Source organism: Phacochoerus africanus, chromosome 2 (assembly GCF_016906955.1).
Source record: "Phacochoerus africanus isolate WHEZ1 chromosome 2, ROS_Pafr_v1, whole genome shotgun sequence".
Taxonomy (NCBI): domain Eukaryota; kingdom Metazoa; phylum Chordata; class Mammalia; order Artiodactyla; family Suidae; genus Phacochoerus; species Phacochoerus africanus.
In genome coordinates this window covers 34,616,484-35,769,916 of record NC_062545.1, presented here as the reverse complement: position 1 = coordinate 35,769,916, position 1,153,433 = coordinate 34,616,484, and the positions used below count along the sequence as shown (strand labels likewise).

Sequence of the window (1,153,433 nt, the reverse complement as noted above, 5' to 3'; positions counted from 1 at the left end):
TTCGGGTAGGGAAGGCCTCTACCCATCCTCCAGGCAGTTATGGTCTTGGGGCCCCTCTTCATCTGGCAGAAAGGTGGCTGGGTTCAGAATTCATACAACCTCCAGTTTTACCTGTGGATTTTCACATAGTAACCCTTGATATTGAGTCATTCGTGCATATGTGAGCCAATGGTGGCCCCTGGTATCCATTAGGGTTACAACTGAGTGTGGGTTACAACATTGAGGTTTTGTCCCAGGGTCAACTTGTCAGCATCTCTCACCAACAAGGTGGTAGCTGCCAGCACTCGGAGGCAGGGAGGCCATCCGGCAGCAACTGAGTCAATTTGTTTAGACAGATATGCCACTGGCCTCTGCCAAGGCCCAAATTCTTGAGTTCAGACTCCCAAAACCATCCCATTTTTCTCATGAACAAAAAGGTTAAATTCTCTGGTTGCATCAGGAAGTCCCAAGGCTGGAGCCTCAGTGAGTTTAGTTTTGATTGTCTGAAACGCTGTCTCCTGGCTTGGTCCCCATTTAAGGGGAGCCTTTTCTTCCCCTTTTAGAGCCTTGTACAGAGGCCTGGCTAGGTCTGAAAACCTGGGGATCCATATCTGGCAGAATCCTGCTGCCCCTAGGAACTCACGAACCTTCTGGCTGGTGGTAGGGACAGGAATGGCACAAACTACCTGCTTTCTTTCAGTCCCCGGCATTCGTCGGCCCTGCATGATGTTGAAGCCCAGATACTTGACTTGTTTTTTGCAGATTTGTGCCTTTTTGATACCCAATACCCTGCCTCCATCAGTAGGGAAAGGAGAGCTCTTGTTCCCTCTAGGCACTGAGCCTCCATGATGCCAGCTAGTAAGAGGTCGTCAACATACTGTAGCAAAACACAGCCCAGTTTTTGTCCAGGAAATTCAGCCAGGTCAGCAGCTAGGGCGCCGCTAAAAAGAGTGGGAGAGTTTTTGAATCCTTGTGGGAGTCTAGTCCAGGTGAGCTGTTCCTTTGTCCCTGTATGTGGATTCTCCCATTCAAAAGCAAACAAGGGCTGACTGGCAGGTGCCACCCGGAGGCAGAAAAAAGCGTCTTTTAAGTCCAGGCAAGTAAACCACTCAGCAGTGGAGGGGATCAGCCCTAGCAGGGTATATGGGTTAGGGACGGATGGGTGTAATGTGACTGTTGCTTCATTTATGGCTCTCAAGTCCTGTACTGGGCGGTAGTCCTGTGTTCCCGGTTTTTTTCACAGGCAGTAAAGGGGTGTTCCAAGGGGACTGACATTTTATTAACAGTCCATGCTGAAGCAGCCAATCCAGGTGAACCTGGATTCCCAGTCGAGCTTCTCTGGGAATTGAGTATTGCCGTAGCTTTACCGGTTGAGCTCCGGGTTAAAACCCATATCAATTAAGACAGGAGCGTGGCATTTTGCCAGTCCTGGTGGGTTTCCTTCAGCCCAAACCAATGGGTATTTAGTCTCTAGTTCTGGGGGAATGGTCCCCATTTCTGAAAGGGGAGAGTACAAGCACCATTCCTCTTCCCTTTTTACAGCAAGAGCCATGATTAAAGGAGAGGGGGGTTCTGTCAATTTAAGTTGGGCCGATCCATCAGTAGAAAAGGAAATTTGTGCCCCCATTTTAGCCAGCAGGTCTCTTCCCATCAGGGGGACTGGGCAGTCAGGTAGGTAAAGAAATTCATGTATTACTTCATGGCCTCCTAACCGACATCGCCAAGGACCGCAGAAGGGCCTGTGGGTTTGGTTACCTGTGGCCCCAACAATGGTGGTTTCTTTCCCGAGAGGGGAGCCACAGGTTGTGTAACCACAGAAAGTTCGGCACCTGTGTCAACCATAAAGTCTATGGGGTGGCCCCCTACTTGAATTCTGACCATAGGCTCTCGGGGGCCCAGTTGGAGAGAGCCTGGTCCCCCCTAATCAGACTCAGCTAGGCCGATCAGGTTGGTGCTGAATGGCTCAGATCGGTACCGGCTAGGTAGGGCCTTGGTCTTTTTCTCAGGACGGTTGGGGCATTCATTTTTCCAATGTCCCTTTTCTTTGCAATAAGCACATTGGTCATGTTCCAGGGGGCTCCTTTTTCCCTGGCCTTGTGCCTTGTCCCCTACGGGGTGGTCCCACTGGGGGCACCGGTTTTGACAGGGCGGCTGCCAGAAGAGTCACTTTTTGTTTCATTCTCTTTTCTGCATCACGGCGGGCCACCTGGTCTCGGTTAATAAAAACCTTGTGGGCTATTTCCAACAGTTTAGTGGCATTCTCTCCTGCAAAGCCTTCTAATTTCTGTAGCTTTTTACGGATATCTGATTGGGCTTGTCCCACAAAGGCAGCATTTATCATCCGTTGGTTCTCAGGGGCCTCGGGATCAAAAGGGGTGTAGGTTCGGAAAGCCTCACATAGTCTCTGATAGAATTTGGCTGGGCTTTCATTCGGCTCTTGTAGTATCTCACTGATCTTAGCTATATTAGTGGGCTTTTTAGCCCCAGCTTTTGCCCCCTGTAGGAAGGCCTGCCGGTACCTCTCTTGGTTACGTTTCCCTTCTTCAGTGTCATAGTCCCAGTGGGGGTTTTCTTCTGGGAAGGCTTCCCTCACCCAGTTTGCCTAGTCTGCTCGACCCCCCGCATTGGCCTGAAGCCATTTTGGGGCTTCTGTTACAATTTGCCAGTGCTCTTCAGTGTCAAATAGAGTAAAAAGGAGTTGCCGGCAGTCTATCCAGGTGGGACAGTGTGTCTGGAAAATGAATTCTAAGAGATCAATCAGCACCTGAGGCTTTTCAGAATATGAGGGAGTATGGTGTTTCCAGTTGAGTAGATCGGCAGTAGAAAAGGGCTGGTAATAATAAAAACGTCCCCCCTCTTGTACGGTCCCATCGGGGGCGACTTGCTGTGGTCCCCGTGTCTCCCATAAGGGCATTTGTAATGCTGGAGTGGCTGCTCCCTGAGCTGAACAGAGACGCCTGGTCATAGGTTCTGGAGAATCTGGCTGTGGGGGTGATATCGCCTTGGGAACTTCAGAAGCAGAAGGAGGAGGAGAAACAGAAGGCGGTGGGCTATCTGGCATCTGGGGACCTTCAGCTCCTGGAGGTGGGGCCGGCAGCACATAAGGTGGTGGCATAGGGGGCGAGTCCTCAGGTTCCCCTTAATAAATAGGTGGCACCTTCTTTTGAGACAAGGTTTTCTTCTTGGACTGGGCTACTAGCACCCTTCACTGTCCCTGGTCTGTGGTGCAGAACCGAACCCATGGGGGCCTCAAATAGGCAATTTCCAACCATTGATCAATATATGGAAATCGGTCTGGGTGTCCAGGGTCTCCTGGTATAACATTATATACTGCTGCAACTGTGAACACATCTAAGGTCCCTTCTGGAGGCCAGCCAACACCAAAGGAGGGCCACTCTAGTGTACAGAGGGTACACAGTTTTCCAGGACTCAGCTTAACACCATAATCTCTAGAAAATCCTTTCTTAAAATTCTTAACCATATACTCTAAGACAGTGGGCTTGGAAGCCGATTTACTCATTGTGTGAAGTCCCACTCGGTGCGGGTGATGCAAGACAAACAGTGAGGGCAAGGCCTCAGGTAACAATCGCTTCATCCGCCTGACCGCTCCCCCGGAGGAGATATTTCAGGCGCCTCTTAGCATAGGTGGGACTGTATAAACCCCAACGTCAGGATCCCCCCCGAAGAGGGCCACCATAAGCCGTATGAGGGTCACCGTGGAACTGCAGGTTAGGACTCACTCTGGCTCTGTAGTCCAAAGACAGTGGAGCACGGGCTCTCCTTCTCTCCAGTCACTCACACACACACACACCAGAACTGACAAGCCTCCCGATCCCAAGGGAGCAAACCCTGACCTGAGTGACCCTTTGGTCACTGAGAGGTGATCAGTCTCTCTTTCCGCTGTATGGCGGGTCCTGACTTGGGCAGATGTCCCCGGGGCACTCACCAGTCTGACGTCCTGTCCAGGAACCTGTTTCCACTCTCCTTCTGAGTCCGTTCGGGAAGCGGTGTGGGCCAAGGCCATGGCCCGAGTGAGGGTCTGGATCCGGCAAAATGGCCGGTGCGCGCTACCCACCTGTCACCAGGCTGGCGACCGTGGCCTCCCCCGGTTCCCCGACAATGGTGGCACAAGAGGCCAGCTCGGTTGTCGGCTTCCCGGCCAATGCACGAAAATGTTGCGGAAACCGCAAAAACTGTGGCAACGGAAGGAGACAAACAGCACTCGGAGATATGGAAAAGCCAGGTTTATTCAGCACCGGTGCGGGCTCAGAGGAGTCACCTCCAGAGTCTGAGCACCAGGTCTTTGTTCTCAGTAACTTTTATACACTACAAGGTCTGGATTTTCCCATGTAAGCATCCCGGACCTCCCCCACCCCCAAGCAGACAGTGTTCCTCCCTAAGAAACTGAGCAAGCAAGGTTACAGAAGCAGAACTGATAAGCAATGCTAGGTACCTAATTAGCAGGGCTGCTGGCTTGGACAGAGAGCACACAGTTGTTACATTATTACAAGAAGGGTGGCATAGTGATTAGCACAGCTGGAAAGGCTTCTTAGCCAAGGGGGGGGGGGTTGTTCTTTAGTTAAAACTCCATTTCACTACATTTTCCCATATTTTTAAATCTAATTTTCCTAATGTAAGAAACCAATCATAATGTTTCTCAACAGTCTGAAAAATTTCCAAAAGTTTACTTTCACTTGTTTTTGCCCCCCCTTGTTTAAAGAGTTGTCCTAACAAACAAATGTAAGGACTATAATTTCCTGCAATTACCTTATTTCCCATGTTACCTTGTAAATACCTGAGAGAGGGAACGTATCCACAGGATTTCTTTAGCGTGGTCATGAAAAATTCTTCCCTTTTTCTCAGGGCTGCACAGAACTTCCAGTGAATGAAAATCAGCGTCAGTGTGGTCCTTCATTCTTTGTGCCTGCCCCATGTTGAGCGCTGCTTGCTGAAACCAGCTCAGCAGGTAAGTGCTGAAGAACGGGTGCTGTGAACCTGAAGGAAAAATGTAACCTAAGACAAGACACAGAGACATTTATCTCAAAGGTGGGAACCAAGGGACTCAAGGTCTCAGGGACCAAGAGCACCACCTCAAGAAACCACACTGCTTTTATTGTGCTCTTTAGGATTACGTCAAGTAAGGAGGGGGCTATAGGTGCAGGATATAGTGGCGGTTTTTAAAATTATTTTAAAAGTTCTTTTACTGTTTTAAAAGCTGGTAGATGGTTAAGCTTTTACTCTGACCTTTAGGCATTTAACAATCATTAGCATTTGAGGAAGCTTGGCATTAGTTATCTATGCATAGCATTCCAGAGAATCCTCATTGTGCCTCTGCAAACAGCGCCTATCTGCAGCAACCCGGTGTGCCTAGGTTTGCACCTTGGTACTCTTTGCTAATGCATGTTCTGCTAACTACCACTCAAAAACCACCTGGGGCCATGAGGTTCCTCTTTCTCTTATTCTTTAGAGGACATATCATGCTTGTGCAAACAGTGTGCCAACATGCACAGGTCTGGTGTGCCTAGACCAACGCATTATGTCCTCATTCATCTGACTCGATGAATAACGTATGCCTTTAGGTCTTTGTTCTTAAGCTGAAGTCATTTACCAGCACTGTGACCTGTTTTTCAAGCAGGAAGATGGGATAAAGTAAAGCAGGACAAGATGGAGTTTTCAGCATAGAAAAAAGAAGCAAAGAGGCTAAGAAAAGATTGTAGAGGGAGTTCTCGTCATGGCTCAGTGGTTAATGAATCTGATTAGAAATGATGAGGTTGAGGGTTTGATCCCTGGACTTGCTCACTGGGTTAAGGATCCAGCGTTGCCGTGAGCTGTGGTGTAGGTTGCAGATGAGGCTCAGATCTGGCATTGCTGTGGCTGTGGTATAGGCCAGCAGCTACAGCTCTGCTTGGACCCCTAGCCTGGGAACCGCCCATATGCCACGGGAGTGGCCCTAGAAAAGGCAAAAAAGACAAAAAAAAAGAAAGAAAGAAAGGAAAGATTGTAGAAACATGTCTCCCGGCAAAACATCTTTCTGAAAAGAAGACAGAGACCAACCAAAAATGGTCTTTGAATGAAAACACACACTTCATAGGGCCTAAAAATCTCTGGATACTCTAAAGGGACTGAATAAGGAACAACGAGCACTAACTATATGGACAGTGCCACCAGCTCACAGACAACCAATTTACCACACTGTCTCTCAAAGTGCATAATTTTCTATAGTGGTTCACCTCTTACAAAGCCTGAGGCCACATATGTGAGTAATGCCAAGAATGATCTGTGGAGATATGTAATATTCCATCAAATGATAAGTATTTTTCTTGCATAACATCAAGCTGATAGGTGTTCATTCATTTTCCTATTCACTTACCACATAAAGATTTATTTTCTCATATGGATGCTTGATATCATTTAAATGTGACCCAGGATTTATTCAGGAATTAAACCATTCCTTTCTTATACAGCTCAAATGACCAGCATGACATCATCGCCTAGCTATAAATAACAGACATATCAATTATCCTGTTGCCTCCCTCACACAAAGCGGATGACAAACTCCTACTCCTTCTCTCCAGGGGAAGCTTGTGTTTTGGTATTTCCAGCTCATGGTTTATAAAAGACCAAATCCACAAGGTTCTTCTATTTTTACATCTGCAAAAACAGAGCCTAGGAGACACAAGAGCTATTTAGGATGTTTAGCTCTGCTGGCCATGTGGACTCAAGGACATCTGAGAGGCCAGTCTTCTGAAGTAAAGCTCGGCACATTGTTTGTGACACAGCCAACTACCTAGGCCAGGTGGCTCACTAGGAATGTGGCTTCTCTCAGTTCAATCACTGCAACCTCAGAGTTACTACGTCACTATCAGCCTCAGAGGCCTTCATCCATGGTATGCACAAGTGTTTAGCTGGCAACCTACCAGATAACCTGTGTTACTGGTGTAATATGATATTACATTATTTATTCATTTATTTTTTGGTCTTTTTGCCATTTCTTGGGCTGCTCCTGTGGCATGGAGGTTCCCGGGCTAGGGGTCGAATTGGAGCTGTAGCTGCCCACCTACACCACGGCCACAGCAACGTGGGATCTGAGCAGCATCTGCAACCTACACCACAGCTCATGGCAATGCCGGATCCTTAACCCACTGAGTGAGGCCAGGGATTGAACCCACAACCTCACTGTTCCTAGTCGGATACGTTAACCACTGAGCCACGACAGGAACTCCAATATTACCATTATTAATGTTAGAATCATAGAACTTTATACCTAGAAGGAAGGTCTGGACTATTAGAGTTCCTCTCAGTGTTCTGGATAGGAAGAAGCCAAGGCCAGGCCAGGTGTTGGAGAGGTATAAGGCTGTCTCATGAACCAAGGTGAAGTTGTAGGATTTTATACAGAACAAGGCCATGTAATTCCTTGACTCCAACGTGATTCAGAGTAGCAGACAAAGAATGATAAAGACAGAGAGATGGTCTGTATCAGAAAAATGCATAAAGACTAAGAATTGCCTTCAGCCAAGACACAGCTCATGGTGAGTTGCTATAAAGGGGGGGTATCATCTTTGAGAGAAAAGTCTTTCCTACTAGGACCTGACTGACAGATTTCACCCCATCAACCAAGACTCTCAGGCCTTCTTTCTGCCATTGCTTTGAGTTATTCCCAATTTTTATATTAAGGCTTGTCTTCTGGACACCAGAGAACTTGCATTCAAAAAAATGCAATATACATCTGCATATTGATAGTCTATAAATTTCAAATGGCTAAAAATTCCTAGCTCTTTATTTCCTATAAAGTCTTACTTTCTCCTTGCTTCCCCATCAATGTTATCTCCTTAATTTCATTCCATTGTTATTCATCCATTTGTTTGTTTTGTCTTCATTCTTACATTCATTCATTCCACATGTGTTGAATATTTGCCTTGTGTAATGCACAGTTCACAGCCCGGTGAGATATGAAAGTGTATGAGATGTATAAGAGATGATTTGGTAGTTAAAAATCTATTTTCACCAATATAGATGGTCCGGCTTTGTTCTCAATAATCAAGAGATAAAAGAATAAATAAATACATGGGAGTTCCCACTTCGGTGCAGTGGGTTAAGAATCTGACTACAGGAGTTCCTGTCATGGCTCAGTGGTTAATGAATCCGACTAGGAACCATGAGGTTGCATGTTTGATCCCTGGCCTTGCTCAGTGGGTTAAGGATCCAGCATTGCCGTGAGCTGTGGTGTAGGTTGCAGACACGGTTTGGATCCCTTGTTGCTGAGGCTCTGGCATAGGCCGGTGGCTACAGCTCTGATTCGACCCCTAGCCTGGAAACCTCCATATACCACAGGAGCAGACCTGGAAAAGGCAAAAAGACCAAAAAAAAAAAAAAAGAATAAGTATATACAGTAGCAGATACTAGCTTAAAAAAAAAACTTTACTTCCTGCGATTGATAATAATAATAATATTGGAAATCTAGATCATATTTCTACTATACATATTTAATTAATCCAGGAGGCTTAATTAGAAGTGTGGTCTAGCTTTCCAGTATTATTCATTTTTTAATTAATTGAAATAATTATGTACATAACTTGCCATGCTAGTTAGAAAAATAATTGAAATTAGAATGGATACAGATGGTTAAGGCCAGAACGAAGTTGGGATATGCATATTAAAAACAAATAAGGCGTTCCCTGCCGGGGTCCAGCCCCAGCGGTCAGGGGATTTACCTAAGAGGAGAGGCGGCAGGTGCAGGAATAACGGAGATGCACACTCTCAAGCAGTGTTCACGAGGTCTCAACTTTATTGGTGGTCAGTAGTGACTTAAATAGGAGAAAGGACTATAACTTGTAGAAACAGTAAGAGATCAATATCTTGAAATGTTTACAGAGTTACAGATTAAGTTTAAAGATTAAGAAGCACATTGTCCAGGCAGGGTGCGCTCTAAACCTATTAAAAGATCACCAGGCAGAACTCAAGATCACACAGTAGGCCATCAATGTCAGAGGTCTAAGACTTCTCGTGACCTTTGCGATTACCACAAATGCATTGTGTTTTTAGGGCAGGCGCTTGGTTAGTAACTCAACCACAACCTGTTTTTCTAAATTATATTTAACAATCAACAATGGGCCTTTACACCTATTTTCTTTTTATAGATTAATAAATCAGCCAAAGAAAAACAACTTGTCAAACTAATCAACTCTAAATGGTTCAAACTACATCTATAAAACTTAACAATTTCTTCTAAAACTGCAAGTAGTAAATACCATTGTTATCTATGATTCTCTTATAAGGAAAAGGAATCTTTCTAAAAACTCACATAATTTAGGTGTAGATAACGAAGAGCTATTCTCCCAAACATTTAGCAAGCAAGAATGACTCCCAAATCAAGAGTCAAGGCACAGTAAACAGAACACAGGGTGATCATTAAAAACAAGAAGGGTAAGAATTTAGAAACATGTTTTTTCAGGCATTTCAGCCTTATGCTTTTTGTGTACTGGCTTGCTGCCTTGCAGCCTTTCTTCAGAATCCCCTGGGCTTTGTCATCAGACAGATTCTCTTCTCGAAAACTTTCTTCTTGAAAATTGGCTCTCAGCAGTTCCCCTCGTGGCGCAGTGGTTAACAAATCCAACTAGGAACATGAGGTTGTGGGTTTGATCCCTGGCCTTGCTCAGTGGGTTAAGGATCCAGCATTGCCATGAGCTGTGGTGTAGGTCGCAGATTCAGCTTGGATCCCACGTTGCTGTGGCTGTGGCATAGGCTGGTGGCTACAGCTCCGATTAGACCCCTAGCCTGGGAAGCGGGAGTGGCCCTAGAAAAGGAAAAAAGACAAAACAAATAAAACAAATACAACAAATTAGATTGGATTTCCTGCTGTGGTGCAGTGGGTTAAGAATCCAACTGCAGTGGCCCAGGTCACTGTGGAGGTGCAGGTTTGATCCCACCAAGACTTTAGCATCAGTGGGTTAAAGGATCAGGTTTTGTGGCAGCTGCAGCATAAGTTGCGGCTGTGACTGAAATTCAGTCCCTGGCCTGGGAACTTCCATAAGCCATGGGTGTGGCCATAAGAAATTGATCATGATAGAGGGAAATCAGGGAAATAAAGCCATAAGCCAATTTGGTGTAAATATCTATTGTTCTATGTGTGTATCTACATGAAGTAATCAATTAAAAAGCACTATGAACTATTGGGGTAGAATAATATAATACATTTCTTATATGTTTTCTTTTTTCTAAACCTTTTATTTTAAAATAGTTTCAAATTATAGAAAAAAGGTAAAAATTTAAATAATTTACATTACCACAATGTAGTTTTCAAACTCAGCAAATTTAGCATTGATAGAATAGTTTCACAAAATCTACAATTTGTATTACAATTTGAACAATTTTCTTGTAATGTTTATGTAGCATTTTTTCCTTCAGTCCAAGACTAGTCTAGGATCATGTGTTGCGGGAAATCATCATGTCTCTATTCTATCGCCTGGATTAATTCACCAGCAAATGAGGTTGATATTTTGGAGACCATGGGCAAGTTATTTCATAGAATATTCCTGAATATTTATTTATCCAATGTTTCTTCATAATTAGATTCAGGTAATGCCTTCCTGGCCAGAATGCTACAAAAGTGATGTGTCCTTTTTAAGAGTGTCATATCTGGAGTTACATGGGGTCCACTGACTCTTCCTTGGTGACATTTCTGGTCAATGGTTCTTATGGTTTCTTGACTACATACTTAGACGTTTTCTCCTTGAAAATAACAGTCTATGGGGGTTGAAACCATTCTGCTCTTCAACAAACTCATCAAACTCATCCGCTGCCCAATGCCTTCATATCCATCTACCGATTATTCCTGCCCAAAACAACATTTACTCGAATGGAGACAAAATGATTTCACCACTCCAGCACTGGTTCCATGTTTATTAGTTGTCATTTTACTCTCAGGGTGGGATCTTTCCTCTGTTTATCTATCTCTATCGTGGACTCCTGGATTCCTATTTTATTTGATGTTATTTTTGTCTCTACTTGTATAATTAAAATGTCTTAGATTGCCAAAGTACACTTCAGGCTGGCTTCTATACTGTTTAGGCTACCATAGTGGTTTTTTTCTTTCTCATGAGGACTTCCTTAATTTCTGGTACAACAATGTATTCCAGGCTCCTCTTGCACCTTCCTTGCCCCAAAGCTGGGATCAATCATCCCCTTTTATCAGCTTTATAGAGCAATTTAAAACATTTTACTTTCTAATATTCAAAGTATAATCCAAAGATTTACTCTGGCATATATTCAGATATATTCCTCATTATTCCTTGCTGTACTACTGAGGGAAAACATTAAAAATTTTCTTTCTAACAAACGTGTAGCTCTTTTTAAAATATAATCACACTTCTGTGGATTAAAAAGTCAACACTGGAGTTCCTGTTGTGGCACAGTGGTTATCGAATCCGACTAGGAACCATGAGGTTGCGGGTTTGGTCCCTGGCCTTGCTCAGTGGGTTAAGGACCCGGCGTTGCTGTGAGCTGTGGTGTAGGTCGCAGACATGGCTCGAATCCTGTGTTGTTGTGGCTCTGGCGTAGGCTGGTGGCTACAGCTCCGATTTGACCCCTAGCCTGGGAACCTCCATGTGCCGTGGGAGCGGCCCTAGAAAAAGACAAAAAGACAAAAAATAAATAAATAAATAAATAATAAAAATAAAAAAAATAAAAAGTCAACACTAAGACATGTCTGATAGAACTTGTAAATCAGAGAATTTCATGCTGGATTAGAACATTTTTCTTGGCCTCTAGGATGTGTTAAAAATACTGAGGTGCTAATCACACAATTAAGAGTTGCTGGGAGTTCCTTTCGTGGCTCAGTGGTATGATGTGAGAAATAGTGTATAACCTGACTAGCATCCATGAGGATGCAATGTTCGATTCCTGGTCTTGCTCAGTGGGTTAAGGATCTGGTGTTGCCATAAGCTGTGGTGTAGGTCACAGACGAGACTTGGATTCTGCATTGTTGTGGCTGAGGCTGTGGTAGGCTGGCAGCTACAGCTCTGACTCAACCCCTAGCCTGGGAACCTCCATATACCATAGGTGCAGCCCTAAAAAGAGAAAAAAAAAAAAAAAGAATTGCTAAAATGATGGGGGCAACTGTAGCATCTATGATTTTTGCCTGCATTTGCTGCTCATTAGCCTGGTACACTTGCCAGCTTTGGTGATGCAGCTCTTCGCACTCTGCCACAACTGTCAGCAATGCAAATTTGCTTTCATCAATGATTTTTAAGGAATTTGAAGCACCACCTGTTATTTTTCTTAATCTGATCTTTTTTATCACAGGATCCAGTAATGTCTTTCTGCTTCTCAAAATGAAATACTGTATATTCATGGATCAAAACCATCTCAGTAAAGTAACATTAGAATCCACAGAAGAGCTAAGTTGGGGAGTAGGGTAATAGACTTTGATTCTCAGCAAGCTATTGCACATTGAAATGGCAATTTGACCGCTTTCATTTTTTGAGTGCATGATTGGTTATAGAGATCATACTACAGTACTTTGAGTAATGCATTTTGCATCATGTGGTTGAACATCTGCATAAAACCTTATAACACAAAGGAAAAATGTTGAAATTAGTACTCTTGGGTTTTTCTGTGAGTACTATTTTTCCTTCTAGAAGCTTTTTTTTTTTTTTCCTGGACCTATATGAGAGAAAGCAAAGACAAATAATTTTTTCCTTTTTAACATTTTAGCCAATATTTCTAAATAGATGGACATAGTATAGTATGATATGAGAAATACTTTTGACAGCTTTTTCCAAACTCTTAGTGTGGCATCAGCACCTTTGGGCATGGAAGATCCAGGGCTTCTATCTCACCAGTCAAGTTGTAAGTTCAGTGAAGACAGACTGTTTACACGGTGGTATTCAGTGTTGGCTTCCTGAAGATTACTCTAACATGACACACTTGTTCTGTGATAGCAGAGTGTGTGCAACATGCAGTAGTCAGAGGGCGTGAAATTGGAGACACATACGTCTCTGTTTGAGTTGTGACAACTCCCAAGCTTTGTATACTTACACGGGACACTTACACTAACAAGTTTCACTCTCTGTATCTATTAGCTGGGGCATAATAAACCATGTTTTAGGATTATTTTGACGCTTAACTGAGATTAAACTAATAAAAGTGCTTTGAATACTTTCAACAGTTACATATTGTTTCCCTTCTCCTTCTCCCTGCTTCTCTGGATGGTCAGTAAATATTTCTGGAATCAATGCACTTGGACTAACACTAAACAAATGAAAACCATAATAAATCACCTCTGCTGAGAATTTTATTACATCTTCCCAAAGCTGTTTCTGGGCTGTCGGGCACTTGCATACCATTTAGCTCTGGGGAATCCTGGCTGGAAGAAGCGGGCAGAGACCCCAGCCCCACTCATCCCAAGCAGCCCCTGGACTTCTTTTATATGTCTATTTATTTTGTATGTGTGTGCTTGTGTGGGGGTGGATGCTTGTGGCTTTATTTTTTTTAAGATTTTGGAGTGCTGTGTATGGTTTCTCTTCACATTCCAGCTTCCTCAAGGACACTTCTAAGGAAGGGGAAGGAAGGGTGGCATGTGCATTTCTCAGAAAAGGAGAGAGAAACTCCCTGGAGCAGGGAGGGCAATGTTGTGGACCTTCCAGAGACATAAATATCCTCCAACATTTTTTAAAGAAAAAAAACACTATCAAATTAATTTTTTTTTTGGTCTTTTTGCCTTTTCTAGGGCCACTCCCGCAGCATATGGAGATTCCCAGGCTAGGGGTCTAATCAGAGCTATAGCCACCGGCCCACGCCAGAGCCACAGCAATGCAGGATCTGAGCCGCATCTGCAACCTACACCACAGCTCACGGCCACGCCGGATCCTTGACCCACTGAGCAAGGCCAGGGATCGAACCCGCAACCTCATGGTTCCTCGTCGGATTCGTTAACCACTGTGTCACAACGGGAACTCCCAAATTAATTTTTATAAATACTTTTATTATTAACAATCCTATACATTTTAACTTATTCCCGTTTTGTAAATGATAAAAAAATAAGGAACAGAATTGTTAAATAACATGCCAAAGATCTTTAAGGGACAAAACTGGTATTTGAACTTAGATCTTCTGGACTTCCGTCTTCATCAATTTCTGTCTTCCAAGCTCAGGTGACTTGTTAGAGGGAAGGTGAGATGTTATAAGAGGGAAAAATTGCCTTTGGGCTCTAATGAACTGTGAGTAGGACTGGGAGTGCTCATCATCAAACTTGACTGTGAACAACCGAGAATATCATCAGAGATAATCACTATTTTTTTTTTTTTTTGGTCTTTTTGCCTTTTCTAGGGCCACTCCCGCGGCATATGGAGGTTCCCAGGCTAAGGGTCTAATTGGAGCTATAGCCGCCGGCCTACACCAGCCACAGCCACACCAGATCTGAGCCATGTCTGCGACCTACACCACAGCTCACGGCAACGTCAGATCCTTAACCCATTGAGCAAGGCCAGGGATCAAACCTGCAACCTCATGGTTCCTAGTCGAATTCATTAACCACTGAGCCATGACGGGAACTCCCAGAGATCATCACTACTAAAGGTGAAAGGTAAAGAGAGCCTGAAGGAGAAAATTTGCTTTCTGTTTGTTCAGATGGTGGACTTCACCCAGGAAAGAACTGTGGGAGGAAGCTCTGTGAGGGGTTGCTTTTTAAAATCAGGGGGAAAGATCACCTCCTTTTTTGTAAATTATGTAAATTAAAACAGACACATCAACAAACAATAACCAATCACCAACCAATCATAAAACCTAGACTCAAAGGGGCAGATTACTCTGAAAACAAAAGAATCAGATTGCCTGAAATCTAAGATATTATGGTTCTTATTGAGTGAGTGACAAAAGGAGATTAAAAGATTCATTCAGAATTGGCTTATCATCACAAACCACGTTGTCTTAAAGCACACTTAGCCTAGTCAAACAAGGAAAAGAGACAATATGTAAATGGCTATGGTTGGATTTGTTCTTGTCTTTGTTTTTATTTCCTCTGCTTAAGGCATTAATTTACTGATTGTATTATTTTGATTTTGCTTCACTGCCCACTGCACTGAAACAGCACCATAAGGCAACAAACATTTATTTAGCTTGTGAAATTTTGTTCAGGCTCCCCTGGTCCAGATCTGCTGATGTGTCTGCCATCAGCCCAGGTTGGCAGGGGCTGGCCTGGAAGGCCTCGGCTGCTATAACTTGTCTCTTCTCTCTTTGACCTGTCATGCTTGACTGACTAGCCATGCACACTTGTGCACATGGATACACCCCAACATGCAAGCACTTGTCAAGCTTCTTATACTTGTGGCTTCTTTGCTAATGTCCAAATCAAAGGCGAAAAAAAAAAAAAAAAATTCCAGGGAGTTCCTGTTGTGGCTCATCAGGTTACAAATCTGACTTGTATCCACAAGGATTCAGGTTCAATCCCTCCCCTCGCTCAGTGGGTTAAGGATCCCTGTGAGCTGTGGTGTAGGTCACAGATAAGGCTCAGATCTGGTGTTGCTATGGCTGTGGCATAGGCTAGAGGCTACAGCCCCGATTTGACCTTTAGCCTAGGAACTCCCATATGCCACAGGTGCAGCCCTAGAAAAAAAAAAGAAAAAGAAAGAAAAAAAGAAAGAAAAGATCCCACTTATTAATGAGGAGATCTGTAAAATCAAATGGCAATGACATGAATGCAAGAAGTGAAAGTATTTGCGGCTGTTTTTAGAATCCATTACATTGATCTACATTTTAATATGAATAAGATTACAAATACATATTCTTTACATAAATACAGATAATAGCTCCATACTGTTCTAAGTTTTTAGGAACTGAGGCCTCTCTGTACCTATACCTTGGTGTCTATTAGAGCTTTTAACTAAAGGAAGAGACTAGGCATCATGGTAAAATGAATATAGTCATTCTGCAGTTTCTCTGGGGGATTGGCTCTAGGACCTAACCTCCTCCTCGAAATACACAAATCCTAGGATGCTCAAGTCTCCCATACAAAATGACATGATATTTGCATATAACCTATGTATATCCTCCTGTACAATTTAAATCATCTCTAGACTACCTAAAATACCTAATACAACGTAAATGCTATTTAAATGGTTGCCAACAGTTGGCAACTTCAAGTTTTGCCTTTGGGAATTTAGGGGAATTTTTCTTTCTGAATATTTTTAGTCTGTGGTTGGATGGATGGGGGAATGTGGAACCTGTGGATATAGAGGGTCGACAGTGTGTTGGACATCTGGTATTTATTGCAGAAATTCCCTTGTCAGCTCTTCCAGTGCCTGTTAATGGCAGCTCAGTCTTCCTTTTGGAAGCTGTCTCTCCCTCATCCCAGATTCAAAGAGGTGAAGGGAAAGCAGTAAATTTATTCCAGACCTGTGCTAATTATCATCTCCTAAGATTCTAAATCTGAAGTGAAGTCACACAAACACAGAAGGCAGTGTCCTACAAAGACCATTGAGAGTTTCCATGGCTGAAATCTCCAGAAACACCAGCTTCCTATATTTCTCGGAATCCAATTGTTCAGTGTTTCCTTCAATTCTGTGAGTCTATATCTTTAAAAACATTCTACTTTGCATATATATATATATATATTTAATATATAATTCACTATATTGTATATAAATTATATGTGAAGCAGGACTTTTTTTTTTTGTCTTTTTGCCATTTCTTGGGCTGCTCCCACAGCATATGGAAGTTCCCAGGCTAAGGGTTGAATCAGAGCTGTAGCTGCCGGCCTACACCACAACCACAGCAACGCGGGATCCGAGCCGCGTCTGTGACCTACACCACAGCTCACGGCAATGCCATATCCTTAACCCACTGAGCGAGGCCAAGGATCGAACCCACAACCTCATGGTTCCTAGTCAGATTCATTAACTACTGCGCCACGATGGGAACTCCAGGACATTTATGAAGATAAAAATATATATATTTATCTTAAACAAACACGTATATTTGTTATATTTTGCCAGAATTTTAATTTTTTTTAGCCAAAGTAAGCTCATTGATAAGTGAATATAACTCATTTCAGAAATGAATATTACATGTCTTGAATCCCAGCACCTAACTGAGGGCAGTACATTCTTTCACTCAACGAATATTTACTGAGCACTAACTATGGCCAGGTCCTATTTTATGTGGCAGAGAATGACCAGTGAAGACAGTCCTTCTGAAACTAACGTTCTTTCAGAGGATGACATAGTAGTGGCTCCAAGAATTCACAAAGCTGTAAATCACTGAGGCCTGAGATGGTCAAAGAAGACTTCATGGAAGTGATAGTAATCTATACATTCAACAGCCTGGGATTTAGACAACCAGAAAGAAAGACATGGTAGTAAATGTACTCTTGGAATTTGGTATGATTTTTTTTTTTTTTGGCTGTATCCACAGCATGCAGAAGTTCCCTGGGCCAAGGATCAAACCCATGCCACAGCAGTGACCTGAGCCACAGCAGTGACATTGTGAGATCCTTAACCTACTGCGCCACCAGGAAACTCCTGGTTTGCATTTTATAGAGTTAAAATAGTAGGGCTTTAGTAGATATTGGTAACAAAAAAAAAATCTGAAATCTGCATTTAAAAACAAAGCAAATAAGGCCAATCTTGATTTAAATTCTTAAGTGGCTTTCCATTGCTCATAGGACAGGGTAAGACCAGACCTCTAAGATCTGGTCCCAGCACACCTACGAAGCTCCTTACTTAGCCTTTCTTCTCCTTGGTCAATAAACTCTAGCCACACCTACTTACTTTCAGTTTTCATAGATTTGAAGCTTCAGGTCAGGCTTCATGATCACAGTAACTAGAAGGCTCTTTCCCCATCGATTTGCCTAACTAATTCCTTTTCATCCTCTACCTCTCAATTAACTAACATTTTCTCAGCAAAGGCTTTTCAAGGTCTTTGTTTAGGCAAGTTCCCCTGTTATATACTCTCAACATCCTATATCTTTCCTTCAGATCATTTCATAGAAAATAAACAACTAATGAGCTGTATAATCATTGGTTTAATATGTGTCCTCCCTCTTGACTGTAAACATTGCGGGGGGGGGGGGTCGGATTCAATATTTGTTAAATAAATTAATGAGTAACATGAAGGTTTTGTACCTATTGACATCCTTTAATGCTCCAGTGAGTGTTTGCTGCAGGTACTGCTCATGGCTGGAAACAGATGACCCTAGATTTCCTCACTGTTGGATTTGCCAATAAGGGACTTTCCCCCAGAGAGCATAACCTCTTGAGTCTCCCTTGTCTGGAACAGTTTAGAGACTGAAAGATTGCTTTTAGGACACTGGTGACAATTCTTCTTTCCTCTGTCCCTTCTCTTGGGAAGGCTAGCATATTCCCCCACTTCCACAGACCCACCCAGGTGGATGCTTGCTGAGGTGCAGGATCTCCTTTTCCATTCAGTGTCTCTGAAGTGTGGAGAAATATCTTTAGGGTAAGGAGGTAGAGTGGATATTCAGGGAGCAATCAAAAATGTGAAAAACTTAGAGTTCTTGTCGTGGCGCAGTGGTTAATGAATCCGACTAGGAACCATGAGGTTGCAAGTTCGATCCTTGGCCTGGCTCAGTGGGGTAAGGATCCGGCGTTGCCGCGAGCTGTGGTGTAGGTTGCAGATGAGGCTCAGATCCTGCGTTGCTGTGGCTCTGGTGTAGGCCGGTGGAACCTCCATATGCCGAGGGAGCGGCTTAAGAAAAGGCAAAAAGACAAAAAAAAAATTGAAAAACTGGAATAAAGATATCAGCCAAATCCACAGTGGTGAGATTTCCTGAAAAAAATTAAAAAAAACCTGACAACTGAGTGCCATCTGCATTGAAGGGAAGATCAGAAGAGAAAAAGCACATTGAATGGGAAAAGCCAGAGGTCTTAAAAGAAAACAGAAAAGCTTTACACATCATGGAGGCCAAGGACAGAGACTCTTTCAAGATGAAGGGCAAAGTCAGTACTTAAAATGTGCAAAGAGTTTGCGTATAATTTGATGACTCCAACAAGGAGATCATTGGTGAACTTGGGGAAAAATCATCTTACAGGGTTAATGTAGGTGCACTCCAGAATGCCCTAAGTTAAGGGATGGCTATAAGGCAGACAATTCTTACAGGAAATAGGACCATGAAAAGAGAACAAAAGAGATGGCCTGGGGAATGATGTTCATTGAGTTGGGGACATGTTTTAAAGAAAGCATATGTACTTAAAGAGTCATTGGAGAAATATTGCAAAGATGCCCTCTCTTTAGGAACAAGAGAGGGCATGTTGGATGGAGGAAAAGCCCCTTAGGGAGCAGGAAAAGATAACATATAGGTCACAGTGGAAAGAGTAGGGCTTTAAGAGGAGGAGGGACTGATGGTTGAACATGATTATAGGGAGAAAGGTGATCCTGGTCTTGCAGAATGATTTCTACTTTTCTTTTAGTTAAAAGTGAAGTTAGGTAAGCTATGGAAAAGAAGAAGGCAATATGAAATAGAAGGTTTCCAGAAAATGCCAGACTGAAATGCCCATGAGGCAGTGGGAAAGAGATAGCTTGGGAAAAATAAGAGTGGCAGGCACTGAGGCTCTGATAAGCTTGACAGTTGCCCCTTGTGACAACACACTAACCTTCAGAGCTGTGGGATTTCCTCTAGTTTGCTCAGTAGACAAGAGCAAAGAAACCTATATATAGATATAGATTAGACATAGATGTGGATATAAATCTGAGAGTTTTCCAGGTCAATGGCATGGCTAGGTATAAGTACCTTCCCCTTTTCCTAAGATGTGTCATTTAAATCATAGGAGAAAGTCTAAAATTTAGAAAGCAGGAATGAGGGAAGAACACACCTCATCACATGAACACACATACCAGTAGCACTGTAATTATTTACGTCTTTTGAATATATATATATTGTCTTTTTGCCTTTTCTAGGGCCGCTCCCGCGGCATATGGGAGGTTCCCAGGCTAGGGGTCTAATCGGAGCTTTAGCCACCGGCCTACCCCACAGCCACAGCAACGCGGGATCCGAGCTGGGTCTGCAACCTACACGACAGCTCACAGCAACGCCGGATTGTTAACCCACTGATCAAGGCCAGGGATCAAACCCGCAACCTCATGGTTCCTAGTCGGATTTGTTAACCTCTGCGTCACAACGGGAATTCCTTGAATATGTTTTTATCGTTTATAGAATGAAAATCCATGAATATATAAAAAGGCATATTTTTCTTCAAATTTAAAAGAAACTGTTATAATGATAAAAGCATGTCTTGGGCATGTTGGAAATTCATATTCAAAATACTTTACTGAAAATTGTTGGGAAATATCTCTGATCCCTGAGGTTACATGAGATTCTTCAACCCTTCCGATCTGATCCTTCTCCTCGCAATTGTCTCTCTACCTACCTAGAGCCAGTTACATGTCAAATTTAACAGTTCAGGAAGAGGAGACCCACAACCCACCTGTTGGAAGATCAGTTGTATTGTTCCCTGTCCCATTAAGGCAAACAACATTCTCTGTAATAGCTGGTCAGCTCAATATCAACAGGCTCTTCCCCCCCCCCCCCCCTTCTCTGTTTATCTTTGGCTGCTCAGCCTCCTGGCCTGTTGCTCTGCTCCAAGTCACGCTGCACAGTGGACATGGCCTCTTACTCTCCCTGCTTTTCAGGCTGTCCCATGGGAAGTGCCAACTTGCACAACTACCTTAACACCTTTCCCCCAACTTCCACTTCTGGTGAGAAGGAATTCAATTACCTGCCCCTGTGATCCAACTCCAAGCCCTATGTTATGCCCGTACATCCTGAATGTTCAAATCCCTGCATTACTTCCACAACACGGAAAAAAAAAATCCAGATGAAAAGGAAATGTTGTAAAAAACATAAGCTAAATTTACCTGAATCTACTACTTTACTTAAACTAACCAGGTACTATTTCATACCAGTGCTATGCTTAAAGACAAAGAACTCATCTGACATAAGACGAAAGGCACTTACAAGTAACTTTTCACTTTTTAGGGTTATTTCTGGGAACTCTGAAGTCCTTGATTTCACAAATACTCTTCGACTTACATTAAACATGAAATAGAGTTTTATGGGAGATCATTTGGATGCTGTTCCTCTCCCCTTGTGACTTTACCGGTTTTCTGGGTATTGTTATCCGGGAGCTCTGGGATCCTGCCATCCTCCAGTTGCTGCAGGCCCTTCATGTTCAGAGAGCCAGAAGTATTCAGAGGCCTCCCCACCTTCCAGTCACAGGAAAATCAGGCTCATCAATAAGGAGCCCTCAGAGCATAGCAGGGCCAAATGTGAACTTGACCTGAGACAAGTTCTTGATCCTGATATGTTCTCCTTATGTCTGTTCAGGGAAAGGATTAAAGGAGCAATGATCACCAGAAGTGTTCTCCTTAGCCTCAGAAATAAAATGAAAAGGGGACTGATCCCAAGTTAGCATTAGACTGCTCAGTGCCTAGTTTTATCTAAAACATGTGAAAGTCAATATGTACTACATATTTTTTCCACTTCAGTAGTATTTTCCTTAATCCAATATTTTCAAAATATTATCATACTAATGCATAATACAAAAATTGATCAGATATTTTACATTCTTTTTTGGGGATACCAAGTCTTTAAATTTAGTGTGCATTCTATTTTATATTTTAGGGCTGCATGCATGACATATGGAAGTTCCCAGGCTAGGAGTTAAATGAGAGCTAAGCTGCTGGCCTACACCTCAGCCATAGCAACACCAGATCCGAGCTGCGTCTGCAACCTACACCACAGCTCATGGCAATACCAGATCCTTAACCCACCGAGGAGGCCAGGGATCAAACCCGAGTCCTCATGGATAGTAGTCAGGTTCATTTCCACTGTGCCACAATGGGAATTCCCTCCTTATTCCTAAATACCTTTCAACATTCCTTCTATCTTCCCTAAACCTTCCCCTTCAATGAAGGAAATATTTATTGACTAATATAAATTAATGTGATTTTTTTTTTGGCAATCTGGTATATATAACCTGGTTGGTGTAAAACATACTCTGTGAGGCAGACGAGGCTGAGAAAATTTAGGTGATAGGGCAAAGTGTAACAATTAGTCACCCCAAGCTCCTTATTTTATGCTTTTGCTCTTTCGACTTCATTTTGTAGCTTCATTTTGGACCAGAGGAAGTGGCAGTTCAGGAAGCTTTTTAGGCAGAGCCAACAGCATGAGCAGAGAAATAGAAAATAGCTGTTTGATTTTGCTAAAGCTCACTGTCCATGTTTGGAAAAAATAGAAAATTGGAGAAAGAGCATGGCTGTATTGATGAGGGCTTGGATGTCAGGTTTGGGATTTTGCATTTAACTTTGATGAGTGTATGATATATACATACAAATTTTTTTTTTTTTGAGAAAGTAATTGAAGTGGAAAAAAACCCTTCCTTTGGCGTTCCCTGTTGGCCTAGCAGTTAAGGATTCAGCATTATCACTGCTGTGGCTTGGGTTTGATCCCTGGCCCAAAAAACTTCCACATGTCTTTTTGCCTTCTCTAGGGCTGCTCCCACAGCATATGGAGGTTCCCAGGCTAGGGGTCTAATCGGAGCCGTAGCCACAGAAACTCAGGATCCAAACCGCGTCTGGGACCTACCCCACAGCTCATGGCAACACTGGATCCTTAACCCACTGAGCAAGGCCAGGGATAGAACCCACAACCTCATGGTTCTTAGTCAGATTTGTTAACCACTGAGCCACGACGGGAACTCCAGAAATCTTATTTTTATTAATAAATATACTCTTTATGTACTCTTGAGAATTTGCTGGTTTTCATTGTAGTAGGAGCAGGAGGAGCAAGAGAAGTCATTCAGCTTTCACCTACTCTGCTGATGATAAGCTCCCAAGGCCTACGCCTTCCTTCATTCTCATGTGGGAAGGAAGCAGCTAATCCCGTGGGCTGGTTCCTAGGCAGCGTGAACAGGGAGGCCTGAGAGTGGCAGGGTGAGAGTGGGTGGGAGATCAGCTCCAACTTTCTTTTTTCTGCTAAATACCCAAATGAGAATGAAGGAGCCACAACTTTGTACAAACAACAAGGCATTTCTTTTTCTTTTTTTTTTTCTGGTTGATGAATAAATACTCTTATGGATGAAGAAGACTTACTTATTTAGATTTTTCTCTTTCTTTCTTTCTTTCTTTCTTCCTTCCTTCCTTCCTTTCTTTCTTTCTTTCTTTCTTTTTTTTGCTTTTTAGGCCCACACACTTGGCATTTGGAGGTTCCCAGGCTAGGGGTTTAATCAGCTGTTGCTGCCTGCCTACGCCAGAGCCACCTGCTGTGCTTCTAACTCGGCAGACACACCTTGCTTCAGGGCATTGGCTCTTAGTCTGCCTTCTACCCAGAACAATTTTATCCCCAGTACCTATACAGGTTACTCCCTCATTTTCTTATGATCTTTGCTCACATATTCTTTTCTCAATAAGGCCTCAACAATCACTCTCTCTAAATTTAATCCCCACTCCAGCATACTATCTTCTTTCTGTTTCATTTTCCAACATCCTACTTCTCACCTGGCCTCCAAAATATTTTATCTATTTATATGTTTTCTTGGTCTTTCTTCTTTCATTAGACTGTAAGCACCAAGGGAAGGGATTTGGTCAGCTTATATTCACCAAGACCTGTAACAATGCTTAATAAGTAAAAGCGTTCAATAAATATTTGTGGAATGATATAAATAAGATCTTTTATACTCTGATGACTGTGCACAGCATTTCTTTGGATCTTTTGGTTTGTTAAAGAAATCCCTAGTCTTCTCATGGATTCCTATGAACCCGAGGAATTTCTTCATACTCCCGCATGGTTTGGGTTAGGGGGTTTAAAGCTTCATTTTTGTTCTTTCTTCAGCACTAGCGATGTCATCAGAGTTTTAATCAGACTGAGCAAAGATGACCTATTTCTTGTAGGTCATAGAATGGGTTTTGGCAAATCCTGAAAACTTGAAAAAAAATTTCCCTCTGTTGAGTGGGACATGGGTACTATCTGTGGTCAGAGATATTATTACTCAATTTGTCCAGTCTGTCTTTTCCAATCTGATTCTATTTTACATATATGCATTTAGTTTGTGCTATTACAGTATTGTTTTATGCTTACTGACTGTTAACTTTGGAAGGGCTTCAAAGCATGTATGTTTTTCTCTATAAGTACATTTTTGTTTATTGTTTTGTTTTTGGTTTTATCTGCAGCAGGTGGAAGTTCTCAGGCCAGGGATCAAACCCGCACCACAGCAGTGACTGGAGCCATAGCAGTAACAACACCGGATTCTTAACCTGCATCCTATAACCACATTTTAATACTTGAGGCAAAGGACCAGGTTTTTATGATGTCTAAAATGGTGGTGTGTGAAGAGGATCAATAAATATAGGTTGACTCATATTTATGGTGCAGTGATGACTGTCTTTAATCCTGAGAGTCAAATAATGCCATAGAAATTATAATCATAATCCAAGGTATCAATTACACAGTTATTCAATTTCCACATAAAAACAAATACATATTGCATGTTCTTGACATATCAAGATATGTGGAATCAGAGAATAGAAGAAAAAGAATAAGTGAAGGAGTAACTTTTTATTATATTGCTTCAACGTTTATTGCCCATTATTTAAGCATTGAGAACATTTTCAAAATGGTAATTAATCTTATTCATCATGGTTTGTCTCGCTTCCATATAGTGTTATAAAATTAATTGGTATAGTATTAATAAAAACAGTTTTATTTATTTTTTATTTATTTACTTTTTTGGTCTTTTTTTAGGGCCACACCTGCGGCATATGGAGGTTCACAGGCTAGGGGTCTAATCAGAGCTACAGCTGCCAGCCTACGCCAGAGCCACAGCAACACCTGATCCGAGCTGTGTCTGCAACCTACACCACAGCTCACTGCAATGCCAGATCCTTAACCCACTGAGCGAGGCCAGAGATCAAACACGCAACCTCATGGTTCCTAGTCGGAATTGTTAACCACTGAGCCACGACAGGAACTCCCATAAAAACAGTTTTAGTGAATCCTTCAAACTCATAGATTCTATGCTTTGCTGACAAAGAGTTTTAGAAGAGGGGCCAAGTTCTTTTGGAGAAACTACCAGTAGTATATACCTTTATTTTGCTGCAAGATGGAAGCTAGTTGGCTGGGATCTGGAAAAGAAAGACAAAGAAGCAATGTTCCCTTACCCTAGATCTGCATTGATTGGCGCCCTTAAAGCCTTACATACAGCCCCTAAGCCAGTGTCACTGTTGTGCTATTCCCTTCCACTCTGCCATGCCACTTCCCAGTTCTCTGGAATCTCAAGGATTTTGAGAAGAACACTGTGCCTCAGAATAAAAAGTTCCTGAAAACAAAGTCTATTTATTGGAGATAATACTAACCTAAGTTTCTTTTTTTTGCCATTTCTTGGGCCGCTCCCGAGGCATATGGAGGTTCCCAGGCTAGGGGTCGAATCGGAGCTGTAGCCACTGGCCCACACCAGAGCCACAGCAACGAGGGATCCGAGCCTCGTCTGTGACCTACAACACAGCTCATGGCAACGCTGGATCCTTAGCCCACTGAGCAAGACCAGGGATCGAACCTGCAACCTCATGGTTCTTAGTTGGATTCATTAACCACTGAGCCACGACAGGAACTCCTGACCTAAGTTTCTTAACCAAAAAATAGTCCTCAGAATTTGGGGGCATTTGCTCTAAAAAAAAAAAAATCTGACCTGACTGGATATCCTTTAGCTGCTGTCTAACACAATAGCAGCATCTGTGAAGGGATTTTTGACATCCTTGTACCTATAACATTTTAGCCAATTTAGGGTCTGAAAATAGACTCTGTCATAGTATGGCAGTCCTGAGTTCCTAGAAATAATTTCTTTAAAAAATAAAGAATACTTTTGACTCACATACCTTATTGAAGCCTTCTGTCAGTTTCTTCCCAAAGATAAAATTTCAGTTTCTTGTTTCAAAATTTTCATTAGTACACATTGGTTAACCTAATAAAGTATAAATATTTTAGCCTTAGCATTCCAGGCAAACTAGTCCACTCACTGTTCTTCAAACTCCAATGCAGGCCTCAGGAGTTGGCACACCTTTGCCAACAAATTTGTCTTTCACTTAATATGACCTATGTGCCTGGGTTCAGTCAAATCTAGCATCTGTCATAAATGCCCCCCTGATAAGGCCATGCTCCTTGTCATTTAATCATCTGGATTATTCACAATCATGAATTTGATGTCAGACTTTATTTCTTACTAGAAATGAACTCTCCGGCAGTGCCTGTCTCTCTAAATCCTATTTCTTCATCCACTGAAGGGTAGTAAGCATACCAAATCAGAGCTGTAATGAAGATCACACTTTGTACCCTCGAACAAACTATAGAGATACTGGGTATATCATATTTTCTGTTCGAGATCATGTATTGCTATATTAGTCACCATCTTATGTATAAGAATCTTATCTCTCGGAGTTCCTGTCGTGGTGCAGTGGTTAACAAATCCAACTAGGAACCATGAGGTTGCGGGTTCGGTCCCTGGCCTTGCTCAGTGGGTTAAGGATCCGGCGTTGCCATGAGCTGTGGTGTAGGTTGCAGACGTGGCTCGGATCCCACATTGCTGTGGCTCTGGTATAGGCTGGCAGCTACAGCTCCGATTCGACCCCTAGCCTGGGAACCTCCATATGCCGTGGGAGCGGCCGTAGAAAAAGGCAAAAAAAGACAAAAAAAAAGAGAATCTTATTTCTCTATCTACATCCTGAAATTCCTGAAAGTGCGTTATTGTTCTTATACTTTGTATCCTCCACATGCCTGGCCAAGTAGTTGCCTATTCTATACAAAGATATCTGTCAGTTGGTGGACTGGATTTGATACAGAGATAAAATACTTCCAGAATATCTTACGTTAGATATCTTATTGGTTGGTTTGGAATCTGTAAACCAGGAAGCGTTAATAATAAATGAAGATGGTGGAGTTTCAGTCGTGACTCAGCGATTAATGAACACAACCAGCATCCATGGAGGTGCAGGTTAATGAACCCAACTAGGATCCCTGGCCTCGCTCAGTGGGTGAAGGATCCAGCATTGCCATGAGCTGTGGTGCAGGTCGAAGCCATGGCTCAGATCCCACGTTGCTGTTGCTGTGGTGTAGGTTGGCAGCTCCGATTCGACCCCTAGCCTGGGAACTACATATACCTCAGGGGTATGGCCCTAAAAAGAAAAAAAAAAAAAGATGGTGCTTATTTTTGTTGTTGTTAATTACAGGGGACATGCAATAATTTAAAACAGAATTATGACAAAGAGGGGCTAAGTTCTATATAGTAATAAAAATAATTTTATGTCCCTCCTTTTCATCTCTCTACCAGAAAACCAATGCTGAATTTGATAAAATGTCACCCGTTACTCACCGTTTTAGCTTTAAAAGCTAAGACACTGGAGTTCCCGTCATGGCGCAATGGTTAACGAATCCGACTAGGAACCATGAGGTTGTGGGTTTGACCCCTGGCCTTGCTCAGTGGGTTAAGGATCTGGCGTTGCTGTGAGCTGTGGTATAGGTTGCAGATGTGGCTCGGATGCCTCGTTGCTGTGGCTCTGGCACAGGCGGGTGGCTACAGCTCCGATTTGACCCTTAGCCTGGGAACCTCCATATACCACGGAAGTGGCCCAAGAAATGGCAAAAAAAAAAAAAAGCTAAGACACTGTTTTAGCTTTAAAAGCTAGGACCCTGCCTTGAATTTCTGACTGCAGGATGACTTATAATTCAACCTACTGGGGGCTGGCTTTGTATCAAAACACTGACTTTAATTAGATCTTTCAAACAGCTGACAAAAATGGGAAAGCTGGAGGTGGGGTGAGGAGAGAGAAAAGATGCTTTGTTTTAGGGACCTATTTTTTTTTTTTAATCCATCAAAGGATCTCAGTGTCTGCTTTAGAATTTCAAAGTCAGTTGAGTGCCTAGGGTTTACTTTAGCCACTCTCTAGGGTAAATAGGACAGGCTGCAGCAGAGCAAGAAAAATATGTAATGCAGCCAAAGAGATGATGTTAAAAGCCACCTTTTGGTTATTAACATGAAGTTGAGCAACCTGTTTTTCTATACAAGGCTATAATTATCACAAGTGCTTACAAAAGCTTCAACATGGAGTCTAAGGCGACATGAGATTCATCTAAGGTTCCTTCTCCTCTTATCTTTGGTGGGTGATATTGACTTGTCAGTCAGGGCTCATTGTGCTTCCAATGAGGCAGAAAGCATGAGCTCTCCCTAAAAAGAGGAAAAAATAATGGAAATATTCTTTTTTATAATTCCCAATAGTCCTAAATGCTTCAGAGTATATATTTGGAGTAAGAAGGAGGAATTGTTCAAGTCACTCCAAAAATCATAGGAATCAATCATGTACATTTGCTTGAAGAACAAGGGAGAAAAAAACTATTGGATAAAACATATTGTGTTACTTAGAAAAGCAACTTTTTGCAACTCAGTGACATCTACCAAAAGCTTTAAAAGATTCATTCTTTTTTTTTTTTTTTTTTGTGGAAGTTTCTGGGCCAGGGATCAAACCTGCACCACAGCAGCAACCTACACCACAGCAGTGACAATGCCGGATCCTTAAACCGTTGAGCCACCAGGGAACTGTAAAAGGTTCAGTCTTATTTACTTAGAAATCCTGTTTCTGATAATCTTTCAAAATGAAATAATGGTAAATATGAAGAAATAAAAGCTTTTTCCACCAAGATATTAGCTATTATATAAAATGAACCATAATGCAACAATTAAAATATTACCATTAAAAATGATACTTGTAATCACACGGAATAGTTAATTTTAAGAGAAAAAAAGTCAGATACAAAATTATGTTTATATCATTTTAAAAAACAAGCAAAATGATATGAAAAATAAGAGCTAATACAATTTGAAAATAAGAGGCTTGGGAGTTCCCTTTGTGATGCAGCAGAAATGAATCTGACCAGTAACCTTGAGAACGTGGGTTGATCTCTGACTTTACTCGGTGGGTTGGGGATCCGGCGTTGCTGTGAGCTGTGGTATAGGCCACAGATGCAGCTAAGACCCTGAGTTGCTGTGGCTCTAGGGTAGGCTGGCCGCTGTGGCTCCAATTTGACCCTTAGCCTGGAAACCTCCATATACCACAGGTGCAGCCCTAAAAAGCAAAACAATAAATAAATAAATAAATAAATAAATAAATAAATAAATAAATAAATGCTGTTATAGACAGAAGGGAGTAGGAAAAAGGAACTTATACCAGCCAGAAAAAAAAAAAAAAGAGAGAGACATTTCTTTCTGTTTAAAATAAGGGAAGTGATCTGCCTCTCCTCCTTTTGCTCAGAGGATTTGCTTTAGAAAACTTGTAAGTATTTTCTCCTCTTTTTGAAATATTTGTAAAATCTTTTGGAGACTAGATAGGCCTTTGTTAGCTTTATGAACCAGAAACAATTTCTTCAAAGATCTGGGAACCCTCTCCTTGAAATGTAAACATCACACTTTTCTATCCTGTGAAGACAGAGTGAACAGAAGAAATTTGCAAGTCTGTGAACCAGAAAGGGTCCTCGAAAGACACGAAAACTGTCCAATCTGAGGGCTGCCTTGATCTTGGATTTCCTAGCCTCCAGAGCCATGGTAAATAAATATTTGCTGTTAAGTCCCCCATCCCCTCCCCAAACATTAAAGGAGACAGCAACCCTATCTCCCAATCTCTGTGGGAGGACAGGGGCCTGACTTCAGTGGGCACCTGGCTCCAAGCTGCAAAACTACCTTCTGTCATAAGAACATGAGAAGTTTGTTTTCTCTCTAGGTAGGTGGTTAGCTATCACAGATGGCCACCTCAATTACCAGGTGAATTTAGAGCGAACTATGTGTGACAGATGGTGCTGGGCAGTCCTTCCAGTTGGGGATTAGTTATTACTATCTTGAAAACAGGTATGTAAGGGATTGTATCAGTTTGAGTATATAAGATGAGTTAAAAAACACCTTTCAGTTATTAGAGAGCAAGACTCCTGTCTTTGCAATTTCCTAGCGGATTACCTGTGATGTGCTCAAACATAAGCGTGCTTTCAGAGTTCCCATTGTGGCTCAGCAGGTTAAGCACCTAACTTGGTGTCCATGAGGATGCAGTTCGATCCCTGGTCTCGCTCAGTGGGTTAAGGATCCAGCATTGCTGTAAGCTAGCCTGCCCGAAGCACGTCATATGTATGCAAAAGAATAGTTGCATGTGCTCCTGGGGGTTTTGGACCTGTGGGGTTGCAGTAGGAAACTGAGGACTAAGGAAAATAAATGCAGAGAACATAGCAATTTGGAGTTGATTCTCATACAAAGCCCACGGGAGGAAGGGGGAAATCATTATTAGGACCCTGATCAAGAGGGACCCATTTGGAGAATCAGCTCACTTGGGATGGTCCTACATGGAGGGGATAAAAAGACCACATGGGGCGTTCCTACTGCGGCTCAGGAGGTTAAGCACCTGACAGAGTCCACATGAGGATGTGGGTTTGATCCTTGGCCTTGCTGTGGTGTAGGCCTGCTGCTGTGGCTCCGATTCAACCCCCAAAAGAACTTTATTTTTTAATTATCTTTTTTGGTTGGGAAAACATTGTGTTTTTAATTTTGCTTCTCTCACAATTTCAAATTTAATATAATGAGCTTTATTATGATTACAATGGGAAAATATTGGGAAAATATTTCATTTTATAATTAGCTTCTATATTTCTGATTTATCATTTTTAAACAGTTTATAACTACTTTATTTAAGCTCTAAGTCTTTTGACCTGGTAATAGCAAAATAATTCTTTTGACTGTTCCATTTTCTTCTGAGCTGCATGTTGTAAGGTTTTAAGCTTGGGATATAAATATCAGCGATATGTTGTAGCAACTAAAGGCTCCACCAGTCTCCCATGGAGATCAACTTAAAACATCTTCTGCTTTTCAAAGTAACCAATTTACCATTAGTTCTGGTTAGCCCTTCCCTCTGTCTTTGCTTTCTGGCTTTAAAACATTTCTTTTTTCTTTCCTCTCTTTTCTGATACTCTTTGAGGAGCATCAAAAAAACAGCAAAAAATGTTTTAGCATAATTATGTCCCCAAATTTGCATCTATCTATCTATCATCCATCTTTGTGTTAACAATTGCTTCAGTATAGAATAAACCAAAAAGGTGATATAAACTGATTGTTGGGAGTTCCCACTGTGGTACAGCAAAATGAATCCAGCAAGTATCCTTGAGGATGTGGGTTCGATCCCTGGCCTCACTCAGTGGGTTAAGGATCTAGTGTTGCTGTGAGCTGTGCTTTAGGTCACAGAGGGAGCTCCAACCCCTAGTCTGGAAACCTGCATATGCTCCGGATGCAGCACTAAAAAGCAAAATAAATAAATAAATAACTGATTGTTGTTTATCTGAAGTTCAAATTTAACTGGACATTCTGCATTTATAATTGTTGAATATATCTGTTCATTATACATAGGCTTATTGGAACTGTTTTCCTCAAGGAATGGTGATTTTTAAATCCAGGTCAGGGTAACTCAGTATTTTATAGTCTATTATTTAAAATAAGTTACTAAACTCAATGAAGCTAAGAGATTATGCTTATATTATATAATCGAGTAGAAAGATTTATTTATGAAACAAAGATTTTTTTTCTTATTCTTTAGGGGAAAATTAAGTTAATTTTCTAATTAGGACACTGAAGATAAACATCAGTTGAAAGTCATAATAAAATAAATCACGTTTTTTATGTCTTTTAAAATTTGTTTTCTCCTTACACATATTTGTTTCTATACAATTTTGAATGGCAAATACAAAAGTATTGTGCTATACATAAGTAAAACCCATTACTTTTTTCCATTCCTAAAGTATAGTAACATTTTTTCCTATAGTCAATAAAGTGTCTATTTGCTACTGAGTGTAATAAATTTCTCTAGGTTCTTTCTCTCCTCCTGGCTGCTATAGGTCACCAGTATTATACGAAGAGACACCTTGAGATGGCTGGGGCTGGCAGCGCATTTCCTCCCCCTTTTGGTCGCTAGCTAGACTCTGGTCTGAGTCAGCCTGATGAAAAGAACAAGCTGATGGCAGCTCCTGAGCTCTAGGGTCCCCTTTCTAACAAGGCTGGGTTTTTTTTTTTTGTTTTGTTTTTGTCTTTCTGAGGGTCGCTTCCCACGGCATATGGAGGTTCCCAGGCTAGGGGCCAAATCGGAGCTGTAGCTGCCGGCCTACGCCAGAGCCACAGCAACGCGGCATCCGAGCCGCGACTGCGACCTACACCACAGCTCACGGCAACGCTGGATCCTTAACCCACTGAGCAAGGCCAGGGATTGAACCCACAACCGCATGGTTCCCAGTCTGATTCGTTAACCACTACGTCACGATGGGAACTCCACTAACAAGGCTCTTTTTAATGTCTCATGACATTGTTAAAAGACGCTCTCCTTGTTACACTGTCAAAATCAAGCACCCACTTCCTACTCTCCTTTATCGGTGTGCAGAAGAGTAGTATCTGGGGAGGTCTTTCACCTAGAGCCCTTTCCATGACGCCCTGGTCCTCGCTCCTCGGTCTGCCTCTGTGAGCTGTGCAGGATACGAAGGTCAATGGGATGGCATGTGCCTTGCTGTTTTCCTTGACTATAGATTTCCCAAGGTGACACCACTTTACTTTCATGCCTCTGGTCGCTGATGTTGTGTGCGTCTCTACCCCCGCTGCAAGACATGTACTGTTTGAATTTGGGGACAATAAAAGGCATGTGATTTGGAACCAAATCTGTCTTTTTACTGTGTTTTATGAGACCTACAGGCCTTGGACCCCCATCAGAAGATCCAGTCACTTCATTACAATTTCTTGAACGCCATTCTTCATTACGTTCTGAAAATTTCCCTTTGCTCTCTATAAAATTTCAGAACTAAGAACTGTTCAGGAAAATAAATATCTTAAAAGGTCAAGATTTCAATTAGAGTTGGCCCATAATATATTTTTTCTCTCTTGAAATGGACTTGAGATTTAAATAATTATGGAAAGTTTCTTTAATAAGTCATGGACATTTTACACAGTGTAAGTTACAGGTTGGAGAAGAGATATTAGGTGAAAGATAATAATCTGGGTAAAAGGTGTTTCCTTGGGGCACCAACATGAAATTTAGTTTAAAGAATGATCCTCAGTGGTTTATTTATCTTCCTTTTTTTTTTATGAATGTATTGGGTACTTTTATGGTAAAAGCCTTTTTGTCTGGGTCTTTTCCTTCTTGCAAAAAATTTACCATCCCAAGTACCATTTAGAAGAAAAAAAAATTTCTTTGTTCTTTTCCCTAGCATTTTGAAATTTCTATACAGTACTACTCTCTGCCAATTTAAGCTTGTAAATCCTCTTTGTTGATTTTATTGAGATCGATAAATGATTTCATTTTGCTCTAAAATATTGGAGCAGGGAGTTCCCTGGCAGCTTGGTGGGTTAGGGATCCGGCATTGTCACTGTTGTGGCTCAGGTCCCTGCTGTGGCTCAGGTTTGATCTCAGGTGTGGGAACTTCCATGTGCCATAGGTGTAGACAAAAAAATAATTGGAGTAAATAGAAAATTGCCCAGCAGGTGCCATCTACTATCATTTTTCCTATTGTTTGGGGCATTTTACTTTTTTGTGTGTGTGTTTTTAGGGCCACACTTGTGGCATATGGAGGTTCCCAGGCTAGGGGTCAAATTGGAGCTGTAGCTGCCGGCCTACACCACAGCCACAGCAACACCAGATCCTTAATCCTCAAACCTGCATCCTCATGGATACTAGTCGGGTTCGTTAACCGCTGAGCCACGACAGGAACTCCTGTTTGGGGCATTTTAAATCAAATGTTTAATTTTGGAATCAATTCTGCAGAAGAATTTTGGACTCTCCCACTTGTCTTTGTAGACTCTGCTGTGTATGGTCAGGGCTGGGAGACTACAAATCATGGCGCTTGGGTTCCTTTGGACCTGGCAGAGCAGGATGATAAAGGAAAAGAGGAGCCTGTGGCTAATAGCTTCCACCCAGTGGTCACGGCTGGTAGTTGATGGTAGTGGAGGTGAGGGAATTTCAGACTCAATGGAAGCAGCACTTTTCCATATGAAATGGTGCTTATTTAGCATTCTAGAGTCAGTCCTGACAGAACTTGCAACAGTGCAGCACCAAGTGTGTGCTCCATGCCAGGAATATTAGCAGCTCCTAAACTCGAAGTATTGTATCTCTTCCTTTTTGCTCCTCTTGCCTCCATCCTCAATTTGTTCTTCTAGATAATCCAGTACCTTTGTTATCAACTTCCTGTTCTTAGGTGTTTACATCCCTACTGTTGTTTCCATTCTACTGACTGGTCTCTGACTGATGAAATACTGATATGAAGTCACTGAAAATCCTACACTACAAACAGAACATCCATTTTTGACATTAGAAAGAAGAGGAACCTTAAAAAGCATGCTCTTCTGGGGAGCTCCTGTGGTCTAGTGATCAGTGCTTTTACTGCTGTGGCCAGTGTTCAATCCCAAGTGAGATCTCACGTCAAGCTGCTGCACACCATGGCCAAATATATATATATATATATATTTTTCTTCTTTTGTAGAAAGGTATACAGTTTTGCAAAAGAACGATAAAGTGCATTCATGCTTCTAAAACGGAAATGGAAATGATGTTTCATATTATAAACTCAGTGAAGCTTTCCGGAATGTAAATTTACTTGAGATTTGTATTTAAAAAGACAATATTTTCTTCACACTTAAAAGCTTTTAGGCAGAAAATTTTACTGGTGAATTCTACCAAACACTTAAAGAAAAATCAATACTAATCCTTCACAAACTCTTTAAAAAACGGAAGGAGGAGGAAGACATCGCGTCACATTCTATGAGGCCAGTATTACCAGTATTATCTTCATACCAAAACAATACGAAGCCTAAGGCCAATATTCACTATGAATATAGATGCAAAAATCCTCATTGACAAAATACTAACAAACTGAATCCAATAACATATAAAAGAGAATTATACACCGTGACCAAGTAGGAGTTATTACAGTGCTTCAAGACTGGTGTATCGACTCAATCAGTGTAGTCCACCATATTAATTGAGTAAAAGATAAAAACCACATGATTATTTCAATAGATGCAGAAAAAAAATTCAGCAAAAGCATAGAACATTATGTTAAGTAAAAGAAGCCAGTTATAAAAAGCCATGTATCCTATGATTCCATTTATATGAGATTTTGAGAAATTTCCATAAAGACGGAAAGTAGGTTAGTAATTGCCAGGCGTTGGGGGGTAGGTGGTAGGGGGAAGGGGAATAGGGGAATGAATAGTAACTATTAATAGTGCAGGATTTCTTTTTGGGGTGTTGAAAATGTTCTAAAATTAGATCATGATAATAGTTGTGTAAGTCTGATAATAAATTAAAATTCGCTGAATTGTACACTTTAAAATGATGAACTTTATAGTTTATGAATTACATCTCGAAAAAGCTGTTACCGAAAAAAATGTTTAGGGAGACTTCTTATTCTAACCAACATGAAATAGCCCAATTCTTCCCAGGTCCTCCTTTTTTAAACATGCTGGATGTAAAACAATAAACAAACATGGAGGTCTCTGAAAGCTGGGATAAAGCTGGAAAAGGGACCAGTTACCTTGGGATGTGGGGTGTGATACAGGATTGAGTTCCTGGTTCTTCTTTTTGCCTTCCAAATATCCCAGAGAGGGCACCAGGGAAGCCTGCAACCTGGACCACAAAAAGCACAGACAAAACAAACTCCAAGCAAAGCCTATTTGCTCTGGTCAAAGGAGCAGGGAAAAGGCAGCCTAACAGAACATAAAAGCTTCTTGACAATACCCACGGGACTCCGGCAAAATACCAATACAATACAGTACACTGTACACCTCACCGACTGCACACCCTCCATGGTTTTGGCAGACGTGAATGGGGAGCCAAATCTATGTCTTACTCAGTGGAGGGAGGTAGTAATGTTCTGGCATTTCTTCCCAGATGGTAATGTTAACAGGGTCCAGCTGGATGCTGAGCCTCCACCTTAATATCACATCAATGAAGTAGAATGAGGAGGTGCTGGCTGGACTGGTCTTTAGTCTGCATACCCACCCACCCTGCTGTCCTCAGGGCCAAGTGGAGAGCCAGGCATCCATCCTTGCTTGGCATCAAGGTGAACAGGTGGTATGAGGTGAGCCGAAATGCAGACAAAACCAAAATGAGATATCACTACCTATTAGAACGTCTGAAATAAAATAAAAAAAAAATTTGTAGTAATAACAAATATTGGTGAGGATGAGGAAAAACTCAATTTCGAACACACTTTTGTTGGGAACATAAAATGGCATATCTACTCTGGAAAATAGTCTTCTAGATCTTACAAAGCTGAAAATACACTTACCATATGACCTAGCAATTGTATTCTTCTTGGGCATTTACCCCGGTGAGATGAAAACTTGTACACAAAAACTTGCATATGAATGTTCAGAGCAGTTTATATAGCAAAATACTGGAAGCTACTCAAATATCTTTAAGTGGGTGCATGGGTTTTTTTGTTTTGTTTTTGTTTTTTGTCTTTTTGCCTTTTCTAGGGCCACTCCCATGGCATATGGAGGTTCCCAGGCTAGGGGTCTAATCAGAGCTGTAGCTGCCGGCCTACACCACAGCCACAGCAACACGGGATCCGAGCCATGTCTGCAACCTACAACACAGCTCATGGCAATGCTGGATCCTTAACCCACTGAGCAAGGCCAGGGATCGAACCCGCAACCTCATGGTCCTTGTCGGATTCGTTAACCACTGAGCCACGACGGGAACTCTTAACTGGGTGCATGGTTGAATAAACTCTAGTACATCTATGCAATGGAATACTACTCGGCAATAGAAAGTAATGAACTAGTGATACATGCAACAAACTAGATGGATCCCAAGGACACTAGGTTTAGTGAAAAAAGTTTATTTTACAATATTACACAGTGTATGGCGCCATTCACATAACATGCTCAAAATGATAAACCTAGAGAGATGGAGAGCAGATTAGTGGCTGCCAGGTGTAGAGGGGTAGGGAGACAAAAATACAAAGAGGTAGCACAAAGGAGTTCTTTTGTGATGACAGAACAAATACACATTTTGGTTGCGGTGGTGATTACACAGATTTGTACATAAAAATTTCATAAAACTACACGCACATAAACAAATGAATGTAGGTTTTAAAAAGTCATGTGCTAATGTACTAACAGTAATGTACTAATGTGCTAATTTCCTTGTTTTGCTCTAGAATTTTATGTCATCGTGGGGGAGGCTGAGTAAAAAGGGATGCATGGGATTCTTTGTTCTATTTTCTCACCTTCCTATGAATCTGTTATTACTTCAAAATAAACAATGTAAAAAACTATGTTTGGTACATGCCAACTCAATGAAAATTAGATAATCTGATTTTTTTTTCGTAAGTGAGTATTTTGTTGCTTTTATGTAAGCCCAGAGAACGTAACCTTTTAATGCATGACTGTTGATTGGAAAATTTGGTACTCCTGTGCTTGGGGAATAAAGTGCTGTCAACATCACAGTCCCAAGAATTTGATCTGGTCATGCTACGAGAAGAACAGAGTCTGCTAAAGTTGCTCATGGCACTGCTTGCCAGAGTGGAAAAGCTGAAAAATGGGATTTCATCATGTGATCTCAGAGACCTGTACAGCCAGTCTTTATAGAAGTTATTTCATTACTGCAAGAATCAGTGTTTTCAAACTTTAGATTACATGCCACAAAAAGTCATTGATTCCAGAATGGAGTTTAAGAATTCCTAACAATTATGTCATTATACACTTTGTTTAAAAGGGCTTGATTCCTTTTAGTTCTACTTCCTGCCAATAGCAGATATGTACACCCCCCCCAAGAATCTGTACTGTGTGTGTAATGTTATTTTTTCCGTTTATACATTTACAGTGTAATAATTTTAAAATTATATTTCCTAAAGGAAATACATTATGTGATTTAATACAGGCAGTTTGGATCACAAGCTGAATATTAAGTAAAATGAAACAGATGATTTAAAATTTTTAGTACATCCAGAAATCAGGAATGTTCAGAGAGGTGAGATTTGCCAGTGAAAATGATGGTAAAAAGGTCATAGAACATTCTCTTTACTACTGAACTAGTACTAGGGAGCTGTCATCTAAAAATAGTAGGATGTACTTAGAGGCATATTCCAAATATGAGCTTTAATACTGTGGAACAGCCAAAGGTCTAGTCTTTTACATCATTCAGGGAATAACCCCCTGAGAGTGATTGTATAAACTATCACTGTTCTTGTGGTTAACATGAAAATGACCTGTTCAAACAACCAGAAAATGGTGCATCAATAGAGGGGAAAAAATTGCTAGGTAGGAATGAAAAGCGCAATTGAAAGACACAATTGCTTGACGATTAATTTAAAATCTGTTTAAAGAAAAAAAAAACCTCAAACTTGGTGACCCCTTCATGCTAGAGTTATGATTATACTGTTTGTTTGGGGCTTAAAAAGAAACTGACAAGGCAAAAAAGACACACTGATTTCATGATGTTCACTAGCTGGAACACACCAGACCTATATCCTAGAATGACTGATGGAGAGATGAAGGCTAACCTGGCTCTTTATTTTAAATTGGAAAGCATGGACATTGATAATTCAGCAATTTAATTAGTCTTTTCTCCTTAATTTTATACAGACAATTTAGAGTAAAATAACTGGTAAAAATAAAAAATTTTTGAACTCTACATGAGATTTATTTATATTTATTAATTAATTTATTTTGTTTTTTAGGGCCACACCCGAAGGTTCCCAGGCTGGGGGTCCAATTGGAGCTATAGCTGTGGGCCTACACCTCAGCCACGGCAATGCTAGATCCGAGCCGCCTCTGCCACCTACACCACAGCTCATGGCAACGCCACATCCTTAACCCAGTGAGGGAGGCCAGGGATGGAACCTGCATTCTCATGAATACTAGTCAGATTTGTTACCACTGAGCCACAAAGATAACTCTGAGATTTATTTTTAATGAATGAAAATACATACTGTTAAGTACAAGCAGAGAAACAAATCTATGATGCTGACATTGACGGGGAAGGTCACCCTTTTACATCCTGCATGTATCAGCAGCCCTGGAGCACTGCATCAACACCACCTCCTATTAAAGAGTATGACTTGATTTTCTCTGTATGTTAATTGCCTGGAAAGAAATGCTGGATTTTGTTGAAAATTAACCCGTCACTTGACTTTTCAACTAAAAGATACTTTAAAAAATTTATATCAGCAGTTCATATTATTTATATGTTATCTTTTAGATAAATTTGTAAAGAAATGGAAAACTTGCCCTTTGACATCTGTATACAAGTGATGGTTTAGGCAGAGAAAGATACTGATCAGATTTTCAACTGAGTAGAGCTACCTTTTTTATTATTTATTTATTTATTTTTATTTCTGCTTTTTAGGACCGAACTTGTGGCATATGAAGGTTCCCAGGCTAGAGGCTGAATTGGAGCTACAGCTGCCAGCCTACACCATAGCCATAGCAATGCAGGATCCAAGCCGTGTCTGCAACCTACACCACAGCTCATGGCAAAGCCGGATCATTTACCCACTGAGCGAGGCCAGGGATCCAACCCGCATCCTCATGGATCCTAATCAGGTTCATTAACCACTGAGCCACAAAAGGAACTCCCAAGCTACTCTTTTTTAAAATGGAGAATTAAAAACGTGTAAAGATGGCTAAAAAACGGGTTAAAATGATGAATCGCTGCTTTGTCTAATGATAAACAGTAGTTCTCAAAATTGACTTATTCAGCAAAAATATTTTAAGGGTGAATTCTATGTGAAAGTGAAATTGTGAAAGCTTTCACTGGGTGTGGTAAGACTGCAGCAGGATTAAAGAGTTGAAAGTTGTGAAGAGCTGACATTATCAACAATGACATTTTGGAAACTTGAATTCAATGATACATGATTAAAGTTAGTCCACAAAATCTATTTTTTTTTCCTTCAGAAAGGCCCTTCAACTATTTACCCCTTAACCCAATAAAAGAGACTGGGAGTTTGGGGTTAATAGATGAAAACCATTGCATTTGGAGTGGGTAAGCAATGAGATCCTTCTGTGTGGCACAGGGAACTATATCTAATCACTCGTGAAGGAACATGATGGAGGATAAGGTAAGAAAAAGAATGTATATATATATATGTATACCTGGGTCACTTTGCTGTACAGCAGAAATTGACAGAACATTGTAAATCAATAAATATTAAAAAAATAAAGTAAAAATAAAAAGGTGGAAGGAAGGAAGGAATATCAGTCCACACCTCATCGTCTATGCCTGTCCTTTAAAATCCGAGAGTGCGGTCCTCAGCTGGCCAGCTGCCTTTTCTAGTTCCTAAAGTATCCCAGATGAGAGCTCAAGCTGTGCTGATCCTCCACTTATTGCAGCTTCCTGATGGTTACACTCCTAGTTACCTACACCTGGTTCCTTCACTTGCTATCCAAGTATTCTTGGCTCCCATCTTTGGCAAGGACATGGTATGCCAAGGAAAAAAACTCTCCAGGCCTATTTCCAATGGAAATTTCCTTCCCAACCTGTAGTTTTCTCTTAAATTTCCTATACGCTGGTTCCCAGGACTGGATTTCTTGACCTAGTATCTTGATTCTGCTTCTCTGGACACTTCATTCCTAACCTGCCCTAGACTCAGTGTGGGGTCTCTCATGCTGTATGGGGAAGCTTCTTGAGGATGACCACCTGTCTGACCCCTCAGCACATCCGCCCTGGAATTCTTGAGGTTATGCTTTCCCCAGGCCCTCAATTTGCCTGGGAAAGGCTGGTGCTTGCTTTTGCTGGGTTGGAAAGGACATGAATTCATTTAGCTTTGGGTCCCTGGACCACCCCACCACTAGTTTCCTTTATAATGAGCTGGCATGCCTGGTCTCAGCTCCTTTCTCCTTGCCTGGCATTTCTAGAGCAGAATCTTCGTTCCCAATGATATCTCTCCTAAATTTTAACACACAGAGATTATTGGCCTTTTTCTGCTTCAAGTAACTGCCTTTTAAAACTGTGGTTTTCTAGCTTTCATTGCAAATCGACTATTTTGCTCCCTAGATATTAACTCAGAGATTCCTTTACTGGGTTAATATTAACATATTTCACCACAGCCACAGCCACAGCCACACAGGATCTGAGCTGTATCTGTGACCTACACCGCAGCTTGTGGCAATGCTGAATCCTTAACGCACTGAGCGAGGGCAGGGATTGAAGCCGCATCCTCATGCCCACTATGTCGGGTTCTTAACCTGCTGAGCCACAACGGGAACTCCTAATACATTTCTTGCAAAGACTAAAATAAAAAAATTTATAGTTCAGGCTATGTAATTTGGTGTTATTTTGAGGCTGAAGAGCATTATGTAGAAAAAATCTGCAGATACCAAATAGCTGGATTAAATTTGTTTAATTATTTTTATGAAATTACATGAGTAAATAGTTTAACTGGAGAATAGAGCCTCAAAAAGAAATTGCTGGAACATAATTCATTTTAGAGTGATATTATAAACTGGAAATAACTACATGCTCCAAGGGAAATGGTTGCATTTATTGCACTTAAGTCATATAAAATGAACATTTTCTGTGATTCTTTTGAAGATTGAGAGGTCAGATTGAGAGGTCAGGATTCAATTGATGCTCTACAAGATTTTGGCTTACATACAAAAACTTATACAATATTTAAGCACAGGCATCACAAATTAAATTATTTTGATGAAACTTCTTGAAAAATATCTTTTCATGAATGATGAATCTTGGTTTATATCATCGAAAGACAAAATTAAGCCACCTCTTAGTTTCCAAGTGTTACCTTGGGAAATTTTTATTCTGTTATCTTGGCTATTTAATGTTCCCTTCTGTAATGAGAAATCACAAAGCCTGCCTTGAAATTTGTTGGAAGAAGTAAACAAGTCGAGAAATATGAACGTGCTTTGCAAACCATCAAGTCCTAGATGCGGAACACTGATGTTTGAATCTTTCTGGGTTCCTGTCACTGTAACTTTGGCAGCCTTGCAGATCTCACCAAGTTTCAGGTTTCTCTCCTCTAGATAAGATTGCTCTGTGTGATTTCTAAGGTTCTTCCTATTCTAGACTCTTCTAGACTCCATCATAGCTTGATATAAGCGAAAGTTTTTTTTTTTTTCAGAATTTTCCTATCTTACCTATTAGATGCATGAGATCATTGCAATGTGTATCAGATGTTGTCTTATGATGTTTTTTTCCCACATAGACAAAAGATTATTTCCTATGATCAGAAAAATTCCCATAGCAAAAAATGTTGAGTAGATACTTGCCTTAAATCTCCTCTCCCTATCTTTTTTTTTTTCTTTGTTTTGATTTTCTTACTTTATGAAGCTCATTTTTTGACAGAGCGTGTTTTCTGGGCTACAGTAAAATGAATAAATCATGGTTTTAGATTCTGATAAAGGTACTTAAGAAGAAATGTGTTAAAACGGAAGTGAAATAGTACATACTAGAAATCCGAATACGTCTAAAAATAATTTAACTAATTTCATCATGTAAAAGCAAACTTTAGAGGAGTCTTCTTTTCTCAAACTAAACTTAATCAGACTTAATAAGGTTAAATGGCACAAAATTGTGTTAGTATATGAGAAACCATATGGCTGGGTGCAGGAATTCAGATAGGCTTGGCCTTTAGATTCTACTATCTAGAGATATTTTAGGAGAAGCTGGGTTAAGCTATGTATATATTTGAATTTAGACCTTAAAAAACTCTCAGCTGGAGTGTCACTGTAGAAAAGGAAGAAAATAAAAATATTCCTGATGTACACAGATGCCATGAGATTTCATTCTCAAAGTAGTTGTCAGCAAGTGTGCCTAAAAATAATTCAAAAAATATTTGCAGGGAAGCAGATTCTCTGTTTTAGGTCCAGGTGTTTTCTCAGGATGACATGGAGTCTGGCTAAATCCTCTGCATGTTTTGTGCATGATAACATCTGGCCATCTTCTACGTAAAAATAAATGAAAGTTACGGATAATTTTCAGCTAATTTGACTGATGAAACTTCATTTATTTTTGGCTTTGAGCATAAGGCAATGTGGAGAACTTGGGCAAGAATGCACGTGCACACACACACACACACACACACACACACACACACACACATAGAAACTCAAGAACTCTACTCTGCCTTGTACTTACTCCTTTCTGAGATCAACCTATAATATTAGCAAACTTCTACTGAAATAAAATAAGATTTCCCTCCCCAAAAGTCTGCTAGGGAAAACTTTTAATCAAGTGCTTCTGAGATGTTTACAAATTCCTTAAATCCAGCAATAATGGCATAATAAAGGGTATGTTGTTTGGGAAGAAAAGTGCCCATCCAAAGTAGAAAAACTACTGGTTAAAAATCGCCACACACCCAAAATGCATTTTCAAGGATAATTTCCATTTAACTGATAGGTTTTCCCATTAAGAGTTGTAAAATATTTTAAAAGAGAAAACAAAATGGTCAAATAATCTTTGTTTTAGTTTCTTCATCTTTATAATCAAGGATATGGACTAGATGCTAAGTTTTTTTCTCTCTAATATAGCTCTAATATTCTATGATTTTTGTCAACATATTAAAATGTGTCCTGCTATTTTATTCAAATGGTCATAGAAAAAGTGGCATAGAATTGTGAAGCCTGACAATATCATCCTTTTAATTTACAGATAACAAAGGCAAGTTCCAAAGACGTAACATGACTACCCAATGATACCCATCTATTAAGATATCAATCAATGTCACAGCTTCCAAATCTCCCCAATCATCAAATATTTTGCCTTGTTTAAGGACTCAAGATTCCCTCCCCACGCCTGGAAATTTTGTTCTAGTAATCACAGGGTGAGGTCAGGAGTCTAAAGGAAAAACAATCCTCAATATTGTGACTTGTCACTCAAGTTAGGATCCACAGATCCCCAACAGACTACCTGGGATACAGTGAAGGAGAGGAACAGCTACATCACACAGTCCTTGGGCAGGCTCCCCAGTGTTACACAGCAGCATCTTCCCGACAGGTCCATCGTTTTATCCGACAGGCTACCACCTCAACAGTATTTTCTCTCTTCTAGATGAAAAGCGTATTATATAAGTGACATTACTTGGTGTCTAGGTTACTTTTCTCTGATAGGCTTCCTATGGAAAATGATATTCCTGAAAGAAACAAGAATTAAAAGAGTGGATCTAGGAAGTTCCCTTCTGACACAGCAGGTTAAGGAGCTGGTATTGCCACAGCTGTGGCATTTCCTGCAACTGCGGCTCGGGTTCCATCCCTGGGCCAGGAGCTTCCACAGGTGGGGGCCAAGAAAAAAAAAAAAAGGAAAAGAAAAGTGGATCTACAGCTCTTACTTACCATCTGCTACCAATCTCACATTCTAGAAGTTTAATTCTGCTCAACTCCTAGCAACTCTCCTTTGGAAAGTACGAATCTGTCTATAACCGTGCAACAGTCTTGAGCCTTTAAGGCAGTCTGGGATTTGAAAATTAATTACTTTACCTTCAGCCATGGTGTAATGAAGTAAATTTCTCTAAACTGTTAGGATATATCAGAAGGACAAAGCTCTTCAAATATTTTGTCATAAGAATTCCTTAATCTTTTTGGCAGGAAAAGAAAAGCTGAAAAAAAATTACCATCTATGGGAGTTCCCGTCATGGCTCGGTGGTTAACAAATCCGACTAGGAACCATGAGGTTGCGGGTTTGGTCCCTGGCCTCGCTCAGTGGGTTAAGGATCCAGCATTGCCATGAGCTGTGGTGTAGGTTGCAGACGCGGCTTGGATCCCGAGTTGCTGTGGCTGTGGCATAGGCCGGTGGCTAAGGCTCTGATTAGACCCCTAGCTTGGGAACCTCCATGTGTCACAGGTGCGGCCCTAGAAAAGACCAAAAAAAAAAAAGAAAAGAAATAAAAGAATTACCATCTAATAGCCTAGTGGGTTTTATGGTTTTATGGAGAGGGACAATGGAGAGAATAAAGTTGCTTCTGAGATATTCTATGTGGAATTCTGAGCACCTCAACATTCATATTTCTGTCAGTTTTTAATATAGATCTTATTTATGGGTGCACTGTTTGAAAATTATGGCCAAAAAAAAATTACGTTCTTTATGCTACCCATGGATGCCAAAGATTAATTTAAGGCCATTTTTTTTAAAATGTAGCACACTATAAGGAATATATTATATTCAGGTCTCAATGAAATATCATTTCTGATTTTCCTGTTAATAAGAAATTGAATTAGTCTTTTATCTATTCATTTTTGGGGAAAGATTAAAAAAGGAGAAAGTAAATGACTTACCTCCTAATCTGCATGACTCCAAACAAAGTAGACGATCAAAAAGCTTACTAAAATTTTAACAAAAAGTAGAACTCAGCATAATTGAATTTCTTTTCATATCCCCACCTAAGGAATGTTGTTAGTGAAATTGCCAAAATAAATTCATTATTTAGTCACGTCGTTTATAAAGTGGTCTTAGGATGCTTCCTCTGAGGATCAAGTATCCAGTTAAAGCTGTGATAGACTGCTGAATGATATAGAAAAGGTTTTTGAACATTTCATATTGGCTTTAGAAGGCTGACCTGTTAAACCTGGAACAATTTTATTTATTTAAAAGAGTGGACAAGGAGATCAATGGTATTAGACTATCCTTGTATGGGGTAAGAAACTGTGAGTTGTAGGTAGAAATCTACGAATGTTAGATACATGTATAATTATTTTTAAATGTCCTTGGGGCCAGGGATCCCTCAAAAGCCTTAAGTGGATACCTATTCAAAGGTATACAAAATATAAATAATACTGTATATTTTTAAAAATTTTAAAGAAACACAAAGAATATATAGGTATACATGTTATAATTTCAAAGTCAACACTAGCACATAAGTTGTTCTTATCTAAGTACATACTAAGATACTTCCTATATCAACACATGCACCTACAAACACATGGCCATGCACATAACCTTGCTTTCTGCCACTTGCAAGAAAGTTAGAATATACACTATAGTACATTGTTCCAACTTAAATCATAATCAAATTAATGAGGATGGCATTAAAAAATTCAGATCTAAGAAATCAAAATAAGGAAGATAATTATATCATAGATTAAAAACACTGAAGACTGATGGGAGGTTAAGATTTAAATTGTTTGTCCCAGTAATCTTGAAAGATACAGAAGACACTGGACTGGTTGATAACACTCTGAACTCTCTCTTTGGCAAATGGGACTTCTGAAATCTAGTAAGCCGGGCCAGAGGCTCAGACCATCGATGCTTCTGATCGCTAAGAAATGGTAAAGCTTTGAGCAGTTCTCCGCAAGGCAGGGGGTGCTGATGGAGATCTGGATGCCCATCTGGATGGGAGACGGCGATTTGCTGGTCTAGCAGGTCGGGAAAATCCTTTTCCATGTGAGGATTTCACTGCCATCGGTTCCTAAGACACAAATGAAGATGTTCATTTCATTATTCAGGTGCATACAATGAGCTAACTATATTATGGATCATATGACCATATTTATATAGGATTCATTATGACCATATATATGAGCAAGAAAAACCAGCAAAAATTACAGAGGGTATTTGTGGTCTTGAATCAAAACAATTCACTTTTAATATGAACATGGCATTTGATAATCCTGTTGATCTCCTCACACTGACAAGTTTACAACTGATTTCTTTTTAGATCTAACCGTGAGTTCGGGATTCAAAAGTTTATGTTCGATAATTTTGATATGGTAGAGCTAAAGATTTCTCTTTCTCTCTCTCTTTTTTTTTGCTTTTTCTAAGGCCACACCCATGGCATATGGAAGTTCCCAAGCTAGGAGTCAAATCGGAGCTACAGTCACAACAATGCAGGATCCGAGCTGCATCTGTGACCTATACTACAGCTCATAGCTACGCAGGATTCTTAACCCACTGAGCAAGGCCAGGAATCGAACCCACAACCTCATGGTTCTTAGTCGGAGTCATTTCCACTGCACCACGATGGGAACTCCCTAAAGATTTTTCTCAGTCGGCTTTCAGGATACTTTAGAGTTTTTATTTTATTTTATTTTATTGTCTTTTTGCCTTTTCTAGGGCCGCAGCTAGGGCATATGGAGGTTCCCAGGCTAGGGGTCGAATCAGGGCTGCAGCCACCAGTCTACGCCAGAGCCACAGCAACATGGGATCCGAGCCGAGTCTGCAACCTACACCACAGCTCACGGCAACACCGGATCCTTAACCCACTGAGCAAAGCCAGGGATAGAACCCGCAACCTCATGGTTCCTAGTTGGATTCGTTAACCACTGAGCCACAATGGGAACTCCAAGTGTTTTTTTTTTTTTTTTTTTAAAGATAATAATTTAGGGAGTTTCCTTGTGATGCAGTGGGTTAAGGATCCTGTGTTGTCACTGCAGTGGCTCAGGTTGCTGCTGTGGTGAGGATTCAATCCCTGGCTCAGGAATTTTCAAATGCTATGGGCACACCAAAAAAAAAATTTTTTTTTTAATTGAAAAGATAATAATTTAAAGAGGAGTTAATTTCACCCAGTTATTTTATAGCAAGTTATTGAGGTTAAAAGGCACAGAAACTATGAAGGATTTATCTATTGCTATCTTTTTTCCTGCTAATAATCACCATTACTATCTCTGAAAAGTTTCAAAATTATCATTAAAATACTTTTAAATGTAAATCCATTCTAACTGCTAAGAAAGACTTGTGATCTATTCCTAGTGTTTTCTAATGACTGAAAACCTTTTCCTTCTCTTCCCTTCTCTTTCATTTCTTCCTACCTCTCTTTCTTATTTCAATGGAATAAAAGCATTGTAGGACCCTTGCAATTAAAAAACAATTTAAAACTTTCATGATACATTTTTATGCCTTTGGTCCTTTTCGATCTTCTTAACAAAGCCCATGCTTTTTCACCTGAGATGAGGAGTAAGGACGGCCTTCATTTCCATGACAGTAACTTGCATTTGCTTTTTCTCACCTTGGAGTCTTATTTTTTTAAACTTGTTCGTGGAGAGGGGGGATGGAGAACTACTCCTAAGGATCTGCAGTGGAGGACCTCTCCCAAACCCTCAATCAGTACAAAAATGGGCACTATTTAGTAATATTTGTTAGTTAAGGAGAATTTTGGCTGGTTATTATATATGTGCTTTCATTCCCCATCAGAAGCCACAAGACCTTACAGGTGTTTATGGGCTCAACCAAAAAACAGAAATACAAAGCAAGATAACCATTTGTACTTTGGGCAAACAGGCAAATTTTCTGATAAAAAGGATGTAAGATGATATTTTTGTAGGGCTTGAAACCCTCATAAAAATAATTTTTTTTACACCAGGAGGAGGCAACTTGCATAGCTTAAAACTATGTTGCATACACATCACGCTATGTAAAACTAGGGTTTTTGAAACCCTGGCTAATTATAACAAAGGGTCATCTTGTAAATTTTTGTAAATTATACATAAAGGGACTTGGGAATAGCTCTTCAATGTGAATACCAATCTGTTTAACCTCCTTTTCTCTTCTAACTAAGCTCATACTCTTTTGCAAGCAAACTGGAACAACAACAACAAAAAAGGTAATACTTATTTAAATACCCATTTGGAGAGAGGGCAATTTTCATGTAAAGAATTTATACAAATAATAATGACCTTAAATTTTTTTAACACTTTAATATCATTGTTATTTCCATGTACTGCTCTTTAGCTCCGCCATAAAGAGAACTTCATGAGGCACTATTTTAAATGATATTTTTTACCCAAACTCATATTAATGTAACTAATCTCATGAGGAAGAACATGAATCAAATTCTAGGAATGACCGAACCAATCACAGCTAATAACTGAAAAGTACACATTAGTTTTAAAATACTTCCCGTATGCTTTTAAGAATATAAACACTTTATTAGAATAAAATTATTCAAATTAACAAATGCATATTCAAAGTATTTTTTCAAGAAAGAAACTCACAAAAAATATTGGATCTTTTTGAGGTTCTTAAGTCCATTTTTATATTATGTTATGCTATTTCAGGATTTAAATAAAAGTTACAATGTGCTAAACCCATACTTAAAAACTAAACTTTTAAAAGTTCGGGTTGAGTTACAATCTTAAGGTTTATATTTATTCACAAATGAAGGGTCAAGGAACTAAGATGTCAAAACATGTGCCTACATTCTATTTATATGAATGGGCAACTGACTGAACTCTGAGCTGTTGCTAAATACAGATGCACTTCTACCAAAATATGTCAAATTGTTTCCTCACCTCTGTTACTTTTTTCCAGTCTATTACTTGCTTCACTTGCCGTGCTCCACACATAGCTGTCTTGTGCAGAAGCTCTTGTTCTATCTGGAGCTTTTCTAAACGCTGATTTAATGTGGCTCCACAGCTGACATCAGAATTACATTTGGTCCAATTAGTCTGAAAGCACTTAGAATTTTGCAGTGCAGACCCTGTGGATGTCTCATAGGTTTTCAGCAGCTTTTCCACCACACCATAATTTGACCTGGGATCAGCTGATCTTGGGCGGCCAGACAAATTGCTGGGTCTCCAGTCATGCTCATGGAGCCTCTTACGATAACTGCTAGGGCTTCCATGTTCCTGCATTTGTCCAAATAGGCTGGCTGCGGACTTCTGGGTGGAATTATCAGGTACGTTTTCCTTGGGCACAGGCATGGGGGCACTGGTTTTCAGAATGTCAGAAACACTGTCACTTTCTGACACGTTACCTATACTTGTTATTAAGGAATCATGGGGCTGAAGATCTTCAGGCGATTCTGAGTAGCTTTGATTTTGCTGTACTGCACGACAATTTCTATCTGTTCTGAATACGGTTCTGTTAAATTCATCAGTCTTTGCTGCCAGCTTTTCATTCCTAGTAGTCCTTTCAAAGCCACAACTAAAATTTCTCAGTGGGCCACTGCTTTGAGTCCCTGAGGAGCTACTGTCATTGCGTCTGTGCGGATCAGGATGAGATTTAACAGGGTGATCTGGGATTGCCTTTTCATCTTTTGGCTTACTGGGACTAGAGCAGGTTTTCTGAAACCACGATGTAGAGGATCTATTTTTTACGCCTATCCCAATGTCACACGACCACGTCCTAAGTTCAGCATTTTCACTGCATGAAGCAGTGTTATCTATTTTTGTTTTGGGTGCGGAAGGAGAAAACATGATGCCATCTTTCAAAGTCTTGCCTTCATTTAGACACAGTGTAGGCATCTCATCCTGCCTCCAAAGGAAACGAGGGGTGCAGTTCCTTTCACTTTGACCTTGGGTCACCCAGATGTTATGGTCTAAACTCTCCTTCAAACTTTCATGGGCTTGTTCAGAATATGAACTGGGAAAATTTCGAGATGTGCTTCTTGGAGGAGGAACTGGTGGAGTTTCATGTCTCTGCAGATCAATTATATCAATTCCACCCTTTTTCTTATAATTGTTTTGGAAAACATCAGTACAGCTCAGGTTCTTTCTGTTTTTTTGTTTTTCTTTTTCAAAATTGGTTGAAGGAATGCATTGGGTGCTGTTGATCATGTGATCTCCATGAGGCATATTAATTACATTTGGGACTTCCTGGAGAAAAGAATCTGACTTCATCCTAAACAATTGTAAAACACGGTATATTAGTGATAACCTCATTTATGATAAGCTCTTAAAAGACACTGTAGCTAAAAGAATGGATTGTTATAGGAAAAGGAGTCTAAACTTCCTCAAACATCATTTTTATATAAATCCCCTAGTCCAAAATTTCAAGTCCCTTTTACTGCAAGATAAAGCCTGCCTCTGTGTTGTATTCAAGACTCTACATACATAGTCTGAACTAAAGATATTTTAACTGTGTCACTCATTTTTAAAATTACCTGAAATTTCACCTACCCACAGAATACACTGCGTATTGTCTCTTGGGTATCTGCTATTACAGTTGTCATTTCTATAGGTTTTCTTTTTCTTTTTTTTTTTTTTTTGCCATTTCCAGGGCTGCTCCAGCGGCATACGGAGGTTCCCAGGCTAGGGGTCGAATCGGAGCTGTAGCCGCCAGCCTACGCCAGAGCCACAGCAACTCGGGATCCGAGCCGCGTCTGCAACCTACACCACAGCTCACGGCAACGCCGGGTCCTTAACCCACTGAGCAAGGGCAGGGATCGAACCCGCAACCTCATGGTTCCTAGTCGGATTCATTAACCACTGTGCCACGACGGGAACTCCACTATAGGTTTTCTTTTGCCATTTCTGTACCTCTGCTTTGCCTACTGAATTCCTATTCATTATGTCTTCTGAGCTCAAGTCCCCCCTCATGAATCTGAAATAACATTATAAGTAGTATTGATAGAAATTTAAATCAAAGCACAAAGAGACATGAGGAACACAACATGGAAAGTGTTATTTGGGCCTGAAAGAAAAGTGACAATTTTTTTTTTTTTTTTGATGAGTAAAGGGCATAGAGACAAAGTGAGCTGCAGTGAAAATAGTGTGGCTATTCAAGGAACAGTGAGTACTTTGGATGGAATATGAAACAGAGTGGGAAGGATGATGGAAAATAAGAGAGAAACATAGGTCGAAGTGTAATGACTTTGAATTACATATTAAGGGATTTTGCTTTTTTCTAAAGGCTATGAAGTGACAGAACTTTATACCTAGTAGGGTTTGCAAGATAAAACTGGCAAGCAAGAATTTTTTTTTTCTTTTCTTTTTTTTTTAGGGCTGCACCAGCAGCATATGGGGGTTCCCGGGCTAGGGGTCCAACCAGAGCTGTATCCGCTGGCCTATACCATTGCCACAGCAATGTGGGATCCGAGCCACATCTGTGGCTTACACCACAGCTCATGGCAATGCCAGATCCTTCATGCACTGAGCAAGGCCAGGGATCAAACCTGCATCCTCATGGATCCTAGTCAGGTTCATTAGCCACTGAGCCACAATGAGAACTCCCCAGAATTTTCTGATTTACTAAAGTCAAAACCTAAGTGTAGCAAAAATGTGGGTTCATAAATTAGTGTTAACTAATTATATTGATAAATATAAATCATATTTATGTCTCTTCAAGTTATAGCTTATAAGAAAGTACAGATAAATACTCAAAAGAGAATAATAGGCAAAGGCTAAATGGGAGAGTGGAAGGCAAAATTATGTATAAAACATGGTTGAGTGAGAAAATCTGTTGTAAATCAGTACCAAAATTCTCTCTGAGCTTCCAAAGAGCTAAAGAAAAAGAAGGGTACACGGTGCTGTAGCTTTCTAAGAGAAGTATACTGGAGATAAATGTTGATCCTAGAACAGTTCATCTTTTCTTAAATTGTAGAAAATACCAATTTATTTTTCAACTTGGCTAAAACTTACCCTTTATATAGTTGTTTCTGAACTGCAGCACTTCATAGCACCGCATAAATGTGTGTACATATTTACAATACGTTGTTCTGAAAATATGAAGGCTTACATTATAGACATAATAAATCTAGAGAAATAAATGACTCAAAACATTTCAGCAGAACATCACTATACAATTACAACATCACATGTTAAATTCGACATCGTTTAGAGATGTATTTAACTAGATTAACCCAATATATGCTTCCATGGCCAAATACTCAACATTAAAAAGAACTCCATCTAAGTATACTTGTTAATTTATTATTTATTATTGTGAGCATAACTAAATGAAACACCAAAAAAGTAAAGTACGCCTCATAGTCAGACTAAAAATTTGCTTTGAGAATTAGTGAACAGAGCCATATACAATTTAAGTTTTTATCTTCTATCTAGGGTAACAGGTTTTAATAACATTATGAATTCCCACTAACGAAAGTGTTAGAAGCTAAAGGCGGTTTGGATTCATTAATTGAAAACAATATTCTTCTTGAGTTTTCAACAGAACAATCATCAGAGATGTTCCAGCCTACCTTTTGTGGTGAGACCGCTTTTGTATTTCCTCTTGAAAGCTGCATAATTCTTCACTAACTTTAGCAAGTTCTTCAAGAGCCTTTATAGTAGAAGCAACAACACGTTAGCTCTTTGAAATGTAAATATTTCTTTAGAAACAGTTCTAGGCCAGTCCTGTCTTACTTACTGTGTGGAGGGCTCCAGAACAGCTCTCACTCTCTTCAGAAGTCTTCAGGTCCGGCCAGGTCTCACCTTCCTTTTGGTTGTCTGAGGCCAAAGCATCTATAAACTCTACTTTGGATTTTTTGGTTGCTTTTTGTTCTTTACACATGGGCTGTCTTTCACTGAGTAAGCTCTGCTCCATTTTATCTTTTTTTCCCAGCCCATCCCTGTTATTCACCCCCATCAATTCACATTGTCCTGAACTGGGGTCATTTGGGAAAGATTCCACCATTTTATCCTGAATGGTCTTCTCACGATCGAAATTAGGGATCCTAGCACGCTCACTCATGTTGATTTTCCTTCGAAGCTTTACTTCGTGGCAGAGCTGTAGGGAAAACAAAGATAAAGATTTCCCCAATCCACTTGGTCAATATTTTTTGATATGAAGCACACTGTTTTCAGTCCTCTTTGCCATATTACTGTGTACCCAGGGGATTAATGCTTATGCTTCCAAACAGTGCTTTGAAAATCTGGATTAACCTGAACAACTTTGGTGAACCATAAAGACTTTTAGTAGGTAAAAGCATGGGTGGTAATTTCTGTCTTCCTGGGTAGAAATCAACTCCCTCAGAAATGACACAAACCTGAATTTATATCTAGATGTCATGATGATATAGAAGCACTGTTAAAGAAATTGGAATGCCCCAAGTCAATGACTGTCAATGCTCTTTGAATTCCTTTCAGAGAAAAGCAGGAGTTTAACATTAGGATTATATTTTTAAAATAGATGATCCCTCTTTTATGCTAGTATTTAACTGTAAATAGTTGACAATCTCATATATAGTAACTCAGCTCATTCTTTTCTCTAATATATTGGAGTCAAAAGATGTTTCTTTTGGAAATCATGTTGGTGAGGTCTAGGTATTACTCAGTTTTTGTTTTTGTTTTGTTTTGTTTTGTTTTGTTTTGTTTTACTGCCCATGGCTATACACATTCAGAAAAAGTTTCTTGTCCTAATTAAAACAAATGTGACCCTGTAATAGAATAGAAATTTAAGGCTTTGATCATGTATTAGTCCATGTTAAAGTGGGCCTCAAACTATTTCATGAGAATTTGGTTTGACCTGCAGGCACTTAGCTCACCTCTAAATAGTGGAAGTGGCTTTCTCTTCAGGCTTGAGTTCTGGGAAAGCTTGTGAAATTCCAAAGACTGTCGGAGAACTATTAAAATAACTACTTTTTACAGCCACAACCTATATCTGCACTGCATCTACTATTCAAGGAATATAATAACAGATTTATTGCTGCTCAATATTTACCCAAATCTCAGATGAGAGAAGCACCATACACAGTTAATGCCCGAAGGATATGCACTGTATTTATTGCTCTGTAAACTCATAAATCTGTCAGGATAGCATCAAATTGCAGCCATGAATCAACCGTTTTGGCCTCTGTAAAATTATTTGCACTGAACTGTTGGGGCACTATCCTTTTGGCTGACCTTGGGGGACATTATAAGAAGCAACCCTCCAATGCACCATGCTAAATCTACGGATGCTATTGGTGCCTTTGTTCTCTTTTGAGGAGCCATAGGTGAAGACAAAATTGCTTCAGTTACACAATCAAGGATGAAAGTGCCATTTCTGAGAAATAGGCTTGCTTTTGTTTACTGAATATTGAAAAATATGCATCTGATAATTTTATTAGTTAGCCAGCATTTCGCATATGAGCCTTCCTTTTCTTCTCTCATCATTCTCTTCTAGTTTTGGCATCCGTGACCTTACATGAAATTTTATTTCGCATTGTAAATTCTCTTGGGGACTCAGGTAATGGACATTATATTATTGAGGGAAAAACCCTTTATTTTGTATAAGGAAACCTGTGTTACTTGGTACCCAGCCCTTTTCAATGGTTATTTGATAGTTCAAACAAAGGAGACAAGCAGGAAAGATTGCAATGTGTTAAAAAAATAAAGTGAAATAAAGATAAATAAAACAGGCACCTATTAACTCTAGCCAGGATTTCTATCTGGATTATTCTAGGTTTCAAATGATCCAGGTATATACATCTTGGTTTTGCAATAGCAAAGGCGATGATTGTGGATAATCAAAGAGTCATTGACATCTTAATACTAAAAGAAGGTGATGATTGTGGCTGAACAAAGAGTCATTGACATCTTAATACTAAACGTTGATCCTCTCACTAGATGCAATTATTACTTGGAATCACTTAAGTTATATGCATGGAAACCTGTATTTTTCCAATAAAAGGCTTAATAAGTTATGTGTGATTTATTTATTTTTTGGCTGTGCCATCAGCATATGGTAATTCTGGGGCCAGGGATCAAACCCATGTACCATAGCAGTGACCCGAGCCACAGAATGGCAATAGCTGGATCCTTAACCCACTGTGCCACCAGGGAACTTCAAGTTGTATCTGATTGAATGCACAGAACTTAGGAATAAATGTGAAAAAAAAATATAGTCTATTACGCTTGTGGCATGTTATATTTTTTCAAGTGCCGATTTTTAATTTTAGTTAAAAAGATTGTTTGGATTTTCTGTGACACCTGAGGATAATTTCCTCTTGTTTTCCTCAGTCTTTTCTACTCCCAGTTTTGTGTGTGTCCAAAGGAATGTATTAAAGGTACATTCTTACAGGAGTTCCCATTGTGGCTCAGTGGTAAGGAATCCGACTAGTATCCATAAGAATGTGGGACCAATCCCTGGCCCTACTCAGTGGGTTAAGGATTCAGCATTGCTGAGAACTGCAGTTTAGGTCACAGACGTGGCTTGGATCTTGAATTGCTGTGGTCGTGGTGTAGGTCGGCAGCTGGCATTGCTGTGGCTGTGGCGTAGGCCGGCAGCTGCATCAGCTCCTATTCAGCCCCTAGTCTGGGAACTTGCATATGCCATGGGTATGGCCCTAAAAAAAAAAGAAAAAGAAAAAAGGTACATTCTTACAAGTACAAAGCTGGGAGTAGAAAAGAAAACATACATATTATGCCATTTTGTATAAGGAACTTGAAAGCATCTGTGAATTTTGGTATCCATGGGGGTGGGGGGGTCTTGGAACCTGTCTCCAGTCCCCACTGAAAGCTGACTATACATATTAGTATGATCAGGGGAGCACAATGCTAGTATTCACTACTGAAGAGCATCATCGATGAGTTTTCTGGGTAAGCACATTTTCTATACATATTCCTGGGTATAGGGCTATATACTGCAGGCAGAGTGTCAAAACAGCACCAGAGCTGCTATCGAAGATAAAGGAAAAATATTCTAGCCCTTCCATCTCCTTGATGCGGAAGAGGACAGTATTTTTATGGTCTATCATCCTAAGTTTAAAGTATGTTTAATGCCTGCTAATTGATAAGGCTAGTATTTTCCATAGATGGAATCTATAAAGCTGTCAGAATAACTATTTAACAATAACAAATTTAACCAAACAGCAGATTGTCTTATCTACATGGCTTAATTAATTATCTAGACTAATCCTGACTCCTTTATTTAGTTTGCTTGGATACTGGAATTATCTGAAATTGTTACTAACCAAAACTTCCAAACCTTTGGAGCCAATGACCCATGACTTCAGGTTTTGGATTGGAGCTGTGGATTTTGCTTTGACTTAGCCATCTCCGTGCTGATCCAGTCTGAGCATCTGGGTGGAGGAGTTAAGATGGCAAGCAAAAAGCACTTTCCAAAGTATAGAAGAATGAGAAGTAAATTCTCCTTTCAACCTCTAATCGTCTACAACATGCCTGCCTTCGCAGGTCTATTTTAAAGAAATAGTTAATAACTACTCTTTTTAATTTTTCCTTTTAGCATGCCAATTTGTATTTTATTCACAACCAATTATATGGCTGTTAATAAGAAAAATATTTGCACTATAAACACATAAAGCACCAGCTTTGATTGCCTGTGAATAAAGGCCAAAGAGTCTGTTAAAATAACTGCCTTGGCAACGTGCACAAAACCATATAAGTCAATAGCAGGCATGTTACAAGAAAGAAAGATAAGTATAAATAATTTTCAGTTGGAACAAGCTTAATATACAGCAATACAGATAAAGGAAAGCTTCCAGGCCCAGCAGGCTGAGGAGATAAAATGATTATTTGTATCAGTGTCACAGCGTGTCATTTTTCATAACCCATTTCCTAATATATGTGCCAATAAATGTAGCACATCTTGCCAGAATAAAAACCACATCCACTGTCATTCTTTTTGATGTATGACACTCTTTTTGATTATACTGAATTATCAAATATGTAATTTCCTTTAGTAGACATTATTCATAAATCAGCTCAGGAAAGATCTGTATTTTAATGCCTAATTATAATTTTGCTAAAATATGTTCCAGTAATAATGTTTTTCTTATGTTTTCATCTGCATCCTATATTTGAAAACTCATGCAAAATACATACCTCACTCTGGATACCAAGGCACGCGAGTCAGAAAATAATAAACTGATACACTTTAGAGTGATATTTCAAGTTCTACTTTTCATGCAAGTCTATAAAATATTAGTCTCGGCAATGCCATTGGGTTAGGTCATGCTGTTTTGGGTCTAGTAAATGTCATTGAGACGTGCATCTTTTAGGTGGAATAGAAAAATAAAAAGTTAAGTTCCCAATACAAACCAAACCAAAGCATTTTGCATTCTGAGTTTTAAATTTCCAATTATTCAAAACAAATCAACTTGTACCTCTTCTATCTTCTTCTGCATGACCTTCCATTGACTTTCCCATTCCTTCCTTTCATTGTCAAACTGGTCCAGTAATTCCATCTTTTCCCTGTGCCAGTTAGTCTCTGTGTTCTCCCACTGCTTATGTAGGTCCATGGCAACCGTGCGAGTGTTGGTGAAGGGGTGTTTCTGCTCGTCTCTGTCTTCTCTTAACTGTTTCTTGGAAGCTTGGAGTTGTTTTATTTGAAGCAGTCTCACTTGCCTTTAAAATAAAGCCTAATATAAACATCACAAGAGAGAGTTCCAAATCCATGTGCTTTCTGGAAACATTTTATCAGTTTGTCAAGAGCCATTGACATAAACAAACTATAGGAAAATTGGACTCAAAGCAGAGATGACAAAAAAAGCTGCTTAAGGAGAAACTAACACAGTAAGAAAAAAAGTACTTCCCTAATGTTTTTTTTGTTTTCTTTTTCCTGCCTTTCTGAGACCAGACAGCAAAATTACAGTGGACAAGATGGTTAAATGCACATGTGAGACCTAAGTATTCCTTTAACTAACCACCTAATCTAAAGTAGAGTTTTTCATAAATATCTAAGAGTAGAAATATGAAATTCAATTGTATAAGTGACATCTATACAACTGTTGTAGATTCTGCTGCAATAGAGTTACTGCTTCTGTTCTGATGCAACCAGAGTACATATTTCGGTGACTTAAAGTGCTGAGACAAGTGTTGGATTAGAGTCTCAATTTTATACTCAAGAGTTCAAGCCCATGGCAAATGTGATTACTACAGCAATAAAACACCAACATTAGTAGTTAATCTGGGACTGCTGTATCAGCACAAAACCAAACTAGAGCATAAAAACACATTTTCATCATTTTATTTCACCAAGTAAAATGTAAAAGCAGCAAAAATATACTGAAAGGCATATGTTAAAACTTATCCATGTTCTTTTTCCCTTTTAATAGACCATATGCCAGAACCTATGTGGGATACTGAATACAGAGACCTGAAGAAAACATTTTTAGCAATTTGTAGGGAAAACCTCAATAATTAGATTTCTAGCAGTTAGGGTATGTGTATTCAGGATTTGAAAATGCACTCTAAAATACCTGATTGGTAACTCTGTTCTAAATCATCTAAAATATCTAAGATTTAGTTTATTTAACATAAAAAATGGTGGATATCCACAGCATTATTAAAAAGATGAAATGAAAACTGAAATGCAAAGTGATTTGAGAAATTTAAAATTTCTCCTATTTTTTGCTTGAAAACATCTTGCTCCGACTTCCACTGAAAATAATTTTTTAATAAAAGATACTTTTTTTCATTTTTTAAAAGTTTTAAGTATAATTTGATTTAAAGATACTTTTTTAACAAAACGGATAGAAAAGCATGATTAAAATGTTTGAATCTCTAAAATCATCATGCCTATAAGAAATCTAACTCTTCAGTTTTTAGGCCATGACCAAAATGCCCTGACCTCACCAGGTGGCAGCTGATGCCAGTTATGAGCAAAGGTCTCGAGTCAATGGCTGCCTGGGTGCTGGCATCGTGGAATGCATTCTGCAGTCACAGAAGACGGCTGCATATTTCCTATCCCAAGATAAACACTGAAGACATTTAATTTTTGTCAGACTGTTCTGAATATGCTTATCTGACTGGTAAACTGTTTGGAACACATATTTTTTGAGCTGCAATCTATTAGTGAATTATAATAGACTAATAAGGATTTAAAATGTCAGTGCTGGAGTTCCTGTTGTGGCATAGAAGAAACGACTCCAACTAGGAACCCCGAGGTTGTGGGTTCAATTCCTGGCCTTGCTCAGTGGATGGGGGATCCGGTGTTGCTGTGAGCTGTAGTTCGCAGACACAGCTCGGATCCTGCACTGCTGTGGCTGTGGCGTAGGCCAGTGGCTACAGCTCCTATTCGACCCCTGGCTTAGGAACCTCCATATGCCTTGGGTGCAGCCCTAAAAAATAAAATAAAATAAAACAAGACAAAACAAAATGTCAGTGCTAAATAGATGGCTCCATCCTCAAAAACACCCTAATAATACTGTGATCTATCTAGTTACTCTTCTCTCAAAAAATTTGCTACAGATTCTTTGGTCGTTCTCATCTATTACTTTGGCACTCATAAAACTGTGACTAATTCAGCCAAGAAAAAGAAGTAACTTCAGATTTAGCTGTTGAAAATGCTATCACGTCTCATTTTATCCACTTAGTCATGTTTTTCTAATCTCATTTTCCATTCTCTCTGTCATCCTTCCTTCCATTTGCTACCCTCCAATCCTATGAGACAGAGACCACAAGTGTCCGCCACAGCAAATGCAAGCTGCCCCCAGATAAATGTGTCAACGAAGGCCTAACAAAGTGAAGACTGTAAGGAATGTACAGAATTTTGTGTTGTTTGTTATAGGGAATCTGTCATTGACACTGATGACCTATTGATCTTTTAAACTCATCTAATAACTGTTCAGAGGAAATGCAGACAATGCTAATTTTCAGAGACTGTAGATTGCTTTAAAACTATATGTAATTAACTGTGAGCTGAAACTATCTTGCTGACTAGCAGGTACTCAGCACTGAAACTTCTCAGGAAGAGTGGAGTGGTTTAAGACATCAAGAGAGAGTTGCAGATTTAACCAAGAGAGTTAAAGAAAGAGAACAGACTAATTTCAAGCTACCTGAAAAAGAGCTGCTAGGTTTCAACCCACCTTTAAACACTATAAATGTTCAGAAGTCTCTCCTACAATTATGTAAGTTTCTCCTACAATTATGTAGCAAATGGCTCCAATTTTTTTTTTCTTTTTTCTTTTTTTTTCTTTTATTTCTAACTCTCCTTGAACCAATTCTAGATCAGGGTTAAAAGGCACCAGACCCTTTTCTTTTTTTTACCTACCTGAAGAAGATCATCCAGGAAAACCCTGAATCATTCTTGCTCCTGGTAATAGGACTATATATGAATGCAGGTAACATTCCCGAAGCAACAGAGTCCTTCATTTAATTGTAAAGAGTGAAACTCATCACTTAACATAGGGAAGGACCAATCTACAGAGCTCTCCCTTTCCAGGGCCAGAGAAATATCTATCACCAGAAAGTGTAATGGTTATGGATCAAAAACAAGCCTTCGAAAGAAAATTCCTATAGAACAATATGTGCCAATTTCTTGGGAGGGTTTACTTAGCCCTCCTAGTGTCTATGTCTTATCATAAATGTCAAATGTAATATGGCTGAATATACCACTTTCTCCTTTAAAAATACAGTGAGGTCCACAGAATTTTTCAAGGATTAAATGTGCAAGAAAGAGGATGCTTAATCAAAATGTCTGACACGGTTCTGGATCATAATGGGGGCTCTATAAATGCCAGGTTCTTGGTTTTGCCCTTCTATTCCTGTCTCCTTCCCTCTTTTTTCTTGTCTTCACCCACCCTCCTTCGTTTTATCTATAATTCTTTGTATTAAAACCATGATTTTGATTTTGATTGAGTCAGAAAACTGATCGAAGCAAGTCTAATTATGTGAACTCATATTTTTAATGATCTTCCTTTGCCCTCAGTATTTTTCAAGTATTTTAAGACTATAGGGCAAGTTAAATATTTAGGAAACTTTTTTTGTTGTTCATCAAAATTCGAATAGACAAATCTTATATAAAACTGCTTTCATTATAATTTGCCCTAAATCTTAAAAAAAAAAACTAGCAGGGTAATTTTGTAGGGACATAATGTTCTGTGAGGAAAAGTTACGAGTAAAGTGGCTTAGCCGTCTCAAAAACTCAACTTCGGTACTTTCTGCTGAGGCACATATAAAAGTGCTCTTTGTTTCTAGTTGTCACTCTTTTTCGCCCACAGATACTGGTATCTCTGTGGGAGAGAAGGAAGAATTTCTGCTATCTGCACCCCTTCCAGGGTCTCCTTGACTTTCCATTTCATTTCACTCCCTCCAGAATTTCATTCAGAATAAAAATTCAGTAGAGCACATGTAAAAAGGATAGAGCGAGTCCCATTACTTAGTCATGTGCACGTTCCCCCAGCAACTCTAAGCAAGCATTACACAATCCATTTTAACCTACTTCCGTTCCCCCAGGCCAGAAGCCAGAACTGTAGAGGGAGCAGGTTGCGCAAGTATGGTGATGGGAGGAGAACTGTTCTGCTAACCTTCCGGCCCTACTAGTAAGCGAAATGTTAAGACTAACATCAGAGTTTCACATCACAATAAATCACTTGCATTTCCCAGGTTAGCCTCAAGATGGTCACGGTAACACTTCTTCATCCGAGGGGTGCTTCGTTCTTACTATATCTTGGCTGTTACCATTTCAACCTTCAATTCCCCCAGTGAAAACTGGACCAAACAAATGAAACAGTGTTGGGGTAGCTGACTCGATTGCAACTCCTCTCTTGTTCAAAGTATTAACGTCTTGCTCTCTGATTTCCTTTTTCTAAAGATACCACTTTTCATGTAATTGCACATTTTTCATGTGTAGGAGCTTACATATTCCAACAGGGAATGCCCCAAACAATAGGTACTGTCAGTCTCATAATTCCAAGAACAGTTGTTTGCCTTGGAGATGCTTTGCCTCCTCTTGATTTTAAGAAATCAGAAGTCCCATGGCTATACCCACCAAAGTTATGCACAATTTGCCTCCAAGTCTATCCAGCTCTTTCTCCAGGCTATTATGAATCACTTGCATCATTTCAACTGATTAACAGTCCTATTTCTCCTCCCCTACTGTTCACTGGCAAATGCATCTTTCCAAAGGCAAGCATGACTTGATTTTGTTACAAGGCAAAAGGGAATTTTAAAAAATTGCTGTTTGCTATTTCAGCATGTTCTTTATGTTCCAACAGGGTCAAAGGGGGTACCAGCACATGCAATTCTAAAGAAATCAATTTTGCCTTCTCACTTTACTATCTTGTTTTCTCTCCAGCTGTACACTCAAACTAGAAAATAGCCAACATACAGGTGCACTTCACTTATAAAAACATCTAAAATTAACCAGTTTAAACAGTAAAAGATGTAGTGGTAAGATTCCTTCCTAATTGCAGATTCACCCATTATGAATGGCATGCACTTCAACTCAAATTACAGAAATACTTTGTATGCAAGGAGCAAACCATCATCTTGGATGAAACAACACTGACTTACTTTTCTTGGCAATTTTCAAATACCAGCGGTTTCAAGCATCGTAAACTTCACTTTGCAAATGTGAGAAAGTTTTCATCCTAATGAAGCTAGCATTTTAAGAAATAAATTCAGTGACATCCTACAGTAGACGAAGTGGTGTTCAAAGCACTGAGAAGCCGTGTTTGAAAAACTCAGTCTTGGGGAGCGGATGGCATTGTCAGTCCAGAGTCAGGAAATCCACTCAAAGCAGCTGAACTCTCTCTTCCCTGGGAGTCAGTAAAATCCGTTAGGCACCCCGCCCCACTGCTTTTAAGTCTGGACACAGACAGGGAATCAGACAGATGTTGAAATCCCTCTCCACTTAAACGGTATGCATGGTTTAAAATATATCAGCAGCAGCTCTAGCTCTATATTTTGCCACAATTAGTCACTTGTTTTCAAACTATCAGAAAGAAACATACCTTTTTTTCTCTGGGGAAAAATCCTATGGATGTTCAACCACGGATCAGTCTAGCAATGGGAGGATAGCTGGTTGTTTAAAGGAGAAAAGTCTCAGCGTGGTGAATCTTGCTTCTTTGCAAAAAACGGGAATGCAAAATAAGTCCAACCATTCAGCAGAGCGATACTGACAAGTCCCTTTGAAACCCCCACCACTTTCACAAACCAAAAAGCTGCTCAGCTCAATGTCAGAGCAGCAGCTGAGGCTACTGTGACGTCAGTTTCTCGGAGGCAGCCTTTAGGCCACCTCTTCCAACCAGAGCTCTGTAACTTTAGAGCCTCTCCTACTCTGAGTAAACAACTCCAGGTCCAGGACATTTTTAACTTTTATAAGGGAGCCCAGGATTTTCAAACTTGCCAAAGGGGCTGGTGTTAATATCACACGATGACAATGGCCAATTTTAGATTTTGTTTCTTGGGAAAAGTTAACTCTTTTTTTTACAGGCAAGGATCAGCTCCTTGCATACCTCTCTTTTCCCTCTTCTGCTAGTGTCAGGTTGCACTTTTCGGTGCATTTGGAAGTTTGGTGTCTGGATGTGGCAGAGGAACATGTGCAGAGATTTTATATATACATAATTTCAAAAGATGTGTGAAAATGGATCAGAATTCCATCTAGAAATAAAGTAGAAAGGGCAAACCTCAGGACCCGCCTCCTAGATCTCAGTGATTCTATGACAGCTTTTGCTGCCTATGTGTTCAGTGATGGTGATGTCTTTCCGCTAAAGGAAAGCAGAACCCAGGGGAAAGGATGACGCATTGTGGGAAGAACAAAGACCAATGAAATACTCACATGCTTGTTTTCAGTTATGGAAACTGCAGCCCAAGAACACAGAGAGGCTCCCTAGATCCTGGACGTGCAACAGACCTGGCCTCCCCAGCAAAATGTCCAGGTTGCATGTGAATTTCTACATATATGCATCCATCAGCTCATGTTTGGTTTAACTGAATCAAGGAAAGTGTCCAGAGCCATTTTGCATCTAATTCAGCAAATAAGCTAGATAAAAGCTTAAATAATAAGGTCTTATCCTCAAGTCTGAAGAAATTCTGTGTGGTCATTAAAACACCGCATATTCACTATCACATTATTTTGCTTGCTTCCAGATAAATATTTTATGGGGAGCTAAAAAGTTTACTAAGAGTAACCTGCTCATAATAGGACTTTAGTACATGTAGGACAACTGCGTGAAATTACATTCTGTGTTTTGAAAGCCTGGCATCATAATCTCAAAAGCAACAACAACAATTCGTATAGTAATAATAGTTATGACACATGAGAGACAGCTCTCTGCAAGACTCTCTACTAAGTACTTCTCATATCTCATGAATCTTTATCTTTGTTCACTCTCCCAGAAACTGTTGTCTGTAGGTTATTAGCCCATTTTTTTTCCTGTTAAAACCAAGGCTCAAAGAGGGAAAGTATCTTGCCAAAAATTCACAGAAACTTGACCATGTAGAGGCGTAGGTCTTGGCACCACTTTCTCTAACTGAAGACCCTGGAATTTTGTCACAAAGATATTGGTTTCAATTTCACCGCCACCACTTATCTGTATGAACCTTGAGCCTGTTACTTCCATAAAGGGATAATTGTATTTAATTCCAAAGGCTGTTGTAAGAGTATAATGGGGTACTTAACAGTGCCAGGCACTTAAGAAATGTCAGTTCAGGAGTTCCCGTCGTGGGGCAGTGGTTAACGAATCCTACTAGGAACCATGAGGTTGCGGGTTCGATCCCTGCCCTTGCTCGGTGGGTCAAGGTTCCGGCGTTGCCGTGAGCTGTGGTGTAGGTCGCAGACACGGCTCGGATCCTGCGTTGCTGTGGCTCTGGCGTAGGCTGGCAGCTACAGCTCCGATTCGACCCCTAGCCGGGGAACCTCCATATGCCGCAGGAGCGGCCCAAGAAATGGCAAAAAGACAAAAAAAAGAAATGTCAGCTCATTCTGCCTCCCTCTTTATCATTCTTTATCAGGACAGGAGGAAGAGCCTGGTGTGGGGTGGAGGTGGGAAATCTGGGAAAGGAATTTCCCCAAAGCATTTATGCATAATCATCTAATAAAATTGTTCCTCCTACCCTCTCTTCCACTCCAGACCTCTTAATTTCCATATGCCCTTTGTAAATCGAATCACGATTATTTTCTGAATCCTATCAGAACTCCAGATAACATGTAGCTGATGACAATAGAAATTGTTACTTGGAGTTCCTGTCGTGGCTCAGTGGTTAACGAATCCGACTAGGAACCATGAGATTGCGGGTTCGATCCCTGCCCTTGCTCGGTGGGTTAACGACCCGGCGTTGCTGTGAGCTGTGGTGTAGGTCACAGACGTGGCTCGGATCCCGAGTTGCTGTGGCTCTGGCATAGGCTAGTGGCTACAGCTCTGATTAGACCCCTAGCCTGGGAACCTCCATATGCCGCGGGAGTGGCCCAAGAAATAGCAAAAAGACAAAAAAAAAAAAAAAGAAATTACGTTACTCTATATTATCACTTAATAGTACCTACTTCAATACTCTTTTTAATGGGTGGCCCAGTTGCAGGTGTTATAAATTATATACAGAATAAAAAAACTAGGAACAAAAACATTGAGAATTTCATTCCAAGGTATTTATCAACGCTTTCTGTTGAATAAATGGAAACTGTACATCAGCTAATATTTTTATATATATTAGCTACAATTTCTATGCTACATTTCATACCCAAAAGAAATAAAATAATGAGATTAGATGATAGCATGCAAAGGCAATAAATATTCACACATGTATTTCTGAACCTTTCCACTAAAAGCTTTTAAGAAAGCTTTGTTTTAAAAAAGTTTCTAGGAGTTCCCGTCGTGGCGCAGTGGTTAAGGAATCCAACTAGGAACCATGAGGTTTGGGTTTGATCCCTGGCCTTGCTCAGTGGGTTAAGGATCCGGCTTTGCCGTGAGTTGTGGTGTAAGTTGCAGACGCGGCTCAGATCCCGTGTTGCTGTGGCTGTGGTGTAAGCTGGTGGCTATAACTCGGATTAGACCCCTAGCCTGGGAACCTCCACACACCATGGGAGCGGCCCTAGAAAAGGCAAAAAGAAAAAAAAAGTTTCTACTATTATGTACATAAAATGCATGGATTTTAAAGATTGATGCCGATTTAAAAGATACTATCTCTACAGTGATATTCAGAAGTCTTGAAGTTCCTGATATTTTTAAGCAGGTGTCACAACGGCTGAAAACCTTATGGAAGAAAATGCAATTTGTTGAATAATCCAGTAATCCAGGTTACATTTAACCTCTTTAAGTATTTAAACCTTCAAATATGAAACTGACTCAAACTATTGCTCTATATATTGAAGAGAATTTAAAAGCATCATTAATATCTGATGTCATATTAATCCTATTTCAACATATAACAAAATGTGTAACAAATGCACATTCTACTTAATGTAAAATACATGTAGAAACATGAGCTGCTCTCAGGAAACAAAAAAGGAAAATGCTGGAAAATTTTAAAAAGTCTATATAAATGATGATATTAAGCCACAGACAAAAACATTTTGGAAAGGGGGAAGGAGGAATACTGAGTACATAAATGCCACCAGCAGATGTTGTCAGGCTTAAAGAATTTTATAGCCATAAAGAACCCCTGAAATCGTTTGGTCCAGCTTCTCATTTTACAGTTGAGGAAAGAGGCCTTGATGTGAAGTCATTTGCTCAAGGTCATAAAGCCACTTATTAGCAATGCCAGGAAGAGAATCCAGGGCTTCTACTTTCTGGGGGAGAGCCTTGATGTTTAAAATTCCAAGGAACTCAGGGAAGGGAACAGAACTCAGGGATGGTAGAACTGGGGGCATGAGCTGTTGATTTCTGGCTTTATCAAATCTTAAATTTAGGTTTCTTCTAAGTCCAAGTAAAGGAGAGAATACTTCCTCTTCCAAGTATATCATAGGACTCATGTAACAAAGTATTTATCTCGATGGCTATTTATCTAAAGAAGCTTGTACGCCTCAATAGCGTAAGCGCTTGGTCAGAATACAAAGGCAAAACAATTTTAACTTAGTGATGGAAAAAAATCTGGGGATAAATGCACCAACTTTGCCTTTAGTACACGGGTACTCCTCTAATTTACAAGTTTTCTGTCTGAAGGATTATCTTGAAGCACCACAAAGCATTTATTTATTGAATCTCTTTATGCTATGGTAACCTGGCTGTGTATGAGACCGGGTGGATTCTGATTTCTTGCTTGTATAATTTTTCAGCCTCTTTTTCCTTTACTCTTTAAACATATTTACCAATTAAAAGGGTATTGTATTTCTATTTTTATCGTAAAGGAAATGGGAAAAAAATGGAAAAGAGATGACTTTGAAAAACTGAAATCTTTTTTTTTTTTTTTTGGTCTTTTTAGGGCCACACCTGCAGCATATGTAAGTTCCCAGGCTAGGGGTTTAATCAGAGCTGTAGCTGCTGGCCTATACCACAGCCACAGCAATATCAGATCCGAGCCGCATCTGCAACCTACACCACCGCTCACGGTAATGCCGGATCCTTAACCCACTGAGCAAGGCTAGGGACTGAACCTGCGTCCTCATGGATGCTAGTTGCCACGAAGGTAACTCCTGAATTCATTCTTATAGCGTGTTAAAATTTAGAAGCTATTATAGGTGACAAATTTAACTAATGCTTCCTTCTAGAATAATGTCTGCCCTTAGCAAATTTTCAAAGTGCTCTATGATACATCTCAGTTGCTTAGCAGAACTCTCTTGAATCTTAAATAATCTTCCATCCTTCGGGAGAGGTCTTGGGCATTCAAATTAACACTCCACTTGACGAATATTTGTGAGCACCAACTCTGGGCCAGATGAAGACAAATTTACAAACAAATATGGAGAACATTCTACCAAGTGGATGACCATTTGGTGCTCTCAGACCTTGGCTTACACTGCAATCACTCAAATAGTTATTTTAAAAATTAAAGCTGGAAGTTCCCACTGTGGTACAGTGGGTTAAGAATCTGACTGCTGCGGCTCAGGTCACTGGGTAGAAGGAGGCTGGATCCCTGGCCCAGGAACTTCCATATGCTGCAGGAGCAGCCATAAAAAAAAATTTACTAAAGCTGGAACTTTGTACCAGACCTTCTAAATTGGACCATCCTGTGCTAAGGCCCAGGTTTCTTAATTTTTTATAAAGTTCCACAGTTGATTCTGTCAAATCAGAGTTCTAGAATGACAGAGTTCACATTCTGTGTTAGTACAAGAAATATAATGTTGATACTTACTAGAATCTTTTTGGTGTTATAAAAATCATGAGAGTCACACACAGAGCATTTACTATCCATGGAAGTTACATATTTAGATTGTGGTATTTCAGCTAATGTGCTCTTTTCCCAGTGCTGGATGTTTTCCCCCTAGAATCATGGGATGCTGGCTCTCTCTTCTATTCTGAGGGTTGCTGACATGTCAACAGATTTTTTTAGCCAAGCAGCTAGCTCTGTCATGGGGCTTACATACAGGCATTTCCAGATGATAGAAATATTCAAAAGAAACAGTTTCAAACTCTCTGTTTTGTTTTATTTTTTAAAGTACTGGTTTATATTCTGAAAAAACAAAGCAAAAAATTTTAGAAATGTGGGCTATTTAAGACTAGAGACAGATCTTGATTATGGTGTTCAAATTTGTTTTTAGCATTTCACTGAATTATTTCCAGATTTGTGACTTTGGAGATGATGATAATAATGACAACAAAAGCTAAATAATACAGGGGCTGTTCTAGGGCTACTTCTCATTTCATTCAAGAAAAGGGCCTTGGGAGTCCCTGTCCACCACAAGAGGGCCACTTTGGGTCACTTCTGTTAGCAAGTTCCTGCAGTAAAGAGGGCTAAGAGAGGCCATTTAGCAAATATTATTTGAAGGATGCAGGAATTAATCCCTATTCTCTCTGCCCTGCCCTGTCCCAGGGCATTGCCAACCAACCTCTATTTTCTACCAGAAATGTTAGATTTGTCACCAATGGGTGACAGTATTGTAGTTTTAGTAACTGAGTAACAAAATGCCATTGACAGAGGAAGCAATTACCAGCTAGTCACAACTCTGCACAGAAAAGGAGTACAGCTACTCCCAACTGAAAGAACAAGAAAAATCCCCTGAAAGAACCATGAAACAGACCTCTCCAGTCTACTAGACCCCTCATTCAAAAAGGAGGTAATACAAATCCTAAATGCATTAAGAAAGACTATTGATAGACATACAGAGCACTGTAACAAGGAAACAGAAACTCTAAAGAACCACCAATCAAAATTAGGTAACTCAATCGCTGTCATAAAAACCTATCTAAAGGAAAAGGTATCTCTTTCACTCAGAGGCCATGCAGCTGGGAGAGAGAGGGAAGACCAGAAAGAGGACCCGTATGAGTGGGTGCTAGATTTTGAGGGGCTAATGTGAGAGGTCTTGGTGCCCAGGTGCAAAGAAACCTGGCATCATGATATAAGAAGGCTACGATCTGGAGATGAGGGTACAGAAAGGGAGGGCCACAGTCACACATCAGTGTACCTTTGGGTCCACTTGGATCAGAGGACTTCCGCAGAGTCAGCTGGGCCCACTCTGCACACCAGGGTCTCTCAAACACAGTGCCTTGATGGCTGTGCCTGGCCCTTACACTGTATTCTTTTGTTGTGGTTGCCATCGAAATATTTTGCACAGTGAGATTCCTTTGACTTCATTCTTTCTTTTCCAACCATTTTGCATCCACCCTGCAATTTTTAATCCATCTACTGTCTACAAATATCAGTATTTCAAACAAACAGCTACTGAGGAATAAATCACATTCCCTTGGAAGTGAGAAGCATGACTAAAGGCTTGAGCTTCTCTTCTTGGAGAGCTTTCTCACTCCAACACTTGGAAGTCCAGTTCCGGGGGGAGCCTCATTTCCATTCAACTACCTCCTTTGGCTGCTTTCTTGTGGTTTTTTCTACTACATGGAGTCTAAGCAATTAGAATAATGCTAAGTCCTTCCAGCAGATACACATGTCCTTTTAGGTAAAGAGCTCAGTTTCCAAAAATTCAGAATAAATCAATTTTGCTGGCTCATGTTAAACTCTCCCTCTAAAGTTCTAAATAATTGATTCAGGCCAACACAGAGGATGTCTATTTAAATAGTCTAAGTCCATTTTATCTGTCCAGGAGTTAATACAAAGAGGATGACAGAGGGAATGGATTGTGCAAAATTGCACATGTTCATGAGAAAGAAATGGGATTACAAACTAGATGCTAAACTGAGTTTTCTGACTTTAAGAAATAAAAGATGCTGTAAGACATTCTGGTTTTTACTGTTTGTTTGTTTGTCTTTTTGCCATTTCTTGGGCCGCTCCCACGCATATGGAAGTTCCCAGGCTAGGGATCAAATCGGAGCTGTAGCCACCGGCCTACACCAGAGCCACAGCAACTCAGGATCTGAGCCACGTCTGCGACCTACACCACAGCTCACGGCAACGCTGGATCCTTAACCCACTGAGCAAGGGCAGGGATAGAACCCGCAACCTCATGGTTCCCACTTGGATTCCTTAACCACTGCGCCACAATGGGAACTCCTAAGGCATTATGTTTTTAAGCTCTTAAATTCTCTTCCCTTACTAAGTCATTTGAGGCAAGCAGACACACTTTAAATTTTCAAACACAGAAGGTGAGGCAGGAACTTTTGAAGTGAACTCAAAGAGCTGACTTGCTGACTTCAAAGATACATTATGTGTATCAATATACAATATACGAGCTCAGAAAATAACAAATGTTTTTTATCAGCCTTGAATGGTCACTTATGCATTGTGTTCGTTAACACAGATTATATAAGCAGCCCAACTCGAAACACTCAGAAGAGACTACAGAAAATAAATACGTAGGGAGTTCCACTGGGGCTCAGGAAAAATGAGCCTGACTGCTATCCATGAGGATGAAGGTTCGATCCCTGGCCTCACTTAGTGGGTTAAGGATCCAGCGTTGCCGGGGTCCCAAGTTGCTGTGGCTGCGGCATAGGGTGGTGGCTAAAGCTCTGATTCCACCCTAGCTTGGAAAATTCCACATGCCACAAGTGTGGCCCTAAAAAGCCAAAAAAAAAAAAAAAAAAGCATGCAAAGTACACTTTTCCAGAATCAATAATTTCCAGAGCTCCATCTCTGGAGTAGTATAATAAAGCTCCTGAAATAGTTGCATCATTCCTGAATACTTCAGGGTCTTTTGCCATTTAGCAAAATGATTAAGTCTTCTAAACTTTTCTGAAAGGCTCTAGTTTCTAAATTAGTATAATCCTCCAATCCAACATACTATTTATTTAATATTTATTTTGGTACAGGATAAAATTTTAAATTATTTATTTAATGTATCTAAAAATGTACTGATAATTTAAAAGAAAAATAATCAAAGCAAAAGCAAAATATTGTGAACTGAGCTTGAAATACCCTAAACTGGAATTTTGGTTTAAATAACATGTAAAGAAACATTCTAATCCATAAGTCAAGAAAGTTACATAAATTTTTTTGAAAGGCTGAAAAACTGCTAAACAGCATTGATTATATACTCTTCTATCATAGAAAATTTTATGAATTCAAAAAATCTTACAATTTTATTTTCGGATGTTGGATTTTAATGGTACCCTATCTAGCTATAGGAAAACTCATACAACTATGAACTAAAAAACTTTTATAATGGTGACAATGAAATAGGATAATCAGGAAATGTCAATACATTTAAGTTTATTAAACATAAACATCTGAGGTGTAAGATAAGATGGGGTTCCTTGGAATAACACGGTTTGGCTTAACACTGGGCAGTGAAAGGTGGAGTTTTTTTCTGAAGTTTCTCCTTATTTTTAAGAGGTGAATATTGCCCTTGCTGTTCCTTTCTTCTGATTAAGCAAGGTTGTAACAGTATGCCAAAGTGGTTCCCCAAAGCGTTGTTTTCCCACTTCCTGATATTATCAGATGAGGATTTTGTTTTCTCCGTGAACAAAAAAGCCTGGGTGTTTCTCTTTTAGAACTAGCTTCACACAGCAAGTGTTATTGGAAGGATGCAGGAATTATCCTCTACCACTTTCTCTTTATTACTTAAACTCAATGAGGGCATCTGATCCAAAATGCGAATATTACCAGATGAAAGGGGGCTATAGTTCTATAAGAATATAGCTTAACATCACATGAATATTTGGAGTTAAGGCTTAGCTACCCAACTGACATTCCAAACCTCACTGGCAGCTGAAGAACTAACCCTCTTCCCGATACCACACAGACTGAAGTGAAGGCTGAGGAATGCAGGCCAATACATTCCAGGCTTAGCAATGAATTTTCTTTTGTTCTATGAGTTTGAGCCTATTATGCTTAAAAATAGCCAATTGAATTCTTTATTGCTTAAATCTAGGCCAAATTACCAAAGACCCTCCTTCCCATATCCAAGAATGTGCATGCAAAGGAATTTTCCACAATAAGGTTTAGTTGAATATATTTTTAGCAGGATGCTTAAATAGCACAGTTTCAAAGGTGCAAAGGGGAGAAGATTCCTTGGCTCAGTAATTGGAGGATTTTGTTTTCTTCATGAACAAAACAGCCTGGGATCAAAGGGGAGGGGAAAAAGATACAGGGGACTCTCTTTCTGAGGTCTTGGGCTCCATCTTTGTTAACTTCTCCCCCCCCCCCCCGTTTTTGTGTGTCTTTTTGCCATTTCTTGGGCCGCTCCTGCGGCATATGTAGGTTCCCAGGCTAGGGGTAGAATTGGAGCTATAGCCTCCAGCCTACACCAGAACCACAGCAAGGTGGGATCCAAGCCGCGTCTGCAACCTACATCACAGCTCACAGCAACACCAGATCCTCAACCCACTGAGCGAGGCCAGAGATTGAACCTGCAACCTCATGGTTCCTAGTCAGATTCGTTAACCACTGAGCCACGACGGGAAATCCTTCTTCCCATGTTTATGTCCTGTGATGTAAGGGAGAGATGCACCCTAGATCCTGGGTATCCATAGACCAGCCTGAAGTTCCAAGAAGAAGAAGGCAAAGGACAAGGTCATCTTGTGCTCGCTGGCAGCTTGCTGAGACCACCTTCCAACTACCGGCCCCCAGCAGTCCCCTGAAATAGAGGCAGGTCAATTCCCTGAGAGTGGATGCATTTCTCATTGTACACCCGTACACCAGAGTGTATAGAGGTTGTGTGCATACACACAGGCACAAACTGGGAAGTTGGCTAGGTGGTGGGTAGGGCAGAGTTGGAAAGAGTCGCCAAGTCAGTCCTGTCTCCCCTCACCACTATTTTACTGGTGTTCCATATATGGAGAGCCTGGATGGAGTTTATAATTCTCATGAAATTCTTCTATAAAGTCAACGCCTTAGGAGTCCATAGGTAAGATTAATACCCCTGCTGCCAGGATGACTTTAGTTTCTAACAAGAGATTTAAGGACAAGGCTGGTGTTTTGCTTAGCCTGGATTTTCCTTGCTTAGCTTCTCCTTTTCTGTTCAGGTCACGAGATATCCTTGAGGTATATCATTCCCTCTACATTTATTTATGGTGTCATTCTACCCAAGAACGCCTAGGGCTTTTATTGTGGTTTTTTTTAGGGAAATTGAACATGCTCTCAGGTACCAAATAAACAATAAATTGCAACCGCAAGCCTTTTTTTTTTTGGCATGTCAATGAGAGTACAGTGTTAGAGTTAGCTGTTTACATGTGTGTTCTAGTCAATCAATCAATTGAAAGCTGTAAAAAAGTAGAAACTCAACTTCAATTTCCTCTGTACCTAACCGAGCTGACACTTCAAAATGTTTGTTAGGAAAAGGGTCCATGTTCTATCTTTTTGCTCCTCTTTCAAATCTCTTTATCTACCCTCTTTCATCCAGGTCTGGAAGGTAGAGTCAGCTGGCATCCCTCATTCCTGGTGGATTTGCGGGACACCATATCCTCCTCTCTATGGATCACAGGGGGGAAAGCTTTGTGGCAGAGATAACTGTTTAAAGACAAAGTGGTGATTTCTTGGGGGGGGGTGTGGGGGGATCCTCTTGAGGCTTTAATTCAGCATTTACATGTGCCTGTATCTTCAGGTGTGTGGGTGGCCCTGCACACACATGATGCTCATCGTGGGTCTCCTTGCTGTCATATATGGTTCCTATTTGTCTTCTCTGATGTTGTTTGTTTCAAAAACCTGTTTGAATGAAAGGGGAGTTTTCTAACACTATCCCTGGTGTGGAAAAAATAGAACTGCTTTGTCATTAGAGGTCTTCTGGCAAAGGCCATATGACAAAGGTGGAAATGCTCTAGATATGGATAACCATCGAATGCCTGGAACTTTGAGGTCTACTAAAACCATGATAAACGATAATTCTATATAGCTAGCATCACAGAGTTTACTGTAACCTTGGTGGAGGCTGTATTTTCTTTTTTTCTTTTGTCTTTTTGCCTTTTCTAGGGCTGCTCCCGTGGCATATGGAGGTTCCCAGGCTAGGGATCAAATCGTAGCTGTAGCCACCGGCCTACACCAGAGCCACAGCAACGCAGGATCCGAGCCTCATCTGCAACCTACACCACAGCTCACGGCAACACCGGATCCTTAACCCACTGAGCAAGGCCAGGGATTGAACCTGAAACCTCATGGTTCCTAGTCGGATTTGCTAACCACTGAGCCATGATGGGAACTCCAAGGCTGTATTTTCAAATTTAAATAATTCAAACATGTAAAGAAGTGCTTCTTGGAAGTTTTAAAAATACATATATAAATCCCTGGGTTCATACATTCAGTTACAATTAGTGTGAAGTAGGGTCTCAATTCTAAAAACCTTCCAGGAATTCTGATGTGCAGCTAGGAAACCACTGATCTAGATATTTAGTTCTTGATTCTTCTCGCGGTACACAGAACATTTCAAATGTAAAGCCAGTTTTTAAAGCTACTCAGGGTCCTGAATACCCCTGCTACTTCTGAAGTGAACAGGTGCACTGGATGCCATGCCTCCCCACAGGGACAATATTAGCAATTTGGGCACAACAACTATTTGAAATTCTGACCCCTTTCCTCTAAATGCCAACAGGGCTTCCTGCTCTATTGTGACAACCCACAACACCTCCAGAAACTACCAAATGCTCCGCAGTTAGCTGAGAATCATTGCTTAACTGGCTCTATCTGGCTCCAAAGTCAGTAAGTTTCAGATAAATTCCAGCCCTCAAACATTTACTTTTTGTTCCAGTTCTCCTGCCTCAAATGGTTCCACTGAGATAGTGGTCTGGAGGCTGATCGAGGGTCTAACAGAAAAATTTTCATTTTTAAGGTGGTTGCTTTCCCTAAGATGAAAAAAATTTTAAGTGACACTTAAATAATTGATTAAACGCTTAAATAATTGATTAAATATAGCCTTTACGTTATTTCACTCATTTTTTAAATCATGACGTTCTCTCTAGCCTTTTGAATATATAAGATGAAAAGCTGAAAGTATGCAGTGATTCTTTTTTTATTTTCTTTCTGGTTTTTTTTGTTTGTTTGTTTGTTTTTGGTTTTTTTGTCTTTTTGCTATTTCTTTGGGCCGCTTCCGCGGCATATGGAGGTTCCCAGGCTAGGGGTCCAATCGGAGCTGTAGCTGCCAGCCTACGCCAGAGCCACAGCAACGCAGGATCCGAGCCACGTCTGCAACCTACACCACAGCTCACGGCAACGCTGGATCGTCAACCCACTGAGCAACCAACTTCATAGTGCCTACGCGGATTCATTAACCACTGCGCCACGACAGGAACTCTGAGTGCTAGTATTTCTAAATCTTGGTGGCATTGGTACAGTCCAAAACTGCCAAAGAGATGGACAGAATAGGGCCTTTTGGGTACATGCAACCTATCCAGGTCACTTTAAGTAGAAGGAAAAAGAGCAATGCTGAAGGTCACCAAAGTAAGTTTATGTCTAGAGAGCAACTCCCACTGGAACTATGCTACTGGTTTCAGACTGTGATTTAATGAAGTTCTAAAGAATGACTGTTTTTTTCCCCACTCAAAATTATTTCCCAAAAAGGGGGGGATTTCTGTTGTAGCTCAGCGGGTAACAAAGCCAAATAGTGTCCACGAGGATTCAGGTTCGATCCCTGGCCTCGCTCTGTGGGTTAAGGATCTGGCGTTGCCATGAGCTGTGGTGTAGGTTGCAAAAGTGGCTCGGATCCCACATTGCTGCGGCTCTGGTGTAGGCTGGCAGCTACAGCTCTGATTTGACCCCTAGTCTGGGAACTTCCATATGCCGCGGGAGTGGCACAAGAAATGGCAAAAAGACAAAAAAAAAAAAGTATAATAGCTAAATGCAGAAATGCTAGTTTGGTTGGAATGGTCGAAGCTAGTCAAATACAGTAGGATAAGGATAATTAATTTCTCAGTGAACTAAGGCCTAACCCACTCTCATGCTTCCAAACACATCTGTTTGGATAGACTGCCATCAGCACAGCAATAAATTGTTCAGGTTCCATGATGGTCACATTTCATTTGTTCACCATAATTTTCATTGATAATTACTGGATATAAAAATTACCTTGTTAGTCTGATGCAACTCAGCAAAGATACTTTTAAATCTATATTATTTTCTAAAACGTGATCAACTTGTGAATGTCCAGCTTTTGAAAGACCATATTAGTCAACTACTGAGAAATAATTGAGAGACTTAGGCAATTTTTACAGTCATTCTTCTCCTTATCAAGAACAGGAGAAATCAAGATATAAAAGAAAGAGGGAAAAGCTAAAATGATTTATAAAAAGAGAAGTCATACTTACTCCCTTACCTGAAATCTTTAACGCTTGGGCTTCTTATTGAATTCGGTAGGGGTAAGATGTGTCTTTTTAAAGAAATAAGCAGTCTTCAGTGTTTTTATAGCATTGGTTACTACAGAAATTATACTTCTTTTACTTCTTGTCTTGAAGGGTGAACAAAACAAACAAACTGAAATACTACAATGAATGGTAAATGATGAAAGATTTACAGTACAAAAAACAGTGTAAAAAGGAAGACGAGTTTAAATATCGTTGTGTAAGAAAGTGATGAAAATAATACAAGAATGAGAATAAGTAAAATGATAGGCTGGAACATCTGGGAAGGTAAATGCAAAGACAAAGAGAAGAATTAATTAATAATAATTTTTAAAACTTAAATTTATATCAACTAACCTCAGCATTCATTCAATTTAAGATAAAGAACCCTCCCCAACATATATTTACAAGATCTGAAGGCTACTACTATACACAATACTTTCTCTCACTCTGATTTTGATTTCTTCCCCTGAGGGCAAAATTGAAAAACCACATGCACAAGGTTTTCAAAAATCTTCAGTCAGGAAACTAAAAAACAATTATCTGATATAAAACACAGAGAAAGAGATCTTTAACATTTCAAAATTCAACACGTTTTATCACAAAACTTTATAAGAGCAAAGCAAAGCAGCATGCAAGATAAATAAGCGATAGAGTGGCAATTTTTCTAGTTGTGCCTAATAGTCAGTTAATCCAATGTCATGCTTCTGTGTATAAACTGATTTCTAAATTTAAACCTCTTGCGTGTCTTAAAAGCCATGCAACCTGTTGTACTTCTGTGGGTTCTCAATGGATACAAGATAACCAGGCTTGCCAGAGGGGGAGCACTGCCTGCTGGTTTTATAAGCTCTCTTATGTGGTTAACTCTGACAGAGTGCAGTGGTCTTTGGTCACCATACCTGGCTAGAAGAGATCAGTCCAATTCATCAGGTGTGCCTCTACAAATTAGGATGAAGGAAAAATGCTGGTTTTCCCTGTTCGGGAATAGTTATTACTATTTCTTGGAATTAGTGTTGCCTTAAAGCTAAAGTATAACACTTCCTCCCCAGTCCTGAGATTCTCCGCTACAGAGCTGACAGTGATATCCTTTAGAAATAAAGATCACGTTACTTCAACTTATGATACAGCAGCGGCTGCTATTTGCTTCTCTTGGTAGGGCTCCAGACACAGTATGATCTCTCTTTACCGCTGGTTTCCACATTTTTGCCAATAGCTATGCATCAACCCTGATCATTTACTGATTTACAAATTATTTGAATCTTGGCTCGAAAACCACAGATTAGAGATTGAACATTTCTATTCGGGATCTTCTTGCAGCTCAATCTGTTAGAATCAGTAGAGTTAATACTGCAAATGCTAACCTTCAATAATATCTATCTTAGTCCTTTCCTCTTTACACAAAAACGAAGTGGGGGTTAAATTTCCCTTTGAAACAAAACAGAGGATGAAGAGTTACTACTAAGTAACTGACTTACGAAAACCTCAGGCCTGAAGAAGGACAGTGTGAAAGAACAAGTGCGCTGTGGGGCTTCCAAGCCCAGAGAGGCTCTGAGCTGGGACTTCCCTAAAGCGGGGCGTGGAGGTCGGTGCGTGGAGTCGCCCCACCTGGGACCGCGGCTCCATGGACCAGCCTCGCCATCGCCGTGGCTCGCAATAGGCAGAACTGTACCTGACTCACGGATATGGGCTCCTCGGCGCCCTGGTCGTCCGCGGACTTGGGCACCTCCAGGCGGTCGATGAAGGTCTGCAGCTCCTTGCGAAAGGCCTTCATCTGAGCGTTGATGCGGTAGAGCAGCTCGTGCTCGCGGATGCGGCTGCCATCATCCTCCTCGTCCATCAGTCCGAACAGGTCCCCGTTGGCCACGTAGATGCGTGCCTCGGTGATGATGGTGCTGGTGTCAGCGATGAGCCGGTCGATGGTCTTGCCCAGGCGCTCGGCCTCTGAGCGTATGTCCTTCATCTGCTGCCGGTCTGAGAAGCTCTTGGGCCAGGGCCCCGGCGCTGGGTAGAAGGAGCGAGTGGGCGTGAGGCAGCGGATGTTGCGCACCTCCTCCGAGTCGCTCTCGCCGCCTATGGGCCCTTCGCGCTTGCGGTGTGGTGGCCGGGAGTCATCATCGCTCTCCTTCTTGCCCGCGTCACTTTCGGCGTCACTGTCGCGGGGGCTGCCGCGGATGCCCAGGTGTGAGGCCAGGTCGTAGCGCTGCATGTTGGACATAAGCACACGGTTCTCATACTGCAGCTGCATGACCTTGCCACTGAGCTCGTTGATCTGCAGGCGCGCAGCCTTCAGCTCCTCCTGTAGGGCCTCAGTCTTGGCGTTGTCATGGTGCCGTGAGCTCTCGTGGCTGCCGGACTTGTACTTGTACTTGTTGAGCTCCGCGGTGATGCGCTTGTTCTGCTCCTCCAGGTCTGCCACGTTCCTCCGCAACAACTCCGTCTCGTCTTCCACCAGCTGCAGGTGCTGCCGCAGCTCCGAGAGTGATTCGCTCTGCTCCCTCATGAGAGGGTTGGCCGAGCCATTGAAGTCATCGCCCCTCAGGTCGTCCAGCTCTGCCTTCAAGCCTCTGTTCTCCACCTCCAGTTCGACGATTTTTCTGCCCAGGATGTTGGCTTCTTCCTCCACCAGCCTCAGCCGTAGCTTGAGCTCAGCCTCCCTGGTGCTGGGCGGTCCCCCTGCTTCTCCTTTGGGTAAAGGACTGTCTAGATCCCCGTAAAAGGATCTGTACTTCTGGAGCTCGTGTTCGAATCTGTCTTTTTCTTTATCAATCTTGGCCATTTTCTTTCTCATCAAAGCAGCTTCTTCCTTCACAAACTGCAGCTGGCATTTCAAATCTTCATTGTCCTCCTCGTTTGGGAAAAAGAAAGGGAAAAGATGGGAGATTATTTTTACGTAAATCAGGAAAACAACCAAAAAAGGACACCTGCAAAAATAATTCCTGTTTCTTATAATTAAGATTTAATGAGACACAGAGAGAGGGAGAAACACAGAGAGAGGAGTAGATGCTGTACATTTTCTTCAAATCATTTAACGCTGGCAAATAAAAGATTAGGGCAATATTACATCCTAGAAACAAACAGAGAAAAGAATATAAAAAGAGAAAAATCATGGTCATCACTATTCAGAGATTATGATATGTTCTAACTGCACACAACTGTTTGGCTGTTATTTACAACAATGTTCTTTTTATTTGTTTTGTTTTCCACATGGTTCGAATTCCCCTGATTGTAGTAAACATGAAATCTCTCTTCTGGAAGGAGCACATGGTTAATGTGCACTCACTGCTATTTATTGAGCTCTGACTTTCAGCCAGATTCTGTAAAGTTCTTTCACATATGACATAGTTTAATGTGCAGAGTAAACTTATGAGTAGATATTAAAATATCTGGTTTAAAGATGTTTAATAACTTGTTCAAGGTTATACAGCTAATATATGACAAAGGACAAAGGTGAAATTTGAATTCAGTTCTGACACTAAGGCTTAGTTAGACTTATGATGACTCTGCCATACTCTGTCCTTCATCTTCATTCAAGGGAGAATTGTTTTTAAAGGCCTTTAAAGTAAGGAAAGATGAACACTGGAATGGCCCATCCAAGAAGAAACTAGTAGATGTTCCATCTAGGTCAATTTTAAAATTGGATGTACTCCCATCAGTCTGAAATGGGGGTAGAACTGGTTCTGCTAGGTAGAAGGATGATGGAGTAGACCCTGAAGCTCTTCTCACACCTTCTTAGGACAACCTTCAAACTCGAATCATTAACTAAGTGGAAAACAACAAACAGAAAAATGGCTCTGAAAGCTAAAATAAAAACACATTACTGGAGTTCCCACTGTGGTTCAGGGATAACAAACCCAACTAATATCCATGAGGATGCAGGTTCGATCCCTGGCCATACTCAGTGGATTGGGGATCTGGTATTGCTGTGGCTGTGGTATAGGCTGGCAGCTGCAGCTCCAATTCAGCCCCTATCCTGGGAACTTCCATATGCCATGGGTGCAGCCCTAAAAAGCAAAAAAAAAAAAAAAAAAAGCCATGTCCAAGGACATATTTCCCCAGTCCTCTTTTAAGTATGCACTTTGGGCATATCATGTAATTTCTGTTGTATTTTGTTTCCTCATTTTTGTTATTTTTATTTTTATTTATTTTTTTGTTTTTTTAGGGTCACTCTCACAGCATATGGAAATTCCCAGGGTAGGGGTCAAATTGGAGCTGCAGCTGCCAGCCTATACAACAGCCATAGCAACACCAGATCCTTAACCCACTGAGCAAGGTCAGGGATTGAACCTGAGTCCTCACAGATACCAGTCAGGTTCATTACCGCTGAGCCACAATGGGAATTCCCCTCGCTTTTAAAAATGGGCATAAGAGTTCCGTGGTGGCACAGCAGGTTGAGGATCCAGTGTTGCCACTGCTGTGGCTCGGGTTGCTGCTATGGCACAGGTTCCATCCCTGGCCAGGGAGTTTCCATGTGCTGTGGGTATGGCGATAAAAAAAAGGAAATAAAAATGCCTTTCTTTCCTAGTACTGAGTCAGCTGTGTTTAAAATTAATTCTTTATTTTTAAAATATTTTTCTAATTTTACTTTATTTTAATTTATTTTTTTATGGCTGCATCCACAGCATACGGAAATTCCCCAGCCAGGGACTGAATTTGAGCCACAGCTGCTTCCTACACTACAACTGCAGCAACACCAGATCCTTAACCCACTGTGACAGGCCAGATGTTGAAGCAGTACTTCAGCAGCGACCTCAGCTGTTGCAGTTGGAATCTTAACCCATTGCACCACAGTGGGAACCCCTTGGGGTGAATTCTGATAAAGAAGTAGCAGCCACTGATGGTAAAGGTGAGGACGATAATGAGCTTCTGCCAGAGATGCTCAATAAATATGGCCCAGAGCCTTTGAGATGGAAGAGATGGAGAGCAGGGCATGGGGCTCCTCTCCTCCCATCCACTAATGAGGATTAGCGTGAAATGTTTGAGAGCTGCAGAGTGTGTAGAGCCTGGATATCACATTCCTTTTATCATTATATCCTCACAGCAGCCCCACAAGGAAGGTAATATACTATGTCTAATTTGCAGCTCAGGCAGCTGAGCTTCAGAGAGGTTTACTGACATGGTGGGAGCATAAGCAGGTAAGTGACAGAGCACATCTGTATTCAAACTGATTTTTCCATTGCATGTGTTGCCTCTGGACATTGAAGTAAAATAACAAAATCAGATGTGGTGGCTTGTATGCTTTCCTCTAGAAGGGATTTAGAAGAAAGGAGAGAATCACAGAGAGATGAGAGAACCACAGGAGCATGGGTAAGAGAGAAGGATAAGAATATATATTACATTGAAGAGACCAGACTTGTGGTTGCCAAGGGGGAGGAGCAGTGGGAGAGAGATGGAGTGGGAGTTTGAGGTTAGCAGATGAAAACTGTTACATATAAAATGGATAAACAAGGTTCTATTGTACAGCAAAGGGAACTATATTCAATATCCTGGGATAAGCCGTAATGGGAAAGAATATTTAAAAAAATGTGAATCACTTTTCTATACAGTAGAAATTAACACTACATGGTATATCTACAATACTTCAATTAAAAAAAGAGAATCTATGGGAGTTCCCAGGTGGCACAGTGGTTTAAGGAGCTGGTGGTGTTCCTACAGTGGCTCAGCTTACTGCTGTAGCATGGCCTGGGAACTTCCCTGGCCATGGGTATGGCCAAAACAAACAAACACAAAAAAAATGAGAGAAAAAAAAAAAATCTATGTCACAGAAACATTTGATGTGTGAATCTAGTTCACAAGGGGAGAGAGAAGCAAGTGACTCTGTGTTGGGGCCCCCAGCTAAGTCAGTGAGGATGTTTAATATCACATCAGCAGAAGAGTCAAAGATAACCCTGATGTTTTGAGCTTAGATGTCTGGACGGATTGTGTTGCCAATAGCAAGCAGAGTGACTGAACAATGAGGATCAGGTTTTATGGGAAGAATATGGGTTTAACTATATTAAATGATGCCTCTTAGGTATGTCAGTGGGGACATACTCAGTGGAAACACCTGTCAACAGGTATGTGGAATCTCAGGTCCAAGATTACGGCTCTGGCCCAGAGAGGAGAACACGCGAATGAGATGCCGGGAGGTGACACCTAAAGCTACTGTGATGGCTTCAGAGGCAATCAAGCAGGAGAAGAAATGAAAGGGAGATAGACTCTTATCTGGTTAAAATTTGAGCAGGGAGCAGGAGAGTCAAAGGTCATGGAAGCCAAGAATTAGAAATAACATTTGACTAGAAAAGGGACCAACAATATGCATATCGAAGATGCTTTTCCACAGGCTAGGCTCTGTTGGGGAGTAAGAGTAGGTGAGATTGGGCTGCATGTACTGTTGATGTCCTTGCTTACAAGGCAAGGCCTTTATTTGCTAGTAAAAAAAAAAATAAGTTGGCATAATACTGCACTTTGAATCTAATCAAAACAGCAGTGGATGTGATATAAGTCCCAGAGTGGAAGAGAATAACACTTCACTGGAGTATGTAAAGCAAATACAGCAGAGGAGGATATCTGACTGGTGTCTGCGTAAGTTCTCCTGCCCAAGGAAATGAAAACCTAACAAGTATTTAAAGAGTTGTACATATATTGCATGTAACAAAGTCATCATTAGAGAAGGAGAATAATGGGCATGATAATTATTTTATTTATCAAAAGAGAAATCTTTTCAAGACACCAAGTATGATTGTTTCCACAATGCCAATAGTTTAAGAATCCTGTATGCCAATGTGCCTTGCACCCTCATCCTATAACCTAACTATTGTAGGCAGCATTTGTAACTGGGCACAGAAAGCCCATCTATCAATGTGAAATCCTTAAATCAGAAGTTGTATGGGTGATACATAACTGAGCAGAAATGCTTGCTCCTATTTTCCATAGTGAATGCCAGTCAAGAAACATTACAATGCTATGAAATGTGAAGCAGGTTGTCTCTTATTTTTGTGTATGTTAAAGACTCATTCTTAAGAAGATACAAATGATGTAAGAGGAAGGAGAACACAAAAATAAAGGGCCTGAAATTCCTGTCTTTGCGCAGCAGAAACGAATCTGACTAGGAACCATGAGGTTTTGGGCTTGAACGCTGGCCTCCCTCAGTGGGTTAAGGATCTGGCGTTATCATGAGCTGTGGTGTAGGTTGCAGACATGGCTCGGATCTGATGTCGCCATGGCTGTGGTGTAAGCCAGCAGCTGTAGCTCCAATTGGACCCCTCTGATTGGGAACCTCCATATGCTGTGGGTATGGCCCTAAAAAGCCAAAAAAAAAAAAAAAAATTAAGGGCCCAAAAAAGTAAGCTGAGCCTGACTCTAACTTAGTCACCACCAGCAATTGAATTGGACTCTGAGAAATCACATATATTAACTCATTTCATCTGCACAACAACTCTCCATTACGATTCCCATTTTAAGGATGAGGAAAGAGAGGCATAGAAAGGAAAAATAACTTGTCTAAGGCCATGCAGCTGGTATGTAGCAGAGATTTCCATGTAGGCAGCCTGGTCCTGAAGTTACTGTTCTTAACTGCTATGCAATACCATTCTCAGCATAGAAAGTCACTGTGCCACTGGAGGAACTTGCAAGAAACATGTCCAAGTAACTGAAGCAAATGAACAAAACGAAATATAGAGCTGTACACATAACAGCAAGTTGAACCATATGAAATTGCCATTTGTATGAGTCAGAATCAGCAGCACGTTGGTAACGTCCTGTGACTCAGCTAGAAAAAAGGGACACAGGAATGTTCAAAAGCGGGTGTCCTGCTGCAAAGTGCCAGACACTAGACACCAATGACCCAAAGTGGAGTAAGATGGCTCCTGCTAACAATATGCCCTGGCTAAGTGCAGGAGATGAACTTGTAAACACGAATTACAACAGGATGGGATGCTTGCCTTAACATAAATATGTGAATCAATGGACCTCAACTTTGACTGAGCAAGAGAATCATCTGCAGATTTGTGATCTCCCATTCAGGACCATCCTGATCAATCTTCGGGGTGGGTTTTTGAAAAAGGACAGGTAAATACCTCTGATAATAAATGGGTTGGAAATGAGATCAGGGACTTCAAAGGCCACAGCAGCATACTTATAAATTTCCCAGGATGTTTGTGCTCATGAAGTAAAAACTAGTGGATTGCAACATTTCTTGACTGCTATAATGCCTCAGGTCACACTGAGAAACAGATGAAAGCTGCATAGGTCTTGCAGAAAAGTACCCATGTGCACGTGGAGTGGGTGTCCACAGAGCCAGGAACAAACAGTTAAGAATTCCTGGATTAGATAATGTTGTTGAAAATAATTAACTTTAAAGCAGGAAGTATAAGAATAAAACAAACATGAGTTTAAAAAAAAAAAAAAAAAGGAGTTCCCCTTGTGGCACAAAGGGATCAGCAGCCTCTTGGGACCTCTGGGACACAGGCTGGATCCATGGTCTGGCACAGTGGGTTAAGGATCCAGCGTTACCACAGCTGCAACTTAGGTTGAGACTGAAGCTTGGATATGATCCCTGGGCCAGGAACTCCATAGGCAAAAAGGAGATATTTTTGGTGGGAGAGCCTGGGATTCTAGAACCGCTCAGGCCTGTAAATGTTCATGTCAAGCACCCGGGGAAAAATTAGCCAAGGAAAGAGCAAGGAGAAAGAGAAAGAGGAAAATTAACATTTAATATGTTATGCTTCAAAAAAAGAGAGACCAACTTTTTCAAATTTTGAATATTTAAACATTGCTTTCGTTAAAATTATCGAACAAGAAAACATCTCGTAAGAATTTTAAAAAAGACATATGCTATTGTACTATAGTTAAAAATCAGCAATTAGCCAAGTGTTTTTAGTGAGCCATAATGTCATATCCATCCCAAATAGTTCCTCTTCTGTCTTAAAAATCTCCTTTATGACATCCACCAACATCTCTGCTCACCCTAAAAGAAGAGCTAGTCTTTACTGTGGCTGTGTTTCAAAGGCCCTTTTTTTTTTGCTTTTTGCTTTTTAGGGCTGCACCCGTAGCAAATGGAGGTTCCCAAGCTAGGGGTCAAACTGGAGCTACAGCTGCCAGCTTATGCCACAGCCACAGCAACACAGGATCCGAACCACACCTGTGACCTACACCACAGCTCACGGCAATGCCAGATTCTTAACCCACTGAGCAGGGTCAGGGATCAAACCTGCAACCTCATGGTTCCTAATCAGATGTGTTTCCACTGTGCCATGACGGAAACTCCATTTCTTAATAAGGTTCTTAATAAGCCCTTGTTGAGGACATGTTTTATATTTTACTTTTATTCCTTAATTTCCTTTCTTTTGCTTCCCCAGTCACTGGTAGAGAATTACTTCATTCGAGGATTCTGCAAAGCCAGGACGAGTTCCTCTCTCCCCTCCACCATTTTTCCCACCACATTCTTTTCTACACTCTCTCGATACCATAGGAACAGCCATTCTATTGACTTTATTAATTATGAGGGAACAGGATTAGCACCATGGGTGCAGTTCTGAAATATAGCAACACACAGACTGCTAATGACATTTTGCTATGTGATTATAATGCAGAAGCAATAATCACATGAATGTTAGTGCTAACTGTCTAAGCAAAGATCCTGAGTGCTTTATACTGCCTACATCTACAGCTACAAACTGATAAGCATTAAGGTAACTCTGTTTTACATGAGTACATCTGGTTGTTATGTCTACTTACAGATGTAGCTTATTATTACTACACTTAAAGATGTCTGATGTACTAGCTGAAATTTTATTTCCACATACCTCTGTGGGAGTCTGTTGAGCCTTTTTTTCAGATTTTGGCAAATCTTTGCTTCCTCTTCTTTTTAAAGATAGCTGAAACAGAGCATGAATAGATTTAGTTTGGTATACTACAATTTTAATTCAAGTTTATGTTTTTAAGTGTTCTAATCTCCTATGATAAAACCAAGCCAAATGAAAAGGGTTAGTTCAAATAATCACAAGGGAGGAAAACAACCCAAACCAGATAGACTTAGATATATTTTACTTTGGATGGGGATATATATTCACAGTAGAAGAGAAGCTGGCAATTTATCAAGTTGACTTGAGAAATGCAGGAAACATACTGTAAAAATGCAAAAAGATAACTTGAAGGAAATGTAGATTGTTAACTCAATATTTTATACATTTTATTTTTTATTTTTTGGCTTTTGAGGGCTGCACCTGTGGAATACAGAAGTTCCCAGGCCAGGGGTCCAATTGGAGCTACAGCTGCTGGCCTACACACAGCCATAGCAATGTCAGATACAAGCCACATCTTTGACCTACACCACAGCTCACAGCTATGCAGGATCCTTAACCCACTGAGCCAGGGATCAAACCCACATCCTCATGGATACTAGTTGAGTTCATTGCCACTGAGCCACAGTGGGAACTCCAATATTTTATATGTTTTAAATGAAGGCAAATCTTTGTTAGCATTCTACATCATTAAAAAAAAAAAAGGAATAAAGTATTATTTCCAGTTGGATTTAGGTTGTTTTAAGATTATAGAGACAAACTTTCAATGGGGAATTTGAAAATTTTCATTCTTCCCTCACCATACATCCCTGTAAACAAATATGATACACATATTCACATACAAATGTACACACACATGTAATATAGTAAGGAATAGTACAATAGTGAAGTGGAGATGGAATCCTCCAAATAAAAGAGCAGGCTGAGAGGGAATTAGGAATGTGAGCTTTTTCTAAAGAAGCTGGAGGTCTGGATTGTTATGTAAAAATCTCTCATGTTTTATTGGTTGGCCTTAATTGAAATTCAAACAAACAACACTTTGTAGGTCAGAAAATACCCATCGAGTGCCAAATCCTTTCATGGACCAGCAGTATTTGATCTCTGGTGCTCAGTTCTATTTATTTCTTACCACCCATAAAATAAAAAGTTCCTCTGTATGAACATTAATCTGTATGTATGAATATCTACCATGCACCAAATATTGAGCTGGAAACACAAGGAGCAATCAAATAGTGTACCTACCATTAGTAAGCTCATAGTTTAGCAGGGGAGACAGGGATGCCAAAGATTAAAGTACAAGTTGGTAAATGCCATGCTTTAGGTTGTGTAAAGAAGAGACTTTGTTTTAGTGCGGCATCGCCACATGAGAGTAATAGTTGCCACATGGCAGATGCTGAAAGAAATATTTGCTGAACTAATTAATGAGTGAACATGATATGTGAGGTTCTGAGGTCAAAGAGGAGGACAGCAGTATGGACTGACAGTAAAAGCAGGCGAGGTTTCTCAGAAGAGGAGGCTTCATGAATTTGCCAAGAACTCCAAATTAAATTCTTCACTTGTTAATTTCTAACCCACATCCAGTGTTAAATGCAGGCATATGTTCAGCTGCAAGTGCTTTCGTTCAGTATAAAATGGAAACTACAGAGCCAAATGAATAGTCTACATGGCTATTTATTTCTAGTTCAGAGAAAGACATTCCCTGTGTTGCTTGTATAATTTTCTTAGAAACAGAAGTTGTGGGAACTGATTCACCATAACCAAAAACGATTTAGGAACCAAGCAGCAGAAACAGTCTGAAGAAAACCAAGAATATAGTGAGCTGAACTAGGGACTCCTAGAACATTCTATGAGGGGCAACCTACAAAGAAGCACCTAAATTCATTTTATTAAATATTTATGGAATGCTTTTGCTTTGAATTTATCCCATTATATGTTTATGTGGTGCTTACATAATGTACGATAATAAAACCAGCATAATCTCTGCTCATTTGAAGGGTCCTGATTTACTTGGGAAATGGTATGGTTACTCTGCAATTTAATACAGTGGGATGAAAGCAATGAAAATGTAAAAACAATATTAACTGGCAGTGACTGAGTACCCATTCATGTCAAACACTTTACATACATTATCTCAACTAATTCTTTCTTTCTTCTTTTTTTTTTTGTCTTTTTGCTATTTCTTGGGCCGCTCCCATGGCATATGGAGGTTCCCAGGCTAGGGGTTGAATCGGAGCTGTAGCCACCAGCCTACGCCAGAGCCACAGCAACGCGGGATCCGAGCCGCGTCTGCAACCTACACCACAGCTCACGGCAACGCCCGGATCGTTAACCGACTGAGCAAGGGCAGGGACCGAACCCGAAACCTCATGGTTCCTAGTCGGATTCGTTAACCACTGCGCCATGACGGGAACTCCCAATCTCAACTCATTCTTAAAACACCCCTCTTAGCCTCACTTTGCAGATAGTAAAAATGAAGCTTAGATTAAATAAATTATTTAAAGCAATGGTTCTCAAAGTATGATCCCCAAACAACATCATCAGTAACACTTGTTAACTTGCTATAAATGCAAATTCTTGGGACCCAGCACAGAACTACTGAATCAAAAGCTCTGGAGATAGCACCCAGTGAGCTATAATTTAACCAGCTTTCCAGATGATTCCGTTGCAGGATAAAGTTTAAGAAGCACTGGTCTAAAGTCACCGGTTGGTAAGTAACACAATCAGGTCTTGACCCAAGTCTGTCTGTCTTTCGTTTCTCTGTGTGTGTGTGTGTGTGTTTGTGTATGCGCGCATGTGTGTGTGCGTGCGCGCGTCTTTTTAGGGCTGCACCTGAGGCATATGGAAGTTCCCAGGCTACAAGCGGCCTATACAACAGCCACAGCAATGTGGGATCTGAGCCACACATGTGATTTACACCGTAGCTCACGGGCAATGCCAGATCCTTAACCCACTGAATGAGGCCAGGGATCGAACCTGAGTCCTCATGGATACTAGTTGGATTCCTTCACTGAGCCACGATGGGAACTCCAACCCAAGTCTTTCTGATCATTATTATTTCCTAGATCACAAAGAAGAAAGGCTTAATCCCGTCTGGGGCTGGAGATGGCATGGAGAGCTAAAGATGATTTCCAGAAAGAAGTAACATCCTTGTCTTGAATCTGGTAGATGAGGAATAACACAGTTGAAGATAGAGAGGAGGGAGAAGCAAAGAACAAAGTATTCCATGTGGAAAGACCATTTCTGGGAAACAGAGAAATTTGGGATGGCTGTACCAAGTATGAGAAATGCGAGACATGGAATTTACCATCAGGGCTTAAAGGACAATGAATAAAGTTTAGATTTTTATCTAGGCAGGGTCAAATTATTGCCCTAAGGAAGACTGACTGGGTTTAGTTATTAAATTTAATTATTAAAGTTTTTAGATTATAATTGTTAAATTACATTATTAGATTAATTAAATTTAATTATTAATTTATTAAAAGAGGATCCACAGACTGTCATAGAAGAAATACAAAGACAAAAAGATGGCAATTCGGAGTTCCCATTGTGGCTCAGTGGTTAATGAATGTGACTAGGAACCATGAGGTTGCGGGTTCGATCCCTGCCCTTGCTCAGTGGGTTAAGGATCTGGCGTTGCCGTGAGCTGCGGTGTGGGTCGCAGACTCGGCTCGGATCCCGTGTTGCTGCGGCTGTGGTGTAGGCCAGCGGCTACAGCTCCGATTAGACCCCTAGTCTGGGAACCTCCATATGCCATGGGAGCAGACCTAGAAAAGACAAAAAAAAAAAAAAGGCAGCAATCCAGATGACCATGAGGTAAAAGGATGACATGCAAGGAAAATGAGGGAAAGTGTGCTCTAGTTCTGAGAACTTTGGGGGCAGGTCTATGTTTTTCATTTATTCCATAGATATCTGTTGAGTTCCAGCATATATACAGTGCTGTCTGTTTATGCAAATATAACGGAAATATTTTATTCTCCCCCCAAAGAGCTAACTGTTTATGATGGTAAAAAGAAGGCAGATAGCTACGACAGTCAACAGAATTAACTTAAATTATTAATAAAGAACAAAGAGAGAGACAGAGAGCAAAGAAGCAGCTCTGATTGCAGATCTGGGGAAATCAGAGAAAATCAGCCAAGAGGGCTGATCTCTGAAGGATGTGCAACATTTCAACAGAAATAAAACCAAGTCAACAGCAGGAGCAAAGACTTGGAGGGAGAAGTGTGTCTTACGGAGTCACTTGCTTTTGAGAAGAAGTAATGCAGGTACAGACACCATAGACATGAGGTAGAAGAAGGTGCTTCAAGGATTGAGGTCAGTTTGTGGAGCTGAGCAATTGAGACTTTATCCCGTGGGCAGTTAAAATAAGCCCTCTAAGTTAATATGCGAGAAATGCTGAAAGTAGGTCATCCTTTCCTGAGGCATTTTCTATTTTATTCTTATTTAAATATCATTCAAGTGGGGTGTCACACTCAAATAAAGCTCCGAGGAAAGGTTTCCCCTTGAATAAAAATATATCGTCTTTAAAGCACCTCTAGGACTACACGTACCTTTAAGCAGATAAATTTTTAATCATCTTTTCATATTCCAGTAAGGTTTTTATTAACTTTCTGGCTCCAGTGAAACAAAGATGAGAGGTTCATTTGGGTAGAGAAAGCTGGAGAAATACGATAAGTCCAAATATTCTCTCTGCCGTGAAGATAAATCATCACCCCCACCCCGTCATCCTGCCCCACCTTTATGCACTAGATCAAGGAATATCTATAGGAGGACCAGTTTGGGAACTAGAACTAAATCTCACAATTTCTTCTTTATTCTTAAAGTAGGCACTTCAGATGGCTCTCTAGATAAACATGTTGAAAACAAGTCTTGTCCATATCTTAACTCTTTTTTTTTTGTCTTTTTTTGCCATTTCTTGGGCCGCTCCCACGGCATATGGAGGTTCCCAGGCTAGGGGTCGAATTGGAGCTGTAGCTGTCAGCCTATGCCACAGCCACAGCAACGCGGGATCTGAGCCACGTCTGTGACCTACACCACAGCTCACGGCAATGCCGGATCCTTAACCCACTGAGCAAGGCCAGGGATCGAACCCGCAACCTCATGGTTCCTAGTTGGATTCATTAACCACTGCACCATGACGGGAACTCCCATGTCTTAATTCTTTACATTCCTATCCTCAACTAGTTCAAAGAGGCTGCTGATCTTTTTATCCACGTGAAGGCCAGGAATTAGAGAGTTTTGCCAAAAATTCTGCTTGCAGAGCAATTATATAATTTGGATTTGTGTTCTAATTTTTTTTTTTTTTTTTTTTTTTTTGCTTTTCAGGCCTACACCTGAGGCCTATGGAAGTTCCCAGTCTAAGGGGTCCAATTGGAGCTACAGCTGCTGGCCTATGCCATAGCCACAGCAATTCAGGATCCAAGCAGCATCTGTGGGCTACACCACAGCTCACACAGTAACATCAGATCCCCAACCCACTAAGCGAGGCCAGGGATCAAACCTGCATGCTCATGGAAACTAGTCAGATTCATTTCTGCTACGCTGTAATGGGAACTCCCTGTTCTAAAATGTTTTGAGGTCTTTCTTCCTCAACAGAAGCACCTTCTTTTTTTGGGGCTATGCCTGTGGCACGTGCAAGTTTCTGGACCAGGGATTGAACCCAAGCCACAACAGTGATAACACCAAATCCTTAATCTCTAGGCCATCAGGAAACTCTTGATGCACTTCTTTTTCTTTTTAAATTTTTATTTATTTATTTTGCTTTTTAGGGCTGTACCCATGGCATATGGAAATTCCCAGGCTAGGGTACCAATAGGAACTACAGCTGCCGGCCTATGCCACAGCAACAGCAATGCAGGATCTAAGCCAGATCTGCAACCTACACCACAGCTCACAGCAACACCAGATCCTTAACCCACTAGCGAGGCCAGGGATCAAACCCGCAACCTCATGGTTTCTACTCAGATTTGTTTCCACTTCACCAGGAAGGGAACTCCCTGATGCACTTCTTAATATGTGACATCTTTGTGTTCTCACCAATTATACATCAGAGAACCTGTCTAAAATTTTTATGCATATTATATATATATATATATACACACATTTAATATACATATAATTATATAATTATACATATTATATGTATAAAGTTATGTAATTATACATATAATATGTACAAAATCATATAATATACATAAATATTAATATGTATAATATATGTATATTATACATATATTATACATATATATTATAAAATCATATAATTACACATATATGTATAAAAACCTCACATTTATGATAAAATTAAAGAGCTATCCATTTGTACAGCAATTAAATCAAGAAGGAAACCATAACTGTATTAATATAGGATTTATCGAGCACCAAATGTGCCATGTACTTCTCTAAGTACTTAATACGTATCCACTCATTTAATCTTACCACAATCTTAGGAGTTTGCCACCATTAGCTGAAGCACACAAAGGATAAACCACTCAGCTAGTTAGTGTTAGAACCGGGATGTCAGTTTTCCAGCTTCACAGCTCTTGCTCTAAAAATTACAGCCCACTGTTCTTCCGAAGGAAGAAAAGTACAGAGTTACAATATTTCTGAGCATATCCTTCTCTGTGCGGTTGCACCATGGCTTTTGGGCAACTAGTTTACATGTTACACACACAAGCGATGTCTTTTTCTTTCTTTCTTTTTCTTTTTCTTTTTAGGGCCGCACCAGCCACATATGGAGGTTCCCAGGTTAGGGGTCTAATTGGAGCTACAGCTGCTGGCCTATGGCACAGCCACAGCATTGCCAGATCTGAGCCACGTCTGCGACCTGCACCACAGCTCACGGCAATGCCAGATCCTTAACCCACTGAGTAAAGCCAGGAATCAAACCCGCAACCTCATGGTTCCTGGTCAGATTCATTTCCCGATGTGCCACTATGGGAACTCCAGCAATGTCTTTTTCTATTTTCAACGTAGGTATCAGCAGCAGCGACATACACACTCACTGGTGCTCATCATCATCTTGTCAATGCTTGTGACTTCAGGGCAAAACTGAAAGTGAGGAATGGGGATTTCTGACCGAAGGCTGGAGGGAAGCTGAAAAAAGTAGGAACCCTGGATCTGCTATGGTCTGAATGTTTGCATCTCCCCCTAATTCATCTGTTGAAATCCTAATGCTCAAGGTGATGGTATTAGGAAGTGGGGCCTTTGGAAGGTGCTTAGGTCACAAGGGTGGAGGTCTCCCCAGTGGGGTTAGTGCCTTTATAAGAGACCCCGCAGAGCTCTCTAGTCCCTTCTGCCACATGAGTATACAAGCTTGTGACCTGGAAAAGGGCTCTCGCCTAGAACATACTGGCACCCTGATCTCAGATTTTCAGCCTCTCAAACTATGAGAAATAAATGTCTGTTGTTTATAAGCCAACCAGTCTGTGGTATTTTGTTTCGGACGCCAACCCATTTAGAAGTGAGCAGGAGAGGCTCTTGTTCCAGAAGTCCTCTTCCTTCCCTGTATCACATCCTTGACACCTAGCAGAGAACCTGGCACTGGAGGAGCAGGTGAGAGCACCTAGATCTTGCCCATGACCACGTTCCCTCTCTCTTTCTCTTCCCTAAACAAGTGAGGCAGGATCCCAAGATTTCTACATGATCTTGGGGCAAGGGGCACGTGGACGAATGGGGCATGCTAGGATGGTCAGGTCATGTTACTTTTCTGGGCAAAGTCTTCCAGTGGTTTTCCATCTGGCTCAGAGTCAGAGCCATGCTTTACCAAAACATCCGAGACCTCAGCTATACACTGGATTTGTCCTAGTAATGTTTTAAAAAGACTTGACCAGGCTTCAACCCAGACCAGTTAAAATAGATTCTGGGATTGGGCCCAGGCATTTTTTCCAGGCTCCCAGGGTGAGTATAAAGTGCAGCTGGCTCCCAGAAGCACCACCCTGCTCTATGCGGTCAGCCCCACCTCCACCCCCAAACAAGCTCTGACCGCATCCTCACCACACTCCTCCTCTGCTTTCCTTGCCCTCATGTCACCGACATCCCTGTGGTTCCTCAAACATGCCAAGCATGTTCCAAAGGCAGGGGCTTCTCCTCTGTCTGCAACACTCTTCCTTCCTACACTCTCATGACGCATGCTCACAGCTCATTCCGGGTCCCTAATTAGAGAGACCCTCCTGGGTCACTTTGTATTAAATAACAGGTAAGACCCTGTAAAGTACTTCTCTACTCTCTTGCTCCACATACTCCTTGTCTTCCTACTCCTGCTTGATTTTTTTCCTATACGTCCTGCCACCCTCTTACTTGAGCATTTGTTTCATGTCTGTCTCCTCATTCCGGAACGTGCACTCTACCCATGCAGGAACTTTGTATGGTTCTGTTACAGCTCCTGCTCTTAGAAATATACCTGGCACAAAGTCAGTCACTCAGATGATATCAGCTGAAAATGATATCAGCTGAAAATGCTATCAGAGAAAACAGCTACTTCAACCTTATTTTTAATGCAGATTTGTTTTTGAAGCATCCTAACTCAACATGTTTGTTAAAACAAATGGGTAAATAAAAGTCCACTTTAAAAGCTTCATTTAAAACTTAGAAAAATAAAAATGTCTCAACCTTTTCAACAAAGCAAAAAAAAAAATGTATGATCTAAAAAGTATTTAAAAGGGGACATAGGATACACCTTTGTTCTGTTTTTTTTTCTTTTATGAACAAGCCAAATTGTGCACAATGTATTTTTGCTTTTATTTTTTTAATTTATTATTATTTTTTTTTGTCTTTTTGCCTTTTCTAGGGCCTCTCCCTCAGCACATGGAGGTTCCCAGGCTAGGGGTCCAATCAGAGCTGTAGCCACCGGCCTACGCCACAGCCACGGCAAAGCAGGATCCGAGCTGCGTCTGCAACCTACACCATAGCTCATGGCAACGCCGGATCCTTAACCCACTGAGCAGGGCCAGGGATCGAACCCGCAACCTCATGGTTCCTAGTTGGATTCGTTAACCACTGCACCACAACGGGAACTCCCTGTTATTTTTTTAAACTGTTTTATTTATTTTTAATTTTTATTACAGTTGATTTATAACCTTCTGTCAATTTCTTCTGTACAGCAAAGTGACCCAGTTATATATAAATATACATTCTTTTTCTCAAATTATCCTCCATCATGTTCCATCACAAGTGATTGGATAGGGAGTTCCCCTTGTGGTTCAGTGGGTTATGAACCCCCCAATATCCATGAGGATGTGGGTTCAATCCCTGGCCTCACTCAGTGGGTTAAGGATCTGGCATTGCTGTGAGCTGTGGTGTAGGTTGCAGACTTGGCTCAGATCCTGTGTTGCTGTGGCTGTGGTGTAGGCCAGCAGGGCCAATTTGACCCCTAGCCTAGGAACTTCCATATGTCACAGGTATAGCCCCAAAAAAGCAAAAATAAACATCAAAGCAAAAACAAATGACTGGATATAGTTCCTGTGCTATACAGCAGGATCTCATTGCTTATTCACTTCAAATGCAATAGTTGTATCTGCTAACCCCAAACTCCCAGTCCATCTCCCTCCCTCCCTCTCCCCCTTGGCAACGACAAGTCTGTTCTTCAAGTCCATGAGTTTGTTTCTCTTCTGTAGATAGGTTCATTTGTGCCATATATTAGATTCCAGATACAGGTGATAGCATATGGCATTTGTCTTTCTCTTTCCGACTTCACTTTTTTGAGATCTCTCATTCTGTTCTAATACGTCTCTTGATTTTTACCAATTTACTTTTCCCAATGTGATAAAGTAAGATTATGGATCTCAAAATCATTTTATAAAGGATATTTGGCAATGACATTCTTTGAAGACTTTTTTTTTCCAGACAAAAATTCCAAACTTGATTGATTCATCCTCACGATTTCACTTATTCAGATTCTTGCAAACCTTGAAGCAGTTAGAATATATTTTTAAAACAGTTCTCTTTCACAGTTTTCACTGGCTCCTTTTGTCCCACACAACACAAAAATGAACACACAAACAAAATGACTTGGTCTATGTCAAAATCAATGCTTTGATGGCCTTTGTTAATTGATAGACCCAAACACGGGATTATTTTCTCTTTCATCTTAGTCCAAAGACCAGTAGAGTTCCTGTTACCATTTAAATCTTCTAATATCCATACTTTTCCAAAAAAAGGACAAATGGACAAAAGTTATGATATAACAAAATAATTTTTTTTTTTTGGCCATGCCTGCAGCCTCAAACCCATGCTACAGCAGTGATACAAGCCACTGCAGTGACGATGCTAGATCCTCAACCAACTGTAGCCCAAGAGAACAGCAGAGGAGACTCATCTGCCTTTTGGCTTCTACTCAGCAGCACCTCTCTCACAATTTCTCTTCTATCCCTGGCCCTCAATCTCTCCAGAGCCTCTGCTTCTCTTTCTGCCCCCAAGCCCAGGTCAAAACACTCTTCTCCAAATTGCATTCTTAAGTGACCTCTTTTTCACTCTTAGCCATTGAAAGAACCAAGTCATTGCCTCTCCCCACTCCTTTGCTCTCCCTAGCCTTGGGGAAATACCAATGTGATAATTTTGATGTGAACTAAGTTACTGTCCATGTGATGTAATTCACCAAAGGCTTACAATAAGTAATTTGGAAATTATGGGCAAAATGGAACCTAACCTTTGAGCTTCAACCAGTGTCTCATACATTAGACTGAAGACTTTATTAGTGGTGAAGGCTTTCCAGAGTAAAACTGTTGATAAAACTGGCTGTATTTTCCCCCTCACAGTAGACAGTGCATTTGCAATGTGCTCCATTAAGACTCAGCGTCTTTTTCCGCACCTCTTCAAACTGGGCTGGCCTTGTGACTTGCTGTAACCAATAAAATATGGTGGGAGTTAAATGTGTTAGGAAAGATGACATACTAGTCCTGACTCTACCCTCAAGAGATCTTGAACATTTCTGCTCATTCTCTCTTGGAAACATGCTGCCCCATGTGAGAAGTCTGGGATAGCCTGCTGGATGAAAAGAGTCACATGCCTAGTTACTCCTATTGTCCTAGCCAATAGTGCCAGCCAACTCCCAGAAGCAGAGCCTCCCAACTGACTGTCAGCTGGCCACAAATATATTCAGGCACCCAACTGAGATCAAAATAATCTGTATAGAGGACAAGAAAATGAGGTAAATAAATGTCTGTTGTTTAATGCCACTACGTTTTGTGAGAGTTTGCTACACATAAAAAGCTATTACGTTTACCAAGTATTTTTCACCCTTGAGACTGAAATTTATTAACTTGGTATTTATTTTTTAAAAATCCTTTATTCAAACTCCAAGAAAGCAAAAGACATAGGTAAAAGGCAAGGAAAAAGAATTGAAAGGAGGGTCAAAAATCGTAGGAAAAAATGAAACTCAATGTACTTTCTTTTGCTTTTATTTGCCCCCTGCTTTTGTCAATATTTTGATTCTATAAAATATTTTAATAAAACTGATATCATAAAAGCTCATCTTTCAATGTTAGAAGGCAGATGCTTCTTTTAATAAAAGAAAGTGTTCATTTAGCACTAAAGGCGTGATACGAGTTAAACGCTAATAAAGTTCACCCTAACAGTCAAGCTTAATACAGAGTCTGGCTCAGCACATTTCCAAAGTACTTCTATTTGAACTTAGCTTTTATTTTTCCTTTTCAAGATGAAGTGGTGTATACATCTTCACAGTGCCTCCCTGGATAAGGTTTCTGATTGTTATCTGTCAATTTTATTTGTCCTTTTGTTTCTATAGTTTTTCTAGGCAAGGGACGAGAAATAACTTTAATTTTCCAAGACTTCCTAATTTAGTGGCGTACAGGACTGAAACATAAAAAAATTCTAAGAAAGCCATACTGAGAAAATTCTCAACTATATTTTAAGGACTAGATTCCCCAAACTTCTGACTGTTAGTTTAAAAGGCCAGAATTTTGAAAAAATAGCATATAGAAGAGAGGAAAAGAAAGTTGTCATTAATAAATCCATTGTGAGAAACAACGTTGGAGGATTTGGACAGAAAATTAAAAAAAAATTTTTTTTTGGCTGCCCCATGGCATGTGGAGTTCCCGGGCCAGCGATCAGATCTGAGATGCAGCTGCAACCTAAGCCACAGCCGCGGCAACACCAGATCCCTAACCCACTGTGCTGGGCTGGGAATCAAACTTGCATCCCAGCACTCCCAAGATGCCTCTGACCATGTGCCACAGTGGGAACTGCAGAAAATTAACAATTTAAATCTGGGATTTGTTCCCAGAAAATACTAATAAGTAAAAAACTGAATCCTTCATTCTCGGGAAAATGGTGACCCCTTTCTGAATATTGTCATGGAGGTACATGTTACACACAGAGAAGTATCTGGCACACAGAAGTGTACGTCCTGGAGGTGCAGCCCCACATCTGCAAGAATAAATCAATCCTCTTCTGCCAGAGGTTATCTTCTTCTGCCCCATAAGCCCAGTCCTCATTTCCATCTTCTGAATTATGACGCTTCTAACCTTATTTTTCTTACCTCAGTGAATGCCTAAATAAACACTTTTAAAAGCTGGAAAACCTAGTTTTCTGCTCTAACAACTTCGAACCAATGCCAAGTTGAAATAGCTGGGGTCATGTTGAGTTTTTTGTTTTTTTTTTTAATAAAAGAATCCAATGAATTTTCCTTTTCTTGGCTCCTTCATCCTCTCCCTTGTGCTGATGTGCTGTGCTACAGCAGCAGTCAGATTGACTACAGAATTGTATAAAGTCTTTACTGCTAAGGAATATTAATGCAAGAACTTTGTAGAGCACGCCATCAAACCAGCCCACCAATGAAAGAGGAAACTTTTGAACTTTTGCCTATATGGGGATCAGGACTCTCCTCTGGGGCCATATGGCTTTGAATGGCTCTAGAGCTGCATAGTGTCTTTCCTTTCTAAAAGTCACTCTTCGGTGCCAATCATTACGTTAGATCTCTTCTGCTCTTTTCCTAGCATATTGCTTGCTACTAGTGCTTAAATATTCTTAGATTAGGACTCACTTTCCATGATTGGTATAGTGAAATTTAGATAAGCCAGAACCTGAACTCAACTCCATAAAATCCAAAAGGTCTGAAGGACCATGGAATATCAGAAGGAAAAAACCAAAAAACCAAAAACAAACCAAGGTTTCTCTCATTAATGGGATGTGGTGCCATAGAGCTTGAGGAAATGAAACTGGAGAAGACTAGATAATACTGTAATAGCTGGAGCTTATAAGATCTTTGTGAAAACATCCCTTTTTAAAGTTAGGTTTGGACCCAGTAATTGACTGCCTTCCATTGTGTGCATTGTGCCATATGATCAGAACATCTCCTGGATCCTTAGGGAGAATTAGTCTCTGTATTCTCTAAGCTACTCTAGGACATTCAATGGGCTCAAGGCTATTGGTGAAAGACTCAAATGCAAGACTCTCTTACATCACTATAGAAATCCTCTTTTGCAGCTGGGTATAGGTCCTTGGAGGGTCTTGCAAATTATCAATAATAAACTGATCCCAAAGCAAGACCACCTTGCTTTATAAAAGAAAAGGCAACATGATAATAGTGCTTCTTTATATTCATATTCTATTTACACTAGGATAGGTTATCTTGAAAAGGCCTCAGAAAGTCCCACGCAAGCAAATAAAGATATAGGACTAGAAGCTTTCTCAGCTGAGACTGTTTTTTCAAACCTGAGGGAACCTGGTTAATGACTTTTGAAATAGTAATCATTAAAAAATTATTTTATGTCTTAGATACTTGAGCCACAGTAAATGCATGCTTACTAACCCATGAATGTCATCAGCAAATGCAGAGATTTATAGTCCCTTCTAATTTGCTCTAGTTAATGAATTCAGTTCTAAGCGCCACTGCATCTAGCAATTAAAATGCATTTAGAAAATTATGGCTGAGCAGTGAGAACAGTTTCTGATGACTTTTCTCTAGAATGAGGCAAAGGAGAAAAAAAAAACAAAAAAAACTGTGACCAGTATTTATAAGCTAAACTAATGTTTGTCCAGTCTTTTTTATACTGTTTCTCAACATATAATGCAGTTTCTACCTAGTAAATGCAGTGATATTAACATCATTTTTGCATCAGCTTTATAATCTTGTAAGAAATATGCTCGGAGTACCATTACAAGAGGACAGGACGCTAAGGGGCAGCTATCACATAGGTGCTTTGAAATTATTCTTTACGCAATCACACATTTAAGATATTTTGTGATAAATTTTGAAGTCAGAGTATTTAGTAGTTTCCAAAATGCACTTCAAAGGAGTGGAAATAAGTTTCTGGGGTAATCTCTAGACTAGGTTAAAAAGAGACAGCCCACAATCTTGTTTTAAATGTTTTTGGAATCAGTTGCTAAATTTAAAAATGTGGACAATTTACATTTTAAAAATTAAGATTTCCAGTTTCAGTTGAAAAATTGGAAGGCCTGGCAAAGCTGGGTTTTAATTACGGCATGGCAACCTGGGGTGGGATTGATATTGACACATATGTGCAATATCCAATTAGCCCCATTGCTCTTAACACAGACGGCTTTACTCATTCTTATAACCTGCTTGGTCCCTAGTGACGACAGAATGTTCAAATTCTTCCCTGGACTGCTAAGGTCACATATGCCAAAGGAGCCCAAGAAACTCAATCTTCCACTGAGTTAGAGAATTCCTTTCTATACCACCTACATCCTACTTGTGCTTTCCAGGAGCTTCCTAGAGGAAGCAGGCAATACAATCCCTTTATGAATGTCTCCAACAGATAAAATGTCTTTTTTTTTCTTTTTGTTTTTTAATGGCCACACTTGAGGCATAAGGAAGTTCCCAGGCCAGGGATCAATTGAGCCTGCGCCCCCAAGTAACCCAAGCTGCCTCTGGAGTCAGATTCTTAACCCATTCGGGAACTCCAAAATGTCTTTGTTTTTATCTCAAATCTACATAAAGTTAAAAATCACTTAAAGTGATTTAAAGAATAAATCTACTTTATCTTCTACATTAAATCCCTTCAAACACTAGAAGAGAGTGATCGTATCTCAAATATTTTCTTCTCCAAACTATACATACTTCCTTTTTAAGCATTCATCATGACATGGTTTTACACCTAGCTTATGGACAATTAAAACAATAACCCTTTTGTGTTAATAGCTATGGATATGTTTCTCTTCTTTTTGTATTTGTGTAAATTCAAGAAGTCAGGTTGTAAGTCATCATATTTATTCACATTAAATTTCATTATTAATTTGGGTTTATTGCTTTAGAATGTTGACATTATTCTGATTTTTTTTTCCATCCTTGTCTGTGCTTCTCTTGATTGCTACTAAGGAGGATTCCACCTATATATTTTTTAATTAGAGAATAATAGGTATTTACTAAAAGTATTGTTGAAATAACATGAAAAGATTTATGAATAAAGGATGACAATCACAATCTCTGTAACCTCTATCCATGTATCAAGTAAAAACCACAAATAAAGTATGACTATAGAATATTTTCTCTGTAAATCTTAAGAGGATTGGAAAAAACTTTGTTTCCATGGTTTAATTAAACGATAATCAACCTTTCCTGGGAAATTGGCCTTTTCCCATTTTAAAGATAGAAAAAGTAGAGGCAGAAGTAATGGGTTTAAAAAATTCAGAGTATATATTCATTTTTTATTTTTTAAACTTTTTTGTCTTTTTAGGGCCACAACTGCAGCATATGGAAGTCCCCAGGCTAGGGGTCGAATCCAAGCTGCAGCTGCCGCCTACATGACAGCCACAGCAATGCCAGATCTGATCTAAGTCTGCAACCCATGCCACAGCTCACAGCAATGCTGGATCCTTAACCCACTGAGCAAGGCCAGGGATTGAACCTGCATCCTCATGGATACTAGTTAGGTTTGTTACCACTGAGCCACAACAGGAACTCCACAGAGTGTATAATTAAAAGCACAGAGAACTGAATCTAAACTTTTAAAATCAAATAACACATCCACAGAGCAAATGACTGTGAGTGTGTATCTCTGTATGCATAGTGAAGAGCCTAAGTTCATGTGAATGTGTGCATATCTGTGTGTTTTAGATCTCGGAAGGACACTGCTCAGTGAATTCTAAAACACAAGAATGGTCAGAAGTCTCTGTAACCTCCATCTAAATAGCAAACACATAATTTGAAATCTATTACAGATATCAGAACACATCCTCACTGAAATAAGTGATAATCTGATTTTACTTTACCTTAAGGGATACCTTGATATCCTTTGGAAGAACAGTGTTTTTCATCAAATCAGTCAACTCATTTCAAAGTTATCTTGGAATAAATGAAAAATCACTAAATTTCTGAAATTTTGTTTTTGTTTTTTTTAGGGCTGCACCTGTGGCATATGGAAATTCCCAGTCTAAGGGTGGAATATAAGCCGCAGTTGCCGGCCTACACCACAGTCACAGCAACATGGGATCCAAGCTGCATCTGTGACCCACACCTCAGCTTGTGGCAATGCCAGATCCTTAACCCACTGAGCAAGGCCAGGGATCAAACCCGCGTTGTCATGGATAATAGTTGGGTTTGTAAGCCACTAAGCCACAACGGAACTACCTGAATTTTTTTTTTTTTTAGGGCCACCCGCATGGCATATGCAAATTCCCAGGCTAGGGGTCAAATGGAACTACACCTGCTGGCCTATGCCACAGCCGCAACTACTCGGGATCCAAGCCGCGTCTGTGACCTACATCACAGCTCACGGAAATGCTGGATCCTTAATCCACTGAGCGAGGCCAGAGATCGAACCCACATCCTCATGGATCCTAGTCAGGTTTGTTAACCACTGAGCCATGAAGGGAACTCCTGAAATTTTGAGTAAAAACAAGTACCATATCCTAGGCTAAGTAAATTTACTTAGCCCCTTAATTATAATGCTAAAGAATGTACACACATCGTTTTTAGACATGAGAGCAATTTAACACCTATGCATACAGTAGCGCCTTAATAAATAATAAATACCTGGAGGACACAAGTATGAACATAGAGCATGAGGTATCATAGGAATAGGAATAAAATACTCCATCTATTAAGGAAGCTATGAAAAATAATCAGCGATGAGTCAGATTCATTTCCTAAGGTATTATTATTATTGTTATTGTTATTTGGCTGCACCTGCAGCATGTGGAAGTTCCCAGGCCAGAGACTGAACCTGTGCCATAGCAGTAACCCAAGCCACTGCAATGATGATAATGTATCCCTAACCCGCTGTGTCACAAGAGAACACCCTAAGGTATTATTATTATTACTATTATTATTTGCAGCCACATCTGTAATACATGGAAGTTCCCAGAATAGGGGTCAAATCAGAGCTGCAGCTGCCAGCCTACACCACAGCCACAGCAACTTGGGATCCGAGTTGCGTCTGTGACCTACACCACAGCTCATGGCAACGCTGGATCCTTAACCCACTGAGTGAGGTCAGGGATCAAACCTGCATCCTCATGGATATTAGTTGGGTTCATAACGCACTGAGCCACAATGGTAATTCCCTCAAGGTATTATTTTTTAAAGAAAATTTACCCTGTTCACATTGTTACTCAAATTAAAAATATTTGGGGTTGATATGAATGAAACTATCACTTTATTTCTATTAAAATATTCCTGAGGGCAAAGATAAAAATGTACATGCATTAAGGGTGGAAACTAAGATTAGTAGACAAGCATTTTCCAGAATGTGGGAAAATTTCCCATTAACAATAGCATCAATGGCATTTGACCAATAAACAATGTGTCTTATATGTAGTCTGAAAGAGCTGGAGATGCAAGCCAATCAAAATTAGACATCCCTGTTTCTACAGAGGGTTAAACACAATTTGCCATATAAGCCAGCAATTCCACTCTTAAGTACATAGCCAAGAGAAATGAAAACTTATATTCATACGAGAATTTTCACAAGAATATTCTTAGCATTATTCATAATAGTTCAGTGGTGAACAATCAGAATACCCATCTAACTGATGAATGGATATGCAAAATGTAGTATCCATATAATACAATACTATTCAGCAATTAAGAAATGAACTAATATATGATACGACATGACACAGATAAGCCTCAAAAACATCATAAGTGTAGGAAGCCAGACATAATAGACTACACATTTTTTGATTCCACTTATGTGAAATGTCTAGAAAAGGCAAGTCAATAGATGCAGGAATTAGATTAGCAGTTGAGAATTAAGAGTAAATGGGCATGAGGAATCTTATTGAGAGGATGAAAATGTTCTAACATCGATTAATGTCAGAATTGCTCCATTTAAAAAGTTTACTGGAGTTCCCGTCGTGGCTCAGTGGTTAACGAATCCAACTAGGAACCATGAGGTTGCAGGTTCAATCCCTGGCCTTGCTCAGTGGGTTAAGGATCTGGCGCTGCCATGAGCTGTGGGTTGCAGATGCGGCTCGGATCCTGTGTTGCTGTGGCTCTGGTGTAGACCAGCGGCTACAGCTTTGATTAGACCCCTAGCCTGGGAACCTCCATATGCCTCGGGAGCAGCCCTAGAAAAGGCAAAAAGACCCCAAAAAAAATTTACTAAAAATGTTGAGTTATACAGTCGGAATGAGATGATATTTAAAACATGCATCAATAAAGTTATTAAAAAATAAACAACAAGGTAGTCAACACTTCTATGTCCCTACTTTTTCCAATACATAAATGTTGCACAGGGACTGCTTTATCATGTGTCTGGAACAATGGCCTGGGCCGTTTATAATCAGCAGCTCCTGGTTACTAAAACTCCAATACAAGTAGGAACAAAGCAGGGAAGAAGCTAGATAATTAATCATTCAATGAATCAAGAGATATATTTGTTTCTTATCCAGGGCTTTATGGGTAGATGCATAGATGGAAAAGCTTTGGGAGCACACATGTGGGGGTTTACTGATTTTCGTCTACTAAAGGTAGGCGAAAACAACTACAATCTGCTTCACATTTTTCTAAAATTCAAGTTTTCTTCATAGTTGCTGTGCCTGAGTGCTGCAGTGGTAGATTTTCCCATATTCATAATAGGCCACGAAGGCAAATGTCTACTTGCCACCAGAAATTGGGTTGACGTTGTGCATATCAAGTTGTACCACAGCTTTGGATCTGAGAGCAGGTAATGAGAAGGACTAAGCAAAAGTTACACAGTGAGTGTCTTGAGCCAAGGTTGAATTTTTATTTATTTATTTATTTATTTATTTATTTATTTATTTATTTATTTATTTATTTTAAGGCTGCACCTGTGGCATATGGACGTTCCTCAGCTAGGGGTCGAATCAGAGCTGCAACTGCCAGACACACCATAGCCACAGCAAGACCATATCTCAGCTACATCTGCAACCTACACCCCACACAGCTCATGGCAACACCAGATACTTAACCCACTGAGAGGGGCCAGGGATTGAACCTGGATACTAGCCGGGTTTGCTACCACTCAGCCACAAGGGGAACTCCCCAAGATTGAATTTAAAAGGAAAGTTTGACCCTCAATGATAACATTTTCCAAAAAGGAAAAAAAAAAAAAAGCAGAAACAATAGAATACTACCCAGCCATAAAAAAAGAATGAAATAATACCATCCGTAGCAACATGGATGCAACTAGAGATTCCCATACTAAATCAAGTAAGTCAGAAAGAGAAAGACAAATACCAGATGCTATCACTTACATGTGGAATCTAAAAGATAGCACAAATGAACCTATCTTCAAAACAGACACAGACTCACTGACATAGAGAATAGACTGGTGGTTGCCAGAGGGGAAGGGGGAGGGAGTGGGATGGACTGGGAGTTTGGGGTTAGTTAATGCAAACTGTTACATTTAGAACGGATAAGCAATGAAGTTGTGTACAGCACAGGAAACTATACACAGTCTCTTGGGATAGACCATGATGGAAGATAATATAAGAAAGGGAATGTTCATGTATGTATGATTAGGTCACTTTGCTGTACAGCAGAAATTGGCACAACATTGTAAACAGACCACAATTTAGACATTTTTTTAAATTACAAAAACAAACAAACAAACAAAAACCACAATAAATGTATAAAAAGAGAAAAGAGTACACTGGATAAAGGCATTTCAATGGAGGAATGGATAGTCTTTTCAACAAATGGTGCTGGAGCAACAGAAGCTCCACATGCAAAAAAGATGAGTTAGATACCTAACTCAAACCATACACAAAAGTTAACTTAAAATTGATTGTAGACTTGAATGTAATTTTTAAAAGGAGAAAACTCTCAGGAAAAAAGCAGTAGAATGATTTTCTTACAGACTAGGTAAAGATGTCTCCGATGTTACACCAAAAGCATGAGAGATAAAAGAAAAATATTCATAAATCAGACTTCCTCGATAGTAAAACCTTCTGCACTTCCAAAGACACCGTTAAGAAAGTGAAAAGACAAGCCACAGAAAGCATTACAAATACATCTGATAAAAAACTTGTGTCCAGAATGTACAAGAGCTTAAATTAGAGCCCAAGAATAAGTAGACCAACAATCCAAGTCCAAATAAACAAACAAAATGAATAGACATTACACAAAAGAAAATAAACACATGAAAAGATGTCCAACATTGTTAGGGAAACACAAATTTAACACAATGGTTACCACTCAATGCTCAACAAAATAGCTATAATAAAAATGACAGACAATAAGTGTTGGTGAGGATATTGATAAATTGGAACCCTCCTCCATTGCTGGAGAGAATGCAAACTGATGCAGCCACAAAAGAAGTTTGTCAGTTTCTTTTAAAAGTTAAACATATATTATTCATCATATGACCCATAAATTCTACTCTTAGATATCTATTCAAAGAAATCAAAACATAGGTCCACACAAAAACTTGTATGTGAATATTCACAACAGCATTACTCATAAAAATGAAAAAAATCCAGAGTGAAAAAAATCCCATCATGGATCAGCAGTTAACGAACCCGACTAGAATTCATGAGGACTTGGGTTCCAGCCCTGGCCTTGCTCAGTAGGTTAAGGATCCAACGTTACCATGACCTGTGGTATAGGTCGCAGATGCAGCTGGGATCCTGCATTGCTATGGATCTGGTGTAGACTGGCGGCTACAGCTCCGATTGGATCCCTAGCCTGGGAACCTCCATATGCCATGCATGCAGTCCTAAAAAGACAAAAAAAAAGAGAGAGAGAGAAAAAAAAAATCTATGTCCATCAACTAATGAATGGGTAAACAAAAAGCGAGTATATACATATGTGTATATATGTATATATATGTATGTATGTGTGTGTATATATATATATATATACAATTGAGTATTATTTGGAAATGAAAATAAATGAAATATTGATACACACTACAATGAGTATTACTGTGTATACATATATATATGTACACACACACACACACAATTGGTATTTGGAAATGAAAAGAAATGAAATATTGATATACACTACAATGAGGATGGACCTCAAAAACATTAGGCTAAGTGAAAGGAGCCAGATGCAAGAGGTCATGTTGTAGGATTACGACTATATGAAATATTCAGAAAATACAAAGCTATAGATGCAGAAAATAGATTAGAGCTTGACTGGGGTCCAAGGTGAGAACAGAGGGTGATTGAAAATGGGCACTAGGAATCTTTCCGGGGTAACAGAAATGTTCTAATATATTATGAAGATGGTTGCACAGTTCTGTATATTTGCTAAAAAAATTAAATTGAACACTTAAAACAAGTGACTTTATGATATGTAAATTATACCTCAATAAAAGCTGTTAAAATAAAATGTATTGGGTCAATCTTTTAAAAGTATTTGGATAAAAATAAAGGGAAAAAAACAGAAAAGTTCTAAATATTTTGAAATAATTTTCAAAGTTACAGAAAGCAGCTTTAGCAAATATTTTATTGACAACAAGATAATAAATATGGCCTCTGTGAACTAAAAATAGAAGACCTTAGAAAAGACTAATCTCTGAAGAATAAGGAGCTGTTGGGAATAAGAAAATTCCATATAAATAAAGGACACTAAAATTCAATGCAAAAAATAAATTTTGCACTGGAGCCTTTAAAGAGCACAACTGATACGGCAGAAAATTAACTCTCAAGATATTAAGAACAAACTTAATAAATTCTCCAAGGGCACAGGTGAAAAGGATAAAAAGATGGTGAAAGATTGAAAAGATAGGTGTAAGAAGTACAAAGAAAATCCTAAGAAGAAAAAATAGAGCACATGTGATTATCAGATAAGCCAAACTCTAAGAAAGTTCTTCTGAGATAATTCATAAAAAAATATTAATTTTCAAATTAAAGGGTCTATGTATTCTGAGTATATATTATTAGCAAAGACCATCACTCAGATATGCGCTGGCAATGTTTTTGAACAGGTTATTCTTCAGCTCTCCAGATTCATTCTAGTTCTTTCCCTGCCCTGCCCTGCTCTGCACTTTGGGATGCTGACCTTTGTAGTCTGTTTTACCTAGGCTTCCTCCCCTATTGGTTGGGCTTAGAGAAGGCACCCGCAGAACTGCTGAGGGATGGAGGGTAGGAGGAGAGTTAATTCAGGGTGTTTCTCCTTGCTCCCTTTTTCAACATCATATCTCAGTAGCAGCCATGACCCCTTGAGATAAGAGTTCCCATTGTTCCAGCTTTCACTGGCCCTGGTAACACTATCCCTCAGCAATATCCCCATCTCTAGAGGTGGTGATGGTTTCCAAATATTGCTAGTCTTCTTTGAATGCCTCGCCAGCCCAAATTAAGAGTATGTTCTCTTAATCTCACCCATACTACTGTGAGCAATCCTATTCATTTGATCCACCTAAGGTGAATTTTATTTCCTGTTGAAGGACACTGATTAGTAAAAGGGTAAAGAAAAATATCCATAAACACGCAGAGAGAAACTAATTTGATATACAAAGGAATCAAAGTCAGACCAATCTCACACTTCATTGCAAAACAAACACCAGAAGCTAATGGAACAAAATACATAATATGAGAACAAAAAATCTGACTCAGTAATTTCATTCTGCCATTCCTGTGTGGTCTACCAAATGTTATTTTCAAAAGTGCAAAGACTCAGAAAATAAAACATCTACAAACTATTCTTGAAAAAAAAAAGTCAAGAGCATTATCACATCAATCAAAGATAATTTAAAATTGAGGTTTCAGAAATGTAGAAGTTTGTAGTTTAAAATCATTGACAATAAGTACTGAGATTGTTTGAATATAGAGAATTGGTTATTTAACTATCTAATTATATGTGAAGCAAAGATAGTCTTTAAATTGAAACTATGTAACAATGAATAATTTAATAATAACAATCTTAGTCTATAATCTCATATTAAATTAACTCCAGATAGTAATCCAAGGGATTGTATGAACTAAAAGAATTCTTAATTCTGTGTTTCATTCTTGATTTTGGTAGCTAGGCAAATTTAAAATTGCCCTTGTATTCAAAAAAAAGAAAAAAACCCTAAAGTTAACATCACTCTAATTAAAAATATCTTTTAAAAGTATCTTTGAAAGAGCTTTCTTCTGAATCACTGTAGAACATAATTATTCTAATTTAAATCTAGACAAACCTCTAAATAAATGAATCTGATAACTTCATTTTAACCTTGAAGGACAATGCTCTCCATATAACAGATCCTCCTAAACACAAACAGATGGTGACCATTCATAAAGTTCTCTGAAAACTCCTCCATGTACAAGGAGGCAGTGGATATAACCACAGACCAATATATTAGTTGCTGATTATGCACCTGAATGCAATAATCAGTTGGGATGTCTCATTATTTCTACCATTATTCAAGGTTTTTGGCCAATGGAAGGATGCTTACTTTGTAAAGAAAAGAAAAAAATAATGTAGTTAATTTTATTTACCACTGTGTTTAATCGGCTAGACAAACTGGAAATAACTGAGCCAACCAGAAGATGAATATAGAATAGTTTGAATTTTTAATTTTAAGCTCTTCTGAGTTGAATCACGATGAATATAAATGGCCCCATTAAGTGAAATATATAAGTTTAAAATGGAAAATGTCAGGAGAGAAGCTAAATGACATCTTTAAATGTCATCTTCAAATGTCATTTACCATCTGGATAAAGATCAGTTTGACTGACCCTGAAATGTAAAAACAGAATTAGAACAGACACCAAGTAAGTGATTGTATTTCCATTAAAATGCAGTCATTTCTAAAATAGTCAAGATATGACTGAATTTTCAATTTCAAAATACTTCCTAATGTACAGTGAAACTGTATGTTATATTTACTCAAATGTGACACGAGTACTAAAAAACAAAGGAACCTAGTAAATTCTAATTTTAGGAGCTAAAGCTGGGCTGCTGAAAGTAATAATATCTTCTTCAATACTTCTCTTGCCTGTGCATTTATTGATAGTGTTTGCCTATATACCAGTCCCTGTGTGTGAATTAAATAGAAATATAGTTCTGAAATTGAGGGAGCATAGAATTTAGCTGTGAAGTCAATAAAAGCTATAAAGTATCTTGTAATTGTATACAATAGCCCTCTTTCCCTGCTAAAATATTTCTCCTTAAGATTATTTACAGACTAGCAAAGTTAGGAGAGAAACATCTATCCAGACAAATTAGCAGTTGTTCCTGGATGCTGGGGCAGAGAGTGCAGGCTCATTGTCATCCAGAACCTTTGAAAATGTGAACTAATAGATGGTGAAGCGTCAAGACTAAGGACATGCCTCATGGAAGAGGGGACAGGACAGGTGGAAGAAATTAGAATGGCTTTAAAGTGAAATTAGATGGAAAGGGGAATTTCAGAGAGTAGTAGATATTTGTGGGAAAAGCAAAAGCAAAAGTGTGTCAAAGTCTGTATGAAATAATCAGAGGACTAGATAGATCTAAAATTTTAATCTCATGGACATAAAAATTCTTTCCAGGATTTAAGTCTTAATCAGCTCATTTAGAGCTATGCAATACTAATAATAGGATATATAATAATACAATATTACATTATATAATTATTATTATATTAACAACATCTGAGGTCTATATCATAATTTACAGTTTTTTAAGCATTTTCACATATATTAGCTCCTGTTATCCTTGTGAATAAACTGGATAGGGAAAATTTTTATTTTCCTTTAAGAGGCGATTAAATTGACAGTCAGCCATTAACCTATCTGAAATAGCACAGGTACTGAATATGTAAAAAAAAGAGACTAGGATTGACAGACCTGAAGATATTTTTCTAGCTTTATGTTCATATTTTTTTTTTCCTCCAAAGACTCCCTTTTTGGGATATAAAATAGACTTTTCCTATATAGACTTGGGAGTATTCTCTCCATGCCTGCCCAGAGCATTTCCTAAATGTATGCCAGAGGTGCAGAACTTGAAGATTCTAGGGAACACTGACGTCCCTACAGAGGGTAAGTCATTTGTGGGTCGGGAAGAAGATGGAAGGGGCAGCCCTAGTCCCTGGAGTGAGGCCAAGCTAGCCAGTGGAGACCATAGGCTTGGTGGCAGATGGACTAGCATGGACCCAGCCATCTTTCTGAGCCTTGAGTGTTCACCTCTAAAATGAAACTATTAACAACAGAATGACACATAAAATATCTGGCACAATGACTGGCTTACCGTTAGCACTCAACACTGGTGGCTATTGAGCCACTGCAGCCCTGGGGTAATTTTCCACATCTCCTCTGCCAAATTAACTGCTGAATTGAAGGTCCCAAACATTGAAAATTGAAAGCCGATTTAGACAGTCTTTGGGAGTGTCAGGATCTGCAGTCTTCTCCCATTCTCCAAACCTGCAGTTCACATTTTCTCACCCAAGAATGCAGAAGTTAAACTGCAGAGTTGACCCCAGGGTGTCAGAGCTGTCCTCTTGTTTCAAGCTCCTGTCCTCCTTCCCCCTTCCAAGAAGCCTATGAGATCTTGTTTCAGGGAAGAACTGCTGCTTCTAGGGATTAACTGGGGTTTGAGAGAAGCAAGGTAGAGGGCTGGAAATTTCTAGGAGGCAGCAAAGCGTCAAGAGACCACTAATTCTGGAAGTGGAGTGGGACTAGAGTTACTCATCTGCTTCCTTCTCATCTTGTTTGTATTGCCCTCAGCTTCATAGGAAGAGTCCTGGTTCTGTGCCGTGTTTCCTGTTCTCTCTGCAAAACAGGGCCTGAAATACTTCTCATTTCCACTCATTCTCTCATTCAAAATTATTTATTGTCAGTTTTTGTCAACAACTTCTGATTGTTGTGGACACTATGATGAATAAGATGGATGTAGTCCTTACTCTTAGGAGTTTACACTCTAGTGCAGGAAAAACAGACATTAAGTTATAGAAGGGCAGTTGTTGTAATATTATAGAAGCATATGGTCTGACCACAAGCCAGACACTGAACTGGATATTGAGAGTATGATAGTGATCAAAACAGGTGTGGCCCTGTCTTCACAGACTTCACTGCACTGAGACAATGAACATCAAAGTATTCAATACAGTGATGCAAATGTGTAACTGCTGTCAAAGTACAACCTCCAAAAGGCTGTCTTTTCTATCAGAAAGTAATTAACTTGGGGTCAGAGACTATTCCCATGGTGACATTACCTGTTATGCCCTTAGACACACTGCATACATACTCAATAAGTGTTCATTTAAAAATACATGTCAGGAAGTTCCCATCGTGGCGCAGTGGTTAACGAATCCGACTAGGAACCATGAAGATGAGGGTTCGGTCCCTGCCCTTGCTCAGTGGGTTAATGATCCGGCGTTGCCGTGAGCTGTGGTGTAGGTTGCAGACGCAGCTGGGATCCCGCGTTGCTGTGGCTCTGGCGTAGGCTAGTGGCTACAGCTCTGATTAGACCCCTAGCCTGGGAACCTCCATATGCCGCAGGCCCAAGAAATAGCAAAAAGACAAAAAAAAAAAGAAAGTGCATGTCAAATTCAAGTCAGATCAAGGTTTTGGGGTTTTTGCCTTGAGGAAAAGGCTGGGACAGAGAGCAGATGCTATTTTCTGCCTCTGCTAGTGGCAGGGTTATGCTCAGGCAGACAAGGGTGGCCAGGGTAGATGGGAGTGGCAGAAAATAATGTTGATAATTATTGCCCCAAAGCCTAAAAGCACCACAGCTACACCCCTGAATATGGAAGGGACTAGTTTGTTTAATAGGGGTTGGTTCTACATGAGGTTTTTGTCTGTTACACACACACAAAGGTCAAGCGACCTCGAAAAGATTCACATTATGTTCTTACAAACATAAAGACTCTCACCTTAAGATAACATGAGAGAAGTCTCATATTATTTCAACAACAGCAAAAGATAAATGTTTGGGTGGTTAGCTGATGTTCAGCACTCATTAACTCATGTCCACATACCCATTTCACCCCAGGGGATTATATGGTTAAAGAATTCACTTCAGAGGCTTTCCGCACAACGTAGAATCTATGTACCATCAATCAATACTATGGTTCATTTCTCATTGGATAAAATGATGAATTCTTTGATTATCATGGTATCTTAGTGGCCTCCTGGAGTGGAGAATTAAGACTACATACAAAATTGGGGCTCAGATTATTCAGAAAGCCTCACTTGTCCTCAGCCCTGAACTTCAGCTTTGATTTCTACATTAAACCAGGCCCTTGAATACTGAATAGTACCAACAAGAGTGAGCCTTGTAGGTCTTAGTTTCTATGGTTAAAAACCCTTCAGCAGAGTCCTCAGGGAGTGTGAACTCTGGGTTTAAGGTAAAATTCTGATATTTGTATCTTTGTAGCCTCTGTGGCATCCATATGGCCACACCACAGCAGGTAACAAATTACTGTTCAATAAATACCTGCTGATTGAATAAATTTAAAAAAGAGTTACAGTAATAAAATACTAGTGGTGAAATGAAATGACATCCTGACTACAAACAGAGGTTTCAGAAAGAACAGCGATGGAAAACTGACAAAGCAGAAAATGATGTTTTTATAGAGACTTTTGAGAGCATTCAGTTGAATTTCTGCATTTATGAATAAAGAAACTGAAACCTATAAGTTTCAAGTTATTTGCTCCACATTATAGGGAAGGAGCAATGAGGCCTCAATGCCAGTTCCTAGACTCCATGACATATGTGCTCACACACGAATCACACTCAAATTCATGGCTAAATGACAAAATGTCATAATTTTACTTTCTGCAAAATTTAAATTCCTAATTGATTGATTGTATAAATGAGAACTGACAATTGCTGCAAAGGCTCATTCATCCACTGGTTGCCATCCATCATCATATAAAGTCTGTTTATAATTGTTGACATTCAGCTGTACTATAATTGATTTTTTTCCTGATTATTCTGGATACCTCAGGTGAAACCTGGTGTTGCCTCCATATCTGGTCACAGGCTAGGTAAAGATTTCTTTCAATATTTCTCTCCCTGCCTTGACTGCTACTAAACTTAGATTAACAGCGTATAGCCCTTGGATTATTTTTTCCTTCATGTTTCCAGAATTCTTCTGTGACCAAATTTTTAAATCCTTATTTCAAAGGTTATGATTTATCGAGAACCATTTCAAACCCCTTTTTAATAGGTTGAATATAGAAGTCAGAGATGTAAACAGCTCTTCAATAACTAAGTTGATAGCATGCTTCCATGAAAATACTGAAACACAGTAAGCTGCTCATTTTTCAGGGGCAGATCGTTCAAAGTTCAGCCTAGAGCCTCAGGTCCTCTGTTAAACTGGCAGAGTCCACAGTTAAGAGACTTAGCTCCCATGACTATGGTTTATCAGAAAATGCAACAAACATTTCAACATACATTTGATGAACAATTTCTGTGAAGTCATAGGAACTACATGTGGATTAAACTGGAGGGACTTAGTCCATTACTGTAAGAATCCATTATTTGTACAGTGCCTTATTGTTTCAAGAACATAAAGTTCAAAATTCGAGCCAAGAAAGGAACTGGAATCTAATTCACTACATAGGAAGTGTCATGCTAATGTGTACTTTTATGTTAAAAAAAAAAAACCCAGAAATTTGAAGTTTATAATAAAAAATCAGTATGTTTCATAAAATAATCCATCAATAGGGATTTTCTTATCTGTGTACTACTTTGCTTTTGCTGGTTACTTGGCATCTGGGTAAAGAAACATACCACTTACCCAAGACTGAGTCTTGGAAATCACTTCAAAGTACCTACAACTGCATACATAATTTCATTTAAAAAAAAGTTAATAACATCTATAATTCCTAAATCAATACGTCTTTAAAAGTACATTTCTGGCAACTGGTAAGCTGGAAGACAAACTTTTCTGTGCTTACCTGGCACATTATTCTTTGTTTTAAATTTAGTTTCTTTATTCCTGCCTATGTTATTCAATAAACTACTGCTTCTGAGAAGATATGACTAAAGTCATAATGTTTAATTGATACATATCAAAATATTTATGGTAATTTCATCAAAAAGATCAATAACTACAGTTCCATTTTTAAAACTATAGGTGAACTACCAGAACCAGGGGAAAATACTTAAATGCCAAAGAAATTCCCCATTTAAACTGTTTCTTGGGCTGCTTCTTTGCTCATTATCACTGAAGATTTTTTTTTTCTCTTTATAACTTAGACATGCCCTATCAAAACCAAGTATACTTACAATGGGTTCTTTATTTTATATAAGAAAATAAACAGATAATTCTAACCATGCAGGACAAGTATTTGTTTATTAAAGTATTCTGTCTGTAAAGAGTAAATAAACAGATATATTATCTATGTAAACAGAAATTTTAATGGAGACGGTATTGCTGAAATTTATAGTACTAATTATTTTTATGTTGTAGAATGAAAGTTCATTGTAATAGATAGGATACATTAACCAAGTGCACAGCAAATAAAAGTCCCAAGATAGACGGTGCTATTGCAATAGGCCAGTTAAGAGCCCTCTAGAGCAAAGGCTAGGAAAAGTTAAGAAAATTACTTTCTTTTAAGATTCTGTGACAGGGTGAGAAATGAGATAACACAGAGTTCAGATTCTGAAATGAAAATCTAATAAGCACTTCTCATTATCATCTCAGATACTCTTTTATCCTTTTCCATCTTCAAAGGCCCCCTGTTGGTTAATTCTATCCTCAAATATCTGACATCCAATGCTTCTCCAAGCACCAGACCATAAAGATGACAAGAGAGGACCCCTTTCTCCTGAAGAGCAGCACAGGGCTTTCAAAGCTTTGGAAACAAAGGTTGTTCCTACAGCAGTAGGACTTCATGAAGGGCAGGGACCCTCAAATAACTGTAGCAGAGACTCACCCTTCACAGAGCCTCCTCCATATTGTATACAGCCTCCTCTGTATTCTTGCTTTATGCTATGGATGCATTAACCCATCCTGGCATTCAAAGAGCTAGTTGTAGTTTCCATAAAATAACTTTTACCAAAACCTCTGTCTTGCTGATTTGTTTGTGATGTTGAAAAATGGAAAATCATTTTTTCCCAGTTACATAAAGAAAAAGGCAATTTTCCACTACAAGAAAGCATACTGCCAATGGCAATGAATGTTTTATCATTGGGATGAGGATGCCATTAAGATTCTAAGGCAACATCCAAAGAGGTCCCTCTTGTTTGCAGTTGGCAGAATATCAGCTATTTCAATGCAAGCAATGAGTTGCAGTAGAGTCTACTAATTACCTCCATCCTGCCTCTGCTCAATTCTTCTTAGCCCCAGGCGCTCACTCCCTACCCCGGAGGGAGAAGATAAGCAGATGGATGTGAGCAGGTGCATTAAGACCCTGTGCAGCCACCAGCCCTGAGAGCAATTGGTCAACACTCTTGAAGCCAGTTAAACTGTTAGTAGGTGGTTTCCAAACTCCAGCAGATGGCCTGTTGGTCCCAGTTGTACTGTTCAACATCTATATTGCTCCATACAAGAAACTAAAATCTGGGAATTGAACATTCTATGATTTTGCTCCATAACTAGTACATTTTCTTCACAATGGAAACCTTGGCCTGGGTATATTTTCTCCACTGGTAGAATGCCACCAAGAGATGACAGTTGTGTGATTAACACTCAACAAGGACTTGAATATGTTTTTGCAAACGATGAACTGAAGTTGTTGCAGTCATACAGGGACAAGACCAGTTTCAAACTCACAGTCTTTACCCCACAAAATAAGCCAATTATGACTGTGCCTCAGTTTTAATATTTATGTTTTTGGTGGATAACAAAATTACCAATACAAAAATCTCACTTTAAAAAAAATTTCTGATTTCTAAACATATTTTAAAACTTTTTTTTTTTAACTTCTGACATTTTTCTGAACCCTATAAAAGTCAACTTCAAATGAATAACTATAGAACTTTTCTTCTGGAATCATTTTCATTTTCTCTTTATTACATTTAGAATCCTTCAGATAGTTAACTTTTTCTCCTTTCTTCTCTAATTCTGTTCCTTTTCCCTACCACCACTCAACTTCTCAAACTATGAATGCTACTTTAGAGTCCATTTTTTTTTTCTTTTTGGCCAAGCCTAAGGCATATAGAAGTTCCCAGGCCAAGGATGAAGCCTGCACCAAGGCAGCAACCCGAGCCACAGCAGTGACAGAGCTGGATCCTTAACATGCTGAGCCACCAGGGAACTCTGAGCCCATTTTAAAATTAAAAGGTTACTCTAAAAGCTGATGTCCTGCACACGCACTCCTAAATTCCTTACACTTTTATTGTTGTAATCTCTAATTAGGGATTGGAGTTTGGCTTTTATAACTCCAAGGAGAATAAGAATTTCTTCATTGGCTTGAACATACACCTATGCTGCCTAACACAGCAAGAGCATTTACTCAATTCAGAGTTAGAGCCTGAGGGAGGAAATAGTCATAAGAAAAGGTTTGGGGAATAGAATCAAAGAAATGCATTTTTACAATGATTATCCTGAGGACATCCTCAGATTCCAGTCATTTTTCCTAGGAACCCGGTTACTTTGGCTCTTATTTCAAGATGGGAGAGGTCCTGGCTGTCTGGTTAATGGACAGCCAGTCTATAGGAATTTTCCCCTTTCCTGGAAACAGGATGAAAATCAAAAAGTTCTTATGCCATTCTTAAATCCAGCTTTCCATATATACCACTTGAAAAACATTTGCATGATACCAAATCACATGGCATTCCTTTTTAATCCCTTGTAATCAGTGATGTCTGTGTTGACTTGAATATTTTTAATTGTATAAACAAAGAATATGGAAGAAGGCAAGTGAGCTCTAAACATGGAATGGAGCCTTATGGAACTGACAATGAATTTTTTTTTGTCTGTCCATAAGAAGGTATTTAAGAGGTACTTTTATGGGTTGAATTGTGCCCCTGCCCAAACTTACATGTGGAAGTTCTAATCCCAAGCAAGTACCTCAGAATGTGACCTTATCTGGAGGTAGCGTCTTGAGGTCATTACGGTGAGCCCTAGCTTAATATTACCGGTGTCTTATAAGAAGGGGAAATTTGGGCACAGACAGCTACAGGGCAAATGCCACATGAATGTAAGGATAGCCATATACAAGCCAAGGAGACAGGCCTGGAATAGATTTCCTTCATGGCTCTCAGAAGAAACGAACCCTGCCAACACTTTGATTTTGGCCTTCTAGCCTCTAGAACTGTGGGAAAAAAAAATTTCTATGTCAAAGCCACTCAGTCTGTGGTACTTTATTATGACAGCCCCAGCAAACCACAGCTACCTATGTTTTTCCCCTGCAAATCAAACTTTCAATTTTGACAAATTTCAACTGTACACTATAATTGAAAAAACATATACTTATATCTATATTAATTTCGTAGTTGATCTCTGAACTTTAGAAAAAAAACTGTGCTCCTCTTAATGGTAATGTCCTAGATTTCATGATAAAAATCATAATAGCTGCAGGAGGTGCTGAGAATCATTGAAAATAACATTTTACGATGGAATAAACTGAGGCAAGTAGAAGTTGGAGCCCTTTAAATCACTCTGTTACTGGTGAAGACAGTCACATGGCTCCCAGTTTTCATTTTTTAATTCTGTACCACATAGCCACTCTTAGGTATTAACTAAGAATCACATATAATTAAAATTATTTTTCCCTAATTTGTTACGTTAGAAAATGTTTAACATCAGGGTAAGGAGGAACTTAAATCACAAAACAGTTTACCCCACTAAAACAGTTTTCTACAAACTCCTTCTACATATTCTTTATCGACTACTGATATTTTCACTATTACATACTAGACATATTTTTATACCAATTCAAGATAAGCACAGCAATCTAGTCTATGGCAAGATAAGAATATGGAAAGATTTAAATTCTTGCATATTTAAACAGAGGAAATGTTCAGGGGACAGGTGTATATTTGCTAATTCTCAATAATGATTTTCACCGGTTGCAAAGTACATTTTCAGGTAGTTTTCAAGGAAGAATATTATTTTAATTCAAATGTTACTTATCACAAATCTAATTGTTTCTTGATACATCTTTTCTGTTTCTTTTATTCTGCAATTATTTTTACTGATCTTGTTCTTTGAGAAAATTCAAAAGGAAAATGGTCAGAATCTTCCAACAGCCAATGTGGATGAGAACTCAGATTCTTCTGCTCAAAAATGTAAGACCAAGATGAATTTATTAAAGTTACAAATAAATAGAGTTCAACTCAAAACAAAGAAAACCTTTAAACAGAGCTATGCTGTCATAGAATTGGCTACTGGAGAAGATCTTAAGGGCTAGTCACTTGTGATGTTCTAAGCACTAAATCATTTTGGGCTTCATTATAACGATTCAAGCAATGATTATATTAGACAGAAGGGCCTTTGTGGACTTTTTCATCCTGAAAGTTTTTGGTCCCATGACCCTCATCTCATAGGATTAGGTCTTCCACTCAACTAACGGAACACTTATTCCTTCATACTTCTGATATCCTTCATGTTTGGTATAGCATATAATTTATTTAACTAACATCCATTTAGATGACACATATGAAACACCAGTCACAGCTCATTGATGTCAAATTGGAGGCAGGGCTGAGGTCAGAATTTTGTCTTTGTTGCGTATTTGTTAGTATGAAATCATGTATCTGTCACTATGCTGGGTAAGAACAGCAAACTGTCCTATAATCATAAAAAAAATCTGAGTTATTTTAACAGTGATATTACTTTTTGGTACTCTCTATGAAGTGCTAAATATGCAGAGCACACCATGAGATAATTGAATACTAACCTCCTTCATTTTTTCCAGTTCATTCTGCAGAGCTTGCTTTGCTATCTCAACTTCTATAAGCTGCTGTCTCAGTTTCTCATTTTCATCTTCTGTGGTTGTTCGCTTTTCTTCCACATTTTCTAATTCATGGTGAAGTCTCACAGATACATCCTTTGCAACCTAAATTAAAGTGTTTTTAACAACAAAATGTAATTAAAGACAATATAATAAGTGGGCTAAAGTTATATTAAAAGTATTAAGAACCAATATGTATATAGTGCCTACCATCTGCCAGGCATCATTCCAGATACTCTATATTTCAGATGCCATTCACACATATAAACCATTTAACTCACAACAATCCCATGAAATAGGTCCCATTATTATTCCTACTTTATAGTTGAGGAAAACTGTCTCATAGGGGTAAAGTAACTTGCTCAAGGTCACACAGCTAACGAGTGGATAGGTAGTCTGGCCCTCTCTCTATTCTTATAATGTCTAGACTATAACACGTTTATAAATGCTGAACTCTGTTTTATCACATGTAGAGAAATTTCACGCATCTCCTCTAATTCCACAACAAAACTATGTGGCGGATGCTTCCATTATCACTTAAAGACTGGAAAACAAAATTTTCTCAACCAGGGTCTGGGGCTTGAATTTTGATACCATCATTCCAGAGGTTTGGTTTTAAGAAATATTTTAGTCATTGAGATTAGTTTTTTGTTTTTAAGCATGTGCATTTTTGCCTCCTGCTTTAAGAATACCTCAGAAATTTTACATTTTGGAAAAAAGTGGTGCAGTCCCTGTACAGTAGCTCAAGACATAAGCTGTGGTTTTAGATTGGATGGGGAGCCAGCCTGGCCAACTCATAGCCAAGTTCCAGGGCTGGGGGTTGGGGACTTAACTTCTCTAAAAGGTTTATCTTGGGCACTTGTAAAATCATGCTACTAATAATCCCTGCTTACAGGTTTTCTTCTTCCTGAGAACTAAATGAAACAACATAAGTAACAATGCATGCTGCAACACCTGGCACATAGCAAGCACTCAATAAATGTCAGAAAAAGAAAAATGAGAAATAATACAATGGCTTTCATAAAGTGTTACCTCATAGCTATCTTTTAAAAAATACAAGATAATTACACTAGGTTTTTATATCATGATGAAATTAATACAATTAAAATTACATGTCTTTTGCTGTCCAAGACCACGAAGATAACATCCAATTTGCACTGTCAGTGAATCTGCCTACAATCAAACTGAATAAACAGACCACACCTGCCTAAAAATACGTTTCAAGGTCAAAATTTCTCATTGGGGAAGATTCTAAAGGAGCAACTTCACTAAGAACAAGTTTCTTTCATTTAGTTCACCCTCCCTTTACTTTTCCCAAAGTGACCACAAGATGGACAGTTTTCCTTTCTGGGAGTTATCTGAATGTTAAGTACAGAAAGGAAGGAATTCTAGAAAGCCTGGGGAGGGTGGGGCTTTCAGAGAGCAATCTTAGCTCTAATATCTTCCCAGTGCTGTTCGTACTCTGGGCTCTAACTCCACTGAAGGAGAGTGCCTGAATCCACCTGGCCTGCACTTGGAGGACGGCCTCTGAAAGCCAGATCAAGGCCAGAGCCTGTGCTCTGCCACGCCCTCGTTTCCGCCGGGGAAAGAGGCGACCTCCTACCAGTCCCCCTTTAAGAGTCACCGTTACTCCCAGGAGAGCCCACAGAGCTTGCTCTGCACAAGACCTTCAGCAAAGCCCGGACTCCTCAGACCCACCTGTCTGTTCTTCCTCTTCCCTTCCCGTTCCTGATATTTTGCGGTCGGAGCTGAGAAACTCCGTGTCCCTAAAGCTCTTTGCCAACCACCACTAAAGGTCTTGCAATGCAAAGAGCCCCTGACCGAAGTCCCCAACCGCAGCCCCTGCCGCTCCCCCAACCCCTACCCCAGTCCCCAGAGCTCTCGCTCCGCAGACCTTGAGGTCCTGCTCCAGGCTGCGCAAGAGCTCGCCGTCGATTTCCCCTGTCTGCGCGTAGCGGAGCCTTTTGCGCTCGGCTTTGCGGAGGCGGTACTGCAGGATCCGGCAGTTTTTGTTGGCCCTCTCCAACTCGTGGCGCATTTCCTGCAGTTGACAGGCGTCCTCCTCGAAGAAAGTGTCCCTCATCTCGTCCATCTCGGTCCTCAGTTCATCGATCTCATTCTGAGGCGGTGATAGGCCGCGGGTCAAAATTAGACTCGCCACCCACCCCTTGGCACACACTGTATACACCCCATCCCAACTCCAGGTTCTCAGCTTTATGGCCCTCTCTCCAAGAGACAGGAATGGCATGGAGCTGAATGAAAGAGAAGAAACTAGGAAAATGGGCCCCCTTTAGGCCTTTCCTCGCTCTCCTACTGCAGCTCTCTCCATAAAAAAAGTGGGACAAACCATAATAATTAGAGAAACGAAGGCCCAGATTTGGATTTAAATAAAAACATAACGCCACTAATCTCCAACCCTTTTAAATCCGGAACAGGCCGGGGAGCCCCCTCCTCTCATTTCCTGTTCTCCTCCCTCTTTTAAGGATCCCTGACAGGTTAGCAGCCTCTCACTCCCGCAAGGACACGCCCTAATATTCCGAGGCCCGCACCTCCCCTCCCCCAACCTGTTTTACCCCCCGCCCCCATCCTCCTCACCTTGAGAGTCTCATTTTCCTCCCTCAGCTTCTCCATCTCCTCCTGCATCTCCTCCTGCTCCTGGAGCTGCTGCGGGTGCGGCTGCGACGAAGGGGGCGCCGCTGCCTGCATACCCCCACCGCTCGCGCTGCCCTCTGCGCTCTGTTGAGGGCCCTCTGCTGCCGCCGCCATTGAGGAGTTGAAAGGGACTGCGAGGGGCTCGCAAATGGAAGGAGCGCCAGCGACCGGAGAGCTACGATTGCTGCCGCCGCCGCCGTTCTTAGTGTGCATCTGAGCCGCGGCCGCCGCCGCTGCCGCCCGCTCTTTCTTGAGATGGAACTGGATGAGCTCAGACTGCAGACATCCTTCCTTCCAGTAGCTCCCTCCGCCACCGCTGCCACCCCCCACAACGCCTATCCCGGAGTTTCTGCTGCCGGGGCCCGGGGTTTTGCCCGCAGAGGAGGAGGATGGCGAAGGGGCGGCCCCCTCCCCGCCGCTGCCGCCCCTCTGCTGAGCGCGTACGCCTTTCCCTCGCCAGCCCCTGGGCGGCGGCGGCGGCTGCGGAGCGCCCCCCTCCCTTTCCCCAGAGCCACTGCCGGCTCCTCCTCCTTCCCCACCCCCTCCTCCTCCTTCTCCAAGCGGAGGGGGTTCCCCGAGTTTAGAGGACGCAGGATCTAGCTCCCGGGGCGTCTCCTCCGACGGGCCAGGCCTCCTAACACCTGCCGGGGCCAGGGTCGCCACCGGGGCCGCTTCAGCACCAGCCACTGTCTGGACAGCTCCCGGCGCGGCCCCCTTGGGAGCCAGGGGTGCGGCCTTTTCCGCCCCGCCTCCGCTTCCTCGGGCGCTGGCAGGAGGCGCCGAGCGGCTCCCGGTCTTGTTGCCCTGCTGCTGTTGCTGCAGCTGCTGCTGTCGAACAGAATTGACTTTAGTACCGGCCCCTATTGGGGACCGGGTGGTCGCGGTTGTCTGTCGGACCGAATTGTCTCTCAGTCTAGCGGGTGACTGAGCACGCTGCTGCTTTCTGCTGCTGCCCTCCGGGTGCAAGCGAGCCTCAGTGGCAGCGGTGGCGGCAGAAGCTGCTGCCGTGGCAGGGGCAGCGCCCCCCGTCGGTGGCTGACTCATGGCAATCTAGCAAGAATCTATTGGATGCGATTTACAGTAATCCATCACCAGATCATTCTCGTCCCTCCTCACTGCCACCAATTTCCTTTCTAATCTGCGACAGAAACAAAAGAAGAGAAGCACACAGCACGTCTGTAATGTTACATTTTGCCCAGGGAGGCGCTATCGCCATCTCACTCCATCTCAGTAAAATGATGAAGATCTGAAGGCTGCTGAACCTAACATTCCCACGGTAGCAAGTTATGGCAAGGATTGGGTCAGTAAGGAATTGACGATAAGGGGATTTTTTTTTTTTTTTTAAGGATAAGGTCAAGAAAAAGCTTTAGAAGGAAAAGATGTCCATATGCTATAGTTGCCAATATCCTCATTTTCCAGCTCTGTTTTCCCCACTACCAATTCTGCATTTTAAAGCCTAGTTTAGTGGAGAAAGTTTTAATTAATATTCCCGTGTCAATTAAATGAAAAGGGTTATGATGTAGCTTCCTAGGCAAAAAAATTGTATGGATAAATGCCACTTTTCTCAAACAGTTCAAACCCTTAATGTTGCTCTTAGTTAGAAAAATGCATCCACTTTCCTTTAGCTTAAAACTAAAAGAAAATATAAATAATGAATGACTTTAAATCAACTTCAGCTTCAAGAAAATATGGTATTAAAAATCATCCATTCTGTTTGGTCATTAGCGACCCTAAAGAAATTTTTCTTTTTCCTTATTTTTTAGCTTTGAGAAATAATGTAAAATACTTTGGAAATGTTTTTGTTGGCTCTACACAATTTCTTAAGTTACAGATGATAATTTTTTTCTACACTTACTCAAATTTCATTGTTCTTAATGAATCATTTTAGTTTTAAATGCAATTGCTAGATAGGAAGTATTTTCATTTTTAAGCTTCTTCTTAGATGGTACATAACAGCTAAGGTACTTTTAAAGTGCTCCAGTTCTTTCCATGAAGCCAAATTCTAAGACAGAATGATCCTTCGCCTAAAAAGCCTTGTGTATCCTCACGCATCATGATGAGATCGACTTCTATTGTGTATTTTTTCCAAGGTAAATTCATCACTGGCTTTTAAAATCTGGAAAATAGCAACTCAAAACCCATTGCTTCCCAGTTTCTTCTCCCTAGTGGTCCAGCTACTTAGCTAGTCAATAGGTGTCTCTTCCTTAGGAATATAATTTCTCTCTAAAGCACTGAAAAGGGCATGACGAGGCAGAAAGTTCTGCTTTTCAAAAAAAATCCTCCCATTAGGGGAGGAGATACATGCTAGTTACTTTCCTAGCATTACTCTTGTTCTTATGTAAGTATCGTAACTTTGTCAATGTGTAGTAATTCCTCATTTTATAAAGATATATTATGAGAAGTCTCCTCTCCCACCTCCCTTTCTCCTTCTGATATCTGCTTCCAATTCAGTTTGGAAAATAATAGTGAACAAAGAAGACATGGGGGTGGAGGAGGGAGGAATCGTCCATCAACTTATTTTCTACATGTTCTCCCAGAGCAACACGCTCCAAGAATATCTGGTCTAGTTCATTGGTGGGTTACACTAACCTGGATCACCCAAATAAATTACATTGCCAATGTAGCTTCATTTTTGTTCTGAATGAGGCAGAACCACTCTGAAGTTGAAAGCCACCAGAGCAAGCTTGAACATATAGCTCTAACCCAAGGAGAAAGCTAGAGTTCCTGGAACTCGGCCCCCATAGGCAAAGGTACCTGGCTGCTGTCACGTGGTTCTCACAAAGTGACAAGATGCTGTGTCTCTTCGAGGCCTCCCCGGTGGAAATCGCCAAACAAGCAGCCCCGGCATGGCCCAAACCAACATTTTAATCTCAAGTTTTATCTGCCCACTGACCCACCCCATCTTTCATTCCCATCGCAATAGAAAATCCAGAACTGCTCACTTCTTAGCAGAGGCGATGTTTCGAAGTTGAAACAAATCAACAGCGCTTTCTTTCTGATCTTCCAGGGAATTCAGGGTTTCTTATTGTGTCTTTCGGAGGCGAGGAAAGTTTAGCTTCGTAGTATTCTATACAACTGTCTGGCTGAGCACTTTGCCTTTGGGCCTGTTGGTTCCAGTTCCATGCGAAATCGGTTTCTCCAAACAATGGCGTTAACGTGGAGACTCAGCGGCCAGAAGAGCGTATTACTCCTCCGCGGTCGGTGGCTGGGCTGAAGCTGCGGCTCGGAGCAGGCGAATACGCGAGGTACCAAGCAGTGCCAGACGCTCCCCAGGAAGTGCACAGATATTCATGAGCTGACCTCACCAGACTGGGCAGGGGAGGGGGCGGGATTGCAAGGGGGAACCGGCTAAAAGTAACCAAAGAGAGGCTACTTTCAAAAGGGAAGAGAAGAAAGAGGGGATGGGGGTGGTGGCAAGAAGACAAAAAGGCCAGAGCCACGCCCGAGATGGAAGTCCGGTAGCCGCGCTTAAAGTCTTTGCTGCACTCACATACCCCTTACTTGGCAGAAGATTCCAAAACCGCTCGAAATCGGATGCACTGGTTTTCCGCAAAGCTTTGTCCTGAACAGCATCAATCGCCATCAATTATTTATTTGAGCTCTTTTCTCAGGGAGGCGGATTCTAACAGCCTTCCGGGCGTGACTGACGTCTCCTGATGCAGCTGCAAGGCGCTGGCGGGCGGCTGCTGGGAGTTCTCTTTGTTCGCTCACTTTAATTCTCAGTCGAGCTCTCCACGCGGTGCACCTTCCCCACCCCCAGACCGGGCGGAGTCGTCAGACGTCGTTTCCACGAGCAGATAATGGTTGCCAGATCCACTGTCCCACAAACAAAGGGCTCTTGAGATACCACGACTAATTTAGTGCCAACCAAAGAAATACTGGTTTACAGCTATCGTTGACAGCCGGATTTGCCTTCGGTATATTTTCTTCTCTCCTTTATTAAGTGCCACTTTCCACTGTGAACACAAGGAGCAATTACTAGGATCCATATCTTTACAGCAGTGCATGTGGGCAACAGGAATCATCAAGAGCATATTTGTTATAAGATGTGAATTTAAAAGAAATTCCGCCAAAAAAGGGAATTCAGAATATATACATTTTTGATGTACAGTAATCCATACTGCTGCTCAGTAACAGTATTTTAAAATGCGACTGGGAAATTCTCTTCCCCTTCCAGTTTTTTGTTTTGTTTTGTTTTCTTTGAGGGGGACACGGGGTAGTGGGGTGAGAGGAAGCTTGAAGTTTTCCTTCTTACCTTTAAGAAGTCCTTGGTGATTGAAGGAACGAAGATAGGAATGAAAATAAACATTGCTTTAGAAAAGGTATTTTTGTTTAACATTCTTATTACATTAATATTGTGGTTTTGTATGTAAGATGAGGTCAATAACGAAATAATTTTTTATGCTAACATGAATTTTAGTGTAAGATTTTATTTTCCAATTATATCATCTTGCAATAAAGATGAAGAGCAATTTAGGAGTGGTTTGCACACAAGCGATATCATTACGGCCAAATAAAAAGAGGTTCAATCCCTGATGATTAGTGTCTCCAGTAATATATAAGACAAATATAGCATCAAGACAAAATCATTCATAGAGTCATCTGCTCCAAAGTAGAAAAGTGCCTTTTTGACTGCCTGACACTGTCCAAGGTGCTGGTATGCAAACGTAAATCAAGAAATAGTTCCTGTCTGGGAGACGCAAGCATATTGATGAGAACTGGCATAACTTCCATATAACCCTTTAAATACTTCTGGAACGTGGAAATGTGATGTCTGTGACATATATAACGAATAGCTCAGAGTTTAACTAGAATACCAAAAATAAAGAGGAAGAAAAAAAAGTAAAATGTGATCACAATTTACTTGGAATTTATACTAGGAAATAAATTGTCACTATACCCAAACTTGAGTTGTAATTTACTTGAGAAATACAAAGATTCGTTTGACCAAAATGGATAAATGGATAAAAATATTTTTTCAGATTAATGTTTATTCACAAATCTAATAATGGTATTATAAACATAGTCTATGGACACAAAACATACCTGGGCCTACTTCTCTGAGAACTTGTACTCTGTTTATCTGTGCTTCAGTTTTTCCCAAGGTAGTACCACTTATTTCAATACAATTAGTTAAGTGTAAAAAAGTATAATAAAAAATAATAATTATTATCATGCATCTTAAGCAGTAAACCTGCTTAAATGTCATTTTATAATACTATAGTGCAATTTCAAGATTGAAAACTAGTAATAAAGATTAGGTAGAAGCAATATTTAAGATGCTTCTTTACTCATGTAAATATACCATTAGAGGAGACCCCCTTGTGGGTCAGTGGATTATGAACCGGAATAGTATCCCATGAAGATGTGGGTTCGATCCCTGGCTTTGCTCAGTGCATTAAGGATCTGGCATTGTCCGTGAGCTGTGGTGTAAGTTACAGGTGTGGCTTGTATCTGACATTGCTGCGGCTGTGGCATAGGCTGGCAGCTGCAGCTACAATTGGACTCCTAGCCTGGAAATTTCCATATGACACAGGTGCAGCCTTAAAAAGCAAAAAACCAAACAAAACCAAAACAAACAAAAAAATTAGAACATTTGAATTGGAAATTTATCTGGTTTGGTCTTTTGACAGTTAAAAATTTATATTTCTCCAACTAAGAAACATTATAGATAAATCTATTATTCAGAGATTTTGTCAGAATTTAGAAAGGTTTATGCATTATTTTTACTGTGTTTCAGAAGCAGACTGCCCAGCTGACCTTTTCATGTGTGTAATAATAAATCACCCAGTCTGTAGCACAGTAAGATGTGGATCTTCAATCAAAGGAAGACGACTAAAGTCTTAACTTCAAAGACTTTGAAGCTTAAAATATCTACCCTTTGATTCTATGACTTTAACTATATAACAGTTCTGTATCTACATAGCTTACTCTTTGCAAGGTCCTTTCACTTTGTATGGTCAAAATATTGTAAAATAAATACTGTCTTCACCTAAAACATGGAATAACTGACTTTTAGAGATGTTAAATGACTTACTAAGTTCCGTTTCATCAGATTCTGCATGTGGAAATAACACTATCACCTCAAATTCCATGTGAAATTTTTCTCTCCTTTAATTGGCATTGATTTATATTCTGTTTTTCTTTTAAGAAAAACTGTATTCTGTATCTTTTTTTTCTTTTAGTGAAATCATCTTCTGATATACTTTCCCACTAAACACTGATTTCTTCATTGTTTAATCTTTTTCCGTTGCCTCTATATCCATTTTATCCTTCAAAATATTTCTTATGATTTCCTGCTGTGGCAGAGTGGGTTAAGAATCCGACTGCAGGAGTTCCCGTCGTGGCTCAGTGGTTAATGAATCTGACTAGGAACCATGAGGTTGCAGGTTCCATCCCTGGCCTTGATCAGTGGGTTAAGGATCTGGCGTTGCTATGAGCTGTGGTGTGGGTCATAGACTCGGCTGTGACTGTGGTGTAGGCCGGCAGCTATAGCTCCGATTAGACCCCTAGCCTGGGAACCTCCATATGGAGCAGGAGTGGCCCTAGAAAAGGCAAAAAGACAAAAAAAAAAAAAAAAGAATCCAACAGCAGCAGCTTGAATCACTGCAGAGGTGCGGGTTCAATCCTGGCTGCACAGTGGGTTAAAGGTTCCTGTGTTGCTCTAGCTGTGGCTCAGATTCAGTCTGTAGCCTGGGTACTTCCATATGCCTTGGATATGCCCCTTTAAAAAAAAATCTTAGACTTTTTGATTTCCTGTGCAATCACTATCAAAGCCCAGATCCTTATAACTTCATGCTTAGAGTATTGCATAGTCTTCCTTTATTAGATAGATTCTTTCTGCCAAATCCACAATGTCTAATGATGCCAGTTTATATCTTTACTAAATAAAATTTCCCTCATATCACTCTCCTTACAGTAACTGCATAATGTTCAAATTCTTCTTGCTAAACTTTAAGGAACTGCACTGTCTCCATCCTATATGAAATAAATTCCCTAATACTTCACCACTCATACTTTCTGTCTGCTTTGACTTACTGTCTTTTTTGGTCTTGTCTTGCATAAGTACTTTTTCTCTTGCTATTTTCCATACTTGGAATGCCTGTATTCTTTTCCTGTCCAAAAGCTACCCATATTTTAAGGTTTAGTTTAGGAGTTCCTGTCATGGCGCAGTGGTTAACAAATCCGACTAGGAACCATGGGGTTGCAGGTTCAATCCCGGGCCTTGCTCAGTGGGTTAAGGATCCGGTGTTGCTGTGAGCTGTGGTGTAGGTTGCAGACGTGCCTCTGATCCTGAGTTGCTGTAGCTCTGGTGTAGGCCAGTGGCTACAGCTACGATTAGACCCCTAGCCTGGGAACCTCCATATGCCATGGGAAGCAGCCCTAGAAAAGGCAAAAAAAAAAGACAAAAAAAAAGGTTTAGTTTAAGTTTCAAATTCTTCTGTCAAATCAATTTAGGGATGTTATTTAAAATTTTTGAGCCTCAGTTTTTTTCAACTCATTCATTAATTTATCTATACATTTAACATATGCTATTAAATTTTTATTAATAGTACTTAATTTATGGGATTATTATTATAAAATGGTGAAAGGAATTCATATAACAGTGCATGGAACATGCACTATTCATAACTAAAGATAAGTTAATAATTACTACATGCCTGGCACTGTAAGTGGTTAATAAATCTTGACAATGCATTTACAATTCAAGTGTGAAAGGCAAAAGCTTAACACCTTTTAAAAATTTTTTTTAGGGACCCACCACCCATGGCATATGGAAGTTCCCAAACTAGGGGTCAAACTGGAGCTAGAGTTGCTGGCCTATGCCTATACCACAGCCATGCCAGAGCCAAGCCAAGTCTGTGACCTACACCACGAAGCCAAGTCTGTGACCTACACCACGGCTCACAGCAACGCCAGATCCTTAACCCACTGGCTGAGGCTAGGGATCAAACCTTCATCCTCCTGGATATTAGTTGGTTCGTTACCACTGAGCTACAAGGGGAACTCCAACACATTTAAAAGGAAGATTAGAAGACTGCATTTTTTCAGTCTGGGACAAGGAAGGATTGAAAAAATAAGGTTCAAAAATTATTTAACTCAAAAGGGAAGATTAGTACATTGAACATAAAAAAATTTCAGTTCATCAAAATATAAAGTAAAAATAAGAATGAGGAGTTCCACAGTGGCGCAGTGGTTAACGAATCCGACTAGGAACCATGAGGTTGTGGGTTCGATCCCTGGCCTTGCTCAGTGGGTTAAGGATCTGGCGTTGCCACGAGCTGTGGTGTAGGTCGAAGACACAGGTTGGATCCCGCGTTGCTGTGGCTCTGGTGTAGGCTGGTGGCTACAGCTCCGATTAGACCCCTAGCCTGGGAACTTCCATATGCCGAGGGAGCAGCCATAGAAAAGGCAAAAAGACAAAAAAAAAAAGGATAAAAAGACATCATAAAATGGGAGGAGCAGTTTCAAATGTATAACGACAAAAAGATTAGTATCCAGAATATCTCAAAGTTCTACAAATCAATAAAATATTAACAGCTTAATAAAAAACAGATCAAAGACTCAATCACAGAAGGGCAAAAGTGAATGGGTCATAAATATAGGAAATATATTCAATTTTACTAGTAAAAAGGAAGCATAAACAAACATAGACTACCATATCACACTGATAACATTTTAAAAATATTTTTAAAAGTCTAATAAAACTAGATATTAAAGTGTTAGAAGCATGAGTATGAGACGTGACAAAGAATGGAAAGAAAAGACTGGTGCCATAGAGTGTCTGTAGAGGTCAGTCTATTCTTTACAAAGTCTTTTTTTTTTTTTTTTGGTCTTTTTGCCTTTTCTAGGGCCGCTCCCTCAGCACATGGAGATTCCCAGGTTAGGGGTCCAATGGGAGCAGTAGCCACCGGCCTACTCCAGAGCCACAGCAACACGGGATCCAACCTGTGTCTGCAACCTACACCACAGCTCACGGCAACGCTGGACCCTTAACGCACTGAGCAAGGCCAGGGATCAAACTGGCAACCTCATGGTTCTTAGTCAGATTCATTAACCACTGCGCCACGACCGGAACTCCAAGTCCAAACTTTACAAAGTCTTCTGACTCTCTCATGACCCTTGAGGCAAAATGAATGAGAAGAACATCAAAAATGGCATCTTGAAAACAAGATTGCTGAAGCACTGATGTTGCTGATGGAAAACCATCAGCTCTGACATTTTCAGGAATGGAGCCTTGGGGGATTTATGGGAGAGGCCATAGATGGCTTGAAGCAAACAACAAATTACTGCCTGGGAGGGCTAAAACCTTTATGATTATTTTATATGCTTAGGAATGACTGTCCCAGCATATCTTGCTTCCAATAAGTTCGAAGTAAAATACTGATGTATCCCCTGCATGTACAAGGAAGTAGAAAATAGTAAATAAAAACCATGAGTTAGCTCAGAGGGTTGCTATTGCCTCCTGAAGGCGGTAGCCCCCTGAGCCTCACTCTATTTCCGTGTCACTTTCTTATTTCTGCAACACCGCTGACTTTGGGACCTGGGTTGACGAGCAGGCCTCGTCATTAAAGAGGATATGGAGCAGTAGAAAGTCTGAAGTATAGTTGGTAGGCTATAAATTTGTGCAATAACTTTGAAAAACAGTGTAATATTATGTAGAAATGTTGAAGATATGTAATTTCTACATATGCCCTGTATACTTGTGTTTTCTGTGGAATAGATACACGGAAGTGAATTTACTGATTGAAGTATATGTTCCTTTAATTTCTTAAAGATTTGCCCTTTACTATCTAAAATGTCATTATTGGGAGTTCCCATCACAGCTCTGTGGTAATGAACGCAACTAGTATCCATGAGGACTCGGGTTAGATTCCTGGCCTCACTTGGTGGATTAAAGAATCATGGTGTTGCCGTGAGCTGTAGTGTGGGTCACAGACATGGCTTGGATCCTGCATTGCTGTGGCTGTGGTGTAGGCTGGCAGCTACAGCTCCGATTGGACCCCTAGCCTGGGAACTTCCATATGCTTCAGGTGAGACCCTAAAAAGACAAAAAAGTAAATAAAGGAAATAAAATGTCATCATTAATGCATTTTCCTACTAACAGTGTAATGAGAGGACTTGTTTTTCCTCTTTTTGTTAAAACTAAATATCTTTTTAACAACTAGGTGTCATTTTATTTAATATACATTTCCCTGATTTTTAGTGATATTGAACATCTCTTTAAGTATCATGTGTATTTGAATTGCCTCTTTATCTCCTTTACTTATTTTTCTATTGGATTCAATTTTCACTATTATTGTGAGTTTTTTTTTAATAATCTAGATAATTACTTTTTCTATATTCTTTTTTAATTTAATTTTTTTATTACTCAAATGAATTTATCACATCTTAGTTGTATAATGATCATAACAATCCAATTTTACAGGATTTCCATCCCATAACCCAAACACATCCCTCTACCCCCCAAACTCTCTCCTCCGGAGACCATAAGTTTTTCAATGACTGTGAGTCAGCATCTGCTCTACTTTTTCTATATTCTATTCACAAATGTTTTCTCCACACTGTCTTTTGCCTTTTGACTTTATGGCATTTTGCACAATTTTTTTTTTTATTTCTCAATGAGTTTATTACATTTGTAGTTGTACAATGATCATCACAATCCAATTTGATAACATTTCCATCACACAACCCCAGCACATCCCCCCACTCCCCCAAACTGTCTCCTCCAGAGAACATAAGTTTTTCAAAGTCTGTGAGTCAGCATCTGTTCTGCAAAGAAGTTCATTCTGTCCTTTTTTCAGATTCCACATGTCAGTGATAGCATTTGATGTTGGTGTCTCATTGTATGGCTGACTTCACTTAGCATAATAATTTCTAGGTCCATCCATGTTGCTAAAAATGCTGGTATTTCGTTCCTTTTAATGACTGAGTAATATTCCACTGTGTATATGTACCCCATCTTCTGGATCCACTCCTCTGTCGATGGACATTTAGGTTGTTTCCATGTCTTGGCTATTGCAAATAGTACTGCAATGAACACTGGAGTACATGTGTCTTTTCAAGTCATAGTTTTCTCTGGGTAGATGCCCAGGAGTGGGGTTGCTGGATCAAATGGGAGTTCTATGTTTAGTTTTCTGAGGAATCTCCGTTCTGTTTTCCATAGTGGTTGCACCAATTTACAATCCCACTAACAGTGTAGTAGGGTTCCTTTTTCTCCACACCCTCTCCAGCACTTATTGTTTGTAGATGTTTTGATGATGGGCTTTCTGGCTGGTGTAAGGTGGTATCTCAGAATGGTTTTGATTTACATTTCTCTAATGATGAGTGATGTTGAACATTTTTTCATGTGTTTTTTGGCCATCTGTAAGTCTTCTTTGGAGAATTGTCTGAAAAATACGGAACGCTTCACGAATTTGCATGTCATCCTTGTGCAGGAGCCATGCTAATCTTCTCTGTATTATTCCAATTTTAGTAGATGTGCTGCCAAAGCGAGCACTACACAAAGTTTTTAATTAGTACATGGATATACTTTTCAATCATTACATTTTTTTCTTTATTTTTAACAGCCACCCTCACGGCACATGGAAGTTTCCCTGCAAGAAGCAAATATGGCCCTGCCATATCCTTTAACCCATGCCCCAGGCCAGAATGAACTTGTGCCTCTGCAGCAACCCAAGCCACTGAAGTTGGATTCTTTCATTGATTGATTGATGTTTGATTGATTGTCTTTTGTCTTTTTAGGGCTACACCACAGCCACAGCAATGCAGAATCCGAGCCACATCTGCAACCCTCACCACAGCTCACAGCAACACTGGATCTCCAACCCACTGAATGAAACCAGGGATCGAACCTGCGTCCTCAGGATATTAGTTGGGTCTGTTAACCACTGAGCCAAGACAGGAACTCCTGCATTTGGATAGATACTTAACCCACTGTGCCACAGTGTGAACTCCTAATCCTTATATTTATAGCTATTAGTCTTTGTATCTAGCTTAGAAAGGTCTTCCCATTACACAATTATAATTATGTTTACATGCATAGTTTTAAATCAAATATGTTTGAAACAATAGTTTCAAATAAATCTGGAAATTATTTCTGTGAATGATGTGATTTAGTTATTTAAGTTTGTTTTTAAGTAAATGAGTAGCCAATTGTCCTTTCCCTAGTGGCCTGATAAATAGTAGTAATTGTTGTTCTTTGTTTTACCAGGATGATAATGATTATAGACAACATCTTTTGCTTGATGATGAGGATAGTCTAACCTTTCAATTGTTTTATTTGAACTCAAAATTTAATCCTACTTATTTTTAAATAAGTAGGTATTTTTACTACCCCCATTTTGCACATCAGGAAATCAAGATTCAATGAGAGTAAATAATTTTTCCAAGGTGACAAACAGTGTCGGACTCAGCCTTGAACCCAGTCATATTGGCTCCAGGATGCATGCTCTTAACTATAATACCGTTTTGATAATATTCTAAATTCCAGTAATAATGGTGTTTTTTCTGCATTATCCACTCTGTTCATTGATCTATTCCTATGTTAATATATGCTATTTTGATTACAATAAATTCATGGACCATGTTGACATTGGGTAGGGCACATCCCCTCCTATTCATTTAAATCTTTGCTTGTGTAGTTGTTCCCATTTTCTCTCTTAAGTGAACTCCAGAATTAGCTTATCAAGTTTTATGGAAATCCTGCTCTGATTATTTGACTTTATATATTTACTTAGAAAAATTCATGTTTTTATAATATTAGAGTATTTTTGAATAGGAATTAATCTGTCAATTGTAATTTTTTTTTGTCTTTTGTCTTTTTAGGGCTGCCCCTGCGGCATATGGAGGTTCCCAGGCTAGGGATTGGATCTGAGCTGTTGCTGCCAACCTATACAACAGCAACTCCAGATCCGACCCATGTCTGCGACCTACACCACAGCTCATGGCAACGCCAGATCCTACTGAGCAAGGCCAGGGATTGAACCCACAACCTCATGGTTCCTAGTCGGATTTGTTTCCACTGCGCCACAACAGGAACCCCAATTTTCATTTTTATTTATTTATTTATTTTGGCTTTTTACCGTTTCTTAGGCTGCTCCCACCGCATATGGAGGTTCCCAGGCTAGGGATCTAATCTGAGCTATAGCCACCGGCCTACACCAGAGCCACAGCAACGTGGGATCCGAGCTGCATCTGCGACCTACATCACAGCTCACGGCAACGCCAGATCGTTAACCCACTGAGCAAGGGCAGGGATCGAACCTGCAACCTCATGGTTCCTAGTCGGATTCATTAACCACTGCGCCACGACAGGAACTCCCCAACTCCCCCAATTTTCATTTCTTTAAATGGTCCTTAACAATGTTTTTGTTGTTGTTGTCAATATGATACTGCACTTGTGTTTTGGCTTTATTTTCAGGTATTACAAATATTTGTTTCAGTTTTAAACAGCATATTTCTCAACTGTATTTCCCAATTCTTTATTCCTATGTATGAAAACTACAATTAGTTTTTGTTTCTGCCATGTAGCTGAATGAGGTTGTAAATTTTTATTGTTTTTCATTTACTGTTTTAAATTTCTTATAGAAATGAAGAATATGAAAGCCTTTTGAATTTCCTTTAGAAATGAAGAATATAAAATTGCTTTTTTATAAATTATTTATTTTTTTAAATGATTTTTATTTTTTCCATTATAGTAGGTTTACAGTGTTCTGTCAATTTTCTACTGTACAGCAAAGTGACCCAGTCACACACACATATACATATATATACATTCTTTTTCTCACATTATCCTCCATCATGCTCCATCAAAAGTGACTAGATATAGTTCCCAGTGCTATACAGCAGGATCTCGTTGCTTATTCACTCCAAATGCAATAGTCTGCATCTATTAACCCCAGATTCCCAGTCCATTCCACTCCCTCTCCCTTGACAACCACAAATCTGTTCTCTAAGTCCATGAGTTTCTTTTCTGTGGAAAGGTTCATTTGTGCCACATATTAGATTCCAGATATAATTGATATCATTTGGTATTGTTACACAAATGAATAAACATTCTTTGAATCTACCCATTCAAGGAATTAAATTTTATGGATTTTGAGCTAGTCAATGTGGATGTGAACCAGTTTTCTTCACTTGAATGATTTTTTCTTTGCTTTTCTTTTTTTGGCTTTCCTTTCCCCTTTTCATGAAAAAGTCTAAGAAAAAATGATATGCCTGTTTACATTGTTCTGATAATCTCAAATCCTGCTTACGCAACTACAGAGTACCTGACAAAGTGAAAACATTAGCATTGGGCCGTGATTTTTTTCACTACATTTTGTCAACCTCAGCATCTTTAAAAGGCAAAAACTTCATAATATGAATGTCACTGATGGCCTGAGACAAACAAAAGGATATTTTATTTAAGGTACTTCCCCTACACACACACACACACACACACACACACACGTATGCTACCTAAACATATAACTCTAAATTATGAAAAAATTAGCAAAGCAACAACCTACTGTAAGCCATTCTAAGAGAAATGCCCCATTTTGACACAAAATATCTTGCCAAAAGAGGACAGAACTAGCATAATAACAGCTTTTAGTGGTATAGAAAAATATGCTAACTTTGCAGACGCTTCAAATTCAACAGTATTTCCATACACTGTTTTTTTCAAAATAGGTATAACCAAAAGATATCACTTTAAATCAGAAATATGTCAGAGCAAATTAAAGTAACATGCAATGCTTGATAAAGGCATCTTTATATCACACATCTCACGATTGAGAGAAATTGTACAGAATATATGGAAATAGTACAGTGGCTTGATTTAAATTCTAAGAATTGAAATTAGGGAACAAGCTTTTGACTAATTCTTTAAACATTTAGTGGATTCTTATTTTCGGATGCTGTATTGCTGTATGTATGTGTGTGTATGTGTGTATATATTTTTCAAAAAGGAGGAAATTTTCTGGACTTAAGGAAAGACTCTTTTACCCGTCCCCACTCATTTTCCAAAAGTGTTTTAAAGTAGAATAAGACATTTTATAAATTACAGGTATATTTTACAAAGTTTTCACAATATTTGGTGTTTATAAAGTTCAGAGGAATCTAAATGAGATGAAGTTTCTGCTTTCAGGTTTACCTTCTAGAGTATAACTAATGCATACTTCCAAGGAAACATAAACCTAGATGAAAAATCAGACTAGTGCTGATTCTATGCAGATGTTAAGGACACTTACCAGAGAGGCATTTAGTTAGGGAAAACCTTAAGGAAGAGTGAAACCTAAGCTGGCCTTGATAAAGAACTGCAGATTTGACCTATTTATTGAATTCCCCTGGCAGACTGTGATCTATTTCTGCCTTAATTCTGCTTTATTGTTTCAATTTTTTTCATTGAACTTTCACTGAACTTTTAGCATAGGTTATATACTTCTTGAGAATAAGAGCCGCGTCTTGTTTATTGCTATTTCCTACTCTGTCCCAATTCACTATTCTTTGCTCACAAAAGCTTACTTATCCATAAAATTGGCATATTTGAATTAATATTGCTGTTTTATCACAAATGCATGCATTCTTCTCATATAGATTGTTTAGAATGCATGGGACCATGTCTTACATACTTTCAAGTCCTTTTCAGTTTTTAGAATGAGTTTTTGCAAATTTTGAGTGCTTCATAGATATTCTCAATTGAATGGGGATGTTGCAAATGGGAAGAGGAACCTAAGCAGAGGAAATGAAAGATATAGACTAAGGCAAGGAAGGATACCCAAGTGAAAGACGTAGAATCTTTCTATTAATAAGTATTTGGGTATTTCCTGCAGTTTTTCAATATCATTTAGTAATAACTCATCTTTCCAGTTATTTAGTTCAAAATTCTTGACTCCTTTTTTTTTTCCCTTACATACCCTCTTAAGCAATCAGATGGTCTTAGCTGGAAACACAAAATAATTTCTGAATAGACCCATTTCAGAATCTCTCGCTGCTATCAGCACAATCCAAAGGAAAATTACCCCTTCCCTGAAAGGATGTCTCTGCTTCTACCCTGATTCTCTTTCCTATGTAAGTAATGTCCACATGGTGACCAGAATGATATTTTCAACTGTAAGTCAGAACACGTTGCCCTTCTGCTCAACCCTTAAGCTGGCCTGGCCTGTCTCCCAGAGCAGAACTCATATACAGCATGTATCTGGCTCCCACATTCTCTGCCCTGCCCTTGTCCCACCCTCCCCTTTCACACTGACATCCTTGCTCCTCTAACATGACATGCACACTCATGACTTTTGATTTTTGAAGCATTGTTTCTCTACATCTTTTTTCTTTTTCGTTGTCTTTCTTTCTTTTGTGTGTTGTGTCTTGCAAGTTCCCAGGCCAGGGGTCTAATTGGAGCTGCAGCGGCTGACCTACCCCACAGCAAGGCCATATCTGAGCCTCATCTGCAACCTACACCACATCTCTTGGCAATACTGAATCCTTAACCCATTGAGTAAAGCCACGGATCAAACCTGCATCCTCATGGATCTTAATGAGTTTCGCTACCACTGAGTCACAATGGGATCCACACCATTTCTCTTTTGGTAAGAATGCTCTTCATTAATATAGCCACTTGCCTCACCTCCACTACTGATCTCATCATCTTTTTTCTTTTCTTTTCTTTTTTTTTTTTGCTTTATAGGGTAACACCTGTAGCATATGGACAAGGTTAAGGGTGCAATCAGAGCTGCAGTTGCCAGCCTACACCACAGCCACAGCAACACTGGATCTGAACCTCATCTACGACCTATAGCACAGCTCACAGCAATGCCAGATCCTTAACCTACTGAGCAAGGCCAGGGATTGAACCTGCATCCTCATTGATCCTAGTCGGATTCCTTACTGCTGAGACAAAATGGGAACTCCCCAGGTCTTTTTTTCCAATGTCACCTTCTCAGTCCCAATATTCTGACTACTTTATACAAACTTGTGTACATTCAACAGTCTCTATTTTTCTTACTGTGCTTTTTTTCCCTCATAGCACGTATCTTCTTTGAACATATTTTGTATTAATTGATTTTTTCCTGTCTTCCTCCTCGCTCTAGAATGGGAACTTCAAGATGGTAGAGCTTTGGTTTTTTTCACTGTTCTATCCCTCGGACCCAGGACAGAAGACCTTAGTAAGAACTCAAAAATGTTTTTACTTATTTGAGTGAAAAAAATGTGAGTGCAAAATTAATGCATAAGTAAATAAGAGCTCATGAAGCTTTCAAATGTCAAAACAGAGTTTTTTTGTTTTTGTTTTGTTTTGTTTTATGGCTGCCCCCATGGCATATGGAAGTTCCCAGGGTAGGGACTGACTCCAGGCTGCAGTTGCAACCTAAACCACAGCGGCTACAATGCTAAATCCTTTAACCCACTGCACCAAGGGCCAGGATCAGGAGCTGCTGCAGAGACAATGAAGGATTCTTAACCTGCTATGCCACAGCAAGAAGCCCATAAAAGAGAGTTTTGCTTTAATATAAAAATCAACAGAGATATGCTATGGATACTTGAAGAAGGGAGAAGAGGTTACCTGTAGTCAGAGAAAGGATAAATCTGAGGAAGATAAAGAGCATAAGGAAAAGATTGATATAATCCAATCTGAGATCATTGGTTTAGGAAAAGAGTTATAGGAATGGAGAAAAAGTAATGAATTCAAAAGAGACAAAAGGTGAATCAACTGAATTAATAATATTGAGTGGAGGGAAGTAGCATCTCACAGACATTCTTAATAATGCTGTGATCTCAGCTAGAAAATGTTGGGTCATTTTCTTTTCTTTCTTTTTTTTTTACTTTTTAAAATATATATAATAATTTTTATTTTTTTCATTATAGCTGGTTTACAGTGTTCTGTCAATTTTCTACTGTATTGCATGGTGACCCAGTTACATGCACATGTATAGATTCTTTCTTCTCACATTATCTTACTCCATCATAACTGACTAGAATAGTTCCCAGTGCTACACAGCAGGATCTCATTGCTTATCCATTCTAAAGGCAATAGTCTGCAGCTATGAACCCCAAGTTCCCAATCCATCCCGCTCCCTCCCCCTTCCCCTTGGCAACCACAAGTCTGTTCTCCAAGACCATGATTTTCTTTTGCATGGAAAGGTTCACAGCTTCATTTGTGCTGTATATTAAATTCCAGATGTAAGTGATATCATATGGTATTTGTATTTCTCTTCCTGACTTACTTCACTCAGTATGAGAGTCTCTAGTTCCATCCATGTTTCTGCAAATGGCATTATTTTGTTCTTTTTTATGGCTGAGTAGTATTCCATTGTGTGTGTGTGTGTGTGTGTGTGTGTGTGTGTGTGTAAGATTGTGATATATATCCACACACCACATCTTCCTAATCCAATCATCTGTTGTTTCCATGTCTTGGCTATTGTGAATAGAGCTGCAATGAACATGCGGGTGCATGTGTCTTTTTCAAGGAAAGTTTTGTCTGCATATATGCCCAAGAGTTGGATTGCTGAGTCATATGGTAGTTCTATGTTTAGTTTTCTAAGCTACCTCCATACTGTTCTCCATAGTGGTTGGAGAACAACCACCTACATTTCCACCTACAGTGCAGGAGGGTTCCCTTTTATCCACACCCCCTCCAGCATTTGTTATTTGTGGACTTATTAGTGATGGCCATTCTGACTGGTGAGAGGTGGTATCTCATGGTAGTTTTGATTTGCATTTCTCTAATAATCAGTGATGTTGAGCATTTTTTCATGTGCTTGTTGGCCATTTATATAACTTCCTTGGAGAAATGTCTCCTCAGATCCTTTGCCCATTTTTCCATTGGGTTGTTGGCTTTTTTGCTGTTGAGTTGTATAAGTTTGTATATTTTAGAGATTAAGCCCTTGTCAGTTGCATCATTTAAAACTATTTTCTCCTATTCTGTAAGTTGTCTTTTTGTTTCCTTTTTAGTTTCCTTTGCTGGGCAAAGGCTTGTACGTTTGATGAGGTCCCATTTGTTTATTTTTGCTTTTATTTCTGTTGCTGTGGGAGACTGACCTGAGAAAATATTCATGATATTGATGTCAGAGAATGTTTTTCCTATGTTCTCTTCCAGGAGTTTGATGGTGTCTTGTCTAATATTTAAGTCTTTAAGCCATTTTGAGTTTATTTTGGTGCATGGTGTGAGGGTGTGTTCTAGTTTCATTGATTTGCTTGCAGCTGTCCAGGTTTCCCAGCAATACTTGCTGAAGAGACTGTCTTTTTCCCATTTTATATTCTTTGCTTCTTTGTCAAAGATTAATTGACCATAGGTGTCTGGGTTTATTTGTGTGTTCTCTATTCTGTTCCATTCATCTGTATGTCTGTTTTGCTACCAGTACCACACTATCTTGATTACTTTAGCTTTGTAATATTGCCTGAAGTCTGGGAGAATTGAGCCTCCTGCTTGGTTTTTGTTCCTCAGAATTGCCAAAGCAATTCTGGGTCTTTTGTGGTTCCATATAAATTTTTGGATTGTTTGTTCTAGTTTGTTGGGCCATTTTCAACAAGGAAGAAGGTGGGAAGTCAAGCTGGTTTGGAAGGGATGACACTGCTATTATAGGAAAACAGTGATGGTTTATTAAGAGTTTTTAATAAATCATTTTGAAACCATTGTACTTTTTATTACAGTGATGTAGAAGATTAATGAAACCATTTTTATAGTAATGCAAGACATTTTCAAAAAATTCATATTTTATTTTTTACGTTTTACATTGTTCCTCTACACATCAGACAGAAGTATTTGACCTGCATACTAGTCAACAGAGGAGTGATTTTGTACTGCTCATAGTTAATTTAGGGTATGTTCCTGCTGGGTCTAAAGGAGTCATGAAACTAACAGATGAGTTCCCAGGTTCTCTCTGACCTATTCCTCAGCAGGGTCCCCATTTTAGCACTCTGCTTTCATAGGCAGCACATTAGCATAAGCGATCTCAAGAACCTATGTTTTTCTACTGAGATGATGCATAAGAAATAGGAGAAAAAGTGGGGAGGGGAGAGAGAGAAAGAGAGAGAGAGATACTTACATTGGTTTACTGCTTTGAGATTCTGGGATAGAAACCTATTATTTTCTACTATTTCCTTTTGTCTGGAATTTCTGAGAGTGTAAGTACCACAAAATATACAGTTATTCCATTAGTTTTTAAGGGTGGAATTAGGACCACTATCAGTTCATAGAATAAAGTGATACCACTTACCTATGCCCCAAAACTATTGAAATCTTCAGTAGCAGAATGTTTGGGAAAGCTGAGCCACCCAAACTTTTAGGACTGAAGTGTGGTGTTAAGAGGTAGCATCCATATGCCAAGTGCTGGGCATTTCTGGGGAAGCACATCCTTCCAAAATTTTTACTTAGTCCTAATGGGTTACAAGCCTGGAACTTATTCTCCTTATTTTACCTTTCACCATCTTTGTTTGCACTTTTTCCCTTTTGGTATTTTATAATCATTATTATTATTACTAAATACAGAGGGAGTTAGACAATCAAATTATGGCTTGGCTATACTTTTGAATGAAGGGAATGAATGACCACATGGATTAACAAGAATTCCTTTGGTTAAAGTGATGATAAACCAAATCAAACTAGCTGGGGGAGTTTACTGTGAGGACTTTCTGTTTCAAATGTAATTGGACAAATGTGACTCTCAACACTTTAGACATGAACACTGCCAGGACTCTCTCAGCCTCTTGTCTCTGTGTCTCTGCTTTTCAGCTGCATTTTTCTTTACTCAAGGCCAGCTCCTGCCCTGCTTCCCCAGCACGTACACCCTACATCTTGCTGCTCCCTTTACCAAGGAGGGACTGGCTGGCTTTTCCTAATTCTAGTTTGAAAAAAAAAAGCCCAGGAAAGTATTGTGAGTTGCTCTTTTTAGGTCATAGGCTCACCGTTGGTGTGGTCTGCCAAGGCCAAGAGCCATGATTGCAAGTTCTGCAGGAGGAGAGTCTTTTGAGGAAACTGAGGCACAGAGAAGATAACTGACTTGTCCAAGGTCACACAGCTAGTACAATACTATTTGATCACTATCTATAGAATCCATTAAATAAATATTAGTTAAAATTGGATTTGCAGCAAAAGCCTTCTGGAAGGAGCCTGAACAGAGCAGTAGAAACAAGAGGGGTAATACTGTTTAATTGGTTTATATCACCATCTAGTGGTTATCTAGAGAATTTCATCATTACTCATATTTCCCAGAGGACCTTTTATTTTGTTAAATGTTATCTTCAAAAATACCATTTCGTGATACCTTTTTTTTTTTTTTGGTCTTTTTGCCTTTTCTAGGGCCGCTCCCACAGCATATGGAGGTTCCCAGGCTAGGGGTCGAATCGGAGCTTAGCCGCTGGCCTACACCAGAGCCACAGCAACCACGGGATCCAAACGGCGTCTGTGACCTACACCACAGCTCACGGCAACGCCAGATCCTTAACCCACTGAGCAAGGCCAGGGATCGAACCCGCAACCTCATGGTTCCTAGTCGGATTCGTTAACTACTGTGCCACGATGTGAACTCCACCATGATACCTTTTTGAAGATAACATTTAACAAAATAAAAGATCATCTGGGAAACGTGAGTAAATGATGAAATTCTCTAGATATTTACTTGTAGAATAGACTTGTGGTTGCCAAGGTGGAGGGGAGGGAGTGAGGTGGATTGGGATCTTGGGGTTGATGGATGCAAACTATTGCCTTTGGAATGGATTAGCAATGAGATCCTGCTGTGTTGCACTGGGAACTATATCTAGTCACTTATGACGGAGCTTAATAATGTGAGAAAATAGGACATATGCATGTATGTGTAACTGGGGCACCATGCTGTACAGTAGAAAAAAAATTGTATTGGGGAAATAACAATTAAAAAAATAAATAAGTTCTTTAAAAAAAGAAAAAGAAAAAAGGTATAATCAGAAACATATTTACATTCACTAATTTAAATATTTTGTGGGCTCGATAAGAGCAGTGCACACTTAAAGGATCATTCCAATTAATATTCAAGAAGCCAGTTTTGGAGTGCTGATGGTGACAATAACTTTGAAATGGAAAAAATAATTGGAATGAAATCTCTTGAAGACAACAGCCATTTGTTTGCAAATGTAGTATAAAATGAGGCAGATTCCAAGGTTTGCAACAGACCGTCTAAGACAGGCAGTCTTCTTTCTGGAAAAAAAATAGTTGCTACTAAGAATGAAGTAAAAAGTAGGTAAGTGCTGGGGAAGGTTTCTGAAATGTGCTTTCTCATCCCACAGGCTGGCCCTGGTGCTGCTCTGTTGCTGGCTCCTAGGAGAGGAGAGAGGGAGCCACAGGTGCAGAGCTGGCCAGTCAGCCTGGTTCTCTCTCTCTCTCTCTCTTTTTGCCACTCTGCAAAAAAGTGGCAGAAAATGGAGTTCCTGGGCCAGGGATCATATTGGAGCCACAGTTGCAACTGAAGCCACAGCTGCACTGTGGTCAGCCAGGTTCTGAATCCACATGTCCAGCTATTTAGATACAATGCAGAATGCTGCACTGTTTTATAAATATGGAATTTCTAGCAGCGTGATTCTAGCATTTATCATTTTTTATATAGTACAGCATAATCTTTAAGTAAGGGAAAGCCAACACCCTTATACAAAAATACTGACCACTTCACTGAATATTTTAAAGATTATATTAAGTTCAACATCATATGGTGATTTTCTTAGTATAAACTTACATTTCTATTGTGGAAATGATATTTCGTAGTGCTTGTGAGCAATAAATTTGTCCCTGGTGTACTAGATATGTAATAAGAGATTTTATATATCTTTAAAAAATTCACCATATTGTGCTCTATAAGACTGGAATCAAACAGTTATTTATAACTCTTTTGTTACTTGATGAGGTCATTCAAATCCTGATATGATCCACAAGGGAAAAGAAAAAAAAATCATGAGAAAGTAGATAACTTGAACATGATACTTTCTTCCCTTGAGGCAACTAGATTTCATTTATGTGGGAAATCTCACTCTATCCTTCCATCAGATAAAAAGCAAAACCAAAAAACAAGAACAACAAAAAAACAGCTGCTATCCCAGCTTATTAATTAGTCTAATTTTCAATTCCAGCATGGCAGCCAGTTCCAGGGCACTGGAAAACTAAGGGTTGATGAATCCAAGGGATTGAGGAGTGAGACATAGGATTAGATACATTTTGAATATAAATCTCTTTTGTGTGGAAGCAAACTGCTGTCTTCCTTTTTAATGGAGTCTTAAAATAATAAAATGTGTATCTGTAGTCATTACTATATTATATTTGGAATTAATGTGTGGGTAATATATTTTACTACATATATCTGCAAAATTTATTGAAACCATCTGGATTCCTAGTAGTTATTTAAAAATGTATCACATTAACCACAATTTTAAAAACATTTTATAGGGAAAGCAGCATGTCCTGCAGAATCTCCCCCTCTACCTCATCCTTTCCTTGTAGACAAATTTGGCAGCGACACAGAAATTGCCTGGGATTCCTCCAGAAACAATATTTATATACACACATGGGGTTCAAAATCTTGGGAGCCAGAAAGAGAGGCATTCAGTCATATTCTCCTGATGGGAAGAGTGTACTGGAGAGCACGCCTGTGTCCGAGCAGAATGCAGGATTCCTGGCCCTCCTCTAAGTGTGTTCCACAGCCTTGCACACTAAAATAGAGTGTGCGCTATTATTCCCCAATTCTCCATTGTAAGACATAGCCTGCACTTGGCAGTGTCCAGGAACAGTTTTGCAAATTACAGTGACACTAAGAGACAAGTCAGCTCAGATGTGGCTAGAATGGGATCCAAGTAGGTGTGTTTAAGGGCTAGGGAGTGTCTGCTCATCTTGACCACTCTGTCGGGGCCTTCTCCTAGGTCTAGTACAGTGGAATTGTCCTTGCCTGAGTTGGCCGTGCCTGGCCCTGCTTCTTACCTGAGCTGAGGATTTAGAAGCACAGCTGCCTCTATGACTTTTCCTAAGGTCAGTTTTTAAATGGAGAGGATGGTTCGGCCTATTGCCATTGCTGGCAGAACCCCCAGCCCTGAGCTGAGTTGGTTCCCCTGGGTGATTGAAACCCGATGGAATAAGAGGTGTAAACTTCTTTCCTCTGTAGGATTATTCAAAAAGGGAATGAGGCCCCCCAAAGGCATGCTTCAATCTATTTTGAGAACCAAGTCTCTGGTTCCAAGCGATTGTTTTGTTTTGTCATTTTGGGGCCTATAGCAGTTCCTAGGCTAGTGGTAGAATCAGACCTTCAGCTGCCAGCTACATTAAAGCGACTGCAATGCTGGATCCTTAACCCACTGATCAAGGCCAGGGATCAAACCTGCATCCTCATGGAGACTATGTCAGGTGCTTAACCCCTTGAGCCACAATGGGAATTCCACATGAGGAGTTCTTTTCATGCCCTTCATACAGGACCATCCCAAATGAGTTGATTCTCCCAATGGGTCCCTTTTAATTGGGGTCCTAATATTGACAAAATCCTGCCACTTCCTCACATGGGCCTTGCGAGAATCGAATCCAATTTGCTATGTTCTCTGCATATATTTCCCACGTTTTCCTTAGTCCACAGTTTCCTACTGGAAACCCACAGGTCCAAAACCTCCAGAAGAATTTGCAACTATTCTTTTGCACAACCTGCCATGCTTCTGGCAGGTCCACACTTTTCTATCCCACCTCACTCCTCCTTTTCCCCTCTTCCCTCATATTAGACACCAGGATGCCTTTCTAAACGCACCATTTACCGAGAGGTGGGAGGCTTTCCCTCACCCAGGGAATGTGCAATGGTGAGGCCAGCCTCTCTAATAAACCATAGCTCTCACTCCCTGAACCTGAGATTGGGGCTTTTGCAAGTGCTGGTAAATGTGCTTTCTTACTTTTCTTTTTTTGCTTTTTAGGGCCACACCCTCAGCATGTGGAGGGTCCCAGGCTAGGGGGCAAATCGGAGCTGTAGCTGCCAGCCTACACCACAGCCACAGCAATGCTGGATCCTTAACCCAATGAGCGAGGTCAGGGATTGAACCCACAACCTCATGGTTCCTAGTCAGGTTCGTTGACCACTGAGCCACAATGGGAACTCCAACCGTGCTTTCTATACTTACCCTTCTTTCCAGGACCAAGTATATGGCAAATTTTGGATACAAAGTCAGCTTTTAGAAATGAGGGCGGGCAGGAGCAGAGAAAAATTTAGCAAAAATAACCTCAAGGAGACACACAAGGAAGAAGTCCTTCTTGGATCTCAATTGCTTCCCACTGTTCCACCCATAACTCCAGGTCCTTAGAAATGGATGAAATGGAGCATGTGACAAGCTGTACCAGAACAGACGTAGGATAAGTGGCATGAACCTGGGTGATAGCAAAGGAATCCCTCATCTTCCCTCCCTTGTTCCTTCCTCCCTCCATCCCTTCTTCCCTTCCTCTCTCTCTTTCTTTCTTTCCTTCCTTCTTTCTTGGTTTAAACTCTCTAACCAATGCTGAATAACAGTAGGCAACAGTAGGCAGTAGGAATTTTATTATATTCTTCTTGACTTTAATGTGAATAGCTAGGTTTGTTTTTCCTTTGTTTTTCAATCAAGTATAATATTTGCTGTTGCATCCGCTTACTGATATGACCACCTGCACCAAGTTCAGGACAGGAGTGATGGCCTATAATCCAGCTTTGCTGTGTTTCTGCAACAGAACAGGACCCTAGGATCTTTCCCCTCCTTGTCCTCTGCCTGCTTTTGTCTGAAGAAAAACTTTAGTCAAAGAATAAGTTTAATCAAAGAAGTGAGAAAATGCAGAAGCTAAGGAAAAAAGCCAAATAAGACCAAATAATAATAGTTGAGTCATTAAACAAAGTCAAGGACCTTTAGTTCCTCCTCAAGGGCTATAGATAATATTCTGAACAGTGTCCTGGGAGCTGTTTTATAGATACTGAAAGAAGAAGTTAACTACATGATGACCAGAGTGTAGCCATGACATAAGCTGTCACAATTCCTAGAACTGGCCTCAAAGAAATGGGAACAAATGGACCCTGGAACTGAAGATTAATTGTATGTAAGACAATCCATTTGTCACTGACCAGGCCACCACTGCATGACCAGTTTCAAGCTGACTGTCAGAGCTGACTGTGCTGTTTCTGCACGTAGCCCCCTCCCTCCACCTATAAAAGCTGAAGCCCACTGATTGTCAGTAGGAGGAGTCAGGCTTTGGACAATCACCTCCCCCACCCTCCCCGATGCTGCTGGCACCTGCAATAGAGCAAACTTTCCTTTCCACCAACCTTGCCTCCTCATTGGCTTTAGAGCAACCAGCAGTTGGAGCCCACTTTGGGTAACATTTCCTTGAGTTGTGTATAGGGGAATATTGGGAACTCCTTTTCCCCTTCCTCACTAATCATCGGCCCTGCTTCAGTCCAGACCTGCCTAAATTCCCTGCTCCTTGGAGCTTGACTCTGTTTTCAGAATTTTCTGAAAACTGTCCATCAACTCTCCAACTGGGCCAGTGAACTGCTGGGTATTTTGTCTTCACCAAGTTTAATCTCATAGGTATTTTGTCTTCTAGAAATCGTTTGAAGTTACTTTTCTCTGATGTCTCAATTTTTTAAAAACGTTCCTTTGCAATGTCATTGGGTCTAAAGTAGACAAACTGGTTCAGCCAACCAATCTGAAATGGTCTCTTTTAGAAATAAAACCTACTATTTTCAAACCATAAGTGAATCTCTCCTTAAGTATTAAAGACAGATGGAAATAATACATTGAAACTCAGCTCCAACCACCCATCAGGGGTGGTAGCTCTCTCAAAAAATATTGTCCTCATTACCTTAATTAACATTGAATTGAGAACGGTGGTTCCAAAGTGAAAATATGAATATGAGTAGGCGTCTCTTTCCATAAGTGAAAACTAAGCACATGTGTTGAAAGAATCTTTTTATTGAAATTATTCTATGAAGATTGATGTTTGGCAGTGGTAGGTTTCATTGTATATTTCACAGTGAAATGTCATTGTTGACTCATGCTTTTTGGCAGCATGGTGTTCTGTTACAGCCCACAGGTGTCAGGGGAGTTGAGAAAGAAGCGAGACAACTCTTCTTATCTATAGAGCCCAGGCTTGAATGTTTGTTTTGGTGTATTGAACTTTGCCCCTGTGTATGTCCGGGACATAAAAAAAATGTCTATAATGCTTAATTAAAAACAATTAGTTTCTTGCAACAAAGGGATGCCGAGTAATAACAAGAAACTGTTTACTCAGTTGTTTATATGCTTTTCAACTTCATTCAAAATTTCAAAAAAATTTTAATGCTGCCTCCAATCTATACCACTGCACTTACCTTCATTCTCAGACCCAGGCATCTTCAGACACCTTACATTCTCAATTTTATTTCTTCAATGGAAAACAGCACTTTGGTCCCAAAGCCAAATCTTTTCTCTCTGTCTGCACTCCAGGCTTGGACTCTCTCCTATTTCTTTACTTAACTCAACTAGATCTCTGATATCTTTGATTCAGTTCCCCGGCTGACTGTCAAACTAATACTAAATCTAGCAAAAGTTGTCTTCTTTCTCTCTAAGATGTAACCTGTATTAATTCATTATTATGACTCAATTAAAGACATGATAGGACCAAAGGTTGGTGTTATAGGACCAAAGGTTGGTGTTATCTTTTCAGGGACTGAATACTTGGTTGGACAACTCTCTGCCCTAAACAGCCTGGATGGTTACACTAATTCATACTGAAGTTGACACATAACTAAGGCGTACTTTAAAAAAGAGTTTGCAAATGTCATCTCCTCCTTCTATAGCTTTCAAATTGAAGGAAGTTAACATCTTAAAATTCTACAAAGTCCCAAAACAAGTAGTCTTCCATGACACAGACCGTTGGTGGTAAGATTTATCACCTTGGTAACTTAAGCTGATTGAAATTTTTTTCATGAAGGTAGCTGCCTCATTGGTATGGCTGCTCTGCTGGTGGAAAGGCTCACCTGTTCCCTAGAACTCTTTGTTCTTGCTTGAGGCCAGAAACATCTTCAGCTCACTTTTTTTTTTTTTTTTTTTTTTTGGCATATGGAAGTTTCCAGCCAGGATTGAGCCCTTGCTTCAGCAGCAAGCCTTCCCTGCCCCAGCCACTGCCGAGACAATGCCAGATCTGCTGCACCACAGTGGGAACGCCTCCAGCTCAATCTCTTGACTGGTTCATTGCTACAGACTTTTAAATGTGGGCCACATCTCTTGCAAATAAATGTGTCAGATGGAAGCACTGAAATACTTGGATTTTAGGCCAGGTTCTATTCTTGACCCAATATGTGATTTGGGGCAAATCAATGTCTCTGGCCTGGGACCTCGGTTTCTTAGGATATAAAATGAGTGATTTTTCATGTTTCTACCTCTTCTAAAATTTAAAACTCTCACTCATCTCAAGCTGCCGTCCCTATTTATTTATACCTTGCTATCATGGTTCATTGGCTCCTGGGAGAGGTAATGAGGCAGGCATGATACCTGTCAACTCAAGATTGCTGGACAGTTAAATCCTAGCCCAATGTGTTTTATTTTTCTCTTTGCAGACGTTGTAATTTATTGCCCCCTAGTGGTTAAAAGTTAAAATAGCGATCCATCCTTCCTTCCAGAGGATTTCATTAATCAAACCCAAATAATCAATTTCCTTAGTGGAAATGAACACAGCCATGTTCCCTAACATCGAATTCTGGATGGTGGTTGGCATGTTTGAACCATGGGATGGTCCTCTCCTTATTGGTCCTGAGTGGGAACAACAAGCCCTGGAGTTACTATTGAACTGCTGGCTTTCCTTCATCTAAATCAGGGTTTCTTGGAATTCCTGTCATGGCTCAGAGGAAAGGAATCTGACTGGCATCCATGAGGACACCGGTTCGATCCCTGGCCTTGCTCAGACGGCCCAGGATCCGGGGTTTCAGTGAGCTGTAGTGTAGGTCTCAGAGGCAGCTTGGGTCCCACATAGTTGTGGCTGTGGCACTGTGGCGTAAGCCAGCGGCTAGAGCTCTGATTCGACTCCTAGCCTGCGGACCTCCATATACCTCAGGTGCAGCTCTAAAAAAACTTAAGTAAATAAATAAATAAATAGTATATCAGGGTTTCTCAACCTTGCACTAACTGACATATCCCACAATGAAATTTTTTATTGAAGGGCCCTGGCCTGTTCTTGTAGGAGTTGTAGCAGCATATCTGGCCTCTGCCCACTAGATGTCAGTAGTATGCTTTCTTCTAGGTGAACTAAAACTGTTGCCAGACATGGCCAAATGTCCCCCAGTTTGCAACATCCCCCCAGATGTGAACCACTGCTTTAGGTCAGCATAGCACCAGAACTGTTCACAATTGGGCCTCTTGAGTCTATATTCTTAGGGAACACAGTAGCAGTAACTTTATGACAACAGAGTATTTCATGCCCTAACTGATTTTTGGTTTGTGTCCTGACCAGCAAGCTTCTGTGAATGGCAAACAATGCCACTATGTTGTGACTTTAGAGTTAACTGATGGGGCTCCCATCTTTGGTTTGTGGTCCGTTTGTCCTTTAAATTTCTACAAGGAAAAGTGTTTATCATCAGGATTTGGAATACATCTTTAGTGGGCTCCTCACTAAATCTGTGCCTAGGTTATTATCTCTTTGTATCTTCTTATCTCTTTCCCATATAGACTATCACAGGCCAAACCATTGACCAAACTCTGTTACTCTTTGTCTTTCCTTGTGTATTACTTTTGTTATATTTTGCTACTCTCCTCTTGATTCTATGTTAAACAGAGGTCCCCAGAGTTCAAGAGTCAATAATCCTTTGAAGAGAATCTTAATTTCTAACAGAAATACTCATTGTAATTTTAATTTCTATGCTGATTAGTATATAATGACTAACACATTGCTACAATCATTTTGAAAAAAAAAAGTAACTGAAGGATTTTTAGGGAAAATATTACTCTCAATTTTTAAAATATGTTAATTCCTTAAGAAAAAGCTTTTCCGAGAAAGTTTATCTTACAAATAGAACTTTAAATCTAGTTAATGGCCAGGTTTACAATGTTACTATATAAGAATTTATATCATGTCAGAAAAAGACTTGGTAAGAGAACTGAAAGGCTTTTAAATAATGTAAAAGTTTAAGTAAATGGGATAAAAATGTAAAAATAGTTGAAGTAATATCCTAAAACTTGGTAAATATTTAGAATTCTGGGATGATACTTCTTGACTTTATCATAGTTTTAAAATAATGTTCACATAATGCTACAATTTTACATTACAATTTTACGGACATAAAGTTATATTTTTATAGACACTTGAACAGAAAGACTAATATTACTCTGGCAAAATCTTAAGATTATGAACGTATAAGCATATAATCCAAGAAAATATAATTATAATAGCCAGTATCCCTATAAAAGGGATTGAGTCTCGTAATTTTTTTTTTTTTTTGGTCTTTTTGTCTTTTTCAGGGCCACACCCACTAGGGGTCCAGTTGGAGCTGTAGCCTCCGGCCTACACCACAGCCACAGCAACGCCAGATCCAAGCTGCCTCTGTGACCTACACCACAGCTCACGGCAATGGTGGATCCTTAACCCACTGAGTGAGGCCAGGGAGCGAACCCAAAACCCCATGGTTCCCAGTTGGATTCGCTAACCACTGAGCAATGATGGGAACTCCGAGTTTCGTAATTTTTAAAAAATATTTTTAAAATAACAATTATTCTTTTATTATTTTCTGACCATCTTAATTCTAGGAGAAACTCTTTATATGCTACACTCAACTATTAGACATAATCTATGTCAGTGAAGACATAATTGTACTAGAAAAAATAACTTTGTATTTATTTATTCATGTCCACACAGAGTTGAAATGTTTGCCCCACCTTACAGAGAAAAATTTAATATGTAGCCCATATTGCATAAGTGGACTATATAAGTCATTAAGAAAAAGAAATAGCTCAATACAAAAATAGATAAAGAAAGTGAAGAGGTAATTAATTCAAGAGGGAGGAACTGGTTAAAAATATTCACAAAGGTTCTTGATTTTACTAAAAGAAAAGTTTAAAATGCCAAATTTTATTTTATCAGTTAAATTGGGAATAATTATAGCAATTTATAATAGCATTGCTGAGAGCTGTGGGGTGTATGTGTGCACATTATTTAAGAAGAGTAGTATATATCCTTCCTGAAGTTCCATATGAGAACGTCTTTCAAAATTTAAATTTATACATATTTTGACTTAAAGGAAAAGGTTTCCTACTGCAGATATGCATTTTTTTTTTATTTAGTAAATACTCACTGTCAATTATTTTGTGCCAGATATGTGAAATACTGGGATAAAATGGTAAATGATATAAAAATTCATAACAAATTTCAGTTTTCTTGCTTAGGATGATTAGATACACTAACAATGTAGTATTCTATCAACCATAGAAAGAACAAAATAAGTGTATATGTATAATAGTATTTAAAAAAATCAATATCTCAATAAATATACATGATTAAATTACGTGTTACAAAAATAAGTTGAAAAATTATATAATTACATTTTGGTAAAAGAAATTTAAAGATAAATCTGAAAGATTATGAAGGATAGCTACCAAACTTTTGCCGCTAAATTGTTAAGTCATTGGTTTGATTTTTGTTATGATTAAGAACACTGACCTAAATGAATGAATAAAAAATTAAGTAAATAAGTTAATCAGGGTTAGACTATCATTTTAACTGCCTATTTTCTAAATAGCATTATTTACTTTTTTTGGGGGGGGGGAATAGCATGATCAGAAAGCTGTGCTGGAGTTCCCGTCGTGGCTCAGTGGTTAACGAATCCAACTAGGAACCATGAGGTTGCAGGTTTGATCCCTGGCCTTGCTCAGTGGGTTAAGGATCCGGCATTGCGGTGAGCTGTGGTGTAGGTTGCAGATGTGGCTCGGATCTGGTGTTGCTGTGGCTCTGGCATAGGCCGGTGGCTACAACTCTGATTAGACCCCTAGCCTGGGAACCTCCATATGCTGTGAGCTGTGGTGTGGGTCACAGACACGGCTCAGATCCCTCCTTGCTGTGGCTCTGGGGTAGGCCAGCAGTTACCAGCTCTGATTGGACCCCTAGCCTGGGAATTTCCATGTGTCGCAGGTGCGGCCATAGAAAAAACAAACAAAAAGAAAAGCTATGCTAAGGAAAACTATTAACAGAAATACCTCTGCATATAAAAAATGATTCCTATTTGTTTTAATAGTCCTTAAAGTATAGACTAACCTAAAATATTAACAATATTGTTAATAATTAATTGTTATTAAACAATTAGCTGGCCTTTGGGGGTGGTAGAATATCCTCAAAGCCTGCAATTAAATCAGCCTCTTCACATTATTCCCTTCTGGGAAGGAGAGCTTGTTCTCTTTGGCCACATGGTGGCAGCATCTTCGTCGCTGTCGCTCTTTTCTTCCAGCGCAGGCACACCTGTTTAGGGAAACCAAAGGATTATGGGGGCGTGACTAAATGAGGCTTCCGCACCAGGACTACTCTCCCGCTGTGATGCTTTCTTCCAAAGTACTGTCACAGAGGAAAGTAATGTCTAACATTTGATCGAAATATATCTCAAAGGCTTTACCAGTGCAAACTGGAAAGCAATGTCTTTCCACTAGCACTCTTTTTATTGAAGAAATTCCTGTTTACTTTCAGGTGTTTTTTCTTTAACATAAATTTTATAATAGTTGGCCATCTTCCCAAAGCATCACTTTTGGATTTGTTGGAATTGCGTTAGTTTATGCCATAAAATACTCCGTCTAAAGCGAAACTTGACCAGGGCAGTTCTGATCAAAATACTTAAATTATTTCTCATTACTTAGAGGATTGAGATCAAATATAGAAAAATGTATAATTTCTTACATTTCCACTGACTGTCCTATAAAAATTAGAATAAGCTTTCAACAGTCACCATTGTGATAGATGAGTTTACACTAATACCATGTGAATCCAGAGTATTTAGTATTCAAAGGGAGATTTGTAGATCATTGTGTTTGATAAGGTGTTATTCTAGATAAAACTATATACTTGTATAATTAATAAAATATTCATATTTTAATATTTGGTGAAGTAAATTTTAAAAACTCCTCTTTTTTTGCAGGATACTGAAGTGTTCTGTACCTGATTTGTATATTTTACAATCCCATTTCATAAAGTTACTTATATTTCCTTCATTCCACCTCAATCTATTTGCCAGAGAAAAATTAAATATTACAAAGTCAGAAGTTAAACTGGAATGCTAAACCAGAACATTTTTCCTTTCCATGTCATCTCTTCTTTTGAAACTGACAACACCTCTGATTTGAACCTAGTTAGAATTCAGATTGGGACTTGAATCCACAGGAGTTTTTGTTTTTGTTTTTTTTCTTTTTAGGGGCGCACCCACGGCATCTTGAAGTTCCCAGGCCAGGGGTTGAATCAGAGTTACAGCTGCTGGCCCACACCACAGCCACAGCAACCCGGGATCCAAGCCGTGTCTGGGACCCACACCACAGTCCACGGCAACACCAGATCCCAGACCCACTGAGTAAGGCCAGGGATTGAACCTGTATTCCCATGGATATTGGTCAGATTCATTTTTGCCACAACAGGAACTCCTGAACCCACAGTTTTTTAATTAGAATCACTCACATGGTGTCTGGACTTACTGAGGTTCAGGTTCTTTGTGTCTCACTGCAGAAGGAATTCAGTAAGAGACAAAGTGATAGGCAAGAAATAGATTTACTAAGATAAGACACTTGTGAGAAATGCAGGCAGGCAAGGAGGCTCTGCCTGGAGGATTTGGTGGGTTACATTTTTAAAATCCAAGGAAAGTGAGGAGGGGCAAAAGACTGCTTTCTTCCTCTTTCTTCAGGTAGATGTCAGGCTTACATCTTTAGTGTAACAGAGCAGAACCCTGTGGGTTCTTTCTCTTTCCATGCTCCCAATTTCTTTCTTTCTTTCTCTTTCTTTCTTTCTTTTTGTCTTTTCTAGGGCCATACCCGTGGCATATGGAGGTTCCCAGGCTAGGGGTCTAATCCGAGCTGTAGCCGCTGGCCTACGCCACAGCAGCAGCAACTTGGGATCTGAGCCAAGTCTGTGACCTACACCACAGCTCAGGGCAACACCAGATCCTTAACCCACTGAGCGCGGCCAGGGATCAAACCTGCAACCTCATGGTTCCTAGTTGGATTTGTTAACCATTGAGCCATGACAGGAACTCCTATGCTCCCAATTTCTTGTTCTTAGGAAATGGGCCTCATTCAGCCTCCACGGCCTTCCTTGAGTTCCAAAGGACAGGTTCAAACATTTGCTGATCAGGGAAGGGAAGGGATGCAAAGACCAGGGAGGAACAGTCAAGAAACAATTGTACAGGGAGTTCCCGTCATGGCAGAGAGGAAATGAATCCAACTAGGAACCATGAGGTTGCGAATTCAATCCCTGGCCTCACTCAGTGCGTTAAGGATCTGGCATTGCTGTGAGTAAGCTGTGGTGTAGGTCGCAGAGGTGGCTTGGATCTGGTGTTGCTGTGGCTCTGGTGTAGGCTGGCAGCTGCAGCTCCAATTAGACCCCTAGCCTGGGAACCTCCATATGCCACAGGTGTGGCCCTGAAGAACAAAAAGACAAAAAAGAAAAAGAAAAGGAAATAATAGTACAGCCTTGAGGCAGGGTCCTGGTCCCCTCTCAAGGGATACACATAATAACATAGGCATCTTATACACCTAAGAGAAACGTTATATTCCTTATGCTTCTTTTAGAAATGAATACTTTAAAACTGAACAGCTAAGGGGCCTTCCTTCTCTTTCTCCCTGGCTCAAGCGCACCCTAAACACAATCACCCAAAAGGTAAAAATTAGGCACCCTGAGCATAATTGCCTGTGGATTAAAGGTTATGATGTTTTTCAGGAGCTTTCCTAGTTTGTTCTCATCTCTGATCAATATGCCTTTTCACAAGTACTGTTATTCTAGGCAATAAGCCAGAAGACCCCCATCATGATCGTGCAGAAATCGCCTGACTCTGGCTTTGATGCTTAAAATTCCCCCAAAGAAAGAATGTATGTTTGTCCCAATCCTGATTGCTACCTGAAAACCTGTTTCTCTCATTTTTATTATAGAACTCCTCGAAATTCTTCCCAATTGGGGGGGGGGAGGGGCACAGTCTTTAGGGCATTAGCTTGCTGTGACCGTCCTTTGCCTGGAGAAGCAATATATTTTTTTATTCTCCTTTGACCCAAAACTCTGTCTCTGAGTTTCTATTCAGCAATGGTGGACAGAGTTTCAGCAACATTAGCTCCTCCTTTGTGTCCAGTAAGAGAGTGTTTGACCCTATGCGGTTAAACTAAGACTGTCGTGGTGCTTATTCAAATCAGAAGAAGGGTAGTAATATGCTAAATATGCTGAATCATCGCAAGTTTCCATATAATGAGGGTCTTCTACTTCAGAATATCATCTTTTCCTGAAATTCCTGTCCTTGATTCTAAGGATCATTATCTTGCTGAAGTTGAAAGAAGACCTCATTTTATCTCTCACTAATGACCTGAGGCACATGCTTTTATTTATGGTTTTATAGTTAAGTAAGCCTGCCTCATTCAGAAGGCTTGTGCGTGTGTGTGTGTGTGTGTGTGTGTGTGTGTCTTTTTGCCTTTTCTAGGGCTGCTTCTGCAGCATATGGAGGTTCCCAGGCTAGGGGTCTAATCAGAGCTGTAGCCACCAACCTACGCCAGAGCCACAGCAACGCGGGATCCGAGCCGCATCTGCAACCAACACCACAGCTCATGGCAACGCCAGGTCCTTAACCCACTGAGCAAGGCCAGGGATCAAACCCACAACCTCGTGGTTGCTAGTTGGATTCATTAAGCACTGAGCCACGACAGGAACCCCCAGAAGGCTTTCTTGAGTGACTATTAACTTACAGTGGTCTCTCAAAGTTCCCTAGGTTTCCCACTCTATCTTCGGTCCCCTATTGGGACTTCTACAGCTACCTGTGTAACTATCCTCCTCCATTCCTATCACTTTCACATTTAGTATTGCATTTTTTTTTCCTAGCTGACAAATCCTTTTAAATGAAATTTCCTGTTATGATGTTAGTGTCCTGATGCCTAAAAACATCATTGTATTTTTTTAAATAGAAGCAATCTTGCCAAGTGTCTTTGTTCATAAATTTAATTATAATTTTTGAAAATATTCTTGTGGTACAATGAGGCCATTTGTCACAAGCTGGGTTTCATCTCAGAAGTTTAAAGTTGCTTAATGTTAGAAAATATAGGAGTCCCCATCTTGGCTCAGTGGTTAACGAGTCTGACTAGCAACCATGAGGTTGTGGGTTTGATCCCTGGCCTTGCTCAGTGGGTTAAGGGTCCAGCGTTGCCGTGAGCTGTGGTGTAGGTCAAAGATTCGGCTCGGATCCCGTGTTGCTGTGGCTGTGGTGTAGACCAGCAGCTACAGCTCTGATTAGACCCCTAGCTTGGGAACCTCCATATGCTGCGAAGCGGCCCTAGAATATGCAAAAAGACCCACCCCCCAAAAAAGAAAAAGATAATATATTCTTAATTCACTATGTTTACAGTGTAAAGAGCAAAATATCTTAATAGGTGGATAACAGTCATTCTCAGTGAACAATATAAACATGCTTAGCAATCGCTATAGACATGAATTTCCTTTTCATGATAAAAAGTTAGTTTCCAAAGGAGTTCCCATTGTGGCTCTGTGGGTTAAGGACCCAACTAGTATCCATGAGGATGTGGGTTTGATCCCCAGCCTTACTCAGTGGGTTAAGGATCTGGTATTGCTGCAAATTGTGGTGTAGGTCTTAGATGTGGCTCAGATCTGGAAGTGCTGTGGCTGTGGCATAGGTCAGCAGCTGTACCTCCTATTTGACCCCTAGCCTGGGAACTTCCATATGCCTGCCATAGGTGAAGCCCTAAAAAGAAAAAAAAAGAAAAAGGAAAAAGCTTCCAGAGTCTTGTAGTAAATATAATTTCTAATAGTGGAAATGCTCTATGTAAATTCAGCATTATTGGAGATCCTAGTCTGTATAATTAAAAATAAATGTAAATGTAAAGACTGGAAATAGAGACAAAATATTTCCCTGTCAAGTGCAAACTAATTAATCTTATAAATTCAGTTTTATTTCTGCCCAGTTTATTAATTGCTTGTCAGTTTGGTAATGTCCAGATAAAAATTTTCTTCCCAGGTTTCCTCTTCTTTCTTATCATCTCAGGGTTGAAAGTGTATTCTTGAAAACTTTCAAGTCTGCATTCCTCAGAGTGCAGCTGGGAAACTAGTGGAAGAAATTAGCTTCACTATTGGAGTCAATCCTATGCAATAGATATATAAATGGACCCTCATTTCTTCCTCAAAAATTTTTTTTTAATTTTTATGGCTGCACCCATGGTATATGGAGGGTCCTGGGCCAAGGACTGATTTTGACCCAAAGCTGCAACTTATGTCAAAGCTGCAGCAATGCCAGATCCTTTAACCTATTGTGTTGGGTAGGGATCCAATCTGCATCTCCGCAGTGACCGGAGTCACTGAAGCCAGAATCCCAATCCATTGTGCCACAGCAGGACCTCCTCACTTTCATTCTTTTCTTTTTCTTCTCACTTTTATTCTCGATGTAATAAAATGTGTGGCTCCCTCTAATTTCCTTTAGCAAAGATATTGATTCTCGTCTAGAAATTCACCAATATTAAAAATAGCAGCACTTTTTAAATGGACATTCGCCTCACCAAGCGACAATGCCAGCACAATGAATCATCCTCTGAGCGATCTGGCTAATGGACATTAAGAAAATTTTCCAATTGGAATTTCAGATTACTCCATGCCATAGAGAAGCCCTGGTAAAGGCACAGGAAGGGCTGTTTCTCAGTTATCTTATACCTTAGGTATATACCCCAAAACAGAATTGCTAGATCATCGGTAGCTCTATTTTTAACTTTGTGAAGAACCTCCATACCATTTTCGTCCTTTATTTATTTATTTATTTATTTTAATATGAAAATGACTTTATTTTTATTTTTTATAGTTTTTAATTTTTTTCATTTTTATTTTTCTATCTTACTCAATGAATTTATTACATTTATAGTTGTACAGTGATCATCACAACCCAATTTTATAGCATTTCCATCCCAAACCCCCAGCATCCCCCCCACCCCCAACCGCTCTCTATGGCAGCTGCACTACATCCATTCTGGTGGGTGTCTAATACGGAGGGAGTTTGCTGCCTCTCTCCATCAGCAGAAGTCCTTTCCTTTGCATCAGTACAGCATCACGGGTATGAGGAGGCTCTGTCCCTGTAGTAGCAGATGTCTTTTTATTTCTATTTCTCCCTCAGCAGCAAGCAGCCTTTTCTTGGGACCAGGAAACAAGAAGGTTTTCTGTCCTCCTGAAGCATCAGAGCACTCTTGCTTCATATGTGAGTGGTCCAAATATTGCACCTGTCTCTCAGCATCAGTCAGTCCCCACCTGCACATCTTAACTCTGGAGGGAACTTCTGCAGATCTCCTGACCTGTACCAAATCATTTTTGTGAGCCACATGGTGGCGCTCAAGGAAAAGAGGTGCTGAGTAAATTTGTATTCCTGTTATGTCAGGAAATCCCAGGAATTCTAAACTATCATTTAGCCCACACACAGCTTTTTAGTTTTTAGCATTTTGGTTGTTTTCCTCTTACCCACATTATGGCTGCCACCTCTCTCCCTGTGCTCTGCCAAAGGCAAAACTTCATATGTCTCATCTTTCCTTGGAAGGGCTTGATGTTCTCCAGAATTCAGCTCACCTACTTGCTCTTGACTGCATATCTCCAGTGGGCTGAAATGAAGTTACCATTTTGTATATGACATGTCTTTTTTTTCCCTCAGTGTTAGAGTGGTATTCTCACATGGCTTCTACCTAAGCAGGGTGTCTACATTTTTATATATGACTTATCTTGGTCAATTCCATTCATAGTTATATAAAAACTAGGTGTGGAAAAGACACTCTTTTGCCATGTTATCTAAGATACAACAGAACACAATATAGGAAAAGTAAAAAAATCCTGACACCCTTTTCTTTGTATCCCAATAATATGTTTGGAAAAGAAAAGGGTAGCCATAGGAAGTCATATGCTATAATTCTTTTTTTCCCCCTAACTTGTATGTTTCTAATGTCTGCTGAAACATTCAGATAGATTTGGGGAAACCAAAGAACATCAGAAGTTTAGCCCTCTCTAACACATGAGGAAAATTGACTGCAGGTTTTGGAGGAATCTTCATAAAGGGCCCTTCTAACATGGCATGATATGAACAAGGCTGGAGAGGTGAGCCCGGGTCAGTGCTCTGGCTTTCCACCAGGAACAGAAAGAACAACAATTGCTATCTGAGGAGACACTGACATAAATAATATGCAGTGTGACATTACATAATTCCTAAAGGTCAGACAGTTTCTTGGCATTCAATGACATGGAAAGGAAGCCCTGTTAGCCACTTTGGCAGAACCAATGACTGTCTCTGGGTAGGCAGGGAGGTGAGAAATCTTTGTCACTGTACTTCTACCAAGAAAGAAAAGTTTAATTTCAACTAGATGGTAATAGCTTATTTCTCCAAAATAATTCATTTTCTGACTCTTTTAGGTAGGTGTAGCAAGGTCCAAAAAAAGGTTTCAGAGCAGTAATAATTTTGAAATAAATGCATTCTTACTTAGGCCTGATACACTAGAAAGGTATTTTGGGCAGGATGTAATTGAAATAAGTACACTTTGCAAATGGAGTGATTTGAAACCATTTTGAGATCTTGGAAAACCTGGGACAAATAGCATGCTCCTGCACTGAAGAATAAACTTAAATATAATTACTTCTAAAATAATCTTAGGCGCATATTCAGACCTCTACCAGACATCAACAACACTGAGCTATCAGTGTTATTTATGACCCACAATGTAATCCTCTGCATTTGAGCAGTAATGACCGTAGGAAAAAGAAGATAAAACAAAGGTTGTAGAGAAGCCACTGAACCAGAAACAAAGATGGCTTCTTTTTACAGATTTTTTTTTTTTTTTTTTTTTTGTGCAAAACGAAATCCCACTGAAGCTGAAGAACAGGTGGGATGAATTTTAAAATAGAAACCATCAACAATAAAGAAACAGTGAAAAGTAGATTTTCAAATGAGAGTTTAAATATAGAGGCAGCTTATAGAAGAAGTGCCAAAAAATACTAAAAGTAATAAATACAGCATGGCTGATAGAGGACAGCTGATAATCAGAGGTGAAGGAATGTGGGGGGCTGAATAAGTGCTCAGGATGGGAGGGAACTCAGTATAACCCTAGCAGCCTGGGTGTAATCAGTGAAAGATCTGGAAAGTTTGTCATAGCATTTAAATAATCCTGGTGTGAAAATGTGCCATCCACCACTCCATGCCTGAGGCATCAGTAAAAGAGCAGAATATATTGTTCTCCATATAATAACTCCTCATATCGACAAGATATTTCAGGTTGTACAGGCTATGAAACCATGAACAGTACAACAGACTATGAAGGCATTTCCTGCGACACAGGGACAAATGAGGGCAAAATACAATGAAGTACTATTGACTGGACAGTAGGAAGTTTACCAAATGGTAGAACATAATAATATAAGGTAATGTTACAATAAATTCAAGAAAGAGAAAAAAAATATATGCTCAATTTAAAAGTCAAACAGAGAATATTTCTAAGGAGTCAATTTATGTGTATTTTATAAGTGAGATTTAATTGGATTATTAGTAAGATCTATTTATAGAACATGAACAAATGCTTTAAAAAGTGAAAATATTAAAAAACTTAAAAAATATATTTGTAGTTAAGAGGGATCAAAGAATTAGATGTTCCAATGTTACCATATGTATTTTGTTGGTAGAGATAAATCTGAAGAAGCAGAGAAATTTTCATTAAGTAATATTATTACCTTCTAATTTATTAATTAGAAATTAGTATTAATTGATTCATACTTAATGTTATTAATTCAATAAGAAAAAGCTAAATACACAAATAGAAATAGTGAGCAAAAGATGTGATGGGAAAATGCAATATTGAAGAAATAGAGATGGTCAATAAATTTATAAACTGTTTATCCTCACAAGAAAAAAAATATATTTAAGAGACATAATTGAGCAAGGGTGGTAATGTAGAATGGCATGTAGGAAAACTGGAGAAAGTTCTAATTGGATTTCAGTTTGGTTTCCTCTTTCTACCAAAATGCTGATTTAGACTAATTCCTGACCCCCTCCTCCAAGAATAGCCCAGAGGAAAAACACTAAGAGAACATAGAAAATTGGAGAGAAGATAGACTGGCTTTCTCCTGGAGCAGGATGCAGCCAGGCAGGGAGAAAATGAAACTTCATCAATTCCTGCTGCTGTTTTTTTTTTTTTTTTTTGTCTTTTTGCCTTTTCTAGGGCCACTCCCACAGCATATGGAGGTTCCCAGGCTAGGGCTCAAATCAGAGCTGTAGCTGCCTGGCTACGCCAGAGCCACAGCAACGCAGGATCTGAGCCGTGTCTGCAAGCTACACCACAGCTCACGACAATGCCAGATCCTTAACCCACTGAGCAAGGCCAAGGATCAAACCCACCACTTTGTGGTTACTAGTCAGGCTCTTTAACCACTGCACTATGACTGGAACTCCTGTTCCTACTGCTTTTTAAGGAAGAGAATCAGAGCAGTATACATGGCCTCTGCTGAGGAGTTGCTAAGGAAAACAAGAAGAGATGAATTAACACCTGGAAGTCACATCCTCACCTCTCCTCTTCCAAATCACCAGGGTTGAAAAACTATAATTATCCAGTTGGAAGTTTGGTAATCCCAACTAATCTTAACTGACTCAGGTTCAAACTAGACACAGCTGACTCCATGTTCCTAAAAAACAATTCGAGCAAACATCTTATTGTTCAGGCTATGTGATGCTTGGAAAACATGCAAGTTTTTGTACAAATAATAAAAGCAATCTAGATCAGTGAGAGCAAGTTACCATTCATTAAGCAAGTTAGTTTCATGGCTATAACTGATAACTCTCCTCAGTTTTAAAATTTATGGAAAACTGCTTCCATATTATGCTCTCACAAAATCTTCAACTGAAGAGTTGTGTTTTTGGGGTAAGAAATAATTGATTGTTTCTGTTGGTTGGGCTTTTCTAACTTAAGGCTCACCTACTCCTTACCCACTGATCTCAGTGGGGCTAATGCAGTCTGACACTGCATTATAAAGAAGTCAAACTTCCAGGGGAAGTGAGCTTACAGAACAAAATACAAAGGGCACAGATATTTTAAAGGAAAGGGATATATTGGATCATAGATTCCATTAGAAGTACAATCTTTAAAATAAATGGTAAAATAATTCAAAATTAGCCTATAAATATACTTTACGAAATAAGACATTGCTAACATGACAGAAGAAAATACAAAGAGGGAGAGAGAGAAACAAACATATTACAATGGCTAAAATTAAAAATCCAGTAATTAAGATAAGAAACAGAATGAGTACTCCTTAGGAACAATTTTATAAAATTGGAAACCAGATGATGGAAATCTTCCAGTGATAAAAAAAGACAAAGAACCAGAAAAAAGAAAAAAGAAAGGAAAAAGAAAAAAAGTAATCTAAGAAATATGGAAAGTGCAAATATCCACATTAAAAATGGGAACTTAGGAAGTGCATGACGATGATTTGATAAAATGATGTATTTCCCAGAATTTTAAAAAATGATGAAAAACAATGTAGCATGGAAAAGAGGATAGAAAAAAGGGGAAAATATAGATGTATAAGAGTAAGTTTAGGAACATAAAAAATTATTGTACATTCTAAGAACATAAAAAATTATTATACATTCCAAAAACTTGAAGACAGGAAAATCACACATAAAAATAAAATGACCTAGATATTTCATCAGTAACTGCAAAAAGACAATGGAGTAGTGTTTTCAAAGTATTGAAGGAAAAGAACTTAGAGCCTGAGATTTTATTTCCTATCAAACTGTCATTTAACTTTCAGGACAGAAGAAAATATTTTTTCTGAAATCTAAGTCATCAAAAATTTTTCACAAAGGCCAACAGTGAATGAGGTGTTTTTTTTTTCCAGCTGCACCTAAGGCAAATGAAGGTTCCCAGGCTAGCAAGCCTACACCACAGCCACAGCAGCATCAGATCCATGGCACATCTGCCAGCTACATGACAACTAGTGGCAATGCTGGACACTTAATCCACTGTGTATTAGACCAGATGGACTTAATAGATATTTATAGGACATTCCATCCCAAAGCAACAGAATACACATTCTTCTCAAGTGCACATGGAACATTCTCTAAGATTGATCACATCCTGGGCTACAAATCCAACCTCGGTAACTTTAAGAAAATTGAAATCATATCAAGCATCTTTTCTGATGCTATAAGACTGGAAATCAACAACAAGAAAAAAACTGCAAAAAACACAAACACGTGGAGACTAAACAACATGCTACTAAACAACCAATGGATCACTGAAGAAATCAAAGAGGGAATTAAAAAATACCTGGAAGCAAATGATAACAAAGATATGACACTCCAAAACCTATGGGATGCAGCAAAAGCTGCTCTAAGAGGAAAGTTTATAGCAATACAAGCCCACCTCAGGAAACAAGAAAAAGCTCAAATAAACAAGCTAACTTTACATCTAAAGCAGCTTGAGAGAGAACAGACAAGACCTAAAGTTAGTAGAAGGAAAGAAATCATAAAGATCAGAGCAGAAATCAAAGAAATAGAAAAAAAGAAAATCATAAAAAGGTTAATGAAATGAAAAGCTGGTTCTTTGAAAAGATCAACAAAATTGAAAAACCTTAGACAGACTTACCAAGCAAAAGAGAGGACTCAAATCAATAAAATTATTTTTTAAACTGTTTTTTTCTTTAATCTCTGTCTCTACAAATAGAAAGAATGACAGAGAATAGCTAGAAGCTGAACACACTCTAATTAGCCGAGTCTGATAGCATTTATTCTAAGGTCCTCAGGGAATGGGCAGATATTACTTCAAAGCTATTAACTATTGTTTTTCTTTTTTTTTATAATTTTTTAAATTTTCCCACTGTCCAGCAAGGGGGTCAGGTTATCCCTACATGTATACATTATAATTACATTTTTTCCCCCACCCTTTCTTCTGTTGCAACATGAGTATCTAGACAAAGTTCTCAATGCTATTCAGCAGGATCTCCTTGTAAATCTATTCTAAATTGTGTCTGATAAGCCCAAGCTCCCGATCCCTCCCACTCCCTCCCCCTCCCCCTCCCCCTCCCCCTCCCATCAGGCAGCCACAAGTCTCTTCTCCAAGTCCATGATTTTCTTTTCTGTGGAGATGTTCATTTGTGCTGGATTTTAGATTCCAGTTGTAAGCGATATCATATGGTATTTGTCTTTGTCTTTCTGGCTCATTTCACTCAGGATGAGATTCTCTAGCTCCATCCATGTTGCTGCAAATGGCATGATGTCATTCTTTTTTATGGCTGAGTAGTATTCCATTGTGTATATATACCACATCTTCCGAATCCAATCATCCGTTGATGGACATTTGGGTTGTTTCCATGTCCTGGCTATTGTGAATAGTGCTGCAATGAACATGCGGGTGCACGTGTCTCTTTTAAGTAGAGTTTTGTCTGGATAGGTGCCCAAGAGTGGGATTGCGGGGTCATATGGAAGTTCTAAGTATAGATTTCTAAGGTACCTCCATGCTTTTCTCCATAGTGGCTGTACCAGTTGACATTCCCACCAACAGTGCAGGAGGGTTCCCTTTTTTCCACAGCCCCTCCAGCACTTGTTATTTGTGCATTTATTAATGATGGCCATTCTGACTGGTGTGAGGTGGTATCTCATGGTAGTTTTGATTTGCATTTCTCTTATAATCAGCGATGTTGAGCCTTTTTTCATGTGTTTGCTGGCCATCTGTATATCTTCTTTGGAGAAATGTCTACTCAGGTCTTTTGCCCATTTTTCCATTGATTGATTGGCTTTTTTGCTGTTGGGTTGTATAAGTTGTTTATATATTCTAGAGATTAAGCCCTGGTCAGTTGCATCATTTGAAACTGTTTTCTCCCATTCTGTAAGTTGTCTTTTTGTTTTCTTTTTGGTTTCCTTTGCTGTGCAGAAGCTTTTCAGTTTGATGAGGTCCCATGGGTTTAGTTTTGCTCTGATTTCTATTGCTTTGGGAGACGGACCTGAGAAAATATTCATGAGGTTGATGTCAGAGAGTGTTTTGCCTCTGTTTTCTTCTAGGAGTTTGATGGTGTCCTGTCGTATATTTAAGTCTTTCAGCCATTTGGAGTTTATTTGTGTGCATGGTGTGAGGGTGTGTTCTAGTCTCATTGCTTTGCATGCAGCTGTCCAGGTTTCCCAGCAATGCTTGCTGAATAGACTTTCTTTTTCCCATTTGATGTTCTTGCCTCCCTTGTCAAAGATTAATTGCCCATAGGTGTCAGGGTTTATTTCCGGGTTCTCTATTCTGTTCCATTGGTCTGTCTGTCTGTTTTGATACCGGTACCACACTGTTTTGATGACTGTGGCTTTGTAGTATTTCTTGAAGTCTGGGAGAGTTATGCCTCCTGCTTGGTTTTTGTTTCTCAGGATTGCTTTAGTGATTCTGGGTCTTTTGTTGTTCCATATAAATGTTTGGATTTTTTGTTCTAGTTCTGTGAAAAATGTCATGGGTAATTTGATAGGGATTGCATTGAATCTGTAGATTGCTTTGGGTAGTATGGCCATTTTTACAATATTGATTTTCCCAATCCAGAAACATGGAATATCTTTCCATTTCTTTTTTTTTTTTGTCTTTTTGCTATTTCATGGGCCGCTCCTGTGGCATATGGAGGTTCCCAAGCTAGGGGTCTAATCGGAGCTGTGGACGCCAGCCTACGCCAGAGCCACAGCAACGCAGGATCCGAGCTGCGTCTGCAACCTACACCACAGCTCACGGCAACACAGGAACGTTAACCCACTGAGCAAGGGCAGGGACCGAACCCGCAACCTCATAATTCCTAGTCGGATTCGTTAACCACTGTGCCACGACGGGAACTCCATCTTTCCATTTCCTTACATCTTCTTTGATTTCTTTGATTAAAGTTTTATAGTTCTCGGCATATAGGTCCTTTACCTCCTTGGTCAGGTGTATTCCGAGGTATTTGATTTTGTGAGGTGCAATTTTAAAAGGTATCGTATTTTTGTATTCCTTTTCTAAGATTTCATTGCTGGTATACAGAAATGCAACTGACTTCTGAATGTTAATCTTATATCCTGCTACTTTGCTGAATTTATGAATCAGTTCAAGGAGTTTTGGGGTTGAGTCCTTAGGGTTTTCTATGTATAGTATCATGTCCTCTGCATACAGTGACAGTTTGATCTCTTCTCTTCCTATATGGATGCCTTTTATTTCTTTGGTTTGTCGAATTGCTGTGGCTAGGACTTCCAAAACTATGTTGAAGAGCAGTGGTGAGAGTGGGCATCCCTGTCTTGTTCCAGATTGGAGTGAGAAGGCTTTCAGTTTTTCCCCATTGAGAATTATATTTGCTGTGGGTTTATCATAAATGGCTTTGATTATATTCAGGAATGTTCCCTCTATACACAGTTTGGCGAGGGTCTTGATCATGAATGGATGTTGGACTGTGTCAAATGCTTTTTCTGTGTCTATTGAGATGATCATATGATTTTTGACTTTTTTTTGGTTAATGTGGTGTATGATGCTGATTGATTTGCGTATGTTGAACCATCCTTGTGAACCTGGGATGAACCCAACCTGGTCATGGTGTATAATTTTTTTGGTATGTTGTTGGATTCAGTTGGCTAAGATTTTGTTGAGAATTTTTGCATCTATATTCATCAATGATATTGGGCGATAGTTTTCTTTTTTGGTGGTATCTCTGTCAGGTTTTGGAATGAGGGTGATGGCATCATAAGAATGTCTTTGGGAGTATTCCTTCTTCTTCAACCTTTTGAAAGAGTTTCAGGAGGATGGGCACCAATTCCTCTTTATATGTTTGATAGAATTCACCTGTGAAGCCATCTGGTCCTGGACTTTTATGTGTAGGGAGTGATTTTATGACCTCTTCAATTTCATTTCTAGTGATCGGTCTGTTCAGTTGGTCTGTTGCTACTTGATTCAGTTTTGGCAGGCTGTAAGATTCTAGAAAGTTGTCCATTTCTTCCAGATTGTCAAACTTGTTGCCATATAGTTGTTCATAGTATTCTCTTATGGTTTTTTGTATTTCTGCTGTATCCGTTGTGATTTGTCCTTTTTCATTTCTAATTTTGGTTATTTGGGTTCTTTCTCTCCTCTTTTTAGTGAGTCTGGCCAGGGGGTTGTCAATTTTGTTCACCTTTTCAAAGAACCAGCTCTTGGTTTTATTAATTTTCTCTATTGTTTTTTGAGTCTCTATTTTATTGATTTCTTCTTGGATCTTTATAATTTCCTTCCTTCTGCTGACTTTAGGACTTTTTTGTTCTTCTTTTTCTAATTCATTTAGGTGGAGGGTTAAGTTGTCCATTTGGGATCTTTCTTCTTTTTTGAGAAAGGCCTGTATTGCTATAAATTTCCCTCTGAGCCCTGCTTTCGCAGCATCCCATAGATTTTGAGTGGTTGTGTCTTCATTGTCATTTGTTTCAAGGCAGTTTTTAATTTCCTTCTTGATTTCCTCATTGACCCATTGGTTTTTTTAGTAGCATGTTGTTTAGTCTCCATGGAGTAGGTTTTTTCTCATTTCTTTTCCCATGGTTGATTTCTAATTTCATGGCATTGTGGTCAGAGAAGATACTTGAGATAATTTCTATGCTCCTAAATTTATTGAGATTCGCTTTGTGTCCCAAGATGTGGTCGATTCTTGAGAATGTTCCATGAGCATTTGAGAAGAATGTGTATTGTGCTTTTTTTGGATGTAGTGTCCTGAAGATATCAATGAAGTCTAACTTTTCTATTGTTTCCTTTAGGATCTCTGTTGCTTTATTGGTTTTCTGTCTAGAGGATGTGTCCATTGATGTGAGGGGGGTATTAAGGTCTCCTACTATGATTGTATTCTCATCAATATCTCCCTTTATGCCTGTTAATATTTGTTGTATGTATCTGGGTGCTCCTGTATTTGGGGCATATATGTTGACAATAGTAACATCCTCTCCTTGGATGGATCCCCTAATCATTAAGTCGTGTCCTTCTTTGTCTTTCTTTATGTCTTTTGTTTTAAAGTCTATTTTGTCTGATATGAATGTTGCGACTCCTGCTTTTCTGTCATATCTATTGGCGTGAAATATTTTTCCCCACCCTTTCACTTTCAATCGATATGTGTCTTTTGTCCTAAGGTGAGGTTCTTGTAGGCAGCATATTGAAGGTTTTTGCCTTTTTATCCACTCAGCGACTCTGTGTCTTTTGATTGGGGCATTCAGTCCATTGACATTTAAGGTGATAATTGATAGATGATTATTTATTGCCATTTGAACCTCGTGTTCCAGTTGATTCTATGGTTCTCCATTCTTCCTTTCTTCTTCTTCTTCTTCTTTTTTTTTTTTTTTTGGTTGGATGGTCTCCTGTTATTATCTGCTTGAGTGTATTTTTTTTTTTCATTTTTTGCAAATGCAACATTTGGTTTTGGCTTGTGTTTGCCCTGTTTTTTAAGTATGCTAACCCCTTCCCATAATTGTGTGTTTTAGCCTGATGGTCCTGTAAGTTCAAACACTTCATTACTCTATTAAAATTAAGAAGAGAAACATACAAACAAACAAACAAAAAGGGTTATTTACTTCCTAACATCCCTTGCCCACATTTTATGGTTTTGATGACTCTTTTTCATTTTTTTCTTTTTAATTTTATTTTGTTTGAAGCATGTTCATGATTAAGTCTGTATGCTGGCTTATTTGAGTGACTGCTCTCTGATTGCGGTTTCCTCAGTCCTAGTTCTTCCTGTTCTTTTTTTTTTTCTTTTCTTTTTTCTTCCCTTTCCTTCCTTTCTTTTTGCTTTAGAGAAGCCCTTTCAATATTTCCTTTAACCTGGGTTTTGTGTTGCTGTATTCTTTAAGTTTTTGTTTGTTGGAAAAAATTTTTATTTCCCCTTCTATTTTAAATGATATTCTTGCTGGATAGAGTATTCTAGGTTGCATATTTTTTCCTTTGAGCACTTTAAATATCTCTTGCCATTCCCTCCTGGCCTGTAGTGTTTCTGTAGAGAAGTCAGCTGATATTCTTATGGGGGTTCCCTTGTAGGTAACCTTCTGTTTTTCTCTTGCTGCCTTTAGGATCCTCTCTTTATCACTAACTTCTGCCATTTTTATTATGATGTGTCTTGGTGTGGGTCTGTTTGGGTTCAGTTTGTTTGGGGCCCTCTGTGCTTCTTGTATCTTGAACCCAGTATCCTTTAGATTTGTGAAGTTTCCAGCGATAATTTCTTCAAATATATTTTCCCTCCCCTTATCTTTTTCTACTCCTTCTGGAATTCCTATTATGCATAGATTGGCCTGCTTTATATTATCCCATAGGTCTCTTATATTGCTTTCCAGTTCTTTGATTCAGTTTTCTGTGTGTTGACCGGATTGAGTGATTTCCATTATTCTATCTTCCATATCACTGATTCGTTCTTCTGCATTATTCATTCTGGTTTTTACTGCCCTTAGTTCCGTTTGCATCTCTGCAAATGAATGTTCTAGTTTTTCTTGGCTCCTCCTTATATGTTCCAGTTCCTTTCTGAGGGTATCTGCATTACTGTTCATATCTTCTCTTAATTCCTTCAGTATTTTCACTCTTTCTCTTTTGAACTCCAGGTCTGTCAGACTGCCGAGATCTGTTTCATTGTTGACTGTTTTAGGTGAGTTCTCCTGTTGGTTTGACTGGGGGTGGTTTCTCTGCTTCTTCATCTTGCTTGTTGTTTTCTTTCTCCTGAAAGAGTTGTACTCTCCGTGATTGGGCAGTGTTTGCCTTGTCACTGCCATGGACTATTTCCTGAGGGCTGGCATTGTTGGTCAATCTTTTTTGAGGCAGTGTGGCTTTTCTGGAGTGTTGATGGGGCTAACAGTGTTTCTTTGAAGCAAAGGAGGACTTCCTGAGGGCAGACAGGCCTGGGAGGTCCACACCACGATGGTAGCAGATTTCACTTGGTCATGCAGAGCTTGCTGTGGTGTTTTTAGGCTGTGGGGTTCTTGCAGGGGGTTGGCGGTGTTGGGCAGCTGTTCCTCAGGAGTGCAGCACGCCCTGGGGGCTGGAGCAGCTATCTGGGTCTCTGAGAACCTAAGAGGCTCTTCCCTAGGGCAGCCCAACTCAGAAGGATGGCCTGCGAATGTAGGTGGATCTTTTCACAGTCTGGCCAAGCTTGTTGCAGCTTTTCTGGGCTGCAGGGGCTCTTCCAGGGGGCTGGTTGTGCTGAGCAGCTATTCTGCGGGAGTGGGGCACCCCCTGGGGGCTTGGGCGGGTAGCAGGGCCACTGGAAACCCAAGAGGCTCCTACCCGGGACAGCCTGACTCAGAAAAACTGTCCAGGAATTAAGCAGATCTATTCACGGCCTGGCTAGGCTTGTTCTAGCTTTTCTGGGCTGCAGGCCTTTTCTCAGGGGCTGGTGGTGTTTGGTGCTGCTCTGCGGAAGTATAGCCCCTCCAAAGGGCAAGCAGGCCTGTGCAGGGACAGCCCCTGTGGTGGTAGGCTTCAGGCAATTGTTGAGGCCAGCCCTCCTGGATGGCAGGCAGCCCCAGGTTCGGCAAGAGCGTAGTGGGTGGCGGGGGTGGGGGGAGGGGATGCACTGGGAAGCACAGCTTTCGGCTAGCTAGTGGGCCTGTAAGCTTGCTGTAGCATGGGGGGTATTCTATGGGGACCCACCCCTTCTTCTCTCCCCTCCCCAGCATGGGCACAGACCAGGCTCTTTTCCCAGGTTCCCTCTGATGCGGCTTTCCACTTCCCCGCCCCTAGAGTATTGTTCCCTTCCTCTGTGACAGCTTTGTTTTCTAGTCTCCCAGGCAGTCTCTGCCCCGTCAAATGGTTTCTAGACCTCCCAAGCAGTTTCCACTCCGCCCCGCCCCCCCCCAGCCCGTTCTTGGGGACTAACCTCTGGAGCCGAGGTCTCGGTGCCCAGCCCCCATCCAGGCATCCCCCGTCCCTTTCCCAGGGAATAACCTCTGGAGCCGAGGACTCAGTGCCCAGCTCCCACCCAGGCATCTCAATTTTTGGTGACTGTGCCCGTAGTTCACATGGTCCGTTCAGTTCTTGATCAGCTTTTCTGTACTCCAACTTACTGCTACACTCTTCTCTGCATCTGGAGATTCCTCCGGTTCGTTTGATCTTTCCCCCATGTAGGTGATTTTCTAGGGTGCAGGATCCCTTGCTCCTCCGCAGTTCCCTTTTGGGAGCGCCCGTCCTGCTCATATTCACCTTCTCTCACTCTCCTCCTTTCTCCTGTTCTGCCCAGTAATGTCACGAACTTCTTGCTGTTATTGGAGTTTAGGTTCCTCTGCCAGAGATTGGTTGCTGTTCTGTGCAAGTCATTTATTCTGTAGATGTGCTTTTTTTTGTTGTGTTTGTGGGAGGGGGCGAGTGTGTCCCCCTACTCCTCCGCCATCTTGTCCAACTATCAAATCAATAAAATTATAAATGAAAAAGGAGAAGTAACAACAGACATCACAGAAAAACAAAGGATCATAAGAGACTACTACATGCAACTCTACACCAATAAAATGGAAAACCTAAAAGAAATGGACAAATTCTTAGAAAGGTACAATCTTTCAAGACTAATCCAAGACGAAATAGAAAAGATGAATGGGCCAATCACAAGAACTGAAATTGAAACTGAAACTGTGATTAAAAAACTTCCAACAAGCAAAAGTCCAGGACCAGATGGCTTCACAGGTGAATTCTATCAAACATTTAAGAGGAGCTAACACCCCTCTTTCTGAAACTGTTTGAAAAAATTGCAGAGGAAGGGACACTCCCAAACTCATTCAATGAGGCCACCATCACCCTGGTACCAAAACAGACAAAGATACCACAAAAAAAGAAAGCTACAGGCCAATTTCACTGATGAACATTGATGCAAAAATCCTCAACAAATACTAGCAAACTGCATCCAACAATACATTAAGAGGATTGTACATCATGATCAAGTGGGATTTATCCCAGGGATGAAAGGGTTCTTCAATATCCGCAAATCCATCAGTGTAATACACGACATTAACAAACTGAAGAATAAAACTATATGATCCTCTCCATAGATGCAGAAAAAGCCTTTGACAAAATCCAACACCCATTTCTGATAAAAACCCATCAGAAAGTGGGCATAGCGGGAACCTACCTCAACATGATAAAGGCCATATATGACAAACCCACAGCAAACATCATTCTCAATGGTGAAAAGCTGAAAGAATTCCTACTGAGATCAGGAACAAGACACCACTACTCTTCAACATAGTTTTGGAAGTCCTAGCCACAGCAATCAGAGAAGTAAAAGAAATAAAAGGAGTCCAAATTGGAAAGGAAGAAGTAAAACTATCCCTATTTGCAGATGACATGATGCTATACCTAGAAAATCCTAAAGACTCTACCAGAAAACTGTTAGAGCTCATCCACGAATTTGGCAAAGTCACAGGATGCAAAATTAATACACAGAAATTGATAGCATTTCTATATACTAACAATGAAAGAGCAGAAAAAGAAATTAGGGAAGCAACCCCATTTACCATGGCATCCAAAAGAATAAAATACCTAGGAGTAAACCTACCTAAAGAGAAAAAAGACCTGTACTCTGAAAACTATAAGACACTGATGAAAGAAATCAAAGATGACACAAATATATGGAAAGATATACCATGCTTCCATATACCATGGAAGAGTTAATATTATCAAAATGACTATATTACCCAAGGCACTCTACAGATTCAATGCAATCCCTATCAAATTACCAAGGACATTTTTCACAGAGCTCAAACAAAATATTTTAAAGTGTGTTTGGAAGCACAACATACCCAGAATAGCCAAAGACATCCTGAAAAAGAAAATGGAGCTGGAGGAATCAGGCTCCCGGACTTCAGACTATACTCCAAAGCAACAATCATCAAAACCATATGGTACTGGCACAAAGACAGACATATAGATCAGTGGAACAGGATAGAAAGTCCAGAATTAAACCCACATGCCTACAGCCAACTAATCTATGACAAAGGAGGCAAGGATATACAATGGAGAAAGGACAGCTTGTTCAATAAGTGGTGCTGGGAAAACTGGACAGCCACATGGAAAAGAATGAAATTAGAACACTCCCTAACACCACATACAAAAATAAACTCCAAATGGATTAAAGACCTAGATATAAGACCAGACACTATCAAACTCCTAGAGGAAAACATAGGCCAAACACTCTCTGACAGAAACCACAGCAACATCTTCTCAGATCCACCTCTCAGAGTATTGACAATAAAAAGAAAAATAAACAAATGGGACCTAATTACACTTCAAAGTTTCTGCACAGCAAGGGAAACTCTAAACAACACAAAAAAGACAACCCACAGAATGGGAGAAAATCTTTGCAAATGAATCAACTGACAAGGGATTCATCTCCAAAATTTACAAACAACTTCTGCAGCTCAATGTCAAAAAAACAAACAACCCCATCCAAAAATGGGCAGAAGATCTACACAGACAATTCTCCAAAGAAGACATACAGATGGCCAAAAAACACATGAAAAAATGTTCAACATCACTCATCATTAGAGAAATGCAAATCAAAACCACTCTGAGATACCACCTTACACCAGCCAGAATGCCCATCATCAAAACATCTACAAACAATAAGTGCTGGAGAGGGTGTGGAGAAAAAGGAACCCTACTACGCTGTTGGTGGGATTGTAAATTGGTGCAACCACTGTGGAAAACAGAATGGAGATTCCTCAGAAAACTAAACATAGAACTCCCATTTGATCCAGCAACCCCACTCCTGGGCATCTACCCAGAGAAAACTATGACTTGAAAAGACACATGTACTCCAGTGTTCATTGCAGCACTATTTGCAATAGCCAAGACATGGAAACAACCTAAATGTCCATCGACAGAGGAGTGGATCCAGAAGATGGGGTACATATACACAATGGAATATTACTCAGCCCTTAAAAGGAATGAAATAATGGCATTTTTAGCAACATGGATGGACTTAGAAAGGATCATGCTAAGTGAAGTCAGCCATACAATGAGACACCAACATCAAATGCTATCACTGACATGTGGAATCTGAAAAAAGGACAGAGTGAACTTCTTTGCAGAACAGATGCTGACTCACAGACTTTGAAAAACTTATGGTCTCCAAAGGAGACAGGTTGGGGGGTGGAGCAATGCACTGAGGGTTTGGAATGTAAATGCTTAAAATTGGGGTGTAATGATTGTTGTACACCTATAAATGTAATTAAATGTAACAAAATTAATTAAGCGATTTAAAAAATTAAATGAAGATCAGTTAAAAACCAAAAATTGAATCCTAACAATAATAATGGTATATCAAAATGATAACAAACATTCACACTTCACGCACACACACAAAGATTCCTTTTTATGGAAGAGTACACAACTCAAAGCAGGTTAATTATAGGTGTTATATTATGTTATTCAATTTTACAGCAGAGATTATAAACAAAGTGAGAGAACCCTAATTTTGTTCCCACAACCTGTGATGTTGTAAGCCCCCTCATGTCCTGGGAGATTATAAGTGGTATCCACAAGTAATTTTTTGGCTTTTGTTTCAGTACCAGCAAAAATTTATATCACTGTGCCACTCCTTTATATGAAACACCAAGTTTATTTTCTCAGGTAAATTTGTAAGCATTTCAACAGATTGAATAATAGAAGACACATTGGATTGAACAAAGAAAATGTGGGTGAACCGCATTTTCATTGCAGCACTATTCACAATAGCCAGGACATGGAAACAACCCAAATGTCCATCAACGGATGATTGGATTCGGAAGAAGTGGTATATATACACAATGGAATACTACTCAGCCATAAAAAAGAATGACATCATGCCATTTGCAGCAACATGGATGGAGCTAGAGAATCTCATCCTGAGTGAAATGAGCCAGAAAGACAAAGACAAATACCATATGATATCACTCATAACTGGAATCTAATATCCAGCACAAATGAACATCTCCTTAGAAAAGAAAATCATGGACTTGGAGAAGAGACTTGTGGCTGCCTGATGGGAGGGGGAGGGGGAGGGGGAGGGAGTGGGAGGGATCGGGAGCTTGGGCTTATCAGACACAACTTAGAATAGATTTACAAGGAGATCCTGCTGAATAGCATTGAGAACTTTGTCTAGATACTCATGTTGCAACAGAAGAAAGGCTGGGGGAAAAATGTAATTGTAATGTATACATGTAAGGATAACCTGACCCCCTTGCTGCACAGTGGGAAAATAAAAAAATTATAAAAAAAAAAGAAAAAAGAAAAAAAAGAAAATGTGGGTGAAAAATATTTATTAGCTATTTACTGATAGATAACTACAAAAAATATTGGCAAATAAACTTACAATAGATTTTACTTCCAGGCAATATTGAAATTTTGCACAAATTAGAAGTGGTTAACAATTGATAGCCAAACTTTCTGGAGTTGTGTTTTAACCCAAAACAAATAGCACAGACATCAAGTTTCATTTTAAGAACTGTGGAACAGTGGCCAAGATGGCAGAATAGAGGTCACTTCATCCTGCGGGAAACACCAAAACTGTAACTGTTTACAGAGCAATCACTGATGAGAAAGCTTAGAAGACTAGCAAGAAAGTCTCCTGCCACTGAAGATATATAGAAGGAACCACAAAGAGTCTGGTAGGAGAGGCAGAGATAAGGTATAGTCAAGACCCATATCCCAAGGTGGGCAACCCATAAATGGGAGAATAATTAGAATTGCAGAGCTTCTCTCCAAGGAGTGAGGAGTCCGAGCCCCACTCTGGGCTCTCCAGCCTGGTGGTTCTGCACCAGGAAGATGAGCCCCCCAGAACATTTGACTTTAAAGGCTAGTGTTGCTTACATTCCAGAGGGCTGTAGGAAATAGAGACTCTGCTCTTAAAAGCCACTCACAAAATCTCATGTGTTCCAGGACCCAGAATACAAGCAGTACTTTTTTAAAAGTCTGGGTCAGACCTACCTGCTGATCTTGGAGAGCCTCCTGGAGAGGAAGGAGGCAACTGAAGCTCACCTAGGGACAAAGACACTGTCAGCAGCCATTTTTTTTTTTGCCCTACCTTGAAAATACCGGCACTGGCCCCACCCATCAGTCTGTTGGAATACCTCAGGCCTGGCAACTTGGTGAGCAAGGAGGCAGCCACATCCATCAACAGCTGGCTGCCCTAAGAGCCCAGAGACCACAGCTGCCCTGGGACAGAGCCTTGTCCACAGGAATCCTTTGTCACACATCTCAAAGGCAGACGTGTTTTCTATCTTGTTCACCATGGCAGGCCAGGGCTGTTGCAGAACCAGTAACAAGGTCATGCTGCTCAATATCTGTCAAATGAGATCTGAGACTTAGGAGTGATTTTCCGATAAAGAATTTTCCAGCAACTCATTGTGATTGGAATAAACACACTGCACATGCATACAGGGAAGACCTGGGCCTGCCTGAGTCCATGGCCTGCATGTTCCCAGTTATGAACTATAATTGCAGTCATGATTCAGGGGTTCTGAATCAACCTGGATCATCTCCTGTGCATCACTCCTGAATCTTCTTGGTCTCAATTCTGATTGCAGCTTCTACTGCTAGAATGAGCTCCATGCAGGCTTTGAGCTATTTCATGCAGGTGCAGCCTGCAGCTTAATTTCAGTCTCACCTTGTACCTCTGACTTACTGCCCTGGGCTTCTGTGCCTCTGCTACTGAATGGGATACTTGGAAGTACTCAGCACACACACGTGTGTAACCAGAATTTCAGGAGGGTTTCTACTGGGTGACTTGTGACTGAAGGATGATGAGAGAAAATCCTTCTTACTTCCATCCCTCAAGGTTAGTGGTTCTTTCACAATAATGTTCCTTATCGGTTTCAAGACAACATTCAGCCCCCATATCCTTAGTGAAAGCAAACAAATGACCTTTCTTTATATTTGCTTTTCTTCCTTTTCTTTTTGTCCTCCCTCATTTTCTTTTACTCTATAAGCCCCCCCAGTAAACTTCCTGCAGAGCAGTCTTGGGCCCAGATCCTGCTAATGCAGAATCTGGGTTGACAGGTCTGACATACAAGTCAGGGCTTGCATGTGGGCTGAAGTTTAAAGGAGATATGTAAGTTCCTGTTGTGACTCAGAGGAAACAATCTGACTAATGTCCATGAGGTTGCAGGTTTGATCTCTGGCCTTGTTCAGTGAGTTAAGGATCTGGCATTGCTGTGAGCCATGGTGTAGGTTGCAGATGAGGCTTGGATCTGGCATTGCTGTGGCTGTGGTGTACAGCAGCTACAGGTCCGATTCAACCCCTAGCCTGAGAACCTCCATATGCCACAGTGAGGCCCTAAAAAGACAAAAAAACAAACAAACAAAAAAAAAAAAAAGAGAGAGAGAGAGATGAAATCCACCAAATCATTAAAATGTCTTCCAAATTCTACTTCAAACTATTTATCATTTTATGTTGCTGAACGCCTACCAATTAGAGATTAATTTGGATAAACAGCCATCCTTTAAAATACAAGTACTTGTGGGGAGAACATGCAATTTGTTATTATAGTCAATATGAGAGACAAATGGAAGACAGAAATAGAAATAAATTTAAAAAACAAACTCTTCCTGAAAATTATTGAGACTGATATATAACTAACAATATTTGTTTGGGAGATGACTAACAAGGGAAGTGCCCTATTACCATTAGTAAACTATTTATTTAGTGCCACCCTATCATTAGCCAGGAGAGAACTGAAAGCATCTGATTGGAAGAGCTATAAAAACATTTCCCAATAAAAGGTCTGTCATCATCTCAATCTCCAGGTTAAACATCATGACTTTTCATCTTCCCTGGGCCTGTGTAATAATTGGCTGTATTTTTGTTTCTTTAGGAAGAGCATCCAACACCCCAGATGTGTATCCCCCTCTGTGGAAAGAGAGTCCTGGTCAGTTCAGTGACTACAAGGTAGAAGATGGAAAGTACATCATTAATATCTGGCATTACCTTGAGAGACTGGGGACATATAAAATCCTACTGAACAAGACAGCCAAGTATTTTGAAAAATTTGCACCAGAAAATGAACAAAATATTTTATGGGGATTGCCTGTGCATCATGGATGGCAATATCGTACAGGTAAGAATCTTTTTCATTACAATGATTCTGTTATTTCCCTGTCAATTAATTAGGTAGTCATACCTTTTGTCTATAACACCACCTTTTAAAAAGTTGATTATAATTTTCCTCTCTTTCCCCTTCCTATCATTTTCCAACTATCCTTTTTCCTACTCCTTCTATTTTTGTCCTCATTCCTTCCTAATCACTCTTTATCAAGCATTTATGGAATGTGTGTATGGGAACAGGGGCCATGCTGTGCTCACATGTGGCTATTGAGCACTTGAAATGGTTAGTACTTCTGCAGAGCTGAACTCTTAATTTTATTTCATTTCAATTAATTGAAAATTAAATAGCCACAAATAACTAGTGATTACCATATTCACTGAGGCATGGCATATTAGATATAGTTCTTTCCATATCAACAACTATTAGTTGAGGTGCCACTATGTACCAAGCCTAGTGTTAAGCTCTGAGGAGTACATCCAAAAAAAAAAATAGTTAAGATAATATACATTAAATACACAAGGATGTATAAAATTAGTTTCCAACATCTACAGGTCTAAATGTGATTAAGTAACCATGTAGACTAGAGTAAAAGAAAGGGGGGAAACTCTGTAGGAAAACCCTTCTCTCATGTGTTCTTTAGCCAAAAATAGCATTTACACCCAGGTATCAAAATAAAGATTTTTTTTGGAACAAAAATATTGTAAGCTATCTTCTTTTGGCTAACAATGGCATTCAAGAAATAAGGAAATGTAAGGGAGTTCCCTTCGTGGCTCAGCGGCTGATGAACCCAATGAGGATCCATGAGGATGCAGGTTTGATCCCTGGCCTCACTCAGTGGGCTAAGGATCCAGCATTGCCATAAGCTGTGGTGTAGGTTGCAGATGTGGCTTGGATACCGAGTTGCTGCGGTTGTGGTGTAGGCCCGCAGCTGTAGCTCTGATTTGATCCCTAGCCTGGAAACCTCCATATGCTGCAGGGCTCACTCTAAAAAGAAGAAAAAAAAAAGAAAAGAAAAAAAAGAAAGAAGGAAATGTCATAATAATCTCCCAGAAGATAGTATGGGAAGAAAGGAATCAATGAGAAAATGTGAGATGGGGAGAAGACTCTGCAAGTTCTGATCTGTGATAACATCCCAAGCTAGCATTAAAACCAAGCTTGACAGGGGAACTCCTGCCACTCAGTATACCTCCTATTCTTAGGCTGTCCTTGACATGGAGAAAAGGAGTACCTGAATTCCTGAGACGAGGTTCAGAAAGAGCCCAAACTTCAAGGTCCACTGTAAACCATAACTAACTTCCCCAAAGGTGACACACACTCACTCCCAGGAAAATTTTCTACTCTGGGTCTAGTAATGAACAAACAGCAAAGTAGAATATTAGACTGGATACTTTAAGAAACGTCATTTTCATTCAAGAACACAATAAATGGAATTCTGTTTTTTAAGGGTCTGATTTTATTTAGTATTTAATTGAGTTGAACTCTATGACCTAACTAGAGAAAATCTTCACAGGATTAAAAATTATAAAAATGGCCATAAAAGTACTTCACCCACAGTAAGATGCTAAGTCTCGAAGATAAGCTAAGGAGTGTATGAGTAACTCAGGAAAGAGAGTGACAACCATGCGCTGAGATTATCATAAGAAAAAAGTAGGACCAAAGAGCTCCATGAAGGCATTGCTAGAATAGTATTACAGAGATGGCAATGACAATAAGTTCTAGCCAGAATAAGAGTGCCAGTGGTCAAGAGAATTGGAATGTGAGAAAGAATGGTGGATGGTAAATTTGGGAAGATCTGTGAGGGCCTGTTTAAGAGATGTCTTTAAATTCAGACTGAGGAGTTTTAATTGGGATCTTGAGTAATATAGTCTAGTTTAATAACAAGGATATAATGCTTACACAATACTTAAGCATTCTAAATGCTTGCTTCTTGATTGCTTAGCAGAACTTTTTAAAAATAGCTTTGTTGATATATAATAAGCATATAATACACTGCATATTTTAAAATGTATTTGTTGTTAAGTTTCATATATGTATGTAGCTTTGAATCCATTATTCTAAAATGTTAATTTTTCCCTTGTTTTCCTATCTTTAAGAACTTCCCTACTTCTTTACGTCCACTCTCTCCCCCGATGCCCCTACCTCCACCACCCCACTCCCCAACTTCACGAGCAAACACTAATCTGCTTTCTATCATCAAATCTTAAAAATGTTACCTAGAATTTTCATATAAATTCTTTGGGGGGGGGTTCTTTCCTGTTTTTTTAAGGGCCACACCTGCACCATATGGAAGTACCCAGCCTGGGGGTTGAATCAGAGCTGCAGCTGCCAGCTTGTGCTACAGGCGCAGCAACACCAGATCTGAGCTGCATCTATGACCTATGCCACAGGTTATGGCAACTCTGAATCCTTAACCCACTGAGCGAGGCCCAGGGATTGAATTTGCATCTTCACAAACACTATGTCAGGTTCTTAACCCACTGAACTGCAACCGAAACTCTGCCTGGTTTATTTCTATTATCATAATTATTTTGAGATTCAGCGATCTAGTTGCATATGTCAATATCACTCATTTTTCTTGCTTAGCAGAAATTTTAATTGGAAAAGTATTGGAACTTGAAAGAGCATATTGAAAGTCTGGGGCAGGATAATGCCTTCCCTCAGAAGACTTCCAACATAGTTAAGGAGAAAAGTTAGCATTGATACAACAAGAGGACAATAAAAGGCCAAAGCATAAGGTACTGGATGAAAGTATAAGTATTGTGAGCTGGAATAGTCTGGGAATAGAATGAGATTGGAAATGAATCTTGAAAAAAAAGAGCAACTGTTGATGGATTAAAAAAGAAAAGTAATCAATGAAGAAAAAGAATGAATTTAAAATTAGTGGGGCATAATATAATTGGAGAATAGGGTAAGTTCATGGCAGAAATTTTAGTTTGGATAGTAAAAACCATAGCATTAATTTTGTTTTGAAAAATAGGTACTTCAAAAAAACCCAGTTAGGGGTCAAGGTTTTTGAGAATTTTAATACTTATGAGAATTTCTTCCTTGGTTTTGTTTTTGTCTTTGTTTTTAGGGCCACACCCGCAGCATATGGAGGTTCCCAGACTAGGGGATGAATTGGAGCTGTAGCTGCTAGTCTACACCACAGCCACAGCAATGCAGGATCCAAGCTGCATCTCTGACCTACACCACAGCTCATGGCAACGCCAAATCCTTAACCCACTGAGCAAGACCAGTGATCAAACCTGCATCCTCACAGAAGCTAGTTAGATTTGTTTCCATTGAGCCACGACGGGAACTCCATCCTTGTTTTGATTTTAGTTTTCAGTTGTGGGAAGCCTGGTTGCATCATATTAAATAAAAATATATCTTTGCTATTGTCTTTATATGAAAGATAAGTGTGGTTTAAAGGCAAAGATGTTTATGGAGGCTAAGTTGATTGTGATGGTTCCATAATTTTTCAGATTGTTAGGCTGAGGTACATTTCCGAAAACTTTCTTCATTGTATCATTCCAGTTAAGGTGTGCCAAAAGAGAAATTTAACATGAAAATAGAAAGGCAGAAATGAAGCAGCAGCCATATCATTTTTACCAAAATGAAGGTTGGTAGAGAAGCAGAAGAGAAATAACACCTTACTTTAGGGGGATAAACATTCAGATGATAACAAATCAAGCAAAGAGAAGGAAAATTAAAGCAGAAGGAGGTTTGGAATTTCAGAAAAAGAAAACGATGGGATGGGTAAAAATAAGGGTGAGTGCAATCAGCTATCTTTGTCTTCATGTGTGTTTAAATCATGTGTGGGGACTGAAAGAAAAGATTCCTAAAAGAGTTCCTTTGTGGCTCAGTAGGTTAAAGATCTGGCATTGTCATTGCTGTGGCTCTGGTTATAGCTGGGGCAAGGGTTCAAACCCTGGCCCAGGAAATTGTACATGCCACAGGTACAGTCAAAAATAAAGAGAGAGAGAGAAGATAATTGAAGACTGGTATACCTCAAATTTTAATGAAAAATGGTTAACAAATTAGAAAATTGAGTCCATCAAAATATGAAAGAATTTTACATCAATACCAAGTGAGGCTTATTCCAGGTATGCAAAATTGGCTTAATATTTAAAATGCAACTGATACAATCCATCATATCACAGACTAAAGAAGAATAATTACATGACCATAACAGTTGATACAGAAGAACCCTTGACAAAATTCAATATCCATTCATGATAAAAACCCTCAGAAAACTAGGGGGAAAGTGACTTTCTCAATGTGATAAAGAACATCTCCAAAAACATATAACTGACACATAGCTAATGATGAAAGACTTAATGCTTTCCCTGTAAGACTGGAAAAAAAGCAAAGATGTCTAATCTCACCAATTCTATTCTACCAGAAGTCTTAGTCATTGAAATTAGCCAAGTCAAGGAAATCAGAGGCCTACAGATAGGAAAGGAAGAAATAAAGCTGCTCCTATTTGCAAATGACATGACCCTACATGTCCTAAGGAATCTCATGCAAAAACAAACAAACACAAAATAAAATTCCTTAAAAATAAAAAGCATAGAGTTCCTGCTGTGGGGCAAAGGGTTGAGAATCTGACTACAGTAGTTCAGGTCGCTGCAGAGGCATGGGTTCAATCCCCAGCCTGGTACAGTGGTTTAAATGATCTGGTGTTTCTACAGCTGCAGTGTAAGTTGCAGCTGTGGTTCAGATTCAGTCCCTGGCACAGGAACTTCCATGTGCCAGGAATGTGACCATAAGTAAATAAATAAATAGTGTGTTTAGCAAGTTCACAAAATACAGATTAACTCACTAAAATTATTTGTATATGTTAGCAACAAGCCTGTTTACACTGAAATTACTGTAAATAATATTTAGAACTGCTCAAAAAATAAAATATATAGGTACATATCCATCAAAACATATACAGATTTGTATGTTGAAAATTACAAAATATTAAAAATAATCAAATAAAGATACAGCACGTTTGTAAATTGGAAGACATAACATAGCAAAGATGTAAATTCTCACCAAATTCCTATAAAAATTAGAGCAACTTTTTGTGTAGATATATGTAGGCTTATTCTCAATTTTATATGGGATGCAAAAGTAAAACAATTTTGAAAAAGAACAAAGTGAGAAATTACCCTATTTGATATTATATTACTACATAGTTCTAGGAATCCAAACAGTATGGTATTGGTAGGACAGACACATAAAACAGAATAGAGAATCCAGCATTAGATATATACAAACACACACACACAAACATACATGAAATTCAATGAAAACCTCACATCTTTTTAAAAAACTAATTAAAAATGGATTACTTTCCAATATCAAATGCAAAATTTAAAAACTTCTAGAAGTAAATATAGGAGAAAGTATTTGAGTTGAGTAAAGATATTTTACACTTGACACCAAAAGCACACCACTTAAAAGAAAAAAAGGTTTATTTACACTTCTTCAAAATAAAATCATGTTCTTTCAAAGTCCCTCTTAAGAGGATGAAAAGACATATAATGGACTGGTAGAAAATACTTATCATTACATATGTGACAAATAATTTGTATTAAGACTACGTAAAAAAACACTTCCAAGTCCACATTTAAAAAAAAAATAAAAATAAAAATAAACAATTTGGAGTTCCTGTCATAGCTCAGCAAAATGAATCTGACTAGCATCCATGAGGCAGGTTCCATCCCTGGACTCACTCAGTGGGTTAAGGATTCAGTGTTGCCATGAGCTGTGGTGTAGGTCACAGACACCGCTCAGTCTGGTGCTGTGGCTGTGGTGTAGGCCAGCAGCTACAGCTCTGATTCAACCCCTAGCCTGGGAACCTCCATATGCTGTGGGTGTGGCCCTAAAAAAAAAAAAAGACAGAAAAAAAATTTAATTAAAAGTATACAGAAGACATGAATATACATTTCACCAAGTAGAGATAAAGATATTATAGTAGACAGAATACTGGCTTCTCAAAGTTGTCTGTGTCCTTATCCACCTGACCTGTAAATATGTAATGTAACATGGTAAAAAAGGGCTTTGCTGACCTGATTACATATCTTGAAATGGGGAGGTTATCCTAGATTAAGTAGTCCGATGAAATCACAAGGGATTTTATAAATTAAAGAGGGAGGCATGAGAGTCAGAGTTAGAAATTTGAAGATGCTGCTGGTATTGAAGATGAGGAAGCGGCCCACAGCAAAGGAATTCTCTAGAAGCTGGAGAGAGCAGGGAAATGGATTCACACCTAGAACCTACAAAAGGAATGTAGTTCTGCCAAATCCTTGATTTTACTTTTTTTGTTTAAAAATTTTTTAAATTTCAATTTTATATTTTTAAGAATGTTAATGCTTTTTTCCCCTCCCCATTTTCCTGAGATATATTTGATAAGTTCAAGTTATACAGCATAATGATTTGACTTACATACATCATGAAATGATTAGCACGTTTCATGAATATCAATCATCTCATACAGATATAAAATTAAAGAAATAGAAAAAAATTTTCCTTGTGATAACTCTTAAAATTTATTCCCTTAGAATTTATTATAATGTACATGATAAATATAATTAACATATAGCAGTTAATTATATTTATCATGTACATTATAATCCTTGGGACCTATTTCTCTTATAATTGGAAATTTGTATCTTTTGAATACCCTCATCTGGTTTCCCTTCCCTGCACTGCTTCCCCTCTGATAATCACAAATCTGATCTTTTTTTCTATGAGTTTGTTTTTGAAGTATAATTGACCTACAACACCATGTTATTCTTGTTGCACAGCATAGTGATTTAGTATGTCTATTCATTTCAAAATAATCACTGCAAGTCTAGTTATCTGTCACCGCACAAACATACTATGTAATTGTTGAATATATTCACCACACTGTACATTTCATACACGTGAATCATTTGTTTTGCAGCTGGAAGTTTATATCTCATTATCTTCCTTACTGATTTATCTCCTCCCTTCACACCCTCCTCTCTGGAGACCACCTGTTTCTTCTCTGTATCTATGACTCCTTCTGTTTTGTTATATTTGTCTGTTAATTTTGTTTTTTAAAATTCTACATATAAGTTAAGTCATGCAGTATTTGTCTTTCACTGATTATTTAACTCAGTATTATAACCTCTAGGTACACCTATGTTGTCACCAACAATAAGAGTTCATTCTTTTTTATGCCTGAGTAATGTTCCATTAGATGATAGATTGATAGATGATAGATAGATAGATAGATAGATAGATAGATAGATAGATAGATAGATAATCTTTATCCATTCATCTATTGCTGGTCACTTAAGTTCCATACATATCTTGGTGAATATAAGTAACGGTGCAATGAACTTAGAGGTTCACGTGTCTTTTGAAATTAGTGTAGTGGGAGATGTAGAAGGAAGGAGATGATGGTGTCAGAGGTGGAGTCTGGTCCAGGGATCTGGGGAAAGCGTCAAAGTGGTGCTGAAGGAGGAGCCAAGGGAGAAGAACATGAGATTTTGGGAGACATTTTTATCTTTTAAAAATTCTTGTTGTTGTTTTGTCTCAGTTCATCTTAAAATCCTAGTTTGTAGAGACACAATTTTAGACTTCTGATAAGACTGGGAAGCCTCAAAATACCAGCTGAAATAAGCATCCCACTCAGTTTTGGAACTTTTTAATTTATTGTAGTCCAATTTAGCTTTAAGAAAATTGTTCAGAGATTTCAAAAATTCCCCATAACAGCCATTGATATTTTTAATTGCCATTGGTCAGGTTGATCCATTTAATTACCAATGTGCACAAAGAAGGATGATTGTTTTAGACTTACGGTTGCCAAGGGGAGGGGGAGGGAGTGGGATGGACTGGGAATTTGGGGTTAATAGATGCAAACTATTGCTTTTGGAATGGATAAGCAATGAGATCCTGCTGCATAGCACTGGAAACTATATCTAGTCACTTAATGATGGAACATGATAATGTGAGAAAATAATGTATATGTTATGTGTGACTGGGTCAACTTGCTGTACAGTAGAAAACTGACAGAATACTTTAAACCAGCTATAATGGAAAAAAATCATTAAAATAAAAAATAAATAGTAAAGGACAACAAAAACAAAATAAAATTTTTAATTAGAAAAGTAAAAAAATTGGCTGGAGTTCCTATGGGGGGGGGGAATCCTCAAAATATATAGGTAATTGCTATCCCATCTCTCAAAGATCTTTCTTTAGAGTGAAATAACAATTTTCAAACAGCTTAAACAGCTTACAGCTCAATTCAAAGAGCTTGCAAGCCTAATACCAGCCAATTCTAAAAAACCAGCTTTATCCCAGAGGAGCCAGGCCAAAAGCTTTTCCAGCCAATTTCCAGAGAATAGCCCCTCCAAAAAATAAGTCAAAGACTGAAAAACCAATACAATTTCAGCGAAGCAGCTCTACTCTGAAAAAAATAAGCCTGAGGCATTTCAGCCAGCTTCAATCAAAACAGTCTGATCTCAAAATGAGACCAAAGTGCCAAACAAGTACTTGCATACAGAACGAGGTCTTAACCAAAAAGAAGCTTAACATAGATCTTAAATAAAGCCTGGAGCACTTCAAACACAAAGAGAGCATGAGTCCAGATCCAGAAAGATGTTTCTTCAAACTCCAAGGTCAATGAGAAAAGCAGTAAGTGATAATGGGGTCAATTGCATGTACCACCTCCCCTGGTTCACTAGCCTGGATCCTTTGGGGATCTTCTCTGGAACCCAGAGGACTGTCAAATTTGACCAAATAAATAGGCTGCCAGAGATTTCTCTAGGGAAGATGGGTTTATTCAGGATCAGCAGAGAATTGCAATGTGGGGTCTGCAACCTTGCAAACCACACGCATGTGCTCACATGGCAAAGGAAGGAGCACACTTTTATAGAGGAAAAAGGAAGCTGAGAGGGTTGAAGTAAACAAAAATCTATGGCTTGTCATTGGCTGAGTTCTTTTGAAGAAAGAAAAGAACTTTTTCTTCTTCCAGTTGGGCTCTGCTGTCATTGCAAAATGTGAGGGCTTCCCCTTCTGGTCTCCCAACTTTATTTAATTGAGGTTTCTATTTATTAATTTTTTTACAGCAGTGATGGGAGGCTGACACAATTCTTTAAGAGAAAAAGTATTTTGTGTAGTTCTATAAATCTTATGTTTCTAGTATATCTATAGCTTAAAAATGGGCCTAATAAACCCAGCTCTTGATCCTTTCTCTTTTAGGCAGATTAGCTGATCCCACCCAAAGGACAAACTGTGGCCATGAATCTGGAGATTATCTTTGTATCTCTGTGGATAGTTGGTGGGCTGGTGAGTTTAATGCAACAATCAAAGCTCAAATTGATCTTCTTTCTCCAAAGAATCAAATTCAATCCAGAATTCTAACTTTAGAAAAAAAAAGCAGAACTACTGCTTTTACAAAAAGAATTTCTTTGTCTCAGATATCGGGAATGTTTTGACATGAGTTTTTTGACAGGCATTTTAAAAGCTAGTAGTTAATTTATCCAATTATGAAAACATCAGAGAAAACTAGTAACCTCAAAGTTCACTTTAAATAAATAGAATAGAAGTAGGAATTTATATTATCAAGCAAAACTTTGTTAACAAGGAAAAGAACTCTAGATATATATTAAAATATTTTAAAGATATATTGGACCTTCAAATTTCAAATGAAAATTTATAAAAGTATAGCATTCTACAGATATTACTATGTTTTTTCTTTTTCACTTATTTTGCCTTAGAATTTAGTATTTTTATTTTTATTTTCTTGTCTTTTTAGGGCTGCACCTGCAGCATATGGAAGTTCCTAGGCTAAGAGTTGAATTGTAGCTATAGCTGCTGGCCTATGCCACAGCCACAGCAACACCAGATCTGAACCTCATCTTTGACCTACACCACAGCTCACAGCAACGCGGGATCCTTAACCCACTGAGTGAGGCCAGGGATCGAACCCACAAATTCATGGTTCCCAGTCAGACTGTTTCTGCTCTGCCACAATGGAACTCTGCTAAGGGACATGTTTCTGAAGTGCCCAGAATTATTGCTTAAGTTTTACCATGTTTCTGGATCTGTGGGATTACTTTCACAATAGATTTATTTACTTAAAAAATTACATATGTTAACAATATTAATAATAACTTTTTGTTTATACAGACCTAAATTACTATCTCTCTGCAATGCCCTTCCTTGCTGCGGTTGATTCTGGCATAATGGGAATATCATCAGATAATATCACCTTTCTGCCACCATCCAAGGATCAGATGAATTTCTGTTATAATGTTTCTAGCTGTTATTCATCCTTTCCAGAAACAATGAAAAAATGGAGTAAATTTTACTAGGTTTTTGGAGTCTTTTTTTTAGTATTTTAACTAATACTCTTTGAGAGTAGTCAGATATTTTTGAATAATATTTAATGTAGACTTTATCATGCATTGAACAGTATGTTCCTAAGGAATAAAATTCTAGTGTGAAAATCTTTATTATGATGACAACAACATTATTATGAGTACATTACTCCACGACATCATATCTCACTAGAACCTTCATTAGCAATCTAGTATTAAGGCTGTCTTATCCAATCTTTTCACACCAAATAAATTGCATTCAAAGTCCATTGAAATCATGACTTAATAGTGCATGTTTATTATACTTTCAGGCCAACTGAGCAATCAACTCTATGTGAATACAATTAGGGAGTAGACTGTGGCAAATTTGATCAGCTTTTTCTTGATAAACCATCTTGATAAACTCTCTTGATAAACCATCATATGATCTGACTAAAATGGTCATTTGACAATTAGAATCAAATGTTGATGTCAGGAATTCCCATTGTGGTGCAGTGGAAAAGAATCCGACTAGGAACCATTAGGTTGCGGGTTCGATCCCTGGACTCAGTGGGTTGAGGATCCAGCATTGCTGTGAGCTGTGGTGTAGGTCTCAGACACGGCTCAGATCCTGTGTTGCTGTGGCTGTGGTGTAGGCCGGCAGCAACAGCTCTGATTAGACCCCTAGCCTGGGAACCTCCACATGCTGCATGGTGGCCCTCAAAAGACAAGACAAAAGACAAAAAAAAAAAGGTTGATGTCAAAGTGAAGTGTAAAGAGTGCAAGAGTAAATGACCAAAGATCAAGTTCTCTAATGAGAACTTGTTTATTATATTGCCTATGATTAGGTAAAATACTCTTATTCCTCCTGCCATTTCTAACTTTTAAAACTTTGTGGAAAGTTCATTGCATGGCAACAGAAAAACAAAATACTAAAAGTCTAGTCCTGAACAGTATAAAATTCTGAGCATTTCAAAAACACAGGGTTTATTTCCTTCAAATGGATTCAGTAATACTAGTAATTAGTATAACTAATATTGCATTCTTTGGGGTATATTAAGCGTTAAATCTTTCACATCTTAACTCTGAAATGCTCTCTTCTCATTTAGAAAGCTGAAAAATTATATTTGTAAATAGAATTGATTTTCAAAGAGAGAGATTTCTATAATTGCCTAAGTATTAATAACATTTTCCTTCTTAAATAGCAGGTAAAGTCATATTCTAGTAGTTTTGAGGACCTGTTGAAATACTTATGGGCTGCACATGTGTCATCCTTGAAGGTTGCTCATAAAAAATTTGGCAATAGGTAAGAATGGATCTAAAGCTATTTTTTAAATCTTACATCTTACACAATCTTTCCATCTTTCCATCTTACACTACCTTATTCATTGAAATCTTTTTCAATTTGCCTGTTTACCAATATGTCAACCACGGGGAAATATTATGATAATGAGAAAACTGATAAGAAGAAGTTTTACTGGATAAAGTTCAAAAGTATTTTATACATAGAGAGATTGTTAGACTAGACCAAGAGATACAAATAATGTGGGTATAAAATTATTCACTACAAATAAAAAATTTTTTCTCAATAAGAAGAGAATATTGGAATGTAAATTGATGTAACCACTATAGAAAACAGTATGGAGATTCCTCAAAACAATGGAAACTAGAACTCTCATATGATCTAGTGATTCTACTTATGAATATTTCTCGCAAAAAAAGAAAACACTAATTTGAAAAGATATATACACCTCTGTGTTCAATGCAGCATTATTTACAATAGCCAAGACATGGAAACAACCTAAATGTCCACTGACAGATGAATGGATAAAGAAGATGTGGTATATATACACAATGAAATATTATTCAACCATAAAAAAGAAGGACCTCTTGCCATTTACAAAAACATGGATAGATCTTGAGAGCACTATTCTAACTGAAATAAGTCAGACAGAGAAAGGCAAATATTGTGTGAGTTCATTTATATGTGAAATCCAAAAAAAGAAAACAGGCTCATAGACAGAGGACAGATTGGTGATTGCGAGAGGTGGGAGGTAGGTGAAAAGGCGGATGGGGATAAAATGTACAAATTTCTAGTTATAAAATAAATGTCAAGCTGCTATAATGTACAGCATGGTGACTACAGTTAATAGCACTGTATCGTATATTTAATAGTTTCTAAGAGAGTAAATATTAAAAGTTCTCATCATAAAAAAAATTTGTTACTGTGCCTGATGACTAACATTAACTAGAGTTGTGGTAATCATTTTGCAGTACACACAAATATTAAACTATTGCATTATACACCTGAAAAAAGAGAAAATTTAACTTTCTACTATATGTCATCAGAAAAAAAAATCAAACGACCTAAAAAACAGGAAAAATTCTCCATAAATTATTTCACTTTTTAATGGTTAATTGAAATGAAAATCATGTGTTCTTTAAATAGATATCAAATCCAGCAGAAATTGCTAATCTTCTTTGATTTATATCTTTACATTTTAAAATAATGAGAGTTGGTCGCATTTCAGAGTTAATGCAAATAGAAAATGTTTTATGAAAAGGGGAAAACATTTGACTAGAAGTACATGTTTTCTGGGATGATAATTTCCAAAATCAATACAACCGTTTCACAATCTAGATTTTAGAAAGTAGAATAATGTAGTTTTGAACAAATTAGTTGTCTTATAAATTCAGTTGGCATAATTCTGAGTAGACTAATTCTAAAATGCATACTTCCTCTCACTTGTCTATTAGGTTAAAATTTTATTCTAAACAAGAAGCAGATTTTGAAAGAAGCTGGGCCTTGTTTGTGGACTATTTAGCCCCACCCCTCTTCCCTACAACTTTGATTAGAACAGCTGAATTCCAGAAGGGCCTGCCAACACGAATGCTTGTTGATGGAGATAAAGCCCCCCTGGTCAGTGACTTTACTAGCTTTCAGAATACGGTCTTGCTTGGTCTAAATTTTCTCCACAAAGTGCATAAGTATACAGGTAAGAGACAAAGAAACTTTTATGCTTTTGTAAATTCTGCATGTTGTATTGATTTCATAGGTAATGAAATACCACCAGAATCATAATTATAAATCATTACAACAGACCATTTAAAGAAAGAGATGTTGACTTCCTGTACATGGCTGTCAAAGTTTTCGCAATAATCTCTGTAGGTTTATGATGGGTTTCATTTAATGGGCCCATATTATCAGCCCTCCCTTACTTAGCACGTCCCCTTTTCCGGTGTCCTTGCCCAAAAACAGCAGATCAATATCACCACATTTCAGTTCGACAAGGAGGCAAGAGGAATCTCTCTTTCTTTCTTGGATAGTTTTAGTATTTTAATTTATTCTACTTTGTTTTAAAATGAAAAACATAATAAATATAATAATGATAGTCACCATGACAGAACCATGAAATAAATTGTGAACTTTAATCATCCAGTTCTATGTATTATAGACATAAAGAAAAAAATGTGATGCCCCCCAAATTCTGGTTTTGGAAGAAGTATATTTCTTCAAAATTTCCAAATCCTAAATTTACTAACAGTGGAAAATAAGAAATTACATAATGGCAAATTTGAAAATTACTATGTCATTCAATTTTCCAGATATAGTTTACCCTTCCTTATTGAGGGGGGAAATTTTATCTATAATTTCTATTCCCTAAAGCAAAATTAGGAAATATGAGTCAAAATAAAAATGCATGTATTTTATATTAAATTTAAAATTATGAATGCATTACATAGGGTAATGATGTTTGAATAAATAAAACTTTGAATTATAATGGTGAAACTCAGGATTCTATTTCTCATTCACATATGATTCAGGAGATGTTTACTCAATTGAAAGGAGGCTTTCTTCCATGATAATTCAGGGACCTAGGGTCCTTGTCTCTGTCTACATCAGTCTTTACAGTTTCACCATTATGTGCTCACTACAATAAATCAAAGGAAAATTAACTTAAAAGAGAACCCTTCTTTTTAAGACCTAGGACTAAGAGTTCCCCTCGTGGCTCAACGGGTTAAAGACCCAATATAGTCTCCATGAAGAGGCGAGTTCAATCCCTGGCCTCATTCGGTAGGTTAAGGATCCAGCATTGCCATAGGCTGCAGCGTGGGTGTTGCTGTGGCTGTTGTGTAGGCTGACAGCCACAGCTCCAATTTGACCTCTAGCCAGGGAACTTTCATATGCCACAGGTGCAACTGTAAATAAATAAATAAATAAAATAAAGACCAGGACTAGAAGTGAGAAACATAACTTTATCTCATATACCTTTGGCAAGAATAGTTGTACAGCCCCCTGGATGGGTGATAGGAGGGACTTGGGAAATTAGTTCATGTCTGAGCCCCACTGACAGAGGAATCACAAAATCTGTTGACCTGCCAGTCATCTTTGCCACATATCAAATACAGAAAGTGAAATCTAGGCCAACATGATTTTAAAAATTTGAACTTCCTAGTATGTAAAGAGTGAGGGATGGGGTGAATGGCTAGAGTTGATTTCATTTAAAGACTGTGTATAAAAAATTTCTAAATTTTTGTAAGCTCTACTTCACTAAAATTAGCTTTGAATTTGTTAAAGAATTTAGAATTGACTCTCTGGGCTACAAGAAAAAAGAAGAAGAAATAAAGTAAATGACAAATTGGAACATAGTTAAACAAGCTACCTTTCTTCCCAGCTTCCTCTTGTAACTGCATGTTCCCACTGATGCTCAGAATTCAGAAACAGTGTTGAACACCTTGGCAGATATTTTTAATTAATTCAAGTATAGAAAAAAATAGAATATTATTATTCAAAATATTTTTAAATTGATCATGTCTGGTTTATAGTCTGTAAACATGTATTAAACAAACTTTTTATTGTAATAATCAGCTACCTTTTTAAAAAAATCTTTTTAGGGCCACACCTGTGACATATGGATGTTACCAGGCCAGGGGTCGAATTGGAGCTGTAGCTGCCAGCTGCACCACAGCAACAGCAACACCAGATCTGAGCCGCATCTGTGACCTTTACCACAGCTCATGGCAATGCCATATCCTTGACCCACTGAGCGAGGCCAGGGAATTGAACCTGCAACCTCATGGATAATATTCGGGTTCATTACTGCTGAGCCACAAGGGGAACTCCCAGGATTTTAAAAAATAATTATTTATTTACCTCAGTCAGACTTTGGAAAAGTCATGAATAAACCACTTATTTGCACGGCTGCCCTGCCGCTCTCTTAGTGTGGAAAAACATGGTGAACAGAATGATTCTTGTCTTGAGACTTTTGATGTATGAGCTCCAAGCAACTGTCAGCCATCAGTTAGAGACTTCCTGAAGGGGAATTAGGGATAGTGCAAGGATCCAGGGATGTTAATGGAAAAACTGCTCATAAAATAAAGCAATGGGAAATAAGTATGATTTTCCCAGTTGAGAACTAATACAAGAAAAAAGGGCAGTAGCCCAGGCTCAGGCCTTCTGTATCTTTCTTGCTCATTAATCAATCCATTCTGACACATTTGGTCTACTCAAAACTCATACCATTACTAAATACTTTTTTCTATTTCTTAATAATATTTCATTTTACTACTATAATCTTATTTTTAAAATATGGTCAATATATGTCTTTTATTAAAAGTTCAAATACTATAGAAAGTTAGTAAATGCAAATAAAACTAACCTTCTCCATCATCATCACTTACCTCCATAGCCTTGATTTCTTGCCTCATATATCTACATACATATATTTAAGTTTTGGCTCACTTCTACAAAAAAAAAAACCACCTATATCACTTATGAATATAAAAAATGAATAAATTATTTGATAAAGACTGTTATTTGCATAAAAGAGGTTATATGTATGGCATCACTCTATGCTATACATTTTATTACTATATATATGTATATTTGAGATGTTAGCAAGTCAACAAATATCAAGAAGCACCATTGTCATTCTCTATAATACATAACTTTCTACTGAATGGATTGATATTCTTTCCAGTTTTAGGTAATGGAAAAGTGACATTCAATGTCTACTTTCATAATTCAATTTGTTGGAATAGTGATAGATTAAATTACTGTGAATGAATTCTTGGATCAAGTATTGCCAAATGACAATCAAAGAGGGTGGTATAGATTATGTTCTTGTCAAAATAAAAACAAAGTAACACAAACTGCTTATTAAGGTTTCTGCATAGACATAAAAAATGAGTACTGGAGTTCCTGTCGTGGCTCAGTGGTTAACGAATCCAACTAGGAACCATGAGGTTGCGGGTTCGGTCCCTGCCCTTGCTCAGTGGGTTAAGGATCCGGCGTTGCCGTGAGCTGTGATGTAGGTTGCAGACGCGGCTCAGATCCCGTGTTGCTGTGGCTGTGGCGTTGGCTGGTGGCTACAGCTCCGATTCCACCCCTAGCCTGGGAACCTCCATATACCACAGGAGTGGCCCAAAAAATAGCAAAAAGACAAAAAAAAAATGAGTATTAGCAAATTTTAAAACTGGCAAATCGAATATGTGAAAAATGTCACTTTTTATGAATTTTTATTCCTTTAATCATTGCTCTATCCTTTAGTCTCCATAGTTTTATGTGCATATATATATCTCATAATTTGGATGTGAAGGCATAATATAATTTTAAAGAGCAAAACATGTTTGATAGAAGAATCTGTATGAAAACATAACAATTTCATACTAATTGAAATGGAATTGAATTTTGTTTATTGAATATTGTTTTAAATAATTTCCACATTTTGGATCAAAGTTATAATTTTACCTACAACTTTTAAATATCTTTGTTTTTCTAGGAAAACTATCATTCATTGTATGGAAAACTTTAATGAAGTTCAAAGTTGCAAGGAAACTATTTCTAGAGATTTTGGAATTAATTCTTCACTGTTTTAACTAAATGCTTCTGGAAACTTACAATAAAATAAAAATCCACAATAATAAATTCTCAAGCAACAGTATTCTCAAAAATTAATCTTTGCTTCTTTGTGTAATTTTATCATTGCCTATGCTCATATTCTAAAACTTGATTTACTGTTATTAACTTGCTTAATTTATAATTATTGAATTCACATCAATAATAACTAAAATGTTGACTATCCAGAGTAGATTCAGTTGAATTACTGGCAAATGCTAATAAGTTAATAAAGGTTAATAAAATTCTGATTGATTTTTTTTGGATATTACTCTACCTAAATTAATTTTATGAAATTTGGAGGAGTAGATCTTCATGGTCAATAGTCAAGAGGCAGAAGATTTTAAGCTTTTTTTTTTTTTTTTTGTCTTTTCTAGGGCCGCTTCCATAGCACATGGAGGTTCCCAGGCCAGGGGTCTCATCAGAGCTGTAGCCACCAGCCTACACCAGAGCCATAGCAACGCGGGATCCGAGCGGTGTCTGCGACCCACACCACAGCTCACGGCAATGCCAGATCCTTAACCCACTGAGCAAGGCCAGGGATCAAACCCGCAACCTTATGGTTCCTTGTTAGATTCGTTAACTACTGAGCCATGACGAGAACTCCAAGAAGCAAAAGATTTTAAATGAAAATTTGGATGATGAATTTGAATTTCTAAGACACTTAAAAATGAGCTATTAGATGAGAATGTATTACCAGTTTGTCAATGTTTGTGAGGTTGTTAGTCTCACAAAAATTTAAAAACTATGTTCAGAAGATCTCTTTTTTAAGCAATAATTTTATGGAAGACTTCTGAGGAGGTTATACACACTCACAAGAATTTAGCTCAGCTTCCTGCTAATCCTCTTGGTGACTTTCCTTCCATAGTTTTTTGAAGCTTGCTTACACAGGATTACATACGACCCCATCCACAGGAAAAATGTACCCACTAGCAAACTATTTGGAAAAATAAAAAAAATAAATTGAGCTTGGTAAAATATAGCAGACAATGATGTCAGAAAGACTAGAGTTTGTATCTAAGCTCTTGCCACTTTCCAATTAGTGTCTAATTAAATCTAAGCAACTTATCAAATTTCCATGTATCTCAATACTCTTATTGAAAAAAATAAGATTATAGAAATAAAAGGACTACTGAAGAGTCTATAAGATTTTGGTTATAAAAGTTGACTAATTCAGATGGTAATGGACATTCAGTAAAATACATACAACACAGTAATTGTGGCACAGAGTATACACATTTGGTGAATAAGATACTAGTTGCATGAAAAATCAATTATTACTACAGCATAAAAACTAGGATTCTAAAATCATGAAATACACCCTTAGTGAACTACAGCAACTCTACTATTCATAGAAATCGTCTTCATTTGTTAATTTTTTTTTTTTTTTGCACCCACAGCATATGGAGGTTCCCAGGCTAGGGGTCCAATCAGAGCTGTAGCCCCGGCCTATGCTACAGCCACAGCCACAGCAACATGGGATCCGAGCCTCGTCCGCAACCTACACCACAGCTCAGGGCAACGCGCCGAATCGTTAAAGGTTTGAACCTGCAACCTCATGGTTCCTAGTCGGATTCGTTAACCACTGCACCACAACAGGAACTCCCACTTGTTAATATATTTAAACCATTTGTGTTAGTGTCATTTTGCTGCTGTAACAAATCACCACAAGTTTGGAGGCTTTAAACCATAGAAATGTATTACATTAGAGTGCTGGAGATCACAAGTCTGAAATGGGTTTCTCGGGACAAAAATCAAGGTGTTAACAGGACTGAGTTCCTTTTGAAAGGTACAATGGTGAATCAATTTTCTTGGTTTTTTTTGTTTTTTTTTGTTTTTTTTTTTTGTTTTTTAATAGTTTCTGGAAAGTGTTCTCATTCTTTCTTTCATGGCCTCTTTTTTATCTTCAAAGCTAGTAGCCTAGCATCTTCAAACCTCTCTCTGATTCTGACCTTTGTAACTTACATTTTTTACTTATAAGGACTATCATGATTATGATGAATCCACCCAAATAATCCAGGATAATCCCCCATCTCAAGAGTCTAATTTAATCAAATATGCAAATCTCTTTTGCCACGTAAGTAAACATATTCATGTATTTTGGAAGTTCAGACATGAATCTTTTCAGAGCCATTATTTCTGCTACCTCAGCACTTATAAGATTATCTCTATATTATATGTATTCAAGGATAGATATAAGAAAATGGAACATTAGTTGTTGCAGTGTAATAAACACACGATAAGTTTCTGAGCACATCATTACAAAGTAATATACTATGGCTTTAATACAATAGGAATTGCATTTCATATCAGAAATGGTGGTAGGTAGTATCTTGATTATTAATTATATTACCAACTTAAAATTAGAGTAATTTAATTGCATGGAGTGAAATAGCCAGAGTAAATTACAGAAAAGTGTAAGAAGATTTATGTGGAGTACAAGAATGCTACTGCATTGAAACAATGGGATGAAAAAGCAAAGGATTCTTATTGGATATTAGAACTAAGAGGTAAAAAAAAAATCATCAAGTACCAAATAAAGTACTTTTTATATTCCTTGAGCTTTAGAACTCATTTCCTTTTATCACTGTGTATTGTACTTATTCTTCTCTTGCTATATACAAACTGGCTTCCTTTGCTCCATCTCCAAATGACCCATCATTTCTACTCAAAACTCTAGAGGCTACAAACCGTTTACAAGTTACAGGCTCACAGACCATAACTAACAGACCTATTCTTGTCCAAACACAAATTGCCTAGAGATAAATTTTGCTTTGTGGAATGTACCCGCTGCTTTGGTTGTCCTGTTAGTTTTGTACACAGGCTTCAATGAGCTGTGAACAGGGACTAATACAGTAAGAGAGTATCAATAATTAACAAACAGTCCATTTTATGTGGAGAATGAGTGGGCTCTACTCAGAAAGGAACATAACGAATGGAACCTTTAATGTACAAACTATACTCAGGTGCCCACCTGCACCTGAGCTTCAGATCAAATAAAGAAAAATTCTGAAGTGAATTATTGGTTCAAATTATTTTTAAAACTTCATTGTAGTGGTTAATTTATGGGACATTCAGATTTTAAAAATCATGAAAGATAACTCTAAAAATGCTTTCCATGTTTTTCGTGTCCTCATATTTGCACTATTGCTTCAACAAAATAAAACTTTTAAATAGAAATTTTTAGAGACTGGAATTCTTACCATATAAATTTCTTAATTACATTGTCTTTTTATATTATGTTTACCTCTATCTCTATATTGTTTCATATCACATAGTTGGGTCTTGATTTTTTTATCCAGAGAAAAACAATTGTAGCTCTAGCTAATAAGCAATGTCACTTGCCACTGTAGTCACTGACCTACAATATACCCTGGAAAGAATTCAAGATGCAGATTGAGAATGAGGTACTCTGTGCTTAGGAAAAACTGAAATAACAGGCCCTCAGTTTGGTATTTTCAGAAGAAAATTTTACAAACACAGATTCTCACATCTTCCCATATTTAGAAAAGCACTAAGATCATTAGCTGAGATGTCAGTTTCTCATCATGAGCAGTAACCTTCCACTAAAGTACCTTCCAAATATATATCTATAACATGTATATGGAATGTATACTTATCTATAACATGTATATGGAATGTATACTTATGCATACATATACTTATATATGTATATGTTCTATATAATATATAGAACATAAAACTTGTATAACATGTAAATACTAAATGCAAAGAAATGTAACAAACATGAAATATAAGTAATAATACATAAAATAAAATACATAAAAACAAAATATAAATATATAATTAATATTAAAAAGATAAGAATATGACTTCATTGGAGAAATCTGGCAGACCACCTTAATCAAGCGAACCAAACAGGCATTATCAACAATGGTATAAATTAAAATTGGGTTCTATACCACCTGATGCACTGAAAGAACTCAGTATCTATTATGTGATATCTCTGCCAAAGATGCCTAACCTAAATCTAATTATGAATAAACATCAGACAACCAAGTTGAGGAACATTTGACCAAATGGCTGGCCTGTAGTTAGGAAAATCATTAGGGAATGGAGAAAAAGTAAAGCATTTAAGTGGAGGAAAAAAATGGAAGATTTAGTGGAAGAAAAAAATGGAATATTAAGTGGAAGAAAAATTGACTATAGTAGATGCAAAATAACATTTTGTAAGTATTCCTTTAGAGAACTGGGGAGTGTTGGACTACTCTCAGTGAGGAAGAAGTTGGCAAGTTAAACTTTGTTTAGGAAAGATGACACTGCTTGTATGGAATTTGGGATGGACTGCTGTAGGTTACTGATAACTTTTTAGAAATTATTTTAAAACCACAGTACGCTGTTGCAATGATTTATAAGAAGGTGAATGAAAAGAAAATTTTCATTGTTATCCTGGCAGCAGTGATTGCATCCCTATATAATACTGAATTTAAGTGATAAGACAAGGCAGAATTTACAATAAAGAAAGAAAGGTTAAAGTGACCATATAAGTATGGTTTTGGGGCCTAATCCCATGTGCTTTTTTGGTTTCTCATGAATTGATCTGTTATCAGTTGATTTAGCATATCAAGGAATCCAATCACCCTTCTAAGAGACTGTGTTATGGGAGTTAGGGAAGCAGGAGTTAGCAGGTGGGCTAAGCTATATGAGATGATGGCTGGAGCTCCTGGAGAAGATTTTCCCACTTTGGTTCCTCATCTGTGTCCTTCTTGGTGTCTAGGAGTGCTCTATCTCAGGAGCTCTTCTTTTCTGCCACCGTATGTGGTACCCTGGTTTCCACCTTCCATGCCTTTGGCCACCTCTGCTCATCATTCCTTTTCCACTTGAGACTGATGATTTGGGCATGTATCCTATAGAGCTATAAAGCCTTTAGTTTTTCCTTGCTTTGGGCTTCCTCAGCATATGTAGAGCCCTGGGTTTCTGTTAGGGTTCTGGGAGCCTCATGGAAAAGCTGGGGTCAGGGAGGAGGGAGAGCAAGTGTTGAAAGGGGCACGGAGTACCTGTCTCTGTAATAATAAGAAGATAATTTTACTTTTAAGGGTAAGCAGAGCAAGCCCCTTATAGTTTTTAGCCCACTTAAAGACCTTCATTAGCTTTTTGAGCTACTTAACCTTTTTTTCTATCATCTAAAAGACAGTGCAACCAAAAAACCTCCCAAGACCCAGACACTAAATGTTTTGATCCATACAAATCTTGATACCAGCTATTGGGATTGCTGGACTCCTCCAGCCTGGAGAGGGAAAACAAACAAATGAACATCTTATGCTTTCTCTCTGCACAACCTAACACTAACTTGGTTATCTGTAATCACGCTCTTGCCCCCCTTAGAGAGAAAAACCAAAAGTCCCGTTCAGGGCTGCTTGTTTCAAACTTTCAAACATCTTCCTTCCTTAGAGGGAGACAAAGTCATCTCAGATATTGCCCAACTGGAGATATGGTTTGGTCAACATGACCGCTATCCCCACCAACTCTATGTCCTTAAAAATCTCCCTCGTCTCCAAGAATTATTTCATATATATGTATATAGCTTTGTATTTCATTATTCCATGTATGTACAATTTTTAACAGGAAGCAAGATGCCTCTTATTCAGAAAAATGACTATTTATTACTCTCAGAACATCTTCATGCCTGTTACTCATGACATTATTTCCACACATCTTGATCTTATGGGGAGAAAACTGTGGTCCAATTTATACACCTAATTTTCTTAAAAGAAATTAATTTAGGCACTCACACAGAATTGCAAAGAATTATAAAAAGCTCTCCTTTCTAGGACATACTTAAATATTTGTCAGTTTGCTAGAGAGCACTGGTGTGGAAGAATGAAGCAATATGTATAGGAAATTTAGATTTTAAAACTTTGACATCTACATAAGAGGGAGATGACTTTTGCAGACTTAAAAAAAAAATAGTTATGTGTCATCGTCAGTATGATCAAAAGTATGGGAGTCAGCATCTTGTCCAGGCTGCTAAAGACAGAGATGCATCAAACCACGTATTCAGTCCCTGAAAATTAACACAGGCCTTTCATAATAATGTGTCTTTACACAGAGTCACAATAATGAGTTAAAGTGAGATTGCAGCATAGAGAAAAAGATGATGATCATTAAATTGACAATAAGTTTGAGAGGTCAGCCAGATTTTATCTTGGAAATCAGGGGAAGTGGATCATGGAAATCAGAGAACTACTTGAGTGAAATCAAGGAAAAACAGGAGAAATTCCAAACATGGGGTGCCAACAGAGAACACAGATTTGAGTGAGGGACCAAAGTGCTGTTTTCCATTGAAGGAATAAAATGAGAATAAAAACTGCCTGAAGAAGAAGGGGGTGAGAACAAAAGCCAAGTGATATAGAGTGGAGGCAGCCTTCAGATTCATTTTGCATTTTGTTCATTTGTTTTTTGCTTTTAACGCCCCTATGGCATACGGAAGTTCCCAGGCCAGGGGTCTAATCGGAGCTCTAGTGGCCACCCTGCGCCACTGCCACAGCAACGTGGGATTCGAGCCACGTCTGCTACATACACCATAGCTCATGGCAACACCAGATCCTTTAAGGCACTGTGTGAGGCCAGGGATAGAACTTACATCCTCATGGATACTATGGGGTTTGTTACCACTGAGCATTTTGAGTTTTGAACTAAGTTTAAAAACATATAAACTACTGGGAAAAGAGCTTCTTAGTCTTCTGTAGTGTCCTTTTCTTATGGGAAACTAATCTATCTAGTTTGATCAAGCATTACAGACATTTTTTTCCAACCACCTCACAGGGGCAAGTTTCCTGGATGTCAAAACAATAACTCAAGTATAAGCTCCATTGGGAAGAATAGTCTCCCTTCTCTTTCAGCCTCCGTGATGCCCATAGAGCGTAGCAGAACAGAACACCATTCGGCCAAAATGTGATTCAAACAATAATGGCATTTCACAGTGAAAGACACAAGGAGACTTACTGCTGCAAAACAATGATCAGAGTATTAAACTTTTTGAAAAAAACACATAAACCTACAGTGGTCCCATTGAATAATACGTGTTATTCAAAAAGAATAATAAGAAGGTGACCTTTTTTTCCTAATCACTATGCAGTGTTGATCTAAAAACCCAACATTGCTTCTCAGGAAGGCTCTTTACCAATATAAGAAAAAAAGGAAAATAATTTCTAAAATAAACGAAATGGAATGGAATGAAAAACATGCTTTCAACACATGGCTTAGTTTTAACTTTTGGAAAGAAAAAATCTAATTACATACATACTTTCACTTTGGAACCAGAGCTCTTAACTCATGTGAATTAAGCTAAACAGGATAACAGTTTTAAAGGTGCTATCTTCATCTGTCTGTGTTAGGAATTGAGTTTTAATGTATCATTTCCATCTGCCTTTACTACTTAAAGGAAGATTCACTTATGCTTTGACACTGGAGTATTCGAAGCATTTTATTTTTAAGAGAACCATTAACTTGTTCAAGTGACTGGATGAATGGATTTGTTTACTAAATTCCCATTGAAATTCTAAATTATATGACTGTGATAGTGTTCAATTTTGAAATTACTGTTGTTCAGTCAGAATTGCTCATATTTAATTCATTAATCTTTTTCAGAAATGTTGGAATGTTGCAAGTATTGTTTCAAAAAACTTTAGAGCTATTTTCCTTGCAACCTCTGTCTTCATTAAAATTTTCCATACAGCCAAAGACAGTGAACCTAGAAAAAGATAAAATAATTACATGTAAATTTAAACATATACCCACTTGCTAAAATGTTTAAACACAATTCTATTTATTTATTTTATTTTATTTGTCTTCTTATGGCCATACCCATGGCATATGGAAGTTCCCAGGCTATGTATCCAATCTGAGCTATAGCTGCCAGCCTATGCCACAGCAACAGAAACATGGGATCTAAGCAACATCTGTGACCTACACCACAACTCACGGCAAACTTTAACCCAGATCCTTTAACCCACTGAGTGGGGCCAGGGTTGAAACCCGCCTTCTCATGGATACTAGTCGGGTTCATTTCCACTGAGCCACATTTGGAACTCTCTACAAAATTCTATGCAAATAAAACATTACATTATAATTATACACAAAGTTTTTAAATTTAAAGTTAATTGACCAGATTCTCATACAAAAATCAATAAGAAATATAAGTAATTAGCCAGAAAACTGGGAAAAGCACACAAATACATTCAAAGAATTATAAATTCATGTAAGAGTGAAGTAGAATTTTCTATATTACACACTAACAAAAATTATAGAAATTGCTATATGATAGTAGGTTGGAAAAGACAGGGACTTTAATTTATAAGTTTATAACAAAAATGTAAACACCTGAAAATTTTTTTGAATACCATTTGGCAGTATATGACCCACTGACAGTAACTTGGTTCCTTTCTAAAAATTTATTGGTAAAATAGAAGTTATGGCAACAAAATTATACATAAAATGCCACTGCTGTATTATTGCTAATAGATTATAACAGAAAAAAATGTTCACAGTTATGGTATATTCATTAAATGAAATGCTATGTATCATTTAAACAGAATGAATTGGTTCAATATGTCCTGCTATAGAAGAAGGTCCATGAAAATTTTCTAGTTTAAAGTGTAGTGCAGAGCAGTGAGTATGACTTCATTTGTGCAAACAAGGTTTTATTTATTCATTTATTTGCAGTGCTGTATGTATTTTTTTTTAATTCTATAAATTTGCGCCAAAGACTGAATTTTTAAAATTTGTTGAAAGGCCAAGAGATATAAGTGAAGAAAGATGATAAAGAATAGCTTTATTTTCACTTGATGTGTCACTTAGACTTTGAATATATTTGAATATATTAAATATATTGACTATATTAAATATACTTAAAAATAAACCAGTAAAATGTACAACAATTCAAGTTTATTTTAAATAAAAAGAAAATAAGTTAGAGTTTTAAAAACAATTTTTGAGAAGAAGAAATAGATCTCGGTTAGATCTGTTGATGTACAAGAGGTAGCAGTTTGGTGAAGTATCCAGAATACTTGGTCCCATGTACACTTCTTTGTCTTCTTAGGCTCCTTGCGGATGGGAGGATAATACTTAATTTCCATGAAGAACTATTTTCATAAACACCCTTTAAGCCTTTCCATGGAGATATAGCATGTTACCTGATTGGTGGGTGAGAGCATCTGATTTATGCTTTTCAATTAGCGAGAGCAAAATCTACTGAAGTCCCAAGAATATTCTTTTTCTCTTCCTTTTTTCTAGGCTAGTAAGAAAGTTGATACTGGGATACTGACCTATTCTGCGAACTTTTCCTTGTGTGCCCTTTCCTTGAGTGCCTGAGATGATAATGTAGAACATTGTTGCTGCACATCTGAGTCATATTCTCTAATTGTTTTCCAGTATTAAAGCTGAAGTTGCACCTCCATTCACTCCTTCCTTTGCCTGTCTCCACTGGTTTTGATTTTAGGTGGGGACAAAAAAAGTCTATTGATCCCTCTCAATCACCAGTACTCATTCCTTGAGGGCTTTACTCATATATATGACATTAATCATTACATATACTGAAAGCTGGAAAATACAATGTCCATAGTGGCCAGGAAGGTAACATAAATGTTTGAGATCAGATAAATATAAAAAATTAGTAGTAATGTGGCTAAAAAAACTATTTCAAGAAGACATAGTTACTACCTAACTTCAGGAGTTTGGTGATATGCTTTCTTTTTTTGTTGGTACCAAATTACTTTATTTGAAGGAATGGTACTAAGGAAAGAACTTAAGTAGATGTTTTGGTACAACTTATGGAAAAGATAAAGGTAATGCAAACATGCATGCATTGCTGTGGTGACCAGGGAAGTCACCCCTGTGGCTACAAGAAGCCAACCTAAGGCTTTGCTCTCATTATCAGTAGAAATGTGGACCCACCATACTGTTTTTTAGGAAAGTATCAGAAGTTTAGATTTTTTAATAATAAATATAAGTTATAATTATTATATTTTCACAAGTACTGTTAAGTTTTAAATATTTATATTTGTGTGTCAGACAAAAATGGCTTTGATTCATTATTAGGTCAGTGGTTTGCAAACTCTAATATATCTCCAAAATACTGTTCATTCCTAGATGTTTCCTTAATGATTTTCTCTCTGGATGATCTATCCATTGATAAAAATTGTGTATTGAAGTCTCATAGTGTTATCGTTTTGCTGTTTATCTCTCCCTTTAGATCTCTTAATATGTGCTTTAACTGTTTAGGTACTCCTATGTTGAACGCATAAATATTTATGCAGATGTTATATCCTCCTGTGAGACTGACATTTCATCATTATGTAATGATCTTTGTCTCTCATTACAATGTTTATCTTAAAGCCTATTTTTTTCTGATATAAGTATAGCTACCTGAGATTTCTTTTTGTTTCCATTTATATGGAATATCTTTTTCCATCCCTTCACTTTCAGTCTGGATGTCCTTAAAGCTGAAGTGAGTCTTTTGTAGGCAGGATACAGTTAGGCCATATTTTTCATCTATTCAGCCAATCTATGTCTTTTGGTTGGAGAATTAATCCATTGATGAAGTAATTATTTAAGGTACAGAGGAGTTCCCACTGTGGCACAGTGGGTTAATGACTTGGCTTGTCTCTGCAGTGGCACTGGTTTTATCCCTGGCACAGTGGGTTAAATAATCCAGCATTACCATAGCTGCAGATAGGTCACATTTGTTGCATCAGATTCAGTCTCTGGCTGGGGAACTTCCACATGATGCATGTGCAGCCAAAAAGGAAGGAAGGAAGGAGGGAGGGAGGGAAGGAAGGAAGGAAGGAAGGAAGGAAGGAAGGAAGGAAGGAAGAAAGAAAGAAAGAAAAAGAAAGAAAGAAAGAAAGAAAGAAAGAAAGAAAGAAAGAAAGAAAGAAAGAAAGAAAGAAAGAAAGAAAGAAAGAAAGAAAGAAAGAAAGAAGAGAGAGAGAAAAAGTATGGACTTATTACCATTTTGTGATTTGATGATTTTCTATAGTGATATCCTTGGATTCCTTTCTCTTCACCTTTTTGGTATCTACCATGGATTTTTGCTTTGTGGTTACAGTGAAGATTATATAAAATATATTATCTTTATAACAGGCTAGTTTAAGTCTAAAACTTAAATCTGAAGACATTCTAAAGTTCTACATTTTTACTCTCATGCTCATCTGCCCAAGTTTTATGTTTTCAATGTCACAATTGACATCTTTTGCTTGGGCATTCTTTAACAAATAATTATAGTTACAGTTATTTTTTACTACCTTAGTCTTTTAACCTTTATACTAGATTTATAAATAACCCACCACCATTACAATATTAGATTATTCTGAATTTAACTGTATTCCACCTTTATCAATGAGACATATTTTCATGCATTTTCCTATTACTAATTAGTATGCTTTTGTTTCAAGTTTTGAAAGTCCCTTTAACATTCTTTGTAAGGCTTCTTTATGGTGTTGTACTCCAGCTTTCACTTGTCTGCAAAAAGCTGCCTTCAATTCTGACAGCTTGTCAAGTAGAGTATTTATGTCTGGCATGCTTTTTTTCTTTCAGCACTTTGAATATATGAAAGTCTGATCACAGTCTTATGGGGGTTCCCTTGTATATAACAAGTAGTTTTTCTTCTGTTGCTTTTAAGATTTTCTCCTTGTCTTTAATTTTTAATGATTTAAGTATAATGTGTCTGGGCATGGGTCTCCTTAGGTTCATTTTATTTGGAAGTCTCTAGGCTTCATAATTATGGATATATGATTCCTTCTCTAGGCTAAAGAAGTTTTCAGCCATTATTTCTTCAAATAAGTTTTCTGCCCCTTTCTACCTCTCCTTCTGGGGCCCTTTTAATGCAAATATTGGACTACTTGATGTTGTCCCATATGTCCTTAAGCTATCTTTCCTGGATGAATTTTACTGCCCTGTCTTTGAGTTTATTGATCTTTTCTTCCATTCAACAGTCTATTGTTGAACTCCTCTACTGAATTTTTCAGTTCAGTTATTATATTCTTCAGCTCTGTGATTTCTGTCTGGTACTTTCTTATATTTTCCATCTCTGTGTTTAAAGTTTTACTTTATTCATGCATTATTCTGACCTCAGTGAGCATCTTCATGACGATTATTTTGAACTCTTTATCAGGGAATCATTTATTTCTTTTCCAGTAGGGTTTTCTTCTCATTTAGGAAATATTCCTTTTTGTCTATATTTTTCTTGACTTTCTATGATGACTTCTACACATTATATGAAACAGCCACCCTTCTCCATCTTGAAGAATTGGCCTCATATAGGAGATGAAATTTATCATTCAATCTTGACCCAGCTTTTTGTTGTTTCTCAATTTTTTGTGATTGTCCAAGCAATTTTTTTGTTCATAATGGCTCCCAGTAATTAAGGGTATGCCAAGACTTGTGAGTATTCCAAAGGAAGATCTCATGTAGCACCTAGATGAAGGCTGATTGTAAGCTGAATCGTCAGACAATGCTTTTTGTTTGTTTGTTTGTTTGTTTGTTATAGTCCTGTGAAACCAATGGACTTTAGCTTCACTGGAGACCAGAGTCAGATACTCAGGGATATTCCCTGCATGGCAGCAGTGAAAAAAAGTAGGGCTCTAGATGTGTGCATAAGCTCCTTTACAGGAGAAATCAACAACCTAGAGTAAGGCAGAAGGAGAGTATAAAGATGGCAATCACTGGAATCCAGTCTCTGGAGAATACTGGAGCTAGCCCCTTAATGTGTGTTCAGTTAGAAGCCTGTCCCTCAATCTGCAGCTATTAAGATAAGCAAACAGACCTCTTTTATGGAAAGACTTGGCTCATTTCAATCTCTGTTCTGCCTCTGTTCTGGGCTTTAAAAGGTCTACTACAGTGAGTTTGCACAAGCCCTTTAACAAGTATCTTTTAGTTCACTTTAGTCTTGTGGGTCTTCTGGGTGCAAGTCCTGTTGCCTTTTAAAGTTAGATGTTTTGGGTGGTTTATATCTCAGGTATATATATAAAAGTTGAGATGCCAAATGTAGATCCAAATCCTTTACTACCCAGGAAGAAGCTGGGAGTTGAAAGAACCCTCCCATATCTGTGACACTGTGCCAGAGGTGGGGTTTGTGACACTTCTTCTTCCTCCTGTTTCGATGTGGGTTTTTGTTGTTGTTGTTTTGTTTTTTACCTCATTCATCTGATATCACTCAGCTAATTTCTGGATTCCTTCCAGAAGTAATTGTTTTGTATGCAAATTTGGTGTGTCCATGGAGGGAGGTAAGTTCAGGAGTCTCCTATCCGAATTGAACTTTTTGAGATGTCCAAGCTCATTTTCTCCCTCCTCTTCACACATGACACTTCAGCAAATAGTTGTCCCTATTCAAAGATAAGAGGGAGTTCCCTTCATGGCTCAGTGGTTAATGAATCCAACTAGGAACCATGAGGTTGCAGGTTCGATCCCTGGCCTTGCTCAGTGGGTTAAGGATCTGGCGTTGCCGTGAGCTGTGGTGTAGGTTGCAGATGCGGCTTGGATCTGGTGTTCCTGTGGCTCTGGGGTAGGCCAGCGGTTACAGCTCTGATTTGACCCCTAGCCTGGGAACCTCTCCACATGCCAGAGTGGTCCTAGAAAAGGCAAAAAGACAAAAAAAAAAAAAGAAAAAAAAGAAAAGAGGATGAGGCAATGACCTTCTTAGTCAGGATGCGTGTAGTGAAGGGGCTGGCTGGCCTCAGCCTAGAAACATGAAATTCAATAAATTTTTAAAGCACTCTGAATTTTATTAACTTGAGTCCAGCTTCTGACACTTTTGGACCTGTACTTAGTCTTCATTGTTTATTTTAAATACCACCTATGGGGAAAAATTTTCTACAAGCTTTTTTTTTTTTTCCTGTCTTTTTAGGGCCACACCCTCTGCATATGGAGGTTCCCAAGCCATGGGTTGAATTGGAGCTGTAGCTCCCGGCCTACACCAGAGCTACAGCAATGTGGGATCTGAGCTGTGTCTGCAACCTACACCACAGCTCACAGCAACACCGGATCCTTAACCCACTGAGAGGGGCCAGGGCTCAAACTTGTGTCTTCATGGATACTAGTTGGGTTTGTTAACCACTGAGCCATGACTGGAGCTCCCTCAACTTTACTATGAGTTCTCTATTAATAGAATACATGAAGTCAAGGATTAAAAGCTGATGCCATTGTAGATGGAGATGTGATTGAGAATTTTACATAATTAGAAATTTTAAAACTCCTTGCCAATTCTTATCAACAGCAAAAATGTTAAAGAAATAACTTGAAATCTGATAAATTTGATTTTACATATTTATTCAATGAATTTAACTAAGGTTCCTTGTGAAGAGCATCATAAGACACTTCCAGAGACTAAAAAGTAGTTAAATAACACTTTGAAAGGATTTTTATGAGTGTAAATGTGTATTTCAATTGAATTAACTAAAAATGCTCATTTTCAAATATCACTGTTTTTATTTGCTTTGGTTTTAATATATCTATTTTCCCCTGTTCTCTGCCTATTTGAAAATTCCAAGGTATTTGCCACTGTGACCAGATTCTGAGGTCAGTGGGAATGTAAAGAGTGGTTGGCTATGAGAATAATGGCTAGATAATAATAAATGCCTTGTTATATGTTATCTAAGCAATGAGGATATCAAGATTCACTTTTTTTAATTAGTAGTTTTCAACATTTAATCTCCATTTTTTTCCCTGTGAAAGAAACTCAAAACCGGAGTTCCCATAGTGGTGCAGCAGTAATGAAGCCAAGGACATTCCCGGAGTGGTTCAGCAATAAACTGGAGTTCCCACAGTATTTCAACAATAACAAACCCATGAGAACGTGGGTTCAATCCCGGCCTTGCTCAGTAGGTTAAGGACCAGCATTGCAGTGAGCTGTGGTGTAGGTCACAGATGTAGCTCAGATCCCCCATTGCTATGGCTGTGGTGAAGGCAGGCAGCTGCAGCTCTGATTTGACCCCTAGCCTGGGAAGTTCCATATGCCACAGGTATGCTCTCTCCCTCTCTCCCCCCCAAAGAAAACAAAGAAAGAAAATCAAAACCACATATTAAATCCAAAGCTAAGTTTAAGTAAAATAAAAAAATCTGATAATAAAATATTGCAGTATTATGTTGCTTCCAAGTTTTCAAGGACCTCCAACGCTTGACTCAGTTTTTCATTACGTCCTAACAGGAAAAAGCCAGCATATGTGATCCAGGTCTACAATACAATTATGCTATGTAAAAATTTGGCAGAGGTAGGTAGGTGATTCCTAAAATTCATGTATCTCCTTTCATGGTGTAGATCTGTCACACAAGGGTAGTTCTTAAGCAACAATTTAATCCCTTAGCCCCCTGCATCCAGATATGGGACAATGTGACTATTTCATACCAATAGAATATGAGATGAAGAGAAAGACATGCCCAGGCTTCCTCTAACACTATAGTATTTTTCTGCTGGTGAAATGTAGACAATAGAAGCCAGGGGCTGCAAGAACCACAGATGTAAAATCTTCAGTCTGCTACTCATATGTATGAAGGAAATCTGCCACTGACTAAGAACATGCCCTGGAACCATTACTGGAGCAAGAAGAAACTTCAATTGCATAAAACCCTTAAAATGTTTGGGTTTGTTAATATAAATAAGATTTCAAAATTATATATTTAATGTTTGCTTTTAAATCTTTCAGATTCATTTTTATATTTTAAAAGTACTAATATTTTAATTACGTTTTGAGTTTGGTTTACTGCATAAGAGCATGTCTGGAAAATTGGGATGATGTAGTAATTCAAACTTGCCATTAAAAATTCCTTCTGGGAGTTCCGGTTGTGGCACAGTGGTTAACAAATCCAACTAGGAACCATGAGGTTGTGGGTTCGATCTCTGCCCTTGCTCAGTGGGTTAAGGATCTGGCGTTGCCGTGAGCTGTGGTGTAGGTTGCAGATGTGGCTCAGATCCTGTGTTGCTGTGTCTCTGGCGTAGGCTGGCGGCTACAGCTCCAATTCGACCCCTAGCCTGGGAACCTCCATATGCCGCGGGAGCGGCCCAAGAAATGGCAAAAAGACAAAAATAAAAAAAAAAAATTCCTTCTGGTCTTCACTTTGCTAGGAAACCCTACAATTAAGGGGCTGAAGGGGAATACTTCTGCCCTGACTAGTAAGGCTAGATGGAGGAAGCTCACATAAATCAATTTGCTAGTTTTCTCATGCATCATGGCAGGTTTTCTCTTTTTTTCTCCTCTGAATTTAAAAGTGATAATAGATTTTTTAAAAAGAATACTATAACAAAAAGAACAAAAAAATACTATATCTGGGTTTGTAGATCAAAAACTAGACTTAAGGTAATCTGAAAGCTTCATGGGTCAATAAGCATAAGATGGTTGCCCTCTTGCTTTCTGTACATCCTTCGCCCCGACTGGCCCCGCCTTATCCTCACTTTATTATGCATGATTATCTCCCTCTCCTAAGCTGTAAGTTTAATCAGTAACTACCTCTGTGATCAGCCCAACCCTCATTAAATGATGGTTCTATCCCTCAGACCAGAAAGACTCTAGTCTGTTCAGTCATCAATAGGAAACGGACACCCTCACATCAGTTGCCAACCCAAAGTACTGTGGGGAGGAGTATTCCAGAAGTCCCCCCAGGAAACCAAGGAGCCCTTCTGACCTCATGTCCATTATAACTGATAGCCTCCTCCTCCCTTGTGTAGCAAAGTTTGCTGCGGTGTTCTGCCAGCTGTCGGTGGTACCACCATGGGGTGTCCATCCAGAACACTTGCCTCTGGCTCGTAAGATTTCCTGTCCAATAAATCGCTGATATTTCTGTTACTGACACAGCTGGGCAGTTGCAAGGATTGCAGGATTGTGGGGTGCAGCTCCACAAGACCCATAGGAAAGACAAGCCATGAATGGAAAGGAGGACCAAAATGTGTGGAAGGGATACCCATAAAAAATCATGACTTTCTTTGAGAGGATGTGTTATAACAATATATATCTCTGGTATAAGCCTGGCTTCTTTATCGATTCAACGTAACATTGGTTTTCTTTAAGGTATTAAGGCCTTTACCTGTAGCGTCATCCACTTGGTGAAGAAGATTTAGACCAAGCAAGACGGTGTTCTGAAGGTCGGTAAAGTTACTGATGAAGGGGGCTCTATCTGAGTCAACAAGGACTCGTGGTGGTAGGGCCTTCTGGAACTCAGCTACTGTAATAAATGTTGTAGGAAAGTAGGCTGCAGCTAAATAGTCCAAAGACACACACCAATCTCTTCCAAAATCTCCTTCTGGTTTAGAATAATACTCCAACCTAAAAGACAAGTGGAAACATGTGCAATTATAATTAGTCCACTCAATTTCAGCCTTGTCATCTTCTAGAAAAGATCACCTCTGCCAACAAAACAAGAATGTAGTTTTTAGTTTTAGAATGTGATTACTTGAGCATCTATCCTTGAAGATATAGGTAATTAAAAATTTGAATTTAGAAAGGATTATCCCATCAATTGTTTATATTTTATTTTGAGTTATTATCCCTTTTAACGAGATTCCTTATACTGGGAAATCATATAATAACCAGCTATTAGACCATAACTAACAGAAATATGCAGATAAAAATCAAAGATTCCAGGAAAAGAGTTTTGCTAGATTCAGACATGTTGATTTCTTGAAATCAGGAGGAACCTAAACACTGAGCATCCTAGAGAGACATATGTCTGATTTTCTGAATACATGGTTTTTTTTCTGATGGAGTAAATCTGCTGGGAAGCCAAACTCTCTCATCTATTTGGGGAAAAACTTATTACAATGGAAAGACCAAGGGTGTAGTCAATAATTTTATAGCTGTATAATTCATGCCTCCTGTCCCCACTCACTGTCTAAGCATGTGAACAATTTGAGGGGGAGAGTTGTTCCCCCTGAAATACTGTCTACCCTATATCTTGCTCACTAGCTATCTTCTCTTTTGTCACATCATAAATGTCACCTCCTTCACAAATTTTTCCAGCCTGAGGTGGACTCAATTATTTTCTCATCCTCTATATACCTCCTCCTGTATATTATATGTGAAGCTCTACTATACATAAAATTAAAAGTTTGTTTTCTCTTTAGATCATATTCAAAGTTCAAAGAATCAGGTTGTATTCTATTTTTCTGTTTCCAAAGATCATATGCAGTGTTTATTAAATAGAAAATGCTTGCATTGTGCTTGTCAATGACAAGCAAATCATAGCATGCAAAAGTGGAAGGCTGGATACAGTAGACACTTGGCGAGAGAAGAGTTTGATTTGGATTCATAGACGAATATCTTGAGTCACATCACAGCAGAATATAAATTAAGATTAGAGGTAATGTAAATTCATAAGGAGTTTGACCAATGGCCACATAGCCCTAGTAACAGCAGAGTAACCAAATTGCAAGGGAGCCAACAACACTAGGAGAGGAGGAAAGGGATGAGGGCAACTGATCAGGATATAGAGAGCATATGAGCACAAGGGAAATACAATAGAAACCTTTGAAATTATTTGGTTGAATGTGTTGTTGAACCATTCAACCAGTAGTTTAAGAGGTGGTCAAGTAAAAAAGAAAAATAAACCTTAAAAGGCTCATTTAATTTAAAATGTATTTTAAAACATAAAATATATACATGTACCAGCCAATATGAGGATCCAGGACCACAGTTTTGTTGAAGCATATGTAGACTACACAGAATATTGTTTCATGTAAATAAACAACTTCTAGTATATTTTTTACCTCAAGAAAGTAGCTCATAATATTTTAAGGAAGTTCCCCAGGCAGTAGCAGATTGTAAACACAGCCTCAATTCTTCAATACTCTCTATGTCCCTGTTTTCGACATGTCATTTTCCAGTGCCCCTCCTCTGCTATGGTGAGAAAAGCCAGGGAAGAAGGATGTGTAATTTCCTGTCCTGGCTCAGCCATAAGATTTTATTCGGCCAATAACGTATTAGCAGAATTACTATTTACAATATCCAAGATATGGCAGCAACTAAGTGTCCATCAACAGATGTATGGATAAAGAAGATGGGATATATATATACAATGGAATATTACTCAGCCATAAAAAGAATGAAATAATGTCATTTGCAGCAATAAGATAGACTTCAAGATCATTATACTAAGTGAAGTGAGTCAGACAGAGAAAGACAAATTTTATGTGATATCATTTATATGCAGAATCTAAAAAGTACACACGAACTTAATGTAAAACAGAAACAGGCTCACAGACTTTGAAAACAAATTTATGGTTACCAAAGGGGAAGTGGGAGGTAGGGATTAATTGAGAGTATGGAATTAACAAATACACACTACCATATATAAAATAGATAAATAAGGGAACTATTCAATATCTTGTAATAAACTATAAAAAATTAAAAAAGAATTTAAAAGAATAAAAAAAGAACGTATATCCAAATTGCTTTGCTGTACACGTGAAACTAACAAAATACTGTTAAGTCAACTACACTTCAATTAAAATTTTTAAAAACAAATATTAGCCAACTTGACACCTCACAAGCTTAAAATGCATTTTCACGTTTGATTTTTCTCTCTTGCTCTTCTGTCTTCACAATGGAAAACACCTGGGCTTCCCCAATGGAGAATGAGAGACAAGTGGCACAGAACGTCCCCCTCACCACTATGGAGCCAATCAGAATCAGCCAAGATGACATGAGCTCAGGAAAAATCAGCAGAACTTCTCATCTGAGCCTCAGACATGTGAGCAATCAACTCATAATATCATATGACACTGAGGTTTAACAGCTGTTGATTGTGTCTCACATTCTTGGGGGCGGGGGGGGCGACACTGGTGCAACACAAGGCCACACATCTAATTGCAGAGTCAGGATTTAAACCCTAGCAATTTGGCCTTAAAGCTCATGTTCTTTACAACTGCCCTCTACTGCCTCTTGTTGTGAGGATAGTATTTTATTAATGCTTTTCATATGACAGTGGTATGTTAAGCATGATACATAGCTATTTCATTTAATCCCCCAAATTACCCCATGTAGTATGTACTATTATTATTATAGGTTCAAAGATGAGAAAACTGAGTTTATCAATGACTGGATTGCCCAATTTAATACCTAGTTGTTGAAGCCAATAAGTAGAGGTGAAAATGTGCTGTGAATCTGCTAATCAGGTGGCTTATTTACCTTACTGGATGATGGCGTCCATGAGACAGACAACAACCAAGGGAGTATGATGTTGCTAACATTCTTGCCTGGATTTACAAATTTGCTTATATAACAGCCAAAAGCCCTGATTTTTTTTGTCGTCGTTGTTCCTGTTTTCGGCTATATACCCAAATTTCTATCCCATACTTCATTCTTGGGGGTCGACTCCATTTGCTAGATAGTGTCTAATCATTAATTTTGTGCACCAACCTGATTGGATCTTGGGTGCCCAGATATTTGGTCAAACATTATCTTGGGTGTTTCTGTGAGAGCATTTTTGGAAGATATTAACATATAAATCAATAGACTGTGTAAAGCAACTTGTCCTCCATAATGTGGATAGGGCTCATCCAATCAGGTGAAAGCCTGACAAGAACAAAAAGTTAATCTTCTAGTGAATAAGAGAGAATTCTCCTGGCTGATGGCCTTCAAACTGGGACATAGGCTCTTCCTGATTCTCAGCAGCTGCAGCCTTTTCACTTTGGACATCAGCTTGAAAATTATAGATTTTCCATCTTCCACAGTTATAAGAATAAATTTCTTGCTGGGAAACCTGGACAGCTGCATGCAAAGCAATGAAACTAGAACACACCCTCACACCATGCACACAAATAAACTCAAAATGGCTGAAAGACTTAAATATACGACAGGACACCATCAAACTCCTAGAAGAAAACAGAGGCAAAACTCTCTGACATCAACATGAATATTTTCTCAGGTCAGTCTCCCAAAGCAATAGAAATTAGAGCTAAAATAAACCCATGGGACCTCATCAAACTGAAAAGCTTCTGCACAGCAAAGGAAACCAAAAAGAAAACAAAAAGACAACTTATAGAATGGGAGAAAATAGTTTCAAATGATGCAACCGACAAGGGCTTAATCTCTAGAATATATAAACAACTTATACAACCCAACAGCAAAAAAGCCAATCAATCAATCAATGGAAAAATGGGCAAAAGACCTGAATAGACATTTCTCCAAAGAAGATATACAGATGGCCAGCAAACACATGAAAAAATGCTCAACATCGCTGATTATAAGAGAAATGCAAATCAAAACTACCATGAGATACCACCTCACACCAGTCAGAATGGCCATCATTAATAAGTCCACAAATAACAAGTGCTGGAGGGGCTGTGGAAAAAAGGGAACCCTCCTGCACTGTTGGTGGGAATGTCAACTGGTACAGCCACTATGGAGAACAGTTTGGAGGTACCTTAGAAATCTATACTTAGAACTTCCATATGACCCCGCAATCCCACTCTTGGGCATCTATCCGGACAAAACTCTACTTAAAAGAGACACGTGCACCCGCATGTTCATTGCAGCACTATTCACAATAGCCAGGACATGGAAACAACCCAAATGTCCATCAACGGATGATTGGATTCGGAAGAAGTGGTATATATACACAATGGAATACTACTCAGCCATAAAAAAGAATGACATAATGCCATTTGCAGCAACATGGATGGAGCTAGAGAATCTCATCCTGAGTGAAATGAGCCAGAAAGACAAAGACAAATACCATATGATATCACTTACAACTGGAATCTAATATCCAGCACAAATGAACATCTCCACAGAAAAGAAAATCATGGACTTGGAGAAGAGACTTGTGGCTGCCTGATGGGAGGGGGAGGGAGTGGGAGGGATCGGGAGCTTGGGCTTATCAGACACAACTTAGAATAGATTTACAAGGAGATCCTGCTGAATAGCATTGAGAACTTTGTCTAGATACTCATGTTGCAACAGAAGAAAGGCTGGGGGAAAAAATGTAATTATAATGTATACATGTAAGGATAACCTGACCCCCTTGCTGCACAGTGGGAAAATAAAAAAATTATAAAAAAAAATAAATTTCTTACAATAAATCTATACTATATATATATATCTATATCTGTTAATCCATCTATCATCTATCTATCATCTCTTATTGGACCTGTCTCTCTGAAGAACACTGACTAATACAGTGCCATTCACATGTTAACACAAATCATTCTTACACCTTCACAGCTAGGTGTATAATACCTCTAAATGCAACTGTAGAGTGGTTTGAAAATCTTCTAGGATATTTCACATGCAAGCTCTGATGCTACCTGAATTTCCCAAGTATGTACTTAATATGTTATATACCTTTGATAAAAATAACAAAGAAAATTTCTTTTTTTTAACAGAGAGAAAATGGTTGCATGTTTTATTTGATGGTTGGTTAGCTGATTGGTTGGTACAAGATATTTTTCTCAAATTTTTGCCCCTTCGTAAAATACTTTTTAAGCCTGATTATCCTAAAATATTTACACCTCACCATTAAAATCCTCAAGGATTAAAATATAATATTCAATAGGAAAATTGATTGTCACATTAGAGGAAGAGTAAAAAGGCATAAATAAGACCAAAATGATTTTCTGTATTAAATTAAAATGACTTAGGATCAATTCTTACCTATCTTCAAAAATTTTGTAAGCATCTTTCAAGGCTGAAATGTGTGCATCCCATAAGTACTTAATCAAGTCATCAAAGCTGCTGGAAAGTGACTGCAATTGCTATATGAAGAAAAGAAATATATTCATGTCTGAGCAATGATAACAATTCTCCCCAAAACTTAATTTTCTTCACACTTACAATTTAGCAATAATTTTGGTTTTAAGGATTAATTTGTGTAAGCCATCAGTGACTTAAACTCTGTAAAGACTATAATTATCTATTATGAGTAGTCATATTGAATGCATCCATAAGAGAGGAACTGCATGTGTTTTCCCAAAAGTCAGTATTTTTTACCAGCCAAGAGGACCTTATCTTTTGTTTATCAGCTCTTTTCTTGCTACCACCATTGAAATTATCACAAAATTTAAGATTAAGAAAAGGTGGAAATTACTAGAACATTTCACATAATCATATCTTTTAAAATGGACTAAGAATCTATAGAGCTAGTAAATCTATCTTTTGGCATTGATTTTGGCCCATGTCTATACTTAACCAATGTATTTTGCTTTGGTCATTGAATATTTGGTTTCCATTGCCACATAATTGTGTAGTTCTACCTATTTGTGATTACTTGTCAATTCAGTTGAAAGAAGTTAATTGATTGGTCTAAAACCAACTCCATAATCATATTTTTTCAAGTACTGTTGTTCAATTGACTTGAACTATTGTTGTTCAATTGACTTGAAGGTTCCATTTACCAAAATAATCTTTTCAGTCTGTGAGATATCCTACGTGCTCTCACATTTATGTAGGGTTTATTAGGGTGAGATGAATTGATTAGTTTAGAAGGTGAGATGAATGGATTAGTTTAGAAGGTGTTCATGACTTGTAATGCTCTGCTGTTAGATAATGTATTAATATAAATTACATAAAAATTTACATTTTATACTGTATAATACACACAAAAAGCTAAAGAAAAAGCATTAGACCAAAAAAAATTTTTTTACTCCCTCCTAAGAGAATAAATTATAAAGCTTATTATAAAAAGCACCTTGTAAAGGGCATTCCACTTGCTCATTGTCTTGGGAAATGATGACTGACAACTGGAAATATTAAGACAAAACTTTGTCTGATCCTTGGGTGGTGGCAAAAGCATGATTTTATCTGATGATATCCCCATTATGCCAGAATCAACTGCAGCCAGGAAGGGTAGTGCACTTAGAAAGTAATTCATATCTGTAAAAGCAAAATGCTTATAATTACCACAAACACTAACAAACATAATAGAGAATATTTTTCTGTAAACAATTAAGCAAAAACTCAATATCCAAAAACATACAAAAAAAAGTTACTGCAAAAAAATTGGAAATATCTCTAAGGATCATATACATTAACATGCTTCTGTTCATAATCTTACAATCATAAATGAATTATGCATTAAACTAGTTGACTAAATATTTTGAAACAAAAAGTAAGTTGTTCAAAGCATCATGTAAAAAGGGAAGAAAGAGATCTACTTGTGCACAGAATGACACAACACCTCTAACTGAGGTTTTGCCATGAAATGTGATTTTTTTTCTAAATTATCTTAATGTGGTTCTAGTGTTGATATTTTGTATTTTATTTGACTGATCAGGTTTAATGTGCAACCATGACATTACAAAGTCCTTGTCTTACATTATATCTTTAAAGCAAAAATATTGGATAGGTGTTGGCAATAGATCTTTGGGTAGTTAAATTAACAATCAATTAGGGTTTTTAAAATTTCTCTCTAAATAGAACTCATCTCAGCAGATTTAGACACTATGACATAGTTGACTGTAAGACTTATTGCACTGATTACCACTGGTGATGTAGAATATATTTCACCTTAAACAAGCATTTGTGAATGCAGTCGTATGTCCCAGGGTGGCAAGCTGATGCTCCAAATTAAGAAATCAATCTGAGAAAAAAGAAGTCTGAATTCTAGATTTGTGGTCATGACTACTTGCAGGTCTTTGAAAAGAACCAATTGGTATCATATTAGAAAAATATGTAAAGGTATATATGATGTGTATCACTGCAAGATAGCGAAATTAAAAGTATCTTGCTTCTGATTATTGAGAAAATCTCCAAGAAATTGTGAGTAAATTTCACTACTGAAACATAAAATTAAAGCATTAGAAAATACCTTCTGATTATCCTAGTATGAAATATCTGACCAAAGCCTTAGATTACTGATCTATAGAATGATTTGTGGTAGATTAATCTCTGACATTTTTACGGTTTCAAAGTTAAACACATTTGGTCTGAGCAAATTGAGGCAAACTATTATTTTCTTATTCTCTCCTTTCTCATCCTCCCTCATCTTGGAGACTCTGAACAGAGGGACCTCCCACCTACCTGCGTGTGCGGGACATTCAGAGGTCATGGTCCTTTGCAGTTCCTTGTCTCTGTGTGAACTATACCCTAAGGAATCATTGCTGAAACAGTGGCCCTTACATCCTAGAATATGACACAAAGGCCACAAGGTGCATGACGAAGTAGATTCCTTTTCACAGAGAAATGGTACTCTTTTTTGTTTTGACTCTGTCCCTAAATAGATGAGGCTGAACATTTTCTTTGAGGGAAGTTTATTTCTTATTTTACTATTTAAAGGCACCTACCCGCCCACCAGCTGTCCACAGAGATACACAAATGATCTCCAGATTCATAGCCACAGTCTGTCCTTTGGCTGGGATCAACTAATCTGCCTAGAAGACAAAAAGCATAGACAAATTATTTATTATACACATTTTGAAGCTGGTTATAATTGCCATTTACCTAGGTGCATTTTATTTGCAAAGATGCACAAACATTGTCATCTGATGACTTGTGTTTATCTTCCTATCACTCTTTACCCTTCATTTCCCATCTCAGAACCAGTTTCTTTTCTTTATCTAACATCACCACAATATTCTACCTTTGAATAATCTGTTTTGAATAGTATTTGCTTTTGTAATTATTCTGCTTTCGTTGATCATTCTCAAAGCAATGATTGATTATTCCTCAGACTGTATAAACATGCACACACACACACACATACACACACACACACACACATACACACACACACGCACATGCTCCTTAAACTCAATCACATATACTTTGCCATTTCTAGGTTCTATTCTTTAGCTTAATTTTATTAAGTCATATTATTAAATCAGAATAGGATTTCTAGTAGTTGACCGAGGCATTGATATTTTTGAAAACTAAGTGTTTATTTTCAATGTGTAGCCACACCTGAGAACCACTGCTTTTGTTCATTTCTTTATTCCCTAGTAGAGTTCATTTCCCCGGTGAAATTCTATCCACATTTCAAATCTCAGTTCAAATCAAGTTTTTTTCTGATTAGTCCAGCTGACTCCACTGTGTCCTTTGTTTTGCACTTTAACTTTTAACCAAGAGTTGTTATTTACTACTCTCTGTTTAATTTCTGCTATCCTTCCTGTTTCAACTGTTCTCTAAGGTCTTTGATGGCAGGGAAACTATCTAAAACATTTATTTACCCCACCCCACAGCTGCTTTTAGAAAAGGCTGGAGACATATAAGCCCATCGTTAGGTGAGTTTAGTCAGGCATCATCATAATACGTGAATGTAATAAAAGAGTAAGAAAAGGATTTTTCTTTTTTTTTTTTAATTTTTAGGGCCGCACCTGCCAGGCTAGGGGTCATATCGGAGCCACAACAGCTAGCCACAGCCACACGGGATCCAAGTCACATCTGCAACCTACCCTGCACCTTGCTGTGTCAAGTTCTTAACCTGCTGAGCCACAGCAGGAACTCCAGAAAAGTATTAGTGTGGATTTCCTTTATGGCACAGCCAGTTAAATATCCAGCATTGTCACTGCTGTGGCACGGGTTCGATCCCTGGTCTGGCATCTTCCATGCAGCACAGCCGAAGAGAAAAGAAAAGAATTGATCTATCAGCCCATTCAGTCTTCACCTCCATGTATAAGGTAATCACAGAACTTTAAGAAATTCAGACTAACTTGACACCACTTTCTGCTTGTTTTTTTTGTTTTGTTTTTTGTTGTTTTTTTTTTTCTTTTTGCCATTTCTTGGGCCGCTCCCGCGGCATATGGAGGTTCCCAGGCTAGGGGTCGAATTGGAGCTGTAGCCACTGGCCTACACCACAGCCACAGCAATGCGGGATCCGAGCCGCATCTGCAACCTACACCACAGCTCATGGCAACGCTGGATCCCTAACCCACTGAGCAAGGCCAGGGATCGAACCTGCAACTTCATGGTTCCTACTTGGATTCGTTAACCACTGAGCCACAACGGGAACTCCCACTTTTTGTTTTAATGCATATCTTCTTAACTGTTTTATTCATCTCATGCTTAGAATAGAGTCTGGCACCCAGTAGGAGTACCATAAGTATTTGTAGAATGCCCAATAGGTTGGATAGGAAGTTTTTTTGTTTGCAACTATGCCATATGCCCCACTGCAGTTTTTAGCCAAAACAGGCAGCACAGCAGGATTTATGGAAGAAAAGGAGAAACAGCAGAAAAAATAATGTTTATGAGAGGAAAAGAGGAAAAAGAAAAGAACCAACTTTCAAAAGCATGGTATGGTATATACAAATGTCATTTCCCAATTACAACATAGTTATATTGGAAGATGATTAGAATAAAAACAAGAGTCCTTCTTACCTGTAGTATATTGCCAGCCATGCTGCAAAGGCAATCCCCAAAAAAGATTTAATTCATTATCTGGTGCAAATTTTTCAAAATAACTGGCTGTCTTGTTCAAGAGGATTTTATACATCCCCATTCTCTTAGGATATACCCAGGGATCAATAACATACTTTCCATTCTCCACCCTGTAATCACTGAACTGACCAGGGCTCTTATTCCACAGCGGGGGATGCAGATCTGAGAGACTGAAAGCTCCTGCTAAAGAAACAGAAATGCAGCCAACTAGTGCAGAGGCCCAAGGAGGAAGCAAAGCCATCATGCCAGGGCTGGGGGTTGGGGTTGTGGCAGAGCTTTTATAGGGAAATGGAGGAAGTCATGGTAATTGCTTACATGCTAACCCATCAACACGCTGTTCTTTTCCCTAGGGATGATAGCCTCTCCCTGAGAAAGCCTTACCAATGAAAATAGGCTGCTTCCCCAGATATAGAGAACAAACTAGTGGTTACCAGAAGGGAGAAGGGAGAAGAGAGAGGGGAGTTAGGGAAAAGGGGTTAAGAGATACAAACTATTATGAAGAGAATAAATAATCAATAAAGATACACAGTACAGAACAATGTACTGTACAGCACAATATATGTATATAATATAGTTATTCTGTAATAACTTTAAAGTATTATCTATAAAAATGTTGAATCATTATATTGTATACTTGAAACCAATATAATATTTTAAATCAACTATATGTCAATGAAAAAAAAGAATAATGAAAAAATAGGGTGTTTCCCTAGTTTAATAACATCATCGATGTAGTTTGTTATTCACATGAGAGTTGAAAAAAGTTTTTGAAAATGTTAATGGTGAAAAGGTCAATATTTTAAACACTTTTAGAAAAATGCTGTTCTATTTACATTGTCTTTTTATGCCTATTAAATGATGTGCACTCTTACACATCTGCCTTGACCTTTTTCATCAAAGAATATAAAGATATGGGCGTTTACTTATTTCTGCAGAAAGAAGTTTACATAATAAACCTGAGATTGCTATCAATATAAAAGCCTGCTTGCAAGGTTGACCCTTGGCCGGCATCTGCGCCCTTGGCTCTCAAAGTTCTCAATCTACAGTTAAGTGACTAGGGTGAGTAACTGTGCCAAGATTTGCCTGCTTCCTTGTGGAGTCTGGAATATTCACACATTAGTAGCCCCCAGTAGACCAGAGGATGCCTATGTGACTAGCCCCCAATAAACATCTTGGGCATTGCCTCCTTAATGGGCACCCCTTGGTGGAAACATCACACATACGTTGCTGCATATTTGTTGCTGGGGGAAAAGTGTGCTCTATGTGACCTCTCATGGGAAGGAGAGAGCTCATGGAAACCTATACATGCATTCTTCCAGACTCTGCCTGAGTCTTTTCCCTTATGGTTCAGTTGTATATCTTTACTACATCACTGTAAAGAGTCTTAGCCAGGATTATAACTACACACTGAGTCTTGCAAGTGCTTCTAGAGACTGTTTGACCATAGGTCCCTGGTGGAAAACCTTCCGATGTCCATTGTTTATCTCTTACCAAAGACTAAGAAAAAACTTGTACATTTGCTTAACATGTTTACTGACTATGAAAACTATTAGCTTCCACACTGAGTCACATATCTCTAAGTTCCAGAAGAAATGACAAAGTCTAACAGGTTCTCATTTCAGGTGTATAAGTTTCAACTAACATAAAAGAGAAATTTCTAGTGAATACAATTGCATTATAAAGAAATGGAATCTCTCCTTTTTTTTTTTTTTTGTCTTTTTTAGGGCTGCATCCGAGGCCTATAGAGGTTCCCGGGCTAGAGATCAAATTGGAGCTGTAGCCACAGGCCTACACCATAGCCACAGCAACGTAGGATCCAGGATCCGAGCTGCATCTGTGACCTACACCACAGCTTACGGCAACGCCGGATCCTTAACCCACTGAGCAAGATCAGGGATTAAACCTGTGTTCTCGTAGATACTAGTCAGTGCTGAGCCACGATGGGAACTCCCCAAGAAATGGAATCTCTTAAAATGGGTTGACTTTTCTCCATGAAGAAGTTTTTTCAGCTAATGTTTGGAGGGTAATGTAGATGAAATTGACATATTGGGTAATGACACTTCAAAGAAGTGAATTTTGGAACTCCTGCATCAGAAAGTGTGTTTTTTCCCCCTCTGGATACTTTCAGGAGTTTCTTTTTGTCCTTTGTTTTCAGCAGCTTTAATATAATACACCAAGTATTTATATTTAAATTTATTCATCTTGTGTGGTTTTCTGTGCTTCATGGGTTTGTAGTTTTATATATGTCATTAATTTTGGAAAATTTTGAGTCATTATTACTTATACTTCTTCTGGCTCTTTTCTCTGTTTCCCTCCCCCCCAACCCCCGCATCTTTTGTTCATTAAGTTTTGGTCATTGCTATTCAACTATTTTCAAGTTCACCAACTTTTTTTTTGTCTCAGCCAAGTATGAGTATATTGATATGCCAGTCATAGACATTCTTCATCTCCGTTACTGTGTTGAAGTTTAGCATTTCCATTTCTTATTTCTTATGGTTTCTATTCCTTTTATGAAAATTAGCTGTATGATCTTGTATGTTGACCACCTCTTTCATTAGACACTAACATACCTAGATAGCTGAGTCTGGTGCTAATTTCTTCCTAGTTTGGGAGTATATTCTTTTCCTTGACTTTGTATGCTTCAAAAAAATTTTCTCAAACATGGCAACATCCCAAAAAGGAATAATAAATACTAAAGTATTTTTGTACAAAGACAGATTGCATTGAATTCTGAGCCGTTGGAGCTTAGGTCATCTCAGGGCAAGAAAACTCTGAAGCTGGAAAAAGACAAGTAGTCTTTGAGAGGAAGAGTTAAGTCGTTTTTGCTTGGCTGTGGGGGATACTCTTCATCGTGTTAGGCCTTTAGTGTAGGGGATTGTGTTACTCTGGTTGAGCAGAACGTGATATTTGTTTTGTTGCCATCATCACATTCAGTGAACCAGAGGCTTCGAATTCCTCTCATGATACCTTGTGTTGTATGTTGGCGTCTGTTTTGCCACAGGATTTTTTTTTAAATTACTCAATGAATTTCATCACATTTATACTTGTACAACGATCAGAGAAATTTTAAAAGTATCTACCCCACCACTAGCTTTAGATTTTCTCTTTCTGTTCTGCTATGCGTCAAAGAGAATCTGCTCCTTTAGCTTTCCCAGAGGATTTCAGCACTTACTTTCCTTGACACTTGGTGGCCTGGTGGAGGCTAGAGGAGTAGGACTCCTTCTCTGATTAAGCCTCCAAGTTACGTGGGCACCAGTGGGGGATGGGCTGGCACAAGTGCTATGTGCCCTCCTCTTGTTCTAGTTGTGGGTCTCCTGCCCTGTATTCTTGCCCTTCTCCGATGTTTACAGAATTTTTACCTCACATTCTCCCAGCTGCACTGGGTTGTCACCAGTGTCCTAAGAGTGACAGTTTGTTGCCATATGATTCCCACACAGAGATTAGAGCTTTTGTTCCTCTCTTAAGAAGTAAGAGAGAAGGGTCCAAAAGTGTTTAGTGTCCCTCCCCAGTAGCATCTACTCCCCTCCCCGCTTACATACTGGAGGAATCTTTCTCAAGACTCTCTGTGGTCTTCTCCATAAGAAACTATATATATATATATATATATATATATTTTTTTTTTTTTTTAACTGATGAAGCACAGGTGAGGTGAATGGAAAGAGGAAACCAAAAGGTCACTCCCAGGTACTTGGTTTGGCCTGAGACACACAGGGGTACAATCCTCAAGGCCATCACATATCCAGTTGTAGGGGAAAGATTTAACTCTTTCTAGACTCATCTTTAAAATGGCAACCGCCTCCCCCTTTCCTCTTGAACTTAAGTATTTTTCCAGGTTCAGTGGGTTCTTGCCCTGAGATTACCTGACCTACAATTCAGTTCAGAATTCAGTGCAACTCATCTATGTACAAAGGTAGGTTACTATTTATTATTCCTTTTTGATATGTTTGCCAGTTCTAGGTGGCTAGGTCATTGAGTTGATTTATTAATATACAATGATATTTTAACTGTCCTGTATTACCCACAAAAAAAATTTCCCAAGGGTTTTCATATCTTTGTTGATCACAACCAACAGCTAGAGACATGTCACTCTGTCAGTTAAAAAAATGAATTTTTTTTGAATACTTGTATCAAACACTCTCAAATGCAAATAGTTTCCTTCAAAACACCTAAAACTAGATTCATCTTTCTTCTGCTACACTGAATCCTCTTTGAGATTTTTTTCATTGTGTCTTCCACTGGTGACCTAGTGGTTAAAAGATCTAATACTGTCATTGCTGTGGCGGGAGATTAATCCCTGGCCCAGGAACTTCTGCATGCTGCAAGGACAATTAAATAAATAGATAAATAAATAACAATATAATCCTCACCCTCTTCATAACATTCCATTTCCATTGCTTTGTCTTTACTACACTTGTCTGTCCTTTGACACTTGTCTTCCTTGGAGAATACTTCCTGGGCATCCTCATTAAGCTGCAATGGAGACTCACCAAGATGGAAACTACCCCAACTGGACACCTTATTCACACATTCTTATAACGTCATCATTTCTATTTACTTTCACTTCCCTTTCTCCATCCTTTTGGTGATTGCTATAGATTTGTAACAATAATTACTCCTGCTCAATAAAACCTTGCCTCTGGTGTTTCCCCTTATCTTCCATCATTCATCATGCTAAAACTCATTCTCAGAAGAAGACATTCCTATAAAAATAGGAATACATCCTTTGATAGTTTTGACACTAGTCCTCTTGAGATAAAGCAGGTTTATAATCCTGTATGGATAATATCATTGAGGTAAATATAAAATGGCCATAAAAATCTTTGCAGCTCCAGCTACGAAGGGATTTCTCCACTTTTTTTTTTTCCGATTTTTTCCAGGGCCGCACCCGCTGCATATGGAGGCTCCCAGGCTAGGGGTCTAATCGGAGCTGTAGCCACCAGCCTATGCTACAGCAATGCCAGATCCGAGCCACATCTGTGACCTACACCACAGCTCACGGCAACGCCAGATCCTTAACCCACTGAGCAGGGCGAAGGATCGAACCCGCAACCTCATGGTTCCTAGTCAGATTCGTTAACCACTGTGCCATGACGGGAACTCCTTGCATTTCTTCAATTGCAATCAATGATTTGCGATTTGCTTTGCCCACCGAATGCAGTGAAAGGGGTGCTGAGCAACGTCCCATCCTAGACCATAAGATGCCTTGCAATTTCTCTCCTCACCCTTTTGGAAAGCATACACCGTGTGAACAAACTCCATCTAGCTTGCTGGAAAGGCATATGGTGGAGAATCAGATGACAGCCAGCCAATCACCAAAAGTGAGGTTATTCTGTATCATACAGTTTCAATCCAGCCACCAGATTGCTGAAATCACATTAGCAAGCCAAGGCAAAATCAACAGAAAATCTATCTGCCCAGCAGACTCTAACCCAAATTGCTGACCCACAGATTATGATGTCATGCATGGACGTTGTTATAAACTGCAAAATTTGGGGGTGATTTGTAGTGTAGCAATAGGCAAGTGATACAAACACACAAGTGATCTAGAATGAAGAAGTTTTTCAGATTTTAGAAAGGTAATGTATGCAAAATGTAACTTCAATAGAGTGTGAGCCACATCCTGCAAGCAAACCTTAAAGTCTATGCAATGAGGAGTTCCTGTTGTGCCTCAGCCGTAACGAACCCAACTAGTATCCATGAGGATGCGGGTTCAATCTCTGGCCTCACTAAGTGAGTTAAGGATCTGGTGTTGCCCTGAGATGTGGTTTAAGTTGCAGATGTGGCTTAATTCCTGTTGCTGTGGCTATGGCTCCAATTTGACCCCTAGCCTTGGAACTTCCATATGCCACAAGTGCAGCCCTAAAAACAAACACAACAAAAACAAACAAACAAAAGTTATGCAATGAAATATATGAACATTCACACTTAAGAAGATAAACAGAGACTATAAATAATGTTGTGGTTTATTTATATAATCCTAAACCATTGAATGAAATGGCAGGATAACTATTGACTAAAAATATTATAGTATTTTTTATTTCTTACATATATAAATATATACACCTATTCGTTAAACACTTATTAAATCTGAATACTTGAAGACTGTGAGAAGTAGAGTTCATCAGTATTGATATGATTATTGTCAGTACATAAATATTAGACATCCGATGATGTGTCAGGCACAGGACTTTTAAGTGTGAAGTAGCACTTAACAGGCAGTTTTTTTCAAAATTTCTTTCAGTGCCCTCGACCTATTCATCAGCATAGGTTTATGTCCAAACAGTCTTTCTTCAAATAAACTTCTACGAACATTTCTCATTTATAAAAGCATATTTTTCAGGGCCAGAAATTAAATTATTACACATATTCACAGTATAATCTACTCAATTTATTCCACTATTGTTGAAAAATAATCACTATCATCATAATCAAAACTACCTTCATAATTATCTACATTAACATTAACAGAAATTCCCATCATGGTTCAGTGGAAACAAATCTGACTAGAAACCATGAGGTGGCAGGTTCAATCCCTGGCCTCACTCAGTGGTTAAGGATCCGGTGTTGTGGTGAGCTGTGGTGTAGGTTGCAGACGTGGCTCAGATCCTGTGTTGCATAGCGTAGGCCTGCAGCTCCAGCTGCAATTGGACCCCTAGCCTGGGAACCTCCATATGCCACATATGCAGCCCTATAAAGACAAAAAACAAAACAAAACAAAAAACAAAAAAACCCCATAATTTCAAGACTTTTCTTATCAGATAAGGAATTTTATTTACACTTTAACAAAATTTTAAACTTTTGTCTACTTTAAAAAATAGCCTCTCCCTGTAATACATTAAATTGGTCTTCACATGATAATACTACCTAGCTTTGTAGTTTGAGATACATTATTAAAGTTGTTTTTATATTTAATACATGTATATAAAATATATGTACATGTATGTTTAAGTATTTGTAATATACACTATATAACACATACTTTTATGTCTGGTGTTTTTCTAAGACAAAAAAAATTTTACCAAGGTGTTTAAATTTATTCATTTGACCACATAGACTTCATAGATCTCTTGTAACATCTCCTAAACTTATTCTTTCTATTGTTTGGAATACTTCATTCAAAACACATTCATGGTGTTCCTGTTGTGGATCAGCAGTTTAAGAATCTGACAACCTGACACAGTGTCCGTTATGATGCAGGTTTGATGCCTGATCTCACTCAGTGGTTTTTTTTTTTTTTTTCCTTTTCTTTTCTTTCTTTCTTTTTTAATTTTTTTCTTACTCAATGAATTTATTACATTTGTAGTTGTACAATGATCATCACAATCCAATTTGATAACATTTCCATCACACAACCCCAGCGCATCCCCTCACCCCCCAAACTGTCTCCTTTGGAGACCATAAGTTTTTCAGTGTCTGTGAGTCAGCATCTGTTCTGCAAAGAAGTTCACTCTGTCCTTTTTTCAGACTCCACATGTCAGTGATAGCATTTGATGTTGGTGTCTCATTGTATGGCTGACTTCACTTAGCATGATCCTTTCTAGGTCCATCCATGTTGCTAAAAATGCTGGTATTTCGTTCCTTTTAAGGGCTGAGTAATATTCCATTGTGTATATGTACCCCATCTTCTGGATCCACTCCTCTGTCGATGGACATTTAGGTTGTTTCCATGTCTTGGCTATTGCAAATAGTGCTGCAATGAACACTGGAGTACATGTGTCTTTTCAAGTCATAGTTTTCTCTGGGTAGATGCCCAGGAGTGGGGTTGCTGGATCAAATGGGAGTTCTATGTTTAGTTTTCTGAGGAATCTCCGTTCTGTTTTCCACAGTGGTTGCACCAATTTACAATCCCACCAACAGCATAGTAGGGTTCCTTTTTCTCCACACCCTCTCCAGCACTTATTGTTTGTAGATGTTTTGATGATGGGCATTCTGGCTGGTGTAAGGTGGTATCTCAGAGTGGTTTTGATTTGCATTTCTCTAATGATGAGTGATGTTGAACATCTTTTCATGTGTTTTTTGGCCATCTGTATGTCTTCTTTGGAGAATTGTCTGTGTAGATCTTCTGCCCATTTTTGGATGGGGTTGTTTGTTTTTTTGACATTGAGCTGCAGAAGTTGTTTGTAAATTTTGGAGATGAATCCCTTGTCAGTTGATTCATTTGGAAAGATTTTTCTCCCATTCTGTGGGTTGTCTTTTTGTGTTGTTTAGAGTTTCCTTTGCTGTGCAGAAACTTTGAAGTGTAATTTGGTCCCATTTGTTTATTTTTGTTTTTACTCTCAGTACTCCGAGAGGTGGATCTGAGAAGATGTTGCTGTGGTTTCTGTCAGAGAGTGTTTGGCCTATGTTTTCCTCTAGGAGTTTGATAGTGTCTGGTCTTATATCTAGGTCTTTAATCCATTTGGAGTTTATTTTTGTATATGGTGTTAGGGAGTGTTCTAATTTCATTCTTTTCCATGTGGCTGTCAAGTTTTCCCAGCACCACTTATTGAACAAGCTGTCCTTTCTCCATTGTATATCCTTGCCTCCTTTGTCATAGATTAGTTGGCTGTAGGCATGTGGGTTTAATTCTGGACTTTCTATCCTCTTCCACTGATCTATATGTCTGTCTTTGTGCCAGTACCATATGGTTTTGAAGATTGTGGTCTGTAGTATAGTCTAAAGTCAGAGAGTCTGATTCCTCCAGCTCCATTTTTCTTTTTCAGGATGTCTTTGGCTATTCTGGGTCTTTTGTGCTTCCAAAAAACTTTAAAATATTTTGTTCAAGTTCTGTGAAAGATATCCTTGGTAATTTGATAGGGATTGCATTGAATCTGTAGAGTGCCTTGGGTAATATAGTCATTTTGATAATAATTGACTCTTCCAATCCAAGAGCATGGTATGTCTTTCCATCTATTTGTGTCATCTTTGATTTCTTTCATCAGCATCTTATAGTTTTCAGAGTACAGGTCTTTTGTCATTTTAGGTAGGTTTATTTTATTTTAATGTAAATTATTAATATTAAATATCCTTTAGCTTTAAATCTCAAAACTATATGAAAATATATCTCAAAATTTTATGTCTTTACCTATTCCTCCCCAACACCCCCCCCCTTTTATTTGATGCACCCACGGCATGTGGACATTCCCTGGTCAGGTATCAAACTGAAGCCACAGTTGTAACCTGTGCCACAGCTGTGGCAATGCCTGACCCTTAAACTGCTGAGCTATGAGCCAACCTATTTTTGCTCACACATACTGGGTAACCAATTAAGTAGTTTCTGGCTTATCCATTCTCTGTGGGTTTTTTTTTTAATGAATATATTTATATTATGTATGTATTTATCTATGTCTATATTTTTGTATCTATCACTTATTTATTCCATCTTTCTTCTACAAAATATATAATTCTGTATTTATTTTTTGGTTCCCTGACTTTTTCACTTAGTTTTTCTTTCATGGGAAATTATCCAATATGTCTTCTTAGATAAATTTTTCAATAAAAATTTTTTTTGATAACTGCTTAGCATTACTCTGTGTGGGTGTTCAAAAGTTTATTCAATCAATATCTTAGGTGTGGCCATTTAGGTTTTCTTAGCAACAGGGACAGGAGGAAATCCCATGACACTCCAGTTTCCACCCCAAACGAAGGCATGAATGGGCAGTCCTACCCTCCAAAAGGCCAGTAGCATGAAGCTCTATGTCTCTATGGCCTGCAGTTTCTGCCCCCACCGAGATGGTCACTCAGTGACCAAAGATGCCTCAGGGAAGTGACTTCTGTCCCCACAGATGAACTCCAAACCAACTTTTTAAAAGTACCATTTACAATAACTCCAAAAGAAAATGAAATACTTAGGTTTGAATCTAAGAAAACATGTAAAAGATCTGCATGATGGAAGAAATCAAAGACCTAAATGCTTGAAGAGACATACTGCATTTGTGCTTTCAAAAATTCAATATAGGAGGAGTTCCCATTGTGGCACAGCAGAAATGAATCCAACTAGTATCTATGAGGAGGCAGATTCGATCCCTGGCCTCACTCAGTATGGATCTGGGATCCAGCATTGCTCAGAACCGTGGTGTAGGTCACAGACATGGCTTGGATCCGCCGTTGCTATGGCTGTGGTGTAGGCCAGCAGCTGTAGCTCCAATTCGACCCCTAGCCTGGGGACTTCCATATGCCACACCAAGTGTGTTTCCCCTATTTATCTATGAATTTAAGATAATTATTATCAATGTGTCAAAAGGTGTTTTTGTTTTTTTTTAAAAAAACCCTAGATATAAATAATCTTACTCTAAAATTTTTATGGAAAGGGAAAGACCCTATAATCACTAAAAACTATTTTGAACTACAAGAAAAAATTGGGAGGAGTCATTTATCCTGGCTTACTACATACATACGGTAATCATGACAGTATTTTACTTGGGAGGAATAGAGATATAGATCAATGAAATAGAAGAGGGAAACTGGAGGTAAATCTACATAAATTATGCACAATTTTTGACAAAGTTCCAAATAAAGTTTAATAGAAGAGGGATAAATAAATGGTCCTGGAAAAATTGGACATCCACAGACAAACAAATAAAGCTTGATTTAGTCCACACACCCTATACAACAATTAACTCATTGTAGACCTGGGACATATATATAAAAGATAAAACTACATAAAACTTTTAGAAAAACAGAGGATAAAATCTTTGAAAACTGGGCTTTGAATCAGATGATTTTAAAAGCACTTATGGTGAAAATTCATAAAAGAAAATTTGATAAATTAGACACAGTAAAAAAAAAGGTTATGTAAAAAATTCTGTGACAAGAATATAGATAAGCTGTAAAAGGAAAATTAATAAATCAGACATAGAAAAATTTAAAACATTCTCTTCTGTGAAAGATTTTATCAGGAGGATGGCAAGAAAAGCTACAGACTGAGAGAAAATATTTGCAAATCACATATTCAAAAAGGAATTGTATCTAGACTACACAAAGAATTTTCAAAACTCAACAACAAACAATGTAATTAAAAAAGACATTTTAGGGAAGAAGAGAAATGGATGTCAAATAAGCTCTTGAAAATACATTTAACATCATTAGTTAGTGAGGCAATTAAAATTAAAAATCCCAATGAGATGTTATTACATGCCTATTACAATGGCTAGAATAAAAAAAATAGTGAGAAATTTGATCATTCCTATGTTGCTGATGGGAGTATAAAATGGCAATACCACTCTGGAAAATAATTTGGCAGTTCCTTTTCATGCTGAAATGGATTTACCATATGACTCAGCAATTAAACTCTTAAGTACACATCCCAGGGAAATCACCTATTTTCATGCAGAAAATTTGTGTGGGTTGAAAAAATATCCATATATTTATAGCAGTTTTACATGTAATAGCCAAAACTACAATAGCCAGAAACCCAAATGGCATTAGTAGATAAATGAATAAACAAACTGCATATCTATGTCAAAAAATACTACTCAGCAATAAAACGGAACACACTACTGATGCCTACAGCAACTGGAATGAACCCCAAGAACATTATTCTGAGTAAGAAAGCCAGTCTCAAAGAAAACTTACCATACGGCTTCACTTATATAATATTTGTGGAATAGCGTAAGTATAGCCATAGAACATGTTAGTCATTGCTAGGGGGTCGGATGGGTAAGTGAGTGTGGCTATAAAGTAGAATGACAGCATCTTGTGACGATGCTACAGTTAAGTATATTAATTATGGTAGTAAGTACACAAAGCTACACATGTGACAAGTTTGTGGAGATACAAACACACATACAGGCACACAAAGCGGAACAGCTGTAATTGATGAAATCGAAACAAGTCGTGTGGATTGAAATAATGTCAAACTGTGAGCTGAGAATGTGGCCTCTACTTGGGCACCAATTAAGTCTCAGAGACAGCGTTTCGAGGAAGAGAAAGAACAGCTTTATTGCTTTGCCAGACAGAGGAGGACATAGCAGATGAGCGCCTCGAAACTATCTCCTGTCCTGAAAGGGCAAGGGGTTTTAGGTTTAGCTCGGAAGACAGGGTTATTGATTAAGGGGTCTATACTATTCTTCATCCATACGTCAATTCAGAGTCGTCAATGCTGATGTTGTAGGAGAAAATGTCCCAATAAAATGTAGAAAGGAGAGACCCCAGCCATGATGACTAAGCAAAGTCTAGCCAACTGCCCCAACCAATCCTCCCCCATGCATCTGCTTCCGCAGCTACTACCTTGCCTGACGTCACTCCAGTCCAACTAGTCAAGCTTGGACCTGGAAGACGTAGCCCATAAAAGCCTTGTGAAACCCTTCTTCCGGGCTCAGACTCTGGAGAGCGATCTCCTCTGAACCCGCCGGCGTAATAAACCTGAGTTCTCCAACTCTCCGAGTCCTCGCTTGGTTTCTCGCCGGGTAAAAGAGCTGATCCACTGCAGCCGCAAAGTTGCCGGAGCTGGTACACTACAGCCACGGGGCTGTCGCCAGAGCTGATACGCTGCAGCGCAGGGCTGCTGGGTATCTGCCGTAACAATGTAAGTCAGTCTGGTGATGGTTTCTGGTTTTCTTTGGAGTTGTCATTCCTTGACCTTTTCTCTGGAAAGAAGATTGCTTACAGGTGAAGGGGTGTTAGGGAGTGTTTCAATTACAAAAGAAAACACTAGGCACAATATAACTCTAACTAGAAAGTAACCACTAATGGGAGTTCCCATTGTGGCGCAGCAGAAAGGAATCTGACTCATATCCATGAGGCCTCGGGTTTGATCCCTGGCCTTTGCTCAGTGGGTTAAGGATCTGACATTGCCCTGAGCTGTGGTGATAGATCGCAGGTGTGGCTCGGATCTCACGTTGCTGTGGCTGTGGTGTAGGCCGGCAACTATAGCTCCAATTCGACCCCCTAGCCTGGGAACTTCCATGTGCTGCACCCTGGTATGGCCCTAAAAAGCAAAAATTAATGAATAAATAAATAAAAAGCAACTGCATTATAAAAAAAAAGAGAGAGAGAAAGTAAACATTGGTAAAAGAAAGCAATTAAGCAAGGAAGAGCTCATTTGTGAAAAACCAGATACTAGGTGCAATATAGCTCTAACTAGAAGTAAACATTCGTATTACATTAGTGGGCCAAGGCAGGACATAACATAATGGAATTTTTAAACTAGTTTTTAGTTAAACATTAGTAATAAGTTAGTGGGCCAAGGCAGGACATAGCATAATTGACTGTTTTAACTAGTTTTTAGCTGTTAACAGTATTTTGTAATCATTAACTCTTGAGTCAGGCTTTTGAGACTGAGGGGAGGTCTGGGAGGCTAAAGGAAAGGCCTTTTACTTCAAAACACAAAGATATAGGGTCTCGTACGTGGTTTTAAAACCCTGGTTTTGATAATGTAAAATTTTAACATTGAAGGTGTTTAGGTGGTGGGTGCCTGAGACTGCCCTGTACATTTCTTTGCACATCCTATGAACCTGTAATTGTAGCAAACTAAAAGTTTTTTGTTTTTGTTTTTTTTAAGGGAGAATATATGTTGTTTTGTTACATAAGGCCAGATTCTTCTGTGGGTCTTGTGTAACTTATCCCTACTACAGTTAATAAAGATTTCAAATTTTCTAGCTTTGCTAACTTCACGGTAAAGAAATGGTGTGCCAGTGTGTACTTAATTTGCATTTCTCTCTCTCTTTTCTTTGTCGTTTTAGGGCCGCACCCAAGGCTAAAGTTTCCCAGGCTAGAGGTCGAATAGAAACTGTAGCTGCCAACCTAAACACAGCCACAGCAATGCCAGATCCAAGCCGCATCTGTGACCTACGCCACAGCTCATGGCAATGCCATATCCTTAGCCCACTGAGTGGGTCCAGGAATTGAACCCAAAACCTCATGATTACGGGTCAGATTTGTTTCTGCTGTGCCACAACGGGAACTCCACAAGCGTCCTATCTTAATAAATCTATTTCTTACTTATCACTTGGCCTCTTGCTGAATTCCTTCTGCACGGAGGCATGAAGAACCTGAACCTCAGTAAATCCAGACACAGGGTGTTATTCTAATTTAAAACTGTGGGTTTAAGTCCCTATCTGGTTTTAGGCTGGGTTCAAGTCCCAGCTCATGGGTGCAAGTCCCATTCTGGGTGGCTGGGTTCAGGCCAATAATACTGTCAGTTTCAAATTCACCATTTAAATATATTATGAAATGATCACCATGATAGCTTTAGTAGCCACCCATTTCCATACAAAATTATTACAAACATTATTGGCCCTATTCCTTATGCTGGCTATTACACTCCTGTGACATTTATTTCGTAATTGGAAATTTGAGCCTCTTAATTCCCTTGACACATTTCACACAACTCCTCACCCTCCCCCCTCTGACAACCACCCACCTGTTCTCCGTATCTGATTCAGTTTTCATTTTGTTATGTTCATTTGTTTTGTTTTTAGAATCCATATAAGAATGAGATCATACAGCCTTTGTCTTTCTCTGACTTGTTGAAATAAGCACTGGGATGCCTGTACCTTTTTAAACTGTTTTTGTTTTCTCTGGGTAAATACCCAGAAGTGAAATTGCTGGATCACATGGCAGTTCTATTTTTAATTTTTTGAGAAACCTCCATATTATTTTCCACAGAATCCTAGTGTCAGGTTTGTCTGCTCTGCGCCGTCTCCCTTGGTCCTTGCTTACACACAACAAGGATTTGGAGGTGTAGACTGAGAATAGCGGTAGTGGCACCAGGATAGATCCAGTGGGCAGTCAGGGGGTTTATTTATTTATTTATTTATTTTGTCTTTTTGCTATTTCTTTGGGCCGCTCCCACGGCATATGGAGGTTCCCAGGCTAGGGGTCGAATCGGAGCTGTAGCCACCGGCCTATGCCAGAGACACAGCAATGTGGGATCCGAGCCGCATCTGCAACCTACACCACAGCTCACGGCAACGCCGGATCCTTAACCCACTGAGTAAGGGCAGGGACCGAACCCACAACCTCATGGTTCCTAGTCGGATTCGTTAACCACTGCGCCACGACGGGCACTCCCAGTCAGGGGGTTTAGAGGGAGGTTGTTCTGGCCAGGAGGTGCTGCGGTAGCGCTGGGGTTGACCCAGTGGTCTTGCCGCGCAGGGACAGAGGCTGGCCATCTCTCCAGGTGGGAGCCATCTGCTCAGCACTGGAGCAGTTCCAGGTTGGAGGGAATTTTCCCCTTGAACTGACACCACAGTGTAACAGCTCTGACATGGGCTCTTTTTGTTTTGTCTTTTATCTTTTTAGGGCTGCACTTGCGGCCTATGGAGGTCCCCAGGCTAGGGGTCTAATCAGAGCTGTTGCTGCCAGCCAGTGCCAGAGCCACAGCAACGCCAGATCCAAGCCGCATCTGAGACCTACACCACAGCTCATGGCCACACTAGATCCTTAACCTACTGAGCAAGGCCAGGGATCGAACCTGCAACCTCGTGGTTCCTCGTTGGAGTCCTTTCCCCTGCACCATGATGGGAACTCCTGATGTGGGCACTTTTAATGAGCTGCTCCTGTCCGTCGCCCCTGAAAAACACTCCTGCCCACTGCCACGGAGATCACAATCAAGAGTCAGGTAGCACCTGTAAAGCAGCTATAATGGAAAAAAATTAAAATCATTATATTAAAAAAAAAATGAATCAGGTAGCAGTGTACAGCAAGTTTTTTTGATGGCCTCAGAGAGAGTGAGCCACCCTGGGTAGGGACTGGCCCTGGCTACAACTGGGTCTCTCCTTATATTCCTGTATCATGGGCCTGTTTGGGAACCCTTATTCTCTTGCCCCAGGCCCACTAATATCCTGTCTCAAACCCCCTTGCACCATGTGTTGGTTTGATCTCCATATAGGGGGGTGCATTTTGATCTTCTGATTGGTTTTGGGCAAGGACACCTTATTTGCCTGGAAAAAAATTTATAGGGAAGTGCTCCTAAGAGCATTCCTCTGATACCTGTATGTACATTCATTGTTTGATCACAGGCCTCCTATTTTGGTAATTAATTGATAAAGGGCCTGTTTTAAATCACCTGAACAAGTCCAAGTCCTGATCCTATCATACTAACAATAGATACGAGGAACAAACAGATGATTGCTGGGGGTGGGTTGGCAAAATAGGTGAAGGGGATTTGTAGGTATAAACCTCCAGTTATAAAATGAATAACCAGGAGGCTGTAATATACAGCATAAGAAACATGGTCAATAATATTGTAATAACTTTGTAGGGGGACAGATGGTTACTAGCCTTATTGTGGTGATTATTTCATAACGTATACAAATTTCAAATCACTATGTAATGCACCTGAGATTGACATAATATTCTCTGTCAACAATTTTTCAATAACAAAAGAGATTTCCTGGGAGCAACTTTAGAGTCATTTTACTTGGGACTGCTTATCCTTACTCCTAAAAACTGACAGGCATGGGGTATCGACTGGATGCTCCTTATTCAACAGATCTCCTCCATATAGCTGGAGGAAGCGTGAATGAATACTGGCTTGTGAACTGGAGGCATTTGAAGGCTTAAACGCTCCAAGGAATTGTTTTTTCTTTGGCCTTGTAGAGGTTCCCTTTTGCGTGTGTAAGTTGCTATTCAACTCAAAGACTGGAGAACTCTATGCAAATTTATGCAGTTCTTTCAAGCTTCCCCTTTGCCCCTGGCATTGTACTTAACAAATTCTAATAGTTTCTGCTTCCCTAGAGTCCAATCTTTTTCTCCTCAAGTCTGCAAAACTCTGGAGTCTTAGGGGTTTTTCTTGCTAAACCTACCAAATGGCAGAAAACTGTGGCTATTGTAAGGCTCACTAGATTTATTTCCCTTTCTCTAAATTACTGTCTCCTTCTGATTGCTTTCCCATATCTAGAAACAAATTTTAGATATTTTATCCTGGTTTTAAGTTGTTTATGCAGGAGGCAAATCCAGTTGGAATATCTTTCTAATAAGCAGAAGCAGAACTTCTGAAACCCACAGGATTTGAGCACCTGGAATAGAGTTCCCAAGTATTTTATTTTCAGGGACTGTAGTGAGAGATTTTGGTACAACAACATTCATAAAAAAGGCAAGCTTTTAGTGTGTGGATACGACTGAAACTGACAGCACTAACAGCCTGAACCTACCCAGAACACAGACAGGGACTTGAACCTGTATGCTGGGACTCAAACTCAGCTTAAGTCCAGATTGGGGCTTGAACCCATGTGCTGGGTCTCAAACCCAGCCTAAACCCAGATTGGGACCTAAAGCCACAGTTTTAAATTAGAATAACTCATCCTGTGTCTGGACTTATCGAAGTTCAGGTTCTTCACGCCTCTGCATGGAAGGAATTCAGCAAGAGATAAAGTGATAGGCAAGAAACAAATTTATTAAGATAGGATGCTTGTGAGAGATGCTAACAGGCAGGCAAAGAGGCTCTGCCCTGAGGATCTGGGAGGTACAGTTTTATCATCCAAGGAGAGTGGGGGTCAGAAAAAAGATAGCCTCTTCCTTTCTGGGAGTAGCAGCTCCCCCTTGATAGCTGGTAAGATGTGTGTTCAAATCAGCGGAAGGGCGGTCCTCAAAACTCCTGCCCTTTGTCTGAATCTGTATGCAGGCCTCATCCCATCCCCCATCCAAGGACCTGAGGCAGTTCTTGCACCCCCAGTAGTCAAGCAAGACTGCCTTTTTCTGATGGCTTTTTTTTTTGAGCAATTTATTAACTTACAGTGGTCTCCCAACATCCCTTAGATTCCCCTACCTATGATCCTTTATTGGGATTTCTACAACTGCCTATGCCTACTCCATCCCTATCACTATCAGTAGCATTTTTATCTTAAAAAATGACAGCTCTGAATTATTTAAGAACAAAAGACACAACCATGTAATTCTACTGTCATGCTAGACTTGAAACCAACAACTCCTATAGGGAGTCAGGAAGATAATTTTTTTCTCCTTTATTGGGCCACTGCTGACCTTAAGAAAAACAATATACTAGACAAATGGATATTCTGAAGCCTACATGAAGGAAGACTTTTGCTCATAAAAAATATTCTAGATAGAGATTAAATGACTGATATAAAATCTTCAAAGTTAGGAGAGGGGAATGAAAAGAATGATAACTTTTTAAAACATGGATCAGACGATCTAAAACACTCTAGTAATTGCAAGTCCTGTTGCTGAAGTCCAAAAATCTAACTAAGAAATAGAGGTAAGATTTCAGAATCAAAATAGATTGACTTCTATATAGGAGAGCTTTAACTCTTGCTAAGCATACTCTTAAAGATGCATATGGAGCACTTTTAACAAGCAGAGTTCCAATTCCTGGAGTATAAGATATTTGCCAGAAAACTGTTAAGGAATGGCAAAGAATTCTGGGTAGGTTAGTACAAAATATTTAGAGTAATACTAGGTGGGAGTTCCCTGGTGGCTCAGTGGGTTAAGGATCTTGTGCCATCACAGATGTGACTTGGGTCACTGCTGTGGCACAGATTCGATCTCTAGCCCCAGAATTTCCACATGCTAAGGGCATGGCCAAAAAACTGCTGGGTGAATTTTGAAATGATGCAGTTATTTCTAAAGGGGAAATCTTGTATCTCTTTGTTACCATTTGATTTTTTGTGTGCTCCCTGGTGAGTTTTATTGGTCAATTAGTTAGAAATGATAAAGTAGACAGAATAGGCTTGTGAATTTCAGTGCTAATGTCAATGAGGTCTTTGAGTTCTCTCGCCTCATATACTCTTTAGACTCCTTTTAGAGTTTTCTGGGGCCATGACTCTACTTTGTAGTGGTTCCATGGAATGAGCTCTTGAAGATGGAAACAGAAGAACTCCAGTTGATTCTGATCTCTTCCCTCAAGAATGTAGCCTCAAATCCCTTATTGAACATAAGTAGACTTTTTAAGCCTGACTGGTTAAGTGAACAAAAAATATTGCTATTATATGATATTTATATGACACAAATTTTTAAAAGTCATGATAAAAATCTTATCCACAACCCATCAATATCCCCATTCACATTTCACTCTCCTAATATTTCTTATTTGTTTTATGTCTTTTACATACAGTTTAATTTTTTAGGATTTCTCAGTTTACACTGGGGGGAGCTATATATAGATTCCTATATTTGGATGTGTATTTCAATGCAACACCATTTATGGGGCCAATCCTACGTATAAACTGGCTTCAAATTTTTCTATAAAGACTTAAGGAATAAAATAACTGATTATAAGAGTGACATTAGTTCAGTGGAACAAGAACATATAAAATAGCACAATATAAAATGTATTGACACTTTTATGATGACAACTCACTGATATCTGGCTTCTTTGCTAGAATGATTATAATTTTATGGAAAAATAAAATAACTAGTGAATTCACTTTGATATCAACCACAAAGAAAGGAAAAACATACATTTATAAAATTTGACCACTTTTAATTTCTTCTCATCTGTACCTTATATCAAATCATGTTAAATACTAAAAGTTGCCTGCCTGTCCTATCTCTTCTTGCTCCAACTATATTTCCTCACTAGTTTGTACTGTTAAGAAATTCAATATTCTAAAAAAGACTGTGTTGTCACAAAATTGTTTCATGTGCTTAATCATATAGCTTCGTATGAAAGTCTTGAGGTTCAATACAGTAGCTTGGGAGATGCGGGTTTCTTTGAAGCTTATCCTAGGCTTGTTTAGATTGAGTTGGCCCCCAAAATAACATCAATTTTAATTATCCACCGCAGTGAGACAAGGGTCATGAAAACAGAATATATAAGAGAATCTTGGAAAAAAAAGATAGGTGTTTTTCCAGGTTTTGTTTTATGGGGAAAGGCTAGGGTAATGGTAGGAAGCAAACGTTTTCTGGAGCTGAAATACTCAGCAAAACCAATATTCATTGTGGTTTCAACACCACTCTCCCCAATATACTAAAAAGAATAGGTGGCCTTGGGAAACGGAGATAACATGTTAGACAACAGGACCTAGCTAGTTAACTCAGAGACACTAAAAGGATTCTCTTCCAAGCAATGGGGCAGCACTTGGTTACTAGAAAGACGATGAAGTAATTGGCAAATGGACCCTGTATATTACTGAACTGGTGAAGCACTATGTTTATCATCACCTTTATGCCAGGATATGCAAAGTTTCCCATTGCCCTGTAAAAATTTGCTAGAAACTGAGTGACTTAAAACAATAAAAAATTATTATACTACAGCTCTGGAGGTCAGAAGTCCAAATATGGCTTCACTGAGTTAACTTCAAGGTTTTCTGCAGGACTGCTTCCCTCTGAGGCTTCAAAGGAGAATCCATTTCCTTGCCTTTTACAGTTTCTAGAAATCCCGTTCATTCCTTAGCTTGTGATCCTTTCCTTGCGTCACTCCAAGCTCTGCTCTGGTCTTCCCCTCTATTACTACCCACTCTAGTCTTCCTGGTCCTCGCTCACCAGATTCTTGTGATTACTGTGGGTGAACCTGATAATTTAGGGTAATTACCCCAACCTCCAGATCCTAAAATTAATCACATCTGCTAAAGATGAGAGGTAGCATGTTCTCAGGTTCTGGGGATAAGGGCACTGTATTAATTTTGCAAGGGTTGCCTTAACAAAATACAACAAACTGAGTGGCTTTAACAATAGAATTTCTTTTCTCACAATTCTACAGTCTAGATTCCTAAGATCAAGGCCTTGGCAGGATTGATTGATTCCATTAGAGGGCTGGGCAGAAGGATCTGTTGCACAGCTCTTCTCTAGCTCCTGGTAATTTGCTGGCCACCTGCCATTCCTCGGCGTGTAGAAACATCGGACAGGCTTAAACTTGATATAATATCACTGGAAAACATGGCTATTATAATTCCATTACTTTGTGTCCAAGATATCACGCATTGAAAAGGAACTTATTTGCCCTGTGGGATCAAACTCACACTGTTTTGAGCCAGAATTGGTGTATGCTGTGTCCTTGGGCAGCAAATGGGTGGGGTTTCACAGTAACTCGTTTCTTACTATGCTCCCAGGCCAGATGGAACTAGAATTTACTAAGCAGTATCTCTGTCAACTATCTTGATAACAAGAAATATATGGTATACATATGGTATTTGGAGAAGAATTTTTTTTTTTTAAGGGAGGCAGGAAAATTAGGAAAAATTAACTGATTTGTGGTGTGATAAACATTATGTTACTCTTTCTGCCACCACTCTAAGGTACAATACAGAATTTGGAACTTCACTAAGTGGAAGATGTTTTATAAAGGTGAACAGATATCTGGGCAAAACAATCTAAATTTGGAGTTCTCCTTGTGGCTCAGCAGAAAGAATCTGACAAGCATCCACGAGGACACAGGTTTGATCCCTGGCCTTGTTTAGTGGGTTAAGGATCCAGCATTGTGGTGAACTGTTGGTGTAGGTCACAGATGAGACTCAGATCCCATGTTGTTGTGGCTGTGGTGTAGGCCAGCAGCTACAGCTCCAATTCCACCCCTAGTCTGGAAACCTCCATATGTCATGAGTGCAGCCCTAAAAAAAAAAAAAAAAGCAAATAACATAAAATATCCAAATTTATATAACAACAATAGAGATTGATTCACGAGAGAAAGATGTAAACTTATTTTTGAAAAATAGTATATTTGCAGTTGTCTCTATCAATACCTTGAGAAGGTGTTGGGTGAATGAGGGAGAAAAAATAATTCGACCAGTAAGCAATTGTAAGAATACGTATGAGGGTTACACTCACAATTAATATATTATTTTAAGAAAACCTAAGCTTCTTTTTGGATAATATGAGTTCGAATGGCAATAGCAATCTTGTCAACACCTTCGCCACCCTGAATTTGCCTGATCTCTTCAAATTACAGAAACCCTTTGTTGGCAAAAGATTATAGAGATTGCTTTAGAAGAATTACAGTAATATACTTGAGGAATATATTATAAGGAAGGATAAGGTATATAGCTAACAGTCATATAATAATAATAATAGAATAATCTCACAGGGAATATTAGAGAATCCTTAAATAATTCTGGTCACATTTTTGAGGGGCCAAGAGAAAAATATCCCAGATTTATGTGAGATAGAGGACTCTCTGTGAAATATCATCCCATTCGTGTTTATTTCAGAATTTTGGCAGGAATTCTTGCTATAACAGCAAAGTCACAGGACATTTTATGCTTTTTAGTATTGCTCAGAGTAGCCTCAATCATTTGGAACATACTTACAAAATATCTACTTAGGCCAAGAACTGAGTCAACTGTGCGTTTAATTGCGTTTAATCATGGAATCAAGTTGATTACATACAGTGGCATTAAAAAAAGGCCATTAAAGACTCGGTATTAAGAGAAGCATTTTAATGAGGAATCGTCCTGCAGCCCGTCCAGCTTCTGAAGTCATGGCTATCTTCCAAATTGTTAAAAACAACCCTCCTGTGAAAATAGGAATATTTATATTTTCAGCTAATGAAAACATGAATATAATGTAGAAATCTAAAAACATGAAATGTTAAATTAAAATTTCCAATGATAAGATTTGTAATATCTTAGTACCTTTGTCTGACAATTAGGCTTCATCAAAGAATATAAGAAAATACAGGAGTTCCTGTCGTGGCGCAGTGGTTAACGAATCCGACTAGGAACCATGAGGTTGTGGGTTCGGTCCCTGCCCTTGCTCAGTGGGTTAACGATCTGGCGTTGCCGTGAGCTGTGGTGTAGGTTGCAGACGCGGCTCGGATCCTGCATTGCTGTGGCTCTGGCGTAGGCTGGTGGCTACAGCTCCGATTCGACCCCTAGCCTGGGAACCTCCATATGCCGTGGGAGCGGCCCAAAAAATAGCAAAAAGACAAAAAAAAAAAAAAAGAAAAGAAAAAGAAAATACATTATGTTGGACAATCTAACAGCATTAATGAGGGGCTATTTCCCTTATTTGAAAATGAGACCTATTTAAAAATTCCCAAACAATGCAGTAGCCACAATATTTTATGGAGTAAATAAAGGACAGTTGCTATGTATCATTATTTTATTTCAAATAAAATTTAGACCCATAGTAACCCCTTTCCTAATCTTGTTTATAATGTCTTGTCCATAGAGTGAATGTCTTCTTGGGAAGAAGGAGACCTAGTTGTTGTCCAGCTGGCAAACTGGCACTAAAAAGCTGAGTGATATTTGCCAAATGAGCTTCCCTGACCTTGGGGTTAGTCTATGCAAACATGGACCAAAACAGCAGAGTCTACACCATTCTAATTCTAAAATGCCAAGATTTAAATGTATAACATTCATTAGTCCATTGATAATTTTGTATTTATGAGGAAGGGAATACTAGATAGTGAAGAAAAAAACCCACAAAAATTTAAGTTAAACAATCGCTAGTGTAAGCCTGCTTCAGCTACTTACAAAGTATATCATTTTGGACATGTTATTTATCTTCAATGAATCTCTTTATTCAACAATGAAAACATTTCATAATGTTATTATGAACAAGAAATAAAGTGATGTGTGAAAATATGAAGCCTAATATCTAATATTTAATTTATGCTCAAAAATGTTATAGAACTACCTTTCTCTGCACCCAGTCTTCCTACTTCCACCTCAGTCAGCTCTATTTCTTACTATATTTTCCATCCTGATGGATGAGTACATCTTATATTCCACCAACCTAACCAAAAATCCCTGAGAGTTATTATCCCTTCCACCCCCTCCTCAAAATGTTTTGTGGCCAAGTCCTGTTGATCCAATGCTTTCATGTCCGGGCATATCTATCCTGCTGTGTTGACACACACTGATATTGCATATTAATTTCTTTTTGAGCCTTACCAATAGTTTCAGATTTACTCCTACAATTCCCCTCCAAGATCCCAAACTTACTATTTTTTAAAGTAAAAAAAAAAAAAATCACACCACTTCCTTGCTTAAAAACACTTAGCACTTCTTCAGTTAGTCCAAATACAAGAGGACTGTGCAATTCACAGTGACTCCTCCAGTTGTCATATCTACATGGTCCTTTCTCCTTTAGGGTAACCACTCTTCTTCCCCTGCTTTAGACTCAGGACCTACATGGAGATGCCAACATCTAACATGCTCCTTCCCCTGTGTTACAACCATGGGTCAATCTGATCTAGACTTAGCCAGTTATATTGTTTGGCTAGATGCTGGAGTAACAAGAAAAGCCCTGTGTTTTTCAGTCCATTGTGAAAAACTAACAAGCAAAGCATTGCATGATAATTGCACAGTATGAGAAGGGTAATGGAGAGTCTACTCTAATACAAAAAAGTGATGAGAAGGCAGTTCTTAATATTGGCGTAGGTTAGCCAGAGGCAATGGTCAAGGCAGCAGTCAGAGAAAAGAGGACTTTAGAAGATTTGAAAGAAGAATAAGAGGTAGTCATTTGAAGAATGAGGGGAGATGGATTCCAGGCTGCCCGACATGTTAGGAAAATGCTGTACTTTGATTGCAAGGCAGGAGAGAGGCAGGAGAGAGTTACACATCGATAATGAAGGGCCTGATTTTCATGGACTAATAGGTTTGAATCTTAATCCCAAACCCAGAATATTATGAGGATAACAATGAAAATTTTAAAAAGAAATATATAAATTTTTTTTTAATCTTTTTGTCTTTTTGCCATTTCTTGGGCCGCTCCTGAGGCATATGGAGGTCCCCAGACTAGGGGTCGAATTGGAGCTTTAGCCACTGGCCTACACCACAGCCACAGCAACGAGGGATCCAAGCCGCATCTGTGACCTATACCACAGCTCGTGGCAATGCCAGATCCTTAACCCACTGAGCAAGGCCAGGGATCGAACCCACAACCTCATGGTTCCTAGTCAGATTTGTTAACCACTGAGCCACGATGGGAATTCCTAAAAATGTTTATTTTAGAACTATCATTACTGCAGTAGTGAGAAGATATATGAGGTCCTGGATGGGTAATTTTCATTAACTATCATAATTATATTCAATACAACTAAAATATAGTAGGTACTCCATAATTCCTGTTGAGTGAATCATTAAATATATTTAGCTCTTAAATGACTTTGGTTCATTAGGCTTTGTATATAATATAACTCTTAATCATACCTGTGGCTTCATTTGTTCTCGAAAAGAATTTCACTGAACTCATAAATGCTTTTTCCCGTACGGTGAAGTCACTTGCAAGAACATTACGATCCTGGTCTGTGAGTGGCCTATGTGGGAAACCCACTAGGAATTCTGCCGTACTGTTAATGTAGGGGCGATATAATGTTGCCACACAAAATTCTACTGCAAGTAGAAAGTCCATGAAGAAGTCTCGTTCAGTTTCAGAAGAATAGAATGCTCTAAAGGAGGGACACAAAATTAGCAGCATGTTACAAAATATTTCATCCTAAATGCAAATTGAATTCCAAATGTGTGTTTTCTCGAAAGTTCCTGAGAGTTTGTATGCAATTTAATACATGGTTTACTCACCAGAACCTAAAGTTTCAGAATAATGTAATTAATTCTCACAATATCTTCTACTTGTGCCTGGCTAAAGAATCTCTTAAATAGCAACAGAGAAGGCAAAACTTTGAATTACAGTTTTTAAGAATTGTGGTATATTAACCACCCCATCTCTTACTTCCACCAGATTTATTCTTTGTGATTTCTAGTCGTATTTCTCCTGTATCTAATTTCTATGCTACTAATATCTAGCATCAGTTGTTTTCCACAAAGTTCAGGAACTGGATAATACGAGCCAATATAATGAATAGCAGATTACCTAATAGCAATTTCTAAGAATTCTACAACAAAATACATAGTTAACGCTGATATTTACTCTGTGTACATGCTTACAATTTTTAATGGAAAATAAGTAATGGATTAGGAATTTGCCACAGTAATCAAATCACCTTCTAGAATCGAACACAACAGGGTCCAAGGCCAAGGGAACAAACAAACAGACAGATGATTGAAGTTTGTTTTGTGTTCATCTAATTAAAAAACTTAAAAAGGCAGGCTCAATTGCAGGGAACAACGATAAGAACTGAATAAAATATTAAAAACATGTTTAATGACATCAGAGAGTGAACTACTTCCGAGAAATTGTGAGATCAAAATCCAAGAAAAAAAGTATTATGGACTGAGAATTTATATGTTAAAATTTATGTGAAAGAGGAAGAGAGGCCAGAGTGCAGTCTCTCTCCCTTCTTCCATCACTTCCTCCCTCTGTCTCTCCCTCTCTTTGAGGATAGAGTAAGAAGGCAGCCATCTATAAGCCAGAAAGAGGACCTTTACTAGAACTTTACCATGTTGGCACCCTAACTCTGAAATTGAAGGCTCCAGAATTGTAGGAAAATAAATTTCTGTGGTTTAAGCCACATCCAGTCTATAGCATTTAGTTATGGGAACTCAAGTTCATTAAGAAGAAGACAGTTGGTAAGTATGATATATGAGGACATTTTTCCACTCAAGGCAGTAGATGATTTTGAAAGCTTTTGCTCTATTAGAAAGCAATGAGAAGAATCTTTAATAAAATTATGGAGCATACTGAGAGAAGGAAAGTTGCAGTTACTGACTGACTAAATAGAAGTCTACACACATACACATGCAACAGAATACCAAGCAATTGAAGATCTTGGGGTAGAATTTTCTTTAAATGAGAAAAAAAGGATTAAATGGTAAAAGAAAAAATTGAGAATTTAGTCTACACTAAAAATTTTCTACATTAAGAAGACATTATTAAAGGGGTAAACTGACAAGCATAAAGTGAGAAAAGATGCATTAAAGATATATAACTGACAAAGTTTTACTATTTATTAGATATATATTCCTATAAATCAATAAAAAAATATAGCCTTTTAATAAAATGCATAGGAGCTTCACAAAAGAGCACACTCATATAGTTTGCTAAATATGGAGACATATGCAACCTCATTTAGTAATCTCGGATTTTTTAGCGATTTCTGCGTTTAGGTAAAAACACTCAAAAGAATGGATAAAAACATGAAAAGTGACTACAATCAAGTATAAGAAAGAATATGATGCAAAGGAACCTATCGACACTGCCGGAATGAATATTAATTTGTGTAAAAATACAAACTCTTTGGTATAGAGCCTCTTTCACCCAGAAAATCTCTTTATCAGATAGTCAGACATGCATTTCCTAAAAGACAAGAATGAGAATGTTCATAACAAGTAGAATATATGTGACAGTCAAGAATTAGAAACAACACACGAGTCCTTTTACAGGATAATGGCTAATTAAACTTATATATTAATCTGTTACTAGACAGATATGAAAAAGGCAAAATTGTCGATGTACACAACATGGACAACTCCAGTCACTAAAATTTTGAATGGAAGAAGCCAAAAACGTTTATTGCGTTGTTCCATTGATACCAAGCTTAAAGGCAAGAAAAGGTAATCAATGGTATTAGAATAGTAGTTACCACTATTTCCTTTGGAATGAAAAAAGAATGAGATCCTGCTGTAGAGCAAGAGAACTCTATCTAGTCACTTATGGTGGAGTATGATCATGTGAGAAAAAAGAATGTATCCATGTATGTGTGACTGGGTCACCTTGCTGTACAGTAGAAAATTGACACAACATAGTAAACCAGCTATAATAGAAAAAATAAAAATCGTAAAAAAAGGAATACTAGTTACCTTTGGGTAGAAGGGAAAGTGCAGCAAATAAAATGAGGACAGTGGTCCCTGCAGTGATGGATAAATTCTGTTTCTTGCCCTGGGAACTGGTAGCATGCGGCGTTTATTTTGTGATAACCCACTAAATTGAAGACTTGGAATCTGTATACCTCACTGCATATTTGTTATCTGTCAATAAAAATTTATTATAAATGCCTTGCTTCTTGATTGATAGCATAAGAGTTATAGCGACAGAAATATTCCTTTTCACATGTTGAACTCAGTGAGAGCAAATAAGGTTAAAGGACTTTGAACACTAAAGAACACATACTTTCCTAAACTAAACCAATTTCATTAGGTTAATGGTTCATTATTTACAATAATCTCACTATTCCTGTTCTGACTATAATGCTTAAAAAACCAAAATATGTAGCTTCAAAATTGTTCAATTCTCTAAAAAAAAGATTTTTGAAAAGCCTACATGAGATAATGGTTGCAAAGCGCTGGCACGGTACTTGTTTTACAGAAGCACTCGAAAAAGCAAGCGAGTTACCATAAAGGACAGCGGGGACAAATTTATTGTCACCATGAAGATGTTTTTCAAGGAACTTTAGAGCTGTTGATTAAAACTTTAGAGCTGTTGATTAAAAAAATGTTGAGGCAATGAGCATGACACCCCTATGACTGAAACATTTCACTGTGTCAACCTTTATTATAAGCAGACAGCTTTAATACTAAAAGATAATGGAATAAGCATAGAGTGATGTGGATGGAGATAAAGGAGTCTGTCATGAAAACGAGGAAAATAGCAAGATTATTTTATGAATAAGTGAGGAGATTTTGCCAAGGTCATTCACCTTTGTTTATACTATTCCACACCTAAATAAGTACATTCCACTCGCAAAATCTATATAAAATACTCCATAAAAGGTAGTTGCCAATGATATTTATAGTTCAAAAGAATTATCTCTCCAGAGTTTCTGTGATTCACATATCTAGGTATTGTTATACAAGAAGAATAACACCAAAAATGTTGAAGGCTGCTTTGAGACACAATCTTATTTAATGACTGAATTTAGATAATTCAAATCACTGCAACTCACATTTATACGAAGAAATAACTCACTGAGATCAGGAGACCATGAACAGTGCTATGGGAAGGAGCACAGAAGCTGACCACAGGAGTCAAGGATGACTTAGGACCAGGGAGACAAAAAGCCCAGAAGAGAAAGAAGAGCAGAACCAGGATCCTGGACTTCTTCCATTGAAAGCTTTTATTTTATCAAATCTAAATGAAGCTGACTGGTACTTAGCAGCAGACTTTGTTTTAGTCACTGCCTATTATTAAATGAAATGTCTTATATTTGCTGGGGTTAAACACGTAAATTTCACTAGCTTATTTTACTTTGTTTTTATTTGTCAAAAAAAAAAAGAAAAAGAAAAGAAATGACCATCTCCTTAAGAAATCGCTTAAAAAATATTTCAAGATTTGAGTGACTAAGTGGACCACAGAGAATTTCCAAACAACAAATTAGTACTAAGTGTTTTAAAGTATTTTTTTTTAGGGGGTGAAGGGTTGTGTTGTAAATTGAAAGCCGACACAGAATATTTTACCACACTATTTGCATAGCTACCTTATCTAAACATCTAGAATCTAAGAATAGAAATTAATTGCATATTGCGTCCATACAAACTTGATTAGACATGACTGTGAGCTATACTGTCAAAGAATGTACTCCTGGAAGAAGTATAAACAACCAGGCAACTTTTCATATCTGTCTTCACTGATGGGCCAGATGGATCCTGAATGAATTGCAAATAAAAATGGAAAAACGATTTCTTGATACATTCTGGAAAATATGAGTCATGAATATTTGAGACAACAAAAGTTTACACATTAAGTTTTACTATGCCAGAAAGAAACCAAGTTGAATTGTATCACATAAAGCAATTCTCTTACACATCATTGAGCTGTGATTTTCCAACATCAACGGCTGCTTGATGGACGTCCCACATATAACGAATCACTGTGTCCTCATCTACGTTGTACTTAGGAATACCTCCAACAGAGGAAACCACCACTCTGGACAGCAAATACTATGGAATAAATAATATAATCCATGTCAATAGATTTTCAAATAAAATTAGAATAAATTTAATTATAAATTTCATGAATTCCTGAAACAGAATACTGTGAAATACTCATCTAGCTTATTGTCTAGAAATAAAACTTATTTTCAAAATAAATTTTAGCACTTGAAGATATCATTTAACTTTATTTGCTTGCCTAACAGATTTATGCTAGTCTATTTGCATAGAAAAACATTAATTTGGTAATTTTCACCTCAATTCTACTGAAAAAACTTTTTCCAAATAAAATTATACCATTTGCTATTAAATGTTTATTTAGTATTATTTCAGGATACTAATAGGAACAATTTGATGGGGTAGGGACAAAACTCTTAATGTATAATTTCATATGTATATGAAAGTGAAGCTTATTATTTTTCAATCATAAATCCAACAGAAGACCTTTGGTGTCTTCATTCATTCCACTCAGAAAAGTATCATTGTGTTCTTTTACCTTGAAAAAATCATTGCCTCTATCCATAGCTCGTGGGTAGGATGCCCGACATTCTGCAACTGAGTAACAGAACTTAGATCTGTATTCCTCTTGAGGAATTAACTCTATTTCATATGGTATAGCTCTCAAAAACTTAGATTCAATTGCAGCAAGGAAGTATGTAGCAAGCACATAGAAGCTGATGCCTATAATACAATAAGAGAAAGGTATCTGAATTCATCAAATGTCTATACAAAGCAGCAAAATTACTAAGGCTTGGCCTACATAATTTAGCCAGTTTATCCCCCAAACCATTATGTTGAATTTGTTGGTTATATGAAATGCACAGAACTATGAGAGTTTAGAATTAATGACAGTCAGGAAAGTTTCCGCATCAAAGGCACACCTGGGTACAGATATTTGTATATGAATCCACCTAATTCAACCCAGTTACAAATTATCCATGTCCTATATTTACTTACCCTTCAAATAGGAAGCAAATAATATTTGGCTGAGGAAAACATTTACTTCAATTTGGGTAAAAATGTAGGTGATGCTCAATGTGTAAGTGTTACTTGTGGAGATTCTTTGTCTAAATTGAGACGAGGGGAGTTCCTGCTGTGGCTCAGCAGTAATGAACCCTACTAGTATCCATGAGGATGTGGGTTTGATCCCTGGCTTTGCTCAGTGGGTTAAGAATCTGGTGTTGCCATGAGCTATGGTGTAGGTCGCAGATGCAGCTCGGGTCCTGCATTGTTGTGGCTGTGCTGTAGGCCAGCAGCTGTAGCTCCAATTTGACCCCTAGCCTGGGAACTTCCATATGCTGCAGGTGCCACCCAAAAAGAGAGAGAGAGAGACGAAAATAAATTAAACTGAGAAGAGGGTTTGAATTAACTATCTTTCTGTATTCTCTCATCTCTCTTGGGGGATGGTTCTGAATCCCAGCTAACTTTCCTTCCAATCAACCTCGAATACATTTTCTTAATTTTCAGTTTGGTATCTTTTTTCTGGTTCTTGATGTTAACTCATTTCAACTAAGTGCTCAGTATAGTATATTCTATCTTTGGACTATTATCTATTTCTTGATTCCTGTGTCCATCTTGCCTACCAGGAAAGTGGCAGCTCCCAAGCCTGGGTTATTCCCAGGCCTACTCCTCAGTCTGGCTTTGGTCACAGGCATGAATCCCTACCTTATGTTAATGAAACACATCCTCTCACATCCCTGCTTGACAACCAGAGGATGTTTTGATTGTTAACCCCAAGGTAATTAGTGATACTAAACACAAGGGAGAAAACACAAATGATAGATGGGTATTTCAAGGAATATTTTCAAACCTTTGGATGGCAAATCATTTTCTCACCATTTGAAACTTGGTACATTAGATGACTTCATTCCACTTATTTCTACTTTTAATCTTAATTCTCAAATTTGAGTGGATGATTGTCAATATACATTTTACCTTGGACTGTCTAAACTGGCCCTAAAAGAATTTTGTTCATTACTAAGTACAATTTTGAAATGTACACTTACAAGATTCACTTTTCAAAACTTTGTATCTGGTGATTTTATATTTCTGAATAAACCATTGAGAAGCAGCAGTTATGTTAGATGTAGCCACTAGTGAAATGGATGTTTAAGGTCTGAAATAAGCCTTACACTTGGAAATAAAAATCAGTATCAAGTTTTGTTACAGATTAGGGGTTTAGGGAGGCAAAATGGAACAGTGATTAAGAAAATAAATTTTTGAGATAGAAAGATGAATATTAAGACTTTATTACTAGCTTTATGATAAAAAGCACATTACTCGACCTCTCAGCTTCTGTTTGACTATCTGCATCATGAGGATAATTTTAAGACCATGGGAAGGGTGGAATTAAACTACAGATTTAAAGGGATTAAGTAAGGTGCTGGAATGTGGTTACATGTGAAATAAATAGTAGCTAGTTGGAGAAGGGACTAGGCATGTGTGTGGAACAAATAACAAAAAGTTTGAAAAACTGGGTACATTTAAGGATCATTTTCTTCTCTAGTATCAATCTAGAACTTTCCATGTGCTATTACATCATAATTTAGACATGGCCGTAGTAAGAGTGGTTGTTCTTATTTGGTTTTTAAAGGTGATTGGCTCCCCTGGGATATTGCACAGAAAATTGTACATGTTTACAAAGAAAATATCAGGATATATCCCAATTTATCCTGCCATATATAAAAGCAGAGAAACCAAACCTCACAGGCTAGATCAGTAAAGAATCATGGTGAAAACATGACACTTACCTCCCCAGCCACTCTTGATAGATATGCAGCTGGAGAGTCCAGCCTCATAAGTACACTTTGAAGTATTGAGGGGCTCTGAAAGTCGACCTGCAGAGTAAACAGAGTAGGTGAAAAGAGTTTAACTTTTGAATAGAAAGTCTTGAGAAGGAGAGGAAAAGACACATATACTCCGCTCCAAAAAATAAGGAGAAGGTTATTGTTGCTCGTGATACAGTCCATTCAGAGCCTTTCATTCACTTTGAGAGGGAGAAGCTTCTGAAAGAATCCAGCCTGTAGAGATCCCTTGGTTTTATTTTCCTCTTGTTTTAAAGTTTTTCTTTATTTTTAATCTTTATTTCACAGACTCCTCCTTGACTAAACTAGACCATCAGCATGTCTCACTTCACAGGCAGCCTCTGTCTCTTGTTTCTTCTTAAATAAATCGACAGCTGCAATAATTCAAATGTGCAAGCATCTTTTTCTAAGTTCAGGCACCACATTGTTTCATTCTGTACTCAGTCTGAGTTTCTTGGAAGTCTAGACATATCCAAAGAAGACAATTTGGAAAAGAATTTCATGGGAATGGGAGTCCAGCTCAGTTCGAGAAACTGAGTAATAAGAAAATTGATTCGAGGACTAGGAAGAGCAAAATCCAGATAGGGAAATTCACCTAAACTGAGGTAGAAAGAAGAGGAGCTTTCTAGAAACTTAGAATTCCAAGCTGAAGCATCACACATTGCTCAATTTCCCCATCTTAGCTTTTTCAGCATAAGAAGGTAGTGGTCTAGTTACTGTACCAGTTCCTCCCTGTTTTCATTCCTTTCTTCTACCTGAAGCTAACAACTAACAGAAAAGAGACTGTGTATTGAGAGTCGTATTTTAGATAATCTTTCCACTAATACTTGTTTTTTGTTTGTTTGTTTGTTTTTTGTCTTTTAGGGCTCCACTGGCAGCATATGGAGGTTCCCAAGCTAGGGGTCAAATCAGAGCTGTAGCTGCCGGCCTACACCACAGCTCAAAGCCACACCAGATGCTTGACCCACTGTGAGAGGCCAGGGATCAAACCTGTGTCCTCATCGATGCTAGTCGGGTTCGTTAACCTCTGAGCCATGATGGGAACTCCATCCACTAATACCTGTGAGGCAAAGCCCAAGCTTTTAAGTGAAAGTTTATTCCTTACCTTCGTTTGTCTGAAACTTCACTCTGGGTCTCAGAGTTGAAAGAAGTTTTTGTCATATTTTCTATAATAATCTCACCTCATGAAATGAATGTATTTTTAATACCACATTTCTCTGAGAAGATAGGCTTTAAGACAATGATAATTCAAAAACTGAAGGTTTTTAATATAGAAGGGGACATTTTCTCTTCAAACAGTATGTTTTTACAGCTTGCAATAATTTATTTTTAAAGTTGCATTAAAAAAAAAAAACAGAAATGCTATGAAATGTGAGGAGAAGATATGTCAAATAATTTTACCAGTTAAAAAGAGTATTTGAATTAGGGTTATAAGAAACCCTGGATACTGGAAGATAAATGATTACATTGACTGCACATTCCATGAACATTCAGACAGTAACCCTTAAGCAGGTTAGCTATAATGACACTGTCAGCAACAAGGATAGAAAAAAGCAGTCTTCCATAGAAATAAGTAAAATATACATACCCGATTCAAATAGTGTTCCATGAAATAAAGCCCATGGCCAGAATACATTGCCTGAACCATTTTCTCCAAATGAAGCAAAATATTTGTTAGTTTCTTTCATAAGTATCTTAAATATTTGAAGTCGATTAATGTATTTCCAGGGATCAATGATTATCTTGTTATTTTGTACTGGAAATTCTGCTATGTCCCCCCTAATGTGGTCCCAAAAAGGTGGGTAGCTATCATTTTCATCTATGGCTGACCCTGTAGTTTGGGCCAGTCCCACAGAAAAGAAGCTCAGAAGCAGAAAAGTGGAGATCATCATAGAAGACCACCTCTGCATACTGCCTGTGATTCCCCTGAGTCTCAAGCAAGAGCAAGTTATTATATAGCAGATGGATGCCAAACAATCCTTTTGCCAGCTAAAGAATGACAAATCTCTGTGCAGATAAGATTCAAACCAAAGGGAACTTAAGCTGGTGAGAAAATTAATGCACATTGGCGTACATAGATTTCATAATTAAAGTTGCTAAGGGCTATTGTGAAGTGCTTCAAGTATATTATTTGCACAATTGATTTACTGCAAATAGGCAATTGTTTCTTATAGTTTAAGCTACCTGGGTACTATCAGTAGTAGATGGGTCTATGAATTAGTTTTCCTGCCCTGGTGGGGCAGCAGGCCAGGCCCCAGTGGCTTTACACCTCATTGTTTGCAGGCCCAAATCAAGCCTGAGTGTGCCCTGAATTCTCTGGTGAGGTGAGAGCACAAGTTTTGCTCTGCAGATGGGGGAAGCCATTGGCTGTTCCCTCTGTTCAAATACCACTGAACCCTAAGTCCCCAGCCTAAACAGGGCTACTGGCTTTGTTCTGCAAAGTATTGTCTTTGTTTGAACTTAGCTCGAGTGCTACTGGATCACACAACTTCCAGGAGTTGCTGCCAAGTCATCTGGTCATATGGAGCCAGATAACGCACTCCATAGCAGGTGGAACTATGTCTCAGCCCTGTGGCCTCCGTGGGCTGGGGAGAGCCCACTCCAGTCTACCGACTCTCAGTTCCCGAAGAGGCTCTCCAGTTGGGAGGCACCAGGAGCCATGCTCAGCCTTGGCTATGAATTAATCCCCCTGCCTGTGCTTAGTCCTGGAAGCATCCAACCCTGGTACTGGCTTTGCTCTGAGAGTAATCAGCTCTGTCTGCTGATTCTTCTCAGCTTGAGCACCACTGGGCCACAGAGTTTATGGGAGTTATTTCCAGCCCTTCTGGTCAGATGGGGCTGAAAGGCACTCTCCACAGCACTGAGCCTGTGACTCAGCATCTTGCCTAGGTGTGGGCACAGGGACTCTTGGGCTGGCAAACTCTTCATTTGAGGAATCCAAGTAGGCACACCTACAAACACCCCCACCTTGAGTTCCCTCGTCAGAGTGAGCCCCTGATGGTTTTGCAGATGAGCAAAGCTGCTGGTTGGGGTTATTACTTGGGTACTGAAGGTGTGAACTCAGTCTACCAAGATATGCTTGCTGGTTGTCACAACTCCCTTCCCCCCTCTCTGTCACAATCAGATTCCCAGTGGATGGGCGCACAGATTCCCCTGCAGTCTCTGTGATGTGAGATCAGAGCATGGGACCCACAATGCTTGGGGAGGCTAGTAGTCCCCCTGGGTTCTCTTTTCTCACTGGAGGAACCAGAAGCTCAAGAACTGTCTGCATGGGGCTGTACTGAGGGAGAGACAATGCGGTCAATGTGTAGCTGCGTCTCTTACCTTCTCATTCGGTCTGTCTTGGTCTCCAAGATGAAGGAATGTGCTTCAGCCTCACATCTGTGTTGCAGCATCTCTCAGTCTCAGTAAATAGATGTTAGTTGTTCTCCAGTTCATTTATTCTTATGTAAAATATATTACCTAGGTGACACTGATGAAAAAAAAGGACAAAAACATCTCCCTCCCCTTGGGACAGAATAAAATATGAAACTTAACATTTTTCTATGATCCACAATTTCTATCCATATGTAAGCACCAGGCAGTAATGTGCCTAAATCTTTTTTGGCTCTGTTCTTACAATCTTTAATATATGGACAAGATTTAATATAATATATATTTCATATATATATGTAAATTTCATAGAATAATTGTAAAAGTATGTGAAATAATAATTTTGAAAGTCCTAGCAAATAATCAAAGATAAATAAATGCTAAAAAGTACCAAAAAAGTACATTATAATTTTGACGCTAAGTACACAGAGTTAGCTTCAAACTCCACAGGTTTAGAAGCTCAGTCCCACAAAATTGTCCTCAGTTCAGATGTCAGAAGCAGGTATCAGGTCCCCAGGTTACCCTACTTCTGTCTGACTTTGCTACAAAGTTGGGAATTTCCCAATCTCCTCCTTCAGGTTTGATAATTTGCTAAAATGGCTTACAGAATGTAGGAAGGCCCTTTTCTTGTTATTACAGGGGTTTTTAAAAAAGTAAAATTCAGGAAGCAAAATGGAAAAGAAATCCATAGAGCAAGGAAATGGGGAGAAGTGGAACTTACATTTCCTCTCTGGGCACATGCCCCTCCCAGCACTTCTGTGTGTTCACAGACCTGGAAGAGCATCATTTAGGGCTTTGTATGGCTGTTTCAGTAGAAAAGGAATGAGGATTGGAATTAGCTAGATGTGGATTAAAGCACGTCTCTCAGTTTCTTGCTAAGTGACAGTGTGAATGTAATTTGTCTCTGAACCTCAGTTTTTTCTCAAGAAATGGTAACAATTATGATCAAGTGTTGTTGAATGGCTCATTAGTAATATATAAAAATGGCCAGCTTATAGTAAGAACTGTATTATTTTTATTTGCCAGGGGTAGTGATTATAATAATAACAATAACAGCTAACATTTATTCAACATTGTGTGCCAAGGACTCTACACGTATTAACTCTTTATCCTCACTGCAACATTTTATGGTAGATAAACAATATTTTTTTTCTTGTTTTAAAGATTATACAAATGAAGCCATAAAAATCACACAGCTAATTTATGTTCAAAACAGGATTAAACATTATGCCAGAATGTGTTTTCTCAGTATGCCATTTAGAAACAGTGATTGATGAAATCACTGCCCATTAGAAATTAATTCAATTTCCCACCCCTGGAGGTCGAGGATGGGGATGAAAGTTCCCAGCTTCTAATTAAACTTGCTCTTTTCTGAAAACCAGCCCCCATCCTAAAGCTATCTAGGTCTTCTATAAATATTGCATTAGAATGAAAGAGGATCCTATCACTCTTATCACTCAAGGAAGTCCAAAGACTTTAGGACTTGAATGTCAGGGACTCAGGACAAAGCCCAATTATCTTTCTTTGATATGGAAAAAAAAAAAAGTAGAAACATAGAAAATATAAAAAAGACTAAAATCAAACTCCTGGAGATAAAAATTACAATTTATGAGATGACAAATATACAACAATTTACATAAAAAATTGGTGAGATAAACAACCACTTAGGGCTGATGGAAAGATTCATAAACTTGAAGACATAACAATAATAACAACAAACGTACCTACAAGGACTAGAGAAAAATTAATTTAAAAAATGAAGAGGATATCAATGAGCTGTGGGACAACTCCAACTGCCATAATATATGTGTAACTGTAGTCCCAGAAGAAGGAGCAAGACAGAAGATTATTTGAAGAAATAATGGCTGAAATTTTTCCAAATTTGATGAAAAATATAACTGTAGATCCAACAAGCTGAATGAAATCTGTGTACAATAGTCATATCATAATGAAATTACTCAAAAGCAGTGATTTAGGTAAAATCTTAATAGCAGAGAGATTAAAAAGACACTACTACCCAGCATAAAAAAGAACAAAATAAAGCCACTTGCAGTAACATGGATGCAACTAGAGATTATCATGCTGAGTGAAGTAAGTCAGAAAGAGGACAAATGCATATGATATCATTTATCTGTGGAATCTAAAATATGGCACAAATGAACCTATCAACAAAACAGAAACAGACACATAGGCATGGAGAACAGACTTGTGGTTTCCAAGGGGAAGGGGAAGGGATTGGGATAGACTGGGAATTTGTGGTTAATAGATGCAAACCATTACCTTTAGAATGGGTAGACAATAAGGTCCTACTGTGTATCACTATATCTAATCTCCTGGGATAAACCATGATGGAAAACAATAAAAATAGAATGTATACATATGTATGACTGAGTCACTTTGCTGTACAGCAGAAATTGCCACATCGTAAATCCACTACGATAAAAATAAAAATTAAAAAAACACTTTTTTAAGAGTTAAAAAAGATACTATGTACCAAAAAAACAAAGATAAGCTGACTTCTCTTGACATACATACACACACACACACACAATGCAAGAAGATAGTGAAATACTTTTAAATAAATAAAGAAGAAATAACCTATAATTACACAATTAGTAAAAAATATTTTTCAAAAGAGATAAAGAATTCTTCAGATATATTCAAGCTGAAAGAATTTACCACCTGCAGATCCACAGTACTGGAAATGTTAAAGAATGTTGAGGCAGAAGAAACAGCAAGTGTGATGGAAATATGGATCTGCAGAAAGGAGAGAGGAGCTCTGCAAATGGCAGTTGCATGGATAAATATATATAATTTTTTCCTTAAAATGTAGAATCCTGCAAAGGTAATTGGCTATTTGAACAAAAATGATAACAACATACTGGGAGGTTTATGTCAAATATATTATGCCTAGAAGATTCAGTGCAGCCCACATTAACATCTAGGCAAGGTTTTTATAAACACAGATGAGCTGATTACAGGATTTATATAGAAAGGCAAAAGAACTCAATAGCCAAAATAAAATGCACATACAAAAAAAAAAAGAATAAAGTTGGAGGTCTAGTCAATTACAAGACTGATAATAAAGCTAGAGTAATCAAGATGGATTAGTATTAATTAAAGGATAGGACAATGGGACAGGACAGAGAGCCCAGAGACAGACCCATACAAACAATGCCAACTTAATTTTGACAAAGATACAAAGGCAGTTGAGTGTAACATTTTTAGGAAAGGTGTTGGAATAAATGGATGTCCATAAGAAAAAATATAAATACTGACATATGCCTCACGCTTTATATAAACATTAGCTCAAAATGGATTATAGACCTACCTGTAAATTGCAAAACAATAAAACTTCTAGAAGAAAACAAAAGAATAGAGAACAGACTTGTGGTTGCCAAGGGGGAGGTGGAGGATGAAGGAGTGGGATGGACTGGGAGTATGGGGTAAGTAGAGGCAAACTATTGCATTTGGAGTGGATAAGCAATGGTGTTCTGCTGTATATCACAGGGAATTACATCCAATCACTTGTGATGAACATGATGGGAGATAATATGAGAAAAATAATCTATATATACGTATAACTGGGTCGCTTTTCTGTGCAGTAGAAGTCAACAAAACGTTGTAAATCAACTGTAATGAAAAATTTTAAAAAGACATAGGAAAAAAACATAGGAAAATATCCCCATGCCTTTTATTCTAGTGATATTTTGAGATATAAGGCCAAAACATAATCTAAAAATAAAACGTATAGATAGACACATAACTAGATGGATAGATGAATCGGGCTTTACCAAAATTAAAATTCTTACTCATCAAAAGACGAAATTAAGAGAATGAAAAGACAGGTCACTGACAGAAAGTATTTACAAATCACATAGCTATTCTCGGCCTGATATCTAGAATACATAAAGAACTCTTAAAATTTAAGAATAAGAAAACAATAACCTGATTAAAAATGCATGAAAGATCTAAACCAATACCTCATCAAAGAAGATATAAGGTTGACAAATGAACACATGAAAAGTTGCTCAATATAACTTGTCATCAGGAAAATGTAAATTAAAAGCACAATGATATACTACCTCTATTTGAATGGTTAATATCGACGAGGAAAAAAACCGACAGTAATAAATGCTGGCCAGAATTCATTCATTGCTAGTGGATGTGCAAAATAGTAGGACGGCTTTGTTGGAAAATAGTTTGTTTTTACAAAGTTAAACATAGACTTACAAATGACCCAGCAATCTTCTAGATATTTCCCCAAGTTATTTGTAAACTTAACTTACTTTGAAAAAACCTGTACATCAATAGCAACTTAAATGCTAAAAGTGGAAACAATCCAGAAGTTGTTTAACAGGTGAATGGATAAACTAGAGTGTATAGTTTATCATAGTGGAACTCTAGTTAGCAATAACAAGAAACAAACTACTGATTCAGGAAACAAAAAAGCAAGACATAAAAATTCACCTTACAGTGTGATTCCATTCATATGACAGTATAGAAAAGACAAACATAAGGGATGAAAAATACATCTGCCATTGCCAGTGACTAGGAAAGTTTGACTACCAAGGGACAGCATGGGCTAATATTTCTGTGAAAGATTTGTTGTATATGAGACTATGGTGCTGGGTACATGACTCTACGCATTTGTCAAAATCCATGAATTGTACACAAGAAAAAGAGGATTTCACTTACATGCAAATTTTATAAAAAGTCAAGTAGGACAGTATGAGAACACAAAATGAAAATTGGATTGTGACAAATGAATTTACCTGTATGTTATAACCATTGAAAGCTGTGAGATAAGAAAGAGGTGACCTAAATAAACTTTGTAAAACAATATTTGCCTAAATGATTTAAATCAAAGAAAATAATGGACTGCTTTTCTCCTAGGCTACCTAAGACCAAAATGTTGAAGTCTTCTTTAATCAAGGGTCACAATATTAAAATAATTCTAGTTCTTTCGAGGAGTCTGTACCAGTATTGTTGGAGTCTAACATTAAGGGAATGTTAGAAGAAAATGAAAACAGTAGGGCGCCTTGCAAATTGTTAGTCAAGTAATTTTTGTTGATTTAGTAGATAACTTTGATCATATAAGATTAGTGATATTAGAAAAGAATACTTCGGAGTTCCCACTGTGGTTCAGCGTATTAAGAAACCAACTAGTATCCATGAGGATGCAGGTTTAATCCCTGGCCTCACTCAGCTCAGTGGGTTAAGGATCCAGTGTTGCCATGAGCTGTGGTATAGATTACAGATGAGGCTTGGATCCTGCATTGCTGTGGCTATGGAGTAGGCTGGCAGCTGCAGCTCGGATTTGATTCCTAGCCTGGGAACTTCCATATGACACAGGTGCAGCCATTAAAAAAAAAAATCCTTCTACTCATTGATAAACAACTATATATATCAGATCTCTATTTGGGGAGGTCATTTTAAAATTCTGGAAAGTCCCACCACCTCAAAAGTACAATATATAATTAATTAAAGATAGGCCAAAAAAAAAAAAAAAGGAAAACTTATGGTAATTTAAAGAATTGTGTTAACAGATGATGAAACTGTACATAGAATAATTTTGAAAAAAGAAATCACTGTGTCTCTTGTTCTAAATAGGCCAGAGAGAAATGTCATAGTTTTCTTATTAATTGATCATTAAGAAATTGTGAATGCATCATAAGCTCATGGATTCAAGCCATTTACTGTGTTTATCCAGGTTCTGTGTCCATGGAGAAATTTGACACCATCCATAAAGTCCTCTTCAGGGACAAAATGTCCTGTCCAAAAGGCATGAATGCACAGGCACAATGGGTTCTCTATTGCAAATATATAAATCTATCCTGTACTTAAAATAACATCGTTTTGTTTTGTTTTTGCTTGGTTAATATGAACACGACACCCTAAATTCCATCAATGCTGTGTGCGAAAACAAAGCAAATTTTGCGTCTACAAAGAAGAACACTACTGTCTCCTGGGCAAGGACTGAAGAGTCCTCACCTGAGGAACTGGCCAACATCACGTCTATCCATTGCTTTTTAAATGCTTCCATCCATTCAGTTTTCCAATAATTGAACAAATCTTTATTGAGCGTTTATTATGAGCTAGGTAATATGTTAGGGACTAGTAACAGAATTTGAAAAAAGTGTAGTTCCTACTATGGTGGAGTTCAGTCCAGTTTAGGAAATTAATTAGTAGGTAAATGAATACGGCTTACATACTTGTCAGTTCTGGGTCTTCTGGGAACACAGAGTAAAAATGCCCTAGTAGGAGAGGAAAGTCAAGTAGTAATTTCCAATTTATATTTACATGGGCTTAAAAGGAAGGGGTCCTTGCTGAGGGTGGTGCTCTTTCCTAGGGTGGGGTGCTATTCCATTTAGTATGGAGGGAAGAGTGAAGGACTTACAGAGATAAAGACGACAATCACACACAAAGAAAAGTGTCCTCTGAGCTAAGCACTCATGTAGTTGAAAAGAGAAAATTATCTGAGCCTAGCTCTTAATTTCATCAAACAGAAATGATCTGCTGTACATTCAATATTCATTTAATTTTCTATAAATGCCACTACGTGGTAATTGGAGGGAAGATTGTTACAATACTGTGTTGAGTGATGAGTTTTTATAGTGTTGGAAAAGAGAAATCACCAACAGAAAAGCCATTGATGACATTTTTACTTCTAGTAAAAACATATATTTGAGTATATGTGTCTGCATTTATAGTTCATATTTAGATGATTTTACTTAAAGTAAGTGGTTGACTGTGCTTCAGCACTGACATATTAAGACTTTTTTATTTTATATTTCTTTCTTTTGGTTTCTTTTTCATGTTTTCTGAATCTAGAGTAACTGTTCTACATATATAAAATATTTTTCTACGCTAAATATGTGCTTAATTTTCCAAAAGTATAATGATCATACATTTCAAAGAAGAAATGTGTATACTTTCATTCAGAATTGTATTTTTTTTTTAATCATTTTGGAAAATGATGTCACCAAAGGCAATACGTTCCATGGTATTTCAGGTGTTAGGAAAACACTCAAACTTCACTAGTAGTTTTCACAGTTATGTGATCTGACTTGAAAGTAAAAATATCTAACTCTTCAATATGATCTCTTTAACAGTGGTGTGCAGCATTTTATGCATAAAAATAGACATTTAATTATAGATTTATGTTTTTGTTTCTCTTTTCTGACTGTGGTAAAGGAATTACATGAAGTCATTTTTATAAATTTACATGTAAAAATAGACTATATTGTCTATGAAAATCACTTAGGATATTAAAAATCTCATAAAACATTTATTATAAAAAGAGAACTTTGAGAATAACCAGTTTAAAAATAATTGACACAAGAAAGAGTGTTGGGGCCCTGGGAGTTTATATAAGCTTAAACCAGAAGAAAGGAGAAGATTTAGACATTAAAGAGCAGTAATTATTAAGTGAAGGAACTGTAACCTTATCCTAAAATCTATGGGGGCAACAATGAATAGTTTTAAATGGAAATAGCATCACCAGATTTTAGAAATATTGCTCGGATGAAATAGAGGACATGGAGTATATTCAGGTGGGGAACTTACTGGAAGCAAGAATCCTTCTGAGGATGCTGTCTCAAGAATTGATCTGAATGCCTGGATTCAGGGACAGACCATGGGAATAAGGAGAAGAAAGTTATAAAAGGACAACATTGTACTAAATTTTATTGGCCTTGTTGACTAATTCAGCGTGAGGGTTATTGACGGTAGAATCTTAGATGGTTCTCAAGGTTTTTAATTGTTGGGCAATGTTACTCACCCAGAGTTAGTGCAAGAGACACAACTGGGAGTTCCCGTCTTGGCGCAGTGGTTAACAAATCTGACTAGGAACCATGAGGTTGCAGGTTCGGTCCCTGCCCTTGCTCAGTGGGTTAACGATCTGGTATTGCCGTGAGCTGTGGTGTAGGTTGCAGACGCGGCTCAGATCCAGCGTTGCTGTGCTGTGGCTCTGGTGTAGGCTGGTGGCTACGGCTCCGATTCGACCCCTAGCCTGGGAACCTCCATATGCCGAGGGAGCGGCCCAAGAAACAGCAAAAAGACAAAAAAAAAAAGAGAGACGCAACTGATGGGACAGGAAAATGATTCATTTCTTGAAATTCTCTCTGCCACATGTATTTATGCATATAAAGAAGGGAAGACAAGCTAGAAAGAGGAGCATGGATGGTAGTATGGGGAAAGCAGCTTCCGTCAAACTGTGGCCTTAAGTAGATGGGTAGGCATTCTCTCAAAAATGTAACACGTACTATGTGTTAGACATTGTGCTGGGTCTTTTGGATATACCCAAAAGCACCATAGACCAGAACCTTTCCATCATGGAGAGTGGAATACAATGATCCATCATTTTCTGATTATCTTTAGTTCCTGTATTGACATATACTTTTTCCATTGAATTCTCTTTACAACAACCCTGGAAGTATGACACTGTTATACCCATTTTGTGAGTTTGGAAGCTGAAGCTCAGAGAAGTTTTAGTTACTTGAGGTCTCTCTTTAACATACTGTATTTTATTTCCCAAAGTCATTCTTTCTTCTCCACAATAATAAACCCCTGGTTTTTTAATAGGATATATGATTACCAATAAGGGGCTGAATTTCTTGCTCTCCCTCGAATTTATATGAGAGTCTGCATGAATAAACTGACAAATGCAATATGAATGGAAAGTTTTCTGTCATTTCTTTAAGTTACTTCCTTAAAGGAAGGGCTTTCCCTCATCCTTTTTCCTGCTGGCTAGAGGGTGAATGCAGAGATGAATTTTCTTGATTCATATTGTGAAGACCATATCCTACTAATAACAAAAGATGAGGAAAGAATAAACCAAATCCCTAAAACCATGAAACCACCATCCCATCTCTGGGTGATCTACTACTAAACTTTTATTTGAACACAAAATAAAATCTTACTTTGATGCACAGATACTTAGACTCTTCATTACATGAAGATAAATCTAATATGAAATATTATAGAATTTTATTCAAGAGACAGATGTAACACATGAAAGAATCTAAAATATGTGGCATTGGCTTTGCATGAATATTTGTGAGGAAGTGCGAATACTCAGATAGGTTGGGCTGGAAAGCCAGTGACCTCAGAGAGAAATGGCCTGAGAACAGATGCCAATAAGGTAAAGTCTAGAATCTTTAGGCTTGAAAATTATGCCTAGATGAGGACTTTGGCTGCAATTGGTCTCATATAAAACATACCAGAAACCATAAGAGGGAAATGTTTCTGAGTTTTAAGGGATTGTATGATCTGCAATGCCTATGCTTAAGCAACCCCCTGGGTCCTGAGTTTTGCTGTACTTGGGAAAAACTGACTGCCTAAAATTTGTTGCTCCCATTTAGTCATATTTCCCAATTCAACTTCAGTGGCCATGAAGAATTATGGACAAGAACGATCCACCAAGAAAAGAAAGTCAGGTGCCTCAGAGGCCAAGAGACAATGGATCAAGTAGTTCCTCTCAGGGGGCAACACCAGCAACCCCCTGTTTAGCCAGAATGTGCACCATCAGGGTTGAATAATAGATATAGACAAGTGACTGTGGTATTTCTAATTCTTTCCTTTTCTGAATGGAAGTTTTTACTATAGTCATGCTGCTCCTTTTAGATATTGTCCTCTAAATATATTAGGTGTTTTCCAAGGAGAACACAGGTCTCTTCATTTATAGTAAATCACACCACAGGGAGTCTCATCTGTATCTGATGGGCAAAATGACATTATCACCCAAGGGTTGTGAACATTGATTAGCCAGGAAAAGGACGGACCTTGAATTTATCTTCTTGGGCTGGAAAAGTGAAAATTTCAAAGTTGTGTGAAAGGATTGATCACAAAGTCTTGAGTAGTCAAGAGTGCGCTGTGGCAAAGACTGAAGACATCCCACATGTTTCTTTCCCCCTTATCTCATGGCAATACAACTCCTAATTTTTAATCTGACTGTATCCTCCGCACAGACAACCCACACTCACACGCACCTGAAAAAAAGATTACCTTTGCCAGCAAACTTTTCTGTGGTGTGGTTCGGTGACAAATCTTCGACTGGTGGGAAGTAAGAAAAACTGATGTGTGGAATTTCAAGATTTGTCAATCCAGGATTTAAGAGTTCTTCCTTCCTGCTACTTGGTATGCAAATGTAGGAGAAAGTCAACTTGGAGCACATGTGTGCAAAGACTAAGGAACCTCACCCCGGGTCATACCTCTAGCTTTTATTTTTTGAAAGAGAGAGAGAAAAAAGGATAAAACTATATTTTAAATCTACTATTATACCAGAGCTCTGTTGTGCTCAAACAAACAAGAGAATACTAAACACTTTAGGTAGAACTTCTGGAATCCATAATTAGTTTTTCTCATTACAAATCTAACACAGTTTGTTCTAAGGCCCACTATCAAGAGAACTAGTTAGAATTAGCCTACATAAATCTATATAAAAATGTTGGCTGTTTAAAGTTTTTCTACTTCAGTACTTACTATGAAACCATTTTTAATGTGTTTTTATTGCTATTTAAAAACATTTACAACCTCTTCCTTGTTTTATTCTGAAATATTTTGAGTTTAATTATTATTTATTTATATAAATTTGGTTGAAATTCTGACTAAATAACTGGTATTGAGCTAAGGATCTAATTAATTACAATTAATGCTATCATACCATTGAGAATGGGGCAGAAATGTGCTAAACAGTAAATAATGTGAAAAATATTTTCATGTAATAAATAAGTAAATGTGTATGTACACATACCAACACATTCCCTGGAAATGTAGACTACATACAAGTGGTGGTGGAAAATATTCCTACATGTGACTTTGGATCAATCAGCAAAATATGAATACATTTAGCTATTTCAAGCAAGAACAAAATTAACACTAAAATTAAGTGCTCAAAGAATTGCTATTAGGTCTGTATGGGAGAACCAGAATCAAGGAAAACTGCCATCTGAGTTCAGAGACCCTGGAATTTTGACACAGTCTGACATGGGTCTTACTAAACAAAAACCAAAGTGTCAGCAGGGCTCTAGGAGAGAATCAGTTTCCTTGCCTTTTCTGGCTTCTAGAGGTCAACTGTGCTAAGGCAGATTATGACTCTTCCTTCCATGTTCCAGTCCAACAATGGTAGGTGGAGTCCTTTTCATGGTGTATTCCCAATCCTTCTTCTGTCCTCACAACTCTAACTCCGTCAGGAAAGGCTCTCTGATTTTAAGGGCTCACATGATTAGCTTGGATCCACTGAGATAATCCAGTATAATCTTCCTATTTGAAGCTCTTGTATACACTTAATTCCATCTACAACTTTAATTTCTGTTTGTCACATGAAGTAATATATCCACAGCCTTCATGGATTAGGATTTGGACATCTCTGGGAGAATACTATTCAGGATTCTTGGACCCTGAAGCACAACATTCAGGTCCCTTGATTAAGAAGCCTCCAGATATTAAAAAAAAAAAAAAATGTCCCCTGTGATCTAAGGTATCCTCCATAATGGAATACAAAAAGACTAATTTGAAAAGACACGTGCACTCCAATATTCATTGCAGCATTATTTACAATAGCCACAATATGGAAGCAACCTAAGTATCCACTGATAGATGAACAAATAAAAAAGATGTGGTATATAGAGAGAAAATGGAATATTACTCTCAGCCATAAAGTAAAGAATCTTTTCATTTGCCACAACATGACATAGCTAAAGGATATTACGGTAAGTAAACTAAGTCAGACAGAAGAAGACAAATATTAAACAATCTCATAAGCGGAATCTAAAAAACAAAAATAAATAAAAACAAAAACAGACTTAAATATACAGAAAACAAACAAACAGTTGCCAAAAAGGAGGGGTGGAAGATGTGGGCAAAATAGGTGTAGGGAACTAAGAGGCACAAATTTCCAGTTATATAATAAATAAAGTGGATATAACATACAGCATAATAAATATGATCAATATTGTAAAAACTTTATATGGGGACAGAATGTTATCAGACTTACCCTGGTGATCATTCCATAGTGTATGCAAATGTCAAATCATTACGTAGTACACCTGAAACTAACATAATATTGTGGGTCAACTATGTTTCCATTTTTTTAAAAAAGCAAATGGCTAAAAATGTATATGACAATATGATTCAGGCTAACAACAATGAAATCCTGGAACTTAGGCTTGTGCGAGCACCGATACAGGTATTGGAAGACATAAAATGGTTGGGATCAATTAACTCCAGCGGTTAGGACTAGAGAGAGGATGGAAGGATGATTATTAATATTTTTCAAATAAATTTCTTCACTAGTAGGGGTATTGAAATGAACTTGTATCCCTTTTGAGGAGCCCAATATGGTTTCATTTAAATTTAATTTTACAAAAGAGACCCTAGATTCTCTCCTCCAAATGCTCCTTCCATTCTCTGTGATCTGGGACAAATCAATGATCTTTCACTCCTTTGTATATAAAGCACCCTATGTCTTTTTCAGCCTTAAGTATGTATGATTGTAAGTCTCACTGCTTCTAATTTTTTTTTACTTGATCAATGACAATTGGCGGACTTCAAAAGCATCATAGCAGTGCTACAATAAAAAATGTCTGTTATCAAAGTTACCAGAATGATCACACTGAATAAAATCATGTTTTGCAGACAATATCAGCACCAAACGAAATAAAATAACAGACAACGACAGATCTTTTTTTCCTAGCCTACATATGACCAAAATTCTGAGGTCTACTCCAGCCAAAAATTCAGTGTTAAAATCATCCAAGTTCTCTTGAGGAAACTGGACCAATATAGTTGATGTCTAATACTTTAGAGAATGTTAGAAGAAAATGAAAGCAAATAGTAGAGTGCCTCACACACTGTTAGTGATTTCTTCTTATTTATGTAGTAAATAACTTTGCACAAGGTGAGTGATACTAAAAAGCGACCCTTCGAGCCGATGATAAATAACCTATGCCATGCGGATCTCTATTTGGGGAGGTCATCTTAAAAGATGGAAATGAAACTACCTCAAAAGTGTACACTATATAATTAAGATATGTTAAAAATAAAAAAAGAAATTTATGGTAATGTGAAGCATTATGTTAACAGAAGATGGAACTTTTTCCATTCCATCCTTAGTATAATTCCATAAAATAATTTTAGAAGAGGAAAAAAAATAGTATCTCCTATTCTGAATAGACCCGATAAATTTAACAGTTCCTGTTATTAATCTATTTTCAAAGATTTGATGATGCGTCAGAATACCTTACCTTAATGGCACAAGTCCCTGAGCCCAAACAATTGACTTTTTTGTCCAGATTCTCTGTTCATTGAGCAATTTGGCTTCCTCAGTAGAGTCCTCTGGAGGAACAAAACGCCATGCCCAGAGAGCATGAGAGTACACAGCCATGTTGCTTCTGTATTGTAAATAAATGAAATTGTTCCACGTTTTAAGTGACTTTCTCTTGGATTTTGTTAGTGTCACTGAATTGCCAGAGTTCTGCCAATGCTGGACACAGGAACAAAATTAACCTTCTCTGTCTACAAATATGACCACCAGATCCTAGATAAGAAGAGTTAATTGAGGGACCCCTGCATGAAGATTTGACCAGCTTCATCTCTAACACATCATGTTGTAACAGCTTCTCACTCATTAAGTTTTTCAGTAAGTCAGCTGACACTGTTATTAAGAGCTAGGCACTGTGCTAGACAGTAGAACTGTAAAATTGAAAAAGACATTGTTCCTGGTACTTGGAGTTCAGTCTGTAGAGAAGTACTGATGAGCAGATAAGTGAAGGTTACTTATACAATGAATGCTATTATAAACACAAAGGAAAAATATAACAGCAAAGGAGGGTCAGGCAGTACTCTCACATTAGATCCACACATGGTTTTCAAAGGGCTTCATTCCTCACTTAGATGCTACTCTTCCCTAGGACAGGGTACCAGTGGCATTTTGTGTGGAGGGCAGAGTGGAAGTCTTCCAAATGTATTAAAGAAGTGTTAACCGCAAAGAAAAAAATTTCATATATCTGTGTCCGTTGGCAACTTACATTGTTGAAAAATCTGTTCACAATTATCTGAGCCTAGGTCTTAATTCCATTATATTTGTAAACAGAATATTTTGCACTTCTAATATTCACTTAATTTTCTAGAAATATCTCTACTAGCTAGTTCCAGGGAATATTGCTATGATATTTTTTAGGTCATTAATAGTTTATCATGTTGGAAAAAATAATATCATTCATGGGAAAGCCATTCATGCTTTTTGTGTGTGTCTCTTGTTTGCTGCCAGTAAAAACATACAAATGAGTCTACATTTTTAATTGCCTTAGATTATTCCACTTATAGGAATAATGCGGTTGACAATTTACATATTAAAATATATATTTCATTAATATTCATTTCCTTTTCTCTTTCATTTTTCAATTGGAACATCTTGCTATTTTTAAAATTTGTATGTAGTTATTTTATATTTTTGTGATTTCTAATTACTGAAAATAAAATAAGTATCAAAAAGTATTTGGCATTAAAAATGAATAAGGCTTGATACACATTTTTTAAAAAAAGAAAAAAGGAAGGGAGGAAGGAAAAAACTCAAAATAGGAAAAAGGAATCAGTATCTCTAGGTGTATTTAGATTTTGTGGAATATGAGCCGAGATATAGGAATTAGATAAACAAGGAAGTGATTTTCAACTGAGGAAAGTTTATTTTTTTCCTAATTACATTTCTCCTTCAGATCTGGTGCCTGTTGAGTGTCTCAGAAACTATCTGTTTTATGGATGGTTTAATTCAGTTTTTATTGCTGAACTTATGTTTGCCTTGAAATTTTAACAAAATAATTTTTTGCATGTGTCCACTTGATTTTTTGAGTAGAGGTGTACTTTATGGTAAATATTTTAATAAAACTGGTTCTTTGTATAAGGTAATTAATACTTTTAGCTACTAAATGCACCATCTGCTAAATATCTTGTATTTGTTTTGCTTTTGTCCATTTGGATATTCAATATCATGATGTATATTTTTGTTTTGTTATTTTGGCCTAGATTATCTAGTGCTTACTAAAGGTATAAATGGATGGAAACATAAACATTAAAGCTAAATAGAAATTTCTTTTTTTTGCCTTTTTATTTTTTCTTAGGGCCAAATCCACAGCATATGGAAGTTCCTAGGCTAGGGGTCAAATCGGAGCTGCAGATGACAGCCTATACCAGCCACAGTAATGCTAGATCCAAGCCATGTCTGCGACCTACACCACAGCTCATGGCAACACAGGATACTTTAACCCACTGAGTGAGGCCAGGGATTGAACCTGCATCCTCATGGATACTAGTCAGGTTCATTACCACTGAGCCATGAAGGGAACTTCTGAAAATTCTTTTTTTTTTTTAAATTGAAATAATGATGGCCATTTGGAGGAAAATTTCATAACACAAATGGTCTACAAAATTAGAAAAAATTCATTCTAAATTCAACAGTCAGATACTTTGATCATCTAAGGTCTCAAAGGAAATAAAAAAGGCATCTTCAAAACAATCTGTATCAAAATACTCTAGTTCCCTCAATAAAACCAAAAACCTTTTAATCATTATAACACTCTTTATTTCATAATTCTCCAATTATGACACCATCTATGCCTTTTTCAGACCTCCCAAAAAGACTATTCTAGTCTTGGGTTTTTGTTTTTCGTTTTTTGCGGGTTTTTTTAGAAGAAAAAATAAAATTTCCCAATAAATTTTTGAAGCCATATTTGGACATATGGAAGACGAACTTGAGCCCTGATTTCTGGTACACCAAAGACAAAGCAGACAAATCCAAAATGAAGGCTTGAGATTTTAACATTCTTCTTATTGGATAGTGTTAAGAAACAAACAAAAAAGTCTACAAAAAAGTCTAGATGGATAAGGAATATTGAACAAAAGTATCAATTTGTTTGATCTAACTGAAAATGATTGAGCACTACTTCTAACAATTGAAGAATACACACATATATAAGTGTTCATGGAGCATTCAACAAGATAGCTTATATGCTAAGCCAGAAAAATATCTCAATAATTGAGAAGGATTGAAATCATATAGAATTCTCTGATTGTAAATGAATAAAATAGAATTGAACTACTAAAGGATATATGGTGCTATGGTCTGAAAGTTTGTGTCCCTCAAAATTCATATTTTGAAACCCTAACCCTCCAGGGTGATGGTATTAGGACGTGGGGCCTTTAGACTGGGTGTAATGTTCTTATAAAGGGACTCCGGAGATATCTTCCTCTCCATTTCACTATGCGAGGACACAGGCAGAAAGAAGTTAGCTGTCTGTTAGGGTCTTTGCCAGAACATGATCATGCTGACACCTGGATCTTGGACTTCTAGCCTCCAGTACTATGAGAAATAAATTTCTGTGGTTTATAAGTCAATGCATCTATGGCATTTCATTACAGCAGCTTGAATGGACTAAGGCATGTGGTAAATGCAAATATTTGAAAATTAAGGCACATACCTCTCAATAGCCTATTGAAGGAAGAGTTCAAACAGTAAATTTTAAAAGAATACATTTTGAAAGAATGATAATGAAATATTCAAAGTACAAAATGCAGCTAAAGCAATGTTTAGAGAGACATTTGAAGCTTTAAATGCTTATTTTAAAAAAGTAAAGAAGAATGTATCGTTTCCATTTTAAGAAGCTAGAAATGGAACAGAAGATTATACGCAAAGCAAGTAAAAGGAATAAAACAATTTTTAAAAAGAGTGGAATGATCTAAATAGAAGATAATAAACAGCAGAGAAAATCAATGTAACAAAAAGTTGATTCTTTGAAACAATAAAATTGGCAGACCTCTAGCTAGACAGATCAGGTAAGGAAAAGGAAATAATCTGTAACAAAATTACAATATAAAGAATGAGAGAGAAAGTATCACTAAAGATTTCTTAGGTATTAAAATAAGAAAATCTTAGGAACAACTTTATTCCAATAATTTGGCACCTTAGATGACATGAAGACATTTGTTGAAAAACCCAAATTGCCAAAATTGAAACAGAGGATAAAAAAATAGTGCTGTGTCTCTTAAAGAAACATCTATATCATTTTGCCTCAGATATGTGCAGAAATTTGTTTGAGGGAATGGGAGAAAACGGGTAGTAAGATGGAGTAATGAGGAAAAGTGGATGGAGTATAGCGAATAATCTAAACTAATATTCCCCTTTAAAGTTTGATGTTGTAGAGATAAAAATCACATTGAATTCCTTCAAACCTTCATGAGGGTCTGGTACACACTCAAGAAAAAACAAAACAAAACAAAAAACTTTTTGTGTAATTCTTGGTTTCACAGAATGTTCATGGAAAGGGGCTGAATTAGACTTGAACTAATTAAGTGGAAGCAGGATTGTGAATCCAGGGTTGACTATGAAAACATTAGGAATGAGCAAATTCACACAAGTCATTTTAACCTTAAACAAGTAGTGAAAGGAAGTTTCCATCCAGAAGTTCTTTCACAAACAGATTGACCACAGACTCCTATCCACTGCACTGCTTTTTCTCTTTATCTATATTTGAGTGTGGCTGAAAAAGAGTTCCCCAAACAGTGAAAGGATTGATCACTATGTCATATGAAGTGCCAGATTATCCAAAGGTATTCAACTCTAAGAAGATACTGAATATTCAACGGGTTTTCAAATCCTTTAGGTTAGCCATTTATAAAAGATATCTTAATTTTTGTGCTTTCAGAAAGTGGTATAAAACCAATTGATTGTATTTATAAGATATATTTCTACTAGCTAAATAAGAAGTTAACACTTTATGTCATTCAACTTCAGAAATACATATCTATGGGAAAATAAAATTTGTTTGTGAAACTGTTTGAATAGAAACTGATAATCACCTTTTGGAAATACTGGAAGAAGTTGATACAAAATAGAGATGACAAGTATTGGCTCTGAGATTCAGACTTCCAAGATACAATATCCATTCTATCACTTTATAAAATATTTTATATTGGCATGTTATTTAACACCTCTTAAGACATAATTTCTTCATGTGCACATTGGGAATCATTAAATTCCCTTCTATATCTGATATTCTATTCTATATTTCATAAATTATGCTACATTTGATATCAAATTTAATTTCCCCAACAGTATAACTTTTAAACTATAACTAAGGCCATCATTGTGTGCATGTCCTTTAAGGTTCATTTCTTAATAGAGGGAAGTTTTCACTTCTTGATCTCTTCCTCCTTCCTGCTGGCTGGAAGGTGAATATAGTGGCAGGTTATTTTGTTTTTTTAAATGTTATCAAGACCGTAACTTACAGGTAAAATTGTAATAGAAAAGAATGAATTTGGGGTTCTAAAATCACTGAGGTATCTTGGCTTCTTACTAAGCTTTGCTTTGAATGTTAAAATAAACAAACAAATAAAACAAAAACTACCTTGTTCAATATGCAGATATTCAAGATCATTATTATATGCAGATAAATCTGATACCTAAGTAGAATTTTATGTGAGAAACATATGCAACACATGAAAGAATCCAAAATATGTGGCTTTGACTTTGCGTTTGCATTTGTGGAATGGTGAGAAAGATTCAGGTATTTCAGACTGGAAACCTAGTGATCCTTGCTCTGGGCTAGCAAAATATTTGTACAAATTATTGCCAGCTATACAACACACGGAAGACCTTGTGCAAAGACCTCATTCAAAGAAAAGTTGCAACATTAGAAAAATGACTGAAAATTTCAGAATTTGAGTATTTGTTAGATTCAAAGTTTTACAAGAGATAGAAATTTTAACTAAACATAGCCAATCTGGAAGCAGAGGTATAAGAGAATGCAGTTCTGTTTTAGGATATGATCTCTGCCTTGAATTTGTATTATAAAGTGACCAAAACTCAGGTAATTTAGCCCTTTTCCATTTTTTCATTCGCAGAAGAGAAAGTTTTAAATCAGTTACATTCTTTCTATTGTACACTGTATTATATGATAGGAACAGAAAATTTGTCTTATTTATCATGAAAGCTACCATAATGACGTCACCTGGATTAGACTGGCGGGACTGCACAACACCCCAAAATTGTGAACACTGCTTAACCAGGAGGTGGAAGGATTTTGAAGATGCCTTCCTTGGAGAGAGAACTGACAAGAGTGTCAGACTCTGGAGAGACAGTACACACAGACACTTGAGTGGACAGGTGTGCAGTGGGCAACAAAGACTGCTATCCTCTGTGTTCATTTTCCCCTTTTCTCTCAGCAATAAAACTCAATGTTTTTATACATAATACCTTCTGCATCATTTTCCCCTCCATACACACACCTTGAACAAAGATGACATTTTTCAAGCATCCCTTTCAGCTAGATATGGCCCTGTGACATGTGGGGTGGAATATGAGCAGAGTCATGCCTAGAACTTCCAAACATATCTTTCAAGCTTTTAGGGACCACTCCTTCATTCCTGTCACTTGGAATATAAATGGGAATGTTGGATGAAAGGAATTAATTTTGCATCATGTGTGGATGAGTGCTGGACTGAAGGCGTGAAGATTAACAAGATAAAAGAAACCTCATTTTTGTTGCAAATTTTACACACAGTGCATTGTGTCCCACCATTTGAAAAACTATACCAACTGTTCTGTTTTTCTCCTTTGGTACTTATTATGAAAACTTTCTGTATAAGAATAACTATTTCATAACCCTTCACTTAATATCAATTTATTATTTTATCCTAAAATTGTATTAACTTGATCATTATTTGCTTCTAACTGTGGATTTTGTTAAAATACTATAACTGACAATAAAGTTAGGATCTATGAGTTAAAGCTGATTATTTTTTAACATTTAACTTAAGGGAAACTTCTGGATTATAACTAAGTTAAGAAACATTTTATATAGCATAAATACATATTTTATATAACAAAGTTATACATACATATACACAAGAGTGCTAGTCTCTAAAAGTGCAGTCTGTGTGCTTGCGGCAGAATATGTGTGTGTCAGAAATTGGTCATCAAAATGGTGACACAACTCTAGAAGTTGCAGGCAGAAATATTAATACTAAAAATTAGGTGATCACAGAATTATTGCTAGGGCTGGAGGGACAAAGCTGCCACTGATTCCAGGAAATAAGGAGGCAGAAAATATAACGTCACAATTCTCAGATGCCTTCAATTCTGAAGCAGGTTTTTCATGGCAAAATTCCAGAGTCTGATGCAGACTGCCACTATGATCTGCCCACCATCTGTCAGAGAAGAACAAGGGCTGCTTCTCTTCCACTTTACAAATGCTGCATGAGTCCTTCTTCAGGTGACTGTATCCAGAATTTTCTTCACAAGTGAATCTAAGAAATGTATTCCCATGACCATCTAAGAGATTAAAGACGATGAGCTAATCATCAAATTGTCACAGTTCACACTTCTGTTAACTCAGCAAACATAAACACCTTCTACGTTTAATTTTTAAATGCCAACAATAAAATCAACATTGTTTCATCAGACATCATGTCACCATTCCTCTTACAAAGGAATACACATTTTTACTCTATCCAGGAAGTGGGGAATCTATGTTTTGTCATTAACTCTCTAGCTTATTCATTCCCCTTCTAGGTTCAGTCAAAATTCCCTTGGACGTTCTATAACCCAACAACAAAATTTTAGAGTCAAATGCATATTAAATAATAGGGAATAGAAAAGAAGCCACTTAAAAGATATAAGCATATAAATAATCAAACAAGGGAGAAAATAAACTTGCCTTCAATAGTAGTCATTATTGGAATTGGTTATGAAAAATTGTAACTTACTTCCAAACACATCCAAAGTTCTTATCTTTATTCCTGAAGTTTCTAAGCCTAAAAAAGCCCCGCCTGTATGTATTGAGTTGTTGCACACTTCCATTAATTTTTTTGCCATTGCATTTAGGAATTTGCCGGAGAATTTCCTTGATGACACACATATTTCTCTTTACTTCCTTTGTTATAGCAGAAATCCCACTTCTCTTAGATAATTAAGGTTAAGGTTAAGGTTTAGGGTTACCTAAACCTGCAGTAGCCTTCTATTCCTGGTGTTTCAGTATCACAAGGAGTCCAAAATAACTGCATGAGTTTCCCTCTTCTTATTTAATAGAAACATTTTTGTGTTTCCTAGGAACTATGGCATTTAAATCAGCTTAGTACAAAATTAAGGAGATAAGAACAGAAAAATTGTGAGTGGTTCATTAGAGAAAATAGTAAGAGGAATCACTCCCATTTTCCTTTCCTTGATTCACAGGGTATCTGCTCTAGCAATGTGAGAAAAATCAGCAGATAGGAGTCTCTTCTTAAGAACATATGCTGTACCTTATAAGACAGCCCACAATCTAATGAGGTTGTATTTAGTAGATCTTTCCACTAAAAGTACATGGCAAGATCAGAATCCCTTTGGCATTTCTTCTGCTGTAAGATGAATATCTTAATAAGAAACAACATTGACTGATATACTTTGACAGTAATTAAGATATAAAGTCCATAAAACCAGGCAGAAGTTTTATAGGTTATGCAAATTGGTAATACAAATCTTTATCCAGAGTGTGTTAATTTCAAGGAGTACAAACTCCAGCTCCTTTCATAGTGTAAGGAATACATTATCTATCATCCATGTGCTACCAATAAACCAGCTTATCCTTCTGGAAGATTTTTCCCTGTTAGGGGTTCAGAGTAGTGACTTGTTTGAGAGCTGAACACTCGGCAGTGGTGAGAGTCAGTCAGCCTTGGTTAGGGGAGACTTAAGCCTCCCAGCCCCATGGTTGCATTGTCCCCCCAGTCCACAGTGTCATTTTCAGTGTCCTTCCCAGTCTCTGCTCACTGAAAATGACACTATGGATAACCATACTTCTGACTTTGCCTCCTTCCAAATCAAGTGAATGGGCAAATGCCCTGCTCAAGATTTCCCCCATTTCCACTGTCCTTCAGCACCTTATCTCAGCAGGGCAATCACACTGCAGAAGTCCCCTTCTGACTATGGTCAGCATATCACACAGAAAGGTCAATGGACTCAGCCTGTTTCTTTATCTATCAATCTTAAATAGGAAACCTCCCTGGCGCCACAGGTGATGACAGAAGGAGAGATAGCAATGTGACAAGATAGGTATTTCCAAATACTACTTTCCAGAGTTGTTACCAAATATGAATTAATGGTATTTTGTTGGGTCCTTAAATTTGCATTTTTCATTGGTGTGACTGGACATATTTTCATATACATGTATACTTAAAATTTGGATTTCCTCATCTATGAACTCACTGTTCCCATTATTTGCCAATTTGGCAAATTTGATAGGTGGAAAAAATGTTACCCCATTGCCTGTTTATTATAATTTACATTTCCCTGGCTACCAGTGAGGTTGAATAAATTTTTATGTGTTTATTGACAAATTTTATCCTCTTTGATATGAGTTTTTGCCAATTTTCATTTCCACTTCGCATTTTTCTATACAAACGTCATTCTCTAAGTGGCAAAGAACTTTTAATTTATGCTCTTTTCTATTTGACCTTTGAAATAGTGACTTAAAAAAACTTTGTTTTTGATTTAATTTTTAAAAATTTTTATTGATGAAAGATTCTTTACATTCTATAGTATTTTACAACTTTCAAAAATTTCACATACCTGGCTGCATGAAGTCCCATAATAACCCTTTTTAAATTCCCTACCCCTATGTTGTCCCCCCTTCCCTCTCTCCACTGATAACCACTAGTTTGTTTTCTATTTTTTTTTCCATGTCTTTTTTTTGGGTTTGTTTTCTTCACTAGTTTGTTGTACTTTTTTTAGATTCCACACATAAGTGATATTATACAGTATTTATCTTTCTCTCATTTTACTGAGCATGTCCTCCAAATCTACCCATGTTGCTGCAAATGGCAAATGAAATAGTGACTTTGGCCATGCATTTTATTATTTATTATCAAACATGACCATTTTGCAGTTTATGAAATCTGATTATCCATCCTTGATTTTAAAATTCTCTCCCACTTCAATTTCTTGCAGATTCATATTATATTCTAATTATTTTACTCATTTTTCTTTGTATGATTTTTTAATCAACTAAATCATGCTCTTTTTATTTTGACTCAAAAGATTGATATCATATATTTATTAAAAAATAAAGAAAAAACATACTTTTAAAAAATTTAGCAAAGAGAAAAAATAAACTTATTTTATACTCACAACTGGAAAATTATACTTTGAAAAAATAATTTAATCTATGAGAAGTCTATTAGTATGAACTGTATGCATTTTCAACCAACATCTGCTGGTGATTACACATTCTTTTCATTTTAAATCAAGTCCATATCACTTTTGAAAGAAAATTTCACATATTGAGATATGGGGAAGTCATTCTGGCTTATACATGATTTGGCTTGAATTTTATGCTAGCTAGAATAGCCTGTCTTATGGTCTGTCAAACATTCATTGTATGTCTGCTTTAATCATTAAAGAAAAGAATGCATTTAAAAATTAAAATGGGGTAAGTGTGGTTCATGCATTCAAAACGCAGCCAGGGGCCACTGCAGATTGGTTTGAGACATGTTCCAGACACGAAGAACTTGAATTTTCTGAACTCTATCAAACTCATGGACATGAAGAGCTCTTTTCAAAACTTTTGGTAGCAGCTGCCAGCTGCAACCTTATGGTCTCAATGTCTCCCATTGCATCTATGCAAACATTTCAGACCCCAATCAATTCTTGCTTAATAAACACCCTTATTTCTTGCCAGCTCCAAGTATAATTCTTGACAAATTATATAACTTTGCATTTTTTGCAAAGCTTCCCCATTTTGTAGTCCTGTGGAACACAATTTAAGTCCTTCTTGAATCTGTGTCTCCCAGGCTATGGCCCTCAGCTTGGCTCAAATAAAACTTTCTCCTATTTCTTATTATAGATCATTTAATTATTTGCTTTGACACCACTATTTTATTTTCTTTTGGTCCAAAAGTACCTGATGAGTCCTTTTAAACTGCTATTGTAAATCATACAGTTTAGCACAGACTAATTATCTTTAAATTACAATACTGTACAATTGAATTTTTTTGCCTTTTGGCACACAGTTCTATAAATTTTGAGACATGTAGAGATTCATATAAACACCACTATAGTCAGGACACAAGAGTTTCATCACCCCCTGAATTCCCTCATGTGATCCCTTTATAATGACCACTTTCCCTATCTCTTATCTCTGGCAATTACTAACTTACTCTTCATCACTATAGTCTTATCTTTCTGAGAAAATCTTATAGCTAACATCATACTGTATCATATTTTGATATTGGCTCTTTCACTTGGTCTTTGTGGTTCACTAAGTTGTGTGTATCAAAAGTTCTTTGAGAAGTTTTTGTTGAGGTTTTTTTTTGTTTTGTTTTGTTTGTGTTTTATTGTTTTTTGCTGAGTAGTATTGCATAAATGTGCCAGCTTGTTTATCCATTCACCTACTGAAGGATATTTGTGTTCTTTCTGGATTTTGGCAATTACGGACTGAATTTTCATAAACAACCAAGTACAGGTTTTTGTGTGAACATATGTTTCCATTTCTCTAAGGTAAATGCCCGGGAGTGGGGTTGCAACATCAATTGTGTCTGTGTTTATAAGAAATTGTCCAAGCATTTTCTAAAGTTTTAGTTTGCTAGGGCTGTTGTAACAAAGTACTCCTAACTGGGTCACTTAAACAATAGAAATTAATTGTCTCACAATTCTGAAGGCTGGAAATCCAGGATCAAGGTGTCAGCTGGGTTGGTTGTTTCATGCCTCTCTCATAGCTTCTGGTGGTTTGCTGTCAATCTTTTGTATTCTCTGGCTTATAGATGTATCACCTTATCTCTCATGTTCATATCTGATGTTCTCCCTGTATACCTGTGAACAAATTTCTCCTTTTATATAAGGACACCAGGCACGTTGGATTAAGAGTTCACCCTACTCTTGTATGACCTCATCTTATCTATTTGCAAAGACCTTGTTTCCCAGTAAGGTCACATATAGAGTTACTAGCAGTTAAGACATCAAACCGTAACAGAAGCTCTATCACTTGGCATTTCCATCACAGGGATAAGTTTCAGTTCCTCTGCATCTTCACTGACAATGGATATTGCCAATATTCTTTTAGCCATTTTAAGAGTTGTACAGTTGTATTTATCATAGTTATTAGTTGGATTTCCTTAATGGCAAAGTATGCTGAATATATTTTTATGTGCTTATTTCCCATCCTTATATCCTCTTTGGATAGAACTGTCTAAAGTTCTTCACCCATTCTCAATTAAGAGTTGTTTTCTAAATGTTGAGTTTAGAGAGTTTATTACACATTATGGGTACAAGTACATTTAGATACATGATTTGCCAACATATCTTAGACTATAGCTTGTCTTCCTCTTCATTTGCTTAATCCTGCCTCTTGGAAGGTAAACATTTTTAATTTTGATGAAATCTAATTTATTATTATTTTCTTTTATGAATTGTGATTTCAATCTTTTTTCTCTTTTCTGTTCCACATCTGTGATTTCCACTAGTCTGTCCTCTACCTCGTTTATTGTTCTTCTGCCTCCTGTATTCTGCTGTTGGTTGCTTCTAATGAAATTTTTATTTCAGTTATTGTATTTTGCATCTCTGCTTGCTTAAGTTTTAAATCTTGTATTTCTTTGCTCAGTTTCCTGTAAATTATCAATCTTTGCCTCCAGTTTATTTCCAATGTCTTGCATCATCTTCAGCATCAACAGTCTCAAATCTTTCCTGGAGGCTGAGAATCTCCTGATCCCTTAGCTGTTTTTCTGGGTTTTTTTCTTTCTCCTTTATCTGTTATAGTTCTCTGTCTTTTCATTTTTATAGGTTTTTGGTGTGGTGTCCTTTTTGCAGATTATAGAGTTGTAGCCTCTCTTACTTGTGGTGTCTGTTCCCTTTGTGGCAGAAGTTGGTATGGGGGCCTCCTGATGGGAGGGACTGGTGCCTACCCACTGGTAGGTGGAGGTGATTCCTATCCCTCTGGTCGGTGGGGCTTTGTCTCTGGGTGAGATTAGAGGTGGCTGTGTGCCTGGGGGTGGGGGGTCTTTATGTAGTTTACTTATGGGTGGGGCTGTGATCCCACTTGGATTATTGTTTAGCCTGCAGCTTCTCAGTGCTGATGGGTGGGGCCAGGTTTCCCCAAAATGGCCACCTCCAGAGAAACACAAGCTGATGAATATTCCCAGGAGTTTTGCCTCCAATGCCCTTCCCCCACAATGAGCCACATTCACCCCCTGTTTTCCCAGGAGATCCTCCAAGAACTTCAGGCAGGTCTGACCCAGATTCCTAAAGAGCCTTTGCTTTTCCCTGGGACCCAGTGCACATGAAAGTCTGTGTGTGCCTTTCGAAAATGGGGTCTCCATTTCTCCCAGTCCTGTGGAGCTCCTGCACATGAGCCCCACTGGCCTTCAATGCCAGATTCTCTGGGGCTCTTTCTCCCAATGCCAGATCCCCAGGCATGGGGATTTGATGTGGGGCTCAGAACTCTCACTCCTGTAGGTGAGTCTCTGTGATAGAGTTTCTTTCCAGTCTGTGGGCTTCCCACCTAGTGGGTATGGAGTTGCTTATATTGCTTAATCACCCCTCCAACCTCTTGATGTGGCCTCCCCTTTGTCTTCTGGAGTAGGATATCTATTTGAAAGTTTCCAGTCCATTTGGTTGAAGGTTGTTCACCATTTGGTTGTAATTTTGTTGTTTTTATAAGAGAAGTTGAGCTCCAGTCCTTCTATTCTGCCATCTTAATCCTGTCTCCCCTGAATTGCGATTTCAGTGTTAAGTCTAAGAGCTTGTTATCTAACTTCAGATTACAGAGATTTTTCTCCCATATTTTGAAAATTAGGGAAGATGAGACACAGAGAAAGTACAATCAGTTTGCATTTATTCCTACATTTTAAATTTATTTTATTTTGTTTTATTTATTTATTATTCCTACATTTTTAAAGGTTTGAATATTATGAAGCAAAATTTGCCAAAAGCTGGGCTTTCTTTGTGGAGTGTACACTTTTGATATGAAATCTGTTTCTAAAGTATCTATCACAGTGGATTCTTATTACTGAAGATTGTGAACCCCTTCATCGTGACTTTGCTAACTTATAGGACAGAGTTGCCTAATTTAAATTTTCTCCACAAAGCACCTAATTCTATAGATTCTTTGATATATTTTACAATATATGGCATGGCAGGCTAAGAATGAGAAGTTAAATCATAGATATAAGTCATTACAGTACATGGTCAAAAAAGGAAGCATGAGACTTCTAGAAATTTCCACCAATGTTTCTGCAACAACAGTTACTAGACTAGTCTTTATGGCTCTTCCACAATTGGCCTGCCTTCTCCATGGGGTCCTTGGGCAGCAGATCCTTTGTAACAAGACTTTTGACTGATCTGGAGACAATATGAGGTCTCTCTATTCCTTTTCTGGGTCTCATTGCTTTTGGTTCCTTCATTGCTCTTGAACAGAGAAAACTGTTAAACACAAAAAGCTGTCTGAAGCAATATAAACTGCCCTACCAGAATTTTGCCTATACAGTTCTGCAGATTTCAGATATAGCCAAAAGTTCTTTCCCCAGATTCTAGCATTCAACTCAGCCCATCCTCAACTCCTATATTATATAGTAGAAGGAGAAACAGTATGTATTTGAAAATTTGATAGTTACCCTTTTAACCCAGCTCTAGAGTAAATGTGCCCTGCTGAACCATATTATACCATAATTGAATCATTTGTAGTCCTTATAGTAAAAATATATAAATCAATATGGGCATGGAAGGAGGCAAAGTATGCATTTTAAATAATATTGAGAATAACTTTTTAGATATTGTATCTAAATTTTATGTTTGGAAGTTACAAATTATTCCTTACCTTTTAGGAGATAAAAAGATTGAGTGAAGAGGAAGGGTTTTTTTCTTCTTTTAAGCTGAAATGTTACAAATTTTAACAATTTATAAACTCCAGTTTCACTGACAATTACCATTGGATTAGATATTGTATTTGAAAAACATTGAAGAAAAGGGAGAAACAAACTTTCGAGAAAATGGCTGCTTAAATTTATAAACTAGACAACTGACACCATCTAGTGGTGACTCCTATGATCAACCCCTCTCTCCATTTCCACTGTTGCTTAGATCTCAGTCACATGCAAAAATCTTGGCAGGTAAAAATTAAAATAAAATAAAATAAAATAAAATAAAATAAATACATAAAACAATATAAACTGAAACCTAAGCATTGGTTTTAATGTATACATATAATATAAAATGCAACACACATACTTTTATTCACAGCTGTTTGGTTTATGAGTAGTAGAATTTAACACATTGTGGATTAAACAGTGTTCATCCGCTTATCATAAGAAGTGTTGTAAGTTTGCCATACACAGGAGACAGGACTTAATTTTACCAAGTTCAACCTTAAAAGTTAAATTAATATTTAAAAACTCCTTTTATAAAGAACTCCTTATTACTTTGATAGGATTAGCATGGATTTCAACCAATATTTATTTTACTCGACTGTTTGAAATCAGGCAATAAAATCAACAGGTTTCAGTCCTCAAAAACACATAATCTGGCAGTGAAGGCTTACACACATGTGAAGAAATAATAGCTAATAATTACTTGGGACAAAAGAAAGTAGCCTGTGGTTTTTATATTTTTTATGGCCAGTCTACAAATAAGTAATCAAGGGTTGACTACAGATTAAAAACTCTCAGAAAATAGATGATTCCTTGGGGAAAATATTTGCAAGTTATGCAACCAATGAGGACTTAATTTCCAAAATACACACACACCTTATGTAGGTCAGTATCAAAAAACAACAGACCAATTAAAAAACAGATAGAAGACCTGAATAGACATTTCTCCAAAGAAGACAGATGGCCAAAAAACAAACAAAAAGCATGAAAAGATGCTCAACATCACTAATTACTTGAGAAATGAAAATCAAAACTACAATGAGATACCACCTCACGCCAACCAGAAAGGCCATCATCAATAAGTCTACAAATAATACATGTTGAAGAGGGTCTGGAGAAAGGAATATAAATGGAGAATAGTATGGCGATTCCTTAAGAAACCAAAAATAGAATTATCACATGATCCAGGAATCTCACTCCTGAGCATGTAACCAGAGAAAACTCTAATTCAAAATGATACATGCACCAAAATGGTCATAGCAGCACGATTTACAATAGCCAATACTTGGAAGCAACTGGAATGTCCATTGACAGATGAATCGATACAGAAGATGTGGAAAATATATATAATGGAATATTACTTAACCATAAAGAAAAAAATTAAATAATGCCATTTTTAGCAACATGGATAAATCTAGAGATTACCATACTAAGTGAAGCCAGACAAAGACAAATATCACCTATATGTGGAATCTAAAAACTGATATAAATGAACTTATTTACAAAACAGAAATAGACTTACAGACATAGAAAACAAATTGATGGTTACCAAAGGGGATAGTGTTTGTTGGGGGGGGGCATAAATGAAGCGATTAGGACTAATAGATACTATAATAAAAAGATAAACAACAGGGAAATACATTCAGTGCCTTGTAATAGCCCATAATGGGTAAGAATCTGAAAAAGAGTACACACACAAATAAAACTTAAACATTTTGCTGTACATCAGAAAACAGTACATTTAAACCAATTACACTTCAGTTAAAAAAGAAAATAGATGATTCTTATTGACATAATTCAAATGCTTTAAAAGATTATTTATTTCAAAAATTGATAATATACCGCACTGATACCGAAAACAAACAGGATTGCAATCTAAAAAAAAGAAGTGGAGGAAAGAGATCAATGTTTGGTATGCACATTTCAACTGCACGACACTAGGTGGTGCTGTATGTGCAGATGTTATAATACATCTCTGGCAATCCTGGAGACAGATGTCATTTACTGCCCCTCCATCCTATTTAATAAATAAAGAAATGAAGTCCCACTTCTGAGATCATTCAACTAGTAAGTGACAAAGCTAGATTTGAATTCAGGTCAGTCGGAATCCAAAATCAATGCTCTCTCTGTGTTCTTCAAATCATTATAAACATTAATGAATTTAAACCCTGGGCAAAAAGTTTTAAATCTGATAGTATTTTTTTTTTCTCATTGTTTTACAAGCCTTGGGAGAAAATGGCTCCACAGTTTACATGTTGTCTTCAAAGATATCCTACTGGTCAAATCTGACTTTTTTCATCAGTGAACAAAGTCTTTCATCTCAAGCTTTCCTTTAACTCTTATGTTAGGCAGTCATGAAACTAGAGGAAGCTTAAAATAAAAATCTTTGTTAAAGGCAGCATAGTAAATTAAATTTATACAGCATTAGCGATGTATTCATTTAAAAATCATGTGTTACATACCTATAATGTGTCACTGCAAATACAAATGACACACAAACCACCTGAATATCAGCAACCCAGTGCAAATACACGCAAATGAATATTCACAACACTGAAGATAGGTTGTAGTGCTCTAGGTGGTACAACAGTGGTGGAGGAGAGGTAGGGGTTTGGTGAACCTCAAAGAATTCACAGAGGAGGGGTTTGAACTCTAGTTCCCTAGCCCGACTGAGGTGGGATGGAAGATCATGGAAGTTAGAAAAAGGAGTCCATGTAGAAGCAAGAAAGAGATGGAGACAAGTAGTTAGATTTGAGACACATTCAGAGAGTAATAATGTATCTAGGGTCATGACTCCCCATAGCCTTAGTATTGGGAAATATGCATCATCGCTAGGATGCAGAAGAGTCTGATGTGAGAAGAAGCTGTTGACTCTTGCACATTAACTGGTCTGACGTGTTCTCTTTCCATGACACTATTCCAAAAACAGTCACTAATTACTCATTTCCTAATTTAGTAACACTCCGTAATAGAGCTGAAACATTTTCTCAGAGTTTTTGTTTTTTGTTTTTTTGTTTTTTTGCTTTTTCGGGCCACACTTGTGGCATATGGTGGATCCCAGGCCAGGGGTTGAATTGGAGCTACAGCTGTCTGCCTACACCACAGCCACAGCAACACAGGATCTGAGCCTCATCTTCAACCTATACTACAGCTCACGGCAACACCAGATTCTTAACCCACTGAGTGAGGCCAGGGATCGAACCCACAACCTCATGGTTCCTAGTTGGATTCGTTCCACTGTGCCACAATGGGAACTCCTCTTAGTGATTTTTAAAACTGTAAATTTTTTTATTGCCAAAAGTCAAATTATATATATCTATAATATGGCCTTCACTTTTGCTTTACATGGTAGTGAGAGACCATAAAAATGACTGTGCAAGCTGAAATTGTGAAAAGGGATCTTAATAGTCAATAGGAACTATTAAAATTGTTCCAGGGCCTTTAAAAATTTTGTCTAAACATTAAAAAATGATGCTGTCATCGATAAATGTATCAGTAAATAAAAAAGAATAGTGAAACTAATATTTATCTAGTACACTGTAATTTAAAACTGGCAACACTGAGAATTAAAGTATCATGCTTCTTTGTAAAACACATCAGAATTACTGTGAGCAGTCCCACCTTCTTCTCATTGTATATCTTACAATACAGAGCGATCACACCTTGGTGAATTGCCATATTTCTTTCTAAGTTTGGATCAGCATCCAATATTGTATCCTCTCAATGTTGTGAAATATCTCAGAGGGTTCCTGTAATATGAACATTTGTGCTGCCACTGCCTCCTCTGAGACGACTTCATCCTTTTCACCACACTCGCTTTCCTATTTATTCCTTCACCAAGTTCCTCTGGCTGCATACTTCTAGTCTCCACTGGCAGCAGTGTCAACCTTCTCAGTCAGCTGTTCTTCCACAACTCCATTCTTGTTTGATTCAAATGTCATTGTCAGTGACATCATGGTTCACTTCTTTGCTACACTTTCATTTTGGTGGACCTTTTTGGTACCCTCTTTCGATTATGCAATTTTGTAAAACATCAGGCGATCTTATTACTGGGAGACAGGAAGAAACACAAATACATCCTTTGTTGTTCTTATATGAACTGAATAAGATGTGCAGTGACCAATATACTATAAAAGAAATAAACAAATATACTTTAGAAGAAGTGGTGTGAGGACTTCCCATCATGGCTCAGCAGAAACGAATCTGACGAGTATCCATGAGGATGCAGGTTCAATCCCTGACCTCATTCAGTGGGTTAAGGATCTGGTGTTGCCATGAGCTGTGGTGTAGGTCACACACTCGGCTTGGATCTGGTGTTGCTGTGGCTATGGTGTAGGCCAGCAACTACAGCTCTGATTTGACCCTTAGCCTGGGAACCTCCATATGCCGGGGGTGAGGCCCTAAAAAGCCAAAAATAAAATTTAAAAAGTGGTGGGATTAGTCACTGACCAATATGTAAATGTGTTATCTACACAGGGATTTGTGGACTAAAGAGCTGGAGGCCACGTTTGTGCTTAGTACATTTAATTTACTGTGAAAATTTGAACTGCGTTGTTGGGGGACTGGTGTTATTTGGTGTTAGTTAACTAGACCATGGAGACTGAAATTGTCCACATTGGAACTGTGCAGGGCAAGAACTGCCTGTACACACACACACACACACACACACACACACAGTTGATTTACCACACTAAGAGTGTGGAACAACTGAAAATCTCATACATTGCTGATTGAACTGAAAAATAGGACAATTATGGGAAACATTTTGGTAGTTTCTTTAAAAGTTAAACATACACCTACTATATGACCCAAACATTTCACTCCTAGATATTTGCCCAAGAGAAATGGAAGCCCCTCTCCATAGATTAGCACAGAATTTTTCACAGAAGCTTCGTCTGTAATAGCCAAAATCCAGTAAAAATCTAAAAGTCTGTCAACAGGTGAATGGACAAACAACTTGTGGTCTATCCACACAATAGAATACTACTCAGCAAAATGAAGAATAAATGATGTTTATATGCATTATAGCATGTACAATGCCTGAAATGATTACAGTAAGAACAACAAGGCAGACAAAAACCCACATACTACCTGATACCAATCATAAAAAGTCTGGAAAATACAAACTAACTTACAATGATGGCAAGTAGTCACATAGGGAGAGAATGGAGTAGAAGGAGCATCATGTTCATTATGTTGATTGAGGTGATGGATTTATGGGTATGAATATACTTTCAAATTTATCACTATCCCTTGTGAATATGTGCAGTTTGTTGTATGCCAGTTATATCTCAATAAAGCTGTTTATAAATATAAAATATATTCAGTTTTTCTTTGTCTTTTTTTAATGGTCATTAACTTTGTATGCTTAAAAATTGTATTGCTTTATATTTGCTCAATGGTAATATAAATTAATTAAAATAACTGGTTTACTTGTTTCTCAAAAATTGTTCTGACCTTTCATATCATAAGATAAAAATTTTGATTAATTATTGACACAATATGCTTAAAGTTCTGTCATTCTTAAATTGTCCATAAAATTTCTATAAATAGGTAATGAAATCTAAAAGGTTGTTAGACTTTTTAACCTTAATTATGTGGCTAATAGATCAATGTACTTTTATCAGTAAAAGTAATTAGCAGTTAACTGTCAGCTGTTGGAATATGAAGATAATTGGTCACAGAAACATTTGAAATAGAAATTGTGCTTTCTTTCACAGTGAGTAAATTTTTTCAAATAATTTATAAAAAATAAATTAGAATAATTCAAAACGTTGATTTCAAAACATTGATTTCAATCCTAGGCATATTATTCAATATTTATATATTTATATATTATATACACTTTTAGTGTATTTTTAAAAAGCTGACTGAAATTCTCATTTATAATTGCTTTGAATATATGCTGTAGAAATAATGTAAAAAATGTTTGATATCCTACAATAAATTTATGGAGCAAGACTTTTGAAACAATAATTTAAAATAAGTATCAGTAAGTTCTGTTTTTTTTGTTGTTGGTTGTGGGTGTGGGTGTGTGTGTGTGCGTGTGCGTGTGCGTGTGTTGGCCATGCCCACAGATGTGGAAGTTCCAGCGGCTCAGGGATGGAACCTGAGCCTCATTAGTGATAATGCCAGGTCCTTAACCAGCTGAGCCACCAGGGATCTCCAAGCATCACTAAGTTTTATAGTTGCAGAAATCATGGGAAATCATAAGCCTTCACCTCCTTTCTTCATAACTTATGTTTAAACTTATGATTTGACATAACTGAGTCAAACTTTAAGGTGGTCTATAAACCAGAATTGGAACACGTGGGACAGAAGCATTACAAACTAATCATTCATTCTTTCTTATGGCTGTTGCCATGTTGTACATGAGTGTTTGTGGCCCTGGCTGCTGTAAATGGTGAGGTCTTCCTGAAAATAAAATTAACAAGTGTATATGATTAGTTTACTTTATACAAAGTGATGAATAGTGTTCCCCAAAATATCAAGTTTCAGAAACAAAAGAGCCATTAGTTTGACATTTTTGACTCATGATTTTGCATGGTACTGTTAACTTTTTCAGAAGATGGAATGTTACAATATCCTAGTAATGTTGCCTGGCATTTTCAGTGATCTATGCTCTACGCTGTGGCTCTTTGTAATTGCTTTAACAGAAGAAATGCAAAGAGTAGAAGATAGGAATGCTGTCCCTAAAGACTCCAACATGAAATTTAAAAATCCATCTAAAATCTAATAGAATCTAAATTAACAGAATTATAATGGAAAAACTAAAAATCATTAAAAAAATTAAATTGAATAAATCTATGCAATATCAATTTCAATGGCAAAATCAAAATCAAGCAGACAAAATATATTCATTGTAAAATGGAAATGAGTCTCTTGGAAATAATAGGTACATTAATACCCAATTTTAATAATTCAAGCAACATCAATGCAACATTTTCTTTGTTTCAAAACAAAAAGAAGGATTATGGATTAGAACAATCAATGATACATGTGTTGTAAAATTTCCTTTTAAGAAAATAATAATTTTTAAATAATAAATGTTATTATCACTTAATTTTTAATGATTTTTATTTGACAGCTATTTTGTTAATGTTCCCTTTAAATGTTTTCTAATATCAAATATCTACCTCAGGTAAACAACATTTTTACATCTTATCAAAACATATTATCTTTTAAGAAAATACCATGAATTTATTACCATATTTTATTTTTTAACTAAAAACTTCTGAAACTAAAATTCTGTCACACAAAAAACTTACTGTTTACTATCATAAGCACTCATTATTATTTTAAAACAGATTAATTATTTTAAAATATAGGAAAAAAACCTATGATTTGGAGAATTCTCCAGATTTGCCACAAATTCTAATTTATTATTTCCAAATCCCCAGTATTAACATCTATAGGGAATTTGAAAACAACTTATTAGCAGTTTTGTTTATTTCCCATTTTAACAAGACCCTGATTTACAGATTTATTCAAAATCTGCTTTTGCCTCTAATTGCCACATATTGGGGATATCAGCCCTGGATTTAGATTGAAACTGCCTACCAAGTTGTCCAGGATTTTGCAAACCCATGTCCAAAATTTTACATCTCCATGACTTTGTTGTGAGAATAGGAAGTGGTAGTATTTTGAGTACATCTTCTATACATATACCAACATGAAATAATTCATTCAAACACAAACCATGTTGACAAAAATCACTGAAAGTAATATAAAACAAAAAATACATAGTTTAGTTCCTACTTTCATAAGGTAAACCTATTTGAAACAAACTTTGATAAAGCAAATTTATATTTTAGATTTTTAGTATCTAATATATATATATGTATATATCTCCATGATCTATCTGTCTATCTATCTACCTACCTAACTATATCTTTTTTTTTTTTTTCTTTTCAGGGCAGCACCTGCAGCAGATGGAAATTCCTGGGCCAAGGGTCCAATTAGAGCTGTCACTGCAGGCCTACACCACAGCCACAGCAATGCTGAAACTAGCCACACCTACTCCACAGCTTGCAGCAGTGCTGGATCCTTAATCCCTGAGGAAGGCCAGGGATTGAGCCCGCATCCTCACAGAGACTATGTCGAATTCTTAACCTGCTGAGCCACAATGGAAACTGTGAGAAATATATATATATATACATATGTATACATATATATATATGTATGTGTGTGTGTTTGTATGATACATAGATACTTTTTATCTTTTAACACTTTAAATATATAATTCAGTGACCCAGACGAGGTTATTACCAGGCAATTATTTCCATGTAATGAGAGGAGAGAAATGATATAGCCCTTCTCCTCCAACAGCATACTATTAGTCTAATCAAGCATATGAACACTAACAAACATTTTTGCTACTGTATCACCACTAATCTCTAGCTTAGAAATAAAAACTCTTCATGTATACCTTTCCATGTATTGAGAATAGTAAAGCCAAGCTTGCGATTTCTTCATAATGTACAAAAGGAACAAAATTAAATAAAAAAGATTAATACTAGAATTTCAGAAGAATATGTGTTAACTCTTCTCTAAATGTTTGATAAAATTCACCTGTGGGATCATCTGGTCCTGGACTTTTGTTTTTGTTGGAAGTTTTCATTTTTTATTTTTTTAATTAAAGTATAGTTGATTTAAAGTGCTGTGTCAATTTCTGCTGTATAACAAAGTGACCCAGTCGTATACATATATATACACACATTCCCTTTCTCACATTATTTTCCGTCATGGTCTATCCCAACAGACTGGATATAGTTTCCTGTGCTATATAGTAGGACCTCATTGCATATCCATTCTAAATGTAATAGTTTGCATCTACTAACCCCAACTGTTGGAAGTTTTTAAATCGGTTTCAATTTCAGTACTTGTGATTATTCTTTCATATTTTATGTTTCTTCCCGGTTCAGTCTTGGAAGGTTATACCCTTCTAAGTATTTGTCCATTTCTTCTAGGTTGTCCATTTATTGGGATATAGTTGTCATAGTAGTCTCTTATGATCCTTTGTATTTCTGTGGTGTCAGTTGAAACTTCTTTTTCATTTCTCATTTTATTGATCTGAGCTCTCTCCCTTTTTTCTTGATGAGTCTGGATAAAGGTTTATCAATGTTGTTGATCCTTTCAAAGAACCAGCTTTTAGTTTCATTGATCTTTACACAGACATTCATCTTCAGATAGACATTTCTTCAAAGAAGGTAAACAGATGGCCAAAAAAGCACATGAAAAGATGCTCAACATTGCTAATTTTTAGAGAAATACAAATCAAAACTGCAGTGAGATATCACTTCACGCCAGTTAGAACAGACATCATCAAAAAGCCTACAAACTATAAATGCTGGAGAAGGTGTGGAGAAAAGGGAACTCTCCTACACTGTTGGTGGGAATGTAAATTGCTACAACCACTATGAAGAACAGTACGGAGGTCCCTTAAAAAACTATATATAGAACCTAATAACCCAGAAATCCCACCTGGGCTTGTAACTGGAGAAAACCAAACTTTGAAAAGATACAAGCACCTCAATGTTAATTGCAGGACTATTTACAATAGCCAAGACATGGAAGCAACCTAAATGCCCATCAACAGAGGAATGGATGAGGACTGGATATATACAATGCAATATTAATCAGCCATAAAAAGAATGAAATAATGCCATTTGCAGCATGGATGGTTCTAGAGATTATCATACTAGGTGAAGTAAATCAGATAAAGATAAACATATGATAAAACTTATATATGGAATCTAATTTTTTTTAAATGATACAAATAAACATATTTACAAAACAGAAACAGACTCACAGACTTTGAAAACAAATTTATGGTTACAAAGGGTGAAGGTGTGGAGAGGATAAATTGGAAGTTTGGGATTAGCATATAGACTATTATACATAAAATAGATAATAAACAAGGAACCACTGTACAATACAGGCAACTCTACTCAATATTCTTTAATAACCTATATGAGATACAATCTGAATAAGAATGAATAAGAACTGAATCACTTTGCTATATAACTGAAACTAACATGACATTGTAAAGCAACTATACCCCAATACATTTAAAATAAATAAATAAATAATTACATAAATAACAGGGATATGTCTAAAAGAGTATAAATACCATATACATTAAGTATTTTGGTAACACTGACTAGACTTTGGCTTTTACTTTTGAGTACTGCAAAAGATAAGAATTTGACATATAATGTAGAAAGCATTTATCATCAACAAAAGGATCTGGGGACATTTCAAGGAATGTGCTGGAAAAAATTATTTCTTATATTTTGTTAGTATATCAGATACATATAAGAAAATACTAAAGAGATGTAAGAAAACAATCCCATTTACAATTGCAAAAAGAACACAATACTTTGAAGTAAATTTAACCAAGGAGGTGAAAGACCTGTACACTGAAAACTACAAGATGTTGATTAAATAAATTGAAGAATACACAAATAAATGGAAATGTTCTCTGCTCATGAATTGGAAGAATTAATATTGTTTAAATGTCTGTATTACCAAAAACAATCTACAGATTCAATTTGGTCCCTATCAAAATTGGAGTGGCATTTTTCATGTAAATAGAACAGTGCTAAAATTTGTATGGAATCACAAAAGATCCCAAATAATCAAAGCAATCTTGAGAAAGGAGAAAGCTGGAGGCATCATGCTCCCTAATTTAAAACTATAATACAAAGATACAGTAATCAAAACTGTGGTATTGGCATAAAAACAGACACAGATCAATGGAACAGAACAGAGAGCCTGGGAATAAACCCACCCTTATATGGTCAATTAATTTACGGCAAAGTAGACAAGGGTATACAATGAGGAAAGGACAATTTCATAACTAAGTGGTCTTGGAAAAAGAGCCACATAAAAAAGAACAAAATTAGACTACTATCTTACATCATGCATAAAAATTAACTCAAAATGGATTAAACACTTGATGTAAAAACTGAAGTCATACAATTCCTAGAAGAAAACATAGGCAATAAGCTCCCTGACTTTGATCTTGGCAATACTTTTTCTTGTATCTGACTCCAAAGGCAAGGGCAACAAAAGCGAAAATTAGCAAGTGGGACTATATCAAACAGAATCTTCCGGAGAGCATAGGAAACCATAAGCAAAATTAAAACGCATCTTGAATGATAGAAGATACTTGCAAACTATATATCTAATAGGGATTAATACCCCAAATATAGAAAGAACTCATACAACTCAATAACAAAAAAATTTAAAAAATGGGCATAAGATCTGAGCAGACATTTTTCCAGAGAAGACACTCAAATGGTCCAAATCTCTAATCATAAGGGAAATCCAAATCAAAACCACCTCACACCTGCTCGAATGGTGGTTATCAAAAGACAAGAAATAATAAGTGTTGCCAAGGCCGTGGAGAAAATAGAACCATTGTGTACTGTTGGTGGGAAGATAAATTGGTATAGTCACTGTGGAAAACAGTATGGATATTCCTGAAAAATTTTAAATACAATGCCACATGACCTAGCAATTCCACTTCAGGGTATTTATCCAAAGAAAATGAAATCAATAATTAGAAGAGAAATATATACCTTCATGTTCACTGCAGCATAATTTACAATAACCAAGACATGGAAAAAATATGTCTATGGAAGGATGATTAGCTATAGAAGATGTATTACATATTCAATGAAATGTTATTTAGCCATAAAAAAGAATGAAGTCTTGCCATTTGGAATCACATGGATGAGACTTTGAGCATATTATGTTAAGTGTAGTCAAACAGAGAAAGACAAATCCTATGTGATGTCACTTACATGTGGGATCTAAAAACAAAAGAAAAGTAATAAACAGAGAACAGATTGATGATTGCCAAATGGGAGGAAGATTGGGGGTAGGAAAAATGGGTGAAGGGGATCAAGAGGTACTGACTTCCAGTTATAAACAAGTCAAAAGGATGAAATGTACAGGATGGTGACTACAGCCAATAATATTACACTGCATATACGAAAGTTGCTAAGCTAATAAATATTAAAAGTTCTTTTCACAAGAAAAATAATTGTTATAACTTTGTATCATGACATATGGTAACTAGATTTCTTGTGGTAATCATTTCCCAGTGCATACGTATATCTAATCATTATATTATATACCTGAAACTAATATAATGTTATATGTTATTTATATCACTTAAAAAAAGGAAAATATTTGTATTCTCCTAATGAAAAAAAAAAAGTAGAGCAAAGGTATATGTGCAATAATATTACATATGATAAAGTTCACACAGGCGATTTTAACGCATGTTTTGAGGGAGGTTTGGTAAATCTCTACCTCCTCTGTGGCCAAATTAAATAGCATTGTTCTATTTATGTCATTTCTTCTTTTATTTTTAATGAATTATTTCATATACACAAAACCAAAAATATGCATAAGACATACACACACGATATAAAGATTAAAAAGCACCCAGATACTCACTAACAAGCATTAAAAAATAGAACACTAGCAGCACCCTGGAAAGCTTAGGGTCCCATTCCAATCTCTCCTCAACCTTTATCCCAGAAGTAGGCACTATTCTGAAATGTGCGCTTGTCATTCCTTTGCTCTGTCATTACATAAGGCAGAGAAGTGCACAGTTCTTAAATATAAAGAACAGTGTCTTTACGGTGATGTGTATCTCCATGTAACCAGAACACAGATTAAGATATGCAGCACTTGGCCTCAACAATTGCCTGAAGCCTACCACCGCAGGGGCTGTCCCTGCACAGGCCTGCTTGCCCTTTGGAGGGGCTACACTTCCGCAGAGTAGCACCAAACACCACCAGCCCCCGAGAAAAGGCCTGCAGCCCAGAAAAGCTAGAACAAGCCTAGCCAGGCCGTGAATAGATCTGCCTAATTCTCGGATGGTTTTTCTGAGTCGGGCTGCCCCGGGGAGGAGCCTCTTGGATTTCCAGTGGCCCTGCTACACGCCCAAGCCCCCAGGGGGTGCCAAGCTCTAGAGGATCAGCTGTATAGGACTGCCAGCTCCAGGCAGGACCCCCTACAGCCCAGAAAAGCTGCAACAAGTCTGGCCAAGCCGGGAAAAGATCTCAGACGGTTTTTCTGAGTCAGGCTGCCCCGGGGAGGAGCCTCTTGGGTTCCCAATGGCCCTGCTACCCGCCCAAGCCCCCAAGGGGTGCCCTAGTGGATCAGCTGCATAGGACTGCCAGCTCCAGGCAGGACCCCCTGCAGCCCAGAAAAGCTGCAACAAGCCTGGCCGAGTCGGGAAAAGATCTCAGACGGTTTTTCTGAGTCAGGCTGCCCAGGGGAGGAGCCTCTTGGGTTCCCAATGGCCCTGCTACCCGCCCAAGCCCCCACGGAGTGCCGAGACCTAGTGGACCAGCTGCATAGGACTGCCAGCTCCAGGCAGGACCCCCTGCAGCCCAGAAAAGCTGCAACAAGCCTGGCCGAGTCGGGAAAAGATCTCAGACGGTCTTTCTGAGTCGGGCTGCCCTGGGGAGGAGCCTCTTGGGTTTCCAGTGGCCCTGCTACCTGCCCAAGCCCCCAGGGGGTGCCCCACTCCCACGGAATAGCTGCTCAGCACCACCAGCCCCCTGGAAGAGCCCCTGCAGCCCAGAAAAGCTGCAACAAGCTTGGCCAGACTGTGAAAAGATCCGCCTACATTCGCAGGCCATCCTTCTGAGTTGGGATGCCCTAGGGAAGAGCCTCCTAGGTTCTCAGTGACCCAGATAGCTGCTCCAGCCCCCAGGGCATGCTGCACTCCTGAGGAACAGCTGCCCAACACCGCCAACCCCCTGCAAGAACCCCACAGCCTAAAAACACCAGAGCAAGCTCTGCATGACCAAGTGAAATCTGCTACCATCGTGGTGTGGACCTCCCAGGCCTGTCTGCCCTCAGGAAGTCCTCCTTTGCTTCAAAGAAACACTGTTAGCCCCATCAACACTCCAGAAAAGCCACACTGCCTCAAAAAAGATTGACCAAAAATGCCAGCCCTCAGGAAATAGTCCATGGCAGTGACAAGGCAAACACTGCCCGATAACGGAGAGTACAACTCTTTCAGGAGAAAGAAAACAACAAGCAAGATGAAGAAGCAGAGAAACCACCCCCAGTCAAACCAACAGGAGAACTCACCTAAAACAGTCAACAATGAAACAGATCTTGGCAGTCTGACAGACCTGGAGTTCAAAAGAGAAAGAGTGAAAATACTGAAGGAATTAAGAGAAGATATGAACAGTAATGCAGATACCCTCAGAAAGGAACTGGAACATATAAGGAGGAGCCAAGAAAAACTAGAACATTCATTTGCAGAGATGCAAACTGAACTAAGGGCAGTAAAAACCAGAATGAATAATGCAGAAGAACAAATCAGTGATACGGAAGATAGAATAATGGAAATCACTCAATCCGGTCAACAGACAGAAAACCGAATCAAAAAACTGGAAAGCAATATAAGAGACCTATGGGATAACATAAAGAGGGCCAATCTATGCATAATATGAATTCCAGAAGGAGTAGAAAAAGATAAGGGGATGGAAAATATATTTGAAGAAATTATCGCTGGAAACTTCCCAAATCTAAAGGATGCTGGGTTCAAGATACAAGAAGCACAGAGGGCCCCAAACAAACTGAACCCAAACAGACCCACACCAAGACACATCATAATAAAAATGGCAAAAGTTAGTGATAAAGAGAGGATCCTAAAGGCAGCAAGAGAAAAACAGAAGGTTACCTACAAGGGAACCCCCATAACAATATCAGCTGACTTCTCTACAGAAACACTACAGGCCAGGAGGGAATGGCAAGAGATATTTAAAGTGCTCAAAGGAAAAAATATGCAACCTAGAATACTCTATCCAGCAAGAATATCATTTCAAATAGAAGGGGAAATAAAAATCTTTTCCAACAAACAAAAACTTAAAGAATACTGCAACACAAAACTCAGGTTAAAGGAAATATTGAAAGGGCTTCTCTAAACCAAAAAGAAAGGAAGGAAAGGGAAGAAAAAAGAAAAGAAAAGAAAAACAAGAAGAAGAGGAAGAACTAGACTGAGGAAACTGCAATCAGAGAGCAGTCACTCAAATAAGCCAGCATACAGATTTAATCATGAACAGGCCTCAAACAAAATAAAATTAAAAAGAAAAAAATAAAAAAAGAGTCATCAAAACCATAAAATGTGGGCAAGGGATGTTAGGAAGTAAATAACCCTTTTTGTTTGTTTGTATGTTTCTCTTCTTAATTTTAATAGAGTAATGAAGTGTTTGAACTTACAGGACCATCAGACTAAAACACACAATTATGGGAAGGGGTTAGCATACTTAAAAAACAGGGCAACCACAAGCCAAAACCAAATATTGCATTTGCAAAAAAAAAAAAAAAACACTCAAGCAGATAATAACAGGAGACCATCCAACCAAAAGAAAAAAAAAAAAAGAAGAAACGAAGAATGGAGAACCATACAATCAACTGGAACACGAGGTTCAAATGGCAATAAATAATCATCTATCAATTATCACCTTAAATGTCAAAGGACTGAATGCCCCAATCAAAAGACACAGAGTGGCTGAGTGGATAAAAAGGCAAAAAACCTTCAATATGCTGCCTACAAGAACCTCACCTTAGGACAAAAGATACATATAGATTGAAAGTGAAAGGGTGGGGAAAAATATTTCACGCCAATAGATATGACAGAAAAGCAGGAGTCGCAACACTCATATCAGACAAAATAGACTTTAAAACAAAAGACCTAAAGAAAGACAAAGAAGGACACTATTTAATGATTAGGGGATCCATTCAAGGAGAGGATGCTACTATTGTCAACATATATGCCCCAAATACAGGAGCACCCAGATACATACAACAAATATTAACAGACATAAAGGGAGATATTGATGAGAATACAATCATAGTAGGAGACCTTAATACCCCCCTCACATCAATGGACACATCCTCTAGACAGAAAACCAATAAAGCAACCGAGATCCTAAAGGAAACAATAGAAAAGTTAGACTTCATTGATATCTTCAGGACACTACATCCAAAAAAAGCAGAATACACATTCTTCTCAAATGCTCATGGAACATTCTCAAGAATCGACCACATCTTGGGACACAAAGCGAATCTCAATAAATTTAGGAGCATAGAAATTATCTCAAGTAGCTTCTCTGACCACAATGCCATGAAATTAGAAACCAACCATGGGAAAATGAAAGAGAAAAAACCTACTCCATGGAGACTAAACAACATGCTACTAAAAAACCAATGGGGCAATGACGAAATCAAGAAGGAAATTAAAAACTACCTTGAAACAAATGACATTGAAGACACAACCGCTCAAAACCTATGGGATGCTGAGAAAGCAGGGCTCAGAGGGAAATTTATAGCAATACAGGCCTTTCTCAAAAAAGAAGAAAGATCCCAAATGGACAACTTAACCCTCCACCTAAATGAATTAGAAAAAGAAGAACAAAAAAGTCCTAAGGTCAGCAGAAGGAAGGAAATTATAAAGATCCAAGAAGAAATCAATAAAATAGAGACTCAAAAAACAATAGAGAAAATTAATAAAACCAAGAGCTGGTTCTTTGAAAAGGTGAACAAAATTGACAAATCCCTGGCCAGACTCACTAAAAAGAGGAGAGAAAGAACCCAAATAACCAAAATTAGAAATGAAAAAGGAGAAATCACAACAGATACAGCAGAAATAAAAAAAAAACATAAGAGAATACTATGAACAACTATATGGCAACAAGTTTGACAATCTGGAAGAAATGGACAACTTTCTAGAATCTTACAGCCTGCCAAAACTGAATCAAGAAGAAACAGACCAACTGAACAGACCGATCACTACAAATGAAATTGAACAGGTCATAAAATCACTCCCTACACATAAAAGTCCAGGGCCAGATGGCTTCACAGGTGAATTTTATCAAACATATAAAGAGGAATTGGTGCCCATCCTCCTTAAACTCTTTCAAAAGGTTGAAGAAGAAGGAATACTCCCAAAGACATTCTATGATGCCACCATCATCCTCATTCCAAAACCAGACAGAGATACCACCAAAAAAGAAAACTATCGCCCAATATCATTGATGAATATAGATGCAAAAATTCTCAACAAAATCTTAGCCAACTGAATCCAACAACATACCAAAAAAATTATACACCATGACCAGGTGGGTTTCATCCCAGGTTCACAAGGATGGTTCAACATACGCAAATCAATCAGCATCATACACCACATTAACCAAAAAAAAGTCAAAAATCATATGATCATCTCAATAGACACAGAAGAAGAATCTGACAAAGTCCAACATCCATTCATGATCAAGACCCTTGCCAAAGTGGGTATAGAGGGAACATTCCTGAACATAATCAAAGCCATTTATGAGAAACCCACAGCAAATATAATCCTCAATGGGGAAAAACTGAAAGCCTTCTCACTCACATCTGGAACAAGACAGGGATGCCCACTCTCACCACTGCTCTTCTACATCGTTTTGGAAGTCCTAGCCACAGCAATTAGACAAACCAAAGAAATAAAAGGCATCCATATAGGAAGAGAAGAGATCAAACTGTCACTGTATGCAGATGACATGATACTATACATAGAAAACCCTAAGGGTCAACCCCAAAACTACTTGAACTGATTCATAAATTCAGCAAAGTAGCAGGATATAAGATTAACATTCAGAAGTCAGTTGCATTTCTGTATACCAGCAATGAAATCTTAGAAAAGGATTACAAAAATATGATACCTTTTAAAATTGCACCTCACAAAATCAAATACCTCGGAATACACCTGACCAAGGAGGTAAAGGACCTATATGCCAAGAACTATAAAACTTTCATCAAAGAAATCAAAGAAGATGGAAAGAAATGGAAAGATATTCCATGTTCCTGGATTGGGAAAATCAATATTGTAAAAATGGCCATACTACCCAAAGCAATCTACAGATTCAATGCAATCCCTATCAAATTACCCAGGACATTTTTCACAGAACTAGAACAAACAATCCAAACATTTCTATGGAACCACAAAAGACCCAGAATCGCCAAAGCAATCCTGAGAAACAAAATCCAAGCAGGAGGCATAACTCTCCCAGACTTCAAGAAATACTGCAAAGCCACAGTCGTCAAAACAGTGTGGTACTGGTATCAAAACAGACAGACAGACCAATGCAAGAGAATAGAGAACCCGGAAATAAACCCTGACACCTATGGGGAATTAATCTTTGACAAGGGAGGCAAGAACATAAAATTGGAAAAGGAGGAGTTCCCGTCATGGTGCAGTGGTTAACAAATCCGACTAGGAACCATGAGGTTGCGGGTTCGGTCCCTGCCTTTGCTCAGTGGGTTAACGATCCAGCGTTGCCGCGAGCTGTGGTGTAGGTTGCAGACGCAGCTCGGATCCCGCGTTGCTGTGGCTCTGGTGTAGGCCGGTGGCTACAGCTCCGATTCAACCCCTAGCCTGGGAACCTCCATATGCCACGGGAGTGGCCCAAGAAATAGCAACAACAACAACAATAACAACAACATCAAAAGACAAAAAAAAAAAAAAAGGGAAAAAGAAAGTCTATTCAGCAAGCATTGCTGGGAAACCTGGACAGCTGCATGCAAAGCAATGAAACTAGAACACACCCTCACACCATGCACACAAATAAACTCCAAATGGCTGAAAGACTTAAATATACGACAGGACACCATCAAACTCCTAGAAGAAAACAGAGGCAAAACACTCTCTGACATCAACATCATGAATATTTTCTCAGGTCAGTCTCCCAAAGCAATAGAAATCAGAGCAAAAATAAACCCATAGGACCTCATCAAACTGAAAAGCTTTTGCACAGCAAAGGAAACCCAAAAGAAAACAAAAAGACAACTTACAGAATGGGAGAAAACAGTTTCAAATGATGCAACCGACAAGGGCTTAATCTCTACAATATATAAACAACTTACAGAACCCAACAGCAACAAAGCCAATCAATCAATGGAAAAATGGGCAAAAGACCTGAATAGACATTTCTCCAAAGAAGATATACAGATGGCCAGCAAACACATGAGAAAATGCTCAACATCGCTGATTATAAGAGAAATGCAAATCAAAACTACCATGAGATACCACCTCACACCAGTCAGAATGGCCATCATTGATAAATGCACAAATAACAAGTGCTGGAGAGGCTGTGGAGAAAAGGGAACCCTCCTGCACTGTTGGTGGGAATGTCAACTGGTACAGCCACTATGGAGAACAGTTTGGAGATACCTTAGAAATCTATACTTAGAACTTCCATATGACCCCGCAATCCCACTCTTGGGCATCTATCCGGACAAAACTCTACTTAAAAGAGACACGTGCACCCGCATGTTCATTGCAGCACTATTCACAATAGCCAAGACATGGAAACAACCCAAATGTCCATCGACAGAGGATTGGATTCGGAAGAAGTGGTATATATACACAATGGAATACTACTCAGCCATAAAAAAGAATGACATAATGCCATTTGCAGCAACATGGATGGAGCTAGAGAATCTCATACTGAGTGAAATGAGCCAGAAAGACAAAGACAAATACCATATGATCTCACTTATAACTGGAATCTAATATCCAGCACAAATGAACATCTCCTCAGAAAAGAAAATCATGGATGTGGAGAAGAGACTTGTGGCTGGCTGATGGGAGGGGGAGGGAGTGGGAGGGATCGGGAGCTTGGGCTTATCAGACACAACTTAGAATAGATTTACAAGGAGATCCTGCTGAATAGCATTGAGAACTTTGTCTAAATACTCATGTTGCAACAGAGGAAAGGCTGGGGGAAAAAATGTAATTGTAATGTATACATGTAAGGATAACCTGACCCCCTTGCTGCACAGTGGGAAAATAAAAACATTATAAAAAAAAAAAAAGATATGCAGCACTGACAGCTCCCCAGAAAGCTATATTGTACCCTCTCTTGGTCATTACCAACCCAAATGCAAACAACATACTTTCTTCAGTTAACATAAAACAATGTTGCCAGTTCTTAGGATTAATATAAAAAGAATCATGAAGCATATATTTTTTGCATCTCGATTCTATCACTCAACATTATGGTTTTGAAATATATTCACCTTGTTACAGGTATCATTGCACTCTCATGGCTGCATCATTTTTCACACTTTAGTTGTCTAGTCTATGGCTCATGAACATGGATTACGTCATCTGAAGCTACATGAATAGGGTTGCTAACATACAACTTTGTGCATGTCTTATTAGTAGGTGAATGCATTTAAGTTTTGTTTCACTTACACCTATGAGTGGAAATTCTGGGCTCAAGAGTTGGTATTTGTTTAGCTTGGGTAGATACTGCAGTTTTCCAAAGTAGATATATCAATTTAAACTCCCACCAGCAATATGTGTGAGCTCTGATTGCTCCACACTTTCTTCAAAACTTGTTCTTGTCATTTAAAAAAAATCTTAGCCATCTGGTGGATTTGTAATGGTATATGTCATCGTGGCTCTAATTTGAATTTTCCTAAAGACTGCTGTGATTTTGAGCACATTTACATATGCTCATTATCCATTTGGATATCCCTGTTTATGAAATGCCTGCTTCAGTCCTTTATCCTTCCTTAAAATTAGGTTGTCTGCATTTTACTTAATGATTTGTAGAAGTTATTTATATACTCTGGGTACAATTCTTTTGTTAGATGTGTATATGGCAAATATTGTCTTGATTCTGTGAGTTATCTTAACATACTATTCCTTCTTGATTCTCAGATCTTTATTTCTGGATTTATTTTCTTTCTTAAGAGTACATCCTTTATATAGTTCTATACTGGAAATTCAAGTAATTATAAGTCCTCTCTTTTTTTCCAAACCTGTAAAAGTCTTTTATTTCTATTTTTTAAAAAAATTGTTTTGGTTCACAGCTCTTAAGAGTGTTTCCCCCATACCCTGGCTTCCAGCTTCTGTTTTGGCCTTGGTAAAGTTTACTGCTTGCCCCATTGATGTACCAGCCTTATTCCTGTATCCACCTTCTCAAATTTCATTATTATATGATATATTGGGACATTACTTTTTATCCTTGTTGGGATATTCTGTATTTTCCAAATCTGAGAAAGATTTATTTACTAATTCTAGAAAGTTCTCAGATATCATATCTTTGCATTTTGTCTCACTTCAGCCTTGCACCAGTCTCCCAATTTCTCCTGCTCCAACGCCAATTAAATAAATCTTGTGCCTTCATACACTCATCTCAATGTCTTTTTAACATCTTTTTTTTTACAATTTTCTATTTTTTTTAAACTGCATTCTGGATGATGGCTTAAGATCTACTATCCCCAAAAACTTTTTTTTCTGTTGTGCCATATTTTTTTTTATTATTATTACTTTTTTTCCCCCTTTTATGGCCACTCTGCAGCATATGGAGTTCCCAGGCCAGGGATCAGATCTAAGCTGCAGTTTGACCTACGCCTGCAGCTGCAGCAACCCTGGATCCTTTAACCCACTGTGCCAGGCTGGAGATCAAACCTGTGTCCTGGCACTGCAGAGATGCTGCCAACGCCATTGCACCACAATGGGAACTCCTGTCACTTTTTTTTCTAATATCTTTATGGTTTTCAGTATTTTTACAAAGACAAGACCAGTAGAATAAGTTTCAGTTTCAGATTGTCAGTCAATATACAAGACACAACAGGCTTATCCAGCAACAAGTTTGCTTACCTTAGTAAAGGGTAAACAACAGATAGCAAGCATTATGCAGAGCAAGAAAATCCTGGAGCCTTCAGACACCCAGATGCAGCATCTCACGTGCCCAATCATTGCACTGTTATCAAAAAATGACAAGAAAATGTTAAGAGTGTGCATCACATCAGCGTAGGGAAGCTACAGGGAGTAAGGCCTCTCAGCCTAGTCACCTAAAGGCCATTCTTTAGTATGGTTTCAGTACATTAATGACAGAATATATAATAAATAATTGTGATGGTCATGGACATTGTGCTTATACTTACCTTTCATAAGCAGTATAACCCCTTAGAGTAGTTCAAATAATAGTCTTCTGGGCCCAGTCCATCTCAAAGTGGGTACACTGGTCCCACAGACCCCACCCGTGCTCATTTCCCCATTTCCCAAATTATAATCAAAACAGACATATATATCGGCTCTTGGAACCATAGCAATGGTCCCTTGGTCTGGCTCTTCTAGTAGAAAAAGCTGAACTGAATCCCTTAAAATTACCTTCATTTACTTCTGGCCAATCTAGTGATTATAAACTAATATTGCATCCTGGGGTATTGGCAGAAATCAATACCACTCATGAAGAGCCAAAAAAGATAAATCTTTTATATAAAAGATAGAATCAACTATTAGGGAGAAAAATAAAATAAAATAAAGTGGGAAGGAGTCAAGAAGAACCAGGTGGGGTTTAGGTTCCAGTTTAAGGTTGTGGGGTCAGGGCAGGCATTTGTATGAAATCAGAGGGAAGTGAGGGGGTCACCTGTGTGGGTATCTGAGATAAGGGCAGTTCTTGATGGAGAGAAAGCAAAGTCAAAGGCCTAGAGGCAAGACAGTTTTGTCTTGTTTGATGAGCAGTGAGGAGGCCGGTATGACTTGGACACAATGAGTGAGAGGACAAGAGGTCAGAGAAGTAACAGGAACAGATTGTGTAGGGCTTTGTAGATCATTTTAGGAATTTTGGATTTTATTCTGAGTGAGGTGAGAAGCAACTGTGGTGTGGAATACTGTTGTTTTAATGAGATGACTCTGGCTGCTGTGTTAAGAACTGATTGATCAGTAGCAAGAGCAGGAACAGAGAGACTGGTTACAGGGTTACTGCAGAAACTCAAGAAGAGATGATTGAACTTGGGCCACAGTGGTACAATAGAAGCACTAAAAAGTGGCAAAACTTAGCAAATATTTTGATGGTAAAATCTAAAGGATACTTTCATTCTATTGGATTCAGTTTTCAGTATTCCAGCCTTAGAGGATATATTGGGATCCTAATTCTGACTCTTCCTTCTCATGAATTTTACATACTCTCTTCCTTTTAGAAGTAATTATGTTACATAAGCTTTTGGATAAACATCCAGAAGTCTCATTAATGTTGACTTTGATCTTAAAACAAACACTTCTTACATAAAAGTCTTGGTTATGAGAGCTAAACACATCTCAGAGACACTTTGCTTTCTCCTTTCTCATCTCCTTCCTAAAATTGTTTGACTCAGTTAGTAAGAGGGCAGCGTTAATCACTCAAGTCTTGGCATCTATCTACGTTATCCAGACATACTGTGAAATTTGGTCCTTGTGCTCAGCACTATGGGTCCCTGGTTGAGGGGAGCAGGGTATCCCTCCTGGCTTCTTAACACAGGGAGCCTCTTCCTTAATAGTAAAGAACTGACTTCGACCCCAGTTAAGACTATCTTAGTTGTTAACAACAGGAAGATAGTTATTCCATAGTTAAACATGACAAAGAACATACACATATGCAAAAGAAAATTTATTTTCAACCTTCCCAAATCTTCCATAGATGAATAGGATGTTTATGACACCTTTCAAATTCAAGAGAACTGGAAAGCACAGTATAGAAAAGAACTACATTGTGAGACATGTTATATATGATTTCCACTAGAAAACCCCTGATGATTTACAACCAAACTAAGACATGTATTGTCTTGATTTTTCTAACCAAAGAATTGTACTTACTAAGAGTATAGATTTGTTTTCATATACCAAATAAAAATACTAATTATTCATTGTTCTTTAAAAATAACAACTTGGCCTGTGAGTTCTCTGAGTCTGTCTGCCAAGGTTGTTGAGAAAGGATTCTCAGTGGACGCCAACAACCAAATGTGGGGACATAAACTTTCAAAAGTTCCTGTTCTTATGGGCACAAACAAGCAAAACAAATAAAAGTGAAACCATCTCAGAAAACCTCAGAAATAGGAAATAAACAAATAATATAACCATATCAAATCACTAACAATCTTTGGGTATTGAAAATCAGGGTTCATTTCAACTTAAAAAGGAAGAAAAAAGATCAGAATACAAATATCATACAAAAGACTTTCATTTTTTTTCTCAGTTGAAAAGTTGTTTCATGATTTGCTGCCTTCAAAAACTTTTTAGTACTAAATCAATGAATATTTTCTAGACATAATGTAAAATAATTATGAAATATGAAATTAGCTAAGTTTCTGTATAGAGTATGACCTATGAACCAAGCCCAAAGCTTGGCATTAAGTTCCTGTATGGCTTTAATGAGATAGTTATACACAAGTGAATATGGCTCTCCTATGGTTCTAATAAACATTCATCTAAGGGATTTTCTAGTGTACAGGACATGAAAACATATTATCAGATCTTTGGTGATATGGCAGTAATGAACTCTGGTTATTAGAGGACAGTGGAGAAAGTTATAGAAAATTCCTGTAACTCACAATGGATTTGGCTGTTAAGCCTCAAACATACTTATTCATAGTGTATTTCTAAAACATAATGAAAATGTGAAGTCAAACTCACTTCCACAGCTTCAAGGGAATTAGATAAGAAACCTGGGTATTTTAGATCACTCTAAATAACTTTGTTATTTTTAACAGGAATGATGGTAACACTAAAAAGTGCCAAAACAAATTCTGAGAAAATGTTCGATGAGCTTAATTGTTGGTAGTAGAGATAAGAACCATCGAAAGTGTGCACATTAAATAAATATGTCCTAAATAACAATAAAACAATACATACAAATTTTGGCACAACAGAATAGACCATGTGAATTTCATATCATAGGTTGCTCTGTAAGTTTTCTCTGTTAAAATTTTTAAGTTTGTTCTCTCCTTTGCAGTGGCCAGTCAAGTTTCTTCTGGGGTCCATTGAGGAATATCTGGTTTTTTTTTCAGCTAGAAGGCGAGGTTTTCTTTTCCACTGCAACATTTATATTCACCGCCCAAGCGGTTTCATTCACATCTAGTTATTTTCGATGTTTTTCATTTTTTGAAGATTTCTATAAGAAAAAAGATTAAGAGGGGTTCATGAAAAATATGTATTAGCCATAGTCAGGAAAGAAACTACTTTCGTTCAAACATTGTAGGACAGTCACATGCATATATTTTTTTGAGAAATAATTGGGAATAAAATAAGAAGAGCTAAAAAAATCCACAAAAGCAAAGAATTAATGTAAATTCTTCAGAAACAAAGTAGATATTTCTATGAGATAAAACCTTAAATTTTTAGAATGCTTTTCAGTTTACAAAGTGCTTTTCTTTGCGTTTTAGTTTATCCTTATAAAAAACTCTATTACATAGCTAATGTAAGATAAAAAAACTGAATCCACAGTGAAGTTAAGAGGCTTGCCCAGCAATCACACAGCTAGTAAGAGACTGGAGCTTGATTGTGCTCTAAAAAAAATGTCTGATTGCAGACCCATCACTTTGGCTGTGACACAACGGCTACGGAATGAAGCCCAAACACAGTGTAGTGCTAAAGATGGCAGAGCAGAAAGGGGTACCTATAATGTTATACTGAATAAAAGCAACAGGTCTCAAGCGCAAGCTGTATACAATTTCTAGTTTCTAATGGACCTATACACAGACTAGACATTAACACATCATATCACACTCTCAAGGCACACTGCAGACAGGAATTCAGTCTCAGTTCATGAAAGACAGATATTTCTTTCCATTCTGGGTTTGTGGAGCATGGGGTTTGGGTGGTTTAAAAAACATCTTAATGGCATGAACTATAATAGTCAAGAGGTACAGAAAAATTGATCAGTTCTTTCACTCTGCCACATCTCATTGCACCCGCGATCTGTTAAGTCCTAGTCATGCGGACCTGGAGAGGAACACTCCGAGGCTCTCACCCCTGAGCATGCGCTAGCCTCTCACTTTCTTGCCACCTCCCTTCCTTCCTCCATTCTCCACTTTTTCCTTCTTTTCTTGCCCTCTTCCTCTCTCTTTCCCTCCCTCTTCCACTTCCTCCCTCCCTCCCTTCCTTTCTTCCTTCCTTCTTTTTCTAGTACATACTGGCTCTATAACTTTCAGGAAGTTACCAAACGTTTATGTGCCTTATTTCTTCATCTTTAAAAACAAGAAGGGGGAAGGGATAACAATGCCTGTTTTACAGGGTTATGACAAAGATTAAATTAGTCAATAAATGTAAGGGTTTTATATTTTACAATAAAGACGTTTACTATCTCACCTACTGCTAGCTATTTTCATCATATGTGTGAAATATAAAGACAAAACATACAGTTCTATGACCTCTAAGGAGCTCACAGACTAACTGGGAAAGAAGAAAGGAGATGCCAAAGCAGAAAGAAGTGGAATTTCTCCACACATCATATTAATTTCCCTGACAGTGTGATGTTACCTTCCTCTGTCAACATCTCCCCTTAGTGCTAAGTGGGGCCGAGGGCTGGGAGGTGGGGTCTGATGAGAAGAAGATCGCTGATTCCAGGCTCTTCTTAATTTCATTTTCTCTCCTCATCACCTACTATCCCCAAATGCTGCCTTTAGATTTTCGGGTCTTCCTTTTATCACAAACAGCAATAAAACTACACACTGTAGGATGTGCATTATAGATGAAAGAACACAGCATTTTTAGGCAGTATGCCCAGATTTAACTCCCACTTCTGCCTCCTATCTTTGTGACTTTATCTGTAAAAACAGATAACAACTGAATTTCTCCCTCACAGCATTGCTTTTCCTAAGGCGAGAAGAGAGAGAGGGAAAATGAAATAGATATATTGTAGTACAGAGAAACAATCTGAAGAACTCGATCTGATTCCTGATTCCAAGACTTACTGGTTGTGCATCTTGAGGAATCTCTGAATTCCATTTTCTTACCAGTGAATGAATTTGGGTAGTAATAACTGAATCACAGAGTTGAGGAAACATCAAATGAAACAATGGACCTGCAAGTGCTTTGTACAATGTAAAGTGCTACAGAAATATCACTTGTGATTACTATCTCATATTCACATAAGACTATTATAGGCCTGTAGTTTGAAAGTTCAATCTGTCATCTTGACAGTTATTAGTCTCACTCTCCCTTGTCAATAAACTGATTTAAGATAGTACAGAGCTAAGCAGAAAAATGGGAGGTGAGGGATTGGAATAATTAGATTATCTCTCTATAAAATAATAGGATTTAAATAATCTTAGTTTTGCAAGGGACCTTATAAGTGGCTTCTCCTTGCCTGATCTAGTCCAGTCTTCCACCCAGGGTAGGGATGCCCTAAATAACGCCTTGCTCTAGTGGCCATCTCAAGCTGACAGAGGTGATTTCACATTGAATAGAAACTGTCTACTGCACTGACTTTCAAGAAATCTCAAAATGTGAAAGAACTAACTGATTTTTCTGACAATAATTTAGGCTTCAAAATTCAAACTGATTTAAAGCCCTCAATTCCTACAGCATTCATTCACCATTCCTTTGGAAAACATCACAAACTCAATTTGAAGGTGATGTTTCTTACTTTGAATTGAATATTGACTGATTACTTTTGAATATTCATAGATACTTAGATGATCACATTAACTGAGGAATGTGGAATCATATACACTCAGTTCCTCAGAGATCAAACCAAACCCTCATCCATAGGAGAACAGATAAAGATGGTAGTTTTGTTTTCTTTTATTTTGTATGGTTTTTCTCCCTAAAACATATTCTTCAATGGTTAAAATGTCCCTCAACAGTCAAAAACCCATATCTTTGTAAGAATAAGCTACTGTTCAAACCACAAAATGAACCTTTAAAAAGAACTATAAAATTAGATGAGTAATTTTTTGAATGAGAGGATTAAAGCCAAAGATTAAAGCTCTTTCCTTTTAGTTTTGAGGAATCCAGTTCAGGTATATGCAAAAATGCTTTACATTTTCTTATGAAGATGATGTTTCCCAAAGAGTTATTGAACTGAGGCTAGTCAGACCCTGCATTTTCCCTTTTGGGAACTTCAAGAGTCAGGGTCCTCAAATTGTTGAAATTGATGGTGAACACTCAAGCCTGCAGTAAGCACATTTACCTGCTCTAGGAAGCAGCTTGATTGTGAATATGGTTTCCTGGAATCTCTTCCAAACATTTTCAAGTGAATTTGATATCTATGCCATTCTTTCCTTACTTTTTCTTAGCATCTTTTGTCATTAAGTTATTGGTTGATATTGAAAAAACAAATGATAAACAGCACCAGAAAACTGTTAGAATGCATCAGTGAATTTGGCAAAGTTGCAGGCTACAAAATTAATACACAGAAATCAGGAGTTCCCATTGTGGCACAGGGGTTAACAAATCTGACTAGGAACCATGAGGTGGCGGGTTCAATCCCTGGCCTTGCTCAGTGGGTTAACAATCCGGCATTGCCGTGAGCTGTGGTGTAGGTCACAGACACAGCTCGGATCCCGCATGGCTGTGGCTCTGGCATAGGCTGGCAGCTACAGCTCTGATTAGAACCCTAGCGTGGGAACTCCATATGCCACGGGAGCGGTCCAAGAAATGGCAAAAAGACAAAAGAAAAAAGAAATCAATTGCATTTCTATATACTAATAATGAAAGATCAGAAAGAGAAATCAGAGAAAGCATCCCATTTACAATCACATCAATTCGAATAAAATACCTAGGAATAAACCTACTTAAAGAGACAAAGGGCTTATACTCTGAAAACTATAAAACACTGATGAAAGAAATAAAAAATGACACAAACAGATGGAAAGATATATTACGCTCTTGGATTGGAAGAACCAATATTGTCAAAATGACTATACTGCCCAAGGCAATCTACAGATTCAATGCAATCCCTCTCAAACCAAAGACATTCTTCACAGAACTAGAACAGAATATTTTAAAATTTGTATGGAAACACAAGAGACCCTGAATAGACAAAGCAATATTGAAAAAGAAAAACGAAAATAGAGGAATCAAGCTTCCTGACTTTAGACAACACTACAAAGCTACAGTCATCAAAACAATATGGTACTAGCACAAAAACAGAAATATAGACCAATGGAACAGGAATAGAAAGCCCAGATATAGACCCAGGTACCTATGGGCAACTAATATATGACAAAGGAGGGCAGAACATACAGTGGAAGAAAGATAGCTTCTTCAATAAATGGTTCTGGGAAAACTAGAAAGCTACATGTAAAAGAATGAATGTAGAACTCTAATACCATATATAAAAATAAACTCAAAATGGATTAAAGACCTAAATATAATGCCAAACACTATAAAACTACTGGAGGAAAACATAGGCAGAAAGTTTTTTGACATAAACCACAGCAACATCTTGTTTGATCCACCTCCTAGAATAATGACAGTAAAGACACAAATAAACCAATGGGACCTAATCAAACTCAAAAGCTTTTGCCCAGTAAAGAAAACCATTAAAAAAAACAAAAAGACAACACACAGAATGGGAGAAAATCTTTGCCAATGATGCAAGAGACAAGGGCCTGATCTCCAAAATATACAAACAGCTCATGCAACTCAACAATAAAAAAACAAACAACCAAATGAAAAATGGGCAGAAGACCTAAATAGACGTTTCTTCAAAGAAGATATACAGATGGGCAACAGGCCTATGAATAAATGCTCAATATCACTAATTATTAGAGAAATGTAAATCAAAACTACAATGAGGTACCACCTTATACCACTCACAGTGGCCACCATGAACAAGTCAACAAACAACAAATGCTGGAGAGGGTGTTGAGAAAAATATACCCTCCTCCACAGTTGGTTGGAATGTAAATGGTACAACCACTATGGAAAACAGTATGAAGGTACCTCAGGAAACTAAATATAGAGCTACCATATGATCCAGAAATTCCACTGCTGGGCATATATCCAGACAAAACTTTCAATGAAAAAGATACATGCACCCCTATGTTCAGAGCAGCACTATTCACAATAGCCAAGGCATGGAAACAACTTAAATATCCATCAACAGATGAATGGATCAAGAAGATGTGGTATGTATATACAATGGAATACTACTCAGCCATAAAAAAGACAAACTAATGCCATTTGCAACAACATGGATGGAGCTAGAGACTCTCATACTAAGTGAAGTAAGCCAGAAAGAAAAAGACAAATACTGTATAATATCACTTATTTGTGGAATCTAAAATATGGAACAGATGATCCTATCTAAAAATAACAAAACAAACAAAAAACAGAAACAGAGCATGGCCAAGAAGAGAAGATTTGGGGTTTGGGGTGGAGAGGAAGGGAAGAAAGGGGAGGTAGTAGGAAGGATGGGCATCTTGGGGGTTTGGGGGATGCAAACTGTTATATCTGGAATGGACGGGCAATGGGGTCCTACTGTACAGCACAGGGAAATGTGTATGATTTGGTCACTTTGTTGTACAACAGAACTTGATGAAACATTGTAAATCAACTATACTTTAATAATAATAATAACAATAATAACATAATAAAATAAAAAAGAAAAAACAAATGATAACAAGTTAATAGCTGCTTTATTCTTCTCAACTGTGATGGTTATAAGACATTGCATCATTTCCAAAGATAAGTCTTATATTTATACTCCTGGCAACCGTTTTTGCATACAGAAAATGTTTGATAGGTGTCATAAATTATCTGTCAGTAAAGAGTGAGGGTATGGGGTTCATTTCTCTATTCAATAAATATTTATTGAGAACCTACAAGAAGCCAGGCACTCTTTTAAATCTAAGGATAGAGCAAATGCATAAAAGTTCCTGTCCTCATGGTGCCCCCATGTAGGAAAGGTGACCCATAATTAAAATAAAGAAGCAAAGTATATAGGATGTTAGATGGCATAAGGGAGACAAGTAGTCCCAGAAAAATAAGGTGTTCATAGAAGAAATCAACAAGAAGGTAATGGCTAAGGAAAAGACCTAAATGAGATAAACATGAAGCCAGGCAGCTCTTGCAGGAAGATTATGACACTTAGGGAAAACAGTCTGTGTAAGTGTTGAGGATGGAGCACCCCTAGAGCTTTTGAGGACCAGCTGGGAGGCCAATGTAGCTAGAATAGAGAGAAAGGGGGAGAAGTGAAGAGACCACTGGAGGATTCTGAAGAAGAGTTACATGATCTGACTAATATTTTAACACATTCACTAAAGTTATCTCGTTGAGAACGGGCAGTATGAGGCAAGGGGAGAAGTAGACTGTCTAGTGAAGAATCCAATATAAGAATCCAGATGACAAATGATGATGGCTTGGACTATGTCGATAGCAGTGAACAAGTAAAAAACAGACATATTCTAGATACTGTTTGAGGATAAAGCCGATAGGATTTGCTGATAGAGTGGGTGTGATAAAGAGAAGGGGAAATGAAGAGACAGGTTGTTCAGATGCTTTGCCTTTCAAAGTGCGGTCCACAGACACCTGTATTACAATCACCCCAAAAAACATGCTGAAATCAATTCGATACTTCATTTCTTTCTGAGCACTTCTGAATCAGACTCTCTAGAGCAGAGGTTAACAAATTGCATCTAAAGGGCCAGATAGTAAAAATTTTAGGCTTTGCATACAGTCTCTGTCAAAACTACTCAGTTCTGCTAATACAAGACAAAAGCAGCCACAGACAATGTGTAAATGAATAAGTGTGGCTGTGCTCCAATAAAATTTTATATAGACATTGAAATTTGAATTTCAGATAATTTTCAGGTATCAGACAATATTCCTTTATTTTCAACTATGTAAAAAGTGGAAAAAAAAATCCTAACTTGTGGGCAATACAGTCAATGCGACAGATCTGACCCATCACCCAAAACTCTAGAAATGTATTTCTACCCACAAGAATACGTATTTTTAACATGCTCATTGAGTGACTTTTTTATTCACAAGAACTTAGAGACTGAGATAAATTTTGAAAATTATTATCATCTGTTCTTTTTTGCTTTGCTTAATTCATTGGCCTCATGAATGAATAATGAATAAAAGAATGAATGAATAATGAATAAAAGAATGAAATAATGAATAAAAGAAAGACTGTCACCTGCCAACAAGAAAAAAAGTTAGAGAAAAGGGGAAAGGAAATTTAAAATAATAATATTGAAAGTTATTCATTAGGAAAATTAGGAAATTGGTGAAAGGTTCAAAACATTATTTAGAAGAAAACTCTATAGTTTCAAAAAACTCATTTACCATGACAAAAGATCAAACAATGATTTGTACATGACTCCATAAAGGTCAAAGTCAGAGGTCACCCTATAGATCCAGTCCCCCGTTAAATTAAGTTAAGGTGTTGTTGATGGTCTTAAGAAAAATATTATTTTGTCATATGAAAGACTAGTACCTATCATACTTTGCACACCATGCACACAGCTCACGTCTGCTGTCGCAGCCCTGTATCAGGTCTCATTCGTTATGGGTTTGCACCATGACATCTCTTCTTTTTTCTATTTTATCATCTAATGCTTCAATTGCTTTTCTTTCTGGTGTTACACTCAAATCATGAAATCATACGGGGCAAACAAAAAGTGACTTTACTTAAACGGACTTGTTAATCACAATCACATTACTGAGAAAACGATTATTCTGAGCTTACAATAATTGATTTTGTTTCTTCATCTGGTATTGCTCAACTTTACTTTGATGCAATACTATTATTTTCTTTGTCTCAAGACTTAATTCACCAAAGTTTTATTTCTGAGACTGAATCAAATAGAAACAGACTATTTTTATTTTAGAGAAAACAATTTTAAAATAAACTCAAACACAGTTTCAAGTCTGAATCGATAAAGCTGAAACTATTAGTAAACAGCTTTTGGATTTTTTAAAGAACTTATTGATGAAAAAAATAAGTTCATAAGTCCCTAGCAAGCACTATGAAAATTATAAGAGTGGTAATGAGAAGAGAAAGGAAATGAAGAGTAAGACATGACTTCAAATAACCTGTTTGTTATCTGTATCTCAATAATCTGTTTTAGTCTTATACGCCTAACTCCTGGGAGCTGAAGGATATATTTCTTCAAATTGCTAATAGATTCCTTTATAAACCAACTTGAGACATGGTCGATGTTATGCCACAGCAATCAATACACAGTAAGTGCTAAATAATAATGATAGCAATCCTCTAGTGTCTACTGTTTGCCAGTCTTATACAATTTTGTGTGAGGCGAGTATTTTTATCTTTATTTTACAGCTAAGGAAACAAAATTCCAAAGAAATCTGGCATTCTTTGAATTACAGATCAGTCTTGGGTCTGTGTGGTGGCAAAGCCTGCACACTTTCTCTGTCCCCCACCACCTTGCAGAATGTTTCCCCAGTGGTTAATGTTCCCCTTCTGGCCACAGATTGAGGAGAGAATGGAGTGGAAAGAAAAGAAAAGGAAAAGATTTCTTTGCCTGAAGAACTGTTTTTCCCTTTCAATATACTATATGGTTTTTTGCTTTTATAATTAACATTCTGCTGATGAGATCTCCCATTGGTGAAGGCTGACGAGTCGGATTTTCCATGAAGAGCGAGTGCTGCAGGAAATAAATTAATCTCTAGGGAAGAAGAGGGGCAAGGCTGTCAGTATTCACACAACTGCCTAATAGGAAATGATATTTCAGAATTGTTCAAAGAATGAAATGACTGCGGGTTCTCCTTCCAGCATATTCTTAAACATTTAAACCTTCCCAAAGAGGGAAATAGGTTGCTATAAAATAAAGAGCAATCTTAGAACATTTTACTTTAGGTTGTCATTATTTCTAAGTTGAAAACAGTGTTCCCTGGAAATGTAAGGGAGATTCTACTGGTGTCATTATTTTGTTTATAATATGAAAAATATACATTGATGTTAAATAGATGGATAAAAGATACACCAGCTTTTGGAATTCCTAGTTTGAAATTATCCAATAGCTTAAATAACAGATTCTCTAGTCTTTGAGAGTATAAGTAATTGTCGTGCTTAGAATTATGCATTATCTAGAATAACACTGAATTATTGAAGTGTGCCTTTATTAAAATTGGGAAATAAGAATATATTTTATAAATTTATAAATTTTATAATTTCTGAAGTACCTATAAAATATATATTTTTATATTCCTAATATAAAATATATTCCTATTTCCCAATTTTAATAAAGATGATAATGTGAGAAAAAGGAATGTATCCATGTATGTGTGACTGGGTCACCTTGCTGTACAGTAGAAAACTGACAGAACACTATAAACCAGCTATAATGGAAAAAATAAAAATCATTATAAAAAAATAAAGTACCTATCTTTTGATAGTATATATTCAGTCATTCAGCCAAAGTTTTTTAATATAGAAACTTTACCTTGTCTCATCTCAAAATAGTTTTGATAGAAAAGTGCCTTATGTTTTGTTTCCTATCATACAAGTAAAATCTGAAGTTTAGAGTAAAACATTAAGATTGAATTAAAGCTCAACATAAAGCCTTTTTCATCTTCTACAAATCCATTCTTTCTTTCCAGCTTTCACCTTGACCTCAGTGAAGAGCTTTTCCAAGGAGCTTGTTTCCTGTCATGTGTTTAATTTACCACAACTATGTTTCTAGATGTTGTGACTCGCTTCTATGTGTCTTACTTAGAGACAAACAACAGTGTTATGACTCTATGATATCAGAATGGGCCACAAAATCACATGCTCTTAGAATCGACAGGGCACAAAAATTTACTGGGGCACCTCGTTTTTTGATGAGTGAAATATAACTCAGAAAAATGAAATGGCCTGTCTAGGATGTATAGAGCTGGGACTAGACCTTACAGCACCTGCATTTGGTCTTCTCACAGAGGGGTCTTCTCATGACTTGGCAAGTCTAATTTACGGAGGATGAGCCATGGCTTGGGTTTAGTCTAAAGGTGTATAGATAATTAGAGTATAGCTGAAGCTTCAAAAGCAAAGACGTTCCATTAGAGAATGTTGATCAGGAGAGTATAAAATTTGCTCAGTAGAGAACATACATGTACGGAAAAACCAAAGAGGCAGATCTTAAAAGATTATCTTTTTTGGCAAAGACTGCAGTTTTTTGAGAGACACATAAGGAGGAAAAAAGTTTACTCAGGAAGATCACCAGAAGCAATATCTGCAATTAATGTGTAACCGACATAATAATCAGACCATCCTCATAAGTAAATGTTAATTCTTATGAATGGCTTTGTCCTGGGCTGAAGGAAGACACGTTGTCCACAGTCACGCCCCCCTTCCCAAAGGCACTGCTTCCAATGATTGAAGCAGGAGCTATAAACACCTGGCCTCATCACCCCAAAGAGACCAACTTTGAAGAGCCACGCCGGTCCAGAGCCCCCTCTGCAACCATCTGAGGTCTTTTTTGTGACTGTATTATGATTTAACTTCTCCCTCTATCCAGACCTGTTTTACTCCTCTGCCCCTGAGAACATTTCTTAATAAACTTTCCACAAGCAAGTCCACCCTGGGAACTGGACTTGAAACAAATAGCTTAAAAAAAATATTTGTGGAGTTCCTGTCGTGGCTCAGTGGTTAGCGAATTCGACTAGGAACCATGAGGTTATGGGTTCGATCCCTGGACTCTCTCGGTGGGTTGGGGATCTGGCGTTGCCATGAGCTGTGGTGTAGGTTGCAGATGCAGCTCGGATCCCGTGTTGCTGTGGCTCTGGCGTAGGCTGGCAGCTATAGCTCCGATTGGACCCCTAGCCTGAACCTCCTATATGCTGCAGGTGTGGCCCTAGAAAAGACAAAAAGACAAAAAAAAAACCCAAAAACCCAAACAAATATTTGCACTTAATATGTCATCTTCCAAAAGCAGTGCTATCCCTGATTGAACAGGGAAGCTCCGAGCTCTTTCTGAGCTACTACAGCTAAGGCAAGATGAAGAAGGGGTCCAATGGGGTGGCTCAGGGCTTCCACATCTCCTCACAATTGCAGTGTCTCTTAGACACAGAGCATTCAGGGACTCATCTCCAAAAAATTTCCAATCACTTCCCATGTCCACTGGATTTTCAGAGGCCATGAAATTCCCAAGAGAATACAAAGGAAAAAAGTGCAGACAGAAACTCAAAGACTGCAAAAGCCACATCAGGTAGTCAAAGCCAGCACTTTGCAAAACATACTACCGGAAAGTAAAGTCTTCCTTAGACATAAACGAATAAAGATGCAGAAGTTAATTATAATAACTATGATTCAGTTGGAGTTTATTAGGTACTATACCAGCTTTAGTCTATTTTATCTAAGTAGTCATCAAAATAGCCCACAGTGTAGCAATGTTATCAACTCAGATATACAAATAAAGAGACAGAGACCTTAACAAATTGTCCACAGTACAGATCTAGTGAATGGGGGAGCCAAGGTTTAAATCCCGTAATCTTTAGTTTAGACTACAAAGGTTATTCACTTAATCATCCTACTTTCGGAGAACTGTACTCTTAGTAATTTATGGACAAATCAACATGCAGACTTAAAAACAATGTTCCCCAAATAAGGCATGGGCCTTGAAGAGAAACCAGAGTAAATCAAGGACCTAAAGAGGAAGGTCACCCACAAGATCCGGTGAAGCATTTTCACTGGTTTCTTAAGTGAAAAGGAGCTGGGACTGACAGCGCTGATCCTAAGGTAAAATTTCCTGTGCTCCTGGCTGCAAGAGAGCAAACTGTCATTACACAACATGTGTTCATTCATTTACAGCAAATCTTCTAGATGTCTAGGGTGAATTCCAAAATAAAGAATTCCCTTTAGTATAATTATTAGATACATATTTGAAATGGTTCCACTTCATCTAACTGAAAAATAAGATCTGGGTGTCCAAAAGGAGCAAAACTAAAGAAGCAGCTTCCTTGTCTTCATAAGGTTTTTCTGATTTGCCCTCCTTTTCTCCTTTTTTTTTTTTTTTTTTTTTTTTTTTTTGCTGTGCTATGTTACAAAGACTCTAAAACTGCCATCCTCACCCAAAGAGAATTTAGGAAATGACTGACTTGTATCTATACATTAAAAAGAGGGGAAAGCTGAGAAAGGGTATCATTTGCCTGTTCTGAACTCCATGGTGGTTAATGAATATTCACAAATGAGTTATCTATTCTGTGTACAGTAAATGTCAAGTTCAGATCCAAAGAGTCTCTTTTGTTTTCCTTTTTAAGGCCACACCTTCGGCATATGGAAGTTCCCAAGCGAGGGATCGAATATGAGCTGCAATTGCCAGCCTACAGCAAGCCACAGCAATACTGGATCTAAGCCACATCTGTGACCTATGCCACAGCTTGCGGCAATGTTGGATCTTTAACCCATTGAGTGAGGCCAGGGATTGAACCTGAATCCTCATGGATACTATGTTGGGTTCTTAACCCACTGAGCCATAACAGGAACTCCCAAAGAGTCTTTTCCCTTAATGAAAAAAAAAAAAAAACTATATTTTACAAGACAAAAATGAAACTTTAAGATTATATTTCTGCTTTACTTTCATATTTTCATGTATGGAATTGTTGGACAATTTATAATTCATAATGAAAACAGACTTTGTAATTTATTATAATCACAAGAGGGAAAGAATGTGAAAATATTGCCCAGATGTACATACTAGGTAACTTTTAAATAAACTCAAGTTGAAGTTAACGTAAAAAAGATTTCATTTTACTCTCTTGAGTAAAGTTAGTAAGTCTTACTTGCCTAGAACCATTACTTTAATTCCAGGTCCTCTTTTTTCTTAAACCATCACTAACAGGCAATATGTTCAAGGCAGGTTCTGCCCTGGTTATAACATGCTCTATTCCTTTAGGGCACAAAGCTGGGGCTGCCACATACCATCTGAAGAAGATGTGCTCACAAGGGAAGATCAGACAGCAAGTTTCCCTAGATTGAAACAAAAACTTTGATCTCAGCAATTGTTTATCTGCTACTTTTTAGGATCCATAATATTAAGGAAAAAAACAGTTTTCAATGCTTTAATAATAGCTTGAGACTCAACATGCTGCAGCAGTTTTCACTGCAGTAGTTGTTTCTTTTATAGTCACATTTGGTTAGTATCCGACATTTGGAGGAATTGCAATATGTATGGTTTTCAAAGCCCTTTACAGAATTTCATTTTTATCATTCAGAAAGAGTCAATGAAAAGGTAATAAGAAAAGCTCTATGGGATATTTTTATAGGCGTGTCAGAAGCCAGTAAGTTAACTACATGAAAGAAACCAGATTGTACAGACAGAGTTTCAGCAGAAACACTTCAGAGACTTTACATCTAGTATTTTGACTTTTACATGCCCTTGGAGGAAAAAGAGTGCTGCTACAAAACCAAATAAAGAGGAGAAAGGAACAAACCATATGCTTAAGAATAATTAGTTTCAATTTTTCTATAAACGAAATGCGAAGTTTCAAAGATAAAGTGTAATAGAATTTGAGCTGCTTTGGTGTGTTTAAAATATTGCCAAGAAAGAAAATTCTCATTTCCCTTGCTAACTCATCCCAGATTTCCACAATATGGAAGTAAGTCTGGGTAGCTTAATTGAATGTGATCAACTTCTCCACAAGTCCATTTGTTCTTGTTTTGTTTTTAGGAGAGAAGAAAAATATCAGATTGCCATCTCCATAAACTAAACTATTATAATTCAAGTCTGCATTAGATTACTTATTTGACACTTGAAATTAAAAGCAATCAATTCTTTTGATCTCTTCTCAAATCATTAATCCTTCTTGTTAAATTTAGCAAACAGTTAAAAGATATTATTGTCATAGTAATAAAAGCAGTCTTAAAATAAAACACTTCCTTGGCCATGAAAACCACAAGTTAGAAGAAAAATCTAATAACAGCAAACAATGAACAGACCTATCATTATTGTGAGTGTTTAATATTATGCCGCACTTAAAACTATATTTCAATGCTATTTATAGGTGAGGACCGTCACTTTGATTGAGTCATATTTTCCAAACAAAATGATAGTAAGACTTTGTATATTGTGTGTTTGTCATGTAGACACTTAAAAGCAGTATCATGTGGCTTAACTGACCTGTGGTTGCACTGGTGCCTGCTACTGCACTTGCTCCAGTCTTTCTCCTTTCTTTTTCCAGAAAAGCCAAATCATTTTGACAACCAACTGGTACATTTGAATCCAGGCCAGCTTGATTTGAGTGCAGTTTCTTGGATATGTCTACATGGAGACTCTGAAATGACACAGGCCAGATTTCACAAGTAAATGATCAGTTCCAAATAAACGCTTCCCAGAGATATGACAAGGATAAACATTTATCATATGGCAAGTTTTTTTTCTGTATATCTGAAACAGAACATTCTATATGTCAAAGTGTTATAGATTATATTTTCATCAACATATTTTGGTAATCTAGGTATGGAATTTTTAAGGCAATCTAAGCAACTAGAATAAGAAGTCATCTCAGACACAGAATATCGTCTTCAAAGACCATTGGTGTATATTACTTTCTTCTTGTGAAGTTTACAAAATATTTTTCACTTAGAACATTTTTACTCAGTTTTTATTCTTTGTAGGTAAATAATCCAGCATTTGATTTTATATCACACAATTACATACTGTATAATGAAGAACAGATTTCATTTCTTTATTATCTGTACTTTTTAGTATTATAAAACTAATCATAACATTTACTTTAAAACAAACCACATTTTTATAAACATTATGCAAAGTTAACAAAGCTTCTCCAGTCAATTTAAGAATGATAATTCATCCCAACAATGAATTATTAGGGCACAGCATCAATGGACCCTAAAATACATCTCATATATCAGAAATGTCATAGTGTTTGATGTTGTGTTGACATATCGTATGCTTTAAAAGCATCATCTGGAATAGGAGCAAACACTAAAGACCTAAATAAGAAATTGAACTTTAAGAATGTTGCTTCATACTCAAATTCAGATTAGAAGTTCTTCAGTTTAAATATGATTACAAAATATTCAAAGATTCACAGAGTGATTCACAGAGTCAAAAATAGCCACAATCCCTGGTCTTGCTCAGTGGGTTAAGGATCCTGAGTTGCTGTGGCTGTGGCGTAGGCTGGTGGCTACAGCTCTGATTAGACCCCTAGTCTGGGAACCTCCATATGCCATGGGTGTGGCCCTAGAAGAGACCAAAAAAAAAAAAAAGCCACAAAAATTTTGGCCATCCGCACTAGTCATTTTGGTTCACTAAAGGTTAGGATAATCAACAATTTTCCTCAGGTTCCTTCTGCAGACTGTATACTTTATTAAATTCATTAAAAGCTTCATTAGAAGATTGAATCAAGGTCTTTTAATGCTAGAGAAGAACCAATAAGGAAATTAGGGTCCAACATGTTTAAATAATTTATCCAAATTAACAGAAAAGAACAGTGCTGAGCATCAGGGATATGTCTCCCAGTTTGTTCATTTATTCATTCAATGTGGTAGACCAGTTGCACTGATGGCCTCAGTTCTACACTCCTCTCTGCATCCATGTCCTTTTATGTAATTTTGCAGTGCCTTCCTACTCTGACTTTTTTTTTTTTTGTCTTTCTGCCTTTTCCTAGGGCCGCTTCCTGCAGCATATGGAGGTTCCCAGGCTAGGGGTCTAATCAGAGCTGTAGCTGCCAGCCTATGCCACAGCCACAGCAATGTGGAATCCGAACTTCGTCTGCAACCTACACCACAGCTCACGGCAACACTGGATCCTTAACCCACTGAGCAAGGCCAGGGATCGAACCCGAAACCTCATGGTTCCTAGTTGGATTCATTAATCACTGCGCCACTACGGGAACCCCCCTACTCCGACTTTTGACCTGTCCATATGACTTCTGGACCAACAGGATATTGATACATGTGACACAGAGACTTGAAAGATGTTTGCACAATTATTTTTGTGTATTTTTGTCTTTATAGCCTTCTGGAGGTTCAGCAGCACAGAAAGCAGAGTCAGGTTACTGCAACCATTCAAACTAAGACAACTAACAGCCCCAGGAGCTCCAGACATTTGGGCAAACCCAGCTTCAATTCGCTGAAACTAACTCAGGTCAGCTGAACCCCAGAGCCTCATGAAAAATGTGTTTTGGGCTCTATGCCACTAAGTTTTTCTGATGAGTATGCAGCATTGTGTGGCAATAGATAACTGGTACCTCAATAAACATTTAGCCATAGAATTCCAGATCCTGGGAATATTGTGAGAATACAAATGTAAATATAACAGTCTCAGACTCTAAATTGTTCAAATGTAATTTCTTCAATAGCTTAACCAGTGAATTAAAAGAGTGTGGTAAGTCATTTGTAGATCATGCTCATCTTCCTTTTTTAATGACGAAAGATAGGTTTCTGGTGGTACTACCAGGGACAGCTCAAAAGATCAGAGTGTGAATACCGGTATTAACTAGAACTAGACCAATACACTCGTTTCGATGTGACTCAAACACAGCCCACAAAAAGCAAAGTTCATCACTTGGCATAAATTTTTAAATTTATTGTCAAGACTGTACTACCCCATAGCTCTTAAAAGCAGATTTAACTTTCCTGATTTGGAATTAGATGCTTTGGAAAATATATTATTTCAGGTTATTAGATTAAATCATAGTTTCTCAGTACTAAGCAATAAACTACATGAAAGAAGGAATGTAGCTTCTTGTTTTTTCATACAAAATTCAATTGATAATATTAAAATATTTAGAGGTAAAAATATTAGCAGTTCATGCAAATTATTTATATTGTAGTATATCCCACACTTAAGAAATGCAGAATATAAATAAAATGCTTAAACCTGAAAGTTAAATATGAAAGGCTGAGGAGAGAAAATGAACACTTGATCAGAATGGTCAAGTATTGCAAAGGCCCGGTACTTCTTGGTGCAAATCTCTGGCAGACTGGGCATTTTATAAGCATATTAGCATTTTAACAATTAGGAACCTTGCTTTGCTAGAGGTAGTCCCCACATTGCCATCTCCTCTAGTGAAGTTTGGTCAGGCTTCCAATCTCTCCTTTGCTTTATTTATTACATACAGCCAAGCTCCTGTTCCCAGGTCCTAAAGAACAGGGAGGTAATCATCTCTTAATCTATTGGCCTTGACATGTTCTTTAAATCATATTTACTTAGCCCCTCCCTCTAGGTACCTGAGTCTTCAAACAATTCCCAGGTATTGATTTTCTGCTACCATAAGATTCTCATAATGCTCCATTTTTCAGTGCCAACTGCTCTCCATTAAGAACCAATCACCCCCCACCCTTGCTCTCCCTCTTATCTTTCCTGTCTCTCAAATTCTTTCACTGTGGCTTCAACCCTATGCTTCAGGGTTTGCAAATTTCATTGCGGACCAAACTTTCTTTCAAAACTTTGTCTCTATCTTCCTACCCTGGCTAAAATTTCATTCTCCATTGAGGACAGCACTTCCCTTGCACATGAAAATGGCTGCTTATGCATCCACACCTTGGAGACCCTCAGGCTGATGACATTCTTGCTGTCTTGATGACTGCTGTCCATTGTGTCCTTACCTCCCTGCAAAAAATCCCTGCTGCTTTGATAATCCTTCCATTGAGCTGGGCACTATCTCCCCTATTGTTGGTATCATCTACCTACTAACCACAAGTCACATTCATCCTTCATCAAAAAGAATGGATTACTATTATCTCTTCTAGCCCCACGATCCTGCATGATGTTCGCATCGCACAAACATTCCATTCAACACCCTAACTGGATCGCTTTCTTATAAATGAACTTTTCATATCTTTACATTTCACTCCCAGCATCACACGTAAAACCTGACATAACCTGAACATTTTCCACTTTGAAAATCAGTAAATATCTTCCTCTTTCACCTAATCTCCCATCCTCAAGTTTAGTGTCTCTACTGCAGCCAATGCTCCCATTTCCAAGAGTGCTTCCAAGAGTACAAGGACTATTCTTGGATCTCACTGGGACCTCAGATCCATGGATTCCTCTACTTGCTCTACATCTACTAGCCATGTAGAACTTTCTTCCTTTTTCCCCTACACAGCTTCCATCCTAGTTCTAAAACTTAAATCTGACTAGTAACCTGTCAGACTTTATCTTTCTTCCCCCTCGGCAGCATTTGATGTGCTGCTAGTCACCTTCCTTTCCTTGGCTTCTGGTGTTTCTCAGAGAACCACTCTGAGACTCCCTCTTCCTTCTTGTCTTAAGGCTCAGCTATTTTGTTGGCCTAGAACAATCCTCACAAAAACTTCCCCCTTAATTTTACTAAGTCTGGAGTTCCTGCAAGTTTTCCCTCACTGTGTAGACTTTAGCTGGATGCTTTTTTTTCCTAGCTTTTGAGAACCTTGTACTTCTACTGCAAAGCAATTTTCAGAAATACAATTAAATAACACCTGGTTTAGTGTTTAATGCCTACCTCCTCATTAAAACAGAAATTTACTGAGACTAAAGAGTATGTCTTTCCTATTCACTGTTCTCAGTCCTTATTTCAGCATTTAAATATAGCTAATATTAAACAGCTGCAAATTAAATGGATGGAGAAATGTATAATTAAAATACAGCCTTAATTTTTATGACTTTTAAAGAAAAGGAGGCCAGCTATATAGTCACATATTCACATCTTAGGAATGACAGCCACTCACTCCTAATAGTAAAGCTAATTATATAGTTGAAAGGCACACATATTTTTAACCTCTTTTATTCATTTAAAAAACATATCATGAATCCCTTGCTTTTAAATAAATTCATTGCTACAATCATTGCAAATGATGTTATGGTTATATAATATTCCATATATTTCTCTGATTCAAGGTAGACTGGTCACTATCTATGGAAATTATAAATCAAATAATGGTGATGTCAGGGAAAGTGAGAACTGTAAAACTGAGTATGTATACACAATGGCTCCATATTCCTGAAGCACGAGGTTGTGGCCTGACAATAATAGAAGAAATAAAATCCTCTGTCAGGCGCTGCTGCAGTGATGTTAAGCCTTCAACCTGAAGATCAAGTCCAGAGAAAAATGAGAAAAATAAGATGTGTGCAAAGAATAGAGAGGAACACAGATAAATTTAAACTGGCAGGCACTGGGCCTTTGTGACCACTCTAAAGAACTTCAAAAATAGATCCTGTGTATTTTGTGGAATTTCCATTTAACTTGTCATTAGAAATGAGTCATTAGCATCCTGTGTGCTAATATAAAATCACTATTAAATTATTTTTCATGTTATTCTTGGCATGCAGTTTGCATACTGCTTTTAGCATTCCTGCTGAAAGCAATGATCCAATTTACAAGGTACTGGGTATTTTTATCATGGACAAAGAAAGGAACAAATAAACACTGCCCACCCCCACCCCCAAGTTAACCCAGATATCGGTGGAAAAAAATTGAAAGATCATTTCAAATCTATCTTTTATCTCATATCTCAGGCCATACTGTTGGGTTAAAAATTACCCCTTTCCAAACAATTCATTGAGATTCCCAGTTCATGATTATATTCACTTGTGTCTTTTTTCTCCAAGGGCGAATAAGGCCTGCTTTTCCTTAGAAAGCCACGCAGGGATGGTCTTGGACCAGGAACTAAACATTATTCACATTTAAAACAACATGAAGTATCACAGATAATTTACTTTACTTTTTACTTTGTAGAAAATGACTCAATCTCCTAACAGACTAAAAAAAAAAAAAAAATGACCTCCTTCTCTGTTTATATAAACAATTGCTCTTTTCCACTGCCTGTACCTTTTCATTTCAGAGAAGTGGATTCAAAGGATACTGGGGAAGAAATTTCAAATGATATTTAGGAAAAAACTTCTCACGAACTTTCTTCCTCAGAATTAAATTCTACTTAAAACAGGGGTTCCGCTGTGGCTCAGTGGGTTAAGAACCTGACTAGTATCCATAAGGATGCAGTTTCAACCCCTGGCCTCGATCAGTCGGTTAAGGATCTGGTGTTGCTGTGAGCTGTGGTGTAGGTCACAGACATGGCTTGGATCCTACATTGCTGTGGCTGTGGCGTAGGCTGGCAGCTGCAGCTCTGATTCAACCCCTGGCCTGAGAACTTCTCTATGCCACAGGTTTGGCTAAAAGGAAAAAGAAAAAATTGTACTTAAAAACAACAGTAACAGTAATTTAGAGCCTAGACATTAAAACAAAGAAATAAGGATTTAAATCCTATCAGAAGAAATATAGGTTTGCTGTGCACATTCAAATGATCATTCCAGGAGAATGTGTGATCCTCTCTGCAGTCTGTCTTTGTGTGTGTGTGTGTGTGTGTGTGTGTGTGTGTGTGTGTGTGTGTGTATGTGTGTTCTCTTTTGCACATTATATAGTTAAATCACCATAAATAATTTGAAAGTTATCAAGTGGTCTGGAAAAAGTAATAAAGTTATCATTGTACATTATAAAGATCCAATTAAGTGGAAGGAAATTTTTTTTCCTGAGGAAAATATTTAAACAAGCAAGACTATAAACTGAAAAATAATCTATAGTTGACTATCCACATAAATGGTTTTCTCTTTCAGACATAATCTGAGGGTTCATACTATCATTTATTTATACAAATTAACTAACTTTTCTGCAACGAATATGTTTTTTATACCACTTGAAAGAGAATGCTTTTGAGCTTGTCCCACCCAATTCCAAGACAAGCCATCTTTGACACCTTTCCTGTCCCTTCCAGCCTTAGCTTGTTGCAGGGGGGTTGCCCAGGCCTGTAGTAGGCATTTCATCAGCTCATCAAGAAGCGTGTCTCCACTGCTCCCATTCCCAGAACTCTAGGATGTGGCTTCCCTGGATGAGGCTCTGCTGGCATCACTTACCCTTCCCAGCCAAGGCTCTTCCCCCCTAAACCATGCATGGCGTCTTCTTCATTTGGGAGCATGCTGGCTTGGTCTGAGCTGGCAGCTGACCAGGGGTCTCAGCAGCAATCCTAGGCGCATGCATGTGGCTTGACATGACTGTGGGCCTAATTGTGGTCAACAGGTGGGACAGCACCCTCTTTTCTCAGCCTGCTCCCAGTATCATCAGAAGCTCAGACCCTTAAGAGAGTTGGGGTTTTCTAATTTCCTTGCCCTTTCCCTTGGATCAGAGAAGAGGCAACTGGTCCACTGAAAAGAAAGATGCCTGTATCTGTTTCCCTAGTTCCCCTGATAAGAGATGAGAGCTTTCTATCCTTGACCTTCAAGGACCTCCTTTTCCGGCTGGACTTGCCAGGACCAGATCCAAAGAAGACTATCCCTGCTGGAACTGTGATTAGAGATCTTATCATGCATCACATATCACAGATCATACCACGTTCTCTGGGAAAGAAACCCTTCATTTACTATTAAGCCTACTTTAAACCTTTAAGCCTACTTTCAAAGACATGTTTCCGGACATATCACATATTAAAGGAAGATATTATAAGTACTCATCTTTCAGTTGCGTCATTCTTTCCTTCCTCTGCTGAAAACTGGGAAGTGGACATTTTGACATCTAGAAGTCCCACTATCCTGATATGATGTTAATTTGGCCGTCTTGAAAAAAGCAAACCCTAGCTTACTGAAGCAAGAACTCAATATAATCACACACATTGTTTGACTGAAAGAAATTTAAGAATTTTCCTCCAGAGTCTCAAGGCAGAGAATCTCTTCACACTAGTCTGTCAAGCTCAATTAAATCCACTTCTTGCCACTCTACTCGTCTATGAATTTAGCCAAAGATGAAACGGATACTTAAGGCAATGCTTAACCAACATATCTTTATTTTCAAATGAGAAGAGACAGTTAATCTGTACATTTGTTATTGTTAAGGAGATAAATGAAAAGTCTGGCTGCCCTCAAAGATGTTAGTCTCATTAGGTAATGGATACGTGTGTGAAAATTTTGCTATTTTAGAGCTGCTGTGACAAATGCATTCTCTACAAAATACTAAAGTTGGCTTACTTACAATATTAATATTATGAACCCTGGAAAGTTCTTTGTGTATAAATAAATTTTCTTCTTCCTCTCTATTTTGCTTTCCTGCAAATTTTTAAATGATTAATTCATACAGCTATGGTTATCACTTTCATGGCTCCTATTTTAACTGAAAAATCAGATTTCTCAGACTCTGAATGGGTAATCTGTGGTGAAAGGGCAGGAAAATTAATCTTAATTTGAACTATGGAAACAGAAATTCTAGCAGCATAAACTCTGTGACACATTTTTAGTTTAGATTAGTTTTTGGTGAAATTAGTTTTGAATCAGTGGGCATACGAATAGCATTTGAAAAGTGTCCAGCAGAGCAATGCTTGCTGCAGATAGCAGTTGGGAACTGCAGTGTAGCAGTTAATAGTTCTCTATCTAGGAAAAGAATTCTAAATTCATTTCTTAAAAATTGCATCTGAAATTAGTTTAACCTTCTGGGTGAGAAAACATAGCCTTTCACCTGGGTCGTTGGAAGGTATCCGTGCTGCCAACATGATTTAAAACATTGTTATATGAACAATTGTTTGAGCTAGGAAAAATTTTGATGGGTATGATTCATTTACTATTTCTTCACATTCTTTGTATATATGTATGCATGTGAAGGTATTCACATTATATGAAATGTTAAATGGTATTCTTATCACTAAAAGGTTGCTAACGTAAAAATCTCATGCTATTGTGAACAAGTGCTCAACATAAGATGCTACAGTTCTAAAAGTCTGATTCCCACCTCCTCACCTCAAGCTCATGAAGACTGCCCTTCCGACCTCTTCCTACTGACACACCCTATCCCCCAGGCCCTTTATAAAGCATTGTCTGGCACCACCATCCAACAGCTTCTCTAAGTTTCTGTGGAAATGCTCTCATGACCCTCTGTCATCTCTAGGATCCTCTTCCACTTTGCTCACAGTGTCCTCCTTTGCTCTGTCCTGCTCTTTGTCATCCCTCTACCAATGTCAGAGGACTTTCATGTTCACACCTTTGTGGAACTTTATTTTCTACTCTTTTTTTTTTTTTTTTTTTGGCCTCTTGTAAGTACAGTCAGAACTTGGATCTTATTGTCCCTCAGAATTTCTCCATCATCGAGATTTTGAATTCTGGCATTCTCCTCTGGGCTCACACTGATGTAGACCCGTACTTCCCTCTCAGTCTTCAACTCACTTCTTATCAGCATCCTTCTTGCCTCACTTGTTTTCCTATCTTAGGAGTCCTTAGAACCCATAGGGTAACAGTTTTCTCACTGTGGTTGTGAGTCTCACTTTCCATTCTATTCTCTGTGCTAATCCCTAAACGTTGCTTTCTGCTCTCTCACCCCCAAAGAGGTGGCTCATTGGTGGTTTTTAAAAAAAGGCATAATTTGCCTATTTGTCTCTGACATAAATTCACATTGAGAGGCGAAATCTGGGTCCTCACTGTTGCTCGGTTTATCTGAGGATCTCTGCTGCAGTTCCTTGTGAGGCGTCCATAGACTATGTTTCAAATCTTTCCTTCCCTCATCAAGCTCACAGCTGCAACCTGGCATTCCTCAATCTTAGGAAGTTATTTAATCACTTAATTCATTGAGATCATGGCCATCTGAAATCCATCTCCACAGTTACCCTTGTCTTTTTTTAGAAAGGCACTTAATCTCTCTTCTTTCTTACTGTCTTAGAAATCGTTCTGTCCTCTTTCTAAAGCAAATGCCTCTTCCTTTGGCTGATTCCCACCTCTTCATCTCAAGCCCATGAAGACTGCCCTTTCTCTCCCACCTTCCCCTTGACTCAATTACTCTGCCTACTTTTACTGTATTCCCTGCCTCTGTCTCTCCATTGCTGCCTTCATTTTCTGCCAAACTTTAGTAAGAGTGATCTATTCTTACTGCTCCTTTTTCCTTCCTTCCCACTCATGGATTATCTGGTATTTATTGCATGAAATCTGGTTTCTGTTCTTACCACTTGACTAAAAATATTTTCACCAATAACTTTCTAATCATCAGTCATAAATCCCCACACCTTTTCTCAGACCTCGTGGTTCCTGTGCTGCACATAACTGTAAACCACCTCATCATTTTTTAAAAATAGTTCTCCCCTCAGTCTCCAATAATGCTGTACCTTCATCTTTTCTCTCTTGGATTGTTTACTCATCCACCGACCTCTAGTCAGTGATCTCTAAACCATTTGGACTGCGTATTCTTAACTTTAAAAAAATTTTAAGCATAAAATGTAGATGTGATGCATGTATATATATATATATATATATACATAAAATTAAATGTATGCACTCTACTACATTTACAATGCTAATATATCATGTGCATTATAAAACTCAAAGTAGAAACTAAAATATAAATTAAAGGTGAAGTAAAAATATTTTAGGCAAAACTTTATTTCATTTATTAATAATATTGAGAAAAAATGGTTGGGTAATTTTCATTATTTTTTAAATCTTGATTTAACACCTTGTGATACAGCAATTCAGTTGTTTCCTTCACAATTCACTTGATTTATATACAGAGTTTAAATGGCTGTCATCACTAAAAATGATGCTTCACAAAGATACATTGATTCAAATGGAAAAAGTACATTGTTAATGACTCTCACTAAATCATGATGCATATTTTTCAACAATGCCTACTAATTTTGCAAAGATAAAGCTGAAACTGGCTAGAAATACCTGATCTTTCCTAATGTACAGCAGTTTTCTAAAACTAAACAGGTTTGGGTTGATAATTACTTAATTATTTTAATTATTGTGTTCAAAACCCATTTAAATTCTTTAGAGCATCTCTAGATCCATCCAGGTATTTGCCAAGACAAATACCATATGATATCACTTATGTCTGGAATATGATATATGGCACAAAGGAAACTTTCCACAGAAAAGAAAATCATGGATTTGGAGAATAGACTTGTAGTTGCCAAGTGGGAAGGGGAGGGAGTGGGAAGGACTGGGAGCTTGGGGTAAATAGATGCAGAATGCTGCCTTTCGGATGGATTAGCAATGAAATACTGCTGTGTAGCACTGGGAACTCTGTCTAGTCACTTATGATGGAGACTTTAATATGAGAAAAAAGAATGTATACATGTAAGTGTAGTCACCATGCTGTACCATAGAAAAAATAGACATAAATAAAAGATAAAAAAAGAAAAAAGATTCTTTGGAGAAATTTATAAATGATTAGAAACTTTTTTCCTTTTTTTTTTTTTTAAGTTTGCAAAATGAGTGCTTCTATAGGTTGTACACTGTTTTCAGGGATGAAAGTGCAAAGCATCAGAAATATTTTAAAACAATCAATTTTCAAAACATTCCTTATAGATGACTCTTTTTAAAATCACTGTTAATTTTTGTCATTTTAATTGAAGGGCCAGCTCAGGTGTGTATATGTTTGTTCCTCTAGGTTACAAATGACTGACAGGCATCTGGAATCATGATTAGGTAGGCAAATTTGAGTACTCAACCTTTTGTAAATACATCTTAATATTAATACGTCTTCTATATTGGAAAAAATGATTTGCCATAATATAATTTATAAATAAATCTTAAAATGGCACAAAAGAATGCCATAATCATTTCCCATCTAACAAAGTGTAATGAGGATCCTATGATATTTTATACTTTTTGTTTTTATGAATTAACTATATTCAAAATATTCGGCAGAACTATGTGAACTTCTGACTATACTTTTTTTTTTCTATAATAATTTGCCTGTAATGATGGTGGGAATATATTTTGTATGTGGATTCATCTCTCTAATGCTACTTTAGGATCATGTTTAAAAGTTGTAGACAATACAGCTCTTCTAACAGTAGATGGACTTAGTTCATCCATAAAACAATGATTTCACTAAAGAAAGTAAGGGATAGAATAATGGCTTTTCTATAATAATGCATTAAAAAATACTTCATGGAGTTCATTTGTGAAACACAATCTAGCAAATATAATAAACATATATGTCAGAGAACAACTGAACTCTCACGCAGTTTTATAGAAAATCTCCCTCACTGAGTAATTTGTTCATATAAACAATAACAATAGTAGCTAACCTTTATTTTGTGCTTACTAAGTGTCTGGCACTATTCTATGCCTGTTACATATATTAACATATAGAAAATTTCAACAATTTTTTCCTGTACATCTTCCAAGAGTAATTTCAGAAAATGAAATGGTTTTAATTTGTCACTATATTGCTTCTTTGTATTACTTTAGCTATTTTTAGGAAGAACTGGTTTACTCAATAATATGTATTTTTTTCCTTACCACTATTGAAAAAACTCAAAAGAGTTAACATTAATTTTAGTGAATTGTAAATAAAATAAGGTACTGGCTTTAGGATAACATAATTATAAACAACACTGAAAACTATAGGCAACTGTCTTCATATTCTCATTGCCTAGTTTTAAAATATATTAACACCCTGGTTGCATTTTCTCAGTTACTAATGTCACATAACACAGTATAGAATATGGTGAAGTTTGTTGTCACTTAGAGTGTTTGTAAATCATTATTTCAATCTTTTTCATAAATTTCAACTTTTCGGCTGACATCTTGATGGGTATGATGAGTTCATTATTTTTTTCTCTTAATGTGACTGATGGAGAAATATTAGAAGTGTGAAAACTGTCAGTTCTATTTCTTTGTTTTGCATACATCACAAGTGCAATATTTTAATAAATTTATTTACCAAAGTATATTATACTCTAGAAAAATGTGCAAATAATAAGAATAGCTCAGTGACTTGATACATATTGGATATACCTATGTAACTATCACCCAGATCTGGAAATAGAATATTAATGGTAACTCCCTCATGCCTCAACCCATTCACATTTCCAATCCTTCTTCCCCAAAACCAAACATTATCCTGACTTCTACTATCATAGATTCCTTTTCTTTCTTGTTTGGAGATTTCTTTTTTTTTTTTTTTTTTTGTCTTTTTGCCATTTCTTGGGCCGCTCCCATGGCATATGAGGGTTCCCAGGCTAGGGGTCGAATCGGAGCTGTAGCCTCTGGCCTTTGCCAGAGCCACAGCAACGCAGGATCCGAGCTGCGTCTGCGACCTACACCACAGCTCACAGAAAGGCCGGATCCTTAACCCACTGAGCAAGGGAAGGGATCGAACCCGCAACCTCATGGTTCCTAGTCGGGTTTGTTAACCACTGCACCACGAGGGGAGCTCTGATTTCATATATTTTGAATCATAGGGTGATATTCTCTTTTGTGTCTGGCTTTTTTCTTTTTATTCACAACTTCATAGAGCATCCATTGCATGAATATGCTAAAATTTATTTATATACTCTACCATTGAAGAACATTTAAGTTGTTTCCAGTTTTTAGCTATTACAAATAATGCCACTATAAACCTTCCTATTCATACATATATACATTTCTTTTGGGTACACATATACATACATTGCAACTGAATGACATGTTTTAAAGTCTCTTTTAGTCTATAGATTTCTTCCTATTTTTCTCAATTTGTTGGAGAAACCATGTTATAGGGTGTATGTAGGTTCAGCTTTAGTAAATCCTACAAATGTTTCCCAGAATATACTTTCACAAGGAGTATATGGAGTTTCAGTTTTCCCATATTTTTGCTAAGATTTGGTACTGTCAGTCTTTTATTTATTTATGTATTTATTGTCTCTTTTTAGGGCCTCATCTGTGGCATATGGAGGTTCCCCAGCTAGGGATCCAATCGAATCTGAAGCCACCAGCCTACACCACAGCCACAACAGTGCGGGATCCGAGCCACACCTGTGACCTACACCACAGCTCACGGCAACACCAGATCCTTAACCCACTGAGCAAGGCCAGGGATCGAACCTGCATCCTCATGGATTCTAGTCAGGTTTGCTAACTGCTGAGCCACTACAGGAACCCCAGTCTTTTTATTTAACCACTGCGATTCCATAGTGTTATCTCATTACGGTTTTAATTTTACATGTCTCAGATGATTAATGAGATAAAATAGCTTTTCAGGGTTATATTGGTCATTGTGAGGTGTTTATTTTGTGGCACAACCATTCACGTGTTTTGCCCATTTTCACTACTGTGCTGTATTTTTGTCATTGATTGCTAGAAGTTCTTCATATACTCTGAATACAAGTCTTTTTTAGTATCCTTTATTTATTTTGTAAATAGTCTTCCCACTCTATTGCTTATCTTCTCACTCTTTTAATGGTGTCCTTAGCAGTATAATCTCTAATCAACAGAGTTTTGTCTGTAATTTTAGAAAATATTTGCCCATTTTGGTTTTGTTTAAACTGGAAAATACAATTTTCAAACACCTTAACTAGGCTTATTAAATCTTCAGCGTGTGCAATTCCCTGAAATCAAGGGTGCCACTGCATGGCTGGGCAGCATACCTAGTCAGGGTCCCCATCTTCGGGATGCCTTGTCTCTGGAAGCAGAAACAAAACTCAGTGGCTGACTGCTCTATAATTTGAGTTAATCATGATCATCACCAGCTGCTAATTTTAGAAAAGCAAAACAAAACAAAAAACAAAAACGAAAGACAAACGGGTATTATGTATCTCCTGATGGAAATACTCAGCCTCTTTGGAGTAGTCTCCCCCCCTTAATCAAATCTGAATCTTTCAAGCTTCAAGATTTAGCTATCAATGTACAGGAAAATGTGTCGGAAGGACATCTTGAAAGGTATGACTATACTTCATCTGGAATATATGGCATGTGGGAAAAAAAACCCTGATCCACAGAAATCTTATGTGAAGTAAAAGAAATCTAAAAACAAGGTGTTTGGAAAACAACAAAGGGTCCTAAAATAATCACAGTTAATTCCAATATCTACACTACTTGCTCTATATAATTGGCAAAAGAAAAACCATTTCCACTTTTGCTCACTGGCAACCATAGATATAAAACTCGCAAAATTCATGCTATGGAAAACTCTATAGACCTAATCCAGTTTCTTCAACAACTTGAGAAAAAATAGGAAGAAATGTGTAGATTAAATGAAACTTTAAAAATGTCATTTAATGGCAATGGATGCACCTTATTTAGATCCTGATTCAAACTGTAAGAAAACATTTATGAGACAATGAGGCAAATTTGAATTCTAACTTGGTATTTTGTATTGCAAATGTTGGAAATATTGCCACTATTATTATGACAATAATATTGTTTGTAGAATCCCTACTTTTAGAGATATCCACTGAAGTATTTGCTAATGAAATTAAATAAAATTATGTTGGCTTTTTTTCCTTCCCCTCTCCCAAATATCCAGTGGGGCTGAAAGACTGAAGGATATAGGTAAAACAAAATTGGTCCTGGATTGGAAGTTGATGAAACCGAGTAATGGGTACTGGCAAGTTAATCATGTTATGTTCCATTTTTGCATGTACCTGAATTTTACAGAATAAAAAGTTAAAAAAATAGTTTGGACCAACTTGATATCAGGAATAAGAGACATGTATCATGTAAGGACACATGAAAAAAATATAGAGGATTTCAGAAACTAGGCTATAGTTTCATAAATCTTATCTACTTAAAGTTGAGGTTGATGGCTAGGATTATGTAGCTAGATCTCCTATGGTCTCAGAGGAGAATTTCAGAGACTTGATTCTATTTGTCTAGAAGTTATACAGAAGCTGCACTTTGGACAGTGTTGCAGCCAGTGGTGGCAGGGGCAGGTGGGGGCGTGGAAGGGGTCAGGGAGGAAGGTGGCAATCTAGCAACTAGGTGGAGAAAACAATTAAAGATAGTTTGAGTGATGCATTGAAAGCCAACACTGGGGATCAGGAGAGGCACTTCTAGGAAAGAAGAACAAGCCAGACCACTTCTGAATTGGCCAACACTGTGTTCAGGAGGCCCTGTGCTGCACACCAGGGACAATCTGCCTTGTATACTGAGAATCCCAGAAAGCCCTAAATGACAGTCAGCAGGGCAATCCTGTGAAGTGTAGGTATTAACAAGTGATGAAGCTGCTTCTCACTTGTCACTTGCTTTAACATGTGGAACACAGAGATGTATTTATTTAATGAGGACCAATAATTCTCCCAAAGAGCTCCAGGGAAATCAGCTAATATGGGTTCTTCTTGAAGATTTTAGGGGCACTAATCCTCCAGGCAGTCATCAAACTACATACATTTTGGTTAATGAAATCATCAGTAAGTCCAGTCATATAGATTTGGACCTCCCTGGAAGGATTTGTGAGTAATGCAGACTGGATCCTCCAATATGGCCAAGCTCATGGTTCATTATGACATTTGTTCTTGGCTAATTATAGGGAATAAAGAGAGAAGAGAAGGATGTTTGGGTCCGGGTATCTTTCCCACCTATATCTGAAATTCTCACTTAAAAAAGAACCAAAAATTTAGAGATATCATACTTTTTTTGATGTTTTAGTAATGCATATCTAAAATACTGTATTGAGAGGTAATTTTTATTATATATAATTTATATACTAAGTAGAGAGATCTTAATTTCATACTGAGAAAATATCGACTATGAAGTATAGTTAATACACACACACACACATACACACAAACACACACACATGCAGACACACATACCATTTGAAACTCAACAGAAAATGCTTCAACTCACTCCCACATTACTTTGAAGAAAAAAATTCAGCAGAGTAGAGAGTAAAATTCATGATAAGGGATATTTAAGAGCTGAGTATTGATATGGGCTTTATAAAACCAAAATCTAGACCTACACACTTTAAATACATTAAAATTGCTATGTAAGTATGTGATCTATCATTATCATCTGACAAGTTGAAATTCAACTAACAGAGAAACCACAAAACATAGGCCATAAATGAAACTTAAGTACAAAAGAAATGAACAATAGCCTCAAAAGCAAATGAGACTAGCATGTAAGCTAAAGGCTCATCATTTGCAGACCTATGTTTAGATTACTTTTATTACTTGCCTTTTGTTCATTCCTCTATACTATTCTTGATCTCCTAATGCAGGTGTAGTTGTATATTATATCACCCTTAACTGTAATTAGAAGGTATTGTTTCATATTCTGAAAACCAGAAAATGATGAGTCAGGAAAACCAAATAACCAAGCAGAATAAAAGAAAAATATCTATCAGTACTTTCTTTCCCACATGTCAGAGAAAAGGTACAAAAAGGAAAACAAAAAATAGGAAGGGGAGTTCCCATCATGGCGCAGTGGTTAACGAATCTGACTAGAAACCATGAGGTTGCGGGTTCATTCCCTGCCCTTGCTCAGTGGGTTGACGATCCGGCGTTGCCGTGAGCTGTGGTGTAGGTTGCAGACATGGCTCGGATCCTGCGTTGCTGTTGCTCTGGCATAGGCTAGTGGCTACAGCTCCGATTCGACCCCTAGCCTGGGAACCTCCATATGCCGCGGGAGCGGCCCAAGAAACGGCAAAAAGACAAAAAAAAAAAAAAAAAGGAAGGGACTTGCAAAACAATAACACTATTATTGTTATTAATTAAGACACTGCCCAGAGGGTTTTTGATTTAAAACATTATTTCTTACTTTATTTTTTAATTAAAATTTGTTTTTTTTTTATTAGGATATAGTTGTTTTCCAGTGTTGAGTCAATTTCTGATGTATAACACAGTGACCCAGTCTTACATACACATACATTATTTTTCTCATATTGTCTTCCATTATGGTTTATCCCAAGAGATTGGATATAGTTCCTTGTGCTATAGAGTAGGACCTCATTGCTTACTTTTTAAATATACATGTTTTTTTTTTCATTATAGCTGGTTTACAGTCAATTTTCTACTGTACAGCATAGTGACCCAGTTACACATACATGTATAGACTATATCTAGTCACTTATGATGGAGTATGATAATGTGAGAAAAAAGAATCTATTATTTCTTACTTTAAAAGTTAGGCTTTAAACAAATACTTGACAAAGCCACAGGGAGGCTATGACTATATTTTAGTAGTTTGTATTCCCACCAGATGGCAGTCTTCCCTGCCTCTTTGCAGCTACCTTCCAGCGTGTAGAGATTCATTGCTGACAAAGCAGTGACATGATATCGATGTATTTGGATGGAATACAGGAAATCAGCCAAAACTCCATGGCTCCAGGATTAAATCTCTCTCATTTGAAAAGAGACATCCATGGGCAGAGGTTTTTAGTTTTTCAAATAATATGTGTATCTTCGGGACAAAAGCTATTTACATAAACTCCAGGCTTACACTGAGCTCAGGATCACAGTTGGCACCTTTTAATGTTCAGGACACCAAGAGTCTGGTAAATGCACTAGTGAAGGTTTCAGAGTATTGTATTTCTCAAAGCAGAGCCAAGTAAGAAGTATTCAAATGCCACCCGTATCTCAAGTATTCTCATCTAATCTCAGATCTTAGAGTATTTACTTAAAACATTTTCATTTTTTGGCAAGGAGCTATGTAAATACATTCAATTTTACCTCTTTTATACATATGTCCTTGAGACATTTTGACTAATGTGTTAGGTTTGAGAATTTTATTCTCTAACTACATGTGCATGAATATATCATAAACTAATTCTAAAACAAAAGGTTTATCTCAATGATCAGTGATATCTGCATTCAGAAATTATAAGCAATTGAGAATTAATCCTTTTGTTTTCTTTTTACTGCTGCACCTGTGGCATATGGAAGTTCCTGGGCTAGGGACTGAATTGGAGCTGCAGCTGAGGCCTATGCCACAGCCACAGCAACACCAGAGCCAAGCCACATCTGCAATCCATGTGGCAGCTTGCAGCAATGCTGGACCCTGAACCTACTGAGCGAGGCTAGGGATCAAATCTGCATCTTCACGGACACTATGTCAGGTGCTTAATACACTGAGCCAGCCACAACTTAGTGGTAACTCTAAGAATTTATCCATTCTTTGCATTGCCAGCAAGAACCCAAATGCATTTTCCAACTTAATTATTTTAAATTTGTTCCCATACCAAATTCACACCCCTGACAGGGATATTAGTGCACTATTTTTTCAATACAGAAATTCATGCAACCCCTATACTTTATATATGGAATAGACTAGGAAATTTCTCATGGGGCCTTAAGGAAAGAAACTTCTCAGTCAAGGGCATGATGGTGACTGAGGGAGCAAATGTGAGGTCAGCTCTGTCCTTATCACTGTGGCCCCTCCCTACAGAATAGAAACAGAACATGAAATTTCAAGATAGGACTGTATAAGTTCATGACATGCCACCCCCAAATACATTGCTTGGGTATATTGATTATTTTGACCTGGGGGTACTTGAAGAAGAGTAAATTCAGGGAGAAACTGTCTCTGGATCCCTTGTATCTGCCTAAAAGACAGATCCTCCAAAAGAAACTCACTGTCATAGATTGCCCTACCCTGGTGTTTCATCTACCAGGTTGAGATTGGCTTTTATCATAGAAGAAGAGAGTAGAAGTCGACAAACTTTGTCACAAACTATCATAGCCTCCCATTTATTCTTCTAAGGGCTACTTCATCTCTCCTAAAAATAATTTGCTCTCCCCTGTGAGGATTATGACTCCCTCCTCTTTCCTGATTAAGATGGTTTTTAAACCTACACTCTGGACTACCTCTTTGGGGTACTTAGTTTCCCTAGGTAGCTCCCATATACACATAAAGTCTACATGTTAATAAACTTCTGTTTGCTTTCCTCTTGTTAATCTGCCTTTATTACAAGGGTCTCAGCCAAGAACCCAGAACAGTAGAGGCAATATTATTTTTCCTCCCCTATACTATTCACACCTAACAGAGAAAAGCTCAGCTGTTAAGCAAAGCTAGGGGTAAGTTCAACTCTACCCCAGATTCTCATTCTCTCCTCATTATCCAATTTCACACCATTGCAGTCAGCTGCACATCTAGAGAACTTAAACTATTTTTCATATGCATAATATAAAGGAAGTGTTAGAATTCAGTATACATATAAGTAAAAAATATATATACTCATTATGCAGAACTAAATTCACAGTCCATCGAGAATGGGACTGTAGTCCAGTTGCCAAATGATGTAGCATATGTGGATATAATCATGCACAGAAAAGGAAACATTTCTATGGATGGGGAGTTGGGGACCAAATCACAAAGGAAAACAATGCAACATGGAAAGGCTATGGTATTGTTCATGAGAGTTGAAAACAGACATTTCTATTCTGTTTTAATAGCAAAGAGTCATAGGCTTTTCGAATTAGTGTTTTCAATTTAATTTCTCTGCTATTTAAAATTCCTCTATCACTGCTCTGCTGTAGCCCAAAGGATAAATTTCAGATTACTTTGTGTCCTTTAAGATTATTTCTCAGCCCCATTTCATGCCTCCTTAGTATTTCTAAGTCTACCTTGCTGCATAGTATGCTTCTGGCAGTCTCTCTGCTATTCACCTTTGAAATTTCCAGCGAGTTCTCAATACATATGTGATAGATTAATTAATCAATTAATTAACTCATGGTTGGCTTTCTGACTAGGCCATTTCTTCAAAATTCTAAAATTCCAAGTAAATATATGCCTATTCATTGCTTCTTGGGAAGCTGTGGGATGCCTGAGTATGATATTCATTCCATAGCTCTGCTGTTGCAAATTTCCACAAACTGATTGGCTTAAAACAGCAGAAGTCTAGTCTCTAAAAGTTCTGGAGGTCAAAAGTTTGAAATCACGGTGTCAGCAGGGCCATGTTCTCTTCAGAGCCTTTAGGGGAGAAACCTTTTTTTGCCTCTTGCAGCTTCTGGTGGCTGTTGACATTCTTTGGAATTCTTTGGCATTCTTTGAAGTTCATGGCTACCTCATTCTGGTATCTGCTTGCATCTTCACACCACCTTCCCCACTATGCTTTTGTGTGTCTGAAGTCCCCCATTTTCTCTCTTTTAAGATGTGTATGATGCCATTTATGGTTTACCAGTTAACCTAGGCTAAATACCTCCCCTCAAGACCCTTAACTTAATCTCATCATTGCCATATAAGGAAATATTCATTCTGCTGCCATATAAAAGAAGTTAAATTTTCATGTGGCTAAGGTGTAGACATTTTTATGGATCACACGCCGTCCACCACAACCTGAGAGCAAGTAACTAGCCATATGAGAACATGAATTCCAAACTGGGTTCAGGGTATCTATCACAAACATATGGTATCTTCTTGGCTAGACCTAAGCCTAGACACTTCTATAGCCCTGAAATGAAATTTCTACTTATAATACCAGGTGGATTGCTGTTGCTAAGTAAGCTATAAATAAACTGATACCTCCTAAAGATCAAGAGGATACAGAGACAAAACTGAAGACCCTGGTGAGAAAACAGTAATTGGAGAGACAGACCTGATTAGTGCCTTTGATCCTGTATTTTTGCATTTGTACCCCCCTCTTCTCACGATTTCTGATTTTGGTAGCATATTTGTGCATGGATGATTTCCTATCTTTACTGTATATATGCCTTTACTGGTGAGCTTTGTCATTTGAAGTATTTTTGTTTCTGGTTGTGGCCTTTCTTTTCTGCCTGGAGAAGTTCCTTTAGTGTTTGTTCTAAGGCTGGTTTAGTGTTGCTGAATTCTCCTACCTTTTGCTTATCTGTAAAGCTTTTGGTTTCTCCTTCAAATCTGAATGAGAGTCTTGCTGGGTAAAGTAATCTTGGTTGGAGGTTTTTTCCTTTCATTACGTTAAGTATATTGTGCCACTCCCTTCTGGCCTGCAGAGTTTTTGCTGAAAAATCTGCCCAATAACCTTATTGGGGTTCCCTTGTATGCTATTTTTTTCTTTTCCCTAGCTGCTTTCACTATTTTCTTTGCTTTTAATTTTGGTCAGTTTGATTAATATGTGTCTCGGGGTGTCCCTCCCTGGGTTATATGGTAACTTGGTGCACTTCCTGGATTTGAGTAGTGGTTCCTTTCCCATGTTAGGGAAGTTTTCGGCTATTATCTTGTTGAAATTTCTTCTGTCCCTTTCTCGTTCTCTTCTCCTTCTGGAAACACTATAACACAGATGTTGGTGCATTTAATGTTATCCTAGAGTTCTCTGAGACTCTCCTCATTTCTTTTCAACCTTTTTTTCTCTTTTCTGTTCCACATCAGTGATTTCTAGTAGTCTGTCCTCCACCTCACTTATTTGTTCTTCTGCCTCCTGTATTCTGCTGTTGGTTGCTTCTAATGAATTTTTTATTTCAGTTATTGTATTTTGCATCTCTGCTTTCTTAAGTTTAAATCTTGTACCTCTTTGGTCAGTGTTTCCTGTAAATTGTCCATCTTTGCCTCCCATTTATTTCCAATGTCTTGCATCATCTTTAGCATCAACAGTCTAAAATCTTTTTCCTAGAGGCTGAGAATCTCCTGATCCCTTAGCTGATTTTCTGGGATTTTTTCTTTCTCCTTTATCTGAGTTATAGTTCTCTGTCTTTTCATTTTTATAGGTTTTTGGTGTGGTGTCCTTTTTGCACATTGTAGAATTGTAGTCTCTCTTACTTCTGGCATCTTCCCCTCTTGTGGCTGAAGCTGGTATGGGGGCTTGCTGTAGGCTTCCTGATAGGAGGGACTGGTGCCTGCCCACTGGTAGGTGGAGGTGATTCCTATCCCTCTGGTCGGTGGGGCTTTGTCTCTGGGTGAGATTAGAGGTGGCTGTGTGCTCGGGGGGGGGGGGTGTCTTTAGGTAGCCTGTTTACTGATGGGTGGGGCTGTGATCCCACTTGGGGGCAGTCTCAGAACTGATGGGTAGGGCCAGGTTTCCCCAAAATGGCCACCTCCAGAGAAACACAAGCTGATGAATATTCCCAAGAGCTTTGCCTCCAATGCCCTTCCCCCACAATGAGCCACATTTCACCCCCTGTTTTCCCAGGAGGTCCTCCAAGAACTTCAGTCAGGTCTGACCCAGATTCCTAAAGAGCCTTTGCTTTTCCCTGGGACCCAGTGGACATGAAAGTGTGTGTGTGCCTTTTAAGAATGGGGCCTCTGTTTTCCCCAGTCCTGTGGAGCTCCTGTGCACAAGCCCCACTGGCCTTCAATGCCAGGAGCTCCAGGGGCTCTTTCTCCCAATGCCAGATCCCCAGACTTGGGGATTTGACATGGGGCTCAGAATTCTCACTCCTGTAGATGAGTCTTTGTGATAGAATTTCTTTCCAGTCTGTGGGCTTCCCACCCAGTGGGTATGGGGTTGCTTATATCACTTAATCGCCCCTCCTATCTTTTGATGTGGCTTCCCCTTTGTCTTCTGGAGTAGGATATCTATTTGAAAGTTTCCAGCCCATTTGGTTGAAGGTTGTTCAGCATTTGGCTGTAATTTTGTTGTTTTTATAAGAGAAGTTGAGCTCTAGTCCTTCTATTCCACCATCTTAATCCTGTCTCTGGTCCTATATTTTGGACAGGCCAGTGCTGTGAACATTTGGGAATGGAGACCTCAAATGAAAAATAAATTTTCATTTCCAAGGAACAAAGGATTTGAGAGTGAGCAAATATGGGGGCAAAAATAAATGAAAGTTACTTCCAACCACCTCCAAGGGCTAAGAATAAAGAAAAAACAGCCAGTGGGAAGGAGGAGGTGGTATAAGAAATAGGGCGGGCCTGGGCAGCCTGCTTAAATGTTGTAAACCTAACAAGTTGTTCCGGTCATGTTTCGTATAAAAGCTGCAGTCTGTTACTTTGCCAATATTCTTGTACTCTAAGATTCCATTATACTAATTGTTAAAAACACAAAGCGGAGGAGAGAGGACAAGATGGTGGAGGAGTAGGGGGACACGCTCACCCTCTCCCACAAACACAACATAAAAAAGCACATCTACAGAATAAATGACTCGCACAGAACAGCAACCAATCGCTGGCAGAAGAACCTAAACTCCAATAACGGCAAGAAGTTCGTGACATTACGGGGCAGAACGGGAGAAAAGAGGAGAGTGAGAGAAGGTGAATCCGAGCTGGACGGGCGCTCCCGAAAGGGAACTGCGGAGGAGAAAGGGGTCCCGCACCCTGGAAAGTCACCTACACAGGGGAAAGATCAAACGAACCGGAGGAATCTCCAGATGCAGAGAAGAGTGTAGCAGTAAGTTGGAGTACGGAAAAGCCGATCAAGAACTGAACGGACCATCTGAACTACGGGCACAGTCACCAAAAATTGAGATGCCTGGGTGGGGGCTGGGCACCAAGACCTCACCTCCAAAGGTTGGTCGCCGAGAAAGGGCCTGGGGGACGCATGGGTAGGGACTGGGCACCGAGACCTCGCCTCCGAAGGTTAGTCGACGAGAAAGGGCCAGGGGATGCCTGGATGGGGGCTGGGCACTGAGACCTCGCCACCAACGAAGGTTATTCCCCGGGCTGGGGGGGGCGGGGCGGAGCGGAAACTGCTTGGGAGGTCTAGAAACCATTTGACAGGGCAGAGATTGCCTGGGAGACTAGAAAACAAAGCTGTCGCAGAGGAAGGGAACAATACTTTAGGGGCGGGGAAGTGGAAAGCCGCATCAGAGGGAACCTGGGAAAAGAGCCTGGTCTGCGCCCGTGCTGGGGAGGGGAGAGAAGGGGTGGGTCCCCATAGAATACCCCCGACGCCATAGCAAGCTTACAGGCCCGCTAGCTAGCTGAAAGCTGTGCTTCCCAGTGCATCCCCTCCCCCCACCCCCACCACCCCCTACACTCTCGCCGAACCTGGGGCTGCCTGCCATCCAGGAGGGCTGGCCTCAACAATTGCCTGAAGCCTACCACCGCAGGGGCTGTCCCTGCACAGGCCTGCTCGCCCTTTGGAGGGGCTACACTTCTGCAGAGTAGCACCAAACACCACCAGCCCCCGAGAAAAGGCCTGCAGCCCAGAAAAGCTAGAACAAGCCTAGCCAGGCCGTGAATAGATCTGCCTAATTCCCGGACGGTTTTTCTGAGTCGGGCTGCCCAGGGGAGGAGCCTCTTCGGTTTCCAACGGCCCTGCTACCCGCCCTAGCCCCCAGGGGGTGCCCTAGTGGATCAGCTGCATAGGACTGCCAGCTCCAGGCAGGACCCCCTGCAGCCCAGAAAAGCTGCAACAAGCCTGGCCAAGCCGGGAAAAGATCTCAGACGGTCTTTCTGAGTCGGGCTGCCCTGGGGAGGAGCCTCTTGGGTTTCCAGTGGCCCTGCTACCTGCCCAAGCCCCTAGGGGGTGCCCCACTCCCACGGAATAGCTGCTCAGCACCACCAGCCCCCTAGAAGAGCCCCTGCAGCCCAGAAAAGCTGCAACAAGCTTGGCCAGACTGTGAAAAGATCCGCCTACATTCTCAGGCCGTCCTTCTGAGTTAGGCTGCCCTAGGGAAGAGCCTCTTAGGTTCTCAGTGACCCAGATAGCTGCTCCAGCCCCCAGGGCATGCTGCACTCCTGAGGAACAGCTGTCCAACACCGCCAACCCCCTGCAAGAACCCCACAGCCTAAAAACACCACAGCAAGCTCTGCATGACCAAGTGAAATCTGCTACCATCGTGGTGTGGACCTCCCAGGCCTGTCTGCCCTCAGGAAGTCCTCCTTTGCTTCAAAGAAACACTGTTAGCTCCATCAACACTCCAGAAAAGCCACACTGCCTCAAAAAAGATTGACCAACAATGCCAGCCCTCAGGAAATAGTCCACGGCAGTGACAAGGCAAACACTGCCCAATCACGGAGAGTACAACTCCCTCAGGAGAAAGAAAACAACAAGCAAGATGAAGAAGCAGAGAAACCACCCCCAGTCAAACCAACAGGAGAACTCACCTAAAACAGTCAACAATGAAACAGATCTCGGCAGTCTGACAGACCTGGAGTTCAAAAGAGAAAGAGTGAAAATACTGAAGGAATTAAGAGAAGATATGAACAGTAATGCAGATACCCTCAGAAAGGAACTAGAAAATATAAGGAGGAGCCAAGAAAAACTAGAACATTCATTTGCAGAGATGCAAACGGAACTAAGGGCAGTAAAAACCAGAATGAATAATGCAGAAGAACGAATCAGTGATATGGAAGATAGAAGAATGGAAATCACTCAATCCGGTCAACACACAGAAAACTGAATCAAAAAACTGGAAAGCAATATAAGAGACCTATGGGATAATATAAAGCGGGCCAATCTATGCATAATAGGAATTCCAGAAGGAGTAGAAAAAGATAAGGGGATGGAAAATATATTTGAAGAAATTATCGCTGGAAACTTCCCAAATCTAAAGGATGCTGGGTTCAAGATACAAGAAGCACAGAGGGCCCCAAACAAACTGAACCCAAACAGACCCACACCAAGACACATCATAATAAAAATGGCAGAAGTTAGTGATAAAGAGAGGATCCTAAAGGCAGCAAGAGAAAAACAGAAGGTTACCTACAAGGGAACCCCCATAAGAATATCAGCTGACTTCTCTACAGAAACACTACAGGCCAGGAGGGAATGGCAAGAGATATTTAAAGTGCTCAAAGGAAAAAATATGCAACCTAGAATACTCTATCCAGCAAGAATATCATTTCAAATAGAAGGGGAAATAAAAATTTTTTCCAACAAACAAAAACTTAAAGAATACTGCAACACAAAACCCAGGTTAAAGGAAATATTGAAAGGGCTTCTCTAAACCAAAAAGAAAGGAAGGAAAGGGAAGAAAAAAGAAAAGAAAAAAAAAAAAAAGAAGAAGAGGAAGAACTAGGACTGAGGAAACCGCAATCAGAGAGCAGTCACTCAAATAAGCCAGCATACAGGCTTAATCATGAACAGGCCTCAAACAAAATAAAATTAAAAAGAAAAAAATAAAAAAGAGTCATCAAAACCATAAAATGTGGGCAAGGGATGTTAGGAAGTAAATAACCCTTTTTGTTTGTTTGCATGTTTCTCTTCCTAATTTTAATAGAGTAATGAAGTGTTTGAACTTACAAGACCATCAGACTAAAACACACAATTATGGGAAGGAGTTAGCATACTTAAAAAACAGGGCAACCACAAGCCAAAACCAAATATTGCATTTGCAAAAAAAAACACAAAAAACACTCAAGCAGATAATAACAGGAGACCATCCAACCAAAAAAAAAAAAAAAAAGAAGAAGAAAGGAAGAATGGAGAACCATAGAATCAACTGGAACACGAGGTTCAAATGGCAATAAATAATCATCTATCAATTATCACCTTAAATGTCAAAGGACTGAATGCCCCAATCAAAAGACACAGAGTGGCTGAGTGGATAAAAAGGCAAAAACCTTCAATATGCTGCCTACAAGAACCTCACCTTAGGACAAAAGATACATATCGATTGAAAGTGAAAGGGTGGGGAAAAATATTTCATGCCAATAGACAAGACAGAAAAGCAGGAGTCGCAACACTCATATCAGACAAAATAGACTTTAAAACAAAAGACATAAAGAAAGACAAAGAAGGACACGACTTAATGATTAAGGGATCCATCCAAGGAGAGGATGTTACTATCGTCAACATATATGCCCCAAATACAGAAGCACCCAGATACATACAACAAATATTAACAGACATAAAGGGGGATATTGATGAGAATACAATCATAGTAGGAGACCTTAATACCCCCCTCACATCAATGGACACATCCTCTAGACAGAAAACCAATAAAGCAACCGAGATCCTAAAGGAAACAATAGAAAAGTTAGACTTCATTGATATCTTCAGGACACTACATCCAAAAAAAGCAGAATACACATTCTTCTCAAATGCTCATGGAACATTCTCAAGAATCGACCACATCTTGGGACACAAAGCGAATCTCAATAAATTTAGGAGCATAGAAATTATCTCAAGTAGCTTCTCTGACCACAATGCCATGAAATTAGAAACCAACCATGGGAAAAGGAAAGAGAAAACACCTACTCCATGGAGACTAAACAACATGCTACTAAAAAACCAATGGGGCAATGAGGAAATCAAGAAGGAAATTAAAAACTACCTTGAAACAAATGACAATGAAGACACAACCTCTCAAAACCTATGGGATGCTGCGAAAGCAGGGCTCAGAGGGAAATTTATAGCACTACAGGCCTTTCTCAAAAAAGAAGAAAGATCCCAAATGGACAACTTAACCCTCCACCTAAATGAATTAGAAAAAGAAGAACAAAAAAGTCCTAAGGTCAGCAGAAGGAAGGAAATTATAAAGATCAAAGAAGAAATCAATAAAATAGAGACTCAAAAAACAATAGAGAAAATTAATAAAACCAAGAGCTGGTTCTTTGAAAAGGTGAACAAAATTGACAACCCCCCTGGCCAGACTCACTAAAAGAGGAGAGAAAGAACCCAAATAACCAAAATTAGAAATGAAAAAGGAGAAATCACAACAGATACAGCAGAAATACAAAAAACCATAAGAGAATACTATGAACAACTATATGGCAACAAGTTTGACAATCTGGAAGAAATGGACAACTTTCTAGAATCTTACAGCCTGCCAAAACTGAATCAAGAAGAAACAGACCAACTGAACAGACTGATCACTAGAAATGAAATAGAAGAGGTCATAAAATCACTCCCTACACATAAAAGTCCAGGACCAGATGGCTTCACAGGTGAATTTTATCAAACATATAAAGAGGAATTGGTGCCCATCCTCCTTAAACTCTTTCAAAAGGTTGAAGAAGAAGGAATACTCCCAAAGACATTCTATGATGCCACCATCACCCTCATTCCAAAACCAGACAGAGATACCACCAAAAAAGAAAACTATCACCCAATATCATTGATGAATATAGATGCAAAAATTCTCAACAAAATCTTAGCCAACTGAATCCAACAACATACCAAAAAAATTATACACCATGACCAGGTTGGGTTCATCCCAGGTTTCACAAGGATGGTTCAACATACGCAAATCAATCAGCATCATACACCACATTAACCAAAAAAAAGTCAAAAATCATATGATCATCTCAATAGACGCAGAAAAAGCATTTGACAAAGTCCAACATCCATTCATGATCAAGACCCTTGCCAAAGTGGGTACAGAGGGAACATTCCTGAATATAATCAAAGCCATTTATGAGAAACCCACAGCAAATATAATCCTCAATGGGGAAAAACTGAAAGCCTTCTCACTCCAATCTGGAACAAGACAGGGATGCCCACTCTCACCACTGCTCTTCTACATCGTTTTGGAAGTCCTAGCCACAGCAATTAGACAAACCAAAGAAATAAAAGGCATCCATATAGGAAGAGAAGAGATCAAACTGTCACTGTATGCAGATGACATGATACTATACATAGAAAACCCTAAGGACTCAACCCCAAAACTACTTGAACTGATTCATAAATTCAGCAAAGTAGCAGGATATAAGATTAACATTCAGAAGTCAGTTGCATTTCTGTATACCAGCAATGAAATCTTAGAAAAGGATTACAAAAATATGATACCTTTTAAAATTGCACCTCACAAAATCAAATACCTCGGAATACACCTGACCAAGGAGGTAAAGGACCTATATGCCAAGAACTATAAAACTTTCATCAAAGAAATCAAAGAAGATGGAAAGAAATGGAAAGATATTCCATGTTCCTGGATTGGGAAAATCAATATTGTAAAAATGGCCATACTACCCAAAGCAATCTACAGATTCAATGCAATCCCTATCAAATTACCCAGGACATTTTCACAGAACTAGAACAAACAATCCAAACATTTATATGGAACCACAAAAGACCCAGAATCGCCAAAGCAATCCTGAGAAACAAAAACCAAGCAGGAGGCATCACTCTCCCAGACTTCAAGAAATACTACAAAGCCACAGTCATCAAAACAGGGTGGTACTGGTATCAAAACAGACAGACAGACCAATGGAACAGAATAGAGAACCCGGAAATAAACCCTGACACCTATGGTCAATTAATCTTTGACAAGGGAGGCAAGAACATCAAATGGGAAAAAGAAAGTCTATTCAGCAAGCATTGCTGGGAAACCTGGACAGCTGCATGCAAAGCAATGAGACTAGAACACATCCTCACACCATGCACACAAATAAACTCCAAATGGCTGAAAGACTTAAATATACGACAGGACACCATCAAACTCCTAGAAGAAAACAGAGGCAAAACACTCTCTGACATCAACCTCATGAATATTTTCTCAGGTCAGTCTCCCAAAGCAATAGAAATCAGAGCAAAAATAAACCCATGGGACCTCATCAAACTGAAAAGCTTCTGCACAGCAAAGGAAACCCAAAAGAAAACAAAAGACAACTTACAGAATGGGAGGAAAATAGTTTCAAATGATGCAACCGACAAGGGCTTAATCTCTAGAATATATAAACAACTTACAGAACCCAACAGCAAAAAAGCCAATCAATCAATGGAAAAATGGGCAAAAGACCTGAATAGACATTTCTCCAAGGAAGATATACAGATGGCCAGCAAACACATGAGAAAATGCTCAACATCGCTGATTATAAGAGAAATGCAAATCAAAACTACCATGAGATATCACCTCACACCAGTCAGAATGGCCATCATTGATAAATCCACAAATAACAAGTGCTGGAGAGGCTGTGGAGAAAAGGGAACCCTCCTGCACTGTTGGTGGGAATGTCAACTGGTACAGCCACTATGGAGAACAGTTTGGAGATACCTTAGAAATCTATACTTAGAACTTCCATATGACCCCGCAATCCCACTCTTGGGCATCTATCCAGACAAAACTCTACTTAAAAGAGACACGTGCACCTGCATGTTCATTGCAGCACTATTCACAATAGCCAAGACATGGAAACAACCCAAATGTCCATCGACAGAGGATTGGATTCGGAAGAGGTGGTATATATACACAATGGAATACTACTCAGCCATAAAAAGAATGACATCATGCCATTTGCAGCAACATGGATGGAGCTAGAGAATCTCATACTGAGTGAAATGAGCCAGAAAGACAAAGACAAATACCATATGATATCACTTATAACTGGAATCTAATATCCAGCACAAATGAACATCTCCACAGAAAAGAAAATCATGGACTTGGAGAAGAGACTTGTGGCTGCCTGATGGGAGGGGGAGGGAGTGGAGGGATCGGGAGCTTGGGCTTATCAGACACAACTTAGAATAGATTTACAAGGAGATCCTGCTGAATAGCATTGAGAACTTTGTCTAGATACTCATGTTGCAACAGAAGAAAGGGTGGGGGGAAAAATGTAATTGTAATGTATACATGTAAGGATAACCTGACCCCCTTGCTGTACAGTGGGAAAATAAAAAATATAATAATAACAATAAAAAAAACATGCCATGCAACTTCACTATTTCTCAACAAACACATTGTTAATAGACATAGAAGCAGCACAATATAACAGTCCAAATACATAAATTATAAACACATAGATAAGCTTACCATTTCCTTTAAACTTTGCTGTCAAGTTTCCTGGAGTTTTTTTTTTTTTTTTTTCGGTAATTTCAAGGATCAAATGACGTACACCTCATTTAAATATAGAATTATGTTTTTAATTTCTTTTGGTGTTTCTTCTCATCTTGAAAATATCATGTAGAATACCACTGTTTGCTGTTGCTTATCAAATTTCACTTGCAATATTATAGACTTAGAATCATAGAGGTGGGAAGAATCTCCCAGACATATTATGCACTCTTTTCCATAACAAAATAAAAATGCAAAATGGAATGAATGAGGAAGATAACCTAACTAAGGATATATGGTAACAGTTCTAGAATAAACTTTTAAGGCTTAAAGCATACAAAAATCTAGAGACACAGAAGGAAGTGTTCAGTAGGAATTTAGAAATTGAAATTAAAACCAGCTTTTCCAATCCGCTGAGTGACTTGTGCAAATCAATTACGGTTATTCTACTTTTCAGTTGATCCTTTGCTATGCCAACTCACTCTCATAACAGACTTGCTCATCTAATCAACTTCTTAATCTGGAAAATGGGAATAAGAGTTACTGGCTGGCCAAGACAAGGGTCAAGGTTACATGAGACTGCTCAGGCTTGAGGGAACACAGAAGAAATCACTGGAACACAGATGTATTTCTTATCAAGTGACAGTCGATCCCCAATAATAAATTAACACTAGTGAAAAATGACAAAAGAAATGGTTGCTGTAGAACAAGGAAGTGAAAACAATTTAAACAAGTTCCTTGCAGAGCAGCCAAGAGAATTACATGAAACAGAGGGAGGGAAAGTATATGGGTCATTGTGAAAAACAGAATGGTGGTTCCTAAAGAAACTAAACACAGAACTACCAGATTACCCAGCAATGCAATTTCTGGACATATACCCAAAAATAACATAAAGCAGGGTCTCAAATAAACGACTGCAAATCGATGTCCATAGAAACATTATCCATAGTAGCCAAAGGTGGAAGCAACCCAAGTGTCCATTGACAGAAGAATGGATAAACAAAATGTGGAATATTATTTAGCCTTAAAAATGAAATTCTGACACATGCTACAAAATGAATCAACTGAAGACATTATGTTAGGTAAAATAAGCCAGACACAAAAGGACAAATATTGTATGACTTCATTTATTCGAGGTACCTACAAGAGTCGAATTCACAGAGATGGAAAGTAGAATGGTGGGTGCCAGGGTCTGGGAGTAGAGGGTAATGGGGGAGTTATTGTTTAATGGGTACAAAGTTTCAGTCTGGGAAAATGAAAAAGTTCCTGAAATGGATCACAGTTACCATTGCACAACAATGTGAATACATAGTCTCACTGAATTGTATACTTAAAAATCAATTAAGAGGGAGTTCCCATTCGTGGCTCAGTGGTTAACAAATCTGACTAGGAACCATGATTGTGGGTTCAATCCCTGGCCTTGCTCAGTGGGTTAAGGACCTGGCGTTGCTGTGAGCTGTGGTGTAGGCCGGCAGCTACAGCTCCGATTAGACCCCTAGCCTGGGAACCCCCATCTGCCGCGGGAGCGGCCCTAGAAAAGGCAAAAAGACCCAAAAAAAAAAATCAATTAACATGCCAAGTTTACATCATGTACGTTTTATCACAGTAAAAAATGACATATGTAATATTTCTTCCTGAGTATTAAAAAAGCACTTATTAAAAAGGCTAACCAAAAAAGATGAAATTATTTAAAAATAATACAAGTTTATAAAACAATGATTCACAAGAGGAAGGAGAAAGATAAAGCAGCTATTCTCTTCTGGTCAGCATCCTAATAAGTGGTCCAGAGGAGACTAAAGGGCAAGAAGCACTGTAAAGTGACTGTCTTCTCCTGATTAAAATAATGATATCTCAGCTCTGGTGCTAGTTTTGTATTAGAGTCTCTTAATTTCAAGTTTGCTGCTTGTATGCTAATCTGGGCACCAAATACCTCAGATCTGAAATCTAAGGCTTAGAAAATGTCGTCACCCAAAGCTAAATTAAATGCAAAAGTCAGCTTGACATTTAGAAATTCATGGATGTGAATGGAATGAAGGAAAGAAGTTCATGTTAGAAATACGCTTGGTGTTTAAGAGGAGTTAAAAAATGAGGAATCTGGAAAAAGAGTAGAACAGAATTGTAATGTTCAGAGGATGAACTATTCGGTCTTTAAATGTAATGGGGATAGAGTGTAAGGGTTTCTTAGATAGACTCTCTCAAGGAAGATGTACAAGTGTTTTTTAGCTGCTATGGTATTAACTTTGTGGGCAGTGGATGAATTCAAACAAAACTACAGACATCTTATTGTGTGCTAACTGACATGTGTGATGTATTAACTCAATTTCTTTCATAAATCTTAACCCAAATTTCTCAGGTACATAATGTGTAATAGATGCAAATCTTATATTTAGAATAAGTTATGTTGAAAATATGAATAAACAGTGAAAAGCTAGTCTATGTTTTTCAATAATGTTCTAGTCATTTTTGTGTTATGCCTACAGCTGTTACCTCAGGAAAAAGTACAATAGCTCACCAGGTTTTACTTTCAACAATTTAATATGTTACCTTTTGAAAAGTGTTTTTAGCCCAAAAAGAAATAAAACTAGATAGTAAATACAAATATCTGAGATCTGGAAATAGAAGTTTTATTAAATCATTGAAATTGACCAACTTTCCAAAATCTGATATCAGATACAATGATCAGAGTTGCTCCTAGAACAGACTTCTCATCGCCTGCTCCTGGCAATTATTCTTCAGTAAGTTACAGAAATGGAAAATGTCTTTATTAGGTTTACCAGAATCACTTGGTCACTTACTTTAGGAAGTTTAAGAGTGGTTGATCATTTGGAAATTTTCAGCAGAAACAAAATTTGTCTTTAGTAGTCTCCTTTTGTTCTTTCGCTCTCCTTCAATTTTCCAACTCTCTTTAATATTCTTATATTTCCCCAGATCCTTCATACTGTATTAAATGTACAACTGAAAAGTGTAAGAGTGAAAAGAATAACAAAAGGAAATAAAACAATGGAAATAATGCCAAGACAGTTCCTGGGCCTTAGAAATATTTAAATGTAATCCTCTTTTTAACTTCACAAAGCAATCAGGCAAAGTAACCAAAAAAGCACTCACATATAACCAACTTGACAGAGTTTAAATTATTCCCCAACTCTTGTGGAAAGTGACTTGGAAATATGTATCAAGGCTTTTAAATATTACTATATACTTGACCAATAATTCTACTCCTGGGAAATATGCCTAAGTAACTGATCTTAAATATAAAATGTTTTATAAAGAAAAACTAGAAACAATGATTCAAATGACTATTAAAATTTCAAATAATGCAGAATAACTATGGAGACTGTAGTGACTGCATAAGGCAGCTATTTACTTAAAATCATTTAAAAAGATGATCTATAATAATTATAAATATTTTATTCTATAATTTTACATGGAAAAATCAAATAATACTGAAAAGATGTTATACAATATATTTGGCATTACTGTGGTATGAACATATCCGTTGGTTTGAACATATCAGTATTTCACACTTTGGGTGAACTTTGGATCCCAAATTTAAATTCAACATATTCACTATGTTACTTATAGGACAAATTTTTTTAATGTATTGTCTAGACTTATTATCCTATACTTATAAGTAGAATCATCAAATATTGCCCATATGACTAGAATATAATTTAAAAGCATAAAATTTCTAAAGTTAATATGTATACTTAGAAGATTGAAACTAATGATTTCAAATTCAGTTTATATCCATCTATTTTTCCATTTCCTCTCAAGGTATCCTTTTACTCTCTTCTACTTCCAAAGAATAATATTTTAAATATCATTGGGTTGGGCTGCATAAGAAAGAAAACAAAAATATTAGTGGTTTAATGGAGAGATTGTATTTATTTTCCACAGAAAAGTACAGTAGAGGTAAGCTGACCAAGGTTGGTATGAATTGACTAGTATCGTATTTGCATGTTTTCTCTCTCACACTCTATTTCTTGCTCCCTCATTTAACATCCTTAAAATATTGCTTCCTCCTCACAGCCAAGATAGCTGCTAATGCTCCAGTCATCACAGTCACTCTAGTGACCAGCCCTTCACTCTAATGTAGTGTCTACGTTAGAGACACTTCTTGAAGTCTACATATACTATTTCATTCTTACATCTCATTGGTCATAACTTTGTCACATAACCAACCTAGCTGTAAGAGAAGTTGGGAAAATGTGTTTAAACTGGCAGTCATACCCTAAAAATCAGGGGTTCCGTATTAATGAAGAGGGAATACAAAAGGATAACTAGAAAAGAATTAATAATCTGCCACATAGTTCTAACTCTTTATTATATTCTCATAGTACCCAGCACAATTCTTTGCACAAAATAGATATACAAGAAGAATTTTGATTAATAGTGGTTTTAAAATTTAATTCAATTGGTGGGATTATTCAGTCAAAAATTTGAGAATATGATCTAAAAATGCCAATTCTAATCATTTATACTAAGTAATAAATCAAAGATGTTCTGAAGGATTTAACAAGAAGCACTGCTCTACTAAAACATTGTTTTTACTACTAAAAATTAGAAACAGTGACCAATGATAGAAGACTGATTATATAAATCAGGGTGTATCCTTAAAATATAATAATATGCATCTAAAATGTTTGCTTTATATTAAATTAATTGAAAAGACCTGATTACAAATTAGATTTAGCAGAGAGGGAAGAGACTGAAAGAGTTTTATCAAAATTATTAAGGTAATTAACTAAGTACTGAATTATGGGAAATTATATAATACATTATACATTAATACATTATATAATACATTATAATATATTATATTATAATACATTATATAATACATTATAATATATTATATTATAATACATTATAAATCTCTTTTTCAAAATATTTTCTAAAATAAGAATTTTTGCACAAAAGACTAATCATATGATAAAGTTACTTTTAAAATCATACTGTGAAAAGTAATGTCAGCATCAGAAATGGTCAGTGCTTATAATTCACACTGAATATTCTTCACACTTTAATAAAAGAGAAGAGGGACACAGAGATCTCCATCTTACTTTTTTCCTTATTATGTATGTTCCTGTACTTTCCTCCTGTTCTCTCTTAGACTGCTTTTAAAAAAATCAGACACTGTTCCCCCACCTCCACTCTTACATATTTGCACAAAAATAGGCTAGCTATAAAAGAAGAGACAAAATAAACTTACAGGGGGACCATACAAATTTTCACACTGAAAATAAACCCAAAAATTGCCAGATGTTTTGAAGACAACACATACAGGAAGAGATTCAATTTTTCTGCTACTGTTTCCTACAATTAACAATGTTGGCAGGGCTAAGGCTGGCAGAGGCTAATCGTGGCAGGATTATAGTCTTGACTCTGTTGGGTGGATTATATCTATTTGGATATATTCACTTGAAGAGTATACTTTATCAACACACACCATTACGTTCTCATGGCCAAATGGGGGCATTATGGATAGTGCACCAAAATGGGAATCAAGAAACAAGTATAAAAACTTCTAGAAAAAAATATAGGTGTTAAGCTCCTTGACATCAGTTTTGGTGATGGTTTTTTTGGATCTGACACCAAAAGAAAGGCAACACAAAAGCAAAAGTAAACAAACGGCACTACAATGATACTAAAAAGATTTTGCACAGCAAAGAAAACCATTTACAAAATGAAAAAGCCTACTAAATAGTAGAAAATATTTGCAAGTCATATATCTGATAAACAGTTAATATACAAAATATATAAAGAACTCAGATAACTCAATACCCCCCCCCCAAAAAAAAAAACCTAAAGTAAAAAACAAAACAATACAAAACCCAAAAACCTAGTAATTCAATTTAAAAATGGATGGAAGATCTGAACAGACATGTTGCCAAAGAAGATATACAGGTGACCAATAAGTACATGAAACATCACTGATCATTAAGAAAATGTGAATAAAAACCACAATGTGACATCACTTCACATATGTTAGAATCAATGTTATAAAAAAGAGAACAAATTACAACTGTTGTAAAGATGTGGAGAAAAGGGAGTCCTTGTGCACTGTTGGTAGGAATGTAAACTGGTATAGCCACTATGGAAAACAGTACTGAGTTTCCTCCAAATATTGAAGATAGACCTAGAAATTCTATTTCTGGGTATTTATCTAGAGAAAATGAAACAGCTAACTTAAAAAAGATGTATGCACCTCAAGTTTATTGCAGAAATTATTTGCAGTAGCAAAGACAGGGAAACAACCTAAGTGCCCCCCACTGGATGAATGGATAAAGAAATTGTGGGGAAAAAAAAGAATAGGTGTATGTAGTTTATAAGTGAGTCTCTTTGCTGTACACCTGAAACTAATACATTATAAATCAACTATACTTCAATAAAATTTTAAAAACATTTAAAAAAGAAACTGTGGTATAAATAAACAATGGAATATTATTGTAATAATACTACAATAATAATATTATAAGAAAGAATGAAATCTTACTATTTGCAACAACCTGGGTGAAATTTAAGTGAAATTAGTCAGGGAAAGACAAATATTGTACAGTCTCACTTATATGTAAGATCTAAAAAAAGAAAAAAAGAAAACATAAGAGAAACGAAAACAACACCAAGCTCATAGATACAGAACAAATTGGTGGTTTCCAGGGGCAGGGATTACAGGTGGGCAAAATGGGTGAAGGGGGTCAAAAGATATAAGCTTCCAGTTATAAGATAAATAAGACATAGTGATGTAATGTTAATAACACTGTCGTATATTTAAAAGTTGCTAAGGGGGTACATCTTAAAAATTCTCATCACAAGAAAAAAAGTTTTTAACTATGCAGTGTAACAGATGCTAACTAGACTTACTGTGTGATCATTTCACAAAATATACAAATACTGGGTTATTATGTTGTACATTTGAAGCTAATATAATGTTATATGACAATTATGCATCAATTTTAAAAAAAGAAACAAGGATGATAATGTCCGTTCTGTTACTACTATGTAACTTTGAAAAAAGTCACAATTTTTCAGAAACTCAGTTTCCATGTTAACCTATGATGATAAAATTATGAGAAGCTTTGCTAAGTTAAAATTTGATGTAAACACCTGAAATTATTTCAGAGTGAAACAGTCTGGATTGAAAGTCATGAGATTAAATGTCCATTCTCAGTTCGACTCCTAACTGTTTTTATTGATTCTAGGCTAGGTAGTGTATTAATAAGGCACATCGGCATATGAATGAATAGGATAAAATGAAGATCTCAGTTCAACATTCTAAGATTCTTTCAGCATGGTCCCTATGACAATTTCGTATGTAGGAATATTGCCATTGGCAAAAATGTCCTCATATATAAAAACTGATCCAGCCCTGAAGATATGCTGAGTTGAATCTAGAGCTCACTGCAGAGGGAGAGCTATTTTTCCTTTATCTGGAAAAGAACTAATTATTCACTCTATGCCCTTCCCCATGTGAGCAACTTTAGTCTCCATCGTTCAAATATGACAAGAGCATAAAGATAGGTGGTGATTACAAATTGACTGTAAGCAAAGGAAGTGAACTTAATATTTATTTAAACCCCAGGATTGATGTATGCTTTTTATGTCAAGTTAATGGGGAAGAAAAGTCTTTGTGAAACTAGATAGGAAGCATTGCCCCTCAACAGCTTATTTTGCAAGAATATGAAATGGAAAAGAATGGTTTGTATTTATAAAAAAGCTGTATCACATTTTCAATTCTCCTGCAGGATTTTTGCTGCATGTTCCACATGCCTTCATAGGAAGTGGCATTCTCTAATAGAGCAGTAAATTTACAGGTAAGTCTGAAATAGATGCTATGATAGGACCAGAGATTTTTAAGAGAATTTTTGAAAGGAGGTTAAGACTCCAATTAAGTAATCTTATTCTATAAGACCCCAACAAAGTATTACTGGGCCACAGGGTTAAATGTTCCTGGACCTTACTAGATTGAAGATGAAGTTTAAGCTGTAAAATAGGCCTTATCCCCTGGACTTACACCTGAACTGGAAGTTTATTAGAGCATAATACATCTTGAAGAATTGCAGCCAGCTCCACTGATCATAGTAACACCATGTCCTGAGTATTACAGAATATAGGGATAGATTTGGAATTTTGAGTACATCAAGGTATTAATAAAAAAGTACTTTGCTTGATCTTTTCTGGGACACTAATAAAAAGCCATTACTAACTTCTGCTCATTTCTTTGTAAAACAGGAGCACTATCTCTCAGAGCACTTGGAAACCAAACTGTTCTATGCAAATAAAGGGCCACTGGCCTCATTATAATCACTGTTATTAGGGGGATACTGGCACACTTCTGTCCAGGTCTCAGTCAACTAACTCTACTATACCTGAGTTGTAAAGAGAAAGATGTCCTTACAGGGGAGAGAAAAAAATTACTGGTATTCTTTTCTAAGTAATAGCATATTATGATCACCTGTAGTTGAAGAATTTTTTTCTCTTAAATGAGAGAAAAATAAGGACATATTACAACATATATCATCCTTTTGAATGAAATACAGTTTGTTGTCATAGTCTTGGCCTACATGGAAAGTATCACTTCATATATATTTCTAGAACTGATTTTGTTTATATATATATACACACACACTATGCTATATATATGTGTGTGTGTGTATACATATACACTATGCTATACATATGTGTGTGTTTGTATATATATACACTATGCTCTATGTGCGTGTGTGTGTGTATATATAGTATTTTGTATGGTCAATCTGAAAAATAAAACACAAAACAAGTTATTAATTATAGGCATAATTTATTTATGCCTAATCACAAATTCTAAATCAGGATGTCAAAGCATCATTACTATAAGAGCTCTTCTCTTGGTAAATGTTTGGATTTAGATTCTCAAACAGTAGCACAAAACATGGTCAAACTCAATCTTTTTATCTGATTTGAGGCAGGAAAAATATATTTGTTCCAAGACTGGATAATTACTGACATAATTTTAAATCAGTGGTTAAAATTTATGGGAAAGTTAAAATATGATAAAGAAGTAACTTAATAGTCATTGCACATCACTTAAATTCTTTACAAGGCTTAGATTATACAAGCAGTCCCCAACCTACAAAGGGTGGTATTCCTACACTTGGGTAAAGTGATTCGGAGAATTTTTCTATAAAAATATTCTCAACCATATGTCTAGGCTTCTGGATATTTTCATGGCAGTTATTTTATTTAATATAGCTGAAATTTAATAGAAATAATATTTTCAAATTGATATTTAATCCATAAATCTGATTGTGAAACATGTATGAAGCTGCAACACAGGATGCTGAGGCCCAATGGTGCTGGCATGGACCCAGATTCTTGCTGTCTCTCCATCCCACCATCCTTTTTTTTCTTTGCTTTTTAGGGCCTTACCCACTGCCTATGGAGGTTCCTAGACTATGGGTCAAATAGGAGCTACAGCTGCTGGCCTACACCACAGCCACAGCAACACCAGATCCTAGCCGTGTCTGTGACCCACACTACAGCCCACAGCAACGCCGGATCCCCAACCCACTGAGCAAGGCCAGGGATCTAACCCTCGCCCTCGTGGACGCTAGTCAGATTCGTTTCCTCTGAACCACGACTGGGAGCTCCATCCCACTATCCTTAGCATGTCAATTCTGTCCACTGTCCAGCTCTGGTCATAGTCACAAGATGGTTACTAGCAGGAACTCAACCAAAATACTTTCTTTTTCACATCCAATGTAAGACAGGGAAATCTTTCCCTCAATTAAGGAGTATAATTTCCTCTCTTTGGTTCTCATTGAGCAACCCTGGATCATGTGCTCATTTCCATACCAATAATGGCTGATGGGAAAATTGTTTTAAATGAATCATAAAATAACCTTGGATCCTGGAACAGAGATTTTAAAAGGAGGATTATATTAGGAAGAAGGAAGACAGCAATGCACTCTGGGAATTCAGAATGCTGCTTTAGGGATTTGGGAAAGACAGCCCTGGAAACAATAAAAACAGATGAGGAAAGAATGATGAATTGTGGCAACTGTTCAAATTAGTAAATTGCTAACAAATTACCTGCTAATAATTTGGGGATTTTTCATTAATTCTCATAATGAAATATGTATGTAGGGCTATGCTTCTAGAAATAATTGCAGCTAATTGGAGAATTTTCCCAAGAAATCAGGGAAAGGGTTTTTTTTTTTTTTTAAAACTTCATCACATTCATTCTTTTCAAAAGACCTCCTTTAAAAATTGTATGACGGTTTGTTATTTTGGTAAAAGATTCTTTAAAGAAAAGTCTTGGTCTGCTGATAGGCAAGGCATCTTTAACTTCCAGCATCTACAGAATTCCTGTCTTCCAGGCGCACATAATGCTCCAAAGTTATATCTGGCATCAGTATCATTATCACCAATTAGATGCAGGCAACACAAGCTGAGATTATAACACATGAGAAGCATTGAATCCCTAAATAAAAAAGACTAAATGCATTTCAAATTAAATGTTATTATAAGGGACTGGTTAGTTCAGCTTATCAGTCTAAACAAGTTTTGGATTTTATACTAAGAGAGTAATGGAGATGTCAATGAACAAGAATTGTGAGGTTTCCAATAAATGTTTGACATATTGTGTTTTAATCCAAAATAAACATTTTTCCCCCATCACTCTGCAGTATGCTAGGAGAAGTCATCTGGCATATCAAGATATCATTTTTTAAGTTTTTATTTTTTTTTTTACTTTGGTATCAATTTACTACAATTTTTAATTGTGCATTGTACAAACATTCTCCATAATCAAAGTAGTAGCAGAAAATCAGCAACATCCTTATCCTACATGCCATGCGTTAGCAAGTAATAGTCAACACTAAATCACCCAAGTACAGAAAAACATTCACAGTATGTAGCTAGGGTATGCCATTAAATAATCTTCCTTTTTTGAAAAAATGATGACTTCAATATTGTTATCTTTAGAAAATAAGAAATTTCATTTTTAATGAAATATTTCTTCCTAATAATCGACATGTAAAACCATCAGTATGCAAGCTGATACTCAATTGTATGACTTCACAAGAACAACTGTATAGACTGGCTGTCAAGTTAAAAAGGTAGCACACAAAAATCTCATTAACTTGTAGATCAATGCCACAAATGCAACTATAATACCATGGACACATTTTACTATGCTAAGGTTATTAGTAAGCAATTTCACTTTTGCAGAAGCATGAAGGATTGAAACTATTGTATGACATTCTCTAACAGAACACTTGCATGGCCAGATTCAATTTTATTCAAGGTGGCTGAATGCCCACTGTTTCTAATGGCCACTTTTCACAAGATGGTAGTAAAAAGAACCTTTCCACAGAAACGAAAATCATGGACTTGGAGAAGAGACTTGTGGTTGCCAAGGGGGAGGGGTGGGAGTGGGATGGATTGGGAACTTGGGGCTAATAGATGCAGACTATTGCCTTTGGAATGGATAAGCAATGAGATCCTGCTGTGTAGCACTGGGAACTATGTCTAGTCACTTATGATGGAGCATATAATGTGAGAAGAAAGAATGTATAATGTATATGTAACTGGGTCACCAAGCTGTACAGTACAAAATTGATAGAACACTGTAAAACAGCTATAATGAAAAAAATGAAAATCGTTACATAAAAAAATAAAATAAATAAATAAAACAGGGACCTTAGGAGTTCCCGCTGTGATACAGTGGGTTAAGAATCCTACTGCAGCGGCTTGGGTTGCAGTGGAGGTGCAGATTCAATCCTAGCCTGGCTCAGTGGCTTAAAGGATCCAGCATTGCCACAGCTGCAGCATAAATTGCATCTCCAGCTCAGATTCAATCCCTGGCCCAGGAACTTCCTTATGCCATGCGTGCAGCCATAAAAACAAACAAACAAACAAACAAACAAACAAAACCCAAAGCCCAGGGATCTTAGTAGTCCTACTTCTGGTGTTGTTATGAGGATTAAGTTACTTAATTTATGGGAGTGTTTGGAATGTACCTAGTCTATGTGTTAGCTATTACTATTACTCTTTACAACTGCATGTTATAAAGTATTTTAAACTCGAAAAAAAAATAGGTGAATGATCAGTATACAAAACACTTCAGAAAGTGTATGGCACATTTAAATGAAGCTTTTGGCTTTTTCCTTTCACTTCTTTAACTGTCATTCAACTGCATCATCCAGTATTTTTCACTGATTATTAACTATTTAATAAAATGACAGTACTTTATTTAGCTAAATAAATGAAGTCTAGAGTGATAGCATATTTTTTAGTTTTTAATATGCTAGTCAAATTAATTCCAAAAGTGAGTTTCATCAGAGAGGCTCATTGTTTATGGGGGAGTGGTAACATCATTTAGAACTCCAAAATATGTCTGGTCTGTAATCCAACTGTTTATATCCTATAGAAAATGCCACAGCAATTCATCTAGGGTTTTTTTTCTATTAAGCAGACACCATATAATGACTTTTCAATTCAGATATTTTCTCATTAGAATGTTTCTGCCAATTTGCGATTTTTGTGGCAAAAATATAAAATAGTGCCATGATGATCAAAAAATAGACTTTATTTAGAAAGAAAAGTAGGAAATCAAAAATATCTGTACTGCAAGTCAAAAGAACATTCTTCTATTCTGCAATAGAACTTTCCAACAAAACTTTCTAGGATGGGAGTTCCCGTTGCGGCATAGCACAAACAAATCTGACTATGAACCATGAGGTTGCAGGTTCGATCCCTGGCCTCATTCAGTGGGATAAGGATTTGGCATTGCCGTGAGCTGTAGTGTAGACCGCAGATGAGGCTCGGATCTGGCATTGCTGTGGCTGTGGTGTAGGCCAGCAGCTGTAGCTCCGATTAGACCCCTAGCCTGGGAATCTCCATACACCACGGGTGTGGCCGTAAAAAACAAAACAAAACAAAACAAAAATACAAAACCTTTCTAGGATGATAGAAATGTTCTATATCTGTGCTATCCATCACACTAGTCTTTGGCCACATGTGCCTATTTGGGGATTTGAAATGTGACTAGTTGAACTAAGAAACTCTGTTTTTAATTTTAGCTAATTTAAATTTAAATTTAAATAGCCCCACACGGCTAGTGGCCATATTAGCCATGATGTATGGTGTAATACGTTACTGGTTCCTCCAATAATAATTGGAGTTACTTATGATGTATCTAAACCTTAGAAAAAAATACAAAATTTATTTTTGAATAGACAAAAGTATACTTAAAAATGTAATAATATCTAAAGATACTAATGTTTAGGTACTTTATATGTAATGAGAAATCTATTTACTTACCACATAGATGATAGATATTTACATATACATATGCATGTCTGTATGTATATATATGCATGTCTGTATGTATATATTTATATGTATGCATGTGTGTATGTATAAATTGTATTAGCTTAAATTAGTAGTGGTGTCAACAATCACCAAGTCTTATATAGGTTTATTTCTTATTCCTGTTAAGTGCTTTTCAGGGTTCAGCTGTAGCTATGCTCTAGGACCAAGCTCAAGAAGTGGCTGCTATCTAGGACTTCTCAACTTCTTGGCAGAGGGATGAGAACAAAGGCAGAATGAAGCACAGTCTCTAAAAACTTTTGATTGGAAGTGGTATATGTTACTTGTGTCACATTTCATCAGCCAAGTCAAGACACATGAACCAGTCTGATATCAGTGGTACTGAGAATATTTTCTTCCTTCAGGAATAACCTGGCAAAGGACAATCAGATAGAGAAGGGCAGCAGATATTTTGATGATAATATAAATTATCTCATACATACATATATCCACAAATATGTACTTGTATGTACACACACATATGTATACACACATATTTACTTAGCTTCATTACAAAAGAGATCCAAACTGATTCCAATTAAATATCAAACTAACAGAATACAAAAAATTGAGACTTGAGAATATAAAATTAGACTCAAAAAAGGAGAGCATACAAATATCAAAATCATAGGTCCTTTACAATTGAGTGAGTTAGCTTGTAAAAAAGATTCTGAACTCCCTAGTATACCAAATGAGAGCTAGATTATCAATTCTAACACACACGCACACACACACACACAGACATTTTTTGCTTTTTAGGGCTGCACCCATAACATATGGAGGTCACAGGCTAGGGGTCGAATTGGAGCTGTACCGCTGGCCTATGCCACAGCCACAGCAATGTCAGATTCGAGCTGCATCTGTGACCTACACCACAGCTCACAGTCATGCTGTGATCCTTAACCCACTGCGTGGGGCCAGGGATCGAACCTGCATCCTCATGGATGCTAGTGAGATTTGTTTCTGCCGAGCCACGATGGGAACTCCTATCTTAATCTTAAGATAGGAGGCAAGATGATTGAAGAGTAAGAAGACACGCTCACCCTCTCCCACAAACACATCAAAAAAAAATACATCTACATGTAAAACAACTCGCACGAGACATCAACTGAATGCTGGCAGAAGAACTTAAACCTCCAAAAAGGGCAAGAAACTCTTGACATAACTGGGTAGAATACAAGAAGATAAAAAGAGAGAGGAAAAGAATTAGGACGGGACAAGCATTCCCGAGAGGGAGCTGTTAAGAAGAATGGCAACTCATACCCTGGGAAGCCACCTAACCATCGGAAAGATCGACAGAGTTGGAGGGATCTCCAAGATGCCAAGGAAAGCACAGCAGCAGGTCTGAGAACCGAAAAGCAGAGTGAGAGAAGCACATTGCAGGTCTCTGCTTCTGTTGAGAGCCCAACAATCAGGCACTGAATGCTGGCTCTACCCATTTCCCCCTTCTCCCTGAAAACACACTGGGCATTCTGGGGATAACAGACTGCTCACAACAAAGAAAGAGACAGCAAAGATTCAAACTCCCACACTAAAAAAAAAAAAAAAAAAGTAACCCCCTCAAAAAAATACAAAGGGGTATTCTTGCATAGAAATAGACTTACAAGACTACAGTTTGGCTTCCCCAAATTCACATAACAAAAACAAACAAACACAAGCAAGAAGAAGAAGCTCAGAAACCATTCCCAGTTAAAACCTCAGGAGAACTCACTTAAAGCAGTCAACAATGAGACAGATCTCTGCAGTCTGACAGACTTTGAGTTCAAAAGAAAGACAGCGAAAATACTGAAGGAATTATGAGAGGATATGAACAGTAATGCAGATTCCCTCAGAAAGGAACTAGAAAATATGAGGAGCCAAGAAAAACTAGAAAATTCATTTGCAGAGATACAAACTGAACTAAAGGCAATAAAGACCAGAATGAATAACGCAGAGGAACAAGTTAGTGACATGGAAGATAGAATAATGGAAATCACCCAAACAGAACAGCAGACAGAAAACCAAATGAAAAAACATGAAAGCAATAGAAGAGACCAATGGGATAATATAAAGTGGGCCAATCTATGAGTAATAGGAATTCCAGAAGGAAAAGAAAAAGAAAAGAGGATTGAAAATACATTTGAAGAAATTATGGCTGAAAACTTTCCATATCTAAAGGATACCGATATCAAGATACAGAGAGCACAGAGGACTCCAAACAAGTTGAACCTACACCAAGACATAGTATAACAAAAATGGCAAAAATTAAAGATAAAGAGAGGATTCTATAGGCAGCAAGAGAAAAGCAAAGCATTAATTATAAGGGAACCCCAATAAGGCGATCAGCTGATTTCTCTACAGAAACACTACAAGCCAGGAGGGAGTGGCAAGATATATTTAAAGCACTGAAAGGAAAAAAATTGCAACCTAGAATACTCTATCCAGCAAGAATATCATTTAAAACAGAAGGGGAAATAAAGAATTTCTCCAACAAACAAAAGCTAAAGAGTACAGCAATACAAAACCCAAACTAAAAGAAACACTGAAAGGGCTTCCCTAAATTAAAAAAAAAAAAAAGAGGAAAATCTAGGATGGAGGAAACCACAATTGGAAAGCAGTCACTTAAATAAGCCAGCATACTGATCTAAACATGAAGATGCTAAAAGAAAAAGAAAAAAAAGACATCAAATTCATACAATATGGGCAAGGGAAGAAAGAAAAATTAGATTATTTTTCTTTTCTTAAAGGATGTGTTTGAGCCTATATGATTATCAGGCTAAAGCAAGCAGATATAGGAAGGGGTTAACATACTTAAAAAACAGGGTGACCACAAATCAAAACTGAACATTACATTGACAAAAACTGAAAAGAAAAGTATTCAAACATAAAATACATGGAAATCAGCCAACTAAAAAGAGAAAGGAAGAAAAGAGAAACAGAATCAACTGGAAAACAAGGTTTAAAATGGCAATAAATACATATCTATCAATAACCACCTTAACTGTCAATGGAATGAATGCTCCAATCAAAAGACACAGAGTGGCAGATTGGATAAAAAAGCAAAATCCTTCAATCTGCTTCCTACAAGAGACTCACCTCAGGGCAAAGGACACATATAGATTGAAAGTAAGGGGATGGGAAAAGATGTTTCATGCCAATGGACCAGAAAGGAAAGCAGGAGTCGCAATACTCATATCAAAGAAAATAGACTTTAAAATGAAGTCTATAAAGAAAGACAAAGGACACTATTTAATGGTTAAAGGATCCATACAAGAAGAGGATATTACAGTCGTCAATATATATGTCCCTAATATAGGAGCACCCAGATACCTACAACAAATATTAACTGACATAAAAGGAGAAATTGATGGGAATACAATCATAGTAGGAGACTTTAACACTCTACTCACATCAATGGACAGATCCTCTAGACAGAAAATCAATAAAGCAACAAAGATTCTAAAGGAAACAATAGAAAAGGGAGATTTAATTGACATTTTCAGGTCATTACATCCAAAAAAATCAGAATATACATTCTTCTCAAATGCACATATAACATTCTCAAGAATTGATCATACCTTGGAGTACAAAGCTAACCTCAACAAATTTAAGATTATAGAAATTATTTCAAGTATCTTCTCTGACCACAATGGTATGAAACTAGAAATCAACCACAGGAAAAGAAGTAAGAAAAAACCTACTACATGGAGACTAAACAACATGCTACTAAAAAACCAATGGGTCAATGAGGAAATCAGGAAGGAAATTAAAAAATACCTCGAGACAAATGATAATGAAGACAAAACCACTCAAAATCTATAGGATGCTGCAAAAGCAGTGCTCTGAGGGAAGTTCATAGTGTTACAGGCCTTCCTCAAAAAAGAAGAAAAATCTCAAATCAACAACTTAACCTACCACCTAAATGAATTAGAAAAAGAAGAACAAGCAAAACCTAAAGTCAGCAGAAGGGAGGAAATCAATAAAATTGAGATTCAAGAAACAACAGACTAAATCAATCAAACCAAGAGCTGGTTCTTTGAAAAGGTAAACAAAACAGACAAACCTCTGGCTAGACTCACCAAGAAGAGGAGAGAGAAAACCCAAATAAAACAAAAAATGAAAAAGGAGATCTCACAACAGATACTATAGAAATAGAAAAAACCCATAAGGGAATACTATCAACAATTATGTGCCAACAAATTCAACAACCTAGAAGAAATGGACATCTTTCTAGAGACCTACAGCCTGCCAAAACTGAATCAAGAAGAAACAGATCAACTGAACAGACCAATCACAAGAAATGAAATTGATTATGTCATAAAAACCCTCCCTACAAATAAAAGTCCAGGACCAGATGGCTTCACAGGAGAATTCTACCAAACATACAAAGAGGAACTTATACCCATCCTCCTTACACTTTTTCAAAAGGTTGAAGAAGAAGGAACACTCCCAAAGACGTTCTATGATGCCCCCATCACCCTAATTCCGAAACCAGACAAAGATACCACCAAAAAAAAAAAAGAAAACTATCGACCAATATCTTTGATGAATTTAGACACAAAAATTCTCAAAAAAATTATAGCCAACCAAATCCAACAACATATAAAAAGATCAGACACCACGACCAGATGGGATTCATCCCAGGTTCACAAGGATGGTTCAACATATGCAAATCAATCAATGTCATACACCACATTAACAAAAGAAAAGTCAAAAACCACATGATCATCTAAATAGATGCAGAAAAAGGATTTGACAAAGTCCAACATCCATTCATGATAAAAACTCTTACCAAAATGGGTATAGAGGGAACATTCCTTAACATAATCAAAGCCATTTGTGACAAACCTACAGCAAATATAATACTCAATGAAGAAAAGCTGAAAGCCTTCCCACTAAAATCTGGAATAAGACAAGGATGCCCACTCTCACCACTGTTATTCAACACAGTACTGGAATTCCTAGTCACAGCAATCAGACAAAAGAAATAAAAGGCATCCAAATAGGAAGAGAAGAGGTAATACCATCACTGTAGATGCAGATGACATGATAATATATATAGAAAACCCTAAGGACTCAACCCAAAAACTACTTGAACTGATCATCAAATTCAGCAAAGTAGCAGGATATAAGATTAACATTCAGAAGTCAGTCGCATTTCTGTATAACAATGAAATGTTAGAAAAGGAATACAAAAATATAATACCTTTTAAAATTGCACCACAAAAAATCAAATATATGGGAATACACCTGACCAAGGAGGTAAAGGACCTATATGCCAAGACTATAAAACTTTAATCAAAGAAATTAAAGAAGATGTAAAAAAATGGAAAGACATTCCATGCTCCTGGGTTGGAAAAATTAATACTGTAAAAGCGGCCATACTACCCAAAGCAATCTACAGATTCAATGCAATCCCTATCAAATTACCCAGGACATTTTTCACAGAACTAGAACAAACAATCCAAACATTTCTATGGAACCACAAAAGACCCAGAATTGCCAAAGCAATTCTGAGGAACAAAAACCAAACAGGAGGCACAACTCTCCCAGACTTCAGGCAGTATTACAAAGCCACAGTCATCAAGACAGTGTGGTACTGGTACCAAAACAGACAGACAGACCAATGGAACAGAATAGAGAACCCGGAAATAAACCCTGACACCTATGGGCAATTAATCTTTGACAAGGGAGGCAAGAACATCAAATGGGGAAAAGAGAGTCTTTTCAAGCAACCATTGCTGGGAAACCTGGACAGCTGCATGCAAATCAATGAAACTAGAACACACTCTCACACCATGCACAAAAATAAACTCAAAACGGCTGAAAGACTTAAATATAAGACAAGACATCATCAAACTCCTGGAAGAGAACATAGGCAAAACATCAACCTTACAAATGTTTTCTGAGGTCAGTCTCCCAAAGCAACAGAAATAAAAGCAAAAATAAACCAGTGGGACCTCATCGAACTGAAAAGCTTTTGCACAGCAAAGGAAACCAAAAAGAAAACAAAAAGACAACTTACAGAATGGGAGAAAATAGTTTCAAATGATGCAATGGACAAGGGCTTAATCTCTAAAATATACAAACAACTTATACACCTCAACAGAAAAAAAGCCAACAACCCAATGGAAAAATGGGCAAAGGAGCTGAATAGACATTTCTCCAAGGAAGATATACAGATGGCCAACAAGCACTTGAAATAATGCTCAACATCATTGATTATTAGAGAAATGCAAATCAAAACTACCATGAGATACCACCTCACACCAGTCAGAACGGCCATCATTAGTAAGTCCACAAATAGCAAATGCTGAGGGGCTGTGGAGAAAAGGGAACCCTCCTGCACTCTTGGTGGGAATGTAAGCTGGTACAACCACTATGGAGATCAGTACGGAGATACCTTAGAAATCTATACATAGAACTACCATATGTTATCCGGACAAACTCTCCTTAAAAAAGACACATGCACCCACATGTTCATTGCAGCACTATTCACAATAGCCAAGACATGGAATCAACACAAATGTACACTGATAGATGATTGGATTAGGAAGATGTGGTATATATACACAATGGAATACCACTCAGCCATAAAAAAGAACAAAATAATGCCATTTGCAGCAACATAGATAGAACTAGAGACTCTCATCCTGAGTTAAGTAAGTCAGAAAGAGAAAGACAAATACCATATGATATCACATATCTGGAATCTAATATATGGCACAAAGGAACCCTTCCACAGAAAAGAAAATCGTGGACTTGGAGAATAGACTTGTGGTTGCCAAGGGGGAAGGGGAGGGAGTGGGAGGGACTGAGAACTTGGGGTAAATAGATGAAGAATGTAGCCTTCGGATGGATTAGTAATGGGATCCTACTGTGTAGCACTGGGAACTCTGTGTAGTCACTTATGATGGAACACTTAATATGAGAAAAAAGAATGTATACATGTATGTGTAACTGGGTCACCATCCTGTACAGTAGAAAAAATATATATATAAATAAATGATAAAAAAGCCAAAAAAATCTTAAGATAAACAAATCAATTTCTTAGAGAAATATAGCTTTTATTAATATAATTTGTGAAACTTCTATATGCTAATGAAAAAAATATTTCCTTAAAAATTATCTTGAAATAAATACATATTTTGAATATATATCACTGCAATAAATAAAGAACCCAATTTACTGAATTTTAAAAATGATATAAATATCGAGTTTCCTATAGCAGCACCACAAAAAGTCACTTAATGTGTAGAAAAAGCTCAATAAAGCAGAATATCTTTTACAAGAAGGCAAATATATAAATAATTGTATGACTTGATACAAAGAAAACATTCAGAGTATATAAAAAATGGATGGACTATAGCTTATTTACATAATCATTCTTAAAAGAAAGAATTATTAGATCATTTCATAAAAAATGAAACAGGCTCTTTATTGGGTAACATGATAAGAATGATAATAAAAGCTTGTAAGACTCTTTAATCTAAATTTTATACCTGTAAGCTGATATTTAGGTAGTTGGTACAGTTCTATGCACAATTTAAGGATTTATAAAATACTTAAGAATAGAACTCAATGCTAGAGATTCATGAAGTGTTAAAAGAAAATACTAAGGGACTGAAGTCATTAGATATTTTCTTTTAACATGAATATGTGTTACAGAAAATGGTTATATTTTCACAATTTAGGAAGATTTTAATTTTGTTTTAAATTACTTTAATTTTATTTTAATTAGCAAAGAAAAGGAGTTTAATATTTGATTATAAATTGACATAGGGAAATTAATACTTTAAAGATATTTGAATACAAGGAAATTTCTACTTATCATCATAAAATTTTAGAACATAGCCCAGTGCTCTCATAATTGTTAATCAAATTAATCAATGAATAATATTCATAAGTAAATTTTGATATTTTCTCAGTCATCAGTCACACATATATAGACTGAAGATACTCAAAATTATAACTCTAACTGTAATCTTTTCCCTAATCACTGTCAGACACATAATACACATTCAACTATCCTTCAACCAGTACAGTTGTATGTTCAAGGTATTTTAAACTTATATCTGAAACTTAATTGCTCCCCTCCTTTCAACCATATTTCCTTACCAACTTCTCTCTCTCACTAAATGGCAAATTCTTTCTTGCAACTGCTGAGGTAAATACCCTTGGTGTCATCCTTGACTCTGTCTCTCAAATGTATCCATCACTGAATTATGATGGCTCTGTCTTCAAATATATCTAGAGTCTAACCACATCTCATCACATCCATCCCCACATCTCTGCTTCGAGCTACCACTATTTCTTCTCAGGACCATTTAAAAGACTTCTTGGGTGATTTTTTTTTTAATCTTTATCCTTTTACAGTCTCCTTGCTGTAGAGCAACTAAAGGGATCATTTCAAAATGTAAATTAAATCATTTATTTTCCTACTCAAAACCCTTTATTAGCATTCTATCTTACTCAAAATAGGAATCTAAAGTTCTTATCATTGTCCATATAATCTGGTTCCCTGCTAACCTTCAAATCTAGTATTCTATCACTTATATTTACTCCAGCCATAACAAGAACTTTATCACGTGAAGGCTCTCTGCCTGTTCCCTCTGCCTCTGTCTGTTCCCCCAGAAATAGGCATGACTTATTTGCTTATTCTTACCACTGTAAATAATTAAAAAATATATACTTTCTATCCACTGCATCATTTCTTCTACCTTATCTAAAGAATTTTCAATACTCACCAAGCATAGAAAATTATATTTAGCATTTACCTTTGACCTTGATTTAATTTATCCTTTCTGTCATCTCCTCTACACTATCTCTTTTTGCTGCTATTGCTCTCTCAAAGCACTTTCAGGCTAAATAAACAGAAGTAAGACATTCAGTGTTGTCCACCAAATTTACTAAAATCATAAATATCAAAGAAAAGCCTTATAGGCTCTTTACTGCACTGAAGAAAAAGGTACAGATAACTTCTAATGATTAGATAATCATAGACTTTTATGCATGTTTGAAATAGCTAAGTTGGAGGAGGTGGGTGGACAGGGAGGGCAAAGGGAATGCTTTCTAATGCCCATCAGTCCCAACTTCAGTTTGTTCTTTTACTTGTGATCTTGATCCTTAAGAGTTGAGACAGAAAAAAATTTGCCTGGTTTCCATGACTAATTTGTAAAAGGAAAATCCATTTAGAAAAAAAATGAAGAGCATTATTATTTTAAGTATACTTACCAATCATCTCTCAATGATTAAAATATCCCTGACCATTAATATGCATTATATAGTGCTGTATAGTTTACAGAATGCTTTCATATACATTGTCTCATTGGATCATAAAAATCAAGATCTATGTTGTGGCTGTGACTGGACTAAACAATCAACATGCTCTCAAACAAAATCTAACTTTGGATACCCCCAAAGAATAGAAGGTTGTGTGAGGCAGGTGTTTCTGAGCAACACTAAGCTTTTGCATAAGAAAGCAGGGTTTTTCTTCTTCTTCTTCTTCTTCTTCTTCTTCTTCTTCTTCTTCTTCTTCTTCTTCTTCTTCTCTTCTTCTTCTTCTTCTTCTTCTTCTTCTTCTCCTTCTCCTTCTCCTTCTCCTTCTCCTTCTCCTTCTCCTTCTCCTTCTTCTTCCTCTTCCTCTTCCTCTTCCTCCTCCTCCTCCTCCTCTTCTTCCTCTTCCTCTTCCTCTTCCTCTTCCTCTTCCTCTTCCTCTTCGCTTTTTTTTTAGAGCCTCAGGTGTGGCATATGGAAGTTCCCAGGCTAGGTCAAACTGGAGCTGCAGCTGCTGGCCTATGTCACAGTCACAGCAATGCCAGATCCAAGCCACATCTGAGACCTAATCCACAGTTCATGGCAATGACAGATCTTTAACCTGTTGAGCAAGGCCAGGGATCAAACCTGCGTCTTCATGGATACTAGTCAGGCTGGTTAACACTGAGCCACAAGGGGGACTCCAGAAAGCAGGTTATTATTAGAAGTGATTTAACAACAAAAACAAACAAAGGCCTTGGTCCTAGTCATAGCTGTGCTATCCTCCCTATCCATTGTGAACAGTGAAAAAAATCACCCAATTCATGTGTAAATAATTGAAAATACATAATTAGAGATGACTCCATTTAGCTTTGTTTATTCTGTCTTTATTTACATCTGCAATATCTATTATGTAACTACTAGTTGAATGTGGCTGTTGAATGCCTGACCTGTGGCTAGTGTGAACTGAGATGTGTGTAAGTATAATAAACACACCAGATTTTTTGAACTTTAACAAAGTAAATGATCTCATTAATAATTTATACAATTACATATAAATCAATGAAATTAATAATATTCTGTAAATACTGGCTTAAAGGATATAAATCAAATTAATTTCACTTTTTTGCTCTTGTTCTTTTTTGATATAAATACTAGAAAATTTAAAATTGCATATACAACTCGCATTTGTAGTTCATAGTAAATCACTATTGGACAGACAATTCTGAGAGGGAGCATAATAGATAAATTTTATACATTCTTAAAAGCTAGTTTAATTAGATTTAATTAGCAAAGGTAAATGAGAGCACAAAGGTAACTACCACCAGTTTAAAAAGACAGGAGGAGTTCCCATCGTGGCGAAGCAGAAACGAATCTGACTAGGAGCCATGAGGTTGTGGGTTCGATCCCTGGACTCACTCAGTGGGTCAAGGATCCTGCATTGCTGTGAGCTGTGGTGTAGGTCGCAGACTTGGCTTGGATCTGGCGTTGCTGTGGCTCTGGTATAGGCCAGCGGCTACAGCTCTGATTAGACCCCCAGCCTGGGAATCTCCATATGCCGCGAGTGCGGCCCTAAAAAAAAAGAAAAAAAAAAAAGACACAGGAAAGTGTGCAGCATGATTTATACCCTAAGATTGACTGATAAAGGCTTTGATGATTGGTAACCCTGAGTGCTTACTAGTAAGGTACCTGGAATTGTGTATGCTTTATCTCATTTAATACTCATAAATCCACTTGGGACCAAAGCCATTTACTATATATTTTTCCATAGTCATTTGTCAAAAATTAGCTTGTCTTTCCCTTTCCTTTGGCTGAAGTCTGCAAAGTTGTGGCTTTTTTACTTTAGTAGCTTCCCTTTAATTTTGAGATAGAATTAATACTAAATAAATGTTAAAACATTAAAAGGTGAAAGTGCTTATGAAATGTATGTGTGCAGGAGAATCCTGTGGTCAAGAAGATTATGATAAACTGATTAGTAAGTGTAGAAAGACGTATCAGAGCCTCTGAAAGGGACTGAATGGGACTCTAGTTCATTAATACCATCCCTTGTCTCCACCTTGACTACTTTAAGCTTTATTGTATAAAATAATGCACAGGATAAGGATTTAGGACAGACCCTGAGGAGGGGCGAGGCATGCTGGCTTTACTCTCAGGTAATGACCATCATTGGAAATTACACTGTGATTCGGCTTGTATATTGTCTTACTCTGCATATTCTCTGACCTGATTTATTTTCTTGCTTCTTACTTAAAATCTCCAAAAGTTGTTCCAACTCTACTTTTCCAGAAGAGATTAATATAACTGTTATTGCTTGTTTTGCCCCCTCTCTTTTTTCTTCTACATTATAATAAAATTAGACCCCTCAACAGCAGTCAGAGTTTATGCTTCATTTTGTTCTGACATCTCTATTTGTATGGGTCACCACCAGGGAAACCTCATTAACTTTGAATTTCAAAGCTTCATGTAAACTACAAGTGTCCCATAAATCTAATCCTACTACAGGAGACCACTGAATTCTCAAAGGATACCTCCTGAGACTTTCAAGAATTTTCAAAGTCAAGAATACTATTACAGTATAAAATTTCTTTCTTAAAAATTCAGTAGTACCAAATTTTTTTAAAAGTAAGTGATTTCTTCAGACTTTTGACGGTTCTACACATCACAAGGTCAGAGTCATAACAGTATAAAGGTATTTGAGGGATAAGAATTGCTAGTGTCTTAGGTCTTTTTACTGCTTACCAACATTATCAGTTAGCTATTTTCTGAAGTATTTCACAAAGCAACAAAGTTTTCATGTCATGAGTGTAGCTGAGTAGACATTGACTAAGATGGAACAATAAAAACTCAAGTTGAGATGGACAGGGAAGCTAACTCCAGCACACTAGCTTCAATGCATAAGAGATTCAATTTCAATTGCGGTAAATTACAAATTATTACATATTATTGTGCTTAAAGATTGTCAACAAAATAATGAAGTGACTTTTGTAATGCTACATATAATTACTCAAGCAATTTAATCAAAACTGTATTGAATTTCTTTGAATGCTAGCTGACCACTGCAGTATTCCTTGAAAAAAACTGTAATTATTCTTAAATAAATCTTTATTGATACACAATCATGAGCAAGGTTTTATTAAATTGCTAATGAAGAAGGGCTCAAAATTCACAGCATCTGCCCACATGACTTTCAGTTTGCAGTACTTATCTGAAACCACTGTTTAATTTTCTCTGTCCATGGCACCTTAATATGAGAATTCTAACAAACTCTGAGTCATCATCAGTGGGCCCATTACACTGTAGTCTTAGCTCTTCTTAAGAGCTTGTATCTTCGAAACACCCACCAGAAATCTCCAAAGTGAATTTCATACATTCCTGTAGCTTTCGTTTGTTTGATATTGTAACCAATAATTGCATTAAATATAACATAAATCAGGAACTAAGTATTATTCAAAAATCCTTATTTTAAAAAATGTTTATACTATTGGTAAAAATAGTAGTTATTAGATACACAATTAGCCTTTTTCTATTCCAATTCCAGAAATGAGAATTTCCTTCTTTAAGTAAAAAAGTGAAATTTACTCGACATGTCTAATAAATTGATGAGTTATTTATTAATGGTTTATGATAGAAACCTCAAATGTCCATAAATATATCTTCTTCTTTCCTTTTACAATATTTTCTGAGCACATGCACACACATGCAAACACATAATTGTCTATTTAGTTCTGAAGTTAGCTAAGATTAATGATTTTTCCATTCATACAGATTACAAACTGGTGGTGGAATATGATGCTTCTTTCATTTAATTAAAGAAGTCTAAGTCCAGAGCAAAATAAATGTTAACTAACGTTATTTGTATTCCAGGGATTCATCCTCCATCTCTTCTAACTAACTTAAATGCCACACCATGTATCTGGATTCCTTAATAACTCCAGGCACATTTCCCACCATTTGCCTCTGTCAACCCTGCAAGCTGTTCCTTCTGACTTCAAAGTGTGAATATTTTTGCTTCATCATCATTTTTGTAGTCTGAAGGGAGAGTTGGCTTACCTAAAAAGAAGCCATACTTTCCAATGAAGACAATAGAATAGAGATGCTAATTACCACTTCCTTTTAAAATATGTATGCCCCTTCCTCCCACAAAGAAAAAGACAGGGGGACTTTCTTTTTTGAAAGAATAAAGGCAAAATGTGAAAGAGATCTTCAAACAGTGCTAATTACATTTTAAAAATTCAGACTATTAAAATTACACATAATTATCAGCTGAATTATTTATATATTCAATTATTCAGATCAGAAATTTAACAGTTCCAATAATATTAAAATGTTTCTAAACAAAAATTCTCAAGTTACTTCTCATTTCTACAAAGCTACCTGGTTAAAGCTCAATGTTGAATGCAGTAGTACCACTTTGTGTTCATCATACTGACGTTGCTTTCTGCTAACAGGTTCTAATTGTTTTGACAGTCCTGGTCTTAGCTTTCATGCCACATAATCAGTCTTTCTTGCTTATCATATAGCTAACCAGGAAGAATCTCTTAATTTTAAACAATAAAGTTGAGCTCAATCTAAAAATGGAGGTATTACAGTGTTTCAAACACATCATCATAAGACAATGTTCGTTTCTAAATTCACCTTGAAGACCTTCCTTTACCAGGTGGTGCTTTGAATTCTGGTCAGCTCATGGCTCTGCAGGGACATGGAACCATTACTTATATTTGGAAGCATTATTTGATTTTCTCAAGCTACACTTCAAATGAAGTTCAATGAGGAAAGGAATACACTAGAACAAAACTAACATTTTTAAGGATTTAATTAAATTGGGTAAATTGAGTTAGTGCTCCCTGGCTTTCTTCACTTTGTTCTAATCAGTGATTGAAGGTATTATTTTAAACTTCTAAGTTTGTTTTATTTACTATGAATAAATGAAAATAGGTACCAATTTTTGAGGACTTACGTGCTTGGCAGCATACAAAATATTTTCTTAAATCTTCTTTGATCTCCCCCAGGAGCTTACTAGGTAGATATCATCTCATTTTATAAGTGAAGAAAGAGAAGTATGGTGGTGAAGCAATACATTCAATGTCACTAAGTCCATACACTAAGGCTTTGCTGTCTATTGCTAATCATGCTTATTGTTCTGGATTACAAAGATTTCTTCTATACCATTAGATAATGGACCTTAAAAATTACCTTTATATTGCATAGCAATCACTGAACTCACTTTGAAAGTTGGAACTATTAAAGTATTTAATTATTTATGGTTAACCTAAAAACAGTTTAAAACCAAAGATGAGATTCTTTCAAGCTGCAGCTAGATTTTTCCCCTTCTTTTTATTTCTGCAGAATTATAAAATCAGTATTTGCAAAGCCCTTACTTCACTATTTCTTCCCCCTCTCTCCTCAGGGTCACTGTATTTGGCATGGTATGCATGAATCACATCACATATATCATAATACAATATATAATCATATGGAAATTTATAGTTTAGTTTTGTGGGTTTTTTTTAATAAATGGAAAAATACTGTGTATTTTGTTTTACAATTTGTTTTCTTCACTTAATAATATATTTTGAACACTTATTTTTCAATACATCTGTCTCATTTTTTAAAAATGCATTATGGATATTCTTACATTAATACACATCTATTAATACACATCTATATTGCATCCATATGTTCATTTGAAACAATGCAATGATGGTTATAATTAAGAATGCATATATGGGGGATTTTCTAAGCCAGATATTGATAACTGGAATTGCCAGATCAAAAAGTATTTGTATTAGGTATAAGAGTACAAGAGAGCCATTTTTCTCACACTTTTTTTTTTGGCAGCACCTGTGGCATGTGGAGGTTCATGGGCCAGGGATCAAACCTGTGCCACAGCAGCAACCCAAGCTGCTGCTGTGACAACGCCAGATCCTTAACCTACTGGGCCACCAGGGAACTCCTGTTTCCTTACACTTTCTGTTTAATTTTTATCTTTCTTTTTTCCTCACTTTTGCCTCTGATGAATTAAAGTATCTTATTTTTAAATGTGCATATTTGTGACTTTTAGTGAGATTAAGAAGTATTTCACATATTTTTTTGTCATCTGTAGTTCTGTATATTTTCTATTCATATCATTTGCCCATTTTTCAGAAAGATTGTTTATCTGTTCACTATGTATTTTTAAAGAGGAGTTCTTCTATTTGAAATAAAAAATGTTTCTTTATAATTTAATTGCCTAAAGATTAAGCTCTTGACATTACTTCTAGAAAAACTTTGGTTGTGATAGTTCATTTCTGTATAGCCAGAATCACAAATATTTTTTCTGTTTCTGTCATTCCATAGCCAACACTCTTCTCTTTATTAAGTATACTTGCCAACAAATTCCAATTCCCGTGGCACTTTCCTGGAAACAACAGCAATAACTTTTTAATATAATGTCATTCTGATGTTTATACTCTCTGAGAAGACTAAAACTGTAAGAAGTTCTCATGAATAATTTAGAAGTCCAATCTTTTCATTTAGGTGACTCACTAAAAGGTGGAGGGTGGGGACTCCCTCTTTAAGGAATTCTTATTCTATAAAAAATAAAATTTGTTTATTAGACTTCTCTTGGGTCTGCCAATAATAAGCTACTTAGCATAAAAATGAAGTTATGCTAAATCCAGTAGTACTAGATAAGTTTCAGAATTCAATGTCTGTGTGTGTATAAGGGTATACTGATTCAAACTAAATAGCAAAAGCCTTGAAGTTACTTTTTGCATGATTTTGAGGATAGATACATAATTAAGAGGCTAGAGGTAATCCCAAGATTTTGCTGACAAGAGAATAAAACTGGCCTGAAATGTAGTTCCTTGGGGAGCACAGCAAAGAATACAGTTTTTTAGTGGTCTCATATAATGAAGCTAATGTGGAAGCATTGAGACCTATCAGAATCTTTTTTGAGTGTCCACTTATTAAAGGGTAAGTGTTTCTGATCATCACACATCCTCCTAAAATATTTCAGCCTAGCTAGTATGTTAGGTTCTAAGCTAGAAACTTCCAAAAGGCTAATTTACATTTTTAGAGCATGTTTGAGCCTCTTTATCCCATTTTCCATCATTAAAATGAAAATATTATTAAAAATACCCAGGGAGCTCTTAAAAATACTATGTATTCTTTTAAAAATCTGCTACAAATCTAAACTTCCACTAAATAATTTCGAAAGTTTTTTTTTTTTAACTTTTTTAGGTGAAAGTTTTTTAATGACAGGAAGACTATGGATATTTTGACCACATATGTGTCATCTGGTATCTTCATCATTGCCAAGATCTATCAATGGGTTAAACTTTCACTTATCTTTGTAAAAAGTAAACATGAGGAAGAAGCCAAACAAGCTAAAGCATAATAACCAATATAGCAATGGCTGTGCAAGGGCCTAACATCAGTGGCTATTTAACTACATACCAGAAAAAAAGAGTTAATGTTAATGCCAATTCAAAGTGAGAAAATCAGTTAGCCAATTAATTCATTTTTATTCTATAAAATTTTATGTTTTTTTACATGTTTAACGGCTTTTATGAATACTCGGTTATCTATTGCTGCATAACAAATCACCCCAAAATTTAGTGGTTTAAAACAACACCATTTTATTATCTCCACCATTCTGTGAATCAGCTAAGCCCAGCTCCATGTGATCTCATCTGGCTCTGCAGCATCCAAAATGAATCTTAGTGTCTCACACTGTGGTGAAGAAAGCTGGGCTCTACTGGGATGTTGTGATTATTGAACATCCCAATGGTCTCTCCAACAAGGTAGCTAATTTTTGCACATGCAATTTTTTTGCTCATGAGCCCTGAGCTCAGGACTATCCTAAAAAAGCAAAGCAGAACCTACCAGGCATTCTTCGGGCGTAGACCAGGAACTGGCTTAATGACACTTGTACTACATTCAGTTGGTTACAGCAAATCACAGAGCTAATGCAGATCCTGTGTGAAGGCGTACAGAGAGGCTTGAAGACCAGGAGGCATGATTCACTGGGGGCTGTCAAGAGTTTTGCTAAGCAACTCCATGCTGTTGCTGTCCCGGCATCCATTTTGTTTGGACAAGCATTTCGTTTGTGTGGGCTGTAATCTGACATCAGCTCTTCATGCAAGCACATACACTAGGTGACAGCCTGCAGAGTCACAAGTAAATGTAAGTTCTTGATCTGACTGCCACAATGGCCCTTGTGATAAACACTCCTTTGCCTCCCAGGGTCTTCGCCTTATTCACCTCATATATAAGACCTTCTTGGAGCTCACCAAAACCTTACTTTTTTGGTTTGAATTGACCAATCCAGGCTTAGATCAGGAATCCCAAAGCACTCCATCCTGGGACCCTAAGAAAGGCATGTGCCCCAGTTCCTGCCAGCTCTCTCTGCCTTGACTGTCCCATGTGGTTACCTCAAGCTTGCCATGCATTTTCTCCAGGATCTGAGAGTAATAAACTCTTCAGTCTTAATTCTCTTGTAGTCTTTTGTTGAACCTCAGCTTACCATCTGACAATCTGGTGCTCTATTTGGAAAATGTTAATTTAATAAAGTAATGACAAGGGGTATCTTTGGAAAGTAGCTCCCATTGTTAGCCCTCTTGCCAAAAATGATATATGTTCCTTCTGCTTCCAAAATACACTTAAAAATATCCCTAAACCCTCAAAGCTGCATCCCATTTCAACATCAGGATCACACTTTAAGTGCAGGATAAACATGATGTAAATCAGGCTCAAGTGCAGTTGATATTAGCTGGTGGGTTCCTCTTCTTGATTTGGAGACCATGAAAAAAACAAGGTATGTGGCCCTCACATACCCAGCATACAATGAGGAGACAGGATCAGGAGAACCACAGTGGACACTTCCATTCAAAAAGAGGAGTAAAAATGATAGCAACATAGTCACCAGTCTGAAAAACTTCTGAGATGCAGCAGAGCACAGATGCCATTTCACTTTTCCCAGAAGGCAAGGTGTAGGTTGACTAGGGCCTACATATGTTCCCTGGTGGTGGTCTTCTTGATTATTGGCCCTACGCTCAGAACTCTTGACACTATACTTGGATTCATTGTCTTTCCTTAAGAAACAGTTCATGTTTGCAGCTGAGTAGTGTTCTCAGCCTGCTTCTTGCCAGGGGGAAGTTTGAGGGCTCAAAACATTTTTGTTTTGAAGACTTGTTCCTTTCAGTCCAAGCTGGTACAATTCTTTTCAAAACTTGTAGGTTTGTTACATACAAATCATAATCAAATTCATTAGACAAAAATGACACCCACATATTTTGGGGTGGGATCTTTATTTGGGGCCAACTATGAGGGTGCATAGGTTCACAAAAGAGAGGGTCAGAGAGATAGGTCCTCAAGGTTCTTAGAAGTAATTTCTACTAATGGGAAAATTGAGACATTTTTTACAATTTCCTGAAGTCTCAACAAAATTGAGACTTTGGTCTGATCTTTGAATTGGAGGCCATAATACTTTACTAGCAGAACTCTGGGTTTGCCATTTTTCCCTGAAGAAGAAACTTTCAAAATATTCCATCACTCCCCCCAGTTATTTCATGTTTTTTTTAGTGGATGTCTCTCACCACTGACAACAATGATGTCCTCTGTTACTACAGATCAGTCTTGTCTTTCTAGAATTTTATATAAATTAGAATCATGTAGTGTTTGCTCTTTAATGTCTGTCTTCTTTGGCTCAGCATAATGCTTTTGACATTTATTCATGTCTTTGTATTCCTTTTCATTGCTGAGTAAGGGTTCATGGTATGGCTATACGCCAATGTATTTATCCATTCATCTGTGAAATAACATTAGAGTGTTTCCAGTTTGGGGTTATAATAAATAAAGAATCTATAAACATTCTCACACATATCTTTGTGTGGATATATTTTTTCATTTATTTTTGGTAAGTACCTTAAAATGGAATGGCTAAGTCTTATGGAAGATTTACATATAACTTATAAAAAAATCTGTCATATAGTTTTCTAAAAATGTCGTCCATCACATAATTTCCAACAGCAGGGTATGAGAGTTCTAGTTCCTCCAAAAAGCACACAAAAACTTGATATGGCTAGTTTTTCTAGCTTTCTAACTTTAAATTCATTGCGGTTTAATGATTAATAATGAGCATTTTTTTCATATATCTATTGACCATTTAAATGACTTTTTGGGAAAATGGTCAAATATTTTTTCCTTTTTTTTTAAATTGTGTTTGTATGTTTTATTGTTGAGTTGTAACTTTTCGGAATGTGTAACAGATACAAGCACTTTGTCAGCCATAAGAATCTCTAATATTTTCTCTCAGACTGGGGCTTTTCATTTTCAATAGAATATCTTTAAAAGAGAAGAAAAATTTAAATCTGATAAGGTTCAATTTAATTTTTTAATGGTTCATGCTTGTTGTCCTATTTTTTTAAGTAAAAATGTTGATTCTTAATAATAAATTATTTTTTCAGAATGATATATAATTAGAAAGTATTGTGTAAAGTATATATCTCTCCTTAGAATCTGATTTGGTCTACTCATTAATACATAAAAACATTTCAAAAATTTAATAATTAAAACATCTCAGTTGAATCTTAAAGATGAAGAATAGCTTCTAAACCAATATAGGCATCTTGGCCTGCTTGTTCAAAAATCAGAGCCTTTAGAATACTATACATATATAATTACACCTAGCTCAAAAGAAAAATTGAAGTGAATATTTATATGAATATTATGTTCAATATATTTACAGAATACAGGGACAATATCTGATGATTTTTCATAATTATTATTGATAAATATTCCAAATTATCCATTTTGATTCTGTATTAAACCCAGTTATGTAATTCCTATTTGCTTTTCTGATAGATTCAAGCTTGTTGACATTTGAAGCACTAAAAGAGGCCCATCTTTTAACATCCACTCACCTTGGAGAGGAGATCTCTTAGGGTGGCATCTTTATCATTAAAATTTAACATATCTTATAAAAACATTAATGACTTTGAAAATTCTAGGTACCTCATAAAATATTATACATTTTAATGTTTTCATCCTGAGACAATCCTCTCAAAAAGTACAATTCTGTAAACCACGTTGGAAAAATTACATAAATAAATGTAGCAGGCTTATTTTTTCTGAAGTAACAAAAGGCAAAAGTACCCTTTTTTAGTGTGATTTTTTAGCCTACATATTTGAACAGTAAGTATGGTTATAATATCTCTAACAGTTTGGCCATCTGTTATTGTTTCAAAAAGCTTTAGGGAATATTTAATGTAGTAGAATGTAAAACATTATCAACTGCTGTGGTCTGAAACTTGGTATAATATAATCTATAAATCTATCTACTCAGTTAATGAATTCAGAAAAAATAAAATGTGACATGTTGTGAATGCAAAACCAAAATTAAAAAAAAGATAAATGTGTTAAAATCTGAACTTATGTATCAAATTTAACTGATCTTGTTGGCCAGTGTTTGTTGGGTGTCTATTATGTGCCAGGTACTAGTCTCAGAGCTTTTCCTAAATGGTTTTTCCTAATTCTCCCAACAACTTTTCTGAGGGGAAAAATATGTTAACTAACTTGCCCAAGATCAACAGTTAGGAATTCTGGACTAAGGAACTCTGAATTTCACTCATCCAAAAAAGCAGTGAACACTAGCAAAAATGATCAGAATCAACTTTTTAAGAACTCCAGAGAGTAATTAAATACTTGAAACAATCCAAGAAGTTTTTTTTCAAGAAAAATGAATGAATCTTGATGAGAACAATAAGCTTTGTAGGGGTTTGACTTGCTTTAGTCTTAGTCCCATTTCACTAGCTCTGTAGTAGCCTTGGAAAACCAGCAGCCTTGCAATCACAGTAGCTATGAAAATCAGCAACCCTGTAGCCACCAGAGGGGCACACTGGGTTTTGAGTGCCTCAAAAATTTAAAAATACCACTTCTAGGTATTTATCTAAAAGAACTGAAATCAGGATCTCAAAGAGGTATAAGCACGTTCATATCCATTGTAACGCGATTCATAATAGCCAAGACATGAAAACAAGCTAAATGTCCGTTGACTGATGAATGGATAAAGAAAATATGATATACACATACAGTGGAATACTATTCAACCTTAAAAAGAAGGAAATACTATGAAATTGTTACGGCAAGGACAGACCTAAAAAATACTATGATAAGTGAAATGTCAGTCACAGAAAGACATATACTGTTTTATTCTACTTTTGTGATGTGTCAAGTAATCAAATTCATAGAATCAAAGGGTGGAATGGTGGTTGCTAGTGGAAAGAGGGGAAATTACCAATTTTACCAATTGGTGGGTATAAAGTTTCAGTTAAGCACGATGAATCAATTCTAGAGATCTGTACAATATCACACTTACGATAATGTGAGGAAAAAAATGTATACATGTATGTGTAATTGGGTCACTGGGTACAGTAGAAAATTGACAGAACATTGTAAACCAGTTATAATGGAAAAAACAAAAATCATTACAAAAAAAAGATTAAAGTAGTTTTGAAAGCCAAAAAAAAAAAAACCCAAAAAACAAAAAAAAATACTGTATTACACACTTAAAAATTTGTTAATAGTTTTTGCTAAGTGTTCTTACCACAATAAAACAATTTTTAAAAGCCTGATTCTCAGAGCATAATCACTGTTCCCTCAATCTGGCAGTCCCTTGGAAAAGCTCCCTTTGTAGGATTTGCTATTACTTGACCTGAATCCGCACACTTTCTGGGAGCAGACCTATCACTAGGACATTTATTGAAGACAGCCAGCAAAAATTATTCAACACTGCATCTTCCTGAAGCTATGATACTGGTTGTTGCAATCAAGATATAAAATATCAGGTTTACCCCTTTCATATTCGAAATCCCCTAGTTTTCTCATTTCATTTATCTCTAGCTCTCTCCAACACCCTTACATGCACACACACACACTAAATACACCACATCACATTCTTCTTTTAGCCAGAAAGCAAAAACCTCACATATCTACTCAGGCAGATAAAAAGTTCCAGAGATACCAATCAACTGAATATGCCAGCATGACACTCTGCTACACTCACATCACCATATAACATCATTCTTCAACTTATATAACATCATTCTTAAGCTTATTTCTTCTCTTCCTTCCTTCCTTCCTTCCTTCCTTCCTTCCTTCCTTCCTTCCTTCCTTCCTTCCTTCCTTCCCTTCCCTTCCCTCCCTCCCTTCTTTCTTTCTTCCTTCCTTCCTTCCTTTCTTTCTTTCCTTCTTTCTTTCTTTCTTTCCCTCCCTCCCTCCCTCCCTCCCTCCCTCCCTCCCTCCCTCCTTCCTTCCTTCCTTCCTTCCTTCCTTCCTTCCTTCCTTCCTTCCTTCCATCTTTTTAGGGCTACATCCATGGCATATGGAAATTCCCAGGCTAGGGGTAGACTTGGAGCTGTAGCTGCTAGCCTATGCCACAGTAACAGCAACATGGGATCTGAAACGTGTCTGCGACCTACACCACAGCTCATGGCAATGCTGGATCATTAACCCACTGAGCAATGTCAGGGATTGAACCCACTTCCTCATGGATACAAGTCGGGTTCAATATCACTGAGCCACAACAGGAACTCCCATTCTTAAACTTATTGTGTTTCAACGAAATTCAAACTCATCACCACAGCCAAAGAAATGATTTCCCTTATCCATCTCAACAGTGAGTATGTGAAGAACTTGTTTTTTATACACACATTATTTCTGGGATCTCTGTCTTGAATGCATCATATAGAACAAATTACACAGGATAACTAACAACATAAAATGAGTCTCATTCCTCATCAATACAAACGTTAATATGGCATGAGCTGCATGAAGGGAACATATCAGTATTCAATCTGAAATTGTGAAGGGTCTGAGACATTACCTTATTCATAAGGTGAAAAGTTAGATTGCCAAAGTGACAGGTAGGTAGATGGGTAGCTGATAGGTAAAAGACAGGTAGGTAGGTAGGTAAGTAGATAGATTGATACATACATAAACACATACATACACAGATAGATAAATACATGGATAAATTGATAGATAGATAGATAGATAGATAGATAGATAGATAGATAGACAGACAGACAGATAGATAGATATCCTGCAGATCAGAACACAGTTTATTATTCACAGAGCATCTTAGCACTGGCAAGGCCACAGCAGCATGTACCATACATGTACAGAGGAACTTTGCCGAAAACTCACACATGACACTCAGCACTATGGTTGGCACAGTGGTCCATCCTCCCATCTGAATAGGAAGGGACTTTTACTCTGGGATGTAAGCAAATATCTATAGGAGAGAGAAGTCCCAAATCTTCTGCAACAATATATACTATCTCTATATTCCTGAACATGTTATTTTGTTCTTCAATTATCTTTTTTTTTTGTCTTTTTGCCTTTTTAGGGCCGCACTCACAGCACATAGAGGTTCTGAGGCTAGGGGTCTAATGGGAGCTGTAGCTGCCAGGGTATGCCACAGCAATGCCAGATCCAAGTCATTTCTGTGACCTACAGCTCATGGCAACGCTGGATCCTTGACCCGCTGAGCGAGGCCAGGGGTTGAACTCTCAACCTCATGGTTCCTAGTTGGATTCACTTCCACTGCACCACAATGGGAACTCCTTCAAATATCCTTTAACCAAGTTTGCCAATGGTCTTTCCTCAGAAAGTTTGGACCCTGTGGTAACACAAAAGCATTCACAGAGAATTGCCTTCCAGCAATTGAATCTAAGGGATGAGGCAAAATAGTCTAGCGACCTTTCCTGATTTATTCTACAGCTCTCTATTATTGAATAATGAAAGATTGGAGCAGTAATGCAAAGGGGAAAACAGTAAAATGCTTTCGTCATCATTACTGACATTTTCATTAATGAAATCAAGAATATTCATAATTATTGTCTTGGTCTGAACTACCTGAATTTTTGAGAGCTAATCATTTACTGGTAGTAACATGATAGTAAATTAGTATTTTTACATTAGTGTCCCAATCGAAAATAGGTTCTTTTAACATTTTATTCCTATGTCTTTGCTTGAAAAGACACAACAAAAATGATCATACCAGCAGAGATGCTCTCTTATTATCACTGAATAGGCAATATATTTTAATATCTTATAAATTCTATTTGGACACAGTTTCCTCAATCCTCATTATCCTATGCCTGCTTACTTGGAATGACAAATACTAGAGAAATAAAATTGACTTTATTTATTTTGATATAGTAAAAATATTTTCAAATAAATTTCAAAATCATTATACTCAGGTCACATTTTAGAAAACTTTGGTGTCCTGTGCATTGCTGTTAATAATTTAGGGCCCACTTACAGCCATGGTGACTGATTCTTTTAAAGTGTAAGTCATATCAGACCACATCTCTGCTCCAAACCCTTTGATGGCTCCCTATATTAGTCACAGAGCAAAAATGAGTCCTTTCAATAGCCTTCAATAACCAACAGTGCCTGCCCATCCTGGGTAATGGTTGTTTTTGTTTGTTTGTTTTATTTTCCTATATCTACATATTCCAACCAACTGGTAGACAGTTTGATAAACAATTGTGTATGATTAGCATGTAGCATAGAAATAAGTCTGAGAGTTATTTAGCTTTGTGCTGAAACTACACGAGTTCTGTATATAATTCAAATGTTTATCTCTGGGAGTTCTTTCAAGTGTCATGAAAATTTGTTCTCTTGTTCAACCCTGACAAAGACTTATATAAGTTATCTTTTGAGGATTAATAATATACTCATTTAAAACATGATATTTGGTGCACAGACTTGCCAATCTGACAAAGGAGATATGTACATCAATATTAATTTTAGCAAGTAAAGTAATAAAAGAAGAAAATAAAATGCTAAGGAATTCCCAGAAACTATGGTCAAGATAACGCCATGATTTCTTGGAATATCCAGAAACTTAGATCTCCTCTATCTCAGAGGAAGACAGAACAGAAGTAAAAAGACATTAATTTAATAAAGTTCAAAAAAAAGTTGGTAGCAATGCTAATACACAATCCAGGTGTGTTGCCTTAACACAGTCCTCATTCACCTGGTTAGTACACAGAACTATACAATCAGTGCAGATCCAACAAGGAAAATGGTTTGCTACATCCCTCTCTCCAACAATGTGTCAGCTACACCATTTTTATATAAAAAGAAAAATGTGCTTGCTACTAAACTTATGTTACTGATATACCTATTCCCAATGCTTTTTACCTAGAGGAAATAACTTTATTTCAAATCATGAAATTTGCATATAAAATGACTGAAATTGTGCTTTTAGGGGAGGCCATATTAATTTCCTTTTGATATGTTAATTTTTAGACACGTGTTATTTCTTGGGATTTTGTCTTTTAAACCACCCCATGGTGAAGGCGCTATTGCTCTGTTTTGCCAAGGATGGAAATAATAAACATGGACTCCATGCAAGGAACAACAGAGCAGAAAATTGATAGTTATACTACCTTTCCAGAAGGAATCATGGGACCACAGCACTTGGGCTCTCATGGTAGGAGAGCATGGAGAAACACCCTTCTTGGTACTGACTGCAAACCTGGGAACCTTGGGCAGGTATCCTTAGCTATAAAATGGTGATAATGATATCTATATTACAAGGTTGTGTCATAGGGGTCAAATGAGATGAGGTACAAAAAACCACTGTGTATAATTATTATATTTGCTAGGAAAGATGACTAGAAAAATTTGTGATATATTTATCAATAACCCAATGTTAGGAAAATTCTGAGAATCATCATTTTGGATTGTGTTTCTGACTCTCTCAAATTGTTTCTCATTTTGAACTGTTCCCTGAAAAGCCTATATTGCCAATCAAATCTGAATTACTGCTTACCTCTACAGACTACTCTCTTGAACACTGGATACCTTTTAACCATGACTCAAAATTTAGTTTCATAATAGGAAATAACAGTTGTACAGAGTGGTCTGGGAGGGCTTTGTTGAACAGCTTCAGTGAGGTTGACGTGCTTTTATTAACCATATTTCCTATAGCCTCAAAGACAATGAGAAATCCACTTCTGTGAGCTGAACCAATTATAACTGAGCAAGTGCACTTTTTCCCTGGCTTGGTCACACGATGTTAAATGTTTGATTAGAAAGGTCTTGTGCTTTTAGCTAAATGGGAGTAAATTTCTTTCCATTTGCAAGAACAAGCTATTTCTGCTTTTCATTCTACAGCCTCTTAGTGTCTTAATTCTGGGCTCTCAATGCCAAAGACAGTCACAAATGTAACCTTTGAGAAGGGGAAAACAATATTGTTATATTCCTTTGAAAACAAATTGAATTAGCTTTTGGAAGGACCAGGCTGCACTACTGCACAGAGTCAGATACATTGCGTGATCTGGGTGAGAACTGAGACAGGTTTCACATGAAGAATGGATTCTAGTGGGCAATGTGGGGGTGGAATTGATGGCCCTAGAAAAGAATCTCAAAAAGGGTATCAAATACAGGGAAACTTTAGATGAAGCAGATTTAAAAGGTGATGGGGATATTGCCATGTACATATCTAATGAAGTGATACAATCACAATAAAACAGGACTGGAAAACGGAAGGGTGATTCTGAAGAGGCAGTTCCTAGTAAAATCTTAATAGAGAAGTATGAAAAGAGAAAATAGGGACCAAATCCTAATAAATACAGACTTAAGAAGATGAAATAGGCACCACTGAATCAAGCATTACAGATAAGGGCTCCTCCTATAGGCAATGTCATCAGGAAGACCACCATCCCCCCAAGATAGCATAAGCTTATTTTTGGATACTACGTTTTTTCTCTAAAATTCTTCAACTATAGCAAAGAAACCTGCTGACATTTCATGGAACTCAAATGAAGATTTTCAGTTAACTCATTACTGACCAGTGTATAAATACAGAATCACAGAATGGTAGAATATTTAAGCTCAGAGAAAGAGTACTAATTATTTATTCCAACCTCATTTTATAGTCAAGGATGATAAGATTATCCCATATCACATGACAAACTAGTAATAGAGTTAGGATCATATTCTCCCAATTTCCAGATTTTTTTCCATTCTTTAAAATCATAGCTATCTAAGATTAAATTTTCAATATTTTTTTTTTTTTTTGCTTTTTAGGGCTGCACCTGTGGCATATGGAAGTTCCCAGGCTAGGGGTCAAAGTGGAGCTGCAGCTGCCAGCCTACGTGACAGCCTTAGCAATGCGAGATCCGAGCTGCATCTTTGACCTACATCACAGCTCACATCAATGCTGGATCCTTAACCCACTGAGTGAGGCCAAGGATCAAACCTGCATCCTCATGAATACTAGTTGCTTCCTTACTGCTGAGCCACAATGGGAACTCCTAAATTTTTAATATTTTTAAAAGAGAATTACATCCATATAAAGTCCAAGTGAAGAAAATTCTAAGAGAAGCCAAGTAAAAATAAGCTAAATTTAAAAAGTCAGCAGTAGAGAAGTTACAAAGATTCTTTATTGAAAGTAGGTGGGAAAAACACAACCCAAAAGAAATATTTTTGGCTTTGCACTCAAAGTACATATAGAACTAACCATTTCTTATTACCTCCATTGCTGCCGCATCATGGGGGCATGTCCACTAGTTTGCCTCCCTGTTTGCTTTTTTTTTCTTTTCTATGGCTGCAATTGCAGCATGTGGAAGTTCTCCAGCTAGGGGGTCGAATCAGAGCTACAGCTGGAGCCTATGTCAAATTGGCGCTACAGCTGGCAACACCAGATCCAAGCCACATCTTTGACTCACGCAGTGGCTTCTGGCAATGCTGGATATTTAATCCACAGAGCGAGGCCAGGGATCGAACCCCCATCCTCATGTACACTATGTCGGGTTCTTAACCCACTGAGCCAAAATGTGAATACTGGTCTCCTTGTTTCCATCCTTACTCCCCTACTATCTAACAGCAGTGCAAAAGTCAGAATGAGTCCTTTAAAATGTAAGTCAGGAGTTCCCATCGTGGCACAGTGGTTAACGAATCCGACTAGGAACCATGAGGTTGCGGGTTCGGTCCCTGCCCTTGCTCAGTGGGTTAACGATCCGGCGTTGCCGTGAGCTGTGGTGTAGGTTGCAGACGCGGCTCGGATCCCGCGTCGCTGTGGAACTGGTGTAGGCCGGTGGCTACAGCTCCGATTCGACCCCTAGCCTGGGAACCTCCATATGCCGCGGGAGCGGCCCTAGAAATAGCAAAAAGACAAAAAATAAATAAATAAATAAACAAATAAAATAAAATAAAATGTAAGTCAGTTTACAGGTGAATGGATTAAGATGTGGTACATACATACAATGGAATATTATTCAGCCATAAAAATGAATGAATAATGCCATTTGCAGCAACACGGATGCAACCAGAGATTATCATACTAAGTAAAGTAAGTCAGAAAGAGAAAGACAAATACCATAAGACATCACTTATATACTGAATCTAAAATATGGCACAAATGAACCTATCTACAAAACAGAAACAGACTAACAGAGAACAGACTTGTGGTTGCCAAGGGGGAGGGGGAGGGGGAAGGAGTGGAATGGACTGGGAGTTTGGGATTAGTAGATGATAGGCAATGAAGTATAGCACAGGGAACTATATCCAGTCTCTTGGGATAGACCATGATGGAAGACAATATAAGAAATGGAATGTGTGTGTGTGTGTGTGTGTGTGTGTGTGTGTGTGTTTGACAGGGTCACTTTGTTTTACAGCAGAAACTGTCAAAACATTTTAAGTCAAATATAATTTTTAAAAAACTTAAGATGGATACTCTATGATATCATCAGTTTATGTCATTCCCGTACTTGATCTTCCAATCATTTCACGTCTTATGAAAAGTTAAATGAAAATCAAAGACCTAGACAATCTGTGTCCTCCATTTCCTCTCTGATCTCATCCCCTTTGTTCCTTCACCCACTATATTCCAACCATTCTGGCCGCCCAGGGGATTCTCAAGCACATCAGGCACATTTCCTCCTCAGGACTTGTACCATCTCTTTCCTCAGTCTGGAACGCTTCGTTCTCTCCATGGCTCATCTTACCTATTCAAGTCTTTTGACAAGTGCCATTCTCTCAGTAAGGTATACTATGACCACCCTATTTAAAATTATTCTACTTCCCACATGCTCTTAATCCTGCTTGTCATAGCACTTAACATGCTACAACATTCTATATCATTTACTCCTACAAGAATATGTAATTAAATGGAGTACCAAAGCACTTACCAAGGTGTTTTGCTACTGATGTAAACACAGCACTTAAAATAGTACTGAAAACACAACAATCAAGAAATATTTGTTGAATGACAGACTTAACTAGAACATGATCACCATGTTAAGAGACATAATCTCTGATTTTACTCAGATGAAAATATGTAAATATATAAATACTCAGATGAAAATACATAAATTCTACACCAGGAAGAGTACCATAGCACTGAGTATTCTTAAGTCTCAAGGAAGGGATCTAATATAAAGAAACATTGGAAGTACACTGGAAATTGTTAGAACGATACACATGACTTCAATGAGGAGATTTAACTAAATGGAATATCAAAAAATTTATTGAGATTGAAAATTTAATTGCCATAAAAATTTAAATTCTCCAAAATTATTGTATTCCCCTCATGCTCTTAATCCTTCTTATCTTGCTTTAAGTTCAATATAACTTGAAAAAAAAGCCCCACCAGATGTTTTTATAGAAATCAATAGTGATTTAAAAGTTTATTTGATAAAATCAATAACCAACAAGGACCCACTGTATAGAACAGGGAATTCTACTCAATATTTTGTAATAACCTATAAGGGAAAAGAATCTGAAAAAGAATATATATGTTGAACAGAATCACTTTGCCATACACCTGAAAGTAATACAACATTGTAAATCAACTACACGTCAATAAAAAATGTTTAAAAAAAAGTTTATTTGAAAGAATAAGAAGATTATAACTTAATTATTGATCAAAATATATGTCAATATTAAAATTTACTGGAATGTCCATCGACAGATGAATGGATTAAGAAGATGTGCTATATATACACACAATGGAATACTACTCAGCTATAAAAAAGAACAAAATAATGCCATTTGCAGCAACATGGATGGGGCTAGAGACTCTCATTCTAAGTGAAGTAAGTCAGAAAGAGAAAGATAAATACCGTATGATATCACTTATATCTGGAATCTAATATACGGCACAAATGAACTTTTCTACAGAAAAGAAAATCATTGACTCTGGAGAACAGATTTGTGGTTGCCAAGGGAGAGGGGGAGGGAGTGGGATGTATTGGGAAATTGGGGTTAATAGATGCAGACTATTGCCTTTGGAATGGATAGGCAATGAGATCCTGTTGTATAGCACTGGGAATTATGTCTAGTAACTTATGATGGAGCATGATAATATAAGAAAGATGATTGTATACTTGTATGTGTAACTGGGTCACCATGCTGTACAGTAGAAAATTGACAGAACACTGTAAATCAGCTATAATGAAAAAAATAAAAGACCAAAATGCACCAAAAACAAACTATGAAAATGAGTACTTTGAATGCATTAAGTTAATAATTTAATTAACTCATTTATTACTTAAATTAATAACTTCTTCTTATTACTGTTGTTATTGTTAAGTAACAATGAGTACGCGATAATCCTGGATATAAAAGCATGATTTTCTGAGAAGAAAGAACTTGAAGAAGGGAGTTTCCATTGTGGCTCAGCAGAAATGAATCTGACTAGTATCCATGAGGACACAGGTTAGATCCCTGGCCTCGCTCAGTGGGTTAAGGATCCGGCATTGCCATGAGCTGTGGGGTAGGTCGAAGATCAGGCTCGGATCTGGCATTGATGTGGCTGTGGCCGTGGCCAGCAGCTACAGCTCCGATTTGACCCCTAGCCTGGGAACCACCACATGCCACAGGTGTCTTTTTGGCCCTAAAAAGACAAAAAACAAAAAAACAAACTTGAAGGATTAAGCACTAGGCATTAGTGCTTTCACTTTTTGTTCCTAAATATTATTACCAGATCTTCAATAAATTCATGTTTATCCTAAAAAAATGCATTGATCTAAGAAAGCAAACTGAATCCATAATTTGGGACACTAAAGACCAGGGAAATCTGATGTAGTTGACATACCTGTATTGAGATGGCCAAAGATAGCCAAAAAACAATCATGATGTAAGAATGAAGAACACTAATAAAGAGCGTGGGGTGAAACTTTGGGAAGCGATGAATATAGTTTATGATACAGATTATGCTGATGGTTTCAAGGATGAATACTTATCACCAAACTCAATGATATATATAGAGATAGATAGATAGATAAGATAGACATAGATATGCGTATACATATATATGGTAGCTTTTCATATGTCAAAAAAATATAAAATTCAGGCAAGAAGTGAAGAGCAAGAGAAGAAAGGAAACCAAAGGAGAAAATATAAAGACCCTACATGAATTTTAGGAAATAAAGGAGGAGGACATTGGAGTGACAAAAATTATATGAAATTGAGGGCTTATTTGATTTTATTTGGGCATTAAAAAACTTGATATCCAAAAGGATAAGATAATTGCATTGCACATACCCCCCACACACATACTCTTATACAGAGATACACAACATATGGCTGCATACACACACAAACATGCAAGCAAGAAACTTAATGAGCAGGTTGAATTCAATAGGATATAAGTACAACCAACTTCATTTTTGCTCCTTTAAATCCCTTCCAACCTCTGTGTACTTGTTCTAACCCTGCATAATAATCCATATGAGAAATGATGATGACATGAAGCAGGGAACTATATATTCAAGAGATGTTTAAAAAGTAGGATCTGGAGTTCCCGTCGTGGCGCAGGGGTTAACGAATCTGACTAGGAACCATGAGGTTGCGGGTTCATTCCCTGCCCTTGCTCAGTGGGTTAAGGATCCGGCGTTGCCATGAGCTGTGGTGTAGGTCGCAGATGCGGCTCGGATCCTGCGTTGCTGTGGCTCTGGTGTAGGCTGGCAGCTACAGCTCCGATTAGACCCCTAGCCTGGGAACCCTCATATGCCATGGGAGTGGCCCAAGAAATGGCAAAAAGACAAAAAGACAAAAAAAAAAAAAAGAAGTAAGATCTATATAAGTTAATGATGGATACATGGGAAAAGAGAAAAAAAGGAGTGATCCTAGATGTCTGGTTTGGGCTACTTAGAGATGGTGGGGGCATCTGGATAGATAAGAAATAGAGAAGGAAGATTAAATGTGTTTAATTCATTGCTGTTAGGGTTTTTTGGTTTTTTGGTGTTTTTTTTTTTTTTTTCTTCTCTTCGGCATTTAGAAGTTCCCCAGCCAGGGACTGAACCCTCACCACAGCAGCAACCCCAGACGCTGTAGTGACACTCAGGATCCTTAATTCCACGAGCTGCAAGAGAACTCCCAGTTAATAAGACAATGTAGTAGTCTTTATGTTGTTCACTAGTATCAGGTTTCCTTTTACTTCTAGACATGAGGGAAGGTTACAATTTCTCACCACAAATTAGACACTGAATGTGCTTTTATTTGGCTAATTAGATTGGTGCAGTGGGTAGAGAGAGCTAGAGCTAAAGATCTCTTATCATTGCATTATTCTCTCTCCATTCATGATTCTCTATTTTTCCTTACCTTCACTGTGACAACAGGCCATGATCCAGCCAGAAAAAGGAGCTTCCTTCCTTAATAGAGGATGCCATGTTTCAGAAAATTTTCTTTTGACAACTTATAGATCCATGAAATTTTAAGTTACACACAAAATAAGTTCACTGATGATTTCTACAAATTTTTATAAGGAAAAAAGCATCAATTAGTCACAGCTTGCATTTTGATTCTAAAAATCACAACTGTGCTCAGTGGAGCTGAGTCTCTTTATAATACTGTTCATTATTTCTACCTAAAGGGTAATAATCCAGAAATTTTGGTCTTTGAAAATTATATAATGTTGGTGAGCCTTAATTACCTGTAGAATGGAGGTAATAATTTTGAGACTACCTTCATTGGGCTTTTGTGAAAACTAAATGAGTGTGTACATGTAAAAAAAAAAAAAAGCTTAGAAGAGCGACTGATTCATTGTAATCACTTAATCAAAAAAGTTCTCCAATTGCTTATTTTTAGACTTTTTATGTACTTCTTTTGTCCCTTCTATTTAGGACTTCCTTACAGAAATCCATCTTTTTTTTCCTCATGAGCTACACAGTCTTCAGCTTCATCTCATCGTCTCACAGAACTTCATTTACCATTTGCATTTGCTGACACTTGAATCATCAACTTCAGTTGGAACTTTTTCCCAAACTATAGACCATTGTTAACTTCACACTCGACACCTCAGCTTAGGCATCTCACAGCTATTTCAAAACTGAGCATACCTTAATCTCTTACATATCCCTGACAAACCATCCTTCTATCTATGTCTCGTGCTCCTGATTTAATGAGTTTCATCACCATCCATTCTGATGCTTTTGTCAGAAGTCTGGATATTTTCCTTATACTGTGTCTTTCTTTTTCCCTACATTTTATCACTCCTAACAGATAGCATCTCCTAAAATCCTCTTGAATATTCCTCTTTAATCATCTTCTCTTATATTAGTACTTTAGCTTTCTAACTTCTTTCCCTGCCTCCATTTGAATGGATTATCTGGTTTGTAATTAGTATTTTTAAAAAATAGTTTGAGTAGCTTTATTGAGGTATAATTGATATTGCCACCACTTTAAGTGCATAATTCAATTCATTTAATAAATTTATAGAGTTGTGAAATATTGCCACATAATAATATCGAAACTTTATCACCCAGAAAGTTCCCCCATGTCTGTCTACAGTTCATCCCTGTTTCCAACCACTCACTCTAGGCAACCATTTCTTTTTTTTCCTGGCACTAAAAACTTGCCTTTTCTTGCTGTTTTGTATCTAAAAAGATTTTATTGTTATTACCCTATTGGAAACCCTACAATGGCCTCCATTTTTTGTCTTTAAAAAGTCTAAATTCCTTAAAAAAGTAAAGCTATTTAGGAAGAACCAATCTTTTTTATTTTTTTTAAATGTAGAATACAACTGATTTTGGTTTTGTCATTCTTGGCTGCACTAGAAGAATGGAGTTCAGAATTTATTTTATCTCTTAGAAGGATAAGAAGAAAATGAGATCTAGTCTGTTTCAGGTGCTAAGCTAAAAGTTTAAGCTGTGTGTTTCATGGGGCACCAAAGTTTATTGTCAAAGAAGGGGTTAAAGCAACCAAAAAAAGGTACCTCTTGGAAAAACAGGAAAAATAAATGACTAAAGGGAGGAAAGATAAGGAATGGTGGGTGGAGTCCCTAAAAATACAGTAACATTCCTTAGGAAATTAACCAAGAATACAGGGGCCCACAATCATGTAATCACCTGATAGTGGAATCAGGCAGAAATAGGTCAAGAAACATGAAAACTGAGTTCTGACCATTGGGAAACCGTGGTGTGGCAGGAAATCTAAGTTGGTACTGAGAAGGTCTCATTCCCCATCTTATACCAGTGATTAAGAAGTGAACTGAACAACTTGTGAACCCTGCGCTAAGAAACCTGGTAATGATCCACCTTTCATAACCGACCCTCTTTGTTCTTCCACCCTCGTATTATTACACAGCCATTTATCCTAGATCCTGTCAGGGTTATACCTCCACACTATCACCAGCACAGGATGTTCCTTCTGGCTAAGTCACACTAGACATCACTCTACATCTATTTCTACTTGTCTAAACCTACATATTTCAACTTAGACATTAAACATCCTTTTCTGAAGTCAATCCCACATTTTAATATGGGATCTTTATAAGTTGCCTTCCCAGTCCCTCTAACGGCCACTGAATAGGAATCTTCTCTACAGTTTCCATACTGTAGTTGTCTGTTTTCCTGTGTTTAATATATTAGATTCCATTAAAATGTCTTTCATTCATCTAATGTGTCTCCAGTGCTTATCACAGAAAATGGCATATAATTAAGGCTATATACCTATGGAACTAAAATAAGTGTGAACAATTATAATAATTATTTTTAACACTTTAAAATAATTATTGATGTAAATAATTTAAAAGCATTGTCTGTACAATGTACAATTAGAGTAATATTTAAAGAAATGGAAACCAAGAGATTTTAAAATCTTTCTCCTCAATCTTTATTGCAATTATATAGTTCTAGTTTTCTTCTATGGTAATATGCTCTGATTTTTCTTGGCTTATTATGAGTGTGTCCATTATTCTGAGCTCCTTGACCTTTTAACCTTTTTCCTTTTATAGGTCCATAGCTCCCTTAATGAAGAAAAAGCTTTGTATTCTCTCTGGATCTGTATTATCACCAACCTGATTTCAAAATTACTAGTCCTAGTCCTACGGTTAGTTCTTGTTCCTGAAGTTTATTCCAGCTAAACTTGAACTGCTACTAAAGAACTTTCTGCTGATGCCAGAAATGGCCTTAGGAAATTCCCACTATGGTATAGGGAGTGAAAGATCTGGCATTGCCATAGCTGTGGCGTAGGTAGCCGCTGCAGCTCGAATTTGGTCCCTGGCTCAGGAACTTCCATATGCTGTGGGTGTGGCAAAAGAAAAAAGAAAGAAAAAGAGAAAGAGAGAAAGAGTGAAAGAAAAAGAAAGAAAGGAAAAGAAAGAGAGAGAGAGAGAGAGAGAAAGAAAGAAAGAAAGAAAGAAAGAAAGAAAGAAAGAAAGAAAGAAAGAAAGAAAGAAAGAAAGAAAGAAAAGAAAGGAAGGAAGGAAGGAAGGAAGGAAGGAAGGAAAAAAAAGGAAGGAAGGAAGGAAAAAAGGAAGGAAGAAAGAAATGGCCTTAGGCCTTTCCTAAAATTCTAACATCTCAGACAGTTCAAGATATTCTCCAGGTTTTTCTCATCACTGGATCAGGAAAGAAAGATCCTGAGCATGACAGACCCACATTTATAAGAATAACATGATAGAAGGAAGCATCTTTCCTCATATCATCGATTCCCTGATCTTTGTTATCTTCTAGAGGTATCATTGAAAACTGTGTAACTACTATACACTAGACACAGTGTTACAGGCTGGATATTTCAAAGACTGAACTTTCCTTAAAAGATGACAGCCAAGCACATTTAAACAGATTTTTAAAAAGCAGATATGAAATCATTTCCAGCCAGTTGCTTTCCTTAATAAATCCATATACATGACTAATTCTACTAAGAGCCATTTTATATGTATAAAATAAGAAATTTGTGAGTATATACAGGACCTTAAAAAGTGAGCACAGATAGAAAGACTGGAGTTCCTTGGTAGCCTAGTGGCTAGGACCCAGCACTTTTACCACTGTGGCCTGGGTTCAATCCCTGGTCTGGGAACTGAGATTAAAGAATTGAGCTCTAACGCACTTGAAACACTTATGGATGACCAGAGGAAGAACCAGTAAAAAGTTCTAAAGGAACTTCAACCACTGCAGCATAAGGAAACCAAGAGGGCATGATTTTCCAAAAGACAAAGAAAGAATTTCAAAAAGTAGTGGGTATTCCATTACTGCTTAGTATCTAAATAATATGAGGGGAGTTCCTATTGTGGCTCAGCGGTAACAAACCCAACTAATATCTATGAGGACACAGCTTCGATCCCTGGCCTGGCTCAGTGGGTTAAGGGATCTGGTGTTGCCATGAGCTTGGTGTAGGTTGCAAGCCTGGCTAGGATCCCACGTTGCTATGACTGTGGCCTAGTTTAGCGTCTACAGCTCTGATCCAACCCCTAGCCTGGGAACTTCCATGTGTTGCAGGCGTGGCCCTAAAAGACAAAATAATAATAATAATAATAATAATATGAGAGGACTGAGGATTGACCCTAAAATTCGGCAACCCAAGTATCAGTCGTAACCGTGATCATTACATACTTCTCAGCCTCAATTACCTCCCTCACAAAAATTAACAGCACCCATTTCATGAAGCAGTGTGAAAGATTAAATAAGATAATAATACATGCAAGCACTAGCATAATGCCAGCAACAATGGAAGAGCTCAGTAACGGGCAAGAGATTTTTTTAAATTACTGATACAGACTGAGGCCAGTCTGTTTCACAGATGTTACAGAATTTTATTGAACATAGATGTCTGGCAACCCTGTGAGGGAGAATTTGGCTGGGTAAGAGTTTGGTATGAAAAAACAAACAAACAAACAAATATTTTTCTCAGGGGAGAAGCTGGAACCAGAGATAATGAGGAGAAAAACAGTTTGGGCAGGGCAATTTCTATCCTTGGATAACAAGGAAAGGAACACATCTCACATGACTTTGTGTTTCATCTCATAACCAGCAACTGTGTATTTTTAAAACATTAATTAATACTTGGGAAAGCATTTGAGAACAGCAGCAAGCTTCCATTAAGGACAAATGGTATGTAAAGTTTAGTGATCTAAATAAGCATAATGTCATCAGTTAAAATTCCATTCTATCTCCTACATATCTCCTACACTACATATTGTCTAATGCATAATTTTACAATCATCCCTTTTACAGTTTGTGACTGTAAAAATAACTATAAAATTACTATACAGTTCTTGTGGTCTTTGATATGTAAAATTATTTCATTTGGCTAATTTTTTAGCCAGTGGCCTTCTGATTTTATAGAGTTTCCCCTAATTGTTTCCTCACCTCATCAGATTTAAAATTAGCTAATTGGTTCAAGGTAAAAGTCTTAAAAAATGGCATGTCTTACAAAATAGCTAAAAGCAACTTGTTTTATTAGAAGTGTTTTTTATCATGATCATCATATCCAAGACATCATGATCATATTGAAATTAGAGTCTGGATGAAGCATAATGAAAGAGAGTTTAATGCTGTAAAAGGCTGCTAAAAGTTTCCCCTTAAATAATGCATTTATATGAATCATTCCTTTCTCTATGAATTTTCTGAAAAAAATTTAATTTTTGGAAGCCTATCTTTATGTATCCTTTCAGAACCATCTTATGCTCATTTGCTATCTTAACATTTACACAGGAAATTTGGTTTGTGAAGAACAGCATATGTTCTCATTTATGAAGGTCTGACATCAATGATTAAAAGTAATGGTTGACTTGCAAGAAACTGGGGAGTTGTACCAAAACGTATTTGCTCAAATATATAGCTTATGTCTTATCAACTTCTAGGCAAGGTTTTTATCCTAAAATAAATTCGGAGCTGGTAAATACAGTAATGGAAAACTCAGATAAATCAGTTTTGGAAACTATAAACCTAGTTGGAACTTACCTTCTCTAGATTTCTCCAACTACTCTTTGGATTTTTTTTCAATTAGAAAAGAAAAATCAATGGTGGTGAGCTCAAAAAATATATAGTTAAATATCTAGTCAGCCCCCACTCGACTCAATGATTCTGGGCACTAAAATCCTTACAGGGGTTACAGGAGGTTGGTAATTCGAATGCCCTCCCTCCACATATACTGTGCCTTGAACTTTCCAAACTGCTTGATCTTCCATTATGCCTGCTCATTTCTAAACAGAGACATCCAGGTTATGGACATTGAAGAAAATGAAAACTCTTCTAACCTTTGCAGAACCCAGAAATCTAATGTGAGATGTTTTACTCCAAATTTCATCCAAACATTTTGGAAATTCACTGAGAAAATAAATATTTTTTAATTTATATTTTTTGGAGCTAAAAATAATACTAACATTGCAAATACAATAATCACATATTTGGTGGTACTTTAGTTCCTCACTCCAAAGATGGGAGAGAGAAGCAAGGAGCACTATTAACTAAGGCTTTTCATCAACCCTTCCTCACCATCCCCCACCCTCCCACTCATGTGAGAATATTCTCAGTATTCTCCATAGAAAGCTCAGAGATGGCCAAAGTTTTAGTGCATTCAAGTATTTCCCAGCAGGAGTGTGCTTCGACCACCCCAGAATGGAAACAATGTTCTCTGGACAGAAACTCTTAGGAGAAAATTAGTATTTTTTTTTTTTTTTAGGGCCACACCTGCAGCATATGGAGAGGTTCCCAGGTAGGGGTCTAATAGGAGCTGCAGCCGCCGGCCTATGCCACAGCCACACAATGCCAAGTCCGAGCCGTGTCTGCAACCTGTACCGCAGCTCACAGCAATGCCGGATCCTTAACCCACTGAGAGAGGCCAGGGATCCAACCCGCAACCTCATGGTTCCTAGTCAGACTTATTTCCGCTGTGCCATAATGGGAACTCCAGTATTTTATTATTAGTTTGATAGCTTGTTCATATTTGCTTGTAATTCTCTTAAGATCAGGCAATAGTTTCTAATGCCTTACTTTAACCAATTATTTTTTATTTAAAACTCATTTAAACTTTTCTTGGGCTCTTCAGCTAGAAGTATCAATGTAGTACATGCCATAACAAGGGTAGAACTTTAAAAGTTCTGCTTACTCTCCCACTTTCAAAAGCACAAAAAATATTCTGTGCTTCCCATTGGGTACAGATTTCTACCTGCAAGCTTTCAGCAGGAACTTGAGTTTGGCTGATTTTCAGCTCAGGACTTCCTTTGTTCATTTTTTGCCCTTTTCTCCCATCTTTTTCACTTTTTCCCACTATAGTTGGCTATTTACAGGCTAATGCCATTTACTACACCACAAACTACAGGTGACTCAAAAACTATATTGTTTTAATCTGTATGTATCATGCCCTAGAAACAGCTCAAATATCTGCAAAAATACGCTAAAATTGTATCTCACAGTTAGAATTTGTCTTTTCTAAGGAAAAATCATAGATTCTCTTTGTTTTCCTTGTTATTCAGGTTTAAACCCTGAAGTATGTCTCAGTTTCACATTCTTTGTCCTTAGTCTTTGAAAATGGCTAAAATGTTTGTTTTCTCTATTCACAGGGAAACAGATTTATAGCTTCTATGTTAGACCAAGAGGACACACTAAGAATAGACAGGCATCAGTCTTCAGAAGTGCAGACCTGATTACAAATCCAAATCCTCTTAATTTCTTTACACTACATCAGGTTAGCAAACACAAAAACAAATCACACCATTTGTGACTAAATCTAGAAAACAAATGAGTAGATGTAATACTATTCTCTAAAGATCTAGATTTAGCCTAGGAGTGTGGGTTTCTCTAACACTTTGCAGCCACTCTGTCACACCAGATCAGAAATGAGTCTTAGCACCCAGCGGCAGCTGCCGAAGTGTTCTCTCTCTGCACCTCCCAGAAACTATTACTTTCCTTCTGCCTTTTTTCAGCGCTCACTCTAATTCTGGTACAGGGTTTGTTTTCTGCTCAATTCACAGTACCTTACCATTACTGCCTCCCTTGCTCTTTGCCTTAATGTCTCCTATGGGTGTTCTTGTCTGACAGAAATCTAGAAATTCCTGCAGCAAAGTAGACACTTGGGCATTAAATGGCCAAACAGAGTTAGTGAAATGCAAGATTTCTGGTCCCCATTGCAGTCTCAGAAGGAATGGAATATCTCATCTTTCAACCAAAGGTTTGTTTTTCTATCTGGTTATAGGCTTTTTCATCAGAATACCGAAGTTACATTTCTCCTATGTGGCACTCAGAAGTCATAGCCATATATATCCACGACAGGCAAAAACCGCAGCGAGTATATGCTTTTTCAAACTATCTGAAACTACTTCTGACATACAAACTAACCATCGAGGAAGGAGAGTCTACCTCCCAACATTTCTATTTAGAAGAGAATTTTAGGTCCAGCCTCATTTATGTAGTTACTTTATTATATTGTTTTTATCTGATTTAGTATCAGAATGCACACCTCTTAAAGATACTATTTTTACATTGCTAGAAGCCTAAGAAGAAAATCGAAGGGTCACTCAATACATTCTCATCCCTTTTTTTCAAAGGCTTTGTACATTATTCTCCCAATGGTTAACTATCACATTTTAAAAACAACACAGTTCTTCAAGGTAAAATTTCACAGGCTTGGAGATGTGCCCTCATGTCTGTTGAAGCCCATCCCCCACCTCACCTGCCCCTGCTTATATCCAAACCACAATTCTCAAATTTCTATTAAAATTCATTTTTTCTTATTCAGATATTAAATAACGGTCGACAATCCTACCTTGGAAAACAATTCTATTTATTCTAATAATTTGTTCTCAGTCTTAATTTCTAAACTTCCTAGGTGAATGGGAGGGATCATAACAGACAATGGATACATACTATGTGTGAATTTGGCTAATACTAAGTACATTTAGTTTCTCGCTATTAGACAGCCTGTACAACTGTTATTTAACAGTGCAAAAGTTAATGACACTTTAGGCAAAAGTAAACTTATATAATGAAGCATTTGATATTGTTCCCTATATATGTAATACGGTATTTTAATGAGTTAAGTCAGTTTGAATATTTAAACTCTGAATAACACTTATAAATTGCTTTCTGAATTTAAAGCATTATTCTACACAGAATCCAAAATCTTAGAGGCTTGTTTTCAATGGCTGCTTCCTGCCTGTAGAGTATAAAAAAATGTTTTATCCAATTATTTCAAAAGTATACATGGAGAGAAGAGCTTTAATGTAGATATCAGAAGAAACATAAAAGAAATATATGAAAGGATGGCATTGTGATAATAAGAAATGGTTGGTTGCAAGACTTTTTGAGTATATTAGACAGAAATTGACAGCATCTGTTTAAATTCCAGAAATGATCTACTAAATGGAGTCTTATCTTCATGGTGAGAAAAAAACTGTTGAAAATGAGGAGGTCAGTAGGTCTGAACACAGGTAAATTATAGCATCCTCTGACATTTTAAACTAATTTCAGAGAAATATATTTCTTTATTGACCACACCAGATATGATGAAACTAATCCTAAACAAAGAATCATAGACCCTTCTCAACGGACTGATCAACTTTCAACCAAGCAACAATCTCCTAACAACATCACTGGCTTAGGGTTTCCTAGTGTCTGCTGAATCTTTTTTAGGGACAAGAAATATGTTACAGCATATTACATCCAAATTGTCCTCCCTTTCACTCCCAACAATGTAATGGAAAATAAGAATGTACTGTTTGTCACAACATAGCTCTTTAAATGTATAAAATAACCAATATCATCTAGTACTAAATCATTCGGGTTTAGACTATCACTCAGTTTCCTCAACCATTTATAGAAGAAAATGGCTCCTGGACCTTTTAAGACGTTAATATCTTAAAGTTCAGTTAATCATTTTTCCTTAGAAGTGGAACACAGAACTAGACAGCAGAATCCATGTGGAAGTCTGAAAAATGAACAAGCAGTGAAGAACTATTAAGTTGATATGGAATCCTACATGTATGAATTTAGTCAAAGATTGTATCTGTTTTATTTTAGTAACTGGAGATAATAGAAAATATATGTATTGGTCTCTGCCCCTGGTTCCTGGCACAGAACTCCTGAAGCCTTTGTAAATTCCTAAGTGATAAGAACACTAGGGGAATCTTCTTTTTTAATATTTGGTCTTTGACCCCATTTTTCAACATAGGGCTCCTAAATCCCCTGGAATTTTCTGGACTATGGGAGTATCTTTTGTTCTAATAAGACGACTCTGGGAAGGCTCCTGAGTGGGGGCTGGTCACCAGAAACACCAAGCCATAACAGATGCTTAGAATTCTCAGCTCCAACCCCCATCCTACAGAGAGGGGAGAGGGACTGGAAAGGAATTAATAATTGATTATGCTTGTGTGAGGAAGCTTCCATAAAAATCCTAAAAGCACAGGGTTCCAGAACTTTCAGGTTAGTGAACGTTGCCACATACCAGGAGGGAACAAAACCCAACTCCATGGGACAGAAGTGCGTGAGCTCTTGGGTCCCTTCCAGACCTTGCCCTTCATCTCTCTTCATCTGACTGTTCATTCATATTCTGTGTCACATCCTTTAATAAACTGATAAATGTGAGTTCTGTGAGCCACTCTAGCAAAGTAATAGAACCTAAGGAAGGGACTGGGGACCTCTGATTTGCAGATAGAGGCTGTGGGTAACATGGGGACCTACTATTTGCAACTGGCATCTGAAGTGGGGTGCAGACTTGTGGGATGGAACCCTAAACCTATGGGCTCTGACCATTTCTCCCAGCAAACAGTGTTAGAATTAAGTAATGGTAGGACACCCAAGTGGGGTAAAAGAACTGCTTGCTGAGGGAAAACTTCCATGCATCTGGTGTCAGAGGTGTGGTGAGTGTGACAGCAGTGTGAGAGTAAAGGAGAATCATAGGAGGACTGGAGGTTTTTCCAAGCAGTAACCTAGACACAAGACCGTTTTGTGAGTTTCTGTCCTAAGAAAACACATAGGTCATTCTTATTTGACATTCTGTCAAAGGGCATTTAAATTTTTTTCATCTTTTTTTTTTTTTTTTTCCCTATGAATGCCTGCTTTGCAGTTTAGGGTTTCTGATCTCTTTCTTCCTGATTATAAGAGACATCAACTCTTTCTGTATCTCCAGATCTTCATGTACTCTTCCCATAGTTCTGTTATTTGAGACAACTAGTCTTCATTCCCTTTCCCACCAATCCTGGCTGTGCCTGGGAGAGCCAATGGACTGTCTGAACCAGGAGATGGGCATGTGATCCAAAGTCCTTCTCTTTTTAAAAACTGGAACCAAAAAAAGAAGTTATATTCTTCTTTAGTGATGAAACTACTAGAGAAGTGTGGGAACTGTCAGAAGTAGTGTCCCTGGTGTGGATACTGCTCGCCTGTGAACATAAACCCATGTATGATGAAGAGTAAGGCCAGCTCTGGCTGTGTTCTACATCCTGTTTCCAAGTGTCCCCGAAGCCTAGCTGTACCTTTAGGTTCTCCGAGGATACATGGGCTAACACATTCATTAAAAAGAAAAAGGGGAAAAAAAGCTATTTTTCCAGCAAAACAAGTCCTAACTTAAATACAGATTTTTCTAGCTAAAGTTTTTATTTATTTCCCCCTCCCAATTTTATGTCCTGGGTTAGCTTTCTATTGTTGCTCTAATATAAACTTGGTGCCTTAAACAATACAGATTTAGCATCTTGGAGTTCTATAAGTTAGAAATCCAATACCAGTCTCATTGGCTAAAATCAAGGTGTTGGCAGAGCTGTGCTCCTTTCTGCAGGCTCTGGGGAAGAAAGCTTCTTTGTCCTGTTAGTGTCTAGAGACCATTTGCATTCCTTGGTTCAATGATCCCTTCCTCTGTCTTCAAAGGCATAACCCTGCATCTCTCTAACATTCTTCTGTACTTACATCTCTCTCTGACTCTGACCTCAACTGAGAAAAGTCCTTTAAGGACTCTTGTGATTAACCTGGACCTACCTGAATAACCCAGGATAATCTCATCTCAAGGTCCTTAATTTTAAGTACATGTGCAAAATCTCTTTTGCTATCCAAGGTAGCATATTCATAGCTCCAGAGGTTTAGGCACAGACACCTTGGGTGGGGGTGAGAGGGTGGGAGTAGGGAGGGTGAGACATTATTCAGCCTATCACTAAAAATGAGAATAACATTCCATCTCTCACATCATTCAATTCAGTAATAAAAATATACTAAACAGGAGAAGCCAGATCTCTCCACATTAAAAGCGGCCTGTTAATCAACATTATTTGGAAACAGTTGTTTAATTCAAAATGACGCCTTCAAAATTGTTTTTCTGGAAAGGAAATTTCTGCTGGTTTTTTATCTTTTCCTGAAGATGAGTCTGAAGATCTTTACTGGATTTCCCCAGCATATAATCAGAATGCAATCTCTGAAATGTAAAATTAAAAGTATTTCCATACCCACATCCTTGAAGCCTGAGGCTGTTCTCATTCCTGAGCGTTGAGAGTAAACACAGCATCTCTCTTTGTTTTCCTAATTGCTTTGTTTCCCCAAGCTGCTAGCACAACATCTGCCAGGCCAGAATGCACTCTCTCCACACACCAGAGAACCACTGCTGGCCAGATAAACAACCTAAGCTCCGCGCTGTAAGGGCAAGTGCTTTCCAGGCACTCAGCAGGCAATTTTCCAAGACGCAAAAACTTTAAGCCGAGTGAAGCTGAAACCCCTCCCCTCCCAAAACCTTTAGAGTGATTACGGAGTTGTTGATTCTATAATGATCTCATACTGCCTGCAATTTTATTGATTTTGTTTTTCAATAGAACTGTTAAAAACGACAATTCTCAGATAGACAGAATGTGGGCAGATGCACATGTTCTCACATAGTTCTGCCAAGATATTTTTACATCTTTCTGCACACAAAACAAAATGAAGACATGTGTTAGAGATGCATGCTACTGGCAAGCCCTCAGAAGAAGGGAGTTTATTGTGTGCGCGTATCCTGGATGAAGTATTAAAACAACTCCATCTAGAAAAAGAATGAACAGTCCTTCCAAAATAAGAGAAATGCTTCTGAGGCACCTTGGAAAACATTCCTAATTAACAAACCCATGGAAACAGCAATTTGGGTCATCACATTCAAGTGTCATCCCATAAAAACTTCTTGTCACATCCACTGGTGAAGCATCAAAATACAAAATGCTGTAACAGCTTATGCTCTGTTGATGTTCAATCATCTACTGTGCATCAGAAAGGCTCATTTCAAATATGGCATAAAAGGAAGAAAAGTAAGCAAAAACCAAACTCAGAAGGGACTTGAAATTGCCTCCAAAAAAACACTCGAGAGGAAAAACTGCAAAATCATAGCCTTACCTTGGGAGACTTAGGCAGACTCACTGCCGTTTCTTCTGCTAAGCCGAGCAGGGTTAACTTTGTTTCCTCCACCGACGGACGTTTGGGAGGGCGAGGCGGGGGGTGCAAGAAAGAGCTTTCATATCTCCGCATCATGTAATACTGTTCTTCAGTGATCTCTTCGACCAGAGTCCTGACTAGAAATGATCCTGGATCTCCAGACAAATTACTAACCAACTGAACGGTCATATTCAAGCGGCCCACAGGAATTTCCCAGCACTCCTTGGGGTTGGCAAAGTCGCTTATGAGTAGATAAGAGTCTGTGATAGCTTCCTCCAACTGCAGTCCTGGTGTAGCAGCCAAGATGTCATCTTCAATGGAAAGATCCCTCACAGATACCTTCACATTAAAGGGCAAGCGGAACTGTGCACAGAGCTCAGATATCTGGTACTGCTTCTTATCATGAATCACCTCTACAAAATCTCCTTCCATGTACAAAGGGAGCAGTGCTGCCTCATAGGATTTTTTGAGGATTCTTTCACAAGCCAGAACATTCACCACTTTTTTGATTCCTTCACAGAGGACTTCAGTCCTCTGTGAATGATGCACTAGAAACTGGTCCCCAACAGATACAGATGTCAGCTCGTCGTGGGGGGGATGAAAGGCTTTGGTGGCCACCACGTGGAGAGGCTCCTTTTCACTCTTTGCTATCTCGAGGTCATAAGCAGTTGGGAACTCTCTAGGTCGCCGCTTGAATTTGCCTTTATAGCTAGTAGGGATCAAGAAGTGTCTTTTAGGAAAATTGCTTCTAATTTCTGAAGCTAGGATCCTTGATGCCTGGCATTTTTTGTGGATCACAATGCTTTTCCCAGGCTGTAAAATGCTTCCGGGTAGTTGGTTTCCTTGGGGTGCTTCTATGATTTCAGCCACTATCGGGAAGTCTTTACTGGTCATTTCAAAAAGCTCTTGTGTAGATAGCAACTGAAGAAACCAGCTGGCATCATAATTGTCAGTAATGTCTTTGACTTCAACATCTAAACTGGGGAGGATACGGACTATATCCTTTCTGACTAAAAAATAAATAAATAAAAGATTATGACATTCTGTTCATCAAACTGTTGCTCTGAAATAGTATTAGAATCTCTCCAGGTACTATAGATAAATACAATTAAAAAAAACCTCAGATGCTTATGATATAACATTTCTTATACATAACTTTCCTCTTTTAAAATTTAAAATGAAATAGATTGTAAATAAAACCAACACCCATAAATCCTTTTGGCTTTAGAAACAGACATTAACCAGTATCTTGGAGCCCTACAAACCTCACCAAAATCACATCCTCCTCACCTCAACCTAAAGGTAATCATTCTCCCGCTTTTAGTGTTAACCATTCCCGTGTTTTTCTTTGTAATTTTATCACATGTGTGTGTATGTTCATATGTTTCAATGTATTTTTTTCCCAGAAAATGTGTTATATCATTTTAAGTCATGCTTTTGAGGTCCACATATTGCATGTAAAATTATCTTAGAAGAAAGTTTTGGTACTTCAAATAAGACCCTTTTCATACATGGCCCAAGACAAACATTACATATACAAAATTCTATCCTGTGGGATACAACCGTATTGCAAAATCATGGGATATGAAGCACTCAAGATTAGGAGTTCCTGTCATGGCTCAGCAGAAATGAATCTGACTAGCATCCACGAGGACACGGGTTCGATCCCTGGCCTTGCTCAGTGGGTTGAGGATTTGGAGTTGCTGTGAGCTGGGGTGTAGATCGCAGGCATGGCTCAGATCCCACATTGCTGTGGCTGTGGTGTAGGCTGGAGCTACAGTTCCAATTCAACACCTCGTCTGGGAATCTCCACATGTCACTGGTGTGGCCCTAAAAATAATAAAATAATAAATAGAGTACTCAAGATTAATATATGAAAGTGAATACCAAAATGCAGTCTTTTTCCAATGTGAAAATGATTTCTTTTTCTGCTGGTACCACATTAACACCTAAATAGAAAAGGAGAAGTTCCCATTGTGGCCCAGCAGTAAGGAATCCAACTAGTGTCTGTGAGGATGAGAGTTCGGTTCCTAGCCTTGCTTAGTGGACTAAGGATCCAGCATTGCCGTGAGCTGTGTGTAGGTCACAGAAGTGGCTCAGATCTGGCATTGCTATGGCTGTGGTGTAGGGCGGCATCTGTAGCTCTGATTCGACCCCTAGCCTGGGAACCTTCATGTCCCATGGGTGTGGTCCTAAAAAAAAGAAGGAAAAGGAGCGGCACAGGATGGGTTACAGTCAAAGAAGCCACTAAGGAAGCCTAGATATGCTGGTGGAGTGCTAACCAATGCACAATTTGCCTAATGTGTTACTGGGGACTAAAGAATCTCTATATTCTTTCCAAGAGCCCACTGTCTCAGAAATCTTTCTTTGAGATTACAGAAACACTTAAAATATTGTCCTGAATTCATTTGCTCTCCAAATGCATCCCACATAGTATCTTTATAAGTGATCCTGCAATAAAAATAACTTTATATGGTAATACTGACAGCATTTTATGATTTATCTTTTCTTGATCACTTCCTAACACTTAAGGTTTCATAGCCTTCTCATGATCTATCACTGTTTCCTGGTATATCTAAGCACCCTTCTGTCAATATCCTTTCTTCCTTGTATGCTTTTGAAAGTTAATAATTTGAAAGATTTAGAAGACAGAATTCTTCTCTCATAAAATATTACCTAGATTATTACTTTTCATATTACTGTTTATGCAGCACCTGAAAACTATAATTTGTGTCATACTACTTGCACATGCTCTGTAACAGAGGTCCTAAAAACATAGCATGGAATTACATATTTTATTTTCTCAAAGATAAAAAAAGAAAAAAGAAAAAAAAAATCAATGGTTGTCTATAGGCTGAAGGTCAGTAAAAACTGTAAAGATTCTCCATTTAAAAAAAAGGGAGAGAATCAACTATACTTCAAAGGAAAAAAAAGAGGTGGGGGTGGGGCTAAAATAAACTTGTCAGTTCATTTTATAAAGTTCAGCAAATCCAAACTTTTGAGACTGTTGCCACAGGCTTCTGTGAATCCCAAGGTAATTTTAGGAACTTTAAAATCACACTTATTTGGATCAAAATGAACTATGTTGAGAATTGTAGAGCTAGGACTAGACAGGTTTATAGACTCATGTCATTTCTCAAGTTGAGGGAACAACTTGACACTGGTAGAACAGATGCCACTAAGGACTTCCTGAGCATTCTACATTGATCCATCAGAACACAGGGACCCTAATGCAAGCTAGGTCCCAATCTATATTTGGGCACAACAGGTACTACAGGGAAGGGACTGTCTTAGTACCTTAGGACTACGTTATCTCCAGAAAAACCTCCGTGCCAGGCTATCCAACTTCTGTTAATTTTTTTGTATCTGATTCCTGACCTATCTTCAATACTCTTGCACCAAATCCACTGAAGATATGCTGGTCTAGCTCATCCTACTTGATAGATTAGCAGCATTTGACAGAGCAGATTTGACTCTTTCCTCTTTGCTATATTTTTTTCACTCATTTTCTTCTTATCTTACTTATAATTCTTCTCAATTTTTTGCTGTTTTTTTTTTCTCCTCTACACACCACCCACTCTCTCCACTGCCCACCCCACACACCTTTGAAAGTTTCTTCGTTCTGTTCCTTTCTCTGTCTACACTCACACCCACATAATCTCACAGAGTCTCATGTCTTTAAGTACCATCTGTATGCTGATGATTCCCCAACATGTATCTCTAGCCAAATAATTCTCCTGCACTCCAAATTATCTCCTTAAGATCTTCATTTGAATGTCTAATAGATGTCTCAAAATTAACATGATTAAACTGAAATTCTGATCTTCTCAAACCAAACCTAATCTATCTGTTGCTTTTTCCACCCCAATTATTGGGGACTCCATTCTCCTTGTTCCATTAGAAATCTCAGAGATATCCTTAGATTCTCCCTCTTTTTTCATAACACCCAACATCCATTACATCAGAACTACTCTGATCTAAACTACATTATTTCTTGCCTGATTTATTGCAATGGCTTCTTAACCAGTCTTCTGTTTACAGTCAAAGCTGTTTAGGGAAACCAGATAGTCCTTTTAAATGTTAAATTGATCATGTCTTTCTCTTGTTCATAGCCCTGCAGTCCTTTTCACTTAGAATAAAAGTCAAAGTCCTTACCAAGGTCCTAGATAACATTTTGAACTCATCTGCCACTGGGCTGCTCACTCTAACTTATTGCTGCCTCCCTGACCTCCTTATTGTTAATCAGGTTTTTGCATGGCCTGTTTCCTCTGCCTGTCACATCCTGCAGCCAGATGTGTTTATGGCCAACATGATGTCCTCCTCCTCCCCTCCTCTTCTTCTCAGCATAAATATTATCTTTTCCATGAAACTTACCCAAAATATGCTTTCCATACTCTGAATTATTTTGTGCTCTCCCCACCAAATTCAATTTATTTGTTGAAACCTAATCCCCAAAGTGATAATTTTTGGAAGTGGGACCTTTGGGAAGTTATTAGGTATTGCAATTAGTGCCCTTATAAAAAAACCCTAGAGAGCTCCCTTGACTTTCTGCCGAATGAGGGAACAGTAAGAATATGGCCATCTATGAACTGGGAAGTAGAATTTACCAGACACCAAATCTGCCAGCACCTTGATCTCAGAATTCTCAACCTCCAGAACTATAAGAAATAAATTTCTGTTGTTTATACTCCACTCAGTCTATGGTATTTTGTTATAGCCACCAAATGCGCCAAGGCAGTGCTTTATTTAAAACTGCAACTATCTCTGTCTTCTCCCTTCCCTGTTTCTCTATTTTCCATGTCACCCTTTACCTTCAATCATTCCAAATAATTTGCTTATTTATTATAATCATTGTTTATTGTTTATTTCCCCAAAATGGAAATAATGCTCCACAGGTAGAGGAGTATTTATTTTGCCCACCATCATATCCCAGTGTGAACAGAGTGCCCAGTGCATAGTAGGTACTCAATAAATGATCTGAATGAATGACGAACAACTGCCAAAACAACATCCTTAATTGAGCTTCAAAAGTTGTGATTTAGTAAACAAGGGGAGTTCTATGAAAAATTTCATTGGGGGAAAATGTTTCTACTGCTAAAATTCCTGCTACACATCACAGAAGGTATCATATGTTTCATTTAAAACATGTCTCTTTAGGTTGTAATTTCTCTTACTCAATGGTGTATTCAATACAATTCTGTTAATTTACTGTTTAATTTCTACAAAATAATAATCTAGACTTTTAGGGTACAAAAATAATCACGAAGCATATGCCTTAAGGAAGATTCAATACAGAGAAAATAGCACATGCAATGAAAATAAACAATTCTTAGATTCATCAGAGAACCGAGATCATAGGACAACTGTCACCCTCAAAACTAGAGAGATAGATGAATACAGAGAGTTATAGCTTATTGGGAGCAGAAACCACTGCTGGAGCCAGCAAAGGTAAGAACACTTCAAGAGCAATTCCCTAATTGCTGAAGATTAAACATAGATAAGCTTGAGAGATAAAACTTCTGGAGGGCCAGGCTTAGCATGATCCCCCAACACTTTCCCAGGTTTATATTCAGGAGCCCCACCAGCTTCTCAGAGTGAAGATCTAAGGAAAATCCCCTCAGGGAAAAGTAAGCATTTTGAAATACACCCAGATAACTTACTTATCCTTAAAAAAGGCCTAAGATGGAGGAAAACGATTTACCACAGCCTAACCAAGCTGGGTTTTACCAGAGTCTAACCAATATGGGAGAAGAGAATTACCTGACTCCAGTTACATCGAGCCTTCCATGTTGGAAAAAGGAATATACCCAACTCTAGCCCCTAATAGCCATCCTGTCTCATTAAGGGGATGTGGGGAGGACAGCTGAGAAGCAGGATCAGTAAAAGACTGAGACCTAATTAAAGGATTGTAGAAAAGCTTTCCCTCCCTGACACCTCACCAATCAAATCAAGAAAATTTCTGTATAATAAAAGGAAATTACAATGGAAAGAATGGCCTTTAAGACCATGTTTAAGAAGGGGTCTTTAGGGAAAGACAACAGGGGAGATAATAAACAAAGACCTTACATAAAATTTTAGCTTCTGACACCTACAGCTATAGCAAACACTGAACACAGCCTCACTGAACACAGCCTAACTCCTAGCTTAAAATCTCATACTAAAGGCCTATTTACCCAAGTTTCTTTTACCCTAGACATCACCCTCAGCTGTCAACAAGAAAAATCACAAGGTGTGTTAAAACACAAACAGCATAGACAGATGAGAAAAAGTAATCATCAAAACCAGACTCAAATATGGAAGAGATTTTGGGAATTACCAGATTGGGAATTTAAAATATGTTAATATATTAAGGGCTCAAATGGAAGAAAATTCAAGAAAATATGGGCAATGTAAGCAGGGAGATGGAAATTCTAGGAAAAAACCACAAGGAAATGCTAGAAATTAAAAACAGGAAAAGAAGAATGGCTTTGATGTGTTCATCAACAGAACATGGTCAAGGGACTAATCAGTGATCTTGGAGATATATCAACAGAAACTCTGCAAACTGAAAAGCAAAAGCAAAAGAACAAAAGCAACAACAACAACAACAACAATAAAAAAACAGAATTTCAAAAATCCGTGGGACAATCAAAAATATTATAACATACAGGCCATACGAATGCTAGAAGGAAAAAAGAAAGAAAGGAACAGAAGCAATAATGAAGTAATAATGGCTGAGAATTTTCCCAAATTAGTGAAGTTTTAACAACAAGCAGGATAAATACCAAAATGTCAATGGCTAGGCATATCATATTCAAACTGGAGAAAAATCAAAGGGGGAAAACTTGAAGACGCCAGAAGAAAAAAACTCATCTTGCCTGTGGAGAAAGGAAGATGAGAATTACAATGGACTTCTCTTTGGAAACCATGAAAGCAGACAGATAGTAAGCAGCGTATTTTAATAACATGTTGAAAGAGAAAAAAAAAATCTAGAATTTTGTATGGGACAAAATTATCCCTCAAAAGTCAAAGGTGGCAGAATATGCCATCCCAAAATATACTACTTCAGTTTAAGGACTATTTTGAACTAAATGTACTTGAAAAACAGCAGATTCAAGAAGAATATTCTAATCTCCCTTCTTCTTTCTGAAAATAGTAGATAAAAATTCCCATGTGAAAGATGTCCTCCCTGAACCAGGAGAAAGAAAACATTTTTCTAACAAGGAGGCAAAGCCAGGAGAACTCTGTACACACAGACCTTGTTAAAAGAATCTGTATCTTCCTTTATAGCCTCTCCTCATAGTTTAGTTACTTTTCCACAAGAGCCTCAATTGTTCAACTCAATTTAAAAGCATGCATTCTGTGGGTCTTCATTTTTCTTATGAGGATCCTGTATCAAATTTATGTAATTTGTATGTTTTTCTCCTCTTAATCTGTTAAATAACAGTTTAATTCTCAGACAAGACAAAACACCCTAAGAGGGTAAAGTTAAAAAACCTATAAAAGTGAAAGAGAAATAAAGATGTTCTCAGACAAACAAAAATTGAGGGAATATGTCAACAATAGACCAGCCTTTCAAGGAATATAAAAGTTCTTCAAAGAGAAGCAAATGATATAAGTCAGAAACTCTGATCTGCATAAAAAAAAAAAAAAGAAGAGTGTTAGGAAAGAAATAAATGAAGAAAACTAAAATACTTTTTCTTATTTTTAATTGATGCAACAGGTAAATTTGCTCAAAATAATAATAGAAACAATATACTGGATGATTATGCATCAGGGATAATGAAATGAAGGACAGGAAGGAACAAGAGGGTGTAAATGGGAATACTATGTTGCAGTAGCCATGAAGTGATATAGTACTATTTCAAAGTGAACTTAAGATTATATATGTATATTGCAAACTCTAAGGCAATGACTAAAAGTATTTTTAAAGTATAATTGATATACTGTGGAAGAGAGAAAATGGAATCATATAAAAGACTCAAAACTACACAGGCAGAAAAAGAGTGAAAGAAACAACACATCTAGTTTTGAGATGGAGATAAAGATAGATATGAAAGATGTAGCAACAACTTAAGGTCCTTTTAACCTGCTGAGCCACAACAGGAACTCCCACACTTTTCAAACAAGTATTTTTATTTTACAACTGGAAAATTGTTAACACTCCCTCTCCCCCTGAAAAATAAAAACGGCTATAGAGAGTAAGCTAAATTAGAAAATGTCCCCAAAAGTTATTTTTACTTCAAACTGATAAAGAGATAAGAAGGCAGCAACTCAGAGCATGAGAGACATTCCGGGAGATGTTCATTACAAATGTATCAGTTTCAAACTAATCTAAAGTAAATATGATCTATACTCATAGAAGCTCAGCTTACACCTTCCAGATTTTCTTCCTGGGTAAACACAAATCATTCTGACTTGGGTATGTTTTCTGGTTATCCAAAGGGAGCTCTTGTGAAAAAAATTTTCATTCCATTTTCTCTAAAAAGGTAGCATTGGTTTCCTCTCTCTTTCTGAGTCATTTCATTAAACTTTGTCTTTCTGCCTATTCTTTCAGGGAAAGTCCCTTTACAATTAGCACTAATATTAACCATAACGTGATGCTTTTCTGCATGTCTCCCTGCAACAATTCTTTTAGTTAAGTGTGAATCTGGGGTACCTCACCAAAAATTATCTTTAAAGAGAAAATAGAGATATACATTTAAGCTTGGTTAATGTTAGGCAATGCACATTTCCTTGGACAACTAATATTGAATTCTGGAGAATTCTGAGACTGAGAGCATTCAAAGATCTATCCTTTATCTATCCTTTGTAATTAGACATTAATTAGTACTACACAGATCGAAATCTATTGAGACAATCTTATTTAAGTCTTAAAGGCAAGATGATTATTTCTACATATTTTTTCTCAACAAATTTTGTGAATTCTAGCCTGAAATTTCTCTCAATTTCTAGTTTCTCCTATATTATTACTGTTAAACAATTCAAGTATTTTTTGGAATTTTCACTTTCTACGTTTGATTTTTTGTTATTCACTTTCTAACACCTTACTTATTTTTCTCTGAAGTGCTTTCATAAGTTTTGTCTACAGCTCTCATTATTCAGTGGACTGTTTTGTTTACATTTTTGCATCACATTATACTCTTATGCAATGATTATTAAATGCACTAATAATTTTGAGCTTGCCTTATTCTAGACTTTCAAATTAAAATATGCTTTATAATTCATCTATTTGATCTTGATTTTCTTCCTTTCTGTGAATTAATTTTTTCCATGTATTCAGTTTCATTTCACTAAAATCTGGAACAAGACAAGGATGCCCACTCTCACCACTTTTATTCAACATAGTATTGTAAGTCCTAGCCATAGGAATCAGACAAATGAAATAAATAAAAGGTATCCATATTGGAAGAGAAGAGGTAAAATTGTCACTGTATGCTGATGACATGATACTATATACAGAAAACCCTAAGAACTCCACACCGAACTACTCGAACTGATCAAAGAAATCAGCAAAGTAGTGGGATACAAGATTAACTTCAGAAATCAGTTGCATTTCTATATACTAACAAGGAAATACTAGAAAAGGAATACAGAAATACAATGCTTTTTAAAATCGCACTCCAAAAAATTTAAATACCTAAGAATAAACCTGACCAAGGAGGTGAAGGACTTACATGATGAGAACTATAAAATATTAATCAAGGATATTAAAGAGGTTCAAAGAAATGGAAAGATATCCCATGCTCCTGGGTTGGAAGAATTAATATCATAAAAATGGCCATAATACCCAAAGCAATCTACAGATTCAGTACAATCCCTATCGAATTACCCATGACACTTTTCACAGAACTACAACAAACAATCCAAAATTTTATATGGAAGCATAAAAGACCCAGAATTACCAAAACAATCCTGAAGAACAAAAACCAAGCAGGAGGCATAACTCTCCCAGCCTTCAGGCAATACTACAAAGCTACAGTAATCAAGACAGTGTACTGGGACCAAGACAGACACACTAACCAATGGAACAGAATAGAGAACCCAGAAATAAACCCAGACACCTATGGTCAATTAATCTTTGACAAAGGAGGCAAGAATATAAAGTGGGAAAAAGACAGTCTTTTCAGCAAGTGGTTGGTGTTGGGAAAACTGGACAGCTGCATGTAAATCAATGAAACTGGAACATACTTTCACACCATGCACAAAAACAAACTCAAAATGGCTTAAAGACTAAATGTAAGACAAGACACCATCAAACTCCTAGAAGAGAACATAAGCAAAATATTCTCTGACATCAACCATACAAATGTTTTCTGAGGTCAGTCTCCCAAGGCAACAGAAACAAAAGCAAAAAAGAAACCAACGGGACTAATCAAACTGACAAGCTTTTGCTCAGCAAAAGGAACCATAAAAAAAAAAAAAAAAAAAGACAACCTACAGATGGGAGAAAATAGTTTCATTTCAAATTAGGAGAAGCTATCCGGTGAATTTCCATTTTGTAAGGTAGTCATCCTCTGGCTCTACTTTTGTTTGTATTTATAGATAAAATTCCTTTTGGATCACCCTCAAACATTTGTAGCAGAAAAAAAAAATATCATCAGGATCTTTCTAGAGAAATCTTGCATTTTATGTGGGTTTATTTGTACCTTATTCTTTTACACTTTCCTTTAGTTTATAAAAGCTAAGAAAAGTGAAGAGTCATTTTCTTAACTGAATAATACATATTAACATGTTTTCTTCACTGATACACAAACTTTACTGGACTTAAGCAGCCTGTTATTTAATTAAACACTGATACATGTATTGCTGTGAAGGTATTTTAGAGATGTGGCTAGCATCTAAATCAGCTGACTTTAAGTAAAGGATGTTACCTTCACTATATGGATGAGCCCCATCCAATCAGTAGAAGGTCTAGAGAGCAAAAATGGATTTCCCAGAGAAAAAATTCTGCCTCAAGACTGCAGCATAAACTTTTGCCCGAGTTTTCAGCTTGCCTGTCTGTCCTAGAGATGTAGAACTTATCAGAGATGTAGAACTTGCATAAGCCAATTCCTTAAAATTAATTAACTAATTAATATATATAATATTATATACTATTATATATAAGAATACATAAACTATATATATATATTAACCTATCAACTATTAGCATTATATATATAGTGAAAGCTGTACTTTCCGCTGCTTGCTGTTTGGTATTTTTTTAGCAATAAAATTTCTACCTAAAGGAAAGAAAATGAAATGGAAGCTGGGTAGAGTATCCATGGGTTCTAAGCATCATGTTATGTCATGGTATTTTCACAGACACATTAGGGAAAACATCACTTATAAAAATTGAAGTTATTATATAAACATAAGCAACATCAACTTCGGTGCTATGAAGTGACCATTCATCTTCCTTAGCTATTAAATTCATAAATATGTCATTGTAACAAATCAGATCTGAATATGGTGAGTAAGAAATCTAAGCTAGATAGGAACTTGGTACTCTGTGATATATATATGCAGAAACAATTATTTTATTTGCTTCATCCGTTCATGTATTTAATTTACTGAATACTGAACATTTACTTTATCTCAAGCATTGAGAAGATAAAAATAAAAACATAAGACATTGATTCAGATAGTTTTATAAATTATGGAAAATTATGTTATGTTAAAAATGTCCAGGGAATTCCCATTGCGGCTCAGGGGTCATGAATCCAATTAGTATCCGTGAGGATAAGGGTTTGACCCCTGGCCTTGCTCAGTGGGTTAAGGACCCAGCCTTGCCATGAGCTGTGGCACAGGTCACAGATGTGGCTTGGATCCTGCCTTGCTGTGGTGTAGGCTGGCAGCTGCAGATCTGATGTGATCCCTAGCCTGGGAACTTTCATATACTACAGGTGCAGCCCTACAAAAAAAAAAAAATTAGTTTATAAATTTCATTTAGTAATATTAGCAATTAGTCCTTTCAGGATTATTACTAGATCCAGGAAAAACTCTGGGCTAGGATAGATTTAAGTAAGTAATGAGGTTTACGAGTGAAATACATATGTTGCTTTTCAACCCTTTCTTCGCTCAAATCTACCACAGGGTAAAAAAGAGAAAAAGAAAGAAAAAAGAAAAAGTTTCAATGATTCAAAAAGATGTCTGTAATCCTTACACTAAATAAAGCTGGAACTCAGCTGTAAGAATGGTCAATGATTTGGCAGACTAGAAATAGGAAAGCCTATGTGCCTAAGGAGTTGGAGTCCAATGAAAAGCCAGCTCCTTTTGCTCCACAGGATCCCCAAAAGGTTACGATTGGAGGCATAAGGCCCCTCTGAAGGTGGAAGAGAAGGTAGAGGACAAAACAAGGGGATTATTTAAATGTTTGAAGAGTGGTTAAACCCAGGTCTTCAGCTCTAATTTGGGGAAGACAGGTGACAGTCAACCCCTCCCACTGCTCTCTGTGCAGGAAACAAGACAGGGTTCCAAAATCTGGAAAGTACGCATAGATGTGCAGGGAAGAAGAGTGGGATTAAAAGCAAAGAAGGTTAAGTCTAAATCTACAGGGGAACAGTGAAACCCACAGCAACTTCCCCACTCAGTTATAATAGTTTCATAACCCCAGAAGCTATCAAGAAGAGACTTTTCAGATAAAATTGAACAAGATTTGGAGAAAAGATTCACAGGACTTGAATTTGGGGGATTCTCTGATGAAAAAAGCTGAGAAAATGAAAGCTAAAATTAATTTTTTAAAAAAAGCTTGTACATAAATAGTGCCTCACTTGTAAATTAAGTTAAAAATATGTCTCACATATAAATATGAACAAATGGCAAATAATCACCAAGTGTTTGAGGAAAAAATATAATAAAAATGAAAGACCAAAACTTAAAAAAAAATCCCCAAAGAGGCAGATAAAATTCAAGGAACAGTAGAAAACTTTAAGAAATAGTCAAGTATTCTCAGAGAGATAAGATATTGCATTCTTAAAACAAGAACATGGTAAACAGTTTAAAAAAGATGTTAAGAAATAACTCTTAGAAATTAAAAATATGATAGCTTAAATTAAAAATTCATTAAAACAGTTGGAAAAGCAGTTAAAATTTTTCCCTGAAGGTAAACCAAAGACAAAGTGACATAAAATAGAGGAAAAAATAGTCTTAGATCAGTATGGGCGCTTCAACATGAGATTAGGAGTTACAGAGGAAAGAAGAAAAAAAAAAGCAGTTACAATGAAATTATCAAATAATTTATCCTAGAAATGAAGGACCTAAATTTCCAAGTTGAAAACTCCCTCACAATGAAAGAACAGACATACCAAAAAGCATATTACTGTGAAATTTCACACTACCACGAATATTTCTCAAAGCCCATATTGAAAGGTAGAAATTAAGGGAGTAAAGCTTTCAAAATTCTGAGTTTAATTTTCAACCTGGAATTGTAGAAGTAGCCAAATTCTCAATCTTTTTTTTTTGGCTGTACCCTCAGCATATGGAAGTTCCCAGGGTCAGGTAGGATCCCAGCCATGGCTACGGCAATGCCAGATCCTAAACCTGCTGTGCCACTGCCGGAACTCCAAACTCTCAATCTTATATGAGTGTAAAAGACTTTCCAACATGCAGTTCTTCTAATTAACTAATTAATATCCTCTACATTTTTTTGTAGGAAACAAGTGGGGTATAGGATCCTCAAAACTGGAAGAAAACCAGAAAAGAATAAGCAATTTAGTTCTAGAAATTGTTAGTAAACACAGAAGCAAGTCAAAGGGAAATCACCAGGATGGTTTCAATGAAGATTCCAGGACAGCACTGCTACAGACTAAATATTTGTATTCCCCAGTATTCCCATGTTGAAACCGAACTCCCTGTTATGACAGTATTATTAGGTAGAGTCTTTAAGAGGTGATCAGAATAAGATGAGGTCATGAGGAAGGAGTCTTTGTCAAGGAGCTTAGTGCCTTTATAAAAGTCACTAACAAGCTTGATTCCCCTCTCTGCTCTCCACTGTGTGAAAATACTATAAATCTGCAATCTGTAACCTGGCATAGTTTCCTCATCAGAATTCCACCAGGCTGGCACCCAAAATTGCAGACTTGCAGCTTCCAGAACAGTGAGCAATACGTTTCTGTTGTTTATAAGCCACCCAATTAATGGCTTTTTTCCCATGCTAAGACAAGCACCTATGCATTAGGTCTAGAGAGCCACAAATTCAGATTGGAACATAAGATTGGAGAAGGAGGAATGCCTCAGGATTAAAAAAAATCATAGAAGAACAGAGAGAGGACAAGATGGCGGAGGAGTAGGGGGACACGCTCACCCTCTCCCACAAACACAACAAAAAAAAAAAAGCACATCTACAGAATAAATGACTCGCACAGAACAGCAACCAATCGCTGGCAGAAGAACCTAAACTCCAATAACAGCAAGAAGTTCGTGACATTACGGGGCAGAACGGGAGAAAAGAGGAGAGTGAGAAAAGGTGAATCCGAGCGGGACGGGCACTCCTGAAAGGGAACTGCGGAGGAGAAAGGGATCCCGCACCCTGGAAAGTCACCTACACGGGGGAAAGATCAAATGAACCGGAGGAATCTCCAGAAGCAGAGAAGAGTGTAGCAGTAAGTTGGAGTATGGAAAAGCCGATCAAGAACCGAACGGACCATCTGAACTACGGGCACAGTCAGCAAAAATTGAGACGCCTCGGTGGGGGGCTGGGCACCGAGACCTAGGCTCCAGGGGTTAGTCCCCGGGAAAGGGCCGGGGGACGCCTGGATGGGGGCTGGGCACCGAGACCTCGGCTCCAGAGGTTAGTCCTCGGGCTGGGGGGGCGGGGCAGAGCAGAAACTGCTTGGGAGGTCTAGAAACCATTTGACGGGGCAGAGACTGCCTGGGAGACTAGAAAACAAAGCTGTCGCAGAGAAAGGGAGCAATACTCTAGGGGCGGGGAAGTGGAAAGCCACATCAGAGGGAACCTGGGAAAAGAGCCTGGTCTGCACCCGTGCTGGGGAGGGGAGAGAAGAAGGGGTGGGTCCCCATAGAATACCCCCCATGCCACAGCAAGCTTACAGGCCTGCTAGCTAGCTGAAAGCTGTGCTTCCCAGTGCATCCCCTCCCCCCACCCCCACCACCCCCTATGCTCTCAATGAACCTGGGGCTGCCTGCCATCCAGGAGGGCTGGCCTCAACAATTGCCTAAAGCCTACCACCACAGGGGCTGTCCCTGCACAGGCCTGCTTGCCCTTTGGAGGGGCTACACTTCTGCAGAGTAGCACCAAACACCACCAGCCCCCGAGAAAAGGCCTGCAGCCCAGAAAAGCTAGAACAAGCCTAGCCAGGCCGTGAATAGATCTGCCTAATTCCCGGACGGTTTTTCTGAGTCGGGCTGCCCCGGGGAGGAGCCTCTTGGATTTCCAGTGGCCCTGCTACCCGCCCTAGCCCCCAGGGGGTGCCCTAGTGGATCAGCTGCATAGGACTGCCAGCTCCAGGCAGGACCCCCTGCAGCCCAGAAAAGCTGCAACAAGCCTGGCCAAGCCGGGAAAAGATCTCAGACGGTCTTTCTGAGTCGGGCTGCCCTGGGGAGGAGCCTCTTGGGTTTCCAGTGCCCTGCTACCCGCCCAAGCCCCCAGGGGGTGCCCCACTCCCGCGGAATAGCTGCTCAGCACCACCAGCCACCTAGAAGAGCCCCTGCAGCCCAGAAAAGCTGCAACAAGCTTGGCAAGACTGTGAAAAGATCCGCCTACATTCTCAGGCCGTCCTTCTGAGTTGGGCTGCCCTAGGGAAGAGCCTCTTAGGTTCTCAGTGACCCAGATAGCTGCTCCAGCCCCCAGGGCGTGCTGCACTCCTGAGGAACAGCTGCCCAACACCGCCAACCCCCTGCAAGAACCCCACAGCCTAAAAACACCACAGCAAGCTCTGCATGACCAAGTGAAATCTGCTACCATCGTGGTGTGGACCTCCCAGGCCTGTCTGCCCTCAGGAAATCCTCCTTTGCTTCAAAGAAACACTGTTAGCCCCATCAACACTCCAGAAAAGCCACACTGCCTCAAAAAAGATTGACCAACAACGCCAGCCCTCAGGAAATAGTCCACGGCAGTGACAAGGCAAACACTGCCCAATCACGGAGAGTACAACTCCCTCAGGAGAAAGAAAACAACAAGCAAGATGAAGAAGCTGAGAAACCACCCCCAGTCAAACCAACAGGAGAACTCACCTAAAACAGTCAACAATGAAACAGATCTCGGCAGTCTGACAGACATGGAGTTCAAAAGAGAAAGAGTGAAAATACTGAAGGAATTAAGAGAAGATAGGAACAGTAATGCAGATACCCTCAGAAAGGAACTGGAACATATAAGGAGGAGCCAAGAAAAACTAGAACATTCATTTGCAGAGATGCAAACGGAACTAAGGGCAGTAAAAACCAGAATGAATAATGCAGAAGAACAAATCAGTGATACGGAAGATAGGATAATGGAAATCACTCAATCCGGTCAACAGACAGAAAACCGAATCAAAAAACTGGAAAGCAATATAAGAGACCTATGGGATAATATAAAGCGGGCCAATCTGCGCATAATAGGAATTCCAGAAGGAGTAGAAAAAGATAAGGGGATGGAAAATATATTTGAAGAAATTATCGCTGGAAACTTCCCAAATCTAAATGATGCTGGGTTCAAGATACAAGAAGCACAGAGGGCCCCAAACAAACTGAACCCAAACAGACCCACACCAGGACACATCATAATAAAAATGGAAAAAGTTAGTGATTAAAGAGAGGATCCTAAAGGCAGCAAGAGAAAAACAGAAGCTACTACAAGGGAACCCCCATAAGAATATCAGCTGACTTCTCTACAGAAACACTACAGGCCAGGAGGGAATGGCAAGAGATATTTAAAGTGCTCAAAGGAAAAAATATGCAACCTAGAATACTCTATCCAGCAAGAATATCATTTCAAATAGAAGGGGAAATAAAAATTTTTTCCAACAAACAAAAACTTAAAGAATACTGCAACACAAAACCCAGGTTAAAGGAAATATTGAAAGGGCTTCTCTAAACCAAAAAGAAAGGAAGGAAAGGGAAGAAAAAAGAAAAGAAAAAAAAAAAGAAGAAGAGGAAGAACTAGGACTGAGGAAACTGCAATCAGAGAGCAGTCACTCAAATAAGCCAGCATACAGATTTAATCATGAACAGGCCTCAAACAAAATAAAATTAAAAAGAAAAAAATAAAAAAGAGTCATCAAAACCATAAAATGTGGGCAAGGGATGTTAGGAAGTAAATAACCCTTTTTGTTTGTTTGCATGTTTCTCTTCTTAATTTTAATAGAGTAATGAAGTGTTTGAACTTACAGGACCATCAGACTAAAACACACAATTATGGGAAGGGGTTAGCATACTTAAAAAACAGGGCAACCACAAGCCAAAACCAAATATTGCATTTGCAAAAAATGAAGAAAAAAAAATACACTCAAGCACATAATAACAGGAGACCATCCAACCAAAAAAAAAAAAAAGAAAAAAAAGAAAGGAAGAATGGAGAACCATAGAATCAACTGGAACACAAGGTTCAAATGGCAATAAATAATCATCTATCAATTATCACCTTAAATGTCAATGGACTGAATGCCCCAATCAAAAGACACAGAGTCGCTGAGTGGATAAAAAGGCAAAAACCTTCAATATGCTGCCTACAAGAACCTCACCTTAGGACAAAAGACACATATAGATTGAAAGTGAAAGGGTGGGGAAAAATATTTCACGCCAATACACAAGACAGAAAAGCAGGAGTCGCAACACTCATATCAGACAAAATAGACTTTAAAACAAAAGACCTAAAGAAAGACAAAGAAGGACACGACTTAGTGATTAAGGGATCCATCCAAGGAGAGGGTGTTACTATCGTCAACATATATGCCCCAAATACAGGAGCACCCAGATACATACAACAAATATTAACAGACATAAAGGGAGATATTGATGAGAATACAATCATAGTAGGAGACCTTAATACCCCCCTCACATCAATGGACACATCCTCTAGACAGAAAACCAATAAAGCAACCGAGATCCTAAAGGAAACAATAGAAAATTTAGACTTCATTGATATCTTCAGGACACTACATCCAAAAAAAGCAGAATACACATTCTTCTCAAATGCTCATGGAACATTCTCAAGAATCGACCACATCTTGGGACACAAAGCGAATCTCAATAAATTTAGGAGCATAGAAATTATCTCAAGTATCTTCTCTGACCACAATGCCATGAAATTAGAAACCAACCATGGGAAAAGGAAATAGAAAAAACCTACTCCATGGAGACTAAACAACATGCTACTAAAAAACCAATGGGTCAATGAGGAAATCAAGAAGGAAATTAAAAACTACCTTGAAACAAATGATAATGAAGACACAACCTCTCAAAACCTATGGGATGCTGCGAAAGCAGGGCTCAGAGGGAAATTTATAGCAATACAGGCCTTTCTCAAAAAAGAAGAAAGATCCCAAATGGACAACTTAACCCTCCACCTAAATGAATTAGAAAAAGAAGGACAAAAAAGTCCTAAAGTCAGCAGAAGGAAGGAAATTATAAAGATCAAAGAAGAAATCAATAAAACAGAGACTCAAAAAACAATAGAGAAAATTAATAAAACCAAGAGCTGGTTCTTTGAAAAGGTGAACAAAATTGACAACCCCCTGGCCAGACTCACTAAAAAGAGGAGAGAAAGAACCCAAATAACCAAAATTAGAAATGAAAAAGGAGAAATCACAACGGATACAGCAGAAATACAAAAAACCATAAGAGAATACTATGAACAACTATATGGCAACAAGTTTGACAATCTGGAAGAAATGGACAACTTTCTAGAATCTTACAGCCTGCCAAAACTGAATCAAGAAGAAACAGACCAACTGAACAGACCGATCACTAGAAATGAAATTGAAGAGGTCATAAAATCACTCCCTACAAATAAAAGTCCAGGACCAGATGGCGTCACAGGTGAATTTTATCAAACATATAAAGAGGAATTGGTGCCCATCCTCCTGAAACTCTTTCAAAAGGTTGAAGAAGAAGGAATACTCCCAAAGACATTCTATGATGCCACCATCACCCTCATTCCAAAACCAGACAGAGATACCACCAAAAAAGAAAACTATCACCCAATATCATTGATGAATATAAATGCAAAAATTCTCAACAAAATCTTAGCCAACTGAATCCAACAACATACCAAAAAAATTATACACCATGACCAGGTGGGTTTCATCCCAGGTTCACAAGGATGGTTCAACATACGCAAATCAATCAGCATCATACACCACATTAACAAAAAAAAAAGTCAAAAATCATATGATCATCTCAATAGACGCAGAAAAAGCATTTGACAAAGTCCAACATCCATTCTTGATCAAGACCCTTGCCAAAGTGGGTATAGAGGGAACATTCCTGAATATAATCAAAGCCATTTATGAGAAACCCACAGCAAATATAATCCTCAATGGGGAAAAACTGAAAGCCTTCTCACTCCAATCTGGAACAAGACAGGGATGCCCACTCTCACCACTGCTCTTCAACATCGTTTTGGAAGTCCTAGCCACAGCAATTAGACAAACCAAAGAAATCAAAGGCATCCATATAGGAAGAGAAGAGATCAAACTGTCACTGTATGCAGATGACATGATACTTACTATACATAGAAAACCCTAAGGGCTCAACCCCAAAACTACTTGAACTGATTCATAAATTCAGGAAAGTAGCAGGATATAAGATTAACATTCAGAAGTCAGTTGCATTTCTGTATACCAGCAATGAAATCTTAGAAAAGGAATACAAAAATATGATACCTTTTAAAATTGCACCTCACAAAATCAAATACCTCGGAATACACCTGACCAAGGAGGTAAAGGACCTATATGCCGAGAACTATAAAACTTTAATCAAAGAAATCAAAGAAGATGGAAAGAAATGGAAAGATATTCCATGTTCCTGGATTGGGAAAATCAATATTGTAAAAATGGCCATACTACCCAAAGCAATCTACAGATTCAATGCAATCCCTATCAAATTACCCATGACATTTTTCACAGAACTAGAACAAACAACCCAAACATTTCTATGGAACCACAAAAGACCCAGAATCGCCAAAGCAATCCTGAGAAACAAAAACCAAGCAGGAGGCATCACTCTCCCAGACTTCAAGAAATACTACAAAGCCACAGTCATCAAAACAGTGTGGTACTGCTATCAAAACAGACAGACAGACCAATGGAACAGAATAGAGAACCCAGAAATAAACCCTGCCACCTATGGTCAATTAATCTTGGACAAGGGAGGCAAGAACATCAAATTGGAAAAGGAGGAGTTCCCGTCATGGTGCAGTGGTTAACAAATCCAACTAGGAACCATGAGGTTGCGGGTTCGGTCCCTGCCTTTGCTCAGTGGGTTAACGATCCAGCGTTGCCGTGAGCTGTGGTGTAGGTTGCAGATGCAGCTTGGATCCCGCGTTGCTGTGGCTCTGGCGTAGGCCGGTGGCTACAGCTCCTCCGATTCAACCCCTAGCCTGGGAACCTCCATATGCCACGGGAGTGGCCCAAGAAATAGCAACAACAACAACAATAACAACAACAACAAAAGACAAAAAAAAAGGGAAAAAGAAAGTCTATTCAGCAAGCATTGCTGGGAAACCTGGACAGCTGCATGCAAAGCAATGAAACTAGAACACACCCTCACACCATGCACACAAATAAACTCCAAATGGCTGAAAGACTTAAATATACGACAGGACACCATCAAACTCCTAGAAGAAAACAGAGGCAAAACACTCTCTGACATCAACCTCATGAATATTTTCTCAGGTCAGTCTCCCAAAGCAATAGAAATCAGAGCAAAAATAAACCCATCGCACCTCATCGAACTGAAAAGCTTTTGCACAGCAAAGGAAACCCAAAAGAAAACAAAAAGACAACTTACAGAATGAGAGAAAATAGTTTCAAATGATGCAACCGACAAGGGCTTAATCTCTAGAATATATAAACAACTTACACAACCCAACAGCAAAAAAGCCAATCAATCAATGGAAAAATGGGCAAAAGACCTGAATAGAGTGTTCTCCAAGGAAGATATACAGATGGCCAACAAACACATGAAAAAATGCTCAACATTGCTGGTTATAAGAGAAATGCAAATCAAAACTACCATGAGATATCACCTCACACCAGTCAGAATGGCCATCATTAATAAATCCACAAATAACAAGTGCTGGAGGGGCTGTGGAAAAAAGGGAACCCTCCTGCACTGTTGGTGGGAATGTCAACTGGTACAGCCACTATGGAGAACAGTTTGGAGATACCTTAGAAAGCTATACATAGAACTTCCACATGACCCAGCAATCCCACTCTTGGGCATCTATCCGGACAAAACTCTACTTAAAAGAGACACGTGCACCCGCATGTTCATTGCAGCACTATTCACAATAGCCAGGACATGGAAACAACCCAAATGTCCATCGACAGAGGATTGGATTTGGAAGAGGTGGTATATATACACAATGGAATACTACTCAGCCATAAAAAAGAATGACATAATGCCATTTGCAGCAACATGGATGGAACGAGAGACTCTCATACTGAGTGAAATGAGCCAGAAAGACAAAGACAAATACCATATGATATCACTTATAACTGGAATCTAATATCCAGCACAAATGAACATCTCCTCAGAAAAGAAAATCATGGACTTGGAGAAAAGACTTGTGGCTGCCTGATGGGAGAGGGAGGGAGTGGGAGGGATCAGGAGCTTGGGCTTATCAGACACAACTTAGAATAGATTTACAAGGAGATCCTGCTGAATAGCATTGAGAACTTTCTCTAGATACTCATGTTGCAACAGAAGAAAGGGTGGGGGAAAAATGTAATTGTAATGTACAAATGTAAGGATAACCTGACCCCCTTGCTGTACAGTAGGAAAAAAGAAAATCATAGAAGAGGTAGATCTCCTGACAGGTTGTCTGGAAAATTGCAATGAATGGCTCTTTTTTTTTTTTTTTTAAACAAAAACATTTGAAAATACCCTATGACCTAGGAAAGGATTGAAGAAAATTAAGCAATGAAATAGGGTCATTATTACAGAAAAATAGTTATATAGAAATGGAATTATAGGAGTTCCTGTAGTGGCTCAACGGTTAACGAACTGGACTAGTATCCATGAGGACATGGGTTTGATCCTTGGCCTCGCTCAGTGGGTTAAAGATCCGGTGTTGCCGTGAGCTGTGGTGTAGCAAACGCAGCTCAGATCCTGCATTGCTGTGGCTGTGGCGTAGCTGGCAGCTGCAGCTCCAATTCGACCCCTAGCCTGGGAACCTCCATATGCCGCCGGTGTGGCCCTAAAAAGAGAAAAAAGAAAAAGAGAAAAGAAAAGAAATGGAATTACATTTATTAACTACCATTTGATTCATTAATGAACTGTCACAACAATGAAAATACTAATGTTTAACTATAATTTACCATATACTGAGAGAAAAGGGAAAAGGAGAGGAAGTAGGAACATAAGAGCATCAAGCCTTCATCACTACACGTGAAAGTCAGTAGTTACTGCTTCAAGTTGATTAATCGAAAAACAGCAATATCCCTAGATTACTTGGAAATGTGAATGGAAATACAAGAAAATAGGAGGAAAATTTTAAAGGAGTTACACATCAGAGTAGCAGAATGTGAGGGAAATTTGAGAATGGTTAAGGGTACAAGGTTGTTGATAACTTTATGTCTTTATGATATTTTTGACTTTTATAAAATGGAAATTATTTTTTACAATAAATGGAGTTTCAGAATATTAAAAGAGCAATGTACTTTTCTTCTATTCACTTCTTCTATTCATTTGTCATACAATATTTAGATACTGCCTTTCTGATACACAGTTCTGCTCATGTGAATTGAGCTTTCTGTTTGTAAATTAACATGTCATATACTTGAGCAGAAACTTTTCCCCAAATTTTGAAAGGAGCTAAGTTTTTCTCCTAAAATAAAATACAACTTTCCAACGCTTAAAACTTCCACTAGGAGAGAAATAATTATCAATCATCGATTGATACATCAACACATACTTTCACTAAATCAAGATTCCTGGTTTTTTGAAGGAACTTTAAATAGGTGATTCCATTTTTTTAAATTTTGAAATATTACACATTCCATTTGTTTCACTAATATGAATTTTATCTTCCTTCAAAAGGCACAAACAGATTTTGCTATGACTACTGAAACCAGTAGTTAGAGGTCCTGGATGGTTATTTATACATCTTTTCCAAAGAGGTAGAGTTTTTTGGTTTTTTTTTTAAATCATCAAATGTATAGTAAGAGTTAGAGGGGTTTAACCTGTAATGGAAATATGACCAAGAGTTTCCAGGAACAAATATTTCATGTAAACACTTCCTGCGAGAGTTCCTGCTGTGGCTCAGGTAAAAAGAACCTGACTAGTTTCCATGAGGATAGGGTTCAACCCCCGGCCTTGCTCAGTGGGTTAAGGATCTGGTGTTGCCTTGAGCTGTGATGTAGGTTGCAGAAGTGGCTCATATCCTGCATAGCTGTGGTTGTGGTGTGGGCCGGCAGCTATAGCTCTAATTTGACCCCTAGCCTGGGAACTTCTATATGCCGCGGGTACGGCCCTAAAAAGAAAAAAAACAAACAATACTTTCTGCTACTTTCCTTTTTTATGAAGCCTAAATTTTCCCATTAGTAACATTAAAAACTAGCACTAGAAGTAGGATATCTTCTATTTCCTCTTTTTTCTATTTACTTGCTATGTTCTCTTTGCAGCCAATCAATATTTCATAGCTTCCTATAGTTCTCAATCTTTTTCATCTTGCTTTTCCCCCTAAGGTTTCTCTAAAATTTCCTATCCCTGACTCAGACCTATTCCTTTTCTTGTCACTTTAGAAAAGGATTCAAGTCATAAGGAGTTTGAACTGTGCCTGACCCTCAAAGCCACTGGAAAGCAACTTAGCAGGCAACAGGCTCTTGACTTCAAGGCAAGTTTGAATCTTCAATATAAGAAAGAATGACATAAAACCACACGACCAAAATTGATACTAAAAAGATCTACACTTTATATTTAGAAGAAAAAATGCCTATAACAACAATAATTTTCTAAATTAGTCCTTTTGTACTGGACACCTATCCTCTATTTCCAAGAAATATTCTGTAGTCAGTACACATACAAAGCAGTCTCACATAGTATCTGTTATACAATAAGAACTGTGTTTAAAATAATCCCTAAGAAATTAAAGATCCAAAATAATTAAAATCAAAATTCAACTTTAACATTATTAAAGAATGGAAATCAGTCTAAAATATCTTGCGAAGGATTCAATTTCAGCCAAACACTTTCTTGTGGGACCTTAGTTAGCATAAAAACATATTTAAGTCCATCTAAGCAATTCTGTTAATATCTCCTGCTCTTCTATATTTATATTTAATAAACTGCACCACCTCAACCAATAGATCAACCAGAAGCCTGAGATTCATGTTGACTCCTATGCCTCTTTCAAAAAACCTTTAGATTTTGCTGGTTGTACTTCTTAAATACCCATTAAGAACAGCTGTCCCTCATATATCACTACTGCATTAACCCCCAGTATGTTGCAATAGCCTCCCTACACTTTTCTCACCCTGTTTCTTCAGCTGAAAAACCTGTATTCATTTGCCTTTTGGGTAAATGTTAACCCCTTAATGTATACTTCAAGTCCCTCCATGACTGACTCTACTCACCTATTGCATGTTTCGTTACTGTCTCAACTCCCCTTTTCTCTCCTTTCTCACACCAACTAACAATGAATCTATAATCTCTTGTTTACCTCCTTTCCTGAAAGCTGCAACTGCTTTCTTCAATATTGTCCTCTCTTTCTCTGCCTGTTCATCTCCTATTCACCCTTCAGATCTTAGTTAAATGTCATTTCCTCAGAGAAGGCTTTGTTGATCCCTAATCTAGATTCATAAAATGCTGTAACCATCTTGTTTATAAGCTTAGGTTCTGGTCAGGCTTCTTTTGCATCTGTATGATGGGAGATACAAATGGTTTTAGAAAATTAACAAATTCTTAAAATGAGAAAATGCTATCCATTTATTTATGAAAACTGAGGAAAACTTAATTACCAATTTTAAGCTAATAGAACACTAACATGAAGTCTAAAGTTTGCTGTGACTTCAATTTTTGTTGTATTAAAAATAATCATGCTGTGGCCCCAATTTTTTTTTTTTTTTTAGCAGACACACAAAAAAATCACTATTCGAATGGAATTCCTTACCTACACCTTCAGTTCAAATGAATTAATTGATTTCTGGTTAAATATTTACATGTAACAAAATTTGACACAGTTCTAAAACCTACCCAAAGGTCATATCGATTTTTTCATACTTTCATAAGCGACCAACAATAGTAATGGAAGCAGAGATAAATAGAATTTGAGATATCCAAGGAGTACTCTTACACCAAACATTTTACATATTGCTTTTTTCCTCAACTGTATTATATACAGTACCCTACAGCAATGCTGGATCCCAGCCACATCTGTGACCTATGCTGTAGCTTGTTTGTGGCAATGCCGGATCCTTAACCCACTGAGTGAGCCCAGGGATTGAACCCACATCCTCATGGATACTAGTTGGATGTTCTTAACCCACTGAGCCACAACAGGAACTCCAACACTTTAATAGAACCTTCTTTTTTCTGAAAATAACTCCAAGACATAGGCAAAAAGGAGTATCATCATCCTCTTTGTGTAGACAGAATTTAGATGGCTCACCCAAAGCCACACTTACTGTTATTGACTAGAGTTAGAAGCAAGGAGTTTTTACTGTACTTGCCCCACTTATGTGCCATAATCTTAAAGTCAAGGCATTAATTTCTTTAGGATTATAATGCTCTCTCCAGCCATTTCTCTTTTAAAAGGCAAAAATCTTATGAAGATTATCTATTAAAATACACTTATGTGGGGAGAGGGAAAAAGGGAGGGGCAAAATAGGAATACGGGATTAAGATATACAAACTACTATACATAAAATAAATAAATGACAAGAATATACTGTTCAGGGAAATACAGCCATTATTTTGCAGTAACTTTAAAGGGAGTATACTCTATAAAAATACTGAAACACTATGCTGTACTCCTGAAACTAATGCTATAAATCAACTATATTTTGATAAAAAATTTTAAAACCCATACTTATGTGTGAATTAATTTGTCACATCATTTTCCCTTAAGTCAAAAGGACTCCTAGATAACAGGAAGATTTGTGAGCAGTAATGAATAGCAAAAAAAAAAAAAAATCAGTAAGGGACACATTAAGGAAACTTAACATCCTCACCTCTTTGTTGACCACCTCCATACAAGAAAGCCTCTCTCTAACCAATTATTCTCTACTCTAAAAAGTATCTCTCTTCTGACTTTATAAATAAGTAGTGATAAAAATATATAAGTACTTTAATCTGTCTGTACCTGACAATTATAGCATTTTACATTTGGATCGCACCACACAGTTTACAGTACCAGTAAGTGTACATACATTATTCAATTTGATCCTTGCAACATATACATGGTTTGCTTATTTATAGATAGAATTAACTCTCAGTGGGCTTAATGGACAAGTCAGGAACAGAGTTCCATTCTTTAGACCTTACAGGCTTTCTCTTCCCCAAACCCCACAATGCTTATGCTCACAGAGCATCACTCTAAGTGGATACTTACATTTCATCACACCTTGAATTTCATAAACAGGCTTGAGAATCAGAGCACCAGAAAAACCTTTAGGGAATGGATTTGTTAAGTCCCACTTGCTTGAAAAATCTGTAAGTTTCACAGTTCGTGTTCTGTTCTTGGGGATCTTCCATTGGATAATCTCCTTTAGGGTATAAATATGTTCATCTTCACACTCATAGAATTCTCCTTCTTGTGACAAAGGCAAAGTAAATGAGTGATTTTGATGATTCCTTAGCACACCACAGTTCACCTTTATTTCTCCATTGATTTCTTCAACTGAGTTGAGCATGATTTGCTCACCTTGCTTTATGACGAGATTCTCTAGTTTTATATCCTTCTGATGATAGAAGCAAGGATGCCCCAGTCTACTAGGTCCGATATGGATGGTTCTTGTAATTTCGTCCATAGTGAGGTATGGAGTTTTATCAGCCACAATCTTAAAAAGACCTGAGAACAGAATTGTATGAATTGAAGGGAGTCCTTAGAATGAAAGTTCTCATAAGAAAATCATAGCAGGAGAGTGAAAAAACAAGTATAATGTGTTAAAAGTAATGCAAAATTTTAAAGATGAGAGATACTTTTATCCAGAATTCTTTTTAATACTGAATTCCCCTAATTTTAATGCATTGTCTATAGATAATTAATTCATCAGACCCCGGCCACATAAATGGAAACAAGAGGAAAAATACCTTGAAATGGAAAATGCCATGTCTTTTTGGAAATGAAAGCTGCACGAATTACTGGCTATCTCCCAACTACATGTGTGATTTTGAGCAAGGTATTTAATCTCTCAAGACCATGTTTTTATTTGAATTTTTAAAACAAAAGGATATTACTCAGCCATAAAAAAGAATGAGGTAATGCCATTTACAGCAACAGGGATGGACCTAGAAAATATCATACTAAGTGAAGTTAGACAGTGAAAGACAAACATCATATTACTTATATGTGGAATCTTAAAAAAAAAAAAAAAGGATACAATGAAGTTATCTGCAGAACAGAAACAGACTCACAGACTTTGAAAAGCTTATGGTTACCAAAGGGGACAGGTGGGGGAAATGGGAGGGATGGACTTGGGGTTTGGGATTGGCATATGCCCACTAAGGTATATGGAGTGGTTGGCCAATGGGGACATGTGGTACAACACAGGGAACTCTACCCAGTCTTCTGTGATAAGCTATGTGGGAAAAGAACCTAAAAGAGAATGCATATGTGCATATGTATGACTGAATCACTGTGTTGTACAGCAGAAATTATCACAACCTGGTAAATCAACTATACTTCAATAAAACTTAAGAAAAATGAAAGGATTGAATTAGATCAATGTCTCCATATATGTTCCCTGGAAATGCCAAAATTAAAAGATATTCTAGAGTAAAACTCTTCAATGGTCAAATTAACAATTACAAAGCTATTACCTGGAACTAGACAGTTGTGATGGTTGTGAGTGGACCTAATGACAGGAAATCATACTTTAAAATGGTAAATTTTATGTTACGTGCATCTTACCACAGTAAAAACTATACATATTTCCAAACAATTTAAGACTCAGTAACTTCAGATGCACAGTGACTCAAGAAGGGAATATAACATGCAGAATTTCCCAAAGTTCTTTAATTATAAAACTTCTGGGGAAATGCCCACTAATAAATTACAACACAGTATATCATGATATATTAGTGATCTATTTAAGTGTCCCTGGAAAATGCCAGATTAGGTAGTTGTTCTGGACTGAATACTCTTGATTATATAATCATTCTTTCTTCTCCTTACTTCTCTAATTTTGCCAAAGTTTCACTATTTGAAATTTTTTTCCTCTAATACTTTTAGGATAGTCACTAACACAAAGTTATCATTCTTTTCATAGCTTTTATTCTCTTTACAGATTTTTATATTGGCATGATCAATTCTTCCCTTTGATTATTTTGTCTTTATTTTGTGGGCATATCTACTATGTAGAACTTTCAGAAATTTATTAAATAAATTTTAATAACTTTCAGAGAAAATAAGAACAAGGGAAAATGACTTTCTTAACCCCAAAGTCAATTAAGACGATATTATATAATAGCTTATGCTAAGAAGGCATGTATAAAAGATCTTAATAGAATGATATAGCTTGGAGAAATTATTTATTAATTTAGTCAAAAACACAGTCTGATTAAATTTATCTACATATCAAGTTATTATTAATGGGTCATAATGTCTTTTATGTGTGTTTTGGGTTATGGTACAAAGATTTATGATGTTACTTTTGTAGTCAATTTTCACTCAAGCAAAATAATAAAGGATTTTGATTATTTTAAAATATAAACCCCAAAAAAGTGTGGGTGATACAATCCTGGCAAAGACTAAGGTAGCATGTGCAATCTGTCCTGAAAACCTTTAGAAATCCAATAGTGATCCACCACATGGTGTGTTGAAGACAGTAATTCACTGTCAAACAGTTACTCTGAAGGAACTTCTTATTTTATTATGCCTTGTAACAGGGAAATTCAATAAAATAGTATTCTTGAATTCTCCACAGTAACTGAATTTGTGTGAGTCTGTGTATGTGTTTGTGTGTATGTGTGTGTGTACATGCATGCACATGTTTAATCTCATTTGTCTTCACAGGAAGATATATTTCTAAGAGTCCACAGTCATTATCAGGTATAAAAAATTCAGCAGTTTTTGGGAAATAAGTTTAAATAATAGCTACGTAGAATCTCATAAATGTAGAGAAACATAGCTTTATTTCTATCCTAGCTATATTGATGACATAAGTCACAGAAGAATTAATTCAGCATCTTCTTTCTTGGGGAATTGGGTTCACCTAAGGTAATAACAGACTCAAAATGTTATGAAGTAGAAAAAGACTGAAACCCTAAGGGCCACCATTATTTTAAGTTAATCACACACTTCAGAGCTGTCTTGTTCGATGTCTCTATTGCAAGAAAAATCTATCTATGAATCTGTGTGTTTTCCCTTAGAAGATGATTAAGAATGCAGTTTAGCATACTAAGTGGCAGAGTACAGGGGAAAAAAATTTGATTAAATTATTCCTTTATATATTATTTCAGCCAGCCAGAGTCCCTCCTCATAAACAGCCACTTAATACCATACCACACAAACTAGAGCAAGTATATATATGTGTGTGTATATGTGCATACACACACACACACACACACACACACACACACACACACACACACATATATATATATGTATGAATAATGTCATATTGGAACTTCAATTTAACAATAAACCAAAGCAGCATAGACCTCATAAGCTTCAAATTCAACCATTTTTTTCTCCATTTTTTTCCCCAAAGAGTATAATAATAGTTTTATACTGGAGAAAATATAATTTGTTATTTTCCCAAAACACATTTCAGGAGCTAAGTGATTATTAGAGTGATTACAAAATGAGCCAATAAGTAAATCTTTACAACTTAAGCTAAAAAGTAGAAGGAAAATAGATTAATAGTTTTGATTGGATTGTCACCTATTAAAATGGATATTATTGCTATTTTACTTAGGAGAAATTTTTCATAAGGAGTATGTCAATTGAGAAACAAAAATTAAAAGGAAATGCAATTATATGATCTATTGAAAATCAGCCAATAAGTAAATTCAGTCTTTACGATCTTGTCCCTCACTCTTAGGCTTTTGGGGAGTTTATATTTTTAACCAATTCTTAATGATCTGCTACCATTACTATTAATAGCAACAATTGATATTTGCTTAAAAATACAAATTTGAATACTTTTTTCATATGCATCACTTATAATCTTTTAAAAACAGTAAAACAAATATTAATACTGGGGGATACAAAAATGGTCATGATTTTCACAGCTGTGGTGTAGGGTCTCAGATCAGACACCCTTTGACATCCAAGTCTCACACCCTTCCCTCCGTACTAGGCTGTCTCCCATATGACTTACAAGGACATTGTTTATGAAAACATGCTTATTCCAGTTCAAAAAATATGCACATGGGTCTCACAAGCTGGCCCTCTCTTTAGATTGATCAGCCTTTCTAGAAACTCTAGAATGAGAAGAGTAAGAATAATTTCCTGGTTTACTGTGCAGAACTTAAGCTCAGCAGATCTTTTTCCTACTTTTTTCTCTATCTCATTCATTCTCAAACAGGGAGTAATTTAAAAAATTAAAATTTCCGGAGTTCCCGTCGTGGCTCAGAGGTTAACAAATCCAACTAGGAACCATGAGGTTGCGGGTTTGATCCCTGGCCTTGCTCAGTGGGTTAAGGATCCCGCGTTGCAGTGAGCTGTGTTGTAGGTCGCAGACACCTGATCCCGTGTTGCTGAGGCTCTGGCATAGGCCGGTGGCTACAGCTCTGATTAGACCCCTAGCCTGGGAGACTCTATATGGTGCAGGTGTGGCCCTGAAAAGACAAAAGACAAAAAAAAAAATCCACTGTGTTTCATAATAGTGTTTATATACACAAGATTGTGAAGCGTTCATAATCTCTTTCTCTTTGTCTAATCTGTGCTTTCACAGTTCCAACCAAATATATTCCCTCCAGCTATGAGATAAAGAAAAACTTAAACTTTATATACTAATTCTCTTACTCCTCTCCTATTATCAAAACTAGGATTATTAAAATGTTAGCAGCTAGAATGTGCTGGAAATTTACATGTATGGTAGACTTCAGTTTTTCAAATAATAATATGCGGTCTCTAGAAAATTAAAAAAAAATCACAAGCACAGGAAAGTTTGAAGAGATATCATAAATTCTATATCATCATATGGCTCATAAGATACATAATGGGATTCTGTATCTCTAAAGATCAAGGGCTTAATCACAGGGTTACACACCACAACCCTTCATTACTATCGTAAATCATAAATTGTCCAGCCTTTCATTAGCTAACAGGGAGGGTATGGGGGGTGGGTGCAAAAATACATACAATTTTTTTTTAAACAAGCAAGATAAGAAAGTGAACTTCACTAATATTTAAGACTTCAGTTAGCACTAGTTGCACCTCTTCATAGGTCAGATGGCCATGTGTCTGGAGGTATTGGTGAGGCCTCTGAGGGAGGCCTGGAAACTACACAGAGTAAGGGGGTTGACAGTGCTGCCCACAAGTTCATGTACTTTCAGTATGCTACAGGTCACCTGGCCATATGTAAGTGGGTTTTCAGAATACATTATCATAGGGTTTTTTTTTAAATAGTTTAATTAATTAATTTATTTATTTATTGTTATTTCCCCAATATAATTTTTTTTCCTACTGTACAGCACAGTGACCCAGTTACACATACATGTATACATTCTTTTTTCTTACATTATCATGATCCGTCATAAGTGACTAGACATAGTTCTCAGTGCTTAACAGCAGGATCTCATTGCTTATCCACTCCAAAAGCAATAGTTTATATCCATTAACACGAAGCTCCCAATCCATCCCACTCCCACATTATCATAGTTTTTAAATAAAGTAATTCTCACAAAACGGATACATGGATTCACGTAATTTCTTGCGAAGAAATTGTGTATTGAAAATAAAACATAAACACAAGTGAATAATAAAAAAATGAGAGTTGATGTTTCTACACTCACCCAAGCTTTTCTTTAGCTATATCATGAAATAAAACAATGATACTCTAGTGTAAGAAATTATAAAGAGTGGCTGAAAGCTTTTTTAAAGTTATCAAACTGTGGATTCATATCCACTGTCATTGTAAAGAAACTTGCTCTTGAGATACAGGTAACAATACGTCAAATACACACAATTTAAAATAAATTCATATATATTTGAGATGCTATTCAAAAATTTCTAACGGACTGAGCTACGTGAAGAAGATTTAGAGACAAATCAGATTGCTGCATACTCTTGATCATACGTCTTATCTCTGCCCAGAAAGGGAAAGTATGTCTCACTTATTTTTGTGAGTGTGTGCCTCTGCTTCTTAAAAACGGCTCTTCTACCAACAAATTCCTAGGCATCCTTGTTATTTTGTACTTGTCTATATATGTTTCTCATTTCACATTTTTCTATTGTTTTGTTATATTCCAAAAAGAATTCTTATGTCAGCATATACTACAAAAACTGTCTTCTTCAAGACTGCTCACAATCTAGAGTTTTGACTAGAAATCTGAGCTCAAGTATCTCTATTTAACTTCAGATTCAAACTGGATTCATGAAATACCCTATTAAAGCAAAAAACAAAATTCTTGAGCAAAGTATTGAAGTACATAATAATAATGGTAATAATGTCCAAACTGTGAGAAAATTCTCCAGATTTCTCAAAATTATAGGAGTATTGAACATCATCAACTAATGAGCAATTTAAACAAATTTTGTTTGTTTGTTTTTAGGGCCGCACCCGAGGCATAAGGAGGTTCTCAGGCTAGGGTTAGAATCGGAGCTACAGCTGCCGGCCTACACCACAGCCACAAACAATGCAGGATCCGAGCTGCGTCTGTGACCTATTCCACAGCTCACGGCACCGTCATATCAATAACCCAGGGATCGAACCCACAACCTCATGGTTCCTAGTCAGATTCGTTTCCTCTGTGCTAGGATGGGAACTTCCTGATTCAAACAATTTTGATAGAAGGCCCCAAGAGCAAAAACAAGCAACGTGAGGAAAGTCAAACTTGAGGAGGGGGGATGATATATCTAAGATGGTGACCAAGTGTGTTAAATGTTAGATGCTAAGTGAGATTCCGGAATTCCTATGTTAGACTGTCTTTACATGTATATGGAATCAGAATTGTCTATAATAGCTATTAACAGTTTTTAATAGTTCTTTTACTTAGGGGTAAAAAGAATAAATCATAAAACCTTTCAATTCACTAATTTTACCTTGACGGCTCAACCACTGCATGAAAAATAAAATGCCTCATTTCCCCAGTAAGTTCTTGAAAGAAGTGACTATACAATATCTAACATATTTGAGATGTTTAACAAATATTTACATTAATAATGTTAGATCTTGAAATCAAATGACATAATTTGGCTTTCTCTCATTCAAGCAATGAAAATTCGTAATAGACCCAGGATAAGGAGAGAGGATGTGAGAAATTCTACGCGTAGACCTTGGCAAGAGCACTGCTCTCTGGACTCAGAATTCTGCAGAGCACTGCCCCTTGGGTTAGGGAATAAACAGAGGCATCAGGACTGGAAAGAACCCTCACATACCCTAGCTCCCCCACCTAAATCTCTCATCAGGCTTTATTAGAAGGCTTTATTAGAAGGATTGTCAAAATATCACAGTTTAGTACTCCTGGCCCTGAGTAACTGTAGGCAATAGAATTTTCAGGGCTAGCAACACAGTACTAACCCAACAGTAAAGTGGATTTGTTAAAAGTATGAATTTTTGATTCAAACATCCTGGATTTAATTCTGGCCTCAGTCCTTTCCCCACTGTGTAAATTTGAGAACTTTAACTCTCAAGGATACAATTTCCTTTTCTGTTAAATGGGAGACATTTTATCATTTACCTCATAAAGCCATTGTGATGATTAAATAAGTCCATACACGCAACATGCTTAGATAGCACTTAACCCATAGCAAGAACCAAAAAAGCAAAATACAAGCAATAATAGTTATTCTTTCTTCTCATTTTTTTTTCACTCTGGATAATTCTAAGCCATTGAAGAATGGCTATAATATTAGAGTGATGAATACTAATAGGGCCAAAGAGGACATACTAGATATTTCAGTTTGGATCAAATTAGACGAGATAAAATATATAGAATCTACAATTCAGCATCTGACGCAGCCTGAGCAAAAAAATCCCAACAACCACATGGATTTTTGCCAGAGTGTTTGATTATGGAAAAGAGCCTCAGGTGACCTCTTTAAGTGAACTGCCTTTGGGAAAATATTTCCAGGTGGCTTTGAGGAGTTTGTCTGACTCTATGCTTTGATAAATTGCTTAGAATTTAACCACCATAATTTTATGTCCATAACGAGCAGATTATAGGGAGATGTAAGCACATTTTAAATGCAAATATTGTGCTGGTTGTAGTTATTCACAAGGTATACATTATACACAGTTGCTGAAGTTCCCCTGAACAAAAGAAGCAGAAAAATGCCAAGGCATTTTTGAAAATGTGTTTTATTCATGGCTCTGAAAGTAGTTGAAGCCAATTGAGGGAGGAGTAAACCCTCCTTCTATTTTAATGATTTTAATTTTGCTAATGGAATGTTAGTGGAAAGAGTTGGGGAGACATGTGGTGCTGATTGTGTTGTTCGGTATTGATGTTGCTTGCAAATTAAATGTACCTAAGTAGCCACCTGTTTATGCTTATGATTATGTAAAGACCCATATGTTTCCCTCTCTACACAGGGGAGGTAAATATTGAAAAAATTATTCTGGTGTGAAGGGTGAAAACAGCAGCAATTCTTCTGTAACTGTCAACATATGCTATGGTGTTTCCTTTAATGTTCTGCTTTGTCTGACATATTTGCTGATTTTTACCATGCAGTGTTCAAAAAAATCTGTTACCCATGGTTATACAAAACAATTAAAAATCCGTTTACATTAAATTCAAATTAGGAAGAGATATAATTTTCCAATGTAACCATAAGTTTTAAATGGATTTCAGAGCTTATGATTTAAATAGATTTTGATTTGCACAATAAAGAAAACCAAACTTTTTTTTTTCTAAATTTGCCAGCATATAAAAAGGAACATTTTCTTCCTAAGTACATCTTTTGATTCCATATTACTAGGCAACAACAACAACAAAAAAATGAACTCAAATAACATAAATTTGAAAATCCCACCTAAAATCAGCAATGACACTTTGACTGGCAAGCCCACCATTCCCACTAGATTGGATTTGGAAAACAGTTGGATGAACCTCATACTCAAGATCTAAGCCTGGTACCTAGTTAGAAGAGCTCATGAGTAGCTTTGAGATAAGCCTGGGTAGAACATTGGGAGATCTGGTTCAGGCTAACACTTTTGGAACTAGTTCAGATTACTCAGAGATTGGCCCCACAGTAGTGCACAGGAAAGATCAGAGAGATGGACTTGCTCTTGTTGATCGCTTTAAACACTGCAGATAAATGATTTGGAATTTCAGATGGTTTATATCTTTTTGAGAAGGGCTTAAATGTCAACTGTCTAGCAACCTAGGCATGACAGTGTCTGACATCCCAATAAAATATTTGCAAAGAGACACAGACTATGTTAGAAAAGATGAAAATTTGTATCATCAAAAACTAAGCATAATAGACTAACTTCCCAGAAAGTCAGAAGAACCTATTTTCATAATAAGAAAGATAGAGCTGAATAAGAACATTAGAGGCCTAATCACACTAGGTCTCATGAAACAGAGAAGCCTCTCTAAAGTTTTTTAAAGGTAATAAGGGAATAACAATATTTAACAATCATTGATACTTATTAAACAAATGAAAAGAGATGATCATTGAGTACTATATATTGATCATTGATCAAATAAGTACTCAATGATCATCTCTTTTCATTTATTTAATTCTTGAAGAATTTTACTAGATAAATAGTATTAATATTTCCTAACCTTATAGACAAAGGTATTAATAAACTCATACACTAAAATACATCAAAGAGTTCACCTAGTCTTTCATAATTTTGGTATTTCTTTCAATCTTGACATGTACATAGAGATAGAAATGTTTTAACAACTATACCACTTATATTCATTTGGATTCTACTTGTTTCATTTAACATTAAACAATGATTAAACTTCATGTTTTAAAATATTTTTGATAAATATAATGTTTAATATGTTCAAATACGTTATTTCTCTCTGGTTTTTCATTAAATTTATAATATGAAAGTTCTTTCAAATACAAATATAAAATAGTTTTACTTAAAATGTAACTTTTTCATCTACCTCAAATTTCCTTTGCTATGTGGTATAAAATTGATAATCCAATTTCATCTATTGTTTCTTAAATTGACAATTATGCAATAATAATTTACTAAATAAGCCTTCCTTTAATCCCAGATGTGCAGTACTGACTTTTCCAAATAAAAAGTAATACTCTATACTAAGATCTGTTTCATAGCTGTAAACAAATGTTTAAGTTCCATGGTACTAAAGTCAAATTCAAAGTATTGCTCTGATGTGTCTACAAAAACAAGTAATGCTATTATTAATTTATTAAGCTTATCATTTTCTATAAAGGAAATATAGGGTAATTCATATAACTTTGTAATATATTTTGATATTGGTAGGACAAATATTCCCTCCTTGTTCTGTTTTTTAAATATTTGCTTGAATATTTTCACTTCGTTATTCTCCCAAATGAACTTTAGAATAATTTTCTCAAGAGCCAACATAATAATTATAATATGGGAATTATGTTTGTCATTGTGTTAACCTCAAATAAATCCATGTGCAACTGATACCTGTACAATATTCAGTTTCCTGATTCAAGCACTTAAATTTGTATTTTTGTTTACTTTTAATAAATAGGTAAGCTTTTATATTATTTTATTTTATGTTATTTTAAGCAAATAATAAATGAGTTGAAGTTTTCTAATATTCTTTATATTAGGTATGAAGATAATAAGCCTAGATGTTCTATGTATTTTACATTGTTATCTTCAAACAGATTACCCTTCAATATTCTAAATGGTTATAAATAGAAAGTCATGTCTATATATACATGTATTCTATATATAAAAATTTGTATATGTACATGATTTATTAATATGCTTTATACATATTTTCTCATTTTTAATATTTTTATTCTGTCATCTTATTAGACTCACTTATTTTTTAAAATTTTATTTCTATTTCTATTGAAGTATAGTTGATTTACAATGTTGTGTTCATTTCTGCTCTACAGAAAAATCATTCAGCTATATATACATACATATATATATATACACATTATTTTTTCAATATTCTCTTCTAATTACAGTTTTTCATAGGACACTGACTACAGCTCTCTGTGCTATATAGTAGGACCTTGTTGTTTATCTCCTCCATGTATAAGAGCTTATGTCTGCTCACCCCAGCCTCCCACTCCACCCCTCTCTGAATCCCCTCTCCCTTGGCAACCACAAGTCTGTTTTCCTTGTCTGTAGGCTCACTTATCAATTTTAACAAATTAAAATTTTTTTTATTTGACTCTACCTTTTTTTTTCTAGGTAATCTTACTGCAAATAATGATTACCGCCTTATTTCTAAATCTTTCTACTTCATTTGTTTCTGGCCATATTTACTAACTCAAAATTCCATGATGACATTAATTAAATAAGAGTAACAAAAAAAAAGGAGTTCCTGTCATGGCTCAGGGGTTAATGAATCCGACTAGGAACCATGAGGTTGCGGGTTTGATCCCTGACCTTGCTCAGTGGGTTAAGGATCTGGTGTTGCCGTGAGCTGTGGTGTAGGTCTCAGACATGGCTCAGATCCCGCGTTGCTGTGGCTCTGGCGTAGGCTGGTGGCTACAGCTCTGATTCGACCCCTAGACTGGGAACATCCACATGTGGCGGGTGCAGCACTGGAAAAAGACAAAAAACAAACAAGCGAACAAAAAAAACACTCATATGAGAACAAGTCTTTTTTTTTTTTTATAATTTTATTATTTTCCCACTGTACAGCAAGGGGGTCAGGTTATCCTTACATGTATACATTACAATTACATTTTTCCCCCCACCCTTTGTTCTGTGGCAACATGAGTATCTAGAGAAAGTTCTCAATGCTACTCAGCAGGATCTCCTTGTAAATCTATTCTAAATTGTGCCTGATAAGTCCAAGCTCCTGATCCCTCCCACTCCCTCCCCCTCCCATCAGGCAGCCACAAGTCTCTTCTCCAAGTCCATGATTTTCTTTTCTGAGGAGATGTTCATTTGTGCTGGATATTAGATTCCAGTTATAAGGAGAAAAAGGAACCCTCCTGCACTGTTGGTGGGAATGTAAACTGGTACAGCCACTATGGAGAACAGTTTGGAGATACCTTAGAAATCTATACATAGAACTTCCATATGACCCCGCAATCCCACTCTTGGGCATCTATCCGGACAAAACTCTACTTAAAAGAGACACGTGCACCCGCATGTTCATTAGAACAAGTCTTTTGTATGGTTTACTGGGCTTTCCTACTTGGTGCCTATACATGACTCCAAAGTGCTGCTGACAGTGTGAGTGTCTGTCGCTTTCTGCGTCAGGCCTTGTCATTCTTTAAGATTCTGTGGGTTTTTAAACTCATGTTTCTAACAACAACAACAAAAACACAAAAAAACCTACACAGAGATACTAAAAGCCATTAAATTGTATGCTTAAAACAGCTGAATTTTAGGCTATGTAAATTACACCTCAATAAAGCTGTTAATTAAAAAAAAATGGGAGTGAGGAGGGATGGACAGTTAGGTAGTAGCTTCAAAAAAGCAGTTCAACTGGCCCTCTCATTAGTTCCTGTGGAATATAAATTAGTAGTCTCTCCAGAATGTGATTTGGCAATATGCATCAAAAAACAACTTTTTGAAAACATTTTTACTTTTGATGTTATAATTTTATGTATATGAAATTGTTATAATAATCAGAAGTGCAGACAAAACATCAGTTAAATGGCTGCTTATTATAGCATAAATTGCATAAATGACCATGTTTGGAAGGGATTTATTAATTATGGTAAGGCATATGAGGATCTATTACAGAGAAAATAAAAATTATGTTTTGAAGACTAATGACATAGGCAAGTCCTCAGAAATAGGTTCATTTTTCAATATATTAAAATATGTGTCTATATGTGTACGTGTATGGTGTACTAGGAAAAAATGCAAAGAAATGTACCAAATATTAATGCTAAGAGCTCTGGTGATGAGATTATAGGGAGCTTTAATTTACTTTATTACATTTTCCTCTATTTTCTAATTTTCTACAATACATATGTGGCATTTGTAAAGCTGGGAAAAGTCAATACATTATATAACTTTAAAAAGTTGTGTTCCTTATGTCCATACAAAAATCTGCACATGAATTTTTATAGCAGCTTTATTTATGGTTGCCAAAACTTTGAAGAATCCAAGATGTCCTTCATTTGGTTAGTGAATAAACTGTAGTATATGCAGACAATGGAATATTATTCAATGCTAAAGAGAAATAAGCTATAAAGCCATAAAAAGACATAGAGGAACCTTAAGTGCATATTACTAGGTGACAGAAGCCAATCTGAAAAGGCTACATAGTCCATTATTCCAACTTCATGACATTTTGGAAAAGGCAAAACTATGGAAACAGTAAAAAGATCAGTGGTTATCAGGGATTGTGGGAGGAGAGAGGATGAATAGGCCGATCACAGAGGATTGTTAGGGCAGTGAAAATACTCTGTATGATACCCAATGGTGGATACACGTCATTTATTTAAACCTCTAGAACATGCAATACCAAGAGTAAACCATAATGTAAGCCACGAACTTGAATGATTATGTGTCAAGGAAGGTTCATCAATTGTAACAAGTGTACCACTCTGGTAGGGGATGCTGACAATGGAGGAGACTATGCATATGTAGAGGCAGGGTGTATATGGGAAGTCTCTGCACTTCATACCAATACAGCTGTGAAAACCTAAAACTGCTCTAAAAAACAAAGTCTATTAAAATTTTTTTTTGTTCCAATGGGAGAACCTCTAAATCTTGGATATGTAATTATGCATAAATACAGTAATGTGCTTTACCAATGTCCACTTCAGGAAATGAAGACCTGAGTAGACAAATTTGGTAGACAATCTGGTTCCTCTCATGAAAGTCTCTTGCTAAAGAGACTACTGTCTAAATCTGAAAAGGCTACATTTCACTGACTAAAGTCTACTGCTAAAGCAAAACCATAAAGAGCTTTGGAGGAATTGTGCCTGAGAGAGAAGGAAATGGTAAGAGCAAAAAGTGGTTAGATAGATTTTCAGAAGATGTGCATAAAATATTAATACTATGAAAATTTATAGAACAGTGGCATTTGTAGAAAAGCTTATTTTACTTTTTTTTTTTCTTTTTAGGGCTGCATCTGCAGCACATGGGAATTCCCGGCCTAGGGGTCGAATGGGAGCTGCAGCTCCCAGCCTATGTCATAGCCATAGCAACACCAGATCCAAGCCACATCTATGACTTACATCATGGCTCACATAGAAAAGCGTATCTTAAAATGATCTTTCTGACAGAATTCTGTCCTGATGCTAAAATGTACATAGATAGGTGAAAAGAACATTTTGACCTAGAACTGCAGTCTATTTGTCTTCCAGATAATATACATTTTAGTCATCCAAGGACCAAAGACTTAGAACAGAAATCAAATGGGTACTAAAGAAAACAAAGGCCAAAATATGAAACTGCAAATTAGTGTAGAAGTCTGAATTTTCTGTGCATTTAGATTACTTCACATTTTCTTGCATAGTATATGCAGAATACCCCTTTTAATCTAGGAAAATATTTTGCATAATAGGCAGAGATGAATTTATTTTGCTTCAGTGAACACAGTGGGGAAGATATGCCTTAAGAGATGTCGACCCAGAAAATTTGGAAGAATGGCCCATGATTCCTTGAATAGAAAATTGTCCAAAAAGCAAGGATCCTTATTTAGAGTTTTTCTGAATCATGTGTTCTCATAACATCCAGATGGAAAATAAGAGCAAATTATGTCATATACTTTTCTTTTAATACAAGTACTTAAAAAAAGAAGGTAAAAAAGTTATTCACTATAAAACTATTAAATATATTTTAAACACTTTTGCATAATAATTGTCCTACCAGGTCCTTTTAGAAACTTATATTTTAGTCAAAAAATAGCTATAATCATAAAATGGCTAAATATGAAAGATTTAATCCTTTCAATAGTAGAAAAAAACATAATAAATCACTACTCAATGTAAAATTATGTTTTCTATCAATTAAGTGTATAGTTCCCCAATACAATGAAATAATAAGAGAATTCATTTTGAAAAATATTAATAATACCAGGTGTTTTTGAACCCATACATAAAGAAGCAAGGTTCATTTAACTTTAATCAGTTCCTTAAAGAAATAATTCTATTATTAATCCTGTTTTGTCATTGGTTATTTTTAATACTTTCCTATATTTGTCATATTTATAATTACAATGATTTTGAAAAGGGGGTATAGATATGTTGGGGGCATGTACACAGCATTTGTACATGCCTTGGAAGCCAGAGGTAGAAGATTTGTTTCCTGACCTCTATGGAAATGATAGAGAATATCTCCCTCCTGAGAGACATTCTAGGATAGTAAAGTCTCCCTCCTCTCCCACAGGGCGATCTTATATTCCAAGGCAATAAGACAATGTTTTCTTCAAGGGCAAAGAATGGCACATCTATCAGCAGCCTCTTAACACTTCGAAGATTTCCTAAACTCGGTGTTCCTCAACCATAGTTGAGCACCCACCTGGACCTGTTCTATCTCATGTGTGGGACATGGGGCTCAAGGGGAACCACGAGGGCACGATGACCATGCTGTCTGCTGTGGCGTGAGAAATTAACTGCTACATTCATATGGACATATTGTTTCATTACGGATTTAATTTATGTGGTGTGGCAAGTCAGCCTGGCAGCTACAGACCTATTTAGAGATGGCTTGACCTCTTGACAAATAAAATCCATTTATCCATTTACCTGGTGGAAATTAATTTATGCAGGAAGGACTGCCTGAAGCTCGTTTTTAAAGCATGACTTAAATCCATTAAACATATGAAGGAAATTTTATAGTTAGTGAGTTTTCTAACATTCATGTAAAAATTCCTGTTTCATGTTATTTTAGGAGTAGCATTAATTTAGTTTTTGTTAACATTACAATGCTTATCGCATAGAAAGGAAAAGTTTGAGAGGATGCCACATATCAAGGGGAATCAGAGGATCCTCATTATGACACTAATGTTGGTTGATAAAGACAACATCTCGCTCTTTTCTATGATTGAGCAAGAAGTGCTTCAGAGCACAGTCTGGAATGGTTTAGATATGTATTGGTGCTCTCCAATACACATCACAGTTGAAGCATTGTGTTGAGCCTTCGAAAGGCAGCTACTTGAAATCTGCACGCCCAGACTCAGTATGTGCTAGAAGTGGAAAATACATGCTTGGTTTTAGAGTTACTATGAGATGAATGTAAAATATCTCAAGAATTTTATGTTGATTAAAAGGACAAAATTTTAGATATATATTTTTAATTAAATATATTACTAAAATTAATTTCACCATTTTTTTTTTTTTACTTTCAAAAATATCTGTGCTAGGTGGCCTTCAAGATGGTCCTAGTGATTCCTGCCCCTGTCGCCTGGTAATCACACCTTTGTGCAGTCGCTTCCCAGACTGCACCAGATCTGTCTGAGTGATCAAAAGAATAGAGCAGAAATGATAGTATGTCACTTCTGAGATTAGGTTATAGAAGACTCTGGTTTCTGTTTTGGGCTTGCTCATATCACTCACTCAGGGGAAACCCTACAGAGTGGACCACGTGTCGAAGAACTGAAGCTTCCTGGAACAGCCACATAAATACAAGAGTTTGAATAAACATGAATAAACACATTATACTTCTACTGAACACGGTTTATGTAAATTTAACATAACTATTTACTTAAGTATGTGATCTTGGGCAAGTTACTTGGCCTTTCTATAACTGTTTGCTCATATGTGACATGTGAATTCAATTAGTAAGAGTGTTTAGAACAATTTTACATGTAAAAGTATTTAGAACTTTGTCTGGCACTTCATCAGGATTCTCACTGGAGAGTGTGATGTGAGCAGGATAGCATGTAGGGTAGTAGAGAATGTTCCACATCTAAGCTCTACAATCACATTTCTTACACACTGCTAGCAACACCATCATAAAACTCATAAAATATGATCTAAAAACTCAAACAGAAAAATGTCTTTTATTAAGCCTTGTAATTTTAATGGTGCTTTTATTGATGCAACTGAAACCTTCTGTGAACATGTGGGTTTAGAGATATTATGTAAACTTGCTGTTTGGAAATAAAAAACTGTCCACCAGAAAAAAATGTATTGAAACAAATTCTTTCAGGATATTTCTTATGTCTAAAGAGAAAGCATTTATTATTCATGCTTCATAACATCATGAAGCAGGAACAAATCTCTCCAAGAAGTAACCCAGAAATTTGGAACTTCACTATAACACAAACATTACATTACTTAACAATCTATGTGGACAATACAATCAACTACCAAATGTTAGAATATATTTGTGTTGTGTTTGGCAAAAATAGCATGTTTTCTAACTCATAAAAGGGCTCAGCCAAGAGGGCTGTCTTCTAAAATAACAAATTGTGCTTTTATTTTATTTTATTTTATTTTTAATTTTTTTTTTTGTCTTTTTGCTATTTCTTTGGGCCGCTCCCGCGGCATATGGAGGTTCCTAGGCTAGGGGTCGACTCGGAGCTGTAGCCACTGGCCTACGCCAGAGCCACAGCAACGCGGGATCCGAGCCGCGTCTGCAACCTACACCACAGCTCACGGCAACGCTGGATCGTTAACCCACTGAGCAGGGGCAGGGACCGAACCCGCAACCTCATGGTTCCTAGTTGGATTCATTAACCACTGCGCCACGACGGGAACTCCCACAAATTGTGCTTTTAAAGCAGTAGGTTTGTTTCCATAAAGAACTGAAATGATTGCTTTTTATTTCTTTTAATATATTGAACATTTTTGAGGTGACATAATAAAGACATACGGAAACACAACATTAATATGGGTTGAAACCAGTTATGCATATTGCTAATTTAGTCCCCACTCACATTTAGCTAAAATGAACTTCCACTTTGTTCCTTTAAAGAGTCCATGCCAGAGTTCCCATTGTGATGCAACAGAAATGACCTGACTAGTATCCTTGAGGATGCGGGTTGGATCCCTGGCCTCACTCAGTGAGTCAGGGATCTGGCATTGCTGTGGCTGTGGTGTAGGTCAGCAGCTGTGGTTACAATTTGACCCCTAGCCTGGGAACTTCCATATGCTGTTAAGTGAGGCCCTAAAAAGGAAAAAAAAAAAAAAAAGTCCTTGCTAAATCTCTACAAAGCTTTCCTTTTTAAATTGTTGCTTAAGTTTTCATTTGCTGGAGCTACTTCTACAAAGCTACATTTACTGGTTAAAGGCTGGATAACTTTCTTCAGCAGAGCATCTTTATTCGCAAAGAAAAGGTACCTTGGGTACCCTTGTGAAGGTTATGGTCATCTTCATTAAAATTTCTGAATTAACATGAGAAATTAAGGATCTATGTTCATATACTTCAATACAGAAGGGTGAATGATATCAACAAAATGGGATAAAAGACCTTTGAAAATTGTTTCCTCCATAAAAGTAATGGAAAGACTGGTTAAAAAAAAAAAGCTAGGATTAATTTTTTCAGAACTCTGGAAATTAACCAAAGAAGTGCGAAAATCTGGAGAGTATTCATTAATAAAAAAAAATAGCAGTATCTTAGTAAGAAGAGCAAACATTGTGGCATTTTAACTTGCTGCATTCCCAATTCTCCCACCCTCTTCAACTGCACAATAACCTTGAAAACACAGCAAAGCTAGCAGCCTAGCAGTCACAAGATGGAGCAAAAAGAAGTTGGAGTTCCTTCAAAGCTCATTCTCAGAAAATTGTTATTATTTGACATATCTGGTGACTCTCTGGAAGATTCTATTTGCAATGCTGTCTTTATTCAATCTCTTTCAAGTTCACTCAGTGGGAAAAGACTTTCCCTCAGGCCATTTATCAAAAACAATGAGAGGCAATTATTTAATATTTGTGGCTGCCTGCAGTGGTGTATAACAGTTGGAGCAAAACCAGGTTGCCCAAAAAGCCTAAAAAGGAAAGGTAAGGAATGAGATGTCCATCAGGACACTGGAAAGTTCCAACATATTCCTAGAAATCTAAAGGACTGTATGCATATATGGTAACTGTGCACATATCCAGAAATACGTGCATGCTCACGAAAGACCTGAGAAGTCCTTAAGGCTCTCAATTCTGGTTGACTTTGAAACTCTACATAAGCAGGAAATAAAAGCTAAGCAGGAGTTTTCAATAGCCTCACTGAGTGTTGAAGGCATGCCCCCGTATGAGCACAAAATCTCTTGACAAAGACTGGGAGACTTCTTGGTTCTGGTTGTTTAAGGAAATTTCTGTCCAGACATTCATTTTGCATCAAGATAACTGGGCAGAGACTTCAGTGACCACACATCACAAAGAATGCAGACTTTGCAACTTACTTCAAAAAGTCACTAAAAATTAGCAACAACAAGGCCTGATGAGGGAGGAGAATCTAACTTCTACAGCTGACATATTCTATTGTTTAAAATATCCAGTTTTCAACAACAAATTGTGAGACAAAGGAATGAGAATGTCTGGCCCATAAACAAGGGGAAAAATAAATCAATAGAAACTGTTTCTAAGGAAGCCCAGACACTAGAATTCCCAGAGAAAGAATTTAAACTGCTATGTTAAATATGTTCAAAGAACTAAGAGAAACTATGTCTATGGAATGAAAAGGAAGTATCGAAATTAAGTCTTAGCAAATAGAAAATATAAGTCAAATATAAAAAGAAGTCAATTGAAATTATACATTCTAAAAAACAAAAATCATGAAGAGAAATGTACAGAGCCTTAAAGACCTATGAAATACCATCAAGCATATCAATATGTGAATAATGAATGCCCCAGAAAGAGAGGAGAGAGAAAAAAGTGTAGAAAGAATGTTTTAGGAGGTAATCGAAAAAACTTCCAAAATTTGATGAAAAGCATTAATCTACACATTTAAGAAGCTCAGCATACTCCAGGTAGAATAAACTCAGAGAACCAAGGCTAGACATTTCATGATTAAAATGTTGACAATCAAAGACAAATAGAGAATTTTGAAAGAAAGGAGAGAAGAAAAGATTTATCATGTACCAGGGTTTTCTCATAAAATTAAAAGCTAATTTCTACTTAAAAACCATGGAGGCCAGAAATAACTGGGATAGCACATTTGAAGTGCTGAAAGAAAAGGACTATCAACCAAAAATTCTCTGTCCAGAAAAAAAAGCCCTTTAAAAATAAGGGAGAAATTAAGACATTGCCCGATAAACAAAAACCAAGAGAATTTATCATTATCAAATCTGTCATACAAGAAATACTACAGGGATTCCATCAGGCTGAACTGGAAGAATACAAGACAGTAACCATTTCACATGAAGAAATAGAGTCTCAATAAAGGTAAATATGAAAGTATATACTTAAAAAGTTTCAATGCATGTTTTGTTTTCAGTTTTTTTTCCTATCTTATTTAAAAAATTTTATAAAGAAGAGTTGTAAATCTGTGCTGATGGGCACATAATATTTAAAGATGTAATTTTTATGATAATAACAACTTGAACCAGAGGGTAAGAAATGACTATATAGGAGACAAATTTTATATACTGTTGAAGTTAAATTAGTTAATCCAAACTAGATTGTTATAAATTAAGACATTAATTGTAATTCCAAGGCTACTACTAAAAAATAACTAAATAAATATATACATAGTAGGCTTTTTTTTGTCTTTTTTTTTTTTTTTTTTGCTATTTCTTGGGCCGCTCCCGCAGCATATGGAGGTTCCCAGGCCAGGGGTCCAATCAGAGCTGTAGCCACCGGCCTACGCCACAGCCTCAGCAACGCGCGGATCCAAGCCGAGTTTGCAACCTATACCACAGATCACAGTAACGCCGGATCATCAACCCACTGAGCAAGGCCAGGGACCGAACCCGCAACCTCATGGTTCCTAGTCGGATTCGTTAAACACTGCGCCACGACGGGAACTCCCATAGTAGGCATTTTTAAAAAAGGACTGGACTTCCAGTTTCTGTTCTGGTGTATTAGGAGTTTGGAGTTTGGAATTTATCACTCTGTTGAAAGAAAGAAAGAGAGAGAGAGAGAGAGAGAGGGAGGGAGGGGGAAAGGAAAGCTGAATACACTGAAAAGTCAGTGACTCTTCCTATACATATCAGAGAAGTGAAATCAGAGGACAAGCTACTGCCTCCAAAACTGGAAAGATAGACAGGAAAATACAGAAAATCACAATATACCAGAGAAGAAACCTCTACAGAAACCGGTACCAGAGTAGACGAATCTGAACTGCAATTCAATGAGTTGTTAGAGGCTTAGGAGTGGGCAAGTCTGAGAGTAAAAAATTCCAGGGGGGTGCCTAATCATAGGGGAGGTCCCCACAATTTAAGTTTTACCTCCAAAAACTTAACTTGGCTTTCATTGTGAATAGCAGAGAACAATCCCCTCGTGCTTCTGGAAGGGAGAAGGTAAAAGAAACCATTTTGAAACAGGCCAGAACATTCTGTTCTTAATAAGACTTACCCTCAAGAGAGACTATTGGTGTTTTTATCAGGACTCATTGCCCCGGAGGGATGAAAATACGCAACTAACACCCACTCTAGCCTTCCACTCAGGGAAAATACACAACAAAAGCCCACTCTCACCTTTCCACTCGGGGAAAGGGAAATACCCAGCTTTAGCCCACTCTGGTCTTCCAGATGGGAGAAGGGAAATACCCAACTCTAACCCACTCTAGCCATCCTGTCCCACCTAAGGAGTGGGGGAACAGGACTGAGAAGCACTCATGAAGTTCACAGTTCAAAGGCACAAGTTTACAAAAATACTATAACCTAATCACAGCACTAGAGATTATTTCCCCTCCTGCTGCAATGTATTGCCACATTACTAAAGGTCTTTTTACTATAGCTCCTTTTAACCAGTACATTGTGCCTGACCATCATGACAGAAAGTACAAAGTATACTTAAAAAAAAGCAAAAAAATAAAAATAAAAAAGACAATTGAAAGACAGGGTAAGCATCAGAATAAGACACAGATATGGCAGGGATGTTGAAACAATCAGACCAGGAATTTAAAACAATTTTGATTAATATGCTAAGGATTCTAGTGAATAAAGTAGAGCAGGTGGGCAATGTAAGCAGACAGAATCCTAAGAGAAAATCAAACAAAGTGCTAAAGATAAAAAAAAAAAATCATTGTAATGGGAATGAAGAATGCCTTTGATGTGTTCATAAGTAGACTGGACAGAGCTGAGGAAAGAACCTCTCTGAGCTTGAAGATATATCAATAGAACTTTCTAAAACAGAAAAGCAATGAGGAGGAAAAAAAAATGCAGAAGAGAATATCCAAGTACTGTAAGACAACAATAACGGGTGTAACATATGCATAACAGAATATCAGAAGGAAAAGAAAGAGAAATAAAAACAGAAGTAACATTCGAAGCAGTGATGACTGAGATTTCCCCAAAATTAATGTCAGACACAAAATCACTGGTCCAGGAAGCTTGGAGAACCCTAAACAGAATAATAATAATAATAAAAAAAACCCACAACACAATGGAGTTCCTATTGTGGCTTAGTGGGTTAACCTGATACCATGTCCATGAGGATGCAGTTTTGATTCCTGGCCTTACTCTTTGGGTTAAGGATCCAGTGTTGCCACAAGCTACAGCATAGGTCACAGATGTGGCTTGGATCTGGTGTTGATGTGGCTATGGCATAGGCCCCCAGTACAGCTCCAATTCAATTCCTAGCCTGGGAACTTCCATATGCCACAGGTACAGACATGAAAAGGAAAGGAAAGGAAAGGAAAGGAAAGGGAAGGGAAGGGAAGGGAAGGGAAGGGAAGGGAAGGGAAAGGAAAGGAAGGGAAAGGAAAGAATGAAAAATAAAGCAATCAATAAAACAGAAGGAAGACCTTAGAAATAAACTCATATAAACATAGTCAACTGATCTTTGACAAAGGAGCAAAGGCAATACAATGGAGCAAAAACTGTATTTTCAACAAATGATGCTAGAACAATTGGGTATCCACATGTTAAAAAAATCTAGACACAGATTTTACACCTTTTAAAAAAATTAATTCAAAATGTGTCACAGAACCAAATGTAAAATGCAAAACTGTAAAACTCCTAGAAGATAACAGAGCATAAAATCTAGATGATCTTAGGTTTGATGATGAATTTTTAGACATGATACCACAGGCAAAATGTATGAGAGAAATAATTGATAAACTGGACTTTATTTTTTTTAATTGCTCAATGAATGATACTGTCAAGAGAATAAGAAGACAAACTACAGTTTGAGAAAAAAAAATTTGCAAAGAACATATCTGATAAAGGACTTGTATCCCAAATCCACAAGGATCTCTTCAAAATCAACAAGAAAACAAATGACCTGACTAAAAAGTGGGCAAAAGACCTGAACAGATACCTCACCAAAGAAGGTGGCATGGCAATAAGCACATGAAAATATGTTCAACATTATATTCATTATGGAATTGAAAATTAAAACCATAATAGTATACCATAGTTGTATATATGGTCTGAATGGCCAAAATCCAAAGCACTGACAACACAAAATACTGATGGAGATGTGAAGCACCAGGAACTCTCATTCATTGCTGGTGAGAATGCAAAGTTCTGCAGCTATTCTGGAAAACAGTTTGGTACTTTCTTTAAGCTAAACATATTCCTACCATATGGTCTAGCAATAATGTTCCTAGGAATTTACCCATATAAACTGAAAGCTAATATCCACACAAAAATTTGCACATGCATTTTTACAAGAGTTTTATTCATAACTGCCAAAACTTGAAAGCAAACAAGTTGTTCCTCAGTAGGTGAACCATGGACAGTGGTATTACAAAGAACTACTATTCAGTATGGAAAAGATATGAGCTACAAAGCATGAAAAGACATACTGGGATTTTGATACTGAGAAAGCTTTGCAAATTTGAGACAGGTGGAATAGAATATAGGAAGTCTCTGTACCTTTGATTCAATTTTTCTATGAACTTAAAATAGCTCTAAAAATAAAATCTATTTTTTAAAAAGGGGAATTAAAATCACACAATAAAAAATATCTGTTTAACACAAAAGAAGGCCAAAATGGAGAGAGAAACATGAAGACCTAAGACATACGGAAAACAAATAGCAAAATGGCAGATGTAAATCTTACACTACCGCTAATTACATTAAATATAAACGGATTAAATACTTAAAAGGCAGAGATTGGCAGAATGGATTTTAAAAAGCTTCGTCCAACTATAAATTGTCTACAAGAGACCTATTCAGATTAAAAACAAATTATTTGAAAGTAAAAGAATAGAAGGAGGTAGACTGTACTACCCAAGTACTAGAAAAAAATAGACTTTGAAACAAAAATTGTTACTAGAGACAAAGAATATTATATAATGGTAAAAGGGAAACTCTCTCAAAAAAAGGTAACAAAGATTTTTCATTGTGGCTCAGCAGGATAAGAACCCGAAGAGTATCTATGAGGATGAGGGTTCGATCCCTGTTCTCCCTTAGTGGGTTCAGGATCTAGTGTTGCCATGATCCCTGTTGTTGGTCACAGACATGGCTCAGATCCCATGTTGCTATGGCATAGGCCAGCAGCTGCAGCTCTGATTCGACCCCTAGCCTGAGAACTTCCATATGCTGCAGGTCCTAAAAAGCAAAAAAAAAAAAAAAAAAACTGATAATTACAAATACATATACACCTTAGAATCCCTAAATACTTGAAGTTAGGGATGACAAAATTGAAAACAAAAATAGAGAATTGAGCAATAATCACTGGGAACTTCAGTATTTCACTTTCTAAAGGAATAGAACTAGACAAAAGATTCACAAGGACATAGAAGACTTGAACAATACTATAAAGCAACAGACACCTGTAGAATACTCGACCCAACAACAACAGAATTCACATTCTTCTCAAATGAATATGGAAGATTTTCCAGGATAGGCTATATGTGAGGCCATAAAACCAGTCTCAATTAACAAAGTATGACTTATGATCACAATATAATAAAATTAGAAATCATAAACAAAAAAATGGAAAATTGAAAAATGAAGGATGTTTTAAAATTATACTGGAAATCAACCATAATTTAAAAAATTAAATATATATACATTGGATTCTTTGAGTTTAAAACATAACTGGCAGTCTAATGCTATATATAATGGAGTAAATAAGAAATAATAAGAATTAAACATTGAGTAAGATTTCAAATGAAATGGGTAAAATGTTGGAGCATTTGGAAGACTCCTGTCCTCATACAGTTAATTTATTTTAATTCTCCAAAATTCAGCTCAAGCATAACATTCTCTGAAAAGCTTTCACTGACTCCACCAATGATGATAATAAAAATGATAATGGCAACAAAAGCTGACATTTTTTATAGTCCTTGCTATATGACAAGTATCACTCTAACCAATCTAAATAAAATTTAAATTCTTAATCCTTCCAACAATATTAGGAGATAGATGGTATGATTATTCCCATTTTACATGAGAAGATGGTAAATAACTTGGCAAGGTAACATAACTAAGAAGTAACAGAGTTGGGATTCAAATGACTCTGAAATCTATATTCTGAAACACAACATGCTCCTTATCAAGACCCTTGTAGAACCCACACATTCTTCAGCCATCCCATGAACCACATTATGTTGTAAATGCTTGCTAGATTTTCCTTTTCCATTAATCATTCATTCAATAAAGGATTATTTATTCAATAAGCAAATATTAAATACATTCTCTGTGCCAGAAAATGTGCTTGTTACTAGAAATACAGTTACATATGTAATTATTTCATCTGTCAAAGAGTTTCAGTCTCCAGAAAAGTTCAGCAAACTATAGCTCACAGGCCAAATTCTGCCAGCCACTTGTTTTCATGTAAATTAATTTTTATCAAACCACAGCCCATTGGTTTAGGTATTATTTGTAACTTCTTTCATGTTACAACATCAGAGTGGAATAGTTGTTAAAGAGGCCATTTGGCAGGCAAAGGCTAAAATATTTACTATATGGTCCTTTTCAGAAGAAGTATGCCAACCCTGGTCTAAAGAATAAGATAACAATAACATCATCAATTACTATCCAATAACGCATGCTATGGAGCCCAAGATATTTTGGGTACATGAAAGGGAGATACCCAGATTAGATTAGAAGGTCAGCAAAGTTTTCCAGGAGACATGACATTTCAGCTGATTTTTGAAACTTGAGTTAATAGTCAAAGAAGAGCAGCCAGACCAGGGTGCTAGAATAATGGCAATAGGAATAAAGAGGGTACACACGTTTAAGAAATAATAATTCAAAGTAACTTATGAAAATATATCTTTAATTTCTTCATTCCCACCATCCAGAACAGCTAATGGTGCACATAGCTAAAGTTACTAAATATTTAACAGAAAATATTAAGTCCTAAGGAAACAACGTTTATTAAAAAGGTGAGAAAATATTTGCTATTAGTTCTTAAAAGCAGTGAACTGCGAGAATTCTGATTTTTTTCACACCCACGCTAGAGTAAAAAAAAAAAAAACAACCAAACTACCATTTTTTCATTATTTTCAATTGTTAAATATATATAACATTTAACGATACAGTTTTACAAATGAGAAATGATTGCAAATTACTGTACCTGGAAAATTCATAGGCAGTTCAAATGGTTGTGGAGACTCACAACCTTCAATGTGCTCACAAATTTCAGCTATGATCTTCTTAATTTTGAGGCCAGTAATTTTAATCACTTCTCCTGTTGACAAACAGCATTCATTTCCAAACATTTCATAAATAGAACCTAGAAAAAAAAAAGAGGAAAAACAGCTTTTAAAAAAAGAATTCACTAATGAATAACAAAGTATGCATCAAAAGCCTCATAGGAAGTGTTTTTATTCAGTTCCTCTCTTAGCTACCCACTAAACAGGAATTTAATCAAACTTGGCAAAATGTACAGCATGTACCAGGGAAAATATTAGATTAGATTTTTCACTTCACCCACTGGACAAAGTGTAAACAATTTTATTTTTGTTATTATTGCAAATTGAATTTATGGTTTCCTCAGCACCTTTAGCTCATCTTTCCAAGGTCAAGCCACAACCATGTCTTCCCCTGCTGGGATTTATGATCTTTTTTTCTTGGGTCACAGAATTAAGCTCACATGAGTCAACAATGATCTAAGTAAGTACTGCAAACAAGGCCGTAATACAATCCAACATCCAAAGACAGAGGGTTTGCACACCAGGGCTTTCTATTAGAGCATCATATCTATTTATAAGACCTGGTTCTCTTCATCATCATGAATATAACATTTTGTCCATTATATCTTTCGTTTTTGACAAGCTGGAAGCAACTCTCAATATCTTTATGGCAATAGGGGGCAGACCAGTCCAGGTAAATTGAAAAGCTTCATTTTAGTTCAGGATTTCAGTCTCCTTCCTAAAAAACCTTTTATCATAGATGTCAAAGCTAAATTTTTCATCCATTTATTTTCTTTTTTATCTACTGATGAAGGCACAGTGAGCAGTGAAATAACCAGAAGACGAGCAAGAGGAAAGAGGAGAAGTAAAAGTTCTGGATAATCTACCCCCAGTAAAAAAGGGGTCAAGACCAAAAGTACATCTTTAGGATATTACTGCTTTACAAGAGAGCAGTAAATGAGAGGCTGATGTAAACAAGCATCGCAGAACAGTGGGGTTTGAAACATACCAATTTTCCCTCACCTTCAATGTGATTTACATCCTCTTTACCACACTAAAATGTGAACAATCTGAGCACAAGATTTTAGTTTGGGTGGTTGGCTGGTTTTCTGAATTTTTCTCTGTTGAACCCCCTCCTCAAAGAATCTTGCTTGATATAGAGCAGGCTCCTAAAACATTTTTATAGCATTAATGATCATCATAAATGATCATCATATTAAGCTCAGTATTCAATCGTGTTTTAAACAACCCTGTGATTGTATCAGAGCCCCAAAGGCAAATTAGTACGATTTGAGGTTTTAAAAAAGGGGCAATTTATACACAGGCACAGCCACTTCTAGGCAACGCAAGAACATAAATGTCCTGTCATTCTTCTTTTCTCCATTAGATCATCTGCCAGGACATCCCATTGCTCAAACCCAGCCAGAAGTTAGAGGACAAGGATGCTGTTGATCCCTCAGAAGTCAGCCTCCCAGGCTGAGAGTGGAAATGAAAATCTAGCACACCAACCTTACTGTCCATTATTTAATAGAGATCATTTTTGTAGACATGCTAGTATATCTGTTCCTCATATACTTCTAAACTCCCGCCTTTTTTCATACTAGTCTCTCAACTACACGTGTTCATGCTTTTCATTAACTCCAATATGTTGTGTTGTCAGCCATCTCAAATCCCTTAAGAAACAACTTCGGATATTAAGAAATAATAACATCCACATTGACATTTTATTCCAGTGAACTCAGAATAGCTATTTTCTATGATCCTGATTTGGCAACTAATTACATACTAACATTTTACATCTTCAGTATTATCTCATCCCGCACTTAACTTTTTTATGACTTTAGTTTTTATTACTCCCAAATCAATTTTAAGCTTCATGGAAAAATACTGCAATATATTACTGCATAATTACCAACACATCAACCTTCCTTTCTTATTCATTCAGAAAACTTTAATGAACACCTACTATGTGTCAGACATTGTAATTGGCAGTAGGTATCATAGATAAAATGCATGTCTTCCCCCACAGAAGCACTGTTTTGAAAAGAATAGACACATAAGCAGACAACTGCAGCAGATTATGAGAAAGTTGTAATATAGAAAATATGGGGAATTGTGGGAGTGAATTGGAGGCATTTAATTAAGCAATTATATAGTAAAGAGATTAGGGAAAGATTTGTAGAGGAGATGATAGTGGAGCTGAGTTGTTTTTTGTTGTTTTTTTTTTTTTTTTCTGTCTTTTTTGCCTTTTCGAGGGCCGCTTCCATGGCATATGGAGGTCCCCAGGTTAGGGGTCCAATTGGAGCTGTAGACACCGGCCTACACCACAGCCACAGTAACGCGGGATCCAAGCCGTGTCTGCAACCTACACCACAGCTCAGGGCGATGCCGGATCCTTAACCCACTGAAGGAGGCCAGGTATCGAACCTGCAACCTCATGGTTCCTAGTCAGATTCGTTAACCACTGCGCCACGACCGGAACTCCGGAGCTGAGTCTTAAAGGAAGCATCACAAGATAGGACAGGAGGAGGAAATAGTATTTAAAAAGGAAGAGAGATGTGAAAGAGCCTGATACATTCTGGAAACTTCATATAAATTGTTATGTCTGAAATATAAAGAAAGAAATGGGAACTAGCAAGAAAGGAAACTATAGAGGTAGAGGGAATCCAGATCATGTAGTGTCTTTATAAAATTACCAATAAATAAAAAGCAATCGAAGTCTAAAGCAACCTCAGAGTCAGAAAATTTACATTTTCAGTTATTAGGACCCAGGAACTAATACCAATTTAATATGAGGCCATATGTAACAGGTGCTTGCTATCCAAAATGTGGCCTGCTGCATCACCTGGGAGCTTGTTAGAATCTTGGCCAGATCCCAGACCTGCTGAATCAGAACCTGCATTTTCAACAAGATCCCCAGATGATTCATAAGTACATCATGGTTTGGAAAGCACTGGTCTAAACAACAAACGTGTAACTGAAATAGTCTCTTTTCTGAGACTGTTACAAATTTCACCAGAGAAGGAAGGACGACATGTCAGGTAGAAGAAAGAGTGTCATTGAGGTGGAGGATGATGTAAGTGGGGACAGGGAAGGATTTTTTTCCTGACATGTAAATATTTATTCAAACTGATACTTAGGACCTGAATTGTTTGGGGTTGCTTTTTTTTTTTTTTTTTGGTCTTTTTGCCTTTTCAGGGCCACGCTGGCGGCATACGGAGGTTCCCAGGCCAGGGGTTGACTCGGAGCTATTGCCGCCAGCCACAGCAACAGCAATGCGAGATCCAAACCGTGTCTGCGACCTACACCACAGCTCATGGCAACACCGGATCCTTAACCCCCTGAGCAAGTCAGAGATCAAACACGTCCTCATGGATGCTAGTCAGGTTCGTTAACCACTGAGCCACAATGGGAACTCCACACAGTTGATTTACAGTGTTGTGTCAGTTTTCTGCTGGACAGCACAGTGACCCAGTCATACATATTTAAGGGAAGGATTTTTAATTGCAAAGTGACAAGGTGAGATTTTTCTTTGTCACATGAAATAGAACATACTTTGACCTATCTTGTTTCAGTGGAAGTCTGCTTGGCTTAATTTCAACGCAAGGAATGTCTAATTGTAGATGTAATGTACAGCAAACTGACTCACTCAGAATGCCATCTTTCTTTCAAAAGTTCCACTGGAATTCAAAATTAAAAGATGAGCTTATGGGAGATTACATATAAATTCACAGGGAATAGAAGCCAGAAAATTCTAAGAGAAAATTCTGTGAGTTTTAGTCACCACACCAAAAGCTTTTAGGACACTTCAAGTCTCTTTCTAATCATCTTTCTCCTTTTGAAAAAAGAAAATCACTTTTTTTCAGTCACAGAAGGAAAAGAACCTCATGCGAATGTTAATCTTTAACATTTATCTTTAATTCTTTGTGACTTCCAATTTTCTCTAAGCAAGAAAGAATTTAATTCATTTTTTAATAAAGAGAGAGGTCAGCGAAACCCCACTCTAGAAAGTTATGTCCATAATAGGTGACAAGAACATAAAGCAAATCTCAAATCCCTGTACTATGAAGGGTTCTTGTACATTGTTATCATCATTATTATGTCTCTTAAAATACAGTTTTCCTCAGTGAAAATAAAAAATGGTTAATTTAAGAAACAGCCAACTTTTGTAATCTCAGAACAAGCACATATAATATGCCTAACTGCCTTTTAAAAATGTGCTGAGATATGTGTCTGAACTATGTTTGTGTATATTTAGATATAAAAAATAGTTTTCATTTCATTTTTAACCACAAGACACACATTTTTAATATGCAAATCTCAAATCTATTAAATCTTTACAGACTGATTCTTTCCAAGTCAGAGCATATGTATTCAGGATAATGCCAAACATCAGAGAAAGCTGGAACAAAGCAGCCTGTTTTCAGTGATCAAATATCGCCCCTGAAGGCTGTAATGAAAGAGCCATGTGCCTTTGAAATCACCTCTTCTGTAATGCTACTTTGCTCAATAAAAATGACACATTAATGTCCTTTTATGAGCCCATCCCTTATTTGACAATCCATATAAGCAATGCTATGATCACATCACAAAAGCCAAAACAATTGGTTCCATAGATTTTCTTCCTTTTCCTCTACAAACTTGAAAATGTGTTGCAGTCAGGGAAGAGGAAACTTGATTCATTTAGAGGCTTTTTCCCTTTATTCCATTTGCACTTATTTCCTCCATTCCTCACCCCACCTCCTACCTCCACCATACCAGCCCTCATCCCCTCATCAGCCTGCCAAAGTTCAACCAATCCTCAAGATTCAGCTCATATTCATTGTCTTCATCAAAGCTTTCCTTTATTCCCATTTAAGCAGGAATGAACTTTTCCCTCTGTGCTCCAATAGTACTTTGCATGAATAGCCCCTCTCTGATTATTATCACAGCCTGCTATTAGGGTAATATTTTCTGACCACTGATACCATGTACATTTTAGAATTTATTATGATTTCTAGAGAAGAGACATCATCTTAACTATATCCCTCCACACATACACATAACTAGTAGCACTTTTTTGTCAATTAGTGGGTTATAACTTAGTTATAACTTAGCTTTACTGTAAAAAGACAATAAATTATTATAAATATCATAGATGTTCTTTTACATCAGCAGTTTAAAGCACAGTCAACCCAAGGCTTTGGCATAGGTTATATATTTATTTAGTATGTCTAATAACAAATGTACAATCATATGTGAGATTAGTTGGTCACCTTGTGACCATTAAGGGCAGCTAGTTTTATAATATGAATCTCTGCCTGTTAAGTTTGCCACTTTTCCATTATGTTTGCCATTTTTATATTGCTGGACTTGAAAGTGAGGCTCATAAAATGATTTGAGATAGGTGTGGAAGAGTTAGGAATTTACTCTGTAAAGTAGGATAGATATCATACGACATTGTCAATAGAACCATATCAGATTGGGCTCGACAGAGGAGATCTCTCTTTGCTCCTCACAAACAGTTGTGATTATTTTTTATTACTATTATTATTATATGGCCAGTCTTCCATAAAGAGACTGTCTCCATGCCCTGTAAGGCAAAGACAAAGTCATTCCCACCTATTACATGAAAAATATACCTAAAAATAGATCAGCTTAATATCTGAATATAGTTTGCAAATACATAAGCATGAAACAGCAAGCTTGCAGATTTACTAAGGATGGATTCTACCAGTTGGATACTGGATATATCACTGAGAGGTATATCTGAATACTGATAGGAAATGATCTTCCAAAGTCATAGACTCTCTTCCCTTCTGCTGAAACATCAATATATAGAGGGCAAAACAATGGTGCCAAGTATTAAGGAAAATGATGGCCAACACCAAGTAAAGCTAAGGTGTAATTTTTCTTACTCCTAAAGAATACGGCAGTTTTCTGGTGAACTGAGGTTTAAGCATTATCCAGGAAATCAAGTGTAAAGACAGAAATGTCTAGAAACTATAGGGAATATTTGAGTCTTAAAAAGTCTGAATACGGGGAAGTAAGGAAAGACACAATATGTTGAAAAGGGTGGAGCCCGAGAGTCAAGCCAATTAAAATCATAGAGAAGCCAGAAACCTGAAAATGCCCAACTATTCAACCATTCTAAGTGAAATGTGTGGCGTTTCAATGATCAAGTTTTAGCGGTTGAGGATGCAAGAGTCACAGTTTCATTCACCAGCTAAAAACGTGATGTTTGTTTAATGTAGAATCAATTTAATAGGTTAAATAAAACTGTGCTTAGAGGGTTTGCAAGTTGGTGTTATAATAGAAGTCATCATTGCAGCTCTTTGTGTTAACAAGTATCAGAGCAAAGGAATTTGGGATGTGTGAAATGAATAGCCCTCCTATATATCTAAGAAATGTTTCCTTATGATGATGGAACAAAAGAATGATTCTGCATCTCCCAACATGATTGATCCAACATTCCTTGCATTTTACCCAAATTTTAACTCTGAAAATGACATAATTAAATAATATTATAATTTCTTATATGAACAATGCTGCATTGGGGGTTGGTTTACTGTTTTAAGAATGACTTGGTTTCAAGTACATTTTATATACTTTAATATACTCACTTATGTTCTATAGTCTAATTTTTTTAAAAAAGCTACTGTAGACCTCTATAGCCATTTAAAATCATAAACCTATTCTCCATATCCCACTTGATGAATATAAATACACTGATTAAATTGATTATACATGTGTTCCAATGCATTATAATGTATTCACCCAATGCATGAAAAATAAAGCCTTGCTGTATTACAAACATTCCCTAAGCTCACTAGCATTGAATATTTCATTAACTATTCTGCTTAAGAAATATGAATTTTGAACTTATGTCCATTGAATTAAGTAATGAAAATACGCTTGCATTTTGTATGTCTTTATTTTTTCATTTTACTTTTCAAATAATTCATTTATATTGCATTTTATTAAAGTACCAGTCCACAGCAGATTGGGAAAAGAAAATAAACTGGACTGTCATTACAGATAGTTTGAGAGGCACTTCTCTAAACTTTTAAGTACAAACATGACCAAAGTCAGTTAGTGCAGGGAACCAGGATGAGAGAGTAAAATTGAACAGACTGGAAAAAGGAAAGTTATAACTAATACACGAGGTGTTAATATTATTAACTCATCTATCTCAATGTCACCAGCAGCCTGAGTGCCCTCACTAAAAGACACAGGAATTTTAATCAACTTGACAGTAATAGTTCTAATTGCAAATTATTACATTGGCATTCTGATTTGTATATTATATTCTTCTGAGTTGTATGAGGCAGTGCTTGAACCTGACTGAGCCCAGACACTTTGAATTGTTGGATCTATACAGCTAAGGTCTAAAGCCAGGAGCAGGTGAAATCCCCTAGGAGATGAATTGTGTGCGTTCCATCTACCTAGTATGCCAGGCATTCTCCATGAGAGAGACAGCAAATATCGAAATTGTATTCTAGCATTTTTCCTTCCCATCAATAATCACCCATGGCACATTTTCAGCTGAATCCAGATGAAGCCCAATAATCCTCCCCAACATAAAGTTCCAGGTGGCTAGTCATCAACTGAAGATGGCATGTTGGGTATAAATTATCCCACTCTACTCCTCTACTATGACTTTTCTTGCTTTCTTTAAGCCCCCTTGGGTGATACTTTTAAAGCTTTTAATCCTCAGATTGGGCTAATTTGATCTCAAAGGCTTAGTTAAAAGATATTTGGCAGAAGAATACAGATTCCCTCAATTCATCATTTTTTCCCAGAGAGCTGTCTGAACTGAGACATAAAACATCTAACTTGATAATAATCACAACTTTATATAGCCCAATGGCAGCTGTAGGATGAGTCTCAATTTCATATATCTCTAAGCCAAGGGCCATTAACTCTAACGATCTCTGAATCACTAGCCTTAGTGTCAGAAGCTTAAATACCATCATATTCTTTAACATATTAAAATGACTGAGTCTCTATACACTATCTCTACCAACTTGTTGTCCAAACTGTATTTGAACACTTTCACTGATGGAATTTCAATTATTTTAAAGTGACCTTCTCTACTTTTGAGAAATTCTTACTGTTAAAAAGCTCTGCATCTTCTTAAGTGGAATATGTGTTTCTATAGGATATACATATTAGAACTATTTCCATCCTTGGAATTATCCAAAAAACAACTATTCAATTCTTCTGTATAGCAGTCTTAAAACATCTGAAGATAACTATCACGAGTTGTCCTTTATAACAACTCAATCTGTCAAATGACTGAAATGTGTTCAGGGTCACTGCTTACAGCATAGGTTGCTCATTACAAAACTACTTGAAGCACAACTTACATGGATATCAGTGGCATTCGTGGAGTTGTGCAATAAGGTATCATGCCTCTCAAAAATACACATGCCCTTGATTGTTTCAGAAGTTTTATGGTGCCTGTTAGGGATGTTCTAAGATGGCTGCTCCAGCTCCTACCATCACGTTTAAATTTCAACTAGTGAGAAAGAAAGATGAAGAGAAGGAAATATTTCTTTTATTTCAGTGGTATGTAACAGAAATTTCACATGTCAAATACTATCAAAACCCAATGGCTGAAACTTAATCAAGTAGTCACTTTAAGTTTTAAGGGAGCTGTGCAACATCTTTAGCCAAGCAACCCCCTGTAGTTAGGGGGACAGCTAACAGTTTCTAATCCAAAAGGTGAGGAAAAGGTATATATATTTCATTATTTAAATTAGGCTACATGTACCTATAAAACTTGCATTATTTTATGAAGAAAAAAATGTATATTTTTATTTGAAACACCAAAGACAGGGGGTCTGTTGCTGAGGTTGAGAGAGCAGATGAAATTTCAGTGTTGAACTTTGCCTCCCTTAAGAGATACAACAGTTAAACGCACACATACATGCACAGGTGCATACACACACACACACACACACACCCTCTCTCAATTCATTCTTAGGGATATATTTAGATAAGAACCACAGATAAGAATGTCTTTTCTGGAGTCAGTTTGAAAACCAGGATCTACATTTAATAAATGTTTGACTTTAGGCAGTATTTCCATCTGTAAAATGGGGACAGTGCTTCAATTTCTTTTCTTTAAAATGAGGATAATAATTTTACCTCTGATAGTTGCTTTGAGAATCAAAATAGATAATCAATTTTAAGTGCAGAGCCCAGAATCTGGCATCTATTTAGGGCTCAATAAATATTAGCCATCATTTGTGTCATTATTTTTATTTCACATAATGTTACTTTAGACTGAATAACTCAGTATAATGTTATACGATGGTAAACTTGGAGCGATTTTCTTGGTCAAAATGAAAGATAAATGTCTTCTTATGGATGGGGATGGGGTTTTCCCTGAATAAAGAACTGATCTTTTCTTTACCATCCTAAGAAAGCGAAAATTATGAAAGTGAAAATAGAAACCTGAGATGATGGATTTGGGCTGGGAATAAAGATACATTAAAGATCAATTCTTTCCCAACTTGTACAATGAAACTTGGTATGCCATAAATGAGTTATAAATTTGCCAACATATTGAACTCCTTCTTCCTCGAGGTGACCAACTCATATAGATCTGGGATGATGATCTGGCCTCCGGCTGCAAATTACCTGGTCTATTTATACACCACCCAAAAAAACATAGCTGATGCTTAAACACTGTTGGGGTTTGGGATGCCTACCTTCCAGGCAGTCAAAAATCTGCCTATACTATACAATCAGCCCTCTGTATCTGTAGTTCCATCTTAGTCTATTCAACAAATTACTTAAATCCATGCTATGTGTCAAGAAAAAGGACTGTGTGTGATAAGTATGGTGACTATACTGATAAAATGGGCACCAAATGATATGTGGTCTCTAACCTCCATTAAATATTTAATATATTGAAATAAAATGTGTTAATCAAGAAATCATATAAATTTATGATTATAAGAAGATAATTTCTATGAAAATAAACTGCATATACTAAGAGAAAGAGCCCAGGTTTCTGGGCTCCATGAACAGTATATCTGTACTATATTTATTTATTAAACAACTCAATAGATATTTATTGAGTGCCAGGCGTATTTATCTCAGGTTTATAGTAAAATTTATTAAAAGGTTTCAACTTGGAGATCTGTTTCCGGGAAGATGGAGTGGACATACATTTTCTAAGCTCAGACTTGAATTTGAAGATGCTGGTGATCTAGAAATGTTGCCTAGAAAAAAAAAAAAAAACTCTAATACACTTTGTTCTTTCTCATCAAAAATGCAGGAAAGGAACAGTACAGTAAAACAGAAAACTTTTTGACAATAATCACTCTGCTCAAGCCAAACACCACAGAAAAATGTTAGGTTCCACAACCACCTACACCAGGAAAGGCTGAGTAGAGACCTTAGAATCTCACCAACAATGACTGTAATAAGATACTTACTCACCCTTTGCTGAGGTGTCAGGAAAGGCAGAGTTGAGAGATGGGACTTGCATCTTTGTGAGACAGTAATAAATCCCCATGTTTTATCACAGAAACTGAGTGGGGAGTCTGGGCTTCCAACTCCACCCAGGAGTACTGAGGTCTACTTTATCCTCCTCCATGGGGTGACGTCAGAGGATGTCTAGTAAAAAATTAGGAGTTCCACTACTGCCCAATGCAATAAGGTGTTACCTTACCACGAGGTGTAACTAGAGGCCATGTGTGCAAGGGTAACAAGGCACTATTATCCCTCCTATCAAGGGCAGTATCGGTGAAAGCTTAGTGAGGAGCTTCTACTCCCACACTGACCAGAAAGAAGTAAGGAGGATCCTCTCCCCTTTGGGTGTCAACAGAGGCTGAACAAGGAACCTGGGCTTCTAACCCCACCTGGCATCATTGAGGTGGTGCTCCCCATCACCTACTGAAGAAACAAAATTCAGAATGCAAACAGAAAACTAAATATATAATGGCAGACTTAAGCCTTGGCATACTGGTAGTTACACTAGTTGTAAATGGACTAAAAACATCAATAAAGAGACTTGCGGAGTGGATTAAAAAATATGACCCAAATATATGGTATCTAGAAAATACTCGCTTCAAACATAACAATACAGACAGATTGAAAGAAAATGCATGGAAAAAGATATAGCCTACAGAAATTTATCACATGAAAGCAGGAATGGCTATATTAACATCAGATACAGTAAACTTCGGAGTGAAGAAAATTAGCAGGGACAGAGAGTGACATTATATAATGATAAAAGGGTCAGTCTACCAAGAAAATACAGCAATCTTAATATGCATATATCAAACAACAGAGCTGCAAAAACATGCCAAGCAAAAACTGATATAGGGAAAAGTAGATAAATCCATAACTGGAGACTTCAATATTCATTTCTCAACAGTTGATAGAAATACTAGATAATGAGTAAGAATATAGAGTAATAATGAGTAAGCATATAGAACAAGGACATCTTCAAACAACAGAATCTGATCTACCTTAATAGAACATTATATTTAAGGCAGCAAATACACATTGTTTTCAGTGCCCACCAGAACATATACTGAGATATTCTGTGCTACAAAACAAACCTGAATAAATTTAAAGAACTGAATCAGAATATTCTTTGAACAAAATGAATTAAACCACAAATCAACAACAGAAAGATAAAAGAAATTCTCCAAACACTTGAAAACTAAACACCATACCTCCAAATAAATTGTGAGCGAAAAGAAAACTGCAACATAATAAACCACACATTTTGATAAGGAAGTACTAAGGGGGAAATGTATAGAACTAAATGTTTATAATTAAAAAGGGTGAAGTTCCCTCCATGATGCAGTGGGTTAAGAATCCAACTGCAGCGGCCCGAGCTGCTGCAGAGGCAACAGTTCCATTCCCAAGCCCTGAGCAGTGAGTTAAAGGATCCAGCATTGCTGCAGCTACAGCATAGGTTGCAGCTGTGGCTCAGATTCAATTCATGGCCCGGGCACTTCTATATGCCACTAGTGCATCCAAAAAATTTTAAAAGGGGGGGGCGCGCAAAAATCTTCAATCAATAATCTAAGCCCCTTTCTCAAGAACCTGGAAAGAAAAACACAAAAAAAAGAGAAAATTGATGAAGCAAAGAGATGATTCTTTGAAAAGATCAATAAACTTGACAAACCATTGGCAACTTTGAAAAAGAAAGAAGATACAAATTACAAATAAGAGGAATAAAACAGAGGATAAGGCTAGAGACCCTGAAGATGTCAAAAAGGAAATAAGAGAATCCTATAAACAACTTAACCTACATAATTTGACAACTGAAGTGAAATGAACGAGTTTCTAAAAAAAACACAATATACCTCAACTCACCCAAAATAAAATAATTGGTTCAGTCCTATAAATATTTTAAGATAATTGATTCATAATTACAAAGTTCCTAAAAAAAGAAATATCCAGCCTAATACTACCATTATACCAAAAACAGACAGACATCACAAAAAAGAAAACTTCAGACCGGGAGTTACTGCTGTGGCACAGTGGGTTAAGGATCTGGCATAGGTCACAGCTGTGGCTCAGATTTGATCCCTGGCCTAGGAACTTCTATATGCTGCAGGTGCAGCCAAAAAAGAAAACAAAAACAAAAACAAAAAACCCCAAAAAACTGCAGAACAATATTCCTCAGATATATAGACAAAAAATCCTTCACAAAATTTTAGCTAATAGAATCCAGCAATATATATAAATAATTATATATAATGACCAAGTGTTGTTTAATCCCCAAAATACAAGGTTGGTTCAATATTCAAAAAACAGTCAATATCATCCTCTATACTAATATACTAAAGGATAAAAAGCATATGACCAGACAAATTGATGTAAAAAAAGCACTTGACAAAATTAAATACATACATTCATAATAATGAAAAGAACTCTGTAAAAGCTAATGTGAAAAATATGAAAAGACAAGATATAGATTGGGAGAAAATGTTTGCAAACCATAAATATGATAGATAATTTATATCTATAATTCACAAAGAATGCTCAAAATCAAATAGAAAAAAATTTTAAAATCCAATTGGAAAATGGGCAAAAGACATGAACCATCATTTCATCCAGGAAGACATGCAGATGGCAAATGAGCACAATGTTAGCCATTACTGAGTGAAAATTAAAACCACAGTAAGAATCACTACATACCTATCAAAATGGCAAAATAAAAAATAGTGACAACAAAAAAGGCTGGGAAGTGTGCAAAAAATCTAGATTACTTTGAACATTGCTGGGGGAATATAAAATGGTAGAGCCACTCAGAAACACAGTTTGGAAGTTTCTTTAAAAAAATAACTGAACACTCAACCACCACGTCACTCTTAGGCATTTATGTCAGAGAAATTAAAAATATTTTCACACAAAAACTTGTATACGAATGCTTATAGCAACTCTATTCATAACAGCCATAAAACTGGGAACAGACCAAATGTCCTTCAGCATGTGAATAGCTAAACAAATTGTGGTACATCCATATCATGAAATACTCCTCAGTAGTAAAACAAAAAAACCTGGATAAATCTCCACAGAATTACACTGAGTAAAAAAGCCAGTCCCAAAAGGTTATATACTGTATGATTCTTTTTATATAATTGAAATGATAAAATTTTTAAAATACCGAACAGATTAATGGTTAAAAGGGCTTAAAGAGCAGAAGGGGGAAGTGGGTGTGGCTATAAAAGGGCAACATGAGTGATGGGATGATAGAAACGCTCTGTATCTTGACTGTATCAATGTCAATGCCCTGGCTGTGATGTTGTACCATAGCTTTTTAAGACATTAAACTGAGGGAAACTGGGCAAAGATACATGGGATTTCTCTGAATTATTGCTTACAATTGCATGGGTCCCCAATTTCAAAAGAAAGGGTTTAATTTAAATAAACGTGTGTGTGTATGCGTGTGTCCTATGCTTGTACTGCAGTGCAACTTCTCACACCAGTGACTGAGAAAGCCTGAGTCAAACACCGAAACACATGAAGACAAGGGGAAGCAGTAGAAGCAGCCTGAGGAAAATAAGCAACCCCCAAATTGTTCTAAGTCCTGAGGAGAGTCATGATAGCAGAGACAGAGGCAGTAGGTTATGTTCATATTGGAGAAGATGTGAGCCTCTTCCTACCTCTGTGACTCCCAGAGGGACTCCAGGGAAACACTGTCCATTAGAACTTTCTGCAAGGACAGACACGTGATTTGAGCTGCCAAGTACTGCAGCTAACAGCCACATGGGGCTCATGAGAGCTCCAAATGTAACTGAGGAACTCAATTTAAAAAATTATTTACTTTAATTAATCTAAATAGCTACACAATGGCTAGTGGATATGGTATTGAACAGCATTTCCTTCTTCCTACTAAGAGAAGAAAAAAAAAAAAAAGGAGGCTTACATGAGAGCCTAGGTTTTGCTGTCAGTAAAGTGCTTCAGAGCTTTGGTAATTTGGGCATCCTTGTATCACCTTGATTGTACTCTCATGTTAATGAAGTCAGCAACAAACATCTTACAGTATAATCTCTTACATATATAGTACGTGATGTATGATTATGGCCAAATGGGGTCGATTTGGAGAGCGGATTTGATCCTTAGGCAATACACTGTTATGGTTCTATGAAAGTTCTCCTAAGAGCTCCTTAGGGTAACAAAAACCGGTTGGGGCAAGGGAGAAGTTACCAGGTGCTGTGGTGGTATGAGTGAGCTGTGAGGAGAGACTGAATAGAATGGCAGCTGTGAATACTGAAATGCCCGCCTGCCCCTACCCTCGACCCCTGCCCAGAAGGGTGAAAGAAAACTAGAAAAATGAGACCAAAATGACTTCCAGACCACCAGGCTGGGGCACTAGGAGAAAAACTTGATGTACTGAAACAGGGAAAACCTGAGAGGGAAACACTCAGCTCAGTTCCTAATATGTTGTTTCTGATGTCAAATGGTCATCCTTAGGCAGAGATGATCCTATCTAGTTAAGCAGCTGTTTGCCAGCAGGCTGCACCAGAACTAATTGAGGAAAACCTTAAAATACAGATTCTTGGGCTATACTTCAAATATTCTAAGTCAGATTCTTCAGGGTAGAACCTAGAAATATGTTTTCCTTTTTTAAATTTCCCTAGTAGATTCCAAAGTTTACTTAGGTTTCAGAAATACCTTTACAAAGCACGAAATAGGTGAAAGGAAGTCAGGACTACGTGTCAACCTGGGAAATAAATTTGGGAATTAGTTAAAACTACAAGAATAAAAACAAAACAAAAGCAACTCCATACATATCTGCTCCAGAGAGTGTGAATAGAATATCTGAGATGTGTGATGATAAATGTTCAATAGTATTACTTAAAATACTTCAGCATGGACAATGAGATACATATGTATGTGTTCAATAGTTTTAACCTATAGCCCTGGAGAAGGGATAAGGAAAATGTTAAATTTTAAAGTACAGTAATCAGAAGTGTAAAACCAGGGTGACCAGTTAACACACAAAAAGGATGACTGAAGTTCATACTCTTAAAATAACGACCACAAGCGTCACCTGCATCTCTCTCCTATTAACACAGTTTATTCTTAATTGGAATAAGGGATATTGGTCTTAAGATTGCTTTATTGGTGAAATGAGTGGTATTCAAAATGTGTTGATTAGTTTCAAATGTATCATAGGCACTCCTGTTCTTAAAAAGGGGTATAAGAATCTAGTGAGCCCAATATAGGCCCAGGCTTCACAGTCCTGGTTCAGCAGCTAGTTCAAAGCAGTTTTGCCATCTAACTAGAAGGACAGCCGTGTCCTGCTGCTAGAATATTGCTGCAGAAGTTTCTAATGAACCTTTCATGCAAGGTGCTGTCAGAGCATCTAAAAAGGCAAACAAGGTGGGACTAAATCGAGCTTCCACCAAGTCATATAAAAATTTTTTTTGGCCGTGTCCATGGCATGTGGAAATTCTCAGGGCCAGGAATAAAACCTGAGCCAAAGCAGCAGTCTGAACCACTGCAGTATTAACACTGGGTCCTTAACCAGCTGGGCCACAAGGGAGCTCCCATACAAGTGTTTTGATGCCTACTTTTTGTTTTGTTTTGTTTTTGTCTTTTTTTGCCTTTTATGAGGGCCGCTTCCACGGCATATGGAGGTTCCCAGGCTAGGGGGCAATTCGGAGCTGTAGCCACCAGCCTATATCAGAGCCACAGCAACACAGGATTCAAGCCACGTCTGCGACCTACACCACAGCTCACCACAATGCCGGATCCTTAACCCACCGAGCAAGGCCAGGGATCGAACCCGCAATCCCATGGTTCCTAGTCGGATTCGTTAACTACTGAGCCACCACAGAAACTCCGATGCCTACTTTTAAACATGTTTTACATTTGACAAAACTTCATTGTATGAGACCATGTACGTCCAAGGATTGAAGGCTACCAGTATCTACCAAAAATAACCTAATAATAGTGAATGATCAAATCAATTCTAGTCAGTTTACAACAAAAGTTATTTTCTCCAGAAAGTTTGGCATGATTTTAAAAACAAATTATTTTGTTGAAGTATAGTTCATTTATGTGTTAATTTCTGTACATCAACGTGATTCAGTTATACATACATACGTTCTTTTTCATATTGTTTTCCACTATGGTTTACCACAGAATATTGATTAGTTACTCTAATAAATAGGATGAAATTAATATTCATCAATGGGCTTATTTTCATAAATAAGAGCTGTTAAATTTTACTGAACCTGTCATTGTGGTCTCATAAAATGCGATGCTTGTGGTTTTATAAAATACGATGCTCTCCTGAATAATTCTGCTTTGTTTTTTAGAGGAATGTGAATTAGAGAACCAACTAGCATGAAGCCTAACAGTAAATGCTGAGGGTCACTTGTCAGATGAATGGCATCTATCAGTAGAAAATATCACTGCCAAATTTTTAATGAGAACTTGCAAATGCATAGCTTACTGTTCCAAGAAGAGAACTTAATCCTAACAGTAGAAATTAAAATTTCCATTCTTACTTCTATCTTTAGTGCTTTAAAGTGCTCATTTACGCCTTAATGCATGTTGCAATAAGTAGTTTACTGTCTTCTTTAAAAAAAAAAAAAATCTCCAAAATAGTATTATTTCTATAGTTAAAAAAGCTTCCTTAGGTAAACTACCGGAAAACTCAGATATTCTTTTTTTCTGGCCATGCCCAGACCAAGTGGAAGTTCCCAGGCTAGGAACTGAACCTGTGCCACATCAACAACCAGGGCTGCTGCAGTGACAATGCTGGATCCTTAACCCATTGCACCACAAGGGAAGCTCCAGATATTCTAATTAGTAGCTGACAAAAACTATATCATATATCAATCCAGGAATTACCACATAACCCAGGAAACATCTGTTAGTGTAGAGCAGAACACGACACACCTTCAGTAGCTCTTCTATCTGACTTCATGAAAAAGCCTTGACTTCTCTGGGCGCTATGGTGACTTAATGAGCTTTTTTGTTGAGAATTCAGCGTACTGCCATGTACTCTAGCAGCTACTCTGAGTGTTAGCCAAATAAATAGCTATCATTGGAGATACTATTTAATCATTTATTTATGTTTCCTTATATTTAAATGTCATTAAGAAAGATAATTGTTGATCCTGTTATTTGAATGTTTTCTTCTTCTCTTTATTAATAATCAGTGAATGGAATAATTGCGCAAAAACTGTGCAGATAGGTCTGCCTCTATTAAATGAGGAGGTTAATTTTGTTGATCCAGAATGCTGCCTTATTCTAATAAGTAGACATACTAGAAATGTAGGAAATAACTTTTTAAAAAATAGACAAATGACCAGAGGGTAGAGTGTAGAGGAGAAAAACAAAACAAAACAGGAAAATGGATTCTCGGAGCTGTTAGCTGCTTCTGCTGTCGCAGTTCTCATGCACTTAGAGAGACTCTGGCAGTGAGCCCTCCTGACGGCAGCGGGAGTGGGGACGGCTGCATCACAACCACAGAGCCTGCCTGACCTTTCAAGCCCGGAGCTGCCCCCTCTGTTTCCGATCTGACATGTCTCTCTAAACTGGTCCTCTAGGATTTACACCCTCCCTCTCCTAGCCAGTCCAACCAAGGCGGGGCGGGGGGGGGGGGGGGGGGCGTATTTTACCACCTGCCAGAGGGAGGTGCGCCTACATTAACCCTTTTCAGGTGGCCTTGCTTTACACCTGACCCCGCGGCTCACTCCCAGCCTAGTCACTAGGGACACAGTCACCTAATAATCCTGATTTTTTTTTTACAGCATACACTGCAGGTATAATTGACTGGATTTTTTTTTTTTTTTTGGTGCCCTGTCTGTTATTACCCTCATATTTATCCTTTGAGTGAAAACTTCATAGCAGTGGGTTTATTTTAAAAGCTCTCCCAGCCTCCTTCATGTTTTACAATGTATGGTACGTTACTGTCAAAGAGCATCTGTAAATGTATCCAATCTCATCTTTCTAAAAGTACAAAGGAGAATGGAAGGGAGGAAGAAAAGGAAGGAAAGAGGAAGGGCCAGCCTGCGTCTGTTCTAAAACAAGGTCAAATTTTTGTTATTGTCAAGATTAAATAAACTCTTTGAACATGCTAGATTGTTGGCTGACTTTTTTAATCACTGTAACAAATATGTACATTATATTTAAATGGGGATATATTTTATTTAGTAACTAGGTTACTAATATTCAAAATCACAGTGGCCTCTGCTAACAAACAGTTAATTCAAAACTCACACGATTTGATTTCACAAGTTCTGGAAAAAACTGTTTTAAATATGTTTTAGGCATTTCCTGATGTCAGTAGAGAAGTTAAAAAAAAAGTCCTTTGGTCTGTGGTTAGAATTCACACATCGCTTATAGGGCAGGTGTTCTTTCCTTAACTGACACAAGTGCTGAATCACTAAAACCATCCCTTCTAACCTAGGGTAAAACTCTTTGACCTAATTATAAGAATCGAAAAATCAGAAAGTTAATTTCATTACACAGATTAGTGGAAATCTTCCCCATTTCCTAACAAATTATTTTTCTTGAAAATAACAAAATCTTCTCAAATAATGAGTCTATTGCCATTTAAAACGTTATTTCATGTGAAAAAGTTTTGCTTTATTTAAGTAAATTTCATCTCATGGCTTTTGCTAAAAATCTTAGTTTTAAAAAGATGCAATGGTTCCAAATATTTATTAGGAGTAGAACAAAGTAGAGGTCCCAATTAAAATGTAAAGTTTTAAAATTCAAGACCTTGAATGTCGCATCAAAGATAGACATTTCTAAAAATAATGCTTTTGATTTTATTTGAAGTTAACTTCTCTCCCATTCTGTGTTTACTCTGACTGGTTATTTAGCAGTGCTTAACAAAATTTATTAGTATCATAATATACAAAAATATATACTACTATTCTTAAGGCAAAAGCTTTTTATTTTCTCTTCCTATAGTGTTTTTCAATGTTAAATAACTGACCAATAATTTGTACCTATTAAAACATACTTAGGCAATTAATAACCCTAACCAAAATGTCAATTTCACAGTATTTGAAAATCTAGCAGCCAATAAAAAATACAATATTTACTTTATCATTTAGTCACTTCTTATAAAATGAAGTGCATGAAAAATCCTTATTTACATGATTATATATAAAAACATAAATAAGTTGGAAATGTTTAAGTGTGAACACTCTACAACTGAGGCGAATAATGTATGTCATTACACAAAATGTCCACATTTTGGAACACTTCCACTTAAGTAAACAACACAAACATTTTTCCAGTAGTTATCTTCCTCTACAGCTCTTGAAAATAATACAACTGAAATTACTTTTATCTAAGCTTCTTGTTGCATATTTTTAATGTACTTATTTTAGGGATTTTTCTTCCTAAAGTAAGGCCTGCTTGAGCTAACTTTTAGGGAAAAATGTGTTACATTCAAGCATAAACAGAAAAATGCCTTAAATTTTTTAAGTTATTTTATATATTTAAATCTCGAATATTTTGGTTCTTTTTTTTTTTAATGTTTAATTAAACTGAAAGGGTAACTCGCTGATTTGTAGTGTATGGTCTAAAGGCTGTCCAGGAGCCTAAAAATTATATGGTGGCTAAAGTGTCAAGCCTTAAATAAAATATGATTCCAAAGTTTTAATAGGAAAAAATTCAAAACCATTTCAAATAAGATTACGCCTTTAAAAATGTAATTTTTGCATATTACCAACTCAATATAATTGCAATATATTTTTCAAAGGAAACTGAATGTTTAGGTTTGTGAAATTCCATTCTGATAGTCACTGCAGTGTCCGACCAGATGCCACTGACACAAACAGCAAACTTATATTCATTTAATAACTCAATTATCAATTTCAAATATTGGGATATAGTAAGTTTTACTTAATTTTAAAGCTTAGATATACAAAGTTTTCAACTTTTACTGTCTGTGAACTTCGGTTGTCCTGAATCTAGAGTGGTTTTAAATCTGTGAAGTTCGACATAACGTGTAAATATATAGAAAATTCTATATATATTTAGTTAATATAATATCTGCATTTAATAAATCTTCATAAATGTAAGCTCATGAAGAAATACTGGTTCTGCTTTCATTTAGCTTAAATTCTTTTTAAAAAAATGTGACAGGCCATATTTCGTTAGACATTTTATATCTCTGGAGTCTCTATGAACCAGTATCAACGTTGTGAATTCATATAAAAAGTGAGAAAAAGTTTTTGTCTTGTTCTAATATTAAAAGCCTATGAAAATGAATAAATGCAAGTGAATACAATGTTATAATTTTCAAATTTTCCTGATTTTACTACCATATCCCTGACTGATTAAGACTGAAAAAAAATTACATTCAATTAGCCATAAAAGAATTATGTCAGCATTAAAACAGGCACACTTTTTGCCATATAAACTCATATATGCATCAAATACATGAAGTCATGTTCACATAATGCATAATTCAGTATGTACCATTATTCAATATATTTATCTAACCAGTTTTAGAGTTAATTTTTTAAGGTCATACTTATCAAATTGCAATTGTAATCAGTAACCAGTAATAAGGTACTAAAAGACAAAACTAATGATGTATCTAATACTAGTTATTCCTTACGTATGTTTACTTCACAACTCAATTTGTATAGTCCAACTGCCATCGGTAAATAGCTACAAAATTTCTAAAAGTATTGATGGTTTCCTAAGGGTAAGATTCACTATAGATTTTCATAAATTCTTCAGGTAGGCAGAGCAAGGATGAACTTCACTATACGTTTTATTCCTGGGGCAGAGGTAGGTAAAATGGCAAAGAGGTGATCTTAAAAATAGAAATAATAATTTCATCAGCTACCTCTAAGGATTAAATACCTTTTAAATATAATTAATTAAATAATTTAATAAGGTTAAATATATATGTGTACATATACACAGAAATACTAAATTTGTATACAAATGGGCATATATAAAGTATTATATAATTATGTGTTGTATTAGATATATTCACATATAGATTTATGTATAGACATATACCTATATAAAATGTATTTACACATGTATTACATTTGCTTACATGCCCAAATCTATAAACAAAGATACCTGGCCCATAATAATCCTTCAGTATAGAGAACTATAATCATAATTAATCATCTACCGTAAACTATATGCTGATAGCAAACATTTATCTTGGACACTCCCTCGACCTAATGCTCTAGATCATTCTTTCCGCTGATACACTAGCCCACTTTCTCTTCCAACAGAGACATTTTTTTCTACTTGACCAATTCCTCTTCTATCCATACTACATGGACTATAAAACAATTCCTGAAAAAAAGTTTCTTTGACCCATTTACAACTCTGTAATGTTAAACCTGTTAAGTTCACTACTCTCTTTACTTCAGCCGTACATTTTTGGTGGGCTAATGTTCATCTGCATCTGAATGTCCTATAGAAACTTCATACTCATTGGAATATAACTGCACCATGCCTCCATCTCCAAAGGCAACTGCTGCTCTCGTCGTAAGTCTTTCAAGTAATTTTTTTTTTTTTTTGCCATTTCTTGGGCCGCTCCCGTGGCATATGGAGGTTCCCAGGCTAGGGGTCGAATTGGAGCTGTGGCCACCAGCCTACAACAGAGCCACAGCAACACGGGATCCGAGCTGCATCTGCAAGCTACACCATAACTCACAGCAATGCTGGATCCTTAACCCACTGAGCAAGGCCAGGGACTGAACCCGCAACCTCATGGTTCCTAGTCGGATTCGTTAACCACTGAGCCACGACGGGAATTCCTCAAGTAATACTTTTTTAAATCACCTACCACGTTTACTTAGTCCAGAAACCTCTGTTTTTGATATTTTCTGCCTTAAATATCTCAGAAATTCTTTAGTTTTTTCTATAATTTTCAAATTATTTACAAGGAACATGATTTACCTTTACAATTGGAAAAACATATTATAAAAAATATCCTTTTATAGGTTCCTATTGATTATAGCAAAAATTCAATATCCTTATATTTCAGAAGCCATTAAAAATATGACCACAGATTATCTGATTACCTATTATTCCCTGAGCTGTTCTTGGGCTGTACTTTGAATTTTCAAATTTGTATAACATTCTAAACACTTTTCATTCATTCTGGACAGTTCTTTATTTGCCTGTTCTTCTATATAGGCTGCAGACAAATATATCACCATCTCTTAGTAAGCTTTCTATGACTTTCTGGGTGGAAGTTGTGCTCTTTCCAGTGCTCTCAAAACAGTTTATGTCTTTGAGTACACCTTTTACATTGTATCACTAATGTGGATTAAAAAAAAAAAATCTACATTCTTTCACTGGCCTAAGGAGTCCTTAAGGACAAAAATCACACTCTATTCATTTTGTAGCAAAAGGAAAGGAGAAATGAAGTGAGGTAGATATACAATTTAAAGGAATAATTTCCATGATTTTAACGTATTTTAGCAAGAAAAAGATATATAATATTTAATATATTCCAAACACAATACTTAAAAACTCACCTCCCCCGATTATTACTTTTCCAAAAAAGAAAAAACATTTTCATAGTATTTAAAAATTGCTATAAGAGGAGTTACCATTGTGGCTCAGCAGTAACAAACCCAACCAATATCCATGAGGACATGGGTTGGATTCCTGGACTTGCTCAGTAGGTTAAGGATCCAGTGTTGCCATGAGCTGCTGTGTAGGTCGTGGATTGTCTCAGATCCTATGTTGTCATTGGTGTGGCTGTGATGTAGGCCGGCAGCTGTAGCTCCAATTTGACCCCTAGCCTGAGAACTTCCATATGCCGTGGATGTGGCCCTAAAAAGCAAAAAAAACAAAAACAAAAAACAAAAAAAAACTATAAGAAACACTTTTAAACATTATGGGCTCATTTGAGTAATACTATGCTCTAACTTCTGCAAATGTACATGTTTTCATCAATATTCTCTTTGATAAAGAGTGAGAAGAAATGGCTAATGGAGTTTATACTCATAGTGAAGAGAAGAGTTCTAGCATTGTTTTCATTGTTTTTGCTATTTTAGATGGGTATCTTTAAGTTCCCAATTCTTCTAATAGTAAAACTCTTGCAATATCCAAAAGAGCCATATATGGTTCTCCACCAGTTTCTCTCTGACATCATTTCTGTTCACTCTCCTTCTCCTTCCAGCCTCACTGGTTTCTCAATTTTTCTGAACTACTCCAACACATTCTCACCATAACACTTTGCTAAAGATATTCCCTCAGCTTGGAAAGCCACTCACCCAGCTATCTGTTGATTAACTCCCTCACCTCTCTCAGCTAGAGAGAGCTTGTTGTACCTGAGTCATGCCCAGCATGCTTTGCAACTGTGTAGAATGTTGATTAATTCTTCCATTACTTGGATTTAAGGCTTTAGAGAATTCTAACTCAAATGGATCTTAGATCTAAAGATAAGACGAAAAATTCTTGTACTAAAAGAAAGAAACGAACTGCAGTAATGGGTTGAATGCATGGATTTGGGGTGCTCAAACCTTGCACATTTCAATGAAAGAACTAGCCCTGGACAGTTATCTTGAAAGATAACATCTAAGCCCTTGGAATATCCTGCCAGATAAGAGTGTTTTTTGGATATCTGAGATCTTGGATCACAGCAAATAGTTTGTGCTATCCATGTGATTTATGGTGAATGCTTGTTTTGGCTCACTTGGGGTCCTGGATCATACACTATCACTTGATCTCTAGAAGGCCCAGAGACCCAGTAGCCAAGGTCAGTCACACAAATCCTCCTTGCCTATGTGATTGCTCCTATAAAAATCTTGGACACTAAGGCACAAATGAGCATCCCTAACTGTAAATTCTCTTTCCTTGTTTTGACACATCATCGTTAGGAGATTTAAGCACTACATATGCATCTTCACTGGAACAGGATAACTGGCAGTTCATACCTATTTCCTCATAGATTCTGCCATATATGCCTTTCTCCTTTGCTAGCTTTAGTTTCTATTCTTCCCCTGTGATAAACCATAATTCTGAGTACAGAAGCTTTTCTGAGTTCTGTATTTCTAGAAAATCAACAAAACTAGGAGTGATCTGGTGGACCCTCAACACAAAAGAGGAAGAAATTTTTGTGACCTTGGGTTAGGTAACATGATAACAAAAGCATGGGCCCTAAAAAAAAAATGCTCAGTTTATCCAAGCTGGGAGTTCCTGCAGTGGCTCAGCAGACACAAATCTGACTAGTATTCATAAGGACGCAGGTTCGATCCCTGGCCATGCTCACTGGGTTAAGGATCAGGCGTTGCTGTGAACTGCGGTGTAGGTTGCAGACGTGGCTTGGATTAGGCGTTGCTGTTGCTGTGGCACAGGCCAGCCACTACAGCTCCAATTCGACCTCTAGCCTGGGGACCTCCATATGCCGCTGGCGTGGTCCTAAAACACCCCCCCAAAAAAAAATGATAAATTGGGCATATTCTAACTTTAAATTTTTTTTAATTTAAAAATCTTTCTTTTTCAAAAGATAATATTATGAAAATGAAAAGACAAGCCACAGAAGGGAAGAAAATATTTGCAATTATGTATCTGAAAATATTTGCAAATCAAATATCCAGAATACAGAAATAGTTGTTACAGCTCAATAACAAGAGGTCAAAGACTGCCAAAAAAACTGAAGAGATATTTTATTTAAAAATAGACAAATAAACTGGTAATAAGCATAGGAAAAATGCTCAACTTCATTTGTCATTAAGGAAATGCAAATTAAAACTACAATGAGATACCACCGGCTATAATACAAGAGATAGACAGCACCAAGTTTTGGTAAGGATTTGGAGAAACTGGAATTCAAATAAATTGCAAATTGGAATGTAGAATGGTACATTATTCACAACAGCTCCAAAAGGAAAATAAGTGACCTTTAGCTCATGTTGAATGAAAAAAAAAATGTGGTGTAACCATATATAAATTACAATTTAGCAACAAAAACACACCATAATACTAATATATACTACAACACAGTGAACCTCAAAAACATTATGCTAAGTAAAAGAAGCTAGTTTCAAAAGACTATATACATATAATTTATTTTATATAAAATGTCCAGGAAAGGCAAATTTATAGACAGAAGATCAGTGGTTACCTAAGGTTGAGTTTGTAATAATGATTGGCAAATGGCTCAAGGGATTACCTTGAGGTAATGGAAATGGTCTAAAATTGGTGGTGGATGCAAAACTCCATAAATTTACTAAAAATCATTGAATTGTACACCTATAATGGATGAATTTTATGGTTTTAAGAATTATACATTAATTAAGCTGTAAGACAAATCTAATGGGAAAAGAGAAAAATAAACAATAAGTAACTTACATAATAGATAAGAAGACAGTGTTCTGGTTCCATAAAAATGACTAATATAATAAAGAAGATATGGAATATATGGAAGGGGAACAGAAAATTTGCACTATTAAATAGGGTGATCAGGGTTAGGCTCAAAGAGAAAGGAGTTAGCCAAGTAGAGGTCTGGTTGAGGAGCTTGTCAGTCCAAAGGAAGAGCATGAGCAAAGCTTTAGGGCAGAAGCATATCTTCGAGTTTAAGGAACAGTGAGAAGGCCAGTGTGGCTGGAAGGAGGAGATCGGTAACCAATAAACTCAGAGAAATAATGGGAGCAAGAAGAGAAAAATATAAGGTATTAATGCCCATTGTAATACCCTTATTTTGAGAAAAAATGGGAGATCCATCAGAGGTTCTTTAATGTTACAGAGACTACAGAGGAGTGTTATAATCTGATATACTATTTAAAAGCATGACTCTGGGGAATTACATCATAGCACAGTGGAAACAAATCCCACTAGTATCCATGAGGACACAGGTTCAATCCCTGGCCTCCGTCAGTGGGTTAAGGATATGGCGTTGCTGCGAGCTGTGGTGTAGGTCTCAGATGCAGCTCGGATCCTGCATTGTCGTGGCTGTGGCTGTGGCTGGCAGCTGTAGCTCCAATTCTATGATCCCTAGCCTGGGACTTCCATAAAAAAGCATGACTCTGGATGCTATGAGAATAAACTTTAGGAGTAAAAGAGCAGAAGTGGAAGACCAGTTAGGTAGCTATTTTGACAGTCCTGGCAATAAGTTATCATGGTTTGAGACAAAGGGGTAGATGAATATTGCAGTGTGTGATGATATTCTGGATAAAGCATGGAGGAAAAAAATTGGCATCAAGTTTTCTCCATTTAAAAGTTAATTCACACTTTCTTAAAAATTAGAATACATCAAAATAATGATCATTTCTCTGTGTTTGATGAAGCTACTGGATATATGTGCTTCCGCATTTTCCAAATTTCCAGCCATGTGCACATAATATTTTTATAGAGCAAAATAGAATTTTTTCAATATCCAGTTCATTGAACAAGATCATCATGCAAACAAACTTGGTTTATTGCCAATATTTTAAGTCAACATGAAAATGGTTACATATTAAAGTAAATGGTAATAAACAGTAATGTTAGCAATATGGAGAACAGTCAAAGAAACAACAGATATTTCCTGAATACAGAGCAGTGAACTCACTTTCCTATAAATATGTGGTAACCATATTAGCAATCAGTAATTTTCCCGGCATTATATGACTCTCTTCAGAATATGTCTAATGTCTAATTTTTTAATTGATAATAAGTGCAGTTCCAATTATAATAAATATAACTTGCATCAATAAGGTAAATTTGATATGCTGAGATAACAAACAACCTCAAATTCTGAGAGATTTAAGTAATAAAAATATATTTTATTTTACTACATGTTCAATTCAAGTGAGTGAGAGCAGGGTCTCTAATAATTATGGTCACTATGGGACCTCAACTGTCAAAGGTTCTATTTTGACATGGTCTATCTACCAGGATGAAATATGTTAAATTATGAACTAGCTCTTAAAGCATCTGCCCCCAAATGATACACACCTGTCTTCCATGCTCAATACAATGGCCAATGCAATTGGCCACAAAAGAGTCAGGAAGTCCAATTCTTTGACGTATTCAAAAAAAAATAAAATATTTGTGGACTTATTAATGATGGCCACAAATAACAAATGCTGGAGGGGGTGTGGAGAAAAGGGAACCCTCCCGCACTGTTGGTGGGAATGGAAGCTGGTACAACTGCTATGGAGAACAGTATGGAGATACCTTAGAAAACTATACACATAGAACTACCATATGACCCAGCAATCCCACTCTTGGGTATATATCCGAACAAAACTTTCCTTAACAAAGACACATGCACCTGCATGTTCACTGCAGCACTATTCACAATAGCCAAGACATGGAATCAACCCAAATGTCCATCACGGATGATTGGATTAGGAAGATGTTGTATATATACACAATGGAATACTACTCAGCCATTAAAAAAAGAACAAAATAATGTCATTTGCAGCAATATGGATGGAACTGTCATACTGAGTGAAGTAATTCAGAAAGAGAAATACAAATACCATATGATATCACATATCTGGAATCTAATATACAGCACAAAGGAAACTTTCCACAGAAAGGAAAATCATGGACTTGGAGAATAGACTTTTGGTTGCCAAGGGGGGAGGGGAGGGAGTGGGATGGATTGGGAGATGGGGTTAATAGATGCAGACTATTGCCTTCAGAATGAATTAGCAATGAGACCCTGCTGTGTAGCACTGGGAACTATGTCTAGTAACTTATGATGGAGCATGGTAATGTGAGAAAAAAGAAGGTACACATGTATGTGTAACTGGGTCACCATGCTGTACAATAGAAAAAAAAAGGTAAAAACTCAAAAAAAAGAAAATATATATGATGCATATCATAATTATTCATGATAACTTAATCAGTACTTTAATATAGGGTTTGTGATGATAATTACATTATCTACCAACAGGGATCTCTAAATTGGGCCACACCATTGAGTTACAAGGTATGAGATAAGAGAAGAAAATATTAGAGTTTCAATTCATATTCATTTTTACATAAAACAAATGAAATTAAACTATTCTAATATTTAATATAAATTCTTCCTAAATTTTAATTTTAAATGTATTGGTATCTAATAATAAAAAATCTTAATTTATTCTCTCATCAGATCATCACATGACACACATAGTCTACAATGTATTGAGACAGTTTGGGAATTCCAAAAAACAAGAGTTCAAAGAATTGTACTAATTCATTCATTTACTTGCATTACTTTCATATAGTGGATTTTATATCTAGCAAGTTATTTTAAGAATTGTTATAATCTAATTTTAACGACACTAACTCTCACAAAATAGACAATAACTTTGTAAGATGCCTACAAAGACACTTGTGAACTGAAAATTGCAGAGCATATCAACAAAAAAATAGAATGACACTTCTATTTCTAGTACTAACTTGTCATCAGCTACATACAATTGCTGTCTAAAGAAACTACTATAATCAGATTTATGAAGGAAATTATAAATAATACAAAAAGAATGTGTAATATATGTATGTATGACTGAGTCACTTTACTGTACAGCAGAAATTGGCACAACATTATAAATCAACTATACTTTAATTTTAAAAAAAGTTATTTTACATATGGATTGAGGGCCATCAATATTAATGATAAATCTTCCCTAAGCATATATTTAATATTGTGCATATATGCTATATATTGGATCTTTATAAGGTATCTTTAAGAGCTATTATTAAAAACAAGTACTGAAATAAATACATTAGAGCCAGGTCCTTGAATCACTCTATCACATGATATTAAATCAACTTTTTTACAAATATTGAAGTATGCAGTAATGGAAAGATTTGATATTTTCAATAATGTTCAATAATAATTAATACTATAAATTTCACTTTTGTGAGATAAAATGGGTTTATTACTAATAAAAAATTAAATTCTTTAAAATATTATCAGTTTTATCTTTACCCTCTTACAATTTTTATTATTGTATATGCTTTAGAATGACCATAACTATCAATAAAGAAATCGATATATTAAGGTACATGCTCATTTTTTCTCCCTGACAAGATTTATGATCAAGGTCCTAATCAATCAGGTCATAAATGGGGCATTTCAGCCATGAGCTCACTCTGTGACCAAAACTGATTTTTTAGTTGTCTACTTGAAATTTCCACTTGAGATAAATAACAGATATGCGTTCTCCACCAAAGGTCTCCTTCCTTCACAGCTTCTTCACAACTCTGTCAAAGGCACACACATTTAGGTCAAAGTCCTCCCATTCATCCTTTAGTCTTCTTCCTCACACCCATATCAAATCCATTGGCAAGTCCTGACATTTCAATCTTCAAAGCATACCCAAAATTGGTCATTTCCTTTCCAACTGAATCAAGGCCTGAGCCTCATCTCCCACCACCCTTCTTCTCAATTGCCCGCTTCATCCTCACTGGTTTCCTCTTTGTTTCTTAATTATATGAAGAAAGCTTATTATGTGGTTTGCACCTACTCTGTTCCCAGCAGAAATGTTCCTCCAGATATGTACAAGGCTTATTTTCTCAATTTATTCTAATCTCTGCTCAAATTTCATCTCATTAGAGATATCTGCCCTGATCTCTATCAAAAGATCATCTCTTCCCTCTGTTTTACTTTAACTCTCTATTCAGTTCTTCATGGTACTCGTACATACAATTTAAATCTGTTAGTTGTTTGTCATTTGTTCCAGCCATCGGAATATAACCTCTGATGGAGTAGGGTGCTTTTCTTTTTTCTCATGCTATGATTCTAGCCTCTTGAACAATACCTGATAATGTGTTGTTATTTACATGAGGTAGTTCATGCTGAGGCTCACTTGACGTTCGTCTATAAAACATGCTGCCATGATCATTGCAACATAATAATTTTTGCTTTTTGTAATTATATTTTAGGGTAATTTCTAGAGGTCAGGTGTTTATGCACACATTATATGTGGATGCACATTGCCCAGCTGAGACCTAGAAAGTCGGTAACAGTTTACATACCCACCAACCATGCCTCCCTTCATATCAGCGCATTCATGACTACATTGGGTTTTGTGAATCTTCTTAACACCTGTGACCTAAGAAGTGATTAGAAGGGATTTATTGCTTTATTTGCATTTTATTTTTAGTAAATTTTAAAATTTTTTATGTGATTCTGGCGCAAATGTGCTACTTCTATATCTTTTCCCCATTTTAAAAGTTTACATTTGTATTTGTTGTTATTTAATAATTCTTTATATACTTAGGATATTTACATTCCATCTTATATATATTGTGAAAATTTTCTCAGTTTGTAGTTTGTCTTTCATCTACATTTAAGTATTTTTTCCAATAAGGAAGTTTTCTACTTTACAAATTCAATTTTTTCCTTTTTTAAAGATCCCGGAGTTCCCGTCGTGGCGCAGTGGTTGGCGAATCCGACTAGGAACCATGAGGTTGCGGGTTCGGTCCCTGCCCTTGCTCAGTAGGTTAACGATCCGGCGTTGCCCTGAGCTGTGGTGTAGGTTGCAGACGCGGCTCGGATCCCCCGTTGCTGTGGCTCTGGCGTAGGCCGGTGGCTGCAGCTCCGATTGGACTCCTAGCCTGGGAACCTCCATATGCCGCGGGAGCGGCCCAAGAAATAGCAACAACAACAACAAAGACAAAAGACAAAAAAGACAAAAGACAAAAAAAAAAAAAAAAAAAGATCCCTAGTTTACTATTCTTCTCTGGTTTCTTGGAGTATTTTTATTGACTTTTAATAATTTTTCTCTGTATATAACTTACATTGCGGTGTGTAGCAGTAGTGGAATTCAAATTAGTTTTATTTTTTAGAAATGTTCGATCAGTTTTCTTCATAATATGCCAACATTGTGGTAATCACAATAATAATAGTTAAGATTTATTTACTGCAAGATTTCTACAGGACATCTATCTTGATGTTTTATATGCAACAGCTCAATTAATCTTCACATCCACCTCCAAGGTTATGATGAAGCCCTATTTTTCCTAAGGATAAAGCAAATACTGAACCTTGTAAGTTGACCATGAAATCACCTCTCATGTGAGGACCCAGGAGGCTGAGTCCTCAGTTTGTAACCTGCAGATCTATGCCTCATCTCAGTAGGGCAACTTAGTAAGTACCCAAGCAACAGAGTATTGAGAGTATCATGCTGCCTATTATCAATGTTGTTGTAAATTGGGAGCATTCCAATCCAGTACCAGAGAACCTTACATGACTTTGTGTCGCCTTTCTCAGGTTTGCTCAAATCTCCATTCCCTCAAAATGTCCTCTCATGGAGTCACCACCGCAGCCTGGTTCCACTGACTGCACTGACTGACACAGAGCAGAAAGAGGAGGAGGAATATGTTCCCTTGCACTTAAAAAAAGAGACACCCCAAAATGGAAATAAATGTTTAGAAAAAAATTTAAAAAAAAACTGGAGTAGCAATATGATTATCAAAATAGGACTTAAAATTATATAGGAAAAAGAATGATAATAGCAGAGTAATAGGATTAACATAAGTGCATGCAACAATTCAACCTCAAAAATAAGATGAAACAAAAGATACAAATGAGGAGTGAACAAGAAAAATGAACTACTGAAGGACTATTTCATATGGTCCTCTGAGAAAATAATAGATAAAGCAGACAAAAAATAAGCAGTGAGAGCAAGATCTGAATAAAACAAAAATTCAAGCTATTTGGTATATGTAGAGAGATACTGTACTAAACAAAAAACATGCTTTATTGAGCACATATGAAATATTTCCAAATTAGGACATGTTGCATACCGTAAAGGAAGCCTGAGTCAATTTCAAAGAAATAACAATATAATACAGATAGTTGTTCTATAACAACATACAACATAATTAATAACTAAAAGCAAAAAAAACAACTAAAGGAACTTTTATAGTATCAGTAAATAAAATAGTCATTGGATTTAAAAGGAAAAATTGTACTTAGAATTGAGTAGTAGTGAAAATACTACAGGGAAAAATAGATGGGAAACAGTCAAAGAAATCTTTAGAGAAAAAATATAGGTTTAAACATATTTATCAAGGACCAAGACATGTTTTTAAAATGACTGATATAAGCTAGGAAGGTAGAAAAGGAGCAAGAGAACAGAGAACAAAAGAAAACAATGAAGATTAAGTCAGAAATCAAAGAGAGAAGAAAAACAACAGAGAATTTTAACAAAACCCAACTTCTTACATCCATCCAAAAAATTCCATGTCCAATAGTTCTTACAGGAGAATTCTACCAAATTTTAAGGAAGAGGTTAAAGTCTATTTCTTTTTTTTTTGCAAGTGCCTCAGAAAGAATCTATATAGCTCACTTTAGAAAGTTAGCGTTAAATCTTGAATTTTAAAAGACAGGTCTATTAGCTCATTTCAGTGATGATCAAATGTAAAAATCTTAAATATAATATCAAACTCCTACACTGTATTTCAAATATATATACATAATGTGAAAGGATTCTTCAATTTGAAAAAATTTCAAAATTAATTTAGATTAGAAGATTTGAAGAAAAAACCACATTATCTTAGTCAATGATAAAGAATTAAGTTCAGTACCTATTTATTATAAAAACACCTGGAAAGAAAGGAATATATAGGAACTTCCTTAATTTAGTGAAGATCAATGGACCAGAAGACTTCATTTAAATTGATGTCAATCTCTCTAAACCAATGCACTGCTAATAATAAGTTGGGAGAACATGAATAATGGTTCTCAAATTTGGCTGCATTTTTAATCATCAGGGAGATTTCTTAGAAATTGATACCTTATTAATATGCCTCATTACTTACATAATTAAATCCTTACTTTTTCAAGGATAAAGCCAACTGAAACTAATACAGTGTTACATTGTTATTATTTGCTATTTTAGGGCCATACCCATGGCATATGGAAGTTCCCAGGCTAGGGGTCGAATCAGAGCTACAGCTGCTGGCCTATGTCATAGACACAGCAATGCAGGATCCGAGCCATGTCTGTGACCTACACCAAAGTTCAAAGCAACACTGGATCATTAACCCACTGAGTGAGGCCATGGATCCCTGTCGGGTTTGTTAACTACTGAGCCATAAGGGGAACTCCCTATAATGCTATATATTATATCTAAATTAAACCTCAATCATTTCTTAATTTTAAAAAAGACTGATAATATCAAGTGTTGCCAAGAATATGGATTAGTTAGAACTCTCATATTCTGCCAGTAGAAAAGTAAAGTAGTATGAGTACATAGGAAACTTGTCTTCCATTCCCTACCAAGGCTGAACATATGTATACTCTGTGACATGGCAATTCTGTTTGTATACCCAACTGAATGTATACACATATGAACACACATGTACAAGAATGTTCATGACAATGCTACTGCTGACATCCCAAAACTAGAAATAATCCAAATGTCCATTAGCAGTAGAATGGATAAATTATGATATATTCATCCACTCGAATAAATTACACACACTGAAATGAAAAAAAAAACTGTACAGAATAGCATGGATTAATGTCACAAAGATTGTTGAACATATATGCCAACTATAAGGGTACATATTATAATGTTCCATTAACATAAAGTTCATAAATGGACAGAAGTCATGATAACATTTACTCTGGGTGAGGATGATGGATAATGACCACGAAAAGGCACAAGGTGGAACTTCCGATTACTAAAACTTCTATTTCTTGATTGCAATGGTGGTTACATGAGTGTGCTTACTTTGTGCAGATTCACCAAGTGTATGCTTTTTTCTCATAACTGAGGTATAACATAATTGTAAAGTATTAAAATATAAATCTAAACACACAGAGAGAGATACTAGGCTCTTTTGTAAAACAATGTAAAATGTTAATTCTTCCCAAATCAATCTATAAAATCAATATATTCCAATTTAATTATAGTTGATTTTTTAATGTAATCAATTGATTTCATTAAAAACATGTTTGAAAGGTCTATGAAGAGCCATATCAATTTAGAATAAAGGAGTAAAAACAAGGAATTGGTTTATACATGAACAATATATTACCACTTATTTCAGAGCCATCGTTACAAAAATAATGACTTTGACACAACTGAGAAAACACAGACTAACGAAATGGAAGAGATATTTTAGAGACAGAACAACCCAGATGTGAGCATATAATATAATTTAAAAACAGCAACACAAATCAAAGGGGAAAGGATAGCTAACTTAGTAAATGGTGCTGGGAAATAATAAAAATTGGATTCCTTTGCACTTCAAGGCGTTGCTTAAACATTAAATTGATGTATAAAACTGTAAAGTTGATATAAAATAACAGAGGAAGTATCTTTGTACACCCAACATGAAGAACTTTCTTATGTGAAACCTCAAGAGCACAAACAATGAGAAAACAATGACTTGGGGCTTGCTTAAGAACAAAGACAAATTACATAATATTGTATAAATGGAGAAATATGGTCTGATTCAAAATAATCAATTTACAAGTGTATTAAACAAAACAATCTATACTAAGCTGATGGCTGCCTCCATCAATTCCTTGCCTGCAGGTATGTGTAGTATGTGTGTCTGTGCATGTGTGAACTGGATCTGATATTTGTCAATCTTTGTATTATTTCCTCATATAATATCTAAAAAATTCTTTCACTTATAAACAGGAAAGATTTGCCTACCAATAGATTTTTTTTTGTCTTTTTTAGGGCTGCACCATGGCATATGGAGGTTCCCAGGCTAAGGGTCTAATCGGAGCTGTAGCTGCTGGCCTACACCACAGCCACAGCAATGTAGGATCTGAGTCACATCTGTGACCTACATCACAGCTCATGGCAACGCCAGATCGTCAACCCACTGAGCAAGGCCAGGGATCAAACCGGCAACCTCATGGTTTCTAGTCTGATTCGTTTCCACTGTGCCACGATGGGAACTCCTCCTGCCTAGCAATAGTTCTTTATTTTCCCAGTAATTTGTATGGATTTAATTATACCACTGCCTCAATTCTACCACTCTTGGAACCAGAAATATATATTTGCCCAGAACATGACTCTGTCTTGAATGTATTCAAACCACTGCTTAATGAGTCTAGGATATTTGCTGTAGGTCTTAATGCTCTTTTACTGTATTAATATAATAATTCACACCAAAGCACACTAACTTATTCAATGCTCTTAGTTGAACACTGACTTTTCAACATAGATTTTTTAAAATTATCTTCTAATTAGTAAACATTAATTTCTATACCTTCAAAAAAGAATGTCATTATTTAAGAAATTAGAAGTTAGGTCACTACAGAAAAAGTGAGAGAAGTACCGATACAAAGCAACATTTAAAAGTGGTTAAGAGTTTGGTGAATTTTTCTTTCTAAATGCTCTGTTTTTAATAGTTGCTTTTTTAAAAAAAATATTTTCATATTCCAGAAACATAAATATGGATAACTTAACTTTTCACTCTTGGATTACAACCAATTTAAAAGAAAAGGCAAAAATCATTCATTATTCATGTTGAACTATTCGAAGGCCTACAAAATGCTCAAGAAGCTTTACTCAATTCTACTATCCACCCAAGAGTCCTATCTAGTTTCTCTGTTCTCCAGCACTGTTGGGTCTTGACCATTCCTTGGTTAATTAGTTTCTCTGGTGACCACCTTTCCTTTAACAAAACTCATATTCTCTGTTAAAAATTTCTCCTAAAATTCCCAAGAGTACATAGATCTTATGAGCACTTTCTAGCCAGCCAAGAGATAAGAATGTGCTTACCTTCAAAGTAGATGCCTGACTGGATTTCTAGGACCCTGGGGAGAGTCCTGAGGTCAAGGGAGTGGATGAATTCTTCCAAAGACAATGCCATTGCTTTGGCTTGGGTCTTGGGGGCAGACCTGGTACTTAGAGAAGCTTTTGGCTTCTGGGTGTCACTTGTCTGCAACTGCAGTCCCAGCTCATCATTCCTTCCTCAGGCAGGCAGGAATGTTACACCCAAGCCCAAATTGGGTTAGAATAGCTCTATGTGCTGAGGGCAGTAAAGAGGGAGGGAGGTGGCAGGAGACAAAAGGTGTTACAGCTCTTTTTAGTTCTCTTTGTGGCTTCATTTCCTTCTAACACTAAAGTAGAACAGGATGGGGGTGGGTGAGCCTGTCTGAACAGACACTGCCAAAAGACCAAGAATTGTGAAGTAGCTCTCTTCATCTGTTGCTGGTCCAGGTGTGTATCTACAGCAGGGCTAGGCTGTTTGAGGTCAGGGTTTCTTGTGGTTTGTTGACTAGGAAAGAACTGGGATTCAGGACTAAAGTCTAATCTTAAAAAGGGCACCATGTTAATTCTTTACCTCTTTAGTTCACTTCTAAAGTTTGGCTCTGCGCCTTATTTGCATATTCTCTGTGCTTTTATATTAAATTTGGTTACGAAAGTGCTTTGTGTCAGCTCTTTTCGAAATCTAATACTCTAGAGAGAGAGAGAGAGAGAGGACTGAAACTACTTTTTATTCTTCTACATTAAAAAATTTGCTGAATTTTAAAGGAGGGTGGGGAGGGATGCAAAGTGATACAGTAAATTAATATGAATTTTCTAATCTCCGCACTGTAGTGAAAGTATCTAAATTCACTGCTAGGAAACCTGAATTTCACGGGTTTAGCTCTGCTTTTGACTTATAGGTGACATTGGCTTTGTCTTCTCTGTCCTTCATTTGTCTCATTTATTTAACAGAGAAAAAGTTAGAGTCAAATAAATTATACAATTTCTCCCAAGGCCAAAATTCTACACTTCTGATCATGAGGTCCAAATTTTCAAGAGGCAGGGTGGGGATGACAAAAGTCAAAGGAAGCAAGAGAAGCCTCATAAAAAGTAAATCACTTAAAAATCCTCCCCTTCTCTGTTCATTGTATTTAGCTGAGATAATGTTTTAGAGCTAGAGTATACAATTCAAGGCATGATTTTCTAAATCTCCTTAAGGTTGACTAAAAGAAGATTGGTTGGTATAAATACAGGTGAAAGATGCTAAGAAGCTGCACATTCTCCTTATAAATTGGATTCCAGGCTCCCTGTCTAGAAACTGTTTTAGCCTTCGGCTGCAATGAACATAGCCAGATAGAGAGGGTCAGGGCATATCCCAGCTGCACCATTTCCTTCACATAAATGACCTAGGAAAATAAAAACACTGCCTTAAAAACACTGCCTTATTTTGATCTTGGGCTTATAAAATGCTTTCAGCTCTTAGAAACATATTTGACACTTGCAATAATTTGCCTGGCTTCATTTCTTTCTTTACAAAGCTAAAATTTATAAAGTCAGATCAATAATTTTTCACCAGTAGCTTCTACTTTCTCACTTGAAACTTTTTTGCTCAGAAATCCTCTAAACTTGATTAGTCTGCCTTCTGCACCCCTTCTCCCAAGTTTAGGCCTCTCAATGGACTGCAAACATTGTTTACAGCCTAAGAGTGTACATGGTTGATACATGAAAAGAGCTACTACAGACTGCTCCTTAAAAATCGTACATCTCTTAGGATTGGTGCCACAGCAAATTTCATTTGATATTTAATCCAAATTAGACTTCACTTGATTTTTTAAAAGATTTTCCCAAGTCAAATTCTTATTCTACTAGCCAAAGAAGCCATTTCAAAATATTAACATTTTTTTAAAATTATCTTTGCTACTCCTGCTTCTGCTCTTTCAATAGAAGTTCCTCCTCCCTTTCTGTTACATTCTGCTTCTTTATATTCCCAATATTCGTTAATGGCACTACCATTCTCTTAGCTTCTCAAGCCATAGGCTGCATCATGGGAGATGCCATATTCAGCCTTCAAATCCCTGGAACACTAGAGGTGGCAATAATCAATATCACTCACTCTGTTCTTGCTCTGTATCCTTACTCTTACTGCTTTAGTCCAGCTTAGAATTACTTCTGACACTGCAGGCAAAGAAATCTTCACATGAACAGCCTCGATAAAACTGACAAGTAAGAATGTTAAGAGGGTACTTGAACAATCAGGTAGTAAAATGGATGATTAAAATTTAATAACTGAAACAGCAGATTATTTTTCAGTTGTAATAATAGATTAGCGAGAATTCAGAAACAATCCAAAGCACCGACAACTAAAGATGGTCCCTCCCCACCCAGTTGCACAAGAATTGAGTCAGCCACTGCAGTTGCTGATCTTTAAAACATCCTGAAAGGAGTTCAGGATGGAAATCAGGAATGAGGCACTCTGTGCTCCAGAAAAACTGGCAGAACAGGCCTTAAAATAGTTAGACATTTCCAGGAGAAAAATTTGACAAACCAATATATTGCATCTTCCCATACTTAGAAGAACTCTAAAGTAATTAACTGAGATAGCTGTTTCTTATGACTATCAGCAACCATTCCACTGAGATGTGTGCTTGACTGTATATAGCCGCTTCTCCAGAAATCACATATATGCTGACCTCCCTTGGCCTACATCCTCAGCACAGTTCCTCAGAGCTATCTGAGAGTCTCCTGAGTTACAGTCCTCAGTAAGTCCTCAAATAGAAGTGAAGCTCACAGCTCTCCCATTTTGCATTTTTATTTTAGCTAACAGTATAAATAATAATTTACCATATGAAAAGGATAAAACTCCAGAGCAGTAGGAAAAATATTTAACAAATAGTTGTTAAATAATTTTTAACATAAAAGTTTCCCAAAATCCTATGCAACGAAATTAAATTTATATAAATTGAAAACCTAAATAAAAATAAACCAAGGGAAAAACAGAAAAATGTCTGGAGAAGGTCAGGAAAGAACTATATCTAAGCATCAGTGGAAGTTTTAAAGGAAAGACTAATAAATTTGACAACAGACATTAGATTAAAATTAAAATTATTCTAAATGTCAAGCCCAATAACTCCTATATCTGAGATACCCATGGGTTTGCTTTAAGGACCTCTTCTTTTTTTTGATTTGTTTTGTTTTCTGATATTCTTTCTTATCTTAGATTTTTTTTTTTTAATTAAAATTCTGGAGTTCTCATTGTTTTTCTCCCAAGGGAGGGTAACTTCTCATTTTATCCGAAGCTAAAATGGGGCATCTCACCTTAAGTCCAGTCAGAGATTGAACTAAATTTAGTCTGGGGTTCAGTTTGTGTGAAGCCAATTTCATTTACAGTCAACTCTCTCTTTAGGGAGCAGACCTCAGAGGCCTCTGCTGCAGGTACAGGACGTGTACTGGAGCTCCACCCTCCTCCTTGAAAGTCCTATCTTCACAGCTCTATGAGGCTGAAAAGCCCTGCCGACTTCTTCAGCTTATTACAGAAGAAGATTTCTAACTGCTGTCTCACACAGTCAACCCTGTGCTGCTTCTGAACTGGCCAAACCTTGAAAGGGAAACATGCTGAACAACTCATTTCTCTGAGTTTCTCTAGATGCTTTGCTAGCCCCAAATTCCAATTTTTGCCTCCCTAGCTATGTGCAACTTCTAAAGACTCAACTCAACTTCCTTCCTCCTGAACCACCACTTTTTTGCTTTGCTTCTTGGCCTCTCTTGGTGTCAAGTCCTAATCCTCACAGGCATGGAGGGGGAAAGAAGTGTAGAATGTTGGATTCCCCTCACTTTGTGTTTCCCTGCTTTTCAGGATCTTGGCCCCTCAAGTCCCGACTGCCATGATAGCTCTCCTGTTCCTTAAAACATACTTTTAAAAATCATCCATTCTCAAGTTGTCCTTGGTAGGAGAGTTGGTCAAATCCAAGCTCATAGCCAGAAACAGCAATCCTTAAATATTTTTATTTTGCATGAATAATAAGTAATCTTTATAGATCAAGGACAATAATTCATTATTTGAAGTAGTTCTATTTTCTTAAAGCTCTTTTTTGATTTACAGAAGTACTTCTAATGTCTGTTGTCAAATTTATTATAGTCTTTTCCTTTAAGACTTCCACTGATGCTTAGAAATAGTTCTTTCCTTACTTTCTCCTGACATTTTTCTATTTTTCCTTTGGTTTATTTTTATTTATTTAATTGTTCCATTTATATAAATTTAATTTTGTTACACAGAATTTTGGGAAACTTTTATTTTTAAAATTATTTAACAACTATTCATTGAATGAAACAGGAATTGGAGACTTTCCAAAGCTGAAAAAGACATCTATCCACAGACTGAGAATTGCTAAGGAGGGTAAATATAAAGAAAAAAACACATCAAAGAATATCATACTGAAACTTTTAAAAACTAAAGTCAAAGAGAATATCTTAAATGTAATATAAAGGGGGGAAAATTATCATCTTCACAGGATCAACAAAAAGACTAGAGCTGACTTATTAACAAAAACCAATAAAGCCAGAATACATGAAACAGAATCATTAAAATGCTGAAAGAAAATAACTATCAACTTAAAATTCTACAACCAGAGAAAATAATCTGTGAAAGTTAAAGCAAAATAAAGACATTTTCAGAAAACAAAAACCAAGATAATATGTCTTCAGTAGACCTGCACTAAAAGAAATTCTAAAGAGTATTTTTCAAGTAAAAGAAAAATGATACCAGACAGAAAGAAAAGAAATGCAAGAAGGAATGAAAAGGATAAAATACACGGGTTAACTGAATAAATATTGATGGTACAAAACTATAATTTTAATGGTTTAATAAGTTTAAAATATACGTGAATTATGTATAGTTCATGCAGTATATAGCAATATATAACAATAATGTAAAAGAAAGAACTGGTAAATGAGTTAAAACATTCCAAGTTTCTAGCCTTCTAGAGAAGTTGTAAAAGTAATCATTAGCAATAGACTGAAATAAGGAAGCATGTTACAATAGACTGAAATAGGGAAGCATGTATAACATCTAGGAAAATCACTAAAATACCGTAAATAAGTTAATAAAATAAACTCAAATATATTATTTATTGAATTTAAATTAATATACAAATAAATATCAAATAATTTAATAATCTGAGTAATAAATTAATACTAGCAGACAGCATTTTGAAAATATATGTTGTTTAAAAAACATATACTTTATATATATATATATATATATGAAGCTTAAAGGTAAAGGGATGAGAAAAGATATGTCAAGAAAAATAAGCTCAGGAGACTACACTAATGTCAAGTAAAGCAGATTTAAAGACAAAAGCATTATTAAACATTAAAGGTACCCTTAATAATGAAAAAGTGATACATTCACAAGGAAGCTCTCAGCTCTAAATGTGTAATGCACTCAATGACTCGGCTTCAAATCATCTAAAGAAAAATTAACCAAATGTAGAGAAGACATAGAATCCACCACTACAGTCAGAAGCATTTACACAAGTATTCAAGAGTTGACAGAATAATCAGATATTTATTTCAAGAAATCCATATTGCTGAGGTGCAGTGTATCATCACATACAAACTGAAAAGTGATGGAACATATCTTGAAACCAATTTGACCTAGTAACTTCATATTTAAAACATAATTAGAAATACAAAGATTTATTTATCCCATTAATTGAAACATTTATTATTTTTAATGGCAAAAGAAAAAGAAGAAACCCAAAGGACAAAAATGGACAAATATTTAAATCAGTTAACCGCATGACTATACCACACTATTACTAAAAATATGTTTTCAAAGAAAAAAATTGTTATGAGAAAATGCTACAATATAATGCTAAAAATTGAGGGTGGAGAGGAAACAGCACAGAAAAAAATCTAGAGTAGGTGCCAAATTTTACGTTTTTAATGTGTGAGTGTGTTTCTAGAAGAAAAAATTAAAAAGATTAAAAGTCAGTGAACTACTGCTTTTTCTTTCTTTTGAACAGAGATTACTTTTTTTTTTTTAAATTCTGTGGTTTCTAGCACCTTCTTTGCACTGTTTATACCCAAGCCACGGGTATTACCCTGTTCCTCTTTATTTTATCTTGTGGACATTTTTTAATTCTTATCTTACCTTAATTACCTTAATATTCACAGCCATGCCCTTTTCCTTGAAATACTCTCCCTCTCTCATTTATTTATTTACTTATTTATTTGCTTTCCTCACGTTTCATTCTGTGTTGCTATTTGCCCCAGCTTGGTCTTTTTTGTAGCCTTCCTTTTTTCTGCCTTTTAAATACTGTGGTGTTTTCACAGTATTTGTCTTGGGTTTCAGATGTAAATTTTTATCTTAAAAGTAATGTAACAGGTAATATAAAGAGCTGAAAGGGCTAAGTTCAATGGACAAGGGCTGTTGCAAGTCCATCCAGTTGTTGTCAGGAAAGAATATAAGCTCAAAGATGAAGGGTTGTCAAATTTTCCAAAAAAATTTTTAAGATGTTTTTCTTGTGAAATCATCCTTATATGTTTGCAACTACTACTCATTTTTTAAAAATGCTGGCCACATTATTATTTTTTACGTAGTATTACCTGATCTTTCCCAAATGTGTGCAACTTATTCTCAGAAAAGGGAATCCTAGCCAAAAATAAATAAATCAAAACGTTTCCCATTGTGACTTTTAACCTATACCGCTATGGCGATGGCTTCTAAATCTGTGTCTCTGGCCCAAACTCTTTCCTGAGATCCAGATCTATATAAAACCTTTTGGATATTTTTCAAACCTTAAATTCAACATGCCCCAAATTGAATGTTTCATTCCTCTTGCTGTCCCCACTCCCATCCTCCCAACCAACCCCCCCAACACACAATCTGTCTCCTCTTCCCGTATTCTCTACCTCAGCAAATAATACCATCCTCCATCCAACTTTCTAAGCCAGAATCCTGGGTCTTATTAGTGACACTTTCCTCTTTGCCATCCGCTCTACCAAATGATCACTGAGGGAATCCAGGTCTACTGCTGAGGCATTTCTCAAGTATTCTACCTCTCCCCAAGCCTACTGTGCCTAAATAATGAAGGCCACTACTGTCTCCTGCCAGTAATAGGGTAAAAGGTTTTAGACGATCAAATTTTAAAAACCTCCTTCTTCACTGTTAAGCCTGAGTGATCATTCTAAAGTATGAATCTGATCAAGTAATTCCCCTTATCAAAACTTTTCAGCAGTTTATTCTTCAGCAGTTATTACTGAAGTCGCTCCCTTGCAATAAACAAATTGCACGTGACAGGAACTCAACTCAGTTTGCTTCATGGGACTTGTGACCAAAATTGACCCCTTTATGGATAGAGCATCCTGTGTGGGAAATCTGGTCCTTTCTTTTAGGAAAAGAAGGAATAAATTCTTATGACTGAAAGATTTTCCTCTCAGGTAAGTCCCATCAAATGTCTAACGGCATTTCTCTTTAAAAGATGCATTTCGCATCACTCCAGTAATTCACACATACTTTGAAAATTCCTGTTGGAAAAAATCTGTTTCTATTGAGAAAACTCTGAGATTGCTTCTCAATGGTTTTAACTAAAGAACAGAGATGCATCTGTCTATTAGAACACCTCAGAGACGATGGAGTTATAGTTAGTGTCATCTCTGCAAATGATTTCAGTCCTAAGAAAAGTAATGCTGAAAAAAAGAAGGAAAAAAAGAAAAATAAAGAAAAAAATAAAGAAAAGCTAAAAACAAGCTTCACACAAAACGCCTATGCTAATCTCCTTTGCTAATCTCTCTGTAGCTACTCTGTTAAAATGTGAGCAAAACTTCCAGAATTTTTTTTTTAAACTACTCACTGCATAAACTACAAACCAGGGATTTAAAGCCAATATTTTAATATCTACATAGGACATAATATTTCTTTGAGTAAAGATCAAACCTTCGAGACCATTTTGACTGGTACCTGAATCTCTGCATTTTCTAAAACTTTTTTATTCTGAAAAAATTCAAAATTTGGCCTTGCCTAGAAAATAGGAATCATGCCCTGATTTTTGCTTAAAATGTGGAATTTACTGGTTTAAGTCACTGATGAGTAAAGAAGCAATTCTAGCTACAGGATAGCTCTTTCTGGAGAGCTATACAATATCATCAACATCAAGCTCAGCTTTCTTCTGCATGAATTGCATTTCAGGGAGATCATGCATATGTGTTGAACCCTGGCAACTCAAGAGCTACATCTTCACAGATCCAAGTGCAAAGGAAAGAAATTACAGTCATCATTCAGTATCAGCAGGGGATTGGTTTCAGGGGCCCAGCTTGCCAAACCCAAATCAGATACTCAAGTCCCTTTCATAAAGTGGCAGAGTACAATGAACACAGTTGGCCCTCCATATCTGCAGGTTTCATAGTCACAGATTCAACTAGCTGTGGATGCAAAACCTGTGGATGTGGAGGACTGAATGTACCTTTTCTCTCTCTCATTTTTTCTCTCTCTTGCAGCATATGGAAGTTCCCAGGCTGGGGGTTAAATGGGAGCTGCACTGGCCAGCCTATATAACACAGCCATGGCAACACCAGATCTGAACCTCATCAATGACCTACACCACAGCTTGCAGGAATGCCAGATCCTTAACCCACTGAGAGAGGCCAAGGATCAAACTCACACCTTCACCAACACTATGTCAGGCTCTTAATCCGCTAACCCACAAGGGGAACTCCGTACCTTCCCTTTTCACCAGGAAAAGTCCCAAGATAAGGCCTGATTGATACAACTTGAATTGCATGTCTCTCTCTCAACCAATTACTGCAACTAAATAAATGGAATATGCTAGTTGCCCAGAACAGGTTCATGTGCTCTACTTCAGATTTTAATAGGCACTTTCCCCAGCTAAATCTCAAAAACTCATGTGGGACAGAAGTCTCAATGTGCCATTACCCCAAATAGGAGAAACTGGTGTTTGATGGACAAAATCATATTATGTCAACCATAAGTGTTCCCAGTGCCATAAACAGCTCACTGTTTGCAGTACTTTGACCACCTCGCTTCTTCATCTCCAATTGAAGATGTAATTATGTACATTTTTAATTTAGAGGAATGAGTATGAATTATATTAATACTCTAGAAAGAATTTAAATCTGCTATCAACAATTTACTTATCTTGTAAAATCCACATGGGCATCTTTAAAACTGTACATCTTTAAAAGGATTGCTAAATTAAAAAATTTCCCCTTCTCTAAGTATCTTACAACCATCATGGCCCCACTTTCAAAAAAGCTTGTGCCTCCTAGCATTTATATTCTCCCGCGGTATATGGAGGTTCCCAGGCTAGGGGTCAAATAGGAGCTGTAGCCACCAGCCTACGCCAGAGCCACAGCAACGCAGGATCCGAGCCGCATCTGCGACCTACACCACAGCTCACGGCAATGCCAGATCCTTAACCCACTGAGCAAGGCCAGGGATCGAACCCGCAACCTCATGGTTCCTAGTCGGATTCGTTAACCACTGCGCCACGACGGGAACTCCTTTATTCTCTTTTTAGATGAAGCTCAAGGTAGGGCTCACATTTCTTCCCAAGTACGTTTATATGCATGGTCATCCTATTTTCTACTCTAATGCTTAACTGTTCTTTCAGGAAGCATCTTTTGACCCTTCCTCTGCACCTATGGTTATACAAGGCACTGAGAACATAAATAAGCCAGTAGAGAGGTTACATTTTAGCAGACTGCACACACAAGTTGATTCACTTTAAAGCTGTATAAAATTCTCCATAGAGATGAACAGCCTACTTTATCGGAACACACAGGAGGGACACCTGACCCAGCGATTTGAGTTAAGACTGGGTTTCTGTAGGCAGTGTTCCTGAGGTTAAGAGGTAGTTAAGTAGCTAAACCTGCTCACCTTGCATAGGGTTTATTCAAATGGATGATTTTTTTTTTTTTTTTTGCATGGGGTTCTGTCTGTTGCCAGATAGTGCAGAGCAGGAGCAAAATGGAAATATGAATCTTGGGGAGAGGGATGATGTGGATGTTGACATCATCATATAAATCCTGTGCTGGCATTTTTCCCTGCCATGGAACTCAACCCCTCCCCTCAGAACCATAATGACTAATCAAAAAACTAAAACCCTTTTACTTTTAAAAGAAACTCCATTTCCTCTCTCCAAATGACGGAAGTTCTGTGATATAACTCTAACATTTTCTCCTGAGGTTTATATAACATCATTTAAAAACTTAACTGCAATATGCCTGTAGAAAGTATAGTCCCACTTGCGACAGCTTTCTCTTTTTCATATATATGTTGTATCTGAAAGATAATCAAGCATGTCATTTATGTTTCAGTGTAGTAATATCTTAGAGTCTGAGAAACAATTCAGTCCTAACTATTAATAAAAATAAATTTGAAAAAATTTTAAATAATTTTCATTACAAATTAAACACTGATAGGTTGCCAACCTCTTTAAAAAGTCAGGACTTTTTAAATTCAGACCTAAAATAAATGAATGTACTGAATATAAACTATATTATAAAAATAAAACATTAAAATAAATGTTAAATGAAAATTATTGGGTTTGGCAAGTGTGACTTAAGTTATATATTTCTTTAACTGAAGTCATTTTTTTGAGTAACAGACCTTTCACTTAACCTGACATATATATGTGTGTGTATACGTGTATCAGTAGCAAATTGATTGTGGGGAAAGTGATAGATACAGCAACAAAAACACACAAACATAAAATAACAACTAAAAATATACAATATTATTTTTTGCATAAATGTATGCTAAAGACAGAATGACCCAGGACTCCTATTTCCTAAAGTATTTTAATAATTGAAGAGCATACTTTGCTCACTTAGCAGATAAGCAATACATGACTGAGATCATTATGTTTCTCAAAGTTTCTCTATTTTACAAAGAAAGCCTATGATACACACTTTGACACAAATGACCTTTCAAAGGTGGAAAAGTTAGAGATCTAGTGACAAGAAAACCTGGGACAGGAACTACTTATGGAAAGAAGCCAATCTGTTGAGAAACAGCCTCCACCAAGTAAAAACCTCAAAAAAAGGGATTAGAAGGGTAGCAAGTGGAGAGATTTACAGATTCACTTTGTACAAAAACAATGACTTTAGATTTCATTACTTTCTAGTGCATACAATTCTTTAAAAAAATTTGGTATACATAAAATAGCTAAGAATAAATGAAATAAAAGGCTTGTTATAGACGATGATTCTTCACAAAGATTTACAGTCATAGTTCAAATTACATTCTCAGTGACTATGTTTTCCAATTAAAACTCAGAGCACTGCAACTAGCCTCATCATTCTGTGACATTATCGTTTTAGAAAAATGTATTTATTTTATTCTTAGGAATCATGAATTTATCTTCAAGAGTTTGCCATCAGGGAATTAAATTCTTGACATCATAAACAGTTATGACCACATTATATGAGTATTTGTTTTCTGATGGTATGTATTCAGAAGTACTTTGATATTTTTATCTATTCCCTGCAACACTATTCCCAGAATAAAACTGTCTAAACAGAACAAGGTGTGGGGACAAAGTTCCTACTATTACCATGCCTCAAAGAAGACCATTAGAGGGGACTTCACATTTAAAACGGAGCTTATAAAGTAGAGCAATGATCACTTTTTTTGTATTTAAATAATTAATTTTAGAATAGGTGTAGATTTACAGAGAAGTTGCAAATTTAGTAGAGAGAGTTCCTGTACGCTCCACATCCATTTTCCCTATTGCTAACATTTGACATTACTGTGGTGCTCTTGTCACAAGTTAGAAACCAATGTTGAGATTAACTGGACTCTGTACTTAATCAGAATTTTATTACATTTTTGCTAACATTGTTTTTCTGTTCCAGAATCCCATCCAGTATATCGATTCACATTTAGTTGTCATGATTCCCTAGACTCCTTAAGCTGTGACATTTTCTCAGACATTACTTTTGATAACCTTACAATTTGAGAAGTACTGGTCAGGTATTTTGTAGAATGCTCCTCAATTTGTGTTTGTCTGGTATTTTTCTCATAGTTTGACTGAGATTATTGGCTTGGGGAGAAAGATGACAGAGATGAAATACTATTCCCATTCTATCATATCAAGGATTTGTGCTGTTAATATGATTGGCGACTGATGATGTTAACTTTAATCATCTAACTAAGGTAGTGTGTTTACCAGGTTTCTCTCTGGAAGCAAATAATTAGCATAGTCTACCCTTTAGAAGTGGGAATTTATGTTCTAGCTCCTTGAGGGAGTAGTATCTACATAAATTGTAATTCTTCTGAATGAAAGATTTGTGTCTTCTCCCTCTAATTTTTTTTTTTTTTTTTGCATGTGCCTATACACTTTTCCCAACACCATTTTTGAAGAGACTCTCCTTTCCTCATTCTGAATTCTTGGCTCCTCTGTCAAAAATTAGTTGACTGAGAGTTCCCGTCGTGGCTCAGTGGTTAATGAATCCAACTAGGAACCATGAGGTTGTGGGTTCGATCCCTGGCCTCGTTCAGTGGGTTAAGGATCCAGCGTTGCCGTGAGCTGTGGTGTAGGTCACAGATGTGGCTCGGATCCTGCGTTGCTGTGGCTGTGGTGTAGGCCAGTGGCTACAGTTCCGAGTAGACCCCTAGCCTGGGAACCTCCATATGCCACGGGAGCAGCCCTAGAAATGTTAAAAAGACAAAAAAAAAAAAATTAGTTGACTGCATATGTGTAGGTTAATTTCTGGGTTCTCTATTCTGTTCCATTGTTTAGTGTCTGTTTTTTATACAAGTACCATATTGTTTTTATTACTATTAACATCATTTGAAATCAGAAAGTATAATGTCTCCAGCTTTGTTCTTGTTCAAGATGGCATTTGCTATTTGGGCTATTTTGTAGTTCCATACACATTTTAAGAATGTTTTTACTATTATCTTTTTTTCTCTTTCATGCTTTTTAGAGCTGTACCTGTGGAATATGGAGGATTCCAGGCTAGGGGTCGAATCGGAGCTGTAGCTACCAGCCTACACCACAGCCACAGCAATGAGGGATCTGAGCTGCGTCTGTGACCTACACCACAGCTCACGGCAATGCCGGATCCTTAACCCACTGAACAAGGCCCACATCCTCGTGGATACTAGTCAGGTCTGTTAACCACTGAGCCGTGTTGGGAAGTCCTGTTTTTACTATTTCTGTAAAAAATACCATTGGGGTTTTTGATGGGGATTGAACTGAATTTGTATACTGCATTGGGTAAATGGACATTTAAATAATATTAATTCTTCTAACCCATGACCACAAGATATCTTTCCACATGTATATCTATCTTCTTTGATTCCTTTCATCAATGTTTTATAGTTTTCAAATGTATACAAATCTTTTTCTTTCAACTCTGTTATCTATGATTTTAATTTTATATATATTGAAGTCTCAATATACCAGTAGATTACTGATGGATCCATTTTTGTTCGATTTACAGAAAATCTACTTTTAGAAGAACCACAGAAAAATCTTTTAAAGCTGATGTTGGGATGCTGAATGGGGCTTATTATACCTCCCCTTTAGGAACAAACAAAATTGAAAGCAGACATAAGAAGCAAAGAGATTATTGTAGTATATTATCTATTTGTGGTTTGTTTGGTACCACCTGGGTAGAGAACAGATCTGTGAATATTGGCTGAACTTAGAGCCTCCAACTACCTTCCTACAAGTCCAGAGCTTGGTATTTATAGTTGAGAGAATTAAAGTTCCAGATTCTAAACTTTAAAATACTCACAATCTCCACAGGTCAGACTTTCAGGCCTATCTCTAGAAAACAGGCCTTAGGCTCTGATTTGGCTGTACTTCCTAAATAAAAGCAGGCAAAGAAAGATAGTCTGCCTGGAGACCGAAGAGAGAAACACTGAACCACACATGAACCTTTATCCCAATCTTACCAGAAAAGGAGTTTTTCCTATGGGAGAAGCGAATAAGGAAGAGGAATGGGCAAACTTTTTTTATCCAGCATTCTAAAAGAAACTTCAGAGGTGCCTATTTTATGGGAATCTGAATCTGGAGAGAGTCCGACAATTAGCCTTATATTTGTTTATTTTAAAAATTATTTCATATTTTGAAAGCTAGAGAAAATGTTTGAAAGAATTTCCATATTATCTTTTACAATACCTTTATTTTAAAACAAATAAACCTAGGGAGAGAGTTAGAAGGATGACCAAAGCTAGACCATATCCTCTCTGTAGGAAACTTGAATGTTGAAAACAACAAGACAAAGAGAGAAAGAAAAATAAAATGAATGAAATTCATTCATTTCAGCAGTTAGCACTGCAAAAACAAGATCATTAATTATTTCCTGCTGCACTGTTAGATTCTAAATCTGATAATCCCACTTTTTAGGGGTCAGTGAACTCTCTAATATGGGTAAAATAAATTTTCTTTTTGCTTAAACCAGATTGTATTTCTGTTGCTTGCAGCCAAGGACCTTAAATAACATAATACTACCAGGAAATTGTTTCAGATTGCCTCAAAACACAGGACAAGATAAAGACCATTAAGTTGTTGAGCAGGTCAGAACACCAAGGCTTAGGTTCACTGACAGGAAATCAAGATTCCTGGGCCAGAACTAAAATCTAAGAGTTTGATTCTGCAAAATCACTGGTGTTGATATCTAGTCCATAAAGTCCAGGAAATGGAAATAGAAGCAAATGACCAAAAAAAAAAAAAAAAAGTAAAGAGTTTTATTTCTAGTTAAAACAAAGCCTGACAAATGACAGTACTGAATTACTCAAACCCTAAAATAATCCCAACTCTCACAAACTATAAGAGAAGGTTTACAAAAGTGGGATGGTCTCCAAATCCTTCCCAAAGCTATATCAGATGTGATCTGGAAGTCAGTCAAGAGAGCAGAATGGAGTCAGTCCTCCAGTGACACTTTGGAACTATAACACAGAACAGCAGCTTCTGGTACCAACCTCTGTATCATCTAGAGTCCTCTGGCCGCAAGTAACACATATGAATGCTGATTAAAGCAATATGGGGGAATTTACTATCGGGATAATGTTCACAGAATTGAAAGGATGCTAAAAACGAGACAGGATCCAAGACAGAAGAATCTGGAATGTATGGGCATTATACCTAGTCTTTCATATTAGCTCCCCAAATCAGCAATTCTAAGAACTTTCCCATGTCAAAGCTGCTAAGGATGATCATTGTTTAGCATATTTTTGATCTATTTGCCAAGGCTCTGCTCTTGGAATGAACAGCTGAGGTGCCCCCTCAGCCAAATTTGTATTGTGTGATCACTTTCCGGATCTTAGTTGATTGAGGAAGGACCAATACCTGAGACAAGCTGGTTTAATCAGGTTCTCTTTCCCAGAACTTTAGAATTTGGGCTAAAGGTATGCTGGAAACTGGGAATTAAATGTCATTAAAGATAGAACTTTTATAGAACTAGCCTAAAATTCCTGTGTCTGAGATGAGCCTTTCTCACTTTCCGCATTCCAAAGACCTAATGGTTTAATATTTCCTTGGATTCTATGAGGTATCATAATATGTTTGCAATACATTCCTCCCTTCTGCTGAAGTTAGGTGGACTTAGCTTATCTCACTGATATCTAAGAGAACCCTAACCACTATGCTGTTTAGGTAAAGTCCTCATTGCAAACTTCAGTGGTGGCTTTTAAGAATTATGCATGACTTGACTAATTTAGAAGTCATTCTCCATTGGCCATGTTCTTAGACAGGCCCTAATGCAGGTATAGAGAGTGCTTCATCATTAACTCCAAACTGGCTTAAGACTCTAAAGGACAGACCCCCACCATTAAAAATAAATAAGCCCATGTATAACACATGCTCTATGGTTAGCACTTTAATTCTAAGGAAGAGAAGAATTATCAACCTGATTCTGCTGGTAATGGTAATATCTTTTAGAGAAATTCTTATCTAAACTCTATCTATACCTGGCTACTTGAAGAAAGAAAACTCTGAGTATGTGTATGTTTGTGTGTGTGTGTGTGTGTGTGTGTGTGTACACATATACATACATACATACAAAACTAGTGATAACTATGGACCCTGAAGTCTTATGCTGAAGGTATTATTTGCAGAGAGCTGTACATTTGATCACAGAGGCTGATGCTAAGGATTATTACCTGCATAAGGGCACTGGAGCAGCCCAAGGTCTTCTCCTCTCTTGCAGGGAAGAAGGGTGCTATGAAAAGCCCCTTGCCTCCACACACCAGCAAAAGAGAGCAACATAATACAAAACTTGTAAACATAAATAGAAACCTAGATTCTTCAGAGTGCTACATTTGTGAACCTGGTGTGTCTACAAAGAGGGGGCGTGGAGCTCTTAAATCTTGATGTGGTTAAACCCAGGTTGGACCAGACTGTATTTCCTGCTGTGTTAGCTGAAAGTAACGGCAACCAATTCCAATTAGATTAAACTGAAGAGTAAAATTATTATAAACTTTCAGAATTGTTTAAAGGCAAACCTACGACTGGGGATCAGGTGAAAACTGGAACCACAAATCAAAAAGCCATCTAGAACTTAAAATGTTCTCTCTCCATCTTTCATTTTTATTTTCTCTGCATGTCATAGAAGAGTCTAAGTAACCCCCCCAACCCCATGTCCACTCAGCTAGTTTGTAATAGAGGTGGAACTGAGATTCAAATCTTTTTGACTTCTAGTTTTGAGCAATTTTCTACTTTACTCTTGGTTTTGAAAGCAACTATAATCAGCTATGCAAATCTAATGCCTTCCATGTTTTACAACTGGTAAATTGTACTAAATGAATACATATCAAATGAGGTTGAACAGTTGCATGAGGGTCCACTTATTTCCTTCCTCCCTCTTGCCTGCCTCTTTTCCAATACAGTATAGTAGGTGGTGTCATTGACCATAAGGTCACATAGTTCCTGTTTTACACCTCACCAGGCAGACCTAAGCAAGTCATTTAGACTCTCCAAGTCATGGCTTTCCATCTTTAAAACAAGATAGTAATTTTACCACCCACAGAGTATGGTAAGAGTGAAATGAGACATTGCACACTCGGGCCTCCTATTGTGCATTGGTATGTGGTGTATCTTTTGACGGTACTAGAACTATTAGTACCTCTATTCCTATGTCAGTCCTTCAAACAGCTCTGCCATCTCATCTCCAGTTCTAAACACAAACACCATGGCCTTGAGCATTCTCAAAGCAGGGGTATTTATATTGATAAAAACCAATCTTTTAGTGTTTTTATGGAAGAGTAAGTGAGACAAACAGATAAAGTGACATTCATTTGTGACTTAATCCATGTGTCAAAGTCTGGTTTCCCAAAAAGAGTGGCCAGTGTTTCTGGGCAACTGTCAAACCTTCCTGATTTACACAGATGCAACAATGTCTGCTGAATTAACCTGTGGCATTTGCCAAAATCCACCTCTGCCAAAAACAAATTTTTCTCCTCCTGGCATGATGAACAAGAGATAGAGATGCATTAAACATTTACTGAAACACTTGAAGATAGTAGTCTCAGGTAACAGGAAGTGTTCTGAGATTTATTTAGCATACTTCAAGTGCATATAAGACAGCAGGAGATACACAGGGAATGTTCCTGAGGTTTTTTCTTTTCAGTCAGCTTCCACTGTGATTTTTACACTGTAATTTATTTTTAAAGAGGCATCATACTTTCCTGTGTGGCATAATAAAATCTAAAATAAATGTTTTGCCCAGATAAGCACTATTAAAAGGAAAGGATACTGAATTCATTTAAATACATTTGCAAAAGATTGATTTTTCCCAAGAGAGTGAACATATCCTATTTCCTTAATTATTCTTGAGGTTTTGCCTATCAACTGACAATTTCCTACAGAAAAGAAGCAAAACAGCCCAGCTTTACCGACAGCAAAAAGCTAGTAATACTAGAATGAAAACGGATATGTCACTTTCCTTATCTGTTCTAATGTGTGAGTTATTAGGAGTCAGAGATGAAATAACCCCCACTCTAGTGAACAGAGTTGCTTAAGAATATACCAAACTGAAAGTGAAATTCAAAGTCAACTTTTTCTAGTTTTTAAAGATTAATATATGTAGTCTTAACTCTAAGCAACAGGTATGATGAATTATACAAAATTAGAGTATAATGCAGTAATATTTGCTTTATTTTTCAAACTACTTTTCGACTCTTCTCTAAAGCCTAGCACCTGCCATAGCTGCTAACAGTAGGGTGTCTCAGGAATACATAAGCACCTGATTAAGCTCTCCACAACCCTTGCACTAAGCCTAAGTCCCTAGCCCCAAGTCTTTTTGTCTTAGCACAGTTCCTCTTTAAAAGCTGTGGTTTTTTCTTGTCATTGAACTTGCTTCAGGTATTCATGAACCTGGTCCTGTGCCAAAAACAATGATCTCTCTTGAAGAGCGGTGATGGTTAAACAACAGTGTGAAGGTACCAGATGCAAAGCATTGTGAAAAGTGCACTCTAAAATGATTAAAAGTGGTACATGTTATGCTACGTATATTTTACTAAAAAAAGTAATTACCTATAACTTTTATTTCTAGGCAATGGTGGGTGCTTGCTTCCCAGAGGGTCCTGGCCTTCTTTTTCCAATAGGTCCATCATCTTATCTTTACATGTCAAAGGCAAAGGCTTTTTGTACTAATCACAGGTACACAAAATAAAATTGTGCCTTTATATCTTTCCCTTTCTCCTTCAAAAGATGGAATATAATTTCCTCTTGACTGTATGGGGCTTACAGTGCTCTTAAAACCAACTGAATGTAGGAGGTACCATGCTGGATAAATTGTGAGGCTAGATGACTAAAGGTATTTCACGTCCCTTCTTGCTTATTCAAACTCATGTTGGCTCCCTCAACTACCATACAGGGAGTCCAACTACCCTGAGGCCACCATGCTGTAAGGAAGCCCAAAGTAACCCACACAGAGAGAGCAATAGAGAAGTCCTAAGACCACAGGAAGACAGAGATGCAGCCTCAGCTTCTCCACTTCAGTTACTCTGACTGCAGCTGCATGGGGCTCTGAACCAAAACCACACACTCAAGGCCCTCTCAAATTCCAGTCTCACCAAAACCACAAGAAGTAAAATTATTGTTGACCCATAAATTGTTATGTAGTGATAAGAACTAAAATGGAATCTGAAACCTGAAAGTGGGTGCGTAATAAAAGCCAAGAATTTGTAACATTGGATTTAAGACCAGGCAGAAGCTAGAATTGCCTTGTAGAGACTATTAAGGAAAACCTAAAAGGCTCAGAGAAAAATTCAGTAAAATTTTGAAAGACCTCAAGGAGGCTGTCTGTGGAAGCTGAAATAAGGAAAATATTATTAGAAAGTTTAAAGAAAGGAGATACTTTTATACAGTGACAGAAAATTGAGCAAAGCCATCAACTGAAGCAATGTGAAAAATAGAAAATGTACCTGATGAACTTGGTGATCTATCTAAGGAAATTTCCAGGCAGAGTGTTGAGAGTGTTACCTGGTTTCTCTGAGCTGCCTATGGTAAAATGAGAGAAGGGATGAACTAAAAACCAAATTACTCAGGTTCTGAATTGGATTCAAAGAGTATGCAAAGGCTCTCAAAATAATCTTTTCAGCTAGCAAAACCCTCTCAAAATAAGAAGTCTCAAGCCAAAAATAAAATCCAAAATGTGACTGAGGATTATCAGAAAAACCTAAGTCAGGAGGTCCCATCGTGGCTCAGTAGTTAACGAATCTGACTAGGAACCATGAGGTTGCGGGTTCGATCCCTGGCCTTGCTCAGTGGGTTAAGGATCCGGTGTTGCTGTGAGCTGTGGTGTAGGTCGCAGACATGGCTCAGATCTGGTGTGGCTGTGGCTCTGGTGTAGGCCAGCAGCTACAGCTCTGATTCGACCCCTAGCCTGGGAACCTCCATATGCCACAGGAGCAGCCCTAGAAAAGGGAAAAAGAAAAAAAAGAAAAGACCTAAGTCAGGACCTCATGGCACCTTTCAGACAGACCAAAGAGAGCAAAAAGGACCTTAATGGTGTGACTTTCAGTGAAAAAAAAGGGGGGGTTTCTGATAGCCTTTAGGAGCATTATCCCTCAGCAACATCACAGGTAAACCCAAGGTAGAAAGGGGCTTACTTCGAAGAGATCTGTGTGGCATCTGTCTAATGAAGTAAATCAGAAAATAACACACAGAAAGTCTATAAGTTTTAAAAAGAAGTGCATTTAAGGAGTTCCCATTGTGACACAGTAGAAACAAATCTGACTAGGAACCATGAGGCTGCAGGTTTGATTCCTGGCCTTGCTCAGTGGGTTAAGGATCCGGCCTTTCTGTGAGCTGTGGTGTAGGTCGCAGATGCGGCTCAGGTCTGGTTGGCATAGGCCAGCGGCTACAGCTCTGATTAGACCGCTAGCCTGGGAACCTCCATATGCCACTGGTGTGGCCCTGAAAAAAAAAAAAAAAAAAGGTACATTTGCGAATACTGAAAATTGAAAGAGGGCTTTGGACTTTTTAATTTCCAAAGACAAAAAGCAGGATGAGAAAACTAATCGAATGCAAATGCAGGCTCTAGGCCCATCTCATATATTTCCTGCCCCAATCCTGAAATTAGTCATTTCTCCAAGGAGTCTTAGTTCCTTTTTTTGCAAGATGGTACTAGGAGCCAAGATCTGAGTACTAAGTATACTTACCGCCTGTGGGATATCATTGTTTCTAGGCTTTCTCATATGACAAAGCCAAAAAATATACCTATGTGGACAGTATTCCACTTATATATGTACATTTGTAAATATTTCTCTCTATATATCTATATTTACATTAAGCTAAAGATAAGTTCACAGCGATGTCTTCAATGCTAATCTAGTACTGCATGGTCATTCTAGCTTCCTCCACTTGCTTATTTCTAACCTCCCACATCAACAGCAAGAGAGTGGTTTTTATAACCACCATCCATTTAGTTTTTTCCCATGAGAGTATGGGAAAATTTTGACACTGCTATACGTATATACTGATACTGAATAATTAAGTAAATGGATGACTAATTTTAGGACTGGGGAAGAAGCTATACAACATGAGCCTGGAGCATTTCATTGTGTTAGAAATAAAGTACGCAAACACAACCAAACAAGACACAATCCCACACCCAAACACAACTATAGGCTAAAGGGACACAGGAACCAACTGAAAGAACCTCAATGGCCAAATCTAGAAATGATCTAAAAAATATTATTAGATTATAATCCAAAGTACAAAATAAATATTCATGAGTCCATGTTAATATAAACAAATGTTTGAATAAATTAATAAATGAAAGAAAACACAAATATTTTAAGCAGAAGAATTCCAAATAATTTATATAAATATATCCCCCCTCAAGAAGATGGAGCATAATTCCCCATGCTTTGTGTCATGTATATAACAACTTTCTACCAAAAAGTATACTTTGGAAAGGGAGAAAGGTTAACTTTATAGTTAAGAAACCTAACGAACACCACCTTAACTAGGTAATCAAAGTCAACATCAACAGTGATATCATATTGATCACATGTACCCTTGATATAATGCAATATTAAAAGTATTTCACCACTTGAGTTTTCCTCCCCAAACTGATTACTGCAGTCTAATAATGAGAAGAACATCAGACAATCACAACTGAGAGACATTCTATAAAATACTTGACCAATACACCTCAGAACTATCAAGGTCATTAAAAACAGGGTAAGTTTGAGAAACTACCACAGCTAAGAGCAGCCTAAGAAGGTGTCACAAATAAATGTAACATGGTGTCCTCGATGGGATTTTGGCACAGTAAAATAGCATTAGGAAACAACTAATAAAATTTGAATAATGTCTGGGGTTCAGTTACTAATTGTGCATCCATACTGATTTGTTGTGACACATGTATGTACTAAAGTAAGATGTTAATAGCAAGGGAAATTGGACATACATGAGAATTTTCTGTTTGATCTTTGTAGTTTTTCGGCAAGTCTAAAACTATCCTAGACTTCAAAATTTTATCTAAAAGAAAGGGAATAATGGAAGGAACTGGATCATCCTAAGGGTATCATAGGGTTGCTGTACCAACCCAGGATTACTTATTGCTGGATTTCTTATTGCATCTGGAAAATGCCTATGTTGTTAAATTAATCTTGATATAATGCCCAAATCCTTCTTATCAGAGCAACAAAATGGCAAATGAGTATACTGAGTCTTAGAGGTGTAAGAGAAGAATGACAGGACTGAGAAAAGGAAGAGGCATAGAAAGAACCAAGTTCTTCCTGAAGCAAGGCTATTTAAGTATCCAGATTCTAATGTCATAATGATGAGAAAACTGTACATTTTTATTTTAGTTGAAAGAATTATTCACCTTCCACAGTTAAGGAAAGATCTCTAGCTGCTGTCAGTTGTAATATGGGAAAGAAAAGGATATTAAAAAAAAAATGCTTAATTGAGTCTAGAAACAACCTGAGGTAACCAACAAAGTTTGGTGGGGACCAGTGGAAAGAACAAAGTTGATAAAGTATTGAGGAAGAAACTTTTAAGATTTGGTGTCATAGACGGATAATGGAACATAAAAAGTCATGTCACCTCAGTCAAGAATCCCAGGTGTGATTCTCAGAGGATCATTCTTGTTTGGCTGGTTGGAAGCCCCTACTATCTGCAGGGCAAAGGGAGTGACAAATCACGCAGTCCCTTTGCAATTGTGTGTATTTCTCAGCAGGGGACAAAGAGGACCAGTTTGTGAGTAAATGTGTCAGGAGACTCCTCAGAAAGAATCTGGGCCCCTTTGGTTAACTAAATGGTTCAACCAGTTACAGTCCAAGGTCAACAATGGTGCATCCACATCAGCAATTAAAGGGGCAATGAGGAATTAGATTTAGGTTAGAAACCCAGATACACGGGAGTTCCTGTCGTGGCGCAGTGGTTAACGAATCCGACTAGGAACCAGGAGGTTGCGGGTTCGATCCCTGGCCTTGCTCAGTGGGTTAAGGATCTGGCGTTGCTGTGAACTGTGGTGTAGGTTGCAGATGCAGCTTGGATCCCACATTGCTGTAGCTGTGGTGTAGGATGGCAGCTACAGCTCCGATTGGACCCCTAGCCTGGGAACCTCCATATGCCGCAGGAGCAGCCCAAGAAATGGCAAAAAGACAAAAAGAAGAAAAAAAAAAAAGAAAGAAACCCAGATACTTATACCTAAAGAGAAGCAAAATCAATAAAATAGAAAGACAATGTGATCAGAAATAGAAAAAGCAGAGTGTGGTAACCAAATAAAACCCATAACTCCAGCAGTGAAGGTACAGTGAAGCAGAGGGAAGATTGTGGTTTTTGTTCTGGGGCTAAGAAGTAACACCCAAAACCAAATCACTGCAAAGAGGACTTATTATCTGTTTGCTTCTGGTTATAACTCACTCTCTAGAAGCCCCGGAAGATCATATCTACATCATTTCCCATGGGATTTTAATAGGGGTAGATTTAGAAGTGAAATTTTGGTCCCCAACTCCGACACCCTGGGTATAGAAAGGGTTCTAGAGATAAACATTCATTTTATTTCCTTTCTCAGAAGACCCCATGTCTCATTTCATAAATTAAAAACTTGGCATGCTATATTTAATTGTAATTTCTTCCTTGGCCTATGTAAAGTTCAATCTGAAACAATTTCAGGGTGTTTCATTTTAATGACTGAAATGTGTATTCAATTCCTATAAAAATCCAAGGCTCCATTCCGAATGCAGTTGACATTCTCCAGCACATCATTTAAATTTCTCCTAGTAATTTTCTGCCTTCTGTGAGACAGTGATATTACATTGCCTCAAGGCATTTTGCATATTTTGTTGATTTTAACATTTAAAGTCCTGGTGGTTTTTACTCTCTCATTATGTCCCTGTTCATGTCCCATATTTTTCTCTACTCTTCTCTAGGAAGCAATGAGACAGTTGAAATAATTTGTGTGAGTTTAAAAAGCAATTTCTCTGAGATGGGGACAGATGAGGGTTTGAGATGGAAGAACTGATAAAGATATTAGTAGTCAAGGAAGTTAGTTCTGGTCATGATGGCTATGAAACAATGGAATTCTTTTACCTACTACGTAGAAGTCCTCAAAATAAAATGGAAGCTAAGGTCTAGAATCACTTTCAGCATTTGGGGAAACAAAAAAAAAATCATAAAACTATTACATTATTTGAAATTTCTTAGGCAAAAAAATAGCAAAGGCATGGGGGAAAACAGTAGAGTACTCCAAGTCTCTGACTTTTCAAAAGTAAACGCTGTTAAATGGAGAAGAAACACTTAAAAGAAAATAGAAGAATAAGCCAATCTAATCAAGAGACAATGCCAAGAACCATTGTGCCTAATAAAAATTTTAAAACACCTCCATTCCAATGTATTACTATGAAATAGAAGAACCTGTGTCATAGAGTGTGTACCTATGGGGGAGGGGAGAATATCTTACCTATATATTTATACCATAATATCTAGACCAACACATATATTCTCAGGTACTTGTAAACTTTAAATAGCAGTATTCTTTGTAAATATTTTTTATTTTTAATCTTTACCCTTCACTTCTTCCATCTGCTTTCTTTGGCCAAGATCTTTTTCATTTACCTACCCATCAATCCATCCATCCAACACTTATTGGGAAATGCCAGTATGGTAGATTAAAGATGGCCCCATATTCTTTGACACTTTTCGAATTAAGAGCTGGGGGTCTTTTCCTCATCCTTTTGAATCTAGATGGGCACTGCAAGAGTTCTTAGCCAATTAGAAAAATTGGCCAGGCAGAATTAATGTTGTTCCCTTTTTTGAAACAGGCCTTAATAAATTAGGAGTTTCCACTTTCTATTTTTTTGAAATCCCTGTCCTGGGGGAAGTCAGTCAACTTGTAAGTTTAATACTCCTGAGTCTACCATGTTATGAAGAAGCCCAGGCTGACCACATGCAGAGGCCATGTGGGAGAGATGATGGCCAAAGAGTTTTAGTGACAGACATGTCAGTGAAGAGGCTTTTTCACCACTCCAACCACAGGCTTCTGACTGCAACCACATGAATGACCCTAAGAAACAACCAACCACTGAGCCTGTCAACACCCAAAACAGATAAGATACATTGTTATTTTAAGTAACTAAGCTTTAGAATGGATTATTAACAGCAATAGATAACCACAACAACCATATGCAACATCCAATGCTGGGAGTATACAGAAAAAGTTAAAACAAGAACTCTTTTCTCAAGGGACAAGTAGAAAAAAAATTTTTTTTTGTCTTTTGTTGTTGTTATTGTTGTTGTTGCTATTTCTTGGGCCGCTCTCGAGGCATATGGAGGTTCCCAGGCTGGGGGTTGAATCGGAGCTGTAGCCACCGGCCTACGCCAGGGCCACAGCAACGCAGGATCCGAGCCGCTCACGGCAACGCCGGATCGTTAACCCACTGAGCAAGGGCAGGGACCGAACCCGCAACCTCATGGTTCCTAGTCGGATTCGTTAACCACTGCGCCACGACGGGAACTCCGAAAAATTTTAATTAATATTATGAGAAGTAGTGGAAAGGTGACTAATTCTATAGGAACATAAGAGTAATAAATGATTAGTTAAAGCTAGGGTCAGGTTTTGTAAATGTTCATTGTTGAAGTAAAAGAGAGAGGTGAGTTGCACTGTGTGAATTATTTAAATTCTCTGAGGAGTTCCCGTCATGGCGCAGTGGTTAACGAATCCGACTAGGAACCATGAGGTTGCGGGTTTGGTCCCTGCCCTTGCTCAGTGGGTTAACGATCCGGCGTTGCCGTGAGCTGTGGTGTAGGTCACAGACGTGGCTCGGATCCCGCGTTGCTGTGGCCCTGGCGTAGGCCGGTGGCTACAGCTCCGATTCAACCCCTAGCCTGGGAACCTCCATATGCCGCCGGAGCGGCCCAAGAAATAGCAACAACAACAACAACAACAACAACAACAACAACAACAAAAGAGACAAAAAAGACAAATAAATAAATAAATAAATAAATAAATTCTCTGAGACTCAGTTTTTTTAGCTCTGAATTTTATAAGGGATAATTAGGTTAATCACGTAAAGTGCTTAGAATATGGTGTGACCCATGATACATAATCAGTATGTACTAGTTGCTATTATTATTAGCAGCGACAGTAACATCAGTTGCAGTTGCAAGCATCTCCATCCCAATATGTACTAAAAAGACAGTAACTCTCCCAAGTCAGTTCTGCTGGCCCTTGGTATGAGGAGTCCATAGTTAGGTTTCTGACTCTCATGCTAAAGTTCTTTTGAGAATCTCTGAACGGCCATCAATATCTGTGTTGCTGTAAGTTACACAGTCTGTCTAAAATCACTGTTTCTAAATGGCATATTGAGAAAACACATTCTGGCATAATGTTTAATCCTGTTTTGAACATAAACTAGCTGTGTGATTTTTATGGCTTCATTTGTATAATCTTTAAAACAAGAAAAAAAATATTGTTTATCTACCATAAGATGTTGCAGTGAGGATAAAGAGTTAATACAAGTAGAGTCCTTGGCACACAATGTTGAATAAATGTTAGCTGTTATTGTTATTATTATAATCACTACCCCTGGCAAATAAAAATAATACAGTTCTTACTATAAGCTGGTCATTTTTATATATTACTAATGAGCCATTCAACAACACTTGATCATAATTGTTACCATTTCTTGAGAAAAAACTGAGGTTCAGAGACAAATTACATTCACACTGTCACTTAGCAAGAAACTGATAGACATGCTTTAATCCACATCTAGCTAATTCCAATCCTCATTCCTTTTCTACTATGTCATTCCTTCTTGAAAAAAAATTATTATATACAGAAATTAATACAAATTCTTGATTTACTAAGGTTGCCAGATTTAGCAGATAAAAATTAATATTCATTGTTATCTGAAATACAAATTTAACTGGGTGTCTCCAATGTCTTTTTATAGTTTTAGTAGGTAAATCTGAAACATTTTTGCTTTTTTACTAACTATTAAATATCCAAAATCTAGCCTTTTCTTTTTTTCCATATTTTTTTTTCTTTTAGGGCCACACCTGCAGCATGTGGAAGTTCCCAGGCTATGAAATGAATTGGAGCTGCAGCTGCTTGCTTACACCACGGCCCAGAGCCACAGCAATGCTGGATCCAAGCCGCATCTGCAACCTACACTGCAGTTTATGGCAACGTCAGATCCTTAACCCACTTATCAAGGCCTGGGATTGAATCTGCATCCTCAAGGACACTATGGTGAGTTCTTAACCCACTGAGCCACAAAGGCATAGCCTTTTGCTATTTCTGTCTTCATCTGTTAGATGAAATTTACCAAGGGAAGGAACACGTTCTTGTATTAGATATCTCCCACCCTTAGACCAAGTGATTGTTACCCGAATACATCAAAAATGCTCCTTGGAGAAAAGGACTTTGTATAACTCATGTATGGTTCTCCCAACACTATATATAGCATATATGGACTCTCAAAAAAAATGCTTTTGGAATCAAAACAGCAGTCAAGGGTTCTTAGAAGCTCTTCAGAGATAAAATTTGCACAGCAAGAAAACGTTTAGCAAATGGTGTGCACATAAAATCTGAAGCAGCAAGAATTTTGTGTAGCTGTTTGGCAACTTAGAAATTAACAATCATCTTTCTTCTACAACCAGAAGAAACTTCAAATCCACTTATCTAAGCCTTAGTTAAATATTGTGACTACTCTTTTATTGATGATAAGATCTAAACACACAGAATTGACTGATATTAAGATATCTGGAATATTACATATTATGAGCCAGAATTTGATTCAAAGTGGTCTTCCTTATCATCCTCTTTATCATCACCATTATGTGATATCTTCAGGATTCCAGTTCAGTGGGAAAATCAAAAACCTAGGGAAACCTTTTATAGAGAACAAGAGAAGGCCTAAGATTTAGTCACAGGGAAAGAAAATGGAGCCCCTGAGATAAAATTACCACAAGAGACAGAAGCAGTGGGTTGGAGTAGAGGGAAAGGAAAAAACAAAATTTTGTATCTCTGAGCTGAAAAAATTGGAAGGGGAACTGATTCAGAATAGACCAGCACTCTGGGGAAGAAAACGCATCTCAAGAACTGTAGCCCTGACAACCCCGGTCAGCTTTTTCGTGGCGCTCTCTTCACATAGTATCTCTGAAGGAGTAGAATGATCCCCTCTGCTCAGGCCAGAAATCTACACAAAGAGCCATCAGCACAGCAAGAGAAGTAGAATAATCCAAGTATACCTCTATGAACTTAGCCATCAGTGATGGTATTTATTTACTGTGAACAATTCTGCTTTTTGTGATCTTATGTAATTTATTTAACTTCTCTGTGCCTCTGTTTTCTCACCTGTAAAATAAAGTTAATAAGAGTATCCATTCCATGTCTATTGTACAAACTAAGCTTAAATAACAATATAATAAATCCTTATTGTTAATATTACCTATTTTCACCATAGATACTTTATTATGCAGTGATAACGTTTCATTATACCAAAAGCAGCTGTAGCCTTGGGAGCCCAAAACAGTTTTAGTTTTGAACTTCTCTGCTACTACACTGAAGGAACAAGAGGGAGAGTCTCTCTTTGAAGGCCCATCTATCCTGGACAACAGGAGGAAGCACTCACTCCCTCCAGCCCACTCCTACAATTCTGCCACCAATTCTCAGGCCTAATGGTCCAGCAGAGTGCTGAGCATCACAAACAACAAGGTGGTGAGTAAAGAGCATTCTCCAGTCTCAGGGCATACGATGGGGGCTGGTACCAGCTCTGAGATCTGGGAGTGAATAGTACTGGCAAATCTGGCCAGTACTAAGCAGATAAGGATTCATGAACATGTAAGGGGAAGAGAGAGTCTCTGACATCTCCTCTTTGATCTTTTGTTTTTGTTTTTGTTTTTTTTTAGGGCTACACCTGCAGCATATGGAGGTTTCCGGGCTAGGGGTCGAAGCGGAGCTATAGCTGCCAGCTTACACCACAGCCACAGCAACGTGGGATCCAAGTCACATCTGCGACCTACACCACAGCTCACGGCAATGCTGAATCCTTAACCCAGTGAGTAAGGCCAGGGATCGAATCTGTGTCCTCTTGGATCCTAGTGGGGTTCTTTAACCTCTGAGCCAGGAAGGGAACTCCCAACATCTCTTTGATCTTTGTGCTTTTGGCCACCCCCTCAAAGTGGGATACTCTTCACCTAATTAGGTGCAGAAAAAAAGAGATATTGTGGGTTTATTTCCAGACTACCGCAATAAAGCAAATGTCTCAAAAAAGTGAGTCACTCAATTTTTCCTTGGTTTCCCAGTATATATAAAAGTCATGTTTATACTATGCTGTAGTCTATTAAGTGTGCAGTAGAATTACATCTTAAAAAATGTACATACCTTAATTTAGAAATGCTAACCATCATCTGAGCCTTCAGCAAATTGTAATCTTTTTGCTGATAGAAGGTCTTGCTTGAATGTTTTCTCAGCTGCTGACTGCTTAGGGGGGTGACTGCTAAAGGCTGAAGGGGGGTGGCTGTGGCAATTTCTTAATATAAGACAGCAATAAAGTTTGCTGCATCAATTGACTTTTCCTTTCATGAACAATTTCTCTGTAGCTTGCAATGCCATTTGATAGCATTTGACCCATAGTAAAATTTCTTTCAAAATGGAGTCAATCCTCTCAAATAAAGCCTGTTGCTGCTTTATCAAGTAAGTTTATACAATATTCCAAATCCTCCATTGACATTACAACAATCTTCACAGCATACTCACCAAGAGTAGATTCCATTTCAGGAAACCACTTTCTTTGTTCATCCATAAGAAGCAACTCTTCATCCATTCGTTTTATCATGAGATTGCAAGCAATTTAGGCACATCTTCAGGCTCCAATTCCAATTCCAGTTCTCTTGTTATCCCCAACACATCTGTACTTAATTCCTCCAATGAAGTCTTTAACCTCTCCAAGTCATTCATGAGGGTTGGAATCAACTTCTTCCCAACTCCTGTTAATGTTGATATTTTGACCTCATCCTATGAATCACGGATGTTCTTAATGACATTTAGAATGGAGAATCTTTTCCAGGTTTTCAATTTACTTTGCCCAGATCCATCAGAAGAATCACTATTTATGAAGCTATAGTCTTATGAAATGTATTTATTAAGTCATGAGACTTGAAAGTCAAAATAACTCCTTAATCCATAGGCTTCAGAATGGATGTTGTGTTAGCAGGCGTGAAAATAACATTATTCTCATTGTACATCTTCATCAGAGCTCTTGGGTGATCAGGTACATTGTCAATGAGCAGTAATATTTTGGAAGGAATCTTTTTTTCTGAGCAGTAAGTCATCACAGTGAGAATTAAATATGTAGAAAACCATGTTGTAAACAGATTCCTGCTCATCTAGGTTTTACTGTTTCATTTATAGAGCAAAGGTAGAGTAGATTTAGCATAATTCTAAAGGGCCCTAGGATTTTCAGAATGATATGTGAACACTAGCTTAAAGTCACTAGCTGTATTAGCCCTGAACAAAAGAGTCAATCTGTCCTTTGAAGCTTTGAAGCCAGGAATTAACTTCTCCACTCTAGCTATAAGAGTCCTAGATGGCATCTTCTTCCGAGAGAAGGCTGTTTTGTCTATGTTGAAAGTCTGTTTAGTGTAGCCATCTTCACTAAGATCTTCTGGATAACTAGATAACTTGCTGCAGCTCCTATATCAGCACCTGCTGTTTCACCTTATACTTCTATGTTATGGGGATGGGTTTATTTTATTTTTTCTCTTAAACCTCATGAACCAACCTCTATTAGTGCCAATCTTTTTTTTTCTTTTCTTTTTTTTTTTTTAAATTTTTGTTTGTTTTTGGGCCAAACCCAAGGCATATAGAAGTTCCTAGGGTAGGGGTCAAATCCGAGCTGTAGCTGCTGACCTATGCCACAGCCACAGCAACACCAGAACTGAGCCACTTCTTTGACCTAAACCACAGCTCACGGCAACTCGGGATCCTTAACCCACTGAGAGAGGCCAGGGAAAGAATCCATTCCTCATGGATACTAGTTGGGTTCATTACTGCTGAGCCACGATGGGAACTCCCAGCTTCAAACTTTTCTTCTTCAGCTTCCTTACCTCTCAGCATTCACAGATTTTTGTGTGTGTGTGTGTCTTTTTGCCATTTCTTGGGCCGCTCCCGTGGCAAATGGAAGTTCCCAGGCTAGGGGTCTAATCGGAGCTGAAGCCGCTGGCCTACACCAGGGCCACAGCAACGCTGGATCCGATCTGCGTCTGCAACCTACACCACAGCTCACGGCAACGCCGGATCGTTAACCAACTGAGCAAGGGCAGGGATCGAACCCGCAACCTCATGGTTCCTAGTCAGAGTCGTTAACCACTGCACCACGACGGGAACTCCCAGCATTCACAGATTTAAAGAAAGTTAGGCCTTTCTCTGAATTAGGCTTTGGCTAAGAGAATGTAGTGTCTGACTGGATCTTCTATCCAGACCAATAGAACTTTCTCTATATCAGCAATAATGCTATTTTGCTTTCTTACCATTCACATGTCCTCTGGGGTTGTAATTTTAACTTCCTTCAAAAATGTTTCCTTTGCATTCACAATATGACTAATTGGTGCAAGAGGCATGGCTTTTGGCTTATTTCAACTTTCAATATGCCTTCCTCACGAAGCTTAATCACTTCGAATTTCTGATTTAACATGAAAGGCATGTGACTCTTCACTTGAACACCTAGATTCCATTGCAGGGTTATTTATGGACCTAATTTCAAAATCACTGTTTCTCAGGGACTAGGAAGGCCCAAGGAAAAGTAGAGAGACAGGGAACGTCTAGTCAATGGAGAAGTCAGAACACATAGACATTTACCAATTAAGTTTTCTTTTTTTTTTTCTCCTTCTCTTTTTACAGCTGAACCTGTGGCATATATAAGTTCGTGGACTAGGGATCAAATCAGAGCTGCACCTGCAGACCTACACCACAGCCACGGCAACACTGGATTTGAGGCACATCTGTGACCTACATTGCAGCTTGTGAAAACGCCAGATTCTTAATCTACTGAGCAAATCCAGGGATCAAACCCATTTCCTCACAGACACAATGTCACGTTCCTAACCCACTGAGCCACAACAGGAACTCCTACGTTTTCTGTCTTATTTACATGGGAGTACTACATTGCACCCCAAAACAACTACAATAATAACATCAGAGATCATGATCAAAGATGACCATACCAAATATGATGATGAAAAATTCTGAAATATTGGGAGAACCACCAAAATTACACAGAGACATAAAGCGAGAAAATGCTTTTGGATAAAATGGTGTCAAAAGGTTTGCTCAATATAGGGTTGCCACACACCTTCAGTTTTTAAAAAGCACAATTATCTGTGGGGTGCAATGAAGCAAAGCACAATAAAATGAGGTATGCCTAGAATAGTATCAGATATTTCTTCTGTAAAGAGCAGACAAAAAAATGCACATCACTGGCATAAAGAATGAACAATATTCTCGTGTAGATCACTGACACAAATGCTTCCTATAGTTTCCATTTAGATCAGTAAAAAAGGACACAATTCCTACATCTCTGTTCTCAGTATCTGGTCCATTTTTGTTTAGGTTCTGGAAATTAGAAACATATTATTTTGTTTCATTTGTGCAGTAATACATGTTTTAAATTGTTAGCAACTTAAATATGGCTGGGGTTAGAAGTTCTATAATAGCACCATGTAACATTTGCTCTTTTAAAAAATTACAGAACATTTCTGTACTCATTGAGTAGACTGAGCAGACTTTGTTTAAATTCCAAATAATTTGGAAAATTAAAAAAAGAAACAAAATAATTCTGCATCTGTTTTTCAACATTTTCTTCTTCCTGATGCTTCATCTCAGTTTTTTGTTGACTATTTCTTTGAGTGTTGTGATCCTAAGGCAACTAACTAATGGTCTTTGCTTTTTTTTTTTTTTAAGAAAAAACCTGGTCTCCTGGTTAAAACACATTTACAGTGGATTACTTTCTTCTTTTTCCCCATCAATTCTCAACACAAATATACTATTTACATTTCATAAAATGACACTATGCACTGCTCTTTTCAGCACTTTCAGATATACATTTAGTGGTATGTTTGTGTATGGCAAAATGATGTCAACGCATTTATCCATCTGCCTTTCTACTAAATTGTAGTCACCACAGAGTATTCGATATATATTGTGAATTGTAAGGCTGTCCTCAATACTTCTGAAAGTGGCTTATACCAAAAGCTTTAAGCATGAACTCATGACACTCTATTTTAAATTGGAAATCTACAAGTTTCAGAAGAGCTCATCCTATATTGATTCTCCTGTGGAAGAGAAATAACATTTAGAGACTATATTGGCTAGAATTTTCTCTCTAAAATACAAGCAAAGCAAACAAACAATTGTAAAAATCATTTTTTGTTTCACAGAAACCTTTGAAAGTTTTCCAAAGAACAAATAAGAGCTCATCAAAAAGGACTTCTATTTCTACCTCCGTTTATGATGTATGATATATACATACATACATATGTTTATACACCACACACACACACATATAATTTTGAAGGTTTTGGGGAACTGTTGAAGCATAGAACTTGAGAATTCAAGTTCTAAAGCCACCACATAAGCAATCCAACCACCGTTAGGCCACCATGCTGTAAGAAGCCCAAACTGTCAGACCACATGTAGAGTCCAAATCCAAATAAACTACATGAAGCAGGACGACATAGGCCCCAAGATTACATGAAGAGCCAGTCCCCAGCTGTTCCAGATTCCTCTGCTTCAGCTCTACATCACTGACTGGAACTTCATGGAATATCCTGGGCTAAATCTTTCCAAATGTTTTACCCACAGAAACTGTGAGAGATAATAATATGATGACCATTGTTTTAAGTCACAAAAAGAAAAAAAAAAGGAGATAAGGAAAACACATTTCCCTCAGGGCATTTGCCAACTTTTGGAGCACAGTGAGAGAACAAGATTCTGGACAAAGGATCTAGTCAGGGGCAAAGGCAAAGAGGCAGAAAACCCAGAGAACTTGCAAAAATATTAAGATGCTGAAGAGACAAAACTTGGAATTCAAGACTTCCATACAGCCAGTATTCAAAATTAACATGTAGATTTTACATTTTATCAGCTATTCTTTTCACATCACACCCACAAAAATGGCTAAATTGAAAAGGACTGATAACCATTATTGGTAAGCATGTGGAGTTACTTGAACTCTCCTATGTTTAAAGTGTTAGAGCCGCTCTGAATATCAATTTGGCACTCAATACCTACAAGTGACAAATGCGTATACTCCACTCCTAGATATACACTTAGCAGAAATGACTACACATGCTTATGAAAAAAAGTATGTACACTAGTACATAGCAGCACTGTCCTTAATAGATAAAACAGGAGACAATTCAAATGTTCATCACAGCAGAATGAATGAATAAATGATATTATATTCACACAATGAAATGTTATGCAGTGATGAGGGTGAATGAATTAGTTCTACATTCAATGGCACAGTTTAGTCTTACAAACAATATCTTGATTGAAATAAAACTGGACACATACAAAATTTCCTTTTTTATTACATTTGTATAAAGCTCAGAAATAGGTAAAACTAATCTATGCTCTGAGAAGTTAGGAAAATGATTACCTTAGAAAGGATAATGACTGGAAGTGGTGATTAGTGGCGTTCTGGGATGTTGTCTATTTCTTGATCAGGTTGCTGGTTCTATGGATATTTCCTCTTGGTGAAAATTCAGTGAACTGCACACTTAGGTTTTGTGCATATCTCTATATAATCTATGCTTCAATAATTTTTTTTTTAAAAAGATCTTGTCCCTATACTTTCATGCATTTTACTTCTGGAAACCCTCCAGGTTTTCGGGGAAGAGCTATGAAAGATCCCATTCTGGCTCTTGCAGGTGGAGGACAAGTAACCATTCTGAAATGAATCTAGAGCATTCTCCATAACAAAAGCCTACTATCCTGTGGAAAAGACTCTGCCAACACCTTACCCTAGATAGAGGTAAGGGCCTTCACTCAACTCCAACTCCCTCTAGCTTTCCTAATTCACCTAAGGGAGAAGGGAGAAAGCAAAGAACATTTACAAAAGTCAAAGCCCACAGACATAGGCCCACTAAATGACTGAGATTAAGATTATAGGCCACTTTTCCTCCCCTACACCTTACTACCACACCAAAAGGACTCCAGTATAACAAATAACAATAGATATCCCCCAAAAGAGCTGAAATGTGCATACTCTGTCTAAGGAGGAGGTTTTAGAGAAGCTCCAAAACAATAGAGAAACAAAACAAAAGGACATTAGAGAACACTGAAGCCAATGGCACAGCACAGCAAACATTAAACACAGCCCAATTTCTAGCCAGATTAACACAGAACCTCACACTAAGGGCCTGTTACAATTCCTATCCCCTCATGCCTGACCTTAAACAAAAAAATCAGAAGGCAAGAGAAAGGAAGATCTCCAAACTGGACTAAGTCATATTTTTAATATATAGTATAAACTGCCTCATGAAAATCCAAATTAATCTACTCCACTTAAGGTAATTTTTTCTTCATCTGGCATAAGGCTTAGTTACCTGTTTTAGTTATAAACAGTATCATACTTTTGGAGATTTTAATACTGAATTTAATTAACACATTTTCTGCTAACATGCTAAATAATATTCTTACCTCAGATCTCTGTTCAAATGTCACTCACTGCATCAGTGAGTCCTTACATCACTTAAAATAGCAGCACTTCTCCACACTCCTGATCCACTCTCCTTGGCTTTTTTTTAATCCAACACATTATAAATCTTACTCGATTGTTTATTATTTGCCTTTCCCTACTAGAACGTAAGCTTTACGACAGCTGTCTTGATCTGTTCATTATCCCTCTCAAAATGCCTATGACAGTTAAGTGTTTAGTAAATGTTAAGTATATGAATAAATATTCACTCCATTAACATGTATTTATAGATAAATATTGTTAAATAAAGATACCAGATTATGTAAGAGTAGCTTAACGCTAAATGAATTCTTACGGTGTACTAAGAACTGCGCTAGAGCCGGCCTCCGTCCTGTCAGGCGCTGCACGTGGTCAGCGTGGGGTCAGCGTGGGGTCAACGCAGGGTCAACGCGGGGTCAGCAGACCTGGCGTGCGGCGGGCTCCTGGGCCTGGCGGGTGCAGGGTATACACGCTGCGGTCAGGCCAGTGCAAGTACAGATTTCAGAAGAATCAGTCTTGCATCCTGATCCTGGATCTAGACAGTGCCTAGAGGACGACCTTCTTGGAGCAGTCAACCCGCTTTACCAAGAACTCCAAGAGGAAGAGTCTGTTCCAAATCACCAGCACGTGGGCGTAAACACTGGCACCGTGGACGGTGAAAAGGCTCGCCTTACTTTCTGGGACCTAGGTGGGCAGGAAGAGCTGAAGGCTTTGTGGAACAAGCACCATGCAGAGAATCACAGCATCAGTGTCTGTAGACGAAGAGAGGCTGTCTGAGTCCAAACAAGTATTTGAGAAGATGGTCCGGAGCGAGGTGCTGGACAATGTCCCTATCCCGTTGCTGGCCAAAAGCAGGACGTTGAGTCTCGCTTCTCGATCCCATCGAGACCGCGTTCAGCGACAGCATCTTCAAGATCCGGAGGCGCGACAGCCTAACCCAGGCCTGCTGCGCCCTCCTGGGCAAGGGGCTGCGCGAGTGGACGGTGAAGCACGTCGTGCGGAAAGTGTGCCGGCCTCTTCCAGGTTGCGGCGCGTTGGGGCATCAAGTAGGTACAGGTGGTGTCCGCTGGCACACACCGCTCGTCCCATAGTGCAAGAGGAGCTCCTGCTAGCTCCATGCCTCCCATGCCGGGGGCTGGGTTTGCTTTGCCTTTTGGTTTTTCCACTGGCTTTGTTTTTCAAAAAAAAGAAAAGAAAAGAAAAAAAAACCCTGTACTAAACAGCATAGATTTTACACAGATTACTTTATTTAAATTTTATAGCATCTCTCTGTGTAGGTACTATTATCCGTTTTGCAAATGAGAAAAATGAAGAACAAAGAGATTAAGCAAATTTTTCAACATCCCCCAGAGATTCGTTGAACTTTTTTTTGATCTCTTAGATTTTTGGCTAAAGCACCAATATTTGAAATTATAGGAGCCCAGACAAAAGAAGAGCCAATCTGCACATCTCTGAGGGACTTTTTTGAAGGTATATCTGACAGTTCTACTGTGATCAGACCAGCACCCAAATCTAAAATATATAAAGAGAAGATTAGAAATTTGGAAAGAGTTTCTGGGAAGTAAACTAGTTGTCTTTTCAGATAGTCATTACGAGATTGAAGAAAAGTGCTGTGGCTTTTCCCATCTTCCTTTCTCCTTTTTTTTTTTTTTTTTTTTTTTTAGCCTTTTCTGAGGCCACACCTGTGGCATGTGGAGGTTCGCAGGCTAGGGGTCTAATCAGAGCTGTAGCCGCAGGCCTACGCCAGAGCCACAGCAATGCGGTATCTGAGCCGCGTCTGCCACTTACACCACAGCTCACGGCAACACCGGATCCTTAACCCACTGAGCAAGGCCAGGGATTGAACCCGCAGCCTCATGGTTCCTAGTCCGATTCATTACCCTCTGAGCCACGACGGGAACTCCTTCCTTTTTCCTTTTCAAGAGATTTGCTGCCCAAGACAAGAATCCAGAGATGATCATCTCACTCCTGTGCTTGATGAGCTTCACCAAGGTGGGGTGCAATGAGAGAATTCTCAGTAGCTTAGCTTCTGTCCTCTGGGGTTTGAGAGCATACATGGGTATAGAATCAGATACCTACCTCTTATCTGGATAATGCTGAAGTTAACTCAAGCATTCCCTTGTTGCAGGGCCTGAAGACAGCGAGCTATAAACAGCCACAACTCCCAACAGTTTGCCGTAACAGAGCTAGGATGAATGCATGTGGAAGGTCCCCATTTATGAAGGTGGACTCATTGCAGTAGAAATTCAAAAGTGAGAGACTTTGAAATAAACCCACCATGTGTAGGATCTGAGTTGGGTATGACCAGATGTCATCCAGAGAGGACATCATCAATAGCATTAAACCATGCAATGCGGAGGTCTCCACAACTCCTCCAAGGAATGAAAGGCAGCAGAAGCTGACTTTTGGATTTCTTTCCCAAAGAAGGCATTGACAGCCTGTCAGCAGCAGCCAAGAGGAAATAAAATCGCAGCACCAAAGAAATAAAAAGTAAGTAAAAATTTACACTTTGGTTCTAATCTCTTCTCTGTTTCACTGTGCTGCTTCAGATTGTTTTGTGTCAGTTAAGGAGGAGGAATAAATGAATAGGCCTTCTACTAATTCAGGACCACAAGCCCTCGGTCAGTGTGAGTTAGGATAGGGAAGGGGGTTGCTTTTTAAAACTGGATTAAGATTGAGTCATGTTGTAGTCTGTTAGGAATTTATAACACATATACTTCATTTAATTGAAAGTTCTCAGGAAGTTATGAGATCTGTCTGCCCTAGATATCATCAAGGGATAAAGAAGTCTAGATCAAACCAAACAGGTTGAAAGCAATAGTGAAGAAAAAGTAAACTTTCCCGCTTGTACCCTACAATGACTGACTTGTTCTATAAACAAGTTACAATGATAGCTCTCATACTTAATATAGACTTAATATTTCCAAAAATAAATAATTTAAAAAGAATGTAAAAATAATCCTCATGGTCTCTAAAAACACTGAAATATGGCAATATCTGGACTAGGAATATTTCCTATTTTGATGCCAACAGTCTAGATTTATAATGTCAGTCCTGGCATAAATGGGTTATTTTTGACACAGATTCCTCAATTAATCTCAGTCAACCAGTTTGCATCTGCTCTAACAGCCATTTGCAGTAACAGCCATTTGCTGTAAAGACCAACAGAAGACAATAGAGATGCAGCATATCTAATCTGCTAAGAGGCTTTAAGATTATCAAGATTATGTATGAAGGGATAACCAAACATCTACTTAAAACAACAGAATAACCAAAATCATTGAGTGATGCTGCAAAATACCTTTCTTAACTCATTTAATCTTATCAACCCTTTAGGGAGGTTCATTATCATTCCCATATATCTAGGAAACTGAGGCATAGAAAGATTAAAAAACTTGTTGGTCATCCAGTTAGGAGGTTGCAGACAGGACTTGAAACCCAGTGTTTTGGATGCAGTCTCTGCTTCCTCTAATTTTTATGTAAAAGAGATGTCTCAAGTGGCAAAACAGAACTAGTCAAAAATTTTTAAAAGTAGTTATAAAATTATAAGAGAGTTCCCTTGTGTTTCCTTAAGAACCCAGAACTCCTAATGTCAGAGGTATCAGTTTTGAAAATTTTTCTCTGCCCAAAGTTGATTATAGCATTATTATAAAATTCTCAGTGCTTGTCTTTTCTGGGTCTTCAAACCCAGTATGGTAGGCAGGGATTTCTTTAAAGTCAAATTTAGCTGGAGGGGAAATATTAATCATTAAAGGTGAGCTGGCCCCAAAGGCTTAGTGTTTCTGTTCTTTTATCTTTCCACTTATTTCTTATAATACAAATGTTACAAGATTACATATTTCTGCACATTTTCTTTCTCTTAAAGCCTAAATATGTATTAGTTTCATACTTTTGATTATTACTTTAGTAACACTTTAGTTGAAATAAATGTTAAGGGCTCAAAACTAAAGTATTCATTCTTTTAGCTGCTAGGAGTGCTGCTGCCAATGGCTCCAGTTCATTTCATCTCTAGAAATTATCCTTGGTTGAAAGAAGTTGCCTCAGTCAATATTAAAACACTTCCTTAGGGGCTGCTTGAATGTAATGAGTATTCTAAGTTGTGGTACAAAGTTCTTGATCCTCTTGACTCAATTGAGACAATTCTGAAGGACTATCCAAGTTTCAGAAACCTCTGTAGGATTGGGTGAAGTATCTGTTGCAACTAATCACAGTTTGGTTTCATCCTCTGCCCCATTTTCCCTTCCTTATTCCTTACTTGTGTTGTTCCCCAGTGAAAGCACTCCCTGAAAAACCTACCTGCACATCCTTGAGTTTTGGAGTCTGTTTACTGGGGAATCTACCCTGAGAGAATTGGTACTAGGAGTATACATAGGAAACAAACTCAGAAATGTTATTTTGGAGCCAGATCCGCTGCTGGCCGTGTGGCAGTAAAGATCCAATCACTTGCAGTGCAATTATTAGAATTTTTACCAGTGGTGAAGTGGGGTGAGATACTGGTGAAATGGAATGTATTGATAGGTGAAATATCTTAGGATTCGAAAGATTTGGAAGAAATAAGAATTATAAGAATTATGGGATCATATCATTATTACTGGGACAGCGGGCATATTGAAAAAAAGGCAGTGAAAAGCTAAATGTGATTAGTCACCAGCATAAGGTAGAGTGGTAAATTCAGTGGGTCACAGATTGTCACTTCCTGCAGCTAGAGAGCAGAAAACACTGAGGATCATACCCAGGCCTTAATTGTAAGAGGCCATGCTCCAGAACAGCTTGAATTCTTACCCTTGCAGGTATATTATGCCAAGGTCAGGGACTGAGAAAGAGTGGGACTCTGTGACTCAGAATGGGTGCATCTAGGAAAATGTACTAAGGGATCTTGAATCCTCAGAATCCTGGATTCCAGAGATAATCTCATTGCCCCTTCGAAAAGGTTACCATTTTCCCCTTGCTTGAATACAAAGCATAGGTTTCTTTTCTAAAAGACAACAGATTCTTTGCTCAATATATAGCCCTAATTTCTGTGCTGCTGCCAGAAGAACATCTAGGGTTGGGTCACAAAAAAGGCAAAGAAAGTGGTAGGCCTGCAAAGAGAGGAAAGTTACTAGATACCAAAGGCACTGAAGGACCTAAGCAATGTATATGGGTGGGAGTTGTGAGAGTGCTTATGAGCCTGGATCTTGAGAGTGCTATAACAAGGGGACAGAGTACAAAGTTGGATAAGGACATTTTTTTTAAATAATGATTTTTATTCTTTCCATTATAGCTGGTTTACAGTGTTCTGTCAATTCTCCACTGTACAGCAAGGTGGCCATATATACAATTTTGTATTCGTGCAGTTGTGTGCAAAATGGATTATGTAGAGTACTTACTTGGAGAATGGGAGGTTAATTAAAAATTTAACAACTCAAGCAAGAAGTACTTGAGGACATTAAGGAAGGAATGGGCAAAGGAGGTAGAGAATCTATAGGAGTTGGTGACAGGTAACATGTTGGGAGTAAGAAGGGTTAGGAGGATTACCTGTGATTCTGAACTGGGAAGCCAGATGGATAGCAAGTGGATAGCAGGACCATTTATTCTTTGACGTATGATTTTTTTTTAATTACTCAAATGAATTCATCAAATCTGTAGTTGTATAATGATCATAACAATCCAATTTCACAGGATTTCCATCCCATAACCCAAGCACATCCCCCCACTCCCCAAACTGTCTCCTCCAGAGACCATAAGTTTTTCAATGTCTGTGAGTCAGTATCTGTTCTGCAAAGAAGTTCACTCTGTCCTTTTTTCAGATTCCACATGTCAGTGATAGCATTTGATGTTGGTGTCTCATTGTCTGACTGACTTCACTTAGCATGATAATTTCTAGGTCCATCTATGTTGCTAAAAATGCCATTATTTCATTCCTTTTAAGGGCTGAGTAATATTCCATTGTGTATATGTACCACATCTTCTGGATCCACTCCTCTGTTGATGGACATTTAGGTTGTTTCCATGTCTTAGCTATTGAAAATAGTGCTGCAATGAACATCGGAGTACATGTGTCTTTTTGAGTCATGGTTTTCTCTGGATAGATGCCCAGGAGTGGGATTGCTGGATCAAATGGGAGTTCTATTTTAAGTTTTCTGAGGACTCTCCATACTTTTTCCACAGTGGTTGCACCAATTTACATTCCCAACAACAGTGTAATAGGGTTCCTTTTCTCCACTCCTTCTCTAGCACTTATTGTTTGTAGACTTTTGAATGATGGCCATTCTGGCTGGTGTAAGGTGGTACCACATAGTGGTTTTGATTTGCATCTCTCTAATAATGAGTGATGTTGAACATCTTTTCATGTGGTTTTTGGCCATCTGTATATCTTCTTTGGAGAATTGTCTCTTTAGATCTTCTGCCCATTTTTGGACGGGGTTGTTTGTTTTTTTTGGTATGGAGCTGCAGAAGGTGTTTATAAATTTTGGAGATGAATCCCTTGTCAGTTGATTCATTTGCAAAGATTTTCTCCCATTCTGTGGGTTGTCTTTTTGTTTTGTTTAAGGTTTTCTTTGCTGTGCAGAAACTTTAAGTTTGATTAGGTCCCATTTGTTTATTTTTGTTTTATTGTCAATTCTCTAAGATGTGGATCTGAGAAGATGTTGCTGTCGTTTATGTCAGAGAGTGTTGGGCCTGTGTTTTCCTCTAAGAGTTTGATAGTGTCTGGTCTTATATCTAGGTCTTTAATCCATGTTGTGTTTATTTTTGCATATGGTGTTAGGGAGTGTTCTCATTTCATTCTTTTCCATGTGGCTGTCCAGTTTTCCCAGCACCACTTATTGAACAAGCTGTCCTTTCTCCATTGTATGTTCTTGCCTCCTTTGTCATAGATGAGTTGGCTGTAGGTGCGTGGGTTTAATTCTGGGCTTTCTATCCTGTTCCACTGATCTATATGTCTGTCTTTGTGCCAGTACCATACAGTTTTGATGATTGTTGCTTTGTAGTATAGTCTTAAGTCTGGTAGCCTGATTCCTCCAGCTCCATTTTTCTTTTTCAGGATGTCTTTGGAGGACATTTTAATTAATATGAGATCACTATAAATCACTCAAGGATTTAATACACTCATAAGAACTTGGGAGACAGTGCTATTACACTGCTGGATTAGCTCAAGATGCCTGAAAAGTAGTAGCCCACAGTCAGTGAAGTGAAAATATCAAGACTCTCAGGACAAATGGTGATGATAAAAATTAAAGAACTCAAAAATGGACGTACTAGAATTGATAATCTATATAAATCCAAGAAAACGATCAGATGACCATATTTATTGGAAGACCCAAAGGAAACTCCTTTACAAACTCCATTTATCCCTCCATTTCTCCATGATAAAGAATGTGCTTGGGAGAATGACAATGATGTTTTAAGGGTATGTTGAGGGTTGTCCTCTATAGACCAGAGCTATGGTAGGATATACTGAAAGTGGAGGGAGACACACAGAGAGCTATGGAGGCAGTTAAAAAAACATGGTATTACCAGAGCAAGATAAATGTATGGTCTACAGGTGAGTACAATCTATGCAACTAAAATAAATTAATGGTTCACTATCACAAGGCCACCCAATAACACGTCATGATTGACTACCCAGTTTCCAGACCTGAGCTAGTTCTCAGAACTAGGAACTGCACTGACTGTAGGCGAAACTGGTCAACCATGAGAGCTATAGCACCATGACAGGCATATAGATTGTCATCCCCCCAGTTCTTTCCTAAAGAGAACCATGACATTTATTACTTCATATTGAAAAAGGAAGAATACTCCAACATTTAGAGAGAGGACTATTGGAAGCATCATCACTCCCTATCCACATTAGATTGGTGGCTAATTGGTGTCAGGTGCTAAATGGAACCCTGGCCCAAATTCAGTTCACCAAGTCCATGGACACACCCAGTGATCATTTCTCCAGTCTCCAAATGTCTGACTCATATTGACATCTTGTGAGTTGGTCAGATATCCACATTGGCTCCTTGATCTGTAAGGTAAGAGCTGTTGTATTAATAAAACCAAGGGGAATCCTCTGAAACTTCCTCATATGATGGTAAAACAAAACCAATACTGTCCAAGTTTGTGACTATACTTGAAATATTCAGTTGTGCAGTATAAATGAGTGAATTGATGGTATATGGATTATATCTCACTAAAACTGTTTAGAAAAATATTGCAACTTTGGGAAAGAGCAGACATAAATGTCACTCTTAAATAGTTAAAGGATGCAGGGGTGGTGGTCCATATCATAGTGCCATTTAACTCACCAATTTGGCACTTACAGAAACCAGATAGATCCTCTAGGTAACACTTGTTACCACAGACTCAATTAGGCATTAACTTTAATTGTAGTTTGCCCTCTAAATATTTTATCTTTACTAGAGCAAATCTACATGGCCTTGGGAAGATGGTATGTGGCTACTGATCTAGGAAATTAGTTCCTTTCATCTCTAGTAGAAGCACATGGGATGAATAGCAGCACATATTTATGGTATTGCCCTAGATCTGCAGTTTTATGCTATTCTCTGTCATAAATTAGTCTATAAGGACATGGACATTTGGACATTTGCAAATTAGTTCATTACTCAATGAAAAAATGCTAATTAGACCTGCAGACAAGAAGTGGTAAGTACATTGTAGACCTTGTTTAAAAATAGCAACTCCTGAGTGTGGTAGATTCAGTGGCATGCCACATCAATAAAGTTTATAGAAGTCCAGTGGTCTAGGGCAGGCTGAGACATCCAAAAGTAAAGAACAAAGAATTATCCAGAGTGGAAAACAAAGGATTGCATCTTTTACCTCCCAAGTGGAAAAAAATGCAGTTCAAGGGTTCCTGCTACTTGGGCCCAGAAACCTGAGAGACCCATTTGTATCAAAGTTATCTGTGATGGGAAAGATACCTTGTGGCATTGGGGGTATTTCCTAATAGCAGAATCACAGCATGGATTCTGGTTAATGCCATGCTATCTGGAACAAAGAATTGATCATTCTAAAAACAGCTCTTGGTTTGCTACTGCGCCCTGGAAGAAATGGAGCATCTGACCATAAACACCAAGCCACAAAGAAGACAGAGCCACCCACCTTGAATTGGGTTTTCCTGGACCTACCAAGTCATAAGATCAGATAGGTCTAGCTTAATCAATTCATCATAAGATGCAAGAGGTATTACCTGGAACAAGCAAAAGAAGACAAGTAAACTGTACAGTAAGATAGTGCAAACCACCATGTCACCCACTGCTGTTGTGCCAGCGCTCTTTTCTAATCAAATAGCAATACGAAATTGAGAATTGTCCAGCTAAAACTTGAATAAAAGAGGCCTAACTCAGTTCCTAGATTAATTGGCTCAGAATATGGGTACAGCTGACAACAGACAGCTATTTCACTACAGCTGTACTTAGTGCTGGCCTTGAAAGACAAAGGGTAGAGAAAGTTATAACACTCAATAGTTTGAGGTAGTGCTCCTGGTCATTGACTTTGTATGGAAAGAGAAATAGACATGTGTGAATATACATTGATTCACGGACAGTGATGAATGACTTGACTGTTTGGGGCCCTGGGATGGGCCCCCAAATTGGAAGATTGCAGGTAAGGAGATTTGGGAAACATGTATGTGGCTACATATATCAGAGAAGACATGGAGTATGAAGTTCCTTGTACTGTATGTTAATACCAGAGGATATCTACCACTTCCAGTGGACAGAATTAAACAGCTAATTTATTCTTACACAATCTATGTACTTAACCACTGACAGATATCCAGTCTGACAGCAACACTGAGACCAATGCGGAGCTTCTAGTATGGCATGATCCCTTGAGATGAACTAGTCATTTGCTGGCAAGTTGTGGACATTAAATTCCTTCTACACTGCAAAGACCAGTGATTTGTGTTGACTGGAACCAAAAATTATTCTGAGTATAGGTAACCATTTTTGCTTTCAGGGTGTCAACCAGTGCCACTATTCAAAGATTTACAGTTTCAATCTACCAACATGGGGTCCTTCAAAACAATAAGCAAAACCAGAGGAACCACTTTGAAGCAAACATGGTTCAGCAGTGAGCACATAGTCATGGGATCCGTTGGCTCTGTTACATTCCATATTACCTGGAAGCTGCCAGCTTGCTGGGGTGATGGAATGTATAGATAAGACACTGGCTTGGATAACGGGTCACCATCCTTTATGATATGACACATCTCCAAAAATCAACATACGTTACATTGTGTGGTGTCCCCAGTACATACACACGTGGGCACAGGAGCCAAAGGGTGGTTCTAATGATCATCAGTCTCAGTGACCTACTTGGAGTTTTGCTTCCTGTGCCTTTAATTCTAGGCTCTGTGGCTCTAGACATTGTTGCTTCCAGACGGAACATTTCTGCTAGAGGAGTTAGTAAGAGTCCCACCAAACTTTAAGTCAAGATTGATTCCTGGACACTTCAAATTTCTTGTACCCAGAGTTCAGCAGGCAAGCAGCGGAGGTGCCATCATGACAGGTATAATTAATCTTGCTATTCATGGGGAGGCAAGGCTGCTGGTACATAATAGAGACAAGGAAGAATTCATTTGGCACTCAGTTGGTCCACTGAAGTATCTGTTGGTTTTCCTGTGTTCATTATTGGCAGTAAATGGTCAAGTACAGCAGCTATTGCTTGGGAAATGCACAGGACTAGAGGCTCTCATCCCTTGTGATTAAAGTCTGCATCAACTGCAAAAATCATCAAGACCAGCAGAGCAACTAGTCATGGGTGACTCTAGTTAAATCTAGAGTGACGAATAGAGGAGGAAAATGGTATGTATCCCTGAAATTAGCTGCAGCAGTGGGGTCTTCAGTTTGTGCCATTAACTTTCCTCTTGTGTGTTTTCCTGGTAATAGAAGTCAACCAGAATCTTGGAAGAGCTGATTTCAAATGGGATGAATTCATTAGGTGAGGTAAATGGATCCAAGAGACACATAGGGGTGAACTGTAATACATGCTGTGGTGGACCTCCCAGGTCCCTCCTCAGAGCCTATGCAGCCATTCTGCAGCTGTCAGAAATGCTGACTATTGACAGCTCATAGCTGAGCCCTTCTTTTGGAATTACTCTTGGTTTGTGGAAGCTTCCTCATTCCAGGCTGTGTCCCTTCCCTCTGGGTAGCCTGCAGTCAATAATTGGTTGGTATAGGCATACAAAACCTGGCCTCTTTGCTTCAGTTGGTGTACCCTGAAACTCTGAAGTTTGATCCCAGCTCTTTTGCAACTGCTTTATAGTTAAACTTTTCCCTCAGCCCAATCCTCCTTTCCTCACCCTTCCTATATGTTGCTCTCAAGAACACTTCCCCAATAAATTATGTACTAATCCCCACTTCAGGGTTTCTTTTCATGTAAGCTGACCTGTAGCATTTCCTAACTCTGTTGCAATGATACTTCTGCTTTCTTAGCTAGCTGTTGTAAATGTACACCAAATTATTTGTGGAAGTTATTTCAAAGACAAGAAATAGTACTTTTAAACATATATGATTCTTTAATGTGTCTCAAAGGCCTGTATGTCAAATTTCAGTTAGCATCCTTTTCTTGCCTTCTTCATGAGATAAGATTGCCAGAGCTGGGTACTGAAGACACAGCCTAGGAGATCTGGCATTAACTCCTCTAATACTCAAAAGTGCCATAGTCTATTTCCTCTATTTCTGTAGCCCTGGTATAAGGAATAACCCTGCAACAGATCTTTTTAGTATGAAATGATGTAAAATCTTTACCAAAGCCACCAATTTCCTATATCTTCAAGTTTCTTTGTCTTATTTCAAGAAATTCAAAACACTGTCGTTAACAAAAGCCAACAGTATTTCTCAAACTAAATTCAAATTTGATATTTCAGTGTAAGTTCACTACAAAACCATCTCTGTAAGAGTGCCCAGACAACTATGGGGCACTTTAAAGGTTTTTCCAAACCCCTGCCGTGTTAGGTTCTCTACTTTGTCTTACAGTTAATCTCCACTAAACTTCATTCCAGGTAAACTGGCTGATATACAACTCACTAACATATCTTGTCCCATTCTTGGAGTGCCCCCCTCTCTCATCACTCTCCCACTTGCTACTCAACTTCATTTCTTATGACATCTCTTTCATAAAGTTTTCATGACCAAAAGGTCATGACAGTGTTTCCCGTAGCTCATGGGAGATAGATCCTAATTGTTAACACAATCTAGACACTCTTATGTTAAATGGCCTCTCTCTCTCTCTCTCTCCAGCTTTGTCTTGCATTCCTCTCTTAGGTTTCAACTCTACTTGCATTTTTATCTTTACAGCACCATTTTTTTTTTTTCTCCTAAAGGGTTATTTGCATACCAGCTCTTATGCCTATAACACATCCTCTGGCCTGAAAGTTCTAGTCCTTTGCCTGGTTAATTCTTAACTCTTTTGAGATCTAAGATCAGTCTTCATTTCCTCAGGGAAATTTTACCTGACTTCTCGGAATAGGTGAGAATTTCTTTTTTATATGCTCTCACAGAATATATACTTCCAGTTATGGCGGTAGCTTTGTGCTAGTTACTCTCTCCCAGTAATTCAGTGCTTTTCTTATTGGCTCTGTAAAGGCTTGGGTAGAAGATCAGAAATACCTACAATAGGTATTTCCAGAAAGAAAGGATTAAATACAGGAGTGAAAAGTCTGTGTAAGTCTTTGAAAGGATAGGAAGAGTGAAACCCAGAGGAAAATGCCATTCAAACTCAGGATATGATAAAGTACAGGAGTAATTTGTGATCTCTGCTGGACCTTTGTGTCTAATTCATAGGAGAAAGTCTAGAAGCTGCTGGTGATACCTCCTAATAGCCACCTACCAAGCCCAAGAAGTTTCCGTAAACCTTGTAGGAGAAAACTACTTTCTGCTTCTTTTTTTCCTTCTAAATCTCCTGAGAGAACTTCTCGTTAGTGTAATCTAATCTACTGGGAATTTGAGATGATATAGTTTCTAGGCTTATGGATAAGGTCAACAGAATTTTTCTCTAACAGGCCAGATACTCAATATTTTAGGCTTTGTCATAGTAGTATGGAAATTCTTACACAGAGAGACTGAAATTTGAATCTCACACAGTGTTTACATGTTATAAACTCTTATTTTTCTTTTGATTCCCCCCCAAGCATTTGTAGTTGTAAAAACCATTCCCAGTTCTGAACAGTACAACACAGGTGGTAGGCTGAATTTTGTCCATAGTCGTCTGCCAGCTCTTGTCCTAGACCTGCAAAGCAAGATGGATGGAAATGATACTGATGCACCAACAGACAATACGGCCACTAACTATTAAGACCATGATGATGATATGATCACAACAAGGCCAGAAGAGTTAAGGAAGAGAAAGTGAAGCATAAGGGCTGATGTTAGGAGGTTGTGAGCCATCACTCCTGAAATTTGCTTGTGGTTTCTTGACCTGTTCAGGCTCAGTCTTACCCACACATACATACCAATCACATATCATAAGGGAATGAATGCTGCTGCCCACGTCCAACTTTGTAATGTCTTCATAACATCCACCCATTCTTATAGTCTGTTCTTTGAGTCACATGCTGTTCCATACCATATTGGGCTGGTTTTTGTTTTGTTTTGGTTTGATTTTTTTTTTTTTCCATTAGGGCCAAGTAGAAAACCCAAAGCAGCTTTGCCACTGGAAAATAGTGGTTGGCAGAAGAGGAAAAGCCTTCCTTCAAAAACCTCAGGGATCTGCTTTGTGATGTTATTATTGCTGGCTACAAACTTTATCCCTTTCTGCCACAAATTCTTTAAGTATTGATCAGTCTGCTGGGTCACAGGCCTAAGTGGCAAGTCACCTTGCGAAAGCCTGGACCTACTGAAGACCCTTTCTTGTTCCACATATCTCTTACAACAGGAAGCCTAACAAGTTGTCCAGCAGATGGATCAGGGCAGTATACCCAAATGAAATTAATGCCTTAGATAAATTAGGTCCTAGGGCTCTTTCTGCTGTGAGCTGTGCAAAGTGAGGCAAGCTGTCTCTCATTTAAGAGAGAATGTCCTGACATTTTTGCACTATTGTCCTACTAGAAACTTCATAACCTCAAAGGTCTGTGAATTCTCACATGCTTGCCTCCCTTCCCCAGGCATGCTTTGTCTTCCCAAAACATGTGGTTGTTAGCTTCTTCTTGATGCCCCAACATGATATTTTGTTGCATGTCAAGATAATCAAGACCCTTCCAGACCAGAATTCCAGCTATTCAAAGTCCTATCTGCAATGATGAGGTAAAGAGCTTACACTAGAATATAAATCAGTGCACTCCTCCCTCATCAAAAAGGTCTTGCTAAGAAAAAATAGCTGAACTAAGCAGTGTACTCAGTGACAGTTCATATTCTAACACAAGCTCCTTAATTCATTGGAGACATGTAAGAAACATGGGCGAGAAACCAGTTGACAAATGACACTTGGTGAGGATCACTGCTCTAGTTTAGAGTATAATGTGACAGAGATCAGACATAGCTTTGATAAAAGACAGCAGAGATGTTCTGCTGAACTGCTGGGCAAAGGTGAGATGTTGTAGGTTATATTTGCTGATGGAAACTAAAGGGAAAACATTTCCTAGAGCATCAGGTGCATATCACATGCCAGAGGAAGATTTGTTGTAGTAAAGTTACCAGTTATTGTTTGCCTCAGATTATTAAGATCCTAATTCCCCCAGCAAAGAGTTCATCCCTGCACTCATCAAATGTATGAATGACCTAATACCATAGTACAATTTTATGGACTGTGTCTTAGGGTAACTTCTGGAGTTAGTGTATCAATCAAAATTCTAATGAGAAATAGATGGCATACTTAAACAGTAAATTGAGACATTTTTTAAAAGGACTATTTACAAGTTTTAGCAAGTTTAGGGAATCAATGAAGATTGGTAAAGCATCCAGGAAGTAGCAAAGGATGGAAGTCGTTATGATCCCAAGATCCAAAAGGGGTAAGTACGAGGATGAAGTATCACTGGAATTTGGAGAGCTGAAGTCACAGGTGAAATGCTGCCCTCCAAAAGCTTGGTAAAGGGATGCAACAACTATAAGAAATGTGGACTAGTGAGGGAAAAGCACCACCTCCCTGTCCTGCTAGCTGATCTCAATTGTGCCTGGCATTGGCCAAACCAAACTCTTAAGTCAGAGAACAAGGGTGTATCAGGGATGCAGTCCCAAGAGGACAGCCTCTCAGAACACACAGCCAGGGAGAGAAGGGCAGAGCATGACTCTTATAAGGCCAATAGGGAAAAAGCATACACTCTTGAAAGGCAAATAGAGAATAACATGCATTCCTCCAGAAGAGAAAGTTTTGATAAAATAGGTTATATCTCATATACAATACAGAAATTTTAAAAATTGATCTAGCTTTCCAAAGTAAGTAAATCTCAAAAATGTAAGAGAAAAACAGAAAGCAGCAGCAGGATACCCACAGTATAACATTTATATAACATTTAGAATCCAATAAAACCATATTTTATGGATACATAAATTATAGAAAAATGATATTCTAGCAGTAACCACTGGGGATGCTGTTCTGTATATATCACTGTTATGGGTTGAATATGTCTGAAAATATCTTTATTCTCCCCTCACACTTGCATAATTTGACTAGGAGTGTTAGTTTTCTATTTCTCTGTGTGTCATGGGTTGAACTGTGTCTTCCAAAAAAGACATGCTGAAGTTGTAACCTTCAACATGTCTTTTTGGAAGACTTTAGAATATGAATTTATTTGGAAACAGGGTCATCTAAGATGCAATTAATTAAGTTAAAATGAGGTATACTGTAGTAGGTTGGGCCCTTAATCCAATATGGTTGGTAACTGAGGAGACATAGGAGGAATACCATGTAAAGATCTAGGTAGAGAATAGAATAATGCAGCTGCAAGACAGAAGTGTTAAGGATTGCTGGTAAACCACCAGAAGCTGGAATATGGAAGAAAGCGTTCTCCCCTAGAGGTGTTGGAGAACATATGGCCCCACATACACCTTGATTTCAGACTTCTAGCCTCCAGAATAGAGACAATCAATTTCTTTTATTTTAAGCCACCTGGTTTGTGGTAATTAGTTACAGCAGCTGTAAGAATCTAATACAATCTCAGGATTCTTACTCAGAGTAAGTGACATGCATCTAGACTGCTGTTCCCCATTATATATAGGTGAGTGACTCCCATCTTTCAGCCAAGGGCCGTCTGTATTTCTGCCCTGATATGGTTGAGTCTCCATTATGCAGATACAGTGTGGTCTGAGAGCCCAGCATTTCTCTTAGTGTCAGTCAGCCCTGTGAGTTCTGTTTGGGACTAGCCCATCTTCCCTGATGCCCCCAGGTTACACAGCTTTAGCCTCCACTCACTGCTATAGATTTCTATATGTCTTTTAGGAAAGCTTCTCCATTGTTGATTGATGAGATTTTCATTTCCTGTTTTCATAGTAGGCTATGTGTTTATAAAATATGTTAATATGATGCTGTCAGTTGCGAGTTTGCACTGGAATGAAGGGAGATTTTCTTGTCTTCCATCAGTGATATTGGATTGTATGAATTGCCGTAGTCTTCTTAAACACAGATTTATTTTTTGTTTCTCATGGTCCAGAGTCAAATTACTCACTAAATAGTTCAGTGAATTTGGTTGGGTTTTTTTTAAGGTTTTTTTTAAAATTACTCAATGAATTTATTACATTTGTAGTTGTACAATGATCATCACAATCCAATTTTATAAGTATTTCCATCTCACACCCCCAGTGCATCCCCCCACCCCCTAAACTGTCTCCTTTGGAAACCATAAGTTTTTTGAAGTCTGTGAGTCAGTATCTGTTCTGCAAAGAAGTTCACTCTGTCCTTTTTTCAGATTCCACATGTCAGTGATAGCATTTGATGTTGGTGTCTCATTGTCTGACTGACTTCACTTAGCATGATAATTTCTAGGTCCATCTATGTTGCTAAAAATGCCATTATTTCATTCCTTTTAAGGGCTGAGTAATATTCCATTGTGTATATGTACCACATCTTCTGGATCCACTCCTCTGTCGATGGACATTTAGGTTGTTTCCATGTCTTGGCTGTTGTAAATAGTGCTGCAATGAACATCGGAGTACATGTGTCTTTACAAGTCGTGGTTTTCTCTGGATAGATGCCCAGGAGTGGGATTGCTGGATCAAATGGGAGTTCTATTTTTAGTTTTCTGAGGAATCTCCATACTTTTTCCACAGTGGTTGCACCAATTTACAATCCCACCAGCAGTGTGCTAGTGTTCCTTTTTCTCCACACCCTCTCCAGCACTTACTGTTTGTAGACTTTTTGATGATGAATTTGTGAATATTATACATGAAGTGCCGAGTAGTTAGGGGAATGGGCTACCTAGTGTACTAGGAAAGTTCCTAGGAGCAGATGCCTGTGGGTTCCATTTATTTGTTTCCTTTTTTTCTTTTTCTTTTTTTTGTCTTTTTTTTTTTTTTTTTAAGAAGCAGAAACTCTGTATGATGTTGGGAAAACAGGAGAGGAAAAAAGAATATTATATTCTAGATCTGGCTTAAGTTATATCTAATAACCATTTATTTTAATCCACTATGTGTAATATAATGGATTAAGCCCTGGATGTTACATTGTGAGGGTGGATAAAATGGAGGATCAAAATGAATAATATATCCAAATTCTTGGCTCTGGCTTACTATGCCCACATACTGTGGACCACTCTTATCTACCTCACAGTGTACTTACTCTGCTCAGTGTGGGCAAGCTTCAATGGTCCCTTGCTCTTTCTTGTACACATCCAGCTTCTTCCTATTTGGAAGCTTTGGGTTGAGAGAATTCTCTCCCTTATTATTACAGCTAGCCAGGTCACCTAAAACATCATCCTTGTAATCCTCTGTATAGCACATATCATTGTGCATTAACTTGGATTGTTTGCTTTCTTTTTTGGGGGGGGCTTTAGAATCAAAGAGTATATTTAAGAATATACACATGGTGTTATACAGCTAGATATCTTTACTGCAAAGGCTTAGGCAAAAAAAGGGGGGAGATTTAAAAATTTTAACAATGGCTATGAGTGAGACATGAGTTAACTTTTTTTTTTTTGTCTTTTTGCCATTTCTTGGGCCGCTCCCACAGCATATGGGAGGTTCCCAGGCTAGGGGTCTAATTGGAGTTGTAGCCGCCAGCCTATGCCAGAGCCACAGCAATGCGGGATCCGAGCCGCATCTGCGGCCTGCACCACAGCTCACGGCAATGCCGGATCGATAACCCACTGAGCAAGGCCAGGGATTGAACCCGAAACCTCATGGTTCCTAGTCGGATTCATTAACCACTGCGCCACGACAGGAACTCCTCTTTTTTGTTTTTTTTTTTTTTTTTTTGGTTAACTGTCTTTTTATTGAAGTATGTAGTTAATTTATAATGTGTTATTTTCAAATATACGGTAGAGTGATTCAGTTATACATATATGTATATGAATTCTTTTTCACATTCTTTTTTCATATAAGTTATTACAGAATATTGAGTAGAGTTCCCTGTGTTATGCAGTCAGTCCTTGTTGTTTATCTGTTTTATATATAGCAGTATACTTATGTTAATCCTAAACTCCTAATTTATCCCTCTTCTCCTTCTTTCCCTTTGGTAACCATAAGTTTATTTCAAAGTAGGTGAGTCTGTTTCTGTCTTGTATCTTTTTTAAGATTCCTTATATAAGTGGTATATGACATTTGTCTTTCTTTCTTTGACTTACTTTACTTCGTATGATAATCTCTAGGTCCACCCATGTTGCTGCAAATGGCATTATTTCATTCTTATGGCTGGGTAGTATTTATCATGTGTATGTTCCTCATCTTTATCTGTTCATCTGCTGATGAACATTTAGGTTGCTTCAGTGTCTTTGCTATTGTAAATAGTGCTGCAATGAAAATTTGGGTGCATATATCTTTTCAAATTATGACTTTCTCTGGATAGATGCCCAGGAGTGGAATTGCTGGATCATATGGTGGTTCGTTCTATTTTTAGTCTTTCAAGGAACCTCTGTTTTGTTCTCCATGGTGATTGTACCAATTTACATTTGTTACAACAGTGTAGGAAGGTTCTCTTTTCTCCACACCCTCTCCAGCATTTATTGTTTGTAGGATTTTGATCATGACCATTCTGACTGTTATGAGATGAATCCTTATGGTAGTTTTGATTTGTATCTCTCTAATAGTGATGTTGAGCATAATTTTGAGCAATCTCTATTTAGATTATCTGCCCTTTTTTTGATTGTGCTGTTTTTTCTTTAATATTAAACTGAATGAGCTGTTTGCATGTTTTGAAGATTATCCCTTGTCAGTTGTTTCATTTGCCACTTGAAAATATATTCTCCCAAGCCATAGGTTGTCTTTTCATTTTGTTTATGGTTTCCTTTGCTGTGCAAGAGCTTTTAAGTTTAATTAGGTCCCATTTGTTTATATTTAATTTTCATTAATCCAGGAGGGTATCCAAAAAGATAGTGCTGAGATCTATGTCAAAGTCTATTCTGCCTATGTTTTCCTCTCAGAGTTTTATAATCTTGTCTTACATTTTCTTTAATTGATTTTGAGTTAACTTTTGTGTATGGTATTAGAGAATGTTCTGATTTCATTCTTTTACATGCAGCTGTCCAGTTTTACCAGCACCACTTAGTGAAGAGACTGTCTTGTCTTCTTTGTATATTCTTGCTTCCTTTGTTGTAAATTAACTGACTATAGGTGTGTGGTTTATTTCTAGGCTTTTTAGCCTGTTCCATTGATCTATATTTCTGTTTTTGTGTTAGTAGTATACTGTTTTGATGACTGTAGCTTTGTAGTATAGTCTGAAACCAGAGAGGCTGATTCCTCTAGCTCCATTTCCCCCCCCCCCCTCAGGATTGCTTTGACTATTTGAGATCTTTTGCTTTTCTATACAAATTTTAAAAACCTACATCCAAGAATACTGTACACAGAAAAGCTCTCATTTAGATTTGATGGAAAAATCCAAAATATTATAGAGAAGCAAAAGCTAAGAGAATTAATCACCACCAAATCAGTGCCACTATTTTCAGATGACTTGATGCTGTACATAGAAAATCCTAGAGATGCTACCCAGAAACTATTAGAGCTCACCATTGAATTTGGTAAAGTTGCAGAATACAAAGTTAATACCCAGAAAGCTCTTACATTTCTGTACACTAACAACAAGAGATCAGAAATAAAAATTAAGGAAATGATCTCGTTTACCATCATATCAAAAAGAATAAATTACCTAGGAATAAGCCTTAGTTAAGGAGGCAGAAGACCTGTACTCTGAAAACTATAAGACACTGATGAAAGAAACTGAAATTGACACAAACAGATGGAAAGATATACCACGTTCTTAGTTTGGAAGAATCAATATTGTCAAAATGACTATGTTCTCCAGGCAATCTCTAGATTCAATGCAATCCCTATCAAATTCCCAATGGCATTTTTAACAGAACTAGAACAACAGCAACAAAAAGGTTAAGTTGTTTAAGATTTTTCTTGTTCCCTGAGATGAGATTGTATTGATATAAGCTTTCCTCTTAAAACTGCTTTTGTTCAGTCTCATAGGTTTTGTATTGTTGTATGTTTATTGTCACTTGTCTCTAGGTATTTTGTAATTTCTTCTTTGATTCTTTCAGTGATCCATTGGTTCTTTAGTAACATACTGTTTAGCCTCCATGTATTTGTGGTTTTTATAGTTTTTTTTTCCTTGTGGTTGATTTCTTTTTTTTTTTTATTTTCCCACTGTACAGCAAGGGGGTCAGGTTATCCTTACATGTATACATTACAATTACATTTTTCCCCCAGCCTTTCTTCTGTTGCAACATCTTGTGGTTGATTTCTAATCTCATGGCATTGTGATTGTAAAAGTTGCTTGATATGACTTTAGTTTTCTTAACTTTACTGAGGGTTGTTTTGTGCCCCCAAATGTGATCTGTCCTGGAGAATTTTCCATTTGCATTTAAGACAACTGTGTATTGTGTTGCTTTCATATGGAATGTTCTATAAATATAAGTCCATCTGGTCTGATGTGTCATTTAAGGCCTGTTTTTTCTTATTAATATTCTGTCTGGATTATCTGTCCATGTATATAAGTTGGGTGTTAAAGTAACATACCATTATTGTGTTACTATTGATTTCTCCTTTTGTGAATGTTAGCATTTGCCTTATACAATGAGGTGTGCCCATGTTGTATGCATATATATTTCCAATTGTTATATCTTCTTCTCTTGAACTTATCCTTGATTATTAGGTAGTGTCCTTCTTTATCTCTTGTAACAATGTTTATTATAAAGTTTATTTTGTCTGACATGAGTACTACAAACCGAACTTTCTTTTGATTTCCACTTGCGTGCAGTACCTTTTTCCATCCACTCATTTTCAGTCTATTTGTGTCCCTAGATCTGAAATGGGTCTCTTGTAAACAGCATATATATGAGGCTTGTGTTTGTATCCATTTAGCCAGTGTATGTCTTTTGTTTGGAGCATTTAATCCATTTACATTTAACATAAATATCAATATGTATGTTCTTATTTCCATTTTGTTAATTGCTTTGAATTTTTTTTGTAGGTCTTTGTTCTTCCCTTCCTCTTTTGTTCTCTTGTGACTTTATGACTATCTTTAGTGTTGTATTTGGATTGCTTTTTCTTATGTATGTGTGTATCTCCTTTAGATTTTTGGTTTGTGGTTCCCATGATGTTTGGATATACTAGTCTGTATACACACAAGATTGTTTTAAGTTGCTGGTCTTTTAATTTCAAATGCATTTACAATATCCTGCATTTATACTCTCCTCATGATTGCTGGTTTTGATATAATATTTGTGTGTGGATTATTTCCTACCTTTATTGTAAATTTCCCTTTATTGGTGAGCTTTCCCATTTTTAATTTTCTTGTTTTTAGTTGTGGCTTTCTTTTCTGCCTAGAGAAGTTCCTTCAGCATTTGTTGTGAAGCTGATTTGGTGGTGGTTAATTTCTCTTAGCTTTTGCTTGTCTATAATGCTTTTGCTTTCTCCATCAACTCTAAATGAGAGCTTGCTGTGTACTGTATTCTTATTTGTAGTTTTTCCCTTTCATCACTTTAAATATATCATGCCATTCTCTTCTGGACTGAAAAAATCAGCTGATAACCTTATAGGGATGGCCTTATATTCTGTTTGTTGCTTTTCCCTAGTTACTTTGAATATTATCTCCTTGTCTTTATTTTTGGTCAATTAAATTAATATTTGTCTCAGTGCTTTCCCCCTTAGGTTTATCCTGTATTGAACTTGCTGTGCCTCCTGGACCTGAATGAGTGTTTCCTTTCCTATGTTAGGGAAGTTTTCAGCTGTTATCTCTTCAAATATTTTCTCAGCCCTTTCTCTCTCTCTTCTCCTTCTGGGACCCCTATAATTTGAAGGTTGGTGCATTTAACATTGTCTCAGAGGTCCTTTAGACTGTCCTCATTTCTTTTCATTATTTTTTCCTTATTCTGTTTCACATCAATAATTTCTACCAATCTGTCTTTCAGCTTACTATTTCATTCTTTTGCTCCATATATTCTTCTATTGATTCCTTCTAGTGTATTTATTTCAGTTGTCATATTGTTTATCTGTGTTTTTTCTTTAAATCTTCTGGATCTTTATTAAACATTTTGTATATCTTCTCAGTCTAGTCTCCGTTCTTTTATTGAAATTTTGGATCATCTCTTCCATCATTACTCTGAATTCTTTTTCAGGTAGATTGCCTATCTCCTCTTCACTAAGTTGTTCTTCTGGGGTTTTATCTCGTTCTTTTGTCTAGAACATATTTCTGTGCCATCTCATTTTGTCTAACTTCCTGTGTCTGTGGTTCTATTCCAGGAATATAGTTCCTTTTGCTTCTGGTGTCTGCCCCCTGCTGGATGAGGTTGATCCAGGGATTTGTGCAGGCTTCCTGGTGGGAGGGACTGGTGCTTACCCACTAGAAGATGGATCTAGATTTTGTCTCTTTAGTGGGCAGGGCCATGTCAAGGGCTCAGGGCAACTTTAGGTGGGCTGTCTGTTGATGGGTGGGGCTGTATCTCCACCCTGATGTTCTTTGGCCTGAGGCAACCTAGCACTGGATCCTACAGGCTGTTGGGTCGGGCCAGGGTCTCAGTGCCAAAATGACGACCTCCAGGAGAGTTCACACTGATAAATATTCCCTGTGGCCTCTGCCACAGGTGTCCTTGCCCCCACAGTGAGCCACAGCTAACCCCTGTCTTCCCAGGAAACCCTCCAAGACTCAGGTCTGGTCCAGGGTCCTAGGTATTCACTGCTTTGCCCAGGGTCCCAGTGTGTGTGAAATCTTCTGTGCATCCTCCCAGAGTGGAGTCTCTATTTTCCCCAGTCTTGTGGAACTCCTGCATTCAAGTCTTGCTGGCCTTCAAGGCCAAATGCTCTGGAGGCTCCTTTTGATGCCAGAATTCTCACTCCTATGGGAGAACCTCTGAGATATAATTATTTTCCAGTTTGTACGGGATTTGAATTGTAAAAGCATCCCTCCTACTGTCTAGTTGTTGATTCTGCTTTGTCTTTGGATGTAAAATTACCTTTTTTGGTAGCTTCCAATCTTTTTTGTCAACAGTTTTTCAGCAGTTAGTTGCGATGTTGGTGTTTTCATGAGAGGAGGTCAACTCAAGTCCTTCTACTCCTCCATCTTGGCTCAGTCCCTATTTCTGCATTATTACCGAAGGATTATTTCTTCTGAATTCATACCTGAATCATTGCAGAAAAATTATGGAAATGAAGCGTGCTAATTTTCTAAACCCATTTAGAAATACCTTTGGTAAGAATCATGGAATTCCTCCAATATGGTTTTCCTTTCTCCTTATGTGTTCTTCTGATGCTCTGGCTAGTTTGTCCATCTGCCTTCCACTAGCTAACTGCCTGTTAACTCTTTGCTTTTATTTTCCACTTGGTGGAGGAGCTGTCACATCTTCAGGGTCTTTTCTCAAAGGATGACTTCTTATTTTTTATTTGTCATTATGGTCTTCTCTGTGTAATTTCATTCTTTTGGGCATGGTTCTGGACAAGCACAAGATTTGGATTAAAATCCTGTCTCATATTCACTTTCCTTTGATGCAACAGTAAGAAAGGAATGTGCTGGAAATGGGTACTTTCTCCATATGAGTAAAAGATTATGGATTCAGGAATTAGTGACTAGCTCATATTTTCTTCTGGATTTAATAAATGAGAAAATGGCTTTGGATTATTTGCCAATGCGGAGGGTTTGAAAAAGTTTTATTTCTTTTTATGGTCACACCTGTGGCATATTGAAGTTTCTGGGCTGGAGGTTGAATCAGAGCTGTAGCTGCAGGCATACACCAAAGCCATGGCAACACTGGATCTGAGCTGCATCTGCAACCTATGCCACAGCTTACAGCAATGCTGGATGGTTATTAAACCATGGAGCAAGGCCAGGGATTGAACATGCATCCTCACAGTCACTATGTCATGTTATTAATCCACTGAGCCACAAAGGAACTCTGAAAATTTTTATAATTATATGGTGGGTGTAGTTGGATCACCTCTTAGGTAATGTGTGTGCTGTAGCATGTCTTTGGTCAAAAGAAGAATCTTTATTTTTGAGTCTCATCTTTTAAGGAAGTTTAAATTCTTTTTTAAAAACTATGACATGCAGGATATAGACATCAAAACAATCAACTAATTTTATTCAAAATTACCCAGTTTTGTTTTTACATATTTGCATATGTATGTATTTAATTCTGTGCAGTTTTGTCACATATTTAGGCTCATGCATCCACCATCACAGATAAGATACTGAATGGTTCCATCACTATGAGGATCCCTTATGTTCTCCTTTTATAACCACATACCACCTCGCATTCACGTGCCTCACCCATATTCATAATCCCTGGCAACAACCTGTTTCTAAAATTCTGTCCTTTCAAAAATGTTGTATAGATGGAATCCTAGAACATACCTTGTTGGCATTAGCTTTTTTCACTTAGTATAATTCCCCAGAGTTTCTTTCACTGCACCACAGTTTGTCTAACCATTTACCTGGTATAGAACCTCTGGGCTGTTTCCAATTGGTTTGTTTGTTACAAATAAAGATGCTCTTTGGAGTTCCTGTAGTGGCTCAGCGATTAATGAATCCGACTAGGAATCATGAGGTTGCCAGTTTGATCCCTGGCCTTGCTCAATGGGTTAAGGATCTGGCGTTGCTGTGAGCTGTGGTGTAGGTTGCATTCGTGTCTTGGATCCCACGTTGCTGTGGCTCTGGCGTAGGCTGGTGGCTACAGCTCTGACTCGACCCCTAGCCTGGGAACCTCCATATGCTGCGGGAGCGGCCTAAGAAATGGCAAAAAAACAATAAATAAATAAATAAATAAATAAATAAATAAATAAATAAATAAATAAAGATGCTGTGAATATTTATGTGAAAGTTTTTGGTTTTTCTGTGGACATGAAGTTTTCATTTTGGGGGGATAAATGTCTAGGAGCATAATTTCTGTGTTGTATGTTATTACATGTTCAGTTTTATAAGAATCTGCCATAGTCTTCCAGATGGCTCTCCCATTCTTCTGGTAATAGATGCCTGGTCCAATTTCTGTGTATCCTCAACAGCATTTGGTATTTGGTGTTGTCACTTAGTTTAATCTTAGCCATTCCAATGTATGTGTAGTGATATCTCGTTATGGTATCCTTTTTCCTGATAGCTAACAATACTGAACATCTTTTCTTTTCTTTTTTTTTTTTGCTTTTAAGAGCCATACTTGTGGCACATGTAGGTTCCCAGACTAGGGGTCCAGTTGGAGCTACAGCTGCCGGTCTATGCCACAGCCACAGCAATGTGGGATCTGAGGTGCATCTGTGACCTGCACCACAGCTCATGGTAATGCCAGATCCTCAACCCACTGAGCAAGGCCAGGATCGAACTCACAACCTCATGGTTCCTAGTTGGATTCGTTTCTGCTATGCCACAATGGGAACTCCTGAACATCTTTTCAATGAGCTTATCATCTCTATATCCTCTTCAGTGAGATGTCTATTCATGTCTTTTGCACATCTTATTTTTCTTTTTTTTCTTTAGGTTCGTGCTTGCCACATATGGAAGTTCCCAGGCTAGGGGTGGAATTGGAGCTGCAGCTGCCGGCCTGTGCCACAGCCACAGCAATGTGGGATCTGAGATGCTTCTGTGACCTACACCACAGCTTATGACTATGCAGGATCTTTAACCCACTGAGTGAGGCCAGGGATCAAACCCACATCTTTATGGATACTATTCGGGTTTGTTACCATGGAGACACAGTGAGAACTCTCTGCACATTTTCTAATTGTGTGTTTTTGTTTGTTTGTTTTACTGTCGAGTTTTGAGAGTTCTTTTATATTCTAGATGCTGGTTTTTTATTGGATATGCAATTTATAAATATTTTATTCTAATCTTATCCTTCATCCTCTTCATGTGGGCTTTCACAAAGAAAAGAATTTAATTGTAGCGAGGCCCAAATTATCAATTTTGAATTTTAGGGAACATGCTTTGGGGATTAAGAACACTGCTTACACCTAAGTCCAGAAAATCTATTTCTTTTTAGAAACAATACTGCACTCTTCTAATACTGTGATATAGAGTAATATTGGATAAAATGATTCTTCCTACTTTTTTAGTCTTTGTTAAGATCATTTCAAATAGAGCCTGTGTCTTTCCTTATGAATTTTAGAATAAGCTTGTCTATATCTAAAAAAATTCTTGTTGGGATTTTTATAGAAATTACATTAAACCTATGGATCAGTTTGGGAAGAACTGGCATTTATTTTTACTATGTTGCAGCTTCCAATTCCTAAACAAATATATATTTCCATTTGTCTAGGTATTCTTTGATGTCTTTTATCATAATTTTATAATTTTTAGCATGCAAGTCATGTACATGTTTTGATAAGGGTATGTTTAAGTATTTCATTTTCTTAGGAACAGTTGTGAATGGTATTGTGTTTTTTCAGTTTCATTACATTTTTTTAAGATTTTCACTTTTTTTATTATACTTGATTTACAATGTTTTAACAATTTCTCCTGTGCAGCAAAGTGATCCAGTCATATATGTATGTACACATGTATATATGTATGTATATTTGATATATTCTTTTTCTCACATTATCCTCCATTATGTTCCATCACAAGTGACTAGATATAGTTCCCTGTGCTATACAGCAGGATCTCATTGCTTATCCAATCCAAAGGCAATAGTTTGCATCTACTAACCCCAAACTCCCAGTCCCACTCCCTTCCCTGCTCCCCCTTGGCAACCACAAGTCTGTTCTCCAAGTCCATGAGTTTGTTTCTTTTCTGTAGGTAGTTTCATTTGTGCCATATATTAGATTCCAGATTAAGTGATATCATACAGTATTTGCCTTTCTCTTTCTGGCTTACTTCACTTAGTATGAGAGTCTCTAGTTCCATCCATATTGCTGCAAATGGTATTATTTTGTTCTTTTTTATGACTGAGTAAAATTCCATTGTGTGTACACAAACACACACACACACACACACACACACACACACACACATCACATCTTAATCCATTCATCTGTTGATGGATGTTTAGGTTGTTTCTATGTTTTGGCTATTGTGAATAGTGCTGCAATGAACATATGGGTGCATGTATCTTTTTCAATGAAACTTTTGTCTGGATATATATATGCCCAGGAGTGGGTTTGCTGGATCACATGGTAGTTCTATATTTAGTTTTCTGGGGTACATCCATAGTGTTTGCCATAGTGATTGTACCAATTTACATTCCCACCAACAGTGAAATAGAGTACCCTTTTCTGCACACTCTCTCCAGCATTTGTTATTTGTTGACTTGTTAGTGATAGCCATTCTGACTGGTGTGAGGTGGTGCCTCTATGTAGATTTGATTTGCATTTCTCTAATAATTAGTGATGTTGAGCATTTTTTCATGTTCCTGTTGGCCATCTATATATCTTTTAGAGAAATGTCTATTCAAGTCTTCTGCGCATTTTTCAAATTTTTTTTTTTGCTATTGCAGTGTATAAGTTGTTTGTAAATTTTAGAGATTAAGCCCTTGTCAGCTGCATCATTTGAAACTATTTTCTCCCATTCTGTAGGTTGTCTTTTTGGGTTTTTTTTTTTTTTTTAATGGTCTCCTTTGCTGTGCAAAAGCTTGTCAGTTTGATTAGGTCCCATTGGTTTCTTTTTGTTTTATTTCTGTTGCCTTTGGACACTGACCTAAGAAAACATTTGTAAGGTCGATGTCAGAGAATGTTTTGCCTATGTTCTCTTCTAGGAGTTTTATTGTGTCTTACCTTATGTTTAAGTCTTTAAGCCATTGAGTTGGTTTTTGTGCATGATGTGAGGGTGTATTCCAGTTTCATTGATTTACATGCAGCTGTCCAGTTTTCTCAGTATGACTTGCTGAAGAGACTGTCTTTTTCTCATTTTATATTCTTGCCTCCTTTGTCAAAGATTAATTGACCATAGGTGTCTGGGTTTATTTCCAGATTCTCTGTTATGTTCTGTTGGTCTGGGTATTTGTTTCTGTACTGTACCATACTGTCTTGATTTTTGTAGCTTTGTAATATTGTCTGAAGTCTGAGAGAATTATGCCTCCTGCTTGTTTTTTGCCAAAGCAATTCTGAGGCTTTCATGGTTCCATATAAATTTTTGGATTGTTTGTTGTTATTCTGTGAAAACCTCATGCGTAATTTGATAGGGATTGCGTTGAATCTGTAGATTGCTTTGAGTAGTACAGCCATTTAAAAAATATTAATTCTTCCAACCCAGGAGCATGGAATATCTTTCCATTTCTTTGAGTCCTCTTTAATTTACTTGATAATGTTTTATAGTTCTCAGCATATAAGTCTTTGACCTCTTTAGTCAGGTTTATTCCTAGGTATTCAAGTTTTGGGGGTGTGATTTTAAAAGGTATTGCATTTTGATATTCCTTTTCTAATATTTCATTGTTAGTATATAGAAATGTAATCAATTTCTGAATATTAATCCTATATCTTGCTACTTTGCTGAATTCACTGATCAGTTTGAGTAGTTTTTGTGTGGAGTTCTTAGGATTTTCTATGTATATATAGCATCATGTCATCTGCATAGAGTGACAATTTTACCTCTTCTCTTTCTATTTGGATACCTTTTATTTCTTTTGTTTATCCGATTGCTGTAGCTAGGATTTCCAATACTGTGTTGAGTGGGCATCCTTGTCTTGTTCCAAATTTTAGCAGGAAGTCTCTCAGTTCCTCTCCATTGAGTATTATATTGGCTGTGGGTTTGTCATAAATGGTTTTAATTATCTTAAGGTATGTTTCTTTGGTAAGAGTTTTTATCATGAATGGGTGCTGGACTTTGTCAATGATTTTTCCTATCTATTGAGATGATCATGTGGTTTTTTACTTTTCTTTTGTTAGTGTGGTGCATGACATTGATTGATTTGCCCATGTTGAACCATCCTTGTGAACCTGGGATGAATCCCACTTGGTAGTGCTGTATGACCTTTTTTATATGTCTGTATTCAGTTGGCTAAAATTTCATTGAGAATTTTTGCATCTATATTTATCAAAGATATTCACCTATAATTTTCCTTTTTGGTATTATCTTCGATTTTTGTATTAGGGTGATGGTGTCTCCACATAATATCTTTGGGAGTGTTCCTTCTCCTTCAGCCATTTGGAAAGGTTTAATAAAGATGGGTGTCAGTTCCTCTTTGTATGTTTGGTAGAATTCACCTGTGAAGTGCTCTGGTCCTGGACTTTTATTTGTAGGGAATCTTTATTATGTGTTCAGTTTCATTTCTAGTGATCTGTCTATTCAATTGATCTATTTCTTCTTGATTCAATTTTGGTGGGCTGTAGGTCTCTAGAAAGTTGTCCATTTCTTCTAGGTTTTCAAATTTGTTGGCATATAATTAATTGTTCATAGTATTCTCTTATGGTTTTTTGTGGGTTTTTTTTCTTAATTTCTGCAGTATCTGTTGAGATTTCTTCCTTTTCATTTCCTATTTTGTTTGAGTTCTTTCTCTCCTTTTCTTGGTGAGTCTGGCCAGAGGTTTGTCAATTTTGTTTACACTTTCAAAAAAACCAGCTCTTGGTTTTATTGATTTTTTTCCTATTTTTTTTTAATCTCAATTTTACTGATTTCCTCTCTGTTCTTTTATGATTTCTTTCCTTTGGATTTTGTTTGTTCTTTTTTTTTTTTTCCTCTTTTTTTTAAATTTTATTTTGACTTTTTAGGGCCACACCCACAGCATATGGAGATTTCTAAGTTAGGGGTCAAATTAGAGCTGTAGCTGCCAGCCTATACCACATCCCATAGATTTTTAATGGTTGTATTTTCATTGTCATTTATCTCAAGGTATTTTTTTAATTTCCTTTTTTTTTTTTTGTCTTTTTGCTATTTCTTTGGCCGCTCCCACGGCATATGGAGGTTCCCAGGCTAGGGGTCAAATCGGAGCTGTGGCCACCGGCCTGCGCCAGAGCCACAGCAACGCAGGATCCGAGCCGCGTCTGCAACCTACACCACAGCTCATGGCAACGCCGGATCGTTAACCCACTGAGCAAGGTCAGGGACCAAACCCGCAACCTCATGGTTCCTAGTCGGATTCGTTAACCACTGCGCCACGACGGGAACTCCTAATTTCCTTTTTGATTTCCTCATTGACTCATTGTGTTTTGTTTGTTTGTTTGTTTGTCTTTTTATGGCCACACATGTGGCATTTGGAGGTTCCCAGGCTGGGCGTTGGATTGGAGCTGTAGCTGCCAGCTAGCCACACCTATAGTAACACTGGATCCAAGCCACATCTGCAACCTACACTACGGCTCACAGCAACACCAGATCCTTAACCCCCTGAGCAAGGCCAGAGATCTATCCCACGTCCTCATGGACACTAGTTGGGTTCGTTAACCACTGAGCCATGTCAGGAACTCCAACCCACTGGTTTTTTAGTAGCATATTGAGAAATCAGGGTTCCCTTATAATTAACTCTTTGTTTTTGTCTTTCTGCCTTTAGAATCCTCTCTTTAACTTTTGCCATTTATACTACAATATATCTTGGTGTAGGCCTGTTTGGGTTCAACTTTTTTGTGGTCCTCTGTGCTTCCTGTATATATATATTTTTTTTCTTTTTTCTTTTTTTCGTTTCTAGAGGTGCACCCACGGTCCTTCATGCTCTTCACTATCTTTAACTCAGCTCATGTCTCTGCAAATGCATTTTCTAATTTTTCTTGGCTCCTAATATTTTCTAGTTCCTTTCTAAAGAATTCTGCATTACTGCTCATATCCGCTCTTATTTCCTTCATATTCACTCTTAATTCCTTCGGTATTTTCATTATCTCCTTTTTGAACTCAGTGTCTGTTAGAATGCAGAGGCGCGTTTCATTTTTTGCTTTTTTATGTGAATTCTCCTGTTCTTTTAACTGGGAATGGTTCCTGAGCTTCTTCATTTTGCTTATATTTTTCTTATTCTGTGAGTTTAGGGAAAATAACTATTGTGGTTTTGGTGGGCTATTTATATGCATGAGAACCACTGGGTATTTTGTTAGAGCTTGCCTTTTATTTTTAGGATGCTGTGCATGCTTCCAGGGACATGGAGGCAATGGGCAGGGCCAGTATCTATTGGCTGGTTGCTAGGCCCTTGACAGTGGCAAGGACCTATGGGAAGGTAGCACAGACTACTCCTGGTTTCAAGGCGCTGGGAAGTGACTGTGATCAGGCAGGTGTAGGTGGTTCCTGGAGCATTTGGCATGGCAGCAGTAGGGTGGGTGCATTCCCAGGGGAGTGAGAGCAACCAGTGGGTGTGGTTTGGTTGCAGTACCCTCTTCTTTGCTGACCTCTGAGAGGCTTGGGGCTTCCGGTGGTGCCTGTTCATAGACTCCTAGTGCTGTGGCTTTGCCCACCTCTGGTATCTGAGATAACTGCTCTCGTTTGCCCCCACTTCCTGTAGACTACCCAGGAGCTGCTGCATTGAGCTTAGCCCCCCACTCTCTTACCCCTCACAAGAGGTACCTGGCCACAAATAGCCCACATAAGAAGTGCCCTGTCACCCATAGCCTGTGCAGGTGGCTGCTTGCCACCCATAGCTTGTGCCAGAGGCATCCTGCTCTGTGAGAATCTGCATGTGTGCAGGGAAATATATTCCTATGGTGGTCTGTCTTTTGCCCTCCCAACAATGGCACCTTTCTTCTCTGCAGGTGTAGACCTCCTCCCAGGTTCCCTTGGCTATGGTACTCTGCTTCCCAGCCTGTGGCACACTACTTCCTAGCCCTTCAGGTTGTCTCCACACAGTCAACCCTTGTTCTCCCCCAGGAAATGACCTCTGGAGTCTGAATCTTAGCACCTAGCTCCTGCCTGAGTACCTCAGGCTCTAGTATCTGGGGGCAATGGTGCATATGGTCTGTGCAGCTCTTATTCTGCTTTACCATCCTCAGTCCAGCTGCTACACTTTTCTCTGGGACTTTGAGGTCCCTGTGTCTCGGCTGATCTCCTAGTCAGTTAGGTGCCTTCCCAGGGTATGGGTTCCTTTCCTCTTTAACAGCTCCCTGTCAGGAGTGCTAGTTCCATCCTGATTACTTTTCTCTTTTTTCCCCCTTTTGTTCTACCCAGTTATGTGGAGGTTTATCACCCCTTTAAGGTCTTCTGCCAGCATTCAGTAGATGTTCTGTGCAAATCATTCTACATGTAGATGGTTTTTTGATGTGTTTGTGGGAGAAGATAAGCCCCATGTCTTTCTCCTCCACCATATTGATACTTCCTCTCATCACATTTATTTTTAATGTATAGGAATACAATTGATATTTTTGTGTTCATCTTATAATCTGTGAACTAATTAGCTTACGGCTTTGTTCTAGGACTTTTTCTGTAGATTATTTGGGATTTTCTACATAGATAATCATGCCATCTGCAAATAGGAAAAGTTTTATTTTATCCTTCAAATTTGTATGACTGTTGTTTCTTTTTCTTGCCCTTATTGCAAGCTAGAAATTCTAGTACTATGTTGAATAAAGTAGTGAGAGAAGACATATTTGCCTTGTTCCCAAAACTAGGGAGAAAGTATTCAGTCTTATAACATTTAGGATGAAGTTAGCTATATTAATTTTTTTTTATATATTGTCAAGTTGAAGAAGTTACTCTAGAGAGTTTTTTTTATCATGAGTGAGTATTGAACTTATCAAATACTTTTTCTCAATATAATCATATGCTTTTTTTGCTCTAGCTTGTTAATATATGGCATATAACATTGATTTTCAAATATCAAACCAGGCTTGTGTGCATGGAAATCATCTTACTTGGTTATGTGCATAATTTCTTTTTATTTATTGGATTCAGTTTGCTAATATTTTTTGAAAATATTAAGGTACAATTCATAAGATACCAGTCTATAAATTTTTTGTACTATCTTTTGTGAGTTTATGTTAGCACTTGTCATTTTACTATTTCTAGTTATTACTCCAGTTTTTCTTTCCAGATGTCTTGTGTGTTGTGTAAACATATTTTAGGATTTCATCTTCATTTGCTTATAGTGTTTTTGAGTATATCTTTTGGTGTAGTTTTCTTAGTGGTTTCTCTGGGCATTATATTATAAATATGTGACATTGAAATCTATTGGTGTCATTATTATACCACTTGTAGTATAATATGGAAACCTTACTTCCATTTAGATTTTTTTCTTTCCACTTTTAAATATTATTTTCTTAAATGTCAGATGGTATTGTAATTTGCCTTCAAATCATCAAATATATTTTAGAAAGAGATATTTTATTGTATATAATTCCACTCTTCCCATTGTTTTGTCCCCCATTGTTCTTTCTTTCTTTCTGATGCTTGAAATGTCTTTTTTATATTATTATTTTTTTTTGAAGAACTTTAGCCATTCTTTAAGGAAGGTCTAACAACAAAGGTAATGACCAATGGCGGGCAAAGTTTAAAGTATTATCTGACTCTTTACTGATAGACATATGACTCCTCTAGCCCTTTTAATTTATTAAACTTAACAGTAAGAGGATTGGATTTGATCATCTCTAATATCCCTCTAACATCCATGATTTCATGACGATTTCTTATGCGATGGTATTTTTTTCTCATTGACCACATTTGAGCATTCAGGCAATAAAAAACATTGGAAAGCAAGTAATTAACAAATACTTACTCACTTTATCATGCCAAGAGTATAACATGAAGGTGAAAAATCAATTTCGGTCTGCTGACTATGCTTCAGGTAATTAGATTTATGGAACTGGAGTTCAGGTTCCCAGTGAGGGCTGGCAAGAGCCCATACTGTTTTGCACCTGCCATGGAAGTCAGCATGTACCATCACAATCTGGAGTGGGGTACTTCCACAGATGCTTTACTGCACTTGTGACTGAAACAGTTCAGGCCATCCCATGACTCACAGAACAAGGGCTCCCTTTTTGAATTCTCAATACTATTATTTCCAGAGTAAGTATTTTCTAGTTAATCATTTGGGGGGTGCTTATTAGGTTAAATGTGTGAATTACTTTCTGAAATATGCTCTTCTGAATTTAGTCCAGGTAGGAGGGAGCAGAGACATCAACCTTGTTTTTGTTTTCATCTTAAGAGTCAAGATCATCTACGTACATTTTTAAAACAGGAAAACATGTGAAAAAATAAAGTAGATAAGAAACCAAGGATAAGAATGAGAAATAGTTATGATAGCTATTTAAAGACAACTAAAACTCATGTTTCTTTAAAATACATTTTCAAAAAGTCAGAACAGTAAAACAACAGAAATTCTATAATAAAGGCCACAAACTGTGAGCCTGCAGCTCTTAGATAACCAGATGCAGCCTCCTGACAGGTTTTGTTTTTCACAGAGTTGAGCCAGAGGTATATTTTTGGTTTTGAATTTAATGGGTTGCTAATATTCAAAAACTTTTAAGAGTTCACATAAAAGTTTAGTATTTCCAGGGTCCCTCTTGAGAAATGAGATAACACTGGGTCCATATTCCCATGCAGCAGACACTATTGGGAGATGAGTGCCATTCTCTTTGGGTATCACATGTGCTTTCAAGTCTAAGTGGGAGTTGGCCTCTCCACATTGTTCTGTCTGGTCCCCATGCAAAAAAACAGTTATCAGCTTTATGCTGTTGTGTTTCTTGTAGTAAAGCTGACGAAAAAAATGACACAATATCTACTATCTATTTTTCAACCACAAGTAGGAAAATGTAAGATGAACCAAGAGGAATATGTGTTTTAATAGAAATGGGAGGCAGATATATTTTTGTAGAGATGAAAAGTATCCCTACCAGAAGTGCACATGCTAAAGACGTCTGTTGTAATAATACAGCCTAAATGACTGTTCTGAAGTATACCCTACCTGCTTCTCACTCACAATACATGCTGGCTCTGCAGACATATCCCCTTTCTCAACAAATAACAAGTGGATTCCATTATGATCTTGTTTTTTCTACTTTCCCAGCTTTTATTTTGCCTCTTAGACCATGCAACATAGTGAGATGCATGACCTTGGTCTGTACATTCTAATATCTGTTTAAGAAAAGCACACACTGATGATTCAGTTTAGGTATTTTTGTTCTCCGAATTTTACCTCTACTTATGTTGCATCTAAATACTGAGGGTTTGCTTATTTATCCTAAATACTATATATCCTCCATCAGAATTGGCATGGACAAAACTATTATTAATAAGACTAAGTTGAGATGAATATAGCTACATCCGAATGAGTCAGCACACAATTTTCTGTTAGATTTCAGGTATGGTAGCTCGTTTTATATAACTGGCAAGTGTGTCATGAGAGATATCTGTCATAAAATCTCCCTGCCACTCCCTCCCCAAGCAGATCTTAACATTAAAGAAAGAGTTTTCAGATATTCAATAGGGACTTTATGTTTCCTTCAATAGTTCAGAAATTCCTTCCATCGGTTTTCTTTTAGGATTTGCTATCAACAGTGTCTCTCTGGTGTTATCTTCCAGGTTAGCATTTTAGTTCACTTTGGAGGAATCTGGGAGTTCAGAAGTGTTATGTATCTACCACATTTCCATTGATTTTTAGACAATTTGTATTCTAGAAGCCACTTAGAGCTTACTTAAAGTAGATCTCAAGACAGAGCTTTTCTTTTTAGTTTCACAGAGATAATATTCTAAATACTCTGCAGACCGTTTGAATAGACCAGAGTTGTGAAGAGATTCAGATAATATCTCTCCCACTCCAAGCTTCCCTAAGCTGTGGGGAGACTTTATGAAATAATATGTAGGTAGAAATTATTACAAGAGGCACAGCCAGCTGTCTGTCTTCACTTACGGTTGTGCTGACTAAAGAGCATATTGCCTTTACATTAAATAGGGGTGTTTACTAAGTCACTGAAATGAGTTTGGGAAGGCTATGGAATTTCTGACTAGGGAAAAATTTTATAGAATAAATATTCTACATATTATACTAGGCTATGGGACAGTCTATTAATTTCTGATTATTTTGTTATGAAAAATGCTTGCTCAAGCACATAGAAATTAAGTATACATGTACACTTGTCACTTCCCTATGAAAGTTAGGCACATCTCAAAGATTGTCTTTCAAAGCTAACAGACCATCTCATATTTCCAGTTGAGCTATAGACAGTTCTTTCTTTCCTGCATTTAAATATATATCGGTGTCTAGGAAGCTTTCTAGAACCTAAGAACTTTCTTTACACCATTTCTGGCAACAGAGCAGATTTGTGAGGGAGCAGCTGTTGGTTTGACTTCCAACTTATTACATGAGTTACCTGGAACCCAAGAGATCTCACTAAGGTGAATACTGAATGAGCACATGAGGATAGAGTGAACATATCTCCTTCTCGCTCCTTGTCCAGGCAGAAATATCTTCCTTTTTTTTCACCTCTCAATGTCAGAGATCAATTAGCTGTAGCACACATACAAAACCCTTTTCCTTTCTTCAAAGATTAAATATCAGAAAAAAGGCTAGGTAGTTTAGATAAGAAGGCTAACACATTATTTTCAGGAGTGGTTAAAATATGAATTCCCAGTTGGTCTCTACCCACACGCTTCCAACATTTCCCTAGTGCTAATATATAGGAAGAGAATCTATGAAATTCAGTGTCGTGACACCCATTTAAGGAACAACCAACATAGAGATAGGAACCCCTCAACCGTGAAAAGCATGAAAACTTTTTAAAAGTGTTCTACCAAGACATCTCCTGCCTAGAGGGACGTAACTGAGTGGGACATGGCTATGCATGGAACTACCCAGGGAACTCCACAAGGGTATAAAGTATGACTTTTTGAATGAGAGTTTTGATAAAAACAGATTTAGTGCCCCACCCACCTCCCCCAACCCAACTGTGTCTGGATGAACTGGCTGCTATGATGCCCAAACAATGCAAGCATGACATCTTAATTTCCTGTTAGAAAGAGGAATCTTTTTGTTCTCTGCTTGAATTTTGCAGTGCACATGGACCTCTGAGCTTTGTGTTCAGCAGCATTCATGGTGATTTTGGTGATGTGTGGGTGTAATCCTTTGTATAGAAATGAAATCAGCATCATGCAGCAAAGCAGAATTCTCCAGTTAACATCATGAACATTACTGATTAATGCAATCTTGGGTGAGTTTGTGAATTTTTTGTTAAATGCATTCATGTTTAAATGAAAATTAGTCTTCCTAGGAAAAGATAAGTTCTCACTCATGAAAGTCACAAATGTTCTAATAATGTACACAGAAAATGGAAATTTTAAGATAGCCATAATGATAATACTTTATAAAGAAACCAACTAATGACTAACAGTAAGAAGAAGGGCCAAATTTTTCTTGCCATCCCATCTGGGAAGCAGTGTGTTCAGTAAAAGAGAATGAGCTGCTAAGTCAAACTCAGATTTGAATTTGCTGGCAAATCATTTAGCTTCTCAGCTTCAATTTTATCATTCATAAAATAGGGATGATAATTAACTATTTGTCAAGTTTGTTATAAGGAAAAAAATAAGGAAATATATGTTACATAAAAGGACAGTGACATATAAATATATAGCAACTCAAAAAAATCAATTTCAATCTCCCGTCCCCCTTTGTTTTCTCCACTCATTTGGTATTTTTGAAATTCAATTTAAAGTACAAAAATGAAAGAAATAAATGCCTGGACATCAGTTTTACTTTTAATAGTTTGCGTGTGTGTGTGGTCTACTTGTGTCCGTGGGAATAGGCTATTTATGTGGGAGTGAAAGCATGAAATTAAGTGGAGAAAATGATGTGCAAACAATAACTGTTATAATTATAAAAATTTTATTTCACTCTTGCTTTAATTAAATCTTCATAAGCACCATGTCATGAACTGGCAATCTAGAAACAAGATACTGGAATGCTTTAGTCAATAACAAATTGTAAGCTGATGATGTGAAGTTACAGCTACGTGGAGCATGTGTGTACAAGACCACACTCAGTAAGGTTGAGAATCCTGTGACAATGCACGAAACAGGAATCTGGCATTGATTTGGTCACACTTTCTATGCTCAGAACCCAAAGCTTGTGTATGTAAACATCAAAAAAAACACTGATCACCTTGACAGTTTACAGTTTGTTAACACTTGATCCTGAAAGCATAAATGTTGCCATCTTGATTTCCTGACCTGTGCTTGGTCACAGGCTGAAAATTTAAATGATGCTTAAAGGCTATGTTCAACATTACGCAAGTTATCAGCAAGGCCTTTCAATGTGTGCAGTTCTCATATATGATCATCAAACCATTACTCACCTAAGGAAATCATGGAAAATTACACATTTTCAGCAGATTGTTTTAATTTGGTCCCATATTAAAAGACCCAGTTGCCAAGGTGTTTCACATAAATTTAATTCACAAGCATGTACACAAGAGAATCACTATAAAGAACATCGCTTCCTGGTTTCTGAATAAAAAGTTTACCCTCTACTTACACTAAACATACAAAAAATAATCTACAAAAATTATTTAGATTAGTGATTGATTTTAGTGAAAGAAAAAGCTTTCTTCAGGAAAAAAAAATGATTGTGTGGTGGTAATATTTTAGCCATCAAAAAAGGAATGTAAGTAACCAATAAATATAATGTGCTTTCTCCATATAGACATATTTACACTTGAGTCTTTGGCTTATGTTTTTTTCTAAAAAGAACTTTAAATGATCCAGCCATCATTGCACATTAAAAGAAAATAAGCCAGTTATATATATTTATATATTTATATAGAGATCTGCTACACTTGAAACATATAAAAAATGAACTTTACTATGAATTTGCACAGCTTTTTTTTCTTCTTCCTTTAAAGATTTAACATCTTTTACTTAAAAAGGGAGGAAAAAAACGCCACATAGAAAGTGTTAATTCATGCAACATGTGGTATCTGCTCTACCAAAACCAGGAGAGAAAAAGCTGCATATTCACTGTACAAACACTGATAAGTTCGCATTTGAATCTGCATCTTATTAAATATAATTTATGTGGCACGAAATGTTGATGCTTTCATACAGGAATAGAAATTAATCAAGTCCTTTTTATTAAGATACACAACTTCATAAGAAAAATACTTTTACCTCTCGAATGTAAAAGTCTCCCACCCCCCACATTAAAATCTTTCTGCACGGGTGTAGCAGGTTTAACAGCTGCTGGCTCAACAGGTGAATAGATTCTGTTTAGGTGCATGTTGAAGTCTCACCCAACTAAGATGATTCCAGGTACTCCAAAGCTACATCGTAGCAGAAACGGTACTGTTCCTGAAAGATGTTGAAACAAAAGGGGTGAGCAAAGTTAAGAAAAAGTATAATGGCTACCAAAGAATACTTGGCATTCAGTTTAGATTATTCAACAATTACACATTTTTTACTATATAAAAGTTTAACATCTAGGTATATATATTTTACATTTGAGTCTAATGACTACTGTTTAAGAAAAAGTAACTTGTAAAAATATATGTTGTTTTTGCCTCATTTTATATCAAATTTAAAATTTTTCAGTATTATTTATCTGATTATAGTAGTAATATCTGATCATTACAGGAAAATTTACCAGTATAGAAATATATAAAGACTCAGACTAAGAGTTTCTATAATTCTGTTATCAGAAAGAACTGTTGTCAAAATACTACCTTAGTTTTGGTTCAGTCCATTTTTATGCATGGTTGAAATAACAATACTTTAGAATAAATATAATTGCATACATATATTTGAAGATGTAATTTCATATTTTATTTTCTGTTTTTCAGCATTGTTAGGTTTCTTTTTCTATTGTTAATTAACATGACATTGACATCTAACGTATGGCTTGTTTGACTGTAAGATTGCATTTATTCTTCCTCTATTGTAAGTAATCCTAGTGTAAACATGTTCAGATATTCTTTGAGCTTCAGATTTTTTCCTTAGCAGTAAGAGGGGAAAAAAGCCAGTCAACTGCTACTTCACAATTCCAAATTCTTCATTTTTTTCTTCTAGTTTTACTGAGATATAATTGACATATATAGTCCTATATAAATTTAAAGTGTGCAGCATGATTTGACTTACATAAATCATGAAATGATTTTCACAGTAAGTTTAGTGAACATTGAAATTCTTAACTTTGACAAGTTTTTTGTCCATAAGAGTACTTAAGTAAATGTTTCAAGAATAGTGGTTCTTATAAATTTTTTTAGCTTACTTTTACCCAGAAATTTATTTCTGCTGCCTTTATGTAAGACAACTTAGTTGGCAATAAAATTTTTGAGTTAAAACTGCCTTTGCTCTCAGTCCATATATATGTTGCTTCATTATGAAGAATTTAGAAAAATTCACAGACTGCATTACAAATTATGACTTGCAATATGTTTTGAAATCTTCCCAATTCAGCCCAAGTGGGTAAAATTCATCTGAATTAGAGAGCAATCTGAAATGCGTATTATTTCAAAAGAGAATGTCCAAGTGTCTCCAGCAATAAAGAAGGTAATAACTTTTCCAAAGAGGTCTTTATCAGTCCTACTCTAACAATCAAGTAGGTGTGATTTAAATTAGCTTACTACTGAGGCAGGTGCATCTCAAGAACCAAAAAGTGCTTGCAAACTTTATATTCTCTTTAATCAATCTCTTAACAATGTGGTTTAAACTCTAAATTTTCTTACCAAACTCAGTTCAATTCAACATCACACTGAACTAATCATTAACCCTGATTAAACACAAATCAGATAGTTGGATGTCTAGTCAGGATACTTGGGACATAAAGGTAAATAGTAACTCTTAAGAAGATTCTAGAATGGCATAGTTTAATCACGGACTATTTTTAAAGGTACGATGGGGAATCAGAATTAAATTTGGAAGTAAAATTTGAATTCTGAGGCTGGAAGTGATCTCATTGATGATTTTAAGAAGATCTGAACTGAAGGATAGAGGCAGAGTATATTAAGAAAGCTTAAGACAGCTGAGAGTTAGAAGACCTAACCATTATCTGTTCATTTTGTAAAAAGACCTGAGATTCTACCTCAAAAATCCCTCAAATCTATCCCCTTTTCTCCATTTCCATTGCCAGTATCTCAGCCAAAGCCAGTATCATTTTATTGGGACAACAGCAATAACCTAAGGTATAAGTGGGAGAAGAGGGGCTTTGAGGATTTGTAGAAGGGGAAGAAGTCTGTGACTGTTCTTAAAAGTGAAACAGTATAAAAATCACTCTTCAGATTTAGTCTCAGGAAGCAGTGCACCTCTTGTGTGAACAATCCATGAGCAGGAAGTGGTAAAAATACTTTAAAGGTTTACTGAATTGCTCATTTTAGTTATCTGATGATCTTGATAAATGTAGGGCAAGCAACAATGATGCCTTGGTTTTTCTGGTTTACTATTCTGTAAGCATAAACTACCCAGCTGCTCTTGACCTTATCCCACTATGCACATATGTGTAACCCACAGACATCATCTAGCAGTGAAATGTGCTAGAGAAGTTTAACTTTCTTCCTCTGCTTATGGTTTCAACCAGATCAGCTTCTACATACACTCCCTTCCCTGCTCTTATTTTTAAGTTGTGTTTTGATTTTACGAGTCTTGGCAAATTCAAGTGGTATGATAGCCACTACAGTCTATAATTGGTAAAAGCTGAAAACTGTCAATGGCAATAGTTTAAAAAATTATAATTTGACTAGAAACGGAAAATTATAGATAATGACTAAAATTTCATTTGCCCTTTAAAAACATTGGTGTCTAAAGTGCTGGATACAATCTATGAGTATATCCTTCAAAATGTTTTACCAGTTTACTCAGATGCTTTAAGAAATAAAAATAAACAAGAGTAAAGCCTAGATAGCAGGATTTTTCTTCTATAGAACCATTTATCAAAGTTTATTGTGGCAAACATTTATTGCCCATAACAGAAAAAAAAATCCTATATACATTTCCCAAATTAAAAGTTTTTTTCACCATTAGCAGTTTATGTGAGACGTTATTAAGTTTTTGTGGGTAGAGGGGGGATACTCAGCAGTTCATCAATTAGACAGGAAAGTCCCCACAAAGACTCATTTACACATTTGATTCCCTATATGTGTATAAAGCCAAATTACCAAGTAAATAGGTAAATGACTGACTAATCACTACGTTGTTTCTATGTCCAGGACTGTGACTCACCGGGGCTTCCACCATGTTAGGCTTGCTGTTCCTTAGTGTCTTGACTGCATGGAACACATCTACAACGTTTTGCCGTTTCACCATTTCAACAACAATGCCTATAGCACAGAACATGCCACTTCGCCCACCACCATTTCTGAAAGCAAAGAAAGCGAAGGCATTTTAGCTTGGAGCTTTTGGTGACCATTAGTCGCATAATCATATATGCCTGGAAAAAGAGAACATGATCTTTTAAAATTTTTTCCCTTTATGTTTTAATTTTGCTTCACATGTCTGCATTTATGTGTGGAGGACAGAGCAGAAAGACATTTGATGATATTAACTCAGTAGTTTACATTTAGGAACATGCTATAAGCGTAGATTGCTACAACTAAATTCTTAAAGGTTTGTACACAGGATAAATCAGAAAAGTTTTTCAGAGTAGTATTCAAAGGAGTTTATATTATATAATGACCATGTAACAATCAATTTTTGAAAAAATACAAAAGTTAAAAGTGGATTATAGAATCATGGAACAGGGAGATTGTTTTAAAATAACATTTATTCCTGGTCTGTAAGATGGGAATTGGTTACTCTTTAACATAGAAAAGGTGAATGCTCATGAAAAGGAGCACCAAGGCCCCTTGAATGGCCACACCAAGCCGCCATACTCACAGGCAGTGGATGATCGTCCGGCCCTCCCCTTCCTCGCATTCCTCCTGCCATTTTTCCACCTGTAGTATCAGTTTCAAAAATGACCTCTTGGAGCCAGGCACTTCTCGATGAGAAGCCCACCCTAGATACTGAAACTGCTGCACCATCAAATAACCTTCCTGTGGCTGTAGAGGAAAAGATATTTTTATGTAAATAAGTTTGGGCTAGAATTTTTATTAAAATGTAAAAGGTTCATATAATTTACACAATGACATAAATGACATTTACACTGGATAGAATCTATCTGATGTTAAGTCCAAAATACATATATACTGTGCAGAGACATTCTAAGTTACATAAAAGTTATCTTTTATACAAGCTTCTCCCTCATACCTCATGTCCAGTAATCAATTCCCGTGATTATACTTCTTCAATAACTTTCAAATTCATCTCCTTTTTATTGCCACTGACATCATTGCACTCCCAATCACAAATCATAATAATTACTTCTTAGTTGATCTCCCTGAACAAACTTCCATCTCCTTCCAAACCATTGTTACCATAAACATCATGATTATTTTCAAATGCAAACATGATCTTGTCATCCACTGATTTTAATGGCTTTCAAATGATCTTAGCATAAATTCCAGCTTATTGCCATGGCTTAACCATACCTGTATGATAAGGCTCCACCTCTTTCTCCAACTTCTCTCGCCTACACCAGAGCCACAGCAACGCGGGATCTGAGCCACGTCTGTGAGCTACACCACAGCTCACAGCAACGCCGGATCATTAACCCGATGAGCGAGGCCAGGGATCAAACCCGCAATCTCGTGGTTCCTAGTCAGATTCATTAACCACTGAGCCACGATGGGAACTCCTTGTCTTGGGAACTTTACACATACTCTACTCTCCCCTTTGCCATCAACATTTCCCTCTTGCTTGCCTTTCTCAGTCCCAAACAGAGTGACCAACCTGTCTTGGGTTTGCCTTGGACTTTTATGGTCTTTTTACTGGAAATCATTAAAAAGTTATTAAAAGTTTTGTTTTCCCTGATAAAATATAAGTTCTTTAGGTATAAGAAAACCTCTTTCCCCCCTAAAATCTCTATCACTAGAACCTAGCAAAATACTTTCCACAGAATAGTATTGTTAAATAATTTAATCAATACCTTAAACGAAAAGGTAATAAGGAATTTGTAATGGACAAGTAAGCCATACTTAAGGTATCATCTGAAGCTTCACATGGCAAGGACTCATGCATCTTTTGGTACGACAAGGGACTACCTAGAATAATACCCAACCTCCAGTTGGTACAAACTAAATATCTGGTAAGGTGAATGCTATTAAATAATGATAGTGGGAAAAGAAAGAAAAGTCATACACTAAAAAGTCTCAGAATACCAAGTATAGAGGAAGATAAACAAATGTGCTGACCAAAAAATGTAACACAAATTTCATTTCCTATTCCTAGAATATTTTTCATATAAACAGCTCAGTTAACAGACAAATCTTACTTTCTTAGTTTAGCAGTTATGGTTTCTCAGCTAAAATATTACTAGAACTATCATGTAACAGATGTGCAGACATAATGAGATTCCTTTAAATTAGCATCTAAGATATTCATGACTATTATGACATGATTGAAGTTATCCTTTTTATTTTTCCACTGAAATGAGCAACAGAATTGGATAAGACTTAATTCTCTACTTATATACATAGAGACTTATTAACCAGAAATACCATATTTTGATGTGAGAAACACTGAAACGTGGCAATGCTCATCACGCACTTAAAATAATGCACATACATAGAATTGCTGCTCTAAAAAAAGGAAATCTTTCTCTTTAAGAAGAGCATAATTCTGTGGAAGTTACTAATGTTTTCGAATTTTGCTTGCTATGTGGTTATATGATCTAAACAGTTTTTATTAGTACTTTTATTTTTTTGAAGGCGAGACCCCACACAATTTGTCACTGATCACAGAACACAATTTGTCCCTGATTGCCAAACACATGAAAAGTTAAGGAAAGAAAGACTCCTTGGGATCAAGTTGCTACTTTGCCAATGGTCCCAGTAGTAGCACCACTGGATCTAGCTATAGATCTGGGAAAAGCCAGATGCTGAGACATTTACAAAGATGAAACTGTTGACAGGTTATAGGAGGAGAATCAGTGAAGGGCTCTCTCTTCTAAGCAGAACTTGGAATAGTGACATGGGACCCTTCTATAATGGCTAATCCAACATAGCCCTTCCTCCTGAGGTAAAGCTTCTTCTCTGTCACCATTACTAGAGTCTTACTTTTCAATTGCATGCCTCTACTGGGCTGGACATCAGTGCTAGTGAAACATGCAGTCAACCCTGAGATAAGTCTACGTACACTCAGGGGCCAGGCTCAAGCAATCAAACTCAACTGAAGCAGGGTATCTGAATTTAGATTTCCAAATGGAACATGTTAGTCTGTTACTGACCAGGAACTCCAGCCTCTGGCCTTTTTGCTTTCCTATTTTCAGGATGTGTTTTTACTCTAGTACTAAGGCATTAGGCAATTACTAGCTTTGGAATTGATAATATAATGCCTTTAATTTTATTCTTTCTTTTGTCCGAATGGAATTATAACCCATCACGTTTATGATCATCTGTTCTGGATCATCTCAATTAAAATGATTAATGAGGAGTTCCCATTGTGGTACAAGAGAAATGAACTTGACTAGTATTCTTGAGGATGTGGGTTTGATCCCTGGCCTTGCTCAGTGGTCTGGGGATCTGGCATTGCCATGAGCTATGGTGTAGGACACAGATACAGCTCAGATCCCGTGTTGCTGTGGCTGTGGCACAACTCTGATTTGACCCCTAGCTTGGGAACTTCCATGTGCCACAAGTGTGGCCCTAAAAAGCAAAAAAAAAAAAAGAGGAAGAAAAAAAAAATGATTAATGACTTACTCTTGTTAGATTGCATATTCTAAAAATCCGGTTTATCACATCACAGTCCATTGAACAAGACATACATTCCACTTGGATAGGGCCATATCTTAGCATCCCTTCTTCTGGCCAGTACTGAGGGCAGCCCTAGATGATGAATGTTTGAAAGAAAAGGAAAACGAGCATTATTTTTTTTTCTAATTATGGTAAGACTAAAGCAGATTTTAGCATTTTATTACTACTTTTTTAAGTCATGTTAAAGTACATAAAAGCAACCTATAACCATTAACCTGGGACAAGTCGACTTCATTTAACATCACAATGGAGGTACAGCCATAATCATACACTAATCTCCAGAAGTCTTTCACAGTGTTTGGCAGAGGGTATTGTGTGACGATGAAAGCAGCTGGTTGCCTGTAGCTCTGTGAAAAAACAAGGTAGATGGAGAAACATAAGAACTTAAAATGAAAAATAAGTTTTACAAGCAGATTCAATACAGGTAATGTAGGATAAGACACAACAGCTTCATATGGAGATGGAGCCAGACTGTTGCTTCAGCCATGAAATAACAGATTTGGACCAATATAAGGTACTGCAACTAGTAATTAGTCAACCTTAGAGTATAATTTTGATGCCTGAGCAGTAATTCAAGCCAAGAATTTGCTTTATGTTGTTGATAAAAGTAATATAGGACAGATAGCACAAAAAAAGGTAAGAAAGAACTTCTTGAGGTTAAGATCCTCCATGAGCTACCTGTTGGGTTGTTTCAATTTTCCAAAAATAATCAGTAGGAGAGGCTAAAGGCATAAAATTCCCAGGTGTGCATGTGTATCTCTATCTATCTATCCATCTATCCATCCCCTTATCAGCTATTATATGACTGGCTCTCCTCCACTCCAAATAAGAAAAACCATATGTGCCTCAAACTTATATGCTTTTATATTATATTGACATTATAAACACATTCTGTACATCTTGCAGGCAATCCATTTCCCATAGTTTTCTGGGCATTTCTAATGTATATGAGTTATCAGAATGATAGTTTTAATCATTTAAGATTTTTCAAGTGCCAAAGAGTAAAATCAATGCATTCTATGGCTCCACCTAAGAGGAAATGGCTCCTTGTTTTTACTAAATGCCCCTTGATTGGGACAGAACACATTATCCCTTTCCAGAAGGAGAGAATATGCCCATCTGGCTGGGCTATCTGTTATTCTACAGACTAATGATCTATACCAAAAAAGAAATATATATTTACATGTAGTAAACTAATTATTTGTAAAACTATAAATAGACAGTTGCCTGAGATGGATTTTTTTAGCGCTGATAAAAAGTTGTCAGTGATCTCCTAACTCATTTGTATGATATTACTCTTAAAGTTCCTTCAAGTGTCTTAACAGCAGTATAAAAATTGATCTTTGAACTTCATAGGCCCTATCACCATTTGGGAAATGCTGCTAACCATAACATTTCACTCCATGAAAGACTGCAGGGTAAATCTGAGGAGATGGTAATTCACTGGCTGCTTCTCAATGACCTTAAGACCTCACAAAGTTTCACCTACAGCTTGGGTGAATGTCCTCCTAAGAAAGGTATGAAGGTTTGTGAGAAAGGATCAGAAGAAAGAAGTAAGCTTAGCTTCCAATTAAATGTCTGCTCCGTGGGAAAGTAAGTCAAAGGAGGCTGAAAGCTTTTATTTATTTTTTTTGAGTTAACAGGGGAGGGGAGATGGATGAAAAGTTGATACTGGAGAGGACTGAAGATTTCTTACTTATTTCCTTTCTAAGTGCAAAGCACATCTAGGGCTTTGAAATCACTGAATCCTTGGCCTTACCTTCTAATTCTTCACAGGCATGGAAAGGGTGTATGACATCTATGTCCGGGTGGGGGTAGAGGGTGAGGGAAAGGGTGAGTGTTGAGCAATAGGCCCCACACTTATGGGCCAAGCAGACCTAAATTTTTTGAAGCCCCAACCACACTACTAAATCCACAGGGCAGTTTTGCCTATACTATATATCTGTGTTGAATCACAGGGAATTAAACAGAGAATAGGAACAGGTAGAATGTAAAGCTCTAGTCTTCATATTGACTAAAAAACAACCTGGAAATTAAGAAAAAGTGGAAAGAGATGCCAAAGACAAAAAATGCCTCAAACATATGCTTCATCAATATCTTTCCTAATAATATTTTTCCCTTTTTCACACAGCCCTTTTTCAATCCAAGTCTTGACTGACTCAGAAACAAAAAAGATCTATGTGTTTTCTCTGTACTTAGTATATTTGTCTTTCCAGACAATTAAAATGGGAACAAAAAGTACAATGAGGATCCAGTGTGATTTCAGGGGAGAAGATCAATGACTCAGCAAGACTCTGGTCACAGCAAGAGTGACAACTTTCCACTTGAGCTTGCCTTTAAAATATTCTGCAAGCAAAGTCAGTGGCAACTGGCTAAAAGTGAGACGTGGAATGTGGGCTTTTCTAAGACTCTACTATCATAAGCTAATTTTGGAAAACAATAGGAGCAATAACTTAGAAATAAACCCTGGCTTCTAATTTCTCCTTGCTACAATTTCATAGGCTACAGGGCAAAAGATAGAGCTTATGAATGAAGGTGATAAACTAAAATGATTCTGAACTTGAAACTCTCACTTCTTCCTAAGATAAGCAAACTACATGGCCAAAGACCAATTTAAAATTCTCTTTTCATGTTGTTCTTTCTATGTGATGCTAACATGCTGAGCACATGCTCTACCATCGACAGTTTACAAAGATCAGAGTAAGGCAAGGGAGTTCTTTCAGTATGATGGATGGGTTAGCATATTATCTTCCTTACCTTCTCTAGTTATTTATATGTTGTCTCTAATAGCCAATAAAATGAGTAAGCTATAAATTATTGGAATATTAAATGTCAGATAAAAATTTCCAAATTAATACAATTTCAGTAGAATATGGCATTCTGTGATTTTAAATATTCATCCTAACTGTACTCAAAATAGATAAGCATGAGTTTCTTTCCTGAAAATAATTAGGGTGAAAAATATCACCTAAAAATATTTCTTACACAGAATGTAATAACTGACAGCCAGGAGCCAAATTGATAATAAAGCCTAATGTACAATGCCTAAGAATCACTGTAGGAAAATTCAAAATCATTCTCCCCTTAAAATTTGTATTTCAATTAAAATTTCCAATTTTTGTTTTTAGGCCATTTACATTTTCTTGAAAAGAGAACTAGCCAGTGTTCGACTTTGCAGCTTTTCATAACACTTTACACTAACAAAGAGTGCAGTCTCTTACGTCCATAAGAGCAGCATTGATGTAGTTACTACTCTCCCCATCAATTGTAATTAAAAAAGGCAGACATCTGTCAGGTGGCAGCATGTCCATGAAACGGTTCTTGTCATGGTTCCTTGGCAGGCAGGCTATACTGCAATCTTCAGCTTGTAGTCGAGGGGTGACTGAGTTCAAGGTCTGAAAAGAAAAGGGAACCCAGGTTAAAAGACAGTGACCCATTTAATAGCACAACACAGATCCATCAAGTATTTAGGAGGCCAAGTGGAAAGTGAAGGGTTTGTGCAAGGCAGAGGCATTTGCCATGATGACAGGCTGATAGACTTTGTAGTTAAAGCTAATGAAGCCTGAGAAGTGACAAAGAAACAATATACACATTGTTCACTGTGCCTCTTCTGAAAAGGAAAAGGGAAGCTAAACAACGCAGCTACCTGAAAAATGTATTGCCCAACCAGTGAAAATGCAATCAGACTGGCCCATGATGATGATCCATCAGCAAAGCCACCATCTGTAATAACATATTGGCCTGCTGTATTTGAAGACATGCTGTGGCACTCTGGAAAGAGTATTAGGCTTCTAGTGTTATTCTCAACTTCATAGTTACCCAGCTTTAGGGATGTTTTAAGGGCAATGAAAATATTTGGGGTTATTTAGAGATAATGTTTAGAACCAACTTGGCTATTAATGTGCTTGATCTCACATTGTGAGCAGCACAAAAGGTCAAAATCCCTAAGAATGCTTCTTAAAAGAGGTTGTAAATACACACAAATTATGACTAAATTTGACTTTTATGATACTGTTCCCCCATACTTTTCCCTGAGTCTGAACTCATTCGCCCTCCAACTTACAGCAGATATGAACTCACTAATACAAAGGTGACTCCATAATATGTATAATTAAAGAGACGGGTACTATATTATAGTTAAAATAGGGTCAAAGGTTATAAATTTGACTTGAAATACCTTCCTTAGAAGAATTAAGAATGCCTAGAAGAAATCGTAGTAAGTTGCTCATAAAAGAGGCCCTAGAAATAGTAAATACCTGAAATTCATCTTTAAGATGTGAAGAGTTTGTCTGGGAGTCTATTCTAATCATATCAAAATATGCAGCTTTAAATTCACAGACAGGTATGGCAGTTTCTCCACATAAGCAGGCTTCTAAAATGGCATCATGAATAAAAATGTACTGTTCCTATCAAAAGAAACAAAACAAAAAATTTCGTAGTATTTTAATATACTTTTCTGTTATCAGAGGTAGAGAATACAAAGAATTTTCTTTATTTAAAAATATTAATAAGGAGTTCCTGTCGTGGCTCAGTGTTTAACGAATCTGACTAGGAACCATGAGGTTGCGGGTTCGATCCCTGGCCTCGCTCAGTGGGTTAAGGATCCGGCATTGCTGTGAGCTGGGGTGTGGGTCGCAGACGTGGCTCAGATCCTGTGTTGCTGTGGCTGTGGTGTAGGCTAGAAGCTACAGTTCCGATTAGACCCCTGCCTGGGAACCTCCATATACTGCAGTTGTGGCCCTAGAAGAAAAAGAAAGACAAAAAAAAGAAAAAAACAAAAAACAAAACAATATTTTCTATATGACTTGATAAGCTAGTATTGATTCTATATGAAAAACATCTATTATTTAGTCCGGTAAATGTTGGAAGGCAAACAACAAAAAAAGACCACTGGTGGTCAATCAACAATCAACATACCTCTGTCTGGACCATATTGATACGACGGGATCTTAAGGCTTTGACACAGTTGTAGATGTCAACAACACCCTCTCTTTCAGCCATGTCCAGCATGATGTCAATTACAATGTAACAACCAGTTCGTCCAGCACCAGCACTGAAAAATAAACAAATCTAAACGAAGGAAGCATGTATCTGCAAATGTAAAGGTTTGCTAATTAGTTTGCAAATTTGATTTTCAAATTAGTGGAATCAAACTGATTTAACAAAGTACAAAACAATTTTTACATACTGTGTCAGTGCTTATTAATGAACAAGTAACTTCATGTAGAGGAGCTACTTTGGTGTAAACCGACGATTAGAATCGGAGTTTCAAATAAAAAGATATAAACTTTGTAAGTCAAATTGTGCTTTGAAAATAATGTATATATGTCACTCAAATTCCATAGCTCTCTTACACAGTCTTCATTTTACAAAATTTCAAGCTCATAGAATTGATCAAGGAGAGGATTCATATTTTAAAATTTAACCTAAGATTGAAAGATTTATACTCATGTGGTTGTGGATACTCTGGCAAAATGCAAGAATGTTGTCTTAGATAGACTCTTGTCAATACCAAGGCAAAAGAACATTAATTCTAAAAAATATTTAAATAGAAAAGCTGAGGAGTCACACAATTCAGTGGAAGATTAATGGTGAGGGTGGGGAAAGAAAATGGTATTTATCAATGGGGAGGAGACCAACAGTAAGAAGACTATTTTAATGGTGATCTGAATAAAAAAAAGAAAATGAATTGTTAGGTATGTGATATAATTCTTATCAGGCCACAGAGATGCCACTATCTTACTATATTTAATTCAGTAGTTGAATCATAATATGCTCTTGACTCATTTACATGTTGGGAATGTTTCTCCAATTTTATATTTAGAAGTCAATGGAGCAAGTAAGGATTTTTAGGGGGAAATTCACTTTGTAGTCAGCTTCTTTTTTTCCATAAATTCAGATACCTGAGTGTAAGTAGAAAACACACTTTTGTTTCAAGAGAGTATCCGAGAATCTTGGTACTTCTGAAGGAAGCAATTCATAGGAAAGTAAACCTCTATGATGTCAAGACACCCCAGAAATGAAAACCCATTTATCTCATTTTCTAAATGCATAGGTGGACTATTAGTGTTATTTCATTGTTGTCTAGATTTGGCCACTGCTCTTAAGTTCACTGTTCCTTAAGAAATTTAAGAGGAAGGTATTATAGCTACCTCTATTTCTTTTTCTTTCTTATTTTCTTTCTTTCTTTTTTCCTACCATCTTCTCAATCACTGTTCCCAGGATTTGAAACAGGAAAGTAATTGAAGGTATATCAGATTTGTTGAGGAGGACTGAATTGTAGACTTTTTTTTTCAGGGTACACAATATCTGATCCTAATGGGATGCCTTACTTTTATCTTGTTCTCTGTTTTATTTTTCTCCTTTTATACATGGTTATTTAAATACTGGATAGCCTGGATTTTCAGAAAGGGAAAAAATTGCTTAAGCACAACCTATTATGCAGCTTGGAGGGGATAGTTTTTGAGAATGGTGTGCAGCATTTAGGAAAAGCTTTTCAAATTCAGTACATATTTTTCTGTTCATATCTCAAAATGAGGCCATATAATTTGCTTTTAGTGTCTTTGAATGCTTGTTTTAAGAGAAGCTTCTAATCAGAAGAAAGTCTGAAGTCTAGATAATATTACATTTTTCTGGCATATATTTGCTGGATTTCACTGATGTAGTTTTCAAGGTCTTCTGATGGAGGGCTTTTTGAAGAAAAAAATTCTTAAGTAGCTGTTTTACAGCACAAATTCTTATAGTTTAGGCCATTTAGTAACTCTGTATGTGTCAAATTTAGTTTTAAAAGCTAGGATTCTATTGGGAATTTACTAGATTGGCAAGAAGTCTCTATCTTTACCTACCATTCCGTACAATATGGGATTTGCAAAAGCAATTAAGAAGAAAAAAACCAACATACACAGATGTTGCCACTAAAAGGCAGAATTTTTACCCTTGCAATTATGGACACCACCACACGTTGGGATGAATGTGTTTATTTCTAAAGTTTCTATTTTATATCCTCCTTAGAGATAACTTGTATTTTATTGCTGTTTTACCTTATCTGTAACACATGCAAGCTGGAACCTTCTAAGCATGCATTAGTTTTTGTGCTTAAAAGCTTTGTCTGGATAGTTTAAAAAAGCTGGCTGCGCACAGTCAATGCCATTTGGACCACCACTCACCTGCAATGCACGACGATAGGGCCAGCACTGGGAGGGTTGGAGAACTTGACTCGCCGGATAAAGGAAAGCAGCCCTGTAGCATGGTAGGGCACTCCATGGTCAGGCCAGCCAGTGAAATGGAACTGTTTAACTTCACGGATCTCATTGTATCCCCTCTGTACAAACATGTAAAGAATGTTTTCAAAGGGACCAAATATAGAGCCATTAAAGACAACCATGGGTACTAGGCCTGATTGACAATGAAAAAAAAAAAAAAAGAAATTTATCAAAAGTCATGCTTTTTCTGAAAAAGGATACTGACATGGCCTAGAAGCTTACTTTTATTGTCAGACAACTGCCAAAGGAGAGAAAAAAATTAGAAGTCTTGCTCAGTTCTTTAAGTCTGAGTAAATTTTATTTATCTTGACAGTCTGTTTCTTCTTGAAATGACAACACATAAAATTATTAGGGGGAAAGGAAGAAATGGGAAGTTAAAATACTGCCCTATTGACCCAATGCAGTAAGTTCTCAAGTGGAGTATAAAAGCAACTTTCTACTTCTCACCTCACAAAGAGATTTTAATGCCGTGCTTATCCATGTTGAAAATGGTTTTGAAGCATAGCATGTAGGGATTTTCCAGAACAGTGCTACTCTAGATTGGTTTGTAAAAATATATAGACAGCTAAACTGTTCTTTGGGTAGACTGTTTTTCTTAACTCGGCAAAGTAATTCAGCACACAGAGGATTATTTATAGCAACAAAAATAACAAAATGAAGGAAGCAAAGCATCCATTGTTGTACCTCTCTTCTATTGGGTTAATTTAAGAGAACCCTTTAAATGCACATTTCAAAGCTTTTCCCTTCCTTTTTTTGTTAAAAAGAGCCTGTAGGTTGTAGCAGAATTATTTTTAAGAATCCACATTTGTAACATCCAGAACTCCACTATAATCTATGTATTTCCAACTCTGCTCTGAGCAGTCTGAAATCTCATTTGTTCCATCAGAAAAGGTAAACGAAATTACATGAAATGCATGACCTAAAGTGAAAAAGTTTATCTTTAGATCCTATCTTATACAGACCAATATCACTACAAGCTTAGAAGCCAGTGATCACATCTTATGATTCTTTTTCTTTCCTATCCCTAGTATAGTACCCTACATAAAGCAGGGCTCAACAAATAAGTATAATAGTGACAGTAACAAACATCATGGAGTCATGCAAATTTAAAAAAAAATCTCTCTCTACACCACTTTTTTTTTTCAAATACTCCTAATGTATTTTTCTGTTTTTTATTACTCAATGAGTTTATTACATTTATAGTTGTACAATGATCATCACAATCCAATTTTATAAGATTTCCAACCCACAACCCCAGCACATCCCTCCACCCCCCAACCTATCCCCTTTGGAAACCATAAGTTTTTCAAAGTCTGTGAGTCAATATCTGTTCTGCAAAGTTCATTGTGTGCTGTTTTCAGATTCCACATGTCAGTGAAAGCATTTGATGTTGGTGTCTCATTGTATGGCTGACTTCACTTAGCATGATAATTTCTAGGTCCATCCATGTTGCTAAAAATGCCATTATTTTGTTCCTTTTAAGGGCTGAGTAATATTCCATTGTGTATATGTACCACATCTTCTGGATCCACTCCTCTGTTGATGGACATTTAGGTTGTTTCCATGTCTTGGCTATTGCAAATAGTGCCGCAGTGAACATTGGAGTACATGTGTTGTTGCGAGTCGTGGTTTTCTCTGGATAGATGCCCAGGAGTGGGATTGCTGGGTCAAACGGTAGTTCTATTTTGAGTTTTCTGAGGAATCTCCATACTGTTTTCCACAGTGGTTGCACCAATTTACATTCCCAACAACAGTGTACTAGCATTCTTTTTTCTCCACACCCTCTCCAGCATTTCTTGTTTGTAGACTTTTGGATGATGGGCATTCTGGCTGGTGTAAGGTGGTACCTCAGAGTGGTTTTGATTTGCATCTCTCTAATAATGAGTGATGTTGAACATCTTTTCATGTGGTTTTTGGCCATCCATATGTCTTCTTTGGAGAATTGTCTCTTTAGATCTTCTGCCCATTTTTGGACGGGGTTGTTTGTTTTTTTTGGTATGGAGCTGCAGAAGGTGTTTATAAATTTTGGAGATGAATCCCTTGTCAGTTGATTCATTTGCAAAGATTTTCTCCCATTCTGTGGGTTGTCTTTTCGTTTTGTTTAGGGTTTTCTTTACTGTGCAGAAACTTTTAAGTTTGATTAGGTCCCATTTGTTTATTTTATTTTATTTTTTTTTATTTTTGTTTTTATTGTCAATTCTCTAAGAGGTGGATCTGAGAAGATGTTGCTATCATTTATGTCAGAGAGTGTTTGGCCTATGTTTTCGTCTAAGAGTTTTATAGTATCTGGTCTTACATCAGGGTCTTTAATCCATGTTGAGTTTATTTTTGTGTATGGTGTTAGGGGGTGTTTTAATCTCATTCTTTTACATGTGGTTGTCCAGTTTTCCCAGCACCATTTATTGAATAGCCACCTGTACTCCATTGTATATTCTTGCCTCCTTTGTCATAGATTGTTGGCTGTAGGTGTGTGGGTTGAATTCTGGGCTTTCTATCCTCTCCTACTGATCTATATTTCTGTCTTTGTGCCAGTACCATGCGGTTTTGATGATTGTTGCTTTGTAATATAGTCTCAAGTCTGGTAGCCTGATTCCTCCAGCTCCATTTTTCTTTTTGAGGATGTCTTTGGCTATTCTGGGTCTTTTGTGCTTCCAAACAAACTTTAAAATATTTTGTTTGAGTTCTGTGAAAAATGTCCTTGGTAATTTGATAGGGATTGCATTGAATCTGTAGATTGCCTTAGGTAGTATAGTTATTTTGATAATATTGATTCTTCCAATCCATGAGGATGGTCTGTCTTTCCATCTATTTGTGTCATCTTTGATTTCTTTCATCAGTGTCTTATAGTTTTCAGAGTACAGGTCTTTTGTTTCTTTAGGTAGGTTTACTCCTAGGTATTTTATTCTTTTGGATGCCATGGTAAATGGGATTGCTTCCCTAATTTCTCTTTCCGATCTTTCATTGTTAATATATAGATATGCTGTCGATTTCTGTGTATTAATTTTGTATCCTGCGAATTTGCCAAATTCATGGATGAGCTCTAACAGTTTTCTGGTAGAGTCTTTGGGATTCTCTAGGTATAGTATCATGTCATCTGCAAATAGGGATAGTTTTACTTCTTCCTTTCCAATTTGGATTCCTTTTATGTCTTTTACTTCTCTGATTGCTGTGGTTAGGACTTCCAAAACTATGTTGGATAGTAGTGGCAAGAGCAGACATCCTTCTCTTGCTCCTGATCTCAGTGGGAACTCTTTGAGCTTTTCACCATTGAGAATGATGTTAGCTGTGGTTTTGTCATATATGGCCTTTATTATGTTAAGGTAGGTTCCCTCTATGCCCACTTTCTGAAGGGTTTTTATCAGAAATGTGTGTTGGATTTTGTCAAAGGCTTTTACTGCATCTATTAAGAGGATCATATGGTTTTTATTCTTCAGTTTGTTAATGTGGTGTATCACACTGATGAATTTGTGGATATTGAAGAATCCTTGCATCCCTAGGATAAATTCCACTTGATCATGTTGTACAATCCTTCAAATGCATTGTTGGATTCGGTTTGCTAGTATTTTTTTGAGGATTTTTTTGCATTGATATTCATCAGTGAATTTGGCCTGTAGTTTTCTTTTTTTGTGGTATCGTTGGTTTTGGTATCAGGGTGATGGTGGCCTCATAGAATGAGTTTGGGAGTGTCCCTTCCTGTGCAATTTTTTCAAATAGTTTCAGAAGGAGAGGTGTTAGCTCCTCTTAAATGTTTGATAGAATTCACCTGTGAAGCCATCTGGTCCTGGACTTTTGTTTGTTGGAAGTTTTTTAATCACAGTTTCAATTTCAGTGCTTGTGATTGGTCCATTCATCTTTTGTATTTCATTTTGGTTTAGTCTTGGAAGATTGTACTTTTCTAAGAATTTGTCCATTTCTTCTAGGTTTTCCGTTTTATTGGCATATAGTTGCATTTAGTAGTCTCTTATGATCCTTTGAATTTCTGTGATATCCGTTGTTACTTCTCCTTTTTCATTTCTAATTTTATTGATTTGAGTCCTCTCTCTTTTTTGCTAGATAAGTCTGGCTAAGGGTTTATCAATTTTATTGATCTTTTCAAAGAACCAGTGTTTCATTTCATTGATCTTTTCTATGGTTTTCTTTGTTTCTATTTCATTGATTTCTGCTCTGATCTTTATGATTTCTTTCCTTCTACTAACTTTAGGTCTTGTCTGTTCTTCTCTCTTGAGGTGCTTTAGATGTAAAGTTAGCTTGTTTATTTGAGCTTTTTGTTTCCTGAAGTGGGCTTGTATTGCTATAAACTTTCCTCTTAGAACAGCTTTTGCTGCATCCCATAGGTTTTGGAGTGTTGTATCTTTGTTGTCATTTGCTTCTAGGTACTTTATAATTTCCATGATCCATTGGTTGTTTAGTAGCATGTTGTTTAGTCTCCGCATGTTTGTGTTTTTTGCAGTTTTTTTCTTGTTGTTGATTTCCAATCATATAGCATTGTGGTCAGAAAAGATGCTTGATATAATTTCAATTTTCTTAAAGTTACCAAGGTTGGATTTGTAGCCCAGGATGTTATCAATCTTAGAGAATGTTCCATGTGCACTTGAGAAGAATGTGTATTCTGCTGCTTTTGGATGGAATGTCCTATAAATACCTATTTAGTCCACCTGGTCTAATGCTTCATTCAGGGCCTGTGTTTCCTTGTTGATTTTCTGTCTGGATGATCTGTCCATTGCTATAAGTGGGGTGTTAAAGTCCCCCACTATTACTGTGTTATTGTTGATTTGTCCCTTTAAGGTTGTTAGCAGTTAGTTGCCTTATATATTGTAGTGAACGTATGTTGGGTGCATAGGTATTTAAAATTGTTATATCTTCTTCTTGGATTGATCCTTTGATCATTAGGTAGTGACCTTCCTTGCCCCTTAAAATAGTCTTCATTTTAAAGCCTATTTTGTCTGATATGAATATCGCTGCCCCAGCTTTCTTCTGATTCACGTTTGCGTGGAATATTTTCTTCCATCCTCTCACTTTCAATTTGTATGTGTCCCTAGAAGTGAAGTGGGTCTCTTGAAGACAGTATATACATGGGTCTTGTTTTTGTATCCATTCAGCCAGTTTTGTCTTTTGGTTGGGGCGTTTAGTCCATTCACATTTAAGGTAATTATTGATAGGTATGTTCTTATGGCCATTTTATTAATTACTTTGGATTTATTTTTGTTGCTCTTTTTTTTCCCCTTCTTCTCTTGTTCTCTTGTGGTTTGATGACTATCTTTAGTGTTGTATTTAAATTGTTTTTTCTTATTTGTGTGTGTATCAATTGTAGATTTTTGGTTTGCAGTTATTCTGAAGTTTTGATATGAGTCTATATATATATATATGAGTCTATATATATATATATATATATGAGATTGTTTTAAGTTGTTGATCTCTCAATTGCAAGTGTATCTGCAGTGTCCTGCATTTGTACCCTCCCCTTCTCATGATTTCTGATTTTGGTGGCATAATTGTGCGTGGATAATTTCGTATCTTTACTGTATATACCTTTACTGGTGAGCCCTGTCATTTGTGATATTTTTTGTTTCTGGTTGTGGCCTTTTCTGCCTAGAGAAGTTCCTTTAGTGTTTTTTGTAAAGCTGGTTTAGTGTTGCTGAATTCTCTTAGCTTTTGCATATCTGTGAAGCTTTTGATTTCTCCTTCAAATCTGAATGAGAGCCTTGCTGGGTAAAGTAATGTTGGTTGGAGGTTTTTTTCCTTTCATCACGTTAAGTATATCATGCCACTCCCTTCTGACCTGCAGAGTTTCTGCTGAAAAATCTGCTGATAACCTTATCGGGGTTCCCTTGTATGTTACTAGTTTCTTTTCCCTAGCTGATTTCAGTATTTTCTCTTTGTCTTAATTTTGGTCAGTTTGATAAATATGTGTCTCGGGGTATTCCTCCTTGGGTTTATTTTATATGGTACTCATTGTGCTTCCTGAATTGAGTGAGTGGCTCCTTTCCCATGTTAGGGAAATTTTCGGCTATTATCTCTTCAAATATTTTTTCTGTCCCTTTCTCTCTCTCTTCTCCTTCTGGCACCCCTATAATACAGATGTTGGTGCATTTAACGTTGTCCCAGAGTTCTCTTTTTTCTCTTTTCTGTTCCACATTAGTGATTTCCACTAATCTGTCCTCCACCTCACTTATTCGTTCTTCTGCTTCCTGTATTCTGCTCTTGGCTGCTTCTAATGAATATTTTATTTCAGTTATTCTCTTTTGCATCTCTTCTTAAGTTTTATATCTTGTATCTTTTGGCTCAGTGTTTTCTGTAAATTATCCATCTCTGCCTCCAGTTTATTTCCAATGTCTTGCATCTTCAGCATCAATAGTCTAAAGTCTTTTTCTTGGAGGCTGAGAATCTCCTGATCACTTAGCTGTTTTCCTGGAGTTTTTTCTTTCTCCCTTATCGGATTTATAGTTCTCTGTCTTTTCATTTTTTTATAGCTTTTTGGTGTGATGACCTTTTTGCAGACAATAGAGTCATAGCCTCTCTTACTTCAGGTGTCAGCCCCTCTTGTGGCTGAAGTTGGTATGGGAGTTTGCTGTAGAATTCCTGAAGGGAGGGACTAATGCCTGCCCACTGGTAGATGGAGCTGATTCCTGTCCCTCTGGTGGGTAGGGCTTTGTCTCTGAGTGAGATCAGAGGTGGTTGTGTGCCTGAGGGGTCTTTAGGCAGCCTGTTTACTGGTGGGCGGGGCTTTGATCCCACCTGAATTGTTGTTTGGCTGGGGGCTTCTCAGCTATGATGGGTGGGGCCAGATTTTCCCAAAATGGCCACCTCCAGAGAAAGGTATGCTGATGAATACGCCCAAGAGCTTTGCTTCCAATGTCCTTCTCCCACAACAAGCCACATTCACCCCAATTTTCCCAGGAGGTCCTCCAAGAACTGCAGTCAAGTCTGACTCAGATTTCTATGAAGACTTTGCTTTGCCCTGGGACCCAGTGCACATGAATGTCTGTGTGTGCCTTTTAAGAATGGGGTCTCCGTTTCCCCCAATCTGGTGGAGCTCCTGTGCACAAGCCCCAGTGGCCTTCAATGCCAGATGCTCCAGGGGCTCTTTCTCCCAATGCCAGATCCCCACGCATGTGGGTTTGATGTGGGGCTCAGAACTCTCACTCCTGTAGGTGAGTCTCTGTGAAGCAGTTAGTTTACAGTCTGTGGAGCTTCCCACCCAGGAGGTATGGGGTTGTTTATATCGTGAAATCGCCCCTTCTACCTCTTGATGTGGCCTCCTCTTTTTCTTCTCTTTGTGTTCTGGAGTAGGATATCTTTTTGAAAGTTTCCAGTCCATTTGGTTGAAGATTGCTCAGGATTTGGTTGTAAATTTTGTTGTTTTTAGGAGAGAAGATGAGCTCCAGTCCTTCTATTCTGCCATCTTAATCCAACTCTGCCTCCTAATGTATTTTTCAGTTGGATATTTTCCACTTAGACTTTTATTTCATGGGTTATTCTAATTGTTTAACTTGGAGGTCAGTTAGTTTTGCATGGACTTTTCCTTTCTTTGATCAAGTCTACCCTCAAATATTCTTTTATCCCCTGCAACTTACTTGAAGAAGCTGAAGTCCAGGCAATGTTCTGTGTTTTAGTGATTCAGTTTACTGAAAGTTCTTAAACCTCTGTAGGGAAATTGGAGAGGGCAATAGGAAAGTCTTTTATCTCTTCTAGTCTTGAATATTCCTCACTGTTTTAGGGCAGATCAGGTGGTTCCTCCCAGAATAGGTGGAAGCCTGAAGAATAGTATCTGTTCCCTCTCCTTTTCTTCTCTCCATTTCTCATCTTGCAGATCCAGCAGACATTTCTTGATGTCTGGACTCACCAAGGTTCAGGTTCTTCATTCCTCCACATGGAAGGAATGCAGTGAGAGACAAAGTGATAGGCAAGAAATAGATTCAAGATAGGATGCCTGTGTAATCTGCAAGTGGGCAGGCAAGGAGACTCTACCCTGAGGATTAGGTGGGCTACAGTTTTCTCTATACCACTTTTCAAGTCAGCTCTAGTGAGGAAGACCATATATTGTCAAAGATCTGACTTTAGACAATTACTTTATCTTCTCTGCATTATTCCTTTTGCTGGAGTTGCTGTAAGAGCCTTGCTCTTTCTAGAACACTTTAATATCTGGCAGTGCATGTTCTCTTATTGTTCATTTTACTTAAATTTTCCTAATTTTCAAATATATGGATTTCTAAAAAGATTATTCTTTTCCAGTTCTTTTTGAAATTAAAAAAACAAATTAAAAATAAAAATGTTATAATTAGTATTGCATTAAATCCATAATGTGTTGTTAATGCCAAGTATTCCCATTCTGGGACATGGTGCATTTCTCCATTTATTCATATTTTATTCTGTGTCCTTCAATACACATTTGTGGCTTTATTCACTTAGGAGCTGCATCTTTCTTTTTAAATATATTCCAGAATTTTTTTATTGTTGTAAAAGATATTTCATAATGTCTATTGCTAATGTGAAGAAATGCTAGGATTTATGAGCATTTATCTTGAATTACTTACATAAATGATTATAGTTCCATTTAAAAATATTATCTCTAGTTTTCTTGGTATAAAATCATCACACCTTAAAATAATTTTGTCTTTTTCATTAGTTTTGCTGTTTATTCCTTTTGTTGTCTTATTTCCTGTCCTAAAGCTTCCAAAAATGCTGAACACTAGTGAGGATGATTATCCACACTCCATTCCTGATCATAGCTATAGTGCCCCTCGCTTTTCATTCCTTATCATGCGTGCTCCTAATTATCATGAAATCACCTTTATGTTTAGGAAACCTCCTTATTTTTCTAATATAATGAAATGTGTGTGTGTGTGTGTGTGTAATTAGAATATTACTTTAAATGGCTTTTAAATAAAATTAAGTCCATTACAGTATCCATTAATAAAATCATGTTTCTGTTCTTTTAATGTACTGACATAATGAAATATCCTGCTAGATATCCTATCACAGTTGTAAAATATTTGCATTCTTAAAAGCAATCATGATAGATCACTGCTGGATTCAAATTTTCAGTATTTTATTCTGAAGATTTTTTTTCAAAAATGTTCTTGAATGAAATTGGTCTGCAGTGTATGTGTGTGTGCATACTTGAGAGAGAGAAACAGAGAGATCAAAAAAGAGACAGAGAGAGAAGAGCTAAGGAATGCTATCTTTAAGTTATGCTAGCTTTTAAAATATATTTAGTTGGTTTTAATGGTTTTCTATGGCCTAAATAGTTTGATTAACTTAGGCATTAGCTATTCATTAGTTATTCGTTAAAGGTTAAAGAAACCTCAATTATGAAACCATAATGCAATTTTAATGGCAAATTTTAATACGCACTCAATTTTCTTTTACCATCTGTTCAGATTCCTAACTCTCCTTGGGTCAAATTTTGGAAATTATTATTTGTTAGAATATCTGTGTATCTAGAGTAAAATTTGTCTCAAGTTCACACATAATATTTTTAATAACATTCCTTAATAGCAAGTTTAACTAGTTATGTCCCTTTTGTGTTATTTAATATTGCATATATTGCTTTGATTGTTCATCATTTGGAATTGACAGTGGTTTAGTTACTTTATTGATCTTTTTAAGGAAATAGCTTGTTGATTAAATTTACCCTTTTTTGTTTTTCTCTTTTATATTTAATTTTTCCTTTGTTTTACTGCTTTTCCCCCTGATTTTCCAGTTTAATGGTTTTTCACAAGATCTTAGAATACCTTTCAAATAAGAAATCATTTTTAAGTATATATTTTTCTCATAAATATGGGAAATTTTGATATAAAATTGTTTATCTTTACAATATAATTTTAGTTTTGAGACAATAGTTCACTTAAGGATTATTCAGAAGGGCTTTGGTGATTTCTAAGAGCCTAATTTTGGGGGTTATTGGTCAATGATTTGTTATTTTCCATTGGATTTTGGAAATGTCTTGAATTTTTGTTATATATTCAAGTTTCCCTTATGACTAGTTAATGATTGATTTTTATAAAATGTTGATAAACTCAGAAAAAGAATGCATAGTCCATATTCTTTCTTTCAATAACAGTGGTATCTAGCTTGATGGTTCTTTTCTTGAAATCTGCGTTTTTGCTTATTTTGTTCTACTTGATTTGTCTGAGAAATCTTCATGGTTTACAGCTGTGATGGTCATTTTGTATAATGGTTCTATCCACTTAATGTTTCCCCTAATTATTTTTTATGTTGGTAAATTACTTATAAATATCATTTTTATAAAGAGTGCTATTTCTAGATAATAGATGTATACTTTATCTATTGCTGGACATTTATGGTTATCTATAATTTTCTAAGACTATATATGAAGTCATTGACTTCAAATAATTTCCTTAGGATAGATTCATTAAAATTCTTTTTTTTTAAATTATATTTCTGCATTTTTTTTTGGTCTTTTGTCTTTTTTTAGGGCCACACCCATGGTATATGGAGATTCCCTGGCTGGGGGTCTAATCCGAGCTGTTGCTGCCAGCCTATGCCAGAGCCATAGCAATGTGGGATCCAAGCCATGTCTGTGACCTACACCACAGCTCATGGTAACACCAGATCCTTAAGCCACTGAGCGAGGCCAGGGATCAAACTTGCAACCTCATGGTTCCTAGTCGGATTCGTTTCCAATATGCCATGAAGGGAACGCCGGAAGGTAAAATTCTTGGTCAGAGAACATCAATGTTTTCAAGCTCTGTAGATACATACACTGCTTTACTGATTTACAGAGGGCTTACTGTAATTTAACTGTGATCAACATGTGAAAATATCTGTTATCATACTCTTAAAATTAATGATTAGTATTCTTTTTTTAAAAGTGCTTGGCTGATTTGAAAGTACAAAATGGTATATCAGTACATAAAGTTCAACATTTTCTTTCTTTTTTCTTTCTTTTCTTTTTTGTTTTTTTGCTGTTCAGGGCCGCACACATGGCATCTGGCGGTTCCCAGGCTAGGGGTCTAATCGGAGCTTCAGCTGCTGGCCTATGCCCCAGCCATAGCTATGCCAGATCCAAGCTGTGTCCGCAACCTATACAACAGCTCATGGCAATGCTGAATCCTTAACCCACTGAGCAGGGGCAGGGATTGAACCCACAACCTCATGGTTCCTAGTTGGATTCATTTCTGCTGTGCCATGATGGGAACTCCCAAGTTCAACATTTTCAATAGGCATGTCAGCATGGGTCGGGGGTGGGGGGGATTCTAGTGTTCATTTGTACTAATGTTATGAATTAAGAATATTAAATAATCACAGTTTTTTTGTTATGTGTATCTTTTAATTGAAAAAAATTTGATATAGATCATCTTACACTTTTTTGCCGTCAAATTTATTAAACTTTTCTGCAACAATGTAAGTCATTGTTTCTATGTCTTACTTCAGTCCACTTACACTGCCACTCTGCTTTAGTCTTTCTGATCATATTTTTCAAAGTCAGATAATGTTACTCCTGAGCTCAAATCCTCTCAGCGACTTTCTACTTTTACTTTTGATACAAACTAAAAAATCATCATAGTAGCTCACAAGGCCTCACTTATCTGGCTCTGAGATTTCTGACTTTATCTATCTCATATTTCTTTCCCTTTCACTTACCTCTCAGTACCCTAGATTCCTGGCTGTTTCTCTTTGTGACAGAAATATCATGCTTCTAGGTCTTGGAAGTGACTCTTCCCTCCACCAGAAATATTCTTCCTGGGACAACTTCCCTGAGATATAGTTCTATCATTCACTCCCTCATTTCCTTCAAGCCTTTACCCATATGTTAACTTTCTCAACAACTCCTCTCCTGATCATCCTTTTAAAACTGTAACCCATAACCGATTTCTTCTACCTCAGAAATGTTGCCTACTTCCATTCCCTACATTATTTTCCTCCATAGTATTTCTCAAAATAAATGATGTATTTGCTTATCTCTTAAATTTTATTGCCTGTCTCCTTCAACAGATTATAAGCTCCACAAGAGTAGGGATTTAATATGTGTCCCAAAGTTTAGAAAAATGCCTGGCACATGTTATGCTTTCAAGTAAATATTCATGGGATAAATGATGGCTATCAAGACATCATCAAAAGTATTCTGACAGGGATTTTAAGAAAAAAGTTTTCATATGCATATTTTTATAGAATTTTAGGGTACTTACCCTTTCCAGGGTGAATGTCCTAACAACATATTCAGCAAGTGGTTCCATTTCTACACAGGTTACTTTGAAATCACCGTAAACTTCAGTGTCATCAGGCCAATACTTATAGCACTTAACCTAAATAACAAAAAGTATATATAGGTGGACCTGAATATATAATACACATTAACCAAGATGACTGTATTTCAGGGATAACTCTTCAGGTTACCAAGTTAAATGGCAGTTTAAAAATACATAAATTAGATGAAAGTATCTACTACACAACAAATAGATTTAGTGTAATATCAGAAAAAATATACATGCCTGATAATGCAATTAGATTCTAGTATAAAATCAAAGCTTACTGTATTACTAAATGAGAAATCAAATAATTTCTCAGCCATCAAAGACTCAGGAGTGCTCATTTGAAATGCTATACCTATGAATTTTTTTCAAACAGTTGAATGATATTCTGTTTTAAGTATATTATGTTTTGCTATTTGACCCATATTTTACAACACAGATTTTTTTTTCCCCTTACCCGTCCAACTTCAACTAAATTTGTAACCATCACGATGCAGGCAGATTGCTCTTGCCAGATCATTCTCCAGAAATCATATACTGTTTCATGAACTGGGCCTATAAGAAATTAATTTGAATATCATGTTACCAGAGAAATTTTGTAGTTAGAAGTTTAGATAAGATTAAAAACTAATATAAACTAAATGAACCAAAAAAGAAAATTAAAGGTCTAATACAAAATGTTACTGAAAGTACTTAAATTCAGTTCATATCAAAATTCACATTGTAGACAAAACCACAGGCACGTATCAGTTTGTTTTATTCTGTTGCCTTCTATATTTTCAAATTCCAAAGATGCTGTCACTAGTTTCTAGGGTACTTATATCTGTCACTAAGTTGCTTTAATGCATCTGTATATACATGTGAAAAGAGGAAGTCTTAGGCCACAATCAACCAAACAGTACATATTACCAATTAAATATACACACCATTTATAAATAGTGTATGTTTAGGGATTAATGAAATATCACACATATAAGGACACATTCTAATCTTATTTTATAGTATCGTCTCTGAGCTGCAAAAGCATCTACTGGGTTATACTCTACCCCATATCATGAAACTAAACTATTACTCAAAGTAACTCATTCATGGATGATCTTTCTAACTCATAAAGAGTTTATAGTTAAACTCAATTACTCTGAAGATATGTGAAAAACACCTAGAAAATGACCTCTAGCAAAAGAGCTTTTGTTTCACTTTCCTCTTGTAAAATAAGATGTGCAGATTTCTCTTCTGATGGCCCGTGTCCAATTTGGAGAGATAACTAAAGGTGGTTTTACTGTTATTGCTATCTACTTTCATTCCCCAATATGCCACTATAACAAGATTTCTTTACTTCTTATTTACCACAAAGAATGAACTTGACTAAGTTCCCTTTAGCCGTTTGTTTGGTTTCAATCTTGATTTTAAAAAACTTGCAGGAGACACTCCAGTATCTCACTATACCACCGTTGGTCTTGGGTACTTATATGCCAGGCCGAGAGACTCTGCTTCAAGATAACAGGCACCTTATACAAGATGAGATCTCACCTGCTTTCATCAAAAATAAGTAATTTCCGTGTCCAGTACTGTTGACAAGTGCTCTGGGACATCAGGATACCAAAAACCAAATTTCAAAAACTATGAAGAGGGTTCTCTTTTACTTTTAATTAAAAATAAATAAATTGGGCTTTAATTTATATAGATTTTAAACATATAAAACAATTTATATTATACAAAAGAATAAAGAGCAGTGTTAATCACAAGTTTTTTTTTTTTTTTCAGTTAATTGAGATAAAATTGCAAAAAGATACCATATGGATGAAGTAAGCAAGAGTGGTTATTCTATTACATTCAAAAAGACAGAGTTTTACCTTGAGTTGCAATGTAGTGACTTGGTCTCTGATAGCCCTAAAATAGGAGAACAAATTGGTCATCATTTTATATCAGTGTCAGAAATAAATGAATGAAGGCATAAAAAGATGAAGACAACCACCTGTTAAGATTAAGTTATAGTAAAAAGTCCAGAAATGAGTAGTGAACACATGGTTCACTTCTCAAACCTAGGTTATCTGAAAGGTAAAAATAAAATAAATATTTTAAGGGCTCTAATTAGAATATATATTGCATAATTGAATTTGTTTGCTAGGAAATCACTTCATAGATTTTGTTTGGTTTCACTAAAATGTTTATGCCTTCATGTTAATCTTTAGTCATTCATTCTTGGCGAAATTGTGCTCAAAAATATTAATTCTCATTTTATCATCCAAAGTACAACACACTGCATTACAAATGGACAACAACATATTAGAACCATAAAATAAATATAACAGAACATTCCAATGTTAGAGCTGGACAATGCATGTGTGCATCAAGTCAAAGTCCTGCTGAGATTTTTTTGAGAGAATATTTCTGTTCTATAATATGTTCAGGAACCTGCCAAAACTACTTTGTGTGTGCTTATAATACTAATTTACACACACAATATTATAGGTACACACATATATAGGGAAATTTTTTTTTAATGCATCTTATCCTAAACAAAAGTTTTAGTACTTTTTTCTTTTTTTAGTGTGCTAAGAGTTCTATGTGGTTAAGCATTTAATATTGTTTTAATAAAGAAGTTATTCCAGATAAGGGATAAATTTGCTTTCAGTTGGTTTGATTTCCAATAGATCATGAATGCAAAAATGTTAATGGTATAATGGGTTAAGCTCTGAATCTGTAGTGTAGTTCTCGAAGAGCTTTAGTAAAAGCCTGAGTTAGCAGACATCTGGTCCTATCCAAAGCATCCATAAGACATTTGCTCCATGCCAAAAGGTTCTTGATATTTACGGGACCATTTGGCTATGTCCAAAATGTCCAAAGACATTTGGTCCATGCTGAAAAGTCCTTGAAATTTGGTCCTCTACAAAACGTCCAAGAGCATATTTGATTCATGCCAAATGGTTTTGGACAGCACCAAATATCAAGGACTTTTGGCATGGGCCAAATGTCTCCATGGACATTTTGGAAAGGACCAAATATCAAGGACCTTTTGGCATGGACCAAATGTCTTCTGGATGTTTTGGACAGGACCAAATGTCCTGCCAGGGTCTTGGCAGAAAACCAAGGTTAAACTAAGTAGGTAAAAACAAGTACAAATTTGTCAGACAACTGTTGATTTTTTTTTTTAAGAAAGTAGATCATTAAGTTTAGTTTTCCATTTTGAGATGTCTGATAAGTTTAAAATATTGAATGAGAGTAAAATGATAATCAGAAATTTAACCAATGTACTTAGAGACTAAATAAAATTCACTAATTCAAATTTATAATGACAGTTCACAAAATAACTGTAAAACATGAACTTAATAAATGTGATAAAATTACTTCTTATTTATAGAAATTAGAAAAAGGTCCTAACTTTCATATCATTCATACATATACATATGTGCATATCAGATATACTGCAGAGCTTAAGATTTCTACCTGTTGCCTTACAACTAATGAATAGTTTGAAATATTAATTTTAGCACACCGAGGTTTGAATTTTTTTAAAAATAGCTGTAGTTTAATGAGTGCTTGATATTTGCTAAGCATTGGGCTAAATGCTCAACATGCATTACTTCATTTAATTCTCACAACAGAATGATGAGATTAGTGGTATTGTTATTATCCCCACTGTAAAGATGAGGAAACTAAGGCATAGTTGAATTAACAGTCAAAAAAATTCCAGTGTGATTTTGAACCCGCAAGTATGAACAGAGTGTGTCCTTCTTATATGTAATATATTCCCTCCTTAATAATATTTGATTTGATTTGATAATAACTTTCCATTAAATAAAGAATTTACACATAGATATGTTTGTAACCAAAGCTGAACAGTGAAATGTGTGATCAAAACAAACTTTGGTTTGTATGATTCAATATATATGTGTGATATATGTATTTCACAAATGCAATTTAGTAATTATTTTGCCTAAGTAATTTTAATACTTTACAAACCAATACCACGGCACCACAAGAGTCTCCCTAATCATTTTTAACATTAGAAGTCAAATGTAACAAAGTAAAATTTCAGAAACACTAATACACATCATACTATCCAGCTTCTCACATATGTTTGGGGAGGGGCAGGAATAAAAGCCAGAAACAGAAACCATCGACAAATAAAACTCGAATACATAATAAATTGTCAAAAGCTAAAAATGGTCCTGTTTTTCTAAACATAGAAAAGGGAAAGAGGTAAAATAGCTCTTTACACATGTAAAGGAGTTACAAAAAAATGAACATAGATATACTGTATGAAGCTAATTAGGTGAAGCATGCAGAGATAACTAGTAGTAAGCATTAGTAATAACTTTAATTGAGTAGTTACATTAAATATTTATAATAGGGTGCTGTTATTTACATATAGTGGTACTTACATCCCTGTACAGCCAAATCTACAGCCCAAACCAAAGTCAGGTGTGAAAGAAAGCACAACAACGTCAGTAAGTACTAGGACGTAGAACAAGGAAAAGTGTACAGTTTGTTCTTTATTTTAAAAAGCTAGCAATCACTTTATAGGTAATAACAAGCAAAAAGATTTACATATATAAGCCAACAAATCGGGCATACCGAATGATACAAATACTTACATCTATATAGTTGGCATTAATGTAATCTGAAGAAGGATCATCTTCAACAGGTTGCAAAATTACTCTGGAGTGATCATCTAAAATTTTTAATGATAAAAATAAAAGCTATTACATGTGCTCCCTGTTCTGAGACAGCGACCCTAGTAAAAAGAGTTCAAATGATTCTAGCGGTTATCCATAATAGACTCTTAAAATTTCCTTAAATACCAGGCATTTGAAGAAATACAAGAACTTTAATGAGCTCATTACTTATTACAGTGATAATACTCTGTTCATAAAACGTCAGCGACTGGCATCTTCATAGTTAGGAATATTTTAGGGGACATGATAATATCTGATAAATCATCATTTGAGTCATACATTTTTCTAAAGAACTGAACCTGCCTTAACTGCTGGTTTTGCTTGTTAGAGGCATGATTTTAAATGGGTGGGATCTTTTCTCCCTGCACTTGACAGCAAATGAGCCACACAACTAGGATGTGAATTTTGAACCCTTGCTCTCAACTTATTTTGTAACAGTCAAGTTTAAGTTCTGATGTATTTATAAGATACTGTTAAATGATTTAAATTGAGGATAAAGTGGTCTAAGTAAACTAGTAGCTAGTTACAAGCTAAACTATCTGTTACTTTTCATACTGCTCTTCTGGCTTCATAGGATAATCAATTTATCTCACGAATACATCTTGAGACTTAATCAGGAGGAAGTCCCTAATGATAACATGGAACAACCGGGGTTCAAACAATGGCTCCAAGAAAGGAAAGAATAATGCTCCCACCTTGAATATGTTTGGTAGAAGAGTTATAGCAATTTATCACTGAAAAAAAATCCTTCCTTTTCATTATCCTGATATTTTCAGCTCTTAATGGCACCCCTATGCATTCATGTGCAAACACAAAATCAAGTAGCAAATTGTCTCCACCGGGTGAAGAGTCTGAGTCAGTTTAATTAATGAGGATGATGACAATTTCAGAGTTACTGCCAATAGCCAATGCTGTTTTACTATTAAATAGATTACTTTATAAACAGATGTGCCACCCTCTGAGATTTTTTCAGTGTTTAAAGCCATATAAGGAGGAATTTCATATTACTCTTTATCTTCTGCACACAGTATTTACAATCACCAAGAACTGTATGAGAACTTACATGCTATAATGTTTCCATATCGGTTTTTCGCTCTATTTTGGTCTTTTTTAGCTACATCCCAAGATGCTGACTGTCCTTCAAAGAAGCTCTAGAAAAAACAAAATTAACAAGCACACTGAATTTAATTCCTTTTCTTGAAAGAGGTCTATCCATTCTGAAGACCAAATAGTCAAAGCCACTTTCTTAGGGAGGAAGGGAGTACTAGCAGTAAATGTTCAATTTTCAGACCTCAGAGCTTGATTGTTGGACTCCTACTTGTTCATCTTGGCTTGGACTGAGTTCACATTAAGGACAAGGAATAATTTAAGGGGGGAAAAAAGGACCTTGAAAATATTTCAAATTTAAGATGTGAGATGGAAGTAGGGAAAGCATCAAAAACTTCAAAACTACATTTAATGAGCATCTTTCAATATGCTTCCCTTTAGTATTTCTAACAGGAAAAAGAAAACCTGTTTTCTCCCATAATTATTCATTAAGTCATGTGCAATACATCACATTCCAGTTTCTTTGAAGATCATGAAAAGGACTGAGTCTCTACAGCAAGGGACCGTATGAAAATTAAAAAGAGTCACCGTCTCCAAGAATCTTGGAACAGATGAAATTGTTGATTGCTTTAATTACCATATGCAGCAATTTAAAATATGGGTATGGATTTCTTTTTGCAGAAAAACTTAAAACTTTGCTCAACACAGGAAATGGAGTCTTCAAAGAGTCAACAGTCTCTGAAGTGAGGTACACAGCAATACACATGCAATGAACAGAAAGCACCAGCTCTGGCAGAATATTGTAATTCTTTTCACTATTTTGTTACCACGTTGTAGTGTTTCCGGCATATGTCTAAAACCATTCAAAATTCAAAAATAATTTTGTTCACTCCCAAACTAAGATAGACAAATAATCTGTAAATAAAATGTAGTGTTCAGAAGATTCCTTATGAAGTTGGATGTATTTTAGGTGGTCTTTCAAAGTAAGGTATTGCTTGGACTTTCTCAGTTTAAATGTGTGTGTACAGTGGTGGAGGAGCTTCCTTCTACATCTCCAACCAGTATTTCTCAGTAAGTGAAAAGTGGCAAAGGAATGGTTTCCTTTTTGCTATGTTATGTTTATTGGGATATTTAGTTTAAATCACTTCTTTTGTAGTATAAATCTTGGTATTTTGGTTAGAGTAGGAAGAGGAAATAAAGGTCTAAGAAGAATTTCCCACATCCTTCTTTTGGCATCTTTTTATTGTCTGGATTTGCAGTGCTCTTCTTTTCCTCCCAGCCACCCTCAACCAAAATCCACAAAACAAAACTCAGAGTTACAAGTAGTACATTTAGAGCACAGAATTTGATCTTATTTCTCCACAGAGGGTTAACAAGCAAAGAGGCAGCATTTGAATGACCTACCGCCTAGGTCATTCAAATGCTAGAATCTGTAATGATACAGTGGGACTGAAGGTATCTTGTTATGGATTTCTGAGTGGGGAAATATAAGGTCTAACAAAGTGGTTTTGAAATAGCATAGTAAATTATGGACTCCAGTATTTTTTAATTTCTTAAAATGAATTTAGACCCAGATATATCCCCACCAAGTGCCCTGTTCTTTCAATCCATCTACCCCCTTCTCCTCACATGCCCACTTGGTTGTGTGTCCACAGACAAAGGATTAGAGTCTACAGAGGATTCCACTGCTTGCTATGCTAAAGGGAGGAAAAACTGTTAAATTCCACTGAGTGTCATGGTCAGAACTAAAATACAACATAATATTGAAATTTTCACCTCATATTCCTCTTTGAACCCATAGCTGTCTGATGTCTTCATGAGATTAATGTGCTGCAGTAAGTCTGCTACCCTGATGGCTGGGTGCAGCTGTCCCGTCTGGTAAGGGGATTCTGTCCCCTCGCATAGGTAGCGAGGTACATCCAGGAGACGACTGGATTCTGCTGTGGCACTGTGGTTCTCATCTGGCATTTTTCAGATTCCAGAAGATTGAAAAAAAGACAAAGTTACCTTGTTTAATATATATCTGTACAAAGAAGATTTTAAGATCCTGTGATCTTTCTGATAACAGGATTAAGGGAAAGAAATAGAGTATAGACTTAAGGCAGCATCCTTATAAAGACAACGCCTTTGCAGCGCAAGGTAGGTTAGAGTATATTATGTATATATCAGCAAGACAACAGATGCTGTGAAATGGATAGAGACATCTGATTGACTTTTTAAAAGTATAAGTGGGAGATTTTGCAGAGTTCTGGCTTTTTATTGCTCTGCTACTGCAGTCATAGCAGTATACAGTGGGACCAGAAGATCAAGTTGTCAGTTGGAGAAATGTTTTCATTGTTGATTAAACTGAACAAATTCCCACCCATGTCCCAACCTCCCTCTAGGCAACCCATCCCCAGAGGGCTGGTCTTCTTGCCCTTCTAGCCCTACAATTCCCTCCCACCTGAGGCTTTTTACCACGACACACTCCAGACCAGAAAGTGTGAACATCCTACCTAGAATCTGGCCCACTATGTCTGCTAGCCAGGTTATGTGCGCATTTATGCTCAACTTCCACTCCATTGATTTTCTTTATTATTGTTGCTGTTTCTATCACTGATATATTTTGACTCTTCTGGCTACAGTATAAAAGAAACCAGGGTATGTTGCTGGGGCAAAATATTTAGATACTTCATTTGGAATTCTTCCCTGGCCCATCAAGGCTGAACTGTAGCCCCTGCTTTTCGTTCCCATGGCCTCCTGTTCTTCTACATTCATTTCACTTACTCTGTATTTTAAACATTTGTTGACTGATTTATTTTTCTCACCGAACTCTGAACACTTAGCATGTAGAGACAGTCATGTTTTTCTTTGTATTGTTAGTGCCTGGTGCAAAGTAGTCAGTCAATAAATATTTCAATGAATGAATTAGTTAAAATCCATTAAATCCCTCACCACCCGCATTTAAGTGTAGGTCCCATCCCAACTGTGTTGTTAGCTTGAAATGAAAAGAAAGTCTTAAGTCTCTGTCCTTAGAAGGAAGAAAAGAACAAGAACATTTAACCTCTGAAAAATAAATATTATTTTAATGACCATAGTACTAATCATTACAGTGAGAAGAAGCATGCTTATATTTATCACATTTAAACTTACCATGTTAAAAAAAATGTTTTAAGGGGTGTTATTCTGGAAAACATTTATACTGCCATACTCATTAACACAAGAGAAAGTACACTCTTAGGGGAGCTTTTGTTTTAATGATAATGCATACTGTAGAGAATGATATTTAATTAACAGTTAAACATATTTCAAGTGCTGGTACATTTGCCTGTTCTACCACCAACTCTACAAATAGGATATGGCAAAAAATGAATTGTTGTCCCCATGATAAACATTTTTTCTTCCTGGAGAAGGGGGAAAAAAAAAAAAAAGAACCCCACAATCAGATTTGTGTGCTTCTGTAATTTAGCTTGATTGCATTTACTTCACTTTCTCTTATTCGGCTTAGTGCATTTTTTTTTTTGCATTTACTTCTAAAATCCCACATTAAATAAAAAAAAACAAAAAACAAAAAAAACAAAAAACAAACCCTGCTGGATTCTCCTGTGATCTAAAAACACCCAAATAAATTAATGCCCTTTACTCTGGTTTCTCACCCTTCTACAGAGAAACATTTGCTAGCAAACACGTCTTATAAGCATTTCCTTTTTCTTCTATGAGACTGTACTCAGTTGATCTACCTTTACTAAAATATTGCAATCAATAGGCTGACATAATGAATATTTACATCTCCTCAGTAAAATTAAATTCAGAAGCCACCAATTTGGGCTTTATTACAGAACATATAACTTAGGATGAGAAATAGAGAGAACAGAATGTCAGAGAGGCAAAATGCAGTCACCCAAGCTGGAATAAGGTAGTCAGTGCTCTATGAAGTAGCTCCAGAGTTCGCATTATACCTACTGGAGCAGTGAAATATTTACATTTGTAAAAGGCTCAGAGAGAAACACAGAATTCACCCATATTCCAATCTTACATGATTATTTCCCAATATGAAATAGACAGTGCCTTTTGTTTTGCATTAAGCTTAATACAGTAGTACAATGAGCAGTATTTTTTAAAATAATCACACATGAACTATTACTCTCAATACATTTCTACCTCATGAAATTACTTAATAATGTGACTAGAAGTAAGAGTACATGTACTAATCGTTATCTGTGTTATTACACATTTAAGAATAACTTCAAATATTTCCTTGATGGAAGTATTTTCTAGAGTTCTTTGCATTACACTTACCAGTTATAGGGACTTTAACCCAATGAAGCAGTAAAACACAAAAAACAAAAATATGAATCAATAGGAAAGTTTTGAAGTTCTTTTTAATCAGCAAGCAGACATTAATATCAAGCAGTATTTGAGGTGCTTTCAAAAATTGCTTCATAAATACGAAATCAACTGGATGCAAAACAACTATAAACATGGTGATTCTAAGAATGATGAAAAATGTAATAAATCATTTCTAAATCTGGATGATTAATGAGCTACTTAGCTTTCAAAGAACAAATATAAAAAAAAACAACCAGCTTGACTTTCAAAATGAAATAAAATGGACAATGACTATAAACAAACAGATTTTTTTAATAACTAAATTTTGTTAACTCTAGCCTTCCTTAAACATAAATATCCTTTTTCACAGGGAAAATTATTATAATGCTCTCTTAAACATTATGCAATATCTCCTTTTCTCTTTAAAATGCTCTGTGGGAAAGGTATGGTAAGAATTATACTGTTTTACAGAAGGGGAAGCAAAGACATAGGTGTTTTCATTTCATACTATGAGTCCACAGGAGGACGGAGAGTTAGACCCAATTCCACATGTCCCTGTAGTGAAATTTTAACAGGTAACTGATATTTTTTCTTGAGTTTTCAAATATCATAATTGAATTTAACTTATTAGTGTGATGCTGATGGCATTCTGTAGTGCTCAACAGATGACATTTTCAGAGGCATTTGATTACTCCCAACGATCATGACTCTTGGCTCCTCCCTACATGATCAGGCCATCCCTTGTGGAAAATTCCCTAGCTTCCTTCTCTGCCATTATTGGTGTGGACATCAAAGGCAGAGTGTAGTCAGAGACAAAGACACTGACTTACAGGTTCTTTTAGGATAGAGCTTTAGATTATAAAACTGTAACTTTAAATAGTTATTTTAGTGAAAAAGAGGTATACGTTATCTGAGTTAGTTGTATTATTCCAACATATTTTTAAAAATCTAAATATTGAATACATGGATAATAAAAACATGAACATAATGTAAGCTAAAGTTTTATATTCAAAGAAATTTAATCTAAATGAGAATTGGGAACTTTTAAGAGACATTTATCTAGCAATTTCTACGTTTCTTTGGTTAAATCTTAACTATTAGAAGCACTGGGGTCAAACTAATAAGGTAATTTGTGAATATATAAGCAAGCTGGTCATGAATCATTGGCGTATAATTAGTCAAGGAATAGAGTACAAATTGAAATGAAACTCGTTACATTCTTAAACACATAGAGTAGAAATTAATTTAATTTTACATCTGAAAAGGCCTTATTCATCACTAGCAGTATCAGTTGTCTTAGATGTTATATAGTGATAAATCTTGGCTTATTCTAAATTTTTTGAAAGATAACACTTATATAAAGTGCATACAGAATGCATAACTCCATATCAATATTGTAGCAACATTACCTGCATTTATAAATTCTTAACAAAAATAAAGCAAATGCACACATTATTAATAATCACATGGAAATGTGTTCTTTTTAGATGCTGTAAAATTAGGAGGATTTATAAAACCCCTTTCAATCAGGTAGATTTTTATATATAAACTTGTTAATCGGGTAGCACTGCCCCTGAGATGTGTGCATTTGAGTTCATTTTACTAACTTGGATATATAAACATTAGTCATATATACTAACTTGAATATATAAACATTAGTCATATATTAAGAGCCACTGTGCTTTCACTCCAAACTGAACAGAACCAAGAACTAAAGAATATGTTGTTTAAAAAAAGATACCCTCCTAATTTGAAAAGCCCTAGATCTAGTTGGGTTGTCCACAGTTGCTCTCTTTGATAAAACCATGATTATGTTTTTGAAATCAAGCTGCTTCCTGCACTGTAAATAATTACTGTGTAGACAAAGCTATCACCCATGCAGGGAGGTGTGATCCATGCAAAGACGATGACAAAGAATTAGGGCCTCACCTAACACAGCAGTCGGCACAAGTGGATCATTGGGCACTGCAGGGAAACAAAGCTCATGAAGGAATATACTGCCCTAAAGTTGTATTTGATACTCTTTTTTTTCCCCTTTAAAATATATTTGTCATTTCTTAAGAAAAATAATTATTAAATTTTCTTCACTATAACCTGCAAAGGTAAAATTTTCTTGGGTTATCTCAAAATACCAGGAAACGTGCATCTGTAATTATTGCTCAGTAACTAGTTCGATTTTAAGAAGCCAGGAAACCTCAACATGACATGATAAAAATTATAAAATTAGGAGGAAAAACCCATGCATTGTAGATCTGTCAACTGTGAAGTACTTAGAGAAGTCATTATCGTATGTTCATTCCAAATAAATTTTCTTAGTTAATTTTGGGAAATAGATTTAATCCTTTCTCCAAGTTCACAAGTGTATTTGTACTTACACTGCTAAATTCAAGCTTCCTAAGGGTAACATGGGCAATAGATAGAAAAGTTTTGGAAACAAAAATCTTTTCAAATCCTTAATTAAGTAATAATTAAATCAAATGGTTAGAGAGATGACACATCTTAATTTTTGCAAAACTTTTTTTTTTTTTTACAGCCTCACCTGTGGCATACGGAAGTTCCCAGGCTAGGGGTTCAATCAGAGCCACAGCTGCTGGCCTCCACCAGTTATAGCAACACCAGATCCAAGCTGCATCTGAGACCTACGCCACAGCTTGCAGCAACGCTGGATCCCTAACCCACTGAGAGAGGCCAGGGATCAAATCCGCATCCTCAAGGACACTGTGTTGGGTTCTTCACCCACTTAGCCACAACAAGAACTCTAAAACTTACTTTCAACAATGATACCATTTTATATTTTTCTCTATGACTTATTATCTAATAGTGAAATAAAAATAAAATATATCAGAGAAGGGCCTTACTATTAAAACTAAATTCCAAATTGCTCATACATCATTTCTAACTACTAATTTGGTATAGGTATATAGCAGGGAAAATGATGGCCAGTAATTATGAAAAGTTTTCATCAAGTTGAACATTTCAGAAAAAACTCCCCTTCCTGAAAAGATATAAATGCATACAACCTACAAATTCTTTATTTTCTCAGCCTTACCACTACATATGCTTATAATCTGTATAGAAAATAATGCTTCTTTTGTTCACTTCTGTCTTCATACACGTGTTTCCCAAAATGGCGTAAGCAAACTTCTGGGATCTATGGCAAAATACCTCTGTATACACAAGGCCAAGGATAATCACAGTTTGCCTTCTTCAAGTACCAATTTTACTTGGGGATTTGAAGAAACAGGTAGTCTAATTTTAAGAAACTAACAGCACTTTATGGAACAGGATATACAAATCATAGAAAATTTGAAGGTAAACAACAATATTGATTGTGGGACAGTTATTCATATCATCTGCCATTAAATGGTACTTGAATGGAAATCTTTTAAAAGATCTGCCTTTATAGATCAACATAAGGAATTTGTAATACAGATGGGTGGATGGATGGTTTTCACCATTCCTGACCAATCTCTGATTCAAGCAAATTTTGGACTTCACAGCAGATACTTAACAGTATGTATATTCCTCTTCCCCCAATTTACTTTTTACTACTGAAATTCTCCAGTAGTCTTAGACTATAGAATAATTAAATAGAATAACTTTTCCTATGCCAATAATTCCCAGAAGGAATTATGATGTTTCTTATCTCAAAAGGAACTTTATCTTACACAAAGGGAGACTCAAATGGCAAAACAATTATAAATAAATATTGGCATGAACTAATTTTATGTAGACAACCAAGTATTTTAACTTAAAACAATAACATAAGATTTGGTCTGAGTAATATATGAATATTTCTTATAGTAATAAAAAGCATACATTTTGACGTTAAACTAAATCCAATATCAAGACCAAAAATAAATTCCCTCTGATAAATGTATTAATATTCCATCACCTTTTCTCGTTCTACCTGCTTCTTCCATCTTTCTTATTTCCTTTCACTATTCAAAGGGTCATGGGTTGAATTCAAAGAGGAATTCAAGAGTTTAAAATTAATTTATTAAAATTTTAATGAAGAACTTACATCTTGGACTAAAATTATGTTGGTCCATGAAGGTAATGGAAAGAGGGTCTTCTGCATGCAGAGTGCTCTGATCAGCATAACTTCGATCCATAGCATTCACCATGTGTGTCATCTCCTGCCGGGTGTTCCCCATGGCATCTTTGCGTTTTTTAGCAAGCTTGCTGCCAAGACAAATACAAAAGAGAAACCTTAGTGTGAGGCTTGAAGGAGAGTTGACACCAGGAGTAAGTAGTTCAGGAAAGCCTGAGGATAAGGATATAGATTTGGTTTAGAAACTCTAAGAACATGTCATGATTTCAGGAATTAAGTTTGACATCCAAGTGATATTTGTTGATTACTATAAAAGTGTTGTATATGTCATATGGATATTTCAACTGTCAACCCCAATGTCTCATTTCTTGTATTTTATCATTAAAATAACTTATCATAAAACATAACTGTACTTTATCAAAATGGTAAATAAACACTTCCTTAGTAGAGGTGTTCAAGGAAAACTTAAAGGTAATGCTAAATTTTGGTTTTCCTCCTGGATGGTTAATACTTTTGATCAACTTTTAGAAGTTCTTCTGGGGGGAATAACATGACTACTTTTTCAAGTTTATTTTACTACTGCCATCCAATTAAAATAGACAAAGAAACCCCATTCTTCACTCTTCGTGTCAATGTTCAGTAAAAATGCAATGTGTGAAATTAACAAATTTAGCAATATATTTAAAACATTAATCCAAACCTAATCTGGAAACTTGTAGAATAAGCCGCAGGTAAGTATGATGCAAATACTCAGGAATATATGGGGTAATTATATACTTTATAAGAAAAGTTTAGAAAATGCTATGTAGAGGTATTAGACAAATGATCATAATCTTGAATTATAGACATGGTCAAATCCTAAAAATGTGTTTCAGAACCCATGGCAGAGTACCAGCTACAGAAAGGCTTTATAAATGCAGCAAGGCAAGTGACATTGGGGATTTGGAAATCAGTAGAATTAGACATAGAGCTATTTAAACACTGACATGCTTATCTTTCATATCAAGGATGTGAAAGACATTCTTTTTTTTTGTGAATGTTACACATGAAAACATGCAATAAAAATGTGTTTAACTCACATTAATAAGGCACTCTAGAATATATAAAGGCATTCTGAGAGCCTGTAATAGCCAGATTTTATTTCTAAGTTTATGGCAGCACTTTAGGGTGCCTTGGACATATTTTTAGTTGTTTTAAGAATAACACTTCTCAGCTGGATTATTAGTTAGGATAAATTTTTCTTATCCTCATTAGTATCTGTAATAGAGCAAATATTCTACAAATACTTTTTAAAAAACTCATTTAGGAATTGTGTTTATGTCCAAAGCCTTTTCTTTTAGAAAATTAATCTGGTGATTTGAGAGCTACTCATGTGTAGGATATTTTTCTCTGAGAATTATGGTACCTGGCCTCAGGGGTACATACCCAACAACATCCAACATACTAACAAAGTAGATTTGACACCTAAGTAAGACAGTCATAAACTAAGGTTTAGAGATAGAAATGGCGTTAATTTTTTTAGAAACAATTCTAATGATAAGGACAGTAGTATTAATAAGGAGACAATGACAAAAGTATAACAAGAATTGCCACCACCACCATCACTACCACTACTCCATCACAACTATCACCACCACCATCATTTAAGAGCAGTATTTCCTCTATTCATTGAAAGATCTCTCATCTTTTTTTCAGGCTAGAGGGCAAAAACCCTGTAAAATCCTAACAAGTTCAGACAGGGAATATAAATAGTGCTACTGGAGAGACAATGAATGCAAGGGTGGAGACTGTGAAGAACTAGAGAGCAACATAGGGAGCAACTTGCCTAAGCGAGTATTGGCATTTGACCCCAGAGTTGAGTTTCTTATTTTAAAATTATTTTTAAGGAGAAATCATGAATCTCAATATTTATGTTAACTTTCCTTAATTCTTTTAAGTGGTTCTATTGTTTTCAAATAGTGTAGGGGGTGAGTTATACATCAGCAGGTCATATTTATAGGCTTTAATTTTCAAATTTACCTGTAGGGTATTTTGAAACTTACCTATAGGATATTTTTCTTTGACCTACATTAACTTCCAATCTGTCTTGCCTCATCAGGGAGACTTCTTTGACTGAGCCCAATATAACTTGTCCAAGGTTAGGTTTTGCTTGTAGGTGTTTTTATAGCACCATGTTTTCTCCCTATAGTAACACCCATCATATTATCATTGCAAGTATACCTTTTAATTGTTTACCCCCCTGTGTGTTCCACAAAGGGAAGGACCATCTACATATCCCTAGCACTTAGAGCAGTGTCTGGTACATAGCAGACACTCAATGAATACTTGTTGAATGGATGAATGAGGCCTTTATATGCTTGGCACTTGTTATTAGTTAACTCAATTAATTCTCAGGTCAATGCCCTGAAAAAGGCAAGAGGATTCTAATTGTATAGATGAGCTCACTGAGACTCAGGTAAGTTGGATAACTTGCCCAAGGTTGTTAATCTAATAAGCAGTAAAGAGTGAGCTGGTTCCAGGGCGTAAGTCCTTATACTATATTCCGTTGCTGACTTTTTTAAATTGCTGCATTACCAAGTATACTATAATATGAAGCATCCACTACTCTAAGAGTTAAACATCAGTTATTGTAAACTTGAGAAGAATATGAATGTAGGACAAATGTTTTACCATTTTAAATTTTTTAAACTGCAAAAAATTAGTTTAATAACTTCCAATCTTTGTTTCTTGGATATGAAGTAGGAGTGAATTCATTGCTCAAAACATTTGAGAGACTGAAGTGGATAAAAATAAGAGACAACTTGAAAACTGGATTAAAAATAATGTAAAAATTTTGAAGATGGGCATTTTGAAGCAAATGGAAAATACGTGTTTTAAAGTTTGAGGCCTTATATTAAAACATATAATTTAAACATGTTTTGTGATTGAAGAAAAATAAGAAGTAATGAATCTGTCAAATGCATGACAGGTAAAAGTTTTCATGGTAATGAAGGATTTTTACTTCTCAGATTCACAAACCTTGTTAGTTGACAAATTATGGCAGAATACATATAACCTTTGCTAATATCTGCCAATCATGCATTATCAGCTTGGTTTTTATACCTTAATCCTCACAACAACCCTGTGAGGTAGGCTTTAATTCAGGCCATTACAAAAGAAATAAAAATAAACTTAGAGTTAAGTGTTTTGATCGAGAACTGACAGTTACTATGACGATGTCAATGAATGTTTAGTTCAAAGATCACATCTGGTTTTCTCTTAATTTTTACTCTAATTTATTTCTACTTTTATTAAAAAAAAATCTCTAATTCACATTAGCTTCACTAGATCTTTTTAAGGCAGCTTTCAAAAACATATGTCCGATATTTTTTCTAATTCTGATTGATAACACCAGTAACCCTATGCATTACAGTGACAGCATCAAAACCTACTACTACGTAGTCTGGAATACATAAATGCTACTCATCTACTAAAAAGGCAATCCCATTCTAACATTATAGATAAATGGATAGTTAATGGTAAGTTTATTGATGTTCTTGTAATTAAATATTTATTGATTCCTGTATGTTTGATATTTTGTCTCCCTCTGTGCAACCAGCATATAAAATGTACACTTCAGGACAGTTAAGCAAATCATTTTGCAACTACTTGAGTTTGACAGATGTGCAAATGACTTTCATTATCAAAGCAGCCAACAGCATAAACTTCTGCAGGTGGATATATGGGTGGGCTATAAAGAGGAAAAGTGTTCCATCATTGTATGAAATGGTACATTTAATTACCTTTGGCTTCATCAAACATGATTTAACAAGGCTATTATGATTCATCACAATAAGCTAGGAGCACTGTTAGTTTACACCTGCTTGTTTTAGCAGATTTTAAGAAGCCAAATATTTATATTTAAAATGTTGGCAGAATTCCATTCTAGTCATTGAGACTCTTACAAAATTCTGTGGTAGAGCTAGCTTAAATTTTACCTAGTGAAATAAAAACTGTGGGATATATACCCCAAAAGTACTTAATCACAATCCTTAAAATCTCAAATGCTGGTGGATCAAATATTGATGAAGCAACAACCAAGAATACTTTGTTGTATCATTACTTTGGATTGGATGAATATCCTGGAATTTAAAGTAATAAACTGAAAATGACTAAGGAAATAGAGTGGACAATACTTTCCTTCCTTATTCAAAGTAGCATTTCATACCTAAGCACGGGAAGAGCTATGACTTTGGGGATGAAAAAGAGCTATGTGACATCTTTGTGTTTTTTTGTGTAGGTTGATGGGTGTTCTTTTTTGGGGAGGGTCTTGGTTTACAAACTTGTCCTATTTAAGTTATAACATACAAACTCAAAATTTCTTCTCTAAAAAGAATTTTTTTATTTCTTTGTCACTGCAACATTATGATTTTATCCATTTGTTTTCACAAGAGCATACTGATTGCCTGCATAGCCAGACCAAAGGTGTTCTGAAGTTATAGCCCATCCTGGATTCCTGGAAATCTGGAGAGAGACATTATCAGTCAGACTTGACCTAATTTGCATTCTGCGAAGGCATTCTGAATTTTCTCCTATGAAAACATCCCTTGGGTCATTGTGTCAAATATACAGTGTTTCTTTATGCAAATATAAAGACAGGGCTTAATGAATTTCAACCACTATCTCTGCTTTACCAGATGAGCGATAAAGGTGCAGGTTTGGCTTAAGTAAATAAATGATGCTTTGGGCTGTAGACTATGGCTACTTATGGAAACTAGTAAATAAAAATTAAAAGTAGCTGAACATACAGAAATACAATATCCCTTTTTAAAAAGATTAACAAAATAGGTTAATAAGTAAACTTTATAGCTTTAGAGTCCAGAAAAACATTTTTTGAAGTGTCACCAAAATTACAAACATTCTGTTTTTTGGTGTGGATGTTTGTTTGTTTGTTTTTTTGAAAAGGGATACTGCATTTTTAACACATGTAAAGTTGTATATCACCCATTTTCTACTTACAGGTAGTAGGAGTAAGAATAGTAGCTCCTCCTGGCAAGCAAATCACAGACAGTGGAAAAAGAGAAGCAATGGTGAATGAAAAGCGTGACTCTGTCACATTCAATAAAGCAGAAAAATGTGCGTTAAAAATAAAATAAAATAAAATAAAATTCATGTTTTTTTGGTTTGTATTTCAGTTTGATCATGCATTGGTTAGGTATCTTTCGCCATGCAATTAAACAGACAGATATGCAATAGAAAATAAAATTTAAAATACATAATTTGGAAAAAATAACATGCTGACATTTTTTATAGCCAAAAAATTGAAAAATTAAATGGATCGTGTATTTTTAACATGCAGCTAAGCGTAATATCATCCATTACCATCTAAATGTCATGACAGATGGAACAGCTGTGTATAGAACTTCTACACTAAATTGACTATTTTTCTTTAGATATAAAACATAAAGATCTACTAGGTTAATGTATTATATATGCAGAATGACACCTAAATTTCTACAAATAAGTCACTATATCTTATTGGCACACAGGTACATACATATATTATGTGAATATACATATGCACTGTACTGTATGCACAAAGATACTTATTTCTACAGTAGATGTATGTGACCATGGTATCATACACAAACATTTACTGTACCGAAACATAATTTCAAATTTATGTTTGGAATTATTAATGTATTCATGCTGTGCATTTAAAATAATACATAACCAATGAGAAAATGGCATACATTTGGAAATAATTCAACAGTGATTTTAAATTAAAATGACATTGCGTTTTGAAAGATGCAATATCCCTTTTCTTAGCCTAAAACTTACTTTCTATATACCCTCAGCTGTAGAATCTTACTAAACTAAATTCCAAACCATTTCTTTACACAGTAACCAAATATACACAGAACTTTCATCAATGTGAGAAATATACCTACATATATTATTCCCAGGGAGGGATGAAGTCTTAAGAAACTTAACAATTTCCCATAAAAATGGAGATCATCAGAGGCTAGAATAATTTTCTTTTCCATTATTTTTATTATAAATTTGTGTATTAAAAGGGAGACTACATTATATACTAAAATTGTTAACTTTGGTACTCTCCAATGCTGTTATGATATGTATGCTTTTGTGTATGTATAATAAACATATTTGTGATTAAGTCATACACAATATATGTGTGACACACTGTATATGAGTAAAAGTCATTACAAAGTTCCTTAGGTAAGTAAAAGAGTCTTAGTTATATGCTGGAAGGTAATATATCTAAATATATAACTTCATCTACCTATAAAATTGCAATTTTTTTAGTTATATAGGTACTGATGAGGAAGAGTAACAAAAGCACTATCATATGTTCTAGTAAAAGACAGTCAATTAGAGCATACTTAGGAAAACTCAAACATTAAAACATTTTAATAGAGAGGCTCATTTATCCAACCATTTAAAATATGAACCAGAAAAAGAATTTGACACACTGTGCAATTTTTGAGAGTTGTCAGAGCATTTTACCCACACAAAAAATCATGCTTAGAGATTATTTTGGTGTGCTTTGGAAAATTTATGTTCAGTTCCTTGGTTAGCTTTAAAACAGACTGCTAAAGATAAGGAAAGCTACAATAACAAATAAGTGTTTTCAAATAAGTAACAAATAAAACCGGTAAGTTAACCCATTTCTGAGTGAAGACATAATCAATCAGAGGCCATTTGCATGCTCTCATATCCAATCTGACATGGCTAAGGTAATTTTCATTCTAAAGCAAAATTTAACTCTCTCATCTGTTTAGTTCAGTTAACTCTCCAGAAAGAAATTTAAACTAAATAGAGACATAAGATCTGAAAGTTATATTTAGTGATTTTATTGATTGGCAAATTTATAGTACTAAAATACTTAGATCTTCCTGTCTCAAATATGATATATTTTCCAACCACAGAGGTAGACAACAGCAAAAAGAGAAAGCACTATTGGGGAAAGCACGTATGTAGCTAATTTAACACAAAACACTATAATGCATACCTAATGTTTCTAATGCAGATGTGTCTTCTCCAACATATATATCTCCAGGGGATAATTGTAAAGAGGCAATACATTAAAATAAACTCTGATGGAATTATTAAACATGTCTTATGAGTCTTATCTATATTGTTAGTGATTTATTTTGAGTACAAAATAACAATCATAATATATGCTTTAAAGTAATGTAAGCAACATCCTTTATTATATTCAATATAAGTAATGAATTACAAAAACTTTTATACACCAAAGTATTTTAGGACTCTATTCTGAAAAAAATTTTTTTTTTGTCTTTCTAAATTGTAATATTATTTAAAACATATGATTGGAAGGATTGGAGAGTGGTATTGGTTTCTAAAACAATGCCTTATAATGACATTTTGGAGAAAAAAAAAAGTTCAAATTATAAAAACCATATACTTTGAAATGTTTTCCAGTAGAAGTATACCTTAATCCCCCAAAGAGAATTCAATTTAAATTCCCTTTGGTCTTAGTATCTTCACATAATTCCAGAAGATGGCGATATTGATTGATATAGTATAAAAGATTAATGCTCAATTTAAAGAAATTGACTCTTCATTTTAAAGTGCTAAAATATTTAGTCAGTAAATATTAAATACAGTTTCAAAAAATAATGTTTGTATTCTTCTCATATCTTATTTGTAGCCAATGTTTAGAAAAATAGAGTAAGAGTACCAAATAATTCATAGACCATAACCCAAGTATCATAATAGTCTTATTGTGTCATTTGTAATAGATAACACTTCAAAATATAAGATATATTAATATCTCAAGTATTTTTGCATTTGAGGAATTTAAATTCATACATTAATTTCAAGGCTAAATTGACAAACATGTTTATATCCAAAATTAAACTGCAATAACCAATAAGAATTTATTTACTAAAACATGAGAAATAGACTCGGATGCTGGCAACATTGTTAAAATTCAGTTCTTATTGTTTGCTCTAATTTAAAAGAGCTCAGGGAAACAAAAACGTGTTTGAAAACTAGTGACAGTGTCAGCAATGGTGAGTAGGACAAAACAAAACTGGGTCTTACCTCTTTTTCACAATTAAAATGACAACTAGGAGGAGAAGGATGAACACCAAAATCCCAGCACTAATTCCTGCTATCTTCACCACTCTGTCTGTCTGCTTGGCTGGGTCTGGAATCACTTCTGGTTCTTCTGTTGCTGCTGCTAAATGAATCAAAAAAATAAGTTACTGAAAGCAGCTAGTTATCGCAGAAAGGAAAATTATCCCAACTAAAGATTATTTTTATTTGAATAAGAATCACTTGAAAATATAAATACAATAGCATGCTAAACCCCAGCATGAGAAATTAAAGGGAAATGCTTTTTGAAGAAAGATTTTGTTAATGCAAAAAATAAAACAAAAACTTAGAAGTAACTATCAAAGGGAATGGTGACTTTTTTCCCCAAGTGTCCTTCAAAGTTAGAACACATGTTTTTTTGGTCTGTTTGTTTTTAGCAAGTAGTACAGGAAAAGAGATGGGGGTCAGATTTAGACTCATTCTTTTATCACTTCATTCAGCAAACACTTCTCCACTGAAATGCAAGGTGCTGTGCTTGGCCTTTTAAGGTAGTGTCAATAGCTCTTGTTGGAGACACAGGGGTTAGGTTAAATAAATGCCAAGTCTAAGTGCTGGAGGTGTGAGTTTATGATGTGATATAAAAGATTTGAAATGATGAATAGTTGGTTTGGAGGAAGATAAGAATAAGCAAAGGAAAACAGGTACCTCAAGGGATATTTCGTGTTCTCTTAACAAATAAAACCCACATAATAAACTTGGGAAACAGAACGTTGACAAGATGAAAGTTCTTCTTCTTCTTTTTTAAAAATATTTTGTATCCCCTCACTTCCTTTCTTTCTCAAAATCACCACCATCCCTCATATATGTATACATCTAACACTATAAATCTTAGTCAATTTACAAGCTATTGTCACCCTGTGAAGACATTTTCCTTTGAAAACTGGCAAGGAAAGCATTTTACAAATAAAAAAGCCCTGAGGTTTAGAGATACAGGATAGATTAGAAATTGATCAAGAACAAGAGACAAAATCTAACACATTTTCTATCTTCTAAGCCAGCATTTCTCAGTATTTCCAGATCCACAATTCTTCCTGCTAAGAATCTGTGTGACAAGAGAATTGGGGATTCTTAGAATTAGACACAGTTAGGAAACTGCCTGAAAGCAGCCATCACAGTGTCAAGAGATGATGGCTGAATAAACAAACAAAAGGGTCCCTAAATCCAACCTCAGACCTTTCTAATGGATAATTTGCTAACTCCTTTTTAAAAATTACCCATTTTTCTATATTTCAAACCTTTCTTCTCTAGCTTCTCTCTTTTGGCTTCTTTACCCCAGTCTCTGTTTTACCCTCAGTTCTGTACATTCAAATATCTGCTCCAGTTTCCCAACCAGCCAGTTTCTTCCCAAAGGGGACTGAAGTAAGGTTGTTTACTTTTAATTTTTCCAAATAGGAAATTAAAAAAAAACTAATATATCTAATATCAATTATCACTTCATAAAATGGTAATTTAAACAAGTAGGAAACATAATTTGAAGAAAAGAATTAGAACAGAGTTAACTGTGTAAAATAATTCACTATAGTGAATATAAATATTCACTATAAAATAAATCACTACATTCTTTATTTTATTTCAACTGGACAGGATAAAACTTCCCCATGGACCAGTATTTGGTAACTGTTACTCTCAAGAAAGAAAAGCAAGTCTTCAGTTTGTTTCTTCTTTGAGTTTTCCTTTCTAACTTGGCACTTTGCATATATCCAGGCTTCAGGGAATCTCCAGCATCATTAATTATGAACAGAGGTAGTTCAATGCTTACCACATTTCAAACTACATATTATAGTTCATTTTATCAAAACATGCATTAAATGTATTGGAGATCTCTTCCAAAAGCAACTTTAGAAATATATACACGTATCAATGTGTGTGTGTGTGTATACATGTATGTATATATACATACCTATAGTAAAAACAGGGGGAGTATATTTCAAAGTTGAATATAAAGCTAAAAATAATGTATTTATTATTTGTTATTATCAAATTAGATTTGCCTGGCACAGTTACACTATTTGAAATAGGGAGACAATGTTTGATACCGAAATCTCTAGAAAAAGCTCGAAGGCATGCAAACCAGTCACCGTTATTCACTATTTAAAGCTTACTCTCCTAAGGTTCCAAATTACATGCGGTTTTCAGAGGGTAATGATAATGATTCTTTTGTGATTTTATGACTTTTCTTACAGAGTTAAACTTTCTAAAACTCTTTGGAAGATTATTTCCGTCTTTTTTTTTTTTTCCTTTTCTTTCCATTTTTGGCCACCCTGTGGCATAGGGAGTTCCCAGGCCACGGATCAGATCCAAGGTGTAGCTGCAACCTGAGCCACAGCTGTGGCAACACTGGATCCTTAAGCCACTGTGCTGGGCTGGGGATCGAACGTGCGTTCCGGGGCTCCCAAGACTCCACTGATCCCATCGTTCCCACAGCAGGAACTCCAAAGATTATTTCTTGTTCAATGAAGTAAATATATTTTAATACACCATTTTAATTCAATTAAACACATGTGATTATGGGATAACTACAAATATATTACGCTATAAATAGCATATGTTATATTTTATAGAACTGCCAAGCTCCACCAGAGCAGACAACCCATATGATATGCAGGTGCAAAATGAACTATCATCATGAAGTATGAACAGTCAGCCTTAATATTAAATGAGATTTGTAATTATATAACAAAACTGACATGTAGGTGATGGATAAGCAATTTCAAATACAGAAGATGAAGACTTTTTTAAAAGTCTTATTAAATAATACAGATTTGCCAGTGAATTAATGCAAATGCATTTCCAGAAACAAAAAGCCAAAACTAAAAGAAAATTTATGACCAAAGACATTGATAACTTTTCAGGTGTATTCAGAGTGAAAACTAGTGAAACTTTTTAAATTATGTAAAACAGTGTTACCACTTTAAAATAATTGAATATGTCCTTGTAAAATGCGGGACTTCAGTTACTGTCTACCAAGTGGTTAAGAAAGAATAAAACACCAAGTTCTTTCATTTACCTTGGGTGAGAGTGCTTGTTTGTCATGATTACAACTCCTGTGCAAAAAAGAGTTGTTCATAAATACTTCAAATTATTATTTGAGTATAGAAGGCTAATCAAATTCTCCAGGAACATATGATTTGGTAGCTATTTTCCCTTTACTCTGAATCCTCCTCAAAGTCTTTAGCTATGACTTATTAGTATTATTATTACTAACAGCATTTTTTATTAAATGCATAAACTTATTACTTTTAGATACCTTAATCACATGTATTTCTCTAAGTTCTTGCCCCACTAAGCCAAGGAACATAAATATCCTCTTTAGAATCATTCAAGCTTAGATGATTCATTAATGGAAACACAAGCAGTAGCCCCTAAGTGAGCATTTTCTATTTTCTTCGAAGAAAGCAAAAAGCTATTACAGTGACTGCACCCCTGAGTCCCGTTTATAATTTATGCATATACACAAAGGCAATGTGGAGCACCTTTTTCAGAAATGCTTTCCTTTGCCATAAATCTTTACCTTTTTTATCTGCCAAAGAGTATTCAGAGTCCCCAGTGTTCTGAAGCCAAGAGCAGCATAATTCTTTGGAAATGGTAAAAAAATACTAAGGCAGTATTTTATTTTTATGGAACAAATTTATGAGATGCATTTTTGGGCAAAAATAGTAAAAGTAACATTATAAATTGTGTCCTTGCTCCAACTCCTTAAAAATAATTTACCTAAACTATTCAGGTAAAATGTTTGGGTTTAAAAAATACAAATACCTAAAAAACATATAAATTTATTTAAAAATTAAAACCATGTAATCATACAAAAATATTCTGTTCTTCATGATGGATATCAGAGATAGAAGCCTCTCAGTACAATATAAAAGATGATCTCACACACATTAGCGTTAGAGACACCGTCATCCTACAAATTCTGCAAATCCTCTGGGTGTTTCTTACTAATGCTTTCTTTCCTCTTCAGTTATAATTCTGGAAACTGTTCACAAACATTACTTAAAATTGTGTAATCAGGCCTATGCCCCCAGTGCCACTCACCCACCATCACCATCGCCTCTAATGACTTATTAGTTAATTAATTCAGTGTATACTTATCTTATTTCATGCTACCTCTTGATAGCATTTGACGTTACTGTCCATGCTCTCCTTTCTAAAACACTCCTTTCTTGGGTCTTCCATTACTTGTCATCTCCCAGTTTTCCTATGACTCTGGCTTCTCCTTTCCATATTTCTTTTGTGAGCCCCTCCCTTGTTCCCCTTAAAAATAGGTGCTGCTTTGAGTTCCTTAGGGACCTGGGCTTCTTGACAAAGTTTTCCATGCTTTCTGGCTTGGTGATTTCACCTACTTCCATCACTTCAGTTGGCATCTATACTGATCACTGTCGAATCAATATACAGCAGTCCTACCTTATCCAGTTTCATTTTCCATTGCTCCAGTTACCTGTGGTCCACTGTGGTCTGAAAATATTAAATGGAACAGTCCAGAAATAAACAACTCTTAGGTTTTAACTCGCACACTATTCTGAGCAGCATGATGAAATCATGCACCATCCCAGTCTGTCCCACTCAGGATCTTCAACCATCACATCACCGGCTCCTGACATCTTGCCATAGACATCATCATGGCACCATGATCCAGCATCACCCTGAGCAGATGATCTTGCTTCAGACACACCATTAGAAGGTCGATAGCAACCTAACGCTAGGACAAAATGTCTACATCTTTCACTTCACTTCATCTCACCAGGTAGTCATTTTATCATCTTATGTCATTGCAAGAATAAGTGTGAGTACAGAACAGTAAGATACTTTGAGAGAGAGAGAGAGCGAGAGAGAGCAAGGACTCCAACCTGAACTCCTGACCCATGTAATCATCTCGTTGTTATATGTATGTGCTTCAGTGTGGGAAAGTCACCTTCAACACACTATATCCAAATCTCAACTCCTAATCTTCCCCTCACACCAGGTCCTCCCCTAGTGTATCCCTTTTCAGAAAAATGACACAACTTTCTACACAGCGTTCAAACCAGAAACCTGAGCATCAGTCTTGAATTCTCTCTATCTCTAGGATTAATATGTAATTTACCATCCAAATTGGAATGCTTCTGAAAGTGAAGGGGGATACTCTTAATAATTATAACAGGACAAAACGCAAAGACTACAATTATCCAGGGCAAACTGGCACATATGATCACTTCACTTTTTTCTCATACAATTAGTTACGAACTACTACTACTTTCTAAATACCTCATGTCTCTACATTTCCCAGTCCCACTGCTCCTACCTCAACTCAGGTCAATATTGTCTGTCACCAAGATCCATGGCAGCCGCCTTATTTCCCTGACTGCATTCTCTGCCTAATCCACATCAAAATCCACATGGCAGCATACAATATTTCAGACTTCAACTGTATCATGTCATTCCACTGCTAAGAACCCTTTGATGACTTCCCACTGCTGTTAAGATGAAGTCCATGAAAGCCGTGACCATGTCTATTTTGCTTACCATTGTATTTCTAGCAGACCTGGAAAGGACCAACAGTACAAAATATTGGTTGAATAAGTGAAAGAATAAAAGTAAACCTGGCTATGGTTGATTGTAGTGGTATAAAGAAAATCAGCTCTCTTCTTAAAAAAAAAACAAGGATATATTTGATAGACACATATCTCGTTTTTCAGGGTGCTGGCATGAGATGAATTTGGTACCTACATTATTACTAAACTGCCTCTAGAAATTCTGAGCCCCTCTGCAAGCCATTCCTTCACAAGGCTAAAGGTTTTAAAACCTTTTCTACCATGTGTCATCATCTTGTACCAAACCCAAGTGTGGGGAGAGTCCAGCATCATGGAAAGTAAGAGAGATTTAATATCAGCAAGTGTCCATTTTACTTCTTAGCTCCTTCTCTTATTTGTTGGGTAGCAATAGCAAGTGAGCATCTCTTAGAGTTAATATTTCATCAAAAATGAAAATAATAACAGTGCCTATGTCATATAGCTTTTAGCAATAAGTGACATAATGATGGGATTTTTTTTTTTTCTAAACTATGAAGCATTTGAAGTGGAAAGCAGAAGTAGACAGTGCTGCCCTGGGTGGAAATGGCTGAGCTGTTAGCCCTTTGGATCCATCATATAAAAATTAAAAACTATGAACAGGGGAATTGACATCACTGAAAAAGAGTTTCTAAAAAATCTCCGCAGTCTATTGTATAAATATATAATGATGAGTTTTGTAAAGTACATGTTATTAATTAAATAGTCTGCCGCAGTGGACGTCTAAGCCTTACGGGCATCTTGAAGCATGCATTATTTAACTCAGTGATCCTTTGAAGTCACTTGCTTCATCATGTCATATGATATGAAAACTTGTCCAGGCTTAGATTACTGAGTAAAAAACAGGATCTGTCAGAGTTTTATATTGGTGAAAAATGAAAACAGTTATATGTCACACATTTTCTTTAAACAGTAACTAGAATACAGTTTTTGTTCTTGTTGAACAAAGATACGGAAATTATCTGAAAATTTCTGATGTGGAAAATAACAGTGCAGAAGTCTATGAAGGCTTTAAACAACTATGAAATAAAAGTATGGATTAATATTACAAATATTTAAAATTAATTTCACACTGCTTAAGGCATCTTCTTGTAGTCTTAGATTTTCTAAATCTGTTTTAAAACCACAGTTCAAAATGTTACGTAAAATCCTAAGGACATAATAGAAATACCTTTTAAAAAAGCAAAAGAAGTTAAGTGTCGCATTTCAGGAATATACTTAAAAGTCAAAAAACACGTAAAATATATTTTACTTCATAGGAATTTAATGAAGGGCAAATATTTAATTTTATGTGTGAATTTTTCATGGAGCTTCCCATTTCAATTTATTCAACTGGGAAAATAGAGCTTCAGTGTGCTCTCTTACTTCTTAAACACAATTGAGTCTATCTGCTAAGTTATATCTGAAATCTGTCTTTATTTCTCCATTCCATCTTCTTGCTGCCTCAGATCAAGATGCAGTCATCTTGTTTTTACACTAAGCCTTTCTTTCGGCTTCCCATGTAGGGCTCCTCAGATTTATCCTCTATATTTCCATCAAAATGAGTTTTCATAGGCAAATATGATTAAATGACCCCTTTAACTGCTTTCCATTCAGGAAGAAAGGTAAATTCTTGATATGACATAGAAGGCCTTTCAAAACTATGCTCTAATCAATCTTTTCAATCTCAACTACTGACAGTTACTTTAGGGTATCACATGCCCAAATCACTTAAAAGCATCAGCCACTCCTCAAATATTCAAATACCTGTGGATCTACTTCACAGTTCGACAAACTGTGGCCCCATGGATTGTATCCAGCCGATTTTGATTGCAACTATTATATGATTACAAATATTCAGCTTTACAAGATAATGCCAGACTATTACCGATCTAACATGCCCACCAGCAGTGTCTATAAACTCCGTTTAAATTACGTCTTAACACTTTGTATTATCAGTCAATTTAGTTATAGAAAATGATATATAATAATGCACTTGATTACTAAAATTTTATTTTGAGATACTTATTTGAAATATTTATACCTATTTCTTTTCTGAAATGCTTGGTGTACAACGTTTACCCATTTTTTCCATTTAGTTTTCATCTTTTTCTTGCTGGTTTATAGTAATATTTTATGTGTGAACACTAATTTTGTCAGTTACATGTGTTGCAGATACCTTCCACTGGATGACTTTTCTTTTACTTTATATATGGTATCTTGATGAACAGCAGTTCTTAATTTTAACAAAGTCAAATATAGTAATCATTTATGTGAATTCATAAAAACAATCTCTTCTTTTTTCTCTGAAGGTTTTAAAACTGTGCATCTCGTCTTTAATGCTGGATCCATCTGGAATTGCTTTTCTGAGTATGATATACAGTAGGAAAGATATGTCAGCTCCCTCCCCCTCACATAACTAACTATTCAGTTATCTGTGGACAATTTTTCAATTGATCCAATGATGTACAAAACAACTTCTGCCCTATACCCAAATTACATAAATCCAGGAATTCAGTTTCTGAATTCTCCATTACTATCCAAGAGGCAATAGTCTGTGCTGATATAACGTACTTTTAATCACTATAGCTCTGTAATATGTTGTAGTATTTGATGGGTATGTTTCCATGCTTAGTCCTCTTATGGAGTATCCTGGCTGGTCTTTATATTCTGCCATGGGTAACTTCTTTCCACTTAAAGTCCAGCGGAATAAAGGATCTCTTCATTTCTGTCAAAGCTACTGTCAAAATAGTCCAGCCAAAGAGTTAGTTTTAAATTTGAACAACTGTGCATCTCTTCTTAAAAGTTTCATTTGATTCTTGGCAAATGGTTCTTTGTTTAGTTACTCCTGATGGTATTTTGCTCATATTTGTGATTTGTACTTTTGTTTTTTAAAATGTTTTGTACACACAGATCTTAGCTCTTTTGTATTCTATACCTGACAATCTCAATCCTTGCAGTTCTTTGGGAATTTAGATTTTTTTTTTTCTGCTACCTCTCACAGTGAATTACTTTCATGAATGCTTGGTGACCTTTGATTGTGAGTTAATTGCTTTATGTTAGTCTGTGGGAATCCTGCAGACCTAAACTGATCATGCTTTCATCTAAAAAAAAAATAATAATTTGCATCAGCTTCTGCTAGCAGCCATGAGCTAACACAGGACTCAGACTATCTCTGTACCCTTCAAGAATACCAACTGTCTATTTTTGTTAAAATAAAAACCATTAATCTGGGTTTGAGTCCCAGCTCTGCCACTCACTAGCTAGGTAACCTTGAGTGCTAAGTTATTAAAACACTGCATTCCTCAGTTCTCTTAACAGTAAAATAGAAATAATAAAGATACCTTTCTGTGAAAGTCTTTAGGACAATAGCTGGTACATAAGGCCTCAGTAAGTGTTAGGGTATATATAATTAAATTCAGGTGAAACTCTTTTTCCAAATCTAGATTTTTTTCAACCATAGTTAATATGTGTTCAAATAAATGCCATCAAATGGAGAGAGACGTCTAATTTCTAAAAATACAGCTATATTAATGTTACTCTTCATCACTTATCATGTGTTTGTTGAACACCTCAGGGGTGCAAAAGACTGTTAGGCTGAAAACCAGAAAGATGAACAAAACTCTTCCTTCAGAAAGTACATGATCTAGAAGCAGAAAGGTAAGTACTTAAATAATTGTACTTATTAGCAGAATATGCCAAGTACTAAAAAGAGGAACAGCCAGAGCTCCTGGATAGGGGGATAAAATTGTATCTGGTTTGTTGACATCCTAAAAGATGTCTTAGAATTATTCAACATCAACATTCAAATCTGATTTTTAGATAAAGAAAAAAACTCAGAGGAAGTAAATGGCTTTTTCATGGCCACAGTATTAGTTATTGACACTGTTAAAACTATAGCTCATGCTTCTTAACTCCCATCTGGGACTCTCACGTGGGAGAAATGTGATTAGCCACCTATATGAGGAATATTTTTTACTACTGTGAACTCAGAGAGCTAAAGAGAAAGACTGGCCAGAGAGCTATCAACTACAATCACTACCTAAATGAAAAGAAGAGGGATTAGAAGATTTTAACACAAAGGAACTGACAGAGCAAATCCTTTCTAGAATAAAGCAGTCATAAGTAGATAGATGGATGAATGGAATCTTAAATCTAAGAAAAAAGCATGAGTTTCCTTCCTTTCATTAATAAATAAATTGGGAGCTCCCATGTGGCTCAGCATCTTAAGGACCAGACTTTGTCTCCATGAGGGTACAGGTGTGATCCCTGGCTTTGCTCAGTGGGTTAAGGATTCAGCCTTGTTGCAAGCTGTAATGCAGGTCACAGATGAAGCTTTGATCCAGTGTTGCTGTGGCTGTGGCACAGCCCTCAGCTGTAGCTCCAATTCAGTCCTGGTCCTGGGAATTTCCATAGGCTGCAGGTGCGACCATAAAAAAAAAAAGAAAGAAAAAGAAAAGAAAATTAATTGTTGTCCCTGGCACATTTCGCATTTCTAGGCCCTGAAGATTCATCACTAAACAAGACCAAGGATATCTCTGCTCTTAGGCAGTTTACATCCCTGTATTGTGAAGCAGATAAGACACAAGTAAATAAGCCTCATCTGATAATGAAAACTTCTCTACTAAGAATTAAAATAGGAGATGAGACAGAAGACCATAGTGACCTCTTTAGATTCAAAGGTGAGGGAAGATTTCTCTGAAGAAAACCTGGAGGTAGATGGTGTAACTTTACAAGTAAAGGAAGAGTGTATTCATATCAATAGCAAAATGCTTTGAATGCCATGTCTATGTGTTAGGTATTAAAGAGACTTCAGAGATTATGGAGCTGTCTAGTTGATTTTAAAAAAGTTGTTTTCTTTAAACTCAAGAACTAAAGGAGACCAGGGAATAACTAGAGTAAAATTTTTATTTAAAAATTTTTATTTTAATTTACTCTTTTGTTATTCTCTGGTCCTCTTTATTTCTTGAGTTTAAAGAAAACAACTTTTTTAAAATCAACTAGACAGCTCCGTAATCTCTGAAGTCTCTTTAATACCTAACACATAGACATGGCATTCAAAGCATTTTGCTATTGATATGCATACACTCTTCCTTTACAATGAGATCCTGCTGTGTAGCACTGGGAACTATGTCTAATCACTTATGACGGAGCATGATAATGTGTGAAAATAGAATGTGTACATGTATGTGTAACTGGGTCACCATGCTGTACAGTAGAGAAAAAACTGTATTGGGGGAATAACTATTAAAAATAATAATAATAAAACCTGAGACAATGATATGAAAATTAATTTGGGAAGTAAAAAAATAAGACAAATAACGTAACTGCTACAAAACTGGGGAATAATGAGCTAGCCCACATTTATGCCAAAGGTTCAGGAAGTGGAAAGGAAAGTGTAAATGATAAGGAACTACATCTTCCACATGTTATTATTATATGCACGACATCCAAGTAGTAGTTGCCTCTTGAGTTAAACAGATTGAGCTGAAGATTACTGAGAAATAAAGAGGAATAAGTAAAAACAAACAATGCGGGATCACATATTCACACACAGTGTTTATAGCAAAGTAGGCCACAGAACAACTAAATCTGAGCCTTAAAATGAAATGTTTATAGATTGACAAATGTAGCTATCTGGAGATGTTAGGGGAAAAGCTTCATGATAATGTCAATGATTTTTTTTTCTCCTATAAACTATACGATTAGGAAAGTCTCTTCTTCTTCAGGGAAAATTTGGAATATTAAAATCCAGGCATTGCATTTAATTAAAAGGCAAATGCACTTGACATTTTTGTTGGCACAGAACTCAGAATGCCAGATCTGGGCCAGTCATCCATGTATGCCATTCAAAGCACAAACAGGAAACATACACCCACACCCTCTCCCTCTCTCTCCGCCTCTTCCTCTCCTTCTCTCTCTCTCTCTCTCTCCTCTCTCACACACACACACACACATGAATGTAATATAATTTGAAATATTAGAGAAGAAATAGAACTCCAAACAAAACCTTTAATAGTGCTCAAATTATAAGAATGTGATGTGATCTAAAATAAATATGACCTACCTTTAACCAATTTCCATTTTCCTTTTTGTAAAGTGGGGTTAAGATTAGCTGCTTTTTGGCTGCTTTTAGTTACGAAATCTACTTTCATTTTCAGCAGGTCATTTTCCACCAAGGCTTAGAAAATTCATTAATCTGGCATATCTCAGGAGAACACACAACATGGCTTAAATCATATTAATAGAGGTTGCAGTGCAATTTTCACAGGTATTTATTTACTAAATTAGAGACTGCCTTAATATTGTACAGAGGAGCCAGATTAAAAAGTGATTTTATTTGAATTCCAGCTTTTCCAAGATAATTTAGTATAAAGCCAAATTATTAATAAATGTTTTAGAATTTGATATTGGTTTTAATCCTAAAATATCTTTTGGTGAGTGAACAGGTAAGAGCCACATTTTTATAATGATTTTTATTTTTTTCATTATAGCTGATTTACAGTGTTCTGTCAATTTTCTGCTGCACAGTAAAGTGATCCAGTCACACATACATGTATACATTCTTTTTTCTCACATTATCATGCTCCATCACAAGTGACCAGACATAGGTCCCAGTGCTATACAGCAGGATCCCATTGCTTATCCATTCCAAAGGCTATGGTGTGCATCTGTCAACCCCAAATTCCCAGTCCCTCCCCTTCCTCCCCCTCCCCCTTGGCAACCACAAGTCTATTCTCCAAGTCCATGATTTTCTTTTCTGTGGAAAGGTTCATTTGTGCCCTATATTAGATTCCAGATATAAGTGAAACCATATGGTATTTGCCTTTCTCTTTCTAACTTCACTTAGTATAAGAGATCTCTAGTTCTATCTATGTTGCTGCAAATGGCATTATTTTGTTCTTTTTTATAGCTGAGCAGTATTCCATTGTGTATATATAGCACATCTTCTTAATCCAATCATCTGTCGGTGGACATTTAGGGTGTTTCCATGTCTTGGCTATTGTGAATAGGGCTTCAATGAACATGCAGGTGAATGTGTCTTTTTCAAGGAGAGTTCTGTCTGGATATATGCCCAAGAGTGGGATTGCGGGGTCATATGGTAGTTCTATGTATAGTTTTCTAAGGTACCCCCAAACTGTTCTCCCTAGTGGTTGTACCAGTTTCCATTCCCACCAACAGTGCAGGAAAGTTCCCTTTTCTCCACGCCCCCTCCAGCATTTGTTATTTATGGACTTATTAATGATGGCCATTCTGACTGGTGTGAGGTGGTACCTCATAGTAGTTTTGATTTGCCTTTCTCTAATACTCAGTGATGTTGAGCATTTTTTTCAGTGCTTGTTGGCCATCTGCATATCTTCTTTGGAGAAATGTCTCTTCAGGTCTTTGGCCCATTTTTCAGTTGGCTTTTTTTGCTGTTGAGGTGTGTAAGTTGTTTGTATATTTTAGAGATTAAGCCCTTGTCAGTTGTATCGTTTGAAACTATTTTCTCACATTGTTGTCTTTTTTTTTTTTTAATGGTTTCCTTTGCTGTACAAAAGCTTGTCAGTTCGATTAGGTCCCATTGGTTTATTTTTGCTTTTATTTCTATTGCCTTGGGAGACTGACCTCAGAAAACATTTGTAAGGTTGACAACAGAGAATATTTTGCCTATGTTCTCTTCCAGGAGTTTGATGGTGTCTTGTCTTATATTTAAGTCTTTAAGCCATGTTGAGTTTATTTTGGTGCATGGTCTGAGGGTACGTTCCAGTTTCACTGATTTGCATGCGGCTGTCCAGTTTTCCCAGCACAACTTCCTGAAAAGACTGTCTTTTCCCCATTTTATATTCTATATAAAATGAATATAATTCCACCTATTATTTTCCCATTTTATATGTGGCTCATTTTTATGTGTGGCCACATTTTTAAATGGTCCTTGTTGGTCTAAAATTATCTAAGCACTGGGTCTGTTTCACAATTTCTACTTCCAAACATCTAGCAAACACATCCAAGATGCTTTAATCAACTACATTTTGTCCACTCATAGATAATAAACCTTTTTTTTTAAATACTCAAAGACTTCCCCTTGCCTAAATAGGCCCCTTTTAATAGGAAGTTTTTATCTCTTCAATGAAGCCTTCCTCTGTTCTTAAATCTCACCCTCTTCTGAATTCCTATGTACTTATAGGTTTTGTTTCCTATCTGTACTGTAAATCACAGCCCAATAGAGGTAGGATGGGGAAATTAAATATCCTCTTTGAGGAGTTCCTGTTGTGGTGCAGCAGAATCTAATCTGACTAGGAACCATGAGGTTCCAAGTTCAATTCCTAGCCTTGCTCAGTGGGTTAAGGATCCTGTGCTGCCATGATCTGTGGTATAGGTCGCAGATGTGACTCGGATCTGACGTGGCTGTGGCTGTGGTGTACACTGGCAGCTGGAGCTCTGATTAGACCCCTTGCCTGGGAAACTCCATATACCATGTGTGTGGCCCTGAAGAACAACAACAAAAACAAAAAACAAAAACAAAAACACAAAACCCTGTAAACCAGCTATGACGGAAAAAATAAAAATCATTATAAAAAAATCTTTGACTATCAGTTTCTTTTATGAAATGGGGCAATAATATTCTTTCCTACATAGTCTAAGGATTAAATGAGATAATCTTAAAGAAACTCATCAAGGTTTGTTCCTTGTGTGTGAGTTCCAAATCTTTTCTTCGAGGGCATACACCAGCATCTCTCCCTCTCTCTCACTCTCTCTCTCTCTCTAGCAAAGAGCAGAGATTAAAGAACACTCGATCTCCAAGTCATTCATGTGCATTAGAGATTTGACCACCAATAATCTGCAATGACACTATTATGGAAATAGAGAGGTTTATAGTGTAAATGCAAATTGGCTACTTACATTTTGCCTACTATTTTAAAGTATGTATTTGGCATAAATTCACTCTCAGAAGAATGCCTGTCAGTGGTGCCTTCAGCTGTCCTATACTTTGAGCCACATTCTTTTCTCTTTTACCCTCTCTTTTTATTCTACTGTGACCAATTTTTAAAACGTGGTGGATTTTTTATTTGTTTTTTGTTTTGTCTTTTTTTTCCCTTCTTGCCATCCCAGCTTTTGGTCTCTTATTTTTTCTTCTCCCTCTTTTTTTTTTTTTTTGCTTTTTAGGGTACACCCGTGGCATATGGAGGTTCCCAGGCATATGGAGGGGTCTAATTGGAGCTACCGCTGCTGGCCTACATCACAGCCATAGCAACACAGGATTTGAGCTGCGTCTGTGACCTACACCACATCTCATGGCAACACTGGATCCTTAACCCACTGAGCGAGGCCAGGGATCGAACCTGCAACCTCATGGTACCTAGTCAGATTCATTTCTGCTGTGCCATGCTAGGCACTCCTTTTCTTCTCTTAAAATTAATTCTCAGCAGCCCTCCAACAAGTGGTCTCATTTTTCTTTGACCTTTAGTGTATTTGCTTTACAGTTACCTCCAATCTCACTGAATCTGCTGTTCACATACTTCTTTCACTTACTGTTTTGAATTCCTTAAAGCTGATTTCTAAGCACCTCACTCCAGTAGTAGTAGAGTCCTGTTACTGTCAAGGACTCCGAGCTCACGGGGGAAAAAGAAAAGTATCACCAGATGCCACAGTTCAGTTCCCAGTCCTCAATACTCCCTGGCAGACCAGCTCTTCCTGGACGATGCTGACCATTCCCTCTTCCATTAACCTCCACGTAAACTTGTTCTTTCTCATGGCCTTTGTTGAACCTGAGATTTTATAAGCATATTTCTTTTTCAATTCCCCCAACTTAATGTGTTTTTATACTTGGGGGATATAAAAAGCCAAACATTTTAAAGGAAAAATGTGTTCTTCTATGAAGTCTACACCTACTTGGTAGATCACAGGCCAGATCCTGCCTAACTTTAGCTATTAGAGATCACTATATAAACCAAGATGCTCTGACAGAGACTAGAAACTTACACCCTAAAATCCCATCCTCAATACATTTTTCTTCCTTAAGAATACTGAGCTTCTCTTACCTACAGTGATCAGTATCAGCAGAAGCAAGGAAAGGGGCAAAAGAAGCGGTAAAGCAAAGGCTAAAATCTGAAAAACTAAGTATAATTTGAAAACTGAGATCCATAAAGATAGTCAATAAATTATTAATGACATCGTGTGCACATTAATAATTACTCCAAAATTCTCAGCTAAAGGTTGATTTCTAATGGCTTTGACAAAAAACAAGGTGAAGTTACAAGTGGCGAATCAAATGAAATCTTAGGCTCTACTCTATTTTTCCTATCAGTTGTTGCAATATAATAATTCTTTCAATTTTACAAGAATAAAGATTAGTCTCTATTTGGATTTTTTCATTTCCTTCTTCCAACTTCTTTTCCTTTCATTTCCTCTAGATTAGGTTCACTTGGCTTGCTCCATATCCTCTTTACATATCATATTAGATCTATGAGATGTCTCTAAACAACCTAGACTTGAATCTGCAGAAAATAAGCTCCCCACTCTCACCTGCACACCCTTGTTGCATCTGTGATTTCCAGGCTGCATTTATGGAAGGTGAACTGCAAAATTCTACCCACTCCTCTTTCATCAGAAGTGGACTCAGAGTCAAGAGAAAGGAATTCAATCCAAATTGGCAAAAGAAAGCTGGTCCTGTCCCTCTCTGGTAGCAAAATGAATGAGCCTTGACAAGGAGTGTGAATTCTCTTGTGAACAGACAGTCTCAGGTCGTGTGAAGTTTTTGCTCAATCACAGACATGTTCACCTCCTACTAATTGACCTCAGGCACCATGGGTCTGATTTTACTAAATGGTGAGACCTGAAACATGCTGATAGAAGACAAATTCTATCCTGGGCTTCTATTATGCTGTATTCAAAGAAAAAATATTCTTCTCTTTAACTTCTCTTTGAATGTATCCTTATATCACAGGGGATTTCATAAAATGAACCAACCATTACAATACTCTCCCTGGAAAGGAAACTTTACTGGAATTAGGCGCCTCTAATCATGATATTATAACCCACCTCAACTTACCATCTCAAATCCTCTAACCTGCCTCACAGACCTGAAGAAATGGAAGATGTGGCTGATGACTGAGGGCTCCAATCTACAGAGTGAAAAAAGGATGCCAAGTGTATGTAACACCTTCTTCTGAGGGCACATATGATGGTTTCTGAAAGAAGCAGTGAGAGTCTTAAGACTCTCAGAATAGCTCTAAGAAAGAGGAATGGGGATGGAAGGAGAGAGGGAGCCTTCCCTAAAGGAAACATCTTATGGAGGGTCTAAGGATAGAAGCAGGCTTCTCACTGATGGTAAAGGAAATAACTATACTTAAGTCAGCTAAAATCCCCCTATTTATTCCCTTTACCATTGCAGTCTCCCTTCAGGACAGGACCCTGGATAATCATGTTGTGGTTTGAACCACTTAATCTGGTGGAACACAATGGGGTGGGTACATGGGAAGGGATGGGCCGGATTTGCTCCATTTTCTTGGATCTTGAAAACCAGCTGGCTTTTAAAATGGATCGGCAAACCATGGTCTTATAAATCTTCTTGATGCCCAGTAACATTTTTAAGGAGAAAGACAAGATTAATGGCTCCCTATTATGTTAGTAATACATGTATAAATTTAGTATCAAGTTTTAAAAAATGTTATTTTCATAGTGTATGAAATTAGAACTACATTTAAACTAATCACTGAAAACCACTAGAACTTATCAGAGAAATTACAGGGACTTTTATGCAGCATGTCACAGTAAGAATAAACACTTTTGAATGTTCTGCATGGCTAAGTGAATAGACCCACTTCTTGACCGGAACAGAGAGGATGCCCAGCTATATTAGCATTCCAGTTAAGAAGTGAGAGCAAGGCAGGAAGCTTCTATCTGAGATCAGTGGTTACCACTCTCTTTGGAATTGGTGTGACCTAAACATGGATTTTGAAACCAGTGAAACCAGTACCCCTTTTTAGAGAGGACTGGACAACCTCAGACCCACCGGTCTGTTCTGTAGTCCTCCTCTGAACTAACTTCTGACCTTGCATTTTCATTTTCTTAAAGTCACATTTCATCCATCAAACTTCTCTGGAAGCTTGATTCTCAGTTCCTTCTAACTTTCTCCAGCTTGTAGACCTGGTCATGCCACTGATCTCTTCCTACATGCTGTAGTTAATTTTTATATATCAGTTATGACTGGAACACAGGTGCCCCGACATCTGGTTAAGCATTCTTTGGGGTGTTCCCAGATGAGATCAGCATTTGAATCAGGAGACTGATTAAAGGAGATGGCTCTCCCCATGTGGGTGGGACTCGTCAAGTCTTTGGGGCCTCAACAAAAATGTAGAGGCAGAGAGAATTCACTCTCTCGACCTGACTGCCAAGCTCAAAGACCTACATCTCTCTACCCTTGGGTTGAGACTAGAATTTACACCATTGACTCTCTTGGTTCTCGCGTCTTTGGACTCAAACTACACCACTGGCTTTCCTGGGTATTCAGCTTACAGACAGAAGATGTGGGACTTCTTCAGCCTCCATAATCATATGAACCAACTTTGCAAAATAAATTGTATCTATATCTATCTCTTATTGGTTCCATACCTGAAGAAAACTCTAAGTATAGTACACTATGATTCATACTATTTTCAGCACTGAATTTGCCCCTGGCATGTTTGAATGATCTATGTTTTGTTCTGGTTTCCTATTAAAACTCAACCCACCATGGCGCAGTGGGTTAAGAATCTGACTGCAGTGGCTTGGGTCGCTGCAGAGGTGCTGGTTCGATCTCCAGCCTAGTGGGTTAAAGGGTCGGCATGTGGCTAGGCTGCAGCAGTGGGTCAGGTTCAGTCCCTGGCACAGGAAATTCCATATGGTTGTGGTCATAAAATAAAAATTAAAGGCCCTCTCCCCAAAACTCTTCTGGGAAGTATTCTTTTCAATAATATAAAAACAATCAATTCTCATCTAGCATATTTTAAAATAGAGCCATTTAATTTATTTTTGCAATTAGAGAATATCTCTAGGGCAATCAGTTAATAACAGATATTAGTCTCTGCCCACCTATATTTTTCTTTTCAGAATAGTCATTTAACCTACTCCTTAAGTTCAAATCTACTTAGATATTCCAGGGCATAACAGTAACTCGATCCTTTAAATACATAACATTTCAACCCATACGAACACATTAAAATATTTCCTTGTAAGAGCTGTGTAAACATCTGGCTAAATCTTATCCTATCATATCACCATGTACTTTAGCAACTAAAAGTCTATTCTAAGCCCATGACCACGACTACTTGCAGTGCAACAGATGATGTTCTCAATATAAGATTATGTTGCTATGGCATCAGCAAACCACAATCTTATGAATCCTCTTGTCTGCCCAGAACATTTTTAAGGGAAAGGAAAATATGAATGGTTCCTTTTATGTGTTTAGTTTACAATAAATATAAATTCAGTAGCAGGAATGAAAATTAATAATTTAATAGTTTTGTTGTGTATAAAATTAGAACTACATTTGAACTAATCTCTTGACAATTCCCAAAATTTACCAGTAGACTTTGCAGTATTATCACTACATTTTTACAGTTCATTAACATGTACCAATAAAATGAAACAGCAACATTTACCTTTTAAAGGAAGGTCACACAGTGCAAATTTATTTTGCAGTAGGATAAGTATACCTCTAACATATGTGGAATAAATTCTACAAAGCTGAAGGAATTTACCAGCCCTTTTAAATTAGATTATCTCAAGCTATTTCCAAATCCCCAACAAATAGTGAAACAGAGTTTTGTATTCCGCATGTATGAACTTGGCTAATAACAAAGATTTGCATAAGACATTCTTTCCCTATGAGGCCAAGTTTTGTTTTTCTTCATTAGTTTCTATGAATTTATATTCCAAAGTCTCTGATTAAGACAGGTTTTTTTCTCCAACTTTTGTAATATCAAACTTATCTAAGCTGAACCTCAAAGGAGACAAGACAGTCTTATAAATCTCTTGCTAAATTGTTCTACCTTAAAGAGAAGGAATACATAAACACATTGAAAAACAGATGAAAATCAATAGATTGTAGTTTAGAAAACCCTGGTTATATTTTCACTCAAATAAGATAAAATGCTTACTAAACAGCTATACCTAAGAGAAAAGTTCATAAAATAATTTTTCATCTACATATTTGTTTCCAACTGCTGCTATAACAAATTTACCACAGCTTGGGGGCTTCAGACAGCACCCATTTATTCTCATATTTCTGGGGACCGGAAGTCTAAAAGCAGTATCACTGTGCCAAAAGCATCAGCAGAACTATGCTCCCTCCAAAGCCTCTAGGGGAGAAGGGGTTCCTTGGCTTTTACAGCTTTGGTGGCTTTTAGCATCACATCACTGCAATCTCTGCTCCTGCGTTCACACTGCCTTCTCTTTTGTGGGTTGTCTTCTTTTGCTTCTGTTTCTTATAATATACACATGACTAGACTGAGGCCCACCCAAATTAATCCAGGATAATCTCCTCATGTCACAATCCTTAACTTAATTGTATCTGCAGATCTTCTTTTTCCTTATAAGGAAACAAGAAGAGGTTCCAGAGATCAGGACCTGATATCTACAGGTGGCCATTATTCAGCCTACTAAAATCTATATGCTTTCCAATCTTTTTTTTTTGTTCATGATTTTTTCCATTATAGTTGGTTTATCATGTGTCTCTCAATTTCTACTGTACAGCAAAGTGACCCAGTCATACATACATATAGATATATATACATATGATTTTTCTCACATTATCCTCCATCATGTTCCATCACAAAACTCTAGATACAGTTCCCTGTGCTATACAGCAGGATCTCATTGATTATCCACTCCAAATGCAATAGATTGCATCTATTAGCCCCAGACTCCCAGTCCATCCCACTCCTTTCCCCTCCCCCTTGGCAATCACAGGTCTGTTCTCCAAGTCCATACATTTCTTTTCTATGGAAAGGTTCATTTGTGCCATATATTAGATTCAAGATGTAAGTGATATCATATGATATCTGTCTTTCTCTTTCTGACTGACTTCACCTAGTATGAGAGTCTCTAGTTCCGTCCATGTTGCTGCAAATGGCGTTATCTTATTCTTTTTAATGGCTGAGTAGTATTCTGTTGTGTATATATAGCACATCTTCTTAATCCAATCATCTGTCGATGGACATTTAGGTTGTTTCCCTGTCTTGGCTATTGTGAATAGGGCTTCAGTGAACATGCGGGTGTATGTATCTTTTTCAAGGAAACATATGTCCAGGTGTATGCCCAAGAGTAGAATATCTGGGTCATATGGTAGTTCTATATTTAATTTTCTGAGGTACCTCCATACTGTTTTCCATAGTGGGTGTATCAATTTACATTCCCACCAACAGTGTAGGAGGATACCCTTTTCTCCACACCCTGTCCAGCATTTGGTATTTGTTGACTTGTTAATGATAGCCATTCTGACAGGTGTGAGGTGGTACCTCATAGTATTTTTGATTTGTATTTCTCTAATAATTAGTCATGTTGAGCATTTTTTCATGTGCTTGTTGGCACATCTGTGTATCTTCATGGAGAAATGTCTATTCAGGTCTTTTGCCCATTTTTCAATTGAGTTCTTGGGGTTTTTTTGCTGTTGTTTTTATATTTTAGAGATTAAGCCCTTGTCAGTTTCATCATTTGAAACTATTTTCTCCCATTTCATAGGTTGTCTTTTTTTTTATGGTTTCTTTTACTGTGCAATAAATACTTGAATGCTTTTACATGCCAGGCCCTGGGTAGATGCTGGGGATGTATATTAGCCCATGAGAGTTAGAATCTACCTGTTTAGCTTAGAGAGGGAAAAAACACAGTACCCACTCATAACTAATTGTGATAAATCTTCTGAGATAAAAGACAAGGTATTATGAGAAAACATAAGGGAAGACTCTAATCTAGTTTTGGGAATGAGGAAAGGATAATTATACTCTGGTCTCAAGGGTTTGTACCAGTGAGACAAAGATGTTGAATGAAAGACATTGCAGTCATTGGGCTGTAACTCTGAAGAGAGATCTGAGATAAAAGAAAAAGGGTTACAAGCCATTCTAGCATAGAATTCTAGTACAGTGTAGTACAGTGATTGTAGCCATTCTGAAATTATACCAAGAGGACAAGGAAGGGGAGAAGAGGGCCCAGGTCTAAGCCCTGAGTAGTGGGTAAAATAAAAAGTAAGAGGGTAGGTAAGCATTTCAGTCAGGTTCAAAGGTCTTCTTGCAACAAGCAACTCAAGACAGTTTAGTGTGACTAACCAGTGGGAAATGACACAAGGCCACACTAGAAAGTTAGGTTACAACCAGCAAATGCAGACTAAAGATTTTAACCTTTACTTTAAGAACATTTGAAAACCACCAATATTTTAAACAAGTGTCATAAACAAATGTACATTTTTAAATTCTCTGTTTATCACATGAAGAATTAATAGGAAGAAAGCAATGGCAGGTTAAAAGGACCAGCTGCAGTGATATTACTGTGGTGCAGGCAAGAGACGCAGGTGGCTTCGACTGAACTAGAGGCAGTGGACGTGGAGAGGAAAAGCAGACAGATTTAGGAAGTGTAGGTGGTGGATTCAATAGTGTTTGATGATTGGTTGGATGGGGGTATTAGGGAGAGAGAAGAGTCTACCATAATCCCCAAGTATTTGAGTTACTCACTGGATGGCAGTGGTATAAACTGAGATAAAGAATACTGGAATAGGGGCAGGTTGTGGGAGGGGGAGATCAGATTAGTTTTGAAGTTCTTGAATCTACATGCCAGAGAGAAAGTGATATTACAGCTACAGGGCTGTAACTCAGAAGAGATATCAAAGAGCTACAGGTTTGAAAGCCACCGTTACACAGAACATGATTGCAGTTATGGCAAAGTCTTGTACGGTGAATACAAGAGAAGAGGGCCCAAGGAGTTCTCACTGAGGATCAGAGGTAACAAACCCGGCTTGTATCCACAAAGACATTTGATCCCTGGCCTCACTCAGTGGGTTAAGGATCCAGCATTGCCATGAGCTGTGATGTAGGTCGCAGACCTGGCTTGGATCCCACATTGCTGTGGCTGTACTGTAGGCCGGCTGCTGCAGCTTGATTAGACCCCTAGCCTCAGAACCTCCATAGGCCATAGATGTGGCACTAAAAAGCGGAAAAAAAAAAAAAAAAGTGGGGGCAGCGGGGGGGCCTTATCCAAGCCCCGAGAAAAGCCAAAGGAAGAGTAAAAGTTAGCAAAACATGCTAAGAAATTGTGGATGAAAAAAAACCCAAACCCAACAAATCATGATAGTAGGTTATTATGGAAGAAGCCAAGGAAAGCAAAACTCTTGGTTTAGTCCTATTCTAAGTTTAGAGAAACAGAGGAAGTATTTACCCAAGAGGTTATTTTTAATTGTTATTTTTCAGTCTGAGAACTAGAAGGCAAGGAACATGTTTATTTGGACATTTTCAGACTGCACAGAAGAGACTTGAGTTCTTCTTAGGAAGAAAAAATTATATATTATTTTAAGCCTCATGCACTGAATGAATGAATGATTAAGTATGATATATCTAAAGTCTATAATCCTCTTGTAGATAGCAACTGAAATTGGCATGAAGCATTCTGGAGGCCAAGTTGATAAAGCAGTGATCCCTTATCAATAGTTCTCCAAAAGTTTTTGCTCCATGAAAATTTCATCTACATGTTATATTGATGATTATAATGATGAAAATCATATTATGTCCAACTTGGATTATTATAAGATCTCTCTACATATATCAGAATAAGTTTACAGATTTGTTTTGCTGTTGTTAGGCAATCGGTATAACACTGTTTTACAGATCAAAAAGACAAGAGGAAAAACTTCTGGACAAGTTACTCTGCTTTGTTGAGACCCGCTTTTCTCAACTTTAAAGTGGGATAAGTCTTGTTCTCTAGGTTTATTTTGAAGATCACTGAATATATATTTAAAGTATCTGGAAGTGCTTTGCACATAGCAGGGACTTGATAGTTATTAGTACCAATATTAGAGAGCAAAAAGCTACTGGCATGTAACACAAAACACACTTTGGCAAGATTACATAATTTTGCAAAATATTATTAGCATTCTTTTTGCATAGACTGTCTCATGCAAATTTTTAAAAATTATGTTTAAAATAATAGGGATTCAGTCATAGATGAGGAAGTTATTAATAGTTTTATACTATTTCCTTTCCCCATGCAATAAACAGGACATATCTTCACATTGAAATTGCAGTTGACTCAACACCCTAACCATTGCCCCTTTTCATTTATTCAGTTTGTATTTGTTTTTTTTGCCTTTTTTGGGGCCACTCCTGCGGCACATGGAGGAGGCTAGGGGTCTAATCGGAGCTATAGCCTCCGGCCTACGCCAGAGCCACAGCAACGCAGGATCCAAGCCTCGTCTGCAACCTACACCATAGCTCACAGCAACGCCGGATCCTTAACCCACTGAGCAAGGGCAGGGATCAAACCCGAAACCTCATGGTTCCTAGTCGGATTCATTAACCACTGAGCCACGACGGGAACTCCTGTTAATACATTTAAATAAGTATTTTTGAGCACCTGCTGTAAAAGCAGCTGAGGGCAGACTCAAGTCTGCTTTCATGCAGCCTGCAGTCCAGAAGGGGAGCCAGACATTAAATACAAAATTATGAGTTCAGTGCCACAAAGGAAAAGGACGATTCACTCCTTTTCCAGACCTGACATATTTCACAGAGCCCAGAGAACTCTGGATTCTTGAGGGATCTCACCACTTGTCTCATAATTTAAAACAATCACTTGGCTGGCCCCATTAATGTACACAGCTAACACACCTTTACTAGCATGAAAAGAAAATATCTAACTATCACCATGTGGAGATGAAAGTATTTTCACTTATTCATCATTTCAGGAATAGGACATACATTATTTTCCTTAGAAGCAGACTCTCCTAGCATGATTCTCAGTAGACAGAACTGTTTGTCCATCTAACAAACAGGTAATTATTGCCTTGCTGTTCATTAGTTTATTCATGGAAGCAATCTACATGTCCGGCAATAATGTTAAGTCAAATGGTATAGTCAGCACATGAAAATGAGTAAGATAGCACCTGTTCTCAAAGGGTTCAATGAGTCCTTCAGGAAATTGTGTGCCTAGAAGTCAAAGTGACCTTTAAATTTTTTTTTTTTTGCAACTTTCTCTGTTGAATGAATGATGACTTCAGAGCTTCATAAATGCCCAGTTTTGAAAATATATTATTTCAATTAATTTTCACCAGCACCCATGAGGCTTGCGAGGCAGTTATTTGTATCATCCTTTACCGATGAGGATAAGGACACAGAGGGTGGTATCACCTCTTCCCCAGCGCATCCCTTACTGAAGTTTCTGATGGCAACTTCTGCTTATTTCCATATATCTCCAGCTTTCATGTGGAAAATCCAAATATGATGCTACCCCTGTCCTGTTTAGTACCCTGCAAGACTTTCAGGGAAAGTGAAAAATGGGAATGCAAGTTAAAGTGAATGCATTATTAACAACAGTATTTAGCCACTTCAGATGAAGTCATGTAATGTGGGAAAAGCTCATGATATAATAGTATGTACAAATAATCAGAAATTACAATTGCTACAATGATGGAAAATACATATGCAAGCACTTGATAAGAGAAAAGAAAAAAGACAAAAAATAACAAAAGTTGCTTTAGTATATTGTTTCAAAACACTCCATGTTATTAATATGTTGGTTTAACAATTTTTATTTTATTTTTTGCTTTTCAGGGTCGCACTCATGGCATATGGATGTTGCCAGGCCAAGGGTCAAATCGGAGCTACAGCTGCTGGGCTATGCCTCAGCCACAGCAACGCAGGATCCAAGCCACATCTTTGACCTACACCACAGCTCATGGCAACGCTGGATCCTAACCCACTGAGCGAGGCCAGGGATTGAACCCAAATGCTCAGGGATACTAGTTGGGTTGGTTTCTGCTGCGCCCTGATAGGATCTCCCTGTTTTAACAATTTTTAAACAAAGGAGAAAATGAAACCCTGAACTATTGATAGCTGGCCTCTTTTCTCAAGATTAAGTTTAATCCTGAGTCTTATGGTCCTTTCATTACCCTGCATCCACATACCTTTAAGCCTAATTTCTCTGCATATTCTTCCCCAAACACTCCATTAACTTTCGTGTCTGCATTTCTTTGCTCATACTGGTCCCTATATCAGATAAGGTCTCTGGCTCTTTCTACCAGCTGATCTTGTGTCATTTTGTACAGCATTCAATTTTCTACCCTGCACATTCTATCATAATTATTAGCTCATCTCTTAGGCTCTCTCACTACTCACAATTCCTTGAGAGCATGAGGGACATCTATTTTTTTTTTTTCCAATGTGGCAGAGAGTAGGTGTGTGACATAATTATGTTGAATAATTATTCTTGTGCACTTCCATAAGTGAGAACATTGCTACTGATATGGCGTTTTGATGGTTTCTCATGGCAGGTTAGGATGGTAAATGGATTCTACTTTGCCATTTTAATTCTGCTCCCCAGTTCTGCAAACTTCCTAATTCTCTAGTGAATTAAGAATTCCAATTCAAAGTAAGGTTAGAATTGTGCTAGACTGCTCATGACTTCAGTTATCCATATTTCATGGTGAGGACTTGGCCAACGGACCAGTTTCTTACTTTGCTCACTCTTCAAAATACTTGTGAGCATCATGTTTCAGATTTGCTGGAGACTGAGGATGAAAGATAAGACATAACAGGAGCTATGCTCTGGAGATCTATGTATCACTGCCTTAGGTTAGGCTCCCTAGAAACAGAGCCTGAGACAAAGATTCGGTGCACATGACTGAAGGGACTGTTCTCAGGAGAAAAGAAGAAAGGATTGCAGGCTAAGCAGGGAAAGAGGCAAGGTAAGACTGTGTGGTCTCAGCTGGAGTCTGACTTCAGCCTGATCCCAGGGTTAAGCTCTGGAGCATAAACTACCCCAGAGTTGACCTCACCTTGAAATAAAGTGAGTGGATTTTTCTACCTCCATGTCAGTCAGTCATTGCCTGTAAGCAGACAGAGTCAGGAGATGGGCATATAAAGCCCAGAGAAATGCAAATGAGTTTAAGCTGTAAGTGATTCTGAAGAGAAGAGGAGAGCTGTGAGCCATTAGCAACTAACGCTCACAGGAACTGGGAATGGGTCCACAAGCTTGGAAGAGAGCACCAAAAGTGACAAAAGTCACACAAAAGCACAACTTCCGAGGGACAGCATAACTGGCTTTTTTAAAAAAAAGAATATAAAGCAGCAGGAGACAATTTCAAAGATACACATCATAAGATTTCTAACTTAGCCAGCAGTGTTTCTAGCTCAACCAGCAGTTGTCCGTATTTATCTGTATATTCTGACATTATCTGTAGATGGTCCTTAAAACCTGATTCTTACATTAAGTGACTGTGTCATGTGGGACATGGATGTTTCTTAGTTCCTGTTTCTAGCTGTGCATCTTGAAATTGCTTCCTTGGATTATTTTAATCTTATCAAAGCCTTCATATGTGTGACTCACACTGCAAAAGGAAGCCTTCTTCATTTCCACAGAATCAGTCCTACGTGGCTGATCAGATAGCAGTTGGATTATTCTCTTAAAAGCAGCTCATTCTCTGCACAAAGCATGTGCACATCAGGTTTGCTTCTATTTCCCTAAATCAGAGATCAAGTTCAAGAAGAATTTCGAGCTGAGATGAAAAGAGTTCTCCTCCAAAGTAAAAAATGTCATTCACTATAGGCCATAGTAAACTTTTCACATGGAAATTGTGAACATCTGAACATTGCATGATTGAGTCACAGCATTCATTTTCTCCCCCCACAAATATTTATGAGATACTAACTAGGTCCGAAGAAAGACACTACAGCTATGTTTGGCAGATGACATAAAACAAAACTCTTAAGTTTGGAAGCAACATGAGACAACGCCATATCAATCAAAACTTTTAATAGCAGGAAGATTTAAAAAAAAGTTAATCATCTATAGAAGCCCAACAAAGGAAATAAGTAAGAGGGCAGACATAGTAACTGAAGCAGAATTATGGAACATGGGGTTTGAATGCTCTGAGTTCATCTTGCCCCATGTCCTTGAAGGCCATTCATCTAACTAGATCTACAGTTTAGGCAACACTGTTGACGAGTGATTTGGTTAAGGCCATACAACTTGGTTTGTAGAACCCAGTTCGTCTGTTCCAAGTCTGGTATATTTTATTTCACACCACAGCTAAAGATATAGTTCCTGCCTTCTGAAGCTTTGTACCCTGTCTGGAAATAAAATGCACAAAATACCAACACAAGTTGTGTGATCTTAACACTACATAAATGCTGCAGAGTAAATGTTGGAAGTTCAGAAGAGATGTGAAACTGAACTCTCTTGAGTCATTCTCAGAAAAAAATTGATGAAGTAATTTCAATGTCAGTGTTAAACTTCTAAATGTTATGTGTAAGAATAAACTGTGGGAATTACCTTTTTGTGGGGGCGTTTGCAGGGAGGAGACAGATAATGAGAAAAAGCCAAGTAATCAAAACTTCAATTCCGTTTTTTAAATGCTTCTGTTCCCCAATAACCCATCCCCTGAATGTTTCCATAATCAGGTTGAGCCTGACCTTCTTTTCTCCTCTTTCTGTCTTTTCCCTTATCTTTCAATTTGTAGATTTTGAACTAAGATAGATTAGGAATTCCCACTGTGGCTCAGCAGGTTAAGAACCCAACCAGTTTCCACGGGGTTATGGGTTTGATCCCCGACCTCGCTCAGTGGCTTACAGATCTGGTGTAACTGCAAGCTGTGGCGTAGGTCACAGGTGACGCTCAGATCCCAGACTGTTGTGGCTGTGGTATAGGCAGGCGGCTACAGCTCTGATTTGACCCATAGCCTGGGAACTTCCATGTGCTCTGGGCGAAGCCCTAGAAAAAAGACCAAAAAAAAAAAGCTTCAGAGACACTAAAATGTAAAGGGACTAAGAGATGTACCACCTCCTCCTTTCTTTTCTATATGAAAAGCACCTGACTAGTGACCTGTCTGAATCAACGTCCTCATTCTCAGGCCCTGACTTTTTCTGCACTCTACCTGAATCTGGGCCCTCCAGGTGTGATAAGCTACCAAGCTGCACTTGTCTCAGCCTCCAGCAGGCGGCAGTCTAGCAGCAATCAGAAGAGGAAGGACTTCCTGCTGAAGGCAGGGGTTATTTGAACAGTTCAAGTATTGTTCATTGTGCAGGCTCTGATCTCAAAATCCTATCTGATTTTGACCTCTGACCTGTTCCTAATTTCCAGATTTGGCATTATGCAGACTTCAGCTTGCTGTCTCTCATCTCTAGACTCTGTGTAAGCTCTGCTTCCCAATTTAATCTTCCCTTCAAGTCAATGCTGGTTGGTTCCTGCCCCCTCTACACCCTGTTTCTGGGTTCTGTGCTGTTTTTTTCAGCCTCCTTGTGGTTTTCCTCCCTCTGGCTTCAGGCTCTGTGTGACGGGTCATGTTGTTTCCCACAAACTTAGCCAGTTACCTAACAAAGATCAGTAACACGAGATTCACTGTTTTGTTAAAGATTTTGTAAAGGCCACAGCTCTAATAGCTTCATCAAGTCATACGTCTAGAAGAGTAGTTTCAAACTCTGACTGTAATCCAAGACATTTTCAACCAAACATTAGAGTCATTATTTACAATGTTTTACTTGCCCATAAACTGATTATAATTAGATACCAAAAAATCAAACATCAAATATAAACAGTCAATTAAACTGTCAGAGTGAAAACATTCACCTCTTAAGGAGGATGAATAAATGCAGTAATTCCAGTTTCCAAAGTTCTGAGGGTTCTATTTTTTCTATTTTAAATCAATCTCGTGAAGAAAGGAGTTGGCAGCATCTGGCACAGTTGCAGGTCTGGCTGCCGAAGGAATAGCAGCAGCAGGGAGGTTCACCACGCGAAGAGCAAGAGCACAGTCAGAGCTGGACTGCCCGCACCTGTCACCAGATCTTATTCCCTTGGATGATGGATATTTTTTTAAAGATTAATTTTGATAATCCAGAGCTGTATCATGAACCAGTTCTAAACTACCTGATTATTTCAGGGAGCAGCTGAGTTTTTATGTCTGAACGACAGGAATGTGGGTGAAGACAATCTGGGGCTTTTGGGAAATGGATGGGGCGGGAGAGGTGAAGAAGGTAGGAAAAGACCAAACACAGTTTCAGTATTTATAAGTCATTTACAGTTGTTCCTATTCCCCATGAGTAACTTAGAGAAGCACTACTGACTTTGGTACATGAGGCCAGCACTTGGGCCTGGCACAGATGCCAGGCTCTGCTCTGAGTCTGAATGCAGACTTTGCTGGGGAATGTCTGGAGACACAGAAGTATACTCGCTAAATTATGGCAGAAGGTCGCAATTATTGATGTAAGATTTAGAGCATGGAAATCCAGCTGACTAAATCTCTTTCCAAAAAAAATTAGGACTATATTCGAACTTCATGAGATCATAACTATGTTTACAATTTTCACCTTGCCAGATTTCTGAGGACTTCAGAGTGGAACAGCACATGTCTGCTATTACTGCATTAAGATAAATTCCTGTTTTATTTTACTGACACACAAATTTCAAAGTTAAAATAAAATGGTGTTTTTATATTTAATGAAAGATTTTGTACGACAGGGTAACACTGCTGATTCAAGGTCAATTTCACAAGTTATGAAGAGTTTTGTACACAGTAGTGGATCTGATTAGAGTCCTATGAATGCCAATGAGAATCTGAACCTCTCAGGTATCAAACATCTTCACATAAAAAAAAAAAATACTTCTTTACATGTATGACCAGCTTCTTGAATCAAGATGGATTCTCCAATACAAGTTATATCCTGATCAAAATGTAGACATGGTAACTAAATAACCATCCTCAAAATTAGGCTATCCCATATTGTTTTTTTAATACAAAGGGCAGTGTATTTTTTTTAAAAAAAAAAGAAAAACAGAAGGAACTATATGCATAGTTGGAGCAACTAAAATCTAAATGTGACTCACTATAGAGAAAGGCAGCTAAAGGCAGCCCAACCAATGTCTCCTTTAGGTTTTCAGGAAATAATTCAACAACATGATTGGAAAGCCATAACATGTATTCCAATTGATGAGCCATTTGTGATAAGTAGCATTTCAACCAAAGTGTTTAGTACAAGCTCCCCTTTGGTAAAGGAAGGAGAATCATTAAAATCTTCATTGAAGAAATATATTTGCTGATTTAGATTTTTATATTTGCATGTTTAATAAACATGTTTTATTCACTCACACATTCATTCATTCATGTACTCTATTTTGCACTGGCAACAACAGTAAATATATGAGCAACTATAAAGTAAATGAAGTGAAGAGACTGATACCAAAGAAAACAAGGGTTGTGAGTTTTGTGAAACCTATAGTCTACAGAGATTTTAAAATAGGCCATCAAAAGGGCTTTTAACATTTTAAAATGTTAAGTTTTAACATTTAAAACTGTTAAAGTTTTATATTTGACAATTCCTCTTTGGAGAGTAGAGTAGTTGTGTCAGATGCTACTTTTGTTTTCAATATGAAGAAAAAGGGTTGGGAAATCAGAAGTAGATAGACAAAATACGATGATTGAAACATGAACTGGAGCTATGTAAAATACATAAGTCCTTAATGAATATTTGTGGATTACTGTGAATGAAATGTTTAAATCCAAGTAGTATACAGCGAAAAACTGGGGGAAGAACCACATATCTGAAGGAACATTGTGTTTCATGGCTATGTCAGCTGCATGACATATATATATACGAGCAAGGAGAAAGATCAAAGTGAAATAGACATGATTTTGAAACTAGTTATTTGATGTTTTTTGTGCTGGTTAAAAAAAATCAGGGATTCTTCATTTTTTACTGCTTAAAATATTCTTTGCATTCAAAGGACATTACTTATTAAAAACAATTATAATAATTATCTTTCTATGAAACTTTACCACATCCTTCAAGGAGTGGTTTCTGCCAATATCATCTGGACACATGATGGCAACATGGTAATGATACAATGTAAGGACATTCAGATTTTCAGTTTATGATCTTCCACTTGAAGATATATTCCGTAAAATCCATCATGCCCAAGTATGGCATGTCTGGGTTCTAGTCTGGGGACTCAAAAAAAAGAAAATATTCTAAGATTCTGTGTTCACTGAAGCTCCACAGCAAAAACCTTCCTCGGAGCAACCAAATGAGGCAAGTACCAAGAGTAAGCACTGGTATTGCAGATTAAGTTCTAGAACAGTGGTTCTCAGTGGGGCAGCTAGTGACTTCCAGAGCCATCTAGAAAATGTTCAGGGACATTTAAGTCCCCCAGTGACTAGGGTTGAGCCTCTGTAAGATTTAGTGGGGTGAGGGCAAGGCAGGCTGCATTAACACATGTTGCATTCTGTGATTCTAAGAGCGGCAAACAGCAGAATCTTCCGATGTCTTTTGTGTGGGTGTGTCCAATCATTTAGATAATGAAGTATACACATTATTTTAAGTTGTTTCCTTTAGCTCTTTTCTATATTAGGGTTGGGAAATGTTATTGATTACTTTTAAAAATTACATATGTTGGTAGAACGAATGGATTTTGTCTCACGACAGTAAAGAAGGTCCTACCAGATAGTTGTTATTCTGGGCACTGGTAGGGTTTGGGGAATTTCTGTTCCATAAAAATGCCTCAAAATATGAACAAAATGAGGTACAGGCAACCAAAGCAGGGAGTCCAAGGGTCACAGGAGAATAAGCCCAACAAAACCACTGAGTTTTACGAGTTCTTCTATTCTGTGCTGGCCACATCATATTCCTGGGAGCAGCTCCATCTTTGTCTTTGGAGACAATCTTTAAAATAACCAAATTCCAAGCTAGCTGCTAGTAACATAGTTGTATAAAGAACAATAACTTTATAGGTAAGAAATGATTGCCCAAAAAATGATTTAAGAGGGGAAATGACAGTTATAAGCCATAAACAAAAGAGAGAACATAAATAAACTTCATCACTGGAAAATGGCAAGAAAAAGAATGTAGAAAAGCAGGATATGAGTGAGTGCGTGCCTACGGATCAATAAACATATCTTACTCATCTCAGTACTTCTGAGACTGTTTATATTTAGTACACAGCATACGTTATTAATAATACATTGAAATAAATATAGGAAATAAAGAATGAACAATGTGGCAAAATTAGACATATCACAGAATTACAGAGGTTTCTTGAAAAGGACAATCAAGAATAATACCTCTTTTGTTTGATTTTGTTCCCCTTTCCCCTAAAATGACCCAACTTCGTTCAGTCTACTTCTGAGCTCATTCTTTTAGTTGTGCTTAGAAATGAGTCTTGTTCTCAGTGCCACCACCTCCCCCTACCCTATTATTTCGGACTAATCAGATCTTCTGCCTCCTCTCAGTCAGCAATCCTGTGTATTTGATCACTAGACCTGGGTCTCTGATGCTGATAGATCCTCTTTGGGAGAAACAAGAGACATTCTATACTAAGTCATTTAAGTCATCCTAGATAGAGACTGAATTAATTTACATCTCAGGGGAAATTTGAAACTGGAGTCTCCTATCCTGAGGTCCCTCTACTTCCTGAGAAAAGTTAATTTAGGTCATTTTCCGATATCCTGCAAGATGAGCAACTGTTCCTGTGAATGAATCCAAATAAAAGCATGATGAAAATGTGGGACAAGTCAGTCCTCTGAGACAGTTCTCCAGCTGAGGCTCCAGATTTATCAGTCTCCTGGACCTTGGCCTATGGAGGCTTAGGAAGGTATATTTTAAAGTATTCCAAAAATCAGATCTCTATATTATTATTCATATGCCACTGACACATGTAAGTCTAGCCTAATTAGGATTTTACTACATATTTCTTTCAATGAAGTCTTTATTTAGATAAGAAAAATACAAAGGAGTTCCCACGGTGTGCACCAGGATCAGTGGCATCCATGCAGCACCAAGGACATAGGTTCACTCCCCGATCCCTGGCTCAGATCTGATCCCTGGCCTGGGAACTCCATATGCCACGTGGTGGCCAAAGGGAAAAAAAAAAAAAAGAGAGAAGGCAGTCATGTTTAAGACATTTGCAAAAATCATTTTTGGCATCATTTTGGTGAATAAATATCTTGTGATCATGTCAAAGATTAGGGAGATGAGCATATCATTCGTTACTTGGTCAGTTTTAATGATGGATTCCTCTGAAACTAAAAAGGAAGTAATCCATAATTTAGCAATGTGAAATATCCCTCTCTTTTCTCATCAATATATTAAATGACTGCATAACCATGGCAAAATTTGTCTTTATTCTTTAAAAACTTTAAAATGATTATTTTATTGAGAGTAAAATTGTAATTTTTGCTTTACAATGCATTTCTATGTAATTTTAACACTGATTCCCCAAACCATATGTTCTTTATCAACAGGATATACAGCTTAGATGTTTCACAGCAATATCTCATTATACTGAACACTAAGAAGATTTCTATCAAAACATCTGGTAAACGGAAGTCAAGCTGAACTTAGCTGGTGATGCGTGTATTTTTCTAACTTTTTTTTCAGCTTTGTTACATATCCTCTTTTTTTTTTTTTTTTGTCTTTTTAGGGCCGTACCCTTAGCATATGGGGTGGAGGTTCCCAGGCTAGGGGTCAAATCAGAGCTGTAGCTGCCGGCCTACACCACAGCCAGAGCAACACAGGATCCGAGCCACGTCTGTGACCTACACCACAGCTCACAGCAACACTGGATCCTTAACCCACTGAGTAAGGCCAGGGATCGAATCTGCGTCCTCATGGATAATGGTCGGGTTCATTAACAGCTGAGCCATGACGGGAACGCCTGGTTATTTATCTTAAAAGAGATGTAACTATATTTTTTTTCCAGAAGAAACTTGAAACACAAATGTACTTCATGTATGTTTTTATGATAGTTGTGACATTTGTTTTGTCATCATTCTTCGAAGTATTATGTGACTTTCAAATAGCTACTTTAAGCTGGACTTAAAAACTTTTCTTAGCAGTGAATTTAAAAATACTCTTCACATTTGCCTCTGCCAGCTGGCTTACCTAATGAATCCCAACTTACTCCCATGGCTACTCATGCTTTCCTTCACTTTGATTATTTTTTGATGTATTTTGTTTGCTTTTAAAAAATAAAAAATACATTTTTCACAATTTCTACAGATGCTGCCCCACTCAGCGTAAGAATGTCTGAAGAATTCTAAAATCAGACTGTTGGTGAATAATAAAAGCATATCATAAACCAAGATTTAGATTTAGATTGTAATTCAGGAAATGTAACAAAACCACTAAGCACCTTGAAGATATTCTAAAGCAAACCGGCTTTACCAAAGCAGCAGACTTCAATAAAAGAGGTTGGAATGTTTGTTTGTTTTGTTTTGTTTTTGTTTTTCATTCATTCACTTGTTTCAACTTGAAACAAATGAGCCACATAAATTGAATAGTTAACTGTGTTCATGTGATCATTTCTTCATTCTTTATGGGGTGGTTTTAAAACAACAATCAGTGGTATCATTTTGTAAATCATTTAATAATAAATGTTGTGCATTAGATAGGCAAAATCTTAAAAGACCAATGTCAGTTAGTAGTGAATTGGGTATGGAGAAGCATTCTATGTCCAAGCATTCTAATGTATTGTCTGAAATGTAAATTTGTGTGATTCTTTTTGAGTGTAATTTGGCTGTAATATTTTAAAATATACACATATGACTTAGAAACACCACTTTAGAAATCTGTCCTATAACAGTGTAAACATCTTAGCCAAGGATGTTTAATTCATTATTGCATGTAACTGCAAGACTTTTGAACAATCTAAATGTCCATAAGTAGAAGAAGGATTAAATATACATTCACAGAATGGAATATCTATTATTTCCTAACTTGAAAATATGTCCAAAATATTTTAAGTTAAAAAATGCAAGCTGGGAGTTCCCGTAGTGGCTCAGTGGTTAACGAATCCGACTAGGAACTATGAGGTTGCGGGTTCGACCCCTGGCCTTGCTCAGTGGGTTAAGGATTCGGCGTTGCCGTGAGCTGTGGTGTAGGTTGCAGACGTGGCTCGGATCCCGCATTGCTGTGGCTCTGGCATTAGGCCGGCAGCTACAGCTCCGATTCGAGCCCTAGCCTGGGAACTTCCATATGCCACAGGAGCAGCGCAAGAAATGGCAAAAAGACAAATAAATAAATAAATAAATAAGGAGCAAGCTTCTGACCTCCATTGTAGGATGACAGCAATTTAAAAAAAAAATCTGTATATTTTTCTATCTCTAGGGAGAAACAGAAATATAAATATGTCCTGAGGTCATAAATAAGTTTGGAAAGAGATCTCCCCATTAGGTAAATATGTAGAACTCTCTATTTACAACACAACATTACATTGATGATTTGTTTTACAAAATCTGAACAAAAATGCTTCCATAAGAGTTCCTGTTGTGGCTCAGGGGTAATGAACCTGACTAGTATCCATGAGGATGTGGGTTTGATCCCTGGCCTCATTCAGTGGGTTAAGGATCCGGCATTGCCATGAGTTATGGTGTAGGCCGGCAGCTGCAACTCAGATTTAGCCCCTACCATGGGAACTTCCATATGCCAGGGTGCAGTCCTAAAAAGCTAAAAAAAAAGCCTCCATAGTTTTCAGACAGGAAGATATTTGTTTAATCGAGGTTATTAGCAAATTCTAGATCATAGCAACTCAATAACACAGGTTGTAAATATCCTACCAAAATGAAAATGGAAGCACCCTGCTTCCAAGAACAGTTCTTGGCAAAGTTGAGGAATCTCCATGAAGATAATAGCTCATGATTTAAGACAGATGTGGCCAACGGCTATTTTTGTTTGTTTGTTTGTCTGTCTTGTCTTTTTGCCATTTCTTGAGGTGCTCCCGCGGCATATGGAGGTTTCCAGGCTAGGGGTCGAATCGGAGCTGTAGCCACTGGTCTACACCAGAGCCACAGCAATGCAGGATCCAAGCCACGTCTGCAACCTACACCACAGCTCACGGCAACGCTGGATCCTTAATCCACTGAGCAAGGGCAGGGATCGAACCCGCAACCTCATGGTTCCTAGTCGGATTCGTTAACCACGGAGCCACAATGAGAACTCCCCAACGGCTATTTTTACCCTAAAACCTGCCCTGCATAGTAACTGCGTACAAGTGTCCCGCTGTCTTCCTTGGAGTTCAATATCTGGTTTAGTGCCTGACAGAGAGTAAGCACACAACAAATACATTATGAATGGATGACCAAACTCCCAATGTTTAGCAGCTGGTGGAACAGGAAGGTGCAGGAAATGAAACAATGGACAAAGATGTATTCAAGGGATGATTGTTGTTCACTATGAGGATGTGAAACTCAAAGTTAAAAAAAAAAAAATCACAGACCAACAAAGCAGTTACCACAATCACTTCTGAAAAGTGATATGGTAGCAAGCATAGAGAAAAAGCTGAATTATGTACAGAAGGTGAAGTCTTAGCTTCCCACTTCTTAGGACCTTTAATTTCCTTTCTTCCTTGTCTCTCTACAAAACTTTTCTTCTTTGTTCTAGTCTTTAGTGCACTGTTAGACCACCACCAATGAACCACATTCACTTCAAACTATCTCCCCTACTGGCTGAACTTGTCAGAAGAATAACTGGCCAATACAAAGCAGCTTTTTATAAAGGAGCCAGAACTGAGATGAGAGTTATCAGTGTAAGCAGAGTAAAGTTTTACTAGTACAGTGAAACCCTACCTCAAAAGCATAGCCCTGTTGAGTTTTCATCTGGGAAAGAATAGCAGCAAAGAGACCAAGAAAGCAGGAGGAGTACAAAAATTGGTGGTTTCCTCAAAGGCTAAGCCAGATTTTTTTTTTTTTTTTGGTCACCCCGAGGCACATGAGGTTCCTGGGTCAGGGAATGGATCTGAGCCACAGCTACAGCAATGCCAGATCCTTTAGCCCCCTGAGCCAGGCTGGGGTTTGAACCTCCATCCTGGTGCTGCAGAGTCACCACTGCCTATCCCGTTGCGCCACAGCGGGAACTCCAAAACTGGGATTTTAAGTGGCATAGATGTAAAGCCACGCATTATAAATAACAGCAACAGCCAGCAATGAAAACACCATCTTTTAAAATTCACAATACAGAAGGTATACTTGCACATACAAACATCAGAAAGAGTAGCACTATTTTAAAAGGACAACTTGTATATTTAATGAAAGGTCATTGACACTTAAAGTGTAAACTTCCTTCTGCTATCACCAGGGATATGCAAAACATAGTGACAATCACTTTACCACCTCCACTATCATATTTAAGAAGGCAAATTTCTGCGTTTCCTAAAATAAGGATGTGGAAATGGTAATCTCTTGGCTAGCAAATTGAGCAGGAGCTCTTGGAATAAAGAGCAGACAATGTAAGAAGTGAACATGATTCCAAATTTTAAAGTTCAGTAGAAATTTGTGTAGAAAACGGAAGAAGTAAAAAAATGGAACTATTTAGATGTTTAGGTGATAACGTTTACTTTCTGTATTTAAAATGAAAATTCACTAAATTATGTACATGCTCAATTATGTGGCATTTTTTTATATCTCAGTCTCACAAAATCTGAGAAAATTTTACTTTTTTTTGTGTCTTTTTGCCTTTTCTAGGGCCGCTCCTGCGGCATATGGAGATTTCCCAGGCTAGGGGTCGAATCGGAGCTGTAGCCGCCAGCTTACGCCAGAGCCACACAGCAACGCAGAATCCGAGCTGTGTCTGCAACCTACACCACATCTCACTGCAACGCTGGATCCTTAACCTACTGAGCAAGGGCAGGGACCAAACCCGCAACCTCATGGTTCCTAGTCGGATTCGTTAACCACTGCGCCACGACGGGAACTCCGAAATTTTACTTTTAAAAGAAGTTAGAATTTTCCCATAATTTTTACAAAGGTAATTTACTTGAGAAAACTGAACACAAAAACCGCACTTTAAAGTTTTAAACACATAAATTTAAAAATATGTCATTTACTATCTTTTCCGCCTGTCAATCACACATAGTGGTCACTGCTCATTCAAGAAAGATCCAATTAACTTTCTACTCTAATGCCATTTATTAAATCAGAGAGACAATCTTTACAGTAATCCATATTTCATTAAAAACTGAATAGAATGCATAATTTCAGACACTAAACCGATAGGGGATAAAGAATACTTTGTCTATTACGGAGCAATAATCATAAACCCATGCTCTATAACACTCTGCAAATGTGTTTCAATGGGCCACACTGGATTTTAATCTCTCCCCAACAGTCAGATAAACACAGAAAAAAAGAGAGGCAGAGCTCATGTTACCATAATATTGCAATAAAACTAATGTAATCCTTTTGATGTGAGGATTCACTCTAAAGACCTGTTTTTAATTGCTAAGAATAAAAATAATTTGTTTTCTATTTTTTAACATTTGCCTTCTTCAAAATCAAAGGATTAAAATAGGAAATCTGCATTGCCACTATATTAAGGTAATATCAACAAATAATGTGGGTGTGTGTGTGTGTGTCTGTGTGTCTGTGTGTGTACAGAAAGGTTGCACCTTCAATACTGCTTGGAAATCTCCTCACCTACATAGCCAAGTTCATCATTTACAAATACTGCTTCCCACATAACTGCAAGACAACTGAACTAAATTTCCGCCACACAAAAAGGATACCCTTCCTTTCAGTTTCCAACAGCATGTTCCTCATTTTTTTCTGAGCCCTTCTCAGTGGACGATTTAACATTCATATTTCTACTAACAGTCTGTAAAAAGTGATCAAAGCCTTTTCTGTCTTGCTCCTCAAAACTCTTCCAAGCTTCTGCCCACTGCCCAATTCCAAAATTACTTCTGTATTTTTAGGTATTTGTTACAGCAGGACCCTAGTTCCAGGTACCAAAATTTGTATCAGTTACTTTTAGACTGTCACAAATTGCTACACATTTGTAGGTTAAAACAACACAATTTATCATCTATGGTTCTAGAGGTCAGATGTCCTCAATGAATCTTATGGGTCTAGAATTAAGGTGTCGGCAAGTCTGTGTTCCTTCTAGAGGCTCAAAGGGGAAAATTGCTTCTTTGTCTTTTCCAGTTTCCTGAGGCCACCTGCATTCCTCAGCTTATGGTCTCCTCCTCTTTTTGCAAAGCCTATCACTCCAAGCCTTGCTTTTGTCCTCACACTCTTTCTCCGACCCTGACCTTCCACCTGCCACTTATGAGGACTCTTGTGATTACACTGAGTCCACCTGGAAACTCAGAATATTCTCCTCAAGATCCTTAACTTCATACATCTACATACCTACATATGTAAGGTAACATATTTATATGATATGGGGATTAGAACATGGACATCTTTGGAGGGACCATTATTCAGCCTAGCCCCAAATCAAGAAATTACTATGGTTACACTAAATTCTAAAATTCCCCTTGATAAACAACTGGCATCCTCAATAACTACTAAATAAAATATCTAGATTGGCCTTTAATCACATTAAAGAAACGATTACCACAGTAGATCTCTGGTAACTGTACTGCCTCAGTTGACTTGAAGATGGGGGTTAAACATTAGCAATCAAACTAGTGATTCTAGAAAGGAAGTGAGGAATATGTGCAGTATATTGAAAAAAGTATGAGGAATTAGTTTCTGGTTTTGCACCATCAACAGTCTCTTCTTCGGAAAAATCAAATCAATGAACATCAGATTTCTTGTCCATAAAGTGAAGGCATGCGTTCAACCAGAGGTTCTAAACTTTCAGCATAAAATCACTTTGTAAAAGAAACACTAAGTGGAATTTAAGTATTTTATTATTTTAAGTTTTATAAGTTCAAATTTACTTACCAATACCAGTTCCATTACTTCTTATAAAGCCAACCAGTGAAAAAATAAGTGCTGTTCAGTGGTAGATTTGAACTCGGGAGTTGAGTTCAAGTGAGTGGTAGCTACAGTATTTTAGGAGCAGACTTATTTTAATATTCTCCTGGTTGCATATTATCAATATATGCAATCACAAGTGATATTCTCATTTTAGTTACTCACTTTGCCATTTCAAAATACACGTAAGAAAAGAAGGACAATTTTATTTTTATGTATTTTTTCAGAATAAACTCAATGGTAAAACTTGAGGAATGATATTTGTTAGTATTCTGCATATAACAAGTTCGTGTATGTAAGCATTATTTTTGATTTTAAAAAGTCTTACAAAAATAGAATTAATTCTCTTGGAATTCCTAAAATGTCTGTAAAATAAACTAGAGATATTTTCTTAATATAAAATTGCTAAAATAATAAATCAAGAAATAAATATAATAAATTTCAATTGGCTTCATAAAATAGATTAAAAATCACTAGCCAGAAATTTCCTTTCAGTAACTTTGCTGTTTGTGAAAACTCCTCATTACTTTCGCCAGAATACTTAGATTGAGTTACAGACTTACATCATATACACAATTTTTATTGTATTCTTTCTAGTCTTTAGTTTTTCTCAGGTCTTCATATATGTCATGAGTTGAACTAAAGCTTCTCAAAGTCAAGGCTTTCTACATCATTTGTTTCCTCTATTGACAGTAATATAAATACTCTCTACCCACTAAGGGAAGAAGTGAGGGAATTTAACTACTTTTAAAACCTATTCTCCTCATGAAGAAAAAGGGTACAAATTAATGTAAGAAATAATGAAATTAATAACTCAGGCAAAACTTCTTTCTACATTTGGAGAGTATAAGTAGATGGGATGGAAGCACAAACTGACTGGAATACCAAGAGGGCAAACTTTTTATTCATTAATTTTTTTTTCTATAGAAAATTAAAAAGAAAACAAACATTTCAAATTATTTCTAAAGTATGTCAATACAATTAATATGTGGTAAAATGAAAGGACAATTGATAGATCTTCAGGGCAGTGAGAAGTGGAATAATTCTGGACAAGAACAATATTCATTCATTCCAAAGAGACTGACTGCATTTATATTAAATATCAGCCAGGGACTTTACATATAAACAGATGTCACCCCTACCTTCATAAACCTTACAGTCCAGAAGGTTCTTCATCCTAAGAAGTGTCTGAATAATATATAATTTGGAGAATCATTAGCCTTTGAATTCTGTGTAGAAATATACTTTTATTCTTCTGTAGTTTATCAAAAGCAAAGAGATAGTTTTGCACATAAGTTGAAAAATCTACTAGCTGTTAATTTACTACATTAAGTTACTAAACTTTCTCTACATTAAAAAAAAAAAGAATTTACAATGATAAGGCCTTTGACAAAGTACCAGGAAATATTGGTATCTAAGTGGTTAGTTCCAAGCCATGAACCACTAGTTTAAGCTTTATTAAAACTGTACTTGTTCCCTGCTTGGTTTCACTTAGATACAGTTTCATTTTCCTCAGGCTATAGTCTATTACTAATATACTTTCCTGTAATTCCCTCCCTCCTGAGCTCAAGTAAAAGGAAACCCCAAATCAGATTAATTTTTGAAAACTAGTACATAGATACAATAGGCAGGAAGAATGATGCACCTTTTTCTCCCTTGGAGGAGAAAAAGGAGTGTGAGTACCAGCAAAAGTACTTAGGCATTCAGAGGAAGAATGACAACGTTATTCTCACTGATTACAATTTTTCAGAAGAGCTGGCAGCTTCTTCAAAGCTAATTCTATCCTAGAGACCAAGAAAAGCCCCACCCCTTTCCAGAATTTCTTAATAGCCAGACTACAGTATCGCACTTAACCCTAGTTTCCATAGAGTTAAAAAGCGGTATAAAGGGATCTAAAAATTTCTTCCTGATGCCCTACCATTTCTTTCAACACGTAGCTGGCAAATTATAAAGCATCTTAGTACAATTTAAATTAAGAGTATGAATTTTAGAGCCTAAAACCCAATTAAATGTTTGTTTTTTTCTCCAGACCTCACCGGTGCTTTCAAATCCCCTTTCACTGCAATTACAAAGGATGCAGCACAAGAGTGCAATTTAAGAGCCAAGACTGTCAAGATGAGTACTCAAGTTCAAGTTTATGTGTGATAAATAGGATGGGAATGAACTCAGCAAAACACACCTATACATGATACAACCAAACAGAACTTCTATAGTATTACTGTAACTTCGTGGCCGGCTAAGTGTTCTTTTTCTTCTCATGCTTGTTATTTTGAATGCCTGATCACTTAAAAAGGCACTTTTATCCATCTGCACACTCAGAAAAAGGGGGCACCAATGAAGAAATTTGACAAAAGCAGCTTAAGACAAAATTAAAACTGTAAAGAAAATGCTTTTTTAAAAATGATTCTTTCTCTAATAACTAGGGAATAGATAGGAAAGGAGGGAAGAAAGAATAAATAAAATATTATTCATGTTTGTATGTTTTATCCTTTATATTGGATAAAATATTCCATGCACACCTACTCTTTTGTGACACTTTAATCTTTCTTAATAACTGGAAGACATGTTTAAAATGCATGCCAGCTCCGAAGTCAAGATATTTTTGAGGGTTTGGCAAGAACCTATATCATCATTGTTTAATATAAGTAATACTCTGAATTAATAATCATCTGATTTAGACCATTCTCAGGATGGGAATACACAAAAGAATTAAATCAACACCTTTCACAATCACAGGCCAACTCTGGGTTTATCTAAAGAATAAATAAGCTGATGGAGTTCCCGTCGTGGCGCAGTGGTTAACGAATCTGATGAGGAACCATGAGGTTGTGTGTTCGATCCCTGCCCTTGCTCAGTGGGTTAAGGATCCGGTGTTGCCGTGAGCTGTGGTGTAGATCAAAGACGCGGCTCGGATCCCGTGTTGCTGTGGCTCTGGTGTAGGCCGGCAGCTACAGCTCCGATTAGACCCCTAGTCTGGGAACCCCCATATGCCGCAGGAGCGGCCCTAGAAAAGGCAAAAAGACAAAAAAAAAAAGAATAAATAAGCTGATATCAGATGAATGGATAAATGGAGATATGCATGCCTCAGCATTTGGAATTCTCTTCTTTCCATGACTTCTAAGGAACCACGGAGTTCCTCCTTTCCAGCTATCTCTGGGACCCAGTGAGGGTAAATCCTACCAAAGCACCTATGCCAAGGTAGCAAATGGTTCCCAGTTTTCTAGATTAACACTTAACAGGAGATGCCCTATTTTCCAACACCAACGATTAGGTTCTATGGACTTCAAGTACTTTTTTCCAGTCACTTCATGAAACAATTGGTTCTTTACACCTCATCTTGGAACCAAACCACTATTTTTTATTATTATTCCTAAGGAAAAAAAAAAATCTAACATCAGTTCAGACATTATCTGCTACAGGTAACAGATTACTCACCAGAAATGGTTTTCATGATGAGGGCACTTATTTTTTTCACACATAAACATCTGGAGTTAAGGAGTTCCAGCAATGGGTAGCTCAGCTCAGAGTTGTTAGGCCTCTGAGTTGGCTTATTTATTTTCTTTGACATTCTCCTCTTTTTAGCCAATTTGACTTTCAACACTCACACTCACACAAAATAATGCCCAAGATAAGAAGGCTGGGGTGGGACTGTCTTTGCCATCACTCTGTCTAAAAGTTGGGAAGGAAAAACGTTCTTAGAAGACCTGAGAGAAGAAACATCCTTAGATCCCCCTGACCCAAAATGGGTAACATACACAACCTTACGCCAATCTCTACACAGGTACATGCGATCTGTTTAGATCAATATTTTTTCAAAGTGTGGTCACCTGAGTAATAGTATCAGCCACAGCAGGAAACCTATGAGAAATACACATTCTTGGGCCCTTCTCCATGCCCACTGATTCAGAAAATCTGGAGTTGAGGCCAATAATCTGTTCTAACAAGCCCTCCAAGTGATTCAAGACTCAAGTCAGAATTTGAATTAAACTACTTAAGACTAATTTGATTTACTCCCTGAGTCTGAGCCCACCATCCCTGAGCAGATGAGGGTGCTCTCTCCTCTAGGACTTTGCAGTGTTCCCTTGACCTTGAATGCTTATTTCCTTCATATCACCAGTGTGTCTTTCTCTGATAACTGTATATAAAATACCAATGCCCTAGACAACATTCCAGCCACCCCATCCCCATTTACTGCTTTATTTCTCTGCAAAGAATTTATCACCATCTGACAGATCACATATGTATTTTTCTCTGCTCTGTTTCCCTCTACTGGAATTTAAGTTCATAGAAGCAAGGGCTTTCTTCTATATTTTTTCACTGCTCTATCCCCAGGGTCTAGAACATTGTTTGGTATTTAACAGGCATTACATAAATGCTGAATACATGACTGGCATATTGATATCCAAATGAAATTGGAAAAAGTCAAGGAATGGTTAATGGGTAGACAAACAATAGTTTGCCAAAGTAAACACTTTAGAAATGGAGATTTGGAATATAGTCCATTCGTGACTTGAAAAATTAAGTGTTAAAATAGCTGTATTTCACTAACTTAGGAAAACTCTTTTTTGCCTTAAATGCTATATTTTAAAAGTTACTTATATTACATACTTTTCTGTTCTGTCAAATCTGACAGCTTTTATTGGAAATGGACAGATTTGACCAACATAGAAATCTCCATCAAAATTAAAATTTTAAGTAACCATTTTTCTTCTTAAAAAAAGAAATTCATATGAAGGGAAACGGAACACAATCAAAACAGCTTCAAATGTAAGCTACATATATAAACAGATTATATATTGTACTTTCAATCTCATATACTATTGGTCTTGTTTCTTAGTTCTATTCTAGGTAAATTATTTGCTATCTTGATTGCTTATCAATACTTGTTTGTTTATAGAATAATTTTATGTAATAAGTGTGTGGTTCCATAAATGATTATTTATTTATATATTGAGAACATTTTAGATGATATTATATGCTATATACTATTGAGCAAGGTAAAATGAAAATTCAATTGAAATGCATCTCGTTAGTTTAATATGGAAGAGGATATTCCCGGATAAATACTTTTGAAAATCCGTCAAGTAATTTTATTATGATTTATATAACATTTTCATTATTTAAATCTCCCCATTAAAATATCACTCACTGAAATTATTTACTTTAGAAGAAAATAAAGTTCTTGTTACATGTATGTGTAACTGGGTCACCATGCTGTATAGTAGAAAAAAAAATGGCTCAATGGTTAACGAATCCAACTAGGAACCATGAGGTTGTAGGTTTGATCCCTGGCCTCTCTCAGTGGGTTAAGGATCCCGCATTGCTGTGGCTCTGGCGTAGGCCAGCAGCTACAGCTCTGATTGGACCCCTAGGCTGGGAACCTCCATATGTGGTGGGTGCAGCCCTAGAAAATACAAATATATATATATATATATATATATATATAATTTAAAAAAATAAAATAAAAAATCATGGACTTGGAGAATAGACTTGGGGTTACTAAGGGGGAGCGGGAGGGAGTGGGATGGATTGGGAGTTTGGGGTTAACAGATGCAGACTATTGCCTTCAGAATGGATTAGCAATGAGACCCTGCTGTGTAGCCCTGGGAACTATGTCTAGTCACTTACGATGGAGCATGATGATGTGAGAAAAAATATATACATGTATGTGTAGCTGGGTCACCATGCTGTACAGTAGAAAAAAAAATAATGGGGAAATAAAATATATATATATATAAAATATATATATATATAAAATAAATAAAATTTAAAAAAGAAAAGAAAGTTCTTGAGGTATAAATTCCTTATGGCACCATGGTACAAGATTCTTAGCTGATAAATTACGAATAATTGTGTATGTGCATATATACCAATTTAAAGCAGTGTTTAAAATGATATGTAAAAAGGCAGAAAGCAAATTGTTACCAAACAGCCTAAAAGAGTGTTCTTTCAGTGGTCAGAGAGACCTGTGCTTATGGATGCTGAGCCTGCAAGTTGCACAGTACTCCTCACTGGACAAGTGACTTTCCAGTGTTGTCCTCTTTTCTTGATGTACCACAGAAACCTTTCCTGATGTTTATTCTCTGTTTTTGCTTTTTCAAAGATAAAAGTGGACTAAATTCCCTTTTTGTACATTTGTAATTCTGGTTTGGGATATGCTATTGTATAAATCATGTGACTTTCTTAATTTCCAGTATAATTTAGATAAACCCTTCCACTCCGCTCCTGAAATGTATCTTCTCAATGACTTCTTAACCTAAATGTGAGTTAGGGAGCAGGACCACTGACCTCAACTACAATGAACCTAACACCCAGAACACTTTGTCTCATAATATATATCTATATCACTATTTATTTTAGACATTATGAGGTGATTATTTGCTTCATATTTTTTTAACAGTCAACATCAATATTCTTTTTATGTGTTGGCTGCAACCAGGTGTGACTTCCAAGAAGGCAGGAAACAAATACTCTATTACATTTGAATTTTTTTAGAATAAGTTTCACAAGTCAAAATATTTACAAAATGATCATGGTATTCTAGTGTGTAGACTAGTCGATCTTGGCTTTTAAATTCTTTCACATTTGCCACAAGAATTTTTAGTACCCTAAATCAGAACAGTGCACACATTTTAAGTATATAGTTTAATAGTGTTTTGTCTATGTATACTATACACCTATGAAATATTGAACCATTCCTTACCCAGAAGTTTCTTTCATCCCTTCATAGTCAATATGATTTTGTCATTTAGTCAGTGAATCTTTAAAATGCTCTGCCAGAGAGGAGTTCCCACTGTGGTACAGCGGGCTAAGGATCTGACCATAGTGGCTCTGGGTGCTGTGGAGGTGTGGGTTCGATCCCAGGCCCAGGGTAGTGGGTTAAGGATCCAGTGTTGCTGCAGCTGTGGTGGCGATTTGATCCCTGGCCTACAAAATTCCATATGCCACGGCACGGCCAAAAAAAAAAAAAAAAAAATGCTCTGCCAGAAAAATGTCTGTTTTCATATTGAAAAATTTTATAGTAAAGCTGACCATACTTGTAAGGTGTCAGTTTAAAGTGCAGTTGGGCAGTTATATGATTTTACCTTAATGGTGTGGTTTTTTCCTACACAGAAAAAAAAATGCTAAATGTTCAGAGAAAGTATTGCATTAGATCTGGATAGAAACATTTAAGCAAAAAGAAAATAAAAAACTCTTACTTTTCCCCGTAGGTAATTTCTATTATGAAAACTTAATTTTGTCCTTATTTCTATTTCTTTCATTTTTGGTAATGCAAATTATATATATATATCCTTCTGAAATAAGGTACAAAATGATTATAATAATTATGGCGATGATAAAGTAGCAGTTAACTCTTAATTGATAGTTAAATACACTATTTAAGTATTTCATATATATAAACAATTTTCATTTTCACAGTAATAGTAATATTCTTATTTTTAGAATGAGCAGTTAAATATTTTGCTCAACTTTAAAAAACCCAGATAGTCCAGTGCCAGATTTTTTTTACTCATTAAACTGCACTGTCCAGCTGAGATCCAGAAGCATAGCAGGGCTAGATTTTAGGCAAAGGAGAAACTACCACAAATGGACCCTATCTTACTACCTCTGAGTATCTGGCAAATATTCTATGTCACATGGTAAATCTGATTTCCATAATCTCAACTCTTCTGCAGTCAAAATATTATATTTGTTATCATACTTTTATTTGTATTGAGCAAGGGACAAAATGACACCTAACCTCATATAAATGCAAATAATGAAGTAACCAGATAAGAAAAATTTACATTTTAGAATCATTTATAGCTATCTTTTTTTTTGGTTCCATAAATTTTAGAATTATTTATAGTTATATATATATATATATATATTTTTTTTTTTTTTACAGCATGACCATATCTAAGAACTTTAAGGAGGCTGATGTGAGACCACTTTACATTTCTGGCTCTATTTTAAATCTGGAAAAACACAGTTCCTAAATGCCTTCTGCTACTACCTTCTAAAAATTTCAACTTTAACTCCTGATCCATAAGCTAAGTTTTTAAAATAAAATAAATGCCTATATGTGTTCATATATATTGTCTCTTTTCCTTCATTTAGGATTGTTTACTTTTAAAAATATCCCAAGGAATCTTGGTATTTGAATTGAAAAGGTGTGCATTTTTTTTCTCTCCTGTGAAGCTTTTTTATTACTTCTCATGAGTCAAGGGAAAAGTCTTCTGTTATTGCCTTTACAAATCATGAGTATAAAACAAATGCTTAATTGAGCAGATTGATGATGAGATGGAGAAAAATGATGAGAGGAAAGACGCCAGCACAAACAGAATATGGCCATTCATTTTTACTCCAAATGAATCAACTACTGCTCATGAATGGGGGCCTAATACTAAATTCTGGCAGCAAACCACCCAGAACACCAACCCTCTGCGGAGCTCCACGTCTGCGTGCAGACAGCTTTTTCTCATTTCTCTTGCTAGGATATACCAAATAGCTCTCTCTCCCTTGTTGGCACAGTCAAGTAACTTTTTTTTTTTTTTGGAAGAGTTTAATGTTTATTCACATGGGTTTTTCAGAACAATCGCATTATTTGCAACTCGTATCTCCTTTGTCAAGTATTCCCTGAAGTAGTAGCATAATGTCATATTGATGAAGACAGTACAATAACAAATTTGTGTTGGTGGAAACTGAGGGCTCTGGGGCTGTAGATGGTTTTGATTATCAATGCAAGATTATGAACATAGTGTAGATAGGAGACTTTCTCCCTCTCCGAACTCTAGATACTTATTCAAAAATGAAAACGTTTTCTCTTACAGAAACAAAATCACAACGACAATATGTGACGTCAGGAGGAACAGCTCTGGCTATGAGCTATCAGAGATCTAATTTCTTGGTACAGTTGAATTAAAAAAAATTGTTTTTTTTTTTTTTTTTAAATAAAGCATCTTCAAACTGTACTAGTGATATTGAACCATCTCCAGACCTATACTCTTACTTAATGCCTAGACTAGCTCAGTCTTACATTTGACCGTCCACAACAGAAAATAACAGCAGTTTTTTTTTTGTCTTTTGTCTTTGTTGTTGTTGTTGTTGTTGTTGTTGTTGCTATTTCTTGGGCCGCTCCCGTGGCATAGGGAGGTTCCCAGGCTAGGGGTCGAATCGGAGCTGTAGCCACCGGCCTACGCCAGAGCCACAGCAACTCGGGATCCGAGCCGCGTCTGCAACCTACACCACAGCTCACGGCAACGCCGGATCGTTAACCCACTGAGCAAGGGCAGGGACCGAACCCGCAACCTCATGGTTCCTAGTCGGATTTGTTAATCACTGCGCCATGACGGGAACTCCAATAACAGCAGTTTTTAAACAAGGAATTTGCTATTTTGAGCTGATATTGCTGAGCTTTTCCTAATACATTGGCTGATGAGCAGCATGAGACCTTTTAGACATTAAATAGCAGAAACAAGCCCTTCTAAGGTTTATCTAAATCCATCCTATTCTCAAAACAGGATTCCACAAGTTACGTACTAGAGGATGGAAAGTAGCACCCCATTACATGTTAAAGATGCCCAACTGAGTCAGAGAACTTGGCTGGCAGTTTAACTGGGCCCTACTACAAATACTCTGTAATAGAAGTGCCACATTTAATTATCCCTAAAAGAGGGAACAAAGCTCTTTCATTTTAAAAAGTTGGCGAATTAAAAAAAAACGGGGGGAAAAAAGCAAACCTCTTACCTTTGGTAGCAATTCGCACACACTGGGTTTTAGTTTCCTGAGGGAATTGAAAGAAAGAAAATAATCAGTTATATTGTTTCCTATTTTATAAACAACAGCTATTATTGAAATCAATCTAGGACTATAAAATAGGTTTGTAATGAAGAGAATCTCTGTACTAATGAGACTGTTTTTATATATGTTCCCAGAGGTTTTTTAAAAAATCTAAAATAACTTTAAAAATTTTTAGTATTTTCTACATATCTAGGTATCTGTGGTTCTACTTGCAATGAAACAGACTATCTGGTCTTGGACAAGCAATATGGCCTTCTATTTGTATTTTATACATTTTGAAGGATAAGAAAGAGCCATCACGGCTCAGTAGAAATGAATCTGACTAGCATTCATGAGGACGCAGGTTCTATTCCTGGCCTCACTCAGTGGGTTAAGGATTAGGCATTATTGTGAGCTGTGGTGTAGGTCGTAGATGCGGCTCGGATCCCAAGTTGCTGTGGCTGTGGCATAGGCTGGTGGCTACAGCTCCTATTAGATCCCTAGCCTGGGAACTTCCATATGCCCCAGGCGTGGCCCTAAAAAGACAAAAAAAGAAAAAAAAGAAAAGACAAAAAGATGTATTTGCAAAGCTAATACAACTCAGGCCCAAACATAAATTTCATTTTCATTGCAAAGCTGTAGGCTCAGACCAAAGCTGAACATTACATAATTTCACTTGCATTCAGGCACCACTAGAGAGCTAAATGATAGAAGTTAGAAAGATCACCAAAAAATTGCATCACAGTTGCAGTATATTTTATCTGTCCCCTTTCCCTTTTTAATTTAGTTTTTAGAGATTAAATGTTTTTTGATGGGATTATTTTCCTCCTCTTGCTTGACAGATGGGATCTAGGAAATAGAAGTAGAAATGGGAAAGGACAAGACATTTCGGAGCTTAAAAAATCTGTTCTTTTTGTTTTTAAGTGTTGGTTGGTACTAGGGGGTGGAACACACTTCCAAGTCTGCACATCATTCCCCCAGGACATAGTTCGTTTCATTTTACATCTTTGAACATACTAGAGAATGGAAAAGATGTTAAAGACAGTGAACAAAACAGGGGCTATTTGTTTTCAAGACGTATTTGTAACTCCGTCTTGAGTAGTTCTATAGATTAATAAACGAAGGCTTTAGTTTTCTCTTAAGCATGTATTATTTTTAAATTAAGCAAAAATAAAGCACTGAGAGGGAAATCAGTAATTAAAAAGAAAGTCTGTACTTCTGGAGTTCTCGTTGTGGCACCGCAGAAACGAACCCAACTAGTATCCATGAGGACATGGATTTGATCCCTGGCCTCGCTCAGTGGGTTAAGGATCCGACGTTGCCGTGAGCTGTAGTATAGGCAGCAGATGTGGCTCAGATCCTATGTTGCTGTGGCTGTGGCATAGGCCTGCAGCTGCAGCTCCAATTCGACCCTAGCCTAGCAACTTCCATATGCCATAGATGCAGCCCTAAAAAGCAAAAAAAAAAAAAAAAAGAAGAAGAAAGAAAAAGGAAGGAAGGAAGGAGAGGGAGGGGGAGAGGGAAGAAAAGAAGGAAGAAAGAAAATCTGTTCTTGTATTACTTGTGACCTGAAGCCTGTTTCACACTCCCATAAAGGCTCAAAGGGATTTTGATTTCCTAAAAGCAATTGCTGGTAACTCTATCAGGATTACCAGGTGCTGCTGGTAGAAGCCATGTCAATTTTAAAGCTTTTTGCCAAGATTACTTGAAATACATGGTTGCTACTCTGTACTGTGATTAAACCACATGCAGATATAGTAACAATTAGAAGATAAAACTCATAGCAAGGCTTTTAAAGAATACCAGAGAAAATTCTTTATAAGTAACAGTCATTCATTAACAGACTCATACCACAGACCAAGTAAAAAAAGTTAATTCGGAATCTCTCACCTCTCTAAAGATGAAAACTCAAACATAGAGCTACGTTACTTTATACCCAGAATGGACTAAAGCTTCCATGGCTGTCTCATTTTTGAGTGGCCCCATCATGGCAGTGGTTTGGAATGATGTGTGCAAGAGAAGTGGGCAGCCGACTTGCCTCTAAAGACTCCCCCTTATGTAAAAATAAACTAGAAGATGAGAAGAGCGTTTTTAGCCATGAGCAGCCTCTAGCTTTGAAGCATCTTAGATAATGCTGTGGCATTTTTCTTTTCCATATACTGTAAGCTAATCATATAGGTAAGCATAAAGATAAAGCTTTCATTCAAAAGCAATCAGGCAATACCCTAAGTTCTCATGGCCCCTTACAGAAATGTTATATCTTCCAATGAAACTATTCCAAGATATAAAAGGACTGCTGCAACTGGATATCACATATTTCACATCATCTCCCAGGTACCCACTGCAGGGACTCAATTACCCAAACCCAGCAATGTCCTATTTAGCTACAAGTACATAAAAATGTCATTCTTCCACTGAACATTAAATTGTAGAAGGTTTCTATTTTTTTTTCTATCCCTCCCTGCAAAATAAATAAATAAATAAACAAAGCATGTTTTAGGAAAGAAAATCTTTCAAGAGAACAGCATGAGGCATGAAAGGCCAGATTATTTCCCCACATATAGAACCACTGGTAGTTTCTCACTTCCTGTTGTGTTCCCCTCTTCAATATTCATTTGGGATCTGTGGCAGTGTTCAGAAACAACTGTGTCCAAAATGGGAAAAGGAGGGGCAACCAGGGAAACGGAAGACAGGCTTCTCCAACAGCACAGCACCCCGCCATCGCCAGGCAGCCTTCTGTTTAGGTTCTGTCAGATATACCACAGGCGCCCTATTACCTTGTAATCAGAGGATTGTTACTCGTTATTTACTATTTGGCTTGTACCCCCCGAAAAGTTTACAAGGGTTCATTAGCCTGCTGTGGAACACGCATTCTGTTTATCCTGCAGTAAATTTAATCTTCTCAAGTGTGCCACCACTGAGCAAAGAAGACAGAACAATGGCTCGTGTTTGCTGGGGCTGGAGTCCCGGCAGCAGCATACCCACCTTTGCAAATCATTTTACTCACAATTGCTCTTGTGGGCTTTCCTGAAGTGGGCTCAAGGAGAAGCAGTTACTAGGAAACAGGAATCCTGGCCGATGTAACTGGCATTGAGCCGCAGCCCTACATACAGTAGGCCCAAAACTGTGCATGCTGCTGGGAACAGAAACCACACCCCCTACACACTGATTTTTTTTTCTTTCTTTCTTTTTCCCCCTGACAAATGTTACTGAGTATTTATAACATTCGACTGCAGCTTTTGCTCAGGGCAGTGAAAAAGCAAAATCTTGGAGGGAGCTCACCTTCTCCACACTACTCATCGCCTGGAAATAGATGTTGTATCCTTTGCGTGGAGCCAAAGGGGGGTTCCAAAAGCCCTGATAGGTCCTGTTGTCGCCCACTGTGAATGGGGCAGGTTCAGGAAGATTCCCTGGGGGTAGTTCCGCAGCGAAGTAGTACGGCGCCCCCCCACTCATGGCATTTTGGTACGTGACAGGAACCTGGTAGCATTCCATGGCCCCGGCTTCCCTCTTGGTTCGGTGAGGGTGCAGTTCCTCCACAACAATCTGATAGGCACTTTTGGGAAAAAAAGGAAAAAAAAAAATCACACATTTAGAGATTCTAGACCCTGAGATTTCTCAAAAAGGGAACAGGGTATTTCATAGCAACACGCAGCATTTCAAAGTCTTTAAAGCCAGTCTAAACCGCCTGACTTCAGATTTTCAAGCTATTTTGTAACAAAATAGAATTTCACATGGATTCTGCTTCCCCCTAGCCCCAAGGTAATTCCTAAGGCCCTGATAAAAAAGTAAGAAAAAAATCACCATAGAACTCTCCACATTTTCAAATGTGGAGAGAGGAGCCACCCTGGTAAGAAACCTGACATTAACCAGAGACACATCATAGATTAAGTTCTCTGGCTGATATTTTTAAATGTTTAAAGCTAACATTTTCCTCTGAAATGATAGTGCAGGAGGCCCAGCTCCAAGGCCCAACAGAATGACTGCCTCGGGGCTGGGCTTGCAGCGCCAGTTTGTGGTTGTCATCGCATTAGAGACAGAATGTGCTGACAGGCTTCTCCACCTCTTGACCTTGCCATGGCATCAACACTGGCTCTGAGCGACGCGGATTTAAAGCACAAGTGACATGCCGCAATTTGGGCACAGATGGACAGAAATCTGTCCTCGCCACCGAAATAGACTGCCTCCTTCTTCTAGAGTTGTTAATAATAAAATGTTACAAATTGTAGAAACAGATGGCATTTGGCCTATTAAAGCTCAAACCTAAACCTTCCAATACCTTTCTTAAAAGACAAAACTTTTTTTTTTCTTTTTTAGTAGCTAGAATTTTACAGAGGAGAGAGAAAAATAATGAAACTTTACAATAAAGATCTGCCTGATCACTAATTAAGTTTTTAATCTATTTCTGAAACTGGTATATTAATAATATTCTTTCTTTGTAGGACATTCTTTAGGTAAACTTTTTTAAAGTAATGTACACCTGAGAAAATTAACATTTAAGTTATGTATATTATATATATAATGAACTTCAAAGAAATATGTTTTTAAATTCTTGACAGGAGGAGAAAATGCATTGTGGCTGCATATAAACTGAATGTAAATAAGCTGTGGAGTTCCTGTTGTGGTTCAGCGGTAATGAACCTGACTAGTATTCATGAGGACACAGGTTTGATCCCTGGCCCCGCTAGGTGGGTTAAGGCTCCAGTAGGCGTGGCCCTAAAAAAATAAATAAAAGCTGTGTATAGGGCTGTGTGTTTGAATCTTGAATTTCCAGGCAAATATGCTCATTTATATAGAGAAAACAGCTGCTATTCAATGCATCTCCAGCAGCAACAGAATATTTTTTTAACTTCTATAAAAATAGAGGAGAGAGATTGAATTTGCATCTGAGACAATTAAACATTAAATTTATACTGGTTTAGAATCTAGTATAAAAGTCTAACTTAATATATACTCTGTTATACCTGAAAACAGAAAACTTGAATAGATTGAAAGGAGCTTTATAAATTAAATATTTCCTTTTCTTCGTAATTAAGTTCTTATTTTCTATTAAAATATTGCTATGAAATTAGTAGATTGGTATCCATCTCTTTTCCTTTAGAAATAAGACAGAAATTATACTAATGTCAGAAATTAAGATTTGGGCAAGTAACTAAGGCAGATTTCTATATCATTTGAAATTATATGTACTGTATCATTCTCTACACCTCTGCCAAGTTGGGTCTCTAAGCTCCTAGGAATGCTATGGACAAGATATATGCTCTCTGAGGGTCTGTGGAGCAGACACTTGTCAATTTTAAAATACAGGAAATACACAAGTATAGCCCTTGGAGAAAGAGAAAAAAAGTGAGATCATAGCTGACATATGCTATATTAAGCAAACCTAGTTTTTTCTTTTTCTGGTTATTTTCAATCTAGAATCCATATTTGTATGTTATATATGTGTACATCCGGTGGTTACATACATGTATGTAGATAAACTTGTACATGTCACACTCCCCCAAATAAATCTAACCTTATATTCTCGCTCTAATGGGCAATAATGCTCATTACTCATTCCCTGTTAATCATTTAACCTAATCATTAAAAAGAAATTCTTTGTTATTATCTCATATTTCTAGAAAAATCCAGACTATCTAGTGAACATTCAGTCTTAACTAATTCTATTAAATTGACATAGCTTGTAAATTGCAAATTAAGGAACTTCACATAAGACAGCTTGTCTCTTCAGATCTATTGAGAGCAACGCAAACTGCCCATGTTAGAGAAGAATAAAGGAAGAAAAGGTACAATCTGCTCTCGGGGAAAGATCTCATCGAAGTTGAGATGGTGTCCCAAACAAAAATTTACAGAGATCATTTTAAAAAGAAATTATCTTACCTTCATTGCTCAATTTGTCTGAGCAGGCTGTTCTTTAACCACATATTCCTCATTTTTCTAGAGTTGTTTTTTCCCTGCTACTTTCTTATTTATCAATACAAATTAATTAAAGGGCAGAAAGTAAGGAATGAGAAATCAAATTAGAAGTGCTTTGAATGATTACATGAAATGCGCCTGTGCTCTTTCATCCTTCTGGTGTCTAATTACCTAATGGTACTTAACTCTAGCTTGATCTAAATATTATTTGAGTTCAGTCTCTAGCAATTTAACATATTCCTAAGGCACCTGAATGGTTTTATTTCACATTTCCCTATTCCTTTTAATTAAATTTTAAAATATTTCTACAATTAAGTTAAAATCAATATACTATCATCATGAATCTTTACTCAGCACTCAAAATATAATATCTTTGTTGAAAACTAAAAATGACTTCACCATACTACGATTTAATTTGACTGAACAGTGGTAATATGGTCACTTTAAATTTTTTAGGAGGCGAAATGATGAGTTCTCTTCATACGATTTCCCTTCAGTTATAAGACTGTTAGAAAATACACACAAGGATTTTTCCATTAGCTCAAAGCAATTACATGATAGACATGGTAGATATTCTTTCTGAGTTAATGCTTAAAAATGTTGGAGATGACCTCAAATTACCTATAACAGCCTGCCACGGACTTTTTTGACCCATTATTAAGGAAACCCTTCTGTGAATCAAGTTTGAGTTTTAGTCTGTACAACTTCTTGGTGATAGCAAATAACAAATTACACAATTGTATACTTCCTCATTTTTTATTTAAAATGTTTCCTTGAAGCTTCAGGAGAAATGCCCTAAGGCCAATGTTTTGCACTTCCTCTTATCAGCAGACTTCCCAAGATCTCACCAGCCACCATTGCTCTACTGCCTCAATGTCAACATTTTGATAATTAAGAGTAAAGGTTTAATTACCACCATGTCCTGCTTTCCCTCTCTTCACTTCTTAACTCCTTCAACATACAAGCCAGGAATCTCATGACTTCTCTATTTCTGTAAGAAGAACTACCAGTTTCTGAATCAACAAAGCTCAAGATGCTGGCATTAACTTTAAAAATTTTTATTTTTAACCTTGTTCTATATCCCTTGTAATATCCCTTTATTTTTTTTATTTCATCCCCATTGCTCCATCATTAGGGAAGTATTTATAACTTTATGTTCATATCACCGGTCTAGTTTTCTTGCCTCCAGTTTTTCCCTCATGAAATCTAGGCACCTACCTATCTATCTATTCATTCCATAAATTATTTTTTTAGTATTCTCTAGATATCACCAAATGTTCATAGAGAATGCAACAAAGAATCTTTTTGAGCACTGCTGATATTTTCCTAAAACACCGCTTTTGGCCTAACCGCTCTTCTCCAACATCCCACTTTGTCAAAATTATTTTGTGATGCTCTCCCCCTGTCAAAAATCTATGCTCATTACACTGGGGTTTACATCTTACCCCATCCATATATCTCCATTCTTGCCCTACCTCCTAATATATATTTTCCATTTCAAACTTGTATGACTATTGTTACCTAAACATACCACGCATACTGTCAAAGAGTTTCCACCTTTCTCCTTTCCCAGCTTTTCTACCTTTGCCAAGAAGGCTTCTCAGACTAGTTCACTCAGGAAGTACTGTCTTCTAAAGCCTATGGAGGTGATTTCTTGAGGTGGAGATAACTGAAGGATGGAGTACGAGTACAACTTAGAGTCACGTGGGATGCCTTTTCAATGCAGTCCTTAATCTACCCACAAATCATAATGCCACAAATGTACTGACAAGAACCACGAGCAGTATCCCTCAGGAAATCTGGAGTGGAAAAAAGGCCAAGAACCACTGTCTTACAATATTTACTGCTTTTATCATTAGCATGCTACATTACAAATATCATCTGGTATTATACTACTATATATACAGTAGTATACGCATAATATGTAATATCTATTATATATATAATAGCCCTGTTGTTATTTTTGTTTTGTTTTGTTTTTTGTTTTTTTAAGGGCCGCATCTTTTATGGAAATTCCCAGGCTACGGGTTGAATCAGAGCTTCAGCTGCTGGTCTACACCACAGCCACAGCAACATGGGATCCAAGCTGCCATCTGTGACCTACACCACAGCTCACGGCAAAGCTGGATCCTTAACCTATTGAGTGAGGTCAGGGATCGAACCCTCATCCTCATGGATACTAGTTGGATTCATTTCCACTGCACCACAATGGGAGCTCCAGCTTTGTTCTACTTTTAAGTTCTGAGGTTATAATCATGGACATAATAGGAATAGTCTCTTTTCTCATGAAGCTTACATTGTACAAGGGAAATATAAATAAAACAAATAAATGTTTAAACACACACAAGTGAAGAAGGGATAAGTGCTCTAAAGAAAAAATACATCAGGACAGGGCAGAGGGAATGAGAGGAATGAAGAGTTCTATTTTATAAGCAGTGGTCAAGAAAGTCCTATGTGCCCTTTAAGCAGAAACCTGAAGGAAGGGAAGGTTTCAGCTGTGCGGAGGCTTATATTAGTTACCTCCTGCTGCACAACAAATCGCCACCAAACTCAGTGGCTCAAAACAACAAACATTTATTATCGCAGTTTCTGTGGCTCAGGAATTTGGGAGTGGCTCAGCTAGATGTTCTGACTCAGAGTTTCTCAAGGTCACAATCCAGTTGTTGGCTGAGGCTGCAGTCCTCTAAAGGCTGGAAAGAAGATTCAACACAAAGGGCACATCTCATGGTTTCTGTTAGAAGGAAAATTCTACCTACTATGATTCTGTTGAATGAACATGAAGTTAAAAGAGCATCTATTTGATTTTACTTGGACCATATGACCTGTGTTCCATACAATGGGGCAAAAGGATTATTTCTATCTTTGTTTAAATTTCAAAGCATTTTTATCCAGAATCCAGGTAAATTCTGTTTCATGACAGGGGTTAGAAAAAAATCAGGTGTTACTACTATCTGATCTCTTTAAATTTCTGGGATGAAATGCAATAGTCTCCAGATGGATGAGGATAGGGGTCCTAATATTTCAAATTGTGTATATGTGCCAAATAACTCGGGGAATAACTCCAACATACAAGGTTTGAAACTCCAACTAAACTGAGTTCTATGCTCTGATCTGTACTTTTGTTAAATGGTCACTGAGCATCAAACAATTTCTTTTCCTAATAGAACTAAGGAAGAAATGATGGTGTTGACTGCATTTCATGACTATATCCTAATTACCTAACTAAAAATATATGGTACATAATATTTTAAAATGCAAAATTAGTTTTACCTACAAAGTAAACATTTAGTTGTATTCTAGAATAGGTAGCTTCCTGCCAGCTTAAAATAGGTAGAACTTATATTTGGAAAATCTGTCATAAAATGCACATTCATTTACTACACCTTACAATAAACTGAGTTTCCCACTGAGGAACGCTCCTCTTTATTTTTGCAATATTCTGCTGCTATTTTCACTCTTTGAAAACAGCTACACTGGGCCAATCTTTTAATACATGGGGCATTCTACGCATTCTAATTTATAGTTATATCAAGTCCGGTTAGAATTTCAATTCATTTAAGAAGACTATAAAATGTTTTAGAAAAGAAGAAAAGATATTATGCGTTCTAGGGAACTGATTCCAAATGGGGGTAATATTCACTTTAAATCATAGTAATGATTGTCAAATTGAGGCCAGTTATAAGGATAGCTCTTGAAAAATTGGTAAGGGGATTCAAAGGTCTGGTTAAGTCAGGCAGCAACTTGCAACCTTTAGAATGAGTATATATTCAAAAATTAATTCTGTCAAAGAACCACACTTGCCAGAACTGCACTGCACATGTTTTACATTAGCGTAAAACACAGTTTAATGAATACTGAAGAACAAAGTGGTTGGTGATACTGAGTGCTGCATTTATTTAGAAATTGATTTTTCACTGGAGTGTACCTTATTTATTCTCTGTACATCATGACACCTTAGAAAGAAAGCTTGGTTAAAATATTGGTAAGACAGGAAAACACATCAAAATATTGTATATTAATATACAATAATTTATAACACACAAAATAACTCATTCCAAAGAGAGAGCAAGCCTTTCGTTTGATGTGGGATAGCAATCAAATAAAATAATACAAATAGTTGCTGTTATTTATAAACCTCAAAAAACATCCACCACTGTCTTGAATTCTTAGATGACTTTTTGCTCTGCTACCGCTTCTAGAATAAAAGCTACCATCATCTCCAACCCAAAGTCTCCATTCCATCAAATCCCTCTTCTCACCAAGCTTTATATATCCTACAGATGTAAAACCCTGTATGAGAGGCGTAGTGCCACCTGCATGTCCACTGTCTTAGTGCAGCCCAGTAGCTCTTCTCATGGGGACCATTCTGCCTTCAGTTTGGTTTACGCCCAGTTCATCCTCTATATTTCTATCAGAGTGCTCTTTCTAAGAATGTACAATTGCTCAAGATAATTTCCACTTAAAATCCTTCTGTGGCCACTTTCAATTTCTAGACGGGCACTGAACATCCTCTGGCTCTGGCCCCTCTTATTTCTCTAACCTTGGCTCCTGTCGTTTCTCCCACACACACATGCTTCTCAATGACCTGAACTACCTGCAGTTCTGGAATGCACTACACAGTGTCACATATTCAAATCTTCCCTTTGAAATCATTTGAAAGGCTCAATGTCCTTTCTCTTCTGAGCAACCTCTCCCCTCTCTCCAAAGTGACCCTGGGCTAAGCTCATTTCTACTTCTCCTTCAAAACACAGCTCCAGCACCAGGTTTTCTAGCTTCTGTCACTTCACTTATCGTACTGCCCTGTTATTATTCATTGATTTATGAGACTACCACTTCCACTCGAGGGTACATATTAAATCGCCTTATGTGATTTCTATTCCAAGTATCCAGCTCAGTTTCTGGCACATATTGAATGTTATGAAATCAATAAGTTTATACAGAAACCATTGGTAATTTTAATTTTCTTAGTAAAACTAAACTGCACTAAATGTATAAATTCTATGTAACAAGGATTTCCTATGTGCTATAGCAGAGGCTTGGGAAATTGCAATCTGTTTGATATTAGGAAGATCAGAGGAGAACTGTTTCTATTTCTATTGGAGTTGGGATGAATCGATGGTAAAATGCAGTCTGACAGAAGCTAGTAATACTGTAAAGTAGGGAAAGATAGAACCTAGTATTTAGGGTCTGTGAGAGCAGACAAAGCTAACAGATGGATGCTCTGAGGGGGTTTAGCTACATGGTAAACAGGTCTGGCTTTTATCCAGAGGGGAGTAGACGGACCACAGACAAAGTGGAATGGCAACATGCATTAGCACAGAAGGGATTCTGATAGACTGACATAAAGATATTGGATAGAAAGTCAAATAGTTTCAAGAATCTGAAGGAAGTGATGAGGATCCAATCAAAGATTTGAAGTACCAGACCATAAATACAGTGCTATGAACACTGATTACATCAAATTGGGTCCTCATTTCTAAAGAAATTTGAGCACTGGACAAGATGAGCCTCAAGGTCAGGCTCCAGTTATTGGCAGCAATATCAAAGGTAGGAATGTGGTCAGAGAAAAGAAGACAAGACTACGTAAGTGAAGGATTCAAACAAGCAAAGGAGGCAGGGCTCATGTGAAGCCTAATTGCTTGACTAGACCAGTCTGGTCCTGCCACCTGGCCCCCACTATGTGTGAGCCCAGAAAGCCAGGCAGGTCATCAATCAAAAACAAAAGATGGACAAGTTGGGATTAGGATATCAGTTTGAAAGCAGATTTTATTTTCTTAGGAGTAGCATTCTTTTAAAATGCTTTTTATTTGTTTATAATGTCATTTATTTATTTCATCTAGTATTCTTGCAAATTAGAAATTTTGTGGTAATTGTAAATAAAATCAAAGAAGACTTTAGATTTAAAAACATGTTATCGATAATATACTCACTTATTCAACAAAGTTCATGAACACCAACAATGAGCAAAGGATTTACAAGGCTGCAGACCCCTCTGTCCATGACAAATCTGGGTAAAGGTCTATGTTTTGTAACAGTCTTTTTATATTTGATTTACAATGTTTAATACAGTGCCTAGCACAAAATACATGGTCAGTTAACGTTTGCGTAATGAATGGATTTAATTAATAGTGTAAGTTACATTATGTAGCATTATTGTGCCATAATAATAAACTGCATGTGCAACTAACATTAAGTGAAACTGAGTTCACTCAAATATTTAACTCTTAAAAGACAAATGCAAGTACCAGGTAGCTCATTTAAACAACAATAGCTGAAATGAACAACTACAAAGTAAATTTTATCACAGGTAGGAACATGTGAATGAGCTTGATTATTTGTCAATAGGAAAAACGTTGCATGCAGCCATTTCCTCTTTTGGACCAGCAATCAGACTCACTCACAGATCACTGATTCATGAATAGAACTATATACTTTTCATTTTCAAATAGCCAGTGCTTCACAAGTATTTGTATTACAAGTATATTTAGTCATCTCCTTTTCTCTGGTGCAGTAGTACTGTGATTTTTAGCCAGACATGACATGAGTTTCCTTTATGGATTCAAGTTCTTTTATCAAGTTTTGTAAATTAAAAATATTTCATTTCCAGTCATATAGGATTATTTACATAGTTAATATGTCCTCATAAGGTCAAATGTATTCATTTTACACATATAGAACAAAGATTAATTATTTTAATTAATGTATAAACAATGTGGGATGACTCAATTATGAAATACCTACACTGATTTCTGTGCCTTGATTTATTTCTCAACAGAAGTATGAAAACCAAAGTAACCACAAAAATCTATAGGTTTCAAATGGAAGTTTGCTTAAGCTTTGGATAGTTATCTAATTACAAATGCACAGGAATTAAAACTGTTAGAATAATTTGACTCAATCCCTGAAAATAAATGGCTTATAATTTCTGCAAGATGAGGATAAAGTGGGAGATTTTAATATTGGAGAGATAAAGTAAATGGCAAATTGAATTTTAATATTTACTATGGAATTCCTGATAAGCAGTAATTTAGGAATTAACAGGTCACATAAGCTGCCTTCACTTTAACTATTCTCCTTTTATTTCCTCAAAGCTTCCTATTTTTCAATCACTCATATGAAATTATTCATAACAGATTTAATGCATTGGACAGGAGTTTTTTCTCATTCCATTTCTGACAAATACCTTCAAAGTCATATACCACAGATACCAACAGAGGGAAGGAAATGAAATGGGACTAGAGGAAAAAAAATCAAAGAGCAAAGCTCTTAAATCAAACAGTGCAGAGAGGTGAATGGTTCCGTTCATGAATATCTCAAAATCTCCTTAGAATTTTACTTTTAAAAGTCTCTCTAGAGGTTTGACCAAACTAAAAACAAAAACAAAGGAAAAATTAAAACCAGTCTGATAGTAACTGTCAAATTAATGACTCTTAAAGATGAACCACTATATTGGCTGCTGAACAATTATAGAAAAGATCTCTCCTACCGGCTGTTTTTCCCTTTGACGATTATTTCCCCCCCTCTTACCTGATAGGTGCACCTTTAGCCTGTGCGGGTCTCAACAATACAGTTATTGTGGTAGCAGTTTCATTGAGAGAGGCATCAACTCCTTCATAGTCAGGTAAAGTTGGAGCTGATAAATGATTTATGAGGAAAACAAGTTTTAGTCAATGGACAGGAATATATCATAGTTCAAGAAAATGATCCTGACTGAGGGAAAAAAATCATTTTAATACTTAATATCTAAACTGTACCTTAACATATGCCACCTAATGTTAATTTTGTGAATCTAAAGCAGTAGAAGATATGAAGCCAAGATTTGCTGTTGAAATTTAAATTATAATCTGGCAACTTGTGAAACACACTCTGAAAAATTTCTGAAGTTCTAACTTTAAGTTTCTCAAGACCTTGAAAGCAGCATGGATGGGATGGGATGAAGGTGATAACAGCTTAGGCTATGGGGTGTTGAGGTTATGAGATTGCACATGGAGATGTGGAGACAGAAAAGGCAGGAGCTAAGGTAAAAGGCCAGAAGAAGCACCTGCCTGGGGGAGGTGGTGATGCTTTGTGATCTAATGGTGGTGGAATGACCCAGCATTGGTCTGGACCACTTTCACCACTGTGGTCCCAATAGAAACAAATCTGGGAAGCATGGTGAATGAGAATGAAAATTTTAGCTGTTATTCACCATGAACTAGTGCATTGGTTGCCAGATTCTTGAAAAGAAGAAACTAAGAGATTTTCAGACTATTTGATAGGTTTTAAGGGTGAAGGGGCTTCCTAATCTTGAACTGAGTGAACTGCCTCAAACAGCTTTTGATTATTTCCATGTAGAAAGATGTTTAAGGGAGTATATGACCAGTGAAATGTGTGCATTATCAGAAAAAGTGAGAACAAATTGCATCTAATGAAAAATTTAAAGTATTTCATTCATTCATTCATTGAACATTTACTGATTACTTATTATGTGTCAAATTTTATGAGAAGTGCTATGAATATAAAAACAAATGAAGTGTGGTCTCTGACATTTGTAGAATTAAAAGTAGGGATTCACATTTATTCAGAGAGAGAGTCTTATAAACAACAACAATAAAAATTATAGCAAAATTTAAGTGACCAATGAGGGGACAGTTTATTAGCCAGTGCAGTGATTCTCAAACTAGTGACATCAGAAGCACCTGGAGGGCTTCTTAAAGCACAGATTGCTGCCCCTCTCCTCTATAGTTTCTCATTCAGTAGGTCTGGGGAGGGGCCTGATTATATACATTTTCACATGATATTGGTGCTGTTGATCCAGGGACCACACTTATCTAAATTCCCAGTGTCGGGAATTGGGAAGATGCAACCCAGAAGACTTCAGGGTTTAGGCAATGCTTGAGCTGAATGCTAAAAAAAAAAAAAAAAAGAGTAAAACCTCATCAGAAAGAGAATGCATGGAATAATATGCCAGAAATAGGAAACAGGTTATTTGAAGATATCATTACCTAAAAAGACTCAGTGTATTCTAACAGCTACAAGCAGTTTTCTATGCCTGGAACTTTGGATTCATGGGTGGGAGTGGGGAGGATGGGAGGAGCCATAAAATGAAGGGCCGCAAATGCATGTTTGGATTTCATCATATTGGATATAATATATCAGATTTTGAAAAAAATTGAGAAAGAAATATATACTGTACAAAGATCAAGAGAAAAGGCATTGAAGCAAGTTAAGTCTAAAGGCAAGAATATTGCTTAGAAAGATACTTCAATGATCGGTTTAAAATGTGGTCCAGATGGAAAGGAAGAAACAGTGACATAATAAAGAGTGAAATTTTCTCAGAGTTATTTGGGAAATAGAATCAACAGATACTGAACATGTGTAAAACATATATGTGTATGACTATATATGTGTATATTATCTATCATATGTGTATTATACATGCACACAAATCATACTGTCAAGCGTAATGCCTCCAAAAACTTAATTTAACTTTTATTTAAATTGCTTTTAAAATGACGAGGAACAGAATTATTGGACTCAAGAAATAAATAACAATAGATTACCTTAAACTCAGTGTATATGTGATTCTCTAGCTTATGCTGTTACAACCCAATTCTGTTTGCACTTTATTCATTTACATACCTGAGATATTGGTAGTCACATTGATGGCTGTGGCTGGCCCAAAGCCTTTAACTGTGCTGGCTCTTATGAAAAACTGGTAGGTGGTTCCAGGATGGAGATGCATGAAGACATGGTGTGTACTGTTCCATAAATTTGATACAGTCTGGGGAGGTCCAGCCACTGGAACTGCAGGATCAAATGACCTTATGCTGCTGTAACTGACCTGTTTTAAAAAATATATTTCCTGTTACACATCCAATATATGTCATAATACATTCTAAATAAACCCTCTCTAAATAAGGTATCAGTCAAGGGAATCTGTGTGGAATGAATCATATTTTTTCACTTCTTTTCCTTCTAATTTTGATAGGGTTTTTCACCATCTTTCTGTATCTATTGTCTGCTATCTAACTATCTGTCTATCTATCTACCTACAGATAAAATTAGAGCTATATCTGATGATCAATAAACATCTATTTAATTCCATCAAAAGATAAATACACTTCAATATGAATATATACAGTATTATGATCACACACAATATAATGCATATAAAACAGAAAGTCACACTAAAATTGAATCAAGAAGAAATAGGTAATTTCAACAGACCAAGCATTAGTAGTGAAATAAAAACCTGTAATTAAAAAAATTCCCTGCAAACAAAAGTCCAGGACCAGATAGATTCAATGGGGAATTGTATAAAACATACAAAGAAGAACTGATAACAATCCTTCTCAAACTCTTCCAAAAGACCAAAGAGGAGGGAACACTCCCAAAGTCCTTCTATGAACCCATAATTACCCCAATACCAAAACCAGACAAAGACACTACCAAAAATAAAATTATAGCCTAATATATTTGATAAAGATAGATGCAAAACTTCTTAACAAAATATTATCAAAAATCCAACAAACACATAAGAAACATCATATTCCATAATCAACTTAGATTAATCCCAGGGTCACAAGGATGATTCAACATATGCAAATCAATGTGATGCACCACAACAAAAGAAAAGATAAAAACCATATGACCATCTTAATAAATATAGGAAAATCATTTGACAAAACTCAATATCCATTCACAATACAAACTCTTACCAAAGTGGGTACAGAAGGAACATATTTCAACATAATAAAAGTTATTTATTACAAACCCAGAGCCAACAAAATACTCAATGGTGAAAAGCTGAAAGATTTTCAGCTAAAATCTGGAACAAGGATGACCACTCTCACCACTTTCCTTCAGTACAGTATTGGAAGTCCTCGCCATAGAAATCAGACAAGAAAAAGAAATAAAAGGTATTGAAACTGGAAGAAAAGAGGTAAAATTGTCATTATATGCAGATGACCTGATATTCCATATAGAAAACCCTAAAGACTCCACACAAAAACTACTAGAATTGATCAACGACTTCAGCAATGTAGCAGAATACAAGATTAACATACAGAAATCTGCTACATTTCTTTATGCTAACAATGAAATATCAGAAAAGGAAAGTAAAATTTTAAAAAATCCCTTTTAAAATTGCATCAAAAAAATTAAAACACTTAGGAATAAACCTAACCCAGGAAGTAAAAGACTTATATGCTAAGAATTATAAAACAATAATGAAGGAAACTGAAGATGATTCAAAGAAATGGAAAAATATCTCTTACTCTTTGATTGGAAGAATTAATACAATTAAAATGGCCATACTACCCAAAACAATCTATAGATTTAATGTGTTCCCTAAAAAAATCACCCATGACATTTTTCACAAAACTAAAATGGATAAATCCTTAAATGTATATGGAACCATAAAAGACCAAATATTGTCTAAGCAATTCTGAGGAAAAAAAAACAAAGCAGAGACATAACCCTCCTGGACCTCAGACAACACTACAGAGCTCCAGTAATCAAAACAGCATGGTACTGCCACAAAAACAGACATAAGGATCAATGAAATAGAATAGAGAGCCCAGAAATAAACCCCCACATCTACAGTCAATTAACCTTTGGCAAAAGGAGCAAGAATATACAATGGAGGAAAGACAGTTTCTTAAGCAAGTTTCATTGGGAAAGCTGGGTAGTCACCTGTAAATTAAAGACGTTAGAACACACCCTCATACCATACACAAGCTAAACTCAAAATGGATTAAAGATTTAAATATAAGACATAACACCATAAAAACTCCTAAAAGAGAACAAAGGCAAAACATTCTCTAAATTGTACCAAAGATTTCTTAGGTCAGTCTAAAAAAATCAACAGAAATCGAAGCAAAAATAGGCAAATGGGGGAGTTCCCGTCGTGGCGCAGTGGTTAAGGAATCCGACTAGGAACCATGAGGTTGCGGGTTTGGTCCCTGCCCTTGCTCAGTGGGTTAATGATCCGGCGTTGCCATGAGCTGTGGTGTAGTTTGCAGTCACGGCTCAGATCCTGCGTTGCTGTGGCTCTGGCGTAGGCCAGTGGCTACAGCTCCAATTCGATCCCTAGCCTGGGAACCTCCATATGCCGTGGGAGCAGCCCAAAGAAATAGAAAAAAAAAAAAAAAAAAGGCAAATGGGAGCTAATCAAACTTATAAACTTTTGCATAGCAAAGGAAACCATCAACAAAACTAAAAGCAACATATAGACTAAAATAAATATTTGTAAATGATGTGACTGACAAGGGCTTAATTTTCATAATACAAACAGTTCATAAAACTCAACAATAAGAACAATAAAACAACCAAATCAAAAACTGGGCAGAAGACCTAACTAGATATTTCTCTAAAGAAGACATATAGAGGGCCAACAGGCACATGAAAAGAGGCTCATCATAGCTAATTAGAAGAGAAATGCAGATCAAAACTACAATGAGGCTATCACCTTATACTGGTCAGAATGGCCATCCTCAAAAAGTCTACAAACAATGAATGTTGGAGAGGGTGTGGAGAAAAGGAGACCTTCCTACATTGTTGGTAGGAATGCTAATTAGTGCAGCCACAATGTAAAACATTATGGATGTTACTCAAAAAACTGAAAAAAGAGTTTCCATATGATCCAGAAATCCCACTCCTGGGTATTTATCTCAAGAAAACTCTAATTTGAGAAGAATATGCACCCTGATGTTCACAGCAGCACTATTTAAAATAGCCAAGATATGGAGGCAACCTAAATGTCCATCAACAGATGAATATACAAAGAAGATGTGGAATAAATACACAATGGAATACTACTCAGCCATAAAAAATGAACTAATGCAATTTTCAGCAACATGGATTATACTAAGTGAAGTAAGTCAGAAAAAGACAAAAATCATTTATATGTGACATCTAAAATGTCACACAAATGAACTTATTTACAAAACAGAAATAGACTCACAGACATAGAAAATAAACTTATAGTTACCAAAGTGGAAAGGGATGGGGAGGGATAAATTAGGAGTTAGGAATTTAGAAACTATGATACATAAAATAAACAACAAGGTTGTACTGTACAACACAGGGAACTATATTCAATATACTGTCGTTAAGACATAATAGAAAAGAATATGAAAAAGAATGTATAGATATTTAAAATTGAATCTCCTTTCTATACACCAGAAAATAATACAACATTGTAAATTAACTATACTTCAATTTAAAAAAAAGAAACATGGAAAGTGTTCAAGAAATGTTTGTTATAATTAACATTACTCTATTCCTTGTTCAAGTTACATAACAAATTTTAAGTATGTTAATAGATTCCCATTCCTATGATGTACTCTGCAGCCACTAAAACTGGAAGCATTTTATGCTATCATAAACACTGACTACCCAGGAACATTTGTGCAAGTAAAATGATCTTTTCTTCTTTTCAGCTCCTTATATTTAATATAAGATAATGATATATATTCAAAGTTGAGATGAAGCTCTAGAATAGTCAGATTTATGAAATATTTTGCTCTCTAGGTATTACTCCCTAACCCTGAAACAAATGACACTCAATCCCTCCCCTATATCATAACAAGAAATATGAGTTTCCTAATTTTACAAAAATTTGTTCTTTACAACCACCAGTAAGTCTCTTTGACAAGGCCCATGCTGCTTCCCTAAATCAACATTTATTTTAAGAATCTGAAGACTCTAGGTGCCATACAATATTTGTTTTGATACTTAATTTAGGGATCAAGGAATTTATAAGCTAAAACAGAGAACTAATAATGATTTTAATCCCCTGTCAATTACTTCTTTTCCATTATTCGCCTCTTTTTTCTTTTACTCTCCCCTTCAATCTGTATTTCAATAAATTTCCTTTTTCTCCCAATACCTCATACTGAGTGATGATTCCATTTGGATCCAAAGGTTCTTTCCAGTTCAAGAAGATCTTATTTTCAAAGGATGTTCCTTGAAGAGAATTGACTGGTACAGGGCCAGGCACTACAAATAAATACATTTTTGGTGATAAGGATCCTTATGGCAGAAACAGAAAAAATAAACATGAAGCTAGAAAAATAAATTAAAAGTAAATTAAAAAAATAAAAATAAATCCTTAAAAAGAAAATAAGCTGTATGGCATTTTCTGACTTTAACACATAAGAATTTAAATTAAGTATATCTATAAGCTTTTAATGAAGATTATGTACAACTGCAAAGTTATTTTTATTCAAAAGAATATTCTATCACTTTAGAGAACTGAATAAATTGTGTAGCCTAGTTTTCTCTGTAGTATACCTCTAATGACATGAAGATCTCATTTGTAATTTGTTTCAAGAACAGAGCTTTCCCTGAAAGATTTCCCAGAAATATTTTTTGAAGATTATTACGAACCCCTAACATGCATCCATAAACAATGTTCATGAGATGATAAATTATAATAATAATTAACACTCTTTAGACTCAAAAGCCAAACCATATGACACTAATTTGAAATGCCCATTAATAATCAATCTGAATTTTACAATTATGCTTAATATATTTCTATACTTTTTAAAAGACAGTGTTGATCTTTACAATTAAAAAAAAAATTTAAGATGAATATCAGGCTCCCATCTTTTTAAAACAATTCCCTTTTGCAAAGCTAAAAATCAAGCCATCTTATGACATCGGACTTGTTTAGAACTCATAACTAATTATGAAGTATCCCTAGGTATGACAAGATTTGAGAAACCATCCCAGTCCTTATTTGCAAGTGTCTTATAACTGACAATACCCAGTGACAGCAATGAATGATGTGTCCGTTTCTATTGAGAAAATACAAGATATGAGATACTTTTGCTACTGTGTATTTTCCTTTTATGTATCTTATTTAAATACTTAGTTGCTATTTCTTTACATAAAAGTTCAATTTCTTGTTTTCATAATGTTTAAAAATACATCATATCCATCCTACCTTGCTTAAATATATGTTTTCTTTTGAAACCATCAACCAAATGTTGGGCAAGTATGATTTTTTAATTAATATTTTTCCTTAATCTCATGTTTCAGTGAACTTCACACATGACATTATCTAGAAATGTATTTTCAGAGTATATAGCAATTTTGTGAGGACTGAAATAAATTAAAAATCACTGGATCAAAGGAGATGCATTGCAACGTGGCCAGCAGCATCAAGAAATTCTGAATGATATGTCAAAAGAGTAAGATTTATTTCAATCTACAAGGAGACAGTGAATGATGTTACGACCTCTAGGTCAGCCAACATAATTCGGTACATTAATAATAAATTCATAAATGAAAAAAACCCACAGTAAATAGAAAAAAATGCCAGGACTGTATCCTAGAAGATATGTTCATGTATCTAACAGCTGAGAGCTCAAGCAAAAGTTAACAAAAGGCATCCACTTCTCTCAACCCCCAGGTCCACAGTATGGGCACAGCTCTTCCAGTATCAAGGCAGAGGGTCTGTGATGGATGGACCTGTGTGTAATTTGTGGCATCTACTGGATGCTATCATGGGCATTAGTTTGATTTCCAAGAAAATACCTGTTGTTTCCATTCCACTCAAAGACATAGGGTTACAATTATAATTAAGGGAAAGTATTTCTTCGCCTTTCCATTATCTCTCATGGAGGGTGGCTCTTGGAGGCAGGAGCAGGTAAAACCCAATTTAATGAGTAAATGTTTATTGATGGTATTGTAATTACTATTTATGTTCATCAAACATCACTTGGCTGCAACATGCTATGAGGTGGCATAAATATATTTCAAATTGTTCACAAATAGGGAGGATAGCTTTATATATTTGGATAACTCTGCACTGAGAAAAAGGCAGAATTAGCAAGTACCCTTCCCAGACTTTGTACACACAGAGACTCTGCTCTTCATATACAGCTTCTACTTTGTCAACAGGATTCACTTCAAATGATATTATGGGTACACTTCACACACTTATGGAAAAGTCTGAGGGAAAATGATGGCCAAGAGAGTGCCATATTACTGATCCTGGACTGAGACTAGTATAGTGGATGAGAGAAAGAATTACACTTAAGGGAACTACAACACACACACATAAAACAGGTGGGGGAGGGGTGTGGGCACAGATAAATTATATTCAATAACGCTCCACATTTGAAGGGAGACAATTCTGTATATAGACAACAGCTATATGTATGTATGATTTGTGAAAATACAACATGAAATTACTAACACTATCATCATGGCAGTCTTCATATTGCAAGAAATGTCACCTCACATTTCCACATCAACAACTTTTAATGGAGAGAGAATGCTGACTTTTATTCCCCTGCCTATAATTTATTGGAAAGCTGTTTCAGCTAAATTCTTTTTTTGCACATATGAAAGTCCCTTACAATGTAACTCTCAAAATGGAAGAGAAAGGAAAAATGAAAAGTGGGTGGGGTAAGATTACATTAAATAAGTATTAGAGCCTTTAAAATATAATAAATATGTGTATAAAAATAGCTTTGTATTAGCCAAAAAATGTCCCTACACCAGGCTTTTCGGCTGAGCTAACTCCATAATATTGATTTTTATGAATTCGGGAATAAAAAATGAAAACAAAATCTCATACAAAAAATTCTACCCATGCATTAAAAAAGTATGCAATAAATTAAATATAAATTCTACCTTAGGGTTCTAGTGGGAAATCATTCTAGCTTTGCTCTCATGATTTATGGATGTCTCCAGAATTCTTTTCATGAAATTATATTCCTTTATTAGGTGGTTGATAATATATTATTTTTCTATGTATATAGGGCAGCAATAATTTAGTAAGACTGACTTAATTAGATCATCATAATCCATCAATCTTCCAACAGATTATGATTTAGATTTTTTCCCTCCTTCAGGAACACTGAGACACATCAAGTACTCTATGTAGAAACAGAAGCTCATAATGAGAAGATCTGAACACTGAATTACTTGCAAATACTTCATAGAAAGCCTGTACTTCAACCATTTAGTCTTACAGATAAAACAACAGGAAGGAAAAAAAAAAAAAAACCCTTATAGTAGAAGGAATGACTTTGTGATCCTACTATGAAATAATAATATGCAACTCAATTACAATAAATAAATAAATAAATAAATAAATAAATAAATAAATAAATACAGGTTAAAATAAAACAAGGTTAGGAAATAATATTGAAATTAGACTCTACAGTTAATGCTATTTTACTTTTGCAAAACTACTAGATAAAACAAATAGCACAGTCATGAGTTTGATCAATTTAAGACATTATTAAACTCCCAAACCAATTCACTTCCTAATTAGTAATCTAGTCATATGAGTACCCAAAAATACATTAAAAAATTTAATGCACTGTGAAAAGGATTATATAAGCCTGATTGCATTCTTTGGTTTGTGGAAAAGAGAAGTGGACTAAAAACTCATACCAAAGAATACCATCAAAATGAATTATACTGTTAGAGAGTGACTGACTAGAGAAGCACAAAACTCATGTAACTCAGCCTAACATTACCAATTAAGAAATCATGGTTTCTTTGTTTTTTTTTTTCAATTTCAGGTGCAGGCAACAAAATATGTGAGTATATTCTTATTACCAAAAGAGATTGTGAAATGTCTAGTGTACAATGAACAAAATTAGATGCTTTTGCCCTGCAAAGGAAAGCATCAACAAAACTTAAAAGACAACCTACAGAATGGGAGAACATATATGCAGACAATGTGACTGACAATGGGTTAATACCCAAAAGATACATACTACTCAATATGAAGAAGAAAAAAAAAAAAAAAACCCAATCAGAAAACGGGCAGAAGACTAAGCAGACAATTTCCTAAAGAAGACATACAGATGGCAAACAGGTACATAGAAAAATGAGCAACATCTAGGGTTCCTGTTGTGGCTGAGTGGTTTACAAACCAGACTAGCATCCGTGAGGATGCAGGTTTGATTGCTGGGTTCAGGATCCGGTGTTGAGGCTGGCAGCGGCAGCTCTGATTTGACCCCTAGCCTGGGAACTTTCAATATGCTGCAGGTATAGCCCTAAAAAGCGAAAGAAAAAGAAAAAAAAAAGACGATCAACATCCTAATTATTGCAGAAATGCAAATCAAACCGAGTATTACCTGACACTGGTCAGAATGGCTACCATCAAAAGTCGACAAATAATAAATGCTGGAAAAGGTGTGGAAAAAAGGGAACCTTCATACACTGCTGGTGGGAATGTAAACTGGTGCAGCCATTACTGAAAAACATTATGGTTTCCTAATAAAATAAAAACAGAGCTATCATATGATTCAGCAACCCCACTTCTGGGTATACATCCAGAAAAGATGAGAACTGCAATTCAAAAAGATATATGCACCCCAATGCTTATAGCAGTTCTATTTATAATAGCCAAGTCCCCATCAACAGACAATTAGCTTAAGATGTGATATTTATATATATATATATGTGATATTTATATATATTTATATTCAGCCTATCTATCTATATATATATATATATATATATATAGAGAGAGAGAGAGAGAGAGAGAGAGAGAGAGTCTATTATATAGTCTGAATATAAAAAAATCTAAATAAAAATAACAAAATCACTTTTCTGTACATCTGAGACTAACTCAATAGTTTAAACAACTATTCTTTTTTGTTGCTTTTTAGGGCTGTACCCAGAGCATATGTAAGTTCCCAGGCTAGAGGTCTCAAATCAGATCCACGGCTGCCCCCCTACACTACAACTCATGCAATGCTGGATCCTTAAACCAGTAAGCGGGGCCAGGGATGGAATCCGCATCCTCATGGATTCATGGATACTAGTCAGGTTCGTTACCACGGAGCCACACAAGAAATCTTAAAACAAATATTCTTAAAAAATATCTACTGTAGGAGTTCCCGTCGCGGCGCAGTGGTTAACGAATCCGACTAGGAACCATGAGGTTGCGGGTTCGGTCCCTGCCCTTGCTCAGTGGGTTAACGATCTGGCGTTGCCGTGAGCTGTGGTGTGGGCTGCAGACGCGGCTCGGATCCCGCGTTGCTGTGGCTCTGGCGTAGGCCCGTGGCTACAGCTCCGATTCAACCCCTAGCCTGGGAACCTCCACGGGAGCGGCCCAAGAAATAGCAACAACAACAACAACAAAAAAAGACAAAAAAAAATCTACTGTAATATAGACATTTTAATATTAATCCCACTTGATAAAATGAGATAGAGATTTTTCAGAGCTTCTGAATCCATGCTTAAACTTCCCATTTTGATAAGATAATCTACCTATAAAACAAGGACACTCAATCATTCTTTCTTTCATAAGCGTGTGTTGTGTATTGTGTGGGTATGGGGGGTAATATGAGTGTTCACATATTTATGTATGAGAGCAGGGTTTGTTCTTTAAAATATTGTTAATGCTCTGATAAGTCCAAGTTCAAACATGATAGCTGAGATAACTGTGTTTGATTATCTCAAAGATGACAAAAGTACATTTATCATGAATAAGTCTAAGGTTTTATTTCTTTGAAAATGTGGAAATATGCATCATTTTAGGACAATATCATTTCCTTCAAAACCTGAGTAAATGAAATTAAAAAGCTTTCACTTCACTTTATTACAACAGGGGGAGGGGTGGCATGGACTGGGGGTTCGGGGTTAATAAGATCCAAACTATTACATTTAGAATGGATAGGCAATGAGATCCCGCTGTAGAACACAGGGAACTATATCCAATCACTTGTGATAGAATGTGATGTGAGGAGTATGTATCTATGTATGACCGGGCCACTTTGCTGTGCAGCAGAAATTGACAGAACACTGTAAATCAACTATAATAAAATTATTTTAAGAAATAAAGTTATAATTAAGAAATTTTTAAAAAGCAGCAGCAAACTTCCAGATCATTGCCACTTCTCATAGTGAGAAAGCTTGAAGTGATAAGGAGAAGAGTGACCTATTTAATAGCAATCTCATACTTGGCAGGCATCAAAATATACATCTGAGCCTAAAGTTCAGAACTTGAGGGAACTGGGAAGACTTGGGTATGAAGTACATTCTGTTTTCTGAAACCCAAATAAAAATGAAGTCCTCCTTACAAGCTACTCAAGGAGAGTTTTAGAAGAGGATGGAACCTTAGAGATCATCTAATTTAAACTTTTCATATAGATATGAGATATAGAGAACTGGAGGGGTGAAAGGATTTGCTCAGGTTACAGAGTTATTAGAGCTGAGTCTGAAAACTCATGATTCCTGACTCACCATTCATCTTTGCCTCAATTCACTATCTAGCACACTATTTTTCCCCTGCATGCTTTTATTAATAAAAGGAAATTTTGAAGATGAAATGTTTTACACTGAAAGAATACATTATTGTCATTATTAGATTATCATGTTTTTTTTGTCTAGGATACATTTTTTTGAATCAGAAGATGTGCTCAAGTTCACCTCAATGACATACTATAGTAAATGCGTGTGTGCAAATTATAATGTTTATGTTATAAACATTTATTAATATAAATGTTTCCTCCTATTGTTTAAGAATTTAGAAGTAATACATATAAAATTGGGTAAGTTATAAGTCAATAAGATGGATAAAAGATGATAGTGTACCAATGTCTGATAAGCACCTTTATTTAGACTTAAAAATATGAACTTTGCCCTTCTTTTATATTTATAATTACAGAAAATAATCTAAAATGAATAGAAGAGGTAAACATTGATGCTTTCAAATCAGAAGGAAAATGAAAGCTATTACTATTGGTCTGTAATGCAAAAAATGAGAATTTTAACTTAAGTGTATTTCACCAATAGGTAATTGATGTAGTGCCATTAACAGTGAGAACTATTTTTGAACATTTAATAAAACTTTTTTTAAACTTTTAGTGTGGTTGCTACTTTTCTAACACTATATAAAAATCACAAACAGTAAAGGAAAAGTTCATCAGTATTTGATGCTACCCTGGAGAATATTACGCTTTTTGTTAAAGGCAAACTCTCTCCAAAGTTAACCTTGTTAAAAGTATTTCAGAATGCAATTCAGTTTTGAGGTACTCTAGGCAAAACTGTAAGCAACTACATAATTCTTGTCATATAACTCCCCTCTTTAAAAATAATGAAGTGTGAGCATACCATCTTCATCAGTTTGAATAATCGTCTCCTCACTCTCCTTCCTGCCCTCTGGATTGGTTAGGATCATCTTGAGGCTGACGTTTGTATAAGGTGGCAGATGGTTCACAACATGCTGAGGGGCTTTCGGGTCCATGTCCAAACAGTCTGCCTTGCTCTCGTTGTGACCACGGAAGTAATGGTAGCAGATAGTGACATTAAAAGTGTGGCAACGCGTGATGTTGTAACCCAAAGATTCCCAGTCTACAGCGATGCGTCTTGCCTGTATCTCAGCAATCTTCAGAGTCTTTGGAGTTCGCATAGGTTCTGCAAAATGAATCAGATGTGCAGATACTTGTCAACTTTATCATCAATAACTTTGAAAAAATATAACACTGAGCATGACAAAGTATCTGTAAACCCAGGAAAATCTGAGAGTCATATTTTATTCTCATTTTCTTTTTTTACTCATAATCTTATTCTTGAAGATTTCTGTTAGGAGCTATGATTTACCAATGAGAAAAGATATGAAACATAAAACGTCAACAATTCATAGTACTGAGGAACATGGTAGAAAAATAAAAACCTGAAAATGTAGCTGTAATGCTTTTATAGTTGTTTCTGCTTTTACTGCCCTATTCCCTGTATTTTCTTTTGTCATTATTGAGCCAGTGAATTAGCTAATACATCATAATGGATAAGAGTCAACATGTTCTGCTCTATGATTTGTCATGTCACCAAGCTATGCTGTATACTAATTAGTCTAATTGTGACACTAAACTACCATTTACAAAAATGATGCGGACATTAATTAACATTATTTCAGTAATGATGCTGTTCATCAAAGCAGAAAAATATCTGAGAAAAACTGCAAGAACACATGTGGATATTCACAATGTCATCTATCCTTCTTGATCTCTTTCTGTCTTTCTCTAGGAAACACTCAGTCTTGACAATCCATTCAGTGTCACCGAAACCAAACTGGGAGGTGAATTTCCATTCAACTGGAAATTGTTGGCAGAACTAAACACTCCATTGACTGGAGTCCATCCATCACCGCTTCCCAAGTGTATACTTTCCTCATGCAAGACTAACTTTAATCATCTAACTTAATCAAAATAATTACTCGATGAAAGTCATGGCCGTGGCAAAGTCTACACAGTAAACAAACCAATACACAGCAAAACTTTAATACATTGATTTGACAAAGACATTAAAGTCAAGGCCAAGGTCAAGGCCTTGATGGTGCATCCATTAATTCATTAAGGATAGGTAAGCTCTTGCCAAATTGAAATTAGTAGGGAAAAAATAAAGAAAAATAAGTAATACAATGTGTTTTTAAAAATTTTAACTTTTGATATTAAAATCTTCAATTGTATAAAAGTAATCAGCATGGCATACAGATGACAAGCCTAAATTGTGATTCCAATTCAATGGAATCTGAAATTTAGTGTGCAATTTGAAATACACTCTTCTGGTTTTTCAATTTAAAACCTCCAAACTATAAATACACACACACACACACACATTAATCTTTGGTAGAATCCAAAGCATTGGTTTTAAATCCTGTCTGCTTGTCTTTTGATTGTTTATAATTCCAGTCTCCTTATTTTACCACTTTTTTTTTTTAGTATTTATCTTAAGCACTGTGAGTTGGCTGGAAGAAAGGTATGCCTTTCTAATCATTTAAAAAATCTATGTGCTCGGTGCTGTCATCATTTTCCCTGCCAAGCACAAGAGTGAGATGATGACGTTTTCATTTCAGTCTAGTTAGTCTTTGGCACCACTGCCCACAAGCTGGTCAGGCACTTACAGATAGCATCATCCTAAAATTTCCAGATAAACCACGATTTTACTGCCTGTTAGGTACAAATCAAATACAACTGAGTGATCATATTACAGTCAGTCCATATTTTGTCTTAAAAGCATCTAGAATTAGTAAGATTCCCCCCAAAAATACCTGGTATATATGAATGAAAATATCCCATAATGCAATGGGAGAAAACATTGAAAATATTTATTCCTCTGTTCTAAGTATTTTAGGTCCAGTAGTTATATACTTGTTTTTACACACTGCTCATTTTGACTCTGACATTTTTATCCCTTTCCAAATTTCTCTTTTTTCCAAGTGATCATTCTTTCTCATTCACCTTTTTGTTTTATTCCACTATTTAATTTGCAGATACCCTGAATTCTAATATAACTCTAAAAGCATAAGAAAAGCATAAAAGAAATTGAAGACACGAATGAAATGTATTAAGGGTTCATGGTTTGGAATAATCAATATTGTTAAAATGGCCATACTACTCAAAGCAATCTACAGATTCAATGCAATCCTTGTCAAAATTCCATGGTTTTTTTTTTCAAAGAAAAAACAAATAATCCTAAACTTGTATGGAACCACAAACACACACACACACACAAAACAGCCAAAGCCATCTTCAGAAAGAACAAAGCTAGAGGTATGATGCTCCCTGATTTCAATCTATGTTACAAAGTCATAATAATTACAACAGTATGATATTTGTATTAAAATAGACACATATATATAGTGAGCTAACTTATGACAAAGGAGTCAAGAATATACAATGATTAAAGAACTGTCTCTTCATTAAATGGTGTTGGAAAAACTGGACAGTCCTATTCAAAAGGATGAAATACAACCACTATCTTACACCATATACAAAAACTAACTCAAAATGAATTAAAAATCTGAAAGCAAAACATGAATCCATGAAAAAAAAAATAGGTTGTAAGCTCCTTGACACAGGTCTAGGCAATTTTTTTTTTTTAAATCTGATACCAAAAGCAAAGGCAAAAGCAAAAAATTAATGAGTGGGATTACATCATACTAAAAACATCTGTATAGCAAAGGAAAACACCAACAATACTGAATGGGAGAACATATATGCAAATCACATATCTGATATGGAGTTGAAATTCAAAATATATAAAGAACCCCTACAAATCAATAGCAGAAACCTCAAACAAGCTGATCAAAAAATGGGCAGATGATCCCAAAAGACATTTTTCCAAAGGAGACATACTGATAATCAACAGGTACATGAAAAGATGTTCAGCATCACTAATCATCAGGGAGACCAAAAGCACAAGATATCACCTTACACCTGTCAAAAAGGTTATTACCAAAACATCAAGAAATAACAAGTGTCGGTGAGGATATGGAGAACAAGGAACCTCTGTGCACTGCTGATTAGAATGTAAATTGGTACAGCCACTAGAAAAAAGTATGAAAGCTCCTCAAACAATGAAAAATGAAACTGCTATATGATTCAGCAATTTCACTTAAGTATTCATCTGAAGAAAATAAAAACACTAACATGAAAAGATATATGCACCCACATGTTCACTGCAACACCTTTTACAAGGAAACAACTCAAGGGTCCATCAAAGTATGAATATGTAAAGAAAATGTGTTTTTTATTCCATGTATGCAATGGAATATTATTAAGGCATGAAAACAAACTGAAAACTTGACATTTGGGACAACATGGACAGACTTCCAGGGTATAATGCTAAATGAATTAAGTCAGACAGAGAAAGGCAAATACCATATAATCACTCCTATGTGATTATGAGAACTTAAAAACAAAAGCAAAAATTAACAACAACAACAACAACAAAAGCTCATGGACTACTTACAGAGAACAGTTTCATAGTTGCCAAGAGGCAGGGGATGGAGTGTCAGAGAAATGAGTAAAGGGGGTATACATGTATTAAAAACAAAATGAAGTTTACAAAAGAATCTATGTTACAGATGTATGACATAATTTCACTGATAAGATTGGGGGAAAGTCTACTTAAGTAATTTTGGAAATGAGTAGATACTATAAGACTAATAAAACTCCCCCAAACAAAGAACAACCCCCTCCAAAGTGAATATTCATAGTAATGATTTAAACAACTGTAGGGTGCAGTCATCATAAATTGTATTTCTGAACAGTATTTTTTTTTTTTTTTGCTTTTTAGGGTTGCACCCGGGGCATATGGAGATTTCCAGGCTAGGGGTCTAATTGGAGCTACAGCTGTTGGCCTACACCAGAGCCAGAGCAATGCCTGATCCAAGCAAGCCGCAGCTCATGGCAACGCTGGATCCTTAACCCACTGAAGGAGGCCAGGGATCAAATCTGTAACCTCATGGTTCCTAGTCAGATTTGTTTCCACCGAGCCACAACGGAAACTCCTGAACAATAAATTTGAAGGCCTCTTTAGAAAGAAATTTTGAAATATAAAGATATAAAGTGTACATATGAATGTGAAAAGAGTATAAACACTCTAACACTTCATGGACTAAGTCTATTCAATCTGCCTGTCATATTACTGACTATATATCTACATTTTCTCCTAAGCCAATCATAATTTTATAAATTATTTCTTTATAAACTTAAATATTATAAAAATAAATAGAAAATTTCTTCTAACTAATCTCATTAGGACATTTCTTCTACCTTCTGGCTTTCTTCATTCAATCCCTTTAGGAAGCACTGAAAACAGGGAATGCGTGTGCTATTCAATTTCGGTTCAGTTGCTGCAGCTACCTGACTGCCTATTAGAACTGCTTGACATTCTGAATAGCCCTGAGCTAAGGCAAAGTCTGCAGGAACTTGGTGTTTCTCTAGGCTTGGAAGAGCAAGAGAGGTGCAAATGTCTGCCTCTTGAGGGATGCACCATCAAAAGCAGAAGCAACTCTCTCCCCTCCACTCTTTCAGTCTCATATTTGAAAAAAAAACTTTAATTTTTAAAATAAAAGCATGCCTAGACACTATGAAAGAAGACAGAGGAGCTCTACATCCTCAATTCTTAACAGTTTAAAGAGTTGGCAAGAGATACACTCATTATGTGGTATGTAAAAAAATATACAGTTCCCTTTGAGTGAAAATTTTGTGGTGGTGTATTTATATGCTGCTTACTTTGACACTTATATAATTGATATTTTTTCATTCTCATTTAAAACCTGGAAGGGGTATCTTTTTAAATCCTATACATAGTGTACAAATCACAATCATATTTTCACTAGTCAATACTTTATTAAAGATTTATAAAAAGGAATAGTTTTCTAAAAGGCAAAGAACCTTTACCCAAGGCCAATGTGGTATTTAAAGTTTATGTTTTTCACAGTGGCTTGAATAAATGCTATAAACTGCATTGTTATTACTAAAATAGTGACTTAAATATAATTTTACTCTCACTTAAGGCTATATTCACAAACACACATACACAGAGACACATCTAAAGTCAAAACTCAATTATTTTGTGCTTTAAGGCATCTGCAATAACTCAGGGGAAGCTGCTGTCTAATCACACTTATTCTTAATTGACATCTGCCTTATTTTTGTTTCCAGTTTTTATTGAAGTGGGACACACTCAGTTATATATATGTTATCACGCATACATGTGCACATGCAATACATTTATATATAAATACATATTCAAACATACACATATAGACACATACATACATACAATAGGCATGCTACTGAAGTCTGTTAGGTCTGACATGGGCTGACAACCCTGAGCACATGGGTTTTTTTATGTCAGAATATAAACAGCAGGGACTAGAGACTGTTCTACTACTATGAAATCCATTCAAAGAAAAGTCTATCAGAAAATTCAACAATAAAATTACCTAAATTCCTCACCCTGATCCATTATTTTTTTTTTGTCTTTTTGTCTTTTTGTCGTTGTTGTTGTTGTTGCTATTTCTTGGGCCGCTCCGGCGGCATATGGAGGTTCCCAGGCTAGGGGTTGAATTGGAGCTGTAGCCACCGGCCTACGCCAGAGCCACAGCAACGCGGGATCCGAGCCGCGTCTGCAACCTACACCACAGCTCATGGCAACACCGGATCCTCAACCCACTGAGCAAGGGCAGGGACCGAACCCACAACCTCATGGTTCCAAGTCGGATTTGTTAACCACTGCGCCATGACGGGAACTCCTGATCCATTATTTTTGTGCCTCACTAATAAGTGCACTGTATTTCTGAGACATGAATGAAAAAACAAAAATTTAAACTTTTAAAATTGGAAAGAAATACTTAAACTGTCATAGAATCAATGGAAACAGAAGGATATTGCTTAGGATTCACTATGTTATATAAAGCCGGGCATAATTGCTGTTTTAAGGATTAAATACTTAAAAAGAAATGACCTAATGGTACATAACAGGCATCATAGTAAGTAGTATTTACAACAAACAGTGGTAATAAAACAATGGGGATAACATTCCTTGAAGCACCACCTGTCATGTATTTTGAAATTTACTAAATGTTCTTTCCTTTACCATTTTTTCACTTTCCATTTTCAAACTTTTATTAGGTATTCTATACATATGTTTATAAAACAGTTCTCTCTCATTTTGCTTTTCTGGAAAAGGAACAAAGAATTGAAAAAATTGTGGGGCAGAATTTTGGCATAAACTTGGGAAGAAACACAGCAAAAAAAGGTGATTTTCATGTAGTAAAGGACCATATTAAAACATTTTGAACAAACTGTCTATTCATTGTGAAACAAAAATAGACCAGCTATTACATAAAGCATGCTATGCAGACACTGTGGAGGATTCTAAAGTGAATGAAACAATATAGACCTCAAGGAGCTTAACATTTATTACAAGTGATAAACTAAGAAAAAAGTTAAATAATTAAAACAGTATGATGTAAATGGTATATGAATGGAATAAAATACTACAGGAATTCAATAAGGAGAAACAACTTTCACCTATCAAACAGAGAAGACATTTAAACACTAGATCTCAATGGATAAGGCAAGGAGGTTTATAGACACAGTTTGGGTAAATAACATAAAAGCAGAGGAAACAAGATGAATAAATATGAAAAACATATGGGAAAATAGGTAATTCCATTTGGTTACTATACAAACTACCTAATAGGAGATTGTATAGAAAAAAATGATTGGGAGAAGATTGGAAAACCTTCAGATGTCATGATAAGAGGTACTTTGATCTCACAGCCTGTAGAAAGTGGGCAGAAAATCAGCATAATCAATTAACTACCTTAGAAAAATTAATCTGAAGGTTGTGTCAATGTGAGCAGACACTCGAAGTGGAGAAATCCAAAAACTGCAATGTGTTAGCGGAGAAGAAAGGACCAAGAAGGAGTGTGATTTCAATAGACATTGGAAGTAACTTCAGATTGCACACAGATAAGTTAACAGGTCAAGGCAAGACAGTAAAGAAAAACCATAATCAAACTTGCTAGATCCTTCTATTTTTGAAATCTGTGTTATCAGTACACACCCTAATACAACTCTTCGCACTAAATCATCCATCAGAGGATCCAGACTTGGTGAAATTTATAACATAAAAACTGCAGCCACCAGCAGAAAATTTAACAAGTTTTAAGACCACATGTGCTACATGTGGAGGAGAGTGGGTAGGGATAGGGACAGAACGAACATTAAAAGAACTGGAACTGTAAGCAAAATTGAGACGTTTCCTAGTCTACTTTTTGGCTGATGAATCCAATCTCCTCTTCTTAAGTGTCCTATAGGCAGATGTGTATCAAACTGGCATAATACTCTCTTTAATTCACTGATTTCCAGTAAATCCTAGGATTTATTAGGAAAAAATTTTAGTATTAGCTGGTTTATCTTTCCTGCCAAATGTTGATCAGCCAGGTTTACTAACTTTTGCCATTCCATTTTTCCTTTTATTGTTCACCTATTTCCTAGTTGTTACAGTGAGAAAAGCCACATGAAATAAGGAAGAAATAAAAAGAAATAGCAAATATAGAAACCATATTTCAAATGAAAATATGAATATGAAAAAGAATATATGTATAACTGAATCATTTTGAAGAAATTAACATTGTAAATCAACTACCAATAAAATAAAAAATGAAATAGCAAAAAAGTTACATATTAAACCCATGACCAGTAACATACAATTAGCAGATAAAAAAAGAAGTAATATATCACTGTCCTTACTTAAATTCTAAACAAGTCTAGTACAGGGTTCCCACATATAACAATCTTTGTGTCCAATATTTAACCCAACTTGATAGGATAAAATGAAGAACTATTTAATAATTCTCTGAAGATTAAGAAAAATTAAAAAGGCCACATGAGTAGACAGAACCTGTTGAGTTTGAGTCACTTCTCAACAGCAAGATGATTTGATAAGTGATTCTAGATAACAGATAAAAGGGAATTCAATTTTTTGGTATTTGCCAAACAACACGTGACATGACAGGTCAATATCCAGGTCTTTTTGTAGTGATAATCTCTAGCTGTTCTGAAAGAGTTGTGAAAACAAAAGCTTTACCAGCTACAAGAGAATCAAGGGCAGGGATCACATTTCCCTAGAATCAGTTTTTAATGATAAAACTTATTATCCAGCTGTCAGTCAGCAAGAAATAGAAGATGTCCCAAAGCTCGTGCCAAGAAGAAAAGGAAGATCTTGTCAAAAATGTCACAAACTAAGAACACTGAAGCATGACAGGGAGCTTCGTGCTCCTGGCTGCCTTTTCATCAGAAATCCTAGAAGCTGACTGCAAAGCAGTTTCCATTCCATTTATCAAAACAAATACAAGGAACGTGAATTTCCCGACTGCTCGACTGCTCGGGAAAATATTTGTTAGTGCACAATAGAAAATAATTGAGATGAAATTTCTGAACCAAGGTGAATTTATTTTTTAATTTTATTTTAAAGGAAGAAAACATTGGCATAGCTTGAGGGAGGAAACAACTTAAGTGCTTTGGAAGACACTTTCCAAAAGCTTTTCTCCATTGATGCTTTGTATTTTTATTCTTCTCCTCATGGTAATCACAGAGGATAATCAAGGTTTTACACCACACATCTTTTCAATCTTATAGCATCATTAGTCTTGCCAAAAAGATTTCATCTCTGCTCCCATGGGTCAAATTGAGTTAATGATAAGTTGGTGAGATGACTTGATTAGCACTGTAACATAAGGGAGCCTCAGGTCCAGGAATAATCATAAAGCAACTGTCAGCTCTTTCGGCTTTCTGGCTGTGTTGTTGAAGTGACATGCTCGGACTCAGGGGATACAGAGTGACAGGGGTGCATGGCTCACTCAGCTCTCCTGCAGAGTCACAGTAATACTTACCCAGTACCATCAGAACAATACTAAGCACATCATCAAATTAAAGCAAAATATGTCATCTTCACCACTCTCAAGAGTCTGACTGAAGTTCATCATATAATTCTAGTAACATTTGCATCCTCTCTACGATAATGCTAAGGAAATTGATTTTTCAAAGAACATAATACCAATGTGACATGGAAAAAAAGACAAAAATACCTATTTTTTTCCAATAGATAAAAATGCTACTAAATGTCTTATTAAATCTAATTCTCAAAATATGGGGAGTTGAAATTTGGGGATTCTTTAATGTTTTTCACTTAAATTTTTATATAACAATGTTGGACTGTGTTGGAAGAAACATGTAATTACAATCAGTGAATCCACTTCATCTCTGATACTGCATATTCTTCTTATGTGTTATACTTTAAACAATACTTAGAAATCAAAACATTTTCTATAGCTAACTACCTCTACTTGGATAAACATAAAATGGAAAAAGAAAAGGTGTTTTTGAATTATAGAAGGAAAAAAAGAAAATAATCTACTCCTACTATAAAAACAAGCTTTATTTTTTATAAAAATGTTTAGCAATAGCATTAATCAGACACAAAAACATAGTGATGTGTATACTACCCTAACAAAGTAATATGGAAAACATTACCCTGTAACATAGTATATAAAATAAGAGCAATGACAAAACTTCAGAGGGAATTTTCAATGTCTTCTTTATCCCTCAAAAGAAGATAAATGACACACTTCTTTGGAGGTACTAAAAAATTGAGGTTAATATTGAGGTATGCTAAGGAAAGTGAATGGCCCATAGTATATGCTTGGAAACTGTGTTTTCCGAGCAATAAGGGAACTAATTTTAATATGTTTTAAGTTTAAGAGCTAATGAAAATAGAACTTGGGAACTCAATTCTGTGATGGCTCCAATTCTTCATCTCTCCCTATATTCACAGTGTTGGCCATGTGGCTTTACAATTCTTCACAACAAAGAGGTGGGGTCTGTTCCCCATCTTTTGACTTGAGTCTTGCCTCATGACTTGCTTTGGTCAACAGAATGAGGCAAACATGGCAGTTTGCTCATTTTCAGCCTTTATCTCAAAAAGTGCTGTGAGCTCCTGCTTGCTCTTACACCTCCACCATCACGTTGGAGCAATCAATGTATGTGGAGCAAAGCTGAGTTAGTCATCTCATTGTATGAGCAAAGGTTAGACTAAATCAGCCAGTAGCCAGTCCACCATCAGACTTGTAAGTCAGATAAGCTCATCAGAGGCTTTATGTCCCTGATGAGATTTTGTAGTTAGTTGTTGCTCAGCATTTTGATATAATCTCTGTTCCTAATCTCTTCACTTAGTAAATTACCTTAACATTTGTGTGAGGATTATGTCAGTGATCTTTCCATAGAAAAACACTTAACAAATTTTATTTCTCTACTAATGAGTTACTGCATGCTTATTTAGTATTCTTTTTGTATTAATAATAAACATTTATTAAGGGCTTGGCATGTGCCGGATATTATGGTCTGATACATGATTTTAAAGACAACTTTAGGAGTTCCCGTCGTGGCCCAGCGGAAACGAATCCAACTAGGAACCATGAGGTTGTGGGTTCGATCCCTGGCCTTGCTCAGTGGGGTAAGGATCTGGCGTTGCCGTGAGCTATGGGGTAGGTTCCAGACACGGCTTAGACCCTGTGCTGCTGTGGAGTAGGCCAGAGGCTCCAGCTCTGTTTAGACCCCTAGTCTGGGAACCTCCACATGCCGCGGGTGTGGCCCTGAAAAGACAAAGAGGCAAATACAATACAATACAATACAATACAATACAATACAATACAATACAATAAAATCAACCTGAAATGAATTGGTTTTTGTCTTTATTTCCTGTATGCTCTTTGAGGACAGCTTCCTTTCTTCACCGTGCTCCCACAGATTCTAATATATTAAATATTGGACTAATAATACTGAGATATAAGACATATCAATACTTTTTCTAAGCCATAATAATTGAATCATTGTTAGCACCCTAATCCATTGCTTCAACATAGCATTTATTAAAATATCTTATTTTTTATGTCAGTATAAGTTTATAGATATATATAAAAGTGAATCAGCAAATCAGTCTAAACTTACTCACTTTTGAGTGGATAGGTCAAACAGAAAAACACATTTCCATGTATATTGTTATCTAAACCCTTCTAACACTGCTTCACTGAAGAAACAGTATATGGCTTCCTCAACTACATAACTCCCTTGTAAACAACTAACATTGGTCCTTGAATGAGTCAGTCAACTCAAACTCAGAAATTACTGTAAAATATTATTAGTAAAGTGAAAGGTTTAGAGGGCTCTTTATTTATTTATTTATTTAGTCTTTTTGCCTTTTCTTGGCTGCTCCTACGGCATGTGGAGGGTTCCCAGGCTAGGGATCTAATCAGAGCTGTAGCCGCTGGCCTACGCCAGAGCCACAGCAACGTGGGATCCGAGCCGCGTCTGCAACCTACACCACAACTCATGGCAACGCCGGATCCTTAATGCACTGAGCAAAGCCAGGGATCGAACCCGCAACCTCATGGTTCCCGGTTGGATTCATAAACCACTGCGCCATGACGGGAACTCCAAGAAGGCTCATTTTAAATGAGGCTCTTTTATGACATGAATTCCCTCATAAACCCCCCCAAATAAACTGCAACAATTACAATATAATGATATGCCAAGTATATACAACTCATTTCACTCCTTATAAAGATAATGATTTTAATGCAACTTAGGTCCTTCTTTCATTCCTTTTGGAAACATAAAATAGACTAATCTGCTTTGGATCACATTTCTGAAGAAAGAAGAGGACATTTCCAAATTATATAGAAAAAGAGCTATGGTAATACAAAATTCAAAAGTGATAATGGCTATTGACACACTTTAACACATCATTTGATTCTGTAAGATGCAAGTGTCTGGTAATATGCTTGCTTCAGGGGGACAGAAAGACAGATAAGGCCTGCAGGGTGATGATTATTTGTCCATTTCCTTTTCCGAAGTCACCATTTATTCTATGCTTTCATGCTTGATTAACAGCTTGCAGATCCTTCACATGTAATCAATAGTTGAGAAGTTTTATATTAGGTTTAGAGATTAGACAGCCTTGATTATAAATTTTATCGATTGGTACAGCTTAACTGCAGAAATCCCTGTACATTTTTCAGAGATTAAATTAAAAGGAGATATATGGTCTGCAGACACTAGAAATGCCAGTGTGATTATAAGGTGTGACCTCTTTATACTCATTCCTCCAGATGAATAAAACCTAGCCGCGGGTACACTAAAACATGAATCAGCGTGTCAACAAGCTTCAAGCTGAGATAGTAAACATAGCGAAAATGGGACAAAAAGAATTACAAAACCACAAGGAAACTGGCCAAACACTCTAATTAATACAGGAGACTTGCAGGAATTAATTGCTTCAGCTTATTTGTAAATTAGGAAATTGACAGAGATAAGAATAATGAACTCCTTAACTTCTACCTAGAAAATCTGAGCTTATATTAAAACTGAAGACACATGATCTCTCTTAAGATAAAGGAACAGGACATATTTAATCACCAGAGAAATATAGTCATTTTAAATTCAGCAAACAAGCTAGTGACTATAACATTCATATCCAAATCTGCTTTATGAATATGTCTACCTTGAAAACTTTTAAGGAACTGCTGTATATTTTGTATCCACTATTTTAAGGTTTGAGATTGTCCAGAAAAAAAATCAGTGCACATATATACACTCAACAAATGCCGAGCAGAGAGGCCTAATATTTTCCAAATTAAAGATCTTAGTTTTCTCTTTTAATTTTCTATTAGCTTTCTGAATATTATTTTACCTTTATTCTTCTATGAAATATCTTTCATTATTCTGAGTATGTCTCAGATCTGTATAAGTCCTATACATAATGACACACAAGGCAGAAATAAGTAAAAAGTGATACACCTTGATGTTCATCCTGAAGAATTAATTCATTTCCCACCTTTTGAAAAGGGATTCAACAATTAGTTTTAGATCATGGACTGCCTTGTGCTAGTCTATGTGGCTAGGCAAACGTTCTATTTTATTTTATATTGGCCTTGAAAAAAATGAAATCCCCTTAAATTAAAATAAAAAAAAAACCTACCTATCATTACTTTATGTAAGATAGTTAATGAAAATATTTCTATTAAAATTTATGAATATTTTCAAATGACTCCACAGAATAGCATAAAATGGAGACAAGACATAGAAATGACAGCCTAGGAGATTGCTTTCTTCGGTTTCCACAAATAAGTACTGGTAAGGCGTAAAGCTACATTTAGAAATATTATGAAAGTTCCTAATTTCGAGATATTCACAAACAGCAAACGAAAGAGAAAGTATACAACAGTGTAAAAGCACTGAAGAATTATTTTTATGTTTGTTCTGTGCATATGCTGCTTTGGTAATCACAGTCTTTCCATAGCCAAATCCACAGAACCAGTTCCAAACCATTCCTTGTAGAGTCTGAATTTCAACTGTCTATAGCTTTCCATCTGGATGCTCAAATACAATACATTTAAAACAAGATTTATCATCTTCCTTTCATGAGTGCCTCACTCTAACCTCCCTGCTTCTATTAAAGGCTTCAGTTCCTAGACTAAAACCTTGACCGTATGATTGATGCCTGTGTTCCTCACATAGCCAATGACCAAATACACTAACTACATCCTTTCATATTTCAGAAATACTAGGGTATTTCTCAGTCCCCTTCTTTAATCCAGGGCCTAAGTTTCTCTCACGTGACCCACTGGAAATTCTTATTACCATTACCTTTCAGTGCATTCCTCATCCAGATCTTCCAAAGTACATTTTTAATTACATAACTTGTCCATTCAAAACATTGTTGGAGGTTTCCCAGGTAGGCTAAACAAATATAGCAAATAAATCAAAACACCAAAACCTTGTTTGATAACCCAAGGATCTCCTAATAGAACGTACAAGCAAAGATTCCTTAATAAAACTTCATATCATATACCTCTCTCAATGCCCTTCACTCCAGCCAGTGTACGCATAGATGCCAAAACTAGTATAGAACCGTCCAACATATGTACTATTGTCCATTTCATTTCATCTATTAAGAATGCCTTCCCTTTGTAGATCTCTCTATTGAAGTAGTTCAACACCCAGTTAGAAACATACTCTCTTCCCAGTGAAAGCTTGTCCCAGAAAGCCTACGAAGTGATGTGATCTTTAATTTTCAGAGACTTTTATCTGTACCTCTATTAAGGCATTTAATGCATAATATCTTCCATTCATTCTGCATGTCTGTGTGTTCAGCTTTCCTATATAAATACAGAAACTTGAAATTAGAAACTATGACCTATATAGAAATAAATAGTGCATGTAAAATGGGCCTTGACAGAATAGTGCTAAATAAATAAATGTTAAAATAATTAATCAGCTAATATGTTTGACATACAGCCAATTTTTAAAACATAGAAAACTCCAAAATCAGCTCCTAGTAGAACAATTAACTTTAATAAATATTTAACAAGTAAATACAAATAGGCCAGACTAATTCCTTAGGGTAAAAAATAAATAAATAAGACATCATTCCTTTCCCTGTATAGCTCACAGTGTGGTGAGGTACAGGGTCACACAGAGCAGGGTTTTTTTGTTTTGTTTTTTTTGGCTGTACCCACAGCATGCAAAAGTTCCTAGGCCAGGGACAGAACCTACTCCACAGCAGCAACCTGTGCTGCTACAGCGACAATGTGGGGTCCTTGACCCTCTGAGCGACCAGAGAATTCTGGTAAATTGTATTTTAATTTGTAAGAACAAAATACTATTGGACCAAAGAGGAAAATCAAATTTTAAAACTCCAATGATAGGAACAGTAAGTTGTTTCATCATAGTAGTACCAATCAAATTCTTTTTGAAAAGATGACTAGACGTTTCCATGGTGAAGGATGTGTATATGAAGGGCCTTCAGAAAACAAAAAACAAACCAAACAAACAAGGTTGTAGAGAATCCTGCCTGCCATTTTGCACAGGAGAGGGGAACTTCTGCCCACACTTTCAGTATCTCTCTATCACCTTATCCATTCACGTAGGGAGTAGCAAAGCATCTAAGGGAAAGGTAAAAACTTCTGAATATTCATCGCCACCTGGATTTCTCCTTGAATTCCAGATTCACATATCCATCTGCCTTTCAAATGTCTCAACTGGGTTGTCTAACGGACATCTCAAACAAAACCTGCAAAACTGAGCTACTGCCACTCCACAGTCTGTTCATCATTAAACACATCATGCAAGTCTTCCCCATCTCAGTAAAACATGTCCATATTCTAGGCATCCAAGCCAAAAACCTTGGAGTCATTCTAAGACCTTTTTTCATCTTACACCTCACATCCATTTTATCCATTCTATCCCTACTCTCTGCAGCACATGTTTAGCATCTGGCCACTTATCACTACTTCCACCACTGCTATTTCTTTGAGCTTAGCCACTATTACTTGAGTCTGCAATTAGTGAAACTGTCTCCAGACTAAACTGGTATGAACCACTGCTTCTAAGCAACTATGTGACAAAGGAGCAACTATGTGACAAAGGAGTTGTCACACCGTTGTCAGAAAGACCCTGACACCACCTAAGTCAGAGTAAGAGTGGAAATCAGTCATCACAATGGGCTTCTGGGTCTTGCATATTCTCCTACCCACTCCACCCACAACCTTGCTCCCTGTCTGGCCTCATCTCCCACTGCTTGGTCTTGTTTACACAATAAATTTCACTTAAACACTCTAGGCACGTTCTTGCCTCTGGCAAGGCCTTTGCACTTCCTCTTCTCTTTGCCTAGAATGTTCTCCCAGATGGCCATTGGTCTCACTCCATCTTCTGCTACAGGGCTTTATTCAAATGTCACCTGTTGATGAAGCTTTCCTTGATCATTTTATTTAAAATCTCATGGCTGCTTATTGCTTCATTTTTCTCCCTAGTACTTATTGCCATCTAATATCATTTATATTTTACTTATTTACCTTTATTATTTCTTGACTTATACTAAAATGCTTGGTACATAATCACTGTTTAATAAATATTTGGGCTGATGAACGAATGAATGAGGAATTAATGGATCTTTGCATCTTCTGCAGTCAGTAAGTTCTTGACATATAATCAATGAACTACAAATATTTGCAGACTAAAGTTACTTTTTCTTTTTCTGTTTTTTTTGGCCACACCTGCGGCATGTGTAAATTCCCAGGCCAGGGACTGAGCCTGAGCCTACAGTAGTGATCCAACCCACTGCAGGGACAATGCTGGATCCTTAACCTGCTGTGCCACAAAAGAACTCCTGAATGTTACTTTCAATACTAGAAGAGCCACTATTAAAATTCTAAATCTGAATTTATAGAATGAAATTTAAACTACTGATCACATGCATCCTCTATAAATAGTCTTAGCATGTTTTCATGCTTAAGAAGTAAAGATTTCAATTTGAATAACAAAAATGTCAAATTACTGAGAGAAACCAAGTTACAGGAGGGAAAAAGGTTACTGTAAACCTTTGAAAAACCAAGGTGGAAAATCTTTGATGGAAGGAAGCATACAATTAATGTTGGAAACCCAAAAAGTACTTAAAAATTTTTATATTTCATGAATATCAGGCTGATTTAATGATATTCATTTTGAACTGCCTTTTATTTTATTTTATTTTTTAATCTCTTAAGTATTTTCTTATTTTCTCAACTAGAGAGCAAGTTTCTCCAGGGCAAGGAACACATTTACTACTTATTCTGTATTCAGTGCTAAGCATAGAATAAGAAGCGATGAATATATTAACTTTAGGCAATTTTACCTTAAAGGAGTTGTTATAAAATCTAAGGGCTTTGAACATTAAATATCAAAATAAACCTCATCAATACAGAAAGAAAAAATCCTTGAAGTCAATGGATGTTATTTTCAAAGCATAGGAAGAATAAACTTTTGATATCTTAGATTATTTGATATTTCAGCTTAATAATTAGATGTTCTATATAAATTGAGCTTAATATATAAACAATTGATTTTGTTGTAGGTTCCACTGTAGAACAGATGCTGTCATTAAACGCATATTAAACGTCTTTTTCATTTGCATGGAGACCTAAACAATTAGTTCTTTAATTAGAGCCTGCATCAGTACTGTTTACCATGAGTTTACTGTCAATCACGCTCTCCGATTCCGATTCCGGAGGCCAAGTTCCTTTGGGTGCTGCTTTTATTTATACTAGCCTGTTTATTTTAGTGACCTAGAATAAACTTCATAAGATTATTTCCTAGCCTTTATGGAAATGCGGCTGAATGCGCATTCAGAATGCGGTACCTCTCTTAAGTTACTGAATTTAGCCGCAATAGAAGAGCGGAGACCCCTATTCATGAATAGGCCATATATGTGTATGAAATAGGTTAAAAGGGAGTGGAATGTGGAATCAGACTTGCGGTTACTACAGTAGAAGTTAATATAATATCCATATCCATCATTCTCAAATCCACATAATTAGGGAAAAAATTTTATCTACCTCAAAGAATGGTTGTAGAGATAAGATGCTATATGTAAAGTGCTTAGGAAAAATACACACCTGGCACATTTTATAAGCAAAGTGTGGCTATTAATTGTATTATAATTCTATATTGATGACCTATCAACATTATTTGTAAGAATAAAATTCTGGAGAAGTAGGAAGAAGCTGTCCTGCCCTGCCTCCAAACTGGATTACCTGTCACCTATGGCTATTTACCCATCTTCTACCCTCCAAGTCCAAAGTAACAGCACTCATTTATAATTTTCAAATTGTCAAGTTAAATAATTTTTTCAAGCATGATTTCTGGATTACTCTGCCCATTTTCAGGTTCTTGGAGAACATGTATATAAGATACTAGGGAAAACATCTAACTTGGAATAATAATAAAAAAAAAAGCCCTAAGATCTAACAAAAATCTAACAGAGAACTTTACAAAAAAGTTAATAGATAATGCTACTGAACATAAATGGAATCCCTTGAGCCTAACGACTCACTTTCATATGTGAATGCAAACTCTTATTCTCTACAGAGAAGTTTTCAATATGTCATTAAACACTAAGACTAAAAACTTTGATTTCTTATTTTGAATATAAAGCTATAAGAGAGTTGTTTAAGAGGTTTTGCTATTTATCTTCTATCTGAATAGTTGCTTAAGGATATTTCCAGCAACGAAATGTCATGATCAAACTCTAGATATTTATAATATTCTAATATACTCCAATGCTTTCTTGGAATGTTTTAGCATATCTTTTGCACATGTTAAAAAAAAAAGAATTCGGGAAGGTCAAACTATCTAATAAAAAGTACTTTACTATGAATTCTTCAAAAATGGGTTTAATTTAAAGAAATGTCAAAGTGGTTAATTATTAGATTGTTCTGAAATTATAATAAAAGTTGTCTTGAATATAGGAAGATATATCCAATCATCTACTAATAAATTCTCATAAATAAAACAAATATAAATATTCAAGAAATTGTACTTCAACAATTAAAGTTACTGAACATCACTAGCATGTAGGACTTTTGTTCGTTTTAAGAAATAATTATACCATAAAGGAAGGGCCTTTAAGCAAATCATTAAAATGTAGTACTCAGAAACTGAGGTTTGGCAGTTCCATCTCATTCTTTTTTCTCTTTCTTTTATATAAACTGACAATGCATTTTTTGTATGCATTTTTAAAAGTAAACCATAACTCATTTCTCTGGTTCATCAAAGAATGAAGGACATCAAAAATAAGTATTTTAAAGACATTTTGAAACATTTTCCTTAAAGCATTCCTAGTTTATAATCACTTAGAGAATATTTTTTTCAAAAATTTCATCCATACTTTCCTAACCTTTTAAACACTGTATATTAAAGATACTAACTAAAACAATTATTCAAGCTTATCATCATGGTTGTTACTCTTCTAGTAAAGTTAATACTCCTTAATTTGAGCATTTGTGGGGATTCTAGAATGTCTTATCTTTTCTAAGGGAGCTTTGTGAGGACAAGAGTTATGCTATATTTCTTTGCATCGAGTCAAACACAATGTCATGTAATAATTGCTTTCTTAAAATTAACCTATTAAATGAAAGGATGAAGAACTTGCAGTAATTAACACATTCAATCTGTTTCCTTTAAAGACAACCATCTCATCTTTTTGACTGATGTTCTTTGAGTGAGCAAAAACACATAATAAAACCTCTAGCCCAAAGTAGTATAATACAAAAAAAGTGATGGGGAGATAAACAGTATGTATTCAAGATCTTCAAACTTTATGTTCAAGTAAAGTGCATACATAATTTTAAATAAAAGAACCATTATTTATTTTTCCATAGACTGAAACAAAGGAAGATGTTAATCGTACATCAATTTGCTTAAGCTAAACGAATATTACTTCATCACGTTTCTTTTAAAAATATGATGAAAACATCCGTGTTAAATGATAACACTTGTGACAATTTGGGAAGGAAAGATTTACAAGCTTCTACAAAAGAATGTGTGTTGTCCTCACTGGGGCTGTGCATCACTGGGTAAGGACTCACAATGAGGGGCATAATTGAGATGGCACTACCTGCTGAGCAAGAGAGCAGCCCTCTTCCTGGGCACAGGCCAAGGACCCTGCAGAAGAGGCCTCTGCTTTCTTACTGGCACCATTGTATTTCCTTTCATTTGTCAACGCTCTTATCCCTACAATTATCTTTTAACTTTACATGAAGTTGAAAAGGATCTCTCAAATGCCTCATTACATTACCAAGCCATGCCAGAACCAAACCAAATTCCTAAACAGCAAAAACACACTTCAGTCAAAAGTAGTTATTCCTAAGCACATTTTTAAGAGCAAGTATTCCTTTAATGCTAATATGAGACTGTTTAAAACTTGTACTAAATTTACTGCTCCCTCTCTATGAAGCTAAAATAACAAATTAGTCATTTTCCTGAATAAAAATAAGCTAAAACAAACATTGTCAATCAAAACTCAATAAAATGACAAAAGAAGCAAAACAAAACTTAAAATTTCTGATGTGGTTACAGAGAGCATAATAAAAAAGGCATAGAAATGTTAAATACATACTGTGTGTCCTGGGAAAAGCTTTGAATATATCATTCATTTAATACTCACAGCAACTCTAAAACATAGATGTTTTCTCCCTAAATTTTATAAAACATGACCCTGAGACTAGGAAGGAGTTAAGTAACTTATTGATGGTTCAGGCAGAATTCAAATCAAATTTTGGCAAACTCAAAAACAATACTCAGTTTCTAATACTGTATACAATTTGTATTAAGGAATGTGAAAAACATAAGTAATGCTATAAAGTTTTCCACAGAAAGAATTTAAAATTTATTACATTTTTGAAATGTAAAATACCTACTATGTTCCAGTAGTTACATTTAATTTATACTATTGTGACTGTAGCTCTTTAAATATCAAAGTAGCTAAATGCAAATTAATAGCCAAATTCGCTTTCTAAATGAGCTCATCTTTTCCATCCTCACCCTTTTTCACTTGTGCCAAAAGTCTGAAATGTAAGATTAATTATGATTTTCAATGTAACCCACTTACATTCTTAATAATTGTTACATTATTAATGGTGCACACCTGCCATAAGGACTGTGCTGGTCCAGTTCTCTCATCTATTTATTTTAAAGCTTTGTGTGCTATTTTTCAGACATGTTAAATTTATTTCTTTAATTGTTATTTTTTGCTGCTAAATGGCACGATTAAAAATATATTATGTCTCAATTGGTTTAAGAAACCCCCCCAAACAGTAAAGAACATCATATCCAGGTCCTTAACATAAAGAGTGAACAAGATTCAAGTATCAAAAAATATAATGTAAATCTCTTTGTTCTAGGGCAAGCAGTGATTAAAAAATAGAAAAAAAGATTGAAAGTTGCATTTTCTTATATCAGTAATCCATTCATCTCTAGATCTCATTATACTGTCTATAATAAAATATATTCAAATAGTGGCTTACATTTACTGACATTTTCTCAGCATTTTAAAAACAAACTCAGTGATCTCTGGAGTAAACCGAACAAGTTTTCATGGAATGAGAGCAAAATAATGCTTTTCTGTGACGAAATTGATAATTTTAGTCACCAAAGATGAGAAGAGAACAAAAGCAGATTTCAAAGTCACACTCTTTCTGAGAGGATCATAAAGCCGCTGAGAAAATTAATGATAAATAGCATACAATCAAAAAGTCGGGAGAAACTACTGACAACACATTAACCCCAATGAACACTGTTAGACATTGCATAGCATCAACATGGAGGACACATACGATGCAGAAGAACAATGCCTGTCTCAGGAAGTAGTAGCAGACACTGCATTGAACAGCTGAACAAATCACTGATGTGCCTATGATGTGCTCTCTTGATAGGTGTGTGGAATAAAAGGAGAACACCATGCTCCATAAATTTGGGTACCAGTCATCTTCCCAAACCAGGACTACATACATGTGGCAACAAGGCAGTGAATTCAAGACTAGTACAACACAGCGAAGTATGCAGAGGGGGAAAACTGGCATTCTGAATAGAGAATTAAAATCCAGATGTCAGTACAGATATTTAATCATTGAGAACATCCAAGAATCAAGCATAAGGCTACCTGATGGTGATTCAGTGCTGAAGGAAATAATAACATTGGGAATATAATCACCTTGTACTTTCTGTGCATTGAGTGAAGAAATGGGCAGTGAATACAAAACTTTTCTGCCATATACGTGCATGCTGACTCTGGAGGGGAGGAAGCTCGCATAGTTGTCAAAATGAAGGATGCAATAAGTACATTTCTTCCTCCACTAATTATGCTATTAAAGACCATTTCAATGATTTCAAGTGGCATGCCCAACTAGCCCAATTTCAGCAATATAATCAACTTATGGAATAGTCTAAACTTATCACATCAGACATAAAATATCACCATATTTAATTCTGAGTATCAGAAAACTTTCTTAAGATGACTGAATAGTGACATAGCAACACAATTGCTACATGTTTAATCTAGTTCAACACATAAAGGTTTTCAATATTTTTAGAGACAGAGACAGAGATTGGTGTCCTGTGGGTACCTATATTTAAAAACATGCCTGATGCTGCAACAAAACATGAAAAAAAAAAAAAATCTAGTCCTGAATTCAACAAAAGAGTATATTAAAATCAATTTGCCATTATGTCTTAAGTTAAAACATTTAACTGAACATTCAATTTTCTAGGTTCTGAGTAGGATACACTTGCCAACTTAGACTCTGAAATTTTGCTAAAAGTATTTTCCAATATAATGTCGATTCATCATCTCTGGTTCCACATGAGATCTAAACATAGAGAACTGACAGTCACCAAACACTTGCTAGAGATCAATCCCATGGACCTTGAAATAAGAGTTAGTACTTATGAAGTTAGAGAAAATAATGAGAAGAGAAAATATAGAATGGATCTAAAATTTAAGATGTTTCTCAGAATGCTCATCTTAAATCTACATACAAGTAACAATGAAAACTGCAATGAATGGCATTTTTCTAATATAAAACAAATACCACTTTTAATTTGAAATAACATTTTATTTTAAAATTTACCTGTGTTTTCTAAGTTGCATTAAACTCCCTTATGCCATCTGTAGACACCAAAGTTGTGAATAACATCAGCATAATGGGTAAAGTTCAAATTCTTTGGCAAAGTACCCTCACTGATCCAGGATATGACTACCTCTTCTCTGTGTCCTTCCTCATGTTTTTGGAATACCAACTATCTATAATTCTTCATTTCACATGAATTTTTCTTACCTCCATGTTACTGTAGCCCCCAATATAATATACTTCCCTTTCTGACAGCCCCTCCCTCATTCAACACGCCATCTGACTTAACTCCTCCTAGTCATGCTTTAATACCACTTAGCTTGGGAGTTCCCGTTATGGTGCAGTGGTTAACGAATCTGACTAGGAACCATGAGGTTGCAGATTCGATTCCTGGCCTTGTTCAGCGGGTTAAGGATCCAGCGTTGCCTGTGAGCTGTGGTGTTGGTCGCAGACGTGGCTCGGATCCCATCTTGCTGTGGCTCTGGTGTAGGCCAGCGGCTGCAGCTCCGATTAGACCCCTAGCCTGGGAACCTCCATATGCGGCGGGAGTGGCCCTAGAAAAGGCAAAAAGACAAAAAAAAAAAAAAAAACAACAAACAAAACAAAAAAAAACACTTAGCTCAAAAATACAACTTAGAACTTTTATTTTTTATGAACTGAGATGTTCTCTAGGAAGTTTTCCCTGATCCCCTATCTCCTCCTTACTCAGCTGCCTTTATAAAGTCTTGTGATACTGATACGATGGAATTTATACTTTCAAGTTATCAATGTATATATTCATTTCTACTACTAGAATGTAAGCAATTCTAATTACTTTTTTATGTTTACTTTTTCTTTTGGCAGCACCTGGCATGCGAAAGTTCCTGGGGCAGGGAGCGAATCCCTGCCACAGCAGCAACCCAAGCCACCACAGTGACAATGCTGGATCCTTAACCTGCTGTCCCACAAAAGAAATCTTTTTTGTTTTTATATTCTCAGAATCCAGCACAACATCCAAAGCATAGTAGGTGTATCAAAAAAAAATGACTTATGATTCAATGAATGCTCAGTTTTACCAGTAAGGACAGAGGACAGAGTAATAATCAACGTTAGCTATAAAGCTTTAATAAATGCTCTTCTAATCACTACTCTCACTACCCATGTTTGATCACAGTGAAGTAAATCTTGATGAGCCAGACAGATGGTAATGAGCATAGTTACAAATCTGCTTCACAAAAAATTACTTTTATAAAAAGACTGGAACTTATTTAATATTCAAATTTTAATACTTTATATATACACACACACACACATATATATTTGCTGTTGTTGTTTGTTTGTTTTTTAGTGCCATACCTGCAGCATATGGAAGTTCCCAGGCTAGGGGTCGAATCAGAGCTACAGCTGCCGGCCTAAACCACAGCCAGAGCAACTCCGGATTCTAGCTGCATCTGCCACCTACAGCACGGCTCATGGCAACACAGGATCCTCAAGCCACTGAGCAAGGCCAGGAATCGAACATGTATCCTCATGGATCCTAGTTGGGTTTGTTTCTGTTGAGCCATGATGGGAACTCAATAATTTATATTTTTTAAATGACACCAAGCCCTTGCTTTTTTGCTCTTAATTTAGACTACCGTAAGAAAGTGAATAAAGAGAACAAGGTAAAAACATGCCAATAACTGCATTTAAGACTAGTATATATGATTCAATTTTTGAAACTATACAATCCACTTCTTGAATGAAAAGTCATTAAAAAGAAAACCAGGAGTTCCCGTCGTGGCGCAGTGGTTAACGAATCCGACTAGGAACCATGAGGTTGCGGGTTCGGTCCCTGCCCTTGCTCAGTGGGTTAAGGGTCCGGCGTTGCCGTGAGCTGTGGTGTAGGTCGCAGACGCGGCTCGGATCCCTCGTTGCTGTGGGTCTGGCGTAGGCCAGTGGCTACAGCTCCGATTCGACCCCTAGCCTGGGAACCTCCATATGCCGCGGGAGCAGCCCAAGAAATAGCAGAAAAAAAAAAAAAGACAAAAAAAAAAAGAAAACCAAGGTATTGAAGAAGTAGTATTTTTAATTCAATATGAGATCTTTACATTTAATTCTACGATGGAGAGAACATATTTTAGTAAATTTCAATGACTCTTTATTGGCTTAGCAAAGTAAAAACATTTGTGAAAACTGTGGTTACCAGAAGCATGTGACAGAGTCAACATAAAGATAAGCACATTACAGGTTCAAAGCTCTGGGATCTGAGAGTGCTTGACAGCTTATCCGGGCTGGCAACTCCCTTGCCTTGGCAAGATCGTTTTCAAAACACAACAGACAAATGCTTCTGTGTACTTAGAAAATGCCTCTAGGGGAAGAGGAGTCATAATCGTCCTTAATAATTCACTAAGCCTTTTTTAAACATGGTACCTAAATATAGTTTAGCACATTAGGTTCAGAGGCCATACATTCTTTGGCTTTCATTTGGGTGGTGAGTTAGAAGAGCCTAATTCACTGGGTAAATGCAGTTTGATTTCTTACAAGGAATTCAAACTCATGTCAGTAATTGAACTCATCATTCTCTTTCCCTCCCTTTCCAAAGTAGTTCCTCCTTCTACCATCACTCATTTATTTGCTCAAACTCAAGAGTCACCCTGTGTAAACTACTTTTTCCCATCTTTGATACATTCACATCAAATCAAGTTCCAAATCTTACCATCTGTTACTCTAAAATCCATCCCTTCCTGATTACTCCCAGATCTCGTTTAAAACAATGAAACTTCTAACTCCTTACCTCCTTATCTCTAATCCTATCCTTCTACCCCTTGTTTCTAATTACTCAGGAAAATGTTCTTAGTATAACAGTCATACAACAATAGACACAAAATATATCTATGGAGTTGTTTCAATTAACTACACCCAGATACAATGCATGCATGGACACACAGATAGGATACAATTTCTAGAAAAAATTACAAAGTATTAACTGCTTATCCATGCACACATAATAATAGACACATACACACATATATGTACATAAATATACATACTGTATTAACATAATGTATACATCCTAGTGGTATATCACATATTGTTTAATTAAACTTTGTGATTAATGTTATGAAGGAAAACTAAGAGGAATTATGACAACATAAAACAAGGGAGCTCTGATTGGTAATAAGGCATCAAGAAAGCACCCATGGAGAAGGACCATGTCAGCTGCACCTTGAAGGGGCATAAGAATTGATTAAATCAGAGTTGTTGGAGGAATATTATTTATGTAATCTTTCCAAGCTTTTGTTCAGTCATCTGTAAAATTCTGGGAGAGAGAGGATCTTGTGTTGAGCAACAATGTAAGAAGAGCTAAGTTCTCATTATTAAAATCCAGTTTCAATTTTCAAGTTTACAACACTGAATTTTTAAGTATAAACTAATGGGAATAGCAAAGCTGTTCTGATGAACAACTCTATCTAAATTCCAGATTTATGGATGACAACATTCATGATCCCCTAAAGTTCCTCCTGGAAGAGACAGTTCTGTAAAAATGCAGTTTGAAAATGAAAACGAATTTTCTGGACTAAGCTTTGTATGATTGCAATGTGGTGTACTTATCAATATATATACAATAACAATTGAGCAAAAAACAAATTGATTAGGTAATACTACTGAACAGAATATAGCATTCTTAGTTGTGCAGACTTAGTCTATTTTTATTCATTAAGATCTACACAGGTTTTTGTTCTTTTTTTTTTTTTTTAAGAAAAATGTCTAGTTTGGGGCTATGTATAAGTATTCACATTCTTGTTCTAAAGTTCTAAAGACTCTTGTGTTTTCAGAACTAAGTCATTTATTTGTTACTGAGTAAATATGATTCAAGAGCCAAAATGTGCACAAACTCCACGAGGAGGCTGCTTCAGTGCAGAAAATAGAAGGGACCCATATAGCATCCAAAAGTTTTTCAATTACAATATTCACAGGCAAACAAAAATATGCTAGTAACATAATAATCACAGTGACCTATGATTTTAAACAACTCCATTTATTCTTCTATCCAGTAAAGGGATTTCTGACTTGATTTGCATCCAATGGCAAGAAACCTGGATTACCATGGACTTGCATGGTATGCCTGTGTTGAACAAATATCATGGCACTAGTGCTAGCTATCTAATTCCAATTCTGGAAGTAGAAGAAATAAGCTGTTCACTCTAAATATAGTTTTGGTATGTATTCATATATTATTTTCCCCTAGTATATTTTCCTCTAATATAAAGACCTCTTTTGATGAGTAGGGGATACAGAATTCAGAAAAGCAAGAAGAAAGCTGAATTCCACCCTATTTCTCTTAAGTTCACTTAAGTAAAGCTTGAAAAGGTATCCCCCATCAATTTCCTCTGAGTCATTAACATGTGTGTATAGAAAGCCAAAACTTTGGAATTCATTCAATTGATTTTTATGTTTGTAATGACCCATGCATTGTTTTTAAATGTACTTTTTCTTTTAGCTGTTTTCTTAATGTTCCCTGTTTTTACTATGGTAAATAAAATGATGACCTTGGTAAAACTTCACCATCCTGTCTTTTAAATCATTAATAGATTTAATGCCATCAACGCTAAAATTGATCCTGAGGGCACCCACTATTAACCTCTTTCTACTTGAGAAGTCAGCCATTTACGTCTGGTCTGGCTGTCTCTCAATTCTACAGCTTTAAATCTGAGAAGGAAATTTTCCTGTTATTCCTTGGCCATTAGCTTTCCTCAGCTTTGTCTTGCAAAGAACTTGATGAGAAGTTCTGAACCACACTAGCATTTCCCCTCCCCATACATAATTTTTGCCAGTCCTTCATTTGTTCGATTTCTCTCAGGTAAGAGTTTATTTAGTCATGAACAGAACAGTCAGAAACATTCTTTAAATGCCCTAATAAGTATAAATGAGCTGCTTTGGAAAAGCCAGGCGAACAAATTAAAGTGACATGAGTAAATTTAAATTTCACCCATCTGTTAGACTCATACATAATCCATTAATTAAATGAAATCTAATATGCTAGTAAAGCATACTTATATGGGACTGATTCTCTCTAGTAATAAAAACATTTTTTCAAAAATTTTAGCATGAAAACATAATTAAACAAAAAAATTGACAAGCTGTGGATCTGCTAAAAACATACTTTTTGACTGTTATTCCTTTAAATTTTCAAAGGTCAAAATGGCATTCTATTTTGGATGGACTGTTATTTAATATCTTTTATTCTCCAAATGAAGAATAAAAAAAAAATTCCCTTAACATATAAGAAGATGTGAATATTTTCCTACTTGCTAAAAACATTTCAAACTTCTAAGACACATTTAAAAAATTCAGAACTACATAATAGTAGTTTGAAAATATTTTCTCAAAGGACTTGTTTCTAATAGTGCTGCTGCTGACTTTGGCAGCCATTTCCAGGCATAGGTAAAGCTGTCTATGAGAAAATAATATCTAGAAAAGTAAATTTATTCAAGGACCAAATTAACGTTATCCCAAAAGAAAAAGTCTTCAGTTTTATAAGTTTCTCAGTCATGGTTTTTGCCTGCTTCCATATAAACTTTGCAACATCAGGATGGGCTTAAGTATAATGGAAAATCAGTGACTATAATGCTAATAGGAAAAAGCTTCTGATGCATTTTTGCTAGACATTCCCAAATTTGAGTTGAACTATTTCATGTATTTTAAAAATTAATTAATGAAGCATATATTAAAGTGTATGTAAATCAGGAACTTAAGTGCTTTACATGTCATTTCCTTTAATTTCAACAACAATGTAAGATTGTTGCTATTGTTAATCTGTGTTAAAAATAAGGTTAAATGTTTTATAAAAGGTCACAGTATTGCAGGAAGAATTATATTTTTTCAATATTATGATTCAATGAAATTTGAAAAAAAAATGAAATAAGGGTTCTTAACTAATTTACCAGAAACTTTTCAGTTTTACAGTATTTTTGTTCTCACTATACACTTAATTTTACTTTCAAAGATGATACTATTTGTTTTGCATATCAATCCTAGTTCTTTCCCAGACAAATCTCTTCTCATAGATGTGGTTAAAAATTGACATTATATTCCCAATAATGATTTTAACATTTTCCTCTTAAGAAATATTTGAAATACTATTGGAGTTCCCGTCGTGGCTCAGTGGTTAACAAGTCCCACTAGGGACCATGAGGTTGCGGGTTCGATCCCTGGCCTCGCTCAGTGGGTTGAGGACCCAGTGTTGCTGTGAGCTGTGGTGTGTAGGTCATAGTTGCGGCTCGGATACCACGTTGCTGTGGTTGTTGTGTAGGCCAGAGGCTACAACTCCGATTAGACCCCTAGCCTGGGAACCTCCAAATGCCATGGGTGCGGCCCTAGAAAAGACAAAAAAAAAAAAAAGAAAGAAAGAAAGAAATATTTGAAATACTATTCTTAAAAGTCTTCTATCTTGAAGTGCAACCTTCTTCTTTTCTTATCAATTTCCAACTCAGAAACTTCTGAGCTGTTTCCAACCTAAAGCAAGAGTGTCACTGAACATAAATCTTTATCTCAATTTCAGATTATTTATTTTGAATAAAGTAATTCCACTATTTGAAATCCATCAAAAAGGCCCAGGATACACAGTGCCATGTGTGTGGAGTAACAATTTCTTAATGCTAAAATATTACCAAACTTATAAACTAGATAGCAGGTTAAGAGTGCAGGTACCCGCTAATGATTGTATTTTACATATTTAACTGCTTTTGTAAAAGTTTACTTATTTACTATTCACCATGATCAAGGCAGAAAAGTATAATAGCTTTAACTACACAAGGAAAATCAGAAATTGAAAGCCTCAGGTTTGATGAAGAATATTTTAGACAACACAAGTCAAAACCTGCTTTCATTTTAATTGTTTTTCAATAAAGGATCTCAAACATATTTGATTTCAACTGTTGTCACAGGGAATATAATGCTAATGGAAAATTACAGCTCAAGTCCAGAGATTCACTGTTGACTAGAAGGTGGAAGTGAGGAACTCTCCCAATTTTAATTAGACAATATCACTTCTGGTAGGGACCGAGATTCATTTAATATTTCCCTGCATTGATAGCTGCAAATGATAGAAATGTAAATGGAAGTACTACATATTTATTTCTTACAGTACAAAAATAAAAGAAAATAACAATGCTTGACTGACCTAACTCATGTATGTATATGTGTGTCTTTGTTTTCAAATGCTTCTGGTCAAAATGATTAAAACACGTATAGCATGAAAATTTTATTTTCCCTTCATTCTAGTATAATAGTCTTAGTGTAATAGTCTTAATGTGTAAAGAAACATACAAACTTATCTACAGGGAACCTTTTTTGAAAATAATATTATAATATTACTATGCATATGAAACAGCTAATTTTTAAAACTCAAAGGAATATTTATTTCATAACAGCTGCTTCCCTTTCCCTAAATGATTGCCTTTTGGACTTTGTACCTTCCAAATGTTGAGCGAATTTTAATGGTCAGGTTTTTTTTTCCCACCCTAGCAATCAATATTAAGATTACACCACACCTGTTCTCCTGTTCAAGTTTCACTTTTCTGAACTTAGCACTAGACTCCAAGAACTGAATTTAGCTTTCTGATTCATGTCTAAAATAATGAGCCAAAAGAATTTTTACTAATTTGTGGCCATCAGTCATTTAACTGTGTCTCTCTAGTGTTCAAAGATGTCTCATTCCATGATAGAAGGGCAGTTAACACCTGTAAGGTAATTATATCTACCAAATGCTGCTGGCCAGGAATATGAATATATAATTGTTCTCACCATCTGTTAATTGTTCTATTTGAATCACTTATTTCATCATATACATTTACTTGGCATCTACCTACTTTTACTAGCCTCTAGAAATGCTACATTTGCTTGTAGCAGAGTTTATAAGTCTTTGCATCAAGATGGAAATTTTAAGTTTGTTGGGGAAGACACAAATTAAATGGATAAAAAAGCAAATGTGTGCATGTGCAGAAAGGCAGGGGGAAGAAAATTATGCTAGTGAGAGGGAGATCCAAATAAGAAAATCAAGCATTTTCAGAGAGAAATCTGAATTTTAATGGAGAAGGTAATAGTTGACTAGAAGGTTGCTCAGTAACTGAGATGGAACCCTACTTGAAATCCTATAAATTAAAAAAAAAAAAAAAAAAGCAGTGTTGTTCTCTGTCACAAGGAACCACAGAAAAAGGATTAATAAATCTTTACATTAAGCAGCTGAAAACATATTCAATGTCTCCCATGGCTTTAAGTCCTAAAGTGGTATTCCACAGAGGTATTCAGAACTTCTATAAATGTTTGATATACATTTTATTTGCAGTATTTTAACTGCAATAAAAGTTACTAACACAGGTCTGAAGTTTACCACCTGACTATAGGCAAATTTATTCACTTCTCAGCACCCGAGTTTCATCATCTATAAATCAAGGATAATTGAAGTCTAAAGCTTAAGAAGGACATACGTGTAAAGCATTCACATCAGTGTCTAGCAAATAGTGAGAGCTCAATAGTAATGATTAACTACCACTTTACTATTATCATTTTTAAAACAATTCTATTTTCACTGAGAAGTATGCATTTAAGATTCAGCTCTGTCTGTGGGTGGCTTGACAGCCTCTCCCTTTTACTGCTGAATAGTATCCCACTGCATGGACATGCCACAATTTCCTTATCCACTTACATTTTGAAGGGAATCTTTAGTTGTTTCCCATTTTTGGTGATTATGCATACAGCTACTATAAACATTTGCATGCAAGTTTCTGTGCAGATGTAGGCTTCTGAATCAAACAGATACGAGTATAAATGCTGGACCATATGGTAATACTACGTTCATCTTTGTAAGAAATACCAAACTGTATTCCAAGAGTAGCTGTACCAATTTGTATTTTCACTAGAAATGAATGAAAATTCCTATTGTTCTACATCCTTGCTAGCAATTGGAAATTTAATTTTTTAGTCGATATTAGCCATTCTAATAGGTGTGTAGTGGCATCTCACTGTTGTATTCACTTGCATTGTTGAAAAGACTATGCCTTCTCCATTGAATTTTCTTTGTGCTTCTGTTAAAAAGCAGTTGACTATATTGCGGTAACAATGTTTCTGGAGTCTCTATTATATTCTACTGATCCAAGTGTCTATTTTTTCCTCTAATACAACATTATCTTGATTACTATAGGTAAATAATAATTCTTGAAAGGGGGTAGTAGAAGTCCTCTGTTTAATTTCTTCAGAACTATGTTGGCTATTCTAGGTCTTTTGCCTTTCAATATAAACTTCATTGGTTTATCAACATATAAGAAATAGTTTGCTGAGATTTAGATTGGGATTATGTTGAACCTATAAATCAGGTTAGGAAGAACAGACGCCCTAACAATATTGAATCTTCAATTCCATAAACATAGAATGCCTCTCCATTTATTTAGCTCTTTTAAAAATTTCTTTCACCAGTGTGTTGTATGAGCCTATATATGTTGTGTTAGATTTATACCTAAGTGTTTCATTTTGGGGTAGAGGGATGCTTTTGCTGGTATAGAAAAAAATAATTGACTATTTTATACTGACCTTATATCATGTGACATTTTTATAGTTGCTATTATTTTCAGGAGATTTTTAGTACGTTCTTTGGGATTTTCAACATAAACTATCATGTTATCTTTTTTTTTTTTGGTCTTTTTTTTTTGCTATTTCTTTGGGCCGATCCCTCGGCACATGGAGGTTCGCAGGCTAGGGGTCGAATCAGAGCTGTAGCCACTGGCCTACGCCAGAGCCATAGCAACGCAGGATCCGAGCCGCATCTGCAACCTACACCACAGCTCACAGCAACGCCAGATCGTTAACCCACTGAGCAAGGGCAGGGACCAAACCCGCACCTCATGGTTCCTAGTCAGATTCGTTAACCACTGCGCCACGATGGGAACTCCCCATCATGTTATCTTTGAGTAAGGATAGATTTGTTTCTTCCTTTACTATCTGCACACAGGTTATTTTTCTTGCCTTAGTGCACTAACTAGGACTTCTAGTAGAGTATTCCTCCCCCCTTACCCACAGTTTCTTTTTCCACTGCTTCAGTTACCCATGGGCAATTGTGGTCTGAAAATATTAGTAGAAATAAGCAATTCATATGTTTTAAATTGTGCACTCATGAGTAGCATGATACAATGTCAAGTGTCCCCTCCCCACCCTGCAGCCCCCAACCATCACAACATTTGTTTCTAATATACAGCCATCGATATCATCATGGCTCAATGATCCAGGAGCATCAGAACCAGGTGATCCTACTTCCGACACACTGTTAGAAGGTCAATAGTAGCCTAAGGCTAGGACACAATGCTAATGTCATACACCTCACTTCTACTCATCACATAGACATTTGTCATACACCTCACTTCTACTCATCACATAGACATTTGTCATACACCTCACTTCTACTCATCACATAGACATTATATCATCTCACACTATCAACAAGAAGAAAAAGGCCGAGTACAGTAGACTATTTTGAGAGAGAGAGAGAGAGAGAGACTACATTCACACAATTTTTATTACAGTAAATTATTATAATTCTTCAATTATTGGTTATTGTTGTTACTTTTCTTACTGTGCCTTATACATAAACTTCATCAGAGGATTGTACACATAGGAAAAAAAGTATATAAAGGGTTCTGTGCTTTCCATGGTTTCAGGCATCCACTGGAGTTTTGATACGTATCCCTCCACCATGAATAAGGGGGGACTATCATACATTGTTAAATAAAATTGAAGAGAAGGGACATCTTTACCTTGTTCTTAACAATGAAGGAAGGATATTACTTTTACGTATGTTCAGTGCATTCAGTTGAATTTCAAACCAAACTGAGGTACATATCTTTGGCTCACCGTTCTTGCCAGGGTGAAGATTTTTTTTCCCTTAAATTCTAACTTATGATGTAATGACATATTTACCATACTATTGCCTTCAAAGGGCAGAGATACTGGTTTTGTTCACCAATATGTTCCAAATACATTGAACAACTTCCTGGAGCATATGAGGGAGCCAATAAGTACTTTTAAAATGAATTTAACCTTTTGGGCTCAGTTGTGGGTACAGCACTGCTTGTTTAAATTTTAATACTAAAACATTTTAAGTAACTTGAATGACTTTACTACTGAAATATCTGTGAAGACATATGATGATGGAAGTCAAGATTGTAAAGATAAACAAGTCATATTTAGACAATATAATTTTTCAACCTGTGTAGATAAGATTGATCACAGTATAAAAGCAGTATATCTAAATTTATCACTTAGAGCAAAAGTTCATCTAATATGGAAAATTTTATTATTACTTCCTGCCATCTGGGTTCACTATTTGTGGTAATAACAAGTATCTGGGATCTCCATGTGTAGAATGCAGTGAAGATCTGAAAAATTCCTTCATGGAGGAATAAAATTACAACCACGGGATGAATCAAAGTTCTCAGTTTGTTTTAGCATATGTTCTATAATGAAATGATATTAAAAACCAATAGAATTTTTATCTGACATTAAATATGCATCTAGTTTTTTTGTTTGTTTTTCTGTGGAAATTCTCAGGCCAGGGATCGAATGTGAGCCATAGCAGTAATAACGCCTGAGTGCTTAAGCACTAGGCCACCAGGGAAGTCCTGCTCTTAGTTTTAATAACAATGTTGATAATAATAACTACAACCTGTTATTTACTGTATTAGTTTTAGGGATGCTATAACAAATGATCACAAAATGGATAGCTTAACAGAAATGTACACCTTTATAGTTATGCCTCGAAATCTGAAATCAAGGTGTGAGGAGAATTGGTTCTTTCTAAAGGCTCTGAAAAATGAAACCGTTCCATGCCTCTTAATTTCTAGTGGCTATTGGCAATCCTTGGTGTTTTTTCCTTGGTTTCTGTCAACCGAACTCCCACCTCTGTCTCTAGTCTCTTTTTTATTTTTTCTTTCTTTTCTTTTTTTTTAGGTCCACAGGTGTAGCATATGGACGTTCCCAGGCTAGAGGTCAAACTGGAGCTATATCTGCTGGCTACACCACAGCCACAGCAATGCCAGATCTGAGCAGCATCTGCAACCTACACCACAGCTGGCAGAAACACCAGACCCTTAATCCACTGAGCAGGGCCAGGGATCAAACCCACATCTCCGTGGATACTAGTTGGGTTTGTTTCCACTGAGCCACTAGGGTAACACCTGTCTGTTCTCACAGGGCCTGTCTGTCCTCCTCTTATATCAGTGATTGGATTGAGGCTCCACCCTAATACAGTATGACCTCATCTTACTATCTGAAGATACTGTTTCCAAACAAATTCACAGTCACTGGTGATGGGGATTAGGACGTCACCCTGCCTTTTAGGGGGACACAATTCAACCCCTTTGTAACCTACTATCTGCCAAGCACAAGATGATTTAACAGACATTAGTTCTTTAAATCCTCAAAAATATGACGATGAAATAATACTAAGATCATCGTACTACCCAATTAGTGCGCTGAGGTATAGAGAGGTCTACTCAGTTGCCCAAGGCCACACAGGGCAGCATCTTAGGAGGATGCTATGGCATTGCTGGTCACAAGCTCAGTGGCTCCTTGTACAAAAGCCAGGCCCAAACTGCATGTAGGCAGCTGTGATGGGCTGCACTGCCAAGCACATGCTGTTGAGCAAGGATAGCGTCTTTCAAAACATGGTGAGATAATGGCCTGCAACTTGCATTTCATATTCACATAGAGTGTTTAAATAAATTACAGCAGGGACTCTCAGAATTCCTTGTTACAAACCACAGCTCACGGCTGGTCATGAGGCAAGTTGTGAATCAACTATCGGAAATGAAAGGAAAAATTACTTTTTTATTTTTGCTGCTGAAGAGATCTTACTAGACAAACATCTCAACTAGAACACAGATGCAATGTTTTGGCTTGCTTTTGATTTAGGACTTTATTTAGCCGAACAAACTCACGTTCTTGATTCAGGGTCAAAATCTCACTTGAAGGGAATATGTCTTTGATGAAACTAAAACTCGCTATTTAAACTCGACATACAAAGTAAGGTAAAAATAACTTTGCAAACTTGTACTGAATATCTGACTGATATAATTGAGACTATTTTGAAATGGTACCCTCCAACACTTTGGTGTGTCTCACCCAAATTGAACTCTTTGCTGGTTACGTATTGTGAGCAGAATTTGAACTCTCTTAGTGATTCAGAACTAAAACAACATTTTCCAATGATTCTTTTAAGCCTCTGGATCAGTTTTATAAGAGATCATACTGGGATTGCAAAATAAACTACTAAAATATGTCTTTTCAATTATGAATTATCTACATGGATCCAGATTTTCCTGACACTGTGAAACCAAACAAAATAGAGCAATCAACCAAATATTGAGGCCAGTGAGATAGCAAGTGTCATCCAAAACCAACAAAGTTCAATTTTGTTTCAATCAAAATACTCTTAGTTTATTTTTAAAAAGTTTATAAATGTTTGAAATCAATATATATTTATAGAGGTATGTGTTGGGCTTTCACATTGATTTCATTTTAAAAATGGCTTTCAGGGCGTTCCTATTGTGGCTCAGCTAGTTAAGAAACCTCACTAGTATCCATGAAGATGCTTGTTCAGTCCCTGGCCTCATTCAGTGGGTTAAGAATTCCATGTTGCTGCGAGCTATGGTGTAGGTTGCAGACATGGCTTAGATCTGGCGTTGCTATGGCTGTGGTGTAGGCTGGCAGCTGCAGCTCCAATTTAACCCCTAGTCTGGGAACTTTCATACACTGTAGGTGTGACCTAAAAAGAAAAAAAAAAAAAAAAAAGGCTTTCAATGGGGAAGAATAACTTACTACAGGAGGACCAAAATCCTTAGTTTTCAGAACAAGCCAAAAAGAGAGATGATGCTTATTCATTGTTTCACCTTCATCTTCAGATACTCCCACCCTGTCCTCCAGTTACTCTGCATAGGCAAGTGTAGGCACTTTCCTTCAGATTGAAAGACCTTTCCCTTTTCTTTTCTCAGGCTATTATAAACACTCCCACCTAGCCTTCAAAGCCCAGTGGAAACACTTCACTTCGTCACCTTCTAGAATTCTCACAGTACTCAGAGCAAATGTTTCAAAACTTCACGATAGGTGTTCCCATTGTGGCTCAGCAGTAATGAACCCAACTAGCATCCATGAGGGCACAGGTTCGATCCCTGGCCTCACTCAGTGGGTTAAAAGATGTGGTGTTGCCATGAGTTGTGGTGTAGGTCGCAGATGTGGCTCGGATCTGGCATTGCCGTGAGCTGTGGGGTAGCCCTGCAGCTGCAGCTCTGATTCGATCCCTAGCCTGGGAACCTCCATATGCTGCAGGTGTGGACCTAAAGACCAAACAAAACAAACCAAAAACACTTCATGGTAAAGTTCTTAAGAGCAACACCTGCATGCTGCATGATACTGTGTGTCTCAAATGAGGACATGTAGGTATCCTAAGGAAACTGGAGAAACCACAAGCTAACGATGGCTAACCGCCCCTGGATTCCAAAGATTAAGGGGAGAAATTAGATTAAAATGCCAGAAGAAAGAATAGAACATTTACACGATTTTTTTTTTAAGATAACAGACAAAATTTTCAAAGAAATTGTCCTGTTGGAGATGAAGTAGTCAACCTATACCCACAACTCTCTCAGAGGTTGGAGGCCATCTTCTCTGATGCTAAAGTCCTTTGATGGAAAAGTCTGATGGTTATACAATATACAATATAGTTTTGCATATTCACAAGCTAACGGAAAGTACCAGAAAGATGTTTTTGCAACGGATGACAAATGAGGGCTAAATAAGTCACAGAAATGAGATGAACTAATACTTCAATACTTCTGCCAAGTACTGCCACAGGAGTCCTTTCAATCGAAGATGTTACCAGTGTCCATTATGAAAAGTGAGACTACAAGGGAACTACTGATTCCATATATGTTTATTTGAAGCATGATTTGTAGAGCCAAAGAGCTTAGTCTGAAATGGGTCGTCATTCTGGCTTTGAAAATTATACAATTTGCTTTGACTTGATTTATTCTAAGTTCGCTTGTGACTCTGCCTACATCTATTTATGTCTTGAAATTCTGATTATTCCATACCTCACTCAATGTCTCCACAATTGACTTTTCCACACCTCTCAGAGTAAGCCAACTCATCAGAGCAATCCAAGATATAATATTCACCAGTATTATTCATGTGTGGTACATGTTTTTAGTAATAAATAGGCTTATATAAAAAACAAAAATTATTTTGCCTTATTACGCTAGAATCCATTGCTTCAATGCAATACTGCAAGTTACTTTTATCATTCAATCACTGATTAGCTTTGATCGGCAGGAATTAAATAGTTGCCTAAATTAAACATATGCTCTCAGGTTCTTCCTCTTCCTTTTTGTTACATTTGTAAGAGAGGCAGTTTCACAGTACCTTAAACAAAGAAGTTAATAAATGTTTGCTAAATTGAACTGAAGGGAATAAGAAATGCCATCACTTTTCTGAGGCACAAGAGTCAAGGCAGAAGTGAGGTGATCTATCACTGCTAAGAAAACCAGAGCATACACATAAGTGTAAATTAAGCATCATGGCATATTCAACCCATTTACAAGTTGAACGCCATTATCTTCAGAACAAACTCAAACAGTATTTAGGAAGTATTTAGGAAAAATTAGCAGTATTTAGGAAAAATTAAGGTAGTGCATTTTATTAGGCATGTCCCTACTCCCATTTTGTATACACTTTATTGTCATTTCATGACTGCATGTGTCATCATGTCAGTTGAGAACATTAATCTTGCTTAGGCTCCAAGGGAAAAAAATGTCATCAAAGGAAAGCAATGAAGCATTTCTCTATATCTTTTATGTTTAGAGGCTTTCTGAGTGTCATCAGATAATGTCACATTCAGACAATCATCTTGCCAGTTCATAATGCACAAACTCTGCTTCTATTGCTGGATAAGAAGATTTCAGAGAATACAGCAGGAGTTATGATATGGTATATTTTGTCTAAATCATAGAATATTTTAAAATGACAATAATGCAGAAAATTAAATAATTGTTTGGGCCAAATGATTAAGGCATCTTAATGTGGAATGTAATTTTTTTCTAATAATTTTGCTATAATTTTTCTATCTCATATTTTTAAATTCAATTTCCATACATAGCTAGTATACCAAATCTATTTCTGCAAACATTACATTACTTCTAAAGATAAGCACTCAATAATAAATCCTGCAATGTACTCACTGACCTGCTTTTCTTCAAAGCAAGAACAACAGGCCCACATTGTGTTGCCAGGACGTACATGAATGTCATGATACACACCAGTGTCCCATCTCAGTGAGCTGTACCAAGTTGCACCATCAAACACTGAGTTACAAGTTGGAGACCTAGGAACCCACCTTACTTTTCCTACATCTTCCTCCCTCATCAACTCCCATCGATGTTTACTCTGTGTCTTTTGAATCTATGCAATTCTCATATCTATACTTTAATCTACAATAGTGAGATAAAAATAGGTATCATGCAGTAAAAGCATTTTTTGCTTGTTTGTTTTCAAATTTGGGAAATGTTGGGTTAAACAAATTAAATATGGTTATTTAATTTGTTGAGCACTGAATATGTTTGTTGTTGTTTTAACTCTCCATGTCTTGAAAAGTCATTTGCCAACTAAATGCTTAGGAACTACTTGAACATTGAACTGGTTTTCTACAAACAAAAGGATGGCGCGGGAACAGCAAGTATATGAAAATGGGAAGATTTCACCTCTAATTTAGATACCCAAGACTTTGAAACAGACACATGAATGAATAAGGGAACAATATGAAACATATGCAAACAACTGAATATTTGAATTATATTTTCAGGAACTTGGTTGGAAAGCTACAGGGTTCTGGGGTCAGCTCTCCACACCAGAATTATACAAGTTGCTGTTACACGAAAAAGCAATTGTTGTCTTCTGTCTTATAATTTCCATCCATTTCATATCCTCATGGGATTGTAAATGCCTACTTTCTTTCTACTCCTCTTCCCAAACACCTTGCACATGAAATCCTTTTCTTTTTCCCTTTCATTTTAAGAGGAGAGAATTGAGGAAAGGGTGGTACAATGAACAGACATTAATTCCCTAAGAGGTAGTAAAAAGCATAACTGAAATAATTACTACAGATTGTGCAGGGACAGGAGTTTTGAGCATTCAATTCATGCCGTGGCTTTCTTTCAAAGTCACTGGAAGATAAAGCAGCAATTGTGACTTTGGCAGTCTTCCAAATCTCAGCTGTGTGATGCTTGAAAAACTACTTCTGTGGTGGCAAAACATGGGTAATCAGGTGAGGGCTGAACAGGGGACACATGACCTAATAAAAATTGATGGGGAGCCACATCAGGTGAGAGACCACCACTAAGCATGCCCCAGCCTGCACCTGCTTATGGGGGGATGGCAGGTGTGCATTTGGACATGGGGAGCCCATTAGCTACTGCTCAATAGTAAAATTAGCTCGTTTCCATTCCCAGGCATCTCAGCATCTTAGCAGAGAATAGATATCCAACTCTCACTGCCATTTTGGCTGAAAACCTTCCAGTGCCCCTCCAGCCAGCTAAAATGAGGACACCTGCAGAATAAACTGCCCTCCTTTAAGTCAAGTGAAGTTTTATAATGGTACTTTTTTCTTTTTCTTTTTCTTTTCCTTTTTTTGGCCATGCCTGCAGCATATGGAAGTTCTTGGACCAGGTATTGAGATCTGAGCCTCAGCTGGGACATATGCCACAGCTGCAGTATTACCAGATCCTTAACCCACTTTGCTACAGAGGAAACTCCAATGGTGCTTCTTTTTTTCTTTTAATGAGACTGAGTTTTAGAAGGGAGAGACCCAGAGTTCCCATTGTGGTTCAGTGGGTTAAGAACTTGACACAGTATCCATGAGGATGCAGGTTTGATCCCTGGCCTTGTTCAGTGGATTAAGGATTGGACATTGCCACAGCTGCAACAAAGGTGGAAGATGTGGCTTGGATCAAGTGTTGCTGTGACTGTGGCATAGGCTCCAGCTGCAGCTCCAGTTTGACCCCAGCTCTGGAACTTCCATATGCCGTGGGTGTGGCTGTAAAAAGAAAAACATACAAATAAAAAATGAAACAACAACAACAAAAACTTTAAAAATAAAGTAAAATAAAAGGGAGAGTCTCAAATCACCATTTCATGGTTTATAAGAAAGCATGATTAATTCTAGTTTTTTTCCCCTATTTTTATTGAATAATGTCAAGTTAGAAGCAACTAATGATATCATGTGAGTGAAAATTTGCAACCTCAGTCATCAGTATTTTTTTTTGTAGCTCTTTGACCTTTGCACTATAGAAAAATATGATTATAATAATTTGTATGCAAAGCATTTAAATAATTTTGCCATTATCGTCAATAGCCAAATTTCAAAGTCCAAATAGTTTTTTCAGACAAATAATTATAGAACATTGTCCTACAAAATACTGTACATCTACAATCAAAGCAATGAAATAAAGTGGACACTAACAATATTACATAAGATAAAAGATCAAGAATAGAAATAGTTACAGGGTGTGCATTTTTAAAATATGAACTAGTGTCATCAGTTATAGCTGCTTCCCTGATTCTAGAGAATATTACTAATATTAAGCTTTATCATAGAGCTTTCTGGAATCACAGAGATGATATCACTATTACATAGACAAAATTTAAGTGACAGTAGTAAAATTTATGGCATATTTGGTTTTCATTTAGTACTTGAATACCATATTCTATCTTCCACACAATCTTTCCCACCACGCACAACCTGAGTTCACTTATGCTGCTTCAAGTCTAACTGATAAAACAGCAAGTATTAACAGCTATTCTTTATGTCATTTTGTAAAGCCCGATAACATATAAACCAGAGAATGATCGTAATTTTCCCATCAGCCAGATATGAACACCTGGATGTTGACATCTTCCATTCCAGTAAGAGTAACTCTCCATACAGAGATACTCAAAAGCGACTGACACTGTCAGAGACTGACTCACATTCTCACATCAGCTACAAAATGAAGTGGAACAGACACCTTTCTAACATGGTGTCATTAGTCAAAAATTCAATCCTAAGGAAGAGAAGAACATGCCAAAAATTTTAGCTCAGGGTATTTGTACAGGAAGAGATTAAAAATAGCTACTTAGTATCAAATGCTGAAAAATGAACATTTAGAATTTAGACATATGACTTACAAATTTGTTTGGTTTCCCTCACTCTATATAATAACTTTCCTATATAATATAGATAGAATGACATGATTTTTAAGACATGATCTTGGAGTTCCCGTCATGGCTCAGCAGAAACGAATCTGACTAGTATCCATGAGGTTGCAGGTTTGATCCCTGGCTTTGCTCAGTGGGTTAAGGATCCGGTGTCACCAAGAACTTTGGTGTAGGTCTCAGACCCAGCTCGGATCCCAAGTTGCTGTGGGCGTGGCATAGGCCAGGGGCGACGGCTCAGATTTAACCCCTAGCCTGGGAACTCCATAATCCGAGGATGCTAAAAAGTCTATATATATATATATATATATATATATATATATATATATATATAAAGGCACAAATGAACCTTTCCACAGGAAAGAAAATCATGGACTTGAGAATAGACTTGTGGTTGCCAAAGGGGAGGGGTAGGGAGTGGGATGGATTGGGAGCTTGGGGTTAACAGATGCAGACTATTGCCTTTGGAAGGGACTAGCAATGAGATCCTGCTGTATAGCTCTGAGAACTATGTCTAGTCACTTATGATGGAGCATGATAATGTGATAAAAAAGAAAGTATACATGTGTGTGTAAGTGGGTCACCATGCAGTACAGTAGAAAAAAAAAATACTGTATTGACGGGGGGGGAAGAAAACATGATCCTGACAGCAAGACCTCTTTCACTTTAAAATTTGTATCACTGTGATATCTATTGTAAATATCAGAAGAAACATATTTTCATATAATACACCCACAGATGATGCACTAAACTTAAGAATATTAGCAATCTTGGTATTTCCCATTTGCATAAGAAAACATGCAATGACTTCACATTTTATTTTTTACTTAGAAACATGAAATGATTACATTTGATTCAAGTTTATGTATCTACAACTAAGGAGAAAAATTACACCTGAGATAACATTTTAAAAATTCTTTTCAAGGATGAAAAAAGATAAGAGTTTATATTTTGAGGAAATGCATTCAAAATGTACAAATTCAAATTGGATGTCTTAATATGCCGTTAAAGAGCAAAGCCACAAGCAAGTATAAAATAGTAATGCTTCCACAACTATTTGTCTGGAATAATGACTAAAGGAAAATTTTCAAAGTAAAGTATCATACATTTGATGCTGTGGATCTCAATATTTATAGAAACTCTATGTCCTTTATTTCCCAGAATGGTCCCAATGCCAAACATTCTAGCTTTTTTTTTTTTTTTAACCTATAACTCACTAGAATGATGTAAAATTCCAAATATTTTAGATTCAAACACTGCCCCCCTGCAACCAAATTGGCAAAACAGCATTGGCAAACTATGAATTCTGACTTTTTACTTTGAATGATTCCAATAATAATATTATTGCTATAACCATTAACAAAACTATTCACCAGCGATTAGTTGAGTCAACTATATTTGTGGTGATGAATATTTTCCATTTCTACAGCCAAATGCATCTTTATGTTGCCAAAATAAACATACATGCATATTTATAGCTTCTCTTAGGCATCCACGACCTGAAAAAATATTCCTGAGTTCTAGTTGTTCTTTTCTCAGAGCCCTTAGTTTTTAAATTTTAGTAAGAATACAAATAGGATATTTTCTGAAGTATTTTTTTAGAATATTGTCAACCCTATGCTTTTCTCCTCCACTGTGAGTGTGGTATTCTTCATTCATCAAATTTCAGGAATCTTTCCTAGTCATCTGTGCTGGTTAATGCAAGTGTCAGCTTAGCTATGGTAACACAGAGTCCTATTGTGTGGCAAACATCGATCTAGACGTTGCTGTGAAAGAAGATTTTAGATGTGATTAACGTTTAATCAGCGGACTTTGAGTAAAGCGGATCAACCTCCATTATATGGGTGGGCCCCATCCCAGCAGTTGAAAGCTTACAAGACAGACGGAGGAGTTTCCTGGTGCCCCAAGAGGCTAAGGATCTGGCATTGTCACTGCTGTGGCTCAGATTACAGTTGTAGTGTGGGTTAGATCCCTGGCCTGGGAACTTCCACATGATAGGAGCATAGCCAAAAAAAAAAAAAAAAAGACTGAGATCCCCTAAAGAATAAGTCTGCCCCCAAACTGGACTCAACACTGCAACCATCTTCTGCCAGAATTTCTAGCCTGTCAGCCTGTCCTGCAAACGTTGGACTTAACCAGCCTCCACAACCCCATGAGTCAACTCCTTAAAAATAAATCTTTTTTTTTTTTTTTTCCTATCCCTCCTCCACCCCTGCACAAACACACACACTGGAGTGGTTCTGTTTCTCTGGAGAACCCTGACTAATATATCAACATAATTTGTTTTCTTCTTTATTTAGTCTTAAAGATGAGGAGCATGGTCTAATCATGATTGATGTGTGTTCCCAAACAAAGCCCATAGGATCTCCTCTTTTTGCCTTCACTTGTTAACAAGTTGGAAGGCTTTTATGGAGATTTGGAGCCAGAGATTTGGGGTCCTTCCCTTTTGGTTTAGTGAAGCCACGGTGCAGGGTCCACGTTTCCCTATGGCTCAGGCTCTCCCAGAGCTGAGATAGACATTACCGCGTCATAGCCACTTACTGCAGCTTCTACAACACAAAGTCCCTGTTGACTCTTTGCTTATTATTAACACAGCCCTTGCAGAACTGCTTTTTCAGTACTATTGAGAATCGGCCTAGGAAGGGTGCCTGAATGATATGATACCAACCTGGCTGCTGTAATCCTAACACACTTTCAAAGTGGACACACTGGTGGAGTTGCACAAGGACTGCACCATCCCTTTCTTTTAGGAGCAAAGCCTTCTTAACTTATTTTGCATTGAGGACATCACTATGATTTCTGAGTCTTTCAGTGCTGCTAATTTTCAAATGCTGTTGTTTTGCAAAAGTGAAACCAAGTCTACTAGATACACTCTGGGTTTGCCCCTGAGTGTTACACTTCTATAAAGGAACTGGTCATTGGGAGCTCCCGTGTGGCTCAGTGGTAATGAACACAAGTAGTAACCATGAGGACGTGGGTTCAATCCCTGGACCAGCTCAGTGGGTTAAGGATCCATCATTGCTGTAAGCTGCAGTTTAGGTCACAGAGGCGGCCTGAATACCAAGTTGCTGTGGCATAGGCCTGCAGCTGCAGCTCCGATTTGACTCCTAGCCTGGCAACTTCCATATGCCACAAAAAGACAAGAAAGAAAAGAAAAGAAAAGAAAAGAAAAGAAAAGAAAAGAAAAGAAAAGAAAAGAAAAGAAAAGAAAAGAAAAGAAAAGAAAACTATACATTGTTCTCAAGTGCTTAAGAAAGAATAGCATCTGGTGGAGCATGAAGAGGTCATCAGATACCTCAAAAAAATAAGGTGTTACAGGCTGAACTATATCTCCTCCAAATTTGCATCTAAATCCAGGATTTCAGAATGGGGTGGTATTCGGAGGTAGGGCTTTTAAAGAGGTGACTTAGTTAAAATGAGACGCAGAGGGTGGGCCCTGGGTGTTATATGTAGGAGAAAGTTGGACACACAGAGAGATACCAGGAATGTAAGTGCACAGAGGAAAGACCACCCAAAGACCTGGTGAGAAGGCTGCTGTCTGAAAGCCAATGAGAGAGGCCAAGAAATCCAACCTGCTGACACCCTCATCTTTGAACTTCTAGCCTCCAGACACGTGAGAAGATAAGTTTTTGCTGTTTGAGCCACAAGGTTCTGGTATTTTTTATGGTAGTCTTGGCAAACTCATACACATGGTATCAGGAAATAAGGAAACAACAGAATATCTGAGAGAGGCATCACAGACTGCGCTTAAAGTTCCTCCTGGGCCTCACCTATCAGACATACAGCCCAACAAAGGTTCTTGCAGGATCTGGGATCCAAAAGTGCAAAGGAAGATGCCCAACTAATTCAATGTCGTGGCATCATTAGACTCTTACATTTTTCATGCAAATTTCATGAAAGTATATTTCCTAAACTCCTGCTTAATAAAAATGCTTATTTGTCGCCTTCTCATATGAATGTTAATTGGTCTGGTATAAAATTCATGACTCACTACTTTTCTTTAAAACACTGTAGATGCTGTTGCATTTTCCTTGGGTATTTATGACTACAGAGTAATTCTGAAGTATTTTTATTTTTAAAAATTCCTACGCTATCTCTTTCTGTTTATGTATTTTACGACAAGTCTAGAGCTAGTCTGAACTTGGGGTGATAGCTAACAAAAACAATGCCTCCTCTGCTCTTTTCTTCACTCCATATGTCCTCCTGCGATGGCTGATCCCATGGCTACGGGAGGACCAGTTGATGTGCGTGGTTCTTTCCAAGCTCTAGAATCTATCAGACTTTTTCTGGGAAACTCCACAGCCCTGAGTATTCTTCTTCCATTCCCAGAAGTCTAATGTTCAGAACAGCTGGAATAACCTAAAAACTAGAAGCTCCAGAAGAAACTCTTACCTGGCATTTTCCTCTTACCCTTATGGTGTCCTACTTGCAGGAACAGCACTCTGAAGGGTGAAAAATATAACCACATATATCCTTCTTCCTAGTTCTCATTTACACTCTCAGTTACTTTTAGGAATGGATTTTTTTTTTAATTTTTGTGGCAATTTTTTTTTTACGGGCTGCACCTGTGGCATGTGGAAGTTCCAGGCTGGGGGTCGAATTGGATCTGCAGCTGCTTGCCTATGCCACAGTCACAGCTACATGGGATCCAAGCCACGTCTGTGGCCTACACCACAGCTCACAGCAATACTGGATATCTGGCCCACTGATTGAGGAGGCCATGGATCAAACCCATATTCTCATGGATACTCATGAGACACCACAGGTACTCCTCATGAATGGATTTTTAAACCAATAGGTAGGTACTTGAAGATGGGGTTTATTTTGAAAAGCAAAACTTCTACAGCCTATGAGGAGTTGCCCAGTTTTTCACATTGAGGAAAACTCTTATTAAGTCAGGTTCAGTAAAGTGTTTACTTCTTACTTAAAGAAAGCTTGCATAGCTCTATCCAGAAGTATAGCACAGGTAACCCATCAACTGCATTAAAAAAATCCATTTCCAACAAAAAAGCTATGATTGTATGTGTGACAAAGCAAGTAGAGTAAGATCACAGTAGTAAAATTGAAGTGGTTGGCATACAGGTGTCACTATTAAATTACTTCAACTGCTGTACTCTTGAAGTTTTCTAAAACTAAATATAGGGAAAAAGTCCAGAATCCCTCCCAAATTCTGGCAGTAAGTTGACCATCAGTATCTCTTTTCCATATTGTGAAGTGTCAACTTTTTCCGAGTGTTCATAATCAATTTGGTGGGAAATTTAGAGATACTATGTCCTGGGCTGCTAGCCAAAGACCATTTAAAACAGAAATCTCAGTACCTCTTAACAGTAACAAGTAGCTATTTACTGAACTCAAACAGCATCCAAGACACTCTTTTTGAAGCAAAGGGAGGCTCACAATCTAATAAAGAACAGCCAAAGCAATTATACTAAATGTTCCCACAAGCTACAATAATATAGCGATGCAAAATTTAGTAGATCATATGAAACTTTCCAGGCAGTGAATGCAAAGATTATATATCTCTTATAAATTATCTCCAAAAATACCAAGTATTAATCAAGGAAAACCAAGGAGGATCATCTCACAAAATTGCTATCTCCCCCTTCAGGTTTTTTCTTACTCATATGAAATATAAACACCTGCTACAAATTCATTAAGCAACAAATATTTTATTTTCAACATACAGAGCTCTATAAAAAATAAAGGCTTATTATTATCAAAGGAAGAAGTATTTCTGGATTTGGGCCAAATTATTTTTCTTTGAAAGAGCTAATATATACTCAGCCCTCCAGTTAAAAATGGAAATCATCCACATGTTCTTCTTGTTTAGAGATTAAGAAATGTAACGGCAATGTTGACCATGACCTATCCTAGTAAATTCCAGAGACTGACCAGCGTAATTTTATCTTGGCTAACAGAGATTGATTTTTGGCCAACCTCAGATGACTATAAAGCAGGTATGCAAATCATACACATTAGTTAAGTTACATATCTCATTTCCCCTATTTGATTATTTTCACTTTTCAATAAGGAAGAACAGATAGGCAGTCTGGGTACAGATTCCTGAACCGTGAACATAGTTGGGGAAATGCCATAGTTGTATGACATTTCCATAACTGTACTTTTTTTTTTTGCTTTTTAGGGCCACACTCACTGCACATGGAGGTTCCTGGCTAGGGGTCGAATCAGAGCTGTAGCCGCCAGCCTACGCCAAAAGCCACAGCAAATTGGGATCTGAGCCATGTCTGCGACTTACACCAGAGCTCAAACAACACCAGATCCTTAACTCACTGAGCAAAGCCAGGAATCAAACCTGAGTCCTCATGAATGCTCATCAGATTCATTTCCAGTGAGCCACAACAGGAACTCCCATAATTTCACTTCTTATTCAAAGTACTTCAATGTGTTTTCTACATCTTAGAAAGTACTGTCCAACTGACATACTCAAAACTTCTTAAATTTTCCTGGATGATTTACCATCTTGATTTTTTATTTGAAATTAGTTTTGATTATTCTGACCTTTCAATTAAGTGAAATCATCCTCCTTTCTCTTCATTACCATTAGATTTGCTAATCGATTTCATTTTTATACTGCAACAATGATTTTCACAGCCATTATTCAGGACTTCAGGGACCTAGACACCCTGTCTGTGGAGCACCAGCTATCTTGAGCCTTTCAGATCCTCTGTTTAGCTTTCACAGTGGAAGCATAATGGGAGATAAAGTAAGGGTCTTGCACAGGGGAAACTTAATGGACATATTCTACAATCACTTGAGTGCTTTCTCTGCAGACAGCCCTCCGCATCACAGCAGCGAGGTAGGAAATACAAAAGAAATGACAAGGCATCTGTCTCCCCAAGAGACCTCAATCAAATGGGGTGAGGAGTAGGCAACTAAGCAACACATGCAGTGGTATTTATCAGTGAAAGTTCAGAGAAAGGGAGAACCATGGGAACGGGAGCAGTGTGGAGAAAACAGCATGAAGAAACCTTCTGGTCAGGGGATAGAATGGGATGAGGAGAATGTATCCAGTGGGAGTTTAGGCTCTGGCCAGAGACGGATGGGAGGTAAAATTACACACAGAACAGCCACGTTGTTGAAAATCTTAAATACCAGATGAAGAATTTGGACTTCTTGAAAACACTGCTAAGCCTTTGCAAGTTTGAAGCATGGAAACCAAGTATAATAAAAACTTTGAAAGGAAAAAAAAATGTTGATGTATAGAATAGATTTCTTTTTTCCAGGAAAGCCTGCAAAAAGACAGGTCATCCTGGAAGCAGCTGCAGTGGTTCACATGCAAAGTCATAAAAGCTTCGATAGCTTTCTAGTTATCGCAGACATTTTATGAATAAAAATGTCACAAAAAAGACATGTCACTAACATGTAAAATGTGGAATTTCATGAAACTATAGTTTAAAGGGCTCTCATCTTCTTTTTTTCATCTCAAAGGGCCCCTATTGAGATCATCATAGGAAAAAATAGGTTTTTACACTAACAAAGAAATAGAAAACTTTGTGGAAGTCCTTTTAAATGATTAGGGTTCCTTTTGATCATAAAGTTAATGCAGTCAATAAGGTTCTCTCTTCTTTTTCTCTTTCTCCCTCCCACCCACTAACCCTAATATAAGGATGATGCAGGCACCTCATACACCTAAGAACGAAAGGTATATTCCTTGTGCTTCTCCCTGGCTTCATTGCACTGTAAGCACAATCAGGCCACCTCTTTTGTTCTTCCTCTCCTTCTCTCAATCTAGTCACCTTTCCTCCCTCTGAAACCTTTGATGATATTTCCATTTAGTACTAAAAACTGAACAGGCCCCTGGAAGGCTCCTGGGCACAAAAGCCTTTCCGTGCACCCACTTCTAGGAAATAGGCCTCATTCAGCCTTCTTGACCTCTGAGTTCCAAAGGGTGGGTTCAAAGAGTTGCTAATCAGGGAACAGAGGGGATAAAGACAGGTGGTGCAGCTTTGGGGCAGAGTCCTGGTCCTTCCTCCAGGAATATAGGTAACAGTATCTTTGAGTTCTGCAGAACTGAAACCCCCAACAAATGGAAGATGGTAATGAAGCATTCTTCATTCCAGAAAGAAGACCACCAGACCCTGAACACCAGCTCTGAAAACAATGCAAGCTTGCCTCTACCTTGATCCTTCTTTGGGGCCCTATTTTCTGCTCTCAAACTATAAAACCATCTCCCAGTCTTCCCCAAAGTGGGGCAGAGTGATTAAAATATTAGCCTGCTGTGACCCTCCTTTGCCTGGCAAAGCAATAAAGCTATTTTTTTCTCCTTCACCCAAAACTCTGTCTCCACATTTCTATTTGGCACCAGTGAGCAAAGGCCAAATTCTGGCAACACAGACATACCTAAATCCAGGTCACCCTTCATTGACAGTTTCTGGATTTCAGAATCAACACCCAGGAGCTCTGGGTCAACCACAGAATACTGAAGAGTTAATGAGAGGAGACTGCTTTAGTTCTCCAAATTAAAATGATGTCAGTTAGCAATCACTTGGTTTTAATTCTATACTTTAGGACATGGTGGTTTTGTTTTTATTGCAACATTTTTCTTTTAAATCCAAATAAACCCACATTGAGTAATTAAAATTAAAATTGAGAGAACAATTTTAAAGAGATCACAACCAATGCGGTGAACCATCCTAACTACTCAGACGCTGTCGTCCCATCATGCTCTTTCTGCGGTGGAGGAAGACATTTCCTCTTTTCCTGTTTAAAATGCTACTATGCCCTTTTCCTCCATCCAGATACATATATTGCTTTCCAGCACTGGCCATATGAAGAGTTTTGTTGTATACCTGGTAATCTGATGTAAATGAGTAACACTTATGATAGCTAAATATATCGTTAACACTACTTTAGAATAACCCTAAATGTAAAGCATCATTTAGAATCAAATAAGCAAAATGAGACTAATTATCATTCTATATGGATGAGATATAATTTGTACAAGAGGACTTTGAAATTGATAAATTTAAAAATACATACACATTTCCCTTTCATTTCAAGCATTACCTTTAAAAGCAATAACTCAAAGTATATTTAATAGCACCTAAATACCCTAAAATAAATGCCAAGAACGTGCCTAAGACATCTCTGCTCTATCAGTCCCATCCCCAGCCTGAAGTATTGCTATATCCAGGATTCTTACAACAAAACTACTTTAGACACATTGACTACTGAGTCTTACATATGTAATTTTTCAACAATTTGTTGGAAAAATGATTTTTTTCACAAAGGAATAAACTATTTGAGCTTCTGACTACACTCTCACAATTATCATGGCTATGGAGTTCCCATAGTGGCGCAGCAGAAAGAAGTCCAACTAGAAACCATGAGGCTATGGGTTCAATCCCTGGCTTCTCTCAGTGGTTAAGGATCCACCATTGCTTGAGCTGTGGTGTAGGCTGCAGACATGGCTTGAATCTGGTGGTGCTGTGGCTGTAGCATAGGCCAGCAGCTGTAGCTCCCTTTAGACCCCTAGCCTGGGAACTTCCATATGCCACAGGTGTGGCCCTAAAAAGCAAAAAAAAAAAAAAAAAATAATAATATATATATATATATATATCACGGCTAGAATTTAAGATACCATTTTACAGGTGAACTTTTTTGCTTTTGTTTTGTCTTTTTAGGGGTGCACTCATGGCATATGGAAGTTCCCAGGGCAGGGGTCAAATAAACGCTGTAGTCACTGGCCTATGCCACAGCCACAGCAATGCCAGATCCGAGCCACGTCTGCCACCTACATCACAGCTCACGGCAATTCTAGGTCCTTAACCCACTGAGCAAGGCCAAGGATCAAACCTGCATCAATATGGATGCTAGTCAGATTCGTTTCCACTGAGCCACAATGGGAACTCCCACAGATGAACATTTTAAAGAGAAAAGATCAGATCCATAAAGTATGTAAATAACTGCCCATTTAATTTCTTTCTTGACTTTGGCATTTAAAATACTTTAAAATTCATACAAAAGCTCAGTTTTTACTTTAATAAAATAATCTCCTATTGGCAGAAATAATCTATGCCTCTGAAATACGAAGATGGTTATATAAAAAAGGACACAGCATTTTGCTTTACCAGGTAGCAGAAGACTGTATTCAGAAGCAAGAATCATGGAGAAGAACTGTTTCTATGGCTTGAAGCCTGTTTTGGTGTCTGTCACTTTTTCTCTAATAAGCCTATTAACTTGCATTTTTATATTCAATGCACTTTGATTACCTTTTAAACACAACTTGATTTCTTGATTGGTGAGAAAAATTTAACCACATGAATCTTTGATTCTTGATGAAATTATACTACAAAGGAAGATCTAGATTATTTTATTTTGTGCAATATATTATTAAATAGTATGTCAAATTATTGTACCATAAATGAAACTCTGAAAATACATAACTAACATTTTACTCTGTCTGTTATAGTAATACAAATTTCTTTATGGCTCAAGGGAACAATCTTGACAAGGAAACTTATAATTTCCATACAAATTATTAACTAATATTGTCATATCTCCTAAGATAAAACAATATTTTTCTATATATATTCAGAAAAAGATATATATGTTTTAAAAATGGGACAAATTCTTATTTATATATTCAACTACCACCAGAAAAGTTACACAGATCATATTATTAATGATATGATTTATCTTCTAAAAGAAAGAAATGTGTGAGGATGATTTTAGAATACCTTTAGTTATTAATACATAGCTTAAATAGAAAAATAAAAGCAAAATAAAAAAACAAAAGAAAACTCCTCTACTAAAATCCCACAGAGTTTTGGAATATGGAGTTCTCAAACAGCTAAAAGCAATATCAAAAAGATAGAGATTGGAGTGCAAACCTGAGGTAAAACCTTTATTTTCTGAATGCTTGCTTATGTGTTAAAGCAACAGGATTAACTCAACCTCAGCTGCAAAACATTTTATATTTATTTGTTGTGATTATAAAGTTGTTGCATCTCACCTTGGCCTTGGGTTTTTGATACATTGCCCTTTTTAATGTTCTGAGATGCATTTTAACACTTGGTTTAACCCTTACTTCATGTAGAAGCCAGAAGAAAAGCATTTCAAAGTTTTCCCATTTTACCTTTAATTTTATAAGACTGTTCATTTTTTTAAGTAGAAGGTACAAATATTGTAACATCTAAACTAGGATTTTTTTTCTTCCAAGCATCAAATTCTTTCTGATGATCAATAACCAGTTCTCCCTTACTTCTTAAATGCCCCCAAGACACACTAATATATATGTGTGTGTATAGTTATATATACACATGTGTATATAGATCAATGCATACGTGTGTGTGCATATAAAGACCATATGGATGTAATGCAGCCACTGTAAATGACAATCATGAACTTGCTTTCAATTCTTTAGTTATCATCCCATAACCAGAGAGCTGACGTAGCCTAGAACAACACAGACTTAACAAGCAACACATATTCATTCATTTTTACTTTAAAATTCAAATTGAGAAGCCTGCAAAGAGGCTGATAAGCTGTCTAGTAGAGTAAAAAGTCTACCACGGGCCTTAAGATCTTGCACAGGTGGATTATGTGTAATGAAGTAAAAGAAATAAATATCATTTAAGGTGAACAAATCCACCACAACTCTCATCCAGGCAAGTCAAATATTGGAAGTACATTGAATGTTATTAATATAACATTCCATTGGAAGTTATGAATATAAATACCACAAGGTATATATGTTGTTTTCATAGACATGTGTCTTATATCCCTTATAGAGATGGTAACACAGAGGAAACCTTTGAAGTGTTTTTTTTAATAGAGAGTTGGACTCATGAAAATCAGAATGCGTAAGTAAAAAGAAAATACCAGTAAATCTTAGTTTTCAACAAAAAATAAAATCTAATAAGCTGTGAATGTGTTTCTATGTATACAATTCCTCAGATTATCTAAGTATCTTGCTGTTTTATATATATATACATATGCATTTTTCACACTCAGGAAAGCTTTGCACTATCATATATTAAGCCACAGCCAAACAGAGACAATGATACGCTGCTTCTTAAATATACATGTATATTACCGTAATAAAACTATTCAACACATTTATGGTCTCTCATCTGAAATACTGACTTATTTCTCAAAGGCTTTTCAAAACCTGTCCATGTTAAAGATGATTCAGAATGTTCAGTATTATTTTTCCAGAGTTGATTGGTCTTGAAATTTATTACACTCTCCCCTTTCTCTCCTATTGTGCTGATCCTTCCACTAGAAATGCCTTCTCTCCAACTCCCAGATATGGGTGGCTAAAGGAAAAAGCAAAAGATCAGTACTGAACTACAGGATAGCAGACACAAATATTCTAACCAAACTCCTTACTCTCTCTTCCCTTTTTCCCAGTATATCAAATTATCACCAAACACAGAATAGAGTTCATCTCTCACAAGGCACAGAAATGGAAGGGAACTATGCATTTGCTTAATAAAGCACTGGATGAAAATCTTGTACTGATTAGAGGTGAAACATTAAAGGTCACTAGAACAATTACATAGTTTTCTTTTTAATGGTGATAGCTTTGCCTCCACCACGGTAGTATAATGCTCTGTTGCCCTACATAAGTCTGAACATGAGGCTCTCCATTAGTATTTTGGCATATGATCATAACCACGGCGACCTTTTTCCCATCTCAATCATTACCAATAATTGCAAAATTTCTAAAACACCCATTTGGACATTACTCTCATTGACTTACTATCCTCGCCTTTCAAGTCATGCTCTCCAATACTCCCATTCAAGGATTTCTTTGATCTCACTGGGACTTCTGGTCCACTGATCCAACCATCCTCTTATAATCTCTCCTTCTTCCGAATTCAGCTTAGATTCCAGGCACATTATTATAATCACCTCTCTTCATAAGTTCTCACCTCTTTTGTTCCTCTTAACACTTTCCTGTTAAGTAGCAACTCCCAGTTAAATTCCATTCTCAGCCTATTCTGCACTTGTAATGAAGTAACTGAAAGTCGCTCAAGAATAAAAACAAAACTGGAGTTCCTGCCGTGGCTCAGTGGTTAATGAATCCGACTACGAAGCAAGAGGTTGCGGGTTCCATTCCTGGCCTTGCTCAGTGAGTTAAGGATCCAGCGTTGAGCTGTGGTGTAAGTCGCAAGATGTGGCTTGGATCCTGCATTGCTGTGGCTCTGGCGTAGGCCGGCGACTTCGACTCCCATTAGACCCCTAGCCTGGGAACCTCCAAATGCTGCAGATGCGGCCCTAGAAAAAGGCGAAAACAAACAAAAAAACACCTAAACTAAAACTAAATTAAACCAAATTAAACCTGCATAACCATGATGCCTGGTTTCATGTTCAATTTTGACCACACACCTGAGGTAGGTCCTCAGGCAAGTATTCTATTTCCTGATCCATTCACTCCCCTGGGAGGATTATTTCACACCTCTCTCCTGTCCTCACTCAGGCTCTCAGCTGCTTGGCTTGGTTTTTCTTCCCTCAGGAGAAGCTCTTCATGGTCCTACAGCAGCTCAGCGACCCAAGGTCCTTTCTCCTTACTCATGCCCGTGGCCCCTTCTCTTCCTCTACCACACAGCTTCTCAAATTATTTGGGGTGTAGGACCATGCCCCACACTCCAGTCTAATGGGAGCCTAAACTTCTGTAAAAGACCATAAAATAAATTATTAATAATCATGTAAAAAGCAAAGACATGCCCCATGTCTCAAATATCAGATACAACACACAATGACAATTAAATTGTGATAAAAGCTCTCTCCCATTGTATCTTATTATGCATCAGTGATAAACAGCCTGCCACTGGCACCAACCCAGTAAAATTTTTTTTTTTTAATTACTCAAATGAATGTATCACATCTGTAGCTGTAAACCCAGTAAATTTTAAGTGTGCTTACTGGCCTCCTCTCAGGCCTCCTTCTGGCTGTTTCCCTTGCTAGATTATTCTTCCCCAGAAAGCCACATGGCTTTTTCCTCATCTTATGCACCTCAGCTCTCATGTCACCACTTCGAGAGGACTTCCCTACCTATCAAAATAAAACCTTGTCATCACATTCCATCCCCTGCATTATTTTTCCTTCTGCCCTTTATAGTTTACTTGGCATTTTTCCATGATTATTTTTTATTGTGTGTTCTCCCAAGAGAAGTTCAGTTCCATGAAGAGTTTATTTTTTTTGCTACTGAGTTCCCAGAATTGAAATTCTATCTGGCACATAGTAGATGTTTAATGGTATTGAATGAATGTATGGATTTCACCAGATACATAATCAGAGATAACTAGTATGGGATTCTCACAGGTATTCAGATAATGGTGAAAGGTTTCTGTGGTTTTGTAAATGTAGATGTGCAGTTTCTCTCACAATAATACATTTTTTAAATTGAGGTGTAGTTGATTTATGATATCGTTTTAGTTTCAGGTGTACAGTACAGTGATTCGGTTATTTTTTTCTTATTAAATTTCATCATAGGTTATTACTGAACTCGGGGTTAGAGGCTATGCAAAATAATACAGTAAAGCTATTGACATTGAAATGTGACTACAAGGGGGCATGAGGAAGTTTTTGGGGGTGATGGAAATGCTCTATAACTTGATTATGGTAGTGGATTGTGATAACTGATATGACTATATACTGAAAAAGGGAAAACTTTATTCTAAATTATATGTCAATCAACCTGATTTATAATTTTAAAATTCCAGTTCACTGCTTTACATAAAGTTATTTGTTGGAGGTGTGTTTTACCATGTGGTTTTAATAATATATAGACCAATTTGGCAAAATGATATTTTTCAGCATTCTAATAAACAAATATGATACAAGAGGCCATGACAGTTTATTAAAATTAATATTTTAATATCATTCTGTGGAGCAGTGCATAATGCTCAACAATTTCATATCTCATTTGCACAATCTATAAGCATCATATAATTGCTTTAATTTGGAACATGTTTCAATACAAATGAATAGCTTGAAAAAATAGGCACTTGAGAACTAAAGTGGGACTATTTCTCCTATTCCAATCTAATTAGCTCATTTGTCTACCTTAGTTTGCCCTCCTGTTATCTTCTGAGGTATTGTTTCGTATAAAAAGAATATTACTTCCATTTTTAACTGTTTGCTTAAGTAGGAAATACATTGGGTTGTTTTTTTTTTTTTACCATATATAAAAATGTATACTGTAGAGAACATAACATTTACACATGGTTTATGCAAATAGATATGGGAAATCTTTATGATTAAAAATGACAACATTTAGAAATGCTTAAACATTCTAATAAAGTAATAATCTGCTTATGGCTAAATAGTTAGACTTTTTCTATAGTTTTTGTATTTAAAATTATTAGACTCCAGGAGCATTTTAAGTCCTCAGAGAAACCATTCATCCTTCAGGCTAAAGAACAAAGCCCAAATTCTTTTTCCAGGATGGCCCTCGGATGTTCATCATTCAAACAAGTTTACCAATGCCTCTCTTCCAGGGGAGAGCTATTTCCAAATATCTATGCATTTTGTAGAGTCTTAACTATATAACTGACAAAAACATAATATTATTAGGCATAAACACGAAAGCATAATAAGAAAATGGATGCACTGAATAAAAGTCAATAGTTTTCAATACTCATACAGAGAAATCTTCATTGATTGTGAGGGTTCAACACAGAGCACTGCAGTTCTATTTTTAAAATTCTCCCATAAATAAAAAATAAAAACATTTAAAAAAATCCAATCTCTTGGGATAGATCATGATGGAGGATAATACAAGAAAGGGAATGTACCTGTGTGTATGAATGGCTCACTTTACCATACTAGCAGAAATTGGCACAACATTATAAATCAACTATTTTTTAATAAAAATTAAAAAAATAAAAATCCTTCCAAAAAAAATACATGTATGTATGCCCTGGCTCAACAACAGTTCACATAAAAACTTAAGATTAAAAAACAACGACAACAATAAAACATGACAAGTGGGGAAGTGTCTGCATAAGAAAATATCTGCTAAGTTTAGAAGTGTCCTTCCTTTCTCCACCCACTAAGGCAAAGCCTGTTCTGCCTGCTCAATATCCCCCCCCCCTCCAATTTTACTGCACTTATTAGTGTGTGGAATCTTCCTTGTGGTGGAGAGGGTTAAAAGTTCAAGTTATTTAATAATCACGTGATGGGGAGAAATTACAAAAAGTACACAGGAATTTGAATTGACTGTTAAACTTGAGCCAAGAAATGGCTGCCAAGAACTGCAGTGTAATCTTGATGACCAGGAAAAGGGAGGAGAAAAACCCATAACATCTAGTATTGGTTGAACCACCACATGTTTTAAGGAGGACACTGATGAAATGTTCGAATGACGAACATCTGTAGGATCATCATGGAAGAATAATTAGGGTGTTGCCATTCAGTGCCAGAAGGATGAAGGAGAATACATTTTCTTAACTAAGTAAATGCTGTCTAAAAATAAAAAGGCCTGCTTTGTGAGGTAGAAAATTCTGATTATTTAAAAATATTCATTCAGAAATTTCATTACCATATATTACACAAAGGGCTATGCAAAGCAGTGTGGATTTACAGTTAGGAATAATAACAAAAAATTCTTCCTTCAAAAAATTTCTACTTCATATTGAACTGGAAGGTGCTGGAGATTCCTGTGTTGGAGAACTACAGGAGGCAACCTCTTGGGACAGAGACTATACAAATGTTCCTTTATAACCCCTTCTGACTCAAACAGTTAATGCTAACTATCAGCATTTTGTTATTCATTCCCTGAGAAGACATAATATTCCTTAACAGGTTACCAATATATTATTAGCATTTCTTCAATGTACTAATCAGAGCAGAAACCAAGAACTGGCTGATTGTGCAAAAAGAATGCTTCTTATCTTGGCAGAATTTCCAAAACATTTTAGTGTTGCGAAAAAAAAATGCTTTAAAGTTCTGATTAAAAACGTTTCCAGCTACACTGATTTACTTAGGAAGAACAATCACTAGTGTGTAAGAAATTTATTTGCATGTTAATTAACTTTGGGGGAATGAGACCTGGTTTACGCTAAAAGATTATATGTCTTTCCAGAAAAGGAACAAAGCCAAAGTTTGGGAAAATGACAGAATTTAATTACCTATTTCCTTGATTTCAAGGGGAATTCATCTACCATTTCTTACATAAATGACTGATCCACTTTAATCAAAGGGAACCATACATTGAATCTGTGTGCTTCACATTATGGTATAGGATGTCACTGACTATCAAACAAAATCTTTATGACATAGCATAGCTAATAAAAGAATAATAATAGCACTGATAATAATAATAACACAGAAACAGAACAAATATATTAAATGTGAAATTTGCTGTAATGATATTTCTTGGATTTGTCTGCCTTAAGAAGAGTATTTTAAATTTTTAGTAGTTATTATATTGCAATACCTATAAAGTATTGTGCACATGCAGTAGACAGTTTTAGAAGCCTATGCCTAAAGCCCAACTGTGATCTAGTATTCACTGCCTAATACCTGGCCCCTCTTGCTAAGGTTATAACTTCATTAATTTTAAATGTGGTTAATAATATGTTCATCCTAGAGGAGTTGTGAGAATTAAAATAGATAAGGTATGCAAATACTTAGTAAAAACCCTAGAACTTGCATAACTCTCTATTTGTGACATTGAAGCCCATTTTCACTCTTTCCATCACTCGTCTCTCCCTCCTCGGTTTTGCCAAAACTAAATCAGCTTTGGATTAGTGTGCAAATATATGATAAGTAACAGAAGAAATAATCATTGCTGAACTCCTTGAAAACTGAGATCGCTTTCAGCTTCTTGTAGGTGTTCGCTATGTGAAATGGTGTCTGGGAGTTACATACATGGCAGGATTTCATAGGAATTTCGGCATCTTCCTCGGTAACCCTAAGTGATTCTTATCATTCCGCTAGGTGAAGGAGACAGAATGCATGCTCTTGGTCTAGAAGCAGGATGTGGTCGTCCGACATTCATTAGTTTCAATTTGGGTTACAGGGAATGCCAAGAAGTTCAGTGAATTTGGCTAGAATTTTTTGCTACAATCACTACAGCAACAAGCCCAAAAGGAAAGCCCTTAGGGGTTAAGGTGAAGATGAGGTAACAGACCTATAATTACTGCAATGGGCCCAGTGCTGCTTTGTAAAGCTTTTAATATCACATAAAATCATTTCTGATTTTACTCCTTTTGATTTATACAAATATATATGGAGGCAATAGGCCAAATAAACTGAGAGTTCAAAAAAAGAAAAAAAAGAAAAAAAAACAGGAGTTCCCATCGTGGCTCAGTGGTTAACGAATCCGACTAGGAACCACGAGGTTGCAGGATCGATCCCTGGCCTTGCTCAGTGGGTTAAGGATCCGGCATTGCCGTGAGTTGCGGTGTAGGTTGCAGACGTGGCCTGGATCCTGCATTGCTGTGGCTCTGGCGTAGGCCAGCGGCTACAGCCTGATTCAACCCTTAGCCTGGGAACCTCGATATGCCACAAGAGGGGCCCTAGAAAAGGCAAAAAGACAAAACAAAAACAAAAACTGGAAGTGAAGGAGAAAGGTAAACTTTCCATTGTTGGCAAAGCAAATAACCAAAAACAACTAAATTGGTATATACCTTATATTTTAGATTCACTGGACTGGGAAGGGTCTGTACTGTGCACTCGCCATTCACTCTCTGGGGAAAACGACACTCCTTCCCTCCCCTGCCTGCCTTGTCCATCCACCCAGAGGCATCCCAACTGCTCCTCCTTCTGTTCAGCCTTCCCTGCTTCACTACAACATTCCAAGAGTTGACTGTGATCAGCGCTTTGAAATGTGCCCTGTTATCCTATAACATAAACATCTGTTTATCTATCCCTTTCTCCCTTCCTCGACCTCACATTTCTTTTATTGAAGAGTCATAAGCTTATAAATACACAAGTACGAGAGGAAGGAAACACAGACTATAAAAGAAGGCAAATTCAAAATTAAACCCTGACTATACTTGTATGATGTGGGAGAATTTAGTTAAAACTTTCTGTGTTTATTTATCACTACAGGAGAACAATAACATCAGCTTTCAGGTTTGCGTTGAGGAGGAGACATAAGGTATGTCATGTGATTAGCACAATATCTGGGAAACAGAACTAATGCTAAAATATCATTATCATTATTGTCAATAACTCAAATATGGAATATCACGTGACAAGTGTTTTGGTAGGAGAAAGCCAAAATACTAAAGGAATACAACCTAAAAAGAAGTAATTTTTATTAAGGTGTCAGAAGTGTGAAGCCTGCTATTTATGAATGCAATAAATATTTGTTAAACTGGTTTGAATTTCATGATCTGTTGGAAAACTAAACTGGGCGTTAAAGGACAGACAGAATTGTGAAAAGCTGAAATAGGGAAGGAGATTTTTTTTTCCCAATCTTATGGATTTCAGCTCTATTTCCGGTCATTTGTCAGGTATTCTGAGCTGTAACAAATCAAGAACATCCCCTATGTTTACTCTATATTTCACTTTATGAATTTACACAGTGATAAAAAAATAATTAAGCAAAGGAGGGAAAGGAAAAGGAAGAAATTAGGGCATTCCTAAGGAAAGTATCTCATTCTAATCTGAAGCTTTAGGCATCTCTCTAGTATATTATTCTGTTATATTAAATATGAGAATGAAATATAAACACTAGAAGAATCCAGACAACTGGCCTAACAATCTGATCTCCAACAAATAGTGGAAAAGACAAAAAATTCTTCATAGATGAAATCTTAAATCAAATTTTCAAATATACATACATATTCAGATATAGCATAAATACATGCAAATGAAATATATATTCTATATATTTATGCTTATTTTATTTTATACAAAAACTTCTGCAGAGAGGTGGCATGTAAGAGGAATGACTTAGGTTTGCCTATTGGAAAGTTATTACAAACTTCTAAAAGTGAAGTTTCAATAGAATGTTCAAAGAAACAGAATAATAGATGATGAATGTGTGAGTAAATACTATAGGGACAGAAAGTATAGCATAAAGAGGCAATTCTTTTGAGAACTTTATTAGTGAAGGAAAAAAAAAGGACAGACTAGATGAATAAGAACTGGAATTGAAATAAAAGGGTTTTTTCCTTTAATAAAGAGATTTAAGAATATGACTATTTGTAGACTACAAACATTGATATAATAAGTGAAGAGAAACACATAAGACTAATTATTTAGGTTTCTGCAGAGATATAAGCAGCAAAGATTAAGAGATATAAGCAGCAAAGATTAAGTGGACTTGGAAAAGGGTTTCTATATCTGGAAAAACATAGGGTGCAGGTTTTTGCCGCACAGTCAGGAGGAAGACAGGCAGCAGTAAATTCTGAAAAGTGGTTGTATTCAGAAAGAAAGGGAAGAAAGAGTAACCAGTCATAGAGCCGAGATCAGCTGGCTTTGATTTTTCCCACTAAAATCAAAGGTAAGATTTTCAAATGAGAGTTAAAAGAGTCGTTATTTGAAAAACAATGGGACATTATTAGGGTCACCAGTTGCTCTCAGCAATAAGGAGTCGAATACAGATGAATGAAGTACTGATGGTAAACTGGGCTTGCACGAAAGCCAGTCGGCAGAGTGAAAGGATTTCTGGTCACATGGTATCGTGAAGGGAGATTGTGGGACTTGCAGTCACAGGGTATCATGAAGGGGAATCATGGGGTTTAGGCACAGATGAGGCCTGGCAAAAGGGAGACAATCTAGCTAGAATGAATAATGTGATAAAACAGTCAAGCAACAGACAGATAGGGAGGTGGATAAGCTGAGAGAGACAGGAATTGGGGTTTATAATGGGACTAGAAAAATAGAACCAGAGTAGTGGAGAGGAAGAGGTAGAACCGATAAGTTTAACACTAGAAACTAGAGGGTCTGAGAAATATATGCATGGATTCATTAAAGTAAAGAAAAGAAATGAGTTACCTATGTGACTCCTTAAGGTACCTTAAGTGTGGGTCAGTGAAAGAGGGAAAATGCAAGACCCAGGTGGCAAAATGGTGATTAAGAATAAAAAAGTTTGGCGTTCCCGTCGTGGCACAGTGGTTAACGAATCCGACTAGGAACTATGAGGTTGCGGGTTCGGTCCCTGCCCTTGCTCACTGGGTTAACGATCTGGCGTTGCCGTGAGCTGTGGTGTAGGTTGCAGACGCGGCTCAGATCCCGCGTTGCTGTGGCTCTGGTGTAGGCTGGCGGCTACGGCTCCGATTCGACCCCTAGCCTGGGAACCTCCATATGCCGCGGGAGCGGCCCAAGAAATAGCAACAACAACAACAAAAGACAAAAAGACAAAAAAAAAAGAATAAAAAAGTTTGCTGATGGTTGGTGGATCATGATAAAAGAGCATAGCATTTATATGCTGTAACTCAAAAAGAGAGAACAATTCAGAGAAAAGAAGTGACAGAATTATCAACAGGCACCAGTTAAGTCTCAGGGGAAGCACTTAGTGACCTTCCTGGAACAGGTCAGAACTCAAACGCATCCGAAGAACTGACCTCTGAACACCAATTGCTCTTTTTAAAATTAAATAACTCAACTAAACTAGAATTTGTCATATGCCTTCCACCTCTCTAAAACTGTATATAGTAAAATTATGTCCCAGAACGAGGACTTTTTTATGCCCTCAAAAAGCATAGAATGTGTTTGGGGAAATAAAATAAAATGCATGAAGAAGTTAGTTAAGACAACAAAATATAAATTACTGGTATATACTATGTGAAATCAAAGTCAAAAGAAGATCAGAGGAAAACAGAATTGCGATAAGTTAAAATGGCAGAGGTGAAAAAACACAAGATGGTGAAGACTGATAAAATGAGACAATTTTCTCAGTAAGGTACATAGCACAATGGGCTGAAGCCACTGGGAGGGACATAGTTGAGAAAGCTATTAATATATAGTATAAGAAAAATAATTTAATCTATTTAATCACGTTCATCTTTCTCCAGCATTTGTGTTTCCCATTAGTTAGAGTGTATTATGCATTTGCTATTAGAAGAAAGAAAATATGTTTTCCAGAATTTGATTTAAATTACTTGGGTGTAAACCTGTACTATCAGAAGGTGACTGGACCATTCAAACTATAAGTAGCATTACATTTTCACCACAGCTCTACAGACTGAAATACATCTCTCAGGCAACAATGACTTTGAAAGTAAATACACTGCTCTCCCCTTTAGGAATCAGCCAGTTTAGAAAGAATTTAAGATAAAGGCATTACATTGCTATTCTGACAGACGATTGACAACATTCTAGATACAATAACTGCTAAATGAAAAATATAAAATTTAGCAAGCCCTTGCTAATCATTTCATTTGATGGAAATGTATTCATTTAATATTCTCATGGAAGAAAATGGCCTTTTCTTCTAAATATTAAAATAGTTAAAAAAGGGTTTATGACAATCAATACAAAGGTGTAGTTAGGGCCTCCATTTATCAAAATAAGCTTCACTCTCCAAGGTCCCAAGAAAAAAAGTGAAATTCCATAAATATCATCAATAATGATGATGGAAGATTAGGAACTTGGAAGCATGTATTCTTTAGCCAAGAATTGATTTATGACTGGAACAGGCTATGGGTACAATAGAAAAACTCCATAAGAAGGGAAAAGAAAGCTGAGTCAAGGTTGCAGCGTAAAAAATGGATCCCAGCTGTGATGTATAATTTAGTGATCCCATCTGCATGTTACATCTCTTATATGCATTTGTTACTAAATAATCAATATATTAATAATTGAGATACTGTATATCAACAGACATTCAATTCATAATAAATGACTGTCATATTGCAAAAGTGCATGTACTAAAAGCTACGACTAAATAATCAATATATTAATAATTGAGATACTGTATATCAACAGACATTCAATTCATAATAAATGACTGTCATATTGCAAAAGTGCATGTACTAAAAGCTACGGTATTAGGATATCAGTAGCCAAAAATATTAGTAAAGAAAGGAGCAAATGATAAAATATTATTTTTTTAGTAATTTTATCATTAGCACCTCTAAAAGATCACTTGAACCAAAAGTGACATAGCTAACCTTAACAATATAAATGATAGACTGAATAATAGTAAATTATCACATTTTAAAAGAGAATGCCTACATTTAGCAGTTCACAAATCTGTGCAAAAAAAAAATCATCAATTACTTGGTTAATGAGAAAAGTTTAATAAATTCTGAAAAGGCATAAATTGTACTATCTCATTTTCCTGACCACAATGTAGTATAAAGAGTTAAAACTAACTGGATATTTGAAAAAAAAAATAAATGATTCACCTAAGGAATTACTTCATCAAAGAGAAAATAAAATGCAATTAGAGATAATTTCAAAAATAATGAAAATGATAACCAATTTCCAAGCTATTATAAATTCCTATAATTTGTTACTTGGGTGGCAATACAAGATGAAAGTACAATTAGATGAACAAAGTTATATTTCATTTTCATGTTTATTATGGAAAATGTTAAACATATGGCAAAGTAGAACAATGTAACAAATCCTCATGTACTTAGCTTCAATAATTATTAGTTGACTTGTTCAAATCTTGATCTAAGTAACTCTAACACATTTACCTGGTTGTTACATTTTTTAAATCCCTTTTAATCTATAGATCCTCTCTCTCTCTTTCTCTTTCATGTTGCACTTTAGTAATTAAAGAAACTAGGTCCTTTATCCTATAGAATTTCCTACACTCTACATTTTTCTGCTTGTATATGCTTAGTATTAATGCTTAGCTTAGAATTTCCTATAAACTCATGGTTATTTGTAAAGGCTTGATCAGATTTGAGTTTGCATTTTTTGGCAAGAATATTTCACAGCTGTTGTGTATATCAATCATAGGCAAAGACTATTCAGTGGTCTATCTGTGATGATTATAGTCATTAAAAATCATCAACTAAATCTATTCTTATATTCAGTTTTCAAAAAGTGGAAATATTATAATTCTGTAATTTTTCTTTACTCATTAATTAGAATGATTCTATAAAGAGAGTCCTCTCTTTTAGCTAGTTACCCTGAGTTGTAATTAATATAGGAAAGATTGGTTAAATGTTGGATGCTTTCCCCATATTTAAAAGTTTTCCAAATAATGTGTTGTTTTCCTAGAATAACCCAAAGATTATCAATGTTATCAATTTTTTAGTATTATTATGAACTTATGAATTTTAAAATTTCATATGTTAGTCCATCAGAGTTCTTGCCTTCCTTTCTCCTAATATTCTTTCCTTCCTTCATTCATTCTTTTCTCTTTTTCTCAAAATATCCAAATTTTGGTCAGTAGGAGAGACTTCAAGCTGGCTCTTGAGTCACTGTGATACAGCCCTAGTAACCACTGACAGCTCCCTTATTTTCTGGTGTTAAAAGATACTTCAGGCTCAACCTATACATTTCCTGCTCCAGAGGTGGTAAGTCATTTCTTCAAAGGACCACATAAATTGGAATAAATTAAAAAGTGCAATGCTAGTAATATGTTACAGACTCTATGACTGTTACAAAGTATTCTTAACTACTTAAAGTGGACATCAGTAAGCATAATTCAGTTATCAGTCTCTGTATCCCTGGGTGCAGACACAGGTTTAAGAACCATAAGTTCTATGCCCACACATCAATTATTGTAAAGTTTTACATATTACAGTATATATTATGCTTTTTTTTTCATTTTTTTTACTATGTTCTGTGTTCGGTCATCTAAGTATTTTTCTGTAATCTATCAAAAATTTGCAACTCCTATTATAAACTAACATTATAAATTTTACCTTAAGTTAAAACACTAAATGTGGAATTTCAAAAAAAAAACAAACTAAATATGCATTATATACACATTTCTATAATATTTATTAATATACAGAAATTAAAAACTTAGTTAATATCCATTGGTAACAAAAATTACATGCAACATAAAATAGTTATTATAAGAATATAAACTTTATTTAAAACAGTGACATAAATGGTCAGACTTTTCAGGACTCACTTCTAAACAGTTCTTAATTGCTTACTTTTTTTTTTTTTTTTTGGTCTTTTTGCCATTTCTTGGGCTGCCCCTGCAGCATATGGAGGTTCCTAGGCTAGGGGTCGAATCGGAGCCATAGCCACTGGCCTATTCCAGAGCCACAGCAACGTGGGATCTGAGCAGCGTCTGCAATCTACACCACAGCTCACGGCAACGCCGGATCCTTAACCCACTGAGCAAGGCCAGAGATCGAACCTGCAACCGCATGGTTCCTAGTCGGATTTGGTTACACTGAGCCACAATGGGAACTCCATTGCTTGCTTATGTTTTAAGTGTCGCTAACTATATGCATACATGCATGTATGCATGAATATATGTCAGAGAAGCAATGTCACATCACAGTTACAAATATGGATTGTCAGAACTTCCACAGTTTAAATCCTGATTTCATCTTTTAACAACTGTGTGACTCAAGAGAAGTCACCCAATTCCTCGTTCTTTCAGTTTCTTTGTCTTCAAAATGGGAATAATACCTCATCCTGATACTGTGAGAATATAAATGCATTAAGACAGGTCTTTAAACATTTATCCAAATTCTGAACCACAACGAAGCAATTTATAGTGTTTGATTATCCCTCTTGGTTTTTCTGCAGAGGCACATTGTGTCTGACCACAGAATACTGCTCTAGCCCCAGGTGGAGAGTTATCATGTTTACATATCTGAGCATACACTATGGATTTTTCACAAAGGCACCTTAAACGCCTTAAATACCACTGCATCCTTTCAACACATTCTATCACTTTTTAAAATGGGAATGGTACTTCAAAGACTTGTCAGGATTATTTCATTTCTTAAAACATGTAAATATATTAGGTTCTTTATTATCATTTTGTTATATACTTACTATATTAATTGGTCTATATTGTAAAGTAAACATATGAAGTACATCACATCAAAAGTTCACAATCACTACAAAGAGTATTTTTCTAATATCAGTGACCTGATTATTTGTTTTGAATTGTCATGCAATTTGTGAATGGTCAAAAATATTCTACAATCAGAGATGGGATTAAGATGGCGGAATAGAAGGATGGAGCTCAACTTCTCTCCTAAAAACAAAAAAATTCACAACTAAAGACTGAGCACACTTCACCCAAATGGACCAGAAACCTTAAAAAAGATACCCTACTCCAGAAGAAAAAGAGGAGGCCACATCAAGAGGTAGGAGGGGAGATTTCATGATATAAAAAACCCCATACCTCCCAGGTGGGAAGCTCCACAGACTAGAAACTAACTGGTTCACAAGAGACTCACCTACAGGAGTGAGAGTTCTGAGCCACACATCAAACTCTCACGTGTGGGGATCTGGCACTGGGAGAAAGAGCGACCGAGCATCTGGCATTGAAGGCCAGTGGGGCTTGTGCGCAGGAGATCCACAGGAATGGAGGAAACGGAGACCCCATTCTTAAAAGGCACACACAGACTTTCACATGCATTGAGTCCCAGGGCAAAACAAAGTATCCAAGGGAATCTGGGTCAAACTTGACTAGTTCTTGGAGGACATCCTGGGAAAACAGGGGTGAACGTGGTTTGCTGTGAGGGAAAGGCATTGAAAGCTAAGCTCTCCGGAATATTCAGCATCAGTGCCTTTCTCTAGAGGTGGCCATTTAGGGGAAAATCTGGCCCTACCTGTCAGTCAGCTGCTGAGAAGCCCCAGGGCAAACAACAACCCAGGTGGGATCACAGCCCTGCCCCTCGGTAAACAGGCTACCTAAAGATCCCTCAGGCACACAGCTGCCTCTAATCCCATCCACAGACTAAGCCCCACCCACCAGAGGGATTAGAATCGACTCCACCTTCCAGGGGGCAGGCATCAGCCCCTCCCATCAGGGAGCCTACAACAAGCACCCATACTAACTTCAGCCATAGGGGGGCAGACATCAAAAGTAAGAGAGGCTACAACTCTATTATCTGTAAGAAAGTCACCACACCAAAAACCTATAAAAATGAAAAGACAGAGGACTATAACTCAGATGAGGGAGAAAGGAAAAACCCCAGAAAAACAGCTAAGTGAGGAGGAGATTCTCAGCCTCCAGGAAAAAGACTTTAGACTGTTGATACTGAAGATGATGCAAGACATTGGAAATAAACTGGAGGCAAAGATGGATAACTTACAGGAAACACTGACCAAAGAGATACAGATATAAAACTTAAACAAGAAGAGATGCAAAATACAATAACTGAAATAAAAAACTCACTAGAAGCATCTAACAGCAGAATACAGGAGGCAGAAGAACGAATAAGCGAGGTGGAGGACAGATTAGTGGAAATTATGGATGCAGAACAGAAAAGAGAAAAAAGATTGAAAACAAATAAAGAGAGTCTCAGAAAACTCTGGGACAACTTTAAATGCACCAACATCCGTATTATAGGGGTGCCAGAAGGAGAAGAGAGAAGGGGACAGAAAAAATACTCCAAGAGATAATAGCTGAAAACTTCCCTAACATGGGAAACAAGCCACTCACTCAAATCCAGGAAGCATGACAAGTACCATATAAAATAAACCCAAGGAGGAACACTCCGAGACACATACTAATCAAACTGACCAAAATTAAAGACAAAGAGAAAATCTTGAAAGCAGCTAGGGAAAAGAAACAAGTAACATACAAGGGAACCCCACTAAGAGCAGCAAAAACAAATCCAAAGTAATTAATAAAATGGCCATAAGAACATACATATCAATAATTACCTTAAATGTGAATGGACTAAATGCCCCAACCAAAAGACATAGACTGGCTGAATGGATACAAAAACAAGACCCATATATATGCTGTCTTCAAGAGACCCACTTCACTTCTAGGGTCACATACAAATTGAAAGTGAGAGGATGGAAGAAAATATTTCACGCAAACAGGGATCAAAAGAAAGCTGGAGTAGCAATACTCACATCAGACAAAATAGACTTTAAAATGAAGACTATTTTAAGGGGCAAGGAAGGACATTACATAATGATCAAAGGATCAATCCAAGAAGATGATATAACAATTTTAAATATCTATGCACCCAACACAGGTTCACCACAATATATAAGGCAGCTGCTAACAACTTTAAAAGGAGAAATCGACAATAATACAATCAGAGCAGGGGACTTTAAGACCCCACTAACAGCAGTGGACAGATCAACCAGACAGAAAATCAACAAGGAAACACAGGCCCTGAATGATGCATTAAACCAGATGGACTTAATAGATATTTATAGGACATTCCATCCAAAAGCAGCAGAATACACATTCTTCTCAAGTGCACATGGAACATTCTCTAAGATTGATCACATCCTGGGCTACAAATCCAACCTCGGTAACTTTAAGAAAATTGAAATCATATCAAGCATCTCTTCCGACCACAACGCTATAAGACTGGAAATCAACAACAAGAAAAAAAGTGCAAAAAACACAAACACATGGAGACTCAACAACATGCTACTAAACAACCAATGGATCACTGAAGAAATCAAAGAGGAAATTTAAAAATACCTGGCAGCAAATGACAACAAAGATACAACACTCCAATACCTATGGGAGGCAGCAAAAGCCACTCTAAGAGGAAAGTTTATAGCAATACAAGCCCACCTCAGGAAACAAGAAAAAGCTCAAATAAACAAACTAACTTTACATCTAAAGCACCTCCAGAGAGAAGAACAGACAAGACCTAAAGTTAGTAGAAGGAAAGAAATCATAAAAATCAGAGCAGAAATCAATGGAATAGAAACAAAGAAAACCATAGAAAAGATCAATGAAATGAAACACTGGTTCTTTGAAAAGATCAACAATATTGATAAACCCCTAGCCAGACTTATCAAGCAACAAAGAGAGAGGACTCAAATCAGTAAAATTAGAAATGAAAAAGGAGAAGTAACAACGGACATCACAGGAATACAAAGAATCATAAGAGACTACTATATGCAACTATATGCCAATAAAACGGAAAACCTAGAAGAAGTGGAAAATTCTTAGAAAAGTACAATCTTCCAAGACTAAACCAAGATGAAATAGAAAAGATGAATGGACCCATCACAAGAACTGAAATTGAAACTGTGATTAAAAAACTTCCAACAAACAAAAGTCCAGGACCAGATGGCTTCACAGGCGAATTCTATCAAACATTTAGAGAAGAGCTAACACCCCTCTTTCTGAAACTATTTGAAAAAATTGCAGAGGAAGGGATACTCCCAAACTCATTCTATGAGGCCACCACCACCCTGGTACCAAAACCAGACACAGATTACACAAAAAAATAAAACTACAGGCTAATTTCACCGGTGAATATTGATGCAAAAATGCTCAACAAAATACTAGCAAACTGCATCCAACAATATATTAAGAGCATTGTACATCATGATCAAGTGGGATTTATCCCAGGGATGAAAGGGTTCTTCAATATCCGCAAAACCATCAGTGTGATACACCACATTAACAAACTGAAGAATAAAAACCATATGATCCTCTCAATAGACACGGAAAAAGCCTTTGACAAAATCCAACACCCATTTCTGATAAAAACCCTTCAGAAAGTGGGCATAACAGGAACCTACCTCAACATGATAAAGGCCATATATGACAAACCCACAGCAAACATCATTCTCAATGGTGAAAAGCTGGAAGAATTCCCGCTGAGATCAGGAACAAGACAAGGATGTCTACTCTTGCCACTACTCTTCAACATAGTTCAGGAAGTCCTAGCCATAGCAATCAGAGAAGTAAAAGACATAAAAGGAATCCAAATTGGAAAGGAAGAAGTAAAACTATCACTATTTGCAGATGACATGATACTATACCTAGAGAATCCCAAAGACTCTACCAGAAAACTGTTAGAGCTCATCCATGAATCTGGCAAAGTTGCAGGATACAAAATCAATACACAGAAATAGACAGCATTTCTATATACTAACAATGAAAGAACAGAAAAGGAAATTAGGGAAGCAATCCCGTTTACCATTGCATCCAAAAGAATAAAATACCTAGGAGTAAACCTACCTAAAGAAACAAAAGACCTGTACTCTGAAAACTATAAGACACTAATGAAAGAAATCAAAGATGACACAAATAGATGGAAAGATATACCATGCTCGTGGATTGGAAGAGTTAATATTATCAAAATGACTACACTACCTAAGGCAATCTACAGATTCAATGCAATCCCTATCAAATTACCAAGGACATTTTTCACAGAACTCAAACAAAATAGTATAAAGTTTGTTTGGAAGCACAAAAGACACAGAATAGCCAAAGACATCCTGAAAAAGAAAATGGAGCTGGAGGAATCAGGCTTCCTGACTTCAGACTATACTACAAAGCAACAATCATCAAAACCATATGGTACTGGCACAAAGACAGACATATAGATCAGTGGAACAGGATAGAAAGCCCAGAATTAAACCCACACACCTACAGTCAACTCATCTATGACAAAGGAGGCAAGAATATACAATGGAGAAAGGACAGCTTGTTCAATAAGTGGTGCTGGGAAAACTGGACAGCCACATGGAAAAGAATGAAATGAGAACACTCCCTAACACCATACACAAAAATAAACTCAACATGGATGAAAGACTTAGATATAAGACCAGACACTCTAAAACTCTTAGAGGAAAACATAGGCGAAACACTCTCTGACATAAACGACAGCAACATCTCAGATGTTTCTACACAAGTAAAGAAAACCCTAAACAACACAAAAAGACAACCCACAGAATGGGAGAAAATCTTTGCAAGTGAATCTACTGACAAGGGATTCATCTCCAAATTTATAAACAACTTCTGCAGCTCCATACCAAAAAAACAAACAACCCCATCAAAAAATGGGCAGAAGATCTAAACAGATAGTTCTCCAAAGAAGACATACAGATGGACAAGAAACACATGAAAAGATGTTCAACATCACTCATTATTAGAGAGATGCAAATCAAAACCACTCTGAGGTACCACCTTACACCAGCCAGAATGCCCATCATCCAAAAGTCTACAAACAATAAATGCTGGAGAGGGTGTGGAGAAAAAGGAACACTAGCACACTGTTGGTGGATTTGTAAATTTGTGTAACCACTGTGGAAAGCAGTATGGAAATTCCTTAGAAAACTAAACATAGAACTCCCATTTGATCCAACAATCCCACTCCTGGGCATCTATCCAGAGAAAACCACGACTCTCAAAGACACGTACTCCGATGTTCATTGCAGCACTATTTACAATAGCCAAGACATGGAAACAACCTAAATGTCCATCGACAGAGGAGTGGATCCAGAAGATGTGGTACATATACACAATGGAACATTACTCAGCCATTAAAAAGAACAAAATACCAGCATTTTTTGCAACATGGATGGACCTAGAAACTATCATGCAAAGCGAAGTCAGCCGTACAAGGAGATACCAACATCCAATGCTTTCACTGACATGTGGAATCTGAAAAAAGGACAGACTGAACTTCTTTGCAGAACAGATACTGACTCACAGACATTGAAAAACTTACGGTCTCCGGAGGAGACAGTTTGGGGGGTGGGGAGATGTGCCTGGGCTGTGGGATGGAAATCCTGTGAAATCAGATTGTTATGATCATTATACAACTACAGATGTGATAAATTCAATTGAGCAAAAATTTAAAAAAATATATATTCTACAATCATTTGAGTATCTAATTTTATCTCTCACTCAAAGGCATTAAATACTCAAGAAAAATAATCTTTAAAGCCTCCATGATAAAATGACAACTTTGTCAATGAATAGCTTCTCTGTGTCATTTTTATTGACTGTGTTATGTTCACCCCAGAAAGTAAACACATTTAACAGAGGAAGGACAAGGCCACTGAGGGAGCCTGAATGCTTTGTCTACAACACAGACACATTTCAAGATAAACCGCTACGAATTAAATTACAGAGGTTTACATAAACTTCCAAGTTTCTATTTCCCATTTCTCATCCTTTTTCTCTTCCTCTTTTTCTTAAGTTTTACTGAAGTATGTTGATAATGCTATAGTTGATCATTTCTGCTATACAACAAAGTTAAACATTCAGTTATACATATTCGCACATCAAATTTTTTTTTTTTTAGTCTTTTGTTTTTTGAGGGCTTCACTCACAGCATATGGAGGTTCCCAGGCTAGGGGTCTAATCAGAGCTGTAGCCACTGGCCTATACCACATCCACAGCAACGCCACATCCAAGTCGTGTCTGTGACCTACACCACAGCTCAAGGCAACACCAGATCCTTAACCCACTGTGCGAGGCCAGGGATCGGCCAGGGATCGAACCTGCGTCCTCATGGATACTAGTCAGGTTTATTAACCACTGAGCCATGACAGGAATGCCCCACACATCCATTCTTTTTAATCCTTTTTCTTCACCTAAATCTACATGAAACACTACTGCTCGCAAATAATTGATATTTAGGTAACTTGAAACATATTTGCAATGGCCTTCTCAGATTTCTCTTTCTTCTTCTGAGACCTGTACCAAATAGTCATTTATTTTAGCTTCTTTTCCCTTCTCTCTACTTGAATTGGAAACTTGTTTAATTCTTCCATTTCATCCACTTATTATATACTATGTATATTAATACACACTACGTATATGTATCTAGAAAGTGCAATCATTGGCAAAAGTGCCCCCTTCACAGGTGATAATTTCTGAAGTTCCTTTGAACTCCTCGGGACTAATATAAATGAAAATCATTTCAGAGGCCAAATGTACTCCTCTCGATTTACTATACAGTATTCCTTTTAATTTCTGAACATACATGGGGTCATCAATGAGGTCAAAACTAGTTTTGGGGGACTTCCCGTCGTGGCGCAGTGGTTAACGAATCCGACTAGGAACCATGAGGTTGCGGATTCGGTCCCTGCCCTTGCTCAGTGGGGTAACGATCTGGCGTTGCCGTGAGCTGTGGTGTAGGTTGCAGACGCGGCTCGGATCCCGCGTTGCTGTGGCTCTGGCGTAGGCCGGTGGCTACAGCTCCAACTGGACCCCTAGCCTGGGAACCTCCACATGCCGCGGGAGCGGCCCAAGAAATAGCAAAAAGACAAAAAAAAAAAAAAAAACTAGTTTTTGGTGACAAAAGACACTACTGAAATGACTCTCTTAGATCTGAAGGGTTATAAAATTCAGTACAGAAAATAACTTTCATGAAAAAAAGACGTGGATAATATTATAAATGGAAGAGATCCTAAAACCTAAGTTGTCAGTTTTACCTATGTGAATAAATGCAAATAGAGCATACCTCCAAAAAGGTGTAAAGATGTTTCAAGGCTCAATTTTCCACTTTTTTAACCACTGAAGTAGATCAAGGTCCCAGACTAGAAACTTTCCACAGACTACATTTGGAAGTTCTAAGTATCTTCTGCCATCTTCTGGTTTCTTATGCAGTGTAGAACCTATCAATGAGGCTTATTCCTAACTGCTATATCCTTGCAGAACATGGTAAAACGGGATATGCTCAGTTACTACATTCCTTAGCCCAGTGCCATGAGCTAATTTTATATTCAAGGTATGAAATAAAAATTGTGTAAAACCCATTATTCAAATTCTTTAAAAAGCACCATAATCCAATATGGTTTTTAAAAGAAATACAGAATGAAAAGCAAAGTTTATACACTCTCTAAAGAACCAGTTTGTTGGTGGGAATGTAATTTGGTACAACCACTATGGAAAACCTTATGGAGGTACCTCAGGAACCTAAATATGGAGCTACCATATGATCCAGCAATTCCACTGCTGGGCATATATCCAGACAAAACTTTCATTGAAAAAAGATACATGCACCCCTATGTTCATAGCAACACCATTCACAATAGCCAAGACATGGAAACAATCTAAATGTCCATTGACAGATGAATGGATTAAGAAGATGTGTTACATATACACAATGGAATATTACTTAGCCATAAAAAGACAAACTAATGCCATTTGCAGCAACATGGATGGACGTAGAGACTCTCATACTAAGTGAAGTAAGTCAGAAAGAAGAAGACATACCATATGATAACACTTATTTGTGGAATCTAAAATATGGAACAGATGATCCTATCTAAAAATAACAAACAAAAAACAGAAACAGATCATGGTCAAGAAGGGCAGACTTGGGGTTCCCAAGGGGGAAAGGGGAGGGAGTGGGATGGATGGGCATTTTGGGAGTTTTTAGGATGCAAACTGTTATATTTGGAAAGGATGGACAATGGGATCCTACTGTACAGCATAGGGAAATGTGTGTAACTGGGTCACTTTGTTGTACTACAGAACCTGATGAAACATTATAAATCAACTATACTTTAACAATAAATAAATAAATTATTATTGTGTTGAATAAAAATATTATTATTTATTGTGTTGAATAAAAAATAAAGCACCAATCTGTAACTTCTGAATTTTAAAGGAAAATGAACATACAAAAAGGTACATTATCTTTAAAAATCTGCTGGTGCCAATAAAGTCTATATTCTCCCTGACAGTCCCTTATGAACCTGCTGTGAAGAGAGGAGATAAATGTAAAGTATCAATCATTTCTACGGCAATAGATTGTGATGTCGAAACAGAGAAGAATATGGATTTATTGTAAGAATGGGATATCTGCAGATAAAGACAAAATTTGGCATAAGAGCTACAGAATAGACAAAACAGGACAGATTGCTACTATCCTCAGGTTCTTTTTTTCCTAACAGCACAAATTATATATTGTTAAAGAGGTATTATGTTTCACCTGTGCCCTGATATTTATACAATTATTCAGAATTTTTCTTCTTATTTCAGGACATTAAAAATAAGTATTATGACCAATTTATTATTACTCCTCACACAACAAATAAATGTCATTAACATCAAGTAAAAGAATTGTACACTTGTACAATCCAAAAGGTAGAGTAATAGAGATATACTACATTCAATTTTCAAGGGGAGCAATTTTACCCTCATGGGGGGTGAAAACTGCTTCTTGAAGGGAATGAAAAATATTCCTTTTTTTAATATACAGTACACAAACAGGTATATAGAGTATTTATGGAATTAAAATTTCATTGGTGATTTTTTAAATTCTAAAATGGCTTTGAGGGAAGTGGCGACCAAGAAAAAGGGTTTGAGAAACACCAATTATACCACCATTAGCTAAGGAAAAGGGTAACATGACACAAATAGAGGAACCACAACATCATGCAAATTTAACTCAAAGAGGGAAGTCAGAGTTTGAGCTCTCATATTGAGACAGTCCAGTGGAAAAGTTCAGAGCAGAGTCAGAAAAATTTGGATTAAAGTTACAGCTCAAGTTCTCATGAGACATGTGTCTTATCCACATTACTTGCCTTTGTTGAACCGAATGCAGTAACGTAAACGAATACTTAGTACGGTGCCTAATGTGTTGAAAATAATCAATATGCTATTAAATAAATTTTAATAAATATGTAGTTCAACAAATTCATATTGACCACTTGAAACGCTGAGGTGATTTAGTCTTCAGACGTTTGGGAAATGACATTAGAAGATGGATTTAAATGAAAATAGTTTGAATATAAAACAGTCCCTGAGCAAACAGTGATGAAATCCAGAAATGAGTTATTGAAGGAAGCTTTAGAACCTCTATTTATATAAAAATTTAGGTGGCTACACCTCTATCTGTTCAAGATGATTTATACGTTCATGAGCTAGGAAAGGGGCTACCAGATGGTCTTGAATTCCCTTCCACCCCTATTATTTTCAAACCTCAAATAGTTTGTGTTAAATATGCTAGCTTCAAATCCTACATAAAGGATATAATGGAAAGAATAAGACTCTCATCCATGTTCTAAAAGACATTTGGAAAAAATCCGTTTAGCATGAGAAATTTTGTCAAAAAAAAAAATGATAGTTGCATTCGTAATTAACAGATCCGGGGCTTTCTTGAGTATAAATCATAAGGAAACAGTATTTGATGAATGCATTACTGAAAGTTCATGTTCTAGTAGCCCTATGTGAATTGTCATGGTGTGTTCTATAGCTCGTTATGATTTATCTTCATCAGCCATAGGCCAAAATTACCAGGCTCCAATTACTTTGCTTCCTAGATTCAAGAGAGAGGGAGGGAAATCATGTCAGTCTACCAAGGAGATGGCTTAAAACGCCTGAGGTAAAGAAAGTAATCTACTGTTCTCTGACATTCACTGCCTGAAAGTCATTCACATTAACAACCATTCAAACTTGTTTAGTGCAAGCCAATTGCTTCTATTTCCCTCTTGTCAGTTACATTAGCTTCAATTCAAATTTAACTCTTATAAAATTAAAAAAATAAAACTCTCAAAAAGCTTGACAAGGGCATATATGGGTCCTGACAGAACATAATGCTTCTGAATTTACTAAATTTAATATAATAATTTTCAAATTTCGATTTTCACAAAGAACATTCTACCCTTTAGAACGTATGCTCAGATTCATTCTCTTATTTTCCACCCTAAACCAGGGTGTGATGATGGGCAAATCAATGTTTATCAGGATTTCAACAACAAAACAAAACAAAACTCCTTCTACTAAGTCCAACATCAGCAGAAAAAAAACAAATGGCCTTAATTTCAACAAAGACGATGTCATTATTTATGATTACGAGATAGAGATCAAGTTACATTTCAAACCGCATAATATAATCTAATATTCTTTCACTAAGAACTATTACACTCATATAACAGACCATTAACTTGCAGACAATTTAGAGCTCACAAGGTTAACGTCAGCACTACAGAAGGGAAATGGGAATAACATTTAAATAACAGTAAGTGAAAATACACTATTATAAAACCTAATGGAGATATTAGTTTTGATGTTTATCTGTTACGTAGAACTGCAAGATTTCAAAGTTTTACAAGCATTTTAACTAACATTTGATTTTATTCAAGGCATAGATTTTACATGGTGAATAAAAATGAGTGATATATGATACAACTACCAATGAACTGACTCTTAATTTTTTGTGTTTTGGTTTGGTTTTTGTCTTTTTTTAGGGCCATACCTATGGCATAGGGAAGTTCCCAGGCTCGGGGTTGAAATGGAGCTGTAGCTGCCAGCCTATGCCACAGCCACAGCAACGCTAGATCCGAGCCGCGTCTGCAACCTACGCCACAGCTCACGGCAATGCCAGATCCATAACCCACTGAGTGAGGCCAGGGATCGAACCTGTGTCCTCATGGATACTAGTCAGATTCTTTTATGCTGAGCCACAACAGGAACTCCCTAACTTTTTTTTCTAATTTTATACACTCTATCTTGTTTTCTCCTGTCTGTGGGTGTGTTTGTGAGTGTGTGTAAGAGAGAGGAAAAAAAAAAAGACAATGGCTTAGATCTTTCTAAGCTTTACCAAGTCTGTCCGTGGTGGAAAAGCTAGAATGTAGAAGGATGCATTTCAAGAATGAGCCAAATATGTTTTTATGTGTTCAATGCACATCTTATACATAAAAATAGGCATTCATGTATAAATAAAGATATTTGAAAAGGAACAGTAATAATGAATCAGAGACAGAGGCAATTCTCTGAAATAACTCTTCAAATTCAGAGGTGTAGCTAATATGCTCACTAAAAACATCTTAAATTTGTTACATATAGAGAAAGAGTTTTGAGGTAAAAAGCAATATATCCAATTATATTTAAAAATAATTATCAAATCCTGGGTGAGGGATGCATTTCAAGAATGAACCAAATATGTTTTTATGTGTTCAATGTGTAAAAGAAAGAGTAAACTCTTTCTTTACAATTAAGTCTATTGTGGTGAAATCCATTAATGTTCAAAACTGAGCCGTGAAACAAATTACAGAAAGCTGCAAATATTAGTATGATCTGTGTCCTTCTCAGAGAGGGTGATTGAGACCTCAGAAAAAAAATACTGTGTGGACATCAATACCGACAGGCTTCTCTGTTTTCTTTTCTATGTGATTACCACCATTTTAGGTGTTCTTAGAATGACTTTATCATGGTAATAGTAATTATCCTTCAAATTATTTCGAAGCATCAAAATGAAACATAAGACTATGAAGGAATAGAACCTGTGATGTGTCTATGCCATCATTTATTAAAACAAAATCCTTCTTTTCTAATGAGAAAACTGTAGATTCAGTTATCATTTTGCTTTTTCTCCACTCTGATATTTTAAATGTCTTTGGGCTGTAATAGACATAAATAAGTTACCAATTTGTCTTTTACCCCATTATATTGGGTACATTTATTCCATAAAAATAAAACAATGTGATAAACGGCTTGGTAGAAAAATATGTCTCAATTTCCCTTAGAGCTTTATGCTTCATAGCAGAGAAAATGGAGAGACGCTGTCATATTTGAAAAAGAAGAAAGGTTAAAAGCAAGCTGAATTAGCTTACCTCTTAAAGCAAAGGTTCTTACACTTTTTTAGGCCATGGCTCCCTTTGGCAATCTCCTAAAATCCAGTCTTCTCATGAGAAGAAGGTTTACAAATGCGTAAAATACACAGAATTACACTGGAAACCAGACATAATGAATAGCAGCTATCAAATTATCTTTTAAATATGTAATACAGTAATAAATGTGTTAATTTAGTAATGCATTAAATAAAGACAAGTCTATAAACTACTGTAATTCCAAAGTAGTGAAAAGAGTAAATGGGATTTTAAGCTTCTACAACATCTACAATTCATATAATGTGATATGAAAATATCTGTGATGTTTGTTGGAAACAATGTCGCTAACATTATTACTGTCTAGGTTTGGTCTTATTCACAAATAAAGGAAATTCTAAATAAGAATTGGAAATTAGTGGAAGTTAAGATAGAATTTTTTTCACGTACAAATTCTCCAGAGGCCTATGTTCAACTCAAAAACATCCAGGTTAGGAATGCCTATATCAAAGGGATACCTTGTAGTTTCCTCCACCACCTTCCCTTACAGCTTGGCACGCTCATATACACTTTTGTTTTCAATCACTGTCTTCTAGAGGACACCCCATAACCAATTCTATACATCTCCCAGTAATGGCCATCATTGAAGCTACATTACGGCACATTCATGTATAAATAAAGATACTTGAAAAGGAACAGTAATAATGAATCAGAGACAGAGGCAATTCTCTGAGACAACGCTTCAAATTCAGAGGTGTTTAACTCTCCCCGTGGAGAAAGTATGCATTTGTTCTCAAAGCATGATCCTAGAATCTTAGTTATCACCAATTATCACCCTAGGTTTATCTCTCAGCTAACTTTTCCATTAAAGAAAATCGTCACCCACTGGTTATACTGGATTACTAACAGCTTTAGACTTTGAGTATTATATATGAGGTTACGTGAAACTGGCTAATCTGTGTATTATGGTTTCTTCTGGTAAAACTACAACTCTTCAGCATCTCTAATTTGTGATAAAGAATATGATATGAGTCTGCTTCCACACTATTAATACAGAATTAATATCTCCATCTTAAAAAGTTATTAAATACAGAACCAGGTCTTAAGTTAATTACTGCATTTTAATCATTAGTTGAAATGAACTAGTTTGTTGATGTGCCTATAATAAATACTGTTTTTAAGATGGCCAACAAACACATGAAAAAAGGCTCAACATCGCTGGTTATAAGAGAAATGCAAATCAAAACTACCATGAGATACCACCTCACACCAGTCAGAATGGCCATCATTAATAAATCCACAAATAACAAGTGCTGGAGGGGCTGTGGAGAAAAGGGAACCCTCCTGCACTGTTGGTGGGAATGTCAACTGGTACAGCCACTATGGAGAACAGTTTGGAGATACCTTAGAAATCTATCCATAGAACTTCCATATGACCCCGCAATCCCACTCTTGGGCATCTATCCAGACAAAACTCTACTTAAAAGAGACACGTGCACCCGCATGTTCATTGCAGCACTATTCACAATAGCCAAGACATGGAAACAACCCAAATGTCCATCGACAGAGGATTGGATTCGGAAGAGGTGGTATATATACACAATGGAATACTACTCAGCCATAAAAAAGAATGACATAATGCCATTTGCAGCAACATGGATGGAGCTAGAGAATCTCATACTGAGTGAAATGAGCCAGAAAGACAAAGACAAATACCATATGATATCACTTATAACTGGAATCTAATATCCAGCACAAATGAACACCTCCTCAGAAAAGAAAATCATGGACTTGGAGAAGAGACTTGTGGCTGCCTGATAGGAGGGGGAGGGAGTGGGAGGGATCAGGAGCTTGGGCTTATCAGACACAACTTAGAATAGATTTACAAGGAGATCCTGCTGAATAGCATTGAGAACTTTGTCTAGATACTCATGTTGCAACAGAACAAAGGGTGGGGGGAAAAATGTAATTGTAATGTATACATGTAAGGATAACCTGACCCCCTTGCTGTACAGTGGGAAAAAAATAATAATAAATAATTTAAAAAAATACTGTTTTTAAAAAAGCCTTAAATAAAGATACAATTGGGGATGGTAGAAGATTAAAAACATTTATTGAAGGTGGAAGAGGGCCAGAGGAAAGGACTATTTGTAAAAAGGAAGACACTACACACAAAAATGAAATTAGCTGAAGAGAAACAAGGAGACATAAAAGTGCTTCTTATATTTTCAAAGACATTTAAGAGAATAAAAATGTTCTAAGTGTAAACAAAGTTAAAAGGAGGGACTAGAAAATTAAAGGAGAAAATATTAAGTTGCCACAATTCACAAAGAAAGAAAACCAAATGACCAAGTAAGAAGATGTTCAGGCTTGGGATAATTATGTAAATAATTAATATATACAAACATAAATTAAAAAATTCAGTTTTACATGGAGACTGCTAAATGTTAAAGGCTGATGACAGCAAATAGTAGAGAAGGAGTTCCCGACTAGTATCCATGAAGATGTGGGTTCAATCCCTGGCTTTGTTCAGTGGGTTAAGAATCCAGCGTTGCCGTGAGTTGTGGTGAAGGTCGCAAACATGGCTTGGATCCCATGGTGCTGGGACTGTGCCACAGGCCGCAGCTGCAGCTCCAATTCGACCCCTAACCTGGGAACTTCCATATGCTGCGGCCCTAAAAAGACAAAAAAAAAAAAAAGTAGAAAAGTGGTGCAGAATCTGGGACTCTAATAATTGATAGCATAAGTACTAACAAATATAAGACTTTGGAATGCAATTTGAGTGTATAGTAACAGTGAATGTGGATATACCATATGACATTACTATTCCAATTTTTGTTGTATACCATAAGAAAACATGTATATTTTGGAAGAAGATATATACAAAAATAAATGTTTTCACTACAGCATTGTTTTTAATCATAAAAAAATGGGAATAATTTAAATGACTATCTATCAAGAAATAATACAAAATGACAAGTCAGAGTGGAAAAATTTTCAGCCATGAATTGATAAACTGGATTAATATGACTCTACATGGGTAATTATTAAAACTACAATTAAAAAAAGTTATTTTATATATTTGTTTAAATATTTAATACATTAAAAATATCCTCAAACTACCACATTCTTCAAAACAAGGTACTGGAAAAAAATCTGGTCAAAAGAGATACATCAAATGAAAAACTAAAGACTAGATAAATCATGGTAAAATGACTGGTTATAAGGACTTAAATGTGGAAATAGTGTAAAAGAGCAGCAAAAATTATGGCTACAAAATGGAATACAAAGTTTATATCACAATATAAAGTAACATTTCTAATATAGAATCAATTAATAATCAGTGGTAGTGAACTAGAATGTTCATGTTTATCGCACAATGTCAAGAGTTACAATCCAAAAAAAAGTGAATCTCAAAACAATTATTCTGATCCCTTAATATATTTTTTTTTGTCTTTTTTTTTAAGGGCTGCTCCCGTGGCATATGGAGGTTCCCAGGCTAGGGGTCTAATCGGAGCTACACCAGAGCCACAGCAACTCGGGATCTGAGCCACATCTGCGAACTACACCACAGCTCACGGCAATGCCAGATCCTTAACCCACTGAGCAAGGCCAGGGATCGAACCCACAACCTCATGGTTCCCAGTTGGCTTCATTAACCACTGCACCACGACTGGAACTCCTGATCCCTTAATATTTTTATAATCCATTTCCTTACCTCATGTGGTCTTTAAAATATACTTGACCTTGTTGACTAGTTTTCCCACAGTATAACAAACATAACACTAAACATAGTGTTAACTCCATCGTACAAATCTCACAGATATAATTCTCTACGTTTTTATGAATAGCCTATAAATTCCACGTGTACAGGTTTGTTTAAAATTCCTATAAAATTATCCAGGACGTTTTGATGCATTGCATTAAACGAAACTTAAATGAAGGAAGGAACCAAAGAAAGAATGAATGGAAAGAAACACTCGTGATAGGAAAATTTTCTAGCTGACAGTCATTATTTTAGTTTCAACTAGTTTCCTGTTTTACGATATACAAAATTAAAAATTTCTTAAGAAGTAGTGCATCTGGAACACACTTTGCAAATGATTTTTTCAATAATTAACCTTCTTCTCTTTTTACCTCTTCACACACACACACACACACACACACACACACAAACACACACGCATGCACACAGATGCATGAAATTAAGTTCACCAAAAGTTAATGATCGATTTTTTTCTGCATGATAGAACTTTTAGATGATTTTAATTTCTCTTTTGCACTATTGATTTCAACCTTTAAAATTATGATAGAGATGCAAGAGAAAAATCTAACTTTGTGGGCACTAAAAACACTTAGGAAATATGAACCTTATTTTTAAAATACCTGCATACATAAAGTAAATGCAGACCCAAAATGTGCATACAACTAGGTAAGTTAAATAATTGTGATTTTCCTTGGGAGTTCCCGTCGTGGCTCAGTGGTTAACAAATCTGACAGGGAACCATGAGGTTGCAGGTTTGATCCCTGGCCTTGCTCAGTTGGTTAGGGAATCCAGTGTTGCTGTGAGCTGTGGTGTAGGTTACAGACACTGCTCAGATTCCACGTTGCTGTGGCTCCGATGAGACCCCTAGCCTGGGAACCTCCATATGCCGCAGGAGCGGCCCAAGAAATGGCAAAAAGACCAAAAAAAAAATTGTGACTTTCCTAATTAATAATGAGGTGATTTTTAAATTTTTTGCTTTGCTTTCACTAAAAAAACTTTCAAAAATATCTCTATCTTAATAAAATAAATAATAAACTTTATTATAAATTCATATGGTACTGCCAATATTCACATATTTCTTAAAAATTAATGAAACTAAAACCTAATTTATCTACTTCGTAAAATTTATCTAATAGAACAATTGTAGTTCAATAGGTAAAAGATGATAGAAAAGCAAAATATATATGTAAAAGATTTAAAACTAATATAGCATTTGATGTTTATCCAAATTTTACATAATAGATACATTTCTAGACTTAGGTCTCATTTATACGAGTATTTTTTCTAGATATTGAGGAAAAAGTTTCTAAAATTCTGACCAGCTAGTCTTACTTGCAGCTTTAATATTAACTGTTCACAGGAGACACAGCTTTTAGAAAATCAATTTGCTCATAGCCTCAAGACAAAATAATTTGGTAGCAACAAGAGGAAAGAGATACTCAAAAGGATTGCCTGAAGGATGTGCATTATAGACAGTCCTCTATACAGGCTCCATTTTATCTTTAAATCAAGGCTGAGTGCCAGAGAAGATATTTGTGTGTGTGTGGTATGCCTTATAAATAAATATATGTTCGAACCTCACCACAACACAAAATATTCTTACAACCTGGTTGGAGAGAAATGCAAAATGGCACAGAAATATGTACACAGCCAGGAAAAAAAAAATCCAATCTTAATAGTAAAGATTGCATTAAGATAATGTTTGCTGGCAAGCACTCTAAAAATGAAAGAAAATTTAAACATACAAGTTTAAATTAAAAGCTACACCGAAAGTTTTCCCAAAAAGTTTATTGCATTGCCATTTGCTATAAAAAAAAGACTGTGATCATTAATTTCTGAATTAAAAATCACATAAAATTACTTTCCTAATTGTTGTTTTGTTGTTTTTTCATGTGAAATATTTTGGCACTGACTTCTTTAATATTAATCAGTATTTCTGTATTACTCTCTGCTCTCAAATAGGGTTAAACTAGGTTTTTCATTACTTGTCTACTATCCAAAGGTAAATGGGTCATACAACTAGGTAGGTTCTAGCAAAACATTCTATAAAGAAATTATTCCTAGATAATTTTCAGGGAAATTACATTACCAAGTGGTCCAACATTAGTAAGATTCTCTATTATTAAGTACTCAGGTAAGACAAAATTTAAAAGCAGAATGAACAACCCATAAACTTAATTCTTGCTATTATCACATGCTGTACTTATTAATAATATCCCCATCACACAACTGATGCATCACTTTTTACTATTATTTCTACTTTATGACCTCTCCAACTTCAGTTTAGGAACTAATTCTACTCACTGAATGTGACCTAGCATTTTGCTGCATTACGTCCTAAGTAAAGACTTGTCAACCTCCTTATTGTCACCAACAACCTACCTTTAAATAAAAATTTGAGTTATAGTCCAGAGCCAAATATGTTCAGTTTGGAAAATTTTTTAAATCTAATTTAAACAATATTCTAAAAGCAGAGCAAAGCAATATTTTTTAAAACTTAAAAACAGAAAATGGCACTCAGAAGTTGAAATTCTCTCTACTCTAAGTTACTGGAAGGAAACTGCTGCCTGATGATCTGCAAGTGTCAGAAAATGTGTTCTCGCACAAGCAAAATCTTAGGAGTAAATCTTGTGACAACTCCCAAATAAATAAGAGTTCAATTTCATTCTCTCATGTACTTTGATTGAAATGAAAGGGAAAAAAATTTTGCTCAAAGAAAGACCAAAGTCTAAATGTGTTGCTTAGTTCAAAAGCACATGAATTTATAGAATGTTCAATTATACCTACTGAAAGAAAACTCTGTGTGTGTGTGTGTGTGTGTGTGTGTGTGTGTGTGTGTATTCTGAGCTCAGTTTTCAACATTCATTATATGTTTTTTTCTTTTTATGGCCACACCTACGGCACATGGAAGTTCCCAGGCTAGGGGTCGAATCCGAGCCACATCTGCAACCTATGCCGCAGCTTACAGCAATGGATCCTTAAGCCACTGATCAAGGCCAGGGACTGAACCCGCATCCTCATGGACTGTATGTTGGGTTCTTCACCAGCTGAGCCACAATAGAAACTCCCACTTTTCAACATTTAAGTTGGAATATCATTAGCACACTAAGTTCTTTTATGGACCCTTTATGTTAGTGTAATCATCCTCATTTTAGAAATATGGCAACCAAAATTAGAAAGTTTAAGTGAACCATAAATTAGTTGTATTGTCATTATCCATTTTTAAAGACCAACCTCTTCTTAAAAAAAAATTTTTTTTTTAAAAAGGAAAGACCAATCTCTTCTACTTTGTTTTTGGTAAATTTTCTTTTTTTAAAAAATATTTATTTTTATAACTGAAATAAATTTAAGAGACGAAAAAGTTACCTATAAAATTATTACCTGATCTTAAGTATTATACAGGGTTTTTTCTTTTTTTTCTTTTTTTGTTTGTCTTTTTGTCTTTTCTAGGCCCACTTCCACGGCATATAGAGGTTCCCAGGCTAGAGGTCTAATCAGAGCTATAGCCGCCGGCCTATGCCAGAGCCACAGCAATGCAGTATCTGAGCCGCGTCTGCAACCTACACCACAGCTCATGGCAACGCCAGATCCTCAACCCACTGAGCAAGGCCAGAGATCAAACCCACAACCTCATGGTTCCTAGTTGGATTCGTTAACCACTGAGCCACAATGGGAACTCTGGTATTTTCAATTTTTATTTCATCATACTTTGATTTTTCTCACTTGACATTATATTCATATTTCAAATTAAGACTTTATATATATATATATATAATTTTAGTTACTATACAATATTTAATATAGAGATTACAATTTATGTTGAACATTTAGTTTCATTCCAATTTCTGCTACTATATAACTTGAGAATTAAAAAATATGCACATGTGTTTGTGTGTCTGTGTGTTTTTTGTGTGATTTTAAGGCTAATATCATAATTGAGATAATGAATATAAACATTTTTATAACAGACACCATGTATCTTCCAGAATAATATGGGATAATATACTTTACATTTAATTTAAAATAAAGCATAAACTAGCAGTGACAAAATAAATACTGAAATCCTGGTGAACGAATATTTTCAAGTTATAGATTTCTTTTGTTTTAATGGCTTTATTATTCAAATTTATTTAAATCAGGCTGTGAACAAATTGTTTAAATGGCATTATGCATTTCTTGAAGTGTTTTTCTGATGTCATAAAGAAAATTTTAATTTTGAATAACACGAAGGTACAGATAAATAGAAAACTTCATGAAACAACTACTAAAAGTAGACAAAGGCTGCTTCTGACCTCTGCTTGTGAGCCTGCAGGTCACAAATAAATGATTGGAAAGGTATCTAGGTCTTTAAATCTGTATCTGCATTTAATTTTTATCTGTCCTTATCTACATCACTATACTTTTATGCCACTACTCAACACAGGCTACTTCACTGAGAAAGTATGACAAAGAGACTAAAGACATGGATAATTCCTCTGCAGTCTTATTTGGGGGTTTAGCAAAGCTATTAATTTTAGTCTGTGTTTTCTAAAGTTAATATTTCCAACTTGATAACTTTAAAATACAAACTGATCTTACCTGGCATATTAAGTTACTAGAGAAATGACCTCTTTCTCAGGAGTGCCACTTTGGGAGTTAGCACTGAGAATTCACGTGTCATCTTTTAAAGTAATAATGTAATAAACCTTTCATTTCCTCTCCATGAGAGATACAGATGTAGCAACTAAAGAAGAAGTAGAACAACTACTTCCAAACCAGGCATGTCTGCAAAGGACATTTTAGGAGAAAAAACTTGTAACTATATAATCATCAAAGCATTTCTGTTTTTCTAGTCAGATTTCACACCAACTCAAAGACTAGGAATGACTCCTATGAGGCTTATGTTATAGAAACTATATAATAAGTCTTTTTAGAAAATGACCCCCAGTAAGAGAGCAAAAATTTTGTGAATCTCTTAGATTGTGCCCTGGTCCATGTTGACACAATGCACACACACAATAAACAAAGAAGCAAACTACACATGTCCTTGGAGAGCTTCTTTCAATTTCATTACAAGACATTTTCTCAATATAATAATATAGCCTATAAAGGAACAAGGACGTAGGATGGATCTGAACTCAGGGCAAGAGTGAGGATACGGTGGAGTAGTGACAGAAGAAAAGAAAAGTGGAAGAAAAATAACATCTTAAGTAAAATTTTACTTTTCTTAATATAGTTAATCCAAAGTCATTCCAGCAGAGTGTCAGAACCTACATATACATCAACTGGGTTTGAGTGATGAAAATTTGCCAAGCTAGAAGCATAGCGGTATTTGTCAAAAAGATTGAATTGCACTTTCATATTAGCACAAAAAAACGACAGCACATCATTATTGCCACAAGCATGAGGTTGTTTAGGGGATAATGTGAGCACCTTAACAGTAGGTAGTAATGGGAAAATGTCTATCTCTTTTTCTTTCCTTTCAAGGTAGGCACTTGTAATATGCCTTGTTATACTGCCAAACCATTTCTCACTCCATACTCCTTAAATAACACTTGTCCAAGCTGAGGATATATTTTTAACTGAAGACATATGCATTACTCGTTGCTAAAAAATATAACAAATGCTTTACCAGTCCCATGAAAATTAAAATATTGTATACTGTTTGTAAGATAGCAGCATCTCTGTTCCACTGTTTGGCTACATGCAAGCACACATTTATTTCTCTATTATTCAGACTTTTGATGAAAGGTATATGAAAGACTGTGATTATGCTCTCTTATTTTCTAAAAGAATATTTCTGTCTCTCAAAGATTTCTTCATGATATCAATTCATTTTTTTTTTTTATTTTCCCACTGTACAGCAAGGGGTCAGGTTATCCTTACATGTATACATTACAATTACATTTTTCCCCCATCAATTCATTTTAAATTTAAAATAGTAGTAGTATTACCCAATTGTAACTTTATTGTTACACATACATGTATACATGTTTCTGTCAAAATATATTTCCAAGAGCTTAGTAGATTTCCAACTTTGATACTTTCAGAGTCAATTTCATAATAAAGGTGATACCAACTCATCTTTTTAAAAAAAATTTAAAAATTAACCAACTTTAGAATGTATTTTGAGAATACTTTCAATGAAATTTTATGCAACTAAATAAATGGTTAGACTAAACAGAGATTTAAAAGGATTCACTGGAGTTCCCTTGTAGCTCAGTGGGTTAAGGATCTGACATTGTCAATACAGTGGCTCTGGTTACTGCAGTGGCATGGGCTGGATCCCTGGTGATCCCTGGCCTGGAAGTTCTATGTGTCAGGACTGCAGCCAAATAAACAACAACAAAAAAGGTTTGCTGATTATTTACAAAATTACAATTATAAAAATATTACAACTGAGAGAAAAAGTGATCAGCTAAGAAAAGCAGAAATCCAATTAACCTAGTCCTTATAATTAGTATTACACTCAAGGACTATGAATAGTTTAAGGAATAAATAAATCATTAAAATTCTCCATTTTTGTTTTAATAATAGGTAACTGCAGAATCATTTCCTTAAGAAGATATTTGTACTGCTGTTTTACAAGACAATCTCAGTCTTGCTGACCTACTTTTTAGCTTGTAAGAACATTCCACTAAAATATGACAATGAAACACTTACTGTCTGCTCTTCATTGAAATAGGTACTTTACTTCACCTGCTCAGGTGAAAATCCTTGGAAAGTCTAGTTATTTAAATTTGTCCTACGAAGCCTCTGATGTGAGAGTGTGAGGAATCAGAATACTCACTTCAGTTCATTTGCAAAGCACTCAAGTGTAGATTTTGATACAAGATTGAAAAAATCAGTTGCTATAACTTGAAGTTCTAGTAGGACATCAGCACAAACACAACTGTTTGTCCCATCCTAGCATCCCAAAGAATGAGCACGTCCTGGTACCTGCGCACATGAGCCTCTCAAGTTATGGTGTGGAGATACCTGAAGGGCATGTGTTCTGCATAAGAGAAGTGGGAACCTTTAACACGAGGTACCAAGGGAGGTCAGGTAGCAAATAGAAAGAAGACAGAAGTACATTCAAGGAAGACAAATTTACCTAAGTTCAGCTGGTGAAAACCAGCACTAAACCACATTTTGACTCTGTCCTTAGCATAACGCTCTAAGCTACCCATTACGGAGAACACTCAAGATACAACTGTGGATGTCACCATTTGACAAATTAATGTCTTTTAATGTATATGCAGAACAAGTTTAATGCACTTGTAAATAAAAAAAGTTATTTAAAAAAATTGTCATGCAAGAAATGATGATGAAGCCCAACAACGTATATCCTGCTCTCTGCCTTCTCTACTGAACTGCAGACACATGAATATAGCTGCCTACCCAATATCTCATTTCTAAAGCTAAACATAGCAACCTCTTTTCTAACACTTTCCCAATATTTTACCTCTTAAAGTTAAAACCTGTCACTATACCTTAATTTTCCAAGCCAAAAGTCCTTCCAAGGCGTCACAAAATTCTGACTGCACCTCTCAAATCTCTTTCATTTCTGCCTCTGCACTGGAATTCTTATCTCCACTGCTTCAGTTCAAGCACCAATCAATTTTTGCTTAGACTGATGTAGCAGCCTTCTAAAACTTCTGAAATTTTCTTTCAATCCTTTTCCTAAACTACCATTAGAGAAATATTTCTAGAAATCAAATTATTCTAAGCATTTTAATAAAAATATTCAAACTAATTGTTCATTAAAAATCACTCCCTTGAACAAAATGTTCCAATATATTAATACAAATGTTAAAAAGTTAAGATGGACTGATGGACCAAAAAAAGTGGAACGGTGGATAGATACATAATATAGCAAACATAATAAAAGAAAATCCTAGTGGTGGATATATGGGTGTTCGGTGCATAATAATTTCAGATATTCTGCATGTTTTTAATTTTCTAAATATCAGAGAAAAATATTTTTTGTGAAATGGCGTGTTTTGTAGAAATGGCCAATATTTACTGTGGGTTGCTTCTGTGGTAAGTAAGCATTTTGCATGCTTTTTCTCTAGGGGTGTGCAAGAAAATGTTTACTTACAACATTTTGGCTTTCTCAAAAGCAGAGAAGGTGGTAAAGGAAAAAAGCCCTGATCTGCAGCACTTGCCAATTTCCATGCTCTAATACTCCCACTATAATTTATGCTTCCTAAGGTAGAATTGGAAGAGATAGTCACGAATGTGTCATTATACATAGTATCTCCCACATATAGATAAAATAGACATAAATAGCCTCAAGAATGTAGATAACCGTCCAATATATTTAAATATTAGGAAGTTTTGCATATGTATTACTTTTGTTTAAAATATAAATGATATAATTTTAAGTTTGTATATTTTTAAATCTTTAATAAGTGGCTGGCAAAATATTTGAAAATTTAACAATTAACTCTCAGCACAAGAACTTGACTGATTATCTCACAAATGGTTCAATTACTGATCATTATTTTACAGATAACATGAAACATTAGAGAGATTTTTAATTGCACAGCAGTAAATACTAGAGCCAGCTTTCAATCTAGATTTTACTGACTCACAAACCAAAACCTCAACTCATAATTGCTAAATTCTCATAGTCTGCTGCTTAATAAAATTCTATTCATACTTCAAGGCTCCTCTGGGCTTCCACAGAGCATGTCTATTACACCACTTATTAGTCTATTTATTTACCTACATGCCAAGCTTCTAACCTTTCTAGGCAGCTCAGCTAAGGCATGCACCCAAGGAGCTGGCTTTGCATCTAAGAGCTGACACAAGTGCCTGGTACACAGTAAGTACTCAATACTTGGTGACTACTATGATCATGATTCCCTAGACTTTGAGTGGCTGCAGAACCGTCTTCACTTTCGAATACCCACAGTTAAGGTAGAGTCTGGAATGAAGGAGATGCTCATGCAACAACAACCAAAATAAAACAAAAACAAGAAAATGCAATCTGAATGACAGTCTTGTTTTCACATCAAATACCTTTAAAATATTGATCAGATCACCTCACCAACTGAGTCACAGTGGCCAGAATAGTGATAAATGGGGGCGATGGACTTGAGTAATTATAAAGTACTTTCTTGTGCTAAAACTGCACGCATGTCCTCATTGGCCCAGTAAAGCGCACTGATATAGTATTTGAAGAGTATATGCCAAGAACTTTTCAACCATGTAGGAAAAAGATACATGCATAATTTTCACTGCAACACTCACAACAGACAATCACTGGAATTAGCCAAAGATTCCAGTAACAGAAGAATGGTTAAATATATTCTGTACCTATATCCAATAGAATAGTAAGCAATCATTAAAGATGATGGTTAGACTGTCCTGTAAAAACACAGGAAGTGGGTTACTATCATGGCAAGTTAAAAAAAGTGGAATGAAAACTTGTATCTATCTTATACTTACATCTTAAAAAAGCATAGGCACAGAGAAACAAAAATAACACTGCCTTGACAAAAATGACAGTAGTTGTATAACAAGGTAGCATTAAAATGGCATTTTAAAAAATTTTATTCATGAAATTTGATGTAATGCTTTGTTGAGTATAATTTATACAAACTACGTGGGTGTATGAATTCTAATGAAGTCTTTACAAAATCTGGGATTTCCTGTTAGGGACCTCCAAAGAATGTAAGTTTAAGGATAGTTAGTGCTCCCCTGGCACATTTTCTACTCCTAAGCAGAGCAAAGCTGTTTGTTTTAGACAGCAGACACATGCACAGAGCACGCACAGACCTCTGATGCAAAATTCACCAGAAAAGAGAATGGGGAAAAACAAAAGAGAACTCTGGAACAATAATTCTGCCTTTTAGATTCCTCAGTTATATAACTTTCAAGGTGGTATCCACATTGCTAAAATTGATGGCAAAAAATTTAGAAGAAAACCTAAACTGGTTCATTTAAGCTGAAAAAAAATTAATTTAATTCAATGACCTGAACTTTGCTACAAGTAACTGGTTCACTGATGGAACTTAGCCTTTAAAATGTGAGTTCTTCCCTGGGTGGAGAGTAAACCAGAAGGAAAGACGAGGCAGAAATTAAAGAATTATCTGAGCCAGATGGAAGGAGGACGCCAAGAAAAACTTTTCTCCCCTGTCATTCTTAAAAACAAGCAGAGTTCTGTGTTCTACTGATGTACTTTATGTGAGGTGGAAACATGGGGGAAAAAAAAGACATTTAGGTAAAATTAAATAGAACGATGAGTCAGTTCCCACAGTCTGTCACTTGTTAGAAGAAGTTAACTAAGTTATCTGCTAATTTTACTTATTTTAAAAACAAGAGAAAAGTTATCGCTCCACCAGTTTACACCCAGATCTACCAGAGTGCTAGTAGGAATTCAAAATTCATTGACAAAATTAAGGGAAACAACTGCTGGCCCAACATATCAGAGAGTCTATGTCAATTATCTGATATACATAAACTGTTTTTATTTAAAAAACAAATCTTTATGCTATCATGTTTCATGGTAACTCACAATGAGAGAATAGCTATTGTTATCTTTGTAAAGCTACGAGAGAGAGCTCTGATATGCTAGTCTAAAAATCACAGATTTATCAATATACCAATTTGTTTTTAAGTTACCCTAAATTTTCCCAAAAGCTTTAAAATGCCATCATATAAGGTGATAGGAAGAATAACAGTTTAAGATAATATTGTTCAATATTGGAGAAACTGAAACTGTAAAACATATCCTCAACTTCTTTTATTGTTTACATTTACTAGATGGGGGGATTCCCGTTATGGTACAGTGGAAATGAATCCAACTAGGAACCATGAGGTTGTGGGTTCAATCCCTGGCCTCTCTCAGTGGGTTAAGGATCCGGTGTTGCCGTGAGCTGTGGTGTAGGTTGCAGATGCGGCTCAGATCCCGCGTTGCTGTAGCCCTGGCATAGGCTGGCTGCTACAGCTCTGATTGGACCCCTAGCCTGGGAGCCTCCATATGCCACAGGTTCGGCCCTAAAAAGATAAATCAATCAATCAATCAATCAATAAATAAATAAATAAATATTTACTAGATGGAAAAAAAGTTAAAAATTAATGAAGCATCTAAACAAATTTTTCAAAGATTATTGCCATGTATATTTCAAAAAAAATAGATACATATTCCTTTGTTCATCTGTAAGATGTTACCTTAGAGAAGAAAAAGGTCTAACAAAGCAATATATTATGATTTCCAATAAGGGTTACCTTGAAATTTGAGCAAGTATTTTATGTAAATGGTGCTCTTGACTTAAGAAACACCTAATAATTGGCACAGAAATTATTTCACTTCCTTCTACAATTACCATTAAAAAGGGAGACTATTATATATATGCATATATATTTTTAAAGATATGTGTTTTGACGATAAAGTATTACAGATTCACATGTTAACACTAGTACAAAAAATATGTTCATATACATTTAATAGTACCTATTTAAAAATAAACAGGTACAATTAAAATGTTTGATTATTATTCCTTTATTATGAAGGACTACATACAGGTTGGAAGTAGTAACAAAGCCAGAGAATAAAAGATTAGTTATTTAAACCCAAACTTCACCCAGATTATTTGGCTGCGACAATTAAAATGGACATCACTCAATGATTTCTAGGCCATATCATATGTAGTGACAGCTGAATTTGCACATATCTTGCTTAGGGTGACATGAAAGGCATGAATTTCTGCCCTTTGAAGTTCATTTTTTATTGGGTTCACAAAGTATTATACAACTGACAATACTGAGATTAGAATTCACTCATTACCTTCCCTTCAAATACACTTTTTCCCTTCTGTAGTGTATGTACACGTTGTGGAAAGGAAAGAGGATGGAAGGGCCATCCTTACAGCAATGACTAGATGAAACAAAACAGTAAAGATCAGTAAGTAAAATTCTAAGATGATGATCCCACCCTCAGATTTTCTTAAGAATAAAGTAAAACTATGAAAATAATGAGACACATCTTTATAAAGTAATTTTTTCCATTTGAAAAACCATACAGAATGACCAACACTCTTCAAAAATGCTAAATATAACTAGAACGATCCTCAAGTGATTTCTAAAAATAATAAGCTGTACTCCTCCCCACCGGCCCCTGTCCAAGAAAATGTGATTGTAATTTTTTTGGCCAAAGTCTGAGTTTAAGAGCTTTGCTTTTTATTCCAAAGTAAAGAAAATAAATTATAATTCAAATAAGAAAGTAGGCGTTCCCTTGTGACGCAGCAGGTTAAGGATCCAGCATTGGCACAGGTCCAATCCCTGGCCCAGGAACTTCCACATGCCATGGGTGTGGCCAAAAAAAAAAAAAAAAAAACCAAATAAGGAAGTAAACAGGCAGTGACAGCTGAAGACAGAGGTAGATTCTCTGGGAAAAAAAGGAAAAAAAAAAATCAAGAACAAGTTTATGCATCAGTATAACCACAAAGGCACCACTAAAGAGTCCGAAGCTCACAGGCTGAGCCTCTTGGGCCCATCCTTCATACATACCATATCCCTCAGTGTCTGAAATGCAGATGCATGGCTTCTTAAGTCTATCTACGTCATTGTCTTCTCAGACACGCCTTTGTTATTATCACCTAAGATATTATTAACATGTCATTTTATTTTTATTTCTACTTCCTAATATCAAACAAAAAACATAGAACCAGAGGGAGAAATCCAGGCCACTTAATGGAACTGATAATGTTATTCAAATCATTTCCACCTGTCAGCTCCACTGTAGTATGCAAAACTCAATGAAAACAAATGCAGCTAATAATAAGAGTACTTAATGATATTGTTAACAGACTCAGCACGTACTAAAGCGCTGTAGATAAATTAAAATAGTGTCATTTTTACTGGTTAACAAATGCTTTCTACCAACCAAGTAAGTCAGAAGAAGATAATTTTAAGCTGAAAGCAAGCCTCTATTTAATTACACACCTATAAGGAACTGTGCCATGAACTGCATGTATGAGTAACTGTACATCCCATGCCTGAGGTAAAAAAGAAAAAGGACAGTGGAAAGAGGATTTCATATTTTTCAATTTTTATGACTCTTATGCTGGAGGTTCCTAGCATTGCAGACTGTTAGCAGAGTTAATAGAAGTTGATCATATTATAAATTTAATCTCTCTTTCTCCATTGAAATTTAGAACAACATTTCCATGGGCCCCAGGGAATTCAAAAGCAACCAAACACATTACTTTAATAATTTAAATTGGTAAATGAATTATATTTTCAACGTAAACTTCCATCTGTGCATACAGTTTCCCTGTGTTTTAGCAGAAAAAAAAGAGAGAAGGCAAATCATCCTTATGGTGACTAGTGGCTGCACCTTGTTTTATGCATTATTTCACAGTTTAGGAATTAGATAAGGCTAGGGGTTTGCTAATAGAAGTGTTAAGAAAAAGAAAGGTTAATATTATTTTCAAACATACTGCTTGAGGAAAACTATTTTGGGGTCAGAAATCATCCCTCTCTTCTCTGGAGTTTCAAAATGCTTTGTATTTTTATTATATTTTTATCGTTATTATGGTTCTAACACTAGACTGTCAGGTTTTTTGGTGTTTTTTCGTTTTTGTTTTTTGTTTTTTGTTTTGCTTTTTTAGGGCTGCCCCTGCAGCATATGGAAGTTCCTAGGCTAGGGGTCAAATCAGAGCTATAGCTGCCAGCCTATAACACAACCACAGCAATGTGGGATCTAAGCTGCATCTGTGACCTACGCCATAGCTCAGGGCAACTCCAGATCCCCAACCTACTGAGTGAGGCCAGGGATAGAACCTGCATCCTCACAGATACTAGTTGGATTCGTTTCCACTGGGCCATAACGGCAACTCCCTAGACTGTCAGATTAAGAGTAGGAATTCTGCCTTATTACTGATGTATCTTCCGCAGTTCTCAGTGGGGCAATGTATGCAACTTTGACCTCAATAAAATTTATGAAACAAATAAATATCCCATCAAATACACACTAGCTCTTGAATTTCTCTTTAATCCTTCATAATTTTCCCCTCTGAAAAAATGTGTTATACCATGGGTCTTGCATGCATATTAATGACACTAGATGACCCACATATTTGAAAAAGAAAAATAAATCAAACAATAAGGTAGGCTGAATCACCTATACAATGTCTTTAAAATCCCTTTAATGAAAGGAATTTTCTTAATTATTAGAAATGATATTACTCTCCAGAAATTTACAGATGTCCTGTCTCTGATCTAAAAGAAGAGAGGCATGCTGTACAGAAGTTTGTAGCCAGAATATGTTTATTATTATAAGCATGTTTTCAAAGTCTTTCTGCTCTCAGTCTTTCCTTAGTCCTACTTCATCTTCCATAGAGATGAGATAATCTTTCTAAAAGCAAATCTAGTAATGTCTGCCTGCTTCTTCAAAACAAAAGGATAGCAGTCTAGGTGACATTAGTCCTGGCCACAGCCCACCTGCAGCCTCAATTCTACCCTGGCCGAGGGTCATCCAATGCTCCATCTATTTTCAGAGCACAAAACACGTCAGCAATATTTGCAACTGGGATAGACATGTGGTTCCCTCTGTTTTTAATTCCATTTTCTGCTCTTTCTTCCTTAAAAACTCATAGTCAATTTTTAAGATGCAGTATAAAAGCCATCCTTTCCTGGTGACAGCTTCTCTGGAACACTTTCTTAAAAGAAGAGTTTCCTCCTCTAAATTCCTTTCACTTTGCATTTTATTCTTTATTTATAGGACAGTCCCTCGTGACTCCTAGGAACCAAGTACAAGGCATTAGTTGTACCACTTGGAAGACCTGGTACTTAACCCAGTGCTGTTAGCAACAAAAAAAGCCAATATACGTTTCTGTAAATAGATTAATATCTTTCAAACTGAAATATTTTCTACTGAACCTGAAAAATAGAATCAGGTTATTACTCACTAAAAAAGAAAAAAAATCTTAAAAAAAAGTATTTTACTCTTTCAGATTTTTAAGAAAATTGAATAACTATTGTTTTCCATAACTTTTCTTATGCCTTTTTATCTTAGATTTTTTACTTCAATAATAACAGCATTGTCTTTTAAAATTCTTGCTCAAAAACAGTAAAGAATCTGTATAAAAATCATGTATGAGAAAGTTAAAACATTAGAAAAAATTTAAAAAAACCCACTGATATAAACCCTCAAATGGATTCAAATAGTATGGTATCTTTACAGTGTTAAACCATACCAATTCTTAGAAGAGTTGTTTATCTTGTTTAGCCTCGAGGTTGAGTTCTAATGATAAATAGTCTTTGTGATTGATAGCTATCTTAGACCACAATAAAAATCAATATGGTTCCATTTTGCTGACAATCCTGTGGCCAAAAGGGCAAAATTTCATTCCTCATTTTGTGGTTTCTTAAGTATGCCTGGATATTGTTTTGTTTTGTTTTGTTTTGTTTTCTTCCATTTTGGATTTAGGAGAGAAGGAAAAAAATGCAGTTTTAGTAAATGTTTATGTTTAAAATAAGACACTCTCCTTTTCACTGCTCCACAGATCTACATGTTTCAATGAAAATTGCCAAGAGCACTGAACTTCAATATAAGACTAGAGAGTAGCTTTCCCAACTGTGTAAATATATTACGTTCTGGACACCCTGAACTCTTGACCTTCCCTATGAGGGAGATGCTGCTAAAATGTCAGTTAATCATAAAGCAGTGCCACAATGGGTTACCCAGAAGCAGAAGGCAATTTAAGAGAGCAATTCTAACATGCAATTGCCAAAGCATGCAATGCAGACAATACTGATGATGGCATATTTTATTTCCATTTAATAAGAAGAAGAGAAAACTGTATTTTCTTAGCTTCTATACCAGATGGTATACCCAGAGGAAACAGACACATGGGGAAAAAAAAAAAAAAAAAAAAAAGCATGCCTTCTTTGACTGTTGGATGAAGTTTTTGAATTACTTCCCATTTAAGACAACTTCACATTTATACCTTTTTTAAAATGTATAAAATGCCTGAAGAAGCATTATGTGAACAATAACACAGGTCAGGATGCAAGCTAACAGTGAAATAATCATACCCCTAAGGCAAACAGAGAAGCATGAAGCAGGCGTAGGTGGCTATGGCCAGCAGAGGCTGTAATTACCACCTCTCCTAACTTGAGTGACCCTGAAGCAGGTAATTGGACTTACCAAATGATTTTAATGTACTTCAGAAAGAAAACAAAGAAATAGCTTTAGCAACTAGGCAGGACATTTTCAGAAAAGGACAAAGAAAAACATTTTTTGCACTTCTTTTACTGTTTAAAGTGTTTAAAACACAGCATATACTTCTGTGTTAAGAACACTAATCAACTGTGCTTTCAATAAAAGTGAAGTTGCAAACATTAAGCTATGTTTTCTTAAGGAATAAGTCAGCCGTGTAGACCCTATTTTTAAAAATGTGTATACCTCCCAGAGTATGGAGAAAAAGTATAAATTGGTGCAGCCACTATGGAAAACAGTATGGAGGTTTCTCAGAAAACTAACAATAGAGAGTTGCCATATGATCCAGCAATTCCACTTCTGGACATATACTATGATAAAACTATAATCCAAAAAGATAACATGTACCACTATGTTCATAGCAGTAATACTTCCAATAGCCAGATATGGAAACAACTTCTATGTCAATCAACAGATGAATAAAGATGTGGTACATGTGCACACACACACAAATATGGAATATTACTCAGCCAGAAAAAAGAATGGAATAATGCCATTTGCAGCAACATGGATGGGCCTAAAGATGATCCTACTAAACAAAGAAAGAAGGACAAATACCAGAGTTCCTGCTATGGCGCAGAGGAAACGAATCCAACTACGAACCATGAGGTTGCGGTTTCAATCCTGGTCTCACTCAGTGGGTTAAGGATCCAGCATTGCTGTGAGCTATGGTGTAGGCCAGCAGCTGTTGCTCTGATTAGACCCCTAACCTAGGAACCTCCACATGCCGAGCAGGTGTGGTCCTAAAATGCAAAAAAAAAAAAAAAAAAAAAAGGACAAATACCATAGGATATCACTTCTGTGTGGAATGTAAACTACAACACAAATGAACATATCTACAAAACAAAAACGAAAAGACTGACAGACTTGTGGTTGCCAAGGAGGAGGGAGAGTGGGAGAAGGAGGGAAGGTGGGAAGGGCTGGGAGTTTGGGATTAGCAGAAGCAAACTAGTATATATGGGATGGATAAACAATGAGGTCCAATATGGCACAGGGAACTATGCTCAAGATCCTGTGACAAATATATACGCTTTCCTATTAACATTTATTTATATGTATAAATATATATATATATATATATATATATATATATATGTCTGAGTCACTTTACTGTTCAGAAGAAAATAACATTGTAAATTAACTGTACTTCAATACATTTTTTTTTAAATGTACATCTCTCTCTGATTTTACCTGTTGTACTTTCATTTGCTCAGGTCAAACTCTTCTAAAAGGCAAAAAAAAAAGTTGTCTACAGTAGTAGAAAGAAGAGAAAGAATAACTCAGGCTTTTCAAGGGCCAGAAAATGGGTATGAGCCCCAGTTGTGAAGCTGACTGGGCTTAGAAAAATCTTTGCTCTTTATTTTGTTTTTCCTGAGTCTTAGATTAACCAGCTACAAAACTGGGATAATAATATCCAAATACTTATAAAGCAGTAACAATCAATACTTTACTATGACAATCTAAATTTTCATTTAAAACATAAAATTTACTCTTTAATATACATAAATAAAAACATTTAATTAACTTGTAAAATTATTGACACATTTCTGCCGAGAAAACAGAATTTATTATTTAGATAAGTAAAATTTCAAAGGTTTAACTACATTAAAATGGAATTTTAAGATAGTAAATAGTAACTAATTTACTCTTTGAGTGGTACTTAGGAGATAAACAGTGTTTCCCTGTAACAGACCAAAATAAAGTAAGAATTTCTGAGAGGTGGAAAATAATCATCATCCCTTTGTTACGTACAAGAAATGCATGTGAAATTGATATCACACACATAATACCAAAAAGTTTTGATACTTATTTTTAAGGCTTCCTGGTGGTCTAATGTGCAGTATGTATTAAGATAGCCATTTCAAAACAATAAATATTCAACCAGGTGATATTAATAGTATACTAAAATATGCCATTCTCCAAGTATTTGTTAGAACAGTTCATAGAACCAGTATTCAGAGCCTGCACAATTTAACAGAATTAGATGGAAACGTCTATAAAGATTATGTTTAGCTTCTGAAAGGGATTATTTACACAGATTATGAAGAATTTTTGTACTAAATATCAGGTAATATCATAGGCAGCATAAGTTGTGTTCTATTTTGTTGTTATAAAACAGGCAGGCTGAAGCCAGTGATGGTGCTAATGCCAATAGGGTCAAAGGCACCTGAAATTTAAGGAATGGAATCTTGAAGAGGGGAAATAGATGGACATCATAATTTTAACCTGTACCAACTCTGTATTTGTGCAAATTAATAGAATATGTCATTCCGTAAGATTTCCCATAACAGTGCAAATTAGTAGATATTCCTGTAAAACAGTAACCACGGTTTCTCTCCAACCTACAATGTACTTGAAAATCTCATCTGCAGGCTTTTTTTTTTCTTTTTTTTTGTGGTATCATAAAAACCCGCATCAAACACACCTTATGAGGACTTTAATAAATTAACATAGATATCTGGTAAAGAATCACCAAACATGTAGGAAGTTTCTACATTTGGAAGTAAAAGCATAAATGAGTACGTGGGCTTAATACTATTTTATGCCACAGAGCCCACAAATTAAATGTTTCTCAAATAACATATCAGGAAAAAAAATAATTTCAAAATGTCAAGACATTTATAAATTTGAAAGCAGCTCTGAGTCTGTTATTTTACTCTATCCCCTCCCACACAGATAAGGTTATTCTCAAAATAAAATAGCTCAAAGCACTTTACAGTCATATTTTTACTTATTGCAATTCAATATGCATCCTGAACATATCTGATAGGGATAAATCAATGCTCATTAACATATTGTTTTCATCCACTTAATACAGCATAAATAGCCTTAAACCACAATCTCACTTATTCACAACTTCCCTTGGCCTTCATATCAATGGCCAATTTCAAATAATTCCTAGGTTAAAAAAGTTACATTGTATTAACAATACATTGTGTGGTAATGCTATTTTTAAGGGAAAATAAAACCTAAGAATGTAGATGAGATATTTAAAAGAAAGAAGTTTGGGCACAAAAAATCAAGAGGAATATCACTGGAATAGTTAATTAATATTCATTATTTTAATTTGTATATACCTGATACAGATTAAATGTAGGGGGAAAAAGGTAATTTTATCAGCAAATATCTTCAGTAAATGGACCCCTCCGTTTGTCTTTTGAAGTTAGCATGGGATACAAATTTTGGAAGACAGGGTGATCTACTCCTCAGTTTCCATACTGTCTCTTCTAAATTATTTCTCTGCCTAGCTATGGTTGTGGAGTCAACTTGTTTCTACCCCAGGAAGTTAGTTCGTCTACTACAATAGGAATAACTTGTCCCATTATCTAAAATGAAAAGACTTAGCTGTAGAGAAAATTTGAAAAGCAAATTGTGTGATTTAGGCTAAGCCATGGAGACTTACCCAAAGTCTTTGTGGTTTTTTTTCAACCGTAGGATAAATGTATGACATCAATAAGAAAACTAGTAGACTTTCTATTATCTAAGCTGAATCTTAGACTAATGACTGAGCAGTTAAGTTACCTATTAGTGAGCATCTTTTCATGTTCATATACAAAATATATTAATATTTAAAATTAGTTTATTAATGTTAATATATGAAGTTGAGTCAGAATAAAAAAATACTTAGGGATGACAATATGTCAGGTATTTTGCTTTGATCTTAGATCAGTGCTCTCAGTGGGTAGCCGCAGAATATTATAATTGCTAAACAGATGTTAAAGAAACAAAAGACATTTTACCGGCATTTACATTTTCATAGACCCCATGTTCACAATTTTCAATTTTTAGAACCTAAATCTTTAAATGTTAGAGATGCACAGACGCATGTAACTCTGCAGGTGTTTCGACATAATGCTTAACGGATAAAAAAAAAAGTCTCTTTCAACAAACTAAAAAATTAAACTATTTTCCACAATAAAATAAACAGTGCACTAAAAGTACACTCCAATAACTTAGGCAATTAAACTTTTCAGTGGCTTTTAGTAAATAGCTAAGAATTTCTCCCATTATAACAATGGATGTATGGAACTAGGGTGTATGTTTATATATTACTTTTTATTTCAGTTTTTATTCTTTTTTTGTGTTCTCCATATGCTATTATTTTCACCACTCTGTTTCAGGTCTGAGGAGGGCAATAACAGGGCTTAAAAATGTAAGGAAAGCCTCTTTATTTTACAGCTGGGTGTCAAGCTATTGCATTAATCCTAAACAACAGGATATTCTGAATAGAAGAGTTATCTTAGAATTGACTCAGAGTAACTTTCTTGTCTGTGTCATCAGATACGGTTTCTGTACTGACCATAACAAAATTATGAAGGAATATAATTCTCACACTGTTAAAGGTATTCCACATTTGTTTGAACGACAGAGGTTTTTCTCTCAATAATACTTCCACCTGCGTCTATCAGAGATTTTGGACTAAATACAAGCAAGCTGAGCAAAATTACTATGCAAGAAAAGATTGTGGATTCATAATAATACTGAGTAATAATAGAGAAATACACCGTCTTTAAATCAAATTTATGACATAATTAAGGCCACAATTTACCAAATTCACTGGAACTCTTAGAATAGTGCGACTAATCATGTACCAAATAGTTAGAACTTTTAATAACTGTATGGATATTATGTGTCTTATGCTAGATTTCTTTACTAGGCAGAGTGGCCTGTTCTTTATTCTTACCTGCACATTTGGTTCTGGTGATTAGTGGAGGTCCTGGAAGCCCCGTTCCGCCTTCACCAGGTCTTGTAAGTAGAACACGGATCTCGTATTCAGTATCTGGATCCAAATGCCATAATTTATAAGTTGGAGCATTGACTGCATGGGTTTCTGTCCAGGATCCTGATGTCATTCGGTACTCCACTTCTTTCAGAATGATGGGACCATCACCAATGATGGAGTTGGCATTTAGCTGAATCAGCAAATATGTCGGCCCAACGCCAAGCAGCTGTGGAGGAGCAATAGGCCTTGGTGGTTCTAGGAGAAATGAGCGTGCAATCTCATTAGTTAGAAATCCAAACGCATACACTGCATAGAGGTATTAATAGCTCTCAAAGCCTAAAGGCTTAGGAATGATTTATTTAGGAGTTAATAAATACTTAAGGGAAAACGGAATGAGGGGTCTGCAAACTGGACTTTTAAAGAACAAATACTTTCACAGATGGGATATTACCCTTTTAACACAAGTTTTCTTTTATTAAAAACAAGCCATGGAGTTCCCTTCGTGGCGCAGTGGTTAACGAATCCGACTAGGAACCATGAGGTTGCGGGTTCGGTCCCTGCCCTTGCTCAGTGGGTTAACGATCCGGCGTTGCCATGAGCTGTGGTGTAGGTTGCAGACGCGGCTCGGATCCCGTGTTGCTGTGGCTCTGGCGTAGGCCGGTGGCTCCAGCTCCAATTCAACCCCTAGCCTGGGAACCTCCATATGCCGCGGGAGCGGCCCAAGAAATAGCAACAACAACAACAACAAAAAAAACAAAACAACAAAAAAAGACAAAAGACAAAAAAGAAACAACAACAAAAAAACAAACAGACAAAAAAACTAGCCTCTCCAGGGGTCAAATTTGTAAAGGCACAGTAACCAAGGGAAATAAAAAAGAAAATACTTAGAAATGGATAACTTTAATTAGCTGCTAAAGTACAGCTGATTTCTGATATTCTTGAGGTCCTAAGTCTTTTACAAATCTCCAAATTAATGAATATTGCCGTAACTCTTTCTTTCATTCATGAAATATGACTACGTAGTGTTTTTGTTTTTGCTGTGATGATATAAAAAGAAGATAAAGCAAATTGCACTTGGGAGCAGATGCCTGGTGCTGACTAGTTTCCACACATTCACCTTTCAGTGTTAGAAAGTGAAATTTACACGGAGGCAAAATCACAAATCATTATGTATCACTGGCCTTTGGGAGTAGCACGTGATATGGCAATGCGTCAAATATTAAACTCAAATGTCAAAGGTATACTGCAATTTAATTTTGAATAGCTCAGACATTTTGCTTGAAAGAAACTGTGGGAAACATGATTATAATGTTTGGATTTATAGAAATGTCGGATGATGAATTAGAGCATTTATTTTCCCTAACAACAATGTAGGCGAAATTTGACACTGAACATTATGAAGGATCCCATAGCTTTAGCTCTGTCCATATGGTCTCTAATTAGTACACTGTGATCAGGTGGGATCTTTGAATATCTGGAAAAACACTTCTTGGGAAGGCCAAAAGACTTTAAAGGAAAGTGCTAATCTTTAAAAAGTGATTAAATTGTTTTAAAGTACTTTAAAAGAATTAAAGCAAATTATATGAGGAATAACTATTACATGCCACCGCACAATGCTTCTCTCAGCACCCACTCCTTTTTCCCCAGATAGGGGTAGGTTGGAGGAGATGCAGATAGAAAGAAATTATGAAAAGACAGCCAGTATTTTTTATACTGGATTTTCTATTTTAACAGCAATAAATGCTTAGACTACAACAATGTAAAAAAAGCTCATAGACAGGTTTACCCTCTGATAAAGGTTTAAATGAGGCAAAGGTTTCCAGTGGTAGCCCAGGATTGGCTTTTAAATTCCCAAAATACAGTTTCTACTTGAACCCTTGAGCTACAAATATCCCTAACATAAGGAATAACACTAACTGATCTAGATCCCTACACAGGATAAAGTAATTTTTAGGAATTTTCCTCCAAAATTCACATGACAAATTTGATTAATCATTAATTGCTAAGCTGTTCTACACATTAGGTATTCATATAATAGGGCAAGGGAGACATAACAACAATAAATCAACAAATTCATTATTTAAATTGAGAGTTATATAGAAAACATATATAGCTTTCAAACTAGTTATTTAGTTATTGGTAAAATTGTATGAACTTGTGTTTCACTATTGCTGCTGTTTAAAAATAAAGCTAAAATTAAATAAGAATTATGTGCTACATAAACTGTTACATTTAAGACTATTTATGTTTCTATCAAAAAGTAGTTCTTAACATCTGATTTATAAACTTTAACTGCAAAATCTCATCCTCATGGTTTGAAAATGCTTTCAACAATATAGCATCAAAATTGGGAAAAGTGGGTGAACTACTTCTAATTTCACAACTGACTTCAACTGAGAAGTTACAGAAGAAAAAAGTTTAAATAAAACCAAAATAACTTAGAATGTTCACTTATCAGCTAAAGAAAGATAGAGCTAGACATTTTATATCATGAAATTCTTACCAACTAGTCTAACAACTTTTATCTTTCAATTTTCCAAAAGTTTGGGTAGACAAAGCAAGTTGATATATTTTCTAAAACTTAAATTAAAATGAAACTGAACAGAGATATGAACGTAATAGAAAAAATGCAAGTATCTTTCCAACTATCTAAATACTGCATATATTTTAAGAAGCAGTATGTATTTTGTGAATAAACTGAGCTGCCTCATATGTGCAATGTTTGTTTTCATACCAGATGGCTCATATACTGACTAATTTAATTAGGAAATGATGCTAAATTCTCAGTTTCCTGGGTTCTAACCCACAGCAGCAATGCCTCACTCACATGAAGGCCAAACAACAACCTGAAGAGGTCTGATATTTTACACAAACAAATGAACTATAAATAAAAAACCATAGTTAATCTATAAAATTATGAGTATTCTGAAATCCGACCTAATAAATGTATACTGAATGTTAAATCTCACCCATCAAAACCGCACATCATTGTCACAGAAAATAAGGAGAAAACAAAAAGAGGAGAGCAGAAAATTGGAGCGAAAGAAGGGGTGGGGGGAGGGAGCTAAAACAAAACATATTACTAGCAACAAGTGAGAAAATAAAGCATAATATTTCTTCTATCATTTCTATCTTTAAAGAAATGATCTGTAAAAGAAACTGAAGTTCAAAATCAAGAGATATAATTTCAAAAAGTGCATACACTGATAGCTGAGTCAACTTGAATATGTTATTTAACTTAGCATTACAATTTCCTCATTGGTAAACTAGGCATAAATTTTAAGAATTTTAAAAGATGATTGGATTAGGAAGATGTGATACATATACACAATGGAATACTACTCAGCCATAAAAAAGTACGAAATAATGCCATTGGCAGCAACATGGATGGAACTAGAGACTGTCATCCTGAGTGAAGTAAAGTCAGAAAGAGAAAGGCAAACACCATATGATATTGCTTATATCTGGAATCTAATACAAGGCACAAATGAACCTTTCCACAGAAAATAAAGCCATGGACTTGGAGAATAGACTTGTGGTTGCCAAGAGGGAGGGAGAGGGAGTGTGGTAGTTGGGGAGCTTGCGGTTAACAGATACAAATTATTGCTTTGGAATGGATTAGCAATGAGATCCTGCTGTGTAGCACTGGGAACTACATCTAGTCACTTATGATGGAGCATGATAATGTGCAAAAATTGGATGTGTAACTGGGTCACCATGCTGTACAGTAGAAAAAAATTGTATTGGGGAAATAACTATTAAAAATAATAATAATAATAAATAAAGAGAAACAGTGAAAAAATGGCAATATTTTGCAGGTGTTGGGTGCCACAAAAATATATTATCAATATTAATCTCAAAAAAAGACTTTATATTTCTAAATATCTCCACAAGTCCTATATTGATGTTACTTTGTTTTGTTTTATTTCTGCCAGAGAGCACATAAATTTTAAAATCAAAAATTAATATTCAACACTAGTAGTTTGTATACATGAAAAACTATGTAATCAGGTTCTTGGCCCAAAGGAGGGCAAAAATTCACCCTGATCAGTTTTACATCCCCCTTGCTATGGTCAAGCAAACAAAAGGGACAGTCCAATCATCAAAGCAGTAGCTCAAATTTGGACTTATGTCAATGTTTAGAGAGGCTTAGAAGTATATATATTGACTAACAGTATGATTGTAAGTGACACCTAGCATAAATAAGAGTAACATACCACTACATATTACATTTTTATGTTGGAGGTAAAAAGTATCCTCATATTAGCACATGAATTTTGTTTTTAGGCCCTTGAGAACTAAGAGGCTTATTTATAAAATCTCTATTCATTTCAATAAATTATGCATGAATTTTAATCAGTTAGCAAATGAACAAGTAATTGTTCTGCAGCAGTATTAATATTCTTCATAACTTAATACACTATCAGACCCAGAGGTGTGGTGCAAATAAATCCCAATTGTATACTAGGTATCAAGTGAAGTATGCAATCCCCAAAATACAAGATAAACTTTGTCGATGTTACCAATTAACTTTCAATTAATGACTTAAACATTCATTATTCTAGAGCAAAACCTATTGTAAATTTGCAATTATACATTCAAATTGCTTTATTTTTTATTTCAAATAATTTTAAAGTGTCTTGAAACCAAGGCAAGTCATTATGAAAGTATATTCTCATCCAATTACTCCTATTACAATGCTATTTTACAAACATGTGTCACTTATCAACATTCAGTTAATTAATAAAATGCAAAATCAGAAGTAGAAGTTATAAAGCCAGAAAGTCACTTAACAAAGTAAATATCAAGGCTAATGACACTTCTACATTCATCTTTCCAAACAAATAAATTTAATATCTCTCAAGCCTGTCTCCTCCCAAATTATTTTATTTACGTGTCAATGAAGCCTTAACAAAAGTATCTTGAGATCAGCACTCTCACTATGGAAGCAGGCAATGGCATTGCCTTTGTCTCCTAAGCCTTTTGTAACAAATCACCACAAATGTGGAGGCTTAAAATAACAGAAATTTATTCTCTTATGGTTCTGGAGGCCAGGTGTTCCAAATCACCTATTGGGTTGAAAGCATAGTGGCATCAGCCATACGTCCTCCAAAGTCTCCAGGGGAGAATCAATTCTTGCCTTTTCCAAGATCTGCTAGCTGCTGGTATTCCTTGGCTTGTGGCCACATCACTCGGGTCTCTATTTCACTGTTCACACTGCCTTTTCCTCTTCTCTCTGTAGTCAAATCTCTCTCTCCCTGCTACTTAGAAGGATACTTGTGATTATATCCACTTGCAGGGTCCACATGGATAATGCAAAATACTCTCCCCATCCAAAGGCTCTTAACCTAATCACAGTCCCCAAAACCATTTACCCAGATAAGGTAGTAGTCACGGGTTCCAGAGATTAGGAGCATATATCTTTGAGGTCATTTTTCAGCCTACCATAGACATGGATTCATCCTTCCTCCTGGGAGATGTCTCATCTCCTTCTTATCTGCAGTTGGTAGGAAGCTAGTAAAATAATCCTCCTAGGAAAATTTCCTAGCTAGGTTTAGAGCAGTGGACATTATTTAAGAGGCAACAATTTACCTATATTGTCTGTTTTTGCTATTTATTTTTATTTTTAAAAGGGAAATGAAAATAGAGATGATGAAAATTACTATTCAAAATGGCTACAAGAGGCAATGCTCCCTCACTATGTCTAAGTTCTGTAAGAATCAAATTAGAATATTTGTCTTGGAGATATATTCTTATTTGCTACCATTTATTTACTTAATTGAATAGACCGCTTCAAATCAATGTTTTTTCTATTTCTTTATCATTCCCCTCAATAAAATTTTTATCCAGTTCCAGTTAAAAAAAGAAAATTCACCAGCTCACACTTCATGCTATTTAATATTCTTCTTTATCACCTATTAAATACTCAAGTAAATGGGAAAGACCATTAGAGACTGAGAGCAGGAAGAATGGCATCAGTGTACCAAATAATTCAAATATTTATTTATCAGCTACCCTATGATAATTTTAAATAATACCTCAGAAGTATAAGCATAATTTAATGGTACTTGAGTGTTTTAAGAAATTTGAAATAATAAAACTAATGAATAGAAAGATGGCCTTTCCTCCCATAAGAAATGGAAAGCAGGTTATAGATAATTAAGAAGCATTGTCTTTGGGCCTTTAATATCATATGTACAACAACATAATTCATTTCATTTTTTTCTTTAGATGTTAAAACATGAAGTACACATTTGAAAATTTCAGATATACTTAACAAGGTTTCTCCTGTAGCCACATTTTATAAACTATAATGCAGATGTATTTATGAGAAGAGTAATAGCTCTTTCATGATTTTCACTCTGGTAATTTCCTGACACCTCATTTCCAGCCCTAGCAAATTCCTTAGGCAGCCAAATGCCTCTCCATTCACTCTATTGGCTACCATCCCATACCTTTTGTTCATATCAATTATGTAAAGAGTGAATTCTACAAATTATTTTTCAGATACATTACTATTTTAAGTATGTTTACACATTTGTGCATTGATAGATTTTTAAGACATAAATTTTTCATTTAATGTATTAAAATCCTTTTAAATCCAACAATCCAATGATAGATACTTTTTTTCAAATCATATATTCAGATGGTTCATAAGCTTGAACTGGTAAAAGAGAGTTAATGTTAAGACATCACAGTTTGGATGTTGTTAAGCCTGAGCTTCCTATGACACCCCTAGATCAAGTATCAATTAAAAGGAGCTATTGTTACCTATTACCATCTTCATGAAAATTACAGGGGTGTTAGCTTAGGGTTATGGTAGACTATGGAAAGAGTATGTGTTGTGTCCCACTGCCCATACTCACAATATTTCACACAAAAAATTATAAAAAGCATGAAATAAGCATATATGCTTTCACAGCTGTACATCTGTAGAAATACTTAAAGGTGGAAAAATGCAATTGAATAACAAAGCCTTCTTTTAATGATATACTATATATGTTTGTTTATACTATGTTTTTTTTTTATCACTATTAATTCTATCCATCTAAGTAAGAGTTTCTTCATTTTCTCCCAGTGGTTCTCCACTGGCAGCAGTTGTTCAAATGACTACTGAGTGTTACTTGCTTTGAGGGGTTTGGGGTCAGGATTACTTGACCATGAAAAGCACGGGGTAGTGCCATATACCAAAGTCTCCAATGCAAAACACCACAGGCTCCTCTGGAAAAACACTAAAATGTTAAAAAATAATTTTCCCTCAGCAATCTGTGGTGTATGCTTACCTAAAATTACATCATTTACATTTCTATTTCTCAAGAGTATCGGACTAGGGGACAGGAACCCTTAACATGTGATCATTTACTCACACAGGCATGACCCTGGTTGAGGCATGGGTAAATGGGTATTTGACTATACAACTTGTTCATGAGCAAGTGAAGAGATGTTTTTGGAAGACTATCAATATATAGCAAGAAGTAAAAATATGTTCATAGACTAAAGTAATCACACTTCTGAAAATCCAATATAAGGAGATAAGTAAATCTGTGTTTAGAAAAGCAAAAAAAAAAAAATAAGAAATCAAAATATTCTACGATAGGAAAATGGTGACACAAATTTTGGCATTTCAACAGAATGTCACATAAACTTCAAGAAATACAAGTTGTGGAGATTATACAACAAATATCAGGGAGTTTTTGAATGTTTGGCTTACTAGAACTTTCACTTACGTAAATAAAAAGCATATCCCTCTTAAAAAAGAAAAGTAAACCACCAACTACCACCACCAGAAAGAAATACACCAAAAAGCTAATAGCCATGATTGGGGAACTGTGAGACCAAGAATGGTCTTATTTTTTCTTTTTTCTCTATTTTCCCATAAAATTCAGAATGTGCTCAAAAAACTTTCTCACCACTGTATCTTCCAGTGTCTGTTGCCATGCCTAAGTTCAATAATATCATTACAGAATGAATGGCTAAATCAACAAAAAAAGTAATCCTTGCCACTGTCAGAAAAAAAAAATCTACATAAATTCAGTCTATTCTATGTAAGAAAATATCAACTACAACTTCAGTGTGAGAAACATAATTTGAAGATGGTAATAGTAAAATTTTGTGTATTTATTTACTAATATGTTTAATTTATTTTCAGATGACAAAATTAAGTCCTCAACATGTAGGATTTATCACTTTGAGCTCTGAACCATGTAGCTGGCCAATTGCTCCGACAGTGATACACAGCACCTACAAAACGTTACTATTTAATTAAAGGAGTTAGTTGACTGGAACAAAGGAACACTTTCTAGGCAATTGCTTAGTGACCAAGTGCCCTCAAATGATTTATCCAGCTTGTAAAAAAAGGCATGGTTACAAACCTATACAATAATTCTCTTTTGTCTTGTAGTCAAATCAAATCAATTAATTTTTTTAAAAGATTTTCCATGTGAAGAAAAATTTCCTATATACATAGACATGAACATAAAATATCAATCATTTCATCAAAATATACAATTGTACCAATAATACCAAAATGTACAACACTCACTTGAGTTTCTTGAACAAAAATTTAATTCAGGGTAGGAAAAAATTCTGATACTAAATATGCCAATCTTCACATTAAACAGCTATTTTGTCTTTCAATCCCTGTGGGATATGTATTCATTTTTTTATACGGCAAGATCTGTGGAATTATAGTATTTAATCTCAATGACATGGCTCTTTCCTGATGCCTAAAGTGCTGAAATAAGAAGACTCATTTCAGCAACAAAACTGCAAATTTTGCCTACTGAATTTTATATCCTATACATTACCATGACATTTTATTCATCTTGATTTGAAAACACTACAGCAATAACTTTATTACCTGCTTGAAATAAAAAGGCAGAGCAGCAGCATACTGTTTTGGATCTGCGAGCACAAACTAAAAACAAGGTGAGGTTCATATTTACGGTATATGAAAAGGCGAAGGGGTTTTTTAAAAGTGAAGTTTATTTGCTTTTCAGCTCATGTAATCTGTGAAATAATTACACATTTTTATCTAATTTCGTCCCAAAACTATACGTCACTTAATATCTATGCAGTGTGTTGGTTCAGAATTATAAATAACTGAAATAATTCAACAACTTCACAAAAGCCTCCATCAGTACTACAATCCATATGGCATAACAGAAAACCACATATGATGTAAGATCCATTTGACTGAGTTATAAACTAATACAGAAGATTTCTCTTATGGCCATTTAATCCCTCACTTCAGCTTTGTGGGAGCACAAACTGTTCATGCATTTCAAGGAAAGACCATCCAGTTGATTCCAAGAATAACAATCAGGTAAGTAGTAAAACTGGGAAAGCCTTCAACTCTTTGTTTGGCTCCCTCAAGTCTGGGATCATAAACACATAATCACATCACCATCTCATCAGTCACCTTTATGAGGTAAGGGAATAAAAATATGTGGTGGGAGAAAGGAGGGGAACTGTGTTTGACAAAGATAATATATGTCCCAGTAACATGTTAAATATGACTAGGTTATAGGCCAAAAGATTCAGAGTACACCATTTATATTCATTTTATATTAATATATGTGAAGACATAATGGCTGATTCCATTAAACCAAGAGATAGCAATTAAAAGAAAAACTCCCCTGCAAAATCTTTATAATCTCTCTTTCTGTATGCACACATTCACATGTATACACATTTACATACATAACATAATCAAGATAAAAAGTATCATTTAAAAACATTCTGAATCTTCCAAATTTAGATTATTAAAAACATTGAAGAATCTAGTGAGTCTAAATTCCAAATTTTAAAAAAAATTAAACCTATGAAATTAGAAGAACTTTCCAGAATTTAATGATAACCAAACAAAACAAGGTGGCCATCTTGACCTTTAGATCTAAATACTCCTCTGTGTTGACCTGATTATAATACATAATAAGTATATGTTGGCTATGAATAGGTAACTTGTGATTATTCCAAGTCAACTCAAAATGATGCATGAAGATTTTATGTAGCCAGCAACAGAGGTCTTTTTTTTTTTTTTTTTTGTAATATCTTAGGTAGTGGAATCAGGAGATACTATTCACTCCTTCTACTCAATGATCCTGGTTGCCAGGCATGTAAAATCTAAGACCTTATTTACCCCAAGTTAATCAAGAAACTATTTGCCTGTTATTTCTACATGACTCAGGAGGACAGAGAGTGGCCATATCCCTCTACGTATATGAACACAGAGAATATCCTTCTAGTCAGGCAGATCCCTCTGTACATGACAGAGTTATTATTTTATAAAAAAGAATTCGTGATGACACCGTAAAAACAATTAAAGAAGACCTCAGTCATATGAATAGCTCCTCTAGACAACAGGCCTTGTGAATGCACTACTAGCACCAGCACTGTCATAATTTTAGGATGCTTTTCAGTTCAAAAGGCATTAATCTCCACAGACTTCAAGAATCCTTACGTCAAAGAAATTGTGTCTTTAGCTAATACAGATCCAAATCAGTTTTAGAGTGTAAAGATTCTCAATACAGATTCACGCCAAAGGAAAAATGATATAAATTAGCCACTTTAGAACATTTCCTCAATTTTGGGATTAAACAAAATGAAAAACAATTATCTGTCCTATTGGGTTAAATGTCCTTGATTAAATCAGGAGATAAGAGAAGTTCTGATGTGAAATGGGTTCAACTAATGTGGACAGTGACTCCAAATCAACTATTCCTTAGGGCAATTAGGATTTGAACAGGGGACCAGAGGACAGATTCCTGCCACTTAAGTCTCTGAACTAAGAAAAGCAGGTTTTTATGGTTAACTCTAGAGTGCATAGGTACAATGATGAACAAAAAGGAATGCCATAATAAAAGCCATCAGCGTGGGCACCATAACAGCGAGAATTTCTGTATAGTTATTTTATTATCAAGTTCTATTTAAATTCCTTGAGGGGGCCAAAATATCTACTCCCTTTAGTCAAAGTGCCATCAAAAATAAAATCATCACACTGAGTATTATAACTAGGAAAACTAGGAGATACATGCAGATGAAAATAATTACAGATCTATATGATAAAATAACAAGATAGTGACCTTTTAAAGATATTTAGTCATGTAAACAGTTACAGGTCCAAGCTTAGTCCATTTTTACACTAGTGTGACAGTTCAGCTGGTAAGAGACCCTTTATCTCCATTCCATGTGACCACCCCTACTTCCGCACCATGGTGGGTCATCTAGAGATTCAAAATATCATAAAGTATATCATCTAAACATAACATATTGGAAGGCAGTCAAAGTTGTAAGTCGTTAGTTGAATGGAAGGCCCTAAGTTAAAGCAAAAAAAATTTTTTCAGTAGGATAAATTACAAAGCTTTACATCTTGATTCTGATTTCCCTGTGACCTCCAATATACACTGTGCAGTGAAAGATGACAAGGAAGGTTCTGGCTGCGGTGGCGTCCCAGGATGTCCGCAGAAGGTCACAACAGGGAGGCACTAGGCTTTGCTTTGCGCAGGAAGGGAAAGTTTCTAGAAGAGTAAACTAAAGGATGACAAGACCATAAGTAAAGCAATTATAGAGCTAAGGGGTTGGGTTCTTCTTTCGCAGCTACTGCTGCCAAGTGACAAGAAACTTCCTTTTCCTACTTTGATAAATATCATACCTTTTAAAAATAAGGACACAAAATGGCTACTGACCCAAACTGTTCATATATTCTTCCTGTGAACTTCTCATTTCCCATCCTTCTGCAACTTTAGCCAGATCAAATGAAAATTTGCCAGAGAGTAGGGGAGAAACAAACATAAGCAAAATGTACAAATATTTTCACAGGTACTAAAGAATCTTGTAAATGGTACCTCCATCAGAGAAGTTAAGATGATGAAGAACTGGGTAAGAAAGGCTACTATTTTAAGTATTATAAAGAGAAGAAAAAATATCATGCTTCTTCGGCCTGAGTTTTTGTAAAAACGACACACTTACTAAAGTTGATAGCTGAGAAATCTCTCTACTGTACCTGAAGGGTACCACTTCTTGTTCCAAACCATACATTTTCATTTTTAACTGTATATGTCTATGTTCATGTTCAAGTTTTAAATTAAGAATCTGACACTGGGCAAAGGTCAAAAAAGTTAGAAATTAATCATAGAGCTATACCAGAGGTATTGTTCCTATAAGTATGATGATATATTGAAAATCTAAAGGCACTAATTTGTCCCTGTTTATTTTTTATCTTGTTCCAAAAGTTATTTTAACATATAAATGCAAAACTATGTTAGGTATTTTACAGAGTGCAAATTTATATTCTCCTCGTTATAAAACCAAATCTCAACTAGGTAATGAGAAAGAGATCAAAGGTCAAGCCTATGCTCGCTAAACCATGGTGCCAGCTGAAGATATTCACATTACAGGCAGAATGGCTGGGGAAAAAAATACTAGTTTTTGTGATTATCATAGTACTACATATAACACACAGGAAATGAAACTGTACATAAAATAACACAGTTACTGAGGTGGTTTGAAAATACAGCCACGAAATTTTTTGAGATCTCTCTGATTGAGAGCTTGGGTCCATGTTTCTCCTCTTGCATATGAGTGATCTCAGACCTACCTAAATATACAGAGCACAGAGGAAGTGGTAGAATGAAATTTTGAGCGTAGGTTCCAAGAGACCATGCAGCTTCCCCTCTGAAACATGGAACATTTGCTCATGGAGTCCTGAGTTAGCTGGTGGAATTGTCAGATACCTGCATGAAGAAGTTTCCAGATGATTCTCACCCTCCAGGAATTTGAGTTGCCTTCAGCTGCTCAAATCTGAGTATTCCCAACTGAGGATGTCTCATCCTGAGACAGGGAAAAACCACCCCTGCTAGACCTTTCTGTGAGCATTATAAAATAGTTATTGGTTTATCCCAGTAAGTTTTGGGGGATTTTACTATGCAGCAGTTGATAAATGGAAAAGCATGTCTATCTTCATCCATACTAAGAGGATGAAGGAAAACTTCAGTGAAAGATGCAAATTCCTTAACGTGAAAACACTGCCCTTTCATAACTGGTCCCCTGCTTACATCTCCAGTCTCATGTCTCGATACTCTCCAATTTCAATCACATGTCCATATTAAATAACTTGTATTTTCTATGGGAAAGGTTTCTTTTATGTTCATACACCTTCACCCTTTACATGCTGCCTAGAGTTCCTTTTTTTACTATTTATAGACTCATCCAGACCAATCATCTTCAAATCCCAGCTCATTATTATCGCCTCTGAGAAGCCTTTCTCAGCATACCCTCTCTAGCCTGAAATTAATGCACCTTTTTTTCCCTCTCTTTCTCTTTAGTTATTGAGCTCCTGGAAGACACTTTATATTACTTAGGTAAATAAGTAATACAACTTAGGTAAATAGGTAATATTTACCTAAGGTAAATAAGTAATATAACTTACTTAGAAGTAAGTTTGGGGTTTAGACTTCAGTGCTTAGCACATTATGCAATCAATGATTGTAGAATGAATGCATTTATGAACAAATGAAAGAATGAACCTAAGAAGGTAATTTAAGGTAGGATAATACCTAATGTTGGTGAGGATATGGAACAACCAGAACTTTCAAGGTGCAAACTGGAGTATAAATTGATAAAACAAATTAGAAAAACTGCCATACCTACTAAAGCCGTACATAAGCATATGCTATTACCCAGAAATTCCACTTTCAGGTAGATGCTCCCCCACAATGAGTATATCTGTTCCTGGAAAGTCAAATACCTATCATCAATAAAGTGGATAAATTGTCACACAGTCACAGGATAGACAATTTTATAACCATGATGTCAAATGATCTACAGACACATGAAGTAACATGAATGAATTTCACAACATTGAAAAGAGAAGCCAGATGAAAGAGTATGAACTATAGAATTTCATTTACCTAAGTTACTACCATTAAAAACCAAGGACAGTGGTTACTCTTTGGCAGTTGGGTTAGTGACTGCAACAGAGTAATGGGGGCTTCTGGGATTCTGGTGATATTCTAGTTTTTTGTGAATTGTGAATGTGAATTGTGGGTATATTTAGTTTGTGAAAATTCACCAAGCTATATATTTATCAAGCTACACTTTTAATGTACAATTTTCTTCATGTTTACACTATACTTAAGCAAGAAATTAAAAAATTAGAGAAAGATGACTATGTGTCCACTTGGTCCCAAACTCCTGTCCAGAAACACCTCACACACACAACTCAACACAATGCAATTAGAACCTCCTCCTAACATATTTGAAATTTAAAGTCAGTGTTTATGGCAAAAAAAAAATCTAATTAAGTCAAAATTTCTCTTGAAAATTCCTAAATCACTCCTAAAGACTAGTTTATATCTTTTTCCTTATCTATATCATTGAACCAGATCTTTTAACTTAGAAAATGTGAGAATCCTTAAGATCAAAAGAAACAAGAGAAATTCCTATCTGCAAAAGTTAGGGCATTAAAATCTTTCTGGGTCAAGTTCATCTTGGAGAGACCAGTTGAGTGGTACACTAAATATATTACGAGGTGACTACATCTTAAAAGGGCATCCGGTGAACTTTTTCTACTTTGTAACTACACATTCTTGAGAACTACTCATTTGAATTCATCTACACATGATAGACTATTTTTACACAGTTCATATATTTCCCATGTCATCTCTCTATTGAAATGTATTGTTATTTAATATTATTCTGGAATCATGCCAATTTTAGGTCATTAATGTCTTGGCACTATATAAAATTCAACTGCATTGCCACTGTTAACTCACAGAAAAACTTTGTGAGCCCATCTCATATGGCACCTCTCTCGATTTTTACTCAGCAAACACAGAACTGGAGCTACTCTGCAAGTGCATAATTTGAAAAAGTGAATGTGGCTCATGATTTGACTTTCAATGTGAAGTTACTCAGAGCACATCCCCACCTTGAATTTAAAAATAGAGTAGGTGGAGAAGAAAACTTCCTCCAGAGCATATATCAAAAGTTTTCTAATCCTATTTCACCAAGCTGAAAATAAGAGGTAATCCAGAAAGAAAATTTTAAAAACAAACAAGCCAGAGACTGAGATTTTCATCTGACCTGATCAAAGATGACTGGACCAAAGAAAAACCCACCTTGCTATTTGCCATCCAGGAAACTGTCTTTAGTTTTTAATATTCTTATGCAAATAAGGAAAATGCTAAGAGTCTTTCTTTGATTACCAATTACCATGCCTTCAAAAAGAGGATAAGGCTATTGAATTCTGAATGATTTATTTTTTCCACAATCAGGGAAGCCCTTGAAATCCAGAGAATCTTATTAGAGATATAAAATATTCCCAAAGTTTTTATAGAGGTACAAAGGCAATTCACAATGCCTATAAAATCTAAGAATAATCTTCAGGGAAGAGGGAAAGAAGAATGAAGAAGAAATACCAGAATAGTTAGTTTCGTAGCTTTTCACAGACCACAGACCTGCAAGATTCTTCCTAGATTCTAACAAAGCCCATTCAGGCTTGTCTGAATCTAGGTTAAGTGAGCATGTACGTGTGCACGTGTATATATGGATGCACGCAAATGTTTATATTAGTACAAAAGAATCCAGGGAAGAGATATGAGTCCTGGTCATAGTTTTTTAAAATACCCTACATTTAATTTTAAAAGCGTCATACATCCCTTGCTCTTCTATTGAAAATCACTACTCTAAAATGATAGGTTATAGTTATCCTGCTATTTCTCAGGGCAGGATGTACTTAAAAACAGTAGCCAAGCAGCTTGAAGTAAAGGTGTAGCTTATGTATAGCATAGTGTTACCACGGTGAGATGAAAAGAGTGTGAGCTCTGGAGTTAGACTTGGGTTCCCCCTAAAAGACACCTGATCTGAACAACTTCACCAATCAGCCTCCGGGTCCCTATGGATAAAACTGGGATATTAAAAGTTGTTAATATGAAATTAGAGAAATGATGCATGTAAGCCATATATCACAGTACCCGACACATTGTAAATTATTATAAATGGGTGCTTTTTATCACAAGGTATATTAAACCTTTATATGCTGATATGTTAAATTTACACTCACTTAGAAGACTAAATGGCTTAAGCACATTCACGATCCCCTGTTACTTCAACCAGTTATTAAAATAAGCTTGAGTTGGTGCTCAGCTACACTGACTACCAACAAGAAGGAAAGTGGAAAAAAAAAAAAAAGCCTTGCACAAAAATTCAAGAAAAGAAAGAAATACCCAGGGACATGCTCTCCCTACTGATCTGTTTCATTCAAAAGAAAAGTCACATTTCTAGATAACTTTTTAAATTTCCCTATACTTCTTATTACTGAATCTGAAATAGTTCTTGAGGCATAAACAGAAGTTATTGGCTTCTTGGACTCTCATGGAAAAGAACTAGAGGAGAGAAATGAATAATAATATCATGTACAAATAAGAAGTATAATAATATGCCATTCTTTAAAGACCAGATATTCCCATATCTAAATATGGAAATACAAGACCCTAAAGATCACGAGTATTAGTTATTTTTATTAGCAACAATTACAATAATTAGCCTATGGTAACTGCTTAAAAATGTTAATCAAATCAATGAATAAATTAAGTTTTTATATTTATACTAAAATAATTTTTTCTGAAAGTGGACTGAAGTGAGAAAGGATAAAAGTGTAATGATATTTGAAACAAACTGTATTTTATTTCAGTGCTTCCGAGATAAACTCATATAAAAATTAGAAAACACCCACATTCAGCAAGAGGGTACACTTCCAACACGCACCAGAAAGAAGTGTACTGCTAGTGACAAAAGGTATTCACAAAAACAATTTTAGTTATATTTGACACTGTTCCTAAATCATCCAATCAAGGCGTTGGCAACAACAAAACACTTTCAATATCAAAAGATTATCAGCATCAACTGCTTTAACTCATCCTAGATAAACAAGATAATACTTGAAAGATATACGCAAGTAAGGATAGAAAAGAGAAAATCTAAAGTGTAGGTGAATTTTATAAAATAATTGTGATAAACTTCTGATATTCATCTTGAAAATAGTTTCATGTAACTCCATAGGCTCTAGATGATGAAAGGTCACTAATATATTGCCAAAAACATTTTTATGAGATTAATTCAATTATAATTGCTTTGACTATTCCAGCCACAATTTAGACATAGAATCCAATTATCCATTTCATTTTCATTTATACCTCATGGGCTAGATCATTTATCATGTTTCATGATAATGATCAGAAGACACATGGAAAGTGATTTCTGGAGGTAACAAATTACCTACCATATTAGCATAGCTTATAAGATCCTGTCAACAACTACTATGCATAAATATGAGGTAATTAAATTTACAATGTGCAGGAGTGTTTGATATGCTACTTGCTTCCTTCACAGCTGCCAAAAATCTGGGTTGCTAAATGCAGCAAAACCGTTTGGTTGCAAATCAGGAATCATTACGCCCCAGAACTCCAACAGGTAGCTGGTATGCTGTGGCTCAAGAGGCTGAGATGTATCTTTCATCATCTGGTATTATTACTTCTTGCCACCAAACCATCCATCATCACCGCGCAGACAGCTTGAAACGATAGACCTGGACCCTCACATTACTGCTCCTTGAACTCTCTCTCATCCATCTTTTGCATCATTCCTGATTCACAGCTAAGTACCCTCTCTCGACTGCAAAACCAAGTGTGAACCTGTAATGCCTTTAACCTACAGTGCCTCTCTAATAGTAATTGATTTCTCTTTATCATGGAGCCACTGTTAAGAGAAGAATACCCATGCTCACTGAAGCTGAAAGATGATTTTTGAAAGATCCAAGTTATAGAATTTCAATAGTTGTAGGAAAATGCATTATTTTGTTTTATTTTTTAAGCTAGGCTTCAAAATTGCATTAGTATTTCTATTTGAATATTTATTCATAAGACTCAGAAACACAAGCTTAAACACAGACAGAGATGTCTCTGAATGCAAAAGCACACAAGCCAGAAAAAAAAAAAAAAGATAGCCTACAATATGTACATAAATGCAGCACTTCAATCTGAAAACTATTCATCGGTTTCGAATATGTTTAACAGTTTTAATAGTAAAAATCAGAACTTCAAGATACTTAGTAGGTTGAAATTATAAAAACACATTTTTATCCTCGACACAATGCAAACAAAACACAGGGATTTAAAGTTAGTTGCAAGAATGTTTGTAAAAATTGCCTTTCAAAATAAATCTCTCGCCCGCCCATTTTTTTCCTTCTTCACTGATTGCTAAGAGAACCTTCAAAAATGATAACAGTTACACAGTGGTTGGTGTACCATAAACTATCCAAGACTAAAGGGTTTTAATTCCGCTCCATCTGAATGCTGTTATAAAAGTTTAATAAATCAAAATGATCAAAATGTTCCCAGTGGCAGATTGGGATTTGGTTTCCAATTCAAATTCTCTTTAATATACGGCTCCCCTGACATCTTGCATTTCCACCATCCACGTTGAATCCCAAACACCTCACTTTTCATCATTATGATGCATCAACCAGTCTGGTCATGGTAACTACTTTTTAACAATCCTGCACAATACAGAGAAATGTCAAACCTGGTGGGGGTTTTAACATAGAAAAATTATGGCAGGTGGGAACTTTTTATCTATCCTTAAGTAAATATTTTTAAACGACCTGCTGCAGTGAATGACATTCTTTGAGGATTGAAAAATGCTGTTGGCCAAAAGTCTTAGAAAGAAAACCTCCCTCCTTCCAAAACTTTAAGAAACTGTTGTAAGAAAAAGACATGTCTAGGAGCATTATTATAAGGGGCTCTTAAATTTTGAAGAGCAGAGAAAGTGGGGAAGTCTTTGGAGAGTTTGCTTTATTTCTATGAAGCAAAAAGTTTTTACAAAGAACAGAAAAAATATTTTCACTCAGCCTCAAATCCAAACAGGAATCTACACAAAGCAGCAGAGAAAACACATATTTACACACAATATATCTCACATGTGTTTTTATATATGAAAAAGGTCAGGGATAAAGAAAAAAAGATATTATATTTAACCATGTTAGGGTTCTCTTTCTAAATTTTCCATTTAATTGCATACATTTGCTTTTATCCTAAGTTGAAAAACATGGAAAATTCTAATAATACTAGCCAAAGACTATTAAATAGAAGCTTATAAAATACAGAGAATTTTATACCTACTGTTTAATTTATCTTGTGTTGAATCCTTGTTGAAGTCTCTCCCATAGGCCTAAAGATTTTAAACCTATCTTTCCAGTACCCGAATCAGGAGTTTACAACTGAAATTACCATCTATGCTCTCAAATCAGTTCTTATACAAGCCTTTCAAATTTCTGTACATAATACCATATTTCAACTAGTATCCCAGGCTATCTATTCCTTTTTCTGTCATTCCACAATGTTCTTAATATTTCTACCATAATCTTGACTTTTCCTTTCCATCACAACTCCCTCAAGGATGCCTTACCACCTCAAGCTTTTAAGATCATCAGAGACCCTTAAACTTACTCCCTGCAAACTCATCATTCTCCAAATCATCTCTCAACCTAGAGCTCTGAGACAGATATGAAGATTCAAGCAACCTACTGCAAACCTCTCCAAAGTTCCCAAATTAAATGACCTCATACATTTATATTCCTTAGTCTGACAAAAACTGCTCTACAATTAGGCTTCAAAGAACATACTTCCAGGCTTCTTTCCTGGAAAACACTATCTCATGGTCCATGTTTAATACTAGTACCCAAGTGCTTGTTTTCCTATGTCACACCCTCTTCTTGAAATGCCCTTACTTATTTTCAACTATCCTAACCATCCATCAATAGTAAGATGAAACTTGACCTCTTCCTCAGCTCATTCCCTGACCACTAAAGTCAAAGAAGAGGCTGTCCTCCTCTGTTCTACACATTAAAACCATGCCATCCATATGATACTTTATAACCTACTCTGTTTTTGTTTCTTTAACAATGACCTGATTATATCTGCTGGCTAATGGCCATGGTCCTGGCTATAAAAACAAAACAATAAACAAGAAAAAGAGAATAGTCCTTGACTTAGTCAATCGAATGGTGGAAGCAGATCTTAGGAACACAGTAATAGGTTGAAGATGTACTACAGACAGAACATTCTTAGGAGAGAGCACAGTGCATTAAAGCGAGTGAAAGAAAACCAGTGTTGTTAGAGTTTGGTAAGCAAAGCAGAATCTCATGAAGGACTGGAGAGGTGGGAAGAGCCAGATGAAGGGCCTTGGAGACATGTGGGACTGATTCTGTGGATATGAAGCCAGTAGAACCAGGAGAGTACCTGCTGACTTTGTGTAATACGGTCAGTCCGCTGCTGTGTGAAGACCGACTCGGAGGAGGTAAGTGCTGATGTGGGGAGACTTTTTAAAGTACAATGAACAGCTCACAGCTATAGAGAATAAATTCGTGGTCACCAGTGGGAAAAGGGAAGGGTGGAGATGAGGCATGGGGTATGGAATTAAGAGATACAAACTACTATGCATATAATATGTAAGCAACAAAGATATACTGTACAGCACAGAGAAATATAGCCATTATTTTGCAATAACTTTAAATGAAGTATAAACTATAAAAATATTGAATCACTATGTGGTACACCTGAAACTCACATAATACTGTAAATCAAATCTACTCCAATAACAAAGAAATAAAGTTATCAGTCCTTTAATTGCTTTTTTTTAATTTAAAAAAAGTAAAAAGTACAGTAAAAAATAAGATGGTAACATGGGTGAAAGCAATAGCAGTAAAGGTAAAGGAAGTGCTGAGGACCCAAAGGATATGGAATAAAACTCAGAAAATGAAAGAAGCAATCAATTAGCACACATATTTCTATTTGTTGTACTTTTACTCAACAATGTGAAAATATTTGAGACCATTGCCTTGTACAAATATTTGTTCTGCACATACTAACAGTAGGCATTACATAAAGACCTCTTGTAAACTTAGAGCTAAATAACTATGGAGAAAAAAATTTAAAACAAAATCGATGAATTTTCTTCTCTACTGGAAAATAACTATCATTTGGCCTTTAGATATTTGGGGGAAAAAAAATGAAAGAAAGCTGAATGAGGTAAGAATGCAACCATATGCATGTATTTGAGGGGGAAAAAAAGTCCAGGTGAAGGAAACAGCAAGTATAACAGCCCAAAGGCGGGTGTAGCTTAGAAGAGTTGGTATGCTTGCCATGGAATAAAAAGGAAGGAAGTGATAGGAAATAAATTTGGAGTGGCGCCCAGGGTATATTTCACTTAAAGCCTTTTGGACCTTCGATTTTTTTTTTTTCCCCTTAATGTGAAGGAAAGCTACTGGAGGGAGTAACATGCAATGGTTTCTTCCATATGCACATGAAGATGAAAGAAAACACCACCAGCAATTAGGAAAATGTAAATAACCATGTGAGTAAACTTTCTTCCAAACAAGGGTTCAGGTAATTATTCATTTGTTGTTTGTTGTTTTAACACAAGTACAGATTCTGTGCCACCACAACTCAATCTGATTCCAAGCTGCACAACACTGCAGAAAACACAACAAAATATGTTCTTAGCTCAGGGTTCAGAAAATGGAGAGCAGAACAATACTATCTTCCAAATTATATCCTGAAGTTAAATGTAATCCTGTCCCCATAGTACACAAGAGAGGAGACCACATCCGTCAACAAAATTTCTCTAAAAACAAACATCAGAGCTAAGATAAAGCTGTATAAGGAGAGGTTGTTATGGAATTATGCATTGAGAAAAGCTGCCCATACTTTGCCTCAATTATTTACTCTCTGTCCAGTCCTCAGTCTCCAAATCCTCACTTTCAACACTAAAATGGTACAACTTTTTTTTTATAAAAACTAGTAACTAGGAATTAAACACAATCCACACTGAAGACCAACAAAATATAAATGTTTATCTGTACTTACTTGTGTTGACCTTATGATTGTTTTTATTCCTTGCTCAACTGATGTTTTGTAGAAAAGGAAATAACATGATTTATATTAGCACAGATTGAAATCAAAGTGCTTTCTCTTGAATGATTTACCTAACATTTAACTGCTTCCTAGCATTTCATGAGTGTTTTCTGTTTTGGTGTATTCCCTAAGTTTGTACTCAATAAGTCAGGTTCCTAGTGCCATTTTACTAGTAAACAAAATGTGTGTTAGCTTTTATTTTATTTTACTTTACTATTTTATTTTATTTTATTTTATTTTATTTTATTTTATTTTATTTTATTTTATTTTATTGCTTTTCAGGGCTGTGCTAAGAACATATTTTGTTGCAGCATGTGGACGTTCCCAGGCTGAGGATTAAATCAGAGTTGCAGCTGCTGGCCTATGCCACAGCCATAGGCACAGTAATGCCAGATCCTCAACCCACTGAGTGAGGCCAGGGATCAAACCAGCATCCCCATGGATACTAGTTGGGTTCATTACCATGGAGCCACAACGCGAACTCCGTTAGCTGTTAAAAAGATGTGAGCATCTAACTGGCAAATACTTTATATTAACTGCACAAAACCTTGATACCGAAACTCGCCTGATTGGGAATCCTGCTATTACTGACTTTCTAGAAGATGAAGTGGTGGGAAAGTGGAAGAAACTCCAGAACTGCAATTCAGGAAGTCATGTCCCACCACAACACTTACATCAGCACCTACTCTCAATGCACCACTGGAAACTATGAATTATCTCTCTGCCTCGCTGACTGATTTCAATGTGTCATGTACAGAGCTTCTGTTTGACATTCTATAAGACTCTCACAGTACATTTTTATTTGCCAAAATGGCGCTTAATAAGTTTTGTAAATATCCATTGGTATATCTTCTATTTGTTAGAGGAACTTACTCTTTTCCCTATGGAATTAAAATTGTGAGCAAAATCAAGGTCAAAACTCTGTGCCAATATATTCAATAATTCTACATTTTCCTTTACAATTCATTAAATTATAAACTGCTTGAGAGCTTAAAACTATTTCTGCTGTTTCCTTTGTAATGTCTTCGTGGCTTTTACTTGGCATTTTAAGTACTCATTAAGGCTGCTAGCTTATTTTTCAATGAAGTTACAAACTGATTGCATTCCTTCCTTTTGGGTATGGTGTAAGAGAAAGAAAAAGAATGAGCAGGAGGAGAATATAAATTATGAAAACACTGTTAGTCTGTGAAGCTGATATACATCCTTCAGAAAGGAACCCAAAGTACATTTATCACAAACTCCAAGAGAACGAAATTGAGAAGCTCAGGAGGAATATAGAGAACTCCTATCAGTGCTCTGAAATAATATTCCTTAGTGTTCAAGAGAAAGAATTATTTGGCATAAAAATCATTCTCCTTTCTCTTTGATCCTTCTTAACTTCTTAAGGAGAAAACTCCAACAAAAACACAGTCCCCAAAGACACACTCCAAAAAAACAGGGACCAGCACCTCAACTGCTAAACATTACATAGAGCTCTAACGTGACTCACTTAGGCAAATACACTGAGAAATCCTCTGGGAAAGAACTCTCATTCATTTTTATTTTTAAAACAAACAACAAAATAAATGGCATGAAAACAACCACTTGGGGAAGACAAGCACTACAAACTCCCATTTTCATAAAGTAACATAAGGAAACTCAGAGGAGGAGAAAATTAATAGGAAAAAGTATTTGGAATAATGGTGCACAGAAGTGGATAGAACAGAGTTTCAGTAATAATAAACTCTCTGAAATAAGGACATCTAGTATCCTTTTGCTCATTCAGAATTTAAAAATGTACCAGACATCTTGTACCTTGAATCACCTGAATTACAAGTAGCTATTATGGATGAGAGGAGACTCCAAATGTTTCTTTTATCAGACTCAAGGGTAGCAACTGAAAGTTTTTAGATATGCAACATTTGGGGTTTCTTCCAAATTATGAGACATTTGGTATCACCTCACTGACTGCACATGCTTTCCTAACAATGCAGGGGCAGTTGGGACATTAGTATGTGGATTATCCATGTGTTCTGAGACTTTCATTATAGTTCAGATTTTATAAAACAGATATTTAAATTGAATTCTCCCAGATAAGTCCACATTTCCTGTCAAGTTGGCTAGTTTTCAAAATAGAAGGAAAGAAAAGGGATCTTCAAGTCACCATTCGGAAAAAGGACCTTTATATGAATTCAGGAGTCTGACAGCTATACAAAGAAAACTAGTTAAAAATCAATAGTGTATGGTATTAAGCAGAATGCTGAAGGACTCAAGCTAGAAATTCCACGGCCTTTTGTGTGTCGTGTTTCCCGCTTCCCAAGTGTCCTCACTTCTAATACAGAAATACTAAAATGAGAGAGACAGAGCTGATTTTTAACTAGTATATACAAAAAGACTAGAATACAACATATTAGTTAAATCAGACTGTTTTTCAAGTGAGAAAAAAAAAATAATTCATGCTAAACAACAAGTCGCCCTCCCTACTTGACATGAGAAGGAAAGAGACTGGTTCAGACACTACAAAAAAACAATGGCCATCATCTTTTCCTGTATGCCAGTAAACTTTCCTCCACCTGGAGGTAAAGGGGCAATGTGGTTCATCATCCATCCCCTATATCTTTTAGGGTCAGTCCCCCCACTCTAACTTCAACTGTATTTATGAATTTTAAGAAAAGGATCAATTGCCTTTATGCAAAAAAAAAAAAAAAAAATGCTAGTTGCTGTAGCAAGCAAAGATGAACTAGACAGGCTCTGACGGAATGTACCCTACAAATAATTACAGTAAGTGCAGACTCTGAAAGGTTCAAATGCAAACTTAGCATTACTTTGGACGGCTTTCCTCCACTTGTATAGTAGGTAACTGGTGTTAGCAAGCAATTCCATTAATAGCTCATCATTCCCCCTATAAGTCATGATCCCACCTTGCAGTATTACCTGACTTAAGATAATCATATTCTTCCCTCTCCCTCCACATCACCAAGTTCCAAACTCTGCATGTCCTTCAAGCTAAGGTGGTACTTTCTTTCAAAAAATTGTCCTCAGTTCCTATCTTACTTGAGTAGAACTAATAATTCCCTCTGAATAACACTACTACGCTCTGCAGTCCGCTGTACAAACATTCTCCACAAGCCATTCTAGTATATGGAGCCATATGCAATTTTTGAGACTTGTGGGAGGTGGTAACCTGTCTGTCCCAAGGGGATGAAACTGAAGATGTATGTAGCCACTTTGCTATCCTATGACCATGAAGACACCGTGGCTTAGGATTAAAGCCAAAACTATGACCTGCAGAGTGAAGAATTAAATGGATGCTTCACGACTGACCTTGAAGCCTATCTTATCTCTGTACTTTTCAGGCATAAAAGTCAGCAAACACCCTTATTGTTAAACTAATTTGTATTGCCTTACAAAGGGAAGTATCAACAACAATCCAAAGTCCCTATGATTTTAAACACCAAAATTTGTTTTATAGACCCACCTATCCTGGCATACATTTCAACAGTCACCCCATTTTACTGCTAGAAGTGAGTGGTATTCTGTGAGAACAGATAAACATACTAACTGAATCATGTCCATAGCACTCCAATAGTGGCTAATAGTTGAGACTAAGATTTTAAAATCAAACCAACAACAAACAAAACATGGTGCTTTTCACATTAAAGAACTTTAAAAATGTAACTGGAATTTCACCGATAAAAAAAAAATAATAGAAAGGCATAGCTAACAAATGAGAATAGAAATTGAGTGTCAGCTGTGGTAATCAGAATGTTATAGAAGTTTATTGTGGGTCTGTTGGTTAGAAACGCAGTTGGGTCTTTGATATAGACAGGTGGAAAAGAAAGGAGAAGATTGCAAATGAGGTCAAAAATGAAAATCTATAACATCACCTAGACTACAAAGGTGGCGCTTTTACTTTGAAGCCTGTAAACACCATTTCGATGTTTATTTCATTTTGTACACTTCAATTCTGTAGAAACATCGAGGAAAACACCTGCTCTTCATCTCATCTGTGTAAAAACTTCTTTGTCAGTAAAGATTGGCTTCCACAAACTGAAGACATTATCATTACTCAAAATGATCTGGAAGCAAAGCTAAAGTCATGATAAAGTAAATTCTGTTTCAATATACCTTTTTTTTTTTTTTCTTCCTTTGGCTGTGGAAACACAGAGATCAATACTCTTCAACAAGAGAATTTTGCAGTGAAATTTTCATTTGTAACAAACAGCAACCAAAGAGCCTTAAGCATGCCCTGTCACTTTCAGTTTAGGAGAAAATGCACTAATAAACTCTTACCCTTGGGTCATCTTTGACAACAGGCAATATTATGCCAGATCTTATTAAAGACTATTCATATCACTGCCCCAAAAATTTCCTTTAAAATTACCATCTTTTGTATCCATGTAACAGGATGTCAGCTTTGAAAGTGCCAATGAGAGACAAGACCTGTCACCACAGTTAATTCTCAGCACAATTTCATCACCAGGAGAGCTGAACCCGAAGGGTGTGTTTTTTGGTAAGCAGTATTTATTTGGTAGTTGGACAAACAAGAAAACTTATTGCTTTATATCAATTTTCAAATAAAACACCAAGCAAAGGATCACCTGTAAGTATTAGATACACAACAAACTAAAATATATTGAAAAGGAAAACGGCTAAAACTATCAAAATATGAAATATGTTTCTAAAATGTAAACAGACTCCGGAAAGGATATTCAAAGCACCATCTTATTTTAACCCAACAAGTAAAATATAAAATATAAAACAAAATATAGGTTAAATTGTAGGACTTTCTTTAAACAAGAAAAATAGGGAAAGAAAAAAGCTACAATTTTCTATGAAATTCAAGGAGTCTCCTTTTATAAATCTCACTGAAATAATTATTTACTCGGCAAGCAATATTCCTAGAATAGCCATAATGGAGTTTCTCCTAATAAAGAAATTTAAGCTTTGATATGATGATAAAAATCTATTTTTCAACTCAGGTAAATAAGGGAGCTCTAATAATTCCAAAATAAATCTCTTTTTAAAATCAACAGGTATTACATGGCTATCTGAAAGAAGGAAATTCATCTTTAAAGGAAACACCTGGATAAAAGCTTCCACTCTGCCTTCTACAAACTGTTGAATACATTTGGGGCTGGAAAGTCCAAAAAATGTTATATTTCTATGTCCACATCTAAATAGACATACAGGTATTTAACTGTAAGTTATTCAAAAGAACTCTAGCTGCACTATTAACAGCCACCGTCTCCTTCAGGGGCTACACATCGTGAATGCAGGTCGAGTACCGTGAAGATACAGTGAGCATGATTACTCAAGAGCACACCCACCTTCCCAAATCCAGAGCATATTAATCACGCTATAAGATTACCCAAGGACACCTTCAAGCTTTTCCAGAATACCTTCAGGCTCGGGTGAGAAAGATGCAGGGACAGGGCTTAACAGAGACGAATATGTGAGCATGTGTGACCATAAGATAAACTGTCTCTCTACCAAAACACTGCAGTTAAATATTATATTTTCTTATTACGTAATGAATTGGGGCTCTGATTTCATGATCTTAAGCAGGTGATATAAGCTGACTCTGGAGACATGAGAGAAGTTTTATTTATAATAGAGTCAAATCCAATATACAAAGATAAACTTTTTTTGGGGATCAGCTACAGAATCTCCCAAGCAAAAGCATTACAAGCAGCTAATAGCATTATTTAATAAAGTTAATATGATATAAAGCTGTGCTGGAAAAGAATGAGCCCAGCACCAGGAGTTATGAAACATACAGTTAAATTCTGCCCATCCAGTTATTACATCTTCATGACTCTGGGCAATTATCAAATAGTCTGAATTTCAATTTTCTTCTAAAAGTATTAAAGGTTAAGATATTAAATTCAAGTAAATCTTAAAAAATGAAATAATATATGTAAAAGACATTTGATGTTCAGAATTATAAAATATATCAACTTGCACATGGATATTATCTCATTTTCTCCTTCCAGCCTCTAAGCCTTGACACTTGCTTTGCTCTCCACTTGCTGGTCCTTCATTCTCTTACACACATTCTCTTTCTGCTGCCCCCCCACATCCACAACCCTCTTCTGGGCATCTTTCTCTTAACTTTCAGATTCTATCTCAAAGGCATTCATTAACAAAGGCTTTCCCTGACACCTCTGACAAATCTTAATCCAGTTTAGATGTTTTTGTTAAAATCTCCCCAAATTTTCCTTGAAAAGATTACATGGTTTATAATTATTTTCATTTCATTACATTCATTTGTTTATAATTATTTTCATAATCGATTGATACATGATAGTCCCTTCTACAAAGATGCTTTTCCTCTAAATTTTCACATGGCTGATGTCCTCATTTTTTTAAGGTTTCAGCTCAGTTATCACGTTCTCAAAGAGGTCTTCCAGATCATCCTAACTAATAAAATACCAATCCCCATTATTTTGTGTGTTTATTCATAACACATACCATGACTTGATACTACATTTTGAACATCTTCCTATATAGTATACCTAGCATACCTCAGTGTTAAGCTACATGAGGGCAGAGTCGGTATTTTACTAACCACTGGATCTCCACAACTCAGAACAGTGGAATGTATAGGGACTCGGTCAGTTTTTCTTTTTTGTTGTTGTTGTTTTTTTTTTGTTTGTTTGTTTTGTTTTGCCTTTTCTAGGGCCACTCCCGTGGCATATGGAGGTTCCCAGGCTAGGGGTCCAATCAGAGCTGTAGCCACCGGTCTACACCAGAGCCACAACAACGCCAGATCCCAGCCGCGTCTGAGACCTACACCACAGCTCACAGCAATGCCAGATCCTTAACCCACTGAGCGAGGCCAGGGCTCGAACCTGCAACCTCATGGTTCCTAGTCAGATTCCTTAACCACTGAGCCATGACGGGAACTCCCGGGACTCAGTCCGTTTTGAATGAATATAATATACATTGTGCACTTGTACTCTTTTTTCCAGTATTCACTAAAGATATTTAGCAGTATATCATAATCACTCACAATCCCTCTGGTAGCCTTTAGTATCCAAGAATATTGAGGACTTCTTAGCAAGACTAACTTTCTAAGATTCTATAGGGGGCCAGAATTAGTGAACATTTGCAAATATGTATGATACTAGTAAAACTTAGAGGTGTACACAGGGACAGAAACTTTAAAACCTTGACATAATTGCCACAATGCTTTGAAGAAATAAAGTAGTATCTATAGAACTGTTATAAACAAGAAACACCAATCTAAAGTCAAAATGTAAACTAGATGATGGCAATATAGAATAAAGCGTTTTGTGTGTTCAGCCCTATTAGAGCTTTTAAATGGAGTCCTTTCTATAGAAATCACTTGTTAAAAAAACTGCTTGACAGACTACACACATACAGTTTTAATTTGACCTTAAGACATTTTCAGAACTTTTATGATATGGTTTTACCCTGACTCGAGATGAAGAGCACTAGATTTAAAAATCAGTCTAAATACCTATAAAAGTTTCTGTTGTTCTAATGAAGTCATGCAATTTCATGAAGTGAAAGCAATTTTACTTTACCTCTCACAATAAGTTGGGCAAAATTGGACACGCCAGAACCTCGTTCTGACTGAGTTACACAGCGATACAAATCCTGGTCAGTTTTTGTCACTTCTTGCAATCTAAAGGAAGCAGCAAATCTTCTGTGATTGATGTTCTTAGTCTGGGCTACTGGTATATCTTCTCCATTTCGTCTCTGCAAACAGAAACCAATCTTTAAAAAAGCAGGTTCTTAACATTTCCATAAATCTATATCGTCTTGGTAACCAACATCTGTGATAAATGATTCTTGTTTGTTAAATTAGGAGAAACATATCTGTGTTGCTCCACCAATTATTACTATTGACTTCCAATCAGAACAAGCATGTAAGTAAATACTGGTATGCTTTAAGGGGTATAGTGACAAAACCGTAATAGTAATCTCAGTTTTCCATAAAATCGCTACTAGCCCAGAATAAATTAATAAGCAGGATGTTAATGGCCCCTTTGCAAATGATTCACTGCTTCCTCTCTTCTCCCAGAGTTTATATGTGTAAAATCTTCTAGCCCATATACAATAATACATGTGCTTAGTAGGTTTGTCCCCTCCAGGAAAGTGAGACCATGCCTTATGCATCTCAGCATTCCAAATGTGCAGCATGTGGTCACCACAGAATAATAAATACCGATGAATACAAAAATGCTGATGAATAATTTATAGTCAAACCAAAATCTGCACGCTTTACAAACTTCTATCTCTTTGGCATTTATGACAGCCAATTTATACCATTTAAAAGAAGTAATCGAAAGAGCCTAAAAGTTAAAAGGATATGTGTCAACTTTCAAAATAAAATATGGGAAAATATATTTATGATATCTGGGTGCTTCACACAATACCACAAAGGAAACGACTAAAAAAATTCAATAAAATTTCTAACTTCTATATGTTGAAAGACATCATAAATAAAGGGAATAAAACAAGCCACAAACTATAAGATATTTGTCATAGAAATAACCTTCAAAAGATAAATAGCCAGGTTATATAAAATTCATCTACAGTTCAATAAGTAAAAAGATAAATAACCCTATCAAAAAATGAACAGGCTATAAAATGAAAAAATGTATATGTCTAATAACCACGAAAAGAGATCCTCAACCTAAATTTTAAAATTCTTTATTTCAAAGATAGCACAAAGGGCAAAAAAAAGCCACAACTATGAGAAAGAATTGGTCATGGATGTCCACTTCACTCCTTGTTGATAAAAATGCTAAGTATTCATAGCATCCTTTCACACTGCTTGAAATATCTTTTCATCTACTAGATAAAGAAAACAGAACCTTAAAATTACTACTGGAAGTATAAATGGTTACAGTCATTCTAGAAAATAATTTGTTACTCACTAGTAAAGTTGAGGATGCGTAAAACTTAAAACCCAACAGTTTCACTCGTACACTTCTCTTTTGGATCACTCTTGCATATGTGATCCCACAGAAATGCACAAGAATGTTGAGTTCAAAATTGTTCGTAATAGTTAAGTATGGGAAATATCCAAATTACTCCTGAGTAGTGGATAAACTAATGAATTTAATAAAATTCAATGTGGCAGTTAAACCGAGCAAACTAAGACCAGCAGAGTCCTGGTTAAAAAGTGCTGAACGGCTCCTGCATTCGACTGAAATACATGCATGCATGTTTAAATCTCCCAAAAAAAAAAAAAGATTTGAACCAAAGTGCAAAACGTCAACTTCTATTAAATTACAGTGGTGGGTACATTAGTGGTCAATTTGTCACTTTTTACATTTTTTTGTATGTTTCTACTTTTTTTCTTTTTACAGCTGCACCTGTGGCATGTGGAAGTTCCCGTGCCAGGGGTCAAGTTGGAGCTGTAGCTATGGCCACAGCCACAGCCACAGATGCATCTGTGACCTGTGCTGAAGCATGCAGCAGTGCTGGATCCTTAACCCACTGAATGAGGCTGGGAATAGAATCCATATCCTAACAGAGAAAACATCAGGTCCTTAACCCACTGAGCCACAATGGGCACTCCTTGTGTGTTTATATTTTTTAAAGAGGTCAATAATAAAGAGATCACTCTATTACTTTAATAATTTTTAAGATCCTAAAATTCTCTGTATCTTTAATCACCTTTCTCCATATCTGAAATGATATATATGTGCACATTATATATGTATCTACATGGGTATTAGATGCACCTATATTTAAGAATATAAAGCCCCAAATATGACTTTAGCATTTTTTCACTCATTCAATGTTTTATTAAATCTTCTTTCCTGCCCCATGCATTGCATAATTTCTGCACCAAGACAGATTCCCCACTATTCCTCTGAATAATAACAGAAAAGGTAGCTTATACTCAGAAAAGGTAGCCTTAAAATATAAATTCATAAACTCCAGCCTAAGTTCTCTTTCCCTACAAACCACATAAACAAAAATAAAAATCTTTACACACATGAATCTCGACCTGCATTTTTTTTTTAAAGTACCACATCAGGGGAGTTCCCGTCGTGGCTTAGTGGTTAACGAATCCGACTAGGAACCATGAGGTTGCAGGTTCAATCCCTGGCCTTGCTCAGTGGGTTAAGGATCCGGCATTGCAGTGAGCTGTGGTGTAGGTCGCAGATGCGGCTCTGATCCTGCATTGCTATGGCTCTGGCATAGGTTGGCGGCTACGGCTCTGATTAGACCTCTAGCCTGGCAACCTCCATATGCAGCGGGAGCAGCCCTAGAAAAGGCAAAAAGACAAAAATAAAATAAAGTACCACATCAGGTGAGATCCTCTTTCTAACTGGAAGGCAGACCATGACAGCACTCCTTGTACATGTACAGGCCCCGACCTCATCCTCCTCTAATTTACCCCTGCGATTGTACAATCCACCTTCTGTCCCCTTTCTCACTACCATTTCTACTTCTCAGTTCTTTGGCAAGACCAGCCAACTCTTGCTGCTCACCTTGCCTTCAAAACGATCTTGCTCCTGCACGTCCATACCCACGTCTTTCAAAACGGTGTCTTTCCCAAAAATCCTTCTTCTCTTTTGAAGAGTTTCTAAGTACCCTATGTTTTCCTCTCAATAATCATTATTTCATCTTTCCATCTTAATTGGCATTTATCTCACAAGAACATTTATCTCCAAACTTTTCTCAAAGGAAGGGTCATTTCCTTCCAATTTCTTACCCTTTATCCTGAATTCCCACTCAGAGACCAGTCTTTCATTCTCCCACTCACAGCCTCTCAATTTCCAGATTTGCCAGGATGCCCAAACATTCTTCCATTCAGTTATCTACCAGGTCAGATTATCCACTGCCCCGTGCCACGTTCTGTGAATATTCTCAGTGACCCCAAACTCACCCTGGCCTCCGTGATGCCCAATTTCCTACCATGTACCTGTGCTAAGATAGTTTTCTCTGCAATCACAACTTGATAGATTTTATCTCCTATTCCTTCAAACCTCCACATTGCCAGTGATACCCCACTTCTGACCCTTTACTTCATAACTATCTATTTCGGCGGTTTTAGCTAGCCTGAAAAAGTCATGGATTTTTTTTTAACTTTCTATTGTTTATGCACTGCCCATATAAATTTGCACTATTTCTTTGCAACAGTTCCAAGACCACTACTAACTTTTGCTGAACTTAGTCATTTGCTTTCCTGAAAAATCTAAGTCACCCACAAGGAGAGAGAAACTTCTATTAGCTATACCTAATTGATCCCCACAGTGACATGAGCTATGACGTCTAAGCACTTCCTCTCTGCCTCAACATCACATTTCATCAGCTTATACTAACTTTTGCTTTCCATTCCCATTGAAATTGTCATGAATAGTGTCTCAAAAACTCAAAAGATTACCATAAAAATGTAATCACCAGCTTTTCTATCTTGAATCTCTTCTATAATATATTCTATTTATGTCCTTCTACCTTTTTGGGTACTGAAATCATCCTGCAGGTAGGGCTTCAAATCTTATTTTTTTTTCTTCCATGGCAACACATACGAAGGATGTTATTATTTAGAGATACTCAAGGTCTTTGTTAAAATGAACTAAATTTGCTGAAATTTTTATTGGCAAGAGTCATATAAAATCTCCATAGTTTTTATAAATTATTAAAGCAAATATATAATAATAATTAATACTAAAGGGAAATTACATAAACATGAAACCTCAAGGACATTCAGAGATGATTTGTGGTAAGCTCTTTCTGAACTATACCACAACTCAGAGATGCTGAAGGACTTGCTAAGGTGATCCCATCAAGAGATCACAAAATTGATTACACTGTGTTTATGTTAGTATTAATATACTAACAGAACTATAAAGTATATATGCTTTTACAGTGGTATACATTCTTTATATAATTAATGAGTAAACTGGTGTTATTTATTTCTTGAAATAAAATAAAAATAAAAATAGAGTCATAAATTTGGGGGTTTTCTTCAAAATCATTTAATAAGCACCTCCATGTACCTCAGGCTATGTTAGCTATTATCTCGATTCTGCTACTCTTCTCTCTTACAAACCTTCTGTGATAGCCATTTCTACTTAAAGATTATAGAATTAGGAATTCCCATCGTGGCTCAGCATAGTATCCATGAGGATGCAGGTTCGATCCCTGGTTTTGCCCATTGGGTTAAGCATCCAGCATAATGGCAAGTTGCAGCATAAGTCGCAGATTTGGCTCGGATCTGGTGTCAACGGCTATAGCAAAAGTCAGCAGCTGCAGCTCTGATTCGACGCATAGCCTGGGAAGTTCCACATGCCACAGGTACAGCCTTAAAAAAAAAAAAAAGATTATAAAATCAGAATTTAGGAAGATCAGAAATGTGATACATAGCCTGTAGCAGGATTAATACTCAAAACCAGGTTTAAAGAAACAAAATGCAGTCACAGTTCCTCTAAAATAAATCAAAGCTGCTTTTGTTTCATTTGTATCATAGGTCCAGTCTGAAGAGTTGATTATTTGTTGTTGAGCCTTGATCGGTGCACTATACCAATGAGAAAATATTATCTACTATATTAGACATTGCTTTATTTACTGAACTTTCAGTAATGCATTACACTTAAAAGTAGCAATTTATGACATGTATATTTCAGAAGTAAAAAATAATGATAACTTTTTCTTTTATAATCCAAAATACTAGGTCTTTGCCCGCCTACACGCTATCAATTTAACAGAGTAGGCTGAGCTACGAAAGGAGGAAATAAGAAGTAATGGTAAATTTATCTCTGAAGAAGAAGTGTTTGCGTATAGTTTTCTGCCTTTATATTCTTCAGTTTCAGGCTCTTCACACTGCTTTGAGATTTTTATGTGATTTCTCCATTGCAAAATCTCCTACTTTGAGAAATACTAAAAAATGAACCACAAAATTTTACTATCCAAGGATTATAACCAAGCACCTGGCTTTTTTTCAGTCTTCTCCTCTCCTCCCTAGATCCTTTTCAGACTTTCTTATTTATTCTGTCTCCAGAACAGGTTGCTGAGACTTGTTTCTTATCAAATAACTCTGGGCAAGACACTGGAATTCTGGAGTATTATCACTCCTCTACTAAGCTAGGTAAGCTTTACCATGCAGGATACATGCTTTATTTATTTGACAGGTTCAGCTCCTGGCATAAAGTAGAGTAGTGCTAATATTAGTTAATTCCCAATATCTATAATAACCTGCAGCTTTAGAATCACCTGTCAGATTGTTCCAAGTGCAAAGACGAGTGATTACTCTAGATCTCCTGAATCGAAATCTGCATTTTATAAGATATCTACACTATGTATCAAGATATTACAGCTTGAGACACACTGGTTGAAAACAAGGGGTCCTATTCCACAAACAGCTGACAGGTCTGAAAATGGGTGTGATTTTGGCGAATGAGATACAATAAAAAAAGGCGAAGTCATTCCCAGAAAGGTTTCCTCATTTCTAGAGTAGACACAGTGGGTCCTCTTTTCTCTTCCTCAATGTCATGCCTAAAATGCCAAGGACAGCATATTAAGGAGGAGAACAAAATCAGGTTCTTGATTACGAGTCTACAATAATGTCAAAAATTAAAATAAAATAAAATATTGTCAACAGCTCTTAGATCCTCTGTCTTTCTGGACTTTCTGTTGTGATATAACAGATTTGCTTTTCTATTCCTTTCAGGCTGAAATTCTAAAAGTTAATATGATGTTTAAAAGATGGAATAGATAGAGTTCCCGTTGTGGCTCAGAGGAAACAAATCTGACTAGTATCCATGAGGACACAGGTTCAATCCTTGCCCTCACTCAGTGGGTTAAGGATCCAGCATTACCATGTGCTGTGGTGTAGGTCACAGATGTGGCTCAGATCTGGCATGGCTATGGCTGTTGTGTAGGCCGACAGCTATAGCTCCAATTTAACCCCTAGCCTGGAACCTCCACATGCCGTGGGTGCAGCCCTAAAAAGACAAAAAATTAAAATTAAAAATTAAGTAAAATATGGAATAGCTTATTTCAGCTTCTCTTTTCAAAGCTTGAGGAATAAAATTAACCCAGTTTGATTTTAAATGAAATAATGCGACATTCAGGACCCTTGAAGAGATCATTTCACTCCACTGACTTGAAGAAAAACTTAGATTTATTGTTTTATTTCTTTTTTACTGTCTTTACCGGGTACATAATGAAATATGTCTCTTTCATCCTTTTAGGGTTGGAGAAACTAGAAAGAGACTCTTTTCCTACATTTGGTGTTTAGGTTCTTATTAAACAATATTAAGACGAGTGCATATAATTGTCAGTACTTGGCCTTCTTCCAAAACTAATCCCACTGTAAATTTGCACATTAAAATTAAGTAAGGTTGATGTGAATCATACAATCCAGGACTTGAGGGTTCCTTACTGGGATTTGTCTGCCATATGAAATTTCTTTCTTTCTCATAGGTATGATAAAGATATCATCATCAGCAGCAGCAGCACCATTATTAAACACTTAAATCAGAAAATTTTAGAAACATAGAAGGGTATAATAGCAAACTTAAAGGTTTATAAATTTATAAATTTCTAAAATTAGAAATATTATACTATTACTTTGCAAAAGCACTCATTAGTAAGCTCTAGAAATTATTATATTGACCTCAGTAGATTAAACACTTAGGAAACAGAATTCCTCTAGGAAAAATTATTCTAAAACGACAATACTAAATTCACCACATAGTTACAATATGGCAATGAAAGGACTGAATAAAGGGAACGATATTTGACACCGAGAAAGAGAGAGGTGACAAATACAATTCTGACAGAAAGCACGGTTAAAAAAAAAAAAAAAAAAAGGGCTGGGGACAGCAAATTGCTAGAATCAAGATCACTAACAAAATTCAACAAAAAATAAAGTCAGCTGTGAAACAAGAAAAGGAGTTTTAACCTACAAAGAGTAGGTGTCTTTGCAGTGTTGGGACAAGGTGACCGTTATGAGGAGCTACACAAAGAGAGCACGAGTAAGCAAACTGAACCATGGGAGATGACACCCAAATTCTAGTCCCGAAATGACTGTTTCTTAGCTTCACAATTTCTCATGACTTCTCAAATTTCTACCTCTTCACCTAAAAATGCAGATATCAATTTGAAACTGCTTATTCAACAGAGATACTGAGAATATGAGGTGAGATAAGGGTGCAAAAATTCCAACTGCAAATCCTGATAATAGCAATATTAAGATAATAATGGCCAAAACAATATCTAAGTGAATAATACATTGGTAACTGTGACGGTCTTTTAATGGGTCACTACTGTCAATCAAAATACTAACCTAGGTACCTCTACTAAGGTATTTTGCGGATGGGATTAAATTCCATAACCAATTGACATTAAGGGAGAATATCCTAGATAATCTGGTGGCTTTGATTCAATCAGATGAAAGGTCTTAAGAGGAGATTGGAGGCCTCCCTGAAATAGAAGAAACTCTACCTGAGATTAGCAACTTCACCATTACCTGCCCTTCCCCGGTGCTTGCCATAGAGACTTCAGACTTGCCTAGCCAGGTTCCACAATCAAATAAACCAATTCCTTGCAACAAATCTCTTGGGAAAAATAATCTATTTTTCTATCTACCTATACCTCCTACTGGTTCAACATTCATGTTCAACCCTGACTGATAGAATGATTTGTTACCAGAAATGGTCATGGAAGAAAAGATTTCTAGGAATGGGTTTTCTGACTTGGTTTGGTTCTGGGTTTTCTGGAATTCTCTAGTCTGATTAGATTTAAAGACATTAATAATTCTGTTGCCATTGGTAAACACATTGCTAGTCCACATCATGTTGTAGTAATAGAGATATGTAAATATCACTATTAGATAGTTTTTTTTTGTTTTTTTTTTGTCTTTTTGCCTTTTCAAGGGCTGCTCCTGCGGCAACTGGAGATTCCCAGGCTAGGGGTCGAATTGGAGCTATAGCCGCCAGCCTATGCCAGAGCCACAGCAATGCAGGATCCAAGCCACATCTGCAACCTACACCACAGCTCATGGCAATGCTGGATCTTTAACCCACTGAGCAAGGCCAGGGATCGAACCCACAACCTCATGGTTCCTAGTCAGATTCGTTAACCACTGAGCCATGACGGCAACTCCTAGATAGATATTCTTAATCAAATATTTACAGAAAGCTAAGTTCTGGGTGACCATGCATTTGCTACTTTAAAACATTTTAGACAAACTAAGGTTTATAATGGGATCGGTGGGCTGCCTTTAAATGCCCTGGAGAAATCAAGAAATGTAAAGCATGTGAATTTACAATTATAAAACACCACCAGCCATAGTAGAGCCAAGGTGGTGGCAGTGGCATGGTTTTTCATTCTTTCCAAACCCACCACATAAAAACAGAATGACAGGAGAGAAAGGAAAGACAAGGTCCAAAAAAAAGTGGAGGTGAGGAGTTCCCGTCGTGGCTCAGTGGTTAACGAATCCGACTAGGAACCATGAGGTTGTGGGTTCCGTCCCTGCCCTTGCTCAGTGGGTTAACGATCCGGCGTTGCCGTGAGCTGTGGTGTAGGTTGCAGACGCGGCTCGGATCCCACGTTGCTGTGGCTCTGGCGTAGGCTAGTGGCTACAGCTCCGATTAGACCCCTAGCCTGGGAACCTCCATATGCCGCGGGAGCGGCCCTAGAAAAGACAAAAAAAAAAAAAGACAAAAAAAAAGAGAATAAGGAGTAGACTATGATTCCCTAGAGTCAATGAAAGTAAGTCAGAAAAATACACTCACAAAACAGATCAAGGCCATAACCTAATGTTTCAAGATAAGCTAAAATATTTTTAAAATGAATCATGACATGAAGGAATAATGTAAATTTAAATTAATAAAAATCATAAATGAGGTGAGAGAACTCAGAACAAATTAGAAATGAAAAAATCATTTTAGAAATTATGATTAACTAGACTAAATAAACTCAACAGATGATATCTTCAGCAAAACAGATGTGAAAGCAACTTTTCCTTTTTGTCTTTTTAGGGCTGCACCCGTGGCATATGGAGGTTCCCAGGCTAGGAACAGTGACACCACAGCTCACGGCAATGCCGGATCCCCAACTCACTGAGCAAGGCCAGGGATCGAACCCATGTCCTCATGGATACTAGTCGGGTTCGTTAACCACTGTGCCACAACGAGAACTCCAAAACAAACTTTTAAGATTAAAAAAAGAGAATAAAAAGGAGTTGAGAGATAGTGACTAATAATGATAATATGCAAAGAAGATCAAAAAAGATAACAAAAATCCATACAGGAAAAAAAAAGGAATAGAGAAAGTACTAAAATATTTTTTTAAATATGAAAAAAATTAAATGTTTTAAAAATACATAATGGAAGAACATACCTGAGAATAATGACCCAGAATGACCCATAGTGATATATATTTTGAAAAAATACCTGAGAATAATAAACCTGAAAGACCCACAGTTATATATACTCTATGAAATTAGAATCTTTAAAGAAATAGAAAAAAATCCTTTGAATGTCTAGCAAAAGGAGTTAGAAGATATATAAGAAAAAGAAAATTTATTATCAGACTTTGAGAGCAGGACTTCATGCCATAAGAAAATGAAGTAACATATTTAAGTTACTCAAGGAAAGAAAACGTGAACAAAGGATTTTATATCTTGCAAAATTGACTTAAGAATCAAGGACACATATAAAATATTATTAACATTCAAGAACTCAGGGGATTTTATTTCCATGAGCTATTCCTGAGGAATCTACTAAAAATGAATTTCAAACAACTAAAATTATTAAGAAGACATGACATACATACTGACGGTGAACACTGAAAACAGTTACACGTAGAACTAACACCAACTAAGGGCTACATGGGAGACAGTACAATATGCAATTGCTCCCCCCTCACATCAATGGACAGATCCTCTAGACAGAAAACCAATAAAGCAACCGAGATCCTAAAGGAAACAATAGAAAAGTTAGACTTCATTGATATCTTCAGAACACTACATCGAAAAGAAGTGGAATACACATGCTTCTCAAATGCTCATGGAACATTCTCAAGAATCGACCACATCTTGGGACACAAAGCTAATCTCAATAAATTTAGGAGCATAGAAATTATCTCAAGTATCTTCTCTGAACACAATGCCATGAAATTAGAAACCAATCATGGGAAAAGGAAAGAGAAAAAACCTACTCCATGGAGACTAAACAACATGCTACTAAAAAACCAATGGGGCAATGAGGAACTCAAGAAGGAAATTAAAAACTACCTTGAAACAAATGATAATGAAGACACAACCTCTCAAAATCTATGGGATGCTGCAAACGCAGTGTTCAGAGGGAAATTTATAGCAATACAGGCCTTTCTCAAAAAAGAAGAAACATCCCAAATGGACAACTTAACCCTCCACCTAAATGAATTAGAAAAAGAAGAACAAAAAAGTCCTAAAGTCAGCAGAAGGAAGGAAATTATAAAGATCAAAGAAGAAATCAATAAAATAGAGACTCAAAAAACAATACAGAAAATTAATAAAACCAAGAGCTGGTTCTTTGAAAAGGTGAACAAAATTGACAACCCCCTGGCCAGACTCACTCAAAAGAGGAGAGAAAGAACCCAAATAACCAAAATTAGAAATGAAAAAGGACAAATCACAACGGATACAGCAGAAATACAAAAAACCATAAGAGAATACTATGAACAACTATACGGCAACAAGTTTGACAATCTGGAAGAAATGGACAATTTTCTAGAATCTTACAGCCTGCCAAAACTGAATCAAGTAGAAACAGACCAACTGAACAGACCCATCACTAGAAATGAAATTGAAGAGGTCATAAAATCACTTCCTACAAATAAAAGTCCAGGACCAGATGGCTTCACAGGTGAATTCTATCAAACATATAAAGAGGAATTGGTGCCCATCCTCCTTAAACTCTTTCAAAAGGCTGAAGAAGAAGGAATACTCCCAAAGACATTCTATGATGCCACCATCACCCTCATTCCAAAACCAGACAGAGATACCACCAAAAAAGAAAACTATCGCCCAATATCATTGATGAATATAGATGCAAAAATTCTCAACAAAATCTTAGCCAACTGAATCCAACAACATACCAAAAAAATTATACACCATGACCAGGTTGGGTTCATCCCAGGTTCACAGGGATCGTTCAACATATGCAAATCAATCAGCATCATACACCACATTAACCAAAAAAAAGTCAAAAATCATGTGATCATCTCAACAGACACAGAAAAAGCATCTGACAAAGTCCAACATCCATTCATGATCAAGACCCTCGCCAAAGTGGGTAGAGAGGGAACATTCCTGAATATAATCAAAGCCATTTATGAGAAACCCACAGCAAATATAGTCCTCAATGGGGAAAAACTGAAAGCCTTCTCACTCCAATCTGGAACAAGACAGGGATGCCCACTCTCACCACTGCTCTTCAACATCGTTTTGGAAGTCCTAGCCACAGCAATTAGACAAACCAAAGAAATCAAAGGCATCCATATAGGAAGAGAAGAGATCAAACTGTCACTGTATGCAGATGACATGATACTATACATAGAAAACCCTAAGGACTCAACCCCAAAACTACTTGAACTGATTCATAAATTCAGCAAAGTAGCAGGATATAAGATTAACATTCAGAAGTCAGTTGCATTTCTGTATACCAGCAATGAAATCTTAGAAAAGGAATACAAAAATACGATACCTTTTAAAATTGCACCTCACAAAATCAAATACCTCGGAATACACCTGACCAAGGAGGTAAAGGACCTATATGCCGAGAACTATAAAACTTTAATCAAAGAAATCAAAGAAGATGGAAAGAAATGGAAAGATATTCCATGTTCCTGGATTGGGAAAATCAATATTGTAAAAATGGCCACACTACCCAAAGCAATCTACAGATTCAATGCAATCCCTATCAAATTACCCATGACATTTTTCACAGAACTAGAACAAACAACCCAAACATTTATATGGAACCACAAAAGACCCAGAATCACCAAAGCAATCCTGAGAAACAAAAACCAAGCAGGAGGCATAACTTTCCCAGACTTCAAGAAATACTACAAAGCCACAGTCATCAAAACAGTGTGGTACCAGTATCAAAACAGACAGACAGACCAATGCAACAGAATAGAGAACCCAGAAATAAACACTGACACCTATGGGCAATTAATCTTTGACAAGGGAGGCAAGAACATCAAATGGGAAAAAGAAAGTCTATTCAGCAAGCGTTGCTGGGAAACCTGGACAGCTGCATGCAAAGCAATGAAACTAGAACACACCCTCACACCATGCACACAAATAAACTCAAAATGGCGGAAAGACTTAAATATATGACAGGACACCATCAAACTCCTAGAAAAAAACATAGGCAAAACACTCTCTGACATCAACATCATGAATATTTTCTCAGGTCAGTCTCCCAAAGCAATAGAAATCAGAGCAAAAATAAACCCATGGGACCTCATCAAACTGAAAAGCTTTTGCACAGCAAAGGAAACCCAAAAGAAAACAAAAAGACAACTTACAGAATGGGAGAAAACAGTTTCAAATGATGCAACCGACAAGGGCTTAATCTCTAGAATATATAAACAACTCATACAACCCAACAGCAAAAAAGCCAATCAATCAATGGAAAAATGGGCAAAAGACCTGAATAGACATTTCTCCAAAGAAGATATACAGATGGCCAACAAACACATGAAAAAATGCTCAACATCGCTGGTTATAAGAGAAATGCAAATCAAAACTACCATGAGATATCACCTCACACCCGTCAGAATGGCCATCATTAATAAATCCACAAATAACAAGTGCTGGAGGGGCTGTGGAGAAAAGGGAACCCTCCCGCACTGTTGGTGGGAATGGAAGCTGGTACAACTGCTATGGAGAACAGTATGGAGATACCTTAGAAAACTATACACATAGAACTACCATATGACCCAGCAATCCCACTCTTGGGCATCCATCCGGACAAAACTCTACTTAAAAGAGACACATGCACCTGCATGTTCATTGCAGCACTATTCACAATAGCCAGGACATGGAAACAACCCAAATGTCCATCAACAGAGGATTGGATTCGGAAGAGGTGGTATATATACACAATGGAATACTACTCAGCCATAAAAAAGAATGACATCATGCCATTTGCAGCAACATGGATGGAGCTAGAGAATCTCATACTGAGTGAAATGAGCCAGAAAGACAAAGACAAATACCATATGATATCACTTATAACTGGAATCTAATATCCAGCACAAATGAACATCTCCTCAGAAAAGAAAATCATGGACTTGGAGAAGAGACTTGTGGCGGCCTGATGGGAGGGGGAGGGCGTGGGAGGGATCGGGAGCTTGGGCTTATCAGACACAACTTAGAATAGATTTACAAGGAGATCCTGCTGAATAGCATTGAGAACTATGTCTAGATACTCATGTTGCAACAGAAGAAAGGGTGGGGGAAAAAATGTAATTGTAATGTATACATGTAAGGATAACCTGACCCCCTTGCTGTACAGTGGGAAAATAAAAAAAAAATTATTAAAAAAAATATGCAATGGCTGTATGCTAACAATGGAGATAGGGTACAAGTACTAAAAATAACACGAGATCGGAGCTCCCACTGTGGTACAACAGCACTGGTGGTGCCTTGGGAGCACTGAAATGCAGGTTCAATCCCTGGCTGGGCACAGTGGGCTAAGGATCTAGCATTGCCACAGCTGTGTCTTACGTTGCTCCTGCGGCTAGGATCTGATCCCTGGCCTGGGAACTCCATTTGCTGTGGGCCCCCCTACCCCCCCCCCCAAAAAAAAAACCCAGAAACATGACATATAAAAATGAGTGATTATGGGATATTCTAATTTTTTCTTTCTCTGTCTCTTTGAGAACCAAAAATAAGATTATAAGGTAAAAAATAAAAGAAGCAGCTGACAAACTATAACAGAGAAAATATTAAGTGAAAATACTCAGACTTGAATTTGAAATTTCAGTATAAACTAATACTGAATAATAATACCCTTAAGTATACATATATATTCTTAAAAGCTCTAGAAATTAGTAACCCTCAGAATACACATAATGGTCCTGAAATACAATTTCTTGTTAACCAAGCAAAACAGAGCACCAGATCTGGAAGAGAAAATGTGCACGATGACACTGGCATCAGACAGTAACATAAGAAAGCCACCAAAGTCTTCCAAAGTCTTATCGAAAGGACTCTAATCCCAATGACTGATCAAAAATGGGACAATTTGAGTTTTTAAAATAGTAATAATGTCAATGAACTGAAGTCCATTCAGTACGTTTAAATCCATGAGTTCCTGATACTAAAAAAACAAAAGAGGAAGAATCAGTCACCATTGGAGGATAACAGGAATTACTGAAAAACAATAATTCAGGCATAAATTTGAGGAGTTACCCTCCCCTTCCTTAAAAGAACTATGCCTCTGGGTAGATAAATAGTAGATGAGAAGTATCGTTTAATTAATTAAACAAGTATGAAAGAAATAATAAAATCAGAGTACCACAATTTAATAGGCAATAAGCATAAATTGGTACCAGCATCACCAAAAAAAAAAAAAAAACCAGGAGACATTTTGTGCCTCCTGTAAGCACACCAAGCACCACCTCTAGCATCACCAGAGAATCGAACACAGCATCTGGCTGCCAATTTTCAGGAAATTCAAAGGAACATGCTGAACTGGAGAGAATATTTGTACACAATCAGTAAAACAGAGACTGTGTGAAAACTACAAGTCAGATGTCCTCAGTTCCTCACCAGAAAAATTGTGAAGAAAAGAAGGGCTAGAGGACAAACACACAGATTAAGAAAGACTTTAAAAGACATATTTTTAAAAAATAGACAAGACTAACACATAGTGTAGAAGGACACTATATAGATGTAAGTGAAGAAAAAAATACAAGGGCTCAAAGTCATGATAATTATGATTTGTAGGGGTAGGGCGATGGCTCAGTTGCGTCTGGAATGGGGCACTTGGAAGAAGCCCTTAGGATACCTGGCAAAGTCTTTTCTTAACCCACGTAGTGGGTATCTTATAAAAATTCCTCATCATTGTTTTTCATTTTTCTGTGGTTTTCTCAATTTTTTATTTTAAAATAATGTTATAGACATTAGATCTTTAAATGAGACCCCTTTTTAAAAAGAAGAAACACAGCCCTCTACCAGAGAGACCCCCCATGTTGTAACACTGATCACAGGAGCTCAATGGAAATTTGTAACATGTCTGACGTGACACACCTGAAAAAACACACTAAATGGGTAGCTCTGTGAATAGTAGGATAATATATTATGCTTGCACAGAAAAAGCAGTAAATTGTTATTTATAGATATCGATAAGAAGAAATCCTTGAGCTTCTATGATGGCCGGGCTTTTACAGTCATGCTCTAGGGAAAGATAAAGAAGATAAAGAATATTCCACACATTATTCATTTATAATCAATTATGTAATCTATAGACAAGAAACTCCAGAGTTTATAAATTATTGAAGAATGAAAATGCATTTAAGGCATGAGTTCTTTATGGTAGAAAGCCACACAAAGCCAACCAAGATGACCTCAGGAATATTTAGCAATTCCAAAAATTAAGTATGATTAAACTTTCCGATGCTCATCATTATATACACACAGACCCAAATGCCAAGGGTAAAAGATAAACATTTATAATCTATGATACTTAGTGATTCTACTTCAAGGCCAATGATTGTAATTCTTCACATGAAGCCATGAAGGAAGAACATAATGACATGAATTTAAATAAGCCAATGTCCTCAGGAAAAGCAGGGCTGACGAGAGTGATGGCTATTAACTACCAAATAGAACATGGTTTCTTAGGTGGAGCAGAATTGTAAATCAGCATACACACAGAAAAAAATCAGTAATGTTTCAACTAAGGATAAACAGAGAAAATTAGAATTACATAGCAGGCTGGGGTTCATCTATCAGTCTACAAGGAGTCAGGAAAGCACAACGGAAATGGTCAACCCTCCTCTCTTACACAGGTCCTAGTCAGTGAGGCACAAGATACAGAAGTCAAGGCAGAAAGCACTGACAGCCTTCCCACAGATGAATTCTCCTAAGGGGAACCAGGACCACCCAGAGGTTTAATTTGGTCACAAGCTGAAAATTGTCTTGGGAAACGGTTTTTAAGGCTAAAAAGGGCCAAAAGGAATGGTAATGCCTCCTATCTTTCATTCCTATTTAGGAAAACTTACATGCAATTATCAAGGTAGAAAGGCAGAAAAGTAAACAAACGGGTTGAAGAGACAAATTAATTCCCAGACAGAAAACAAGAAAATAAAACTCACAGACTGGCTGTAAAACATAAATGTTTGAGGGACTTTCAAAAGCTGTCTTCATTATTTCACTCTCACATTCTCCCAAATTCTTTCACCTGGTACCAACCTGATGCAAATTCTGTCATCTTCTTTCATTGATCCCTCTCCTTCCTTCCTCACGTGTTTCCAAATCTACTGGCATCATCCAATCCTAGGCCCTCACTATTGATGTCTATCCTGCTAGCAGTGGCTCCTTTCTTGCTTTTGGTTCCATCATGGTCCAGTCCCCACCCTGTCATAAACTCTATTTCTTCTACTTCCCATTGTGAACCTTCCAGTTAAAGAAGATCAGAATTGGGCTAGGGAAAGGAGTGGAATGGACTGGGAGTTTAGGGTTGAGAGATGCCAATTATTACATTTCAAATGAATAAGCAATGAGATCCTACTGTATAGCACAGGGAACTATATCTAGTCTCCTGGGATAAACGGCGATAGAAGATAACATAAAAAAGGGAATGAAGGAGATCCCGTTGTGGCGCAGGGGAAATGAATCCAACTAGGAACCATGAGGTTGAAGGTTCAATCCCTGGCCTCACACAATGGGTTAAGGATCTGGCATTGTCATGAGTTTTGGTGTAGGTCGCAGATGCAGCTGGGATCTGGCATTGCTGTGGCTGTGGTACTGTAGGCTGGCAGTTGTAGCTCCAATTGGACCTGGGAACCTCCATATGCTGCGGGTGTGGCCCTAAAAAAGAGCAAAAAAGGGTGGGGGTGTGTGTGTGTAATTGGGTCACTTTGCTGCACAGCAGAAATTAGTACAACATTGTAAATCAACTACAATCTAATAATTTTTTGAAAAAAAGATCAGAAATTAGTACAACATTGTAAATCGACTACACTCTAATAATTTTTTTTTTTTTAAAAAGAAGATCACGGTGGATGGGCAACTGAAACCTGAACAGGGAACTCTACCCAATATTCTATGATACCCCGTATGGAGAAAGAATCTGCAAAAGAATGGATATGTGTATGTGTATAACTCAATCAATCTGTTGCAACAGCAGAAATTATCACAACATTGTAAATCAACTATACTTCAATAAAACTTTAAATAATGAAGGGAAAAAAAAAAATGATCCTTCTTTTAATGTTCCTACTCCACCCCGCATACATACACTCAACTGCATTGATAACTATGCCCACTTAATCTTTGCTATCCAAGTCCTATATGTCCTTCAAAGACTCAATCACATCTTCCTTAATGATTTCACCAAACACTCCAGTCTATGATGCTCTCGCTCGACTCTGACTATAATAATACAGGGTTTAGAGTCCATACGATCTTTTCTTTTTCAGTTATACAAGCACTTCTCAGGGCTGAAAGGATTTTAAAAAGCCTTCAGCCTCATGCTTGAATGTCCTCTACATCTCTAGCAAGTGCTTATCCAGATTATGCTTGGATAGTTCCACTAATTGTCATTTTACTATCTCCTGGAGTAGCTCATTCTAGGTTTCAACAGCCCTACAATTACAAAGTTCTTCCTTATAATCAGCTTATATCTCTCACCAAATAGCTTCAAACCATTAGTTATTATTGTACTTTAGTATCTATAAAAAAAAAATTAAATCCCTCTTGCACATTTCCAATACTCTAAGATTTTAGAAAATGTAACCAGTCTCCCACAAATCACAAGATATATTTATAATATGTTCATTTAGCCATCCTGACATCATTTCTTCAACTTTATTCATGGCCCTGGTAATTATACACTGCCTTTTGTTTTTCTAATATTTCAAATATGTGTCAGCCACTCATAGGGCCAGTAATCTCAAAAATGTCAGAATTTTCACCAAGTCCAGACATTAGGAGAATTTTACTATAGCTCATTCATTTCTTCACCCCTGCCTATGGTACCCGGTGTGATCTAATCACATATATCGTTTAAATTGCCCACTGTAAACTGCAAGTTTCTAGTCATGGGTTGTTTCCAAGATTTTCCCTTCATTATAATAAATGAAAAATTATCAAATTTTTTTCTCAGAAAGAAATCATTTCAGGGAGAGTAAAATCTCTTAGAGAAATTACACATACAACAAGCATCTAGGCACCTCATATGACAGTTTAAATAGGCACAGGAAAATACTACAGCAGCATCAGCAAAAGCTGTGTGACCAAGGACTATTTGACATTGGAAATACTATAGTGATATAGTTCACCAAATAGAATTTCTGTACTTTCAAATTATTCGTATTTTTTAAAATCATGCTTCTGATTTCCAGTGCTACATGAGGATGTTCACATGCAGTATAGAAACAAGGCTATGTCATTGGCCTGGATAGATAAAACACTATGTGGCCAGAAGTTTCAGACCAACCATTTTCATTGACCCTCAGCTGACAACAGTTGGTACTGGAAAAGGTCAGCCTCTCTCTGGTTGTTTGTTTGAGCCATTTGCATCTCATTGTACTAATTTTACTCTCAATCTATTGCTTAAATTATCTATTGCTCCATAAGGAATGACATTTCCTTTGGCTGAGACACTGGCCATATCACACTGCTTTAGCAGTGACGAGCCTCACCAAGGGCAAAGCGATAGCTGGCTTTCCTGATTTGGCAGGCGCACGCAGGAGGCACAGTGCCAGCACCTGCAGAGATTCCTGACAGCCTGGCCCAACTGCCACAGCTCTGATGGCAATCTGCATAGGATGACCAGTCACACGTTAAACAGCCTCCTTTCAGTTCACCAAAACAAATGGTGCCACCAGATCTCCCTGCACAATTCCCTATGTTCAATAACTCCACTGGTGAATTTCTCTGTCCAACCCTAAGATGCATGCCCACCAAGCTCTGTAATGATGGATGGAGTCATTAGCATTTTAGTTTCTACACTGAACCTGAAGCCAAAGCATATGGTCTGACAGATGTTCCAGCAATGGGCTCTATTTGATTTGCTATGTAGGTGTCCACTTACACTGGACCTTCATAAAGAATACTAATTTGTAAGTTACAGTCCAACCTGTTTCAACTCTTTCACCTCCTCGAATGTTATGACATGTTCTGATAACGGAATACTCAGAACATGCTTTATTCTATATTTCACCTTAGACTAATGATGAAAAATTATTTTTGAACCTAATCAAATGACTTCGAATAGACAAGATGGATAAAAATGCAGGTAACGTTTGTAGGCCATTTCCACCTATGGCTTGATGAGTGCGGCCAGTGATGGGGTTATTTGATAAAAGGTTTCATATGCTCACTTTTTCCTCATTTGTGATTTATTGAGGTAAATGATACACAGCGAATTGGATAAATCTTAACTTCTGACAAATGTGTATATATCCATAGACCCCAAACCTCAATAAAGCTATAATTTATGCTACATCAGAAAGCTTCCTTTGTCCACTTCCCAGCAATCCTCACCCAACACCGTCAAACACTGTTCTAATTTCTTCACCATAGAATAGCATTGTCTCTTCCAGAATTTATCTTAAATGGAGTCATAAGCCATGCACTCTTTCATGTGTCTATTCTCTTTCTGAAAACAACACTGCTGAGCTATCCATCCCAGTGCCTTTAACAGTTATGTACCCTTAGTTACTACTGAGTAGCATTCCATTGCTTGAATGAACCACAAGTTGTTTATCCATTCTCCTGTTAATGGACATTTCACAATTATTGGTTATTATGAATAAGGCTATTATAAACATTCTTCCACAAGTCTTTTTGTGAACACAGGCTTTTATTTCTCTTACATAAATACTTAGCAGTAGCACTGCTGTGTCATTTGTTAGTTGTATATTCACTTGTCCCTGCCATAACCTTATCTAACATCCATATTATTGTGTTGCAATAAAAAAGTCATGACTACAATTTTTAACTTACAAATATAACCTACATAACCTAATTTTTCCCTTTCCTATAAGAAAATTATGATACTTCTCAGGAATATAACCATGTGTTTGATTATTTTATTTCAGTATAAATTTTCACTTGTGATCTTGTTTCCTGTAACCTGTGTTTTACCATAAGCCTTAAGTTATGATCCACAAATTCTCTACCACTGGGGGTTCCTTATGAACACAAAGTGGCATACATAGTACTAAAACTTGTTGTAAGCACTGAAAAACATCTGTTCATGTAGGGAAAAAACTGCAGATTGTAAGCCGGGAAAAAATGTTGTGTTCATATCTAGCATGCAAGCTACTTCATTGAGCTTTATGAAAGAAAAAGAATTTGGAAATTCTCTGCAAGTGACTAAAGACTTTATTCTAACTCCCTTTTCCAATATGAATGAACTGCATAACATACTTTTTAAAATTATGTTTCACAAAGCCTCATGATTTCACCATATTTATAGCTTGCTGACATTCAACAGACTTCTAAAAACATCCATCCATATTGTTCTATGCATTAGTAGTTCACTCAGCATGTACAAAGAAGTTAATTTGCCTTATATGTGTTGTCATTGTTTTCTAAATGTCTAGAATGAATGCCCCACTTCTAAGACTCTATAATTACATAATCTGAGATCTTACAGGAAAGAACACTCCCTAAAGATATAGCAGAACCAGTGTGATACACTTTATGGATTATCCTATATTATCGCAGGTAATGCACTATCTGCTTTTTTGTGCTCCATTTTTTAATTTACCTAATTTATGTCATTTCATTTTTTTTCTTTCTTTTTTTATTGTTATTTCCACAATACAATTTTTTTTTCTACTTTACAGCATGGTGACCCAGTTACACATACATGTACACATTCTATTTTCTCACATTATCATGCTCCATCATAAGTGACTAGACATAGTTCCCAGTGCCACACAGCAGGATGTCATTTTAAACAATAAAAAGGACTGAAATACCAACTGTAAGTGAAAGACAATGAACAAATGAGAGAAGTTATTCTCTAAATGTATTTCTATAAGCAAATTACTTTATCATATACTTTCAGATATTATGATCAGTGTCTTTCATGGCAGTTCTACTGTATCACTTTTCCTTTAAAATAGAAAATTGTCTGCTTTCTTAGTTTTTGTTCTTTTACCCCATATTCAAACAACACTTACCAATTGAAACTTAATATTATATAACAGAAATGATTTGGAGGACATCAAAAGTTGATTTTTGTTTGTTTGGGTTTTTTTTTTGGCTGCCCCACAGCATACTGAGTTCCTAGGCCAGAGATCAGATCTGAGCCACAGTTGTGACCTACACTGTAGCGGAGGCAACACCCAGTGCTAACCCACTGTGCCAGGCTGGGTATTGACCTGCATCCCAGCACTCCAGAGACACTGCCAATGCCACTACACCAAAGCAGTAACTCCTTGATGGCTGTTCGTATTATACATGACCATGGCAGGTGTAACAGCTACTTCAATTATTCCATTACTTTTGTAAGAAGTAAAAAGACCTTTCATTTTGAGTAGACTCAAAATGCATTCATTCTCAGCAGAGATTTTAAGCAGTTGTTCTCACAATGATACTTAATTTAAAGGACCATTGTTTTCCCATACAAAATCAATAACTTAAAAGTTTTCCATTTTTCCATTAAACAAAAACTGTGATCAAGACCATGTTTCAGATCATCAAAAATAATGTAAAAACCTGTTCTAGCATTTTATAGCTGGAAGAGATTTTAGTCTCTCTTCACATCTCCTTTTATAGATAAGGAAACTGAGGCCTAGAAGAGTTCAATGAATTCTCTAAACCTGCATGATTAACTGGGTTATGAGGGTTAAAGGGTTAGATTAAGGTTATACTTAAGAACTGGACCTCCTGATATTTGGGAAGTTGTTCTACACTGGGCAAAAACATCTTGACTTCTATTTGTATGGGCTGGCTTTGCAGATTAATTGTAGAATCAAGATTCTTCCTCCTTTGTTATGTTTCTACTACTTCTAGCAAAAGGTGGATCATGTTTTTAATCATTGGATACTTTCTGATTTACTCACTCAAATGATACAGATGTCAGTTGTATCCATATATCTACATCTTTATCTGTGTACCACAATCTTATTTATTTGAAAACATCCCTAAACTGAGTATTTGGTCATTTTCAATATTTCTTAAATATGGAGAAGAATGATTTAAAAGACTAAATTAAGGTAATTTAAGTGGTATTATTAAAAAAGGCAGAAAAGGAGTTCCCGTCGTGGCGCAGTGGTTAACGAATCCAACTAGGAACTATGAGGTTGCGGGTTCGGTCCCTGCCCTTGCTCAGTGGGTTGACGATCCGGCGTTGCCGTGAGCTGTGGTGTAGGTTGCAGACGCGGCTCGGATCCCGCGTTGCTGTGGCTCTGGCTTAGGCCGGTGGCTACAGCTCCGATTCAACCCCTAGCCTGGGAACCTCCATATGCCGCGGGAGCGGCCCAAGAAATAGCAACAACAACAACAACAAAAAAGACAAAAAGACAAAAAAAAAGGAAGAAAAGCTTTTTCATCAGTAAGGCGAATATGTAAACCGTGGAAGAACTGGGCAATCTCAATGTCAAAATAGACAAGAAATACATAAATTTACCTTGGAAAATGTAAAGGGAAAGAAGAGAGGAAAAAATAAAGTAGAATAGAAATCGAACAGAATGTATTTATCTCTCATCTTTAGTTGAAAAATGGCAAGAGGGAAATTTTTAAAAATTAGAATGAAATGGGTCAATCTACAAAATAGGAAACAATAAATCAGCAGTATTTTTACTGCAACCCCCTCCGAGCAGTAGGGCCAAAAAGTCTTCATTCCACAAGGCAGCTGGTATCTAAGTACACAAAACTCTTTTTATTTCAATGTCACATTAAATCCTACAGCATAAAACTAGGGGCAGGCTGGAGAGTTTCTGGTTCTCCAAGACAAGACTATATGGATCACAAAATCGAATGCCAACAATGCCCCTACCTAAATGAAAAAGTATTAGCAAAATCATTAGAAAATTATCTAAAAACACTTTTAACACTAATTATTTAGGTTTAGAGAGAAAGTAAGAAGGATTCTGACTTGATATTTAGCTGATGAAACGGGTTGCACATTATACAATACACTCTCCAGGAAGAATTATCTTACATTTCAATATCAGTAGAGGAAATTAGCATAATCACAAGGGGAAAAAAAAAGGAGGGATTTCATTTTCTTTTCACATATTCAGTATGATATCCTGATACCCACATGTCAAGTAAATTATAAAAGTAGTGATAATTAGATTTATATGAAAATATACATGTTACAACATCCAACTGGATGTGGGAATTGAATGAGAAAACACATTCACAACACCCAGTACAATATCAGGCATTATACTAGGTATAATTTCAATAATCATTTATTATAATCATTACCCCAACCTCATGCAGCCTAACAATGATCCTCAACATTAATTTTACCTCTCTAAAGATATCATAAAATAAAGCCTGGTGTCTATGTTCAAGAAACTAAGCTAATGATTTCCCTTTTTGGTCTCTATTGGCATTCTCAGGAATTTAAAATTCTAACTAATTACATCCCTTTCTTCATTCTGATGCAAATAGAATTAAAAATAATAATAATAAAGGTGCACAGAGAATATTATTACTTACATTCTAGCTTCAAATATTTAGCTCAACAGTCATCTGTCCTAAGTCCAGCCTCAAAGCTTTAGAGCTGCTCTTAGCTCCTCCCAGCCCCCAGTCCCCAGGTCCCTCCATCCTAGGATTGACAGATATCCTTGGAAGGCATGGCTAATTCCTTAGTCTCTGCTTTCTCAGATTCTTTTAAAGCTCTTTATAGGCACCATTTACATTCCCCCAACATGTATGCTAGATTGCAATTTATTAAATACACATTTATTGAGGATTTAATATGTGAGAAGCAAATATCTTGTCCTCAGATCTGTGATTAACCCTTAATCACAAAAATACTAAAAAAAAAAAAAAATTAATTGGCTCTCTTCCAATTCACATTTCCAGAAATACTCCCAAATGTTTCTTAAAATACTTTTAAAATATGTATCAGAGCATGACAGTTCCTACTAAAGTACTACACTCTTGCAAGTTGTGTTTCAAAATATTAAATGAGGCAATTTTCATTGTTTCCCTGTTTGGAATGGATCTAGAAAAATTGTTTCTGCAGTTTGGACATGATATTAGAGAATCATTAGGTTTCACAAGAAACGAACCTGAATACTTATTAACTATACACTGTCATATTTGTATTCATATTCCAAAAATGGAAATATCTGAAATGAATCTGTAGCCAATTAAATCAAACTTACACAAAAGACAACCTGTCACATACATATACGCCTACCTTCCCCACTGCCAACCTTCCACACACACAGGGAAAAAGAATTTGTGAATTTTTAAAAAATCAAATGTACCCTTTAGCTCAGCGGCCAACTTAGCCTTACCTGCAGCCATAACTTGTTATGCACAGCATCTCTCCCTGTAGCAATACACTGAAATGTAGCATTCTGCCCTGCATTGACCTCTACGTCCCCCAGACGGAGGAAATGAGGAGATTTATCTGTGAAGGCAAGGGAAAAAAAAAATTATTTTTTCCACATGAAGAAAACTTGCCCAGTTACTTTTTCTCAACAGAATAATGTTGTTAATACTCTTACCTTTGGCCAAGACTAATGCCATATAGAAGAAAATTGCTTTTCCTTTGTGCTGAAAGACACCGCTGGCTCTCTCTCTCTTACTCTGTTCTTTTTTTTTTTTCCAGTAGCTCTAGTACTCACTGCCCCATAATTGCTAGAACACTGTTCTATACATAGTGAGCCCCAACAGCTACTCAATTACTGCTAGAGAATCCCCTTAGCATTTTGCATATGGGTGATAACAAAACTAGTTACAAGGCAAAGCAAGCAAAAGAGATCAAACAGGTACAAAGCAGAGCATAATAGAAAACTATAGGGAAAACACAGAATGATATCACAAATACTGACATATACAGTTCTGCTGAGCTATTACGTTAAACTTTAAGCAGTTAGATCTTTCCTTTTTTTAAAATTTTAATGGCTATAATCCTCTAGTACTTCAAAGAACAAGGGACAGTTCTTCCTCTCAAATAGAGTATCAGCTTAACTGTTACAGTCCTAAGAAAGTTACCCAAAAGAAATATTAGACCAACAAAAAAGTAATGACTGCAGTCAAAATATACATGAGTTACATGACTGTCAAGTAAGTGTTCTCTATAAGTACCTTTTAAAACTGAAGTTTATTCATATTTTCAACTGAAGGTAAATATAAACACAAAAAGCTAAGCTTCACTGAATAGAAGAAAGCGCATGGAGGACCATATTACAATGAAACTATTGTCGTGTTCGATTTATAATTTTTTTTAAATTATTTACTCATGAAAGCTTTTCTTTAACCTCTCTCTTTCAAGAAGTATAAATGAACAGTAGATGGACACAGTGATCTCGTATATGAATGGACTGAAGGAATTTAGTCAACCAATCTTGAGTGAGATAATCTTGTTCTCCTTTTTCTTAGAATACACCACATGGAATAAACCCTTAGACCCTCACCTGCTACATCTTTCTCCAGTACCTCAGCTCAGTAGGTGCTTCGGGAAAAGGAATGCTTGCACTGGAACACAAGTTAGAACAGTGGTTCTCAAACTGCCAACTCAAGAGCAGTATTACCTGTGAACTAATTGGAAATGCAAACTCTCAGGCTCCACCCCAGCCCTATGAATTCCGAATGGAGGGGGGCAGGGATGTGCAAGTAATCTGTGATTTGCCACAGCCTGTCAGTGATTCTGATGCACACTGAGGTTTGACAACCAGTTAGCAGGAACACAAGCCTTAGCCATTGGCATGGCATGGTGGCGGCCCTTGTACAAGTTGCTTATAAAGTATTAGAGAATTTCCATCACAAGAATTACTGAACAGATCATCCAGAATTCATGGGCCCTATAAAACACTGCTATTAGGAGACACAGCTAAAGTCTGAATTTATGCCAGTCGTTTTATGCCTGGCTCTATCGAATGCAGGCAATAATTGTCTTTCAGAGTATGTGATGTAAACACAAATTTAGTTACACCACCTGAAGACCAGCCAATGTGAATCTAAGGACATACAAAACAGTATGTTAATAAATTGAGTTTCTTGTTTTGTGTGTTTTCTATTGCTTTGTTGTTTAATATGAATTGGCCAAATTTTATTATGACATAAAAAAATTAGTCCTAACTACAGAATTATTTCATTTTCTTCATTTCACTCAACTTTCAAGTTAGCAGATCACATAAGTTAGTGAGGCTTCTTTTTATTAAACACGCCATTGAACTCTGATTTGCTATTCTTTGCTTTCCTAGACAATTTAATAATACCAAAAGATAGAACAAGTCCTATCAGGAGTTTCATTTATATTTTTTACTTTGTTCTGATAAGAAAACAAAAATTCAACTAAAAATAAAGATCTAATTGGTTTTATCAGGGGATTCATGACTCATATAACAGCCTATCTAGCAACTAGAAGACAGATCCAAGGGGTTGTACAAAGTGGAAGGTTTTTATAAGAAAAGGGGTGGTGCAATGGAGCTATCTGCAAAAAGGAAAAGAAATAATTAGTTTTGGGTCAGGATAACTTCTCTGGGGCAAAAAAGGAACAGAAGAGTTTTATCATGAAAATCACCTCTTCTTCCTCTGGGGGATGGAGAGGAACCACAGGACAGACTACCTTACTGGAACTCAAGACTGGTCAATCAAGATTACATTTCTGGAAACAGCTGAAACTGCCATTAGATCAGGTATAAATCTAGGTTTGGTATCATGGGCTTTTAGCACAAGTGATGCCAATTTGGGACAGTGGTTTTCCTTTGAACAATTTTCAGTAACTAAATAATTAAAAGAATCCTTTAATATGTGTAGTACGATTAGTTACAAATCTGAAAACGATTTGATTCAAAAACTCTAGAATTATTTCGGTGTTGTTTTAGAGCTGAAGAGAAGGTTGGGAGTAATAACAAAAGAGACAGCAATGACCAAGTGATAAATAATCAATAGTCACTGTCAATATAAGACAAGTGCTGAAAGGATATTGAAGAATACAATTCTTAATCACAACCTACCACAAGGATAACTCAGGACTTGGATGTCGTCAATGGCAATATAACCACTTCTCCCACCTGAGACTTCGGCTTCAAATATTACCTGTCAGGAAGAAATAGAAAAAAAAATTACGACAATCATTTTTAAGGAATTTCCACAGTGAAAGAACAGCTATAACACACTTAAGAAAAATAAAATTTAACCTTTGTCCTACAAGAATTAAAACTTTATCTTATAATGTCATTTCCTAACTGTTGTATAGGTAGACAAAAATTTTTGAAGAACAACTAACCTACTGAGGTCAAGTAACCCACACCAAACGTTTAAAGCAACTGCTATTAAGTATTGTTAGATTCCCTGAATGGGTGATATATAAGCAGAATGAATAGGCAGATACAGCAAATCTCATATCCTTAAATTTTCCCTTATTGATTTCTCCCATTTTTGTTATTTATTTAACACACATTGAACATCTACAATGTACCAAGCAGTATGCTCACCAGCAAAGACATCAACTGACCTAAGCTTTTTTAAATAGCTGAATTATTAAAAACTGAGGTCATCATATTGATTAGTGGCATTCCAGGCAACGGGAACCATACACAATAGAACATAATAGAACTTTGTGTTTGGGAAACTAAATCAATGTGAAATATATGACTACAAAGACACAAGAGGAAAGAGATAAACTTAGAGAGGTAGGCATGGAAGACCTTATATAACTTGAGAGTGAGTCAGGATTATATCAATGAGTCAATGGCTAATCAATTTTTTAAAAATTAAATAAATATTATTATTGATACATATTTGAAAAAATAGTTGAAATAAATATCTAACAAACATTTTTAAAAATAAATGTTCAAAATGAAGAATAACACACAGTGCTGAATTGTGCTATATGTTGGGTGATATTTAGTGTCTTGGAGCTTTTTAAATCCCAAGATTTCAAACAGAGGGGTTTCACCATGAACCCTGATTCCAATATGATCATTACCACACACCTGATAACAACCGCTAGTAATAAAATCTCAATAATGAAAGATGGAGGCCAAGCTTGGGCATATAATTGAGCTGTTGAATCTCAGTTTATCTGTAGAATGATGATGATTCTTGTTGTGCCTACTCTGTGAGGTAATTATGAAAATAAAGTGAGATACAAGTTGTAAAAAAAAAAAAAATCAATGTTCAAATAGAAGCTCACAACTGAGAATTTTATTATTACAGTCAATGACAGAACTTCACAAGCCTTTTCTTAATAACATGTGTTGTGACTTTTCAAGAGAAAACAGATTTAGCATGCCACCTTTCAACATATTATTTGACTGTGGGCTCCTCCATTTGTACAAATGCGTAGGTTATCTTTGGAGTATTTTGCAAAACACTTTAGAAAAAATGTACTGGAAGTGCTGTTTAAAGCAGGAATAAAATATAATCAAATTGATCTATCAAAATATATATTTGGCTAAAAGATGAAGAATGGCCCCAAAGAAGATAAGACTAGAAACAGACAGTCAGATAATATTCTAGCAGCAGTAGAAAAAAAGAAAAAAGAAAACGATAGGATAAATAAACAATGCCTAAAAATAAAAAAATAAAAAAAACAGACAAATAGAACTTATTGATTCAATAGTTGCAGAGAAATAATAGGACAATTCTGATTCCTGGCTTGGGTCCATAGATGGAAAATGCTATTATCTATTGTCAGGAAGGGGTAAATTTCCCTCTCTACCTCTCATGACTTCCTGTGACAGGACTAATAATAAAATTGACACAAGACAGATTAACAGGAGAAAAAGATCGAGTTTTCACACTAAGATCTCAGAGAAATGGGACCTAAGAAGAGACCAAAGCAGAGGCAGCTTTTATGCCTTTTAGACAAAGAAACAATAAATTTGCTAGGAAGTGACAAGACAAAGAAAGGTTTGGGTTCCTCAACTAGGGAAGAACCTAAGCAGAGTTTGGACCTGAGGTAGTAAATTAGAGAAGTAACAAGATATGTTTATACAGGCTTTTCGGCTCCAAATTCCCTCTCTGGTGATAAGGCTGTCTTTCTACCTCCAAATGTAGAGGATGCAACTTTCACATGAGAGATTTATTTCCTGCCTTCAGGGAGATAGAAAGGAGAGTCAGAGTGTAGTACCTCTTTGCACTGGCCTTTTCTTAAATAACTAATTCAACGTAAAAAAGTATACCACTGAGGCACATTTGGGGGCAGTCTACCCTGTGCCCCAGCACTGTCAGGATCCCTAACCAGATACAGAAAAAGGTACAAATTTGAGCAGAAGATAACTAAGTACATTTCTGACATTACAGATTTAATAAGCCTTGGACACATATGGGGTGAACAGTTGAGACAACTAGGCAGATACATCTGTCACAGACCAAGAGGGTCTAAAATAAAGCTTGAGATTTCAAAGTCATCATCATGGAAGCGAGTAAGCTCTTAACCACTTATTTTAAAGTTATTTGAAAGTTCAACTTATTTGGAAGTTAAGGGGATCAGTGTGTGAGATGGCCTAGGAAGATAAAGAGGATAAGGGAAAACAAGAAGACAGCCAGCAGAAGAGGCCCACAACATAATAATGGTCGAGGCAGGAAGAGAAGTATCAGGAGGCTTCAGGCAGGTCCACGCTCCCACCAAAAGGGTTAGAAAAGGCCAGATAAAGTATAAGAACCATAATTTTAAAAATCAGATATGTGCATAAACAATGGCATCTGGATAAACATAAACGTAAATTTTAGGAAGACAGGGTCTCTCCAATGGGATCCCATGACCTCCTTTCCCATAATCTTCATGAATATTTGCCAATCCTGGATTCCGGCGGTGGTTCTAGCTCAGTACAGACTTAGGGGCTCTATGGGAGAAAGGGAAATTACTGAAGCTTGCTGTTAACTGTGTAGAAATAAAACAACAAATAGAAGTTTGAGAATCTGCATAAAGTAGATGTAGGCTATGGTAAAATAAAAGGTCACGAAAAACTTTAAAAAGTATAAGTTAAAGTTGGTCATTAGGAATTCTCCGGTAACTTGTGACACACAGTTTCTCTAAAGTCTGATTGACTCAGCTCATAATAACAATTAACATTTATTGAGCACTCACTGTATTCAAGAGACTGTTCTAAGTGAGCATGTGTGTTGAGGCTCACATCTGCAGTTGTTTCCCTCTCTCTCCCCCTCCCTCCCTCCCTCTCTCTCTCTTTCCCTCCCTCCCTCTCTCTCTCTTTCCCTCCCTCCCTCTCTCTCTTTCTCTCCACACACATGCACTCATTTAATTTTCACTACAATCATATGAGGTAGGTAACATTTTTATCCTCAATTTCAAGTTAGGTGACTGCACCAAAGTCTAACAGATAACAAGTGGTAGAGCCAGGGATGGACCTAAACCAGCCCCCAGGGTTCCAATCTTCCATCAGGCTCACTACGCTTTCTCTCAAGATAGAAAAACAAACACAATAGAACATTTCCTTAAATAGCCTTTCAATGTCCTTTGAAAGTCTAAATGTTTAAGTGTCATTTTAAATTGCAAACTAAATATATATCATATTGACTAAATAGCAGAATTATCAGCATTCCCAGTCTCATATAATAACCTACATCCACCACCACAAAGCCAGTGACAAGGGGACACAGTAGGCTGGGTAGTAGTTTCATTTTCACTTCAAACACTCCCATCATCAACTAGCTCCTGCGTTACTTCTTTTCTACTTCAAATCTGCCCTTTATGACTATTAATTTCATTGGAATAAATTGACGCTAAGAAGTGGAAGAATGAGATCTTTGTGGGAAAACAAATGTTTCATGATAAAAGGAAGGCTAATCTAAAATACAGGATACACGTGTGTGTGTGTGTGTGTGCACACACGTGTGTTACTTGTACATTATGACTTGCATATCATGTAAATGTATTCAATATGAGAACAATTGTCACATCGCTTTCTAAACCATTGGAACAAAGGCTTAGCAAGAAATAGAAGAAAAGAATCAGACATTAAATAATATATAACTTGAAGCAGCTGTGATATAGATCATCTTTGGATGAGAAAACTTGTATTAAACTCCCAACTCTCTGTTTACAAATTCTTGAGCAAATTTTAGATCCAAGTCCCAACTCTCTAATATGGAGATAATGCAACTTTATAAAGTTTTATGAGGATTCAATAGGAGCATCTGTAAAAGTGCTGTATAAACCAAAAGGTAAGATAATAAACATTGTTAATATACGAGATTTGTATAAATGTATCCAGGAACACAAGTTTGACTGGCCTGAATGTGAGTTCAAGCAAAGGGAAGGTATAGAAAGAAAAAAAAAACTTTTTAGTTATTTTCGGAAAAAAATACATTCTTATAAACAGACCACACATCTGGGTAAGAATCAGTTCATTGTTTCAGTTTTATTGCAGTCAGCATTAATTAAATTATTTTACTTCTTGGCTTATCTCCTAGCTTTACTTTCTCAAATTGTTTCACCTTCTTGGCCTCATGTAGGTGATAAGTTTAAAGATGTTTACTACACCCCTGAGGAAAAGTTTCTTAATTTGTTCATTTATATTGAGCTCTATTCTGGACCATAAATTTAAGCCTTGATTTAAAAAGGAATGAAAGAAGTCTTTAATAAAGAAAAAAATGTTTCTCTTCTTTAGTGACCTCATTTTCTCTGCTAAGCGTTGTCTATGCCTCATTAACGAGAGCTAGAGGAAATTTCTAAGATCAAATTCCTTTACTGCTCAGGATCTAATCAACTTTATCACTTCAACAGAGCCCTCACCTTGTATGGCTCTTTTGTCCACTCAGGGAAAACCAATCTCAACAGCTTAATTACGCAAAACTCGCTTGGGCTAATGCTTCGGTCAGAGCTAATGCCTGGTGTCAAGTAGTCAACCAGGGCTTCCCAAGAGAAGAGAGCAATGGAAGCCACACCAGATGTCAACCTGAACCCATCCAGGAGACCAGCCTGGGAACAGAATGGAAGGACTCTGCTTTTAACGCTGTTTCCACTCCACCCCATTACCCAAAATACTGAAGGTGATGATTCCAATCAAATTTTTGCTACTCCAGCAACGTTCTTGGATTATTAACTAAATAAGTGAAATAAAGTCGAATTAAACGAGGGAAGGAGACAAACTCTAAAGAACAAGAACAGCTTTATCCTTTGGCAAACTAAATTAATGCAGAAGTACCCCATATAATGAAAAATTAAATTCAGAGTCAGGAAGCCTAGAATCTAGTTGTTGGTCTACCAGCACATGCAACTCATGCAATTTATTTAAGTGTATGTTCATAGCCTCAGATGGGCAGTATTTGCCTTGCCTATATCACAGGTTTGTTGTGAAAGCTGAATGGTGTATATGAAACGACTGTTATATAAAATGATTAAATGATATAAAATGCCATGTAGGATAAAATGTGGATACAAGAATAATCTAAAGTTAAATATTGCACTTAACTTTCTTTCAATATATCATAGTGTTAAAAGTGTAGGCTCCAAAGTCAGATTTATATATAATTCACATTCTTTAAGTGTTAACTTTAACTTATGGAAAAACATATGAAAAAGGTATTCACCTCCACGTTAAGGGAGGAGTAAATGAGATAATTCACATGACCCATTCAGCACATCTTCTGGTACAGAGTTCTAGGTTAAGGGGCACCACTGCCATCATGGGAAGAAAACAACCGTAAAAGACACAAAGTACTACAATGAAATTTCTTCCCATTCCCTTCTCTCCCTTAAAAAACTCAATCAAGGAGTTCCTGTCGTGGCTCAGCAGAAATGAATCTGACTAGAATACATGAGAACGCAGTTTCAATCCCTGGCCTCGCTCAGTAGATTGAGGATCCAGCATTGCCACGTGCTGTGGTATAGGTTGCAGACGCTGCTCTGATCTGGCGTGGTTGTGGCTATGGTGTAGGCCAGCGGCTACAGCTGCCATTTGACCCCTAGCCTGGGAACCTCCATATGCCATGGGTGTAGCCCTAAAAAGTCCAAAAAAAAAAAAAAATACTCAACCCCTTGCCCTGAATTTGAAAAAAAAAAAAAAAGAATAAACTGTTATTTTATTTCCATAAATTACCTCACCTTTGTTTTTGCGATTTGAATTTTAAAACATTGACTATTGTTAATGTAAAGTTCAAAGTAAATTAAACATTTGCCTTCAAAGAGTAAATGGACCAAAATCAAACTCTATTTCTTTTTTTTTGTTTTGTTTTGTTGTTGTTGTTATTGTTGCTGTTGTTGCTATTTCTTCGGCCGCTCCCACGGCATATGGAGATTCCCAGGCTAGGGGTCGAATCGGAGCTGTAGCCACCAGCCTACGCCAGAGCCACAGCAACGCGGGATCCGAGCCGCGTCTGCAACCTACACCACAGCTCACGGCAACGCCGGATCGTTAACCCACTGAGCAAGGGCAGGGACCGAACCCGCAACCTCATGGTTCCTAGTCAGATTCGTTAACCACTGCGCCACGACGGGAACTCCCTCAAACTCTATTTCTAAATATTCATGTCCGGGGAGCTCCCTGGTGGCTCAGCATGTTAAGGATCAAGGATTGTCACTTCTGTGGCTCAGGCTTAATCCTTGGCCCTGGAACTTCCACATGCCACAGATGTGGCCAAAACACACACACTCTCACACACACACACACACACACACACACACACACACACTAAATGTCCATGTCCAAATTTTGATAATGAATAAAATAGTCATTGGTACCACAACCCAAGGTGTCTAAGGCTGCAGGCCCATGTATATCAGTGCTAGGAAAGCACATACATCTACATTTCTGATAACAATGTGAAGCCTCAAAGTCAGGAGCTGTGCTTGATTTAATTTTGTGTCCTCAAGCTTATTCATAATACCTGGCAGAGAGTAAACATTCCACAGATGCTAGCTCAACAACAACAACAACAAATTATACAACGATATATATACACACACATACAATGTATAACATCTATGAACAAAAGTACATCATCATCATTAAATATAATTGACTTTTCTCTCCTGTAAACGCTAAACATTGGATATTCAGGGATCCATTCTAGGCCACCTTTTCTCTTTTACCACACTTTCCACCCTGACAGGATTCAAGAAGATGAGCTAGCAAAAAGAGAGAAGATGGAAATAAAGTGTATCGAGATATGAAAGGGAAATGGAGATACAATCTGAAGTGGAGACGGTATCAGGACCTAATGCTGATCAAACATCAAGTAAAACTGAGATTAAACATACCCCTTATATATTCTTACAACTGCAAGTTCATGCTCTCTGACCAACATGCTCCTAATTGCCCCAAACCCCAGATCCTGGTAACCACCTTTCTAGACTCTGTTTCTGAGTTTGGCTTTTGTAGATTCCATGTATACATGATGTCATGGCAAAGTATACAAAGTATACACTTTAGTTATAAAGTGAATAAGTTCTGGGAATCTAATATACAGCATAGCGGTTATTTTTAACATCACTGTATTATACACTTGAGAGTTGCTAAGCAAGTAGATCTTAAATGTTCCCACCACAAAAAGGAAATGGCAGTTATGGGAGCTCCCATTATGGCTCAGCAGGTTACAAACCCGACTAGTAACCATGAGGATGGAGGTTCAAAACCTAGCCTCACTCAGCGGATGAAAGATCTGGTGCTGCCATGAGGTGCGGTGTAGGTTGCAGATGCAGTTCAGATACAGCATTGCTGGGGTTGTGGCAGAGGCCGGCAGCTGCAGCTCTGATTCAACCCCTAGCCTGAGAACTTCCATATGCCACAGGTGTGTTTTTAATAAGGAAGGAAGGAAAGAAGGAAAGAAGGAAGGAAGGAAAGAAAGAAAGAAAGAAAAAGAGAGAGAGAGAGAGAGAGGGAGGAAGGGAGGGAGGGAGGGAGAGAGAGATAGAGAGAGAGAGAGAGAGAAAGAAAGAAAGAAAGAAGAAAGAAAGAAAGAAAGAAAGAAAGAAAGAAAGAAAGAAAGAAAGAAAGAAAGAAAGAAAAGAAAAGAAAGAAAGAAAGACAGAGAAAAGAAGGAAGGAAAAGAAATGGTACTTATGTGACATGATGGTGTTATCTAACTCCATAAATGGTAAACAGTCTGCAATATATACTTACAGCAAATCAACACACTGTACATCTTAAACTTAATACTATACATCAATTATATCTCAAGAAAGTTGGGAAAATCCACTCCTTCATTAAATCCATCTTCATTAAACAAAGATGAAGCGAGCAGAGGACTGAAGATGACTGTGATCCTCCTATAGGAAGTTTGCCTGAATTGGTGGAGAAATTTCATCAAGGACAGAAGAAGATACAGGATCAACGGAAGCATTCAACTTTTTATTTTATTTTTATGATTTTTATTTTTTCTATTATAGTTGATTTACAGTGTTTTGTCAATTTCAACTGTACAGAAAAGTGACCCAGTCATATGTATGTATATATTCAATATGGTAGAGAATGTTTTGGGTGTACATGAGATAAGTGATAACAGTTGGTGTGAGATCAGATATCATGGGATCCAAAACATAGGGCCAAGGAGGGGCTCTACTTCTTGTATAAAATGAGAAAAGAAAGATAGGATGAATGAAGATAAAGTCAATTTGTAGGACTGGTAGATAAGGGAATTTCTACTGCATGACCTCAGTTTCCTCAGCTATAAGGGGGTGGACTGGTAGGAAGGATTGGTTGGTGTTTGGAGAGAACTGAATGGAGTAAAATGGAGAGGAGAGGAGAAAGGGAACTGAACAGACAAATGTAGGAGGATCTCCAGGAATGCTGTGGCCCCGGGTGAAGCTGGTGACTATGGATTTCTAGTGATCCCAATCTACCACGGAGTTTGATTCTCATGATTAATCGAGCAGAAAGAGCTGAGTTCACATGATGGTCAGAAAGCGAGAGCTTACATGTATAGTTGGAACACTTGTGTGATGGCATAAGATCTGTTTAACAAGAGCAGAGGGTTAAAATAAGGTAAGTGAGTGCCTTTTGGAGATGAAGTAAAATAAGGAAGGTGATTTTTGTCAATGAGGAGATGAAGAAACTGTCAAGGAAATGTCCACAAACATACTGAAGCCATCAGGATGATGGTGGGTGTTGGGAGTGAAGAAGGCAAGTCTGTCACCAGCACTAAAGTCCAGGATGAATAAAAGAAAATGACTTGGGAGCCAGAGGAAGACAACAATGAGGATGACGGCATGGTTCAAAGGAAAGAAACTCAAAGGGGCAAGGCTGTTTCCTATTACCTGATCCTAGGTGACAAAGGAATTAATATCTGCTCTTTTAGACTATTTGGGAAGAAGTGTCCTCAGGCTAGAACCACAAAGAGAGGAAGATTATTATTATTATAAAATTAATTGGCTAAATACATTTCCAAAGTTTATCTCCCCTATTGAAATATAAGCTCATTGAGAGCAGGGACCTCTCTTCTTCCCCACAGCATGAGTGAACCACAAGAATCCTATTGAAAAATTGGGTCTTGGAAAGAGTTCAACATGTTACAGAAAACAACTGTGCATCATTGATTCGAGTTAATAGTTTTGCCTTCAGGGGAATTAAGGGATAAGGTATTTAATTCACTTTTACCCAACTCATAAAATTTTGCTGACATACTAAAATGACTCTCCCTTAAGAAAGTTCCAGGAGTTCCCATCGTGGCACAGTGGTTAACGAATCCGACTAGGAACCATGAGGTTGCGGGTTCGATCCCTGCCCTTGCTCAGTGGGTCAAGGTTCCAGCGTTGCCGTGAGCTGTGGTGTAGGTCGCAGACGCGGCTCGGATCCTGTGCTGCTGTGGCTCTGGCGTAGGCTGGCAGCTACAGCTCCGATTCAACCCCTAGCCCGGGAATCTCCATATGCTGCCAGGAGCGGCCCAAGAAATGGCAAAAAGACAAAAAGACCAAAAAAAAAAAAGAAAGTTTCAGATAATTTTCCCAAGCCAATTTAGAAATCATGAAAACATAATCACTTCCCTTGAATAGTTAAATAATACTGTAGGAATAAATTCCTGCTTATAGACCCTTTATATTGAATAAATCAAATATCTATGTGGAAACTTCGAAATCTGGAATCTGGTTTCTTTTCAAATGTGAAAGTATTCTATTTCTGGTCATACTTAAAGATTAATATTGACACAACTGGCAGGTGATACCAAAAGTCCAACATACAACTAGCAGTTGCTGTCACTCACTGTAGCTCCCTTCACAGGCACTGTCAGTCTGGGGTTCTGCTTTCTCAGTAAGGATTTGCTGAAAGTATTACAGAAAAGGAGCTACTCCCTGTTTGACGCCAGCATGCCAGGCTGAGTTATGTAACAGCTGGTTTCTAAGAGTCCAACATGTGAAATGCCTTCACTAAAGGCCTGGGGGTTCTCTGAAACTGACATATTCTTAAGAGCCCTTGCCTATTTGTTGCTTACTTATTTAGTTCCTGAAAAAGATAAATACCTACAATGGCAAGAGATACCTGGATAAAATATGTAAGCAAAAGAAATACTGGTATATTTTTGGCTTCTTGCAAGAGTAATTAGAGGATTCTAATTATAATGCCTTCTAAAAATGGATGGCAGTTAAGACATAAAAGAATGGACTGATTCTAAAACTATTTCATATTTCAGCTTTTAGCCATCCTTAGCACCTCCATGACTTATAAGTATGTAAAAACCCAAAATCAATTATTTTCTGTAAGATGTCCTGGTATTAAATACAGCCAGTTTCTTAGAAGGACTAGTCCTGTCAACACTTAATATTAGGACTACACAGTCTGTAGAGAGTAATGAGGGTTCCAGAGAGTCTAGAACCCATACTGTTACATGATACATACAGGTTTTTTGTATACTTTCAAGGCCTATCATACGAGAGAAGCTACTGTATGGGTTTAGATACTGTCTTTTTTCATAGACACACACACACACACACACGCATGCGCAAGCATGCATGCAGAGTCTTATCCATCCACACACAAGTATAAAAAAATAATGACAAGTTGATTTTTGAATGCAAATTCAATGTACAGTGGAGCCAAGGTTTTTTTTTTTTTTTTTTTTTTGAGATCTTAAACAAGGCCCAGGGATTTGGCCATTAGAAATCTCCTGCTCATTTTTTTTTGACTTTTTTTATTCCTCAATGAATTTATTACATTTATAGTACAATGATCATCACAATCCAATTTTATAGCATTTCCAACCCACAACCCCAGTGCATCGCCCCACCCCCCGAACTGTCTCCTTTGGAAACCGCAAGTTTTTTCAAAGTCTGTGAATCAGTATCTGTTCTACAAAGTTCATTCTGTCCTTTTTTCAGATTCCACATGTCAGTGAAAGCATTTGATGCTGGTGTCTCATCGTATAGCTGACTTCACTTAGCATGATAATTTCTAGATCCATCCATGTTGCTAAAAATGTTCCTTTTAATGGCTGAGTAATGTTCCATTGTGTATATGTACCACATCTTCTGGATGCACTCCTCTGTCGATGGATATTTAGTTTGTTTCCATGTCTTGGCTATTGAAAAGGGTGCTGCAATGAACAATGGAGTACATGTGTGTTTGTGAGTCGTGGTTTTCTCTGGATAGATGCCCAGGAGTGGGATTGCTGGATCAAACGGTAGTTCTATTTTGAGTTTTCCGAGGAATCTCCATACTGTTTTCCACAGTGGTTGCACCAATTTACAATCCCACCAACTGTGTAATAGGTGTTCCTTTTTCTCCACACCCTCTGCAGTACCTATTGTTTTGTAGACGTTTTGATGATGGCCATTCTGGCTGGTGTAAGGTGGTACCTCAGAGTGGTTTTGATTTGCATTTCTCTAATAATGAGTGATGTTGAACATCTTTTCATGTGTTTTTTGGCCATCTGTATGTCTTTTCTGGAGGATTGTCTGTTTAGATCTTCTGCCCATTTTTTGATGGGGTTGTCCAAGTTTTCTTGAATAAAATGTCAATGTTACAAAAATATCTTGAGAGTTTATATCCTGAGAGTTTATTTAGTTTTACCAGTGGCCTAAGTGATGAGAGGGATCGCCACATTATCTAGCCTGGATGGCAACATTAGGTAGAACAATACCAAGAACAACTGCAATATCCATCCAGTTGCAACCTTTCTAAGAGTGGTATTGTGTTTGCCTGATAAACAATAGAACATCAGTCAAAGCACATGCCAGTGTCCAGGAAACGGTAAAAATGCAGGACCACAGATCAAAAGGAGAAATTAAAACCAAGAGATTTCACACCAGAGTAGGCTGTATAAAAGAAAGGCCCAAAGAATGATGTTCGAGAAGGCTCTTCACTAAAATGAATATACAAGCATAGTGCATTTCTTTGCTTCAAATTAGTCCAGGGAATTGGCTATCTCTAATGTAATCACCAAAAGTATCTAGAAGATCTAAGTAAAGGAACTAACAATCATTTTTAGAGCGTAAGCCAGAATGTTTAAACTCATAACAGTCCATTGGTTACTTAAATTGCTTTTCATTCCTGAAACGTACACTTGTAAAAGATTGTCGCTGGCCTTTTTTTTTTTTTTTTTTTGTCTTTTGAGGGCTGCATCCCTCTGCACATGGAGGTTCCCAGGCTAGGGATCTAATCAGAGCTGTAGCCGCTGGCCTACGCCACAGCCACAGCCACACCAACACCAGATCCAAACTGTGTCTGTGTCCTACACCACAGGTCACGGCAACGCCGGATCCTTAACCGACTGAGCGAGGCCAGGGATCGAACCCTCAACCTCATGATTCCTAGTCAGATTCGTTAACCACTGAGCCACAGTGGGAACTACCTGTCAATGGTCTTTTTAATTTGAATAGAGACTGCCGTAGACTCATAAGTATTAAAAAACAGATGGCTCCATAATGTGGCCAAGAGACACAGAAGCAAACTGGATCTGTGAAAACAAACTTAAAGCCTGAACCAAAAATTAATAATATTTACAAAATAAATGCAAGAGGAATTTTTGTACTCTCTACAGATTCTCTATTATTCGGATGCCTTTGGGAGGAGGAAGGCATACATTGCTTCCTCAAAGAGGTATTGATATAACTCCTTTATGATAATGGAGACACACACACATATACATGCCACAGACAAAAGCATACCAAGCATAAGGCAGAGCCTCAATTCATAGCCACAACTCAAATCTCTGTACTGAGCTCATGGGGTCATTGTGAGAATTATGCACATCATTTAGAAGGTTTTTTCCTAACGTTAGCTCTTTCTTCCCTTTCCTGTCCGTCTCTGTGGACTGATTCACCATAGGCAGTGCCTTAAGACCCCAACCTTTGAGAAATAAGGCAAGAGGGCAGCTTCAGGGAGCACTCACGCCAGAGAACACAAGGAAACGTCTCGTACTTCTTTACTACTGCAGCAAACTCAGCACCACACACCCACTGCCTTTCCCACTCCTCATCTCCAATGCAAAAAATGTTCTGAACAATCCCACACTGGCTTCACTAAACTACCCTTACATAACGCCTTTTGTCATCTCAGTTTGAGGCATACTATGGGGAAGCTGGCTGAGACCAGAGACCACACTATAATGTGCCCAACTCCCCTCACTCTCAGAATCCCCAGTTCCAGGACAGGCACAGAGACCGAGCAGAATACTATATTCTCAATGCCTTTAAGTATGTATTCAGAAATAAATTGAAATAGGACCCACTATTCATGGCACGGCCTAAATATAGGTTAGGGTATGGATTTAGCAAAAAAGAGAAAAAGTCAAAAAGGCAATTCGAAGAGGGAAATGAAACAAAAGTTAACTGAAATAATCCAAGATCTAAAAATGCCATTCGTCACGTTTTTCATCCTATGGGGCTGTCCTAAAATACATAAGCAAGCAACTTACATCATAAAAGATTTGGTATAAAACTGAAAGTGGAGAAGCAAAGGCTAGCAAATTCATCAGCAAAATGTCATCTCTGTGTCTTTACTATCATAGCTCCACCATCTGGGTTATATTTTATAGTTAGTTGTCTCGGCCAAAAATAAAAGATGACTGGTTAAGGTTGCTATTTCTATCAACATGACACTGAATTACAGTACTATTTTTCCTTGCTTCTAGAGATGTGCCATTTGTCTTCCTACAACCCTCAGGCAAAGCCTTTTAAGTTTTAGCACCAACAGTCCAATCTCACACATAGCAGAAGTAGATCACTTCACTTGCACAACTATATCTGGGAAAAAAAATGCTTTCAAACTGACCCACTAGGTCTGTTCCTTGCCAAACTTAAGTGACCCTCCAGAGCTTTAATTTATATGCACAGAGCTCAATTAAAATTAAAATGAGCAGTGCAACCTATATGCACAATCACAATCTGTTGATAGCATATGCTTATATTATAGAGAAAAACAGGTTTTAAGTGAACCACCTAATCAAATGCCATTCAATAAGAAGTATAATCAGATCAGTCTACATCAAGTCAAAGTTCAACTGGATACTAAACTTGAGCCCTCACATCACAAATGCAAACATATTAATAAGTACTTGTTTTACTAAGATCATATGTAAAAATAGAACCCTTTATATTCACCCTACTCGTTTAATAATTAAGAATTTCAAAGTTACTGTATATCACCTTTCCCTCTTGAAAAACCAGGTTCGTGTGAGGGTAGAGAGAGATTTTTACACAAAGTTAATTACAGCAACCAGTTTGTGCTTAGTTGAATGTTGAGACAAATAACTCCATGAACTTTTCCCCATTTTATTTGACATGTAAATGGGCAAGAACAGTGACATCCTTGGCTCCAAGGATTACATAGCACAGATATTAATGTATAATTTAAGATGTTAGTGCATTTATCTAGCACAAAGCCTAAAGAACACTCACACATATTTATTAGGGGATGTACTTGACAATATATTTCAGGCAGCTCCCACAGATGAAAATAGTGGGAAACTTTAGAAAAAATCCTAGCCCTGCTGAAAAATGGGTGCATGAACAATGTGCATGATGCACATAGCTGCCTTGACTTTTTTTACTAATAAAAATCAAAGATCAATTAATTAAAAGTACACATTTCATTTATTTTTTTTCAGAATATCAACTCAAATATTTGATGATACAGTTAATAAAATAATCGTGTGTCATGTATCAGCAAAGGACACAACCTTTTTTTTTTTTTTTTTTTTTTTTGCTATTTCTTTGGGCCGATCCCTCGGCATATGGAGGTTCCCAGGCTAGGGGTTGAATCGGAGCTGGAGCCACCGGCCTACACCAGAGCCACAGCAACGTGGGATCTGAGCCGTGTCTGCAACCTACACCACAACTCACGGCAACACCAGATCCTTAACCCACTGAGCAAGGGTAGGGACCGAACCTGCAACCTCATGGTTCCTAGTCGGATTCGTTAACCACTGCGCCACGACGGGAACTCCATAAGGACACAATCTTTAAGAATCTTTCTTGATGGAATTTTAAGACAAGAAGTTGTTATCTAGAATATTCAGAGATCTGAAGTTAGCTAGTACTGAAGTCTAAGATATTAATCAAAAAAGGAAAATGGACATCCCTTTCCTTATTACAAAATCAATATTATTTTTGAACAATACTCATAATCCCTCTGGGTGTCTGGCAATCAATAAAAAAATGGATTATGTGAGGCTGAGAACTTTAGAAATTACAGTACTGATGAGAAAGAAATCCTTGGAATTCTTTGTACAATTACAAATGCCTAAAACTATAAAAAATTTGATTGATTCATAAACCATTTTTGTAACCCATGGCAGACCAAAGGGATGGAATAAAATTGGGCTTTAGAGATAGACTGGGAAAGATAAGTTCTATCTTTACTGAGAACAGAGAATGGAAGAGGAGGAAAGCCTTAATTTTATTGGCAAAATTTGGTTATAGGCGAGGAAACTATATGCGAGAGACACTGTAATAACTGAGTGTGTTCTTTAATAAACAGCAAAAAGAGGAGTTTCCGTTGTGGCTCAGTGGGTTGCAAACTCAACTAGTATCCATCAGGATGCAGGTTCGATCCCTGGCCTCGCTCAGTGGGTTAAGAATCTGGCATTGCTGTGGCTGTGGTGTATGTCAGCAGCTGCAGCTTTGATTCAACCCCTAGCCTAGCAACTTCCATATGCTGCAGGTTCGGCCCTAAAAAGCAAAAATAAATATATAAATAAATAAATAAATAAATAAATAAATAGCACAAAGAAGAGAAACAAACCAAAAGTGACATAAAGCTAGAAGTAGTTTTGAAATTTATGAGAAACAAAGGCCTTTTTTTCTAGAGACTTTTAGGAGGTATTTAACCTACTTAAACTTTGCACTGCTTCTACACATTGATTTAGAGTTGCAAAGTATTTTAGAGAAACCAAGCCAATTGTTTTCAACATGCGGTCGGGTACCAGCAGCATCAGCAACAACTAGGGACTTGTCGGAAATGCAAATAATTGGGCCCCAACCACAGAGTTCCTTCAAGTGATTCAGTTCGGGCTAAAGTCTGCGAATACTCATTTAGACTGCTCAGTCTTGGTGTAGAGATAAAGAAACTGAGCTAGGAGTCTTTGTCTCAGTCCCACAACGAGTAATGGAAGAGTTGGTTCTAAGAACCAATCTTCTTGCTTCAGCATCTTTTCCTCTAATGGAAAATCAGTTCATGGTTGGATTCATGGGGTTTCTTTTTCAGATACCCAGCTAAAATTAAAATATATGTATATCTGTATAAAATGCCAATTTTTAATAATTGGCTAATCATTTACTCATCAAAACATGTCTGCGGTGCATAATATACGATAGTCCCTACGGGGAAAAAATACCTAATTTTTAATCTCTGTCTTCAAAAGAGTCCCAATGTGATAGAAGAAGTGGATACGTTAAGAAAGTAGATATGAAGCATCGCTATTTGTGATAAAGCAGAGTTAGAGATAGAAGACAGTTCAGAGGAGGGAGAAGATTCTTCTGCCTCGGGGCAGAGCAAGTGACTTCAGACAAAGTGACCTCTGAATGATTCTCTGAACCCAGGAATCATCCTGCATTCCCCAAGCACTAAGTGAGCACACACTAAACATCCCAGCTACTAGGGATACAAAGACCGATAAAAGGCAGAGCCACAACTCCTAGGAGGTAAAGTCTGTAAGTTATGCTGTATGTAACATACAAAAAGGGAGAAGGGCTGGTGAATTATTTTCTATCTGGGAGAGCAGACAATGATTCAAACAGGAAGTGATTCCAGAGTATCATTTTAAAACCAAATGTAAACAAAGAGAAGACAGTGTATCACTTGTTAACAAGGTCTACTTGAAAAAACATGTAAAAAGGAAATGTCTTGATCTATCCTCTCAAGCAATTTATAGAACTTTTATGGGTAGTTAGGAAGAAGAGAACAGGGGAGCTAAGACTGGAGAGGCAGGAGGCTGTGACCTTATCTTGCAGAGACACTTAAGCCAGAAACAGGATTCTGCCCTTTATCCTGAAGGTATAATGCCTTGGAAGGGTTTTACAAATGAGATGATGTAATTGATTTGTACTTTAAAAAGGACACTGCCAGCAACAATCAGAATAAGGGACTGAATCTCATCAGAAAGAATTAAACATCTAAACGTTTACCTAAACATGCCTGGCTTCTACAATGCAGACAATCAAGAAATATCTATTGCACACTTGTACAACAATGTGAGATGATTTTGCCCCTACATTCAAATAAACATTTATGACAAGAGCAAGTATATATTATTATATCTCCGGGAAAACATATATGTGAGTATAGTTTGTTTTTTAAATCCAAAACTTTACTAACAAAGCAACAATGTTAAAGATAAATAATCATAAATAGGCTTTACTTAAATTTAATGTGAGACTGATAATAACACCATAAACATTGCTTTCAATCTAAGATTTATAAAACTGTATGTGAAGTTGATGTAACAAAATGCAAATTTTTTATTCCTTTCACTCTATGTTAAATCCAGTTTTCATGGACAGGAGAAGGGTGAAAAGTCATCTTTAACTTTCTCTATACTGTTAGGTCACCAAAAAACCAACAATTTACTGAACTAATTCAAACTTCCAACTCTCAAAAATCACAGGGTTCTCTGATTTATAAACAGACCTAAACTTTGCTGGTAATAAGCTTGGCAAAAAGAAAAATAGCCAGAATGTATTTTTCAGAAAATCAATTAACACCACTGAGAATTCCTTTAATATGATACTTTAAGGCAATGTACCAGGAAGAATTAAAAGTATTTTCTTTTTACTTAAACTAGTTTTATAGATTTCTTTAAAATACACTAGTTTAGTTATATCCATACTATTTGAATACATTCTTTTTTAAAAAGATAAAGGTTATGAGAAATCCCTTAAGTTTTCTATAATAAGACCTGTAAGTAATGTTAAATCAAGCAATGTAATAATTAAAGCTTTCATTTGATTATGTTTAAAAGATCAAAATATTTTACATACACAAATATATCACAGAGTTAATCATGCATGGTTTAATTAGCTAATAGATTATAACTAGATCTTAATTATTTTCCCTTACCTCTTCCTGAAGCACCCATGCTAATACTAAAGATAACTGTTCAGAGAAATCCAAGCAATGGGGAAAAAGGAAATAAAGGAGATAATTCAGAATTAAAATACTGGTTTTAGGTTCCCTTGTGGTGCACTGGGTTAAGGATCCAGCATTATCACTGAAATGGCTGCTGTGGTGCCAATTCAAGCCCTGGCCCAGAAACCTCCATGTGCCATGGGCACAAACAAACAAACAAAATAATTTTTTTAAAAAAGTTATTTTAAACAAACTTCTTTCTCAGTTCAACTCCAGTTTTAAAGTGTGCTGTTACTAAAGTTTCAAATACGTAAAAAGATATTAGTCAAAAAAAACAAAAAGGATGTTATAACAAGTTGCTCTAAAAGTGCCTAAAAAACACTCCTTTAATCACTGAACATTTAATGGTATAATTCCTCTTTAAAATCTGAAAAAAAAATTAAACTAAATTACAAAACCAATTTGTATTCTCTGAGCTTTTTCATCTCTCTTTTTAGTTACAGGCTGAGGTTTCTAATCAGTTTTTCATCCTGAGCCTGTTGAGCCATAATTTTTTCTTTACCCCATTTGATCTGTCACCCTATCCAGGTCTACACTTCATTTTCTATTTTACCTGCACAAAAATATATCCCATGTTGTCATCATTTCTTTATTCCATATCAAGCCCAATGTTTAAAATAAAAAATTCAAAACAAAATTTCAATTTCTGTTTCAACATATGAGATGACTCACTATTTATATGCTTTGGCTCATATGACCCAAGACATAAAAGCAGAAATCAATATTTATAAAGACTTTTCAATAGGTTAAATGGATTTGAAATTTGAAGAGAATGTTTCTAAAGGAGAAAAAAATAATGTTACAGATAACAGTGAATTTTCCAAGGTAGCCCTTAAATTATTTGAATCCATAATATATAGGTAAAACACTATGCTGTTTTTGTCATATGTTTATTTTTATTATACTTTCTTTATAAGATACACCTTGTCCCAATCTTTGAATTAGTAAAATATCTAAAATACAATATAGTGTAGCCACACATCTATAGCTATTAAAGGACAAATACTATATGGAGAGCTTCAGAGTCTAGAGCAATATCATCTAACAGAATCATATATCACTTGGAAATGTTCTCTATCCATCCTACATGGTGGCCCAGCAACATGTGGGCATTTAGCACTTGAAATATACATTTTTTTTTTAAACAAAGGTGTATTTTAACTTTTTCCCTTACAGTTTTATTGAGATATAATTGGTAACAGCACTGTAAAAGTTTAAGATGTATAGTGGAACCACTTGATTTGAACCATGAAATGATTACCTCAAAAAGCTTGGTGAAGATCCATCATCCCATATAAATTAAAAAAAAAAAAAAAAAAAAAAAAAGAAGAAAAAGAAATCTTTTCTTTGCGATGAAAACTCTTATGATTTACTTCCTTTGCAACTTTTATATATAACATACAGTAGTGGTAACTGTACTTATCAATGCTGTAAATTACATCCCTAGTACTTATTTTCCCTGTAATAGAAAATGTCTAATTTTTGACCACACTCATTCTATACCCCCTCCTCCCACCCCCCCAGTTCTAGAAACCACGTATGTGACCTCTTTTTCTATGATTTTGTTTTGTTTTATTTATTTATTTATTTTGGGGGCTGCACTCACCGCATATGGAGGCTCTCAGGCTAGGGGTCCAAACAGAGAGGAACCTGCCAACCTGAGCCACAGCCACAGCAATGCAGAATCTGAGCCATGGCTGTGAGCTACACCACAGCTCGAGGCAACAGTGGATCCTTAACCCACTGAGAGTAGCCAGGGATCAAATCTGCATCCTCATGGATATTATTCGGTTCGTTAACTGCTGAACCACTATAGCAACCCCCTGTTTGTTTTTTATTTCTGAAGTATAATTGACCCACAATACTATGTTAGTTCCTGGTGCACAACATAGAGATTTGATATTTCCACGCATGACAACATCATCGCCAAGATAAGTCTAGTTACCATCTGTCATCATACAAAGATATTATGTTATCATTGACTATATTTCCCACCCTGCACATTTCATCCCCATGACTCATTTATTTTGTAAGTCTGTACCTCTTAATCTCTCTCACCCCTTCTGGAAACCACCCATTTATTTTCTGCATCTATGACTCTACTAATCTTTTGTCTTATTAGTTCAGCTGTTTTCTTTTTTAGATTCCGTATATCATTTGAAAACATAGGATTTTTGTCTTTCTCTGTCTGACTTATTTCACTTAGCATAATACCCTCTAGGTCCATCCATGCTGTCACAAATGGCAAGATTCCATCTTTTATGACAGCTAAGTAATAGTCCATTGAATAGCTATGGACTGAAGTTGCCATTTTTAACTTGAATTAAATTTAAACAATCATATCAGCCTAGTCACTATTTCACTGGATGGTAAAGCTCTGGACATATGCATTTCAAAAAATTCTGATGATACCATTTAGGAAGTATACTAATAACAGTGAAATCAAAAGAAAAAAGACACCCTTACATGGTGGACTGGTTATTTAATGACACCAACAAGCAAGGGTAACATGATTAAACCTAGAATCCAATAGCAGTAGTTACTCAGCCTGAGAAAAGTCTCTCCATGTGTGCAAATCACAAAACCAATGAAGGGTGCATCATTTGGATCACGCATTGAATGCTGTATGGTTTGCTATTACAGTCAAATATTACTTTCCAAGTCTGGATTCCATCCCAATTTTATGGATGACAAACTAAGCAGCATGGTGAAAGTTATACCACAAAACAAAATTGTCAATACACCAATTTTATGTCCAATTTCCAACATGCTTTCTCCCTAGATTCAAACAGTGTGAAACAAACTCAAGATTAAATTTTTGAAACCAAGTAAGTTCATGCAGTGAAAAAGTATCAACTATACTCTCTTAAAGGGGAATTTTTATCTTAAGGGAATCAGATTTTTAAGCTGAAATACAAACATTGACCATTAATATCAGTGTCTTACAAATACTAAATTTGGGGGCTTTTTTTGTATAGGAATGAATTCTTCAAAAAATGTTAAAATCTCCATGTACAAAGAGAATACTAACTTCTAAGGAAAAGAAATGGAAGGTTTCATTTATTTTAAGTTTTCTTTCAAAAAAGATAAATCCAAACTATCCCCACTTACAGGCTATGGAGGGGTTTGGGGTAGAGAAGGAGAAATGGAAATAGATACTTTATTCAAAACCATCTCAACCGCCAGTTGCTTTAAAAAATTGGTTTAAGAGCAGAGCCTTAGAAAACAGAATATCTATATTTTACTTTCATTAATTTACATATGTCAATACAAAACACTGATATGAAATGCCTATTTTGCAAATTAACTAAAACATATAAAATACTCTGGTTCTTTTAGTCTGTTTATAATAGGAAATTAACTGGTTATTCTTTTTTTCCAATAATTTGGAACAGCCATCCAAAACCAAAGGCAAAAAATGTTCTAAGTACATTCTAGATAATTTATAAAGCATTAGAGCCAATCTTCCTTCAGGGTTTCCTGAGCAGTGGCGGATCCAGCCCTACCACAGCCCGCCACCTTCTGACACCCAGCTGATCCGACTGGGGAGAGAAGTACATTATTTTCCATGATGGGTACCCCTACCTTTGGGAGGGAAGGAAGCAGGTGTTTATTCCACAGGAACCTTTCCAAGCCCAAGTAGAGGAAGGTGCTAAAGGAATCAATCATTCATGGAGACTGACAGTACCTGTGAGAAGGCAAATGGCTCCAGAAAAATGCTTCATGAGAAAGCCCTTGGAAGAATGGTAAAAAAACCACCTAAGAATAAAGAGGCTGCCCCCTTCCCATCATGGAGGTTGTTAAGGGAGAGACACTTGCTGTGGTGACCTACAGCCGTGGGACAGAAGGAACCATAATGTGGGGAGCCCAACACTATGTGGTAAATGTTCAACACCTCAGTGGGAAGCAGGAGAGGTGACAGATCCTGGTTTGTGGCACTTTTTATTTCAGTGGTGCAAATACTCCCACCATGGCCAGCTTCAAGCTACAAATGCAAAGGTACTGAATGCGGAGTGGGAAGAGACATGCAGTAGCATGCTATCATACAGTATTTTCCACCACAAAGATGACAACATCAAGAGCATAGATAATAAAATGCAATAAATTAATGAGGAAGTGATAAGTTTGAGTATATATTATTTTGTTTTTAATGCAATTTATTTGATTATAAAGTGTCATTAGTCCTGACTACGTTAGCAGCAAGAGCACAATTTTCCTGAAAACTTAACAATCAGCTCTTGTGAGTCAGTATAAGCCACCTCTTGCCCAGCACTGGAGGATGGAGGAGAGTGTTCTTGCTATCCTGAAAACACAGAGGCAGTTCATCTGTCTCCAAAGGAAGAAGCACCCTATAGCAACTGTGAGGAAAGCCAACACTCATCAGCAGAGCTTTGCAGCAAAGCTAAAAGCTTTAGAAGACACAAACTCAGAATAAAATCAGGGGTTCCTCCGCATATCTGACATAGGTCTGGATAAGAAAGAAGACCTTTGCTTCCTTTACGTCTGCTTCCAAACCCAGTCCTGACAAGAAGACAAAAGAAACAGCTGGCTGTAGATTGACTACTTTCCTTCAAAAGTTCAACTACAAGTCTAGGTGAAGGTGAGAGAGGGAAGTCAAAGTTAGAGCCTGTACTCTTAAACTGGGCTAACCTGGATTTTCATAATTGAAGACGATCCAAAATTATAAAAATCTGTCCAACATGTTGTTAAGAATCAGGAAAGAGTGAACGGACAAAATATAATTGAAAATAATGGCTGATGGTTTCCTGAAACCTCTCATCAAACTAGTGACGTAAATGCTTTAGGTGGTACTATTTAAAATATCATGTTAGGGAGTCCCCACTGTGGCTCAGTGGAAACAAATCTGACTAGCACCCATGAGGGCATAGGTTCGATCTCTGGCCTCAGTGGGTTCAAGGATCTGGAGTTGCCATTAGCTGCGGTGTAGGTCGAAGATGCTGAGTGGATCTGGCGTTGCCGTGGCTGTGGTGCAGGCTGGTGGCTACAGCTCTGATTCGACCCCTAGCCTGGGAACCTCCATATGCCATGGGTGCAGCCCTAAAAAGACAAAAATAAAAATAAAAAAAATATATCGTGCTAGATATCCACTGCTAACAAGAAAACCAAGTTTTAAAAAACAACTTTTCCCTTAAAGAAAAACAACCTACTGTTTCAAACAATGATATCATGCAAATGGTGATAGATACTGCCCCACTATTTCTATGCAGCCATTTTTTCCTCCATCATAGATTAACAGCAAATGAGAAGGGCTGTAAACTGCTCTAAATATGCAAGTCATCATTATTAAGAGCCATAACACTATAGTATCTTAATGCACTTTCTTTTAGTTGATCCGCACGAATGAGCTGCCAAGGTAGGTAGGATGATTACAAATAGTCACATCTTATAGATACTGAAAATGAAGCTGAGAAAAATCAAATGACATGCTAACTCAGAAGCCAAGACTTGAATACACGCAAAGGCCTAACAATTAGGTATGAGCTAAAGAACACTGGTGTGAGAAGTCAGGCCCAGGTCCTAATCCTGCTTATGCCACTGACAGGTGATAGTAGGCTAATCAATCTCTCTGGGCCATAATTCTTTCTTCTATAAATTAAATCATTAGACTATAATATCCGTAAAGTTTCTTCTAGAATCATGATTCTGCTTCACCAACAAGGAAAGCAACAGGTCCAGAAGCAGTGTAGTGATTATACAACTAAGCACACAATGATGCCAAAGGGAGAATTCAGGCAAGGCATACAGGGTACCAGAAATAAAACAATCTTGTCCTAAACCAGGTCTCAACTCAGAAGCTTTTATGTGCTTCCTGGAAGCAACATTTCCAAAAGCACTTCCAAGTTTCTTTATCCAACTGGGCTTGCACATGAGTGTAAGTAAAAAATGAAACTGAAGTAGAATAAGAAGGTATAGAGAAGAGAGTAATTTGAGAGGAAAAACTGCTAAGCAATCCACTTGAAAATTATATCTCACTCTGTCCTAGAAATTATCAAGAAATTTCACAATGAAACATTTTATTATTTATTATGAGATTGGCTATTGTTATTAATCCTCTAAAAGTATTGCTAATTAAACACTACTTTTGATATTTAGGTTTTCAAGAACAAGCAGAAATAAAATATCCACATTAATGCACACTTGGAAAATAACAAATCAATATCAATGATGAGTCAGTACAAAGTAAATGGAAAAAAAAAAGGAAACTTTCTGATTCATCTACATGCCATAAATGCATCTTTGAACAGGCAAAAAGTAATTACACATTTCTTAAACCAATTTACAAGATAGAAGTCACCAGGTGAGTCAATAAAATATGAACTATTTTATGTTCTTGCCCTTATTTCTCTATAATTTATTATTTCTCCCAAACCTATTGATTGCTGTACTATTTAAAACTCACGTGTTTCATGTGGGGGAGACAATCTCTCCTTTATTTATATCTTTTTTTTCACATCCATAATAAAAACAGAATAAAAACATGTGAACAAAAATAGCCATGATTAGGTAATTTAGTACAGGAGGTAACTTCTAAAATGATTCTAACATCCTAACCCAAAGAGGAAACTTTCAAGCTGACCTTGTAAATGAAGCCTGGGAATCCTAATAAGTTCATAATTCAGTTTTGACCCACCTATGCAGGGATTCTGGGTCATCACGTACATGAGTTTCCCCACATCTCTTCTTCTTTTTTTTCTTTTTTCTTTTTAGGGCCACATCTAGAAGTTCTCAGGCTAGGGGTCAAATAGGAACTACAGCTGCCACCCTATGACACAGCCACAGCAAGGGAGGATCCTCTGGTACCTACACCACAGCTCACAGCAATGCCTCATCCTTAACCCATTTAGTAAGGTCATGGATGGAACCCGCATCCACATGGATACCAGTCAGATTCATTTCCACTGAGCCACAATGGTAACTCCCCTGCCCCAACATCCCTTCTTCATTCTCTGAAACACAAGGCTGATTTGAAAGGGTCATGTGATAACACGTGAACTGTGCTAACATGGAGTAGGCATTCAATACAATTCTTCATTTCCTAGCAGAGTTCCAAGAAGAAAGGTCACATGGAGTTCCTGCAGTGATAAGTCTGACTAGTATCCATGAGGATGTGGGTTCGATCCCCGGCTTTGCTCAGTGGGTCAGGGATCCAGCATTGCCATGAGCTGTCGTATAGGTCTCAGACACAGCTCAGATCCCACATTGCTGTGGCTGTGGTGTAGGCCCGCCAGCAGGTGTAGCTGATTCAACCCCTAGCCTAGGAACTTCCATATGCCATGGGGGTGGCCCTAAAACGACAAAAAGAAATAGAAATGTCACGGCTTTGGTGAGGCTTCCTACACCTCTCAGCAAAGACCTCAAGTATGCAGATGAGAAACAGCTATAATGACCTTTCAGGAGTTCAGGAATCTCATGAGTAACTCATGTTATCCCCAGGAATTGAAGGATGCTTAAGTGTCCTTTTTCCTGCTTCTCACACAAAGCTATTAACTACCACCTCAAACCCACTCATCTATCCAATACACATAATCCAACCAAACTTAATGAACATGATGGCAACCATGAGATTGAAAAAAACAAAGAACTACTATTCATTCAGCATTTATTTGCCAGACAGTGCCTTAGGTACTTTTGAGCAAATTGGAGGTCCAGACACAATAAATAAGCTGTATAAGGAAAGAGATAGTAAGTGATTCAGCTGGGATTTTACTATAATTGGATTTTATCCTAAAGTCCATGCTCCTTAAAACTGAGTAACTCTGCCTCCAATATTTAGCTGTTAACAATAATTCATAAAACAGTTTCTCCAGGGAAGTTTATACTAAATAATTGACCAAACAACCCACAAGACTCCACAGTTAATAGCAATAATATATAAAACTCCCTTCTCTATGGTCTTGGAACCAGGGCTATTTACAGTCCCTGAAACTTAAAGTCTTCATTTCTAGCTTAAACAGTCCAAGAAGAGTGAAAATCACACACACAAGAATGTACAGCAAAGCTGTCAGGAGCAACAGAATATAAGTAAAAATTTGAGATTTATGAAAAAAGGAGACCTGGTAAGTCTTATTAGAAAAGGCATGAACAAAAGAGTAAAAAAAAAAAATCTATTTTATCTACTATGTCAACTACTTGGGCTAAAGGACCTAGTGATTATAAGGAAATGTACATTTCAGCTCCATCATAGAATGACCAGCATCATATTTTAGCACATGAGAAAAATTCTATTATTCCTTTCAGTCTAATAGAGTAAGGGAAAAATGGGATAGCAGTAGCAGGGAAAACTGGAATGGAAACACTGAGTTATTATGAAATAATCATTATGTCAAAGGAATAGATACATTTGCCTGCACCCTTCCTATTCTTATGCCCAGAGGTGTGTGATTATCTTATAATCATTGCTGTTCTCCAGAGAAATACATTTTGCTTCATGATACAATTTCTGAAAAATGAGAAACATATTACCAGAGGTGCTTGTTAAGTTGATGATGATGACATAAAGTAACTCACATTTGTCACTAAATTTCAAGAGTCATCCATTACTGAACACAAAAGACAGATTTCCTACATGAGAGGAAACATGAAATGCAAAGAAAGTGAGAGAGTCATTAATTAACATTGATATAAGACAGTGCACTATCAGAAATACTTATGATTTCAGTCTTCTTGGGAAAAAGGGTCCATATACAGAAAGGTAAAGCATCAAAGACAGACAGAAGAGTAAATGTAAGGTTTATTTTATGTTTGCCAACTTCATTACTGATAGACACTATCATCATCCTGTTACAATCACTGTGCCCCAGTGAACAGTAAAATTATTTTTAACAATCCATTTGTTTTATAATCGCTAAAACACAATGGCTCTAGTTAAATTCCTATGCAAAAATATGACCATCCACCCCTAAATCAGTCCTTTATGTGATTTAAGAGAAAGGACTAATTCTTCTTTAAATAACTTGTTATCTAAAGCAAAATATTATCAGTATATTGAATCCATCCTTACTATTTTATTCTTTGCTATCTATATATATTCTTAAGACAAAATAAGATAATTAAAGTGTATATTCATGAGTCTACAAACAAAACTAGATTTGACGTGCTGCCTTGAGAAATACTTTTCAGGTTTTTTTCTTACCTTGATAGGAAAGAGAGAACGGTATGTTTAATATTCCTGAAGGAAATAATCATTAGTCTTATCATTTGCTTTTCACCAATACAATGTACGTATAAACTCACTGAAGATGACTTGTGACTGTTCCTCTATTACGAGATCTTCTTCAGTCATTTCTTGTATTATTACCCTCTTCAAAAGAAATGATCCAAGTAAAATCATGTGCAATAAGCTCCCTCTCTGATGTCACAGACAGAAAGAGCAATCACATCAATCACTAATATCCTTGTCAAGTTAAAATCAGACAGGAGAACAACGTGGTAAAAAGTGTCTCAAGCTCCTAAATTCAGGGCTAATTAGCTCCAGAATGGTCCCAGAAGGCAGGAATAAAGACAGTTTAATAAAATGCCCCTAAAATTCAGCTCTAAAAGTCCAGTGTTTGTCAATCGTGTAAGAAAAGTAAACTGTCCTGCAAAAATGCAACTAATTCATTCATTAAATTCATTCATTTCTCCATTATTAGAATAAGTACATGCCATAAACTTCATTGAAAATACATGACAAAAAAACTAAATTTCCACAACCACATATATGAAAAATATTACATGGTATTTCAAGTAATAAAGCTGACCAAGTTCTGAATAGGTAAATATCTCTGAAACAATAAAAATGATGAATCAAAAATGTATAAGTACTTAAATTGAGATAAAGTTTCAAGGAGTAATTTTTTTTTTTTTTTTTTTTTTTTGCTTTTTAGGGCCACACCCGCAGCATATGGAGGTTCCTAGGCTAGGGGTCGAATCAGAGCTACAGCTGCTGGCCTTACCACAGCCAGAGTAACTCAGGATCTGAGCAGGATCTACGAGCTACACCACAGCTCACAGCAATGCCAGACCCTTAACCCACTGAGCAAGGCCAGGGGTCGAACCTGCAACCTCATGGTTCCCAGTCAGATTCGTTTCTGCTGCACCACGACAGGAACTCCAATGGGTAATTCTTAACTTTAGCAATTAATTTTGTACTCAGCACTGAGCAAGGCAATATAGAGAAGAGATGTAAAGGACAGTACATGAAGTCTGTCTTCAGGAGACGAAAAATTATTTTTGAAAGCATCTGTCTATAATGTTAGGCAGTGCATCAGGACATTGGGCTACAAAGCTAAAACAAAGACAATGCCAGCAATCAAGAAACCAGAGACTAGGTGAAATAAAGGAAGTTACAAAATGACATTATATGGGCTACAGCAGAATTAGTTGCATAGATCTGCGGAAACACAGAGGATGACTAAATGTCAGGTGAAGCGGAAGAGGCTCAAAAGAAGGTTACATTCCAACTAACATGAAAGTAGAAAAGGGTATGATTTGAGGGACCTGTAAACCAGGCGAAAGATTTTGATACCCCCAAGTCAGTTTGCAGGATGCCTTAATTTTAGATACTGATGCCAAAGAGGCCAGTTAATCAGGAGAATGGCATATAGAAATCTAGTAATGCTGAGAATAAAGAATGTTACCCGGATCTGAAACACATTATAAAGTCAATGAAATTCAAGAACTGACTTTCTTAAGAAAAAATGAAGAGTGGTTTGGGTTGTGATAAAACTGAGTTCCAACTGAAAATTTTCCAACCAGGGAGATTCTGAGAATGATGTGTCACTGATCCAAATAAAGAAACTGGGACACACTGGAGTATAAAGAGTAAATATAAACAGTTCATGTCGAAACTATTCATAGCTGAAAACAGAAAATGGCCAGCTACACTTCTGCAAAATCTTTCTTTACTTGCATGCATTTCTGTTACCACCAATCTAAGTCCTAATGATAAGGACTGGCAGATGTTAAATTTGGGCTGGTTGTTTTTAAGTATCTTAAAATCATTGATGTAAGTATGTACAAAGCAATATATTCTCCAAAAGTAATTCCTCCTGTATAATGAATGTGTTGCAGTTTTCCTATGTAATAAGGCAAAAATCAATTTAGCTTTCTCTGTGGCTACTACAAAGTCTTTAAACCCATTAAATTAACTTTCCTTTCTGCTGATTATACTTTCTAGTTGATTATCCTTAACCCGTAGGAGGCATTCCTTACTTTTGTGCCATGAAGGTTTCCTAGAAACCACATCTCACAGACAGCCTTAAAGAGGATTACGCTTCCCTATAGGAATGATGCTATAAGTTGGGTAGAGTGTCTGGCTTCAATAAATTATGATGATGTCAATCAAACATTATGAAAAACAAGATAAAATGCAAATATATTCATACACAACTATAATTATTTTAACTAGCAAAATTATACACCAAGTCATCTCCTAGAATTTCAGTACTGAGGAAACCTTAGAAAGTGTCTAAATTGCAACATCATATTTTTTTTTCAAATAAGAAGAGAGACACCAGTAGGTTAAATTGGATTCAAAAAGGTTTCAACATGTTAGAGACAGAAACAGAACTTTAACAAAATTCTATCCTATTGGTTCAAAGGTCAAGAATTTAACATTCATTTCCTAACTTTACAAAACCGTACACATGGACCAAAAGTAATGGATACACATTGACTATAAAAGGAGAACCAATGTGCCCCAAAGGAAGTAGTTTCACATAAAAGAGACAATTTCACCATATTAAATTCTGAGCATTTTCCACATATAGTACAGATGCTAGAAATCTTAGAGACATTATATATACATGTGTATCTATGGAGAATATAATATGAGCACCCAGGAGTCTTAGGTTTTAGAATGCAATTTTGAAGACTGTTTAGATAGTACACACTTTTTAAAATGCTTCTCAGGAAAGTTTTGGTTTATTTCTCCACAAAAAAAGAAAAGAGAAATAAAACCATCTCAAGAAACATTCTATTTAAATGTAGACAGTGCAGTATCTGGTCATGTAGGAATCAGTGAACCAGCCAGGCATCAAGAAGCCAAGATTCTAACTCTTGATTTGTTTTGTAGTGTATATGCTATATAAAACAAGGGGGCAGGACCGGGCAGCTACGGTATGTATGTGTGTGTGTTTGTGTGTGTGTGTGTGTGTGTTTATCTTAAAGAATCAGAATTCTGATTCTGACTTCAACTGTCAACTTGTAGCAAGACTTGCTTTATTCAGGTCCTTAACACCAAGAACAGACAAAGGTATGAAAACAAAAACAACAAAATAGACAAAAGGATGCCTGAGTGCTGAGGTCTACGGAAAGAGGGAATAGAAAATGCAGGTTTGTGCCTAGATAACAATGGGAGAAACACAAACCTAAAAAACAAAACAAAACAAAATCTGACGTTAATCCAAGGTAACTGAGATGGCTGGCAGAGGACCAGGTGCCTAAGAAGCCACAGCAGTTGCCAGCTTAAAAGCAAAGGAAACATGTACCCTACTGCCCTGGAGTCAGAGCAGTGATTACTAGGTAAGTGCTTTAAACGTTGACAGGGATGGAAAGGGGACTGACCAGGTGTCCACACGGCAGACATGGTCCTCCTTGGTTCCTAAACAAATCATGATGAAAGCACCAGAGGGAGGCTGAAAGCAGATGATTTTATTCACCCCCACCCTGTTATCAGCTTTATAATAGCTGTGGCTGGAAAATGGATGATAAAACTAATATAGTAATCTCCCTTGCTATGCTTTGATCTGGTTTTCTGGCAGAAGTAGCTATTATCCACTCAAAAAAAAAAAGGTCTGATGGGGTGCAAATCTCTATTGGCACCCTGGTCTAAGCTCAGAAGCCCACTTCCTTGATCAAAGTCTAAAGGATTCAAAAAAACTAGCACACCGGTGTTCTCAACTTTAAAAAAATCATTACTCAAACTTGGCAAACTGTGATTATAATATCTCTGGTTCTCTTCCAAGACTATTGTTGCATAATCTGTGGCCAATGCTTTGTGTTTCTAGAAAACTTGACAGTTTTATTCACTTTATTTGGGAAAGATGGAACAAATGGACTTTAATATCAAACTGAGAGGTTTAATTGGAAGTTTATCAGGGAAATAAATATTATCATATTCATAGCACCCTTCATTATATTAGCAATTCAATCTCCTAAGACAAGAACCCAGATATCAACTATAATGTTTTGCATGCATTAACTATGATGCATTTATTCACGTACGGATTAACCATGAAAATATAAGTTAAGTAAATAATGAATCTTTCAGTATAATATGAAAGAACATACCAAGTACTTACAGAAAGTAGTAGTATTTAACCTTGCAAAGTCCCAGCTCACTCTATGAAAACAAGAGATCCTCCACCGTAATGGAGTATGTAAAATTAAGTTTACAAACAGCTGAAGATTAAAATTAGAAAACCCAGTGATCCACAGACCCCAGATTATGAACCGGAATCTTCAAAATTCCTTCAAATGTACAATCTACAATGTCTTGTCTGTAACAACTTCAAGACTGAACTCTATATTAGAGGATATCCAGGTATCATGGACCAAGACTCCTTCTATTTTGGAAACAGGAATATCTAGAATCATCTCCTTGAATATACTCATGGAATTTTCAGTTAAGAATTCTAAGGATAACTGGGATAACAGTCAATGGAGAAGTATCAATTTACTGCTCTAATGTCTCAAAAGCCCCACAATGGTATGAATTTTATAAGCTTTCTTCTCAATATCAAAATCAAATAATTATTTATCAAATAAAATTTAAAACTATTATAAAGTTATGTCCCATTTCTATCCCAAATACATACACATATAGATAAACCAAGGTTCTTTTTGGATTATTACTAAACATAATAGTTTAATGAATGTATTATAGTAAGAGTGAAAACAAGAGAAACCAGTAAACTAACAACACTAAAAAATCAAGATCCTATTATGTAAGGGGCAAGTTTCCCCTCTTCAAATGTTTAAATTCCACCTTTACAATATAATTATAATTCTGTAAATGTTGACCAAGAGAATATCAAGTCTAAATAATGACCCACCATTTCAAACAATTTTACAAATACTGTAAAAACAATTATTTTTACAAATTACAACACCAAAGTGTTATTGTTTTGTTGTTATTGTTTTTATTTTCCCGGAAGAATTGCATCCCAAAGACACAGAACAAAGGGTACAATCTCCCTGCCTAGACTTTATCTCTGATAAGCTAAATCACAATTTTCATCTCTTAAAGAAACTGCCATCCTATAAAAATCAGAAAAACTATAACCGTAGTCAAATATTGGGCTAAGTAAATTATTACTGTGAACCTATAAAGATACCTCAGTAATTATTAAAAGCATAACTTGAAAATATTTTTGAGAGCATTTTAAAATTTACTATCCAGTCATAATAAACTGCTTCCTGGGATTTACAATTGCTCTAAATAAAGTTAAAATTATGGCACAGCCCTATGGGCAGATATGTGTGCAGAGGAAATCACTGATGTTCACACCCCAATAAAGACCAGGCTGTTCCACCCCTCACCTCAGAAACAGACTTGGAAGCATTTTTATTCTGAGTCCAGACAAAGTTACAAGCAAGTTGTTTCCCTATTAAACATGTAGGCCAGCTCATGGAAGAGTATAAAGTGAAAGAGCTGATTTGGCTAAAATGAAGGTTAGTCTGTACCACCTTGGATTATCGTGGAAGAAGTCAAAAGGCAAATTTCTGGTATAAGGTACCCAACAAAAGCAATACGAATGAATATGGTCTTTTTGTTGCCGCTGAGGTCTGATAAAATTATTCAATAGACTCACATCTAAAAGCACCTTGCAATACTATCAATTCAATTACACCATAAGCCAGGTTACGCTCCTACTTCCCTAGTGAAGAATAAGTAAACTGTGTGCTTGCAATACATCAGGCACTAGTATGAACACTTCCCATGCCTGTTACCTTGTGCTTCAATAGCACTACGCTGCACATGGCACTGCATCATTTTATTCATGACAGCACATTGAGGATGTAGGCATTATCCCTATTTTAGAGATGAAGACACCAAGCTTCACAGATGTTGACTAATTTCACCAAGCTCACAGTAAATGAACTCAAATGATTCCAAAGCCTGTGCTCCTATTTTGCATGCAGCACTGCAAGAATTATTTCTATATGTTTGTATACTTTCTTCAATATGAAGCTGAATGTTCAGAGCTCTAAGATGGTTTACTCTATACATTCACTTGTGGGATGTTTGTTTGTGTCTTTGTTTATAATCAACAGGAAAATTTCCATTATGTTAATGTGAAAAGAGTAAAGAGTTCAAGGGCCTATAGACCCCTCTGGGTCTATTTGTCTGTAAAGAGATAAGAGCTAGCAGATTGGTGACTGAGGGCAGTGCATTAATTTTCGGAATGGAGAAAAATACTCATCCAGGAGTTGAAGTTCCTGATGGTAATTCTTGGGAATAAGGATCAGACTACTCCACACTATTGCAGCGGGTAAGCGTCATCTCAGTGAGTAGACTTTACATGGGAATTTTAAGTGTTCTAGAATGAGAATGTACTGCAGCAACAGGAGACATGGCACAATACAAAGAGGACTATTTACTGAGAGATATGGTTTTAAATCCCACTGTCAATAACTAATTGTACAAGATCATGTGTCAAATTTAGGACTCCGACTGTTTTTATCCATTAAATGAGCAAGCTGGACAAAATGTTTTCCAAGGTCCCTTTAAGTATTAATATTTCATGAGGCCAAAAAGATAATTTTGTTATATTTGATAAACTATAAGTAATTCTTAAGGTTCTTTCAAGACTGAGTATCTTATTTTTCTTTTTGTTATATTTGATAAACTATAAGTAATTCTTAAGGTTCTTTCAAGACTGAGTATCTTATTTTTCTTTGCCACATGATATATATTTCTTTGATTTTTGGGGGGCAAACCAAAACCAACCAGCCCCTAAAATGATGGCATTATGTATAAGCCATGCCTACTTTGCAGAATTTAACCAGTGTAAGGGTACATATAAACATTTTAAAACTTTATAATTTCAACATACAATTAAATAGTAATTAAATATTAAGATAATTTGTTAATATGACATAGCATGTCTTCATTACAAATGCCAATATATTAAATTATTGAATAAACAGGAGCATAAGATTCTGCTCAAGACAACATATGTAAAATTTGATCATATCTGTAAGTAATTTGAACACAAACTTCTTTATTTCTGCCTACTAATAGCATTTATCAGGACATCTTATTTAAGATAGCCAAAAATACTGTCTTTAAACATAGAAGTGCGAAAGAAGTTCAAAGAGAAAACAAATTTATTTCTCTCCTAATTACTCTTTTCTGCTTACGGATGTTTTATATTTATTTATTTAGATGTGCCGCCTTTCTAGAAAAGAATGAAGGCACCTGAAAGGATACATTAGCCACAAGAAAATTCCACACATGTAAAATCAGAGGAAGAGAAGGAGAAAAATGAGAATGAAGATATCAGTTAGAGCTAGAAATAAAGCTCAAATATGTTTACCATAAACATGTATATAGTTTGTATTAGAGAACCATAACTTAGTTCTAGGCTTCCTAGCAATAAATGCAGCAGGCAGCTCCTGGTGTAATTTGATTTAGTAAAGCAATTTCACTGGGAGGCAAACTGACATGTTCCTTGTGCTGGCCTCTAAAGATCTGGTTTGATTTGGAGATAGATTTCAGATAATATAGGAAACCTAGAGGAAACAAGGATTGCCTATCTTTCAAGCAATCTTCCCCAAGTATTGTTTCTCCAAATTATGAGCTCCGGTCAGTTCAAAACTACCCCCTCCTTAAGAAGGGCTATGGCAGAAAACTTTTCAACAATGCCTTTGAAATGCAGGCACAGATGTTTCAACAATCTCTAAATTTTAAGAAACTATGTATATGGGGTTCATATACCCTCATGAGAATTAAGGAATCCTGCCTTTAAAAGACTTGACTTTGTCCATAAGGGTACCCTTCCATAGTTGAGGGCAAAACCAAAGGAAGAGAGATTTCCTTAGAAAAGTTTGTTTTGTTCTTTGGGGTTTTCTGTTTCTTCTCCACTGAAAAATAGTTCATGACCTGCTGCCGGGAAAGCCTACTCCTTATAGCTCAGCACAACAGTGTGAACCAAAAAACAGTTTCAATAACGTGAAAACAGCGGTCTGCTTCAGTTGACGGGGGAGAAAAAGGAATTCAATAAAACAAACAAGAAGTTTAATTTAAGCCCAGCTTAAGAAATACCAACTGTAAAGTATAAACCAAGGTAACTTGGATGGTTCCTTCGAATACAAGTCAGTCACAGTTGCTTTGACAAAAGAGAGTAACCCATTAGCAGTAGGAGCAGTTGTCAATGCATGCCACCTTCAGATTGAGATAACAAAATGATGAAAAGCTATCTGTAAGAAAACGGTTATCTTTTGTTCTCTCTTGGAACAGGCTTGCAAGAGCTCGGTCCAAACATTACCGATCAATTTAAAAAGAGAGGTCAGAATACAATCGTATTTTACTCTAATGAAGTATGTGACCTGCTCTCTCAAACTGATATTCCTGCTGACCCTGACTCTAGAAAAAGTAATACAGACTGATTCTGAAATGAGATCGATCAATAACTGGGGAGAGGAGTCCACTCTGAGCTTTGGCAACTTAGCTCATAAGAGACTCCAGGCCAAAGAAGTAAAGGTTGGAGAAAGAACAGACATTAGTTTCAGTGTGGTCAGAATAACATTCTAGCATGATTTATGAAATGACCTCAGTCAATCGCTTCAGCTTACATTAATAGCTACCTTGAATTAATTCCAGCCCCCTAGTCCAAACAAATTACAACCTGAAGTTATGGAGAAAACTTGGAGAAGTACCTGATCTCCTCTCTAGTACTTAAAACTATTCGTTGAATAAACGGCTGAATGATCCAACGTGTTACTTGTTAATACTGAGAATAAAAAAAAAAAGCCTAACTTACAAAACATGAGGACAAATACAGTCCTGTTATTTTAAAAACTGAACCAATTGAGTTTAAAAAAATCCTACAAATCAACGTTTCCAAGTTCTCAGTGAAATTCTATTAATATTTAAATGAATATTTCTGAGTAATTCCAAAGAAAAGCTAGAAGTACCAGAATAATAGATAAAGGAAATGATGCAGTTCTTAATTTGTCCATATTTCACTAAAGCACTTTTGGCAAAATCTCCTGTTCTCCCCTTACGGGCAATATGCACAAATCAGGAATGGATAATAAAACAGTAATGCCGCTTTCTGACTAGTCTAACCTCTACACTGGAAAAAGAATTGATTAATGCATTATTATCAAGCAGGACCAAGCCATCTTGCACAAAGCCACAGGGCTCAGTTTTTAGCCTTAGTCTATTATTATTATCAAATGCTTGAGAGAGAATATAACTAGCTAATACTTATCAAACACACACAAGATCAGAGAGAATACCTTATACACTGGCTGAGAACATTAGGATAAACAAATTTTTTACAGGCTGTGATAATGGTAAGATAAAATGTATTAGACACAATGTACTATCCTTGGTTCAAACACACACCTCCTGATTCCTCAGGTCAGTGCTCCTGTTACACGCAACATGCTCATACAGAAAAAAAGAGTGGAGAATTCTAATCAGTAATAAGAATAATCCAGGAAAGGGATCTGGGCCAAGAGGCCAGGGATGGGAATAGAATCAGACTAGTTTGTTCTGGTCTTCAGTCACAAAGTGCTGTGTTTACCTTTACCACTTGGTCATTAATCACTCTGAGATATAGCCTGAGCACTTATTTAGACTAGAAGTAGTTCACACTGTGAGCCATTATAAGTTGAATAAAACAGAACTCCAAGCTGGAAATCATACCAGTCCCTGGAGGAATAATTCTCCCAAATTTCTACTAAGAACAGATTTTTTTTTTTAAGATGCCCGGAAAAATTGCTTAGAGCTTAAATCTTTTTTTTGAATGTGTTACAGCCTGATTCTAATTAACAATAACAAAAAATTAATGTAAATCAGACCCTACATGAAGAAAAATAAAAAAGAATTGTTGTTGAAAAAATGGGAAAGCAACAGGCAATCCAACATTAGATACCTTTAATTAAAAACACAAAGTAAATGGACTCATTCCCCAATGAATGGTTTTCCTTAGCAGACTAGAGAATGCTGATCACATAAATCTGTTACAGCAACAGCCATTTCGATAGGGATCAATGCAATTGGAAGCCAAGTGGATATATACTTTAGCAGTAAACCAAAAAAGCTATTTGGGTTTTCTTTCTTTCTTTCTTTTTTAAATTAAAACCACTGGAAAAAAGTACTCTCATCAAGTTTCTTTTGAAACATTTCAGATAGTTAGGCAAGAAAAGGAATGCATCCCCAAAGTGACTATTAAAATACTATTTATTGTATTTTGAGAAGAATAGTTATATGAATCCTGCTACTTATTTTCCTCCCAAATTTTAGTCGATGAGTGGAGAACTCAAGATAAATGCTAAAACCTTTATTATTAGCCACTTCTCAAATGCCATCCCAAGTCATTGCCATGCATCTCACTACTAGCATACTTGTAAATAATATTTACCAGCAGGCTAGAAAAGCCCATGACCAGACAGTAAAGGATTTGTTAATTACTGACTTAGAAGAGATCAAGAGAAAGAGTCAGAGACAGACAGACACCGAAACATAGAGACACGGAGGGTCAGACTGTGACAGAGAAACAGACACAGAGACATAGACACACAGAGAGACACAGAAACAGAGAAAAGCTTTTTGATGTTTACCTTTATAAGAAGCAGTGATTTTTTAAATCATGGATCTATGAAAAAATCAAGGTTTAAAAAAGAATCAACCTCATCTCCATCTATTAAATCAGTCTCTTCTAGCCAGTGTCCCCTCTGAACTTGTAGGATTAGGTGCAGGGCTCTGCAGATTTATCCCTAGGGCCCTGGAACCCATCACAGTGAGAGGTGCACAATAGCTTCTCAGGGTCTATGAAAATATTTTAAAACACTTTAGATGTGACCTTAATAGCCATAAAATTGTCACTGTCCTTCTCCACTTGTGAACGTACTATCAGGAAATTTAACAAAGAAGAAAATAATACTACCTAATAAAACAGAAGTTTAAAAAAATAACTTTTGGTAGCACAACACTTTTAGAAAATGATTTAACAATAATATAGCTCATAGGCCTTTTTTTTTTTTTTTTTTTTGAGGTCAACTGCCATCCTGGGAGAATTAAATAAAATATATGATAAAATAAAAAATATATAGTAAAAATATACTAAGTAAAATATACGGTAAAATTTTTTAAATTACATGCAAAATTTAAGAGAAAAATATAAAACCAACTGAATTACTAAATCAATTATAATATTTTCTCAAATATAATTTCCAGTCTTAAAATTATAATTACAAAAAATGTTAAAATGAGGTGGGAAAACTTTGTTATAGTCAAACATTTAGATTTTTAAACTGGATATGATAGTGCACTTATACTATGATTACAACTGTGTGAAAAACATACCTAGAAAAATTCCGCAAGTGTTAATATAGTCATCATAGCTATGTTGGATGCTTGCGATTTAATTGTGAAATCTATTTTTCATACTTTTTTTTTGCCATTTTACTTGAATAATACTTTTCAAAAAAATGCTTTACTACTTAAGTAAATCAAACGTTCAGGGGAAAAAAATCTATGTAGTAGTGATTTCATATTTCGATCCTTTAAGAGAATCAGAGTTGGTAAAAGAAATCTACAATCGCAAATATCTGGCCACATTTTATAGCACAAAGTGGCAATTATATTCTCTACATCAACACAAAGAGACAGTTTGACACTGTGTTGACCCCACTAACTGGATCCACTCTGCAGAACCCTGCTGAGCTGGTCAGGATCAAATGGCCAGCCAAAGCCAAGGCAGCTGGAAGGCGGGCAGGGGGTCACAGGGGTAGAGAGAGAAACAGGGCCTGTCCAGAGCAGGCTTCTCCAAACAAGGCAAAGCCAGGAGCTGAGGGCTGAGCTTTAGAGTCTAATGGCAAAGAAAACAACCTTTGGTCTTCTGACTACTCAGAAATAATCTGTTATCTTAGGCATATTTAATAAAGAGAATAACCCCCTTCCCAACATTCCCTGCAAACGTATGTGAAAGGGAGTTTAGGAGCCCAACAGGACAGTTCTCTGAGGCTAAATGTATGATAAATTAGTTTTCCTTTAACCTCACTTTTATTCCCTCACTTTCCCTCTTCTAAGCCTCCCGGAACTTCTTTACGTCTGGCACTTGAGTGGTCCAGAATCAGGGCCTTATATAACACTGGAATCCTACTTTCTGTAAGTCCTTCCCAGGAAGGAGTACTTCCTCTCAACCTGAGTGAAAGAGAACACCTCCCATCAACCTGGAGGTGCCTACAAATTAAAACAGCTTTCCTATGCACTTGTTACCCAATGGATTCCAAGCCCACCATAGGTCCCTCTCTGTTGTTATCCAAATAGAAAACTGAGAGGTGCTGAGTATGGGCCAAGAACTTACACACAGACTCCATGTTCTTAGAGCTCCCAAGCTTCTCTGATCCACCCAAGAATCCCAACCAAAATCAATCTGCTATCTGCGTGTATGTAGATAGAAGGGGTATCTCAGAGCAGGACCTTCCTACTTGTTCAACAGTTCAAGAAGTAGAAGAACAAGTGGGAAGAGAAAGGCTGCATGCATGAATTGAGTAAAAAGAGAAGGGACGAGATAGGAAGACCTCTCTCTCCAGCCTCCCCTGTCTCTTATTTGCTATTTTCCCAGCAAATCCATCAGATACAGTGAGAGAAGCCTATGGCATCTTAGGACTATAGCTTAGGACTATATCTTGCTTTCAATTAAGAAACATTATGGGAGTTCCCGTCGTGGCGCAGTGGTTAACGAATCTGACTAGGAACCATGAGGTTGCGGATTCGATCCCTGCCCTTGCTCAGTGGGTTAACGATCCAGCGTTGCCGTGAGCCATGGTGTAGGTTGCAGACACGGCTCGGATCCCGAGTTGCTGTGGCTCTGGCATAGGCAGGTGGCTACAGCTCCGATTTGACCCCTAGCCTGGGAACCTCCATATGCCACGGGAGCGGCCCAAGAAATAGCAAAAAGACAAAAAAAAAAGGAAAGAAACATTATGAAGCTTCCTCCCTTAAGGCAGAAAGTCTTTAGCATGTTTTTTGTTTTGAAGAACGGGTAATCCAGATGAGCCACATCAAGATCTGTAAAGTCATAAACTTTATAAAATCATAAACCATCCATAAAATTATAAACACCTGCCTTCAACAAATAGTATCAGTACATCGACATAAAAATATTAATTACCTAAGTTAATTAAGCTATTATATGCATGTACATAAGCCACAGACTTGGCAGAGGAGCTTGTTAAAATTTTTTAAATCGGAGTTCCCGTCATGGCGCAGTGGTTAACAAATCCGACTAGGAACAATGAGGTTCCGGGTTCGGTCCCTGCCCTTGCTCAGTGGGTTAACGATCCGGCGTTGCCGTGAACTGTGGTGTAGGTTGCAGACGCGGCTCGGATCCCGCGTTGCTGTGGCTCTGGCATAGGCCAGGGGTACAGCTCCAATTCGACCCCTATGCCGCGGGAGTGGCCCAAAGAAATAGCAAAAAAAACAAAAAAAAAGAACTTTATAAAAAAAATTTTTTAAGTCATGCTATCAAGAATCTGTGTTTGTCACTTGCTGGAATCCCAGTTCAGTAGCTCACTGCCCCATCAAGGGCTCCCCAGGAAGAAAGATAAAGGAAACAATCCTATTCAAAAGAAGGCTACTGTGTGGATCTGAAATAATTCTTTAAATACCCAAAGTTGATAAAGCATGCTTTACAATTGCAATTTTATGCCACAGGCATGTTCATATTTTTGCCAAGGGATTCGGTTTACATTAATCTCTACAAATTTATGTACTCCGTGAATAAACGTTTTTAACATAATAACAATCCTCTATCATAACAGAGACAGCATGGTCTAGCCAGCTGTGTGCTGAATACCCTTATCCAGCCCTCTCTACCTCATAGGGATTCTGTAAAGATTAATTAGGAGATACCTCCAGAAAGCACTCTTGAGTTCTTTTCCAAAAATACCTTACAAACACCATGTATTTACTATACCAGAAAAAAGAGGCAATAATATAGCTATGAGAGCAAAAAAGAAATGGCAGGAGAGATCAAAATGAATGAAATAACTGCTGAAAAGAGAAACTAAATATAAGAAATGTGTGTTTAACAGTCCTACAAATAAATACAAAAAAAAAAAATGCTGGTACGTCTTTCATGAGCACTGCAACAAAGTGACCCACCACAAGGGGTTAAAACTCTCCCTGGGCAAAGTGTCCAGCTCCTCCAGGAAGGCAACCCAGAACCCAGCTTGTCTTTGGCTCACATTCACTCCCTAGGCGCTGCCCCCCTTGCCTGCCTGGCTACAGAGGCCTGAGTGTGCAAAGGTCCTTCACAGACTGTTTCCTCCAGGGGGCCCCCATCAATTTAGAAAACAACAAGAGTGACAGGGAACCAAAAAGGAGGAGCCCTGCAGTAGAGCCCAATCTAGTCAGCAAACAGGAGTCAGAAATATATATTAACGTAAGAGTAAAAGATATTTAGGAGAGCTAAACATATGTGTACATTTTTGATTTATGAAACGTTTCACAGTTATGTAACCACGTATAAGATAGCTCTTCCTTCTCATATCCGTAATATATATTGCTTTTCTGGAGGAGAGACATTTTTAAAAGCAAGTAGTTTTATATGCAAATCATTACTTTATTATTATAAATTGATAAACATTGCCTGGTAGGTTAAATAATTTCCAGTGTTCTACTCCATAAATTAATCATTCCCAAATGATCATTTTCCAATATAGGAATACAGACCTAAAAACAATGCAAATAAAAGCAATACACATGTTTACACTAAAATTACATCAACAGCATTAATTTGGAAAAGTAGACTAAATAGTTATAGAAATAATTAAATTCAACTTCCTTGAAGGAAGCATCAAAGCAGCAACTCATCAATCTAAGGACTCACTCATTCTGTTGTACAGTATAAGCAGTTCCTAGCACTATGGCCGGTATCCACCCTTCACTTTTCTTTCGCTCTGTGTTCCACTTCTTAGGCCATTAGCACACTAGAGCCAGACTACAACAGCCCACTAACAAGTCCACCTGACTCCCTAAAGCTGCCTGTGACCTAGAAATAGCAAAGACTTACATTTCCCTAAAGCAAGGCTCTGAAGATATTGATCACCAGTAAGCCTAAGACTGGTTCTCTCTTTTTTTCCTAGAGACAGCTCAAACTTGTTAGCCTGGCATTCACAGGTCTTCACAATCTGGCCCCCTTCAGCCTGTATGTTCTTGCTCTCCGTTCTAAAGCTAATTCTAAGTCCTCCCCAATTCATTGAAAAAGCCCATCTCTCAACTCCCAAACACCTTTTTAAAAGCCAGTTCCTGTTCCATCCAAAAGCTTCCTTAGCCTTAAAATCTTTTCCACTTCATCATGACTAAATGCCCATCTCCATATGCAGCCTCCCCTGCATCACAGTCCAGAGCACGTATTCTGCACTATCGCAGGACACTTTTCATAAACTGATGTGACCATTGAGATGGACCCATGTGACTGTTCTGAAAGCACAGGAATTCTGCCTTCTACAACACTAGGCTTCATGTGGCCCCTGCTTAAAATGTTCATTCCATAAATGGTATAGAACACAAAGGATGTTTTTACTTTTCAATATGACTCCTAAAGATTTTTCTCAATTTTACTGAGAAATTGAGTGTGGAAGGTCAAAAACACAATGACCTACTTTTAAAAATCAACATGAAATTCATAGCAGAGACGCATATAAAGAACACTTTATAAAGTACATGACATTTTATAATTATTGTTCATAATACCCAAAAGTAGGTTGGAAGCATGATCTTCCCTTTAAAGCTCAGGAAAGTAGACTGCAAACAATATTTCCATAAGGCTCTACCATATAATTATTTAACAGAATTCCAAGGCACTGTGATTGAGCTTGGCTGGTAAGTCTGTGGCATTTGTTAGGGATTTTTTAAATCTCAGTTTCTGGTATAAAATAATTGCCACCGATTAAGAGAGAACATGCAAAGTTCATTAAATATCTTACTAAATTCTAAGTTATGGGCCACACATTGTGCTTTACCATGAGACGATAAAGTTGAATGAAACTAAATACAGTCCTTATGCTTTCTGAGTTGACATTCCAATACTCCCTCCTCATATACAGTATGAAGAGGAAGATAGCTCTCTTGTTCCTACCAAAATTTTATAAGAAGAGCTAAAAACGGATTTTTGCCATCCCTGTGCAAATGCTGTAGCAAAGCACCTCACTGTCCTTAGACCACACTGGTCACTGTCTAAGATTCTCAGCCACTTCTGACATCAGAATGTCCTAAATCAAAGTTAAGAATATAGAGGAGCTCCCATTGTGGCTCAGTAGTTAACAAACCCAATTAGTATCCATGAGTATGCAGGTTCGATCCCTGGCCTCACTCAGTGGGTTAAGGATCCGGCGTTGCTGTGAGCTATAATGTAGGTCGAATTTCAGCTCGGATCCCATGTTGCCCTAGCTGTGGTGTAGGCCAGCAGCTGTAGCTCGGATTCAATCCCTAGCCTGGGAACCTCCATATGCCACAGGTGCAGCCCTAAAAAGACATATATATATATGAGAGAGAGAGAGAGAGAAAGAGAGAGAGCCTATTTGTTATGATCCTAGTAATACTCAAACACCAGAGGGTCCCTCTCAGTTTTCATAGTTCTACTCAGTCTCAAAGACTTCCTTCCCTCTCGCTACAAACCCTGACCCCCCCAAAAAGCTATTCGACATGCCCTCCAAAAGACCCCTGCCATTTGTGGGACCCAGAGTTACCTAGCTCTGAATGTTGCTGGGTATTCAACCCACCCCATGATGACACCGGAGCCCAGCAGCCTCTGTTGTGAACCTTCTCACCCCACAGTGGAGAGTGAGGCTATGCCTTTTTCCTCTGACTGCTTTTAAAGTTTTCTCTTCATCACCAGTACACAGCACTTTATAATGATGGTGCCTTGGTGCAAGTCTCATTCTGCTTGAAATTGTCCTCTTCAATGTGTGGGTTTATAGATTTCATCAAGTTTGGAAAACATTTGGCTATTATTTTTCTGTTCTCCTTCTCTTGTCTTTTTTTTTTTTTTTTGGTCTTTTTGCCTTTTCTAGGGCCGCTCCCACAGCATATGGAGGTTCTCAGGCTAGGGGTCTAATTGGAGCTGTAGCCACCCGCCTACACCAGAGCCACAGCAATGCAGGATCCAAGCCGCATCTGCGACCTACACCACAGCCCACGGTAACACCGGATCCTTAACCCACTGAGCAAGGCCAGGGATCGAACCCACAACCTAATGGTTCCTAGTCAGATTCGTTAACCGCTGAGCCACGATGGGAACTCCTCCTTCTTTTGTCTTATGGGATCCTGATTACACATTAGACTATTTGTTACTGACCCACAGCTCACGGACACTCTGTTCGTCTTTTCATTCACATGTTTTCTGGTTTCATTTTTTCTACTTTCTGTTGCAATGCCTTCATGACAATAGGAATATCTCTAGAAGTTCCATTTGGTTCATTTTTGTATCTTCCATTTTCCTGCTTATCATGCTGACATCTTCCTCTGTCTCTTGAGCATATGGCACAAATGCACATAATAGCTGTTTAACATCTTTGTTTGTAAATTTCATCATCTCTGTCTTTCCAGGGTATGTTTCTTGGATTATTTTTTCCAACTACTAGTTATAGTTCGCAGTTTCCTCCCTCTTTGCATGCAAGATAATTTTTTATGGAGTGCTAAACATCATGAATTTTATACTGTTTGGTACTGGATTTTGTTGTTTCCCTTTGAAGAGTATTGAGCTTTGGGGGGACACACTGTTATGTGTGATTCCACATGATCCTCTGAAGTGCTGGTTTTAAGCTTTGTTATGGTGGGTCCTGAGCAGCCTTAAAAGTAAGGCCAATTTACTCCCTTTAATAAGGCAGTATCATTCTGAGGACTTAACCCAATGCTGTATATAATGAAAGCTTTCCATCCTGGCTGATGAGAATACACATTAGTCCCAGCTCTAGGAGAATTCTGAGAATTATTTGTCCCGTTGCTTTCCCATGATTTTTTACCCTGCCTCTTGGAGTTTCACTCGTGTATATGCCAACGAGAAAGGATGCTTCTGCAAATCTCTGGAGCTCTCTCTCTCTCTGTGCATTTTCCTCTACACTTTCCTGCCCCATAAATTCTCACCACTTCCACCTCTCCAACTCTAATTTCCGCTTCCTGAGACCAGAGCGATCTCACTGAAAGTGCTGGATTCTGTTTAGATTCCTCTCCCTGTGCCAGGCTTGGCTGCTCTGTTGCCTGAGGTCCAATGTCTAAAAACTCTCGTTCAGACAGACAACTCTTACAGCAGTTAATCCTCCATGGACAAAAAGCAGGGTTTCTCCCAAAGATGATAATTTAAAATCCGTTCCCCACCCCCCCATCACGTTCTGCTGCTTTTACACCTCAGAGAGACTTCCAACCATCCATCGCTTTACTTACTTTAAACCCCACAGTTGCTAATTTAAATTCCCCTCTTCTTTGTAACCGTGATTCCTTTGACCTGCCTGTTCTTCAACCTGACATACACAGTAAGCCGCTTCTCTCAAGCTGTTTCAAGAAAAATCAAAGCGATCAGACACCACTTCCTTTAACTTCCTGTCAGCAAAACTATACCTTTCAGGGCATCCCTGCCATTGTTACTGCTGCCCATCAATCCTGGGTGATAACTTCACCTCACCTTTTCATGCCAACTCTATGCTTTGACTACTTGCTTTCCTGGATCTCATTTAATCCATCATCAATTGCTTCTGTATCTTCAGTATTTCCTTTCTTTTGCTTCTTTCCATTAGCCTTTTATAAACATGCTCAAGCAGTTTCTCTCATTTGTAAAAGCCTTCATTTGATCATGACTATCCTGTGGCCCCCATCCAAACAGACTCCTCATCCAAATGTTTGCTCTCTACTTACTTTCTGGATTTTATAATCTCCAACTAATTTAACAATCCACTGAGACAGGGCTTTTTCACCCAAAACTCTACCAGGGCCTTTTTCATTGAAGCAAGCTAATTATTAAATGCAGAGGTCATTCTTCAGATGTCTGGCCTGCTTCTTTTTTTTTTTTTTTCCGGTCTTTTTTTATTTTAAAGGGCTGCACCTGGGGATATAGAAGTTCCCTGGCTAGGGGCTGAATTGGAGCTCTAGCTGCCGGCCTACACCAAAGCCATAGCAACACGGGATCCAAGCCATATCTGCAACCTACACCACAGCTCATGGCAACGCTGGATTCTTAACCCACTAAGCGAGGCCAGGGATTAAACCCATATCCTCATTGATACTAGTCAGGTGTGTTACCACTGAGCCACAACCAGAACTCCTGGCCTGCTTCTTGATACTGAATTGCCTTGGCTTCACAAGGCTGAAAGTTTCTAGGTCACTGCATACTCATTGGCTGTTCTTGTCTGGGGTTTCTTTATATTTAATTTATGTCATAATTGCCAGTGTTACTCAAGACTCATTTCTTGGCCTTCCCCATTCCCTCTCTCTTACACACACACACACACACACACACACCCCTTCTAGGTCAGGCTCTTGACCTCTCTTCTTTTCATTGATAAGTTGGCCTTTGTTTTCCATTTGAATTCCATCTTTAATGATCCATTTTTCTCCAATCAAATTTATGCTCATCATCATTATAACCTAGACTAGTGCTTCTCAAAGTGGGTTCTCTGAATAATTTGCATCAGAACCATCTGAAATAAAGGCCGTAAATGAGAATTTCTAGATTCTACTGAAGATCTAGTGAGTCATCATCTCTGAGTGGTAGGATCCTCCAGGTCTGCATTTTTAAGAAGAAAACCAAATGATTCTTAGGCACTCTGACATTTACAAACCACAAGTGCACACCCTAAAATCTAGAAATCTGTGGGCATATTAGAATTCTGGGAGCTATGCCTCACTACATATTCAAACAACATAATATTACAACAAGTATATTTTAAGGGATAGTCTTCTAGGTAATGAGCCACAAATCAAATTTCTGAAATCCAAGTCCAGTCTGAGTTCAAAAGTACTGAGAAAGAATGTTTGACTTTAAGTAGTTTAAATCACTCAAAGGTTCAAAGTATTTCCAACAGTGCATTTGATCCTCCGCTACTGTCCAATCAATGCAATGACCTTAAACTTCTTAAAAATAATTTAAAAAAACAAACAAACACTTGATTCTGAACTTTTTTCACAACATGCTTAAAGGTTTTAGGGAGACTTTTCTGAGGTCTTTTTCCTCCCTTTAAGATATCAGTTTCTTACTACATAGATAAATACAGAAAATTTGACCTGTGCCATCATAATATGCTTTATGGAGATGAAATAAGTTTTGTAAACTTACTATACAGTTCCAAGTTAAAGTAAATCTGAGTTTAAACATGGCACAAATTATTAGGTATTTTATAGTACTATAATTCAAGGACAATTTCAAGGATTGTGTCAAAAACCATTATTAATTTAACATTTTATTTTTCAGGCATAAACGCCATGTTGCAAAATAACAGCATTATGTTTAGTGACTTCAAGACAGTATTATTAAAAGACACTTGATTTGTGAAGCAGTAAAAATTAGATGGAGAACCATACAGTTTTATGATTTTCACAATTGAAAAACAGGCTGCTAAACTGAGAAAAAGATGGGAAATAAGCAACATATCCACACGAATCCTGGTCTGATAGTCTTACTTGACTATTTTTTATATCTAGGCCCAGATTTTTTTATATCTGCTCCATGGTTATAATTCGCTTCACTTCAAATAACAGTGTTTTAGAGAACATATTTGCATCCTGGGATTTAAAAAAAAAATCCTTATGCATTTCCATTAAAAATTAACACTTTTTAAATAAACCCCATTTTCTTCATGGTAATTTCTAGAGCAGTGGTTCTCAAAGGCAAATGTTTCAAGATCAAGGGCCTTCAATAGCCCTTGGAATCTTGTTGGAAATAAAAAATCTCAGGTTCTTCCTAGTCCAAAGGAGTCTGCTCTGGGAATGAGGCCCAGCAACCTGAGTTTATCACACTCCCCAGCTATTCTGATGCTTGCTCAAGTTTGAGAACACTTGTGTAGAGTTTATGCAACAGGAACATTAGGATACAGGATAGAGAATTAGAGGATGCTTTCAAGGATACTACATACATCAATTTAAATTTTTAAGCCCTCTATATGCTCGTTAGTATAAAAGCATCTCATCATTAGAGAAAAACTGAAGACTGATTTTCAACATACAGAGCACAATAAGGCACAAAGTGGGAGTGTAATAGGAAAGGCAATGCAGGAAGTAAGAAGTAACAGTAGACAGCACTTAATGCCAACTATTATATAACAGGTCTTAAACAGGACTTTAATAAAATTTGTTGCTTTTGTTGCTAATCTTTACAACAGTCTCATTTTATAAATGAAGAAATTAAAGTAAAAGATAAGTATAGTAGCCAGAATAATGGCCCCGGAAAATATCTACTCCATACTAATCTGTATGTGTATTCTGATTGACTGACATGGTGTTTGAAAAGAATACACCCTTTAGTGCTCGAGTTCTGTTACTTTCAATTCTCTTACAGTTGGTGCATGTTATACATCTATGCTACCAGGTTGGCCCTTATTTTTACTTCCCTTGTTACAGATAAAGAAACAGATGTTCTCTCACCAGAACTTTAAACTCCTTTGACTACTTAGGGGAAATCTATGGTTTTAGACATTCACACCAATGCAACATAGCATAAAAGAGAAATTCTATCACTGTTAGAGAGGAAAAGATCTATGTGGCTTTCTTTGCAGAAGGTGTCACAGCTTAACAATAAAATACTAAAAATTTTGAATTAAAAAATTAATCAGGGAGTTCCTTGCGGCCCCGCAGAAACGAACGTGACTGGTATCCATGAGTATGCAGGTTTGATCCCTGGCTTTGCTCAGTAGAATAAGGATCCGGCATTGCTGTGAGCTGTGGTGTAGGCTGGCAGTTACAGCTCCAATTCAGCTCCTAGTCTGGGAACCTCCATATGGTGGGGGTACGGCCCTAAAAAACAAAAAAACAAAAAAAAAATCAATCAGACAACCATAGGAATGATTATATTTTGTGAACTTGCAAAAAGTAGTTGAGAATACACAAAGAATACATTAATATAGACTACAATATTTCTTTTATTCTTCTTGTGAATAAAATTTTAAAACTCACAAGAAAAATAAAACAAATATGAGTCTGCACATATATAATAACTTCTATAATCGTGTTAACGACTGCAGTCCACGCATTTCTCATAAAAATTATGCCATATGTTTTAAACATACGTCTTTTAATATTTTTGAAAAAAGTTCAAAAGCAATTTTAAAAAGGCTTTGAAAAATGCTAGTTTAGATGAAGACTAGAATGTTTTTAAACATATTAAATAACATTCCTGTTGATTTTCTGATTCCAGTTTCATCAAAACTAACAATTAGTATAAATGAGAACTTAACATATTTCCCTTTCAAAACACTGACTTTCATGTCAAGTAGTCTTTTATATTTATTTTCCCCAGGCTCTAGCCACAAAGAAAAACAATTCCCAAAACATTTCTTTAATATTCTAGACTTACATGTGCTACATCCTTTATCTGCCATAAACATTCAGCAGAACAAAATGCAGTGCTCCTTGCAGGACGGAGGACATATGCCCTATGAATTCTTTTGCCAATCTCAGGCAATAGGTAATAGGCTGTGTCCCCTAATACACTAACATATATCCATTACAGCACCTGAACTTCAGTGTAATTATTTGTTGTCTCCTTTGTAGCCCCAGCAAGACCGGAAACTACTCCACGAAAACATCAGTGTGTAATCCGTAATTTCATCCCAACATCTAAAAGAATACCATGAGATACCACCTCACACCAGTCAGAATGGCCATCATTAATAAGTCCACAAATAACAAATGTTGGAGGGGTTGTCGAGAAAAGGGAACCCTCCTGCACTGTTGGTGGGAATGTCAACTGGTACAGCCACTATGGAGAAAAGCATGGAGGTACCTTAGAAATCTATACTTAGAACTTCCATATGACCCCGCAATCCCACTCTTGGGCATCTATCCGGACAAAACTCTACTTAAAAGAGACACGTGCACCTGCATGTTCATTGCAGCACTATTCACAATAGCCAGGACATGGAAACAACCCAAATGTCCATCGACAGAGGACTGGATTCGGAAGAGGTGGTATATATACACAATGGACTACTACTCAGCCATCAAAAAGAATGACATCATGCCATTTGCAGCAACATGGATGGAACTAGAGAATCTCATACTGAGTGAAATGAGCCAGAAAGACAAAGACAAATACCATATGATATCACTTATAACTGGAATCTAATATCCAGCACAAATGAACATCTCTACAGAAAAGAAAATCATGGACTTGGAGAAGAGACTTGTGGCTGCCTGATGGGAGGGGGAGGGAGTGGGAGGGATCGGGAGCTTGGGGTTATCAGACACAACTTAGAATAGATTTACAAGGAGATCCTGCTGAGTAGCATTGAGAACTTTGTCTAGATACTCATGTTGCAACAGAACAAAGGGTGGGGGAAAAAATGTAATGTATACATGTAAGGATAACTTGATCCCCTTGCTGTACAGTGGGAAAATAAAAAAACAAAATAAATAAAATAAAAAATAAAAAATAAATAAAAGAATACCTATCTAGCAGAAAGAATTGCAAAAAACTATTAAACAAAAATGTCTTGGTGGTCAAAGAATAACCATTGGAGTGAAACCGTTTGGGATTCTATACACAAGTGAAACTTACTAGCTTTGTGTCCCTGGTTAAGTAAAATTCATCAAGTCAAGTTTCTTCTTTTAAAAACTGGACATACTATTTCACCTTAGCCAACTGTTGTGAAAGCCAAAGTAGATGATGCAAATGAAGACATCCGTTTAAAGCAAGTAGCGGTAGCTTGCTGTAACAAAAATGATTCTGCATTCTAGCCTTTCATAGATGTATTGTTTCAACCTGGCTGAAATAACTAAACCTTACCAGAAATACTAAACATGATTTACCCGCCTATCCCATGAGAGAAATACCCAATGAAATTTAAAGAAAGTAAAACTCAGACCTCTTCCACAGCAATATAAAAGACCAAACTATTTTTTTCAGAAATGATGTGAGTTACAAGTTGTTGAGTCTACTCAAATTAAATAAAAATCATAATTTACCTATCTGAGGCAAGAAGAGGTACCCCATCGACTGAAAGAGAATTAGAGTCATGTCAGAAATCTTTTTGAGACTGCCTAGCAAAAAGCACAGGGTAAATGCACAAGCAGTAGGTAGACTCTGTTCCCTTCCCACATGGTGTGATGAAATGGACTCTAGCAGACAATAATGCAACTGAAGAATCTGAGAAAGCCTACTTAATCTCCCAGGGATGAACTTTTGTGCAAGTAGACGTGGGTGTTTTTTTTAATTCTTGCTTTTACGTGTTTCTCATGCTCCATCATATTACCCAGTTACCACAAAGACAATTTAAAATCTTTCTCTGACACATTGGTATGCTAAATACATGCCTTAAATTTATTCTGCAAATTTATTTACTAAAAGTACATGTTTATTAAGAATGTGTAAACAAATATTCTTAAAAAGAGGTGATCGATAAATGTTTGTTATGCATGCTTCTTAAACAGACCATTTCATTATTCCGAACCCTGGGACTAATAATCAGTCTTTCTCGGGTGTCCAATTTTGATTAAATGACAACCTTCCCTAAATTAGACACCGTTTTCTCCCCCCTTTTCCTATAGTGGTATGTAAAAAATTCATGCTCCCTTTTTCTTTCTTCAATGCACCCCGAACTAGAAATGCTGTTTGATGTCTATTTCTCTCTGTCACTTGAATTAGCGAGCTGGTCTTCTTTGGGGTCCCCACGGGTTCACAGTCTCTATCTCCTTGTTTCTGTCCATAATTACTGAATTTTGCAAATATCTGCTTGCATTTTACGAAATGAGTTTTATTAAGTCAATTTGCTTAATTAAAGTTTTAGCCCAGGAGATAAAGCTAATTACATTTCATCTTTCTCATTTTGGTAGAAAAGCAGTATATATGAACCTGGAATATACCTATAGTAATCAGCAAAATGTTTAGATTTAGTTAGAAATCACATTGGCTAGGAGAGAAATTTTTGCTTATCCACCGTAATGGCTTAAGATATGTTAAATGTAGAGTTTACATGATATTTGTATAATATAGACCCTGTCTCTCCTTTATCTAAATTCAGTTGTTTTAAATAATTTATGATTGTAGAAATTATTATAATTCCACAAATATGAATAAATGACAAAGGGTTGGCTAATTCAAAAAGAAATCATACACCCCTGGGAACAAAGCTGGAGTCATTAAAAAAATATACTTTGCAGAATTATAGTATGAAATAGGAAGTATATAATATCCTACATAAGGAGGTATATAACTGCTTATGTGATTTTATTATACCACATGGAAATTTTTACATTATTAATTTTACAAGTTAACCATTATGATTCATTGGCACTTGAAACACAAACTATTCAATAAACTTGGTGTGTACCACCCTATGAATATTTTGAAATATTGTCCTTCAAATTTAAAGTAACTTAATAGAAACTTAGTGGTGCTGATTTGTTTTTACTGTTTAAAAACATAAAAGAAACCTTGACCAGTCCAATAAGGATAATTCAGACAAATAAAATGTAAAATAGCATTAATGTGATTAACCACTCAGTTTAACACAGTCATTTATATAAGACAACTAGGAAGTTTCTGCAAAGGTATCTAAGTGTCAGGATACTCACAGAACAAGGACACATAGAAGATTTTAAGTGGGAAGGACAGAGTAGAAAAGAAGGAATGGATATTTTTATATTAAAATACACACAGATACAGATTGAGAGCACAGTATACAGTGTGCACAAATTTCTAAGATTCACTATGTTTAGGTTAGGTCTATAGCTTGGAGCTTTAAGGTTAACCAAAGACAACCCCACCATCTCCTCCCTCCAAAATTCATTAACTATGGTATCAGCTAAGATAGGCATTAAATTCAAGAAGGACCACTATAGGGCAATGCTATAAAATGTAGTCAGTCTATGGCCTGGCTGGATTTGGACCACTGGAAGGTAGAATTCAGTTTCGGACCCTACCCTATACTGAAGGAATCAGAAGTTCTGGGAATGATGACATCTGGGAAACTGGGTTTTAACAAGCTCTCCAGGCAACTCTATGCCCAGCAAAGTCTGAAAAGCACTGCTCTATGACAGAGGTCACCAAACTCACTCTAAAAAAATGCCTAATAAAAAAATATTTAAGGCTTTGAGGGCCAAATGCTTTTTGTCACAACTGTCAACTCTGCCATTGTAGCATGGGAACACTGTAGACAACAGATAAAGGAATGAGCATAGCCATGTGTCAATAAAGCTTTATTTATGGACATGAAATTTGACTGCATATAACTTTAATGTGTCATTAAGTCTTCTTTTGCAAAAACCATTGGATCACGACGTACAAAAACAGGTCAAAGGCTAGATTTGTTCATAACTTCTCAACCTCTGCTGCAGGATATGCAAAAACCATAGAGCAGGAATGGATTATAAGTAACTATCAAGGTGCATATAATGTAAGAATGTTCAAAAACTGGTTCTGAAGAGGAAAAAAGGAAAGGGTTGATTATGATACACTAATAGGAAAAGACCTAGTAGCAGTAAAAGCAATGATACACTCAGACTTGGGCAAACAAATGTGTAAAAGATGAAGCACATTTCAGTGGGAAAAATGGCTTAGGTTAGAACAAAATTTGTAAGGCACTGAATACGAATCCAATCACAGTAGGCAGTTTTTGGTTCTTGCTTCTAATTCACATTTATAGTTGGGAAACCTAAACCCTAATCCTAGCTCTAGAAAAATCCAACTGAATAATCTCAGGCAAATTAGTTTCTACTTCTACAAATCAAGGTGATTATTTAAATAAATCTTAATTCCCCAAAATTAACTTTTAGGATTCTGAAAACAAGTTATATGCAGAACCAATAATATACCTTAAACTTCAGGACCCTAGAGTCACACAGCAATTCCAAATATGGCCAGTAGGCTACACTGTAGCAATTATTTATAGCACACTGTTATAAACATTAATAAAAAAAAAGTTGAAACTGCAGAGTTCTCTTGTGGTGCAGTGGGTTGGTGATTCAGCATTGTCACTGCTGTGGTTTGGGTTTGATTCCTGGCTCAAGAACTTATACATGCTATAGACATGGCCAAAAAAAAAAAGTTTAAATTTACATTCTCCTACAGTATGTGCTAAAGACCATGAAAAACAATTAAATTCACCAAAATCGAGTCTCTCTTTCACTCAGAAGCTTCCAGTGAATCTCCATGCCCTCTGCTCTCTGAGTAAAAGTCAAGTCCTTCCCAAGCACTATAAGTTCAAAGGAGCTGACCCAACTTCGTCTCCACCTCACCTCCTTCTCTTCTCCTCCTGTACACTGCCCTCCAGTAACTAAGGTCTGCCTCCATAGTGGCTACTTCTTGATGCACTGGGCATATTTCACCATACGGTTTTTGCCCTGGCTCTCTCCTTACTTACAATGCCCTTCTGACAAATAATCATAGGGCATTATCTTCTTTACATCTTTGCCCAAGACACTACTCAATGAAACCCAACCAGAATATGAAATGTAAAATTACAACCTGTCCTGCCCTTCAACTCTCAAAAACCTCCCCCCATCCTACTCTATTTTCTTTCCCATAGCTGTAACTACCTTCTATTCTGACTTATAAAATTATGATAATTTTTTACTGTCTTCTGTGACTTCCCATCATATAAGAGCTTCCTCAGAGTAGATTTATCTGTCTCTTTTATTCACTGATACATTGTGAGCACTCAGAACAGTACCTGGAATGAAGAAGGCCCTTAAAAAATATTTGTTGAATAAATGAATTAATATTTGCCATAACAGAAAGTAAATACCACTGCTTCTAAAAATACATAAATAAAAATATAGCAATTGTACAACTGTAAATAGTTTTAGCATCACTTTTAATAGAACTCTATGGAGTTCCCGTCGTGGCTCAGCAGAAAGGAATCTGACTGGTATCCATGAGGATGCGGGTTCGATCCCTGGCCTCGCTCAGTAGGTTAAGGATCCTGCATTGCCATGAGCTGTGGTGTGGGCTGCAGACATGGCTCGGATCATGTGTTGCTATGGCTCTGGCATAGGCCAGCGGCTACAAATCTGTTTGGACCCCTAGCCTGGGAATCTCCGTATGTCACAGATGCGGCCCTAAAAAAGCAAACAAACAAAAAAACATTTTTCCAAAATAACAATATTTTTACTCCCATTTTCAGATATTAAAATTAAAAATTTTCTTGTCAATTTTCTCCAAAGTCTTAATGCCTGGGACTATGTTACAGAAACCAAAACAGGGAGTTCCCGTCGTGGTGCAGTGGTTAACGAATCTGACTAGGAACCATGAGGTTGCGGGTTCGATCCCTGCCCTTGCTCAGTGGGTTAAGGATCCGGCGTTGCTGTGAGCTGTGGTGTAGGTTGCAGACGAGGCTCAGATCCCGCGTTGCTGTGACTCTGTTGTAGGCTGGTGGCTGCAGCTCCGATTTGACCCCTAGCCTGGGAACCTCCATGTGCTGCGGGAGCAGCCCTAGAAAAGGCAAAAAGACCAAAAAAAAAAAAAAAGAAACCAAAACAGTATTTGTTAGTGCTCTCTTAATATTTTTAAAATATTGAGTAGAAGTATGTATCACGTTCATGTGCAGGAAATTTTGTGTTTTAATCATTAGCTGCTCTAAAATAAAAGATAAAACACAAGCAGAGAAATGTTAAACACAAAAGTACATTATGATTCCAAGCATACAGTACCTACATTTTTAAATTATTGATTTATTTAAATTGCAAAAGCAAAAATTGTTTTCATTTTAAAAGAAACCTCAATTCTACAAATGCACATTTAATTATTATGAATATAGTTTATATAATTTCGTCTTAATATACACAAAATTCCACTTTCTCGAGTCCAAGAAAGAATCAGCATTGTTGCTGTATTCTTTGATAACAAGACTGCTTATGTTTCTACTGCTGGAAAACATATGATTTTATTCTTCCTTTAGGATAAGGCTATTATCTCAATGATCTAAGTTGAAATAAAATAATTTTCATTTATTGCCTTGCCTGCCAGAGATAGGTTATTTTGCAGCACATTCAGAAACATGTACTAGGAACACCAGAAACTGCTGATGGTTTTATTCATTGTTAAGTCTCTACAAGTAAATTAAAATTAGAGACAAACAAAATAGGAAACAAAAACAAACCCCAAATCTTTTGTTTTCATAAGAAACGGGGGGGGAGGGGAGATACAATAACCTCTGCCTCAGAAATATATATGCTCCTTTTGCTCTATTCTGTTTACTCAAAACCCATACTTGGAAGAATTTAAAACTAAAGTTTTCCATGTTAGAGTCAATAAACCCCTTTTATCTTCTTTTGTGATTTTTGCAGGATTTGATTTCCCTTCTTGAAATGTTAACATCCCTTAAATTTCCTGTCACTCAATTTCATAGTTTTCTCTTGTTTCTTTGTATCTCTCTTCTGTCTCCTTTGCAGACTTGACTTGCTAGACTCTTCTACAGATAACTGATGTTCATGAAACCTTCTTCTCAGTCAATTTATTCATCTTGAGTCATCCTAGTTTCCTCTGATTCCTATCGGCATCTTTATGCCGATGACTTCCAAGTCTGTTTTTCTAGTTATGATCTTTCTCCTGACCTTTAGGATATTCAAATGATGAGTCAACCCCTCACAGATGACCCACAGTCAACTAAGTCAGCATCATCCAGCTCCACAATCCCAGGGTGCGTACACACACACACACACACACACACACATCTGGCCTCTCTCAACCCATATCACAATAAATAGTAACACACTCCATTACACTTGTACAGCATCACCTCTGCCTTCTTTTTGTAATTCCCGTACCAAATCAACCTTAACTCCTACCAATCCCATCTCCAAACCATTTCTGAAATCAGTTGATTTCAGTCAAGTCTGCACTGTAAGTCTCAGCCTTACTTCAGGTCCTCCATTTCTATCTCTGATTTGAACTACTCAAAGAGTCTTGGAAATCGGCAAGCTCATTTAGTACTTCCTATCAGCTCTGCATTCCAACTAGATCTTTCAAAGCTAGCCCCCAGTTTTGCCCACTGAACTCTACCTCTGGACCCATTGGGATTTTTTGTATGGGTTCCTATTCCTGTCCTTCCCTTATGGAGTTGAGGTAGCTCGTGAATGTACAGAAAGATGCCCTTGATTGGTGTGTGTGTGTTGGGGGGGGGGGTGGATACAGGTACAGGTTTGCCTAAGACTGAAGAGGGGGGCAGGAATAAATACTTGGAGATAACAGCCATTAGCATATTTGTCCTATTATATTTTTAATCCATTCTTTCATGTTACTGCCTGGCTTATATGTTTTTGTTTAAAAGTGACTAAATATGGGAGGAATACTATTCAATATTCACTCATATTAATCTGTTATCAATCATATAGTCTCTAAGTAAAAATTATTTTATACCACCTCAAGAGCTTAACCTAATCTCTCCTATAAAATGATTTTCTTAAGCTAGAAGATTTACAGCTGTGGCATAAGGATTCATTATTTAATTTTATTCCATTAAAATAACTTGTTCAAGCAAATTTTTCTTTCTAAAATGGAAAGTTCTTTAAAACGCATGAGCTATTTTTACACAGAATTTAAGTAGCAAAGATTTCCACTGTTACTGAAGTTCCAAGAGTTGATTATCTCAATTACAACACTCACTTAACAATTATTTGAAGTCTAGATACCTGTTGAAACAACAGAGGCACTTTACGGTCAAAAAAACAAAAGCTGCACTGTGGTTAGAATAAAACACAGTCACAGAAGATCCTATCACAGCCCATGACTTATGCAATTCTGAAGCATTAAAATTACTATGAAGTGTGTTCCATATTTTGCCCGTGGCTTACTTTAAAAGCCAGTTCCTTCTGCTTTCAGTGGTAAACTGAGGGTGATGTAAGAGCTCTTTCTACATAATCCTGCCAAGCAAAACCAAGGTATAATACTAAGAAGAAGGAACACAACTTCTTTATGGAAAAAAACAAATGTTTTAGGATAACCTTCAGAGTAATGTTTTCTTTTCATCAATATTGAAGGTATCAGCATTCAACATTAGGGAAGCAAAATATTACCAAATATATTTCAACTTATTTACCTCTCCATGACTCAGTACAGTGTATAGAACAAGTAATTTCGATGGCTGCAAATGATAAAAAATATACAAACAATCTTTGACTTTAAGGAGAAGAAGTTATGTCACTGTGAAATGCTTAAAATAGCTAGCTGTCTTAAAAGTGGTTGAATAGAAAGGAAATCCTGACCCACTCAGTCACTTCTCTCTGTATGACATGCACAGATCATGCAGCCTCAATGAGTTTCCAAAATCAGGGGTTGGAGAAAATCATTATTAAAGCCTTTCAGTGGAAAATTGTAGAACTCTATTAATTTCTAAGTTTAAAAGCCATCTTTATTTCTATTAAGAAATGTGACTGTGCACTCATGCACATACACACACACACGCACAAAACACTTGGAGATTTATTTGTTCAAGGAAATTGAGAATATTAAATTCTCTGGGAATTAATATAACATCGGTATAGGTCCCCTATTCCTTCTAGGAAGATGGTGACAGGCTGATAATCTAGAAAGGAAAAAGATATGAAATGTGTTTTATAAAACAAAACATATGAAAAAAATCAGTCTAATCATATCAATTTAAGGAATGGATGGGATAGCACAGCTCTAAGCCTATTTTGCGATTTTCTGTATTTCTTTTCTTAAAAATGTTACTGAATATAAAAATAGCTCTTTATTCTGTCTGTCTTCTAAGCATTTTCCTCTTAATTGCTTTAGAGGAGACTTAATGTCTGCAAGTTTGAAAAGAAAGAAAAGAAAGGTTGATATGCCTTTCAGTAGATTTTTAAGATCCCCCTTTGCAAAGGCACCATTTCAATGATTTATCACTGTAGTTTTGGTACAGAACAATTCACAGCTGAAGTAAAATTGACTAATGGAGAGACCTAAAGACATTACCCCTTTTGTCTTTCCCTACTTTGCATGAATCACTAAAGAATATTAGATTCACTATCTACATTATTAGTAGCTTAGAGGATTTCAAGTTTCTTTTTCTCTGCTATATAGCTTGAAGAGTTAGTCTAGGCATTTTTCACTAGTCCTTGGACTATTTATAGAAAACAGAAAGAGAAGAAACTAAAAAACTATTCTCATTAGAATAGGGAAGTATTCTTTCAGCAGGGATGCTAAGAAACTGAAGAAAGATACAGAAAAGAAAAAAAAAGAAATCAAGAAAAAAATAGAAATTAACCACTTACAGTTGACATCAAAAAAATACTTGTAATTTATAAAGAAAAGACTCTCCATGGAGATTGAAAAGTTGGATCCCTCAGAAAAACACAGAATCTGCCAATTTTCCTAAATAAAATTTTTGATATAGAAATTTTTAAAATCTAACTCCCCAAATCAAATAAAATTTTAAAAACTCACCTGAGACCATTTGAATGCAATTGCATTGCATAAAATTAGTATTCCTTTACTAATCAACCCACCAATATTTATTAATTACCTATTATATGCTAGATATTGTAGCAGGTGCTACAGGGAATAGTAAAATATAAAAATGGGCACCTTTAGTTCAACAGAAACATCCAGGAAAGCTGTATCAGTGAATCATGAATGCCAAAGGAATGACAGAAAGTGTTTGGTTTAGATTTTTCCAGGAAGTAGAACAATGGGTATAATGAAATGAAGTAATAAATGAAAACAAAAAGCACCAATTTAAAGAGAAACTAACTTAGAAGAAGAGAGATTTTCCTAGGGAAAGAAAGGTAAAGGAGATTTGGGGCTAGACATAAGAAAAACTTGAGAACCTTAGGGACTAACTCTTTAACATGAGAATGATGAGGAGGTAATAAAGATGTTTTAATTTAAGTGAATCAAAGTCTTGCTGCAAAAAGATTAATAGCAATGCAGTGTCAGCAACAATGATTAGTGTAGGAAAAACAGAGATGCAGGAAGTCTACCTGAAACATTACAAAGGTCTAAAGTTTAGATTACTTTGTATGAAAAAGGCAATAGTAGAAACAAAAAAAACAATCAGATAAAAACTCATTTTAAAGAAAATATTTAAAGAATTCAGGAACTTGTTAGATGTAGGGATGAGGGTTGGTAAACGGTGAGAAAAGGAGTTCTATTTCAGAGAGGATTTTAAAGTGAGGTACATCAACATGGAAATTTCTAGAAGGCAGTTGGAAAGAGGGCTCAGGGCTTAAGAAAACATATCAAAACAAAATGCAAATATGTATTAAATACATACATACAAATTCAGAGTGAGGCAGAGAAGAATGCACATGTGTGAGTTCAGTGCCAAGAAAGATGATTATAAAAAGCCCTACCTCACATCATATACAAAATCAATTTCAAGATCACTAAATATCGAAATTTTAAAGGAAAATCATAAAACTTGAAAAAAAAAAAAACATGGACTAAAATAACCTCAGAGTTGGGAAGGGTTCCTTAAAACTTGTTTTTAATCTGCAAATGAAAAATTAATAAAATCATCAACATTAAAATTAAAATTTTGTCTAAAGAACTCTGACAAAAGTGAAAAATTAAGCCCAAACCTAAAAAAAAGCTATTGTCAAATGATTACTATCTAGACTAAACAGTGTCTCCCAATTGATAAATACATAAACTAATAAAAAAATGGGCTAAACACATGAATGGGCACCTGGAAAAAGTAGAAACACAAATGACAAACATTTGAAAATTCACTCAGCCTTAATAGTAGTCAGAAAAGTTCAAAGAAACACACATTTTTATTATAATTTTACTCCCACTCAATTTGAAAAAAAAAATCTGAAAAATCTAAAAAATATCTTTCTGAAAAATATGAAAAATCTGAAGCATGGTTATGTTTGGTGAGAATATCTAATAACAGAAATGCTTACACCATGCTGGTTAGAATGCCAATTGTTCGCTCATTTTGGCAAACAACATAGTGTCATCTGGTCAAGTATGCATACTCCCTATGACTCTGCAATTTCACTATCAACAGATCATGTACATGTGCACAAACACATGTGCACAAGAATGAACTCACAGGAGTTCCCGTTATGGCTCAGTGGTTAAGGAATCCAACAAGCAACCATGAGGTTGCGGGTTCAATCCCTGGCCTTGCTCAGTGGGTTAAGGATCCGGCGTTGCCATGAGCTATGGTGTAGGTTGCACGTGCATCTCGGATCCTGCGTTGCTGTAGCTCTGGCGTAGGCTGGTGGCTACAGCTCCGATTCGACCCCTAGCCTGGGAACCTCCATATGCCGTGGGAGCAGCCCAAGAAATGGCAAAAAAAAAAAAAAAAAAAAAGAATGAGCTCACAGGTACAACATTTGTATGTATATTTAGCAACTAGAAAACCTAAAAACAACCCAAATAGCCACGGGCAGAAGACTGGATAATTAATCGCAGCATATTCAAAAACAGAACATTATATAGCAGTGAAGGAAAATTACAGCTACACAAAAACATAGATGTTATGGAGATTAAGTGTGTCAGGGCCAGGAGCAGCAATTAAATCACCAAAAAATGCACGAAACATGATACCAATTATAGAGTACATCAAAAACATAAAAAAATTAATAAAATATTTGTTTAAATTAGTCAAGAAAAAAAACAAAGTCTTAATGGAAAGGGACTCTCAGAAGAATTTGGTGATATATTTCAGCTGGTTTATGGGTACATGAATGTTTGTTTTACTGCTTTTTGTATCTTGTGCATTGTCATGTTTTTATAAAATATTTCATTAAAAATAAATATAAAAGAAAACTGACTAAATACTCTGAACTGCTTACATTTAGAAGAATGAGAAAGAAGAAAGACCACAAAAGGATCAAGATGACTACATGGTCAGAGAAGTTAAAAAAAAAAGATAAAAAAGAAGCTTTTCAATTTAAGAAAGAAGAAGAGAGTCTAGGAATGTCAAATGTTACACAGAAGTCACAGGGAACTGGAATTGCAAAAAAAAATGTGAGCAACATCTCATCATCTTGAGACAGACATTTTCAGATGCATGAGAGAGAGAACAAGCAAACACTAGGTACGAGAACACCTTGAGAGGAACTGGAGGCAGTAAATAAAAACCACCCATCCAGCAGAAGCCAGGCTATGACGAATAGATGTGCACGGAAGTACAGGGCAAATTTTTTAGCTGAATAAAACTTGACTGGTTCACAGAGAGAGGCAGGCATCAGTGGGCACATGGTAGATACTGGGGAGATCCTTCAGAAAGGAACCAAAGACACAGGAGCAAGGAGGTAATGGTAGAGATTATATGTCACTTTTAAATAAATAATATCACAATCTCAGGCATTAAAAAATGATAAGGTTGCTATTCCCTATATTAAATATCTCACTCAACCATCAGAAAATAGTCAATAGGCTATAAATTACACCTCTGCTATGGAATGGCTTCTTAGTTCAACAAGTTCAACTTTCTCATGCCTTTTATCTCACCACAAAGTCTAATTCATCTGCATGCTCCCCAGACTTTTAAAAAGGGTCTTATTAAAAGGCATCACTTCTCCCACTCCCCAATTCTCATAGCCTCTGGTCCAAAGACAAGATTCTCTACTAAGAAGGACATTGTTCCCCTTGGGATGGAGATGGTAGGTGTTGATGGGGTGCCAGGAGCAAGGCTGAAGGCAGAGAGGCACAGGGAAATCCAGAGTTTAGGAAGAGTCAGGAGTCTTTGGGAATGATCCAAACAGTAGGGAAAAGTCAGAGACTAGATGCAGCAGCCCTGGACACTAAGCAAGGCCAGGACCCTACGCAAAGAACAGCCCTACTCGGATATGGGGGTTGCTCTGTACAACAGCTTGAACCTCCTCTCACCGGAGGTACTGCCTCCAAAGTCTTTTCCATTGGAAGCCATGGTTAACCTTCTCAAAACCCTAAAGACTTTGTATTGCTGAAGGAGAGAGCTGTGATAACACTTAGGAATTAAAGCACTTTTGTGTGGTCAGGTTGTGATAAAAAGCACAAATGTCTCTCCTACTAGCATATTTTCCAAATGATTCTCTCCAAATTAAAATATTCATAATTTTCAAAAATTCTCCTTCTCTGCAAAGTTAATAAGCATCATTTTAATAGAAAATTTCCCATCTTCAGACTGATACAAATTCACTCCCTCCAGGCAATATGATCACAAATTATAGTTTAAGTCATCTCCCTTTCCACTGTCTTTCTAGTAGCTGCAATGAAATTGAAAAAATAAAGTATAAAGTTCCAGTCTTTGCTTCCGCAAACCAATGCCATCCATTTCTATGACAGCTAATCAGAGATGCAAAAGTACCAGACAATGAGCAACCCTTTTCTTCCTTTCTTTTTTTTTTTAAGTTGAGTGAGCTACATACCCTGTCTTGACTTGACAAGCACTATCCTTTACTAAGTTAGTTATAGTCTTTCTAGGCTTTTACTTGAAGAATAGAGGAAGTGGAGTGTGCCTTTCCTTCTGATTCCCAGTTATCCCATATGGTAACTAAGGGATACACGATCTCACTGGGTGTCGGAGATGATGTATTAGGAAGGTTACATGACTGAAGTGAGAAGACTGTGCAACATGAGCTCTCTCTGAACTAGAGCGGAGTTCAAGGCTGAAATTCAATTCAAGGTATAGCCTCTTGACAAGGTAGCCCCCTGAATTTGGAGGTGGTACAGTGAAAACTAAGAAGCAGTGAGTACCTCTGTCTGCTGTATTATTTCCTCGACTTTCTTCCCAAAAGAAGCCTGTCCAAGGAAGATCCAAAACCCAAGTCTTTTAAAGCATCTGCACCCTCAATCTCAAGCCCATGACTAAGTTACTCAGCTTGCTCCAGAGAAGCAGAGAGTAAGGGGGAAAAAAAAGCAGAAAGGACCTTTTACTGCATCACAAAGGCAGCACACTGACAATTCTCAGAGGCTAGCAACCCTGCAAAAGGAACTCTCAATGTGAGCAAGGAGCTTCCTGCTGCCAATCAATAGGGCACTCCTGGTTGTATAGCGAGTGAATGCCATTTACTAACTGGGTTGCATTAAAACCAGCAGGCCCATTTGTGAACAGCAATCCACTTTATTTTCCAGGAGATCTTGGGGCATAGCAGGCCCTATTATGGCACAAGGAAACTTTGTTGGCATATGTGACACAGAACTTGTCCAACTTGGAACCACTGGTACATAAAGCAAATAAAGGATTAGAAGCCACCCAGGTGTAGGAGATTAAGGACTTAAAAGGCAGATGGAGGAGAAGAGCATCACCTGGACAGCCTTCATCCTTTATAATAAAGCAAAGTTCCCCCACGATCCCAGGGGTAAGAATAAGCTTAAATGAACAAAATTTAGCAATTTCTGTTGACAAAGGCAGAATCTTTGAATGGATTTTTTTTTTTTTAATGTGAGTTTGTCTGCCAAAACTTGATTACCTTTCATAACAAATAAATCTCTACCAAGCAGAAAGAGAACTAAGTAACAAAAATATGCCTGGCCCCCCACAGGTCTTCATCCAAAAATGTTGAACGTCACAACTTCAAGAGTCTACTTTGAACAGATGGGGCTTGAATAACAGCAGTGGGGGGAAAGCCTGCAAATGCTGCCTTAAGGCCCACCTTTGATCTGCTGAGCTCAGCCTTCAAAGAATGACTTTTCAAAGTCATCTCTGTCATCACACAAGTCTGCTGATCACACTTTTCTGAGTGGTCCACAAACATCTAGGCATCAAATTAACAAATCTCACGACCTGGAGTTGGAAACTTCTGAATAATAAGGTCCGACGAATTCAATGGAATCTGTCATTCCTCCTCATGCCAAAACCTTCCATGTCAGCCAGACCAGTGTGGTTACTGCCTCAAAAAACATGATTGTTCTCATTTCTTTCTATATATATATATATATATATATATATATTTAATTGAATAACAATAAAGCACAGTTAATACGGATGCTTGATATCCCTCAGAAGACTTCCATTTTTCTCCCATCATTTTATTACGGCATTTTCCAAGTATATATAAAATTAGAGATAACTGTATCACCTAACCCCATCTAACCATCACCTCCCATATATATATATATGTGTGTGTGTTTCCATTATAGCTGGTTTACAGCATTATAGCTGGTTTACAGCATTCTGTCAATTTTCTACTGTACAGCATGGTGACCCAGTGACACATACATGTATACATTCTTTTTTCTCAAATTATCATGCTCCATCATAAGTGACTAGACATAGTTCCCAGTGCCACACAGCAGGATCTCACTGCTAGTCCATTCCAAAGGCAACAGTCTGCATCTATACTCTCATTTCTAACCACTGAGGGCACCTCGTAAGGAGGAAACCAAACCCCTTTTTATACCTGCCTTTGCCCAGATCCCACTCCATTTCGGTCTGACTACAGAGATATGTTGCTTCCTTTTTGGAGCTCTTCTTTAATAGCATTGTTTTCTTCACTCCTTTGGCTATTTAATTGAATAACAATAAAGCACAGTTAATACGGATGCTTGATATCCCTCAGAAGACTTCCATTTTTCTCCCATCATTTTATTACGGCATTTTCCAAGTATATATAAAATTAGAGATAACTGTATCACCTAACCCCATCTAACCATCACCTCCCACCAAAACTTGTCAACCTGTGGCCAATCTCCTGACTGAACTTTACATTTTCTAAAGGAAGGTATGAAATTGTCTTCATACTTGTTTGCTTTCTCCCAGAGCCTAGATTAGTGCTAAGCATGTAATAACTCAGTAAATGGTTGTAGAAATGAATTGAAATCCAGTCCACCAAAATTCTGAGATGGCCCTTCAGTGTTCAGGTTACTTCATCCAATCAATTCTTAGATAGACAAACCACTAAAATAAAAAAAATGTTAAGAAATACTAGCAAATAATAACAAAAATTCCTGAGCTATTTATGGAAGTGAAATAATTATAACCTTACTCTTATCACTTAATATTATCAGCAAATCAAGTTTTGAGACTGAGATCAAAAAATCATTATCAGGAGTTCCCATCATGGCTCAACAGAAACAAATGTGACCAGTACCCATGAGGCCGCTGGTTCAATTCCTGCCCTCACTCAGTGAGTTAAGGATCCAGTGTTACTGTGAGCTGCGGTGTAGGTCGAACACATAGCTCGGATCCCATGTGGCTGTGGCTATGGTGGAGGCCGGCAGCTACAGCTCTGATTCCACCCCTAACCTAGGAAACTCCACATGCCACAGCAGCAGCCCTAAAAAGACAAAAAATAAAATAATAAATAAAAATACAATTTAAAAAAGTCATTATTAATACAAACGAGTAGCCAGGCACATGAGAGAGGAACTAGAATTTACCTTTAGAGGTCCTAACTCCATTCTAGCTAGAAACATAACCTTAAGCAAGTCACTTATCCTCTCTCAGTCCTTATCTCTAAAATAAAGAGTTGTGCTTTTCCTAGTGACCTTATAATGCTATTAAGAAATTATTTTTAATTTGTCAAACTGCTTTCTAAAATACAAAGCACCATCTAAATATTATACTGTCTTTATGGCACACTTGGTCCTTTTTCAAAGAGGTTCTATAATCCACTGGGGGGCACAAGACGTAAAATTCTCTGAAATCTTACAAACTAAATGTCTAAATAGCAATGTAAGCAATACAGATAGGAGAAGCGAAGTGGCCAGCAAAGGCTTCATAGTAGAAGTGAGCATAAGGTTGGGTCGGCAAAGATAAATAGAACCTGGAGAGGAAAGGAAGAAACAAAGGCATTTCAGAAGGCATATACCTATACAATGTTTAAATGTACACCCACACGCACACACACACACTGTCCAAATTGCTCAAAGAACAATTAGAACAGGTTGCAGTTTGACTAAAGAAAAGGGTGTCTGTGATAATAATAACAGTAGTAGTAGTAGAGAGATTTGAGCAGTTGACCGAGGCTACATCATAAAGGACCTCAAATGAAGGTTGATTATTTTGAATTTAAAGGAAACACTGGCAAAATCTAAGGAGATCACTATCAGCAAAAGAGTACTTCCCCCAAAGTAACTGATTTAAAATAGAGTGTCTGGCAAGGGAAAACAGGGGATGGTTACCATTATTAAATGGGACACAATCAGAGCTGTAACTAGAGACGAAGCAGTGAAAAAATTAAGGAAGAAAATAAATTTGGAATATGAGACCCAAGATGAGACCCAAAACTCAGTAAATAGAATCCCTTGATTAAAATCTTCTAAAAGTGTTCAAATTATCTCCTTGGATGGCAAAGTTCCACATAACAGAACCTCTCTATCTCATCCTAATAAGTTTTCCTTGGACCATTCTGCCACGATGCCCATCTCCTTCCAGACGTAGGGCCGTGGGTGAGCTGCTTGCTCTGTCTCTGCCGCATTCCCCTGAGCTTTGTGTGCCTAAGTCCTTTCCACTATTCAGATCTCCTGGTGAAACTCAATTTCTCTAACAGTTCTTTCTGAACCACCTGGTCCCAGAAGGTTTCCAAAACTCTAACTCTCACCTTATCCTATTTCAATTATCTTCTTAGTGCTTACTGCATTCTGATATTTTGCTCATTTATTTATCTGTCCCCCACCCCAAAGTTGAATTCCTAGGAGAACAGGAACCATGAGACTTATTCAGAACTATATATCCCCAGCAGCCAGAACAGTGCTCGGTATAGGTTAGGTTGCTTGATAAATACGTGTGGAAGGGATAAATTAATGAGTCATTCATGGTGATCTTCAGAAAGTCAATGTTGTTGCTATTCTGGGGCCCCTACTGTCTTCAGGCTTGGCTATTCCACTTCTCTAAAATGCTGTGCAAGTATCCCAAATCTTTTCAATTCTAACTTTTTTACTTTGCTAGCTTTAGTCTTTCTTTGTAAATAAGAGCTCTCAAAAGACTAGTTTGAGGGTTTTCTTCCTTCATAAAAACATATGTATAATTAGCAGACTCTGATCATCATACGGTAGGGACTGAAACTCAAAAGGTCCTACAGAATAGTCATTCAATGAACGAGGACCTGGAATTGAACACAAATCAAAAGACTTCAAGTTTAAACCCTTACCCAAGATATAAAAAGACCTCGACTTTATTCTCTACCAACATTAAAAAAGAGAAAGGCCATCTACTTCCAGTTCTCATACAGCATGTCACAATACCTAATGTAATAAATAGACATATTAAAAAAATAGTTATTTGACTATGTGTTTACAGTTATGCTTATAACTGCCCTCTCCCCAAAAGAAGGGAAGGGAGACTAAGAGGGAAAACCATGAAAGAAAAAGAAAATAAATAGCAACCAAAACGAAAACTGGATACTCACTCCAATATTTATGGGCTAAACTGACTTCATTCTTTTTAAAGCCTAACATATTGAAGCTCACAAGCAAACCTAAAGTGTCTCTTAAAAAAATATTAACCCAAAGAATCACTGTATGTGTTCTCAAGTATTATATTGATGCTGTTGTTGCAAAATACCAGGATCTAAAGATGTTTAAGTTTGAACCAATCTTTGAACACTAGGCACTAGAAATTCTTATTCTTTATTACTTCATTGAATTATCAGTTGGTATAAATTTATAAGTACATAGCTTACTTTTAAACATAAAATAAGAACTGATTTAGTGCTTCTAGAAAGCTGAAAAGAATGATTTTTTAAAAAAAGATTATTTGAAGAATATTAAGGATCTAAATCTCATCAGGGAATTCCAGTGGTGTGTGTGATAGTTACTTATATAACTAATGCAGAAATAACATGTAGCAGCTAGTTTTAAAAACACCCTTTGAAAATCAAGACAGCTAAAATTAACTATAAACTGCCCACTGGATTATATAAGTGTATGTTTTAATTTTCAGTGTCCAAAGTTTGTTTTCCTTTGAATTCCAACTTCTATTACCAATAACGGAATAATTAAATTCTATATATTATCAAAAGGAAGAGTAAAATATATATGAACTATAAATACGTTTGACATTTCCTTTATATTTCCTTCCTACTGCACTCTTGCAATTGAAAAGCTTATACTAAAATAGATAATTACAGCCTTTTCTTTTTCCATTATGTTCTAAGAATGGAAACTGAAATCACCACAGCAAAAAAAGTTAAATTTTAGATAAAAACATAATGCCACCCGGTTTAGTTTTGTTTTTTTCTTTTGAAGAGGCAATATTTAGTTACACGTCACATACAATCTAAAATGAAGAAAATTTAGTCTTTGCCATGGAAATGGAGAAAGAGGTCACACAGAAATTTAAGTTTTACGGAAACCTGGAAGGCCTTTAAAAAAAAAAAAAAAAAAAAGACCGATTCCAATTAACTATCAGATGTCCAAAGACAAAATAACTGAAGAAGAAATTGATTTTTGTTATCTGTATTTTTCTTACTGAAATGCTATCTGATTAATAAACAGTACAGCATTGTCAGATTAAACACATTAGAAGGAAATGATTCTTGCATCTGTGTGTGACTAGGAATCCTGCCCCAGTAGGATATATCTTTTTTCATCTTAGTACATGAAGATCGGCCCATTAAATATATGTAAATAATGGATACAGTGGTATGGTAAACAAGGGATCTGAAGTGCATTAATTCAGCTTCAACAAGCTGGGCTAAACGCCAATAAGGGAGCTAAACAAGAACAACGGGCATTTCTTGAACCCTTTGGGGCATCTGTCTTCCCAGGTCCCCTTGAATAAAACAAACTCCTAAGAAAAAGTCATGAATTAAACAAACACTGCCTAACTCTCCTTACTGCTCATTATTTTTCAATCTCCTATTAAAAGGGATGTGAATTAATTCCATGGAAACATTTCTCAAAAGAATTAGTGAAGGGACACTTGACAGCTCCTGCTACACTAAATGAAAACAGGTATGATTTAGTCATATACTTGCAATAATTATTGTGTTAACAGGACTCTTTTCTTGATTTGTTTACATTTGTTTACACACTGTAAGTTGCATCAATGAATCAATACAAGCAGAGTCCAAAGGAAAAATAAAGCAGGTGTTTTATAATAAAAGCAAATCACCACCAGGAACCAGACAGAAGTTACCCTCACCAGATAAGTTTTAAGAAAACAATGACTATAATAACATGGAAGTTTTTTCAAACCTTATTTAGAATACTTTAAATGAAATTCATAGGGAATCACTGAGTAAAATTCAGCAGCAAAAAGCTGCCTTGTTAATAACAGCCAATCAAACAAAAGTTATAGCGTGAGTGTAAAAAAATGAGCCCAAGTGCCCATGTTAGGGAATTACTGTTGCCAGAACTAAAATAAGCCAACTTTAGTTGTGGCTAACTTCAAAGGTCACTGATACGGCTAAAGTCCAAAACTTTAAAAGCAAGATTAAATTAGGGCAGAAGAAAGAGGGAATGATTTCAACCATTTAATAATAAACAACTTAGTCCATACATGATGATAAGAAGCTTTCACTTAGCACTTGATCAAATATTAAAACAGAGTAAAAGGTGAGGTTCCCATCATGGAGAACTACTTCCCATTCATATGTTGAAGTCCTGATCCCGTGTGTGTGTGTGTGTGTGTGTGTGTGTGTGTGTGTGTGTGTGTGTGTGTGTGTGTGTGTGTGATTATATTAGAGATTGAGACTTGGGGGTGATTAAGGTTAAATGAGGTTAAAAGCTTAGGACCCTAATCTGATAGGCATGGTGCCCCTATAAGAAATGGATGAGACAGGAGTTCCCGTTGTGGCTCAGTGGTTAACGAATCTGACTAGGAACCATGAGGTTGCAGGTTCGATCTCTGACCTCGCTCAGTGGGTTAACGATCCAGTGTTGCAGTGAGCTGCGGTATAGGTTGCAGACCCGGCTCCAATCTGGAGTTGCTGTGGCTGTGGTGTAGGCGGGCAACTACAGCTCCAAATAGACCCCTAGCCTGGGAGCCTCCATATGCTGTAGGTGTGGCCCTAGAAAAGGCAAAAAAAATAAAAATAAAAATGAAATGGATGAGACAGACAGCAGAGCTCTCCCTCTCTGTTATGTGAGGATACAGGGAGAAGCTGGCCGTCTGCAACCCAGGAAGCGAGCTCTCACCAGGAACCAAATAGACCAGCACTTTCATCTTTAGCCTTTGCACTGTAAGAGAAATAAATTTCTATTGCTTAAGCCACCCAGTCTATAGGATTTTGCTATGTTAGCTAGAGCAAACGCATACATCTTCCCACCCTCTTTTCTTCAGTGGGGCTCAACAAAGATGAATGAGGACCAGTACAAACTGGAAGCATTCCAAGAGCTATGGCACAAGAGTGATAACCTCTTTTCCTCACTCTGCATGGATGGTTCATGAGCATGCCCTTACTCCAGCCCCTGCCCTTCAAGATCACCTTTCAGAGACTTTTTATTTAAGTAAACAGTCATTTGGTTTAAGTCCCAATCTTCTTGGATCCAAAGCCAGAAGTATCTTTGGAGTGTAACAAACGTTCCATTGCCAAAATATCAGTGAAATGCATGTTAACATAAACCTTTAAAAAGGAGACAAAAACAAAAGATGCCATGCTTATCCGGTTCTTATAGTTTGTTTTGTTTTGTTTTTTTTTAAACAGTGGAAAATGTTAAGAAGAAAAGGGGTTGCAAAAGCTCAGTGTTTATTTCTCAGTGAATTAGGGGGTAAGAAAAAAAAGAGGCACATTCTGCTATATTATTACTTTCCAATTTCTGGCCAAACCCCTGTAGTTTTCATCACGCATCATTTTTGTGATTAATGATGTGCACCCAGTTAATGGAAAACAGCAGATTAGGTTTCCACTAATAGTTTTGGAAGTTCTGTCTGTCTGCCTCATTTGGTAACAACCTCACTGTTCAGTAAGAAACTAATGGATTTAATCCCAAAGCAGAATTTAGTTTTACACATACAAGACAGGTCAGATTTCCAGAGTGGAGACAATTACATTTTTAGAGGTATGCTGATCTTCAGTTGAAATTTAACACTGAGATTATACCTCATAAGGTTGGGGTTGTAATTTTATTTTCTTTTTTAGTTCTTTTTAGGGAGCAATTAAAAAATGTACAGTACTTACTTAAGGCCTATTAAAATAGGCAGAATTAGCAACTTGTAACCATGGCAAACAAAATACTTGTAATATGATACTTTCTATAATTAGCATACTGAGCTAAAAAGACATTTATTTTTCCGAAGACACCAGTGAGAAACAGTTCCTTATATATTAGTGCATCACCTCAATGTTTATATCATTAATAAAATTTACATTTGCTTATTCGGTTTCACTATAGAAAATGTTGGTTCCAAATAATTATGGCTTAACAAAAACGATGAGGTACAGTGGAAAACATACTAATCTAGGAATCAAGAAATCAAGAGGCGAGATTTATAGAATAATTTCTGCCTCAAATTACTCTGGAAACAAATCTTTTGTTTTCACTTTCCCCACAACATTTCATAGCTCTATCTCTTAAGTCATTTAACAATTCTTAGATTGTTTCAAGTTTTATCTAAGTACATTCCATATTCCGGTGTGGACCTACATTTTTATCTCCTGTAGGGCCAAGCTACACTGTAAACTTCAGGAGAAGAGATATCCCCAGTGTGGGGTCTCATGCTATTAAGGTGTCAATTAATTAGACATTTTCATGAATAAAAAAACCTGAGAGGAAGAGAGCATGGATGGGGAGGTATGAAGAGCTAGAGCACAGAGTATTTTAGGGTGGTGAAAATACCCTGCATGAATCTACAATGATGGATTCATGTCATTATACATTTGTCTAAATTCTTAGAATGTACAACTCCCAGAGTGAACCCTCTAATTAACTGTGTACTTTGAAGGATTGTGGTGTGTCAGTATGGATTCACCTATTGTAACAAATGTACCTCTCTGCTGGGAGATGTTGATAATGGGGGAGGCTATGGTTGTGAGGGCACAAGGGGTATGTGGTAAATCTCTACCTTTCTCTTGATTTTGCTGTGACCCAAAAACTGCTCTAAAAAATAACATCTTATAAACAGAGAATAACATGCTTTCATAATAGAAGAAAATGCCGAGAATGCTGAGCACTTAATAAATCCAATAGAGTTCACAAGTTTTTAAATTATCCATCATCACATTAACCTAACTTTACGGCAACACCTACTATGTGTCAGGATACTTTTCTAAATGTTTTATATGTATTAACTCACTTAATACTTAGAACAACCCAGTGAGGTAGGTCCTGCTATGACCCTTATTTTTCAGATAAGGAAACTACAAAGAGATTAAGAAACATTCCCAAGGCTGCAGATATGCTAAATAGTAGACTCAAGATTCACCCAGGAAGATCTGACCCCAGAGCCCTTGGGCCCTGAACCTGATCTCCCAGTAATGAAAATTCATTACTCAGAGAATCATTTCTGCCGTTATTTCACAATTTCTTAGATTTTTGTCACTTTTCAAATCAGAGGCTGTTTCTTGGGGGTCTCCTCATTATTGAACAGTCCACAGAAAATGTGATTAAATTACCATATCACTCTTCTGTTTAGGCATCTGTTAAGATGGACTCTCTGGAAAGGGAAAATCACAGCAAAGATAGGTTCCATCGTTTTCAGATTTTTTGGTTCCAAAGAAAAGTAGAAAAGAGAAGAGCTAACTTGTAGGGAGTGTTTTGTTTTCACTTCTCGGATCTCGAAAGTTATCCTACACTAATTAAAGGTAGGAGCACCCCCGGGCTATTTTCTCTTTGATTGCCTCTGTTGTTATTGTAAAAGTTAAGTGAAAAGGGGTTGTATCAGAGGAAAAGACAGCTAAGGAAGGGTTCAAGCAAAGAAAATATAAGAGTCTTCAGCAGGAATACAAAAGAAAAGGCATCTGGAAAAATGAGAAGGTTTTAAAAAAAAAAAGATTAAAGTCTAGGGGGTGTAAATTCTCTGGAGAAGAGAAGCTGAGTAAACCATGAAAACAAGGAGAACAATTTCTATCAGTATCATAGCTCCACTTACTCTAGAAGTTGGGAAAATTAAAAATATGCAGTGTCTCTTCAAGAACAAAAGAGTAGGCTTCTAACATGGCACACTGCAAAGGCTATATTTTAATTTTTTAAAATTCATAGAGATTCTGCATAGGCCATAGTCAAAAGTTTTTCCTACTGTTTCCTAAAAGCAAAAATGCTACATGAATATAGCTGTTTTTAATAACTGAAATACAGGTACCGCTAGGTATCTAAATGACAACATCTATGAAAATATCCATCAAGTAATTTATTGAGCACTAACTAAGCACATGAATAAAAAATTCCACTGTTATTTGCTCTCATTGATTGTTATGTTTTGCTGGTTAAGGAAAAGAATGTGGAAGCAAAGTAATCACTTAAAAAATGAGTTATTTTTCAAATTTCAATGTGCAACAAAGAGACATTTACCCGTAGGTTCTACGTATTTAGCAATCATTTTCTCTGATAAGAGATCTCCAAAAAGATCTCACTGGCCAGGTTACTGCACAGGTACTTTTTGCACTGTTTGCTTAAAAATACCACAGGTACCTGTAACCTAGACAACTTGTTATGCAAAATGAGACTGAACAAAGAAGCATTCATCTGGTTCTTGGTACCATAACTCAACATTAAAATTAACACTGCAGAAATCTGTGCCATAAAAAATGTCATTAATATCAGATTCAAAGATAGATCTCGCAAAAAAATAGGAAAAAGTTATTATATGGATCCCATTTCTTAGTCACCAAGGAATAGCAATATGACACCATAGATAAATTATTTGTTAGATTTATCAAAATCTACTTCTATGGGTTTTTTTTCAAAGATACAACTAACAATTTGATTCCTTAACATGCTATCTATGCAGGTAGCCAACAACAAACAGAGCTGAATATATGCAACCTGAAACCAGAAACTGAATTTTTAAAAATTTTGCTAATTTGTTATCTGAGCTTTAATTTATTTTAAGAAGGGTGAATCCATTGACAGCTCTATTTTGCTGAATCAAGGTTTTCCTTTTTAGCATTAGGTTGAGCTCCAATAACAGATTCTAGTGAAAACAGTACAATGACAACGTGTTGTGAGGATGACTCTGCAATCACAGCCATCAACCGCTGTTGTCAGAAATGAACCTATTGGAGTTCCCATCGTGGCGCAGTGGTTAACGAATCCGACTAGGAACCATGAGGTTGCGGGTTCGGTCCCTGGCCTTTCTCAGTGGGTTAAGGATCCAGCATTGCCATGAGCTGTGGTGTAGGTCACAAATGCGGCTCGGAACCCGAGTTGCTGTGGCTCTGGTGTAGGCTGGTGGCTACTGCTCCGATTAGACTCCTAGCCTGGGAAATCTCCATATGCCATGGGAGCAGCCCAAGAAATAGCAATAAGACAAAAAAAGAAAAAGAAAAAAAAGAAATGAGCCTATTAAACTTACTTCAGTGCTTAAGCATTAGTTTCACACACCTCTCCCTAAGTACCTACCACACACGCAGCCCTCCCAGAGCTGTGTGCCCTGAAGGGGCAGATGGCTTCCGAGGACTGAAGAAAAACATCCTTCTGTTCAGGAATAATGGAATCAACTAGAACCTAAAGAAAGTCTATTAAAATCTCATAGACAAATAATCCCAAACAGAAAACCTTACCTGTGGAACCATACCTATAATGTAAGAAGACTTTTAATAAAATTAAAAATCAACTCTAAAACAAAGCAAGTAAAACAATGATTTCCTCTCCCCTCTCCCCGGAAATAAAGATAAGCCTGTGTGCTTTTCTAAAAAGCAGAAATAACTGTTACTTGCTTATAAATTACTCACCAATGAAAATAAAAATACTTTTACATAAATGCATTCTCATTAGGTTCTATAATAAGCTTCAAGTGTTTTAAAGGTGTAAATCTCAAGATCTAACAAAAAAGTGAACTTTCAGAAGAGGTAACTTTCTGTTACCAAGTATGAACCTCACAATGAAGACTACTGAACAACTCTCCAAACTGGTAAATGCATTTTTTTTTTTTGTTAAGCCATATAAACTTAGCTACACAAATCACAGTGTAGGTAATGACACTATCCACTGTCTGATTTACTAATAATTAAATCAAGCATTTGGGGGAGGGGGGAATAGGCAGGTGGCAGGGATCCAAAGATGTGGACAATTTCTTTTTGCTTTTCATTTTTTTATTTTTTTTTTAATAGTTGAGGCTGGAGAGGCCATGACAGGCCTTGTACAGGGAGAAATATGAGTAATAATGAGGAATGCGAGGCTGTCAAGTGGCAGTGGATGGAATGAGGCAGAAACTTGGTCATTACAGTGAAGACTCTAAACTCTTACTGAAATTCTTTAGCATGACCTTCAAGCCAAAACTGTCCCCCACTCTAATCTTGGTGAGGTTTTGTTTGCTTATTTTTATGCTCCATGTAATTGCCAAAAATATTTTTAAAAGACTGAAATGCCTCCCCCTTAGCTAACATATTTCAGGAAACCCTGTTTCATGTTTATTCTCCAAATGTAATTTTTCAAGAAGTCAATACACCAATCTAGTCTGCATATTATACTCAACTCAAAAAGACTGTATTTCTGAACAGAGACATAGAAATATAGCTGTCAATACAAAGCTCTTTGCCAAACAACCAAGAAATTTTGTGCCTAAACTACGTTTTTCCACATGTGAAATATTTTCCCTGCTTTGAGGATTTTGTGTCAGTGTATGCAAACATTTCCTCAAGAAGAGCAGTGTAGGAGAGCTAAAGGATAATCTCTCATTCCTACGGGGCAAGTATTTACCTCTAAGTATGACACACACAGTAAGATCCAATGACATCGAAGCATGAATCAGAAAAGAACAGATGATTACCTGATATTCATTGGGCCAAAAGGTGCTCACTGCAAGCTCAGCCCGAAGCCAATCTCTACCCGTGAATCCAGTCACATTCCAAATTGGATTGGCGAGAGGTCCTTTATTCACCCGAACTAATATGTTTAACGTGCCAGGATTCAATCCTTTCTGGCTGTATAAGAGGTAACTGAAGTCAATACAGTGAGTATCATTCTCTTTCATTGTAGGCAGCTGAAGTCTGGCTTTTTCTCCAGGATCATGATCTGAAGAGTCCACTATCATATAGGAACCTGAAATGACATTATATAAAATAAAGCTAAACAGATATATATGCAAAAAGGGGAAATATAATGATAAAAAGAACGCTAAAAACCATTCCAATTTATTCTGAGTATTTAATTCAAAAAGACTATGTCTTCCAGAACAGAGATATAGAAAGATATCAAACAAAGTAGATGAAATTTCATAAGGGGTAATAGATATTGTTCGAAGTACAAAACATGTACAAATCCATTTACTCTCCACAACAACCTGTTACTTTTCCTAGTTTACCAATCAGGATATTGAGGCACAATTAGTAAATTATTTAAAGTCAAATAGACCATGTAGAGCCTGGTTCAAGTGCAGATCCCACTCTAAATAATCTCTAGTCTTGCTCAACAGAGGTTTTTCATCAAACAAACAAAAAATAAACAAGAGAAATAGGTTACTGGTCTGGTTTACAGAGGGAGGGGATTTTTCCTTTTCGCAATTCATTATACTAATGCAGAGAAGGGCTAAGAGTGCAGGCGCTGTAATCATTTCTGATTTCAGATCTCAAAATCATCACTTCTGCATGCTTTGTGACCTTTTGCAATGACTAACAACCCTGGACTTGTTCAGGGAATAAGGATACTCTGCAGGATAAATATAAGGACCGAAGTTCAAAATGCCAAAATTTCTAGAGCTGAAAATCTGACACACAGTGGATTTACCCACTTGAAGCCTCGTCCACTAAGCTGTCAGCTAATCACCATTGCTACTGTCCCTAATTCTGCATTAGTCCCTATGTTCTTCTAGAGCTACAAGCAACCTGGTTCGAAAATCCCTAATCTACTCCGCTATGGTTGGTTTATTAAACATTTATTGGTAATATGTCATGAGGAAGCATAGAATATAAACAATCTCAACCTTGCAGCACCGCATTGTTCCACTCTCAAACACACACTCTGCATAGCAGACAAAGTCATATAGCGCTAAGTATAAAAATGGGACTTGAACATTAGCTGCTGCTATGACTCCAAGGACCTCTCCGGAAAAGTGATCAGTTCTTCTCATGTCACTGTGGATCTTCATAAGGATATATATATTTTTTTAATCTAACATTTATTACATTTAGAGTTGTAAAGATTCTTTTTTTTTTTTTTGTCTTTTTGTTATTTCTTTGGGCCGCTCCCACGGCATATGGAGGTTCCCAGGCTAGGGGTCGAATCGGAGCTGTAGCCTCCGGCCTACACCAGAGCCACAGCAACGCGGGATCCAAGCCACGTCTGCGACCTACACCACAGCTCACGGCAACGGCCGGATCCTTAACCCACTGAGCAAGGGCAGGGACCGAACCCGCAACCTCATGGTTCCTAGTCGGATTTGTTAACCACTGCGCCACAACGGGAACTCCTATATCTTATATATTTACATATTAAGTAGTAATACCCATTTGTTACACTTAAGGTAGGACACAAATTTCATCGTATAATATTTTTCCTAGGCTATAACTTTAACCAAAATGTATTAGATACAGTGTTACAGAATCCAATGTTACAAGACTTACACTGGTCTTCTCTTCCTGATAACTTGAAGAATCAATAAACCCTCTGTGTCTCCTCCTTAAAAAAACTTTTCGCGTGACACACTAAACACTCATTGACTACTTGTCTAACTAGTTCAATTAACCCCCAACAGCAAGTTCAAACCATGGCAGGTAGGAAGGCTTCAACTATTTAAGACACCAACATTTCACATCTGACCCACTCCCAGTCACTGGTACTCTACAGTTCAGAGCTTTTATGAAGATTTCATATGGCAATACTACCAGTTATCAAGTCGAGGACAGAATAAGCTTACTACAGTGATCATTATTATATTACTTTCCCTTCATTTTCCCCAGCTCTCACCTTCTCCTATAACCTGGAATTCTCTTTTCACGCCCCCTCTGCCCTGATGCTCAGACTGCACATTAATAGATAAACTGGCCCGGTATATTTTAGAGAAGTTATGGCTTTTTCTTTTAAAAAAGGATATCCTAGATCCCAACCCAATTTATAGAAGCAGGGTGATTCTATTCTTGATTATCCGCACATTCTGAAATCCATGGCAGAATTGCAGAGATGTCTTTCAGATTCACCACAGCAGAACAGATCAATTATGGCTTTGAAGGAGGACCAGGCCTAAGATCTTGGTTAAGTTACTCAGTGTTATTGGGCCTCAGCTTCCTCACAAACCAAGTGACCTATTTCTCCACGGCAATCTCAATATTTTCGGTGATATATTAAGGCAGTAGTGGATTTAAATTATTTTTACAAGTTGGCATCAATTATAGCTTCTGATTGTCAGTTTTAAAGTAGTGCTCTCTAAATGTCTTACAGGCTTTCAAAGTTATTTTCTTCCATTATAAAATAAACTCTGAAATTAAATGTTTTGTCTCCCATTTTAATTATATAGTATGATATTTACTATTAAGACCATTTAGCAATTTTCAGCCAGTTGCATTTTTAAGCTACAATAATTTTCTTATTAAGGAAATGGGAGAAGCAAAGTACATTAATTTGTAGGAATTACCAATTTGATCATTAGAAAGACAAAAGTCACAAAATAAAACCTTGTCCAATCTATCTCAGCATTTCAAGGGCATTCAATATAAGTTAAATAAATTTTTAGGAGTGCTGCTATTTCATTTCTATAGAATGTGTCTGTTAAATGGGCTTCTTTCAATGCAGCCTGACTACTGCTATATATTCTGAGTCCTATGGAATATTATGCATTCATTTCACAATTCCAGAAAGGAAGGAGCAAGCACTAGCATCAAAAAAACATCTAAAACCTTCTGCCAACTGCATGCGTATAGTGGCAATTTACCCTGTAGGCACCACGTAGATAGCTGCCTGTTTGACACAAGATTCCCTTCCATCATCCCAAACACAGAGAACACTGTGCTATTCTTATCATCTTCTAAAATCTACTTTCACAATCTCCCAGAATAACCGGCTACCAACCCGTCGAGTCACGAAACTCTGTAATATGTATTTCCCCCATTCTTTAAGTTATAATTTAAACTTATTTACTATTGTTTTGTTATCAGCTAATTAATTCCTTACATTTCTAATGTGTTTAGTTCTATGCAGGTGTAACTTAGCTATCTCAAGACTTAATAATTAAACATCTGTGTCCACACACACATATAATGTACTGACTTTCAATGAACATAACTTCTTTAGTGGCATTCGAAATATTCCTTATGGTCTGTTGAGCAACAGAGTTCTCAAATACATCATTTAAGACAAAAGAGAAAATGTAAATAATTATGATTTTAAAAGTGTAACTTTTCCAGAAAGTAATCTGCCAATGAGAGTCAAAACCTTAAAAAAAATGTATGCCCTCTGTCTGGCAATTTCAAATCTAGGAAGGTACACTAGATAAATAATCATGTATATGTACAAGGATATAGCCTAAAAAAGATGTCCATCTCTTCATTAAATTGTTGAAAATAAAGAAAAACAAAAGTATTTTAAGTGTCCAATAATAGGCAATTTGTAAAATTATGGTAAAATAGTTTGATGAATAATTAGCAGTCATTAAAATTATATTAGAACCTATTGAATGGAAGACATAATAAGTAAAATAAATAGGTGGTGAAATATTATGCTCATGAAAATTATGTTTATGTTAAATAAATGGATATGTATAAGTATGTGGGTGTATTCATATATGTACACACAAACATGCCCATATGACAGGAAAAAAAATACATAGGAAAACATTACCTGTATTATGGGGGGAAGCTGCTTTTTCTCTTATGTATTCTTATTTTTGTATATATATAGCCATTGAATATTCTACAATGAACATGCATTAGATTTTTACTTCTTAAAAAAAGAAAGACCTCGTGAATGTTATCATACATGAGAAACATCAAATGAAAAATGATAAATATTTAGGAAATAAACACAAGGTTTTTGCCTTTTAAGGAATAAATCCTATTAGCATCCTACAGATTAACAGCATCTTGGCTTTCAAAAAAAACCCAATACAAAAATCAGGAATTTCTTATTTATTTCAACTCATTAAAAGAGAGAGAGCAAGTACTTAAACTAAATGGAAGTCTTTATTTAAAAGAACAGCCAAAGAAAACAAGTCCCATATTCATAAGCACCACAGTCTAATATTTAGATGAACAAATAATGCCTTATGAACTTTATTAATGAAAAATTTATCTTTAAGCTATACTTCTAGGAAAAGCATAGTTACCCAAAAAATAGGATTAACTGACAAGAAAATAATGATAAATAGGTTTCTATACTTCATCCTAAAATTCCTTTATATGTACATACATAAATATATATATATCCTTTTGTGCACTAATAATATTAAGCCAGTTATTATTCAAAATCTATTGAATGTGCCCTATAAAATAAGCTGAGAGAATTTTCACTTCTCTGCCTAGTACTGACCACACTCTACAATCTTGCTCAAAGCACTTTTTCTATATTACCTCCCATTACTTCTCTTCACAAACTGGCTTCCCCAACCTGACAAAGTACTCACTATTTTCTCTACATACCATGCCAGTTTTCTCCTTCAGAATGGGCTCATGCTCTTATAAGGAAGGCTCCCCTCATCTCAGCCTCTGGCCAATTTTTACTCAGCCCCAGCCCCCCTTCAGCTTTCCCTCCCCTCAATACACAGCTTCTGCCATTTTGGCTTTATCCCTTAATTATACACTGCTTTTATACAAATTTAAAATAATTTACATAGGAGCCATTTATCTCCCTTATAAGACTAATGATGTTCTCTTAGAAAGCACATGATTCACTCAGAGTCCAATCAGAAAAGAGAAGCCACACAGTAAATGTAGCAGCAAAAGTATAATATAAACAATTATTAACTACAAAAAGGTAGGGACTTGAAAGTTATAAAAAGAACCCTAAAGGATAATCACAATAACCAAGGAAGAAAAAAATGTGGGAAGGGGAGGGAAGTTGCTGAAACTAAGACCCCTTTAGAAGGTGTGGTTGCAGCCCACTGAGTGGTGAAGACGTGTGCTGGGTCACTGAGGCTAGAGCTGGTCCACACCTGCAGGGGAAGAAGGGAACACTGCCATGTAGCAAGGTTTGGAGGGAACTGTGAGAACACTGGGAGGGCAACAGCAACATGGTCACCAGGCCAGTGCTGGGGCTGCAAGCTCCCTGAGGTACTGCATGTCCCAGGAAACCTTCAGCTATGTAGGACCAGCAAGAAGAAACTAAAATAGAAACACCATTTAATCAGAAGTAAAAGTTCCTTTCTATTAAAATGCCCCTTCAGCACCCTCTAATGACACTGTAACTGTACTAGTTACAAAGGAGAACTCCTTAAAGGGTCAACTTTCACCATCACGGAGCAGGGTAGAGCAGCTGAGCAATGACCTGACACAACATTGAACGAGGACCATGCATATAGTAGAAGTTCAATGAACAATGGCTAGTTGAATGACTGAATGAATGAGGAGGAAACAAAGAGACTAGCTCTTAGAATAAGACAGCATATAACATACTATTGCGGAAATACCAATTCTACATATATGTGAGATAAGTTTTCATAAAATGTCAAAACAAAAATAAAGCAAACAACTGGAACTGATTATGTTGCTTTCAACAGATTCATGTGATGAAAGAGTATGATGTTTGGAAGTATTCATTTAACATTTTTGTCAGATCCACTCTTGTATATATACAAAACTTTCTATTAGAGTAAGGGTTCTCAAGCATTTCAGTCTTAGGATCCATTTTCCAATCTTAAAGAATATTGAGAATATCAAAGAGCCTTTGTTTCTGTAAGTTCTGTCTACCAATATTGACCATATTAGGAATTCAAACTAAGAAATTTTAAAAACATTTATTAATTAAGTTACTATTAACAATAATAAACCTATTATATGTTAACCCAATAAAACATTTTATGGAAAATTGCTATATTTTCCAAAAAAAAAAATAGTATGAAGGGAGGCATTATTGCACATTTTTGCAAATCTCCCTAATGTATGACTCAATAGAAGACAGCTAGATTCTCATTTTTACTTCTTTATTCAATCTGTTGTAATATCACACATCATGTAATCTCTGAGACACTCTACCAAGAAAAAATGAGAGGAAGAAGAAAAACACCGTCTTAATGTTCTTTGTTCTTTTTTTTTTTTTGTCTTTTTGCTATTTCTTTGGGCCGCTCCTGCGGCATATGGAGGTTCCCAGGCTAGGGGTCGAATTGGAGCTGTAGCCCCTGGCCTACGCCAGAGCCACAGCAACGCGGGATCGGAGCCGCGTCTGCAACCTACACCACAGCTCACGGCAATGCCGGATCATTAACCCACTGAGCAAGGGCAGGGACCGAACCCGCAACCTCATGGTTCCTAGTCGGATTCGTTAACCACTGTGCCAAGACGGGAACTCCCCATCTTAATGTTCTTATGACAGTAGTTTTGACATCACAGATCCCTTGAAATGATCTTGGGAACCCACAGTGGTTCCTGGACTACATGTGAAGAACCACTACATTTTAATAGGCATAATTCCTTTCAACTCCATGCTATAATGTGAACATTATCAGTGTACTTACTTATATTGAATTGACCTCACTCATTCAGTCACCACACAGTAGAAAGAGGTACTCTATGAAACAAAAACCCTCACTGAGATATTGGATGTCTGGAGCATAAAAATCCAAAGAGCTGAATACTTTTATACAAGTATAAATATAAAGGGTTACTAATCAAGGTTCATCAGAGAAACAGAATAGTGTGCATGTGCACACACGCACACATACACACAACAAAAGATTAATGATTTATTAGAAGGAACTGGCTCACGTGATTACAGAAGCTGAGAAGTACAGACCCAGCAGAGCCAATGCTATAGTTCTAGTCCAAGGCCAAAGGCTAGGTAATATAGTCTATCAATAAGAAAAGCATTTTTGTGTGTTCTGAAGATCATTTTGAACAGCCACCAAAAGCAGCCAAAGCACCAACACTGTGCAAAACAGTTAGTTCTTGGCATCGAGTGAGATTTTCCTAGTAGAAACAGAGCATGCCAGAAACTGTTGACATGAAAAAACTAACAGCACTATTCAGCAATATAGTTTCACGCCTGGCCAGCTTAAGAAGCCATAATCGGGACCACTGGATAGAGAAAGGAGTGACAACTGAAATCACAATCCATCTAAGATGTTTTTTTTTCCTTTGTTGTAAAATTAATATCTCTAAGCATTTATGTTGTCATTACCTTTATGTTGAAGGCAATGTTTTGACTTACTTTTCATAGCATTTTTCAGCTTTGCATTTCCTTTATCAAGCTTCTTCTCCCCACCCCATTTCGCTTCATCTTATTAGATGGCAACATGATATACCAAGGTACTAAAACTAAGATCCCAGGAATCAGCTTGATTGTTCCCTTTCTCTCACTTTTCTCTTACAACCCACTAGTAAGTCCTACTGCTTTATCCTCCAAACTGTCTCCTCAATCCATCCAACTTTTCTTCATCTTCCCCTCATCTCTCATCTCTCAGGACAACAACCAGAATAGGCTCCTAACAGGTTTCATGAATTCCACACTAGCAGCCCTACAATAGTTTTCTATAGGCAGTCGGATTTTTTTTCAAAATATGCAATCAATCTTATCTTTATCTCCACACTGCAGTGACAATTAAATCCAAACTCTTTATTTGACTTATTAGCCTCAGTATAACCTGGCCACTGCCATCCTCTCTGAACCATCTCCCACCCCTTTCTTCTCTCTCTCGACATGTTCCACATACAGTGGGCCTCTTTCTGCCTTTTCAAAGTCCAAACTTATGTCTGTCTCAGTGTTTTTACCCTGGGTTTTTCTCTGCTACGAATACTTTCTCCTCAGCTGGCTTATTTTCATTAGTCAGGTCTCAGCTCGCATACCATCTACCGCTGAAGCATTCCTTGGTCTGTCAACTAAAGCAGTTCCTTCCAAGATTCTTTCTAACATGTCATTCTTTGTTACTGCCTTCCTAGCACTTGCCATTTACCTAAACTAATGTGTTTGTTTGCTTGATTGAAAAAGTCCACAAAAAGATTTGTATTCCATCTATCTTGTTCATTCAAAAATTTAGAACGAAAGAGCATGATAACATGAGGGAAAAAGAATGTATACATGAAAAAAATTTAGAACCATGTCTAGAGCACTCAGCGTGGAGTTGAAATGTTTATGACAACATCTACAACCATCTATATATGCTTCTTGCTCTGCATGTCCATAGGACTTCTACAGTGCTCTCGAATGGACCAAATATATACCATACCTCTTCTGTGCATCTCCCCAGCCCCAGTGCAATCACTGCAAGATCAGGAACATTTTTTTCCTCTTAGCACCTAACAGAGGGATGTTGCACCTGTAAACTCTTGGTGAACTCAACCAAAGGCAAGCAAAAATGAAGAATTTTCGAAAAGTATAGCAATATTGTCTTTTCAAAGATAGAACCAAAGGGAAAAAGTAATGGAATCTGAAAAAACTTTAAACAATATTCTCTAAAAAAAAGGGGGGTGGGGGAAAAGAAGAGAAGAGAAAAGAAAAGGAAAGAAAAGAAAAGGAATGTTCTCAATGTTGGCAATTCCCCCAAGAGATTCCATTATTTTTGCCAAGGTTGACATAGATGTCCCGACTTTTTTGCATGGCCTATTAATAATTATTTCTTCAAACTTCTACCTTTTTTACTTCTTAAGATAATGCCTTCTACTACAGTTAACCCCCTACATTATAGTTTGTTTCCAAGACAGAATAAGGCACACATTACAAAATGTCAGATTAGAAAAAAAAAAAAAAACCTTGTTCCTCAAACTCCAGTACAAAAGGACTGAACTTTCAACTTCACAGCACTCTATTTCAACAACTTTCCTCTACAGAAAATGTCCTTTCCATTGCCCTGACCAAACATAAAACTTTTTCATCCACATTCTGCAGAAATAAAATTTCTCTTAATCCTTGAGTAAGAGCTTTGTTTTTGTTCTAGGTAGCCAACTTACATTTGAAAATAAAATACATTTTATTTTCAGAGAACACTGTCTAAAACTTTCAGAAAACACAAAACTCTAAGAAGAAGTCTTCAGGTAAAATGAGCATGACATTTCTCCTTCCTGGAGACTCCTCACCTCGGGGAGTTTACCTGCTTATAAAATTTAGGAACTGGGCCAAACATTGTACTGTAGTTTAATACCCTTCCCTACAACACCTTAGAAAGCAAAATCATGAACCTTTGACCACTAAAATATTCATTTCCACCTATATGACATAGAAAATTGGTATAATCTGATCATTAAAAACTGTTAATTTCCCCCCCTTTAAAAAAGCTAATTTTATAATCTGCTGTGCTTGTCTCATCAGGAACTTTGAGGACTCCAGCTGTCCTTACTCCCTCCCTTCCTACCTATTCACCTAGCTTGGGGAATTAATCTAAACTTTCTCAGTCTTGCTTTCTTTATCTAGAAATGCCCACACCCCCTAGGTTTGCAGTTGGGACTAAATGAGAGTGTCTGAATGACGTACTAAAAGCACACTGATTAGGCAGGTCCTTGATGTGTGTTCCTTTGGTCATATTCATTCCTTTCTCTATCAAATAGTACAGAGAATCAAAGTGGAAAATATATGAAAAGAACATTCTCAAAGATAAAAAATGACAACGTTAAAAGACTAGTAAACTTAAAAACTTCCAATCCAGAGGCATTCAAACCTTTTTCAGACCTTCCCTACAGGACTCTACCTAAACCCTTCCCTCCCCACGTGAGTCAGCTCTCCTTACCAGCTCTTTCCTTCCTATTCTTTTCTAATCCTCCCTTTTTCATTCTTTCTAGCTTTGAAATTGGATATAAATACACAATAGAAACACACATATGCACATAACTTTACCAACAACTATAACATGCATAAATATAAATTTAAGATTCCCCTATTCCAAGATTTCTCCAATTTCTGAAATCCTAGCACTCCCCCCATGATTTTACAACCTCCATAGCTTTTACATTATATGGTACCAAAATGTTTTGAGAAGTAACTGCTAAAGTGAAAAGCAACTTCAGAGAGAATAATCAGAGTTGCATTACCCCAAAAGGCAACAGAGTCTTTGTTCTGTAGCCAATTTTGTAATCATCACTTGCCTTCTCTGAGGGACCAAGATTGAAAAGAACATTGAAAGGTATGAGAAGGCAGGACAGCCTGCGGTCTCTGGAAACTGCCTAAGGACTAAACATTACACTAACAATTCCAACCTGTTGTCTGCATAGATCTTAATTCTATTAATAATGAAAGACCAGAACTTAATAAGGTCAGAACAGAATGAGTGTACAGTATTGCTCTATTTCCATATAAATGGATATTCCCAAAGGCAAAATACTTAGCAGTCACAGCATGTCTAAGGGTATCTAAAAATCTATTTTAAAATTTTAGCTTATCCTATACCAGAATAACGAGTGTTTATTTCGACTAAAATTAGTAACAAGAGTCAATAACTGCTCCTGGATAATCAAATGGCAAATAATGATCAACTAGAGAAGAATTCAGTTTGAGCAAAACGTCTCAACTGAGTTCTCAGGTTCAAGGATAATCACAATATAAGGCTTCAACTAACAAAGGAACTTATCCCTCCTTTATTAAAACCTAAAGTTCCAAATTACAATAGAAGACACTTTATAAAAGATTCAAGAGAATCATTTATTCTACAGTCATCCAAAGGAAACCATATTCCCATCTATGAAATGGTTAAAAATTCAGGCTCTAAAGTCAGCGTGGCTCTGATACTACCCACCCCAAGCCATCCACCTCTCCTCTACCATTTTACTGATGAAAATCAGTCCCAGAAAATGTAAGTGTCATATTAGAATAAAAGTACTATCTGAGAGGATTCTTACAGGGATTATAGAAATGGGAACTATCAAAGTAAAAATATTTTTTCACTTCTTTTACATAGAAACTATTACCTGAACCAAAAATCAGTCTGCTTGTTTTTGAAAGCAATGCCTGACTTAAAAGGCATAAGACAAACAAAGGGAGGGAAAGCAAAAGGGATTGAGTACATCGAATGTGGGAGAAAAAGGAGAAATTGAATACAGAGAAATAGAGAAGAGTCCAAATGAGAGGAGAAAAAAATAGAAATAAGTGCTTACACTTTAACCGTAAAATTTGAAAGACAAGAGAAAAGAGGGAAGAAAGGGGGTAGGTAAAACGGGGTTATATGTATATTCTGTCTCCCCAAGCAGCTTCATAAACCATCCAAATATGATAGATGAACTGAGGTCCCAGGAAATAAAAAAGCAAAAGATAGTGGTATGATCACCTCGAATGTTGAGATTTTTGCTTTTGGTCACAAGATTATTAATCTTCTATAATTCAAGTATTTGATATAAAATTGTTTAAAAATCCAAGACCCTTTTCAGATTACTGCTCTCTAGGATAAGTTATTCCACCTCCAATGCTGCCAATTCAGCTATTATTTAATAAAAAATAATAAAATAAAAACAAAACACCAAAAAAATGACCAAAACACACCTGGTCAATTGTGAAATGCCATAGTGGTCAATGGTGAAGAAAGAAAGAGCATGCAAATACTTCTGACATACAGTTAATTCAACTTCCTCTTAGCATATACAATCACCCAAGGATATTCCTCTAATAATTCCGTTGAAATATAAGCAGCAAAACTGCACAATGCAAGTGTACACGTGACCTCCATCCCAACAGTGCTCTTGTTGCCCAGAGAGCAACTAAGGATTGTACTTTGTTTTCATAAATACTAACTTAAGGCTCAATGAGTGAACACAAGCATTGAGAAATGTAGAGTTTCAGTTCCCACACTAATTATTTAAAGCCACCCCTTGGGAAGTATTGTAGAAGCTAAAATGGAAAATAGTTTCATCAAAACAAGTAACAGTGGGAACTCTGACCAACAATCAAGCACAGGTGTTTCCCAACCTCTCTCCACAGGGAGAATGTGGAGAAGGAAGAGGGAACTTTCAATATACGCAAAATTTTGATTCAGTCTACTATTGAGATGCACTTGCAGGACTTCAGTAATATTCATAAGATAAATGGAAACAATTTATGCAACAGAATAGGATTGAGTTTTTCTCCCTTGAGGATAGCGAGAAGCAAGGATATGTTTCCAAGAGTTTTTTCTTCTAACTATAATATTATCAAATATCTTCTTAAGAAGTTTATGGGACCAAAAAAAGGAATTGCTTTTAAAGGGTCCTTCAGATAGTGACTAAATTCTGCAAGTACCATGAACTGGCAGTGATTACTCCAATCATGGTGATCCACATCCATAAGATGCAACCAAGTGCATGCACATACACAGACCATACCATACACTTATCCAGTACTTGAAGTCCTCAAAGTACAGTCCATACAAACCTTGCGATGCTCATTTGCCATGAATCCCCAGCATGAACTCACAGCTCATAATTGATAATGATACAGCATACATTTTGTCTTGTTTTTGTTTAGAAGCTTTGTAGTCTCTTTTTCTCCCTTGTGGTGCCCAATTCCTGCCTTCGATAAAAATTCCTATGATTAATTATATATAACTTTGTAGGTAATTAACAAATTTTACATTTCCTACCTTGGGGTTAATAATGCATAGAATTTTCCTAACTCAATAGTATTCTTAAGGGATACTGCCTTTCTGGACAGTGATCTACACACGGCAGAAAGCCCATTAATGGAAATAATGATAGAGGCTAACCGGAATATATTAAAAGAACTATTTAAAATGTAAAAAATGTCTTATTTAATTCATCCAACATGCCAGTGAGAAAGTCATGGAATACTTAAAGTGTTTAATAGTATACAGAAGAATGTGGGGTTTAGAAAAGTTAAGTAACTTAGGAGTTTCTATTGTGGCTCAGCCGGTTAAGGACACAACAGTTTCTGTGAGGATGTAGGTTTGATCCCTGGCCTTGCTCACTGAGTTAAGGATCCAGCACTGCCACAAGCTGTGGCATAGGTCATAGATGCGGCTAAGATTCTGTGTTGCTATGCTATGGCATAGCTGCACTCTGAATCAACCCCTCGCCCAGGAACTTTCATATGCCACAAATGCAGCCATGAAAGAAAAAGAAAAAGAAAGAAAGTCAAGTAACTTAACTTGTTCAGAACTCAATCCAAATACAATACTAAAACCATTTTCTTTAGCTTGTATCTTATACTGCCTATCAAAGTAGATAAGAAGTTCAGTTTATAAAGGTAACATATAAATTATTTTTTAATTGCTTGGATAATCTATGAGATGTATTTAAAATGCTCTAACAGAAGTTCCCACTATGGCACAGGGGCTTAAGGATCCAGAATTGTCTCTGTGGTGGCTCGGGTCACTGCCGAGGCACAAGTTCGATCCCCAACCCAGCTCAGTGGGTTAAGGAACGAGCATTGCCACGCTGTGGCACAGGCCACAGCTTCAGCTCAGATTCAACCCCTGGTCCAGGGACTTACATATGCCACAGGTGTGACGAAAAAAAGAAAGAAATATGAATAAATTAAATGCTCCAAACAAACACTATTTCCCTTTATGGGGCTTTTCTACATGGTTGAAGTATCACATAAATAACCCAAATAAATAAAATAACCCAAAAAAGAAAAAATATGAATAAATTAAATGATCCAAACAAATATCATTTCCCTTTATGGGGCTTTTCTACATGGTTGAAGTATCACATAAATAACCCAATAGTCAAAGATTACAGTTCAAAACAAAATTCTGATAATCTCTTTTAAAAAGAGGCTTGCTTTATAGCAAAGGATCATATAATGGGATCCTTTTTTCTCAGAAAAAGGAAAGAATGTGACCTGAAGAAAGACCTGTGATCTGAAGCATGAGAGTTATCACTAAAAAGAAGACAGAAGATCATTTAAAACAGTGGAAACCACTTGTGCAAAGGACCTGGGGCAGAGCAGATTATAATGAGAAAGACTGAAGGTTTGGCTGGATAGGAGAAAATGGGAAGATGAAGATGGAGATAAAGAAAGTAAACAGACCAAGAAGACCTTATAAACAAAATAAGGACTTTTGCCTTTTAGTGTTAAGGAAAGACATAGAAGAGATTTAAGCAGGGGGAAGCAGAGGTTGCTATGCTAAATCTGATTTAAATTTTAGAAAATCACTCTGGCTGCAATGTAGAGACCAGTTAGGAAATAACTGGAACATTCCCATTGAGAATACATATTTGATTGCGGCAGTAGATGACAGGGATGATATGAAGCAACCATCTAAAACCTTTATAAGAGATAAAAGTCAGTAAGAATTGGTGTCATATGAGAAACAAAAGTGAAGACAAGACAGGTGTCCAGAATGTCCAACCTGTGTTTCTTGCTCATATTCCCAATAAACAGGGACGCAATTCCCCGAGTCCTGGCACAAATTGACAAAGGTCAATTTGGGGGGAAAGTTCAGTTCAAGTTTTTTGTTGTAAACAACAGAAGTTACTATAGCATTTTCAGCAAAAAAAGAAATCCATTACATCAGATAAGAAAGCCGAAACAAGGACAAAAACATACCCCTGGGTTGCTCCAGTGGAGACCCATTGCTGAGCACAATGCAGGCTGAGTCCTATACTTTGCTGCCCATGGATGTTTGTGATTCCACTCTCTGCAGAAGGAAATGCGCATGAGGCCTGCTTTTTGCAGCCAACAACTTCCTAATCTAACCTCCTTTAGGGGGTCTGAATGGTGGAGATTTGGTCACCTGTCAACATCTTCATCCTAGCTATAAGGATGGCTTAAAAGTATTTGACTTCTTTCAGAGGTCATAAGAATTCAAACGGCAAGAAATTCACAAAATATAGGAAAGACTGACAAAAAGAATGCTAAATATCATCTAAGGAAGAAGGAGCATTAACTTTTTGTTGTTGTTGAAAAATACCAGAGAAGATGTTGTCGGTGGGCAACTGGATATAGGATTCTGTATCCTGGGGGAAAGATCTTGGCTATAAAAACATTGGTGAATCATCTCTACATATATTTACACATATAAGGAAATTCCATAATCCAACCATATGTTTGCCTTTTATAAACTTTTCAACAAAGCCTTAAATAGTCTATAAACATGATACTACAGAGTAAATTTAATTAATCAAATTAATGTCACACCATATATGAGTATGGAACATACAACACAGCAATCTGATGGCAAATCTCTATCACTAATATTGATAGAACTACTACAGAAGACGAGAGAAATTCATTCTAAATCTTAAACTTACATGACTAGCTCTGATAACTAAGAATGTTCTTACCCTCTTCCACCAACATGTTCTTTCAATAGTGATTAACAATTTGGGTCATTTCCAAGACCTCACAACAAATTCTATCTGCAGCCGGATGAAAGCTACTTAATCTTGCACTCACAAACACACACAACTAGTTTGCGTGTTTCGAGTATATTCACCTCTTGACCCTCCCTAAACACATCTTTGAATTGGAGCAGCTGTCTCCTGATCTATTTTTTTCAAATACAAGACCAAAATTCCCTGTTGAGTGTGTTGTCTGTTTATCCTGATCAGCATTCAATTTAAAAGACAATGTGTTCCGGGGAAGAAAAAAATTGACAAGATGCTAAAACAGACAAACTTAACTGGAGAGGGAATATTGGAACTAATTGTGATTGAAACACCATCGTGATGATCCTCTCCACAGTAGTTTTGGCCTCAAATTGCTTCCAGGGACACAGAAAAGCACAGAAATGTCCTTCTCCATTTATAAATGAAGAAATGAGACAATTAAGTTCATGGATAAAATAACTGCAGTGACACCTGCTGAGTAAAGAAATTTACACTGTTATCCACGAGGGGCTTCCAGGAAGGATGTAGGGCTCCGGACTTCTAAATCCTTCTTTAGGTTTAGGAAAGGTTCCAAGACAGGCACTAGTCTTACCACAGGGGCCCTGATTCTTCTCTTACAGGCAGAAATGGCCTCAAGATCAAGTGCCTTAAGGTAATAACGGAAAGGGTGTTCCACCCACCTTTCTAGTTGCCCAGGATCATATGCAGGGTGAGACCCAAATGTCAAAATTACTACCCCGAACTCCTTCAATACAAAATGAGATAAAAAAGCGTGATGGCAAGAAAAATTTAACTGCTAAGGAGATGAGCAAAGGAGAGATACAGATGCCTGAGGAAACGAATTCTCAGACAAACTAAAGACATTTGTTCAGATGACCTACAAGAAAGTTAAGATTTCTCCAGTGGCTAGAATTTCCTCCTAAAATAAGTCATTTTGTCTAAGTATAAACTATTTCTTGGTTCTCTATCAAATCAGTAAAAATAGCTAAGAGTTCACCGGCCTGAACTGTCAGAGCAAACCCATATGGTTTGTAACATAAACATGGCAACCAGATAGGGTTTCAAGGCTTTCTTTGTTGATAAACATTTGTTTCAAGCACCAGTTTCAGTACACCAGTCACATAAGGAATCCCCTCATTCCAGCAGACCCAGCAACTGGAAAAGCATTATTACTTTTACTTTAAAAACCTTCAAATGTGCATAAAGAAAGTATGGTCTGATAAGTCTCTATGGGCAGGAAATAGTTTGAGTAAAACCCTGATTCAGTGTTCCTCAAACATGAGTAAAATACTAATCTTTACAAAGAAAAACTTTCTCACAGACTTTAGCATTAACTTAAACTATGCACAGGGAGTCCCCGTTGTGGTACAGTGAAACAAATCCAACTGCTATCCATGAGGATGCGGGTTTGATCCCTGGCCTTGTTCAGTGGGTCAGGGATCTGGCATTGCTGTGAGCTGCTGTGTAGATCACAGACACAGCTCGGATCCCTCGTGGCTGTGGCTGTGGGCATTTGCCAGCAGCTGTAACTCCAATTTGACCCCTAGCCTGGGAACTTTCATAGGCCATGGGTGCGGCCCTAAGAAGTAAAACAAAAACAACAACAACAAAAAGAACACAAAAAACTATGCACAGATAAATCACTGAGTATTAACTTATTATGACGAGAGTTTTTCATGCTCTTATCCATACAAGCAAAAGTAAAAATCAATAAAATTTGTACTAATTTAACGTAACAAATTGTGTTTTGCAGCATAAAGATTGCAAATATTACATTAATAGTGAAAACATACATACTCCGTCATCTAATTCACATTTCACATTTGGATTTGATTCTTCTTTTGATCTTAATCATGAGACATCATTTAAGTCAGTGTTGTTATATCTTTGTCATTTTCTTGGGGAGTGATTTTTAGCCACTGATTCACCCTTTTGTTAGGCCAATAAATTTAATAATGCATCCCAAAATGCAATAATAGGAAATACTTAAAGGCATTTATAGAAATTTCTTTTCTTATTGTTTACTATATTTATTGTTAATAAGCTTTATTCAAGCTAAAAGGAATGGCATAATATATGGAAAAAAATAGGATGATATCAGCTAATATAAACGTCAACGTTTCCTATAAGTTTCTCATGCTTACAGCATCTATGATCTGCCACATAGGAGCTAAATGTTCCCATCACTTTTTCGCATATGAACTACTGTTAAACCTTCATTTGTGCCCTAAACCATGATGCAAACTGTACTTTCCCTTGTGTAGATATGGTATCAGTACCAATGCCTGAATTATTGTTAACCATCCACATCATCTTAAATGTGGATAATATTAATTTAGATTCATAAAAAAATACAACTTTTCAAACTTCCATAGCACTCAGAGAATATGCCTGTAGATTACGGCTGGAAAAGCACTGTCCTAGCTCACGCAATAATAAACTCGGCCTCAAGGAAGATTTATCATTACAGTACAGATAACCGTAGAGTGAGGAAACAAGAGAAAAAGCACATGAGAACAAAACTGTGTATAAGCCTAAATACATTTTCTTGGAGGCAAATGCATACTTTAACTTTTCTAAGGAAAAATATTTTTTTTAAAAGGTACTGAGGAGTTCCCGTCGTGGCGCAGTGGTTAACGAATCCGACTAGGAACCATGAGGTTGCGGGTTCGGTCCCTGCCCTTGCTCAGTGGGTTAACGATCTGGCGTTGCCGTGAGCTGTGGTGTAGGTTGTAGACGCGGCTCGGATCCTGTGTTGCTGTGGCTCTGGCGTAGGCCGGCGGCTACAGCTCCGATTAGACCCCTAGCCTGGGAACCTCCATATGCCGAGGAAGCGGCCCAAAGAAATAGCAAAAAGACAAAAAAAAAAAAAAAAGGTACTGAGAGGGATTCACACTCTTTAAATAAAAGTCACTAAGTCACTACTTTATGTTCTATTACTTCCTTTTTGCCCCCACTTTAGAACTTTTTTTTCTTTTTAAGGCTGCACCTGCAGCATATGGACGCTTCCAGGCCAGGAGTTGAAATGAAGCTGCAGCTGAGGCCTACGCCACAGCCACAGCCACACAGGACCCAGTCACATCAGTGACCTATGCCACAGCCTGCAACAAAGCCAGATCATTAAACCACTGAGTGAGGCCAGGGATCAAACCAGCAACCTCACAGTCACTACATCAGATTCTTAACCCTCTGAACCACAGTGGGAACTCCTAGAATTTAATACTAGGAAAGGCTTTGCCTTCCCTGAAAGTAATAAAAACTAAATGACTAATTATGTATTTCCTTTTCAAGTTTGGTGACAGGAAGCTTGCATCTAATTTGAGGTTCAATTGGAACAGCCCTATATGCTTTAGTGGCTGGAAAACCTAAGGTTTGGGGCTGTGAACCTGATTTTATAATCATATTTCCATCTTACATGGCAGGAGTCTTTTCTCCTTATTTATCCTTTGTCAGTTGGTTAACTAGCTTAGAATAAGTCCCCTCTAATTATCTATGTAACAATGAAAGTACATAAATTAAATAATGAATGATTAGTAAATGAAGACAGTCCTGACTTGTTACTAAGATCAAGTTTTCCACACATGCCCATACCACTTTACTGAAAGCCAATTCTACATAACACTGTAAATGGAGAAGATAGTTGTGATTGCCTGCTAAGCTAAATCTAGGAAGAAGTAAAACCATCTACTGGTTATTTATCTCAATATTAAAAACTGGAAGTTCCCATCGTGGCTCAGCAGGTAACGAACCCGACTGGCATCCATGAGCACACGGGTCTGATCCCTGGCTTCGCTCAGTGGGTTAAGGATCTGGCATTGCCATGAGCTGTGGTGTAGGTTGCAGATGCAGCTTGGATCCCGCATTGCTGTGGCTGTGGCGTAGGCCGCATAGGCCAACAGCTACAGCTCCAACTCAACCCCTAGCCTGGAAACCTCCATATGCTGCAGGTGCGGCCCCAAAAAGACCAAAAAGAAAAAGTAAAATAAAAAAATAAAAACTGAACATGGTTACATCAAGGAAAAAACAATGCCCATCGTGTAGTGTCCCTCCGTCTCAACACATCATAGCAGGCTGCAGAACAGAATATTATAAAGTGCACAAAAACATATTATAAATGGATCTTCATTTTAAGAATAAAGAAGAAAATTGGAGTTCCCATTGTGGTGCAGTGGAAACAAATCTGACTAGGAGCCATGAGGTTGCAGGTTCAATCTCTGGCCTTGCTCAGTGGGTTAAGGATCTGGCATTGCCATGAGCTGTGGTGTAGGTCACAGACACGGCTCGGACCTGGCATGGCTGTGGCTCTGGCATAGGCCAGCAGCAAGAGCTCCGATTGGACCCCTAGCCTGGGAACCTCCATATGCCAAGGGTGCGGTCCTAAAAAAAGACAAAAAAAAAGAAGAAAGAAGAAAACCCAAATTGAGAACAAAATTTAAATAGTAGAACCACAGGGGGAAAAAAAAAAAACTGTTTTAAATTCAAAGAAGACTGAAAAATCACCTTTTTATTTTAACAAGTTCATTCTAACACATTTTAAAAGAAGAAATCTCTTGATTAGAAGAAATCTTTCTCATTGTGAAAAAGCATAGCTACCAAAACTTTCATCAATCATGACTGCCCCTGGTAAAAATTCATAAATTTTCCTTTTAAAATCAGAAATGCAAGAAAGAACTCTCCTATCTTCCAATACAACAATGTTCTGGATATCTGAACAATAGAGTAAGACAGATGACATAAATATCTATATAAAACATTTTTAAAAATCAATAATGAAATTATTAATGAAAGTAATTCTAGGTTTTCTAACATTTAAAGAATATAAACTAAGAAACATCTGCAATGTTGTCTATTTTTCTAAGCAAACAGTTAAGTGAAAGAATGCGTCTAAGTCAGATCAAACTTGGTTCAAACCCTGGCTCTATCCCTTAAAAGTTAGTGATTTTCACAATTTGCTTCCCCTTTTAGAGAATGGGGCTCCTTATCAGCAAAAGAAAGATAACACTGCCAGCTTTACAGAAATTTGGAGAGGCATGCATGGAATATACTTATCCCTTTAAATGTTTCAAGTATTGTATGGAAAATAACACCAATAACAAATTTCTATACTTTGTTTTTTTATGTCAAAATAGTTCAGCACTTCTCACCTTCTCCCCTTCCAAAAAGCTCAAGTCTCTCACATGGATTCTTTGCTGTGAACAAGTCAGCAACTGAATCCCAATCAACTGTACACAGGGTGAATATGCCTTTTATGCCATCCCCTCTGCCCCTACTGATACTTCTCCAACTCTCAGAAACCCTCTAATCACCACTCAGCACAAGAAATCACACTCATCTTTCAAAAACCAACTCAAGTGACATCATGGTCCTTTATCCTGAATTCACTAACAATTGGAGATTTGCATTACCAAAATAAAACAAAAGGTGATACACCACAATATAGGACATATGCAATCAGACTTAACAAAATGAAACTATGTTTATTCTCAGTCTTTCTTCCACTCTCTCCAATAACCCCTTCATTTATAAGGAGAACTTTTATTTGTATTTCTCGGCTTTCACCACACCCCTGCGGACAGGGAGAATAAAAGGGGAAATGTTTTAATTAATCTAGAGAAACTATAGATTTAATTATGTAATAAAGGGCAGAAAGCAATCTGGGGAACAGAAAAAAAATATTCTGAGTATAGAAAAATGGGGGTGAAAGGTAGATCTCTAAATATAAAGCTAATAGAAAGATTATTTCTTGCGGAAACGAATCTGACTAGGAACCATGAGATCGCGGGTTTGATCTCTGGCCTCGTTCACTGGGTGGGAGATCCAGCATTGACATGAGCTGTGGTGTAGGTGGCAGACGCTGCTCGGATCCCGAGTTGCTGTGGTTATAGTGTAGGCAGACAGCTGTAGCTCCAATTCGACCCCTAGCCTGGGAACCTCCATATGCTGTGGGTGCAGCCCTAAAAAGCAAAAAAAAAAAAAAGATTATTTCTTTTGCAGAGATGCCCAGAATTAGAGCGACCACAAAGTGATGTGGAACTTTGAGGAGCCACAGAAAGCAGTTTTTTAAGGCAATTTTTCCACTTATCATGCTATATATATCATACACACATACAAACACAAATACACTGACATATACATACACACATAAGTCTGCAGGAGTCTGCACTGAACGCATGCATGCTGCTTTAAATGCTTTTTGACACTGAATATGTGCTTCTCTTTGATGTGACACCAAAGGGAATTGAGCCTTTAGGTATGGACAAGAAGATGTATTTTTGTTCCCATTATGTACATGAAACACTTAACTTTGAGACTAGCACAAAGGAAGTATCAAGTGAATGATAACTGCTTTCATCTGTTGTCTATTCTTTAATTATTCTCTGTGTGTCCGCCATCTCCTCAAGAAGACAAGTGATCTTGCTGATGACAATACCCTATACTGCTTCAAGCCACAGCATCCAGCATTGCACTAAAGAAGGGGTCAGGAATCAATAAGTATCGGCTAATTGAATCACTGACATTTGAGAAAATCCCACATCTGAGACACAAATAATGAAGTTATGATGTGAAACTCAGCTTTGGGAGAAACAAGAATGTTTTCCAATTTATTTCTCCTCCAGCACTATCTAGGATTTCTCTTCAGTGCATAACTCAGACTGGAGAGATAATATGTGTGCTAATCACCATGCAAGGGAAAAATACACTACCTGCATTTGTATCCCTTCTCACTGACACATCTTGTTACCAGGAAGGTGTTTAAAACAATCTTGCCTGTTACACCAAGTGCTCTGAGATAATGAATCTAAATGTATAAGCTTTATTTCCATTAGAATTATCTATATCTAATCCTCAAAATAGAAGCACTCAATTTTAACTACAAAGGAAAGTGGTTAGTGTTCTTTTTTTAATATCCACTGTAGCTATTTTTTTAAAGTTACATTTTAAAAGGATATATATCTCAGGCGATAAATGCCCTATTTATCTTTCGCCTTTTTAGTGAAAAGCAGAAAAGAATGTATCTTCAACTTAGTATACACCTGCTGTCTCAAAAATATTCCAATGAATAATAATTAGAAGCAGGAAAGAAAAGGGAGGTACAAGGATACTGCATTGCTGATGTCTCCTGTTAGCTCTAAGTACCTATAATCTCACAAAATTCTCAGTTTTGGAGACCTTAGAGATCATTTCATTTTGTTATATTAAAAACCTGAAAAACACTGAATTTAAGTGACATATCTAAATAGTAAAGATTTTAAATAGTCAAGGAAGCAAAGGAAAATAGAAAAATGAATACTGAGAAGGAGTCCTTTATTTTTGCCTGACAGTGAGTAATCCTATCATTAAAAGTTGGAAGTTTTAGCCAATTTTCTGATACATTCTTTAGTATAATAAAACCTCAATTAATTTCCTGAGTATAATGATTTTATTAATAGATAGTCTGCTGTAAAGTCCCAATCCAAAACATTTCATAAATTATATGAAATGGAATTCTTTTTCTTTTCAGTTGCCTGACAAATTAATCCAGTGCAGATTCTAGTTCTCTCAATAAAGAGACAGACCATAGGGAAAGAGAATCATTTATAAAGCTTAAACTGGTTCCCAACAACATGGATGGGGTCAGACCAACTCACTTTAATACACATTAATATGTGATCTTGAGCATGTTATTTCTCCTTTCTAAAAAGCAGATCCTTTACCTATCAAACAGGGATAACACAGCCTGTTTCATAGGACTAACATGAGAGATATATGGGGAAGTTTCAGCCAAGCACTCAGTGTGAGGCTTGGCATACAATAAGTCTATGACAATTGAGAGTCCCATGTTAGCTATCCTTATAACAAAAGGAAAGGAATTTTTTAACGTATTAATTTATATGCATCAAAAGTCTGACCTTAAATGATAATACTTTGACTTGCAAGCACATTAAACAGTAAATAAAGCTTCCTAAAAAATGGCTATTACAGGAGTTCCCGTGGTGGCTCAGTGGTTAACGAATCCAACTAGGAAGCATGAGGTTGCAGGTTCGATCCCTGGCCTTGCTCAGTGGGTTAAGGATCCGGCATTGCCGTGAGCTGTGGTGTAGGTTGCACATGTGGCTCAGATCCTGTGTTGCTGTGGCTCTGGTGTAAGCCGGCAGCTACAGCTCCAATTAGACCCCTAGCCTGGGAACCTCCATATGCCGCAGGAGCATCCCAAGAAATGGCAAAAAGACAAAAAAAAAATGACTATTACAATGTTATCCCACCAGAAACAATAAAATAGGAGTTCCCTGGTGGCCTAGAAGGTTAAGGATCCAGTGTTGTCACTACTCTGGCACAGGTTTGATCCCTGGTGCAGGAACTTCTGCATGCCAAGAATGTAGGAAAGAAAGAAAAAAAAGGAAGGGAGGGAATAAAGAAGAAAACAAGGCAGGCAGGCATAAATTACTGTTTTAATCTTTGATCTGTGACTGTGAAAGAAATGTTAGTCATTCTCCAGCAAGCTTGGTGGGACAGTGGGAGCAATGGAAAGGAGAGGTGAGAAATGGGATCGTTGAAAGCATGGTGGCGTTGCCCAGTGACTCAGAAGGAAGTCTGCCTGCCTTGAGACAATGAGAATATCATCAAATGACTGTTTATACCTTCTCCCTTGGCAAAACGGTACCACAAAAATGTTGCTAATTCAGGCAACTGAAAGACAGACTAAAGTCATTGCAGAGCCAATATCTACCACTGGAGGTATCTCTAAACTTGCAGAAACTAAAGATAAATCTGTAGTGAAGAAATGTCAATATAATACATTGAGATTTGTTTTCCTTTGTTTGCTTATATGCTTTAAGAAGCACAAAAGTCCTCTCTATCCTCTAGGTTTTTCATTTAATCTGTAAATCTACATATGAGTACATATGTGAGATAGAGGACGTAGCAAGTGCATGCAAAGGTAAAGCAATCTCATACCTCACATACATAGTGACTGCTCTTATTCTCATACAAAATACAGTTAAATGTATGCACACCAATAGTTCACCACAACAAATTCAGCTAGTCAGCTCCACTACCTGGAAGTAAACCTTTTAAAGAATCTAAAAGTTTCCTATTTTTAATTAAAGTTTCCTATTCAATTACAATCTCTACATTGTAATCGAAACTTAAAAGTGCAACCCAGCATCAAAACATAATATCCCATGAATTAGCAACATGAATTAGCTGTTTTCATTTTTGCTCAAAAAATTGATTCCAAATTCCTGATATTTTGTTAGAAATACAGTACCCGCAGGAAACTGATCATTTCAATAACACAAACATTATGACAAAAAATACAAAGACATGCCCCAACAAAGGCCATCTAATGTAGATTTCACACAAACACAGATGTTTTGATAAAAAGTTGTGGCAAATAATAATATTCAAAAGTCACCATGACATTATTAATATGAAAACATGAAATTAAGCTATATTATTCCCCAATATATATTTATTTACATAATTTGCAACTAAAACTTTTAATTAACTCATTTTATGGTAGACTATATCAACTAACACATCTGATTAAAGAAAGCCCTAAGTAGTAAAACTATGCCAAAAATGAGTTATTTTAGTCACATGTGGAAGACTTCTAGATAAAGTTTTGAATTCCGAACCTACCATCTCTAGGTCAATAAAAAAACTTCTTAACACTTGCAAATAAAATGGTGTTTCAATATATTGAAACTTCTCCTAGCAATACTAACATAACAAAAGCCTTCTCGGAATCTTTAAAATGATTGCAATTAAGACCTACATTTATTGCATTTTATTCGCAGTGAGTTTTAAAGCCAAAACAATTTATAAAAACTTTCTATGAGAATTACAATCCAAATATCTCTTTGTAAATTGAAATGTTTCCATTTATTTTAACAAAATTATGTAATTAACTTTTATTTTTCTTACTTGCACTATATGAGAAATTTTACCAGAAACATAATCCCAGCAGTCAAATCAAAGAGAATTACTTTTCAGTTAGCTAATACGTATTTTTAGCTATGTCTTTAATAAGTCATGTATGAAAACTTGGAAGGTCTATAATTTGTTTAACTTCTAAATTGGAGGTGGAACAAATCAAACATCCTGTTGAGCACTGATAAGAAAAATAATCACTAATTTGGCTACCAATGAATAAAAATATGTGGCACCACAGCATAGGAATGACTGGGTCCTTATTAAGTAAGAAGGCAAATGAAAACCCAACTATCTAAGAATGCTAGTAATTGCCATGGGCTCTTGCAAACAGAAATTTCCACACTATACCCATCCTCCCTTAAACTACACACGAAGTAAGGTAATCATGAAAAGAAAAAAATCATGAAAAGAAATATGAATAAGGCATAAGGAAAAATTCTTAGGAGCGTCTCAAAGAACTCAAGAGTGAAATTCAGAAAAAGGGAAAAAAAAAATCACAGTCAGCCAAGGGCAATGGGAAGTACTACAGCAAACCTAAAAACATGTGATATTACTATTCCTCACACCTCTCGGGCTCTTTTATTTATCCAAATGTAAGCAGGAAACAAAATCAGAAATAAATTTGCCTGTGAATATTCCCCAGTGGATTTTTCTCAAGAACTAAATCCTTGGGATAGTGGTTTATAATTGAATGTACAATTGCAGATGATTGAGAGATTTTATCAACAGGAAAAAATAGAAATTCACTCTAGCTTTATGCTTTGGTGATCTTTGCCTTCTTATCTTCTTTTTATTGTATCGAACATAAACAAATGAATAGTGAAACGTGCGGTGAGAGGCCCACTGAGACAATTTAGGTAAAGAGCTTCTGCTGTTTTACTGCCTTAGTTAACAACAAATAAGCATACCTTCAGAAGCTGATTCTGCTAAGAGGGAAAGATAACACAACTATATTCACACTACTCAACAAAAATCAGTGGACATCACAGGCTTTATTTGTAAAATACATGCAGAATTTTGAGGAAAAGAAGTGCTATAAGAAGACATGGTTGTTATACTCTGTTTTGTTTCACTTGAGCAATAAGGAAATCACACATTTGAAATCTCCTTGAGTATTGGGTTAGGGGGCTAGGTTTCTAAGAGTAGAAACTCAGTAATGACGGTAGAGAGAAAAGGCCTAGGCAGGAGTTCCTGTGGTGGCTCAGTGGAAACAAATCTGACCAGTATCCATGAGGATACTGTTCAGTCGCTGGCCTCACTCAGTGGGTTAAGGACCTGGCATTGCCCTGAGCTGTGGTATAGGCTGTAGATGCAGCTCGGATCGTGAGTTGCTGTGGCTGTGGTGTAGGCTGGGGGCTGCAGCTACAGCTCCGATTCAAACCCTGCCCTGGGAACCTCTTTATGCCTCGGGTGCAGCCTTTAAAAAAAGAAAAGAAAAGGCCCAGGATGATCACTTAAGTCTTCCTGAAAATGAGAACACAGTGAAAAGAGGCACTATAAACAATTATGCCCAGATACCAGTGTAAACCAGAACTGTCCCAGGAAAATCAGGGCATGTGGGCGATCTACCCACCAGTTTTAGAACACGAAGCATCATTTTCCTTGTGGCCAGGATCAAGGGAAAACCACGTACCAAGTCCTCGTAGGTAGGCCTATCCATGCATACATTTGATGGGGAAGGCAGAAAGAAAGAACTGAAAACTCCAGGTAGCAGGAGAGGAGCCAGAAATAACAGGCCAGAATGAGTAGCTGGATGAACAAAAACACTAAATTTTTATAGGATGCTTATGGACTAGCTCACACAGTCAAGAAAGAAGATACTGCAGGTACCAATCAGGGCCAGCTATAAATAGGTTCTTAAACGTTAAAGGCTTTAATCTGTGGCAAAAAACAAGTCATCAGGTATTATACATGTTGGGACAGCAAAGGTGGAGAATGGACAGGACACTAACTTTGATAAAACTTAAGGACACGTAGGCTTAGCAACAGTATCAAAATGCCCTTAAAGAAAAGGAGGACACAGGGTAAGGATGAGAACCCAGAGAGGTGCTCACTGATTGAATTAACTTTGATAAAATCCAGTAATGTGAACTCTAGATCAAGGTTTTCAGATAGCTGAAGGATATGCAATCTGTTCACAGAAATGTTTTGTGTGGCTCCTAAGGTTTTATATAAACATTTAAGCCAATTTAAAAAAAAGAAGCTAATATAAACATCAAGAGTTCTAGCTTCTTTGGAATAACTGAAAGTAATAGAAGCACTTCAATCCTGAAGTTGTAACTTTCACCGCATCCTATGAGTTGAAGTCCAAGGGCCTGAAGAGTGAGGAATTTGAACAAGAGTGAAGAATCTCGGAACTCCAAGGAGGAGCTCTCATTATGGCTCAGTGGATTAAAAACCTGACACAGTGTCTGTGAGGATGCAGGTTCGAACCCTGGGCTAGCTCAATGGGTTCAGGATCCAGGGATGCCGCAAGGTTCAGCGTAGGTCATGGATGTGGCTCAGATCCAGTGTTGCTGTGGCTATAGTGGCCAGCAGCTGCAACTCCAAATCGACCCTTAGCCCGAGAACTTCCATATGTCGCCCTTAAAAAAAAAAAAAAAAAAAAAAAGGAACACAGGAAATAAAAAGTAGTATCATCAGGTCAAAATGAGTGGTGACTTGATATAAATATAAACAAAAATATCTACAAATCCAAAAACAATAGTAGTCTTACTTTATACACGGGAATTGGTGTGTTTTATACCACTGAAAATTCAGGACAAATTTAAATACAACATGTTCAAACAGGTAGGCTAGACATAAACCATCACTATAATCCCTTAAAGACTTGAAAGAAAATTTGATAGATAACCATAAAGGACATGGGAACTTAAACTTCAAAAAAAAGAAGTATCTCTGAGGACAGATCATCAGCTTCTCACGTAATTTTCACCACTCAAATTGATTAAATGCAGGTTCTCAATACTTTGTTTTCTCACCTAGTTCTTACTAAAAATGTATCCCAGTGTTTAAAATTTCCTTTCTCTAAATTAGAATTTACCAACCTCAATTTCCAAAATCCTTAGGGTAAGGATTTTCAAACATTTTCTCAGGAAATCATGCAATGAAACTTACACAAAACAAGTCAAGCTAAAATGGCATGGCTGAAATGGTAAGAGGCCTCTCTGCCACACCCTCCAGCCTACAAGGGACACTCTTTTCAAGGTTTAAAGAGATGCAGTTAAGATCTGATCAGAAGTAGGAAGGAGAATCGCGTGGTACTCTGTAATCTGGACCATCCATCTCAATTTTAAGCAGAGTAGCTCAACTTTAGCCAGTTTTATATTTTGGTATTGAGCCTTTAGGTTAGTATATAATCATCTGAGCCATTACACAAATAAAAATCATCTACTACACACAAAATACCAAAACACAAACACTAAGACATCTATCTTTGAATGTGAAACACTTCTCTAGAGTAGTAAATGTTTAGGTTGTTTTGTCCCACATTCCTTTTCCATATTGTAGCCAAAATGAGCTCTGTGAATTTCAGATTAAATTGGGTCTCTTCCATGACCCTAGTATAAGGACCATGCATTTTACTTTATTTTATTTTTTGCTTTTTAGGGCCACATATGGAGGTTCCCAGGCTAGGGGTTAAATAGAAGCTGTAGCTGCTAGCCTATGCCAAAGCCACAGCAACACAGGATCCTAGCCGCGTCTGTAACTTACACCACAGCTCACGGCAATACCAGATCCTTAACCCACTGAGCAAGCCCAGAGATCGAACCTGCAACCTCATGGTTCCTAGTCAGATTCATTTCCATTGCACCACGACAGGAACTCAAGGACCATGCATTTTAACACAGACTCTGTCTCTTCCTATTCTTGCAGCTTCTCTACAGCAGTTCTTATACCATGCTTCACCCATACTGAATTTCTTTTATTTTCTCTAAAGTGCCACCTCTCTCAAACCTCCAAGTCTTTGCACATGCAGTTCTCTCCATCCAGAAGGTGGCCGTTCCACATATCTCTGCCTGAGTAGCTCCTGTTCACGTACAGATCCCAAGGGAGACCTCACATTCTCAAAGGCTCTGAGCTTCAACCAACAAAGCATATATCACATGTATAATGGCCTCATTTTGCTCAATAGCATGCAAGCTAAACATGGGCAAATACATTTTATGGATTTAAGGAAATTTATGACTTTAAATGTTCTTTAAAAATTTTTGCCAAAACTCTAAAAAATTCTATTTTCAGTCATAAATTTATAGGGAAATGAAAAAAGTGAAACTAATAATGATTTAGTACACTCAAATGTAAAATATTAAAGGAGTTCCCACTGTGGTGCAACCAGGTCAGTAGCATCTGTGCAATACCAGGACATAGATTCAATCCCTGTCCAGCACAGTGGTTTAAGCATCCAGCATTACCATAGGTCATAACTGCAGCTGGGATCTGATTCCTACCCTGGGAACTTCAAATAAGGATGGGGAGGAGGGCGGGGAAAAAAGAATAAGGAAAAAAAAAAAACTTTAAAATGTTGAGAAAGCTTATTAATATAAAGGACATTAAAAACTCAACACTTATAAACCAAACAATCCAATTTAAAAATGGGCCAACATCCCCACTAAAGACATTTTAGAGATGGCAAATATACACAGGCAAAGATATTCAGAGTTACTAACCATTAGAGAAATGCAAATTAAAACCACAATGAGATCACTAAACAATCAGGATGGCTAAAATAAAAAAACAGTCCTAATGCAAAATGCTGGAGAGGATGGCTGAGAAAAAGGATCACCGCTACACTGCCAGTGGTAATGTGAAATTGTTCAGACGCTTTGTAAAATAGATTGACAATTTTTTATAAAACTAAATATGAATCTATCATACTAAACAGCAACTGCATTCTTGTGCATTTTTCAAAAAACAGAAATTTATAGTCCCACAAAAGGATGTGGAAAAGTGTTTGCAGCAGCTCTATTTGCTATAATAGCCAAATAGCAAACAACAAAAATGTCCTGCAGTGAGAGAATGGTTAAAGAAAGATTGGTACACAGATACTATGGAATACTACGCAGCAATAAAAGAAACTATAGATACACTCAATAACTTGCATGGGTCTCACGGGAATTACACAGACTGAAAAAAAAAAGACAACTACAAAAGTAGTACATACTACACATATACACACATGCATATTCCCTTTATATATATAGAAATTACTGAGAAGGAGAAATGAGTAGTGGTTCCCAATGAGTAGAGATGAAGGGGCAGGGAGAGGTGGATGTGTCTATAAAAGGGTGGCCCAAGGGATCCTTCTGGTGGCAGAACTGTTCAATATCTTGTCCATGGTGCTGGCTGATGAATAGACACAAGCAATAAACTGCACAGAACTTCATACATACACAGACATGCACATGCACACACAAAATCGCATGTGCGCACACAAGCACACACACACAGGAGTTCATGCAAAACTGGTGAACTCTGAATAAGGTCAGGTTGTATCAATATCATTTTCAAGCTTGTACTGTACCACAGTTAAGCAAAATGCAAGAGGGTATCGTTGGGATAAAATGGGTGAAAGGTATTGGAAAGCTCTATTATTTCTTAAAATTGCATGTTAAGTCTACAATTATCTCAAAAATAAAAATTAAATCTAAAAATTATCAAAACTACTTTGAAGGAGGCAAGTGAATACTGCTTGCCTCCTTCTTTCTTCATAAATCTTATATATGGAGCAAGCATGTATTTTATGTCTCCATAAATTGTCATATTCCTATCTCAATCTGGATTGGCTTCCAATATTTTATCTTTTACACTTTCAATGCCATGAGATAACTCCAAGAAAGCCTTTAATCTGAATATGTTGCCAGTGTCAGGTCTAGGACATCTTTTCTTTTATAGCCACAACCCTTTCCTATTTATGACGGTATGTTCCCCTTCAATAAGTTTCTCTGGCCACATACATCTAGTCTTCTGAGGAGCTAAAGGGTCAACAGTTCCTTCTATTAACTCCATTTAGATTTGATTCAAATTTTATTTACTCCAGCATTATCATTTTTTGTTTCTTTGCTGCATTTTCATTTTTGTCAGCCAATTTCCTCTTTAAATCATCCATTTTTATGAAATGTCATGGAGGCTGACCCCCGGGAAACAAGGAGGCAACACAACTACACACTTGCTGTCTGCTTGAATTGAAGACAGATGAGCGGGGACCACTTTTCAATAGTCTTTAAAAGAAGTGACATGATTTGTCATTGATCATGATGCAGATGTGTTATTTATATAGCGATTTTTGTGGTCTGAACACCTAGCAGTAAGATTTGGGTTTTATGCAATTTCTCAGTTAATAGACAAGAGTAGCTGAAATTTGAACCTTGTTGCCTGGGGACTGGTAAACAGCAGTACTAGCAAAGACTGCTTGAAATTGTTCCATATACCAACTGGTGTATGATCCCCATACTTTCCTAGGCATTCTTGCCAAAAAAATCCTCCAACATACCCTTTATTTCCTCCTTATGTAGACAGCAAAAGAGGCCTTGAGGAATGTTCCCAATGAATGTGAACTTCCATAACTAATATGAAAACATAAACCGGGAAAAAAACCACCTAACACTCATACTGGTATTAACGACCATGTTAATACTGAACGCTAGTGAAAGAACACTATCCAAATTATGGAATTTAAAATCATGACATGACTATCTACTGCTACTCAAGTAAGAAACAAAAGACCATCCAGAAATAATGTATACATGGTTTGGTGCAGTTTTGGTTTTGTTTTGTTTTGTCATTTTAATTTTACTTTTCTTTACCCAGCAATTTCCATGCTAAAATGCTGGTTTTCACTTCTTGAACAGACACCCACTGACATTCGGATAAGCCATCTCAAAAGTGTGCTGCAGGGTGGCAAAAGAATCTTATTCCAGGATGTAAAAGCTGCTAAAAATGTCCACTTAATTACTATGCTCATTGATTAAATCCAGAAATGGTGTTTCAATTTCTTAGAAGGGAACTGCATCCTCAAAATAAAAAGACTCATCTTGCATTCCTGTTAACTTTGCAGTTAATTTCCAAATACTTCATATTCAGAATGATCTGTATTATTTCATAACATTTGCTACATACATTTTACAAAAGTAACACATATTACTTATAAAAAATATGAAAAATGCAAAGAGCGAAAATTAAAAGCACTATACCACCCACAGATAATCACTGTTTATTTACATTTTAACATATCTATTTTTTCTATATATGGAAATGATTTTCCACAAAACAAAATTAGATTCCTAGGATACTCATTCTTATAAAGTGCCTTTCCCTACATAATATATTCTGAATGTGTTATGGTTTTTATTCAATTTTCTTTTACTACCTAACACAGGAATCAATAATAAACAGGAATAAGAATGGCTAACTTCATTAGAAAGAGTAGGGCAATGTGCTAAGTATTTTATAAATTTTAGCTTGTTCAATTCAGACGACAGTGTGAAGTACTATTATTCTTCCTGTTTCATATGAAATGTGAATCCCTGACAGTTTAAACTAGCTTAAGATCACACAGCTGATGGATGGTGAAACTCAGATTCAAGCCCAGACCATTTTCATCTGGCCTGCCCTTTAATCACATGCTTTCAGTCTCTGATGGTCAGCCCTTACCCATTCAAGGTTGTTCTGAATTAATTAAGTGCAAATTATAGTATGTTTTAAAATAAATATAGTTATTTCATTGACAAATATTTAACAGAAATTAAGCATGGTAGACATTTTAATGAATGTAACACTTTACTGGAGGGTTGAGATTATTCTTACAGAAATGAAAAGCTATTTTTTCCTTATGCTAATCACTAACTCTAAAATTCTTAAAGTGTACTGACTTCATTATTATAACCTTTTTTGGTTTCTCTTTTTGGCTGAACCTGAGGCATGGGGAAGTTTCCAGGCCAGGAACTCAACCCATGTCATAGTGACAACACTGGATCTTCAACCCACTGAGCCACCAGGGAACTCCTGTCAACAGTTTTAACATTCTCGCTTTAGCAACGTTTATCATCTGAATATTATGTTGTGAAGGTGAGTTTTTCTACATCTACACATGGAACAACTGAGTTCTAAATTGCCCTGTGTCCAAAAGAGGAAGCATATAGACTGAAGTTGCTAAGCAAACCATTTTATCAAAGATTATAGACAAATACATTTCTCTCCATGATGCCCAAATTATTTGAAATTTAAAATAGCAGAACTGAAATCCTTCAAATTTGATGTTGTTGGCCCTGTACTTTTCTTTTCCATTTTATCCAGGGAAAGGCTGTTAAACGCCTTTCACAAAGCACAGTCCACACCCATTTATAGAAGGCGGAGTATGTGGAGCAGCCTCTTTACCAATTAATAATAATGTGTGTCTGCCTATGTAGTATATGATAAAATTCTACAAACTGGAGAGGAAAGAAAAGGATTTAAGTAAACTTTTAACAAAAGTATTTTCACTAAAGTTCCCAATTTTTCTACACATAAACAATTTTTCCTGCCAGAAATTCACAATTTGAGATTGCTGCTGAAGGCAGCTTTTCCCATCATTCTCAAAACATCCGCTCTGAAGTTCTTAAAAATCGGTGCACCAATTAAAAGGCAAGGCAGATAGCTTTGGGCATGGCAAATAAAGGAAAATCAGTCCACACAATAACTAAGCCCAAATGGAGAAACCTCTATGCCCCAGGTGTTACCCACCCTGTTCAAGACAAAGACTTCTCTCCACGTCAAGACCTCACTCTCATGATCAGCCTCGCCTCCGTCTTCACAACAATAGCAGCCTCTCATTTTGGTCTAGATTCTATCTCCTATCTTTCTCCCCACTTTGTGCAAGCTTACTGAAGGCATAATCAATGGGGTTCCTCACTCGCACAGCAAGCTCACTTCACTGCAACCTTGGCTCCTGTCCTCTTATGTGGGTGAAACAAGTTCCACTAAGGTCACCAATGAGTGCTTAATTAATGAATTTATTGGGTAGTTTTCATTTCTCACCTTAGCACATCGTCCCATGGAAACAAGGGCAGTTAACAATTCTTCTGCCTTCTTGAACCTCTTGTACTTCAAGATACAACTATTCTTATTTTTCTTGATGATCCTCCTCAATTTTTGTTTTTGGTTTTTTGGTTTGGTTTGGTTTTTTTGATTTTTAGGGCTACACCTGTGGCATTTGAAAGTTCCCAGGCTATGGACTGAACTATAGCTAGAGCCTATGCTACAGCCACAGCAACACCACATCTGAGCTGCATCTGCAATCTATACCACAGCTCATAAAAATGCCAGATCCTTAACCAGTTAGGCAACCAATGCCAGGGATCAAAACTGCATCCTCATGGATACTAGTCAGGTTCGTAACTCACTGAACCACACAGGGATCTCCCCTTCCTCAATTTTCTTATGACTACCTTGTTCTCTGCCAATCCCTCAATTAAAGATTTTCATCTAAGTTTCTACTTTCTTGACATTAAAAATTGCAATGTTTCATGGACAATCTACCACACAATCACGGCTTCAGGCATCAATTTGTGCTGATGATACACAAATCTGTATTTCTACTTCGGATCAATTTCCAAGCTATCATGGACAATATAAGTCTGGAAATACTTCAATTTGTTCTATGTCACAAAGATAACCAGGATCAGAGTTGAAATTGTGAGACATGACTCCTGAATCCACTTTAGCTCCATGCTTTTTCTAACATGGGGCGTAGCTTTTCCAATTCTACAGGAGAGGAAACGCTCAATTTCAAAGAGTAGAAATAATGAAAATTTCAAGACTTTACATATGGGTAATAGTTCATGGGGAAGCTGGGACTTGTAAATTTGGAACATTTAAAATTTCTAGACACAATTTAAGGATGAGATGGAGCCCAGAAGTGTTGAGAGAGACAGAGTACCAGGATGCATCTCTCGGAGTTCCCGTCATGGCGCAGTGGTTAACGAATCTGATGAGGAACCATGAGGCTGCGGGTTCGATCCCAGGCCTTTCTCAGTAGGTTAAGGATCTGGCATTGCTGTGAGCTGTGGTGTAGGTTGCAGAAGTGGCTCGGATCCCGCATTGCTGTGGCTCTGGTGTAGGCTGGTGGCTACAGATCCAATTCGATCCCTAGCCTGGGAAATTCCATATGCCGCGGGAGTGGCCCAAGAAATGGCAAAAAGACAAAAAAAAAAGATGCATCTCTCATAAACCAAGAAAGCAAGACATTTTTCATCTTCCGTATTTTCTTTGGCTGTGTTTGCACTTACAGAATAAAACAATGCAAGGTAGCATCTAGCATGCTATTAAATCTGAGCTTTAAGTGTGCTCATTCGGTAGTTGTTAACTTAGAAACTATTTAACCAGCTATGGATCAGCATTTTAATAGTCTTATTTGATATCAATATTAAGCAGCAGGAAAAAGGCAAAGAAAGAAATCATGGACCTCTGAGTACTAACTGCCTTTTATAAACTGTATACCATGATCTAAGAAGTAGTCACTTCCCTTCGAAGGCCAAGACAGACAGGAGTAGGAGAGAAGTATAGAGGGGACGTCTATCTTTCACCGCTTACTTGGAGAGCCCTGGCTTGCAGATACCTAGTCTCACCGTATGTGTGAAGAAGTCAACATTTCTGACCACTATCATAGTACACACCGTACACAACCTCGGCCTATTTATATTTATAGAATAGCTAGCTCTCTGTAGCCAGAAAAAGAGATCAACATCACCCAAAATAATTACAAATATTCATGCTTAGGTGAACAATTATAAATATTCACAATTGTCATTCATAACTATAATTAATTATAAATATTCAAGAGCAATTTATTTTTCAAAATGATAGAAAAACAATACAGTATTTCCATTGCAAGTACTTTACTGTTATTATCTTATTATTGATCATATGATCCTGGTAGTATCTCTTAATATACTGGAAGTAATGTTTATATCTATCTAACCTGACTATAAGCATCTCTTTTATTAGTGCACTTTTTCCAGAAATTTAAAATATAGTATTACATTTAAAAATATAAAAGTACAGATATGTTTTGACAACAACGAGTAGAGGTGTCATATGCCATTCAATCACCTCTCTTCGCCATGCCTATATTCTTATTAAATTTCTATGAAATACATAAAGGATTATAGAGAATAGGCCCACTCAGAGAGCCTGCATCCATGACAATTTTACTTCAGACTTAAAAACTTTTTTCAAAGTTAAATTCAATGTATTTTTATAATGTTTAATACTAAAATACATCAAAACAGGCTTACTGATTCAGAAGTTAAGAGTGATAAGAGCAGCCAATGATAATCTAAGCAGTTGTAATAAAGCAGCTACCAAATTCTACTTGATCCATAATAATCACTATTTACAAGAATGGTCCTTAGCCTTGAAGGAGAAGACATCTTCAGGCCAGAGCCCACAATCCCATTCAGACGCCGTCAGTGGAGGGGGCTGGAGGTTCTCTCTGATACCTTTCTGTGCAAGTTGGCCCCTCCTCTCCACGCACCACAGCTCATGGATTCTGTGACACTTCAAGAGTTCAATACCTGCTCCCTACTCAGAACAATCCAGCTGTGTGCAGCTGAATCAAAACACTGTTCCAACCACAGAGAAATGTTAGTACAGGGGCTGTGCACATCCTAAGTTTCAGCCACAGTAGAAGAGTGAGAAAAATTTGAAAGAAACCTCGAGCACAGTTCTGGTGCTTTTTCCAGACTGGAAGGTTCAGTCTACCAAAAATTTCCACTGGACAGTGGAATAACTCAACGATAACGGGTCTGTCCTCAGTAGCAGACTACCTGGAAGTGAGATGTCTTTCTCAATCTCTTCTTTCAAAGCAAATAATTATTCTGATAAATCATGCAACTAGAACTCTTGTTCAGCTGAATGACAAAAATATCCAGTGCATTAACTCAGCACATGGGGAGGCAGAATGATAATATGAACTGAGATGCTTGTTTCATTTTTAAATATCTGCAGGCAGCAGCTGGAAAGCAGCGATATACTTCAGTTGCGAAGAAAAGTGTCTGAAATTACAAGTGACTACTCAAAATTTGAAGGCAGAAGGAGAAAAGTGGGGAAACTCGACACATAAAAGTCTTCACCTATGTGACATTTATGCTCATGGTTTCCATCATGTGTGCTAGTTAGGAAGGATGTGTGATGTGGACAATATCTTAGCTAGCCTTTATTCATGAAGATACAGACTCCCCATGGTATTGGCACTCACACGTGGCATAGGATTCCAACTGCAGGGCAACCACATAACCCAATGGATGCTCGTTAATAAGCACAATTTCCAGGCACCACATTCTGATGTTGGGGCCCAGGAACCTCCTTTTTAAATAAGCACCCAAAGAAATTCTGATGTATGTGGTTCTTGGGTCACACTTTGAGAAAGAGCAACATGATCTCCTAGTATGCTGTACCTCCTCCAATTCTCGCAGCCCAAGAAAATAAATGGTGGATAACTAAAAGGAAGCTTTAGGAAAGTTGGCATATATAACTCAAAAAAAAAAAAGGCACCGTCTTACTGAACCTCAGAGCGTTTTATCAAGTAAGAAATAGTTAATTTTAGAAATGGTTTCCACTTTCCAGTTTGATAGCCACATGATATTATTTCATTTATTTTATGCTTGCATTTTGTGCCTCATGGATTACTGTATTATATTGTATTTTATACACGTGATTAAATATTTAAGAATCATGCATTTCAATTGCCTGCAAAAAATTTTTGTTTTAAATATGCCATAATACTTATTCTCTATAAATTTACTAACATTTTCATTTTATTCAATTTTAAGAGAGTATTTTCTATTTTTGAGTACAATTTAATGCTATTCTCTATATAGTGGTATAATTCAATTTTCCCTAAAGAATAAAATTTTTATAACTTTGAATACCAATCCAAAAGAGAAAGTGTGTCAACAAAAAGTCACACATCTCTGAGTGACTGCCAACTAGCTCAATTGATAAGTGAGGAATTAGCCACAGGCTACACAGTAATATTTCAATAGATTTGCTCAGCTAGCATTATCCTTTAGCCTAGAATCAAGGAAAGGCGGGTCTCTTTCACAGACATTTTCCACTGTTGTAGTTCAATAAAACTGCTTCCCAAGTGATACAAGTTAGAAGAAAGCCTTCTTCATTAATATGCATTTATCCAAAATAAAAGAGAAATTTCTTATTTCTCTTCAAATAAGCATGTTTCTTTTCACTGATTAAGGTTAGAGCCTACAAAGTTTTTATAACAGAAAAAGCTGTTTGAGACATGCATGATCTTTTGAGAATAAAAAAGTTTAAGAAAACATCTCATAAAATTCCCATCATTTTAACATAAATCGAAGAAGGTTTAAAAAAAACTTAAACTTCTCTTATTTCCTAGCACTTGTTCACTTTATTATCAGAAAAACAAGCAACAGTTATTGATCTCCTAATATGTATAAGGCCAGACTAATAAACCTTGCCATATATTATTTCATTTAATCCTCACCTAATCTTTGTATTTCAGATGAAGAAGCCATGGCCTTAAAGTCAAGGACCTTAAGTGGGACAGACAGGATTCCAAAACTTTGCCCTATTCAACATCATCCTCTTGAAATTTCATCAATCAGAATTAAAGACATAGTCAGAGAACATAAGACATGATGATAGATGCTATGACATAATGTCAAGGTGAATCACTAATTAGCACTGTGAGAAACACATCCAGAGTATTAACCTAATATGGATGGTCAGTATGAAGCCAGTTACTCACCACCAAATTCATTCTATGTCGTCTTCTTCTCTTGGCAGAGCTCCTAGGCTACCTCTCCAAAGTGCTTCATAATCCCCTGGACTCCATGTGATTCTCTTCATTTTGATTTGAGTATCAATTAACTTCAATGTGCTTTTATATGCTTTTAGATAAACACTAAGGAAACTAACAGCTAAGAAACTAAGCTGGGTTGGATGGCAATGTTATTCCACACCCTTATGACCAAAATTAGCCTGAACTTGTTTTCGAGGTAACATTACTGCACTAAAATGATTTTAGTTTCAGATATATAAATACTGCCCATTCAAAGCTCTAAGTAACACGAAATAACTTCTTTCACAATTCTGAAATAATATTACTTCAATAAAAATCAGAGAATTTTGAAATTTTGCTGGAATGAACAAATTTACAATGGTAAATACACAATAGCCTTTAAACTTTTTGGAAGTGTTGAGAATGGGACATAGGATACTCACTATCCCTATTCTTTCTTTCCTACACTTAAGAATTCAGAGTATATTAAGAATCATTAACTACTTGAAATGAATATAGCTAAGTGTCAAGTATCTAAATATATAAGGACTAGCTTTTCAGTAATTTAGAATGCTTCATAATTAGCACAATCTATAAAGATTCCAGCAGTTATGTCAACAGTACAATTTACAACTCTGTATATAGTTAGTCTCTGGGCAAAACCATACAGATAAAATTACTATCTCAAGAATGAAAAATATTTCCCTATGAAAAAAATCTGCTCTTCCTCTTTGTGCCTAGGAGCGGTTGCCATTTTCTTCTGTGAAACCAAACCTCTATTTCTCCATTAAACTAAACCTCTACTTCCCATTATCTTCTTTTGTTTTTAATTTTTCATATCACAGTTTGACTCTGTAAGGGGTCACCAAGCACAGTGGATTATCCTTTAACTTATGCATAATTTTCAATAAATATGGAACATTTTATATATTTAAATAATACATAAAGTTATTTCATTCAACTAAAGATAGTTTTGTCAAATAAATGCCCTGCAAACAGCACATTTCATAGTTTCCAGCTTATTCCCACCCACTATTACACTATCTTGACATTTTAAGAGTAAAATATAACCCAGATTTTATGACAATAAATCCATTTTTTATATCTTAGAGCACGGAATGGAACCTTTTGTGTACTTAATTTGCAAAACTGAGTACACAGATATAATCAGGTCATTTTAAGTATGTACTATTCTGGAAAGGATTTATAAACAAGATCTAAATTATATTCTTAGAGTCATTTATAAAGGCAATCCTTTTGATTCAACATTAACCATCAAGGAGAATTAAAAGAAAAAAAAAATGGTTGTGCAACCTTTTATTAAAGAATAACAGAAATCCTGGTTTCTACATTTAAAAAAGTGATGAAGGACCCTTGAATTTTCAGTCTTACCTGAAATGAATTTTAAATATTGAATTAAAATTTTAAAAGGGCCAGTATCAAATAAAATTGTATCTATAAATAGAGGTAAAAACCGCATTTAATGCCAAAACTGCAAAGAGAAAAATTAGAGTATAAACATATATACATGTGTAAATTTTTTCTACAAAGATCACTAAATAGAGGTCAAGACAATACATTTCAAAGTATCATACACTTTCCCCTGGAAGAGAGGTGTCAGTGTACTAATGACACAGTGTAAATCGGAAATTGAACTATTATGGAATAGGCCATCCTAAACCAAAAATAACTGGTACCAAAACATAGAAGTCAAGATAGGAAGGAAAAGAATTACTGCAAATCCAGTAATAAAAGCCCCCCCCCCCTTTTTTTTTTTAGTTAATACAAAACTAAACTGCCTAAACCTGAAAAGGTAGAAAGAGGTAGGAAACCTTCTGCAGCATCTTTGTGTCACAGGCAGGGTGGTGCATCAAGCGTTCCATCTGCAGTTCACATTTCCCATCTCACTCGCAGTCAGGTGATGTAATGTGACTTTTCTGACAAATGGGAATAGCAGCAGAACACCCTTGGAGATTTTCTAGTCTTCTCTAACCACGGAGATAAAGTTCAGTGATCCAAATGGTGCTACTGCAAAAATGCAGAGCCTTGGTCAGCAGAAGTCTCTGCGTGACGACCAGGGTACACAGTTCCCAATGACATGCTAAGGACATGTAACGTAAGCAAGAGATAAATTGGTATTATCCCTGAATGCCATGGTCAATTAGGAACAATATAACCCAGTTAAAATATAACCCAGCCTAGCTCAACCGAAAGCCTTTCCAAAATCAGAGTTAGTCGTAACAATGGACTGCTCTAAACTACTTGGTATAATAGTATCTGCTTCCATTTATATCTACACATCTGGAAGTCTCCTTCAGGCCCCTCCCTATATATGGGCTCTTAAATGACCGTCTCACTAGAAACAGACATAAACACTGCATCTTCTTTATATGGAGATCAGTTTCCTAATCACTCAGTTCTATCTATCACTTTTACCACAGATGTTTGCTTAAATCATGGCAAAGTAAAAATATTCACGAAACAATTCAGACAGTCCTCAGAAAGCTCATCAACGAGGAAATCCCAGTTTGGTAAATTGGAGAGTTCCTTTGGTAAATTGGAGTGTTTCTTTCAAGCCCAAAACTTAAGTTTGTAACATGCTGCTTTTGATAAACAACATCCTTCCAATGATATTTCCCACTAATGTTCATGGCTGATTACCTTATCAAATTTACACCATTTCAGAAGTATAAGGAACAAATTATTTAGTCAGTCCCCTTCCATTATACAGATAAGGAAAACAAATCCCTCAGTCATTAACAGAGCAAAACCCTGAACTTTATGGTGTTATGGTAACCTCCAAATTAGATATCTAGCAAACGATGCAATAAATAGACCATACTCAAATTTTTATCATGTCATTTAATACATAATTATAGTAACTCAAATGTGGAAATTTATTTTACACTGTTTTATAGAATAAAAGTCAGCATATTGTGATTATAAATGAATCACAATGGATTTATTCAAGGCTTAATTTTTCTAAAACATTCTCAATGCTGAGTTTCAGATTTTGATAGATTTCTTTGAAGCAAATGGCATTCAATTACATTTTATTTCTTGTCTTATTATGACGAGGCAAATGATCCAGACATAAACCTGCCAGATAGTTGTAGAAGTCTGCATTACTTTCACTGAATTCAACACATATTGTGTGGTAACACAGGCCAACTATAAAAACATATCATTAGAAACCCTTAACTGGTTTGTCACCTGCATGAAAACAGGTTCAATTTACTCCCATGAATATCTCTCACATCTTGATAAGCTATTGAAAACATCTGAAAAGGAAAGCAAAGGCATTATTAAGTATGCTTTTCAAGAGTCAATAATGATCAATGACTTCTTCAAAGCAGAGTAAACACATAAATAACATTTCCTAAGTAACAATGCTTAGGTAATTTACCTTAAAGTATATGGATAATAATTAATTGTCTCACTTGGCCCTTTTACCTATGTAAACACAGTTTACATACGCACATTTTAATTTAAATTACAGTAATGAAGAGTCATATCATTTCTACTGCATACTGGTTTTCGTTTTAGGGTGACCCACAGGCCTATAATGCCTTTAATATTCTGAATCAATTAAATTTTTTTCTCCTTTTTCTGCCATCTCATATATCCAAGTCCGAGCTTATTATACAGGACTGCTGTGGTAGAATCAATGACTTCATCTTTTCCTAGTCATGATACGTTTATGTTGAGTTAAATTTCCGTATTATTAGTGGCAAATCTGAGAACAAGGTTATTATAAACATACTATAGCTGCCTAATTTACATTAGACATATTCTAAAAGTGGCAAAGTATGTTTGTGTCTAATGAACACTGTGATTCAGATCTATCTCCATTTTCTTGGAAGAATCTTACAAAACCTAGTACAACAGGCCACAGGAAGTAAATACAGACATGATTAACAGTTTGCAGGCATCACAGGCCAAATTCAAGCTCTAATGGGGGTGGGATAAAATCCGCATGCTCAATTTTCTTTTACCAACCTTATCTAAATCTCCATGGCCAGGAATAATCACAGATACTTAGTTTAAAAGTCATTTCTGGATTTAAAGTTTAAAGGCCTAATGTCTCATTTGAGACTTCATTTCATTTGAATAGAAGTAGAGGCGAAAGAAAAATTGATGTTTATCCAAGAACAAATTTACTGCCAAAGTGAAAATACTTTCAGAAGATGAAAAATTAGATTATAAAGATCTTTTCAAAGGCTTTATAACTGATCTGATGTGGAAATAGCATTTCTTCTGGTAGTGCCAGTCACATTCATGCGCCACAAGCATCTCACTGATACATACCCACTAGCTGTGGTGTGCCTACCTTCAGCTACCTTCAGCTACTGAGAGCATTCGCCACTCTGGGGACTGTGATTATGTTTGTTGCATAACTTGTCAATATCAGTCTTTTAGAACAGAGAGAACAGGTCCCTCTACTAGATCCTGGGTTGGGTGTTTTTTAAGACAATGGTTTTGTGCAATGTTAAAGTTAAATCTAGAATAGGGAAAGCCTGGTAAGATTGGTTTAAACCCTAATCAGATTTGATATCCAAATGCCAAGCCATTCCTGAGTACTCTCAAAGAAACTATCAATAGTGTTATAACTGTGATACCTGTCACCCATATCTCAAGCCATAGAGAGTAGTGTTTTCCTAGTTTCTGAATCTTTTTGCAAACACTGTGAAATAACTGAGCCAAGAGATTTCCTCTATGTTTAAATCAGTCACAAGAAAGGAGTTATTTGAGTAGAAGACAGATAAGCCTTTCCACTGAGTACACCTGATGGACTAGCACTCACTATTAGAAAAACTTGTCAGAATTGGCATTAAAGAAGCCCAAGGTAAGCACAGAAATAATATGAACCCTAGATGCTTCTGTGTAGTATATCACTCAGATCAGCTCTTTAGCTGCTAAAGTATAGATATTAGGGCACTCTTTTGGAAAAGTCTACAAAAAAAAAAGCTTAGATCACTTGGGCAAAAATCACTGTGGCCACCCCAAAGCAGTTACAACTAATACAACAGACTTAGTTAAAATATTTTTAAGCCTTAGACAAAGGATTCACACAGACTATGTCACATATCTCATCTGCTGTGGGACATTAAAGTTCTTATAATGTCCCTATTTCTCCACGTTAGGTATTAAATAAAAACTGCTGCTGCTTTCTATAGGAACACAAATATTGGAATTCCCATTGTGGCTGAGCAGCAATGAGCCTGACTAGTATCCAGGAAGACATGGGTTCCATCCCTGGCCTCACTCAGTGGGTTAAGAATCTGGCCTTGCCATGAGCTGTAGTGTAGGTCACAGATGCGGCTTGGATCCTGTGTGGCTGTGTCTGTGGTGTAGGCTGGCAGTTATAGTTCGGATTCAACCCCTAGCCTAGGAACATTCATATGCTGTGAGTGTGGCCCTAAAAAGCAAAAAAAAAAAAAAAAAAGTAAAGAACACAAATATTTCTATTCACTAAACATCTATTTTATACATAGAGAGTTATATATTTATATACACATACCAGGTTAAGGGCATTTTATATGTCAAATCTGCACAAGATCCCTACAAAGTGGATATCATGTTATGAATTTTATGGCTGAGTAAATAAAGGCTTAAAGAAGTTTAAGGTAACATAATCGCTTTAGGAGTCAAGAAATGAACCAGATCTTTCTGACCCCAGAGCTTTGTGTCCACAATGCCTTGAAGCTTCAGAGCAATAATAATATATACAATGAGGATGTGGAGACAGCTCAGGCACGTACTTAAATTCTATCAAATTAACTGCATGGGTTCAAGAACCAGAATAGTGAATCAGAATCACGATAGCAATTTGCCTGCTTTTAGATTTAATGAACATGCATGTGAGACAATGGACATGGATCTGCCATTCCCTTAATCCTGTCACTCCCTTCTTCCGGCTCACAGAATCAGCTCTAAATGCCGAGGATGACTCCAGTGTCAGAAGACAAGTGTCTTCACCGAAGCAGATTTCTAACTCCAAGTGGACAATTCATCTGATGCTCAACTGTTCCAACACTAGGAATGCTGGGGATGGGGGTACACAAAGGACAGGACCTGTGTTGGACCTGCTATATGAGAATAACTTGGTCATCATGTGGCATCTTCCTCAAGGATCTAAACTCCAAAGGGGCAGAATAGTTTACAATCTTGTTCACTTTTCTAACCCCTGCCTCTGGTACATAGCAGGCCCTACGTAAATATCTGTTGATGTGGTTCCCATCATGGCTCAGCAGTTAACAAATCTGACTAGTATCCATGAGGACACAGGTTCGACCCTGGCCTCAGTCAGTGGGTTAAGGATCGGGCATTGTGCTGAGCTGTGGTGTAGGTCACAGACACGACTTGGATCCTGCGTTGCTAGAGTTGTGGTGCAGGCCAGAAGCTACACCTCCCATTTAATCCCTAGGCTGGGAACCTCCATATGCCCGGGTGTGGCCCTAAAAAGACAAAAGACCCAAAAAAAAAAAAAAAAAAGATTATCCATATAGCACAGGATTCTAGGATTTTTAGAGATCTGTAAAACACTCATGAAAATACCCACTTGGGCCCCAAATGGTAGACTTCTCAGATCTAAATCTTGGTGAATGTGGAGATCTTCCTAGTGTTTCCAATGTTCTCCACACAGACATATCTTGGAGTAAGTTTTAAAACATCAATACGCTGGCCCTATCCTTGGAGTTAAATTTCTTTGTTCTTAGGTGGGCCCAGCACAGGTGTTTTTTTAAGCTCCCTTAGAGCCTAAGCAGTCAGGTTTGATCACCACTGCCCTTTGCTGAATCTCTGAGTTGTGTTGACAGAAGGCCCATATTAAAACAAATGATCATAATAAGTGTGGCAATAAAGAGTGTCTCTCCTTCCAGGTTGTTTCATATATAAATCAAACCCCTAACTTGGGTCTCATTAATACTACGTTTCTACATCAAACACAGGTCTCTTAGCACATAATAGCAGTGCTGAAATGGAAACCATTAAGTACCATAAAAAATACAAAGTAATGCTCTACCTGAGATTTGGAGAGAACCTTGGGTGGGGGATATTCTCACTGTAATGAATTACAAGGTTAGTTCCATTTTATAAAGCAATTAAAATGGAACAAATTCAGCACCTATTTTTTTTAAAAGATTTGACTCTCTAATGTGCAAACATAGGCTTTCGCACTCCCACAATCAAAAATAATGCAAAATGCATAGACGCCATCTCATTCCAGAAATGGTGAGCTTATTTTATAAGTCAGTGGCATTAAATCTACGGATGTCAGGAAATTGTAAAATCAATTTCACTAAAATTTAGACATGGAAAAGGAAGGGTGTTGGGGACAGTCAGGGAAACAGGATGCAGAGACTGAAGGAAAAAATAACTGAATTTAGGGTGACAGAGAGCAGAAAAAATAAACTGAAGGAGGATCTGGGATGAAAAGGAAGGGACAGGGCTATGATCCACACTTATTTTAATTAAACAAACCAAACAAAATCAATTAATGTAAGAGCATTTCCGACAGAAGAAGAGAGGTGCCTTAACGATTAACTCTTCCATTAAAAAAAAAATAAAATAAAAATGCAGGCGAGTCTATGACAAGGCCAATGAGCAAGATCCTGTCTTTACCAGTTGCTTCCTCTGACTGCTCGGTAGCTTCCTTTGAGTAATCCTAATTTTCCCCCAATGAAAATTCCTCTTTATTTTCAGGTTACTTCCAATTTATTTTTAACACTAAATAAATGCTACTGACCCAAGATTCCTACTAACTGGAATCACAAGTATCTGAGTCAGAAGTCCTTTTTTTTTAACTCTTTAGGGTCATAGGCCCAGATTGAGGGATCAGCCACCCCTGCTATAATCTAACTCTGTCTAGTTCTGTGCTCTTCACACACAAGTGCTGCTCATTCTCTGAGACTAAATTTTCATATCTCTAAAGTACAGAAGTTGAGCTGGTTTCTAAAGCACTCCCTAGTTCCAAAGTACTGTAAGATTACAGACTACAATAATGGTTTTTAAAATTCAGGTACCAGAAAAATCTCTCCATTATTCAGAGAGAATGTAAGAATAAAACTCTTCACCTCTTTCCCAAAGAACAAAAATCACCTAAGAACTCAAATGCACAGTTAACTTAATTCACTTTCTTTTAAAGAGCCTTGACTTTGCATGCAATTTAAATTCCACCACCACTTCACAAGCCAAGCTTTCTGCCTTTAAGATATAGAAGGCATTTCACCAAGGGAAAAAAGTTATTGTGAAAGTACATTTATACACTGATTTTGCCTCCTCACTGTCCCACCACTCTTAACCGAAGTTTCACTGAATCATTTCCTACTTACATATTCCTGAAGAAGAGATGCAGTTTTCAGAAGTGCAATAATAATGATTTCAGAAAGAAGGCTTTTCTAAAGTACAGTTTAGCTTCAAAGAGCTCTAAAGAGAAAATGAAAAGGCTCCACATGTAAATAAGGTTCAAAGAGTGTGTATTCTAAGTAGAACCTCAGTGGATAATCACAGTATAGACACCTATAAGACATTCAAAATACAGAAGGCCCTGGTCTGATAAAGCTAGATTTAATTTTGCCTTTCACTTGGTAAAGTAAAAGGCTATGCATGAAAATTGACTCTTTTTCCTCCTTAAATTCTTAACATAGAGATGGATGTTGAAAAGAAATTTAAGTGTATTCCATGTCTGAATAATTAAATTTAGAGATTAAATTTTAATATAACTATCGGAAAGACTTTCTTCCAAACTCAACATACATTTACTGAGAAATGTATAGATTAAAAATAAGCTTTAGACAGTCTTAAAAAATCTATTTAGGTTGTATCTCTTCAGCGTATACCTAGTGTGGCCTATACCATACAGATGTGGATGTCATGTTTCTGAATTCCATTTCAGAACAGACCACTCTGTTCTTGTGAGGGAAGATAAACAGAAAGTAAGAAACTTGAGTCCCTTTCCTTTAAAGCTGATAGCTTTGTAGAGGGACAAGCCATTCAAAATTGGGGGGGGAGGGGGGAACCGAATAAAACAAAAGTACATAAAAGATTGAAAATTGGAGGGTAAGCAAACAGTTTAACTGTGAAGGAATAATTTTGAAGGTAAATAAAGTTGGGAGCTTTTATTCAAAACAAAAAGTCCCTCCTAATTCAGTTAGTCTCCCTCCCTCACGTTCACGCTCACACTTTAGTCTTAAGTCAGACTTATAAAACTATATCATTTATATCTATGGTCTAAATAATCAATTGCTAATTATTCCCATGTACAGGATTCAAAGCCAGATCTTGAAGGGACAGGGTACAATAATGAGTAAAAAATGGAAGCTGCATTTCAGGAGCTCAGAAATCTACCACGAAAGACATGGCGCTTGGTCCCTTGCACTTAACAGACCCCAAATAAATATATTTTAAATAAATATTTTTTTAAAAAACAAGCAGTTCAGTGATAACATCCTGTGCCCATAATGCAGTACGTGCCTTCCCACCTACAGAGCTTCATGTACTAAATAAACATCATCATCCAACAGGGCATCCCTGTTATTGATGTAGCCGGAAAGTATTATTCATCCTTTATACAAATGAGGAAAGGTTTTGGAAAGTTAAATTAGCTGCTCACAGCTACAGAATTAATAGTAAAACAGGGAATAGAACTCAGTGTTCCCTAAGCTACTGCTCCAGATATTTTTTTCATTTCCTAAATAAAATATTTCTCTTTTATAGGGCTTTAGGGGTCTTAAGCAGTTTTTTCATAGTAATATTATTCATGAAGCAGTGCCTTTTTAACATCAAGATAATTCATCATACCAAGCTTGCCTTTTTCTATTTAAAACCTATTTAAATGGACATTATTTTTCTAATGAAAATTTCCCCAAGCAAGAAAACTCTTACGTTTTAAGTTTAAAATTATCACCTGGAAAATAAGTCAGATGAAGACAAAAGGTGTAGGATTTCACTCAAATGTGATACATTAAAAAAAAAAATCTAATAAATAAAACTAATAAACAAAGCAAAATAAAATAAATGAAAAAACCAAACCAAACACATAGATACAGAGAACAGAGTAGTGGTTAATACAGGGGAAGGGAGAGTTCCCTTCATGGCGCAGCAGAATCGAATCTGACTAGGAACCATGAGGTTGGTGGGTTTGATCCCTGGCCTCGCTCAGTGGGTTCAGGATCTGGCGTTGTCATGAGCCGTGATGTAGGTCACAGACACAGCTCAGATCCTGCGTTGCTATGGCTGTGGTGTAGGCTGGCAGGTGTAGTTCCGATTCAACCCTTAGCCTGGGAACCTCCATACGCCGTGGGTGCAGCTCTAAAAAGAAAAAAGAAAAAAGAAAAAAAAATCAGGGGAAGGGATGGGAAGGAAGGGGGCGGAGGGGAAATGGGTGAATGGGATCCAAGTGTGTGCTGACAACTGGAAACAATTTTGGTGGTGAGTACAATAAAGGGTATATAGAAGTAGAAATAGAATGTACACATAAAACGTACATAACCTTACAAAGCAATGTTACCTCGATTTAAAAAATAAAAATAACATAAAATGTACCCTCATAGGAAAATAAATTAAATAAAATCAATATATGGTTTATTAATTTGTATATCATGTTTCCAAAGTTATAAACAACGAGCTGCATTAAAAATTAATCTGGTGAAAACAAACAAAAAACTATCAAATAAACTTCTCACGTTTCTATAAAAAAAGTACTACCAACCCCCCCCCCCCAAATTCATCATTTTGTAAGCTAGTTTTAGAGTTTTTTTTCTTTTTTTTCCTTATAGCCACATTTGTGGCATATGGAAGTTCCCAGGCTAGGGGTTCAATCAGAACTGGAACTGCTGGCCTATGTCACAGCCACAACCACAGCAACACCACATCCTAGCCACATCTGCCACCTACACTGCAGCTTGCAGCAATGCTGGATCCTTAACCCACTGACCAAGGCTGGGGATCAAACCTGCATCCTCAGAGAGACTACATCAGGTTCTTAATCTGCTGAGCCACAATGGGAACTCCTAGACTTTTCTTACTATATTAAAAAAAAAAAAAAAAAGGATCCATTGACCTCATTAAAAAGAACTTTTAAGTTCCTACTTTAAGGATAAAAAAGATTACCTTCATGATTTATTACAAAAAAATCACTGTTAGATTAAAGTCTGTTTGCCTTCGAAATAATTTTAAGCATTTGGTTCCAAGCAATCACACCAACACTACTAAATACACATCGTGTTTTCCCATTTTGCCCTTTTATAGCATGGGCAATAACTTTACCATGTCTTGTGGCTATTGTTTCAGTATAATTGAATTCTTAGAAGATTTCATTTGCCTCAAAACATTTCAACGGCACAATATGAACAACTCAATTATAATCAGACAACTCAGTGAATTGAAACTGAATAAACAGAAATACTGGGATTTGTCTATGAATTATACCATGTTCTTCCACACTCTGCCACTCCACCACCCCCATCAAGAGACTCAAAAAACACTCACTTTGTCTTCAATTCTCCCCTCTCTCCATTATTATCTTGCCAATTCCCTTTATTAGTTACATCTGTTTAAACAGTTCAGCTGTCTAACTCCACCTGTATTATAACGTGGAGTTAGTAAAAAATAAATGGCTACTTCTGTATCAATCACATGAAATACAACTTTGATCAGAAAGCATTTGTAATCCAACTGGACAGTTTGTTAGCATATGTTAATTTTATACATTCTGCATAAAAATATTTTAATACAATCATTTGGATTTTGACTACTCTTGTAACATTATCATTACTCTTACAGATCTGAACTAGTAGTTACAGTAACAACTTAGAACATTTCTAAATACACTACAATATGCCACTGTCCTCACGCCTTATCAGCATATTTCCGGCCCACCACATTTCTTTGCTACCCTACCTCCTTCTCCCCCAAATGTCAAAATGGGATACTGAAGGCACCATAACTGCTAACTCACCCAACCAACCACAAACTTTTGGTTGCGTGAATGACAAGTAAATGTGTACTTAATCCCAGCAAAACAGATTGTTCCAGATTTCATTCTTCATCCCAAGGTTTCAGCTCTTTAATGAATCTGTATAATTTATGAGTTCAATGGCAATTTTATTGCAAGGAAAGATGCTTAGAGATTATAGGTAGTTGCACAGAATGAATCCTGCCCCAGTTGTTCTAGGTTTGTTCCTATTATCTTTGGCCTAACCAGTCTGCATCCTTTTCTCCCAAAGAAATTGATTGGTTTACATCTTCTTAAGCCCAAATCTTCTGTGTCCAAGATATGACTATAGAACTTTTAACCTGTCAAATGAAGTTTCGGAGGAATAGTTCTGCTACCAGGTGCCTCTATCATCACAAAGGAATGGACTTCGAGGCATGGCCATACTAGAAAATGAATGGTGAAGAACACAAATTAGAAATAAAGAAGTAAAACTGAGGGAGAATGTGTAGAAAATGCTAAAGCTTTCAGATGTTGTGGTTCATAGACACATCCACAAGGTGTGACTAATACACACATCCACAAAATCATTAGGTTTTCAAAGCTGAATATTAGGTTTTCATCCATTTCCACTTTCAATGTATTCAGGAAAACCAAAGGAAAAGTGACAAAGGTACAGTGGACACACTGTATACATTGTTCATTTAATCCTGGAAATGACTTTCCAAGAGTTATAGAGTAAGCCAGAAGCCTAAGGTCAAGTAAAGGCTACCTGGAGTTGATCTTTTACTTGACTTTAATAAGTTATTGAGGACAGATAATGATAATTAGGACAGAAAATTTTAATTAGGCTGTATTTTAAGTGCTCAAACATGATATTCTGATGAGTATGAATGACCGGCACAAGTGACTGCTCCATGGGATATCAAATAGACCCTTATCTTCTCTCAAAAGAGTGTATTTCACTTCTTGGTATTTCACAAAAACATCTCTAGTACATCAGCATTATAAATCGTTCCAATTTCCCTTGCCAAATTTGAACAGAACATGGAATGGGAAAGCGAACAGAAGAGACCAGTATATATGTATATATGAATTTGGTGCATATATAGTCCCGTGTGGATGTATCACAGACCATAAATGTTGAAAAATAAGCAAAGTAACTTCAAGGCAGGAAATGATGATCTAACAATGGCAATATTCGAATATATTTTTAGTTCATACTTCCAAGTAAAAGCAAGGTGCACAACAGAACACCATAAGTTCCCACCAAAATTTTTGCACTAAGGCTGCTAGACAACCAACTCAATTTGTTCCTAGTGTTAACATATTATTTTCAGAATTCTTTGGCAAATGATGACATTCTTAAATACAATTTCAAGGCCTAGGCCTTAAACTTTATTCCCTGAATTTATTCCCTACACAGCTATGTCAATACACATTTTGATGTGCAGTATGTATACATCAATCAGGCGCTGATGCATATTCAATGCATCTACAAACAAACAGGATGAACCACTACAATATAAAGTGCTAGAAATGGTTTACACAAGACATACACACATGAACATGCCCTTTGCTTCCATTACTTGATGAGTATTCCTTTGATGTTGGACATTAGGATCTCCTGGAGGACTTGGCTTAAATATCTATGCCCTGGCTCTGACTCAAACCAGTTAACAAGAGTTTCTGAGGGTGTGTCATTGGTCCTTTGTAAAGAATCCCCAGTTATTCTGAGACAACTTTGAGACCCAGTATTCAATAATTGTCTTAAAACATTCTCTAAATGTTGCTTGAAATTATGTTCCTTTCTGGACCTAGTATCTCAATATTCCACTATGCTAATAATAACATAACTAATTTTTAAAGGCAATCATATAATAAATACATGTCCTTGTAGAGTAATCAAGAAGGCAGGATTGTCTATCATCAAACTGTCCTTATGTTTGTGGTCACTTCAAATCTGGTTATGAGACAAAGCTTTTGCCCCCCTGTAAGTACCCCTTGGTCTCAGCACAAGAACGATCTCTTGAGTAGCAAAAATGTTTCTACTGCATGTGTGATTATCTTTGATCATATGCTCAATTAATTGTATTTCTTTTTTTTAACCTGCTACATAAAAAATTCAGAAGACAGCTACAGAAACAGTCTTCCTCTTCCAATTTTCCAAGACCTCCCCAGTATACATTTTAATATTAATTTCACATCTTGTTTCAAATCATTTTCCATATTTTATTAATAAAGGTATAAAAGTAGACAGACCTTCATAATTGTACCCTATTTTACATCCACCTGCATCATTCTCAGTATTTGTTGCTCTGTCAATACGGAAAAATTCCTCGGATAACACGGGCCACTGCTGCTTAGTTCGCTTTGCATATTTCTCCTCATCTTTGATCTCTAAACACTAGTGAAATGCTTGGCTCAGTCTTTGGAACCCTCCTGCTCCCTATTTATACTGCCACTGTGACCTCATCTTGTTTTCATGGTTTCAAATATCACCTATATACTGAAGTCTCCCAAAAAAGTCCTCTCCCTCAAATGTCAGACTTGGAAAACTAGGTATTTCAAATTCAACATCTCTAAAACCTAACTCCTGTTCTTCTCCAAACATGTGGCCCACTCACATCCATCCCTATCTCAGTTTATTTCTATTCTATCCTTCCAATAGCTCAGGCGCGAACACTTTTTATTCATATTGACACCACAAATCCAATCTGTCACCCAACCCCATTAACGCTCATGGTTAAACAGCTCCTTTGACTCTATCCTGGTCCCAAGTCACAATTTTCTCTCACTTAGATTACCACAGCAGCTTCCCAACTGGTCTCCCCTTTTCTACTCTTGCTCCATCGCAGTATCCACTGTTCACATCCTTTAGTCAGTGTGACCCTGTCAAGATGTAAGTCAAATCATGTCACTCCACTTAGAATCTTGCACAGTCCTATTGATGGGCCCATACAATCGCTATTACTACCCCGACCTTATCTCCTACTACAACCCCTCCCACTCACTCTTCTTCAGCCCAAATGCTGGCACGCTCCTCCTTCAAAGAGTTCCCACTCACTGATCCCTCCACCTAGAATGCTTCTCCCCCAGAGATCTGCAAGGCTTGTTCCATCACAATCTTTTAAGTCTTCAGTTTTCTCCATGACTCTTAGAAACACTGTGTATTTTACTTTTAACTTATTATCTTTCTTCCCATCAAAACAGAAACTCCCTGTGGGTAAGGACTTTCATCCATTTAGTTCATGAAATTATCCCACATACCCAGGAGAGCACCTGGTACATACGCTATTGAATGAATATTTTAAAAGCGAATGAATGAGTTGGTAAGTAATAGGTGGTCCCTGAATCATCTTTATTATAGTACTTTGACTTGTTATCCAAAATTGTGAGGAAATTCAAAAGGGAGCAAGAAGGAGCAAAAAAAAAAAAAGTTTACTAGACAAAGAAAATGTACTCAGCTCCAAAATAAATGAAAAAAAAAAAATGTCCTAATTAACATGGAAGGTCAACTAAAATGAGAACTACATGCAATTTTCATTCACTCTACAGACTTTAATCAACTTCAGAACTGTTATAAGCATATAAATTAGGTTGTATTTTAAACACATTAAAACTCTACTTAATGTGAAAAAGAAGACTTGTTTCTTCCTCTGTTTAACACCAATACAGTCAAAAAATATGTTTCAGATCTTAATCTGTAGACACAGTATGCTTTTTGGGAGCTGGAGCTTCACAAATCTACACAGAAATACAATAAATTAATTATACATATGAAAGTAAAAGCTATACTTCAATAAAGTATAAGTTACTTAAATTTATATGTATATAGAAATTATTACTTTTATATGGTAGGGAGTAAATATAGTAAACTAAGGTAAATAAAACATAAGTTATGCTCTCCCTCTGGACAAAACTCAGTAGTTCCTATTGAACTCACTTTCTCAAAAACAACAATTATAAACTATAGAAGTTTGGGATGTTTATTAAAGCATTAATGGTACTAGGGGATAAAAAGAAGGAAAGATATAATATATGACTAGTATTGTGGAACTATTTTTAATGTGTGCTTCTTTTATATGATAAAGAATCTTTTGGAGTTCCCGTTGTGGTGCAGCGGAAACGAATCCGACTAGGAGCCATGAGGTTGCGGGTTCAATCCCTGGCCTTTTTCAGTGGGTTAAGGATCTGGCATTGCCATGAGCTGTGGTGTAAGTCACAAACGCATATTGGATCTGGCATTGCTGTGGCTCTGGCATAGGCTGACAGCTGCAGCTCCAATTGGACCCCTAGCCTGGGAACCTCCATATGCCACAGGTGCGGCCCTTAAAAAAAAAAAAAAAAAGAAAGAAAATAATCTTTTTATGTTACTTATCTCAAAACTATCTTGGAACATGAGAAAATACTGATAATTGTACTGGGTAACAAAAAAGGGAAGACTCCTACATCCAACAGCTAATTATTTCATCACATAAACACACATGTACATACACAGAGATGTACATATAAACACTATATTCACAATATGATGTACATATAACTCTCACTGGGAGCAAAATAAAAATAACATCAAATACTGATAATGGCTTTTTCTTGGCTATGAGGCTTATTTGTGATTTTTACGGCTTTCTAAGTTGCTTAAATTTTTGTACACTATGCATATACTAGTTATAAAATCAGAGAAAAAATAAACATGACACATCTCCACTGAAAATACAAATAAAGTAGAAATGTTGAAAAAAACCTCCTTCAAGAATCTGAAAACAAAGACTATTCTCCAAAATAAGTACTGCTAATGTATATGTAAAACCTCTCTTTTTCAAAGAAGTCCAAATAATTCCATGAAATCTGCTATATTATATTTCACTGGGAGAAATTTTACAGAGCAGAATATTATCACTTACTGGTGTCCTCTATTTTCTTTTTGAAAATGATATTGCTACCTATGTATAACCATCTTCTACTTTTACCTCCACTCTAGCATAGTTGTTACACTATCTAAAATTCAAATAAGATTGAAAATAACAGGAGTTCCCGTCTTGGCTCAGCAGAAATGAATCCAACTAGGAACTATGAGGTTGTGGGTCCTATCCCTGGCCTTGCTCAGTGGGTTAAGGATCCGGCACTGCTGTGAGCTGTGGTGTTGGTCACAGATGCGGCTCGGATCTGGCGTTGCTAAGGCTCTGGCATAGGCTGGCAGCTGTAGCTCCAATTCGACCTCCAGCCTGGGAATCTCCATATGCCACGAGTGTGGCCCTAAAAAGCAAAAAAAAAAAAAAATGGAATGAAATGGTGAGTTATTTGTTATAACTAAAATGACCTTAAAGAATAAACTGTAAGAAGCTATTTTAATTATTAAATATTTATCACAGTAATGTACGACTGCAGGTACTATTAGGAAAAGAAAGTAAAACACAGTACCTAATTATTGGCCACTTGCCTCACCTCCCTGAAATCCCTCTGCTAGACTATCGAGTTTCTGACTAAAAGCTCTACTCTGTTCTTTTTGGAACTTGGTCAGCTCCTGTTTCAGCCACTTTATTTCCACAACCTTCAGTGCACCTGGTTCTTGCTTCCCACTCTCTCTACACGCTGCTACTGCTACCTAGAGTCATGGGATAAAATACCATGAATCAATTATATGATATATGATGCACTTCTGAGAGCCATATAATTCACTTTTTCCTTTGAAGTACTGGCTACTAAACTGGCATGGAATAATTACAGATACAAGGCCTATTCCTTTACTTCACCAACATGATCCCCTCAAAACTAGTTGGGGTTATAAAATCTGCTTTTCCTGTTTTCAAAGTATGTTCACAACCGTGTACAATTTTGGTCCTTCCAACTACCCTCTGGGAAAGGAAGGGCAACTATTAATATCCTGATTTTATCTTTAAAAACAGGACCATTGGTTCAAATCATGTGGACTTATGTCCAAGTCCTAAGTATTAGAATCTAGAGCCTAAGTCTTCCAAAATAATCAGCTCATAATAAAAAAAAAAAAATGCTTCTATCACTTCCTTTTACTCATAAGGTATTGGGTGTATCTCTCCAAAATACTAAATCCTTTATTTAACTGTAGATCTTCTCAGACTCTTGGGAAATGCTTAGCAAGTCATATGGTCCTAACACTAGGTAGCTGGATCAGAGAGAAAAAAACTTTTGAATCCAAGGCATTGGATCCACTTCATAGCCTGGAGAGCAAATCTCTTCAGTCTTTATTTTGTTTAATAATGTGAGCTATCTAATATTTTCTTATTTAATGATATTTTATTCTTATTCTGCTAGTTTTTACCTATGATTTTATGTGGAATAATTAACATAAGCTGCAGGAAATGGAGAATGTAATGAAGTAATTTATCTAAACTTTCTCATGGACAAGTACATGGAAAAAAAAAAAAGTAGGAAAGGGACTTTCCAACTCCTGTTCATCCTGGATATAAATTCCTGAAAATAAGACTTCAATTCCAACACCATGCGGCAAGAACTTTGAAAAATGGGTTCTTCTAGTAATGGAATTATGTTCTTAGGAGGAAAAAATATTCAGAGGGAAAAACCCTTTGAAAATAAAGGATTTTTAAATCCTTTAAACTCTGGATGTGACTAACTCTCTTTGAAGTGGTCGAGATGAAATTAAAGGGACATAGGGGAGACTCTGTAGAAAGAAATCATCTTTGAGTCAGTACAAAATAACAGACCTGGGGATGAGCAAAGTGCAAGCTCTGTTCCCCTTTAAAAGCTCAACCTTCCACTAAAAACTGTGCCTTATAGAACTGTCCAAATTTGAACTCTAAGGAATTCTGTACTACTCTGAGTGATTTTTCTGATATTCAGCATCTCATATTTCCCTGGAAAATCACATACATATCTACACACAGATATATACAAATACCACATGAATAATATGACAATTTTAAAGAGCCATTAATCCCCTAAAAATTCATTATTAACATAATATGTAGATGAAATATATAAAGAACAGAGAGAACTGAAATTATCTTTCTCTTGCCCTTCAAAAGACGGAGGAAACCACGGCATCAGAAGAGCCAATATAATCTATTTTCTCATTAGAATAAGAACTCATGGAGTTCCCATTGTGGCACAACAGAAACGTATCCAACTAGTAACCATGAGGTTGTGGGTTCGATCCCTGGCCTCGTTCAGTGGGTTAAGGATCTGGCATTGCTGTGAGCTGTGGTGTAGGTCAGCAGCTGTAGCTCCCATTTGACCCCTAGCCTGGGAACCTCCATATGCCGCAAGGGCGGCCCTAAAAAGCAAAAAAAAAAAAAAAAAAAGAACAAGAACTCACAACTAGCAACCTGAGCATATCTCTAGTCTCTAATAAAAGGTTAAAATTTTTCCTAAATATGTAGAGGCTGAATAAGTACTTGTATAACTCTACTTTAAGCTATAAAACCAGAATTGATTTGCATGGTAGAAAATTCAGATTTGAGGCGTTCCACTGGTGGCTCTGCAGGTTACAAACCCAACTAGTATCTGTGAGGATGCAGGTTGATCCCTGGACTGGCTCAGTGGGTTAAGGATCTAGTATTGCCATGAGCTGCGGTGTAGGTCACAGATGGGGCTCAGATCCTTGCTGTTGCTGTGGCTGTGGTGTAGGCCGGCAGCTGTAGCTCCAATTCAACCCCATATCCCAATTTCCATATGCCAAAGGTATGGCCCTAAAAAACAAAACAAAAAATTCAGATTTGAAAAAAATAACAATAAATCATATCAGACAGATTCAGGAGCAGTTTTTCAAATCTAGATATTTACTGGTGCTTGCTCGAAGATCACTGTATAGTAACAGACACTCGGTTTTGGTAGCACAAAACACTTTTTCAAAAATGTTACCCATTTCTCAGGGTTTCAAATGCCATAGCATAACTTCTTCCTATGCCTTTATGACTTAATAGGTTGCAGTTACTTTCGACATGAAATAAAATTCAAAGTAAAATGCTATCTTTCATCTTTCAAATGTTAAAAATAAGAATGATCACAGAGCAATTCAGTAAGCCAGATAAAAAAATAATTATGTAGAAAATCTTAAAAAGAAATAATACTTTTCCAAAATTATTTCCATATCTTAAATATCCTAAACTTGTTAAGAGTAATATTTGAGAAGTTCAAGTTGACCTACAATACTGGTCTATGGAAATCCGTTTCAGATATCATTGTGTCATAGTGCAAAACACCTGCATTCAGTGAACAATTAAGTAGGAAAGGTAATTTTCTGAACTGGACATAAAATAATTTCTAATGAGCTGCTAAGAAAGTATAATGGGGAAAGGCAATTTATTCCTCGCCAAAAAAGGAAGTGAAAGAAATTCAATCAATTTCTTACAGATTAATGAGATTATTACCCAGTCATGTCACCTTGGCCAGAGGGAAGAGGAGAAATAATAGTAAGTATCAACTATATTCTAGATACTGTGAGATGCTGCACAAACTTTTCCTTTCACTGTACTGCAAAACTGAGGGAAGGAGGAAGGAAGGAGGAGAGGGAGGGGAAGAGAGGGAGAGAAAGACAGAGGGAGAGAGAATTTTATTATTCCAAATTTACTGATGGGAAAGTGGAAGCTCAGACAGGTTCTGTGTCATGACCAAATAGCAAGCAATAGAAGCTGGGTTTGAAATCAAGTTACCCTGGTTCCTGAGTCTGTTTACCTGTTTCTACACTATTCTATTTGTAAAATGAAAGGTTAGTCAAGAGATAATCTCTGAAGTCTCTTTTAGATTTAATGGAAACACATTCTGACAATGTTAAAGACTATTCTGGTGGTACTACCCAAATGGTTTTTATGACATAGTAAATCTAGGTATTTCATGTGTCAAAATACAGGGAGAAGTGAGCACGAAGGAAAATGCATTCTTATATGGTATACTATTGTTATTATTATAGTACAGTATTACAATAAAAACATGCATAGTCCAGTGTCCATAAAAAGGGTAGTGAATATATAAAAGCAGCATGAAAGGAACCTATATGAAAATTATAAATCATTTTTGTTGACTACTCATTTCTCTTTATTCATTCCATTCTACTGATTCCTTGGGGCCTACAGATGTCCACTTTCTAAATACAGATATAGAGCATCGGAAATTCCAAATAACTTTTGCCCCACTGCCACTGGCCCAATAAAAACCTGCTCAGCCTGCACAAATAAGAAACACAAAAGCTGTCCTATTTTTCAAAATGGATTTCAGTACAAATGATTTATATAAACACTGACTAGAGAGAAACCTGGACTTTATAATGAGGAATGTGACATATAACAGCAATAGTCAGCTCTTCCCACTGGCTTATTGTCTTGACTTTGGTTTTGAGTAAAAGAGAACAGAAGAAACAGTCACCTCTACCCAAGCTAAGGAGACCCTTTCTTGATTTCACTAGCAATGAATCTACCTGAATAATTCAGTTAAAAAAAGAAAAATTTCAAAAGCAATGCCTACCATATCAAGGAAAGTTTCATTGTCACTATTACAACCTCAATAGCCCAGTTAAACTATAAAACATGAAATATCACCTTCTAAAACTGCTGCAAAAATCTAAAATGCCAAAGATTTCATATAGCACACAGAAAAAATTATAAACACAATAAAATATTATTATAGTATGAACTACTAGAAAGTAATATAAAAATGATGAGAAGCACTAGAGATAATTTCTACATCTAGAAAGAGGAGGAAATACAACAGGGTTGGAATTAAACCCACTCAGACCATCGGTGTAAGTAGATCCATCCCTTTGATCTACGTGGAAATGCTTTAAAAAGCCACTTTAGCAACAGAAGAATACATTAACAGTAGTTATTTGAAATCACTTTCTAAAATAACCTCTTTTCTCTTTTTTGATAAATATTATCATTCTTTCTACTTATTCATCCAAAAATAATTTTAATTTCAAGATAATTGATACATGCTCTCAAAAAAGAAAGGTGAGAAAAGCTCATTCATATTTTAAAGGATTTTGAATTCTTCATTCAATAATCATTTACTGCAGGTCTATGTACCAAATGCAATGCACAAAAGTGAATGGAGGTATGATTTCACCTGCTTCTTAATTTTTAACTCTACTTTCAAGAACTCTGTCGCTTTATGAACACTAGCATATCCTTCAGCATTGTGTTAGATATCAGTCTCCTAAGCCACAAAATTGATGTCAAAATCAGCAGTAGGGTTATATTCACAAGTCTTTTACAGTTAAATTAAGTTTTTATTTTCTACAAAATTCTACATTACTTCTTAGCCCTGTATAGAGTAAAACACTAAAACCATGAGACAGATACCTAAACACTATCTCTAGTCGATGCCACAGTTATTTGTTTTTCTTCTATTTTTATTGAAATATAGTTTACTTACAATGTTGTAGTTTCAGGTGTGCAGCAAAGTGATTTGGTCATACATATATACATACATATATACATACATATGGTTCCCTGTGCCATACAATAGGTCACTGTTGGTTATCTATTCTATCTACTGTGTATATTTTAATCCTTAACTCCTAATTCACCCTTCACTCACAATTTCTTAGACATTTCAGAGAGGAATCATCTATTTGTTAAAGTAGCTACTAATTTAGAAAACATAGTCATACCCTCATAGGCTTGCTCTTTAACAACACCTGAATTAAGAATTTCAAATTAACTTTTTCCTTTTTAAAAAACTATTCCTTTCTCATCAAGGAATAACCTTGTCTAAATAAATGTGAAGATACAGAGAAGAGGGTGATAGTTACCAAAGGAGAAGGGTTTGGGGAAAGGTGTTGGCAAAATGGGCAAAGGGAATCAAGTGTATGGTAACGATGGGAATAGACCCTCATACTGAGGAAAAAAGCATTTTCATAAAGAATATCTACTTTTCAAAAACAGACTTTTGTTTAAGTGGGAGATGCCCATGAACCAAGAGATGACCTAATATGCACCACTGAAAAGAGAGTAATTTTGTCTTAAAGGGGAAAAAAGTATGATTGTCTCACTGAAAGAAATGCACCAGGTAAAACTTTAATGGACATAAGAGACTGTAACAAGTTTGCAGACAAAAAGTTATTTATTTTGGAGTATTTTTAGAGTATAATATCTGCAAATAAGGAATCCTGAAAAGAAGCAATGAACAGTGTTGAAAACTCTGGCCCAGTTTTGATAGGCTTTTTTGTAATTTCTTCTTAGCTTTTACTGCCAAATATCACATTATTGCCAGAAACATTTTCTTTCCGTTAAAATAACAAATTGATCTTAGCAATTTCAATCTCCTCTTAACAAGAGGTTATAAAAACTATTCCTAACTTTTTGTATAACTTGAGCAGAGATTCTAAATCTCTATAGACTACTTCTTTTGTGCCTTAAGTTGATTTTATTATGGTTTTGATTATTAGAAACAAATACAACTTTATTTAAAATTGTTATATTTTAACAATTTTTAATTGTTATATTTTTTTTAACAATTTTTAATTGTTATATATTTTTTTTTTATGCCCACACCTGCGGTACATGGAAGAGCCCAGGCTGGGGTGGAATCGCAGCTGCACCTGAGTCCTACACCACAGTAACAGCAACAACAGATCTGAGCCTCATCTGCGACCTCTGCCACAGCTTGCAGCAATGCTGGTCCTTAACCCACTGAGAGAGGCCAGGGATCAAACCTGCATCCTCACGAACATAACATCTGGTTCTTAACCCACTGAGCCACAATGGGAACACCTGCATTCTATTTTATTTTTAAATACTAAATATTAATATAACTACTATCATAATAAATTTCTTATCAGTAATATCAAAATACTGACTTTGTGCCTTGTTCTCAGGCATCTATGCTACCGTCTTAGTCAAGTGACTAATCTCCTGCCATAACTCTTTCGATTCTGCCCACATGGAAGACTAAATTCAAAAAATTTCAAGGAGTTCCCATTGTGGCTCATCAGTAACAAACCCGACTAGTATCTAGAGGACACAGTTTAGATTCCTGGCCCACCTCAGTGGGTTAAGGATCCAGCATTGCTGTGAGCTGGGGTGTAGGTCGCAGATGTGGTTTGGATCTGGTATTGCTGTAGCCATAGCGTAGGCTGGCAGCTGCAGCTCTGATTCAACCCCTAGCCTAGGAACTTCCATATTTCATGGGTGCACACCTAAAAAAAAAAAAAAAAATTCAAGAAGTCTTTCCTCCTAAACTGTGAAGTTTCCTATAGGGCTTTGGACAACCACAAAGATATGTTCCCTTAGCTTATGACACCATAGAAAATAAAAATAATTCTTTGATATGCTCCATGTATTTACTCATCTTTTGTTGTTGTTTTTAACAAGAATTATCTTTGGAGAGCATATATCATAAGGTAAAACTGTTTTTTTAAAAAAAAGTCCCAAAACTTGGAACCAGGTAAAAGAATGACTACAAACGATTATATATCCTTTACTCGAGGATTAGCTAATTCTTTAATGGTATGTACCTTTCTCTGAGTCACAGAGAAATCAATAATGACTGATACCAATCATTACTCATTATTGATTAAGATATGTTAAAAATCTGTGAGAGAAGATGTTAATCTGAAGAAAACTCATGGCAATACAAATGATACTTAAATGGTAAGAATGCAAATAAATTTTGTCCAGTAAGCAAATGATTTCTGTTTGGTAGTAAAGATAATCTCAAAGGTTTCAAATATATTGCCCTGTTAGTCAGTAATTTATTTAGTATAAAATTAGGACACTTACTCCAACATTCTTTCAGTAAGTATAAATCCTTCCCTTGTTCCTATAATATTTTGAACCAGGCTTACCATCCTGCAGGTTCCCTCATTAATGAATTAAATGTATCTTCAGCATGTATTCATCTACATTGTATAACATTTGACTCATTTTTAGGTTTTGAATTTTTATAAATGATGTTACCTTATTTCTTCTATATCATAAAACTCACGAAGAAAACAAGAAACATATAAAGACTCCCAGTAGTAAAAACTGCAGGTCAGAAAACTGTTATAAATTTACTAAAGGCAGGAAGATTTGCCACTTCTCAAGTGACAGATACAGTAAATGCTTTGAAATCAAGGAAAAACTGACACTAGGCTGACAATGCATTAGAGAATACCATGCTGCTGTAATAATTGCCGTATTTGTCCACTCTTCTAAATTCCACAGCCTCTGAATTCTGGCATATATATTTATTTATGCTACTATATCTGCATCAAATAGTTCTGTAATGGGCACTGTTGATTATGTACTCACTATCCTTCCCATTCTTATTCCATTACAACCTGGCTAGCCGCATGCATCTGGGAACGCTGGCACTAACTTCAGCCTCAGCTCCAAATAGCGGAGGAGGACAGGCTTAGAAGCACAAGCCCATCATGTCTTGTTCTGCTCATCACTGATTGATTTAGGCATAATTTTGTCCAATGGGACACAATTTTGTCCTATTGGACAAGAAGATAAATCTGTTGATGGGCACCTCAGAAAAGTTCTTTAGGTTTATTAAAAAATAAAAACAAATATAATGAAGAGACAACCTCTTTTTCTTCATGTCTGAATAGCTGCAGATCTTAATACCCAGGAGGGGAGCTAGCCTGAGGTTAAAAGAAGATTTATAAGAGTCAAGGAGCAGAGAGGCAAAGGAACCGGAAACCTTGAGGACACCACTGAACCACTTAATTAGTCAATCCTGGACCTCTTGTTATGTGAAAGCAGCTCCCCTTACTTATGGCTTAAAGGCATTTTGAGTTGGGCTTGCTATTATTTGGAGCTGGAGAAAGCATGAGAGATATAACTTTTGCCATACCTCCAAGTTAGCCCTAAAGCTATTTTCTGCAGTCTCTAAAGAAGGATCTGTACTCCAAATTGTTTATATCGAGTTAAAAAGTGAGATCTTCCTCCTATATCTCTACACCTTGGATTCACAATCTTAAGTTTTCTAACACATGAACCCTTTGGAAATTTACTTACCTTCTCTGAACTTCAGTTCCCTCATCTACGGCAAGAGTTAATATGTACCTGAACTGGCTTTTATGAGAGTTATGTGAAATGGCATATTAAAAAATGCCTAGGAATAGACAGAAGTGGTCTTTTTTTTTAACTATTCATTAAGTCTAACCTGGCTTGGGTAAAAGTCACACACTCAAAACATAATTTTTAAATAGCCAGATTTGCCATTCCACTTTTCTATTTAATTCACCAACTATTTGAGAACTGGGGGGGATGGGAGGAGGTATCAAAATACATCACTTACTTGATAAAATTTGTGGAATTGCCCTATTTGATTTTATTCTCATAAGCTATAAGAAGTCAGCTTATCTTTTTAATCAATGTTCCTAGGTGAAGATTTCATGAGGCTGCTGGCATTCCTAAGTTGTCATGTGCTCTAAATATATAAAACATTCATTTTTATTGAGAAATATTTCTCAATCAATTAAAGGTCTGTATAACAGACCACTGCAGTCTCAACAGAAGTAAGGTTGGAAAACTGACAATCTTCCAAGATTTTCAAAGAATCTCTTTATGTAATTATAAATATATATGCACAACTCTATATTTTTCATAATGTTAACTATGAGAAAGTTAACATCACATAATTTAAAATAATCCCTAATTTAATCATCCAGATTGCATTTTTTTTTTGTATAATCCACCCACCCCCACCACCCCCACCCCCGTCTGCATTTCTCTTTGTGTTTGAAAGACAAAGCTTTTAAACCAAGAGTGTTTAAGAGAGTTCTTCAGCCGTCTTGAGGCAAGTTTATTTTTGGAGAGGAAAGTATAAGCTCTAACTGTACTTTCAGTCACACTTCCCCCAAGGAAAAGTAATTTTGTTTCCTTCGACTACATATTGATTTTTAAGACTCATGTTAAAGGTGACTGCATAGTCTTTGAAATCACGCTGTATTCTTACCCCTCATTCATTCTGGAGGTTGGAAATTCTCTAGCACAGACATCAATATTAATTTTTGTCTTTTTTTTTAATAATGGACTATTTTCTCCACCTGAGATATACTGGGACATCAATATTAATTTTTGTCTTTTCTTTTTTTTTAATAATGGGCTATTTTCTCCACCTGCGATATATTGGGACCTATCTAACTTAGATACATTTTGTACCTGAAATAACAGGAAAATATTCCTATCTCAGCATGCCATTTCTGTCCACTGTAATTTAGACATTCTTCATGCTGCATTTATGTCCACAAGGGTAATAGCACTTACATTAAAAACCAGCCCTCATGAAGTGGCTCACCCTTCACACAGTCCATTATGGCCTTTCACTCTCTGACCCTGCACTGCCTCCAATTCCCACTGTTTTTAATAAGCAACTCAAATGTGGTAAACTATCTTCTCTGGGCTGAGGGCGAAAGCACCAACAGACATATGATAACATGGTTTGGAAGAGCACATTGAAATAAGCCCATAATTTTAGTTCTAAAATACCCCATTGCAAACAATGTCTTAAAATGATTTTCAAACCCTAACCTTTAGTCTGAGTCCCTCAGTCCAAAATTTTTTCTTCTACCATACATCCCTAATGAGATAGCAGGTAATATATATGTTTCTAAAGGATTGCTTGGACAGCCACTGCAGCAAACGTTCATCAAGTAACTAAAAATAACATACAGGTAAATTAAAGCATCTCCCTAGGGGTGAGACCATCAGGGAGGAAATCCTGAAGCTCGGCAGCAATTCCAAACAACAGCGAGTCTTAATTCCATTTAGTGTGAGGATTAAGAGATAATCATTTAAAGCTTTTAAATTTTGGAAATAAACAGTATTTTAGATCAAGGAGTAGGAAATCATTGTGGATTAAATCTAATCTACAGCTCATTCTACAGTGGATTTAACGATCTAAGACCAAGTCAAGGAAATCTATCGGCTTCATTACAGTTATGAAGCAGGATGGTACTGTGGCAAGAGTAATCTTGGTATTAGCCCAAGAGACCCAAGTTCAAATTCTGTCCCTAGGTGGCTTTAAGCAAGTTATTCACTCTACTTATCTCTAGAATGTCACTAATTATGCAGGGTTCCTGCGAGGATTAAAAACAAATATCATGCCCCTGGTATAGTAAAACACAGTAAACTATCAGTAAGTTATAGCTAACGATGGCAAGTTCTCTCATTTCAGAGATGCTTATATGAAAGTAGTGAGTGTGAAACTAACCATTGTTTTCAAACTGTTACTTGTAGCAGCCTTACGTCTCTGAGAGCTTTTCAGAGAAGCCATCTCGATGGAGCCAGGTGGTAGAGAAGAATGGGGTAGAGTGGGGAGGTAGGGAGTCCAAAGCAAGCGGGTTCTGGGATCAATAGCCCTTTGTTATCAGTTTTACATATTTCAGTGCTGAGAAGTATTGCTTTCAACCAATTTTTTTCGACTGTATTTTTAAAAATCTGACAATCACTGACGGACACATAACCTTTCAGCTTTAAAGATCTAAGGTTTTCAGGTCTTGTCAACCTCTTAGAATCTAATGCCTGCATCCAAAACTGACAGGTGTTCCCATCTGTGTTAATGAATGAATGTCGAGCTCTTCTCTTAGCCTGCCCCTCTCTCTCCTTCTTGTCTCATATCCCTTCTTTTCTCCACTATGACCCATCTCCCCAGTTCTCCTTAGGACAACTTCACCAGCACACAACACACACTGTCTTTGTTAGTGTAAACTGATAACAAAAACCAGAAGACAAAAAGAAAAGAAACCAGCATGTTCGCCTGATTTGCTCCAACACAAACAAAACCAGCCCTGACACTGAAACTCAGTATCTCTTAACCATGGAGTTCCCGTCGTGGCGCAGCAGAAATGAATCCAACTAGGAACCATGAGATTGCGGGTTCAATCCCTGGCCTCGCTCAGTGGGTTAAGGATCAGGCATTGCCGTGAGCTGTGGTGTAGGTTGCAGATGCGGCTCGCTCCGATCCTGCGTTGCTATGGCTCTGGCGTAGGCCAGCAGTTGTAGCTCCTGCTGGCGGCTGAAGCTCCGATTGAACCCCTAGCCTGGGAAACTCCATATGCCACGGGAGCGGCCCAAGAAATGGCCAAAAAAAAAAAAAAAATTTAAAAAATAAATAAATAAATGTTGAGATAAGAAAATAAAGATACACAGTTCTAAAAATAATAAATTAATATAAAGGCACATTTCTTATCAACACTGTTCATTCCTCATTTTTCTCTATGTAATGTTATTTGCTCTCTAAATTTTAGTTTGAGGATTTGAAACGGGGACAGAATTGAGATCTTGCAAGGCTTTGAACTACTGAATCACATCTCATTAAGTTTTACAACAGAGGAGGAGAGGTTTTTTACTTCAATCTTCAGACTAATGGCAGGGGGCTTTTATTTTCATAGAAGATAGGTAGGTAGGTAGGTAAGTAGGTAGATAAAGACAGAATTGTGCATTTCACAGAAAGCACTCTATATGGTGATTTATATTACTATCAGTGAAAGGTACCAGATTGAAGGTGGGATAAAATGTAGCATGATTTTAAACTGTCAAGGGGGTACTCTAGAGACTCTAAACTAAAATTCAATTAGTCATTTTACAAAAACCTGCTAAAAAGAAAAGGCAGTTTTAATTACAGTTGACGATAAATGTACTGAGTTGTCAATCATGATCTCTATGCTCACTTTTAGGTCAGAACATGTAGTAAAACAGTCCCATGAATTTGCTTCATGAGGTCCTACACATAGAGGAGTATCTGACAAACAAGGCAATGGCCTCAAATGTATTTGAAATCAAAAGACAATTTCTACTTCCTTGCAACATCTCCCATTCTCTATGGGTTTGTTGGTTTTTTTTGGTCTTTTTAGGGCTGCACCTTCAGCATATGGAGGTTCCCAGGCTAGGGATTGAATCAGAGCTATAGCTGCTGGCCTATACCACAGCCACAGATATGCAGGATCTGAGCCGCGTCTGTGACCTACACCACGGCTCACAGCAACGCCAGATCCTTAACCCCCCTAAGCAAAGCCAGGAATCAAAACTGTGTTCTCATGGATGCTAGTCAGATTCATTTCCACTGAGCCATGACGGGAACTCCTATGTTTGATTTTTATAGACTAGAATTTTAAGGAGTAAAAGATTGGGATTAATTTGACTAGCAAAATAAAAAGACACAGAGAGAAAGATCCAAAGGGTGTTTCTTCCTGGTAGTAACATTTAAAATTATATCCAAAATAAATGGGTGAAATTTACAAAGGCAAAAGCTAAATATTAGTAAGATGTGAAGGTCTTCTAATTACATTAAAATCTGAACTGAATATAATGTTTGTGAAAAGGGATGTGTTTTATTCAATTAATTTTTTATCGAGAAAGAAAAACCTTTTTGTTTAACCCCTGACCAAAATATTTTAAACCATCTTATATAAATTGGCACTTTTCCTAAGTAAAATGAAATAGCATTTTGAGACATCAAAGAGGAAAAACATGATTTATGCTCATGAGGACATTACAGTTTAATGCAAAGAAGAATACATTTTTTTCTTTCTTTTTTTTTTTTCTTTTTCTGCCCCTCCCACTCCCAGGGCCTATGGAAATTTCACAAATTAAATCTGAGCCAGAGCTGCAACCTATGCCACAGACCACAAATTAAAACTGAGCCAGAGCTGCAACCTATGCCACAGCTGCAGCAATGCTGGATCCTTAACCCACTGTGCTGGGCAGTGGACTGAACCAGCACCTCCAGAGAAACAAGCCAGATCATTAAATCACTCCACCACAGCAGGAACCCTGAGAAGGATATATTCTCAAAAGCACTATAAAATCCTGCAGTTGAAAGATGTACCAGTGTTCAGTGGGGAGTATATGCGAATGTTGAGCATAGAAAAAAAAATATTATATAAATGCTCCAAGCCAGCCAAGAAAATTTCCCCAAAGCAGATGGAACTTTAGAAGACATATTTAAGAATGGGTAGGCATTTGATGAGTGGATTAGTGAACAGAGAATGTTTAAACAGAGGGAAGGGAGCATACAAAGGCTTAGAATTGTCAAAAAACATACTATCTATGAATGTAGGGGAAGAGGTCCAGATTGGTTAAAAAAAAAGTTTGAGCTCATCTGAGGTTTCCCTAAATTATATATCTTTCATTCTAATCTATAATATTCTAATCTATACTATTTTTCAATTCTTAGTTTCTCCAAAGCATCCTTGTGAGCACTGGTTTCCTTTACTCTATTTTTTGCCAGTTTCTATTAACATATAAGATACACAGAGAAAAGAAAACAACTCATGATTGTATAGCTCAATGATCTTTCAATTTAAGCATATCTGTGAAAACACCATCCAGACCAAGGAAGACTGTATTACCAGCATCCAGAAGCCTCCTTCATGCCACCTTCTAAGCAATAACCATCCCCCAACCCTGCCAGCCCTCCTGCAGGTAAATAATATCCTGACTTCTAACATCACCAATTTGTTTTGCCTGTCTTTGAAACATATATAAATGAAATATAGTACCTACCCTTTGGGGCCTAGGTTCTCTCCCTCAAGATTCTGTGTGAAATTCATCCATATCATATGTAGCAACAGTTTGTTCACTTACAAGGCAGTGTAATATTCCATTCTACAAATATATTACCACATTTATTCACTGCACTGTTGACAGACATTTGGACTGTTCTCAGTTTGGCACTATTATGGATACTAAGGCTATAAGCACTCTTGAACATGTCATTTAGAGAACATGTGTACTCAGTTCTGCTGGGCTTAGACCCCAAAATGGATTTATTTGTTGCATCTTTAGGTTGTACAAAGTGGTTGTACAGATTTATACCTGTCCATAGTACAGTATAGAAGAGTTTCACTTCTCTATACTCTCATGAACTCTTGAAAATTCTGATCTTCATCTTTCTGCTGAGTGTGTAGTAGTTTCATTGTGGTTTTAATTTGCATCCCTTTGGTGACGAAATTAAGCAGGTACTCACATTCTGGCCATTAGGATATATTCACTCTTTTTTTGAAATTTAATTTTTTTTTCCTTTTTTGGAAGTTTTCTTGAAGCATAGTTGATTTACAACGTTGTGATGATTTCTGCTAAGCAACAAAGTGATGCAGTTATACATGTACATACATCAGATATACTCATTCTTTTGCAGGCTATTTTAAACATACTTAGCTGACCTTTTAGCCACCAACACTGTCACCTGACAAAGGTAGTTTTTCTGAAGAACACTCTATAAGCAATTATTGACAGCATTACATCTTCAAAAGAGGAGAATTAATTTTCTTCTTTTCTACCCATTTTCATTCTTTTCTTATTCTAATCTACTTATTCACCCTTTCCTCTTCCCTTCTACCTTTCCAGTCCAAAAAGATCAATAAATCAAAGCGAAGGAACGATGTCCAAGTACTGTAAAGAGAGTCCAAGAAGCAGTTTGCATCAGAGACCAAATCTTCTTACTTTCAGGATGCCAAATGTTTGAGTTTTCTTTTTTTAACAAATAAATGCAAACTATTCCACACTTAGAATGGCTAAGCAATGAGATCCTACTGTACAGCACAGGGAACTATATCCAATCTCTTGTTACAGAACACAATGGAAGATAATATGAGAAAAAGAATGTATATGTGCGTATGACTGGGTCACTTTGCTATACAGCAGAAATAGATGCAACACTGTAAATTAATTGAACTTTAAAATTTTTTTTAAAAGAAAGAAACTAAAAAAAAAGGAAAAAAGAAAAAAGTAAGCATGCCTAATTATTTATTTTAAAATAAATGAATCGTCCATTAAATTTTAGAAAGATAAATCCAAATGTCTTCTTCCAATTTATGAATAGATCATTTCCAGTGAGTATCAGAAGGAAAATGGGAAAAATAGTATAGATTGTAAGGAAAACAGTAAAAGAAGACTACATATATGAATGCTTTCTTTCACCTTCTGTGATAACCAAACACAAGTTACATTTGGCAAAAACAAAGTGGCCATGACCTTTTTCCCTCCTCTGCATGATTAATTACTTAATGTCTTATTAATTGGAAGATGTGGCTGAATTTCAAACACTTTCATTTTCTGTGCACATCATCTGTACTGTAACCACCGATTAAGCTGTTCATCAAAGGTGAGCCAACAAGGTCATCGGAGCAGTATCTCTTCAGCTATTCATTCCCCATCTTCAATGGTAATTAACAATGGTAACATTTCCATAAATCAACATCTTTCTGATTATTCTCTGATGATAAACAGTCAAAATATGTGCATCCCAGCCCACCCCTTTTAATTTTATATAAAAAAAATTCAGTCTAAATATACCACAGAGAAAACTCAGGTGAAATATTACAGGAGTTTCTTTAATTAAAATGTACCAGGAAAACAAGGTTATGTACCTTTGAAAGAAAAATACAGGAGTTCCTGTCATGGTTCAGTGGTTAACGAACCTGACTAGTATCCATGAGGACACGGGTTCAGTTGCTGGCCTCACTTAGTGGGTTAAGACCTTGCATTGCCATGAGCGATGGTGTAGGTTGCAGATGCAGCTCCGATTCTGAGTTGCTGTGGCTGTGGCGTAGATGAATCAGCTACATCTCTGATTCAACCCCTAACCTGGGAACCTCTATATGCTGTGGGTGCAGCCCTCAAAAGACACACACACACAAAAGAAGAAAAATACAAAGCTATGTACACAACTAGATGAGTCTGCTGACAACATAACAGTCAAACACAAGAAGCAAAGGGTATCAGCCACCTAGTGCCAATTCATTCCTCTGACAAGGAAATTATGGCTCAGCCCAGCTCCAGAAATATCCATTTATCCACTCTGCCATGGAAAGTGACAATTTAGAATACAAAGTAGATTTAATTCACCCTACTCTCAAAGAGCACATCAGAGTGGACCAGCAAAAAACTTTCCAAAGAATTTAGAGAATTCAAAAAAATGGTTATAAAGCATTTAAAAATAATTAAAATACTGAAAATATATTTTGAAACTTAGTTACCAGTAATAGGGAATCAGACTATCAATTATGTATGACTATATAATAATTATATATTGGAGTTCCCGTCGTGGCGCAGTGGTTAACGAATCCGACTAGGAACCATGAGGTTGCGGGTTCGGTCCCTGCCCTTGCTCAGTGGGTTAACGATCCGGCATTGCCGTGAGCTGTGGTGTAGGTTGCAGACGCGGCTCGGATCCTGCGTTGCTGTGGCTCTGGCGTAGGCCGGTGGCTACAGCTCCGATTCGACCCCTAGCCTGGGAACCTCCATATGCCGCGGGAGCGGCCCAAGAAATAGCAACAACAACAACAACAAAAAGACAAAAAAGACAAAAAATAATAATAATAATAATAATAATTATATATCATTACATAGTAAATTAATATATTACACTGTAAAATATTATGTTGTATATCATGTATGTGATCATACACAATTATATTCCGTATTTATTTCTAAATATTAGAAAAATAATTCATTCTCTTTAGTGCTTTAAAACTCCTATTTGCATTTTAATTTGTCAACTTAATAAGTTACTGGTAAACATATATGCACAGAGCTTAGAATAATTCCAAATTAATATGTAGAATTGAAGGCACAAATATTAGTTGCTAGTGTATAAAATGGTATTTATTAATATCCAATGTCAGAAAGAGAAAACACAATTCAAACTGGCTTAAACAATAAGAAGATATACTATTTCACAAAACCAAAATTCAAATGGATATAATGAAATCAAGTTAAACAAAGCAAGGCTCAGCCTCATTTTTCTACAAGCCACTCATAAAAGACCTTCTCCATTGGGTAGTTTGTCTCCAGGCTGCCTATCCTCAGAACCACTGGCACACTCATGACCGATAGGACGAGATAAGCTCTCTCCTCACCATGAAATTAATACGCTTCCCTTTAGTCTGATTAAATCAAACCCCGTGATTTAACAGAATAGCTAGTGAGTGAGCTGCTCTCACTTTTTAGACTATTATGAAAGAATATTGTTTGTTCTTCATTTTTTTTTTAATTTCCTGGTCTCCTCTCCATTTTGCTTTTTTCTTAAACAGAGGGGAAAAAAAAAAAAAAAACACTAATACATATTTTTCCAAGGTCAGAGAGAACAAAGACAGAGTGAATATTCTTGAGAAATAGAAGATTACATAAAGTTAATGAGGGAAAAACAAAGAACACATTGAGGGTCTTTGATGGGGTCAAGCAGTTTGACCATACCAGTTTATTATGACAATTAACTTACTGGAATATACCTAAGAAAATACTACATGCTCCAAGGGGATTTTTTTCAATACTAGGTCAATGGAATGATTCTCACCTTGAGGCATCTCGGGTGGCAGATAATGAGGTTCTTGAGCACTAACATGTACCCATTCGAAGTCATCATACAGATCCTGGTGGTAATCACAGGCCCCCGGACCATCATCAAAAGTACAGCCACCTGAAAGAGACAAGGAAGGACTACTATTACCTTCGAAACAGATTTGCTAAAAATGAAGAATGCACTGGATGAGAAAACAATCTACTGAAATACGTAATGTGGTACTCACAAATTTAATGATAAATGTTTGCTACTCCTATTTATCACTACTTCCACTAAAGGTTCCCATACAATGAAATTTCTATTAGTATCCTGTGTGAATAAGAGACTGGTCTGAGCCTCAGAAATAAGGTTGAGGCACAGATTTTTAAATATGAAAATGTAGAAGATATAGATAATAGTGAGGCTTTCCAGAAATATATAAACCCCCTGGGATCTAAATAGTTTGTAACAACTTTAGTGGGAAGAAGGGGAGGAAGGAAAAGAGTGAAAACTGTCTTTCTTTATAATGTACGTTCAATAAGGTGAAGTTAATATTTGTTTTACCAAATTCCTTGCTTTAGAAGAGTACTCTGAAATCTACTCATAATAGCAAATGAAATACTTAGTTTTATAAGTTTGAAGTTTATGAGGTCAGTGAAACACACTTCTATACTTTATGTAGATTACTTTCACACACAATTATGACTTAAAAGTGGGGAAAAAAACAAGCACAAAACAGATCAGATTAGCCTGTGATCACTCTCACCACTTCCACTTTATTTAATAACTTCTTAAAAAATGGACATAGCCTTTCCCCTTTACATCAGGCATTTTTCTTGGCTCTATTTTCTGAAGTAATTTTATGGCAAAAGAAGGATAATTACTTTGGCTTCTCAGCCTACAAATACAGGCACATACAACTCAACATATTTATTCAATTCATGAAAATAAGAACTGGTCTATATGTCTAATCTTGAAGAAAAAAAAAACAGATTCGAAGTAATGAAAATCCAGCAGTGGGTGTAATGAGAAAAACCAGTAACTTGTCTCCTTTCAAGCAGCTTATTTGTTTAGTTTCCATGGGGATCTTTGTGAAGAAATTCAGTGAATTCGCCGACCAAACAGCAGGCTAGGGGGCGGTAAATTTCAGACCTATATATTCTTCTCTTTAAACAAAGAATTCATTTCCCTCATAAAAAGTTTGTCAATTTGAATAAAAGTTATATTCCTCACCAATGACAAAGACAAGCTAGCATCACAAGCAAAGAAGGTAAGATCAGAAATGTTCAGATGACACTATAGCCCCAACGACCTTTTTCAAAAGCAGAATAGGTATATGGGTATCCTTGAATCAGTCTTAGGACCACGGCAATCTTTTAAAATAATCAAACTTCAGCAGCATTAACACTTAATACTGGAGTTCCCATTGTGGCTCAGAGGTAATGAACCTGACTAGTATCCATGAGGATGTAGGTTCTCAGTCAGGGGATTAAGGGTCCAGAGTTGCCATGAGCTGTGATGTAGGTCCCAGACACGGCTAGATCTGCTGTTGCTGTGGCTGTGGCGTAGTCCTGCAGCTACAGCTCTGATTCATCGCCTGGCCTGGGAACTTTCATATGCCATGAGTGTGGCTCTGGAAAAGAAAAAAGAAAAAAAAAAAGACAGAAACAAAGCTTAATACTATCTTTTAACTATGTCTAAAATGGCCTTTATACAAATGCTCTCATGAAAAATGATGTCCTTTTTAATTTAAAATTAATCAATGAAAAGAGGTTGCTAGGAAATGAATCTTCACATAGCAAAGGGAAAGTTTTTCTCAAAATACAATTTGCCATCACAACGCTAAAATGACTTACTGCTTTGCAACACATACCTTTAGGGCCTCCACTGCCCTTTATAATAGTGTAAGTGACCTCCCTATATAAATTTAAACTACCAGTGGAACCTACATTGGCTCATTTGGAAGACAAATGGCCTTAACTGCTGTCCTTCATAGCCACTGTTAATTTTAGACTCCAGAATTCTTATTAGCAATAACAACTAGGAGTAGCCATACAAAATAAGTGGGTCAACCCCTGTTATTTGTTGCACATCACTGCCCTACCAGTCAAGAGTCTTGAAAAAAGTTCCTAGTTCATATGACTTGATGGATAAGAAAAATTTTTAAAGGTGATTTTTTTATTTTTATTTTATAATTTACAATAAGTCCTAATCTGGGGGGTACGATATTATCTTCTACATAGCATGAATAAATCTTTGATAAAAGACATTTATGAATCTATTTTATAAAGAGTTTTGTACTTCAAGGTTAAGGACTAATACAGTGTATTGACTAGAAGATAAGAAATATTAAAAATACTATTCCTGTCTGTATGGGACAGACAGACGTGAGTGGGGGAGTGTATATATACAGTGGGTTACAGGCATAAAAACAGTATGACTAAAAAGTGACAAAGAACACAAATGACAAATGAATTGACAACCAATAGCTGAGCTGGTTATAGAAGGCTTAATGGAGTTATGCCTACAAAGATGAGCAAGGATGTGCCAGCCAGAATGGAAATCCGATTGAAATTAAAAGAAAAAGCAAAATCAAGCACATACAAATCTAAATAAACATGAGATGTTGAAGAACCTCTAATAGTTTCAAATAATTCTTTGTAATGAACACAAAAAAATATGTAGAGGACAAAACAGACACAAAACTACATATGAAAGATTTTTAGATATCATAGAGCATTTAGATTTATTCTACAATTATATGAAGCCACAAAGAATTTCCTCCGGGGGTATGATACAATTCAGGCTACATTAATAATAATAATAACAATAATAATAACAACAATTCCAGTGGCTATGCACAGTTTAAAGAGGAATTGGGAGAAAATGGAGGTAGATCATTTGGTTCAACCTTACAACAGATATCACATACATAACTTGAGCTAATTCCATTTTATGTAACCCCACTTTACCATTTAAGGCTCACTAGAAAGCACTAAAAACATTTTCTTTAAAACACAGTCAGATGCACACTATTGCCTTTGGAATGGATAAGCAATGAGATCCTGCTATAAAGCACTGGGAACTATATCTAGTCCCTTATGATGGAGCATGATGGAGGATAATGTGAGAAAAAGAATGTATATATGTATGTGTGACTGAGTCACTTTGCATTGTAGAAAGTGACAGAACACTGTAAACCAACTATAATGGAAAAAATAAAAATCATTTTTAAAAATAAAAATAAATAAAATAAAAGTCTTCCATACACAGCTTCCTCTGTTGAACACATTTCTATATATAGTATTATAATCTATGTAAAACATTTCTTAGTAAAATTCTGATTCATAAATAAAAACATAACTCGTGAATTTCAAGTTTCACTGAGCCAGACAAATAGAGGCAATAATGAAATGCTGTTCAAGAAACTGACTTAGTCAAAGAGGATGAAAAATGAACAAAGAAACACTTTATGTTCACAACTTTTTATATATATATATCTGCTACGGTTGATAAGACTACAAGGAATACCTGCAAAATCATTTCAGAGAAATGGTGAATGCAAGTTCCTTGACCCTTGGAGGAAAATTACTTCTGAAGAGCCATTTCACAGATTGCTAATTCCTCTAAGCCGATCAATCAGCTAAGGGACAGATCTATTACTGCAATGGTTTGCTTCCACTATGGCAACCCATTTATGGGGCTTTGCAAGGTGCTCACTAGAAAATAAAAATTAAGCTAATTTTGACTTGCCTGATTTTTTTTTTCATTCCTAAGTAGCTCGCTGAAAGGACTGATCACTAAGAAACACTAGGCACAAAAAATAAAAGTATTCTTTTCGATAAAACTCAGGGTCAGGTTAATTTAGACCAAAGTTGAATTCAAGAAAAATAAAATGTCAGTAGGGCCCTGGACAACACTGATATGGAGGATATTCTTTTAAAAGATATTGTACTAGGATCTTCCACAATCTACCCTCCAAGGCACCTATGCAGTCTCAATTTTCTGACTGAGTAAAATAGCAAGAAACATATAGGACTATCTTTCATGGTTCTTCACTATTTGTAAAGAACGAGCTTGCTTTAGCTAAAAATATAGACTATTTTTGTTTCTATTTTCTTAAATCCACTGGAATACACAGGGTTTTGAAAAGTAAGAGGAAAGTACTAGACAAAATATGTTGGCAAATGCAATATTTTTAACACTTATTTTATGACCTTCAAAAATGGACAAATTAATATTTCCCAATTGTAAATGAAGTTGTAGTACACAGATTTGCTTATGTAAGTGATCATCAACTTTGAAATGATCTTTCTTCCATTAAGAATGCAAAGAAAAATTAATATATATCACATTAGGACACATGCAATACTGAATTAAACTAACTTTGATTAGATGATTTTATCTATGCCAATCAGAGTTATAATATAAATTTACTACTATAAGCCCTAAAATTCATTACAAAGAAGCCAATACATTTCACACAAAAAATCAAAAGAACAGAAAAATTACTTATACTAAATATCTTAAATATAATTCCATTTACAACATGAGTCAATTGTCTATTCTCAGAAAAACAGATTATTGGAAAAAGTGTAAAAATTGATGCTTTTAAGTAAAGTTCATATTTCCTCTAAAATCTATTGAGCTATCTTAGATTTTTTTCCTTTCTATTTCTGGGATATTAAAGGTACAAAATAAGAATTGACATATCATAATCAATGTTTAGGCAGTTTACCTCTAGTCTAAGGATAAGCAATGCTTACTCTCAATTAAGTACTGAAATTCAAATAGAAAATAATATCCAAGTAGAAGTAAATGATGAATGCATTTGAGGTCATAAATATGAGTCACTGGTCATAATATATCACTCCAGTTCAATACCAAAGAGGACCTAATGAAGAAAAATTAGAAAAGTTATAAATAGGGGAGTTCCCGTCGTGGTGCAGTGGTTAACAATCCGACTAGGAACCATGAGGTTGCGGGTTCGATCCCTGCCCTTGCTAGCTGGGTTAACGATCTGGCGTTGCCGTGAGCTGTGGTGTAGGTTGCAGACGCAGCTCGGATCCCGCGTTGCTGTGGCTCTGGCATAGGCCGGTGGCTGCGGCTCCGATTCGACCCCTAGCCTGGGAACCTCCATATGCTGCAGGAGCGGCCCAAGAAATAGCAAAAAGACAAAAAAAAAAAAAGAAAAGTTATAAATAGGAGTTCCTTAAAAGATAATAACTTCAAATCCAGAAAAAAAACTCCTCGTAGTTCATTAATACAATATTATTTGAGCCTAGCTCTTCCATAAAGGAAAAGGAACTTGAAACACTTGTATTGAAAATCCAAACCCATCATTTATTGATAGATATAAATGACTCTTTAATCAAGAGAAAAGAGCTCATTTCAAAAGCACCCATAAATTATCTAACTGTTCATCCCTAGAGTTCCATTTCTAGCCAATAATATATGTTTAATATATATAATCTAAGATTATTTAGCTAGTGAGACTTCTATTCAAATTGTCTATGATTCGAAGCAAATGCTATACTCCAACTGACTGAATAATCTTCCTTTAATAAGACTAAATTTACCAGAATGGAAAGTAAGTCCAGTTTTACTCCCCTCCATCTCTGTAGAGAAGCAATATTAAAATCTCAACTTCAGTTCATAAGACTTCAGGAATTTTAAGGAACTGGCACATACTGCCACTTAGGTGGTAGAAGAAATAGACAAAGTTTCTAGACAAAGCATGGGGCGATGGCTAAGCCCATATTCAGCTTTGTCATTTTATTTCTTTCAGCTTCAATCTCCTTCCCAGTAAAATCAAGATAATAATAGCTACAGCACAGGTGTATGAGGATTAGTGCTAATGCATGAAAAGCCCCAAGCACTCAACAAGACTTTTTAACAGCATCCTTATTTTTTCATGTTCCATTCTTAACAGTGTATTGTTTATATGCTCTATAGATGCAAACCTATGCACATATTTAACAGAAGTCTAATAAAGAAACTTACAAGTTTTCATACACTTTATCCAGAAAGACTAAAGAGAGGTCCCACAAAGACAATAATAACCAACATAACCAGTTCTCCCTGAACAATTGTTAGAAATGCTTTCACTAAGGAAATACCTTCCATTATATCAGGGGTTAGCAAACTTTGTAAAAAAGTCAATACATATTTTAAATTCAGTATTTATTAAACCTTAAATATTAATAAGTATTTTAGGTTTTGCAGGTCATACTATTTCTGTCCCAACTATATTAACTGTTGTCACTGTAACAAGAACGCAGCCACAGAGAATACCTAACAAATGGGTATATATTCAAATAAAGCTTTCATTTACAAAAACAGGTGACAAACTGGATTTTACCTGTGGGCCATAGTTAACCAACTCCTGGTTTAGGTCACTCTGATCCTAAGTATTATTGGAAATTACAGGTAATACACGGTCTGGTTAAAAACTTACAACGAAGGGTCTTTGATTTCTGTATCACCTCCACATGATGTAGATTTTTCTTTCTCATATATCAAGACAAGCAGCAGTAGGCCACCGCCAGGAAATTGAACTGAAAATGGAGTCTGAATGACAGACTAAAAGCAAATCAGATTGGCTGGGCAGAGGCTTAAATCCAAAAGTGAGAATAGGAGAACAATTTGACTTGTTTTATCTTAACCATCAGACCATTCCTTCTGCAGCTCAGGAGAGCACCCCTTTACCTCCACCTAACTTGAAATATCCCATGATCTTTGTGCTCTCACTGCAGATTCTTTGGGTTCCATATTTTCCTCATCCCCTTCCAACTTTAGCTGGATTTCAAGGTTCTCTAGTCTGGGCTTCAATCTTTAAAGACGACAAAGGGAAATACATTTCACACTGTGACCCAGTATATACATGCATGTAAATATTTAAATACACAGTGTATGTGATCACAAACACATTTATCCACGTAATCAATTATTACCTCCTACTATGGGTCACTAGTCCAGTGCCATTTCTTTAAGTGAAATAAAATTTAGAGCAGTTGTGTGAATCAGGAAAGTAGATTTGAGAAAAGAAAACAGGCTGGCAATCCTGTGTCTCAAATACACATGAGCACATGTCCATCATGAGAGAGGACCAAGAAGACACAGGTGAGCCATCCTTAAGTTTCTCTATCCTTAAGTTTCAGATCTCAGGCAGAAGTAGAAGACCAGGAGTTCCCACTGTGGTGCAACAGGATCAGTGGTGTCTTAGGAGTGCTGGAACGCAGGTTCAATCCATAGCCTGGCACAGTGGGTTCAGGATCCAGCAGCTGTGGCTTAGGCTTGGATCTGGTCCCTGGTCTAGGAACTCCATATGCCACAGGGTAGCCAAAAAAGAAAAAATAAAACACCTGGACACAATTTCATCACATGGATATAGCATATGGATGCTCCAAGGACTGTTTGAGAAAAGCCATCAAAAAGACAGAACACAGGTGCTTTAGGCAGGCCTAAAATTGTGTATTTAAAAAAAAAAAAAAAACAAAAACAAAAAAACAAAAACAAAAACCTATCACCAGAAAAAATAAAAATAAAAAACTAGTGGGAAAAAAAAAATGAAAGTCCAAAAATAAGCCTTTGACAACTAGATAGCCCTGACAGTACATATGTGACCTCTTCCAACCTCATTATACAGCTAACAGATGATTACATGCCAAACGGCCATAGAAATGATTTCACAGATGAAAAGAACTTTATTAAAATGTAAAAGGAACATATTAAGGAAAAGTACCTCATAGTAGAAAAAATAAAAATGGCCTAAGTTTACAGAGCCAGAAAGTATCAGAGTCAGGATCTGAACCCAGGCACCACAGGTTCTTTACTCTTGACCATGACATTAAACGGCTCCTGAAAATAAGGTGTGATTAGCACTTTCAGAATCATCCAATACCGCCCCCTCCAATGAACATAACCTCAAGCCATTACTCCACAAAGAGAACATTACTCGTTCCACCCAGGTGATCATGCGATGGTGCTACATCCCTTACTTGAAAGACATCACTTCAAAGTCTCTTAGGCTTCATGCCAGCCAAAGGAAAGGTTCTTTATTGGACAGAGCTATGAAAGCCTGGCTAACTGAGTACTAATTTCCATGAAGAATTTTATTCCAAAAGAGTGACTTGAGGCTGAGACTGTACATGATCACAACACTGTCCTATTACTCTTGCCCGGCAATCTTCACTTTCACTTCATCTCTCCCAAAACACATACAAACAAGTGGATTTTCTATTTTTAAAAACATTAAAGGAGTTCCCTGGTAGCTCAGCGGGTTAAGGATCTAGTGTTGTCACTGCTATGGCTTGCACTGCTGTTGTGACAAGGGTTTGATCCCTGACCCCAGAACTTCTGCATGTCACAGGCGTGCCCCCCCAAAAAAATAATAAAAAATAAAAACATTAAAATAGAAGTTCTGTTGTGGCTCAGCACATTAAGAATCCCACCAGTATTCATGAGGATGGGGTTCGATTCCTGGCCTCACTCAGTGGGTTAAGGATCTGGCATTGCTGCAAGCGGTGACGTAGGTTGCAGAGGCAATTTGGAGCCAGCATTTCTATAGCTGGTTTAAGCCAGCATCTGCAGCTCCAATTTGACCCCTAGCCCGGGAGCGCATGCCACAGGTGCAGCCCTAAAAAAAAAAAAAAAGAAAAGAAAAAAAACTTTTTTAAATCATTAAAATAAACTAAAAGCAATTTTGTTCTGGTAATTTTTGCAGTAGCCCTTACATAAATCCTAGGATAAGAAACCAAGTGTTTTTGCAAAAATCACTTATATATTTACCCACATTTCTTTTATTTTTTATCCTTTTCTCTATTCTAGGAAAAAATCTCATCTTTTTTGTTTAGCATTAGATACACAATCTAGAGAAAACCACTGAACAAAGTAATAGAGAATAAATGTACTGAAAAATAAAATTCACAACTGCAGCCATATTTACATTTTGGTAAAATTGGAAAGCATCCAAGCTCACATTTAAACATTTCTTTGTTTTGTTTCTCATGGAGTGATTCCTGGTGGGCTCCACTTCACCCATATCAGACACACTCTGGCTTATTTCAGCAGTTGCACCTGACTCAGCTCAAGCATGAGGCGTGATGGATCATTTTTCATTTATGAAGGGAGTTCTGCGAAATGCTGAAGCCATGTAAAACAGAATTCCATAACCCATCCTCCTAGAGGACAGGCAAAGATCTGCCTTGAGGCTTTGAATTTAAAATTTTATATCAGATTGGTGAAGGAATCTTAAATACTCTTGGCTACATTTTAAGAAGGTCAACAAATCAATTTTATAAGACTGAAATACATTTTAAGGAAACGATAAGCAAGTAATTTAGGTGATTAAAATGCATCTTGAAAGTATATATATATATTTATATATATTTTCATTAATACAAAGCCCCTTTCCTACTAAAATGTTTCTAGACTTGGTATAATATAAAAGGTATACAGGCCAGTGTTTGGGTTTTCTACAGCTCATGAAAATATTTTTTTTTTTGGTCGTGCCCAGGCCACGAATCCAATCCAAGACACAGCTGCAACCTATGCTACAGCTGCAGCAATGCCAGATCCTTAACCCACTGCACCACAGCAGGAACTCTCCAGAACATATTCTTAAGAGTAAAGACTTATGGTTCTACCACTTTCTTTATCCAAAGGGGATAGGTTGGGGGAGTGGGGGGATACTCTGGGGGTGTGGGATGAAAATCCTATAAAATTGGATTGTGATGATCATTGTACAACTACAAATGTAATAAATTCATTGAGTAATTAAAAATTAAAAATAAAAATAAATAAAAAATTCAAAAGTCACACGTCATCATTTCAATCAATCAGTATATTAACTACTGATTTTGGATTATTAACCAACTCTTTCATTTATCTAAGCATCATTTGAACAGTCAATTTGGGCTTGTACCAGGTCTACAGCAAACCAACCACTCATCCAACCACAAGCAAATCATTACATTAACAATGAGTGATATTACAAACCTTGTGGTCAAGGATCTCTGCCCCCTTTCTGATGAAGGAAGCAATCTAGCCTTTAACCAAAGTTTTAGTGAGACTTTTACTAACCTTTAAAAATACTGACTTTCTGACCAACTCAGTGCAGAAGCCTGCATTATAATAACTTTCTCTTCTCAAATTTCCTTTCACAGAAGAGTAGACATGGTCACCCCTTAGTGGGATCGCCATGTAAAATAAAGATCTCTCAGCCAGCAAAAGCAATGCTCTACACAGACTTTACGTGATAAGTCAACAGCCCTTCTAACCTAATAGAGAGGGTCATAACTGAGAGAATGATGAATAAGGTTACATACAGGGCTTCACTAGCTTCAGGTCTGGCTGTATCCTTATTTCCTCATTTCTATACCAACAACAACAACAAAACCTGGCTTCACTTTCCCATCTCTGCTTCCACCTACTATGTAGGAATGCTGTGCCAATTAATTTTAAAAATCTCTCCACAGCATCCTATGACAAGTAAAACTACTTGCTATGCACATTTAAGGCATTATTAAGTTAGGGTTTTTAGGAAAACATCTAGCTGAGATCCTTATTATTGTTTTATATTTGCCAGAAATTCCTAAAGTATTATGGCCAAAATCTGAAGGATTATAAAATAGAAGGTGAGTTTAAAACAATATCCCATCAATCCTGGGCCTTCATAAAAAAGATAGAGCAGGTATATGATTTAAAAAAAAAAAATTCAGTCATATGTCAAATTCATCCACTACTGACTCTACTCCTAGTAGAACTCCCAAAGTGTAAACTACCACAATTCAAATACCCCTACATAATAAAAATATTGTAAAGATGTTGACTCTGCCTATGTTAGAATTTCATATGAAATTCAAAAAAATATTTCTTTAAAAAATGCTTCAGTGCAGAAAAGAGGTCTGGGTCTAGAAGAATAACTTAATACAGATAAGTTAACTTTCTTTCGTTGCAAACTCCATGCACATCAGGAGCTCTTGGCTCCCAAGAACATGTATAAAAGTATCTACGGACTTGAAATATCCTAGTTTCATCAAATCTAGATGATTGGTTAAAGTATTATATCCCATTTAGTTAGCATTCTTACTCCAATTTTCCCTCCAATTTTTGCTCTAAAACATAATGACCAACTTTAAACACTGAACTGTACAATTTATAGATAAAAGGCAAACACATTTCCTCAGGATGAAACATACAAACATGGAAAATTTTCCATTTTCAAATATGAGTGGACAAGAAGCTAGCATATAAGACTTGAGTAACAGATTAAAAGCAGTAACACTATGAAGATAGCATTTGAAGTCTGGTATCGGCTATGGCTATGCAATAGGACAGCTTTCCTGCTTCACTTCTCACCTCAAGCTATACCTTTTATTTTGAAATTGTCAAAGCTCTAAAAATAGATAAAATAAAAGACATTATTATAATGTAAAGCTGACAAGGGCATCCTAGCAAATAATTAGCAAAAACAAACTGCCCCTAATTAAAGTCTCAGTAAACTTAAAAGTTTGCCATCCTCACTATTCGAGTGAAGGCAAATTGCAAAAGTGAGATTTTCTGTCCATATCATTTGCAAAACTTTAAAGGATTAATAATATCCACTGCTGACGGTTCATCAACTAACAATAGGAGGACAAGGGGTACTTTTTTGGGGAAGGAGGGACAATTTGCTTTTATTTATCAAAGTTTTTAATCACTTGTCTCTTAAGCGAGCAATTGCACCTCTAGAAATCTACCCTACATAAATGTTCACGTATGTGCAGACCTGAGTCCTACCAACACAAACTAGGACAACCAAATTCCAAAAAATAAATTATATATGGGTCTTTTCAATAACATCCAAAGACAACAAAAGTCTACCTTCAAGCTTGAAGGGCACTTACAACAAATCATTCACAAATAAACTCACAAACATTGGACCAATGAGCACTAGCAAAGTATTATAATACTGAATTCACATGAGAAACATAAATGTTCAACATTACCAATTTGTGAGGATAAAGACAAATCACATTTTAAGAGAGAATATAAAATCTAACAATTATATGGCACATGTTGAGGCAATTAAAAGATCCAAAAACAGAGGCAAAGAAATCTTGAATCAAGTGCACAAATGGAAAGAAGAAAGTGTCATAGGAGATCAATGATATAAAAGTATCCCTCCCTAGTGACCCAATGCTTTTGCCCAGCTATTTAACCAGATTGGGGAAAGAAAAAAAAAAAAAACTGCTTATGAAAAGTAACCGGTTATGATAAAGCATTCAAGATAAGATTGATTGCAGCAATAGCATTCTAAGTCAGCCCAAAATAAGATTATCTAAAAGAATGGCTTTGAGTATAACTTCCTAGTATTCTCCTGACATCTAATAACATATCTTAGATCCTTTTCATTTATCACTTCAATAAGTTCAGGCCTCATCTGAAGGTACAACCAGAATGCAAAATATAGAGTAAGGCGTAGTAGAGAGCTAAACATGTCAAAAGCATTTCTGATGCTACTTCATCTGCAAAAGATGAGTTAATAACTTAGCCAGACAATGCAGACATATATGTATTTTCATATGAAATGTTTGGGGCATGACTCTATCTGCCTACTACTTATAACATTGTTTAATTCAAAATTTTTCTAATAATCAGAATTAGTAAAATAAAATATACTCCTGGAAATAGCATTTTCAATAGTGGAATATAATTCAATTAGTGAAATGACATGTCAACCTTACTAGGGGAAATAAGAAAATATCTTCCAATTTCAAGCACTTTCCTGACCCCTCCTATCTCTCAATGGTGTGTTTTAGTCTACAAGTTAGATGTTAACATAGATTTTAGTTAGATCCAGATGATGCACGGAGAAAGTAGAGCTAAAGGAATGAAGGTATGAAAATCATGGTTTGGGGCAAGCAGTCAGCTGATGTTTAAAGTAATTGTATTTAACTAAGAAAATGTTGTATATTGTATAGAGTGGGTAGTAACAGCATGAACGGCTGTTGGATTACAGAAAATTGGTGACAGAGACCCAGGGGAATGAAAGTATCTCCTGGGAAAGAAACAGAAGAGACTTGGGAGGAGTGGAGCTGTGCTAAGAGTTTGAAGGGTCCAAGTGGGAGGAGGGTGGGGGCAGGGACCACTACAGTGAGGCCTAGATGGATGTGACATTGGAAATTTCGCCCTCCTCAATCTAAGTGACACCGTCATAATTCAGGTACAAGTGGCCAACCACTCCTGATCCCATGAATTGTATCAAGTTAAATCTAAGAACTGCCTGCCTATACACAGGTTTTCAGATAAGTAAGAGGCATTCAGATTCTTGCTCAACAGGTTTTAATCTCCAACCTGTTAGAGATTGCTTTATCTACAGGGAAAAGTGAGAGGCTGGGAACCTTCTCCTTGCAGTGAACAGGTCTACAAGCAAGAATCTCCCCACAAGACAGGAATCATCCATTTGTAGGATTCTGTAACCCACCTTTACCTCTCCCCTCAGGAGTCCATAAAAGGGATTGGCTGCATTTCACATTAGGATTTGTTTATCGTACATCTGAAGCATCTTATAACACAGTCCAAAAGACTTATTTTTGCCGTAGTGATATTAGCAATAACATGGTCATGTTTTCAAGAAAAATTATTTCTACCAAAACATTAAAAGCCATTAAAAGCTTGCCATGTGGCCTCATCATGTGGCCTTGCCCCAGGCCATGGCAAGGTCTACAAAATGCAGTCTTGAAAGCGATTATCTCTGATTTCTTTAAAGACCACAAAAGCTCGACGAGTAAAAGACTACTGAATCTGACTCAATGGCATTAATTACACCTCCCAGGGTGAAGTGAAAATTGTGTGAGTCAAAGAATAAAATTTTATAGTTCTATAAAACACTGGTGTAGAAGTCACAGGGGAAGGGAACTACAGAGTAAGTAATTGAAGGCAGGAGAGTTGACTTCCCGCCCAATCACTGACTTGGCTAAGAATTCGGTGGTAAAACTTTCTTCCCAGACTTAAATTTATAATCACAATAACAACCACAGCCTCCAAAGAAAACCAATGAACACACTCCTCCTCTTAAACATTTAAGACACAAAGTAAATCTCTCTAAGGATCCAGGGTGTCAGGCATATCTTTTTCTTTTTTTCCTTGAAATCTCAATGTTACCATGGAGAAAAGTCAGATCAAAACCAGTCAACATGATGGTATACATTATACACCAGAACATATAAACATGTATTTTCATACAGAGAAAGGAGATTTTTCAAGTTTCCACTCCAAAATTGAGAGCAGCTTTATTTATATCCTATGATCAAGACTATTCTTCACATATTGACAGCTTCAAGCAGACATAAGTAACGGGAAATCACAACACATACCATTTGCTATATGTTTTTGCAATTATAATCTTTTCATGCATTAGAATTCACAAGTAAAACTCCAAAAGGTTTTATGGATCTCAGAGGGGATTAATGAAAATATTTGATAAGCATACAAACAAAGTGTAAAGCCAACAGTTATTTTTAACATAAAAAAAATATTTAACACAGTTCACAGTACATAGTAAGCACTAAACAAACATCAGACTTCTTTTTAATTTAAAAAATCACATATATTTCCACTAATCGGAGAAAATCAGTGCAAATGTTTTGGTGTCTATTTCCTTCTAGGCTTTCCCACGTTACATTTTCTTACTACTGATTGCTAAAATTTAGGAAAGCCACCAGTTTTTTTTAAATGTTTGGTATGAAGCCATTTTGCTGATGCTCTAAACCTAATAATGTTACAATTCATGCTACCAGGACTTCTAAGTGTAAATGCATATTGTCTACATAATGCTAAGTTTGTGTTCCATTGTGTGCATGTGTATGATAATTATTTAAATTCACAGGAATTTCCAAAATAAAATATATGATGGTGCTACTGAACAGATGTTAATTTCTTAGTGCCCTTCCTTGAGCTGGAGTATTAAGCTTTTGGTAGATGACTCTCTCTGCACTCATTTTTAATGATACTTCCAAAAGGGAATATCATTTAGGTACAAGGTAAGAGTAGCAAGAGAAGTATAAATGTGTCAGAAGTAGTAAAAGAAACAGATGTAACTACAGTATAGATGAAACTGCAGCAGCAACAGTAATAACAGCAGCTAACAATGGCTATGTGACTACCATGGGCAAAGTACTGTTCTAAGCCCTTTACGTAAAGTAATTCAATTAGTTCTCACAATAACATAAAAAAGGTGGGTACTATCATTACTTCCCTTCATACATGAAGAAACTAAGGTCAGCTTATTTTACCAGAGCTTGTTCAAGATCACATTGCTTGTTAAGGCACCAATCCAGGATGCAAATTCAAGAAAAGTTGGGGAGTTTCCGTCGTGGCGCAGTGGTTAACGAATCCGACTAGGAACCATGAGGTTGCGGGTTCGGTCCCTGCCCTTGCTCAGTGGGTTAACGATCCGGCGTTGCCGTGAGCTGTGGTGTAGGTTGCAGACGCGGCTTGGATCCCGCACTGCTGTGGCTCTGGCGTAGGCCGGTGGCTACAGCTCCAATTCGACCCCTAGCCTGGGAACCTCCATATGCCGCGGGAGCGGCCCAAGAAATAGCAAAAAGACAAAAAAAAAAGAAAAGTTGGCATTTCTGAACCTTCTTCAAAAGACTAGGTATAAGCATTTCAAAAGGAAGAGCAGCATCAAACTTGAGGAGAAAAGCCAGCACACAAGCCAGGTATCACAAATCAAAATGCAGACTAAACAAGCAGCTACCACCCATAGGCCAGATACCAGAGGCATTCCTACAAATGGAGGAAAGATCTCTGGAGAAATAAGATACATTTTTGCACAAACTATGACCAATTACAAGAGTTCCCTTAGGAAAAGAAGATTTCATGCTCCAAACACTCCCGTGCAGTGAACTAATGGCTTCCTCCTGGCCCGAGACTCTCACAGACTTCTCAAATCAGTGAATTTTAAGGGAGCTCTTGGCAGGAGTTCTCCTTCACCTCTTTTTTCATTTCCTCTCTTGGACAGGAGGACCGAGGCATAGCCTCACGTTAGCAGCTGTGACTCAGCTGTCCACTCTCCATGCCCGCACCAAGAATTTGGACGTCCCTTCAGAGATGCCATTTACAAGTGAGAAATTGTTGGGAGAGCAAGGGTATATGTCTTTTTCGGTTACCATTTCTTTGGTGTAATAAATATTTTTAACCCAGTTTATTTCAGCCTCTACAACCCATGTATTTCCTCAGTAGCAGAGGGCATTTAGTTTACTAGAACCAGCTATTTGAGGATGGTGACTGTATTTAAGCCCGCCTCCATACCACTAACAGAGGACAAGGCAGTGACATTCTAAGCTGACTTCTGACAGAGTTCAAAGCAATATCATAAAGAAAGAGAAACTAAATATCAAGGGTATCTGCCAAGTGTCTATCTGCATGTTCAGGCCAGTGTATTAAAAGAACATTAATTTGTCCCTTATCTCAATGAAAGTCCACCCTAGTTTTCCAGGGAAATGCAAGGCTCCATTTATTTTAAATGCTCCTTTATTAAAACAAAAGAATTTGAGAATGTGAGGAGTTGCAAAAGATCCTCTGGCCTGTTGAGTACAATTCTCCACCCAGTACAGGAATGTCTTCTAGAGTCTCATGACAGATGGCCTCCGCATCTGCCTGGATATGTTCACACCCTTCATCTTAAGGCAGGACCTCTGTGGTATCAGTGGTATTGCACCATGAGGCCTTTGAAGTCACTTGACAATTCAGATGGAATGGCATGACACTTTTGAGAAATTTCATCTTCCCAAAGGCCACACGCTATGATGTGTAATAGAAGCATCAGACCTCAGAATTGGAAAAGACTTTAAGGATCAACAAAGGTCACATTGTTTTTAACTTTAGACCACAACCTAGGTTTAGATAAGCAGGAGGTCTACAGGTGTGTACACATGCAGCTTAGCCTAAAATGACCACTGCATGTGAAGATTACCTTCCTCCACTGAGCTGACTTTCCAAAACAAAGCTTCTTATTCTGTTGACATTTTCTTATTCAAACTGATGTCTGTTTCTCAATTTTTCTCTGTCCATCTTAGTGAACTGATCTTAAAACTCTAATTTCAAAAAAATAAAAAGTGGGAATTCCCATCCTGGCGCAATGGAAACAAATCCAACTGGGAACCATGAGGTTTCGGGTTCCATCCCTGGCCTCACTCAGTGGGTTAATGATCCATCATTGCCATGAGCTGGGGTGTAGGTGGCAGACGCGGCTCAGATCTAGCATTGCAGTGGCTGTGGTGTAGGCTGGCAGCTGTATCTCCGATTCGACCACTAGTCTGGGAACCTCCATATGCCGCAGATGGGTCCCTAAAAACAAACAAACAAAAAAATAGATCCCCAAAGGAAGCAGAAACTATAGTACTGAGATTCTGATGCCCTGTTGATTACAAGTTGGAGAAAAAAAGAAACAGAATCCATTCAGCCTTTAAGAGAAACTGCACAGGGAGAAAAAAAACTCTACATAATACTTCCCAAATGCTAAGGCACAAGCTTTTGTCCTAAATATATTTGTAATATTATGTAAAACAAATGCTCATAGAAAAACTGAATTTTCTCCAATTCCTGTGTGAGTATCAGAACTAAAAGGGACATTGAGATTTTACCTGATCCAGCTCCCTATGTCGAGGTAGGAAAGGTACCAAAGCTTCCTTTCACATGGAGGATTCTCTAGGTTAATGACTTTCCCACACTCAGTAAATGATGAAAAAGGGACCATCCCAGGGGCCCTCTCTCCTTGTCCAGCAGTTCTTTTTTCTCTATTACACACCACCCTGCAATGTTTATTGTTCAGTTTGCCTCCATCAGCCAATTTATTTTTTAATTTTTTGCTAGTGTGCGCAAATGAAATTTTCTCAGAGCAGAAGAATTTTTAGATAGCAGACAGCATAGGTTATCCACTTAATTTTTAAAATGTGAATCAAGTAAACAAGAAGTTAGATTGGTTTGCCACTACTTTTTTTCAAAACTTCATCTTCCAGAGGAGATTAGTTCTTTTATTGTTCTGTCCAGTTGATCTAATGTGGTAAAGCCACTTGTAAGCTTTTCTAAATGTAGTTTAGAATGAGAAGCCAAACAGTTCAAAAAAAGATCATATTTTTAAAAAAGAAAGAATCAACTATTGTTTCGTAAATCACATATTATGCATAAGACACTGTGGGTAATAGGATCATTTAAAATTTACAAAATTTTTATATTATTTAATTTTAATGTTAATTTCCTTAATTTTCATTTAATATGAACATGTAATTTCATACAATAGAAACAGAGTCACTGAAAATGTTCTCATTTTATAGTTCAGAAAACTAAGATGCAGTTTTCTACAGTTTATTGATTTGGCCAGGGTCATAGAGCTATTAACTGATAAATTTAAGTCTGTATCTCTTTCATTCAAAAGCTTGTATGCTTTTCAATTCATGTGAAAAACAAAGCCACTGGGGTCTTGATGACATGTATAGCAGAACGAGGAAAAGACAGGGATTCTTCACAATCGCACAGTCTAGATGAGGGGGGTGCTGCTAAATCAGGTAATCTTGGTTTTTCTTTGATAAAATTTCTTTCTGTCCACTTGCTCACATGAAGCAAGGGTCAGCACAACCTGGAGGAGCTCTTCTCTGCTTGTTACCTTCCAAACCTCCTCCCCAGCAACCTTAGAATTCTCCCATGCCAAGGCTTCTGCGTGAAAAATAACAGGAAAAAAAAAAAGATTTTTCTCTAAGAATTTTTCTTTTTATTCTTGAGAAAAATCTGGATGATGAGGCATCATAGAAAACCTTAATTTGTGCTTAATGCCCAAGGTCACAAAATGACTGCCATAATTAAAGGTAGATTTTCCTTTGAATGAATAATAGTTTATTATTTTAATGAACACAAAAAACTGTATTCCTATTTTCCTTTTAGTGAAAAGGGCCCCCTTTGAGATGTATACTGAATGAGGGAAGAAAAAAAAAAATTGTCACAAATCACTCTTACAAACCACTTTGGCAGAGATGACTCTTGAGGATAATTTCCACTTGTCAAGTCCCCTTCTCTTCTGAGAGAAAAGACTCGAGCTAAGGAGCAGCACCTGAACCCAACAGGCAGCAAACGAGCCTTACAGAAGATAGCGCCAGGAAAAAACGAACCATAACCCAGCAATTGTTACAAGAACATCAAGTCCCCATCTATAAAAGACTCTTTGATGTTTATTCACTCAACCACAGTAGCCTGTGTGAATATAGCAAGGTCCACGATACATAGGAAGCCTTTAATAAAAACTGCTGTAACCAATTGAAAGTATAAAATGAAAAACTTTTACATATACGGTTTCAAAAAAATTGGTTAAGTCTGTGATGGCTGGGATTAAATGTCTGGGGCTGATAACACCTTCTTAGGTAATATCAGAGCTCCATGAATCTAATTATCGGTAAATAATTCAATTCAATAGACACTGATTGAAGTGTCAGTAGTACCGGTACCTGCACAAGGCATTGGACATACAGAGGTGAAAAAGTGTCTGCCATAGAGGGAGCTGGAGAGATACAAATAAGGGGTTGCAATATGGGAAATATACAGCATGCAGTGATTAATGAACATTATAGTTGGGTAGGAAGTGAACAAAGAAAATCTGACATATGAACCAAGTTTTGAAAGAAGAATGCAGACCGCCAGACAAAACAGCAGGCACAAAACCAAAGATGACAAAAATCAGATTAACTTTGTTTGGGGGGGGGGGGATCACATTTAAAGAGGGATCCTGCAGTTCCCGTCGTGGTGCAGTGGTTAACGAATCCAACTAGGAACCATGAGGTTGCGGCTTCGGTCCCTGCCCTTGCTCAGTGGGTTAACGATCCGGCGTTGCCGTGAGCTGTGGTGTAGGTTGCAGACGCGGCTCGGATCCCTCGTTGCTGTGGCTCTGGCGTAGGCCGGTGGCTGCAGCTCGGATTAGACCCCTAGCCTGGGAACCTCCGTATGCCACGGGAGCGGCCCAAGAAATAGCAACAACAACAACAACAACAAAAAGACAAAAAATAAATAAATAAATAAAATAAAGAGGGATCCTAAGAAAAGTGCTGGAGAGGTAAATAATACAAGGTAACAATTAGCATTGTATGTCATGCCAAGTACCCCAGACCTTTCTGTGAGGGACACCAGTAAAATTATGTCTTTTTTTTTTTTAAGGGCCGCACCCACGGCACATGGAGGTTCCCAGGCTAGGGGATGAATAGGGTCCAATCAGAGCTACAGCTGCCAGCCTGCACCAGAGCCACAGCAACACGGGATTTGAGCCAAGTCTGACCTACACCACAGCTCACGGCAACGCCGGATCCTTAACCCACTGAGCGAGGCCAGGGATCGAACCTGCAACCTCATGGTTCCTAGTTGGATTCGTTTCCACTGCACCATGATGGGAACTCCTAAAATTAAGTCTTATTAAAAAAAAAAAAAAAAAAAAAGGCTAGGAATATCCACGTGGCCTAAGCACTTAAGGATCTGATGTTGTCACTGCTTTGGCATGGGTTCCATCCTGGGCCCAGGAACTTTTGCATGCCACGAGCACAGCCAAAAAGAGAAAAGAGGTCCAGACTATTAGTACTGTAAAGGACAGACTGCAGAAGGCCACTCAAAAGGGAGAGAGACAAGATGTGAGGAAGTGACCGCCGTAGTCTGAGTGAGAACTAGTGAAGGTCTGAACTAACCAAGGTTCAAAGCCAGATCTACCATCAGTACAGTACTGAATAGATGTTTCCTTTTTTGCAAGAAATTGAGGGGAAAAATATAAAACTATAAATTGATATGCATTATTTTTTAATTAAGAAGTTTACATATCCAATATACTTTGGCTTTCTTTTAGATTAAAAGGAGAGGAGGATGCCTGGATTCATAAAAACATACCCACACACACACAAGCATGCAAAAAAAAAAAAAAAAGAAAGAAAAAGAAAGTATTTATCTCAAATTAGTGGGATTACAAGCCTCTTCTATTTTCCAAATTAGAATGTGGAACTATGAATTCCTTTATCTTAAAAAAATATTTTGTGTATTTATTCTTTCAACTCTCCAAACGAAGTGAAAAGAAAATTTTTAAACAAATGAGAATGTTCACATCATTTAATATTTTACTAAGACAAGTCATAGGTTTACATGTCATATATATGTATGTATAAATCCTGTGAAGCAGATTTTATCTAAAATTCATATTTTCCTCTTTTTTATATGTACTCTGACATACAATGAAAAAATACTTCCATTTTTTTTTCCCTTGGGTTAATGTTTACATTTTCAGGACAAAAATTAACTAGGTTTAATAAATGGTCCTGGATTAAAGACACATGGTATGTGTTGATGGGTGAGGTAGCCTAGGAGTAAAAACAACAAGTCGAGCCATTATGACGGTCATATAATAGGAAGACAACAGAGGGTTACTCTAACTTCAAAATTGCTCTATGGATAACACTTTTCTCCCTGCAAGGATAGGCCATTATATATCAGCACCTCCAAAGAGAAGTTTATATACTGTTTATACCTAGAAAAATTATAATGGTTAGTAATGCAAATTCAGAAAGCAATAATGTTATAATGGAAAGCATGGGAGTCATTTAATAATGCTAACAGGCACAGATCACGCTAATACAAGAAAACTAATTTGTTGGCATATTATTAGAGGTTATTTCTGGATCTATCACTATTATAAATCACTTCAACTCTGCTAACAAATATTTAATAATTAGGCAATAAACACTGAACCATCCATCTTGATTTGCTTAATAATAAGAACACTTCTTTGATCATAGAAGCATTTTTGTCATTCAGACCCTCTTCCTTAATTTTCTCATTCCTAATAATATTGTCATGAATTCACAGTTTACCTTTCCTCCCTGAGGAACAAACTGTATCCACAGTATATCTCATTTACCTGAGGTGTGAAAAAGCAAAAAGAACATGGCCTTTTTCTCTTCTTTTTTCTTTTTTTGCTTTTTAAGGACATACCTGCAGCATATGGAAGCTCCCAGGCTAGGGGTCTAATCGGAGCTACAAGCTGCCGGCCTACGCTACAGCCACAGCTATGCGGGATCTGAGCCGCGTCTGTGATTTACACCACAGCTCAGGCAAACGCCAGATCTTTAATCCCCTGATCAAGGTCAGGGATCGAACCCAAAACCTCATGGTTCCTAGTCAGATTCATTAACCACTGAGCCACGATGGGAACTTCTGTTTGTGGACTTTTTAATGATGGCCATTCTAACCAGTGTGAGATGATACCTCACTATAGTTTCAATTTGTATTGTTCTGATAATTAGCAACATTGTCTTTTCATGTGCTTTTTAGTCATTTGTATGTCTTCTTTGGAGAAATGTCTATTTAAGTCTCTGCCCATTTTTTGATTGGTTGTCTGCTTTTCTGTCATTGAGTTTTATGAGCTGTTCACATGTTTTGGAAATTAAGCCCTTGTCAATCACATCATTTGCAAATATTCTGTCCCAGTCCTAGGTTGTTTTCTCATTTTGTTTATGATTTCTTTTGCTGTAAAAAAGCTTATAATTTTGATTAGGTCCCAGTGTTTAGTTTTGCTTTTATTTATTTTTTGTATTTTTAGAGCTGCACCTACAGCATATGGATCTTCCCAGGCTAGGGGTCAAATCAGAACTGTAACTGCTGGCCTAAACCACAGCCACAGCAAGGCCAGATGCAAGCCACATCTGCAGCCTATACCACAGCTCATGGCAATACTGAATCCTTAACCCAATGAAGATTAATTGATAGGTGTGTGGGTTTATTTCTGGGCTCTCTATTCTGTTCCAGTGATCCATATGGCTGTTTTTGTGCTAGTACCATCCTGTTTTCATTACTGTATCTTTGTAGCATTGTCTAAATTCTGGGAAGGTTATGCCTCCAGCTTTGGTTTTTTTCCTCGGGATTGCTTTGACAATTCTGGGTCTTTTGTGATTCTATATAAATTTTTGGATTATTTGCTGTAGGTCTGTGAAAAATGTCATGGATAATCTGATGGGGCTCACATTAGATCTGTAGATTGCTTTGAGTAGTACGGCCATTTTAACAATATTAATTCTTCCACTCCAAGAGCATGGGTTCCTATCCCTATTTTTGATGCTTCCTCCAAATCATTACACTCCAATGATTCCTCCAGGTCTGAAAGCACTCTATTATGTCACAAACACACACCACTCCCTCAGTATATTCAATCAATTACATAAAGTCTTCACCCTCCTTCCCTTAAGAAATTATCAGAGCTTTATGGAGACATACCCAAATGTCTACAAATAATTACTGTTCAATGATCTCAAATCAAGTGTAAATAGCAGCACCAAGATTCTTTTCTAATCTTACTACATAAAGCTCAGAAAACATCTGGGGGTAAAAAATAGGTGGGGGAAAGGGGACTATTATTTGAAACAAGAAAATATTCAAATTGTGTATTACAGACCAAGAAAGGCAGAAAATGAATGCTAAAAAGAATAGATGTGGTTTTTAGTTGCCTTTTTCAAATAATGGAAAGTAGAAAAACAGATCATTGAAATTCAATGGGAAATGAACCTGAGAATGTGCTGAAGACTTTAAATTTCCAATAAGCTTGCTGTCCTATGCACCCTGCCCTGCCAGTGCTGAGGAATCAGGACAAGAATGACTCCAGGGTGGAAAAAGATCACATGGTCTTTATGTTTCCAACAAAAAACTATTAAGAAAAATGGTGAGAAAAACATCTGTTCTTCCAAAATACTCCATTCGGAAAAGAATGTACCAAAGGATCATAAAATTGTGCTTCCAACATTCCCAAGAGCAACCCTTTCCCCTTGTGGAAATTTGGGAGGTTGGTTTAGCTAGGTATAAAACCCTTCAAAATAGATGCTTAGGTGGTTCCTGTTGTGGCTCAGCAGGTTTAGAACCCAAGTAGGATACATGAGGATGCCAGTTCAATCCCTGGCCTTGCTCAATGGGTTAAGATCCAGCATTTTCGGGAGCTATGCCTCTAGGTCATGGATGCCGCTCAGATCCCATGTTGCTGTGGCTGTAAAATAGGCCTGCAGCTTCAGATCCATTTCAACCCCTAGCCTGGGAACTTCCACATGCTCTGGGGTACAGCCATTAAAAAAAAAAAAAAAAATGTTGTTTAGTACAGAAGCCCAATTAATACATAATGAGTGAATAATCATGTATAACATTGAACATGTATAAGATCTTTTCTGTTGTGAGTTTATGCCATTAAAGTTCCAAACATTGTTCGTGCATACTCAGTCTACCTTGCCCATTGGTTAAAATATCGTTGTTTGTTCTCCCTACAAAAACAAAGGGCTTTGATATCATTGGCTATATAGTTCATAGAGAAAAACAGTCATCCCAAATGACTAAAGAAAGATTTTATTGTCTCAATGAGGTGGGAATTTTGGGAATTTTTTCCCATGCATAGTGAAAGTAATCATTAAAATATATGTGAAGCTATAAATTTTCACAAATTTGCCTAAAAGTCCCTCCAGTAAAAAGCTAAAATGTATTAAATTTTTTTCTTCTTTAAAATGAGAATAGAGCACCCAGATACCTACAACAAATACTGACATAAAAGGAGAAACCGATGGGAATACAACCATAGTAGGCGACTTTAACACCCCACTCACACCAATGGACAGATCCTCTAGACAGAAAATCAATAAGGCAATAGAGATCCTAAAGGACACAATAGAAAAGTTAGACTTAATCGACATTTTCAGGACATTACATCCAAAAAAAAAAACCCAGAATATACATTCGTCTCAAGTGCACATGGAACATTCTCAAGGATTGATCACATCCTGGGGCACAAAGCTAGCCTCAACAAATTTCAGAGCACAGAAATTATTTCAAGTATCTTCTCTGACCACAATGGCATGAAACTAGAAATCAACCACAGGAAAAGAAATGAGAAAAAACCTACTACATGGAGACTAAACAATGTGCTACTAAAAAACCAATGGGGCAATGAGGAAATCAAGAAGGAAATTAAAAAGTACCTCGAGACAAATGATAATGAAGACATAACCAATCAAAATCTACGGGATGCCGCAAAAGCAGTGCTTAGAGGGAAGTTCATAGCAATACAGGCTTTCCTCAAAAAAGAAGAAAAATCTCAAATCAACAACTTAACCCACCACCTAAATGAATTAGAAAAAGAAGAACAAACAAAACCTAAAGTCAGCAGCAGGAAGGAAATCATAAAGATCCAGAGAGGAAATCAATAAAATAGAGATTCAAAAAACAATAGAAAAAAATCAGTAAAACTAAGAGCTGGTTCTTTGAAAAGGTAAGCAAAATTGACAAACTTCTGGCCAGACACACCAAGAAGAGGAGAGAAAAAACCCAAATAAACGAAATAAGAAATGAAAAAGAAGTCACAATGGATACTACAGAAATAAAATGAGAATCAACTGTTGTTTTAAATCAAAAAATGTTTACCACCTACTAAACCCAAGATTGCACATTAGAGTAAGTGAATCCTGCTTGCTTTGATAAATGAGACACTGCAGCTGCCCTCAGAGAGCTTAGTGTTCGAAAGAGAAGCCTGAGCAAGGATACAAAACAACACAGCAATCTGCAAGAATTACAGCACAGGAGTTCCTATGTTTGGCTCAGTGAAAATGAATCTGATTAGTATCCATGAGGATGCAGGTTCAATCCCTGGCCTCACGCAGTGAGTTAAGGATCCAGTGTTGCCGTGTGCTGTGGTGTCGGTCACAGATGCAGCTCGGATCTGGCATTGCTGTGGCGCAGGCACTCTACAGCTCCGATTCAACCTCTAGCCTAGGAATCTCCATATGCTACAGGTATGGCCCTAAAAAGTCCGAAAGAAAAAAGAAAAAGAATTACAACACAAAGTACATACAAAATTTTGCAAATGCTTGGAAGAAAGCAGGGACCCTTAAATTTTTCACTTACAGTCAGGATTGTATGGAAAACGGCAGCACCAAGACTAAGCCTTAAAAGAATCAACCAACTAGCATGGCAGAAAACCACAGGGTATGTATCTTGTATTTGAATTAGATGAAGATGAAATCCAATTTCGGTGTTTGGAAGATTTTCTGTGCCCCAGGTGAGATATCCTACCTTCCTGCCTCAATGGCTCCTCCACTTCTTCCAGACAGACATCAATACTGCCTTTCCTACAGCATGTTCTAGTTGCTTGCATACACACAATCATTCATCCTCAGATTATGTTAAATCAATACTCAGGAAATTCAGCAAGTTTATTTTTCCTACTTGTCATTTTTATACAAATGAAAGTTTACTGTGTATTTAGTACATCAACTGGTAAAGCAAACAATTAAAATATTTTGTTTTAGGAGTTTCCATTGTGGCTCAGCAGGTTAAGAACCTGACTAGTGTTTCTGAGAATGCAGGTTCGATCCCTGGCCCCGCTCAGTGGGTTAACGGATCTGGTGTTGCCGTGAGCTGCAGTGTAGGTCACAGACTTGGCTCAGATCCCACATGGCTTGGGGTAAGCCAGTGGCTGTGGTGCAGGCTGGCAGTTGCAGCCCCAATTTAACTCCTATTTTGGGAACTTCCATATGCTGCAGGAGCAGCCTTAAAAAGACCCCCCCACCAAAAAATTTATTAAGGCAACGTTTGGGGGGGATCTCATCACATAAAATAGAGTTGAAAAATACAATGTCTGAATTTATTAGTTTGGAAAGGTGGGGGCAAATGGGGATATGAAACAGTAGAGGGAGACCAGCGGTGAGAAACAGCTATCCCATTGGTATTTTTAAAGAACAGTGGTGTTTGTTACAGAAGATATTAATCAGTCTTCTATCCCTTTGGATAAAAGGATTTTTAAAAAGTGGATTCCCACTTTTTTAGTGGAAATAAGAGTAGGGAAATAAGAAGTGTTTATTGTTTGGTTTATTTTTCTCTTTTTTTCTAAATTGAACAAAACACTCTTCTGAGAGAGATTCAAAACTTGTTGAATAGTGAGAACCAGATTTTTTACAAAGCATTCAAGACTATCTTCTTGAATATTCATGCTTATCATTTCAGGAAGGAGGGAGCCAGTAGATAAAAAAGAAAGCATCTTTCTGCTTCCCACCCCACGTAATATACCTAATACGAGTTGCTAAATAGTAGAATTAGTCAGTACTGTTATAATTTTTCAGCTAGAATCACAAAGATCTTCATACCACAATCAGAGTGTTACAGGTTGTTTATAATATGACAGAATTATCATCAAATAATATTTCTTCAAGCTCCACAATAGAACTGAGAAGCTAAAATTCTGTTCTTAAAATTCTTCTGGTATAAAAAGGGTCTGGGCTTGGTTACCATTTTGGCAGGCTTGTAAGAACACCTTACTCTTGTAAACTAACAATTCATGATTCATGAAGCGAGATCCATTTAAACAAAAAACACACATTGCTAAGCAACATACAAAAGCTCACCCACCTCAGAGCCCAGGCCAGCAACCAAGAGCCAACAGAACTGCTTTGTACCTGCACGCCAAGTTCTCCCTGCCTGCAACCCCTTTTTCATATTGTAGATTTTCTAAGTGTTAGGTTTAATTTTTCATGATACATTCTTTTTCCCTATGCACACATTCTCAAGTTATTTAAGGTACGACTTGAATGTTGTAGTTTTGTAGTGTGTGCATGTGTGTGTGTGCGTGTGTGTGTGTGTGTGTGTATAAATTGATTTTGATACCTTATAATCACTCTAAAATAAAAAACCCCTCCATTCCACTTTCTTGCAACAAATATAACTCCTTTTCTGCAAAATCTCTGAAGTACCACAAAAATGTCTTCTACTCTGAAAAACAATACATGTGCCACTAGGATAATTTCTACAGATACAATTAATGATAATTTATTCAGAAACTTTCAACTCAAAATAATGTAAGTCATTATTTTTGCAAGGGCCACACATGGGATTTCTGCACCTGGATTTATCTCTAAGTTCTTCAGCTGCCTTGCTCCTCATCAACATGGTTATTCATGGGAACCGCAATGCCAATTCCTCTGCCTGTTCTCGTATCATAATGAATTGGCACAAAGGTGGAACCAAACCCAACACATCAGAATTTCCTGCCTCAAATTTTGGGCCTGGTTAAGACTCACTCATCTGATAGCAATTTGGATATAAACTCTGAGAACTCTTAACAGTCATACTATTGTGTGGAGGAAAAGACTGTTCCACAAAGAAAGAAAAATGAAGCCAACACACAAAGAAATAGATAGAGAAGTGAAATGAAGATGCCACCCTGAGGGGTTCTATGTCCCAGTTCTACTTGTTCCAGAGGTCAGACTGCAGGCTTGATCTCCTTGTGGCTAGTTTCTTATTCACTTTATCCTTGGATTCATTATGTTCCCATGTCGTTTTCTAATATATTCCTTTTCCCTCTCAAACATTCAGACCAAAAGAGTCTTCACCGACACAATATTGATCCCATCATTATAACATGGGAGAATGCTTTTTTCCCAAAGAATTCAAAATAGTTTATAACGTATCACAGATGTTTTTTAAAAAATAAATAAATAAATAAATAACTGAGCATTTCTGATCTTTAGAAATGTTAGAAAACAGAGGTTAAAAGCTTTAAGTGTCTAACATAATAACCTGGGCAATCAGTGGTATACATACTGTGCTAAAAGAAAAATCCTCAAAATTACTCTTCTCTGTTCTCTAATCTGTGTGGTTCAAACTCAAGTCTAGCACAGAGAGTCCTCTTAAAACAAGTTCACCTCTCTCTGGCAATTAAAACCCTTTGATGAGTAAATTTGGGTGTGTTCTTTTCTGAGCTCCTAGAATCAAATTAGAATGTCTGGCTGAAAAACCTTGGGAAGTCCACCATTTCTGATTTAAAAAAAAGAAACTGTGAAGTTTTTTTCCTCTCTCTCTTTTTTTTTTTAATGAGTATGTGACCATTGGTTAGTAATAACAGCTGTGACTAACCATGGATAAAAATTATTTTCAGATTCTTCTCATGACCTAGGAACACTACCAACCTAAAAATAAAAAAAGGAAAAAGAAAAGCTTAACATTTTATAAAGTGAGGAGCTGAACTCCATCAAACCATTATAGACAAGTTCTGGGACTTAATAGTTTTTGTTGTTGTTTAATTGAGGTGGTGGGGGCAGGGGAATAAAAGAAGGAAAAAATATGAGTATGACTTTCATGATATCAACATTTATGCAGGTATACAGAGTCATATAACATAATACAGTAATATAGAGTCAAATAAATTTCTGAGCAATTTAAGAATTATATATTGAATAAACCTTACATCTTTTCATAATAATTTGCTGGATCAATATTTCCTTTGGGAGTGAGGGATTAGTACTTTCTCTTTAATAAACATTTCTTGAGTTCTTTAGACTGTAAGAATACAATGTATAGCAGTAACATCTATTTTAATTTATTTGCATCATTAAGGAAAAACAACAGAATAAATTATCTTAAAAGAACCATAGCAAACAAAATATGGTACAAATAAATGTTTACAGCAAGTGATCTTCTGCAAAGAAAGAATGGCCACTCCTGAAAAATCACTTCTAAACAGGAAGTTTAAGCCTGCTTATCTTGTCAAGTTAACATCCGGGAGAGTGAGCGGGAGGCCCACATCTCTCAGCAATGCAGCATTTAACCTCAAGGCACGCTACTTACAGTGGCAGGATAAAATAGGACTTAGGAAGGAAGGGAGCGATACCTGTGCAGGTTCAGAAGGAGTCCCTCCTTTTACTGATGGCTGGGAAAAAGCCTATGGCAAAAGTCCTGAGGAAATCCAGGTTTCTGACGCTCAGTCACTCCTTTTCTCTCAATCACATCTGCTCTCCCTTTGGCCCAAAAGACTGGAGGAGACTCCTCAAGTGTTCATGCTCTTCCAAAGTAGAGAACAGCACAGTGTGAAGACACTGCTATGCCCCAAGTTAGTGTCAGGCTATGTTCGTTCTTCCTTTACCTTGAAAACATACCTGACAATGCTTTTTTAACAAGTCTAACTTTGAACTTTGTGTACCATTAAAAATGAAAAGCTCTGGCTCTTTAAAATGACGAAATGCTAAAATACTTCCTGATTTCAAAGATGCTAAAGGGAGAGGAGGTTGTACCACGTGTGTTTTGGAATTAAAAAGCCGTGTCAAGTCTCAGGTTTGCCACCATTAACTGGCATCACAAAGTGCTGGCTCCATGTCTCTAAGGTCCTTTTCTTTCAAACCCTTCCTCTCATTAATGCCACAACCCCCTCAAGGTAGATCTTCAAACCTAGGGGCCTAAAAAGATTTACTACTGGAAGATCCTTCATAAATCTCTTCCAGTCTCCAACCCTTCCCATCTCTACACACTCTCCAGATGCACTGCCCTAACAGGGACACCAGATCCTGGTTCACCCACAGCCGAAAGCTTCTCTCTGATGTTCGCAGACCTTCCAACACCTTGCCTCAACCAACCTTCATAGACCAGCATTTCGCAATAAGGGTCTGCAAGAAACTATTTCACAGCCTGTTTGGGCATTTTCCTAAAAAAGCTTTCCTGGTTAAGTAAGCTACTATACATAATACTAGATGTATTTTTAATAGATGACTTCTCAAAATCTTTAATGTTTGAACATCTCCAGGAGGCATTAGTAATATCCAAAGCTTCCCAAACTAATTTCACCATAGAAACCTCTTTGTGCGTGTTATCTCTTGGGACTGGTATTCATGGAAAAATAAACTATGACTTACTGCTTCCCACAGATAACCCTCCAATTTCTGTCTCTATCCTCACACACTCCAGTCCCCTTGAGGGGATGAACTTCCCCCTCATGGCCTCCAAGGTGTACGGGTATTTATCACTCCCGGGCCCAGTTCGAACACCAGCTCATTTTTAGAGCTCTTCTTGAGGTCCAAGGTGCAAGAAACACCTCCCAGAGAACACTGATTCTACTTTTCTTTCAGTATCTACCACCTTCTACTTTCAATTAAAGTTATTTTTCTAGTATTTTATTCAATCCCTGTAATCCCTTTGAAAGCAGCATCTGGGCCTTTTTCACCTTTTTATTCTTCTCAGCACCCAACAGTGGGCTTTAATTATTTCTTAAGTGAAAAATTCAAATGTAGCCTAATCCTTCTAACTTCTTATAACTCCCTATCACACACCATGTTCCTTCAAATGCTTTCTGCTTTGAGAAAATGAATAAAAAGAACCAGCGTTTCCAATACTCACATTTTTTAATTATATAGGGGAAAAAAACCTAACATTTTCAAAAGAAAACGTTGTAGTTTTAAGGTTTTGCTGAACGTTCTGTCACTTCATCTTGTCGTTTTGCAACTAAAAAGGCTTTATAACCCATGTTTTGGGGGGGAGGTGAAAATAAAAGCATTTGTTCTTGCATAAGATAACTTCATAAAGCCATTTTTTTATTGATTTACCTGAAATTAAATACACATGTTCCTATTTCAAAGTAGAACTGTCAATGAAACATTTTTTCTTTTCCTTTTCCTTCTTTTTTTTTTTTTTTTTTTTTGTCTTTTCAGGGTTGCACCCACGGCATGTGGAGGTTCCCAGGCTAGGGGTCGAATCGGAGCTGAAGCCACTGGCCTACAGAAACGCTGGATCTATCCAAGCCACGTCTGCAACCTACACCACAGCTCATGGCAATGCCAGATGCCCAACCCACTAAGCAAAGGCAGGGATCCAACCCACGTCCTCATGGATGCTAGTCAGGTTCATTAACCGCTGAGCCATGATGGGAATTCTTTTTTTCACATTTTGATAAACCGGTAACACCCTGACGATTCCAGAGCTTTGACTTTTTCAGGTATTCATCAATTTCAACCTTCCATAGGGAATCCTCCATTTAGCCAGCATTTCAACTGCTGAAACACAAGTTCTCCTTTCAAAACATAACACACCAAGAAGTTGAAAAATTATGACCATCCTCTAATGTATTTCCCCATGATGTGCTGTAATGTGCATCAATACTCAACGGCATATGTTAAGGGTGTAGACATAGCATTGACTGTATTAATAATAACAATTATTGCCACTGTTTTCCAGAAGTGCTTATATACATTATCTCATTTGACGCTCACCACAACTCTATGAAGAAAGCATTATGCTTATCTCCACAAAGGAGAAAACCTAGGGAGATAATACATAATTCATCCGAGTCCACAGAGCTTGGATATTTACAGTAGTTCCAGGGCTTTAACTTAGGTAATCTGACTGCAGAGGCCAAATTCGTAGCCCTCATCCTCTCCAACCTGTCTTCCATCCAGCACACAAGAAATACTCTACAACCACAGGCATGGTTAAAGAGCCAGTCCTTGGAGTTCCCGTCGTGGCGCAGTGGTTAACGAATCCGACTAGGAACCATGAGGTTGCGGGTTCGGTCCCTGCCCTTGCTCAGTGGGTTAACGATCCGGCGTTGCCGTGAGCTGTGGTGTAGGTTGCAGACGCGGCTCGGATCCCGCGTTGCTGTGGCTCTGGCGTAGGCCGGTGGCTACAGCTCCGATTCGACCCCTAGCCTGGTAACCTCCATATGCCGTGGGAGCAGCCCAAAGAAATAGCAAAAAGACAAAAAAAAAGAGCCAGTCCTCTCCATCAGCTCATTTCCCGCCATTACTGACAATCTGAAGGTATATCAAGACACTGGAAAGTCATATCTGCACTCCTTCCTACATGAAATGTGTTTTCCAGGAAGAAGACAGGGTAAAACAGGTACACAATTTTCAAAACATTTGTTAATTGACTTATAGATTAAATAGATTTAAAAATTTTATTATCTCTGTGTTCCTCAAAGTAAAACTGAAAAACTTTTTCTTTTTTTTGTCTTTTTGCCTTTTCTATGGCCACTCCCACAGCATAAGGAAGTTCCCAGGCTAGGGTTCCAATCGGAGCCGCGTCTGCGACCTACACCACAGCTCACGGCAACGCCAGATCCCTAACCCACTGAGCAAGGTCAGGGATCGAACCTGCAACCTCATGGTTCCTAGTCAGATTTGTTAACCACTGCACCAAAACGGGAACTTCTAAAACTGAAAAACGTCTGTCAGTTCCTAGACAACTGCACATGAGAGTCAGTCCTTTCTCCTCAACCTCTCCTTCCACCAGCCTCCCAATGTCCAGAACCAGGTACCACCATCAGCCAACAAGACACTATACCACAAGACATGTAGCACTGTCCTTTCCATGCACAGTGAAATAAGGAATCATATGAGAATCTGTAGACACTGTGGACTGATGAATCTTCTTCCTAAGGATTTACTTGCTCAGGGCTAATACTGCATCTACTCATCAGCTGAAGCTGCTTGGAATTCTAGAGCGGAACTACCCTATCTGTGAGCAGGAGAAAACACTCCTAGCACTCTAAAGATGCACATCATTAGTAGATGCCCAAAAAGATCTTACGCCTAATTATCTATACAAACTTTCAGTTTGTTCAGAAAACATTTATTAAATGCCAGGCACTGTTCTGAGCATTCTAAGACCAACAACACAATGAAATATTCAGAGTCTACATTCCACGAGCAATGGCAGGTAGAAGCAGGATGTGGCACAAAACGGTGGTGGGGATGCATCCACAGGAGGAGCTGAACCAACCAGATGGAGGATTCCAGGGTAAAGATCTGTGGTTAAGAGTCATTCCAAGCAGAACAAAATGCCCAAGGTAGAAGCAACCTTTCAGGAGCCATCAGGTGGTCCACCAGATATCTAACCTAAGGCTTCAAAGTGACTACCACATTACTCCAAGCAATTGAGCTCTTTACCAACATCAAAACTTCCTTGGGTTCCTGAGAAATATATTCATATTCCCTGATCCTGTTCTCCTAATGAAAAAACAATAATCTGGAAGTAAGGCGCTAAAACTTTTTTTTTTTTTAAACGACTGCATCTGCAGCATGTGGAGGTTCCCAGGCTATGCGCCCAATCAGAGCTGCAGCTGCGGGCCAACCCACAGCCACGGCAATATCAGATCCAAGTTGCATCTGCGATCTGCACCTCAGCTCGTAGCTGCACAATGCCAGATCTTTAGCCCACTGAATGAGACCAGAGATCAAACCCATTTCCCGATGAGACTACATCGGGTCCCTGACCTACTGAGCCAGGATGGTATCTACACTAAAACCTACTTTTAGGAGATCCTCCTGTGATGCAATGGGATCTGCGGCTTCTTGGGAGCACTAGGATGCAGGTTCGACCCCCCGCCTGGCACAGTGGGTTGGGGATCCGGCAATGCCGCAGGTGCAGCTTGGGTCACAACTGTGGCTCAGATCTGATCCGTTGCCCAAGAATTCCATATGCTTGGTGTGGCCAAAAAAAACAAACAAACCTACTTTCAAACAGCAAGGGATAGACTATGATGAAACAAAGGATAACAGTGCTACTTCCAAAGCGAGAGCAAAATAAAGTTTGACAACATATTGCTACCCAGCTCATCTACGAAATATATCCCCTTTCAGCATATTCCAATGCATTCTAGTGGTGAGAAACAGGGGCAGAGAAGTGTTTTATATAAAGAAATAATAAGTAAATATAAATATGTAAATGCATAAATATAGTAGAGGCCCTTCTAGATGTTTGCCTAAATGATTCAGAATGTAAATTTACAATACACAGTGTGGTGTGTATTATTAACTGGTTAACTTTTGGCTTGAGAGACTTATAGTAATAAAGATAAAATACAATTGAGAGCATCCACCATGATAAAATATGTCTGCATAATTTTCAATGCTATATAAAGTTTCTTTTAAACTATGGGTGTTGTTTTCATATTTAAATTCACTTCTAAGGTATTTTAGTCATCAAGGATCAGAATTCAAACCCTAGTAATTTGTAAGAGATTTTATTTACATGTGATTGTGATGATGAAAAGGTTACTTGTATGAATAATAGAATCACCCTGATAAATGAGTGTGAAATTGAGTATGTTTTTATAATATGAGCAATTTAAGTGAAGAAACCTGGATTTGAAAATAGTACTCTACCATGTGAGCTTAGCAATGATTTAAGGAAGAAAAAAAACAGCCAAAAAACACTCAGGAGACAACTTAATACAGTTTTGACAAGAGACAAAAGAGGAGAAAGCCTCGCTCTATACTTGTCAGCTAAGCAGTTTCCTCATTGAAGGTAAAAGAGGTAAAATAGGGGTAGTACCTCCCCCCTCCCAAGATTCCCTGAAATATCACATGGTATTGAATTCTTAAGTAACTAATAAAGAGCTTAACATATATTAGGCAATCAATACGTGTTAGTTCTCCTTCCAGGTCACCCCTCCTTTGAACAATGTTGGATTTCATTTGACTTAACATTTACTGAGTACCTATTATATCAGGGAGTATTTTAACAGCTAATGATGTAATGATAACTAAAAAACATGCTACATGCCTTTCATGATAGTAAAAAAGGAAAGGACACAATAAGGTAGCATGGTAGATACTCTCAAAAGAGTGTAACACAGGAGTTCCCGTCGTGGCGCAGTGGTTAACGAATCCGACTAGGAACCATGAGGTTGTGGGTTCGATCCCTGCCCTTGCTCAGTGGGTTAAGGATCCAGCATTGCCGTGAGCTGTGGTGTAGGTCGCAATCTTGGCTCGGATCCCACCTTGCTGTGGCTCTGCTGTAGGCTGGTGGCTACAGCTCCAATTGAACCCCTAGCCTGGGAACCTCCATATGCTGAGGGAGCAGCCGTAGAAAAGGCAAAAAGACAAAAAAAAAAAGTGTGTACTATATCTGAAACGAATTTTGAAAAGGAATGCAAACTATCCTGTAAGCGAAGCAGTCTGAAAAATATTTCATATAATAAATAAGACAACAGATTACAATCTCTCCAGCTCAGCTAGTTGTCAAGGCTGATGATAGCAGAATGAAACGTCTTTATGCTTTAAAATTTATCAGATGCTGCAAATAATGTCAAGAGGGTATCAACTGAAAGGCAACCCTCATTATGAACTGGAAGAGCTCAAGACATGTTCATCAAATAGTTAAACCATCAAATAGTCTAACATCCTACTGGATCTAATTACTTGTTTTTCTTTCTTTTTTTAACAAAGCAAGAGTTTCTTATGAAACCTCATAAAAGTATACAGTGAAGCTTATCATGAGATCTCCTTTTAAATCAGATACCCAACAGTTTCCTTTTAAAGCCAAGAGAAATACCCAAATGAATGAGACTTGGCCTAAGGACAGAGTAGAGCTTTCTTGGTACTCTGACACCTCCAACCCATGAAGAAATAGTAGAAAAAATGCACTATGTATTTCCTTACACTTGGTACAGGAAGGGAGGAAGGGAGAGAGTGAGGGAGGAAGAGAAGAAAGGAGGAAGGGAGGAGATGAGGGGAAGGGGAGAGAGGAGAAAGTATTGAAAATAGAGCTCCTTACAGTTTTATCTAATATAATTCCTTAGGATTGTCATAAACCATCATGGACCATCACCATTATAACTACTATTTTCAAAGGATTTTGTTTTTAAAAGCTCAAACAGAAATTCAAAAATCCCAGCGAAAAATATTGTTCCTCACTTATAAAATAGGTAAGCTGTGATAACTATTACTGCATGCATATCCTCGAATATTTTTAAAGGATTCTTTTTTTTTTAAGCTGACATAAACTAAATATTTTAGGAATTACTACTGTGATACATAAAATCAAAGTGCGCCTTTGGTGCAGTTGCAAACACAGTAATGTAAATGAGAGCAGTTCTGAGAGACAAAGGGCTAAACAAATCAGAGTTATTGCTATTGTGGAACTATAGTTGTGTAGCAGTAGGCCTGGACAAGTGAACATGCTTTATGGAAAACTGTAGAACCACTGAGACCCATCATAACCCAAAAGATTATCAGCTCTCATCTGAACCATACAAAATTACACCTGTGTCCCTATTTTTCCTCCCAAGATGAAACTATTTAATGTGGATAATCGATTCAAGATTTTCAAAGTCTAATTAATACTCTCACAAAGGTCTCAGTTGAGTCATTTAACCAAAAGCATGAAGCATGAGATTAGTCTAAACTAATGTTAACTCTGACATACAGGTACGTTGTGTTCACAGACACACACAAATACACCCTCACACACAAATATGTATATACATATATCTAAATCAATGCAGTTGAGTCCATTTTCCTTTTATGTTTTTACTAAAAACTTTTATTTTAATATTTATCTTGGGTTTTCGTTTCTTCTTTTTATGGCCGCGCCTGTAGCATACAGAAGTTCCCAGGCTGGGAGTCAAATTGGAGCTATAGCTGCCAGCCTACGCAGCAGCCATAGCCACATTGGATCCAAACTGCATCTGCAACCTACACCAAAGCTTGAGGCAACGCCAGATCCTTAACCCGCTGACTGAGGCCAAGGATTGAACCTGCATCCTCATGAGCACTATGTTGGGTTCTTACCCTGCTGAGCCACAACTGGAGCTCCCCATCTTGTTACTTTAAATTTCCTTTCTTTAATACTTTCCCTAGTCAAAGTATTCATTTAACTGATTTTGTAACTTTATTTTATTCTGATTTTAATATTTTAAGTATTTTACCTTTTATTCTTTATTCAAATTCCAGAGCACATTCTAATTTTTTTCTAGAAATTTGAAATTTCTAAGAAACCTTTACCCTCTTTTGAATAGATATGAGGAAAGTACCAGAGCAGAGCAGATAAAGTCCCAGGAACACAATCCATAAACCACAACAGAGAAGACAGAAGGACATCTTTCTTTGGAGAAGTTTTGTATAGAGCCACCCACATCTCAAGTCAAAGATCTCCCAGGCAATCCTGGAGAAGACACTTGATCCTAATCATTAGCCAGTAGGGGCTGACACATCTATTTTTTAATCCATTTAGACAACAGTCTAGGAACTGCAAGGCTAAAATCACTCCTTCCGGAGGACGAACCACTTGCCCAGATGAATTGAAGCAAAAGTATTATCTTGTCTCTGGGACAATTCACAACCTCTCTTAGGAGGCAGGTAGATACACTAAAACCCAGTCTCTGAGTACAATTACAGGATGTGGCTTTTTCTCCCGAGCAACAGGATAGACAAGAAGGCATAAGGGGCTTTGCCAATAAGGCATTTTACTTAGTTTCAAAACTACATACACTAGAGTTTCAAGGAGATATTTCTGAACCTCCCTTCCACCTTTTCTGGAGGCAGCTACAACACTGAGGGCAGAAGAGCAAAGCTGTGGACAACAGCAGGATAGATTTACCACTTAATAGCTATGTGTATACAGTGGGAAAATAAAAAAAATTAAAAAAAATCTATGTGACCTTGATCAAACTGCTTAACCTCCTGAAATAGTTTTTTTCTTTTGCTATATGAGTCAGGCATAGAACTTGCATATTTATACACACTTATACATATGTAAGTATTAAATGAGACGAGGCACATGGTGTATGACAGGGACTTCAAAAATTCAATAAATGTTTATTTTTTAAAAAATCAAATACAAAGTACTAGAATCTCTCTTAGGCTGGCCCATTCCAAAATAAACTTGACTAAATAGAGTTACTTCACGTCAAGAAAGGAATTTAAATATTCCTCATGCATAAACCTCATGTGTCTTTATCATAAAAATAAAGAAAATGCTTACGGTTGAAATTCTCCCAAATAGTTTCCAAAGCTGATAAAATAATTCCAAAGCTTATAACTTCCAAAAGTTTGGCTTGCAATAGCCATCCTGACAGGTCTAATATTATGCGTCTCACAAATGTGTAATTAAATAGCTTCTCCTAAAAATCAGTTGGTCATTTGAGGATGAACTAGTTTGGCTGGGAGAATACTGTACACCTATCACCGACAGTGATAATTAAATTTATTTTCTTGAGGTGGAAATGACCTTAGAGTAACAAGCCAATGGCTTAGATCTGAATTTATTAGAGAATCCAGAGAGACGCTGGCCAAGATCAAGAGTCACACAGAACAGCCTGGGTCAACTGACGAAAGTAGAAGAAAATGATAGTTTTCTATCTTGCTAGTGGGTGATTTTAAAGCAGTTCCGGATCTGTTGCTTGAAAGAGAAATGCTGACCGAAACAATGATTAGAGACTCTTCTCAAGGTACAAGTCACAAAGACTTGATGGACCCAGGGCAGGAGAGCAATCAAGACTGTGAAGAAGCAAAACCCTTTCATGCTATAATAGCTTGGTCACTATGTGAGGCTGGACAAAAATTGTCAGAAGAGCCAGAACTTAGAATGAAAACAACCTGCCTTTCTAGTCATCCAATTGAGCTCTCACATAAACTGAATGAGAAATCAACAGTTTGGCATTAGGACAGAATGTAGTTTAAGAACAGAAGCCAATTAAGCGGCTTGCCACAATGGAGGGGAAAAAAAAGAATATAAAAGTCAAGGATTAGGCTTCTTAGAAGTTTTGCAAAATCACAGGTAAAGTAACTAAGAATAATTCCTCAGGCTGTATACAAAAAGATCATTTGTAAGTTACACTTTAAGATTTCAACCAACATTTCTCCAAAATGTTCTTTAAAACAATTACTTTTCTAGGGTAGCCCTCTAAAGATTTATAGGCAGTTAAATCCAGTTTTAAATATAGGTTTTTTTTAATTAAAGTATAGTTGATTTACAATGTTTTACCAATTTCTGCTGTACAACAAAGTCACTCAGTCATACATGTATATGCATTCTTTTTTTTAATATTATTTTCCATCATGATCTCAGGAGACTGGATATAGTTTCCCATGATAATACAGTAGGACCTTATTGTTTATATATTCTAAATGTAACAGTTTGCATCTGCTAATCCCAAACTCCCCACACATCCCTCTCCCCTCCTCCTTGGCAACCACAAGTCTATTCTCAATATCAGTGAGTGTGTTCCTGTTTGTGGATAGGTTCATTTGTGCCATATTTCAGATTCCATATGTGATATCACATGGTATTTGTTTTTGTCTTTCTGATTTACTGTGCTTAGTATGATAATCTCTAGTTACATCCATGTTGCTGCAAATGGCCTTATTTTGTTCTTTTTTAGTAGTATTCTGTTGTGTGTATGTATCACCTCTTCTTAATCCATTCATCTGTCAAGGGACATTTACGTTGTTTACATGTCTTGCCTCTTGCAAATAGCACTGCAATGAACATAGAGGTGCATGTATCTTTTTGAGTATGGTTTTGTCCAGTTCTAAAGCATAGTTTTTAAAATTTGCGTTTAAATTAGAAAACTGGAGAAAATAAGAAAGTCACAGTACTAGCAATTAAAATGGTAAAATAATCCAACTGAAGGAATCTTTCAAAATATATCTCACCTGCTGGAGCTTAAAAAGAAAAGCAAATTTGAAAATTTGTGGAGGAGGAGTCTTTGGAGATACATGAACTTTCTGAAGATGACTTTTGCCTGTTTTGTTCACTTCAGAAATTGTTGTAAAGCTACTTTCTCTAAAACACTTATTCTTTTGCATGCTTCAAGTATATACTGACACTAATTTCCTCAATTGAGATTATTTATGGCACACAAATGAAAGGGCACAGTAGCAGCTAAATAATAAAGCTAACAATCAGTGTGTAACTTTTTTGCACTAAATGATATGCTGAGAACTTTATATTCATTATTTTATTTTAGCTTTAAAACAACCCTGTAAGGTAGATGTTTCCCCCTCCCCCATTTTATAGAAAGCAAAGGCAGAGTCCAAGCTAATTTGCCCAAGACCACCAGGTAGGAGGGAGATTAAAAGCCCTGGCAGTGACACTCCACAGCCTTAACTATTATGCTATATTGCTTCTGTGAAAAGTTTTCCCAAAATTTAGCTTGCCAAAAGTGAGACGAGAGAAAAGAATGGAGATAAGTTCTTGCTAGAAGGAAACTTAATGAGATCAAATCAATGAGAAGGCAAGTGGAGAAATAATGAAGGCACACCCAAAAGCAAGAGTACAGGCAGTGCTGTTCCCTCTTAGATGGTGCCACAGGGATATTATAGCACTAGGGCGCTAAGCAAAGTGGAAGAACGGAACTTAAAAGAGACATTTCCCACAATTGGCCAGCAGGTGTCGCTATTCCTAGAAGGGCAGGGTTCAATGGAATGTATATTGGGGCTGACTCCATGTATTAAACCTCTTCACATCCCAGGGGATTGGAAAGAGAGGCCTGTCTCTGGGTGACCCCCACAGACACTTCCATCTTTGCTTAGGAGGGAAGGCATAAATGAAGATTTGGCACTCCACTTTTAAATGGCTGCCAATCCCTGGCTCTTCACTCTACCTACTTTTGCACACACATTAACACTCGAAATCAAAACAATTCTTTCTACTCTTGGGTTTCTTCTTCTTTGAAATGGCAATTGCCAGAAGGGATTTCTCTAAGTATGCGCCTTATCACTGCCAGGGCGCAGAGAAGTCTGTATTAAGGAAACAGCTGGCTGCTTGCCACAGGCAGGGAATGGAAGAGAGAGAACCAGCCGGCATTCCTCTCTCTACCTCAGTCCAACCAACTACTAGCTCTATGTGCCTTTATCTAACCTGCTTTCATCTGAGGGTCAAATCAGAGCTGTGGCCCACCTCAGATGCAGTGCATTACCAATTTACAGAGAGATATAAACAGCAAACTAGGGCTGCCCCAGGTGCCTAGTTAGGCTGAGAAAAGCCTAAAGAAAAAGGAGATGAGGCTCTAAAACTGAAACCTGAATACACTGCCAAATACAAGTACCATCTCTTATGCACTTAGTTATCAGCTAGTTGCTTTTGAATCCATCATCAAATAATGGTGGGCAATTACAGCGCTCCTACTGTGTGCCAGGCAAATAATAAACACCTCCAATCTTTGCATCAACTCTGGGAGACAGCTTTTGCTTCCCCACTGAGACTAAAATTCAAAGAAAAAATAACTTAAACATGACCATATAATTAGGAAGCAGTGGGTCAAAATTCCAATCAGATCTCCAAATCTTACATTCTTTCTATTACACAGTGATGTATTTACAATACCAGGGGCACACTGAGATTTTGCCTATGAGGTTCTCAGAAGCAATAAGGAATGTTAATTTTAATTCTCATTTTTAAAATGAGAAACATTTCTTAGATCAAGTTTCCAACAAATGGTGATAAAATACTAAGTGTGAATTGACTATTTAGAACAGACACAACAGTTGAGTAATTATGCATCTCTCCCCTCCCCTCTCGCTTCACAGAATTTTACAATTAAATTAACTAAGGGCAAGGGGAGGCAGTCATGAAGAAACAAAGTTTTTCCATAAAACTGCAAATTAAATGGTACCAAAACCATCTGATTCACAAATGAGTTCCCAGAGCCAAAAATAAATTCTGGCCCATGGCAAGTGGTGTGTATATAGATAGAGATATAGAGATATAAATATATAGAGATATATGTATATTTATATACATCTACCAATAGGGAACTACTTAAATCAATTGTAGTCCATTCGTACAGTGGGATACTCCCCAGCTGTTAAAAAAGGAAATAATGTACAGTCCTTTATATCCTGATATAGAAGAGTCTTCAAGACATGTTATTAAGGATACAACAATTTTTAAAAAGGTGCCTGATAACATGTATAGTTTGCTAGCTTTTCTACTAAATGAGAAAATAATGTGTATTCCCATTTGCTTGCCTACACATATACACGCATATAAATAAAAAAATTAGGAGGAATCCAGAAGATACATGGTTGCAGTTAACTGCACAAAGGGAAATTGTCACTATATTCTTTAAAATTTAAAAAAAACTGAGGAGTTCCCATTGTGGTTCAGTGGTAAGGAACCCGACCAGTATCCATGAAAATGCAGATTCAATCCCTGGCCTCACTCAGTGGGTTAAGGATCTGGTGTCTATGCAGTGGTGTAGGTGGCTGACTTGGCTTTGATCCTGCGTTACTCTTGACTGTGGTAGAGAGGGGCAGCTGCAGCTCCAATTCGACTCCTGGCCTGGGAACTTCCATATGTCACAGGGGCAGCCCTAAAAAGCAAATTTAAAAAAAATTAATTTTAAAAATTGAAACATGCAAATGTATTATCTATTTTAAACTGAACTTAAAACCAATACTTTAGTATGAAGTAATTACATTGTTTCCTTCTTAACTTACTTGAGATGAGCTCCCCTGAGATGAGGGAAGAGTTTGATTAGGAAGGAAGGAGGAATTTGGCAATTGCCTGGCATTCAGTCTTCAGGTGAGGCAAGACACCACTCCTGTCCTCAACAAAGGGGATATCTTAGAGCCCTTGGGAGATGTAAAAATTAGGTAGTAGGAGCTTTGCAAGAAAATGAAGGTAAAAGGATGCCAAAGGCCACTTTAAATTACTTTGAAATTTTGCCTACAGCCCACTAACTCAAAGTAAAGCAAAAGCCAGGATGGGGACATTGTCAAAAAAACAAAACAAACAAACAAAAAGGATGGGGACATTGTTCTTCCTTATCCCTTCTCTTGTTTCTTGTGTGAATCAGAATTTAAATCAGATTCAGAACCAAGATTTAAAGCAAAGCTTTAAATTAGCACATGGTTTGGGTATACTATAGGTCAACTATGTTTAATTATCCACTCTAAGAACCTTACTAATGTTTAGAAATCTGTACCTGGTTGCAATGAATTTTTACTTTCAATAGATGAATTCTCAAATATTTGGAAGGCTAATTAGGAACAGCATATAATCATTTGCAAGGTCTTAGACTCTGTCATTCATGGTGGACTTTACTCTTTGGCCCATTTTTTTCTATACTTTCTCTTTATCCTAAAGCATAGATTATAGAATCCTGAAATCATACTAAGAATCATGATGATAATATGTTAAATGAGATTCCATTATTATAAACCTACTGTAATTCTTTCACAGTTGAATTAGCCCTGTGTACTAAGGCTGATTGTTTCAAATTATATCAGTATGAATAGTTTTTGATTTTTCTTAATTTTTTCTTAAAAAATACATTGGCGTTTCCTGGTGGCCCAGCAGTTAAGGACTCGACGTCATCACTGCTGTGGCTCAGGTTTGATCCCCCGCCCAAGAACTTCCACATGCCACAAGTCGGGGGGGGGGGAGTGGATATATATATATATACACACACACACATACATATATATATGCCATTTATCTTCTGGATTTTTCCTAATTTTTTTATATGTATGTGTATATATATAGGCAAGCAAATGGGAATACACATTGTTTTCTCTCTTATTTAATAGAAATGCTAGCAAACTACACATGATGTCAGGCAACTATTTAAAAATTATTTTATCTTTAATAAAATGTCTTGAAGACTTTTTTTTTTTTGTCTTTTTGCCATATCTTGGGCCACTCCCGAGGCATATGGAGGTTCCCAGGCTAGGGGTCAAATCGGAGCTGTAGCCGCCAGCCTACACCAGAGCCACAGCAACACGGGTTCCGAGCCGTGTCTGCAACCTACACACCACAGCTCACAGCAACGCCAGATCCTTAATCCACTGAGCAAGGCCAGGGATCGAACCTGCAACCTCATGGTTCCTAGTCAGATTCGTTAACCACTGAGCCTCCTTGAAGGCTCTTCTATATCAATATATAAAGGACAGTGCATTATTTCCTTTTTTAACAGCTGGGGAGTATTCCACCGTACAAATGGACTATATTTGATTTAAGTAGTTCCCTATTGGTAGACATATAGTTGCTTTTCAATTCATACTGCAATGAAAACCTTGCACCTAGGTATTTTTAACAAGTTCCCAGGGAAAGTGTTAACTGGATAAATTCATCAGTATTAGATGGACATTGCTAAATTACCCTCTTTGGGCTGTGTTCCAACTTAAACACCAAACAACATGTAAAAGAATGCCTGCTTCCCAAACCTTTGCTAACAGACTGTTATCAAATTTCTGGACATCTGTCAATTTGATAGTTGAAAAAATAGCATTTGTCTGTCATTTTAATCTGCATTTCTTTATTATAGGGGTAACTGAATATCTTTTTTACCTGTTCAAAAGTTTGTATTTCTTTTTCTCTAAACAGTTTGTTCACCTCCTACCTACAAGATGACTTTCAGGTGGCCACTTAAGCCCCTGAAAAGTATCTGATGTTTTTTTAAGGAGACTTAATCATCCACCCTGGCCTTTAAGTGGTGCTATTTCAGACAACATGAAAATGTGAAATGAAAACTTCAGGCAGTGAAAAGAGAACACGTTGGGTAGAAGTAAGGAACAAAGAGCTAGGTCAGTCTGGTCCAGGCATTTTGAAGTGCGCTTTTTTGAATAAGAAAACCAAAGATTAGAAAATTAAATCAACTGACAAAAAGCATTTCTTTTCATGCTTAGTGAAGGCCAGAGTTCACACTCAAGGCCTCTCTTCCAAAGGCCACTCCTGGCCTCCCTACATTAAGGTCTTATCTTTCTCCTCTAGACAACCCAGGAAAGCACGAATCTATGTTAGCTTGGGAGTCAGGCAATTTCTTTTTTTCCATGAAGAAAGGCAAAATAATAAATGTATAATAACACAGTTCACAAAAAATCAACAAGATAGACTTACTAATACTGACCTTCTAAAAGGTAATTACAGAGCAGTAATTTAAGCAGACACGTATAAAGTGGCTACACCTGAAAGCTAGGCAGCTAGTGTTATGTCACAGTAAGAAAAGGTTAAGAAAGCACAAATGGTCTGTACCATCATCCTAAAGAGAAGCCAGCCAAAAAGAAAGCCTACAAACACAGTCCAGAAATGATCACAGCCATCGCTAACACTCAGTAGCTACTCAACATCTAAAGAACAAGCCTAACTAACGCTGCAGCGTCCTGACGTCCAAATCCAGAACCACTGAGGAATCCTCAAAGTCAAATCTCACGTAGTAAAAAGGTAAATTCGGAGTTCCCGTCGTGGCGCAGTGGTTAACGAATCCGACTAGGAACCATGAGGTTGCAGGTTTGGTCCCTGCCCTTGCTCAGTGGGCTAACGATCCGGCGTTGCCGTGAGCTGTGGTGTAGGTTGCAGACGCGGCTCAGATCCCGCGTTGCTGTGGCTCTGGCGTAGACTGGTGGCTACGGCTCCGATTAGACCCCTAGCCTAGGAACCTCCATATGCCGCGGGAGCGGCCCAAGAAATAGCAAAAAATTAAAAAAATTTAAAAAAAAAGTAAATGCGAATAAAAATTGAAAAAGACAGACAAGGATGAATACACGTGGACATGTCCTCAGCATACTTCACAATACTATTATACTATTTACAGCTCTCAATAAGAGATGCAGATTTGTAAAAGTTTAAATATGCAAAAGTTAGTTCTGGAACCATAAGTAAAGCAGGTGACATTTCTCACTGAACTCTCTCGACTCTGCCAGAGAAAACCCTCCTAGCCTTACTAGACACCTCACTTTAGACACTGTCTACTCCCTTCTATACTATATCCCCTTTGTAGCTCTCTCTTCCATTATTTTATCTCTGTCCTTTATCTTTCTTTCCTTCAACCCTGATGAGACCAGAATGTATAAAGAACGTAACATTTAACACTTCACCCTCGCTTTCTTCAGGCCCCCCCAAATCACTTCCAATAAACTACCTTCCAAGTAAACAAACATTTGCTTGCTATCAAATGCAGCTCATAACAAGCCCCATGGCCTCCCGCCCACAACCTCATGGCCACCCATAAGCCTCTCTCTCACAGAAAACTGGGCCACCAGTACCCATAAAATACACCTACTTGTTTCTAACCCCAGACACTTGGCCCCTAATCAATCAGCTATATCATTTCTGCTATTCAGTAGTGAGGTTCTACGAAATAAAAGTATGCTTTCATACATGGCAGAAAATATATATTCAAAGTAAAATTGTGCCAAAATGGTGGGACATCTCCAATATGTCCTCAATAGGACAATTAAGGACAGATACAGTCACATAAAGGGTTAAGGGAAAAAAACTCAAATTCATTCACTGATTGACTTTTGCATTTTTCACAGCTCTAATGAGTATAGCCAGTACATTAATACAATATCTTTTAAGTAACGATCAGGACCCTTAATGACTGAGAAGAAAAATCAAGATTTATTATAAAAGCAATTCAAATTCAGATAGCATTGGTATATTTTTAGCAGAACTGTAAAGCTCAGAACTTTAGAAGTTGGTTGCAATTTTAAAATAAAGCTGGCAAATCAAGTCATAATAATATCATAACATAGTAAGAAAGGCTACATTTCACAAAAAATATAAATAACATTAATTGCTTTAAAATGGTTGCAGAGAAAAAATTCTGGCCATTCTGGGGGGAAAAAAAAGCCAGATAATTTGTACTTTGTCTTTAAAAAACTGAAAATGTGTACTAACAAAGCTCAGTTTAAGTCAGAAAGAAGTATCACCGTTGACCTGACACATCTTTTTTTTGTTTTTGTTTTTTGTCTTTTTTGTTGTTGTTGTTCTTGCTATTTCTTGGGCCGCTCCCGCGGCATATGGAGGTTCCCAGGCCAGGGGTCGAATCGGAGCTGTAGCCACCAGTCTACACCAGAGCCACAGCAACGCGGGATCCGAGCCGCGTCTGCAACCTACACCACAGCTCACCGCAACGCCGGATCGTCAACCCACTGAGCAAGGCCAGGGACCGAACCCGCAACCTCATGGTTCCTAGTCGGATTCGCTAACCACTGCGCCACGACGGGAACTCCTGACTCATAAGTCTTTAACATTCCACTTGCTGGGTATCTGGAGAAGGGAGAGATGAGAAGGCAAGAGAGGAAGAAGAAGAAAGAGGATCGGAAAAGAAGAAGGAAGGAGGGGGAAAGGGAGGAGTAGAGTCCAGGGATCAAGGAGCAGTGAGGGAGGAAAGGGGGATGAGGAGGAAAGAAAGGAAAAAGAAAAGTCAAAGGATCACTGGAGTTCCCATCATGGCTCAGTAGTTAATGAATCCAACTAGGAGCCATGAGGTTTCGGGTTCGATGCCTGGCCTTGCTCAGTGGGTTAAGGATCCGGCACTGCCGTGAGCTGTGGTGTAGGTCGCAGACGTGGCTCGGATCCCGAGTTGCTGTGGCTCTGGCGTAGGCCGGTAGCTACAGTGACAATTCGACCCCTAGCCTGGGAACCTCCATAGGCCTCAGGAGCGGCCCAAAAAATGGCAAAAAGACCAAAAAAAAAAAAAGTGAAAGAATCATAAAGACACACGCTCTGTGAAGAATAGATTTGGAGGAACTCTTAAATTAGGGAGCAGGAGTTCTCGTCATAGCGCAGTGGTTAACAAATCCAACTAGGATTTGTTCAATCCCTGGCCTTGCTCAGTGGGTTAAGGATCCAGCATTGCCGTGAGCTGTGGTGTAGGTCACAGACGCAGCTCAGATCTGGTGTTGCTGTGGCTCTGGCGTAGGCTGGCGGTTACAGCGCCGATTGGACCCCTAGCCTGGGAACCTCCATAGCCCTCCGGAGCAGCCCAAGAAATAGCAAAAAGACCAAAAAAAAAAAAAAAAATTAGGGAGCAAATACAGTAGTCTCTGGCATAGTCTAAAACAGGAAGGATGGAGTAAATCTAATAAAGTAGAATTACCTGATAATTGATAAAATAGTCCTAAGGCTTGAAACAAGGCCTGAGGGAGAGCGAGAGAGTAGAGAATGACTTCAGGTTCTGACCTGCATCAAGGCCAGCAGGGAAGGCTAGAAGAAGAAAATGCAGATTTGTGCAGGAGTTTGATTATTTCAACGTATTATGCCTAGGAAATAACCAGACAGAGACATGGTACCAGTGACAGGAAGGCCCTGTGGCTTGACAAAGACCATCTCCTTGACCAAACTTTAGAAGGCTTCTCCGACACCTTTTCTTAACTAGTCCTCATGTGTGCCAGACCTGCATAGCCCATTCTTAGCAAAAATCCTGCCCTCACCCCAGAAATCTGATCAGTCTCAATAATGGATCAAATTCCTCATCTCCCACCATTTCCCCTCATGGTATCTGATCACCCCAGCCTGCCTTCAGCAAGAATCCAGTCAAGTAGGTTCAACCAAAATCTCCCCTTATTCCTGATGTTTCCTCTTAGTAATTATCCATTCACTGACACCCACCCTGTTCCTTGGCTATGAATCTCCACTTATCCATGCTGTATTCTAGTTAACCCTAGTTGGATACAGAGGTCTCTGTTCCCCTCTTGCAGTAGCACCTGAATAAAATCTGTTTTTACCACTCTAACTGCAGTCCAGCTCTGTTTTTTTTTTTTTTTTTAAACAGGTTGAGAAGAGAGGACAGGCCTGGAGTTATCAAACTTAGCGTCCTGAATGAGTTTATAGGTGGTACTAGTAGCTATGAGATTAAACTATTAAGGAGAGAGTGTAGAATAAAAAAGAGAAGAGGGACATTATGAAGCCCCCTAAGGATATCAAAATGTAAAATCTAAATTAAAAAAAAAATTTTTTTGTTTGTTTTTTAGGGCCACACCCATGGCATATACAAGTTCCCAGGCTAGGGGTTGAATCAGAGCTGCAGCTGCCAGCCTACACCACAGCCAAAGCTGCAGTCCAAGCCGTGGCTGCAACCTATACCACAGCTCATGGCAATATGCTGGATCCCTGATCCTAAGCGATGCCAGGGATTGAACCTGCATCCTCATGGATATTAGTTGGATACATTTCCCCTGCACCACAATGGGAACTCGTAACACTTAAATTTGAAGAGACAATGGACTTCCTAGTCTGGGCTAAGCGGATATAGCCAGAAAGTAGGAGAAAAACAGAGAATGAGATTATGAAAAACATAGTTAACTGCTTTCACTAGAGCCTGCTAACAAAAGAGTACTATCCAAATATAACTGCCCATGCAGAGAACAACAGAATTTCTTCCAAAGCCAGGATTTTCACATTCTACTTACATGGGCAGGTAATTAACTAGGAACTTGAGCCTCAACTCTTCAGAAGTAAAGAATACTACATTGGTCTGCTAGGAAAGTGTGTGTGTGTGTGTGTGTGTGTGTGTGTGTGTGTGCGCGCGCGCGCGCGCGCGCGCGCGCGCACGTGCATATATAAAGTATATATACTATCTGGTATATACTGATGCTCAAAAACAAGAATTCCTTGCTGTTACAGACTGAAAAATAGAGAATAAAAATGCATTTAATAAATATACATTTATAGTGTACATTTTCTGCTTCCAAACATGTGGCCAACTTGTAGAAACAAAAGAACAGCAGGTATATAACTTCTATGCATCTTGATTCCCAAAAATGTTTGAAATTGTTGGTTTCATTTATATTTTCACTGTGGTTGTATGGCCCCGATAAGGAAAACCATATTACTAATAAGATTGTTCATTCTAATTTGAGAGAGCCCCAAATAATGGTTGTTAGATGGGTAATACACCGTCCACAAATGCTGAATTGCTTGTCTCTCTTCCTCTTTGTTTTTGAAACTGGTTACAGTGCCAGAAACCATGTGCAGATGGGCCTAACACGTCCCATCTTGTCTAGGTTAAGGCTTGGGCAGCTTTCTTCACTTAGAATCCTGGGCTGGCCTCTCACCAAAAAGACATGTTAACTGAGGAACAGACCAAAAAAACAAAACAAAACCAAAAAAACCTACAGATTTCTCTAAGCAATGGTGATGAACTCATGTAAGACTTTGCCACTGCAGCTTCTCCCTAACATCCTGAGATGTCTGGCTGGATGAGAGATTTCCAGATAAACAAGAGAAAGGGTGAAAAAAACCTCTTAGAGAAAACTCCCTCAATTAGCAATCACCTTCATTTAGCAGCAGCACCTCCACTACGCCAGCTGCAGGGGAAATTAATTAAATTTAATAGAAGCCACGGGGGAAGTAATTAAATTTAATAGAAGTCATGGATTCCAAATGAAGATAAACTGTATTTGTAATCAGACCTACTGTGTCACTTACTCATTCCCCAGCCTGTAAAAGCTGGAGCCAAACCACCTTCCACAGGAACACCAAGTCACCTGGAATCACTCCCTCATTCTTACTTCAAAACGTAGAAGGACTGAATGCTATGGAAAGCATCCCCCCCCCCACTTTTTTTTTTCAAGGTCTGTTTTTTCCAAAATATCTGCACCACCATAACATGTCAATTATGTGTAAACGAGCAGATCTGAATAGCACAGAAGCCATAGCACAGACAAGAAGTAATGAAAGGTTGGCATGTTTGCTTTGGGAAGGAAAACTAGCGGCCCATTCATCTAAATGCAGTTATGTTTCAATTTAACTAAATTACAAGGTTTGAAATTAGCAATGCTTCAAGCGCTCCGGGCTACCGCTCCCACCAGAACACTTCATCTTTAATACCTGCTCCAGCTTGCAAATAAAACTAAGGAAAACAGTAGGGGAAAATGCTCAAAACATCTTTCTAACAAGAGCCTTTTCTAACAACTACAATCTTAGGTGTTTGTTGTTTTTTTTTTTTTAATCCATCAGAAAATCTAAAGCTTAAATGAGGCAATGCTAAGTAATACTTAAGCTTTTTTTTTTTTACTGTATATTCCATGCATAGTTATTTAAATATTTGTCTTATTTATCATGATAAAGCATAAGCTTCTTAAGGACAAAGATAATTTCAAGTTTCTTACCTCTAGAATACTCAGCACAGCACTGTGTACAGTGTGTGAGATTAGAAAATATTTATTATCCCACTTTAATGGAAAAGAGTTGGATAGCATTACTCTCTATGAAATCATTATCAACACTAGTTTGAGCAGGCAAGCTTCTCTTGGTTGGTAGCACAGGGCTAGGCAAGACTGCCAAGATTTCTACCTGACCTGGGAAATAAGAAAGAAGTCTACTTTGTAGCTATTTTGAAAGTCTAACTGCTATGTGAGTTGTTAAAGAGCTTTAAGACCTGGAGCTGCTGTCATGGCGCAGTGGAAACGAATCCGACTAGGAGCCATGAGGTTTCGGATTTGGTATCTGGCCTCGCCCAATGGCTTAAGGATCTGGTGTTGCCATGAGCTGTGGTGTAGGTCACAGACACAGCTCGGATCCCAGGTGGCTGTGGCTGTGGCTGTGGTGTAGGCTGGCAGCAACAGCTCTGATTAGACCCCAGCCTGAGAACCTCCATTTGCCGCAGGTGCAGCCCTCAAAAGACAAAAAAAAAAAAAAAAAAAAGAGCTTTAAGACAAAATAATAATAACTAACATAGAACGAGCATCCACCATCAGCCAGGCACCATGCTAAGCACTAGTACATAGGTTATCTCATTAAATGCTCACTAACACACAAGGAGTTATCTACTATGTTTCTCTTATAACAGTTGAAAGTACAGTTTAGTAATTGATTGATTCACGAACCTAGCAAATTAGTGATGGGATCAAGGTTTGAACCAAGCTTAACCTGTTATGGGTGCTTGAAAGGAGTAGAAAAACCATGGCCATCTTCCAGGCTGCAGAATCAGGACATTCTCCTTAAGGGTAAGAAATATGCCCAGTGCAAAAACAAAGCTCGTCTTTTTATTTAGAAATATTTGTGCCCGGTACATAAGAAAATATTTCATGACTCACTGAACATTTTTCTTGACACTGCAGCAAACACAAATGTCTTGTTGATCTGGCCAGCCACGGCCAGATGCCCTTCTGTGCGATTCTCCTTCAGGGCACTTACTACATTGAGCTGACATTATGTGACTCTCCCACTAGATAGTGGCCCAGCCAACGATAGGGACCATGCCATTCATGCCATCATCGCCAGGGCCTGCCACATAACAGATGCTAGAGATGCCTTGTAAACTCCTGTGGACTAAACTAAGAACCATTAAATTTTTAAGAACCTTGGTTCTAGTGTTCTAGAGAATCAATAAATGATTGCTGTTTATAAGTATTATGCCATTTGCGTACATATAATTCCACTTGGTCACCTGTTCTGCAAATACTTTTCAGGTCTTTTCATTTCACATACTCCCTTCTCCATAAAATTAAACCTTTACTGAGACACCTGTACCTACAGACCTCATAACAAATGTCGCTCACTTACAAACCCCACTGTCTCTTTCTGTTAAACAATAAAGACCTTATCTTGTTCCTCTTCTATCTTTAACACCTAGCACAGAGCATGGCATATATGAGGCACTAAATAACTACTGGAAATAAATTACTTATGTGTGTGGCTCCTTAAGATGCTAGCTCTTTGCCATTAGGAATCAAAGATGGTTTTACTCTTTATGTCTGGAGTGAGGTGGGGGCAAGAAATTATAAATATCATTTACAACTTAAACTTTCATCATTAACCTAGCACAAAAAATATTAACCAAGCACAACATGAAAAGTGGTCCCCAGGAGTTGCCATAGTGGCTCAATAGTTACGAACTTGACTAGTATGCATGAGGACTCAGGTTGGATCCTTGGCCTTGCTCAGTGGGTTAAGGATACAGCTCTGATTTGACTCCTAGCCTGGAAACATCCATAAGTGGCCCTAAGAAGACAAAAAAAGAAAAGAAAGAAAGAAAGAGAGACAGAGACAAAGAAAGAGAGAAAGAAAGAGAGAGAGAGAAAGAAAGAGGTTCCCTAGCAAAATATTTTGCCCTACCTAAGAAACAAAGAGCACATTGGTTTCTTGAACATTTCTTTCTTATGCCACCCTAGTTTTACAAAATGTGTTCAAATGTTTTACCAATAATTTTTAAATGTAAACATGCACATGTATCAGGAAGGGGCTTCACAAAACCTCATACGCATAGGCGAAAAGAAGTTCCTTTAAAATACTTCTAATAGTCTATTCCTTTATCTACATAACTTTACATTATTTAAGATGCAGACTAATATCTGTATTTTATTATTTCATTAAACTTTATTATTTTGGTCATTCTTGGAGTTTGATATCAACCTATGTGACTGCTTTAAGTTCTGTATAACCTGAAAAGAAAATGTGCTATAGGAATTATTACTGTTAGAAGGACCCTCTCTCATGGTTCTAACTCACACATTAGTGTTCCTTTTTTTTTTTTTCTCACAAAGGAAACCTGAGAGAAAAGGGACAAAGCCAGAAAAAAACTAGAAAGACTTATTACATAATCTGATCTGTTCCCTCGGTTAAAAAAAAAAAAAAAAAACAGGTTTTTTTTTTTTCTCCCTAAGGTCCACTTTCTTATATTGACTGTTAACCAAAATGAGGAATAAATATTTAACATTCGTGTATAGAACCTATGTGAATGCAATGCAATAAGGCAAGCATCAAACACATTTATCCTTATATTTACCTATACACTTATTGGGTGAGACTGAACTGTGGTAGAATAAAAATCTAACCCATAACTCTCCAAGCACAGAAATAATTAATACATAGACAGTGGAGAAGTATGTTACCCGCTCAACCCATATTTGCTTCTAAGAATACAGACATAATATGATGATAAGCAAGATCACTATTAAGAAATTCACTATGTGGCATTATTGTACTTGATTTATTTGAAAATTAAAAACAAATTATCCTCTTCTCAGTAATAGCAGTTTCATTTTTTCAAGCTGCTAATGAACCGATTAAACAAAACCACTTAATCTAATGCATGAAAGAAATTCTACTGTTAGAAATATATATAGCAAGATAATTTTTTAATATAAGAACAATTGCTTTACATGTGCATGACAACTGCTCCCCTAAATCAATGATACGCAAAGTATGATTTCCCCAGGACCCTTTTAGAAATCACGAGGTCAAAACTGCTTTCATAATGATACGAAGACACCATTATCTTTTTCATTGATGATGCAAAAGCAGTGCTGAGTCAAGCTGTGGATGCCATTAGCATGAATCAAAACAGGGACACTAAATTTTACTTGTAGTCATTCACTGACATGCAATCACCGTAAATAAAATACAGTTTCACTTAAGAAGGTCTTTGATAAACCTGTAAAATTAGTCGTTTTTTAAAATCACATTCCTTTAGTACATGCCATTTTAATATTCTATGTGTCAAAGGAAAGTATGCATAAAGCATTTCCACTGCATATCAAAATACGATGAAATAAACTGTCTGAAGGAAAAGCACTTATGAGACAGATATGGGGTGAACTAGCCACTCTTTTCATTAAACACTATATTTTACCTGAATGAATGACTGAAGACAACCTATTCAGAAATAGATATGACTGACATTTTCGGGGAAAAAAAAAAAAAAAAGCAAGTGAGCTGTCACTTCAAGGAAAATAACTCTCAATGTCTGCTACCAATGATAAAAATTGAACTTTTAAGTCAAAATTAGTGTCTTGAAAATGTTATCCACCATCTTGAGCGTGATATCTTTTCAACACCTAAAACACCTTCTAATATTAAGAAATGTTATTGTTTGATTATACACATAATTAAATATGTCAATATTTGGAAGATGTGCATGACTTAGTGAAATGGTATTTTCCAACTGACCAATTCATAAGGTTACAAAATCATGCATGGGTAAAGATCTATACAAAGAACAAAAAATAACAAGGACCTACTGTATAGCACAGGGAAATTTACTCAATTCTGTGTAATAACCTGTATGGAAAAAGAATCTGAAAAGGAATGGATATATGCCCTTGCATAATTGATTTACTTTTCTGTATGCCTAAAATTAACAAAACTTTGTAAGTCAACTATATCCCAATGGAAAAAAAAATGCTAACTACTAAATAATCTTATAAGCCTTCAAATTACCACTATTAGGTAATAATTTTGAAATCTAGATCAACTAGTCTATGATAGATAATTTTATATTTAAATCGCTACAGTGTATTATTTCTACTATTTCATATTGTCTTCATGCCATGTCACCTCCTATATGTGCCGCCCCTTGGGCTTTTAGAAACTTTATACTGATTTTATCTTGAAATAAAATTAACTGTCAATTTTCAGTTGCTTTCAATTTCCAGTTTCAAAAAAAAAAGAACAAAAAATACTAACTGTACTTTAATGTAACAAAGTACAAAATGTTCATCGATAAAGGTTTCGATTCTTCATTGAAATTAACTTTTTTGTGTGTGTGTTTTGTCTTTTTGGGGCCACATCAACAGCCTATGGAGGTTCCCAGGCTAGGGGTCGAATCGGAGCCATAGCCACCGGCCTAAGCCACAGCCACAGCAACGTGGGATCCGAGCCGCATCTGTGACCTACACCACAGCTCACGGCAATGTTGGATCCTTAACCCACTGAGCAAGGCCAGGGATCAAACCCACAACCTCATGGTTCCTAGTCGGATTCGTTTCCACTGCGCCACGATGGGAACTCCTGAAATTAACTTTTAAAAAATTGCAATCTGTAAAATTTTAGTGCAGTACCAAAGAAGAATATTCACAATTATTTGCTAAGCATATTAAAATACACATCCCTTTTCTTTCCTATTTTCCACAAAAATATATCACAAGAGACTGAATGCAGAAGCATATATAAAAAACGAGCTATCTTTGAGCAAACTAGAAACTAAAGAGAATTATAAAGTATGTAAAGAGGAGTTCCCGTCGTGGCGCAGTGGTTAACGAATCCGACCAGGAACCATGAGGTTGCGGGTTCGGCCCCTGCCCTTGCTCAGTGGGTTAACGATCCGGCATTGCCATGAGCTGTGGTGTAGGCTGCAGACGCGGCTCGGATCCCGCGTTGCTGTGGCTCTGGCAGAGGCCAGTGGCTACAGCTCTGATTCGACCCCTAGCCTGGGAATCTCCATATGCCGCGGGAGCGGCCCAAGAAATAGCAAAAAGACCAAAAAAAATATAAAATAAATAAAGTATGTAAAGAAATGGTAGTCTTCTATTTTTTTGTCCTTTTGGAAATGTAGGGGTTTTTTCCCCACAAAAATATGTTCTAGGTTAACATGTAATGGAATTATTTTATTACTGCTTTTTAAACTTCTCAGTGTTAATGTTGTATATGACATATATTGGTAGACATAATCCACCTGATTAAAAGTTCTTTTGTATCAATAATTTTTAAGATTATAAATGTGTCCTTATGAGTCCAAAAAAGTTTAAGAACCACTGTCCTAAAGGCTCATTACTTCATAACTCTCAACAGAATTTTTAACAAACCCCTAATAAGTATAAGATACACTTTTCCGGTACACATTTAACAGAGCCTATAAAATGCCAAGCACTATGTTAACTCCTTAGGACACAAAAGGAAAGTGCTTGGTTCTTGCCCTCAAGTTGCTTGTAGTCTCACAAGGAGATGTCCTAGTCATACCAGAACTATTTGGGGACAGGCCATGTAGCAGCTTGAAACCCACTCTCAAAGTCAACACCCTTGTTCTGCCAGTTCAGAATGCATGGTTAGCCAGTTCAGGTTGCCACTATTCATTTCTGCTTATTATATTTCCTGTGGATTTTTTTGTTTGTTTTGGTCTCTTTTCACTTTTTCTGGATTTTTCCAACTCACACATAAAAGGTTCCCCCTACTCTTTAAATAAATAAGGCCATCCATCTGAGTCTTCTTTTCACTTGCAGTATACACAAGGGTGTTTGGTATATACCTTCAAAGTATTTCTCCCTCTAAGTTAATTTGTTGCTGTTTAATGACTGTGTCTTTTCTACCAAAGAATATTGTAAGGATTCATTGTAGTCTATTTATGAGCTTCCAGATTTTAAGAAATTCAGGTAAGGTAAAATTATGTACCTCTAAAATCTAAGCTTTAATCACTGGAGAAAATAACACCAGCATGCTTTAAGAAGTTTAAATTCTTTATCTATAATAAGGCAAACCACAGAAAAATAAGATACAAGATGTCTTTTGAGTGCTTATTTCCAAATAATGAGCAACACCTACTGAAAAACCACAGCAAAATTCTGAGCTGGTCATGATTAGTCAATACCTTGTTCCTTCATTAGGGAGTAACTTAAAAAAAGAAAACAGACTACAGAGATATGACCAAGTTCTGACATTGAGAAAGTTAATTGGCCCATACTCTAAAATGCATGGTGTTTGTTGGCTGAGAAACCTAAAGTGGCTTCTGGAGAAGGTTATGTGCTACTGTCCAAACCACTCTTAATTCCTAACTCTTCCTCTACCTCCCCAGCACAAGGTGGTTAAGAATAAACACTGAGCAATCAGAGAAGCCTTAGTTCAAAGTTCACTGAGTGACGCTGAGTACTTAACTTGCTTCAGCCTGTTTCCTCAGACACACACAAGAGCTAAAAACAACTAACCTGCAGGCGTTATGACTGAATGATATTACAAAGGTAAGTAACCACATTTAACCATTTGAAAAAGACTAGTTATAATGGTCTAATAAAAATTCCAACCATCATATACAACTATACACATGACCATTTTTTGGAAGATTAAAAACACAGAGGCATTCCATTTTTTTTGGCCACAGAAGAAAAGCAGAAAAAAAATCCACACAAAGAATAGAATGGGAGTAAGCATATGAAACATCCCACTCTGTAAGGAGTGGAGAATTGGGATCCGCTGCCCAGACTCTGGGTATCCCAACCGTCTGCACTCCCCAGCTGCAGCTCCACTCTTTGCTGATCCCATGACTTTAGACAGTAGATAAATTTCAGTTTCTGGTTCCTCCTCCGTTGCATAAAAAATTAGATGTTTCCATAAGGTGTTATGAGAGTCACATGAGCTTTACAAATGATTCTGAAGAGCTAAGCACAAAGCTGGGCACAAAATAAGCCTTGAAGAAGTGCTAGTGTATTGTTGTTTTCAGGTTGCCTGCAGAGTGCTTCCTCTATGATTCATTTACTTTAGTTTGTAACTTAACAAAAATAAACAGGCACCTCCCAGAACACTCCTACATAAATTGCTTTGAATGAAATCCATATGCTGTGATAATGTCTGGCAAAAGAACATATCATGTAGTAAAAAACAATAGCTATCTTGTAAATCTGCTTTCATAATAAGCAGTAAAACTTTGGGATTTGAGACATATCTAAGCTCGAGATTGGTGCCTGACCACAACTGTACACAAAAATAATCTGGGGAGATTTTTTAAAATGCAATGCATTCTGAAGATCCAACTTAGTATGCTGAAAACTCATAGATAAGGAAGAAAACTGTCTCATATAAACTGTATTTCAAGGTAACCAAATAGCCGTAGTAGATAAAAAAATTCTGCAGAAAACAATTCAAGGAGTTCCCTGGTGGCTCAGCAGGTTAAGGATCTAGGGTTGTCACTGCTGTGGCTCTGGTTACTGCTGTGGTGCAGGTTCGAACTCTAGCCTGGGAACTTCCACATGAAGTGGGAGCAGAGAAAAAGGAAGGAAATAAGTCAGGTAGGTACGCAGGCAGGCAGGCAGGCAGGAAGGGAATCCAGATAATATATGGGAAAGGAATGCTATAATAAGGAAAGCTCTATTTTGCAACCCTAAACAAGGCAATGGTCATCAGTGAATGACAAAACCATTAGTTAGGTATAAGGTTGATGAGAAATTCTACAATAAAAGAATTAGGCTTTTACCACCTGAACTCACTGATCAATCTTACCAACACTAAATGTGAGGCCACGAGTCCTTGTATTAATTGAGATATGATGCAGTAAGAGTACTTGCTAGGAAAGAGGGTAAGAAGAAAGGAGAAAGGATTTGAGGAGAGGGGGAGAAGGGAAAGAGGGAAAGGGAAGAGCAAGAGAAAAAAGGGAAAAGAGGAAAAAGCGGTGAGAGAAGGGCATGAAGAAGGAGGAGGAAAGAGGAATAAAGGAGGGCAGGAAAGAGTGGGGGATATGAAGAATAAGTATTGATGGAGAGGGAAGCAGAAAAGAGAGGGTATGATAGGAGCAGCGAAGGCAAAGAAGATAAATAGCCCCAAGTTCCTGATTCTAGCTGACAATGAAACTCACCACACTCCTGTCCCTTGGGAACTAGGCACCCTAACTTCCTTATAATGGTATTTGTTTGTTCAAGACAGCCAGGGGCAGTTCCATTACAATCTTCAGAGTTCTGAATACAAGCAGAATTTAGAGAACAGAAGGTAGGATCTACTTTATTCCTGCCTTAAAACATTGCAATAGTCAATTACAGGGACTATTTCAGATAAATTTTAGATGGATATTCCAAATCACAAAACACTAAGAAACAGCTAACCACATTCTGAAGTGATCCAATCCAAAAAGCATAGATTTGAATTGCAACAAGAACTTAAGGCACATTTTAAATGCAGCAAAAAAAAAAAAAATTAAAAAGCACAAAATCTGCTTAAGACAAACACATTCTCTGCATATTTCAGAAATATAAATCAAGATTGATGGATGGATAAAAGGGAGGAAAGAACCAAGGAAGGAAGAAAAACAGGGACAGAGGGAGGGGAAAAACACAAGTGCAGATGCTGCAAAACAAACTTTGATAATAATAATATACCGACTGTCTAAACAGCATAGATTGGTGTAGTGATAATAAAGTGCCTCAGGAGTTCCCGTCGTGGCGCAGTGGTTAACGAACCCGACTAGGAACCATGAGGTTTCGGGTTCGGGCCCTGCCCTTGCTCAGTGGGTTGACGATCCAGCGTTGCCATGAGCCGTGGTGTAGGTTGCAGACGTGGCTCGGATCCCGCACTGCTGTGGCTCTGGCGTAGGCCGGTGGCTACAGCTCCGATTCAACCCCTAGCCTGGGAACCTCCATATTCCGCGGGAGCGGCCCAAGAAATAGCAACAACAACAACAACAACAACAAAATAAAGTGCCTCAAATGACACAGGTTCTAAACCAGGCTCTGGCCAACCAGCCATGTCCTGAAGAGATCATTTTACTGTTCTCCTTTTGCATCAAATTAACTGGTCTGAAAAAACAAGAGTCCTTGCGAATATTAAATGTGATGCTGTATATGAAAGACTTACAAAGAACTGACCTCTATGTAGAAAAAAATTAAAATTGAAAGGCAGTTAATAGCATAAACAATATGGAAGTTAGAGTAATAACGTAAAAGACACCATTCTAGCAAGGAACTGAGAAGCTTAGTTTTCCCAGAGCTAGGCCAATTACATGTATCAGAAAAGTAATAAAACTTAATTTCCACAAAATTATTTTGTGATTCAGACTTCCTTAATTCAGACAGGTGCTGCCCAAAATTCTTAAATTAGCAAACATTTACTGCAACGCTATTAAGCTGCATAGAAAAAAATTAAATGATCCCAAAATGGGTCTATTTGCTCATTTGAAATCTCATTATAAATTCTTATCATTAAGTACACTCATTTTCTTTTTAGCCTCATGTCAATTCTCTGCTTCTGTGACCTTGAAAGCAGGGATACAGCAGGCAAGAAACTACCATTCCCACTTAGGTACCACAGTGAGACTGTCTCAGAATTTGGAAACAAGCTCACCTTCCAATACTGAAAATGATAAAGATCAAAACATAAGCAGCATATTACAGCTTTAAAAAAAAAAAAATCCATCAATCTGTATGTGAGCCCAATGGCAACATCCCTGACTTCAGAATCAGATTTCTATCTCAGCTTCTACTGTTTTTCCTGGATATGATTTGAGGCAAGTTACTGCACATTTCTCTACCTCTCTTTTCCATTCTGTTATATGGGGAAGCAGGAGTAGTTCTCTCCTAGGATTATGAAAATAATTTGAATGTCATGATGCCCTTAAAGGACCCAGCACAATGTCAGAATCAGAGTAAAACTCCGACATACATTGGCAGTCGTCGTCCCAGAGTCCCAGAGTGCATTCTCAGGAAAGTTAGAATGTAACACACAAGCAAGCTATTACAAGTTTACTCACCCTCTATTGTCTAAAGTAATAATTAAAGGAAAGGCAGAGATATGCAAGTCATTTTAGGGGAAGAGGAGAACATAGTTATTGGCAGCTGTATGAGTCAGTGTTCTCAAAAGGAACAGAACCAATAGGAATAGAACCAAAGCACACACTTACACATGTGTAATACATATTTTATACGTAATATATATCATATACATAAATATAAATATACACTTCTTATAGAAAGTGGCTCACAATTACAGAAGCCAAGGAGTACCACAATCTGAAATCTGCAAGCTGGAGAACCAGGAAAGCCAGTGGTATAACTATAACTCAGAGCAAAGGCTTGAGAACCGGAGTGAATGGTGTAAGGGCCAGTCTGTGTTTAAAGGCCTGAGAATTGGGAAGCCAAAGGTATACGTCCTGGTTTGAGTGAGAAAGCTCAAGAACCAACCGTTGCAACATCTAAGAGCAGAAGATAGATGTCTCAGCTCAAGCAGACAGCAAATTCACCCTTCCTGTGCCTTTTGTTCTAGTCATTTCCTCAAAGGATTGGATGATGCCTATCAGCATTGGGTGTGGGGTGGGGGTTCATACCCAGTCTCCCAATTCAAAGGCTCATCTCATCTGGAAGCACCCTCACAGAAACACAGAGAAATGTTCTATCAGCTGTCTGCACATATACCCTTAGCCCAGTCAAGTTGATATATAATATTAACCCTCACTGCAGCAGGGGTGATTGTCCAGTTCAGTTCAGAGTGAGAAAACTCTTTCATCCTAGAGACAATTTATACAGCAACCAACATACCTCTGAACTCCTAATTCACCAAGTTATGGGACTGGTTCACCCAGAAACCATCTAATCTATAAAGTTATCCCTTGCACGGATGCAGTCATCAAAAGAAGGTAACAGAGAGAATCAGGGAATTATCTCCAATTATTCATCATAAGCTTACCTCTTTTCAGTTGGCTTATGATGAATCAGTCCCCGAAAAACAGACTAAACCAAAATCTTAAACCTGCAAAACTTAAGATTCAGCAGTAGAATGGTGTGAAACCATCAAGGTTCTGAGAATCTGTAATACCCTGATAATCCACGAGATCACATCGATTTTTAGACAGACTTAAAGTACCCACCATGTACCAGAAACACAGAGCATAAAACTATGGGCCCTGTCTTTACTATCTAGTCAGGGCAGAAACCCAAGTGAACTTGAATGTAATGAGGTCAACCTTATAACAAGTTACATACAAAGGGCTACGGAACACAGAAGTATCAGAAACAACTTTAGAGTCAATAGAGAAGTTTGTTTATAGGAATCAAATCTAATCCTTTCCCTTGACAGTTAGCAATAAAGAGTGGGTAGAACTGAACTCATATCTGCAATAAACAGTAGAACACTAAATACTCTTCACCAGAGCACAAAATGACACAAGAAGGAAAGGAAAGTACCGCAAATCTTTGAAGCTATGCAGCCCACACAGCATAGAGGATGATCTATAATTATGATGTTCTAAACCAAAGACAAAGCGAGTATATAATTTAAGGCGGAGGTATCATATATTGAGAGTTCATATATATTACATAACTAAAAGTAGGATGGTTCTGGACCTTTATTCCTTTATACTATGGACATCTGCCTGAATCTCTAACCTTCTAAGTTGTTGAGTGAGCATTAAATCAGATCCGAACTCTTACCTGCAACTGTCACAGAGAGTAAGTGCCTTTCATTATGTCTTTGCATATAAAGATAGAAAAGTATTCATACATTTTTATGTATAGTCTTAGATTCTCTTTTTTAAAAAAAAAAAAAAAAAAGCTTAAAATTATTTCCCAAAGATATTTAATTCTCTTTCTTAAAGACCTGGGCTTCAATAAGAACCCCTCAATCTACCCTGGTAATCCAAATTCCATTTGGTCCTGCAGTGAAGTCAAACGTGAGATCCTGACATCAATTTGTTGCCATGGAAATAATTGAGATGTCAATGTTTCTGCATAATGACTGTAGCCTAAGAGCAGATGGACTGACAAGGAGGAAAAATATCTTTGCAAATATCTAATAATTAACCAAACTGTCAAGCATTATTTTAAATTTACTTTATTATAAAAACTTGGGTAAGATCAGTTTGAACAGAAGACAACCAATTTCAACCTGAATTTTTACTGAGAAAAACATGTTCAAATTATACAAACAGAAGGGCTTGCCACAGTCTTTTTATCCATCTGAGTATGTTTTCTTGCTTGTTGCACTGTTGTGCTACATAAATATATATAACCAAGTTCAGAATAAATCAAATTTGACAAAAGCAAACTATTCCACATAGAGAAGCACTGACAATGTCAGATGATGAAGAGACACTTAGTCCTTGAACTTCTTTCCACCATCTTATTGAAAATTCCTTCTGAGGAATACTGAACTTGGCTACATAACTCATATAACTCATCATGTACAATATACTTTTGCTATAAAAATGTTTGTTGGGTCCTCTATCCTATGAATTTGTTCATCCTATGAATTTGCCACTGTCCTAGGAATTTGTTCCAGAAAATGGGCTATTTGAATACAAAGACCAAATTCTTTTCTGGATCCTCCACAGTATTTAGCCCTATTTCCTGGACTAAGCTGAATTCACTTACAGAGAATTTTTTTTTCTAAATGTAACAAGGGTCAACACACCTACATAAAACAGGCTGAGAGATTAGGTGTATGTACATGCATGCACATATATGCCTAAACCACGATGTAGGAAACCCTCAGTCTCCTAATCTTTTTAAGATATTGTCAATTAGAACCTCTTACTCTACCACCCACGGCGAGCCTTTTTTATTCAAACATGAAAATGCTGTCCTTCCCCATTGTGGGCTAATTACGCCATCTGCTTAGCCACAGTACTATTAATGTTAACTCTTTAGCATTGCCACATGAACTGCCCTCAAACACCTGTACTGTCAAAAGCACAAGTGGTATACAAGGCCAGGAAATCAGGGCCCTGATTCAGTCTCAGCTTTCTCTCCTGGGGCAACACCCTGTTTTCCAGAGGAGCCTTTGGACAAGTTCCCTCTGTCTCACCTGAGTTTAATGGTCCAAGTCGTAAAGATAAACAATAACAACAACAACCACAACCACAATCCCCTCCCTTCATCAAAACTAAACATTGGGAGAGAGGTAATTATTTGGGGGAACAGATGGGCACAAAGCCAGGAAAAGGAGGAGAGATGAAGAGTAACTCAACCGACAGGCACTGCTTGTCCTTGAAATTAAGCCAACCAGTTCATCGCCTTTATTAACAAAGACAAAATCAAGTTAATAAAAAAAGCTACAAATCTCCTCACAGACTAGGGGTATGTAGCCATATACCCACGAAATAAGTAAACTCTATACTAAGAAATGAGAAACACAGCCTCAGAAAAGGTCATACACCAGATATCTGAATATTGACTAGAAGTAAATGGTTGTCTTAGTTAAATTGTTCACTATTTTTAAAAAGCATACCATTTGAAAGAAGAGCATTTTTCTTTTTTAATGACTGCACCTGTAGCATGTGGAAGTTCCCAGGCCAGGGACTAAATCTGAGCCTTTAACCCACTAAGCCAGGCTGGGGATCGAACCCACATCTCTGCAGTGACCTGCACTGCTGCAGTTGGATTCTTAACCCACTGCACCACAGCGGGAACTCACCAGAGCATTTTTAATTGTAATTCTTTGTTAAGCATATGAAAGCAATCCATTATATTCATTTTCTTCTTACTGTCCCCTATACCCATCTCTATTGCCAATAAAAAGGCAAACACATATGATCAATAACTTTTCTCATGATTGTTAAATATATCCTTTTGATTATTAAAGCCAAGTGAATTTTTAAAATACATGCATACATGTATTTATCCTAGAATTATTGATAAGTAACTTTTCTCAAGATCATTAAACAATAAATATATCCCTTTGATTATTAAAGTCAACTGAACTTTGGAAATACATGCAATTATCCTAAAATTACATACATATAAAAATCTATCCTCTTGGCTTGAAAATTGGGACATTTAAAGATGGGTACTTGGAGTTCCTGTTGAGGCTCAGGGGTAATGAACCTGACTAGTATCCAGGAGGACGTGGGTTCGATCCCTGGTCTTGCTCAGTGGGTTATGGATCCTGCATTGCTGTGGCTGTGGTGTAGGCTAGAGGCTGTAGCTCCAATTCGACCCCTAACCTGGGAATTTCCAAATGCCACAGGCGCAGCCCTAAAATGCAAAAAATAATAATAATAATAAAATAAAATGGAAAAAAATAAGATGAGTACGTTGGGGAGTTCCCATTGTGGCTCAGCAAAAACGAACCCAACTAGCATAGATGAGGATGGGGGTTTGACTACTGACCTCACTCAGTGGGTTAAGGTTCTGGCATGCCATGAGCTGTGGTGTAGGTTACAGATATGCCCTGGATCTGGCATTGCTATGACTGTGGTGTAGCCTGGCAGGTGTAGTTCCAATTCGACCCCCAGCCTGGGAAGGATCTTCCATATGCTGCACCTGCAGCCCTTAAAAAAGAAAAGCTGGGTACTGTGGTTAAATTTATCAGAAGTGTAATATCAAAGAAGAAGATGCTAAGTGTGGTGGATCTTTGGTAGACTCCTCATCTGGCAAATCATTATCTCTGTGTTCCTTCATGTTTTAATATCCAATAAATTAAAACACCCCTTTGTAATTAGATTATCACACTAATTAACACACCCAGTTTCTACAAAAGTCAAGATATGGTACACAAAACATGGCAAAGTTCACCATATCCTACACGGGTTTTTTGGTTGTTGATGTATGTTTTTGGTTTGGTTTTTTTTTTTTGGTCTTTTTGCCTTTTCTAGGGCCACTCCCACACAGCATACGGAGGTTCCCAGGCTAGGGGTCTAATTGGAGCTGTTGCTGCTGGCCTGTGGCCAGAGCCACAGCAATATGGGATCCGAGCCACATCTGTGACCCATATACGGCTCACGGCAATACCACATCCCTAACCCATTGAGCAAGGCCAGGGGTCAAACCCACAACCTCATGGTTCCTAGTTGGATTCGTCAACCACTGCACCACGATGGGAACTCCTATCCTACAGTTTTTAAGCCCACTGTTAAAATGGGAAAATATACAAAAAAGAAAAAGGAAAGAAAGCCACAGGCATCAATGCCTTTTTGCACCTCATCAAGTCCACTTTGGACGCAAATGATATAGGCCATTCTCCCATCATCTGAGTTCTTTCTAAGGACTCTGAATAGAAGACTTTGAAACCTTTGTAGCTAGAGCTGCTTAAAAGACAAAATGATATCCACAGCAACAACAAACAGAGTCATCTGGACCAGTGAAAAAGCACAGGCTCTCAGGCTGGCCCCTCGCACTATGGACTACAAGAGCTGCTAATATAGATAGGAATATCTCGGAGATAAGAGGAGTTTGGTTCCAGATCACTGTGAAAAGCAAATATTGCAGTAAAGCAAGTCACACAAATTTTTTGGTTTCCCAGTACATATAAAAGTTATGTTTACACCAAACTGTAATCTATTAAGTGTACAACAGCATTACATCTTTAAAAAAAAGTACATATTTTAATTTTAAAATACCTTATTGCTAAAAAATCTTAACCAGGAGTTCCCGTCGTGGTGCAGTGGTTAACGAATCCGACCGGGAACCACGAGGTTGTGGGTTCGATCCCCGGCCTTGCTCAGTGAGTTAAGGATCCGGCATTGCCGTGAGCTGTGGTGTAGGTTGCAGACGTGGCTTGGATCCCACGATGCTGTGGCTCTGGCACAGGCCAGTGGCTACAGCTCCGATTCAACCCCTAGCCTGGGAACCTCCCTATGCAGTGGGAGCGGCCCTAGGAAAGGCAAAAAGACCAAAAAAAAAAAAAAAAAATCCTAACCAATATCTAAGCCTTCAGAAAGTCACAGTAGTAACATCTGAAATTACTGATTATGGATCACCATAACAAAGATAATAATAATGAAGAAGCCTGAAATATTGCAGGAATTACCAGCATGTGACACAGAGATAATGTGAGCAAAATGCTGCTGGGAAAATGGCACTGAAAAACTTGCTTGATACGGTTTCTACAAACCTTCAATTTGTAAAAAAAAAAAACCAACCAAACAAAAATACTACCTGTGAAGCACAATAATGCAAAGCATAATAAAATGAGGTAGGCCTACAGTCTGTCTTAAAGCTCTTCCAACCTTTCATGGGTTGTCATTTCTAATAAATAAGGCAATAATGGTGCTTACCTTTCAAAATAACTTTACACTGAAGATTACAGTAAAGTCTCAGTCTATGTGGGCTCTACAACAAAATACCATAGACCAGGTGGCTTACAAATAACAAAAATTTCTTCTTACAGTTCTGGAGGCTGGGAAGTCCAAGACCAAGGCACTGGAAGATTTGGAGTCTAGTGAGAGCCCACTTCCTGGTTCATGGATGGTTATCTTCTCATTGTGTTCTGATATGGCAGAGGTGGGCAAGGGGGCTGCCTGGGATCTCTTTTAGAAGGGCACTAATCCCATTCAGGAGAGTTCCACTCCCATGACCTAATACCTCCAGAGACCCTATCTCCAAATACCATCACACTGGGGATTAGGTTTTAACAAATTTGGGGGAGGAACCAACATTCAGTTGATAGCAAGTAGCCTATAATTAAAGGGAAAAGATTCAAAGAGGCAGAGAGTCATGATACATCATTGATTATTTATTTGTTATATGGCCCAAATGTGGCTTGAAAATCATGAAGAATGTGCTTTTCCTTCCAAAAGAAACAATCACTAAGGAAAAATAGAGTTGCAAATTTGGGGTCCCTTGCTCATTAAGGCATTGGCACCACTTAGGTGACGATAAAACTCTTAGAAGGACAAAGCACACCTAATGTAGTGGAGACACAACTGCAACTGATGGAAAAGAAGCAAGTAAAAGTTTCCCCATGAAAGATGCTGAACTTCTGTTAGAAATGATAAAACCATCAAACTTTAATTTCTCCACTTTCTTCTCACTTAAGGTCAAGAGGATCTAAGGGGCAGGTAGCATCTGTCATAATTTATGTTAGTTTTATAACTGTCTATTTACATATTTATTCTGAAGATTTAAAAAAGAAAGCACGTCAAAATGGAGGACAGATATAAAATAATGAACACTTACAGGCAAAAGCATAAAAATAGTATTTTCCTAAGATATTGCAATTTGCAGCCATCTTTAAAGGAAAACAATGAAAGGAAAAAATGCAGCTTGAAAAAATTGTTTAAAAAATACTCTTTCACACTAACGTTTTTTTTCATTTTTTGATAATAGACCAATTTAATCAAAATGTTTCTCTTCTGCACACAGACCCATGTATTGTCCGGAATTGTAAGAAAAAAATACATATTTATGCACTTGCAGTATAAAAAGATATATGTAACCGTCTTGGGAAAAACAGATTTTTTTCTCTTCGTTATTCTTTTTTTTAACATGTAAGAAATCCTGATGTCCTAATGAAAAGCCACAATTCATCAGATGTTGGAAAATCATGGAGGTATAAAGGAATAAATAAAAGCTATAAAAATGCATTAAAATGACACTTAAATACATTTGCCTAACAAGTCCCCTTAGGGGGAAAACTGCATTAAAATAACTATTTCTGCCCACACCAATTTTAAAAAGGGATTGTGAGTGCCTACAAAAGTTCCAACACAAACTGACCTATTTTTTCCTTTTTTAAGACAACAGCACCGGACCACTACTAACATTAACAAGAACATACATTTAATGTCTAAGAAGGCTAAATTGGTTAATAAAAAATAAGGCGATTTGTCCTAAGAAACAGAAAAAGAAAAGCAGAGCACCAAAAAGACCAACCCCCCGAATACTCTGATGTGATGCAAGAGATCTCATATTAACAGCTTGATTGGGATATAATTCATATACCACAAAATTCACCCTGTGAAGGTGTACAGTTCGGTGGTTTTCAGTATATTCAGAGTTGCACAGGAATCACCACTGTGATTTTACATCTCTTGCTTAAAAAAAAAAAAAAATAGTACCTACCTGTAGCCATTCCATACAACACCTTCCCCCTTTTCCTGGGTAAGCACAACCTACTTTGCCTTTAGGGATTTATCTGTTTTACACATTGCATGTAACTGCGCTCATTTAGTATAGGTTCTATAATGACTGGCTTCTTTCATTTATCATAATGTTTTTGAGGTTGATTCACATGTCGTGTGTATCAGTACTTCATGGCTTGTTATTGCTGAATATTCCACCTAACTTTTTTTTTTTTAAAGGAGCTTTGCCATGTTTCTAATTTTGACCTCGGCGAAAATATTCAGGGGGAGCATGGATGGAGGGCAAGGGTAGAACAGGAAGGAAAATGTCTGAAGAAGATTAGGGGAAAAAAAAAAAAATCAATGGAAGGCTCTAGGGAAGTACTTTCCAATAAAAATATAATTAGATCCCTATATGTAACTCTAAAATTTCTAGTTAGCTGCATTTTAAAAAGTAAAAGTCAGATGGCATTAATTTTAATAATAGTTCATAAAATATATACAAAACATTATTCTCAAAATGGAAAGATCTTTTATTCTTTCCTATATAACATAATTTAACATTCATCTCAGATCTCGATTTAGACTAGCCACACCTTAAGGGCTCAAAAGATAACATGTGGCTAGTAGCTATCATTTATGCATAGATTTAGAGAGTGAGAAAGCAGAGAGGGCCATCAGAGGAAAAAAAAAATATAAAGAATCATTAGAATAGTTAGAAAGAATGAGGAATAAGGAACATAAAGTGAAAACAGAGTGGAGACTGAAAGACCATCAGAGGAATTAAACAGGCATATTTTAATTGTATGTGAAACATTTTTGAGTCCTACTTCTACAGTCCTTTCCACAGTGTATGACACTGGAAGAATCAATTGACTGGGTTACAGAGGAGACCAGAAAGAAAGGTACAGTGTATGCCTGTCCTCAATAAAATATCACCAAGAAAGAGAGGAAAACATTTTTAAAAACTCTCAAGTTAGAAAGTGATTCTTCCTCTATGACAAATGCAGACAAAGTGCTCAGAAATGAGTGAGAGGTGACAGAATTTATTCACTACTGGGAGACCCCAGCACTGCTCTTCCAGGTTTGTCCTATCCTCACTCTGTGCTCCTTTACACTTGAATTGCCTGTATTAGAGCAGTTAAAATTAACAGTCTGCTTGATGTTATTAGTGTTCTCATCACTGAGTAGCCTCTAGCCTGTGATTTCTAGGTCCAAGATTTGGAGCTCTGCTGACTTACATATGCTGCATGCCTTGATATACATTCGCTTCTTCCAATTACTAAAGTCTCGATTTACCCATTTACCGTACCCTCATACCACAAGTGGCCAACATCCACCAATCACTCTAAGAATTCTTATCTGAATTCTTCATCATTAGTCTTTTATCTTAAGTAGTTTTATATAAAACAAATTTACACTTTAAAGATAACGACAACATAAAATTAAGGTAGCTATTAGAAGGCAAAATTTGAAGCATTTTAATTCAAATCGATTATAATTTCTGCAAAATAATTCAGCTTTCTCTATAAAAGTCAAACCTTACTTTTAAATAAATAATTTCACCCTTGAATCCCATGACAAATTTAGAGATAAACTAAATTAAGCCTGGTATGCAAACATTGCATAATGTTTTCGGTAAAAGCCAAATTAAAATCAACACAAAAGCTTTATGTATCTCTATATAGCTACGCAGTTGTTTCAAGTGAGAAATCATTTTAAAAAATCACAAAGTATTAAGTTAACTATTAGAGGTTAGAGGGGCAGTCTAACCTCTAGATGGAAAGAAAATGCTAAATCATAAACTAGATTTAAAAACTGGCATAGAAGCCAAAGTAAATTCTTTAAAACTCCTCAAACTTTTGAGGAAGAAAGGCATGCATTAATAGCCCAAAATGTCCATTTATGTGATCTGTCTTAGGAAACATTAAAGAAAGCTAGAAGTTAATTTGTGTTAAATCAACAAAGCGGACCTCTAAAAACTTAAAAAAAAAAAAAAAAAGCTGTACTGATATAACTCTAAATCAAAAGCAGTAACTCAGCAATCTTTGAGTATCTCTTTATGTATTTCACAAAGAGCCCTTTAGAAACTTTGTTTTAAAAGAAACAGCAACAGTAACAGATGGCCAACCAATGTCTCCAGCACATTCCCCAGTGAGCATCCCTAACACCAGCAGGATCAACTCCTCTAACTCATGACAAAAAAGAAAATTCAAACAGAAACATCAATATCATTTTCTATTTTAGAAATAAAGTCATTGAGTTTATTTTTTAAGACAACAGCAACAACACAACAAAAACATTGCTGGCTACAGAAGTGGGAATAACAGAGGTCACACAAGTTGTGGATGGAAATATTCAATTCAATTTATTTATTCTCTTTCTCTTGGGTTTGATTTTTACATTGAAAAGGGGGTTGAGAATTTGCCATGGGTAGCTCTACACTAACTCTCATGTATTGAAAGGCCAGGTGCAAAGCAAACATAACCTTCAGTAAAATAAATAAAATTTATATTTTCCAACAAAAATAGTTTGGTAACTTAAGTGAAGAGAAGGTGAAAGAATGGCTGAAATGCACAATGGGGGCCAGGGAAAGGTAGTGAATGATCGTGCTCAACTTAAAATAAGTCTCCCAATACTGTCATGAAGTGCGACTACAATCTTAAAAAGATTGTGAAAAAGACTTTTTATTAAACGGATACTATTAAGCAGCTTATTTTTCAATAACAGGTAAACATAATTATATAATATTTGTTATTAATTGTGAAAAAAATATATGTTAAATTCAAATTCCTTCTGTTTATTGTGAGGGTTTATCAAATGAAATGCACATTGATGACCTGTAAAAAGACAATTATTATAAATATTTGAGTTCTAAGTACAACCGAATCCTTTCATATACCATGTTTCGAAAAAACTAAAAATTTTGAAAATATTTTACCTTATTTCTAATACTATAATACAGTCAATAAGTTGTTTTTTCTTTTCTCCTTTTAAATTACTCAATGCATTTTATTACATTTATAGTTGTACGATGATCATCACAACCCAATCTTACACCATTTCTATCCCAAACCCCCAGCACATCCCCCCACACCCCTCCCAACCTATCTCATTTGGAAACCACGTAAGCTGTAAAAGTAAAGTTTGTTTCTGGGCACCAGTTCACTATTAACAATTGTCAAGGCCAACAACGCAATTTAACCATAGCAAAATGAACATGCGAGATCTTTGTTCAAAAACCAGGAAACATATCTTTTACCTTTCTTTCTTCCACAGTGTTCAATCAGTCATAATATTTTTTAATTGGCTCCTCAATGTCTCTTGGGTGCGGTAGCAGTCATGGGGTGACAGACCCTCAGAGGTGCCTAGAGCTTTGGACTATAACTCAACAAGTAGGAGGCATACACTAGATTCAATCCTCCCCATACCAGCATCCAAGGTCCCTTCAGGGACAGAGAGGAAAGAATTACTGGACTGTGTGGGGTAGGAGGATGTGGGTTCAAGAACCCATCCCAAGAGGATGGGAGGCAAAGGGAAGTGGACCACATGTGAGCTGAGGGTCCAAGCCTTAATCTCTTGCTTCTTTGTGCCATGGGGCTCTGTTTACAAAACCCAAATCAAAGATGAAATTAATATGAATTTTAAGACAGCAATCACAGTATTTTAAATGCCAAGTGTGTGCCGCCTTCTGAATTTGAGGTCCTTTGTGACTACACTGGTTGTCTGCCCAGGAAGCAAGCCGTGACAATTTTGATTCAGGGGAAATGTAACTTTTTTTTTTATAGCAGCTATTGCCACTTTACTTGATTCAATCTGTCTTCATAATATCTACCTCCAAGTTTGTGTCAATGCTATAATTACAAATATAAGCATTCTAACCAGAAGAAAAATATACTCAATATACAATAACTTACCTATTAATTCATGTGTTAGAAATCCATACTAACTGCCATGCAAGTTAGTCCTGACATTTAAAAAAGACAATAGTATGGGCAAGAATGGCAAATATACCAAAAAATAGATTTTTTTAAACAATTACAGTTGAAGGGTTTCCTATGCATAATGTTCAAGACTCTTACTGGCCCTAGGGTAACAACTGGCAGTGGTTGCATTTCAAGCCTTTGAAATGCATAAAATGACTAGAAATTTTTTAAATTTTTGAAAATCTTTGAAATGCAAAGTGACTAGAAACATGGGAGAGAATTAGGTTCCTTCCTAATAACTAGGGAAGGGAATAGGAATAGCAACTATGGTCAGATATACAGACAATTTAAAATAAGTTATTTTTAATTCAGGATGGGAAAAAACTAATAATGATTTTATGAGTACAGAGGAAAGAAAATACGGCTCATTCTAACAAACAAACAACTGAATATGAGATTAAAACCCATCAGTTAGAAAAGGTAAGGTATACTTAAAAGCAATTCACTCAGTACTTTCTCTGAGCCAAGGTATTTAACATACATAATATACATAAAATTCAAATAAAACTTAGAAAATAAAATTATAATATAATTATCAATAAATGTACCCTCAAATAATGCCAGGAGACTAAAGCTGAGAATGGACTAAGACTCCTAAAAGATACTAAAAATAACAAAAGAAGCTTTTACTATTATATTTTGAACAAGAGGAACAAAGGAAAGTTATAGTCATAGCAGGGCAAGTAGTGTGCGGTAAACAATGAAAAATCCTATTTGGGTTTTGAAAAGGTAAGGTAAATGGAGGAAGGGGAGAAAGAAGGGGAAATAAATCCTGCAAACAGATGAAAATTCTATAAAATAGCAAATGACCACCCTGCTAAGTTTAAGTATCCATTCCCCTAAGAAATCTTGCCAGTTCACACCATTGATTCCACTTTGACTACAGTTGTGGGTGACCTTCACATCACCCATGCAACACATCCTTCACTGTTCTTGATGTTTCAGCAGAATTTAATACTGATGACCACTCCCTCCTCTTCACATTCTTGGTTGCCATGATGTGTAGCTACTAATTCTTCCAACTTTTTTGGCCACCTCTAGGTTTCCTTTGCAGATTCACGATCCCCTCATTGACCATTAAATGCTGGAATCTGTTACCAGTATCAAAAACATCTTCAGTTACAAGCTACAACAGACGTCTCATAAAATTCTATAATCCAAACATTTCCTTTGCACTCTAGACCTAGATACTCAACTTCCTAATTGATCCCTCAACTTGTCTGTCACAAAGGCATTTCAAACATATCCAAACTCAAGCCTATGACCTCACCCTTAAATGCAGTCCTCTTCCAGGGCTCCCTTTCTCAGTAAGTAATACTGCCTCTCATCCAGATTTACCCAGAAAAACCCAGGTAAAATCTTGACTCCACCTTCTCTCTCATCCCACCATCCAATCCATCATTAAATCTTGGGATTTTACCTTCTAACTTTCTCTTAAATCCATTCCCCTCTTTCCATATCTTCCAAGACAACCAAACTACCAAATTCTCTCACCTGGATCACTACAGAGCAATCAACTCAGTTTTCGGTGCTAATCTTACCTGTTTCCATTCTGCTTTCTACACTGTAGCTAAAATAATCTTCTGAAATCAAAATCTAATTTTATCATCACTATTTTTACAATCCTTGAATGACTTCCTATTGTCTATCCTTAATCTTCCTCATCATCTTCATCTCACCCAACACACTCTCCAACTCCATACACTGTGGACTCCAGCACCTTCAGTCACACAGTCTTATAAATGTTGTTCCCTCAAACTTGAATGCTTTGCCCCCTCCTACAATTCCTCTCTCTTCACTTTATTACTTTCTATTCATCCCTCAAATCCCAACTCACCTTCTGCGGGAAGTTTTTCCAGATCCCCATAGGTATCTACCTTAATGCTATGTATCTATGTATCTTCCCCATTAGATGATAAACTCCATGTGGTCAAGGATTAAATTTGCTTATATTCAGTATCCTCCATCCACCATCAAGCATAACAATCTGGTGACTGGTAGACACTTTATTTATCAAATAAAGACTTCTAATTTGAGAATTCTTACTTGGTAATGAAGATGAGTCTTTTTCTATTAGTGATTGAGTCATCAGGACAAACTAATTTGGAGTTTTCAGTTTCTATACCTATTAATAAGATACTATTCCTCTGTTTGCTAAATACATGTGAACTACCCATATACAATCTTAATCAAATTTCAGCCTGGCAGCATCACACAAATCTTGAATATCAAGCTTTCAGTTAACTAGACCCTTCAGCAGGAGTTTATTAGGACCCTCATTTAACTGCCTGTCAATATCACAACCAGACATTTTTTATCATATAAAGTTTATTTTCAAGCAGTGCAGTTTGTCTCTATTTAGACTGACTCATTTTTTCAGTGCTCAAGTTTACATTGCTGTTCAATCTATTATCTCTGATATAAAATGTTATGAGTACAAAATGATTCTGGAATAGATTTAAAGAAAAGAATTTCCTAACAAATCCATCAGTACTTCCATGACTTTCGTGGACAGCATCCAAACCTCCTTGCTGGCCATTCATTTATAGACGTGTCCACACACCTGGCCCCCAAGAAACAGATTGCTACTAAGTCTGTTTTATTTTCTCTTATCTTACCCCTAATTAGCGTTTATCACTTTCCTTTAATAAAAGATTTCTCCAACTTTTTTCAAGTTGCAATGCTTCTATCCCAATCAGAAATACTTCCTTAAAATCTGTGCACCAAACAGAAACACTGCCTCAGGCTCAGGAAATTCAATATACACATTAAATATCTTAAAAAAAAAAAATCTCAATGTATCTGATTTCACCAACACAATGTAAGTGCCCTCACAGAAGTTCCTTTTGATAAATAAATCTCACAACTTTGAAACAAGGTAGTTTGTTGAAAGCCATGAAAAATGTACTTTTCACAGTTGTAGAAAAATAAGATCACAATATCCACGGCAAGATTAACAAAACCAGACCAGTATCTCACCTTGAAAAAATAGAAATGACCACTATAAATGAGTGTTTTCCTCCATTTATTTTATCTAGATAGAAAGCATATATTAAGCCATCTATCAAGAAACAAAAGGTTATCTTGTATACTTAGCTGCAGAGATATGCCAAGGGAAGTTGCTGTTACAAATCATTAAGGTGAGAATGTACACACAGAGAACATGCCTGATTTGCTCAGCTTCCAATAACCTGAAGATACCTCCAAAATAATTTATATCCTGACCTGGAACACCACTTCAAATCCAATAAACAAAATACTGGTGTTATTTATTAACACCCTAAAGTAGCTTTAAGGAGATGCTCTAACATAAGAGTTGAGGACATGGGAAGAAACAGGAAAAATTAATCAAGAAAGTCTGTATCTGTGCCTCCAAACAAATAAGCATTTTGGTGCTTCTAGTCAATGTTTATGTTAATATGAGTACTCAGATTAGCACTTGTGATAGAATAATCCCCCCCCCATAAGTGTCTATATCCTAGTCTCTGGAAACTGAATATATTAGATTATGCAACAAACAAGAATTTAAGTTTGCAGATGGAATTAAGGTTGCTAATCAGCTGACTTTGAGATGAGGAGGTTATCGTGAATTATCTGAGTAAACCCAATGTAATCATTAGTGTCCTTAAATATGGATGAGGAAGCAGAAGAAGAGAAGCAGGGAGATGGCAATGTGGTAAGGGCTTGGCCTAACCATGCTGAATTTAAAGATAAAGAAAGAGGACCATAAGCCAAGGAAGACAGGTGCCTCTAGATACTGGAAAAGGCAAGGAAATGGATCCCACCCTAAAGCTTCCAGAAAGAAGAATCCCAGAATTGTCCTGATTTTAGCCCAGTGAGATCCATCTGCCCTGTGACCTCCAGAAATATAAATAAATTTTTGGTCATTTAAAGCCACTAACTTTATAGAAATTTTTTGCAGCAGCCAAAGAAAGCCAATATAATAAAAACTTTGGAACAAAATATCCAAACATGGTGTTATTCCTAAGCACAATAGTAAACTAGCCATCCCGAGTAGTTTAAAACAAACAAACAAACAAAAAACTCATAGTCTACTTCAGAACTCACCCCAAAAAAAAAAAAAAAATAGTAACTTCTCCTTGGCCCTCTGTTTCCTTATCTTTAATAAAATAGAGTTTAATGGAATGTTCTACAAGTTTCCTTTGAGCTCTAAAGTTCTTTGTTTCCCTGTCTTACAAATGCTAATTATGAATTATTGTTTGAGCTTGTTTTCTTTTCTGTGAAATCATTTTGTTAACCTCTAATGAGTATTTTTTAAAAAACAAAAGTAATCATGTTAAAGGAAATCTGATGTAAGTTCACAAAATTATTCATTATAACCTAGTATTTTCCACTTTAGGTCTGTAACAATTTCTTTGCTTTACTATGTCACTTTACTCATCTTTGAAAAAGACCAAGTTCAAATAAAAGAAAAGTTCAGTAGTTCAGTTAGAGTTGCAGGCAACCTTTTTTTTGTTTTTTAATCTTAGAAGAGGCAAAAAAATAAAAAGCAATACAATGAAAGAATTTTGCTTTTAAACAATTCTTAACATACAGATCTTTCCAGGTTCAATAAGGGACATATCTAGAGAAGAAATAATACATTTTTTTAATGGCTAAAAAGCCTTTCCTGTAAACTATTAAAGTCCTAATTATACTGCTTAATATCTACAGTTAAAAAAAAAACAAACTACTCATTTCCACTGCATTTAACTGTGTCATGTATTTTTTTTTTCTCTCTTAAAAAAAGTATGCCACCAAAATGAGAAATCAGAGAAGGAAAGTTGAAGCCACATTATATTACAGACTAACTTAAGTCTCCTTTAACAGATTAGAGAGTCAAAATATCATTAGAATATGTGATAGTGCCTTTAACAAATATCAGTGAAGGACATCATTTAAAAACAAGTTTTAGGAGTTCCCACTGTGGCTAGGCAGGTTAAGGATCCAACATTGTCTCTATGAGGATGGGGGTTGGATCCCTGGCTTCACCCAGTGGGTTAAGGATCCGGTGTTGCTGCAAGCTGCGGTATAGATCACAGATGGGGCTCAGATCCAGTGCTGCCATGGCTGTGGTACAGGCCCCAGCTGCAGCCCTGATTTGATCTCTGGCCCAGGAATAGTATTACAAAAGTTTAAAAATAAAAACAAATTTTATGCAAGAATGTTCTCTTGGCTTTAAATGAATTTAGTATGCCTGAGAGTAACTGACAATTGAGGCCAGTGGTTGAAAACATTCAACGAGTACATATATGCAACATTTTCCCAACCACTATCATAAAGATGCCAAGTTGTAAAGGTATTTTCAGAATATCCAGTTTTCTGATAACCATGTGATTTTATGCATGTGTAAAATTTTACTGAACAAATAAAAATGTTGGATTTTCAATACATGTGGTAGCAAAACTTGGGGCAGGAAATGAACAGGAAAAAAATGAATTGGCAGAGGATTCTAGATATTATAGATGATGAGCAAAAAAGCCTAGGACAACCCTGTTCCAGAAGAAAAACAATGATGGTTGGAAAAAAAAAGTCAAACTCATGGAACCAAAGAGCAGGAGAGTGGTGTCCAGGGACAGATGGGGGTGGTGGGAAGGAAGGAAAGGGCAAGAAGTTGGTCAAAGGATACAACATACTTTTCATTTGTAAGATGAGAAAGTTCTATGGATTTAGTGTACATGATGATTACAGTTATCAATACTACACTGTACACTGGAAATTTGCTGAGAGGAGATCTAAGTGCTATCGCCACACACACAGCAAAGACGGTAAGTATGTAAGACGGTGGAGGTGTTAATTAACTTGATTGTGATAGTCATCTCACAAGTGTGTTATGTGTTACATCATCACATTTACACCTTTAAAAAATAAAATAAACGCTACTTTACAGGCAAAACAAAAGGAAAGCCGTCTGAAAGAGTTTGGGGCAAAGCGAAGATGGGGCAATAGAGATTTGATAGAGATGGTATTAGTGACGAAAAGAGGTCTTGAAGGGAAACAACTACAAAAAAGTGAAAAAATGGAAATCAGGAATGTATTTAATAGATACAAAATAGCCTCCAAAACACACACACACACACACACACATATGCACACGCACCCCAAAAGCAGGCCAATCAATAAGGAAAAAGTGGCTGACTGTGAAATGGACCAGGCTAATGGACTCACAGCTGAACCATATCCCTTCCTATTTTTAATCACAAGCTAGAGGTCCAGCAGGTATACGTGAGTGTGTGTGAGGCTAACATTAGATATTTTCATTGTGCAGTTTGGGGGCTGGGTTTCAAATGCTTTGAACATAGTTGTGCTAATTATGGTTTCTCTGCAGTGATTTTAATAGAGTTAATGTATAAGACTATGTCAGAAGCAAATCCGTGTGTTACTTATGAAAGAGAAGTGAAAGCAGAGGAAGAGAAGGAGATGAAAGACAGGCCAACAGAGACAAGAAGGTGGAGGCGGGGAGGGAGAGCCAGAGAGTGAGACCGAGACTGGGAGGGGCACAAGGAAGACGGTGCAAAAACAGAAACACCTCCACATCTCCAAGGCTTTGTCCCTCAAGAGAGAACAAAAGGCGAGTGAGATCAGGAGGTTCTGCTGAGCCTTTGTTCTTAATTCTGTTCTTTGTTTTCCTCTCTCATGAATTCTGCCTTTCATTTGAATAGTCCCCCAGAAGCATGGTTTTGTGGTTTCTGTTTATTCACATGATTCAGTATGTCACAGATGGTGCAATGAAGCCAAATGCAGCAAGTGCGTGCATGTGTGTGTGTGTGTTTGCACGTGTGTTGTGACAGCTACTTTTGTTTTTTGCTCCCCTCCCTCTTTAAGTATCAGGAACTCTGTTAATTTGCTTTTATCTTCGTATTTGGGAATAATTTCAAACTTACATAAAAGTTGTGAGGATAATAAACCAACTCCTGTAAAGCCTTTCTAACTAAATTTACCAATTTTTGACAATTTGTCATATTTGTTTTCTCTTTCCATATATTTTTTTAACATTTATTCTGTATAATGCTATATAATTGATTTACGCTTCCTAAACAATTTGACAGCAGGTGGCATACAATACGCACTTAACCCCCAGTGTGTCCATGGCCTATATTTTCAAACCAGAAGAATATTCTGTCACACAACCACAATATTGTAATCACATATAAAAACTTTATCATTGCTACAACACGTTTACATAACGAAGGGTTCAGCAAACTCTTGGGCCAAAGCTGACCTGCCAAGTGACTTTGAAAATAAAATTTCAGAGTTCCCGTCGTGGCTCAGTGGTTAAAACGAATCCGACTAGGAACCATGAGGTTGTGGGTTTGATCCCTGCCCTTGCTCAGTGGGTTAAGGATCCAGTGTTGCCGTGAGCTGTGGTGTAGGTCACAGACGTTGCTTGGATCCTGTGTTGCTGTGGTTCTGGTGTAGGCCGGGGGCTACAGCTCCAATTAGACCCCTAGCCTGCGAACCTCCATATGCCTCGAGTGCAGCCCTAAAAAAGGCAAAAGACAAAAAAAAAAAAAAGAAAGAAAGAAAGAAAGAAAGAAAGAAAGAAAGAAAGAAAGAAAGAAAGAAAGAAAGAAAGAAAGAACGAACATTTCAATGGGACACAGACATGCCCATCCTCTTCTGTTTTGTCCATGGCACAATGTGAACAGCAAAGTTGGGTAATTGTTGCAAGACAGATGAAGGATTGCAAAGCCTAAAAAAATTTACTGTTTGGCCCATTAGAGAAAAGAGTTTTTCTGATCCCTGGTACAATTCATATTCTATTGTCAATATTCTCAATAATGACTTTTTACCTATATTTCCCAGCCTAGGACTAAATCCAGAACCATACATTGTATTTAATGTTCATATCTCTCAGTCTCCTTTAACTCAGAACAATTCTTCAGCCTTTTTTTGTCTTTCATAGCATTGTCACTTTGAAAAAGACGAGTCAGGTATTTTTTAGAATATTTCTCTCTTTGGAATTATCTGGTGTTTCCTCAGGATGAGATCCACATAATGCACTCATTGTCAAAACACTACAAATGTAATTTTATGTTCTTATGATATCATACAAAACCTATCCTGTGAAGCTACCAGATGTATTTAAAAGCTGTATTTTTTAACTTCCACTGTTTTGCTCAAAAATGAACATTCATTTCTGCAGTACAAAGTAGAAGAGAGACATCCAAGACAAAATAGACAAAAACAAAACCTAATAGTTTGCATAATCTCTACTGTGAGTCTGCCCATAAAGTCATTCCTTTTCACATAATCTACAAGGGACACAAGATTCAGTAACCACTGTCTTGAGTTTGAGCAATTGGAGCACAAAGGTTAGGGACTATATTAGTTTATTAAGGCTGCCATAACAAAATACCACAGGCTAGGTGGCTGAAAAAACAAATTTATTTTCTCACCATTTTCGTGGTAGAAGTCCAAGATCAAGGTGTTGGCAGATTTGATTTCTCAAGAGACTTCTCTCCTTGGCTGACAGACAGCCACTTTCTCACTGTGTCCTCACAAGTCCTCTATACTTGTCTGAGTCCTAACCTCTTCTTGCGAGGCTACCAGTTGCACTGGATTAGGGCCCACTCATATAACCTCATTTTACCTTAGTACCTCTTTACGGATTATATCTCCAAATACAGTCACATTCTGAGTATTGAGAGTCAGAACTTCAACAAATGAATTTGAGGGGGATGGAGGGGAGGACACAATTAGGCCCTAATGGGGATGAAGAACTAGGTTCTTTTTAAGATACCCACCACTGATACTCTAGGTGACACTAAACTATACCTACTTATTATATACTTGGGTCTTTTAAGTCAAAGTGGGACCATGATGACAAAAAAAAAACTTGCAAGTCATGTTGTGGAAGGAACCTGAACATTATTTAAAGGAGAAGTGACACATGGGGGCATTATGGCTGTCATCAAATAGATGAAAGGTTCTCATGTGGAAGATACATTAGAAAATGACTTGTTCAGAGTCATTCACAAAGGTCTGAACTATAACCAGGAAACAACACATTTTTCAATGAAAAAGATAATCATTGTAACCTAGTCAACAGTAGAAGGAAAATCAATGACCTCAGAAGACAGAATAAATGCTTAGAATAAATCGAACTGAAAGAATAGTAGGGAGTTGGTAAAATGAGGCTGTATATTTGTATCTGTGTATTCCTTTTCTCAAATCAAACTTTAAGACAGAAAGCTTTCAATGGCTCTGTCTATCACCATGTAAGTTTTCTGAACTGCTGCAACAACTAAAAACTTATGATTGCCTCAGGCTGGAGTGAGGTATCTTCATACCAAGACTCAGTGTCATTATATTTTTCTCTAGAGCAAAATGTACGCCCTAAACTGTAAACTACACAAGGACAGAAAAAGAACCTCTAAAAGGAGAAGAGCATGTATAAAGGTTACAAAATACATCTAAAAAAAAAACGCCTAATGACTCAACTAATACTGAAGCCATACGATGTACCTAACATTTTAAGAACCACTAGTACTTTTGAAATACCAGCTCACAGACCAAGATCCACTGCCTTTCAACCCTAATTTTATACTGTAAAACTTAAAACAATTATCTTAATAAGAAGTGGCAGGGCAGGCCACGTACACAGGTATGGGGTGATATAAAATGAGTACATCTTCTCTCTGTTCACCTTGGATTGCAAACCCTGCCTTTACAAGAAGCTAAGAAGTTAGCAGCATCACAGCACAGTGTTTACAGACAGTAGGTCTAGAGACAGGCTCCCTGAGCCAAATTCACGCCCTTTCATTATCAGCTCTGTGACCTTGGGCCAGGTACTTAAACTCCATGTCTGTTTCCTCATTTGTAAAACGGAGATAATGAGGGTTAGTAAGTACCTCATTTACTTGCTGTGAGGATTATACAAGATCATATATTTAAAGAGTGCCTCATACATAGAAACGATTTAAGAGCTAAAGCTATATTCCTTTGGCCATAGAGAAGCAGTGAACATTTAAGACGGGGCTCACACGATCAAATTTTTCCATCAGACAAATCACTTTGAGAGCACAGTGAAAGATAGTGGTTAGAGGAGGTCAAATCTGCAGCCAAGGCAGGAGAGCAGATAAGACGACTGCTGCAATAGTCCAGGAAAGAGACTCTGAGGGTCTTAGCTACAGTGATACGGGAATGGGCAGGAGATGCAGGTATGCAAAATTTTAAAGAGACAGTAGAGGTTTGGGTGTTAGGAAGGAAAGAGGAAGAAACAGATGGGTAATTGGAACTCTCAAGGATTGGTATGAAGCATGTTTGAGAGCAAATAATACAGCTGCACTTAAAAATGTTGATACCCTCCTAAGGTTGTTGCCTTAAGCAGATCTGAAGCATAGAGGTTAAGGACTGATCTGGGATTCCATTTTGATTGAGAGTCAATTTTATTTCACTGATGAGAAAAACATTTTGACATTATTTTAGAGGGAAAAAAAAAAAAACAGATGGCACTTTCTAATAAAAGAGGTGTACAGCCACATCCTAGTACCATGTTCAATGTTAAGTATTCCATCCTATATTTTATACTTCTATTAAAGTTGTTCCCTCAGCATTGCATCAGTTCTTCAAAGTTAACACTGGTTTCGAAAGTCCAAGTCTTTTTCACAAAAGATGAGAACAGATATTTGCTGAACACCGGTTTTTCTGTCACGTTTCATTCATTATTCCATTCTGTAATTCCCCAAAGAGGGCCTCATAATGCAGATCTAATTCCACTGCCCCAAACTATACCTCCCCATGGCAATCCTTGGGCTCACTAGCATCATCTCTTGTCGTATCAAGAGGCAGTCTTGTTTGTATCAGGGTCAGGTAAATAAACCCTCAAAAAATCTCACATAGTAGCCTGGTTATGAATACGTCCAGCATATGCTGTGTGTTGAGCTTCTTTCTTGTGGGAGGTCAACATATCCGAAACTAGGTAAGTAAGGTGTTAATCTTAGGATAAAATATGCATAAATTCTAGAGAATCACTAAGTTATTTTAATAAAGCAGGTTTGGCTTCAGAAGTGTATAAAATATGCATATTCAGTTTTGTTTTGTTTTGTTTTTTTGGTCTTTTTTTTTTTTTTTGCCTTTTCTGGGGCCGTTTCCATGGCATATGGAGGTTCCCAGGCTAGGGGTCCAATCTCAGAGCTATAGCCACCGGCCTACGCCACAGCCACAGCAAGGCGGGATCTGAGCCACATCTGCAACCTACACCACAGCTCACGGCAACGGCGGATCCTTAACGCACTGAGCAAGGGCAGGGATCGAACCCACAACCTCATGGTTCCTAGTCGGATTCGCTAACCACTGAGGCACGACGGGAACTCTCTTTGCTATGATTTGGTGGACTTCCTAAATAATTTATTTTCATTCATGCTAAAAAAAAATACATAATTTCATTTTGATTTAACAAAATCACTGTATATTTTGCAGGTTTATCTTTCTTATTTAAGTACTGGAAACCCACAAATAATTACTGAGGAACATTAGATGATGTGATATTAAGTTCTAGAAGACAACTGTCAACAAACATGGATTCTTTCTAAACTGCCTTTTTAAAAAAATCAATTTGAAACTTTTTTAAAAATCAAATTTGACTAGGTTTTAGTTACCATCAGTCTGTAAAATAATGATGCTTCCATATATTTAGTTTTCTAAGCACTTAATAGGAGATAATAAAAAGTTAAAATGTGATTTCCAAATTTTACAAATAAGTAAAACAATCAAGAAAGCCACACGGAATAAAAATGTTTACCCATTTTGGTGTGTAATTACCCCGAATTAAATGTTAAAAAAAAAAAGTAACACATTTATTGACAGACAAATAAAGCAAGCCAATTTTATTTCAGAAAGCTAACAAATGCTATTTTAAAAAACACACACAGTTACATTGGGGAATCTCTAGGAGATATATTGTAGCCAGAGAGAGAAAAAAAGGTAGCACCATTCTTTTCATGGTTACATTCAACATCTACCAGGAAGCTGCAATCTCTTTTTTTACAACCCATAAAGTCTAAAAGCCAAATTTCAAGAGGAATAACCACCATAACTCAACTAATATTATTTAAAGGCACTTAAGAAAAAAAAAAAAAAAAAGAAAGGCCATGCTTACCTTGTTCTTTCTAAAACACTCAGAGGGGAAAAAAACTTCTTTTGTATAAAAAAGCAGTTGATGTTTGTGATGTAAACAACACATACAGAACATATTGAAATGTACAAACTAAATACATTTTTCCTCCATTAAGAATACAGCAAAGTTGATAATAAAGTTCTTATTCAAACCACCCACTTTTCACAGGCCTCTCTGTGTAGGCACAGCGTAACTCTGTGAGGCATTAATAGCTCCACTCCCTGCCATCATTCTCCATATGCCACTGCTACTACCATTACATTAGGGAAAAGAATGAGGCGCAACAAGGAAAGGGATGTTTAAGCATCACCTAACTTAGGGCAGATGTGCAGATGCTCTTTAAATAAAACTAACTGAAAAAAGAGGCAAGGCATTCCTACTTGGAATTAATGAATGTAGGCCATCTTTGAAGACATTGTTTTGATTTCAATGCTCCATGAAAAAGAGGAAAACAAAGATCAAAGAGTTTAAGAACTTAAGAACTGGCACAATTGTGCTTATATAGTTCATGGGTTCCTTCCATTCTTGCCTGCATCTTTCCTCCCCAGGCCTTTGTCTTCTGACAGCAATGTCAGCATACACTTAAGAACTTCCCTCTTCTCTCCGCACTGGATCCTGTCCAGAGCCATCACTGTGTCTGAGCCCTGGTGACTGCAAAGGGATGCATCCACCGGTAGGAGGCAGATGCTTGTGGTGGCTTGTTCTCCCTCCCTGTGAACTGCCTCATATCTGAAGTACTACTACTCACTTATGCTGGGACTGCTCTCGTGTGCCTTTGATCACCTATCTCCTCTGGAAAGTGGAATACATGTTTTCAGTGGAACCTAATATGACCTTTATCCTAACAAAAGCAAACAAAATCATGCTGCAAAACAAGAATACAGGCCCTTTTGTGTGTGCATGGTTTTTCCGTGTGATTGTTCGTTTGGTCATACCTGTGGCATGCAGAAGTTCCCAAGCTAGGAATCAAACTCACACCACAGCAACAACCTGGGCTGCTGCAGTGACAAGGCCAGATCCTTAGCCTGCTGCATCACAAGGGAATTCTGCCATTTTGTGTTTTTCCAAAGTTTTTGCCACTCTAAAAGAAAGATGATCTCAAATACACGTGGGTTTTGTTTGTTCGCTTTTCAGCAAAAGGAAAGATAATTGTGCCTGGGTTCCTGTTACTTGGCAGAACATTCTCATAGTTCTACCCAAGCCAAAGAAAGGAAGTATTGGAGCTAGAAGAAAAATTAGTAAATTTTAAAGTTTTGTTAATGTGTAGGCAAATTAGACATGCATTCAGTTGTAGGATAAGATATAGCGTTAGGACTAAAATTCCTAAGACACAAAATTCGGTAGCTGTTCCCTACTAGCACTTTTCCTCCCTGGATTAACAGATGAGTTGAGCATTCGGTTCCACATCACCCCAACTTTCACCATCCTCTCGGCTTAATCTTCGTCACCCAAGGTAGTGGGGTTCCCGTTCTTTCCCGTTCTCAGTGGGTAAAAGGAGTGGGTCTGAGGCTGGGGTAAAGCCTTAGCAAACACTGATCAGAGGAGACCTGACAAAAAACCGCCCAGGGACTAGGCTGTCCAAGATCCAGAAGACTTCAGGTCCTGCTACAATGGTAGTGCTGTGTTCACTAGTCCAAATATTCACTAGTGCTTTACTTCCCCAGCCTCAACAAAACTACATGGTTCCAGTGCGAAGTTACTGAAACTAGATGTCACAAATGAAAAAGAAAAAGAAAAAAAAAAAACCTGCATTTTACTTCTGAAATGATCAATGACACTGAAAATTAGCTGGGGGGAAGGAGACAGTAATCTTAGCCATCCTTGGGTAGAAGTTACCCACTCTACGTCCTGCTTCAAGTTCTTATTTACAAACTCAACAGCCTCATAAAGTCCTGTATTGACTCAATCCCACTGTCCAAATTCCACTGTAACAAAATCCACCTAGACTCACACATAGTGTTTACTGATGGGGATGATCAAACAAAGCTGGCCCAGGGCCTCTCTGCAGTAAACAGATTGGGAGGGGGTATATTTTTAATCTCAGACATCCCTGAAGAGGAGATGTCACACATAGGTTTTTCCCTCTCTGCCTTCCTGCAAGGGATATGCTTTGTTTGGGGAAAGAGTAGTACCGTTTATGTAGGATTTGCAAAAGAAATAATTAGAAAGCATTGTTAATTGCTCAGTGAAGACAGACTTCAAAGGGGGAGAAACATTTTTCTTTTCTCTTGGCGCACGAAATTGAGTGTCCTGCATTTTACCTAATTCTATTTAGTTTCCTACATATTAGAACTTTTACATCCTGTCTTGTGGTTAAAATAGGGAGTCTATTCTTATAATTTGTACTTCTTCCATAAAATTTTCTCTTACACATTAATATTCTGGAAATAATACTAGGACACTACCCAAGATCACCTACTAACTCAAAACCAAAGTCAGCAGCTTCCTCAATCTGGGGTCCCCTTGGCCTCTCCCATTTCTTTAACTTGTTTTTGACCTTAACCTCCATACCATTGCCTATAAGCCCTATGAAGGATTTTCCCGCAGCCTCCCTCCAACCTTAGGCCTGTGCTGTTTTTCTTCCTACTCCTTCCTCAATGAGCTCATTTACTTGCAGTTCTAAAGACAGTCTGTGCCTGACACCCAGGAGCCATCGCCAGGCCTGACCTCTCTCATTCCTTTCACTCTGGTACTTTCCAGATGCCTGCAGGACATCTCACTCAGATGTCATCGAAAATTTGACATGTAAAAATCTGAGCTCATCTTCTTCCCGCAACAATAAGCAAGTGTTCGCAAATTTCCCCGTAACTGTCAACAATGCTCACTCATTCCCAATCCCTGAGGCTCCAACATGTAAAGTTATTTTTGACTCTTTCCCTCTTTTTCGCCCTCAACCTTCAACCTGCCTGCAAACTCTGCCATTTCTACCTCTACCACAGTTCCCTGATTTCTGCTTTCCTCTTCATTCTGAAATGTCATTCCAGCCCAAGCCCTTATTCCTGACCCATGAATTAACAATAAGGCTCTAGCTCATCCACTCATCTTCACTTTCTTCTACTACACTGAATTTTCAGAATAACCTTTACCACATAAGGATGCTGACAGATCTGTCTAACACTCTTATTTTCCTAATGAAAAACAAAGGCTCAAAGAGGTGCAGTAACTTCCTCATGTTTACATATCCAGTCTGGAGATGGAGGTAAGGCTATGGAACACAGGGTTCATGACTTCCAGTCCAACATTCTACCCACTGTGGCAGGACATTTCTCAATATCACATCAGCCACCATGACCAAGACCAATTCTGAGTCTTAATGTATCCATCATCTTGTACAAGGCCTAAAATCTTACACTGGTCCACTCAAGCCCTTAAAAATACTTCCATTGAGTCTCCAAACTCATCTCTCATTACCTATCTTTATAGCTCTCTTCTCAAAGTCAGTCTTTCTGTCACATCTACACCCACATAACTTTTAACCCCACTCCTGGGTCAGACTGCAAAGACAGTCTTCTACTTTTAACCCATGGATGAGTCTTGACAACAGTTTTAAGACAAATGTGGGACTCAAATTGGCTTGTATTTCCAATTTAAAAGAGCCAAAAAAGGAGTTCCTGTTGTGGCTCAGTGGTTAACGAATCCTACTAGGAACCATGAGGTTGCAGGTTTGATCCCCAGCCTTGCTCAGTGGGTTAAGGATCCAGCGTTGCTGTGAGCTGTAGTGTAGGTCGCAGACACAGCTCAGCTTGGATCCCCACTGCTGTGGCTGTGGCGTAGGCTGGTGGCTACAGCTCCGATTAGACCCCTACCATGGGAATCTCCATATGCCGCACATGCAGCCCTAGAAAAGACAAAAATAAAAATAAAAAAATAAAAGAGCAAAAAAAAATTATATAAAAGCCATAATTACACCTTATCCTTTGAAGTAATTTTGAAAATGCATTTCCATCATCTCATACATATTCTTTAATTTTATCCTACTATTTAAACTAAATATACAGCCAATTACTTAAGTTCAACTGTTAACCAGCCACTTACCTTCTCTCAAATGCCAGTGATTTTGCCAAGATTTAGAACATAAAATCCTTTATCTTTTTAAATTTTTGCATACAAAATGTTTTGTATTTGTATTGCTTTATAATGTTGGATGCTTATGACCTACAACAATCGCCAAGACACTAACCAGTCTAGACCTTGAGATGGTTGGCTGACATAAGATGAATGAGTGAAGACGCCCTTTTTAAGTGATTAACTAATTCATTATTTAGCTGTTTCCCCATTCAACATCTGCAGCACTGTATTGCAAAGATGGTGACATCAGGGTCCCTTTATTACGAAATCCTGAAAACTCCTGTTGTGGCTCAGCTAACAAGCCAGACTAACATCCAGAGGATGCGGGTGGGTTGAGGATCCAGTGTTGCTGTGGCTGTGGTGTAGGCTGGCAGCTACAGCACCGATTCGACCCCTAGCCAGGGAATTTCCATATGCCATAGCCAAAAAAAAAAAAAAAAAGAATCTTTTCACATCTTTTTCTCCTCCATTTCTATCTCCTTTCTTGACCAGATTCAATCATCATTCCTCAGTTACCTTATACATACTCTGATCACATTACATCCTTTCAGCTCTTTTGTTTTAAACTGTAGTATTGATAATTTAGTGTGAGCTATCTCTGTTTCTACCAAGAATTTTTATAAACAGACATTTCAAGAGTCTCTAACAAGATTTACATGCTTAAAGGAACTGGGTCTTGCAGGTCTTTTACCTCTTCCAGGACTAGGTAGGACACTATTTTACAGAAGACAAGAGCTCAAAAAAGGCTTCTTAACTAATTCAAGAGTTGTTCTAAAATGAACCATCTGGCTGCTGTGCATTTTCTTCTCAGAATATAATTTCGTTATAATTGAATCACGGTCCAAAAAATAAATATAAAATATACAAATAAATGAATAAATAAATCTTGCTGCCTGGATTTCAAGCATGAATTCCTATTAGCAGTTTACAGAGTTTCTTATATGTTTGTTTGCCTGTTTTTTGTTTTTTTCCTTTCTGGCTGTCCCATGGAATATGGAGTTCCCAGGCCAGGGATCAGATTCCAGCCACAATGTGGCAGCTGTGGCAACGCCAGATCCTTAACCCACTGCGCCAGGCCAAGGATGGAACCTTCATCCAGACACGGTAGAGACTCCGCGATCCCACTGCGCCCCAGCAGGAACTTCATTGTTTGCCTGTTTTTAATCCTCACTCCAAGTAACTGAAAGCTCTAGGGAGACCTGTGCTGGATAATGTTGAACAAAAAAGTGAAGCAACAAGTGAAATATCCAGATCTATAATAGCCACTCCAGCCTACAAGTGCAAGTGAAAACATATTCCTTGTCTCATTCACATTACACTGTGCTGTGTTTGTTTTCAGCCACAACGCATGGCTTTAACTACTCTGAAATGAAGACAGACCAAAAGAAAGTCCTGATTGTGAATGATACGTGATCACAGGATGAGAAATGAGAGCAGAAGGAGTGGAGAAAGAAAAGGAGGACAAAAATAGAGACCCATTTAAAATAAAATGTATATATCAGAAGAGACATATAGAAACACATGAAGGAGATAGGCTCAACAGAAATGCTAAAAGTATACTGGCCATGTGGACATTTTCGGATACTGAGTTGGTTACATCACAGTAATAAAGAATAGCCAAATCACAGAAAAGCAGTTATCTTCTCAAAAGCCACTGGTGTGCCCCTTCATTTAGTCAGTCAGTGAACAGTTTCTGCTACCGGGGGACAAACACAAACAGAAAAGGCAAGGTGCGAGAGAATACAGAAAATCCCCTACTGTTTGCAACCCACAAGACACCAATTGTTCTTGGTTGAATGGCTTATTCTGGGAATTATTCTGACAGGAGGGATCAGATAGCATCTGTCTCTTACAAGTAAAGGCATTAAGCCAATGACGAGTTCTCATTATACCAGACAACAACAAATGAAGTCAGACCAAGGAGGAGCCAGGTGGTATCCTGCTCATAAAACCATTGGATGCATCAACACAACACCTTCCTCCTAGCTGAGCCAACTTGACACTTGATGCTACCTTCCTTAGACACAGGATTATTGATAAAATAAAACTTTACTAATCTGAATATCTAATGATTAAGTGTTTAGACATGGGCTCTTAATAGTACAGTAATACCACCAACACTAGGCCCAGTAATTTTTCTATGTATTCTTTTTTTTTGTCTTTTTGTCTTTTTGCTATTTCTAGGGCCACTCCTGCACGGCATATGGAGGTTCCCAGGCTAGGGGTCCAATCGGAGCTGTAGCCGCCGGCCTATGCCAGAGCCACAGCAACGCGGGATCCGAGCCACGTCTGCAACCTACACCACAGCTCATGGCAACGCCGGATCGTTCACCCACTGAGCAAGGACAGGGACCGAACCCGCAACCTCATGGTTCCTAGTCGGATTCGTTAACCACTGCGCCACGATGGGAACTCCCTGTATTCATCTTTAAATGCTTAAGCAATACACCACATTATCAAGAGAGATTTTTCCTGCCAACATATTATATCCTATTGACTTTTACATCTTATTTTCTGCTACTCTGGGTGTTTAAAAAAAAAAAAAAGCTGCCTGTCTTTCATAAAAGTAATATAATTCAAAAATAATATAATTCTGATTTTTCATTTCCTTTTCCTTCTCATCTTCTTTTTCTCATATATTATGAATGAGTATAGTTTAAATGCAGTAATATTGAGCCTGACTCTATTCTGAGTAACTATTGACTCATACAGATGAACAAGGGAATAGAAAACAACATAGTAATGGAAATCTAATGTAGTAAAGGAAGCTACACATTTCCCTAAGGTCCAGCTCATGGACACTGTGCTGTGCATTCAATGTCACTTTGCATGCAACCATGGTTATTACATGATGTGAAGTCTTAAGTAAAATCTATAGCCTATCATCAGACAGTGCCAACAACTAGTTGAAAATTATACTGTAATTAAACTGAAACTCTAATTAAAAGTACTAGGTCGATGCGATATGAAATGTTCTTTATCGTCATAGGCCAATTATGTCCCAGTCTGCCATTGTCCTCTGGTGTGTATAGATTTTATCTTTTTATAAAAGTAACGGAACACAGATTTGGTAATGACATCCTGGGCAGGATGTCCTGGTAATTTCCAGGGTCAGTCATTTCCTTTTCAATTTATTTTCCCCTCTTCATGGTTCTGTTATAGATCCCCAGTGCCCCCTGATTCCTCAGAAACATATGCTGACAACGGACCAAAGTGTCCTTCAAACATAGTAACTGATGAATCCTAGAAATGCACACGTTACAATGGCCATATTTATCAAATCCCATCAAACCAAACAAAGAAAACAAGAGCTGGCTTTTCTCAAGTGGTATTCATGGGCTTATTTATCATCCTTGGACTTCAAATATTTCCAAGACAGTCTAAAACAGGTTTAATGGGCAGGACTCTTTTACCAAAGCTTGATTTTCCCAAGAATGGTGGGTTTCAGTTCCACTAATTCTCCTTTCTACTTCCTTTAACAGAAATCTTAACAGTAAATGCTTAGCAACATTTAAACTCCCAAGAGTAAAATCATAATCTAAATCTTCTTTAAAAATAATGCTTTTGACAGGTTACTTTAAATCCAATTTATAATCTTAACTTACATTATCAAGTGAATTGTTAACCATCAACAGACATCTGTCTCCAAGTTTTAACAAGTTAAACAATCTAATACTAGCTTCAACAAATTGAAGACTGAATCTGTGAAGACAGTTGTTGAGACAGTTATCAAATGATAACACTATTTGTTCCCAGGGTCAGAAGTAAACTAGGGAAGAAAATATTTCCTGAGTAATCCTTTGTAAACTTTTAAAATGCAAATAAGTCATTTGTAAATGCCTTTCTGTTAATGTTCTATTTAAAGAACAAAATGTTAAAATATTGAGGTATTTCAAAATGCGGAAAGAGGCAATGAAAAGTTATCTCCATCTATATTTTTTCTACCAATAGTGTCCTCAAGAATAAATTTAATTAGCAGAGTTTGTTCAAACCAAATCACATTTTAAAACTTAACAGTTCCCTTCCTGTCAGAAAATACAAATTAAATCTACAATCCAAACTGCTGTAATTTTAATTTGCTTCAAAACACATATAAACCTCATAAAAATTAAATTTCCATTTTCACTAGTAGACAATCTCAACAGGATGGTCATACAATTAAAAGCATCAGAGTAGAGTCTCTGAACCCACGACAGAAAGGAATAATGATCTACATATAAGACTCTCAATTATGTGAAGTTTTAATGCTACTCACAAATAAATCCAAGTTATATAATTACAATTCAACTATATAATTGGGAAAATTATCAGAAGTACTAGTGGTATTTTCTGGGCTTTGTTGCAATCAACCCATGATGGCATTTTTAAAAAATAGTGTAAGTAATGACATTTTAAATACAGAACAAGTGTTTATAATAGCACAAACTACACATTTATTGTCAGGGTCTAAGCCAGTAAGCAGTGCTTGCGCTAGTAAATCTTCAATCAGTTATGCCACCATCAAGTTTCTAACAATTTCCTTCACTGGTGGAAAAATAAAGTGGAAAGGAGAAGACCTGCCTGACATCTGATACTAACATAATCTTTTGAAGATCCACATCATTGAAATGTTTTCCCTAACAAATCATCTATTGAAAATACATACAGGTGACTATACTAATACTGCCTTGAACACTGGAAAGAGGCTAAGAGAGTAGATCTCAGGTGCATTCATCACATACACAAAAATGGCAACTATGGTGGAGATGATATGTTAATTAGTTGGACTATATTAATCACTTCACTATATATATATGTATATCGAATCACCGTACTGCACAGCTTAAATACAGGGTCCCATTTGTGGAGAAGAGACAGAGAAGTAACTCATGTGTGTTGCTATAGTAAATAAAATGAAGCAAAACAAAAGAAAAAGGAAAAGGCAAGAGAAGAAATTTGGGCTATGGTTGCTGACACAGTGAGAGATGCTAATGAACAAAAGGAAGTCCCATCTAGCAACTGGGAGGAGGTCTTCCACAGGGACGAAGACTGGACATAATCACCACAGAAAGGATGCAGAAGCAGAGGAGGAAAGCTGACAGGGTCCAAGAAGAAATACATGGTGATCCTGCTGGATCAGACAAGCAATAATGGAAAAGAAGGTATCTAAGAATAAAGAAGAGGGAGTTCCTGTTGAGGCACAGTGGAAATGAAGCCGACTAGTATTCATGAAGATGCAGATTCAATCCCTGGCCTCGCTCAGTGGGTAGGGGATCTGGCGTTGCCAGGAGCTGTGGTGTAGGTTGCATACAAGGCTTGGATCCCATGTTGCTGTGGCTGTGATGTAGGCTGGCAGCTATAGTTCCTATTTGATCCCTGGCCTGGGAACTTCTTTGTGCTATAGGTGCAGCCCTAAAAAGAAAAAGAAAAAAAAAATTAATAAATTTATTTTAAAAAAAAAAAGGGAAGAAGAATCGGCAGTTTTCTTTGGGTGTTGAGCATACTTTAAAGAAAATCTAGGTAACAGTTCTTCATTTCATCTTTATAACAGAGGCATAAAATTGGTATTTTTATCCCCATTTGGACCAAGGAGTCAAACAATGTAACTAATGTAACTTAGGTCACAACTGGCAGAGTTGAGATTTGTATTTAGTTTTATTTGAACTCCAAAGTCCATGCTCTTTCAATATTCTGAATTCTGTGACAAGATCAGTAAGTGCCTACCCTCCCCAATTCCAACAACGCTCTACCATACATTTGGTTTTCTCTCTAAAGTCAACCTTTCCCTGGGGACAGAGCACACCAATGTGAATAATGACTGCATTAGACAACTAGAATTTTAAGCATTCTAAAAACTGAATACTTGTCTCATATCTATATTCTCTTTGTCAATGAATCTTTATCCTTCAAATACTGTGAACCAAATGTACCCAATAAGGGAAGGGTGTTATGTAAGGATACTGCCTATAGAGGGAAAAGATACTCCCTGGAGTAATGAAACCAGTTACAAGCCAGTTTAAAAGAAAAAAGGGAAGAAAATACTTAGAAAAAAATCATTATTAGATGTATTAATTGGGGGAAAGTTCAAAACAATTTGTGCTGTGATTCTAACTATTGAAAATAATTTATGCATTAAAAAAGAGGTAAAATGTGAACACAGAAAACACAACTTGACAGAAACTGAACTCAAACTAGCTTAGGAAAAGGTGAAATGTACTGACTTGTGGAATCAAAGGAAATGTTGAATAATAAACCATAGGAAATGCAAGAAAAAAGCTAGTTCTCATAAATAGTTGAGTTTAGAAACAAAATTCAACTGAGTAAATTTTAAAGATCTTATTGGCTTTATTCAACAATTCATGAATCAGGCAGAACCCAATCTAGCAAATAGACAGCAACTTCAAGGACATGTAAAAACTAAAAGGCTTATAGTTCCTAGCAGGAACAAGGAATACTGGGCAACACAGTGGACTGGTTAGTGCAAGGCTACTTTCCTTTTGAAGATGGCAAGAATCTCAGGCAGATTACCCAATTAGAGCTGACCAGGTGATTCCTGATTGACTGGTTTAGGATTCCACTTCTGGGAGATAAAACTGTAATTAACTCTTGGTTTGGTGGCCTGAGGATTAGAATAAACAACTCCATTTCAGGCCTCTTGCCTTGATTTTAATAGTCACAACCAGGGATTTTCAACATGATGGGAAATCTCCAGTTTCTCTCTCTATTACTCTTCTTTCTCCACAAGGCAGGAAATGTGGATGCCACAAGCTCTCACATTCTACATCTTGCAAATTTCACCACCTGATAGCAAAGACGTTCTTGTCTAGGAAATCCTAGGGTAGGACTCTTTATTTCCCTAGAATGTCTTAGCTACCCAGCACTGGATCAAAGACACCATGAAGAAAAGTCCCCCCAAGCCTGCATATTAATGAGGAGGTATAGTTTCACAAGGCAAAATGGATGCTGCTATCAGCACGGGGAAGGATGCTGGCCACCTACAAACCACAGGTGCCTATGCCAGGATCCAGAAGAATGTAATATTTGGACTAAATAAGAGTTGATAATTATCCATCAAACAGGATTCCACTTATTTTCCATGTTGAGCACTGGGACATTGGGCTTTATAATATGAAATATGTATTGGTCTTTGCCCCTGATTCTAGCACAAAGGTCCTAAAACGCTTGCCGATTCCTAAGTGAAAAGAGCAATAAAAAAGTCTTGATAGTCGAAACAAATCCCTTTCAACCACACCTGAGTTTACGTTAACGGGATGACCTTTGAAAAGCACCTATGTAAGGGAACCCACCACGTGACTCGAAGGTTGGAACTTGCAATCCCACCCCCTCACAAGCACCCCCCCAACACACACATACACACACACACACACACACACACACACACACACACACCACCCCACCCCACCCCCTGGGGGGAAGGAAGAGAAGCTGGAGAGAAGAGAGGCTGGAGGTTGAATCAATCGCCAATGATTTAGTCAGTCTTGCCTTTGTAATGAAACCTCCATAAAACCCTAAAAGAACCAGGTTCAGAGAGCTTCCAGGTTGGTGAAAACATGAAGATGTGAGGAGAGTGGAGCGCCTGACAGGGGCATGGAAGCCTTGAGCTCTTTCCCTAGACCTACCCTATGCTTCTGCTCCATCTGGCTGTTCCTAATTTATATCATTTTATAATAACCTGCTGATCTAAAATGTTTCTGAGTTCTGTGAGCAGCTCTAGCAAATTAATCGAACCCAGTGGGGAGGCTGTGGGATCCTCTGATCGAAAGCCTATCAGACTTGCAACTGGCATCTGAAGAAGGGATAGTCTTTTAAGGGCTGAGCCCTTAACCTGTGGACCCTGATGTTATCTCCAGGTGGACAGGGTGGGAACAGAGGGAATTGCTGGGTGATGTTAAAAAAAAAAATGCACATCAAAATTAGTGTCAGAATCAGAAATGTATTAGATAATTGCATGTTAAAATTGCCTGAATGCAGAGGGGGAAAAAAAAAAAAACCGTATTTACAATTAGTTTTGCCAATTGGTAGCCAGATTTAGAATTTCTGGGAGTGGGTATTGGAGGAATGTGGTTCAAGGAGAAAATCGGAGAGTTCCCGTTGTGGCACAGTGGTTAACGAATCCGACTAGGAACCATGAGGTTGCGGGTTCGATCCCTGGCCTTGCTCAGTGGGTCAATGATCCGGCATTGCCATGAGCTGTGGTGTAGGTTGCAGACACAGCTCAGATCCCTCATTGCTGTGGCTCTGGCGTGGGCTGGCAGCTACAGCTCCGATTGGACCCCTGGCCTGGGAACCTCCATATGCCACGGGAGCGGCCCAAGAAATAGCAAAAAGACAAAAAAAAAAAAAAAGAAGAAGAAGAAGAAGAAAATCGGGGAGTTCTCCATCATGGCACAGTGGAAACAAATCCGACTAGGAATCATGAGGTTGCAGGTTCAATCCCTGGCCTCACTCACTGGGTTGGGGATCCGGCATTGCCGGGAGATGCAGCTCAGATTTGGCATTGCTGAGGCTGTGGCATAGGGCGGCAGCTACAGTTCTGATTAGAGCCCTAGCCTGGGAACCTCCATATGCAGTGGGTGCATCCCTAAAAAGACAAAAGACCATAAAAAAAAAAAAGAAGAAAATCAGGACACCTGTATTGATATAATGATATTGAAGTTTTTCAACAAATAAATTTAAATGTCGTTTAAGTCTTTAAAATGTGATTAGAACACAAAAGTAAGTTTCAGCTTTAAAGAAAAATGCAATAATTACTTTCATCTTTCACTGGCAAATAAAATGGTTTAAAACTAGAACGAGTTTATAGACAAAAAAATATATATATATAGTAAGACATAAAGCCACTCTGATGGGAAGGGAAAAATTCTACTTTATATATGAAAATAATTTATTTCGCCCATAAATTATTATTTTGTTTTTATTGTTAGTAGGTTTGAGAAAAGAGCATATTTTTAAAAAAAAAAAAGGGAAGAAATTTCCTGGCTAAGGTTAATGATCCAGCATTATCACTGCTGTGGCTCTGCTGTAGTACAGGTTCAATCCCTGGCCTAGGAATTTCTGCATGCCAACAACAACAACAAAAAAGAACAATTCATGTGATTCTCTAATATATTTTCCACAAATTATAAGCCTAGGGTTTTGAAAATATTTCCACAGCAACCAATTTCAGTGCCATAAATTGAGGAGTGCACATTCAAGTATTAAATAAGGTAATTATGAGACAAATGTCTTATTTTGAACATGAAACATAGTTTCTACTGAAATTATACAGAGAAATACAGAGATAACAAAATGATTCCAAAAGGAAAAAAAAAAATCAACAACACATCATCAATCATTCTCATTCTAAGGCAGTTTATGTTTAAAGTTTCACATTTATAGTAAAACACAAGACCTTCTCCTATTTCTTCTAATCCTGGTTAAGAGTCCTTCACACAAAGCAAATTATGGGTTGGTTCGTAAGCCAAAGGGAACCTCACTAGGAAATGATGCTATTCTCAAGCCTCTATCATAGTAAGTGAAGTGATATTAACACGATTTCAGAAACTAAGCCAGACATCATATAATAGTCAAGCTTATAAAATTAAGTAAAATATAAAGTATAAAGATTAATCACTATAGTGTAATTTTATTATTTTTACCTGTCTAAATATCTGTATCAAATTATATTTATGTGAAAGGCACCTGACAAAGCATACAATTTATTCTTTTTTTTTTGGCCACACCCTTATCATGCAAAGTTCCCCTAGGCCAAAACCCACACCACAGCAGCAACCCAAGCCACAGCAGTGGCAACACTGGATCCTTAACCTACTGAGCCACCAGGGAACTCCTAATCTTTCTTTAATTACATCTTATAAGGAGAATTGGGACAAAAGTCCAAATATTGACTGATAAGTTTTGCTTTCCTATATAACCTACTAATTTGCAAATTCATGGGAAATGGTTAATAAGCTCAGAAATAAATCCTTTTTATTTCCCAGACCAATTTCAATGTAGCTATGTATGTAATCCACTCTGTATTTTCAGGCAAGATACCATAATGTACCCTCAATGGTTACTGCATTGTTACAACTGCACCATTTCTTTACTCTTACTGAGGTCTGAGTATCTACCAAAAACATTATACTTTAAAGACCATTTTAAAACATACACACTTTATATAATTAAGTACTCAATTCATCAGTCAGTCTTTGGCATTAACATGAATACTTTAACTCAAATAAATTCTCCAATAATTTCTCCTTTTCCTTCTCTGTCCTTTCCCAGAAATTCCTTTCCAAAAGATGGCAGTCAGGGATATTCCATGAAATCAGTCTTTAACAGAAATAATGAAACTAATGCTGGGAAACAGGGATGGTGAGTTTTGCTATCATCTGAAAAGTTAATGCATGACAAGAAGAATTTCAAGTGTTTGCTGACCCTGCTCATTCTGAACCATGACACTGCTTGAGCCACACAAACTACTAGCCATGATGAAAGTAAGTGATTCTGCAGATATATCATTCCTCTGCAGCACAGCCTAAAGTGAACATCCCTGGGATATTAAACACTAGGAAGCAAAAAGGTAAGCAGAGAAAAGCACAGATGGAAACATGCCAAAGGCTGTATGTGGTCACACAGCCAGGCCCAGGTAGTGGGAAGCTCCATCTACATGAGAACCAGTATAGCCCAGTGGTTAACCACACTGATTAAATAATCACACTTTTCAAGGGTGAATCCCGACTTGGTCATTTTCTAGCTGTGTGACCTTGAGCCGGTTGCTTAATCTCTCTGTGCCTCCATTTCCTCATATGCAAAATTTTTGGGTAATAATCTGTAAGGGCTGCCTTAACAATATACCACACACTAGATGGCTTAAACAACAAATTTATTCTCTCAAAGTCCTGGAGGCTGGAAGTCCAAGATCAGTGTACTAGCAATGTTATCCTGAAGCTTCCCTCCTTCCCCCTGTGTCTTTATATGGCCTTTTCACTGTGCACTTGCATCCCTGGTGTCTCTCTCTTCTTATAAGGACACCAGTCCTACTGGATTGGGGCCCCAGCCTTATGACCTCAGTGGACTTTAATTAGCTCATGAAAGGTTCTGCCTTCAAATACAGTCACAATGGGGGTCAGGGCTTTCACCTAGGAACGTAGGACCACAATTCAGTTCTTACAAAAATATCTACCTCAGGTGATTGCAGAGATTAAATGTGTTAATTTACATAAAGTACCTGGCACATAGAAAGTGCTATTTAAGCGCTTAGTATTAGGCTGAGTGCCATTAAATTTACATATCTAACAAGTACCCTCAAATCACAGCATCAGGTGGATGAAAACAGGCATTTATAATCTGTCTTTAAATTGTACTGTATGGGAATGGTGATGCCTTGGGGGGAAATGTAGGACACATTTTGCTGAAAACGCTGATCTCAATTCAAAACCAGGGTAGTTAATATAGAAATATTAGTAGTTCCTAACTAGGAGCAAAATCAATATACAGGCTTGATTTTCTCACATTCCCAGTGGGACACAAGGGCTTTTTGTGTCTCAGGATTATGTGCTGATAAAGAATGCGGAAAGAATGTTTATGAGGAAGCAGACAAAAGCAGCCTGGCTCCCGTGTATGGCAGCCGTAATGTAGTTTGGGTTATACCAGTAATTTCCAATTATTTTACCTGCAGTCAATTCCCAAGCTGGAAGGCAGTGTTGAGAATGGCAGATTAATTTCGACAGACTCAAGTACTCATAGAAACACCAAAATCAACCAACAACTTAAACATCAGGCTTCATTAATATGTAATTTTTGTAATCTTGTTACATTTCCAGTTGCCCTTCATGACCCTGGCTGGGGCTCTGTGTACCACACACATGACAAATGCAGAAAAGAATGGTTGACAGCAGCAAAGATAAGGGTAGTAAAAATTACCATAGGCACAGGATTCTAAAAGTTAAGCAAGGCTACTGGGTAACTAAAAGCCCAAGCATTAAGGCAGGAAGGGTTCTAGGTGGTGAAGCTCCCCCTGGGAATTGATACGCCAATGTATCCAATTTTTTAAATGAATTTAACATCACCTTCTAATTGTGGAAATCTGATGCTATCACTCCCCTGTCTACCTACAATCCTTCAACGTCATCAGGCTGCTTTTAAGATAAAGCTGACACTCTGTGGCACAGGACCCAAGGATTTTACCATCTAACCCCAAGAAGTTGCCACATTCATCTCTAGTGTCTCCAGACGCCCGTGGCAGTTCTGTATTTCTGGCCCCTTCACAGGCTACTCTTTCTGCCTAGAAAATCCTCCTTGGCTCTCTCTTACCCTTCTATTTTTTTTTTTTTAATTTTTTTTAGCAGCCCTGTGAGTATATGGAGTTCCCAAGACAGGGATCAGATCCCAGCTGCAGTTGCAACCTAAGCCACAGTTACGGCAACACTGGATCCTTAACACACTGTGCCAGGCAGGGGATTGAACCTGCATCCCATCACTCCCAAGATGCCGCCAATCCCACTGCGCCAAGTTCTCTTACCCTTCTGATCCAGGCATGCTGTCAGATCTCAAAGGTGGTATCACTTACTAAGTAAATCCCATCCAGCCCACCCCTCATTGAGTAATCTGCCTTCACAGTGTATCCCCATAATGCCAAAACCTAACACTATGATGGAATTTATCATATTGTTCCGTGGTAAATATTTAAGCCACTCCCCTGCTCTTCATCTGGAAACTCCAAGGATAAGGCTTAACACAACTGTTCCCTCATCTGTGATGCTTTCCTCGACTCCTCCAGGGAGAGCCAGTTCCTCTCCCATCTGTCCCGTCTCAGCACCTCATCCTAAGTGGGTTGGGATGCTTGTTGCCATGTCCATTTCTCTCAACAGACTGAAGTTCCTAGAGGGCAAAGTCAAACCAGACCCCAACCTGGTGACTGGCACACACTCATGGCTTAACACATTTACAGTTATTTTTAATGGTGAATGGATACAGAGTAGAGCCTAAAACCTGCTACTGATGAATGTGATTGAGGTTCTGTAGGCTACATTTTGTGCTGAAGTTCAACAGACCTGGTTTTTTAAAAGGATACAAAATCTAATTTAACGAGGTTTTATATTAAATAATAAAATAGGCTGCACTCCCTTCAAAATGCATCCCTTATCATGTGTGTATTATACTTGAGACAAGACTCAGGAAGTTTTCTGATCAACCGGAATTACAGTGTGTAAATAAGGAACAACTTTGAAACTGCTGCCCAACAGCTGGAGGACTCAGCAGGAGCACCAGTGTAAGAAAACACTTTTGTTTCCCGGGGGGGTAAAAGGTTAGAGCCAAGCACAATGGTACAACAAACAACTAAACGAGAAAAAACGTTTACAGGATTTATCTTGACTCTTTGGGAAAGAAAATAAAATATTACAAGCCTTCAATCGAAGCGGCACCATGCCGTCATGCAATCCAAAAGCATTTTAAAGTCTACCCATGATGTTTTCTAGTAAACATTTCCGAAAGAGCCTGAAACTTGATTTATGTGTGTGAAAGGGAATTAGAGTGTACCTCCTACACTTTACAATTCACATTAAAGCTCTCATAATGCCCTGAAAGTGTATGGGGGAAAATAAGAGTTGAATTCCTATTTTTTCTGACTTTAGTAAGCAGCCAAATGGTAGTCTTTGCTATTCTCAAAAAAAAAAAACAAAAAACTCAGCAACCTTCTACTATATCTCCATTTTCTAAGACAACTCACTAAAGAACACATTTTTTTCCTACGTTTTCTTCCTTTTTCCATATTTTATTACACACCAACACAGTACAATCTAAAAGAAATTCTATGTACTGATGCGTTGGGGCATACATGCACATATATATGTATTTATATATAAGCTTAAAGAAGAGAAATGTACCAGGGAAAGAACTTCTAAAAAGAGAAAAGACTAAAGGTTATCACTCAAGGAAGCTAAAGTATAAAGGAGAGAAAATCAATATAGAAAGGTGCCCTAGGGTAAGGAGCCAGTTGTTTGGAACGGAAATGGGGAATTTTCGATGACTATGTTTTCAAAAGATGCAAATGCACATATACTTACACATATACCTTAAACCATAATAGAAAGAGAAAAAAATTTGAAAAGAATATTTATTCATGATGCCAAAAATAGAATTAGGCAGGGGAAAGTAACATGCAATTTTGTTTTTAAATACTTAGGGAGGCAAAGGTCCAAGACACTCAACTTCATGTTCCCTGTCTCTTCAATGTTACCATTCAAACCAGGTGCTTTGGCAGCATCTCTCACCCTTTCCTCTAGGTCCCCACAAATCTATCGATAAGCTGTACCATGTGTACCTTCAAAATACCTCTCTTCTCCCTGTCCCTTCTCCCTCCCACCCTCATCCAGACCACTATCACCCCTTGGATTACAGATGTCCTCCCAGCTGGTCTCCCCAAAATCCATATGGCCTCCAAACCATCTTTCACACTGGGCCCTTATAAAATGAAAACCTGATCATGTCTTTCTTCCACCTTGGTTCCCCTTTCTTCCTTGTAACAAAACCCTCATGATGACTTATAGCCAAGCTCCTTTTCACAGCCTCCTCTCCAACCATGGTGGGGCTTCTGTCCTCTTCTCTCCAGTCTCCATATCTTCATGCAGGTTGTACTCTTTGCCTGGAATCTCCTGCCCAGCTTTCTTTACGGCAAGAATTCCTTTGGTTCTCAGTGACTCCAAGGCATAGGCAATCTTCCTCGGAGGACCTCTCCTTCTATTTTTCTACACAACTTGGCGAGCATATGATTACTTCATTATTTATAACTATCTGTTTAGCATTTGTCTGCCCTAGACGGTAAGATCCATGATGTAAAGGACCATGTCCTCAGTCTCTAAAACATGCTATGGTGAAGGTGCTCACTATATATTTAAGGATTCACTGAGTGTCCTCCAGAATTTTGGGAGAAGAAGCAAGCCTAACGAGGAAGTCTGCGCTTAGATTCCGGCAAGGTGATAGCTGGAAACAAGCATATTCTTAAATCTTGAGGTTGAAAAGTAGGTCAGAGGGGGAGCAAGTCATAAACTCCTTCCCAGTAGTAAAGTGGAAAAAAAACAATATTTATTATAAAATTCTTTCTATGAGTGTCTTTTTTTTTTTCTTTTTCTTTTTAGGGCTGCACCTGCAGCATATGAAGAGTCCCAGGGCTAAGTATTGAATCAGAGCTGCAGCTGGAGCCTACAGCACAGTCACAGCAACGCTGGATCTGAGCCGCATCTGTGACCTACGCTGCAGCTTTGTAGCAATGCTGAATCCTTAACTCACTGGCCAGGGATCAGACCCACATCCTCAGACACTATGTTGGGTTTTTAACTCGCTGAGCCACAATGGAAACTCCCTATGACTATTATATATAACCTACTAAAGAATTCATCATCACTTTATATCTTGACAATTTCTAACTAAATGCTATATATATAGTTAGTACTCAACCAATGTCTATTTTTAATATAAAAGACTAAATCCAAATGAAATACCACATTTAATTTAGGGTCTGGGATTTGAGACCATGTCCACATTTAATCCTTACATCGTCTTGTCCTAGAGGATCAGAAAGACAGCAATCTTTGAAATGTCACTTCCTTTAACTTGAACATTAGCAACAACAGATACAGCCTTCAAAATTATTACCATCCTCAGAAATCCATTTATTTACAAATAAATATTGTATAAAGCAACTCTAATTGCTTCTAAATTGATAGAAAGCGTAACTGTTACACAAGGAATGGTAATGAGCTAAAGATGCTATAATGTGACATTTCAGGTGTGGTTTATGGAATTGCTCTCATGTTACAATAAAATCATTTATAAACAGAAAAGATGATAGTTTCCCTCATAATTTTACTCAAAATACCTTTATAAAGGAGTTCCCGCTATGGTGCAGTGGGTTAAGGATCCAGTGTTGTCTTTGCAGTGATGAGGGTTCAATCCCTGGCCTGGCGCAGTAGGTTAAAAGGATCAGCACTGCTGCAGCTGTGCATAGCTCAGGTTCCATCCCTGGCTTGGGAACTTCCATATGCCATGAATTTGGCCAAAAAAAAAAAAGTTTATAGTGCTTGGCATCACAGCAAACCAAAGTAGACCACAGTGGCTCTGGAATCAGAAAAACATTACAGGCAACAAACACTAGATTTCTCATAAACTAAAAAAGACAATATCTAAAAAGGATAACAAAATAACTCTGTGCCATAAATAACCCTCCCACAAACGCAACATGGGACTAGTTACTTGTAAAATGTCCTTACAGTAATTGTCAAAATTGCTGTACTTTGTACTATCAGCAAAGTAAATTTTCACTTTGGAGATACAAAATAAACACGTAAGTGTTAATCAGTAATAGAACACTAATCTTAATATTAATGTAAGACTGCCACGGAATGAGGGAAATGAATAACGTTCAACTCCATTTTACATATTTTTAACTTAATTATCCCTGGCTCTATACTGAAAAAATAAAACATTTACCACAAAGTAGACAGAAATAAAATTGCTTCTAAATACTTGAGATTTTTATCTTGCTCTGAAATGAGTAAATGTAAAATTTCACACTTAACCAAGTAAATACATGTCAAAAATGAATTATACACCTTGGCTTTCCTGTTTTGACTAAATCCTTCCCACTTCCCCTCTTTATTTCTCATTACTCTATCACTATGCACATTCTTCCCAGTATTAATTTGTGCATATTTTGATGAGCCCTATTCCTTTAGTTTAAATCCAAAGTTTAAGGAATTATCTCTTATAGGAAGGGTTTTTTTCCCCTCCCTTTCTATTAGATGTAGCTAACACATAAACAGTAAAATCTCATTAACTGGAGGTGGTATGAGGTGCTTCTATGGATCATTTTAAAATCTGAATTGCTGAACACTTAAAAAGAATATGTATTTTCATGCTTTGAAGTATTTTTTTCTAACAGTAAGTGTTTTCTAACCTGTTAACTAACATAAGTCCTCTAGAGAATTTTTCTCATGAATAGGTATGGACACTTTGCTATTAGCATACTGTTTATATCTGAAGTGTGAAAAAGTAAAACAATTAGCTCTCTTAGGCACTGTAAATAAATCCCCTGAAAGTTATCCTATCTCCTTAACACTTTTCCCTTTTCGTTGAGATGTTAAAAAGATAAATCACGGCTTCACTTGCATTTGAAGGATGCTAACTGCCAAACTCTTGGTTCCCAGTTTCAGAAACAGGTGGTCTTCTCTCTACCTGGGCTCCTGGATGGGGAGGAGCCCGGAGGCCTGCCCCTCCGCATAGGGGCCCAGAAATCTACTTTGGTGGTTTGTTTTTTGCTGTGTTTTTTTGTTTTGGTTTGGTTTGTTTGTTTTTGAGAAACCTCAGCCCTTGCAAGTATGGGGGTTCTTCCTGCCCACTTAAACTAACCACCTCTCTCCAACCCACTGGGAGATGTTTACTCAGCTCAATAAACAACACTTGGCAAAGAGCCTTCCTCTGCCTAATTTGCATCCCAATATCCTCCTATGCTTTTAGTTACGACTAGACTAAGGGGCTGCTGGAGAAGAGAGGCATCAATGCCCCTCTGTCCAGATAACTGCCTGTTCCTCTAAATGCTGAGAAATCTGTTTAATGATGATGATCATAATTCTGAGCCTGTGGCATGGACACAATGAGATTTTTCCATGTTGACATACAAAGTACAAAAAAAAAAAAAAGGACATTTTTATCATTATATTTCTGAAATTTAGACCATAGAACAAATGTGGAATAAAAACATATCTTAAGAAGTTTGACTAGATGGCCACATAAAAAGATAGGTGACTGGGAGGAAACAGAGAGAAAGAGAAAGAATAAGAGAAAAAAAGAGAGAGAAGGATAGAGGACAGGCAGCAGGCAGACAACTAGCTACTTTGCTGGCTACTTTTATTTATTAATATACCTCCACTGGGTTAAGCATCCAGCGTTGCCGTGAGCTGTGATGTAGGTTGCAGACGCAGCTCAGATCCCGCGTTGCTGCGGCTCTGGCACAGGCCGGTGGCTCCGGCTCCGATTTGACCCCTAGCCTGGGAACCTCCATATGCCACGGGAGCAGCCCAAGAAATAGCAAAAAGACAAAAAATAAATAAATAAATAAATAAATAAAATAAAATAAAATACCTCCACTGAGGAGTTCCCGTCCGTGGCTCAGTGGTTAACAAATCCGACTAGGAACCGTGAGGTTGCAGGTTCGATCCCTGGCCTTGCTCTGGCATTGCCGTGAGCTGTGGTGTAGGTTGCAGACACAGCTTGGATCCCGCAGTGCTGTGGCTCTGGTGTAGGCCGGTGGCCACAGCTCTGACTGGACCCCTAGCCTGGGAACCTCCATATGCTGTGGGAGCGGCCCAAGAAATGGCAAAAAGACGAAAAAATAAAATAAAATACCTCCACTGAAAAGTTTTACAATTAATTGGAGGTTTTCTGTTTTTCTTTCCACTGCTGTTATTTTTCTATAAGTCTTGGATACCTTTTTATTTAGAACTTTTTAGGTGTTCCATCAAATACCACCATTGGAATTTCAAACTTTTGTTGAAAATCCAATTTTATTTCATAGTGTTATTTTTCTTTTAAAACCAAGATACAGGTTTATTTGAAGACAAATGTGAATAATGAGCTTGTACAAATATGTCCAAAGTAGAACTGCCTTCTGTTGTTTTGTCAAGAGTAACACCCTAATAGGAAAAGTACATATAAATAAAAGTCAGAGCTACTTTATTCATATCATCTTGTCATAAACAAGAACCAAAAAACTATTTTAAAAAACTACTTAACAGGAGTGATCTCTACTCACAAAACGATGAAATGTAGACTTTTAAGATTAAAAAATACTTTAAAAGGCATTGAGTCCAACAATCTCTAGGCAGACCAGGTAGTCAATTAAGTTCTTGATAAGCCAGAGAGCAAGTTATTGTAATAATAATACCTTACTTTTGTATAGCTCCTTTAAGGTGGGAAAAGCATCTTTACATAAATTACCTTATCTGATCCTTAAAAGCCAGTAAAGAGTTAGGGTGGTGATTATCCCTAGATGGAGGGTAAGGAAAGAGGACCAGGTAAGTTAAAATCAGTAATTCACCAAATTAAGCACACCCTGTGTTCTTTATAGTCCACCAGAGGTGCCATAATAATAGTTAAAGAATGACCTTGGAGTTTATAAACCATTGACCTTGGAGACATCATAAACCTTGGATTACTTCATTGAATTGTAGAGACCATTATATGAAAAAATGCAATGGCTTTCCCACTTTTTGGTCAGACCCACAGAGGGAAATTCACCTCACATTGTGACTCAGTACACAGAAATATAAAGATATATATAAATCTATTTAATCAAAATCAAAGTTTCATGAAACAATACTTCCTCTATGAGATGCATGCCTATTTTTATTATTGTTGTTATAGTCTCATCTATTTCATTAAAAACAAACAAACAAAAAAACTGGTTGTACCAACTACACTGAATTTAGTACCCACAAAATGAGTGGTCATGTGCATTCTGAAACACTGAGCCGAGGCTTATAAAGGCTAGACCCAGTAAACATTAAAATGTTAATTGCCAAAAATAGTATTTCTAAAAATAAATGTCATAAGTTAGTGGACCTAAAATATTTTTTAAAAGAATATACTGTTTGCCCTTGAAATGACAGTGTAGACAAGACATGTGAACAGCCCAGAGAAATATACACCAATGGCTTCAGTTACTGACACAAAATCAGGTCGAATTGTGATGCTCAGGTAAAATCATTGTTGCGTCATGCCAGCAGGGTTCAGGGGAAAAGCAGCAAAATATAGCAAAAAGTGAATTGCCAATCTTTATCAGACCCTACTTATTCAGGATAAAGTGTTGAGATACAAAGTAATACAAAGTAGAAGTTGCCTCTCAAAAACAGATGTTCTAAAATGGGTTGTCCCTGGTAATATAATCATATGATTAACTCAAAATTGGAGGGGAGTCTTTCATTTCAATCACTGTGACCACTACTGGTAAGCTTTCCAGCCTTATGAATTACAATATACCTAGCATAATTAAATCTTTGATTATACAGCTAATTCAGTCATCTTTGTGAATATCAATTAATTGCAAGAGTATTACAGGCATAAAAATAAGGGAGATTGAGTTTAAAGTCTACTGATCCCAGGTCATACAGTAGAAATTGATTTTATAAAATAAATCTCTGAGAGCTTATGTTAACATATGCCTCTTTCCTATAACCATATCAGTGCAGAAAGAAAACTTTCAGTCAGTTACATACTACAGGCATACCTTGTTTTATTTCACTTCATACACACTGAGGTTTTTACAACTTGAACGTCTGTGGCAACCCTGAGTTGAGCGAGTCTTTCAGTGCCATTTTTCCAACAGCGTTTACTCACGTTGTGTCACTGTGTCACATTTTGGCAAGTTTCAGAATATTTCAATTTTTTTCATTATGATTATACTTGTTATGATGACTTGTGATCAGTGATCTTTGATGTTAGTTACTACTACAACTTTAGCGTTTTTTACCAATAAAGTATTTTTTAATTAAGGCATGTACACTTTTTTATAGACATAATACTACTGCACACTTAACAGACTACAGTATAGTAAAAACAACTTTTATACAAAAAATTCATGTAACTCAATTTACTTCATTGTTCACTTTATTGCAGCAATCTGGAACTAAACCTGCAATAGCCCTGAGGTATGCTTATACATATTTATTAATATTGAGGAATATTTATCTCTCTCTTCCCACTTGGTTTCTTCAAGGAAGAGAGACCACTAATTGAGGATAATGAAAATCTATATTTTGTTTTGAACAGACTGGGAAAATTTTGTTATGGAATTAGTTTCAAACTGTAAAGTTTGGAATGCTTCCAAATTCTTGAAATTGTCTTATATGAGGGAAGGAGGGGAGACAGATTTTTTTTTTTTTTCAGATATGAGATGAAAGACTTTATATATGATATACAGAGAGAAATCCGTTTTGCCAAAATAAGTCACTTGGGCACTGTCAGCATTTTGTCATATATTATAAAACTCAATACAAACACATATACACCCCCTCCTACCAAAAGGGAAAAACACACACACACAACATTCACAACCTGCCCATTTAAAAAAAAAAATCTATTGCAATATATGCTAATGTATGCACGTCTTACTTTTAGACACTACCTTCCTCATAGGCAGAGCCTAACAAAGGCATATGGGGCATAGGGATGTTTGTTTAGCAGGATTAACCTACAGGACTTTTTTTAGAACATGGAATAGCCTTGCCTTAATGTTGTAAAATTGGGTTGTGATGATGGTTGTACAACTATAAATACAATAAAACTCATTGCGTTTTTTTTGGGGGGGGAGGGGAGAGCATGTGTTAAAACAAACATTTACTTGTATGTGACAGTGGTAGAGATTAATGAAAAAAATGTTTGGGAGTTCCCACTGTGGCACAGTGGGTTAAGAATCTGCAGCAGCTCAGGTTGCTACAGAAGTGCAAGTTCAATCCCAGGCCCAGTGCTGTGGGTTAAAGAATCAGGCACTGCCACAGCTGTGATGTGGGTCACAGCTGCAGCTTAGATTCAATGCTGTGGTGCAGCCCTAAGAGAAAGAAAGAAAAGAAAGAAGAAAAAAGGAGAAGGAAAAATACATATATATTTAAATCAAGTAAAATAGCCAGTTTAGCTAACAACTGTATAATTCTGTGAAAATAATAAAAGATCATTAAAGCAAGAGCTCAAATAAATTAAAGAAATATGTGTTTTACATAAAAAGATAGATTTTGTCAAGGTTAATTTCATATACGTCAAAAAAAAAATTGATGGAGTTCCCATCGCAGCGCAGTGGTTAACGTATCTGACTAGGAACCATGAGGTTGCGGGTTCGATCCCTGGCCTTGCTCAGTGGGTTAAGGATCCGGAGTTGCCGTGAGCTGTGGTGTAGGTCTGAGACTCGGCTTGAATCCTGCATTGCTGTGGCTCTGGCGTAGGCCGGTGGCTGCAGCTCCGATTGGACCCCTAGCCTGAGAACCTCCATATGCTGCGGGAGCAGCCCTAGAAAAAGGCAGAAAAAAAAATTTCTTTTTGACCAAAGTAACAATGCATAGAAGAATGGGATGCAAATTCATTCACTTCCACGACATTTATTCTCCAAATATTTCTGAATCACACAAATGCTGGGTGCTCTTGTGGGCCACAAGTGGTGTGTGTTATTACAAGGATTACACCACAATTTTCAAGCTATATTGGCTGGAAACCCCCCACACATTGTATAATATTCTGGAAAAGACAGTGTTTAGCATGAAAATGTACATAATCCAAAAGCACTGGGATGCTAACTCTTTAAACTTAGCAGGGCTCTAAGTTAAGAGTTCTTAAGGACAGCCCGACTACTGACAGCATCACCTGTAACAAAAATAGTCACCCAGGGCAGTAAGGAAATTTAAGCAGAAAGTCTTCCTGGGACTTTTTCTGGGATTAGGCTCCACACTGGATGCTCCAAAGCCACTGATAGCAGCATTTTATATCTATGAACCTAAACCTTGTTGATAACCAAATCTTCACTAATTGGGTTTCGAGATGGAGCAGTCTTTCTCACGCTAAATTCTGCTGTTTGGGAAGAGTGTTGTAGAAAGATCCCATCATTAAAAAAGGATTTACTCACTGGGCCCCTGACCTCCACACATCTAAGATTATAATGCACTGAGTGGTATACTGGAGCAAGCCCATACCAGCACCTGACAGTCAGTTATTAAATTTTTCAGCAATTTTGTGAGTCAGTTGTTAATCATAGCCATTAAAAAAATAAATTATAGAAACTTACATTTGAATAAATTATATTTAAATCAGAGGCGCTAACTCAAAATCTTTCTAATTACTGTACATTTTACTATTATCATACATACTACACTTACATTTTGAGGTTATTTATTTCTCTTTATCCATATGGTGGAAATACTATATTGGGTAGTTGTTTTGTTTTTTGTTTTTTGGGGTTTTTTTTGAGAGTTGATTGTTAAACATCAACCATCATCACTATTACGTCCTCATGTTTCCCTGAATATTGTGTGCCCATTCTTGGGAATTTTGCCACGATGCCTTTTTGATCCAGAAAGGCCTAACTAATCACCCCAGGAGTGAGTGACTGTCCTTTCCCCATGTCCCCTCTCTCACTGAACCCTCAAATCTGCATTATACCTTATTTATTCTAGATTCCAACTACACTGTGAGGTTCTTCAGGACAGGGACCTAGTCAACGTCTTCATCCTTCTCTCATCTCTGGGCTAAACATCTCTAGCCTGGCACAAAATGGACATGCATTGAAGGTTGGTGAACTTAACCGAATTAACATGAAAGAACTGGGACAAAGTGCCTGATACATCTCAGTGAATGAAGAGGCCCTGAGCTCACCAGCCTCCAACAGGGATCCTAATCAATCACAGGAATGCACAGAGCAATGCTGCCTGCCCCGGCGAGGTAATGCCAAAAGGAGAGCCCTAATTTAGACAAGTATCTCCCACTTTAACAAGCTCAAAAGGACATACTATTTGACGTGCTGTCATTACAGTTTACATCTATTGCCATAACATACAAAACAGATATATCCTTTTTGTCACTGCTCACATAAAAGACAACGCTTGGTATAGCTGTAACCCCAACGACAGTAGATGAGGGTGTCAACAACAATAAGTCTCCACCTCAAAGGAAACATTTCACTGCTTTCAAGGAGCGGCACCAGAAAAAACATCATTGCTGATATGACATCCTGCCCCTCCTTTCTCTCTTCCTCTTTACTTGACTATATTTGAAAGCAACATGAGACACTCTTAATAAAATTACATGCTTTTTTAAAAGGTGTTGGTTAACGGGGGACCTTTGAGGTGTAATTACGAAGGAGTGATGGGGATGGATAGAGTGCACTGCTTTCCTGTCTCCAAACTGTGAGCACAATGCCAAGAGACCAGGAACGATCTCAAAGGGATATTTCACGGAATGGCACGTACCTGTGGGAAACTCAAAGATCTGCCCTAAGGATTCCAGTACAGCCCTGCAAGCAATTCCCAGGCCTCACCTAGGATCTGCATTCCTGATAAGAATGGGCCAGAAAAGGACACTGTCAGAATCCAAGAGACTCTACCTTTAACAGCAAGGATTAAGAGCACCTGCTTCAGAGAGAGCCATCTGGTGTAACACGCCTGGTGAGGGGTTTGTCCGGTGCCCCCACGCAAAAAGATCAGAAGCCACAGTCTGAAACACACTAGCTAAAACTATAGTTGCTGTATAATTATACTTACATATACTGCCTATGTTCTCACTCCAAACACAGGTCTGCCATTCTCAGTAAATCTCTCTCGGATTCAATACCCCTTATATGGCTGTTGTGAAACATATAAAGATCAGTCTGCTTTACAAATAACGAGGTCATGATTCTGGAGCACAGAACAGTCCAGATATATGTTTCTTTTTTGAGTGGATCCATATTTAAGATTACAGGTGCCAGAGAATTTTTTTTTAATGCTCTTTTTTATGAAGACATGAACCTGGTCAAATAGTGTGCCAAAATGACAACATCTTAAGAAAGTTGTAAATGGAAAGGAGCTTATGAAGAGGGCCTACTGCCAGCAGAGGTACAAGGACCCATATTAGCGGGAGTATTCAGTCAGGATACATAACTGCATTATTATGGTGGACTAAATATTGTAAGAGCACTGAGCACTTATCTCAGCAAGATTCAAGTCTATGGGTGCAAAAAGTTTCTCCTAAGTTGACAGGGAGGTTTAATTATATCTGGAGAGCGAATATTTTCACAGGTATAACCCATGGAAAAGGATGTTTGTTTCAATTAAAGCCAAAAGAGATGTAGTAAGAAGGTGAAATAGTCCTAGAAATCTGAAGCTTGAATTGGACATGAAATCCTTGGTTGAGTTTAAAAATGCTTCCCTCCTCACAGACTAGCCAAAGAGCAATTCTGCAAGTGAGCTAACAGCTGTCAGAAGTTCAGACAGCCCCAGGCTCTATGCAGCAGAACTCCAAAAGGGCTTTACCCCATTGACAATGGTTTGGAAAAGCCTGGGGGTTTCAATGGATCTGAAACTCCTAGGCTAAGGACGATTAAATATCAACAGCAACCTTCAAAAAGAAAAGAGTAAACATTATCTAGAATTCACAGGTAAATGGATGTTCTAAATACCAGTAATGCATTTACTTACCTCATGTCAAATGCAAATGAAGCATACAGATATCCTTTAGGAAAACAACATTCTTTAGGAGCTAAGGAGGCCTCCCATTTCTCTGCTTAAGTCCAAACATCTCATCTCTAAATCTGAGTGCTGCTCCAAGACAGGACCTTAGTCTCACTCAAATAGAAACTTCTTGAAATGGTAGAGATCTCACTCCTCAACTTTCTGGTCAACTCCCATTTTAATCTTATTCCCAAATTAGAGTTTTCGTATTTTAACTGAGATTAAATCTCTCCAGAGAATAAGCAGTTTCACCAATGCCCCAAACTTTCCATCTCCTCCAAGCTCACTAAAAAAAATATTAAATGCATTTTCCAAATGTTATATTGGGTATTTTATACCAAAAACTTGATCTCCTTCACACATTCACTCTAGCACCCCCCACCCATCACTATTTCTGAAGTTTGGGTCTATGTACTTTGGCAACTTTGATTTTGTAGGTGTTTTTTGGTTTGTCTTTGTTTTTGTCATTTGTCCTACAATTCTGATTCTAGGAATCAATGCAAAAACTGCCTCATTTTCATAAACATTGAATTATATTGTTTATAGTCCTTGCTGTAATCTTTGTTAACCGGCAGACGAGTTGGTCTATTTTAGGCATCCTCTTATCTACTCTCTGTTGGGTTTTATTTTAAAGTAAATTTTAAAAGATAACAGCAAGAGATCAGAGTATTCTGCAAACATTGTTTAATTCAGTCCAGTAATAATGATGATGATAATGATAAAAGCCAAAGTGAATGACTTTTATTAGTGTGCAAGGCACACTTCTAAGCACTTTAAATAGGTATTCCTCAAGACAAATATCCGAGATAGGTACTTGAATCATCCCATTTTACCAGATGTGGAAACTGAAGGAATGTGGTTGGGTCACATAGCAAGAAAATGTGAGAACCAGTATTCACAGGCAGGCAGGCACGTTCCAAAGTCTGTGATCTTAAATATCATGCTATATATTCTGAGTTTCCTTTGCTTAAATAAGAAATGGCCAGTCAGAATGGCTATCATTAATAAGACTACAAACAAATGCTGGAGAGGGTGTTCAGAAAAGGGTACCCTCCTACACTGCTGGTGGGAATGCAAATTGGTACAACCACTAAGGAAAACAGTATGGAGGTACCTCAGAATACTAAATGAAAACTAAACAAAACTAAACCATATGATCCAGCAATCCCACTCCTGGGCATATATCCAGATAAAACTACAATTCAAAAAGATTCATTTCCCCCCTCTTATGTTCATTACAGCACTATCTAGTCACAAGAGCCACAACATGGAAGCAACCTAAATGTCCATCAACAGAGGAGTGGATAAAGAAGATGTGGTACATATACACAATGGAATACTACTCAGCCATAAAAAAGAACATGATAATGCCATATGCAGCAACAAGGGTGCAACTAGAGATTCTCATACTAAGTGAAGTAAGTCAGAAAGACAGTTACCATACGCTATCACTTACACGTGGAATCTAAAATACAGCATAGATGAACCTATCTACAGAACAGAAACAGACTCACAGACATCAGCCTTGTGATTGCCAAAGGGGAGGGGGGGGGGAGTGGCATGGACTGGGAGTTCAGGCTTAATAGATCCAAACTGTTATATTTAGACTGCGTAGACAATAGGTCCTGCTGTATATGTATAGCACAGGGAACTATGTCCAATCACATGTGATGGAACATGATGAAATAGTATGAGAAAGAGAGTATGTGTAGATGTATAACTGTGTCACTATGCTGTTCAGCAGAAAATGACAGAACAATGTAAATGAACTATAATCAATTTTTTTTTTAATATGTGAAATAGGCATAAAATGCTAGTGACTCACTATAACAAAACAGCTTTCGAAATTTCTATTTCTGAAGCTTGGGTCTATGTGATCTGGCAACTTTAATTTTGCTTAGAAGAAATTCACACATTTCCAAAATCACTTTTCCCCTTAATTCACCCGCTGTAAGTCCTGTGAGCCTCCTTTAATACAGAGGTTCAGAATCTCCATTTCCTGGTAGGGCAATGGGTGTATCTAAATGACAATACTGTTGCCCCCATTCAAAATGACTGATCCAAGCGCCAGGAATAGAATTTGCTCTGCTTCCAGGATGCAGGTGCAAGGGGAATGTGGGGGATGGTCAAGGTTCACCCTCATTATTCCTGGTTGCCTCTCGGATCTCTAGTGGCAGCTACTACTTTGGACAATACGCTCCACTGAATCAGTACAGGAGGCAGGTCAGAGGCACCAGCGGCAGTGGCTAAGCAGCTGTAGGTCATAAGCCCATAGGAATCTGCGGCCAAAACATCAGGGCCTAATGGAGGCACATTTACGAATGCTTCCAAAGAGAGAATACTTGAACTTTCAAAAATAAACATGCAGTCTTCTGGCTGACTTATTTACACTTCAGATTATGCAACTTTTGAGAAATTCCACTTGGTGGAATTTTACTATCATCATGGCATTTCTTTGCATAATTCTTTTTCAGTAGGCTTCTAGCTTTGGGTGTGTAGACCCAAAGATAGGGAAAGACTGCTGACACACTGCATTGTCTGTCAAGTTCTAAAGTGGACCAGCAAACTGTGAGAGACAGACTGCGCTTTGAGGCATGTCAAGCCACAGGGGTATGGTTGGTCACAAAACAGCCCCAGGCTTCACCCGTGAATCACTACATGTGGAGCTATGCGAAGATTACTGCTCCTTAATTGTCATAAGAGTCACATCTCTTCCCACCAGCAAATCCGGGCCCTGCCACTGACACACAGTAGATGCTCCAAGAAATGTGGAGTAGAAGAATAAAGTGATGGAAACCTCAAAATCATGCTCTCATCTATTAGGCAAAGCAGCTCAGAAAGCAAGAACATTTTTTCTCTCTTCATGACAATATTTAAAAAGAAAAACTATACACACAACTGGCTATATATGAGCACAGTCTTTAAAACATATGCTTAAAAATTATCAGTAAAAATATTTTATAATCACATAATCTTTATTAACATATCTGGCCAAAATACAAAAGCGTTTAGAGCATTACAGAGTAAAATTTAGATATATGTATAGAAAACACATATATGTGAAAATGATTCTGAGGAGCTATATTTTATGATACATAATAAAATTACTCATTGCTCCCCAGAACCTTCTGATCTTCTTTTTCATACCATTTTCCCCCAAAACTTAGATATGCAAATAACTTAGACTGCAATGTATAACTTAAATATGCAAATATACAAAGTATCTATTGTTTGCATTTCCATTCTTCACCATATATTTTGTGCCTTCAACAACAATTTCTTTATTATCCAAGTTTATATTCCCAACAGAAATAATTTATACAGTACTTTCCAATCATAAAAGCACTTCCTCATATTTTACTCATTTTACGTTTAAAGGTGTCCTACTGAGTAACTAGAGAAGATATTAAAATCACTCTTCATTGTAATATTCCCATTTTAGTGACAAGGAAATTAAGGTCAAGCAGTAAAGCAATTACCTCCAAATCTCAGAGCCAGAAAGTGACATAGCTAGGACGGTCTTACGGAAACCCAAAGTTCTGTACATTGAAATGTTTCCTACACAGATCTCCAAACAATCCAACGAATCCTTCTGCTCTCAGAAGCAGGTCACTGCTAAACCCTTCACCTCGTGTATTAAAAGTAAGTACTTAAATATGAGTTTGAAGGGAAAAAAAAGGATCGAGACTATATAGCACTCTGCCTCAAAACAACCAGATTGTTAAGGCAAATTATTACAAACGTCACTATACAAGAGTCACAGTTATCGGAAGTTCTCCTGTGGTGGGTGCAGCAGGTTAAGGATCTGGCACTGCCACAGCTGTAGCACAGGTCACAACTGTAGCACGTGATAGATCCCTAGTCCAGAAACTTCCATATGCCACGGGCACAGCAAAAAAAAAAAAAAAAAAAAAAAGTCACAGCAATCACACTTAATGAACATCTAATAAGGGGTTAAAAAAAAAGGGCCAGAAAGAAAATATCAACACACAGGGAAGAAAATAATAATTCAAGAAGTTCTTTAATAGACAAAGGTGTGTAAAAATAAACCTCCAGTGACAGAATGAAGCATGCTGAGCAAACAGAAGTTAGTAAGCTTCCTCTACAACCACTGTCTTCATCCTTAAGTGCCAGGCCAGCTGCTCTGGCCAGAAGAAGGCCCTTGGCAATGGTGGAAGTGCCTGGGGATGACACTCTGGTCTAAACTGGCACAGCCACATTTGGGCCTCTGGCCCAGTCACAGTTAGCTTTAGGCCTCATATGTAACTCAGGCCTGAGAGATAAATCTCTCATTGTGAGAGGGGAGGCTAGGCACACAGCTGCTTCTTCTCTACATTTTATTCATTATTCAGTACCTTTTCACAGCAATTCTGTCCAATATCCCCCGTTTTCAGATAAGTATTTACAAAGTTAGGCAGCAGAGGTGAGAAGATCAAAATTATAAATGAGTTCACCTTCATCTCTTGAGTTTTTCAAGATTTGTTTCCAAAGTGAAGAGTTAGTAGGTTTCATTTCTGTGTGTCAATTAGCATCATTTATCACAGCATAGCTTACCCTTTGGCATCTATTAAAAATAAACAAATGCATATATGCCAACACCTGTTCAAGCATGTATATATATATATATATACACACACACATAAATATATATATACACATAAATATATAAATCCTGTAGGATAACTGAAAAAACAAGCAGTTATCTAAAACGGTCTCTTTCATTCACACACATACTAATTATTATCACCTCACACTTGGATTACTATTCTAATCCAAGCCAGTTGTTAAATCAGGTTTGCCTTTGGAAACCGCGGTTTCAGAACTTCAGAATACAAACTAAAATAATTAAAGAAAACCTTAAATAATAAATTACCATTAAGCAGAAACAAAGTATATGTTGTAACAACAGTGACCAAATAAATCAAAATCTTGGGTTTGACCACAAGTTCTTCCAAGCTATATGACTCTGAGCAAGTTAAATCAAATGAAGGGGCATTAATTTAAAAGGTCCAGTTGAACACTCAAAATTCTGTCAAGTTTTAATGTTGTACTTATGCAATTATAAGGCAAAGAGAATAAAATCATGAAAATAATAAAATGCATGCTTTAAAGTAGGGCTTAAAAACAAAAACAAAAAAAAAAGCAGCACACTCCCTAAATTACGAACAGCTGATTTTCAATGCACACAAACATGCCAGGAACTGATTGCCTCTTTCCCTTTTTCCTCCTCCACCCTCTTCCCCTTAGAGACGAATTCTTCCTGACATTACCACCTAGTGGTCTAGAGCAGGGAACTATCTGATCCAACTGCCTTTTTCCCACCACCTCCTTCCCCACCCCCACCCCACCCCCAGCCACCACCCAAGTACTATAAATACACATGCAGGTGCACCCAGATCTTTGCTTTTACTGCTAGTGCTTTATTTCATTCTATCTCAAGCAACCACACTGTGGTCTGGCTGCTTTTGCAGAACCTATGCCCCTATCTGTTGACAACTGATGGTTTGATCCACAGTACCCACCCCCCATCAGTCCACAAGACCTGGTTGGGGGGATCTAAGGGCCAAGCCTAGAATACCAGTAAACTAGGGCAATCGGCATACTTCCCCTCAGGGGCTGGATACAGGATTCACCGAATCCAATCCCAGTGAACCTCCGGGGGGGGGGGGGGGGGGGTCAGGTGCCCAACACATAGTTCACATTTTCCTAATGGACCAGAACCTGGGAGCTGCTGAGGCCACCTCACCTCCATATGGAACCTAAGAATGAAGTTCTGGAGCATCTCAAAGCTAAGTTGATCAGGCAGAGAAAGACCATATCCCAGCAGAATTATGTAAACTCCTAAATCAATTGTCAGTTGGGAGAGGCAATACATTTCCCTTTTGTTACAACAAGCCTGCAGTTGCATTTTCTGCCAGTATGTAACAACAAACCACCAAAACAGCCTAATTGCTACATCTGTGTATATATATTCAATAATGCATCTTGGTTCCACTACTTCCTCACACTGTCACCTGAGGCAAGTTAATACTTAACCTTTCCAGGCCTCAGTTTGCAAAATGGAGATGATTCCAATTATGGTGAGGACTTTAAATTACGTAAAATACTGATCCGAGGTCCAGCAGGTTGTTAGACACTCAGCAAATGGCAGCTCCTACAGTTGTTTTTGCAACTGATTTTTGCTCTCTCCTTTCCAATGTGTGAGGGAATAAATGAACCTAATTATTGCTGACAAGAATAAACATAGAACTAGTACAAAAGGCAAGCTCTAGAATTTGGTGTAAAATTAGAAAAAGTAACAAATCAGAACTGCAGACTTTAGGGTTCTTCAAGATGGAAGTAGCTTTCGGAACGTCTCTCCATCACTAAGTTTTCCTCTAAAACTGATCTGTACACAATAAACCCCTTCCTTTGAACCCTAGTGTCTAAAATAAGGAAATGTGCAAATCACTGATTTGTAGTTTATTCATTAACCCAGCAACTATATTTTTGTATTAAAAACAATACAGGTTATACAGACTTTCATTAACAGTATGACACATGTAGAGAATCTGGCTCTGCGTTGCCCCAAACTCCAGCTCCTGATACCACAATACAACCAACTATTATGGGTTAACACTAATTTATATCGCTTGTTTTTCATTAGTTTCTGCCATAACCGTGTCATTATGCTAGTATTTTCCGAGTCGCTAGTGAATGGCAAAAAACAAATAGAGCAGTAGTGATTTAATCAGAGACTTCACTGTTCAAACAGCCAGCAAAAGTAGACACATTTAGAATAGTAAATGGATAACAAAACGCACTTACAGGCTCATTAATAAGAAGGCAATTAGGTCTTCTGGGAAAATTCATTTTCTAAAAGAATGCTAAAGCAAGCTATAAAATGCAAGTAAAATTGTGTTTTGACATGAATAGTGTACACTGTCTATTACATCATAATTTCCCTCTGGAGAAAACTGACAAGAATCTCTGTTCTTAAATATGAGCACAAAAGACAGTAAAAAGAACACCACTGATATTTAATGCATTCTACCTAACTCCCATTCATTAACTCTGACTATCCTATAAATGACTTCCTTATTACAAAGATCCTTAAATTACACTTAGAAGAACTATAAAACAAGAAACTATGGCTACTAGCAAAGAAAAGAGAGAGAGAGAATATTGTTTCTTGCATCAACATATCAGTATGCTAAGTAAAAATGATTGACATCTATCATGTTTGGTTCCTCAGATAATATGTTTACCTTTAAATATTCTTATATAATACATTCACAACCAAAACTATTTAGCCTTATTTTTATGATATTACGAAACATTTCTTCCGAAATTTTCTGAAAATTTTAAGAAAAACCTGAATAGTATGGTTGTTTTGATGTGTCTGGAGTATTATAATTAAGTAAATACTGATCAGAAGTGGAACTCCAGGGAAATTTGTTTCATGTTGTAATTAATCCTTTCACAATATTCTTACAATTCTACAGTGAAGTGCATGTGGCAAATCTTTGCAGCCTGAGCTTTCTTTGTCCTAGAGCAGTGTTTCTCAGAAACTAAATGTTCAAGCAACTCATCTAGGGATTTTATTAAAATGCAGATTCTGGATCAGAAGGTCTCAGGCGGGCTCTGATATGTGATTATAAGATCATTACAAGTTCCCAGGTGATGCTACTGCTCCAGGGACCACAATTCAAGTAGCACAATTCCAGGGCATCTTGTAGTTGACAAAGCCAATGACCATGAAGCAAGCAGCCGTCAACCCCTAAATGGGCACTGAAAGCTCTAGAAAGGCTTCCTCCCTCTACTCTTGAATTTGCAGAATGACCTGGGTCGAATCACATCAAGGGGCTGTGGCCAGTCTGCCACTTAAGCAGCTGCTGGGTCACCCCACTGCCCAACAAGGATTAGGCAAATTTCTGTAGCTGATCAGCTGCTGCCCTGGACAGGGTTTGTAGCGAATCAGCCTACAAGCAGCTGGTTAAGGAGTAGGCTATGCTGGGAAGAGTTTATATAAATAGATACCGATCTGGAGGACAGTTTATTTTCTCCTTTAAAGTATAGTACAGTGTATTATATACTATATAGTTTATGGCGTTTCCATTTCAATTCCTTCATTCATGAAATAGACAAAATAATTGTCAATTTTCACTACTCTATTCAAAATGTAGGTATAGGAGTTTGACCCAATCAAACTCCTATACCTTAGTTTCCTTATCAGACCTTTCAGCAAAAAGTTCTATCATGGATAAGGTGTGAGTGTATGTGTGATAGAGAGAGAGAGAGAGAGAGAGAGAGAACACAGACAGACAGACACACACACACACACACACAGAAGTATATTTACAACTTGCAGCCTTTTCGACAAAATTAAATGCAAACAGTAACTAGTAACTATTTCATTTGGCTTTATTTCCGAGTTCCCCATTTGAAAATGATTTCTAGAATAACACCTGTAAAAGGAATCAGCCAGCCCTGCTCTGCTCATCATTTTTATTAACAGAGTTTTGTATCCATAATCATATAAAGTGGAAACATGGATTACTTCATCTAAGGCTACTTAATTTGCTCCTAAAACAATGGTAAGTGGCGAAATAAGCCACTTATAATTGTTATGGATTATCAACACACAGAGGAAAATGCCAAAAACTCACCCAGAGTTTAGTGGGGAGACGGCAATGTTCCACAAGAGGCTCGAGGTGCCTCTCACATCCCAAGCCCAATGTTTTCCCAGAAGCGCAACAATCTACAAAACCTCACAAAACTAATTTTTCATTATGTAAGTCCAGGGTTTATTATAAAAATATGAACTACAAATCAAAAGACTTCCTATGAGAATACTGCAGGAAAATAAACATACCTCTCCCAAAAGAATTTTCACGGAACGAATAAAACCTTTTATGTGGAACTATGTTTCTTTAAGGGCATTTTTCAAAAAACACACTTCCACTACGATGGAATTTGAAGTTTGTAAACTACCTCCAAAGTTCTCTTTGATTCACACATTCAAACAAAACTTTTAAAGTTTTTCAAAGCCCAGATGTATGTCATTTATCTCAAAATAACAGGCAATGTGGCACTCAATTTTTTTCTATCCCATTTCCAAAAAGGAACTCAACGTCTCTCTTCCATTGAGCGATATATAAGTACACATACTTTGTGATAGTAAAAGATTATTTCATAGATTTACGAGTTTATTTCTACCTTCAAAGGAGATAAAAATTAGTTCGACTGATGTACTCTGTTATCAAACACCAATTTAAGAAATATCCTGAATTGATAAAATACCATTATTCAGAACCATGACAAACAGCATGAGTTATGATGAAGAAAAGTAATGTTCAAAAGCAATTATAACCTTTTTAGGCAAAAAGAAACACCATTTGATAAAGGAACACAAGCCAGACACATATGATCAAAGGGTAAAGTCTGAGGGAAGTTTGTTACATCCACGGAATAAGAAATAAATGTGTTTGGACAAAAGCAAAGGCTGATTTCAATAAACAAATCAAAAATAAAGCCTTTTTTCCCCTTTAGAAAATTAAAGATCAAACACACACACACACACAATCCCAGGGTTCTTTGTTTGTCTTTTGGAACAATCTGTAAACTCCCTTGATGTTTCCTGCTCCCAATCTTCCAGCATTCCTCTTCCTGCCCTCCACGAAGAGCAAGGAGGGAAAATAGGAAGAGCACAAGGCAGGCGAGGACAGCATTTTCCATGCCTCAGAAAAGCAGGTCCATATTTAGCATGACTTATACTGTCTTTAATCCCACCTTGAGAAGACCTAGAACACAGCACTTCAAAAGCATTACTTGGCAACAACCTAGCTTCTCTATCTAGGACCCTATCACATGAATTAAATGTGTGTTACAGGACATAAAAACAAGAAGTCAACCATCATTGTCTGAAATATGAGGTTAGGTGGGTGGACTGGCGCTTGCTGTGAGTAATGCTTGAGTCATATTTCCAGTTTTTAAGAACATGATCATCACCAAAAGATATCTGGTAGAAAGAAAAAGGTTGTGATTTTGTGTATGTGCATGTTGAGCTTTGTTGTTCCCAGAGGGGAGTGGGTGAGAGTGTGGGAGAGGGGCAGAGTGGCAGAGAGGTTGATTTATTTTTTTCAAATTCACATTTATGAATACAAAGAGAAGAGCTGTCAGCAGCACACATGCCAAAGCCCAAATAGCAGCCAGACCTGCTTCTTCCCGTCTGGGTTGGCCAGACACAAAACGACATCTTGCAATCTAGGAAAATCAACAGTCAGATGTATGGAGACCACTTATTAATTCTAGTTTCGAATTTGGAGTTTAAATGAATTGAGGAACTCAGTGATTCTGGCCAATCAAAACTAGGAAACCAATAGGCAGACTGTAAAAAGCTGTCTCTGATATATCTTCCCAGTAGATAATAAGTATAAGAGAAATTTAATTCACATACAGAGACATCAAAAAAGGAGACACTGGGAAAGTGGCACCACTTAGATGAGCTTTAAAGTTCTGAGGGATCAAGTGAATGAACAGTGTGACATGCCAGGAACTATATCCAAGGCAGGATCTGGAGTTGCATTTCCAGGCTCACATCATACTAGAGAGACAATAGTCCCTCTCTAGGTCACTGATAAGACTGCATCTAAAAAGCTGCATATTTTTCTCCCACTGAGATAAAAAAAGCTGAACAGCCCATAGTTGAATGGACAGCTAAAGAAATTAACTAAAAATAAATTTCATCTATAGTTGGAATACTATGAATGTGAACAATGACTTCCACAGGTTCAGCTCAAGTAAGGATTTACAGGAGGTAATTTTTTTTAACAAATTAAAGAATAATATCTCTCACTGTGCTGATAAAATTATGGTCTGGCCAATCTAGGATGTTTATGTTTAACAACAATTCAAATGAATGACTGGCTAAGTCTCACACACACACACACACACACACACACATACATTCCTTAAAGAGCCTGTGCTAAACAGGAGTGTGGGAGCAAGAAAAGACTGAAGTCAAGGCACTTAGCTATCTTAATGTATGATGATTACACCCCAGATAGCTGCCATATGATGCTTGATAACTTACAGTGCTAGCTCACATAAATATTCCATACCATCCTCATAAAAACCATGTGGAAATGTCAGAACGGGTATTATCATCCCCATTTTACAGATGACAAAGCTGAGTCTCCAAGTTACCTCATCTGTGACTGCTTTTGTCAGCCATCAGAGTCCGAACACAGAAAAACATTCTCACACTATGATATCACGAGATGACAATGACACTGCCCCGTGAATAAACTACAGTACATCTTTGTGTTTTTTGGCCTCGATTTCCCCAGACACAACACAGATCTGACAACAGGCATTGTTTTAAGTGAGCAATTTAACTGAAAAAATATAAATTGAGATTTTTTTTTTAACCTTTTTAGGGACGCACCTGCGGCATATTTAAGTTCCCAGGCTGGGGGTCAAACAGAAGCCATAGCTGCTGGCCTGCATCACAGCCACAGAAACGCAGGATCCAGGATCCAAGCCACCTCAGCAACCTACACCACAGTTCAGCTCATGGCAACGCAGGATCCCCGACCCACTGAGCAAGGGCAGGGATGGAACCCCCTCCTCACGGATCCTAGTCAGATTCATTTCTGCTGCGCCACAACAGGAACTCCTAAGTTGAGATTTAGAGGAAGTTCTAAAAGTTTAAGTTCTAACGAGGCTCACAGTGCAGCATTTTTATACTTTAACTTCCAAAGCTAAGAAAAAAAGTCACAAATGATGAAACTGTTCTTCAAACTGCGGTTTAAACAAAGCAGAGTGGGTGAGTGGGCACATGATATAGCAAAGATCCAACAATCTGCCATCTTTCACTCTAAAAGTGGTAAATTGGCCTGATGAGTGTGATTTTTAAAACATATTTAACAGGGTATTTTAAAACTCTGAACATGTATTTTATATTTCTGAAGCAGTTTTACTTAAATTTCCCAAAAGAAATAAAAATTAATCATTTAAAGTAGAATGTAAGGAAAACAAAGCAAAAAAGAATACACCTCCATCTGACTTCATGTCTTTGCAACAAATCTGCCACATAATCCGATGATAGTAGAATAATAAATGACTTAAAATTGGCAGAAAATGGGAATTTTTATGAAACAAACTTTTAATTTATGGAGAAAGGCAGATCCACAATTTGAACTGTGGGAATAAAGGGCATTCATTTCTGGGCATAGATAGTTAGATAAACAGATGGATAGACAGGTAAATCCTGAATAGCAAAATTCTGAGATACAATCCTGGCGGAACTGCGTTTATTAGGACTGCACATCCTTTTACTTAAATATAAAATAAAGTCAAATGTTTCGCTCTGTCACCAAAGAAAAGCCAGGCATATTTAGTTAAATCACTTAGAACTGGCTAAGAACACAACTGTTCATTAGAGATACAAGAACTCTAAGGATCAGAAAAGCTCACCTCCACATTCTGCCAGAAGAAATTTAATATTTACTTGTTAACTAGAGGGTAAATAACATTTGAAAAGAGAAAAAGAAAAGTTTCTTTACTGCTGAAAATATAACCATTAACTGTTGAGACATTAATAGTTGCGACTCTTAAATACATGTAAGTTTAATCATGCAACTGGTAGAATTCCAACTTTCAATTAACAAACTACATGTCTTTTCAAGCGAAGGCTCTCTGTGCAGTGACAAACACTGTGCAGAAATCAATAACCACTCCAACCTGCCTACATTATATGTCTCACATCAAGCAGGCTTCCAATACTAACTGGCATCACATGTCAAAGATGGTTGCAGTAATGCTTACTCCAGAAAGAATGAAAATTAAGCTATCAGATCATTCATTGCACTGAGCTGTTATCCTCTGCATACATTACTAGTATACATAACTTTTCCTCTACTCGGTGCATTGCATAATCTGCCTGAGTGCACACCACAGGCTGCCACCTGAATCTGTTGTCTAATTCCTTTTATAGAGTTCTAAAGGAGAGAAAGGAGACGGAAGGGAAATAAACATTACTCCGGGAAACAGCAATCTGAGTTTATTTCCAGGAAACCGGGCAGCCACAACAACGAGAGAAACTGACAAGTGCAAAGTTCTTTCGTTCTCCGCGTCCTGTGGCCACAGCCAGGAGAGGGGCTGTCGCTTCCCCCGTCTTCTCCAGCACTCCTCGGCCACCTCTGCGTCTCCATCTGCACCGCGAACCCAGGCAGCGCTCGCCAGCCAAGCTGAGCTGGGTAGGCTGGCCAGAAAAGTTGTCAGGACCGGCGGGAGGCAAACGATTGCCCGGGAGCCTGCTCCCCAGCGTCCACTTGGTGAAACTTCAGAGCCCCCAGAGGAGAGAACGAAAGAAGCAACCGACAGGAAGGATGACAAAACTGGAAGGGAACGGAGGATGGGAATGCGAGAGACGGGGCTTCATGGACTTCTCTAAGTGGTTTTACTAGAATACAAAGTGCTTAACACGCGAGACCGCACCGCATCCCTCCTTTTGGGTTCTCCTGGCGGGTGGCAGTCGTTTGCAGTCCCCAATCATCCAAGCGGGCTCCGGGAGCAGCTGGGCCAGCTTCGCGGTGGCTCTGCCGAAGAGGTGGGCTCCCACACCGCGGGTCAGGCTTCCCCGACCCGGCGCCCAGACCTCGCTGCCCAGGACGATCCTTAGAATCATGTTTCCAAACACCTAGCAGGCTCCGCCAACACACACACACAACACACACACACACACACCCTACTCCGCGCAGTGCCCTAACCCACCAGGCGAGCCCAGGAGCAGCCCGCCACTGGGGGAGGAGAAAAGGACTGCGGGAAGGACGGGGAAGTAGTTAGACAATAGTCAAGGGAGGTTATTCCCTGGACAAAAAGCACCTGGCAAAGCGCGCCGAGGTCAGTCCCTTCGAGTCTCCACATTTCTGACAATGGCTTCCCGGAGGAAAAAAAATTTGTGAACGCTCCAGTGGCAGAGAGCCACAAGCCCGCACCACGAGCAACAGAGTAGCCATTCCCAGAGTCGTAACTACTTTTTCTTTCTCTCTTCCCCGGCGCGGTGCAGCCTGCGCCGGGCGCCGAGAATCCCAGTTTCCCAAGAAAAGCCCGGTCTCGCGCACTCCCCACAGCCCTGCCCGCCGGCGCTCCGAGCGAGCCTCTGTTGGGAACAATGGGTCGCGAGGATGAAAGTTACCTGAGCCGGTGGCGCCCAGGAGAGTGCCCCGTGTCCCACCTGGCATAAAGTCTGGGGACATCGCTCCCTCCGCCTGGTACACCCCCGGGCCGCTAAAGCTTCTCCTAAACCCTTGTTCCCAGCCCTGGAGTGGAGCCGATTCCACCCCCGGCGAACCCGGGCCCGGGGCGTTCATCGGGGTTCCGGAGTTCCGGACGCCCCCACTCCCACCCCGCGCCCCGCCCCGGCCACTCACCTGCGGAGAACTGGCCTTGGGCCGACCCTAGGAGAGGCCAAGGGGAGAGGAGCAAGAGCGCTACAAAAACAGGCAGCGCCGCCGCCGCTGTATCCATGTCGACTTTGGGAGAAGTTTCAAGCCGCTTTGCAAAGAGCGGCCGGGGGTATCGCAGCGAAATCCACGTCTGGGCGGCCGGCCGGGCCTGGCGGAGTGAGGGCGGGGAGTCGACGGCCGCCCTCCAGCACTTTTTCCTGCTCCGCGGTCTCCAAACTACCTCTGGGGCGCCAGCGTCGCCCGCGTCGCCCGCCGGCCGCGGCGGCAGCTCTCCATACTCGGCAGAGGCTGCTCCTGTTAGTCAAGAGTTACTTTGCTCGGGGAGGGACGGGGGCGGAGCCAGGGGTGACGTAGCCCCGCGGGCTCGGGGCGCTTCTGAGGAATGCTGGCTCGGGCGCGCCGCCGCCTGCCGGAGAGACGCGCGCCAACCCCGGCCGCGCGCCCAGCGCTCCGCTTTGCCTTTGTTCGCCACCCGGGCCCTGCCGCCCGCCGCGGCTCCGGGCCAGCAGGCGGGAAAGGGGACCGCGCACCGCTGGCTGCCCTGTTCCAGAAATCGCATTTGAGAAGCGAGAGTTGGGTAAGCAGTGTGGCCGGACCCCGGAGGACAAGCTCAGAGAAACCCCGCCGCCCGAGCAGTGCCGTCCTGGGGTTCTGTCCCCAAGGTGGAGGTCCCATCGGAGCGCTGGCGGTAGGGAGAAGCGTAGACGTGCCCGGAGGAAACACCCACCTGCCTTGCAAACTCTCTGTTCTCTATTCATGTACTTGGGAATAAGACACCCCACCCCCGTAGAAAACTTATTGTTCCTTCTTCATACAAAAATAAAACTTGAACCAAAATAAATGTTCAGTAACTTTCCAGCGTGAACAGCTGGCATGGCTCCTTTCT

General features: G+C 37.2%; 6 protein-coding genes, 1 non-coding gene and 1 pseudogene across 10 annotated transcripts; 2 read left to right on the top strand and 6 right to left on the bottom strand.

Moving 5' to 3' along the window:
* Positions 1 to 45,230: 45,230 nt before the first annotated feature.
* On the bottom strand, positions 45,231 to 57,820 carry KIAA0408 (KIAA0408 ortholog). 2 transcript variants are annotated; one of them, XM_047759042.1, is made up of 5 exons: positions 56,534 to 56,628; positions 53,008 to 53,367; positions 52,841 to 52,920; positions 49,212 to 50,541; positions 45,231 to 46,393 (listed from the first exon to the last, which is right to left on the bottom strand). In XM_047759042.1, exons 2-5 carry the CDS (start codon positions 53,329 to 53,331, stop codon positions 46,244 to 46,246), a joined length of 1,884 nt encoding a protein of 627 aa, XP_047614998.1. In that variant the 5' UTR covers positions 53,332 to 53,367; positions 56,534 to 56,628; the 3' UTR covers positions 45,231 to 46,243. The 2 variants fall into 2 exon arrangements, with proteins under 2 accessions (XP_047614998.1, XP_047614991.1); XM_047759035.1 differs by lacking the exon at positions 56,534 to 56,628 and adding an exon at positions 57,686 to 57,820 and having other exon boundaries at positions 45,244 to 46,393.
* On the bottom strand, positions 57,800 to 127,229 carry SOGA3 (SOGA family member 3). The gene is made up of 8 exons (XM_047759056.1): positions 126,564 to 127,229; positions 123,565 to 124,759; positions 122,864 to 123,088; positions 120,916 to 121,074; positions 86,830 to 86,901; positions 78,717 to 79,892; positions 77,023 to 77,327; positions 57,800 to 57,926 (listed from the first exon to the last, which is right to left on the bottom strand). Exons 2-7 carry the CDS (start codon positions 124,663 to 124,665, stop codon positions 77,217 to 77,219), a joined length of 2,844 nt encoding a protein of 947 aa, XP_047615012.1. The 5' UTR covers positions 124,666 to 124,759; positions 126,564 to 127,229; the 3' UTR covers positions 57,800 to 57,926; positions 77,023 to 77,216.
* A 7,785-nt stretch (positions 127,230 to 135,014) lies between these two features.
* Positions 135,015 to 135,121, bottom strand: LOC125121818 (U6 spliceosomal RNA). The gene has a single exon (XR_007133669.1). It is a non-coding gene; the product is annotated as a U6 spliceosomal RNA (small nuclear RNA).
* Positions 135,122 to 181,497: 46,376 nt separating this feature from the next.
* On the top strand, positions 181,498 to 199,007 carry LOC125121006 (protein LEG1 homolog). Its single transcript, XM_047769338.1, is given in 6 exon segments — positions 181,498 to 181,802; positions 190,995 to 191,081; positions 191,925 to 192,109; positions 193,300 to 193,400; positions 194,852 to 195,090; positions 198,877 to 199,007. Coding segments are annotated over 6 exon segments (1,014 nt in total). The 5' UTR covers positions 181,498 to 181,501; the 3' UTR covers positions 198,978 to 199,007.
* A 7,414-nt stretch (positions 199,008 to 206,421) lies between these two features.
* LOC125115163 (protein LEG1 homolog) lies at positions 206,422 to 226,551 on the bottom strand. Its single transcript, XM_047759022.1, has 6 exons — positions 226,247 to 226,551; positions 224,218 to 224,304; positions 222,624 to 222,808; positions 221,591 to 221,691; positions 216,027 to 216,265; positions 206,422 to 206,706 (listed from the first exon to the last, which is right to left on the bottom strand). Exons 1-6 carry the CDS (start codon positions 226,548 to 226,550, stop codon positions 206,600 to 206,602), a joined length of 1,023 nt encoding a protein of 340 aa, XP_047614978.1. The 5' UTR covers position 226,551; the 3' UTR covers positions 206,422 to 206,599.
* Positions 226,552 to 313,399: 86,848 nt separating this feature from the next.
* THEMIS (thymocyte selection associated) lies at positions 313,400 to 508,618 on the bottom strand. Of its 2 annotated transcripts, XM_047758998.1 has the most exons (6): positions 508,319 to 508,618; positions 472,154 to 472,312; positions 445,748 to 446,206; positions 419,035 to 420,083; positions 328,818 to 328,971; positions 313,400 to 314,914 (listed from the first exon to the last, which is right to left on the bottom strand). In XM_047758998.1, exons 1-6 carry the CDS (start codon positions 508,407 to 508,409, stop codon positions 314,898 to 314,900), a joined length of 1,929 nt encoding a protein of 642 aa, XP_047614954.1. In that variant the 5' UTR covers positions 508,410 to 508,618; the 3' UTR covers positions 313,400 to 314,897. The 2 variants fall into 2 exon arrangements, with proteins under 2 accessions (XP_047614954.1, XP_047614964.1); XM_047759008.1 differs by lacking the exon at positions 445,748 to 446,206.
* Positions 508,619 to 544,266: 35,648 nt separating this feature from the next.
* On the top strand, positions 544,267 to 545,053 carry LOC125120623 (ADP-ribosylation factor-related protein 1-like; annotated as a pseudogene).
* A 37,101-nt stretch (positions 545,054 to 582,154) lies between these two features.
* On the bottom strand, positions 582,155 to 1,152,860 carry PTPRK (protein tyrosine phosphatase receptor type K). 2 transcript variants are annotated; one of them, XM_047758978.1, is made up of 30 exons: positions 1,152,512 to 1,152,860; positions 1,023,225 to 1,023,347; positions 948,792 to 949,063; positions 871,200 to 871,281; positions 868,530 to 868,645; positions 843,422 to 843,596; positions 813,880 to 814,173; positions 708,987 to 709,289; positions 701,782 to 701,891; positions 697,530 to 697,731; positions 695,436 to 695,541; positions 685,275 to 685,548; positions 681,960 to 681,996; positions 631,758 to 631,896; positions 623,658 to 623,818; positions 617,102 to 617,286; positions 615,342 to 615,429; positions 614,198 to 614,274; positions 611,453 to 611,489; positions 610,057 to 610,154; positions 609,537 to 609,653; positions 597,289 to 597,443; positions 595,040 to 595,175; positions 594,379 to 594,528; positions 593,344 to 593,517; positions 590,338 to 590,469; positions 590,069 to 590,194; positions 587,148 to 587,311; positions 586,494 to 586,629; positions 582,155 to 583,631 (listed from the first exon to the last, which is right to left on the bottom strand). In XM_047758978.1, the coding sequence occupies exons 1-30, from the start codon at positions 1,152,606 to 1,152,608 to the stop codon at positions 583,578 to 583,580; spliced, it is 4,320 nt and encodes a 1,439-aa protein (XP_047614934.1). In that variant the 5' UTR covers positions 1,152,609 to 1,152,860; the 3' UTR covers positions 582,155 to 583,577. The 2 variants fall into 2 exon arrangements, with proteins under 2 accessions (XP_047614934.1, XP_047614941.1); XM_047758985.1 differs by having other exon boundaries at positions 631,758 to 631,893; positions 1,152,512 to 1,152,854.
* Between the last annotated feature and the right edge of the window lie 573 nt (positions 1,152,861 to 1,153,433).

Bases quoted from the DNA above. Each gene is read 5' to 3' on its own strand.
- THEMIS (XM_047758998.1), bottom strand. From the start codon at position 508,409: ATGGCATTGTCTTTGGAAGAATTCATCCACTCCCTTGACCTCAGGACT. The intron at 446,207-472,153 runs GTACAGTAATTT...TTCTGTTCTCAG, and splicing joins ACTGCCTATGAATTTTCCAG to GTCTTTTTAAGATTGTGGCT. The intron at 420,084-445,747 runs GTAAGTATCCAC...TTTATTTTTTAG, and splicing joins AATTCAAGGTGTGATGAAAT to TCAGAAAGGATATAGTCCGT.
- PTPRK (XM_047758978.1), bottom strand. From the start codon at position 1,152,608: ATGGATACAGCGGCGGCGGCGCTGCCTGTTTTTGTAGCGCTCTTGCTC. The intron at 843,597-868,529 runs GTAAGGCTAAGT...TTCTGTTTGCAG, and splicing joins ATAACAAGTTATGGCTGCAG to AGACGAAATGGAGAAGATAT. The intron at 610,155-611,452 runs GTAAAACTCTGT...AATTTCTTATAG, and splicing joins TCACTACATTGCAACTCAAG to GCCCAGTTCATGAAACAGTA.
- LOC125115163 (XM_047759022.1), bottom strand. From the start codon at position 226,550: ATGATGGCTTTGCTTCCTCCTTGGGCCTCTGCACTAGTTGGCTGCATT. The intron at 222,809-224,217 runs GTAGGTGCCTTT...TTGCTTTTACAG, and splicing joins TGTGGACAGCTGGTGGGCGG to ATATGAATTACTTTCTAAGT. The intron at 216,266-221,590 runs GTAAGAATTGAT...CTTGTCTTTTAG, and splicing joins TACAAAATTTTTGAAGATAG to GTTGGAGTATTATTCTAAAC.
- SOGA3 (XM_047759056.1), bottom strand. From the start codon at position 124,665: ATGAGTCAGCCACCGACGGGGGGCGCTGCCCCTGCCACGGCAGCAGCT. The intron at 121,075-122,863 runs GTCTGCGGAGCG...ACTTTAATTTAG, and splicing joins GCCTGGAGCAGGACCTCAAG to GTTGCAAAGGATGTATCTGT. The intron at 86,902-120,915 runs GTTAGTATTCAA...GCTCTGTTTCAG, and splicing joins AACTGGAAAAAATGAAGGAG to CTATCTTTAAAAAGAAGAGG.
- KIAA0408 (XM_047759035.1), bottom strand. From the start codon at position 57,820: ATGGACCTACATAAGCAGTGGGAGAACACAGAGACTAACTGGCACAGG. The intron at 53,368-57,685 runs GTACAAGTTGAT...TTTTCCCTACAG, and splicing joins TGCAGAAGAAGATAGAAGAG to CTCTGCCACGAAGTAAAGCT. The intron at 46,394-49,211 runs GTGAGGAAACAA...TTTGTGTCTTAG, and splicing joins ACTGGAAAAAAGTAACAGAG to GAACCGATGGCAGTGAAATC.